The 1153433-nt window shown below is 43.0% G+C and overlaps 2 protein-coding genes and 1 non-coding gene across 3 annotated transcripts; 2 read left to right on the top strand and 1 right to left on the bottom strand.

The window, feature by feature from the left end:
- The first annotated feature begins 96510 nt into the window (after window positions 1–96510).
- Window positions 96511–151078, top strand: LOC124794866 (DNA-binding protein SMUBP-2-like). Its single transcript, XM_047258543.1, has 9 exons — window positions 96511–96968; window positions 104688–104871; window positions 110168–110304; window positions 113593–113735; window positions 113979–114401; window positions 115585–115888; window positions 117126–117301; window positions 135494–135788; window positions 149967–151078. Exons 1-9 carry the CDS (start codon window positions 96740–96742, stop codon window positions 150938–150940), a joined length of 2865 nt encoding a protein of 954 aa, XP_047114499.1. The 5' UTR covers window positions 96511–96739; the 3' UTR covers window positions 150941–151078.
- Window positions 151079–283904: 132826 nt separating this feature from the next.
- Window positions 283905–1021049, top strand: LOC124795860 (protein nervous wreck). Its single transcript, XM_047259941.1, has 24 exons — window positions 283905–283975; window positions 538390–538487; window positions 588370–588415; window positions 647828–647913; window positions 767703–767847; window positions 792345–792481; window positions 815996–816059; window positions 821244–821372; window positions 876991–877113; window positions 896297–896548; window positions 902900–902977; window positions 903219–903270; window positions 910818–910924; window positions 922618–922750; window positions 940979–941205; window positions 954526–954794; window positions 980795–981014; window positions 995530–995647; window positions 1006957–1007055; window positions 1013486–1013526; window positions 1018718–1018929; window positions 1019035–1019073; window positions 1019122–1019269; window positions 1019360–1021049. The coding sequence occupies exons 1-24, from the start codon at window positions 283955–283957 to the stop codon at window positions 1019492–1019494; spliced, it is 2979 nt and encodes a 992-aa protein (XP_047115897.1). The 5' UTR covers window positions 283905–283954; the 3' UTR covers window positions 1019495–1021049.
- Window positions 698642–698715, bottom strand: Trnat-ugu. Its single transcript has one exon. It is a non-coding gene; the product is annotated as a tRNA-Thr (tRNA).
- Window positions 1021050–1153433: the final 132384 nt, after the last annotated feature.

Raw genomic sequence — 1153433 nt, 5'->3', positions numbered from 1 at the left:
TAATAACGGCCTTGATACGCCTGGACATTGCGTCGAACAGAGCTTGGATGGCGTGTACAGGTACAGCTGCCCATGCAGCTTCAACACGATACCGCAGGTCATCAAGAGTGGCGTATTGTGACGAGCCAGTTGTTCGGCCACCATTGACAAGACGTTTTCAATTGGCGAGAGATCTGGAGAATGTGCTGGCCAGGGCAGCAGTCGAACATTTTCTGTATCCAGACTGGCCCGTACAGGACCTGCAACATGCGGTCGTGCATTATCCTGCTGAAATGTAGGGTTTCGCAGCGATCGAATGAAGGGTAGAGCCACGGGTCGTAACACATCTGAAATGTAACGTCCACTGTTCAAAGTGCCGTCAATGCGAACAAGAGGTGACCGAGACGTGTAACCAATGGCACCCCATACCATCACCCCGGGTGGTACGCCAGTATGGCGATGACGAATACACGCTTCCAACGTGGGTTCACCCCGATGTCGCCAAACACGGATGCGACCATCATGATGCTGTAAACAGAACCTGGATTCATCCGAAAAAATGACGTTTTGCTATTCGTGCACCCAGGTTCGTAGTTGAGTACACTATCGAGGGCTCTCCTGCCTCTGATGCAGCGTCAAGGGTAACCGCAGCCGTGGTCTCCGAGCTGATAGTCCACGCTACAGCAAACGTCGTCGAACTGTTCGTGCAGATGGTTGTTGTCTTGCAAACGTCCCCATCTGTTGACTCAGGGATCGAGACGTGGCTGCACGATCCGTTACAGCGATGCGGATGAGATGCCTGTCACCTCGACTGCTAGTGATACGAGGCCGTTGGCATCCAGCACGGGGTTCCGTATTACCCTCCTGAACCCACCGATTCCATATACTGCTAACAGTCATTGGATCTCGACCAACGCGAGCAGCAATGTCGCGATACGATAAACTGCAATCGCGATAGGCTACAATCGGACCTTTATGGAAGTCGGAAGCGTGATGGTACGCATTTCTCCTCCTTACACGAGGCATCACAACAACGTCACGTCAACTGCTGTTTGTGTATGAGAAATCGGTTGGAAACTTTCCTCATATGAGTACGTTGTAGGCGTCGCACCGGGGCCAACCTTGTGTGAACTCTCTGAAAAGGTAATCATTTGCATATCACAGCATCTTCTTCCTGTCGGTTAAATTTTGCGTCTGTAGCACGTCATCTTCGTGGTGTAGCAATTTTAATGGCCAGTAGTGTAAATAAATAAAAATATCCTTCTTATCTAGACCGTGAAAATCTATTTTATAACCTTCCATAAATAAAGTGTAAGGGTACGGATATAGATACTCTGCGAGGTCCCATCTACTTCTTTCTAGCGCCTGACATGCAACTAAAGCTCCAAAGACCCGATCTCTCACGGGAATAGCCGAATTCCTACGAGACAGCGTTGCTCAGTGGCTTTATATCTGGTATTTTGCGCGCGGAAAAAACTGATTACAACAAGAAAAAAAGAAGTTTCACAGCCACATACTGAAAAGTGAAGTAAATATTTGTACAGCTTATGCGGTAAGCGGCAACGGCCTTGCCGCAGTGGCTACACCGGTTCCCGTCAGATCACCGAAGTTAAGTGCTGTCGCGCGTGGCCGGCAGTTGGATGGGTGACCATCCAGGCCGCCATGCGCTGTTGCCATTTTTCGGGGTGCACTCAGCCTCGTGATACCAATTGAGGAGCTACTCGACCAAATAGTAGCGGCTCCGGTCGAAGAAAACCATCATAACGACCGGGAGAGCGGTGTGCTTACCACACGCCCCTCCTATTCGCATCCTCACTGAGGATGACACGGCGGTCGGATGGTCCCGATGGGCCAATTGTGGCCTGACGACGGAATGCTTTTTTCATGTGATGAGCAGTTTGACCAGAATCTTAATTTAATGTGCCGCGAAAGAAACGCACACGCACCAGAGCTTTGTATTAGTATGAAAATAAAATGCCCCCTGTGCGATGTTTCAGTCATTTCTGAGAAATTCCGTTTTGATCACTTGTAACTGAAACGTGATGTTTCGGCTGCGTTAAAACAGACTGAATTTGAATTTTTCTAGAAATCCCGTGACTGGAAGCAGCATAGTGAAAGAAACAAGTTGTCACTTAACGCAAGAAAGCGTAGATAGCACCCGCATGCCAAGTAACAAACGAAAAGGTGTTTGTCACGCCAGAATGGAAGTAATCTAGACCCGAGATGGTAGTTGCAAAATCAAACATGTGACTACTCATGTGGGTCATCAGAATGTTATAAGTTCATTTCGGCTTGTCGAAAACGGTAACAAAGCTAGCTATTGACATCGTCAGCATAATTCACTTCCACGCAGTACACGACAAAATAAGAGAACCGCTACACGCTTTCAAGTTAGAGCCAATTTATCTGCTAACAAGAAAAGATCTATAGAACATTAAGTAATACATCGATCCGTGCACGACAGCACGCGGTACTAACATATTCCAAAATGCCACGTCCGAAAACGCGATATTTAGGGCGTCACATCTTCAGTTCTATTGAGTACAGATTGCGGTGTGCTATTAGATAGCCAGGAGATCAATATGATTGTCTGGCTGCCAGTTAGCACTAGTTCATTTAGTTCACTTCTATAATTAGACCTGCGGTCGCAGGTTGGAATCCTGCCTCGGGCATGGATGTGTGTGATGTCCTCAGGTTAGTTAGAAGTAGTTCTAAGTTCTAGGGGACTGATGACATCAGATGTCCCATAGTGATCAGAGCCATTTGAACCATATAATTAGACGCTATCCAGGATGCACGTGTAGTGATCTACTACGGACGCGAACTAGCCTTACACCCTTAGCCTTAGGTGTATTTAATTGTATTGACCATATATAATCTTGATGTCTCTATTTAATTGTATTGCCCATTATCTGTATATTTTATTGTGTTTTTATGCATGTCTTTGTTTAAACATTTGTAAGGAGCTCAAAATGATGTGCACTGCTATACGCTAAATAAATAAATAATAATTGAGTACAGAGAGAAGGAGACAATTGTTTTGGATAGCGCTTGGCCTGCCGACCATTATTATACCTATCGGGAAACGGGCATACTGTAGCTATACTACAGTTGTTGTTGTTTGTTGTGGTCTTCAGTTGTAAGAGTGGTTTCACACAGCTCCCCATGCCACTTTATCCTATGCAAGCTTCTTCATGTCCGTATAACTATCGTACTAAGTTGGTGATCCCTTGACGATGTGTTATATCAATCTATACCTTCTTTTTGTCAAGTTGCGCCACAAATTTTCTTGTCTCCCCAGTTCTGTTCAGCACCTCATCATTAATTACGTTATCTACCGATCTAATCTTCAGCATTAGCCTGCAGCTCCACATTTCAAAAGCTGCTATTCTCTTCTCGTCTAAACCGTTTATCGCCCATGTTTCATTTCCGTAAGTGGCTACGCTTCACACAAATACTTTCCGAAAAGTCTTTCTGACACTTAAATCTTTATTTCCTCATGGTACACAAAACATGTCAGAAAACTGTTGCAGAAATAACGAAAAAAGCGTGCCAAAAATTAAATGATCTATGGCATTGTTGGGCGAGAGGTCCCATGTGGGTTCGGGCGGACAGAATTTAAACGAACGCAAAATCTACAAGATCGGTGATTTTTTTACTGAAGCTCGAAATTTAGCGCAGACTTCATCAAAGAAACTTTATTACGAAACCTGAGAGAAAATCCGAAGAGATTCTGGTCGTACGTAAAGTATGCTAGCGGCGCGACACAAACAATGCCTTCGCTGCGCGACGGCAATGGAAATGCTATCGACGACAGTGTGTTTGAAAGCAGAATTGCTTAACACGGCCTTCTGAAATTCCTTCACCCAAAAAGACGAAGCAAATGTTCTAGAATTCGAATAAGAACAGATGCTAGTATGAGTAACTTAGAAGTACATATCCTCAGAGTAGTGAAGCAACTTAAATCACTTAATAAAAGCAAATCTTTTGGCCCAGACTGTATATCAATTAGGTCCCTTTCAGAGTATGCTGATGCAATAGCTCCATACTTAACAATCATATACAACCGCTCGCTTGACGAAAAAATTGTTCAAATGGCTCTGAGCACTATGGGACTTAGCATCTGAGGTCATCAGTCCCCTAGAACTTAGAACTACTTAAACCTAACTAACCTAAGGACATCACACACATCCATGCCCGAGGCAGGATTCGAACCTGCGCCCGTAGCGGTCACGCGGTTCCAGACTGAAGCTCCTAGGACCGCTCGGTCACAAAGGCCGGCGCTTGACGAAAGATCCGTAACCAAAGACTGGAAAGTTGCACAGGTCACACCAATATTCAAGAAAGGCAATAGGAGTAATTCACTAAATTTCAGGCCCATATCATTAACGTCGATATGCAGCAGCATTTTGAAAAATATATTGTGTTCGAATATTATAAATTACCTAGAGGAAAACAGTCTACTGACACATAGTCAACACGTATTTAGAAAACATCATTCTTGTGAAACACAAGTAGCTTTTTACCCAAACGAAGTGTTGAGAGCTATTCACAAAGGGTTTCAAATTGATTCCCTATTCCCAGATTTCCAGAAGGCTTTTGACACTGTACCGCACAAGCGGCTTATAGTGAAATTGCGAGCTTATGGAATATCGTCTCAGTTAAGTGACTGGATTCATGATTTCCTGTTAGAGAGGTCGCAATTTGCAGTAATTAACGGAAAGCCATCAAGTAAAACAAAAGTGATTTCTGGCGTTCCTTAAGGTTGTGTTACAGGCCATCTACTGTTCTTTATCTATATGAATGATTTAGGAGACAATCTGAGCAGTCATCTTAGGTTGTTTGCAGATGATGATGTTGTTTATCGACTAATAAAATCATCAGAAAATCAAAACAACTTGCAAAACGATTTAGGAAAGGAAGCTGTATGGTGCGAAAATTTGCAGTTGACCTTAAATAACGAAAAGTGTGAGACCATCCATATTAGTGCTAAGAGGAATCCGTTAAAACTTCGGTTACACGATATATCAGTCAAATGTAAAGGCCGTAAATTGAACTAAATACCTAGGAAACACAATTACGAACAACTTAAATTGGAAATAACATATAGAAAATGTTGGGGTGAAGGCAAACCGAAGACTGCGTTTTATAGGCAGAACACTTAGAAATTATTAACAGATCTACGAAAGAGACTGCCTACTCTACGCTTGTCCGTCCTATTTTCGAGTGCTGCTGCTCGATCTCGGGTCCTTACCAGATATGTTTAACCGAGTACATCTAGAAAGTTCAAAGAAGAGCACCACATTTTGTGTTATCCCGAACTACGGGAGAGAGTGTCACTGACATGATACAGGATTTGGGGCGCACATAATTGTAACAAGGGCGTTTTTCGTTGCGGCAGAAACTTCTCACGAAATTTCATTCACCAGCTTTCTCCTCCGAATGTGTAAATATTTAGTTGACGCTGACCTACATAGGGAGAAACGATCATCATAATAAAACAAGGGAAATCAAAGCTCGCACGGAAAGATAAAGGTCTTCGTTCTTCCCGCGCGCTGTTCGAGAGTGGAATAGTAGAGAATTATAGTGAAGGTGGTTCGATGAACCCTCTGCCTGGCACTTATGTGTAATTTGCAGAGTATCCATGTAGATGTAGATTTGATGTCAACAAATTTCTCTTCTTCAGAAACGCTTTCCTTGCCGCTGCCAGTCTACATTTTATATCTTCTCTACTTGAACCATCATCAGTATTTCGCTGCCCAAGGAGCAAAACTCATCTACTCCTACGTAATCATCATCACTTAATCTAATTCAACTAAATTCCGTTATCCTTGTTTTCCTTTTCTTGATGTTCATCGTATATCGTTCTTTCAGGACACCAACTGCTCTTCCAAGTCCTTTCCCGTCTCTGACAGAACAGCAAGTTCATTGGAAAACCTCAAAGCTTTTATTTCTTCTTCCTGAACCTTAATTACACTCAGAATTTTTCCTTGGTATCATTTACTGCTTGCTCAATTTACAGACTGAATAACATCACGGATAGGCTACAACCCTGTTTCACTCCCTTCTCAACCACTGCTTCCTTTTCTTGCCCCTCAACTCTTAGTAGCTGTTATCTGGTTTTTGTACAAGTAGTAAACAGCCTTCCGCTCCCTATATTTTACTCCTGCCAACTTCAGAATTTCAAAGATAGTATTCCGGACAACACTATATCAAAGGCTTTCTCCAAGTCTGCAAATGTTACAACGTAGGTTTGATTTTCCTTAACCTATCTCCTGAGATAAGTTGGAATGTCAGTACAGACCCACGTGTTCCTACATTTCTACGGAATCCAAACTTCTACCAGCGTTTCCTTTCTTCTTTAATGAATTCGTGTTACCATTTTGCAACCAAGACTTATTAAACTGATAGTTCGGTAACTTTCGCACTTTTCAGCAACAGCTTTCTTTTGAGTTAGAATTATTACATTCTTCTCGAAGTCCGAGGATATTTTGTCTGTCTCATATATCTTGCGTACCAGATGCAAAAGTTTTGTCACGCTGGCTCTCCTAAGGCTATCGTAGTTCTGACGAAATATCATCTATTCCCAGGGCCTTGTTTGGACTTAGGTCTTTCAGTGCTCCGTCAAATTCTTCTCGCAGTATCATGTCTCCCATTTCGTCTTCATCTACGCCCTCTTCCGTTTCTATAGCATTGCCCTCAAACTCTCCTTTGCACAGACCCTCATATACTCCTTCCACCTTACCTTAGGACTGGTTTTCCATCTGAGCTCTTGATATTTATACAGCTGCTTGTGTTTTCTCCAAAGGCCTCGTTAATTTTCCTGTAGGCGATGCCTAGCCCTTCCCTCGTGAAATATGCTTCTAAAGCCTCACATTTGTCATCTAACCATTCCTGTTTACCAGTTTTGCACTTCCTATCAATCGCATTTTTTTCACGTTCGTTTTCCCTTTTTCCTGCTTTATTTGCTGCACATTTATATTTTCTCCTTTCATCATTTAAATTCACTGTGTCCTGTGTTATCCAAGGATTTCTGCTCCACCCTCTCTTTTTACGTATTTGATCCTCTGCTGCCTTCACTTTTTCATCTCGTAAAACCACCCATTCATCTTCTAAAGTATTCCTTTCCGCTGCTCTTGTCAACCATTGCGTAATGCTCTCTCTGAAACTCAACAACTTCTGGTTCTTTCAACTTATCCAGGTCCCATCTTCTTAACTTCCTGCCTTTTTGCTATTTCTTTAGTTTTAATCTATAGTTCATAACCAACAAATTATGGTCAGAGTCCATATCTGTGCCTGGAATTATCTTACAAATTAACATCTGGTTCCGAAATCTGTCTAAGGATAATATAGTCAACCTGAAACTTTTCGGTGTCTCCAGGTCTCTCCACGTGTACAACCTTCTTTCATGATTTTTAAACCAAGTTTAACGATGATTAAATTGTGCTTTGTGCAAAATTTTACCAGGCAGGTTGTTGTTTCATTCCTTTCCTTCAGTCCATATTCATTAGCTACTTTAACTTTTCTTGCTCTTCTACTATCGAATCCCAGTGCTCCATCACAATTATATTTTCGTCTCCCTTGACTATGTGAATATTTTCTTTTATTAATAACTTGAATACGAAGTATTAATATTCTACAATAATGTTTATTTAATAGTTTGTTATGAATCAGCTTTCGGTTTCTTAATCCTTGACTTAATATCATATAAGATAGTTCACACAACTTCAGCGAGAATTGATAGCTGTACTAAGATTGTTGTACAAAGATATGTGACATTTTACAACTATACCGATACAAAACACAAGCCTAACGCAATACCTAAAGAGACTCTGAATGAATAAATACTCATATTGCAGAATATTCAAATATTTGAACTACATGAATGCATAAGCCTAATATGTTATACAAGTGAGTGATGACACAGGCTAAAATGTCATATAGATAAACTGGTAACAGTGATGAACAGACCGAAAAAAAGGAGGGAGGAGGGGAGAAAAAAGTCTATGTAACCTGGATGTGAAACAGTTATAACAAGCTTATAATCTAATTGCGAGAGAAACAATAACTGGCTGCTGCTATTTTAATAAGTGTGAGTAATGGAACTGCGTTTGGTCATTAAGTACCAGGCCAGGATTTTTTGATTGGTGTTTATTAATGGCCAGAATTTCAAGTAATGTTAGTTTTCTGCTTTTAGTTCCTTTAAGAGAACTCAACATTTCACATTATACGAATGACATTATTCAGAGCGTGATCAACAAACGTGGAATCTTTCTTTTTCAGTCTCTAACTCCTTTCAGGATGAGTCAGCCTAGCAGTTACAGTCCTACCTGATTGACCTGCATATAATTTGCCACACAAACTGCAGGAAATAATATAAATTCCACACTGTTTGAAAGGTGAAATCTTACCTTTACTGTTGAAAAGATTATGGGCAACAGTATTCCTAGAGTAAAATGCTGGAATACATTTCCTGGATTTTACTTTCCTGGCAAGAACTTGTGAAGCCCTACCGACATATATTGTAGCATAGGGGACCATTCGTTAGCAGTGTGGGTTTATGCTGTCTGAGTTGGATAAAGAAGTGCTGTTATCCTCAGTCTCTTCTTTTTACTGAGGATATTGACTATTAGGGCAGGACTATAATCATTGCTGCATTCCATTTCTCTAATTGTTTTCAATTCATTTTCAAAATCTGGTTTAGTTTGTGGTAGATATAGTAAGTGGTGCACCATCAAGTGGAAGGCTTTAGTGTGTCTGTTGAAGTTACTGTCCTCTATGTCTTAAATGAATGCTGATGCTTATTGATGTCAATGGTGAGGTCTAAAAGGTTGATAAAGTCTCCTCCCAACTCCAGTGTAAACTTGATTTAGCTGTTATATGAATTCAAATGTCGGAAGAAATTATTTTTCTGGCAGTAACTGTCCACAAGACATAAACACTGTCTACATACCTATTTCAGTACTGGATTTAAGAACTTAGAGACTCTTCATCTAAAAATGTTTGCTGAAAATTATCCATATACATTTCAGCTAATAAGTGACTCAGTGGGCAACCGATTGCTAACTCTTCTGATTGACGGTACAGTCTGTTGAAATTGGAAATAATTTTACTTTAAGTGTGTTTCAGTTGCCATCCTTGTATCTTTTGTCTCTATTGGATTTGCTCTGGTTTTATGTAACAGTTCTGTTAAACTTTTCGATTGCTTCTGTAACAGGAATATTGGAAAACAGGATGCTAACTCGAATGAGTTTTGCACCAGGTGGAATGGGTAGGTCTTTTAATTTTTTCACTAATGCAAGTCAGTTAAGTATTCCAAATTTTATTTGAAATTTAGTTTTTGTTTTAGTTAGTGAATCTAACTCTTTTGTTAATTTATGGCAAGGTGCTGAAACTAAAGACACTACAGGTGTTACTGAACACCTTCTTTGTGAAGCTTTGCTAACCCACAAAGTCTGGGTGCTGTTGGATTCATGTTTGTCACGTATTTGGAATCATTGTCAGTAAATACTGGTTTGCAGGTTTTATTAAGTTTCTTCACTTCCATAGCATATTTCATTGTGGGGGCGTTAGATAAATCAGGGAACTCTACAGGGTTGAGGAATGTAAACGCTTTTTAAATATTTTCTGACTTACTAACACTAGACTGCTCCCATTGTCACCTCTGGTGGTTTTACTATCTTGAGAAGACAGTTTTTTCATTGATGTGGACAACACTATTTGCTCCCTACAACTAGCGTTGAACATATCTGTATTTAGTTTTTAGTTCAAGAGCCACCAGATATTTCGTCTGACAAAGTATATTCGAGATCCACTTTTCGTCTGTCTAGTTGTTTTTCGAATATGTTGGATTTCGGAGCATATTTAATTCCCTTATTTAAAATTTGGGATTCACCAGAAGAGAAATTTAGATTTGATAGGTTAATGACATGTTCTGCAAATTGATGACGTTTAGTGGTTGTTGGTGCTCGTTTCAGTTGAAAGAACTGTTCGATTTTAACTTACTGACGGAGGCACATCAGGTTTATTATGGTAAGCGAATCTTCTCCAGAGTGCTTTATTAAATACGTCGAATTCAAAAGGCTGTAGGAGTACGTAATAGCCATGTGAACAACTTTCAAATGTAAAACACATTTTATCAAGCACCACATACCCTTTTTTTCATTTCTTCATTGTCCCACGTCCCCTGGGTAACACGGAGAGCTTTCTTGGCTGGGTGTATGGTACTTCTTGACTTCAGAATCACGTATTTTGGAGTAATGTTTAGTTTTAAACGCTCGCGATTTAACCAGATATGTTGTGTGACTTTAGACTTTCGTTTCACTAACCTGTTGCATGTCGTGGATAATTGAGCTACAGCAACACATTTGTTAATGTTTATGGAATATTCCGTCGGTTCATGGAGGAACATAGACAGATTAATAAGTTGAATACATAGTATTAATGTTCCACAGTAATGTTTATTTAATTAAATAATTATTATTGTGGAACTTTAATATTGTGTGCTCAAGTTATTAATACCGGGTGGTTGCAATTAAACTTTCCCTATTTAAGACGTTATAACACTGAAACTAATTACCGTATGAGTACCAAACTTGCTAGCATTAATATCAAGGGCATGGGGAAGAGAAATAATGCTGAATCAACTGAAACACTTTTACTGTGCTGCTACCGTAAATCATATCATTATATAGCGGTACCATTACTGCTACAAAAGGGGCCAATCCAACAGTGAAGATCTCCACAATCTTGGCAATTCTGTTTCACCTGAGCCGTCAGAGAAAACGAGCTTCGGCTGTCCATAGTGTAACCTCCCCACAAAATAAAATAATAATACATATGAATAACATTCACGTTTAGTGTAACCTCCCAAAGATATTTATTTAATGACCTCCCAACAGTAAAAAATATAGTTCTAGCATTGTCATTTAGCGTAACCTCCCAACAGAAAACTTCCGTAACCTACCAATAATACAATGTGACTAATCTCTGAATAAAATTATGGCTCACTTATAACCTTTCAGTAATTGACTGTGAATTTAAACTGGTAAATTTTGGACGTCAGCAGTGCTGCGTCATGGCCCTGTAAGATCATACTGAATAAATTGAAAATTCTTACCTCAATTAGGTCGCCGGATAACGCATATATATCTGCTCTTACAATAAATTTTTCTGGCACAGCCGAGTGCAATGCTGGCCGATAGATTTGTCATGTCTAAAAAGAACAACTGATTTTTCTTTGCAATAATCGGGATGACCATGGATTGGAGAAATTAGTAAATTCTTTAAATTGAAATGAATGATCGTCAGAAGTTACTTTTTATGAGAAAGATTATTATTACGAGATTTTTTTAAAACATTTACATGGGACTTGATTTAACAATACTACATATGCGCGAGGCTGCTTTTACCTTATATTATACCGCTGGGGCACCGCCATCGCTCCCACGACCGGCCCAGCCAACACGATACACCAGACTGCTCGCTAGCAACTACTTACTCCAACTGCTACACAGTTCCTACTGCAATCAACACTGCTCTTTGGTCTGAGATTCTCTTATACCTTACATATCGCAGGCAGCGCGTGAGCAATCCATTGAAATTACATCTGCTCGAATGCGCTAACAACAAATTCTTAAATCGTGGACCTCTTACATAACCCTCCACTGGGGGGGGCAAAAATTTGGCAGCGATGGCGAGTCAATTGGACTTGCCATGAGCAACAAATTTTTCTATAATCTATTTAGTTACTAAGTCTACAGTCACAGAGTATATACATTACAGATAAGTGCGGAACATAATAAAAAATGAAATAGAGTGCACAAGCACAGAGTTCAGAACATGACAAAATGTATATGCAATGAGTACAAAATATATTAACAAATTACATAAAGTGCACACAGATTATAAAAGTCTTTAGCATATTTGGGACAACTAATCATATTAACAGATGAAATAAAGTGCACACGCACTGTATAAGTCTTTAGCATTTTTTTACAAGAACTAAATAAATAAAGTGCACACGCACTGTAAAAGTTTTTAGCATTTTTTTACAAGAACTAAATAAATAAAGTGCACACGCACTATAAAAGTCTTTAGCATTTTTACATGAATTAGAAATATGAAGGAGTGAAATAAAGTGCACACGCACTGAGTACAAAATATATTAACAAATGACATAAAGTGCACACACACTGTAAAACTCTTTAGCATTTTGATAACAATTAAACATATCAAGGAGTGAAATAAAGTGCACACGCACTGTAGAAGTCTTTAGCATATTTAGGACAACTGATCTTATTAACAAATGAAATGAAGTGCACACGCACTGTATATGTCTTTATCATTTTACAAGAATTTAAACGCACTGTATAAGTCTTTGCCATTTTACAAGAACTAGGAAAGGAATGGGAAGGATTGCATCATGGTTGTAGCACAGTAGGTTGCACGTAGCTGCACTGAAAGTCCATATCTTTCTACAGAAGCTCAACACCAAGTGAGACAACCTGAAGTTCTCTTCCCTGAAGTATTAATCAGTGTAGCCAAGACACTGAAATGTTGCATCAATATTGTATGTTATCATTTTGGTAGGACACTAGGTACACCAAACAGTAGGACCATAATAACATCTCCATCGCTCAAGGTGGTGGACAGCTTGGTACGTCAACACCACATTCTTGTAGAATCCATATTATTACATCAACGTAGAGTTAGTGCAAAAACCAAATATAGTGCTCCATGATCATGAGGATGGACAGGACAAACGGATATTGCAGTAATTGGTGGTAATTAGGTCAGAAGGTGAAGGACATTAAGTCTTATGCTAGTCATCATTGAGAATTAGATCAGTGTATCAACCAATTTGAATAATTATTGGCACTCATTGGTTAGTTACTAAACATTTCTGTACTATGTATGGAGTATTACAGAACAGTATTCATAAGTCATCTTATTACAGTAATTATTACAGAACATTATTCATAAGTCATCTATATACAGTAATTATTGGCACTCATTGGCCAGTTACAAACCATTTTTATGCATTATTCAGAAGTCATAATTCAAAGCTAGAGTTAATTAATGGCATAGCATTTATACATAAGTCATCATATTACAGTAAACAGTGGCATTCATTGGCCAGTTACTAAACATGTACCAAGTATTGAGTATTACAAAACACTATTCATAACTCATCTGATTGCAGTAATTATTGGCACTCATTGGCCACTTACAAAGTATACATATAGTTTTACAAAACATTATTCGGTATTATTCACAAGTCATCATTCAAAACATGAGTTAATTATTGGCATAGCAGTTATAGAATATAACAAAAATATTATTTACAGAAATTATTGGCATAGCACTTATGCATTATTACAAAGCATCCTTCAGTATTACTCAGAACTCATCATTCAAGTGACATAGGACATATTTAAAATGTAACACACTGTAACTATTACTCAAGGTCTGTGGTCCAATAATACATAGATATAATGGATTCAATACATCTGAGAAATTTGCATTATATTTAGGACTAGAAATATATATTAAAGTGGTAGCATTATTTGGATGTATACTGGTAATAGCTGGGACTGGTAATAATTTTTTTTGTGCTAGCAATGCATTGCGTTGGGATCGATAATTGCTGGGGCATGAAAATATATGCTTTTGACTTATTGCTGGAAATAAGGATTAATAACGTCATTCATCATGAGTCAGCTGTAGCAAGGTTATGAAACAAGTACAGTATATGTGATCACATTCATCAATGATAGACACAACTGGGTAAAAAAAATGCAAGTACTAGAACAGATTTAATAATTAATTGCTTATAGCATATTCATATCATGAAAAGCTTCTGTTGGAAAAAAAATACAAAGTGGATTATTGAGCTGAAAGAAAAAAATGTATATTATGCTGAAAAGTAGTGAACTTCGAATTAACAGGTAAGGAAATGTGTACTCAATATGTGTGTACTGTAGCTGTCTTTCCTAAAACATTCAGTCATTATACTATGTGACATAAGACATACTGTCAAAAGGAACTGCAACAAATACTTAAATAACTACATAGCATCTCTTAACTAATAGTAAATATATAAACTTCATCATTATCATCATCTGCAAAGAAAAACTTCATTATTCATATTACCACAACTTCATCATTATCAGCACCTGCAAAGAAAAACTTCATTGTTCATATTACCATATTCTTCATATAACTATTCATCATCATTTATTATCATCTGCAAAAAATAGACACTTCATTATTCATTATTCAAATTACCATTTACTTCATACAACTATTCATAGTATAGAGTTTCTTACTTCTAGCATATTTCATCACCAAAATTAACATCTGCAGTTCTGTCTGACAGCTTGCTCAATCACCTCGTATTCTGAAAGAAAAATAATTACTCAAGACTGCTATCATACGATGTGTATAGTATATTCTGGTTAATGCTTGCTGATCCATTTACTCTTCATGACAAGATATTGCATTTTCTTTCGTTCATTCCGATGGTAAAATTTCCATTTCAGAGTAAACCACTGTGGTTTGTTTAATTTATTTCTTGTACACGTTATTGGTTTCTGAAAATGATGAATAAGGATTAATATCTTGCATTTAAATCATATACCCATTAGATAAAAACTTGTTTCTAGTGATATAATTAAGCATACAGCATAGCATGACAGAAAACGTATTAGGTCAAAAACATAGACAGTTTTAAAGCGCAAAAAATGTACACACAGTATCATAATGTACTAGCAAAAATGTAAAATAATCACGATGTTGAAATATCATAAGGCAAAATGTCAAAGTCAACTGGTGTTTGTTATATCTTAAAGATTAGATAGTACATACAAACAAAAATTCTACTTTCGATAGGAAAACAACCATTCATACACAAAAAATCGAAAATGTGCACGGTCTGATACATAACGACAAGAAAAGCGACCTGCTAACCTTACCTTGCCAGGCACTTGCCGGGACAAAATATGATAATCATCAGTAAGTGTTCATATAAATATCTGCAAATGGCATTACAGTGCGACAAATCATAAAGTATGTTCATTCAATAAAGGGTTTAATATTGGAAATATGGTGATTGCCCTTGCTTTTTCTGGTTCTCAAAGTTTCGACGTGTACTACATTGGGGTGAGGAATGCTGCGAATTCTATATGGACCTGCGTATAGAAGCTCAAATTTACTGCATCTACTCTTTCCTCTGTTGGATAAATAGTGTGTACGTACTAATATCTTCTGTCCTATGTGAAAGTCACGGCGTGTACAAACCTGTTTTTGCTGTCTTCTCCGGCGCTCTGCGGCACGTTTGATGTTGTTGAGTGCAATATCAATTATTTCATGGTGGCGTAGTCGACGAGATGTAGGAAAAGATACTAATTCTTTAATTTTGTTGGGTGGTTCAACATTTTTCAATATAACAGTCAGAGATAGCATAGTAGATTCATTTGGTATGGAGTTAATTACATCCTGGAATGAGAGTATGTGTGTATCCCAATCAATATATTTTTTATGGCAGTATATTCTACACAGTTTACCAATTTCTTTCATCAATCGTCAGAAGGGTTCGAAGAAGCGTGATACCTGGATATATAGATCGGAGAAATGATTCTAGCTCGTAATACACATGTCCATATTGCAGATCGAAATTGTGGTCCATGGTCGGAAATTACTTTCAATACATGCCCTACATGGAATAAAAAATGTTTTACAAATGCATTCGAAATAAATTTAGCAGTAGCTTTGCGTAACGGACTGGAGGTAACAAATTTCGAAGTGAGTTCAACAGCGACAAACATGTAGCAAAAACCTCTATTAGTTCTGGGAATCGGTCCAAAAATGTCTACAGCGGCCATGTGTCTCAATTTAACGGGTACAATGGGATGTAACGGAGGAATATGTGAAGTCGTGTCTGATTTAGCTTTCTGGCAGATTTTACATGACGCTAAAACTCGTCGAATACCTTTCACCATGTTCGTAAAATAACAGTTCTGTTTCAGTATAAGAAAACATTTTATGGCTCCATAATGTGCGTAACTTAAATGAGTATACCAAATTAATTTGTTAACAAGTTCGTCAGGAATGCATAGTGACCAATTGTTGATGTCAGGGTGAGAGCGGCGAAACAGAATGTGATTGCGTACAGTGTAATGGTTTCTAATGGTAACATTATTCTTATCTTGCCAAAGGTGTTTAACTTCTTTCCATACGTTTTCTTTGCTCTGCTCCTGTGCTATGTCTCGTAATGACGACGAAATGAAATTTTCAAATGCGACTTGTTGAATATACCTGACGCTAAAATTTGCTTGGCGGAAGTTGGTTGCGATGTCTTGCTGATTGTTGCTGAGAGAACGGGATAGTGCGTCTGCTACAACATTTTGTGTACCGGGGATGTGAACAATTGTAAAATTAAATTCCTGTAAATAAAGTTTCCATCTGCTTAACCTGTCGTGTGTAAATTTTGCGGAAAGTAAAAACTGTATAGCTCTATGATCTGTGTAAAGAAAATGCCGAAATCTCGTAAATGCCCATACAACACATAATGTTTCAAGTTCTGTAACAGAATAATTGCGTTCAGCAGGTGACAGAATGCGACTTGCAAAGGCGATGTTTTTAATTACTGTAGTACCGTCTTCTTCAATTTCATGAAAAATGTGTACGCCTAAAGCGGTGTTAGAACTGTCGGTGGCAATGAAAAAATTTCTAGTAAGATCTGGGTGTGATAAAAGTGGTGCATTCAACAAAGCATGTTTCAGATTAGCAAATTCAGACTGTGCTTGGCTATCCCAGGACCAAATAGTGTTTTTACCCGTTAGTTGGCATAATCTAGGGCTGTCTAAAGCAGAGTAATGAATAAATTTACGGAAAAAGTTAATTAATCCCGGAAAGCTGCGTAGTTGTTTCTTCGTCGTTGGAACAATAATGTCACGTAAAGCTTGAAGTTTTTCCGGGTCAGGCACAATGCCTTCTGCTGAAATTACGTGTCCAAGAAATTTTATGGAAGTTTTGCCAAAGTGCGATTTGTTAAGATTAACTGTGAGTCCTTGTGCACGAAAAGTTTGCAACAGTTGTTCCAGAATCAGATTATGTTCAGACCAGTTAGCTTATGCAATAACGATGTTGTCTACATACGTTGTGATTCTGTCTTTCATGCAAAAGTGTATATCAGATGTCGTCAAAACTAATAATATTTTCGTGAACTAGATTCTGTGTGTCAAAAGTATGGCTTACGTTGCTGGAAGATGCAACCTGTACTGTATCTAGTCAAATTCTTTCTGACGTGCTGTTATTTGCGGGAGGATGCTGTGGCATTTCAACTGTTTGTACTGTTCTGTTATTTCTTCCTGACGTATTAGGTTCGGGATGATACCGACTGTCTGGTTCATTCATGATAATCTGTTGTTGCGGATGATTTTGCTGCTGGTAAGACCTACTGTTATTAAATGTACGCTGAAAATTGTGTTCTTTACTTTTACGTCTGTCATAATAATCGTTGCTCTACGGCGCATTGCGATAGGAGTTGAAATGATGTGTTTTCTGTACGTACTGATTTCCTTGCTGTGTGTTACTGTTTGGTGGAGCCGACGCTATACGTGTAGGCGGCGATACATTAAAGCTTGGTTGACCTTGCTGACTACATTGTTGGTTAGGTATATTAACCTGCTGGTTTTGATGCTGTTGTGGGGAAAAGCCTCTATTGTTGCCAAAATGTGTTTGCGATTGCTGAAAATTTTGTATATACTGATGATTAAACTTCTGTCTTTCATTAAAATTACGCTGGTAGTTCTGGAGTGTCTAAGGAAAATTGTCTCTTTCGGTAAAACTTGTCATATCGGGTTTTCTTTACACGTTTCTAATCATAGCTAGATCGATAGTTGAAGAGTTGTTTTGATAGATATAAAGGATAGTAAAAGAGAAGGCAGCAGTGCAGAAAACTAAAGATGAAATAGCATTACTATGGCTCGGGGCCCTGTGCACGCTACGGCACATATTCATCGAAGTGCAATGAATCCCCTGAGGTCTTTTACACTCTGCAAATAAATTTTAGTTTCTGCGTTACAGGCAACGCCGGTGAAAATTCGAAAACAAATTGTTGTATCCAGGCCAATTCTAGTTTCTGCATTACAGGCAATGCCGGTGAAAATGCGAAGCCTAATTGTTGTATCCAGTCCAAAGCGTGACTCTGTGTTCTGTCATTTTTAAATACCTTAGATTTTTTCACGGATAAAAATTGCTTATAATCAACGTTATCGTCTCTGAATGTGTGAACTGGTTTAGGATTGTATGATAATCTGTTTGTCTGTGACTGTTCGGAATCTAAGTCACGTACTCTCTGTAAATTACCTAAATTATATAGGCTGTGTGAGTGTGAGAAATCTTCGGAATGTGGCGTATGCTGTGCCGTGTTAGAGGCTGAAACATTTACCATTTCTGTCGCTTCTTGCTGTAAAGATGACAATTTTCTACGTAATGTATTATTGGTCGAACCTATCTCACTGATTGTCTGCTGTAAGTTTTGGAATTCGGGTGTTTGATTGAACGAAATTGGTGACGTATCGTCTGATTTGGTGTCATTGTTATTTTCGATAACGTCAATACGAATGGCCGATTCATCAAATTTTTCAGTCAGTGCTTTTACCTGATTGTCATTTTTTGTGTCACAAACATTAATTTGTTTTTGGATTTTACGGGTGGTTTTGTTCAATTTCTTAACGTCTGCTTTGATGGCATTGGGGTCCTGTATTAATTCTAATTGTTCAAGTCTGTTGGTCACTGTCTGAAAGTCTACTGTGTGTGTGTGTGTGTTTTTGTTTTAAGATCGGAGATTTCATCATGCAATTCGGTGTTCAGCTGTTTGATTTCATCTGATACTGTAGCAATATTGTTGTCTACGTATGTTTTTGCTTTCGTAAATAATTTACGCTTATCTTCCTGTCTGTGTGCAGTAATTGTTTCCATAACTTGTTTCTTTACTTTGTTCTGTTCCTGTATAAATTTACGGTAACGCGTTTCACTGCTTTGTAGGTGGTGATTAAAACGTTCGTCAATTTGGCTGTTTTGTTGTTCAAATTTCGTGTCTACTTTCGCATCCAGTGTGCGTGGAAGTTCTGATGACATTAATTTAAACTCGTCGCGTAACTGTGTTGCGTTTTCAGAACATTGTTTAGCGACTGCACTTATTTCATCTCTAAGTAATTTGCTTGTGGCTGCATGTGTATTACTCAATTCTTGTGCCACAGATCTAATTTCTTCACTACTGTTCCTAGCACAAGCCTTAATTTCCTCACGTAATTGTTCTTTAGTATCATGACATTGCACGGCAACGGCTGTAATCTGTTCATTAATCTGTTTAAAGTTCTCATTAATTTGTTCGATCGACCTGTCGTGTTTTTCATTCGACTGTTTGAGATTTTCATTAAGTTGTAGCAATAATGCCATAAATCGATCCATGCCAAAATTAGCTGCTGTATTCTCTGTGCTGTGTGATGGTGTATCTGCATGTGTCACGTTTTGTTTACCGGTAACCATTTGGTCATTGTCTGATTCACAAAAAGGTTCGCCAATCGGATGTGCACTGTTGGTCACTACATCGGAATCAAATAAATTTGGCGTGGTTTGTGTATATTGTTCACTTTCGTTAGAAATATTTATCTGTTCACTGTGTAAATTTTGCAAATCAGGTGTGTTAAACTGGGCAGCGTTCATTGTAACGGAAAGTGCCGCGTCATCAATTGTCGTTAAATTAACAGAGGACACAATTGAATTTGTTTGCTCGTCATTAGCATTAAAATCGTTACTAGTGATCGGCACGCACTGATTATTTGTAATTAGAGGATTATCACTATTACACTGACTGTCGCTAGTATGATCGGTCAAATTATTCGAGTCAGCTTTTTCACTCATTGCACATCGCGATGTACTGTAAACAGTTTTTCGCGGCATTTTCACAAATCAAAACTAAGCACAAAATCAATCAAAGTCAAAGCAAAAATGGAACAAATACAATTACAACAAAGAGCAATAAATTGCCGATGACCTGTGAAAGAAAGAGTGACAAGTTAGTAAATGCGTTGCACCAGATGCAAACTACATTTAAAATTACGTAAACAAGAGCAGATATATAACTGACTACCTCTCAGAAATCCACAAAGAAAATACGATCCTGGCCGGTTGTCGCCAAGTGCAAGCTCTCCACAATATTCATTCACATTTAGTGTAACCTCAAAACAGAAAAATTCCTAAACCTCTCAACAGTAAAATGTGACTAATCTCTCAATAAAAAAATTGTCTCTCACTTATAACCTTTCAATAATTGACTGTCAATTTAACCTGGTAAATTTTGGACGTCAGCAGTGCTGCGTCATGGCCCTGAAAGGTCATTCTGAAAAAATTGAAAATTCTTACCTCAATAAGGTCGCCGGATAACGCATATATATCTGCTCCTATAAGAAATTATTCTGGCACAGCCCTGTGCAATGCTGGCTGATAGGTTTGTCATCTATAAAAGGAAACAACTGATTTTTCTTTTCAATAATCGGGATGACCATGGATTGGAGAAATTAGTAAATTCTTTAAATTGAAATGAATGATCGTCAGAAGTTACTTTTTATGAGAAAGATTATTATTACGAGATTTTTTTAAAACATTTACATGGGACTTGATTTAACAATACTACATATGCGCGAGGCTGCTTTTACCTTATATTATACCGCTCAGACACCGCCATCGCTGCACACGACTGGCCCAGCCAACACGATACACCAGACTGCTCGCTAGCAACTACTTACTCCAACTGCTACACAGTTCCTACTGCAGTCAACACTGCTCTTTGGTCTGAGATTCTCTTATACCTTACATATCGCAGGCAGCGCGTGAGCAATCCATCGAAATTACATCTGCTCGAATGCGCTAACAACAAATTCTTAAATCATGGACCTCTTACAATAGGATGGTCCAGGGCCAGCCCTCGTCAACTTCAATCCTTGCAAGAAAGTGGAGAGCGAAGTCAACACGTCGTTTGTGCGTCCTGTGGTGCAAGCTGCTGTACGATATGGATCTTGTACGGATACCATTTGAGAATGGTTCGAAGCACCTTCTGTGCAGTGGACCTCGGGATGTTCAAATGTCGTGACATAGCACGCTCACAGCCTGACGATCTGGAATTGAACGCAGCATTGTCTGCCATAGCAACAGTGATTTCTTCAACCACCTGTGGTGCAACAGGTCGTCGGCCTCTTCCCGGAGCGACGCCCACTTCTCCAGTTGATTCGAACTTCTTCATCATGCTCCGCACAGCAGGTGGAGAAAGAGGACCCTTCTATAATCCTTTCTGCCTGCGATATTCTTGAAGTGCAGCTGCAGCATTACTGTTGTTTTGATAATTGAGCTTCCCCAATAATGCCTTGCTCCTTTTGTCCAAGCTCATGTTGACTGCGACTGGTTAGGTGTGTGAGACTATGAATCACGATGACTGATCACGGCACCTGGTGGCTATAGTTTGAACTGGACGGTGGCGCTGTGACGCGAGGAAATCATGCACCCCATACTCTGGACATTAATGCTACCATGTTTGATACTCATACAGTTATTGGTGTCTGTGTTATAATGTGTTAAATAGGGAAAGTTTAATTATAACCACCCAGTATGTCTATGTACCGCCAAGAACCGACGGAAAATTCCATAAATTTCTCTTGACTCATCATACATTTCTTCAATTTCTTCACCATCTGCGGAGCTAGTTGGCATATAAACTTGTACTACTATGTTGGCTACGACAATTCGCCCACTATGCCTTCCGTAGTAGTTTATCCGAATTCTTATTTTCGTATTCATTATTAAACCCACTCCTGCAGTGCACCTATTCGACTTCTTATTTATAACGCTATATTCACCCGACCAGAAGTCCTCTTTCTCCTGCCACCGAACGTCACTAATTCCCACTTTATCTAACTTCAACCTGTCAATCTCCTTTATTAAATTTTCTAACCTAAATCCCCGATTAAGGAATCTAACATTCCACCCTCCGATCCGTAGAACTCCAGTTTTGTTTTTCATGATAACGACATCCATTTGCGTAGTCCCCGCCCGGAGATTCGAATTGGGGACTATTTTACCTTGGGAATATTTTATCCAAGAGGACACCATCATCATATAATAATACAAAAGAGGTACATGCCTTCGGGAAAAATTACAGCTGTAGTCGTTTTGGTTGTGCTGCAAGGGCAGTTCAGTTAACCATCGAGACCGTTGCCATTCAACTACTAAAAAGGCTGCCGCCCCTCTTCAGGAACCACACGTTTGCGTGGCCTCTGTTGAGTTACCCCTCAGTTGTTGTTACGCCTTCGGTACGGCTATCTGTATTGCTGGGGCACGCAAGTCACCGCACCGAAAGCAAGGACCATGGTTCATGTGTAAATTTGTTGGTTCTTTTGCATTAGGCGGCCGATAAAAGCACCATTTGTTCATATGCGGTTTCTGAGAAAATCCCGAAAAACCATGATTTTTTCGTACTAAAATTACCAATTGTGGGGATGGTCACTTCTCTAACTTCTGTTCATGGCAGATTGACAGAACTTCCACCATGTTTTGTTAAGATGATATTCACTGCGAACTTCGAGACTTCTTTCAACATCATTATCCGTTATCGAGATGCAAAAAACCGGAGTGAAGCGGTTTTTAATCATTTTTGCACAGTGTGCAACAATTATCTAAATAACATAGAAAAGGCTCAAATTTCAACTGTACATTCTTAGATATTCATCTACAAAGGTCATTTTCCCGTTTTCGAAAATCAGTATCCGTTATCAAGATACAGCCGAAAAACACTGATTTTTGGCTACTAAAAGTACCAATTGTGGGGATGGCTATTTTTATAATTTACGTTCATGGAAAATCGATGAAACTTTTACCACACGTTCTTAAAAAAACGTTCTCGGGTAGCTTTGAATCTTTTTTTCGTTATCATTATCCGTTACCAAAATTCGGTGGTTCAAAATTACCGTACAAACGCACGTAAAATATGCGCATAATATCCAGTTTGAGGGGTAAATGTAGTTTTAACTGTCATAGTGTACATATGGCAAGGGTTCTAACGTTATCGCCAGGGTTCTGTGATAGCCAAACTATGTTTTCAGTCAGCATTTTTTCACCAATAAATCTTTATGACACACTGGCACTGTGTAATGGACAGTTCACACCTATTCAAATATGCCAAAAGTGGCAATGCAGTGACAAAAAAAATGGGCTGAAAAGAGCCTTAACATACCTGAAACTGAATTAAATAGCTGCAAAAAATTTAGTAAAACTGGAAAGACTGCAACTTACTCGTTTAACACATAAATCGTAAGCGAGCGTTTTCGATAAATTTCGAGTGATGAACAAAATATACAGAAAAAATGTGAAGCAAACGATTTTGTATTAACCTTATAATATGCATACCGTACTTATTCGTTGTTTATGTGAGTCAAAGTATATAAATGTGTCAAATTATGTAAATAAACTGTCAAAAATTTACTGACCTATAAAATTCGTTTTATATAAGGAGTGCAACCTGCTGTAGAGGGAAAGAAGTGAATCAGCGGAAAAATTCTCCTGTGGGAGTGCAGAAAAGACCAATATGTTGTTCTTCAAAATCTCTTTAAAAGACTCTGGTAGAAAAGTGGGAAACCAGCTGTCACAATCCTCGTTCCGCCTTCCTCACCAAAAATTTTGGGATGTAACGTACTCGCACTTTTCTGTGCTGAAAGAGAATAGGAGAGAGACAGAGACGGTGGAAGAGAGAGGAGACAGTGCCAGTGGGAGAGAAAGAGAGAGAGGAAGCAGTGATGGCGGGAGACAGAAAGTGGCAGGGAAAGCGACAGAGAGATGGATTGTGGCAAGAGCAGTGGCGGCCAAAGAGAGAGGACACATTAATGGTCAGTGAGAGACAGTGGCAATAAAAGAGAAAAAGTGATAGCTAGAGATAGAAGCAGTGGGAGGAAAAGTGATTGGAGACGGATGAAATGAAACATGTGTTGTGGGCCGAAAATTTAAACACGTGGGTACAGGGGAAAAAATAAGTTGGACCGGCAAGAATTTTTTAGTTGCCGAGACAATGGGAGTGGGAATGATGGAATGGTGGAGACAATGATAGTGGCAAAGAAAGACAACAGGAGACAGTGACAATGAGATGTACTGTAAATCATTTGGAGAGGAAGGAGACAGTGGGTGAGAGACATACAGGGGATAGGCAAAATAATGTGAACAGTAATAGTAACGGGATGCTTGTGTTTGACGGTCAACAACGCAGGTAAGGTACGTGTCGCGCTGGACTGTGCGTGATCAGTACGTACTAGGCGTGAGTGCAGGTAGTGCACACTTCGTATTCGCATTCAGAGGCAGAGGTCCACGTGCAATGAAAAACCTGACAGAGTTCCAAAGAAGGTAGATTGTGGGGATCCGATTAGCAGGAGTATCAGTAACCAAGACAGCCAACTTATTGAATGTTTCAAGAGCCAATGTTTCAACGGCCATGACAGCTTACATAAAACGCGAAAAGACATCATCGTGTAAACGTAATAGTGGGCGCAAATCAAAATTAAATAACATAGGTTGTACGGTAACACGAATTGTGCCAGAACAACACAAAACTACGGCGGGTAAAGTGACTGCAGAGCTACATAGCTATCTTCGAGACCCCATCATCTATCGACACTTGTCCGCCGAGAACTCCATAAAGCGAATATTCATGGACGAGCTGCTATGCCGAAACCATTAGTGACGACAACCAACGCAAAAAAGGCGAAAACATGATGTCAGGAGCATAAATCCTGAACGGTTGATCAGTGGAAACACGTTATATGGTCGGAGGAGTCAACGCTTTCATTATTTCCAACATCGGGCTTGATTTATGTCTGGAGAACGCCAAAGAAGCCTACAATCCGGAATTCTCGATTCCAACGGTTGAGCATGGAGGTGGAAGTGTGATGGTGTGGGCAGCTATATCATGGCATTCTGCTGTTTGCATCACTACTCTCAAAGGCCGTGCAACAGCCAACGATTGCATAAACATTTTAGGTGATCAGGCGCAACCCATGATTCAAATATTGTTCTCCAACAATGATGCCATATTTCAGGACGACAATTCATCCATTCACACAGCCAGGACTGTGCAATCGTCATATGAGGAACATGCAACTGAACTGCAGCATCTTGCCCGGGCCAGCACAGTCCCGGACTTGAACATTGTCGAACTCTTGTGGGTGGTATTGGAGCGCAGACTCCGGAGCTGATTTCCGCCTCCCTCGTCAGTACAGGAACTAGAAGAGGTTCTGTTCGAAGAGTAGGATAACATACAACCACTATACGCCAGTATTCCAAGAAGAATCGCAACTGCATTACGAGCAAATGGGGGTCCAACCAATTATTAATGAACCATTCCCAAGTAAGTACAGGTGTTACATTATTTTGTCTATCCCCTCTAGATAAACAGTGGCAATGAGATGCTGAGTACGAAGGCTTAACTACAAACAGAGACTGGGTAACAGAATGTAGAATGTCCTGTGTTAAAAGAGCGTGAATATGTTCGGATGCAAAAATGTTTGGTGACGGAGGCGGAATGGGGATTGAGGCAGATGGTTCCACACTTTCCTGTCAGAGTTTTTTTTCAAAGCGGAACGTATTCGCCTTTTTTGCACTCTGGCAGGAGCATTTTTCCGCTGGTTGATTTACGTTCAAATATCAAGAGGCATAAAGATATTGGTACCAATGTAAAAAATAGAGAGAAGTCTTCAATAACTTCGGGCGTACGCCAGAGCAGTGTTAGTGACCCAGTCTTTTTCACAGTATGTTTTATTATATTTTAATTTCATTTATTTATTTATTTAAGAAATTTGTTTAAGAGAATTCTCTGCTTCTTATTTAATTTTGATATTTTATGTTATGATTTCCAGTAGTTTTATTTAGGTTTTAGCTTCAGTCTTTTAAAAGCTAAAGAATGTAAGTCTTTCGTTTTAAATACCACAGGAGAGCTAGATATATATGTCCCGTAGCGTCGAACTCGCTGATACTCCTCGTCGGAATTGCTCCGCCTGAAATCTCTAAAGTGTTTATTTCGCTACGAAGATCGTTCGGCAGAACTAGGTGCGATGTTGTATGATACGTATGGCTTGATGTGTCCAACTTTTTTATCAACGAGAAGTTTATTGCTTCTGAGATATTCTCCCAAAGACTATTGACCGTGAAAATATGCAGGCTCGCACCATCATTCCACACTGCACCTCCAATCGATCTACGTCTCCTGATATCTGAAGAATGTTTGTCAAATCTTTTATAAATTGATAAATGCACTCCTTGAATGTGTATTATATATATATATATATATATATATATATATATATATATATATATATATGCGTCCAATTCTCGCAGGCCATTTATACTACTCTTGGCATTAATAATTGAATACAGAAAAGTCGCTACGCCAGAAAATTGTAGCAGTTTGCAAGAAGATTTGCAGAGGACCGACGCTTGATGCGGGGAGTGGCAACTGACTCTCAACTTAAATCAAATGTAATGTATTGCGTATACATAGGTGGAAAGACCCTTTGTTGTATGATTCCAAATTGCAAACAGTCACTAGAAGCAGCTACTTCGTTAAAATATCTAGGAATATACCTGTACGTACTGAGAGATTTTAAACGGAATGATCACATAAAATTAGTCGCAAATAAGGCAGATGCTAGACAGAGATTCTTTGGAAAAATGCTCAGGAAATGTAGTCCATCAGCGAAGGACGTAGTTTACGAAACACTCGTTCGACCAATACTTCAATAATGATCGTCAGAATGGGGATTTTTCATAATTATTTCGATACTTACGATTGCTGACGCGCTGCAATGCTAAAAGTTCATACAGTAAGCACGAAAGCATCACGGAAATGCTCACTCAACTCGAATGACAGACTCTGCAAGAAAGGCGTTCTGTACCACGTTATGGTCTACAGTTAAAATCGCGAGAGCTTACGTTCCAAGAAGATTATATTAAATTTCAGCCTCCAGTTGCATAAGCAAAGAAACTTTACCTAGGTTTCGGCTATAATAATGTAGCCTTCTTCAGAAATGTCACAATTTAAAATTAAATTAAAACGTGCCAGACATTGGCCTTGTCAAAGTTGAAATGTAAGTACTACAGTACATGGTCATAAGACTGCGTGACTTCTACTAATGTTTTGCCGACAGGCCACACCAGCGGGTCAAACGGGTGGGCCGCTTGCGCTGAGTCGTGACTGGGCGCCGCGGGCAGCGACGCAGCGAGCTCAGCTGGTGGTCGCGCGCATGCGCGTGCGGAGTAATACTGGCTTAAAACCAGGAAATGTTAACTGACAATATTACGGAAAATAGTTTATTACAATAGTTCGGACTATGAATGGCATTAAAACCATTAGTCACTGAAGTTACCCTTCTGTGGAAGACAAAAGACATATAACAAGTGTACTGTACATAAGTAAGAATAAACATTAATTGATAACATTATTTGTTACAACAGCTAAAACTGTTACTGGCAGATAAACCATCATAACTGAAGGTACAGTTCTATGAGAGGCAAATGACATTATATAGCGTAAAGGAACCTTTTAATAAGAAAAGGCCGTAAGTTAGGATTAACGGTGCCTGAAATATGTGGAACTTAGCTAAGAATTAACGCCTGTAAATGATAATAAGGATAATTGTCACATACAGCTTAGCGGTTAGATATACAATATGTGATCAGCAATTAATATATAAGAAAACCAGTAGGCTGTATGCCACAGCCAGTTACTGACGTAGGCAGAAGATCATATAAGGTAATGGATTTATCGGACAATAGGTACGTGCAACGTCACAAAACATTATGAAGACAGTATAGCCAATGGAGTTATATGCAAACTTTATGAAGCTCTTAAATATAAATACATCATTTGATTGTATAACAGATTGTGAAACAGCATTGAACATAGGTTAGTGTATTAAATATGCAGTGTATAATCTGGGAATACCCGAAGCTACTAATAAGAACAAATACGCTATATGTCGTAGCCAAGTATTGGCGTGGGTAATAGCAGTATACAATATTAAATTTAACGGGTTAATAAGTAGTACGTAGGGATGTACCATGTCACAAGTTATTATAAAGGCAGTTGTAAAAAGTCATGTCTATGCAAATTTTACGAAGCTCATAATTAGAGATACACCATTTGACGTGTATCAGTTATGAAAAAGCCTTATACTTACAGAAATGAACAACGATTACGTGAAATGCGTATGTGAACATAAAGGTAAGAGGGGACTGGCATCGGGCGACATACGAAGTTCCGCATCATCATGGGAGACAAAACAAGGGCTGAAATCCTTCGAAGAACTTCTTATTTTTCATCTGCAATTGGTCATTAAGCTAGTTGTCTTTATCATAAAGCTTCGTGAAGTTTGCATACACATGACTTCTTATAACTGCCTTTATAATATAAAGATAAAATGGATTCCAGCCCACACAGAGGTTTATCAGGAATCGTTTTTCTTGCGAACCACACGCAACTGAACAGGGAAAGAGGCAGTGACACAGGTTCGTAAAGAAATCTCCGCCACACACCGTAAAGTGGCTTCCGGAGTATAGCTGTAGGCGTAGATGTAGAAGATCTGTCTGAAAAGTTTGATGAATGGCCTCAGAAAATAAAGGAAACATGAATTGGCAACAAAATACCTTTAATCGCCTACAACGCAATCACAATTAGATACAACACGCTTCTGATGTTGGATGTAAAGCTGTTGGAAACTGTCAGCAAATGCTTCTTGTGAAATCGTTCGAAGCGCTTGTGGTCGAATATCTGCATCGTTACAGGAGATGAGACCTGGTGCTACCAATACGATCCGGAAACCTATAAAATCATGAGGGCTGAAACCTTTGCTGTCGAAAAAGACGAGCAACATCGTCTTAATCCTGGATTTTATCAGCCGACTTTTTTTTGGAGGCAGTCAAGACAATGGATACAATGCCACTCAGTATCATTTGGTATGCGGATCGTACATGTAGTCCCAGGTTTCATCTCCTGTAATGTTACGGATAACAACAACTCGTGACCACGTTGTTTGGAGTCGTTCCATAAGAAGCGTTTGCTGACAGTTTCCAACAACTTTACAACCAACGTTGGAAGTGTTCTGAAGCTAGAAACCAAACAGTAAAGTTACCGGTGCAAGATGTGTATACGGAAACCCCTATCTTGCAGAGATAACTAGTTTATCATGCAAATTTCGTTTCTCATGGTGTTTATGGTACTACGTCTGGTACATAACCATCGATGTGGAGCCACTTCGATCTAAAAATTTGGGCCAGTTAGTCCAAACTGCTCTACAGAACTACAAATTGTCATGTAATGGCTATGGAACGATATGATATACTAGACATTTCTCATAAGCCCGTGTAACAGTTTTGTAACAATCACATCCAAATTTACGTCCAAAATGCTAAGCTGTAACCTGGGATTGTATGCAGTTGTTGCACTATCACTGGGACGAACAGATGATTTCCTCATCTTTTAGAGTAATGGTTTCGGTAATGTCAATAGATAGTAGCAAGCGATATCCAATGTTTATTGCGCAATAATTACTAAATGACAACGGTCTTTAGAGCATCAGTTGAATTTGCATTGTTGTGTCGGACCACCCACTCCAACACATGCGATTTCCCCGCTTTATCCATTACACAATCAGCGATCAATGATTATTGTCGTGAAATTGACCAGATACCATCCCTCCGGCAGCTAGAATATCGTGCTGATTGCCTCCAGTTTTCATTGGATCCAGTTATCTCAAAATTACAAAATACCATGCTTCAATTTCTTCCCGTGATATACCAAGTAAACGTGCCTCATATATCGGTCTGATTAATGCAGTGGTATGCTGCGCACTTTCATTCTCTGGACGGTGTGGTTAGTTCAGCACGGTTTTACAGCAGTTAAGGCCTTTATTCCACGTAATAACAATGGAGGTATTATGGATTCACTACCTTAAATGTTTTTTTCCTGGCCGGAAATTTATATGACGTCATTTTTCGTTAAACTCTGGCAAAGATTCTGGATGCATTTATGATGCCTTTTGCCACCTTTAGCCTAAAGTTTTTGCAGTTGATGAGACATACATCCAAGTGTTTCAGATCTTATACTTCAGAAAGACTCCACTGTTTTAAACAACGGAAATCCTTTGATGTGATTTCTCTCATTAGTCCTCTTGCCTTTGATCTCCAGGCAAACTGCTCCACATCTACATCTGTACTCTACAAACCACTGTGAAGCGCATGTCAGAGGGTACATCCCTTTCTACCAGTTATCGGGTTTTCTTCCCGTTACACACACGTACGCGGGAAAAATGATTGTTTAACTGCCTCCGTGCGTGTTGTAATTAATCTAATCTTCTCCTAACGATACCTACAGAAGCGATATGTAGGGGATTGCAGTGCATCCCTAGAGTCATCGTTTAATAGCTCCCAGTTGGTGCACATCGACAGCGCAGAAAGATACGTATATAGCTTCTTTTCTGTGTTTACTTCGTAGATTCTTACTTAAATTGCGTGTGAGTTTCGTATAGGAGGTGTAATTTCGAGTTTTAGTTACTGTAATCGTAAATTCAGGCAGATTGAAGCGCAGTCGTTAGGCATTTGTACAGGTTAGTTCATACACTAGGCACGGACTCGTGTTTCAGTAACTGTTGTTCAACATCGATTAGAATGGACAGGGAATGTGATTGCTGTGTTCAGATGAGGGCGCGAATGGTCCTCGCCGATACCCCAGGAGCAACAGTGTCCCTAATTTGCTGGGAAGTGGCGGTGCGGTCCCCTACGGCACTGCGTAGGATCCTACGGTCTTGGCGTGCATCCGTGAGTCGCTGCGGTCCGGTCCCAGGTCGACGGGCACGTGCACCTTCCGCCGACCACTGGCGACAACATCGATGTACTGTGGAGACCTCACGCCCCACGTGTTGAGCAATTCGGCGGTACGTCCACCCGGCCTCCCGCATGCCCACTATACGCCCTCGCTCAAAGTCCGTCAACTGCACATACGGTTCACGTCCACGCTGTCGCGGCATGCTACCAGTGTTAAAGACTGCGATGGAGCTCCGTATGCCACGGCAAACTGGCTGACACTGACGGCGGTGGTGCACAAATGCTGCGCAGCTAGCGCCATTCGACGGCCAACACCGCGGTTCCTGGTGTGTCCGCTGTGCCGTGCGTGTGATCATTGCTTGTACAGCCCTCTCGCAGTGTCCGGAGCAAGTATGGTGGGTCTGACACACCGGTGTCAATGTGTTCTTTTTTCCATTTCCAGGAGTGTATGTAATAGTAGAACAGTTCATAATGAGAAGGACCATCCATGTATACAGTAACCGTAAAGAAACTCCTAAAGAAACAGACTACTGCATAATAGGCGTAAAATAAAGCACAGGACTGTGGATAGAGAGATTCTGAATCAAACGCATTTGGCTGTTGAGGTCAGTGTCTCATTCAAATGAGCAACAAATAAGCAAAGTTTGGATTTTCTCTTTTGAGACAATGAAAAGGCATACAAAGGATCTGTTTGGGGATTATGATTGATCACACTTTGAACTTTATTTTAGAGTTTCAATAGAAAAACAAAATGGCGCCCGTAATTACGGTTTGATCAAGGGCCTGTGAGTCTGAAGTACGCAGATTGTGTACAGTGTAGCCTATCCGGAGTTGTCTCAAATCAAACATGGATAACATCAGTCGATACTACGTTAAATTTATGGGAGCTTATAGTTAACCACAACGATATAACCTTAAATTTAACGATATAGGTGTTTTTGTCACTCTTTAAGCCTTTACAAAAAATAGTTAATGTTAACAAATTTCGTATGCTATAGGTACAAGCTCCCAAGAAGTGTGTTTACTTCGCGGGGGTAAAATGTAGAAGTTAATAGTTTGAACAGTTTTTATGCTAAGCTGCAAGCAGTTCTGACTCATCGTTTCTCGAGAAAAGGCTGTTTTAAGTTTAGGGAAAACTTTTATAAGCATTATTAGTCCAATCTCAATAAAAATTACATATTACTGTATATTTTGAGGTTGCTGAACACAAATCTGAAGTTAGATATTCAAAATTCGAAACGGATAATCCAATATGGCGGATGAAAAATTATGTTTTGATCAATTTTAACCAAACTTTGTCCAAAAAACGCGTTTTCGTTATTTACGTTTAGTTTACAGTTCCAGGACCGTATATTAACCCTTCCTCCAACTTCAATTGTTCTTCTTGGCCAGAAAAGCCGATTGTTGTGCTGGATATGCTGCGTTCGGCAGCCTGCACACGTTATTCCTCAGCTTTTTCGGAGAATACGTTTGCATGCATACAGTATTATATGTAATTTTGTGAACATACGTCACGGCATGAGAAGTTTTGTACCTGAGCCGGGCGTCTCTGGTTTACGGCGTCCCACGGCGGCCGTGACACTCCTACACTGGCCGTACACCACTGGTGATCGTCGAGGGGACACTGAATAGTGCACGGTACATCCAAACCGTCATCGAACCCATCGTTCTACCATTCCTAGACCGGCAAGGGAACTTGCTGTTCCAACAGGACAATGCACGTCCGCATGTATCCCGTGCCACCCAACGTGCTCTAGAAGGTGTAAGTTAACTACCCTGGCCAGCAAGATCTCCGGATCTGTCCCCCATTGAGCATGTTTGGGACTGGATGAAGCGTCGTCTCACACGGTCTGCACGTCCAGCACGAACGCTGGCCCAACTGAGGCGCCAGGTGGAAATGGCATGGCAAGCCGTTCCACAGGACTACATCCAGCATCTCTACGATCGTCTCCATGGGAGAATAGCAGCCTGCATTGCTGCGAAAGGTGGATATACATTGTACTACTGCCGACATTGTGCATGCTCTGTTGCCTGTGTCTATGTGCCTGTGGTTCTGTCAGTGTGATCATGTGATGTATCTGACCCCAGGAATGTGTCAATAAAGTTTCCCCTTCCTGGGACAATGAATTCACGGTGTTCATATTTCAATTTCCAGGAGTGTATGTACGCAGTGCATGGTCAACTATTCTTTTAAACTTGAGCCATAGTTCCTCTACATGTTTCTGTCCTGTGCTAAATGTTTCAAGTTTCTATTTGAGATATGTAACTACCTCTTTTTGACTAATTTACTGAACATATGTTTCTTCTTGTTTTAGTTGTTCTTTGTACCTTGGTGATTTTTGTTGCCACAATTTCCTCACAGTTACTGACACCAATTTTGATGCGGACAACCTCAAAGAGATCAGGTCTATTTGTTACCATAAGAACTAATATTTTTCCACCTTAAGTAGCGTTCAGAACTAACTGTTGTAAATAGTTTACAAAGAAATCATTTACTAATGTTTCACAGTATGCCTTGTCACGCCTATCACTAAAAAACTGTAATTTACCAGTCTCCACCGATGATTACAGCATGGTGGAGAAATTAAGTACAAACGAACTGAGCTTTTCTCTGAACTTTTCGTTTACATGAGGAAGTGAGTCTGGTTGTTGACAGAAGAATTCAATTACGATATTATGCGCACCCACTACAATCTTTTACCCAGACAATCTCCAGTACCAGTGAATGAACTGTGCTAAATCCCCATTGGTCTAGCCCTTCCTCGTTTTCCTCCCTGGTCAAATTAAGATGCCGCATTTTCACATACCATTCAGCCTTTGAACTCTCTGGTTCAGTCCTTCCACTCAATTCAGAACCAGGGGGCCACAATCAGTTCTCGGGACAGTGCTGCAAATTGTGAGCTTCGTTGAAACTCCGTGCACAAGTTTCATCTTCTCAATCTTTTCTGCTATTCGTTGGAATGATTCAAGTATAACCTCGGAACCTGACGACCGGCATTCTTCGTTACAATGTGCACCGCGTTCTTAGACCCCTACCCTTTTGCGTTTGCCTTCTCTTGATACAGGAGAAAGCAGGGTTCCCAACAGGTGAACTGAGTCCCTCTGATTCAGTTTCAGTTTCAGTGAAAGACAGCACCTCGATGTTGTTGGTTATGGGGATGGGTTCAACACCCAGTCCTCGCAAGTCCCTATTCACCATATGCAGGTCACCTAGACTAACCATTGACTCGCCAATCACAGTCAAGTGGAGAGTAATAACAGATCCCGTACTTCCCACAGACGAGACAGGACCCACAGGAGAGGACAATACGTGAGGTGCCTTTGGTACTTCTGGTACACGACTCTCAGATGTTCTTCCAACACACCGATTCGCGAAGCAGTCAATCCTTTGACAGAAGTGAGTGCGATTTCCAGCTGCTTACGAACGTCAGCTTACTCATCCCATGTTTCGGAACAGCATTCACAATGGGGCTGCGTTGTGGCTGGCGAAATGTTTTACAGGACAGTGAACAAATAACTTTAAACAAAGCTTTCTGATCATCTTTTAATCTGTTGAGCTGAAAGTACAGGATGTCCTTCTCAAATCTCTCTGATTTCAAGGACCTAGGAGAGAAAAACCACAGTAGACACGACAATGAAAAATACACCACATTGTAGAGCATCTCAAAGAAAATATATTGCCACATCAGAAGTGCCAAGTATCGTCGCCAGAGTGCACCGTGGTCGCATGAAGTGAAAATGGCGACTCCACAGCAGCGCGCGCAAGCAGTAGTGTGGTTTGCAGAAACAAAATCGCCGATTACTGTGCAAAGAAATTATCATCGTGTGTATGAACGTGATCCACCTGATGTGAAAACGATTAAGGAATGGTATAGGAAGTTTCTGGCAAGACCCAAGTGTTCTGAAACATTCTGGCAGTGCACGTTATGGAGTTTCAGAAGAGACAGTGGAGGACATCAGACAAATGTTTCTCAGAAGCCCACGTAAGTCAACTCATCAAGCATCTAGGCAACTTGATGTACCTCGGTCAACATTGCATCGTGTAGTTCACCAGCGTCTTCGTATGTGTGCTTACAAAGCGCAAATTCTGCAACAGCTGACGCCGAACGACAAACCACGTCTACAACAATTTGCTGCGGATATGCTGCAGTGTATTGATATGGATGCCAGCTTCCTGGAAAGATGTTTACTCTCAGATGGGGCAACCTTTCGTCTATCAGGAAGGGTTAATAGGCGTAATGTTCGGATTTGGGGTTCGCAAAATCCGCACGTTGCTACTGAACATGTTCGTGATAGCCCTAAACTAAACGTCTGGTGCGGGCTAATGCACAACATGATTGTTGGACCGTTTTTCCTTGCGGAACAAACAGTGAATGGGTCAGTATAACTGAATTTGTTGGAGCCGTTTGCGTACCGTCAGATACAAGGCTTGCAACTCAACACCATTTTTCAACAAGATGGAGCTCCGCCACATTGATCAACGGCTATTCGCAAGTTTCTGGATAGGAAATTTACCAGTCGCTGGACTGGACGCGGGAGACCCATTGCTTGGCCACCACATTCACCCGACATTACGTCGTTTGATTTCTTCATGTGGGGATTCGTGAAACCAAAATGGATGATATCCCTACGTTGCGACATCGTATCACTAATGCGATTGCAACAATAACAGAAGAAATGTTACAAAGAACTTGGCAAGAAACTGAATGTAGAGTCGATATTCTTTGTGCTACAAATAGTTCGCATGTAGAGGTGTATTAATGATAAATAAATTCTTTGAGATGCTCTGAAATGTGCTGCATTTTTCATTGTCGTATCTACTGTGTTTTTTTTCCTAGGTCTTTGAAATCAGGGAGGTTTGAGTGGGACACCCTGTTTTACTAATTCCGTTTAAGAAATGAAGTCATTAGTACACAAAAGCAGGTTTCTATTAGGGCAAGAGAAAAACCTATGGTAAAAATTACTAGTTTCGTAAAACTTTTTGAGGTTATAGTCGTCAACAAACTCGAAAATAGCGTTGATTTATGAAAAATGTAGATAATACACCTTTTGAAAGGGGAAGCTACATGTAACACGATATGTTAGCTATAATATGTGCTACGGTAACTACACAAACGACGATTTGCTGCGAAATAATTTATGCAAACAACAACAACGGTAACTTACGAAAATTCACAAAATATACTTTCATTCGCATTCATTTACACTGAAATTCAATTGTTATATCCTAGCCAGTAATGCCACCCGAGCCCGCTGCCAAAAGGTTGGCAGCATCAAAGTCCGGACGCCGTCCGCATAAGCAGCGCCAGCGAGACAGCAAATCGCCGCAAGTCTGCGCGCGCCACCGCTGGCTTCTGGCTTCTTAAGCGCTGGAGTCGCGAGCGCTAGGACAGTTCTGTATTCGCCGCTCAGTTGTATACTCGCCACCGAATTGTGTACTTGCTAGTCAGTTGTGTGTTCATCGCAGCAGAGTTGTTGTTTGTCGTCAGCCGACGCTGACCTAGCCGCTCCGACTCGAACTAGACAGATTACTGTAGATACGGAGTTCACAACTGTGTTTCTGTATCTTCGTTAATAAAGATAAGTACCGACTTTTATTTAATCAGAGTGTTTGGGTTTTCATCTTTCTGTTCACTGTTCCAGCGGACCGGTCGGCCCGCTATTAAAAGTGTGGCGGTGACTTCGTAAGCCGTTTCTACCGCGAATTGTTTGTCGCTACGAACACCGCTACAAAATCAATTCCATGACAGTAACCATAAGTCACAAACGCTGATTTTCAATGAATTAAGTTATCCACAACTCTCACAACTTACAAAAATTTTCAAAAATATCCGTTTTTAAGCGTCCGATAATTCTCAAAAATAAATCTTTTTCACACGTACTCTGCAGTGAAATTGGAAAGTGATTGTTGTTGAACGACAACAGGCCTGCTGTTGTCAAAAATTTCTGGGAGATCACAATTTAGACCTACAACTGACTGTAGTAGTAGTATGAGTCTACTGCGGCACCCTCTAATGTTCGTAATTTCACAATATGACACAATACTTACGACTACTGACGTAATTAACGCAAGATTATGAAGAAGCCATGCGAACAGTAAAATATTAGTATCTAGAATTTCGAATTGACACATAAGGTCTCACACAAAGGAAAATTTGGAAGTCAGCTTTTATATGTATATAAACGTTTGAACTGCACAATTATTTTTACTTAGCTTATTCTGTGACATCTTCTACACTGGTGTGCCGAAGATGAGACTGCAGCGTCGGTTTATATCTGTCAAAGTTGCGAAAATTGTAGAGCACTAGCACAGAAAACGCTATGAAGCATTGAACATACTGTAGCTGAAGAAGAAAAACGGTTTTACTGATAATGAAAGAATAGCAAGGCAATAAAATTCAGTTGCACAGTGTGATATCAAAGACATGATTAATCCAAAAACTCTGTCATACACGCTTGGTGCGGTCAGTAACTAAATAATAAAGGAAACAAATCCCTAAATTAATCTGTGCAGCCTGCTCCATGAAATGAAGACGACAGTCATGATTACGAAGCGTCTGATACTGGCATTCTTACACCAAAACATAGAAATCATCAAATTCCTGTGTCAGTCACAATATAACTTAAGCCTAAGAGGCGCACCCGATGGCGGACGTCGAAATAAATAATATATAAAGTGAGCAAATAAGGGAAAGCGGAAAGGTGGAAGGAGTATATTTAGGGTCTCTACAAGGGCGATGTACTTGAGAACAATAATATGGAAATAGAAGAGGATGTAGATGAAGATGAAATGGGGAATATGACACTGCGCGAAGAGTTTGACAGAGCACTAAAAGACCTAATTCGAAACAAGGCCCCGGGAGTAGACAGCATTCCATTAGAATTACTGACAGCCTTGGGAGAACCAGTCCTGACAAAACTCTACCATCTGGTGAGCAAAATGTATGAGACAGGCGAAATACCCTCAGACTTCAAGGAGAATATAATAATTCCAATCCCAAAGAAAGCAGGTGTTGACAGATGTGAAAATTACCGAACTATCAGTTTCATAAGTGACGGCTGCAAAATACTAACGCGAATTCTTTACAGACGAATGGAAAAACTGGTAGAAGCCGACCTCGGGAAAGATCAGTTTGGATTCCGTAGAAATTTTGGAACACATGAGGCAATACTGACCCTACGACTTGTCTTAGAAGATAGATTAAGGAAAGGCAAACTGAAGTTTCTAGCATTTGTAGACTTAGAGAAAGCTTTTGACAATGTTGACTGTAATACTCTCTTTCAAATTCTGAAGGTAGCAGGGGTAAAATACAGGGATCGAAAGGCTATTTACAATTTGTGCAGAAACCAGATGGCAGTTATAAGAGTGGAGGGGGATGAAAGGGAAGCAGTGGTTGGGAAGGGAGTGAGACAGGGTTGTAGCCCATCCCCGATGTTATTCAATCTGTACATTGAGCAAGCAGTAAAGGAAACAAAAGAAAAATTAGAGGCAGGAATTAAAATCCATGGAGAAGAAGTAAAAACGTTGAGGTTCGCCGATGACATCGTAATTCTGTCAGAGACAGCAAAGGACTTGGAAAAGCTGTTGAACGGAATGGACACTGTCTTGAAAGGAGGATATAAGATGAACACCAACAAAAGCAAAACGAGGATAATGGAATGTAGTCGAATTAAGTCGGGTGATGCTGAGGGAATTAGATTAGGAAATGAGACACTTAAAGTAGTTAAGGAGTTTTGCTATTTGGGGAGGAAAAAAACTGATGATGTTCGAAGTAGAGAGGATATCAAATCTAGACTGGCAGTGGCAAGGAAAGCGTTTCAGAAGGTGTCAGGAAGTCGTTTCTGATAAGTATTTGTATGGAGTGTAGCCACGTATGGTAGTGAAACATGGACGATAAATAGTTTGGAATAGAAGCTTTCGAAATGTGGTGCTACAGAAGAATGCTGAAGCTTAGACGGGCAGATCACATAACTAATGAGGAGGTATTGAATATAATTGGAGAGAAGAGAAATTTGTGGCACAACTTGACTAGCAGAAAGGATCGGTTGCCAGGACATGTTCTGAGGCATCAAGGAATCACCAATTTAGTATTGGAGAACAGCGTGAAGGGTAAAAATCGTAGAGGGAGACCAAGAGATGAATACACTAAGCATATTCAGAAGGATGTAAGTTGCAGTAGGTACTGGGAGATGAAGAAGCTTGCACAGGATAGAGTAGCATGGAGAGCTGCATTAAACCAGTCTCTGGACTGAAGACCACAACAACAACATAAAGTGATTTACACCGCGCAACACAATTAAGGAATCATTTTTCGAAACCACCTAATTATCTACCATTGCTACGAATAGGTTTGAAATTGTGCTGAAAGGTGCCTGCAACCTTCCTCTGGAATGGTACAAAAGCGTGGCACCCTATGACATCACCCTCGGGTTCGGCGACGCTTCAAACAGGAGAGTGTCGACATGTGCGAAAAAAAGGCCTGGGCTCAGAAGTTCATGTGTAGGTGGGTTAATGAAGTCATATTGTCATCAAATTTCACCGTGATTATGCCCGACGCCACCTTGACGTGTCACATGATGAAACGGGTGCCAGAAACCCTATTACCTGCGTTTCATTTTCTCTCCTGACGTATCTGCAAATGGAGATCAGACCTAGGACTTTGATAAAATGACATATATCTCTGTATTGATATTTTCCCCAGGGAACATAGATTTACATCGACAATATTTCTTTTGAAACTTCCTGGCAGATTAAAAATGTGTGCCGGACCGAGACTCGAACTCGGGCCCTTTGCCTCTCTCGGACAAGTGCTCTACCAACTGAGCTACCCAAGCACGACTCACGCCCCGTCCTCACAGCTTCACTTCTGCCAGTACCTCGTCTCCTACCTTCCAAACTTTACAGAAGCTCTCCTGGTATAGCGCTTGCACGCGAAAGGCAAAGGTCCCGAGTTCGAGTCTCGGTCCGGCACACAGTTTTAATCTCCCAGGAAGTTTCATATCAGCGCACACTCCGCTGCAGAGTGAAAATTTCATTCTGGAATATTTCTTTTACCAATACATCGACATATCGATACCGAAAGGGTAATATTGAGTGCTGATTTTTTATTTTGTATTATGTTGTTTCGTTATTTTCGTCAAATATTTGAAACTGTTCTTTTGAAATCGTTGTAGAACATATTTTTACTTTCACTGTATGAGGGAGACTTTCTAATTTTTGAACTTTCGTCTCTTCCAGTCTTTTTCTTTGATTGTGTGAAGCAAGTATAGGTGGCACAAAGAAGAAGTACGATTGCAATGCGGGGATTGCATTCTTCAAAAACAGTTGCTGAAAATGATGAACAAAAATTTAAATGACAATATTGGTTTTTGCGGTGGGCAGAGACGTGAAAAGGGAAATGCTGACGTAATCGGTGCTCGGCGCTGCTAACAGAAACTTCAGCGTTTAACGTCACCACGCAATTTTGACACTACAGCTGCTAGGTCGCTGGCGTTTGCGGAAATGAAGAAACAGGGAAGTCGGCGTGCAGTGTTCTGGACAGATCCGATATGTGACGAAACCGAACGACGGATCCATCGGACACCTTTGATTGTGCCACTTACTTACAGTTATCACTGTTACGACCGAGCGAGGTGGCGCAGTGGTAGCACACTGGACTCGCGTTCGGGAGGACGACGGTACAATCCCGCGTCCGGCCCTCCTGATTTCCCTAAATCTCTCCAGGCAAATGCCGGGATGGTTCCTTTGAAAGGGCACGGCCGACTTCCTTCCCTAATCCGATGAGACCTATGACTTCGCTGTCTGGTCTCTTCCCCTAAACAATCCAATCCAACCACTGTTACGTGGTCATTGCCAAGCGCGAACATGCATCGTTTTCCTATCAGTTCTTGTACTAAGGGGGATAAGCAGAGTGCTAGCTCGTTGATGTACAGAATATCTAATAATAAACACCGCTGCTCAGAATCGACACGAAAAGACCTTAAGAAGTAGCATTAAGGGCGTCAGTGAAACCACCTCTTCCCTTGCGGCGTTGATTCCCACACATTTTGCGGTCGACGATGACATTTCGCAGTGGGCTGAGCACCAGGACGACGTTCTGGACAATCTTTGACGCTGCTGAGACCCCCAGACGGAGGAAACCTACTCTAAGGGCACCGTGGACCAGCAAACCCATTAGACGTGACCGCCCCCTTTCTGAATGCAGTGCGACTGCAAGTTTCGCTGTTGTGTACAGGGTGCAACCACTAGGGACCGTTCAAAACCATTCGACGAAATGCGATAGCGATCCGAAGCACCATTCTTATGCTTCTTTAGCCGTCATGTTTTGCGCCCTCCTCTGACGTGATGACAAAGGGGTATGACAGTGATATATGGATGAATAAAACGGCAAAGGATCCGTCTACCGCCCACCGCTCCCTTGCCAATTCAGCAACACCCACGGCGCCACCCACCCATCTTTGCTGAGCACTTTAGAAATGTAGCTAAACAGAGGCAACGTTTTACAAAGTCCTACCTTGCAATCCCTTCAACACCCCAGCGATTCCGTATGGCGTACAAGCAGGGCCTGTCTGCTGATGCCTAAGAGACTTGTCTCTGTCTCAACAGGTACGTTTTTAAGATGCTCAATAAATGTGGGCGGGGGGTATCGAGGGTATTGCCAGACTGGGTCGTCCGTTGCCATTTTATTCACACATGTGTCAGTGTCGCACCCCTCCGTGATCACGCCGTAGGAAGGCGCGAAACAGGAGGGCTGAAACAGCACAAGGACCCGTTGCTGCTTCGGATCTGTGTCACGTTTCGTTGACTGGTTTTGAACAGTGTCCTGTGATTCCATGCTGTACACCAGAGCACTATCTGCAGACACACTACACTCCAAAGGAGTGCGATTCTGTTCGATGACACTGTTGGCCAAGGTTGTCTTTTGAGTAAGGCTGAATAGTCCGGTGGTATCAGCAGCGTCAAAGGTTGTTAATAAAGTCGTCCTGGTGCTCAGCCCACTGTGAACTGTCGTTGTCGACCGCAAAATGTGTGGCAATCAACGCTCCAGTGGAAGCGGTGGTTTCATTGATGCCCTTCATGCCACCTCATAAGCTCTTCTCGTGTCGAAACTCAGCACGGATGTGTTTGAAATGTTTTCTTCGGCCACCCATAAGGAAAGACGTGATTTTAACGCTGAGCTCAGCGTTTTTCCCGAATGTCTCCACAACTTACTGTTTGAAGTGTCGCAGAGCCAAAGGGTGACGTCTCAGGGCGCCACGCTTTTGCTTCATTAGAGAGATTCTCGGCACCTACACTATGTGATCAGAAGTAAGCGGACACTTAGCTGAAAATGACTTACAAATTCGTGGCGCCCTCCATCGGTAATGCTGGAATTCAATATGGTGTTGGCCCACCCTTAGCCTTGATGACAGCTTCCACTCTCGCAGGCATACGTTCAATCAGGTGCTGGAATGGCAGCCCATTCTTCACGGAGGAGAGGTATCGGTGTCGGTTGGTGAGGCATGGCATGACGTCGGCCTTTCAAAACACCCCAAACGTGTTCTATAGGATTCAGGTCAGGACTCTTTGCAGGCCAGTCCATTACAGGGATGTAATTGTTCTGTAACCACTTCACCACAGGCCGTGCAATATGAACAGGAGCTCTATCGTGTTGAAAGATGCAATCGCCATCCCCGAATTGCTCTCTAACAGCGGGAAGGAAGAAGGTGCTTAAAACATCAAGGTAGGCCTGTGCTGTGATAGTGCCACACGAAACAACAAGAGGTGCATGCCCCCTCGATGAAAAACACGACCACACCATAACAGCACCGTCTCCGAATTTTACTGTCGGCACTACACACGCTGGCAGATAACGTTCATCGGGCATTCGCCATGCCCACACCCTGCCATCGGATCGCCACATTGTGTGCCGTGATTCGTCACTCCACACAACGTTTTCTCCGCTGTTCAATGGTCCAATATTTACGCTCCTTACACCAGGCGAGGCATCGTTTGGCATTTACCGGCGTGATGTGTGGCTTATGAGGAGCTGCTCGACCATGAAATCCAAGTTTTCTCACCTCCCGCCTACCTGTCATAGTAATTGCAGTGGATCCTGATGCAGTTTGGAATTGCTGTGTGATGGTTTGGATTGATGTGTGCCTATTACACATCACGACCCTCTTCAACTGTCGGCGGTCTCTGTCAGTCAACAGACGAGGTCGACCTATACGCTTTTGTGCTGTACGTGTCCCTTCACGTTTCCACCATAATGCTTCTAATATGAAAAACCTATGTTTTTGGCGGTGTCAAGGTACTTTTGGTCATATAATGTATGAACCAAATTTCAAACTTACACGTAGCAATGGGAGTCGATTACGGGATTTATAAAAAGTGATCTTTTAAATGTGTTGCTCGGTGTATATTGCTTTGTATTTTGTATGGAAATGGGGACCTAGAAACGACGGAGAGGTTTCGGCCCCGCCGTAGTCCTCAGTGGTTCACAACCCCACAACAGGCTACAGCAGTCCACTCACCCCACCGCCGCCCCAGACCGAAACCAGGCTTATTGTGGATTCCTCCCTCACCTCCCGGGAACGTCTCACACCAGACGAGTGTAGCCCCACTGTTTGCGTGGTAGAGTAATTGTGGTGGACGCGTACGTGGAGAAAGTGTTTGCCCAGCAATTGCCGACATAGTGTTACTGAGGCGGAGTAAGAGGAACCAGGCCGCATTCGCCGACGCAGATGGAAAACCGACTTGAAAACCATCCACAGGCTGGCCGGCACACCGGACCTCGACATTAATCCGCTAGACGGATTCGTGCCGGGGACCGGCACGCCTTCCCACCCGGAAGGCAGTACGTTAGACCGCACGGCTTACCGGGCGGGCTGTACCTTGCTTTCCTTACAAATAATACTGTCTGTCTCCCTGTCCCGTGTGTCTGTGCACGCCGGGCAAATGACCGACGTCCTACTAAAACGTTTCGCTGTGGCCTGTCCTCAGAGGAAAGGAATTCCGTGTAAGAGCGACGTGTTGCACAACGCATGCGTACTCGCTTTAATTGCTCTGCCATGTCGGACGCGTGCGCTACGGGAAACGCAGTGCGTCGCTCGACGGCAGACAGGTTTCACCGGCACGAGTGACAGGTCGTATGGCACTCGTTTACCTTGAGACAAATCTAAGAAGCCTACACCCATTTCCTACTTTTATTTTGGCACAGAGTACCCTCAGTACAGGTGTTTGCTCCCTTCGAAAATTAATTTAAAAACCTAATTCAGTTTATTCTCTGCTACAGATATTCAGGGGCAAGATAACTTATCTCTCATCGGAATTATACTTTAGTTTACATGTTTATGTGTTTATGTGACCTTGGCCAGCCAATCACTGAGCCACAAATGAGGCACACAAAGCGTTCCCGGTGACATGACTAACGTCAAGGCGAAGTATTGTGTAACTCAGAAAATAGAGTACATACAGTTCCACTGCCTGACAAAGTGAAGGACCCAGAGAAGGAGGTGGAAACAAAATGAAACTTCACGGTTTGAGAGACTTATCTGATGCAATTCATTGACCATAGAAACGAGTGAAATTTGTAAAGAACTTGGCAGTACGGACCCGCTTATCAGTATGACGTTGCACCCCCTCTGACGTGGATGCATGCACTGCTTTGGTTCGGGAGAGCGTCATGAAGCCATTATCTCCTCTGCTGAGGCAAGCTGGTCCACAACGGTTGTAAATGGTCCTTTATGTCCTAGATACTAGCACTGGGACGGAGTTGACGTGCCACCTGGTACCACACAAGTTCTATCGGAGACAGATCTGGGGATCTTTCCCGCCGCAGCAGTACCTCAACAAGATGCAGACAGTTCATAGACACCTGCAATGTGTCGACGAGCATGACTCCCCACCGTAGGCAGCTAGTAGCAATATCGCTGTGCCTCTCCAAAACATTGGAAGAAAGGAACTTTGTCTCAGACCGTAGCAGAAATAGATTCAAGCGCCAAATAACTGGTACGGGCATGTTTATTCAAATACAGAGATATGTAAACAGACGGAATACGGCGCTGCGGTCCGAAACGCCTGCGTAAGACAAGTGTCTGGCACAGTTGTTAGATCAGTTACTGCAGCTACAATTGTAGGTTATCATGATTTAATTGAGTTTGAACGTGGTGCTATAGTCGGCGCACGAGCGATGGGACACAGCATTTCCGAGGGAACGGAGAAGTGGGGATTTTCCCGAACGACCTGGCCCGTGAATATCAGGAGTCCGGTAAAACATAAAATCTCGGATGTCACTGCGACCGAAAAAAACAACGACGATTTAAGAAAATCGTACAGCCCTTCCGTAAATTGCTGCAGATTTCAATGCTAGACCAACAACAAGTGTCATTCAACGAAACATCATCTATTTGGGCTTTCGTAGCAGAAGGCCCTCGCGTGTACACTTGATGACTGCACGACACAAAGCTTTACGCCTCGCATGGGCTTGTCAACACCGACATTGGACTGTTGATGACTGGAACATGTTGCCTGGTCGGATGAGTCTCGTTTCAAACGGTATTGAGCGTATGGACGTGTACGGGTATGGAGACAACCTCATGAATCTATGTACCCTGCATGTCAGCAGAGAACTGTTCAAGCTGGTGGATGCTCTGTAATGGTGTGATGTGTGTGCAGTTGGAGTGACATGGGGCCACTGATAGGTGTAGATACACTCTGACAGGTAACACGTACGTAAGCATCCTGTCCATCTGCATCCATTCATGTCCATTGTGCATTCCGACGAACTTGGGCAATTCCAGCTGGACAATGCGACACCCCGCGCGTTCAGAATTGCTACAGAGTCGCTCCAGGAACACTCTTCTGAGTTTAAACACTTCCGCTGGCCACCAAACTCCCCAGACATGAACATTATCGAGCATATCTGGGATACCTTGCAACGTGCAGAAGAGATCTCAATCCCATCGTACTCTTTCAGGTCTATGGACATTCCCGCACGATTCATGGTGTCAGTTCCCTCCTCCACTGCATCAGATATTAGTCGAGTCCATGCCTATCTCATCACTGACTACTAGTTTTAGACACATACGGTTACTGTCAACAAGGCCTGATGATGATGTTGTAACAACATCGAAACTAGTTGTCAATCTAACCAACACCTTTATACAGATGGAGGAATTACGTCATTTTTTAACACACACTGATAGTAGGTTGCACGAATTTCCAAGATGTATGTATTTATCTTGCTCCACTGGGTGTCGCCGGCGACCAAATACTGCTAAAAACGCGCTGTTGCGATTGAAAGTTAAATTTGGAATTTTGGGCAAGATTGCACTGAATGCTAGCCTACAATGAGACCAGCTTGACATCGTATAGTTCACGTATCCACAATATCAAGAATGAAAGATTGTTTGCGAAATACTGATGCAAGTGAGCAGGCAAATTCCATCGTCTGTTTCCGAAAAATTTTCGACACTGCACCACATCCTTTACACTAGTTAAGGTACTATTACATGGAGTACAACATAGGCCTGAAGATGATCAACTTTGATCGAAACTATCCATCTCATAAAAATAAATGTGAAACTTAGGTGGAAAAATAAACGACATATTTTACATATGGAGTATTTTCATAAATATCTGATTGACATGAGGAATATCTGATTAAGGAAACCCAGTGGGTTATACTGGAAGCCAATGATCCACAAAAACGAAAGTAATTTCGGGTGTGCCACAGGAAAGAGAAGTAGGGCCCCTAATGGGTAAAAATTGCACCGGGATGCCAACAGATGAGTGGAGTAAGCAAGTTCAAATGGATATGAGTTGCAGTTGTTATTCGGAGATGAAAATGCTTGCACAGGATAGAGCAGTGTGGAGAGTTTCATCAAATCAATCTTCGGACTGAAGATCACAATAACAACAACAACACTAAGAAGCAATACAAAGTGGGAAGATTAGTTAAAAACCGTCTTAGGGAAGGCGAATGGAAGACTTGGTTTCTCGCAAGATTTGTGGGAAAGTGCAAAGTCTGTGTGAATGTGTAAAAGAAATCGCATACAAGACGCTAGTGCAATCAGTTCTATAATACTGTCCTTGTCTTTGGAGTCCTTATTAAGTAGGGATGAAAACAGACAATAGAAGAATTTAGAGACGTCCTGCTATGATCATAAAAGGTCGATAAACCGCATACAAAAGGGTAGCAAACACTCTGGAAATTTAAAAGTGAATCCTTGGAAGTAAGACGACAGAGTTCACGCCAAACATTGTTGGTTAACGTACTGCTTTTCGGTTTACGTCTTTGTGTCTTCGGGCGTCGTTCTGTTACTGAGTGTTCTGACGTTTCTCCAGCACTAGTGGCTAGAACTGTGGAAGATTCTAACAACAGAGTGGAATTGATCCCGCATCCGGAGGACCTTTCCCTGATCATTACCACTGTTATTCTCCACTTATTACCGGCATTGATCTTTCGCTGTAGCTCGGAAGTTCATGATTCATAAACAAGACAATAGTTTTAACAAGAAAGCAGAAAGCCTTGAGGTAAACGGATCCTGGCCTCGAGTCCCGCAGCGACTGACCGTTGCGGATAACCAGGGGAGGTCCAAAGCGATAACGACCACGGAAAAGCACTTAGACCTTTGCGCCACAGGTAGTCTACGTATAATCTCTGGCAACCAACAATGAAAAGTGAGTCTTTCACAATGCTAGCCACTCAAGCTGGCGAAACGTCCAAAAGGTCACTAACCGAACGTCGGTCGAAGAGCGCGAGACGAAATTCAGACCAGATGCCAACAAGTGGATCAGTCCTGTTGGCTACATTAGAAAACCTGCAGTCGAACATCACTTCACGACCATTATGCTACCACCAACGTATATCTCACGTAGGCGTCATGAGAAAAAGATAAGAAGGATTAGGATGTGTACAGAGTCATGTAGCCACTTATTTTTCTCTAGAGCAATACGCGAATGCAGTAGGGGGAAAATCGAAAATGTATTGTACACTGGCCACCTGAACATTCATGTAGATGTAGTGGCCACAATTACTGCTAACTACACATCGTTATAGATGCAATTCACTGACTGCGCTTGTATATTTTGACAAACTTTACGAAAGTAACTCTCGCATTATGTATCACTGCCATGTAACATAGCTCGATGAAACTTGGGCCATACATAGAAAGAACTGCTACAGTACAGTACAGAACAGAAAGTAACTGAAACAAATACGAAATGAGACGAAAAGAAATGACACCTCTACCCAATGACAATGACTACACTGAAGTTACCGCGATTTATGATGATCCCCTGGATGCTACAAAAGCTGGGAGTCCTTAACAGGAAGTTTGATCACCACAGACGACAATGTGTGCTCTACACGTGTTCCCATGCTTCCACATGGTTGATAAGTTCTCGTAGTAGGGCTTTCCATTCTTCCAACAGCGCAGTTGATAACTGCTGGATGGTCGTTGCTGCATGCGGACGTGCTGCAATACGTCTGCCTAACGCCTCCCACATGTGCCCGATGGGATTTAAGTTGAAGAATGAGCACGCCAGTCGAATCGTCGAATATTCTTTCGTTCCAACAACTCCTCTGTTCTGGCGTAACCATAAGCGCCGGAATGAAGAGGAAGAACGCAAGACCAGAAAAGGCGGAGAGCCTGCCAATAGCCCGTTGACAAGGACTGCACCGCACCAGAAGCTGTCTCTGCAAGAAGTGAATATAAGCGCCGCTCCTGCCTACCTCGGCCGGACAGTAGTGGACAGAATTTGCAGAGTATTATCACGGCCTAGCAGAGAGTGCTACGATATCAGATTGTAGTGATCTACATCCATTGCTCTTTTCAACACTGTGTACAGAAAGGGCTCAGATTTATGTTGCACGTCACCCAGCACTTGCGACACCTTTGTACATTAAAGTCAAGTACTGTCAATCTGCTTTATAGAAATAAAACTACTAATGTTATTTGCTTGAATTGTTGTATAGCATTCTAAGAACTCAGCGTCCCTTAGGCGCCCTATACGAGACGAGTGGGCAACACTCACCACCTGGCGATGAGAATCCTCTGAACCCAGTACCCGAAGGCCACGAACTTTTCGTTTATATTGTGCTGGCGCCTCTCTTCTCTTTACTTTGCAGGGGTGCTTCATTGCTTTAACAGTTTCTAGTCGTTTTTGCTAATCAGTGTTTTCAGGTGGACGTTGCAGAACATTTCTTTACCTTTGTACATATTTTTGTCTGTTTGTTACATTTGTGTCTTCCAACATGTCCACCACACCTGTTCCCCACCCCCCCTCCCTTCTGCTCAGACGCCACAACCGCAAGCGTTAGATGCCATTCAGGTAATGCCGATGTTTTAGTTTCAGACTCACCAAATATCTACACTGCTCAACACAGTGTAGCAGCTACTAGCCAACGCTGCGCGCCCGATGGAACAAGCACCGCCTATTACACCAGCAGGCCGGTGTGGCCGAGCGGTTCTAGGCGCTTCAGTTTGGAACCGCGCGACTGCTACGGTCGCAGGTTCGAATCCTGCCTCGGGCATGGATGTGTGTGATGTCCTTAGGTTAGTTAGGTTTAAGTAGTTCTACGTTCTAGGGGACTGATGACCTCAGATGTTAAGTCCCATAGTGCTCAGAGCCATTTGAACCATTACAGCTGCTGTACCAACTTTTTAACAGTTTTGTGAACAAGACGAGGAATGGCTCGAGTGGTTGTCCCAGTTCGAATCGCGTCTCATCGCCCACAATGTACCAAGTACTGTGAAACTTCCATATCTATTATCCACGGCACGGTAGGAAGTGCAGCGTTAAGATTAATTCAAAAACTCTTTCCTGACGCCAATCAGATTTAGCGTGATTACAATGCAGTGGTACACTCACTAACAAACTATTATGAACAAAAAGTGAATGTGGTAGCAGCTAGGTATCAGTTCTATCATTGCAGAAAACGGTCAGAACAAACTTATCGCGAGTGTGTCGCAGATTTGCAGAGTATGACAAGGAAATGCAAATTTCGCCGGCCGCAGTGGTCTAGCGGTTCTAGGCGCTCAGTCAGGAACCGCGCGATTGCTACGGTCGCAGGTTCGAATCCTGCCTTGGGCATGGATGTGTGTGATGTCCTTAGGTTAGTTAGGTTTAAGTAGTTCTAAGTTCTAGGGGACTGATGACCACAGATGTTAAGTCCCATAGTGCTCAGAGCCATTTGAACCATTTGAAATGCAAATTTAAATATGCTTGCCGTGCTTTGTGTTCTGATGATGCGTGATGTGGTCGTATACAATGTACCTGATGTCAAATTCAGAGAACAAATTTTGAAACAGTCCGGTCCATCATTGCAGCACGTGGTGCAAATACTGGATCAGTACGATTCCGGTGCCCTGTCGGCTGTTAAATTTGACCAGCCAGCTATTTGTTGGATTGAGTCCCTTGCTTGCAATCGCCCTATTCCGCACCGGTGGCGTGCGCTAGCCAAGCCGAGTAAACAACACTCGCCATGCCACGTAAGCAGTTCGCTAAACCGGCAGCTACACAGGTGAACAGAATTAAGTCTTGCCCTAGGTTATTCACGGCACAAACGCCAAGACTGCCCCTCCAGACAAGCTCAGTGGTACGCTTATAGCAGGAACGGACATGTGCAATCTGTATGTTTGCAACGGAACAAACATAAGCATTCAGCCCACTCACAAATCGCTCGTCACAAGGCCCACGTCATTAGTGCAGTATATTCCAAGACTGTAACTAGCAAGCGTGCAGTTTCGTCAGTGATACGTCAGTCAAACAAACTTTCTGTTCATTTACTTATTTGTGGGAAACGTGGGAAATTTCATTTCGACACGGGTTCCTCTGTCACATTGCTAAATCGTCACACGTATGAACTGTTAGGCTCCCCACGCCTGTCTAAAACTAGCACGCAACTGATGGCTTATAATGGCCAAGACACTCCCGTTCCCGGAACATAAGGCTCTCCGGCCATTTGACCATCTTATTCTGTGCAGATGCACAAACAGTGCCCGAACACTTACGGGAATCAACAAAAAGCCGCGAGTAATGAGTATAATGGGCAGGGGTACTATGAATATAGTGCGGGACAATAAGTTGGGAATGTGGGTCTCACAGGACGCCTGCCAGAGACAAATCCCTGCAGTCGCACTATCCTCTGTGTCCTCGGTGGCTCAGATGGATAGAGAGTCTGCCATGTAAGCAGGAGTCGGGGCGCACATTTTCAACTGTCCTCGCTGACTTATATCAACGCCTGTATGCAGCTATGGGTATTCATTTCATTGTAATGTACTTTGCCTGCCATGTATCACTCGCATACGCGAACAGTGACTTCTACAATGCTACAATCACGCGACTGTGAGAACATATTTAGTCTTGATTCTTTTGATTTGTTTGGCTGTAACATTCAGGACAATGTATTGTAAGTGTCTGCATTCAATGAAAAAGACAGTGTAGCTAACTTACTAAAAGAATTCCCAGAACTCTTTTTTGATGGTTTAGGTAAAGCTACCAATTTTGTTGTACATTTTACTCTTAAAGACTATGTTCAGCCGAAATTTTGCCGGGCCAGAACTGTTCCCATTGCATTAAGGGACAAATTCGCTGCTGAACTTAAAGAATTGCAAGATAGCGGAGTTATTGCGCCCATATCAGCTAGTCAATGGGCTCCCTAAACCTTCAGGTCGCTTTCGCCTCTGTTTGACTTTAAGTCTACAGTCAACTCACAAACTGTCATTGATACTTATCCGTTGTCACGCCCAGAGGATCCCTTGGACAAATTAGGGTCTGGACACTACTTTTAAAAAAATTGATTTGCACGACGTGTATCTTCAAATACCTCTCGATAAAGAATCTCAAAAAGTATGTGTAGTAAATGCCCTGATTTAGGTTTTTTCAATATTTGCGGTTGCCTTTTGGCAGTGCTTCCGCACCCGCCGTTTCCCATGGGTATTTGGAGCAGATGACTGCACAAGCGCCAAATTGTTCAAACTTTTTTAACGAAACGACATTGTCGTAGCAGGTCGTACACCTGAAGAACATATTGGAAATTTACGTGCTTTGTTCCGTGTGTTATCTGATGCAGGACTAAAGTGTAGCCTGGACAACTGTGATCTTTTTAAACCTAAGTTGCAGTATCTTGGTCATGCCATATACAGTCAAGATGTACATCCTCTTCAGTCGCATTTGTCCGCTATACGAGAGTTGCCAGTTCCTCGCAATGTCACAGAATTACAGTCAGTTTTAGGGAAAATGAACTATCATATTCGGTACATACCGGATGCCGCACAAATTTCAGCTCGTTTACATCGCTTGTGTCGCAAGAATGTCCCCTCTGTTTGTACAGATGAGTGCCAAGTAGTAGCTTTTTAAAACTTTAAGATGCATTGCTCAGTGATCGATGCCTAGTTCACTTTGATCCTGAAAAACCAATTGTATTGCAAGTTCCTCCTATGGAATCGGTGCAGTGCTTTCGCACAGAATTGGTGATGAAGACAGACCTATTGTTTTCGCATCAATAGTGTTGTCCAAAGCTCAGTGTAACAATTCACAAATTGAAAAAGAGGTAGTGGCTATTGTGTATGGTGTCGCCAAATTCCACCACTATTTGTATGGCAGAAAATTCTACTTAGTAACGGATCACAAGCCTTTGCAGTCCCTGTTTCATCCGACTAATCCGGTTCCTGTACAAACTGCCCAAAAATTGCAAAGATGGGCTATGTTGTTGTCTCAATACCAGTACGAGATTGTGTATTGTCTGACGCCTCAACATGGTAATGCGGACGCACTTTCACTTCTCCCGACTGGCCCTGACACAGACTTTGACGCTTCTGCTGCATCCTGTTGTCACATCGATGGTCAGGATTCTGAATTGCTTCACTCTTTTCCGTTGAACTATAAGAAAATTGCACAGGCCGCGGAAGCTGATCCAGATTTCAACATTTTGCTAACATACATTAGCACATCTTTTCCTCGTTCCTTGCATAGCTTGCATGGGGGCTTAGTTAGAAATATTAATGAATAAATGCAATAATTTTAGTAGCTGTGTGACCGGTTACGAAGTCTCGTAACCGGTTGGCCCTGGCTATTATTAGCACGCAATCTGACTGCATAAAATAAAAACAAAGAATGTCAAGAAATTTCCATTAACACAATTGATTAATTAAGTCCCCGGCACTATAGAAGCTACGTAACAACATAGCACAAGTGTAACTGTTCTGTGTGTAGTAGTGTGACTCAACGTACATGTATCTGGCTCGGTTCTTTCTCCATACGACAAAATATTTTAAACACCATTTACAATGAACTAATTGAAAAACCAGAAGCACTATAATTGCACATAGAAACCAGAATTACAAGTCTAATAAATGAACACGAGCCAGATGCCTTGTTGACTGTACCTGTGAGCAAGAGGCATTCTCATTAAAGAAAACTGTAATACCTTTTTACCTCATTATATATTGACGAAAATTTTCCGTTACACCAGCATCGTAAATCAAAAGCCCATCTCGTTTCTCAAATACACTCTGACAATTGCAACTGCTTCCATCTATACATTACATCAACCGAACAGCATCTACTCTCTCGCCCAACAGAACAACAACTGCCCTCGACATCCTCTGAACTACTACTGCCAGTGGAGGCGGCGGAATAATAATCTTTGGCTCAGTCTCTGGCGCTGTGACTCAGTGTAGCCACCTTTCAAGCTTACAGGACCCTGTAGTGCTCCGATACTTTGGAAGTCGGCATAGCCTCCTTGTACAGGAAGGTGTAATTCTTTTTGAAAATGACAGTGGGCAGTAACGTGTGTTGAACCCTAAAGCTTTGCAGTAAGAAGTGTTGCAGCTACTTCACCAAGGACACTGAGGGATTGTTCGTACGAAACAGTTAGCGCAGTTGACAGGGTATGGACGCCCAAATAGAACAGATGACGTCTCAGTGTCACGCTTGTGCGGAAAATCAGTTCGCTCCGCCACAAAAATTCTCTGCCTGGCCTAACTCGCAATCGCCATGGCAACATGTGCACGTAGACTTCGCAGGGCCTTTTTGGAACACCCGTTGGTTGATTGTGGTTGACTCATAGAGCAAGTTTCCTTTTGCAGTGCCGATGAACTCGACAACGTCCCGTAGCAGAATTCAGGCGTTGTCATCGATTTTTTGTCTCGAAGGTTTACCTGAATTAATAGTGGCTGACAACGGATCTCAGTTCATGTCAAATGAATTTGAAAACATTCTGTGAACGCAGTGGTGTACAGCATCTAACTAGTGCACCGATCCACCCACAGTCAAACGGCGAAGCAGAACGTTTTGTTAGGACCTTCACGCAGCAGACGGCCAAACTACGCTCCACACACACCAGGGATCAAGCATTGCAGCTGTTTCTCGCCTCATATCGTTCGCACCCACGAGATGGACCATCGCCGCAGAATTGCTTCACGGCCGCCGCCATCGACACTGCTCCATCTGCTCCACCCTCCTCAGTTCCCGGCTCCGAAGAAAGGCTGCAAGTGTCGCTACGGGCCGTTTGATATTGTCTTTTACAGGGTTTTCAGCGGCAGCAGACGGTGGGCGCGAGGCGAGGTCGTCCGTCGACTTGGCACTTGCATGTATCTTGTTTCAGGTCCCGATGGCTTGCAGCGCCGCCATCAAAATCAACTTCGTCCCTGTCATGTACACAATGATCGGAGCTGGACCCGCCTACACCGCAGCAGTCGACGCCTTCTTCATCTGGTTCATAGCAGCAGGAGATGGACGCGTACCCTTCTGGTCGTTTTCCGGGGAACGTTTCCGCCCTCTGCGCATCCGTCGCTTTGGGGGAGGGGGTATTGTTCTGGAGGAATCGTTAGCGCTAGGATTTCACCCGGAACAAGTCCCGCCCACTCACCCCCAGTTCTCCCGGTCTTTGTTCGGCGCCTGGGCATCGCTTCAGTTGACCCACGTGGTTTACGGCGTTCGGCTGCACTTGGAGTGAATGTTACATTAATATCTTGCTAGGTCTTAAATTTTCCCAGATAGTTAAAAAACACGTTACAAAAAACGTGCACAATTGGCCTCAGCTGTGCCAGGTACTTCCACAGCAAACATAAGAGAAAACAAATGGTTCAAATGGCTCTGAGCACTATGGGACTTAACAGCTGTGGTCATCAGTCCCCTAGAACTTAGAACTACTTAAACCTAACTAACCTAAGGACATCACACACATCCATACCCGAGGCAGGATTCGAACCTGCGACCGTAGCATAAGAGAAAACAATTTACCACTGAATTCTTTAAATACGAGAACTCAGTATTCAGATGAATAGCCTATGAAGAAACATACTTCTGTGTGAGAAAAAGCACCCAAAGCTACAACAGGAAAAACCTTCCCTAAAAGAATTATTTGCTTGGAAAAAGAGGAACCACAGTATACTTGACACTTGAGTTTCAGAACTCAGACAGTATATGTGAAACAAGCACCAATGTTCACTTTACTTCCAGAGGGCATCAAAATTACTTTGTCCTTGCTAGATCGATCCAAGCTGTTTTGGCGTATTATTCACTGAATAGTTTTGCTGAAACGTTTTAGGGGAGGAAGAAGAACTAGGACAGCATGAAGGACGTTTTACAGCCGTGAAACACTGCAGCATTTATTTCCTCCATAACTGCTCTGTGACAAACATACACATCGTCATTATTATTTTTAAAGAATGGTTTGAATGACATTTAAGAAATTTATAATTCTTTTGGTTAAAAACAGACAGGACAAAGAATAACCACAGAATATTTTTCTGGAACGTTTCCAACGGCATATAGGACACTAATCACACAGAAACAGCCACAATTCTCTATAATCTCGTTTATAATGCGCAGATATGGCTTTGGAAGAATTTACGTGTTAAAATTCACTTACTGTCCATGCAAATACTAACGAAATATCTCATATAAGCAAATATTTTACTGCTTTCATTAGGCATTTCTGTTTTATGGCATTCTTATATTCTTTAATTATCGTGAGCTTCTATGAGGGCCTACATAAACAAAACGACTTTCACTTATTTCTATATAACGTTGATTTTAGACAACAGAGTTATTGGACTGCATCCGTGGCTTTACTACCGACATGACAGATTCAAGACCATTGTTTTCGCATTGTATGTTTGCTGTGCTGTTTCCCTCAAATAAACGTATTATAATAAGTGAATTAGCTAATGAAAATTCGTCCTTATTGCCCTTAAATAACATCACGTTATTTTTTTCTTTTCTATTGCTGTTGATGTTTTCAATTCTCTATAAATATTTTTATTTCTTTAATGATGCACATTATATTAGTATCCAGAAAAACTTAAATTTCTTATCATTACTGAATTCCATCACAGTGTAACATGTTGGACTGTGACGATAACAACTCTGATGTAGCTTCCAGTTTGCGGAACTGGCCGCTGTTTAGGGGAGGGCCTTACACTATGGATAGGCGTGGAGGGGGGTGAATGGGCGGGACTTGTTCCGGGTGAAATACTAGCGCTAAGGGCACGTATGTTCTGGCGTAACCATAAGCGCTGGAACGAAGAGGAAGAACGCAAGACCAGAGAAGGCTGTGAGGAAAAGTCAGCCTAAAGCCCGTTCACAAGGACCGCGCCGCGCCAGGAGCGACCTCTGCAAGAAGTGAATATAAGCGCCGCTCCTGCCAGCCTCGACCGGACTAAGTGGACAGGACTCGCAGAGTAGTAGCATGGCGTAGTAGAGAGTGCTGCGATATCAGATTTTAGTGATCTACATCCATTGCTGGTTTCAACATTGTGTATAGCAAGGACTCGGCTTTATGTTGCATGTCGCCCATCGCTTGCGACACCTTTGCACATTGCCTGCCGAAGTGGCCGAGTGGTTCTAGGCGCTACAGTCTGGAACCGCGTGACGGCTATGGTCGCAGTTTCGAATCCTGCCTCGGGCATGGATGTTTGTGATGTCCTTAGGTTAGTTAGGTTTAAGTAGCTCTAAGTTCTAGGGGACTGATGACCTCTGAAGTTAAGTCCCATAGTGCTCAGAGCCATTTGAACCTTTGCACATTAAAGTTAATTACTGTCAACCTGCTTTGTAGAAATAAAACTACTAATGTTATTTGCTTGAATTGTTGTATAGCATTCCGAGAACGGAGCATCCCTTAGGCATCGTACACGAGACAAGTGGGCAAGACCCAACATCCTCTACCTGTAAAACTGGATGCGGTCGCGCATTGTCATCCGCCCTGAAAAGCCTCACATGCGGAAGGAATACAGTATCATAGTAGCGTTGGCCGGTGAGTGTAAAGTGTTTAAAAGGTTTAGAGGTCAGTACTCCCATGTAAGTACCACCTAGACCACCCAAACGATAGTGTTGGCTATAGTTCCTGAGTATATTGCGTGTTGCCACCTCTCGCCATATGAAGGTACGTCCACATCTGTAGAAGTGTGAACGTTATTGTGACACTGTACTCCTTCCCCATCTGCGTCTTTCCGGGAGTATATTCTTCACTGACTTGGCTTTTTATGGATGACGACGCGCGACGGCATTCAACTGCGCAGGTGGAGGAGTTCTTGGAACGCGAGAATATCCGCCGAAAGGAGTACCTGCCGGTTCCCCCAACTTAAATCCACCGAGCACGTCGGGAATGCGTTGGAAAGACGTATTACAGCACATCCACTTCAACTCACAACCGTCCAGCTGTTGGCAACCGCGTTGGTAGAGAAATGGAACGCCCTACCACAAGGACTCTTGATCAAACTTGTGACCAGCATAGGAGCACGTTGCAGAGCATGTATTGCCGTCGATGGTGCTTATGCACCTTAGTAGAACTGTTTCCTGCCTTTTGTAATGTTGAGAAGACTATAATAAATCGAGGTGACTGCAGAGTAATTATTGTCTTTGAACAAAAGTTTCATTTCTATTCTTCTCCCTCTGTGTATGGTCCAGGTTTCATCTAGCTATGTGTTGCGTACATAGTTCCGCGTAGTCAGCGCGTACACAACTTTCCCACTAGAGCGCGCCCCGCTAAGCACAACAGCGCAGGCGCAGCGCTCGTCTGTCTCCGCACTACGATATGGCGCTGCCATAAAGACGGACCAAATTCTGCTTCCGCCGATCCGCGTATTAATTTGTCACGCAGCCAATGAGATTACTGCTAACGTAGGACCTTTTCTTCTCGCGAATCACACTCGCGCAGTGATACCTGAACGCGCGCGGTATTATAACGAGTGTACAGACCTCCAATTAGTCAGTCTGCATTAGTCTACATTAGTCTGTACCAGACTATAGTCAAGTTTCAGTCTGCGCCTAATAAGATTACCATATTCCTGTACATAGCCATGAAGATAAATGGATAGACTCTTTGTCAAGTATCAGAGATATGTGAGAATAAGATTAACGTACCAAGACCAAAGGAACTTCAGATTGTCAATTGTAAATAGCATCCAGAACCAAGTTAAGTTATTTCTATGCTTTTTATTATTTTAATAAATGTGTGTGAAAATTAATCAAGTTCTGTTTAAAGTTGGTCACCGTCAATCTGCTACTCGAAGCGTGCAAGTGGCATTTCTATCGTCTGACCTAACGGCAGAAGATAAACACGCCACGATAAGACCACGAGACATATTGCTGACACTCGCCTATTTCGCTAGAGCGACAAGTCAAATAATCTGATGGTGTGTGTACCGAAGGTCTTACAGTACGCACACAACACTATGTTACTTGGCAGTGGTACATCATGCGAAAGTTACTTTCGTCCTTAATTTTTGCACACCAGTGTAGTTTAACCAAAATTTGAGCTAGATGAGTTTTACTTTTCCTACATAACACGAAGCAAATACACAGTGAAGCCCAATAGCTACATTGTCAGTTGCGACAGATGTGCAGCAGTCTCGCAGTGTTTGATCTTACAGTCCTTTATCGGCATAAACTCACAACAGTGTTGTAAACACTATGAAAAAAAGCAAGGTCTGCAATAACGAAGCATAGTTCAAATAATCACTTGACATAAAAACAGCTGGATTTGTGACAATACTGGTGACGGGGAGGTTCCCAAGGAGGGTTTCCACCATCTAATTGCAAGCATTTCGAACCTTTACTCATATTGTATGACACTACCATTATGGTGAGAGCACAGAACATATGCGCTGTAGAGAGAGAGACCAGAGGGTAGACACTCGCTGCGAACTGGAAGGCTAAAGAATCAGTAATCCCAGACAGATATTCTGAACAACGGGTATAAGAACGAGGTTAGAGTATGTTTGTTGTACACAGATAACTTTGAGAAAGAAGCACGGACTGCGGGGGATTACAATCCGCTTAAAATTCTTGATTTTCCGAGGGCGCTGTGTTTCAGTAGAGGAGCGAAGCGGCGGCTGCGAAGAACAGAAGTTTACGCATTCTCGGGAGAGCAGACTTCGACAACTGAGGAACTACGAATCGTGAGCTTTCAATCAGAGAACAATACAATGAAAGACATTGTTGCTTCTGCTTATCATCACTGTCAATCTTATGGTCGTTTCCAGTCGGCATTACCTAATTTACCAGCGTTGACTATCGAGATATTACTTTAGCTAAATTTTATTCGCTGGAATGGAATTGGTGGGTGTATGGATGAAATCAACAAGATGTAATGTATGAAATTGTATCAGTGATCGCCGATTGAAAATGTTAAACCTCCAGCCCAACGAATATGTGAACACGAGGACAAAGGAATTCTGATATCTTAGAAGCAAAATAACCCATGACGGAAGAAACAAGGAGGACATTGAAAACAGACTGGTACAGGCAAAAAAGAAAAAAAAAGTCTACTAGAATTAAACCCTGGTCTTAATTTGAGGAAGAAATCTCTGGGAACCACAGAACTGTGTGGAAGCCAGTCATGGACAGTGGGAAAACCGGAAAAGAAGATAACAGAAACGGTTTAGTTGTGTGGCTATAGAAGGACGTTGAAATTTAGGTGTACCAGAACTGATAAGGTAAAAAACGAGGAGGTTCTCTGCAGATTAGCTGAGAGGAACATATGGAATACATTGACAAGAAGAAGGAACGAAATAATAGATCTGTTAGCACATCAAGGAATAACTTCCACAGTACTTAAGGGAGCTGTAGAGTTTACAAACTGCGGGGAAAGGCAGAAATTCGAAAGTATCCAACAAATAACTGCGGCCGGTGACTGTAAATGGTTATCTGAGATTAAGAGGATGAGAGTGGAGAGAATTTCGTAACGGATCGCATCAAACAAGTCAGAAAATCAAAGATAAAAAAATAAAATAAAATAAAAACTTAAACTTATGTCAGACGGGAAATCGAAACCGGATTTCTTGTTTTTTTGAGCAGCGCGCCTTAGCATTTTTTTTTTCAGTACAAAAGCAGGTTTTAATTAGGAGTAAAAGTTTAGCACGTCTTCATATTTTCTCACAGACAATTTAATGTTATGAAAAATAAAACAACAGTAAGCTAAAAATTTGATGTAGTGCTTAACTGCCTAAAATAAACCAAAATTAACTGAGGAAAAATTAATAGAATATACAAAATACATGTCTAGGTGAATGTTTTTCACTACTGAAGTCCACAATCTGACGCATAGTCAGCTGTATTAGGCATTATTAAAGTCATCTACAAAGTAGAAGCTGTCTAAACGGTTCTCGACTGGGTGAGCTATTACCTCTTTCGCATGCACTGAAAATGCAGAAGTATGCTCAAATGTGTTTGGTGCAAGACATAATTAATAATCAAAACTATTTAACAGTTTATTTCTGAAGTAACATCTGTCAGCCATCCAGAGTTTATTTCCAACTATAAACTTAACTGTAGCTGCCACAGTCTTCTGCTTAAGGTGTAAAACGGTAACTTAATGAACAAATCTACCAGCATTTGGTTCAAACTTCTCTAGTTCTGGAACAGAACCGGCTTTTCCAACATCTACAGCTGGACGTTTCGGAATTTCAGACAACACAGTTGCTGTTTCCAGGGTCCTTGTCTTGAACCAAATGAAGTCTATGTCGTAGCGATTTTCAGTTGGTACAGGAAATCTTAGTATGTATTTTGACAAAGCAGATCTCTTCGTAATAACGTTTTATTCGGTAAAGGGCTCAGAATCTAACATTACTGCACCTTTGCAAGCTTTCGTCTGTCTAAGCCACAGGTAGTCAAATTTTTTTTGTTCAAGCGCCAATGCTGACATTGTGGGGCGACACCTCGAGTCACATACGTACCGATCTTATCATTAATTAGTAACCTACATAAATTAGTACGTTATGAGTATCGAGTAGAGTACCTTCAATAAAGAGCGTGATAAGTTCGCCACTTAGTATTGATTGTTAAAAGTCGGAACCACTCCAACACTTCATGTCGTTGTTCTGTTTTTCAGTTTGCTGCTTCCGTCAAAGAACCCAAAGTTGTGTCACTGTAACTGCCTGGCGAAGTCTTGTTGTGCTGCATGTGAGAGATATGAGTAACTGACTAATAATAGTAACTGTACTTATATTTAAACGTGGTACGCACGATCTCACAGATTTATTAATCTTTTTAATGCCGTTTTCCTTCTACTCATTACGTTGTATTACAGCATCCTTAATTTAATTTCATATTCTTTGCTACTGATATGTACTGCGTTTGAAGATGCCTGTCTCTATAATGCGCAATCACTAACCCATACTACTTCCCCTGAAATGTATACCACAGCAGCTGATCGGCACGACTCGCGAGCTCCAGTGAACTGTCAGAAGACAAAACATTCCTGCTCTTAAATCCTGTGACTTCGCAGTGGCCGGTCTACTACCCCCATGCCCCTGAGGTAAAGGTCAACTTTGTTTAGCTAACTGCCGAATTGACCAACGTCAATTAAAATTGAGCACATCTTAAAATGCTGCTGTCATAAGTATTTTTGTGACTGAATAGGAAACCCAAACTGTAAAGAAGCTCTTAAAGTTTGTTGACGTTTTTGATTTGGCGGTTAGTATCTAATGAATGTTATTATAAAATACTGCTGAGAATCGCGCGCCGCAACAATATTTGGTTCGGACCGCATGTGACCCGCGGGTCACAGTTTAACTGCCACTGGTCTGAGGTCAAATCATTTATGTATTTATTTTTATTTTGTTATTTTTATTTTTACTTTGTTTGCTTGGCGCTGTCCATTCTTCCACGTCTCTTTGCGAAAGACAAGAGTTGTTGTTGTTGCTGCGTTCACTCCGAAGACTATTTTTATGCAGCTCTCCATCCTAGTCTACGCTGTGCAAGCCTCTTCATCTCTGCATAACTACTGCAACCTACAGCCACTTGAACCTGTATACTGTAGTCCAGCCTTGGTCTCCCTCTGCAGTGTTTATCCCCACACTTCCATGAACACAAAACTGACTTAATGTCTTAGGATGCATCGTATCTACATAACACAGCTTTTACTCAAGCTGTGCCATAAACTCTTTTCTCTTCAGATCATTCCAGTACTTCTTCATTAGCAGAGATTGGAAATACCACTCGAGTTGTAAGGGTTTTTTTTATTCATTTTTCAGTGCTGTTTCGGAATTTTACTAACCAGACAAAAGAATGGAGCTGGTACGAATTTTTACTCGCAGTAATACACATGAGAAAACAAAAAAGGAGCACCATAAAACAATTTTGGAAAACAGCGGTCAGACTAGTTGTGATAGAAAATGAGTCAGTGCCAAAGCGACACAAGACAATACAGCGGACAACTGCCTGGGTAAAGAAACACGGAATGGACTCCAGGACGCTTGCAATTTGTGCTGTGACCCCGAACGCTACAATGGAGGGTATAGGATGCGATGTACACCAGGGAGCAAAGAGCACGGTGTAGCGTACTCGAAGGAGGAAGCAGACTGATAAACCAGATTGGCGAAAGTACTGCCATCCGTCGACGGAAAGAACAACGCTGAACCAACTGTCCAGGCCGTTCACAACTTGAACCAGTGATTTACATGCAAAGGCGAAAAAAGTTACAAAAATGTTGCATGAAAAGCGCTGAGAGTACATTACGAGTGGTAAAGGAACGTATTAAACAGGCTGTACAGAACTGTAGTAAAACCCCAAACTGAATGCTGGCGATTTAAAGCTTACGCATAAATTGTAAAACCTAATGATTTTTTTTACCCTTTCCATGAATGACATGCAACTTTTAATTTAATGGGGACGCCTATGGAATAACGTGCCATAGTCATGAGCTAAAAGAACATACACATGTTCTAATCCAAAACATCTTGGTACTAAGAAAAATGGAAGGTAGTTAAATTTTAAAGTCCACGTTGTCAGAAACCTGTCCACAGTTTAATAGCTAGCAGCAATAGCAATGAAGGGAAACATTAAAAGTAGGAGCAATCGAAAAACTGCTAAATAAAAGTAGATTTACGTAAGATAAGACGTGAGACAATTAAATTTTACACCATGAATCACAGGCAAGTTTTGATTTAGTGGGGACGCAGATAATGACACACAATAACGCGCCGTAGTCGTAGGCTAAAAAACTAAAAATATTCAAACTTCTATTAAAAGAGGACACTTTACAGCTATGCAAAATAGAAACTGGGTGGACCTTGAAGTCCTCACTATGGGAAAGAGACATATGCCGTATAGTAACTAACCCTAATTAAGAGCCATCGAAGCAATGGCGAAAATACTGACCCAGTTAAGAAGTACACACGTGTACCGTTAAATAATTAGAAACCAGAAGAAGGAAATGATGCTGCATGATGCTTAGAACAATAAAAGTTGTTCAAAAGAGCTGCGTGCTTAAGCGAAGTCTGTTCATTCAGAGTGCTGCAGCTAATATCAATTTCTTCTAAAATATTTCAAACAGGACCGTCACGTTCATTAGTTACTCGATCTATCCATATACACTTCACCGTTCTTCTGTAGCACCGCGTTGGGATAGGTTCTATTCTCATCTTCTATGAACTGTTTATCGTTCACGTTTCACTCCCGCGCAAGTCTACACTCTAGAGAAATACTTTCAGAAAAGCCTTCCTAATAGTTATATTAGATGTTAATAAATTTATCGTGATAGAAAAACTTTTCTTGCTGTAGCCAATCTGTATTTTATATCCTCTCTGCCTTAGTCATCGACGAATATTTTGCTGCCCAAATAGCAGAATTATCTATAAGTTTTGATGTTTCACTTCCTAATCCAATTCCCTCAGCAGCGCCTGATTTAAGTCGACCACATTCCATAATCCTTGTATTTTTTTTTTGTTGATACTCATCTTTTAGCCTCCTTTCAGCACCCTTTTCCATTCCTTTTTCTCCCTGAGAGTATGAACTTCTTTAAAACTGTTCCATCTGCTCGAACAAAACTCTCTCCCAAACGAGAAGAGACTTCCGTTCTAACAATTAGCCTACCTGGACAGGCCTTCCTACTGTACCCCAAATCTCAGTGTTTCTAGAATCACCCATATGTTTCAGCTGGCTAATAAGATCAGAAGGGGAAGATTGGGAAGTATTGGGCAGCGTATTGTACAGGACGAGAGCTGTTTGGTTTTCGGGTAAGTAACGTTGCATTTTTGTTGTATCCTTCAGTACAGGAGATATTATTCCCTATATTTTGACAATGTCTAGGCCAAGTAATAACAATGGGTACGTTAAACTGCTATAGCGGTACGTTCGGATTGTATCGTCCAAAGCAATTTTGGCTGCACCGGACAAAACAGATACCATAAAACTTAATTATCATTTACGAACTTCTAACATGCTGGAGTAGCTTGGGTCAGCAACTTCTGTTAATCAGTAGAACGAAAAACCAGGCCAAAGTTGCAAAACTTTATTTTTTATTCATTCGTTGACTAGTTTGGGGCCAAGACCCATTTTCAAACCATCATAACGTAGTCGAAAATGGCATTTCCTACTACGCTGTGATGATCTGAAAATGGGTCTCGGCCCGAAACTAATTAATGAATGCATAAACTGTAAAAATTTGCAACTTTGGACTGGTTCTTTCCTATTATTTATCGCTGTTTTTTCTTTAATAGACAAATATTAAAAATTCATGACATAAATGTGACGAAAATAACAAGAAGGAAGCCGTAGAAAATGTCAGACTTCTCGAAATGACAGTCAGCACATGAGTGCGAAATATTCAGTTCCAAGAAGTACATAAGGCTATAGACTTAATGCCTAACAGTCGCCACGAAACCTGTTTTAGGAAACAGCAAGTTTTTCCGAGAAATTTCAGGGATGAAAGGGAAACAATACCGTATGATCAATGAAACCTTCTAATGAGACTGGATTCAATGCCACATTTCCGAGTTTTGGACCCATGAGAACTGTGCCGATATAAGGGTGAACAGTACTGTACGTGCAATAAAGGTTTCGCTAAAGTTTGAATTAAACTTTTGATTTAATCCTATTCTATTCAAAACTTTAACTTAATAACTTTATTAAGAATTTTTGCTTATTTGACTCAACTTTCTCCTGACGTGAAAACTTAGTACTAATTAATATTTATAGCCATTTATGATCCAATTACAACTTTTTTGTAAGAAAAATTACTTTTTGACACCTTACAATTTCACGTCAGATATAACCTCCCCAAAAATTAAACGACCAAACTGCAAAGGGTGGAAATATATTTTTAAAAATCAACGTACATATGTTCTTATGACAAGGAGTATCATAATTTTTAATAACGTATAACTGTTTAATGTGAAGAATGTAGCAACACAACCTTCAGAAAAAATTATACTATCGAAAAAGGTTACGTGTACGATACTACACGACCTTCGCCTGAAGGACCCCCCGCTTCCGCTTCTTTGCAGTGACACATTATCTATGTTGATACGTGTCCCCCCCCCCACCCCCCACCCCGGGTATTTAACTTCCATAAAAGTTCCCCAGTCATAAAAGTTCCTCAGTTTAGCCACGAGTTCGTAGAAAGTGGTACAAGCAACTTACAGCAGAAATGATCGTTCTTTCCCACTCGAGAATGCAAAACTTGGGTTAATCTTTTCATGGATGAGCTTAACGAATCTGCCAATACAATCCCGTCCTATTTTTTTCTGTGTCGTTCTCTCTCTGAAGCAATATCTTGCAGTTCTTGAAGCGCTATTGGATTCTGTCGGAGATGCAGACAATCTACAAATGTGGCTGTAAGTGGAAGTGCACGTAGCTAATACATTTTAAATAAAATACGTATACCATAACGGTGCATTTATTGGGAAACATCGTAAAGCAGTTAACCAACACTCGAATAAACGCGAAATTGCGTAAAACCTAGAGAATGCCTCGCACAGAAATCCTAAAGCCGACTGATTAGGGTGGCGTGCGACAGAAATTTTTAGTACTCTTCGTATGACGTCGGAACTATTTGTATGTTGTCGGTAGCACAATTATTTTCACTATTTTCCTGATGTAGATTGTTAACAGCACATTGGTACAATGGGAGCGTAGCTTTTATGACGCTCAGGTCTCCCCCAGCTCAATATGGCTTTTAATAATTAATATTTAATAATGAAAAAGTGCTAGCTTCACGTCTAAATGTTTATCAGTCCCCTCGTTCGGTATCGTCAAGGATTCACCAGCCAGTTTACTCATGATCCCTCACCACACTGCCTTAATTATTATATGACTCGTCCATTATCGTTGCCCACGTTCCGAATGGGGCAAACATTCCCTATTAGACGCTTTCTGCTTAAGAAATCGAGTTATGCTGTTAACTGCAGCGTCCTAATACAACGTTAAAATAGCAAAAATAAAATTTGGTCCAAATAAGAGCATTGTCAAATAGTTCAATTGGCTCTGAGCACTATGGGACTTAACATCTGAGGTCATCAGTCCCCTAGAACTTAGAACTACTTAAACCTAACTATCCTAACGACATCACACACATCCATGCCCGAGGCAGGATTCGAACCTGCGACCGTAGCAGTCGCTCGGTTCCAGACTGTAGCGCCTACAACCGCTCAGCCACTTCGGCCGGCGCCGCCCCACACCGAACCACTCTTTCAGGGTTATTGTGAGGTTCGGCCCACCCCCCCCCCCCTCCCCCCCCACAAAAAATGGTTCAAATGGCTCTGAGCACTATGGGACTTAACTTCTGGGGTCATCAGTCCCCTAGAACTTAGAACTACTTAAACCTAACTTACCTAAGGACAACACACACATCCATTCCCGAGGCAGGATTCGAACCTGCAACCGTAACGGTCGCGTGGTTCCAGATCGAAGCGCCTAGAAACAGTCGGCCACACCGGCCGGCAGAGTATTGTCACAATGGGATAATTTCTCTCCTATAAATTTTCAGTGTCTAGGTGGGAGCATTTAATGACAGTGGGAAATGGTTGGCCTTGAGAAACGTACTTGAATATACTTGAATAGACAACTTCTCAATAAAACCTGGAATTCCATGTTCGAATCCTGGTCCTGTCACATATTTTCAATCGTCACTTTAGATAGTATGCTTGTTCTTTCGCCAAACGCTTAAGATATGAGTTTAGCACTGGAAAGTTTAAATCGCATCATTAAGTCGACTCTTTTACTTGAAAATTTGATTTTCCAAAGTTATTACATTTCTGTTTTGTAAAGCAATGTATTGTAACTGAGCAGATGGTTGCGGTAGCGCGTAGTGCAGACGGGACAGGTGAGGCGCACGTTTACCCTTCTCCGTGAACCTGCTTGTGAATGTTGTGAATGGCAGTGGTCTCGAATGTGGGTCGCGGCGAACCTCACGCCTTGCTGCCGAGGGTCGATCGAAGTTCAATTCGAGTGGAGCGCCTGGCAGTTAGGCAGCCTGCCAAACCGACTAGGCCGAAGTGTTGCAGCGATAGCAGCGTTTTCAACACTCCACTGCTAACAGCAACTCCACCTCAATGTATGGGGCGCATCACTGCGTCGTCAGAAATATGAAGTACAAATGCAACGAGAAAAATCTGAATGAAGTTTTCTATCGTTTTAGTCCGTTTCTCAGTTTTTCTCTTTTTTTAACTTTCTCGTTTTAGGTTCTTTACTGCCTGATATGTGAACGACGTTTCCCGTGTATAAAACGTACTCGGTTTTCTTGCCGCGCCAAATCTGAGTAAAACATCGAGATGTCGACGAAATACCCACCATTTTCGTCTGTAACAACAGAGTGTCGTGCCACACCGTCAGCTACTTCTCTCTAAGCCACTAGCCTACTTAGTGGCAGGTATAGGCTTTTACCTTGCCATGATGATGATGAAGTCCCATACTCCTTAACAGAGCGTAGGGGAACGATACGGGAGACCCGCACCGCCGTACTAGCCAAGGTCCTAGTGGAGGTGGTTTGCCATTACCTTCCTCCGACCGTAATGGGGATGAATGATGATGAAGACGACACAACAACACCCAGTCATCTCGAGGCACGTGAAAATCGCTGACCCCGCCGGGAATCGAACCCGGAACCCCGTGCTCGGGAAGCGAGAATGCTACCGCGAGACCACGAGCTGCGGACTGCCTTGCCATGTTGCTCGCTATGCTGTTGTCAATTTCGTCGTTTCTTTAGCTTAGCGAGTTTATGTGTGTGCTAGTGTGGTGCCATTTTATTTTTTTTTATAATCTTATGGTGGGGATACTGGCGAACCAATAGGACCACTGACTGTTAAATATCGTGTAATTTCTTCGCACGTACTGGAATATGCGAAGCAGTCGTTGTTCCTCCGCTTCTTTGTGTAGGTAATTGGTGAGAAAGTTCCGCGAAACGTGGAATATCCTCCTAAGTACTCTAGTTTCCTGGAGTGGTCGCTTCTCCGGATGTGTCTTGGCCGCCGTGCCCGAAAAGAATAAATACGGTACATAATCGGCCTGTTGTCTGTCCTGTACTTCTGTGGACCGCATGCTATGGGTAGAGTGGACTTTTCATTAATCAGTGGATATAACGCACCCTGTGTCCCAGAAATTTTCTTGTAGACCTCATCGATGTGTTGTCTCTAGGTCAGTTGGTGATCAAGGGTAGCTCTTATATATTTTGCTGTTCGCGTCTATTGTCTATTACCGAGAAGGGTATTGTTCCTGAAGTTCTTGTGGGAAAGCAAACTGCAATGCAATGGATAGCTGGCGACAGATGTGAGGAAGCCGGAGAAAGTGAACTACCCCTACCCTTCATTCATTCTCTGCTGCTAAGCTAAGTGGGCAAATTGCAGTCTAACCGCACCTCCATGCTACCATACTATTGTCCAATAGCGTATTAAAAAGAATTATAATTTTATATAATGTTATTTGCTCCAAAAATGCTTCATGTAAACGTAATTAATGCTGAGTTTGAACATCATCAGGTCAATGGTTACACAAAATCTCAATATTTGCGAAAGTTTTACATTTGATGGAATTTCAAGATACGAATTTTAATTTTAATTAGAGTTATGGTATTATAACTTCACATAGAATTTTCTGTAAACTTATGTTAAATATTTTGAAAGTTATCGGTATTTTACAGAAATGTTACACTTGCTGAAATACTAAGGTGCAACGTTGAAATTTTACTAGTAAATGTGGTTTAGTGTAACAACGTCGTATGGAAGTTTGTGTGTGGTTACGTCCAATATTTTACAGCTTTTAAGAAATTTTAAGTTTTGGACGTGAATATAATAAAGTGCAACAAATTATTTCAAGAGAATTAATTATAATTAAATTGTATGTCGACGACGGAAATCGAAGTTCGGAGGACAAAGGTTACTAAAAGTTCTGTTCGAAAAATCGTACAAGCCATTTATACTGAAATAGACATACAATATTTAGATGGTATGCTCTTTAAGCATTTGTCTATTTTTAAAAAAATATATCAGGAAGTAATTATATCTCAAACTGGGAGAGTGGCAAATAATGTGCTTTCCAAGCACACAGGTGCGCTGGCGAGCAAGAAGCGAGCGGCTGTCCACACCGAGGGCATGTAAGCAATACCATTAGCGAACTCAGTGTTAGTGTGTTGCAGTCGGTCAGGAAGCGAGTGTCTGCTTGTTAGATTACCGCTATTTTTTCCCTTGTGACGGTAGGTGCAATTGTGAGCGCTGGCCTAGGATGGCTACATGTGAAGGAACCTTATTCTCTCATGACAGATACTGTGGTCGCTGTCGTTGTACAAAATTGAACTTAAGTACGTATATTAGACAATTATTTGCATCTATCGTTCTGGTTTGACGAGTTTTTTGGGCCACCCGTACTCAAACTCTGCGTGATGAGTGGATCACTAAACGATCCACTTTTAAGTGAGCAGAAGAGTATTTGACTAATATGGTCGATGTTTAACAGAGACAGAATTTGTAAATAATATAACTGCGAACAAAATTTAGATTCTGATCTGTGCTGTGTTCTGAGAAAAGAAAACAATTTAGATGAAAGGTTTGTATGTTGTGCGTGTGATATAAAGCAAATATGACTATCTGGATTTTTTCCCTTAAATATTGTTTAAATGATTTCAGTAGCTACTTCTCCACTATCTCCCAGTATCAAGTAAAAGTTTATTTCAGATGCAGAAGCAGAAAATGCGTGCAAGTGAAATGCAGATTGCAGGTAACTCGTTTGTGACTGTTTAAGCTTACTTACCTCAGTACTTTACAGGCCCTTGTTGCGTGTGTGGATAATATATTATAGGAAAATATTATAGCAAAACCGAAAAGTAATAAAAGTTCAACGATTACTCTGCCACATATGCTTCGTTAGTGGGACCACAGGGCTGAACACACGGTGGCAATCTGCTGCCGATTGTTCAAGGTCAGACAGGCGTCTTGAAGTCGTCTCTGTGTAATTTGGATCTATCTGCTTCTGATGATTAGCACTGCGTCGTCTATGTAAATGAGCTTGTGTACACTTTGGGACATAGGAACGTGGTGATCATTAAGCACCTACAGACTGCTTCTGATTCGTTGACATACATCATCATTACAGCATGCTAGTAGAGGATCATTGCCGTTTCTGGCTCAAATCACTGACATCTGCATCAGAATTCCAGGAATTCAGGGCATAAGCATCGCCGTTCTCGAAACCACTTTCTCAGAACTGGTGCTCGGGCAATGACATCATTCCTCCCCATCTCCCTGTAGCCGATAGCGTTACGCCATTGTGTCCCCAGAGCACTAATGGTGTTTAAGACATACTTTTAGAGTAGCTCCTTAGCAAGGATAAAGAACAAAAAATTCTTTAACATCTAAATTCCATCAATGAAGGCATTCAGTTTGCTACATGTTTTCTTAGAAGTCTAATGCACAGGAAATGCGGTATTTTTGGTAAGGACAGATTATAATATGAACTTATAAATTAAAGATTTTTTTGAAGACAAGTGTACTCTCCAGAACAGTTTCGTAAGCTCAACAGATACACAAGTAAACGAGCATTCGTAAACAATTCAGTAATGTACAGTATTATTCGCTTACAACTGTGAACATGTTTTTACATTACAGCGCACAGAGAACACGAGTAAACGTGCATACAGTGTCATCCCTAAGAATGCTGTGTTTTTTCGCTATAAATCGCCGTGTAAGTTTCACTTGCTGCTAGTTATGGCCACGATCCACAACTGTGATATTCAGGCAGGATTACTTCGTACGGCGAGCGCGCTGTTTTGCCGAAGCAAACAAAACAGCAATTGAAAAGATGAGTGTAGATATCTGAATTTGAACGTAACTGTGAAACGCATGGAAGAATTGCGTTTGACACAGAATTGCAGCTCCAACTTTTCTTAGGCCCAAATTACACAGAAATGGCGTTACGCAGACGCCTGGCGGTGGTGAGTCAGGAACGTGGAGCGGTCGGGACGTGAGCAATACACATTAAGTGGCGCTGTCAGAGAGACACAGGACGGTCCTACTATAATAGATCAGAATATGTCTTCCTCATCAGACGAAAATATGGATGCATTGGATCTTCTGTAGCTCGTAAATGTTGAGCAGCGAAGAAGATATTGAGTACATTCGTTATTATCGAAAAAAGGGAAGAAATATAACACTTTCCACGTAGTGAAAGAACTGAACATGCACCTGAACGTTTCCAGCATTTTACAGAATATCTCAAGTGTTTCTACATTGCGTTAGACAAAGTGAAGGAAAACATGCGCAGAAAAGCAACGAAACTGGAATGTTTTGATCATAATTCCTATTTTTCACCTTACGGACGTGAACCTAAACATTGCTGATTTTGTGAGAGATGTTCAAAATATTGCAGCACTTTTCCACAATATGATCATCCGTAAATAGTTCATTGCTGTAGACCAGGCATTCCGAGTTACAGTTCATGGTTTCCTATTACTTGTTAGAAATTTTACCCTTAGAGAGAGGAACAAAGTACCCTTTCACCCAGAAAATTAGATTCCAGTCGTTTCCAACGTCAAGGACAACAGTTCCTTCTGTGTAAGATGGGACAAGAGGATTTCAGGGATTTTAGCGCACTGGACCACGGGTTGCCTAGAGGCTCATTGGAAATAGCTGACTATGTCTCCGTTACGCATTTCATCTGACAACTCTACTACAATAAGGGGAAGGAAAAGTCCTAGATAACATTAGTTTTCCCTATCTTGTGTCCTAAAATTCTGCCAGTTAAAAGTGCCAATGAGAAAACCTTACTTGACTATATCCCAGCTGAAAAACGGAATTTCCATGAGCAAGTACCAAACGAATGGTGGCTTTACACGTCTGTCAGCCAAAAGCTATTGGCTGAGGACAGAAAATGTAATGCTAACTCTACATGTTTAGTGTAATACCAAAAGGAATAGTGTTAAATTTTTCCCTATTATCTGCTGCTGCTTCTGCAGATTTATGTTGCAGTAAACATAATGTGTTTTGATCTGTGTTGTTGTGCTTTCTCAAAATAAGGTTTCTGTTTCTGCGATGAGTGACACAGGAGACCCAGAGTGTTCCAACGTCACAACGTTGTAATTACACACTTCAACGTTGTTCGTTTAGTAAAATAAAAAAGATAGTGTTATTTTTTCAAAGATAACACAAGTAATTGTGTGATAACTGCTTCAGATATATGAAAAATGGCGTTTTACCTCGTATACAATGCCTTCATCAAGAAAGCCCAAATGTGTATGCATAAAAGAGGTAAGCAAGCAGATAAGCACAAAAAATCCAGAACACGGAATACTTTACTTATATCAATAGCAAAATCCCATTTATCATTCGTTGCTCACTGGAACACAACCCATTTGTTCGACGATATGTAACGAAAATAGTTACTGAATGTTTCGTGGGAATGAAACTGTTAACGTAGACAAGAAAAATTTACATATACAGTACGTAGCTAACTCTGCTGTCGGATTTGCGATCGTCTACTTCCATTTTTAAAATGAAAATGACTTAAAATGTGTTTATAACTGGCTTCATAAACCACATATGCAAGAAAAACACGAGCCACAAATCCGCTTAGCGGGAGGCCACAATGTGGAGTGTTGCGCGTTGTAGCTCATCGCGGCCAAACGTCAAGTTATACACGCATGACTTATTCACTAGTAGTAACAGTAGTAGTAGTGGTAGCTTTATTCATCCGCAGATCTCTTTTCACAAGGATATAGGACATGTCAAAGTATTTATAAATTTAGATCAATTTAAAATAAACTAATTCGTATACACATATATTTACAGACTTCTAGTTAGAGACAATCTTTAGATTTACTCCTCGTATACAATACTTTTTTTACAAATAATTTATTAAATAATGCAATGCCACCTTGTTCACTCATATCTCACTCTCAGTCACTGCACACACTATACACACATTGTTTCATAACACTTCACTCACTACACACACACACACACACACATACACACACACACACACACACACACACACCGGTGATCTCTAGGCCATTTTCTGTAACGCAACTTCCCATTTGCTATCCTGAAAAACTGAGTCAGCATCCGTCCATAATGAGTGAGATGTTGAGCTCAGAAAGAGGAAGAGGTGTTAGTATTGTGCTATGCATAGCTTGGGGGTAAGTATTTCTAGAAAGGAAAAAAAGAAGGAAAAAACATAAAGTGAAGGTGTTATGTGGAATGTTGGATATTTTATAATCATTATTATTACTATTTATTTGTGTAACGTTTTTTATTAAACCCCTCCTCTGTTTTAGCTAAGTAATCCTTCAATGTATAAAATGAATTGCATAACAGGTACTTTTTAGCTGCCTCTTTTAATAAGTGTATTTTGGCAATTTCTTTAATCTCTTTTGGTAATTTATTTGTACAGTTTTATTCCTTGGTAAAAAATGCAGTTTTGAGTTTTATGTTGGTCATGAACAGAGCTGTTTGTGCAGTAATTACCAATGTTATTTTTGATGTGTACAACTGACTGGTAAATGTACTCACATGGAGCAGTTAAAATCCCCAGTGAGCTCGACAAGTATTTTTGGTTATTATTGTTATGGCTCTTTTTTGGAGTTTGAAAATTATGTTCATATTTTGTGCATTTGTTCCCCAAAAAAGAATTCCATAGCTAAGAATTGAGTGTACATATGAATAATATGTAACTAAAAGACACTGCATGTTGCACACTGATGATAGGATTCTAAGGGCATAACATGCTGCTGACAGTCTGTTTGCAAGTACCTTTGTGTGCTCACACCACTTCAACTGAGAATCAATATTCATTCCTAGATTTTTTGCATTTGTTACAAAGTCTATAGAGATGCCATCTACATTTAATTTATCATTGCCATTTTTCCTCTTCGAACTGAAATTCATGGCATTAGTTTTCTCTGTGTTCAATGTCACTTTATTACTTATTTGTAATACTTGGGACTGGAAAGAGATATCGCTCTGCTTCCCACATTAAAAGCAATTTCGGTATATTAGCTATATTTCCTACGCAGCAACCTATGTCGTAAAACCCACCACACGTAACCTGGCCAGTGACTACATTCTTCACTGCATATTTTTCAAAATATGCCCGGTGTTACTTTTTTGGGAAGTATTGCAATTTCTATGGGCAATAGTGAAAATAAAACCAGTCCACGATTATGCTGTGATGTGAGACTGCAAGATGTTCAAAACTTAATTTTTTGACCGAACAGTTTCCTCGAAATCGAATGAGAACGACTGCATAGCGGAGAACACTCGCAAATCCAAAACAGTGGTTTATAATTTTTTGTGCGAACAGCAAAAGTTTTACTGAGAAACTATCTACAGAGATGGGTGCAGCTTTGCTTCAGCCACAGAAAAAAATATTCTTTTAGGCACTCCAGATCACTTCAAATTAATTCATCGTTAATGAAAATGAGCAAAAAATGTGCAAATACAAATACTAGTGCAAATACGAATACAAATACAAAGCTGAGCTACTATTCTAGTCCCAGTTTTATTAGTGATATTGTTTTTTTCTACAGTGTTTTTGCATGATAACTTGCACAGTGTTCATTTCACAGTTCACACGCTGTCTTCACTCGAGTGGTAGGATCTCCTTATTTGGCTGAACTTGTGGTGGGATCTATATTTTGCGTATCGTGTTACCATGTATCGGAGTTCGTAGTAGCTTGTTTCTGTCGTCATGGCATCGGTTGAGTAGATGATGTTCGAGTCAGCGTTGCGTTTTTCTATGAGTGTTTGGCGTGTTCTTTCTCGTAGGCCTCGATATTGGGTAGGAACATCTGCTTTGTGATGTCTTAATGAAAAAGCAGCACGCCACTTGCACGCCTCGGCCGCACGTCCCTTCGGTGCGCCACTCGTGGCGATAAACGGACGTGGCGCGGTCACGAAGCGACGCGTCCCTGCTCCATTTGTTAACATTGAGGTGGCCCGCCCGGTTAGCCGTGCGGTCTAACGCAGCCGGCACGGTAGTTCAGCGTGTTCGGTCAGAGGGATAGTTGCCCTCTGTAATAATAATAAAAAAAAACTGAGTTAATGGATCAACGATAAATTTGATCAAGGTCTTGGAACGTCCGCCCCGAACAAATACAACGAACAATAATGAACAAAATGAGAACCAAAAAAACAAAAAAAAGCTTTCCGAATTGGGATGGAGTGCCTGGTCCCCGGCACGAATCCGCTCGGCGGACTTGTATCGAGGTCCAGTGAGCCGGCCAGTCTGTGGATGGTTTTTAGGCGGTTTTCCATCTGCCTCGGCGAATGCTGGCTGGTTCCCCTTGTTCCGCTTCAACTACACTATGTCTTCGATTGCTGCGCAAACCAGCTCTCCACGTACGCGTACACCACCATTACTCTACCATGCAAACGTAGGAGTTACACTCGTCTGGTGTGAGACGTTCCCTGGGGTGTACGTGTGTGTGTTGTGGCGTAACAAGCTAGTTACGCCACACTGAGAAGGGAGCCGAAAGGCACGCGTACACACACGCCGACTGGCGTCAAGTCTGGAACAGGATACGTTATGACTGCTATAAAGAAAATACGTAGCTTTGGAATATACTTAACTTTATTCTTTGTTGGTTTACAACGTTCTTCTTGAGGCATTTATACGATAACTCTCAAACTAGGTAAGGCTAATGGCGCCTTGCTAGGTCGTAGCCATGGACTTAGCAGAAGGCTATTCTAACTGTCTCTCGGCAAATGAGAGGAAGGCTTCGTCCGTATTGTCGCTAGCAATGTCGTCCGTACAACTGGGGCGAGTGCTCTATCGTATCTCCAGACCTGTCTTGTGGTGGCGCTCGGTCTGCGATCACACAGTGGCGACACGCGGGTCCGACAGGTACTAAATGGACCGCGGCCGATTTGAGCTACCACCTAGCAAGTGTGGTGTCTGTCGGTGACACCACATTCCTCCCCCTCAAATCGGCGAACGGTCGTGTTATAAGGCTTCCGCCCGCCGTGGGGAGGACCCCATGTTGACGTATGCGATGAGGTGGGGAGCCTAACAACAGGCGAGGCTGTGCCACCCGCACCCGGCCATTCGGTCCGAGGGGATCTAGGAAACGCCTGAAAACCTAGTCCAGGGTGCACGTCAACATGCGGTGTATGCGCCCGTAAAGAGACAGGAGGGGCCGAAGGGTCGACCTCCATTGCGTCGGGGTACCCGACGCGCGATGACGTCATGTGGTCCGGAGCGGGCAAGAGTTCTGTGGCGGAGGACAGCTGGTCACGGGAAGCGATCGGCGGCGCGTGACCCAGGGAGGCGCTCGGCGGCTGCAGCGAAGCGTCGAATGCGGGCGGCGCCGGCGGGAGAACAGGCGGCGGCGGCGGCTGCGGCTGCGGCGGCGCGTCGCCAAGGGGCAAAATGATAGGCATCGTCGGTAACACCTGGGGATGAGGCGAGCCAGTAGATGGGTCCCCAGGGCGCTGACCGGACGGCACCGTCGCTGAAAGCAGACGGGGAGCGGCAGAACCCGTGCGACGACAGAGGCGCAGCTGATTGAGATGCCGACGCACCTCACCAGAGGCCCCCAAAACCAAATACATCGCGCGGCCGAGGCAGCGAATAATGCGCCCTGCGAGCCAACGCCGTGAACCTCGATAGTTGCGAAAGAATACAACGTCGCCTGGAGCAAAAGCAGGAGTCTGCCGCTGCACAGGAACCTGATGCGGCGGATGCAGCAAAGACATCAAGGTTCGATGAGGACGACCATGGAGCAACTCAGCCGGCGAGCGACCATCTCGGGGCTGAGAGCGATACGAAGACAAAAAGAGCAACAATGCGTCCTCCCGAGAATGCGACTCTTTCAACTTCAACATCTGGGACTTGAAAGTCTGGACCAATCGTTCAGCGGCACCGTTTGACTGAGGCGAAAACGGCGCGGATGTCAGATGTTGAATACCATTGGCCTGGCAGAATGACTGAAATTCTGCGGACATGAATTGTGGGCCATTGTCGGAAACAATAGTCTGCGGAAGACCTTCAATGCAAAAGATAGCAGACAACGCTTGGATGGTGGCAGATGACGTCGTGGAAGACATCCGGACAACAAAAGGAAAATTACTGAAGGCATCTACCAGAACCAACCAACGAGCATTCCAGAACGGACCAGCAAAATCAACGTGCAAGCGTTGCCAAGGGGAAGTGGCTTTTGGCCATGCAAAGACTTTCCGCGGCGGTGCGGATTGTTGTTCGGCACACGCCATGCAAGAAGAACACATAGTCGTAATCGCAGCATCGATTCCGAACCAAGTACAGTGCTGACGAGCAAGTTGTTTCGTTCGCACTATACCCCAATGTCCTTGGTGAAGAAGCCGTAAAACAGAGGACTGTAACGAACGTGGGACCACGACTCTGGACTGATCATTATCAGAACGCAACAACAAAACACCACGTCGTACAAAAAGTCTCTCCTTGTGAGCAAAAAATCGGCGAACCAACGGATCCTCGATCCGAGACTTTGACAAAGGCCATTGCGTAGCAACAAAATGCAAGACGGTAGCAAGGACAGGGTCAGCAGCGGTGGCTGTAGCTACACGACGAAAATCAATCGGAAACGATTCGACCACTTCATCGGTTTCCAAATCAATGAACATGCAAGCAAGTTCGGAAGAATCGAATGCTTTTTCCTCAGCAACAGGCAAACGGGACAACGCATCGGCGTTTCCGTGCTTAGCAGTGGACCGATACAAGATATCGTAGCGATACTGCGAGAGGAAAATAGACCAGCGAATGAATTTCTGCGCTGTACGCGGAGGTACAGGCTTGTTCGGATGAAAAAGTGACGTCAAAGGTTTGTGGTCTGTGATGATGGTAAAGTGACGACCATACAAGAAATCATGGAACTTAGTAACACCAAACACGAGAGCCAAAGCTTCTTTCTCTATCTGTGAATAATTTCTTTGCGCAGACGAGAGCAATTTGGACGCAAAGGCAATAGGGCGATCATGCGAGCCAACTTTGTGCGCAAGCACAGCACCGATCCCGAAATCCGATGCATCTACCATCAACAAAAGGGGTTTCTGGGGATCGAATGGCGTAAGGCAAGTATTAGAAAGCAACGCCGATTTCAACTGGCGAAAGGCGCGTTCGCAATCCGTCGTCCAGACGAACGGAACACCTTTACGGCGTAAGCGATGAAGCGGAGCTGAAATGGAAGAAGCGCGCGGCACAAATTTATGATAATAGTTAATTTTACCCAACACACTCTGTAGCTGCTTCATATTTTGTGGCGAAGGCAATTCTTGTATGGCACGGAGGTGCTCTGGACTCGGATGTAGGCCTTGGGCATTAATGACATGTCCCAGGTATGGTAAGTCACGAGCAAAAAACACACATTTGTCCTTCCTCAAGCGAAGACCATTTTGTCGCAAGACCTGAAATAATGTTCGTACGTTCGCAAGATGATCTTCTTCTGTCTGTCCTGAGATCACTATATCGTCCAGATAGTTTGCTGCAGTAGGGACCGACGCACAAATAGTTTGTAAAAATTGCTGAAACAATGCAGGGGCGGATGCACACCCGAACGGCAGTCTTTTGAACCTGTACAATCCAAGATGCGTGTTAACCACCAATACGCGCTGGGATTCGTCGTCCACCGGTATTTGCAAGTACGCATCGGCTAGGTCCAACTTTGAAAAATATTTTCCCGGGCACAGTTTAGCAAAAAGATCTTCCGGGCGGGGCAAAGGAAAAGTAGCAGTCACTAGTTGTGGATTCACTGTGTCCTTGAAGTCCACGCAAAGTCTCAATTTTCCGGAAGGTTTTGGCAAAATTACTAAGGGTGAGGCCCAGAGAGAAGCTTGCACACGTTCAATTACACCCTGTGATTCTAGATCGTTTAATGTTCTTGCGACCTCATCACGCAATGCGTGGGGAACATTGCGCGCTCTGAAAAATTTCGGTTGCGCGTTTACTTTCAGTTCCAAATGTGCTTCATAGTTTTTAGCGCAACCTAAGCCCGGTGCAAAAATGTCTGCAAATTCTTCACACAGACGAGAAACACTGTCTGAAGGCACAGTCTGATTCACTGATAGGACCTGATTTACAATAGACATGTTAAACAACTGAAATAAATCTAAACCAAACAAGTTCACTGCAGAAGAAGAACGAAGAACGTAAAATGACACAAGTTTTGTTTGTCCCTTGTATGTGGCAAAAAGGCTGCACTGTCCTAACACAGGTATATTCTGTCCTGAATAACTATGTAACTTAACATTTGCGGCACGCAACGAAGGTGCGCCCAGTTGTTTGTACGTGTCATGATTGAGCAATGAAACTGCAGCTCCGCTATCGAGCTGGAATGGTATGACCTTGCCATGAAAGTCCAAATCTACAAAAAGTTTATTGTCCTGCTGACGACAAGAGCGACTGTCTCGTGCAATTTGAACTGATACAGGTACAGCATCACTTGCTAATTGACGTGATTTCCAGCGACGTCGACGCACAGTTCTTGTGGGATGAACACAGTCACTGTTAGAGAAAGTGGCACTGGACGAAGTGGAATTAACGACATGAATGTCCATGGGCGAAGGTCCACGAGCCTGAGTGTCCTTGGTTCGATTCCGGCGCGAAGCAAAGGGCCTGGAATGGTTGTGATTGTCTGATCTGAGCTTTTTCTGGCAAACACTTTGAACATGTCCTTTCCTATTACAGAAAAAGCAAATAGCTTGGCGTGACGGGCAATGTTCACGCGAATGTCTAGTAGCACACCGCGGGCATGATTTCACTGCATTTGTGTGCTGGCGCAGCACACCTGGTTTAGAGCGCGGCGGCAGCTGCGTCGAAGTGCGCGAGGGCAGGTTACCGGGCCGCGCAGCGCATCTGGCGGGCCGGTTAATGTTACACACGGCTGGCGAAGTTTCAAAAGATTCCTGAGCACAGTCAAGTGTGTCTTGTCTATCCAATATGTCTATCACTTGTTGAAGGGAGGGATTAACTAGTTTCAAAATTTGCTCCCGTATGCGAACATCAGAAACGTTCTGTGCAATTGCATCACGCACCATTGTATCTGAATAAGAAAGGCCACAGTCACAGTCAAAGGCACAGTCCCTAGTAAGTCCTTGCAATGTTGCTACCCACTCCCTATTAGTTTGACCGGCCGTACGTTTTGTACGAAAGAAAGTATACCTTTTTGCAACTACATTAACTGTTTCTTTGAAATAGGCATCTAAAGCAGACAAAATTTCTTCGTAGGACAGAGTTGCTACGTCGCGTCGGGGAAACAATTTCACTATCACACGGTAGGTGGACACACCGACACAAGAAAGCAAAAACGGCTGCCGCTCATTACCTTGAATTCTGTAGGCGGCTAGATGAAAGCCAAACTGTCGGGAGCATTCTGGCCACGATTCTTGCGCTGGATCGTAGTGCCTAAAAGGCGGTGCAACTGCGAGTTGTGGCTGCGGTAGCGGTGAAGCGGCGGCTGCCGCATCGGTTTGAATGGCACGTTGACCCTGGACGAGCTGTCCAAGGGCATCCAATAACGCCTGCGTCTGCTGATTCTGCAAGCGATAAAATTCGGACAGTACATCTGGCGAAGCCATGACACAAGGAAATGTAAGCAATCAGAAAGAACACTTCTCTCGTCGCCAATCTGTTGTGGCGTAACAAGCTAGTTACGCCACACTGAGAAGGGAGCCGAAAGGCACGCGTACACACACGCCGACTGGCGTCAAGTCTGGAACAGGATACGTTATGACTGCTATAAAGAAAATACGTAGCTTTGGAATATACTTAACTTTATTCTTTGTTGGTTTACAACGTTCTTCTTGAGGCATTTATACGATAACTCTCAAACTAGGTAAGGCTAATGGCGCCTTGCTAGGTCATAGCCATGGACTTAGCAGAAGGCTATTCTAACTGTCTCTCGGCAAATGAGAGGAAGGCTTCGTCCGTATTGTCGCTAGCAATGTCGTCCGTACAACTGGGGCGAGTGCTCTATCGTATCTCCAGACCTGTCTTGTGGTGGCGCTCGGTCTGCGATCACACAGTGGCGACACGCGGGTCCGACAGGTACTAAATGGACTGCGGCCGATTTAAGCTACCACCTAGCAAGTGTGGTGTCTGTCGGTGACACCACAGTGTGTGTGTGGGGGGGGGGAGAGGGGGGGGAGGGGGGGCACCGTGGGCTGAACCTCACAATAACCCTGAAAGAGTGGTTCGGTGTGGGGCGGCGGAGGGGTGAAGTGGGCTGCGGTAGTCGTCGTCGGGTTGTGGACTACTGTGGCTGCTGCGGGAACGGAGCCTCACCGTCGTTTCCAGGTCCCCGGTTAACATACAATACAATACAACACTGAGGTGGCGCGAAACAGCGCCACGTCTGCGCCACGCCATTTTTGTGTGAATTGGGCCTTAGTGTTATTCCAAAACCTTGCATGTACGCTGAATGACACTTTTCACTAGCTTCTCATTACAGCTGCCGATAAAACTTAGAAGCAGAACACTAATTACTGGCGAGCAACATAACATGCAGAAAACTTAATATTTGCGCTCTGATTGTAAGCATCTAGAGACATTTACGTTGCGGTAGTAAGCTATTTCGCATTTCAAGAGCTGCCATATCTCAGATATCCTCTAACGTATGAAGAAACATGTGCTAAGCATTTCAGGAATTTAACTAAAGTAAGTAGAAGGAAGTTAATGTCAATAAAATATGATTAATAAAATGTGGAATGTACATACAACTTGATAGGGGCTACTTGTTAAAATCTAGGTAGTGCGACTGTGGAAAAAGATTTTTATTTATATGGTTATTACATGAAAAACCTCTGAAATAACACTGGTACATCAGCGATGTAATTACATCAACCATGAACGTAAGCAGCAAGAACTATCAGATCTTTCATATATTTTAATCCCTAAATTTAATCAGTCTAATAGATACATATTCTTATTTGTTTGTTTCCAAGAAAATTTATTGTGCTGTTCCTTTTCAATAAAAAGAATTACAAAGCTTATACTTAATTACTACATTCCCGAGTGATGGAAACATACACTGATCAGTCAGAAAATTGGGACCACTGCCCTACTATCGATATAAACCTGTCCAGGCGATAGCACCGTCACCTGGCGAGGAATGACTGCTCTTCAGACGCATACACAGTGCATGTAGTTATCAGTGAGCGTTCTGTCCGCGAGTAGAATGGGAAAGCAGTGCGATCTGCCAGAGTTTGAGCGAGGGCAGAATGTGATGGCCGGCAGGCTCGCCACGAGCATTTCGGAAACACACGAGTTGTCGGGTGTTCGGGGACTGTCTACAATACGTTTTATGATTTATGGTGGAGTGTCTACAATACGCGGCGAAACCAAAGTGAAACCACGCCCAGACGTCGTGGGGTTGGGGGGGGCCAGCCCTTATTACATATTTCGGACGTTACAGGCTGGACAGATTAGTAAAACAGGACAGGCAGCTGAACTAACAGTAGACTTTAATGCTGGACAGAGTGCAGGTGTGTCTGAACACACAGTTCACTGGACACTCCTAACGATGGGCCTCCAGAGCCGACGATCCATGAATGTGCCAATGTTAATACCATGACATCGGCAACTACGACTGAAATGGACACGTGACCATCGGCACTGGACATTGTCACAGTTGCAGAGTATTGTATGGTCTGATGAATCCCGATACCTTCGTCATCATTCCGATGGGAAGACGCGAATCCGTCGTCTTCCAAGGGCTGGGAGGGGGGAGGGAGGGGGGGGGACAGTTCCTTGACACCTGTACTGCGGGCAGCTCCCGTTATGCTCTGGGGAGCATTCCCGTGGGCATCTGCGCATGCAGCGATACTCGTCCAAGGCTCCATGACGGCCAAGGGCTATCGTACACAGGTACATCCCTTCATGACGATCATGTTTCTCGACTGTAGTGCCATTCTTCAGGAAGATAATGCACCGTGTAACGAGGCAGGGTTGTGGTGGAGGTGTTGGAGGAACACAGTGGCAAGTTCCAGTTGATATGCTGGTCCCACCACATCTAAACCCGGTAGAACACATCTGGAATGTGATTGAACATGGCATCAGAGTTGATCGCCCCCTTCCCAGAATTTACGGGATTTAAAGTGACTTGTATCTGCAGATGTGCTAACTTACTCCAGCAACCTACGAAGGCCTCACTGCTTCCGTGCCATGACACGTCATCACTGTTACCTGTCCCAAATCTGGACATGCTGTCTGTTAGGTAGGGGGTTATAATGACCTGTCTGATCAATATACAGGGTGAGGAAGAAAGGGCGGGCGTTTTCAGAACAGCTAGTATTCAGGCTCAGGTGGTCGGAGGTAGTGATGCAGTAACGTGATCGGTAGCTCCTGCCATTTTGTTTAGTCAACGTCATGGAGCCGTGGACTGTGCGACATCGTGTGTTTAGCTACGATAGTTTTGTGCACAATAGTGAGTCTATCGTTGCAGTGCAGCGTGAGTTTCGTCGCCATTTAAATCTCACTAGACATGATAGTGTTCCCACTCATAACACCATTTCACGTTGGGTAGAATCATTTCGAACGCGAGGAACAGTTATAAACAAAAAACCACCAGGAGCTCCTCGCTGAGTTCGGACACAAGAAAATGTGGAAAGAGTTCGGCAAGCCATACTTCGTAGTCCTGGTCGATCTCTAGAAGACACTTGGCTGGCCACAGTAATCGCTCGGTAAGGCGTATTTTGCATACTAACCTAAAATTTCATCCCTACAAAGTGGTCGTTGTGCAAAAATTAAACCCAATAGATTTTGCCTGAGAAATGGAGGCCATATTTGAGCAAAATGACAACATTATTTTGCTTATGAGTGATGAAGCTCATTTCCATTTGAATGAAATGGTAAATCAGCACAGTCGTCGTTATTGGGCCAGTGAAAACCCAAACCTACTGCATTAGAAACCATTACATAGTCCCAAGGTGACTGTCTGATGTGCTGTGACAGGACTGATCAATATACAGGGTGAGGCAGAAAGGGCGGACGTTTTCAGAACAGCTAGTATTCAGGCTCAGGCAGTCGGAGTGAGGTAGTGATATGGTAACGTGATCGGTAGCTCCTGCCATTTTCTTTAGTCAACGTCATGGAGCCGTGGACCGTGCAACATCGTGTGTTTAGCTACGATAGTTTTGTGCGCAATAGCGGGAACACTGTAACCGTAACCTCTGAATGATATAGAGAGATGATCACTGAATTCTTCCTATCTGAATTATTAAAGAAATGTATTCCTATCCGGTGAACGTGGTTTCAGCAGGATGGAGCTACAGTTCACACGGCAAGATTGACTATGGATGCAACTAAGTCTGTTTTTCGTGGTCCAGTTATTTCCCGGTTGGGGGAAATTCATTGGCCACCTTGTTCCCCTGACCTTTCCATGTGCGACTACTTTTTGTGAGGTTACTCAAATCACGTGTGTACGTGCATAAACCATGTACACTTGAAGAATTGAAGGAAGCTGTTCGTGTGGAAATCGTCCAAATAGACAGAGGCATGTTGCAGAGAGTTGAAGCCAACTTCCGAGAGCGCCTTGAGAAGTGCTTTGGTGAAAACGGCCGTCACCTGGGAGATGTTGTTTTCAAGCATTAATTTCATTAAAAGGCAACATTATTTGAGTGTTATTCTGTAATTAAAAATTTTTTTGAAGCACTCCTAACGATGTATTGTTCAGTTGAAAACCGTTCATCCTTTATGCCTCACCCTGTATAATGACTTTATCGTCTTTCTCGCGTCGCCAGTTGGGACTTTGAGTGCTTCAGCTATTTTCAACCAATCCTATTTATTTTTATTCTGTGCTCGTGCTGTGGATATCTTGGACCCACAAGCACCTACGATAAATGATATATAACATTTCAGTCAGCAACATTCCATTCCCTTCTGACCTCTTTGTCGCTCACTCAGCTCATGTCAACAGCGAAAGAAGTTCACACGCGAAACAGCAGCCGAATGATCTCTGTACTAGCAGAACTGGAAGCGAAGTTACTTTGATGGTTCACTGTAAGCCCAACAACCAATGAAGCACAAGAAAGCACCAGCGAATACCACTCAAACACGACCAAATGGTGTTCACTAGTGGTCGCCTACTGTTTAGAGATACTTCTTGTATATTGATGCTCGTTCGCCTGTGAATACTCCTGTCTAAACCAGTCTGACCGAGCGAGGTGGCACAGTGGCTAGCACACTGCACTCGCATTCGGGAGGACGATGGTTCAATCCTACGTCCGGCCATCCTGATTTACGTTTTCGGTCATTTCCCTAAATCGCTCCAGGCAAATGCCAGGATGCTTCCTTTGAAAGGACACGGTGGATTTCCTTCCCCATCCTTCCCTAATCTGATAAGACCGATGATCTCGCTGTTTGGTCTCCTCCCCCAAACAACCCAACCCAAACCAAACCAGTCTGAAAGGTGTGCTCACTGGACAAGGAAAGTGTAGTAAAAAGGTTTAAATACATGGCCAATCTTCCCCAGTAAGTCTCACAACTATATGGTGGAAAGTACTTACGGTCAGCTAAGATCTGTCTGGAAGAGAGACCACTCCCATCGCCACGGTGAATGAGCAGTTCACTGTTCCACGTGACTAAGAGACACGTTTCGATACTTCTTGGTATACACACTATGTGATCAAAAGTATCGGGACACCTGGCTGAAAATGACTTACAAGTTCCTGGTGCCCTCCATCGGTAATGCTGGAATTCAATATGGTGTTGGCCCATCCTTAGCCTTGATGACAGCGTCCACTCTCGCAGGCATATGTGCAATCAGGTGTTGGAAGGTTTCTTGGTGAATGTCAGCCCATTCTTCATGGAGTGATGCATTGAGGAGAGGTATTGATGTCGGTCGGTGAGGCCTGCCACGAAGTCAGTGTTCCGAAACATCCCAAAGGTGTTCTATCGGCTTCAGATCAGGACTCTGTGCAGGCTAGTCCATTACAGGGATGGTATTGTCGTGTAATCATTCCGCCACAGGCAGTGCATTACGAACATGTGCTAAATCGTGTTGAAAGATGCACTCGCCATCCCCGAATTGCTCTTCAACTGTAGGAAGCAAGAGGGTACTTAAAATATCAATGTAGGTCTGTGCTGTGATAGTGCCACGTACAACATCAAGAAATGCAAGCTCCCTCCATGGAAAACACGACCACACCATAACACCACCGCCTCCGAATTTTACTGTTGGCACTAAACACGCTGGCAGATGACGTTCACTGGGCATTCCCCATACCTACACCCTGCCATCGGATCGCCACATTATGTACCGTGATTCGTCAATCCACAGAACGTTTTTCCTCTGATCAATCGTCCAATGTTTACGTTCCTTCCACCAAGCGAGGCGTTGTTTGGCATTTACTGGCGCGATGTGTGGCATATGAGCAGCCGCTCGACCTTGAAATACTAGTTTTCTCACCTCCTGCCTAACTCTCATAGTACTTGCAGTGGATCCTGATGCAGTTTGGAATTCCTGTGTGATGGTCTGGATAGATGTCTGCCTAATACACTTTACGACCCTCTTCAACTTTCGGTGGAATCTGTCAGTCAACAGACGAGGTCGGCCTGTACGCTTTTCTGCTGTACGTGTCCCTTCACGTTTCCACCTCACTACCACATCGGACTTAGGGATGTTTAGGAATGTGAAAATCTCGCGTACAGACGTATGACGCAAGTGAGACCCAATCACCTGACCACGTTCGAAGACCGTGAGTTCCGCGGAGCGCCCCATTCTGCTCTCTCACGATGTCTAATGACTACTGAGGTCCCTGATATGTATTAACTGGCAGTAAGTGGCATCACAATGCACCTAATATGAAAAACTATGTTTTTGGGGTGTCCGGATACTTTTGGTCACATAGTGTACATAGTACTTTCATCTCAATATCGTTTTTTTCGCTCGATACTTTTCACCTGCAAGACCTTACTGGATTATTCTTGAAGAAATGATTTATTATTACGTTTTTTATTATTTTCTAAAACATTTGCTTGCATGACTCAGAGCGGAAACTTTCAACAGTTGAATGTGCGGGCGTCCGCAGGTCGACACATGAATGAACGATGTGCATACGAGCGACAGGTGAGCCGATGATAACATTTGCGACACTTCGCCAACTGTGAAAACATTTCCTTGTGCAATTGTCGTGTTTGTTTTTATATTGTTCTTTGAAACAATCTAACTGCAAGAATTACTGAATCGGCAGACAGAATGGAGCCTACCATCTGTGATACTTGGTAATATTTTGATAAACTGGGTAAGAATGAAGTGAGGTCCAAAGTCTGTTTCAAAAATCTGAAATCTTTGGGAAAGTACTTAAAACATGAAAAAGCAGCTGAGAAAACACCCCACCATAACTACAAGCTTTAAGTAAGTCCTATGGTGGCACTGAGAGCAATATAGTAAAGGCAGTGGAAAATGAGCTATACAAGCAAATGATATCCTGCTTCTTTGACCTAGTATCCAAAAGTAACTATTTTTAAGATCCCAGATCTTGTGATAGAGCTGATAAGGCATTTATCAGCAGCTAATCTTGCTGTTATGGCATCAGCAGCAGCAGTCGAGATACTGACTCTCCTCTTGAAATGGTGTATGACTTTTAGAGTCATCAGAACACATTAGTACTTATGTGTTCAGATAATTCTAAAAGCCTTTCACCATTTCAAGAGAAAGAAACAAAAGAAAAAACAAGGATCACTCTCCTCTTTCGAAACTGCCCTGGCTCATCAAAAATGTGGAATAAGCCTTCATCTGCATCTCATTAATTTCCTGATACAAGTTAAAAGAACCTATCAGCAACAATTACGAGCCACTACAGATTCAGAAAGATATATTAACGGCAAAGTGTATTGTCGTTGCTTGTTAAATACATGGTTTTACCTCAGATACTGGTGTTTTATTCCGACCAAGCTGCCTTCTCCTATTAATTGCCTGGTACATCGTCATCTTCAGTACCTATCAGATACTGGTCGAAATATGTAGCTGTCTTTTGTAAAATGAGAGCTACTAATGACGCTATGTTTATGAGGAGTCCAGTATTCCTTTCGTATTGCGACCATCTATTTCTTTAAAAGTTCTGAATGCGAGTGAGGAAAACTGAAAAGATTTTAGATATCTTCACACAGGATTTGAATTTCTCGAGCGCTATTTGCTTTACGATATATTGAAGCATATGCAACTTACAGGTGGGATGGAATAACATTATCTTCAGTCCATCAGTTACTGCATCCGTATGCGACACAACTCTTGACCATGTTTGTTAAAAAAAATCACTTTGAAGTCACAAGCAGAAAAACGACAAGAAGTACTGCTGCCCTCTTACAATATGGCTACTCCATCAAAGACGTTCACGGTTCTAGCAATGATGCCTTTGAGTGGTCTCTCCAGTTTACTGTGGATCTCACTCACTCTAAGTAACTCGAATCAAGGTAAACTGCTGCCAACTGAAATAACCCCTACGGACAACAAACCGTTGATAACAGGAGTCACAGTCGAATGTCGTGGACTGTAAATGCAAACAGACGACCACATAGTTTTAGTTCTTCTGGAAACTCGTGACTCTGTAGACTGCACTGCAAAGTGACAGATTTATAGTGGAAACAGTCCATCAACTCCTGCAAAGACATTATTCATGATCTACTTCCCTTCCAGTGCCGCTAATCAAGGAAAAATGATGTGGAAAGTAGGAGACAAGTAATGACCAATTAAAATTTTGTGGTGAGTTCAGGTTGTGGTTTAGTCGGTAAAAGTTCCGTGTTTGTATAATGTTGCTGATCCAACATCAATTTGTAACTAGCCATCTTTTCAGCGGAAGTCAATGTCAACAGTTGCCTCCTGTGTGTGCACTAATTAAACATGCTCAGTGACAGCAATGAAATTCTTGACAACAGGAGTTCCCTGTGTGCAGTAGATTTAGAAAGTGCTGGTCAGCCCTGGTGGAGATGAACCCTGCTTCCTTGTCTTGTTGCAGTAACTTGTCAATGGAAAATAAAGTTGTTGTTCCTTCTACATCTTCTGATGCTTTCTTCCTGTGGAATAAGCATGGGATCTTCATTTCTACTTCCTTTAGATGGTGGGGAGGTGATAGTTACAAGCTCATCAAGCACTTACTCAAAACTTACTATTTAGACACCGAAAATATATCTTACTGCGATGAACATTTGGGTATTATAAGTGAAACGAAGCTGTCTCAGACAGAACAATAACAAATAAAAAAGTGATGGAAAGCTAAGGTATGTAGGAAGCATTGTGGAATAGAGTTGAAAATAGTAAGGAAAAGAGCAGTGTTAACAAACTAGGACAGAATGTAGAAAAATATAGATGAAAGCGGAGAGGGAGTGCAAAAAATTACTCAAGTTCGAAGGTAGGTGAAAGAAATTAGAAATCGAAAATTTTACAGGTGTAACCGTTAAAGGTGGCCAAGATTTATGTTAGGGATGACTAAAGTTTGTAGTGACTGGCTGTGAAACGTGTTGTTAACAGTGGTAACCTTGCACTTGTCCACTGAACTGCTTAGGAGAAGATTTTGTTGTCGATCAAGTGTCATTACTTTCCATTTCTCTTACATTTTCCAAACTTCTCGATAATGTTTTATATATTGAGAGTCTTTGCACCACAGAGCAGGTCTGAAAAATGCGAAATGGGACAATGCAACTGCGCTCAAAAGCCAGCTATTCACAAAAGTATACAGAATGTCAACACACAAGAAATGAACTGTGGGAGTGTGGTTGTAAGAACTGGTTGTCTTATAAAAGTTGGAATGTAGTAACAACAGTGGGGGACTAGTAACAGCAGAAGACCTTAGTAGCAGCTAAAGCAAATTTCATGAGGGATGTTCTTGGTAAAGGTCATGCCAGTACGGGACATTCTACACTTTGTTGGCATCTGAAAGGGAAGGAAAATTATCATGCAAACATATCAAGAAGTCAACGTTTTATTGCTTAAGAAACTGTGTAAATACCATCTCAGCTAAGTTATTTAGAAGGTAGTACATATCGTCTTTTTTATTTATTCTTTACATCTTCTTTTTTATAATTACTAAAAAGTAGAAAAATTGTGTTTGTCTCCCACAGAGGAACTCACTTTCAATGTTGAAGCAGTTTTCAACTAAAAATAAAGTTGATCGATTTATTTCTTTTTTTGATTAGTATAGACTTTTTCTTTGTCCAAGTACAGTGAAACCTAAATAATTTTCCTCCTTTAGACATTAGGTTCTTTAGATGAGGAACACTTGAATAAAAATACAGAGTCTTGATACAACCTTCACATTATGTTAAAGAAAGCAAGCAGTCAACTAAAGTTTTAAAAGATACAATAACACATAATCTGCTATATCATAAACAAACACAGTAAGAATAGACTAAATATCAATTCACAATGGATGTGATGTAAAATGTTGGAATTTATCATCAGAATTAAGGAACTAGCAGTGACAGAGCTTGTTAAAAGCTAAAGCAAAAATTTGAGAAGTTAATCGAAAAATTTTAATCCTATTGTATCACCCATCTGACAAAATGAGACCAATGACATGTTATCATGATTCCAAGATTAATTTTTTTAGGAGACTGTTCAAAAGTTATACAGAAATGTTACTTAGGACTTACAGTGTAGCTTCAGTTGTAAACTTCCCCATCAGAAATGTGCATGGCTTTTGCATATGAATAGACAACATTTTTGTATGTGACAACATAACCAATGAAGTCAGTAATCAGCCATTTTAAATGGATTATCAGACCACAATGGCTAATTAGCCACAACAGGCACGACAACTCTAAACCAAGTTTAGGAAAACTTCCAGAAAGGTTAATGAACTGACAATAGAACCCTTTAGAAAGAACCTGCACGGCATAAGCTGGAACGAAGTATATGAGGAAGTGGATGTAAATTTCACATATAATTCATTTTTAAATAATTTTTTCTCTGTCTTTTCCAAATAAAAACTGTAAAATATGGCACCAGTGGTGCATTAAAGGAACCACGGAAAACAAAAAAGCATTAAAGTATCATGCAGCAGGAAGACAGAGTTGTATCTGATGGTCAGAATGATCGCACATATGCAATTCTTCTCACATTGTACAAGGTATTGTTCTTTATTGTTAATAGTTATAAGAAATTCAGAAAGCTTGCATGCCACATATATGATTAACAATTGTGAAAATAGTATCAAAGAAATATGGACTGTAGAAGGGAAAGAGGAAGTCAATCAGAGAGTAAGATGCTCTAGTAATTGAAAGTAATATCCAAGTGGCTCATGACACTAACAATATATAATACACTTATTTGACAATCACATTCTAAATGTAACTGAGAAACTCAAAACAACCATATTAACTGAATCCTCCATTGGTTCATGGTTGAACAACAAGCTTTTCAGTAAGCTTAGCAGTGTATGTGACAAACGATCCCACAATCAATCAAATGATTCAAGATCAACTTCTTTCAGAACAGCCAGGAGAATAATTAACTCCATTAAGTGCAAAAAATCTCACTGGGTTGATAACACATCAAGGAAAATATTAAAAGCTTTTTCTTCTGATATAGGCCTTTTACTCAGCTATACATTTAATGCATCATTTTCTCAAGATATCTTTCCAGGCAGACTAAAATATTACATTTTAGACCCTTTCTAAGAAAGATAGTAGCACAGATATTAGTAGCTGCCAACACATTTCACAGTTAACATCTTTCTCAAAAGCTCTGAGAAAGCTTATGTATTTGCGAATGGTTGAGCATATCTACAAATGAGCCAAAATTTGGATTCCAGAAGATGACAGCTACTATTTCACTGATTCTGTATTAATGAACTTGAATCAGAAGATTTCATCTACCAGGGTTTTTTATGAGCTGTCAAAGGCATTTTGTCTGAACTAATCACAATCTTCCTTTAGAGAAGCTTAAATTTTATAGTTCTTGAGGAAGGACAGGAAGCAAAAGTTCATGTTAGCTCACAGAGCTCTCATGATCAAACTCCTTCTGAATGGGCACAAATTACTACTAGTATTCCACAAGGCTCAGTTCTGAGATCACTCCTACTTTAGCAGTGTATAAATGAGCTTTCATATTAGACTGATAAAGCGGGATTGTTCTTTTTATTGATGATAAAAGCAACATAACTAAGCACAAAAATGTTGTGAAAAGAGAATGATCAAGCCTTCAAAAATATTATTGACTGATTTTTGGTAAGTGGTCTACAAATTAGAGAAAATACTGTTTATTTGGTTACAGGATAAGGTATAACATCATCAATAGCGATATAGCATGGATTAAGGCAAATACACAAAAAATGATTGTTTGAAACTCATGGGTGTATGTACTGATCGTAACTGGACTTGGAAATCAAACATTATAGATCTTTTCAAATGTTTGGCATCAGAAACATTTACTCTACATATTATAGCTTTGTTCATGAAAGGATCTGAAAATTAGTTTACTTTACATACTTCCATTCATTGATATTACTTGGATAAATTTCTTGGGCAATTCCACAGATAGAAACTGCACAGAAATGTACTGTAAGGATAATATCGGATGCCGGTCCTTCAACATGAAGTAGGCGACTATTTAAAAATATTAGGCATACTAACCACATCCTCACAGTTCATTTATGCCTTTCACTGTGTTTACATGGGGCTATCAAAACCAAACTTTGTAAACGGATTTCACAAAACCGCTTTTCGTTGGCCATATAAACACTCCAAAACTGATTCTGGAAATCCGTTTCTAGTTGCCTTTTCCACTTCCACGATCGATATTCGCTCGCACGTAAACACACAACCGTTTCTGAAAAGTGCTTGGATTATCAGATTACGTCTTGTTTTCAAAGTATTCGGCCAATATGGACGGAGTGACTTACTATGCAGTGAAGGAAAAGCAGAAACATTAGATTGAATATAAAGATGTCAACATCTAAATAGAGAGAAATAGCAATTGTGCTGACCAAATCTGAAACTGGTACAGCTGTTTTGCAGACGCCAGGGTTGACTGGGCTAGCAAATCCGATTCAGACCTTCACATGTAAACATAAAGCAACAAACCATTACTGAAATCCAGTTTTCGTCTTTCGGAAGATGTGCCCCACGTAAACGTAGTGACTATGAAGTTTGTTGTGAAGAAACAGGTACTATTTGAAAATAATAGAAGTAGTTATATATATATATATATTTTCCATTAAACGCTGTAAGAAAATACATTTAGTGGTAAGTATATCCCTCACGGCATGCATAAGGGTTATGGCTAATCTTAAGGCTATTTTTGTTCCTAGTGATATATTCATTTCTGTATGCTCCTGGCACCTAATGGCAGTCCGCTGCACGAACTGTAGTTTCTGTTTGTTGTGAAAAACAGCCATCAGGCCTGTGTGAAGTGTATATCCCAACAAGAAACGGTGTTTTCGTGGTTCTTGGGAAGTATGGTTACCACCAAAGTAGTTTCTGGAAGGGGCTTGCCACAAAATTAATCTGCCTTTTATGGTCCTTGGGATGCATACTTACCACCAACTAAGGGGTATCCCAAAGCTTTTGGGGCTACGTCTTACCACCTCTGTCTATGCCTGACAGTACACTGCACCAGATGAGTGAAAACTGCTGCAAAAGTCAGTTTCTGTTTGTCGTGGGACCACTACTGTTATGGGAACACATTGCTTCATTTCTGCAATATACATTATTGTGACAGTATCAGATCATACCATTATTGCGTGATAAAGTTGCTAGGACTCTTTCTTCAATCTCGTAAGTGAGTACCACTGTAGTAGTACTGGCGAGTACGCGCTGAGCTCTGCTATTTAAAGCCATACTGAGGTGACATTGCTCATGCGCTGTGTTCATAACAACTCCGTGCACTGCGCCTCGCGCCCTCCACGATGAAAACTTGACGTATCGATATCAGGTCGATTTTCATCTTTATGCAGATAACTACGTCGACTACGAAGTTTATCTATAACAGGATTCCAAGCAGAGTTTAGCTAATAACCGCTATCTCGGTTGATGAGAGTCTCGTTGTCAGACAATCTTATTTCCACAGATTCATTGATAATCGAGCTCCAAAAGTTTGATGTATGGACCAAAACTATTGTGTCGTTGTAATTCATGGAGTGGTCTGTGGAAATGCAATGTTCGGCGATTGCGGACTTTGTGGGATGGAGAAGGCGAGTATGCCGTTGGTGTTCCACAATGCGTTCCTGCAAAGTTCGTGTTGTTTGCCCTATATATGATTTGCCGCATTCACACGAAATCTTGTAAACACATGATTTACGCAGGCCCAGGTCGTCTTTAATGGATTCCACCAGTGATGAAATTTTGGAAAGAGGGCGAAAGATGACTCTCACGTGATACTTTCTCAACATCCTGCCAATCTGTGAAGAAATATTCCCAATAAATGGTAGATAAGGAGTCGACCTGAAGGCCTCTTCCTCTTCCTTGTTCCGTCGTTTGTAGGTCTGCATCACTCTGTTCACTTGCCTAGTTGAAAAGCCATTCTTCAGAAATACTTTGCTTACTCGCCAGTGCTACTACAGTGGTACCCACCTGAAGATGGCCAGAAGACTCCGCGCCGAAATTCCGTGGTTCTCCCGTGTTTTTGTGGAACAATCAGCACGCCGAGAAAGCTTTAGATATCACAACTTTAATATCGGTCACAAATGTTTTTTAAATAAAAGAAAACATAAAATAACAACAGAAAACACTGTTAATTATTTTTTTATGTGTAATTACAACACATAGCAGCACACAAAAGGGAAGTGGGAAATCCTCTTAAGACTATAGTTTTAAAAACTCACAAAGGTGCCGAGGCGACATGTGCACCAACATAGTTTTGGTCCTAAATCAAAAAAATAAAATTATCAAAAAATAAATATTGTCAGTTGACCACAATTCTAAAAGGGTAAAAAAAATTATCTTCGCTGAGTTGTTACAAAAACTGAGCCCCTGAAATGGTTAAGATTGACCTTATTATTAAGATTAAAACAAAAAATAAAGTTATGTAAATGTCCAGCATGTAGCAACATTTTGAAAGATAAAATTATCTTATCTGGGAACCTATTGGCGCATACAGGACCAAGCTAAAAAAAAAAGAAAAAAAGAAAAGCACTCTGTTCATAAATGTAAACGTCAAATCTTCCTTCCTTTGATTCCTTGACGTTGAAGTTCTGTTCCACCCTTCTGTTTATAAGATGTGTCTGAACGTCGCCATTAGAGATACGTTGGAATGTTTTATATTCTGCTCAGTTCCATGACGGCCAGGATGCGTCGCTGCAGCCAAAGCCAAGCACCTTGGTCAAAACACATGTCTCGTATGAGAACAGCGTCCAACATGGGAACGCAGCCACTGTGTTCCGCCGTCTGGGGTCGGAATGGCGATTTATACTGTATTTTGTGCACATGTTGGCTAAACTGTCAAGTCGATTGGTTGAATGAGTTGTAAGGCGGTTGATTTAAAATATGTGTTAATTTTTTATGTCTCTGTTTGTAATAAAGAGGAAAATCATTAGTCAGATTTTCCTGCCTTTTTTTTATCTGCATGTACATTTCTGCGTGCAGCATCGATGGCTGAAATATCGAGATTCACGTTCATAAAACTGCTACTAAATGTTGACGATGTCGAATAACATTTGCTCTTATCTACATGATAAACTGACGAAGAACAGTTGCAGCTACTAACAATAAAAAATCAATAAAGAATATATACGCGTCTGTTTTAGTAAAAATATAGTGTATCGGAAACTTGGAGTTGTCGATTTACCTACATTATTCACGAGGTATCTTCAAGAGAGAGCGCATTACAAGCAGTGTTATGGAAACATACTTAAATACTATTTCTTTCTCTAGCTGCATATCTATTAAAATACTTAACATATTAGGTTCTTGTGTAAGTTAAATACTAGAGAATAATTATAAAACTTTTTAAAATGGTATTCCCTTGTTTCTGCTCGCAGACGCAGACTTTGCACTGTTGGCAGACATGACTTCCGAATGTTGTCTGTTTGTTTAGCGTCTGCAAATGTTTGTGAAATATAAATGGTACAAAATTCATCAATTCCGACAGAAAACGGTGTTACAAACTGTTCAGGACGATGTTAAAGAACAAGAGGACTCATCATGAATCTGGGATGCTAATATTTTTGAAGAAATAGATAGGTTATATGCGATGTCATACTCTGTGTACATATGAAATTCAGGTTTTGATCCCATGAAATGGAAGAAGTACTAACGAAGTGGGTGGACAAACAAATTAGTTTATTGGAATGTGAGCTTGCATTCGAACGACAAAGGGGAGACGCCGATGTAGGGAGGAGTACCTGCCCAGATAAGCCAGTCATTAAAGTTCTGGATGTGGTGTCCGTTACTCCTAGTAAAGGGCACTATGTCATCGATTGTGAACTTAATGTATCGAGCCAAGAGAATTACCAATACTTCTCAACAGGTAATGAGCTAACATGTATCTCAGTTTGTACTGCTTGGATTAGGTACGTGTGTACATTGCAACAGACAGCAGTTGCAAGAAATCATACACTCAGTCTTTAATTCGTACTTGTAATTTCGGAAGACCAATAACTTGTAGTGCAATACGAAATTGTCGATAGACTTGTATTGAATATGAACATTTACGCTACCCATCGTGAAAAGTTATGTAGAATAGCAATATATTTTTAACATTATTTTTGAAAAAACTAAGTATTTTCAATGCCCAACGAGCAACTGTTTCCAGATGATTCAGTGAATGGTAACAGTTTTGATAAAAGACCCATATCTAAATGTTAACCCTTTAGCCCTATCAGTATTTCATCCTTTGGACCCTGACGCCGCCATAAAAAGCAAAGTTTATTTATTTGTTATGATCTTCTGTGATACAGAAAATAAGTTTAATTTTCACAGTCATTTTAATTAGAGAGAGTATGTAACTTGATGGATTTCTGTTTGGGCCCATTATTGAATCAGTTGCCTGTCATCGTGATGTAAGTTGTATATAGCTCCCACAAATGACCAAAACAATGACAAATTGATCCATCCACTTGATCATGGCTCTATTTCCACTATTATTGTATATTTTTGGAAGTGATCTTTCAAAGTATTCAACTTGTAGGGAAAATATGTTTTAAGTTTTTAAAAACTTAAACATATACTTAACTTACACCCATCCACATGTGACTGACTATTGCACAAATTAATGTTGATTCATTATAAATCATTTGTTTTCTAGCAGTATCTTTCACTTATAAAGGGGAGGAGGAGAGAGCTACATTCCAAAACAGCAGTTTCGGGGGGCACTGTGTTTTCTTGATGTCCCTTACGGATTAAGTGCTTGCTCAATATGTCTAGTGTATTAAAAATGGATTAAAATAAATAGCATGAAAATATATATCCATTTGTTATTGGTATAGTTTGTTGTGCAGTCAACCACCACATATCAACAAATAAAGTGCTCCAGTGAGGTATGTAAGGGACCATCATCCTTGTCCAGTGCAGAAGGCTAACAGGTTGACATCCTGATAATGACATAGTTTTTGTCGGAATTTGGTGAAAAAAGTATCAATGAAGGAGAGGTGTTAGTCTAAAACTGTATGCTAATACCCTCAATTAATTTCTTAGGCTTTTCGCTGTTTCTAGTGGAATGAGGATGTAGACACTGCATCATCATTTGTCAAAATAGGATATAAAATGTTGGCCACAAGGATACTATTCAAGAGTTATTTGCTGAATGCTGCCATTGGATTTTATGTTCTTCGTTGCATTCTTTACAAGTCCATAGCAACACAACCATCCTTTAATCATTGGTGGAGACTTTAATCATCCAACAATGAACTGGGAAAATTACAGTTTTGTTAGTGGTGGGCATGATAAGACATCCTGTGAAATCTTATTCAGTGCCTTCTCTGAAAGCTTCCTAGAACAGATTAGGAATCCCACTAATGATGGAAATGTATTGGAGCTAATAGCAGCAAAAAGACTTAACCTCTTTGAGAACATCCACTTTGAAACTGGTATCAGTGACCATGACACAGTAGTGGCAACAATGATTACCAAAGTACAAAGGACAACTAAAACAAGCAGAAAGATATATATGTTAAGTAAACGAGATAAAAAATCATAATGCCATATCTCAGTGAGGAACTTGGAACTTTCAGCACAGGTCAGGAGCATGTGGAGGAACTCTGGCTCCCATTTAAAAGAATAGTTGACCACTCAGTGGATAGATATGTACCCAGTAGGACAGTTCACAATGGGCAGGAACTTCTGTGGTACACAGTCACTGTAACATAACTTCTAAAGAAACAGAGATTACTGCATGATAGCTGTAAAACAAAGTGTAGGACTATAGGCCTAGATAGAGAGATGCTGAATGAAACTCGTTTGACTGTCAAGAGAGCAATGTGTGACACCTTCAATGACTACTGTAGCAGAATATTATCAAATGGCATTCCACAAAATTGAAATAAATTCTGGTCATATGTGAAGGCTGGTGGTGATACCAAAGGTAGTGTCCAGTCCCTGGTGAAAGAGACAGGAACTGTAATTGAGGGTAATAAAACAAAAGCTGAAACGTTTAATTTCAGATGTCCCTTTACAAAGGAAAACCCAGGAGAATTGCTCCAACTTAATCCTTGTGCCACTAAAAGGATGAATGAAGTAAGTATTAGAGTCATTGGTGTTGAGAAAGAGCTGAAATCGTTAAAAGCGGAACAAAATTCCAAGCCCCAATGGAATTCCCGTCAGATTCTATACTGAATTTGTAAGTGAATTATCCCCTCTTCTAACTATAATGTATCGTAGATCCCTTGAACAAAAAATGTGCCCAGTTCTTGAAAAAAGGCACAGGTAATGCCCGTCTACAAGAAGCGTAGTAGAAGTAGCCACAAAACTACTGTCCAGTATCCTTGGGATCGATTTGTTGTTGAATCTTAGAACATATTATCAACTCAAACATAATAAGATATCTGTAACGGAATGACCTCTTCTGTGCTGACAGCATGGGTTTCGAAAACGTCAATCATGTGTATGGATTGAGGACTTTGGTGGGGAGAACACAGCATGTTATCTTGTATAGAGAGTCACTGTCAGATGTAGAAGTAACTTCGGATGTGCCCCATGGAAGTATGTTGGACCCTTGTTGTTCATGTTTTTTGTATATTAATGGTCTTGCAGACAATATTAACAGTAAAATCAGGCTTTTTGCAGATGATGATGATGATGATGATGATATGTGTAATGAAGTACTATTTTAGAGAAGCTGCATAAATATTCAGTCAGATATTGATAAGATGACAACATGGCGCAGAGATTAGCAACTTGCTCTAAATATTCAGGAATTTAAAACTATGCACTTCACAAGACAAAAATGTAGTGTCCCATGACCATAATGTCAGTGTGTCATTGTTGGAATCACTCAACTCATATAAATATTGGTGTGTAACACTCTGTAGCAATATGAAATGGAATGAGCACATAGGTTCAGTCATGGGCAAAGTGGGTGGTAGATTTCGGTTTATTGGCAGAATACTGGGAAAGTGCAACCATTCTACAAAAGAGACTGCTTAAAGAATCACATGTGTGACCCATCCTAGAATATTTCTCAAGTGGGTGGGACCCATACCAGATTGGACTAACATTGGTTATTGAACTTATACAGAGAAGGGGAACACGAATGGTCACAGTTTGGTTTAATCCCTGGGAGAGTGTCACAGAGATACTGAAGGAACTGAAAAGGCAGACTCTTGAAGACAGACGTATACTATCCTGAGAAAGTCTATCGTGAGGATAAGATTAGAATAATTACTGCACATACAGAGGCATTCAAACAATCATTCTTCCCATGCTCCATACGTGAATGGAACAGGAAGAAATCCTAATAACTGGTACAATGGGATGTACCCTCTACCATGTACCTCATGGTGGTTTCCAGTGTATAGATATAGATGTAGATGCATAAGAACTTGTCAATCACCTACAGCTTGTTATACACACTCTCCATTTTATAATAGGCTTTAGCTCCACTAGAACCTTACCAACAGCAGTAATAAGGATTTCCAGGCACTGATTCAGTGACTCATTGCCAAGCGAAGGATTGATTCTTGCTTGGAGTGATTTGTGGTAGGCCTATGCACATCACACACTGGCCAAAATCTTAAGATATGTTTAACATTACACTACACTCAACAAACATAGTTAGTAAATGATTGTGAGTTTATCTTTCAATACATGTTGTCTGTCTATGACTGGACAAATATTTTAAAAAAACCTGAAACCTTATTAAAGTAGACCTAACTGTATTAATTATATGCACTGCTTTCAATGTCCAGTAGAAGATTAGTACAAATAAACTGAACAGAATGGTTTTCATTGATTTTTTTTTAATTTTAGGACTTCTAATGTCGCTAAAATGATTGTAGAATTGGACAGTTTTTCCAACAGAGAACACTTTTCATCTGTCATGAGTTTTAATTGAATATTCACCTAGCTGATGAGCTGCATATTGCCTTACCCTAATAAAACATACTAACTCACCCATACATTGTCTTTCTTTATCATAATTACAAGTGGTCACAGTTCCCCAAGACGCCTTATCTTCAGTTACAAAGAGCTCTGTGTGCATTTGGAGTTCAACCAACTTAGTCCTAATAGACAAAAGGCAATACAAACATTTTCCAATGTGAGTTTTGAGCAACTTTTCAGTACCTTTTTACAGAGAGCAAGAGTGAAACAATACTTTGAGGAAATGTCTCTTAGTACTTAGAGGACACACATTTTGTGTAGGTAGTGCTCCATTTTCTGAGGGGAAAGCTATACCAATGATAATGAATAAAACTAGAATCTTGAACGCAGAGTGGGTTTTGGAAAAACACAAGTTAGAGGGTAGTTTTTCCATAACTGTGGGCTGAAATGGAGGAGGAGATCGAAGAAGACATAGTGCTATGCAAAAATGCTGTACGAATCAATCTGGTACTACAGTTATAGAGTGATGATACGTATTTGATATGTGATGAGAGGTAATGAGAACACCAGTGATGATTTAAGAAGGGGGAAATAAGCTGAAGATGTGAATTGAATTTGTGTTAGGTAGGACATTGGACTGGGATAGTCCATGCAGCAATGTTAGCTATAGTGCTATGTTGGTGTAATGGCTAGCATTACTGCCTAGTAAGCATGTAGACCCTGGTTCAAGTCCTGGCCATGGCACAGATTTTTTATTCATTTCTTCAGCTTCCATCATTATTGAAGTAAACAGTGTGGGAAAGTCACATTGTCTGTTTTCTTGTATCCAAGTTAAGAGAGCACAGGAAGGACTGATGTGATCAAACAACCAAATATTGCCAACAGATTTTCCACAATCATTCATTAGAATTGAATCACCTGGAGCTTTCACTGTTTCTACCATGTTAAACTACATCACTGCAATTAAATGAAATGAACAATCATATGGCATTATTGGCCAGGATGCCCTGCTTTGTGTACTTCAGCCAACTAATGCAACTCTCTTTGCGTGTCAATGATGATGTGGAATGGTGAAGACAACATAAACACCCAGTCGTGAGAGGTGAAAATCTCCTATCGGCTGGGAATTGAATGTGGGAAATCAGGATTTAGAGGCAGCAATGCTAACCACTAGACTGCGAGCTGTGCACACAGCTGTAAAGATGGGACTAAGTTTTATTTAGTTGAGGTAGAAATTTTTAATCTTTGGATCTGATATAGGTAGGAGAGAGATTCCTGCCAACCCACTTTACTTTGTTGTTTCCATTTTAAACAACACTCATCCAAGATTATGTCGATGTCTTGTAATGTTTTTTTAAATGGTAATTGGAGAGCATCAAGAAGTATTGGAGGAACTGTTTCAGGGAAAGTCCATGATTAACTTTCAGTGTGATTTGAATGTGACTGCAACTGCTCAGGGTATGTTTTAAGACCTAGGTTTTGTGCCCAAAGCCAAGTCTGCCACTTTCATACAACTTGATGTCATCAGCTTATAAGTGCTGGTTGCAAGAAAGGTAGCACTTGTGAAATGTCATTGGTATAGAGTGAAAAAAGCTTTGGACCAAGGACGGAACCCCTGGTTCTGCAGAGAGCACATTTCCATGGTGACTGCTATGATCCACAGATAACTCATTGATATCTAAAACTACGTGGCAGATTAAAACTGTGTGCCGGACCGAGACTCGAACTCGGGACCTTTGCCTTTCGTGGGCAAGTGCTCTACCACTGAGCTACCCAAGCATGACTCACACCCCGTTCTCACAGCTTTGATTGTGCCAGTACCTCGTCTCCTACCTTCCAAACTTTACAGAAGCTCTTCTGATAACCTTGCAGAACTAGCACTCCTGAAAGAAAGGATATTGCGGAGACATGGCTTAACCACAGCCTGGGGGATGTTTCCAGAATGAGATTTTCACTCTGCAGCGGAGTGTGCACTGATATGAAACTTCCTGGCAGATTAAAACTGTGTGCTGGACCGAGACTCGAACTTGGGACCTTTGCTTTACGCGGGCAAGTGCTCTACCACTGAGCTACCCAGGCACGACTCATGCCCCGTTCTCACAGCTTTAATTCTGCCAGTACCTCATCTCCTACCTTTATATCTGTTTTTGAGATAGCTGTTGATGATGATGATGATGATTAGTTTGTGGGGCGCTCAACTTCGCAGTCACCCCATGATCCAGTGGCAGCAACGCTAGCCACTAGACCACGAGCTACGGACGATAGCTGTTGAACCACAGTACTGCACTGTTAGATAAATTGTACGGTTTCATTTTAATGGTAGTGTATCAAAATCAACAGTATCAAAACTTCATTGAAGTTATGGACTTTTTTTTTACATCTGTCCATGGCATGTTAGATCTCATCAGTCACTTTTATGAATGGTAGTTGCTGTGCTGTGGTGTTTTCGGAAGCCTGATTGATACTTATCAGGGATGTAAGTTTTAAGGAAATCCATCAGCTGTTCATGAGCATGCTGATAGGCCTGTAGTTGCCTGTTGTGTTTAAGTTATTACTGTAAGATGTTTATATATAAGGACTAGAATAATTGTATTAACAAGATCTGAATCATATCTACACTAATTCCATGTTTACCTACCAAAGAGATTCTCATGGTTGCTTTCTTTATTGAAAGTTTAGAAACAAGTTTTAAGAAAAACATGTCTGTTGAGAGTGTGGTATCTAGTGGCTGATGATAATGTACAAAATTGTTGGCATATTGGCTGTTGGGTTCTGTCTCAGGGTCTTCAGGTGACGTGTGACAATTTTCCTGATTTTGATAATAATTTGTTGCAGCTCGGGAGCTGACAGTTGTTGTGAAAGGATTGTTTAATTCATCTGCGGAGACTTGAAAATGAGCACAACGTTTTACCTTTCATGTGTCAAAACTGCACAGTTTCTTCCACAGTGTGGTAGGACTGAACAGGCTGCATTCCATGAAGTGGCCATGCTTGATTTTGGGGTTGAGCACATTGTCTTTTGCATTGTTCCACAGCTTCCTGTATATTTCATGTAGTTCCAATGTTGGATTTCACTTGAATCTCATATGTGCAGAATACTGTTTAGTTACCTAGTGTAATTCTGTAGTCAGTCAAGGAGAAGGAATTGTCTTTATTTTGACAGAATGTTTCGAGGCATGTTTTATATACAATGTAGTAAGCGTGTGACAGACTTCCTACACTTTACCATCTAATTTCTGCTCATTGTTATATTCTGCCATAGATTACTACTATTGAAATCTTCTGGTGGTGAGATGCGTGTATTGTGAGAAACAAGAACTCTGGTGTTCTTCCATCATCTGCATCTGTTGTATTTAGTATGTTATGGTTTAGATCACAGTGTTGGGGATAAATATCTATAATTTGCTTAGCCACATTCAGTAACACCTCTTGCAACTTCCCAAAACATTTCTTGCCTATATCTTGAGAATTTTTAGTTTAATTTAAAAAAATAAATTTAAGATGTTCTAAGTCTTCCAACCTTAGGGTACTCATTTTTTTTTGCTGTTTGCATCATATGTATTTACTTGTATAAGCAGTAACTATGAATGCTCATGTCTGTCTGTTGGAGGACATATTTGATCTGCTTGTTAGATATTGCTTTCTTTCTAATACTGCTGATCTTCATCTTTTGAACTGGCACACTTAAGTAATTTCGACTTGTATGTCCCCAGGTGATATTGTTGGGTTTGTTGAAGGCCCAAAAACGGTAGTGTTGTCTGGAATTATAGCAGATTTTACAGCTCCTCACATTTCAGTCAGTGTCAATAATGACCCATCGAACATAGTACTGCAGGAAGAAAAGAAATTTTCCATAATAAAATTAACAAGTGATGTTACCTTCAAACGCATGAAAAAGTAAGTATATTCAGGTGAGGAGCCCAATCTATTATCTTTTAGAACACCTTGAAAAACCTATATACAGGAACACTAAATGTGGATGTTTGAAGAGGAGGAAATTGGTTGTGTAAAAATAAAATGAAACAGCATTGTTTTGCAGAGTTTTAGTGAGAATATAAGACTGCGTGTGAAGAATACCGCATTTGCACTGGAGGGGTTTCACATTTATAAATTATTCAAAAATGTCTTTCACCTCCCTCTTGAGGCGCGCAGTTTGTGTTATTTTGATTGGTAACCCTGTTTCTCAACACTCCTTTGACCACAGGAAATTACTACAACTAGTATAAAAGTAAATTTACATTTCTTATTGGAGTTCAATAGTGTGTTCTGTGTCTCCAGTCACGAATGTGACAGTGCAGCTTGTGCACACTATTCAGCAGTCAGCTTGCATTGAAGGATCATTTTGCGATAGGACAATGTGCACATTGTCATTTTATGACAGGAAGAGTTGTCAGCCTGGGAAATAACATGCTGAATTGATGTGTACCACAATGGCATCGTTCCAACATTCATCTACTGTCATGAGACACAATACTTTGAGCTTTTGTATGTCCATCCTTTTAACAGGAGTTGGCAGTTGATGGTTGGAGTGCAGACACATTATCTGCGTATCCAGTAATGCTGGCAACTGATGTTTTATGCATGGGGATCATATCAACCTGTACCGCATCAAAAACAGCCTGAAGATGATGCACTGAAGTGTTGAAACTGGTAGCGACAAAATAAAATAAAATCATAATGATGGCTGTAGGTGTTTTTATTTGTCACAACAAAACATTGATGATTTGACTGGTAATGATCATCCTTTGTCCTCAGCTTCAGCTAATGTCTGCTACCTATGAATTATAACTCATCAGTCCTGCAAGGTGAATGGAACAAAGTTGGATGCTACCATATTGGTGGCATTTTGGAGAGCTGTGTTAACCCAGATATTTCTACAACTATCAATTTGAACTCAAGACATCCATTATAAACAATCGTACAAACCCGTCTAGCATCATGCTGGGCAAAGAAAATGTGTAAGGAAACAACTAAAGTGAAACTGGGATCAGTGGTTTCAAATTTTCTTCATTGATGAGTGCAAGTTTTGTCTGTTATCTGATGATCATCTTAAAGGAGCTCAAGTACCCATGTTCACCTCAGGCATGCAGCTCGCAGACAGAACAGGTAAGGTGTGCCTGTCATGGCTGTTAGCATGTCTGGATATTGGGCACTTCTCATTGCTATTTGGTGGGACATAAGGGCTGTGCAGCACCTAGACATGGTCCTCCAACATATTATATGTCCATCCATGCCTACAGTCAGCATCTGTCAAACTGATAATGCATGAGCGCACTGCACTCACATCTTGAACACCCTCCTTCAGGAGGCACCGTCATGGGACCAGTTAAAAGCTGCAATGCATATTCACAGGAGCCTGCCTCACACACTGGATGATCTCAGGATTGCTGCCATAAAAAAATGGGACAGGCTTGAGCATGAATGATTTATCCACTTTATGGACACATGCCAAGGAAGTCCCAAGCATGTCGCAGAGAATAGGGTGGAGCAACTTGGTGCTGAATGTTACCCAGCAGCAGATTTTGATTTTATAGCTTACTCTTTCATTCCCTGTTCCTTTTTAATTTAAGTTCACACGTATTTTCAGACATGTTGGTGATGGAAAACAATTTTTATAACAACAAAAATAATCAGTTTTTGACAATATAACTGGATGGATAAAACAATCTACTCACCAAGTGGCTGCAGGAGAACACACAAATAAAAGAAAGTTTTACATATGCAAGCTTTCGGAGCCAGTGGCTCCTTCTTCAGCAGAAGGGCTGAAAGGTCTTACAGTTATACTAGAATATTTTGGGGAATAACATCCTTTCAAACTCACTGTAGTCCCAGGCTGTTGTTCACTATGTAATGATTTCCATGTTCACTCCACATAATTTACTGTCTACTTTTGACTTCAAATGATGACCATGTAGTGCAAAGTACGATGTATTTATGCCATTATATTAGCAGTAGTTGAAATTGAATTTCTGTGAAAAATTTATAACAGTACAAATCATAGTTTTTAAAATTTGAATGGCAAAACTGACTGACAGTTGTACTAATGGAAAATTAAAAAAAAACTAACAAGTTAGGAGACAGAATTTCTGATATTGACCTTCATGGGGCAAAATGTGTAATACTGTATATCATCATCCTTACTGTATGTGGGTCCCTCTCATCCTGAGATGTTGGTGACATGCCCATCCTTTTAATCTTCCGCAATTTGTCCCTCTCTCTCTCTCTCCACTCCCCAAGGAAGGCACTGTTAGTTCTGGAAGGTAGGAAGAGTATCACTTTTATACATATGTCACATTTTGACTCTTGAAGATAAGTACTGGCCAGAAATTCTGTCTTGTAATTTAAAAGTGAGTGATAACATTTTGTGAAGCAAATAAGATCAGTTTTCTAACCAAATTCTGAAAAAGAAACAAGTATTCACAGTAAAAACACCACGAAAATAAGAATGTCAAATTTCATGTTATTGGAACTTATTAAAATGAACTTCATGAGAAAAAGATGAGAAAGATGTGCACCTTATTTTACCACATTTATGATTGTTTACTAAGTATTGCTGCTGTAGTAAGTACAATAGACAAAAATATAACTTTCCATTTATTTTTGTGCATTTATCTATATAACCAAATCTTTTTTATTTACAGAGCTTCATTCTTTCAGTGACTTAAGTTTTTTTTTGTTTTTAGTCTCATACAGTATTGATTGCCAAACTAGAGAGGATATAAAATATAGACTGGCAATGGCATGAAAAGTTTTTCTGAAAATGAGAAACTTGTTAACATTGAATGTAAATTTTAGGAAGCCCTTTCGTAAGATACTTTCCTGGACTGTATAGCCTTGTATGGAAGAGGAATGTGGACAAGGAACATACCAAGAGAATACAAGCTTTTGAAATGTGTTGCTACAGAAGAATGCTTAAGATTGAATGAGGAAGTATTGAATAGAAATGAGGAGAAAGAAATTTGTGGCATAACTTGACTAAAAGAAGGGATCAGTTGATATGACATATCCTGAGGGACCAGGGAATGACCAGTTTAGTATTTGAGGTAAAAACTGTAGAGGCATACTGAGAGTGAGTGCAGTAAGCAGGTTCAAATGTATGTAGGATGATGCGGTAGTTAACTGAAGATGAAGAGATTTGCACAGGATAGGGTAGCATGGAGAGCTGGGTTGTTCATGAGACCCAGAAAATATTAGATACAGGCTCCCAGGTAGATGCTATTTTTCTTGACTTCCGGAAGGCGTTCGATACAGTTCCGCACTGTCGCCTGATAAACAAAGTAAGAGCCTACGGAATATCAGACCAACTGTGTGGCTGGATTGAAGAGTTTTTAGCAAACAGAACACAGCATGTTGTTATCAATGGAGAGACGTCTACAGACATTAAAGTAACCTCTGGCGTGCCACAGGGGAGTGTTTTGGGACCATTGCTTTTCACAATATATATATAAATGACCTAGTAGATAGTGTCGGATGTTCCATGCGGCTTTTTGCAGATGATGCTGTAGTATACAGAGAAGTTGCAGCATTAGAAAATTGTAGCGAAATGCAGGAAGATCTGCAGCCGATAGGCACTTGGTGCAGGGAGTGGCAACTGACCCTTAACATAGACAAATGTAATGTATTGCAAATACATAGAAAGAAGGATCCTTTATTGTGTGATTATATGATAGCGGAACAAACACTGGTAGCAGTTACTTCTGTAAAATATCTGGGAGTATGCGTGCGGAACGATTTGAAGTGGAATGATCGTATAAAATTAATTGTTGGTAAGCCGGGTGCCAGGTTGAGATTCATTGATAGAGTCCTTAGAAAATGTAGTCCATCAACAAAGGAGGTGGCTTACAAAACACTCGTTCGACCTATACTTGAGTATTGCTCATCAGTGTGGGATCCGTACCAGATCGGTCTGACGGAGGAGATAGAGAAGATCCAAAGAAGAGCGGTGCGTTTCGTCACAGGGTTATTTGGTACCCGTGATAGCATTACGGAGATGTTTAACAAACTCAAGTGGCAGACTCTGCAAGAGAGGCGCTCTGCATCACGGTGTAGCTTGCTCGCCAGGTTTCGAGAGGGTGCGTTTCTGGATGAGGTATCGAATATATTGCTTCCCCCTACTTATACCTCCCGAGGAGATCACGAATGTAAAAGTAGAGAGATTAGAGCGCACACGGAGGCTTTCAGACAGTCGTTCTTTCCGCGAACCATACGCGACTGGAACAGGAAAGGGAGGTAATGACAGTGGCACGTAAAGTGCCCTCTGCCACACACCATTGGGTGGCTTTCAGAGTATAAATGTAGATGTAGATGTAGATGCATCAAGCCAGTCTTCGGGCTGAAGACCATGACAGCATATAGGGGGTGATCAAAAAGTTTCTGCTTAAGGGTATTGCGGGCAGTGTATATGCAACGTAATGCTTGTTTGATGCAGGTATATAAGTACTGCCATGTAGGTATTGGATTAGTGTGCATTTGTGTCTTTCCAGTATGTGTGCATTAAATGCAGAACTGTGAACTGTGGTGATGATATCACCAAATGCGCCCAAACGGGACCAATGTGCTGTTATTCTTTTCTTGGCTGCCAAAGGACAGACACTGGTAGTCATCCATTGGAGAATGTGTATGGGGCAGCATGTCTGTCAAAAACTACCGTTATGGAATGGAGTGCCAAGTTCCGTGGTGGTCGCAATTCAGCGCAAGATGCCAGTCGATCTGAGAGGCCAGCCTTGTCCATTACGGACAACAAGAAGTGGTAGACACCCAAGTACCCACCCTATGGTCCTGTATCTCATCATGTGATTATCACACTTTCACTCCCTTAAAAGAGGCCTTGAAGGGTCGATGAGTCCTGTCAGATGAGTATGTGTAGCAGGCAGTTATGTATTTCTTCTTGGAGCAGGACACTATGTTTTACCAAATGGGTATCTTGAACCTGGTGCATCAGTTGGATGATTTCCTCTGTGCTCATGATGATTTTACTTGATAAGCATACTGATTCTGGACTGTACAGCCTTTGAACAGAAACTTTTTGATTGCTCTTATAGTACAATGTTGTAGAAGAATAGAGAACTTTGCTTTGTGTAAGCCTAGTTGCATTCCATTAACTAGTAGCTCTACAGTCTAAGAAATTTGTATTGTTTTTTGTTATTTTAGAAAAGTTGTGAGATTAATTAACGTGTTTGACAAAATATTTCAGTGCTCTCCAGTATTTAAAATCACCTTCTGGATCTCCAGGAGATGCATTGATTCCATTATTGTTTGGTAATGCTCAACCTGTAGAGGTACCTGTGCCACCATCTCTCCTGAAGGATGGTGAGATTGATTTTATCAGTGGTAAGCTTTTATATAAATTATACGTTACTTTGCCATATTCTTTATAAAATACTGCAAATAACAATGAACACTAAACTAAAATCAAGTTAAAGTATGTTTAACAAATGCTTTGTTTACTCTATTTTTTGTGTGCATTTTAGAGGAAATATTACTAATAAATGTTAAGACTGCAAAAGATGAAGCTGTTGAGAACAGGAGGGGAGAGAGCCCTTAGTTATAGCTTAGGGAGTATTAGGGTTACCAAGCAGGATATATCCAATGTCCATTCCAGATGTTCATCCCATGCAGCTGTTAGTAATCGTAATGTATGTTGATGGAGCACTTTGTGCTAAACAGACTCATAAAACCACACTGCAAACAGTGTGATGGGTCAAAGTTTGTTACCATTTCAGCTACGTATGTGACAGATGCCATGGAGACTGCCTGTCAGATAATGTTGATTGGTGACTTGGAGCCTGTGCTGGCACGTGGTCAGGATACAAACTGTTCACCTTGATTCCAGGTTCTGAGATTCAGAAGTTCTCATCCCTGGACTGAGACTACTCCTAGCATAGCTCAGCTGAGGTATTGCATGGGTCGTGTATCTTGTCAAACCCTTGAGGCCCTGGCAAGCTAGTGTATCATGGGTATGATCGCCAGAGGCCATACTGCCATGTGAGAGCTCATAGGATGCTGGTTTCTGGCCCAGATGAAAGAATATTGGCAGTAGTAGACTCCAGGAACTCGAGCAATAGCGTCAATGAGTATGTTCTGCAAGAAAAACAAAGCAGTAAAAAAGATTTAGATGTAGGCTTACTTGGAAACAAGAAAATCATAGAAATATCACAGATGAAACCTCGTGACAGATTAAAACTGTGTGCTGGACTGGACGTGAACTTTGGAACTGTGCCTTTCATGGCAAGTAATCTACTGACTGAGCTATCCAAGCACAACTCACACTCAGCAGAAGGAGTACAATCTCTAAAAACCCTTGAGAATTATCTGCATTACTAGGATATTACATGTGCAATAGGCACCTGAAGTCACGGGGTGGGAAACTACGATAAGAAATATCAGAATATTGTAGCAGTAAGTATAGTTACTTCACTGTTCAGTGTCATATTTGACAGACTAATAGCTATTGCATGGTGGCAGTATTTGGATCGATTTCCACTTTAGCAGTTATTGTTGTTTTCCCGTGTTAATTTGTTTAATTTATAGAAAAAATGAAATTTTTGCAACAAATAGTTAATGGTTTGCAATAATATTTTTTTACCCTCAAAATGGCATCACATGTGGTTTCTTTACCACTTAATATGTTATCCAAAAGGCAGCTCAGTAGTTTCATTGACCATCTGCATCCTGTGAGGTATCATCATTAGAGGTGTGAAGCGTCCACATTTACTGAGAAGTTTTAGTAGTATATGGAAACAAGTTGGATGTAGTGGTCCATACAATACCAACACAAATGATGAGATGACTTGCTTAGTTTCATGTGTAAAGGTCTGAAGATGGTGCCAGTGAGGCATCAAATCTGGTTAGCTAATTAAAGTTATGAAATAAAATTACAGCTGTTGGTATCTATATTGTTCAAGTTACTAGAAGAGGGTCATTGCCAGAAAATGGATGTAAAGTAGCACTTTCTGTGGCCAGCTTCACTGAACTGCATGATCTCTCTCTTCCCCTTAACACTTTTACGAGGGTTACATTTTTGAGGGCTCTGCAATTAGTGTATTAAAGCATTTCAAAATTGGTGAGCTGTTGAGTGTAGCCTGCCATGGGCAGAATTCAGTGAATCATAAGAAAACCTCAGTGTTCATGCTGCTGCTAATGTGTAGACTAAATAATCAGCTTTTGATAATCTTTGCCCTTCTGGTAGACCATGGTGGAAGCAATTTATTATTACACCAGTGTTATTGTAATTTTTTGCTGTAGCTGTAGCCATCCCATATAAGTGGACAAATGGTACATGTTGCTACCAGTTTTATCATACTTGTCTTGGCAAGTGGCCCTTGATTCAAAGTGTAGAAAGTGTCACATCTGTTGGAGAAAATGAACTTCACACCATCTGGATATTTAGTGTGTCTCTCTTTCAGCAGTTTGCAGAAAAGCCATAATGTCATCATGTACTAGGTCTAGAATACATGAGGATTATTTTTGATTGCTATTTGAAGTAATAATTCCTCTTCTGCATTTTCTCAATGTAAGTCTTTAAAATGACATGCTGCATTTTAGTCTGGGCAATGCTGTACTGTATTTGACCATTGCTATGATTTTCTGCTGCTACCTTTTTTGCTGTCAAATGTGTGGTGGACAATTTGCAAGTCATGATTATAATTATAGGAAGGGTAATGACTATGAATTATTGCTTTGAGTGTCATAGATTTTGAGAAAGCTTTTCCTTTGGTTTCAATGAAATCTGTACTAACAGCCATTGAGAAATAAGGCAATAAACCAGTCTGTTTTATTCTGAAGAATATATCTGCAAACTCTACAGCTTCAATTATACTGCATCAGGATAGTGTGAAAAACTCAGAATTCAAAGAGGAGCTGGTAAGGAGATATTTCAAGATAACATGTTTTTCAGGGAATAAGTCGTGTTATTGAGGAAGGTGATTGGGACGAACAGGATTTACATATCCATCCACATATACGTTTTCCTTTGCCTCCTTAATTTGATTAAGGAAAATGCTGGGATGTGTGCTTTGAAAATGATGAGGATGATTTCCTACCTCATCTTTGACATATCCGAGTTGTTCCATGACATTGTCATTTATGGAACATTAAAACACTCAGAATTCCTCCTTCCTTCCATCCACATCAGCAGTGTTCATTATGGTGGCATGTGAATGAGCTGCACATTAGTGAGTCTGTCTTATCACCATGTACAGTGTGCCTGACCTTTTACATTGTGAGTTCACCGTAGTCTTTGACTTCTGGCTACGAGTTCATAAGTTCTGAAAGAATCAAAGAAGAAATTTCTCATCATACTTACAATGGCCAGTGCTCATTTAAGATACACCTTTTGAGTTTGTCATTATTCTTGTGGTGACTTCAGCTTCACTTGTGGTGATTACAACTTCATTATCTGTATTTAATAGTGTGTATAGAACTCTAACTTCTCACATATCCATAGCTTTATGTGGTAATAATTTATGTTGGTCATAAACAGGGATCATTGTAATGCAAAATGGACAGTTACTAGCATTCTCTGTTATTTGAAGTTTTTTATCTGCATAAAATACCCAACACCGTAACACTAGTGACATAATATCTAACGTTGTGAGCTATATTTATATCACTTTACAGGTAACCTTCATGCAAGTCAGAAGGAAGCTGTTGCGTACAGTCTGAAACAGAAGCATATTGCAATAATCCAGGGACCTCCTGGTACAGGAAAAACTACAACTCTTGTGGAAATAATTCTTCAGCTTGTGAAAGCCAAACAGAAGGTAATAAATTTCATGTATATAAATTAAATTTGAGATTGGTATTATATTTAAAGAAGTTAAATGTGCAGGTTATAAGAAGGTAGGATAAACTTTTATCAAATTTTCATTAGGAGCCCATTATGGTAGTACAATTTGGAAGGAAAAAAATGCATGCATGCCGCTTGTTATTGTTGTTAATCCGTTTGAATTTTAACTTCATTTTGTTTGTTTGTGTGTGTGTTGTAACAACATTTCTGCCCATAGGTGATAGTGACAGCGCCATCAAACATTGCAGTGGACAATGTTCTAGAACGCTTGGTACGAGCAAAATGTCGTGCCATTCGACTTGGACATCCTGCTCGTATGCCAGAAACATTTCAGCAATATTCATTGGATTCCGTTATTGCAAGTAGTGATAATGCTCAGATATTATCAGAAATCAGGTCAGAAATTCGTGAAGTTTCTCGAAAGCTGCGTAGGAGCTCAGAAGAGACTAGGGATAGTGTTACCAGACGAGTGAAAGAGCTGAGAAATGAAATAAAAAGAAGAGAACTAAAAACTCAGAAGGATGTATTGTTTAAGGCAGAAGTTGTCTTGTGTACATTAACTACAGCAAATTATGATGGACCGTTAAAACTCCTTCCTCCCGACCATTTTGATGTTTTGGTCATTGATGAATGCTCGCAGGTAACCATACAGCTTGTATTTGTTATTCATAAGTGATTAATGTAAAATAATGACACAAAAAAATGTGGTCCAGAAGAGGAGCTTATAGTAACAAGCTACTCAAAACAAATTGATATAAGTTGGACACTGAGAAATTTTGAAAAGAAGGGTCATTCTTTGTTGTCTAATCTTCAGTAATTTTCAATAACTCATTTATCCCATCAAAGGCATTCTTTAATGAAGAGCTTTGTTAGAGATATATGCAATTTTATCATGGAGTTTGTTTTTATGTCAATTTCACCATAGTTGTTACTGCTTCCCAGCTAGTAACAAGATGCTCCTCTTCTTTCTCAAACATCCTTATAATCATTTATGGTGTTTCAATCCAGTGTAAACTCTTGATACAAATAAATAAAGAAAAACATTTATTGATCACATACTTTTATATGTCTCCTGAGTGGAGGATGCTCAGAGTGAAAGCACATTGGTTGCTGCGGCAAGACCCACATCCTTCTCTCAGAGCAGATGGCTTATAACTTATAAAAGAAATGAACATGTAATGGATTAATTTGTTGCAGAAGTAAGAAAAAGTTAAGGAGAGTTGTTAGATGAGCCAGGAACAGCCTCTTCACTAATTTTTGTAAATAGTACTAACACTCATTAAGCACAACAACGCACACAGATCCACATTATATTCACACGATGCTGTCACATAACTAAGGTTGGCAGTAGAGGTAAACATTTTGGAGTGGCATGTTGTCAGCCAATTTCCATTGATCACAGAGGGGACAAGTCAAAAGTGAGAGACCAGTATCAGTAAAGTGAAAGTGTAATTGTATTCATTGCTTTCTCTTTTCTCTTGTTCAAAGTATGTTTTTTGTTTTTGCTGTTTTTACAGATCTTAATCATTTCATTGCTTAAATTCAAATCAAGATTCTTTGCATGAGTTATAAAACAATGTTTGCAGAGTATTTTATTTTCATGCAGGTAGGACTGATTTTAGATGAAGCACTGTGTAATGTTTTGCAACTGACACCAGCACTTTGTGTTTGGAATTGCGAATAAGATACTGATCTGCTAGCAGACCCAATACACAGACAACATGCTATCCCTTTTGTGACTGGATGTGTTTGTATATGATGACATGTGCAGATGAAAATCTGTGTGTTCTGCTTATCTGTTTTGAAACTTCATTAACTTTAAGGGAATGGAGGCTGCCTGTTGGATTGCATTACCCAGAGCAAGCAAAGTAATAATGGCAGGTGACCATATGCAGCTGCCACCTACAGTTCTAAATCCAGAGAGTACAAATGTATTGTCAGTTAGCCTCATGGAGCGGGCAGTAAAGGAATGGCCTTATCACATGCTAACGCACCAGTTCCGTATGAATGAGACAATTATGAAATGGGTATCGGAGAAAATTTATAATGGTCAGCTCACAGCTGATGCATCTGTAGCTAAACATCTTATGAAAGACTTACCTTGTGTCACAGAAAATGATGAAACAGGTAAATATTTATTGAATAACAGGATGTAAATGCTTCCATTTTGCACTTTTTAAATGATTTTGACTTTATACATTTCTGTTTGAAATACTCTGTACTCTGTAGAGAAACTTCCATATTCAAAATCAATGAAAAGAACAGTGAAATATTTCAAGTAAAAAAGAGAGAGAGAGAGAGAGAGAGAGAGAGAGAGAGAGTGAGAGAGTGAGAGTGAGAGTATGATAGTTGCTGAAATGTCTGGGTATATCTTCTTTCTTCAGAAAATTCTTGTAATTGCAGAAAACATATACATCTCTTTCATATGTTTTTGCTATCCCAAAATATTACAGGTATTTAACTGTCAGTATTTTACAATATTTTCATATGTAAAGAAAGCTTCAGATATGAAGTTTTTATTGCCTTTATCACACGTAGGTACACTTGATTACTACTTTTGGTAGGACTAAGTTGCCATCTTCAGATCCTCAGTGAATGGGTTATGAAATCATGCTGTGCAATAAACTGCATGTATAGCCAGCATTTAACATGGACATATGTGGCACTTTGTGATGGGATACACCTATGTGACCCTATGTTGCCATGAGGATGCAGTTGTATTTTTTAATGTTTTACTTTCTTTTCATTAGGAGCCCATTATGGTAGTACAAAAACAGACATACAGTTTATTTCACAGCATGTTTTCATATCCTGTGATCTGAGGATCTGAAGAGGGCAGCTTAGCCCTACTGAAAATAGTAATCCACAGTACCTACATGTGATCAGTGCAATAAAAATTTCATATTTGAAGCTTTCTTTACATTGAATTCACGGTCACTCTCCAGCTGACAATGCCAGATATTTATAATTTTCATTATGAGCTTATAACTTATCTTTGCTGATTCTTAATTCCATTTAAAGGTGGCACAGTGTAAGACCTTTTCAAAGAAATCCTAACTTAAGTCAATACAAATTAAATTTTGCAGCTGTGAGCACAGGTTAGTACAACAAATGTTTTATAAATAAGGAGGAAGTCAGTTTGCGGGAAAGTAATGGATATGACTGCATGTCTTACATTGTATATCAAGGATAAAAGGTCCTGCAGACGAACATATTGTAAATTGTTTACTTGTGATAGGTGTTGTGGAAATATTATTGTCTGGATATTTTGTACATTAATTTATACTCTTGGCATAATTCACTGTATTTTGTCCACTTCTTTTGTGTTAATAAACTCCCAGTAACTTTCTCCTCTCATGGGCAGGCACTCCAATGCTATTCATTGACACAGCAGGCATGGACTATGAAGAATCTGTTGATGATGAGGGATCGTATTCGAACGAGGAAGAGGCCAATATTGTTGCTGCTTTGGTGCACCGCCTTTTAGAGGCAAATGTTCCAAATGAAGGAATCGCTGTCATAACACCCTATAGCAATCAGGTAAACTTTGAACTTACTGTTTATACTGCTTTTGAGTGGATCGTGACTATTAGACACCCACTTCTGCCTGCATTGAGGAAGAAGGCATACCGGACTTGTGTTTGGCTGGATTGGGTCAAATCCTCGTGCAGCCATTCAGATTTAGTGCATCTTGAATCTACACAACTCATGTCATGTAGTTACTTGCAATACAAGTTTGAACAGTAGCAGTGAAATATAATTTGTAGAGGAGGATTGCAATTAAGATTGTTGACTGATTAACATTCTAAGTACTGAACTTAGACTAAATAATGGAGTGCACATTTTAATTTATATTCTGATAGTGTCAAATAACATAATGTAAAATAATGGTTTCGAACATTTTAAGCAACTTCATCTTTTGGGGAAACTGCAGAAAGCTGAATACATCTTGATTCAAGACAAAAGCACAAGATACAATATCACATTGTAAAGAGCTTCATCATGTTATGTCTTGTATTTTAAGGAACGTACCTAACTTGAATTAAATATCTCTGTTACATGCTGCAGGAAATTCCTCTGTGTTAATTTATCCTCTGTTTCCCCTGTGGACACAATGTGAAGTTATGCTAAGTGAGTTTGGTTGCAAATATGGAAATTAGTATCCCAATGTTGCTAAACACTGTAATACTAAAGCAGTAGTTGCTAACATGTGGGTAATTATTCCTGAGGTGTCGTATGAAATTGTGTGAAGGGTACAAGGTTCAGTTGTGTAATGTTATTATTATTATTATTATTATTATTATTATTATTATTATTATCATTATTGTTGATGGCAGTGGTCAGACACAAAGTGTTGGCAACCTGGAGTCTTCCAATTCCTGCCAGTTCAGCAGTAAGGACTCCAGCAATCAAGTGATTTACAAACTAAGCATAGTGCATACATTTTAACTTAGTTGATTGTAAACGGAGTGTAGGGTGTGGTTGAAGCAATTGCTGCTCGGGATAGGTCTGGTGCAGAGGAAGCATGTTTTGGAAAAAGTGTCTACCCTCAATATGAATAATTTCAATGTCTTTTTGTGTCCAGTGCCATTTTCAGAGGTTCTGCTTTGACAACACTTTCATTTTTTTGCTTTTGTCTCATACGGTCACTGGCATTTACCGAGTGTCTGATTGAATCTAATAACATGCCTACTGTTCTTTATTAAACATCGTATATCAGTAAGATACTACAAGTGTTTAACAACTCTTCATTTGTTAAGTTTATTTGACAAGATGTGTGAAAAACAGTAATTACTTGTATCACATATCAGTAAAAATACATTAAAAATAGAAGTATGAAAAACCAGTATATTGGAAAAATCTACTGATATTGTTGTGTATTGACAGTGAATAAATATCAATATTCTATCCATGAAATATCAACACTTCTGAAATATTGATATGGTATAATAACATCATGAAAGGGGTAGTTGCTACTCACCATATAACGGATAGGCACAACAAAAGGACTGTCACAAAATAAACTTCGGCCAACAAGGCAAAAATAGATCTCACACACACACACACACACACACACACACACACACACACACACACACACACACGACTTCAGTCACAGCAGCTGAAGCCACACTGTGAGTAGCAGCAGCAGTGCATGATGGCAGAGGCAACTGGGTGGGCGTAAGGAGGAGGCTGGAGGGGGGGGGGGGGAAGGAATAGCAGGGTATGGGTGGGGGATGGTGAAGTACTGCTGGGGAGTGTGCAGGGACGAGGTGGAGAGAGGATAGGGCAGCTAAGTGCTTAGACGGTGGGCAGGGAGGGGGGGGGGGGGGAGCTACAGGTTGCAGAAAAGGAGAGAAATAAAAAGACGGGGTGTGTTGGTGGAATAGAGGGTTGTGTAGTGCTGGAATGGGAACAGGGAAGAGGCTGGAAGGGTGAGGACAATGTCTAACAAAGTTTGAGGCTAGGAGGGTTATGAGAATGTAGGATATATTTCAGGCAGTGTTCCCACCTGCAAAATTCAGAAAAGCTGGTGTTGGTGGGAAGGATCCAGATGGCACAGGCTGTGAAACAGTCATTGAAATGAAGAATGTCGTGTTGGGCAGCGTGCTCAGTAACAGGCTGGTCCAGTTGTTTCTTGGCCACTGTTTGTTGGTGGCCATTCATGCAGACAGACAGGTTGTTGGTTGTCATACCCACATAGAATACAGCACTGTGACTGCATCTTAGCTTGTATATGACATGGCTGGTTTCACAGGTAGCCCTGCATTTGATGGTATAGGTGACCGGACTGGAGTAGGTGGTATTGGGAGGTTGTATGGGACAGATCTTGCATCTAAGGCTATTACAGGGAGGTGAGGGGTTAGGAGCAGGGTTTGTGTAGAGATATATGAGTATATTGTGTAGGTTAGATGGACAGCGGAACACCACTGTGAGAGGGGTGGGAATGATAGTGGACAGGACATTTATCATTTCAGGGCATGAAGAGAGGTAGTTGGAAGTCCTGGCAGAGAATGTAATTCAGTTTTTCCAGTACTGGGTGGTGCTGAGTTTCAAGGGGAATGCTCCTCTGTGGCTGGGCTGTGAGACTTTGGGAGGTGGTGGGAGGCTAGAAAGAGAAGACACGGGAGATTTGTTTTTGTACAAGGCTGGGAGGATAATTACAGTCTGTGAAGACCTCAGTGAGACCCTCAGTATATTTCGAGAGGGCCACTCGTCACTGCAGATGCGACGACCACGGGTGGCTAGGCTGTATGGCAGGGACTTCTTGGTATGGAACAGTTGGCAGCTGTCGATGTTGAGGTATTGCTGTTGATTAGTAAGTTTGATATGGACAGAGGTACTGATGTAGCCATCTTTGAGGTGGAGGTCAACATCTAGGAAGGTGGCTGGTTGGGTTGAGTAGGAACAGGTGAAGCAAATGGGGAAGAAGCTGTTGAGGTTCTGGAGGAATGTAGAATGTAGATAGGGTGTGCTCGCCCTCAATCCAGATCATAAAGATGTTATCAATGAATTTGAACCAGGTGAGGGGTTTAGGATTCTGGGTGTTAAGGAAGGATTCCTCTAGATGGCCCATGAACAGGTTGGCGTAGGATGGTGCCATGCAGGTGCCCATAGCCATACTGCTGATTTGTTTGTAGGTAATGCCTTCAAAGGGGAAGTAATTGTGCATGAGGATATAGTTGGTCATGGCAACTAGGCAGGAGGTTGTTGGTTTGGAATCTATTGGGCATTGGGAAAGGTAGTGTTCAATAGTGGTAAGGCCATGGGCATTAGGGATGTTAGTGTAATGGGAGGCAGCATCAATAGTGACAAGCTGGGCAGGGAACCTCTCCCTGGAGTCCATCTCTCTGCACACCCTGAGTCACTGCTGCCACCCTAACTCTCCCCTACCTCACTGCTACTTCCCCTCCCCCCACCTCTCTCCTGTCCTCCACCTAACCTCCCAACTGCACCTAGCTGCCCTACCCTTTCTCCACCTCATCCTTGCACGCTCCCCAACAGCACTTCACCATCCCCCAACCCTATCCTGCTATCCCTCCTTCTCCCCGCCCCAGCCTCCTCCTTACCCCCGCCCAGGGGTGCTTCTCCTAATGTGCACTGCTGCTGCTGCTCGCAATGTGGCTTCAGCTGCCAGAGATTGCAGTCGTGTGTGTGTGTGTGTGTGTGTGTGTGTGTTTGTCTCTCTCTCTCTCTCTCTCTCTCTCTCTCTCTCTCTCTATCGGTTGTCTATTTTTGACAAAGGCCATGTTGGCTGAAAGCTTACTTTGTGACAATCCTTTTGTTGTGCCTATCTGTGACTCAGCATCTCTGCTATATGGTGAGTAGCAACTACCATATTTACTCGAATCTAAGCTGCACTCAAATCTAAACCGCACCTGAAAAATGAGACTCGAAATAAAGGAAAAAAAATTTCCTGAATCTAAGCCACACCTGAAATTTGAGACTCGAAATTCAAGGGGAGAGAAAAGTTTTAGGCCGCACCTCCAAATCGAAACAGAATTGGTCCATTGCAATATGAGACACAATTTAGGTCGAATGAATGACGATACACCTACAGTAGTTTGGTTCGAGTCGTAAGCTTAGCAATTAAGCTTTACCAGGTAGCCATTGCTATGTGTCAGACGCTCCGTCCATATTTATACGGGTACCCTTTCTTTTTCACGTGCTTCGTCTGGTTTGAATCGATTGCTTATTTTGCTTTGATCTGATAAGTGCCGTTTTCTTTGTTATAGATGTTTACGTCATTCTAAGCTGAAAATCCATTACTGTACTGTACATGCATTGTTTGTCGCATTCTGATAGTGCGTGTTTACGGCCTGTCGCTGCTCGCGGCATGGCTTGCTTTTGTGCGCGCTACTGCCACTTACAATAAATAAAAAAAAAAGAGAGAGGAATCGTCTCATTAGCGAAACAATGCCATTGATAATGATCAACAAGAACCAAATAATAGACTGCGTATGATAGAACATGTTCTGAACGAGAGTTCGGCGAAAATTTTTCTCCATTTGAAAATCCTTGCAGCCGCTTCTTTAGTACATCAAATTCTGCACAGAAATTAGTCATCTTAGATTTAAAAATCTAGTCAGTTGCTGTGTTTCATTTCTGACTGTATCACTATTAGGCATAAGAATAATATGAATATAAACATGACACGATACGTATATTCTTCCGCGTTTGCTGTTGTCTCACTCTAGTTTTGTAGTTTATTAGGCAGACAGGATTTAAATGAGATAGCAGCAAACACAAAAGAATACATGGCAAAATGTTTATATTCATATTATTCTTATGGTGAAGTGAATACTGTATGTGATTCACATTTCCCCAGGTTCCTATTAGCAACCATCTCTTCTCACAGGTAGGAAAAAATTGAGAACGCAGAGTTGGCCATGTTGACAAACATCCCAAACAGTCTTGCCAGTCGGATTTTCGTAGTACATTGAAATTCTGCTGCATTCTAAGATGAATAATACGGAATTTGTATTTACTTCGTTGGATAATGTATGAGAATGCAGTGGCCGAAACTCGGGGCGGAGAAAAAAAAGCTCGTCTTCCACCTTTTTTTAAAATTTATTTACTGATGCAGAGGTTTTGGCACCAGTATTTATCTTTGTGCCTACAAAGCATGCCTGTGTAGCGCTACATATATTCGACAGCAGAAGTTAGTAGTGGGAGCACGTACCAACATTTTTCAGAACTTCCGCTTGCTTTGCACTCGATTCTAAGCTGCAGGTGGTTTTTTGGATTACAAAAACCGGAAAAAAAGTGCGGCTTAGATTCGAGTAAATACGGTATCCTTTTTATAATGTTGTTACATTGCATCCTGGATTTTCCATTGTTTGATACGGTGTAACGTAATATGTGACCTTAATGTAACTGTGCCACATTTTTTGTGTATGCTCCAATTGATGCTGCATGCATTGCATGTCATTCATCATTTTTATTGACACACTTAATTAAAAACATTTGGAAAAGATCTGGATTATTGTACCTTTTCATGCATATTGATGCTTTCAATACTAGCCAAAATCTTTTATTTCATCATTGTCTTAATCTTATCAGTGGAATATCTATCGGCTATTGCAGCTGCCACATTTTGAAAGTCATCATTTCTCTTTGTACGGGTGTAATGAGAGTTCTAGCCTGTGTGCTATACTAGCTATACTTTGCCATTTACCACAGTTCTTGGAATTGCAGTCTCAGGTTGAAATTGCTGCCAGGGGCTCTAACAATATTGAAAAGTCCAGGATCTTTCTCACCTTGAATATTGTGGTAGTTTTCTATTCTCATTGGCTGTCGACTATCTTTCTGGCTGGTATAAATAGCAGCTTCTTCTTCTTGTTTATCCAGTTATGCAGCTTCAGATCTGCTTCCGGGAAACCAATAAATGTAAGCTCTTTGTGGACTTGTCTTCTCATCATCCTATGACAGGAAGGATTGTCTACAGGTACTTTCTTAGTTCTGCACTACTTATTGACTGGAACTGGTACAACTAAGCTTGCTGAGAGGTTTCTAATGGCCTTGTAGTTAATGCCATTTGTCTACTTTTATTTTGGGTGCAAATTCATTATCAACAGACTTGACACTAAATTGGTGCAGTCTGTCAGCTTCTGACAGTGCTCCTTCCAGTTCCTGTCCCTTCATCAGATGCACACAGGAGAAGTAGCTGTCTTCTAGACCCTATGATCTTCGGGCTAATTGTCTGCTGTTGCCAGTCACTGGCTTGGATTTAGTTGACTGTGTCATTGCCCTCTTTGCAGAAAACTTTGTAAAAGGTCTTTTGCAAGAGTTTACTCAGCTATATTCTGATTTGTGTAGATGATCAATCAAGCATAAGTCCAAATTGCCACCCAGTCAATTGCTCCTTTCAGTGAGAAGCACTCTGAGGAGCTCTTCAACTTCCTTTGCATGTTACGTCTTCTTCACGTGCTATTTCTATTCAGTGTACAATGACTGGGGACCAGAAAAATTTGCATTTTGTGATAAATGTGAAATAGATGGAAATTCTGTCTCAAAATGTGAGAAAGTGAAATTACATAATAGACACTATTTTATAGCGAATTATGTCCAGATGAACTATTTTATCAGAGGTAGTTTGAAGTAGCTTTATTTTCTGCGTATAAATATAAAAATGTAACTAATTTTTAGTTATTGATAATATACATCATCTGGCAAAGCCCAGTTTGGAAAGAATATGTGTTTAAGAACCTCTTTGTGAAATAAAAAGTCCATGAATGCAATGGCTTATTAATGCGTTAAGCCCGCTGGTGTCAGGCCAGTTGTGGGTGGTTGAATGATCTATCTAAGATACATGCTGCATAGTGCAACATTTTACGGAGCCCTGGGACCCATAGAGTATACATATCTATGGGAGGAGCATAGCTTGCTGTGCATGTTCTCGACATCAAACTGGCCTAGTCATGTGATTATGGGACAACACTGCTTGTCTACAGTTTGCAATAATAGCAAAACTTGAATATTACATGTATTTGCCCTTTTTATATATGTTTCTGCACATTTGAGTTCTAGTAACAGCTATGGTGCAGTGTTGTCATTACTATGAATGTAAAGAGAAGTATGTGAAAGCAGGACAAGTTTTTCATAGATATGTACAACAATTGTATAATTGTAAATGTCATACTGATATGAGGTACTTTATATGTTGAGAAATATCAAGAGACTGTAGTATAAAGTCCTGTATTTTAAAGAGCATTTCTGTGATTTATGGCCATGTGTGTATGAGGCAAGTGTTAGGTAAATTTGCAAGTATGTCTAAGTAAACTGCCAGTCAGTGTATACAGATTAGTGCTATATTTATATGCAGATACAATTTATACATCACAGTCCAAATAATTTCCTCCAATTAATGCAGATTTTCAAATCCTTGTGTATATCTAAGTATCTCTCAATGAGATAGTGTCCTGTACAGTGTCACAATAACATAATTAATTAGAAAAGATTCTCCTTCCCCAAACAACCAACCAACCAATTAGAAAAGATTTGACTATATGAATCGGCGCAATAGAAAATGTAAAAAATATTGTTAGCTGTCACTTCTTATTCCATTACCAAAAAACCATAAATAAAGTGATATCTGAGCTAAGATACTGTGCTCTTAACATATTTAAGTAAACATCAGTCCCTGGTATCGAATTGTTAAGATGTCTATAAAATGTGTATACAAAGTTTCTCAGTCCTTCTAAAGGTGATACATCTGTGGCACCAAAGTAATAACTCCCAAAATATGCTAACCACTACACAGGCTAAAACGCACAGTCCCAAAATTGTGTAGCTTGAGCTGTGGCAGATGTTGCAGACAGAATTCTCATTCTATGCATCTGAATGCTCACTCCACAGATATTTATACTCTTTGGTGGGGCCTAGCATTTTATAACAAAAAGCACATACATTAGTTTGTTAGCTAAAGTTGAAAAGTTGTTGTAATATTGACATTTAATGCAGCAAATTAGGTAGCAGATGTTTTGCATCGAATAACACTACAGGTCAGGCCCACTCTGTCACATGTATTTCAGTTAATCAACTTTCAAAATCTGCTAGAAAACAGCCAGAAAAAAGACTTGTTTGAGGAAAATGCTTTCTTTACGTATTCAGAGATGCCAAAGGCCAGCACGAATTGTCAAGATAGATTTATCTTGATGTTCCCTATCCTGTTCCTATACAAACTTCGAGCAATATTCATTTCACTAAAACATCTCTCAACTATTGCATTTTACCAAGGCAGCACTAGAAGTATCATAGCCAAATTGCAGAGTTCACTAAAAGACTTCTGTTCACTTGCATCTCATATTTTGATACTTCTGACTAAAATCCAATCATGTCTGTCACATTCTTCCATTCCAAAAGTTGATTTTCTGCCAGTACAGTTTTGCACCAGAAGGATGGCTGGTATGATAAATAATTTCAAAGCTGATGATGTGAGATTGTCCTTTACTCTTCTTAAACAGTTTTTTGGTGCTGTAGACGATACCTTGTGCAGCACTTCAGCATTCTACAGGAGAGAGGATTGGAGCTTATGGACAAATTGTACAATAAAGTTACTGCAAACTTTCTGATTCCCATTTCAGTATCCACAGTCATTCTGGTATGCAAAATTCCTACTTGCTTTTCAAAAGTGGAATCCAAATGTGGCCTGAGATGAAGAAAATTCTTAACATTTGCAAACATCAGATCCTCTTGAAACCCTTTTATGATTCCCATCTGTACAGATTTTGATTAAAATAGTGAGATGTTGCAGCAGCTTGGTGGGGGTCAACAGGTCCAGATTAGCATTGTATTAATTACATCGCACTGTTGCAGAATTGGTCATAGAAATATGAAAAGCAATTTGTTATTATCGTCTTTATGCATTTTGTATAGTGTCTGAGTGGTATAGCTCTTTTCATTCACTGATGCCTCCCTGAAGTACACACCCCCTCCCACTGATTAAGTATGTGTTCACAGATGGGCTCAATTGAGATCCACCACGTTATGGTGATTTGTTGTACCCTCAAAAGATCTTCATCATAAAGAGTATTATACGGATGATTGTAGGACTTTCAGCTTCTCGAGGAGCGACGTATGTTTCTGAAAAGATGAATTGCAATTGGTTGAATTCTTCTTTACAAGAATGAGGAAAGGCCAACTGTTTGGAGTAACAAATACATGGTATGAGGATTAGGTGTGAAACTTCTTGTTTAAGGAGAGCATAAACTCCATTGTCTTTGCCAACTGTAAAAGATGCATTATCTGTGCTTGTGCCATGTATTTGCTGCAAATTCAGTTCAAAGTCAGCTAACATAGCTTTCATTCCTTCAACAATTGCTTTTGCATCATGGAGTCTATCCCAACAGTTTCAAATAAGTTGAAACTACACACTCTTTGTTTCCTGAGAAGCCCAAAGAACAAACACTTAGCTGTTTCGTGATAATTATGTCGGTGCCCTCAACGACAAGTACACTGTACGAACTATCCCCAATGTAATTTTACAACAAAACATTACATTGTGGATATATTATATTTTTATAACATCACTGCATTTTGTGCAGTGTTATTTTCAGATAACTTATGTGGAAACATCGTTTGTTCAGCTTGCTGAGATGATCAGCACAGTGTATAGCACAATACTTACTCACAAATAATGTCATTTTTGCCTCAGCTCTAGCTGTTATGACTGATAGAACTTTTGGCTGAAGATTCTATTTAGGCTTTATAGCACAAGAAAATGGTTTAGCTTCTTTCACATGCCTGATGGATTTAGAATAGTCTCCCAGTCCCAAATACTTGCAGTTGAGAAGGCTTTGACAGAAATGACTTTGCATCTTTGTTTTACTGTTGGTACCTTCTGTATCTAGTCTTTCAAATTTACATCTTTTAATTGTTCTTCTCCAAATTGTTGCATAATTATGTTTCTTCAGCACTTTTTAACAAAATGTACACATGTCTAAGGAAACTGACTTCTTATTCAAAATGAAAGGAGTAGGTGAATAAATGCCCAGAGACAGTTAAAGGTTGCTGCATGTGTACTGTTGATAATAAAATGGCTGTAATAGCATTGCAGACTGTATTCAAGCAAACCGCTGAGGCCCTGCTGCAGTCTGTTATAAGTCTGCACAAAACGCCGTAGCCAGTAGATGTGCAGTCAGCAGGGCATGCATGAGGAGACTGGTAGCGATGGGGGTTGCGGGAAAGTGCTGTAGGGGAAATGCTGAGCACTGGAGGGGAAGTGCTGCTCTAAACATCTTTGTAAATGTTAAGTGGAGCCCCTCCACACCCACACTTCAATGGTGACCTTCAAAAGGTCTGTCACCATGCTGTGATTAGTGCCTAAAAAGAATTTCATTGAAATTGCAGTGATTTATTTTCACTTGGCTTGCCAACCACTTGTAATTATCAGAGAAGCATCATGAGTGACAAATTTTGAGTAAAATTTTACACATTTTTCTGGTTGCCATTTTAAAATTTGCTTCTTTTGCCAAAACACAGTGGAGTATACACAGTATCACCTCTCTAACGTGTTGTGCAGACACAATTCCGAGAGAATTCTGAAACAGTGATTTCTTAAATGAGGAACTGAGGAAAAGAAAGGTCAATAACTTATTAAAAAAGCACATCCCCAGAAGAAAAATAAATGTATATTGTTTAGTCAGTCTGTAGTTAGAGGATTACCATGGTAGATAATGAAGTTTTGCATAATAACAATATAGTAAAATAACCTCCTTTTTATATTCTGTCATTTGCCAAAATCTCATTTTGATATAAACTGTTATTGAAATACAGGGGATGTTGTGGATATTTCATTCTGGATTCATCACTGGTGCGGCGTGATCGCAAATGAGTGTGCTACATTAGATCAATTTTCTTGAGATTGGTGACAGATACCTTCACCCAAGTCTAAAGAAAAATTTTATACATTAGCTAAATTTCATATGCAGCAATGTATTGTGTAATTTGTACCAAACTCAAAATCATAGAAACACCCATTTTTCACTGCAAACGTTTTCAATTTCATGCAGTATGTTACTTCCAAGTAAATATCACAATAACTATGATAATTAACAAAATAATGGGCAGAACATCATGGACCTGACACATGAAGCTATAAGTAACACAAAAATAATTTTTTTTACCAAATAGTTTCTGTAAACTTGTTTGAGAAAGAAAAAAAAAATCATTGCCGACTGGCCAAAACCACTGGTCGTCATTACCTTCCAAAGAAACAAATGAATTCACCCAGAGCTTTGAATGAAAATTGGCCACTGCACATTGGCCTCCTTATTGTTCCTGAACTGTACTGTGTCAGATGTCACACAGCTGCCAACAGTAATCAGGATAGTCATCATTAAACAGTGTATTAGGCTATCTATTCTAAAAGTCCATCTAAAATATTATTAACTCAATGAAAATTTTTTTAACTTTAACATTTTAATAATTGCATGAATTAAGTTAATTAAATGTAATTAATTAAATTATTTAATTGTGTTTAATTTATTGAAATATAGTAATACAAGAAATCTGCCAGAACAGCCAAAATCAGCTGAGTTGGCAACACTGCCTAAACTATGCTGTTACACAGTGCCAACCTCAACAGGCAATTGCGTGGTAACCGTTCCTGAATGCTTTGTGTTGTTGTGCATTGCTTGTTGTTTTCTCTTCTTGTTTTGAAATGAGTGAAGCAACTAATCTGGGTCCATCATGGATTTTGATTAAGACCCTTACAAGAACAGAAGAGATCGATGATCCTTGTGACAGTATCAGTTCTGCTTTCGCAGAAGATGGGTGTAGGCTGCTGCTCTGTGAAAGAGATGTGGGGTTCATTTCCCTGCACTGTTCCTCACCCCTGTGGTGGCCAAATACTAGTTTGTTTATGCTCATGGCCTACCACTATATACTATAGTGCTCCCACTCTGCATGCTATAACGATTGGAAAAGAAAGTCTGTATGTTTTTTGACTGCACAAAACCCTTTCCCAAATGTTAAAATAGTTACTTTTGGTTCAGCTTCTACACTAACTGCCTTGTCATTTCTGTCTGTAGCAGTGTTAAGCGGGGGGACCCTCAGCTATTAATGCCCACAAAATGGGGATTAATATTCTGCAGGTTTTGTAATCATTGAAGTGGGTGGGAAGGGATAAATAATGTTGAGAAACACCTCAAACCAGAGGCACATTCAGTCAATCTGTGGAAAAATGCTGCTACTTTTCAACAGAACAGTCATTTTTTTTTAAAGCTTAAATACAGGCAAACAAAAAGCAGAGGCCACTTCGGAAAAAAAGCTGTTGGAAGTTTTCACAAAAGCAAAAATTCCAGTCATAAGGGTCTCAATCAGCACTTTTTTGTAACAGTCAATTTGAAAGAACTAAGGCTTTTTTTCATCTTCACTTACGTAGCATGACAATCTTACATTTTTATGTCTAATCATTTATTTTTTATTTACTATAGATGTGAATTTCAACAGAAACTGACCCGACTTTTGCTAAAAATAGATTCAAATTTTGCCAAAAATACAAGCTATGTTTTCCAGTCTCTAACAATGACTATTGTTCTCAACAATGTGAGAACAGCAATACACAAGAGCTCACTTTGAGCATGCAGCATTGACATCCCCAGAAAACTGATCAGTGTGAAGAAAATGATAGATTATTAGATAAAAAAACTACATTGTTTCGTAAATATAGTAAGAAAAAGTCCTTTGAGAAATGTAAATAAGGGAAACAGTGAAGTTAAAACTCACATTGTAATTGAGGCATTGAGTTGTTGATGGATACATAAATGAGACTGAAAACATTGCAGACCTTCTTAACAATATCATCCTTCAGATTTAATGATGTAATACACAAGCAAACTGAACATGTACAGCAATTGTCCCAGCCGACTGCAATGTAAAGGCACTGCAGCAGTGGTGGGGTTTATGATTGTATTGAGTGAGAGGAGAAAGGAGGTCGTGATAGAGGAACGGAAGATGGGTTGGAGGAAAGGGTGGTTGATGGTTGGGAGAGAGAAGCACTAAGTGCACAGAATAGGAATGTGGCACTGGTGAGCTCACTCTGGTACATAAGGCCTTCCTGAGACCCACACAGACAGGGATAACCCTCCATATCTAGTTCGTAAACACACCTCCAGCACCATATACACATACCCCAAATCTTCTGAACCCACCCATGAACCAACTGCAAAGACCACTCCCTCTTTATTCAATATCATCCCAACCTCTCAAATGACATACTGAGAGGAATGAACCAAGGCAATCGGATAGAGGCAATATTTCTTGATTTCTGAAAAGCATTTGACTCAGTACCGTAACAACACGTATTATCAAAAGTATGATTGAATGGGATATCAAGTGGAATCTGTGACTGGACAGAAGGTTTTTTGGTAGGGAGGACATAGCAAGTTATCTTGAATGGAGAGTCATTGACGGATGTAGAAGAAACTTCATGGGTATCCCAGGTAAGTGTGTGTTGGGCCCGTATCTAATAATGTATATTAATGATGTTTCAATATTAATAGTAACCTCAGACACTTCACAGATGATGTGATTATCTTTAACGAAGTACTATCTGAAAGAAGCTGCACAGTATTCAGTCAGATTACGGTAAGATTTCAAAGCAGTACAAAGATTCACAACTTGCTTTAAATATTCAGAAATGTAAGATTGTGCACTTCACAGATCAAAAAAACATAGTATCTTATGACTCACAGTTGGAATTGGTCAACTCGTACAAATACCTATGGGTAACACTTTGTAGACACAGGAAATGGAATGATCACATATGCTCAGTCATGGGTAAAGCAGGTAGCTGATTTCAGTTTATTGATAGAATACCATGGAAAGACATTCAGTCTAAAATATAATTGTTTACATATCACATGTACAACCCATCCTACAATACTGCTGAAGTGAGTGAGACCTGTACCAAGTGGGACTGAGAGGGGATATTGAATGTTTACAGGTGATCCGCATGCGTGAATGGTCACAGACTTATCTGAACCCCAGGAGAGTGTCACAGAAATGTTGAAAGAACTCTTGAAGTGAGACATAAATTAGCTCAAGAAAGCCTATGTACAAAACTTCAAGAACCACCTTTAATGATGACTCTAGGAATGTACTAGAGCGACATACATATTGCTCCCATAAGGGTCATGAGGACAGGAGTAAATTAATTACGGAATGCACAAAGTCTTTTAAACGGTTTTTCTTTCCACACTCCATACAGAAATAGTGGGGAAAAAAGCCTTCATAATTGTTACAATGGGTCACACTCTCTGCCTTATACTACACAGTGGTGTACAGAATATGGATGTAGATGTAGACGTAGATGTAGATGTATCCATTCCAGTACTTTGGGTAGTTATTGTTACTTCCAGAAATGAGGAACATCCTGTGTACACTCCTTCCCGTCTGCCCCAAAGTATTGTATGGTATTTCACCACCCAGCCAATCTACAAATTTTCTGGTCCATTTTTATGTCATGCATACTCCCAACCCATTGATACACGTGAAAGATTGAGGCACAAGACCTGTCCTATGCACCCAAAGAGCACATCCTATGATAGCCCATCACTGGCAAAGCCTAGCCTAGCAGAAGCACGGCCACCTGTGAAAGCAGTCATGATATGTCCTAGCGTTGCTGAACTTATGGACAGCCTTTCTTGTGGGATTGATCACAGGCTACCCATCCACTCAAATGAATGGCCACTAGTAGAGTTGCAATCTACTAAAACTATGGTTCTGTAGTTTTGGTACACCACATAAATTATGTATTTGTGGTGTCACCGCCAGACACCACACTTGCTAGGTGGTAGCCTTTAAATCGGCCGCGGTCCGCTAGTATACGTCGGACCCGTGTGTCACCACTGTCAGCGATTGCAGACAGAGCGCCACCACACGGCAGGTCTAGAGAGACGTACTAGCACTCGCCCCAGTTGTACAGCCGACGTTAATAGCAATGGTTCACTGACAAATACGCTCTCATTTGCCGAGACGATAGTTAGCATAGCCTTCAGCTACGTCATTTGCTACGACCTAGCAAGGCGCCATTACCAGTTAATATTGAAATTATAAAACATGTACCATCAAGAGCGATATTCTCCAATTATGGATTAAAGTTAAGTATTCCAAGATCTTCGTACTTTATTTGCAATTCTCAAGACATTGTCCTGTTCCAGACCTCATGCTAATCTGCGTGAGCTTAAAAGCGTGCATTTCGGCCTCCTCTAGCAACACAGTGTTGGCTCTTCTGCCAACACTTCAGTATTAAATGGTAGGATTACAGTAGTATTAGTAGAATTGGTAGGAAAGTAAACATAAATGAATGTGTAAAAAGAAAAACGGGACCTGACAACTTCCTCTTTTTTTAAATTTGAACTTCACATCATTCAACGTTACTTCACTGTATATTTTATACCCCCTACAGAATATAAATTGCATTTGCTAAATAATAAAAATTAGTTGATTGCCTATCTTCTGTGCTTTTATGTAACCGAGGCAGCTACTTTTGGTGCAAGATACAGTTTACATGTTACTGATAAATGCAAAAGTTGTTTATGAATAACAGTCTTGTGTTTTATGTAAGTTTGGTGAAGCATTGAATCAATGTTTGATGTATTTTTATTTGTGTTTTTAGCTTTTTGTTGAGGCAATAGCATTTTCTAGTACTACACAATAAATCTGTATTGCATCTTTTATTTTTGCTACAACATCCCTCTGTTTCATGTTACAAAATGACAATTTTTGAATAAAACATGAATTAAACATTGTTAATTTCAGTTTTGTTGTAAATATTGTTTATTTTAAGTAACAGACTGGAGGATAACTATGTAGAACATAAAAGTTCTATAGGTTACCTGACCCACTACATTCCACGTGGGAAAAAAATATATCTAAAAACAAAGATGATGTGACTTACCAAACGAAAGTGCTGGCAGGTCGATAGACACACAAACATACACACAAAATTCAAGCTTTCGCAACCAACGGTTGCTTCATCAGGAAAGAGAGAAGGAGAGGGAAAGACAAAAGGATGTGGGTTTTAAGGGAGAGGGCAAGGAGTCATTCCAATCCTGGGAGCGGAAAGACTTACACACACAGTGTACAGGTAATGTGAGTATATGTGAGTATGACATTAACTGACCAAAGCTACAAGGAAAACTACTGTAGTAAACACTTGCTTATGACAGTCTACAGCAGTTACACAACTCTAGCCGCCAACAAGCTGTGGTCAGGAGCGGTGTTGGCTGTCCAGTGGCAGAGCGCGCTGCTGAGCACTGTGTATTTTACTTCAGTGGCTGCTGCATAACCGTGCTTTCTGAACCCTCCCCCTCCCTTCCCCCAATACCAGCCTCTCCAAACTATGTAGACGGAAACATATCCTTCAGTCCTGCAGTTGTCGTGGCCCCTGTTCCACAGCCAACTCCACTCCTGTCCCCATGTCCACCGCCCTCCACCCCCCCCCCCCCCCCACTTCACTCATTTTCTACTCCCACTCTCATCTCTACTGTACTGTCTCTTTCTTTCTCTGTTCTAGCTCCCCCTCCCTGTCCACACCTCCATGTCATTGTCACCACGCTCAAAACCCCTGCCTGTACCAGAGTGAGATCACCAGTACCACATCCCTGTCCTGTGTGCTTACTACCTCTCTCTGCCCACAGTCAGCAATCCTTCCCTCCAAAACACCCTCCATTGATATACCTTTCCACCTTATTTCTCTACTCACCCTCTACAGGGGATACAGTCTGTCACCCCATTCAAGTTACAGCACCATTACAACAATATAGTCTGCTGTGATGATGTTTCGTCCACATGATTATTGTTTCAGTAATTCACAGTTCGAATTAGTCTGTAAAGTCATCTGTGACTTTCAAATACAGCTAGCATATGTTTAGATAGAAAATTATTCCGTAACCAAGTAATGAACTTGTGCAGTTAATATTTGTGGGAACTGACTTAACTGTCTGTTGACAGCTCTATTGTTGGAATGATTACAGACACTACTATACTCAGTTCACATAGTAATATATGCTTATTGACTCTTATCATCACTGACACATCTTTGCAATGATGACTTGCCTTCTATCCTCATAGATGATAAAAAGTGTTATCTAGTTTGTGTTACTGCAGTCCAAGTAATAATTAGTGCAAGAACTTTCATTTTATACTCAGTGTCAGTGTTGTATGAGAGAAAAATTGCTGGTTTCATACATACCTATTCGCAACATGACCAAAATAATCTTTTTCATCCTTTAAATTGTCAAACACATTTCATATTTAGCAGTTAGTCAATGTTCTGGTGACATTTGTTTCAATATGCCCTTTATTACACTCGTTCTCAACTGATGAATGGCTCTGCAGAATTAAATGTTTAGATATCTTACTTCTGAAAGGAAAGGAGAGGAGGGGGGAGGGGGGATCTCATTGATTTTTTAACTTATGAAAAAAATGGAGAAAAGAATTTGCATTAAGTTTTGCTTTAAGACTAGAATAAAATGTGGCACCAAATGTAATATTGTGGAATTTTTATTTTGGTAAGTTATCTGTGATGTACTTGCTTTTCTTTATTAGCAGTGAACAAAAATGCTATGACATTTGGAAAAACAAATCTGTTAAAAATATGCCTGGGTTTGGTGAAACAATTCATGGCAATTGCAGAACGATAAAGCACCTGCCCAAATTTCACTGAAAAATCGTCAGCATATGGTCAAATAAAACACCATTCTGAGCCCTCAACCTCTGTATGTGCTGTACATGGGACTCTAGTGATATCTACCAATACTTATAGCTGGAAAGAATGATGAAATATGAAATTCTAGCAACATCGAAGAGAGAGAGTCAGAGTAGCTCAAGGAGCTAAATACTGTAACCAAAATTGTGTTTCAGAAATTCTCAAAGACTAGTGAAACCACTGGCACAAATGTGCTGTATGTTGTGCATAAGTACTTTGAACACAAGAAAGTTAATGTCTGTGTGTAAATATTTGTGAAAAAAATTATAATTTTATGTAAGCTCTTCTCTAAACTCTTATTGCAAAAAATACTGCTGGCTTAATGATTTTCAGATATAAATTTCACTGTGCTGGGGCAGACAGTGGTTCATTTGAGAAAGACAGGGCCAAGTACTATCCCTCCCCAACCTCAAGCTTGTGCTCCACCTCTAATGACCTGCTAGTTGACAAGATTTTAACCCTAAGCTTTCTGTCTTCCTTGCTCTTACTATTGTTTGTTATTTTCTGATATGTAGGTACAGCTGTTGCGATCATTGTTGACTGGGAAGTCACATGTTGAAGTAAAGACTGTTGATGGATTTCAAGGAAGAGAGAAGGAAGCTGTTATTTTATCACTTGTCAGAACAAATCGTGAAGGCAACCTTGGTTTCTTGACAGACAAGAGAAGACTAAATGTGGCTGTCAGTCGTGCACGCAGGTTTCTTGGTGTGGTCGGAGATTCTGTTACTGTCAGTAATGATGAGACAATTAAGAGCCTTCTTGACTATATAGGAGAACATGGGACAGTATTAACACCAGATTTTTATACAGGTATGTTACAAAGAGTGGGTGGATGTCTTGTCTACCATGTATACATTTGTTGGAAATTTTTCTGACGCCATGTTTGCATTAAATTGGTGTATGAAATGTGTGTGTTTTGACTTTTGCCATTGTTAAGCATGTGCCTAGATATAATACATTGTAACAGGAAAAAAAATAGGATAACAGCAATATGTCCTACAAATTTACAATCTGTCAACACTCATGTACTTTAAGATTCAGTATCACATTGTAGTATAGACACAATTTAAAAATAACAATGTCCTGGTAGTGCTGTGTTACCCTTGATAACAAAGCCAGCTGCTGTTATCAGTAACAAAACACGATATGTAGATTTGTATTGTTTACATACAGGTTGAAATCAGTCAGTTTGGGTCAGAGATAATAACATAAAACATCTTAGAGTAACTAGTAAAAAACACATTATTGATCATGATACTCCATTTTATACAGCGTAATCTTTGGTTCACCAGTACATCACAATACTTAGCTACGTGGACATTGTAATTTTTGACCTTATAAGGATGTGAATTATTTATACGTATGAATATTTTATGATTGAAAATCTGTGCCATACTGGGGTTTGAACCCAGATTCTTTGATTTTTGTGAGCAGTTTCCTTAACCAACATGCTGTCTGATATTGCCTCCAGGTTGGACTTTAACTATTATTTCCACTGATATTTTTATCCATGTTTTCTAAACTCTACATCTAGAGATTCTACCATGGGGTTTATGGGAATGGCACCACTGAGGAGTGAATTCACTAATAAATTCATTAGTAAAAGTAGCATGCCCTGCTACAAAGGATGGGTTTGAACTGAATTAAAGTAGCTTTGAACTGAATTAAAGTAGCTGAAATGAATTTCATATGGCTTCAGTGGAGTAAGATCATTGAAGATGTAATGACATGAAATGATGTTGGTGAAAACTAGGCATAATTCTCACTTGTTTTTGCTGGCATCATCTCACGTCATTGCATCTTAATTGATTTATACCCATTGACTTCACATTAATTTCATTTCAGCAATTTCATGTTTATAAATATGTGTTTAATGTGTCCAATTGTTTAAGGTTGTTGTTTTCTAAATTTAGTAATTATAGTCAGTACAACATGGCCCTAAATGCTACAAAGCTTGTGTGTAGTGGGCTGACAGTGAATATGTGTATTCTATATTCTGGGCGTTTTCTATATAATAGATGTTTCAAAAAGGACTTTAAAAATTCATATAAATTTATTGAAAAAAGATAAACAGCTGGGTTTAGTGTTATTTTGTTTAATCCTTAAGCTAAAGATGTTGTATGTGACTTCCCAAACTTGCTGTAGCATTGCAGGTGTAACTTGCTCAAATTCTTGCTCTAAGTTCAGGTAGAGAAGCTGGCACAGGAGGTACAAACATGATATCCTTGATGAATCCCCATTAAAAATAAAATTTAGTGGTGTCAGGTCTGGGGAATGTGGGGGCCATGCAATTGGCGCAGCATGGCCAATCCATTGACCTGGAAAGCAGTCACTGAGAAAATCCCGGACATCAGCCAGGTAGTCGGGTGGTGCATCATATTGCATGAGGTAAACATTTCATTCCTGGTCATCCTCATTGATTTGTAGTATCAAAAATTGTTGTAAAATATCCAGGTACACTATCCCATTGATGGTTCTCACATGGGGGAAAAAAAGGGGCTGTACACTTTGTTATTGCTCAATGCACACCAAACTTACAGTTTAGGGCTATCATGAACATGTTGCAATGTTTGATGTGGATTTTCACTGCCACAAATCCTACAGTTATGTGTGTTAACCTTGCTACTTAAGTGAAAAGTCGACTCATCAGAAAAGATAATTTTGCCCAAGAAATGTTCATCCTCATGTAATCGATTTAACATATCCGCATAGAAGTTCTTGCAACCAATTTTATCAGTGTCTTTTATTGCTTGTACAATTGTCAGTCTGTACGGTCTCAAATGCAAACAGTTTCTGAGCACACATCAAACAGATGTATGTGGGATTTGCAGTTCATGAGATGCACGTTGGGTCAGTTTCATAGGGCTGCTGACAAAACGTTGTCTCACTCGCTCAATGATGTCGTTAGATGTGCTTGGATGACCTGGTGATTTCCCATGTCTTACTGAGCACCCTGTTTCTACAAAACATTTATGCCACTTGTAAATTGTAGGCCTACTAGAAGGATCTTTAGCATACTTGGTATGGAAATTACGCTGAACTGTTGTTGCTGACTTCAATTCTTCAAACCAAAACACACAGCTAGCACACTCGGGTCCAGTGAAGACAGCCATCTTTAACGCAACTGCCGCAAGTGCTCCTTATGGCGTGATTCGGCTGTAACAAACTATGCGAGACAAAATTTGTATATCCCTGCAAATTGACACAACAATCACCTCTGTAGGTACTTTGAATTACTTTATATCAATTTGTAAAGTTCGTTTTGAAACATCCTTTGTATTGAACATATGATTTTGTTGTATGCTGGTTGTCCTGAGATGAAGAAAATATAACACTTTTAGTGGCAAACTTTATGGTGCTTTTCAGTTTTGTTGCTCATTCATTCTTTTATTCATTCATTCATGCCCTCAAGGATGTGGAACAAGTTGTACATTATTAGGCAAAAACCCATCGCTGGAACTTCTGTAATGCACACTAGGTGCTAACTATGACTGTGATAATATACTCAAACTGGTAATAGTGGGGAGGGGAGGGATGATACTGTTGCCTGCTCTTAGATTAGTCAGCTTCTATTCTTATATCATATTTCAAGCTAAGTGTTTATGTAACTGTACACACTATGTACTATCTACACAGTGGCAGTGTTAAAACCTGTTTAATAAAATCATTAGAGTTAAGAAAAATGTACATCCATGAGTCCAAATAGTCTGATTAATTATACAGGGTGATTTCATTATGATGTTACAAACTTTCAGGAATGATGGACAAAGGAAAATATATCAATTTGAGGTAAGAGACTGATCCAGAAATGACGAAGTTGAACGTTAAAAGCGAAAATCTTTCTGATATCTCTGTCAATGGAATACATGTGCTGGTGAAATACACGTAAAAGTACTGTTGTTGCTAAGATTGTAGGATAGGCAACTTTCAGAAGTGGCAGTATGGACCAAATAAGGAAAAAAATGTCTACAGGGTGTATCTGGAAAGTAATATATTGTAAATTTTTTATGTGACTGCCTTGCAGATTGATTGGACTGATTGGGAAGGGTGGAAGGATCCTTATCTTTTCACCGGTGGGTTATCCAGTTGCCTCTGTGCTCTTGTAAGGTTAGTACAGCTTCTTCTGTGAACCTCTACATAGTGATCACGTTGAGCTAACGATGAAGAGAAATTTAGAACAACACTGTATGATAAAGTTTTGTGTGAAGCTCAACAAGATGCTGCCAGAAACTTTTGGAATGCTTAAGGATGTCTTTGGGGATGATTACCTATCTTGATCGCAGTTGAACAGGTGGTGCAAATTGTTTAGAGTAGGTCAGGAGGGGATTGCCGACAAGACCCACACAGGATGTCCATCAGGATCTCAAACAGATGCCCATGTGACTTTTGTGTGCCAGTTCCTGAATTCAGATGATCCAGAATGAGTGTTCACTTGATGTTGGAATTATTAGACTTGGTGAAGAGATTGTATTGGATAACTGGACCATGCAGAAGTTTTGCACGAAACTTGTTCCCAGAGTTTTGACCAATGCATAAAAGCAAGAGTGAGTGGAAGGGCATGAAGAATTCGAGCAACTCTGTGAAGATGATTCCTGGACATCATAATCACTGGGGATGAATAATAGGTCTTCCAGTACAGTCCAAGATGCAGAGAGGCAGAATGAGGAATGGCACATGATGCCGCTGCCATTGCAGAAGAAAGCTGGCATGAGGAAGTCCCAGGCGAAGACCACTCTCTCTCTCTCTCTCTCTCTCTCTCTCTCTCTCTCTCTCTCTCTCTCTCCCCCTCCCCCCCCCCTCCCTCCCTCCCTCCCTCCCCCCCCTCCCCCCCCACCCCCTGACCTCCCGCAAGGGGTATAGTGCATTATGAGTGCACACCTGGCTGGACCCTCTGTGCTCAGTTTTACAAGGAAGTGCTCCAGACTGAATCACAGGTTCACCTGCATCTGAAAGAAGTTCCATGTGTCTTGAAAACTGCACCATAACAATGTGCCAGCTCACACTGCCTTTGTTGTCTCAGCCTTGCATTACTTTCTGAACAATATCTGTAGTAAACACGGGCTCTAAAATGCATACCTTTAGAGCTATGAACTCTTATTCATCTTCAATCCTGTGAAATACTTCCTTCTACTGCAAGCTCTTTAGTTTCTGTATTTGTAGATGAGGTATTAAGGACCAGAAAAGGAGAAAGAGTCCAGTAAATATGGTCTCTGAAATGCACAAACAACTATGGGCACTTATTCAGTAGAAGAGTTGTGTTTCACAGTAACGAAGGTGAACAAGTGCTCATAGCTCTTAAGGTATGTATTTTAGAGTCCATACTTACTAATTTTTTTTTCCTTATTTGGTCCATAATTCCACCTCTGAAAGTTACCTACTACACAATTGTAGCAACAACGAACCCCAGTGCATGTATTCTATTGCCAGAGGTATCAGAGCAAATTTTGCTTTTTGGCTTGATCAGTTATACAGTTACCCTCCTCCATCACCCCTGAAAGTTTGTAACATCATTACAAAATAACCATGTAGAAGTAGTGGCTAATAAGGTATTTTGATTTTTGAACATCTGGGAATTTCAATTTCTTTCCTGATGTCTCCCAGCAACTTCCTTTAGACTTTTGCATCAGAATGCTTTATGAAACTTCATTCCAAAACATAGATGGGGGGTGCACAGTCAGTATGGAAATTACTTTTGCTTCTAGTATTGTGATTGTGAATTTTATGGTGTATCCTAAATTCTCTCTTATTTAGTATTATCCACATCTACAATTGTGGAGAAAATTTATTGGCATGTAAATGCAAGAATCTGTAAGCCCTTCAAGAGGCTTTTGCGAGGTGTTCAGATCTCATCTTAACATGGTATTCTTACTGCATGCTTCTATAGAATAAATTATTTTTTAACCTTAGCTCCATTTGTCCACTTTATCATGCAGTAAGACAGTGCTGAATGAAAGTACACAAAGTATTCTAGCAATCTTGTTGGTGCAGGTAAAGGTTGTGAAAACTAGCTTTGTTGAAATAATAAATTTCCAACACAAAATATATTATGGAAAATTGTGTATCACAATTACAGCTGCAGTCTTTCCTTCATAATGTATTGTGGAAGCACTGTAATAATTCAGCAACTGAAAATCGTAAAAAAAGATTTATAATCACTGAGTGACTGTAGAAGTCTGTTTTGAGAGACTCCATATCATTAATCATAAAATCTCATGAGTGATTATATGAATAGGAAAGCTAAAGCTAGAATTTTACATTTGAACACTGGTCTGCTCAAAGTTCGCAAACAGCGTCTGCAAATAATTTCGACTGTCCTTTTATGGGCTAAGAATATTCTTTGTTAACACACAGAATTGTCCCAAAATGTATCATAGGTTGTAATAGAGTGAAAGTATTCTAATAAAAAAGCTTTCTCTCCATTGTCATAGATAGTGAAGGTTATTATAAAGAAGATAGAAAAATTTAGCTTCTGCACTAGATCCTGAATATGACATATTCAAGAGGCTTCTGGGGTGGGGAGGGGGGGGGGGGGAGGGGGGATGTAAATAAATTAGGAGTAAAGGACACCACTCCCTGAGTAGCAGAAGCATTGAGTTGTCAACAAGGACACACAAAAGAAAAAGAAAAAAACTTGCTAGCTTGCTGTCTTTGGATTAAAATGGTTAGAACTTTGCGTATGTTCTTATTAGTGAATGGATTTACTACATAATCGTTTGAATTTAAAATGCTGTCATAATCTGCTCATTACATTTAGTAACTGTATTTGTGATTCTTCCACTTCTCCCAGCATAATTCAGGAAAAATATGTCTCAGATGAACAACCGGATGTCAGTGTCCAATGGGCGCAATATTTCAGCAAACAAGAACTTTCCGTCATCAAGTGCACTGATGAACTGAGTGCCTTGGAGCTTGTGTGGGGCTTATGTCTTCTCTCCTCCACCCCTCCCTTCTACTTGGCATTCTGTACGAGGTCTGCCCCCAGCTGGGGGCATATGTCTAGCATCTCCTCCTCCTCCTCCTCCTCCTTCTCCTCCTCCTCCTCCTCCTGCCAAGTTGATCCTTCCAAGGCATGCACGCAGGAATGCGTACTGGTGGCATCTCTGCTATTGCACTGACTGCCAATGAAGTCGGTTCACTGTGTGATATCTCCCTCCTCCTCTTCTTGACTGGACCCAGTGCATGTTCCCAGGACTTACTAAGGATGTAACCACTATTAATAATTGATCAGTGGCTCCCTTACTCAAATTTTGATAGATTCTTCAAGTACACAGTCCCAGAAATCGAATGTCTGTGTCAGAACCTCCGTATGGTCGTAATGCATTCCACGTGATTCCAGTTGGCAATGTTCCATGACTGCCAACTTGTTAGACTGCTGCATTCTGATGTACTGTTGGTTTTCTTGATGATGACCTTAGATAGTATGCACAGCTTGGCCTATGTAAATGATGCCATACTGGCAGGGTAACTAATAGACCCCAGATTTCCAAAGTCCAAGGTTATCATTGACACTAACAAGCAGTGTCTGTGTTTTAATTGATGGACAAAAGACTCTTGATTTTTACAAAGAATTGCTCCAATCTTCCCAAATAATGTGCCACAAAATGGAATAAATGCAATGGCTGCAGCCTCCTGAGGGTCCTCTTTTGTTAATGCTGATTGTACAGTCAGTGTAGGACATAGAGCTCTCTGAATCTGTCACTCTGTGTAGCCTTTTTCCCAAACACTGTCCTCAGAATGTTCGGACTTGTGATTGAGACTGTCAGTGTCAAAGAGGGTATGAGCCGTATGTATCAATGTTTTGAGCATGCCATTCCTCTGTGCTGGGTGGTGGTAGCTTTATTTAGGTATAAGTTGGTGTGCCTCATCTTGAAGTACATGCTTTGGTCCAACATGTTGTCCATTATAATTTTTATCTAGACATCCAGAAGGGGAAGCATTCCATCCATTTCAACCTTCATGATAAAATTGATGTTCTGGTATGAGGAACTGAGAAGTCTGAGAATATCACTCTGTTTGTCCCTTCCATGTGACCACATGATGAAGATTTCATTAGCGTAGTGGGAGAAACAAGTAGGTTTCCATTGAGCAGATTACAGGGCTGCCTTTTATGACTATACTAAGGTTCTGACACATGTCTAATTTCTGGGACTGTGTAATTAAAGAATCTATCAAGATTAGAATGAGGAAGTCACTAATCAGTCACGATAGTGGCTACACCCTTAGAAAGGCCTAGGAATTCGAATTGAGTCTGATTAAAAAGAGGAAGGAGATATCCCACAATGAACTGACTTTAGAGACGAGCAGGGCAATAGCTAAGATGCATCCAGCACATGCCCATGGGTATAAACCTTGAATGGAATGGTTCGGTGGTAGGAAGAGGGTGGGAGGATATACTGGAGATGTGCCCATGCCTGGGTATGGATCTCGCACAAACACCTGCTCCAAAGCATTCAGTTTGTCAGCGCACCTGATAGTAACAGTGTGGTCAATTGCTGAAATATTGCACCCATTGGACACTAACATCTGTCCATCCACCATAAACTACTTTGTCAGCTGTGTGTTTGTCTTGATGCAGTGTAGCAGATGATGCACAAATCCTCAGACTGTATTCATCCTGTGTTTGATAATGAGAGCACTCAGTGACTTCCAACAAACTTTAAGCTAATTTCAAACCCCTCCTTAATCTTCTCTAACTTATGTGCTTAAAGTCAAATATTCACCACATTAACTCATTTGTAAAGTAATGACATGTTTAAAGCGGTTTTATATATGGGAATTTGATTGTTTAAAGAATTACAGGTTTACTGGAATAAATTAAATTTATTAAGAAAAACAATGGATTCAGATTATAACACAGTTACAACACTTCACCTCCTTTTACATCACCCCAGTGAGATTAAATAGGTTCCGTGTTAGTTAACATCCTTCAATTACCTAGTTTCGAGGTATGAAATATGCTTATGTTCAGTTCCTTACCTAAAAGTGTGTTGTGACCCACACAGTCAAATGCTTTTGTTAAATCAAAGGAGATACTTATTGTTATCAACTTACTGATTTGCCCTGCAAGAACCTCTCACCCATTTCCTGTTGCTGCTTTCTTCTGAAATCAGAGTGTAAGTCTGACAAAAAGTTATGTGCCTAATGTGTTACTTCTCTCTTATATATTTTCTTCTCAAAAAAACTTTGAAAACATTGTTATCAGTGATATTGGCTTGTAATTGACTCCATTATTTCTTTTGCCTTTTTTATACTGTGCTTCTGCTGATGAAGGCCATTCCAAAGCAGTCCCATTGAACATGGGCACTAGTGGCCACCCCTCCGCATGCTTGCAGGCAGAACAGCTACTACAGGCTACTTGACAGGCAGCCCAGTTGCAATCATTCTGCACCTACATGAGGTGGTTGGTCACCCCTGCTTGCATCCTCTTGGCCGCTACAGTAGGATCGTGTAGGCTGCTGCCTGGCTACCTGATTGCCAGTGCAACAGCAGTTTAATCACCCCTACTCACATTACCGTGGGCACCCTGCCACCCATCAGCTGGCATATGAGTTGGAACACCCTTGCTAATGAGTGTTTTAATCTGTCTGCAAAGTGAACACACCTGAAAGATACATTGCACAGGTGATTAAGTAATGTGTATTGCATTGATCTTCATAAGTCTACTTGAAATTTCATCATACTCATACGAGCCTCTAGTGCTTTAACAATTGGTTCAGTATCATTCTTGCTTGTTTCCAACAGGTGGATATGACATAATTGTGTTAGCTCACCAGCTTTTTCTAAACTTCCGCAAACTTGCTTGTGCAAATATAATTTTGATTTACCTCGCCAAGTATTGACAGCAAGTGACTGTCAAAATTCCAGCTCTGGTACATCATTAGAATTATCATTCTCACACAGAAGAGATGTGATACATTGAACACCCACATTCTGCCTTGATATTTTTTTAAAAAACTGACCTATTTTGAAAGCTGCTTATTCTCTGTATGTAACACATTGTTTTAATCTGTTTGATGACATCCTTCAACACTTTGCAGTATTGTTTTTAGTGAAACAAACAAAACTGATCCTATTTCCTGCATCATGATATTCTAATGTCATTAATTATCCAAACGGGTTGCTTATTACTACAGTGTTTCTGCACGCAAATCCTTATTCAAAAAGGACTTCAAAGGAAGTGATAGATTTTTTTTATAAATGTGTTTGGTGTGCATGTCTTATCAAGGGTACCCTTCAAAATTAGCTTTAGATGTCTGCATTGCAAATGAAACCGTATCTCTAAATATTTTGTTTACTTCTTTGGATGTGACTCTGCCTTAATTCATTATAACTTTACTACTCTCACATTCAGGAAAAACAGAACACCTTTAATGAGTAGAAATAGTATGTTCATATTCACAGGGGGACATGTACATTAGTATATTCTACAGAAATGGTTAGCATTTCAGTCACGTCAGTTCAGCATGTGTGCTGTTGCCTAGTAGGCACAGGGCCCTGATAACTTATTCCACGCATAATAGCATCGACATGTATAAGGCATAAATCGTGTTCAGTGGTATAGCCATCCATGCTGTATTCACCTGGTTCCAAAGTTCATATATGGTGGTTGGCATTGGATCACAGCGCTGCACCTGTCGTTTCACCATATCCCACACATTTTTGATTGGTGACAAGTCTGGTGAGCTGCCAGCCTAAGTCAAAAGACTGATGTCCTGTGACACCAAGAAGGCACATGTTCATGCAGCAACATGTGGTCGTGCATTGTCCTGCTGAAAAATGGCATGTGGGGCATTGTGCAGGAAGGGTATGGCTTTGGGTCACAGTATGTCATTCATGTAGTTCACACTGGTCACAGTGCCCTGAAAATGCACCAGCGGTGATTTGTCATTGTGCCCAATAGCAGCAAACCAAAATTTGGCCATCATTTTCAAACAAACAGGACCTGGATTCATACAAAAACACTATCCAATGCCATTCCTGTCCCCAGTGGTGTTGTTCCCTATACCATTGCTGTCTAACATGTTTCTGCACATTTGTCATAGGTAGGTGGAGACGTGGATGACACACATGTAACCCATGCTGTAATAAATGATGAAGGGCTGTCATCCTCGGTAGTGTACAATGTGTGACACTGTTCCACTGTTGTGCCAGAGCCAAGGAGGAAACAGATCTGTCCTGCAGTGCTGTTCGGATGAGGTGTTGATCATCTTGGGGGGGGGGGGGGGGGGGGGGGGTTGGTGCAACTTGACCCGTCTCGTCATGTTCTACGGCCTTCCATGAACCATTCTGCCCACACCCGTTGCACTGCCAAAACACTTTGTCCCACACTAGCAGCAATTTCGTGGATTGGTACATCACATTCTATCATGCCAATAATGCATCTTCTTTCAAACTCACTGATCTGATGGTATGGTTCATGCATGCATCTGCAGGGCATCCTGCACATCTGCTCAAGTCACACTGAGCCATTACCTTTGGTTTATAGTGACAACGAGAGCCGCAGGCACATTTTACCGGCAGGTGGTGTTGTGCCACAATATCGATGTTGAGCATGAATCCACAGGCTGATATAGTTCAGATGCTAATTATTTCTGCAGAACATACTTGTGTACATGTCCTGTGGATATGAATGTTCTGTCTCTGGTCATTCAAGATGTTCTGTTTTTTTTTTTTTTGAAAATGAGTGTATTTATCCATTATAATCTGACCAGCCATTTGTAATTTTTCTCCCAATGTGTCTCAGCTTGAGAAAAATTATTTAAGTCATCGTATGAAGCTGTGCTACTGTTTACTTGTAGTCTAACTAGGGAATGGTCCAATAAGACATGTTGAAACGTACCCTGAAGTTTTTTACGCAGGAAGAAGATAATGAAAGAAATGCACTGCCAAAATTTTAGCTGCTAAGAGACACTGCAAGTGTTTTGTAAAAAATGTAGAAGTTACACACTTTTTCCACACGAAGAATAGCTTCTAACAGCGATTTGTACAGCCCTGCCCACCTAGCGCGCGACTCGGCAAATCAATCACGCTGCACCATGTAGCGGAATTACCTGTAGTTCACAGACACCAATTTTAAGCACCAAAATCCTGGTTTACAATGGAGCAAATGGAAGCGAACACATGCGAATGAGCATTTGCAGAAAACTTACTACGATTCGCTTGTATATGGGTAGAATCTTTTATACTAGAGGGAACGGAAGAGAACATGAGGTAGCGAACACTGCCTACGAACACTGTGTTATTAGTTTTTGGAGTGAATATTTGGCATACAGGCTATAATTCTATCTTGTTAGTGTCACAGTACGAAACTTTGCTATTCAGTGAGGATTATTTTGCATCGCGAGAGCACTGTTCTTGACTGAGTATGCAAAATAGTGCAGGGATGGAAGAATTTAAGTGTCTCAATTTGTATGGAAGTGTGACATTTGTGGAGGTTGTACACCTTACATGGATTTACCTCTTCATCTCTCCTTAGCACTAGTCCAAAATTTTCCTTGTGTGTCGGCTGCCATTTTTCCCAGGCTTCTCATTACCATTGAGGGGAACTCTGGAAACAGAACACTAATTACTGATGACAAACATCATTTTAAGAGGTGACACAGCTAGCATTTTCCCTACGCATGTAAGGTCTAATGGTCACATTTGTTTTTGTATTTTTTTTTTTTTCTAAAACAAAAATGGTCTAGTGGCAAAGTGTGCTCTTCATGATCCTTAGAGCGTGGGATCAAATCCCATTCAGTCCACAACTTTTTCACTATGATTTTTAACCGAGCAGTCACTTCTCACAGATGTTGGAGTGGCCATGAAAGACATGGTTTGGATTCCACGTTAAACTGCAGGTCTCCATTTTCTGATTAGGTAACTAGGGAATGTTAGGGACACCCAAGTAGCTGCAGTGGCATCCAGTTAATAAGAGACCTGCAAGAGGCCTACTGAGTACATCTGACCAAATTATCTTTTGCTTTCCACTGTTGAAAAAATTCCAGGCAGAATCCACATTACATCTACATATTTTTCTCTGTCCTCCACAAAAAGAGAGGCGTCGTTATGTCGAGCCTATGAATCCAAGAAAAGCAATGAATTAGTTTCTGTAGCTGGTAGGAATACGTTTCGAACGAAACGTTGAAAATTATTCTTTTCAATTTTTCCAGATTTTGATACTTCGATTACAAGATCTAAGCAGTCCATTTTTTTATTTTTGGTCCTAATTTGCCTTGTGTTTGTTGACGACAGGTATACAACTGTGGAAACAGTAAACCACTCATACTTATCACTGGCATTATCGTATGTGAGTGTGTCGTCGCGTTCATTGATTTGGCAACCGACTTTTTTCACCCTGAAATGATAAAGTGCGGTGTGCTCGCAGTTCTTTCACCAAACATGACTGATCATCTTTATAAAGAGCAGTTGCAGTGATAACAGCAAGTTTTGTCTTTATGTCAGCTATGAATTTCTCTATAGCGTTGTCTATCACTGGCAGCTGCTCTACACATTTACATAATGTAAACTTGGTAATTTTGTGACTTCCTATTCCGTAATATTTCTTGAACTTGCGTAGCCTGTCGACAAAGCTTGGAAATTAACAATATTTGTGTCAGATGCAATTTGGGGGACCCTGTCTCGTAGATGTCCATCATTAACAGTGCATAGCCTCTCACGAGCAGTCCTAAATCTTTCGAACAGTTTTTCATTCAGATGGTTTCAGGTTTCTGTTTGGCGCATATTTCTTACTTCATGTAATTCATTCTTCCATTTGTATAGTTCACACTCTGATTTTATGAAACGAAAATGCCTTTGCACACTGCATAACTTCTAGTGTTTTTTCCCTCCTTCATTTAACCAATATTTCACTGCCCTTTCTTTGTCAGCGAAAGCTGTTGCAGTACATTTTTTAAAAGGCTTGGAAGGTATTCTTCTTCAGAACTGTCACTGGCACAACTGTTTGTCGTCCAAACCACAATTATTGGAATTGTCATGGTTATTTCTTATTTCTTCTTATGTCTTTACAATTTCAAAGGAAATGTCGATGACACTTGAATGAATGTCAGGGAAACTAACTAACAAAGGACACATATGTACATCCTCAAGAGATGTAGGTGATTTTGGCTGGAAACCACGTTCTTCGTATTACATCATTGTTAAACTGATAACATTTATTGGATTCTGCGTAACTGTGAAACTGGAAGAAACAAAAGAAAGAAAAAAGGTCCTATCAGGAGGGATGCCTTACGAAAGAACAATAAATATTAATTCAGCTTTACCTTTATTGTCAGTACTGCAAAAAGCAACTGATAATTTGTAATGGATGTTACTACTGTGTATTGTAGTGTCAGAGAAACTATCAATGAACGGTAACCTGAAACGTCCTTTACAAATTATGATCGAGGTGGGTCATGTTTCTTGTTTAGAAATGTACCGCCAACCTCGGCTGTCTGTGTGTGCCTAGTTGCGCATGCACAGTTGTTACAGCGCCAGTAGTCCATTTCTACCACTGCCTTGCAGTGCCTCTTAGCAGCTAAAATTTTGACAGTGGATTTCTTTTGTTGTCTTCTTCCTGTGTAATCAAATTTTAGGGAAGGTTTCAAAATGTCTCATTGGCCCGTTCTCTTGTAACTGGAAAGGACACTATTTGCATCAGGTTGTGAGACTCAAGCAGACCCATCAACATTCTTTTCCGTGGAGAAATTACCACAGAAAACTTGATGTCTTTCTTTAAGGACTGAGTCAAACTGGAGAGGAAAATCATGTAATGTGAACTGGAATATCTCTGGAGGACTATAATTAAAAGATTTTTCATGGAAATTTAAACACTCCTGTAGTACCTTCAAATATTCTGAACTTTTGTTTTTTACAGTGCTTTGATGTGTCAAATTTTGGTGGAATGCTACCTTTCAAGTACACAGTACTCCTATCTATATGTCACATGTAATGCATTTTATGTTGTTTTCTTGCCAGTTATTTTATTAATATGTTTGTTTTAATTTTCAGGCAATGAGGGTGCCCAGAAATCTGTTTCACAGAGCAGTCCAGCTATAAAAAAATTACCTGGTAGAACAAAAACAAAGCCTTCAAAAAAAGAGTCATCTTCTATGCCTGCTGCAAACAAGACCTGTAACAAAGATTTGTCAGCCCAATCTAGGTTACATAAATCTCAACAGCCTACAAAGCCAGACTCACATATACAAGACAACAACAAAGAATTACATGAACATGTAACCAGTGAAGCTACAAGTACGAGTGACATCAAGACCACAGTCTCAGAAACTGAGAAGTGGAAATTAGAGCTTGAAAAAATATTTTTGGTACCTAACGGCGCTTCAGAACACCATTTCAAGAATCTTACATCATATGAAAGAATGTTGATACATGAAGCAGCTGAAAATCTGAACTTGGAGCATGAAAGTGTTGGTGAGGGAAAGAATCGTTACATTGTGGTCAGGAAACCAGCAAGTAAAAAACAAAATTGTAGTGAACCAAGTGATATGCAGAAGTCTGATGAAAATAAGAATGAAAATATTTTGTGTAGAACTAAGTCTTCCAATAAAGGCAAAATAAAGGATGAGGATAGAGAAGCCAATGTACCAGGCACTAGAAAAAGTGATAAGCCTGGTGTTAAGAAGAAAAATGTGAATGCATTAGATAAATTAAAGGATGATGATTTTGATTCTGTAATTAGCCATTTTCAAAAAATGAATACAAAGTGCAATTATGAAGACTGCAGGAAGTCTACAGAGCTGATATCCAGTACTTGCATTCACTGCAGATTGCGTTTCTGTTTCGAGCATGCCCTTCCTGAAGTGCATGGTTGTGGTGAGGCAGCTCGTAAGCATGCACGACAAACATTTAAGCACCCACCTCCAGTGAAAAGTGATGATCATCATCGAAACCAAAAACTGAAAAAGCTTCATACCAAACTCAAGGAGAAAAATGATGAAAGAAAAGCAAAAACTAAAAACAAATAAGGAACTTTCTCCTTTATTAACAACACATTTTGTCCATGCTACTTATTCTGTGACATGCTGTGTTTAACCCTGACAAAATATTTACTGAGTTGTGATTATCACATAAGTGTTTAGGAAAGATAAGTTTCTTGTATGCTGAAATGAAGACAATTAAAAACCATTTTTGATAAGCTGTAGTTATTTTCATAGTTGGCAGTATGACCGATATGAATAAATCGAGAAAAATCCTATTGATGATCTCTCCTGCTTTCCATTACTATTATGTTTCATTTGACATTTATGAAGGTTTGTTGAAGATGTTTATCAGTTTCAGAAAAAAGTACTGTTGGAACTTTACTATGTCTGTAACAAACAGAAATTAAAATTTTAAATAAAGCCAGGAACTGATATTTACAGCTATGAATTGAAACAACAGCAGACAAGAATGTTCTTCTGTGTAATCTCCTATTAAATCCAGTCATTTGAAACCAATATCTCCCAATGATAGAGAACTATTTGCTAATGAGAATGAACAACATCATAAATTATTTGTAATGATTGTTTATAAATGATTTGATTAAAATATTAAAGACATATCATAAATTGTTGCCACACATTCATTGCTACAGATAATGAGTGATAAGTGTGTTAATAAGAGTTTAATTTTGAGCAGAGAGTTAAATCTCACTGTATATCTGTAAAAGTATTAATGCAATACATTTCACTGAAATTATCAATTTATCCTTCATAAACTGTTCCATATAGTAGTAACATCTACATACATACTTCACAACTCACCATACAGTGCTTGGTGGAAGGTAGCTTGTACCACTGCTAGTCATTTTCTTTTCATATTACATGTGCAAATGGAGGAAAGAGAAAACAGCTGTCTGTGTGCTTCTGTACAAGTCTTGACTTTTCATGTCTTTTCTTCATGGTCCTTACGTAAGATGTGTTAGTGGTAGTAGCATTTTTGGGCAGTCTGTCACAAATACTGGTTCTCTAAACTTTCTCAGTAAACTCTTCCCTCCAGGGATTCTCATTTGTGTTCCCAGAGTGCTTCTGTAATACTCGCTGGTAACAATTTTAACAACATTCCTCTGAATTACTTTGAAGTCTTTCATCAATCCGACCTGGTGAGGATCCCAAACACTTGAGTAGTATTTGAGAGTGAGTCGCACAGGTATTCTGTATGTGGTCTTCTTTATAGACAAGCTGCATTTCCTTGAATAACCCAAGTAAAAAAAAGTCAACCATTTATCTTCCCTACAACTAATGTTAAGAGTTCATTCGAGCGGGGTGAAACTCATATAGGGATTTCCGGTAACACGACGTTGGTTTGGTCCCAGGCCACTTGGAGCGCTGCAAGTTTAGCAATTTATAGTCTCGTGTTCCTATTGGATGACGTAGTCTTCCATAATTGTTTTGGTATCGTAGCAAAGTGATGGTGATTTTTCATTTAAATTGCAGTGTAAGTATGTTGCTATTATTCTGATTAATTTTTGGATGCATTCGTAATATTTGATGATGTGATGATTCAGTATTTACTTTTTTACTTTTGTTTCATATAGAACACGAGGTTGTATCGTCACATTACGTTCTGTGGACTCTTGTATATTTGTTCCTGCAAAGAAATACAATTTCTGTTGCTCAGTTTACTTAAAGGGTAAGTATATTTCTTATTTCTGTTCATATTTCCTTGTATTTCATAGAGAATCCCATGCTAGCAGCTTTTGACATAGTTGGTATTCAACTTTCCGAATCCTGTAATGGAATATAATTCTGGCTTTGATTCATCTTCCTTTTAGCCACGAAGTACTCTTAGTGACATAATAAGTACCATTTATTGTGCCGTTTACTACATACCAAATATTGGACGTGTTACAATTGATTCATAATGACTCGCGTGTGTTCTATTTCCCGTTTTCGACAGTACATATTCTGTACAGTACATAACATTCTATCCAGGTAAAAAGTGTTTGTTGCTGTTGTATCGACAAAGGTTGTGTTCTCACATAATAACACATTTGTTTGGAAGTCACACAAAGCAGGTCCTTCAAGCAGTTGGACTTTTACACGTATTATTGTGGCAATATCAAATGCAGTAGAAATCTTCTCGCACTTTAATGCTCAACACAATGTAATACAGATTTACAGCTGTAACTGTTACTGATAATGTACAGTTTAATTTGGTATCTACCATGGTATCTAGATGCTGAAATATACTGAAATGGTACAATAAGCAGTGTTTCTACTGCCTGATAGCACTGTTTAACGAAGTAGTGTTGAATATAGAATATAGTGCAACTACGCTCATGCAGTTATATATAGAGTGATGTGCATATCCGTAGTAGAAATGAGAATTTGTTTCGTTTTTTCACTATTTTGTAGCAATACCACATCAGATTACAAGCCATGATAACAGTTATCAATACTTCAGTACAGGATAGCTGCATTTAGACATAAGCTAATATGATTTTTGATAGTGAAATTAATTTCACATTGAGTTTTCTTTAACATTAATCAATGTAAACCATACCTGATCTTTTTTCTCGTTCCTAATTTTTGGTTTGAATAACATTTCAGACACATGAGGATGGATCATACAGGAAGAGAAAAATCCAGTTTGAGATTGAAATTGAAATACTTGTGCAAGTTTCCCGGATGCAGGAGTAGTTATTATGTAAAAACAAATTCCAAACACAAGAATAAACATTTCTATAAATTTCCAGCTGCATCAAAAAGTGAGACTTTAAATAAGTGGAAATTGATCTGTAATATAGATGGTGTCAACTGTAGTTATTATTATGTGTGTGAGGATCATTTTTATGAAGCAGATTTTGTGAACTTTACTAGACACAGGCTAAATCCTGGCGTTATAACAAAGCACATGGAATTGGTGTTGTATCACCCTCCCCCCACCCATCTGTGTTACACTGGTGGTGGTGGTGGTGGCGGTGGCGGCGGCGGCGGCGGCGGCGGCGGCGGCGGCGGCGGCGGCGGCGGCGGTGGCGGTTTCACCACATCTGGTGCAAATATAAGTGTGCACGAGACAGGTCACAATGCAAAATCTACAGTAATACAACGAAGCAGTCCCTCTTTACAGAGCACAGATGATGGGGAGTACAGCTTTTTATCCTCACCTGTTTATGATGTTGAAAGTAGTCCAGGTGTAATGGGATCTGGCGTTTCTAAACGTGATTTAACTCCAAGAAAACACAAAATGTATAAACTGCATAGAATTACAGTTTCCAGAGTGTGTAAATTGAAAAAAACAACTACAGAATTAGAGGAATAAATTGAAAATTCTAAAAGAGTTGTATGATGACAGGAAATTTCAGTTAATTGAAGAAGAATTGAATGATGTGACTAAAACTTTTATTAATAGTCAGTTAAGAAATGCCAATGTGCAGCCCACAGCAGTACGATGGTCTATACAAGATACGGCATTTGCTTTATCTATTTATAAGCGTAGTCCACGGTTGTACAGATATTTGGCCACATACTTCTCCCTTCCATCTGTCAGGCTGCTCAAGGGAGTGCTTTCCCACATACCATTTGATACAGGACTTAATCCAGCTTTATTAAACTTTTTAGCAAGGGAAGTAAGTAATATGCATGAAAATGACAAGTATTGTACTCTACTTTGTGATGAAATGTCTCTGGATAATGATATGTACTAATGATGCACACAAACAGCTAATCTATGGGTATCAGGACTTGGGTCATTTAGCACGCTCACCTGTAGCTGCTAGTCAAGCATTGGTTTTTATGCTGAAAGGCATTCACAGAACTTGGAAACAAGTTCTAGCATATTACTTTACCGCAACCACTTTCCACTACACCCATTTGAAATCACTCATTGTTCACATCATAAGTGAACTACAGAATATTGGGTTCAAAGTGGTTTGTACTGTATGTGACCAGAATGCAGCAAACCAAAAGTCCCTTAAGCAACTGTGTGAAGCAAATTTGTTGAAGCCACATATATTTCATTTTGTCGTCAATAATCAACCAATTGTTACCATTTATGATGTACCAAATCTGCTCAAAAACACTATAAATGCTTTAATAGATAATAAAATTCAATTTGAACCTCACAAAGCAGCAAAGTTTGAGTACATCAGTACAGTGTTCTTTTTGGATTTTTTTAAAAAAAAAAAAAAAAAGAAAAAAAGAACGGTTCAAAACTCTACCCAAATTAAAAACACAACACTTTAACTTTTCTGATTCCCATGTCAAAATGAAGGTAAAAGTTGCTGCTGCACAAGTGAGCCATACTGTTGCAGCTGTAATTGAAACATATGTTTCTACTCACACATTACCATCTGAAGCTATACACACAGCTGAGTTTGTGGAAAAGGTAGATAATCTCTTTGATTCACTCAACAGTAATGAGCAATATCCCAGGGATGGAAAACAATTTAGGTGTGCTTTATCAGAAAATTCGCCACATTTAGAAATGTGGTATAGCATATTGAGGGAAATAGGCAGCTGACAAATAATAGATTTAAAAACAGGAAGAAACAAGACTAATATGTTTAGCTTCATAAAAGGTTGGCAGATTACATTACAGTCTATTATTTTCTTGTGGAAGACCTTGAAAGTGGTTGGCTTTAAGTACTTAAATTTAAAGGCGTTCAATCAAGATGCTTTAGAAAATTTCTTTTGTTGTATAAGACAACATGGTATTGCTAATACAAACCCAACGTGTTTTCAGTTTGTACAAGCTCTGAAGACTTGTGTTGTCAATCATATGACTTTGCCTTTCAAAGCCATGAGTGTAAGTAACTGTGAAAATGATGATTACACTCCCTTGAGCAGTTTGTGTCACTTTTTGGCAGCTAGTGGTAGGAGTGAACATTTAAGTGAATGTGAGATGAATGACACTGATACACATGAGCAAATTTATTCTTACTGAGATGGTGTCATCGAGTCTGTAGAAGATCAACAATCCTTAGCCTATGTAGCAGGCTATGTACTAAAAGCCATAGATGTACCTGATGATTGTGAAACATGTAATACCAGTCTCTACTCCTCTGTTATGACTGAAAATCATTTGTTTACCTCATTTAAAGTGAATAGTGAGAAGAATTCTCATTTGAAATATGCAAGTGAAAGAGTCATGATTTTCCTAAGGGCACTCCATGATCAGCTGTAAGAGTATCTAAATAGTCATGTTCACACAACAAGACTACATGATAATTTAAAAAAAAAAAAAAACATTTGTTCTGTCTCATACAACAATTTGTAATAAACATGACATTGAAGAGAGACTTCTGAAGACAAGTATTCCATTGATAATATACAAGTATGTGAAAGAAAAGAAATTTACAAACAAGAGGAAATTGTGTATGCAACAACTTAAAAAGAAGTTCAAATCATGTTAAAAGACTTTGTATTTCAGTGTTTATTATGTGTACAATAAATACAAATGTTTTGTTAAAAGCAGAGAATTACATGTTATTGTATCAAAATCATGCCCTTGATTTGTTATGACAAAATCTGGTAATTCAGCAGGAACATAACTTAACGCTTTCCAGATGTGATGATTGGACTCTAAAAGTATAATGAATAAAGTGCTGTCAAGGGGAATTTGTGTTAATTTTCAGTAGTGTACCAAACAAAGTTTTCACAGAGGAAGTAAATAAATACAAATGTTAAAAATAAATGTTGTACCAGCGTCTTCTTTCATTATTTAAACGTGATGGGTGTTGCCAAAATAACAGCCAAGTTGGGGAAAAAAGAAAAAAAAAGTTGTGTGTTGCAGTTCATTTTCTTTGTATGTCTCATTGGCAAAAACATTTTGGCTACATTCATGGAGTGTCTACCTGCTCTGCTCCCAATTTGTTTTTCAGTTGGTGTAAAGTAGTATTTTGTGTGTTTCATAAATTTATTTGAACTGTGCAGAAGTTCAATTTCAGATTACTGAATATCCATAAATAACAATCAACAGAAAAAATAATAAATCGGATTTTGTAGACTTTACAGTACATCCTTGGTTTGTAGCACAGATTTGTTTGTAAATGGCCTCTTGGTTATCCTTTAGCTGTGTAGTTATTTATTTGTGTAACCTACTATTCCACTTTCGATCATGCGAGTGGACGTAATGTGCTTTAGGGTATGTGGAAACGTAAAAATCATTTATATATGCATGCAATGTCAGATGATTTTTTAGTCTGACATGTACTAAAGCTCGTTTATTTCCACATGATAATGGCCACACGGCCAAAATCACAATATTGAGTTTTACAAAAAAATTTCACAGTCAAAAGGTGACGTCGTAATTTACGAAAATTTTCACAATGTAAACTGCAGCTACGAGTAGTTAATGTTTGTTTTTGATTGAGATTTCTTTTATATATTACTTTGCAAGATCTCAAAAACCTTTATTACTGCACTATGCGGCCCACATTCAAGGATTAAATGAAAAATATTGTCATCTAATTCGCGTATTTAGAAATAAACATAAGAGATTTTCGCACCATATTTTTTCGTATTGAAGTTCACAGCCAGGCCACAAGTAGTGCTGGTGTCGTTCTGTGTTCCCGTATAATAACGTGGTCTTTGCACTTCTACTATATTGGTGTTCTGTGGTTCATTTCATTTCCTCTCAATTTGCAATATTTTGCCTAGATACATAATTGATGTGACTGTTGAGCAGCATATCACTAATACTTTATTTGAACATTACAGGATTGTTTTTCCTGGTCATCTGCATAATACTCTCACTAATATTTTGTGTTAAGGGAGAGCCTCACCGAAAAGCAGAAGCATTGAGTCATCAACAGGGACACACAAAAAGAAAAAAAGAGAAAAAAACTTGCTACCTCCCTTTTCTTTCTTTTTGTGTATGACTGTCACTGACTCGAAGTTTCTGCTTTTCAGTGAGTAGTCTCCTTTATTTCAAAAGTATTTCCAAGTCTTGTAACAGCTGCTAGTTAAGTTGGCATGGCACCGTAGTTTAAATTGCCTTCCTAAGTTCTTTGCTGTGGTATTATCATCTGTGATGTATTCTTTTCTGTGTGGACAAGGATGTAGTTAGTGAAATAAAGTGTGTGGTTTTTATATCCAGGTATTACTAAGCAATCCAGTACAAAAGCTAACCACTGGCAATGAGAAATTAAAGAACAACTTGATGTATGTGATTTTGTGTATAAATTTTTGCTGTAATAGTGTTTGTCAGAAAAATTATCCAAACTAACCATCGACTGCAGCATGTCAGATATTGACTGAACTTGAGGACAAGGAAGCAGTGAAGAAGATTCAAGTGTCTGTAGGTAACTCGATAGTGTCGTCACAATGCCAGAGTTTGCAAAATGTGTACAGCGGGCTCTGTATATCTACGTTATGAAACATAAGTTCATTGTGCTCAAGATTCCAGACAACCTACAAATGACTATACACTGAGCCTCGTTGGATTTGAGTATGTAGATCTCATCATAGACCTAGCATATCCTTAGAAGCCAGAGGAAATGACTTTCAATGAAACAGTGAAACTAGTGAAAGACCACATAGAACCTGCACCTTCAATGATTTGGTGGCACAATAAATTTCAAATGAGAAACCAATTTCTGGAAGAATCTATTCCACACTACATATCTCAGTTGAAATCTTTGGCACAACACTGCTAGTTTAAAGATAATGTACAAGAAGTGCTACAAGACAGATTAGTGTGTAATTTAAGACACGACAAACAATTCAGAAAAAAAAAAATTTTTTTTTTTTTGGAGAACGCAAACTGATATCCATTAAATGTCTAGGAATTGCAGTGGCTTGGAGACTGCTGCAACGTACACTGCAATGCTCGGCAATTGATATAATCAGGCTTCTTCAAGAAGAGTGCATCAAGTGGGCTGGTAGTCTGAAAATGCACAATGTTGGTTCTGGTTGTGGCAAACAAGGATACATGGAGCCACAATACTCGCTAAAAGGTTCCACTTGTAAAACTTGTGGCATCTAAGGATGTGTTCCAAAAATGTGTAGCAAAAAGGCAAGCAGTCAACAGTCAACAAGTCTGATCCTAACGGAAATCAGTGGGAGGAAAAGAAGTATGACAAGGTAGGGAACAGGAAGAAACCCAGGAAAAGTGTACAAGCTGGTATTGGAGGATTCTGACACTGATTCAGAGAAATCAAATTCAAACAATGGTGGAGAAGAGGAGCAAGTAGTGTTAAAAATGTCATGCTTTCAAACTGTGCATTAAAACAAGTGTGTACCAAAAAGATGATCTAAATGAAGATATGTCAGTGTGTGCAAAGAGTGCTACAGTGCTGATGTGTGTTCCACTGTGGCAGGACAAGTTCCAGTGTATAAAATTGGCCTCATTAAACCAATGGGTAGTGAAGCCTGAGTTGTAGAGCTGGTTGTGGACGCAAAGAATATTCCTTTTGAATTGGGTGCAGGTGCACATAACATATAAAGAAGGGTGCAAATGTTTCCTGAAAGATAAGTAGTGCAAAGTCAATACAAAAATTATTCAGTGTGATAACACACATCTTGTAGCGAAATTGAAATAGATAGTCCCTGTGAGTTAGTATGGGCAGAGGTCATTCTTGGCAACCAGAATAAAATAATAAGTGGATCTTTTTACTGACCTCCCAGCTCAGATGACACAACTGCTGAAAGGTTCAAAGAAAACTTGAGTTTAATTTCAAACATGTACCCAACTCATACTGTTATAGTTCTAGTTAATTTACTCTCAATATCTTGGTGGAAAAAACATGTTTAAATCTGGAGGTATGCATGAAAGATCATCCAAAATTGTGCTAAATGCATTCTCTGAAAATTATTTCGAGCAGTTAGTTTATGAACTCATGTGAATAGTAAACAGTTGTGAAAACACACTTGATCTCTTTAACAAAAACTAATCCTGAGCTAATAACGAGCATCAAAACAGATACAGTGATTAGTGAACACAGGATTGTTGTAGCAAGACTGAAAATATTGTAACCCTCAAATGCTCCAAAAATTAACGGAAAATATACTTATTATTTAAAAAAAAAAAAAAAAAAGGCAGATAAAAATTAACTTGATGTCTTCCTGGGAGACAATCTCCACTCCTTCCAAATTTACAATGTAAGTGTAGACCAGATGTGATTTGAATTAAAAGAAATAGTATGGACAGCAACTGAGAGATTTATACCATATAAATTAACATACAACAGAGCTGATCCACTTTTGGTACACAAAATGGGTTAAAACACTGTTGCAGAAGCAATGAAAAGAAGCATGCCAAATTTAAACACATGCAAAATCTCCCAGATTGGTAATCTTTCACAGAAGCCCAAAATTTAGCATGGACTGCAATATGAGATGCTTATAATAGTTTCCACAATGAAACTGTATCTCAAAACCTGGCAGAAAATCCAAAGAGATTCTGGTCATATGTGAAGTATGTTAGCAGCAAGACACAATCAGTGCCTTCTCTGTGTGATAGCAATGGAAATACTATTGCCGACAGTAGTGCCAAATCAGAGTTACTAAACACAGCCTTACGAAATTCCTTCACCAAAGAAGATGAAGGAAATATTCCAGAATTCAAATCAAGAACGGCTGCCAACATGAGTAACTTAGAAGTATGTGTTCTCAGAGTAGCGAAGCAATTTAAATCACTCAATAAAAAAAAGAAATCTTCCCCCAGCCTGTATACCAATAGGTTCCTTTCAGAGTATGCTGATGCAATAACTCCATACTTAATAATCATATACAACCACTTGTTTGACAAAAGAACCATACCCAAAGACTGGAAAGTTGCACAGGTCACACCAATGTTCAAGAAAGGTAGTAGGAGTAATCCAGTAAATTATAGACCCACATAATTAACGTTGATATGCAGCAGGATTTTGGAACAAATATTGTGTTCGAACATTATGAATTACCATTAAGAGAACAGTCTGTTGACACACAGTTAATGCAGATTTAGAAAACATCATGCTTGTGAAACACAACTAGCTCTTTACTCACAGAAAGTGTTGAATGCTATTGACAAGGGATTTCAAATTGATTCCATATTTCTAGATGGCTTTTGACAATGTACTGCTTGTGTGGTACAGTACAGCTTGTAGTGAAATTGCTTGCTTATGGAATATCTTCCCAGTTATGTGGCTAGATTCATGATTTCTTGTCACAGAGGTCACAGTTTGTTGTAATTGACAGAAAGTCATTGAGTAAAACAAAAGTGATTTCTGGCATTCTCCAAGATAGTGTTACAGGCCCTCTGCTGTTCCTTATCTGTATAAAAAATTTAGGAGACGATTGCAGCAGCCGTCTTAGGTTGTTTGCAGATGATGCTGTCATTTATCATCTAATAAAGTCATCAGAAGATCAAAACAAATTGCAAAATGATTTAGAAAAGATATCTGTAGGGTGCAAAAATTGGCAGTTGACCATAAATAATGGAAAGTGTGAGGTCATCCACCTGAGTTTTAAAAGGAAGCCATTAAACTTTGGTTACATGATAAATCAGTCAAATCTAAAGGCTGTGAATTCAACTAAATACCTAGGAATTACAGTTACTTGTCTAAAATTCTAATTTCTTTGATTCATGTGCCACAAAATGAAGTTTGAATGGAATACAAAATGTGACAAAGCATTCAAAGAAGCTAAATGTGTATTTCTGTCACACAAAGTTTTGTGTCATTGTGACCCATCATTGCCACTGGTTTTAGCTTATGATACTACTGAGTCAGGCATGGGTGCATGTCTTTCTCCTATATTTTCTGATGGACCTGAAAGATGTTTGCTAGTTCCACTTAGAGCAAAGCAGAACAAAATTATTTTATCTTGGATAAGGAAGCTAGGGCCATTATATGGAGTGTAAAAAAACTATGATCTGTACCTAAAAAGGCATTACTTTACTGTGATAACATTTCATAGACCACTCCTCTATAATTTCAGTCCCAAACCTTCACGGTCCTCAATTTGTGATTGGAGATGGCAAAGATGAGCTGAATTTTTATCTCAGTGTAATCATGACCTTAAATATTATAAATTTGATGAAAATTGTAATACTGACTGTTTATCAAGATCATCATTATCCAGACAGATTGAACCTGATGATTATGTTGTGTGTGTAAATTTCTTCATGCTTGATAGTGCCCCTTTTACAACTAAAGACATTTCCAAAGAGTCAGTCACAGATAGGATACTATCTGTTGTGTTGAGCTGTGCCAAAAATAACCACTGGCCAAATAAGGTGCCAGACATTCTTAAAGCATATTCAAGGCACTGCAGTGAGGACTCAGTTGATCATAACTGTATTATTATTATTATTATTGTTGTTGTTGTTGTTGTTGGTGGTGGTGGTGGTGGTGGGGGGGGGGGGGGGATCGGGGCGGGGAGGAGGTTCAAATGGCTCTGAGCACTATGGGACTTAACATCTGTGGTCATCAGTCCCCTAGAACTTAGAACTACTTAAACCTAACTAACCTAAGGACATCACACACATCCATGCCCGAGGCAGGATTCGAACCTGCGACCGTAGCAGTCGCGCGGTTCCGGACTGCGCACCTAGAACCGCTAGACCACCGCGGCCGGCGGGGAGGAGGGGGGAGGAGCTGGAATCCCAATTAGTCAAAGACCTTCTATTTAAAAAAAAAAAAAACACACTCGGGCCATATGGGAATCACAAAAATGAAGTCTATAGCTCGAAGCCTGGATTGAGTAAAGAAATGGAACAAATTACAGCTGTTTGCTATGGGTGTTCTAAAGTCAGTAGGGATCCAGCCAAAGCCCCTTACCACCCATGAGAATGGCCTGGAGAGCCATGGGAGAGCTTCATATCGGTTTTTACGAATTTTGTGAGACCACATATCTAACCATAGTGGATGCCAACAGCAAATGGTCAGAAGTAATCAAGATGCTCTCGATCACATCGTCTAGCAGATGCATTAATCCCTTTAATTTACTCAGTTTCGTCTGTGTAAAGTGATTTGTGTCAGTTAATGGGTTCCAATTGGTTAGTAAAGACATCGCTTCACTTTGTGTGCAAACTGAAATTAGCCATTTAACCACTGCACCTCTCCACCCCAGTTCGAATGACCAAGTAGAGAGAGACGTCCAAAGTTTGAAGCATTCACTGAAAGCTAGTGTTTTTGATTAAACATCCAACCTTGATAAATTGTATACATAGTTACTGATATATCAGAATGCAGAACATGCATTTAAAGGCCAGAGCCCAGTCATTCTTATGTTTGTGAGGCATCTAGGGACTCAATTAAGCATTAAGAAGCATTACTTTCAAAGTAAATTTCCTTTTATGCTGGTTAAATTATGTTACGTGTGAGAATGTGCAAAGAATTTCTTAAATCATAGGGTGTTAGACTCTCATTCAACACTGAGGATCAGCCACTTAAAGGAATTATGGGCTCAGATGACCAGCCATTTACGGCGTTATTTAAAATTGTACGGGCACATTTGTGTTTGATATATCTTTAAGTAACACATACTAAAAAAGACCAGGCTGTAAGGTTAGTTTCTCATATTTATTTTAATTCTTTCATAGATTACAAATTACAAAATAATGATGGCAAAAATCATAATTATCCTTAAAAAAAATTTGATGACCAATATTATATGAGAAAGCTAACTATACATGTAGGTATACTGTATGTATATTAATTTAAACTAATAACTTTTCCTGTTCGAGTGTTTGCACTATTCAACAATGATGTTGCTGTTGGCCAATTACATCATGTGTACTATGCTCTGAATAACTGCTGTATTTGGATGGCAATAGCACATGACGTGAAATCATTGGCTGACAAAAGTGCATCGCAATCTCGATTTCAGTGCTTCAGAAGCTACCCCATTGTGTTTGGTGGAATTCGTATTTATACATTTGTAATACAAAAATATGCAGCATAAATGTTGCTGTGCATCAAAGATCTGTCCAATATGCATTGTTTCTTGCTGGATTTCGTTCCCTGAGATGTAAGGAAGTTCTATGCTGATGTATAAAACTTCCACCATTAAAAAAAATATTACTCAGTTTTACATCTGCGAGGATAAGTATATTGTCATTTAACTTGGGAAAAATGTACTTTCACCAGGAGACTAAAGTATTTTCACCCCAAAAACGTGTATTTGCATATGAGAGAAAGTGTTATTTTTAACTGAGGGAAATCTTTTTCTTTGTGTGTGTACACCCTGTTTTTACAATACATTACTATGTATAACATAGCCTCAGCTAACAGAACTTTCAATTCTTGAATAAAGATAAGCAGATTTTTGTACAAAGAATGGCTGAAGAGTTGGTCTTTCCTTTTGACCTGACATATTGTTTCAATTTTACATTGTGATATATAAAGTAAGTCAACACTCTTGACTTTAAGTCAATGCAATGAGTGATACTGCTAAAGGCAAAAGGTGCTGAATTGAGCTTCTTGATTAGCATATATGTTGACTCTGTTTGAACATGTTTTCAAACTGGACTCTGAGGAATTCTTCAGAATGGGCTTAATTTAGTGTATGACCGTTAATGTCTGGTGCTAGCAGCCTATTTTGATTGTTTGAGATCACATAATGTGATTTAAATGAAGACTTAAACTGTTTTCTGTGAACCAGTTGTAGTCTTGTTCAGAAATCATCTGGATAGTGTCTCATAAGTTTCTGTTTACACCATTCATTAGTGTCATTGTGTCATCAGTAAAGTTCAGGTTTTTGAATTGTCTTTTAAACCTATTGGAAGATCATTGACCCATATCAATCATTGTAAGACCCTACAGCAGAGGTTCCCAAACTGGGGGGCTCACCCCACTTGGGGGAGGGGGTAGGGGGGCCTGATGATGTTGCAAGGGGGGCGCGCTGTATAAACCTAAGGGGGTTAGCTGTATAAACCTAATATTTCTTTTTAATATTGATATTTTAATAAAAATGAATGTGCAGGTATTAATGATAGATTATGGTGCTAAATGCAATCATTTGGTGTCCCACTTCCCGCAATCCTATCTCAATAACCTATCCTAGAACATACAGCTTTCGAAGATCATGTGTAGAATGTCACACACAGAAACTCTCAAAATTACGAAGGCGATATGCGTTAATTCTAATACATGATTTGTAAACAACTTACTTCTGACAATTGGAAAACAGTAAAGTCAGGTATTAACTATTTCGTACATTTGTACACATGAACTGAACGTAATCATGTTATAACTTTCAGCCGCGGTAGGCTATGTTCATCAGAGTAATAATCACTTATACTGTGCCAACTGCAAAATTGCCGTTTTATTACCCTGTCAACCCGAGGATCCCCATGTGATGCGATTACAGTGACTTTAATAGACTGCATATGCTTCAAATGAACTAGCGGGTTCCTAATTTGGATGCCAGGGTTATGCCCTTTGTCACCAGAAAAATGTGCACGATGTGAATGCGAAACTAGTACGAGTGTTCATTCTGAGCAGGGTACTTCAACCATTCTGGAAACATTGTCATGAGTGCTAACAATGAAACATAACCCAGCTAGGTAGACAATGAAGTCCATTAGTGAGGCTATTTTTTTTTTCGAACAGTCAGTACTAAAGCTCTTTCATTCGGATTACTTATCTGACAAAACAGTTCTTTTTCTTCTGCCTTTTTGAAATACGGCATAATTTCGTTTGATAGCGTACGTTCTTTGCTGCGACAATGGCTTCTTTTGGTACGAGTACAGAGATAACTGCTTGGCACTGTGCACAGTTTCCAGCGATGTGTGAGGTGTATCCATGATCTTACTTAATTAGTGTGAAATTTGACAACCAATTCATTGATGTTATCTCAAAACTTATAACGTTTCGTTTATAAGTAATGAAAGATAGGGACACGAAAACGATTTTCGCATAAAACCCCCAGGCTGCACTGCTCAGAACAGCACCGCAGAATAGGTAGCAAATTCTTAGGGTGCCTGTAGGCTGTTTCCGCCCTAATCCAGGAAAAGCCCGTTTCTCCCAGGCAGAGTCCTGCTTGGCCACCAGGTCGCAGACAAACAGTGAACTGACTACCTGCGCTGCGGCAGGGCTTCCCCGTTCTTCGCCCCACTCCTCACAGGCAGTCATCTGAGGTGCCGACAGACGACAGTAGCTTTCCTTTATTTCAGTTGGTTGCTTGCAGTTGTTGACACATCCGATGTATTGGATTTTGCTGAAATCGCGTTGAATCTTTTGCAGTTGTGCCTCAGTAAAATCAGTTTTAGTGCAAAATTATACTGTTAACTTCTTGTTTTCTTTTTACTTCACCATGAGCGTCGTGAAAAAACGTAAATATAATGATGATGATATCAAATACGGTTTTGCTTCTATACAAAAAAAAAAAAAATAAAAAAAATGGTGTTGACCAGCTGCAATGTGTTGTTTGCTATGAGGTATTGAGCTATGATTCCATGAGACCTTCTCGTCTGGAACGCCATTTGTGGGCAAAGCATGGTGCATTGAAAGAGAAGCCGAAGGAATTTTTTTCCTGCAAAATGATATAATTTGAAACGGATGAAGTTGGATACTGCTGGGTCCTTCGCTCAGACATCAGAAAAGGTACTGCAAGCCTCGTATGAGTTATCGCTACTTATTTCAAGGACCAAGAAAAAGTCATATTATCGGAGAGACACTAGTCAAACCTAGTTTGTTGAAAGCTGCTGATATTGTTCTTGAGTCAGAAAGTAAACAAAAACTTTCACAAATACCACTTTCTGACAATACTGTGAAATGTCGGATTGATGATATGGCCGAAGACATACAAAATCAATTAGTTACGGCCGTCAAACAATCGCAGTTTTTCGCAATACAGTTAGACGAGAGTACCGATGTTGCGAATTGTTGCCAACTGCTAGCTTTCGTTCGTTATATAGAAAATGAAGCAATTAAAGAAGAGTTGCTGTTTTCAACAGAGTTAAAGACAACTTCAAAAGCAATTCATATAATGTCAGCCGTCTCAGAATTCTTTTGTAAAAATGAGTTATCATGGCAGAAACTGATAGGCGTATGCACAGACGGCACCCCATCAATGATTGGATGTAGCTCAGGACTCGTGCAGATGGTCAGAGAAAAAAACCCTAGCGATACTGCTATCCACTGTGTAATACACCGTCAAGCATTGGCAGCTAAGACACTTCCAAAGGAACTCAATGATGTCTTGAAATTGTGCATCAAAATCGTGAATCATATTAAAAAGAGTGCATTAAATTCCAGGTTATTTACGGCTCTTTGTGAAGACTTGGGAGCAGAGTATAAAACACTTTTATTTCATACAGAAGTATGCTGGCTCTCAAAGGAAATATGCTAGGAAGATTATTTGAACTTCGAAACGAAGTGATGCAGTTTTTGGAAAATAACAAACAAACTGAATTGTATGTGGAATTTAGAAAGCCCGGAGTTGCATTGGCTTATCTGTCAGATATTTTAGAATCTTTAAACACATTGAATTTGAAATTACATGGTGGAGAATCAAACATAATTTTTCATTGGGATGCCATCAAAGCGTTTACTGATAAGTTGCAACTGTGTGTGGTGTCACAAAGCTTAGGCCTGTCCCACCCCTCATTAAAGTGACCAAGACTTATACGAATAATTGTAAGAACAGTTATTATTATTATGTTTATTTATGTTGCCGATAACGTGGGAGACGTTGCCCAAACGATCACCACGAAAGTTCGACGTAGCGGCAAGTAGGCAAGGAAATAAAACGAATGCTGCTAACGACCACGAGCCATGGAAGAGCCTGGGCCACGAGGGCGTCGAGATTCCTAGGTCGTTGTTGGACAACGTCAAAGGAAGAGATATTCTGCTTTCTCTTTGTGAACAGATCGATCGAGTCTTGAAAGGTTCATGTAAAACGTGTAGGTGGTTGACACATTAGGTGGGACCCGATGCCTGTAATACTTCCACAGTTATTAAAAAGGTGTTAAACAGCAAAACCAGTAGTTCATCATTTATATAGATAAAAAGTAGTAAAGATATGGGAAAGGAAGGGTTGCGGCGTCAGAACGAAAAGTGATGACATCGCTCGGCAACGAAGAAGGACTAAACCTCGGGCGTTGCGTGGTGAAAACAAATCAACTGATGAAACAGTAAGTCTGTAATTAAGCATAGAGCCACGTAACACTGCATATGGAAACGTAAAATTTTAGCCTGCAATTATTCCCAGCTTTCCCAGATTGTTTGTAATCCTGGAAGAAGCCTGATTTCACAACGATTTTAAGGATAATGATACTAAGAGTAAAATATTGAACCATTTGCAGCACCTCATTGATGAATTCGAACGATACTTCCCTAACAGTTGTGATGAAAAAATTTATTATAGGTTAGCGACGGATGCATTTCACGTTGACGTGGGTGTGTTGCCAGACAGACTACAAGCGGAAGTCTTAGAAATTAAAATGATTCTGCAGCGGAGTATGACTTTGAGAAGATGGATAAGCCTTTATTTTGGGTGAAATATCTCACGGTGTATCCCAGCACAGCAGAACAAGCACTGGAACTGTATCTACCATTTCCAAGCACTTATTTGTGCGAAAGAGCATTTCAACGGCAGTGGCGATAAAATACAAGCTTAGAAGCAAACTCAGTATTGCCAATGATTTACGTTGCGCAGTTTCTACTATTCAGCCAAGAATTCAAAATCTTGTAAAAAATGCAAGCTCATCCTTCACATTGATTTATTTGTTTGTTTCTTGCCATATGTGTGTGGAAATAATATTTTTGTAATAAATACGTCACATTATAAGAGAACTTGTCATTTTTCTCCTCACTATCCTTACATGTAGGTAATACTGTAAAATTATAAAAACTATTTTGAAGAAACTATATAAAATAATATTAGTGAAACTGATTTAAATATAAATACTGCGTGTGATCCTTATGGATTCTGATGTTACGTGTGGTATGTTATTTCAACTAATAATAGAATTTCTTCTGGATGAAGACACAGCGAAAGTTTATCCTAGATATGGCAAGCGAAGAGTAGTCCTAAAATCGTATACTGGAGAAGAAATGGTGTGCAGCAAGGCAATGTAATCGAGGTAAGGAAGTTGTTTTTAATCATATTTTTAAAGTTCTGCGTAGTCTGCAAAATTATTTCGTAAAACTTATTTTTTATTTTTTGTCTGGTTCTGGGAACTGGGCCTTTGTCACTGTTCGGTAACTGCCGTCGTTGACATAAATGCCAACCTATGCGCAATGACAATGGGGAGTGCTATAGGCGTACAAATTAGTGATGTTCGTTAACACCGCGACTGAGTGACTATATTTGATAACGACTGAAAGTAATAAGCTACACTCAACTTAAAATAATGGCCCGCATCCACTAATCTGCAAAGGTCGCAAATATTTTTTTCTTTAATTTAGGAGTGGCTTATAATCACTAGACTGGACTGATGACGTAATAACTGCGACTCGATACATTAACAGCCCACCATGTTACAAGACGTCACCATCACAAATTTTTTTAATAGTTTCTTGATAATTAATAAAAATCTCTATATTTGTTAGGGGGGCACGGAAGTTTTCTTTTCGGCAGAAGGGAGGCGTGGCAAACAAAAGTTTGGGAATCTCTGCCCTACAGTATGTTGCCCCATTCTCCCTCCTTCTGAGATAAGTTTCACACCTGCAAGAGACTGCCAGGGTGACACACTGTGTTTAGTTATGAAGGTAAGGCTCCATCCATGCAAAAGTGTGTTTGCAATTTGAGTGTTAGCAGACATAGGTGACATAAAAATGAAAAAGCTTGCATATTTTGCCTTCTTTCATTCCATATTGTCATGTGGTATAATATTTTGGTGTAACTCTTCAAGTCAAACAAAAGTTTCCAGAATGCAACAGTGTGTAATACGCATTATTTGTGGAGTAAATTCATGGACATCATGTAGAAACCTCTTCAAAGGACTTGGTATACTAACCACTGCCTCTCAGTATATTTACTCCTTAATGAAATTTGTCCTAAATAATATATCTCTCTTTCCAACAAACAGCTCAGTTCATACATACAATACCAGGAACAAAAATGATCTGCACATAGACTTAAAAGCACTTACTTTAGTTCAAAAAGGGGTCCACTACTCAGGAATACTCATCTTCAATAATTTGCCAGCAAACATAAAAAATTTAGTTACAAATAAAGATCAATTTAAAAGGAGCCTGAAAGACTTACTAGTGGCCAACTCCTTCTACTCCATTGACGAATTTTTTAATAGAAACAAATGATGTATTGTATATATTCATACTATTAGTATTATTATTTCAGCTAAAAAATATTGACATGTTGCACATCCACAAGGATCTCCTCAGCACGGATCTATGGAACGAAAAACTAATCTAATCTAAAAGCGATGCCATTATGCTTTAATTTGCCACCAAGTATAATTCTGAAATCCATATAATCAAAGGTCTTAGCAGTGTTACAAAATAAACCAACAAGACAATGTTTCTTGTTAAGCTCTGCCAGGACATCATTTGAAACATATTGTATTGTGTAGAATCCTTTATGAAAGCCAAACTGAAAAGCAGTTAATAAATTCTGCTCATAAAATGAGATCATATTTTGTGATATGTCACTTTCCCAAAAACACCTGAAAATACTGGAAGGAATGAAATAGGATTGTAAGTAGAGGTGATTTGCTTATGTCGTATATTATGAATGAAATGAAATGATTATATGGCATTGTTGGCCAGGAGGCCCCATGCTAGGGAGTTTGACTGCCGTATTGCAAGTCGTCTTTAGTTGACGCCATATTGGCGACTTGCGAGTCAGTGATGATGAAAATGATGATGGACACACAACACCCAGTCCCCTGCCGGGAATAGACCCAGGCCCCCTGCATGGTAGGCGGTAACGCTACTGCTACGTACGGAGGCGGACAGCCTATGATAGCATCTGGATCCTTCCTACCAACACCACCTTTTCTGAACTGCTTCCTGCAGTGTATCCTACATTCCCGTAACTGTCCTAGCCTCAACCTTCATTAGTCATTGTTCTGCCCACCTACCCCATTTCCTGTTCACATTCTGGCACTACACAGCCTTCTATTCCACCAATGCACCCACAGTCTTTTTACTTCTTTCCTTTTCCTAACCCCCCCCCCCCTCCCCCCCCCCCCCCACGCAAGTTTTGACGTGACAGACTGGACAGTCCCTTGTGAGCTAATTGTAGTGTCATAGTTACTAGAATGACTTCCCAGTATTGCATTTATCTTTCTAGGAAAACTGCTTTCAAAAATGGATACAAACTCGTCAAGAAATACATTGGATTTAAAAGATAGCTTTAGGCTCATTGCAAATTTCACCCCAGGCACAACATTTTGTAAGTTTACTTTAAAATTGTCAGGTGTTTTGTCACTAATCAGAAGTAATATGTGGCCTGAATTTTCTTGGAACATAAGCTCGAGGAATTTAAGAAGTAAATATCTCCATGATGCAAAACACCTCTCTTGTAGTACCTGTCACTGGAGATTGTTGATCATCTCTGTAATGCTCTACCACATACCAAAGACCATTCTCTCATCGCTTCTATTAATCCAACATGATAAGGTTCTCAGACTGCCAAGCAATACTCATGAATTGACCTAAAGAATGTTTATTAAAACATTTCTCTCCTGAATAAATTACATTTCCTTGAGATTATTCCTGTGCATCTCAGCCTGGCATCTGCTTTTCCAACTATTTTTTTACATGATCATTCTTCTTTAGGTGTGATTTGGAAGATTACTCCCACAAATTTTCTGATTGTTTTGTTTCCAGTAACTTATCATCCATAACATAATTCACCAGTAATGGATCTCTTTACCAATTTATTCACAATATGTTACATTTATTTACGGTGAGGATCAGCTGCCATTTCCTGCTGTAATCATTGATTTTTGTAGTTTAATTTTATGATCAAGAGATTTATTAATTTTAAAAGGCAAGCTAACAGACTTTTTTGACTTGTGGCAGTACTCATCCAGCTATAAGTAATGTGACTGTTAACTGTGGTTCACTTCACCACTTGTGAGAACATGCTGTGTGTTATAAATGCAGTACTTTATATTTCTTATATGATTACAATATGATTATTTAAATTGTTTTTTGGCAAGAGAACGGTTGGCAGGTTGATATTATGGGCAGAGGGCAACTGTCAGTTTACGTATTTTCTGGGAGTTGATTTCATTTCAAGAGTTAATAATGGATGTTTTACTTTATCATTTGCATCAGACCTGAGTCTGAGTCACTGACATAATTTTTTACTTAATATCAAATTGTTTTCTTCTTGTTTAGATTTGTTGAACATGTGACTTTAAAATATTAAATGTTGATTTCAAGAAGGGATTTGAGAGGGTTGGCAGGACAATAGGATATGGCAGGGGGCACAGACAAATTCCTAATGAGAGTGGTGAGACACGTAAGATAAACTGCAGATGACAACACGTTCTTTTTCTTTATGAATTGTCTTATGAGTATGTTTTGTCTAAATACAATGAGTACCAGTAATAGTGAAACCTAGTGGTGGATCTTTGAGTGTTTGAACTCTATCTATTTATATGAACTACACTAACAGGGTGTATACGACTCGGGACAACCGGGAGATACGGGAAAAACCCGGCAATTTTTTCAGAAGAAATATAAATAAAACCGGGAACAACCCGGGAATTGTTTAGAATTCCAGGATTTTTCTTTGTTTTAGTTTTCAGTTAAATGTTTGTGATTTTGGCTGGTAAGAACGAATACTCAAACAAAGGATAATACTGTATGCTGCTACCGCAGAATAATACTGCAGCAACAAAACATGAACGAGAGAAAAAAAGAAAACGGAAATGAAAGTTAAGTTGCAAAGGAAATGCGCGATATACAGCAACAAACCACAATGCTCATCCAAGCATCTGCCAACAGCAAAGTGTGTCAAATGCTTTAGAAAGACTATGCAATGCTTCATAACAACAAATTGCCTCCGATGAGCGTGACGCGACCACTGTTTAAATTACACTCCTGGAAATTGAAATAAGAACACCGTGAATTCATTGTCCCAGGAAGGGGAAACTTTATTGACACATTCCTGGGGTCAGATACATCACATGATCACACTGACAGAACCACAGGCACATAGACACAGGCAACAGAGCATGCACAATGTCGGCACTAGTACAGTGTATATCCACCTTTCGCAGCAATGCAGGCTGCTATTCTCCCATGGAGACGATCGTAGAGATGTTGGATGTAGTCCTGTGGAACGGCTTGCCATGCCATTTCCACCTGGCGCCTCAGCTGGACCAGCGTTCGTGCTGGACGTGCAGACCGCGTGAGACGACGCTCCATCCAGTCCCAAACATGCTCAATGGGGGACAGATCCGGAGATCTTGCTGGCCAGGGTAGTTGACTTACACCTTCTAGAGCATGTTGGGTGGCACGGGATACATGCGGACGTGCATTGTCCTGTTGGAACAGCAAGTTCCCTTGCCGGTCTAGGAATGGTAGAACGATGGGTTCGATGACGGTTTGGATGTACCGTGCACTATTCAGTGTCCCCTCGACGATCACCAGTGGTGTACGGCCAGTGTAGGAGATCGCTCCCCACACCATGATGCCGGGTGTTGGCCCTGTGTGCCTCGGTCGTATGCAGTCCTGATTGTGGCGCTCACCTGCACGGCGCCAAACACGCATACGACCATCATTGGCACCAAGGCAGAAGCGACTCTCATCGCTGAAGACGACACGTCTCCATTCGTCCCTCCATTCACGCCTGTCGCGACACCACTGGAGGCGGGCTGCACGATGTTGGGGCGTGAGCGGAACACGGCCTAACGGTGTGCGGTACCGTAGCCCAGCTTCATGGAGACGGTTGCGAATGGTCCTCGCCGATACCCCAGGAGCAACAGTGTCCCTAATTTGCTGGGAAGTGGCGGTGCGGTCCCCTACGGCACTGCGTAGGATCCTACGGTCTTGGCGTGCATCCGTGCGTCGCTGCGGTCCGGTCCCAGGTCGACGGGCACGTGCACCTTCCGCCGACCACTGGCGACAACATCGATGTACTGTGGAGACCTCACGGACCATGTGTTGAGCAATTCGGCGGTACGTCCACCCGGCCTGCCGCAAGCCCACTATACGCCCTCGCTCAAAGTCCGTCAACTGCACATACGGTTCACGTCCACGCTGTCGCGGCATGCTACCAGTGTTAAAGACTGCGATGGAGCTCCGTATGCCACGGCAAACTGGCTGACACTGACGGCGGCGGTGCACAAATGCTGCGCAGCTAGCGCCATTCGACGGCCAACACCGCGGTTCCTGGTGTGTCCGCTGTGCCGTGCGTGTGATCATTGCTTGTACAGCCCTCTCGCAGTGTCCGGAGCAAGTATGGTGGGTCTGACACACCGGTGTCAATGTGTTCTTTTTTCCATTTCCAGGAGTGTAGATTCGTTTGAGCAGTTGCGGGCATTCCGCTGCGCGACTCGCTGCGACTCACATCGTCACCGCGCAACGCCATGGCTGGGAAGTAGATTGCCGCCGCATTGGAAGCCCTCATCAATGCGATGGGGTTCACCGGCGGCCGTCAACGGCAGCCAAGGCGCAAGCGAACGCAGTGGAAGAGGACGACGCTCCAGTGCTACAACTGCCAGCGGCTGGGGCATACTGCGCGCGGGTGTAAGAACGCCGTCGCGTGCTTGAAGTGCGCGGCGTCTCACGACACCCGCAGCTGCACGAAATCTCGTGGGGTGGCCTGCAGCTGCGCGAACTGCGGCGGGCCACACGCCGCCAACTCGCGGAGCTGCGGTTACCTCCGCGAGTCACGCCGTCTACCCGCCGCACCACGCCCTGCGGCGACGTCAAGCGCCTCGACGGCTGCCCCGCCCCCCCGCTCCGGCGAGCCGCGCCGCCTTGAGGCCGCCACCGATGAAGCTATGGCCGGCTTCCAAGCCGCCTTCGCGGCCGAAAGGGCCGCACTGAAGGACGAGCTCGCAGCTGTGCATCGCCAGCTCCAGCAGCTGCGCGACGAGCTGCGGGCTATTAAGAAGAAGCCGCCAGTTCCCGCCGTGAGTCGTCCGATGGGGGTCGACGCGGCCACGCAAACCACCGCTCCCCCTCCTGCAGCAACGCAGGAGGTGGCGCCCACGGAAACAGAGGAACTGCCGCCTGGGCTGCCCCCCTCCAAGGTGGCAGCTACAAGCAAGGGTGCTACCGCGCCTCCTGACTGCTCGCAAGTCGAGCAACCAAAGAAGAAGAGGAAGGTGCGGCTACCATTCCCAAGAGTGGACGATGTGCAGGAAATCCTCAAGTACACTGCCTCGTCACTGAAGAGCGGTTCGTACCCCCACTCACACCTCCCATACCCCTACACCCCACCCGGCCAACCTAAGCCTCCCCTCCCCCATCAACCGCTCGACCTACGGACATATAGATGGCATACTATACTAGCGGAAGCAGCCACGGACAAAGAGTTAGCCATCATTAACTCTTACCCAATATTCACGCCCTCCCAATGGGACAACCTGGTCGACGTCATAGAATCGTGGGTGTGGGAAGAGGCCCGGTCGGGTAGGAGAGAGAAGAAGCTTCCCGATGACGTATTTGTCAGGAAAAAAATGAAATCAATGAGCTAAGTTCAGAAATAAACACACACTAGGCAACCACCAGGCGTAGCGGAGCCTCTTACTAAAACCACCGGCCAGTCACTTAGGCCGTTCGTTTTCCCTTTCTCTCACTGTCCCTCTCACTATCCTTTAATCTTTCTTTTATCTATATGGAAAAAAAAATTCACAAAGAGTCAAGCAGCACGATAAAGCCATGTAATTTGTGGTTGGGAGGTGGGTCGTCTCCACGTGACCTTTGTTTACGTTCAGTGATTTTGTTGTTTCCTCTTCGTTTGTTGCTCTCACATTACATGACAACAAGACGGATTTTTGTGGCAAGGAGCTAGTAAATGAATTAAAATACGTTCGCATAATTACGGAAGGCTAAAATATGTTACTAGTTTCAGATTTTACTTCCACCTTTCTGACAGTCAAACATTAATCGCCTTGTAGAACAATGAAGTTGTTTTTGTCGGTTTGCTAAAGAGATTTGGCTTTTATTAATCTTTTCCGCGGAGGCAGTCAATTTATATGAAACGAAGTGTTTAATTTACACTATTGGCTAGTTTCAACTGTTCGCTGCATTTCAAATGCACATATGTCATCATGCCATAATAAAGAACCAAACATGAGATAATACAGCACTGGTACTCTAAGAAAATTTACGTCCGAATCTGGACATGGTTCACAAAATTCCGATGCTTTTGAAGTATCCTCTGATGTCTTGTTTCTTTTATGACATAATGTAAGGTCTTTTAATGTTTTACACGTAGGATCATCGGGCTTCCTGCGTCATCACAGCTGCGCAAGTGCGGTGACACCTGTTATCTGGCGCTCTCTGGCGAATGCTAAAACGAACCTATTTCGAACAGGTCGCGGGAAAATGTTGCGAATGGTGGTTTGAAAAGCGTTACATTCAAAGTAAATTTCCTTTTACGTAAGATGAACTAGTGCGAGAATATACGATGAATTTCTTAAATCACAAAGCGTCTGACTCTCATTTAAAAATCAACTCTCTGAGGAGAACATTTAGAAGAATTTCGAGCCCAGAAGTCCACATCTGTTTACTCTACCAAACATGATATTCCTATTTTCAGCAGATAAATACCTAGACTTTGATTCTGAACAGTGATAATGGAAAACCGACATAAAATTTGTAGATAATAGATTAGAAGTTTCGTTTTCAATAGAAATGAATTCCAACACTTTTTGATGTACCCCGCTTTTTGAAATGAAATATTTAAGTAACACTGGAAGAAACTTTGTGATTTGTGGTTACAGGTGTCAACGGATAAACTTACGCAATTTACTTTGTCAAAATATTTTTTAAAAAGTTGCTTGCAGCAAGGAGTCAATACATTGTTAGCAACGGCTTTAGCTTTGTTTCGTTTACAACTAAAATTGACATAATGGAGTTTTTTAATGACATTTGCTGTGAAATCCATGGAACTGTAGCTACGATTATGATACAAGGTATAGTATGCAAAAGCTGCGGCCAATATAGCCTCTTCATTTCCTGGAATTTCAAAAATTACTCTTCTACTATTTACCCATTCTATCTTCATACAACTTCGAGCTCGTAACTGTAACGCGTGGTTCTCATTGTATAGAACCGACTTTAATGAAATGTCTTATAGCAATTCCGGTGAAGTATCAGGTCAATCTTCGACGGTAACATCATATATTTTGTTACTGTAATTAATATAAAAGCTCTATGATCCTGAATATCAAGGATCTGATTTCATGACAGACCGTTAATAAAGAAAGTTTATGCTGGCAGTGTTTTACATTTTGAAATGCATGTTTCATAGGAACAATGTAATCATAATTTCTTAGGATGTGTGAAACAAACGTACTCATTGGGTACTGTTTTGGTGAAGACTGATTTTAGAAGTTCTTACAACAGCAATAGGAGAAGTCGCTTACATCTGTCTGATTCATCATACTAAACAATATCCCAGTTCCCACCAATATCCCAATTCCCACCAAAACTACGGCATTGCAAATTTTGCGGTGAACTTCATAACTAAGGTTTGTTATTTCGTGGAAAGGTTTTTTTTTCCTTTAAGTTGGAAGAAAAGCTGTATTTGCGTTTAGACATAATATCTTAGTTCACGCATACACGACGCCGAGTGCCAACACACCAACACATGACTCAGCTAACTTATTCTGTCTTCATTGTTCATAGAACGCGGTAAACAATGACAAAAATAAGGGAGAGAAGCGCCGATCCAGCATTACTCGCAACAAGAAATAGTAAAAATATTTTGGTTTTTAATTTAGAAAGCCATTGTCAAGAAACTACATGACCTATTCGCGCCCTAACAAAAATTCTGGGGACGCGAGGGACAAGCAAAAACGGCGAGTGTCCCGCTTTTTACGGGACGGATGGCACGCGTATTTTCATGTCCATTGGCTCTTCTAAGTGCAGTCTAGTTTTTATGAAAAACCTTTTGCTCGCAGTATTTTATCCCAGGCACCTTCAAAATTTCTCTACATCTACAAATTACAAAAATATTGGTTTGCCTCTTTTTAAAGCTACCTCTGAAGCACAGGCGTGTTTAGCCTTGGGCAGAATAGGCGGCTGCCTATGGCGGCGGTTTTAATGGATGGTGAATTTTAAGCGGTGGCTTATAAGCTGCTACTATTTAAAAACCGTTTTACTCGCAGCTCTTGAGAGGAAAATGCGAACTTGGCTCACAGTGAAATGGGTATGAATAACGTTGGCAACAACCAGCTTAAATTCCGTGAACGGAAAAAGGGCTTCACCTGATTCAGCGTCGTACCTTTCAGGTGTTCGGTATTTTACAGAACTGCTCGGTATTTCAGTCCCATGTTCGGTGTTTTGTATTTTTAGAATTCCGTTCATCACTAACTTATTTACTGATTTGCAGAATCTAAGTATTTGTGAATTAATAATAATAATGAGCGTATGGCATTGGTTCGGCCACCGCTCCACAAGTTCTTTAACTCCACTACGGCGACTTGCGAGTGAATGAGGATGAAAGACACACAACACCCAGTCACCGCGAGGCAGAGAATATCCCTGACCCCACCGGGAATCGAACCCGGGACCCCGTGCGCGGGAAGCGAGAACGCTACCGCAAGACCACGAGCCGCGGACATTTGTGAATTAATGAAATATAATGGAAAGGAAGATTCCTACTGTTTTGTTAAGATTAGTGTATTACACGATCACTGTAATCGTATATAATCCTTGCTTTTTGGGCAATAATTTCTTTACTTAAACCTACACCCTTTCCAGCTTGTTGTTGTGGTACATCACGATTACTATTTTGACTGTTACACAAGTATAGGAAAGAATACTATGCATGGTGTCGTCCGAAGAACGAGGTCCCCTCGCAAAGTTGGTACCCCACGACGGAACCACAAGTAGGGACAATAGCTGTCTGATGCAGCAACAAATGAGAGACGTCGGCATAGACACGCTCTGAAGAGGTTCCATACGCCACCACCGCTGCAGGAAGATTACTTACGTCAGAGCGTAGCGCCGCTCAGCCCACTGCAATTATCGCTTACGACGACAGTATCGCGAGGTGTGTTAGAAGTTTGAAATCAATTTTATATCGAGATGAAACTATCATTCTGTTTGGCGTCAAGTGATAAGTTATAGATTACAGCGACAGTAATAATTGCGTAAGTGAAATTCCTGTGGACGTGGATTTTTTGCAACTTAAATGTTTCAGATTGTTCGAGTTTTCGTAAAGTGATCTAATATTTCGTGTGTGTTGTACTATTTGCTCGGCCTCCTCTAGAAGCAAATATAGGCTTTATAGAACCCATTACAGTGCCATCGCGAATGTGTGAATTGTTTTTCGTCCGACACTCCGTTATACATAAAATATGCATTAATTTATACGAAGAGATCCACTTGCAAAATTAAAATTTTGGGACAAGCTTCTATGCCCACAAGCTGGTTTTCATGGAACACTTTTTTCAAAGGAGGAGAAAAGCATAACACAAAAAATCATCAGTAGGATAATGGTCGTTCCATACGGCGATGCCTTTGTGGAAAGAATCTTCAGACACATGGATCATTTATGGTCTGACGCCGAAACAAATAAGAGTGTCGCTATGGTAAAAGCAGAACTATACATCCGCTGTAATTTGAAGGTTACAACATGCAACGACTTTTATCAAAAAATTAAAGGTAAACAAATTGTTGAAAGATCTAAGCAGCAATAACAAATTTTTAATGTATACTGTTTTATTGTGCTCACTCGCAGCCTCCAGCTGAGCCGTTCTTTCAGCCAGGCAAGAACGCCCATACCCGTGGGCGAGATAAGAGGATCTCAATGGAAGGAAAAAATGTAGTGTAATCAAGTATTTTTCTCAGGCAGTGTTCGGTAATTTTGTCAGTTTAATCTGGCAACCGAACTTCTCACATGGCATACGTTAAGAAGGCAAATTTCGTTGCTCGCCGCGATTGAGTTTTGTGATGGGGACGCCGCTAATTCTGTCGCAGGAGTAGCCGGTGCCACTTGGCTAGCAGTTCAGTTTAATTTGAAACTGCAAAGAGTGCAGTTAAGTGTTTAGTTTGTGATTTATGTTTTAGTTGTAATTGAAATGGGTGTCAGTCGGAGAAATGTAAGCGGTTCTCGGTATTGGGAAATCTCGAAAGATAAGGCAATAAACAAAGAGGAAAATATGAGAAAGAGCGCGAAAATGGATTTGATATCTAAAAATCAAACATAGCCAGCTAGTTCCAGCACGAGCTCGAGTATAGAAACATCAGACTAACATAATAGTGTGAACGATATTGAAAACTGTGCAGTGTGTGTTTTATCTGAGAAAGCGTTTCCGATATTAGAAACAATAATAATGGCACGGAAACAATCCTTTCAGTTGGCCAAAATACAAAGCGAACGATAATAGTGATTCAGTTTCTGACGATCCTGCGAATTGGATAATAAATGAATTCCTTCGAGATAATATCGCTAAACAAGGTCATGTAGCACAGAATATGGACTACTTTCATAAACTCATGTAGCAATATACTAACTTTGCAAGATACTGAAAAGTTTGTTTTTCAGAACTATCAGGAGTGGCGAACAAAAACTACAAAGAAATGGCGAACAACAACAAAGATTATTATTAGTATATTCTCAAAGCAAAGGTAGTGTATTTTGTCCTAGTTTACTGTTTAATGGAGCATCAAATTTTGCAAAACCTAATGACGGATTTAATGATTCGAAAAACGATCAATTCGATCAACTGCCCATGAAAATTCAGCAGAACATATGAAATGTATGTTACTTTTGAAAGCTAGAGGACATTTCACGGGGAGAATAGATAAGAAACTAACATCTCAGCTTCTGTCAGAAATAAAATATTGGAGACGCGTCTAAAATTGATTGTTGTTTGTGGTCAAAACCTTACCCATACAAGACCTCACCTTCAAGGGTCGCAGCTACAGCTTTGGTTCAACATTTGACGGAAATTTCCGGATAGCACTACAGGTAATAGCAGAATTCAGTCCTGTTCTAGCTCAACATACAGAACTTCGTGGAAACAAGGGGGAAGAGACATCTTTTTTTCAAACGTGTGAAGAGTTTATATCAATTTTGGCAGAAAAGTGGTGAAGTAAACCACTGGCCATTAACACTGCTACACCAAGAAGAAATGGAGATGATAAACAGGTATTCATTGGACAAATATATTATACTAGAACTGACATGTGATTACATTTTGCCGGCCGGAGTGGCCGTGCGTTTCTAGGCGCTACAGTCTGGAACCGAGCGACCGCTACAGTCGCAGGTTCGAATCCTGCCTCGGGCATGGATGTGTGTGATGTCCTTTGGTTAGTTCGGTTTAATTAGCTCTCAGTTCTTGGCGACTGATGACCTCAGAAGTTAAGTCGCGTAGTGCTCAGAGCCATTTGAACCATTTGAACTTTTGATTACATTTTCACGCAATTTGGGTGCATAGATCCTGAAAAATCAGTACCCAGCACAACCACCTCTGGCCGTAATAACGGCCTTGGTACGCCTGGGCATTGAGTCAAACAGAGCTTGGAAGGCGTGTACAGGTACAGTTGCCCATGCAGCTTCAACACGATACCACAGTTCATCAAGAGTAGTGACTGGCGTATTGTGACGAGCCAGTTGCTCGGGCACCATTGACCAGACGTTTTCAATTGGTGAGAGATCTGGAGGATGTGCTGGCCGGGGCAGCACTCCAACATCTTCTGTATCCAGAAAGGCCCGTACAGGACCTGCAACGTGCGGTCGTGCATTATCCTGCTGAAATGTAGGGTTTTGCAGGGGTCGAATGAATGGTAGAGCCACGGGTCGTAACATATATTAAATGTAACGTCACTGTTCACAGTGCCGTCAATGCGAACAAGAGGTGACCGAGACGAGTAACCAATGACATCCCATACCATCACGCCAGGTGATACGCCAGTATGGCGATGACGGATACACGCTTCCAATGTGCGTTCACCGCGATGTCGCCAAACACGGATGCGACCATCATGATGCTCTAAATAGAACCTGGATTCATCCGAAAAAATGAAGTTTTGCCATTCGTGAACCCAGGTTCGTTGCTAAGTACACCATCACTGGCACTCCTGTCTGTGATGCGGCGTCAAGGGTAACCGCAGCCATGGTCTCCGAGCTGATAGTCCATGCTGCTGCAAACGTCGTCGAACTGTTCGTGCAGATGGTTGTTGTCTTGCAAACGTCCCCATCTGTTGATTCAGGGATCGAGACGTGGATGCACGAGCCGTTACAGCCATGCGGATAAGATGCCTGTCATCTCGACTGCTAGTGATACGAGGCCGTTGGGATCCAGCACGGCGTTCCGTATTACCCTCCTGAACCCACCGATTCCATATTCTGCCAACAGTCATTGGATCTCGACCAACGCGAGCAGCAATGTCGCGATACGATAAACTGAAATCGCGATAGGCTACAATCCGACCTTTATCAAAGTCGGAAACGTGATGGTACGCATTTCTCCTCCTTACACGAGGCATCACAACAACGTTTCACCAGGCAACGCCGGTCAACTGCTGTTTGTGTATGAGAAATCGGTTGGAAACTTTCCTCATGTCAGCACGTTGTAGGTGTCGTTACCGGCTCCGACCTTGTGTAAATGCTCTGAAAAGCTAATCATTTGCGTATCACAGCATCTTCTTCCTGTCGGTTAAATTTCGCGTCTGTAGCACGTCATCTTCGTGGTGTAGCAATTTTAATGGCCAGTAGTGCATGTTGTAGAAGGAAACTGAATATTTTTACAGAATATTAGATTCCACCTGTCATATTACACATGTGATCAGCTGCCTTTTGCTATAAGGTGTTTATCAAACAATGGATTTCCTATTGAAAGACTTATCTATATTGTTCGAAATTCAGGGCATAAATCAGGAGAATTACCTGATTCATTAATAAATTTATTACGTATACATGATTTGGGCATTCACTTATGCAGGGGTCAGCCATATGACAATTCAAGCACTATGGCTGGTACTTATTATGGTCTCCAAGCTAAAATAAAACAAGCTCTCCGTGTGTATATTCTGTGTGCAGCTCATTCCTTTAGTTTAAGTGACAGCAGTATGTTTTACTCAAACGACTTCATTTTTCCGTTTGTCGCAAAAAATTTGAACTTTATTCTCTTTAGTGTTTTATTCATCAGCAGCAGCTGTAGTTGTATACATCGAAATAATCAGCAACTAGTTATATGAAAGCCACTTTGTGCCCTTCTTCAGAAGATTATACCTATCACATTATTTGCGAGAGTCAAAAACAAGATACACGTAATATATTGCTGTGGTGGTTTGGTTCGTGGTGCCTATACCATGTTTCTACAGGCACTATTAGCCAAATGAAATCGGCAATACGCATGCATTCTACTGTTGGCGCAAATAATTCGATAGGTATAACCTTCTGATGAAGGGCACAAAGTAACTGAAACTGGTTAAGAAATTAAATTTCCTTTATGCAAATGGTTGCTGATTATTTGGATGCATATTTTCTTCTTTGCTTCAGCGAGTCGATAGAATATTTTATAGTCAAAATTAAATAGTTCAGTCCATGTAAAAAGAACTTACAAAATACTCTGATCAGGGCGTCACGATGCCTGCTAAAATCTCAGTGTTAACTGGGTAGCAATAATATCAGCTTTGGAAGTTATCCAGGATGAAACTAAAAAGGCTCCACTAAGATGCGAGGCTGCTGCAGTACTGAGAAATCTGCAGAGTCCAGAAAGTGTGATAATGATGACTTTTTGGTAGCGATGCTGAAGAGATTTAATGCAACAATAATTTGTTGTAAAGTGTTGATACCTGAAATGGTAGAAGTGGGATGGGAATGGTAAGGTGTCAAGCCACTTTACAAACATACCTTAAAAACAAATTTATTGTTAGTCTCGTCAAAACTTTTAACACTTGAACACAGATGGTCATTTCAGAAAATTTTAAACAAACGCTGTTAATCAGCATTAAATAACGTTATTAACTTTACAACTCTGGTTGCTGACAGTAAAATAATATTGATAGTAAACAATATACGAGGTGGAATCCAAAATTTTCAGGACTGGTGCTGCCATCTGGAAAGTAGGAGTAGTAGATCTTTGCACCGCTAGGTGGTGAGAGCTGCATATCTGATGAGTCAGTGTATGGAATGGCATTCCAACTGGGAGGACGTGTTGTGTGTTCACAGTGATTTCCGTAATACTCTGTGTTTGATGTGTGGCGATTTTACGATGGATCAGCGAACAGAACAGTGCTCGTGTATCAAATTCTGTGCGAATCTCTGGAAAAGTGCTACGGAGACTCTTGAAATGATTCAATAAGTGTTTGAGGGACAGAACATGAGCTGTACACATGTGTTTGAGTGGCGTGCTCAGTTCAGGGCCGGCCATACAGACGTCGAAGATGATTCTCACACTGGAAGGCCCGTTAGCCGCACGACGCCAGACATTGTTGCCAAACTTCAACAATTGGTTCGTGTGGATCGACGTCGAACCATTGAAGACCTTGCGGATGAAGTGGGTATTTGTTATGGGACATGTCAACAAATATTGACTGATGAATTGGGCATGCATCGTGTTGCTGCAAAATTTGTGCCAAGGATCTTGACTGGCGATCAAAGGCACAGCGTGTTGAAGTGTGCACGGACCTTCGTGATGCTGTATCTGATGATGCAACCTTCTTGTCACCGGTTATCACTGGTGACGAGAGCTGGATTTATGGTTATGACCCAGAGACAAAGCAACAATCGTCCCAGTGGAAGAGCCTGGGCTCTCCAAGACCCAGAAAATCGAGACAGGTCAAGAGCATGGTGAAGAGCATGATCATCGTTTTCTTTGATACCAAGGGATCTGTGCACAAAGAATTCGTCCCACCCAACCAAACAGTGCGACGTTTTGCAATGACTCAGTGTAAATATGCGGCGACGAAGGCCCGAATTTTGGCGTCGAGGGAACTGGCTGCTGCATCACGACAATGCGCCCTGTCACACGTCCTTGCTCACCAGGACCTTTCTTGTACCCCACTCACTGTACTCGCCAGATTTGCAAGCTTGTTACTTCGCGCTATTCCGAAAACTGTAACTCAAGTTGACAAGTTGAAAGGCCGTCGGTTCGACGCTCTAGACAGGATTCAAGAAGCATCGCTGGTGGTGATCAACACCCTCAAAGAACAGGGCTACAAAACGTCTGACCAGTGGCAGAAGCGCTGGGACTGGTGTGTACGTGTGGATGGGAACTACTTCGAGAGTGAAGGTAGGGTTTTCAACAGATGGCAGCACCAATTTCGAAAATTTTGGATAGCACCTCATATACAACGAATTCCAAGAATCTCCAAGTGTGACCTTTTCTCCTTAAAACAAATAATTACAACTTGTAATTTCACAAATGGTTGACTCAACAACTCACTGGAGACAATCAGTTAAACAACAGATACAATCCTTGCAAATCCATTATCGACCAAGAGATGAGCAACAGTACTTAACTTGTGTGTGTGGGAAGGAGGGGGGGAGGAGGGGGGGGGGGGGAGTTATGCACCGCAGTGTAGATATTAGTTTTACAAATGGCAGGCCCTTCAGTGCACCTGCTGGCCTTTCTTTTTACAACAGTTCACGTCTTGGTCTTTCTGGTTAGAATAAATTTGGTACCTATAACATAAACCTATTAGCACCAGACAGGGACAAGAAGTCACAGTGCTTAAGATATGACGTTTAATAACAGCAACAAACATACATAACCCTATGCACATAAATATTGAAAATTTGCAGTGAAAAGTAATTACAAGTATTAGAATTATTCCTTGGCATTAAACTCCACAAACCCATATAATTTTAAACTTCTAATTCAGATGCTCCCTCTCATACCAACTTAACAAATCAACAGTCTGAATGACTTCCAAACACTTCAAATAAGAAGTAACTATTTGACCAATGTAAACAAGAGCACTTGACTTTATGAAACAATTCTGGGTCAACAGCAGTGCAAACAGTTTAAGTCAGTTACTGGTATTCCACACACATTCAGTAAGTCAGCAGCTAGTTCACAAACACATCCTCACTTTACGAGGAGCAACAGTGACAGGCCATTTAATCGTGCTAGAATTATAAACAATTGAGTGATCATCCACCCACCTAATCTTTATGTAATGGTTGAGTAAAAGGAATTTCGCTTAAAGCACAAAATATCTGAAGTACGGTAAAACTACAACAGCACATGATAGCTCAAAAAAATGGTTCAAATGGCTCTGAGCACTATGGGACTTAACATCTGTGGTCATCAGTCCCATAGAACTTAGAACTACTTAAACCTAACTAACCTAAGGACATCACACACATCCATGCCCAAGGCAGGATTCGAACCTGCGACCGTAGCAGTCGCGCGGTTCCGGACTGAGCGCCTAGAACCGCATGGCCACCGCGGCCGGCCATGATAGTTCTTTAAAAATGCACAGCATACTGAATTACAGCCAACTGAAGTACAGATATTTCTTAACGGGCGAAGGAAACTTTATCTGTGTAACATGGAAAATTACTAATCCAAAGCATTTAGACCAACCAGCTGTTTCATAACATATATGATCAGTAGTGTAATCCGGTCACAGAATAGTATACGAGGGTTGCCCGGAAAGTAATGCACCACATTTTTTTTCTTCAACATTTCATTATTGAACATAATGAGAATTACACATGTGAGAGACTGGTGTTTTATCTACACACCCTGTTTTTCCATCCCATTCTATGGCCTTCCTCCAGCACGAAACAAGGGCGTGTATGCCCTGTCTGTACCAATCCCTCACTATGTGAATCACCTTCTCATCGTCCTCAAAAAGTCGTCAGCGAATGGCATCCTTCAATGGCCAAAACAAGTGGAGGTCTGACGGGGCTAAGTCAGGGCTGTAGGGTGGATGGGGTAACACTGTCCAATCTGTTTTGCTATGTGTTCAGCAGTCCTCAGACTTGTGTGGGGCCGAGCGCTATCGCGTTGCAGCAAAACATCTCCTGAGCTGCTGTGGCAACCAAATCACCAGAAACGCGTCTTGAGTTTTGTTAATGTGTTGACATATGCTTCTGGATTATAGGTACCGCCTTTTGGTATGAAATCAATGAGAATCACACCTTCAAAGTCCCAGAACATGGTGATCATGACCTTACTGGCGGGAGCACTGCTCTGAATTGTTTTTCTGTGGGGATGGCGCCAATCCATCGACTGTCGTTTTGTTTCGGGTTCAAAATGGTAAGCCCAGGCTTCATCACCTGTCACAATGCGGCACAAGAAGCCCCCCCCCCCCCCCTCCTCAGCTTCAAAACGTTGCAACAAATGAAGACAAACGTTTCTTCTGTGCGATTTGTGATTCACTGCAGGCCCATCTGGAAAACACTTTTGAATATATAAGAGTGCAGATAATTGCATCCACACTTCCTTTGCTGATTGACAGTTGCAGCGTCAATTGACGGGTCGTAATGCGTCTGTCCTCGCGAATATCAGCTCGCTGCAGCATGTCAGCTGTGACAACCGTGGATGGTCTCCCCGACAGCTGCAGATCGTGGAACTCCACCGAACCGCCTTTTGATGACCTCGCCCCCCTTGCCCAGCGACTAACTGTACTTCTGTCGACAGCAGATGCTCCATAGACTTTGCACGAGTATTTGTGAATATTCCCCACAGTTTCTTTCTCTACAGCGAGAAATTCAATGATGGCACGTTGCTTGTAACGTGCATCACCTACAGCCGCCATTTTGAAACTGTCCTTCAGCTACGACATCTGTCGGAAGTGACGGCAACTTGGCGCGCTCACTCAGGAGATTTCAAATACGTAACGTTTCGCATTCCTAACATTGTTTTCGGCTGAGAAAAAAATGCAGTCCATTACTTTCTGGGCAACCCTCATATAATAGTGTACTTTTACTGGATGTGGAACATACTATTGCTTTAAACAGCCTTTGAGCCACCAACCCAAGAAACGGTCACCGCTGTTTGTGAACACCAGTGCAAATTGGCCCCTCAGACTCTATTATAGTATATGAAGACGGTATATAATTAAATCAAGACCTTAAGCTGTCGACAGGTGTTGATATACATCAACGGGGATTGTTGAAAATGTGTGCCTCGACCGGGACTCTAACCTGGGTCCTCCTGCATACATGGCAGACGCTCTGTCCATCTGAACCACCGAGGGATGGCCACCAAGGGTATCTGTTCTTTGGGACATGTCCGAAAGAACAGATACCATCTTCATATAGTTAAGGCTAACCGGCCATTGAACTACTTCTGTGCGGATGCACGTGCATTGCTCGAACTCTTACGGGACTCAGTAAAATTGTCTGCAGCGAGTAATGAGTGTAATTGGCACGACATTAAATCGGAAATGTGGATCGTATGGAGAGCGTGGAAGGGATAAGTCCTTGCAATCACTCTATCCTCTGTGCCCTCGGTTGCTCAGGTGGACAGAGCTTCTACCATGTAAGCAGGAGATCCCGGGTTCGAGTCCCGGTCGGGGCGCACATTTTCAACTGTCCCCGTTGGTGTATATCAACGCCTGTCGGCAGCTTAAGGTATTGATTTAATTATCGTTTCTATTATAGTACTCTCGTTGGACTCAACGACCACACCAACTACGGAGAGCCACAGAGATAATACGCCCCTCACTGCACCGTCCGCTCTCTCTATCTCTCTGCCACCAGCCGCGCGACCCGCCACCTTTCGGTGTATCCTCGCACTAACGCAGAACCAAATTTCAATGACTCAGGAGCAACCGACATGCCGCACGTGCTTAAATAGTCTTCCAGTCAAAGACCTTCAGATCAGCGTCTGTGATCGGAAGACTACACCACGGACAACCAACGATACCCAGATTGGCAATACTCTGGCCTCGGAGCCAGCGCGCACCGCTCAGTACCGATACTGGGACTGTAATAAAATTGTACGAATCGTTACTTGAATACGTTTGAGGGAATCGTTCTATCTACGACAAATGTGGAAACGCTGTCATCGAAAAAAGTAAAATAAATATGTACAAATATGTACGCAAAAAGAAAAAAGTCAAGAAAACTAAAAGAGTACGAAACAGTGAAGTTTCATACTATTTTTAAAAGAAACGGAGGTTCCAAGGAGAATACGTTTTTGTGTGTTATAGACAAATTGATATCTGCCTTGGAGGAGTTTTATAGCAATTTTGAGTTCCTAATAATTTTCCAGGACTAGATAACATTGAACTATTGAAATATGCTTGGAAACGGCAACAGCGTTACAAACAGGAGTTGGAAAAGATTTTTGAGTGGCAAGGTTATTCATTTTAAAACATATGTGAAGAGCGACGAGATTAAAACCTCCTGCCTAAATACTTGGTATTCGAGAACTATTTCCTAATTTGGATATTACACAACGAATATTTGTGTCAACCGCTGTAACCAACTCTTAGGCCGAGCGCTCTTTTTCACTCCTCAAAAGACTCAAGAATAATTATTTGCGGTCATCCATCTCGCAGGAAGTCGACAGTCCCGCCGTGCTATCCATGAATTATGACATACCACTAAACGAAACTGAACTCCGTCCGAACAGGCCTCGGAAGACCCAACGGGACCGACCGGCCGTTGTGTCATCCACAGCCGATAGGCGTCACTGGACGCGGATATGGAGGGGCATGTATTGAGGTCCCCGCTCTCCAGGCCGCTGTCAGGTTTAGTGACCGGAGCCGCTACTTCTCAGCAAGTAGCTCCCCAACTGGGCACTCAAGTGCTTTTCAACAGCGCTCGGCGACTTGGACGGTGACCTATCAAAGTGTTTACTAAGCCCGTGTTACCACTGCGGCAAGGCCATTGGCCTCTGACATACCATTGCAACTAGATTACGAAGATGTGATCGACGAATTTGTTACAGAGAAAGCATGCCATAAATAGCTTTGTCTGTTGAGTGTGGTAAGTTGAATACGCATGTACCGGGTGACCAAAAAGTCAGTATAAATTTGAAAACTTAATAAACCACGGAATAATGTAGATAGAGAGATAAAAATTGACACACATTTTTGGAATGACATGGGGTTATATTAGAACGAAAAAAAAACAAAGTTCACAAAATGTCCGACAGATGGCGCTGGACAGCAAAACGTCAGTGACTGCGCATGACAATCGTGTATAAAAGGAGCTGTAATGAGAGAATCAGATGTGCCAGCAGTCGCAGCATGTTGACATTACCTGAAAAGGCGCTTTTAGTGAAGCTGTATTATCAGAAAGGAGAATGTGCTAGTTCAGCGTTACGATCCTATCGTCGTAGGAAGGGGATTCGAATGGGTAAAAGTCCGTTGACAAATGCAGCTGTGCGAGAATGATTTCGAAGTTCGAAGCCACGGGTTGCTTAGACGATAGACCCCGTAGTGGCCGACAGAGCACAAGGCGTAATGCTGCTGAGACAGTTCAGGAAGAAATGGAGACTGTAGCGGGTTCGTCTATGCACGGTGAAGTCAGCGCTCGTGCAGTCGCACGTCGCGCCGGCATTCCATACACTACCGTTTGGTTGGCACTGAGGCGTACCCTCCGATGCTATCCGTACAAAATCCATCGGCATCATGAACTGTTACCTGGCGATTTAGTGAAGAGGAAGGCATTTGCGGCGTGGGCGTTTCAAAAGATGGCGGAAGATGACGATTCGTTAAGTGTTGTGGACCGACGAAGCTCATTTCACGCTCCGAGGGTCTGTCAACGCCCACAACTGCAGAATTTGGGCTACCGAAAATCCTAGAACTGTCGTGGAAACTCCATTGCACGACGAGAAAGTCACGGTGTGGGTTGGATTTACCACATCTACCGTTATCGGGCCTTTTTTCTTCGAGGAAATGCGTGATTCTGGTTTTGTAACTGCTGCCGTGACGGGTGAGAGACAGCCGATATGTTACAGAATCGCATCATCCCCAGCCTGGCTGATAAACACCTGCTGGAACGTACGATGTTTATGCAGGATGGCGATCCACCCCACATTGCTAGACGCGTGAAAGATCTCTTGCGCGCGTCGTTTGGTGGTGATCGTGTGCTCAGCCGCCACTTTCGTCATGCTTGGCCTCCCAGGTCCCCAGACCTCAGTCCGTGCGATTATTGGCTTTGGGGTTATCTGAAGTCGCAAGTGTATCGTGATCGACCGACATCTCTAGAGATGCTGAAAGACAACATCCGACGCCAATGCCTCACCATAACTCTGGACATGCTGTACAGTGCTGTTCACAACATTATTCCTCGACTACAGCTATTGTTGAGGAATGATGATGGACATATTGAGCATTTGCTGTAAAGAACATCATCTTTGCTTTGTCTTACTTTGTTATGCTAATTATTGCTATTCTGATCAGATGAAGCGCCATCTGTCGGACGTTTTTTGAACTTTTGTATTTTTTTGGTTCTAATAAAACCCCATGTCATTCCAAATATGTGTGTCAATTTGTACCTCTCAATCTATATTATTCTGTGATGTATTCAGTTTTCAAATTTATACTCACTTTTTGATCATCCTGTATTTACTACTACTACAATTATTATTATTATTATTATTATTATTATTAGCAGCAGCAGCAGCCGTAGTATTCTGTACAGACGTAAGATACTTGGTGATACACTTATGTCGAAATGAGGGGCGGAAGTATTTTTCTCTGCGTAGGGGCGGCAAATGACTAAATTCGCACCTTCTCTCAAGATCAGTCGTAGAGTCGGTATTGCCTCACATGTTCCTACATTTCTCCGGGATCTAAGCTGACCTTCCCCCAGGCCGGCTCCTACCAGCTTTTCCATTCTTCTACAAACAATTCATATCAATATTATGCAATCATGACTTATTAAACTGATGTTTCGTTAGTATTCACACAAGTCAATGTCCTGCTTTTTTTGAAATTGGAACCACTGCATTTTTTTTTATGTCTGAGGCCATATGGCCAGCTTCTTATATCTTGCATAACAGATGGTTAGATATCCCAAGGATCTCAGTAATTCTGAGTCACTGTCGTATACTCCAGGGGTTCTGTTTCGACTTAGGTCTTTTAATGCTCTGTCAGATTATTCCCGTATTTCCATATGTCCTGTCCCATCTATGTTTGCTTCCTCTCCCCTTTCAATAATATTTTCTTCAAGTTCATTTGCCTTGCATAACGTATCTACAGGGTGTTTCAAAACTGACCGGTATATTTGAAACGGCAATAAAAACTAAACGAGCAGCGATAGAAATACACCGTTTGTTGCAATATGCTTGGGACAACAGTACATTTTCAGGCAGACAAACTTTCGAAATTACAGTAGTTACAATTTTCAACAACAGATGGCGCTGCGGTCTGGGAAACTCTATAGTACGATATTTTCCACATATCCACCATGCGTAACAATAATATGGCGTAGTCTCTGAATGAAATTACCCGAAACCTTTGATAACGTGTCTGGCGGAATGGCTTCACATGCAGATGAGATGTACTACTTCAGCTATTCAATTGTTTCTGGATTCTGGCGGTACACCTGGTCTTTCAAGTGTCCTCACAGAAAGAAGTCACAGGGGTTCATGTCTGGCGAATAGGGAGGCCAATCCACGCCGCCTCCTGTATGTTTCGGATAGCCCAAAGCAATCACACGATCATCGAAATATTCATTCAGGAAATTAAAGACGTCGGCCGTGCGATGTGGCCGGGCACCATCTTGCATAAACCACGAGGTGTTCGCAGTGTCGTCTAAGGCAATTTGTACCGCCACAAATTCACGAAGAATGTCCAGATAGCGTGATGCAGTAATCGTTTCGGATCTGAAAAATGGGCCAATGATTCCTTTGGAAGAAATGGCGGCCCAGACCAGTACTTTTTGAGGATGCAGGGACGATGGGACTGCAACATGGGGCTTTTCGGTTCCCCATATGCGCCAGTTCTGTTTATTGACGAAGCCGTCCAGGTAAAAATAAGCTTCGTCAGTAAACCAAATGCTGCCCACATGCATATCGCCGTCATCAATCGTGTGCACTATATCGTTAGCGAATGTCTCTCGTGCAGCCATGGTAGCGGCGCTGAGGGGTTGCCGCGTTTGAATTTTGTATGGATAGAGGTGTAAACTCTGGCACATGAGACGATACGTGGACGTTGGCGTCATTTGGACCGCAGCTGCAACACGGCGAACGGAAACCCGAGGCCGCTGTTGGATCACCTGCTGCACTAGCTGCGCGTTGCCCTCTGTGGTTGCCGTACGCGGTCGCCCTACCTTTCCAGCACGTTCATCCGTCACGTTCCCAGTCCGTTGAAATTTTTCAAACAGATCCTTTATTGTATCGCTTTTCGGTCCTTTGGTTACATTAAACCTCCGTTGAAAACTTGTCTTGTTGCAACAACACTGTGTTCTAGGCAGTGGAATTCCAACACCAGAAAAATCCTCTGTTCTAAGGAATAAACAATGTTGTCTACAGCACACTTGCACGTTGTGAACAGCACACGCTTACAGCAGAAAGACGACGTACAGAATGGCGCACCCACAGACTGCGTTGTCTTCTATATCTTTCACATCACTTGCAGCGCCATCTGTTGCTGAAAATTGTAACTACTGTAATTTCGAAAGTTTGTCCGCCTGAAAATGTACTGTTGTCCCAAGCATATTGCAACAAACGGTGTATTTCTATCGCTGCTCGTTTATTTTTTTTGCCGTTTCAAATATACCGGTCATTTTTGAAACACCCTGTATATATTCTTCCGGCTCTTCAGCTTTCTTTCCTTAGTAGTCACTTGTTATCAGAAATCTTAACATTATTACATCTACTTCGCTTTTTTCCACAGTCTTCTTTAATTTTCCTAGAGGCGACATACATCTCTCCCCTCGTCATGCACGTAATATCCAGAAAAATATTATTTACTGACACATTAACTTTTTTGTATCATATGTCATTGGATTTGTGATTTACATATCTATGTACAATCATTTTGCAATTGTTCATGTCTCTTTAATTAGACTACCGCTTGGGGAGGGGCCAAATATATGTAAGAACTATTATTATTCCATCAACTCTCGGGTGAGGATCCGGGACAGCAATGTTTTTTGTTCCGATACTTCTGCTGTTAACCGTACACCATTTTCAAAGATGAAAAACAGTTTCCCAGAAACTTCGCTCAGTGGAAGAGGAGTTAAAATGGGCGAACACGTTTCTCAGCTTATCAGCGGGTACTCGACCGTTTCTAAGAAAACGACGATCAAAGTTTTCGACGTAATTTCGATGCCTTTTGGCGCACGATAGTTTCAGCTGAATTGGTGGTGTGGTTAGCATTGGGGCCTCTCAGGTTTGCGGCCCGTGTTCGAAACCTGATTATTGTTTTTATTTATTTTATCTTATTTCTTTATATTTTTTCATCTTTATGCCCCTAGTCATAGAAGGTTACTGCACGAATGTTTCTTGTCATGTTATGGGATATAAGGGCGCTATATAAATTGTAAAATTACAAGTTGGTTTCACGATAAGAGTCGTACATTTACTGTATAATATATGTGTGTAGGGTATTTTCAGGGGTTACAATATTTTTAAATTATCATATTCTTATACAAGGTGCGACAATAAAGTAATGAGACTAATTTTATTTGCAAGATGTGGCAACCCTGCAGGCTTGTGTAGGCACAATATCTTTGAACTTGGTCTATAAGCTGCTTCTAGCCCAAACAGCATATCGATACAACTGCTCAGTCATGAGTTGTGCTGTAATAAGTTAACACGGGTTTGTGTCTCTCGTCACGGAAATGGAACCGCATAATATTGCGCAACGGTATGCCATTTCTTCTTGCATTAAATTGGGTGAAAACGCGACGACAGCTTACTGTAAGCTTCAGAAGGCGTTTGGAGAGGTGCTTATGACAAGAGTTCAAGTTTTCGTTGGCGTAAAATGTTTAGTGAAGGCAGAACGAATGTTGAAGGTGAAGACTGCAGTGGACGACCATCAGACCCTCATGACGGATGTCAACTTGGCCAGGGTGCGTAAACTCTTACGATCTGATCGAAGATTATCCGTGAAAATGATTGCAAAAGAACTGAACATCAATCGAGAAGTGGTTCGTCTAATAATAACTGAGGAGCTTGATATGAGAAAGATTTGTGTGAAAATGGTCCCATACTGCTCTGTCAGTACAGCAATTTTTAACCTTAAAACAAATTTTAGTAGTACCACAGCCATCTTATTCACCAGATATCGCTCCATGCGACTTTTTTCTATTTCCAAGAGTCACAACGGCGGTCAAGGGACACCATTTTCAAACAACACAAGACGACGAGGGTCTTGGAGGATATTCCAGAAAAGTTACCATCAAAGGCAGAAGCGCTGGAAAAAGTGTGTGCAATCAGAAGGGAACTACTATGAATGAGACAACACTAAACTTGACTAAAACCTTAAGCAACATTTTTTTTACATCAGTCTCATTACTTTATTGTCGCACCTCGTATTCCACTATTATATCAGTTCTTATATTCTTGTATTTTATTCTTATATTCATTCTCCAGGAAAATTTGGTCGATACCCTTGGATGATACCGATCGTAGAAACACTCAAACACAGGAAGTCGAACAACACGAGCATAGCACATACCAGGTTTGAAACAGTGACATTTTTATGTATGAATCTCACGCGGAAAAGTAGTCAGTATTGCTGAAGGTTGGTAATAACGGATCATTTTACCGAAGTGATTTTAACCAACATGGTTGGGAGTGTCAGGGATTTTACTTGTGATAGTTACTTACGAAGAAACAGCCACGATCACAAAATATCATTTATTTAAAATGACCAGTAAATGGTGCAATCAATCTGAAGATGACCTACTGTGTACGCCGTAACCGGTCATTTTAAATAAATGATAGTTTTCGATCGTTACTATTTCTCCATAAGTACGTTTAGCGAACACTGGTGTTTGCAGTTGATTATGAATCAAGGTATATTTGAGGAATTTCATTGAAAACAACTGCACGCAATTTGCTTATTAATTTTTTTAATTCATTTACCAGACGTACAATTTGTACAAGAGTAAGGACAACTTTATTTCAGTATACGTTAGAAAACATTCGTGTAGTAATCTTTTCAGGGCGGTTCTAGGCGCTACAGTCTGGAATCGTGCGACTGCTATGGTCGCAGGCACGAATCCTGCCTCGGGCATGGTTGTGTGTGATGTCCTTAGGTTAGTTAGTTTTAAGTAGTTCAAAGTTCTAGGGGACTGATGACCTCAGCAGTTAAGCCCCATAGTGCTCAGAGCCATTTGAACCATTTGTAGTAATCTTTTACGGACTTGGGTGAACAAAAGTGTGCAGCCGCAACGCTTGCCACTGTGCCACCGCTTAGGCTGAACTGTTCATTCACCGAAAGGTACCTCGAAAACTTTGACCGTGGAGTATCTGCCGATAAGCCGAGACACGTGTTCGCTTCTCTCTCTTCCACTGATCGTGGTTTCTGTGAAATCAGTGCATAGCAATTGCCATGTTCTCCTCGTAAGTGGTGTTCCACCAGACTAATATCCTCTAGGACTCTTTAAAATTGTAAGGTTCCAAGTTGAGCACTGAACTTCAAATTCTGAGTCGGCACTGCCTTTCCTGTACACGGTTTCTACCGCCATTCAAAGGCGCGTCAAATGTCTCTCTGAAGTGTTATACAGGGCTATTACAAATGATTGAAGCGATTTCATAAATTCACTGTAGCTCCATTCATTGACATATGGTCACGACGCACTACAGATACGTAGAAAAACTCATAAAGTTTTGTTCGCCTGAAGCCGCACTTCAGGTTTCTGCCGCCAGAGCGCTCGAGAGCGCAGTGAGACAAAATGGCGACAGGAGCCGAGAAAGCGCATGTCGTGCTTGAAATGCACTCACATCAGTCAGTCATAACAGTGCAACGACACTTCAGGACGAAGTTCAACAAAGATCCACCAACTGCTAACTCCATTCGGCGATGGTATGCGCAGTTTAAAGCTTCTGGATGCCTCTGTAAGGGGAAATCAACGGGTCGGCCTGCAGTGAGCGAAGAAACGGTTGAACGCGTGCGGGCAAGTTTCACGCGTAGCCCGCGGAAGTCGACGAGTAAAGCAAGCAGGGAGCTAAACGTACCACAGCCGACGGTTTGGAAAATCTTACGGAAAAGGCTAAGGCAGAAGCCTTACCGTTTACAACTGCTACAAGCCCTGACACCCGATGACAAAGTTAAACGCTTTGAATTTTCGGCGCGGTTGCAACAGCTCATGGAACAGGATGCGTTCAGTGCGAAACTTGTTTTCAGTGATGAAGCAACATTTTTTCTTAATGGTGAAGTGAACAGACACAATGTGCGAATCTGGGCGGTAGAGAATCCTCACGCATTCGTGCAGCAAATTCGCAATTCACCAAAAGTTAACGTGTTTTGAGCAATCTCACAGTTTAAAGTTTACGGCCCCTTTTTCTTCTGCGAAAAAAACGTTATGGGACACGTGTATCTGGACATGCTGGAAAATTGGCTCATGCCACAACTGGAGACCGACAGCGCCGACTTCATCTTTCAACAGGATGATGCACCACCGCACTTCCATCATGATGTTCGGCATTTCTTAAACAGGAGATTGGAAAACCCATGGATCGGTCGTGGTGGAGATCATGATCAGCAATTCATGTCATGGCCTCCACGCTCTCCCGACTTAACCCCATGCGATTTCTTTCTGTGGGGTTATGTGAAAGATTCAGTGTTTAAACCTCCTCTACCAAGAAACGTGCCAGAACTGCGAGCTCGCATCAACGATGCTTTCGAACTCATTGATGGGGACATGCTGCGCCGAGTGTGGGAGGAACTTGATTATCGGCTTGATGTCTGCTGAATCACTAAAGGGGCACATATCGAACATTTGTGAATGCCTATAAAAACATTTTGAGTGTTTGTATGTGTGTGCAAAGCATTGTGAAAATATCTCAAATAATAAAGTTATTGTAGAGCTGTGAAATCGCTTCAATCATTTGTAATAACCCTGTACTTTAAAAAAGATTCACTCTTTTCTTTCCTCAAAATAATTTATTGTGTGGCGGTGCGATCGGCTTGCTAACCGTTTGGAGCGCTAGTGCCGTTGTAGGCCTCGTACAGTAACAACTTTTGCAGCGTTATGTGTGAGACGGAGGTTGGAGTCGGTACGGACTGTGGCTCCACTCGCCGGTAGCAGCGCGGAGAGAGCGCGTGCCGAGAGATAAGGGAGACGTCGCCAATGGGCGTCCGGTGGCGCCCGGCGGCGGACGTGCCCGCTTATCGGCGGCCAGGTGATCAGTCCAGCGATGACGCTTCGCAAAGCTCTCAGCGCCAGCCTCCACAACCTGCGCATCTTCGACGAGGGCCACGTGAAGCGCTCTCGGCGCGATACCGAAGAGCAGGTCAGCACTGTTCCATCTCTTAGCCCACACTGTCCGCCAGCGCAGACAAGTTCAACTGCGTGTCTGCAGTGGTTTATTGTGGTCGCAAGAAATGCGGCTCGTTTCATTTTGTGGACTACTCTACGTTCGTTAACATATACTGATTTTGTCATCGCACATGCTTTTTATTAACATCGGTGTAAACGGTGTGCAATAATGCGAAGAACCATCATAAGTTACAGGGACGCACGACAATTGTAATGTAAAAGAAGCAGTGTGTTAGGCCACGTAAAATAAGATGAAACGAATGGTGTTTCCCGTCGTAAGAATGTGTGTGTGTGTATGTGTGTGTGTGTGTGTGTGTGTGTGTGTGTGTGTTAGTTAGCTACGCGTCCCATAAATCATATGAACGATTTTTCTATCGACATGATGTGGAACGAGTGAGTTTGCACGATAGTATATACATTACTAGCTTAGCGTCCGCTGCTTCGCTCACATAGACTGTATGGTCTGCACAGACTTTTTCTTTTATATTATAACAAATAAGCCCTCGGTCACAAATATTAAGTCAAAATTGACCTGGTTACGACGCTACTATGAGCGTCGTCTTCAGAATTAGACTAACTGTACTAAAACATTAGGTATATAGTACATTAATAAAATTAAAGTTTGTACTGACTCGAAAAGCTGCAGTACTTACAAGTCACATATTAAAAAAGATCTCAGCCGGAAAGGCGACTTGTCAGATGGCGAGCCGCTAAGGGCTGCTCGTACTGTGAACAAGGAGTGCAACAAGACTCTTGTGACCGAGGGCTTATTTGTTACAATATAATTCTGACACGGACACTGAACCTCAGCAGCGATGTTCAAACTTTTACTTTGTCTTTTCGTTTTCTTTAATCGAATTTTTATGTTGTTCACAAATTGAAACACCTTCTAAAGATTAACACGCTAATAAGGCCATAGACGCATAGTCTTTTCCGAATGTACTTCTGGGCAAAAAGAGTTTCTGGTAGCTGGATTCTGAAGTTTTTATTAATCATACCTTTTGCATTCTTGCGGTGATATTTCCATAAAAACTTGCGTCCCCTAACACATATTTCTTTAAATCTAACCGACAAGTGAAATACTAGTTTTTATAGATTTAGCTTTAAAGATCTTTTAATGTAATAAAATATTTTTTTAAAAATTCTCATCCGCTTTTTCATCCTTGTAGGGGCTGAAATTTCCATAAAGAGTGATACACAAATATTTCTTATTTCTACCATAGAAGCCAAATATAAATTTCCATAGACTGAGCTTTTAATATCCTTTCATAATGAAATAATTTCATAGAACTTTTCGCCCCCTTCGGAATCTGGATTTCCAAAATCACTGAAATATATATTTTTTTCTAACCGAGAAGTCAAATAGCAATCTTAATAGAAACAGCATTAAAATGTTTTAGTAGTTCTTTAAAAGTGATTTATTTATAAAAAAAACACCCACTATTTTCCCCGCTTAATGCTTAAATTTCCAAAAATGCTGAAACATGTATTTTTCTATTTCTGACCGAGAAACAATAACCAATTTTCGTAGTTCTGGCTTCAGAATAGTCTTAATAGCGCCATATTTTCAGTAAGCTTTTGTAATCTTACCCCCCCTCTCATCACTATTAAAATTCTCTGTCTCTGCACAAGTTTTGAAAGCTTCGCGAGGAGTAAGATATACAAAAGAAAAACTTTTTACTTATCTTCTATTTCTCTTAATTTTTGGCTCCAGTTCTTGGAACTATGTGTACATTCTCGCGGCTGAAATTTTGACTTACTGGGTTCCAGATACCAAATACTGACGAAGTAATATCTGTTGCTATGATTTTCTTTTATTTCATCCCATTCTTCTATATTACACTGACTTCACAGTCTCCATTTTCATACAACCATAAAATTACATTGTTGAAGACAAAATTAAAAAACCACGCGCATTTCCATCAGAGGCACGCCCACTACAACTACCATTCTGCGGTTGTTGTTGTTGTTGTGGTCTTCAGTCCTGAGACTGGTTTGATGAAGCTCTCCGTGCTACTCTATCCTGTGCAAGCTTCTTCATCTCCCAGTGCCTACTGCAGCCTACATCCTTCTGAATCTTCTTAGTGTATTCATCTCTTGGTCTCCCTCTATGATTTTTACCCTTCACGCTGCCCTCCAATACTAAATTGGTGATCCCTCGGTGTCTCAGAACATATCCTACCAACCGATCCCTTCTTCTAGTCAAGTTGTGCCACAAGCTCCTCTTCTCCCCATCTAATCTTCAGCATTCTTCTGTAGCACCACATTTCGAAAGCTTCTATTCTCTTCTTGTCTAAACTATTTATCGTCCACGTTTCACTTCCATACATGGCTACACTCCATACAAATACTTTCAGAAACGACTTCCTGACATTTAAATCTATACTCGAAGTTAACAAATTTTTCTTCTTCAGAAACGCTTTCCTTGCCATTGCCAGTCTACATTTTATATGCTCTCTACTTCGACCATCATCAGTTATTTTGCTCCCCAAATAGCAAAACTCCTTTACTACTTTAAGTGTCTCATTTCCTAATCTAATTCCCTCAGCATCACCCGACTTAATTCGACTACATTCCATTATCCTCGTTTTGCTTTTATTGATGTTCATCTTATACCCTCCTTTCAAGACACTGTCCATTCCGTTCAACTGCTCTTGCAAGTCCTTTGCTGTCTCTGACAGAATTACAATGTCATCAGCGAACCTCAAAGTTTTTATTTCTTCTCCATGGATTTTAATACCTACTCCGAACTTTTCTTTTGTTTCCTTTATGGCTTATTCAATATACAGATTGAATGGCATCGGGGATAGGCTACAACCCTGTCTCACTTCCTTCCCAACCACTGCTTCCCTTTCATACCCCTCGACTCTTATAACTGCCATCTGGATTCTGTACAAATTGTAAATAGCCTTTCGCTCCCTGTATTTTACCCCTGCCACCTTTAGAATTTCAAAGAGAGTATTCCAATCAATATTGTCAAAAGTTTTCTCTAAGTCTACAAACGCTAGAAACGTAGGTTTGTCTTTCCTTAATCTTTCTTCTAAGATAAGTCGTAGGGTCAGTATTGCCTCACGTGTTCCAACATTTCTACGGAACCCAAACTGACCTTCCCCGAGGGCGGCTTCTACCATTTTTTCCATTCGTCTGTAAAGAATTCGCGTTAGTATTTTGCAGCTGTGACTTATGAAACTGCTAGTTCGGTAATTTTCACATCTGTCGACCCCTGCTTTCTTTGGGATTGGAATTATTATATTCTTCTTGATGTCTGAGGGTATTTCGCCTGTCTCATACATCTTGCTCACCAGACGGTAGAGTTTCGTCAGGACTGGCTCTCCCAAGGCTGTCAGTAGTTCTAATGGAATATTGTCTACTCCGGGCCGGCCGCGGTGGTCTCGCGGTTCTAGGCGCGCAGTCCGGAACCGCGCGACTGCTGCGGTCGCAGGTTCGAATCCTGCCTCGGGCATGGATGTGTGTGCTGTCCTTAGGTTAGTTAGGTTTAACTAGTTCTAAATTCTAGGGGACTGATGACCTAAGATGTTAAGTCCCATAGTGCTCAGAGCCATTTTTTCTACTCCGGGGGCCTTGTTTCGACTCAGGTCTTTCAGTGCTCACGCACATATCATGTCTCCCATTTCATCTGCATCTACATCCTCTTCCATTTCCATAATATTGTCCTCAAGTACATCGCCTTTGTATAGACCCTCTATATACTCCTTCCACCATTCTGCTTTCTCTTCTTTGCTTTGAACTGGGTTTCCTTCTGAGCTCTTGATATTCATACAAGTGGTTCTCTTTTCTCCAAAGGTCTCTTTAATTTTCCTGTAGGCAGTATCTATCTTACCCCTAGTGAGAGAAGCCTCTACATCCTTACATTTGTCCTCTAGCCATCCCATCCATTCTGCGGTACTCACAATATTCTAAAGAGTTTACTAAAGCAAAACTTTTTTCACAAAAGAAGAATTATAACCAAGCTATATCATTATTATATAAATGAATCCAGAAATAAATTTAATAATTAGCGTTAGGTTGTGCAATTAAAAATATGGGACAGCCGAGATAATGTTCCCCTATAAGAGATTCGAGGTTAATCGTGGTATTGGCTACTTCTATTAAAATGTTATGTTAGAAAACGGTGTCCCATTACACCTTTCATCCCTTATTTCACCCCCTTAGGAGTTGACTCCCTTCCTAAACGCTGCCTACAGTATAAGATTAACACCCTGTCCAAGTGTGAAGCTTCTATCCTTAGCCAGTCAGTCAGTTAGGACGATGTGTATATGCCAGTGGATGGCTACAAGCTGGCCATTTACAAGTTCCTAAGCGACACACTTGCCTAAATTTATCATTAATGAAAACATTATTTTTCAGTTCTTATCTGAGAGTGAACTTAAAAGCTAGTCCGATTCACAGTTTACCAGTTTTTAAATAAAAATTGAACACATAACTCTTAAAGGAATAAATTCGACAGATGTAAAGGTAATTTCAAGAGTATCCTAAGGAAGGTCTGATAGGGGCATTACTGTTTACGTGAATGAACTGGTGGATTACGTCGGAAGGTCCGTGGAGCTGTTAGCAGACCAAGCCGTGTATTGGGACGTAGCAACGTAAGAAGTCTGTACCTAATTCCAAGAATACTTGCAGATGATCGATGATGGGTGCAGTGACTGGCAGCTGTCACTGAACGTAAATACACTGAACAGGCAAAACATTATAACCACCGCAAACTCCGACGTTGGATGCCGCCCGGTGGCGTTGCGGGCGCGTCACGCGGTAACAAAAGTATGTAAACGGGGCAGACACGGAAGGTTGATCACCTAGCGAAGATATGGGCTGCAAACAGGAAAATCGATTGAGATAAGCGACTTTGACAAAGGGCAGATTATTATTACGCAGAGCCTGTGAACGAATATCTCGAAAACGGCGAAGCTGCTCGAACGTTCACGTTCTGTGTCATGAGCACCTACGGAAAGAGGTAGAAGGATAGTGAAACTTCCACTAAGCGCTAAGTGGTTGGACGTCCACGATTCCTCACAGATGACTTCCCCGATGTCGATGTCATCTTTCAGCAGTATAATTGTCCGTGCCTCGGGAACAGAACCATGGTACAGCGGTTTTTAGGAGCATTATAGTGAAGCCATGTTGATGTCTTGGCGACGAAATTCGTCTGATGTAAATCCTATGGAACCTATCTGGGTCTCTATTGGGCGCCATCATCGCGTGCGCAAATCAGCGGCCCGTTACTTACGAGAATGACAGGACTTGTGCGTAGACATCTAATGCCCCCATACCTCCACAAAGCTACCAACAAATTGTCAGGTCCCTGATACGCAGAATCAGTGATGTGTTTCGTTCCAAAGACGGACTAACAAGCTATTAAGCAGGTGGTTATAATGTTTTGGCTCACCAGCGTAGATGTAACATAGCGCCCATAAACAAGTGAAGAAATCCACTGCTGTTCGATTAAACTATTGACGAAAAATCACTACAAACAATAACATCCGTAAGATACGTAGGAGTGACTATCCAGGACGACTTTAAGTGGTAAGACCACATACAACAAATTCTAGGAAAAACAGATGCCAGCCAGAGAAAAATTTGGAAATGTAATTTATCCGTGAAAGAAGTGGCTTACAAAGCACGGTCTGGAACCCATAGCAGGTTGGATTGACAGAATAACCAACTCCAGTGGTAGAAGCTACGGGAGAAGCACTGTATTGTACAGAGGCGTTTACTACTGCAATTTCGAGAGTACGTTTCGGAAAGGCTCGGGAAACATTTTTCCTATGGAATAGAAACAGTTGCTGAGAAAAAATGATTTTAGGTTAGATTTAAATCTAGCTTTGCTACCTGACGAACATTTAATTTTATTGGGCAAATTATCAATAATTTTCGATGGTGTATATTCAACTCATATCTGAGCTACTAACAGCTTTAATAATGAGTTTTTCTACTGGTGTTGTAGGTGCAGACATCGTTTTCTCCTTAAATTGTGATGGATTATTTATGAGTATACTTATTTATGAGTATATTTATGAGTATATTCAACTCATATCTGAGCTACTAACAGCTTTAATAATGAGTTTTTCTACTGGTGTTGTAGGTGCAGACATCGTTTTCTCCTTAAATTGTGATGGATTATTTATGACGAGTTCCATTAGCGAATACACATGTTGTGAAGGTGCACTTTAAATACCTGACCACATGAAGAGATGACTTCAAATGGAAGCCACATACTATCAATACTTTCTTTATAAGGCAATTAACTACAACAGAAAATTATTCCATAAGACATTTCTGAGTGGAAATATGCAAAATATGGCAGGAGGTTGATACGTTTATTTAAAAAAACTAGCAAAGATACCAAGAGAAAAAGTAGCTGAATTTAATTATTTGATCATTTCAGTAACATATTTCTTCCAGTTTAAGTTTTCATGTGTATGTATATCAAAATTATGAACATTGTAACTCAATACTGTCCACGTACTACATTAATTCTTGATATGATTAAGTTTATTGTTGTTGTTGTGGTTTTCAGTCCTGAGACTGGTTTGATGCAGCTCTCCATGCTACTCTATCCTGTGCAAGCTTCTTCATCTCCCAGTACCTACTGCAGCTTACATCCTTCTGAATCTGCTTAGTGTATTCATCTCTTGGTCTCCCTCTACGATTTTTACCCTCCACGCTGCCCTCCAATACTAAATTGGTGATCCCTCGATGTCTCAGAACATGTCCTACCAACCGATCTCTTCTACTAGTCAAGTTGTTCCACAAGCTCCTCTTCTCCCCATCTAATCTTCAGCATTCTTCTGTAGCACCACATTTCGAAAGCTTCTATTCTCTTCTTGTCTAAACTATTTATCGTCCACGTTTCACTTCCATACATGGCTACACTCCATACAAATACTTTCAGAAACGACTTCCTGACATTTAAATCTATACTCGAAGTTAACAAATTTTTCTTCTTCAGAAACGCTTTCCTTGCCATTGCCAGTCTACATTTTATATGCTCTCTACTTCGACCATCATCAGTTATTTTGCTCCCCAAATAGCAAAACTCCTTTACTACTTTAAGTGTCTCATTTCCTAATCTAACTCCCTCAGCATCACCCGACTTAATTCGACTACATTCCATTATCCTCGTTTTGCTTTTATTGATGTTCATCTTATACCCTCCTTTCAAGACACTGTCCATTCCGTTCAACTGCTCTTGCAAGTCCTTTGCTGTCTCTGACAGAATTACAATGTCATCAGCGAACCTCAAAGTTTTTATTTCTTCTCCATGGATTTTAATACCTACTCCGAACTTTTCTTTTGTTTCCTTTATGGCTTGTTCGATATACAGATTGAATGGCATTGGGGATAGGCTACAACCCTGTCTCACTCCCTTCCCAACCACTGCTTCCCTTTCATACCCCTTGACTCTTATAACTGCCATCTGGTTTCTGTACAAATTGTAAATAGCCTTTCGCTCCCTGTATTTTACCCCTGCCACCTTTAGAATTTCAAAGAGAGTATTCCAATCAATATTGTCAAAAGTTTTCTCTAAGTCTACAAACGCTAGAAACGTAGGTTTGTCTTTCCTTAATCTTTCTTCTAAGATAAGTCGTAGGGTCAGTATTGCCTCATGTGTTCCAACATTTCTGTACATAATTGAATACAGAGAGTTTTCTCAATATTAATGGACAGTCCATTCTTAGAAAACCGCTTAAGTCTTCGAAAAATATCATTGATAATTTCTTCTTCTGCTTTGTTTCTTATGGTATTTATTGGCGTGCTAGTATCGTATACAAAAGCACCAATTCAGTTTAAATGAATGTTAAATCGAATGTCATTCGCATGTGTAAGGAAAAGAGTGGATCAAAAACTGAACCCTGTGGTACTCCGTGATTGCTCCCCAATCACAATAATTTTCTCGCCAACATTCAGCACAACTTTTTGCATTCGGTTTTTTTAAGTATGATTCAAATCAGTTGTTTATAACGTCATTTCCATGAAACCTATATGTAGCTAAGAGAGTAGCATGATGTGCACAGCGAAACACCTTGGATGAATCAGAAAAAATACCTACTGGTGACAATATTTTATTTAATTCTTGTAATATTTGGTGACTGAATGTATAAAGAACATTCTCAGGCGAACAGCCTTTGTGGAATCTAAACTTTATTTATTTATACAAGTCCAAGGAACACTAAAACACAATGTAATGAAAACTACTATCTAATATTAATTACAGAGAATTCCCCCCTGTAAGAGCCCAGTGATAAGCAGTCATAATGGCGTAGTTATTCATTGCAGGCAGGTTTTCCATGTCACAGGGTTCCCTCAGATTATGCAAACCGATAAGTGTTCAAATTGCTGCCTTGTCAAACATCCACAAAATTCATCACTGATACCCCGCTTCTTCAAATTAGTGTTGCACCCTGTTGCGCCTGTTCTTATCCTACTGAGTATCTTCCAGGTCCCGCATTGGAAATGGCAGCCCGCTGGTAACTGATACATCTTAGCTAGGCTTGCTATGGCTTAAGGAAAAACATGGAAGGTGGACCCACACATTTGTCATGTGTTATTTCATGTAATACATTTTTTTAGTTAGTGGCAATATTAACATTACAATTTAAAAACTTAATAAAAGAGACAGAAATCTGAGTAAAGGTTGAACAGGCTCAAATCTCAGTTTTTTTAAAAGAACACCTTAACAATTACAGCATTATAAATAGTACATGAAAAGCGGAAGTACAGAGTTCCCAAAACTAAAGGTTACATCAATTGAGCGTGGCCGCAAGCAGGTTCAACAAGCAATTTTATCAACCATATGAATTACAATAACGGCTGTTAACTGTACTAACATATTTCAAGTCTAGCTGACTGTTACACAGTTGAACAACTTTCACCGAAATCCCGAGTTGCTCACAAGACACGCCACTGATAGAAGCTGTTGGAAGGCCGCTTAGCAATGCATAACCCTTAATAAAAATCTCAAACAAACTAAACAGTCCCTGGGACAGACCAACTATAAAGATATAAAAATTAAACATAAATGACCAGCCATACATCGCAACCAAACATTAACAACAAGGCCTAATAAATATACAATTGCCCAAATTTGAAGATAAGTTGAAGTACATGCAATTTAAATGTATTTGAACTTGGTACGAACCAGCAGAAACTTTTACACAGTTCTTAATAACTAAACAAGTGCCCAAAATTCAAAGTAAGCTGACAGCTACAGCAGACGGCTATGACAGGAACTGGCAACCAAATTTAACAGCAAGTGTAGTAAGTAATGACTGCGGACGAAGGTAAGGTTCGCCAGTTTGTCTTCATAAGTAACAGGTCGTAAACTGCAGACGCTGAGAAGTAGTGATAGGGGTGCCAACTTTAAAGAGCAGGAAATTCGGAAATTTGTGGTAAGGTCTTACGGGACCAAACTGCTGAGGTCATCGGTCCTTAAGCTTACGTACTACTTAATCTAACTTAAACTAACTTACGCTAAGGACGACACACACACACCCATGCCCGAGGGAGGATTCGAACCTCCGACGGGGGAAGCCACGCGGACCGTGCAAGGCGCCCCTGACCGCTCGGCAATCCCGGGTGGCTTAAAAGAATAATTACAGAGGTACAATGAGGAAAATCCTCAGGCTTGGCAAACACGCCTAAGCTCCTGAGCTCTTTAAATTCACAAAACAGATCTAACCACTGGTCCCCGCACTAACGGCAACGCTCAGCCGTTGCACGTACGAAAGGATCAGCTTTACTTAACTTGAGCCACACCTGTGCGGCTAACAGGGGCGGCCGACTGCCGACCAACCCAGGCGCCGTGCGACGACCGGAGAGCCGCCGCGCCAACAAAAAACACGCCTCTGCTCCGGAACCAGGGAACAGCAAACCGTCGTTTGCCGCTAAAGCTGCCCTGCCGACACAGCTGAAAAGATAACAGTAATCTGCGGAAATAAGGCATCACACTATAATGACCGGGGAGTAAAAGGGAAATACACTCCTGGAAATGGAAAAAAGAACACATTGACACCGGTGTGTCAGACCCACCATACTTGCTCCGGACACTGCGAGAGGGCTGTACAAGCAATGATCACACTCACGGCACAGCGGACGCACCAGGAACCGCGGTGTTGGCCGTCGAATGGCGCTAGCTGCGCAGCATTTGTGCACCGCCGCCGTCAGTGTCAGCCAGTTTGCCGTGGCATACGGAGCTCCATCGCAGTCTTTAACACTGGTAGCATGCCGCGACAGCGTGGACGTGAACCGTATGTGCAGTTGACGGACTTTGAGCGAGGGCGTATAGTGTTCATGCGGGAGGCCGGGTGGACGTACCGCCGAATTGCTCAACACGTGGGGCGTGAGGCCTCCACAGTACATCGATGTTGTCGCCAGTGGTCGGCGGAAGGTGCACGTGCCCGTCGACCTGGGACCGGACCGCAGCGACGCACGGATGCACGCCAAGACCGTAGGATCCTACGCAGTGCCGTAGGGGACCGCACCGCCACTTCCCAGCAAATTAGGGACACTGTTACTCCTGGGGTATCGGCAAGGACCATTCGTAACCGTCTCCATGAAGCTGGGCTACGGTCCCGCACACCGTTAGGCCGTCTTCCGCTCACGCCCCAACATCGTGCAGCCCGCCTCCAGTAGTGTCGCGACAGGCGTGAATAGAGGGACGAATGGAGACGTGTCGTCTTCAGCGATGAGAGTCGCTTCAGCCTTGGTGCCAATGATGGTCGTATGCGTGTTTGGCGCCGTGCAGGTGAGCGCCACAATCAGGACTGCATACGACCGAGGCACACAGGGCCAACACCCGGCATCATGGTGTGGGGAGCGATCTCCTACACTGGCCATACACCACTGGTGATCGTCGAGGGGACACTGAATAGTGCACGGTACATCCAAACCGTCATCGAACCCATCGTTCTACCATTCCTAGACCGGCAAGGGAACTTGCTGTTCCAACAGGACAATGCACGTCTGCATGTATCCCGTGCCACCCAACGTGCTCTAGAAGGTGTAAGTCAACTACCCTGGCCAGCAAGATCTCCGGATCTGTCCCCCATTGAGCATGTTTGGGACTGGATGAAGCGTCGTCTCACGCGGTCTGCACGTCCAGCACGAACGCTGGTCCAACTGAGGCGCCAGGTGGAAATGACATGGCAAGCCGTTCCACAGGACTACATCCAGCATCTCTACGATCGTCTCCGTGGGAGAATAGCAGCCTGCATTGCTGCGAAAGTGCCGACATTGCGCATGCTCTGTTGCCTGTGTCTATGTGCCTGTGGTTCTGTCAGTGTGATCATGTGATGTATCTGACCCCAGGAATGTGTCAATAAAGTTTCCCCTTCCTGGGACAATGAATTCACGGTGTTCTTATTTCAATTTCCAGGAGTGTATGTAGATTAATGGCAAGGGGGTACCAATAGGTCAAATTTAACACTCCTTAAAATTACTAATATTCACTACCAGTCATGTCAGCACCTGCTGATTCAATAACACAAACATACGCATATACCACCTAGCCTCCCATACAGATCGAGCCGCAAATTATTCCCTTCGCGGAAAACTATCACAGGGAATACTCTTACATTTGCATGAAATATGACCGAGAGCACAAACTGGAATTAGTAACACTGACCGACGGTCATGCACTCAAACAGTGGTAGTTTGCGTTTACATAACAGGCCCCATTCCATAGAACACAGGCATGGCCTTACGATATCACGCGGGCTGGAGTGTCCGAACAACCGGCACGCTAACTCAACGTGTTCGGTCAGAGGGTTAGCTGCCCTCTGCAATAAAAAAACTGAGTTAATGGATCAACAACGAACTGAAACGGGTGTCTTGCAACGTCCGGACCGAGCAGACACAACGAACGAAAACAAACAAAATGAGACTAAACAAAAAAAAGAAATAGCGGTTCTAGGCGCTTCAGTCTGGAACCGCGCGACCGCTACCGTCGCAGGTTCGAATCCTCACTCGGGCATGGATGTGTGTGATGTCCTTAGGTTAGTTAGGTTTAAGTAGTTCTAACGTCTAGGGGACTGATGACCTTAGCTGTTAAGTCCCATAGTGCTCAGAGCCATTTTTTTTTTTTTACGATATCAAGTGATCAGAATAAGAAAACAACACGTAACTCCACTTAGGTGAGAAGGAGCCCCGATTTGCATGATTCCAGATAGGACGTTATTGCTTCCAATCCACACAGACGATCTTCAAGGGGGTGTAAACCTTACGTTTTCAGAGTAGGTCGGGAACTTGTTGACGAGGTTGTTTGATTTGATCTTACGTCGTTCCTCGAGACGCGGGCCAGACAGCCATAACTTGTCAGCCAACTGGCCTCCACACAAACCAACTACACACGCACCTCGTCCAAAAACTTTAGTTGACGACACATGATCGACTCCTCATTGGCAACCTAAGCAGCTAGTGGCGCAGTGGAAAGTCTTACCACGGCTCAGTAACTTATCTTTTTCTGTTCTAGTTCTCCAAGAGTCTTTGTTCTTCACAGCTCAGTTCGACGCCCTTCTGTTGAAGCTGGAGTGTGTGTGTGTGTGTGTGTGTGTGTGTGTGTGTGTGTGTGTGTACGTTGGAATTGGTGCTATTGTAGGAAGGGAGCTTTTTTCTGGATTTCAGTCGTGATGGTTAAGGGTGAGTTCACAACAATGGATGCCTTGGATATGTTTCTTGCTCTTCTTTTCATTCTCTGTGTTGCTTCTTGTCTTATGGCAGATGGAGACCACTCCGCCGGCCGCGGTGGTCTCGCGGTTCTAGGCGCGCAGTCCGGAACCGCGCGACTGCTACGGTCGCAGGTTCGAATCCTGCCTTGGGCATGGATGTGTGTGATGTCCTTAGGTTAGTTAGGTTTAAGTAGTTCTAAGTTCTAGGGGACTGATGACCACAGCTGTGAAGTCCCATAGCGCTCAGAGCCATTTTTTTGAGACCACTCCCACGAGTGGAAAGACATTGTTGACTGGAGTCTTAGGCGCCCTGTGACCGTGTGGTCTGTCTCATGGAGAGCAAAATCAATTTCGTTAACGTGTGCAGAGTTCCTGCAGACTAATAAAAAAATTTGTGGCAAGTTCTATGGGACCAAACTTCTTAGGTCATCGGTCCCTAACCTTACACACTACTTACTCTAACTTAAACTAACCTACGCTAAGGACAACACACACACACGAATGTCCGAGGGAGGACTCGAACCTCCGACGGAGGGAGCCGCACGAACCATGGAAAGACGCCACAGACCGTGCGGCTCCTCCAGACTGGTGCGGCGTACTCCGCCGTAGAGAAAAACAGGACAAATGCGGATGTGCGGAAACGCTGGACTGCGCTCCTCATGTGTGTTTGTCAGCTTATGGATAAGAATGTTCCTGGTGCACACTTTCTGTCTGGTTGTTCGTGGGTTAAGGCGTGATCCAACCTTAACCCTAGATACTGAGGGTAGACACAGTGACTCAGGTCGCATCCTTTCCAGATGATGTTCAGTTTTCTTCTTGCCGCCTTATTGCGTAGGTGTAACACACACACTTGAGTCTTACCCGGATTGGGTTTCAAGTGGTTATCGTCATAGTAGATAGCAAGTTGTTCGAGAGCAGATGCTAGCTCGGATTATACTTCTTCAAATATCACTCTTTGAGCCGCGACAGCCATGTCCTCTGCTTAGATGAAGGACTGGGTTCCAGTTTTGAGTGGATGATCATTGGTATATACACTGAAGCGCCAAAGAAATTGGTACATGCATGCGTCTTCAAATACAGATATATGTAAACATGCAGAATACGGCGCTGCGGTTGGCAACGCCTTTATAAAACAACAAGTGTCTGGTGCAGTTGTCAGATCGCTCACTTCTGTTACAATGGCAGGTTATCAAGATTTCAGAGAGTTTGAACGTGGTGTTATAGACGACGTACGAGCCATGGGACACAGCATCTCCGAGGCAGCGATGAAGTGGGGATTTTCCTGTACGACCACTTCACGAGTGTACCGTGAGTATCAGGAATCCGGTAACTCATCAAATTTCCGATATCGCTGCGGCCGCAAAAAGATTCTGCAAGAACGGGACCAACGACGACTGAAGAGAACCGTTCGACGTGACAGAAGTGCGACCCTTCAGCAAACTGCTGCATATTTCAATGTGGGCTATCAACAAATGTCAGCGTGCGAACCACTCAACGAAACATTCATCGATATGGGCTTTCGGAGTCGAAGACCCACTCGTGTACCCTTGATGACTGCATGACACAAAGCTTTACGCCTCGCCCGGGCACGTCAACACCGACAATGGACTGGTGATGATTGGAGATACGTTGCCTGGTCGGACGAGTCTCATTTCAAATTGTATATAGCGGATGAACGTGTACGGGTATGGAGACAACCTCATGAATCCATGAACCCTGCATGTCAGCAAGGGACTGTTCATGCTGATGGAGGATCTGTAATGGTGTGGGGCGTGTGCCGCTGGAGTGAATGGGACCCGTGATATTTCTAGATACTACTCTGACAGGTGACACGTACGTAAGCATCAAGTCTGATCACCGGCATCCATTCACGTCCATTGTGCATTCCGACGGACTTGGTCAATTCCAGCAGGGCAGTGTGAGAGACCACACGTCCAGATATGCTACAGAGTGGCTCCAGGAACAGTCTTATGAGATTAAGCATTTCCACTAGACTCCCAACTTCCCCAGACATGAAAATTATTGAGCACATCTGGGATGCCTTGCAACGTGCTGTTCAGAAGAGATTTCCACTCCCTCGTACTCTCACGGATTTAGGGACAGCCCTGCAGTATTCATGGTGTCAGTTGCCTCCAGTACTACTTCAGACAATAGTCGAGTCCATGCCACGTCATGTTGCACCAGTTTCTTTGGCTCTTCAGTGGATGTTATATAATACTGGAGGCAACACACTTCACTGTGTTAGACCATTCTTCTGCATTCTCCGTCGACTCTTTGTTATTTAGAGTAGCAAAGAATCGTCTGTTTCGCAGCAGACACTGAGTAATCTGACTACTAGTCCTTAGTTGTTGTGTATAGCTTCTTTGTTAATTACTTATTCACGATATCATAACCAGCTGTGAGATCGATAAAGGCAACTGCTTTCTTTCACACCCGTTCTCAATCTGCTGCGTTAAATTAAGTCTCTGAATAGCACGTAACTTTCTATGTACTTTCTGTTCTTTCTTTAATGAAGTTGCTATCAAAAGACTCAAAAATTCGATGCAGAATCCATGAGTTTGAACAAATGGCACGGAAGTAATACAGGTTTGAAGCTCTTGGGGGGTATTCGGATCTTTGCCTGGTTTAAGCAATGTCACGACTTTTGTCTTGAGCCAGGTCTCTGGGATTATCATTCTAGCAACAGAAGTGTTCACAATTCTCAAGTTACAGTCAATAATTACATGGCCAAGGTTGTTTATTTGCTCTGATCTCAAGTCATCCAGGCCTGAAGTTTGTTACTTTTTATGCGATGGATAGCAGGTGTCAGCTCTTCATCTGTGAATGAAGTGCCAAAAAGATCCTCCTCTTACTTTGTTTCTTTTGTAGTTTTACTGTTCAGCAGCAGTTGGTGTGCTGTTTGGTCAGGGGTGACATTACTGACTGCTGAGGGTGAAACTCCAGGATCTCCGTTAAGATTTATCAATAATTTCCACCCTTGTCTGTTTTATGTCCAAAGTTTCGAGGAGATTGTGTCATGTCTCTGTTCGTGATGTTGATATGGTCAGGCAAATGCTGGGATGGTTCCTTTGAAAGGGCACGGCCGACTTCCTTCCCCATCCTTCCCTAATCTGATTAGACCAATGAACTCGCAGTTTGGTCTCTTTCCCCCAAATCAACCCAACCCCAACCCAATCGTTATCTACCTGCACAGTCAGATCTACTCTCATTCAGTCGTTGCCTGCTGTATGTCAGAGGAAAAGCTGCGAAGGTGCGGATTCTTAAGAAGAAAGAGCCCCACAAGAACTGATTTATACTCTGATGAGCCAAAACATTATGAGCGCAGCAATTCCGTTTTTCCGGAGGTGGATAGACTGGGGCAAGGATTGATTAGATTGATTGTATGGGGGAAGAGACCAAACTGCGAGGTCATCGGTCTCGTCGGATTAGGGAAGGACGGGGAGGGAAGCCGGCCGTGCCCTTTCAAAGGAACCATCCCGGCATTCGCCTGGAGCAATTTAGGGAAATCACGGAAAACCTAAATCAGGATGGCCAGACGCGGGATTGAACCGTCATCCTCCCGAATGCGAGTCCGGTGTGCTAACCACTGCGCCACCTCGCTCGGTGGGGCAAGGTTTTCTGATATTTTGGCACGTTAGTGGTTCCAGTTGACGTCTTTCTTTCAGGTTCGAGGTTCATTACACGCCAGGGGGAGGGGGGGGGGGGGGAAGCGAGGTATCAGCATCAATGCCAAAATGTCTGAGAATGGCCTGAAGATAACGCGTTGCGTGTTGAGGTGTAAATTTGCTGTGGTACTGCTTTAATGGTGACAACACCGATGGCATTAGATTGCCCCCATCTTGTTCGCGTGGTATCCTCCAGAACAGCGGTGCTACACCAAAGACGGCAGCGTGAATCATTGCCACAGACGGTGCCGAGGTTCTACTGCGAAACCGCAACGACGAATAGGATGCGCCCCTGAAGACCACACGTCCTTTCTCGGTATCTCAGCATAGCAGCGCCCTTGCGCTGAAGTCAATATAGTACAGGCATGCAAGAACTCAGCCCAGTTTGTGACCTCAGCTTCAGCAGCCAACAACATTGTGAAGGAACGTGATTGTAAAGTTACAGGTAATCATGTACTTTAATTAATGTTGAGCGTTGTGCTGCAAGAAAACAGCTTGTGATTGTATGCATCAAGCGATACTGTCATAACCAACGCTCTCCTGTCGTAATCTTTTTATTCATTGACGTAATAAAGTATACTAATATTTCATCCAAAGTAGTGAAAAATAAACCACCTCCCAGAGCACTCAAAGAACCCACAGTCGTGGGCAGACGACTGTAGTTTCGTCTTGTCACAACAGTTAGTGTCTTTGCGCCGCGCAGTAGACATCGTCCACTGACGTTTGTAAGTCGTAAGTGTCGTGCGACATGTTTGGAATTAATGCGGCAGCGATGAAAATCCTGTGATGTAAGCTGAGCTAGGCTTCGAAATCTCTGGGTACGGTGGGATGAACGAGATACATCCCACTGACGTATGGACGACGACGCCAGTGACCTCCACCGTTGCCAGAGATCGACGGATGCTGTTTCACATGTATCCTGCTGTATTGCCACCCACCGTTGGTCTGTCCATGCAGAAAGATGGATAGTTTGGGGAACTGAAATGTTCCCCAGGCTTAGACGTGCTTCACGCACCAGGCAAATGTCAGTAACATCATCTCGGAGATATTGACGAAGTTCACCAGCTTGAGTGCGAATGCTATTGGCGTTCTACGCAGCTGTTGTAAATCCACGAACGCTCCCCACAATGCGACCATTATGGTCAGATCCGGCGACTGCTTGCATGGCTGACATCACTATAGCATGAAGTTGCAGCGGAATGAGCTCCATCAGGATTGTTGCACTGTTCACCAGAGCTCTAATTTGCGCAATTAAGCAGCTGAGACCGTTGTTTGGGACAGCTATTGTGACACTGGCGCTGGTTCCAGTTTCCTCGTCTCCTTTTTTCTCGAGGATGGGCGAAGTTGAGTCGGGTGTTGCTTCTGGTCTTCAATCCTACTTCGAGCCGTATTACGTCGAGACGCTGAGCTCGTCTGCACCAGTGGAGTGTCGAAAGTAAATCGTTGCAATATTTAGCTAGGTTGCTGCTTAGGTGTGGCAGCATCTTCAGGCGTCTGCTGTGACGTGCTTGGGCGCTGCTGGGGAGACGCTTCTTCATTGGTTGGCGCAGTGGACGCGGCAGCTGCGGTGCAGGAGACGCCAGGACGTGTCTTGGCCGTCGTCTTTTATCGCAGCTCAGTAGTATGACCACGGTGGCGAGCTAAAGCGCACTTCCGCACTATACAGCCACAGTAGCTAGCCACATGTCCTACCTCGCCGCAGAGAGCGCATACGGGCGTCCAATAACATGGGAGAGGACGGTCACAACTTGTCTGGTTGCCAGCTCACTTGACACTCTTGTCTGATATGGAACAGTGCCGTACAACGTCCCTAATCCTCTGGTACTGGTAGCATTGTGCTGGGCCTCGCTTAGCTCTCAAATTTTCTACTTCCACCGTAAGGTTGACGAGGCGAGTCTGGTGGAAAAGCTTTCCGTCTTGCGGATGATCAGTTTCAGTATCCGTGAATCGTGGAATATGCTCTATTATCTTCTGCCATTTAAGCTTTACGATCGTCCTTATAGAGAAGTCTACAGCTTCAAGTTCTTCCTTCATGTGATCGGAATCCGCATTGAAGAACAGAATGCATATTACTACATTGATCGCTTTGTCAGATGTGGACATATGAAATTTTCTTTTGTTTCTCACCGCAGTTCCAGTTGCGTAATGCTATGTAGTCGACAGAGGCCCAATGAGCTGTTCGTCTTCCGAATCCAGAAGCGGAACTGCCAAGGCGGCCTTGTCCAAGTCGTACTGCACTGCAGTGTCCGTTGTCAGAGTTTAGCCCGTTGTAGTTGGAACAACTGTCAGGACCGCCAGAGGGGCAAATCCGCCGGCCGGCGATCAGCCGACTCTGCACTCGCGTTAACCTCTACACGCATCCGCGTCGCTAACTCAAATGATAATACCACATTCTTTTTTTTATTTTTGTTTTTTTCGTGTGTATTTGGACTTCCTGGGCAACTTCATTTCATCGCTACGTGTAAGGAATGAGACTTATTTCACTTTAGAAAAGGGTTTTAATAGCAGCAGGGCCCCATAAGCCAACCTCTGACAATTTTGTTCCATAATTATTGCTATGTGGGCTAACGTCTTAGGAACTTTGAATCGGTGCTAGTGATGCGGATTTGTTGTGCCTGTGCATTCCGTTGTTTGACGGTCCTACGGATCAGGTCCATCTCGTTATGTAGATTTATCACTTCTAAATTGCTACCTGTAACATATCCATGTTAGAGTCGTAGTGCAGATGATTCGCCATTCGTCTCTGCTGCGCTTATGCACTACTCGTTGTGAACTTACGCAGGCTCCACAATCAAGATAAAGATCCCACGTAGACGCTAAACTAGAACCACTTTATTTTTAATTCACATGAATTCTACCGACGTAGCCAACTGTCAGATAATCGAACAAAAGTGTCTTATTGATCGAATCTGAATTCTCACTACAGCCTAGAAGCTAGTTGCCGAGCAGCCCCCCCCCCCCCTCTCAAGTACTGCAACTACCAAGCAGGTGCACGAATTCTCACGATGGACATTTAGCACAGTGGGATTCCAGAAGGTGTTGCTGCTGCAGCCGTGAATGGTCCAGCTCGGAAGTCGGGCGTGGGCACTCTGGAACAGAAAGACTGGTGGAATCGCTGGCAGAAGCTCCTGGTCCACTGTGAGGGTGAAACAGATTGATGAAATTGTGGGACCGCGACCGGTGTTGCGGCTGGACTTCCACCATGGCTCTGCCCAGAAGATGGGTGATCCACAACGTGACCAACTAACGTTCACATCGTGTAAATATTGTCGGTCACACCTCGTCGTGAAGTCGATAGCAACACTGATGTGGCTGCAGCAAAGAGTTGTCAAGGGCCACCAATTTCACAAGGAAGAACACCCTGCTCTGCGGATGGAGGGGGGAAGGGGTGGCCATACAATTTTTCTGTTGGACTCGTCCCATCTTGTGGTTTTGAACGACAGTGCCACGAAAGACAGACTGTGTCGTCGACGTGCTAGTCTTGCTGGAACTTCGCCATTTAAGACTTGAAGATTCTTATCAAGCGTTGAAGCTGTCTGAAACGAGGCTGTTTGCTCATACGGAATACCACTGGACTCACAAAAGCTTTGGAATTCCGCAGATGTAAGCTGTGTTCCACTGTCAATAATGATTGTTTCAACGGTGAAAATTCTAGCCCATACTTGGAGAGTTTTGGGCGTTGTAATAGAGTTCATGTGAAAACATAGGGGAATTGTCTAGAAGCATCCACTAACATGAGCCAATGGGACGCCATGAATGGGCCCACCAAATCTACATGGAGCCTGAGTCACATGTGCGTTGCTTGAGGCAATTGGAAATTTTTCCGTGCTCTAGCAGCTTGATTTCACTGGCACTGGTGACAACTAGGGACTGCAATTTTTGTATTTATCTATGCTTCTCCAAAAAACATGTTTGAGGGTCATATGTTTTGTCAGCACCATACCCCAAAAGTCGTGACGGAGTAAGTCCAAAACGTGGTACTGCAGAACGTTAGCCATGATTACTCTAATCTTCCCACTGTCACCCTGGAGGAGGAGGACCCCATTTAAACATTAAAAATTCGGGATGGCGGTGCCAGTAAGCAACCACATCTGGGTTTCAAATGAGTTTTCTATTTGTATGCCATCCGAGCTGAACATATAGCATCACCCTAGCTACTGAATTGGCGTGGATCTGGAATTCTATGACAACTGCCGCGGATTCCTTGTCCATGTGGAAGCAAACTTCAGGCTCATTGTCGAAGTCCGTGTGTGATCCACCTGGTAGCTGAAAGAGCGCTTCAACAACGGCATGCTGCGATGTGGGGCGATATTGAGTAAGCGGATAAAAACACAGCCTAACGCGGGAGGCATCTTGCTGTATTTAGAGGTGTGCGTGCGTTACTGTTGAACAGGGACAGCAGTGGCTTGTGATCGGTGAATAGCTCAAATTGCTGACCGTATACATAACCGTGAAGTATTTCAGGGCAGTCGCAAGTGGTATCGCCTCGAAGCTTTTTGGAGGTTATTAGTACTGTTATGAGTAAGAACGACAGTAAGTTAGACGACAGTACGATAGTCATTGTATGACGGTGAATGTTTTTCTATAAATCCGTTTTATCACCGTAAGTATGGTATGCATTAGCTTTATGTAATTACTTCCTCAGTCACCTACTTCTGCTCTACTTTCTTGCACATTAAGTGTAAAACTTTAAGAAGTCGTCCGTTTTAGAACTTTACTAAGGTTTGAATGTTTATTTCTTTAAAAAAATCCTGTTATCAAATTCTCGTGCTGAAATCGACTGATCATACCTGGAAACTTAAAAATGTGTTCTAGCACGAAGCCAGTTTGACGTTGATAGTTTTGTGGATGCGAATTACTGCGCGAGTATATAGATAAACAGAATGCCGAAAATTCTAAATTATGACTTATTTACAAAAAAAAGGGGCAAGAAAATTCTGAAAAAAGAGTATCAGTGTACACTGTCATATTAAATATCATCGTGAGCATGCCGCGCGGTATTAGCCGAGCGGTCTAGGACGCTGCAGTCATAGACTGTGCGGCTGGTCCCGGCGGAGGTTCGAGTCTTCCCTCGGGCATGGGTGTGTGTGTGTTTGTCCTTAGGATAATTTAGGTTAAGTAATGTGTAAGCTTAGGGACTGATGACCTTAGCAGTTAAGTCCCATAAGATTTCACACACATTTCAACATCGTGAGCATATGTCGTGCTATTTCTCCCTAAGCATTATTTATGAATTAATGCTATCAGCTTCAGTGATTTCACTGTCGATATTTCACCCACGGTGGACGTGTCTGAGCAAAAGGTAACGTATTGCTTGCGATATCAGCACAAAAATTGTACTTCCACTTTCTCTTTACTGAGATAAGTTTTTCAACCATCATTTTGAAATATGCTAATTTATAAATGGTCGAACCTCCATACCCCGATGTGTGGATGTTACATCATGGTCATACTGGACATAACGACGCTACATTTTTCTCATGGCCACCAACATCTCCGGACGTGATACCTATGGATTTTTATGGGGTTTTGTGAAAGACCTTGTGCATGCATTTAGATGACAGAAAACATTTGCAGAACTCAAAATACGCGTCTCTAACGCGCTCGCATCAGTGACTCCACATATATTTCAGAATGCGTGGTGTGAAATGGATTATAGATTATAAGTTGTTCATACCATCAACGGAAGTGATGTGGAAGATTTATAAAGTATATAAGTAAATTGTGAACGTTCTTTTACATTCCCTGTAATTCTCATCGACGTGTCGCTACGCATTAAATAGTTATTTCCGTTTCTAATCGCTATACCGTATTCCTTTTGAATTTGCTTGTACGCTGAAATCATCCAAAAACTAAAGATGAGTTAGCGCTAATGACTTCAGTCATCCTACCACTAGCAATACCGCCACCATCACAACGGCGCACTCACGCTGATGCGATGAGACAGGAATAAAACATCGTGGGATTAAAAAGCCGCTAAGCTCAATAAATAGGGTGCAAGCCCCGGGACTTGATTGATTTCCCGTCAGATTGTATATTGATTACACGGCAGTAATGGTCCTAAAGTTAGCTGCTGCGCAGCATTGGCAGTTACGCCACTGGAGCACCGGAAATTATGGAAGAAAAGCGCTTCACACTCACTTCTTTCAGAGAAATAACGACTCGCAAAATTGCTTGTATCCATGACTACCTTCTGTACGCTACCGTCATATTCCGTCTCTCAATACCGTCGTCACTAATCTGCAGTAATATATTACTACACGGCTATTGTCACCCAAATACAGTTATACGTCGCCTAACTAACAGCTTCCAGGAGCAACAAAAATTTGATTGCAGTTATTGACCGAATTTAAAACTTTGAAATGCTGGTATAATTTACTCAATAAGAGATATAATCACATGTTAAAGGTTTACCACAACAAACCAAGTGTTAAAATTTGAAACTGTATGTATCGAACAGCCACAACGTTCTGACCACTGTCGCATTCGGGAAGACGACGGTCAATCCCGCGTCCGGCTATCCTGATTTAGGTTTTCCGTGATTTCCCTAAATCGTTTCAGGCAAATGCCATGATGGTTCCTTTGAAAGAGCACGGCCGACTTCCTTCCCCGTCCTTCGCTAATCCGATGAGACTGATGACCTCGCTGTCTGGTCTCTTCCCCCAAACAACCCAATCCCAACCCAACCACTGCCACTGCGAATTTGGATGCCACCTGGTGACGTTGTGGGCACGTGACGCAGTAACAAAAGTACACTCCTGGAAATTGAAATAAGAACACCGTGAATTCATTGTCCCAGGAAGGGGAAACTTTATTGACACATTCCTGGGGTCAGATACATCACATGATCACACTGACAGAACCACAGGCACATAGACACAGGCAACAGAGCATGCACAATGTCGGCACTAGTACAGTGTATATCCACCTTTCGCAGCAATGCAGGCTGCTATTCTCCCATGGAGACGATCGTAGAGATGCTGGATGTAGTCCTGTGGAACGGCTTGCCATGCCATTTCCACCTGGCGCCTCAGTTGGACCAGCGTTCGTGCTGGACGTGCAGACCGCGAGAGACGACGCTTCATCCAGTCCCAAACATGCTCAATGGGGGACAGATCCGGAGATCTTGCTGGCCAGGGTAGTTGACTTATACCTTCTAGAGCACGTTGGGTGGCACGGGATACATGCGGACGTGCATTGTCCTGTTGGAACAGCAAGTTCCCTTGCCGGTCTAGGAATGGTAGAACGATGGGTTCGATGACGGTTTGGATGTACCGTGCACTATTCAGTGTCCCCTCGACGATCACCAGTGGTGTACGGCCAGTGTAGGAGATCGCTCCCCACACCATGATGCCGGGTGTTGGCCCTGTGTGCCTCGGTCGTATGCAGTCCTGATTGTGGCGCTCACCTGCACGGCGCCAAACACGCATACGACCATCATTGGCACCACGTCTCCATTCGTCCCTCCATTCACGCCTGTCTGGACACCACTGGAGGCGGGCTGCACGATGTTGGGGCGTGAGCGGAAGATGGCCTAACGGTGTGCGGGACCGTAGCCCAGCTTCATGGAGACGGTTGCGAATGGTCCTCGCCGATACCCCAGGAGCAACAGTGTCCCTAATTTGCTGGGAAGTGGCGATGCGGTCCCCTACGGCACTGCGTAGGATCCTACGGTCTTGGCGTGCATCCGTGCGTCGCTGCGGTCCGGTTCCAGGTCAACGGGCACGTGCACCTTCCGCCGACCACTGGCGACAACATCGATGTACTGTGGAGACCTCACGCCCCACGTGTTGAGCAATTCGGCGGTACGTCCACCCGGCCTCCCGCATGCCCACTATACGCCCTCGCTCAAAGTCCGTCAACTGTACATACGGGTCACGTCCACGCTGTCGCGGCATGCTACCAGTGTTAAAGACTGCGATGGAGCTCCGTATGCCACGGCAAACTGGCTGACACTGACGGCGGCGGTGCACAAATGCTGCGCAGCTAGCGCCATTCGACGGCCAACAGCGCGGTTCCTGGTGTGTCCGCTGTGCCGTGCGTGTGATCATTGCTTGTACAGCCCTCTCGCAGTGTCCGGAGCAAGTATGGTGGGTCTGACACACCGGTGTCAATGTGTTCTTTTTTCCATTTCCAGGAGTGTATGTGAGTGGAGCAGACAGGGATGGGGCATCACGCTAGCGAAGATATGGGCTGCAGATGGGAAAATCCATTGAGATAAGCGACTTTGACAAAGGGCAGATTATTATTACGCACAGCTTGTGAACGAGTACCTCGCAAACGGCGAAGCTGGTCGAACGTGCACATGTTCGTGAGCATCTAAGGAAACAGGTAGAAGGACAGTGAAACTACCGCTAAGCGCTAATTGGTTGGACCACCCCTTCTCTTCACAGAACGGGGTTCGGAGGCTTGATTGCTCTGGCACCTCTGCCGGAAGAGCACAATGTTGGTGCACGCACAAGTGTTCCGGTGCACACCGTTCGCCGAAAATTGCTGAAAATAGAGCTCCGCAGCAGACTACCCATTCGTTATCACATGTTGACCCAACGACATCGTTAATTACAATTGCAGTAGGCACGGGACCATTGGTATTCGACCATCGATCAATGGAAGCATATCGAATCTTCGGGTGAATCACATTTTTGCTAGAGTAGGTCGATGATCGTTTCCGTAAACGCCGTCATCGAGGTAAACGGAGGCTCTAAACGTGCATCTCGCCACGAACACAGGCTGGAGGGAGTAGTATTATGCTATATGGACATTCCCCTGCGCTTGCATGGTGAAATCTGTGGTAGTAATCGAAGTCGCTCTGACAGTTGCGAACCAACTGCATCCCCTTCGTGCGTGATGTCTTCCCCGACAGCAGTGTCATCTTTCAGCAGTGTATTGGTCCGTGTCTCGGAGCCAGACCCGTGCTACATCCGTTTTAATAACATTATAGTGCACTCACGTTGATGTTTCGGTGACCAAATTCACTTGATGTAAATTTTATCGAACCCATCTCGGTCGCCATCGGCTCCATCACCGCGTGCGCAAATCAGCAGCCAATTATTTACTCGAATTACATGACCTATGCGCAGTCATTTAATGTCACATACCACCTCAAACATACGAACAAAGTGTCGGATCCCTGATACCCAGAATCAGCGATGTATTTAGTTCCAAAGACAGACAAACAAGCTACTAAGCAGGTGGTTATAATGTTTGGGCTCATCGCTTTATGTCTTAAGGTAGCGTAATTCATGACGCGCAAATTACCCAGAGTGAGAGGACTTTGAGTCTTCCAACAAACTTAATACATAATTACAAAAAATTCAATTTCAATTCTGTAATGGATCGAGGGAGGGGGGAATGGTGCAGATACTGGCATCACATGATTATTGTATCACCAATTAGCCTTTTACACAGGCATGTGGATATGGATAACAATGGAAAAGAAAAACTGAATAAAAGGAATTCAGAATGAAGAACTATTATGAAGGGTTGGTGAAAAAAGACGAATTTTAGAGGAGATTACTACGCCGACTTAGAAGAAAATGCTTTAACGGATGCTTTAGAAGGGATGCTAAAAAAGGGGGGGGGCGGATTGTTTCATTCCAAACTATACCTGATGACAGATAAAGTGGAAGCGCAAAACACTTACGCAAAGAGGAAAAGGAAGGTAGAAGTGAGAGAAAAATGGTGAGCCAATTTATGTAACAACCTAACGGACAGAGCATTAAACGAGTGGGCAATTCGAAATGATAGTTGGTGGAAAGTAATAGGAGCCGATGAGCAGTCCTCCACATTTTATGACTGTGTTGTTATGTGATAGATCTCGGAGAATCTTAATGAATCGGATTCCTTACTTTCTACAGTGCAACTTTGAAGTCTCTCTGTGACACTTTTACCGAAAAATGTCGTCTTATTTCATTTATTCGGTTCTTGCTCTCTAGTAATTCATTATGGGCAAGGATATTACGGACATGCTGAAATACATCTACGTGATTACTCAGCAGGTCACTCGTAAACATTTGGCAGAGCGTCCAAGCAGCCACTTTTAGACAGTTTGTCGACCGGTCCACTCTCGATAGTACGTGGGAAAACTTACCACTTAATTTTACGTGCAAGCTCTGATTTCTCTTATTTTATTACGAGCGTTATTTCTCCATTTGCAGGTCAGAGTCAATAAGATATTTTAGTATCAGAAGGAGAAAGTCTGTGGTTGAAAACTCGTGAGAAGATCTCCCCGCAATGAAAAGCGCCTTTTATTTTAATGATTGACACCCCAACTGGATTATCAAATCTATGAGACTCAGTCCTCTACTTCATGATAGTACAAAATTAACTGCACTTCTCTGGAATTTTTCGATATCTTCTTTCAACATAATCTGGTAAGGATCCCACACCGCACAGCAGTACTACGAAAGAGGACAGACGGGCGTAGTACAGGTAGTCTCTTTAGTCGTTTTATTATATCTTCTTAGGGCCCTATTAATAAATCACAGTCTTTTTTTGTCTTCCTCACAACAATTTATACGTGATCATTCGAGTTTAAATTGTTTATAATAGTGATCCCCAGGTGTTTAGCTGAACCTAAAACCTTTAAATTTGTTTTATTTAACATGTAACTGAGATTTAAATCGATTTTATTAGTAATTATGTGAAGGATTTTTTATTGTTCATATCAAGTGCCACTATTCGCACCATGTATATATGTTGTTTAAATCATTTCAAAATCGCTTCGATCCTCTGATGATTTAACTAGATGGTAAACGACAGCATCACTCGCAAAAATCTAATGGGGCTGCTCACATTTTTCCTAAAATGTTTCTATAGACTGTGAACAGCAGTCAACCCAAAACCTTTTCTTGGGAAACCCCAGACTTCAATTCGGTTTCGTAAGATATATTCACGTCAGTTACTACAAACTATGACTTTTTTGACAGACAATCACGAATTTAGTTGCACAACTGATACGAAATTTCAGAGACAAGTAATTCGATAAGAAGCCGCTTGTGAGGAACGTTGTCAAAAACCCTGTGGAAGTATAAAAACGTGGAATTAAACTGTGATGTCCTGTCAATAGCACTCATTACGTCGTGTGAAAGAAAGAGTTATTTGTGTTTCACAACAACAAGCCGGCCGCGGTGGTCTAGTGGTTCTAGGCGCTCAGTCCGGAGCCGCGCGACTGCTACGGTCGCAGGTTCGAATCCTGCCTCGGGCATGGATGTGTGTGATGTCCTTAGGTTAGTTAGGTTTAAGTAGTTCTAAGTTCTAGGGGACTGATGACCACAGATGTTAAGTCCCATAGTGCTCAGAGCCATTTGAACCATTTGAACCAACAACGTTTTCTGAATCCATGCTGGTTACGTGTCAGTAGGTTGTTTTCTTCGAAGTGTCTCAAATGGTAGAACACAGTATATATTCTAAAATCATGCTACAAATCGACACCATTATTACTGGCCGCTGTTGACTTTCAAGAAGCTGGGGATGCTATTCGCATAAGTGTTTAGGCGTTGTTTCAAAATGTGGCTTTCCAAAACCGACCTGATTCTACAAATCATCCGACTAGAACACTTATACAGACTGTAGCATCCGACTAGAACATTTAGCATCCACATCCCTACCTCTGCGACGGTTCAATCACGCGTCCGGCCATCCTGATTTAGGTTTTCCGTGATTTCCCTAAATCGCTCCAGGTAAATGCCGGAATGGTTCCTTTGAAATGGCACGGCCGACTTCCTTCCCCATCCTTCCCTAATCCGATGGGACCGATTACCTCGCTGTCTGGTCTCCCTCCCCAAACCAACCCAACCCAACCCCCCCCCCTTCCCCCTATCTCTGCGCTTCTGATCTTCCACGTCAGTTGTGAATGTAATTGCTGCATTGCTTGATAGATGCTCATTCTGTGTTTATATGCAGCTTCATAGGAGAATGAAAGTGATACAAAGTCGTAATAATAATTCCAAACAATCTGTTGCAGTTGCTAAGTTGAAGGCTGTATTTGAGTAAAAGGTTGCTGAAATGATGTCTCGGCCATTTTGGTTTGTATTTTCCGCAACGTCCCTAAATCACCTCAGGTCTGCTGTGTTTTTGTGCATTTTTATGGATCCCGAGTCGTCAACTGCAATAACTCATCAATTATTCTCTTTAGCCTTTCTTTTTGAAAAATACAGAATTGGTGAAAAAGCGGGTAAATTACCAATTCTGTTTTTTCTCTTAGATCTGACTCAGGGACTGAGCGATGTTATACAGTATTAAGAAAATGGACTCTCATTCAGAAAGTCTGTGTTCCAAAAGAACGTTCGTTCTTCCAGACAGTCTTCCGTGGTTCTCATCTATCGAGTAAGACGATTGCTGGAACTGGTCCTTTGGAAGGAACGATCAGAGCTATGCTCCAATAACATCGACACGACGGTATGTTGACCCCAAATGTTCCCGCCTTCCTTTTCTGACTGGAAATCTACTCGTAGTCTAACGTTTATCTTTACATTAGTATTGAAGTTACCATCAACGAACAAAAAACAAACGAGAAAATAAATAATTTACGCTGAGGTGAAAGAAGTCGTGGGATACCTGCTAATATCATATTGGACCTCCCTTTACCCGCTCTAGTGCAGCAACTCGTCTTACCGTGAACTCCCCAAGTCGCCGGAAGTCCCCTGCAGATTACCCTCCATCATGTTGCTTATCGGGCGATCTGGATCGTCAAATCATTAACCTCAATTATCCAGAATGTTTCCAGAATGAAAGTTTCACCCAGAATGTTCTTCAAACCAGTCGCGAAAAATTGTGACCCAGTGACAAGGCACGTTGTCATCCATAAAAGTCCACTCGTTGTTTGGGAACATGAACTCCATGAATGGCGCAAATGGTCTTCAAGGACAAAAACATTTCCTGTTAACAATCGGTTCAAAATGGTTGAAATGGCTCTAAGAACTATGGGACTTAACATATGATGTCATCAGTCCCCTAGACTTAGAACTACTTAAACCTAACTAACCTAAGGACATCACACACAACCATGCACGAGGCAGGATTCAAATCTGCGACCGTAGCAGTCACTTGCTTCCGGACTGAAGCGCCTAGAACCGCTCGACCAACAATCGGTTCAGTTGGACCAAAGGAATCAGGTCATTCCATGTAAATCCAGCCCACATGATTGTGGAGCCATCACCACGTTGTGCAGTGTGCTGTTGACGAGTTGTGTCCGCGGCTTCGTGGGGTCTGCGCCACACTCGATGACTTCCATCAGCTTTTAGCAACTGAAACTGGGACTATTCTGACCAGGCTACGGTTTTCCAGTCGTCTAGGGTCCAATCGATATGGTCACGAGGCTAGGAGAGTCGCTGCAGGCGATATCGTGCTGTTAGCAAAGGCACTCGCGTCGGTCGTCTGCTGCCATAGTCCTTTAACGCTCCGCTGCGCTGTCTTAATGGATACGTTCGTCATAGTCCCACACTGATCACTGCGCTCATTTCACGCAGTGTTGCTTGTCTGCTAGCACTGACGCATCTAGCCTAACTCCTCTGCTCTCGGTGGTTAATTGAACGCTGTCAGAGACTGCGTTGTCTGTGGTGAGAGGTAATGCCTGAAATTTGGTACTCTCGGCGCAGTGATAACACTGCAGATCTCGGAATAATGAATTCCCTAACGATTTCCGGAACAGAATATGCTATGCCTGTAGCTCCAACTACCATTCCGCCCCAGAAATCTGTTAATTCCCATCTTGCAGCCATAATCACGTCGGAGACCTTTTCACATGAGTTATCTGAGTACAAATGACATCTCCGGCAATGCACTGCCCTTTTATACCCTGTGTGCGTGACACTACCACCATCTATAAATGTGTATATCTCTATACAATGAATTTTGTCACTTTAGTGTATTAAGAAGGTTCGACATGCATGGTTATAAGTGCCCAAGAAACTTCTTGTTTGAAGTGCCGTTAATATTGAGGCACACGGTTTATTTGTGGTAATGTTATTACAGGAATACAACAGTAATTTTTAACTAGTAGGGCTGTAGTGAACAAAAACCATTTCTCATATGTTTTATTTTTTCTTACAAGAAAATAAAATTAAATTTAAAAAAAAAAATCTCTTAGTATTGACTTCTGCTTCTTACACAACTCCGGTCTTAGGATCAGTTGCAAATTTTTCTGTAGATATTCTTTCGCTATTGAGGAAGAGACGGCAACACCGTCGACAGTTCTTTCTGTTTTTCCAACAGATAAACATGGCTGGTATTTCAGATAATATTCGGCATGGCATACATCAACCATAATCTTTCCCCTTTTCAATACGTTGACATTTTTCCATCCGCCTTGTTGTATTCTCCTTTCGTACATGTAGGTGGACAAAGAGAACAGTCAGTTAAATTAACAGTCAGACAATACAACTCTTTATTTAATGCGGGAATACAGTTATATTTGTAGCTCTCCACTGCCGTGACTGAGTTAAGCACGCGCGGATTTATGTACCCGATTATAGCTCTTGATTTCCAAGTAAACAAGGAAGCAGCCGAAGATTCTGATATGCGTGATATATCAGTCTGTAGATATCGATATCCGAATGTCCTATCTGCAGTTACTACAAACACGTGTCCGTTGGACTCAATCAAGCACTCTGAACATACAAGTTTGAGAAAATCCCGGCAGAGCGATGACGCGACGGCTCTCTGGAACTCGAACCCCTCTCCAAACGGAATCCATGACCGATCTACCGCGACTGTCCCTTGCCGCCGTACTGTATAACAGCTATCAGGCGGTGGCGCCTCGCAATTCCCGGGAGACGTGGTCGAAGCCTCGTCCGGACGGTTGGCTGGTTGGTTGGTTGGTTTGGAGGAGGGAACCAAACAACGAGATCATCGGTCCCATCGGATTGGGGAAGGATGGGGAAGGAAATCGGCGGTGCTCTTTCAAAGGAACCATCCCGGCATTTACCTGGAGTGATTTAGGGAAATCACTGTAAACCTAAATAAGGATGGCCGGACGCGTGTTTAAACTTTCGCCTCCCGCATGCGAATCCAGCGTGCTAACCACTGCGCCACATCGATCGGTCGTCCGGATGGGCACGTTGCGTGGACATACAGCATCTTTACGATGGTCGACTGCTGGTGTCACATTATGATCGACGACATCGGACTTCTATTTCAGAGGAAGAAGTACACTACTGGCGATTAAAATTGCTACACCACGAAGATGACGTGCTACTGACGCGAAATTTAACCGACAGGAAGAAGATGCTGTGATATGCAAATGCTTAGCTTTTCAGAACATTCACACAAGGCTCGCGCCGGTGGCGACAACTACAACGTGCTGACATGAGGAAAGTTTCCAACCGATTTTTCATACACAAACAACAGTTGACCCGCGTTGCCTGGTGCAACGTTGTTGTGATGCCTCGTGTAAGGAGGAGAAATGCGTACTATCACGTTTCCGACTTTGATAAAGGTCGGATTGTAGCCTATCGCGATTGCGGTTTATCGTATCGCGACATTGGTGCTCGTGTTGGTGGAGATCCAATGACTGTTAGAAGATTATGGAATCGGTGGGTTCAGGAGGGTAATACGGAACGCCGTGCTGGATCCCAACGGCCTCGTATCACTAGCAGTCGAGATGACAGGCATCTTATCCGCATAGCTGAAACGGATCGTGCAGCCACGTCTCGATCCTTGAGTCAACAGATGGGGACGTTTGCAAGACAACAACCATCTGCACGAACAGTTCGACGACGTTTGCAGCAGCATGGGCTATCAGCTCGGAGGCCATGGCTGCGGTTACCCTTCACGCTGCGTCATAGGCAAGAGCGCCTGCGATGGCGTACTCAACGACGAACCTGGGTGCACGAATAGCAAAACGTAATTTTTTCGGATGAATCCAGGTTCTTTTTACAGCATCATGATGGTCGCATCCGTGTTTGACATCATCGCGTGTGAACGCACATTGGAAGCGTGTACTCGTCAGGCGATACTGGCGTATCACCCGCCGTGATGGTGTGGAATGCCATTGGTTACACGTCTCGGTCACCTCTTGTTCGCATTGACGGCACTTTCAACAGTGGACGCTACATTTCAGATGTGTTACGACCCGTGGCTCTACCCTTCATTCGATCCCTGCGAAACCCTACATTTCAGCAGGATAGTGCACGACCGCAAGTTGCTAGTCCTGTATGGGCCTTTCTGGATACAGAAAATGTTCGACTGCTGCCATGCCCAGCACATTCTCGAGACCTCTTACCAACTGAAAACGTGGCTCGTCACAATACGCCAGTCACTACTCTTGATGAACTGTGGTATCGTGTTGAAGCTGCATGGGCAGTTGTACCTGTACACACCATCCAATCTCTGTTTGACTCAGTACCCAGGCGTATCAAGGCCGTTATTACAGCCAGAGGTGGTTGTTCTGGTTACTGATTTCTCAGGATCTATACACCCAAATTGCGTGAACATGTCAGTTCTAGTATAATATATTTGTCCAATGAATACCCGTTTATCATCTGCATTTCTAATGGCCAGTAGTGCAATAGCTAGTTGAGATGGATGAGTACAAGATACTTCGATCATACTGCATTTGCAGATCTTACACCCATGTGTTGACAATAATACTTCAATAGGATCTTCAAAATGAAAGAAGTCAGTTGTGTGCATTGGAATTACGTAGTTTTAGATGACTCAACAATTTTTTGTAAATCTTGCAGAACAAAAGCTTTGGCTTGCATTTTTCTCCAAATTTTTAAATGTTTTTGAAACTCAAACTACCTCCTTCATTACAAAGATGTTTTACTGGTACAGACAAAACAACTAGATGAAGGAGACAGTGACGCATGAGACTTAAAATTACAGAGGAAAGACTATGCAACGTCTAGCAATGAATGTCTGAAAAATTTTCTCCACAATTTGGCACATGGTACAAGTCCAAGGACGTGCAACAGAGTACCGAGAACACAGTAGTACTGAAAACGCTCTGTGTGGGAAAATGGCACTTACGAGTATAGTGTTTGGCATTTTCACTCGTCATATGTGAGCCGAGAAGGCTGCTCAGCGGTTAGATCTCAGTTTTCTCATCCCGACTCAGTTTGAGCCCGGTTTACGCAACCTCTCAACGAGGGTAACTCGGCTTGTCGCAAACCCGAGTTGGTCCATCGGTACTCCCACTTCTGGTTTACTGTCTTTTTCTTCAGACATCTGAATGTGAGTGCATGCTTCTTCAGAACAACGTTTTGCTCACTGGTGGACGGCGGTTCAGCTTTAGGTATCTTGTAGCGTCCCCGAATAGCGTAAGGCAAATGTCGGAATGGTTCTCTGGAACAGAAACACGATCGATTTGCTTCCCCGACCTTCTCCCATTCCTAGCTAGTGTTCCGTCACTATTCCCTCTCCATAGATGGGACGTTATACCCTAATCGTCTTTCCTGTAACACCTCTGTCTGCAAGCAACACATTCTGTTTTATTTATGTTTTGTAGAAACGATGTATCAGCACTTACTGAGAGCCGGCTGTGGTGGCCGAGCGGTTCTAGGCGCTACAGTCTCGAACCACGCCACCGCTACGGTCGCAGGTTCGAATCCTGCCTCGGGCATGGATGTGTGTGATGTCCTTAGGTTAGTTAGGTTTAAGTAGTTCTAAGTTCTAGGGGACTGACGACCTCAGACGTTAAGTCCCATAGTGCTCAGAGCCATTTGAACCATTTGAACTTACTGAGAAATAGCTGAAACCCATTCAGACGCTACATACCCGGTAACCAAGTTCATTAGAAATTTCATTTGCTTTCATGCAATGAAGCGCCAAAGAAACTGGTATAGGCAGATACAGGGATATGTAAACAGGAAGAAAACGGCGCTGCGGTCGGCAACGCCTATGTAAGACAACAAGTGTCTGGCGCAGTTGTTAGATCGGTAACTGCTGCTACAAAGGCAGGTTCTCAAGATTTAAGTAAGTTTGAAAGTCGTGTTATACTCGGCGCACGAGCGGTGGGACAAAGCACCTCCGAGCACGAGCGATTAAGCGGAGATTTTCCCGTACGAACATTTCACAAGTGTACCGTGGATATCAGGAATTCGATAACACACCAAATATCCGACATCGCTGCGGCCGGAGAAGGATCCTGCAAGAATGGGATCAGCGACGACCGAAGAGAGTCGTTCAAAGCGACGGAAGTGCAACCCTTCGGCAAACTGCTGCAGATTTCAGTGCTGGGCCATCAACAAGTGTCAGAATGCGAACCATTCAACGAAATGTCATGATATGGGTTTACGGAGCCGAAGGCCCCATCGTGTACCCTTGATGACTGCACGACACTAAGCTTTACGCCTCGCCTGGGCCGTCAACACCGACATTGGGCTATTGATGACTGGAAACATGTTGCCTGGTCGGACGAGACTCGTTTCAAATTGTACGTCTATGGGTATGGAGACAATTTCATGAATGCTTGGACCCTGCATATCAGCAGGGGCTATTCGAGCTGGTGGAGGCTCTGTAATGATGTGTGGCGTGTGCAGTTAGAGTGATATGGGACCCTTGATGCATCTAGATACGACTCTGATAGGTGACAAGTACGTAAGCCTCCTGTCTGATCATCTGCGTCCATTCATGTGCATTGTGCATTCCGACCGACTTAGGCAATTCCAGCAGGACAGTGCGACACTCCACACGTCCAGAATTGCTACAGAGTGGCTCCAGGAACACTCTTCTGAGTTTAAACACTTCCGCTGGCCACCAGAGTCGCACACATGAACATTATTAAGCTTATCTGTGATGCCTTGCAATGTGATGCTCAGAAGAGGTCTTCATCCCCTCGTACTCTAACGGATAATGGACAGCTCTGCAGGATTCATGGCGTTGGTTCCCTCTAGTACTACTTCACACATTAGTCGAGTCCGTGCCACGTCGTGTTGCGGCACTTCCGCGTGCTCGCGGGGGCCGTCGCGATATTAGGCAGGTATAACGGTTGCTTTGGCTCTTCAGTGTAAAATTTTATTCTGGACCTTGGATGCATAGTGTAAGTGGCATTTATATTTATTTCTAATATTGTGGGCCATAATTTCACCGTTGTTCCTGAATTCACTCCTGTGGAGTATATGAAATGGCACGTGAATGTAAGAATCTAAAGGTACATTAAAATCTTACTTCGATTTTTATATAGAATAAATACTTTTTGACCCTAGATGCATTGCGCCAGAGGATTTGTCCATAAGACGGTACCGACTAAAGGAATAAAAGTATAAAATCGTATATGGCTTTTTAAAATATTAAATGAATGAAATAGGCAATAAAAAATTGTATTTAAAATTTAGGTGGAAATGATAACAATTTCTCCATACGTTCCTTATATTATTATCCATAACTATTGTTGAAGTAGTGAACCTAGTGGTGGTAAAGACTTGTGGATTGTCAAATGGCTCTGAGCCCCATGGGACTTAACTTCTGAGGTCATCAGTCCTGTGGATTGTGTTCCAGATCCAAACTACTTGCCTATGTAGTCATTCTGAACCTGGAGATGGTGCCAGTCGTGATTGTTAAGAAATTTTTATCGCCAATATTTGGTCAACAAGAGGAGGAGAGGTGGTGGAACACATTTGCACGTCACCAAACTGTGTGCCATTGTTCTGGATCAAATCCCGAATCACTCCGCAGTGTCTCATGCAATGAGTTGCATGTCGTACGTAAATGAGGATTTGTCCATCTCACGCAGATGCCCTGACACAAACCGAAAGTAACAAGTAAACCCCCTCCCCCGGTTCTTAAAAAAATTGAACTTCCTTCTGTAAAACGTCATATCTCTTGTACTACAATTTTGCAGGTACGTCCCGTGTTGTGTATGGATAGGCCACTGTCTGCAAAATATGTGGCGAATAGAGTTTCTGGTGAAGAAGTAAAGAAGTGAAACATCATGCCTGATACTGAAGTTTTGCTAATTGAACAGCGAAATTTTAGTAAGCGATAAGCTTTTTTCCCTTCATCATTCTGTGGGGAGTCCAATGAGAGAAGTTTCGTAAAGGTTTGAAATTGAGTGTAAAATGTGTTGACAGATGGGTCATGAGTTACACTGCCCCAAGACACACACTGAAGTGACAAAAGTCATGGGATACCTCATCATATCGTGTCGGATCTCATTTTGTCCCGCGTAATGCCACAACTCGACGTGGCACGGACTCAAAGTGTCGTTGGAAGTTCCCTGCAGAAATATTGAGCCATACTGCCTCTACAGCCGTCCATAATTGCAAAAGTGTTGCCTGTGCAAGTTTTTGTGCGCAAACTGACTGGATTACGTCCCATAAATGTTCGATGGGATCCATGTCTGGCGGTCTGGGCAGCCAAATTATTCGCTCAAATTCGCTCAAACCAGCAGCTGTGGCTTGGTGAAACGCACATTGCCAACCATTAAAATTCCGTTGCTGTTTGGGAACATAACGTACATGTAAGGCTGCGAATGGTGTCCAAGCAGCCGAACACTCAGAGGACCCAGTCCATTCCATGCAAACACAGCCACCATCGGCTTGCACTGTGTCTTGTTTACACTCGAACCCTACCATCAGGTCTTAACAAGTGATATCGAGAGTCATCTGACCAAGCCACTGTGTTCCAGACGTCTAGGAACCAAGTCGGTCGTCTGCTGCCAAAGCCCACTAGCGCCAAATTTCGCTGCACTGTTCTAACGGATACCTTCGTCGTTCGTCCCACATTGATTTCTGCGGTAATTTCGCGCAGTGTTGCTTGCCTGTTAGCACTAACAACTCTACGCAAATGCCGCTGCCTCTCGGTCGTTAAGTGAAGGCCGTCGGCCACAGAATTGTCCGCAGTGAGAGGTAATGGTTGAAATATGGTATTTTCAGCTCATTCTTGACACTATGGATCTCGGAACATTGAATTCCCTAACGATTTCCGAAATGAAGTGTTCCATGAGCCTAGCTCCAACAACCATACTGAGTTCAAAGTCAGTCTGCTATTTCCCAAATAGCGTCGGGAACCTTTGACCTGAATCGCCTGAGTACAAATGACAGCTCCGCGAAAACAAAAATATGTCTCTGAGCACTATGGGACGTAACATCTGAGGTCATCAGTCCCCCCGAACTTAGAACTACTTAAACCTAACTAATCTAAGGACATCACACCATCCATGCCCGAGGCAGGATTCGAACCTGCGCCCGTTGCAGTCGTGCGGTTCCGGACTGAAGAACCTAGAACCGCTCGGTCACAACAGCCGGGTGTGTACGCGACAGAACAACCACCTGTATATATCGCTATCCCAAGACTGGTCGCCTCAGCGTAAACACAGTTGCTGACCGTAATGCTAGTCTTATTGTGTTAAAACTAAACATAATACTATAGCTCTTAATAAGAAGATTATGACAGCATTTTAATTTTTTGAAGTTGGTCGATAATTTATGAAATACCGAAGAATCAATTTTTTTGCCCCCGGAAGCTGCTAGATGGGCAACCAGCAGGACTCACTGGGTTTGTTTAGTAATACTGAAATACTTATGGTTCTTTGCTGAAACTATATTTCACTCTCTCCCTTTTTACTCTTTATCATCGGCAATACCATTTGGTACCACACTTCCACACATTAACATTGTCAAACATAAAACAATTTTAGGATACAAGAGTCACGCTTCGCAGTGGTGAGCGAGATGACACATTGCTTTATGTGCAGAATCTGGCAGAAGCAGGGTGTAAATTCCTAATTGGCCATCCGAATTAAGGTTTCCCGTGGTTTGCCGAAATCGATCATCACAAATTCCGAGATGGTTTCTTTGAAAAAGAAACTGTCGTTTCACTCCTGCATCCTTATCGAATGTGTCATTGTATCCATCTCTAATTGCAGGACATAAAAGACGTATTCGATGCTCTATCTTTATGGAAGGCGAAAAGGTGTCCAACGATGTATTGAAGATAAATCTAACGAACTAGTATTTAAGGTTTGTAATAGGCAAGAAAACTTTTTGAGCCTAATTTTCACTTGCTACCACTATTATAAATGATGATGTATTTTAGTAGTCAATAAAATAAGAACCAGCTGATGATGGCACAGAAATGCAGAAACATGTTTGTGCAGAAGAACTAACGTAAGCAAAACTTCTTCTGACGCAAAAACAGGCGGAAGTCATTTCTATAATAAACCGTAGTTTCTCTTTCTTTTCTATCGTTTCGTAACAGAGCAACAAGTGCTTTTCACGTGCTGAAAAACAAATTACTCACGGAGCCCAGTCACGTATGATAGTGGTAGGTTTCTTAGACTCGGTTATCGAAAGTTGTTCACCAACAATGTCGATAAAGCAACGGTTATTCCCCTGATAGATATCTACAGCCACGTATCACGAACTTTATTGCGCGGCATCACAAGGTTATGTCGATGAACGTGTTTGTTTGTGCTACTTTTTTGAGTATGTAATCATTACGCCACACTTCCACACATTAACACTGTCAAACATAAAAATTTTAGGAAACTAGATTCACACTTTGCAGTGGTGAGCGAGACGGCACATTGCTTTACGTGCAGAATCTGGCAGGAGCAGGGTTCATTTAAGAAGATGGAGTATTTTAAATAATGGTCTGTTTATCGAGTATATACCGGTACAGTGGTAAGATGAAGTTTTCCACAGACTCCATCTGCGCCAGCCAAAATATATATCCTACAGAAATGAGCAACTAGAACATTGTGCAAAGTAAATAATCGGTCCTCATCAATCCAACACTTTGGGACATCCTTTCTTAAATGTTTTCGGGTACAGCAGCTGTACAGGATGTGGTGTGCAGGAAGTAACAGGGAAACAACCGACGTCGACAATGATTAAATTTAAATTCGGCTATCGTGGATCCCGGCACAGTCAGTTAGTAAGTGTACATAGAGCACTGCAGTACTACACTGTTGGCGTTTGTTACGAGTAGTGTCCATAAACACAAAGTTAGATGCACTGCATAGGACAGATAGAGCAGAAGTGATGAAAAACGGTGGTGCAGAATGTGGTATTGAAACTCCATCGATGTAAGACTGGAAGAATGACGGAGAACCATTGGAAGGCTTTTGTTTCAAAATTATCACAAAGGAAACTTTAGAGAGACGTATGACAACCAAACAAACAATGAACGAAGCTGTAGGTATACTTTTCATGTTGCTTGGTGCAAAGAGGTGGGGTAACGTATCGATTTAATGCCTGATGTTGCAAGAAAAAGCTACAAGTTTAAACAAGAAACTTCCTAATGGTGGTCCCAGTCAGGCTGGGAAGTTCGACATGGAATATGTCATCTCAGGGGATACAATAGTTGCTGAAAATTTCACAGAGGAATTCTTTTGACAAGTAGATTCCAAATCAAGTTACTAGGATTTTTTATTGTTGGAATTTTAGATAACCCAGGTGGCTTTCGGTTTCACATAATCCTGATAAACCAGATTCCACTGTACTTATAACTCCAGATTAGAGAGAGTGGATGAATGCTTGCTCATTGCTTTACGTACGTGTCGGGGCCACTAAGCGGTATGTCTCACCTAAGTATGGCATCTGCAAGGATTGTATTAATTTTGTTGTGACCAGGAAATGCTCGAGACAAAGTTATCTTGGTTCCAAAAGCCGTATGTACTAAGTATATCGAACGTCAGCTAAGTGACAGATTCTAAAAAAAAAAAAATACTATGGCCACTAGCATTCTTTTGAATGGGACCATGGTGTTTACCCAGAGTAACAAATACGAATGAGACAAATTCGGTGGCGGAACTTTGTAATTCTGACACGAAATCACAGAATAGGAATGCACTGGACATAGGGATTCTATGCTGTTGTTGTGGCCATTTGAATGGTCGGCCGCCCGAAAGTCTGCTCCACTCTCCTCGGAAACTAGTACCGCCGAGGGAAGCGACGTGTGGTGTTTACTTCACTATCACAGGGGAATTGAGTAAACTTCCGGGAGGCACACCCACAACAACAGCACAAAAATCACCAACCTCAGCGCATTTTTACTCCGTAATTTTTTTGTGAGGTCTGCAATAGAGTCATAGTACTGAATTCTTCGCGTATAGAACTGCTATTGTGGCGGCAAACAGTACCGTAGAAACGTATTTCTTAGATTATATCATTCAACAAATTTTCCATAGTGTTAGCAGATAGAGAACCATGTCTGTCCTCGGCCATTACTCTCGTACTACAAACCATCATGCTATATTCTGACATCCATTAGTACCTTAACATCATGTCTGAATGCTTCCACTAAATATTTTAGTGTGTGTCGTTGCACCTGTCCCGAAGAGAGAGCAAATTTTTTGCGTGCGAACTGACACAAGAACGCGTCTTTAGTTCATTTACAAACAGATGCGCCAAAACTAATGAACGCATTAACCAGTCTGTAATATTTGGATGCTGTATATTTTTTTGAAAATTGTCTACCGAATAATATCATATAATATTAACAATACTGAACAACGTAAACTATATTATTCTTTTCACCGTCTTATATTAAATTGTGTGTTCCAGTGACACATATCATTCAAAATTGTATTTAAACTTTAGAATTAAGTTCAACATGAGCGACGAATGGGTATAATAACCAAAAAAAGAATGACTTGTGAAATGATGATAATTTCTTTCATCTCAGGCAGACGTTGTTTCGTCCAAAACATCCTGCGGTCACGTAGACAACGCAGTGTATCATATATTTTTATCTTAAATTAGTTCGTGTTGGATAGAACTAATTGAGGTCAGAGACTGTCTTATAAATTCATGAAATAATTTTTATTGCTACGGTCGCTTTTTGCTAACATATATTGGAACAATGCGTTTTGTCAGCATACTGACTCATCAAAAATGGTTTAAATGGTTCTGAGCACTATGAGACTTAACTTCTGAGGTCATCAGTCCCCTAGAACTTAGAACTACTTAAACCTAACTAGCCTAAGGACATCACACACATCCATGCCCGAGGCAGGATTCGAACCTGCGACCGTAGCGGTCGCTGACTCATCAGTTGCACAAAATAAATGTACATTACATCTACATCTACATCCATACTCCGCAAGCCACCTGACGGTGTGTGGCGGAGGGTACCTTGCGTACTTCTATTGGTTCTCCCTTCTATTCCAGTCTCGTATTGTTCGTGGAAAGAAGGATTGTCGGTATGCCTCTGTGTGGGCACTAATCTCTCTGATTTTATCCTCATGGGTCTCTTCGCGAGATATAAGTAGGAGGGAGCAATATACTGCTTGACTCCTCGGTGAAGGTATGTTCTCGAAACTTCAACAAAAGCCCATACCGAGCTACTGTGCGTCTCTCCTGCAGTCTTCCACTGGAGTTTATCCGTAACGCTTTCGCGATTACCAAATGATCCTATAACGAAGCGCGCTGCTCTTCGTTGGATCTTCTCTATCTCTTCTATCAACCCTGTCTGGTACGGATCCCACACTGCTGAGCAGTATTCAAGCAGTGGGCGCACAAGCGTACTGTAACCTACTTCCTTTGTTTTCGGATTGCATTTCCTTAGGATTCTTCCACTGAATCTCAGTCTGGCATCTGCTTTCCTGACGATTAACTTTATATGATCATTCCATTTTAAATCACTCCTAATGCGTACTCTCAGATAATTTATGGAATTAACTGCTTCCAGTTGCTGACCTGCTATATTGTAGGTAAATGATAAAGGATCTTTCTTTCTATGTATTCGCAGCACATTACACTTGTCTACACTGAGACTGAATTGCCATTCCCTGCACCATGCGTCAATTCGCTGCAGATCCTCCTGCATTTCAGTACAATTTTCCATTGTTACAACCTCTCGATATACCACAGCATCATCCGCAAAAGGCCTCAGTGAACTTCTGATGTCATCCACAAAGTCATTTATGTACATTGTGAATAGCAACGGTCCTACGACACTCCCCTGCGGCACACCTGAAATCACTCTTACTTCGGAAGACTTCTCTCCATTGAGAATGACATGCTGCGTTCTGTTATCTAGGAACTCTTCAATCCAATCACACAATTGATCTGATAGTCCATATGCTCTTACTTTGTTCATTAAACGACTGTGGGGAACTGTATCGAACGCCTTGCGGAAGTCAAGAAACGCGGCATCTACCTGGGGACCCGTGTCTATGGCCCTCGGAGTCTCGTGGACGAATAGCGCGAGCTGGGTTTCACACGATCGTCTTTTTCGAAACCCCTGCTGATTCCTACAGAGTAGATTTCGAGTGTGATGGAGGTTATTTGCTGGCACCGAAATTTAACCATTTTTTTCTAAAAAAATATCTGGAGCACAGTGCACAGTAATAATCATTATCATTGAACACTTTAACATTCAGATGTTTACGTGCGAGAGACTCCTAACTGCTAGGAGTCTTTACATCTCTCTGTTAAGATCATTCATTATGGAAAAAAACGGTAGACTGGGATGAAGATGAACAAAAAGTTTATTGCAGAAGTATAATAAGTGACAGTTCTAGACTCGAAAAAGTCATTAAGTCAATATTTGAGAAACAGACGTAGATTACACAATATATGAACCGCACAGTACGGTATCATTACTACTCAACGAACCTAAGATAATTTCTTGGAAGTTTTAAGTAAATAGCGAATAAATAAATAGAGATATGCACATACTATGCAAACTTTTGAAGGCAACAAATCCAGAAGAATCTCCAACTAGGAAACGGTAGTAAGAGTGAAATTTGTTACATTTCATTCAGTCACATGGATGAAATAGTGTAGACTGAAATGAGAGACATTTCGACGCTCTGTGGTAAATTTCACGGATAAAGATTTAGACAACGTGACACTGTCTGTACTTGGGAAAGGTCTGAACTTCGCACCGACACCTAGGACCTTACCTTTAACAGATTTTATTAGTGCTGTTGAAGAAGCTGTCAGGCCTCTATCCAGTGAAGCAGCAGAAGAAATCAGGCGGGAAACATGTCGCGCCCTTACGAGAACTCGGCCTCAGAAGAGCAACATTTCTTCAATGGAAAGGGCTGCGCTGCGCAAGTTACAGGAAGATCCTCAGACGATGGTCCTTCCGGCGGATAAGGGGAATGCTACTGTGCTGTTGCCACGTGAAATGTATGATCAGAAGATATATAGTTTGCTGAGTGAGACAACGTACAGGAAGCTTGATAAAGACCCTACTCGGAAAGTAGAAAGGAAAACGTCAGAGTTGCTAAACTCCTCTTCTCTGCCGCAAGAAGTTGTGAAAAGATTGAGACCTCACAGTTCTGTTCCACCGGGGTTATATGGTCTTCCAAAGATCCATAAGGATAATGTGCCCTTACGCCCCATAGTGAGCAATGTCGGTGCTCCGACATATGATTTATCTAGTCATCTGGCTTCGCTACTAAGACCATTTGTTGGCAAATGTACGCACCATATTCGCAACTCTGCGGACTTTATCAACAGACTGAGAACACTACAGCTGAAGGATTCGGACTTGTTAGTAAGTTTCGATGTCGTTTCACTCTTCACGAGGGTCCCTCTTTTGGATTCATTGTCACTTATCGGCAATAAGTTTACGGCCGATATAACGGCGCTGTTTCACAATGCCCTTTCCTCTACTTACTTTCTATTTAATAATGAATATTTTGAGCAACTTGACGGTGTTGCCATGGGTAGTCCTCTGTCCCCTCTGGTAGCAAACTTTTATATGGAAGACTTTGAGGAGAGGGCTCTCGATTCGGCGATGTTCAAACCAACAGTCTTCTGGCGGTACGTGGACGATACTTTTGTAGTGTGGCCTCACGGTGAAGATGAGCTTTCGCGGTTTTTACAACATCTGAATTCCATCCACACAAACATTCAGTTTACGATGGAAGTTGAAAAGGATGGTTGCCTACCATTTCTGGACGTCATGGTTAAACGCAGGGTGGATGGGTCATTGGGGCATTCTGTCTATCGAAAACCCACGCATACGGACTTGTACCTGCAGGCGTCAAGCTGTCATCACCCGTCACAAACTATGGGCGTCCTTCGAACGTTGGTGCATAGGGCACATGTCGTGTCTGATAAATACAGCCTTGCAGACGAATTAGAGCACTTGAAATCTGTATTTCAACATAATGGATATTCTGCACATCAGGTCGGTACTGCTTTAAGGATGAAAAAACGTGACCACCCACAAGATCAAAAGGATAAGGAGGTGTTTAAGTCCAGAGCATTTCTCCCATATGTCGGGAACATTTCATCGAAAGCAGGCAGAATTTTAAAGAAACATCGTGTGAAAGAAATCTTCCGGCCACCTACAAAGACTCGTGCTCTTCTGGGCTCAGCCAAGGATGATCTGGGATTACGGAAGGCTGGAATTTATAAAATACCTTGCGAGTGTGGGAAAGCGTACATTGGTCAGACCACACGCACAATACACGACCGCTGCGTTGAACATGAGCGCCACACTCGCCTTTTACAGCCCAGTAAGTCGGCCATAGCCGAACATTGTATTTCCACAGGACATACTATGGATTATTCGGCCACGAAAATCTTGGCCCCATCGAGATCCTTCTGGGATTCAGTTCTGAAGGAATCCGTGGAAATACGTTTGGCGGATAATCTCATTAATCGTGATGGCGGCTTTCTATTGAATAAGGCCTGGGACCCGTTGATTTCTTTAATATCAACCAAAAGAAAACTTTTTATGGCTTCTGACATGTCGAGCGACAAGTAATTTTAATTTTAATATTGAAATTTTGCATTTTATTGTTTTGGACACGTCTGCGTGCATGTTTTACTTTTCTCACGCATTCGTTTGCGCTCCATAATGCAGTAATATTGTAGAGGGCCTTGGAATCGACAGGTGGCGCGCATGCTACGGTAACTTGCGCATGCGCGCCTGCGGCACTTTTACGTATAAATAGAGCGACTTGCACTAGCAATCTCCAGTGTCAAACACTCGCCTGAAGATGGCTGTAAGGTTGTCAGCCGAAATATCGTGGAAAGAAGTCGATGAGATCCGGCTGCAATCCTGAAATCTTGTGGAATATTCGATACGCCGGGAATACTTCAAGAGTAATTGATCTATATTTTCGTGTGATTGTCGATAGTTGTATTTCTCATAAGGCGTGCGGAAATAAACTATACCACAGAGATAGGGCGCTATCCTGACACGACGTATTACCTGACAGCGAAAAATAGCACGGTGAAGTCGATAAGGAGGAATTATGTAATCTATATTGTTTACAGGAAAGGAGACGACAACTTAACCCAGTTTCAAGCGCATCGGGCAGCACAACGTTTTGACAAACAGAGCAATGTGGGAGCCTAAAAAAATTTTCGTAACATGATATTTGAGAAAAAAGAATTACGACAAAAAATAATTTAACGCTCTTCATAACATGGCTCTGTAAATTGTGTGGATTGTTGCTATGAATCGTGTTTCAAACAAAAATTTATTTTCCGCAATTCCAAAAACAGACAGAACAAAACACATATATACGAGAATACACGTACAAAATATAACAATTTTTTTTCTTTTGAATCGTTTAATAATAAATTATATACTCGAAACGTAACTTTGTGATTCATTGTGGTGCACATAAAATTCAAACATATGTTAGTGTTTTAAACGTACAACACAATTTATTACTGTAAATGTAGAGCTGCCCTCAACACGAAGGTTCGGTTTGAACGCCACAGTCCTACTGGAGGTGGCTTTCCTTCGATGTGAACTAACTTACTCAGCCGGTTATAAAGGAACTTATAGTTTTTTAGGGACTCAAGACGATGTCATTTCTCTTGTTAACAAATTATTGCCAGAGGTGGAATAAGCGATAGTTGACAGAAAAGTTCTAGGGCCGACTGAAGATTGAGCTCCAGACCTTTGTGCTTGTGGTTTGTCAACTATCAACGTATCACACAGTTGTTGCACTGTACACTTTTAAATGCTTCGTCCATAATGGATTGATTTTCCTCAGCTATGACTGATTACGTAACACAAAAATAACATAAGTTTATTACTACAAGAAGTCTTTATTTAAGTCCACTGCTCGGTTCGATGTTCATGCCATTATTACAAGGTACACGGGTTGGACAAAAATAAGAAAACACAGCGAGAAATACATGCTTGAACATAAATACAGATGCTAGCCCAGCCTACAAATTGCTCTGTTTGATTTGACAACGAAAAGTACCTGTGAAATGTCCTCAGCATGTTGCAAACGCCAGTTGTCGTCATAATAGTGTTTAGAGCAGTGTTCTTTGTAGCAGTGAGTACACTACGACGGAGCTAAGTGGACTCGAATGTAAATTGTTTTTGCTGGTATCATGGATGTGCTTCCATAACCAACGTAGCCAAAGTGTTCGGTGTTCCAAAAGGCACCGTGTCGAAGATTTATGCTACATACATGGATAGTGGAAAAACATCATCCGCTAAGTTACAACAGTCACAACGCGGACGAAAGTGTGTGTTGAGTCATCGTGACGAGCGGTCATTGACGAGGATTATGATGAAAAATAAGAGAATGACATCTGCAAAAGTCATTGCAGAATGTCGCACTCGTGAACCCTATCAATACCCAAGTAACGCGAAGGGAGCTGCAGAATCAGGGAATTGCAGGGAAAGCGCAATTCCAAACCACTCATCGGTGATGCAAATGGCCTTAACAGGAAGCGTGGTGCCACAGCAAAAAACCAGGACTATGGTGCAATCGAAGTATGTGATTTGGTCGGATGTGTCATGTTTCATACTGTTTACAACTTCTTGCTGACGAAACGTCCCAAGAGTGAAACACGGCGGATGTTCGGTGATGATTTGCGCAGCTATATATGGTGTTAAATAAATCCCATGGGCGCTATGAAAGATTGCATTACTGCCAAGGATTATGCGATCATTTCGGCTGATCAGGTCCTTCCTCTAGTACTACGTTAGTTCTCCAATGGTGAGCTGTGCTCCAAGATGGCACGGCCCCTGTTTACATAGCTCACATCGTCCAGCACTGGTTTTGTGTACACCAGGATGGATCATCGCGTCTCTTCTGCCACCACAGTCACCATATAACAATTAATTGGACCTTTCTGGCCTGCTTTGGAGAGAAGCATAAGTTTTCGCTATCCATCTCTGTCATCGTTGCATGAACATCCCACTATTTTTGAGGACGAATGGCACAAAATTCGCTTGGAAAACCTACTGAACGTGTATTTATCCTCTCCGGGACGAGTGGAAGCTGGTTTGAACGCCAACGAGTTTGCTATACAGTATTAGGTTCAAATGGATCAAATGGTTCTGAGCACTATCGGACTTAACATCTGAGGTCATTAGTCCCCGAGAACTTAGAACTACTCAAACCTAACTAACCTAAGGATATTACACACGTCCATGCCCGAGGCAGGATTCGAACCTACGACCCTAGCGGTCGCGCTGTTCTAGACTGAAGCGCCTAGAACCGCCGGCACACTATTAGGTATGTTAATGTGTTGCGTTTCTGCTGTTTCATATTTTTGTTCATCCCTGCAGATTTCGTTCCGTTTATATCTTGTACTGCATTAATGGCAGGCACATGTGACTGTTTTTGGCAGACAGCAGTGAGACGAGGTTTTGCGTTGTTTTTCACTAGTGGCGAAGCAATAATTTCAGCATCACAATGTGTATTCACGTTTCAGAACGTATGCGGGGAATGTGCGTTACCTTCTCTTAAGTATTCGAAAAGGGAAGGTAACCTTTGGAGCTGGTCAAGCTAGACCACAACGGTTCTGATGTGGTAAGCGGCTGAGCACAGAAGCCCAACATTTATTGGTTTACTCAGTTTACACAGGCATACACAGGTATATAGAGAATTCATGCGCTCTTTTTCTTAAAACATTAAAACCAATAATCGTTAAAACATTAAAAATCATGCAATTTTTTTTAGAATGTAATATCATTCAAAATATTTAAAGGCAATTACTGAAATTCTAAATTACTCAAAATTTCCTTCTGATTTAATATTAGAACCAATAACCTTTAAAAGAAATTACAATGATCCAAGGCATTTACAATAATCACTGAAGTTCTAGATTGTCAAAGTTTCCAGTTTGCTTAAACATGAAAACCAATAACCTTAAAAATTTAAAATCATTCAAGGTATTCTTTCTAAACCAAATAAGCTTAAGTTTAGAATGTCTTTCATGTTAGTGCACCTTAACGTTCCATAGCGATACTGACATGTGAATGACTTAACGTCAGTTCAACCAGTCCGGTTGTCAGAAAACCAATGTTACGGGAGTTACAGAAAAACCAATAACAAAATTTAATCACAAATCAGTGAAGCGTTACATGAGCTAATGCGGCCGCACAGGAAGCGACCTTTCATCAGTATCAGATACATCAAGACATGGATCACTTTACCAGAGTCCCAGATTAAGGACAAACTCTGTAAATGAAAAATTATCACTGTCAGTCTTAACCAACTTTACGCTCACCCTGCCTGTTGAAAGTGAGACATTTTGGAACATTACAGTTAAACTTTGATGGGGTTGATTGACAGATTTGTATTCCCAGAAATTTATTAACTCCCTTACATGCAAATTTCGGCCAGTGAAACTTGAGAACATGTATCCAGAATCACGAAGTGCCCTGAAGCTGACATCACGTCTCTAGAATATCATGCACATACTTCAACATAATTTACAAACACCCCGGAAAGTCTACAACAGAAAGGCATCCGATGGAAATTGGCAGAATACTGCCAGGGTACAATTTCGTGACACTGCAGTCAATGATAAGCCCAACTGGCTTTTCGGCGCAACTTCCAGTGTTATGTGTCCCAGAGGAACTAGGAAAAATGTTCTCGAGACTTGATACCCGAAAACAAATTTACAGCATGAACCTGCCACGCGGCCGGGGTCTATCATGGGACGGACGAATTATTGTTCCACCCAAGGCGAATGACTCAGTTCAGATTCCAAGCGGAAAGCTGATGCTCACCAAAGTCAGTAGGAGTGCGAGGCACTAGCTCCGATGTGATGGGCTCCCGGCCATCCGCCGATTGAACAGCCCGGACAACACCGTAGCACTTCCCGCGCTTGCAGTCCACAACTAACAAGCACTCGGCTCTCGCTACGCGGCTTTAATACGTCCTCTGGCCCGGCACGCGCTTAAGATTGCACTCCACGCCTGCCATCTCTGACCACAGAACATTTTTTCTTTGCGTACAGGTGCGCTGACGCCAGAAATCGATGTGGTAGCACGTATGCATCGCTGAAGTACGAACCGAAAATCATACGACCGTGTCAATGTTCCACCACTGGTGCAAGACGACAGCTTCGTCTCGTCGCTGTGTTTGAGAAACGTCATTTGTGTATGCCAAAAATGGTATCCATGATTTAAAAATAATGAAAATCACGTGATAATCATAGTATGGCCGTTAAACGTGCAATGGACTTTACTGTAGTACAAAACTGATATTATTCGTGTATATCCTTTGTTAGTGTGGCACAGGCATATTACATTTCTTATAAGGAAACACAATGGACTGCAAATCACAGCCCCGAATATTTATGTAATGCAGCAGCAAATTGTTAATGTTAAAGTGATATTGGAAAACACAACGTAATGTTTCGCAAATGAAGCCTTTGATAAAAAAAAAGCCAATGTCGGAGCCCAGGATGGTCATAGAAGGCTGAGAACAGTTCTTGCAGAGTTGCCGTTGAATGCCTTGTCGTGTTCTATGTTACTCAATGCTGTTGAGTAAAGTGATCGTCAGATCGTGGAAAACGGTGTTTTTTCGGTGGAACGAATAACTGAAGCAGCTCAATATACGAATGCGAAATAAAACCATTGTAATTTTCGAAAAAGAAAGACTAGATAAATTCTATGTAGCATAACTGTGCTTTTACAGCGACACCTTTCGCTTGTGTAAAGGACTTTCTTGGACTGCATTACAGTCTGTAATGATAATTCTGCGTTTTCATGAAGTATGCGAAATGAAAATATCATTCATATCTTCTCTTGAAATTTGTTGCCCTTCCTTGTCTTCGTATTTGTTTGCAAAATGCTAATAGTGATTGGTGGTCGCTCTTGTACGATCTACATCGCGTGTAACTTGTATGTTTAAAAAATCAAATGTGTGTGAAATCTTATGGGACTTAACTGCTAAGGTCATCAGTCCCTAAGCTTACACACTACGTAATCTAAATTATCTTAAGGACAAACACACACACCCATTCCAGAGGGAGGACTCGAACCTCCGCCGGGACCCGCCACACAGTCCATGACTGTTGTATGTTTAGCGAACACTGCTCTCAGACCACCTAATCGTAGGCATTTGGCTCGGATGTGAACACCGCGGGCTCAGTAGCCAGATATGGGTACAAGCTCAACATTCTGTGGAGTATACACACATGGCATCCTACCAGTTTTTTTTTTCTGAGAAGCGGTCCTAGTCTCTTTGGTTTTCGTAATATACGGTTTTAAGAGCTCTCTTACATGATGACCCTACAAGAAGAAAGAAAAAAAAGATCGATACGCACTTTGCACAGTTCTCAAATTGTCGTTTATGTAAAATCTTTTTACAGAGAAAGCATAATGGCATTTTTTCCGCTGCTCTGTGAATGTAGAACGGTGAGTTAGGTAATTCTGCTTGCTCCATAGAGCTGACAGCTGCACGTAATTGCCGTGCAGCCTTTAAAAAGTTCATGTACCCAGAATTCGACGATGACATTTTAAACCGTTCGAAAATATAAATACGTAAACAAGTAACTCTGGCTAAACAAGTTTCTCATTATAAATACTCATTTGATATTTGTGATTGTCTCGAAGCCATGGTTAGTTGACCAGTATTAGCATCTGCAGAGAAATGTGACAACTGCCCTATTCAGGGCATCGTGAGCCCGTACTCGCGCTGGTATTATGTTTAAAAGTGTTCGAAACGCGTCTTGAGGAGGGATTTTCATTTTTAACGCAGTGTTAACAGTGAAGCTTCGTGGGCTGTTCTGCTGTAACTTTTCGGTTTCATCAACGCTATGTATAAAGAAGAGGAGCTGTGATGTCGGATAAGCTGCGGAACCAATTACCCGGAGAGAGCACTTCGTGATTCATGAAAATTCATAGCCTGACTGAATTACCTCCAGGTTTAGCAGTAGCACAATGCGGGAATAAGCACTGCTGATATTGTAAAAGCAGATGAACTTCTTGGAAGGGATACAGGGCTCCGCCGGAACTCTCATATACGCAGCGGAATTAACTCCACTCATCGCCGTTGTGCCTTACTAATACGTCAGAGCTGACAATGACGAAACATTGTAAACGGCCAAACATCACTTCTACCCGTAACAGTATCTACAGAACAGAGCCTTTTATTGCAAATCTTTAGAAACTTAAAGTACTATGTGCTGGGAAAGGAGGGAAACCAGTCAGCCTATCTTACCGATATGTCGCCCATTTCGGAAGCTGTCATGGAAGATCCAACTCAAATAGAAAGGGGGTCTTGTGATATCTGGAACAGATACACAATTTCAAGCCAGCCGATGTGGCCGAGCGGTTCTAGGCACTTCAGTCTGGAACCGCGCGACCGCTACTGTCGCTGGTTCGAATCCTGCCTCGGGCATGGATGTGTTGAAACGGTACAGTAGTTTCCGCTCTATAAGCAGCAGGCTTCGCTGCTCGCTCGCACCGGGAAATAGAAACAGAGGCGGCTCCGCAGCCAATTTTATTACACGACGCGGCCGGCCGCGGGTGCAACAGAACCCATGTGGACGGGTGGAAAGAAATGTGTCAGGCTTCATAATACCTATTTATGTGTGTCGTGTATTATGCCTATCTTGTACGTGGATGTGAATCTGCACATGAACTTTCCTAATCCTCCTCACACCTTTCCGTAAAGCGTGGCCAAATCTTTGTTGGGAAGTAGTTCGGTAGTATAGTAGTGCCAACCTTACTCCTGGCTAGGGGTTCAGAGAGACAGCACAGGCAGGTAAAAGTCAAAGACTTTCCAGTGTCACAAGATTTGGGGTGGAGAGGTTGGTCACGGCCAAGTGGTTCGACCACCCCCTCCACCGGGGCCCGAGAAGACCTCCGGGTGCCCGCTATATTCTGGAGTGTTACAGAAGACGGGTAAGTGAGCAGACGTGCCCACAGTGCGTCTGTCTCAGTGTTCACGCATGGAAGAGAGATATTTGAATATTTGTACTAATTCTTTTATTTCCAGCTTCGGAATGTGTAAGGAAATGAATGATCTCGTTAATTTAGGAAATTTGACCCCCTGTGTTCATGTGTCTGGTCCCCAGTTTGCCTGTTATCCTCCTCACGTAGTGGATCTCCTATGTAAAATATTGGGAGGCTTTGGTGGTACACATTTGGCCAACGCAATTTCGTCTTACCCGTAGAAATGTGCGTGCAGATTAGTATATAATATACCCGCGCTATATGTTGTAAAATTGTAATATCTGTATACTGAAACAATTGCTGCTATCGCTGTAAAATCGAGTGATAATGTTTAAAATAAATAGGAAATCAACTGCCATCAATCTTTAACATACCTTAAAAATCACAAAGAAGTCCAGTTAAAGGAATTTATTTAAAATAAAAGCTATAGAATGTAGGGACCCCAGCGTGTGAGTTCTCCAGCCCCTTGCCTAGTATCGTACAGAAAGGGCACGCTCTCTAGGTAGCGCTCTCAAGCTCCCCTCCCCAGTTACCCGTTGCACAATTTTGATTCGGGGCTTGACAACATCAACTTTGGTCTGGCATCCCTAGGCAAGGAGGTATGACGGTAAACTTTAAGTGTCTGATGTCCTTAGGTTAGTTACGTTTAAGTAGATCTAAGTTCTAGGGGACTGATGACCTCAGATGTTAAGCCCCATAGAGCTCAGAGCCATTTGAACCACAATTTCAATTCCGCCCAGCCAAAAACGATTCCAGTGTGATAACCATTGCATAAAAACTTTTCTCTGTTACCAGATGATTGATGTATAATTAAAACAAATGCACAGGAGTCTATTCCATGTTGGTCCTAATACCACTCGTGTAGAAGCTGAGCATCGCCTGGAAATGTCAGGCTGTAGCATGACCCTGTTTCCATGACGAACTCTAGATGCAACTCCCCGCCTGTGGCAGTGTGAGCTGATTCACATTTTGGGGGAAACGTACACCTCATACAATTGGACTGTGCCAAGAATTATTGTTTGCAAAAACAGACATAATGTCTTATGGGATAACAGCAATCAGTGATTTTATGTTACTTTAAATCCGTCTTGATTGCAAATTTTTTTTATTATTCATATGACCGGTTTCGGTTCATTCAGAACCATCTTCAGATCTGATATTTAAGTTACAGGAGTAACCCGTCCAATTCAGCAACTTTTTTTTTTTTTTTTTTTTTTTTTTTTTTTTTTTTTTATGTGACGTAGCATGTGAAAGTTGCTGAATTGGACGGGTTACTCCTGTAACTTAAATATCAGATCTGAAGATGGTTCTGAATGAACCGAAACCGGTCATATGAATAATAAAAAAAATTTGCAATCAAGACGGATTTAAAGTAACAAGAATTATTGTGTTGAAACGTGTCTTCAATTGTATAAAGACACTACCTTTATATGGAGGAAACGGTAAGTGTTATCCTTAATTTACAAATATAAGCCGCGACCTCTTTTCCAGAGTACTATCACAGGTATTTTACAATACTTCCCACGTGGTTTCCTATTCCATTCGCACAGTGAGCAAGGGGAAAATGATTCTGTATGCCTCTATACGCGTACAAGTCTCCCTGTTATAGTATCCTCACGATCCGTACATCAGACATTTCAGATACATCAGATTGTCTGTCTTACTCGTATTCAGCTTTAACAAACAGCTTTTCGCAAGATCCTCAGCCTTATCCTCCCATAGATTCCTCTTTTTGTTTCCAGAGTTCCGTAGTGATTAGATTGGCCTATTTCGAAGCTAGCAGCGCATTTTTGAACTAGTTAGGCGAAAGCCATCGTGTTTACTTGAGAAGTTTCCAAACACTGGGACAAAAGTCTAGAATTGGTTGCGCTAGTGTCTTGTACTCAGTTTTCCTTCCTAATGCGTCACACGTTCTCAATATCCAACCTACTTGTCCAATTCATTGATTAGCGTTCACTGATATTGATTTCATGTCTCTGTTATGCAGGGTGATTGAGGAGGAATGTCGCATAATTTTTGAGGTGATTCTACATGTGAAAATAAAGTGAAAAAGTCGTATGAACATGTGTCCGATTTTCGGATTGGAGAGGGTTGAAGACTACACACATCCATGAATGAATATGAAGACAAGTGTGAATATTATTTTCGTAAGTGCTGTGTAGGCGCTGTGCTGAACAGAATAGTGTTGGGACATATGACTGATCTATACTATAAGAGGTGTAGGGGTTGTCCAACAGATGGTAGCACTGTGGCATCGCACCGAGGCAACAACAGAGTACCCAGTGTACAATCGTGGGTTGTATCAGTGAGCAGTCGTGAAGCCGTGTGAGTGTCGTGCTTGAGTGCTGTTTAACTGAGCAAGTCCTTTGTGTCCATGAATACAACATGCCACACACGTACGCCTACGTAGAATATGCAGACTTCTTGTTTGTGTACAGGTACTGTGCGACTTTGACAGAATATCGGAGATATTTCCCTGATTAACGAACACCCTGTGCCAGGGTATTTCCTAGGGTTTTCCAAACACTGCGTGCATTCGGAACACTACTCGGTGTACAGAGTGTGAGGCCGTCCAGTCATTTGAGGAAAGGGAAGACATTATTACAATGGTACAGTCGAGTCCCACCAGTACACAGCGCATTAGCCGTCAGCTCAATGTTCCACAAATGCGAGTGTGGCGTACGTTACTGTCCAAGGGTTTGTCCCCATTCCATTGCAGCCTGTGCAACATCTACACCCAGGTGATTCAGTAAGCAGACAACAATTTTGTAAATGGTTCACTGTACACAGAGACATCATGGAATACATTTTATTTGCAGATAAGGCTAATTTTTCACGCAATATGTCATGAACACCCACAGTTTTCATACAAGGGTGATGCAGAACCCACATGACACTACGAAAACAAGATTCCAAGCTAAGTTCTCAGTGAACGTCTGTTGTGGTATGATTGACGACCTGGTGATACGGGCTGTGTTCCTGCCAAAGCGCATGACAGCTGCAACATACGCACATTTCCCTATATAAGACCTACCTGAACTTTTGGAAGACGGCAAATGTACCTGCAACATGATGGATCATCGATTCACTGTACCAGAGAAGTATCTCAGCATCTGAATAACACATCTCCTCAACGGTGGATTGGCCGTGGTGGACCCATGAACCAGCCTGTCAGATCACACAATCTACCTCCATTGGGCCTCCGTGTATGGGGCTGGTTAAAGGGGGATGTGTACGTGAAGAACTTGTCTCTCGTATCACCGATGCTGTTGCCCGTGTTTGAGTCCGCCGAGGTGGTGTTCGATGTGTAAGACAACACAACCTCCAACGAGTTACATTAAGATGGGTGGGGGACATATTGAATACCTGTTGTAGGATGGATGAGTCATCTTCTCCACCATTATTCTGTTCACCACAGCGCCTAAACAGCATTTCGTCAAGTAATATTCATACTTGTCTTCGTAACCATTTATGGATGTGTGTAGTCTTCAACCTGCTCCAGTTCCGTAACGATCGAAAATCAGACACATGTTCATAAAGCTTTTTCGGTTTATTTTCACCTGTAGAATCACCTCCTGAATCACACTGTATTTCGTACAGCTTCTTAGAGTTACTCTTAAAAACTGAAACGGCTTGGCAGACTACAGACGCATACATCAAACTTCTAATTGAATGGTATCAGGATCTTTCCCTTAGTTGTGGAAATTATTTTGCTTCTGTTCATGTTTAAAGATAAATACTGTCTAAGTATTGCCTTACAGTCACACTTTACTGAAGTCACACTTTCCTGTACACAAAAGTATTACATCAACACTGTGAATCTGTTGTTTAGGCTGTTTGATAAATCATTTATATGCAATGAGAACATCAGTAGTTGTATTATACCTTTGTGGAACACATCTGGTAACCGAGCGAGGTGGCGCAATGGTTATCACACTGGACTCGCATTCGGGAAGACGACCGTTCAATCCCGCGTCCGGTCATCCTGATTTAGGTTTTCCGTGATTTCCCTTAATCGCCTCATGCAAATGCCGCGACGGTTCCTCTAAAGGCGCACGGCCGACTTCCTTCCCCATCCTTACCTAATCCAATGAGATCGATGACCTCGCAGTTTGGTCTCCTCCCCAAATCAACCCAACCCAACCAACACATCTGGTGGTATTTTTGGTTCTGCTCAATATTCGCCGCACAGTATTATTTACTGGAAGTTAATAGAGTCTAGAAGTCAAAAATTCTTCGAGCTCGTCTGTATGTGTTTTCAGCAAGGTTGTAAAGCTCCGAAAACCTGTCATAGATGATATTTACGCGTTCGCCTTGATCCATTATTTGTAGGATACCGTACGTAAATACGCTACTACATTTTTGCACCAGAATAAAATCACATAAAATACAACTAGTACTACAACTATGGAACGTTCTAGATACTACGATGCGGAGCTGTTTCCCGTCTGGCAGAGGAAAGTTTCCACGGCGTGCGAAGAACAGCAAACAGAACGATATCGTCCGAACTGCTGCCAAGATAACACAATCTTAAGTGCATCAAATTCCGCTCGAATCTGTGCTGCTTGGTATAATCTCTGGAATTTTATCGCTAGTACTACTACAAAGTTAAGAGGTTAACTGCATCCTTCAAGAGTTTTGGTTAGAACAGTGCTTGGAAATAAGAGCAAAGTAGCCACGAAGCGTTCCTAGGTTAACTGCTAAGCTGTTGTGCAAGCAGTTCAAGTCCCGAGTGAGCATCGACAAATTCAGATTTCCTTTTTTCTCGAAAATAATTTTTCGATATCGCGTAGTTTGGGCGTCAAATGCGGTAGAAATATGCTGTGACTTTAATGATTTTTTCACGAAGCGTGAACCAATGGTGCTAAGATACAAGATTAATAATTTAATGCAGTTTGTCTCTTCTCTCACAATTTAGATCAGCACTGATCGTCATTAATGCTTAATAGAGACATTACTTTCTCCTAGAAGCGAAATATTCTTGGGAATTGCAATACTGTATTCGATTCTGCAGTGATAGTGGTCTTAAAGTACAACTGTGACAGTTAGTTACTTGCTTCATAATGTTATAGATGAAAGTTACGATGTGGCATGCGTCAACTTAACAAACGTGGTACACATATTAAAAAAAAGAATTATATGGCTGCATGTTGGAAATTTACAAATTAAAAATGACACATTATTTCTGTTAAACAATTACTCTGTGGTACAGAAGGAGTTTTATGCATTAACATCTTCAGTCTATACGGACAGGAAAAAAATCGCAACACCAAGAGAGAGTTGTGCAACATAAATGGAAGTTGGCAGGCGTTTCTACATCAGAAAGATGATGTCTCTTCAGTTTTCTCACCAGTTGCGGAAGAGTGGGACTGGTCGCGCCGATATGAGGACGCACATTAGGTTTGCTTGAAATACACGCTGTAACGACGTGAGCGTCAGTTACATTTGAGACTGGACGTCGTGAGTTGATGTAAGTCAAGAATGCCTTTAAAGCGACAAAGACGCTATTATCAGCACCCCACTGAGTTTCAGCGAGGTCGTGCAATAGGTCAAGAATCTATATGTTCCTTCTGAGATATAGCAGAAAGACTTGGCGGGAATGTAGCCACTGTACATGACTGCTGGCAGTGGTGGTCACGAGAATACACAGTCGCAAGAAGACCGGGTTCCGGGCGGCCACGTGGCACTACCGAAAGGGAAGACAATGGTCTTCGGTGTATGGCTGTGCTGTATCGTACTGCATCTGTAGCAGGAATCCGAGCAACCACAGTGACACAACGAACTGTTGGAAATGCCGTGTGGCTAGGGCCTCCCGTGGGGTAGACCGTTCGTCTGGTGCAAGTCTTTCGAGTTGACGCCACTTCGGTGACTTGCGTGTTGATGGGGATGAAATGATGATGCTAAGGACAACACTAATACGCAGTCCCTGAGCGGAGAAAATCTCCGACCCAGCCGCGAATCGAGCCCGCTTACCACTCAGCTACCAGGGACGGACAAACGAACTGTTACAAATCGGGTACTTCAAGGACAGCTCCGATGTAGACGCCCTGTAGCGTGCATTCCACCGATCTCAAACCGCTTCCATTTGCGACTTAAGTGGAGCCAAGTGAGAGCTCGCTGGATGGCATGGTGGAGGTCTGTTGTGTTTTCTGATGAAAGCTGGTTCTGCCTCGGTGCCAGTGGTGGCCGTGTGTTTGTTACAACGATCCAAGTTGAGGGCTTTCAACCAAACTGTCTGTGTGCTAGATGTACTGGACCTAGGCCTGAAGTTGTGGTCCGGGATGCGACTTCGGATGACAGTGGGAGCACTCTCGTGGTTATCTCACGCACTCTAACAGCAAAATTATACGTCAGTCTGGTGATTCGACCTGTTGTGCTGCCGTTCGTGAACAGAATACCAGGGGATGTTTTCAACAGGATAGCCTAACGCTCGCCCACATACAGCTGTTGTAACCCAATGTGCTGTATAGAATGTCGATATGTTGCCTTGGCCTGCTCTATCAGCAGATCAGTCTCCAATGGAGCACAAATGGGACATCATTGGACGACAACCGAAACAGCATTAACCGTCTTTGTATTAACCGATCAAGTGTAGCAGGCGTGGAACTCCAGCCCACAAACTGACGTCCAGCACCTGTGCTACAGAATGCATGCACGTTTGCCTGCTTGGATTCAACATTCTGTCGGTTACAGCGGTTATTAATGTACCAGCATTTCACATTTGTAATGGCTTATCTCGTGGTTACGTTAACCTGTGAGCTTGCAATGTTAATCACTTAAGTATGGTACATAGACAAACGTACTCCCGAAATTTCATTACTCTACATTAATTATTTTTTTGGTGTTGCGACTTTTTTACGTCAGCGAATATCTGAAAAGAAATTTTGCTTTCTATCAGACATTTCATTTCCATGAGTAATGTGTCAAAGAGTTTCTTAGCAGCATTTTCCAACTCCTTCTGTGACAAATTTGGATTCATTACAGATAATTTTTCCTTGTAGCGATATACTGCTGTGTATCTCTGTCATTCTGAAACTCGAGTCACAGTTGATATCAGATTTCCTAAGTGAATAAATCCACTATGAGACCGTAGTTAATACTCACTTCTGCTTTAAGAGATGCCTGAAAGATGTATATGTTCGAATGTCATACATAATTCTAATTACTTTCTTTTGTGCAGTGCATATTTTTGCCTAAGTGAGGAGTAACTCCAGAATATCATTCTGTAAGATGTCAGTGAATGAAAATATGTAAAACTGATGTTTTACTGACTTCTCTATGCCTAAAGTTGGCAGTTATTCTTAAGGCATAGTTAACGGAACCTAAACGTTTTAATAGGTCCACAATGCGATTTTTCAGCTTCAGTTCTCAGCAATATGCACACAGAAGAACTTCTTACAACTTTCTGCCATGTTTGTTATTTCTTGTTGGTGTACTGGGTCAGTAGGCGGCGCGACATTTCCCTTAGTATAAAATGAATGAACTATGTATTTTTCAAAGTTTAAAACAGCCACAGGCAGTAACTTCTATCAAAGCATAGTTTACAACACCTACTGAAGAGGAAAGCTGGTCGAATGAGTCTCTGTCGGTGCACCTGATTATTATTCGTAACTACATTTCATCTCCAACCATTATTTTTCGAAATAAGAATAAAAGGAAGGAAAATTAAAGTTTAAGATTCCACTGTCAGTGACTTCATTAGAAATGGAGCCCAAACTCGGATTAGGGAAAGATGGAGAAAGAAATCAGACATGGCCTTTTTAAAGGAACCATCCCACCGTTTACTTTAAACGAGATGGATTATTCATTTGATAAGGTCGGTGGCTGCCTACTCAGCGTTCTCAAAGAACAAGTAAGAGATGCTCAAGAAACAACTCAACCGTAGAAAGTATATTTCCTACTAATAGGATAACTGAGATATGACAACACACCAGTATACATTTGACATCTCTATAATTCGCAACTTATTTTTGGAGTAGCTGAGAATTATTCGACTGTATTCACTTGATATTTTCGGACATTTCGAGTGAATCTTCTGGATGATTCTCACTTAAGAGGCGATATGGAGTTAGTGGGTTTATTATACGAATGCGTGGAATCTGTTCTTTTGGACATGTCCGAAAGAACAAACACCACGTGAAATCCACGGCTGTGATACATATTCTATAAACTGAAGGTGAAGGGGGAGGGGGGGGAGGGAGTTGTGGTGGGGGGAAGGAAAGGGATGAAACTAATGATATCAGTTGCATAGGGACTTTATGCGGAATCTGTGGCGGCGAGTGAAAATGCATACCGGGCTGGGACTTGAACCCGGGATCTTCCTGATTGTTAGGCAGTTGCGTTAACCAAGGCGCCACCTGTATTCAGCGTTATCGCAGATGCACGGACTACCTCCTCACGGGCCCTGGCCAGCTCACATTCACACCTAGCACCACCTACATGACCAAATGCAGTTAATTAACTATTCATAGCTAGAATACGAAATGCAACAATAAAGTAATGAGACTGATTTTCTTTGCAAGATGTGGCAACCATGCAGGCTTGTGTAGGCATAATATCTTTGACCTTGGTCTATAAGCTGCTTCTAGTCCAAGCGGCACATCGATGCAACTGCTGAGTCGTGAGTTGTGCTGTAATTAGTTAACACATGATTGTGTCTCTCGTTACGGAAGTGGAACCACATAATATCTGTTAGAGCAAACGGAAATCAATCCAGAATTGTTGAACCATGTTATCACTATTGATGAAAGTTGGTTTTTTCAGTATGATCCAGAGACAAAACGCCAAAGTTCGCAATGGTGCGCAAAGCGATCACTCAGACCGAAAAAAGCTCACAAGTCAAAAGTGAAAGGCATGCTTGTGTGCTTCTTTGATTCCAAGGGAATTGTTCATAAAGAGTGGGTGCCTCCTGGACAAACAGTTAACCAATATTACTACAAAGAAATTTTAGAAAGACTTCATAAAAGAGGTCTTCGTGTCCATGCCAACATTGCTGATAATTGGATTCTGCATCACGATAATGCGCCATCCCACACTGCTCTATCAGTACAGCAATTTTTAACCTCAAAACAAATTTCAGTACTACCACAGCCACCTTATTCACCAGATATCGCCCCATGCCACATTTTTCTGTTCCCAAGAGTCAAAACGGCGGTCAAGGGACACCATTTTTAAACAACACAAGATGTCTAAAAAGCTGTGACGAGGGTCTTGGAGGATATTGCAAAAGATGAGTTCCAGAAATGTTACCATCAATGGCAGAAGTGCTGGAAGAAGTGTTTGCAATCAGAAGGGAACAACCATGAAGGAAACAACACTAAACTTGACTAAAACGGTAAGCAACATTTTTTTCACATCAGTCTCTTTACTTTATTGTCGCACCTCGTATAGTCAGTAAAATTGTGTACTCACAGAAACAAAAAAATTATATCAGTAGGAGCAGAAAGTTGCAGGCATTAACAAGTGTGCAATTCTCCACTGCAGCTATTCATACTTTCGTGGTAGTCTTGTGATGACTGTGGACTGAACATATACACAGATTGTTTTGAGGTCAAAAGTCCGTAATATATTCCTAATTTATGGCAGTTTGCTAACGCTCATGTTAGGAATACTTTGTTTTAGAAAATTATATCTTCATCGGAAGAGATCGTGATCAGAGATGTGAATTACGTAAAACTTTTTTTCAAAAAGCATTTTCTATTTTATTAGAAACACTTAAAATATAGTTATTTTGTATTTGTAAAATGCAAAATGCTTCTCTTGAATTTTTTTATTTCATGCTTCGTAGTTTTCATTCATTTAATGAGTCATTTGCTTAAGCAAAAATAGTTTCACAACGGATACATATGGCGCAATAAGCGCCAAAGATGTACCTTGCAAGTGGATATGACGATGACCCTAATATTATTAGAAGAGGCACTAAGACTTGAGTACACATTGTATGTTTACCATTATTATTTATTTAATGTAAAAAGTACCGAAGTCATCTGATAACGCCTAGTGATCTTTTGGAAGAGAAGAAAGGATGGAGCGAGGTCACACAAATTACATTTAATAGCTTCACGAGATGTGTGTAAGGCCATAACTCATAATACACTCCTGGAAATGGAAAAAAGAACACATTGACACCGGTGTGTCAGACCCACCATACTTGCTCCGGACACTGCGAGAGGGCTGTACAAGCAATGATCACAAGCAAGGCACAGCGGACACACCAGGAACCGCGGTGTTGGCCGTCGAATGGCGCTAGCTGCGCAGCATTTGTGCACCGCCGCCGTCAGTGTCAGCCAGTTTGCCGTGGCATACGGAGCTCCATCGCAGTCCTTAACACTGGTAGCATGCCGCGACAGCGTGGACGTGAACCGTATGTGCAGTTGACGGGCTTTGAGCGAGGCCGTATAGTGGGCATGCGGGAGGCCGGGTGGACGTACCGCCGAATTGCTCAACACGTGGGGCGTGAGGTCTCCACAGTACATCGATGTTGTCGCCAGTGGTCGGCGGAAGGTGCACGTGCCCGTCGACCTGGGACCGGACGGCAGCGACGCACGGATGCACGCCAAGACCGTAGGATCCTACGCAGTGCCGTAGGGTACCGCACCGCCACTTCCCAGCAAATTAGGGACACTGTTGCTCCTGGGGTATCGGCGAGGACCATTCGCAACCGTCTCCATGAAGCTGGGCTACGGTCCCGCACACCGTTAGGCCGTCTTCCACTCACGCCCCAACATCGTGCAGCCCGCCTCCAGTGGTGTCGCGACAGGCGTTGAATGGAGGGACGAATGGAGACGTGTCGTCTTCAGCGATGAGAGTCGCTTCTGCCTTGGTGCCAATGATGGTCGTATGCGTGTTTGGCGCCGTGCAGGTGAGCGCCACAATCAGGACTGCATACGACCGAGGCACGCAGGGCCATCACCCGGCATCATGGTGTGGGGAGAGATCTCCTACACTGGCCGTACACCACTGGTGATCGTCGAGGGGACACTGAATAGTGCACGGAACATCCAAGCCGTCATCGAACCCATCGTTCTACCATTCCTAGACCGGCAAGGGAACTTGCTGTTCCAACAGGAAAATGCACGTCCGCATGTATCCCGTGCCACTCAACGTGCTCTAGAAGGTGTAAGTCAACTACCCTGGCCAGCAAGATCTCCGGATCTGTCCCCCATTGAGCATGTTTGGGACTGGATGAAGCGTCGTCTCACGCGGTCTGCACGTCCAGCACGAACGCTGGTCCAACTGAGGCGCCAGGTGGAAATGGCATGGCAAGCCGTTCCACAGGACTACATCCAGCATCTCTACGATCGTCTCCATGGGAGAATAGCAGCCTGCATTGCTGCGAAAGGTGGATATACACTGTACTAGTGCCGACATTGTGCATGCTCTGTTGCCTGTGTCTATGTGCCTGTGGTTCTGTCAGTGTGATCATGTGATGTATCTGACCCCAGGAATGTGTCAATAAAGTTTCCCCTTCCTGGGACAATGAATTCACGGTGTTCTTATTTCAATTTCCAGGAGTGTAGTTCGTACAAAAAAACTTTATGATGCAGCCATGTCAGAACATCAAGCCATTTGGAATCTGTGCTCAAGGTCCCCAATAGCTTGTGAAATATATTTAGAATCAGCCAGAAAATCCCATACTTATCCATGTGTAACACGATGGAATTCATACTATGGTTCAATTCAAGAACTACTCACAATTACGTATACTCTAAACGAAATATTAAAGAAACTCGGATTAGCAGGTTTTAAAGAAATTGAAATACTATTTCTTAATGAGTACATAAGCTGCTAAAAACCTACTGCTCACGGTTTAAAAAGTTTAGAAGGAGTCAAAGGTACATAATATGCATGTATTCTGCTAGAAATAATGAGAACCCAAAGAAAAGCAGCATGCAAATAGATAAAACTACGTACTCTGATGTGCTGACAGAAGGTATTAAAGATAGTCTTAATAGCTGTTTCTAGAGATTCTATAAATTAGAGGAACGAAAAGGGAAGTATGGCGTATTATCATCCAAACCTTATTCTTTTTCCGATTCAAATGGGTCCGAAGGCTAGCAGAGAATACATTACAGAACAGTGGAAGATCAAACAAGAAGAAGAACATGGCAAAAATCTTGTAGCGTTCTGATAAAAAGAAGTACGAATCTTATTATATGTTTTTTGAGGCAGTCGGGCAGTCTGGGTGGCCAAATCATTCACCCCTATGGTCCAGAACAATTGTTGGCCAGAGAAATAGTGCATTGTGATCCACAAAATTTCCATCGCTGTCATGGGAACATAACGTCCATGAATGGCTGCAAATGGTCTGCAAGTCACCGAACATAACCACTTTCAATTCATAATCGGTTCAGTTGGACCAGAGGAGTCAGTCAATCACATGTAAAGACAGCCCACACCGTTATGGAGCCACCACCAGCTTGCACAGTGCCGTGTCGATAACTTCAGCCCCTTGGCTTCGTGGGACCTGTGCCACGCTCGAACACTACCATCAGCTCTCAACAACTGAAATCGGAATCCATCTGACCAGGTCACGGTTTTCCAGTCGTCTCGTGTCCAGACGATATGGTCGCGAGCGATTTCGTGCTGTTAGCAAAGGCACTCGCAACGGGCCTCTGCCGTCGTAGCCCATTAACGCCAAACTTCGACGCACTGTCGCAACGGATAGTTCGTCGTATGTCGCACTTTGATTTCTGCCATTATTTCACACGCTGTTGCTTGTCTCTTAGTAATGACGGCACTATATAAACGTCACTGCTCTCAATCGTTAAGTGAAGGCCGTCGACCAATGCGTTGCTCCTGGCGAGAGATGATGCCTGAAATTTGCTATTCTCGGCATGCTGTTGACTCTGTAGATCTCGGAATATTGAGTTCCCTAACGCTTTCCGAAGTGTAATGTCCTATGCGACTATCTCCAGCTACCACCTCACGTTCAGTATCTGTTAATTCGTGACGTACGGCCACAATCGCGTCTGAAACCTCTTCACATCAATCATCTGTGTACAAATGACAGATCAGTCAATGCACTGCCTTATACCTTGAGAAGTCGATACTATCGTCATATGTACAGTCGGGGACGAAACGAGCGAGACCCCTCGCCTTTTCGTTATACTGATCCGCACAGCTTTAAAGTCTGCAACACACCATAACAGGCAAGGCAACGAAGTACTACCAACATACTATGCATAGGCGTGAAACTGACAAACCATCCGAACTCTGTCAGACTGTTTTCAATCATGTGTAAAACTATATTAATGCTGATTAGTATGTTAAACACAACACGTAAATACGAGATATAAATGAAAGAAGAAACACGTGGTAATTCACATCCCAGTATTAATGCCACCGCGTTTTAGAAGTGCGAGCATTCCCATTGCTAGCTAGCTTAAGAAACACTTCGGCTAATGAACATTTTATGGCTGTGGCGAGCCTAATGGAAATTCGAAACATAGTAGAATACGTTTGACAGCTATGTAGCCGTTTATTTCCTGGGATAATGCAGAATTATCCTACTAAATTTAATCGCTAATAACAGTATTTTGTTATTTCGATAAACATCCCGAATGATTGTCACATAAGCGGTGACATAAAGGTAGAAAATTCATGTTTTTGAGTCCAGAAAGCTCTATGCAACAGAAACTGCAGATCATTTGCCATTTTCATTGGAAAATTGCCGGCTTATTCATGTCTGGGGTAACAATAGAGGACTGTTTGCCTGTGTTGTCTGCTAGCGTAGTGAGAGGTGTTTGTTACTGCAAGGGAGTTCTGGTTTGTTTTCGGTTCTAATCTCGATGGAGGCAGATAGACTACCAGTAAAGCCATTTTAAGGAATCCTCGCGCCCTCAATATGTTTTCTTGCTACCTTTATTCTGTACCGGCGCCCTGTGAATGTCAATAAGAAACTCTTGTAGAATTTCACACTTGTTACTGTCTACTTTTTCCGCTTCTGTCAATAACTGAATTGGCTTAAATGTGTCACTGAATGATTTTTAACTGAATTTCGTTATAAATCTTCACGCATTGCTAAATTTGCACACTTTCATGGTAGGTCAGCAACGGTAATCCACTATAACTGGTCTGAACGTTGACACAGACCGTTACGCGACCGAATGCGCATAATATTTTGCTAATTCGTATCGATATGGGGTACTTTGTCTTACTAAAACAGTTATGTTATCTCGATAAGCTGAAATTCATTTTCATTGGTACAGTTCATACTAATTAGCATTTCTTCTTTCATTTATTTATTATATTTACGTGTTGTGTTTAACATACTAATCAGCATTAATGTAGTCTTACACATGACTAGAAACAGTCTGACAAAGTTCGGATGGTTTGTTAATTTCACGCCTGTGCACAGTACGTTGGTAGCACCTCGTCGCTTTACCTGTTATGCTGTGTAGCAGTTTTTAAAGCTGTGCGGAACAGCATAACGAAAAGGCGAGGGGTCTCGCTCGTTTTGTCCACGACTGTACATGTATGTGCAAATCGCTATGCCATGGATTTTGTCGCAGCAGTGTACAGGGGAGGGGAAAAATAATGTAAACAATGGTAGTAAAGGGGTGGTTGTGTTTGACGGTCGGTAACTTAGGTAAGGCACGTGTCGCGCTGGACTGTGCGTATTCAGAACGGACTAGGCATCAGTGCAGGATGTTTAGGAGTAGTGCGCACTTTTTATTTGCATTCAGAGACCGAAGTCGACGTGCAATGCAAGACCTAACATTGTGTCAAAATAACACAAAACTACGGCGGCTAAAGTGACCGTAGAGCTCAAATAAATGGCTCAAAGCACTATGGGACTCAACATCTGAGGTCATCAGTCCCGTAGACTTTGAGCTACTTAAACCTAACTAAACTAAGGAAATCACACACATCCATGTCCGAGGCAGGATTCGAACCTGCGACCGTAGCAGCAGCGCAGTCCCGGACTGAAGCGCCTAGAACCGCTCGGCCACATCAGCCGGCTGCATAGCTCAATAGGCTTCTTCGAGGCCCTATATCTATCGACAGTGTCCGCCAAGAACTCCACAAAGCGAATATTCACGGACGAGCTGCTATACCGAAACCATTAGTGACGACAAGCAATATAAAGAAGCGTAAAACATACTGTCAGGAGCATAAATCCTGATCAGTCGAAACGCGTCAGATGGTTCGATGTGTCAACGTTTCCGTTATTTCCAACATCGGGCCGGGTTTTCGTCTGGAGAACACCAAAAGAAGCCTACAATCCTGACTGATTGATTACAACGTTAAGCATGGAGGTGGAAGTGTGATAGTGTGGGCAGCCATGTCATGGTATCCCATCACTTGTATCAAAGACATTGTTACAGCCAACGATTATGTGAACAAATGTTCACAGTGTAGGTGATCAGCTGCACCCCATGATTCAAAAGTTGTTCCCCAACAATGATGCCATATTTCAGGACTATAATTGACCCGTTCTCACAGCTAAGACAGAACAATCGTGGTACGAGGAGCATGAAACTGAACTACAGCGTCTTCCCTGGCCAGCACAGTCCCCTCGTGGGCGGTACTTGAGCGCAGATTCGTCACTACATGAGTTAGAAGAGGTTATGATTGAAGAGTGGCATAATATTCCACTGGAGACTACACAGTAGTTATTTACCAGTATTCCAAGAAGAATAGCAGCTGTATTACTGGCAAATGGGGGTCAAATCCCTTATTAATAAAACATTTCCAAGTAAGTACAGGTGTTCACATTGTTTTGCCTACCCCTGTATGTCCGAACTGCCACGTGTGAGGTCTTACTGTTGTTTCCATTCACTGAAACTACGATGACAGTGAAGAAGAAAAGTGTGTCTCAGCGTGAAGTTGCTCATACTCTGTGGGAAACAAAAGTGCACATCAGTTAGTAAATCCGTTTATGAGCTCTGCATGTCATCCAAAAAAATGCACGTCACGAAGAATGTTGTTGTTGTTGTTGACTCAAATGACCACAGACAGGTAGTTTCCTTCCACATTTTATGTGTAGCACCACCACTATTCCGGCATTACTGTAGAGACTAGCAGCTCAGCCGCAGTAGTTGGTGCCACAGGCATCAAGCGGGTGCTAAGAAGTCAGAATGCCAGTTGCAGCAAGAGGGCTGTATGCCCATCACGAGGTGGAATGCTCCAAGTATCGAATTACTGGCAGTGCAGAGGTAAGATAGGGCTCCTGCAGGACGAGCAAGCAGTTTCTACGTCACCAGGCCACGGATTTGTTGTCCCGAACGCAGTTGCAGACAGCACATCGGTACATGGAATGGGTCACTAGCCCATATAAATACCCGTCAATTTTAGCAGAAGCATCAGCACCCAGGCAGAGCCTATAATGACGAGCGGGCTACGCCAGGCATGGGAGCGATATGGGACAGCAAGCAGTCGCCACGAGTGTGGGCCTGCTAGCACCAAATCCTCTTTCCTAGACCCCTGCAAACACCACAGCGGTCTTCCGCACCCGTGGTACAGTTCGCATGCAGTCGAGCAGCGACTAACTGAGACGTGCCACTAGCGAGCTTCTTGTGTCAACATTCCCCGGTACCGACGTCACGGCCCACTTTGGCCGGTAGGAAGTCCAACCGCGCTCCATGCGCCATCTTCACCACGTGCTGAGAGGAGCGTGGCCACAGCAACACGAAGCTACAAGCGTACTACAATTAGATAGGGATATAGGAATAGCTACTATGGACGCCATGATAATACTGAAATAGCCACAGGTATTTTTGTGACCACTCTTTTTAATGACACGTTTCGAAAACATCATCATCAGATTCAAATAAGGGAACAAACAATGTACTGAATCAACTTGTTGTTTTTGTTGTGGCCTTTAATCCAGAGACTGGTTTCATGTAGCTCTATGTACTACTCTTTCCTGTGCAAGCCTCTTCATCTTCGCCGGCCGGGGTGGCCGTGCGGTTCTGGGCGCTACAGTCTGGAGCCGAGCGACCACTACGGTCGCAGGTTCGAATCCTGCCTCGGGCATGGATGTGTGTGGCGTCCTTATGTTAGTTAGGTTTAATTAGTTCTAAGTTCTAGGCGACTGATGACCTCAGAAGTTAAGTCGCATAGTGCTAAGAGCCAGCCTCTTCATCTTCAAATAACTACTACAACCTACATCCTTCTGAGTCAGTGTATTCATTTCTTGGTCTCCCTCTACGATTTTTGCCCTCCACGCTTCCCTCCAATACTAAATTGGTAGCCGGCCGGGGTGGTCGAACGGTTCAAGGCGGTACAGTCTGGAACCGCGCGACCACTACGGTCGCAGGTTCGAATCCTGTGTCAGGCATAGATATGTGTGATGTTCTTAGGTTAGTTAAGCTGAAGTAGTTCTAAGTTCTCGGGAACTGATGACCTCCGAATTTAAGTCCCATAGTGCTCAGAGCCATTTGAACTAAATTGGTGATCCGTTAATGACTCAGAACGTTTCCTGCCAACCGATCCCTTCTTCTAGTCAAGTTGTGCCACAAATTCCTCTTCTACCCAATTCTATTCAATACCTCCTCATTAGTTACGTGATCTACCCATCTAATCTTCAGCATTCCTCTATAGTACCACGTTTCGAAAGCTTCTATTCTCTTCTTGTCTACGCTGTTTATCGTCCATGTTTCACTTACACACTTGGCTGCACTCCATTAAATAGTTTCAGAAAAGACGTCCTGACAAATTTATACTCGATTTAACAAATTTCTCTTTTTCAGAAACTCTTTCCTTGCCATAGCCAGTCTACATTTCATTCGTCTCAGCTTTGACCTTCTTCAGTTATTTTGCTCCCCAAATAGCAAAACTGATTTACTGCTTTAAGTGACTCATTCCCTAAACTAATTCCCTGAGCATCACCTGATTTAGTTCGACTACATTCCATTATCCTCGTTTTTCTCTTGTTGCTGTTCATCTTATACCCTCCTTTCAAGACACTGTCCATTCGATTCAGGTCCTTTGCTGTCTCTGAGTCAAGAGTGCCGTGTTGAATCATAATCTTATGTAGTACCAACATGGGCATACAACTCATTCTCGATTTTACATCGCAAACGTGCTATAATTAGTTTTAATCAAATGTTTGACTTATGAAGTTGTTTATCCGAGCTGCCATCGGCGTGCATCCTTACCATGATCCGCTGCTGAAACTCAACTCTGTACAGATATGGCACTTCACCCTGGGACCTTTTCGTATGTTTTAAACAGCATGTTGACAGCACTGTTCCTCCTTGCTTGTTATGCTGCGTAACAGACAGTAAAGTTTTGCATTTTGCAGAAGAAAAAGGTGACACCCTGGGACCATTTCGTATGTTTTAAACAGCATGTTGACAGCATTGTTTGTCCTTGCTTGTTATGCCGTGTAACACACAGTAAAGTTTAGCATTTTGCAGAAGAAAAAGGCGACGGGTCTTGATATGACACCGTTAGTATAACGTGCCTCTATTTCTGATATTACGAGGGGCGTTTGAAAAGTCCGTGCAAAGTCCGAGAGATGGCACCACCGGCGCGTATCGAGATCATGTTTAGTTAGTAGCATCTTTCGAAAGAACGCACACCAAGTTTCAGGCATATTGGTCTATTTCTTTATGTTTGGTATTCGTGTGAATCAAGGAAGTCAAGCGACTGTCAAAAAATGGATGAAAAAGAATTTCGTGTGGTGATGAAACTTTACCTTATGAAAGGCAAAACGCCTCAGGAGACTGAAGAGAAACTTGATAAACATTACGGTGACTCTGCAGCTTCGATTAGAACAGTTTATAAGTGGTTTCAAAATTTTTGGAGAGGCCATATGGGCACAAGTGATGCTGAACGCCCTGTGGAAGTTACGACACCAGAAATCACTGATAAAATCCATGATATATTGATGGATGACAGGAGATTTAAGGTGCGTGAGATTGCTAGTGCTGTGGGCATGTCGAATGAACGGGTACATAATATTTTGCATAAGTATTTGGACATGAGAAAGCGATCCGCAACATGAGTTGTCTTGTTTACCGCTGCATCAGACGTGTTAAAACACTATTTCGCAGTCAAAAAATGGTTCAAATGGCTCTGAGCACTATGGGACTTAACTTCTGAGGTCATCAGTCACCTAGAGCAGCAGCGCCTAGAACCGCTCGGCCACCCCGGCCGGCTATTTCGCAGTCACTGTAGCTACGGGAACACACTGGCTGACACCAGAAACTTCTTTTTTCGTAATGAAATAAATTAAAATGCGCCTGTAACTGTTAAAAGAGCGGTAGTGAACAAAGTATGTGTTCCAATACATCTAAAATATCGGTAAATAAAGAAGACAACAGTTCCACAGAGCCTGAACAGCCGTATAAAGTATGGTACATACAACAATATCAGAAAATTCTAATTGACAGCGTTATTATTCGCAGAATAAGAAACAAGAATGCCCTGAAGACATTAATCAAAGTATGAGGGTTATTTCCTAAGCAAGATGAGCATTAAGGTCTGCAACAGATTTCAGTAGACAAATGAGATACAAAGAGCGAACAAAAAGTTTCCGTTCGAAAAACGAAGAGTCCAGAATAGTTATAGCAATAAGGCAAAATCGCCTTGAGCATTGGGGCTATCGTCCCACTGACGCTGAAGACTGAAGTTACCTGTTTGGTAAAACACCATGAAGTTGGATGAAGAAGTCCGTAGCTGCCTGCTGCACATTCTCGTCTGACGGTGGACTGGAGGCGTGATAACCACCAGGGAAGAGAGCAGAACTATAGGGCGGGTACTCGATTGTCTCCCACTTGAGTTAGCGTAACTTCTGCATTACGACATTTGCGATATGGCGACGTGCGTGATCATGGAGAAGCAGCACTCATTGTCGCAGTTACCCCAGACGCGGATTTCGATGGACATGTTGCCCCATACACATTCTTGGTTTTAAGACGGACGTCTACAAGTGCTTGTCCTTCGGTAGTCAAGAGTAACAACACGTTTGTCCTGTTTGGACGCGTTTTGTATTAACGCCACCATGGTTGTCGTTTCCGTTTGTACCACATGCACGTCGGAAATATACGAATTCCACACTAATCCCTTGCCTGCATGTCGTTGCTTATATACTCGCATCGGAGTCGCGCTACGTTGCATATACGCTGCAGTAACGCCCTTATAACTCCTTATAATAGACAATTGGCACCAGTAAGGAATAATTCCTACTAAACAGCAAACTCAGAAAAAGATAAAAACTCAGTGAGATTCAAGATGTCGGAAAATGCCGAAAAACATGAGGAAAAATGAAAGAAAGTTTTAATTTGCACCATAAACTTTCAACTACGAGCTACCATGAACAGTCCAAATGTCTAGAAACGAGACTAAATTAATTGACGGAAAAACAGAGACACTCATAGCAATGACTTTTCTAGGATACGTAGACTGTTTATATGTCATCCACTAATAAAAAGGGCTGGTCACACCGCCAAAGCAGGCTGTGTTTATAGGGGAAGTACACCACATAACAGAGGAGGCTCTTTAACTGACAAGAATGGTTTGTAATTTGAAAAACTAAAGAAGAAAAGTACCCATTACAAATGGAATAAATACAGAGTTACTTAAACATTGCTTCGACGAGGAAGCATAATATCCTGAAAAATGGTTCCAGGTAAATGTAAAATTTACTTTTAAAAGAAGGAGACATATGAAAGGCCAACAATTAAAGAGAAATAGCCCACCTACACTCATTTTATACTAAATAAGGGCTTAAAAATGTCGCCTGTTTTTAGGAAAGTATGTTGACTTACAGCTTTACACTGATTGTAATAAGAAGAGATAGAAGAAAATTCAATTGTGAACGTACTTATATTTTTAGATTCTGAAAAAGTTTTTAAGAAAGGAGACAGAACATTACTACGGAGTATAAGGCGGATTCTAGGCCAACTTATAAGACCTGAAAGAACTATTTACGATGTAACAATAGTTTCTTCGGTTATAAACGGTGAATAAATGGAACAGGCTCCCAGCAATACTGGTGTCAGGGACAATGGTACGTGTAAAACGTGCAAATCCAAGGCTTTTCCTGGTGTTAGTACAAGAGAAGGCATTCCAACAAATGCAATATTTTGTGTTGTCGATCTGTCGGTTGTAGAAAATAGTAAAAATAAATTCCAATACGCAGTTTTTATTTCAAACAAGACAGGACGAGCATATTTTTAAAAATTTTGTATCGAGAAACAAAGACGATGACAGAGAATAGCTGAAGAAAGATAAAAAATGTTTCTTGAAGCTAATATTGTTAGGTTTATGATGTATTTCAAATAAAACTTAGTTGGAAAGCTGAAAAAGTAGAAGTATATGTGGCCTTTCCTTAACGGTGTTCACTTTCTCCTATTGCATATTGCTTCATTTAATATGTCTTAAGGGGGATAGGGAGTCAAACGGGCCGACCTGGAGCAGGAGAGGCACCACAGAACATTTTAATTTCCACTGTCTATACTTTCGCAAGAAAATTCATAAAACTTTGTCAGCATGACCAGGAAGGATTCAGGATTCACACTTATAGGAGCGGAAGTTCAAAAACGTAACAAAATAAATTTTTTTTACATGTCGAATTTTATCATTTTTTTCACTTGCTATTGGCTGCTCTTGTTGCTACAGGTACACTTTTCTTCAAAAGTAAGAGAGATTTTTCGATGAATTTTGCACAGCATACAAACCATATTTACAGGTTTTTCACATGTAAAAAAATTATTTTGTTATGTTTTTGAACTTCCACTCCTATAAGTGTGAATTCTGAATCCTTCCTGGTCATGCTGACAAAATTTTATGAATTTATTTGTAAAAGTATAGTCAGTGAAAATTAAAATGTTCTGTGGTGCCGTTCCTGCTCCAAGTCGGCACCCGTTTGACGTCCTACCCCCTTAAAGAACTGAAACACTGAGAATGTGAATTGAGTATAATAACTCACATGTATGTAGCTGGGTGGTCACTAAGAAGAAGTAGACGAACTGTTCAGTCAGATTTCTATTTGCCTAATTTTTTGCAGACGAGACGCAAATCTCTAGCTGTCTAACAGACTAATACTGCTGTCTAACAGCAAGCAGTCACACTATCGTGTGGTTGAGAGTATAAAACACAGTCGCTTGTAATGCGGCGCACAGGTAGCGGCCAGTCATAACGGTAGTACACCGTTCAGCCTTTCCGCCGGAAGGGGTGATCATATGTCTGTGGACGATCCCCTCGCGAAACCTGCTTAATACCGCTCACTCCCGCCGCATCGTCTTGAAAAATACGGTTTCCTTGGCTGGGCCATTGGCTTTATCGATCGTACTTCCGTATTCTCCGTTTCCAGCTATCCATTTTCTCACTGGCGCATAACTCTTCTCCTCGACAGCGCGATAATGTTATGCGGAGGAACACCACTTTGTGCCTAGGTGTGTCGCGCGAAAATTGGTCATTTCTATCTATTCCGTTATGTCATGTATATTTATGCAGTACTTGAAGGATTACGTTAAACGAATAAAAAGGATTTCGTAAATTGAGAAAGAAATCCAACCGATAAAATCTGATTTAACACCATGATGGTTCCAAGAGAATGTCAACAGACAATTCCAGACACCGGTGCAATATACCGAGTGACGGTGAAAAGTTCCCGGTCCGGCACAGAGAGGTTTCATTTTTACTGTATTTTGCAGACCATGAGATGCACTCTTTTTTTTTGAAAAATTGCCTCAAAAATTCAGGTGCGTCTTATACTCGAAATTAATATGAAAATGTCCGATGTTTGATTTAAAATTCCCGCCAGTCTTAAAAATGGCCATTTATTCGCTGCTATAGGAAACCTGCCTCTGAATGGCAGCAATGGATTCACCTGGCAGCAGCAGTGCACCGATGCGACGAACATGAGTTGCGGGAATTCACAAGCTTGCTCACACTGTCTCCCTTCCGCCCCGCCATCATAAAACCCAGAACGCTGTGTAGCTTATGATGCGTCATTGCAGTCTATGGTGCCAGTGGACTTGAACTGAAAGTGATTTGTTTTATCGATATCAGCACAGTATTTTTGTTAGTAACTAGTCTCGTAATGGAAAAAATAAAGGGTGTTCACAAGATGCGGGCTATAAATTAGAAGAAACAGCATGTGTAGGAGAACATGGAAACAGAGCAGCTGAGTGGCATTCGGCCCACCACAAAGAGAAAAAACCATTTTCGATTGGCGGGCTAGTAAAGAAGATCTGAAAAAAAATGAGGGAGACTGAATCCCAAAGGGCCAAAACTAGAAGACTGAATGCAAAATGGCCAAAACTAGAAGATGACGATATCAAGGGTTTTTAAAGGACAGTTCTTGTGCTCTTACATAACAGCCGCCTCTGGGGGATCCAACTCACAGCCAGCATGGGGCACAAAGCAAGTTCCAGTATTCACTTTGAAACTACCGCCACACGATGCCGCTCTCTCGTTGGTCGATTCTCTTTTTTGTCACAGATTGTTGTTAATGTTAAGTATATTACGTGCGGCCCAAAAATATTCGCCCTCGTCCAATGTGGCACAGCTAAGTTTAAAGGTTGGATACTCCTGCTGCAGTGGAATATCGAGACTGGAATACATCCACCAAATAATTGAGGACATAGGTTTTGCAATCTCATAATAAAAATGGTAAATTTGTTATTTTTGAAAAAAGTTGCTTGAAAATTGAAGTGCGTCATATAGTCCGTAAAATACTGTAATACATTTTTACACGGTGAACTTTTTTTTAATACGGTTTTCAAAATAGTCGCGTTGAGTGTGTGTTCCACTCAAAGGGATACACTGGAATACATTGTTGTCTTAAAATTCCTTGTTTATCACGATTTATCGCTGTCGGAAGTCCTTCCGAATTTTATGAAGAATTATAAAGGATCTTCTCCTTCGCTGTCAAACGCTAAGAACTAGGTGGAGAGTCAGCGATTACAGATATATAATACAGCTGACTCCGTAGCTCTGTCGGAAAAAAGAGCAAGCACCTGATGCAAAAACTCTGTCATAGGAATTCTGTTGTTGCGGTTTGCAGTCTGAAGACTGGTTTGACGCATCTCTCTGCGCTAATATATCGTGTGCAAGCCTCTTCGTCTCTGCATAACCACAGCAGTCTACACCCATTTCCACCTGCTTACTGTAGTCAAGACTATGTAGCTTTCCACAATTTTTAACCTCCACATTTGCCTCCGTTACGAAACTAGCGATTCGTCCATACCTCAGGATGTGTCCTATCGTCCGATCCCTTCTTTTATTTTATCCATTTCTGGAAGTCCATCACTTCCTTTGAATGTGCAGGGATGTATGTAAGCCGGCCGAAGTGGCCGCGCGGTTCTAGGCGCTGCAGTCTGGAACCACGCGACCGCTGCGGTCGCAGGTTCGAAACCTGCCTCGGGCATGGATGTGTGTGATGTCCTTAGGTTAGTTAGGTTTAACTAGTTCTAAGTTCTAGGGGACTGATGACCTCAGAAGTTGAGTCCCACAGTGCTCAGAGCCGTTTGAACCATTTTTTTTAATGTATGTAAAGTTGGTCAAAATGTTGAAATTTTTTGCTACTAGATTGTTTTGTAACATGTTAGAAATAGAATTTACAATTTTTAGGGTTTAATACGTGCTACAGATTGTGTAAAAGCGATCTTGTTCAACCAATGTGCAGTGACACACCTCCTTTTCTACAAGACTATGACATTGTTAGCGATATGTTATTATTTCCTACCATCAGAGAAGACATCTGTAGAGTATAGAAGGCTGTAAGCCCATTTACGATGTGATTAATTATGAGTTATTGAAGAAATGCCCACACTTTGGAGCACAAAAGCCGAAAGAAAGCTTTATTAACCTCATTTAGGAGAGACGTCCAAAGGCAACGTTTTGCTCATCTACAATTATTAAAATTTCCTCATAAAATGCTTGTGTGGTGTTGAATGATGGTAGCACTGGAAGAATCAGGACCCTTGCGAAACTGGTATCTGACGCAGGTTGCTTCACTGAAAACCTTTTCAAGAAAGTTAACGATTACGTATTGTCAGATCTAAAATATCAATTAAGGATATTGTTAAAGTGAAAGCCAGAAGGATCAGACTAGAAGAAAACCTCTACATGAATACCAAAAAGACCATATGTATAGTAACAGCCAGCACTAACGTACTTGTCTCTAGAATAAATGACAGTAAAATCTTTTTCTGCATTCCCCGCAACTTTCATTTTTCAGTGAATAAGGTACATTTTCCACTGAACAACTGCAGTTAAAAAGGTGAAATTTGCTACAGAATTCTTACATACTATAACATAACCTCCTGTCATACAAATTTATTGAAATATTTCTGAAATAAAAATTTCTATGTATCATACATATAAATTAAAAAAAAATGTTGTGAGTGCTCTAAGACTGATATTAAAAAAAATGTACATAAATCTGTTTACCTAATGACAAAGAATAACCTACCACATTTTGAAAGTGCTAAGTAAAGCAACCCTTCAGAAAATGTTCCTCACGCGATAGTATGTGCTCTTAAAGCATACATTGCTTGACTAAAAAATTTAAAAAAAAAGAAATCCGGATTATAGCCAGTAACACAACGACAACATGTGCAAAATTTGGTTCAATAATCTTTCAAACACTAAAATTTACATTAGCTTGTACGTGCCGATGTATTTTCTCTTACGTCGCCCTTAAGTTTTCAGAAGGTTGAGTGAACAATCTAAGAACTCTTTGTCCTTATTATACCAGCAACTCATCACAGCCCGTCGTAAGATAAAACTCCACATAATTTGCGAGGGAACTTTAAAAAAGTAAATAAGTAACTGGATGCTGCAGTACACTTCAAAGTGACACAGACACTTGACGCTATTCTTCAACATAGTCACTAAGTGTGAGTAAGCAACGTTCGGAACGTTCTACTAATCCTTCAGTTACTCGACGATAGAAACCTTCTCCCTGGTCACGGAGCTATTCGGGAACCTCTGTGTAGACGCTCTCATCGTTGGAAAATCTCTTCATCTCAAACTGTTGACGCCATTTAATTTCACTACGCCATTGCATTTGGTCCATATACCGCTAGAATTTCACTTTGAATCAGTGAGCAGTTCAGACGTTTCACCCACAAGAATTCGTACTGCCCCGCGTACTTCAACTTTGGAGTACTTTTCCAGTTGCCGCGCCATATTACTTTCACATTGTGATGCCCGAGGGAGGACTCGAACTCCCGGCGGGAGGGGCCGAGCAGTCCGTGACATGGCGCCTCAAACCGCATGGCCACTCCGCGCGGCTCTTAGTGTGGGACAAAATATGTAGCTCAATATCAGAAGTAATGATACACCATCAGCTGAGTGTCTGTATCTATTTAGTAAAATATGACCGGTTTGGATGGTCCACCTACAACAGGCCCTTATGTACAGCAAACGCGACTACAGCATTAGTTATCCAAGAAATACAAGATCATGGCGTCAAAAGTAACCATTATCAAACAAATATCTTTTAAGAAACGGTTCACAAAACAAATCGCTTATATCAGTGGACGTTACCAGCCAATTCATGAAACTGTAAAGCGCCCGTAATTAATTCTATTCTGTAATAACACATTTACTGTTGAACCTTAAACAGGTACAATAACATGTGCGTTGGTCAGTAACAGCAACCAATCGTATCTCTTGAGTAAGGTAAAACACACAGTGAAATTTGTATAATAAGTTAGGCTAACTGTATCTCACAGTAAGCACATCCAACCAGGGTAACAATCGTATGCTAATTCAATGTAACACTGCCTTTCTGAAAAAATTCTACTCACTGTGTCCAGTATAGGTAAAAATGTGAATAAAAAGAGAGTTCTTAACCATACAATAAACGGAAAAACTACAATCCCAAAAATTTACAGGGCACAATAAAATAGTTAAAACGATGCTCCCTACCTCATGACAAATACATAAGTGTACTCTGGTCACAACGTTGTCATGTAGAAGGTAATCTACAAAAGATAAGTAATGGATCGTGTGAAGTAATCAATACTGCATAAAGGGAAAAACGTGCAACCAACAAAACAGGACCGAGAGGAATAAACCGAGCGCGGTGACGCAGTGGTTAGCACACTGGACTCGCATTAGGGAGGACGACGGTTCAATCCCGTCTCCGGCCGTCCTGATTTAGGTTTTCCGTGATTTCCCTAAATCCTTTCAGGCAAATGCCGGAATGGTTCCCTTGAAAGGGCACGGCCGATTTCCTTACCCGTCTTTCCCTAACCCGAGCTTGCCCTCTGTCTCTAATGACCTCGTTGTCGACGGGACGTTAAACACTAATCTCCTCCTCCTCCTCCTCCGAGAGGAATAAAACCAATCCACGAATGACCTTATGGTACCATCGGTTATTGGTGCTAAGTACAAACCCCTACATGTTATGCACGGTAAATAAGAAAATTATACTCTGCGCAAGATCAGAGCCCGCGTGTTATCGCAGTAAATAGGACACACTAGCTGCCAAATGGTACGCAGTCGACAATTGACCTGTAGACAGCCATCTATGTGAAAAGTGCAAAACAACGAATATACATATGTTTGCAGCTGTACCGACCGGGTCAAATACCAAAAAAGAAAAAAGCGTGTGCAATCGTGCAATTATGAGAAAATATCGTTATGAGTAGCTGGGCGACCCAACATAACTGTATGTCGGATATAACTTGCGAAAGTGTGAAAGTCTTCATAGCTTTCGTAGGTCATGTACGAAACAACAGGAACAAATACGGAAATTTGGAAATTTCTGGTAAGGTCTTATGGGACCAAACTGCAGAGGTCATCGGTCCCAAGGCCTACACACTACTTAATCTTATACTAACTTACACTATGGACAACACACACATCCATGCCCGAGGGAGGACTCGAACCTCCGACGGGGGGAGGCGCAAGGACCGTGACAAGAGGCCTCAAACCGCACGGCTACTCCGCGCGGCCAAACAAATACGGCATTAGACGGGTAGTAAACGCAGTGTATAATAACATAACAACAAAGTACAGTACAGGTCTCTCGCGGAACCTGTTGTTACGGACGAGTTATAAAGAATAGATCTCACATGACTAATCGCGCCATTCCCAACATACATTAAAATAAGAACAGCTACAGATACGGAATGAAACAACACATTACGTCACAAAAACAGGATACTACCATTCCAAGACGTCGTTGTGGCAATCTTACACGTCTCTTTATGCTACTTCTGATTTTATAATCTTGCATTTCTTGGATAACCAATACTCTATTTTATTTCGGTGCTGGGGCCACTGCTGTTTCTTATTTATATAAATGATATGCCTTCTAGTATTACAGGTGATATAAAAATATTTCTGTTTGCTGATGACACCAGCTTGATAGTGAAGGATCTTGTGTGTAATATTGAAACAGTATCAAATAATGTAGTTCATGAAATAAGTTCGTGGCTTGTGCAAAATAATTTGATGCTAAATCACAGTAAGACTCAATTTTTACAGTTTCTAACTCACCATTCAACAAGAACCGTTATTTTGATCAGAAAGAATGGGCATATTATAAGCGAGATGGAACAGTTCAAGTTCCTAAGCGTTCGGATAGATAGTAAGCTGTTGTGGAAAGCCCATGTTCAGGATCTTGTGCAGAAACTAAATGCTGCTTTATTTACTATTAGAACAGTATGTGAAATAAGTGACAGTTCAACACGAAAAGTAGTCTACTTCGCATATTTTCATACGCTTATGTCGTATGGTATTGTTTTTTGGGGTAATTCTTCTGATTCAAAAAGGATATTTTTGGCTCAAAAACGGTCTGTTCGAGCTATATGTGGTGTAAGTTCGAAAACCTCTTGTCGACCCCTATTCAATAGTCTGGGAATTCTGACATTGCCCTCACAGTATATATTTTATTTAATGTTGTTTGTTGTTAGCAATATTAGTTTTTTCCAAAGAGTTAGCAGCTTTCACTCAGTTAATACTAAGCAGAAATCAAATGCACTTCCTTGACTCTTGTGCAGAAAGGAGTGCAGTATTCTGCTGCATCCACTTTCAATAAGCTACCACAGAAACTCAAAAATCTTAGCAGTAGCCCAAACACTTTTAAGTCTAAACTGAAGAGTTTCCTCATGGCTCGCTCCTTCTATTCTGTCGAGGAGCTCCTGGAAGAGCTGAAAAATTAAGCAAATTCCAGTGTAACATTGTTGATTTTCATTATTTAAACTTACGACTTGTCGCCTAAATATATTTCTTATATTTCATTTTATCTGTTTCTACTATCGTGTTATAATTTCATGTATTGACTCGTTCCATGACCATGGAGACTTCTCCTTAATTGGGTCCCATGGAACAATAAATAAATAAATAAATAAAAATAAAATAAAATATTTTCTGTACATAGCGGCCTGATGACGGTGGAGTTGGCCACCAAAACCGGTCGCATTTAAATAAATACATACAGACATACAGCTGACGGTATATCATTACTTCTCATGTATTTTTCAGCTGTTGTGCCACTATCCATCTAGGGTTGAGGAAAGATGCTCAGATATTACGTAACGTAACCCTTAGTTTCTGAATTCCCTGCGTATAGCAAGTACATAATATTTTGAATAGGAACCCGTATCCGGAAATTCTATGACGGTTTTAGTTCAGATGTGTAACGCGCCCACGTATGCTGAGGGGAGAGAAAAATCTCAGAGTTCCTTGTCCTGGTATGCAGTAGAGTAGACAGAATGACGTGTACTACGTCAATCGGTCACCTGGCGTCACTTAATGTCTGCCTTGGTGCGAGTCCTGTTCAATACCTGTGGTCCTCCGATACAATAAACATAGTTTTTTTCTGAATACACAGACGTGCACCTTGTGTATGGCTAAGCAATAGATAACGGAAGATCTGCCAGTCGGCTGTATAACGAATGTTTTCTGCAACCCAGCACGCCATCGTACGAACTTTTTGTCCAAGTTAATCTGTGGCTCCGAGAAAGAGGTACCTTCACCGAGAGGAGGCAGGACTATGGTGCTCCATGGCAACTCCCGAATTTAACGAAGATTAACTGCATAACGTTGAAGGAAATCCGCCAACGAGCACTCGAACAATTGCGTCTGCAATGGGTGTTAGTCACAATATCATCTGGAACGACAATCACTTACAAAGGGTACACTCCGTGCGTCCAGCCGATTTTCCACAACGTGTTGCCTGTTGCAAGTGGTTCCTGCACCACTGCATCGACACGCCCCTGTATTCAAGTCAAGTTCTGTTCACAGATGAATGTAAGTTCACCAGGGACTGTATTCTATATTCGCAAAACTGCCATTTCTGAGCAGACGAAAACCCTCATGTAACGCATGTTGAGGGATTTCAGCACCGATTTGGTATTAACATGTGGGTAGGTATTCTGGATCGTCATGTGTTTGGGCCATACTTCCTTCGACTCAAACTAACTGGTCCTACATACCTGATCTTCTTACGAAAGGCATTGGACCCATTCTTGGAAGCTGTGTCACTGAATGCCCGCCAGGAAATGCATGATGGTGACCATCTCACTTCCCACGTACGGTTCTGAGACATTTAAAACTAACATTAAAGCTTTACTTTCCCATGAGACATCCGAAATATTAGCGAAATTACAATTTTGTAAACGTGTTTTCTTGTCGGAAAACGCCTCGGTACAGTTAAGATATACACATAGTTTTTGAATAACTTCGTGATGCCTTCAGCTGAGCTGCCATTCTCTTTGTTTCATGAATGATTGTACAATTTCGACCTTAGGCCATTTTCATGTATCATACACTGGATGCGCTAATATCAGTTATGATTTAGACGTAGCAGCAAGTCATACCTCAAGAAATACTAGGCGGATTTACTTTATGGACGATTGTTTAATTGTGTGTTATGCCTCGTACGTTGTTATGCCTTGTTCCTGCGACAGCATGTAACTGTCACAATCTAAATTAGAAAGTGTTTTCGTTATTTTACGAGCATGTTACTTATGAGCAATTGTTGCAAAGTCTTCTATATAAGGTCGATGTCTTTAACGTACCTACACTAGGTATATTATAATTATTTTACAGGAATTTGTTAATAAGCTATATATATCTCAATTATATTCAACTATCGTTCGCCACTGGAGTAAATGCGACTGTACGTAATTTCTTTAAAATAACTTGTAAATGCTTGTTCTGTTATATGGTGAAAGATAGATAGGCCGAGTGGTCTACCTGCGTAGTCGCCGCGATCGCCGGATTTAATTCCGATGGAGTACTTCTTGTGGGATCATGCGCAAAGTTTAATTGACCATACTCCTTTTGAGACAGAGGAAGATCTGCTACCACGACATCTGGCCGCTGCACTAGAAACTGAAGAGACACCAGGTGGGATGGAGAGTGCGTACCAGAATATGCTTCATAGGTACAATGTCCGTAAGTGTAACGCATCAGTACTGTTCTGTACATACAGTATGCTGGGTCCTCTTTTGTTTTGGAATAATGTAAAACGTAAGGTTTAACTGTTAATACAAAGAAATATTGTAAGCGATAAATTGATGTCTCGTCACGTTTCGTTTCGAACTGTTATCTATTAACTGTATTGCGTTACGCCTAGTTTAGTTCCTCAAGCAGAAATGGATGAGTTGAACATCTGAATCGAAACCCCGGACATGAGTACTTATTCAAAACATTATGTACTTACTCACCATGGCAAGTCCTAGAAGTTTGTAACGGAAATTTCCGAACACCCTGTATAATCTACTTTGAGATGGTTCAAATGTCTCTGAGCACTATGGGACTTAACGTCTATGGTCATCAGTCCCCTAGAACTTAGAACTACTTAAACCTAACTAACCTAAGGACATCACACAACACCAAGCCATCACGAGGCAGAGAAAATCCCTGACCCCGCCGGGAATCGAACCCGGGAACCCGGGCGTGGGAAGCGAGAACGCTACCGCACGACCACGAGATGCGGGCTACTTTGAGATGAAAGGTTTCACACAGAAGAGGCATTCGTGGCGGGACGCATCAACCCGGTCAGAAAACTGATGAAGCAGAAATGTTGTTGTTGTTGTGATCTTCAGTCCTGAGACTGGTTTGATGCAGCACTCCATGCTACTCTATGCCGTGCAAGCTTCTTCATCTCCCAGTAACTACTGCAACCTACATCCTTCTGAATCTGCTTAGTGTATTCATCTCTTCGTCTTGCTCTACGATTTTTACCCTCCACGCTGCCCTCCAATACTAAATTGGTGATCCCTCTATGCCTCAGAACGTGTCCTGCCAACCGATCCCTTCTTCTAGTCAAGTTGTGCCACAGACTTCTCTTCTCCTCAATCGTATTCAATACCTTCTCATCTAATCTTCAGCATTCTTCTGTAGCACCACATTTCGAAAGATTCTATTCTCTTATTGTCCAAACTATTTATGGTCCACGTTTCACTTCCATACATGGCTACACTCCATACAAATACTTTCAGAAACGACTTCCTGACACTTAAATCTATGCTCGATGTTAACAAATTTCTCTTCTTCAGAAACGCTTTCCTTGCCATTGCCAGTCTACATTTTATGTCCTCTCTTCTTCGACCATCATCAGTTATTTTGCTCCCCAAATAGCAAAACTCCTTTACTACTTTGAGTGTCTCATTTCTTAATCTAATTCCCTCAGCATCACCCAACTTAATTCCATTATCCTCGTTTTGCTTTTGTTGATGTTCATCTTATATCCTCCTTTCAAGACACTATCCATTCCGTTGAACTGCTCTTTCAAGTTCTTTTCTGTCTCTGACAGAATTACAATGTCATCGACGAACCTCAAAGTTTTTATTTCTTCTCCATGGATTTTAATACCTACTCCGATATTTTCTTTTGTTTCCTTTACTGCTTGCTCAATATACAGAATGAATAACATTGGGGAGAGGCTACAACCCTGTCTCACTCCCTTCCTAACCACTGCTTCCCTTTCGTGTCCCTCGACTCTTATAACTGCCATGTGGTTTCTATACAAATTGTAAACAGCCTTTCGCTCCCTGTATTTTACCCCTGCCACCGTCAGATTTTGAAAGAGAGTATTCCAGTCAAGAAGCAAAAATAAATAGATTAATAAATAAGGAAATAAAGAGGAAAACGTATTACCGAATGTAACGCAGACGTATACACCTTAGTCCCACCCCAAGCGTCGACCGACATTCGTCTGTCGCGCCACAGAGAGTAGTTGCTGCCCGCGAGCCGGGCTACGCATATAGAGGGCGGTGGACGTGGGTGTTTGGCGAGAAGGCGGTGCCCCGCCGTCAATACGGCGGCCGAATCAATACCGCGGCGGCGGCGGCGGTGGCGGCGGAGACGGCGGCGGCGGTGGTGGAGGCGGCAGCCAGTGCTGCGGAGGAGGCGCAGCAGCCACCATGCAGCCGCCCCCCAGGAAGGTGAGTACCCGCTGACCCTCCGAGGCCCGGGTTCGAATCCCGCCACAAAGCCCGCGCGCCAGTGTCGCTCCCCGGAGCAGCCGGCGACGCTGCGGCGTTCTGCTCTGCTACCTTGGCGACCGCGACCCGCGACGCCGACCTCTGTTCTAGCGTCTAACGTTAGGCGGGTGACCGCATATAGAGCGTCTTCGTACTATCGCTGTAGATCTGCAGCTGCGACCACGCTGCCTCCTCTCCGAGTACAGTGTTAAAAACACTGTCACGCACGTTCGCCAACGTGACTTTTTACGATGAGAGGCAGCAGCGATCGCTCATTCAACTGTGACGCGTGGGCAGTGTATAGGAATCTATATCCTTGACCTCTGCGTCTGCCCCTCTTATTGACTACCTCGTGTATCACGACAGCAACTCTTGCACTATTGCCTGCTCGGGAGTCTACTACAACACGTGGCACCAGTGCTTGATTCTGTAATACCGCTTCTGCAGTTACTATATCCTAATATAATTTCAAGTTTTGTGAACATTGCTCAAGCTGATATTCTGCAAATTAAATCAGTATACAAAGAGAGGGAAAAGTTTGACACCCTACAGAAATACGATGTTCCTATAAGGACCAATATACTATCCATATCTTCCACCGCATTATTTTCTATTATGTACAGCTTTTACCAAGTCGAAAGGCCATCCTTTGATTCTGACTAGAACTATGACTGCCACAGATATCTTCGATCAGCTTTGAGGGTAGATTGTTAAAAGTAGGACTGTAGCATTTATTCAATAGTGGGACTTACGTGTTTAACAACTTTGCACATGTTTTGCTTTGGCGTGATTCTCTCTTTCTCTGCTTCATAATGGTAAATGTATTTATTTTACTGTATAAGGAATGAATTGCTATTATTTAGGTCATCCGTGCAAGCAATATCGATTAACAGAACTGAACCTTACATGTTTCTCACTAAGCGGCTACATTGTGGTGAAACTTTTCAATACATTTCGTTTCCACTTCATTGCCAGCGAGCCTGTGACTAGCAATAGCGGCAAATTATTAGCATCGTTCTCCAAATTCTGTGAAACATTGAACTACAACACATAGGACAGTGGTTCTAAATTATGATCTGCAACTTCAGTGCGCTAGTGAGTTGATTCTACGAAAGAGTTCGAGAAACAAAATTCAGAACGGATTGTTTCAATGAGCTGTTTAACAAAAAGTGGTTGACGTGGTACTAGGAAACAAACTTCGCCGAATTTTTAACAGTATTTCAACAAATTTGAGACTGTGCTTGTTAATAATTTTTGAAAGTACAAATTAGGCTAAAGTTTTTTAAGAAGCTGTAAGCAGATCATCTTGAAAAATAACCTTTTCAGCATTTCATCGCCTTTGCAAGGATTTTCATTTCTCTTTGTACAGTTCTTTATAGATTTACAATCGGCTATGGTGCTATATTACTGACATGTCGGTTATTGTAGGCGACGCGCTGAGGTCGCCCAAAAAGTATGAATGTGCGTAATGATGGCTGCTAAAGAGTGCACAGCTATACACATGTGGCACGTTTTCGCTCACGGTCGAGAATAATGTAAATTTAGATGAAATACAAGTAATTTCTTGAAGTTTCGCTGGCAGAATAGGTTTGGAAGTATGTGGTACAGGAATTTCGTGAAATAAAGTTAACTGTCGTCATGCTTATCGTGGTCATTGTAGGGCCTGTTTCCGGTTTATAGCAGTGATTACACGTATCCATTAAGAGCTGTATCTATTGTCTTCGGGTAGCTTAATGCTGAAGTAGAGTAGACAGCTGAATTTAGCTCCTTTGATCTCCGGAAATTGGTGAGCGAAGTCATGAAGAAGAATAATGTAGCCGATAAGACATGCTAAATACTATGGAAACGTTATTGTCACTGTTGCTATTAGCAGGTTCGAATTTCGATCTACTTTCCAAACTTACGGAAGTTTTGTAAGCCCGCGTTGGAAGGTTGTTTATGTAGCATCCTGATTTCGTCTATGCTAGTTGCTTTACTGCAGATGGTTCCATGCATGTCGATAGTCTTGAAACTGACTCGTCAGTGGTAAGTTTCAATCATAACATTCTGATAACAATGGGTGCAAGGAGATATGGAAAAGACATTACATCTATGCGTAATGGGCATTTGATTGCTGTAATGTTTGTGGCAGGAGAAAACCAAATTTTTTTATCGTTTTAGGAATACCGATTAGGGAACAATGGCTGGTCGTGTGATGTTCATGCTGTAACTCATATTTTCCTCGAATTACGAAGTGGTAATGAATACGTTTAATTACAATTTCTCTTTGATGCTCCCCGAAATCGGTGCTTTAAAAGTCGTGTCGATTACCCGAAGATTGGCCCTAAGAGTTTTCAGCAGTTCTGTAACGCTTCCATGCGTACTGAACAAGAGGAACAGAAGAGGAGATTAGTGTTTAAGGTCCCGTCGACAACGAGGTCATTAGAGACGGAGCTCAAGTTCTGATTAAGGAAGGATGGCGAAGGAAATAGGCCGTGCCCTTTCAAAGGAACGATCCCAGCATTTTCCTGAAACGATGTAGCGAAATTACGGTAAACCTAAATCAGGAATACCGGACGCGGTTTTGAGTCCAGTGTGCTAACCACTGCGCCACCTCGCTCGTTATGTACTGAACACACTCATGGCTACCCCTATTAGTGTATCATCTGAAATCGTCCATTACTTGTTAGCGAAGCCTAACGTGGATCACGCTTAATCGCACAATATTGCTGGATAAGTCGTTCAAAGTTCTTTTGGAGGAATCAAGGAAATATCTCAGTTTACCTCTGAATCACTGTGAAAAGTTTCGTAGCTGAAGAACTCTGCAGCGCTGGTGGCTAAATGGAGACCAGTCTACCGAGTGCAGAGGACTCTGCCTGAATCGTCGTCGTCATCATCATCATCATCATCAGCCATTTGAAAACTGCTGCTTGACAAAGACTTTCTTATGCATTACGAACACACGTCGCTTCAACTTGTTCCGTGGTGCCGTGTATAAACCTTCCATTTGGTCAAAGTTTCCGCTTTTCCAAACTCTTTTCTAATCTTGGAATGTATATGGAGCCCTTAAATTGAACGGATTTTCAACCTTTGGCATTCACTGAAATTCATTCAGGAGGGGGAGAGGACGTGGGGGAAGGGGGGGGGGAGGGAGAGGAAGTTGAAAGACTCCAAACATGCCATTTTTGATACAAATGATACAGCAACTACTAGAACCATGTTATTGTCTCACTGTGATCAGTCACGTAATGCTACAGTTGGCTAAAAGAGAGATTTAGGGAAATGAGTTCTAGAAGTTCATTAGACTCCTGTACTGAATAAGAACTCTGTACTACATATTCCAGGGATTGTGGGGGGGGGGAGGGGGAGGAGGAGCAAGTGTTCACACCCCACTCCCCTCCCCGACGATTCCTCCCTTGAGTTGCGGACGCCTTTGTCATCAACTAGAAATCCGTCAGTGATCATTTGCGACAAACGTAAGCTCGAATAGCGAAGTCTTTGTTTCTAAGATGCCATCCCAGCCGTTATGGTAAACCTTACAAAATATTTAGCTTCAATTTCGAGCTAAAATTTGACATCTGTCTCATGTTTCCCTTCTTAATATGTCCCGGAACTCCTTTCCAATAGAATATAACGACGGCAAACTTTCTTTCTTCCATCTTTCCTTTCGTTTTCGGACCGGAGCAAAGTACAGAATATTTCATGTGCGACAAAATATTTGTTTACTATCGTAATCCTTTTTGTCTTAATGCTGGGGACGTTAATAGCGGAGGCATCAGTATCAGCATGCTCAGGCATCTAGGTGTCGCCAAGAGTCCCTGAGATTTGACACTTATAAGAAAGGGAAAAATTAGAAATTGTAGTTAATGCTTTTCGTTGGACATATATTTTGAAACTTCAGAAGATTTGCATTTCTTCATCTCTAGCTGACAACTTTTTTCGTACGACAAACTGAAATACTGAGGTACAGTCCCACTTCTCTGCTACATATCTTTACTACACACGATCTGCCAAAATGGTTTCTGTCTTGTTTGGGCAAGTAAGATGAGTATGTATGTAGCGTAACATCATTACAGGTGATTATGTAAATGGAACAGAGTAGAGAGCTGAATCTTGGAACTAGCACAAAGCCTACTCATGGCTACTATAGCAGTGGGACAGCTGAGTTAAAGTGCGACGGTCAGATTACTGTCAATAGATAGATATGCCACCGATACACATTACATTGCGGACAAGTTCGGAATCGAACCAAGGATGTTTGCACATGGACTAACGATCTCTTCCCGCTGCCATCTTAGACATCTTTGATTGTTTTCTTTCTCCACTAACCTGCGAACAAGCTGCCTCGGACGCTTTAGCTACGTATTAACATTTCAGTGACGTTGGCAACTGGGATAGTAGTATAAAGATTTACAATATAAGCATCGGTACAAAAGTTAAATACAACAGTCAACTGCTGTACAAATCGGTGGTATAAATAAGTCTTTTCTTTATTAATTCAGCCGTCATAAGCCTACAGCCATATAGTTTTCCTGAATGCCAATAAATATCCAACAAAAGCATAATAACGATTGAAATATACTTTTATTAGACTATTTTGTTTTGTACTAGTTTTATAAATTTGGTTATGTCTGATTTTTTTTTTGTAAAATCTAAAAATAATGTGAACTAAATATCGTTTCCTGATTTTACTCACCATAATATTCCACTAAACGTTAGAAGGTATGGTCAGTTGGTTGGTTTGCAGAGCACAATGCTTTCCTCTGTGGTTCTGCTGGAGGTGATTATAACAGTGCCTTTCGTGGGCCGGAAAACTGACCTGTTATGAAAGTACCTGCAGTTTAACATCTAATACATATTAGTATACTCCTAACATTCAGTCACAAATGATTTTATCCTGCCAGGCACTTAAATGTGATTTGCAGAGTATCCTTGTAGATATAGATTAGCGCACGTCAACATCTTGATCATCTACTGGTATTTCGGTTTCTATATAGTGCAAATGCGTCGTTTCACATCTTTACTGATATTAAAAACACAGTTTTATACGAGTACATAATGATCCAACTTAGATGATGAAGAATAAGTGATCGTCAAACAAAGAATGACTGATTATGAGTGTGGAAAATAATGATACAATGATAGCAACACCTTTTATTCTTCTCGTACAGTTCAACCACTAGGCATCTGCGTTGAGATACCATCTTCTTCCAGTTTTCTATACTTCCTTCTTATTTCTGGTGTCTCACTTCTCATTCTGTTAACGTGTTAATTTTTTCTGTTTTCGTGCATTTTATTTTCGTTCATAGAGGTAGGAATTTCGTCCTGATGCTGTAACTCTTAATCCCGTCTAACCTGCTCTGCTCAGAGAAATCTCATTCCTGCTATATGAGTTCTATTCTCTTGTGTTTTTACTTGTGACCCATAATTTACTTCCGTACGGGACGAGGGAACGAGTCTGGTCTTACAAAGTTTCAGTCGTGCCGCCTACTTTTTTATTTTCACACACCTGTTGAGCATCGCATACATGTTTGCGATTTTTTCTGCTTCCTTCTCTGCATCTTTAACGGAGTGTGTTAATATTTTGTGTCTCAACCTACATAATTAAATTGTCTAACTTGTTGTATATCATTATGAACCACATTTTATGATCGTCTGCTTAATCAGGCACAATTTAAAGTAGCATGTCCAGCTGTTGAAATGCCAGTATGAAATCAGGTTTTCCACACTAGGAAAGTGTCGTCAAAATACACTGTTAAAAGAGTATGGATGTCAGACAACGCCCTTGTCTGACACCTTTAGACTGTAGAGTGTAGTCTGTTTTAATTCGCCATTTAAATCAAGAATTGTAATGATATCTAGATACATGTTGCTCAGGGTCCCTATCAAATGTAACAGACAACCTCTTTCTTTCTTTTAAGTCTCCACAGGTTGCTTCTATAAATATTCACAAAACAACGAATACTAAAATTCGTTGTAGACAATAAAATGTTTCCCAAACGACAGTGACTCATACAGGTACCTTAAATCAAAATGCGCCACAGATGCCAAAGATAAAAGCAGTCATAGGTACCCTCTGAATTTCAAGTTGTAACCATTGTCGAGGAAAGCTAGGACCTTATTGTTAGAGATAACTATTAACGCCATACCTACATACACCAAATTTAGTTTGAGATAAGTCTCTTTAATTGGCGAGAAAAATGCTACGACGAATTGCTGTCGAACAGCGACTTTTAGATTACGCCAACTGCATTGTGGCGCCCACGATGCTGAAGTGATTCAGATACGTTTCTGGGAGTAAGAGCTATTTATAGGAAGCTGCAGCTCTGGTTCATCCGACACAGCACAAGACGGCTTCATTGTCTTGAGCGGTAGTCAGCTGTGCTTAACCGTAATCTCAGTCGCTGCCTTACCGGCGGATAATGTTTGGCTCCGTAGATAAGTCACCACCTTTATCTCGCGGTTCTAAGCGCTGGTGCAGTGGAACTGTTCGTGACCTTTGCAGACTGGACGCTTACCGGCATTACAGAGCGCTCCTGTGTGCGGCGTCACACACGCTAATTGCGTGTTGCTTGCCCTACCCCTGAGAGCGTTGTTGTGTCGAGACCGTGCTGCCGGTACAGGGGCTTTCAGTGTTTGTGTGTGTGTGTGTGTGTGTGTGTGTGTGTGTGTGTATGTGTGTGTGCGTTCAGCAAGTCTTGCGTTTTGACATGTAGCACGTACGTCTGTGCTTGGAAACATCACCCGTACTGTCTACTTTACCGCCCACACAGGCTTCGCTACTTCATTGTTACAGCACGCTCCGGAGAAATTTGCATTCGCAGTGAAGTCCGAGATTCAGTGCTGCCAAACTGTCTGTGGGAATTTACCAACTGAGCTACCCAAGCACGACTCACGCCCCGTCCTCCCAGCTATACTTCTACCAATACCTCGTCTCCTACCTTCCAAACTGGTACTGGCAGAAGTATAGCTGTGAGTATCTGTGGCAATGTTTCCGAAGTTAAACCACGATCTGATTATTTCAGAGTAAAACAGTTTTGGTTGCGAAGTTATTTTTTGTCAATAACGCGTTTTACACTTTCGTGACATTATCAGGTTGTGTGAAACTAGCTTCCATCATAAAGCCATATTATGATGGATGGGTTACATATCGAGTTTCTTTTGTGACCTTTTCATGTGGCTTTATCGCGGACAGGGTACATTTTCTGCAACTTTGAAGAAATCTGATGATGCTCCAAAAGCGTCAAACGCGTTACTGATAATTCTGCAACCAAGACTTGCCTTTTTTTCTAAAATAGTTCGAAACCGTTTGTTGTAGCGCGCTGCCACCATGTAATGGAAAATTTTTACACTACCTGATTCACAAATGGAACCAATGAAGCGGAGTTATTAAGCAGGGTTTTCCGAAAATCCTTCACTTCAGAAGATGTAAATATTCCAGAATTAGGATTGAGAACAGCTGCTAACATGCGTGATTTGCAAGATAACATCTTCCTGTTTATGTCGGCTAGTAGACGCAACCATGACTAATATATTGTTTTTATGCCACATAGGCACGGAAGCGGTATATTATAATGTAAACTGAAGCTGGAAGCTTAAGATAAGGGCTTGAAAATGACCAAAGATTGACATTGACCAATCGCATGGATAATAAAAAAAATACAGCTTACCTGAACCGTGTTTTCATTCACATATCGCGTTGAGGCTACGGATCCCATAAAAATATTTAAAAAAATTAAAACTGACAGAAGACATGGAAATCAAAGAAGGATAACCCTTTTGTAGTATCTCGAAGTAGCGGAGAGAGTCTCTCAGATATGATAAGCGAGCTGGGGTGCCAATCATTAAAACAAGGACTTTTTTCCTTGCGGCGAGTTCTTTTCACGAAATTGCAATCAAAACTTTCTCCTCTGAAAGTAAAAATATTTTTCTGACCCGCACCTACATAGAGAGAAATTACGATCGTAATAAAATAAGGGAAATCAGAGGTCCCACGGAAAGAATTAGGAGTTTATTTTACCCAAGTGTTATTCGAGAGTAGAGCGGTCTAGAAATAATCTGGAAGAGGTTTCATAAACGCTCTGCCAAAGATTTATGTGTGAATCTTTTAGTTGAAGATGTAGATCTGTTCATAAATCATAGCATGGAGACTTTCTTTGACTCCTTACTGATTGTACCCTACATCTACGGCAACGTATACACTCTTTGAAACGAAAAAGGGAACGTTAAAGGACATATAGTTTGTTCACAACGATCTGAACGAGGGCTGGCTATTTCTGGATCATTTATGCTAATGGGTGGTGTCTGTTCTTACGGACATGTCAGAATGAAGTTAAGCACTGCGCCACCCGGACACGGTGTTATCGCAATTGCGTGGACTATCTCGGCACGTCTTTCGGCCGACCCACATTCCCACCTAGTGCCATCTAAATGCAATCCCCGTCCATATCCCCCATGCTCGTTACTTTGAGATTACTGCAGAAGGTCGAACGTAATTGTGTATTCGCTCTGAAGGTGGTGTACTCATTGCCCATCTTACGGATATGTCAGAAAGAACAGACACCTCGCGAAGTCCGCAGCTGAGATACATGTTATGTAAATTGAAGTTGGAGGGTAGAAAAAGAAAAGGAAGGGAACTATTTATGTCAGCTACATCGGGACTTCATGTGGGATCAGCGGTGACGGGTGCAAACAGGAGACCCCGGGTTCGAATGCCTGTCCGCCACACATTTTCACTTGTCGCCACTGATCCCGCATAAAGTCCTGATACAGCTGACATCAATAGTTCCTCTCCTTTCCTTTCATTTCACCCTTCTCCACTTCACGTAATTTCTGGATCAGCTGCAGTCGGCAGAAGTCGGTCGACTTCAGGCCAAAAGTGTTTTCTGTTCGGCCACTGTCCACCAGGAATGATAATGTTCAGCCTTTCGACGTACGAGTCACCTGTATGGCTCGACTACCGCTTTGGAAGGCAGACCACACTACACTGATTCTCCTGGTAGATTAACAATCTTTTATAGTAATGAGTCGGTTTTCGGTACCCTAGTACACACAGTTATGACAGTTTACTGTTCATCAAGTTACCTTCCAGTAGGAATGTGGGTGCACTCAACGAATACGATATGACGTTCAAATGATAGAGCGCAGCAATCAGTCGTCCTTTTCTTTCATGTTTTATTAGGCAAATCTAGATTTCGGCTAGTGCCTAGCCATTATTAATGCCCTATTTCATGGTATCAATGCATGCCCTAGTACGCCAGTACCCTGTTGTTCGGTTTTCTGTCACTGTGCTAGAAATCCGAACAACAGGGAACTGCCATACTAGAAAATGCATTGACAGCATGAAATAGCGCATGGATAATGGCTAGGCACTAGCCGAAATCTTGATTTATCTAATAAAATCTGAAAGAAAAGGACGACTAATTGCTGTGAGTTTACTGTTCAGTTAAGTTTAAAGTTCGCTTCGTCCAGGCAAAGTATTAAGACTGACAAACCTGCCCTTTCTTAACACATGTTGATGAACCGCTCACAAAATTGAACATGTTTATCGGGATCGTCCTAGTTTTGAGCATAGAGAAGTCTCGGAATGTGAGACTTCCATTTCTGATACAGCAATATTCTGTGAACACTGAGTCTGCTGATCACAATCTGACAAGAACATTGCCCCCCAGATTTTCTTCGAGATTGTAAGGAACCCTGGAATACTAAGTCAACATTTTTGTTGTTCGCTGGACATATCTGCTTCTGCAGAGTCTCTTACTAACTTCTTGAACCGTTACATCGACGTCATATTCGTGCTTGCCTCAGAATGTAGCAATCGTGAACCTTGTTGGTGACGCCATTCGAAATTCAACTCTCCAACGCCGAAGATCCCTATTCACATTCTTTGATTTCCAATAACACTTTGCTACTCACTTCCGTTGCGTAAACGATAACTATGTCCGCCATGATTTACAATCTTGCATCACTTTTTTCTGTTTTTCCTAACCATGTTCAGAAGATTGTGATTCAGCTACCCTGCCGGTGTTGCTTTATGCAACCTGCAATGTTATATCTGGTCTTCAAAAACCACGCTCGTGATCTTAATATTCTCCCGCCCGCGCAAACTATTAGTCTACAGAAAAAATGAACGGGACCTTTTTGTTGGAATTCTAATGTAGCTAAATTTTGTTCTGGGATATGTTTTCGCTAGAGATCTTCAAACGCACCTCCACCCCCACACGCATCCCTCGCCAGTCACAATTTCTTTTATCTTTTTCGTAGTACTCCCTCCTACCACTGCACAACAATTTACGACTACACGAAGTATTCCAGATATTCAACCTTTTTTGCTCTATATTGATTGGGGTATTACGCCACAAGCATAGTTGGATATTTCGTTAACATTATTACTTTAAACGTGTCCATGAGAGTATTGATAAGAAAAATGACTTTTGTAAACTTTACGTTGAAACTAATTGCGTTGATAATTCGAACTAAACTTAACCCTCGCAAGCACAATAGTTTCGTAATCAGAAGACCGGATGGACACAACGATGTCTGTTTTATGGTGATAAAATCTCAAAACTGCTAGGTAACATTCACACAAATGTCAGTTTTACAATTTTTAAGGATTCGACTAAGCCGGTGGCGTAATAAGACCAGTCAATGAAAACCAAAACAGGTGGATCATGGAAAATAATTCGCGCAGTCGCAAATTTTTGTACAGTCATAGGCGGAAGTGCCATTAACAACATACTACAAATCCTGACCAGTGGGGGCTGTGTATGGGAGTGGGGTTGCGTTTTAAAGTCACTTTTCTGTCTTTTTCGTGAATATTTCGAAAACTGTAGCCTCCAGCGAAAACGTAACCCAGTACAGAATATAATAATTTGCGCGTACCGTGCGAGAGAATATGAAAATCTCGCGTGTAGTTTTTGAAGCTTAGATGTAACATTGAGGGTTGTATAAAACGATAGCGGTAGGAGCAGCTGAGTGACCCTGCATACCGTATTTTGAGACATCCTGTATGTTCTACACGCCATTGTATTCTGCATGGATACATCCTTCTGAATCTGTTTAGTGTATTCATCTCTTGGTCTCCCTCTACGATTTTTACCCTCCACACTGCCCTCCAATACTAAATTGGTGATCCCTTGATGCCTCAGACATACGAAAAGTGAAATGTCAAACTATCTAAGAGCCACATTTGTCATTTTTTGTATCAAAAAAATTGAGAAGCTGTTCTGAAGCCACAGAATTATATTGCTCACCTCATAACTGCAAAAAAATAACGAGACGTATAAGAAAATAAATAGTTCATTGAGAACGTTCTAGGTGCCATCCCAGGGAACAGGCTGATTCTAAGTGCTAATAAGGAAGTTTTTGTTAAAGCGTCATTAATACTGAAACATTACGTTTTTTTTTGTGATGATAAGAGCACAGAAATACAGCAGCAGTCCTTTAACTAGTAGAAACGTAGTCAAAAAAGCCATTTCTCATATTTTTTAATCTTCTTCATGAGAATAACAAAATTAAATTCAAGAAAAAAATGTGTCACTTCTAACTTCCGCCTCTTACACAGCGCCATTCGTGAGGATACGTTGCAAAGTTTACTGTAAAAAGGCTTGTGCTGTAGAGGTAAACATGCCTTTTCATATCATTTTACAGACACGTCGTTTTGTCTGTTAACTTCTCCAACTTGTTTTACTATTTCTGAAACCTTAATTATCTCCTTCCATTGCAAAGGTGTTTTACTGATACAAAGACAAGCTCACATGCACTTTGCTTACCACGCAAACTAAGCGTCAGTTAAATGGAGGAATCCTTGACACATAATATTTTGAACTACGCAGGGAAGCACTTCTTCACACAAAAACCATGCGCCAACTAGTACAATATGTGTTCAACATTTTCTCCATGATTTGGCTGTGAAATGAGCCTAGGATGATGCAACAGAGTACTGAGAACAAAATAACACTCAAATCGTGTTGTGTGAAAAAATGGCACTTATAACATTTGACATTTTCACTCTTCGTATGATGAAGTTATCATAAATGTCTTCCATCGAATACCTGTTCGTCAAATAACTCATCCGGGAGCTACCACATTTGTCGCGTGTTCAGGACTGTAAACGCCAAATTATAGATATTATGATTACGCAGGCCAAAGAAAAATTTTTGTAAAAACTTTTTTTTACTTTGCTAGATGATCTTCATGGATTTTCATGAGCTGAATCCAAATCTAACCTTAGTTTTTTTGTATCGCCCAGGGTTTTCGAGCAATATGCTTTTTATTATATAGTATAAAAATCCCACGCTATACGGTAAACGGGGAAATTAATGAAACTCTTTGTTATAGCATAAGCATGGTTTGTATTTACAGTAAGCTACTTAAAACAATGATATGTGTTAATAGAGGTTTCACTTGTCAGTTGGAATTGGTTTGTATTTTCTTTCTCTTTTTCTTTGAAGATTCTTGTGTAGCTTTTTGTACGATGAGTTGCTTGCTGAACTTCTCAGTGAAGTGACCATCATGTTGATGTTCCAGCGGCCTTGGTAGCGTTTTTCTATCACTTAATGTTCTGGTGAAACTGCTATCCTTGCTCCTCACTAACATCTCCCATTTTGTCCAGGAAGTAATCAAGGTGGCTGTTCAAAAAGAGAACTTTCAGGCTCATTAAACATACTAAAGTTTTTAACTTCTTTAACATTGCAGTTATAATAGAAACATATTCTGGGTCTTTTTCATCTCCTAAGAACTTTGTGACGACTTGCTTGAATGATAGCCATGCTTCTTTCTCATTTAAGGTCATTGTGGATTCAAAGTTAACATCAAACACAAATTTTCTAATGTCAGGTCCGACAAAGACGCCTTCTTTTAGTTTAGCTAATGAAAAGTGTGGAAACTTTTGGCAGAGATCCTTAAAACATGGTCCAACTTTAGGCAAAGCCTTTATGAACTGTTTCATTAGGCCTAAATTTATATGTAGAGGCTGTAGGAGTACTTTTTTTTGGATCTACAACGTTTTTGCGTAGAATGCTCTTCTCACCAGGTTTTAAAGACTCCCTCATAAGCCAGTCCTTTCTGCACTACTGTTGAGTTGTCCCATTCTCACAAGAAACATGGAAATTTGGTAAAGCCACTTTGCTGAACAAGGAGCATGCCTGTTACTTTTAGATCGCCACATATCATCCAACCATGACAGAATAGCTTATTTTATTTAGCACTATTTCTAGGTTTTCATATCTTTCTTTCATATATACAGAGTGTCCAACAAGTATAGATGCATACATGTTACCATTGTGTAATAAAACAGTCTTTAAACTAGCTTTAGATGAATCAATAAACAGCCTCCAGTCTTCCTTTTTGTATTCAACACCATTCATTAGACTGGGAATGTCTGAGCAATACACTAGATCACCTTCTTGTTGAAAAAACTTGGAAAATTGCTGCTCTCGCTTTCTATACATGTATATGCTAGTTTCAACTGCCAATAAGTTCTTCTCTTATAATCTAGAGCCAAGCAATTCAGCTTTTTCTTTCGTTAAGCCCAGATCCCTAACCAAATCGTTAAGCTCGGTCTGAGTAAACAATTTGGGCTCTAGACTTTCTATATTACAATGGAATTCATTATCTTCTGGTTTATGCAAATCAGATTGTACATCAGAAAATACTTCTGTTGGGAGAGAATTTAAATCATATGGTGGTTCAGGAACTGGCAAATCTGCACCATGCCCTACTGGTTGAATGGCGGACGGAAGGATAGGGTAGCTTATTACCTACTTGTTTTTCGAATTATGACCAGTATTATCAACACTGCAAAAGTAGCAATCATCGGAATGATTTCTTGGCTCCCTCTGTATCATAGGAACAACAAATGTAAAGGCTTTTTTTCTCCTTTTTGGATCATTTTCTCAGCTCTTCAACACACACATAACATACCTTACGCGGCGCCCAAGATTTATCTTGAACACCAAGTTTAGATCCAAAGTTTGATAGATAAACCTTTTTCACACAGTCTGTCATGTTTCTTTGGGGATTTTAATCCCAAATTCACCACAAATATAACAAAAACTGTCAGCAGAAGCCGGCCGGTGTGGCCGAGCGGTTCTAGGCGCTACAGTCTGGAACCGCGCGACTGCTACGGTCGCAGGTTCGAATCCTGCCTCGGGCGTGGATGTGTGTGATGTCCTTATGTTAGTTAGGTTTAAGTAGGTCTAAGTTCTAGGGGACTGATGACCACACCAGTTAAGTCCCATAGTGCTCAGAGCCATTTGAACCATTTGTCAGCAGAATTTTTACAACCACGATTAGACATTGTACTGAGCACATATACAGGAAATGGGAAAGTGAGGTTAGGTTAACAGTAAACAAAACGCCATCTGTTAACACAAAAATAGAATCGATCTTTTTTTGCCAGAAAATGATTTTTAGCAGTGCTACCAACATCATCCACATTCCTTACACGTCCTTTTTAAATTATTTCAACTTTACAAAAGCTGTTAAATTCTTTAAAAAATCGCTTAATTTAATAAATCTAACTGTAATATGTGAAGAAATGGTGGGTGATACTGTTTTTTAAGCATCATATTTGAATTTCCCAACCTAAAAACATAAGAATAAGGTATTTTCAGCAAAAAAGTTTTTCCATCGTTGGCCTGTGTTACTTGTCTGTGTTCATATTTTCCATATTAAACAGATTACATTGATAGTAAGGCGTTTCTTGCTCATTTGGCCTTTGTCGAGCTAACTCGATTAATGTTATTAGTGAGTCATTGTTTACCTTGAGCGGTCAGCATCTTTCTTATCCTGTCGATATGGTGCTACAACTGTAGTTTACAACTTTTTCTGGGGTAGTAGTTGCTGTCCTAAGGAAAACAGTTACGTTTTCGATCTTGCATCTCAAAAGCAAGCACAAAAAAGCGCAAGTAGTACTTTATTGCTGCTGTTTTACGGAGAGATGTGTCTGGGGCACAGTAACAGCAGCTAGAGCAGTTGCGGCTGCACTTACTCGACCGAGTTCTGGAAGCACGCAGGAATCCGCAGAACGCCGGCCGTGATGAATGGGGCGCCGTCATTGGCACGGCAGCTGTATCGACAATAAACACGGCGGGGAGTTATTGGTTCGCGAAAGCAGAGCTCTCTAGCGGCCAGGTCGAGAACTGCTGCTGGCTCTTGCTCCCGTCTGCAAGTACTAGGTCACCGGGCGCTCCCCTCCCCTGCCCCCCCCCCTCCCCCACCGCAGCCCAATTGGGGCATCTCTGTTCAACAGAAAAATACACAAGTGTCTGTGGAAACAGCACGAGAAAATAAAAATCCGAAGACCACAAAACAAATAGCCTTTTGTTTGTTTCAGTAAGACTGCAACGGCGAAAATATCAGAAATTTTACGGTGATCGTGTTAACAATAATTCTAAATTACCATTTTTCTCACTTTCCAATTAAAAAAAACACAGAGTGACCGCGTAAAATTGAAAAAAATACCAGTAAGCAATTGAAAACGCCACGACGCCGATATCGCTCGTCGTGCGAAATAAACACAACTGACGTGAGATCGTAAGACAGCCAAGACGAAAAATGGAGATGTGTTTTCAAAAAATAATATTTCACCAGCAGACGACAGAAGTATTGCGGCTGTGTGTTCTGTTTTGTCAGTTATACTTATCGCAATATATTTCTCGCATTAATGATTTCAGAAGTAAAATTTGTGGAACACTTCATCATCTTCGTTGTCATAAAAATGACAGCATTTGTGAGCCTTGGCCTTCTATGGAAGGTAATTCCATTCTTTCCTATTCAGGGCCTAATTTCTCCAAATCTGAATTCCAATTTTTTATACGCCCTCTCTGACACCTTCCACCCATCTTAGCTATGGTCTTCCAATTCTCCTGCGTCCTTCAGGCGCTGCGTTGGATATCTTCATTCTACCAACAGATCCTGCCCATTCCAGTTTGTTAATTTTAATGCAGTTGACAACGTCTGGTCCATTATATAGAATATATAAATCGTTGTTCAATCTCCCCCGCCGACCGCAGTGGCCGAGCGGTTCTAGGCGCTACAGTCTGGAACCGCGCGACCGCTACGGTCGCAAGTTCGAATCCTGCCTCGGACATGGATGTGTGTGATGTCCTTAGGTTAGATAGGTTTAAGTTCCAGGGGACTGATGACCTCAGAAGTTAAGTTCCATAGTGCTCAGAGCCATTTGAACCATTTTTGAAATTCCCCCTCCATACACTGTTTTCTTCCATTGGCCCAAGAACTGGTCTCAAGATATTTCTTGTAAATATACTGAGTTGTTTTTCATCTGATTTCGTTAGCTTCCAGATTTCAGCACCGCATGTTAACACGGGCATTATTAAAACTTTATAAACCGCAACGTCATTTCCTGACCAGGGGTTTCGATTTCAGATGTTTCCTGAGACCATTGTAGCAGTTACTGGGGCACAATATTCGTTTTTGGATTTCGGAACTGAGTCGTTCTTACAACTTACTTCTGATCCAATGTGCGCGAAATTGCTCGTAACGTCAGACTCTAGTGAACCAATTTATACGAAAATCGCGTTATTTTATTTTAAAATATAACCAGAGACGCACAGTTTTTCGGCAACCCTTGTTGGTTTCAGATTAATTAATTAGGTCGTCTTCAAAAATTTCGACAAATATAGTGATGGAATAAGCCAAGCATCTGGCGAAATTTCCGCCTTTCTGTACGAACGAAAATGTGCATGTTGCAGATAGACCTTGAAATAAGACATTTAGACCAGTGGTCCACATTACACTCTGCAGCGCCTAAACGTTCATCGTGAATTTTGGTATTTTTATAGATGTGGCGAATAGTATTGGGTTGGTGCATAAGTCCGCAGCTTTTTTCCATAAGTTTGGGAAAGAGAAGTAGTGATCAATAATATACTTACCTTCAGTATTTACATGTTTACCAATGCGACTGTAAAAATCACGTGGTTTTGAGGCGAAGGACTAGGCAAGCCATGTTCGTAGCGCATTTTCATCCGGAGACGGTTCAAAAAAATGGTTCAAATGGCTCTGAGTACTATGGGATTTAATATCTGAGGTCATCAGTCCCCTAGAACTTAGAACTACTTAAACCTAACTAACCTAAGGACATTACACACATCCATGCCCGAGGCAGGATTCGAACCCGAGATCGTAGCGGTCGCGCGGATCCAGAATGAAGCGCCTAGAACAGCTCGGCCATACCGGCCGGCGAGAGGAAGTTCGTTGAAGGTTGTTCGACTGAGAGCGGAAAAGGTAAAAATCTGAGCGCGCAATATCAGGTGAATAAGGTGTGCGCCGAGTGACTTCTCAGCCCAACTTCTGTATAGTGCTTTCTGCCAGTCTAGCAGACTGCGGGCGGGCGATGTAGTGGAGTAGTATCACTTCACATAGTCTTCCTAGTTGTTGTTCTTGGACTGCGTCTGCAAGACGTCTCAGTTGTTCACAGTAAATGTCAGCAGTGATGGTTATACCTCAGGGAACCAATTCGTAGTACACCACACCGTCGCTCTTCCACCAGATGCATAACATTGTCTTTTGTGGATGCGCGCAGATATGTCGATTTGCTGCTTTGTATGGGCTGAAGCATTCCTTTCTTTTCCTTATGTTAGCGCCGACAGTGGTGGCCGAGCGGTTCTAGACGCTACAGTCTGGAACTGCGCGACCGCTACGGTCGCAGGTTCGAATCCTGCCTCGGGCATGGGTGTGTGTGATGTCCTTAGGTTAGTTTGGTTTGATTAGTTCTAAGTTCTAGGGGACTGATGACTTCAGATGTTAAGTCCCATAGTGCTCAGAGCCATTTGAACCATTTGAACCTTATGTTAGCACGAGGACACCACTTCTCTTCGTCAGTAACGATCCAGGATAGTAATCGTCGGTGTTGTTCACAAGCCAGTTGATGACGAAGATGCAGAGATGCACATATGGTACGTTCATTTTTGTGATTTTTGATTAGAGCATGCGATACCCATACACCCGATTTTTGAACCTTCCCCATTGAGTGCAGATGTCGCACTACAGTGGAACGATCACAGTGTATCACATTTACCAGTGCTCGGGTACACTGAATGTGGAGAGTCACTGATGTCAAAACGATCCTTCTTAAAACGAGAAAACCATTTTCTTGCCCTGCCCTGTCCAATGGCATTATTCCCATACAAGGCGCAAATGTTTCTCAATAATTCAAAAACAACCTTAATCGCATTTATTATTATTATTATACCGCCAACCGGTTTCAACCCGACGTATGGGTCATCTTCTGGGCGTTTACATCATTGGTCGGCTGCTGGTGGTGTCACTCCTGTCTACATATCGGCAGTTATCTTTTGCGCGGTTCCGGACTGTAGCGTCCAGAACCGCTCGGCCACTCCGGCCGGCCTGTGTGAATTCCTAAGGGACCAAACTGCTGAGCTTATCGATCCCTAGACTTACTGACTACTTATGCTAAGAACAACAAACACACCCATGCCCGGGGGAGGACTCGAACCTCTGCCCTGAGGGGCCGAGCAATCCGTGACATGGCGCCTCAAACCGCGCGACCACTCCGCGTGGTGACTATATGTAAATTCAAATAGCAACATGCAACTACAGATATAAAATGACAATCGATAGATAAATCCATTGCAGTCGGAATACCAACATGGAAAACAAAAATGCTGTGAACTTATACACCAACCTGATAGATGTGAAAGAATAATAGTTCGAGTCGTCGTCTCGTCGTGGTTACTGCGTCTGCAGGAGTGGGGGCTACACATGCGCTACGTCTGTGCTGAAGCAAGACGAGTCCTATTTCGTTCCACATCCTTCCCTTCGTCGACGACAGGACGTTAAATTCTAACCTTACTTCCATTTGTTGTGAAGCAGCAGACCCGTATACGCGGAAATGAAACATAGCCCGGCGGCGGCGGCAGAGTGAGCGTGGGGGAGCTCTCTGCGACGCGCCGCCGTGCACTGAGCGGATTTACGGAGTCCCTGAGGACGACGCAGATTTGCAGGTCGCAACTCGAAAAACAAGCCACACTGTCTCCGTATAAACTACGAAAGTGAGCGAAGCTTCGAGTTCAGCTCTTTGGGCTGAGATCCCGTCCTCATATCTCACAGAGAAACAAGCTTTATCCCCTGCATGTTACTGAAAAGGAACGTCGCTCTACTAGTACACTACTAGCCATTAAAATAGCTTCACCAAGAAGAAATGTAGACTACAAACGGGTATTCATTGGACAAATAAGTTATACTAGAACTGACATGTGATTACATTTTCACGCAGTTTGGGTGCATGGATGCTGAGAAATCAGTACCCAGAACAAACACCTCTGGCCGTAATAACGGGCTTGATACGCCCGGGCATTGAGTCAGAGCTTGGATGGCGTGTACAAGTACAGCTGCCCATGCAGCTTGAACACGATACCACAGTTCATCAAGAGTAGTGACTGGCGTATTGTGACGAGCCAGTTGCTCGGCGACCACTGACCAGACGTTTTCAATTGGTGGGTGAGAGATCTGGAGAATGTGCTGGCTAGGGCAGCAGTCGAACATTTTCTGTATCCAGAAAGGCCCGTACAGGACCTGAGACATGCGGTCGTGCGTTATCCTACTGAAATGTAGCCCGCATCTCGTGGTCGTGCGGCAGCATTCTCGCTTCCCGCGCCCGGGTTCCCGGGTTCGATTCCCGGCGGGGTCAGGGATTTTCTCTGCCTCGTGATGACTGGGAGTTGTGTGATGTCCTTAGGTTAGTTAGGTTTAAGTAGTTCTAAGTTCTAGGGGGCTGATGACCATAGATGTTAATTCCCATAATGCTCAGAGCCATTTGAACCATTTGCTGAAATGTAGGGTTCGCAGAGATCGAATGAAGGGTAGAGCCACGGGTCGTAACACATCTGACATGTAACGTCCGCTGTTCAAAGTTCCGTCAATGCGAACAAGAGGTGACCGAGACGTGTAACCAATGCCATCCCATACCATCACGCCGGGTGATACGCCAGTATGGCGATGACGAATACACGCTTCCAATGTGCGTTCACCGCGATGTCGCCAAACAAGGATGCGACCATCATGATGCTGTAAACAGAACATGGATGGATTCATCCGAAAAAATGACGTTTTGCCACTCGTGCACCCAGGTTCGTCGTTGAGTACACCATCGCAGGCGCTCCTGTCTGTGATGCAGCGTCAAGGGTAACCGCAGCCATGGTCTCCGAGCTGATAGTCCATGCTGCTGCAAACGTCGTCGAACTGTTCGTGCAGATGGTTGTTGTCTTGCAAACGTCCCCATTTGTTGACTCATGGATCGAGACGTGGCTGCACGATGCGTTACAGCCATGCGGATAAGATGCCTGTCATCTCGACTGCTAGTGATACGAGGCCGTCGGGATCCAGCACGGCGTTCCGTATTACCCTCCTGACCCCACCGATTCATATTTTAACAGTCATTGGATCTCGACCAACGCGAGCAGCAATGTCGCGATACGATAAACCACAAACGCAGTAGGCTACAATCGGACCTTTCTCAAAGTCGGAAACGTGATGGTACTCATTTCTCCTCCTTACACGAGGCTCCCTTCACCAGGCAACGCCAGTCAACTGCTGTTTGTGTATGAGAAATCGGTTGGAAACTTTCCTTATGTCAGCACGTTGTAGGTGTCGCCACCGCCGCCAACCTCGTGTGAATGTTCTGAAAAGCTAATCATTTGCATATCTCAGCATCTTCTTCCTGTCGGTTAAATGTCGCGTCTGTAGCACGTCACCGTCGTGGTGTAGCAATTTTAATGGCCAGTAGTGTATTATCCTCGTGTTTCTTAATCTTCCCATCTGCTCAAGCAAGTCTTTCGTGACTCTAAAGTAGTCTTCTTTGGAAAAATTGGGGCTTAGCATCCCGTCGATGTCGGAATGGGAAGCGTGGGGAAGGAAATCGTCCTTGTCCTTCCATCTACATAATAGCTCTGCAGTTCACTTTTATGTGTTTCGCAGAAGGTTCATAGCACCATCATTCAGACTATATCTCGACAGTTCTACTCCCGAATAGTACGCTTTTACCAATATGTCCTACACAGACGCACGATGGAAAATTGGCAACCGGAAGGGAGGGAGGGGTGGTGGGGAGGGGGGGCGGGGAACCACACTGCAAGAAATACGCAACAATTCACTCGTCAGTCCCCTATTCCACGAAATACCATACACGTTCAGTATCTAGATACTTCACCTCCCTAATAGCCAGACACCACGGTTGTTTCCGTAAACATCTTCACATGCTGCACATCGCCGGCCGGGGTGGCCGAGCGGCTCTAGGCGCTACAGTCTGGAACCGCGCGACCGCTACGGTCGCAGTTCGAATCCTGCCTCGGGAATGGCTGTGTGTGATGTCCTTAGGTTAGTTAGGTTTAAGTAGTTCTAAGTTCTAGGGGACTGATGACTTTAGAAGTTAGTGCTCAGAGCAATTTGAACTTTTTTTTTTTTTTTTTTGCTGCACGTCGTAGACAAATATCTCTCTGCTCTTATGGAGAAGAAGAGGACGCAAATCATCTTTTCTTTGGGTGCCCCACTTGTGGTGCTTGGTCATCCATTGCCAACTTGGGTGATGGCTTTGTTAGCAACACAGGGCCACAGACTTTTTTATGCGACGTACGGATTCAGTGTTGCCATTAGTATCCATATCTCAGAGCTACTTATCACTGGCGCTGTTCTGCTTAAATGTGTTCTATAACATTTGATTTTACGCTGATTAAACGGTATTGATCTGTCTGTAACTATGTATGTTCTGTCTAGAACATGAGTGTGTGCTCAAACAATATCAGTACCTGCATATGTTATGTGACATGAGCTGGCTATATGGCGTAAGCTAAAGGCTCTTAAATTCAATTACAAAAAGATATTTATGTTTGTGTTCTGATTTGCCTTATTTTATTACGATAGTCGTTTGTCACGACGTGGGTGGGAGTAAAGATAGTTTGGTATTTGAAGAAGAAAATTGCTGATTTCGTGAAAAGATCTCGCCACAACGGAACACGCATTTGCTTTAACGATTGGCACTCCAACTCGCTTATCGTATCCGAGATACTCTCTCCTCTATTCAGAGATAATACAAAACGAGGTCCCTAGGTTGATCTCTTTCTATGTCCACCGTCAGTCCTATGTGGTAAGGATCACATATCGCACGGCAATACTCCAGAAGAAGACGAAGAAGAGCCTTGTAGATTTGTTGCATATTCTAAGTGTTCTTGCTAATAAAACGCAGTCTTTTGCTCTCCTTCGCGAGAACATACTTTATATGGTGGTTCCGCACTAAGTTGTTTGTAATTATAATCCATAGATATTTATTTGAATCGTCAATGTTTCAGTTTGTGTGTTTTATCGCGCAACCGAAACTTAACGGCCTTTTTTTAGTAGTCATGTGTAGGACATCACACGTTTTTATTGTTTAAGGCCAAATCAATTTTCGAAGAGTGCAGATACCGTGTCTAAATAATTTTACAGTTCTTTTTGACCTTCTTATGACTTTATTTATACGGTAAACGACAGCATCATTTGCAAAAAGATCTAAGACAGCTGCTGAGACTGTCACCTAAAACGTTTATATGGGTTCAGAACAGCAGAAGGCCTATAACACTGCCTTGGGCAACATCAGCTATCACTTCGTTTTCACTAGATGACTTCCCGTCAATGACTATGAACTACGACATTTCTGACAGGAAATCACGAATCCAATCGCTTGCTGTAAATGTAGAAAAATGTAAGTTAATGCAGACGAGTAGGAAATACTATAATGATCAAATACAGTGTTCAGTGGTGTTCTGCTTGACACTGTCAAGTCGATACCTACGTACAATGTTCCAACGCGATGTGAAAAGTGATAGAATATGTAAGGTCGCTATTAGGGAAGGTGACTAGTTGGCGTCGGTTTGTTGGGTGCTTTCTAGGAAAATGTAGCTCATCTCTAAATGAAAAGGCATGTAAAACACTAGTGCGACCCACAGTTGAGTAATGCTCGAGTAATTGAGATCCTCACCAGGTAGGATTAAAGGAAGACATCGAAGCAGTTCAGAGACGTGCTGCTAGATTTTTTATCGTTAAGTTTGATCAACATGCGAATATTATGGGAATGCTCCGTGAACTTAAATGGGAATCTCTGGAGTGAAGACGACTTTTGGTTCAGGGAACACTATTGAGAAAATATAGAGAGCCACAATTTGAGGCTGACCGCAGAGCGTTTCCGTTGTCGCCAACGTACATTTAGCTCAAGGGCGAGATGAATCAGGGCTCGTACGTAGGCGTATAGAGAGTCGTTTTTCCCTCGTTCCATTTGCCAGTGGAACAGAGTAGTGGTACAAGGAACCTTAGTCACGGACACCCCGTATGGCAGCTTGCGGAGCATATAAGTACATGTAAATGTAGATGTAGCCCTGAGATGATGCTCCGCATGCACGCAGTTTTATCAGAAGCCGCTTGCCAGAAACGCTCTCAAAAGCCATCTGGAAAAGTAGGAATATGGTTTTAATCTGCGATTCCCTATCGATAGCAGTCACTACTACGTGTGAATAAACTGTAATCCAGTGTTTCACAAAGACGATATTTTCTGAATTAGTGCCGGCTATGTATCAATAGATAATTTTCTTCAACGTAATTCATAATGTTGGAATACAGAGCTTGTTCCAAAATTTCAAAGAAACCATACTGGTAATCAGGTAAAGCAGTTTAAAGAAATATCGGACAACCTAAATCTGAATAACTGAACGGGGTTTTGAACCGCCGTCCTCCCGAATGTATATCAGGGTGTGCAAAATACAGCTGGTCCGAAAACTGCGCACCAGACTCCAACATTAACGTTATGCGACGCCATCCAACCTGCCGACGGGAATTTTCCGATGCCTAATGGGGCGTGAGATTTCAGATATCTCACCAGGACTGATTTAACAAATGAAAACTGATGATCCAAACAGAACATCACTTCATCGAGAAGCCATTGGCAGAAGTGAACACCAGCAGCTTTGTCTGGATTCCGTAAATGCAGAGATATTGATCCTATGTATTGAATTTCACGCTTAACCACCAGTATAGGACCTATGACCACAACTGGCGCGGACATGCCTCGTCAGTTAGTCGGGAGAATGAACATTTGACAAAGGAAGAAATGGTTCAAATGGCTCTGAGCACTATGGGACTTAACCACTGAGGTCATCAGTCCCCTAGAACTTAGAACTACTTAAACCTAACTAACCTAACGACATCATACACATCCATGCCCGAGGCAGGATTCGAACCTGCGACTGTAGCGGTCACGCGGTTCCAGACTGAAGCGTCTAGAACCGCACGGCCACACCGGCCGGCACAAATGAGGAAAAGGCCTGCAGGCAGTTAGTCTCCGAGATGGTTTCATGGATTGAACAAGTGTGAATATGGAGCGGAAACCTCAGCGAAGTATTTACTCTACTATTAATATTGTGTTATATGGAAAAATATACCTTTTTGTTTACAGTGACCAAACGGAGTCTTAAAGGGGAATAGCTAACTGAAGTGAAGATGTTAATGCAGTGCCTGTGGGATATAAGTGCACAGTTTTTTTATTGATGACTTACAACAGTGTATTGAACAACAATACTGAACATTGTTACATCAGTATTAACTTCACTTGCAGACTAATAATTATAGCCATTACGAGTAGTATGTTTTTATGTTGGTTAGTACCTCCAAGCCTGCATGACACAAGTAAGCCATTAACGTTTACTTTCCCCTGGGCAGCAGGTCAGTTATTGAAGATTGGACACATGGATGTAAAATGGATAGCCTATACTGACAGGCAGAGTCGACTTCACAGTGGAGTTACGACTGTGCAGAAAACACGAGGTAGCAAATTATGTGCCGTTTTGTGGGAAAACTGTTACAAACAGAGAAAAAGCATCTAACACACTGAAGTGGGTACATATTAAGGTACAAGCGATCACAATATACGTATCTATACCGAAAGCACCATGTAGTTATCATGTACTCTGAGTGTACTTCGACGTAGCGACTTTTCGTCAATTCAAAAAAATGGTTCAAATGGCTCTGAGCACTATGCGACTCAACTGCTGTGGTTATCAGTCCCCTAGAACTCAGAACTACTTAAACCTAACTAACCTAAGGACATCACACACATCCATGCCCGAGGCAGGATTCGAACCTGCGACCGTAGCAGTCGCACGGTTCCGGACTGCGCGCCGAGAACCGCGAGACCACCGCGGCCGGCGTCAATTCAGGACACAATAAACTTAGTGTCAAGCATAAAATGTTTAATTTCAACATCCATTTCAGCATAATGGAGTCATACTGAAGAGTGACGGTAGCAGACTGAGAGGACTCTTGTCACAAAGGCACACGATTATCGAATTATCAGACTGGTACGTCTACTGTGAGAGTAAGTGCCGGCCGAAGTGGCCGTGCGGTTCTAGGCGCTGCAGTCTGGAACCGCGAAACCACTACGGTCGCAGGTTCGAAACCTGCCTCGGGCATGGATGTGTGTGATGTCCTTAGGTTAGTTAGGTTTAACTAGTTCTAAGTTCTAGGGGACTAATGACCTCAGAAGTTGAGTCCCATAGTGCTCAGAGCCATTTGAACAATTTGAGAGTAAGTTGTTCAGTAACACTGTCTACGAGTAGTCCGTTGTAGAACACAAGAGGTCTAAAGTGCTAGTGAAGCAATGAACAGTTTATAAAATCGTCGAATAGCGGTGTGAAACTTAACAAGCAATAGAAAATTTGTCATAATAAATGTACAGGTTATTTTTGATATTGTTTCACAGATAATCTGCGTTGGATTGTTTCAGGTTTTTCTGCTGGCTATCTTTCACTTTGCTCGTTTTCTGATATTCGGACTCGTCTCGTGCGGTTTTCAGATGATTCCTTTGCTGTTTATATTACTTTGTTATGAAATTATTCTGACAAGTTTTATTTTCGGCGCCCATAGTTCTGCAATGTCGCCTTGTAAAATGTATACATGCAGATAGGCGGGGCTGGCAGGAGATTCAGTTAAAGAAAACGTTGGTTAACAAACACAAAACAATACTTTCCAGAACGAATTTTCACTCTACATTGGAGTGCGCGCCGTTATGAAGTGTGAAGTTTGGAAGGTAGGAAATGAGATACTGGCGGGAGTGAAGCTGTGAGGGCACGTCGTGAATCATGCTTGGGCAGTTGTTAGAGCACTTCCCCGCGAAGCACAGTTTTAGTCTGCTCGACGCAGTGTGCTTCGTAAATAAATTTAAGATATTGTGATATGAGAAGGGAGCATGGCGTGTAGCTCATGGTAGTATCGTAGTCGCTTCACTATTCGCGATATGATGGGTAACACACGCAACATTTGTTTCTTGGACAGTTCAAATTATGTGAATGAAGTCTCCAGCAAATATAATGCGCAAAGTCGTGAGTATTTTACTACATTGTTTATACTTTCAGGATAAGATATTTAAGCAACGTTTTCTCTAACTGAGTGATGTACTTTAATGGAATTCGGAAAAAGCAATACAGTAATATCAGGAACATTGTATTAGCACTTGCTATGTTCATGACCAGATCTGTCACGTTTACATGCTCGTGCTGAAATATATCTGATAATTGCCAAGAGTGCGGGAACGTCCATCTGTACAATAGATGAAAATACTTATAATTGTTTTGTAAATAAAACTGCCTTTTCCTGTTGCTTATTTACAAAACAAATATTGATATGCTTGCTGCGGAGGATGGTCACACAAAAAAAAACTTGAAAATACCTATCTTTGTGCTTGTGGCTTGCAGATTTGAAAGGCCACCGTTTCAACGATTGAAAATTCCAGCTTTGTAAGATGTAAACTCGTTAATGTAAAGAAACACTGTCGATTACTTCGTATTTATTTTTTAAATAAAGGAAACTACACTTACTTATCAGACAAAGTGGCTAACAAGTTGCCAACCTGATTTCTAACAAAAATTAGCAATCAAACATCATTAGCAAACAAACAGTGGATTGGTAAAAGAGCTCAAAAAGAATTGACAGTTCTGTCCGAAGCGGTTTTGTTCAAAACAGCTCTATCTACGTCATCGTACATTGTTCGTGTTTGCCACGTCGGACAGAGACGTACAGCGAGAGCATCCTTTAAGGTTTTTTTTTTTTTTAAAGTCAGGGTGGTTGTAAATATTTCTGTGGCTTAAGTGGCATCATGGACAAAATTTGCGCAAAAAAATAATGGAAAATCCAACTTAGATTGGTATCATACCAAGTCACTAGTTATTATTTCAATCCACGGAGTCTATGAGTCTCATTTCTCTGGCTTAGTTATGGGTTCTAGAACGAATTTTCACTCTGCAACGGAATGTGCGCTGTTGTAAAACTTCCTGGCAGATTCAAAAAGTGTGCCGGGCTGGGACTCTGATCCGGGTTCTGTGTTAATTTGACTCTACAGTAGAAATTGGAAGATAGGATAATACGTAGAATAGGCCGGTAATCCACTGCAGACCACGGAGAAGCTGACGTTCAAACAGTTGCAACACAAACTACACGTCCATACTTCTGGTCTTTTTATAATGAAAGTTGTTCTTAAATTTCCTGATTACTAGCTGCACCATTAAAAATAATTAAACCATCCACGCAAAAATTTACAAGACTGGTTTTGAGTATGGCGCGTACGAAAAGTTAGCGCTGTAACTACGGTGACAGCTCGAACCAACAACTGTGACCAACAGGTGAGCATTCAACCAATCAGTTGCGAGTAGCCAGTGTTAAGCGGTGGACGTCCGGCCGTGGTTTGTCATTGTAGTTGTGGCACAAATCGCAGTTGAGCAACGGCCATGAATCAAGTGTTCAAGACGCTCGACAGAATGTTTTGAAGAAGAGGAAAGTGTGTACAAGGTTTGTTCCACACACCTTGACTCCTGAACAAAAGAGACGGCGCATGGATAAAACAGCCGTGCAAAACGCGGATAACTATTTCTTGGAATAATCATCACTGATGACAAGACTTAGTGTTATCGATATGAACCTACCAAACAACGACAAAGTGCAGAAATACACATTAAGGGTGAACAGTTTGACGACATAATGGATGTACAAAGAAACGTGAAGTATGAATTGAACAACATCTGAAAGTACGACACAGTTGAGCATGGATATATGAACGTTCTGTACATTGCACTCAAATGAGAGGGGGGGGGGGGCTATGTAGAACTCTTGAAGCATTAGAACTACTATCTTAGCTCCTTTTCTCTTTTTTTTATTTACCCAGTCCCTAAACTTTAAGGACTGACAGTGTTTATATGTTACTGTTTTATGTTCGTTAACTGATTGACTGCAGAGACGTTCACTATGAACCGGAACTACGAGAGGCCCGAATAATGTCAATGTCTTGCTTCATCGGTATGAATTAGTCGTTAAGGTATAAACGTGCAGCGTTTTCTGAATCAGTACAATGGACCAAAGTGTGTAACTGAATTGTTTGTAAGGCTGCGCTGAGATTTGTCTGATACGTGCGTTATAGCACACAATTGACTCAATAAGTCTACAAAAAAAGATAAAAACAAATATTTTTCTTTGTTCTCTGATATAGCCTCGAAAGACTGAAACCAACATAAGAAACTGCACCCTATGTACTTCAAAGTTTCTCTACTTTAAAATATTGTGGTGTCTTCATTATTAAGATTACTTTTAAAAAAGCTTCAAAACCTCATCACATGAGGAGTGCATCGACACCTGTCTAATATATTATCATCATTTGTTAACCAATATTTTAACCCAACGTAAGGAAAAATTTTATGCGCGAGTTTACTCAGCAAATTAAGCTTTAATTTGAGCGCTTCGCAGTGTAGTCTTACATAAAATCGTCTTGAGCAAGAAGTATAGCGAAAAAATGTCAGTTTTCTACGTTATAGAGCGAAAATTAAAGATCTTTATTTTATTGCTCTGTCTAGTGGATAACTAAATTTTTGCACTTGTAAATATTTCAAAGCTCATTCAACAGTAGTCGTTATACGTTTTTTTCTAGCGTTGTTTTATCTTTAATATATTTACAATCCCCAGGATTTGAGTACGTCACAGATACAGGATTTACCACTGTCTGTCACTTGACAGTTCTTCCTAGTTTATTGCGTATTAGAATGCGTCCTCACACAGTTCTGGTTATAAGCTTCTTTGTTCTGGTCAGCGATACGAAGAAAAGTCACTTGCATTCATGTTACTGAGAAAATAAAACGAACATTCAATAATTTTCTGTTCATATAATATCTGCCCTTAACTGAGAAGTAACATACAAACTCATCTCTTTAACATAAATATGAATTAGGCAAGCTGAACATAAGAACCACGGACAAGAAAGAAAAGAACTTAAAACAGGACTCTGCAAAGCCACAAATCGAAATAGGACCTCACAACGTATGGGCCCTACACCATGAGCTACCGCTAAGAGCTTTGGAATTTAAATCATGATATTTCCGAACACTCCGATGATCAGCAAATCTGCTCCATCGCTTTCCCCTCCATTTGCTGGCCAAATACTGGTGATGTAAATATCTTCCATCTTCAGTATTCGAACCACCTACCTCCTCGTATAAGTACAACTGCACAAGTGCGGCTCTACAAGAATTGTATAAAGTTATGGTGGAAAGCAGCATTAAAACATGGGTTACGTCGTTTGTGTACTCGTTTTTGGAGCACGAGCAATGTACAAAAAAGATGGTGTTTCTTGAGATGTTTGTATAATTTCGTAGCTTTAAGTGTGATAGTCTCTCTACCATAATTGAGCATCAGTCATCCTGCGCGGAGCAGAGACAAATCTGCCTAACAGACTGCTATACAGAGAGTCTGTGTGGCAGGCCACTGTAATGTTGCCCTCGCGTGCGCCAGGGAGCGCTGTATCGCGTGTCGCTGGATGCGCGCACTTACGAGGATTCCACGCCGTCCACGTTGCTCCCACCCCCTGCTTGTTGTTGTTACATTTGCCGCAGTAGCGGAGGCGCCACGACTGTGCTGGGCTCAGATACTAAGTGTTCAGAGTGGTCGCGATGTTGTCACTTAGCGCAAGACAATGAAACCTTCCCGTCTCCTCTACTTCCTGTTTTGTTATTGATAACCTTCCCTTTACAATAACCTATGTAACCTACCATTAGGATTTCTATCTCTTGCTGAATAATAACAAATGAAATCTTCCCTTTGAAATTTATTCTCTTTCTCTATCTTCGCATACAAATTTAATTGCTGTTTATTGAAAGTGATTCGCTGATTATTTCAACGAAACATAGAATGTGTCGTCGTGTGGCCCTCAGTCGTTACCTGCAATAACCCGAAACTGTTCCTTACCTTTTTTACTGTTACTGGATCGCCATCTGACTGCTACATCGAACTGCGACATGAATATACTTACTCTGTTTTACTATACTCTATTAGCTGCTGGTGGGCTTTCATAATAAGTGGCTGTATTTATTACCAAAGCTGACGTTATTCTTTAATTAATTTGACTGAAATTACATAATTCATAGTTAAACTTTTTCTTGACAACAATAAAATTTTGCAAAGTTTTACGTTGGTGGTTTTTGGGATGGATTATAATTAGAAATGCAATATTGCTGGCAAAAGTTAATTATATTCTGAATGAAATGATTTTACAAACGATCAAATGGGACTTACTTTTTACAATAATCTTACAACTAGCAATGCGCAAACATACCTTCAATAGTCTTGAGTTTCTCAAAAAATTAATTCAATAATATTAGTTCCTCTTATTATAATAGTTAGCTGATGTCTCTGTACATCTGTTTACTATCTCTTGTAAATCATAGCTAGTGGCTGACAGGCACACCACTCCTCTCAACCTCTCGCTTCAGACCTGCTACCGACTCGCTCCACTTCTCGTTTACTACTGACTCCTACGAACGCTAAAGTGCGGTCACTCCTGCCAACAGTGCTTTCTGGTGCAGACAATCCCTGCTACCATTACAAAGTGTATCAATGCGCGGTCTTTCCCGCTCTTTTCTTAAAATGTATCCATACGCGGTCTCTCCCGCCCTTTTTAAAATTATATCAATTTGCGGTCTCTCTTGTCAACAATTCTTTGGTGCAAACATTCCCTGCTACCACAATTATTTCCAACATGACAAATATTTATTATTCCTACTTAATCCTATTAATAAAATGTAAACATCTTTCATAAATTCATTGCCGGCCGAAGTGGCCGTGCGGTTAAAGGCGCTGCAGTCTGGAACCGCAAGACCACTACGGTCGCAGGTTCGAATCCTGCCTCGGGCATGGATGTTTGTGATGTCCTTAGGTTAGTTAGGTTTAACTAGTTCTAAGTTCTAGGGGACTAATGACCTCAGCAGTTGAGTACCATAGTGCTCAGAGCCATTTTTTGAACCATAAATTCATTACTAAATCACGCCTCATCCGTAAGCTGTTTTTATTGATAGTCATCTTCACCGCGTTCAGTTCCACAGCTGATTGATACTGATATTAATGATTAATGAGAACCACCACAGCCGTATTTGTACACATTTATTACGTCGTGACCACTTCGTTCTTTAGAATATCATCAGGTTGCCGAGTTTTTTTTTTTTTTAATTACAGCACTATGAGACTTAAAATCCGACGTCATCAGTCCCCTAGACTTAGACCTACTTAAACATAACTAACCTAACGACATCACACACATCCATACCCGAGGCAGGATTCGAACATGCGACCGTAGCAGCCCCGTGGTTCCGGACCGAAGCGCCTATAACCGCTAGATCACAGCGGCCGGCGCCGGGTTGTGCAAATATTATTATGTAAGAGGAGTAATTGTCTTATGTAACGTTATAGGTGAGATCTGCAAATGATGATCACGTAAACATTCTCCTGATCGCACGTTTACGTGATCATAATGTTCAGATTCCGCCTCTATCATTACGTAAGACAACGAGACCTCGTATGTCATGAGATTGGCACAACTCGGCAACTTCATGATGTTCTAACGAACGAAACCGATTGTGACGAAATAAATGGGTATTCATACGGGTGGTTCTCATTACTCATTAGTATTTTTATTTCCATTGTGTTACTGCGTGATGCGCGGGACTGACAAAAGTATGAAATTGGTAAAAATTAGAGTCGCTGGTACACATGAAATTAATTTACACTACTGGCCATTAAAATTGCTACACCAAGAAGAAATGCAGATGATAAACGGGTATTCATTGGACAAATATATTATACTAGAACTTACAAGTGATTACATTTTCACGCAATTTGGGTCCATAGATCCTGAAAATCAGTACCCAGAACAAACACCTCTGGCCGTAATTACGGCCTTGATACGCCTGGGCATTGAGTCAAACAGAGCTTGGATGCGTGTACAGGTACAGCTGCCCATGCAGCTTCAACACGATACCACAGTTGATAAAGAGTAGCGACTGGCGTATTGTGACGAGCCAGTTGCTCGGCCACCATTGACCAGACGTTTTCAGTTGGTGAGAGATCTGGAGAGTGTGCTGGCCAGGGCAGCAGTCGAACATTTTCTGTATCCACAAAGGCCCGTACAGGACCTGAAACATGCGGTCGTGCATTATTCTGCATTCGCAGGGATCGAATGAAGGGTAGAGCCACAGGTCCTAAAACATCTGAAATGTAACGTCCGCTGTTCAAAGTTCCGTCAATCCGAACAAGAGGTGTCCCAGACGTGTAACGAATGGCACCCCATACCATCATGCCGTGTGATATGCCAGTATGGCGATGACGAAGATACGCTTCCAATGTGCGTTCACCGTGATGTCGCCAAACACGGATGCGACCATCATGAAGCTGTAAACAGAACCTGGATTCATCCGAAAAAACGAAGTTTTGCCATTCGTGCACCCAGGTTCGTCGTTGAGTATACCATCGCAGGCGCTCCTGTCTATGATGCAGCGTCAAGGGTAACCGCAGCCATGGTCTCCGAGCTGATAGTCCATGCTGCTGCAAACGTCGTCGAACTGTTCGTGCAGATGGTTGTTGTCTTGCAAACATCCCCATCTGTTGACTCAGGGATCGAGACGTGGCTGCACGATCCGTTACAGCCATGTGGATAAGATGCCTGCCATCTCGACTGCTAGTGATACGAGGCCGTCGGGATCCAGCACGGCGTTCCGTATTACCCTCCTGAACCCACCGATTCTATATTCTGCTAACAGTCATTGGATCTCGACCAACGCGAGCAGCAATGTCGCGATACGATAAACTGCAATCGCGATAGGCTACAATCCGACCTTTGTCAAAGTCGGAGACGTAATGGTACCCATTTCTCCTCCTTACAAGAGGCATACAACAACTTTTCACCAGGCAACGCCTGTCAACTGCTGTCTGTGTATGAGAAATCAGTTGGAAACTTTACTCATGTCAGCACGTTGTAGGTGTTGCCACCGGCGCAGAACCTTTTGTGAATGTTCTGAAAAGCAAATCATTTGCATATCACAGCATCTTCTTCCTGTCGGGTAATTTCGCGTCTGTAGCATGTCAATTTTAATGGCCAGTAGTGTAGATGCCCTATCCGCTCCGTAGGCCTATAGGAGCAGTCCATTACACACAGGCATTTCAACGGAATCAAGCTTTCCGTTCCCATCTTATTCATTTATTAATGCCTTAATTCACCAGTTTATTTAGAGAAGGGATGCACAGAACGTGGGCTGCGGACCGCACACGTCTCGCCATTGATCTGAATGTGGTCTGCACCTCACCGTTCGTTCTCGTAATTTCTTTTTCTCAGTTTTAAGTCCTTCCCGGAAAGGAAAGGGCGAGTCCTTGAAGAATTTAGTTCTTATGAGCTCTTGTTGTGATTGTACTTGTTAAATAAAGAGAATATTTGTGAAACAAATGATGTGAATTAATTATACGTATAGTTTTCTTTTTTTAAGTTTCTACTTGCAGCCGTTACGTAGTCATCGGGAGGAGTTTGCGTCCCGCTGCAGTACGAAGTATGTACACGCCTGATTTAGAGTATCGCGTGATACTGCACACTTTATCGTGACTAGGTGGTACAGTGATTGAAACACTGTTCTCGTGTATGGGATGAACAACGATCACATTGGTCCCCGACCATAATAATTTTAGTCTTACTTTGTTTACTTTAATTAATTTATCGGCGAGTTGGGATGAGTTTTTCAAGAAGGTCTCGTTTGGTTCCTTACTCACGGCAGTTCTGTCGGAGTTAGTTCTCCAACTCTAATGATCTAGATGTCGATGGGACGTTAAACTCCACTCTTCCCTTTGGCGCAGTCTTGTACAGTACGTCCTATAAATACGAGCGAATCGATATCACGAGTAGAGATTCAAAGGCCGAAGGAAGAAGCAACTGCTGCAAGACTAAACTAGATTAAATGTTTCTAACTACATGTCGGTTAAAACATTATGTAACAATTACGTAAGACATATTAATGTACGAGCTATATGACACACTTTTTCCTTTGATTATTGGTTCAATACGTTTGCCCACATTTTTTATGTCCGATACCGTCTTCCGCTTCTCTCATCGTATCAGCGATAGAGAACGATATACAAACAACAGTCATGACCCATAAAACTCAAATTGAAGTTCAATAATTTATGTGAACTATTGTGTCTTATCTTTTGGAAACAGGAAATGTGAATGAAATGCCCTACGAGAGCAAATATTTTGATAAGAAAATTTACAGGGTGTTACAAAAAGGTACGGCCAAACTTTCAGGAAACATTCCTCACACACAAATAAAGAAAAGATGTTATGTGTCCGGAAACGCTTAATTTCCATGTTAGAGCTCATTTTAGTTTTGTCAGTATGTACTGTACTTCCTCGATTCACCGCCATTCCAACGTGATCAAATTGTAAATTTTCACAATCAACATGTGTGGGCTGACGAGAATCCGCACGCAATTGTGCAATCACGTCATCAACACAGATTTTCTGTGAACGTTTGGGCAGGCATTGTTGTTGATGTCTCGATTGGGCCCCATGTTCTTCCACCTACGCTCAATGAAGCACGTTATCATTATTTCATACGGGATACTATACCTGTGCTGCTGGAACATGTGCCTTTACAAGTACGACACAACATGTGGTTCATGCACGATGGAGCTCCTGCACATTTCATTCGAAGTGTTCGTACGCTTCTCAACAACAGATTCGGTGACCGATGGATTGGTAGAGGCGGACCAAATCCATGGCCTCCACGCTCTCGTGACCTCAACCCTCTTGACTTTCATTTATGGGGGCATTTGAAAGCTCTTGTCTACGCAACCCCGGTACCAAATGTAGAGACTCTTCGTGCTCGTATTGTGGACGGCTGTGATACAATACGCCATTCTCCAGGGCTGCATCAGCGCATTAGGGATTCCATGCGACGGAGGGTGGATGCATGTATCCTCGCTAACGGAGGACGTTTTGAACATTTCCTGTAACAAAGTGTTTGAAGTCACGCTGGTACGTTCTGTTGCTGTGTGTTTCCATTCCATGATTAATGTAATTTGAAGAGAAGTAATAAAATGAGCTCTAATATGGAAAGTAAGCGTTTCCTGACACATGTCCATATAACATATTTTCTTTCTTTGTGTGTGAGGAATGTTTCCTGAAAGTTTGGCCGTACCTTTTTGTAACACTCTGTATAAAACCTTAAAGAAATATTGATCACATCATATTGTTTCCTAATTTAACTGAATGAAACCTACTTTTGTTGCTGAAGAAGGTAGATTAAATTACATATATAAAATTGAGGATCATTTCAGTTATTTTCAGTTGATATCCCGTATTACAGTTAAGTTTCTCCATAACTGGTCCGAAGCTCTTGCGGTAGCGTTCTCGCTTCCCGCGTGCGGCGTCCTGGGTTCGATTCTCGGCGGGGTCAGGGATATTGCTTGCCTCGATATGACTGGGTGTTGTTGCGTCGTCTTCATCATTCATCCCCAGTACGGTCGGAGGAAACCACCTCCGCTAGGACCTTGCCCAGTAGTGCGGTGCGGGTTTCCCGCATCGTCCCCTACGCTCTTCGGAGTATGGGGCCTCATCATCATCATAACAGAACTGAGGTTGCAAAAGTCGTGGAACTGTGATATTCACATATACAGATGGCGATAGAATCACTTACACAAGATATTAAAGGGCAGTGAATTGGTGTAGCTGTCATTTGTACTTAGGTGTTACACGTGAAAAGGTTTCCGACTTGATTACAGCCATGCGACAGGAATTAACAGATTTTGAAAGCGGAATGGTAGTTGCAGCTAGACACATGGGACATTCCATTTCGGAAATCGTTAGGGACTGAATATTCAGAGATCCACAGTGTCAAGATTATGTCGAGAATACCAAATTTCAGGCATTACCTCTCACCATGGACAATGCAATGGCCGACGGCTTTCACTTAACGACCGAGAGCAGCGCCGTTTGCGTGGAATTGTCGGTGCTAATTTACTAATGTAAAATTAGAGAGATTAGAGCGCGCACGGAGGCTTTCAGACAGTCGTTCTTCCCGCGAACCATACGCGACTGGAACAGGAAAGGGAGGTAATGGCAGTGGCACGTAAGGTGCCCTCCGCCACACACCGTTGGGTGGCTTGCGGAGTATCAATGTAGATGTAGATGTAGACAAGCAGCACTATGTGAAGTAACAGCATACACCAATGAGGGGAGTATGACGAACGTATGTGTTAGCACAGTGCGGGGAATTTGGCGCTAATGGGCTATGGCAGTAGACGTCGACACGAGTGCCCTTACTAACAGCACAAAAGCGCGTGCAGCGCATCTTCTGGGCTCGAGACCATATCGGGTAGCTCTAAGCGACAGGAAGAGTGTGGCCTGGTCGGGTGAGTCCCGAATTTAGTTGTGAAGAGCTGATGGTAGAGTTCGATTCAATGGAGCCACGGATCCAAGTTGTCAACAAGGCAATGAGTAAGCTGGTTGTGACTCCACAATGGTGTGGGATGTGTTTCCATGGAATGGATTGAGTCCTCCACTCCAGCTGAACCGACGACTGACAGAAAATGGTGTTATTCAGCCATTCATGGACTTCATATTCCCAAAAAACGATGGACGTTTTATGGGTGACAATGCGCCATGTTAGAGCATTCTGGATGTCTCGAACGAATGATTTGCCCGCAGAGATCACCCTGTATGAATACCATCGAACATTTATGAAATGTAATCGAGAGGTCATTTCGTGCACAAAATCCAGCACCGGCAACACTTTCGCAATTATGGACGGCTGTAGAGACAGAATGGCTCACTGTTTCTGCAGGGAACTTCCAACGACTTGTTGAGTCCATGACACGCCGAGTTGCTGTACTACGCCTGTCAAAAAAAAAAAAAAAAAAAAAGAGGTTCAAATGGCTCTGAGTACTATGGGACAACTTCTGAGGTCATGAGGTCATCAGTCCCCTAGAACTTAGAACTACTTAAACCTAACTAACCTAAGGACATCACACACATCCATGCCCGAGGCAGGATTCGAACCTGCGACCGTAGCAGTCCCGCGGTTCCGGACTGCAGCGCCTAGAACCGCACGGTCATAGCAGCCTGCCCCGACGCAGGATTCGAACCTGCGACCGTAGCGGTCGCGTGGTTCCAGACTGTAGCACATAGAACCGCTCGGCCACCTCGGCCGGCCCTGTCAAAAGGAGGTCCGACATGATATTAGGAGGTATCCCGTGACTTCTGTGGCTGATTTTGGAGGAAGAAAGGAAGATTATTAATTAACATCTCGTCGACTGATAGAGACTCAGAGACGAATCACAACCTGAGTTTGGTCGAGGTTGGGGAAAGAAGTAGATCGTATTCTTTTCAAAGGCTTGCGCGGCTGGGGATTTGATCCCCGCTCCATCATAATGAAAGTCCTTCGTCTTACCACTGCGTCATCTCACTCGGTGCTGAAAGTGAAACTTTGCGTAAATTTCTCAATACAGTTAATCTACAAGAAGCATCAATATGAAGACGAATAGTGTGGATGTAAGTTAGGCTCGAAAATATTTATTTTTCCCAAGTATCAAATGAATTTGTTTCATCGTTATCAATAATATATTACATTTATATGAGGCACGTAACGTTCTCAAAGTCCATATTGAAGAAACTGACAATATTTCAGTTTTATGGCATTACTTTATATCGCCCAATGAGAGCGATTCCATAAGAATAGACATCGTTGGGTCCTTAACTATCCAAGGGGAATCATGTATCATCGCCCTACTGTTGACTTGCTGCCTAAGTCAAAGAAGGTATCACTAAGTCATATTATCTGTATACAGCCCTTATACGTCATAAAATTATGGAGCACATGCTGAACTGAGAAATATGGAACAATGATGTCTGGTTCTTCCTCTATATCGAAAAATCAGAGTCGGGAAAAGGCAGTTGTGATTATGCTTCGCACGCAGAAATCGCTAATGACTTGTAAAGTTACATGACTGTCGAACTGTACTCCGAAAACATTTGTTTACTCGTATTTATTTTACTCTCGTATATCTGAACTATTAGTTTAATCGAAACAAAGTGAGATCAGTTGCTACACTAGCTCTAGACTAAAACTATTGCGTCTACAATATAATCTCTGACCTGACAGCAAACGTCTATTTTCAAACAACTTACGGGAGTTCGACCAGGGAATATTTACAGCGACCGCCGACATTTCGGCTGGAGTACACCCCGCCATTTTCAAGGCACAAACTGCAACGGACAGATGATGTACAAGCATATTTAAAACCTCGGTTCTTGGAGTAATTCAGGAAAGATAACACACACACACACTGAACACTAGTGCCGCCAAAAATAACCAAAGTGAGAGGTATCGATAGTGAAAGACTACAAACTAGCAGTTGAGGTAACATTGACCTGTACCTCTGTTTTTTGACGAGGAAGAGAGCAGGATTCCAAGCAGAGTTTAAACAAAAACCTCCGTCCCTGTTTACAAGGTTGCTCGCTAATTAAATCTCAACAGCTTCCTTAATAACACTGTCCCAATAACTGGACGTGTATGCCAATATCTCGGTATTGTTTTATAACATAGGGTGGCCAGTATCCAAACAGATCTAATTGGCTGCTGTACTCGTGTGTGCCGTTTTGCTCAGTACATCGGTTGTCCACGGTTCTGATAGTCTGATCAATGTATGCCATGCCACAGCTACAAGAAATGCTATATACACCCGCCTTACGCAAAACAAGATCATCTTTAACAGAATCCAAAAGCACTCTAATTTTAGATGGAGGTCGGAAAACACATTCCACATCGTATTTCCGATATTGTTGGATGTGCTTCCTGCGTAAGGGAAAAAGGCAGTAGACGTTAACACTCAGTATTATCGTCAGTCACCCAATGCGCAGTTGGTCGATAGCGCAACGCACGTTCAATCTGTCTTTCAATATAGCGTTTCTGACGAAATGTAAATGGGCCAGCTCCGCTGGCAAAGTCTCAGTGTCGGAAATGAAATGTGCCCTGTGTACCAAGGTAAGAAGTACCCGTTCACGCTGAGCCGGATAGCGACAACTGCCAGCCTGCAAATACAAATCAGTGTGAGTACATTTCCGGTAAACTGCATGTCCCAATCATCCATCAACCTTCCTCCAAACCAAAACGTCAAGAAAAAGAAGGCAACCATCCTCTCCCACCTCCATCGTAAAACGAATGTTCGGATGGATCGAGTTCAAATGTTCCAAAAAGGGAATCAAATTCTCCCTACCATGAGGCCAAAGAACAAAAGTATCATCGACATATCTGAAGAAATAGGCGGGTTTCAAAGGCGCCGACTCCAATGTACGTCCCTCGAAGTCTACCCATCGCAACTCCACCTGTCTGCTCACAATACTGGTCATTGAATAAAAAGTGAGTGGACGTCAAGACATGTCGAAAGAGATTAGTTAATTCAACACCAAACCTAACCTAAATATCGGCTGTCACTGTAAACACTACCTGGCTCAATTCCTGTAAATTGTTTGAAAATTGTGTACTAGTCCAACCTATGTTTAATTGTGCAGTATCATTCTATTTCTGTCTGTACCTTATGTTCTGTCGTCCTTCTGCATGCATTGGTGGCAAGATTGCTGCAACTCTGTAATGAAAAATACAGACAGTTTTCTGTTATTTGGAGACCTTGCTGGTACTGAGGAAAACGGAATATCGATTTGCAAGTCGTTTTCAGGGCGCTCACATAATCGGTCGGATGGAGATGGGAAGCCACACAGAAAGTCTATTTTCAGTGAATTAACTGGTTTTAATTTATCACATAGCACATCGTTACGTCCGCAGCTCGTGGTCGTGCGGTAGCGTTCTCGCTTCCAGCGCCCGGGTTCCCGGGTTCGATTCCCGGCGGGGTCAGGGATTTTCTCTGCCTCGTGATGACTGGGTGTTGTGTGATGTCCTTAGGTTAGTTAGGTTTAAGTAGTTCTAAGTTCTAGGGGACTGATGACCATAGATGTTAAGTCCCATAGTGCTCAGAGTCAGCATATCGTTACTTTTAGTTGTACTTTTGTTGCCGGCCGCGGTGACCGAGTGGTTCTAGGCGCTTCAGTCCGGAACCGCGCGACTGCTATGGTCGCAGGTTCGAATCCTTTCTCGGGCATGGATTTCTTTGATGTCCTAAGGTTAGTTAGGTTTAAGTAGTTCTAAGTTCCAGGGGACTGATGATCTCAGCTGTTAGGTCCCATAGTGCTCAGAGCCATTTGAACCATTTTTGTACTTTTGTTTTAGCTAGTATGTTCAGCAGGTTATCTTCACATTTTAAGTTGTTGTGTAATATGAGAATTTTTTACTACTATCTGTTACACACAACAGGTGAAATTGTAACGTTGATTTCTATATGATTGATATCAGAAGCTATGTAACTGAATAAAATAACTGTGGACCACCATGGCACGAGACTTGTAGTTCTAGGATTTGCTTCATAAGCCACAAAACTCCTAGGAATATCCTGATGTATTAGAGCAGTAATCTTGACTGAACATAAAACCCGAATCCGTGGCTTTCATTGTGATACTCTTACAAACTTAGCTAGTCAGACACGCCTCAGCATCCATCTAATATCTTACAATCTGTCAGTAGACACATGCCACCTTTCAGTCTCTTCAGAAGCTCTCGTGCATACCTTGCTGGACTACCATTAGCATTCCAACAAGAAAAGATGTGATGGGAAGTCTGGAACCGCGGGACCGCCTCGGGCATGGGTGTGTTTGATGTCCTTAGGTTGGTTAGGTTTAAGTAGTTCTAAGTTCTAGGGGGCTGATGACCTCAGAAGTTAAGTCCCATAGTGCTCAGAGCCATTTTGTGGTGGGAAAATGGATGAGTGACAATCTAGCGGCTGTTTTCAGAATGAATATTCGATACTGTAGCAATGTATCTTTCGTTAGGAAACTCTCAGACTGATTAAAATTATATGCCAGACTGGGAAACGAACCGGACACATTGGCTTTCGCGAGCAACTTAGGAGTTTCAAAAGAAGGCGACACATACTGCGAGATTAAATTTGAGGCCTACATGTGTGCCTCGATTGCTCAACCTATGAACCCCTCACCTTCGCAAAGTAAACACATAGTTTTGGGTTGCGATATGGTGCATCGGCTGAGAGCCTCTCACCTTTTATTTGAATTGAGTTCATGAAATATTTCACTTCTGTGAAAATGTCCCGAAAATATACCCCTTTGTATGCATAATTTTGACCCAGAATAATTTTTAACACTATTTGACCAATGTTTAGTTAAAATATTCAATTTAGATCCATTCATTGAGTAACTTGAGTATGAATAAATATTTGAATGAGTCTAAGATCATGATTACTCGTGGCAGTATCCTAACATGACTTAGGACTGTAAATCTGACTTCCCGTGTGGGCAGATTATGTGCTATGAGGATGTACGACCTAACACCATAATCTGACGACTATCCACAAAAAATAGGAGACGTAACAGTCACGTCAAACGTGATCCGGAATATCACGATGTCTCGTAATTTCGGCAATGCTGGTTCACCTTAAATGCCGTATAGGTGTGCAAGGTATTCAAAATATTTCTCACTCTGACTAATAATTCCACTGAGGGCAGTATTCGGAAGTTCGTGTTCGAATAATGTACGGTCGAAGAATGCATATAAGAGCACGTGCGTAATTCAATAGTTGCACTGATTTCATAAATGACTTGGGGAGAAAAATAAATGAAAGATATTTTAGTGAACTTTCTGAGTATTAAAAAGCAAGTCGGTAAATAACGACAAACAACAAATTTACACTTGTAGAAAAGCTTCCAATAAAGTTTTATTGCCGAGATCGCAGTTGATACATATCCAGATTACTGGTTTCAGCACAGTTACATCGCCGTCTTCAGATTATCGGGCACGTGACTTGTATAGCCACTACGCATCCGATGATCTGAAGACAGCAATATAACTTTGCTGAAACTTGTAAACAGGATATCTATCAATGCGATCTGGACAATAAAACTTCTATTTTGGAAGCTTTTTTACATTGATATAGAGGTCGCTCTCCTTTTACGGTGTCAGGTGATTACAAATTTACACTTATGTTGTGATGCATCGCGTGGTATACAAGTGTAAGATATATGAAATCAGAACAAAGTAAACTTCTATACACACCATAATATTCTGTTTTTGTTGTGGTCTTCGGTCTGAAGGCTTGTTTGATGCTGCTCTCCACGTTACTCTATCCTGTGCAAGCCTCTTCATCCCAGAATAACTACTGCAGCCTATATCCTTTTGAACCTACTTACAGTATTCACCTCTTGGTCTCCATTTACAATTCCGCCCCCCCCCCCCCCCCGCCCCGCCCACACACACACACTTCCCTCCAGTACTAACTTGTTGATCTCTTGACGTCTCAGAACGCGTACAACAAACCGGTCCCTTCAAGTTATCCCACAAATTTCTTTTCTCCCCAATTCTATTCCGTACTATCTCATTGGTTACATGATCTACCCATCTAATGATCAGGATTATTCTGTAGCACAACATTTCAAAAGCTTCTATTGTCTTCTTGTCTGAACTGTTTATTTTCGAAGTCTCACCTGCAATACAAAGCTACACTCCCGACAAATACCTTCAGAAAACAATTTCTGTCACGTGAATCTATATTCAGTGTTAACAAATTTCTCTTCTTCAAGAACGCTATTCTTGCCATTGACAGTCTAAGGCTTCCTTGTTGAACAGTCTTGTGTGGGAGATGAAGACAGCAAAAGGAAAGCCGTAGCTTTAAATTTCACTTTCAAGAAATCGTCCACATAAGAGAATATTACAAACAGACCGTCATTTGACCATCGGACAGACTCCCGTAAGGACGACATAGTAATAAGTATCCCTGGCGTAGAGAAACAACTGAAAGATTTGAAAGCAAATAAATCACTAGGTCCGGATGAAATCCTAATTCGATTCTACAAAGAGTACTCTACGTGATTGGCCCCTTACCTACAGCGAATCTCTCGCCCAACACGAAACCACAAACGACTGGAAAAAAGTGCAGGTGACTCCACTGTAAAAGAAGGGTGAAGAACGGACCCGCAAAATGAAAGACCAATATCGCTAACTTCGGTTTGCTGCAGAATCCTTAAACATATTCGCAGTTCGAATATAATAAACTTCCTTGAGGCTGAGAAGATTATGTCCACGAGCATCGCTTGTATGAAACTCAACTTTCCCTTCCCTCACATTATATTTTGCGAACAATGGATGAAGGGCAACAGGCAGCTTCCATATTTCTATATTTCCGGAAAGCATTCGGCACGGTGCCCCATTGCAGGCTGTTAACGACAGTACGAGCATATGGAATAAGTGAAGAGATATGTGAGTGGCTCGAAGGCTTCTTGAGTAATATAACCCAGTATGTTGTCCTTGCCAATGTTCATCAGAGACAAGGGTATCGTCAGGGGTGTCCCAGGGAAGTGTGACTGGACCGTTGTTGTTCTCTATATAAATATAAATGGTTTGGCGGACAGTGTGGACAGCAATCTGCGGTTGTTTCCTGATGATGCTGTCGTGTACGGTAAGGTGTCGAAGTTGGCTGTAGGAAGATACTAGACGACGTAGACAAAATTTCATTTGGTGTGATGAATGACAGCTAGCTCTAAATGGAGAAAAATGTTAGTTAATCTAGATGAAAAGGAAGAACGAACCTGTTATATTCGGTTACAGTATCACTAGTGTCCTGCTTGAAACAGTGAAGTCGTTCAAATATCTGGGTGTAACGTTGCAAAGCGATGTGAAGTGGAGGGACCGTTTAAGAAATGTGGTAGGAAGGGCGAGTGGTCGACTTAGGTTAATTGAGAGAATTTTAGGAAAGCGTGGTTCGTCTGTAAAAGAAACCGCATATAGGACGCTGGTGCGACCTATTCTTGAGTATGAGTATTTGGAATCTGTGCCAGGTCGAATTGAAGGAAGACATCGAAGCAACACAGAGGCGGGTTGCTAGATTTGTTACTGGTAGGCTCGAACATCGGAAGACCGGCCAGGATAGCTGAGAGCGCTAATGAGCTGCTTCCTGGACTCGGGTAGGCGCGCCGGCACCGGATCGAATACGACCGGCGGATTAACGACGAGGGCCGGTGTGCCGGCCAGCCGGGATGTGGTTTTTAGGCGGTTTTCCACAGCCCACTAGGTGAATACCGGGCTGGTTCCCACGTTCCGCCTCAGTTACACTACTCGCCGACATCTGAACACGTTCGCACTATTCCATGAATTACACTAGACGCAGACAGCTGGGGTACGCTAATTCCGTCCCGGGGGGTACAGGGGAGCGGCAAGAAGAGCATCCGGTCATCCCTTCATCCTAACCTTGCCAAATCCGTTCCTAACATTGCCGACCCTGCGTCAGTGCGGGTCATGGCACCAGTGAAAGAAAGGTTCGAACAACGGAGGTCCTTTGGGAACTCAAAAGGGAATTCTTGGAGGGAAGGCGACGTTCTTTTCGAGAAACCCTGTTGAGAAAATTTATAGAACCGGCATTTGAAGCTGACTGCCGATCGATTCTACTGCCGCCAACATATACTGCACATACGGACCACAATGATAAGATTCGAGAAATTAGGGTTCATATGGAGGCATATGGACAGTCGTTTTTCCCTCGCTCTGTTTGCGAGACGAACAGCAAAGTAAATGACTGGTAGGGTACAGGTATCCTCCGTGTAAAGTACTGTGTCTTGCGGAGTATCTACGTAGACGTGGATATATCGTTTGTGCGTCGGCTGTCATAAGTTATTTTACTGCCAAAATTGCACAACTCATCTATAACTTTCAGTGTCTCGTTTACTAATCTAATTCTTTCAGCAACGACTGATTTAATTCTACTACATTCCATTACCATCGTTTTGCTTTTTTCGATGTTCATCTGACGTCCTCCTTTCAAGACACTCCCCATTTCGTTCAGCTGCTCTTCCAAGTCCATTCCTGTCTCTTACTGAATTACAATGTCATCGACAAACCTCAAAGTTTTTATTTCTTCTCCTTGAACTTTGATTCCTTCTCATATTTTTCTTTGATTTACTATACTGCTTGCTCAATATATAAACTAACACCGGAAATAGGCTACAATCCTGTGTCACTTCCTTCTAAATTACTGCTTCCCTTTAATGCCCCTCGACTCTTTTAACTACCGTCTGGTTCTGCACGAGCTGTATATAACCTTCCGCTCCCTGCTTCCTTCAGTATTTCAAAGAGTGTATTCCAGCCGACATTATCAAAATCTTTCTCCAAAACCACAAAAGCTATGAACGTAGCTTTATCTTTCCCTTTCTAAGATAAGTCGTAGGGTCAATACTGTTTTGCATTACCTAGATTACTCGCGAATCCAAACTGATCTTTCTCGAGGTTTGCTTGTACCCGTTTTTCCATTCTTCTGTAAATAATTCATATTAATATTTTACAACCATCAGTTAGTAAACTGCAAGTTCACCAATATCCACACGAGTCAGCACCTGCTTTCTTTGGAATCAGAATACTTTGAGCAATGTTAATTCAGTGGGAATGTAACGAAGCCAATAGGCTAACGTCAAAGACGAACAAGGGAAACACTGATATCGCGAGCAAGAAACAAGAATAATCTCTCTGAACAACGGAAGTTTAGTCTGAATATGACTGAAGGTGTATTTGTAAACAAGGAAGCGTTGTAAATAAAATATTACCCTAAGCTTCACGAGTATGTCGCCATGTCACCGTGATCCTCGTAGTCTGTATCATGAGAACGTCGACTCAAATAACCAGCGTCCACAAAGCAGCTCTGGCAAGTGTCAAGAAGTAGGAAGCTGCAGTCTTCCGTAGCAAAGTGGAAACAGGATCAGAATGAATGCCTTTCGTCGCGGAGGAGGGGGCACGCTAACGTGGGAGTCTGCCGTGTGAGCCTCCTACTGGTCAACTCACTATAGCTTCAAAGTATCCCCTAGAGACACACTTTCACTTTACCAGCTTAAGACTGGAGTATGTTTAGCAGTCGATAACCTGGGTATAGAAAGTCTTTGCAACCGCTTAGCGACTCGGAACTCACCTACGGTGAACAATTTGAAAGGTGCCATTTTAATGAACAGCTTTCAAGATTCAGTTCACCAGGAAGTTTCGCAATAGACCACTTTCCGCTACTGTCTGAGAGATTAATTCTCCACACTAAATTCGTTATTGTAAACCTATTGTTACAAAAAAAGGGGTGTCGGACCCCGTGGGAGGAGTTAAGAATCAGGGAATGGCTGAAAATCCGAACCTGTTTTGAGGAGAGTTACTGGAGATTGCAAACAAGTCGTCAAAAGTGTCGTCTTAATCGGTCTCAGATAGGCCCATAATGGTGTCGTAATCTCGGGAGTAGTATCACTTGATGCGAATGATACGCACGACGATAAGAGAGCTATTACCGACCTACGTATGGAACTCTGAAATATGCGTTGGCGCTAAGGAATGTGGTACATTTCTCTAAGTTGAGGAAGTTTCACGTTGCTGTGAATGTCCGCGAACGACGTACAGTTACCTATGAGGGATCCTAAAAGATCGCTGATGCTTTTAAAGTAATGCTTCCACGTTGCATTTACAGATAATGGCACCAGATCGGAATTCTCCAAAGTAATTACGCTGAAAATGTTCACGTGAGACATGTAAACGAATTTCATCGGAAAAGGAATTGTACTACCTTGAAGTTTTTTTTACGCGAAGTATCACGCTAAGTCCATTAGGTCATTATGTATAGTGGTGGTATGTATGGAGAGTACGGGCGTGGAAGTCTCACGGCGTTGGATATCTTTTTATACCAACTCTGTGTCAGTATCATAGCAGCTTGATTCATTGGGATATATTCGTAGGTTCCCTCGTTGATAATATGCTGCCATACTATCCACCTTCGAAACAGAAATTTTATGTTATTTCCATTATAGGTCTACGCGTTTTCTGTGTTAAGTCTTGTGCCATTTGTGTGAAGTCTAGCCGGTCCAATTATGTCATAAGATAGGTCAGTTTCCAGGTTCGTATGCACGTGCATCAGCTGTGCTTTGTCGACCAACAGTCTCATTCAGCACATGACAGTCACTACAGTGTGTACATGTGAGGACAAACAAATGTAATGCCCGATGTTCACAAAAGATGCATCCACTGCAGTTTTTCGCCTTGGGCTATAAATCAATCATACCTTTGATAAAAACAGCTTAAGGAATACGACAATCACAACGGACGGATTATATGATTTAAGAGCTTGATCTGTAGGATTTATCCGCTGCACGTTTGAAAACTACTTATGTAGCAGTGTGGGCCATTAGGTAAACAATGGACATTAAAAATGAAACGATAGTTAATAAATAGTTAAATCTGTGCGGTCAGGTTGAGCAGTTGCAGTCTCATACACAGTTATCCACCCAGAATGCAACACCCTGAAAGAAGCACCCAGATCAAGTACAATTTTCAGTACGTGTTTGCGGCGACGTCAGGTGACGACGATTAACACTTCAGCGCAGGCGCACATCGCAGGCGCCAGTAGCGTCACCTGTAAGGACTATATAAAAGCGGAACAGACGGCCGTGTATACTTACTGGAATTGTTCTTTCTTCGGTTGTTTTTTTGCGTAAACAGTTTCACTATGCCTCGTAGAAGAGCATCTTTCGAGCACGTTTTCGAGTCCGACTGAGGAAGAATAGTTGCTTATAGAAGCTGCAGATTGTCCTACAGAGAAATCGATGGTCGTGTCGGATGGAACAAAGCAATCGTGATGCGGATGTGTAATCGCTGGATGCAGGAGGGAATGACGGACCTAAGAGATGGATTACACCCACATTGTTGCACCACTACATGTGATGACAAGGGTATTGTGCGCATGGCAGTGATGCATCACTCTGCAACATCACGAACCATATCACAACAATTTCGGTCTGTTACGCAACATACAGCGTCCGCTCGTACCACTCGACGTCGTTTGCAGCAGAGTGGACTGTCCGCAAGGCGTCCATCGCTGCGTTTATCACTGAGTCAACGCTACAGACGTTTGCACCGGCAGTGGTGCGATATACGACGGATACGGACAACCGAACGGAACGACATTTTTTTTACTGATGAATCCCGATTCTGCCTGCACCACCACGATGATCGGATTCGAATTTGGAGACAGCGCGCTGACAGACTGTTGAACTGTTGCCTGATGCGTCGCCATATTGGTCCTGAACCCTGTATTATGGTTTTGGTCTGTATTTGATTCCACTCCCGCACCCATCAGTTCACATTGCTGGTACTCTAAGCAGCCAGCATTACATCTGTGAAAATGTTGGAGCCTCTTGGCCTCCCATACCTTCGGAGCTTGCCGACGACCATATTGGAACAGGATAATGCACGACCACCTGTGGCTCGCAGTGTTCTAGAGTTCTTCATCATCTATCAGACTGTATTGCTATTTTGGCCTCCCTGTTCTCTCGATCTCTCACCTATCGAAAACGTCTGGTCGATGACTGCAGAATGACTGGTCCGGCACACACCAACCGCTGCTACACCAGATCAACTTGGGCAATATGTGGGAGCAGCATGGACTGCTATACCCGAAACAACATATCCAGATCCTCTTTTGTTCAATGCTGAGGCGAGTTGCAGCGGTTATAGCCAGCAATGGTGGCAACACTCGATACTGATTTCATTCTCTTCCTCACGTCCTATTGGCCTGTATTTGCAGTCGTGTGATCTTTGTACAAAGGGTTATCTCCCAAATTAGTTCCTTCTTTGTGCTGCATTTTCAATGGCCAGCAGTGTGTATAAGGTGAAACTGACTGGCGAGTAGCGTAAATCGCTGGTCCTGGAGACAAGAAATTCGGAGAAAGAATTCTTTGTGTGATATAGGCGCCCACTGAGAAAGGACTATTTAAAATTTAACCCATCAGGGTGCTAAATGTTATTTCTAAGTTTGGTTGACTCTAGACTATTAATAATAAAAACTTGAAACATTGAGGGATTGTATGTTACGTCACGTAGGGCGCCTTTTCTTGAGAACTACCCGCCAATGTGGACTGCTTTGCGACCACGGCTTTGTCAGTTACAGCATGACAACTAGATGGTAACGTAGAGCATTTAACATATGAGATACTCTTATTTTTGAGCGTACACTTCGTATATGATTCTGTAGAATTACATACTCCTTTTCTCTCTATGTATTCATGACACACCAGGCAGTACTATTCCAATAGCCGATCCCCATTCACTAAAATGAGACGTTATGTAGAGGTCCATTTTTAACTTCCTTTCCAATGCACGGGCATTCAGCTAGCGAAATATAAAAAACAGAAAAAGGCATTGTAAAATAATTCGAATCAGTTGTCTGAACAAATAAGCCACCTCGGAATCGTTCACGAAGTCTCCTTTGAATGCGTCATTCACAAGAACACTTTCGGGATTGAGCTGCATTCCACTACACGATTCCAATACACTGAAGGCTTTTAACGCTTCATTTACTTCATCTAAATATTGCTCCAATCTTTTTCAAAATATTTGATCGCAAGTACTTGTGGAACCAGTTGAAATTATTCGGGATTATTTTCTCTTTCTACTATGCCACACCATCGTTCGTTATCATTTCTATTTTTACTCGTCGAGATGTACGCTCGCTATTTTCATGTTTGTGTGCTTTCCCGCCTTACCCGCAGCACCTGCACTCTCTCTCTCTCTCTGTCTCTCTCTCTCTCTCTCTCTCTCTCTCTCTCTCACACACACACACACACACACACACACTCACGTACACTCAGACACACACACACACACACACACACACACACACACACACACACGAGCGCGCGCACACCCGCGCGAGCGCGCTCCAGTAAACTCAGCAAGTGTTTACACGGGAACTGTTTACGTGTCCGCACTGTGTCGATATTATATTGAGATTTTCTCGATGTTGTGTCCATCCGTTACAGTAATCTGGATGAGAGACTGTTTTATGAAACATTGAGCAGTTCCAGTGCTACCTGAGAGACTGAAAATTCTGTTTTGAGCATTTCACTCTCATTATACGTGCGAACGGCATCACCTAATTACTTCTTAAGTAATAGAACCCAGTGCGTTGTCCTCGATGGGGGTGTTCATCGGAGGTCAGGGTATCATCCGGAGTGCCCCAGGGAAGTGTGGTAGGTCCGCTGTTGTTTTCTATCTACATAAATGATCTTTTGGATAGGGTGGATAGCAATGTGCGGCTGTTTGCTGATGATGCTGCGGTGTACGGGAAGGTGTCGTCGTTGAGTGACTGTAGGAGGATACAAGATGACTTGGACAGGATTTGTGATTGGTGTAAAGAATGGCAGCTAACTCTAAATATAGATAAATGTAAATTAATGCAGATGAATAGGAAAAAGAATCCCGTAATGTCTGAATACTCCATTAGTAGTGTAGCGCTTGACACAGTCACGTCGATTAAATATTTGGGCGTAACATTGCAGAGCGATATGAAGTGGGACAAGCATGTAATGACAGTTGTGGGGAAGGCGGATAGTCGTCTTCGGTTCATTGGTAGAATTTTGGGAAGATGTGGTTCATCTGTAAAGGAGACCTCTTACAAAACACTAATACGACCTATTCTTGAGTACTGCTCGAGCGTTTGGGATCCCTATCAGGTCGGATTGAGGGAGGACATAGAAGCAATTCAGAGGCGGGCTGCTAGATTTGTTACTAATGGGTTTGATCATCACGCGAGTGTTACGGAAATGCTTCAGGAACTCGGGTGGGAGTCTCTAGAGTGAAGGAGGCGTTATTTTCGTGAATCGCTACTGAGGAAATTTAGAGAACCAGCATTTGAGGCTGACTGCAGTACAGTTTTACTGCCGCCAACTTACATTTCGCGGAAAGACCAAAAAGATAAGATGAGAGAGATTAGGGCTCGTGGCTCTGAGCACTATGGGACTCAACTTCTGAGGTCATCAGTCCCCTAGAACTGAGAACTACTTAGACCTAACTAACCTAAGGACATCACACACATCCATGCCCAAGGCAGGATTCGAACCTGCGACCGTAGCGGTCTCGCGGTTCCAGACTGTAGCGCCCAGAACCGCACGGCCACTCCGGCCGGCTAATTAGGGCTCGTACAGAGGCATATAGGCAGTCATTTTTCCCTCGTTCTGTTTGGGAGTGGAACAGGGAGAGAAGATGCTAGTCGTGGTACGAGGTACCCTCCGCAACGCAGTGTATGGTGGATTGCGGAGTATGTATGTAGATGTAGATGTAGCTATTTTTGAGCCGACACTTTATGGCTAAAAATGTTAAATGATCGGGGTCATTTATTACTAACACACTTTTATTTTTTCCTGCAGTGTGTATCGCGGTTGTAGGGATTTGTTATATAATCATCCTCTTCAGGCCCGAAAATTGTCAGAAATTTTCAAGTAATAATAATATTTTCAAGTGATAATAATATTTTTTATGTGCACAAAGGCGAGAAATTGAAATCAAAATGAAAGAAAACATTGACGATGGTTGGAAGGTTTACTTAGTCATTGCTAATGAAGTAATATACTGTAGCACTGAATCACCTAACGACAATATGGTTCAAATGGCTCTAAGCACTATGGGACTTAACATCTGAGGTCATCAGTCCCCTGGATGTAGAACTACTTAAACCTAACTAACCTAAGGAAATCACACACATCCATGCCCGAGGCAGGATTCTAACCTGCGACCGTAGCAGCAGCGCGGTTCTGGACTGAAGCGCCTAGAACCGCTCGGCCACCGAAAATATGGCATCATAATAGTAGCTACTGATCTTGCACTAAACAACAGCTGATACTGTGCAGCTAATTGAATCTGCTGTGTGACTTTAAGGGTTAAAAAACTTTCATGAAGCGACTTTATACGACTTTAGGCACCAAACTTTAAGTAATTATCAAAATTACTTAATGATGATAGGCTGTAATATTGTTAATAAAAAGTAAGTTCGTTAAATGGTTTTTAATGAAATTATTTCAAAAGAGGTTCAGTATGGAAATAGTCTTTGGGAAGCTTCACTTTACAACAAGACAGACTTTTCCCCATTTTCTCCCTCAGTCTTTCCGTGGCAGGACGATATTAAATAATTCATAGTGGTGAACCTCTTCTGCTGACATCTCAACACGTTGTCATCGTATGTGTATTATCCGCATACTTTCCTCCAAGCACCATAACGTGTTTAACTGCGCTACCCCGCACAACGACTGTCAACCACAGACTACATACTGCTACTCCTAACGATAGTAAAATCTTTGGCGTACCCCGTGCAGTTCTCTTTGACAAGTTCACATAACTGTTTGTAGTACATATATTTTGTTTCACTCTACAAATTCTACGTTTTGCAAGTTATTTGAGCTGTGAATAAAGGGATTCATACACGCAATAAGGTTCAAATGGCTCTGAGCACTATGGGACTTAACTTCTGCGGTCATCAGTCCCCTAGAACTTAGAACTACTGAAACCTAACTAATCTAAGGACATCACACACATCCATGCCCGAGGCAGGATTCGAACATGCGACCGTAGCGGTCGCGCGGTTCTAGACTGTAGCGCCTAGAACCGCTCGGCCACCCCGGCCGGCCACACAATAAGAAACAGACGAAAATACAAAAGCCTTTATAAAACTAGTTGTCTGTGCCACTAACTGACTAGCAGATGGGATAACTTGGTACTTTTTGGGACATTTACGCATACATCGAAAGACCCCAGACAGAGCTATTAAATAGAATTGAAAAGCAAACGAACGAAAATTTTGTTGTGCATTTATGGTTTTAAAGTGTACTTTAGATGCATGTTAATGTCATGAATTAACTGTGTCGTTACAAGCGCGTAGAACTTAAAGCTGCTGTATTTCAGTGTCAAAACAGAATGCTTTTTTTTTAATCGGAATTCCCCTCTCCCTCTTAAACAGATTATCCATTAACATCGTGTGTAACACCGTATTTGCAGTAATTACTGCATTGTTAACGCAAAAGACTGCAATCAGCCAAATCGTTAACAGGTAATCAGGGGCCGAACGATTACAGTACGAGGTAACAGTTGAAAAGGCTTCTGGCATTACCGAAGTGCTCTGTTCCACCGGTCAGGCCTAAAAAAACCTTTCATGAAGCAGTAGGCACCAGCATGGCACATTTTTATCTCTTTCACCCTTAGTATGACTCCGTGTAATGCAAATGGAATAGTTTTACATCTGTTGGTCCTAAAGCCAAGCGGACCCTGCGGTCAGTTTTATGTGTCTGATCGGCATTTCCCGTGCCTGTCATCCTTTTGCGTATTACATAAAATGACAAAAAATGAAGCACGCAGAATGGGAGGAGCAAAATGAATGAAACTTCACGGATTGAGAAAGCAAGTGATATTATTGCAGTGATTACAGAAGCGAGTCAAATTTACTAAAAAACTTGGCAGTACGACCCTGATTATCAGTACGATACTGCACATTCTGTGGCCTCAATGCGTGAACTGATTTAGTTGGGGCAGGTGTCATAAGGCTGCTGTGTTCTCTGCTGAGGCAAACTCACCAACAACTGTTGTAACTGGCCCTCCATATTTTGGATACTGGCACTGAGACGGAGTTGACATTCGAGCAAAGCCACACGTGTTCTATCGGGGAGAGATCTGGGAATCTTGCTGGCTACGGGAGTACCTCAACATGGCGCAGAAAGTTCACAGAAATACGTGCCGCTTGTGGACGAGCATTGTCGTGTTGAAAAATGACACTACGTTACTGTCACAGGAAAGGTAACACACGGGGACGCAGGATGTCCGTCCAGCCGGGGTCTGAAGCCGTACCCGACGGCTCCCCAAATGAACGCCGAGAGTAACAACGCTGTGACTTTCCGAAACATTGGAAGAATGGGACATCACTCCAGGTCACAGCAATACTCGCAGACGACGGCGTTCCGTGGTACACTGAAGAGCCATAGTGACTGGTGCACCTGCTTAATATACACTACTGGCCATTAAAATTGCTACACCAAGAAGAAATGCAGATGATAAACGGGTATTCATTGGAGAAATATATTATACTAGAACTGACATGTGATCACACTTTCACGCAATTTGGGTGCATAGATCCTGAGAAATCAGGACTTGATACGCCTGGGCATTGAGTCAAACAGAGCTTGGATGGAGAGTACAGGTACAGCTGCCCACGCAGCTTCAACACGATACCACAGTTCATCAAGAGTAGTGACTAGCGTATTGTGACGAGCCAGTTGCTCGGCCACCATTGACCAGACGTTTTCAATTGGTGAGAGATCTGGAGAATGTGCTGGCCAGGGCAGCTGTCGAACATTTTCTGTATCCAGAAAGGCCCGTACAGGACCTGCAACATGCGGTCGTGCATTATCCTGCTGAAATGTAGGGTTTCGCAGGGGTCGAATGAAGGGTACGGCCACGGGTCGTAACACATCTGAAATGTAACGTCCACAGTTCAAAGTGCCGTCAATGCGAGCCAGAGGTGTCCGAGACGTATAACGAATGGCACCCCATACCATCACGCCGGGTGACACGCTAGTATGGCGATGACGAATACAGGCTTCCAATGTGCTTTCACCGCGATGTCGCCAAACACGGGTGTGACCATCATGATGCTGTAAACAGAACCTGGATTCACCTGAAAAAATCACGTTTTGCCATTCGTGCACCCAGGTTCGTCGTTGAGTACACCATCGCAGGCGTTCCTGTCTGTGATGCAGCGTCGAGGGTAACCCCATCCATGGACTCAGAGCTCATAGTCCATACTGCTGCAAAGGTCGTCGAACTGTTCGTGCAGATGGTTGTTGTCTTGAAAACGTTCCCATCTGTTGACTCAGGGATCGAGACATGGCTGCACGATCCGTTACAGCCATGCGGATGAGATGCCTGTCATCTCGACTGGTAGCGATACGAGGCCGTTGGGATCCAGCATGGCGTTTCTTATTACCCTCCTGAACCCACCGATTCCATATTCTGCTAACAGTCATTGGATCTCGACCTTTATCAAAGTCGGAAGCGTGATGGTACGCATTTCTCCTCCTTACACGAGGCATGACAACAACGTTTCACCATGCAACGCCGGACAACTGCTGTTTGTGTATGAGAAATCGGTTGGAAACTTTCCTCATGTCAGCGCATTGTAGGTGTCGTCACCGGCGCCAACCTTGTGTGAATGCTCTGAAAAGCTAATCATTTGCATATCACAGCATTTCCTTCTGTCGGTTAAATTTCGCGTCTTTAGCACGTCACCTTCGTGGTGTAGCAATTTTAATGGCCAGTAGTGTAGTATAGGGCCCCGGCGAGCCTCAAAAGTTCCTCAACACGACGTGGCATGGACTCGACTAATATCTAAAGTAGTGCTGGAGGGAACTGACACCATGAATCCTCCAGGGATGTCCATAAATCCGTAAGAGTACGAGGGAGTGGAGGTCTCTTCTGAACAGCACGTTGCAAGGCATCCCAGATTTGTTCATGTCTGTGGAGTTGGGTGGCTAGCAGAAGTGTTTAAACTCTGAATAGTGTTCTTGGAGCCACTCTGTAGCAATTATGGACGTGTGGAGTGTCGCATTGTGCTGTTGGAATTGTCCGTCGGAATGCACAATGGACATGAATGGATGCCGGTGATCAGACAGGATGCTTATGTAAGTGGCACCTGTCAGAGTCATATCTAGACGTATCAGGGGTACCACATCACTCCAATTGCACACGCCCCACGCCATTACAGAACCTTCACCAGCTTGAAGAGTTCCCTGTTGACATGCAGAGTCCATGGATTCACGAGGTTGTTTCCATACCCGTACACGTCTATCCGCTCGATACAGTTGGAAACGAGACTCGTTTGACTAGGCAACATGTTTCCAGTCATCAACAGTCCAATGTTGGTGTTGACGGGTGGAGGCTAGGCGTAAAGCTTATTGTCGTGCAGTCATCAAGGGTACACAAGTAGGCCTTCCGCTCCGAAAGCCCATATCGATGACGTTTCGTTGAATGGTACGCACGCTGACACTTGTTGATGACCCAGTATTGAAATCTGCAGTAATTTGTGGAAGGGCTTCATTCTGTCACGTTGAACGATTCTCTTCAGTCGTCGTTGGTCCCGTTCTCGCAGGATCTTTTTCCGTCCGCAGCGATAACGGATACCTGATGTTTTACCGGATTCCTGATATTCACGGCACACTCGTGAAATGGTCGTACGGGAAAATCCCCACTTCGTCGCTACCTCGATGATACTGCGCCCAATCGCTCTTTTGCGAACACCAGGTTGAAACTCACTTAAATCTTGATAATCTGTCATTGTAGGAGCAGTAACCGAGCTAACAACTGCATCAGACAGTTGTCTTATACATGCGTTGCCGACCGCAGTGCCGAGTTTTGCCGGTTTACGTATCTCAGTCTTTGAATACTCATGCCTATACAGCTTTCTGTGGCGTTTTAAGTGTAGTACAGACCTGTAGTTTATCGCTGAACACAATACGACGCGATTCATCGGGAGCCCATGCTTCCTGGTCACGGCATGACTCCAAACGCAACCGGCCGCTCGGGGTAGCCGAGCGGTCTGGGGCGTCTTGTCACGGTCCGCTGGGCTCCACCCGTCGGAGGTTCGAGTCCTCCCTCGGGCATGGGTGTGTGTGTGTGTGTGTGTGTGTGTGTGTGTGTGTGTGTGTGTGTGTGTGTGTGTGTATGTGTGTGTCGTCCATAGCGTAAGCTAAAGTTAGATTAAGCAGTGTGGAAGTTTACGGACCGATGACCTCAGCAGTTTTGTCCCATAAGACCCTGTAACCTCCCCACACGAATATTTAAATAAATAAAAAACCACGAACCATGTATTACCTCCGCACAAAAATAGTAATTAAATGAATTTTTAAAGCATTGTAACCTTTGAACAAAATTGCTTCCCATTTATAGTCTCCGTGCAGAAATGCATTCACATTTAATGTAACCTCAAAATTCAATTCGTAAATCCGGAAATAATAATAAAAAAAAACAAATTAGTAACCTGATAAATTTTATGAGGACAGCAGCGCTGCCCTTCGGCCCTGTATTCTGAATAAAAAAAGGAAAAATTCTTACCCTGCTCTTATGTAGAAATTTTTCGACACAGCTCCGTGCAATGCTGGCGTAAATTTTTGATTCTTGGAAGGAATGATCATGCATTGGAAATACTCTTTAAATTGAAATGAATGCTTTTCTTTAAAAAAGTTACTTTATATTGTAAAAATTATTATTGGGGCATTTTTTTGGAACAAATTAAATGACAATTATTGTACATTATTAGATATGTGCAAGGCTGCTTCTTTACCTTCTACAACAATACTCATCCTGCAGAGTCCCGACCAGAGTAGACTGCCTACACGCGCAGGCACGCGCCGACTAGCACGGACTACCGCATACTAGCACAGACTACTGCCGACTACTGCCGACTCACGCAGACTACTGCATACTCACACAGACTACCGAAGACTAGCGCAGACTGATGCCGACTAGCGACAAGCAACAACTAACTACATACTGCTCTCTGGTCAGAGACTCTCCTATGCCTTGCCTATTGCCAGCAACGCATACGTCTTACATAACCCTCCACTGGGGGGGGGGGGGGGGGGGGGCAAAAATTTGGCAGCGATGGTGAGTCAATTGGACTTGCCATGAGCAACAAATTTTTCTTACTTAACTAAGTTTACAATCACAGAATATATACATATATATAAGTGCAGAACATGAAATAAAATATGGTGCACATGCACTGAGTACAGAACGTATCAAGCAATGACAAAATGTATACGCAATGAGTACAAAACATATTAACAAATGACAAAAGTGGACACGCACTGTAGTACAGAACATATCAGTAAATCACAAAATGTATACGCAATGAGTACAAATCATATTAACAAATGACAAAAGTGCACACGCACTGTAGTTTTTTTTTACTATTTTACAAGAACTAGGATAGGAAAGGGAAGGATTGCATCATGGCTGTAGCACATTAGGTTGCACACAGCTGCACTAAAAGTCCATATCTTTCTACAGAAGCACAACACCAACTGAGACAATCTGAAGTTCTTTTCCCTGAAGTATTAATCAGTGTAGCAAAGACACTGAAATGTCGTATTAATATTCCATGTTATCATTTTGGTAGTACATTAAGTACACCAAACAGTGGGACCATAATAACATCTCCATCGCTCAAGGTGGTGGACAGCATGTCGTGTCAACACCACGTTCTTGTAAGGTACACCAACGTAGAATTAGTGCAAAAACCAAATATAGTGCTCCATGAGCATGAGGATAAACAGGACAAACGGATATTGCAGTAATTTCTGGTAATTAGGTCAGAAGGTGAAGGACATTAAGTCTTACATCAGTCATCATTGATAATTACACTAGTATAACAACTGAATTGAGTAATTGGTGGCACTCAGCTCCCGGTTACTGAACATTTCTGTACCATGAATGAAGTAGCCTATTACAGAATAATGTTCATAAGTTATCTGTTTACAGAGAACATTGGCACTCATTGGCCAGATACAAATCATCAGAAGTCATCATTCAAAACAGGAGCTAATTCATATATATATAGCATGAAAGTGACATAATATAAATTTAAAGTATAAGAAACAGTGGCATTCGTTGGTCAGCAAGTATTAATTATTACAAAACATTTTTCATCCTTCAAGTGACATCTGACATATTTAAAAATAATTATTGGCACTCTTTGGCCAGTTACTAAACATGTAGCAAGTATTGAATATTACACAACATTTCTCATCATTCAAGTGACATATGACATATTTAAAAATAATTATTGGCACTCATTGGCCAGTTACAAAGTATTCATATAGTTTTACAAAACATTATTCAGTATTATTCAGAAGTTATCATTCAAAATGAGAGTCAATTATTGGCATAGCATTTATAGAGCATAACACAAATATTATTTACAGAAATTATTGGCATAGTATTTATGCATTATTACAATGCATCATTCAGTATTAGTCAGAACTCATCATTCAAGTGACATATTACTCAGAACTGATCAGTCCAGTGACATAGGACATAATGAAAATGTAACATACTGTAACTATTATTAAAGGTCTGTGACTAAAAAACATAATTCAGAACTCATCATTCAAGTGACATAGGACATAGTGAAAATGTAACACACTGTAACTATTACTCAAGGCCTGTGGTTAGAAAACGTTATTCAGTATTACTCAGAACTCTCTTAAACTGGTAGCATTATCTGGGACTGGTAATACATTTTTTTGTGCTAGCAATGCATTGCGTTGAGATCGATAATTAATTACTGGGGCATAAAAATATTTGTTTTTGACTTATTGCTGCAAATGAAGATGTGTAACGTCATTCGTCATGAGTCAGCTGTAGCAAGGTTATGAAACAAATAGAGTATATGTGATCACATTCATGAATGACACACACAAATGGGTAAAAAAAAAAGCAAGTACTAGAACAGGTTTAATGAGTAACTGCTTATAGCGTATTAATTTCGTGAATAATTTCTCCTGCAAAAAATACAAAATGGATTATTAAGCTGAAAGAAGAAACGCATATTATGCTGAAAAGTAGTGAGCTTCGAATTAACAGGTAGTGAAATGTGTATAAAATATATATGTTCTCTAGCTGTCCTTTCCAAAACCTTCAGTCATCATACCATGCGACATAAGACATACTGTCAAAACGAACTGCAACAAATACTTAAATAACTACATAGCATTTCTTAACTAACAGTAAATATATAAACTTCATCATTATTTTCATCTGCAAAGAAAAACTTCATTATCATTGCTATCATCACCTGTAAAGAAAAACTTCATTATCCATATCATCATAACTCCATTATTATCATCACCTGTAAAGAAAAACTTCAACATCCATAGTAGCATACTCTTCATCACTATTCATCGTCATTCATTATCATCTGCAAAAAAGTCACTTCATTATTCATTATACAACTATTCATAGTATAGAGTTCCTTATTTCTAGCATATTTCATCACTAAAACTAAGATGTGCAGTTCTGTCTGACAGTCTGCATCAATCGCCTCGTATTCTGAAAGAAAAAATTAGTTAAGACTGATATTCTACGATATGTACAGTATATTCTTGTTAATGCTTGTTAATTCTGATCCATTTACTCTTCTTGACGACGTATTGTATCTTCTTTCGTTCATTCCGAAGGTGAAATTCCCATCTCTGTTTAATTTATTTCCTTTACACGTTATTTCTTTCTGAAAATGATGAACAATGATTAATGTCTTGCATTTAAATCATATACCCAATATATAAAAACTGGTTTATAGTAACATAATTGAGCATACAGCATAGCATGACAGAAAACGTAATATGTCAAAAACATAGTGTTCAGATGCAAAAAAAGTACACAGAGTATCACAATGTAGCAGCAAAAAAAAAAAAAAAAAAAAAAAAAAAAAAATGTAAAATAGTCACGATGTTGAGATATCATAAGGCATAATGTCAAAGTCAACTGGTGTTTGTTATATCTTAAATATTTCATAGTGCATGCAAACAAAATAGGAAAACAATCATACATACATGAAGAATAGAAAATGTGCACAGTCTGATGTGTAACGACAAGAAAAGCGACCTGCTAACCTTACCTTGCCGAGCACTTGTCAAGAAAAAATACGATAATCGTCAGTAAGTCGTCACATAAATATAATTGCATAAGTGGTCATAAAAAGTGTAAGTTCATCTGGAAAAATATGCACGGTCTGATGTGTAACGACAAGAAAAGCGACCTGCTAACCCTACCTTGTCGGGCACTTGCCAAGAAAAAATACGATAATCATCAGTAAGTGTTCACGTGAATATTATTGCATAAGTGGTCATAAAAAATAAGGAAATGGCATTACAGTGTGATAAATCATAAAGTATGTTCATTTAATAAACGGTTTGATGTTGGAGATATGGTGATTCACTTTGGTTTTTCTGGTTCTCAAAGTTTCGACGTGTACTACATTGGGGTGAGGAATGCTGCGAATTCGATATGGACCTGCGTATAGAAGCTCAAATTTACTACATCTACTTTTTCCTTTGTTAGATAAATAATGTGTGCGTACTAATATCTTCTGTCCAATGTGAAAATCACAGCGTGTACAAACCTGTTTTTGCTGTCTTCTCCGGCGCTCTGCCGCACGTTTGATGTTATTCAGCGCAATGTCAATTATTTCATGGTGTCGTAGTCGACGAGATGTAGGAAAGGTTACTAATTCTTTAATTTTGTTAGGTGGTTCAACATTTTTCAGTATATTAGACGGAGATAGCATAGTAGATTCATTTGGTATGGAATTAATTACATCCTGGAATGAGAGTATGTGTGTGTCCCAATCAATATGTCTTTTATGGCAGTATATTCTACACGGTTTACCAATTTCTTTCATTAATCGTTCACAAGGGTTCGAAGAAGCATGGTACCTGGATATATGGATCGGAGAAATATTTCTAGCTCGTAACATACGTGTCCATATAGCAGATCGAAACTGTGGTCCATTGTCGGAAATTACTTTCAATACATGCCCTACATGAAATAGAAAATGTTTTACAAATGCTTTCGAAACAGTTTTAGCAGTAGCTTTGCGTAACGGGGTGAAGGTAACAAATTTTGAAATGAGTTCAACAGCGACAAAGATGTAGCAAAAACCTCTATTAGTTCTGGGAATCGGACCAAAAATGTCTACAGCGGCCATGTGTCTCAATTTAACAGGTACAATGGGATGTAATGAAGGAATATGTGAAGTCGTATCTGACTTAGCTTTCTGGCAGATTTTACATGACGCTAAAACTCGTCGAATACCTTTCTCCATGTTGGTAAAATAACAGTTCTGTCTCAGTATAAGAAAACATTTTCTGGCTCCGTAATGTGCGTAACTTAAATGAGTATACCAGATTAATTTGTTAACAAGTTCGTCAGGAATGCATAATAACCAATTGTTGTTGTCAGGATATGACGACGAAATGAAATTTTCAAATGCAACTTGTTGAATGTACATGACGCTGAAATTTGCTTTGCAGAAGTTGGTTGCGATGTCTTGCTGATTGTTGCTGAGAGAACGGGACAGTGCGTCTGCTACAATACTTCGTGTGGCGGGAATGTGAACAATTGTAAAATTAAATTCCTGTAAATAAAGTTTCGATCTATTTAATCTGTCGTGTGTAAATTTAGCCGAAAGTAAAAACTGTATAGCTCTATGGTCTGTGTAAACGGTAGTGTGTCTTCCATAAAGAAAATGCCGAAATCTCACAAATGCCCATACAACACATAATGTTTCAAGTTCTGTAACAGAATAATTGCGTTCAGCAGGTGACAGAATGCGACTCGCAAAGGCGATGTTTTTAATTACTGTTGTGCCATCTTCTTCAATTTCCTGAAAAATGTGTACGCCTAAAGTGGTGTTAGAACTGTCGGTGGCAATGGAAAAATTTCTAGTAAGATCTGAGTGTGATAAAAGTGGTGCATTCAACAATGCATGTTTCAGGTTCACAAATTCAGACTATTGGTTTTTCATGTAAAAGTATGTCTCAGATGTCGTCAAAAGTAATAACAATTTCGTGTACAAGATTCTCTGTGTCAAAAGTATTGCTTGCGTTGCTGGAAAATGCAACCTGTACTGTATCTAGTCAAATTCTATCTGCCGTGCTATTATTTGCGGGAAGATGCTGCGGCATTTCAACTATTTGTACTGTTCTGTTATTTCTTCCTGACGTATTACGTTCGGGATGATACCTACTGTCTGGTTCATTCATGATAATATGCTGTTGCGGATGATTTTGCTGCTGATAAGACCGACTGTTATTAACTGTACGCTGAAAATTGTGCTCATTATTTTTACGTCTGTCATGATAGTCATTTCTATACGGTGCATTGTGATAGGAATTGAAATGGTGTGTTTTCTGTACGTACTGATTCCCTTATTGCTGTGCGTTACTATTCGTTGGAGCTGACGCTATACATGCAGGCGGCGAAACATTAAAGCTTGGTTGACCTTGCAGACTGCATTGTTGGTTAGGTATGCTAACCGGCTGGTTTTGTTGCTATTGCAGTGAAAAACCTCTATTGTTACAAAAATGCGTTCGCGACTGCTGAAAATTTTACACATACTGATGATTAAATTTTTGTTTGATATTAACATTACGCTGGTAGTTCTCGTCATTTCGGGAATGTATAATGATAAAATTGTCATTTTCGGTAAAACTTGTCTTATCAGGTTTTCTTTACACATTCTTAATCCTAGATAGGGCGATAGTTAAAGAGCTGTTTTAATAGATATAAAGGATAGTAGAAGAGAAGGCAGCAGTGCAGAAAACTAAAGATGAAACAGCACTACTACGGCTCGGGGCCCTGTGCACGCTACGGCACATACTCATTAAAGCGTAATGAATTCCCTGAGGTCAATAACGTGCTGCAAATAAACTTTAGCTTCTGCGTTACAGGCAATGCTTGTGAAAATTCAAAAGAAAATTGCTGTATCCATGCCAATTCTAGTCTCTGCATTACAGGCAAAGGCGGTGAAAGTACAAAAATAAATCGACGTATCCAGTTCAAAGCGTGTACCTGTGCTCTGTCATTTTTAAATACCTTAGATTTTCTTACGGATAAAAATTGCTTATAATCAACGTTATCGTCTCTGAATTTGTGAACAGGTTCAGGTTTGTGTGAGAATATGTTTGTCTGTGTCACTTCGTATTCTAAGTCATGTATTCTCTGTAAATTACCTAAGTTACACTGGCTGTGTGAGTGTGACAAATGTTCGGAATGTGCCGTATGCTGTGACGTGTTAGTGACTGAAACATTTTTCATTTCTGTTACTTTAATATGTTCCTCAATTTGGCTGTTCTGTTGTTCACATTTCTTATCGACTTCCGTATCCAGAGTGTGTGAAAGTTCTGGTGACTTTAAATTAAACTCGTCGCGTATCTGTATTGCGTTTTCTGAACATTGTTCAGTGACTGCACTAATTTCGTCTCTAAGTGATTCTGTTGTGGCTGCATGTGTGTTATTGAATTCTTGTGCAACAGATCTAATTTCTTCACTACTGTTACTAGTACAAACCTTAATTTCGTCACGTAATTGTTCTTTAGTATATGACGTTGCACGGTAACAGCTGTAATCTGTTCACTAAGTTGTTTGTTCTGTTCGTTAAGGTTGTCGTGTTTTTCATTCGACAGTTTGAAATTATTGTTTGGTTTTTATACCACTGTTTGAGTATTTCACTAAGTTGTTTGAAATGGTTGTCTATTATTTCATTTAACTGTTTAGAATAGTTATCTAGCATTTCATTCCGCTGTAGCAATACTGCCATAATTTGATCCAAGCCAATATTACCTACTCTATTCTCTGTGCTATTTAATGGCATACCTGCAATTGTCATGTTTTCTGTAACCATTTGGTCATTCTGTAATTCTTGAAAAGGTTTGCCAATCGAATGTGCACTGTTGGTCACTAAATCGGAATCAAATAAATCTGTCGTACTTTGAGTACACTGTTCATTTTCGTTAGAAAAATTTATCTGTTCACAATTCAAATTTTGCAAATCGGGTGTGTTAAACTGGGCAGCGTTCATTGTAACAGAACGTCCCACGTCATCAATTGTCGTTAAATTAACAGAGGACACAATTGAATTTGTTTGTTCATCATTAGGATCAAAATCATTACTAGTGGTCGGTACGCACTGATTGTCTACAACTAAGGGATTATAATCATTACACTGAGTGTCGCAAGTATTCTCGGTCAAATTATTAGAGTCGGCTATTTCACTCATTGCACATCGCGATGTACTGTTAACAATTTTTCGCGGCATTTTTCACAAATCAAAATTAAGCACAAATGAAACAAGGACAATGCAAAATGCAACAAACACCAAATGCAACAAAGAGCAACAAATTGCCGATGATCTGTGAAAGAACGAGTGACAAATTAGTAAATGCGTTGCGCCAGATGCAAACTACGTTTAAGTAAATAAGAGCAGATATATGACTACTTCTCAGAAGATTCACAAAGAAATACGATCCTGGCCGGATGTCGCCAAGTGTAACCTCCCCACACGAATATTTAAATAAATAAAAAACCATGAACCATGTGTAACCTCCGCACAAAAACAATAATTAAATGAATTTTTAAAGCATTGTAACCTCTGAACAAAATTGCTTCCCATTTATAGTCTCCGTGCAGAAATGCATTCACATTTAATGTAACCTCAAAATTCAATTCGTAAATCCGGAATTAATAATAATAAAAAAACAAATTAGTAACCTGATAAATTTTATGAGGACAGCAGCGCTGCCCTTCGGCCCTGTGTTCTGAATAAAAAAAGGAAAAATTCTTACCTCAATGAAAACTGCGAATATATCTGCTCTTATGTAGAAATTTTTCGACACAGCTTCGTGCAATGCTGGCGTATATTTTTTATTTTTTTTTTATTTTTGGAAGGAATGATCATGCTTTGGAAATACTCTTTAAATTGAAATGAATGCTTTTCTTTAAAAAAGTTACTTTATATTGTAAAAATTATTATTGGGGCATTTTTTTGGAACAAATTAAATGACAATTATTGTACATTATTAGATATGCGCAAGGCTGCTTCTTTACCTTCTACAACAATACTCATCCTGCAGAGTCCCGACCAGAGTAGGCTGCCTACACGCGCAGGCACGCGCCGACTAGCACGGACTACCGCATACTAGCACAGACTACTGCCGACTACTGCCGACTGCCAGCCGGTGTGGCCGTGCGGTTCTAGGCGCTTCAGTCTGGAACCGTGTGACCGCTACTGTCGCAGGTTCGAATCCTGCCTGGGGCATGGATGTGTGTGATGTCCTTAGGTTAGTTAGGTTTAAATAGTTCTAAGTTCTAGGGGACTGATGACCTCAGATGTTAAGTCCCATAGTGCTCAGAGCCATTTGAACTACTGCCGACTCACACAGACTACCGAAGACTAGCGCTGACTGATGCCGACTAGCGACAAGCAACAACTAACTACATACTGCTCTCTGGTCAGAGACTCTCCTATCCCTTGCCTATTGCCGGCACCGCATACGTCTTACAACCTTACCACAAATTTCCAAATTTTCCAAACGCAGCCGTTGGTGTTGTGGCGTTAACGGCAGCCTATACATGAGACGGTAGTTTCCAAGTCCGACTGCTGCTAGTTTCCGATGTATAGTGGGGGATGACAGGATATTTTAGGGATTCCATTACTCGTTCTTCTATGGTACGCGCAGAAGTGAAGGGTTACGACGTGGTTAGTGAATAGCGCTCTGACCGTCCCTCGTGGTTGTCAGTCGTGGTCTACAGGAAACATGATGACGAGAATGCCTGCGCACACCGTACAGCTTCGGGCCACTGTCACATCTGAAGTCTCCAAAGATCTAAAAGCTGCACATTTCGACCAACCGGGAGAATTTAGACACCACAACGAGGCCCCTTTAAAATTTTGTCAGATGCTGATAATGTTGTATCAGGGAGCTACTCATGCACCTTCTATTCTCTCGCAGGCCTGGTAACAACACTAAGCACGATCAATACTAATGCACTGTGGTGGCCGTTCTACCTGTCACAGGGAACTACAACTGTAATCATTTAAATATCTATCGATAATGTGTACGTGTCCAAAGTTACATCGACATCCGACCATGTTTTCTGGGTGCTTCACTGTTTTTGTCTGGAAACGTGTGAGACACACGTATAGTATTGGTACGCAAGTGTACATCCGTGCTGCACAAGCCACTGTGCGGTGTGTGGCGGAGGGTACATGATGTATTTGTGTCACAACTGCCACCCCCACGGCCCTCCTTCGGCTCCATTTTCTTTTCAATCCACTAATAGTGTGCATGGAGAAAGTTGTCGATGTGTCTGTTACATGAGATTTATGTTGGAAGAACGATTATGTTTCTTGCGTCGTTTTAGAAAGTCGGCATCGACAATTATTTGTGGAATGTTAGTCATGAGATACCTGAATAAACTGCCCAACATATACTGCATATACGAGCTGTTACACGTTAGTATTTATATAAATGACTGATGGAAATGGAAATGCCGCGTGGCTAGTGCCTCCCGTCGGGTAGATCGTTCGCCTGGTGCAAGTCTTTCGAGTTGGCGCCACTTCGGCGACTTGCTTGTCGATGGGAATGAAATGATGATGATAAGGACAACACAACATGCAGTCCCTGAGCGGAGAAAATCTCCGACCCAACCGGGAAACGATCTCGGGCCGTTAGGTATGACATTCCGTCGCGCTGACCACTCAGCTACCAGGGCAGACTAAATGACTGATGCTGTCGAAGCAATGTTTCGTAAAGCGATGGTACGCCAGTGGCGAGAATTCCGGAGCGTTGTTATTGTTCGTAACATATTTATCTATAGAGTCCATATCAACTTCTGTAACGCAAAAGTGTACGAACTGCTGAACGAGTTCAGACTCGTTACCGAAATTTGCAAGCCATTCAGATGGCAGTAAGGGCTAAATTACGTTGTATCAGCAGCTTTTGTCAGTACATTTGCATGTACCTCTGCTACGTGTGTGAGAGGAATAACAGAAAGCATTACAATAGCGTTATAGCAATATGGTTCTCACTAGTTTCACTTCACTGAAAGCGGGAATGGCCCGAGTGAGACGACAGGGTGGTGAGACATTATACACATACGTCCGACAAGATCCCTGTATGGTCATCAGTAGAGGCTGGATTTTTATCTAACTACACATTCATTGCCGGCCGAAGTGGCCAGCGGTTCTAGGCGTTACAGTCTGGAACCGCGCGACCGCTACGGTCGCAGGTTCGAATCCTGCCTCGGGCATGGGTGTGTGTGATGCCCTTAGTTTAGTTAGGTTTAAGTAGTTCTAAGTTCTAGGGGACTGATGATCTCAGATGTTAAGTCCCATAGTGCTCAGAGCCATTTGAACCATTTTTTACACATTCATTTCCTTCACTCATAGGAATGTGAAAATTGTAAACGACACACCTTATGTGCTACACAATTACTATTACTGAATAAATCTGCGGTTGCCTGTCACAGCTCTCAGCTTGTACAATGTGTAAGATTTAGTACCACGTGGCTATATATTTACTCGTTCTGAATATACAATGAAGCGCCAAAGAAACTGATATATGCATGCACATTCAGATACAGAGATATGTAAACAGGCAGAACACGGCAATGCGGTCGGCAACGCCTATGTAAGACAACAAGTTCAAATGGGTCAAATGGCTCTGAGCACTATGGGACTTAACATCTATGGTCATCAGTCCCTTAGAACTTAGAACTACTTAAACCTAACTAACCTAAGGACATCACACAACACCCAGTCATCACGAGGCAGAGAAAATCCCTGACCCCGCCGGGAATAATCGTTCAACGTGACAAAAGTGCTACCCTTCCTAAAATTGCTGCAGATTTCAATGCTGGGTCATCAAAAAGTGTCTGCTCGTGAACTATTCAACTGAACATCATCTATATGGGCTTTTGGAGCCGAAGACCCAATCGCGTCCCTTTAATGACTGCACGACACAAAGCTTTACGCCCCATTTGGGCCCGTCAACACTGATATTGGACTGTTGATGGCTGGAAACATGTTGCCTGGTCGGACGAGTATCGTTTCCAATTGTACCGAGCGGATGGACGTGTACGGATATGGTGACAACCTCATGAATCCATGGATCCCGCATGTCTGCATGTGGAGCCTCTATAATGGCGTTGGGGGTGTTCAGTTGGAGTGATATGGGACTCCTGAAACGTGTAGATACGACTCTGACAGGTGACACGTACGTAATGAAACTGTCTGATCACCAACATCCATACATGTCCATTGGCATTCCGAAGGACTTGGGCAATTCCATCAGGACAATGCGACACCCCACACATCCAGAATTGCTACAGAGTGCCTCCAAGAACACTATTCTGAGTTTAAACACTTCTGCTGGCCATCAAACTCCCCAGATGTGAACATTATTGAGCATAATTGGGATGCCTTGCAACGTGCTGTTCAGAAGAGATCTCCACCCCGTCGTACTCTTACGGATTTATAGGACAGCCCTGCAAGGTTCATGGTGTGAGCTCCCTCCAGCACTACTTCAGACATGTCGATTGCATACCAGGTCGTGGTGCATCACTTCTGCGTGCTCGCGAGGGCTCTACACGGTATTTGGCAGGTGCACCAGTTTCTTTGGCTCTTCAATGTATTTGGTAATGCTGCATTAGCTCTAAATCTATTTAGCCTGTAAAATGTAGCATTATGGTCACATGGGGAAGTTATAATACTTTATGGTGAACTCCCGAGTTGTCATTTACGATTACAGTTCTTAGAACATCGATCGTACGCTATTGTACGGAATTGCTTGCAGATCGGACCATTAGTTCTGCTTGCGTAACCTTTTTATTTGTGAATATTTTATTTCTTTGTTGTTCTGATATTGACGTTTGTCGCCGTCGGTAACTGCTTTTAAACGAGTCCTGAATTCCGGAAGTCAGATAGATACGGTTTGTTGTATGTTCCGTGGCATGTAGGTCGAGTATCTTTGGACTTTTACAGCCGGTGAATCGACGTCGCGTCTGCGTACCATTGTGGAGCGCTTTTTGAGGAGAGTAGGGGAGGATTCTGTGATCAGGGGCGACCATTGTGAGCGGATCCTCCGCCGCGGGCATCGCGTCGGCCGCCACAATGGAGGCTTCATACGCGCCGAGCCGGGCCGCTGTTCGTACTCTACGCACAACGACCGGCCGCGGGTCGCTGTCCGCTCTCGTTATCAGAGCTGGCGACGTAGCAGTCAGCTGGAACCACACACTCTGCGCTACGCTGACGCACGTAATGTCACAGGGCATGTAACAGAGGACTATGATATACAACGTAATGCAAATGACCATTTTCGTGTACTCTGAGCGACTCGGAAAAAAACAGATGTTTGCAGGTGACAGTTCCTACGGAGAGGTGAAAATATGGCGTGATATGTTTTAAAGTGGGAGAACCAAGAGGCGAAACTAGAAGTGCGAACTGTTATGTATGAACAAATGAGACCAACGCGAGCCCTCTTTCTGTGGATCCCACTGACTACAATGCCATCCCAGAAACTAGGGATGAGACTAACCGATCGGTTAAAACCGATATCGGTATTTTATCTCTGAATAACCAGTAGTTTTCGGTATTTGTTTGGTATCGGTTATAGAGGATTTTTTTATATTTTTTACTAATAACCAGATTAAAAAACTTGTGTATCTACATCTACATCTACATTTATACTCCGCAAGCGACCCAACGATGTGTGGCGGAGGGCACTTTACGTGCCACTGTCATTACCTCCCTTTCCTGTTCCAGTCGCGTATGGTTCGCGGGAAGAACGACTGCCGGAAAGACTCCGTGCGCGCTCGAATCTCTCTAATTTTACATTCGTGATCTCCTCGGGGGGTATAAGTAGGGGGAAGCAATATATTCGATACCTCATCCGGAAACGCACCATCTCGAAACCTGGCGAGCAAGCTACACCGCGATGCAGAGCGCCTCTCTTGCAGAGTCTGCCACTTGAGTTTGCTAAACATCTGCGTAGCGCTATCACGCTTACCAAATGACCCTGTGACGACACGCGCCGCTCCTCTTTCGATCTTCTCTATCTCCTCCGTCAATCCGATCTGGTACGGATCCCACACTGATGAGCAATACTCAGGTATAGGTCGAACGAGTGTTTTGTAAGCTACCTCCTTTGTTGATGGACTACACTTTCTAATGACTCTCCTAATGAATCTCAACCTGGTACCCGCCTTACCAACAATTAATTTTATATGATCATTCCACTTCAAATCGTTTCGCACGCATACTCCCAGATATTTTACAGAAGTAACTGCTACCAGTGTTTGTTCCGCTATCACATAATCATACAATAAAGGATCCTTCTTTCTACTTATTCGCAATACATTACATTTGTCTATGTTAAGGGTCAGTCGCCACTCCCTGCACCAAGTGCCTATCTGCTGCAGATCTTCCTGCATTTCGCTACAATTTTCTAATGCTGCAACTTCTCTGTATACTACAGCATCATCCGCCAAAAGCCACATGGAACGTCCGACACTATCTACTAGATCATTTATATATATTGTGAAAAGCAATGATCCCATAACACCCCCCTGCGGCACGCCAGAGGTTACTTTAACGTCTGTAGACGTCTCTCCATTGAGAACAACATGCTGTGTTCTGTTTGCTAAAAACTCTTCAATCCAGCCACACAGCTGGTCTGATATTCCGTAGGCTCTTACTTTGTTTATCAGGCGACAGAGCGGAACTCTATCGAACGCCTTCCGGAAGTCAAGGAAAATAGCATCTACCTGGGAGCCTGTATCTAATATTTTCTGGGTCTCATGAACAAATAAAGCGAGTTGGGTCTCACACGATCGCTGTTTCCGGAATCCATGTTGATTCCTACAGAGTAGATTCTGGGTTTCCAGAAACGACATGATACGCGAGCAAAAAACATGATCTAAAATTCTACAACAGATCGACGTCAGAGATATGGGTCTATAGTTTTGCGCATCTACTCGACGACCCTTCTTGAGGAATGGGACTACCTGTGCTCTTTTCCAATCATTTGGAACCTTCCGTTCCTCTAGAGACTTGCGGTACACGGCTGTTAGAAGGGGGGCAAGTTCTTTCGCGTACTCTGTGTAGAATCGAATTGGTATCCCATCAGGTCCAGTGGACTTCCCTCTGTTGAGTAATTCCAGTTGCTTTTCTGTTCCTTTGCCACAACAGTTATGCTACAATTTTTTGTTTTTAAATTAAACATTTTTAAAAAAATGAATAGTTATTCCTAAACTTTTCGTTGTTTTCAAATATTGGCTTAATGTTATGCTAAATAGGAAAACCGATCAGTGCTACTTTAATAACAACGAGGATAGTTGTAAACGAGCAACAAACACATGACAAAAGAATCGGTACAGCGTTGCTGAGACATTAATGAAGACGTTGCTATTAAACGATGCGCGTGCACGTGCAATATGCGGAACTTGCGCACACCTAGTCTATCATTGCTAAGACAGTAATTCATTCATATTGCAGATAAAAATAAAAAGTAGCTGATGTGCTGCATGTATCAACATAATAGGCCTTCCACTTGCAGTTCCTGACAACGAACAACTCAAAACGAAAAATCGATGCTCGCTACCTTAGTTTTCACCGTTTACCACTGGCTGTTGGTAGTGCTCTAACAGTGGTATTATCTTGGATTACAACATGACTTTTGAGCAGAGTTCCAAAACATTTAGAATCGATAAGAGAAAATATCTACATCTACAGGGATACTCTGCAAATCACATTTAAGTGCCTGGCAGAGGGTTCATCGAACCACAATTCTCTATTATTCCAATCTCGTACAGCGCGCGGGAAGAATGAACACCTATATCTTTCCGTACGAGCTCTGATTTCCCTTATTTTATCTTTGTGAACGTTCCTCCCTATGTAAGTCGGTGTCAACATAATATTTTCGCATTGGGGCCGGCCGCAGTGGCCGTGCGGTTAAAGGCGCTGCAGTCTGGAACCGCGTGACTGCTACGGTCGCAGGTTCGAATCCTGCCTCGGGCATGGATGTGTGTGATGTCCTTAGGTTAGTTAGGTTTAACTAGTTCTAAGTTCTAGGGGACTAATGACCTCAGCAGTTGAGTCCCATAGTGCTCAGAGCCATTTGAACCATTTTTTTCGCATTGGGAGGAGAAAATTGGTGATTGAAATTTCGTGAGAAGATTCCGTTTGAACGAAAAACGCCTTTCTTTTAATGATGTCCATCCCAAATCCCGTATCATTTCTGTGACACTATCTCCCATATTTGACGATAATACAAAACGTGCTGCCTTTCTGTACTGGTGATCTGTACTACACTGAAGAGCCAAGGAAACTGATACACCTGCCGAATATCGTGTAGGGCCCCCGCGAGCACGCAGAAGTGTGGAACACGACTAATGACTGAAGTATTGCTGGAGGGAACTGACGCCATTAATCATACAAGGCTGTCCATAAATCGATAAGAGTACAAGGGGGTGGAGATCTCTTCTGAACAGCACGTTGCAAGGCTTCCCAAATATGCTCAATAACGTTCATGTCTGGAGAGTCCGATGGCCAGCAGAAATGTTTAAACTCAGAAGAGTATTCCTGGTGCCGCTCTGTAGCAATTCTGGACGTGTGGGGTGTCACATTGTCCTGCTGGAATTGCCCAAGTCCGTCACAATGCACACTGGTCATTAATGGATGCAGGTGATCAGACAGGATGCTTATGTACGTGTCACCTGTCAGAATCGTATCTAGACTAATCAGGGGTCCAATATCACTCCAACTGTACACGCCTTACACCACTACAGAGCCTCCACCAGCTTCAACAGTCCCCTGCTGACATGCAGGGGCCATGGATTCGTGAGGTTTTCTCCATACACGTACACGTCCATCCGCTTGATACAGTCTGAAACGAGACTCGTCCGGATTCTTGATACTCACGGTATACTCGTAAAATGGTCGTACGGGAAGATCCCCACTTCATCGCTACCTCGTAGATGCTGTGTTCCATCGCTCTTGCGCCGACTATAACACCACGTTCCAACTCGCTTAAATCATGATAACCTGCCATTGTAGCAGCAGTAACCGATCTAAAAACGGCGCCAGACACTTGTTGTCTTATATAGGCGTTGCAGACCACAGCGCCTTATTCTTCCTGTATACATATCTTTGTATTTGAATACGCATGCCTACACCAGTTTCTTTGGCGCTTCAGTGTTTGCATCTATTTTATTTGGTGTTTTCATTATATATATCTTGATAAATATAATGCAGAAACCGGTATGGGACTCCTACAACTTTCAGTCTTTGTTCGACATCTGCGTTTATTAATGGAAATAACAGCAACAAAAAACTGAAAATTTCATATATTAAATTGGAGGTGGAAAAAGCCGGTACAACCGAAAACCGGTTGTTTCAGCGATAACCGCCATCCCTACCAGGAACGACCCAGCTGGCTTGCCCGGCCAGAGCGGCTGAAGACGGCTGTCTTGTTGGTTACGTAGGAGTTCCCAGTGTCACAGTTGTATCAGGACCGCTGGTTCCCACTCGTGCGAATTCATGACCCAGCGATCTTCTGCGCTTGGAAATGCCGACAAAAGGCATTCAAGCAACAGGTCCTCACTCTAGCAATGGAGACGGTCCAGCAGTCAAGTCTGCGCCTACCACATGCCATTCAGTCGACCAGGGTGCTGCACTGGTAGTAACCGGGCCAAATATCTCACGAAATAAGCATCAAACGAAAAAAACTACAAAGAACGAAACTCGTCTAGCTTGAAGGGGGAAACCAGATGGCGCTATCGCTGGCCCGCTAGTTGGCGCTGCCATAGGTCAAACGGATATCAACTGGGTTTTTTTAAATACGAACCCCCATTTTTTATTACATATTCGTGTAGTACGTAAAGAAATATGAATTTTTTAGATGGGCCACTTTTTTCGCTTTGTGATAGATGACGCTGTAATAGTCACAAACGTATAAGTACGTGATATCACGTAGCATTTTGCCAGTGCGGACGGTATTTGCTTCGTGATACATTCGCCGTGTTAAAATAGACCGTTTACCAATTGCGGAAAAGGTCGATATCGTCTTGATGTATGGCTATTGTGATGAAAATGCCCAACGGGCGTGTGTTATGTATGCTGCTCGGTATCCTGGACGACATCATCCGAGTATGCTGATCGTTCGCCGGATAGTTACGTTATTTGAGGAAACAGCAAGTGTTAAGCCACATGAGAAACGTCAACCACAACCTGCAACAAAAGATGATGCCCAAGTAGGGTGTTTTAGCTGCTGTCGCGGATAATCCGCACATCAGTAGCAGACAAATTGCGCGAGAATCGGGAATCTCAAAAACGTCGGTGTTGAGAATGCTACATCAACATCGATTGCATCCGTACCATATTTCTATGCACCAGGAATTGCATGGCGACGGCTTTGAACGTCGTGTACAGTTCTGCCACTGGGCACAAGAGAAATTACGGGACGATGACAGATTTTTTGCACGCGTTCCATTTAGCGACGAAGCGTCATTCACCAACAGCGGTAACGTAAACCGGAATAATATGCACTATTGGGCAACGGAAAATCCACGATGGCTGCGACAAGTGGATCATCAGCGACCTTGGCGGGTTAATGTATGGTGCGGCATTGTGGGAGGAAGGATAATTGGTCCCCATTTTATCGATGGCAAAATAAATGGTGCGATGCATGCTGATCTCGTACGTAATGTTCTACCGATGTTACTACAAGATGTTCCACTGCATGACAGAATGGCGATGTACTTCTAACATGTTGGATGTCCGGCACATAGCTCGCGTGCGGCTGAAGTGGTATTGAATAGCATATTTCATGAGAGGTGGATTGGTCGTCGAAGCACTATGCCATGACCCGCACGTTCACCGGGTCTGACGTCCCCGGATTTCTTTCTGTGGGGAAAGTTGAAGGATATTTGCTATCGTGATCCACCGACAACGCGTGATAACATGCGTCAGCTCATTGTCAATGCTTGTGCGAACATTACGGAAGGCGAACTACTAGCTGTTGAGAGGAATGTCGTTACACGTATTGCTAAATGCATTGAGGTTGACGGATAACATTTTGAGCATTTATTGCATTAATGTGGTATTTACAGGTAATCGCGCGGTAACAGCATGCGTTCTCAGAAATGATAAGTTCACAAAGGTACGTGTAACACATTGGAAGAACCGAAATAAAATGTTCAAACGTACCTACGTTCTGTATTTTAATTTAAAAAAACCTACATGTTACCAACTGTTCGTTTAAAATTGTGACCCATATGTTTGTGACCATTACAGCGCCATCTATCACAGAGCGAAAAAAGTGGTCCAACTAAAACATTCATATTCCTTTACGTACTACACGAATATGTAATAAAAATGGAAGTTCCTATTTAAAAAAAAAACAGTTGATATCCGTTTGACCTGTGGCAGCGCCATGTAGAGGGCCAACCATAGCGCCATCTGATTTCCCCCTTCAAGCTAGACAAGTTTCGTTCTTTGTAGTTTTTTCGTTTGACGCTTATTTCGTGAGATATTTGGCCCGGTCACTATCAATGGACCACCCTGTATAGCAAGAACGGCAAGGAGCCCTCCCTCGTGGCGACACGCGAAGCGAAACGAACACACTTCGGATAGTTTCAAGATACTTTCCGTAATCGGTCACGTAGGACTGGCTGTCAGTTCTCCTTTCAAGGGAAGGTTGAGAAGCCTAACTTTTTTTGAAACAGAAAACAGAGAGTTCCATCGACGTCAGTTATTAGTGCGCCGAACCGGTCACAGCCGATTTCCGACCAGTGAGGTAGAATTTTTGATTTTCGCGTCTTCCCCCTCCGCAGCTGGCACCGTTAGGACTTGGAGGATTTGAATTTTTTCTTCGGTGCCTTTGTACCATCTACGCACTTCCTGTGTAGTTGCTTCACCAACAGTACAACAACTCCAGACCGCCGCTCCAGCACACGACACGTGCGAGGTATGCTGACCATGCAAGGACGTCACACTGCTGATCCACGCCTTGTGTAGCAGCTACTGGGCATTTACGAAAACACTCAGTTCGGACGTCTCTGGGTTCCACACCCACACCCTGGGCCCGCCAGGTGTGAACATGAGCTACAAACGTGAACTGTTGTAAAGTAATAATAATTTTGTAAAAGCAAGGAAACACGCATCAAAAGATCTCAAAAAGTTCAGAGTACAACAAACAAAAAATCACCTAACCTCAACTGAGACACATTTTAAGCAGAACAACGCAAGGGACTTTTATAAAACATTCAAAAATAGCTTAAAGAACTATGCGCCGCTACCAGGTTTACAATCTATAGATCCAAAATCACAAAAGACAGGATATAATAACACAGAGACCGGTGGAATACTTGTGCACTAGTTCAAAGAATTACAGAACTGCGATCCACCAAAAGAAGAATTTAATTTTGATAATGTAATACAAATACAACCTGACCCAGAGCCACCAAAAATAGAAGAAATAAAAAAAATCAATAAACAATTTAAAACTAACAAAGGAACAGGAGAAGACAATACAGTTGCTGAATTGTGAAAGCACTCTAGTGACAACACCTAACAATAACCCTTAATGAAATTTCGACAACAAACAACTTATCATCACAAAAGACACTGGCAGTGATACATGCACGACATAAAAAAAGGAAAGAAAATTGATCCTAATAATTACAGAGGGATGTCCCTCTTATCAGTGACATATAAGATCTTGTCCGTGGCACAACTAAAGAGAGCTGAAGGAATACTCGACCCACAACTAGGAGTATATGAAGCAGAAAGGTCTCGTGCAGTACAATTACTAAATCTAAAGAACATAATAGAAATAGGCAAAGTCAGAAACCTGAAATACGTGATAACTTTCGTAGATTATAAAAAAATAGTATGACTCAATTGATAGAAATGGACTGATCAACATTTTAAATGAATTTGGACCCGACAATAAAAGAACAGCTATAATTAAGGAAACCTTAGCGAACAAAAACTCAAAAGTAAACAATGGAAAATCCAGGATGGAATGTAACAATATTATGGAAAGGATAGCTCCTACTCACCATACAGCGGAGATGCTGAGTCGCAGATAAGCACAACAAAAAAAATGGTCAGAAACTCATCTTTCGGACAACAAGTCCTTCATCGGAAACAGACAAAACACACACACACACACACACACACACACACACACACACAAAAATGGTTCAAATGGCTCTGAGTACTATGGGACTCAACTGCTGTGGTCATAAGTCCCCTAGAACTTAGAACTACTTAAACCTAACTAACCTAAGGACAGCACACAACACCCAGCCATCACGAGGCAGAGAAAATCCCTGACCCCGCCGGGAATCGAACCCGGGAACCCGGGCGTGGGAAGCGAGAACGCTACCGCACGACCACGAGATGCGGGCCACACACACACACGCACACACACACACACACACACACACACACACAACACATAACACAGCCGACCGAAGTGGCCGAGCGGTTCTAGGCGCTGCATCTGGAACCGCGCGACCGCTACGGTCGCAGGTTCGAATCCTGCTTCAGGCATTGATGTGTGTGATGTCCTTAGGTTAGTTAGGTTTAAGTAGTTCTAAGTTCTAGGGGACTGATGACCTAAGATGTTAAGTCCCACAGTGCTCAGAGCTATTTGAACCATGTTACAACACAGCTGTTTTGTTGTTGTGGTCTTCAGTCCAGAGACTGGTTTGAGGCAGATCTCCATGCTACTCTACCCTGTGCAAAACCATCTCCGAGTAAGTACTGCAACCTACATCCCTCCGAACCTGCTTACTTTATTCATCTCTTGGCCTCCACTTACGATTTTGACCCCCAACGCTTCCCTCCAGTACTAAACTGGTGATCCCTTGATGCCTCAGAATGTGTTCTACCGACTGAAACCATCTTTTAGTCAGCTTCTACCACAAGTTTCTCTTCTTCTCAATTATATTCAGTACCCCTTCTACCCATTTGATCCTCAGTATTCCTCTGTAACACCACATTTGAAAAAACTTCTATTTTCTCCTTGCCTAAACCGTTTATCGACCATGTTTCACTTCCATACAAATACTTCCAGAAAGGACTTCCTGACACATCACTCTATACTCGATGTTAACAAAGTTCATCAGAAACGCTTTCCTTGCCATTCCCCGTCTATATGTTATATCCTCCCTACTTCGAACATCATCAGTTATGTTGCATCCCGCCGGCCGCAGTGGCCGAGCGGTTCTAGGCGCTTCAGTCTGAAACCGCGCGACCGTTACGGTCGCAGGTTCGAATCCTGCCTCGGGCATGGATGTGCGTGATGTTCTCAGGTTAGTTAGGTTTAAGGGGACACAGTCGGGAACAGGCTCAAAAAAATCGAATTTTTTTTTAGTCTTAATCTAAGCTCCAATTATTTGGCTACAAAATGCCGTTTGTTTCATACAAATCTGATTATTAGATTCGGAGTTATTCATTTGTTCGTGAAGCATGGTAACTAGCGCCATGTCCACTTTTGCTGTGTCTTACGCAGTAGTCAGCATTGACTATAGTACAACAATCATTTATGTTCCATGGATATAAATACTCTTCATTTGGGTTGCAGGAGAGAATTGTTATTCTGATGTTTGCCAGCCTGTCTGCATTGTCGACTATCGTTTGTCAGTTTCTTCATCCTAGTTGTTTACGTTTTGGTGATACAAATGTAATGATTTTGTGAAACGTTATAACACAATGGGTAGAATAAGGAAGTTTGGATATAAGCCTAAGTTTTGTGGAAATAAATATGTAAAAATAAACCGCAAAACTGCTAGTTTTCAACAGAAGGCAGAAAATAATGTTGAAAGTGAAGTCAGTGCGAGTGTCAGTGCTTCAAGCAAGAAGCTTCTAGGTGCTGCCGGTTTTCCAAGTGCCTTTCAAATGCGTGCCAATGCAATATGTGGTGTGAACAGTGTTTTTGTTGTTTCTGACACAAACATTCTGATCTCCATGAGGTTATTATCTGAACTTATCGAAAAACACACAAATTGTAAAAACTGTGGTGGAAACGTTACTTTGCACGAAGATGTGGTGAAAACCAAGGGAATTGTTTGTAATTTAGTTTTTACATGTTTGAAATGTAGCTGTACTGGCAATACAATGTCATCCCACGTAACAAGGAGCAGACTGTATGAAAACAATATAAGATTAGTGTATACACTTAGATATATTGGAAAAGGGCGAAGTGCAGGTGCTGTTCTTTGTGGAATGATGAACATTCCTCCACCTCCAAGAAAGTTTGATGTTTACAACAAGACTATTGGTGCAGTTGTAGCTGAGGTAAGTGAATCTACAATGTTGAATGCAGCCAAAGAAGCAGTTCAGTTGAATGATACGAAATCTAACCCAAGGTAAATTTCTGCTGGTTTTGATGGCAGTTGGCAGAAATGTGGGCATAATCCCTAAATGGCATTGTGTCAGCAACTTCTTTTGATACTGGGAAGGTTCTGGATATTGAAATTATTACTAAGTTCTGTGACATCTGTAGCAAAAATCCCACTGTACAACATGTGTGCAAAAAGGACTATGATGGTTATAGTGGAGGCATGGAAGTGGCTGGTGTTACTAACATTTTCAAAAGGTCTGTGCAATCAAGAGATATCCTCTATACAGACTATCTTGGGGACGGGGACAGTAAAGCTTATCAGAAAGTGGTAGAAGATAAACCTTATGGGCCTAGAGTCAAAATTACTAAACTGGAATGTATAGGACATGTACAGAAAAGAATGGAATCACGACGTCTAAAGATATGTAAGGAAAAAAAGTTAGGTGGTAAAGGGGGCTGACAAAGGCTGAAATAGACAGGATCCAGACTTATTATGGTATGGCCATTAGAAATAACTGCAACAATGTAGAAGCAATGAAGAGAGCCATCTGGGCTACATTCTTTCATAAAATTTCAACAGATGAGGAATCACAACATAACCTTTGCCCACGGGGACCTGACAGCTGGTGCAAATTCAACAACCCAGCTACATCTTCCAGCTATAAGCACATACATTCAATTCCAGAAAAAATCCTGCTAGCTGTGAAACCCATTTTCAGAGCTCTTGAAAAAGTGTCTCCATGGAAAAAACTCAAAACACAAATGAATGTTTGAATTCTGTCATTTGGACAAGGCTACCAAAAACTGTTTTCGTTAGAAAAGAAACACTAAAATTTGGTGTTCATAATGCAGTGATGTGCTTCTATGCTAGTGTGTCAAAGAAGACTGATGTATTAAGACTCTTGGGAACAAAGGATGGTATCAATACTGAAAGGGGACCGAAAAAGATTGACATGGACCATATCCTTTATGCTGATGTTTCTGCACGAAATGCTACCAAGGAGGCCAGGATAGCCAGAAGATCAAAGAAAAGAAGAAAAGAAGATAAAGATAAAGACGCTGAGCCACAGTATAGCCCTGGAATGTTTTAAAAGTGTGTCTGTATGACATTGTACATTACTTTCTTGTATGTAAAACTTTAATACCTTTTTGTCAAAACTACATTTTTTGACCTTATGGTACACTTTTCTCAAAAACTATGACTGCTACAGACATCAGACTTACAGTATCTCTTCTTAATACAACGATGATTAATTAGATAAAAAAATAGACCAGTAGTGATAAAAAGAACAGATTTACAAGCTTCAAGGTGTTTAGAAAAGTTTTAATGTTTTGTCCTATAGAACAAAAAAATGATTACTCATGAAATATATAAGATACATTAACCATTTTTATGTGATTTGAGAATGATGTTTCAGCTGTACACTGTAAAAGTTTGAGGTCTTTATCTCCATTAGTTACTTCAGAAAGTGTTCCTGACGTTTGCTCATTCTAGCATTGATTCCGTATGGGAGTTCCCTCGCGACTGTGTCCCCTTAAGTAGTTCTAAGTTCTAGGGGACTGATGACCTCAGATGTTAAGTCCCATAGTGCTCAGAGCCAATTAAACCATATTAAGCTTCCTAAATAGCGAAACTCATTTACTACTTTTAGTGTCTCATATCCTAATGTAATTCTGTCAGCATCGACTAATTTAATTCGACTACATTCCATTATCCTCGTTTTGTTTTTGTTGATGTTCATCTTACATCCTCCTTTCAAGACACTGTCCATTCCGTTCAGCTGCTCTTCCAGGTCCTTTGCTGTCTCTGACAGAATTACAATGTCATCGACAAACCTCAAAGTTTTTATTTCTTGTCCTTGAACTTTGATTCTTTCTCATATGTTTCTTTGATTTCTGTTACTGTTTGCTCAATATATTGACTGACTATCATCGGGAATGGCCTAAAACCTTGTCTCACTCCGTTCTCAAGCACTGCTTCTTTTTCGTGCCCCTCGACTCTTATAAATACCATGTGGTTTCTGTACAAATTCTAAATAGCCATTCGCTCCCTGTATTTTACCCCTGCCACCTTTAGAATTTAAAAGAGAATATTCCAGACATCATTGTCAAAAGCTGTCTCCAAGTCTACAAATGCTATAAACGTAGGTTTGCCTTTTCTTTACCTATCTTCTATGATAAGTCGTAAGGTCAGCATTGCATCGCGTATTCTTACATTCATCCGGAATCCAAACTGATTTTCCCTGAGGTCTGCTTATACCTGTTTTCCCATCTCCCTTCTCATCTTCGTCTACGTCCTCTTCCATTCCATAATATTGCCTTTAAGTATCTCCCAAATGGTTCAAATGGCTCTGAGCACTATGGGACTTAACTTCTGAGATCATCAGTTCCCTCGAACTTAGAACTACTTAAACCTAACTAACCTAAGGACATCACACACATCCATGCCCGAGGCAGGATTCGAACCTGGGACCGTAGCAGCAGCGCGGTTCCAGACTGAAGCGCCTAGAACCACACGGCCACACCGACCGGCTAAGTATCTCCCATATAGCCCATCTATATACAGTGTTTCTTCCACTTTTCTGCTTTCCCTTCTTTGCTTAGGACTGGTTTTCCGTCTGCGCTCTTGGTATTCATACAGGAGGTTCTCTTTTCCCCAAAGGTCTCTTAAATTTTCCTGTATGCAGAATATATCTTACCACTAGTAATATGTGCTTCTACATCCTTACATTTGTTCTCTAGCTATTCCTGCTCAGCTATTTTGCACTTCCCGTCGATCTCATTTTTTAGACGTTTGTATTCTCTTTCACATGCCTCATTTATTGCGTTTTTATATTTTCTCCTTTCGTCTATTAAATTCAATACCTCTTGCGTTACCCAAGGATTTCTACTAGCCCTCGTCTTTTTATCTACTTGGTCCTCTTCTGCCTTCACTATTTCGTCTCTGAAAGCTACCCATTCATGTTCTACTGTATTCCTTTCCCCTGTTCTTGTCAGTCGTTCGCTAATGCACCCTCTGAAACTCTCTACAAACTCTGTTCTTTTTTCAGTTTATCGAGGTCCCATCTACTTAAATTACTGCCTCTTTGCAGTTTCTTCAGTTTTAATCTACAGTTCATAACCAATAAATTGTGGTCAGAGTCCACATCTACCCCTGAAAATATCTTAACATTTAAGATCTCTTTCCTAAATCTCTTTCTAACTGTTGTATAATCAATCTGAAGCCTTCCGCTGTCTCCAGGTCTCTTCCACACATACAGTCTGCTCTCATGACTCTTAAATCAAGTGTTATTTGTGATTAAATTCTGCTCTGTGCAAAATTCTAGCAGGCGGCTTCCTCTTTCATTCCTTACACCCATTACATATTCACCTACTACTTTTCCTTCACTTCCTTTTCCTAATATCGAATTCCAATCCCCCATGACTTAAATTTTCGTCTCACTTCACAATCTGAATAATTTCTTTTATCTCATCATACATTTCTTCAAATTCTTCGTCGTCTGAGGAGGAAGTTGGCATTTAAACTTGTACTACTGTGGTAGGTGTGGGCTTCATGTCTATCTTTGTACAATAATGCGTTTACTGTGCTGGTCATAGTAGCTTACGCGCATTCCTATTTTTTTTATTCATTATTAAACCTACACCTGCATTACCCCTATTTGATTTTGTATTTATAACCCTGTATTCACCTGACCAAAAGTCTTGTTCTTCCTGCCGCCGAACTTCACTAATTCCCACTAAATCTAACTTTAATCTATCCATTTCCCTTTTTAAATTTTCTAACCTACCTGCCCGATTAAGGGATCTGAATTCCACGCTCCGATTCCTAGAACGCCAGTTTTCTTTCTCCTGATAACGACGTCCTCTTGAGTAGTCCCCGCCCGGAGATCCGAATGGGGGACTAATTTACCTCCGGAATATTTTACCCAAGAGGATGCCATCATCATTTAATCATAAAGTAAAGCTGCATGCCCTCGGGAAAAATTACGGCTGTAGTTTCCTCTTGCTTTCAGCCGTTCGCAGTACAACAGCAAGGCCGTTTTGGTTAGCGTTACAGGGCCAGATCAGTCAATCATCCAGACTGTTGCCCCTGCAACTACTGAAAAGGCTGCTGCCCCTCTTCAGGAACTACACGTTTGTCTGGCCTCTGAACAGATACCCCTCCATTGTGATCGCACCTACGGTACAGCTATCTGTATCGTTGAGGCACGCAAGCCTCCCCACCATCGGCAAGGCCCATGGTTCATGGGGTAGGTATGACAACCAATCAAACAAGAACGAATCTGAAGATATACTTTTCATGTTGCTTGGTGCAAAGAGGCAGGGTAACGTATCGATATGGAGTATGGTAAACTCGTCCTCGAACCACGGACATACACTGCGAGCTGTGTAATACGTTGCATTGTCCTGCTCATAGATGCCATCGCGCCAATGAAAAACAAACTGTATTTAGGAATGGACTTCGTCCCAAAAGACTTGTGCTGAAGGACTTGTGATGATCCACTGTGCCTTTCAAAATGACGGGATGACCCAGGGAATGCCTCGAAAACATTCTCCAGACCATAACGCTCTGTCCTCTGCCATGGACCCTTCCTTCATGGCCTAGTATCAGAATGGGCCTTACTTTGAGGAAGAAATTTTTGACAATTTTTGGAGCACAGCGTTCTATGGTAGTGAAACGTGGACTGGGGGGAAAATGGAACAGAGGAGAACTGAAGCATTTGCGATGTGCTGCTAGACGAATGATGTGCCGCGCGAGGTAGCCGCGCGGTCTTAGGCATCTTGCCACGGTTCGCGCGGTTCCCTTCTTCGGAGGTTTGAGTCCTCCCTCGGGTATGGGTGTTTGTTTTGTCCTTAGCGTTAGTTAGTTTAAGTTCGATTAAGTAGTGTGTAAGCCTAGGGATCGATGACCTCAGCAGTTTGGTCCCATAGCAACTTACCACCACCACGAATGTTGTAAATTAGGTGGACTGATGAGGTAACGGATGAGGAGGCTCTGTGCATAATCGGAGAGGATAGGAATATGCGGAAAACACTGAAAGAAGAAGGGACAGGACATGTGTTAAGACATCAGGGAATAACTTCCATGGTACTAGAAGGAGCTTTAGATGGCATAAACTGTAGAGGAAGACAGAAAGTGGAAAACATTCAGCAAATAATTGAGGATGTAGATTGCACGTGTTACTCTGAGATGAAGCGATTGGCGCAGGAGAGGAATTCGTGGCGGGCCGCATCAGACCAATCAGAACAATGACGACTTAAAAAAAAATAAAAAAAAGAAAGAAAGAAAGAAAAACGCGATACTATAGCCATCTGTATATGTGCTTATCGCTATCCGAGCACTCTATCACAGAAGTGCATATAGAGGAACATATGGTTAGCGAAAACTCTCCGGGTCTTTAACGTCAGCTTTCCTAAATTAGAGCCACTAATAGCCAAAACACTTCCTCGACAGCCTCATTGAGCCCTATCGGAAAAGCAAAACCACTGACAGCTGCGGGAATTGAACCTGGGTCCTCCATCTACAGACATCACGCATATCGTTCAGCCTCGAAGACGGACTCGTGTTACATTTCTCTTTTTATGCAACTGGAAGGGTACCCCTTACAAATTTGCTGATTTACTTTTGTTTTAAATTTGTGGTCGGATGCCCTTCTTATGGCGATAAAAGTCAGTTAAACTAGGCGAGCCGGGTAAACTTGGTTCTGTGGATCTTCCGATTTATATATTTGTGTATAATATTTTCTGAGTCAGGAATTGGAGGCCGGCTCTGCCTAAACGAGAATGGCATACCGCTTCTGTGGCCGAGCGGTTCCAGGCGCTTCAGTCTGGAGCCGCGCGACCGCTACGGTCGCAGGTTCGAATCCAGCCTCAGGCATGGATGTGTGTGACGTCCTTAGGTTAGTTAGGTTTAAGTAGTTCTAAGTTCTAGAGGACTGATGACCTCAGATGTTAAGCCCCATAGTGCACAGAGCCATTTGAACCATACCGCTTCAAAATCACACACAGAAACTGAGCAGTGCACCAGACCATGATCACTGATGCGTCGTGCAGATTCGAGTCGGATCTGGCCTACTTCCCTGTCCCACAAGTTAATGAACTGCATGTTAAGCCTTACGAGCAGGACGGACTCACATCGCAAATCACTCAAAAAAATCCAAATGTATAGTAAATGCGAAAATATTACTACTTACTGAAAAATTTCTTACGTCTGACTGGAATTCAACAGCAGGAAAAGGAAGAGAAGGAAATGTAGTAGGTGAATATGGGTTAGGACTAAGAAATGAAAGAGGAAGCCGTCTGGTAGAATTTTGCACAGAGCATAACTTAATCATAGCTAACACTTGATTCAAGAATCATGAAAGAGGGTTGTACACATGGAAGAAACCTGGAGATACTAGAAGGTTTCAGACAGATTATATAATGGTAAGACAGAGATTTAGGAACCAGGTTTTAAAGAAAGGAAAGGAAAACACAAACAGTACATATGTACAAAGTCAAAACCAGTACTTAACTTAATGGTGTACGCTCCACCTCACGCCGGCCTATGTTCGATGGGCCATGACCCGCCATAAACTGCAACTTTGTAGGTATGTACTGTTTGTGTTTTCCTTTTCTTTTTCGTTTATAAATGTATAGCTATGGTGTTCTTTTAATCATTGACAAAGGTCTTCTTAGGCATTTGTGAGTTTTATTGTTGTTCTAAAGAAGTTGTAGTTATCTACGCCGACACCTAGGTTAGCACTAGGTGCTTTTTTCGCAATCGAGGCGGGTTTTTAGTTTTTTAATACAACAGCCAGTCCCTGAGCGATGAAAATCCACGACCCAGTCGGGAATCGAACCCGGGCCGTTAGGCATGACATTCCGTCGCGCTGACCTCTCAGCTACCACAGGCGGACATTTCGGTTGGTAAGAGCTGATGGTAGGATTCCAGTAAGCCAAGTTGTCAACAAGGCACTGTGAAAGTTGGGGGTCGCGCGATAATTGTGTGGACTGTGCATACGCGGAATAGACTAGCCCTCTGGATATTCGGCTAGTTGGAGACCATTTGAAGCGATTCGTGGACGATGTTCCCGAAAAACGATGGAATTTTTATGGATAACATTGCGCCATTTACCGGGCCACAGTTGTTCACGATTGGTTTGAAGAATATTCTCGACAGTTCGAAGAATGTCATGGCAGCCCACATCACCCGACATGAATCTCATAGGACATCTATGAGAATTATCGAGAGGTTAGGCGGTGCACAAATTCTGCACCAGCGACATTTACTCCATTATCGACGTGTATAGGGACATTTCTCCAGGAGACTTCCAAGGATTTATTGAGGGCGTGCCATGTCGAATTTCTGCACTACGCCGGGAGAAAGAAAGTCAGACAAGATACGGGGACGTGTCGCATGACTCTGTCACCTCAGTGTGTCTCATTTACATGGAAGTGTGCCCTGAATATGCCACGAATGTGGCGTGGAGTACGGCCACTGATTGACTTTTACACTTCGAAGTCAGCAGCAACGCGTATTCTCAGGTGCTGTACAGTGGGACTCTACCAAGCAGAGGAGTGCGTGTCGGTGGCGCGAGCAATCAGAGCTCGGAAAATCGCGGAGTCGGAATGCCGGCGTTAGGAACGCACCGCTGTGAGAGTAATTGCGGAGCGCCGGCACGCGAGCCTTGACCGGCGGTGCGTGTGGAGCGGGCCGCAGTCACGCACAGCGGTCGCGCGCCGCTGAATGGGCGCAGGCAGCGTGTGACCCTGGCGTGATCGATAGGCGCCGGCCGTGCTGACACAGCCGCCGACGAAGATTTCTGGCGCGCATGTCGCTCACGGGTTAGGGATGGCGGTTATCGCTGAAACAACCAGTTTTGCAATATACCTTTTTTTAACGCCACTTTGACCTACGTGTTAAAGCCGCTCAGAATAACTGGTTCTTGAAATAACCGATCTTCGGTTTTTTATACCAATAATTTTTTATATTTGAAAAGGCATTTGACTCCGTTAGCCATGTAGCTGTCCTCCAAGCTTTGAGTGAGTATGGAGTTGGAGCAGCATACATTGAAGTGCTCAGGAAAATCTACGAGAATTCTTCAGCTTATGTTAACATCGGCGAATCAACTCAAGAATTCCGCATCATGAGGGGTGTCAAGCAAGGTGATCCCATCTCCCCAAAACTGTTCTCTGCTGTATTGGAAATGACTATGTCAAAGCTGAGCTGGGAAGGTAAGGGAATTAGAATTAATGGAAGAAGGCTTACCAACTTGAGATTTGCTGATGATATCGCCTTACTGGCCAAAGACTTCGCAGAGCTCCAAAACTTGGTTACAGATCTTGCATCGGAATGTCAGCTGCTTGGCTTGAACATGAACCTTTCCAAAACAAAAGTAATATCCAACAAATGGGTCCGAGCTGGAGATCTGAAAGTCAAGGACAGTCTACTGGAAGAGGTCAGTGAATATGTCTACCTTGGCCAGATTATAAATATGAAGGGAGACATAAGACCAGAAATCTATCGACGCATCAAGCTTGGCTGGCAAGCATTTGGGAAGAATTCAAAAGTATTCAGATCAAAAATGCCAGTAAATCTGAACAAAGCTGTATTTGATCAATGCATTCTTCCTGTGATGACGTATGGCTGCGAGACATGGACACTGAACTCGTTTGCAAAAGGGAAACATAGGACAGCACAGAGAGCCATGGAGAGATCAATGCTGGGCTATACAAGAAAGGACAGGAAAAGGGCAGATGACATCCGGTCTGTGACGAAGGTTAATGACATCTTAGAAAGAGTAGGTTCCTTGAAATGGCAGTGGGCTGGCCACGTCGCAAGAGGAAAAGACAACAGATGGACGAAGCTAGTACTGGAGTGGAGTCGGAGAGAGCACCGGAGGCCTAGAGGAATACCACCAGACAGATGGGACAAAGACATCAAGAAGATCGCTGGTAACACCTGGTAGAGAACTACCCAAGATCGTCCCACTTGGAGAAGACTTCTGAAAGCCTACCTGAATCCACGACTCGAAGAGGCCACATCATCTAAGGATTGAATTGGCTGATGATGATGATGATGAAATGTAGAAATCGAACAAAGACTGAAAATTTGTGACTCAGTTTCGAGCTTCATAGAATCAAGATACAAGGCGTGTCTTTTAAGTAAGCCCCGTTTTGAAATTAAAAAAAAAAAGACGTGCTAAGATATCTCAATAAATTTATTTTTACATGAAAGCCTGTACCTTAATCTACGCACTGACGCCATTACAGTCTGATTCTTCCTTGTTCACGTTGTGTACTGAGTGATTAAGATGTCTCCGATAATCGTGAGTCCCGCCGACTGTGAAGTACGGGCAGTTATAAGATTTCTTAGTGTTAAAGGCCTAAAAGCGATCGATTTTCATCGTGAGATCTGTGCAGTTTACGGAGAAAACATTATGAGTGAAACTTCCTGGCAGATAAAACTGTGTGCCGGACCGAGACTCGAACTCGGGACCTTTGCCTTTCGTGGGCAAGTGCTCTACCAACTGAGCTACCCAAGCACGACTGACGCCCCTTCCCAAGTTCGAGTCTCGGTCCGGCACACAGTTTTAATCCGCCAGGAAGTTTCATATCAGCGCACACTCCTCTGTAGAGTGAAAATTTCATTCTAGAAACGTCCCCCAGGCTGTGGCTAAGCCATGTCTCCGCAATATCCTTTCTTCCAGGAGTGCTAGTTCTGCAAGGTTCGCAGTAGAGCTTCTGTGAAATTTGGAAGGTAGGAGACGAGGTACCGGCAGAATTAAAGCTGTGAGGACGGGGCGTCAGTCGTGCTTGGGTAGCTCAGTTGGTAGAGCACTTGCCCGCGAAAGGCAAAGGTCCCGAACTCGAGTCTCGGTCCTGCACACAGTTTTAATCTGCCAGGAAGTTTCATACCGGCGCACACTCCGCTGTAGAGTGAAAATTTCAACATTATGAGTGATAAAGATAGCCGCACAAATGTGCATGATGAACAGCGGAGTGGGCGTCGTTCGGTTGTTAGCGAAAGTTTGGTGCAGGAAGTGGACAATAAGGTGAGAGAAAACAGACGCTTTACGATTTCCTCCTTGCGGGATGACGTTCCTAATGTTTCTCGTAGTGTTTTGTATGGCATTGTGACCGAGCACTTGAATTACCGAAAATTGTGCACACGTTGGGTACCGAAAATGTTGACGGATGTGCACAAAACCAAACGTTTCGACAGTGCATTGACTTTCCTTCAGCGTTACCAAAACGACGGTGATGATTTCTTAAGCTAAACTACACTCCTGGAAATTGAAATAAGAACACCATGAATTCATTGTCCCAGGAAGGGGAAACTTTATTGACACATTCCTGGGGTCAGATACATCACATGATCACACTGACAGAACCACAGGCACATAGACACAGGCAACAGAGCATGCACAATGTCGGCACTAGTACAGTGTATATCCACCTTTCGCAGCAATGCAGGCTGCTATTCTCCCATGGAGACGATCGTAGAGATGCTGGATGTAGTCCTGTGGAACGGCTTGCCATGCCATTTCCACCTGGCGCCTCAGTTGGACCAGCGTTCGTGCTGGACGTGCAGACCGCGTGAGACGACGCTTCATCCAGTCCCAAACATGCTCAATGGGGGACAGATCCGGAGATCTTGCTGGCCAGGGTAGTTGACTTACACCTTCTAGAGCACGTTGGGTGGCACGGGATACATGCGGACGTGCATTGTCCTGTTGGAACAGCAAGGTCCCTTGCCGGTCTAGGAATGGTAGAACGATGGGTTCGATGACGGTTTGGATGTACCGTGCACTATTCAGTGTCCCCTCGACGATCACCAGTGGTGTACGGCCAGTGTAGGAGATCGCTCCCCACACCATGATGCCGGGTGTTGGCCCTGTGTGCCTCGGTCGTATGCAGACCTGATTGTGGCGCTCACCTGCACGGCGCCAAACACGCATACGACCATCATTGGCACCAAGGCAGAAGCGACTCTCATCGCTGAAGACGACACGTCTCCATTCGTCCCTCCATTCACGCCTGTCGCGACACCACTGGAGGCGGGCTGCACGATGTTGGGGCGTGAGCGGAAGACGGCCTAACGGTGTGCGGGACCGTAGCTCAGCTTCATGGAGATGGTTGCGAATGGTCCTCGCCGATACCCCAGGAGCAACAGTGTCCCTAATTTGCTGGGAAGTGGCGGTGCGGTCCCCTACGGCACTGCGTAGGATCCTACGGTCTTGGCGTGCATCCGTGCGTCGCTGCGGTCCGGTCCCAGGTCGACGGGCACGTGCACCTTCCGCCGACCACTGGCGACAACATCGATGTACTGTGGAGACCTCACGCCCCACGTGTTGAGCAATTCGGCGGTACGTCCACCCGGCCTCCCGCATGCCCACTATACGCCCTCGCTCAAAGTCCGTCAACTGCACATACGGTTCACGTCCACGCTGTCGCGGCATGCTACCAGTGTTAAAGACTGCGATGGAGCTCCGTATGCCACGGCAAACTGGCTGACACTGACGGCGGCGGTGCACAAATGCTGCGCAGCTAGCGCCATTCGACGGCCAACACCGCGGTTCCTGGTGTGTCCGCTGTGCCGTGCGTGTGATCATTGCTTGTACAGCCCTCTCGCAGTGTCCGGAGCAAGTATGGTGGGTCTGACACACCGGTGTCAATGTGTTCTTTTTTCCATTTCCAGGAGTGTATTACGGGCGATGTAACACGGGTGGCCTACGCCCATCACTCCGACGCACCGGACGCAGTACATACGGTGATATTGCAAATTGCTTCGGCTTATTAGGGCTATAAGCTAAACAGCTGTGATCACGTATGTTTTATTTCCACTGAGGTTGTACACATCTTTGGGAGTAGCGTCTTCTAGTGTTTGGTACGTAGATGATGTTTATTTATATTAGATCACGTAGCCATAAAAAGAGGCAGATTTGGGCAACTGATCTGTAATATTAGTTAGGAAATATAAACATTTGTAATATAAACGGGTTTTTAATCTACAATAAATGTATAAACAGAAACAAGTTTTATCATTCCGTAGATACTAGTTCCCTTAATCATTCATTTATGTGTAGGTTGTAATTTATATGTTAAAGAGCAAGAAGGAGAAAATAATAATCCAAATAAGAGATCCTAACATCTGCTTCAGGGGGTAGTCAGACAGGGCCAAAACTTGATTTTCGCGTTCAGTATTTTCCGTTGCGCATATTAATTTTACACCCGCCTGGAGCAGCATCTTGGAATGTGTTTGTTGCTGTTTCTGTCGAAATTGCTATTAAATTACCACTGATAGCTTTTCGATTATTTACTTGGTTATTAGAACAAATAAGCCGGCCGCGGTGGTCTCGCGGTTCTAGGCGCGCAGTCCGGAACCGCGCGGCTGATACGGTCGCAGGTTCGAATCCTGCTTCGGGCATGGATGTGTGTGATGTCCTTAGGTTAGTTAGGTTTAAGTAGTTCTAAGTTCTAGGGGACTGATGACCAAAGATGTTAGGTCCCATAGTGCTCAGAGCCATTAGAACAAATAAAAACCACTTGTTACAATCGAGACCAAACAAATACCGAAAAAACGGTTATTCAGAACTGAAATACCGGTATCGGTTTTAACCGATCGGTTTCTACCATCCCTATCACGGCTGCAGCGAAGCACACAGCTGCAGTGTGGCGGCGTCCACAGTGCTACACTGCTTACCGAACGTAATTGAAAAATCTCTTAAAACAACAACCACTCTAGGGTCCATGACGACAATGTACTCTAAAAGAGGCGTGACGGTTGTGGTAAAGCACAGATATGAAAATCTAAACAGTGAACGGCAACAACAGTATTAGAAGTTAATATATTTCATAACGGCTTTGAGGAATACGTATCACTGTAAGGATTTCAGTTTATGCAGGAACCACGCAGGCGGACTGGTGGACGAGGATCGTAAAGCACTGCACTAAGTGACGACGCTTGAGGTCGTGTAAAGAGCGACGCCATTGGATAGGTGGATGACTGGAAACGAGTGATCTGGTGTGTTAAATGACATTATATCGAGTGGTACTCCGATAGCAGAGTTTGCATTTGTCGAATGCCTGGAGGACGTTATCTGCCATCATATGAAGTGTCAAAAGTGAAGTACGGAGGAAGTGGTATTACGGTATGGAGATGTTTTCGTGATTATGGTGCGATCTCCTTATTGTGCTTAAGAAAACAGTAAATTCGGGAGGACATGCTGGTAATGTAGAGGAACAGTTTGCATACAATGATTATTATTATGGGCATGACAATACATTCTGCCACAATGCACTATCTGCGAGGCTGACTTCCCCAGAGTCCCCATATGAATCCAACTGAACACCTCTGGCATGATTTAGGAATTCGCTCTATATCCCAGAGTGCAATATCACTGCCACATCTACACTGAAGAGCCACAGAAACTGGTGCACCTGCCTAATATCGTGTAGGGCCCCCACGAGCACGAAGAACTGTCGCAATACGGCGTGGCATGTACTCGGCCAATGTCTCAAGTAGCGATGGATTGAACTGACACCATGAATCCTGCAGGGCTGTCCATAAATCCGTAATAGTACGAGGAGGTGCAGATCTCTTTTGAACAGTACGTTGCAAGGCATCCCAGACATGCTCAATAATGTTGTCCGCCTCCTTAGCTTGATGGTAATGTGCTTGCCTCCCATGCACTGGGCTCAGGTTCGATTCCCAGCCGGGTTGGAGATTTTGTCCGCTCGTGGACTGGGTGTTATGTTGTCCTCATCCTCATTTCATCCTTATCATCGGAAAAATTTGAAAATTTGTGGGCCCAAACTGCTGAGGTCATCGGTCCCTAAGCCTACACACTACTTAGTCTAACTTAAACTAACTTACACTATCGACAACACACACACCCATGCCCGTGGAAGGACTCGAACCTCCGACGGGGGGAGCCGCACGGAACCTAACAAGGCGTCCAAGACCGCGCGGCTACCCCGCGCGACCATCCTCATCATCGGCCGCAAGCCGGCCAATGAGGCGCCGACTGAAAGAAGACTTGCACTTCGCGGCCGAACCCACATGGGGCCTCCCAGCCAACAATGCCATACGATCATTTCATTTTCAAGAATGTTCATTTCCGGGGAGTGTGGTGGCCAGCGGAAATCTTTAAACACAGAAGAGTGTTTCTGGAGCCACTTTGTAGCAGTTCTGGACGTGTGGGGTATCTCATTGTCCTGCTGGAATTGTCCAAGTCCGTCGGAATCCACAATGGACATGAATAAATGCAGATGATTAGACAGGATGGTTACGAACGTATCTCCTGTCAGAGTCGCTCTAGGCGTATCAAGGGTCCCATATCACTCCAACTGCACATGCCCCACACCATTATAAAGCCTCCACCAGCTTGAACAGTCCCATGCTGACATGCAGGGTTCATGGATTCATTAGGTTGTTTCCATACCCGTACTCGTCCGTAACCTAGATACAATTTGAAACAAGACTCGTCCGACCAGGGAACACGTTTCCAGCCACCAACAGTCCAGTGTCAGGGTTGACGGGCCCAGTCGAGGCCAGTGTCGTGCAGTCATCAAGGGCATACGAGTGGACCTTCTGCTCTGGAGGAGCAGATCGATGATGTTTAGGTGAATGGTTGGCACGCTGACACTTGTTGATGGCCCAGCACTGAAATCTGCAGCAGTTTGCGGAAGGGGTTGCACTTCTGCCACGCTGAATGATTCTCTTCAGTCGTCGTTTACCCCGTTCTTGCAGCACCTTTTTTCCGGCCGCAGCGATATCGGAGATTTGATGTTTTACCGTATTCCTGATATATACGGTAAACTCGTGAAATGTCGTATGGGAAGATCTCCACTTTATCGGTATCTTGGAGATTCTTTGTTCCAACGCTCGTGCGCCGACTATAACACGACGTTCAAACTCACTTAAAGGTTGATAACCTGCGATTGTAGCAGCAGTAACCGATGTAACAACTGCGCCAGACACTTGTCTTATATATGCGTTGCTGACCCCAGCCCTGTATTCTGCCTGTTTACGTATCTCTGTATTCGAATACTCATTCCTATACCAGTTTCTTTCTCGCTTCAGTGTAGTTTTGGCTCTTGAGGAAGACTGGGCTACTATTTCCCCAAAGACATTCAGATATCTCACTGACAGTAAGGAATCCGCCATTGATGGCACAATGAAGGGTCTTCAAAAAGTTGATTTACAAAAATAAGTAAGACTATCCGCCTACTCCGACGAATAACAATAAACGATTTACAAGTTGAAAGTCATTGGTTAAAACCTGTAGTTTAGAAAACAGGTTTGACCCCTAAATGAAAATGCTAAGTCCCGCTGAGACCGTCCTGAAGTGCACTTCAACTGAGAGTTTAAGTTCTTCCGTCTTGGCACCGAGTTAAAATCCCAACAATCTATCAAGTTCTTCCATCTATGCACAGTGTTAAAGTTCTCTTGAAACACTCTACAGCCAATGTACTACACGAATAATTAAAAAAAAGTTTTACAACATCCGCAATCACGACGACAGGTCTGTTAGTGGCGGCGCAGAGACCCAGAGCGTTGTCTATAAAGATGGTGGGGTCGGCGAGGAGTTGGACGTCCGAGCTGGAATCCTGACTCGGAATGAGGTGCCGATGGACGGCAGTGCGCCGGCCTAAATACAGTCCAGAGGAAGGATATCTTTGGTTATATTTTCGGTCATGTGGAGTGCGGAAGAAAATAGTTTTCCGCGGCTTGCGACCTCTAGTAGCGCAGTTAGGGCCGCCTAGTCGAACACAGGAAATTTGCTATTCGGCGAGATCAGGCTGCCTGGCATGCGAGCAACCATCGACACTGGGGTGTTTGATGTTTTGTCGACGTCACAAGTGTAACGTCGCGACATGTCAGAAAGAGTCCCCAGCAGAGTTCAAGACATCATAAAAGCGAAGAGTGTACAAACTAATGGGTGTCCGGATACGTTTGATCGGGTAGTGAACCTACAGAAAAGAATTTCTGACGCTTAAACTTAAATTCGAGGTAAAAAAATGTCTTTTTCAGAAATGCTAGGTACCAAAATAACTAACGATGACATCCTATTACCTTTGTTTTATTTTTGTTGATGTTTGTCTTGTAACTTATGTTCAATACACTATCCATTCCCCTCGACTGATCTTCCTTGCCTTTTGCCGCCTGTGTCGAATTACAAAGTTTTTAGCGAACGCACGCATTGTCCTGCAGGGGAACAGTGTCCGTTAGAAATTAAAATGTAGAGCCCCCACAAGTCGCATGTAACGTCTTCTTTATTTTACATGTTTTACTCGACCAACGCGAGCCTGTGGAAATATTACAATGTGCTGCACTACCGTGCAATAAAATAAATTAACAGCTTCAACTTACATGATAACTTACGTTACGGGATCGAGAGCGACTCGTTATAAATATCGGGCTGTGTATAGCACCGCTGTCATCATAAATTTGAGTAAGTTGGTTCCGTACGGTTAACGTAAACTCTCTGCAAGATTAAACAGCAAGATATACCATTTCTTGCGAGCGAGTCGCAGGTCTATCGGTATGCGCTTTCGTTGAAGCATTATGTAATACAAAAAACATTAATACCACTAAACTATGGCAAACACCCGTTGCTTTTTCGGGCGTTCACACGAGGCAGGATTCGAACGTGCGACCGTAGCGGTCGTGCGGTTCCCAACAGAAGCGCGTAGAACCGCTCGGCCACACTCGCCGGCGGTTATTAATGGCATTAAATCTAACTTGTATTAACGTAGATTTAACACACCATCCATACGTGTTGGCACGGCTCCTCTGTGCAGTGTACGGAGAGGATGGCGTTTACAATATACATATTTATTTACAAAGCACATATTTCGAACATATACACATTTGCTTGTACCAATGAAGATAGAAAATTTGAAATTGCACGTAATACCATTAATAACATGCTAAATACATGATGTGTGCATTACGCCTTTATAAGTGGCAATTATAATTTTATTATATGTCTTAAAAATTATTTTAATAACCGAAAATGTTTTTTAGACTTGTATGTGTGAACGGTCGAAAAAATGGCTAATATTTGCTATAGTTAAGAGATATTAGTATTTTTCGTATTACATAGCTTAACGTAGAGCTTCATGAGGTATTTTCAACGAAACCTCATACCGATAGAGCTTTGACTCGCTCGAAAAGAAATGGTATGTCTCGCTGTTTATTCTTAGAACGCACCTGGCAAGAGAGCTTACGTTAATTGTACAGAACCGACTTACTCCATTTCGTGTATGACCACGTAATATAAGTTATCATGTTGTAAGTTGGATAGGTTAATCTATTTTATTGTATGATAGTGTAGCACGTTGTACGAGGGTGAGTCAAATGAAAACCTTAAGTATTTTTTAAATATTATTTATTGTGCAGAGGTGGTACAAAGCTGTATCATTTTTCAACATAATCTCCCCCACGCTCAATGCAAGTCCTCCAGCGCTTACAAAGTGCACAAATTCCTTTAGAAAAAAAATCTTTTGGTAGTTCGCGCAACTACTCATGCACCGCGAGGCGTACCTCTTCTTCAGAACGGAACTTCTTTCCTCCCATTGCGTCTTTGAGTGGTCCAAACATATGGAAATCACTTGGTGTTAGGTCTGGTGAGTATCGTGGATAAGGAAGACACTCAAAATGCAGGTCTGTGATTGTTGCAACTGTTGCACTGGCAGTGTGGGGCCTTGCATTGTCATGTTGCAAAAGGACACCTGGTGATAGCAATCCACGTAGCTTTGATTTGATTGCAGGCCGCAGATGATTTTTTAGGAGATCTGTGTATGATGCACTGTTGACAGTGGTCCCTGTAGGCATGTAATTCTCCAAAATGACATCTTTTTCGTCCCAAAAGAGAGTCAGCCTAACCTTCCCTACGGATAGTTCTATCCGAAACTTCTTTGGTTTTGGTGATGAGGAATGGCGCCATTCCTAGCTCGCTCTCTTCGTTTCTGTCGTACAGGAAGTGAACCCAGGTTTCGTCCCCACTAACGATTCTTGCAAGTACGCCATCACCTTCTCGTTCAAAGCACTGAAGAAGTTCTTCACAAGCATCAACACGTCGTTCTCTCATGTTAGGAGACAGCTGCCGTGGCACCCATCTTGCAGACACTTTGTGAAACTGGAGCACTTCATGCACAATGTGGAGTGCTGACCCATGACTAATCTGTAAACATGCTGCAATGTCATTCATTATCACTCGGCGGTTTTCCTTCACTATGGCGTCAACTGCTGCAATGTTCTCTGGAGTCACAACTCGTTGTGCCTGACCTGGACGAGGAGCATCTTCCACTGAAGTCACACAATTTGCGAACTTCCTACTCCATTCGTAGACTTGCTGCTGTGACAAACATGCATCACCGTACTGAATCTTCATTCGTAGATGAATTTCAATAGCTTTCACACCTTCACTACGCAAAAACCGAATAACAGAACGCTGTTCTTCCCTGGTGCATGTCGCAAGGGGGGCGGCCACCTTTATACTGATACTGCGACGGTATGTGTGCATCTGCACTATGCTGCCACCTAAAGGCCATTTACGCGCTGTTTGTAGCACGCTGACCAACTTACAGGATAACGGAGCGAAACATCTATTTGTTAAAGTCCTGAAGATGCTCCCGTTGGTCGAGTGAAACATTTAAAATAAAGAGAAAGTTACAAGTGACTTGTGGCGGCTCTACAGTTTTAATTTTAAAGTCTTTATTTCTTTTCCCTTTCCAGATTTTTCCCAGGTTGCCTTTACTGTTTATTCAATCTACAAACTGAATGCCGATCGAATGTCCTTTGGACCAGTCACGTACTTGCCTACATGTCCTTCTGTGCTGCAATTTCGGTCACGAGTAATTGGATTCGTTAAACGTCATTTTTATGCAGCTCCCGAACGTTTTTACGCTCTAGTGACGAACACGTGTACGTAAGCGCGCCCACGTGCGTGCAAGCACAAGACGGCCGCTGTCAAAGCGCTTGCTGTGATCGGCGTGGCGCGTGGTGTCGGATGAAAGTCGTGTTTCGTGCGGGCGCCGGACAAAGGCGCCGGACTGAGCCGCCGCATATTAATAGAGACGGGAGCAGATCAGAGGCTTGTGGCGCCTTGCTCGTTTGCATTTTCAGCCAGATCCGCGGTGGCCGAATTAGCCGCTAGCGCCGCCTGCCTTTGTCCGCCGTGGGCGCAGTCGGTTCGGCTGATGAAAGCTTAACTCACGGGCGCGCTCAGCGAGGACTGCTGACGCAGTTGGTGCGACGGTGATGCCATCTCGTGCTGGCAGAGGGCGTGGTGTGATTACAAGTACTCTGGCTGCAAAAGGAGCTGGCTAATTTCATTACATTTGCGTCGGTACTCCGCAAGCCACCGTATGATGTTGGACGAACAGAACAGAGTGTTCCAGCATTGTTTTATCTCCTTCTCATTCCATCACCAATCACACGCTGGAAGAACGGGTGGTGGCCCCTTCCGCTTAGCCTCTAATTTATCTAATTTAACCGTTACGATCAATAAGTGACATGTCTGTTGTGAAAAGTAATATACACTATCCGGAGACCTACACGAAGGGCCAAAGAAACTGGGCCTGCCTAATATTGTGTAGGACCCCTACGAGCACGCAAAAGTCCCGCAGCATGACGTGGCGTGGACTCATGCCTGAAGTAGTGCTTGAGGGAGCTGACACCATGAATCCTGCAGGGCTGTGGATAAATTCGTAAGAGTACGAGGGGGTGGTGATCTCTTCTGAACAGCACGTTCCAAGGCATTCCATAAATGCTCAGAAATGCTCATGTCTGGGGGGTCCGGTGGCCAGCGGAAGTGTTTAAACTCGGAAGAGTGTTCCTGGAGCCACTCTGTGGCAATTCTGGACGTGTGGCGTGTCACACTGCCCTGCTGGAATTGCCCAAGTCCGTCGAATGCATCATGGACATGAAGGGATGCATGTGATCAGATAGGATGCTTACGTGCGTGTCACCTGCCCAGAGTCGTTTGTAGACGTATCACGGGTCCCATCTCACTCCAACTGCACACGCCCCACAACCATTACAGAGTCTACACCAGCTTGAACAGTCCCTGCTGGCATGAAGCGTCAATGGATTCCTGAGGTCGTCTTCATTCCCGCACGCGCCCATCAGCTCTATACAATTTGAAACGAGACTTGTTCGACCAGGCAACATGTTTCCTGTCATCAACAGTCCAATTTCGGTGTTGACGGGCCCAGGCGAGGAGTAAAGCTTTGTGTCGTGCAGTCATTAAGGTTACACGAGTGGGTCTTCGGCTCCGAAAGCCCATATCGATGATGTTTCGTCGAATGATTCGCACACTGACACTTGTTGATGGCCCAGCATTGAAATCTGCAGCAATTTGCGGAACAGTTGCACTCCTGTCACTTTGATCGTTCTCTTCAGTCGTCTTAAGTCCCGTTCTTGCTGGACCTTCTTCCGCCCACAGCGATATCGGAGATTTGATGTTTTACCGGATTCCTGATACTCACGGTACACTCGTGAAGTGGTCGTCGGGGATGCTGTGTCCCATCGCTCGTGCGCCGAATATAACACCACGATCAAATTCACTTAAATCTTGATAACCTGCCATTGGAGGAGCAAAAACCGATTTAAAAACTGCGCCAGACCCTCGTTATCTTATATAGGCCTTATCTGTATTTGAATAGGTATGCGTATACCAGTTTCTTTGGCGCCTCAGTGTGTTAGTGAATGTTAATTTAGGATGTGTCCACCCTTCCCCTTTGTGACTGCTCATTTCTGCTGAGGACACTTTTAATGAGGTGTTGCAATGCCTGTGCAGAATTGGCTAGTCCATTCTACGGAAACCGAACACAGAGAAGGTAACGTTGGACGCTGGGGTGTGGACCGGAGTCGATGTTTTAACTCATCCCAAAGATATTCGACTAGGCCACTCCTTTTCAGGAATGTTATCGTCCGCAAACCATTGCCGAACAGACGCTGCTTTATGGTGGGATGTATTGCTATGCTGATACAATCATCGCCTCCGAGTTGTTCCGCTGCTGCACACAGTATACAATGCCGAAATTGTGTTCATATCCTTCCATATCAGCACCGTCTTAACCTCAATAAGGTGACAAACCGTAACTGTGAAAAAGACCTCCATACCGTAACACCACTTCTTTCGTACTTCACTGTTTGAACTATACATCATGGAAGGTATGCTTTGGACATTCACTAAAACCAAACCCTTTCATCGGATTGCCAGAAGGTATAAAAGGATTCATCACTACAATTTACTCATTTCAATCTTTACACCACCTTAACTGTCGCTTAGATCTGACTATAGATGTATGTGGCTTATGAGGAGCTGGTAATGGAATGTACTCGAATTAAATCAGGTGATACTGAGGGAATCAGATTAGCAAACAAGACAATGCAAGTAGTAGGCGGGTTTTGCTGTTTGTGCAGTAAAGTAGCTGATGATGACCGAAGGAGAGAGGATATAAAGTCAGACCAACAATGTCAAGAAATGCGTTTCCGAAGAAGAGAAATTTGCTAGCATCGATTATAAATTTAACTATTGGGAAGTATTTTATGAAGGTATCAGTCTGGAGTGTGGCCTTGTACGAAAGTGAAAAGTGGACGATATGCAGTTCAGACAAGAAGAGAACAGAATCTTTTGGTGCTATAAAAGTATTGGTATATCGCGTAAATAACGTGAAGATTGGAAGAAAAAGAATTTGTAACTAAATAAACTGATTGGTTCATAGGACACGTTATAAGACATCAAGGAATAGTCAGTTCAGTATTGGAGTGAAGTGTGGCGCGGGGTGGGGAAGTGGGAGTGGGGTGTAAACTGCAAAGGGAGACCAAGAGACTACAGTAATCAGGTTCAAATGGGTACGGATTGCTGTGGTTATTTGGAGATGAAGAAGCTTACGCAGAATAGCGTAACGTGGAGAGCTGCATCAAACGTGTCTTCGGAGTGACGACCAAAGAACAACATGAGGATCTCTTCGACCGTTGTACCCCATTCTTTTGAACTGCGTACGCACAGCCACGGCGCTTTCTGGACTGCTAGTACCATGGCTGCTTGGAACTCGGGAGTGGTTCCTATTTCATGCGGGCTTTTTTAAAACCATCCTTCGCAATGCTAGACGGTCTTTGTTCATCAGTAGATGAGGTTTGCCTGGTCTTGTTTAGCTGTGGTTGTTCCATAGCGTGCCGGCATAGGTGTGTGGGGTGTCCTTAGGTTAGTTAGGTTTAAGTAGCTCTAAGTTCTAGGGGACTGATGACCTCTCAGATGTTAAGGCCCGTAGTGCTCAGAGCAATTTGAACCATTTTTGAGAACGGATGATGTATGAAAATGTTCTAAAACGATCTGCAGATATTTGTTTCCCACGTTTGGTTGCCTTGGAATACTTTAAAAGTATGACCTGTAGTTTGTCTTTTATTTGTGTTCTTCAGTGCGTCGAAAACGTAGGGAGAATAAGCGCTGTAACGAGCCAATAATTTTGTCAGCTTATTTCGGGGCCAGAGATGATACTTCACGGCTGAATAGCCCCAAATATATTCAAAGTTCTCTCTGGAGTCGATTGGTGTAAAACAACGGAAATCATAAATGAAAATATATACGACAAATGCATACGCCGATGACACCGCGAATAAAAAGCTAGTCTTCCACGATTTACTTTGCGGAATGTACGAAGACGTGCTGGAAAGTGATGCCTCCGAGTTCTTACATGAAAACTGTTAAAGCTTTCTAAATAAAATAACGTTATTAACAATCTTCATGTCTACGTATTTGTAGCCCTCTGGCGCTAGAGGGCTCCGATTTTAAAGCGTAACGTGGCGGTGTATAACGTAACTATGTCGGTGAGTGAGAAACATTGTACCCCAATTGAGTTTCGAGTTCGAAGAGTTTGTCCACACAAGGAGCACCCTGTCCTTCAACATGATGCCAGACGACACACGAGCGCTGCGACATCTTCAACAGTCCGACGCCTTGAGTTCACTGTCATCGATCATTCTCCATATAATCCCAACTTTACTCCACCCAATTTTCAACTATTTCCGAAACTTAAAGCACATCTTCGAGGACTTCACTTTGATAGTGATAAGGCGATGCAAGAAGTGAGGAGGTTATGGACCCATCATCAAGTCAAACATTGTACAGTGGCGGTATCAACAAACTGGTCTCTTGTTAGGAAAAATGTGTTCGTCGTCAGGATGACTATGCTGAAAAATAAATATGTAGACATGAATAATAAAGATGTAGGATGTTAATAAAGTTCGTTTTATTTAAAAAAAACTTTAAGATCTTTTACATAAAAAAATCGAAGGCAGCGTGCTATCGTATACAGCCTCCGTTTAGATTCGTGAATAATTGTACCGCCAAGTTGCGAACTTTTTCCGGTCATGAACTATTTCTTTGAACATAAATATTACTGACACCTGCCTTGCACTCACTTGTCACCTCCGAAGCAAATGAACTCCAAAATTACTTCACTTCGTTTATTTCGTTCGGGAAGTGTACACGCAATAGCAAACTGTTCTGCCGCAGCAATGATACGCGATATTGTCCGTTGCAATTCAAATCTTTAAATAAATCAGAGGTGAGTTGTTATTTCAACATTTGAAGAGTGGAAATAGAAAAGAGTCCAACAGCCAGCTCTGACATTTGTTATGTGAATGGAAAAGCAGTGTATCTCTGCTTGTATATACCGGATTTGTATCGAGAAACTAAAAAGCAATTCTGATACCACAAAACTATGCTGCTCATCGCATCACCACAAAAATACTGACTCAAATTAGAAAATAAATTCTGTATTAAAAACTTTCTAATCGCCATTGAAGAAAGTGACTGTTTCTAAGCGTCAGTAAGAAGGTTTTTACAATTTGATTACTGTAAAGAAGGAAATAGCAACCAACCACTGTTAACACTGCTTTTTATTTACGCAAATACCGCAGTTACCGGTTTCGAATTGCCAGCTTCTTTTTCAGTTGACTGTTCACGTTTGAACGTAATATAAGAGTGAACGGCCGGCTGAAGACGTTCCTGTCGGTTCGATATGGGTAACGACGCTACTTGTCTAATTAAATAGCATTTTTAACAATGGCTGCTCGCTTTTTTCTTCTTTGGAAGAATCGTATTTTGGGACATATCCATGGTCTCAAAAGTGTCAGTTTTCGACAAAAGAGCAGGAAGGAAGTTTCATTCCAAGTGCCATTGTTACTGAGGCACTTCGTCATATTTGTGATGATACAAGTGCACAATTAGAGCATTAGGTTGTTAACTAGTAGAACTGTAGTCAATAAAAACCACTTCTCATATCTTTTAGATTTTGGAACTCCAGTGGGAACTTGGCACAAAAACGATGCACCATGTACTACCGCCAAGTTTGAAAGACTATCTCCGTGGATTGACACCTGGATCACGTCGAGAGATACGCAGCAGAGTACCGAGAACACATCAGCACTGAAAACGCGTCTTGTGAAAAAATGGTACTTAGAACATTTTCCATTTCCTCTCTTCATTTAATCTTTGCATTTGAGTATTATAGTGTTGGTTGTCCACGACGCCATTTCCAAGAAGTCTAAATAACTCAGGTAGAAGTAAAACCAAGAAAAAGAGAAACAGAAAGAGAGAGAGAGAGAGAGAGAGAGAGAGAGAGAGAGAGAGAGAGAGAGAGAGAGAGATGGAGATAAAGAGACAACGATAAGGAATTTTATAATTTACCTCTTTGTAGCAGCAGCAGATCATCCTCAGCATCTGCTAGGAGAGTTGCCATCTTCTTCGGATGTAGGAAGATTATTTCCATCAGGCTCCCGCTATTATTAAAAACCAAGAAAACCTGTAGATTTAACGTCATGCCTATCTCTTTCTTCTTTCTTCTCCCGTGTATGAGGTCGACTTGTTTCTTGCATGGCTTTATTCATTTCGTGTGGCGAAAACCCTTTTCTTCTAGAACACAGTCGTTGTGTGTGTCAGCTTGTCTTGGAGGCTGTCAACATCAAGTACTGGAATTTTTGTGCTTTTTTGGCAGGAGATGGTGGCAGCTGAAATCCTGCAGATCTCAAATTTCCTATGGAATAGGAACCATTTTTCGGTGTGCATATTCGGCGCAAGGAGGATAGATGTTTAGATCATTCTATCTACTTTGAGCGCAGCCAAACCAATTTATATTTGCAGTCACAAAATCGACTAGCTTTTTGCCTTTGAACCCCTATTGTTTAATAGATTTCGAGAAATGCTGCACATTTTATTGAAGAACTCTCTGCTAGCTATTCAATAAATAGGCCAAGTGTTTAAAGTCGTTTTAATAAAATAGATAAGATTATTGTCAGTTTAGTCGATCTTTCACCGAAATTCTGGAAACCAAAGCCATACAATTCATCGTGATTGTGAATCCGCTGTTTTATGCTGTACCAGTCTGCTCATTGCACTACCAACCTATTTACAAATAAGAGGTCACGCTAAATTCTTTTGATAACGGTGGATTCAGCATGAAAATACTGATTACTCTTCTTTATAAAAATGCAGATTGCTGCAGCGTGCCGCAGCTTAATTGGCAAAATGTTTTGTTAGAGATTTTCTAACCGGTCATGCTTCACCACGACGAAGTCCTCATATTTCGAGGAATGTACGGCAAAAGCAAGCACAGGGCACAATTATTTTTCTGACTGCCCGTGGCTAACAATGGCGGGAAGGTGTTCCACTGGAGGCTGTTTGTTCTGGCGTACATGAATGTGCCGCTGAATAGGAGCGCTACAGCACGCGCCGTACCTGAATACTTGAGCTGCCCAGGGTGAGCAGAAAATCTTGCACCGCAGGTGGAGCGAAAACCAACAGAACAAAGCCACGTTCACAAAGAGGCATTTCCCCTCTCTGTTCTGCTTTCTCCTTCTTTTAATAAAACTTATTTTCTGACTCTAACCCAAATGGCAAAAGCTTATACCACGTTACAGATAATAGCAACCAGATTTTTAGACTTCTCCATAAAAGAACAACGTGTATCTCTCGAAAGTGACTTAGTACAGCATCTGTCCTCCATGTACATAAACGATATGTCTTATAGCAGGCAGAATCCGAGATCAGTTACGCTAATAATTAACAGCATATCATCTGAGAACTTATATCCCGCGTGAACCCGCGGCATCGTTCAGTAGTGGCTAGCGAAGGAACAGCGACGTTAAATTCGTTGCCGTTCCACAGGGATAAACTATTTGCCAGTACGTGAATATATTTGCAGAGTTAGTACTGTAACGCAAAGAGAAACACAACAACAAGAACCGCATGACATTCACCCGCGACTGTCTCCTGCACTTAGGAGCTGCACATTATGTACACGACTCAGTCATCGATTTTAAGACTCACGTAGTGCAGAGTGCTCCCCATCATGCAGGTGAACCGCCCCAACTACAAAACTAAGCAGCATCATTCAACGATGTTTTTCTTTGCTTGAACGAGTCATTCGTTGTATGTAATTATCTTTGACGCAAACTTTTCGGTTTCTGATTTTTTTTACGAGAGCTTTAAAACACTGTACACTAAACAATAAGAATATTCACCTTTCCTTTCCGTTTACAATTGACAGTTAAAAGCTTTGGATTTTGCAACCTGCAAAATATTGTGATTTTCAAATGTGTAGTATCAAACATGCAGTGAGTGATTATGCAGTAAATATAGCTTCTGCGTGTAGAAACGTGTAAAATACTTTCCAGTGCGTAATTGACTCTAACGTTTCTTCACTAATTCAAGTCGACACATAACCATCTTGTCATATCGCTGTCTACAAAACGGATGTTAGACGTATATGTTACGGATACGCTTGACGATGTAAAGAAGAAAAAAATCCACATATGATGATGGCATAACCATCGAAATGCCTAGCAGATTTTTTATTTAAGTGACTGAAGCAATAATAGATTTTTTTGTGTGCACTTATATACACCGTTAAACGGGTAGAACGGATATTAGAGTGCACATTCCAAGTTACATGATGCCTGTTTAATGGCTTCCAGGAGCTACAAAAAATTAAATTTTAGTGTTTCGTATCATAACTGACCGATTTTAAAAAATTTAAAATGCGTCGTAATCTACTCATTAAGAGATTGAATCTTTGTTAAATGTTTAACACACTAAGACAATACTGAAGTTAGAAAATATGTATATACCTCAGGCAGCATAACCTACGCCATGCAGATATGTTCATCTACCATTTAAGAATGAGAGCACTTAGCAACTTTCAGCATATTTTACACATAATTTCAAACTTTTTCGAAACTCGCCGGCCACGGTGGCCTAGCGGTTCTAGGCGCTTCAGTCCAGAACCGCGCGACTGCTACGGTCGCAGGTTCGAATCCTGCCTCGGGCATGGATGTGTGTGCTGTCCTTAGGTTAGTTAGGTTTAAGTAGTTCTAAGTTATAGGGGACTGATGATCTCAGAAATTAAGTCCCATAGTGCTCAGAGCCAGAGTAATCTCACTACATTTACGTTGTTCATGCCATAAAACTTCAGTATCAGAAATGTTTTAATTTAGTACTTCTTTACTACGTGGTGTATTTGCAACATGCCTTGAAGGGTCAAAGAAACTGGTATAGGCATGCGCATACAAATACAGATATATGTAAACATGTAGAATACCGTGCTGCGGTCGGCAACACCTTTATAAGACAACAAGTGACTGGCGCAGTTGTTAGATCGGTTACCGCTGCTACAATGGCAGGATACTATGATTTTAGTGAGTTTGAACGTCGTGTTATAGTCGGCGCACGAGCGATGGGATACTGCATCTCCGAGGTAGCGATGAAGTGGGGATTTTCCCGTACGACCATTTCACGAGTGTACCGTGAATATCAGGAATCCGGTAAAACATCAAATCTCCGACATCGCTGCGGCCGGAAAAAGTGCAACCCTTCCGCAGATTTCGATGCTGGGCCGTCAACAAGTGTCAACGAAACGTCATCGATGGGCCCGTCAACATCGACGTTGGACTGCTGATGACTAGAAATACGTTGTCTGGTCGAACGAGAATCGTTTCAAATTGTATCGAGTGGATGGACGGGTATGACTATGGAGATAACCTCTGGAATCCATGAACTCTGCATGTCAGCAGAGGACTGTTCAAGCTGGTGGAGGCTCGGTACTGGTGTGGAGCGTGTGCAGTTGGATTGATAAGGGACCCGTGATACATCTAGATAAGACTGTGACAGGTGACACGTACTTAAGCATCCTGTCTCATCACCTGCATCCATTGATGTCCACTGTGCATTCCGACGGACTCGAGCAGTTCCAGAAGGACAATGCGACACCCCACAGGTTCAGAATCGCTACAGAGTGGCTCCAGGAATACTCTTCTGAGTTTAAATACTTACGCTGGCCACCAGACTCCCCAGAAACGACCATTATTGAGCGTATCTGGGATGCCTTGCAAAGTGCTGTTCAGAAGAGACCTTCATCCCCTCGTGCCCTTACGGATATATGGACAGCTCTGCAGGATCCATGCTGTCAGTTTCTCCCAGCACTACTTCAGACAATAGTCCATGGCACGTCGTGTTGCGGCATTTCTGCGTGCTTGCGTGGGGCCTACTTGTTTTTTTGGATCTTCAGTTTATTTGAAGACAGTGTGCACATATATCACTGGTCACTGAATGTCACTGAAACATTATATCATTGAAGGATCTGCTGTATTATACTTTGGAGTTTGATTCTTTAACTTTAGCAATTGGGGCGGTGAGTTTACAGATATCTGAGATTTCTCATTCGGAGGCACCTGTACTTGCAAGGCGGTAAGACTGCCCAGTCGCGAACAAACGCGCCACTGGAGGCCGCCTGTCTGAGTCATTCGCTATACAAACAGGAAAGGGCGTAACCGTAGTGGAGAGCAATCTTTAAGAACCAGGTGGAGTCGAGAACACCCACCACCATGTCTCTGCGATAAATAATGCGTCACTGTTGATTCGATTTCACACAAGAGGCACTGGTATGGCCGAGTGGTATGAAGACTGAACGTAGACATAATATATGAAAACTTTCAGTCTGCAAGACACTCAGTCGGCTGCTATGACGGGCCGAAACAAAACTGTCTAGAAAATTCTGCCGACATTGAAATCTGCTGTATCGTGTTATTAAGGTAGTATCCCAAAATACTGTGCCTTTCGCTAGTGATGACTATCTCCTAAAGGCAGTCTTTAGCGTAAATCCAAGAACAAAGAAAGGCCAGTATTCTACGCTCTGATGAGGCCGAATTCTTTAGAGACGGTGCATGAGCTCGGATCGAAAACAGAGCTCAGTGGGCACTTTAGATCACACTAGAAAAGCATTGCACAACTTGTAGACGTGAGAACGTATGTAATTTTGGATTTAAGGGGAATAGAGCATAAAAGAATGAACCTTATGCAAAGAAAGGAAACTAGTTCTTTGTGGGTAGTAAAAACAAAACAATAACAAGAAAGGCATTCTGTTGGAACATGCAAATTTGTGCGATGAAAATCTGCTGCTGGTCCACAGTCAAAACCGTATCGCACCCTCTCGTGTATTGCAACATGTCTGAAATTTTCTTCGTACTCTATCCACAAGGTAGTCTAGATGTTGCTGGTGCTGTCCCTCTCTTCAGTGGAGTCTTTCCTGTGTGAGGTGTGTTCCAAGCATGCTCAGTCGGATTCATACCACGACATAACGCAGGCCTTTCCATTCTCTCGATTTCTGCCTCCTGAACAAATAGACATAGTGTGATCATGCATTATCTTCTTGAAAGATGAATCCATCGCCGGGGTGCTGAACGTAGGGTTGGAGAATAAATTGAAGGATTCTTCCCGGAGACTGCATGGTCCTCAAATTACCCTCGACAGCAATGACGGGTGTCCGACATTCGTACTTTTCACCGGCCTAGAACATGACACCCACTATCCCGCTGCACCCATGAGACCATGGCCGAGGCGTGTGTTGGTACCTGGCAAGTCTACATTCGGGTACGACGAATATCAGGCGTGAAACATGTACTCGTCGTTGAAGAGAACCCCCCTAGAACTTCTCAAAAACGCAGTGCATACTATTGTTGTACTCTCCTCGAGTAACCTTCGAACCAGCGTACATTAGCGGATGTTGCTGACCGCGGGGACCACTGGAAGACAAATATCCAATGATTTGTGTCTCACACTAGTGGCTGAACGACATCTATGTGGTGTATGTCAGTTTGGTGGCCAACTTCTCGTAATGAGACCCCTTCTTCACTGGAAAGAGAGAATGAGCACACTGTCTGAGCTTGAAATAACCTTTCCAAATACGTCTGCAAACTGAATATGTATACTAATAAACGGCCAACCCAATGCACGGTGCAGGGTCCCAACTGCAACATCTCTAGCTAACGACTTCGAAGGGCAACAAAATTTGATTTTCAATATGTCATGTAATTATTGACCGAAGAGAAAGGTCAATTTGGATTCCGGAGAAATGTAGGAACACACGAGACGATACTGACCCTACGACTACTCATAGAAGATAGGTTAAGGAAAGGCAAACCTACTGTTATAGGAGTTGTAAACTTAGAGAAAGCATTTGACATCGTTGAATGGAATACTCTCTCTCAAATTCTAAAGGTGGCAGCGGTAATATACAGGGAGCGAAAGGCTACTTACAATTTGTAGAGAAACCAGATGGCAGTTATAGGAGTCGAGGGGCATGAAAGGGAAGCAGTGGTTGAGAAGGGAGTGAGACAGGGTTATAGCCTATCCCCAATGTTATTCAATCTGTATATTGAGCAAGCAGCAAAGGAAACAAAAGAAAAATTTGAAGTAGGCATTAAAGTCCAGGGAGACGAAATGAAAACTTTGAGGTTTGCTGATGACATTGTAATTCAGTCGGAGACAGCAAGGGACCTGGAAGAGCAGTTGAACGGACTGGATAGTATCTTGAAAGGAGTATATAACATGAATATAAACAAAAGCAAAACTAGGAGAATGGAATGCAGTCAAATTAAATCAGTTGGTGCTGAGGGGACTAGATTAGGAAATGAGACACTTGAAGTAGTAAATGAGTCTTGCTATCTGGGAAGTAGACTAACTGATGGTGGTTGAAGTAGGGGATATATAAAGTAGAGTGGCAATGGCAAGAAAAGAGTTTCCAAAAAAGAGAATTTTGTTAACATCGAGTATGTATCTGTCAGGAAATCCTTTCTGAAAGTATTTGTATGGAGTGTAGCCACGTGTGGAAGTGAAACATGGACGATAAACAGTTTAGACAAGAATAGAATAGAAGATTTTGAAATGTGGTGTAACAGAAGAATGCTGAAGATTAAATGGAGGTACTGAATAGAATTGGAGAGAAGATAAATTTGTGCCACAAACTGATTAAAAGAAGGGATTGGTTGATAGGACATTCTGAGGGATCAAGAGATCACCAATTCAGTACTAGAGGGAAGAGGGCGGTAAAAATCGTAGAAGGAGACCAAGAGATGAATACAGTAAGCAGATTCAGAAGGATGTAGGTTACAGTAGCTAATCGCACATGAAGAAACTTGCACAGGATAGGGTAGCATGGAGAGTTCCATCAAATCAGTCTTGGGACTGAAGAGCACAACAACAACATATTGACCGAATTTTAAAAAAACTTCGTTTACTGTCATAACCTGTTCATTAAACGAGCTCCTCGGAAGAAGTTTTATGCAACGATTTGGTTATTTCTGCAAGTACTGAATTAACACGTTCCTAGAATGAGATTTTCACTGTGCAGCGGAGTGTGCGCTGATATGAAACTTCCTGGCAGATTAAAACTGTGTGCCAGACCGAGACTCGAACTCGGAACCTTTGCCTTTCACAGGAGAGCTTCTGTGAAGTTTGGAAGGTAGGAGACGAGATATAGGCAGAAGTAATGCTTTGAGGACGGAGTGTGAGTCGTGCTTGGGTAGCTCAGATGGTAGAGCACTTGCTCGCGAAAGCCAAAGGTCCCGAGTTCGAGTCTCGGTCCGGTACACAGTTTTAATCTGCAGGAAGTTTCATATCAGCGCACACTCTGCTGCAGAGTGGAAATCTCATTCTAGGAACGTGTTAATTCAGTACTTGCAGAAATAACCAAATCGTTGCATAAAAATTAGATAAAGAACAAACGCAATCAGTCATAATCGGAATCGCACGATATATTTGGAGCCCTGGTCCTGGCCTTTGTAATATACCAGTACGATAGTAATCTTACCAGGATCATAATCAAACTAAATATGAAGGAAAACTGTTGTAGACTGTGAAGGCATCTGAAGATGTGCCCTCAGAGCTCGAAATTCGTAGTGCAAAAATGGTTCAAATGGCTCTGAGCACTATGGGACTTAACATCCATGGTCATCAGTCCCCTAGAACTTAGAACTACTTAAACCTAACTAACCTAAGGACATCACACAACACCCAGCCATCACGAGGCAGAGAAAATCCCTGACCCCGCCGGGAATCGAACCCGGGAACCCTGGCGTGGGAAGCGAGAACGCTACCGCACGACCACGAGATGCGGGCGTAGTGCATTAACATAAAATCACGACTGAGAGGCCGCGGGGGGTAGCCGCGCGGTCTATGCGCCTTGCCACGGTTCGCGCGGCTCCTCCCGTCAGAGGTTGGAGTCCTCCCTCGGGCATGGGTGTGTGTGTTGTCCTTAGCGTATGTTAGTTAGATTAAGCAGTGTGTAAGACTAGGGACCGATGACCTCAGCAGTTTGATCTCATAGGAACTTACCACCACCTTCATCGACGATTGTGACTGAAGATGGATGTACTTTATTTTACGAATGTGATACAACCACAGATGGAACACTGACAATAATGGCTAAAATTAAGGCAAAACAAATTGCTGATGTTGCATTAAAATTACGGGAGGGAAGTAGCATGTCGTGTTAGAAACGTGATGACTCAGCCTTCGATGTTCCTTAGAAGTGAAAATTCAGTAATTTCAGATGGTCCTCTCGCAAGTCAAAAGTCGCCTCTGCCATTGGCAAGAGAATTGACACAAGCCAGACTTTCGAGCTCATCTTTCAAACATCGCCACGTAATCACAAAAATGGTTCAAATGGCTCTGAGCACTATGGGACTCAACTGCTGAGGTCATTAGTCCCCTAGAACTTAGAACTAGTTAAACCTAACTAACCTAAGGACATCACAAACATCCATGCCCGAGGCAGGATTCGAGCCTGCGGCCGTAGCGGTCTTGCGGTTCCAGACTGCAGCGCCTTTAACCGCACGGCCACTTCGGCCGGCCCCCACGTAATCACAGGAAACGATCGCAGTAGTACAGTCACCGAAACATTGTTAAGTAATTCAAAGAAGCCTTAACGTCTATGTTAACGTCTACTGGAGTACTCTGTGTTGTCGTTCCCCTTGCTTCTCTCTGGCTCTCTTTCTTGGACGTAAAGGCGACAGCGTTGCCACTCCCAGTAGTCCAATAGTTAGCCTTCCCTAGTGACATACACGCAGGACAGTGCTCCTGTTGCCTAGGAGTAGCGTATTTAAGCGGTAATGCGGTTCTTTGTTACTCCCTAGGGAGTAATCTCAGAAATTCTCTCTTCACTTTCCGCGGAGCGCCTTTGGACTTACATCTGAAGACGTAGAAGTGCTGCTGTTTATCGTTAGCAGAGCTCCAATAAACAGTAAATATTCCGCGAGAGTTTAGTGTTGTTAGGCGTCTTCAAATAGCTTACACGTATCCTGCGTGAGACGCTCAGGCAACCTTACACAACAATTTATTACCGAAATAATGTTATGAGTCAGCGGAAGGTTACTTTCGGCGTACTGAAATAACGTACAAGACATGAAAAAAAAATCATATTCACTCATTATCCCTTGTCTTCATTTCTGGTTAAAGCAGAGGCAGTTTTGATCTTAAAAAGAGTGTCGCAATAACCCACTGACCTGATTTTCAAGAATAACTGTCATCATTGTATCTACTTTTTCGTTCTTGTGATTTTCCAACAAAATATTTACGTTAATACAATAACATCGGCGTTTCAGTTTGTAATATTTAATGAAGTATACCACATAGAGATGAGCCTTAATTACAAAGTTTTAAAAACTGAAGAAGAGCCCTTCTTAGCGTGCTTCAGGGTGTTCAGCCGGAAGATAAATATTAATCAATCACGCCGGGGAACCTGAGAGAACAAAGAAAAGCCCTGACTAGGCCTTTTACTGTTATTTCACTGAGCTGTCCCAGCTATTTACATTGATCCGTGATTTTGGCATGTACATTTTTGTGGATGGCAGCTTAAAGAGAATAACTGCTGCTATATTCCTTAGTTTTTCAGGAGCTCTAATATTCTGTATTTTTTCTTCATATTGCTGACGAAACCAACGACAAAATCAGTCTCATGCACTAACTGTGGAAATAAAAAAAAGTATTTAAGTTAGAAAAAGTTACACACATAAACACGGCCTAAGCTCCCCAAATATTTTGGGAGATGGTTCAAATGGCTCTGAGCACTATGGGACTTAACTTCTGAGGTCATCAGTCCCCTAGAACTTAGAACTACTTAAACCTAATTAACCTAAGGACATCACACACATCCATGCCAGAGGCAGGATTCGAACCTGCAACCGTAGCGGTATTTTGGGAGACTAAGTGCTTCTAACGACACAGATCCACACTCTAAAAGGTATGTTTTAAGGAATAACAGTCTGTGGCTTAAGGCACATGGCTCCAACGAGAAAACAGTAAAACAGAGAAGAGAAAGAACATGAAAATACAATGTCCACCTCGTTTTGGAAATTGTATACTCCAGATAATAAACGGAACCACAGGTACGAACAACCAGACAGCACACGAATGCAATTCGATAACGAGATGTTGTAGAAAACTTCTATAACTATTTTGAGAATTACTTTTAACCACAGAATGGTTTGTTACGAATAGGCCTAATAAAACTAAAACTAAACTCCGTCCGAACAGGCCTTGGAAGCCCAACGGTACCGAACGGCCGCCGTGTCACCCTCGGCTCATAGGCGTCATTGGATGTGGATATGGAGGGAAATGTGGTCAGCACACCGCGCTCCCGGCCGTATGTCACTTTCAGAGACCGGAGCCGCTACTTCTCAATCAAGTAATTCCACAGTTTGCCTCACAAGGGCTGAGTGCACCCCGCGTGTCAACAGCGCCTCAGCTCCTCAGCGCTTAACTTCGGTGATCTGACGGGAACCGGTGTTACCACTGCGACAAGGCCGTTGGCACGAACAGGTCTAATAGCTATGCCAAATTCCACCAGAAGCGGAAAAAAAAGATCACATCTTGTTTGAGGGTAAGTACTTGTCAGTGGAAATCACTGAACCCATAAATAGCTTCTGAACTTGAATTTTGAACTACCAAACTGCCCGAAAACATTGTTGATTGGCAGAGACGTACAAACGTCACAAGCACTTTCGAGCAATAGTGGAATTAATGTGTAACGATAAACGTTGTATGTTGTATGTGTTACAAAATAATCACATTACGCGACGTAATAAATCTTTTCAGGACAAGCCCCTCCATCATGCAGAGACTAGAATGAGGGATTACTTTTGCCTCCATTACTCAGAAGGCTGTACGTAATGATTTACTGTGGACAAAAAGTACTGATAAAGAGATTCCCGATAAGAAAATACAAATAATGAGCGTGGTGAAAAGCTACTTTTGAGGAGTCTGTACCAATACTGGCAGTTAAACTAGACAACGCATGAAATTTTTATATCGTGTAACGCTGCAACATCCACAAAGCCAAATCACAGCCACAATTTCGCAGACATGTCGATGGAAGTACAAAACTAAAAGGAGGTAGTTGCTACGTGGCTTCCCTATCCATTAACACAAACAGTTTGTCAGAATGATATTGGCAGATTGTTCCCATATCGTCGTCGGGTTAGGGCACTTAACAACAGCCATTACCGATCGAATTTGATTGCTTTTTTACAATAGAAACTCACAGAAACACAGCTGGAAACTTAAACACTGATAAGTAGAATGTAAATAAAATTTTTCAATTTCTAAGTTGAAGTTAAGTTTGTTTCATACTGGTTTCAACTGCACGCATTGGCCTTCAGCGGAACTACCGCGTTTTGCTGGACGTTCATTAGCTTACGATTCCTAAAGTAGAAAATAATCTAAAATCTCACTTTAAGGCACTTAAGCAGAAGAATGTGCTGATACGAACAATGTAAACGAGTTTCGTTGAATGTAAGTGGAAACCACTCGAAGTCACAAGGAAAAAATACAGTTTCACAATTCTAGTTGGAAGCTGTTTTTTGTGTACGGTTTTAAAACGCTGCCACGAAGTTCCCCATGTCAATCATTATCAAACTTTGTAGCTTGTTTGATCGACTGCAGAATTTTAGTTCCGAGTAACAAGCTCCGAACTCCATAATAGTGCAATTAAGTAGAGGACAGTTATAAGTTACATGATGAAGGATAAATACCGACGTTAGCCGCGTGAGGGCACTGAAATAATTCAATGGTGAGAAGCGCAAATTTTTGTCGGAGCGGGACTCAATCCGGATTTCCCACTTCAGGCAGCGGTCACTTTAGCAGCTTTGGCTCAGATTCTCAAATTTCGCCCATTACTTTCGTGCCCCCCCCCCCCCCCTCTCCCTACCTCCCTCCGCCGTCACCCTCTTTTCCATCATCTACACACCCCGTAGAAGCGAGCGGTTAAAGCTACCGCTCGCGTGAAGCGGTAAATACAGGCTCGAGTCCAGTTCCGGCACAAATTTTCACTTGGCGCTATTGAATTATTTCACTGCTCTCTTTCGACTGACGTCGGTATTCCTCTTTCATCATGTATACATACAGCCGCGGGATCATGAATGTATGGTGTCTGTTTATTCGGATACGTCCGAAAAAACGGACACAACACATAAAGCAATAAGAAATTTGCAACTTCTGTTCAAATGTCACGCCAGTCGCTGAAGAGTGGTGCTAGGTACGCCACTTTGAGGGTGCAAAGCAGGTTTGGTTTTTAACACGCGTTGTAACGGTCGTGCACGTTAGTTACCTTTGAGATTCGACGTAGTGAGATCATGTTAGGCAAGACGCTTCAAGATGACGAAGATACCATTATCACCCGCTCACTGAGTTTGAACGAGGTCGTGTAATAGGGCTCCGAGATGCTGCAGAAACATTTGGCAGGAATGTAGCAACTGTACATGATTTTGGGCAGCGATGGCCACAAGAATGTACAGTCGCAAGAAGACCGGTATCCGGACGGTCACGTGGCACAATGGAAAAGGAAGACTCTGGTGCATCGTAACTACGACTACAACTCTAATTCGAGCATCAGTTGGCATCACCGTGACGCAAAGAACTGTTACAACTCGATTACTTCAAGGACAGCTCCGAGCCAGATGCGCTTTAGTGGGCGTTCCACTGACCCCAAACCACCGTAATTTGCGAATTCAGTGGTGTCAAGCGACAACTCATTGGAGGGCGGAGTGGAGGTCTGTTGTGTTTTCTGATGAAAGCTTGTTCTGCCTCGGTGCCAGTGATGGCAGTCTATCGGCTATAAGGAGGCCAGTTCAAGGCCTGCAAACAACATTTCTGCATGCTAGACGCGTTGGCCCTACACCTGGAGTTAAGGTCTAGGGTGTGATTTCGTATGACAGCAGGAGCACCTTCATGGTTATCCCATCCAGCCTAACTGCAACTTAGTACGTCAGTCTGGTGATTCGACTTGTATTCCAGGGGATGCTTTCCAACACGATAACGCTCGACCACATAGCGCTGTTTTAAACCAACATGCGCTACAGAGTGTCGACATATTTTCTTGACATGCTCGGTCACCAGGTCTGTCTCCAATCGAGCACATACGGGACATCATTTGACGATAACTCTAGTGTCATTCACAAACAGCATTAACTCTCTCTGTATTGATCGACCAAGCGCATCAAGCATGGACCCCCCAGCCCACAAACTGACCTCTACAGTAATTATCTCTTTGTGATGGGATTTTATGTCCTCAGAAAAAAATCCCAGCCTCGAAGTCTGGCAGAAAATCCAAAGAGATTCTGGTCGTATGTAAAGTACAAAAGCAGCAAGAAGCAATCAATACCTCCACTGCACGGTAGCAATGGTAATGTTAGTTATGGCAATGCCACTACAGCAGAGTTACTAAAGACTGTTTTCCTAAGTTCCTTCACCAAAGTCCGCAGCTCGTGGTCGTGCGGTAGCGTTTACGCTTCCCGCGCCCGGGTTCCCGGGTTCGATTCCCGGCGGGGTCAGGGATTTTCTCTGCCTCGTGATGACTTGGTGTTGTGTGATGTCCTAGGTTAGTTAGGTTTAAGTAGTTCTAAGTTCTAGGGGACTGATGACCATAGATGTTAAGTCCCATAGTGCTCAGTGCCATTTGACCCTTCACCAAAGAATACGAGGCAAACATTCCAGAATTCGAATCAAAAACAACTGCTAACTTGAGTATCGTAGTAGTAGATATCCTCGGTGTAACTAAGCAGTTTAAATCAGTTAATAAAGGCAAGATCACTAGCTCAGATTGTATACAAATTAGGTACCTTACAGAATATGCTGATACAATAACTCCATACTAAGTGATCGTATACAGCAGCTCTCTAGCCCAAAGATCCGTTCCTGAAGACTGGAAAGTTACACAGGTTACAACAGTACTCGGGAAAGGAAAAAGGTATAACTGCTAAATTGGCTGGCTCTGAGCACTATGGGACCCAACTGCTGAGGTCATTAGTCCCCTAGAACTTAGAACTAGTTAAACCTAACTAACCTAAGGACATCACAAACATCCATGCCCGAGGCAGGAGTCGAACCTGCGACCATAGCGGTCTTGCGGTTCCAGACTGCAGCGCCTTTAACCGCACGGCCACTTCGGCCGGCTAACTGCTAAATTACACACCCACATTACAGACGTCGATATGCAGTACGATACTGGAACATAGACTATATTCGAACATTATGAATCATCCCGATGAAAACGATTTATTGACAAAAACCAACACGGGTTCAGAAACACAACTAGTTCTTTATCCTCAGGAAGTAATGAGCGTTATCTACAGCGGATGTCACATTGATTCCACATTTTTCAGTTTCGAGAAGGCTTTTCACACTGTTCTTGAGCAGCGGCCGCTAATCAAATTGCGTGGCTATGGACTATCGTCTCATTTACGTGACTGGTTTCATGGCTTCCTGTCAGAAAGATCACGTGGTGTTGTAATTGACGGAAAGTCATCGAGTGAAACAGAAGTGGCTATATCTAGCGTCCCAGAAGGATTTTGGAGACAATCTGAGCAGCCCTCTAGGACTGTTTGCAGATTATGCTGTCATCTACCGTATTGTAAAGTCATCAGAAGATCAAAATCAATCCAAAACGACTCAGATAAGATATCTGTATGGTCCGAAAAGCGGCACCTGACTCTAAATAATGAAAAGTGTGAGTCATTGACATGAGTACTAAAAGGAATCCACCATCTAAATAAAGGTGGTGAATCCAATAAAATACTTAGGGATTACAGTTATGAATACCTTAATACTGGAACGATCACATAGACAATATTATGGGGAGAGGAAGCAAAGACTGCTATTTATCCGCAGGACACTTAGAAGTTGTAACAGTACCACTAAAGCGACTGCTTACACTACGACTGTGAGACGTCGTCTGGAGTACTGCTGCGCGATGCTGGATCTGCATCAGATGAGATTGACGGAAAACATAAAAAAAGTTATAAGAAAGGCAGCTTGTTTTGCACTATCGCGATGTAAGGGAGTGAATGCCACCGATATGATAAGCAAATTCGGGTGGTAATCATAAAAACAAAGGCGTTTTTCGTGTGGCGGGATCTTCTCGTGAAATTTCAGCCACTTTCCACTCAGAATGTGTGAATATTTCATTGATGACCAGTTATATAGGGAAAATGATCATCAACATAAAATAAGAGAAATCAAAACTAGCACAGAAAGATTTAACTGTTAATTTTTCCGCCTACTGTTCGAGAGTAGAGCGGTAGCTTTGATTCGCTGAAACCACTGCCAGGAACGTAATTGTGAATTCCAGAGTAATCATGTAGTTGTAGATGTAGAGGTTTATAATGTTTTGGCTTATCAGTGTTGCTTGCGAACAGCAGCTGTTTGCGTAATTGGCCAAGGCTGGAGTTAAAGGAAACATTTACATAGCTTTACTGCACGCCAGTTTCAGTGTCTTCGCATTACTCCATCTGCAGACGCTGCTGCGATCTTCCTGTCACGGTGAAGAGACGTATCAGCAATCTCCCGGGATAGCAGAGCAGAAGTTAGCAACTTTAGGAAAGGGCGACTTCTTGAATACAACGAGACTTGAGCTCCGCTCGATGTCGATATCGGTTACGAAGTTTCGAGTGATCGTCCCTACGGTAATACCGTCAGAAGAGGCAAGCAGTTTGCAGAGGTAATCTTCTAGTCTTCTCACATATTTTTCCTCCAATGTTCTTGTTCGCTTCGTTCCAGAGGAACGCGAAAACTTGACTGGAGATTCTGTGTGGGATGTGGGGCAGCTATCAGTAAAACCTTAACCTGAAAAGTCGGACAACTCTAGAAGGCATCCTGTTGCAGAACTGTATGATTGCTTCCCACGCCCGGGTTCCCGGGTTCGATTTCCGGCGGGGTCAGGGATTTTCTCTGCCTCGTGATGACTGGGTGTTGTGTGATGTACTTAGGTTAGTTAGGTTTAAGTAGTTCTAAGTTCTAGGGGACTGATGACCATAGATGTCAAGTCCCATAGTGCTCATTTGAACCATTTTGAACTGTATGATAAGAAGGGCCGCAAAGCGACTAAAAATTAAAGTCTCGAGATAAGACGGCTTTTGAAGAGAGAGGAATTACACTGTGTTGACAAAAGTAATGAGATACATCCTAACATCATGTCGGACCTCGTTGTACTCTGCGCAGTGCAGCAACTCGACGTGGCATAGGGTCAACAAGTCATTGGAAGTCCCTGGCATAAATAATGAGCCGCGCTGTCTGTATAGTCGCCCATAACTGCTAATGTGTTGCCGGTGCAGGGCGTTGTGCACGAACTGAACTCTCAACTATGTCCCATAAATATTCGATGGGATTCATGTGGAGCTATCTGGACGGCCAAATCATTCGCTCGTATTGTGCAGAACGTTCGTCAAACCAATCGCAAACAATTATGGCCTGTGACAATACGCGTCTTTGTTTGGGAACATGAAGTGCATGAATGGCTGTAAATGGTCTCCAAATAGCCGGACACGACCAATGAAGTCAATTATCGGTTGAGTTGGACAAGAGGACCAAGTCCACTGCACATTAAAACAGCCTACACCATTACGGAGCCACTACCAGCTAGCACGGTGGCTTCTTCGGGGCTGTGGCACACTAGAACCCTACCATCAGCTCTTACCAATTGAAATTGGGACTCATCTGACCAGGACGACGGTATTCCAGTCGTCTAGGGTCCAACCGATATACTCACGAGCCGAGGAGAGGAGCTGCAGGTGATGTCGTGCTGTTAGCTAAGGTACTCGTGTCGGTCGCCTGCTGCCACAGCCCATTAACGCTAAATTTCGTCGCACTGTCCTAAGGGGCAGCTTCGTCGTACGTCCCACAGTGGTTTCTGCGTTTATTTCACGCAGTGTTAGTACTGAAAACTCTACGCAAACGCCTCTGCTCTCGGTCGTTAAGTGAAGGCAGTCGGCCATTGCGTCGTCCGTGGTGAGGGTACTTCCTGAAATTTGGTATTGTCGGCACACTCTTGACGGTGTGGAAAGAAATGTTCAAATGTGTGTGAAATCTTATGCGACTTAACTGCTAAGGTCATCAGTCCCTAAGCTTGCACACTACTTAACCTAAATTATCCTAAGGACAAACACACACACCCATGCCCGAGGGAAGACTCGAACCTCTGCCGGGACCAGCCGGACAGCGTGGATCTCGGAATACTGCCGAAATGGAATGTCTCATGCGTCTAGCTCAAATTACCATTCCGCGTTCATAGTCTCTTAATTCCCGTCCAGCGACCATAATAACCTCGGAAACTTTTTCATTTGATTCATCTGAGTACACCGCCCTTTTATACTTTATGTATGCTGTACTACCGCCATCTGTATATGTGCATATCGCTATCCCATGACTTATTCCACCACACTGTAATTGCTGGTAGAAGATTTGATTGGTACAATCGATAAAATGAGCCATGAAACGGAAACGTAAACAACATGCTGGTCTCAAATGGAATACTGACCGTAGATATGTTCGGAAAGTGCACTGCAGACCGATACGTACTAGCAAAAGTATTATGAGCACTGACCTCTCAAGCCGGCCGGGGGGTCGAGCGGTTCTAGGCGCTACAGTCTGGAACCGCGCGACCGCTACGGTCGCAGGTTCGAATCCTTCCTCGGGCATGGATGTGTGTGATGTCCTTAGGTTAGTTAGGTTTAAGTAGTTATAAGTTCTAGGGGACTGATGACCTCAGCAGTTAAGTCCCATAGTGCTAAGAGCCATTTGAACCATTTTGAACCGACCTCTCAGCCGAGGCTAGCTATACAACCGTACCTTGAACGACTTTCTCCAAAGCTATTCCATTTTCATGTTTTTATATGGTAAGGAATGGGAAGGTAATTTACCATTTCTTCAACATCGAGAATGATATAAAGCAACAGCTCTGCTGTGCAGTCTCGCTCTTGTTGAGAAAAATATCCCAGGAAGCTGTTATGGGAGATAAGGTGGGAAGCTGTTTCTTGGGGTCAGTCTACAAGACCCGTCTACAATATGAATCCAGTAATCTGACCACTGCACTAATCCTCTCCATTGAGATCGGGGTGCCTACTCGTGAACCCTTAATGACTACACAAAGAAGCTTTACGCCTCGCCTGGGCCCGTCAACATCGACGCTGGACTGTTGATGACTGGAAACATGTTGCCTGGTCGGACGAGTCTCGTTTGAAATTTTATCGAGCGGATGGATGTACACGGGTACGGAGACAACCTCATGAATCCGTGGAACCGACATGTCAGCGGGGGACTGTTCAACCTGGTGGAAGCTCTGCAATGGTGTGGTGCGTGTGCAGTTGGAGTAATGTGGTAGCCCTGATGCATCTAGATACGACTGGGTGAAGTTAAGTATCAAAGGTGGGTCAGATATGATAGTCGGATGCTTCTATAGACCACCTGCATCAGCAACCGTAGTAGTTGAGCGCCTCAGAGAGAACCTGCAGAACGTCGTGAAGAAGTTTCGTGATCATACTATTGTAATAGGGGGAGACTTCAATCTACCAGGTATAGAATGGGATAGTCACACAATCAGAACTGGAGCCAGGGACAGAGACTCTTGTGACATTATCCTGACTGCCTTGTCCGAGAATTACTTCGAGCAGATAGTTAGAGAACCAACTCGTGAAGCTAACGTTTTAGACCTCATAGCAACAAATAGACCGGAACTTTTCGACTCCGTGAATGTAGAAGAGGGTATCAGTGATCATAAGTCAGTGGTTGCATCAATGACTACAAGTGTAATAAGAAATGCCAAGAAAGGAAGGAAAATATATTTGCTTAACAAGAGTGATAGGGCACAAATCGCAGAATATCTGAGTGACCACCATCAAACGTTCATTTCTGAGGAAGAGGATGTGGAACAAAAATGGAAAAAATTCAGAAACATCGTCCAGTACGCCTTAGATAAGTTCGTACCGACTAAGGTCCAAAGCGAGGGGAAAGATCCACCGTGGTATAACAATCATGTACGAAAGGTACTACGGAAACAAAGAAAGCTTCATCATAGGTTTAAGAGTAGTCGAATCATAGCTGATAAGGAAAAGCTGAACGAAGCGAAAAAGAGCGTAAAGAGAGCAATGAGAGAAGCATTCAACGAATTCGAACATAAAACATTGGCAAACAATCTAAACAAGAACCCTAAAAAGTTTTGGTCATATGTAAAATCGGTAAGCGGATCTAAATCCCCTATTCAGTCACTCGTTGACCACGATGGCACCGAAACAGGGGACGACCGAAGAAAGGCAGAAATACTGAATTCAGTGTTCCGAAACTGTTTCACTGCGGAAAATCGTAACACGGTCCCTGACTTCAGCCGTCGCACGGACGCCAATATGGAAAATATCGAAATAAACGATATCGGAATTGAAAAACAACTGCTATCACTTAGTAGCGGAAAAGCATCCGGACCAGACGAGATACCCTTAAGATTCTACAGTGATTATGCTAAAGAACTTGCCCCCTTTCTATCAGCAATTTATCGTAGATAGCTGGAAGAACGTAAAGTACCTAGCGACTGGAAGAAAGCGCAGGTCGTTCCCATTTTCAAGAAGGGTCATAAATCAGATGCGAATAATTATAGGCCTATTTCGCTTACGTCAATCTGTTGTAGAATAATGGAACATGTTTTGTGTTCTCGTATTATGACGTTCTTAGATAATACAAATCTCCTTCATCATAACCAACATGGATTCCGCAAACAGAGATCATGTGAAACTCAGCTCGCCCTATTTGCCCAAGAAATTCACAGTGCCGTAGACACTGGCGAGCAGATTGATGCCGTATTCCTGGACTTCAGGAAGGCATTTGATACGGTTCCGCACTTACGTTTAGTGAAAAAAATACGAGCTTACGGAATATCGGACCAGGTTTGTGATTGGATTCAGGATTTCCTAGAAGAAAGAACACAACATGTCATTCTTAACGGTTCAAAATCTGCAGATGTAGAGGTAATTTCGGGAGTACCGCAGGGAAGCGTGATAGGACCTTTATTGTTTACAATATACATAAATGACTTAGTTGACAACATCGGTAGCTCCGTGAGGCTATTTGCAGATGACACGGTTGTCTACAAGAAAGTAGCAACATCAGAAGAGTCGTACGTACTCCAGGAGGACCTGCAGAGGATTAATGCATGGTGCGACAGCTGGCAGCTTTCCCTAAACGTAGATAAATGTAATATAATGCACATACATAGGGGCAGAAATCCATTCCAGTACGATTATGCCATAGGTGGTAAATCATTGGAAGCGGTAACGACCGTAAAATACTTAGGAGTTACTATCCGGAGCGATCTGAAGTGGAATGATCACATAAAACAGGTTGAGATTCATAGGAAGTATTCTAAGAAAATGTGACTCATCGACGAAAGAAGTAGCTTACAAAACGCTTGTTCGTCCGATCCTTGAGTATTGCTCATCAGTATGGGACCCTTACCAGGTTGAATTAATAGAAGAGATAGACATGATCCAGCGAAAAGCAGCGCGATTCGTCATGGGGACATTTAGTCAGCGCGAGAGCGTTACGGAAATGCTGAACAAGCTCCAGTGGCGGACACTTCAAGAAAGGCGTTACGCAATACGGAGAGGTTTATTATCGAAATTACGAGAGAGCACATTCCGGGAAGAGATGGGCAACATATTACTACCGCCCACATATATCTCGCGTAATGATCACAACGAAAAGATCCGAGAAATTAGAGCAAATACGGAGACTTACAAGCAGTCGTTCTTCCCACGCACAATTCGTGAATGGAACAGGGAAGGGGGGATCAGATAGTGGTACAATAAGTACCCTCCGCCACACACCGTAAGGTGGCTCGCGGAGTATAGATGTAGATGTAGATGTAGACTCTGACAGGTGACACGTATGTAAGCATCCTGTATGATCACCTGCATTCATTCATATCCATTGTGCATTCCGACGAACTTGGGCGATTCCAGCCAGACAATGCGAGAGCCCATAAGTCCAGAATTGCTACAGAGTGGCTCCTGTAACAGTCTTCTGAGTTTAAACACTTCCACTGGCCACCAAACTCCCCAGACATGAACATTATTGAGCATATCTGAGATGCCTGGCAACGTGCTGTTCAGAAGGGATCTTCACCCCTTCGTACTCTTACGGATTTATGGAAAACCTCACAGGATGCATGGTGTCAGTTCACTCCAGCACTGCTTCAGACATTAGTCGAGTCCACGCCACGTCGTGTTGCCGCACTTCTGCGTCTTGCGGGGGCCCCACATGATATTAGGCATTGAATCAAGTGGTGGCTTTGTACACACAATAATGCTAAAAAGGAAGCTTAGTGTTCAACAATCTGTCTAAAACTAGGTCATTAGATACAGTGTTGTAGGCACCCCGGTGGTCCCGGTCGCCTACGGTGGTCTGGATGGCCGAGTGGTGACCTCTCCAGTTGTCAGGATGCTAGAAAATGACTCTGGACGCTTCAGAAACGCCAAAGAAACATTATTAATTCATAATACCTTTTTTCTGCTGAGTACAATGTGGCTTGGTGATATCATTGACCTTCCCGAGTCCTCGCTGACTCGTAGCGATGACACCAGCTCCGGGCCGCACAGTCTTGCTAGCGCAGTGCCGCGTGCTGTGACGTAGTGAAGGAATGTCCTTACTTATTACTTCGGCCGCGCATTTCCGATGGCGCCTGGCCGGCCAGCTGGCTTGGTTGCGGACAGCAAGAGGCTCCGGGTTGGAGACCCAGTGCTGTCGGCACGAGAGGCCGGAGTGTACTCTATCCCACCCCGTCTTCTTCCCTGCTTCTCCTGGTGGCTCGTCCGTGGTGGACGGGCGGAACGGGCTGCAATCCCCCAGCGTCGTCAGCTCACCCGGTTGTGACGGCGGATGCACAGGGCCTAGGTCCCGCATGATCTCAACGACAGCTCACTGATGTGGTCAGCATTGGCGGCGAGCGAGTCTGCCGCGATGTCTGCTAATCCTGGGTTGATGATTGACAGCGGCAGCAGAGAGGACCAGAACTGGTACTGTCCCATCACGTCTGCTGGTGGATGGGCCGCCCTTACTGCAACATCTCCTTAGTAAAGATTAACGTGTCGATCACCGAGCTGAGCGCTACGCAGCGACCCAGTACACATCTAACTGCAAGTCTGACTGCGAGTGCCTTGTTGCTATCAAAGCACGAGCGGCGTCCTGATGTCATGCTCGTTTGTAATGAACGCATTCGTTCCACATATACTGCTGATTCATCTATCGTACTCGCCCCTTAGGTTTTCTTGCGACAGAGCTGCGTGTTGTTATGGCAGACTTACGCGAAGTTGTGAAATGCAGTACAGCTGACGCTATACCTTTGTCTTACACTCTACGAAAGTCTCCGTGTAGCACAAACCCGTCTGCTGAGCAATTCTCTCTCGCCTGTTGTGTGTAACCAGGCCATTGCCCCTGCATGACGACACATTCCGATATATGTGCAATCCTCTTAGCTCTTGGCTAACCTAGTGCCTCTGGCTCTCGGCATAGGCAACGAAACTTTGACAATATTCCACGTTTCCAATTCTTTACTATTCCGCGACACTACAGTGTATAAACTGGAATCGAGAAATGGTGGGCTACAATCCTGGCCTTTGCCTTAAGAATTTTACGAAAATCGACGAAACTCTGTATCTCGGCGGTCGGTTGGAGTGTAAACTCTCGTGCTGGCGAATATACACTCCTGGAAATGGAAAAAAGAACACATTAACACCGGTGTGTCAGACCCACCATACTTGCTCCGGACACTGCGAGAGGGCTGTACAAGCAATGATAACACGCACGGCACAGCGGACACACCAGGAACCGCGGTGCTGGCCGTCGAATAGCGCTAGCTGCGCAGCATTTGTGCACCGCCGCCGTCAGTGTCAGCCAGTTTGCCGTGGCATACGGAGCTCCATCGCAGTCTTTGACACTGGTAGCATGCCGCGACAGCGTGGATGTGAACCGTATGTGAACTTGGCGGACTTTGAGCGAGGGCGTATAGTGGGCATGCGGGAGGCCGGGTGGACGTACCGCCGAATTGCTCAACACGTGGGGCGTGAGGTCTCCACAGTACATCGATGTTGTCGCCAGTGGTCGGCGGAAGGTGCACGTGCCCGTCGACCTGGGACCGGACCGCAGCGACGCACGGATGCACGCCAAGACCGTAGGATCCTACGCAGTGCCGTAGGGGACCGCACCGCCACTTCCCAGCAAATTAGGGACACTGTTGCTCCTGGGGTATCGGCGAGGACCATTCGCAACCGTCTCCATGAAGCTGGGCTACGGTCCCGCACACCGTTAGGCCGTCTTCCGCTCACGCCCCAACATCGTGCAGCCCGCCTCCAGTGGTGTCGCGACAGGCGTGAATGGAGGGACAAATGGAGACGTGTCGTCTTCAGCGATGAGAGTCGCTTCTGCCTTGGTGCCAATGATGGTCGTATGCGTGTTTGGCGCCGTGCAGGTGAGCGCCACAATCAGGACTGCATACGACCGAGGCACACAGGGCCAACACCCGGCATCATGGTGTGGGGAGCGATCTCCTACACTGGCCGTACACCACTGGTGATCGTCGAGGGGACACTGAATAGTGCACGGTACATCCAAACCGTCATCGAACCCATCGTTCTACCATTCCTAGACCGGCAAGGGAACTTGCTGTTCCAACAGGACAATGCACGTCCGCATGTATCCCGTGCCACCCAACGTGCTCTAGAAGGTGTACGTCAACTACCCTGGCCAGCAAGATCTCGGGCTCTGTCCCCCATTGAGCATGTTTGGGACTGGATGAAGCGTCGTCTCACGCGGTCTGCACGTCCAGCACGAACGCTGGTCCAACTGAGGCGCCAGGTGGAAATGGCATGGCAAGCCGTTCCACAGGACTACATCCAGCATCTCTACGATCGTCTCCATGGGAGAATAGCAGCCTGCATTGCTGCGAAATGTGGATATACACTGTACTAGTGCCGACATTGTGCATGCTCTGTTGCCTGTGTCTATGTGCCTGTGGTTCTGTCAGTGTGATCATGTGATGTATCTGACCCCAGGAATGTGTCAATAAAGTTTCCCCTTCCTGGGACAATGAATTCACGGTGTTCTTATTTCAATTTCCAGGAGTGTATTCTGTGTCGTACCACTGTACTGAGTGATGTGAGTGTCATTTTAGGTTTCCTACCGATATTAGTAGCAGACATATTTAGGACTGTCGAGCTTGTTTGATGATTCGTTTTTGTTGGAGCCCAGGCTGTAGTGTCTCCCAAGACCAAATCTAGAAGGCGACTAGACCAGACGTTGAAATATCGTATAGAGAAATGTCACTTGTATGTATGTGATCTGTTATAATAGTGGTTTTCCAACTCGCATGTCACCGGTGACGTCATTGTGTCCTTGACCCGGCTGATAGAGTTACCCACCGAACTAGCCTTCCGGCTGACGGTCACGTGAGGAGCAGGGCGCACTCCGGTGTTGGCTATCGCTATCGACTGGTAGCCTCTCTGACGTCACTCGTGCTGTCCGCCCAGATGACGGACCGGATACGTCGAGGCAGGCCGGCACGCCACACGAGCCTTCAGAAACGGATTTTTCGGGTAACTGCCTGCGACGTCCAACGGATACCGGACACTCCAAGGATACGGCGCAGGCAGGGGGAGAGAACAGGGATGATTTATTTTTCGCTGATAGCGGAAATGGAAAACGTCCTTTGTGCCTCGGTACTCTGTTGCATTTCCCTTTACTTGTTTCCAGTCTCAAATCACAGCGGAAATGTTTCAACCATTCATCACTAAATGACGCAAGGCCTTCGTTCCAAGCTGGGTTTCTCTCTGGACTTCCACATGCCACGCGTCAGTCTGCTCTATTTAGCTTTGGATGGTTTTAACAGAGTTTTCAGTGAGTGGGCGCAGGCTTTTGGCCGTTATAGAGAAACTAAGAAAGGTAAGCAACGCCCTTGTTCCCCAAGGTTTAACACAGCATTGTTTAGGCAGCTAAAGCTACGAATCTTCCATTTAATTACAGTGCGTAGGAATGACTTCTTTGAGTTTAAAGATACTACTGAAACATTGCTGTCAATGCAGGCACATAAGATTCCCAAATACAGTATGACCCAAGTGCCTCATACTAATTCGTCTCACGCGCCTGTTAAAAATATTTGCTCTGAAACAGGAAAATGGAAAAAGTATGCTATGCTGTACTTCATCTGAAAGACCAGCCGTGTGTATCAGTTGCAAAACGGAAAGAACTGTAGCGATGTCGAAATTTCTTCCTCGACAGCACAGGGAATTTTACGATATACTTTACGACATCTGGTCCCAAGAATGGAGTTGTGCAAGAAACGAATGTCAATACTGGGCGTTTTTTTCTTGAATTTAATTTTGTTATTCTCTTCTAAAAATTTAAAGGAAATGAGAAATGGATTTTGTTGACTACAGTTCTACTAGTTAAAACATTACTGCTGTGTTTCGTGTCATTTTTTTCTTTGAATGCATTTACTACAGCCAATAGCATAAACATATACATACACACACACACACACACACACACACACACACACACACACACACACACACACACACATATATATATATATATATATATATATATATATATATATATATATATATATATATATATATGTGTGTGTGTGTGTGTGTGTATAATCACAAATAAGTGCCTCAGAGTTACAATGGACATGAAACAAAAACTGCTTATTGGCGCTTAGAACTAATCAATTTCCTGGTATGGCACTTAGAACGTTCTTAATGAATTATTTATTTTCAGATTTTCCTCTTTTTTTCAGTGATGAGATGGGCAGCATAATTCTGTACTATCAGAATACCTCCTCAAGTTTCTGCACACAAAAAAGTTACGTGCAAAAAGAGATGCCTTTTTTTTATTCTTTCACCAAATGTGAGGTATGGCACTTAGAGCGTTCTCCATTTCCACGCTTCAGTCATCGACGCTGCAGGTGCAACCAGGAAATATGAACGGCGGTGAGCGTGTTATAACGTAACTTCGTAGTTACTGCTGTGCAGACATACCGGTCGGTCAACAAAATCAGCCTTTAGCTATTCGGCTTTCCTGCGTGGACATCATTTTCGGCTGCCAATACTAATTTCATGCCGCTGGTTTTCCTGAGAATGTTTGCAAAAATACTGGGCGGGGCATCTCATCCGGCACCGGACTATGTCGCGACACTGAGAGGAGTACGCAGTTGTCCTCAGGTCATAACGTCTGTTTGTCCTCAGAGAATCTCTTGACTTATTCGTATGGCTGTCCAATATTTTGTTGATGTGAAGCTTGTGGTACCTTATATGTTTATGCTACTGGCTGTAGTAAATGCATTCAAAGAAAAAAATGACACATTGAAAATCAAGATTTGTGATTGATTAAATTATTTTATTTCATTACGACATAATCACAACACCAATGTGAAATACTTTTATCATTTTATCGTAAGAAAATAAAAGAAGAAGAAAATTGCGTTCAAGTGTGCTGATGTGTCGACTAGATTCCTACAGGAACGAGCTTTTAAAACACGCTATGACGACAAAATTTTTCCAGTAGGCACTACATTAATTAATTCCCTTTAAAGTGAATGAAAACGTGATACTGATGGTAACTAAGGGAAAGAAGGCGACAGTATCAGATTACAGCTTTTGCATATAATTATTGGAGGTTGTGACATCGTTTAAATACCTAGCGACAACGTTACAAAGCACTATGTAGTTGAATGAATACGTGAAGTCAGCAGTAGGGGAGGTAGAAGGAAAACGGGTTTGTAGGATGAATTAAGGAAAAGTGTAGTGGATGCATTACAGAAAGCACATATAAGGTTCGAGGAAGACTAGAGGAAGAAGTCCCATTAACAACAAACTCTATATAGACGGAGTGCTAACTTGGATTGCGGAATGGGGGAAGGAGATCGACAGTGCCGTTTCCAAGGTAACAGTCGGGCATTCGCCTTAAGCGATTTACGGAAACCACGGAGAATGTGAATCTGGGTGATCTGACGGCGATTGGAGCCGTTCCTTTCGATTACTTCTCGGTATTATTGATAGTACTGCTCGAATTAATGTATTCTTTATCAAGTATCGCAGAGGGAAGATGGTCAAGGAACTTCAGAGAAGTTCTGTTACATTCATAAGGCGTCGGTATAGACCATACGGTACACTGACAAATATGATCAGAGAACATTAACGAGAATTGTTGGTAGAATGTTAATATACAGAAACGGTAGCTTTTAAAATGATTACGTTGTGCTGAGTAAACTTTTACGTTTGAGCATATTAGTAACGTCGTGAAGCAAGAGTTAATATTTCGCAATTCAAGCTCACGGTCTTTTATTTTCTTTTCTTTTTTTCGTAATATATTGATTTCCGGTGGCAATCTTCACATCTCAAAGGGTGTGGTTTGTATATTCGTCTCTGCCACTGCCATAGTTTAAACTTATTAAATGTTTCTTAGAATGTTTGTGGTTTAATTTCCGTCTCGATGTAGTAGTAGAAGATAACATTACTTATGTAGTATCATTGATGTCGCGGGATCTCGACTTGTACGTATCACTAGTGCTGTCCTTCATCTACATTACATAAGCACTATTCCGTTGACAACTTTTCTTTGAGTATTTGTTTTCAGTGTGACATAAATTTGGTGTTTGTCATCTTTATCTTGCTCTCCATACGCCGTTCGTTTTATTAGTTCGTCTGTTTTCTTATTAGCTTGACTGCCGTTTCCAGTCTCTTGCAACTCTTCAGAGAGTCCACTCATAAGGGCTTTTGCGGTTACGGTTTTTTAATCGCAGGAATAACGCTAATAAATTTTGATTTTATCACTATGGCCTTCGAAGCTTCGTCTGTGCGTCCGAGTGGCTCTTTCGTCATCTGCGATGACAGCCGCCAGTATTAATGTGGGAGAAACTGTAAAGCAGGAGTGCACATCCTCATCCGAAGCAAATTCACGGCCACGAATATCTTCCTTCAGGGCTCCAAAGGTATGGGAATCACACGGGAAGAGATGGGGATTGTATGGAGACATCATAATCAAATGGTTCAAATGGCTCTGAGCACTATGGGACTCAACTGCTGAGGTCATTAGTCCCCTAGAACTTAGAACTAGTTAAACCTAACTAACCTAAGGACATCACAAACATCCATGCCCGATGCAGGATTCGAACCTGCGACCGTAGCGGTCCTGCGGTTCCAGACTGCAGCGCCTTTAACCGCACGGCCACTTCGGCCGGCACATCATAATCGATGGCGTGCAAACACCTGGACTTTATTCATCCTGTATTCGAGAATGAGGACATGCGCGACATCCAACAAACTTTACACATAATTTCAAACCTTTTCGAAACGTTTTCTCGCTGACACCGAATTTTTGTAATTACTTATATTTATGGCAGGTGAAGTTCAGAACTCAAATGTCAATATTCCAAAACAGTTACATTCAACTATCAAATATTGTCGAGAGAATCAACTACTAAGTTTTCCGAGCGCCTTTAACACCCAAAGCAAAGACTGCACGTATAACAGATTGTGTGGTTCAGTAATGGAATGATCGCCTGCTGCGTGGGCGGCCTGGTTTCGAGCCCTGGCTGTGATAAGTTTATAAACAAAGCTGCATGTTTGATGAGCATTTAAATTAAGTGTAAGACAAATAAACAAGAAGTAATGCTCAGAGTTTTTCAGAAATCGCTAAGTGCTCTTATTCTGAAAAAATAGATGAACATAAAGTGCGTCATTTACACTGAATTCTAAGCAAAAGTAATTTTATTACACATTCCACTGTTAGAGACATCGCGTTTCCTGAGCTAAGTGTTGCACGATGACATAATTTTGTCGGTACATCCAGTGACATATGTAGCTACCGTACACAAAGTGTGTTGCGAATATCGTTGGCAGTATAGAAGTAATAAATTAAAACGTCATGCGTGACGTAGAAGTTTTACGATGCTCTAGTTTAAGGAGAAGCTAATTTTTCACCCATCTAAAAATTTAAAATGCTATGTCTCCTGAACTATGAGTTGAACAATTACAAAGGGTGTATTAAATAGAATCATCCGATTTAAAAAATTCATAACTATTTCTTAAGTGAGGTATGTGCATGAACAACGTACTGTTGGAAAGAGCAAATAAGCCGGCCGGAGTGGCCGTGCGGTTCTAGGCGCTACAGTCTGGAGCCGACCGACCGCTACGTCGCAGGTTCGAATCCTGCCTCGGGCATGGATGTGTGAGATGTCCTTAGGTTGGTTAGGTTTAAGTAGTTCTAAGTTCTAGGCGACTGATGACCTCAGATGTTAAGTCCCATAGTGCTCAGAGCCATTTGAACCATTTGAACCAAAGAGCAAACTCTCGAGTTTTACAGGGTTCCCGCTAAGTAGCAGCAGTGTGCGCCCACTTCAATTGTAGTAAAAATGGTGTCGGGACAACAAAAAGCGTTTTGTGTTCTAAGTTTTGCGCAGTGCGGGTCAGTAATACCTGTTCAGCGTGACTTTCGTACTAGGTATGGTGTGGATCCTCCTACAGCACAGAGCATTAGACGATGGCATGAACAATTTCGTGGAACAGGTTGCTTGTGTAAAGGCAAATCGCCGGGTCTTCCCCGTGCTTGGGTAGCTCAGATGGTAGAGCACTTGCCCGCGAAAGGCAAAGGTCCCGAGTTCGAGTCTCCGTCCGGCACACAGTTTTGATCTGCCAGGAAACATTGATATTATTTGTGTACTGCAGCTGCAGCCTCTAATAATAATAATGTCAACAATAATGACAATAATTGTAACAGTATTAACAAGAACGACAGTGGCAGATAAGAAAAGAATCTATAGGTCTACAAAATAGATGCTTTGTGGGAAAATGAAATTTAAGGAGACTACATCGGCTAAGAATACTGGGAAACAAGGAAGATCAGGTTGGGAAGAGGGATGTACAAGGGTAATGAGTGTGTACAGGGATAATGGCAATCTTATTGTTGCTCTAGTACTTATATCAATACCTGTCTTCTAAAGCTTGAGATGTTATTTAATTCTCTAATATAATGACGGGGGTTGTTCCAGCTACTGAGAGGAACTTCGAGATGGCGACTGAATGGTGGAGTGCAACAGAAAGGATTTTGTTGTGATGGGAACGGGTGTTGCTCAGACAAGAATGTTAAGGTCGAGGAGAGATATGAGGGACAGTGTTCACTGATAAGACAGTAGAGAAGACAGAGGGTATATATCACAGATATAACGAACAGAAGCATTCATAACCTGTTACAGACGCCATGAACTTTCCTGAGAAAGATCTTGCGTTATAACATTGCTGTAATTGGAAGTATAAGTGTCTGTACAAGTTTCTTTTTCAGTTCATCTGAATTAAATAACATTTCTTTTCATTTACAGAAAGCTGACACTCGCCACATAGAATATGAATTCTGTGTAAGTCACTCTGCTTCCTCCCAAAGTCACTGAACGACGACGGATTTCCATACACTACAGAGCCGTCAACAAGCAGTCGCAGATCGCTGCTCAACCTATCAGTTGGGTCCTGCATGTGTCTACAGCAAATGAACGGTCCTGTCACACGTCCCTGGGGCACTCCCGATGATACACCTGTCTCTTATGATCACTCACCCTCCAGGATAACGTACTAGGTTCTATTACTTAAGTATTCGAGGCAGTCACTTACCAGGGAGCGTAGTCCGTATCTGGTAATCCATAAAGAGAGACTGCAGCCGGACACGTAGTACTTGAGTAGTAACAACACCGGTGGCTGTTCAAAAATGGCTCAAATGGCTCTGAGCACTATGGGACTTAACTTCTGAGGTCATCAGTCCCCTAGAACTTAGAACTACTTAAGACTAACTAACCTAAGGACATCACACACATCCATGCCCGAGGCAGGATTCGAGCCTGCGACCGTAGCGGTCGCGCCGTTGCAGACTGAAGCGTCTAGAACCACTCGGCCGGCCCGGTGACTGTATTTGAATCTAACGTCGTTTATTCTTTCTAGACATGTTACCAGTTTCGACGGCACATGGTGTCATCTTCAGGCTCCTGCATATGGAAGCAACATTACATGACAGAATAATAGGAGGGCACAATGAGCATAAATCGTAGTTTATGTTTAATAAGAAATAAATCACATCATAAAATTACATAATAAAAATATGACATTGTTATCCACACAAAACAAAATTAGCATCTAACTCATATCGCATTTTTTACACCAATGACGTAATGGACTTGAGGGGAACCCACACTTACAAAGAGTTACACCAGCAAACCGATCGCAGTCACATATATCGCTAACAGCCACCATCAATATGTACACAGAGGGTTAGAAGTAGCATACATGATATAGGTCGACAAAGTATTGCCGAGGAACATCTCATGTGTCAAATCCACTATATGTACAATAGGCTGTAATGAATAACATAGTAAAAGTCAACCAGTAAAGCCAGTAGGCACATACGTGCAACTACACATATCGGACCCTAAACTAAGAAAAGTCCATATGGAAACCCAGAAAATGAAACCAAGAACTTGTACATATTAACACACAACAAGAGAAATAACTCCAAAGATTCCATACTAATGGGAACCCAGGTAATCACTTACGCAAATGTGCCAAAGGTCGAGCGCATCCGTACCCGTTCCAAGGGAAAACGCATGATTCGTATCTTATACTCTGTACACGTAGGTGCTCCTCGGCAACAGTTTGTCGACATTTATCATGTATGCTACTTTTAACCCTGTGGATACACACTGACAGTGACTGTCAGAGATATATGTGGCTGCGATCTTTTGCTGGGGTAACTCTTTGTACATGTGCACACCTAGGTGTGGAGAGATATAAGATGTGAATTATGCGTTTCATCTGGAACGTATATGGATGCACTCGACGTTTGTCACGTTTGCGTAAGCTATTACCTGGTTTCCCATTATTATGGAATCTTTGAAGTTCTTTGTCTTGCTCTTGTACGTCAATCCGTACATGTTCTTGGTTTTATTTTGCTGGGTTTCCGTATGGACTTTCTTGGCTTATAGTCAAGTCTGTGTAGATGCGCATATGTGGCTACTGGTTTTACTGATTGACTTTTACTAAGTTACTCATTAGAGCCTATTGTTACATGTAAATAGTGGATTTGACACATGAGATGTTCATCGTCAATAGATTGTCGACATAAATCATGTATGCTACTCTTGACCCTCTGGGTACATATTGACGGTGGCTGTTATGCATAATATATCACTGCGATCGCTTTGTTAGTGTAACTCTTCGTACGTGTGGGTTCCCCTCAAGTTCATTCCATCATTGATGTAAAAAAATTGCAGTTTAAGTTAGATGCTAACTTTGTTTTGTATAGATAACTATGCCATATTTTTATTATGTAATTTTATGATGTGATTTATAAGAGATAAGAAAGTGATAAACTATGAATTATGCTCTCATACTCCTCTGTCTTATTATGTTGTTTCCGTATGCAGGGGCCTGAAGATGACGCCATGTGGTGTCGAAACTGGTAGTATGTTTGAAAAAGAATAAACGACGTTAGATTCGAATACAGCCGCTGGTGTTATTATTCAAGTACTACATACTATGTACGGTCAAACTTTCGTTAACAGTCCGCAGTGCGGCTTTGTGTCAAACGCTATCAGGAAACCTAGGAATATGGAATATCTTCGTAACTCTTCATCCATGCAGGGCACAGGTGTGGGTTAGAGTCTGCTGGGAAGACACTTGCTGGCAGTTGCGGCCGCCAACTAGCGTCAGGGGACAGGGATTTTCTTACCCGCCTCGGGCGGCCACGTGGCCCATTTTTCGGACTGTCCCCGGGAGCGCGGCAACGACCAGCGCGGTGCCCGCTGCCCTCACAGGTAATCTGTTGTACTCGCGACAACGCGGCTGCTGGTTTCAGACCAGCTCCTTGTCACTGTCTTATGAGCTCCTTCCTCATCTTCTGTCCGTAATTTCCCAGACTGTTTGGACACTGTATTTGTCTTTCCCTGTCCTGTGCAAAATTGTTGTCTTCAAAAGTATATTTTTTAAATTTATTAGTAATTTACGTTCTATCTATGGTGAACGGGCTAGTTATCGCTCTCCAGCCTTTGATTTAGAAACGTAGTTACATCTACTTGTTATGTATGAGGTGGAACTATGGGCCTCATGGAAAAAGGGTGGTCGGCCGAAGTGGCCGAGCGGTTCTAGGCGGTACAGTCTGGAACCGCGCGACCGCTACGGTCGCAGGTTCGAATCCTGCCTCGGGCATGGATGTGTGTGATGTCCTTAGGTTAGTTAGGTTTAAGTAGTTCTAAGTTCTAGGGGACTGATGACCTCAGCAGTTAAGTCCCATAGTGGTGGTGGTGGTTAGTGTTTAACGTCCCGTCGACAACGAGGTCATTAGAGACGGAGCGCAAGCTCGGGTTAGGGAAGGATTGGGAAGGAAATCGGCCGTGCCCTTTCAAAGGAACCATCCCGGCATTTGCCTGAAACGATTTAGGGAAATCACGGAAAAACTAAATCAGGATGGCCGGAGACGGGATTGAACCGTCGTCCTCCCGAATGCGAGTCCAGTGTGCTAACCACTGCACCACGTCGCTCAGAGCCATTTGAACCATTTTTTGAAAAAGGGTGACACGGCTGAGTCACGCAATTTGACTCTTAGTCTGATCACGAGGTGTGGCCATTAATTGCACGCGTTGATCACGTAGGCCGACATGAGGATCAATGAACTTTACTTGACGGGATGTACCTGGAACATCTTACAAGGGAACCTCCCCATCGCTCCCCCCTCAGATTTAGTTATAAGTTGGCGCAGTGGATAGGCCTTAAAAAACTGAACACAAATCAATCGAGAAAACAGGAAGAAGTTGTGTGGAACTATGAAGAAAATAAGAAAAATATACAAACTGAGTAGTCCATGTGGCCGGCCAGTGTGGCCGAGCGGTTCTAGGCGCTTCAGTCTGGAACCACGCTACCGCTACGGTCAAAGGTTCGAATCCTGCCTCGGGCATGGATGTGTGTGATGTCCTTAGGTTAGTTAGGTTTAACTAGTTCTAAGTTCTAGGGGACTGATGACCTCAGATTTTAAGTCCCATAGTGCTCAGAGCCATTTTAGTAGTCCATGTGCAAGATAGGCAACATCAAGGAGAGAATGAGCTCAGGAGCGCCGTGGTCCCGTTGCTAGCGTGAGCAGCTGCGGAACGAGATGTCCTTGGTTTAAGGCTTCCCTCGAGTGAAAAGTTTAATTTTTTATTTTCAGTCAATTATTATCTGTCCGTCCGATGCGTGGTCACTGCGCCGTAGTATGGGGACGCTACACCTAAACAAACATCGAAACACACGACGTCAGTCGACTACAGCGCACGGAAGAGAGAGTATTCCTGCTAAGAGGCTCCCTGGCTGGCAGTTGACTGTTCACTACTTTGGACGAGAGTGCATTAAATACGTGAGATGTATTCCGTGGGCAACATGAATCCAGCAAATATAGCTCACGACTTCAATAACAAGGTCAATGAATATTTTCCGAACTGCAAGTTTGCGGTGCGGTCGCAAAATACAGACACTAAACTTATTACAGTAAACAGAGACGTCAATGAACGAACGGACAGATAATAATTGTCTGAACATAAAAATTTAAATTTTTCACTCGACTTGAACCAAGGACCTCTCGTTCCGCAGCTGCTCACGCTAACCACGGGACCACGGTGCTCCTGAGCTGAAACTATTCTTGAAGTTGCCCATCTCCACATGGACTACTCAGTTTGTATATTTTGCTTATTTCTTTCATAGTTCCACACAACTTCTTCCTGTTTTCTCGATTGATCTGTGTTCAGTTTTTCAAGGCCTATCCACTGTGCCAACTTATAACTAGATCTGAGGGGGGCGCGATGGGGAGGTTCCCTTGTTAGGTGATCAGAAGGTTAGTAGACAGGAATACAATTAAATACTTGGCTTTAATTGACCATCAGCGGTGAACGTCGATCTTGACTTTGAACAACAATATTTACGAGTGCAGTTATAGACTGAACTGCGAATACTTCTCTACAATTCTAATTGCTTCACACATATAGATCAATTGTCAATGCATAAACTGTATGTGGCGCCTGGCTAGGTCGTAGCTACTGACTTACCTGAAGGCTATGCTAACTAGCGTCTCTGCATATGAGGTCTCTGAAGCTGTAACAAGTGAACCATTCCTATTATAGTCGGCTGTAGGACTGGCCAGTGCGCTAGCTTGTCTCGTAAGACCAGCCGAGTGGCGGCGCTCGGTCTGCTAGCGTCGACAGTGGCGACTCGCGGGTCCGATGTGTACTGACGGACCGTGGCCGATTTGAAGCCTACAACCTAGCAAGTGTGGTGGCTTGCTGTGACACCACACTACTTCGATACCAATAATTTTCTGTCTTGTTCCATTTACTTGCTGATCAAGGGAAAAATAGTTGTGTGTATGTCTCTCTTATTCTCAGGACACTTATAAGAGAGATGTGATAGTGAGAGCATAATTGTTACGGAGCTTTTCTCGGGTACGGGTTCCTTAAATTTACCTAAAGGGTTTTTCGAGATCGAGAACGCCCATTTTCTCTTAACATTGCAATTTATTATTTTATCCATGATGGCTTGAGAACACGGCAGCCGTTTCCGTAAATATTACTGAAGAAATAACTTCACCCAACCATACTTTATCAATGAATGATTTGTTTCACCAGAGTCTCGTCCCTTCGTCAGATGGTTAGCGATTTTTGCACCATACAGAGAGGATCGTCAAAAATATGGAAACATCAAAAACGCAACGGCCAAATTGGAAATTTCTTGATGCAATAATGGATCAACAAAGATTAAACTGGAAATTTTTGTTAAGTTACTATGAAATCAACCTGTTGAGGTCATCGGTCCCTAGGCTTACACACTACTTGATCTAACTTAAACTTACGCTAAGGACAATACACACGCACACATACCCCAGGGAGGAATCGGACCTCCGACGGGGGGGGGGGGGGGGGGGGGGGGAGCCACACGAACCGTGGCAATGTGCCTTAGACCATTCGGCTACACTGCACGGCCCACGGCCAAAGGACCTGCTTCAGTGGTAATACCGGTTCCCGTCAGATCATCGTAGTTAAGCGATATTGGGCTTGGCTAGCGCTTGGATGGGTGACCATCCGGGTCTCCCTGCCGCTGTTGGCACGTGTTGTGCACTCAGCTCCTGTGAGGCCAATTGAGGAGCTACTTGAGTGAGAAATAGCGGCTCCAGCTCAAAACGGTGTGCTGATCACGTGCCCCTCCATAACTGCATCCAGTGACGCCTATCGGCCGAGGATGACATGACGGTCGGTCTGTACCTTTGGGCCCCAGAGGCCTGTTCGGACAGAGTTAGACTTTGGTTTAAAGACACATCACATTACCATGCCTAATATTGTGTAGGAAAACCGTAAGCTTTCAAAGGTTAATATGGTGTTGGAAAACCGTAAGCTTTGAAAACAGTTTTCAGTTCGTGATATGAAACTTCCTGGCAGATTAAAACTGTGTGCCGGACCGAGACTCGAACTCGGGACCTTTGCCCGGCAGAAGTAAAGCTGTGAGGACGGGGCGTGAGTCGTGCTTGGGTAGCTCAGTTGGTAGAGCACTTGCCCGCAAAAGGCAAAGGTCCCGCGTTCGAGTCTCGGTCCGGCACACAGTTTTAATTGTCAGGAAGTTTCATATCAGCGCACTCTCCGCTGCAGAGTGAAAATCTCATTCTGGAAACATCCCCCAGGCTGTGGCTAAGCCATGTCTACGCAGTATCCTTTCTTTCAGGAGTGCTAGTTCTGCAAGGTTGGCAGGAGAGTTTCTGTAAAGTCTGGAAGGTAGGAGACGAGGTACTGGCAGAAATAATACTGTGAGGAGGGGATGTGAGTCGTGCTTGGGTAGCTCAGTTGGTAGAGCACTTGCCCGCAAAAGGCAAAAGTCCCGATGTCGAGTCTCGGTCCCACACACAGTTTTTATTTGCCAGGAAGTTTCATATCAGCGCACACTCCGCTGCAGAGTGAAAATCTGATTCTAATTTCCAGTTCGTTTCGAAATGGATAGATGCAAGCCCTGTACGGTTTTCAGTGGAATCTTATATCATTTTTACTGCAAAGTTGTGGCTAGGTTAGGTAACGATGATGGAGGTGGATAGTAACCACGCACTCTTCTCTCCAAAGTAGGTCACAAAAGCTCAATTACGTTGACATCTGGTGTGCGTGATGGCCAGGGGAAGTGCGAAAATTCACCTTCGTGTTCATAAAACCAGTCATGGACGATTCGAGCTGTGTGAACAGGAGCCACGTCGTTTTGGAATACTGAATCACCATTTGGGAACAAGCGTTCTACATGGAAGGGGTCTGATCAGCCAAAATGCCCACCTAATCCTTGGCAGTAGTGCGGCCTTACAGAGTAACAATGGAGCCCACGAAATACCACGATACCGCTGCCCAAATTATTGCCGAACACCCGCCATATTTTACTCTTGTGACACAAATGTTCCACACGATGCGTATTGAAAGATCAAACTCTTCTCCTACCTTGGTTACGGAAGCATCCACTATACGAGCACCAACAATTGGCCTGTGTTCGAATTCACTTAGCTCCTGCACGATGCGCTCACAACTACACAGAACACTTTCCTGACGGCAACTGAATCTTGCAAAGTACTGAGGACATTGCACAGTTATCATTCGTGGGCAAATACAGCAGCGTAACCTTCGGTCTTAGCTAGCCCATGCACTTAAGTTCAAGCCCGCATTTCTCGAGGACCTTCCCTATTTTTGTTCAGACCTTATGTAAAGTATTCGCATTTTATTTATTTTAGGAAAGGTTTTACATATTTTAGGTGCACTTGGTGTGCACGATTGATAAGTGATGTGTTCACATCATTTTTTAAAAATGAAAACCTTTATTAAAATGAAAACCTAAGAAACTGTGATCCATCCACGAAGAAGTCGATTACGGAAGTACATTAAAAGTTCTCAACAAGTTCTGGTGGGAGAAGCTACAAGACATAAATTATGGTTTTAGGAAATATGTGCTTTCAACATTCCGATTGTTCGTTCGAAGATGGGTCGAATAAAGTTATTTCCTCCCACATACTTCTTGTCTAATGTGCTTGTATGTAACGTATGCTAGCTGGACACCAAGTGAGTAAAATGGTGCGGGGACTAGGCATCTAGCGGCGCACACTGTACGCTGGCTTGCAAACAACAGATGTAAATGTACACCGAAGAGCCAAAGAAACCGGTACACCTGCGTAATATCATGTAGGGCCCCCGCGAGCACTCAGAAGTGCCGCAACACGACGTAGAGTGAACTCGACTAATGCCTGAAGTAGTGTTGAAGAGAACTGGCACAATGAATCCTACAAGGCTACCCAATAATCCTTAAGAGTACGAGGGATGGAGAACTCTTCTAAACAGCACGTTGCAAGGCGTCCCAGATATGATCAATAATGTTCATGTCTGGGGAATTTAGTGGCCAGTGAAATTGTTTAAACTCAGAAGAGTGCTCCTGGAGCCACTCTGTAGCAATTCTGGACGTGTGGGGTGTTGCATAGACCTGCTGGAATTGCCCAAGTACGTCGGAATGCACAATGGACATGAATAGGTTTAGGTTACCAGCCGACCGGAGTGGCCGAGCGGTTCTAGGCGCTACAGTCTGGAACCGCTCGACTGCTACGGTCGCAGGTTCGATTCCTGCCTCGGGCATGGATGAGTGTGATGTCCTTAGGTTAATTAGGTTTAAGTAGTTCTAAGTTCTAGGGGACTGATGAGCTCAGAAGTTAAGTCCCATAGTTCTCAGAGCCATTTGAACCATTTTGTAGATTACCAGACAGGATGCTTACGTACGTGTCACCAGTCAGAGTCGTATCTAGACGTATCACGGGTCCCATATCACTCCAAGTGCACACGCCCCGCACCATTACAGAGCCTCCACCAGTTTGAACAGTCCACTGCTGACATGCAGGGTCCATGGCTTCATGAGGTTGTCTCCATAGCCGTACACGTTCATCCACTCGATACAATTTGAAACGATACTCGTCCGGCCAGGAAACATGTTTCCAGTCATCAACAGTCCAATGTCGGTGTTGACGGGCTCAGGAGAGGCTGAAAGCTTTCTGTCGTGGAGTACACGCGCGGGCCTTGGGCTCCGAAAACCCGTATAAAGATGTTTCGTTGAATGGTTGGCACGCTGAAATTTGTTGATGGCCCAACACTGAAATCTGCAGCAATTTGCTGAAGGGTTACACTTGTGTCACGTTGAACGATTCTCTTCCGTCGCTGTTGATCCAGTTCTTGCAGGATCCTTTTCCGGCCGCAGCGATGTCGGAGATTCGATGTTTTACCGGATTCCTGATATTCACGGTACACTAATGAAATGGTCGTACAGGAAAATCCCCACTTCATTGCTACCTCGGAGAGGCTGTGTCCCATCGCTTGTGCGCCGACTACAACACCACGTTCAAACTCACTTAAATGTTGATAACCTGCCATTGCAGCAGCAGTAGCCGATCTAACAACTGCGCCAGTTTCTTATAGCATTGCCGACCACCTGTTTACATATCTCTGTATTTAAATACGCATGGCTATACGAGTCTCTTTGTTGCATTAGTATATGTGCTTTCAACATCCGTTTGTATGTTCCAAGATGGGTCGAAAATTATTTTCTCCCACATACTTCTTGTCTAATTATGATTATTTGTAATATCCGCTGACTGGACACCGGAGACCAGATATCTAGCGGCACATACCGTACCCTGGTTTGCAAACGACAAATGTAAATGCAGAAGTTTAGTCGTCCACAATTTAGAGACGACTTAGGGAAAAGAGTTGTGGTTAGTACAGTGGCTGATCTTGCAGGATAACGTGCTTGAGTACAGAATACAATATGTTATGTGGTGGCATGCGGAGGCTGAAATGGCACGCCTTTTCATCGAATTAGCGTTTTCGGGAACGGAGAGCGATGATTCGAACGTATGATTCAGTGTTCGATGTTCCCTGCACAAACACCAAAACCGGAGCCACTGTGAAGGTTATCCCTGTGGTCTCTGAGATTACTGACGTAGACGCGGTGGATGGCCGTTCCCATGGTCGACGCTACGTGCCAACGACTCGAGGCACACATTTGCTCCTATCACTGAACACAATGGCTCACCGTTCTTTCCTTCCGGGAGTTCTTTCCCAACGTCGCTGACGGTGCTATATTGTGACGAGACGATGAAAAGGAAGCATAGCGGAGTTCGTAACCGCAGATCAACTTCAAGGGAATGTTGTGCTTGTCTCTATGTACACTGTCTCTGCTACGCCCCACTGACGGTGGCGATGCTACGTCTACAATCGTACCTCGGTGTTGTTGCCCTCTTTCATGAGCGCCAAAAACCCTGGAAACTAGGTTACGGGTTAGCGTCCCTTTGACGGCGAGATCATTAGAACGAAGCACAGCTTGGATTGGGGAATGATAGGGAAGGAAACAGTTTTTTTTTTTTTTTCAGACAAATCATCCCGGAATTTACCTTCGCATTACGATTTGAAATCCAAACCGCAATCAGGGCAGACGCGGTACTTGATGTGAACATACTCGAAAAAGTTCAAACAAACACAAACGTCACTGACAGTTTCGGTAACTAGATTCTGTATACAATAAGGTGCACTCTTAGTGAAATTAGAGGAGACGAAATAATCAAAATTCTCTATATTCTGTATAATATTTTACAATTTTTTAGAAATGTTGTCACTTTGCTTTCGGCTGTTACAATTTTACTTTACGATTGCAATTTCGGCATTAAACCATTTTCAAGCATCTACAAAATATAATAAAACGCAATGAGAACAATTTACATCGGGATTAACAGTAGGTACAACCAGTTTTATAGTCCGCACCACCCACAAAATCGTTTCTCGCTACATGGCCAAGGCATAATTAACCTCCCATTAAAACATAACGAAATTACCGAAGAGTTGTGTATACTAAAACCTATAGAAACAAATAACGGCTACCATACTGATAAGGCAGACGAAATGTAGACCACCAGGTTACGTAACAGAAGCAGCAACATTGATAAAGAAATAACATCAACAAGAAAAGCAGAACAGAAGAAACAAAATATATTGTTTTACCTTATTATGGTGCCATATCAGACATGTCGATAATTATCGTACAACTAATATACTGATCGGGTTCCCCAGCAAAATCAAAGTTGCAACAATAATCTGACACACAACCCACAAAACAAAATCATTTACACAATCAACGGTTTATGAAATCAAATGTGGTGAATGAAAATTTGTATGTGGCGCAAACAGGTAGACGTTTTTCCACCAGTTTGTGAGAGGACGGAAACGTAAACGCTAGCTGTAAATTTTCAAATAGTACACATCTAAGAAACTACAATCATAACACCAACAGTATCGAGGAATCTTTAAAGGTACTACAAAGGATAGAGGAAAGCAGATTAATGGACTTTCTAGGCGAGTTCTAGATGAAATTCAAATTTATACCGTCTCCAAACAACTATCACAGTGCATACTCAATGAACAAAGAGGCCTCAAAAATAATTTTTTTTTTTCGATTGTTTCAGACATTTACTATAATGTGTTCTAAGGCCTGCCGAGCGGTTCTAGGCGGTACGGTGTGGAACCGCGTGACCACTACGGTCGCAGGTTCGAATCCTGCCTCGGGAATGGATGTGTGTAATGATCTTAGGTTAGTTAGGTTTAAGTAGTTCTAAGTTCTAGGGGACTGATGACCTCAGAAGTTAAGTCCCATAGTGCTCAGAGCCATTTGAACCATTTGTGTTGATTTTTTTGTTTTGTTTCGAAAGATCATTCCTGTCATATCCCTGTATATTGACCATCGCTTCTGAAACACCTTGTATACAGTCCACTCAAAATAGCAGTACATAAATTGGATAATTGCTTAGTGTCGTTCACTCGTTTTTCTTTGACGTGCGTATCACGTTGTTACCTCTGCCTAACGTAAACCTGCACGTCAAAATCTTGTATGGCAGATGAATGTCAACAAACTACCAAATTTGTTCCAACTACAGTTAAGCTCACTGTGGATTGTTCTCATTACGTTGTATTACATTTTGCCGGTCGAAGTGGCCGAGCGGTTCTAGCTGCTTCAGTCTGGAACCTCGCGACCGCTACGGTCGCAGGTTCGAATCCTGCCTCGGGCATGGATGTGTGTGATGTCCGTAGGTTAGTTAGGTTTAAGTAGTTCTAAGTTCTAGGGGACTGATGACCTCAGATGTAAAGTCCCCTAGTGCTCACAGCCATTTTTGTATTACATTTTATAGAAGCTTGAAAATGGCCTTAAGCCGAAATTGCAATCGTAAAATAAAATTCTGGCAGCTGAAAGTAAGATGAGAACATATTACAAGGAAATAATTGCCTTAATATACTGATGCGTACCATTCAGAGCGCATGTCCTGGAAAGGCGGGACTTCCAGTTCTCCGACTGACGTCAGTGTCTAAACACTACCTTCCGCACCGCACAAAACAGTGCTTTTGTGTTTCTCTTGTTTCGTACTCTAGCAAGGCCTGGTAAGTATATAAGAGTCAAGAACAGCGTCAGGTGTTGAATGATCACTGTGAAGGACAGGGAAATGACGCGTAGACGCGTGAGCCAGCATTATCAGCATCTGACAGAGTTTGAAAGGGGTGTCATTGTGGGTCTCCATTTGGCCGGCTGATCGAATCGTGCAATATCCAAGTTTCTAGGATATTCGGACGCGACAGTGGCCCAAAGTTAGGCAGCACAGCAAGCTTACTCGACGTCAGGGTTCCGGTCGACCGCGTTTGACCACCACAGTGGAGAGTCGCCGTATTGCGCACCCAGCACATCGTAATCCTTCCACAGCTACACCTGCCATCGGAGAAGAAGTGGTGGACTCCTTACAGTATTCCGTGCAATCTCTCACTGTTGGTCGGAGACTAGCAGCAGCCACACTAATAAATTGGCCACCCGTGAGTTGGCTGCCGTTGACACAAACGGCTGCATTTGAAGTGCTGCCATGACCATGAAGCATGGAATATTGTCGCACTACGTTCAGCGATGGCTCACGGTTCTGCACTACACCGGATGACCATCACTGGTGCGTTTAGTGACAAATCCATTCATGCAGTATTTGAGAGAGGCCCAGCGGTGTTACTTCTGACATCTTGGCGTGGGAAAAACAATTGAATTATATTTCAGCCTCCAGTTTCATAAGCATAGAAACTTTACCTATGTTTCAGCTATAATAATGTAGCCTTCTTCAGAAATGTCGCAATATAATATTAACTTCAAACTTGCCAGATATTGGCCTTGTCAAACTTAAAATGTTAGTTCTACAGTACATAGACATAAGACTGCGTCGCTTGACTGATGTTCTGCCGATTTTTTTTTTTTTAAATCTCATTTTGTTCGTTTTCGTTCGTTGTATCTGCTCGGGGAGGACGTCGCAAGACACCCATTGTAGTTCGTCGTTGTTCCACTAACTGAGTTTTTTTATTATAGAGGGCAGCTGACCGAACACGCTGAGTTACCGTGCCGGCTGATTTATTAAAATAGTTAAGACTATTAATGGCATTAAAAACCTCAAGTTACTGAAGTTACCGTTCCATAAAAAGCAAAAGACGTATACAAACTGTACTGTACGTAAGTATGAATAAACATTAATTGATAACATTATTTGTTATAACAGCTAGAAATGTTACTGGCAAATAGACCATAATAACTGAAGTTACAATCCTTTGAGAGGCAATGACATTATATATCGTAAAGGAACCTTTTAATAAGAAAAGGCCATAAGTTAACAGTGGCTGAAATGTGTGGAACGTAGCTAATAACGTTATCAATTAATGTTTATTTATACTGATGAACAGTACACTTTTTTGTGTTAGCAGAAATGCCAACACCGTGTTATGAGTGGAGGCCAAAATGCACGCGTTTTAGCTCACGCAGGCTGGCGTGAAGAGGAAAGAACTACACGGACGTGAGACAAGGACTGAGAATTCAGAAAGCGGACGTAATCAGTTTGATATTTAACTTTAATCCATTAATGATGAACGTCGCTCTTGACGGTATATGATTCACAATATTATCTGTTCGGAATACATTCTTGAAGATAGTCCTTATAGTAACTGAATATGGCGCCTTGCTAGGTCGTACCAAATGTCTGGCGGTGACACCACACTTTTTATATTGTCTTCTGCCTTTTATGGAATGGTAATTTCAGTGACTTATGGTTTTAATGCCATTAATAGTCCGATCTATTGTAATAAACTATGTTCCATAATAATCTCAGTTACCATTTACTTGTTTTAAGTCTGTATTACTCCGGACGCGCATGCGCGCGACCACCAGCTGAGCTCGCTGCGTCGCTGCCCGCGTCGCCCAGTCACGACTCAGCGCAAGCGGCCCACCCGTCTGGCCCGTTTGTGTGGCCTCTCGGCAAAACATTAGTAGAAGTGACGCAGTCTTATGACCATGTACTGTAGTACTACGATTTTAAGTTTGACAAGGCCAATATCTGGCATGTTTTAAATTAATTTTATGTTGTAACATTTCAGAAGAGTTTCTTTGCTCATGCAACTGGAGGCTGAACTTTAATATAATTACATTTTACAGTTTCTGACTCTGCTGCACCATGCTAAAATTATATAAAATATTCAAAAACAATTGAGTATGACATCAGGTCACGGCTGGGAGGACTGAGGAACTTCTGATACTAAAATGTAGACTTTCATGGCCGGAAATATCATGTCCATTATAATTATCCGGGTTGTTATGCCGTGGTTGGTTGATGGATTCTGTGTCAACTCCCAACGTTTCGTCTCCGACTGCGGGAGACATATTCAAGGGGGTCCGTAGCTCGATGGAAGGTCCAACACACCCACTGGCTCGCTACTGACTGCCGCTAAATTCCGTGTCCGGGCGCTACCGCGCCGCGGCGTGACGTCACGTGTTTTGAAAACGTCATTGCAATTGGCCGCTGTCCGTACTGACGTACAGGCTACTGCAAAATCTACGGTTTTCCTGCCGTTTGTTAAAAATGTAACGGAAAGAATAGGGAGGATCTTGACGAAGCGGAATATTACAAGCCCACCAGGAAGATACAGGAATGCCTTAAGCCTGCCAAGGACGCTCGCAAACCATTGGAAAAAGCTGGAGTGTATAGGAACCCAAGCAGCTGTGGAGATGTTTATGTGGGTACGACTAAAAGAACTGTTTCTAAACGTTTGGAAGAGCACAAGGGAAATTGTAGAAGAGGAGAAACGGTACGATCAGCTGTTGCGGAGCATGCTTTCCAGCTAGGGAACCACAATATACGTTTCGAGGAGACGCAAGTACTAGCGGCCACAAGCGGATGTTACGAAAGGCTCTACAGGGAGGCAATCGAAATCGTTAAACACCCTAATAATTTCAATCGAAAGGAGGAGGGCGTGAAATTAAACGGTATATGGATGCCGGTGTTGAAGAAGATGTGTACCACCCGTCCACTACTGGGTGATGGCAACGGCGATCGACGGCAGCGGGCAGAGGCCAGTTGCACTGACGTTTTCAAAACACACGGACACGGAATTTAGCAGCAGTCAGCAGCGAGCCAGTGGGTGTGTTGGACCTTCCATCGAGCTACGGACCCCCTTGAAGATGTCTCCCGCAGTCGGAGACGAAACGTTGGGAATTGACACAGAATTCATCAACCGACCACGGCATAACATCCCGGATAATTATAATGGACATGAGGAACCTCTGTCACTTACACCCTGCGTCCCGCGACAGTATCGTAGTGCCATTTTCAGTGGGACAATGCTCTTCCACTACTGATGTGTTTGTATGAACTGTTTGCGTGATGTTGACGTACTACTGTGGCTAGCAAAATCTCCAGCTCTGTCCCTGATAGGACACGTGTGGGAGAAAGTCGGTTGTCGTCTCCGTCACAGGGTCAGTGTCCAAGAAATGGAGAACCAATTACAACAGTTGCAGGCTAGTTTCCCTCCAGACAGTCGGTGCATATATCCGGACCAGAGGAGGTGCAACATCACACTGATATATATGGGGCCATACTGCCAAGTTCTTTGTAAAACTGAATCGATTGTGTAACCATCGAAATAAGATCACATATCATCTCAGCTAGTGACGTTTCATTTCGTTACCTCTGTGGTGTCACCGCCAGACACCACACTTGCTAGGTGGTAGCCTTCAAATCGGCCGCGGTCCGTTAGTATACGTCGGACTCGCGTGTCGCCACTATCAGTGATTGCAGACCGAGCGCCGCCACACGGTAGGTCTAGTCTAGAGAGACTCCCTAGCACACGCTCCAGTTGTACAGACAACTTTGCTAGCCTGCTTGAGCTAAAACGTGCGCATTTCTGCCTCCACTCGTAACACGGTGTTGGCTCTTCTGCTAACACAAAAACCTCTTCTGGCTGTTTTTCTTTTTCTGCCAGTGTAAAAGAAGGCACTGGGTAAGGTCTGGAAGATGGGAAGAAACACGAAACGTACGGTGCATCACACAGAAACAAAGATACATCGCTATATCCAAATGACGCGCAAAGGGACTACAGAACTTAGCTGCAACTGGGCATTGATTTACGCCAATCGAGCAAGTTGAACATTTGTGCTCGATTAGCATTCGAACCTTGGTCTCCCGCATAGTACCCAGTTGCGCTGACTACTACGCCAGCGGGAAACTATGGTCACTAAAACTGCACGAACTACTGTAGCACGCCTCCTGTCAGACCCAAATCCTCGACATATACCACACCCTGTTGATGCAGTGCCAATGCTGATTAGTCGCATAACTCACGATATCTCGCCTATTCCAGCAGACGTTCGAGCTTGACTTGCCTCTGCACTGAGGGGATCGTTGGGCGTCATCCCCTTAATTACAATGAAGCGCCAAAGAAACTGGTATAGGAATGCTTATTCAGATACAGAGGTATGTAAAAAGGCAGGATACGGTGCTGCGGTCGGCAACGGCTACATAAGACAACTAGTGTCTGTTGCAGTTGTTAGGTCGATTACTGCTGCTACAATGGCAGTTTATTAAGATTTATGTGAGTTTGAACGTGGTGTTATAGTCGGCACACGAGCGATGGGGCACAGCATCTCCGAGGTAGCGATGAAGTGGGGGTTTTCCCGTGCGTCCATTTCACAAGTGTACCGTGAATATTGCGAATCCGGCAAAACATCAAATCTCCGACACCGCTGCGGCCGGGAAAAGATTCTGCAAGAATGGAACAGAAGCGCAACCCTTCCCTTCCGCAAATTGGAGCAGATTTCAATGCAGGGCCATCAATAAATGTCAGCGTTCGAAGCATTCAACGAACGTCATCGATATGGGTTTTCGGAGCCGAAGGCTCAATCATGTACGCTTGATGAGTGCACGACACAAAGATTTACGCCTCGCCTGGGCCCGTCAGCACCTTCATTGGACTGTTGATCACTGGAAACATGTTGCCTGGTCGGACGAGTTTCGTTTCAAATTATATCGAGCTGATGGATGTGTACGGCTATGGAGACAACCTCATGAATCCAGGGCGAAGATGATGGGTACGAAACTCATTGAAACGTTGCGACAAGACGACGCCATCACTCGGCTGATAACCCGAGAAGAATTCATCAGTGGAATACGCCGAGAAAGACTGTAGTCGCAAGCATCCTGCCTGATCACCTGTGTCCATTCATGTCCATTGTGCATCCCGACGTAATTGGGCAATTCCAGCAGGACAATGTCATACCCCACACGTCCAGAATTGATTCAGGATTGCTCCAGGAACACTCTTCTTCCGCTGGCCACGAAACTCTCCAGACGTGAATGCTATTGAGCATATCTGTGATGTCTTGCAACGTTCTGTTCAGAAGAGATCTCCACTTTCTCGTATTCTTAGGATTTATGGGCAGCCTTGCAGTATTCGTGGTGTCACTTCCCTCCAACACTACTTCAGACATTAGTCGAGTCCCTGCCACGTCGTGTTGCGGCAATTCTGCGTGCTCGCGGAGGCCCTACACGATATTAGGCAGGTGTACCGGTTTCTTTGGCTCTTCAGTTTATAAATGTTACATCTGTTTTTTCGGATGTGTTCGAAAGAAAAGACACTGCTTTGATCCTGATCTCTTCACTGCAGATACACACCAAAATCGAACACTTACGGGGATCGGCGAGATGCCGCGAGTAATGAGGTTAATGAGCGAGGGCACTACATCAGTAGTGTGTGGTATAAGTATAGAATTTGGGTTTGTCGGAAGGTGTTCTAGGGTAGTCCATGCAGTTGTGATGAACACCGTATCCGGACAGCGTAGTGGTTAGCGCAAGAGCTTGGTTAGCAGGAGACCCGGGTTCAAATCCTGGTCTGGCACAAATTTTCAACTTGCTCCATTGATATACCGGGTGATCAATAAAGTCAGCATAAATCTGAAAACTGAATAAATAACGGAATAATGTATATAGAGAGGTACAAATTGACACACATGCCTGGAATGACATGGGTTTTATTAGAACCAAATAATACAAAAGTTCAAAAAATGTCCGACAGATGACGCTTCATCTGATCAGAATAGCAATAATTAGCATAACAAAGTAAGAGAACGCAAAGATGATGTTATTTACAGGAAATACTCGATATGTCCACCATCATTCCTCAACAATAGCTGTAGTCGAGGAATAATGTTGTGAACAGCACCGTAAAGCATGTCCGGAGTTATGGTGACGCATTGGCGTCGGATGTTGTCTTTCAGCATACCTAGAGATGTCGGTCGATCACTTGCGACTTCGGGTAACCCAAAAGCCAATAATCGCACGGACTGAGGTCTGGGGACCTGGGAGGCCAAGCATGACGAAAGTGGCGGCTGAGCACACGATCATCACCAAACGACGCCCACAAGAGATCTTTCACGCGTCTAGCAATATGGGGTGGAGCGGCATCCTGCATTTTGGTTCTAATAAAACCCCATATCATTCCAAGCATGTGTGTCAATTTTTACCTCTCTATCTACATTATTCCGTGGTTTATTAAGTTTTCAAATTTATACTGACGTTTTGATCACCCAGTAAATCAATGCGCATTGGCAGCTAATGTCTTCAATTCCTTGGGTCTTGATTCATAGTTGCTACATGATGAAAATGGTGCCTTTCCTTTGAGACATGTCCAAAAGAAAATACACCACATATACAAGGTGTTACAAAAAGGTACGGCCAAACTTTCAGGAAACATTCCTGACACACAAATAACGAAAAGATGTTATGTGGACATGTGTCCGGAAGCGGTTAATTTCCATGTTAGAGCTCATTTTAGTTTCGTCAGTATGTGCTGTACTTCCTCGATTCACCGCCAGTTGGCCCAATTGAAGGAAAGTAATGTTGACTTTGGTGCTTGTGTTGACATGCGACTCATTGCTCTACAGTACTAACATCAAGCACATCAGTACGTAGCATCAACAGGTAGTGTTCATCACGAACGTGGTTTTGCAGTCAGTGCAATGTTTACAAAAGCGGAGTTGGCAGATGCCCATTTGATGTATGGATTAGCACGGGGCAATAACCGTGGCACGGTACGTTTGTATTGAGACAGATTTCCAGAACGAAGGTGTCCCGACAGGAAGACGTTCGAAGCAATTGATCGGCGTCTTAGGGAGCACGGAACATTCCAGCCTATGACTCGCGACTGGGGAAGACCTAGAACGACGAGGACACCTGCAATGGACGAGGCAATTCTTCGTGCAGTTGACGATAACCCTAATGTCAGCGTCAGAGAAGTTGCTGCTGTACTAGGTAACTCTGACCACGTCACTGTATGGAGAGTGCTACGGGAGAACCAGTTGTTTCCGTGCCATGTACAGCGTGTGCAGCCACTGTCAGCAGCTGATTGGCCTCCACGGGTACACTTCTGCGAATGGTTCATCCAACAATGTGTCAATACTCTTTTCAGTGCAAATGTTCTCTTTACGGATGAGGCTTCATTCCAACGTGATCAAATTGTAAATTTTCACAATCAACATGTGTGGGCTGACGAGAATCCGCGCACAATTGTGAAATCACGTCATCAACACAGATTTTCTGTGAACGTTTGGGCCGGCATTGTTGGCGATGTCTTGATTGGGCCCCATGTTCTTCCACCTACGCTCAATGGAGCACGTTATCATGATTTCATACGGGATACTCTACCTGTGCTGCTAGAACATGTGCCTTTACAAGTACGACACAACATGTGGTTCATGCTCGATGGAGCTCCTGCACATTTCAGTCGAAGTGTTCGTACGCTTCTCAACAACAGATTCGGTGACCGATGGATTGGTAGAGGCGGACCAATTCCATGGCCTCCACGCTCTTCTTACCTAAACCCTCTCGACTTTCATTTATGGGGGCATTGGAAAGCTCTTGTCTACGCAACCCCGGTACCAAATGTTGAGACTCTTCATGTTCGTATTGTGGACGGCTGTGATACAATACGCCATTCTCCAGGGCCGTATCAGCGCATCAGGGATTCCATGCGTCGGACGGTGGATGCATGTATCCTCGCTAACGGAGGACATTTTGAACATTTCCTGTAACAAAGTGTTTGAAGTCACGCTGGTACGTTCTGTTGCTGTGTGTTTCCATTCCATGATTAATGTGATTTGAAGACAAGTAATAAAATGAGGTCTAACATGGAAAGTAAGCGTTTCCGGACACATGTCCACATAACATATTTTCTTTCTTTGTGTGTGAGGGCCGGCCGGGTTGGCCGAGCGGTTCTAGGCGCTACAGTCTGGAACCGCGCGACTGCTACGGTCGCAGGTTCGAATCCTGCCTCGGGCATGTATGTGTGTGATGTCCTTAGGTTAGTTACGTTTAAGTAGTTCTAAGTTCTAGGGGACTGATGACCTCAGATGTTAAGTCCTATAGTGTTCAGAGCCATTTGTGTGTGAGGAATATTTCCTGAAAGTTTGGCCGTACCTTTTTGTAACACCCTGTATATGCAAAGATTGATTAGGGATGGGAGTAAAATTTGTTAAAGAAGGAATTGTCCCGGAAATGGCGGGCAGATAGAAACCCTACACATGGGCTGCTGGTGTCGCGGGGGTCAGCAGTGAACGTGCTAAGACTGCCACGTGGGGTGACAGGTGGTGTTGACAGATGGGAACCCAGAATTGCAGGGGAAGACGTGGGAGCGATGCTCGGGTCAGCCGGCGTGGGAGGAGGAGAGTGTCGCCAAAAAGCGCGGCGACAGCGGCCGTGGGCGCGCCACGCGGCGATCAATAGGCGCGCCTCGCACAGTGGCCGGTGGCTGGTGGCTGGTGGCTGGTGGCGGGCGCAATCTGGAGCAGCGGGCCGCGTCTGCCTCTCGCTCTCCAGCTCTGGCTGGCAAAGCCGCTCAGCGGACGCTTCCTTCCGAATCCCCGTGCTGTGGTGCGGCGGGCTCGAGCTGCGTCCGCCGCGGGGCTTACTTCCCAGCTGTCGAGCAAACAGGCTCAGGCTGTCCGACGAAATGACAGCTGCAAGACCGCCGCTGGCAGCGGCAGGCACTGGTACGATGCGGAGGCTTCCAAAATGTGCTCAGCATTGCGACAGTACGAGCCATCGTGACTAGTCTGCGGAAGTTTCTTTCGAATACATGCAGTAATCGCTCCTGAATATATGATGCTAAATTCCGAAACGCGTCATAGGACCAATAGAGTCATTCCTTGCTGATGTTTGATTTTTGCCATTACGACCCACTCATCCTGGATGCAGAATTACTGATCATTTTAATTTCAAATTTGACGTCGGATAACAAATGACAACAGAAATGTTTTTTTCGTGTGATAATTACAATTTAACAGTTTCGGAATTTTTCGTTTGCTTCTACTGTGAAACCTTACTACTGACCAAATTTCAGCATTGTAAAATAACGAGGAGTACCTCATGAGTTTTGACTAGTGAGTTTGTGTGGTGAGCATACTGTAAGACCTTCAGTACACACACCATCACGTTATTTGACTTGTCGCTCTAACGACGTAGGCGAGTGTCAGCAATATGTCTCGTTGTCTTATCGTGGCATGTTTATCTTCTGCCGTTAGGTCAGACGATAGAAATGCCACTTGCATGCTTAGAGTAACAGATTGACGGTGACAGAACTTGATTAATTTAAACAGAACTTGATTAATTTTCACACACATTTATTACAATAATAACAAGCATAAAAATTATAAAAATTAGTTAACTTGGTTCTGGAGGTTATTTACAATTGACAATCTGAAGTTCCTTTGGTATTGGTACGTTAATCTTACTGTCACATATATCTCTGATACTTGACAAAAGTGTCTATACATTTATCTTCATGGCTATGTACAGGAATATGGTAATCTTATTGGGCGCAGACTGAAACTTGACTATAGACTGGTACAGACAAGTGTAGAACTCGTACAGACTGTTGCAGACAAATGCAGACTGACTAATTGGAGGTCTGTACACTCGTTATAATACCTCGCGCGTTCATGTATCACTGCGCGAGTGTGATCTGTGAGGAGAAAAGATTCTATGTTACCAGCAATCTCATTGGGTGCGTTACATATTAATATGGGGATCGGCAGAAGCAGAATTTGGTCCGTCTCTATGGCAGCGCCATCTCGTAGTGCGGAGACGGACGAGCGCGGCGCCTGCGCTGTTGTGCTTAGCGGGGCGCGTTCTAGTGGGAAAGTTGTGTACGCGCTGACTACGCAGATCTATGTACACAACAGTTTGCGACTATCAAAATATGTGACATAACCTGTCAAAACTTTTGACTGCGTTGACTTAGAAGATAACAGGGGACCATAGTGAGCCATGCGTAGGATTACACCTTGGTTGCTATTCTGTGTTTCGTCTCCCGCAGTTATCGAGATTATGTTCTTATCCTCTCTCCCCATGAGTGGCAGCAGCGGTGTGTATCGATATTTGCAGCTTGTACTACCTTTGGCCTGGCACTGAGAGTTTCTGGCTGTGCTGTGTGCGAGTTGATGGACGGTTGGTGTGGAGCAGCACGGTGTGTAGTTTGATAGCTCCGTGTATCATTGGTTGTGGGCGCCAATATCTTCTACGTTGTTTCGTTGAACTCCCTGTTGTGTGCTGGTCGGGTGGAGCGGACGTTATCTTGTCGGTGGGTCCGTTGACTGTCATCGGATCGAGTATGGTTGAGCTGACTGCCTGTCTCACCTAAGCGAGCGTTAATGTTTGAATTCCAGGCCGACCCTCGGAAACTTCTGACCGCCGTTTGGTGTACTGCCTTTTCTTATTTGTTATTGTTGTTTGTATTTGTATGGCTTCTAGCCGATTTTTAAATTAAGGTTCTTTCGCTCTTAAGGCGTAAGAGTGATGGGCCATCAGCCGTTTTTATTAATTAAAGTAGTTTTGCTCTTAAGGTGTCAGATTGTTTGGACCCTCTGCCTAATTGAAAGAACTGATTTAAGATAAGGCCTTCTGCCTTTTAAATTTCTGATTTTGGTTTGAGTCTTAAGTTATTGGCTTTCAGCCGATTTTAAATTGTAGTGGTCTTGCCATTAAGACATGAGATTGTATGACGCATTCAGCCTGTATATAAGTTCCAAAAATTAATGCGGTGTTTTTTTTTTTTTATTTTCTTGGCTCTTGTAATGTTTGGTCCAATAAATTAAGTTTTATGTTCGAGTGCAACAGACAGCCGCTTATTTTGGCCCCTTTCCACAATTTAAACTACCTGTCCTGTCCTGCAGGTTTACCAGGGCGTCTCACATAGATCTTAGTAAGTGACACAAATTGCAATTTCATGCGTCCACCCGTTCCCCCCAAAAACGTTTTTAACAGTCGGACAGCAAAGATATTGATGGACATCAAAGCTGTCCTACAAGGACTTCCGGTTTTACCGATTGAGAAATGGACACCTAAAAAGAAAATAGTTCCTAACGCTCTGAAAAATTATATTTTTTTAGTCACGATCCGGCTTTTGGCTGATGCATGCATTTGTCCGTCCCTACATGCAGCTCGTTTTTCCTCGGCGTGATGGAATCTACCAGCAGGACAATGCAAAATGTCACATAGCTCACAGTGTACAGCCGGCCGGAGTGGTCTAGCGGTTCTAGGCGCTACAGTCTGTAACCGCGCGACCGCTACGGTCGCAGGTTCGAATCCTGCCTTGGGCATGAAATGTGTGATGACCTTAGGTTGGTTAGGTTTAAGTAGTTCTAAGTTCTAGGGGACTGATGACCTCAGAAGTTAAGTCCCATAGCGCTCAGAGCCATTTGAACCACAGTGTACGCGCGTGGTTCGATGAGCACCACAATGAGTTTACTGTACTCCCACGACCACAAAACCCCGCAGATTTAAACCAAGTCTTTTCGGGCCATGGATACTCATCAGAGACACCCCCTACGCTGCCCACGGCACTGGAGTCAGCATAGCTCCACATTCCTGTCGGTAACTTCCAGAACTTCACTGACTCTCTTCCTTCACGTCTCGCAGCGATCCGCGCAGCAAAAGATGGTTATTCAGACTTTTAACAGGTAGTAACATTAAGGTGACTTAACAATGTAAATGCAAACGAAAACTTTGAAGGAACAGTTGGGATTCACGTTATTTCGGCGACGAAGTCATTAGGCACTCCGTCTTCAGTCCACAAGTGGCCCATCGGGCCCATCCGACCGCCGTGTCATCCTTAGCCGAGAATGCAGATAGGAGGGGCGTGTGGTCAGCACACCGCTCTCCCGGTCGTTACGACGGTTTTCTGTGACCGGAGCCGCTACTATTCGGTTGAGTAGCTTTTCAATTGGCAACACGAGGCTGAGTGCACGCCGAAAAACGGCAACAGCGCATGGCGCCCCGGATGGTCACCCATCCAAGTGCCGGCCACACTTGCCAGTGCTTAACTTCGATGTTCTGACTGGAACCGGTATATGCACTGCGACAAGGCCGTTGCCAAAGTCATTAGGCACGAAGCACAAATTTGGATTGAGGAGTAATGTGGAAGTCAATCGGTCGTGGCCTTCCCAAAGTAACCATCCCGGCATTTGCCCTAATCGATTCGGGAAAACTATGGAAAAAATGGAAATTTGAAGCGCCGCCCTCTTAAACAAAGATACACGTGAAAGGTGTCTCTTTCAAGCACCTTTCCTGAAAGTATTTTTGTAATGATTAACTTGAGTACTTGTAGTTCAACAGATTGCTTTTCTGCTATTGTTTGTCCGTATAACCATGTCTCATAAAGGATTGCTTAGGTGATCAATTTTATTGAATTTATTTCCCTTTTTCTCATATCAAACAAATGGTTCAAATGGCTCTGAGCACTATGGGACTTAACTTCTGAGGTCATCAGTTCCCTAGAACTTAGAACTACTTAAACCGAACTTACCTAAGGACATCACACACATCCATGCCCGAGACAGGATTCGAACCTGAGACCGTAGCGGTCGCGCGGTTCCGGACTGAAGCGCCTAGAACCGCTCGGCTACAGCGGCCGGCTTTTAGCTTTCAAAGCTGTGTTATGGCCTGAACGGACCAGACGCAACAGTCTGTCGTGCTATTTTTAAACGTTCGTCTTGTGATTGATGAACTGTGCAGTCTTTCACCAAACTCTTATTAAAATTTTGACGGGAAGCTCGAATAAAGAATTTTTAGCATCCGCCCGTTAGGTCGAAGCGTTTTTCGCCGCGGGGCCACATTTAATTATGACTGTCCACACGCCACGTCATTCAGGTATGTATCCCAGGTATCTGGGAAGCCTGAGAACGTCTTTCGTGGTCCGTTAGTAGTGGTCTGACGATGTGGTAAAACGTGTTGCTTCTGTCCCGTCTTGGGATAAGACATTTTGGTTGAATTCTGGTTGGATATTTCATTTTATTGTGTAGGTAATCTGTACAGTAAATAAATTAGTTACCAACGAAATTGCGTGGCTAAATTATGCGTGTGTAAATTTTATCGTTTTTCAACTTTTTTTCGAGGGGGGACATGTTTTCAGTGTCCATCCGCGTCAGGATTCCTACATTTGCTCCACAGATTTTCTTGACCAGAATGAACAGGCACAAGCCAGGATTGATGGCAAACACCTGCAGTTCGTAGGAATTAATATGATTTCTTTGACTGGTGAACATATATTCCAATTTCTTCCATTCCCAGCTGCAGCCAGTGTTAGGGTTAAAATGTGTTTACGAGAGCAATCCTGTCCATTCTTCCGTTGATATAATCCTTTTCTGACAAAATAATGGTCAGACCAATTGATAAGAAATCAACCACTGTAAGGATTCATAATATTAAGACGATTGTTGGTTTGTTAAATGACTGCTAAAACTCGAGGAGAGAATACCTCAGGTTGATAAACGTCCTTTTTCATTAGTATAGTGCGCAAGTGTTTTCGCCTAAATGCATTCCACCATTCCTTTCCACCTCTTGCCATTAGAGAAGATCGCTGCTCTGCTTGAGAAATATAATTGTTAATGGAATTCATTCCCTGATAAGCCATGTTCAAGTCGTTTAATCAGAGACCGTTGTGCGTCGTAGCTAAATAATTGGGACCAATCCCACAATGTTATTTTATAGATTGCAGACGACGTAGCGCTCAGTGAGGCTTACCAATAGAGAGGCTATGCCTGCTGTTGATAAGTAGCACAGTAGGATCAGAAAGTCCATTGCACGTGGCGGAAGGTGTATTGTGTATTTTCAGCAGCACTTGAGTTCAGAATTAAACCGAATAACACGACTGACAGCATCAACGCGTAAGGCTAAATCAAATTAAAAAAAAAGAGGTCCTTGCTGCTCCACCTCGCTTAGGTACAGATATAGTATGATGTACGTCAATTACATCCCTGCAATAGTGCGCAAGTCTGATTACTATGGTAGGTTTCAGATCCAATATTTAAGTGAAACGTTGGTAATTAATAAATTTAAGTAACCTAAATTATCTTCCCAAGCTGAAGGGTAGGCAAAAAACTATCACCACATAAAGTGGCGGCCCAATATGAGGCTTAAACAACGATCACTATAAAGTCCATGTTCATCTCTTACCCCTTCCTTTTCCTACTGATCTAGCATTGGTTTTAATGACAACTACTGGACATTTAAGTGTGACTTCTTCAAGTTGTGAGACAGTTCAAATCCGTGTCCGGCCATCCTGACGTACGTTTCCCGTGATTTTCCAAAGTCACTTAAGGCAAATGCCGGGATCGTTTCTTTCAAAGGACACGCCCGCTTTCTCTGTCCATCCTTCCCTAATCCGAGCTTGTCCTCCGTCTGTCGTTTTCGACATTACGTTAAACAGTTATATCCTCCTCTTCCTCCTTCAAGTTGTGACATGGCCATTAGACTTTATTTTGTAAACACGTTTCTTAGTAAGGATTCTGAACGTGGTTCAACAAATGTCGTTTTACAACAAGAAACTTCAAGCACACGTTGTATGAGTGCTGTACGTTCATTTGAAATAACTGAAATAAATCTTCGTGTAAGACATACATGCTGTGCTGACGGGCGATCGCTATGGTCAGAAATGAAGAACACATTTCGTACGCCGCGATGGCAGTGTGAACACTTTTATTTTGCCAAGATGACGAGTTTCAAGAGTCTTAAGCTGCCATCATCTGATATACGGAGAAAACATAAAGTTAGTAAGGGAGAAGGAGTGGAGGGAGACTACAATTACTTTCACAGATTATATAAAATACAAAATTCCACGTACTTGTTATAAAATTTCCTTGTTATACTACATGAAGTGAAATCATAAAAGGAACTCCCCACTTATACATATCTTGATAAAAATCCAGTTGATAAAATGCACACAGTTGATAATATCCTATTACATCAATGCATATCGACGTCGCGATACACTTCCAATCTTGCCACACAACACTACGCTGCCGGTCAAGAGTTAACATAGAGGCAGCAGACCCGCTAAAAGATTACCTACCTCGCCGCTGGATGCCGAGTGTAATAAATGGTAAATGATCACATGCTGTAGTTACAACCGATGAATCGCGATGCACCAGAAATAAAGGAGGATCTGTCAAAGTGTCCGATATAATAATTAGGAATTCCACCTGGCCACACACATAAAATTACCACGTGCTTAATCTCCATAACAAATCTGTAGTAATTACATGCTGTGCACTTATTGACAGTGAGAAAACAGTAATAATCAAAACATTAAAAAAACATATATCCTTATGTAACAAAATGACGTGACGTAAAAGGAAAATTGCACTGGTGTGAGCGCGAATACTAATCCGGCCAGACCCAGATGGATCCCGTGAGGTAACACCCATGAAAATGGAGGCGAGGGTGTATGCAGAAGCCACCAGGCACTGAACTTACTTCAAAAGTCATCCAATCTAGATGCAAGCATTACTGGGTGCGAGGTGTCTCCCACAGAGTCAATAGAAATGACATATACACTATAAAAAGTAATGTCGACGGCTCCAATAAAATTAAAGGTATGAACGGGTCGTAGTAGTGCGTATGTGAATAGGTCATACGGTGTAATCCATACTGTGCTTCAAGAACTACTGTAACTGGGGACATTGAGGCAAGCATCGACGACGAAAATCAAGTAGCTGGGCTGAGTCGGAGCTTCATAATCAGTATTATGGCTAATGGACGAGGCGGAATCTGTTATATCTGAGATCAAGCTTCAAATTAATCCAATACGGGATGACTGTCAGGTGAGACATCTGTCAAGTGTTGGATGCAAAGTATACGATCGTCATACAATGTAACGATTACATATGGGATAGGTTACCTATAACGTTTGGAGGTAATGTCATGGCACCAACAGGCTGTTCTACTATAAGCGCCTATATGTCTGTATACTCACAATTTATTTTTTATTTAAATGTAATTGCAAAGCATTAGAAGTTGTTGCCGGAACAATTGGAATTATCTGCGTTAAGCAAGAGTGAGGTGATGTGTACAGCGGCAAAGAAGGCAAAAATATTACAGAAAAGGTCTGCTGTCAATGTTGAGAATAATAATGAAAATCTAATTGTAAGATCTATTAGTGCCGAACTAGTAGACAACCATGCTATAGCAGTTAAAGCCGATAAAACTAATTCTATGTTCATCATCCATGAAGTGGATTATGTTGCTAAAACAGAAATTTTTTCGCAGAAAATAACAGAGTTCAGTTGGCAAAATACCCGTCAGTCAATTTAACGCTGAAATTAGAAAGCATATCGAAGAGTCTAATTGCCTTCTAGACAACTAAACGAAACATAATCTAAAAATGTTGGTCTTTGAACTTCCTAAACTGAGGCTAATAAATGATGGTAGACACGTACCAAACGCAAAATTAATTACGGACCTAAATAATAAACTTTGAGAACTGTACATGTTTAAATCGTTATTTAGTATTAAAAATAGCGTAGAACGAGTGGAGTTCCTGAAAGATATTAAAAGCCCTGATGGTGCAACACTGGTTATTTTTCACATAAAAAATTTGTATACCGACATTCCCATTAAGGAATGCAGTAAAGCCAATCTCATGAAGTGTGAGGAATTAAGCCACGCAGAACTATTAGAATTTATTGACCTGTTAGGTTTGCCGTTTTCATTCGATGATTTTCAGTTCGACAATAAAATTTATCTTTAACATAATGGCTTAGCTACGGCCAACTGTCTCGCCGTCACTATGGCCGATATCTTTATCAATAGCCTGGAAAATAAATTCTATAATTACAACACTGATCCTAAAGATAAAATAGTATGTTATACATGATACGTTGATGACATCATCGCCCGTATTCAAGGCAATGTCAAGGACGTGGTCAGCTGTCTTACAGCACTTAACCTGATGCATAACTGGGTCACTTTTACTATTGAAATGGAAGAAGACAAAAGTATTAAGTATTTAGATCTTACTATAAAAAAGGCACCTGGCCATCATAAGTTTAATATATACAGTAAACCCGCATCTATAGATCTGATTACTAATGCCATTTCGTATCACCCCAGCAGATACAAAAAGCATCCTTTCACTCTATGATGCATAGGTTGCTGAGAATTCCACTCTTACGAGACTGTGTCGTGCAAGAAATGACAACGTTAGAACGTATCACTTTAGAAAATGTTATGATGCAGTTATAGTAGATGACATTTACAAACAAGTGAAAAAGGAAGAAGGTAGGAATAAAGCTGTTAATAAGCCAAAGTAGAAAAAGTATATTTCTATGACCTACAATGGCCCACTCTCGGTCAAAACTGAGAAACAGTTTCGTAATTCTGATATAGCCCTTGCATTAAATAAAACTAATACTTTACGCTCTAAACTAAGGCGGACGATAGAACATCAGCAAGATAAATATAGAAATGCTGTAGTGTACAAACTGCACTGCGGAGAGTGTGAGAACATTTATGTTGGCCAGACTGAGAGATTTTTTGTAGCATCTTCAGAGAACAAACAAGTGTACATAACAGAACCACTTTTGGGGACCATTTTCACTCATCTAAGCATAGAGTAGCAGATTTAAACCATAGTACGAAAATTCTACATAAACCTCCCAAAGGTAAAAAGCTTAAGATATTGGAAAAGATACAAATTTACAAAAATAAAAAGAGGTACTCAGATCACCCTCTTAATGACTAATTGCAGACAGCTGGTCATGTCTTTTTTTGCATTTTTAATGGTGTATTATGAGTTTAGGTAAGGTAGAGGAAGAGGTGGCAGGTTACCAAGTTGGTTGGTTTATAAATAAAGTACTTATCTACGGACTTGCAGGGGCTTATAGTAGAATAGCCTTTAGGTACCATGACATTACCTCCAAACCTTATAGGTAACCTATCCCATATGTAATCGTTACATTGTATGACAAATGTATACTTTACATCCAGCACTTGACGGGTGTCTCATATGGAAGTCATTCAGTACTTCATCGTCTGTTGGTTTAATTTGAAGCTTGGTGATCAAACCACAGGGGTTGCAGATATAACACATACGGTCTCATCCATTAAACATAATACTGATTATGGACCTCGGACTCAGCCCAGTTACTTGATTTTCGCCGTCGATGTTTGCCTAAATGACCCCGTCTACGGTAGTTCTTGACGCATAGTATGGATTACAGACGTCCTCTACGCATTATATGGCATATTCACATACGAACTACTACGACCCATTCATACAGTTAGTTTTATTGGAGCCGCCTACATAACCTTTTATAGTATATATCATTTCGATTGACTCTGTAGGAGGCAGCTCTCACCCAGTAAGGCTTGCATCTGGACTGGATGACTTCTGATGTAAGTTCAGCGCCGTGTGGTTTCTGCTTACGCCCCCGCCTCCTTTTTCGCGGGTGTTACTTTGCAGGACCCACCTGGGTCTGACCGGTTTAACCTCCTCGCCTGCACCAGTGCAGTTTTATTTTTACGTGACATTGTTTTGTTAATTAAATATATAGGTTGCTGTTTTAATATTTTGATTATTACTGTTGTTTTGGAACTGTCAACAAGCACACAGCGTGTAATTAGTACAGATTTTTTTTAAAGGAGTATAAGCCCATAGTCCGCAGCTCGTGGTCTCGCGGTCGCGTTCTCGCTCCCCGAGCACGAGCTCCCGGGTTCGATTCCCGGCGGGGTCAGGGATTTTCATCTGCCTCGAGATGACTGGGTGTTTGTGTTGTCCTCATCATTTCATCATCATTCATAAAGTGGCGAATTTGGACTGAGCAACGGTTGGGAAATTGCACGGGCGCTGATAACTTCGCAATTGAGCGCCCCACCAATCAAACATCATCATCCTATAAGCCCATGGTAATTTTATAAGTATGGTCAAGTGGAATCCCTGATTGTTATATCGGGCACTTTGAAAAAGCGACCTTTGTTTCTGGTGTATCGCTATTCATTGCTGTAACAACAGCATGTGACCATTTAGCTTGTACTACATATCTCCATCCAGCGACGAGATAACTTTGTAGTGGGTCCGCTGACACTGTGTTAGCACTCCGCTGGCAGCGTAATGATGTGCAGCAAGCTTGGGAGGGTCATGTTCGCCGCCAATATGCAAGGATGGCACGAGTGTTTTCTCAGCTGTCGGCGTTTTATCAACTGTGAACATTTTACAAACTGTGTGGATTTTATCAACTGTGTCCATTTTGTCAAGTCCATTTTTATCAAGATATATACACATGGACAGTGATTTCTATGCTTTGTCTTAATGTAATATAAAATGGAAATTTTATAACAATTTCCTTGAGGTATTTGAAATTCTGTATATTACATAATCCGTTAAATTAATTGTAGTCACCCTCCACTCGTCTCCGTTTACTATATTCAAGTTTTTTCCTTAAAACAGCTGACTGCAGCCTCAAGGCTCTTGAAACGGTCATCTTGGAACAATAAAAGTGTCTACACTGCGATCGCGGCGCACAAAGAGCGTTATTCATTCCCTTGCCTAAATCGTTCAACATAATCAGGGTCTACGAGTGTGGGGTCAATAACTTATAACAAGAATTATCTGCACTGTGACTGCGTAACAAGAACATAACTACTGAAAAGCATTCACACACACACACACACACACACACACACACACACACACACACACACACACGCACTGATGGACGTAATGTTATTATACAGCACGCAAACGTATAATATTGAAAATGGCATACTACTGAAGTTACTGAGGAGCTAATACAATACTGTGAAATAGCAGTGCTGATTTCTCAGTGCATGACGTTACCAAACTATTTTATGAAGCGAAAATATGAGCCTTTAAAACGATTTTTAGGGCCTACCTGTTATGCAACTGGGTCCGTACCCAAAGACCGGATAGTTGCACAGGTCAGATCAATATTAAAGAAAAGCAGTAGGAGTAATACACTAAATTACAAGCCCATACGATTAACGTCTATATGTAGCACGATTTTGGAACATATATTGTGTTAGAACAGTATGAATTACCTCGAAGGGGAAGGTCTATTGACACACAGTCAACACGGGTTTAAAAACGTCTTTCTTGTGAAACACAACTAGCTCTTAACTCGCACGGAATGCTGAGTGCTATCGGCAAGCGATTTCAAATTGATTCCGTATTTTTAGATTTCCAGAAGGCTTTTGACAGGATAGGTTACAAGTGGCTTGTAATCAGATTGCGTGCTTATGGTACATCGTCTCAGTCATACGAATGGACTCGTTATTTCCTGCCAGAGAGGTCACAGATCCCAGTAACTGACGGAAAGTCATTGAGTAAAACAGAATTGACCCTGGCGTTTCCCATGCGAGTGTTATAGGCCCCCTATTGTTCCTTACATATATAAACGATTTAGGAGACGATCTGAGCAGCCGTCTTAGGTAGTTTGCAGATGATGCTGTCGTTTATCGTCTAGGAAAGTCATCAAAAGATCAAAACAAATTACAAAACGATTTGGGAAAGATGTCTGTATGGTATGAACATTATCTGTTGACCCAAAATAATGAAAAGCGTCAGTACATTAACATGAGTGTTAAAAGGGAATCGGCTAAAATTCGTATACACCACAAATCAGTTAAATCTAAAGGCCGCAAATTCCACTAAATACCTATGAATTACAATTATGGACAACTTAAATTGGAAAGAACACATAGAAAATGTTGTGGGGAAGATGAACCAAAGACTGCGATCTATACATAGAACACTTAGAAGATGCAACAGATCTACTAGGGAGACTGCCTACACTACTCTTGTCCGCCCGCTTTTGGAGCACTGCTGCGCGGTGTGGGATCCTTACCAGACTGGATTCAAAGTTCAGAGAAAGGCAGCACTTTTTGTATTATAGAGAAATAGGGATGACAGTGTCATGGACATGATACAGGATTTAGGGGGCACATTATTATAACAAAAGCGTTTCTCGTCGCAGCGGGATCTTATCACGAAATTTCTATCATCAGCTTTCTCCTCCAAATGCGAATATTTTGTTAAAGCCGACCTACATGGGGAGAAACGTTCATCATAATAAAATAAGGGCAATAGGAGCTCTCACGGAAATATGTGGGTGTTTGTTTCTTCCGCGTCCTGTTCGAGAGTGGAATACTAGAGAATTATTGTGAAGATGGGTCGACAAACCCTGTCAGGAATTTAAGTGTGATTCGCAGAGAATCCATGTAGACGTAGATGTACCTGAAATTTTCATTTCATATCAATGCAACAATTGATTTCCTGAGTTAATGTTTTAATATTTCACCAGAGATATAATTTTATTATGATGATTACAATACCAATTAAAACTCAGAAATCAGTCACAACAGTTTTTTTCTGAAATGTTCAGAGCTGGAGTTAATGAATACAAAGTTTTTAATACTTACATCTGTGCTGCTGGACGCACCCATTGTCGAAGTGGGTATCGTAATTTTAGTGGCAGATTGTCAGTTTCTCTCTAGCGATGCCTTGACAGCAATTTTTTCACAAATATTTCATGGCATCAAAAAGGTTCCCGCAACACTGCACTCATACAGTAACACATACAAAATAAACACTCTTTAGAGATACACAGCGTTACAATATTTTGCGGGGATAACGTCATCAGGAAAGGACGATGCCCCAATGATAAAGTCATAAGGTTCTAATCCTCCGATTCCGACCAAGGTTTTCAGGAGGTTTCCCTTGGTTGTAAGGCGTATTCCGGAACTGGTAAACCCCTCTCATTTATTCCCCATTGGGATCCTCATCTGCCCTTCCTCGATCCTCTCTCAACTTATTGCCACTTTACACGCATCGAGCCACATGTCTTAGGCTGGGCACCATTACTCATAACTGCCATTCGGAGACACTATCCGCTACTGACTCGCACAGCAGCAAATGGTATCTTTGCGCTACTTCGTGCTGTTCTCCCTCTCAATTTTAACAAAAATTTTGCAGATGAATATTGTCTTTCATACAATACATTCTACTATTTTGATATATTTAAATATTTAACAAAAAACTGAAAATGTATCACTGACAAATAATAAAAATGAAATTTCAGTTCTTCACAGACAATACAAATATTTGTACTGTTCTCGGGTCTCCAGCCAGGTGCAGTCGTTTCCAAACCACGATATTTCGACAGCGTTCCTTCAGGTGATACCTGCAGACTGAGCGTCTTCGCTGAATCTCCTCCCCTCTATACTCTGATCGCTCCCCACCCCCTCCCCCGCATCATGCCGCACGCGGCGCAGCGTCGAGTGGCGGTGGGGAGGGGCGGACTGCTGGCTGCTGGATGCGAACTGTGGAGTATCTGATGTCCTGTGGCCTTCGTCGGGCGCGTTGGTCGCTTTGGGTCGACTCTGTGCTTTTAGTTGGCTGAGTGCTGGGTCCCAGGCTTTGCAGAGGTTGAACCCGGCGTCTCTATTGATCAGCCCATCGCTACACGTATTTCAATCGCCTCCTTCAGAACACAGTCCCAAAAAGCCGAGGCCTGCCGTAATACTTCCGTTTTCGCGTACTCCGTAGTATATCCGTTACATCCGTTGTTTTAGAAAACGTCCTTAAGGTGGTTAAGGTCTTCTTGCAGGCTTTCCTCATCCGATATTGCGAGGGCCCTGTGTACCAGTGTTCGCAGTGCACCCTCACGCTGTGAAGGATGATGACAGCTGGTAGCGTGGAGATACAGATCAGTGTGGGTTTCTTTCCTGTATACACTGTGTTCCAAGGCGCCATACGTTTTGCGCTTGACTAGGACGTCCAGAAATGGGAGTTCACCATTCTCTTCCACCTCCATGGCGAATTGGATGTTAGGATGCAGAGAATTCAGATGTTGGAGAAGTTTTTCTCTTCCATGTGGCCATATCACAAATGTGTCATCAACATATCTCTAAAAGCACCAATCCACGCAGCGCCGCGTGCGGCAGGTCGCGGGGGAAGGGGTGGGGAGCGATCAGAGCATAAAGGAGAGCCGGCCTGAGTGTCCGAGCGGTTCTAGGCGCTACGGTCTGGAACCGCGCGCCCGCTACGGTCGCAGGTTCGAATCCTGCCTCGGACATGGATGTGTGTGATGTCCTTAGGTTGGTTAGGTTTAAGTAGTTCTCAGTTCTACGGGACTGATGACCTCAGAAGTTAAGTCCCGTAGTGCTCAGAGCCATATAAAGGGGAGGAGATTCAGCGAAAACGCTCAGTCTGCAGGTATCACCTGAAGATGACGGCAAGGAACGCTGTCGAAATATCGTGGTTTGGAAACGACTGCAGCCAGCTGGAGACCCGAGAACAGTACAAACAGTTAATTCGCCGGGAAAGCCTAAGATCACACATGAATACAAATACTGAAATACTTTCCACGCTACTTTCCACACTGGTTTTTATTTTTACAACGAATTGGAGCATATACTGATGTTTCAGAGCGAATCATATAATTAAATAGTACAAGTTAAGGAAGAAGAGAAATAAAAATTAATCGTGTGCCAGTGCCTAGAGTTTACTGTGTGGAGTACGTTAGATATTTGATTGTAGACCAGTGTGTCACATGGCTCTGTCGTCGGTTCCGGTGCTAAGAGGAACTGAAGGGTGCACTGCAGCGAGAGAGAGTGACTTCGCGGGGCGGTTCTCCCTCTGTGGGTCCGCAGCAGCGCTGATCCGCGCTAGCGGGCGGACGCCGTTGCTGTGAGCGTCACGCACGGCAACCACGGACGCCGGTCTGGGGCGGATCGCGTGCAACACGCCATCAGTGTGGCCGCCGCAACGATGGCCGGCCGCTGCTTCAGGCGCCTCCTACACAGATGCTTTTCTTCAGATAACACTGGCGAAAAATTACCCCCCACCCCCTTCCATCTCCTGTAATTTTGTTCCCATTGCGGAAGCTCAGCGGCTTGTAAACAGTACGGTCAGATATGCTCGTTGCTGAACAGACGTTCACTATACACTATCTGATCGAAAGCATCTGGACACACCTGTGTAATGGAGAACTGACCACTGTACATCACGAGAGGCGGATCCGGCAGTATAAAAGGAGGCGGCGATCCACGTCTTGTCAGAAAATTTGTAACACCAAATAGGTCGGTTAGAAGAGCTCAATGACTTTCGAATGGATGTCACCTGAGTAGTAAATTCATCGCGGAAGTTTCAGCCCTTCTAAAGCTACCTGGGTCGACTCTTAGAGACAACACTGTGACGTGGAAACGTGAAACAGCGGCTACAGTTCAACCAAGACTAGACCTCATGTGCTGACAGGAGCGGCAAGCTTCCTCATACAATATTGCAGTGCCTATGTCGTTAAGAAAAAAAAAAAAAACTGTGTGTGAAATCTTATGGAACTTAACTGCTAAGGTCATCAGTCCCTAAGCTTACACACTACTTAGCCTAAATTATCTTAAGGACAAACACACACACCCATGCCCGAGGGAGGACTCGAACCTCCGCCGGGACCAGACGCACAGTCCGTGACTGCAGCGCCCTAGACCGCTCGGCTAATCCCGCGCGACTGTTGTTAAGAAGAACGATACAACGTTCTTTCGATCATGCATGCATGTCCGAAGGAAAATTGCATCATACTTCGGAACAACACATGCACTGAAATATCCTGTTTGTCCGCCGATACCGGGCAGCAACTTTCAGTTAAAATGTCCTCCCCTGTACGGAAATTACATAATGTGGGCAGGAAAAACGACATATGGAAATTCGGGACTGGCCATGATTCATCCCAGGATAGGTTGTGTGACTGTAAGACGATACAATATGAGTTAGACATAATTTCTAGTTAGTGTGATGAACGGCAGCTAGCTCTCAATATAGAAAAATATAAGTTAATGCGACTGAGTAGGAGAAACCAACCTGTAGTGTTTGAATATTCTTTACAGACGAATGGAAAAACGTTGAAGCCGACCTCGGGGAAGATCAGTTTGGATTCCGTAGAAATGCTGGAACACGTGAGGCAATACTGACCCTACGACTTATCTTAGAAGAAAGATTAAGGAAAGGCAAACCTACATTTCTAGCATTTGTAGACGTAGAGAAAGCTTTTGACAATGTTGACTGGAAAACTCTCTTTCAAATTCTGAAGGTGGCAGGGGTAAAATACAGGGAGCGTAAGGCTATTTACAATTTTTACAGAAACCAGGTGGCAGTTATAAGAGTCGAGGGACATGAAAGGAAACCAGTGGTTGGGAAGGGAGTGAGACGGGGTTGTACCTATCCCCGATGTTATTCAGTCTGTATATTGAGCAAGCAGTAAAGGAAACAAAAGAAAAATTCGGAGTAGGTATTAAAATCCATGGAGAAGAAATAAAAACTTGAGGTTCGCCGATGACATTGTAATTCTGTCAGAGACAGCAAAAGACTTGGAAGAGCAGTTGAACGGAATGGACAGTGTCGTGAAAGGAGGGTATAAGATGAACAGCAACAAAAGCAAAACGAGGATAATGGAATGTAGTCGAGTTAAGTCGGGTGATGCTGTTGGAATTAGACTAGGAAATGAGACACTTAAAGTAGTAAAGGAGTTTTGCTATTTGGGGAGCAAAATAACTGATGATGGTCGTAGTACAGAGGATATAAAATGTAGACTGGCAATGGCAAGGAAAGCGTTTCTGAAGAAGAGAAATTTGTTAAGATCGAGTATAGATTTCAGTGTCAGGAAGTCGTTTCTGAAAGTATTTGTATGGAGTGTGGCCATGTATGGAATTGGAACGTGGACGATAAATAGTTTGGACAAGAATAGAATAGAAGCTTTCGAAATGTGGTGCTACAGAAGAATGCTGAAGATTAGATGGGTAGATCACATAACTAATGAGGAGGTATTGAATAGAATTAGGGAGAAGAGAAATTTGTGGCAGACCTTGACTAGAAGAAGGGATCGGTTGGTAGGACATGTTCTGAGGCATCAGGGGATCACTAATTTAGTACTGGAGGGCAGCGTGGAGGGTAAAAATCGTAGAGGGAGACCAAGAGATGAATACACTAAGCAGATTCAGAAGGATGTAGGTTGCAGTAGGTACTGGAAAATGAAGAAGCTTGCACAGGACAGAGTAGCATGGAGAGCTACATCAAACCAGTCTCAGGAGTGAAGACCACAACAACAACAGTGCTCGAATACAGCATTAGTGTCCCGCTTGAGACAGTTACGTTGTTTAAATACCTGGACGTAACGTTGCATAACGATATGAAATGGAACGACCATCTGAGGAAAGGTGAATGGTCGACTTCGGTTTACTGGGAAAATTCGAGGAAAATGTGCCTCACCTGTAAAGGAGAGCTCATAAAGGATGCTAGTGCGACCTATTCTTGAGTACCGCTCCAGTGTTTGGGAACCTTACCAGGTCGGACTAAAGTAAGACACTGAAGTGTTTCAGAAGCGGGCTGATAGATCTGTTCCTGGTAGGTTCGAACAACATGCAAGTGTTACGGAGATGCTTCGGGAACTCAAATGGAAATCCCTGGAGAGAAGACGACGTTCTTTTTCAGGAATACTATTGAGAAAATTTAGAAAACCGGCATTTGAAACTGACTGCAGAACGATTCTGTTGCCTCGAACATGCATTGCGCGTAAGGACCACGAAGATCAGATACATTAGGGCTCATACGAAGGCATATAGACAGTCACTTTTCCCTCATTGTATTTGGGAGTGTGGAAAGGAAATGACGGCGTACCCTCCGCCATGCACCGTAGCGTGGTAGTGGAGTATCGATGTAGCTGCAGATGTAGATAATCAAAGCAATTAACGCGACTGCTCGTGTAAGCTGGAAATTCCGTTTCGAATCCCAACCCGGCACAGATTTTCATTGTCTTGGTTCTCTTGTACAGCAGATGGTTGTTCGTATTCGCACCGCGAACGCATTTCATGTAGCTTTCTCTTAAGTTGCCTAGAGCAGCAAAATTTTCTTTAGGTGAAGGCCGTCATTTCAAGTGCTTCTTCGTCTAGTTCACAGACTGTGTTCGAGCACCTAGGACATGTCTCACTAATGCATCCGCTTGCAAAAGCGTGCGAAAAGACCGTTTTAAATGAAATAGACGTTGTTACATGCGGCACTCACATTGATTAAAATGCTGATTAATAGAAGGTGATAGCTGTCCGCCTGAAATTCAACACCGAGGATTACGTAGTAGCCCTCCTCGCTGTATTAACTGGTGCGAAGCATTCGTAGCCGAGGTGTCGGCACGATAGATCAGCCTGTTCGGTCAGAAGGACAGCTGCTCTCTGTAATAAAATAAAAACTGAGTGAACGGATCAACGATGAACTTGAACGGTTGTCATAGGACCTCCGCCCCGAACAAATGCAACGAACAAAACGGGATTGAAAAATGAAAAACAAAAAAAATTAGAGAATGAAGGTCGCTAACCTACGACTCCATGGTGGCGTGTGAGACGGAGGTAACCTGGTTCGAATCCTCGTGATGGATGAAATATTCTCTGCCAGTATTTGGTTAGCAAATGTAGGAGACGTGGTGCACTGAAGTTCCACATCACCAGTCAAACATTTACTGCAAAAAATCTAAACACTACGAAAAGTTTCATTTAATCTCTACATTAAAATTTCCCTTAGTAATTTATTTGAAATACCACAGGCTCTGACTTTACTAAGTGTCTTGTAAATAAATGGGAGTGGCCGTGGATGTTAAAGGGAGCTGTAAGTTAATATTCGTCTGCAACTTTTAACACGTAACAATCGACGCCAGGAGCTGAGGTATAGGAACACTTGTGTGGACTGACATGTGCCGGCCGGAGTGGCCGAGCGGTTCTAGGCGATTCACTCTGGACCCGCGCTACCACTCCGGTCGCAGGTTCGAATCCTGCCTCGGGCATGGATGTGTGTGATGTCCTTAGGTTTGAGTAGTTCTAAGTTCTAGGGGACAGATGACCTCAGAAGTTAAGTCCCATAGGGCTCAGAGCCATTTTTTTGGACTGGCACGTCTGTGGAGGGACATTTCTGCGGTGCCTGGGGCTCTTGCTTCGATAAACAGATTTTCGACCCAGGGTTTAAGTTAGGTTGGAAAGCGACAGTTTGGTTGTGAGTTGGCAAAGCCAACGAATGAGATAGCAAAAAATCTTGCTTGTGGTGACAGACAGATCTGTAACTTTACCCAAAGTCTAGGTTTGGTTCTAATAGGACAATCTGATCTGTGAGTTGGCAAAGCCAATGAATGAGGGGGGGGGGGGGGGGGCGTTTAAGTTAGGCCGGAGAGTGACAATGAGGTTGCGAGTTGGCAAAGTCAACGAATGTGAAAGCACAGTATCCTGTTGCACTGAAGACCGATCTGCAGCTTAGCTCGAGGGTTAGGTTAGGTTTGATTGTGACACTTTGGTTTTAAGTCGCGAAATCCAACGAACACTAAAACTAAGAAAAGCTGGTTGTGATGTCAGAGTCTTCTCTAGCTTAGCCCAATGTGTAAGTTGGGTTAGAATGTGATTAGTTGTGACCTGGCAAAGCCAACGAATCGTCATCCTCATCGTCTTCTTGAGGCCTTATGCAGGGTCGGCATTGTTATTATTGATGTGGCAGTGTTAGTTGCAGAGAGGGGCCAGATGCCCTTTCTGCCGCCACCCCAAACCCCTCGGGACGGAATTAGTGTACCCCAACTGTCTGATTCTAGTGTACCACATCGAATAATGCGAAGGTGTTTCAAATGTCTGTGAATCGTGTAACTGAGGCGGAACGTAGGGACCAGCCCAGTATTCACGTAGAGGGATGTGGAAGACCGCTTAAAACTACATCCAGGCTGCCCGGCATACCGTCCCTTGTCATTAACCCGCCGGGCGGATCGACCCGGGGCTGGCGCGCCTACCCGAGTCCAGGAAGCAGTGCATTAGCGCTCTCGGCTACCCTGGTGGGTTGACAAACCCAACGAATGTGAAAGCAGAATACATTATTGTGGTGAGACACTGATCTGTAGCGTAGCCAGAGAGCTAGGTTAGGTTGGAAACCGACGATTTGGTTTTGAGATGGGAAATCTAACAAATGCGGAAGTTAAAAATCTGGTTGATGTGACACACTGATCTGTCGCTTATCCCCACTTCTAGGTTAGCTTGGAAAGTAAAACTTTGTTTATCAGTTGCCAAAGCCGACGAATATGAAAGCAAAACATTCGATTGTGGTGACAGGCTGATCTGTAGCTTAGTTCGTGGGCTAGTTTAGGTTGGAATGTGATAGTTTAGTTGTGTTAAACCATCTGAAGTATATTACATTTCTACAGAAGTGTCACTCGCCACAGCTCTGTTCCGACACGGAATAGTAAGGAGTGGGAACTTAGAAATTCATATTAAAACTCGTTAACGTTGCCACAGGCAAAATCAGGTCACGCCAGAGATATAGGAGGAAGTAGGAAGTGTGTCAGTGTGTCGAAAGTGAGTTAGGCCTTCGACAAATTACGACACAGTCCGCCGAGTGAGAATACGCGTTCAGAAGAACGGAGACTGCGACTGAAACCAAAGGAAGCGAGATAAGCATGTTCTTTAACTCTGTCTCTTTCACAAACGCACATAATAATGAACCGACACGGTAGCTAACGGTTTGTTACGTGAATAGGGCAGAATAAGGAGGATTAATGCGGCCATTAAGAACCGATCCTCACTTTAGCTCCGTTTAAATACTCTAGTGTTTCAGCTCTCGTCATGAGTTGATCATTGGGATCCATGTCCTTCACAGTAATAGCACTCGATTGCATGATTACATTGCTGTAGTGAATTTACGTCCTAGGTGCTCGAGCACAGTCTATGAATTATCTGAAGTAGCAATTGAGATGATGGTCTTCACCTGAAGAATTTCTTGCTGCCCGCCGCCCACCATATACTGATGGAGACACTAGCTGTCTTCTGACAACACCACATTGCGGAATACTGCCAGCACCAAACTTCAATGCAGGAGCCAGCAAAAGGGCCTATTGGGGTCCATGTTACACGGGTCTCTGGATGGGGAACCCACCATGCTTGTAACGAGGAGGTCAATCGATCACACGACTGCCACACCAGATACACTGCTGATGGATCATCAAGAGTCATCGTAGAATTCGGAGTGGGAGCAAATGACATGCCTGAACATTGTAATGGTACTTGAATCACGCAACCATTACGGCACCTCACCTGAACCTCTCGATACCAGTAATATTCTACTGTTTTTCTGCAAAGTAGTTGACGTATTTCTGAGACAACATTCAGATTTGATTTCATTTGTGATACATCGATATGTTTATATTGCAATGATACTATTCTTATGTATACTCTTTCTTTTGTCACTATGATCTTTGACTACTTGTAACTCTGATTTTTGGGGGCGTGAGCGATTATTAGTTAGTTGTTGAGTTGTGAGAGAGTCGGACCTTGAGAAAGTCAAGTGTTGGACGTCATGTTGGAAAGACGCATAACGTAGTCCGCTTATAAAATGTGAACTTTAATAGTGAATGTGAGGAAGATGTTTTCAAGTATGTTTTGTATTGTGAAGTGATGTTTAGTGTGTCGCGTGATATTGCAATAAAAGCAATTAAAAGGAAGTGTAACTTAATTTCGGAGTGCTGATTATTTTTTTACATCACCATTGTGCTAACTTTGAAAGGTTTAATTTTGAAGAATGTTTTGTGAAGCGCATCTGCAAAACTTTTGAATATAGCAGGATAAAACCTAGGCCTCTTTGCATCCGAGGTTGGAATCATAACCACCTAGATTTTCAACGATTGAGCCATGATTTTACGACGAGACCTGCGTGGGAAACACAAAAAGATGAGTGCCTAGTTTTTTCATTATTATATGAAATGACTATTAACTGTGCTCTAATGACACCTGCCACATAATATGACTGTTGTTGCCCGATAATGCAGTATTTAGCAGCGTGAGCAACACCACAATCGTTATTAAAATTTCGACCTTTGTTGTGGTAGGGTTGTTAGAACATGCTGAGCTGGCTAAAATCCAACACGCAGCTGCATGAAGCGTCATCCGAGGCTGGTGCGGGAGAACGACGACTTGTAAATGCTGTGCATAAATGATTGAGCTCCAATAATGGTTTACTAGCGTCGAAGAGGCTCCCAACAGCTATCATGACTTCTGGCACAGGTTTCTGTGGTCAGCTCATTTGTGACTAAAACTGGAAAATATGCCTGGACGGCTAGCAACTAAAGGTGAAGGGGATGGGGGTGTGGGATGTGGGAGGGGGGGGGGGGTAGAAAGATTACAAGGAAAAAAGTAAAAGGGCTTTCAGTTACGAGACAAAAGAAGTTGTCAGAGGGGAAAATATGTTAAAGAATGTTGGACTAAATTCTATGACAGTCGAATATTTCAGAATGGGATATCGAGTATTGCATTTTAGGCGTTTCTGAACTCGAGAAGGCCCCTCGCGGATATGCCAGGGAGAATGTACGCCTTCGCCCGCGACCGCGGGACCCTGTTAGATGGCCCTCTGCGTCGAGCGGACAAAAGACGATCGCTTGGCCAGTTAACAAGGGCCGCCGCTGTGCAATTATTTTTAATGGCGCCAGCGGTCAGGGACGCCGGTGCCCTCGCTCCGAACCTTCGTCTTAATTTGTCAGGGGACTTCTGGAGTGATGATTTTGAGGTTTTAATAAACTGTTGAGTGGTCGCCTCTTGCCATGACAAATTAACGAGCCGCCTGATTCCTGGTTTGATAAAGATTTCAGAGCAGATGAGGGTCAAACCGGAGCTCCAGTTTTCAGAGGTAGACGTTCGCAGGGAGTGGCACTGCACACTAATTTGAAAGCAAAGCCAAGTTTCTGTCAAGATACTATCGTTCAAAGCAAAAGTAGAAGCCGTAAGAAAAATTATGTGTGCAGCTAGGACAAATCAAGAAGAAATAAAAAGTAGAGAACTTGCAAGCTGCCCTATCGTTTGACGATTTTATAAACTATTCATTGAATCATAAACACTTTTGACTTGATGTTTGCTGTATATTGAATCGGTATCGAAATATTTGTAGATAGCATTACCGGACAACTTACTCCCAAGGTCCATGTATCAGTGTTGGTACGTGGCCGCTTTAATACGACCTTGCACAATCCATACCACAACTATTATAAGGACGGGAAACGGGATGGCGAATCATGGTTGGTAGTCATACTTTGATTTTCACATACTTAATTTATTAACATAAGGTTCCTTCAGATAATTCCTCACAATCTTCAGTACAACGCAGCAGTTACTTAGTGTAAATTCTTACTAAAACAAGACAGTTATCAGAACCAAACAAGTACAACCATAAAATCCATATGAACAACTAGCAAATACAGTATTGCCGTGGCTTCGCCACACTTAACAAAAGCCTACAACTGACAGTACAATTTCTATCAGAGTGGGTCAGCCACTTAATTGCATTTGATTACTACACGGCCCAACACGGCCCAAAGTACACTTAAAACTCAAGTGGTTAACCACAATTCACTAGAACATGGATATGTAACAGAGCCCGCATCTCGTGGTCGTGCGGTAGCGTTCTCGCTTCCCACGCCCGGGTTCCCGGGTTCGATTCCCGGCGGGGTCAGTGATTTTCTCTGCCTCGTGATGGCTGGGTGTTGTGTGCTGTCCTTAGGTTGGTTAGGTTTAAGTAGTTCTAAGTTCTAGGGGACTTATGACCACAGCAGTTGAGTCCCATAGTGCTCAGAGCCATTTGAACCATTTTTTATGTAACAGAAACAGGAAAGACTGCCATGAAACAAACCCAGATTACACTTTACGTGGCTACACACTGTAACTTAAATAGAGATGTGACATCGATTCAACAAGCACTGTGGACGGTCTATTACTACAGAGACAGATCACTGCGCCGGCCGGGGTGGCCGAGCGGTTCTAGGCGCTACTGTCTGGAACCGTGCGACCACTACGGTCGCAGGTTAGAATCCTGCCTCGGGCATGGATGCGTGTGATGTCCTTCGGTTAGTTAGGTTTAAGTAGTTCTAAGTTCTAGGGGACTGATGAGACTGATGACCTCAGAAGTTAAGTCCCATAGTGCTCAGAGCCATTTGAACAGACCACTGCCAGTAGCCCAAAATTAAATGACCATCGAAATTAATCACTTTACACCTGCTCTATTTGTTAACGTTTACTTAGTTGAAGTCTATCTTTATGTAACAAAAAAAAAACATTTGTTTAACCATCAGAAAATCATAAACACAGCAGGACCTAGGCTGCGGGTTACACCTGACTCCCCGCCAGTGCGTTGGCACTTACAGCAGCTTTTGACAAACACAGAACAATTGCATCTCTCTGAAACACACATAAAAATACAGGGCAGAATCCTTGTACCAGATATACGTGCATCAGTCTACGAGATGTTCGTCCACAGCAATCATTGACCTTTAAATTGAAACCATTTAAGGACGGTTCACCGATAATAGGAATAGCACTTAGGTGCAATTTTCAATCACTTAATACCCTTAATGACCAATTAGAGAACAACCAGTACAGTTATAATTAAGACTTCACTGCGAAGCCTACACTTAACCGGCTCACACAGAGCTCATTCACATAATTTTCGATTAGCGGCTGTGTAAGTTCCACAATCATCTAGCGAGTGAAACGCCTCTTCATACGTCGCTCAGCCACATACACTAACGGCCAACGTACTTGGTGTTTGCACACAGCGCAACTCAGCGGCTCATGCAGCTTAACCACTTTACTTCAGGGACCTTCCCCTTGATAGAAATCACGAAACTTGGATCTCCGAGCTGCCTCAAAACACAGGCTTGCCGACCAACACAATTCCGCAACGCCCGCCAACCCGGAAGAAAGCCACACGATATCCAAAGATCACATATAACATCCAAAATCGATCGCAACGATAATAATCGTGTGTCTATGTGACACGTGTCCTCTCAACCTGATGCTGCGACTATATTGCACGAAATATGTATTTCACACCCTGTTAGCAACAACCTTTCCAAACACTGACTCTTAGTGGTTTACTACATTAACGGATCATGCACATTATCTGTTTACGCGTCTTTTCTGTAGACGCCAAAAGCTCACCCTCTCCCTAGATGATCATGAATACCCGCACCAACTGTGGTCTTGGGCTCAACAGAAATGGGTACGATTAAGTTTCGATACATCATATCGACACCTGTACCCTTACAAAGCACAGTCTGCATGTTCACGTCCTTCATACTGAGTTCATTGTAGTAGGGAAGGGCAATACTCAAGACATGAGATTTCTAAGAAGAGTGGAAGGATGTAGAAAAGAAGATCGTGAAAGAAATGAGGATACGATAACGGGGCGTAACAACACGTAAAGTGAAGAAGAAGATTAAAATAACACTCTCAATGAGACATGTCAACGGCCTTGCCGCTGTGGTAACACCTGTTCTCGTCAGATCACCGAATTTAAGCGCTGTCGGGCTGGGCTAGCATTTGGATGGGTGACCAGATTGCCGAGTGCTGTTAGCACGCGGGGTGCACTCAGCCCTTGTGAGGCAAACTGAGGAGCTACTTGAGAAGTAGCGGCTCCGGTCTCGGAAACTGACATACGGGCGGGAGAGTGGTGTGTTGACCACATGCCCTTCCGTATCCGCATCCAGTGAAGCCTGTGGGCTGCGGCTGGCACGGCAGCCGGTCGGTACTGTTGGGCCTTCACCGCCTGTTCGGGAGGAGTTCTTATTTTAGTTACTGAGTCATACCTCCAAGCAAATAATACATTCCACGCTGGACCCTATTATATTTGTGGTATAATAGGATTCACCAGGAGAAAAACAACTTTTCAGGATTATCCTTATTTTTGGTTAGGAATTAGAATTACTCAGATTTTGCTATAATGCTTTTCTTCTTAACGTCAAAATTTCGCTCATATTGGAAATTTTGGTAAGTTCCTATGAGACCAAACTGCTAAGGTCATCGGTCCCTAGTCTTACACACTACTTAATCTATCTTAAGCTAATTTACACCAACAGAAACGCACACACCCATGCCCCAGGGAGGACTCGAACTTCCGACGAGGGGGGGGATCCGCGCGGAACCGTGGCAAGGCGCCTCAATCAGCATGGCTGCACCGCGCGGCTCGGTCATTTAGCTTTAGAACACTAGGGGGAAAGGGAGGAAATGTTATATTGCTACTCTACATTTTATTCGAAGGAACTCATAATTTATAGTTTATACATTAGTTAATTACAATTATTAGGTCTCCAATTGTAACTGCGGTCCAATTAAGTACAAAAATGTCCTGTTTTACACCCTATTGCAGTCTTCAAATTTACGAAGGGTTAGTAATCTAGGGTAAACAAATCAATAGGCAGAACATGATGTTTCCTGGTAACAGTTAAAAGAGACGAATCGCCGTGTTCCGAGTCATTCCTCTGGGCAAGCAGTACCGCTATTTGAACGCCAAACTGGCGACACGTTTGGAGCTCCAAGTGTTTTGCACGTTCTTGACTTCGTGGATTATTCCATTGGACGGGAAACTGACAGGCGCTGATATACTGGAAAGATACGGCCCGTAGTTGGACGCCCTCAAGTCGCATGTTGTACCAATGCACGAATCAGTCGCAGTAGCCGTCGGTAATTATCCGCCGCTGTACGTCATATGTTTCCACGGAATACCACACCCAAACACTTGAGTGTGGGGACCTTGGTGTGCCCACTTCCATACAGCGGGTTTTTCGTAGGTTGATGACATAGTGCAGGTTCAAGAGCGGCAGCAATTAAGATGGCTGCACTGAGCGTAGGATCGTGAAAGGTTCGGAGCTAACACCATTCACCAAGACTCTCGAGTTTGTACCATTGATCAACCTCATTATCGTGTGCACAAACTGCAGGGGGATTCCCACTCGCTCGAAAGCGTGATCGAAATCCACTGTCATGAGGGCTCCTCGTAATACTGCCGGAGCCATTCCAGCGCCGTCTTGATTTCGTCTTCTGACTTGACCAAAAGAACGATCGCGTCAAAGGCCGGTAGTCTTGTGGTCTACGACCACCACTTGGTTTTGGAATGGGTATCATGATACCCTCTGTGAACTCGGTAGGGACACGTAAGGTAGGTGTTAACGGTTCATTGTACATCTGTACCCACGTCGGTCCCATCAGAGAAGCAAAGGTGCGGTAGAACACAAGAGGGAGCCCATCCTGTCCAGGGGATTTGTTTACCGCACCACACTTTAGGACAGCGTCCAGATCATCTACGGTGGTTTCAGCAATAACGCCGGCCTCTTCAGCGGGATGCTCGTCCGTAGGCATTTGGCGAAGCACATCTGCCAGTCCTGCTGTGTCCAGCTGGTCCTCCGCATAGCAACTGCGGTAGTGGTGAGCAAAAGCACGTGCAATATCCTTCTGTAACGTGGCCCACGATCCATCGGACATTTCGACATCCTGTATAATTGTACGTCGTCGCTGCCTTCTTTCTCTCAGTATGTAGTGGAATGACAGCCGTTCGTTGCGTAATCCGTCGAGCATCCTCGCACTTACTTTAATTCCTTCTATCTTCACTGCCGTAAGAGGCAGCAGTTTTGCTCTAATACGTTGGACAGCCTGCTGACGGTCGGGAGACGGTGGTTGTTTCGTAAAGTGACGTAGGGCTGTGAAATAAAATTCGGAAGTCGCCCGTTGCCAATGTGACTTATCTTGGCCATATCGTGTGAACGTTCTGCGGAAATCTGGTTTGACGCAGCAGAGCCACCATTTAAGCGTTGAATCGTACGAACGTTCACGCAGTTGATATTGTCGCCATGTGACTTCAACCTCCCGTAAACCGTCTTCATCCTGCAGATGGGTTACGTTCAGCTTCCATGGGCCCCTACTGCCCCATGTCTTCTGTCGTGGCAGAGCTATGTTGGAGATGTAAGCCTGGTGGTCTGTAAAGACCGTAGACCACACATCGGCGTCAATCGTCGCCTTGCGTAGCCCACGTGATACATACACCCTGTATAGTGGACTAGCTGAGTGGCTTGTAAAGTACATATATCCGCTGCTGTCGCCGTGCGGTCATTTCCCAGGTGTCATGCAGTGCAAGATCCCGGACCAGCGTCTGTAACACCGGGCAAGGAACGAAGTGTGGTCGTTGGTCCTCGGGACACAGAACGCAGTTGAAGCCACCGCCGACTATATAATTCTCCTGACGTCCTCGAAATAGCGGCGACACTTCGTCTGTGTAAAACGTTGTGCGTTCGTGTCTCTTGGTCGAGCCAGACGGTGCGTAAACATTCACCAATCGTACATCCCCCACACTCAGGGCAACGACACGGGTCGATGGTAAGTATTCCACATCTTCCGCCACTATTCCTTCTCGTAACAGTACGGCTGTACCAACGCTACCGTCGTAGCCTGTTAAACGATAGCCGTCATAACCGTAAAACTCAACAGGGACATCGTTTCGTACCTCCTGCAGAAAAACTATGTCGACGTCCACTGCCCGCAGCATATCTTGCAGCATTTATATCTTTACTGAGGTGCTAATACCATTGATGTTAACTGTACCTGTACGATAAAGACCCCTACGGTCGCAGGTTCGAATGTGTGATGTCCTTAGGTTAGTTAGGTTCAAGTAGTTGTAAGTTCTAGGGGACTGATGACCTCAGATGTTAAGTCCCATAGTGCTCAGAGCCATTTTGTGGTGTGTGTACTGTAAGACCTTCGGTACACACACCATCAGATTATTTGACTTGTCGCTCTAACGAAGTAGGCGAGTGTCAGCAATATGTCTCGTGGTCTTATCGTGGCGTGTTTATCTTCTCCCGTTAGGTCAGACGATAGAAATGCCACTTGCATGCTTAGAGTAGCAGATTGACGGCGACCAGCTTTGTACAGAACTTGATTAATTTTCACACACATTTATTAAAATAATAAAAAGCTTAGAAATTACTTAACTTGATTCTGGATGCTGTTTACAATTGACAATCTGAAGTTCCTTTGGTCTTGGTATGTTAATCTTATTCTCACATATCTCTGATACTTGACAAAGCGTCTATTCATTTATCTTCATGGCTATGTACAGGAATATGATAATCTTATTGGGCACAGACTGAAACTTGACTATAGACTGGTACAGACTAATGCAGACTGACTAATCGGAGGTCTGTACACTCGTTATAATACCTCGCGCGTTCATGTATCACTGCGCGAGTGTGATCCGCGAGGAGAAAAGGTTCTACGTTAGCAGCAATCTCATTGGCTGCGTTACATATTAATACGCGGATTGGCGGAAGCAGAATTTGGTCCGTCTCTAAGACAGCGCCATCTCGTAGTGCGGAGACGGACGAGCGCTGCGCCTGCGCTGTTGTGCTCAGTGGGGCGCGCTCTATTGGGAAAGTTGTGTACGCGCCGACTACGCGGAACTATGTACACAACACATTTGAACCATTTGAGTACGATAGACGAGTGACATCTGCTGTGCACTGCTGGAATTCACGCATCTACTGATCGGCCGTCGACGCAGCGTTGTTCCTGGACCGGGACTTCAGACACTTCCTCATTGGCCGCCATGGGCAAGGTTCCCTCCCCATTCATTATCTGTGGGAGCCTATGATTGAACGTCTGCCTGCTGCATCTCATCAGTTTGTTCCATTTCTTGTGCCCAATCTCCTAATGCATTGGTGACGACTCTCTCTGTTGACGGGCGTTCATCTGCAGGTGGGACCTCATCCTGTTGCACATCTGTATCCATCGCGTCTCGTTGATGTGGCGGCTTCTCCACGGTTTGTAGCACCGACGCTTTGGATGTGACGTCGTCCTGGCCTGGCGGTGGAAACGAATCTTGATCGTTCCAACTGTCTTGTTCGTCGACTCGGCTGTGGTGCTCGTCTTGTGTGGACAGCCGTCTCTTCTTTCGTTTCTTCGACCGCTGTTTTCGTGGTGGAGCTTCTTCGTCTGCTGAGAGATGCTGTTCAGTGCGATCCTCTTGCGGATCCTCTTCCATATCTGAAGATGGGTACGACTGGAGCGCAGTAGGACCGTGGCTCCGCAGCTGTTGTGGGGCGTCTGGCTGTTGGTGTGACAAGGCCATTTGCACCGTCAGTGACGTGGGATCGGGGGCGATACTCGCAGATTCTACGGGCAACGGCTTGTCATGCGCGTCGCCCATGTCGTCCCGTAGTGCCTTCACGTACTTAATAGGCAGCGACGTCATCTGCTGTGGCGGCTGCTGGGTGTCCCGCAAGACGTCGCTAAAGACAGTCAGTTCGGACATGGCCTTCCTGTCTGCAGCCAGAGCAGGTTTTCGATTGAACATCGTATATAACGATGGCTCGGCAGCCACCTATTGTCACTTAAGATGGCATGTGCTTCTGGAGTTAAATTATTTGGCGCACTCCGCTGAGTACGGGATACGTCTCGAAGCTGGTCCATTTCTCCGCAGCATGGTTGAGGACCGTGCCGTGAGGGCGAAGTGCTGCGATAACCATGTCCGCAGGGATTTCGAACGGAAGTTCGAATACGAGTGCCGTTCTCACTACGAGACCGGTATGATCAACAGAAACCACACCCAACCTTCGGTGGATCGACGGATAAGTCTGTCGCACGCTGCCTTGTCTATGAGTTTTACATATGCGACGCTGGCCACTATTGATCGAATTCCTATCAGCTCCTGGGGGATCTAGTTTTACCACTTCGCGCAAGAAACGTTCGATTTCGGTGCGTCGAACGTGAACTTGATAGTCGCCTTCCGGTAAGAAAGAGCCGTCGTGATCTGTAGTAATCAATACACCGCTATGCGAAGCCTCACGGATGTAAACAAAGCTCGCGCTACACGGGGTGCGGCCGGTGCGCTAGGCACGTCCGAGCCGCTATGGCCCCGAAGGCGGACTGCACTTTCAGCAGGTCGTAACTGCGTGCTATCAGAATTGTGACTCAAATTTTCATAGATTGATTGCTGGGGCTGTCAAGCGTATGTGATATTTTCTCCTTAAAATATGAGGTCAAGTTCGTGATATTTTCTTGTTAGACGAAGAAGCCATTATGTTCTCATTAAACGAAAATGCTTTTCGAAACAGACACATAATTCGCAATTCCATTATAGGTCAAGTTGTATCATATATGATTAACACAGCAAATATTTCGGGAGAATAGAGATTACATTTAGAAATGATAGCGTATCCAGAAAAGAAATAGTCACAGATGATCCTTACCATGACCTTGCCAGAAATAAGCTCGCAATTCAGCTGTAACGATTTTACTATTGATAGGACGTTAAGCCCTAAAAACCTAACCTCTTATCTGTTGTTATAAATTTTCACCCCAAATGATATGCAATAACTCAGTGAGTTGACTACTCTCTACCACTGATTCAGGACCCAAGGAAAAACTGTATTTTCATCATTGCAGTTTTAAGACCATTTGAGTCTTCCAACTTACACCTCACCTCCAGAGAAAATACTGTAATATGTGCAACAACAACACTACATACATTTATATAGAAATATTAGAACTTACTTTATAACAAAATTGGATGAAGTACGCAACCTGTTTCTTTTCTTGAAACGCTGTCATTTATGAAAGTTATATCTGTTCTCCATAAATATAATGTGCTGTTGTATTCATTCATGATTCTTTTTCTGTATGCTTAAAATTATTACTGTAATAACTTGACCTATAATGGAATTGCGAATTGTGTGTCTTTCATATTTCGCAAAGCATCTTCGTTTACTGAGAACATGAGTTCTTCGTCTAACAAGGAAACATCGCCAAGTTGACCTCATATTTTAATAAGAAAATATCACATATTCTTGATAGCCCCAGCAATCGATCTGACGCGGAAATTTGGGTCATAATTCTGACAGCACGCAGTTACGACCTGCTGAAAGTACAGATTTTGAACCTGTGCGTACACCAGATGTTTGTCACCCGGTCTGCACCACTACAGCCACCTAGTGTCCCTGCGAGAAGTACTGTGCTGTGGAGTGGGTAACAGGTTTCGAATTAGTGTTTTCGCATTGCTCGCATGCTTTGTGCGTGGTGTCAACGTGTGTGGTTTCTCATCTTGTAGCTGGTGCCAGAGATATCTTTGCTCTGAACATTTCTTTTTGTTGCGATTGACAAAAGCAGTGTAAATGAATGAAACGAATTAATGTCTCATTATTAAGGAAGTATATTAGCGCTATTCGATCATGAACATCGTTGTCGTGCGTTCTTTTGATTTTAAAACGAGCGCCTATGAACTGAAATACATTACTGCGCCATACTTCAACGTTATTGACGTGATAGAACTGTAAACAGAAACTCATTAACTTCATTTCATAATAATTTACTGTCGATTAGGTTTATTCATTTTGGGTTATACAATAACTGCAGAACATCAATATGAGAATACCGTTAAAATAATAATGAACATACATATGCGTGAGATTCACATATTACGTACTCATATTACTTACCATTGTTCGTGCAGAGCATCGCATTCTCAAACAAGATTTCAAAATTCGTTGGCCAGACGTTGTCCCTTCGTTCCTCTCCTTCTCTCGCTATCAAGATTCTGCGAACAGGAGGGCTCTGGTTGTCACTCCGCTGTACGGTACTGTACAGCACTCCGGCATTAGGCGGGTGCAGTGGTGCGGAGATAATGACGAACAACCGGTGTGCGCAAAAGTTTAAAAGCTATACTTTCAGAAGGTCGTAACTACGTACTATTAGAATTATGACCCAAATTTTCAGGGGCTGATATCTTGCAAGAGTGCTTTTTTCTTCTTAAAACAAGAGTTCAAGTTGGTGATGTTTCCTTGTAAGTCTCATTGTAGACGTTCTCTTCAATGAGTAGCTTCTTTTTAAATGTATTCACTTTACTGCTGAAAATAACGTAATATGTTACGCTGCGGAAGAGGTAGAGTATGCAATAACCTTCATGTAGTTAATAACCCTAAGGGATTCTATTTCCACTGTCCTTGGTGGACTTCATAAAAGGTCTACGTGAATTCACTGCATATCATATCGCTGTTCTTGTGTCAGACGAACGGAAACTGTCCGACTTAGGACCGAAGCGCTCTGAAGCGCCTCCAGATGCTGAAAAGTAAGGCTTTTATTTCATATCAGTTGATGCGGACTTTGTGTGTGTGTGTGTGTGTGTGTGTGTGTGTGTGTGTGTGTGTGTGTGTGTGTAAAAATCATATCCTTTACCGTCGTCTTGCGTGGGCTGTGTCCGATTATGCAGGCGAACTCCTATCAGTATACGCCTGAGTGAACTAGTCACAGCCGAATTACCTGTCTCCGTCTGAGGGATGCAATGGGAACGGGGATGTGAGCAGCAGCAGCAACAAAACACATTTTGTATACACAAAATTTTAAAACTACCCTAGACTACTGTTGACTATCACAAGTAAACGTAGAATACGGCAGTTCTCTCACAAGGGAACCTCCCCATCGCACCCCCCTCAGATTTAGTTATAAGTTGGCACAGTGGATAGGCCTTGAAAAACTAAACACAGATCAATCGAGAAAACAGGAAGAAGTTGTGTGGAACTATGAAAAAATAAGCAAAATATACAAACTGAGTAGTCCATGTGCAAGATACGTAACATCAAGGAGAGTTTGAGCTCCGGAGCGCCGTGTCTCGTGGTTAGCGTGAGCAGCTGTGGAATGAGAGGTCCTTGGTTCAGGTCTTCGCTCGGGAGAAAAGTTTACTTTATTTATTTTCGCAAAGTTATGTTCTGTCCATTCGTTCATTGACGTCTCTGTTCACTGTAATAAGTTTAGTGTCTGTGTTTTGCGACCGCACCGCAAAACCGTGCGATTAGTAGACGAAAGGACGTGCCTCTCCAATGGGAACCGAAAACATTTGATCGCAAGGTCATATGTCAACTGATTCCTCCACAGGAAAACACGTCTGATATATTCTATACGACACTGGTGACGGCATGTGCGTCACATGACAGGAATATGTTGTCGACCCAGCTAACTTGTACACTTGGCGAATGGGTAAAAAGATTCTTCTACCTTGTCCGATTTAGGTTTTCTTGTCGATGTGATAATCACTCCCAAAAACATAAGCGTTTGTCACATAAACTGAAAATAAAAAGTTCAACTTTTCACCCGAGGGAAGGCTTGAACCAAGGACCTCTCGTTCCGCAGCTGCTCACGCTAACCACGGGACCATGGCGCTCCTGAGCTCAAACTCTCCTTGATGTTGCCTATCTTGCACATGAACTACTCAGTTTGTATATTTTGCTTATTTTTTCATAGTTCCACACAACTTCTTCCTGTTTTCTCCAATGATCTGTGTTCAGTTTTTCAAGGCCTATCCACTGTGCCAACTTCAACTAAATCTGAGGGGGGTGCGATAAGGAGGTTCCCTTGTTAGTAGCTTTGGTCAGTTAAGACTGCAGTCGCGTTACTAGTATGTTATATGTGTTGCATACCTATCAGGCGTTAGCTCAGAACGTTTGTTTGCATATGCGACTGCTGTCTTACTAGATTCCCGTTGAAACGTAACCTACGTAACATTTTTGTGGAAGAGGTACAAAGTTATCCTCCTGTCTGTTACTTGAAAATAAACAGTATTTATAGCAAACTTGAAATTGTCATTATTTAATTCAGATTTCATTCGAAAATTGTTGCTTTGTAACGAGAAACAGAGGACTGTTGTAGTAAAGAAAAAAATACCGAACAGATTTGTCATATAGCGCTAGAAAACAATTTTTCTAAAAAAAGATATAATTAAAAAACGCATCACAAGAATATTTCAAACACCACAACAGTAATTTGTCGAGCTTATATAAAGTATGTTTCTGTTATTCATAAACAACTGTCTCACTTATCAGTAATAACAGGAAACTCTTGCCTTTGATCAAGATGAAGAACGGTCTATTGAGTACAATAACAATATAGATTTTTTGTGATTTTGTATAAACCGTACTTGCATCATAAGTAATTTCTTTGGTTACATAAAAGTGCAGAAGTTATACGATCAACAAATTTTTATTACTCATAAAATGCAGCGCATATTTTGTAAGGGTATAGAGTACGTAGTGGACTAACACTGAACGATATGCGGCTCTAATTATGTGCGAAACAAACAACTAACAGAGAGAAGTAGTCGGCTCCCAGTTTCCCTCTCACACAACCATTTATGTTTCATTCCCTTACATGCTTCCAATAGTATCGGCAATCCTACTACTTACTACGTCTTTTATATATTACATCAAAAAGACCAAACTAAAAGCTCTTCTGCAGAAAATGACAGCTACAAAGCATAACATTGGACTGTGTCTTTGCCATACTTTGCAAAAGAGGAACATACATACTGTGGTCTGTTTCTTGACGTGCAGAAGACTATGCTGATTAACTTTCAGCTGAAATTGGGTTGACGTCCTGTGAACGTTTTCAGATACTTTAAACTATAGAATTTCAGATCGCTTCTGATAATGAGAAGGGTAAAATAATTGTTGCACGGAATTAATGATCAATATCAATGCCAATGAACCATGGACGTTGCTGTAGAATAGGAGTTCGCATACTTTTTGGCACTGTGTACCACTTAACATTTTTAGAAATTTGGATATACTACTTTAGCTTGTTCACTTTTTAACTAATCTTGAGTTGGGTGAGGGTGGGAGAGGGTGGGAAGGGTACAGCAGGGTGCGCCACGACTGCTGTAGGGTTGAGGAACGGTACAGGACGAATAATGTTAGCCATTTTGCTCAGTGGTGACAACAGATGTACAATTTTTGCATCATACTGATCAACTACAGTGGTAGAAATATGAGACACACAACTAATAAGGCTTTACGGAAGCACTTATTTACAGAGTCATTCATGTTGACATGAGGTACTTATTTGAAGCAAATAATATTAGTATTTTAAACATAGCTGCACAACAGCAACGGTTCCACGTAATAAAATTATAAACAGCCGACCAGTTGCAATGGATAAAGAAATCTTTACCTAGGTTTCAACAAATTTAAATTTGTCTTCTTCAGAAGGTGGCCTAAGGACAATGAACATCATAGCTTACATTAAAAGGTATGAAGCTTAAGTCAAGAACAGATTTTAACACATATTAGAGAGCTCTTGTATTACAAAAATATGAGAAGGACGCCTGGTACTTACAATTTTACATTAGTATGGACTGATGTATCATGGCCGTTTTTACAAATTTCTGCTTAGATCCATTTGTCCGAATTAAAATATAGCCCTAAAAATAGAGTTTGTCATGTAAGTATAAATTAGGACGTGGATGTTGCAGAGCTCACAAGCGACTGAGTGTAATCGGCCAGCGTAGTTACTCTGCGGCCAGGGCAGGTGGCGCTCATGGCGCGAACCATGTGCCGATTGGCGTACAAAAGCAACGTGTAAATTATCAGTATTAATATCGTCCTTAGATAAAGTAACAATAAAAAGAAGGAAAGCGTTTAACACTCCCGTTATAACAGTATGGGAGCCTTGGTATCATTAATGTAGTTATACATCAAAAAGGCAGGTGGCGCTTAATCACTACATTAATGATACCAAGGCTCCCATACTGTTATAACGGGAGTGTTAAATGCTTTCCTTCTTTTTATTGTTACTTTATCTAAGGACGTTATTAATACTGATAATGTACACGTTGCTTTTGTACGCCAATCGGCACATGGTTCGCGCCATGAGCGCCACCTGCCCTGGCCGCAGAGTAACTACGCTAACCGATTACACTCAGTCGCTTGTGAGCTCTGCAACATCCATGTGCTAATTTATACTTACATGACAAACCCTATTTTTAGGGCTATATTTTAATTTGGACAAATGGATCTATGCAGAAATTTGTAAAAACGGCGATGATACATCAGTCCATACTAATGTAAAATTGTAAGTACCAGGCGTCCTTCTCATATTTTTGTAATACAAGAGCTCTCTAATATGTGTTAAAATCTATTCTTGACTTAAGCTTCATACCTTTTAATGTAAGCTATGATGTTCATTGTCCTTAGGCCACCTTCTGAAGAAGACAAATTTAAATTTGTTGAAACCTAGGTAAAGATTTCTTTATCCATTGCAACTGGTCGGCTGTTTATAATTTTATTACAAATAATATTAAATTAAATGAAGCCGTTTGAGATACAATTATTCAATGACTACGAAAGGAATTATATTTAAGATATTTATGAAACCTTTATATCGCAAATAATATAAACCAGCTGTGCAAGAGAGTAATAAACTGAACTGAACTGAAATTAGAGACCAAAAAGGTAACGAATTCAGAATCAAATAAAACATTGACGATAAATCAGACTTCAAAATAAACAAGTGGTTACTTCAAAAAATGGTTCAAATGGCTCTGAACACTATGGGACTTAAGATCTGAGGTCATCAGTCCCCTAGAACTTAGAACTACTTAAACGTAACTAACCTAAGGACATCACACACATCCATGCCCGAGGCAGGATTCGAACCTGCGACCGTAGCGGTAGCGTGGTTAAAGACTGAAGCGCCTAGAACCGCTCGGCCACCAACGGCCGGCCAAGTGGTTAGTTTTCAAATGTAGATTCTGATGATTATCTTTAATCAGAGCTTCAAAGTCCAGCTTGATGGAGCTCAGTCTTCTTCACCACTAAGTGTGTTTCTGTATTTCCTTTAATGTGCAACAACTAAGAGGAACTTCCGTCACACATGTAAGCAGTAACAAATGGCATCAAAAATTGGATTGAAACAAGGGTACTCTGTTTTTGTTCCAGTCTAAAAAGGAAGCAGAGTAATTTTTTTATTTTTTTATTTTTTATTTTTTTTGAAAGTGTTTTTCATTGAACTGTTGCTATTCTTGTTGACGAAACTTTCTTTCGTGATTACTTCATCTAGCACTTTTTACAAAAATGTATTTCTTATCCAGTTATCTTTTGAGTAAATTTTGGTAAAACACTTTCCAAAAAGTTTTTGATAGGCCTCTAAATTTGTAACGAAGCAATACTTTTATCGACCAGTTTTGTCACTATTAGTTTACTTAAAAATAAAGTAACGTAATAGAATAATTTACATATATTTGTACATATTTTGTTTACTTGTATGCATACAACCTGAAATGTCTTTATGTATCACGAATAGTACGCATACCATCATGTGGAAACCCCTGTTCTAGAAATTGGTTCAAATGGCTCTGAGCACTATGAGACTTAACATCTAAGGTCATCAGTCCCCTAGAACTTAGAACTACCTAAACCTAACTAACCTAAGGACATCACACACATCCATGCCCGAGGCAGGATTAGAACCTGCGACCGTAGCAGTTGCGCGGTTCCGTACTGAAGCGCCTAGAACCGCTCGGCCACCACGGCCGGCCCCTGTTCTAGAGCATTCTCGAAGATCATGTAGGCGTTGCAAGTGGTCACCTTCCAATCACGCGCTGACTGCGTGTCTCTCCCGCCTCCAAAGATGCACCTCTTATGTCATACTCAGACGTCTGTCGCACGATACAAAAATGGCTTTCTGCGCACTTACTGCATTACGGTGTCTTGGGTGTTTACTCAAAATTAATTCTCGGACAGTTTCTAACGTTACATTTAAAAATAGTGACAAAAATCGACTGAGAAATAATTATTTAAATAAAAATAATTTCTTAATATAACACATTTTTAATTGGGCAAAAAAGTATAAAATAATTTACTCCAGCTCCATACAGATTCCTAATCCCATACAGATAATTCTGAAAATTTGTTACTGTGAATTTTTAATACTTGTGAAAATACTTGGATCAAAAACATGGGGTACATGCAATATGTAACTGATGAATGAATATTTTACCTCCTAGTTATTATCTGTTGTATGCATCTTAATTTTTTCATTATAAATCTTACAACTATTTTTATAGCTACTAAAATTCACGATCACAAATTTTCAAAACTATCTGTATGGAATAGGAAATTACTTTATGCTTTCGGTCTGTTTTAAAAAAATTTTATACCAAAATTTTAGTTTTATTTGAATAATTATTTTACGCTTTTCAGTCTTGTGTGTTTGAAATTTGTCAATGGATTTGAAACATTTTGATGAGATTATAAGAGAGACGTGATAAATTTTAGGTTTATCTCGTTGTCTTTTTACAGGGTCACGTCTGAAATAAAAGTAGTGTTATAACTGTCTATTAATTACGTATCAGATTGAGATTTTCACTCTGCAGCGGAGTGTGCGCTGATATGAAACTTCCTGGCAGATTAAAACCGTGTGCCCGACCGAGACTCGAACTCGGGACCTGTGCCTTTCGCGGGCAAGTGCTCTACCATCTGAGCGTCCGAAGCACGACTCACGCCCGGTCCTCACAGCTTTACTGGCAGAGTGAAAATCTCATTCTGGAAACATCCCCCAGGCTGTGGCTAAGCCATGTCTCCGCACTATCCTTTCTTTCAGGAGTGTTAGTTCTGAAAGGTTCGCGGGAGAGTTTCTGTAAAGTTTGGAAGGTAGGAGACGAGATACTGGCAGAAGTAAAGCTGTGAAGACCGGTCGTGAGTCGTGCTCCGGTAGCTCAGATGGTTAGCCGGCACGGTAGCACAGCGTGTTCAGTCAGAGGGTTAGCTGCCTTCTGTAATAAAAAAACTGAATTAATCGATCAATAATGAACTTAAACGGATGTCTTACGACGTCCGCCCCGAGCAGATGCCTCGAGCAAAAGCGAACAAAATGAGATTAAAAAAAATGGATGGTAGAGCACTTGCCCGCGAAAGGCAAACGTCCCGAGTTCGACTCTCGGTCGGGCACACGGTTTTAATCTGCCAGGAAGTTTCAATAACGTATCAGTGTGTTTAACTGTTATTTTCCTAAAAAAAAAATAAAGAAGCAAGCGACATTAAGTTTATCTGATTTTTATTTTATTGTTGAAAACTATTGTGACCGGAATCGGACGAGGATGGGGAACGACTTGAAGAAACAGCAGGGACTGGCTGACGCATCAAGTACTGTCAGCAGAGGTTAGCCACTTGTGAACCGGAGGAAAACACCATGAGGGAAATGGACAACAGAGAAGGCACCGGAGAGTTACAAAGCTTAAAAGAGTAATCCAAGAACGAAGACTGAAGGGTTACTGAAACCTGAGCCTGAACCAACCATGTGTAATGATAACGGTATTTCGTAACGGAAGGCAGTGACTAACTACAAAGGGTTGTCCATTGATCGCGACCGAGCCAAATATCTAACGAAATAAGCGTCAAACGAAAAAATTACAAAGATCGAAACTTGTCTAGCTTGAAGGGGGAAACCAGATGGCACAATGGTTGGCCCGATAGATGGCTCTACCATAGGTCTAACGGATATCAACTGCGTTTTTTTTTTAATAGGAACCCCCATTATTTATTACATATTCGTGTAGTACGTAAGGAAATATCAATGTTTTAGTTGGACCATTTTTTTCGCTTTGTGATAGATGGCGCTGTAATAGTCACAAACGTATAAGTACGTGGTATCACGTAACATTCCGCCAGCGCGGACGGTATTTGCTTCGTGATACATTACCCGTGTTAAAATGGACCGTTTATCAATTGCGGAAAAGGTCGATTTCGTGTTGATGTATGGGCATTGAGATCAAAATGCCCAACGGGCGTGTGCTATGTATGCTGCTCGGTATCCTGGACGACATCATCCACCGTTCGCTGGATAGTTACGTTATTTAAGGAAACAGGAAGTGTTTAGCCACATGTGAAACGTCAACCACGACGTGCAACAAATGATGATGCCCAAGTAGGTGTTTTAGCAGCTGTCGCGGCTAATCCGCACATCAGTAGCAGACAAATTGAGCGAGAATCGGGAATCTCGAAAACGTCGGTGTTGAGAATGGTACATCAACATCGACTGCACCCGTACCATATTTCTATGCACCAGGAATTGCATGGCGACGAGATTGAACGTCGTGTACAGTTCTACCACTGGACACAAGAGAAATTACGGGACGATGACAGATTTTTTGCACGCGTTCTATTTAGCGACGAAGCGTCATTGATCAACGTAAACGTAACGTAACGTAAACCGGCATAATGTGCACTATTGGGCAACGGAAAATCCACGATGGCTGCGACAAGTGGAATATTAGCGACCTTGGCGGGTTAATGTATGGTGCAGCATTATGGGAGGAAGGATAATTGGCCCCCCTTTTATCAATGGCAATCTAAATGGTGCAAAGTATGCTGATTTCCTACATAATGTTCTACCGACATTACTATAAGGTGTTTCACTGTATGACAGAATGGCGATGTACTTCCAACATGATGGATGTCCGGCACATAGCTCGCGTGCGGTTGAAGCGGTACTGAATGGCATATTTCATGACAGGTGGATTGGTCGTCGAAGCACCATACCGTGGCCCGCATGTTCAGTGTAGGGACTGATGACGTCAGATGTTAATTCCGATAGTGCTTAGAGCCATTTGAACCATTTGACCAACGCCAGTGATGTAGAAGTATTCTAGCGGTTGCAGATGTAATTGTACCGTCTAGTGCAGGGCTTCCCAACCTTTTCAGCTGGTGGACCCCTTCTTCAGTCGAAAATCCATGGCGGACCCCTAGTCAGACAAGAGCACAGTAACTTTAAATTTCAGAGCGAAACCCATGGGAACTGAAAGCTTCTTAATGCAAGTTCCATGTTCTCAATGACTCCCCCCCCCCCTACTCCCCCCCACCCACCCGTAGTATCAATAGTCTTTGGTTTAGAGATGAATGAAAACAACTTGAAGGTCAAAAATCGACTTATTAAATAGGTAGTGGACTGACAAAGCAAGTTTAACATTTAATGATGCCTGGGGCCGCATACGTGCCAGCGAGCGCTGTGATTGGTCGACAAACGTCGCTCCACGCATGCGTAAAAGGTTTCAGTGCATCTACCGCCGTGAGCCGGCGCACAAACGACCCCCGTATTGTTGGGAAACAGTCGATCAGAGTAGCCGCATTATCCGGCACTAAACTGTGTATGCGTTCTCACTTAGGAACCGCAAAGGCTGTTTGGGAATACGACCGGAAGTAAAAGTACACATGTTTTTCACACGAAAAAAAATAGTGTTGAATTTTATTTTCACATTTTTATTCAATAATTTTACTCATTATTTTACACGATTTGGCGAAGGGTGGCCGTGGACCTCCTAGAAAGAGCCGGTGGACCCCTAAGGGGTCTGCGGACCACACGTTGGGAAGCCCTGGTCTAGTGCATATCACATACCTCCTGTCAGACATGCTGATACTACCCATACAACACACTAGTCCTGCAGGGCAGTCGTAACAATCCTTTTCACCTTGCCCCACCCCTATGGGAGCCATATGGAACAGACAGACAAGAAAGTGAATTAATATTGCATTGTCATTCATTTCTGAGATGTGTTTAAAATTTTAAGTGTCTAGCTCGTCGATATTTTAGTTAAAGTTACTTGCATAATTTGTACTGCGCAGACAGACAGGCAAGAAAGTGACCTAACAGAAACGTGTTAAATTTTCTTCTTGCACAAAGTAACGTAATTCCACCTATTACATTTACAATGAATATTAACACCAATATGAATAGGATGGAGTGTGGACACCAACTTACGGAAACAATCGAGATGCCTCATTTCACGGAGAGCACAGTTACGTGGAACGTAAAGTGGGACGCGAGGTGACTATAGAGCGGTCTGCGTCGACGTCAGTGAAGCGTTAAGCCTGTCGATGGCAGCTCCCACACTGGGCGCAGGTCGCGGCGCGTCCCTAATTTTTGCGGCGTTGTCAGCGCCGCCCCACGCCCAGTATTTCACAGCGGCCGCACGGAGCGTTAACTTTTACGACCGCAGAGCTTTATGAAGCCCGGTTTTTCCGTTTAGCCCCCATTTGCTTCTAGCGGCGTGCGAGTGCCCCGGAATGTCCGCTCTTTCGCGTCTGCAAATATTTCCGCTGAATATGGCACTCGTCGTATGTGCGTGTGTGTCCTGCAACGCTGGACTAACAGGATGACGCTTTCTGTGGATAATCTGTTGGCAACTTCATCCATTTTTTCGTGTCACCGCAAATACTATTTGACAAACGATTGTGGTTGTAATCGAAGATTTGATACATGGTTTAATTCTACAGAGATGGGAATTTTGTGCTCAAAAATTGATAACTATATTTTTATATTTGTTATTTAGTATCTTTCTGAATATTTCATTACATTTTGCTAATCGTTGTATCTGAAGAAAACAGTATTTATTTACTGGAGTAGAAGCATACGCATTCTATAAACTTGTACATGTAATTTCAAATAAGGAAATGAGTTCACACACACACACACACACACACACACACACACACACACACACATAAAAAAACTGAAATCAAAGAGCAACTGTTACATAATTTTCTTGTGCATTAAACAAATCCTTCTGACGGCCTTGCTATGGGCTCACCCATTTCGCCAGTTGCAGATGACGTATTTATGGAACATTTTGAGCAACAAGCGTCGAGTAGTGCTCCTTTGAAGCCTTCTTGCTGGCTCCGCTATGTGGACGATACATTTGTTATATGGCCACACGGCGAAGAAGAACTTCATGCGTTCCACAATTTCTTAAATGGAATTCACCCCAAAATCAAATTCACCTTGGAGGTTGAGAGTGAGGTCGGTCTCCCGTTCCTAGACGTGTTGGTGTACAGAAGGTCTGATAACACTCCAGGCCACAGAGTGTACAGAAAGCCGACTAACACAAACAGGTATTTAGATGCCACTTCGCACCACCACCGAGCCCAGAAGCAAGCAGTACTCAACACTCTGTCTTCACGTCCCTTCCGTATCAGTGATGACGACCACATGGAATCGGAGTTGAATTTTTTAAAGAGGACATTGAAGGCAAATGGGTATGATATTCAATCGACAGAGCTTTTAGGCGGAATGTTTATACCGCTAATGAGAATGACGAGGAGCCGCCTTCTCGCTCCGTCAGGCTACCGTTCGTTTCTCGGGTCACTGATCGCATAAGAAGAATTTTAAAGAAAAATGGTATTCAGACATCTTTCTTTAGTCAGATCAAAATAAAAGACTTTTTCCGACGGAAAACGGATGCACCTGATTGCCTCCACAATGCAGGCGTCTATCTAGTGATATGTGGCTGCGGAAAAGTGAATATAGGCGAAACGGGAAGAACTGTTAAAGAACGCATTAAGGAACACGAACGACACATACGGCTGAAACAAAGTGCAAAATCGGCAGTAGCGAAACATCATGAGAACTGTGGCTCTGACACCGACTTTAAAAACGTACGTGTACTGGCTAAAGAAACAAACATTTATAGAAGAAAGGTTCGAGAAGCGGTTGAAATTTCTAAAAATGCATCTAATTTCAATAGAGAGGACGGCTATAGGCTTCCGGCATCGTGGCTCCCCGCCATCAAGGAAGTAAATACGCGGCCGCGGTGTGTGAGCGGCATAAACAACGCGCTGCAAGTCACCTCGGAGGACAATAATATTTTGGGTAAACATTCCCCCTCTGTAGCTCTGTCCGTTTCGTATCTAGCCACTGATGACGACCAACCAATAGCGGAAGCAGGCATTTCAACCAATAACCCTTCTCCAGCATAAGTGTGGAATAGTGCCTTTCTGTCCAATGACGATGGGCCGCCAATGGTATCCACAGGAGATGAGCTACCAACGCCCCTTCTTCTGCATCAGAGCGGGAATATTAGCCAATGACTATGGCCCATCAATGGTAGCCATATGAGACGCGACACTCGTCTCTGACAGTGTTCTAGCAGTAATGGACACCAGAAGATCCTGAGGAAGATCCCAGTAGAGGGGTCGAAACGTCGATCATTTTAGAAGAAACATGACCCGGCCTAATAACCCAGAAGATTTTAACTTCAAATACTTCTCTTTGCATGAATCAGAGAAACATAAACATTGATACAGTTGTTTCGTTGTCTGTAATTTGTGCGTATCGCCAATTCATTAGGTTGTTTTTGGATATGCCAACGCCCATGCATAACTTGTTCAGAGATACCTGCGTGGTCCAGTGTATATTGTATCTGGATGGCAAGCAAGAAAACAGTTAGATGCATAAATAAATGGACTGCAGTTAAAAAGCGAGATAATGTAATAAATACCAATGTTTGACGTTAAGCTTAGCCACGACTCTTATAGTCTCTTATAGACAAATTACTCTTATCTGCTAGACTAAATCTGGCTAGTTTGCAGTAATTTGTATTTTTAGTTGAAAATGTAGGCTAATAATTTACTTTAGCCATTTTCTTCTTTTTAAATAGAAAGAAGTTAAATAAGATTCAGCATACTGCAAAAAATGCATTCACACAAAGCATTTGCAGGCACATGCACATTTAAATTCATTCCCTCATGCAAATATAAGCACGAATGCATGGTTTCAAGGCGATATATACCGATAAAATTTTCTCGAACTTCGAGCTGCGTTAGGCAGTTGAAACTCACGAGCTTTCGATCGAGTCCACCTTGGCCATTGTCAAATGATGACTGTCACGTGGTTGCTGCTTCCTCCTGCGACGTCACTGGTGCCCAGTCCATCGCCGTATTAGGCAATGTTGTAAGACCACCACACTTGCTTCAACATTCCGATGTCCGGCTCCCAGTTGCAGTCCGCCGTCTTTTTTTTTCCAGGAATCATCTTAAGATATGAATGGAGGTGGCGGTTTGTAGCTTAGCACAGCTTTGGATCCAGTCATTCGAAAGTAGAAGTGGTTGCGGTAGTCTTGCTACGAAAACATTACCTTATATGTGTGACCCTAGACTGGGCACCTTAGAAGTCATAGGAGAAGCAAAAATCACACGACAGTCATCACCTGGCAATAGCTGAAGAAGTCATTCAGTTGAATAGCTAGTTTGTTCGCTAGTTACATGAACTGAACGATTCTTTTATCGAAATGAAGTAGAATAACTCAGTTTTGCTGGTATACATGATACGTGATTAGTGTTAACATTAATGAAGACATTATTTTTTAGTCCTACTCACGCCACTTCTTTTTTATTTTATTTTATTTTTTATAGATAAAAAGTATTTGAATAGAAGTTGTGCGTGGAATAGAAGCAGTCCTGCGAGAGATACGGTTTTAGGTTAGATTTAAAATTGGGTTCTTTACCTGTCACACATTTCATGGTATTGGGGAAATGATCAAAAGTTTTTTGTTGCCGCCAATAGAACACCTCTCCTAGCCCATGACAGCTTTAATAATGGGTTCTGTGACGCGCTCTTATGGATCAAATAACACTCTCGTCATTCGTGCCGCTCTTTTTTGTATGTATTCAGTATGATGTGTTAGTCCTATTTGGTACAGGTGCCACATATTCGAACAACATTCTAGGACAGTTGGCACAAGTGTTTTGCAAGCAATTTCTTTTGCACGCTGATCGCATTTCCCCAGTAATCTACATTACCTGCGACTGTGCCTACGTAATCGTTCCATTTCACATACCTACAAATAGTTGCACCCACCATTTCTAAGAGTTGACCGATTGCAGCTGTGAATCATTGAAAATGTTGTCATGGAACATTGCCTTTATTTCGTTTTGTGAAGTACACAAATTTACATTCTGATTAGTTAAAGCTAGTTGAAAATCTCCACACCACTTTGAAATCTTATCCAGATCTGGCATATTATTTGTGCAACATTTTTCAGACTATATTTCATTCTAAATTACTGCATCGTCTGCGAAAATTCTGAGGTTACTATTAATACTGTATTCGAGGTATTAATGTAAAACCTGAACAGCAAGGGTCAAAACAAATTTTCCAGGGGTACACCCGAGGTAACTTCTACGTCTGTCGATTACTCTCCATCCAAAAGAACTTGCTGCGTCCTCCCTACCGAGGAATCCCGGATCAAATCACAAATTTCATTTGATAACCCGTATCATCGTACTTTCGTTAAAAACCGTTTGAAACGTGGAACTTATGGAAAGCAGCAAAAGGTGTGGACGGGGCCTAATCAGTTACCGTTCGTTGCACAGTAAACACATACTCTTTGTTTAAGCAAATAATTTTTTTAAAAAACAATCATTTTAAAAAATTCACAGTAACACAAGTTACACTGACGGCTGTAGGCATTATGAAGAAGAATTCATGTTACGTGTCGGCTGAAGGCCACGAGCAACAGGAATAATTTAAACAAATATTATTTTTAAATAATTGGCACAATCAGAGCATATAAGAAAAGGGAGTAATCCACAGACATCGCTCCAAGGATCGACCTGAGAAAAGTCCCTACAGCTGCGTAAACGTTGAGACAGGCAGCCAAGAGCTATGCTCACCTAACAGGATGGCAACTCAAACTAGGGACAGTTTGAACGCCGATCAATCCTCTTACCAACTCCACCTAACGTGTCATAACCAGTACAACGACGGAATAATTCAAGCGAAGGCGAAGTACCAGACAGCATTGCGTCTTCAGATTCCGGTGTTTAAAACGTTGAAAGGCAGAAGGAACCACTACAATCAAGGTAGACAAAAGAAACCACAGTCCACACCGCAATCAATGAAGGTGTCGAACTACACGTCATGCCGGGCAGCATCGGCAAGACGAGGAAAAGTACACTGCCACAAAAGGACGCTAACCTCCAGGGCAGATAACTGGGGCGTTAGCGGCCACTAGGCAGTAAAATACCACTGGTTGCACTTCACCAAATAATAACACAAAATTAAAAAACTAATAACCGGCAGTAGAAGACAGCTAATACACTACTGGCCATTAAAATTGGTACACCAAGAAGAAATGCAGATAATAAACGGGTATTCATTGGACAAATATATTAAACTAGAACTGACATGTGATTATATTTTGACACAATTTGGGTGCATAGCAGGCCGGTGTGGCCATGCGGTTCTAGGCGCTTCAGTCTGGAACCACGTGACCGCTACGGTCGCAGGTTCATATCATCCCTTGGGCATGGATGTGTGTGACGTCCTTAGGTTAGTTAGGTTTAAGTAGCTCTAAGTTCTAGGGGACTGATGACCACAGAAGTTAAGTCCCATAGTGCTCAGAGCCATTTGAACCATTTTTTTTGGGTGCATAGATCCTGAGAAATCAGTACTAAAAACAACCACTTCTGGCCATAATAACGGCCTTGATACGCCTCGGCATTGAATCAGAGCTTGGATGGCGTGTACAGATACAGCTGCCCATGCAGCTTCAACACGATACCACAGTTCAAGAGTAGTGACTGGCGTATAGTGACGAGCAGGTTGCTCGGCCACCATTGACCAGACGTTTTCAATTGGTGTGAGATCTGGAGAATGTGCTGGCCAGGGCAGCAGTCGAACATTTTCTGTATCCAGAAAGACCTGTACAGGACCTGCAATATGTGGTCGTGCATTATCCTGCTGAAATGTAGGGTTTCGCTGGAAACGATTGAAGGGTAGAGCCACGGGTAGTAACACATCTGAAATGTAACGTCCACTGTTCAAAGTGTCGTCAATGCGAACAATAGGTGACCGAGACGTGTAACCAACGGCACCTCATACCATCACGCCGGGTGATACGCCAGTGTGGCGATGACGAATACACGCTTCCAATCTGCGTTCACCGCGATGTCGCCAAACACGGATGCGACGATCATGATGCTGTAAACAGAACCTGGATTCATCCGAAAAAATGACGTTTTGCCATTCGTGGACCCAAGTTCGTCGTTGAGTACACCATCGCAGGCACTCCTGTCTGTGATGCAGCGTCAAGGGTAACCGCAGCCGTGGTCTCCGAGCTGATAGTCCATGCTGCTGCAAACGTCGAGATGGTTATTGTCTTTCAAACGTCCCCATCTGTTGACACAGGGATCGAGACGTAGCTGCACGATCCGTTACAGCCATGCGGATAAGATGCCTGTCATCTCGACTGCTACTGATCCGAGGCCGTTGGGATCCAGTACGGCGTTCCGTATTACCCTCCTGAACCCACCGATTCCAGCCGGCCGGGGTGGCCGAACGGCTCTAGGCGCTACAGTCTGGAAGCGCGCGACCGCTACGGTCGCAGGTTAGAATCCTGCCTCGGGCATGGATGTGTGTGATGTCCTTAGGTTAGTTAGGTTTCAGTAGTTCTAAGTTCTAGGGGACTGATGACCTCAGAAGTTAAGTCCCATAGTACTCAGAGCCATTTGAACCATTTGAACCACCGATTCCACATTCTGCTAACAGTCATTGGATCTCGACCAACGCGAGCATCAATGTCGCGATACGATAAACCGCAATCGCGACAGGCTACAATGCGACGTTTATTAAAGTCGGAAACGTGATGGTACGCATTTCTCCTTCTTACACGAGGCATGACAACAACTTTTCACCAGGCAACGCCGGTCAAACGTGATGGTACGCATTTCTCCTTCTTACACGAGGCATGACAACAACTTTTCACCAGGCAACGCCGGTCAACTGCTGATTGTGTATGAGAAATCGGTTGGAAACTTTCCTCATGTCAGCACGTTGTACGTGTCGCTACCGGCGCCAACCTTGTGTGACTGCTGTGAAAAGCTAATCATTTGCATATCACAGCATGTTCTTCCTGTCGGTTAAATTTCGCGTCTGTAGCACGCCATCTTCGTGGTGTAGCAATTTTAATGGCCAGTAGTGTAGATTCCGCCAACTCGACACGCTCCACTTGTTGCTGTTCGTCTCACGGCGAACCTCGAGCAGCAACGCACGAACAAATGGCGCTATCACAAAATAGTGGAGGTTTCACTACTGGATTAATGTTCACTCAACTCAACGTGCTGGGTGGACAACGAGGTTGTGGCATTTGCAACTACAGCCTCTCGATCCGACAATGCCTGCGTGCCGCCTGCGGGCCCGGCATGTCCTAGCGCTGCCGCACCTCTCGTCTCTCCATCCCAACCGAACTATAGGCACACCCAACCCGGAAAACACCTCACGTCCTTCCAAAGATAGTACAGGTACTAGATATCGATTAACGCTGCTGCTGCCACTTGCGGACAGCAACGCTAGCAAACATAGTGGCGCCAGTAAACAGAAGAGGAAAACGAGACGCCACTGTCCCTATTACTCGATGCAAACCTTCCAACGGCACCAACGCGAACCTCACACGGCTCACCGTTGATGTGGTTCCGAATCCATGCTCTTCGGAAGTCAAGAAATACTGCATCTGCCTGATTGCCTCGATCCATGGCTTTCAAGATGCCACATGGGACAAGCGCGAGTCGGGATTCACGTGATCGATGTTTTCAGAATCCATGCTTGCTCTCACGGAGGAGATAATTCTGTTCTAGCTACTTCATTACATTTGAACTCAATTTGTGACCAAAGATTCTACAACAAACGGATTTCAAGTGTATTGGGCGATAATTATTTGCAGCAGTTCTGCTTGTACAGACAAATAAGAGTCAGCAGAGTCTACATTCTTTTCAGTGTACTATCAGGTCATGAGAAGCAAGCTACAGTATGGATATGATGAAAATTCTTATCCCTGACATCATAGTTTTCAGTCTACAATAACCACTATTACAATATAGTTTTAGAGAGTGAGCGAGCTTAAAAAATCTGTAGGATAGAGAAACAGCGAAATCATGCGAACTGATAACTGATTTTAACAAGACTACTTTTCACTCTGCAGGGTAATATGTGATTATTTGAAACTTCCTGGCATATTAAAACCTTGCTCTTGGCCTGAAATCGTACTTAACAGGTGCGGAACCAGAAAAGTTTGGAAAGAAGTTTGTGGAATATGAAACGTGGAAGAGACGAAGTAGGTAAATATCTTAAAATTCAAGGAGACAGAAGGTTGTGGCAGGTAATAAGAGGAACTCATCAATAGCGCGTGCGGTGAAAGACACCTGAAGGCAGTGCGAAGAACGCACCAATAGAACGAACGATGAAAGGCTTCTGCAAGAGCGCATTAATAGGAAGGGAGATGAAAGACCCCCAGAACATCTTTCACAATTAGAAACTGAAAGTACGAAGAGGAAACAGAACCTGTGAGACGAAGCAGAGGCTTTTACAGGCGTCTCTACTCCAAAACTCCATCGTGAGTGGCTTCGAAATTGAATTCGTAAACGCTATTTTAAGAGATTCCTCTTTTTAATGCACGTCTAGGAAATAAAAGTTCTTGGTAAGAAAGATTTTCTTTGCTGTCTGTGGCGTCGATACAGCAAAATTTGCGCTCTTCAGTTCACCTGTTATGTAAGCCTATTTGAATAGGAATTACCCTTACTGACGCTTTTCCGTTGTGAGAAACAGACAGCTTAAGTTACAAATGCCTCGCCACGTTCAGTGGACACTACACGTTGTACCGCTTGGTGCATTTCCAAGCTAATTATCAACTAGTGATAACATTTACTGGAAGAAAAAGAAGGCTACATGTCGATCAGAATTACATGAGATGGTATTTTATGTTATTTTCGCTGGATCGTTTACATTAGGTACCCTAATAGCTTAAAAATAAACTCGATACTGTTCAGTTCGTGCTTAATTATCTGTACAGGTAACTTATCTTTAGACAATGCACTGAAAGAAGTGTTTGCCCAGAAAGCACATGGTGTTCGTAGATGGTTTGTTCAAAAGAATTTGTGGTAAGAGATTAAAACAGGTATAGCACCTAAATAATATTTTACAAATATGATTCTCTTACGTTAGAACGTTTAGGTTTGGAGGTAAGGGTGTGTACAGCTGTGAAGGCATACTATTCCGGAACAGTTCTTAAACTACTAGCAGCAATCATTATCCTACAGGATGTAGAGACCCGGAAATATTTCATGGGCTTTAAGACAGACAACCCAACTCACTTCATCCACAACCATAGCTGATGAAAGTTGCGTGGCTTATCTAAAGGTCCATGGAATACTTCCGGCGCGTTTCTAATTTTGCCCACGCTGTCATTTGAGTATGGAGCTGTCATTGATCACGTAATGGCTCAGAAATGAATGTAATTTACAGCAGATAAACAATGGCCATTAAAATTGCTACACCAAGAAGAAATTTAGATGATAAACGGGTATTCATTGGACAAATACATTATACGACAATTGACATGTGATTACATTTTCACGCAATTTGGGTAGATCCTGAGAAATTAGTACCAAGAACAATAACGGCCTTGATTCGCCTGGGCATTGAGTCAAACACAGCTTGGATGGCGTGTACAGGTACAGCTGACCATCCACCTTCAACACGATACCACAGTTCATCAAGAGTAGTGACTGGCGTACTGTGACGAGCCAGTTGCTCGGCCACCATTGACCAGACGTTTTCAATCGGTGAGAGATCTGGAGAACCTGCTGTCCAGGGCGGCAGTTGAACATTTTCTGTATCCAGAAACGCCCGTACAGCACCTGCAACGTGCGGTCGTGCATTATCCTGCTGAAATGTAGGGTTTCGCAGGGATCGAATGAAGGGTAGAGCCACGGGTCGTAACACATCTGAAATGTAACGTCCACTGTCAAAAGTGTCGTCAATGCGAACAAGAGGTGACCGAGACGTGTAACCAATGGCACCCCATACCATCACGCCGGGTGATACGCCAGTGTGGCGATGACGAATACACGCTTCCAATCTGCGTTCACCGCGATGTCGCCCAACACGGATGCGACCAACATGATGCTGTAAACAGAAACTGGATTCATCCAAAAAAATGACGTTTTGCCATTCGTGGACCCAGGTTCGTCGTTGAGTACACCATCGCAGGCGCTCCTGTCTGTGATGCAGCGTCAAGGGTAACCACAGCCATCGTCTCCGAACTGATAGTCCATGCTGCTGCAAACGTCGTCGAAATGTTCGTGCAGATGGTTGTTGTCTTGCAAACGTCCCCAACTGTTGACTCAGGGATCGAGACGTGGCTGCACGATCCCCTACAGCCATGCGGATAAGATGCCTGTCATCTCAACTGCTAGTGATACGAGGCCGTTGGGATCCAGCACGGCGTTCCGTATTACTCTCCTGAACCCACCGATTCCATATTCTGCTAACATTCATTGGATCTCGACCAACGCGAGAAGCAATGTCGCGATACAATAAACCGCAATCGCGATAGGCTACAATCCGACCTTTATCAAAGTCGTAAACGTAATGGTACGCATTTTTCCTCCTTACACGGGGCATCACAACAACGTTTCACCAGGCAACGCCGGTCAACTGCTGTTTGTGTATGAGAAATCGGTTGGAAACTTTCCTCATGTCAGACGATGTAGGTGTCGCCACCGGCGCCAACTTTGTGTGAATGCTCAGAAAAGCTAACCATTTGCATATCACAGCATCTTCTTCCTGTCAGTTAAATTTCGCGTCTGTAGCACATCTTCGTGGTGTAGTAATTTTAATGGCCAGTAGTGTACATTTATTGCGACAGTATCTCTAAAACATATTTACTTCTGCTTTATTGATTAGGAAGCGGCAGATACAATTAGGTTAAGCCCGTTAAATATACATCAGTGAAAATAATCAGAATAGATATGTGACCTCATTGCTAGCTTCGTATCAGACGCATGGTGAGTGAAGGTCTCCTCACGTTTATTTCCTAATCCCATGTATTTACAGACAAAAACTGAAACTGAAAATAAATATAGTCACTGAATAAGCCAGGAAGAGCTGATGCAGCTTCACCAAATAACAAAGTCGATCCGTTCCACTTGATATTAGCCACATAATCAACACCTTAGTGGAACTGATCTCAGGACCGCAGCTAATGAGTGTGGAGTCCGCGTGAATGGTGTCACTGTCTCCGATCATACTCAGCCAAAGTCCGCCTTCGTCACGGCGCTCATATATTTATTATATTTAACTACCACAATTTTAAATATTATTTAGACTGTCTGACATGTGAGTCGTCGTCATTATTTGTATTTACAATACGTATTCCAGTTACCTGATCTTCAGTCACTTTCTTTAATACCTATTCGGGATTCGCTGATCAGGCTGCGCGCTGAAGTTCTTTGTATCGTGACGATCGGAAAATATTTTGAATTGTCCTCTTCAGTGACATTCCGTTGGATGAACTCTGTACCACACCTTTCCAGCCATATACTTTACTTAGCTGTATTTGATTTTTGTTGGGTTCGAATATACAGTCGAAGACAACAGTTTGGACTACCACCTCGTGTGCAACAGATAGAGTATCAAATACCTCGTCTCACATGACCAAAAGGAAAGGAAAAAGACAAAAAAAGAACACCTTCAGTATCCACATTTCTCAGTAAATCTCCAAATCAGTCGCTCTTATATATGGTCATCTTACAGTACTATTCAATGATAAATGTACTTCGTACCGTGAATGTCCATTTTCTAAAGTTAATTAAACATTGGACAGTATTGTACAAGAGTTTCTATGATTTTTAACACGATACGAATATGCAATTAAATGATATGTCCTTTACTCCATTCCTTCCCAAAAAAATTCCTTTGGTTGAATAACTAGAAATTTACTTCAGTTATCAAAATAACCTACAGAATACTTAATGAAAAAATAAGAATTCAGGACTTTTTGATGCATTTTACCGCTTCACACCCGTAGTAAATATAGGGGGACGAACGATGCCATCCAAGTGGCAATGTCTTTACTCTTTCGAATCGATACGGACACAGTTCTTGGAATTTCAGGGGCCTCTGCCGTAATGTAGGCACTAGAACTCGCTCATCATTACCGTCACAGATTCCTAAGACTTGCACATGGGATTGAGTACATGATTATTTGAATAGGAGCCTATGTCCGGAAACAAAATATTCTCGACTGACATCTAAATCTGTTCTCCGTAAGCCAACGTACGGTGTGCAGCAGACGGCACAATAAAATAACCTACGCTCTTCCTCTTCCACTCGGAAGTTATGCACGAAGAAAGAGTGTCGTGACTCTGTCTGTATGAAATTGAATTTCTTTACTTTTTGCGTCGTGGTTATTACACGGGACATACATCGAAGAGCCAAAGAACCTGGTAACCTGTCTAATATCGTGCAGGACCTACGCGAGCGCACAGAAGAGCCGCAACACGACATAGCATGGACTCGACTAATGTCTGAAGTAGTTCTGGAGGGAATTGACACCATCAATGCTACAGGGCTGTCCATAAATCCGTAAGAGTACTGGGGGAGGGGGGGGGGGGGAAGGTCGGGGGGGGGGGGCGGGGGGCACAGCACGTTGCAAGGCATCCCAGACATGCTAAGTAGATTTAACGTCTGGAGAGTTTGGTGGCCATTGGGAGTGTTTAAACTCAGAAGAGTGTTCCTGAAGCCACTCTGTTGCAATTCAGGACGTGTGGGGAGTCGCATTGTCCTGCTAGAATTGCCCAAATCCGCCAGAATGCACAATGGACATGAATGGATGCAGTAGATCAGACAAGCTTCTACAAAAAGGTACGAGCCACACCAGCATTTAATCGATATGGCGAGTTATCTCCTGTAGCAGTATATTACAAGCCATCATTTGGTTTAGTTTTTATTTATTTTTGTTTGTTCATTTCCGCGGTTTCCCACACTCGTCTAGGACTAGTTCTCCTACTACAGCTGAAAAACAATAATACACTCCTGGAAATTGAAATAAGAACACCGTGAATTCATTGTCCCAGGAAGGGGAAACTTTATTGACACATTCCTGGGGTCAGATACATCACATGATCACACTGACAGAACCACAGGCACATAGACACAGGCAACAGAGCATGCACAATGTCGGCACTAGTACAGTGTATATCCACCTTTCGCAGCAATGCAGGCCGCTATTCTCCCATGGAGACGATCGTAGAGATGCTGGATGTAGTCCTGTGGAATGGCTTGCCATGCCATTTCCACCTGGCGCCTCAGTTGGACCAGAGTTCGTGCTGGACTTGCAGACCGCGTGAGACGACGCTTCATCCAGTCCCAAACATGCCCAATGGGGGACAGATCCGGAGATCTTGCTGGCCAGGGTAGTTGACTTACACCTTCTAGAGCACGTTGGGTGGCACGGGATACATGCGGACGTGCATTGTCCTGTTGGAACAGCAAGTTCCCTTGCCGGTCTAGGAATGGTAAAACGATGGGTTCGATGACGGTGTGGATGTACCGTGCACTATTCAGTGTCCCCTCAACGATCACCAGTGGTGTACGGCCAGTGTAGGAGATCGCTCCCCACACCATGATGCCGGGTGTTGGCCCGGTGTGCCTCGGTCGTATGCAGTCCTGATTGTGGCGCTCACCTGCACGGCGCCAAACACGCATACGACCATCATTGGCACCAAGGCAGAAGCGACTCTCATCGCTGAAGACGACACGTCTCCATTCGTCCCTCCATTCACGCCTGTCGCGACACCACTGGAGGCGGGCTGCACGATGTTGGGGCGTGAGCGGAAGACGGCCTAACGGTGTGCGGGACCGTAGCCCAGCTTCATGGAGACGGTTGCGAATGGTCCTCGCCGATACCCCAGGAGCAACAGTGTCCCTAATTTGCTGGGAAGTGGCGGTGCGGTCCCCTACGGCACTGCGTTGGATCCTACGGTCTTGGCGTGCATCCGTGCGTCGCTGCGGTCCGGTCCCAGGTCGACGGGCACGTGCACCTTCCGCCGACCACTGGCGACAACATCGATGTACTGTGGAGACCTCACGCCCCACGTGTTGAGCAATTCGGCGGTACGTCCACCCGGCCTCCCGCATGCCCACTATACGCCCTCGCTCAAAGTCCGTCAACTGCACATACGGTTCACGTCCACGCTGTCGCGGCATGCTACCAGTGTTAAAGACTGCGATGGAGCTCCGTATGCCACGGCAAACTGGCTGACACTGACGGCGGCGGTGCACAAATGCTGCGCAGCTAGCGCCATTCGACGGCCAACACAGCGGTTCCTGGTGTGTCCGCTGTGCCGTGCGTGTGATCATTGCTTGTACAGCCCTCTCGCAGTGTCCGGAGCAAGTATGGTGGGTCTGACACGCCGGTGTCAATGTGTTCTTTTTCCATTTCCAGGAGTGTAAGAAAACATTTAAAATACAACACCAGTAACATACGAACTAAGTTTACACTAATAGCACGTACTTCTTCTCCGACAGTTAAGGACTGGAGATGTACGAACGGGAGTGAATTCCGGCCACAGTCAGTGGTTCCGAAAACCAAGTTGGGCGCTTTGCTCTTCAGGTGCGGACTCTGAGAACGGTAGGAAACAGAGGTATTTGCCAGAAATCAAGTCACCATCAGGACATCGCAGTAAAACGTATAAATGAAAAACGAATTCTGCAATTTCGGTATCACAAAGCTGAAGTGAACAATAAAAAAATAGACGTTTTCTGATAATATTAATAATCAGAATTATCAGGTTAATTACTAATCTCTAAATAAATATTTGTCCATGTTGTGAGCTCGAGGGCAGTGCATTAGAACTCTTCCTGGGTCTGTTGAGTTGTAAATATGAAACGTGTTACGGAAATAATTAATTTACGAGTAATCGGTATCCTTGATGGGTTCCGCAGCCCAACCTGCATACTGGGAGAAACCACGTGCTTTAATTACTAAAACTGTTACACTGCAAATATCTGAAGGAGACTTTCGCTAATTAACTCCTTATTTTCCTTTGCTGTGATTTGTTGGGAGGATCACTTGAGACTAACGCAGTTGCGACAAGACGACGGGCTACGTGAAGAGGGGTAGTAATGTTTTAGCTGTGCAGTCTTCCCATCCGCCTGACGTGAGCAATAAAACCACAGAGGTGTAAATTATGATTGTTGACCAGGTATTTGGTCCATAATATTAATGTACGTAGTCAATGGAAATAATTTGTTTCTCAGGTTAAAACAACGACTATTATGTCCCAGTTCTCCATTGTTCGAAGATGCTACAGCGCAGCGCTAACGACTTGTCAGTACAATAGGTCCAGTTTCTCAGTTATTAATATTTGTTTCCAATCTTATTGTCTCTTGTCGCTGTAATAACCAAGAGCAAATCGGTTCGAAGAAATTGGGAAGGCTACTGGCTCTAAAGATGAGAGTATTTTTTCCTTTTCACTATACGTTGTTTACTCTTGAACTTTAACCCTTAAACGGAAAGCGAAGTCGTAAATCAGAGCAGCCGCGTCTGACGTCCTTCACAATAAATATCGGTCGTGGCGGCGAGGCTTTATGTCTTTTGAAGTACGACCTTCATTTTATTAACTCGCAAGGAAGACCGATAGGCTTTCCTGATTCTTCCACTATGACTTCGTATGAGGAACGCAGGCTTTAGATGCGGTGTCCTAAACTCAGGTGATTGCAATAAATCATGTCTTTCGATAAGCACCTTTCTAGGAATACTTAATGAGTAACAAATTATCCAGTTGATATTTTCTTCGATAAATTCATTCACTTCCTGCTTACCACAAGAACAAGCAGATAAATCATAAAATTGATAAAACGGCCGGCCGGGGTGGCCGAGCGGTTCTAGGCGCTACAGTCTGCAAACGCGCGACCGCTACGGTCGCAGGTTCGAATCCTGCCTCGGGAATGGATGTGTGTGATGTCCTTAGGTTAGTTAGGTTTAAGTAGTTCTAAGTTCTAGGGGACTGATGACCTCACTGAAGTCCCATAGTGCTCAGAGCCATTTGAACCATTTGATAAAACCTGATTGCAATAATCATCCTTTGGTTTTCTGTACTCATCGATAGTACATCACATATTTCATCGATAGAAGTACTGTTATATTACACGTGATAGCTATAGCTGGAATGGGTGAAGTGTTTGAAAACACAGCAAGGAATAGAACAATTATAGCCACAAACATTTAAAATAAGCGTAGATACATAGAGACTAGATATCTTACGTCGAGAAACGTTATAATATACACACTGATGAGCCAAAACATTATGATTCCTGTTTAACAACTTGTCTGTCTGTCTTTGGAACGAAATACATCACTGATTCTGCGTATCAGGTTCAATGGTTCAAATGGCTCTGAGCACTATCTGTGGTCATCAGTCCCCTAGAATTTAGAACTACTTAAACCTAACTAAACTAAGGCCATCACACACATCCATGCCGAGGCAGGATTCGAACCTGCGACCGTAGCGGTCACGCGGTTCCAGACTGAAGCCCCTAGAACGGCACGGCCACACCGTCCGGCGCATATCAGGGATCCGACAGTACTTTGGTAGGCTTGTGGAGGTGTGTGTCTTTGGATGTCTCCGCTCAGGTCATGTAATTCGAGTAAATAACTGACCGCTGATTTGCGAACATGGTGATGGTATCCGGTAGCGACGCAGAAGGGTTCCATAGGATCTACATCAGGCGAATTTGGTTGCCGGAACAACTATGTGAGTTCACCATAACGCTCCTCAAATCATTGTAGCACGGTTTTGGCTGCGAGACACTGACAATTATACTGCTGGAAGATAACATCGCCGTCGAGGAAGACATCAAGCATGAAAGGATGCAGGTGCTTCGCATCTGTCAGCGTGTCTTCGACTACTACCACAGTCCCATGCAAACGCAGGAGAATCTCTCCCATAGCATAATACTGCTACCACCTATTTGCGTCCGTGGCGCGCTGCACCTTTAGAGCCGCTGTTCATCTCGATGGCGGCTTTTGTGGAAACAAAAAATGGTTCAAATGGCTCTGAGCACTATGGGACCTAACATCTTTGGTCATCAGTCCCCTAGAACTTAGAACTACTTAAACCTAACTAACCTAAGGACATCACACACATCCATGCCCGAGGCAGGATTCGAACCTGCGACCGTAGCGGTCGCGCGGCTCCGGACTGAGCACCTAGAACCGCGAGACCACCGCGGCCGGCTTTGTGGAAACGACCATAGACCTAGTGTAGTGAAAATGTGTTTCATCCGAAGAGCCGACAAATTTCCATTGATCGACGGTCAAATCCCGATGGTCCCGTGCTCACTGCAATTGTAATTGACGATGTCGTTGGGTCAGCATATGAAGACGTAGTTGTGGTCACCTGCGGAGTTCCATGTTCAATAATGTACGATGAATGGCGAGTTCCGAAACACTTCTGCGTGCACCAGCGTTTCACTCTCTTAGCAGAGATGCCACAGATCACCATCTATCCTATTTTACAAAGCAGACAAGCCTCTGAACCCACGTTCTGTGAGGAGTCGTTGACGTCCAAACATGTAGTGGTATTTTCTCTGCCCTTCTACCTCTTTCCGTAGATGCTCTCGACAGTAGCACGTGAACATTCGATCAGCTTCGCCGTTTTCGACACACTCGTTCTCATCAAAAGATGACTCTAATGATCTGCCCTTTGTCAAAGTTGCTTATCTCAATGGATTTTCCCATTTGTAGTCCATATCTTCGCTAGGGTGATCCCCCGTCGGTATCTGCTCCGCTTACATACGACGGTCACTCCAAAAGAAATGCACACTGTTTTTTTTTTTTTTTAATCCATCTTTTATTCTACATGTTTGGAAGTTTTACAGTGTGTAGATACATCCTTTAGGAATAATATTTTCATTTCTCCACATAATATCCATCCCTCTCAACTGCCTTACGCTATCTTGGAAGCAGCGCCTGTATACACGCACGGTAAAATTCTGGACCAACCTGTTGGAACCACTGTTTGGCAGCGTGCACAAGGGAGTCATAATCTCCAAATCTTGTTCCACGAAGAGAGTCTTTCAATTTCCCAAAGAGATGATAGTCACATGGAGCCAGGTCAGGACTGTAAGGCGGGTGTTTCAGTGTTGTCCATCCGAGTTTTGTGATCGCTTCCATGGTTTTTTGACTGACATGTGGCCGTGCATTGTCGTGCAACAGCAAAACATCCTGATCTTGCCGATATGGTCGAACACGACTCTGCCATGGTACAGCACAGTTGTAGTATTTCGCTGAAGTATTCAATCTCTGGCAGAGTGCATCAAACTACAGACCGATTTCACTGTTGCCAGCATTCTCAAAAATTTTAGAAAAAGAAATGTACAGGCAGCTTCTCAACCATCTGACCACAAATAACATATTATCAAGAACACAGTTTGGATTTCTGAAGGGTTCTGACATCGAGAAGGCTATTTACACCTACAGTGAAAATGTGCTTAACTCATTAAATAACAAATTACAAGCAGCAGGTATTTTCTGTGATTTGTCAAAGGCATTTGATAAATTAGAATTCTATGGTGTCACGGGCAGTGCTGCAAAATCGTTCAAGTCATACCTCGCTAACAGGAAACAAAGGGTGTCAGTGCAAGGGACTAGTGAATTAAGCCATCAGTCATCATTAGAATGGCAAGGAAATTACATGTGGTGACCCACAAGGATCCATCTTAGGGCCATTGCTTTTTCTTGTGTACATTAATGATGTCTCATCAGTTACACTGCCAGAAGCAGAGTTCTTCGTTTGCAGATGACACAAGTATTCATTAAATAGTATGTCGAGTGTAGTTCTAGAAATATCTCCTAATGATATTTTCATGGATATTAATAAATGGTTTAAAGCCAACTCACTGACATTAAACTTCGAAACGACTCACTATATGCAAATCAGAACCTGTAAGAGGTTTCCACCCAGCATATGCATAATGTATGAAAAAGAGCAGATAGAAGAGGTTGACAGTCTTAAATTCCTGGAATTACAACATAATAATAAATTCAATTGAGAGGAACACACCACAGAACTGCAGAAACGCCTTAACAAATCTATATTTACAATTCGAGTGTTAGCTGGCATAGGCAACATAAAAATGAAAAAGCTTGCATACTTTGCCTACTTTCATTCCATAATGTCATATGGTATAATATTTTGGGGTAACTCTTCAAGTCAAACAAAAGTTTTCAGAGTCCAAAAGCGTGTAATACGTATTATTTGTGGAGTAAATTCACGGACGTCCTGTAGAAACCTCTTCAAAGAACTAGGTATACTAACTACTGCATCTAAGTATATTCACTCCTTAATGAAATTTGTCCTAAATAATATATCTCGTTTTCCAACAAACAGTTCAGTTCAAACATACAATACCAGGAACAAAAATGATCTGCACAAGGACTTAAAAGCACTTACTTTAGTTCAAAAAGGGGTCTACTACTCAGGAACACTCATCTTCAATAATTTGTCAGCAAACATAAAAAATTTAATTACAAATAAAGTTCAGTGTAAAAGGAGCCTGAAAGACTTACTAGTGGCCAACTCTTTCTACTCCATTGACGAATTTTTTAACAGAAACAAATGATATATTGTATATATTCATACTATTAGTATTGTTATTTCAGCTTTAAAAAAAATTGACATGTTCCACATCCACGAAGATCTCCTCAGCACGGATCTGTGGAACGAAAACCTAATCTAATCTAATGTAGGTAAAAATAACGTTGGGATTGACGTTTCGGCGATTCAAGTGTTAACGCGCCAGCTGCCAGCGGATGGTAGTTCTTCCTCGAGCACCACAGTCTCGCTGTGTCGCCCGGTTTGTGTGCAGTCTTGTCAGTGAGGCTTGTTACAAGCCTGCAACCCTGCCCACCCTCCTACCCCCACCCTCACCCCTCCATCCCGCAACATGCCATGCAATCTGTCAGTCACAAATATATTTCATTCGAGTAATAGGGCATGATGGACAGAATTGCTGATATTTTCATATCTTTTTGCGACTTTCTGGGATATCAGTATTTCGACTCGGCTAAAACAAAATGTCTAAAGTCATCCTCTCACGGTACTTGAAAGCGGTGGTCATGATTAGTAGAGTGGAATTTCACGTTCCACTACATTGCTTGAAAGAAAGAACATGAAAAGCCGGATATTTGCCATGCGGAAATGATTGCATAGTGACAATGAAAAGAAGGATAGGTCCGTCTTTTTGCAAGTACAGAAATTAGTTTTTTGTTTTATCACTCAAACATGTTTCACTGGCGGAACTCAAGATCTAAGTCAAAACCACAAAGGATCGTACTGTACCAACGTCGCGATGCCGCTGATGTATGGCGCAAAATTGCTTGAGCGAACCAATTGACCACTACAGCAAGAATTAGGTACACTTTTTGTATTGACAGTCGTTGCTATGACTGTGAATCGCTATCCTATCACAGAAGATTCCATTAGTAGCCGAGCGCCTGGCAAGCACTTGAAGCCTAGCTTGTACAGTAGTTGCACTCTTAGACAGCAAATTGAGGACAGATCAATCCTTTGGTGATTAGCAACTGCAAAGATAATAAACAGTGACGAGACAGCAGACTCATATGCTAGATAATAACAATCTGCATTTTTACTATACTCAGAATTCGAGGTCGTACAGTTATGCTCCTACACCACAAATAGATACACCGATATATTCAAATGGCCCTGATAATCGCTGTCTACCAGCAATGACGAGACTAACAGAATACAGCGACAACACACGTTATCTCCCTATCGACCAAAACAAGACACCAAAACGTTGCTACGTAAACGATGGTACGTAATGTAGTCCACAGATTAACCACTACATCTGTGTGAGTATGATCGCTGACTTTTCGTAACAACTTCAAATAACTTCAATTCTGATTTTCACTCACTAGGAACTTTTCTTACGTAAATGTAATCTTGTTAGCTTTTATTAATATCGGACTCTTCTGTAGTTTGCGTGTACCAACGCAATGAAGGGATTTTCACTGAAACCAAAACTTCCTAACACCAACTCGAGATTATGTTACGCAAGGAGCTAGTAATATCTCTGAAACTTAAGTCTTCGCTTTCGTCGTTTTGTAAGAGTTTCTATTGACTCACCTTTCCGTAATAATACTGTTTTCAGAGATTATTCATCACTCAATTTCAGCTAAAGTAAGTTTGCCTTGCACTTTGAAATTAAATATCCTTCAAACATGTGACTTTTAGGGAGACGCTTAAACTTGCAATTACAGCACATTGAATTAAACGCAACTACTAAGTAACCATACGTAAAGGTTTCTTTTGCCCAAAGAAAACCTGTCTTTACTTAGGATAGGTATCTCAATACAAGTTCAAATCGAGTGCCAGAAAAGACTACGCACCTCCTCCCCCCAACACCCAAAGAAACAGGAATTCAAGAACAAACAAAAGCATAAAAACAATAAACCCAGGTGCCACCGCCTCTTTTGCCTTAAACTTAATTAACAATTCAAACAAACCTGAGCCTCTTCAGGTGTTATCATAACGCTAAAGTCTTTAAATTAAATCGGGCCACTCGTCATTTCTACTAACCAAGTTTTTGTTTAGTTACGTGTTGCTTGTAAATAGTTCCTTTCTATTCCGTCGCTTACCAACTCAACCTACTGGTACGCTCTCTCATGTAAAGGTGAAACAGATCGAATATACACGAGTCAATACTAGATCCGCTGTATGATCGTGGCATCAAAACAACAACCAAAAATGTGTTCGAGGCTTTCCCTTCTCGATACATACCAGTCACTACCAGACCGCTCCCAAAAACAACTAGCAACCCCATTATCCTGGACGAGCCGCAACCACTAATCATACAACAAGGACAGGATATCGGGTTCTACCGATTCCCTAAAAATCATCAAATTATATATATATATATATATATATATATATATATATATATATATATATATATATATATATATATAAAACACGGCTAATGCTGTGTCAACGTCAGCAAAACAACCAATCCTTTTTCCCGAACTATCCACAGGACGACAACCAATCGACCGCCTAAAAACACAATTTCGCCAAACCAGTATGCAATCCGCGACTGCTTCAAAATCCCGGAACCGACTATATTCCGTAGCTCGGCCTTGGGAGGAAAACTACAGTCGCAGCTACGTCTGCCAACAGGGGCCTAAACGACAAAGTTGCCACACTGTCTCCGTAAACTGCACAAAATACTTCACTGGCTTCACCAGCCAAACTCCTTCACCCTTCCGAAGCCTTAAACACCAATTACGATACCTCTATACAACACGCAGTGGGTCAGTACTATATCCGACCTAGACCTATCCCGAGGTCTACTGGGGAACTAACTATTTTCTGATGTCATACAATGGGAACCATTTACATGAACAAACACGCAACGCTAAGCCAACTTTTGACAATTAAATTATTAAATTATTATTCCTTTTGGCCGTCGGGTACTGTCGATAGCGGCCGGCTGCGTCACGTCGCTGACGCAGAAGCTCTGGAATTAGCGATGGTGAGTTGTTACATCGCTGAAGCCGAGCGCATTCACCACCTGTCTTCTGCGAGGCGCGCTCGGGTCATCTCGAACGTATCGCCTTTTAATACACCATACACGTATGATTATTGTATTCACCAGGTGTTATCGGCCATTTACCGTATCGAATGCTCATCAATTTTAATGACGAACGAAATCAGTGCTTTTGACACAGCACATTAGTGACATCCTCAGTAGGTTTTATACTGTTTTCCTGAAATACATATGTACTGGTTATTTTTAGGTTAAGGAATATGATACATCAAATTTTATTGTCATTTATATTGTATGTGCTCAAATGGTTCGAATGGCTCTAAGCACTATGGGACGTAACATCTGAGATCATCAGTCCCCTAGACTTAGAACTACTCAAACCTAACTAACCCAAGGGCATTACACACATCCATGCCAGAGGCTGGATTCGAACCTGCGACAGTAGCAGAAGTGCGGTTCCGGACTGAACCGCCTAGAACCACTCGTCCACAGCGGCCGGCTGTATGTGCTCTTCACCTTTTATTTTACATTGTGTGTGTACTGTGGGTGCCAACCAAAATCAGCCACAGATCTAAACTAGTACACCATGCCATCTGCAAACATGAGGGATGTTAGAAAATCGTCTGCATTTAATTTTTCGCTTATTATCCAATCTTTAAAATGTATGTTCTGGTACGATTCGCGGCTATGCACGTTTCTGACCTTACCACTGTATTATTTTGCTAGTCCTTCGCTGTGGCAAATTTGTTTTCATGTACTAAACGTATTTTTGTGTATTTTAGGTGAACATGTGATTATCGATAAAAGTTTTGTGAAACTTAGGTATGGCGGACTATTACGTGTAGTTTGTTATTAATGGATTATACTCCATATTTTGACGGTCTTTACTCACCGTTTCTCCTGCTCGTGTGTACTCGTAAATACTGCGTCCTGTTATGCTGCTGCCGCTTGGTCACGCGTTTTAGTGCAAATATTCACGTCTCTGATGCGCTTTCTACTGCATCTACATACACTCCTGGAAATGGAAAAAAGAACACATTGACACCGGTGTGTCAGACCCACCATACTTGCTCCGGACACTGCGACAGGGCTGTACAAGCAATGATCACACGCACGGCACAGCGGACACACCAGGAACCGCGGTGTTGGCCGTCGAATGGCGCTAGCTGCGCAGCATTTGTGCACCGCCGCCGTCAGTGTCAGCCAGTTTGCCGTGGCATACGGAGCTCCATCGCAGTCTTTAACACTGGTAGCATGCCGCGATAGCGTGGACGTGAACCGTATGTGCAGTTGACGGACTTTGAGCGAGGGCGTATAGTGGGCATGCGGGAGGCCGGGTGGACGTACCGCCGAATTGCTCAACACGTGGGGCGTGAGGTCTCCACAGTACATCGATGTTGTCGCCAGTGGTCGGCGGAAGGTGCACGTGCCCGTCGACCTGGGACCGGACCGCAGCGACGCACGGATGCACGCCAAGACCGTAGGATCCTACGCAGTGCCGTAGGGGACCGCACCGCCACTTCCCAGCAAATTAGGGACACTGTTGCTCCTGGGGTATCGGCGAGGACCATTCGCAACCGTCTCCATGAAGCTGGGCTACGGTCCCGCACACCGTTAGGCCGTCTTCCGTTCACGCCCCAGCATCGTGCAGCCCGCCTCCAGTGGTGTCGCGACAGGCGTGAATGGAGGGACGAATGGAGACGTGTCGTCTTCAGCGATGAGAGTCGCTTCTGCCTTGGTGCCAATGATGGTCGTATGCGTGTTTGGCGCCGTGCAGGTGAGCGCCACAATCAGGACTGCATACGACCGAGGCACACAGGGCCAACACCCGGCATCATGGTGTGGGGAGCGATCTCCTACACTGGCCGTACACCACTGGTGATCGTCGAGGGGACACTGAATAGTGCACGGTACATCCAAACCGTCATAGAACCCATCGTTCTACCATTCCTAGACCGGCAAGGGAACTTGCTGTTCCAACAGGACAATGCACGTCCGCATGTATCCCGTGCCACCCAACGTGCTCTAGAAGGTGTAAGTCAACTACCCTGGCCAGCAAGATCTCCGGATCTGTCCCCCATTGAGGATGTTTGGGACTGGATGAAGCGTCGTCTCACGCGGTCTGCACGTCCAGCACGAACGCTGGTCCAACTGAGGCACCAGGTGGAAATGGCATGGCAAGCCGTTCCACAGGACTACATCCAGCATCTCTACGATCGTCTCCATGGGAGAATAGCAGCCTGCATTGCTGCGAAAGGTGGATATACACTGTACTAGTGCCGACATTGTGCATGCTCTGTTGCCTGTGTCTATGTGCCTGTGGTTCTGTCAGTGTGATCATGTGATGTATCTGACCCCAGGAATGTGTCAATAATGTTTCCCCTTCCTGGGACAATGAATTCACGGTGTTCTTATTTCAATTTCCAGGAGTGTATACATCTGCCTCTACATGATTACTCTGCAATTCACATTCAAGTGCTTGGCAGAGGGTTCATCGAACCAAAATCATACTCTCTCTCTACCATTCCACTGCCGAACAGCGCGCGGGAAAAACGATCACCTAAACCTTTCTGTTCGAGCTCTGATTTCTCTTATTTTATTCTTCGCTTACTGCTATTCTTTAGTTTGTCGTCGGCGAACTTTGAATCTGTTCCGTTTGTTTCCATTCTAAGTTGTGTGGTGTTTTATTTTGTGTTGTTCGACACTTCGTTTAGAATTTTGATCATCTGAAGATTTGGTTGTAATGCCTCGAAACCGGTCCTGAGCCCAGCAAAAAGGATTATCCTACAGCGGAAGCTGTTTTCTATTTTCCAAGATGTGACATGTGTGTATGGGTGTGAAATCGTACGCAAAAAGCTAGTATATAATTTTAAAAATCTGGTTGGTAAACGGTTATTGGCCACACATGTGCAAAATCCAGATTTTTCTAGAGATGTCGGTCTAAGGTCCCCATGCTGGTGCCTCCTACAGCGCGCCGCGAAAACTCCAGCGGGCAACGTCTGGGGCCGCGAAGAGCAAATGAGTGTAATGCGAGACTGGCTGCCGTTCCGGGCGCCTTCAGCAAATTGGGTTTAGAAGCGGCTCCCGGGGCAGCTTACCGCAGAGGCGCCATCCGGCTTATTGGCTTACCGCCGCAGCCGGAGCCGCCAGGTAGCGCGTAGAGGCGAGAGGGCCGACCGCGCGACTATCGATTGTCGACGCCGCGTCGAGGACTGTCGATAGTCGTCGATGGGGGCGCTATTGTTCGAAGCCGGCAGTCGCTCTCGCTATGCTCTGCCGGCACTATGCAGGCTTTCTTCTCCCTCTCCTCATATTCCATGAGGCAGTGCAGGCGATACTGGTGAGAAACACCAGAAATGCTCTCACCTGGTGCTGTCCCGAGAGTTGGTGAGCGTTGCAACACGAAGCACGACTTGTACTGATCGATTTCACCATTGACGAAAGCAAATATTTGACTACCGAATATGAGTACACAAAAATATATCTCCACTTGGTTCATTTCGATGTAGTGAACATTCTTTTTCCAAAATTTTAGGTCCACTTGTATTCTTTATACTGGGTGTAAACAAAAATACCTTATAATAACATACCACTGTGGTGTAGGGAAAATGAAGACGAACGATTTGATTTAAGACACTTATGGCCTAGCAGTGTGGGAAGTAATCTCAGTCCTGGCCTAGAAATGCCACCTAAGCTACAGCGCATGCGCGTTGAGTGTCATTTTCAATATCCTCTCGCCCTCTTACGCCACCGAATTACAAAGGGCGGCCACTATGTGGGGTCACAGATTTGCTTCAAACTTTGTATGCCACTGTGCAAGTTATAAGGTGCACTACTCTGGCAATTCCGAGAAAATTGCAAAAGAAGTTTTACACGCCTATTATGTGGCCTATGTATGTGTATATAGATGCCGGAAGTTAAGAGTTCGTGGTGGCCGCACCGTATCGCTTGTCATACGGTTGCCGACGGCTGGCTCCTCACACAGCGAATGTTGGCGTTGCTGCTGCGACGAATGCCTCAGTCCGTAGAGCCCACCTAACCGACCCATCCCGACGTCAATGACTACCCTGCTACTCGTCATAACGCCACGATGACGGTTGAGGGTATGGCATTGTCATACTTTTTCAGTGAGGGCGTTCCAGGGTTATTAGATTTGTGGAACTATTTAACGAGCAACTACGCAATTTTGCGGCTCTTTGCGAATTACATGGGGTCGTTGTCTACACGCCCTCCAGACCACTGGCTGTGAGATTGACGATAAAGCACATGGTGGACTGATGAGAGACATGAACGGTAGATACAGGGTGTTTCGTCCTGACTGAACGAGAAGACGTCTGGCTGCCGTGGACACTCTGGAAGAAAATAAAAGAAGCATAACAACAAAAAACGAAACAAATAAAGTGCAGTAAAAGTATTGTACCCTTTCCTTTCACTTTTTCTTTTTTAACAAAACGACCAGAGGCGTATTTAATTTTTGTTCGTGGGTGGAGTTGAAGTGTTGGCAAACAATCGTCCTGGTTAGCTTTTAGTGTGAAAGTGACGGTGGCATTAGCTTTAAAAATATAACATTTGAGAGATAGTATAATGAAAAAAAACAGTGTATTTGCATGAAGTTTCAATTTATGTTTTTCATGTCTGAAAACCTGTAACATGTCACGTCGAGAGCACATCCGACGAGTATTGTACATTACTCTCGTGGTCTGGCAGATTGTGGCTTACTATATCACTGACTGAGAGTAACGTCAATTGCATCATGAGGTTTGACTTGGGCTTTCCAGGCTTGTCCCTTGTCCTTGCAAGTTTAATTAGAAAAAGTATGTGGTGAAATAACATATAAAATTCAGTATAACTTCATGAAAATGCATGTGGTTTTTTTTTCATTATATTACCTCTCAAATGTCATGCAAATTAAATAATGTGACCAGTGAAGAAAAAAAATATAGATTAAAAAGTAAGTATTTGGGGGATTCGGAACCGTAACCTCGTATATGATCCTTTTGCTAAGCGGTAACACTAACCACGTGCCCGCAATGACTTCTCAGCCCCTGTACCTTTACATCAGTTACATAATAGACACGTAAAACTAGGGTAGTGCACATTACTACCTGCACTTTATGTTTCTTTAATGGCTTACTAAAGGTGTACAAAGTTTGAAGTAAATCCGTGATACCAACGTCGTGGCCCCCTTGTTAGTTGTGCGTTTCCAAACTGTAAAGTTGACGTCTGTGTAAAAGTTTCCTCACAGTTTTGTAAATTTTAAAAACGTAAAATTAACAATCAAATCGTTTTATTTCTGTCTCCTTCTTGGCTCTTGGAAACGTAATTTGTTTTTGCAGAACGTGCTTAAATGTCTTTTCCTTTCATTACCCTTAAATGTGAACGGAAGCCGCGGCGTAACAGGGCGAGATGATATTAAAAATCTCGCGCGGCGCGCATGCGCTGCAGTTCAGCTGGCGTTTGTAGGCCAATTTGAGACTGTTTCCCGATTGAAAGACTGCAGATGTCTTATATGAAACTGTTTGTCTCGTCTTCCACTACGCCACTGAGTTACCTTGCAAACAGTTATCGTTCACAGCCTGCATATATGAAAACCCTCCAGTTAACGTTCATCAAGCAGAATTGGTACTTTTTGCAGAGGATACTAGTAATATATTACATTCCGTTAGAGAGCACGCAACAGAGGAAATTGTTAATTACGTCTTCAAAGAATTAGTAAGTGGTTCTCTGAAAATGAAATATCCCTTAATATTGACAAAACATACAATATTCAGATCTGTAGGACAAATAGTCATACCAACAGTTGATAAGGGACATGAATAGGAGTCAATAAAAAGGGTAGAATTTTCTAACTTTTTGTTTTTGCATGTTGGTGAAAATCTGAAATGGATGAAACATATTACTGAGTTGCTCAAACAGTCAAGTTCAGCTAATTCTGTTCTTCATATAATTGCTAGTCCCAGAAACAACTCAATCAGACTCCAAAAATATTTTGCACCTTTAGACCCAAAAATTTTTATTGAATAGTTTTCTGGGTTAACTCATCGCTTAGAAAGTCGGTGCTGATTTTTCTAAAGCGAACAGTAAGAATAATATGCAGTCACCTTGTAGGTTTTCAGTGATACGACGGGAACGATCATTCGAAGAAAAAAGTCTACCAAACAAGAGCTCTAAAATGCATACCTTAATAGTTACAAACACTTCTTCATCTTCGAACAGTGAAACAAATCTCTTGTACTGCATAAGTGCTAATGCATCTTAGGACACATGGTTAAAAAAATGGCTCTGACCACTATGGGACTTAACATCTGAGGTCATCAGTCCCCTAGAACTTAGAACTACTTAAACCTAACTAACCTAAGGACATCACACACATCCATGGCCGAGGCAAGATTCGAACCTGCGACCGTAGCGGTCACGCGGTTCCAGACTGAAGCGCCTAGAACCGCTCGGCCACACCGGCCGGCTAGGACCCATGTTTACTGACCTCTTTTTCTTGTTTTGGTTCGTACTACCGTCTCTCAAAATATAGAATGGGAGGTGCTTGCAGCAGATGAGATTTGCTTAACAGTATCCCAAATATGATACGCGAGTTGGGATGGAAGTCATTAAAGCAAAGGCGTTTTTCGTGGCGGCGAGATCTATTTACGAAATTTCAGTCACCAACTTTCTCTTCCGAATGCGAAAATATTTTGTTGAGCCCAACCTACATAGGTAGGAATGATCATCAAAATAAAATTAGAGAAATCAGAGCTCGAACAGAAAGGTTTGGGTGTTCGTTTTTCCCGCGCGCTGTTCGGGAGTGGAATGGTAGAGAGATAGTATGATTGTGGTTCGATGAACCCTCTGCCAAGCACTTAAATGTGAATTGCAGAGTAATCATGTAGATGTAGATGTATCGAGGATCAGGAGCTGCTCGTAGCTCTTAAGGCATACCTTTTAGAGTTTGTGTTTACTAGTTTTCAAGCATCCAGGAGACCCATATTCATCTACAGTACTTTTAGAAGTAGTAGAAGAAGAAGAAGAAGAAGAAGATGGTGACATTCTGCTTGGTGTCCTCAGCTTGTGGTCTAGTGGCTAGCGTTGCTGCCTCTGGATCACGGGATCCTGAGTCCGATTCCTGTCCGGGTTGGGGATTTTCTGTGCCCGGGGAGTAGATGGTTGTGTTGTCTTCCTAAAAAAATGGTTCAAATGGCTCTGAGCACTATGGGACTCAACTGCTGAGGTCATTAGTCCCCTAGAACTTAGAACTAGTTAAACCTAACTAACCTAAGGACATCACAAACATCCATGCCCGAGGCAGGATTCGAACCTGCGACCGTAGCGGTCTTGCGGTTCCAGACTGCAGAGCCTTTAATAACCGCACGGCCACTTCGGCCGGCTGTCCTCCTCACTTCATCATCATTCGTGTATGTGGCAAGACTGGACTGTGTAAAGATTTGGGACTTTGTACGAACGCTAATAAACGGGCAGTTGAGCGCCCCACAAACCAAACCTCATCATCATCATTCCTCCTAGCACCAATGTACATGGACGCAAAGGGAAATCAGTTATGTAATTCGGCAGCTAAAGACGCTTGCAACCAATATTTTTATAGTGCAGTATACCGTCCTGTAACAGATCGTAGACCTACCTCTGAGGAGCAGAGGAGGGCTGTTAGCTGAGAAAGAGGGAAAACAATGTATGACAAATGAAGTTCACCAGTCACTTTAGCTTGTAGCATACAAATTTGTAAGCTCCAGTTTAATGCAAACAAGACAGGAAAAGGCTGAAATTAAAAGGTCTAAATGGAATGCAGATAATAAGGAGCGCAGATCTTCATGTATGTGTATTAAACAAAGTCGAAGTTATGAGAGATTGTTTCTATTATACTTCTTAAATCAACTGCATGACACATATACTTCTCAAATTCACTAAGGAATGCTTTCCAAATTCTGTATTTCTCTGATAGGCGAGTTACATAGAAGCGATGTATTAAGCACTAATGTAGATAAATTATTATTATTATCGTGTTACAAATTTCTTGTATTTTAATTTAAAAATTATTGTTTTGTGTTTAAATTTTTAATCTTGTTATTTGTGGTCTGCAGTCCGAAGATAAGCTTTTCTAGCCGTTGCCAGTCTACATTCTATATCATCCCTACATCGGCAATCATTAGTCATTTTACTGCCCATATAGCAAACCTCATCTGCTACTTTTAGTGTCTTAATTTCAGATCTGATTCGTTCAACATCGCCAGACTTAATTCGGCTACATTCCGCTACAATTTTTCTGCTTTTGTTGGTGTTGTTCTTATTTCCTCCTTCCAGGATGCTGTCCATTCCGTTCAGTTACTGTCTTTGACAGAATTACAGTGCCATTAGCGGTTCTCAAAGATTTTAGTTTTTCTTCCTGCAAGTTAATTCCTGCTCTAAATTTTTCTTTGGTTTTATTCACTTCTTGCTTAGTGCACAAATTGAATAACATCTGGGATAGGCTACAATCCAGCCTCACCTTCCTCTCAACCACTGCTTCCCTTTCATGCCCTTCGACTCTTATACGGCCCGTCTGATTTCTTACAACCATTCGCTACCTGTATTTTACCCCTGCTCCCTTACGCATTTCAAAGAATATATTGCCGTCAACGTTGTCAAAAGCTTTCTCTGTATCTAAAAATGTTATAAACGTTGTTTTTTCTTTGTTCAACCTATCTAAGATAAAACGTAGCGTCAAATTGCCTTACGTGTTCCTGAAATTCTCCGCAAACTGATCTTTGCCAATGTCGGCTTATGCAAGTTTTTCATTCTTCTGTAAATAATTAGAGTCATTATGTTTCAACCATGACATATTAAACTAATAGCTCGGCAATATCCACACCTCTTAGCACCTGTGTCTCTTGAAATTATTGCAGTCTTCTTGAAGTCTGACGGTACCTTCACTGTTTCATACGCATTGCACACCGGGTGGAACAGTTTTGTCATGGCTGGCTCTCCCAAGGATATTAATAGTTCTAAGGGAATATCGCGTACTTCAAGGGCCTAGTTGCGAGTAAGGTCTTTCAGAGCTTTATGATATTCTTCTTGCGGTATTATATCTCCCACCACATTTTCTTCTACTTTCTCTTCCCTGTCTATAAAAGAGCTTTCAAGTTCATTTCATTTGTATAGCCCTTGTATGTATTCCTTCCATCTCTCAGCCATCCCTTCTTTGCTACTAGTTTTCCATTTGAGATACTGACAGTCATACAGCTACTTCTCTCTCCTCCACAGGCCTCTTTCATTTTTCTGTCGGCGATGTCTATCTTTCCCCTACTTGTACATGCTTGCATAGACTTCCATTTGTACTATAACCATTCTCGCTTAGCCATTTTTCCCTTTTTGTTAATGCCACTTTTTAGACGTCTGTATTCCCTTTTGCCTGTTTCACTTATTGCATTTTTATATTTTCTCTTTTCATCAATTAATTTCAATCCAAGGATTTCTATTACATCTTGTCTTTGCTCCTGTTTGATCTTTTGCTGCTTTCACTATTTCATTTCCCAAGCCTGCCCATTCGTCTTCTAGTGTATTCCTCGCCCATGTTTCACTCAGTCGTTGCCTCCGATTCTTTCAGCTTTTCCATATCCAGATTCCTTGCTTTCCTACCTTTTTGCAGTTTCTTCAGCTTTGATTTACGGTTCATAAGCAAGAAATTATGACCAAAGTCCAGACCTTCCCCTGCAAGTTCTTTACAGTATGGCTCCGAAATCTCTGCCTTACCATTATGTAACCAATCTGAACGCTTCCATATTCTCCAGGTCTCTTCCACTTTCACTACCTTCTCTCACGATTCTTAAACCAAATATTAGCGACGATTAAATTATGTTCTTTTCAAAATTCTGCTAGGCAACTTCTTCTTTCTTTTCCCCAATCCGTATTCTCTTAGTATCTATCCTTCTCTTCCTCTTCGTGCTATCGAATTCCAGTCCCGATCACAATTAAATTTTGTCTCTATTAGGTGTCTAAATGATTTCTTAAATCTCATCATACTTTCTTTCAATTACTTTATTGTCTGCGTAAGTAATTAGTGTATAAACTTTACTACTGTGGAGGGTACAGGCATCATATCTATTTTGTCTACGACAACACTTTCACCATGCTGTTCGTGGTAGCTTATCAAAATTGATATTTTCTTATTCATTGTCGGATCCACTTCTGCACTACCCCTATTCGCTTTTTATTTATAACCCTATGCTAACCTGACCAGAAGTCCTCCATGAAGCTGCACTAATTCCAACTATATCTAACTTCATCCTCCCCATTTCCGTTTACAAATTTTCTGTCTACCTTCTCGATTAGGGATCTAATGTTCCATAATCCGATCCGTAGAAAGCTAGTTTTGTTTTTTATAACGACAATATCTTCCTGAGCAGTCCCTGCCTAGAGCTACGAATGGAAGACTATTCTGTCTCCTCTATATTTTACCCTAGAGGGTGCTATCCTCATTTGCCCTCGGGAGAACTAACGGCTGTAGTTTCTCTGAGCTATCAGCTGCAAATTATTTTACAAATTTTATTATTACTAGTATTAAAACTGTACACGTCTATGGCACATTACTGCGGCTCGAAGTTCATGTCAAACTATAGGGCCCCCCCATAACTGGCGGGGCAAATAAGTTCAAAGGCTGAACTCCAGAGGATCATGCCTAGTACAACAGTGTGCCGTTCAAACCAGTATTCGAACCGTTGAAAGCTTTACCTTGGTAGGGTGTACCAAACATTTCAAGTCTAAATTACACAGTTGGTGCAGGATCCTGCTAAGCAGTTTACATCAGTCCAGATTTTCTGTGACCGAAATGGCACGAAACGAAGGATGACATAGAAAAGGTCGAAATACTAAACGTCTTTATCCAAAACTGTTTCACAGACGAAGATCGCACTGTAGCGTCTACTTTAAATCGCCACACGAACAACAAAATGACTGATATTGAAGTAAGAGACCACGGGATAGAAAAACGACTGAAATGGCTGAAGAGAGTGAGGGTCAGCAGACCTTACGTGATAACAAAACGATTATACGTGGAGTATGCGAAAGAAGTTGCCCTTCTTCTAGCTACAGTGTATCGGAGGTCTTTGGAGGGGTGAAGTGTTACAGTCGCAGTGTGCCGAAAGACGTCTGCTCGTCTCTATGCTCTCAAAAAGTTTCGGAACATATTTCCACAGGACTTGAAACGCCAGCTCGTGAAAGCACTCGTTCGACCGAACCTCCACTATTGTGATGTAATTCAACAAGGCATGAGTAGTGAAAACAAAAGACGGCTAGAACTAACCATGAATGCCTGCGTACGTTACACCTGCAACATTCGCCGATATGATCATGTTAGTTCTTCACACTCCGAGCTAGGGTGGCTGCGGCCGGACAAATTGCGTGACTACCACACTCTATGTCTACTTCACCGACTCCTCGTCGCGCAAGCACCCCAGTACCTTGCTTCAGAGATTAAAAACCTGTCATGCCATCATAATCGAAACACGAGGTCACTCTTATTTGGTATCCTAACTGTGCCCACTCACAAAACAAAAACTTTTGCAAACTCCTTCTCAGTTGCCGCTGTTCGCCTCTGGAACAAACTGCCTCTTACCTTGCACAAAATTCAATCTCCTGCTGCTTTTAAAAAGAAGCTGAAGCATTTCCTACTACCATCCTCATAACGTTCTCCACAAAATTAATGTACAAGGCCAATCCTCTCATCTGTCAAATAGCAAAGCTAGCGTCTTCTATCTTGCTCCTGAGATGCCTTCCTCTTCATCTATCTCTATTAGCCACGCAATCTTCTTTACCTTTATATTTCCTTAATTATGTTTCATCATGTCTCTCTATTCTTCTCCTCCTTTCACCATCAGTCTCCCTCATACTCCCTGCTGCTAGCTCTCCTATCTAAAATCTGTCTCTTTAATAATGTCTAATTATAATAGTACTTATGATCTACGAATATAAACTCCATATGTATGTATTTTTCCAGGTGTGCCTTTGTAATTGTTTATTTCACTTTTTGTACTAGATGTAGTTTAACATGCCTACTAAAACATATGAATGTAAAATAAGTAGAACGCATGGTTAGATGTAAGAGAGGGCCTGATGGCCCTAATCTTGCCAGGTTAAATAAATAAATAAATAAGTGTTCATGGTGGTTGGAAAAAAGTACAGGTTATTCCCGTTTTCAAGAAGTGATGGCGAAGAGAGACATAACTACGTCGGTCCGTTGTAGAATTTCGTGACATGTTTTATGCTCGCATTTATGACGTTTCTGGAGGCCGAAAATCTGCTCTGCAGGAACACACATGGGTTCTGAAAACAACGATAGAATGAAATCCTCCTCGCTCTGTAAATCCACAGACCCAGAAGTCAGTACATACAGGTGATCAGGTAGATGCTGTGCTCCTTGCCTTCCGGAAAGCATTAGATGCAGTCCCTCGCTGCCTCCTAGTGAAAAAAAAAAGCACCACGAGATTATGGAATATCAGACCAATTTTATGATTGGATTGAAAAGTTTCTAGCAAACAGAAAGCTTTTCATTTTGAAAGAAGACAAGTCTTCAGACGTAAAAGTAACTTCGGGCATACCCCAGGGGAGTGTTATAGGACCATGTTACGTATTGCGAATACATAGAAAGAAATACCCGTTGTTGTATGATTACAGAATTGCAGAGCAGTCACTGGAAACGGTTAGTTCCACAAAATATCTAGGAGTATGCGAAGGGTGAGATGTGAAATGGAACGACCACATAGAATTTATCATGAGTAAGGCAGATGCACGACTGAAATCCATTGGAAGAATCCTCAGGAAACGTAGTCCACCAACAAAGGAAGTAGCTTACAAAACACTAGTTCGACCAATACCTGTATATTGCTCGTCAGTACGGAACCCGCGCCAGATCTGACTGATAGAGGAAGTAGAGCTGATCCAAAGAAGAGCAACAGGTTTTGTTACAGGTTCATCCAGTAAGCACGAAAGAGTCACAGAGATAATCAACGAACTGCATTGCAGACGCTGCAAGAGAGGCGTCTGCAGCACGTTGTGTTCTGTTGTTGAAGTTCTGAGAGCGTACATTCCTAGATGAGTCAACAAATATTTTGCTTCCTCCTACAGTTATCTCGAGAAAAGACCATGGAGATAAAATCAGAGAGATTCGAATCCCACAAGGAGGTTTACTGGCAGGTGTTCCTCCTGCGAACTGTTAACGACTGGAACAGAGAATCGTGGAAGTAACAGTGGTACATAAAGTATCCATCGCCACACACTGCAAGGTGGCTTGCGGATTATAGATGTTGGTTTAGAGTACACATTACATCAACACCTTAAGCTATTAGCGACTGTTCAAACTGACGAACGCCACTATCAGTGCGTTTATTACAGTGGCGTATAAAATTCTGCCATACACTGTCAAATGTCCCTCTTGTCTGTTGTACAACGTGAGCAAAATAAAAGTGCCCGAAAAATATTTTGTACACCTTCATATAGGTAACCCAACGAACAGCATCCAACTGTGAATGACGTATTCGGGTTGCCTGTCTTAAGGTGCGTGAAATTTTTTCCTCCGCAATCTCAGATGTGTGACTAGGGCCCTAATAACCCTTTCCTATTCAGATGCTATGTACGAGGGTTGCCCAGAAAGTAACTCACCACATTTTTTCTTCAACAATTCGTTATTGAACATAACGAGAACGACACGCACGAAAGAATGATGTTTTATCTACACACCGTATTTTTCCACGTAATCTCTATCACGTTCTATGGCTTTCCTCCAGAGCGAAACAAGGGAGTGTCCTGGTGGCGGAGCCAGTGCTTCACTCTGTAAATCGCCTACTCATCGTCCTCAAAATGTCTTCGACGAATAGCATCCTTCATCCTTTAATAGCCTAAGCAAGTGGAAGTCCGAGGGGGCTAAATCAAGCGTATGCGGTGGAATGGGCTAACACTGTCCAACCCTGTTTGTCGGAGAAGAAGGCCAGTGCTCAGTCTGTCTGCTCGCTGTGGGGTCTCATCCGAGATGTGGAGGAGGCCCTGCCGGCGGCGATAGAAAGCACTGGGTGCACTCGACTGCAAACTGTTGCTCATGTCGGCATCAAGATTCCTGTCGTCTGAGTTCAGACGTCATCCTCAATTCGTACAGGCTGTTGGCGGAGTTGGTGAACGCGGAAAGTCTCGCTCGTGGGGTGGAATCTGAGCTAACTATTTGTAGTATCGTTCCCAGAACCGATCGCGGTCCTCTGGTTTGGAGCCGAGTGGAAGGCTTAAACCAGAGGCTCAGACGATTCTGCGGAGATCTGGGGGTGCAAATTTCTCGACCTCCGCTATCGGTTAGAGAATCGCGAAAGCGTTACGGAGATGATAGATAAACAGTGGAAGACTCTGCAAGTACCTCGGTACGGGCTTTGGCTGAAGTTTCGAGAACATACCTTCACCGAGGAGTCAAGCAGTATATTGCTCCCTACTATGTATATCACGCGAAGAGACCATGAGGATAAAATCAGAGGCGATATGTTTAGCCTTAGACCTGTGTGGGGCCGAGCGTTGTCGTGTTCCAGCAAAACATCTCCTGCGTTGCTCAGGGGCCGAAGTCACCGGAAGCGGGTCTTGAGTTTCGTTAATGTGTTGCCATATGCTTCTGAAGCATCACATCAATGAAAATCACAACTTCACAGTCCCAGAACACGGCGATCATGACCTTACCCTCGAAAGCAGTTGCTTTGATTTTCTCTTCTGTTGGGAGTGGGAATGGCACCGTTACATCGACTGTTTTGTTTCGGGCCCAAAATGGTCAATCCAGGTTTCATCACCTATCAGAATCCGGGGCAAGAAGGCCCTCAGCTTCAAAACGTTGCAACAAATTAAGACAAATGTTTTTCTGTGCGATTTCTGATCCATCGTTAGACACCGTGCGATCCGTGTTGCACACACATTTGAATATCCAAGAGTGCGGACAATTGCATCCACACTTCCTTTTCTGATTGACAATGCAGCGCTAGTGCCAAGTCGTACCGTGCCTGTCCTCGCGAATGACAACATCAGCTCTCTGCAACATGTCAGGTGTGACAGCCGTGGATGGTCTCCCCGTCCGCTGCAAATCGTGGAGCTCCGCCGAACCGCCTTCTGGTGACCTCACCCTCCAGGCCCAGCGACTAACTGTTCTTCTGTCGACAGCAGATGCTGCATAGACTTTGCACAAGCGTTTGTGAATATTCCCCACTGTTTATTTCTCTGCAATGAGAAATTCAATGACGGCACGTTGCTTGTTATGTACATCAGCTACAGACGCCATTTTGAAACTGTCCTGGAGCTACGCTAACTGTCAGAAGTGACGGAAACTTGACGGCTACCTCACTGCTCTATGTTTTCCCTATTGCAGCTTTTTCTTTCTTCATGCCTCCTGTTCACTGCCTCTGTTACTTGTGGCTCGTCTGTTTCATCTCTCTACTGCTTTCTTTGTCTGCCTATTGATATTTTTCCTATTGGTCGCGAATTCATTATTACTTTAGGTACACTATTTTCTTTCTTTTCTGTGATATGATCTCTTCATTTATTTCTATGTGCCTTGATCTGTTCATTTACGATTTTTAAATCCTAGTTCATGTCTGATTGCAGTATATCAACAGCTGGCTGCTACTTTAGAAAACCTAGTTTCCACAGCAGGCATTCCTTATTAATTACCAGTCATTACTGTCGAAGTCTCACTGCAATAAACAAAAACGGCATTGCCACTGTTTTCTAGAAATTTCGTAGGGTTCCTTTCATCACCTCTTTATATGGTTCCATTAATTTAATTTAATGTTCAGTATTTTTAATATGTCTCTTTATCTTGTAAAGTAGATAGTACTTCCTAAGAAATTGAATTCATTCATTCTCTCTATTTTATTGCATTTTTTGTGGATTGTGCCTTGATCTTTAAAAGCCACAACTTCTGGTTCTTAGATCGAGACTGCTAAGTTATAGCTCTTGGGAGTTACATTGGATTAGAAACGGCATTTGGAAGGGTGCACTGGTTGTCATCTACGAGAAGTTGGTCATCGTCGAAAAGTGCTGTCATTAGTTCATTTCTTTGGTTTAAGTTATGGGTGTAAAGCTCGATTTGTTTTAGCCACTGACTCAGCGTATTATCGACGTCGGTGCTGAAAAGAATCGGAAACAAACTACATTTTTGCCGAAAACCTAAATTTGTTGTTACCGTAACGTTCTCTTTTCTGTTAATGACAAATTTCGAATCTTGGCCGATTTGTTTGATTACTCTGAGTGGTCTGGTATGCCTCTCCTGTCAGTACAGTTTATTAGCTCAACAACATAAGGACATTACGCTACTCCTATCAGAGCTGATTTGCTAGTTGAACTTAGCACAGGTTAGAGATTCAGTATTACCTTTTATAACCACCCGTGAATCCCAGTGTAAAACGTTTACAGTGATTTATCCGCGACACTCTGGCACTTACCGAGTAAATATCGGCCACACGCGTTCATCGTAGCAAGTACTACTGTGTCAAGGAAGGAGAGACGCAAGGATTTATGTGCACTCGCCACCATCTGACGGTCTGAAGGCCATATTTCTAGAACGGTGTGTTTCCCGATCTACAGTAATTAGATATACACTACTGGCCATTAAAATTGCAACACCAAGAAGAAATGCAGATGATAAACGGGTCTTCATTGGACAAATATATTATACTAGAACTCACATGTGATTACATTTTCACGCAATTTGGGTGCATACATCCTGAGAAATCAGTACCCAGAACAACCACCTCTAGCCGTAATAACGGCCGTAATACGCCTGGGCATTGAGTCAAACAGAGTTTGGATGGCGTGTACAGGTACAGCTGCCGGTGCAACTTCAACACGATACCACAGTTCATCAAGAGTAGTGACTGGCGTATTGTGACAGGCCAGTTGCTCAGCCACCATTGACCAGACGTTTTCAGTTGGTGAGAGATCTGGAGAATGTGCTGGCCAGGGCAGCAGTCGAACATTTTCTGTATCCAGTAAGGTCCATACAGGACCTGCAACATGCGGTCGTGCATTATCCTGCTGAAATGTAGGGTTTCGCAGGGATCGAATGGAGGGTAGAGCCACGGGTTGTAACACTCTGAAATATAACGTCCACTGTTCAAAGTGCCGTCAATGCGAACAAGAGGTGACCGAGATGTGTAACCAATGGCACCCCATACCATCACGCCCAGTGATACGCCAGTAAGGCGATGACGAATACACGCTTCAATGTGCGTTCGCCGCGATGTCGCCAAACACGGATGCGACCATCATGATGCTGTAAACAGAACCTGGAATCATCCGCAAAAATGACGTTTTGCCATTCGTGTACCCAGGTTCGTCGTTGAGTACACCATCGCAGGCTCTCCTGTCTGTGATGCAGAGTCAAGGGTAACCGCAGCCGTGGTCTCCGAGCTGATAGCCCATGCTGCTGCAAACGTCGTCGAACTGTTCGTGCAGATGGTTGTTGTCTTGCAAACGTTTCCATCTGTTGACTCAGGGATCGAGACGTGGCTGCACGATCCGTTACAGCCGTGTGGATAAGATGCCTGTCATCTCGACTGCTAGTGATACGAGGCCGTTGGGATCCAGCACGGCGTTCCGAATTACTCTCCTGAACCCACCGATTCCATATTCTGCTAACAGTCATTGGATCTCGACCAACGGGAGCACCAATGTCGCGATACGATAAACCGCAACCGAGATAGGCTACAATCCGACCTTTATCAAAGGCGGAAACGTGATGGTGCGCATTTCTTCTTCTTACACGAGGCTTCAGAGCAACGTTTCACCAGGCAACGCCGGTCAACTGCTGTTTGTGTATGAGAAATCGGTCGGAAACTTTCCTCATGTCAGCACGTTGTAGGTGTCGCCACCGGCGCCAACCTTGTGTGAATGCTCTGGAAAGCTAATCATTTGCATATCACAGCGTCTTCTTTCTGTCGGTTAAATTTCGCGTCTGTATCTCGTCATCTCCGTGGGGTAGCAATTTTAATGGCCAGTAGTGTAGTTCGTTCGTTATGAGGTTGCCTGCTCGGTCTTTAACTCTTGGTTTGTAAAACAGCACTACTGTTTTGTACCACGCTTTCCGCTGCTGCAGAAAGCTTCGGCTCCTAAATTTGATAACGGGTTCCCTGAGGCAGCACTTTCAGAGTTAACGATATGACGTCTTGAGGCAGGCGTTAAGCCCTCGGGATCTTCGGTGTCCGCCCAAGCACTCTTCTGGGGATTGGGGCGCGCGCTCAGCAAATTGAGTCGCAACGGCGAAGTAATTAAACCCAGGAGGACGCTTCCAGCATCAATTTTTTTTTTTTTTTGGTGCTCCTCTGACTAAGCAATTTACTTGCTGGACAGTAAACGCTCTCTGTCGAGAATAGTTTCACCGGAAACGTTGCAGTGAGCTCTGTGATTGAACCGAACCGAATCACATTATTTCAGCCAAGGATGTGAGAGGGGGAGGGGGGGGGGTGTCGGGGAATACATTGGGTCATTGGATCACATTTCAGACTAGCTACCTCTGTAATAGGAGTTTAATACATTTTATTACTCCACTTTGAAATGACACCATACACTTTAAGTGTGCTACACACTTTTTCTGAAATTACAAAAATTTTTCAGGTCAAGTAAGGTTTTTTCAAATGAAAAAACTCTTCTAAGGTACAATATGGTTATGTATCTAAGAACAAATGTTTTATTCAGATTTAAAAGTGCTGAAATAGACAAAACCTTCTCGATAGTGTATTTAATAGGCTACGTGTTACGTGATAATTCTAGTACGCTACAGCAATCAGTATGTGAAATGAAATTAAGGAAACCTACGTTTCTAGCATTTGTAGACTTAGAGAATGGTTTTGAGAATGTTGACTCGAATACTCTCTTTCAAATTCTGAATGTGGCAGGGTTAAAATACAGGGAACGAATGGCTATTTACAATTTGTACAGAAACCAGATGGCAGTTATAAGAGTCGAGGGGCATGAAAGGGAAGCAGTGGTAGGGAAGGGAGTGAGACAGGGTTGCAGCCTCTCACCGATGTTATTCAATCTGTATATTGAGCAAGCAGTAAAGGAAACAAAAGAAAAATTCGGAGTAGGTATTAAAATCCATGGAGAAGAAATAAAAACTTTGAGGTTCGCCGATGACATTGTAATCCTACCAGAGACAGCAAAGGACTTGGAAGAGCAGTTGAACGGAATGAACAGTGTCTTGAAAGGAGGATATAAGATTAATATCAACAAAAGCAAAACGAGGATAATGGAATGTAGTCGAATTAAATCGGGTGGTGCTGAGGGTATTAGATTAGGAAATGAGATACTTAAAGTAATAAAGGAGTATTCCTATTTGGGGAGCAAAATAACTGATGATGGTCGAAGTGGAGAGGATATAAAATGTAGATTGACAATGGCAAGGAAAGCGTTTCTGAGGAAGACAAATTTGTTAACATCGAGTGTAGATTTAAGTGTCAGGAAGTCGTTTCTGAAAGTATATGTATGGAGTGTAGCCATGCATGGAAGTGAAACATGGACGATAAATAGTTTGGACAAGAAGAGAATAGAAGCTTTCGAAATGTGGTGCTACAGAAGAATGCTGAAGATTAGATGGGTAGATCACATAACTAATGAGGAGGTATTGAATAGGATTGGGGAGAAGAGAAGTTTGTGGCCCAATTTGACTAGAAGAAGGGATCGGTTGGTAGGACATGTTCTCAGGCATCAAGGGATCACCAATTTAGTATTGGACAGCGTGGAGGGTAAGAATCGTAGAGGGAGACCAAGAGATGAATACACTAAGCAGATTCAGAAGGATGTAGGTTTCAGTAGTTACTGGGAGATGAAGAAGCTTGCAGAGGATAGAGTAGCATGGAGAGCTGCATCAAACCAGTCTCAGGACTGAAGACCACAACAACAATAACTAGAAATCAGTTAAAGTTAAAAACGTTTTGAAATAGAAGCTATAGGTAACTAACACAAATTTATGTTTTTAAGACAGAGAAAATTGTTAAGTTATTAAAAAGACTCAGCTCGTTTGCAAATATAGGAAGATCCGTGATAGGCGACCGCCTTTCGGAAGGGACGAGGAGGAGGTTTGTGTTTAACGTCCTGTCGACAACTAGGTCATTATAAGACAGAGCACAAGTTCTGATTAGGGAAGGATAGAGAAGGAAAGCGGCCGTGCTCTTTCAAAGGAACCACCCCTGAAACTGCCTTAAGCAATTTAGGGAAATCAAGGAAAACCAAAATCAGGATGGCCGGACGCGGGTCTGAACCGTCGTCCTCCCGAAAGCGAGTCCAGTGTGCTAACCGCTGCGTCACCTCGCTCGCTTCACCTTCCGTTTAAAGGACGAGATGGCGCACGGCCGACGAAGTACAACGTTACTGTTCCACAATTTATGTTACTAGTTTTAAAATATATATAGCCTACTGAATCTTAATCACCAAAAACTGTCTAACTGAACAATTTACAATATCCTCCAAATAGCTGTAATATATTACAGTTAAAAACTAAAGCAGTCATCAATCCGAAGATTTCTTGTACGTCACAATGCTTTACTAGGCATGGTCCTGTTTCAGATGGTACTGCGCTGTCCTCCTCTGACTTCGGAACTGTCTTACGGAACCAGTTCTAGTGGTACCTTTAGTTTGTCGTGTATTCCAAACCATGGCGCACCTCGGAATTTTTCACATTAACAAAGAAATGATAAGTGACAGATAAAAATCGTATGACTGCCCTCGGATCGAAAGTGAGACCTTTGAGTTATTTGTAAATGGTTCAAATGGCTCTGAGCACTATGGGACTTAACTTCTGAGGTCATCAGTGCCCTAGAACTTAGAACTACTTAAACCTAACTAACCTAAGGACATCACACACATCTATGCCCGAGGCAGGATTCGAACCTGCGACCGTAGCGGTGGTGCGGTTCCAGACTGTAGCGCCTAAAACTGCTCGGCCACTCCGGCCAGCGATTATTTGTAGTGTGGCACTTTACCACTAAGCCACTGAGTCTCACTAATGTATCAGACGGCACTTCATACGCAGGACTAGTAATATTTACAAACGCTCCACAAAACACAAGCTCATGTCTCACAACAAAAATAATAGCAAATGTCGGAATCTGCTTACAGCGGTTTGTAGTGATGTGAATCTAAAATCGGTCACTTTTACGAACCTGTTCGAAATTATTGTGGAAAAAAAAAGACGCCTAGCTAACGTAATGGTCAGGAAAGGAAGCTTTTCGCCTTGTTTGCCTTAAGCCGTTTATAAACAACACATACTTATGATTATTTGGTTGTAGACCATAGATAAGATAAGAATATAAAACAGAATCTAACAACACAACTACAGACGTAAAAATCAAATATTAAAAGTGCTTAAAAAGGTAATCTGTCTACGGTTCCTGAAAAATATTATAATCAGCTCCAAAATGAGAATTACATACGCTATTTAGAAGTCTGTTTTAAGGGTGATTATTTGAGAAAGCATTGGATTTAAATTAAGTGTAAGTAAAAATTGCACGTTTGATACATTTCTTTTATTTTACATTTGCCTAACAAACAAGTTTGCTTACAGTTACGATGTGTTAGAAAAAAAAAAAACTGAACTCCGCCCGAACAGGCAATGAAGGCCCCACGGTACTGACCGGTCGCCGCGTAATCCTCAGCCCAAGGGCGTCACTGGCTGCGGATATGGAGGGGCACAAAGTCAGCACACCGCTCTCCCTGCCGTATGCCAGTTTACGAGACCGGAGCCGCTACGTGTCAGTCTAGTAGCTCCTCAGTTTGCCTCACAAGGGCTGAGTGCACCCCGCTTGCCAACAACGCTCGGCAGACTAGATGGTCAACAGAGCTTAACTTCGGTGATCTGGCGGGAACCGGTGTTACCACTGCGGCAAGGCCTTTGGCACGAATGTACTCTAAGGATCGATCAAAAAGTTTCCGTTTGAGGGCGTTGCTGCAGCGTGTATGCACTGCAGCGCAGCTCCGATGCGGTTGGGTAAGTACCGACATGAAGACAAGGGATTAGCGTGGCATTCATCATGTGTTTGTGACATGCATGCATTAAATGCGAAAATGTGAGCTATGGCGATGTTATTACCAAATGCGTCCAAATAGCACAAGCGCGAATACCGGTTCTGGACTATACGGCTTTTGAATGGAAACATTTTGATCGCCCATTACATATTTAAAATCGAAATGCTAATTTTTGCATTGCACATGCTATCTGAACTTCTTGTTCTTTCTTCGCAAGAATATACTTGATCATAGCGACATTAACAGCACATTATAATTACTAATGATTTAAATTCTTTGTTTAATTTCATCGGTTCGAAAATCGTAACTTATATACACTACTGGCCATTAAAATTGCTACACCAAGAAGAAATGCAGATGAGAAACGGGTATTCATTGGACAAATATATTATACTAGAACTCACATGTGATTATATTTTCACGCGATTTGGGTGCATAGATAGAAATAAGTACCCTGAACAACCACCTCTGGCCGTAATAACGGCATTGATATGCCTGGGCAATGAGCCAAACAGAGCTTGGATGGTGTTTACAGGTGCAGATGCCCATGCAGCTTCAATACGATAGCCGGCCGGAGTGGCCGAGCGGTTAAAGGCGCTACAGTCTGGAACCGCACGACCGCTACGGTCGCAGGTTCGAATCCTGCCTCGGGCATGGATGTGTGTGATGTCCTTAGGTTAGTTATGTTTTAGTTCTAAGTTCTAGGGGACTTATGACCACAGCAGTTGAGTCCCATAGTGCTCAGAGCCATTTGAACCATTTTCAATACGATACCACAGATCATCAAGAGAAGTGACTGGCGTATTGTGACAAGACAGTTGCTCGGCCACCATTGACCAGACGTTTTCAGTTGGTGAGAGATCTGAAGTATGTGCTGGCCAGGGCAGCAGCCGAACATTTTCTGTGTCCAGAATGGCCCGTACAGGACCTGCAACATGCGGTCGTGCATTATCCTGCTGAAATGTAGGATTTCGAAGGGATCGAATGAAGGGTAGAGCCACGGGTCGTAACACATCTGAAATGTAACGTCCACCGTTCAAAGTGCCGTCAATGCGAACAAGAGGTGACCGAGACGTGTAATCAATGGCATCCCATACCATCATGCCGGGTGATACGCCTGTATGGCGATGACGAATACACGCTTCCAATGTGCGTTCGGTGCGATGTCGCCAAACACGGATGCGGCCAACATGATGCTGTAAACAGGACCTGGATTCATCCGAAAAATTGACACTTTGCCATTCGTGCACCCAGGTTCGTCGTTGAGGACGCCATCGCAAGAGCACCTGTTTGTGATGCAGCATCAAGGGTAACCGCAGCCATGGTCTCCGAGCTGATAGTCCATGCTGCTGCAAACGTCATCGAACTGTTCGTGCAGATGGTTGTTGTCTTGCAAACGTCCCCATCTGTTGACTCAGGGATCGAGACGTGGCTGCACGATCCGTTACAGCCATGCGGATAAGATGCCTGTCATCTCGCCTGCTAGTGATATGAGGCCGTTGGGATCCAGCACGGCGTTCCGTGTTACTCTCCTGTACCCACTGATTTCATATTCTGCTAACATTCTTTGGATCTCGACCAATGCGAGCAGCAAATTCGCGATACGATAAACCGCAATCGCGATAAGCTACAATCCGGCCTTTATCAAAGTCGGAAATTTAATGGTATGCATTTCTCCTCCTTACATGAGGCATATCAAAAACGTTTCACCGGGCAACGTCGGTCAACTGCTGTTCGTGTATGAGAAATCGGTTGGAAATTTTCCTCATGCCAGCACGTTGTAGGTGTCGCCATCGGCGCCAACCTTGTGTGACTGCTCTGAAAAGCTGATCATTTGCATATCACAGCATGTTCTTCCTGTCGGTTAAATTTCGCGTCTGTAGCACGTCATCTTCGTGGTGTAGCAATTTTAATGGCCAGTAGTTTAGTAAAATTTTATACTACTAAATAATAAACCTTAAATGCTCTCCACAGGCTTCTAAACCGAATATTGCTCCAAGATGAATATGATCCCAAGACCGAGATGCTATTTTTGCATGTTGGTAATCATAAAATTCCTGTTGATAGGAGCCACATAACAGTTTATCCTGGCAGCGTACAGATCCTAAATAGTGTCGCGTGCAGTGGTCGTGAAACCGCGTCACAGATTGGGTTATGTGAACTTACTTAGATTACGTATCTCAAAGTCTTAGAAGGTTCTTCGCCAGCTAAGGGTACAGATATTGCTTCCATCTCATGTCTTGTTTATGTTCTGTAGGTCGTGCCTCGTACCGCATAGACATACAAGGCGTCATTGTTAGTGATGACTGCAGGAATAAATTACAGCCACACAGTATCTCGGATCGAAGTACAGGGTGTCTCCTTCAAACCTTTTACATTTGAAAAGCTTAGGAAAGAAACTATAGTAGATATGTACGCCCCAAATGCTAGAGCATCCAAAAGAATTTACAATCCCGCATCAGACGTGGAAACTATTATCATCAAAGTGCAGCATGACCGCCCGCATGACGTAATAATGGTGAAATCACAGCAGCGCGCACAAGCAGTGATGCGACTTGCAGAACCAAAGTCGTCCATTACTCTGAAAGGGAATTATCGTAGGCAGTATGGAAGCGATTCACATGAAGTGAAAACAGTAAGTTTCTGGCAACTAGAAGTGTTCTGAAACATTGTCGCGGAGGATGTCGTAGTATTTCGGTAGAGACATTGGGAGACATGAGAGAAGCGTCTCTCAGAAGCTTATAGGTAAGTCAGTTCGGCAGGCATCTGGGCGACTTATACACACCCTCAGCAGCACTGCATCTTGTAGCAAACCAGCATCTTCATATGTACGCTTACAATGTGCAAATTCTGCACCATCTGATTCCGAACGACGAAGAATGTGGAGAGCAATTAGCTACGGATATTCTGCGGATATTAACGTGAATATCAGCTTCCTGAAAATATGTTTATTCTCAGATATGGCAACCTTTCATGTCGGGAACTTGTAATAGGTATAATGTTCCGGTTTGGGGCTCGCAACATCCGCATGCTATCGATGAACATGTTCATGGTAGCTCTAAAGTGAATGTCTGCTATAGGCTAATGCACGACCGACTGTACCATCGTCCTTCTTTGCAGAAAATAGAGTGAATGGGTCGGTGTATCTGCATATGTTGCAGCAGTCTGTGTATCGTTAGATACAACTTGCAAACCCATCAGCATCTTCCAACAAGATGAACCTTCACCCCATTTGTCAATGGCTGTTCACAAGTTCCTGGATACGAAATTTTCCAGTCGCTGGATCGGACATGGAAGAGCCACTGCCTGGCCACCCCATTCCTCCCAGCTGGAATTCGTCTTGTGAGGATACGGGAAGGCCAGCGTGTATGCGACAAAAGTGGACAATGTTCCTGTATTAAGACGTCGTGTCACGAATGCAATTGCAACAGAGACACAGTAAGTACTACAGAGAACATTGCAAGAAACTGAAAACAGACTCGATACTCTTCGTGCTGCAAGTGATTCTCGTGTAGAAGTCCACTGATGATTATTAAATAAATTATTTTCGATGCTTTAGCATGTGGTGCAATTCCATTATCGTATCTGCTGTAGTTTTTTTTTCTGGGTCTTTGAAATGCTGGAGCTTTCAAAGGGACACTATATACATTCTGCTGACACAACCATTAGCACTCTGAAATACAAGTTTCAGGAGTTTCAATTCAGTGTTAAATACGGCATTCTGTCTTCAGCATACAAAAAAAAGACATTTTCAAAGTCAGTATTGAGATATTAAAATTATTCTTATAAGCGCTTGGTAATTAGTTTTTGGTGTTTTCTCGGAAGACCGGAAACAGTGGATCGCATTTACAAAGAGCGCTTTGTCTTTCGGGAGATAATTTACGTAGGTACGGGGAACCACGAAAAGCTTTAGGAAGGCGTTTAATTAGAGTTTGGAGCTACACAAAGCTGTGCACTCTCCGTGTTCCCGGATGTACAAATGACCGCTCTTAACACCACAATTCAGTTAAGGCAGTAGTGGGACGCCCACAAAAGCCTCACGAGAATGGAGAGGAAGTAACTCGAGGCGCTGCGCTGAAAAAGGAAACCGGCGTAGGGCGCAGTGAAGCGGAAAGCACACTTTGTGTGTTAGGACTCGCGCTGTCCAAGCTTGCGACGAATATACGACACGCGACTTGGTAACATTTTCAATTCATTGTGGCTAGACGGTAGCACTACATTAGGCTTTGTGTCTCGTGCACTGAAAATGGGAATTTGTTTTCCGTTCTGCGCAATGTAATGCAGCAACTGTTGACCATTTTCGATGAAAATGTTTAGGTAGAGGAGGGTTGGTGAAGAGAGGAAAACCAGGAAGTGACCGGCTTCCTTTACTGTGGACGGAGAAGGGCAGTAATGACGTATTCTCGTGCTTGGAGAGTCTACTAAATATTGTTCCAAAAACTCATTAAGTGCTGTTTCAAGTGATGTAGCTATGAATATGGTATACGAACGAGCTAACACCAGGTTTTTTTCAAAACCCGTAACGGGCGAGTAGTAGTCGTGCTACGAGTTGAACCAAAAACTAAGGAGCAATAGGTTGTATGAAAAACCTAAGTTTTATGAGCCGTGAAGAGATACTTCACTATAAACGTGTTTCCGAAAGTCCAGCACCTATCCAGTATTATTGTCTTCGAATGCTGAGACGTGTGTGCCAGACACTGGGGCTAGAGAGACCGAAAGACCCAATCCTTGGTTCTTACAGGACGATACTGCTCCAGTACACGTATGTAACCTAAAGGGAAACTGGTCTCTTAAGCCTTACTGGCTTTATCTTCAGAACATTCAAAAACCGTTCCGTCAATGAGTAAAACGTTAAAACTGTTGCATTAGGTATGGACAGTATTTCAAAGACGGTGCATTTTGTGGCGGTTTCGTGAAATGGAAGAATGCTAACTGAACAGTTCTCGTTACTTTCAGCTCCTCCCTCGTAGTACGTTACGCCTATCCATACATTTCATCGATCAGAAATTTCATGATGATTCATAAATAACATCAAATAACTATATCTAAGATAAGTACAACTGCAGCAGTAGCACCAAATATATTATTTACTGTGGGGTTAGAGGTTATATTATTTGGTTAACGTACGACCGAAAATACATGCCATAACTATTATGCTTGACTGCTAAAGATGCGACAAGATTTATTCTGTCACACTAACTGCAACACCGACATTTTGAGTAGACTGGCAGCGCCGTCTACGTCGAACATGTGTGCTGGACAGGGATGCCAACTCTTGCTTGCTATGTGTCGTGAGTGATGCCTGTATACCACGGTCGGTCAAAGCAGTAGCCGCGGACGGCAGCTTTGAGTCCCGGTACGGCCCACCATATGAATCTATTACCTGTCTTTTCGACTAGCATGTTATTTATGAAATGATGTACGATAGGACGGTTAAATTGAACTACCAAATAATGAGACTGGTAAAGTTGTAGCACTTGAAAATAATACTTGCATATCACTCTATGTTTGAGGAACGTTTAAGAAATATAGCTCGTATTGGAGCCGTTGTTGATTTACATCACTAAAATATATTGCAGCACAAAAAACGTGAAGAGCCCTGAATAAGAAGATGAAACAAAGTGAAACTCCAAATGTTGAGAGGATATGTGACTAAGTATCGTGTCAAATTTACAAAGAATTTCCCATCATTCCATGTAGGCTTTCACGGCCGGCGTCTTTATCAGTAAACTCTTCCGGGCTAAGTTGCCGTGGTCGATCTGTAGAACTTCTTCTCCCTGACGTTTCGTTCTCAACTACGGAGAACATCTTCCGAGGTGAGTCGACGACTGGCTGCTAGGAGCTGGGGCCGCCGCTTATATAGAGATCGTAGGGGGCGCCACCACACGTCACATGGCGTCGATGTGCAGCTATCTCTGGCTATCGTCTGTTCTCTCGATTGCAGGCAATCGATTGTCACGTGATTGATGCAACGTCGACCGCCATATCTTATCCAATTTTAATCCTTCTTCTTTACGATTAAAATTGTATTGATGTTTGTGGATTTCAATTGCCTCTCTATACATACGTGTATAATAGTGCGACGTCCTCGCTAGCACGCTTGTTTCACCAAATTTTATGTCGTGATCTCCATCCTTAAAAACATGTTCCGCTACTGCCGATTTGTCGATATGTCCCAAGCGACAGTTTCTTTTGTGCTCCGTCAACCGTGTATTGATGCTTCTTTTGGTAGTTCCTATGTAAACCCTGCCGCAACTACACGGAATTTTATATACCCCTGGGGTGGCTAGGGGGTGACGAGCATCTTTTGTTGATCTTAGGCATTCACTAATTTTCTTAGTAGGTCTAAAAATGGTCTCTACCTGAAACTTGGCTAGTACTTTTCCAGTGCGATCCGTGATATTATGGATGAACGGAAGAAATACTTTTCCAGCTGATGGTTGTTGCTGTCTCCTATTTTTAGGCATTTTCCTATTTGGGTGAAGTGCTCGATTAATCTCGTTTTTTGTATAACCATTTTTCGCAAAGGCCATTCGTAAATGATTTAGTTCTTCTTGTAAGTAGCCTGGTTCACAAATATTATTGGCCCTATCCACTAGTGTTTTTATGACCCCCCTCTTTTGCCTAGGGTGGTTGTTTGAGTTCTTATGGAGGTAGCGATCGGTATGCGTACCTTTCCTGTAGACCTTATGGCCTAAGGTCCCATCCGCCCGTTTGATAACTGATACATCCAAGAAGTTAAGTTGTCCATTCTTCTCCTTCTCCATAGTAAATTTAATCTTTGGGTTGATGCTATTTAAGTGTACCAGAAAATCATTCAAGTCTTCTTCCTCATGATTCCATAGTACAAAGGTATCATCCACATACCGATACCACTTCGAGGGGCTTTTTTTGGCCGACTGCAATGCTTGATGTTCAAAATATTCCATGAATAAATTCGCAATTGCAGGACTTAGGGGACTTCCCATGGCTACCCCATCGATCTGTTCATAAAATTCACCATTATACTGAAAATAGGTTGAGGATAGACAGTGTTGGAACAAGGCTACTATATCAGTAGGGAACATATTGGCTATATGGGAGAGAGCTTCATCAACTGGAACCATCGTGAACAAAGACACTATATCAAAACTGACAAGTATGTCATTAGGACCGACAGTAATTTCCCTCAATTTCTCAATGAAGTGTAGAGAGTTTTTAATATGACTCTCAGTTTTGCCTATGTGAGGTTGTAACAAAGAGGCAAGGTGTCTGGCTAGTTCTTGGGTAGGAGCTCCAACTGCGCTGACTATTGGTCTCAAAGGAACATCAGGTTTATGTATCTTTGGTAATCCATATAATCTCGGAGGATAAGCCTCCGTTTCACAAAGATACTTTTTAACATCTGTAGGAATTGAAGACTGTTTTATCAGACGCTTGGTGGCATTCAGCACATTCGTTGTGGGATCCTTTTTCAACTTCTTGTATGTGCTGGGTTCCAGGAGATCACTGATCTTCTTGTGATAATCCTCAGTATTCATTAAAACAGTAACATTTCCCTTGTTTTCCAGTATTCATTAAAACAGTAACATTTCCCTTGTTTTAATGAATACTGAGGGAAATGTTACTGTTTTAATGAATACTGGAAAACAAGGGGAACAGTAACATTTCCCTTGTTTTCCAGTATTCATTAAAACAGTAACATTTCCCTTGTTTTAATGAATACTGAGGGAAATGTTACTGTTTTAATGAATACTGGAAAACAAGGGAAATGTTACTGTTTTAATGAATACTGAGGATTATCACAAGAAGATCAGTGATCTCCTGGAACCCAGCACATACAAGAAGTTGAAAAAGGATCCCACAACGAATGTGCTGAATGCCACCAAGCGTCCGATAAAACAGGGAAATGTTACTGTTTTAATGAATACTGAGGATTATCACAAGAAGATCAGTGATCTCCTGCAACCCAGCACATACAAGAAGTTGAAAAAGGATCCCACAACGAATGTGCTGAATGCCACCAAGCGTCTGATAAAACAGTCTTCAATTCCTACAGAAGTTAAAAAGTATCTTTGTGAAACGGAGGCTTATCCTCCGAGATTATATGGATTACCAAAGATACATAAACCTGATGTTCCTTTGAGACCAATAGTCAGCGCAATTGGAGCTCCTACCCAAGAACTAGCCAGACACCTTGCCTCTTTGTTACAACCTCACATAGGCAAAACTGAGAGTCATATTAAAAACTCTCTACACTTCATTGAGAAATTGAGGGAAATTACTGTCGGTCCTAATGACATACTTGTCAGTTTTGATATAGTGTCTTTGTTCACGATGGTTCCAGTTGATGAAGCTCTCTCCCATATAGCCAATATGTTCCCTACTGATATAGTAGCCTTGTTCCAACACTGTCTATCCTCAACCTATTTTCAGTATAATGGTGAATTTTATGAACAGATCGATGGGGTAGCCATGGGAAGTCCCCTAAGTCCCGCAACTGCGAATTTATTCATGGAATATTTTGAACATCAAGCATTGCAGTCGGCCAAAAAAAGCCCCTCGAAGTGGTATCGGTATGTGGATGATACCTTTGTACTATGGAATCATGAGGAAGAAGACTTGAATGATTTTCTGGTACACTTAAATAGCATCAACCCAAAGATTAAATTTACTGTGGAGAAGGAGAAGAATGGACAACTTAACTTCTTGGATGTATCAGTTATCAAACGGGCGGATGGGACCTTAGGCCATAAGGTCTACAGGAAAGGTACGCATACCGATCGCTACCTCCATAAGAACTCAAACCACCACCCTAGGCAAAAGAGGGGGGTCATAAAAACACTAGTGGATAGGGCCAATAATATGTGTGAACCAGGCTACTTACAAGAAGAACTAAATCATTTACGAATGGCCTTTGCGAAAAATGGTTATACAAAAAACGAGATTAATCGAGCACTTCACCCAAATAGGAAAATGCCTAAAAATAGGAGACAGCAACAACCATCAGCTGGAAAAGTATTTCTTCCGTTCATCCATAATATCACGGATCGCACTGGAAAAGTACTAGCCAAGTTTCAGGTAGAGACCATTTTTAGACCTACTAAGAAAATTAGTGAATGCCTAAGATCAACAAAAGATGCTCGTCACCCCCTAGCCACCCCAGGGGTATATAAAATTCCGTGTAGTTGCGGCAGGGTTTACATAGGAACTACCAAAAGAAGCATCAATACACGGTTGACGGAGCACAAAAGAAACTGTCGCTTGGGACATATCGACAAATCGGCAGTAGCGGAACATGTTTTTAAGGATGGAGATCACGACATAAAATTTGGTGAAACAAGCGTGCTAGCGAGGACGTCGCACTATTATACACGTATGTATAGAGAGGCAATTGAAATCCACAAACATCAATACAATTTTAATCGTAAAGAAGAAGGATTAAAATTGGATAAGATATGGCGGTCGACGTTGCATCAATCACGTGACAATCGATTGCCTGCAATCGAGAGAACAGACGATAGCCAGAGATAGCTGCACATCGACGCCATGTGACGTGTGGTGGCGCCCCCTACGATCTCTATATAAGCGGCGGCCCCAGCTCCTAGCAGCCAGTCGTCGACTCACCTCGGAAGATGTTCTCCGTAGTTGAGAACGAAACGTCAGGGAGAAGAAGTTCTACAGATCGACCACGGCAACTTAGCCCGGAAGAGTTTACTGATAAAGAATTTCCCAGTTTCAGCCCATTTGCCAGTATGACGTTGCACCTCCTCCGGCCTGTATCCATGTCCTGATTTGGTTGGCGTTGTACACTGAAGAGCCAAAGGAACTGGTACACCTGCCGCACTCCATAAATCCGTAAGAATTTGAGGGATGGAGATCTCTTCCGAATAGCACGTTGCAAAGCATTACAGATATGCTTAATAATGTTCATGTTTGGGGAGTCTGGTGGCCAGCTGAAATGTTTAAACTCAGAAGAGTGTTCCTGGAGCCACTCTATAGCGATTCTGGACGTTTGGGGTGTCGAATTGTCCTCATGGGATTGCATAAGTCCGTCGAAATGCACAATGGACATGAATGGATGCATGTGATCAGACAGAATGCTTTCGTACGTGTCACCTGTCAGAATCGTATCTAGACGTATTAGAGGCTTCGTATCGCACCAGCAGCACACGCCTTACACCATTATAGAGCCTCCACCAGCTTGAACAGGCCTCTGCTGACACGCATTGTCCATGGATTCATGAGGTTGTCTCCATACCTGTATACGTCCATCCGTTCGATACAATTTGAAACGAGACTCTTCCGACCAGGCAACATGTTTCCAGTCATCAGCAGTCCAAAGTCGGTGTCGATGGGCCCAGGCAAGGCGTAAAGCTTTGTGTCGTGCAGTGATACAGGGTACAAGAGTGGGCCTTCTGCTCCGAAAGCCCATCTCTATGATATTTCGTTGAATGGTTTGCACGCTGACACTTGTTGATGGCCCAGCATTGAAATCTGCAGAAATCTGCGGAAGACTTGCACTTCTGTCACGTTGAACGATTCTCTTCAGTCGTTGTTGATCCCATTATTGCAGGATCTTTTTCCAGCCGCACCGATGTCGCAGATTTGATGCTTTACCGGATTCCTGATATATACGATGCACTCGGGAAATTGTCGTACGGGAAAATGCCCACTTATTCTAGAGGTTTATACTTGAGTATTTCTGGTATCTCAACTGCAGATTTTTCAGCGCTCATTTAACTTTAGGACTCTGTATCTCAGAATGAACAAAAATGAACTTGTACCACTCTTGAAATAAGCCCTTCATATGATGGATGAACAATTGAGGCTTTTACTGACATACTGCATTCACCCACTGACCAGTGGCTCATCTACGTTTCTGCTTGTTACAGGGGACCTATGCCAAGTTCCTCACGAAGTTCCACTCGGAGCAAGTGACAAAGCTGCAAGCCAAGAACCAGCATGAGTGTGACCTGCTGGAGGACATCCGGTGAGTGATGCTGATTTAAGTTTACGTCTGGTAACTACAGAGCTGTAACAGCCACATTCTTCTTTAAATTAGCAATCAATTTATGTTCTGCACATTGCGTTAAGCAGGCATGTCTATTTCGGTTGATGTTAGGTTTAGAATGAAAGAATCAGGCCCACGAAGCTATAAAATACACTGTGCTAAACAATTAAAGGATCACGTTTTTGGAACCCCGTAATTAATTCTCATTCTGACGCAGAAGCTTGGAGTTTGACTGAAAGCTACCAAAAACATTCTTCTGTACCGGCGCAAAAGCGTTGCACCCTGCGACGTCAGCTCCGACCTCAGAAGTTTCTGTGAGTTAATAATGTTGTATTGGCACTAAATTTCACCACAATTCTTCCCAACGTTACGTGGACGTGGCACACGATGGGAGGACGTCACACCCCTCTTACGCGCATTCCACCCCTTTTTTTGACGCTTCTGCAATGAAGATCAGAAAGGCGACGTCCACCGTTGAAATTACGCGCTTTCGTTATGGGTAGCCGAGGAAACATTTCAGACACACCGCTGCTCAGAATCTACCGGAAAAGGGCCTGTGGGTTGGCATAAAGGACGGCAATGAAACCACCCCTTTCCTTGGGGCGTTGATTCCCACACATCCGGCGCTCGAAAACGACAGTTCGCAGTGTGATGGGCAACAGGACGACGTTTTTGTCAACCTTTGATACTGCTGACCTCCACAGACGTTTCAACCCTTTGGTGCTGCACCCCTGTGGAGGGCATCGTGACCACAATTTTTGCAGGTCGGAACCACTACGGACCGTTCGGAACCATTCCACGAATTTTGAACGTGATCCGAAGCAGCAGCTTATGCAGCTTATGCATTTTCAGCCCTCCTGCAGCCCATACAAGTCTGAGTAAAACGTCATAGGATCCCCCAAGATCCATCAGTTTGACAACAACCTCAGTGGCACCTGCCCACATTTACTAAGGATTTTAAAAAGTTACCTGTACTGAGATAATCTGTGACGTACTCCAAGGTGCCTACATGCTGACAACTGCTCGACATCCCTCCGATTCCAGAAGCCTGATAACAGGCACCTAGGACTGGTTTACAGGTTGCCTCAGTAGAGGTACGTTTTTAAAATTCTCAATAAAGTTGTGCGGGTGTCACCGAGAGTATTGTCGAACTGGAGGGGGAGGGGGGCCTTAGAGGGATTCTGTCATTTTATTCACGCACCGTCCCATGATCACGCCAGAGGAGAGCGCGAAACAGGAGGGCTGAAAACGTATAATATCCTTTTCTTATTCGTATCACATTCAAATTTCGTGTAAAGCTTATGAATGGTTCCTAGCGGTTCCACCCTGTGCATAAGAGCAAAAAATTCAGTTGCACATGCACTCCAAAGGGGTGCGATCATGTTCAATGGGGATGCAGTCCTTAGAGAAGGGTTGAAATGTCCGCAGATGTCAGCATTGTCAAATGTTGTTAATAATAAATACTTGTCTTGTAAATAAAACTGCCTTTTCCTGTTGCTAGTTACTTTATTTATCCCATACGCGTTTTGCCTTCTCCTGTTCTAAGGCATCATAACTGGGATCTATAAAGATAGAGTTTTGTTGGTTTTAGATTATTAAATAGTTCACTTCGCGACTTTTTTTGTAAAAAAAAGTACTTACGATTTCCTGATCTTCGTTTCCTCACATTTGGTCTGGAGGTCGCAATACCGCTTTTATCACTGCCATATAATCACATCTTTACGTAAATATTGGAACTCCATTACGTGTTTCATCTTCTTTGGTATGTTTACCTATTTGTTGCCGACCTAACGAAGTATATGTTGGAGACTAACTTCTATTTACGATGTTTATACAGTGTGTGTGTATGAGTGAGAAAGAGAGGGGGGATAGAGCCGACGAGTTTTATTTTTTTGTCCAACCACTCTCTAACAGCTAGTTCACCCGCACAACCCCCTCCTCCTCCCCCCCCCAAAAAAAAGGAAAAAATAAAACTCGTCGGCTCTATCCCCCTCTCTCTCTCTCACACTCATACACATACACTGTATAAACATCATAAATAGAAGTTAGTCTCCAACATATACTTCGTTCGGTTGGCAACAAATAGGTAAACATACCAAAGAAGATGAAACACGTAATGGAGTTCCAATATTTACGTAAAGATGTGATTATATGGCAGTGATAAAAGTGGTAGTGCGACCTCCAGACCAGATGTGAGGAAACGCAGTTCACCAAATCGTAAGTAATTGCCTTTTTTACGAAAATAATCTAAAACTAACAAAGCTGTATCGTTATAGATTCCACTGATGATGCCTTAGAACAGGAGAAGCTGATACGTGTATGGGATAAATAAAATAACTAGCAGCAGGAAAAGGCAGTTTTATTTACAAAACAAGTATTTATATGCTTGCTGAGGAGGATGGCCACACAAACAAACTTGTTGTTAATAATGTCCTCCTGTTGCCCATCAGACTGCTAACTGTCGTTTTCGAGCGTGAAATGTGTGGAAATAAACGCTCTGAGGAAAGGAGTGGTTTCATTGACATCCTTTATGCTACCCCCCGAGGCCAATTCGTGTCGCTTCTGAGTGGAGGTATGTTTGAAATGTTTTCCTCGGCCACCGATAAGAAAACCGCGTGATTTCAACGCTGGGCGTCGCAATTCTGATCTCCAACGCAGAGGCGTCAAACGAAGGGGTTAAATGTGGGGAAGATGGTGGTGTGGGGGTGTGCTACCTTCACATTATGTGAAGCGTCTGCAGTGACGTTGGTTAGAATTTTGGTGAAATTTAGTGCCAATGTACCATAATTAACCCACCTTACACGACACATGAACTTCTGTCCCATTTTTCGCATTTGTGACACCTTACTGCTTTAAGCGTCCTCGTGCTCGAGGATGACGTCGCAGGGCGCCACGCTTCAGCACCATTACAGAGGAAGCTGTCAGATACCTTTGAGCCTAATTTCAAACTTCAACGTCGGAGTGGGAGACAATTAAGGGGTTTCGATAAAGTGATTCTTTAATTCTGTTGCTGAACTTATTTAAAGAATCAAAAATATTGAAAAAAATAGCAGTAATTTGGCAGTATACAATACTAAGCAGTCTCGAAATGTAATGAGTAGAATGAATAAAACTGAAGGCATGGAAGGATGTTCTGGAGTAGTATACCTGTGCCATGTCTTGGTGCTATGAGTATATTAGGAATACGCACTCCAACCACCTATGAGAAGCAACTCTCCTTGTCGTTCGTGATCAAGTCATCTTCGATCAGTACAAAACTTCCTACATACAATAATCATACTTTGTATCCGAAACTTACAGCACTTTCACTTTATGAACACGTTACTACGTCACTAGAAACTCACTAGGAAACACAAACACCTACTGCTCAATAATCATTCGACCTTCAGATTATGTTTTATGCTTCATTCAGTTCTTATTCAATGGTCTAAAGGGCTGGGTTTAACAGAGGAAAGTCCAACCATAGTTCCCAAAACTCATTTACACTTGTTATATAATATCAGTTCTGCCATTATGACTTGGGTGAAGGGATGGTGAAATGAGAAATGCTAAGTGGTTTTGGAACAGCATCTATTGACCTTACTTTTCCGCAGTTCCTTACTTAAAAAACTCAATAAACCACCATATCCGAATTCTATTGCAGTTGCGTTTCACAACATGTTAGTGAGATGACACTGTGTAAATTCTGCTGTGTTTTGAAAAAAGAAGCAAATGTAGGTTGTACTCAAAATTCTTCACTCATGACGTTTCTCTGAAAGTTAAAAAGCCAGACGGAAATAATCGCTGCTTTTGTTGCGTTTTCAGCGGAATTCTTTCTATATACTAACAAAAGGAGAGGTGACAGTAGATCGTTTTGAATGGTCACCATGCAAATGTGGGCATGGAGGGGCTCCAGTTAATTCTTTCTAGATATTAAGCAAATCAGAGGTGACAGTAGATCTTTTCGAATGGTCACCACGAAAGTGAGGACATGGAGGGGATCCACTTAATATTTACAAAAAATGTGAGCATAGGCTTCAGTTCAGAATGGCATTTCCCCTCCACCGCTTGGCAATTCCCCTACAGCGCCTTCCCACAACCTCAACCACTACTGCTTTCCCCACACATGCCCTGCCAGTTCCACATCTACTGACTATATTATTCTGGATGTACTCTTCTTTGGGGTATAGATGGTCTCCATTTAGTGTGAGGATTGTGCATTTATACTGGTGCGCCTTGATTTAATTACATTTGAGACCCAGAAACATGCGACAGTACCCAGTTTGGTAAACTGTGCTGCAGAAAATGGCAGAACAGAGGCTACTGCCGTGCTGGCTCAGCGTTTCGCCGGTGTTGGCAGCAGAGCTTGATAAGCTGCCAGCTGGCTCGTCTGGCTGCAGCTTGAGGACGTTGATTTGGAAACGCAGTGGCGAAGCAGGACAGGATGCTCAAGCTGCATTGAACCATTCCTCACTGGAGCCACTGAACTCCACTGAGGACAGAGGTTCAATTTTACCTTCATTACACAGGAAGCTGTGTAGTCTGTTCACAACATCCTGAACGAGGTTTCCTAGCTCTGGATCGGCTGAAGCCGGTAGAAGTGAGTCCACTTTGGGCCACGAGTGTTTGCTGACAGACCGCTGCCAACGTTGGAGGTCTGTCAACACAGAACTTGTGGGTACTGTAGCCGTTATGAAGTTGTTGTTGTGCCCTGTCGCACTTGCCAGCAAGCACACGGTATGTCAGGGCTGTGTGAGGAAAAAAACGCAGCTAATCTCCCTGCTGCTGCCAGTGCGTTGGGGTTTGGTAGGCTATCTTCCACGCCCTTCTCCTCCCCCCCCCCCCCCCCCCTGCCTCCTCCAAGCCTTCTGAAAAGTCAGCGAGGACGTCATGTACAAACTATATATATATAGATGTTCTATAGTACGCAGAGTATTCAGTATGCAAGTTATAAGGGACACCTACCAAGTATATTAATTACAGTGGAAATTAAAACAGTCAGAAACAATCAACACGAATTTAGAAGTTTGGTAGATTACGTTTTAGTAACAAGCAGTTAGATTAAAACTGTGTGCCGGACCGAGACTCGATATTGGCACCTTTGCTTTTCGCGGGAAAGTGCTCTAGCAACTGAGATACCCACGTACGACTCACGCCCCGTCCTCACAGCTTTACTTTTGAAAGTACCTCGTGTCCTACCTTCCAAACTTTCAGAAGCTCTCCTGCGAACCTAGCAGAACTAGCAGCCCTGAAAGAAAGGATATTGTGGAGACATGTCTTAGCCAAAGCCTTGGGGATGTTTCAAGAATGAAATTTTCACTCTGCAGCGGAGTGTGCGCTGATATGAAACCTCCTGGCAGATTAAATCTGTGTGCCTTTTTTTTGTGGTTTTATGGCGCACAAATTCAACGATCATTAGCGCCCAGACTACGTTAGGAATGCACCGCGAGGCACAAGTTTAAAACAGCAACTAAAAGGGAAAACACGATAAAAGATCGACAGGCATAGGATTAAAAAACAGCATAATCAAATGTCCTTAGACAGGTTGGTCAAGTTGATAAAACGAAGAACGCGAGCAGCTGCTCCTGGGTCATTCGCTAAAATGGCATCGAGAGTACATGGCAGGCCAAGATCAAGACGCAGTGTAGTAAAATCCGGACAGGGCGTTAAAATGTGGCGGACCGTCAGCAATTGCCCACATGGGCAGAACGGCGCCGGCGCAGCCGTCAGCAGATGGCGATGGCTGAACCGGCAGTGTCCAATTCGTAACCGGGCCAAAACTACCTCCTCCCGCCGAGAGGGGCGTGAGGAGGACGTTCAAGCCGCGGGAAGAGGTTTCAAGGCCCGAAGCTTGTTGTCCGTAAGTGCAGCCCAATCGGCATGCCACAGCGATAAAATGCGCCGACAAATGACCCTGCTACAATCTGATGAAGGGACACAACAAGAAGCTGTCCGAGGCTGCAGGACCGCAGCCTTGGCCGCGGCATCTGCAGCTTTGTTCCCAGGGATACCGACATGGCCAGGAACCCAAATAAAGCTAACCGGAGAACCGTCGTCCACCAGCTACTGAAGAGAGCGTTGGATCCGGTGCACGAAAGGGTGAACCGGATACGGATCACTGAGGCTCTGGATGGCGCTCAGGGAATCGGAGCAGATGACATAAGCAGAATGTCGGTGGCGGCAGATATAAAGAACAGCTTGGTAGAGGGCAAAGAGCTCAGCTGTGAAGACCGAACAATGGCCATGGAGCCGGTATTTGAAACTTTGCGCCCCGGCAATAAAAGAACAACCGACACCGTCATTGGTCTTAGAGCCATCTGTATAAATGAAGGTCATATTAATGAACTTCGAACGAAGTTCGACAAAACGGGAGTGGTATACCGAACCGGGGGTAACCTCCTTGGGAGCGAGCTGAGGTCAAGGTGAACGCGAACCTGAGCCTGGAGCCAAGGTGGCGTGTGGCTCTCGCCCACTCTAAAGGTTGCAGGGAGTGAAAAATCAAGGTGTTGAAGGAGGCGACGAAAGCGAACTCCAGGGGGTAGCAGGGCAGAGACATACAACCCGTATTGACGATCGAGAGAGTCGTCAAAAAAGGAACGATAAGACGGGTGGTCGGGCATTGACAGTAGCCGACAGGCATACCGACAAAGCAGTATATCGTGCCGGTAGGTCAGTGGCAATTCACCGGCTTCAGCATGAAGACTCTCGACGGGACTAGTATAAAACGCTCCGATCGCAAGACGTAAACCCCGATGTTGTATGGAGTTGAGGCGGCGTAAGATGGACGGCCGTGCAGAGAAGTATACGAAGCTCCCATAATCCGGCTTTGAGCGGACGATCGACCAATATAGGCGAAGTAGGACGGTTCGATCCGCTCCCCACGACATACCACTGAGAACACGGAGGACATTTAGAGAACGGGTATAACGGGCAGCCAAATAAGACACATGTGGAGACCAGCTAAGTTTCCTGTCAAATGTAAGACCTAAAAATTTTGTTGTCTCCACGAATGGGAGAGCAACGGGACCGAGTCGTAAGGACGGTGGGAGAAACTCTTCGTAGCGCCAGAAGTTAATACAGACCGTCTTCTCGGCAGAAAAACGGAAGCCATTGGCGACACTCCAGGAGTAAAGATGGTCAAGAGAACGCTGAAGACAGCGCTCCAGGAAACATGTACGCTGCGCGCTGCAGTAGATGGTAAAATCGTCCACGAAAAGGGAGCCTGATACATCAGCTGGGAGGCAATCCATTATTGGATCGATCGCTATGGCGAAGAGAGCGACGCTCAAAACTGAGCACTGTGGCACCCCATTCTCCTGGTGAAAGGTGTCTGACAGGACAGAACCCACACTTACCCTGAACTGTCGATCCATTAAAAAGGAACGAATAAAAAGAGGGAGGCGACCGCGAAGGCCCCATGTATGCATGGTGCGGAGAATGCCCGCCCTCCAACAGGTGTCGTAAGCCTTCTCCAAATCAAAGAACACATCCGCGGTCGGGCGCTTCCGCAAGAAGTTATTCATAATGAAGGTGGACAAGGTAACCAGATGGTCAACAGCAGAGCGGCGCCTACGAAATCCACATTGTACATTGGTAAGTAGGCGTCGAGATTCGAGCAGCCAAACCAAACGAGAGTTGTCCATTCGCTCCATCACCTTACAGACACAGCTGGTAAGCGAGATGGGTCGATAACTGGAAGGCAAGTGCTTGCCCTTCCCCGGCTTAGGAATCGGTACAACAATATACTCGCGCCAGCATGCGGGAACATGTCCCTCAATCCAGATCCGATTATAAGTACGAAGAAGGAAACCTTTACCCTCAGGAGAAAGGTTCTTCAGCATCTGAATATGAATAGAATCAGGCCCTGGAGCGGAGGACCGTGACCGGGCAAGTGCATTTTCGAGTTCCCGCATGGTGAAAGGGGCATTATAACTTTCACGATTCGAGGAGCGGAAGTTAGGTGGCCTAGCCTCCTCTGCCTGTTTTCGGGGGAGGAAGGCTGGGTGGTAATGAGTGGAGCTCGAAACCTCTGCGAAAAAACGGCCGAAGGCATTGGAGACATCCTCAGGGGCCACAAGGACGTCATTCGCGACCGTCAAGCCAGAAACTGGTGAGTGGACCTTAGTGCCAGATAGCCGGCGCAGGCTACCCCAGACAACAGAAATGAAATGAAATATCGTGTGACGAGGGCCTCCCGTCGGGTAGACAGTTCGCCTGGTGCAAGTCTTTCGATTTGACGCCACTTCGGCTACTTGCGCGTCGATGGGGATGAAATGATGATGATTCGGACAACACAACACTCAGTCCCTGAGCAGAGAAAATCTCCGACCCAGCCGGGAATCGAGCCCGGGCCCTTTGGATTGACAGTCTGTCGCGCTGACCACTCAGCTACCGGGGGCGGACAGACAACAGAAGAAGGAGTAAAACTGTTGAAGGTGCTTGTGAAAGCAGCCCAGCTGGCTTTCTTGCTTTCTTTAATAATACGACGGCACTGCGCACGTAATCGTTTATAAGTGATACAATTCGCCACCGTAGGGTGGCGTTTAAGGTGCGTAAAGCACGTCGACGAGCACGTAAGGCGTCTCTACATGCTGCGGTCCACCTGGGGACCGGTACGCGACGTGGAGAAGAAGTAGTGTGAGGGATGGAATATTCAGCACCAGTGAGAATGACTTCCGTGAGGTGTGCGACCTGACTATCGCAGCTTGTGAAGGTTTGATCCTGAAAGGTCGCCCTGGAAGAGAAGAGCCCTCAGTCTGCTTTGGAGATGTTCCAACTAGTTGAGCACGGAGAGGGGGTATGATGCAGGAGATGGATGACACAAGGGAAGTGGTCGCTCGAATATGTATCAGAAAGGGCATACCACTCAAACAGGCGTGCAAGTTGGGTAGTTCATATAGAGAGGTCTAAATGGGAATAGGTGTGAGATGTGTCCGAAAGAAAAGTAGGGGCGCCAGTATTGAGGCAGACAAGATTGAGCTGGTTAAAAAGGTCTGCTAACAGGGAGCCCCTCGGGCAGGATGCTGGAGAGCCCCAAAGGGGATGGTGGGCATTGAAGTCTCCAGTTAACAAAAATGGTGCAGGTAGCTGAGCAATAATTTGCATCATGTCTGCCCTGGTAACGGCAGACGACGATAGAGTGTAAACGGTACAAATGGAAAATGTAAAAGTGAGGAGAGTAATTCGGACGGCAACTGCCTGCAGGCCGGTGTGCAATGTGATGGGATCGTAGTAAATATCATCCCAGACCAGCAACATAGCCCCGCCATGAGCCGGAATACCTACCACAGGGGGTAGGTCAAAACGCACAGAGGTGTAGTGTGCCAAGGCAATGTGATCGCATGGGCGTAGCTTCGTTTCCTGGAGGGCTACGACGAGCGGACGGTGCAAGCGGAGCAGCAACTTCAAGTCCTCTAGGTTGGAGCGAATGCTGCGAATATTCCAGTGAATAAGTGCCATCGTGAGAAGAAAAGAAAGATGAAAGAAGGGGTCACCCAGCCGGCCGCGGTGGTCTAGCGGTTCTAGGCGCTCATTCAGGAACCGCACGACTGCTACGGTCGCAGGTTCGAATCTTGCCTCGGACATGGATGTGTGTGATGTCCTTAGGTTAGTTAGGTTTAATTAGTTCTAAGTTCTAGGGGACTTATGACCACAGATGTTGAGTCCCATAGTGCTCAGAGCCATTTGAACCATTTTTGAAGGGGTCACCTCGAAGGCCGCTGAGGGCCTGGCTTCGAGCGAGCACTGCCGCCGCTATCAGTAGGCGAACAGTCATCGTCCATTGGTTCTATAGGTTCATCGGCCATCTCGTTAAGATGGCCGGGAGGAGGAGCTTCCTCCGCCAGTGTACGGCCAGATGTTCGGCTACCAGCGGTGCGGCCAGGCGAAATGGATGACGGCCTGGGGCGGCAACCGCTGGGTGGCGCGGGAGAAGAAATGCGCCGTGGCAGAGAAGGAGAACTGTGCTTCCTATGAGCCTTCTTGGAAGGTCGTTTAGTGGAAGTACTGGTCGACGGCTGGGAGTTCGTGGTACGTAGGAAGTCTGCACGGGACGGCTCCTTCTTGAAGGCCCGTGCATCTGACTTCTGGGTCTTGGCAGAAGCTGATGAAGGTACTTGTGTCTGAGGGGTGACGGGAAGAAGAGGAGACGTCGACCGCGCGATCTTAGCACTTGCCGAACGGACGACCGTGGTGCTGAAGGTCAGATCGCATGTCTGCGTCGCCATCTCCCTGGTAGTCCGAGGAGAGGCGAGGACAGTACTCTATTTTCCCGCTGGGAGCAGCGTGGGCTTCCTACTAGCAAATAGGTTGCGAGCAGCCGAGGTGGACACTTTCTCTTTGACCCGAATTTCTTGGATACAGCGTTCTTCCTTGTAGATGGGACAGTCGCGGGAGGACGCTGCATGGTCACCCTGACAGTTCACACAACGAGGAGACGGAGGTGGACAGTCACACTCATGGGCATCCTTGCCACAAGTGACACATTTAGCCGCATTGGAACAAGACTGGCGAGTGTGATTAAAACGCTGACACTGGTAGCAGCGTGTAGGTGTCGGGATATAGGGGCGAACAGAAATAACCTCGTAGCCCGCTTTGATACGCGACGGCAGCTGAACACTATCAAAGGTCAAGAAAAGTGTCCGGGTCGGTACAAGGTCACTGTTGACCTTTTTCATGACCCTATGGACAGCCGTCACGCCCTGCTCAGCGAGGAAAGACTGAATCTCCTCGTCAGTCAATCCGTCGAGTGATCGAGTATATACCACACCACGAGACGAATTCAAAGTGCGGTGAGCCTCCACCCGGACAGGGAACGTGTACAGGAGTGTGGCACGAAGCAGTTTTCGTGCCTGAAAGGCGCTTTCAGTTTCTAGTAACAAGGTACCATTACGCAACCTGGTACACGACTTGACAGATCCGGCTATGGCATCTACGCCCTTCTGGATAACGAAAGGGTTGACAGAGGAAAAATCCTTGCCGTCCTCAGATCGAGAAACTACGAGGAACTGTGGGGCAGGCGGTAGTACTTTTATCACTGGTGGCTGGTCAAGTTTCCGTTTATGGGCAGAAGTCGAGAGAGACGAAGGAAAGAAATCCATTGCGGAGGAATCCCCCATGATTGCCAGCGTCTCCGATGGCGCGCTCCTTCCTTGTGGGGACCCTCTCAGAGGGCACTCCCGCCTTAGGTGAATGTTTACACCTCAGGTCACACCTCCCGAGAAACAGACGGAGGGACCAATCGGCATGGTCAGAAGGTATCAGCTCAGGCAATTACCCCTCCCTGGGCCTGGCCTTTACGAGGAGGTACGTGCGTGCCTTACTTGTCTACCCAGGGCGGGGAATTACGCGTTACCCCGTCACCGGCTACGCGTGCGAACGCGTGGGTCGGCCTTCAGGCGCGCACAGGGAGGAAGGAAGAAGAGGAAAAAGAAGAGAGAGTGGGAGAGAGAGGACAGACTGTCTCAAACGCCGAGGCGGAGACCAGAGAAGGCAAGGAGAAGAAGGCAAGGGAAAGAGTAAGGAAGACAGTGAGATGGAGAAGAACAAAGTAAGGTACCAACCAAAGGAAGGAAGAAACGTGAAGAAGTGAAAAACCAAAATGACCTCAAATATAGGTCGTGGAACCGTCCGTCTCCGGACGCAGGCGCTAACTACCCCCTTGAGGGGGACGGACTCCTTTTAGTCGCCTCTTACGACAGGCAGGAATACCTCGGGCCTATTCTAATCCCCGGACCCACAGGGGGATCTGTGTGCCTGACCGAGACTCGAACTTGGGACCTTTGCCTTTCGTGGGCAAGTGCTCTACCAACTGAGCTACCCAAAAACGACTCACGCCCCCTCCCCACAGCTTTACTTCTGTCAGTACCTCGTCTCCTACCTTCCAAACTAGCAAGTTTCATATCAGCGCACACTGCGCTGCAGAGTGAAAATCTCATTCTGGAAACATCCCCAAGGTTGTGGCTAAGCCATGTCTCCGCAATATTCTTTCTTTCAGGAGTGCTATTGCTGCTAATTTCGCAGGAGATCTTCTGCAAAGTTTGGAAGGTAGGAGACGAGGTACAGGCAGAAGTAAAGCTGTGAGGATGGGGCATGAGTCGTGTTTGGGTAGCTCAGTTGATAGAGCACTTGCCCGCGAAAGGCAAAGGTCCCGAATTCGAGTCTCGGTCCGGCACACAGTTTTAACCTGCCAGTAAGTTTCATATCAGCGCACACTCCGTTGCAGAGTGAAAATCTCATTCAACAAGTAATTAAGTTCACAAAAACATAGCCTACAGGTGTCATTCTCTGTTGTGTGAGAGAAAATGTCAGTGTTACAGCCATTCAAGAACTGTTAAACGAAGTGCACACGTGAAAACAAATGACAGCACGCGCTCTTGAGAGTAAGTGGAGGGATATACACAGGTGACTGAGTTAGAATGGGACAGAGTGGTTGGTAGATGTTCCACGACTTTTCAGCTCGCACAGTTTTTCTTCTGGAACATTGATGTGTGCGTGGAACTGGTGCCTAGAGAGGGATGCACACAGTGACGAACAAAATCAGAACCACACATTGTGACCACAGCACTGCATGACCGTCATATTCAACGTATTTCCGCTAACAGAATGAATCAATTCATCTACTGCGTTGATGTTGGAGTACTCAGAAAATGTGCACTTTGACGTATTATTGTCTTCTGTGGGGTGAACCAGTGGCACGTTTGCCATTGTCTTGGGCCTACCTGTCCAGAAATAGTTAACATTTGAGACTGCAGTGGGAATATGAACACTCCTTTCTATCTTCCCCCTCATCCCACTCTCTTTTTTGTCCTTTGCATCACATTCACTCTTTATTTTGTACATATAACATGGTAGTCCGTGCCAATACTCACTTGTGCACCAATCTTCGCTTATACATTTTTATTCTTTTAAACTTTGTGCATAATATAAAATTTTCTTGTTGAGAGCTACTTTTCGATGCTTTTGTTTTTGTATCCACATACAGTTGTAAAATTCCACATATCTTTAGAAAAAAAACATTGTACAGCTGTAAACTCCCGCTGATGTTGTATAGACTCTCTGTTTAATCTTATATCATTGAAGATGGCCTGGAAAGTTGGAAGTCAGTCCATAACGAATTATTAAATAAGTATTAGCGTGGAACATCAATAATGTGTGTTTAGGTTTTCGATATCTCTATGTTCCACTATGTACCGACGGAATATTCCACAAATGTTAAAAGAAAAAATCCACTTGATGAAATGAAATGTGCGTACGGCATCTTTGATCGGGAGGCCCCTTATGTGGGGTTTTGGCTGCCTGATTCAACTCTTTTTTTTTATTGACGCCACTTTGGCAACCTGCGGCGTCGATGATGATGAGCACAACACACATATGCAACCTCGAGCAGAGAAAATACGCGATCCGGACGGGAATCGAAACCGGGGCCCGTGATCTAGCGTCAGCGATGCTAACCGAAAGACAACGAACTACTGATAGTCCACTTGATGGTAGAGATCCAGTCCTCCGAAATCTGTAGTGGGAATATAAATAAAAGTGTGTCCTTACAGTTGTTTTCTTATTTCTATTGATATTCATGACAATTGCTGTCAAGCTATTTTAAGCTGTTCGCTTCAACTGGTGAACTATTGTGTCTTAAGGAGAAGCAGAAATAAGACAGTAGAATCTCTCTACCCTATCTTGTTTCTTTATCTTGTCACCAATATGAAAGAGCCAATATCAAACGCTGCAGCCATAAACCACTGAAATTCGGGAATAAAGCATTTATTACCTTTCGGTTACTACCACCAGCAGACGAAAATTTACAACTCGTAAAACAGTGTTCGGCGTTAGTCTAAGCGAGACATGAGTTTTTGCCCGTTTAGGCTCAAGTTTATAACAACCCACACTTAACTTTATTTTACGAGCTCAAAGATTTTATCTGAGTTTAACAGTAACCGGAAAGTCGTAATAAAGGAAAACATTAAATGATCTGAATGGCTTTGTTCGCAAAGATTCACAATGATCACAAACGTATTAACAAAACTTATATCCTTTATTAATAAATTCCCTAATAAATTTTCTGTATTAACCCTATAGTAGGCTTGTTATAACTGTTCGACACCCACTCTGTATAGACTCCATTCTCCACTCGCCCCCCCCCCCCCCCCCTCACACACACACACACACCCCAATTTTCCAATTTTACGGCCTGCTCATTATACAAATGGCATGGGATAGTGATATGCACATACACAGATTGTGGTAGTATCACGTACACAAGGTACAAAAGGGCAGTACATTGGCTGAGCTGTCAATTGTACTCAGATGATTCATGTGAAAAGATTTCCGACGTGATAATGGCTGCACTACGAGAATTAACAGACTCTGAACGCGGAGTGGTAGTTGGAGCTGGTCGCATGGGACTTTCCATTTCGGAAATCAGAGCCAAGGAAAGGATGTGCTGAGAATACAAAATTTCAGGCATTACCTCTGGCCACGGACCGAGAGCAGCGGTGTTTGCGCAGTGCTGTCAGTGCTAGTAGAGAAGCAACACTGCGTGAAATAACGTCAGAAATCAATGTGGGACCTATGACGAACGTATCCGTTAGGACAGTGCTGCGAAATTTGGCTTTAATGGGCTATGGCAGCAGACGGCCGACGCGAGGTCCTTTGCTAACAGCACGACATCGCCTGCAGCGCCTCTCCTGGGCTCGTGACCATATCGGTTGGACGCCAGACGACTATAAAACCGCGAAATCGTCAGAAGGGCCCCCATTTCAGTTGGTAAGAGCTGATGGTAGGGTTCGAGGGCTGCGCAGACCCCACGAATCCGTGGACCTAAGTTGTCTGGAGGGTACTGTGCAAGTGCCGTTTGGGGCGTGTTTACATGGAATGGACTTGGTTCTCTGGTCAAACTGAACCCATCACTGATGTTTATATTCGGTTATATGGAGACTATATACAAGCCATTCATAGGCTTCATATTCGCAGACAATGGAGGACAATGCGTCATGTCCCAGGGCTACAATTGAGTCGCTTAGATGCAAAACTGTCCATGTCCACTTTAAAAAAAAATGAGTTGGCAACTTTGGATTGTAGAGCATGACATTTTACACATGCTTGAAATGCTATTTATGCTCAAAGCTCTCCATGTCACGAAAAGTGTGGTTAGATTAAAAACCGTCCATGTCCATCAGTAAGTTGGGTGCAAAACTTGCCTTGTCCCTTTTGACAAATCGCATTGAAGGCTGGGGTCATGTAACTGTAATGCAAGATGGCTACCATAAGCATGTAAACATTGTACTTGCGTGGTATCTTGGTTCAAATGGCTCTGAGCACTATGGTACTTAACATCTGTGGTCATCAGTCCCCTAGAACTTAGAACTACTTAAACCTAACTAACCTAAGGACATCACACACATCCATGCCCGAGGCAGGATTCGAACCTGCGACCGTAGCAGTCGCGCGGTTCCGGACTGCTCGCCTAGAACCGCTAGACCACCGCGGCCGGCGCGTGGTATCTTACAGCTGTTTATTCTTAAAGCTATACACGTTCTCAGAATGCTATAAAAATCCAAGGGGAGCCTAATTATAATTCTGAAATCAACCTACCGTTGTCCGTATGCAAACGTGGGAAACACTTAGGACACACAAATTCCTGTTAATGAAAAGAAACTGGAGGATGTTTCAAAACTCCTCGAGAAACACTCTAATGAGTCCTGGAGGGAACGTGAATCCTTGTTGTGGTACATGACATTACTAGGTCTAGCGGGTCAGGGGCATCAGTTGAATCAGAATGCCTAGCAGGAGAAGATGAAGACATTGTTCCAGATATGATGTATTAAGTGGATTGCAGGTCAGTTGTTACACCATGTACCCTCATAAATATTAAAAGAAATTAAAACTGAATACACCCCATATCCTCTCCTCATGTACAACTAGTCAGGTTCAAAGCTGTCCATGTCCATTTCAGTTGCATGCAAAAGTGGCCATCTGCAAAGTCAGATGTAAAACTGTCCAAGTCCATTTTTATTTTGCTTATATCTTACATGCATTGAGTTCCTGATTTTTTTTCAATAGCCCAAATGGTTTTGTACTAATCCATACTTACGTATACAACATACAGTGTAGGGCAGTGTGTATTTACCCAGTGAAAACAGTTTTTCCACTTTTTCTCAACACTGGTAATGGAGGACATGGACAGTGTTGCATCTAGGCGACCCAGTTGTTCGGTATTTGTTTGAAGGACATTCTGGAAATTTCTAGCGAATTATTTGGCCATCTAGATAGCCCGACATGAATATCATCGAGCATTTATGCGTCATATGCGTGAGGTCCGTTTGAGCACAAAATCCTGCACCGACCGTACTTTCGCAATTATGGAGGGCTATAGACACAGCACGGGTTAGTGCTTCTGCGGGGATTCCAGCTACTTGTTGAGTCCAACCCACGGCGAGTTGTTGCACTACACCGGGCTAAAGACCGGACACGATATTAGGAGCTATCGTACGATTTTTGTCGTCTTAGTGTATTCACCAGTTATTTTGTTCACATAACATAGTATTTTGTGCCAACACCCACCTGTGTACGGTTTTAGCTTATACGTTCTTATACGTCTAACATTTAATCTCCACAAGTCAGCTTACGGTGTGCAGCGAAGGGCACTTTATATACCATAGTCTCTTGTCTCTTCCTCTTTTCCTGTTCTAGTCGGGACCGCTTCGTAGGAAAATCGATTGCTGATGAACTTCGATTTTAGCTCCGTGGTGTTTTCTTGAGATATGCGTAGGGGGAAGGAATATAGTGGCTGACTCTTGATGCAGAACGCCTCTCTTGCAGCGTCTGCCACTGAGGTTGGCTAAGCATCTCCGTGAAGCTATCGTGCTTACTAAAAAAAACTGTATGTGCCACAGATCCCAGGCTCGCGAGCAATATTCAAGCACTTGTCGAAAGAGTGTTTCACAGGCTACCTCCTTTGTTGATGACCTAAAATTCCTGGAGATTCTACCATTTAATCTTAGACTGGCATCTCCCTTACCAGCGATTAGTTTTATGTGGTCATTCCTCTTCAAATCGCTGCGTATGCACACTCCTACATATTTTGTGGCTGTAACTACTTCCAGTGATTGTTCTGCGATCGTGAAGCCATAAAATAAAGGGTCTGTCTGTCTGTGCGCTATATGCAACATGTCACACTTCTGATTTAGATCTCGGTTGCAATTTGTTCTGTTGTTAACAACGCAATCCACATTCGTGGGGCACCTTCTGATTATCTCGAAACTTTCCTTTTCCTGGACTGAACCAAGCGTGCTTTTCATGCTTTACGATCAGTTACAGGCATCCCAAAGTGAAGACTTTCCACCTTATGTTAGATCTTACTCTTGATCTCTTCTTGTCTCCAGCGTTACTAGGTCCACTGAATGATACAAAACCTTAATATTTGATAAATGGGAAGCTCCTTGTGCCATGCACTATGTAGTTGTTTACAGGGTGTAGATGTAGATGTAGATCTACCATCAGTTCGCCTGCCTGGCCGGTTCTGGCTGCAGAGTTGCATGTGTATGGGAAGCTGTGGTACGGGTTATCGAGCGCCATAGCGAGCACAGAGTCAAGAATGCTTGCTCAACACAAGACATTCCGTTTTACTCGATGCCTTCCATTCAGTACTTCGACGATGCCGCGCAGGAGCCGATCGTGGGTAGTATGCAGCGAGTGACGTATGTTGAGGTAGCAACGGTTGGCTGCAGACAGCGACATGCTGATGCGGTAATGTGTGAGCTCCGTAGCGCAGGAAGGCCCGCCATGTGGGCTGGCGTGCACTGCCCCTCAGCCCGCTGTCACTGGCAGAAAGGGCCCAGGCGCCCCGAGTCGTACCCAGGACCCTCGGAGACCAGATGGTGATTCTGGCGATGTCGGTCACTGAGCAGCATTGCCCTGATGGGTCTCATTCAAAGCCTGAAACCATCAGGGGTAGTTGGCGGTTCGTAGATCAGCGGCTTCATCTGGCTGTTGGCGCTGCAGGTGGAGTAGGTCAGCCACACATTCGACATATGTCTGTCGTGAAGACTGCACCAATCGAATGCACGACATCAACGAAATGCCGCTACTGGCTGAGCTGTGAGCATTTACATTTCCTACAGCTGTGTGCATTATGACAGATAGTAGATTCCCGTCGTATACTCATGTGCGGAAATGCTGGTTAGTGCAGCCCAGTCAGTCACTGGCAGCACAAAACCTGTAACTGAGAGACTTTTTCCTGGCATACACGAGGCGTGGAGAAGCCACAAATGCAGTCCTGCCCAGTCTCCTGACAAAGAGAGAATTGCTAATCGAATTAAGCTTACTTTTGTGATCAAAGATTCGGACTGCTTGTGAAATTACGAATAAAATGACATCAGTCACAGGTTTATCAAGTTTTTAAACCGAAAATCAAGAAATGAAATTGGTAAATAAGTGCTTTAAAATAAATTTTCTCTAGCAATCCGAGACCACCAATAGCCAGTGTGAATAGGCAAGTACCAACTGGAGGGGCGAAGATATTTTCAGAACCTGAGATTAATTATTGTTAAGTATGGGCAAGATGGGGAAATTCTGCAGGGGTTCCGAGGTGTTAGTTTGAATTATAAGCCACGGCTACTTCGATGCGCAAAGATATCAATCTTCCACGCTTTAGCAGGATTGGCGCAACTTTAGTGTCCTCAACTCCTGAACTGGGAGGAAGGCCCATCAGTGGCCGGAAAAGATTGTATTCATTACTTCTCCCGTCGGACGCTTACTCTGAAGGGCCATCCGAATTGATAAAAGTGCGGAGGGCCACCCGAAAGCGCCCATTTCGCTGCAGCTCTACATTGGAGTGACTTCGTAATACACTGAAGCGCCAAAGAAACTAGTATAGGCATGCGTATTCAAATACAGAGAGATGTGTAAACAGACAGAATACGGCACCGCGGTCGGCAATGCCTATATAAGACAACAAGCGTCTTACACAGTTGTTAGATCGGTTACTGCTGCTACAATGCAAGGTTACAAAGATTTAAGTGAGATTGATCGTGGTGTTACAGTCGGCGCACGAACGATGGGACACAGCTGCTCCAAGGTAGCGATGAAGTGGAGATTTTCCCATACAACCATTTCACTAATGTACCGTGAATATCAGGAATCCGGTAAAACATCAAATCTCCAACATCGCTGCCGCCGGAAAAAGATCCTGCAAGAACGGGGCCAAAAACTACTGAAAAGAACCGTTGAACGTGACAAAAGTGCAACCCTACAGCAGATTGCTGCAGGTTTTAATGCTGGGCCATCAAGCGTCAGTGTGCGAAACATTCAACGAAACACCATCGACATGAGCTTTCGGAGCTGAAGGCCTACTCGGGTACTCTTGATGACTGCAATATACAAAGCTTTACGCCTCCCCTGGGCCCGTCAACCCCCACATAGGACTGTTGACGACTGGAGACATGTTGCCTGGTCGGACGAGCCTCATTTCAAATTGTATCGGGAGGATTGACGTGTACGGGTGTGGAGACAACCTATTGAGTCCACGGACCCTGCATGTCAGCAGGGGACTGTTCAAGCTGGTGGAGGCTCTGTGCAGTTGGAGTGATGTGGTACCTCTGATATGTCTACATACGACTCTAACATGTGAAACGTACATAAGCATCCTGTCTGATCGCCTGCATCCATTCATGTCCATCGTGCATTCCGACGCACTTGGGCAATTCCAGCAGGACAATGCGACACCCCACACGTCCAGAATTGCTACAGAATGGCTCCAAGAACACCCATCTGAGTTGAAACACTTTCGCTGGTCACCAAACTACCCAGACATGAACATTATTGAGCATATCTGTAATACCTTGCAACGTTCTGTTCAGAAGAGATCTCCAGCCTCTCGCACTCTTACGGATTTATGGTCAGAACTGCAGGATTCATGGTATCAATTTCCTCAAATGGTTCAAATGGCTCTGAGCACTATGGGACAACATCTGAGGTCATCAGTCCCCTAGAACTACTTAAACCTAACCTAAGGACATCACACACATCCATGCCCGGGGCAGTATTCGAACCTGCGACGGTAGCGGTCGCGCAGTTCCAGACTGAAGCTCCTAGAACCGCTCGGCCACAGCGGCAGGCTCAAGTCCCTCCACCATTACTTCAGACATTCGTCGAGTCCATGCCATGTCGTGTTGCGGCACTTCAGGGTGATTGCGGGCCCCTACACGGTATTAGGCAGGTGTGCCAGTCTATTTGGCTCTTCAGTGTATCAATACAGCTCGTGTTGCTACCTTTTTGGTACCTATGAGCTTGTTTCCGTTACTTGGTAGAGCAGCCATGGACTGAGCAGTTCGGTTTAGTGCCGCAGTTCGTGGATAATACGGTCGCGATAATTTCGGTCGTGATTTGACAAACGACGCAAAAGATTGGGTCTCAATCGATGGGCATTGCGACCTTTTCAATGCTGACACGTTACGCTAGTCATGCTGCAACTGTCTGGTCTTCTATTCAGTCACAGCTCTCATAGTTTCCCTTTAGATTTCAGATTCTCAATTTTCTTGGTGATTTTCTTTAACCACACTCTCAAAAAGGCATAGTACGAATTCTTCATGTTGCATTCCCGAGTTCAGTGATACTGTACTGTTTTGTCTTGTCCAACGGCAACGCATTTTCGTGCCAGGTTATTTCAATAATTGTTAGTGGATAGAAGCTTTATAGCACGTAACAGGCTACCTTTCATTTCAAATGTTTTGTTAGGTGAATATTTACATACCAGACCTGTCTGTCTGTTGGCCTGTGGCATTTTCCGGTTGCCCTTATTCAATAGGCTTTCATTTAGCTACCGGAATCCCTGCTGCACGTGAAAGAGCCCGACGCCAGCACGTTCGTGGGAGCAGCAAATTGGCAGGTAGAATTGATGTCCCAGCGGATAGGGAATCAGCGGCTAACAATTCATCCACTTGTTTTCGAATCATGTCACGTCCAATAAGGTTCAGCACCAGTACTGCTGAAGCTCCCAACTGCAGAATTACGTCAGTGGCTGGGTTGCCGTGAATTTATTTTCTATTTGTTCTTTGAGTTTTTTCTTTATTTTTTTCTAGAACTATAATTTTTATTTTGGGTATTTATTATTTAATAATTATATCCTCGTTTAAAAAAAATTCTGATTGATGCGTTCATGGCTTTCTGTCTCACTAGTCTTTCTTTCTAAACTGGCCTCCTTTATTACTTCGCATCTTACATGCCTATGATCACTTGCAAAGCTAAATTGATTTAGAAGTGTTGAATACTAGACATTTTCTTTATTGTCTAATAAAATGTAGTTAATTTCATTTATATTTCCACTTCGTCTTAGACAAGTCCAAGTTCGATTTGTTTTATTTTGTAATAATATGTTAAGAATAAGTATGTTGTCTTTTTCTCTCTCTCTTTAATTTGTACTAATGTAGGAGCCGATCTTATCCAAAGTTTCACAGTGAAGAATAATTCTTAAATTTTTGGACCACTTATGCATTAAAATCCCTCAATATTATCTTGTAGTCGGATTGTTTGTCTTTTATGAGTTTCTGTTAAGTCTTTGTAGAAGTCTTCTGCAGCCACGTTTGAATGTGAGCTGACTGGTACAGAGACAAATACTTTCTGTTAAATGTCTTCTCTTTACCTGTAAAACAAGTTTTGCTATTCTAAGGTTTCTTCAGTACACGTCATATAGTTTTTAATCTTCCAGGATACGAAGAAGCCTGCATGTAAATTTTCTTCCTGCTCCGTCCCTCTGTAGAAAAATAATGTTTCGTAACCCCACTACGTCTCATTTTATCTTATTTAACTCATCTTCCAACTATACTAACCTGTTTCGGGCATAAAATAACTGCTATTTGTTGTCCGATATAAAAAGTGAAAGAGCCATTTCAGTTTCTAATGTCGATGTTGTCGCCTATTATAAAATCTTGGTGTGGTGAGTTTCTAATGTGTTTTGTGAGAGCGAAGGTAGGTCACCGGGGGAAACATCTCTGAGACCACTTAATCAATCACACAGCAGTCAAGCAGGGGTCGCCATCGGGATGCTTCCCAGAATGAGAACATACATATGTTAAGAAGATCACTGAACAAATTTTTACGTTATACACATAATCATATCTTTGGAGTAAAAACGCTTTCAAACTGAAAACAGAATATACTAAACATTGTAAAGGTGATAGACACTGATGAGCCGAAACATTAAGACCGTCTGCTTAATAGCTTGTTAGTTCGTCTTCCGAACGAAATACATCACTGGTACGATGACATTAGATGTCACCGACGGGTCATGCAATTCGCGTAAATAGCGGGTCGCAGATTTGCCCACGCAGTGATGACGCCCGATGGCGACCCAGATGGCTTCCATAGGATTTACGTCAGGCGAATTAGGTCGCCGAGACATCAACTTGAGTTCGTTATAATGCTCCTCAAACCACCGTAGCACGATTCTGGCTCCGAGACACGGACAACTATGCTGCTGAAAGATGGCTCCGCCGTCGGGTAAGTCATCAAACACGAAGGGATGCAAGTGGTTCGCAGCTATCAGCGCGTCTTCGATTACTAACATAGGTCCCGTGCAAGCGCAGGAGAATGTCTCCCATAGAATAATACGGCTCCTACCAGCCTGTGCCCGTGGTCCACTGTACGTTTCGAACCGCCGTTCACATCGATGACGGCGTTCGCATAGACGACCAACGACGTTGTCATGTTTCCATTGTTCGATTGTCGAATCCCGATATTCCCGCAGGAATCGTAACTGACGATGTTCGGTCAACATGTGAACACGTAGGTGTGGTCTGCTGCGGAGCTCCATGTTAAACAAAGTACGGTGAACGGTGTGCCCCGAAACCCTTGTGCATGCGTCAGTATAGTTCTCTTTCGGCAGAGATGCCACAGATCACCTTCTATCCTACTTTAAAGGGCACACTAGTCTCCGAACCTTATGTTCTGTGAAGAATCGTGGACGTCCAGCCGTTTAGCACCTAGTAGTAGTTTCACAGCCGGCCGCTGTGGGCGAGCGGTTCTAGGCACTTCAGTCTGGAGCCGCGCTGCTGCTGCGGTCGCAGGATCCTGTCTCGGGCATGGATGTGTGTGATGTGCTTAGGTTAGTTAGGTTTAAGTAGTTCTAAGTTCTAGGGGACTGATGACCTCAGATGTTAAGTCCCATAGTGCTCAGAGCCATTTGAACCATTTGTAATTTCACAGTCCTAGTTTTCTCTGTAGATACTCATGACAGTAGCATGTGAACATTCGATCAGCTTCGCCGTTTCCGAGATACTCGTTCACAGGCTCTGCGTAATAACAAAGTCGTTTATCTCAGTGTATTTCCCCATTTGCAGTCCATATCTGCGCTAGGGCGACCTACGCCCGTGTCTGCTCCGCTTACATACTTTGGACAGTGGTCAGGTTTTAGCATATCAGTGTGTATTAAAGTACAGTGTAATTAAATGGAAACACATATCAACACGACAATTCGCCAGCTTTGGCTGCCAAAAATAGCTGCATGACAGCCAGTCTAAAATATACGAGTATTCCTCTCCATTCGGATCAGCAAGCCAAGTGACCGTTCCTGCCTTTAGAAACGGTCCTTCTCCACGAAAAGCGGTGTAAATTGGCCAAGCAGGAGGCTTCCTGTTCAAAAAGATTTCGGGCTTGCAGCCGGTCGTCGTAAACCTCATTGCGCGATATTTCGGCTGGACAACTGCCAGCCATCTTCAGGTGAGCCGAACGAGGACTGACGAAGACGTTCTCCGCTCCAGCTTATATAGTGCTCTAATGGTACTGCCGCGCATGCCTTGCAATTGCGGAGACAGAAGGGCCACACCGCCCAGCGGCAGCGCCCTCGCTGGTGGAACTGCAGTACTCAGCTGCCGTCGGGATTGTCGCTGGCCGCAGCTGTCGAAGTCTTCTGGCGTCTTCGTCTCGAGCAAATTTCGGAGATGACGGTATTCCATGCGTTATTCAATTGGTAACCACTGTCACGGTTCATTAGATTTCCCGCAATGCGTATTTAAACTGATTCTTTGATAATGGAGTCCCAAAAAGTTTTTACAGTGGCCAAAATCGAAGTTTTGTCATACTCCATTGAATGTTTGTTAGAAATACAATGTTCCGCAACTGCAGACTTGCTGGGTTTCGGTAGACGGATGCAACGTTGATGTTCTGTACAACGCTCTTCCACTGTACTCGTTGTCTGTCCTATGTAGGCCATACCACATTGACAAGGTATTTCCGTGTTCAACATGTGACGAACGCACTACATCCTTCCTTCACTGTCATTTCTGTTTTTGGTCACAGTCTCTTACCCGAAGGCCGGCTGCACAGATAAAGGACGTCTATCGTTTTCACCGTAATACCGTTATTAACATGAAACCGGCCTCCGTTCTGACTCTACTTCTTGCCACACTCGGCCGTTGCTTCCACTGTAGAGATCACCGACTAAGGTCCTCTCCGATTGAATGCAATCTCCAGTACTGCGCACTTCCATCATACATTCGGTTATTATGTGAAATGTCATGATATTTTGCAAAACTTGTGTAATTAATTGCGGGTGCAAAAGTAATTGGGTGTGTCTCATGACCTGAAGGCACTGGCAGAGTTCCCTTTGCTTACAACTCCCAAAATTCTTTCACCCTAGCTAGAATACCTTCGTGCCAGGAAATCACACTTAGCAGTACAGCCTCCGACAACACTTATCCTGGTCCGCTGGGTCTGAATACAATGGCGAGACGGGTGAAAAATATTAGACCTTGATAGATCTATGATCACTTTAGTCTCATCCAAGGTCTGAGTGCTTCTACACTGTCTAATCAAAAATATCTCGACATCTCTTAGTGGACATTAATACAGACGTGAATACTGGGGACACTTTCAGTGAGGTTTCTGAGAACGTATGAAGGAATGGTAGTGCGTTGCTACTCAAGAGCCAAAACCATAGGTTTTTTTTTATTTATTCTTCATAACTACAGCCTGTTATATGAAAAGCTAAAATAGACTCTACAAATCACGTTTTCTTTGGTAGTAATACATTTACATATTAACTATTTATTTCTGATACTTACGGTTTTTATTAGTACAACTACTACTACCTTCACAAAATTACAATAAAACCCTAGCAAGTAACCCAACTACTAACTCCACTATAATCGCCACAGAATCTGTTCTCTGATTATTTGCCACTAAAACAAGTAATTCCACTAATCACTGTTACGTGTTATAGTCCACACATCCATGATTTATTGCGCGAATGCAATGTGGATTCCTGAGAAACTATTTCTTTCGATGGTCGGCGACCTCACTTGTCTTCTCTCCATGTTGTCTAGCCGGCATGGGTAGCGTGCTGACATGTGATTTATTGCCTAGTGAAGTCTTCCGTGGCGTTCCTGGATACTGCGGCTACAACGTCGTCCAAGATGCGCCAGGTCGACTTCTTCCCTAGTGCTACTTTAGCATCCAACATTCTCAATGCCAGACGGCTATTATCCACCGCATTTTCGTAGAGTGCGCAGTCCCACGACGTATGTTCTGGTGCGCCCACACTGCTGCAGTAGCAGCTGTCATTCATCTAGCTTTTCATTTTCCATAGATACGTAGCATACGCGCCATGGGCAATGCCAGACTGAGATTCATTGGAAGAATCCTAAGGAAATGCAATCCGAAAACAAAGGAAGTAGGTTACAGTACGCTTGTTCGCCCACTGCTTGAATACTGCTCAGCAGTGCGGGATCCGTACCAGACAGGGTTGATAGAAGAGATGGAGAGGATCCAGCGGAGAGCGGCGCGCTTCGTTACAGGATCGTTTAGTAATCGCGAAAGCGTTACGGAGATGATAGATAAACTCCAGTGGAAGACTTTGCAGGAGAGACGTTCAGTAGCTCGGTACGGGCTTTTGGTGAAGTTTCGAGAACATACCTTCACCGAGGAGTCAAGCAGTATATTGCTCCCTCCTACGTATATCTCGCGAAGAGACCATGAGGATAAAATCAGAGAGACTAGAGCCCACACAGAGGCATACCGACAATCCTTCTTTCCACGAACAATACGAGACTGGAATAGAAGGAGGAACCGATAGAGGTACTCAAGGTATGCGGAGTATGGATGTGGATGTAGATGTAGAGGGAGAAATTTCTTATGTTCTCCTGTCTATGCTTGAAGTGTCCCATTCTTTTTGCCGCAGTTGTAATATACAATGTTTCACTAACTTTTTCGAACTGGTCTGAGTTCCAAGCATACTTTTACCAGTAAAAGGCTCCGGTTTTCCTAATATCCCATATCAGGGCGTCTGGTTCGGGGCTGCCCTTGAAGTAACCGATCTGTAACAGATCTTTGTGCCACTGTGGTACCAACCGCAGTTCTAATTGCTGCTGCAATTGTAGCACAATGTGCCAGAGCCATGCACCGAACACAATGGTATTCCTTCTCGGTAGTGCCACGCGGCCGTCCAGAACCCGGTCCTCTCGCGACCGTTCATTCTCCTGACCACCACAGCCATCAGTCAGTTACAGTGGCTACAATCCTGCCAAGTCTTATCGCAGAAGGAACATCCAGCTCCTGGTAGCCCCATTACCCGGCCTCATTCAAACTCAATGAGATGTTCATAATGGCGTCCTCGACGCCTTAAAGGCATTCTTGACTATCATCAACTCACCAGGTACAACCTCAAAGGTGAATAACGTTCACCACCGTTACAACGCATATTTGAAGGAAATCTGTTTTGCATCCTCTTAGTGGCGCTAATAGCGCCTCTCTTATGCGTCTGAGGCGGAGTTAAAAATTTTTCCGTCAGTCTATTAAGAGAGTAGAATCAGCCAGAATTACTAGACAGGTTGTGGAAATCTACGGAGGTCCCAGTGAAGTTAAAACTGTAGCAGTAAAATGGATCTGTGCAGCCGAAGAGCCGAAGGAAGCAAGAATAACACAGCTTTAGTAGACAGACAGAAAAATTTACAGGTTGAAAATTCACCGCTCGACTGTTGGCCTCGTAGAAAAATTCAAGAAGACCGGATAAGCTTGCCCTGACGGTAGGAAAAGAGTACAGTTTGACAGAATGAAAGTAATGTGGGCACAAAGAAAAAAAAAACTCTGAAAATGACTTGTGTATTACGTGGTCCAGTAGGCCCAAGCGTGGGTATTAATTTTTGTAGTAACAACGTAGCATATTCCGTCGGTATTTGGAAGAACGTATTAAAAACCGGTATACACTTTATCAATGTCTAACTATAATATTTACTTCATATTTTGTTGGAAACCACCTTTCGGCTTTCTAGATTATAATCAGATAACTTAACACTGAACAGAAAGTCCACACACGTTCGTCGAGAGCTTCTTGCTGCGGAAAGAATATTGATTCCTACGAAATGTGATATTTAAATATTTAAAGATTAGCCATCTATTCGAAAAAAACACAAAACTGCAGTGATGAGGGTACAAAAAAAAAAAAAACAAAAAAAAAAAAACAAGGTACTGAATGTTTTCGACACTAAAGATGTGATTGTAAGTGTTTAAAAGCAATATCTGACTGCCCTAAACATATTGTACTATACATTAGTTAAAGTCACTAAAATATATACACTCCTGGAAATTGAAATAAGAACACCGTGAATTCATTGTCCCAGGAAGGGGAAACTTTATTGACACATTCCTGGGGTCAGATACATCACATGATCACACTGACAGAACCACAGGCACATAGACACAGGCAACAGAGCATGCACAATGTAGGCACTAGTACAGTGTATATCCACCTTTCGCAGCAATGCAGGCTGCTATTCTCCCATGGAGACGATCGTAGAGATGCTGGATGTAGTCCTGTGGAACGGCTTGCCATGCCATTTCCACCTGGCGCCTCAGTTGGACCAGCGTTCGTGCTGGACGTGCAGACCGCGTGAGACGACGCTTCATCCAGTCCCAAACATGCTCAATGGGGGACAGATCCGGAGATCTTGCTGGCCACGGTAGTTGACTTACACCTTCTAGAGCACGTTGGGTGGCACGGGATACATGCGGACGTGCATTGTCCTGTTGGAACAGCAAGTTCCCTTGCCGGTCTAGGAATGGTAGAACTATGGGTTCGATGACGGTTTGGATGTACCGTGCACTATTCAGTGTCCCCTCGACGAACACCAGTGGTGTACGTCCAGTGTAGGAGATCGCTCCCCACATCATGATGCCGGGTGTTGGCCCTGTGTGCCTCGGTCGTATGCAGTCCTGATTGTGGCGCTCACCTGCACGGCGCCAAACACGCATACGACCATCATTGGCACCAAGGCAGAAGCGACTCTCATCGCTGAAGACGACACGTCTCCATTCGTCCCTCCATTCACGCCTGTCGCGACACCACTGGAGGCGGGCTGCACGATGTTGGGGCGTGAGCGGAAGACGACCTAACGGTGTGCGGGACCGTAGCCCAGCTTCATGGAGACGGTTGCGAATGGTCCTCGCCGATACCCCAGGAGCAACAGTGTCCCTAATTTGCTGGGAAGTGGCGGTGCGGTCCCCTACGGCACTGCGTAGGATCCTACGGTCTTGGCGTGCATCCGTGCGTCGCTGCGATCCGGTCCCAGGTCGACGGGCACGTGCACCTTCCGCCGACCACTGGCGACAACATCGATGTACTGTGGAGACCTCACGCCCCACGTGTTGAGCAATTCGGCGGTACGTCCACCCGGCCTCCCGCATGCCCACTATACGCCCTCGCTCAAAGTCCGTCAACTGCACATACGGTTCACGTCCACGCTGTCGCGGCATGCTACCAGTGTTAAAGACTGCGATGGAGCTCCGTATGCCACGGCAAACTGGCTGACACTGACGGCGGCGGTGCACAAATGCTGCGCAGCTAGCGCCATTCGACGGCCAACACCGCGGTTCCTGGTGTGTCCGCTGTGTCGTGCGTGTGATCATTGCTTGTACAGCCCTCTCGCAGTGTCCGGAGCAAGTATGGTGGGTCTGACACACCGGTGTCAATGTTTTCTTTTTTCCATTTCCAGAAGTGTAGAAAGCGATAAACTGACATAAGCGTATTGAGACGCCCACAGATAACACATGCTAAATGGCGGCTGCTACATTAGTAAGTGTGAATAATGGCACTGTATTTTAACTCCAAAAATTAATTTAGGATTCTGTAATTGATGGGTCAAATGGCTCTGAGCACTATGGGACTCAACTTCTAAGGTCATTAGTCCCCTAGAACTTTGAACTACTTTAACCTAACTAACCTAAGGACATCACACACATCCATGCCCTAGGCAGAATTCGAACCTGTGACCGTAGCGGTCTCGCGGTTCCAGACTGCAGCGCCTAGAACCGCGCGGCCACTTCGGCCGGCCTGCAATTGATGTTTACTGATGTACAGGACTACCAATAGTGTTATTTTTCTACCTTTATTTGGTCTGTGGGACGGGGAACAATACGTTTAATATCAAAAGATTTGTGTAACTTCTGTTCTATCTTAATTTGTCTCACAATGGCCTAGAAAAGCGACAGCCGGTTTACAAAAAACTACAAAAGAAATCTTATAATACATCATTAGTACTGTGTAGTTCATTCTTTAATAAACGCAGTAAATGTACCAATCGATGTCGATGCACTTCCATGCCGATTATACACACATCAAAAAAAGTTTTGCTTCACCTCGGTTCCGAGAGTTCCGGAAGCTGTACAGAAAATTGGAATATAGATCAATATAAACATCATTTCTGCTCTTTTTATTTCTCATGAAAACCACACATTGCATTTTGTACCACCATAAAGCGAGAACTTTAGAGGTAGTGCTCCAGATTGCTGTACACACCGGTACCTCTGATACCCAGTAGCACGTCCTCCTGCACTGATGCATGCCTGTATTCGTCGTGGCATACTACCCGAAAGTTCATCAAGGCACTGTTGGTCCAGATTGTCCCACTCCTCAACGGCGATCCGATGTAGATCCCTGATAGTGGTTGGTGGGCCACGTCGTCCTTAAACAGCCCTTTTCAATCTATCCCAGGCATGTTCGATAGGGTTCATGTCTGAAGAACATCCTGAAGGATGTCATTCGTAAGATGTGTACGATGGGGGCGCGAATTATCGTCCATGAAGATGAATGCCTCGCCAATATGCTGCCGATATGGTTGCACTATCGGTTGGAGGATGGAATTCACGTATCGTACAGCTCTTACGGCGCCTTCCATGACCACCAGCGGCGTACGTCGGCCCAACATAATGCCACCCCAAAACATTGGTGAACCTCCACCGTGATGCACTCGCTGGACATTGTATGGTTGAAGGCATAAGCGACACTCATACAACGTGATGTCAACGCTGAGCAGTCCATTCGGCATGTTGTTGGGCCCATCTGTACCACACTAAATGGTGTCGTGGTTGCAAAGATGGACCTCGCCATGGACGTCGGGAGTGAAGTTGCGCATCATGCTGCCTATTGCGCACAGTTTGAGTCGTAACACGACGTCCTGTAGCTGCAAGAAAAGTATTATTCAACATGGGTGCGTTGCTGTCAGGATTCCTCCGAACCATAAACCGTATGTAGCGATCATCCACTGCAGTAGCAGGCCACGATCGACCTAGCGAGGCATGTCATCGACAGTTCCGGTCTCTCTGTATCTCCTCCATGTCCGAACAATATCGCTTTGGTTCACTCCGAGACGCCTGGACACTTCCCTCGTTGCGAGCCCTTCCTGGCACAAAGTAATAATGCGGAAGAGATCGAACCGCGGTATGACGGTCCAGGCATTGTTGAACTACAGACAACACGAGCCTTGTACCTCTTTCCCGGTGGAATGACTGGAATTAATCGGCTGTCGGACCCCTACCGTGCATGGTTGTTTACATCTATGGGCATGATACAATATCCACAGTCAACGTCTATCTTCAGGAGTTCTAGAAACCAGGGTGATGCAAAATTTGTTTTGATGTGTGTATTAACGTATGCCATTAGAATCAAGATTTAATGTCGCACTGACAGATGACTTCTAGAACGAAGGAGTGGATTCCCTTTATCAGGGTTGTCCAAGTTTTTGACTCGCGGGTTGTGTCCTGGCACGAGAGCTATAGAGCTCAGCCTGGCTTCCACGTTTTCCCCAACATCACGCACGCTGTTTGACCGCGAGGAGGCTAGAACTGCGAACGCGCCGGATTTAAATGCCAATGCAGTAGAACCACATACGACATGGTTATATATTTCACATTTCTCAGTAACATAGATCAAAAACAATAGTTTTCAGTATTATTCATTTTTGGTGTGCTGTAGATTTATTGTTTTAATCTGGTTCAAACTGTCGGCATACGGACAGACGTAGTCAAAAAAGGTTCAAATGGCTCTGAGCACTATGGGACTCAACTGCTGTGGTCATAAGTCCTCTAGAACTTAGAACTACTTAAACCTAACTAACCTAAGGACATCACACACATCCATGCCTGAGGCAGGATTCGAACCTGCGACCGTAGCGGTCGTGCGGTTCCAGACTGTAGCGCCTTTAACCACTCGGCCACTCCGGCCTGCTAGACGCAGTCAATTTCACAGATTTCCATTCTCAGGTTGCCACTAATCGGGGCTTATTTAATTTCATAAATGAAAAATCGTCTTTCACACCGTTATGTTGATCGAAATGTTGTAGCATTTTTGCACCTTCATTATGAAGACGTGGAAACTCGACATGAGGAAAGCAATATAGACGTCCTGACAGTGTTACCCCTACAGAGGTTTGTTCCTTTAAACGGGAAAATCAGATACGTCTGCACATGCACAGGGCTCTTTCAACTGAAACGGCAAACGGTCTGGAAGACAGCTCGAAAACAGATGTAAGATTGGTAGTATCATCAAAAATGAGTAGGAAACTAAACGTAATTATTTCAAGGCCACAAATAAGTCTTCAAATCTCGCGCTTTCTTTAACGCCAGTGAGGTTTGCGAACTGGACTGTGGTTGTCAGAATGTGTCCCTCCTACAGCACGATTCTCTCTTTAAGTGCATTCCCGACAAATCAGAAACAAGTTGTTTCTCTCCTTGCAGTAACCGATAGTGAGCAGTGTGCAGTCAAGTTCACTTAAAATGCAAGGTCTGCTATCCATTTCGGATGTTCTAATTTCTGTTCTTGCTCTCCTTTTTCCTTCATAAAATCAACAATTGAGAATTTTAAATCGAAAATCGTTCCAGGCATGACTCTTGAGGTAATCAAGATACTGTGCAGTAATATATAAAGTCTCCACACTCTTAGTTCGATAACGACCTTGCCGCAGTGGTAACACCGGTTCCCGTCAGATCACCGAAGTTAAGCGCTGTCGGGATGGGCTGTCACTTGGATGGGTGATCATCCGGTCTCCCGAGCGCTGTTGACAAGCGGGGTGCACTGAGCCCTTGTGAGGCAATCTGGTTGAGAAGTAGCGGCTCCGGTCTCGTAAACTGACATACGGCCGGGAGAGCGGTGTTCTGACCACAAGCCCCTCCATATCCGCATCCAGCGACGCCGGTGGGCTGAGAATGACACGGCGGCGTGTCTGTGCAGTTGGGTCTTCATGGCCTGTTCCTGAGGAATTTAGTTTGTATAGTCTTCGTTCAGTTCCATCTAAACCTGAAGGAACTGACAGCGTGCGACTACAAAAATTTTACTTTTCGCAGTGGTACCTGGAACAGTGTGAAATGTATCCTACATTTCCATCCTCTGTGTTGTTTACCGATGAAGCAACGTTCGGGCGTGATGGAGTCTTCAAAATGCACATTTCGCATGTTTGGAGTGAGAATAACCCACATGCCACAGTTACTAGCGCCCATCAAGTGCGGTTCTTCGTTAATGTGTGGGTCGGTGTCGTTGGGAACTGTTTAATTGGGCCGTATCTGCTACCTAGGCCATTAAATGGCAGGCACTATTACAATTTTCTCGCCAGAGCATTGCCAGAATTGCTGGAAGACGTCCCCCTCCCTACAAGACAACGCATGTGGTTCCAACATGACGGGGCTCCGGCACATTTCAGTCGTCGAGTGCGTCGATTCCTGGACCGACGGTTCCCAGAAACGTGGATTGGCAGAGGTGGTCCTGTAGCACAGCCTGCTCGATCCCCAGATATGTCCCCTCTGGATTTTTTGTGTGGGGAGAGATGCGCAACCTTGTTTACGCAACTCCTGTTGCATCAAAAGAGGATCTGGTTGCCCGGATAGTAGCAGCAGCAGGAAAAACTCCTGGGGTTTTTGCCCGTGTCAGACAGAACATGATCCGACGGTGTAACCTTTGTTTACGTGTCAATTGACGCATTTTTGAAAATCTACTGTAATTGAAATTGGGTTGTGTGGTGGTGGTGGTTGTTGGGATGTTTAAGGGGGACTAATCATTGGGTTGTGTTAATGTGTTGTCTCTTGGTCATAAAAAAATAGAAAAGTGTTTGTTGGTTTAATTAATTTGCTGCCAGAGAAACCTTTCTCTACCGGATTAAATACTCCTCATAAGAAAAAATGACATTAGGGAAAAATATTTGTTTTGATGTCCCCTACGACCTCCCAGAGTATGTCGGTTTAAGTATTTTTCACCCTGTATAAGGCGCCAGTTGGCCTGAATTCGGCACGATATCCCTCAGGAGGACATCCATCAACTCTGTCAATCAAAGTCAAGCCGAATAACTGCTCTCTCGCTAGTATCACGTATACGTGGAGGATCTCAGTGGTCGCGCCACCTGAAAAGTAAATGGCAGATAGCAGGGTTCAGCAGTAGCGTTTACGTCTGGGAGGGCTAAAAGCTGCGTCATTAGCAGTGTGGTGGCTGTCGTTGTAGCAAATTGGAGTGATCCGTGGCTCAGAGGTGAGGTCGGGCGGAGTTTTTGATTGGCCGCGACGCAATTAGAGAGCGGCCAGCGGGCTGAGGGCTGTGTACAGGCTATTACGCAGCGGCGCTCACAAAGGGGTCGCCGGCGGTTCCGCGGTGTTTGTCCGCGCAGCCGCTGCCGCCACCGGAGTAAACAGCGCGGCCTCCATCAGGGTCCAGACCTGCCCACACTGCTCCGAGCATAGGTTAGCCTAGCACTACTCTCCCGCGTGGAGCACTTCAGACCGTACCTCTTTGCACAATATCGTCACGGGCCTAACGAAAAACTAAAGAGTAAACTACATTTTTTTACAGTTGAGATCGACCTATGTTTTGTTGTTTAGTGCACAGAAAGTGCGCCGCCATCAGCAGATTCGCAAATCCACAACTCTCGCTGATATATAATGATATGAAGAAAGTTACTGGTCTCGAAAGGATACCATTGATGACCGTGCATGTAAGCGGGAGATCCCGGGTTCGAGTCCCGGTCGGGGCACACATTTTCAGCTGTCCCCGTGAAGATATGACAACACCTGTCGGCAGATGAGGATTTCAATTAATTATCATTTATTCTAGAAAAGCTGCACGGTCATCAATGGTATCTGTTCTTTCGAGAGCAGTTACCATCTTCATATATAATTAAATGGCTATCCGGCCATTGACCTTCGTCTGTGCGAGTGCGCACAGGTTCCCCGAACTCTTACCGGAATCGTCAACTTAAGTGGGCGCGAGTAACGAGTGGATGGGCAAAGTATCTATTAGGAACATTATGTATGTAGATTGTGGACAGTTGGGAATGTGGGTCTCACGGAAAGCGTGCAAGGGATAAGTTCCTGCATTCGTGCTATTCACCTGTGTCATCGACGGCTCAGATGAATAGAGCGTCTGCCATGTAAGCAGCAGAGCGCGGTTTCGAGTCCCGGTCGGGGCACACATTTTCAGCTTTCCCCATCAAGGTATGTCAACAACACCTGTCGGCAGCTGTGGGTTTCAATTAATTATGAGATATATACTGACATGAAAAACTTATAGGCGAAAGTAACTATCGTATGACGGTAATATAGCTCTATGGAACTGGGTGCATTTACGTTTCCCACCTCTCCCCAAACGAGAGCGCTTCCATCATTGTCGAGAATGATCATTTCCGTGATCCACGTGTTATGGTGTGGAGAGGCATAACGTTGCGCTGGCGTAGGACCTTCCAAATTTTTGAACGCCGTACACTAATCGGTTAGTGTTATTCTGTAACTGTACTCATTCGCCATGTGCATCTTATCAGGCGTGCATTCGTCCCTCATTCGGTTGGTCGCAGTCAGTGTGCTCCCTGCCGCCGTTGGATAAGCAGCTGAGCAGCAAGTCGTATACTCCTAGCTCACTCATTTGTTACATAGTTTAATTCTTAATTTCTTTGCGTGTTTTTGGTACTTGCATTGTGTAATTCATAAATTTCGGGCGTATTATAGTATTTGAGAGTTGTAGCATCGCGTTTTAGTACCTGAATAGTGTAAATTCGCGTAGTCGTTTGTCTACTGTTTTGTTTTGAACGGCCAGTGTCGGTTGGTCGCAGTCAGTGTGCTCCCTGCCGCCGTTGGATAAGCAGCTGAGCAGCAAGTCGTATACTCCTAGCTCACTCATTTGTTACATAGTTTAATTCTTAATTTCTTTGCGTGTTTTTGGTACTTGCATTGTGTAATTCATAAATTTCGGGCGTATTATAGTATTTGAGAGTTGTAGCATCGCGTTTTAGTACCTGAATAGTGTAAATTCGCGTAGTCGTTTGTCTACTGTTTTGTTTTGAACGGCCAGTGTCGGTTGGCCGCAGTCAGTGTGCTCCCTGCCGCCGTTGGATAAGCAGCTGAGCAGCAAGTCGTATACTCCTAGCTCACTCATTTGTTACATAGTTTAATTCTTAATTTCTTTGCGTGTTTTTGGTACTTGCATTGTTTAATTCATAAATTTCTGGCGTATTATAGTATTTGAGAGTGTAGCATCGTGTTTTAGTACCTGAATAGTGTAATTTCGCTTAGTCTCCTTCCGCCGCCGAGCAGTGTCAGCAGTGCGCAAGTAGCAGCATTACTGCATTTACTAGGCAATCTTGTATTTTAATAACCGTTTAAATTTTGTCGATTTGTTTGCGCTCTCTGTAGATTAGTTCACACGTTCTTAGCAAAACAGTTCTTAGTATGGATAGGGACTGCAACTGCTGTGTTCGGATGCAGGCTGAGTTGGCATCCCTTCGCTCCCAGCTTCAGGCAGTGTTGGCTTCGGTCACACAGCTTGAGGCTGTTGCAAATGGGCATCACTGTGGGGGTCGGGATGGGGGTTTGTCGGGGACGGCCAGCTCGTCCCACGCATCCCCTGATCGGACTACGACTGTGGTTGCCCGGGATACTGCCCGCATTGAGGCTGATCCCTCACCTGTGGTAGAGTGGGAGGTCGTTTCAAGGTGTGGCAGGGGGCGAAAGACATTCCGGAGGGCTGAACGGAAAGCCTCTCCAGTTTGTCTGACGAACCGGTTTCAGGCTCTGTCTCAGGCTGATACTGATCTTCGGCCTGACATGGCTGCTTGTCCTGTTCCAGAGGTTGCCCCTCAGTCTGCAAGATCCGGGCAGTCGCAGAGGGTGGGCTTACTGGTAGTTGGGAGCTCCAACGTCAGGCGCGTAATGGGGCCCCTTAGGGAAATGGCAGCAAGAGAGGGGAAGAAAACCAATGTGCACTCCGTGTGCATACCGGGGGGAGTCATTCCAGATGTGGAAAGGGTCCTTCCGGATGCCATGAAGGGTACAGGGTGCACCCATCTGCAGGTGGTCGCTCATGTCGGCACCAATGATGTGTGTCGCTATGGATCGGAGGAAATCCTCTCTGGCTTCCGGCGGCTATCTGATTTGGTGAAGACTGCTAGTCTCGCTACCGGGATGAAAGCAGAGCTCACCATCTGCAGCATCGTCGACAGGACTGACTGCGGACCTTTGGTACAGAGCCGAGTGGAGGGTCTGAATCAGAGGCTGAGACGGTTCTGCGACCGTGTGGGCTGCAGATTCCTCGACTTGCGCCATAGGGTGGTGGGGTTTCGGGTTCCGCTGGATAGGTCAGGAGTCCACTACACGCAACAAGCGGCTACACGGGTAGCAGGGGTTGTGTGGCGTGGGCTGGGCGGTTTTTTAGGTTAGATGGCCTTGGGCAAGTACAGAAAGGGCAACAGCCTCAACGGGTGCGGGGCAAAGTCAGGACATGCGGGGAACAAGCAGCAATCGGTATTCTAATTGTCAACTGTCGAAGCTGCGTTGGTAAAGTACCGGAACTTCAAGCGCTGATAGAAAGCACCGAAGCTGAAATCGTTATAGGTACAGAAAGCTGGCTTAAGCCAGAGATAAATTCTGCCGAAATTTTTACAAAGGTACAGACGGTGTTTAGAAAGGATAGATTGCATGCAACCGGTGGTGGAGTGTTCATCGCTGTTAGTAGTAGTTTATCCTGTAGTGAAGTAGAAGTGGATAGTTCCTGTGAATTATTATGGGTGGAGGTTACACTAAACAACCGAACTAGGTTAATAATTGGCTCCTTTTACCGACCTCCCGACTCAGCAGCATTAGTGGCAGAACAACTGAGAGAAAATTTGGAATACATTTCACATAAATTTTCTCAGCATGTTATAGTCTTAGGTGGAGATTTCAATTTACCAGATATAGACTGGGACACTCAGATGTTTAGGACGGGTGGTAGGGACAGAGCATCGAGTGACATTATACTGAGTGCACTATCCGAAAATTACCTCGAGCAATTAAACAGAGAACCGACTCGTGGAGATAACATATTGGACCTACTGATAACAAACAGACCCGAACTTTTCGAATCTGTATGTACAGAGCAGGGAATCAGTGATCATAAGGCCGTTGCAGCATCCCTGAATATGGAAGTTAATAGGAATATAAAAAAAGGGAGGAAGGTTTATCTGTTTAGCAAGAGTAATAGAAGGCAGATTTCAGACTACCTAACAGATCAAAACGAAAATTTCTGTTCCGACACTGACAATGTTGAGTGTTTATGGAAAAAGTTCAAGGCAATCGTAAAATGCGTTTTAGACAGGTACGTGCCGAGTAAAACTGTGAGGGACGGGAAAAACCCACCGTGGTACAACAACAAAGTTAGGAAACTACTGCGAAAGCAAAGAGAGCTCCACTCCAAGTTTAAACGCAGCCAAAACCTCTCAGACAAACAGAAGCTAAACGATGTCAAAGTTAGCGTAAGGAGGGCTATGCGTGAAGCGTTCATTGAATTCGAAAGTAAAATTCTATGTACCGACTTGACAGAAAATCCTAGGAAGTTCTGGTCTTACGTTAAATCAGTAAGAGGCTCGAAACAGCATATCCAGACACTACGGGATGATGATGGCATTGAAACAGAGGATGACTCGCGTAAAGCTGAAATACTAAACACCTTTTTCCAAAGCTGTTTCACAGAGGAAGACCGCACTGCAGTTCCTTCTCTAAATCCTCGCACAAACGAAAAAATGGCTGACATCGAAATAAGTGTCCAAGGAATAGAAAAGCAACTGGAATCACTCAATAGAGGAAAGTCCACTGGACCTGACGGGATACCAATTCGATTCTACACAGAGTACGCGAAAGAACTAGCCCCCCTTCTAACAGCCGTGTACCGCAAGTCTCTAGAGGAACGGAGGGTTCCAAATGATTGGAAAAGAGCACAGATAGTCCCAGTCTTCAAGAAGGGTCGTCGAGCAGATGCGGAAAACTATAGACCTATATCTCTTACGTCGATCTCTTGTAGAATTTTAGAACATGTTTTTTGCTCGCGTATCATGTCATTTCTGGAAACCCAGAATCTACTATGTAGGAATCAACATGGATTCCGGAAACAGCGATCGTGTGAGACCCAACTCGCCTTATTTGTTCATGAGACCCAGAAAATATTAGATACAGGCTCCCAGGTAGATGCTATTTTTCTTGACTTCCGGAAGGCGTTCGATACAGTTCCGCACTGTCGCCTGATAAACAAAGTAAGAGCCTACGGAATATCAGACCAGCTGTGTGGCTGGATTGAAGAGTTTTTAGCAAACAGAACACAGCATGTTGTTATCAATGGAGAGACGTCTACAGACGTTAAAGTAACCTCTGGCGTGCCACAGGGGAGTGTTATGGGACCATTGCTTTTCACAATATATATAAATGACTTAGTAGATAGTGTCGGAAGTTCCATGCGGCTTTTCGCCGATGATGCTGTAGTATACAGAGAAGTTGCTGCATTAGAAAATTGTAGCGAAATACAGGAAGATCTGCAGCGGATAGGCACTTGGTGCAGGGAGTGGCAACTGACCCTTAACATAGACAAATGTAATGTATTTCGAATACATAGAAAGAAGGATCCTTTATTGTATGATTATATGATAGCGGAACAAACACTGGTAGCAGTTACTTCTGTAAAATATCTGGGAGTATGCGTACGGAACGATTTGAAGTGGAATGATCATATAAAACTAATTGTTGGTAAGGCGGGTACCAGGTTGAGATTCATTGGGAGAGTGCTTAGAAAATGTAGCCCATCAACAAAGGAGGTGGCTTACAAAACACTCGTTCGACCTATACTTGAGTATTGCTCATCAGTGTGGGATCCGTACCAGGTCGGGTTGACGGAGGAGATAGAGAAGATCCAAAGAAGAGCGGCGCGTTTCGTCACTGGGTTATTTGGTAACCGTGATAGCGTTACGGAGATGTTTAATAAACTCAAGTGGCAGACTCTGCAAGAGAGGCGCTCTGCATCGCGGTGTAGCTTGCTCGCCAGGTTTCGAGAGGGTGCGTTTCTGGATGAGGTATCGAATATATTGCTTCCCCCTACTTATACTTCCCGAGGAGATCACGAATGTAAAATTAGAGAGATTAGAGCGCGCACGGAGGCTTTCAGACAGTCGTTCTTCCCGCGAACCATACGCGACTGGAACAGGAAAGGGAGGTAATGACAGTGGCACGTAAAGTGCCCTCCGCCACACACCGTTGGGTGGCTTGCGGAGTATCGATGTAGATGTAGATTTCGTTTTCCTGCGTGACAGTACGCGACCACATCGAATAGCATAGGTGGGGAAGCTCTTGAAACGATAGGACATTTGGCGAATGGAATGGCCTATCCAGTCCCGTTGACTTAAATGCCAACGAGTACATGTGGAACGCGTTTCGGAATATTCAGTGTACCACTTGCGCTGGTGAAGAAATGGAGCGCCCTGCCACTTGAACTGCTTACCAGCAGGGGAGCACGCTGATAGGCATGCGTTACCGTCCGTGGTGATACCACACACTATTAAGAACCATGTCCCGCCTTTTGGAATGTCCAGTGCACAAATACCAATTAGTAGAAAGAGTATATGATTACATTTATAGGTGATTTGTGCTCGTAGAGCGTGTCGCCTTTCGTAGGAACAGCAGTCTTCACCTTGTTGGCCATAGAGTCGAACTGTGTTTGATGATAGATACGGTATGACATACCATGTTCCTTCCTCTATGTCAGCATGCTTAAAATTCTTCTGCTTGCTGTATCGCATTAAAATGTTTTAAAATATATAAACTATAAAACCGACGTTTCCGCCATATTACAACAGTCTGTTTCAGGACAATACTCATTATACTGGAGCAGTGGTGCTCCGATTATTGCAAACTGTCGGTGTCAATACACCATAGGGGAAGTTTAATACCCTACAAAGTAATACGCTTGTCATGAAGAGAGGAAGAGGGTAGGACAGAGGCTGTTAGCGGGCTATCTGGACTGTCGATGATTGACGTTGTCTGAAAATGAGGTCTTGTCTTTTGGTTCAAAATGGTTCAAATGCCTCTGAGCACTATGGGACTTAACATCTGAGGTCATCAGTCCCATAGAACTTAGAATTACTTAAACCTAACAGACCTAAGGACATCACACACATCCATGCCCGAGGCAGTATTCGAACCTGCGACCGCAGCGGTCGCGCGGTTCCAGACTGAAGCGCCTAGAACAGCTTGGCCACAACGGCCGGCTGTCTTTTCGTGGGCACGTTTTCTTTCTGGTGTGTGCAGAAATACACTGACAGTTTCTGTATAGCTGTCGCCTGCGTGCCGGCTAAGACTTGTGCCCCGCAGATGATCAGTTCGAATAGGACACTTCTCCTCCAGTGAAACCAAGTCTTACTCTGAGGAAGGATGTTGTAACGTCGTCCAAACGTCACATTTATATTTTATGTATTTGTTAGTGTTCAAGATTTTATATGATGACGCCGTACACCACCCAGATTAATTTTAAGCATCTTGACGCTCGCTGTGAAGGACTGTGTAGTTTGTGTTAGCTTTCATCAGTCGTAGTGACTAACGACTTGTGACCTGTCAGCCTCCCAGCACTCCATGTCTAAATTTAATCAACGGGATAATAGATACGTAGAACATGCTGTCCAATCCAACCAATCAAACATCCAAACACCCTCTGTATCAAGATACCTTAGGACAGCAAGGCCAACATTCACATTGCGTTATTTTGTTGAAAGATAACTTCACCAAGCATCAAAGATAGGGCACAGCCATCAGCCATAACATTCCAGAAATGCAACGGTTTCTGTGAAATCCAGACAGATAGTATTGTTTATACAGTGGCACGCCATACGCCTTACTATCACACCAGGTCCTGTATCCATATGACGAAGACGAACGCCATCTGGCAACAATCATCCTACTCGGAGCTTCCACACGTGACTAGTCCGAAGAGATGACATTCTGTCTCTACTGTCCACGGTTGTCATGTGCACCACTATCGGATCACCTCTGTCTGCTTTCGTGTCAACGGAGCCTACAGCAATGGTTGCCTTGCTGACAATCTGTGGTCCCCAGGCATTGTCACACAATCAATGAGGAAACTTGTCTTGCAGCAAGCAATAGCATTTTCTGACTCAAGGTCTTTGTCGAGGCCATACGATCCAGCCCGACAATGTCCGTCCTTTCGGGAGCTGCTGGCTTTGCGCCACTAAGATCCTGCATAGTACTGTGTATGAGCCCCCTTCAACCCATCGATTCACACTCGCATGAAGGTAGTTGAACCCTGTTCAATGTGAGCAGTAGTATCACAGAAAGCATAACGTAGTCTCCATCTTGCATTCACCAAACATATTTCGCGTGAAACTTATATATATGTGTGGCAAGAAGAGAACCACTTGCCACTGAAAATAGTTGCTGTTGTGAGGTGGCTTGCTTGCCAGCAGCAACTGTGCGGACTCGTCAAGTGGCCAATTAGGTCTGAGGAAAACTGTAGCCAAAACTGAATGAGAGAGCAGTCGATCCAGCTAACCCGCCACATCAACATCCATATCTGCTTCTATGGGGTGAGGGACGATGTCCAACTCCATCTGTACGTCGTTTTTTGGTACAGCTGGGTCCCACTGCCGGTGGCGAAGTCGAACACAACTGCTGAGTGCAACTGCAGATCACTATGCCTCTGGCTGCATCGTAGTTGTGCGAGCTTGTGAAAGAAAACAACCCAGGAATTCCGCATATTTATGAATATTCCTTCGATTTATGTGTAGCATTGTAACTTTACTACTAATCAGGACCCTGTACATTATGTTTCCAAGCTGTTGTATCACTTTCGAGGTACTGAAGATTTCTTTCCATTCTTTACGTGGTAAATGGCACTCACTTTGAAAATCTTCAATTTCGACTGTTGTATCTGCTCGGTTTGGGGATGCGCGAATTGTTTTCGTTTTGACTTTAGTGTACTGTGTAGTCTGCCACTTGATTTTTCCGCTGATGATTTTGTATCATATGTAGTGGCTCTGTGCTGAGACAGAAAAACTAATAACACAATAACCTTATTGTATGGCTGTGTTCACTTTGTGATACGAGACTTGAATGTCCTTACAAATTTTTCAGCGAGTCCATTTGCTTCAGGGTGAAAAGATGCACTTTTGTTACGTGATATGCCATTTCTTCGCAGAAAAGTTTGAAATGTGATGAAGATTCAGTGCTATTGTCTGTTCGTATTTATTTCGGCATTCCTTCGATTGAAAAACTCTTGACCAATCTCTATTGTTTTCACAATGTAGAAAATGCATCTATAACAATCAGCCAGTAGCTTCCCAAAAACGGCCCAGCATAGTCTATGTGTAAACATGACCAGGGTTCTATTGTCTGTGGCTAAGGAAAACATTGCTGCAGTGGAGTTGACTGGTATTTCTGATATAAGTGGCATTCCATTAGCATCGTTTCTGAATCTTTATCTACTTTTTCGGCAAAGAGTTCGGTGTGTACAGTACCCAGATGACATTGATGTAGCATTTGAAGCACTTCCGGTTTTAGCTCTCCTGGAATCATCACACACATTTCTGTGATTCTCAGTGTAACAGAATGACACTTTCGTAGACGATTTCATGTGTTTGTATTATTTAATTTCTGTTAACTAATTAACTTAATATCTAACGGGGACTCCGACTTAATTTAGTATTATAACACTGTATCCTCTGGCACAGTTTTGCTGTCAAGATGATTCAATGAAAAGTTTCCAGCAGTATCTTTACTGATAACACCCAAAGAGAAGCATACATCAGCAGAAGAATCGCAACTTTTGTCCTGCGCTATTGACAATCGTGATAGGAAGTCTGCTTTCGAATGTTGAGACATGGACCTGTGAAGTATTTCGTAATCACGTTGTTATTGTTGTGGTCTTCAGTCCAGAGACTGGTCTGATACAGCTCTGCACGCTGCTCTGTCCTGTGTAAGCCTCTTCATATCCAAATAACTGCTGCAACCTACATATTTCTAAATCTGCCTACTGCATTCATCTCTTGGTCCCCCTCTCGATTTTTACCTCCCCCCCCCCCCCCCACACACACACACTTCGCTCCAGTACTAAACTGGTGATTCCTTGATGTCTCAGAACGTGTCCCATCAACCGATCCCTTCTTCTCCCTGATTCTGTTCAACACCTCCTCATTAGTTATGTGATCTACCCATCTAATCTTCAGCATTCTTCTGTAGCACCACATTTCGAAAGCTTCTATTCTCTTCTTATCCAAACTATTTATCGTCCATTTTTAATTTCCATACATGGCTACACTCCATACAAATACTTTCAGAAACGACTTCCTGACACTTAACTGTATACTCGATGTTAACAAATTTCTCTTTTTCAGAAACGCTTTCCTTGCCATTACCAGTCTACATTTTATATCCTCCCTACTTCGACCATCATCAGTTATTTTGCTCTCCAAATAGCAAAACACCTTTACTACTTTAAGTGTCTCATTTCCTAATCTAATTCCCTTGGCATGACCCTACTTAATTCGACTACATTCCATTATCCTCGTTTTGCTTTTGTTGATGTTCATCTTATATCCTCCTTTCAAGGCACCGTCCATTCCGTTCAACTGCTCTTACAAGTCCTTTGCTATCTCCGACAGAATTACAATGTCTTTGGCAAACCTCAACGTTTTTATTTCTTCTCCCGGAACTTTAGTTCCTACTCCAAATTTTCCTTTACTTCTTGTTCAGTGCACATATTGAATAACATCGGGGATAGGCTACAACCCTGTCTCACTCCCTTTTCAGCCGCTGACTCCCTTTCATGCCCCTCCACTCTTACAACAGCCGTCTGGTTTCTGTACAAGCTGCAAATAGGATCTCGCTCCCTGTATTTTTCCCCTGTTATCTCCAGAATTTCAAAGACAGTATTCCAGTCAACATTGTCGAAAGCTTTCTCTAAGTCTACAAATGTTAAAAATGTAGGTTTACCTTTACTTAACCTATCTTCTAAAATGAAGGTTTGCCTTTCCTTAACCTATCTTCTGAGATAAGTCGTAGGGTCAATATTGCCTCGCGCGTTCCTACATTTCTCCTAAAACCAAACTGATCTTCCGGAGGTCGCCTTCTATCAGTTTTTCCGTTCTTTCATAGTTTGGTGAAAGCAGGGCCCAACGCTGTAAGCATTGTGATATTCCGGAAGCAACATCATTATTTAGTCCAAATGTAGCTGCCAATGGCTTACGATCCGTGTGTAAAATGAATATTCAGTCGTGAATGTATTCGTGAGACTTTTTGACAGCAAAAATATATACATGGAACTGCAACCAAACACTTTTTTGAAATACTAGTTCATTCTATAAACTGGTTTTCGATTCTTTTCAGGCGCATCTTCAGATGGTGAGCAAGAAGTCACATGACAGTTTCATATTGTAATGCTGTGTACTGGCTCGGTTACAAGAAGATGGCATATGTTTTAATGTATCGGCAGACGTTTATGTGACGATTTGTTTCCTGAAACGAATTCTGTACTTACTTCGTGAGCAGTGTGAGCATTGTGATTGCCATTTGCTTACGCAACACTCACTTTGCACTGGATATGAAAATACGGTGTATAAGGATTATTAGGAAACGGTACAGCATCCGGCATGTTCTGTACAACTGGTACTTGTTACAAAGATCTTCAACAACGATATAACTTACTTTAATCAGGGACATTATTTTTTTCGATGCAATCCATGAATGGGCAAAACCTCTGATCAGAACTCGCGTTAACATGAATGTACAAATATAATAGTGACGGTTTCCCTTTCAGTTTGACTGTAATTACTTTGAGAAATTGTCAATGTTTTAGACGCAAACGTGATCGCCCTTTCTAAACCATATTGTCTTTTCTAAACCATATTGTCTATGTGACGCCTATTCCGTATTCAAAAGCATTCCCTTTTATTTATCTTCAACCCTTAATTACTATTTGAACAGCACAACAGGATAATCTTTCTCAGCAAAGTAAAATTTCCTCCATACCACTACATAACACTGCCATGTTTTCTAAACCATTTTCTGTATCAGGAACACGATTTTGGAACAAAAAGATATCAGAGAAATTAAAATCCTTCCAAAAAACAATAGACAGGTTATGGCCCACCTGTCACAATAGTTATCTCTTTTAGATACTTGTCTGCAGCAACCCTCCCTCCCGTACCATTTTCCCTCTTATTAGTCTGCAGAATTTTCTATTGAAATTCAGGGCTTTCCTAACAGCAACCGTCACTTTCATTTAAGTCCTCTCCTCTTTGATTATTCCTTCCACTTCTGATACTAAACATATCTTCAAAAGTGCAAAACTAATCCTCTGTATTATTATTTTTATTATTTTATTATTACTTTTTTAGTTTTATTATTATTTCCAATTATTATTATTTTCAAAAATGCAAATAATTATTATCGTGACAGCTACGTAATATTCTGTGGTGTGTGTTGTTCCTGGTCAGATATACGAGAAGGCCATAAGGCTCTAAACTGATCAGACTAAATAAACAATAAATAAATAAACTAAAATATTCATTCCAGATTACGGAGTAGCTCTTCAGGAAATTTCCCTGAGAAAATGATAGGAATTAGGTAATTCAGAGCGTTACGTGCTTTCCTAATTAATTATTCTAACAATCGCTGAAACAATCTTGCTGCATCTCTTGTTCTGGTAAATACCAAACAGAGTATTTATGACCAAGGATCCCCGCGTCCCCTCACGCAGAAGTACACTACTGGCCATCAAAATTGCTACACCACGAAGATGACGTGCTACAGACGTGAAATTTAACCGACAGGAAGAACATGCTGTGATATGTAAATGATTAGCTTTTCAGAGCATTTACACAAGGTTGGCGCCGGTGGCGGAACCTACAACGTGCTGACATGAGGAAAGTTTCCAACCGATTTCTCATACACAAACAGCAGTTGACCGGCGTTGCCTGGTGAAACGTTGTTGTGATGCCTCGTGTAAGGAGGAGAAATGCGTACCAGCACGTTTCCGACTTTGATAAAGGTCGGATCGTAGCCTATCGAGATTGCAGTTCATCGTATCGCGACATTGCTGCTCGCGTTGGTCGAGATCCAATGACTGTTAGCAGAATATGGAATCGGTGGGTTCAGGAGGATAATACGGAACGCCGTGCTGGATCCCAATGGCCTCATATCACTAGCAGTCGAGATGACAGGCATCTTATCCGCATGGTTGTAACGGATCGTGCAGCCACATCTCGATCGAGTCAACAGATGGGGCCATTTACAAGACAACAACCATCTGCAAGAACAGTTCGACGACGTTTGCAGCAGCATAGACTATCAGCTCGGAAACCATGGCTGCGGTTACCCTTGACGCTGCATCACAGAGAGGAGCGCCTGCGATGGTGTACTCAACGACGAACCTGGATGCACGAATGGCAAAACGTCATTTCTTCGGATGAATCCAGGTTCTGTTTACAGCATCATGATGGTCACATCCGTGTTGGGCGACATCGCGGTGAACGCACATTGGAAGCGTGTATTCGTCATCGCCATTCTGGCGTATCACCCAGCTTGATGGTATGGGGTGCCATTGTTTACACGTCTCGGTCACCTCTTGTTCGCATTGACGGCAATTTGAACAGTGGACGTTACATTTCAGATGTATGACGACCCGTGACTCTGCCCTTCATTCGATGCCTGCGAAACCCTACATTTCAGCGGATAATGCACGACCGCATGTTGCAGGTCCTGTACGGGCCTTTCTGGATACAGAAAATGTTCGACTGCTTCCCTGGCCAGCAGCACATTCTCCAGATCTCTCACCAATTGAAAACGTCTGGTCAATGTTAGCCAAGCAACTGGCTCGTCACAATACGGCACTCACTACTCCTGATGAACTATGGTATTGTGTTGAAGCTGCATGGGCAGCTGTACCTGTACACGCCATCCAAGCTCTGTTTGACTCCATGTCCAGGCGTGTCAAGGCCAGCATCATGGCCAGAGATGGTTGTTCTGGGTACTGATTTCTCAGGATCTATGCACCCAAATTGCGTGAAAATGTAATCACATGTCAGTTCTAGTATAATATATTTGTCCAATGAATAACCGTTTGTCATCTGCATTTCTTCTTGGTGTAGCAATTTTAATGGCCAGTAGTGTATTTGGAGGGGTTTTAATAATGAATTATTGAAGATTGACTGCTGCCTTAATATCATCGAGAATCCTTAGTGTGCCATTAGGGTTTGTACTACAACAACTGACGTTGTCTACTGGCTGTACCCTTGGTCTAAGGGTAACATATTTGAGTACAAAACACTACAATTTTGGTCCTGGGTTCGAACTCTACTACTGCTTAAATTTTGACTAAAAATAATAAGCAATGGCGACAAAAGACTTCCAGGACTAGTAGTCACCTTCATTATGCCAGTGGCCTTGTCAAGGAGGATGGAGGAGCGGACAGAGGTTCAGGGCGTTCTTTTACTCTTGTGGTGGGTAAAATGCCCCAAAAGACGAAAGAATCAACAACGATCAATTGCATGAGAAAGCAGAAGGCAATGAAGACCACTGCAATGCAGTGGTCTTCATTGCCTTCTGCTTTCTCACGCAATTGATCGTTGTTGATTCTTTCGTCTTTTGGGGCATAGGGGAGGAGAGAGATGATACGGGATCTGGCGTGGACATCATCAAAACAAAGGCGTTTATCGTTGCGGCGGGATCTTCTCAAGAAATTTTAATTACCAACTTTCTCCTCCGAATGCGAAAATACTTTGTTGACGTCGACTTACATAGAGAGCAACGATCACCATAATAAAATAAGGGAGATCAGAGCCAGCACGGAAAGATATAGGTGTTCTAACTGGAAAGGAAGGGAAGAGAGAGGAACGGAAAAGGACGGTACTAGTTATATCAGCTGCATCAGGATTTCGTGCAGCATTAGCGGCGACGAGTGAAAATGTGTGTTGGACCGGGACTCGAACGTGGGATCTTCTGCTTACTAGGTAGGTGTGTTAACCACTATGCCACACGTATCTAGGCACGCCACTCCGCCGACACACAATCCCTCCTAGTGCCACCTGTCTGCAGTCCCTAATTCCTCCACACTCGCTTCTTTGAGATTCCTGCAGGTGGTCGGATGTACTTGTGCATCCGCAGTGAAGATAATGGATCCATTGCCAATCTATGCGAATCACTTATATAAATGCGTAGTATCTGTTCTTTCGGACATTCATATACAGGTTTCATTCATATACAGGCTTTCGTTTTTTCCCGCATCCTGTTCGAGAGTGAAATAATATAGAATTATTGTGAACGTGGTTTGATGAACCCTCTGCCAGGCACTTATGTATGTTTTGCGGAGAATCCATGTAGATGTACATGTAAAAGCAGGTCTGAGCATTGTTAGTTCCTATGAGCGTGAATATTTTTCGACTGGCTCGTGAGAATGATAAATTTTGAAGATAGTTTGATATAGATTTTGGGGCCGTCATTAATCATATTAAAAAACATCAATGAGCGCCCACAACGACGCCGAATTAATCACTGTTGTAATAGGTGTCATTATATTTACCGATAACAAGGCAAATTTCAAAATTATTGTAAAATTTATAACGAAAAATTTATAACGAAATGAAGTTCACTCTGTTAAGCTTTTTGAAACTTTTGATGGTGAAATTTGAATGACTCGTCGCTAAACAATGGTTGTTATCTTAAAAGTTCCAACTCCAAGAGCATGTGAACCGTCTTTTTTAAGAAGATTCCACTGCCAAACATGTACCACGCCAGTTACAAATTATCGTTGGGCGCATTTATCACAGGCCTTCCTGTCACAGTTTCTCTGATTGCAACTTTTATTTACGAAACATGTTTTACGTTTTATAATCAATAATATCCATAACATGTTGACAGAATTATAGATTTATGAGATATTAATATAAACATTAATTTTGGATTTAATGATAAAGGAATGTTTTACCTTAATAATCTAAACAAACAAAACCAATTTTAATGTTAAGTGTGCGATATCGCACTGTATCATCATACTGTACTATCAGGAAACCCTTCATCGACGTAATATAATTTCTATAGCTTGTATTCCAATTTTATTAATAAAGTACAACATGCTATATTGATTAATTTTTGTTTTGAGGTTCACGAGCACAGCAAACGTTAGTTCCACTGGTAACAGACGTTTGAAGCAGTACAGTGATTTCAGTAGCAATCTGTGTCTAACCTGCTTTCACCTTTTGTGTGTGTGTGTGAGTTTATACTGCAATATTGCTACATGTATAAATTAGCCATAGAGTTACAAACTAACAGTGAACCATTTTCCTTTCAGGAACTACACCCTCAAAAGATCAGCAATCGAGAAGTCATACTCTGAGGTAAGCTTGGTGCACAAAGTTATCAATGTGATCAATTGGATGGGTACCCTGTCTCAAGCAATCTAAAACGGTGATACGTTCACCCAGGGCTGTCAGTTAAGTAGTGAACACTTATCGCAAGCGAAGGCAAGACTCCTTAGCGCTAGCTGTTTTAAATGGACTGGGTTCCACCACTGCAATAGTTGACAGAAGCTCTGTTTTGGCAAGCGCGTCATGGAGATAGTTCCGTTAAAATCATCAGATCAAACTGCAATCCTCCTTTTCCGATCGGCTAGGCTGATAATCGTGACTTCCTTGTTATTCTTGGTCACTGATCCTTCTACTGGTTGGCAGCTCTCGCTCTGGATCTGTTACAAGCTATTTCATCTTGGCATACTTATTGACTCCCCCAGTATTTATGACTTGCTTTACAGTGCTAATCGCAGTTTTAGTGGCGTTTTCTTCCTTGTACTGCTGCTTTAAGATAACTTACAAAGGAAATGGTTAAGATGTCTTAGTGACTTAAGAACTTACATCATATATTCTTTTCTCATTATGTCTTTGAAAGACTTCGTGGTTATATCCACCTATTTTATATTTAATAAGCGTCTGCAATACTTTATCTCAAACACTTCACTTCAAGCAATTTCTTTCTATCGCTATTTATGGTCCACTTTTCCCACCCATAAAATGCTATGTTCCAGACGCAGATTTTTAAGTGTTTGCTCGTTTCAGTATTTATGTTTTTATGAGTAAAGCACTTTCATTTTATTCACAAAGATTACTTTTGCCTCTCTAATTCTTGGTTTTATATAGTGTCTACTTCGCACGTCTTCAGCTGCCATACTCCCTAAATATTTCTATGGCCCTGTTTGTTTTTAGCGTATTTCATGTAATTTCAATATTTTTCTATTTGATTCCTGGAATTTCTGATGTTTCTTGACAATTTCAATTTTGTATTCATATATTAGGTGCCTTCATCTTTCCTTTCATCTGCGGCTGTCACATCTATGTGGTCCGCAAATTTAAGTATTTGTGATGTTTCTCCATTTACTTTGATATCTGTAGAGCATTCTTTGAACTCATTTATTACACATTCTGTATAGAAACTGAACAAGAACGGTGATAAATAACTTCCTTCTCTAGCACCTTTAAGAATTGCAGCTTCTTTCTCTGTATTGTTTATCTTTATTGTTGCTATTCGTTCTTCAATTATTCTTCTGTCTATTCAGTCTACCTTAATAATTTTTTGGAACTCTTATTAGTTTTCCCCCGTTGTAAGTAAACATAATTTATGACATGTGCACAACAGATAAATTTTACACAATGTCCTACAAATGATTTCTGTGTTTCTCAATATTCTCTCATTCAATGTAAAGCAATTAGAATCATAATGATTATTGAAAAAACTGTAGTTACACATTAATACTGAAAATGGGTTGCCTCATAGTGAAGTTTACTTATAGTAAACCTGTCTAATATCAGTGATTAAGATTATGTGAATCTATTTTCTGAGGATTGTCAGAACTGTAAATGTGAGTAAGAAATAGATATCCTCACTGTAGCAAGTAGCATAAAGCCCTTAATAATGACAAATATCTCAATACAGTTAGCATACCAATAAGGTTCGCTTCAGAGCATTGCAATGTAATAGCCCCGTACTTAGCAATCACAAAAATAAAACATTGTGTTTCGCTTAAGGTAGAACCTCTCCAGAAACATATCGATATACAACATATCGACGAAAGATCCGTACCAACAGACTGGAAAGTGGCACACGTCACATTAGTACTCACGAAAAGAAATGGGGGTAATTCGCTGGATTACAGACCCATATCAATAACATCGATTTGCAATAGGATTGTGGAACATATACTGTGTTTGAACATTATGAATTACCTCGAAGGTAACGGGCTATTGATACACAGTCAGCACGGTTTCAGAAAATATTGTTATTGTGAAACACAACTAGCTCTTTATTCGCACGAAGTAATGGGTGCTACCGACAGGGGATCTCAAATTGATTCCATATTTCTAGATTTCTAGGAGGCTTTTGACACCGTTCCTCACAAGGTATGCGACTGGAACCGTGATTTCGTCTCAGAAATGTTACGGTACGTAGTAATCGACGTCTGTTAAAACACTGACCATATCAACTACAGCAGGCTGCATGTGGTTTCGGCGACTGTAGGCTGTTCGGACATTTTAGCTACTCTTAACGCTACGAGGCAAGATGCTTCAATTGCACTTTTGTCGGTATGGCTCGACTTACAATTGAAGGTTGTTAATTTCTCGAGCTACATAATTTTCTTCCGTAAGGGTTTGTTTTAATGAGTCAGCTGTTTAGTTTCATAGTGTCGAACTAATTTTGATGGCTTCATGCTTTCATCGGTGAGAAGTTGAATGCAGAAACGCAGTATGGCTTCACATCAAACGAGGTAAAACTGTAATTTAAATAACTATCATTGTACAGCGTTACCTTTTTGCCAACGGGTTCACGTGATGCAAGTGGATCACTTCGTTTCTTCACAAATTTATATATTTAGCATACGAAATTAAAGAAAAAAAAGTATTCAGTTTCGCGGTTGATCTTACGCTAAAATAAAGACACGAGACGCAAGCTTCGCTTACGAAACTTAACTGAAGTTGTGCAATCGCAAGCGTCTCTTTTGTACTGATGACCGCACGAATTGTTCGAACGCATCCATATGCATGTTGAAACACGCTCTCACGTCGGGTGTTACAGAAGGTGGCCAAATTACAAACAGCAAGTACACGTCAAGTTCGCACTTAAAAGTTGCTCAGGCATGTTCACGTCATACATGCATGTACATAACCGTCGATATAAACGCAGTGACATAAAATAATAGGAACTATAATATTATATTCTTTTTTTTACTGTCGGTGCTCTTTTACTATATAAAATTAGTGCAATGTAATTACATAATATTAAATATTTTTTGCATTTTTAATATCGGTCGAAATTCAGTCAGTTATAGTAAGGTTAATTGTTATTTTTGTGAAATATTAATTTCGTTTATACCTTCTATTTGGGGAGTCACAGAACTTAGAAGATTGAGAATCGCTGACATATACTAATGGTTCGTGCTGTACAGTTAGTAACCGAAACTTTTTCATCTTTGGATATTTTTACGATTTATTTGCGTGACTATAGGACTCTTTATTTGATATTGCACAGAAAATCAAATGTTGACAGTTCTTACTTCCCTGCGCAACAATAAATTTAGCAATGAAACTACTCTCTATTCTTTCAAGGGAAGCGCTTAAAGAAACGGTAATGCGTTCTGAAACTAGAGACGACCAGAGGTGCAGAATATCCACGATGCACTCGTCTTTTATTATTGAAAGTTTACACAAAGCTCGACATGAAACAATTCCTTCATGGATGCTGAATAACTGCTTCTGCATTTTTCTTTAACTGCTCCAATGGTTAAGAGTTGCGTTATTTCATATTAATGATTTATGAAAACTAGAACTAGTAAACAACTAACTGATATTTAATTTTCTAATGGGCTTTTAACATGGTTATTCGCATGCCGAAAATGTTTTGTCACGTTGGTTGTCATAGGAGAAATAAAGTCAGTTTTGTTACATAACTGCATTTGCGTTTATATTGGATCAGACGCCCCCACACGTTTAACGATAACTGTAGCCAGCTCCCGTGGCTTATTCGGTTATCAATCTGAAAGCCAGCAGTAGTCCCACGAGTTGCGTAAAAGCTTTTAGAGAACGGCGCGCTAGTTTAATTGCTATCACAACTATCAGCGAGATCTTCGGTATTAATTTAAATTGCGTGTTAACTGACCAGAAAGAGGTGTCAATGCTCTTAACTGATAGCAACATGATTCAAAACGTTTCACCTACCTCGCACATGTTTTTCCTTAATAAAATGTCGCGCTAACAGCAAATATGACACAGAATCACGTGTATTTATGTTTTCGCTTCGTACAGTTGATGTGTTTGTAATATGGACAGGAATGCACAGTGTGCCCATATATTACCTTTACAACTTTACATTGTGATACTTTTAAAATTATACTAAATAACAGTAACTTGTTTCAGTTTATAACAAGATAATCCATGAAGTTCTTTGCAACCCTAGTTGTAGAGACAAGATCCAGTAGGTAATCAACTTTTCTCGACGTCTCATCATAAGCTTTTCGGGCGACTCACCTGTTTGCATTGCCATCGCTGTCCAGGCAGATGCAGTAGTTTACATAACACGATATTTTGACAGTGTACTAACTGACCACGATGTTACTGCAAAAAAATGGTTCAAATGGTTCTGAGCACTATGGGACTTAACATCTGAGGTCATAAGTCCCCTAGAATATAGAACTACTTAAACCTCACTAACCTACGGACATCCATACATCCATGCCCGAGGCAGGATTCGAACCTGCGACCGTAGCAGTCGCGCGGTTTCCTACTGAAGCGACTAGAACCGCTCGGCCGCCGCGGCCGGTGACGACGTTATTGCACTCGAGCCCTAGTGGCCGTTATCAGAATCACTAGGTGAAGATACAATGAAAAAAGTACAGTGGTGCAAGCATAGGCTTCCGCGGCCGTGGTCAATGTCAATAAAATTTTCCGGGGCTGTTGACCGGATTGTCGATGTATAAAATTGTTCACCGTTTCGGCCACTTTTGCAAGTGACCTTCTTCAGAGGTGTGCTGAGTCAGGGAATGCTGAATTATCTAACGATTTCCGAAATGGAATGTTCCATGTGTCGAGCTCGAACCTCTATTTCGTGTTCAAAGTCTATTAATTCCCGTCGTGTGATCATAATCAAGTCAGAAAGCTTCAAATGTTCAAATGTGTGTGAATTCCTAAGGAACCAAAGTGCTGAGGTCATCGGTCCCTAGACTTACACACTACTTATACTTACTTAACGCTAAAGACAACACTCACACCCATGCCCGAGGGGAGACTGGAACCTCCGGCTTTTTGGGTAACCTATTGTTGGGTTGTGATTTCATACAGTGCACAAAGCTTGTATCATATTATGCTGGTAACATTTTTGATTTCAAATTTTGTCCTAGTGTCTGGAACTAAAGCATGCTCTGCACTCCAGGTATCTGTGCTAAACTTGATTGCTTGTGGGCCTTGTACTGTTGTGCACAAGTATGAGTGTTCAGACCTGGTTGAGGCTTGTGATCCTTCTTTCACATGCCCTTAGTCTATTGGTACACTTTTTTTTTCCTCCGGTGTCTGTTGAGCAGTTGCGCTAGTGTGGCATTAACTGTGTCTACTGTTGTGTGTGATGGTGTTATCGGAGGGCACTCTGTGCACAGAATTCATATACAAGATAAATTTTATTCGTTTTTCACTACCCCTCAAAGTCTTTGAAACTATTTTGGAATGTCTGCTTTAATAGCTTACGCTCTCCACATGGTCACTAAACTCTATGTTAATGATAAGGGTTTTAATTTTGTATATTACCGTACCTTCAGGCTGTATATTGACACTGGTGTATTTTTTTACTGCGGTTGTAATTCTACAAGAGAAAAGATTCATAAGTTAACGCTCTCTTAAAAATGTTGGTGAGCATGAAGAATTTCACCCGTGGTATTCACTAAGAGTATGGGGGTCTCTTGCCCCGTTAAAGGCAATTATCACATATTGTTCAAAATTTTAATTACAGGGTTTGTAATCCCCTTATTTTCCTGGGCTGAGTTCTTACCCTTTATTGCCACCCTCCTGTTCTTTCTAGGGCCTCGTTATCTGTTGTAAATAAATGCTGGGAATTGTCATTATTCATTTGAACATTTGTTAATTGCTAAAATTGTTATTAATTGGTTCCTGTGAAATGGAGTGTCACTTTCTGATCTCTTTCCCACTGAGGGCGCCTCTAACCGCGCGGCCACTCCCCGTGGCTCAGAATGCTTTTCACATGTGTCACCAGAGTACAAATGACAGCACCGCCAATGCACTGCCCTTTTATACCTTATGTATGTGATACCGCTATTTTTATATGTGCGTATCGCTATAGAATGGCATATGTCACCTCGGTGAACAATCACTTTTTAGAAATTTGCTACCCTAAATTTTCCTTTTCCTTTGTTTTTCATGTCTTTTGCGAAAATATTATTAAATAGAATATATTTAGCATCTTGGTTTATTTACTTTGCTAGTAAAGTAAAAATAGCAAATGAAAAATTGTCAACTTCGGGACTCGACTCCGGGACCCTGTTACCGTTCTGCACTCTTTCCGCTGCGGCAACCGGTGCCTGGCAACTACGCTAACATAAATGGCTAATGCCTCACATGCCTCGCCCAAAAAATGATATGTTATCTAAACGCCTGGTCATACAAGGTTCCCATTTCTGTCACTTTCATTTCTGGCGAGGCTCGCGGAAACCACAAATTACAATGAAATCGGTTATCATGAACAGGCGTGCTTTCTTTGTGATAATTAATCTACCTATTCAGCAGGCCGTCGGTCAGTCGTATTTCAATAGCCTACTTTAGAGCAAAGTCGCAAAATGATAAGATCTTTTTTAGCACTTCTGTTTGATCATATAGTCCCCTATAGTAACGCAGTGTTTCGGAAACTGACGTTTTTTTCGGTTGCATGAGTTCGGTGTGTATGCTGTGCTGCTCGTACCATTCTTCGATTATCCACACGGTCTGTCTGATATATGCCTTACCGCATTCTCATGGTACACGGTAGACACCTGCTTTCCGGAGCCCCACGCTATGTTTCGCGGTACCTAATAGTGTACGCGTTTTCGGAGGCGGGCACAAAACGCATTTAATGTTACATCGAGGCATGATTCTGCAGTTTTGTTCGATACTCTTCCGGCGTACGGCAGATACGCCATTGTCTTATCCCACTCCTAGTGTCCTATTTGCTGGGTCGGCACCTCCTACCTGAAATCACGTCGGATTTGTCTGCCACCGTATCATTTCTTCGTGAATACATCTTTACAGTGGTTGAGTTGGCAGGCTTTCTTCGTCAGATACTTCACGGGCTCTGTGGATCATACTACGTAGTATACCCACTCGCTGTATCGAACATAACCGGCTAATTTTGGTTCGCTATGACATTAAATACGTTTTCCTTCACTCTCCGAAAAAATGTGAATTATTTGGTACGATGGACGTTGACCGGAGATATATCTCATTCTATTCAAATTCGGTGAGCTATATCACGGGTAGACAGTGCGGAGAGAAGATGAAAGTTGCCAGGAGCACAGAAAACACACGGAACTCAAGAAACCAACAAAACCACAAGTTGCGGAACTCTGCACAGCTACAAGGAATTCAATGGAATATGGTGAAAGTGTATAAGAGTAGGCCTATAAAGAAGGCTGTATAGCAAAGACGTTCTACTTGTATCAACTGAACATGACGGGAAGATATGCTATCGAAATATCGTTTCACGTAAACGACTGCACGCAGCTGAACGTACGAGAGCACCACAAAGAAATTATCTTCGTGTTTGCTCCTGGAACTCCACGGCGATACGTTCCAGTGCGTTGCGAATGTATTTATTTAGGTCCTGTAGGGCATAAACTTGGTTCACTACACCTGATCCCTTACAAAACCCCATATAAAGAAGTGCAGTGGTAAGAGATCATGCGATCGTCACGGCCACCGAAACGGATCAACTAGTCTAATCCATCTATCCGGAAATTTTCACCAAGAAATTGACGGTGCATTTAGGGAAGAGTGAAGTGGCGGTCTATTCTGCTTTAATATGACTTCAGGTTAAAATTGTTCCAGTTATAGTCCAGCGGACTCGTCAAACATAGCCAGTTAAACGGTGCTGTTGATATATGTTGCATAATGCTTTGTGAACTGTCGCAGTCATTTGGTTGTACCATAAAAACATTTTTGTCCGATCACAATTTTTTATTGCTTTTGTTACATGTTAGGCATCCCAGTTTTCGCCATTTTCAAAGGATCTATAATAAAGTGAAACATCTACGAGGGCTGTTCAGAAAGTAAGTTCTGATCAACTGCGCAATGGAAACCATGGCGAAAACATGATCAGTATTTGCTTGGATGTGTTGGACAGTGTCTCTACTAGGCTGTCGATCGCGTGACCTCGCTCTTTTCACTTCTGAGCAGGTAGTGAGCACGTAGAGATGCCTCGAATATACTGTCTTCCTACAAGTACGAGTGCCTGAAAGAGATTTCCCTGATTTCATGCAGCCCACATAGTGTAGCTGTCATGCATTTCTTTCTTCACGACAACTCTCCGCTGTGGATGGCAGGGACAATGAGGACGCACCTGCAGCGTTTTAAATGGGAAATGTTTGATCACCCGCCATACAGTCCAGACCTTGCTCCCTCTGAGTTTCGTCTCTGCGCACGTGAACTGCTGTCTATGAAGACAAAAAGCTGCAGATCAGCGCCGAGAATCGGTAGAAAACACAGGCGGCTGCCTTCGGTGACGAGGGTATTGTAAGGGTGGTACACCGTCGCGCCAAATGTCTCAGTCGGAGGGGCCACTATGTAGAGAATTAGCTGGAAGGTGTAGTTAACTGTTGCAAATAAACAATTTTAGATTTTCACAGTGGTTTCCATTTCGCGACCGATTGGACCTTACGGTCCTCATAATAATATCAGGTAACCATAAATACACCATGACAAGCAAATGAACCGATACCAAAGATATGACACACTATGCCTCGTGGAGTAATAAATATCAAAAATAAATCTGTCCAGCATATATGGATACACAACATGTGGCCAGTCTTAAAGTCGTGTGATGTAATTGCAAACTGATTAGAATGTGCTTACGAAAGCGTGAGGAAGAAAGCATATCAGATGGCACTTAACACATGACTGTTGTGATACGCAGGGTGAACATTAGTAAAATCGACAAGCTGCAGAGACTGATTCCTGACTGGCAATGGAGGAAAATTGTGGTGTGCGTACTGTAAGACCTTCAGTACACACACCATCAGATTATTTGACTCGTCGCTCTAACGAAGTAGGCGAATGTCGTGTCGTGGCGTGGTTATCTTCTGCCGTACAGTCAAACGATAGAAATGCCACTTGCACGCTTAGAGTAGCAGATTCACGATGACCAACTTTAAACAGAACTTGATTAATTTTCAAACACATTTATTAAAATAATAACAAGCATAAAAATTGCTTAACTTGGTTCTGGATGCTATTTACAACGGACAATCTGAAGTTCCTTTGGTATTGGTACATTAATCTTATTCTCACATATATCTCTGATACTTGCCAAAAGTGTCTATACATTTATCTTCATGGCTACGTACAGGAATATGGTAATCTTATTAGGCGCAGACTGAAACTTGACTATAGACTGGTATAGACAAATGTAGAACTGGTACAGGCTAATGCAGGCTGACTTATCGGAGGTCTGTACACTCGGTATAATACCTTGCGCATTCATGCACCAGTGTGGTCTGCGAGAAGAAAAGGTTCTACGTTAGCAGCAATCTCATTGGCTGTGTTACATATTAATACGCGGATCGGCGGAAGCAGAATTTGGTCCGTCTCTATGGCAGCGCCATCTCGTAGTGCAGAGACGGACGAGTGCTGTGCCTGCGCTGTTGTGCTTAGCGGGGCGCGCTCTAGTGGGAAAGTTGTGTACGCGCTGACTATGAAGAACTATGTACCCAACAAAAATAGTACTATGAACATGTGTCAGAAATGGATGATGTGCGTGCAACAATAAATTATCCTGGAAAACAGCATGGAGTTGTATTGAATGCTCGTCACAAAAGATGTTCGAAGTAGACTCCATAGGACTGCAGGTGATCCAAATCAGATGTACGCATAGTCTGTCACCTTATTGGACGTTCGTCTGTCTGAAAGCACTCGTCATCACACAAATGCCCAAAAAAGGCTTGAAATGTTGTGTGACGTGGTTGGTGTCTGTGAGGGTACTTGTTTTGGTATAACCGTGCAACCACCACCTCAACTGTACACAGACACCATCTCGGCTTTTTCGCGACATGAATACCGGACAATTCTGCTGCTTACAGAATGCTGCGTCAAACGACAGCAAATGAAATGGCTCTGAGCACTATGGGACTCAACTGCTGAGGTCATTAGTCCCCTAGAACTTAGAACTAGTTAAACCTAACTAACCTAAGGACATCACAAACATCCATGCCCGAGGCAGGATTCGAACCTGCGACCGTAGCGGTCTTGCGGTTCCAGACTGCAGCGCCTTTAACCGCACGGCCACTTCGGCCGGCAAACGACAGCAGCAACACCCAAGGAATACAAGGCGCGTTGACATACGAGCCATCATCCGTCAGCGCCATCCACAGTAGCAACGATGCATTTTCAGACATATGCCCTTAGGAGCTTTTCCCCTCTATTTTCAGTCAGGAATTCGTACTCTCAGCTTGTCGATTTTATTAATGCTCGCCCTGTATAATGCAATGTGACTGAAAGGTAATTTGTACTTTGTGATCATCGTACAGTACTGAATAAAAAATGTTCAAGTAGAACATTCTTAATAATATCAATAAAAATATTAGTTAAAACGAAAGTTGTAGTGAGATAGGTGTACGAGTTCCAGACTAGATGACGCTGGTGTATAACGATGTCTGTATTATTTGTCACTTCAGCCTTTAGAAAGTTTAGAAATTTACAGATCGTACTTAATATAAATAGTAAGTTAACAATACACCGGTATAGATATGCTCAAACATAACCAGTTTTGTATACCAAGAAGAAAATACAAAGTTACAATTCTGAAACTGTACGTTGGTATGCGGGGAATGGGTATACTGTCTGAGATCAGTAAGCTGATGGCTAAAATTAAAGACATAGGAGCATTATAATAGGAGTACACAGGTCATGAATTCTAATAATATATCGTGTAAACGTCAAAATAATAAAACAACGTCCATAGAATTCCATAAAATAGCGGACAATGCAGTGTTGAAGACTCGAGTAGTAGAGTTTTGATGAAATGCACAAGGAGCATTACATAATTGTTATTGTTTACATCAAAATAGCAAAAAAAAAAATGTATTCCCTTCTTGGTATACAATACTAACTGTGCTGGCCGGAGTGGCCGAGCGGTTCTAGGCGCTATAGTCTGGAACCGCGCGACCGCTACGGTCACAGGTTCGAATGTTGCCTCGGGCATGGATGTGTGTGATGTCCTTAGGTTAGTTAGGTTTAAGTAGTTCTATGTTCTAGGGGACTGATGACCTCAGAAGTTAAGTCCCATAGTGCTCAGAGCGATTTGAACAATTAACAAATAACTCAAAGGTCGCACTTTCGATCCGAGGGCAGTCATACGATTTTTATCTGTGACTTATCATTTCTTTCCCCTATGGCAACACTAATTGTGTTTGACTGTATCTATATCTCTGTCTGCTTATTATAGCCTTACTATCTGTATTCTGTACTTATATTAAGTAGGATCTCTAGTTTTCTAAACTTTTTGGACATCATTATACACCAGCGCCATCTGGTGTGGGATACGTACACCACACATTTACAGCATTCGTTTAAATAATAGTTTTATTTATTTCATTAGAAATATGATACCTGAACATTTGTTATTCTGTACTGTATAATGATCACAAAATATAAATTACTGTCACAATCAGAATATATTATATGTATTAACCGTGATGCGTTAAGCGCCACCTGGTAGATTTAATTCCTTCAGGCTTCCGTGAGCACATTCTAGTCAGTTTGCACGTACATCACACGACTTTAAGACTGACGAGATGCTGTGTATCCATATATGTTGGACAGATTCAGTTTTGCTTTTTATTGGTCCAAGAGACATCGTTTGTCATATGTTTGGTATCTGTTAACTCTAATTCGCTTATCACGGCGGATTTACTATTATCTAATGTCATCAGATGTTTCTCATGTACATCAATTTTATTGTAGATAATTTGAAAATGGCTTAACGCCGAAACACATAAGGTACAAGGAAGTCAATAATAACTGTGAACAAGACTGTAGATGGTAGATGCGTTGACTCGACCAATGTTCCAGCTGTACATATGTACATACCACGTTTTGAACCTGAGCCTATCTATTTCTGTATAATGTGTGACATGAAAACGTTGTAATTCCCATATAGGAAAATTATGCCGTTTCGGTTTGCCGGATGCCTGTTAACTTCACTCTGGAGTGAAACAGATCTTTTGCAACAAGTCATTATTTGCACCAATCTTGGCTATCATATCCACTGTAAACGGTATATTTGTCGGTCGCCTTTAGTTCCTGAAGCACCTACACCTTGTTGGCATAAAGACGTAAGCCCTTACGCTGGACTTTGTACCCTGCTGATCGTGGCTTTCTCGTCTCTCTGGGCGCCCTACGGACCGATATTGTCGGACTGCTAGCAGACACTTGCCGTATCTCATCCGCGTTGGCTTCTGAAGAAAATGGACGACCTGCCCTACGTTTGTGGAGTTCACATCCCGTTTCCATAAACGAGATATGCCAGGCACGAATAGTTGGTTGGGACGATGGTTCCCTTCGATACGTGCCGAAAATCACTCTATGGTTTTCTCCTATACCAAAATATACACTTGGGGAATAGTTGGATGTGCCTCGTAGAGTTGAAGCAAGAAATGAGTGGGCAAGAAGTAACGAAGGATATACAACTGTGACTAAGTTCTTTCTTTATCATTAATTTCCATTGATACTTCACAGACTAAAAGGGCAAGAAGCGAGATTTTTTACACTTACGTGCGGAATATAATCTTAGAAAGATCGGAGAAAGGAGTAATAAAAAAGTTATTCTCAGTTATAATCCATTCGCGACTTCTGGTCCGTCCTGTAGGTTCATGCTAAGCAAAAGGAAACCTCGGGAAATCCTGGAAAGCTGCCTTAAAATGACATAATGAGCTAAACTTTTCATGATAAGCAGGCTTTAACTGAATCTTTCACGACGCAGTGAGAGCTGCGCGAGAGCTTGTCTTGGGACAAAACACAGAAGGCTGGCAAATCGAACTGGAGTGCCAAACTGCGAAAGTATTGTGCCAAAACTGCGTAGGCCGGCATTCGAATTGATGAATGAATGTAATAGTTACGGCGTATATATCTGGGAAATGAGCTTGATAATCAAAAGGATTTTTCTGATTGCGCCTGGGCGTTCGTCCAGTAGCTATTGTGTAGGCCAGGGGTGCCCGCCCGCCTAGCCTCGCGGTTTAACGCGCTTCTTCCCGAGCGGGAAGGCGTGCCGGTCTCCGACACGAGTCCGCCCGGCGGATTAGTTTCGAGGCCCGGTGTGCCGACGAGTCTGTGGATGGTGTTTAAGGCGGTCCACCATCTGCCTCGGCGAATGCGGGCTGGTTCCCCTTATCCCGCCTCAGTTGCACTATGTCGGCGATTGCTCTACGAACACTGTCTCCATGTACACTACTGGCCATTAAAATTGCTACACTAAGAAGAAATGCAGATGATAAACGAGTATTCATTGGACGAATATATTATACTAGATATGACATGTGATTACATTTTCACGCAATTTGGGTGCATAGATCCTGATAAATCAGTACCCAGAACAATCGCCTCTGGCCGTGATAACGGCCTTGATACGCCTGGGCATTGAGTCAAACAGAGCTTGGATGGCGTGTACAGGTACAGCTGCCCATGCAGCTACAACACGATACCACAGTTCATCAAGAGTAGTGACTGGCGTATTGTGACGAGCCAGTTGCTCGGCCATGATTGACCAAACGTTTTCAATTGGTGAGAGACCTGGAGAATGTGCTGGCCAGGGCAGCAGTCCAACATTTTCTGTATCCAGAAAGGCCCGTACAGGACCTGCAACATGTGGTCGTGCATTACCCTGCTGAAATATAGGGTTTCGCAGGGGTCGAATGAAGGGTAGAGCCACGGGTCGTAACACATCTGAAATGTAACGTCCACTGTTCAAAGCGCCGCCAATGCGAACAAGAGGTGGCCGAGACGTGTAACCAATAGCACCCCATCACGCTGGGTGATACGCCAGCATGGCGATGACGAATACACGCTTCCAATGTGCGTTCACCGCGATGTCGCCCAACACGAATGCGACCATCATGATGCTGTAAACAGAACCTGGATTCATCCGAAAAAATGACGTTTTGCCATTCGTGAACCCAGGTTCGTCGTTGAGTACACCATCGCAGGCGCTCCTGTCTGTGATGCAGCGTCAAGGGTAACCGCAGCCATGGTCTCCGAGCTGCTACAAACGTCGTCGAACTGTTCGTGCATATGATTGTTGCCTTGCAAACATCCCCATCCGTTGACTCAGGGATCGAGACGTGGCTGCACGATCCGTTACAGCTATGCAGATAAGATGTCTGTCATCTCGACTGCTAGGCCGTTGGGATCCTACACGGCGTTCCGTATTACCCTCCTGAACCCATCGATTCCATATTCTGCTGACAGTCATTGGCTCTCGACCAACGCGAGAAGCAATGTCGTGATACAATAAACCGCAATCGCAATAGGCTACAATCCGACCTTTATCAAAGTCGGATGGTACGCATTTCTCCTTCTTACACGAGGCATGACAACAACGTTTCACCAGGCAACGCCGGTCAACTGTTGTTCTGTATGAGAAATCGGTTGGAAACTTTCCTCATGTCAGCACGTTGTAGGTATCGCCACGGGCGCCAACCTTGTGTGAATGCTCTGAAAAGCTAATCATTTGCATATCACAGAATCTTCTTCCTGTTGGTTAAATTTCGCGTCTGTAACACGTCATCTTCGTGGTGTAGCAATTTTATTGGCCAGTAGTGTACATGTACACTGTAATTACTCTACCATGCAAATATTTGGGGCTTTGGGGCTACACTCATCTGGTATGAAAAGTTCCCTAGGAAAGGGTCCACTGGGGGCCGAGCCGCACAATAACCCTGGGTTCAATGTGGAGCGGCGGAGGGGTGAGTGGACTGCTGTAAGCCATTGTGGGGTTGTGAACCACTGAGGGCTACGGCGGGGACGAAGCCTCTCCATCGTTTCTAGGTCCCCAGGTAAATACACAAGCCAGAAGTCGATATTCAGAAACGAGGGAACTACTGTGCTGCCTCGTGGGAATGGGCCACCGATCCCTTAAACCTCTCAAACTGATGGGGGTCTGGGCTGCCTACAGTATCTGATCAGACGTATCCATAAACGTTTGCGTTTATGGTGACTTGGACTCTGCTGGGAACTCTGTCAGCAAGGTGTCTGAATATATGCAGATGAATGGCATCCTGTTCTTCCTCAATAAATGAAACCAGGTAGTAATGATGGACGCTTGGATCTGGAGCGAAGTCGTCGTTCTATGTCACCCAGAAGGTGTTCCATTGAGTTCAGGTTGGGACTCTTGACATACCAGTGCATTTCAGGAATATTACTGCCACAAAAGGCTCCCTCACAGATGCTGCTTTATGGCAGACCACATGTCCACAGTCCACATGTCGAGCAAGCAATTTCTTTTTTCACTTTCACATACAATTCACCCTTTTATTTTTCACTTTGAACATATTATCCCAGAATTCTATTAAAAATAGTAACCGTCCCCCGGCTCTGACCAAAGTTTTCGGGAGGTGCCACTTGCTTATGAAACAAATACCGCGACTCTAAACGCCCTTCCAGATGTTCCCAGTAGGGACTCCTTCTGCCTCACCAGCAGCTGGTCTGGTATTTGGCCGGTAAGTCTCTGATTTTACACAGGTCTACATCTACATCTACATCCATACTCCGCAAGCCACCTGACGGTGTGTGGCGGAGGGTACCTTGAGTACCTCTATCGGTTCTCCTTTCTATTCCAGTCTCGTACTGTTCGTGGAAAGAAAGATTGTCAGTTTGCCTCTGTGGGGGCTCTAATCTCTCTGATTTTATCCTCATGGTCTCTTCGCGAGGTATACGTAGGAGGGCGAAATATACTGCTTGACTCCTTGGTGAAGGTATGTTCTCGAAACTTCAACAAAAGCCCGTACTGAGCTACTAAGCGTCTCTCTATGAGAGTCTTCCACTGGAGTTTATCTATTATCTCGTTAATTAAACATCTCACTCCATCTAAAGAATGAAAAGCACTAATAAGTATTGTAAACATGCACATCGCCAGGAACACTGGCCACCATTGTAGGAGAAATAAACTGTAAATTACTCCAATCTCCCAGTTCAGCTTAACAGTTTTTTGGGAGCCAGAATTAGAAATACCCCCTCAAAAATCCTCGTATGGTAACCCCTCCCCGACTCCCAAACTACAGGGAGACTGAAGAGAACAAGGTTTTGCAACACTACGCACGCTCTCCCATCCTCCCATAAAGAAGTACGTGGGTAGATAGAATACCGCACTGTCGAGCAAGGCATCGACTTCACTCAGCCAAACACACACTCACGTATTCGTTAATACATTCACATGCACGCACTGAATCCTCATACTTTTGGCTGGGACGCGAATTCCCAGAAAAAAAATCCGAGTAAGGCAAATGTCATAGCTTCTGCAGGTTTTACGGGAGGTATCCCATCGCTGTAAAGAAAACCTCGAAGCTGGTAACACCACAGGAAATATTCCCGTTTGCTCTTGCTAAAATCATTGGCAAACCGCTTCAGAGTTTCCTGTCTTCACCGTGACTCGGGCGCCAACTTCCTCTCATACTTGGAGGCGTTGTTAACCTTGGCCTTTAACCTAATCACTGTGATTATGACGAAGCTACTAATAGAAACCATGGAGAGGTGGGGAGGTTATAAACTGTTCACAGTACAGGTAATTTGATTGGCAGTCATTGCTCAGTCAACTGGAGAAAATCACACTAAACAGATATTGAAATATACGAAAAGTGAAGGCGAGCGAGGCATAGCTGCTGTCAAATGATACGGCTGTTGAACATCTACCGTTAAGCTGGTAACAGTACGGATGTTTCATATTCTGTTGCAGTCGTACTTTCGAGCTATTTCGATTAGGAAAATAGTCGACAGACAAAATGGGCGCTATTACGGTATATTGATAATTTTTTTTTCAGTTGCTGTCAGACGGTCCATAAGCAAAAATTATCAATATACCGTAATATTACACGCAGCTGAGGAAGACAGGGCTACAGAAGTTGAAGATGTCAAAATGGGCACTACTTTCTATAGCTAACCTAACTGTGCCTTTTGCAGTAGCTCTGGAAGGACCACACTGCGACTTATAGTTGGGTGCCACTGGCGCCTTTCTAATGGTCAACTTCACCTTGCAGGTGCACCTTAGCAAGTGAAAGCACTCAAGTACCTACAACGAACTGATTTTAGCGGAAATTGCCGTCTCATCGATAATCAGGAGCTTTTTAATGCACTAGGTAACGACAAGCAAAAATCAGGAAAAAATACCTCTATATTTACGTTTCGTCATTATCTAATTATCTCTTGACTGCTCTCACATCACACATACGGATATTCTTATTTTTCCCTCTGAAGGTGTCTGAATTCATTTTCAGCCTCATGTACTTCACATTTCACATACTGCGACATGGTCGCGAATAAAACAGTGACCCGAATATAGAATAAATTTCCTTTACTTTATGTCTATGTTCACAAATTTCTTTGTCATCAGACTACCGGTTTCGGTCGATAATGACCATCTTCAGATCTTTTTTACAAAAACATGCCCTAATGTACTGCAGCCATAGCGGCATAGTCAAATGTTAAATGCAAAATCAGCACCAGCATCGTCAAATAAATAACAGCACATGCAAGACTCATCTTGTCAGCAGACAGGATGACTCTTGCAGTTTCTGTTATTTATACATATTTGACGATGCTGGTGCTGATTTTGCATTTAACATTTGACCATGCCACTACGGCTGCAGTACATTAGGGCATGTTGGTCAGCTGACAAAAAGAAAAAAAAAATGTGACCGTAGACGTAAAGTAAAGGAAATTTACTTCACATTTTTTAGTCTCTTTAAGGCGTGGTTTCACGACCTGAGCCCGATTACACCGTGCAATAGTGAAAATTTAAGTAGCGCGAACCTAGACAGTTCTTATCAGCCGCTTTGTGCTGATAACAAATATCACTTTTTTTCTAAGGTTTTCATCATTTAAGAAAATAGACGAAATTTATTGCCAAAGTATTCGGTACATACTTGTCCATTTTGGTAATAAGGCTGTTACTGTTCGGAGTGACTGTGTACATTGGACTTCTTCCGTGAGGCGAACGAAGTATTATACACTGAAGAGCCAAAGAAACTGGTACACCTGCTTAATATCGTGTAGGGCCCCCACGAGCACGCAGAAGTGCCGCAACATTACGTGGCATGGGCTCGATTCATATCTTAAGCAGTGCTAGAGCGAATTGACACCACGCAACATTACGTGGCATGGGCTCGATTCATATCTTAAGCAGTGCTAGAGCGAATTGACACCATTAATCCTCCAAGGCTGTCCATAAATCCATAAGAGTACGAGGAAGTGGAGAACAGCACGTTGCAAGGCATCCGAGATATGCTCAATAACGTTCATGACTGGGGAGTCTGGTGGGCAGCGGATGTGTTTAAACTCAGAAGAGTGTTCTGGAGCCACTCTGCAGCGATTCTGGACGTGTAGGGTGTCGCCTTGTTCTGCTGGAATTGCCCAAGACTTTTGGAATTCACAATGGACATGAATGGACGCAAGTGATCAACTGGACGTGTCGCCTGTCAGAGTTGTATCTAAACGTACCACTCCGTCTGCACACTCCCCCCCACAGAGCCCAGTTGGCCTGAGCAGTCCCCTGCTGGCATACATGGTCCATAGATTCATGAGGTTGTCTCCATAACCGTACACGTCCATCCGCTCGATACAATTTGAAACGGGAACTCATCCGACCAGGGAACATGTGTCCAGTCACTAATAGTTGAATGTCGGTGTTGACGGGCCCAGGCGGGTCCTAAGATTTTGTGTCGTGCAGTCATCATTGGTACGCGAGTGGGCCTTCCGCTCCGAAAGCCCATTTCGATGATGTTTCGTTGAGTGGTTCGCTCGCTGACACTTGTTGATGGCCCAGCATTGAACTCTGCAGCAATATGCGGAAGGGTTGCACTCCTGTCGTCTTTGGTCTCGTTCTTGCAGTATCTTTTTACGGCCGCAGAGATGTCGGAGATCCGATGTTTTACCGAATTCTTGATATTCACGGCACACTCGTGACATGGTTGTACGGGAATATCCTCACTTCATCGCTACCTCGGAGATGCTGTGTTCTGTCGCTTGTGCTCCGACTATAACACCACGTTCAAACTCACCTAAATCTTGATAACCTGCCATTGTAGCAGCTGTAAGCCATCTAACAACTGCGCCAGCCGTTTGTTGTTTTATATAGGCGTTGCCGACCGCAGCGCCGTATTCTGCCTGTTTACATATCCCTGTATTTGAATATGCATAGGCGCTTCAGTGTAAGTACTGTATAAATATTTAAATTCGATCGACAGGATACTGAGCCAAAATCTGCAGCAGAAGTAAATAAAGGTTTGCTGTTGTAAAGTAATATGAGGTAGGGTTAAGACTTGGATTTCACTGGATATATGGTATTTATTTCCCACGATCGCTGTGGCGGCTTCGTTGTGCAATAGGCTGCAATCCATAGGTAGCATATAAAACATACATCCCAATTCTTTGAAAAGATGTTGCTGCACTTCCCACTTTATCCGCTGGGAGGCTAGATTTACTACTTGCGTTTGAAAGAATGAATGAATATGTGTAATCAAAATTATCCACCTAGTACACTCCTGCGCTGCCGTAGTTGTGCCGGAAAAATTCTGCACCAACTTTTATGATACGAATTACTCTTGTGTAATAGTTCTTCAGTTTATCTGCTCGGTGAATAAATGTCGTGTTGCGCTTCTTTCTGAAAATAAAGGTTAATCGGTCCCACGTGAGTGCAGTGGGTATCAGATTCATAACAGCTTACAAATGTCACCAGTGAAACTCTCTGGTACCGATTTTTGGAAAGTAAAATGCTGTAATTCAATGTTTACAAGAAAAGAAACAGTTTACAATTTGATTAATGGAAGAAAACAAATGGTTACTTACGTACAATAGTTATTTACATTTTCTCGAAAGTTGTTCAATGCTCAGTGCTCGCTCCTCCTAACATCTGACAACAAAACCCTTTTGCCGTGTCCATAAGCTCACAGATCATTTTCATGATCATTCCAGAAAGAATAACACATTTCCTTTGTCCATCGAATCGAAGAAGCAGGAACTTTCTTAAGAGTAGTTAATACATCGCTATATAAAAGAAAAATTATCGATTTTATGTTATTTGACCCCTATTTAAGAAAAAAGCACTCTCTGGCGCTGTTTAGGTTTTCTCACTCGTTCACAGATGTCGCTCGTCGACAGCTCATGTGTTATCTATCGAGTCCTTCGTATTGCCAACAGGTGACAATACTTTCATCTGTCGCAGATCCTCTCTCTCTCTTTCTCTTTCTCATCTGCATTTCATAAGATCCAAGCGGAAGAGAGTTACCTTACAAGTTTCCTTCATTTCCAGTTGTGTATGCTGTTGACATGTAAGAAGAGCCTTATGTAGGTCTAAAAGGCTTGCTTGAAGTCGTCAAGTACAGTGAAGTTCAGTGGCAGATTTGCGGTGAGCCTAAGATCGTTGCACTTCTGCTGGGCTTGCAGTTAGGTTAAACTAAATACTGTTGTTTCATTTGTGAATGGCACAGCAGGCGTCATGCGTTTCACCACACAAGAACTTAACTGGCGTCGAATAAGTTCTCTATAGCCAGGTGACATGAATATTTTACGTGAACCATCAGTTGCTCCTGCAATAGTGTTATTTTATCCATTACGTCTAAAGTTAAGTTTCATGGAAAATATCGTAAATGAGCCATAAAGTCAACGCCTTTGAATATTTGAGGGAAATTTTCCCACGATGGGGTAAATCAAAAGTCAAAGAGGATATCTTCTTTGGAGCACAGATTAGAGAGCTTTCAAGAGCAAGCAAATTGATGAAATGTTAAAAGGCAATAAGAAAGCTGCCTGGGACACTTTAAAAAATGTTTGTTTCATTTCCTGGGGAAAAAAAGAGAGAACAATATTATGATGTGCTCGTGGGTGAATTGTCGTTATTATGAAGAGCCTGGATTTAACATGTCTATGAAAATGCTTTATGCCTACGGCGACTTCTCCCCTGAAAATTGCGGAGCAGGACATGAAAAGTGATTTCATCAAGATGTTGCAGTCATGGAGAGAGGAGGTATGCAGAAAAGTGGACTCCCGTATTTTGACACAATACTGCCGGGCTGATGCTAGAGTTGCTCCATGTGCATCTTTTAATCGACGAACCAAGAGGACCACGCTGCCTATTTAAAGTTCTGATTAAACTTGTTCAAGATATTAAGTGAGAAGATTGACGTTGGTAGAACTACGATATAAACTTCTTGTTTCTTTTGCTTTAATTCAGTAGTTTTGTGAGCTGATGTGTACTGAATTTTCTCACTGCAGGTGATATCCCGTTATTGATTGATCTATCACTTCTAGGATTCACAGTTGTTAACATGTTTCTCACAACAAATGTAAGCTACTAAAATAAATATGCATGTTAATCGCATAAAACAGGAGCTGCAGCTAACTATTTCCTTTAACAGCTGTTTTCTACATACTATTTATAAATAAATATATAAATCCTAAATTTAGGTAATTTGAAAATTTTCATTAAAAAATTATTGCTCAGTGCACCCAGGTCGTTGGGATTTTTGGAAAAAAAAAAGACTCGAAGGAGCCACAGAGCAACACTGCAGTTGTCTAATCGCACAAACAAAATTCCAGAAACGTATTGGGTGTCTCGTTGAGAGGCAGTGTCCATACCACTTACACCCGTTATTGCAAATGATTAAGAGTCGTTTATGTAAGAGCGGTCCTGACTTTGTCGTTGGGTGACGCACGAGCACGGGTACTTCCCACTGGAGGGGAACATCTACCTGACTGTGTAGGAAAGCAGTCGACTCATGTCATGGGTGTACAGCCATTGTCCAGCGTCCCCTCCCCCCCGCCCCCAACAATAAGCAGAGCTATGTTAACATTGTAGCCTACAGCTCCACACCCTACCATGACAAGAGGTGTGCGCCATGTTGCTACCTGCTATTCTCCAGTAGGTAACGCTTTCCTATTTAAGACTGCGCTCGCGATCGACAATTACCGACGCGAAGCTGGAATCTGCGTTGATCACTATAACACGACGTCGCGCCATTCGCACCGCGAGTTACGCCTTTCACTACAACATCGGACACCGATGTCACGGGGATGAAATCTGAAAGGAAATCAGACGGGCCGCGTCCATCTTTGAAAGCCAGCTATTAACAAACTGTTTGTGACTGACTTAGCTACCCTCCGAGTAGAACAGCACTCGTGAAGACACTGAAAGTAGAACTGATACAAATATTTGCTGTCCTACACCAGTCACATCTGTCTGCTCGGGAATCCTGAAAAGTATACTCGTTCCAACAGTATAACCTATGTAGAAAAAATACATGGCCATTCATTATGAGTGTTATTCAGGTAATTTGCGGAAATGCAGACTGCTGACGTTCTTAGACAATCGTCGAAATTTCGATAGGTGCACACTCTTGTCTGTTATGAAAGACATCGCATGGAATATAACAACATGGAGGCTTTGCTATACAGTTCCAGCTATTGGGCTAGTGTGTGTGTGTGTGTGGTTCAAATGGCTCTGAGCTTTATGGGAACATCTGAGGTCATCAGTCCCCTAGAACTTAGAACTACTTAAACCTAACTAACCTAGGGACATCACGCACATCCATGCCCGAGGCAGGATTCGAACCTGCGACCGTAGCAGTCGCGCGGTTCCGGACTGACGCGCCTAGAACCGCTCGGCCCCTCCGGCCGGCAAACTCGAGCTACCTCTCATCGCTCTGGATAGTATAAAATGCTTTACTGTTATTGAGCGAAGGTCCACGAAAGTCTACGATTTGCATTTCGTGCTCGATGGCAACGGAGGCTGACAACCCGTTTTGAAGTTATGAGTATTCTATTCCACTAATATGCAACACATGAGTATGGCTCAAAATTAATTATATAGTATGTAATCCAATCAGGATTTCTCACTATATTGTTTAAAGTTATTATTAGTGATGTATATCTCGTTTCTTTTCCTTTTAGAAGCGATTCTTCATGCAATTTCTTCCTCAGAAATTCGTAAGTTTTCGTCAAACTAAAATACACTGAGAGCCAAAGAAACTGGTACACCTGCCTAATATCGCGTAGGGCCCCAGCGAGCACGCAGAAGTGCCGCAACACAAAGTGGCAGGGGCTCGACTAATGTCTGAAGTAGTGCTGGAGGGAACTGACACCATGAATCATGTAGGGCTGTCCATAAATTCGAAAGAGTACGAGGGAGTGGAGATCTCTTCTGAACAGCACGTTCCAAGGCATCCCAGATATGCTCAATCAGGTCCATGTCTGGGGAGTTTCATGGCCAGTGGAAGTGTTTAACTCAAAATAATGTTCCTGGAGCAACTCTGGACGTGCGGGGTGCCGCATTGTCCTGCTGGAATTGACCAAGTCCGTCGGAAGGCACAATGGACATGAGCGGATGCAGCTGATCAGACTGGATGCGTACGTACGTGTTACCCGTCAGTCACCACAACTGCACACGCCTCACACGATTACAGAGCCTCCGTCACCTTGAACAGTCCTGTGCTGACACGCAGGGTCCATGTTTCCAAGAGGTTGTCTCCATAGCCGTGTGGGCCCTCGGCTCCATAAGCCCATATCGATGATGTTTCGGTGAATGATTCGTACGCTGACACTTGTTGATCGCCCACTGTTGAAATCTGCAGCAATTTGCGGAAGGATTGCACTTCTGTAACGTTGAACGATACTCTTCACTCGTCGTTGTTCCAATTCTGGCAGGATCTTTTTGCGGCCGCAGCGATGTGGGAGATTTGATGTTTTATCGGATTCCCGATATTCACGGTACACTCTTGAAATGGTTGTACGGGAATATCCGCACTTCACCGCTACGTCGAAGATTCTGTTCAAATGGTTCTAAGCACTATGGGGCTTAACATCTGAGGTCATCAGTCCCCTAGACTTAGAACCACTTAAATCTAACTAACCTAAGGACATCACACACATCCATGCCCGAGGTAGGATTCGAATCTGCCTAGCAGCAGCACGGTTCCGGACTGAAGCGCCTGTAACCGCTCGGCTACAGCGGCCGGCAGGAGATTCTGTGTCCCACCGCTCGTGCGCCGACTATAAAATCACGTTCAAACTCACTTAAATCTTGGTAACATGCCATTGCTGCAGCAGTAACCTATCTAGCAACTGTGTCAGACTATTGTTGTTTTATATTGGCGTTGGCGACCGCAGCGCCGCATTCTGCCTGTTTACACATCTCTGTATTTCAATACGCATGCGTATACCAGTTTCTTTGGCGCTTCACCGTATTAACGTACATAATTTTCCATCACGATTACAGTTCTTCCATAATACAAAGGAATAAAACACTCACGTTGACAGTTTATGACGAAAGTTTATTTCAAGGAAATAAACCGTAATTGGAAATCAACCTAGCCCACACGTGGCGAAACGGAAATCAAACACTTTGCACCTCGAAATCGGCTGTGTGTAAGTGCAGTCTTGTGCCACATTTAAATAGAATTTCACGTCTACTACGAGAGTATGAGAAGTATGTTGATGGGAAGAAAAGCAAGAAGAATCGGCGTTAACTATCTACTCGATGTCAGTCAGTAATCAATTCATTCGAGAATTTAGAGGAGAAGTAACTGAAAATTATATTATTAACACAGAAACTAAACTATAGATGTGGGCAATTTTCAACTCTGCACCTTCATATTTTTTTCATCTTGAGACCTGTACATATAATCCATACTGACTAGCCTGTTCATTGCTCTCTTAAGATTAAGGTTGATGTTGAGATTAATCCCATTGTTGAAATTATTACTGTTATAGGAAGAATAATTCTTGATTTTTGAGACTTTATTTTTATAGATCATGAATTTTCTGTGTATGCCTACGTCTGGCCACTATTTGATGTATCCTTCCAATCATTCCAGCGACTTTATTGTGTGTTGTTGCTTGGTTTTTGTTGTGTACGTAGTTCCGCGTAGGGTTCTACAGGATATTGAGACGAGCCCTATTACAAACTGCAGGCAGCTGGCCTTCCAATATGGTGTAAGCCAAAGTACGATTATTTGTACCCTGCATGAAATGCTAATACCTATCCCTATCACCTGCAGTCCTATGGAATCTACTTCGAACATCTGTTGTGACGTGGATTCAATACAACTCCATGCTGTTTTCCAGGATAATTTATTGTTGCACGCACATCATCCATTTCTGCACACATGTTCATAGTACTATTTTTGTTGGGTACATAGTTCTTCGTAGTCAGCGCGTACACAACTTTCCCACTAGAGCGCGCCCCGCTAAGCACAACAGCGCAGGCGCAGCGCTCGTCCGTCTCCGCACTACGAGAGTCGCTGCCATGGAGACGGACCAAATTCTGCTTCCGCCGATCCGTGTATTAATATGTAACGCAGCCAATGAGATTGCTGCTTACGTAGAACCTTTTCTCGTCGCGGATCACACTCGCGCAATGATACATGAACGCGTTAGGTATTATAACGAGTGTACAGACCTCCGATTAGTCAGTCTGCATTTGTCTGCACCAGTCTGTACCAGTCTACATTTGTCTGTACCAGTCTATAGTCAAGTTTCAGTCTGCGCCTAATAAGATTACCATATTCCTGTACATAGCAATGAAGATAAATGTATAGACACTTTTGGCAAGTATCAGATATGTGAGAATAAGATTAACGTACCAATACCAAAGGAACTTCAGATTGCCGATTGTAAATAACATCCAGAACCAAGTTTTTATGTTTGTTATTATTTTAATAAATGTGTGTGAAAATTAATCAAGTTCTGTTTAAAGTTGGTTACCGTCAATCTGCTACTCTAAGCGTGCAAGTGGCATTTCTATCGTCTGACCTAACGGCAGAAGATAAACACGCCACGATAAGACCACGAGACATATTGATGACACTCGCCTACTTCGTTAGAGCGACAAGTCAAATAATCTGATGGTGTGTGTACTGAAGGTCTTACAGTACGCACACCACAGTTTTTGTAAGGAAGATCACTATTGCTACTCCCAGGAAGTATTGGGACAAGGTTGCCAGAAGGCTTATAAATTGTATTCTGTATGAAAGTCACAATTGAAACTCGCACTTGATTACCCGGAATTACCTAGCTATGTAAATAGAAGCAACAATGAACCACTATTTTGCACATTGACATAACTCAATCGAACAGCAGCAGAACAAAATTATGAAAAATAATCTTCGATTTACAGATATACCAGCAGCTGAGCCAGTGTCAAACCATGATCATTTTAAAAATTTCGTAGCTATCTGTAGCTGCGGCAGATTCCATACTACATATCCGATTGTTGAGTAATGTACTGGGAACCAAATATATCCATCTTCACCGTGTTAAATCAACAAAAGAAATTGCATAATTCTGCCTACATTATCGGCCTCACGTATTGTCTTATCTTATTCGGGTTTTCCTATAGTCTCCAAATGACGAGGTAAATGTACGTTTTCTGCGTGGCGAAACATGCAACATTCCAGTCTTTCAGATTCACTGCTAATGTGCATCGGTGTCAAACAGTGATTGGATAGCTCTTGCGAGTGAACTATAACAATAATAACAACAACAATAATAACCTAACAATGAACGAATTTCATTGCATTACAGGAGAAGGTTAACAGGTGAAAATAAAAATACGCTGATCGTTCATTTCGCTCATTTCTAAGGTTTTCTTATCACTTTGTGTGTAATCAGTCAGGAAACCTTGCCAGTAAATGCGAACAGCATCTTGTGAACGAGCTTTTCAATCTGAAAGAAAGAAAGTAATAAATGAAGCAGGTTGACTATTTTGAGCGTTGGCAGGGTTGACACAGTGCTCTGAAGTTGGCACTCTTTCCTACTAATTTACTATCTGACTGCTCCCAAACAAGTTGTTGGTACAATAATATCGTCATATTCATATCGGAATTACTATCGAGGTGTAGTAGTTAATATAATTTGCTATGTTAAGCGGCATTCAGTTACAGCCCGTCTCTTGACTTACTGAATGGTTTCCGAAAACCTCTCACTGTTGATTTCGTAAAGCGCTACGTCTAATTCAGCGCTGTATAGCATCAAATCGTTTTAGCTGTAAGTTGTTCCGTACAGCGATTCGAAAATAAAGAATAACTGAAATTTGAAGAACACATAGTGTCTCGTACTAGACTGGATGCCCGGATCCGATCATGCTGTATTCTAGCAACAAAATCGCATTACTCTTTCCACTAGCGATGTCGAGACTTTGCAATGTCATAGGCATTGTTTGGCAACTCTGTTATCATAACAGTGATTTGTTGAAGTGGGACTGATCCATCCTGCTAAGTTCGTTTGAATTTTTCTTGTCATCTCAGTGAAATATTCTAAATAATTCCCACTTAAGATATCGCATTGAGTTATTAAAGTATGCTTTTTTGTTTCCAAGAAGGTAGTTTCATGGATAAGCTACATCTTTTCTCATCTTTCATGGTGTGAGCTGTCTACCTCAGCCATGATTATGGCAGTATGAGTGTGTTTACTGGGGTAACTACAGTGTTCAGACGAAAAGTAGTAAGTGGTCTCGATTGTCAGATGTTGCATTCAGACGACATGTGGTTTAGCGCTAGGCCACAGACATAGACATCGCAGAACATTTCGAACAGATGACAAACCTTCCTCCAGAAATTGCCACAGTCTACAGCGTTGCCAAGTTGTGCAGATAGCCGGATAGTATTATTAGCATGGCCATTATATTTGTCCCAAGTCATGACTGACTCGGACTTATAATGTGATTTAACCGGCTGCCGGTCAGGTTTTACGTCAGAGACTCTGCGATGGCGGCCGCCGTCCAGGTTTGGTGTCAAAGAGTGTTGGTCATCCTGTGCTTGAACGTGATGCCCGAAAGATATAACACTTGACGGAGTATTAAGAAGGATTAAACAACTGAGGACAGGGTTATTGTGTCATACTTGTGGAGTATAGATACAGATGTAGTACGAAATAAGCGGCTGACTCCACCTGTATTCTGCTCTCGCCCTATGTGTACCTCTAGATATCGCAGACAAGAGTGGAGTTGTGAGAACTGACACAAGCAACTTCTCCCATGAAGCGTCAGTTTCATTTTCTCCTCCTATTGCTAATGTGGTGACTTCTATAGCCTCTTTGGTCGTTTTTTAAGTTTATATTACTGTACAGTATTTTCTTACGTTCCGTAAGATATCCAAAATCTGCTACTAGTGGAAGTTATCTTTTACAGCCCAAGAAATGCTTCATTTGCCAAGTGATGATAACGTAAACAAAAGAAACAGGGTGCCCTATTTCTGGGCACAAGGTGGTCTTGTCATTCGTAGGTAGAGCCCTGACAGAGAAAGTGGGTAGCAGATTTCTCTGCATCTTGTATCCCTCATCCCTCGGCCTGGCAGCTCCTGAGAAGTTTTCGGGGGACGCTAAACCAAGCGCTAAACTCACATTCACATAGCAACCTGTCCCATTGTTGCTTCTGTCTACGTTGCCATATTGAACAGTGAAAAAGGGACGATAAATGCACGCATCATAGCCCAATTTTGCTCAATACAATGGTTCTTTTCTCGAGGATAACGAATAAATTTTACAATAGGCCTCGGATTATGATAATCCAGATAGAAGTCCCATTGGCCGTTGTGGTCTCGTGGGTAGAGCACTAGACTCCGTCAGTGGAGATCATGGTTTCGATGCCGAAAAGGGGCGGGGATTTTTCTTCGTTCCCGTCTCTTCAGGAAGGCCCGAGGTCCATTCATCCTCGGGTCAAAATTAGTGCTGGGGATCTTTACCGTGGGTAAAAGGCGGTGGGGACGAAGGGCGCTCCACCCCTCACACTCCTAGTGGCGCGCTGAATAGAACAACTGCACTCTATCTGTAGTCAGGCCAATCGGCCTGTAACAGTCTTGAGCAATAGACCTTATCTTTTTTATACAGACGTTGCACAGTTGAAAAGTTCGTTTAAACAAATGGGTGTTTTAAAGAAATGAGAGAAGTAGTGGCATATTTTGAGTAAGCTGCAGTAGTTTGAATATGATATCTGTATTCCATTCTACACTACCGATGCTACTACACAGACTAGCCGAGCGGTTCTAGGCGCTACAGCCTGGAACCGCGCGACCGCTACGGTCGCAGGCTCGAATCCTGCCTCGGGCATGGATGTGTGTGATGTCCTTAGATTAGGTAGTTTTAAGTAGTTCTAAGTTCTAGGAGCCATTTGAACTACACAGACTAATACGGGTTTAATGAGCACTTCCTCCCGTTCCCAATGCATACTGAGTATTTTATACAGATTCACCATTCTGGAAGATCAGATAACGTGCATCTCAAAGATAACACTAGGGTGTCACTGTATCTGCTAAAACATGTCAGTAGCATTTCCCTCTCCTACAACTCTGCTCTATAACTCATTAAACGGGCTCTGCGAGCTGGTGTTGGTTACCGATCCGTCCTGGAGTTGTGCAACGCTTCCGCTGTTACTTATTTACATGACAGCAGGGCAGGACAACCTAGCGCAGCGCCTGACGTACTGTTTCGAGAGCAAAGTCCCGTAACAGCTCTCCTAGAACTCCATGGCCTTCATAAACTATTTCTCGCGTCGCTGAATCTGTCCAATCAATGGTAAGGATAGCTCGCCCTCTATAGCCTTGGCTCGCACGAAACGTCTGAGCCCAGGGCTGCTTTCGATTGTGTCCCTGCACGAAGGGAGTAACCGTGTAGAATCTTCCGCAGCACTAGAGAGACCGGAAGTCTGGCTCGAGACAACGTTCTCTTCAGTAGTGATTCTCCAACAGAAAGAGGTTCCTACTCAATGGTCTGAAGATGACCACAGCAGTGGTCGAAACCGGTCACTTTAATAAATAAATCGTGATGAAGACTGTTTTTAATAGTAAATATTTCTCAGTAGTGTTCTTCGAAATTTCTTCCCTCCAGGGATTCACACTTGAGCTCCCGAAGCATACTCGTAACACTTGCGTGCCGATCGAACTATCAGAAACAAAACTAGCAACAATCTTCTCACTTAACCACGACAGGTGTTGGAGTCATATGACGATCACTACCGTAATCTAATAACATTCTTTCTTCTCCGAACCTCCAAATACGGATACGTCCATCGTGATGCTGTACACTGATCCCGGAGTTGTCTGCAAAGACGACGTCATGGCACTCCTGTGTCCATTGTTGTACTTGGATGTACCGTTGTCGGTGCGACTGCCTCCGCTGTCGCATCGAGGAAAATCTCAACAATGGTCGCCGTGCTGGTAGTGCGTAACGATCCAGTTGTTGTCACACTTACTTGTGGATACATGTCTCGCTGAAAACCCGCACATTTACTGACTCTGGATACGTGATATGCCTGTACGACCCTGCACGGCTGGCGGAACATTGTGTCTGTTCCGTTGGGCGCTAGTTGCGTTGCACCACTGACATCATGCAAGGCGTTTGGCATGTTTCGTATGACCCTCCTGAACTTACCAACTCCATAATCACATGACTTATTGGAGCAAAACTAGCAGAAATATCGCATAACTATAAACAGCAGCCGGCAGCTGTGGCCGAGCGGTTCTAGGCGCTTCAGTCCGGAACCACGCTATTGCTATGGTCGCAGATTCGAATCCTGCTTCGGGCATGGATGTGTGTGGTGTCCTTAGGTTAGTTAGGTTTAAGTAGTTCTAAGCCTAGGGGACTGATGACCTCAGATGTTAAGTCTCATAGCGCTTAGCGCCATTTGGACCATTTTTTGATAAACTGCATTCTTGATAGGTAACTATCCTGCCTCTGTTGAATTCCGACACGTGCTGGTTAACATTTCTCCTTCCTTCGCGATGGATAACACTTTCTCTCAACAAACAGCCGACATTCAACTGCAAACTCCTGACGAGAATCCTTCCTTTTATAGAGAATACAGATGCCGTTACTTCTGTCTACTTTGTGTGGCTGTTCTAAAATGCCAATCATGTGCACGCTAAAGGATATAGTACACTTCATGCCAGTTAGACCGTCACTTTCATCGTTTTGCAGTTTCAATGGCCAGTAGTGTACACGTGAGGCAGTGGCTTCTGTAGGACATAGCCAACCATCTGGATGGTTGATCTGCTCAATGGTCGTCGTTGTCCAACACTGAACTGGCGAATGATCAGCTACACCGTTTATCCTCCGTCACGATCCGCGGTAATTGGTGAAAATACGTGCCATCGACACGCAGCTGCCGATAGCAGCCAACTGTAACATGGGCAGTTCTTCCCGAATTTGGTCATTCACAGTCCATGAGAAACCAAGTGCCTGCACGAGTTAAAGAGATGGAGACATCCACACGCTCGCGATCTTGCCGACGGCAACCTCGAGTGTCAGGCGACTGCAAGTACGACGTCGGAAGAACTCCCTGTCACGGGACATGCCCGAGTATCGCCATCACCCTGATAGCAGGGGTGCTCTCTCCAGGTTCCTGGTTCATTGCTCTAGATACAACATCCAAGTAGCATTCAAGTTCAAGATTTCAAACGTCACGTGTCCAAACGAAGTTAAAAATCCGACAATTTTCACCTTGCAACGGAGGGTTCACTGATTTCAAACTTCCTTGCAGATTAAAACTGCTCTCAGTTCCAGACCGTCACACAGTAGCAAATCTGTCAGGAAATTTCTCCAACAAAAACGAAATAAGAATCCCCATTTATGATCATTTTTACCTGACGTGTTCCTTTGCGAGTATAAACAATTATTAATACAAATTTATCAGAAACATAGCGTTCTTCGTAGCATTATATCGTAAGAATAGGAAAAATACACTACCTTATCAAAAGCATCTAGACACAAAGTAGTGGGTATTAATATTGGGTGTGTCTATCATTCACATTTCTTACAGCTGTAACTTGCTGGTGACACTCCAAATGAGGTGTCTGAATGACTCTACAGGAATGGCAGCCCTTTCTTTGTCAGGAGCCGGAGCCAGAGAAAGTACTGATGTTCGACGCTGATGTCTGGAGCGAAGTCAGCATTCCAACTCGTCACAAACGTGTTGCATTGGGTTCAGATCGGGACACTGAGCAAGCCACTCCACTTCAGATATGTTATTCTCCACATACCACTGCCTCAAACATGCCGCTGTATGACAGCTTGTATTATCATGTTTATGTAAACAATCATCGTCTCCGTACTATTCCTCTAATGTACACACTACATAATGCTGTGAAATGTGTTCATACACTAAAACACCCCATACCATAACATCTCCTCCATATTTCACTGTTGGCACTGCTCATAATGGCTGTGTACTCCAGGCGTCCGCCACACCCAAACGATTACAGCAGATTTAAAACTAAACTAAAATAACACCTCTCGAACAGGCCTTGAAGGCCCAACGGTACAGACCGGCCGCCGTGTCATCCTCAGCACATAGGCGTCACTGGATGCGGATACGGAGGGGCATGTGGTCAGCACACCGCTCTCCCGGCCGTATGTGAGTTCCCGAGGTCGGAGCCGCTACTTCTCAATCAAGTAGCTTCTCAGTTTGCCTCACAAGGGCTGCCAAAAGCGCACGGCAGAACGGTTGGTCACTCATCCAAGTGCTACCCCAGCCCGACAGCGCTTAACTTCATTGGTCTGACGGGCACCGGTGTTACCACTGCGTCAAGGTAGTATAACAGATTGGGATTCATCAAATCTCTTTTCCAGTCATCCAGCGTCCAGTGGGGTTTCTCTTTCCGCCACCTCAAATGTCGCTTACCACTGAGTACAGAAATATGTGGCTTATGAGGAGCTGCTTGACCATTTTACCCCATTCTTTTTAACTCTCTACTCACAATCATTACTCTGTCTGAATTGCTGATAACACTTTGGAACTCACTAATGATTCCTTTCACTGATTTCATGCGATTTTTTTTTACAACGACCCTCATTAGCTCTCAAAAGTCCGTCACCCACAGTACACGAGGTTGGCCTGGTATTGGTTTAGCTCTGGCCATTCTTTCACTTTTCCATTTCACAATTACGTCACCAACAGTCGATCTGGGCAGCTTTAGAAAGGTGATTACTTATTCCGGTGACGTCAAATGACTAGTAAGTTTCGAAGTCACTGAGCTCTGCTGACCGATCCATTCTGCTTCTCTACTGACAACTAATTTCTCTCCGCCTACTTTTAGTTTGGCTGGTCCGCCTCTCGTGACATCTAGTCGTCAACTGCGCATTAAATAGAGGTGTCCGGGTACATTTGGTCAGAAGCTGTACAGTGTATCGGTTCTGGGGCTGAGCATATAAAACCGTATGAATTGGTGCTTAGACGTTACAAATGTACAAATGTGTGTGAAATCTTATGGGACTTAACTGCTAAGGTCTTCAGTCCCTAAGCTTACCTGCTAAGGTCATCAGTCCCTAAGCCTACACACTACTTAACCTCAACTATCCTAAGGACAAACACACACACCCATGCCCGAGGGAGGACAGGATCCTCCGCCGACACCAGCCGCACAGTCCATGACTGCAGCGCCCGAGACCGCTCGGCTAATCCCGCGCGGCAGAGACGTTACACGTCTGTATAATACATCATCCAACAGGAATTATTTAGTTTCTTTAAAATACCTTTAATGTCATATCTCCTGTTTTCATCATGATCGCCAGATAACTGAATGTATGTTTCCATTGGTTTGATGAGCCCGTCACGTATAAAACTGGCCTTTTCTGTTCATAAAAATCTTCTGATGACTATTTTAATTGCATCTTTGGTGCGGCAGTGATGCCTAGAAAAATCAGTTTTCATTTTGGAATAAAAGCCCCTCACAGGTTCCTTATTACTGACCAACATCGGACTGCACACTTCTGCAGGATTTTTTTGCACCGTGGTTCTTCCTTTTAACTCGCGAGTTATAAGGGATTACGACAGCTTAGCTCTCAAACAGTATCCGTTCGGCTGTCAAGTGCGTTACATGATTTGTTCGCCTCAACACTTCCCGTCGATTATGCAAAATTGTACTTAAACCGCCGGCTGGCAGCAGGGGGTGATATCTGATATCAGAGATTAGCTTCGGAGACGGGGAGGCTGCAGACACGTAGTTACTGGATTTCGTCAGTCGAACAAAAGCACGGCGCACCGCTGTCCGAGGTGGCGGGTTTCCTCGTCAGGCACTCAGCTTCGTGTTCAATGATGTGTCTAGATGCTACGGGAGACTCACAGATAAATGGGTCAAATGGCTCTAACCACTATAGGACTTAACATCTGAGGTCATCAGTCCCCTAGATTTAGAACTACTTTGACCTAACTAACTTAAGGACGTCACACACATCCACACTCGAGGCAGGATTCAAACCTGCGGCCGTAGCAGTCGCATGGTTCCGGACTGAAGCGCCTAGAACCGCTCGGCCAGAACGGCCGGCCACAATTAGATAGACGCGGCGAGGGGTTGTTAACTGCAGTCTTTTCCGGTGCGGTCGATCGCATCGCCTGCGAGCGCCAACGACTGCACATTTCGAGCACACGAGCGACTTTACTCTGTGTGAAGAAAAGAAAAACTTACACGTACATTAGGACTTTTCATATTTTTTTCCCCGGGGCGTATTGTCCCAGGATTGAATTAAAACTAGGTATCACCCTCCATATCTAACCAAAGTTTTCTGGAGGTTTCCTTTGTAATTACAATGAAATGATCACCCTTAGCTGCTTGCAGGCGTTGACATACGTCAACGGGGACAGATGAAAATGTGTGTCCGGCCCGGGACTCGAACCCGAGATCTTCTGCTTATATGGCAGACGCTCTATCCATCTTTTTTTTTTTTTTTTTACACAACACCCAGTCCGTGAGCGGAGAAAATCTCCGACCCAGCTGAGAATCGAACCCGGGCCCTTAGGATTGACATTCTGACGCGCTGACCACTTTTTTTTTTGACGTTACCCCCTTTTTGTTCTTTAGGACTTCTCGTTCCCTTTTTTTATTATTTTTTAAAATTATTTTTTATGTTTTTTTAAATTGGAAATTATTTTCGCTGCCAACCTTATATATATATATATATATATATATATATATATATATATATATATATATATATATATATATATATGGACAAAAGGCGTCTTTCAGTTACGACAAACAAAATTAGAAAATTACAGCCGTAGCAACAACAGAACAAGAGTTCCTTCTAAACTATGAAAAAGAATTTGAAACTAATAGTGAGATGATTGATAATAAAGAAAGAAAAATGTAACCAAATCCCGCACGCCATTCCATGTGCATGGCCCCTCTGCGTACAGATTCCATGTTCCAAATTGGTACAACATTTCGCGGCGTGTGGAGCCCCATGTCGGCGGTCATCCTCTACCCGGTACTCCCCAACTGTGAGGGGGATTGTCGAAGACACTGCGCAAATAGTTCGCAAATAGTTGTCGGTATCGGGGTGTACACTCAAGTGTGCTATGACTGTCCTGGAGAAATTGCCAGTAATCAAGCACCATCTTCTCATTATATCGAAAGAGGTAGTATATGGACATGCCTTTAAACCATGTGAGAGCGTGAGTCTTCACAGGTGGGAAATAAGTATCCTCTGGACAAAGGAGGAGCCGTGGCTCAATTGTGCGAGGCGCGATACGTAGGTAGCAGGCGAGGATCTTCTGCACTAGCAGCCATACATCTAACGCCGATCCACATGTTAAACGGTGTTCGTCAGTATCCACGAGGTGGCAATGTGGGCAAAGGGGGGAATCCGTCATTCCAATAGCGTGCAGCCTTTGTCGTGTTAGAACCTTCCCGTTCACCACCTGGTACCACGCGGCTCGTACCCCCATGGGGAGGAACGGCTTCTGGACCGCTCTCCACACTGCCGGCTCTTCCTCTCAATCACATTCCGAGGTATGGACCTTAGCAGCAGTCTGTAAACGTCTCTCGCCTTGGGAGTGCGAGTGTTGGGAAGGTCTGGCTGCACGTAACTATACTCAAGAATAAATGCCGAAAGGTGCGAGAGTGAAGGTGTAATGTGCGCAACCGTGACAGGTGGCAGAAGAGACGCCGGCAGCAATTCCTCTAACAGACGTCCCGTAAGGGAAGCATCTTTGTGGGTCCACAATTTCATCATTGTGCACAAGTATAACGCTGTAGCTCTTGCTCGTACATTTATAAGTCCCAGTCCGCCATCACGTGGAGGGAGGGTGAGTGTTTCGTAGCGGACTTTGAATAGGTGTCCAGCGGTAAGGTAATATCCAAACGCTGCTTGCAATCTGTGTGCCATCGCTGTCGATATCGGTAGGACCTGGGCCATGTGGATCATCTTAGGGGCCACGTGAATGTTGAGGTATTCCACACGCTGTAGGAGGTCCATCCGTCGAAGTAAGTTCCGCCGAACTTCTGTGCGTATGGCCTGTAGTAATCGTGCATAGTTCATGGCAGCCGTGCGGCGCACATCCTGTGTAAATGTTATGCCCAAGAACCGGATCTTGTTAACTAGTGGGAGTGGGGCTAAAGCGTCCTCCTGTAGACCTCTCCCAATCGGCATCGCAGCCGACTTGACCACATTCATGAGGCTGCCCGCTGCCAAACCATAGCGATTGATCCATTGTATCACCGATCGTACCTCGTCACCAGATCGGACAAGTAATAGAAGGTCATCAGCATATATCCTGCAGTGAAAGGTGTGATCCCTCAATGACATTCCCGAGAGCCTGTTTTTCAACCCTCCGACAAGTGGTTCGAGTGCGATCGCGTAAAGGATCATGGAGAGTGGGCATCCTTGGCGAACTGACCGTCGGATCGGAAAGGGACCCGCAATCCGTCCATTCACCAGTACACGGGATGCAGCTCCACGGAAAAGGCGCTGAAAGATGTCGAGAAAGTAAGGCGGGGAGCCCATGCGGGCCATAACGGACAGAAGGAACCTGTGGTGAACTCTGTCAAAGGCGTGGTCGAAATCAATGGAGATCAGAGCAGCTCGAAAGCGACAGCATGTGGCGATGGCTATTAAATCCCTGCATTCGCTGGTTGCCGTTTGCGTGTTGGTCACTCCACCCTGTGTCGTTTGCTCCATTGAGAGGAGTAGGGGCAGAACCTTCTTTATGCGGCTGGCGAGTAGTCGGGCGAAGATTTTATAGTCCGAGTTGAGCATTGTAATGGGCCTGTAGTCCTCGACCGTCCGACCTCTGGAAGGCTTGTGTATCGGTATAAGGAGACCTTCCACGAATGCAGGTGGCACGTGGGAACCGGGGTCATCAGTTCTTGGTACATGCTGATCCATCGGGGCATCATTAGATCGCGGAGAGTCCGATAAAACTCGAGCGGCAGTCCGTCTGGCCCGGGAGATTTGTTGAGTGCTCCCTTGTTAAGCGCGTCCTCGATGTCGTCCCGTGTAAGTCCACCTAACAGCGTCGCCGCTGCTGCATTGTCGAGGGTGTGCGACAAGTGCTGCAGTATGTCGTGATCGTCCGCTTCCTCTTCCTCTGTATTCACCTCGTCGTAAAACCGGCGATAGTGATCTGCAAAGGCTTCTGTAACCGCCGCCTGAGTCAGTACGACCCTACCACTTGGCAATACGAGGTCCGTGATCAGCTGCTGTCGGCGTCGGCGGCTGTCGAGCACGATGTGATGCATAGACGGGTTTTCTCCTTCCGCTCGGTCTTGACGTCGCGATCGCACGACGACCCCCTCCAAACGTTTCCTCGTAAGAGCCAATATTTGACCTTTAATTCGGCGGCTTTCCATTTCTCGGTTTGGAGATGGTGGTTGGCTGTCGAGTTCGCGAAGCATCGTGTAATAAAAGTCCAATGTGTGACGATGCCAAGCTGCGATATCTTTACCGAATTGAGTTAGCACACGCCGAAACGCTGGTTTTGCACAGTCCACCCACCATGCTAGAGTCGAAGGATATCGGGGAAGACGACGTTCGCAATCCAGCCATGTGTTGGCGATAATCCGACGGCATTCCGGGTCTTGAAGATGTGCCACATTCAGCTTCCAGGGTCCTCGGCTGCGCCATATCCGCTGCTGTTGTAGAGTGAGTGTGCATATGAAAGCGCTATGATCGGAGAAGGCAAGCGGCCAACGTTCGGCGTCCAATACTCCCGGCGCTAGAGCTCGTAAGACATAAATGCGGTCTAGGCGACTGGCGGAGTGACTAGTAAGGTATGTCGGCCCGGGACGGTCACCGTGCACTGTCTCCCACGTGTCGGTGAGAAGCATATCAGGAACCAGGAGCCGAAGTTCTTGACAAGTCGAGAAGTGTGGGATTTGGTCTTTGGGGTCGAGCACACAGTTAAAGTCGCCGCCGAAGATATATTGATCGTAGCGGCTGATAAAGAGGGGGGCGATATCCTCCGAGTAGAACAGCGATCGTTCGCGGCGTTGGTCAGTTCCTGATGGAGCGTAAATGTTAATGATGCGCGTGCCCAGTGCTGTGATCGCCAGGCCCCTTCCTGACGGAATGTAAGTCACTTCTTCGATGGCAATTCCGTCGCGCACTAGTATTGCCGTACCGCTGCCATTCCGGTCCGCCGGTGACATATGTGTCACATAACCGTAGAAAACGGGGAGGGCCGCTGTATACACTTCTTGCAACAGGGCAATGTCAACATCCGAAGAACGAAGCATCTCACGCAGCAACTGGATCTTCACTGCCGTTAGTATCGTGTTGAGGTTAAGCGTGGCGATACGATAAGCTTGTTGCCGAACCGCAGGTGTTAAGTTATCCATTAAGACTGGAATCGCCGATGACGCTTCTGACTCTATTGACACCTCCGCATCCCCACAAACCTCACCTGCCGTCCTTTCTAGAGAGCCGGCGCCAATGGCGTGGGGCCTGTTGGCGTAACTTGCATGGTTCCATCGTCGTCGTGGTCATCCCCCCACGTCGGGGTACTCAAAGCAAGATCGGCTTCCCTAGCATCCTCAGGACTCGGCATGGGTGCTTGCACTCCAGAAGGTGGTGGGCAGCATCTGTCCTGCATATCGGCATCCGATGTTGCCACTGTAGGTATATGTGGTTTGTCCTCAGTTCCGTTCGGTGGTGCCACACTGCAGCAAATGGCGGCTGCCTCTGTGGTAGCGTCGTCATTGAAGGTGGAGTCTTCGTCCTCTGGAGGCTGCGTCGCTTCCCGTTCGGAAGTTGCTCTACGCCTCCGCTTCCGTCTGTGTCAGACGACGGCAAAGATTCCCGACGTTCCGGCACAAAGGCTGCTGTAGGCACAATAAGCGAGTCTACGGCCATGCTATCGGCATGTATGTTGTTATCCGTCGACGAGGGCGGCGGCATCGGAATTGAATCCGTAGCTTGTGGAACGGGTGTGTCGCCATCGCCCTGTATTGGAGGATGGAGCCGCGACCCAACAGTGGATGTCGGCTGTCGTGGTGAAGTGGTAGCTGTCGTGAGGGCTGCTGCATAAGTCACGGGAAGCAGCGTCGGCTGCGATGGCGGGTTTGCGTCAGCCGCCGGCAGTTGCGTGATTCGAGGTTGGAGACATTCTGATCTAAGGTGTCCCTCCTTCCCACAACCAGAGCAGGTCTTTGGTTGCCCATCGTAGATGACGATGGCACGGCAGCCACCGATAGTCAGATATGAAGGTACATGTCTTTTAAGTTTTATTCGGACCTGGCGGACTCCATTCAGCACAGGATATGTCTGGAATTGCGTCCATTTTTCCGCAATATGATCATGGACCGTGCCGTAGGGGCGCAGCGCTGTCACGACGTCCTCCGCCGTTAATTCGAAAGGAAGTTCGAAAATTCTGATCGTGCGAAGTCCCATGCCAGAATAATCGACGTGCACAGTCCCCACATTGCCATCAGCATGGCAGAAACGGAGGCCCTGTTTCGTGTCCCGAAGGATCCTTCACATGTTGCGTCGTTGATGATCTTGACATATACGATACTACTCACAATGGACAAGTGAATGTCGAGAATGTCGGTCGCCGGGATTTTAACTTCTTCTCGTAGAAATCGTTCGACCTCGAGTGCTTTGGGCCGTGCAAATTCGTTGCGGAACGTAAAATTGAGCGTCGATTTTCTGTTTTGGTGCGCCATGGTGATCTATATGCTGAGTACGGCACGCGCGAAACGGCCGAGTACGATGTAAACAACACAAGCGCTCGCTCCGCGGCAAGGAACACAAACAGCGCGTCCTCACCGCAGCACAGCCAAAGGCCAACTTGGATTTCGTCAGTCTAACAAAAGCACGGCGCACCGCTGTCCGAGGTGGCGGGTTTCCTCGTCAGGCACTCAGCTTCGTGTTCAATGATGTGTCTAGATGCTACGGGAGACTCACAGATAAATGGGTCAAATGGCTCTAAGCACTATGGGACTTAACATCTGAAGTCATCAGTCCCCTAGATTTAGAACTACTTTGACCTAACTAACTTAAGGACGTCACACACATCCACACTCGAGGCAGGATTCAAACCTGCGGCCGTAGCAGTCGCATGGTTCCGGACTGAAGCGCCTAGAACCGCTCGGCCAGAAAGGCCGGCCACAATTAGATAGACGCGGCGAGGGGTTGTTAACTGCAGTCTTTTCCGGTGCGGTCGATCGCATCGCCTGCGAGCGCCAACGAATGCACATTTCGAGCACACGAGCGACTTTACTCTGTGTGAAGAAAAGAAAAACTTACACGTACATTAGGACTTTTCATATTTTTTTCCCCGGGGCGTATTGTCCCAGGATTGAATTAAAACTAGGTATCACCCTCCATATCTAACCAAAGTTTTCTGGAGGTTTCCTTTGTAATTACAATGAAATGATCACCCTTAGCTGCTTGCAGGCGTTGACATACGTCAACGGGGACAGATGAAAATGTGTGTCCCGCCCGGGACTCAAACCCGAGATCTCTTGCTTATATGGCAGACGCTCTGTCCATCTGAGCCACCGAGGACACAGAGGAGAGCGCGACTGCAGGGATTTATCACTGGCACGCCTCCAGCGAAACCCACATTCTGAACGTATTGTCCCGCACTACATTCGTAGTGCCCCCGCTCATTGTACTCATTACTCGCGGCGCGTTGCCGATTCCCGTAAGAGTTCAGGCACTGTTTGTGCATTCGCACAGAAGAAGAAGATGGTCAAGTGGCCGGTGAGCCTTAACTATACATATAATAAGTTGTATATGTTCCTTCGGACATGTCCGAAAGAACAGATACCATCGGTGACCATGCAGCTCGTTAGAATGAAATTATAATGAAATGAACACCCTTAGATGCTTACAGGCGTTGACATACCTCAACGGGGACAGTCCGAAAGAACAGAGGCTCGATAGAAAGTTAAGTGAGGATTCAACTTTCATGTCGAAGATCAGTGGGCGCCGAACGTCGTAGCACTCGCAAGCAGCACCTCACTCCAAGCGCGCGTGCACGACACCAGCGGTTCCAGCCCGGACTCCACGCGACCATGGCTTGCTTGCTGCTCCACTCCAACCGACCGACTGGACTGCTGGTCCGTCCGCGACTGCTGCTCCGTCGCGACTGCACTGCTGGTGCGTCTCCCACTCACTGACTACTCGACGCACGATGACCCGGGAATATTATCGGTCGCTTCAGAGATGATACGAAAGCGCACTTATCGATATGTGCTGCTGCTGCCACTCATGGGCAAGTAAGGCAGGAAGTTAGTGACGCCAGTAAATGGAATAAGAAAATGAGGCGGCACTACCTTAATAGCTCTGTAGATGATGAAGAAATTGATGAAATGTATGATGAGATAAAAGAAATTATTCAGGTAGTGAAGGGAGACGAAAATTTAATAGTCATGGGTGACTGGAATTCGTCAGTAGGAATAGGAAGAGAAGGAAACGTAGTAGGTGAATATGGATTGGGGCTAAGAAATGAAAGAGGAAGCAGCCTCGTAGAATTTTGCGCAGAGCATAACTTAATCATAGCCAACACTTGGTTCAAGAATCATGAAAGAAGATTGTGTACATGGAAGAACCCTGGAGATACTAAAAGGTTTCAGACAGATTATATAATGGTAAGACAGAAATTTAGGAACCAGATTTTAAATTGTAAGACATTTCCAGGGGCAGATGTGGACAATCTATTGGTTATGAACTGTAGATTGAAACTGAAGAAACTGCAAAAAGGTGGGAATTTAAGGAGATGGGACCTGGAGAAACTGAAAGAACCAGAGGTTGTACAGAGTTTCAGGGAGAGCATAAGGGAACAATTGACAGTAATGGGGAAAGAAATACAGTAGAAGAAGAGTGGGTAGCTTTGAGGAATGAAATAGTCAAGGCAGCAGAGGATCAAGTAGGTAAAATGACGAGGGCTAGTAGAAATCCTTGGGTAACAGAAGAGATACTGAATTTAATTGATGAAAGGAGAAAATATAAAAATGCAGTATGTAAAGCAGGCAAAAAAAGAATACAAACGTCTCAAAAATGAGATCGACAGGAAGTGCAAAATGGCTAAGCAGGGATGGCTAGAGGACGAATGTAAGGATGTAGAGGCTTATCTCACTAGGGGTAAGATAGATACTGCCTACAGGAAAATTAAAGAGACCTTTGGAGAAAAGAGAACCACTCGTATGAATATCAAGAACTCAGATGGAAACCCAGTTCTAAGCAAGGAAGGGAAAGCAGAAAGGTGGAAGGAGTATATAGAGAGTCTATGCAGGGGCGATGTTCTTCAGGACAATGTTATGGAAATGGAAGAAGCGATAGATGAAGATGAAATGGGAGATACGATACTGCGTCAAGAGTTTGACAGAGCACTGAAAGACCTAAGTCGAAACAAGGCCCTGGGAGTAGACAACATTCCATTAGAACTACTGACAGCCTTGGGAGAGCCAGGCCTAACTAAACTCTACCATTTGGTGAGCAAGATACAGTAATTCCAATCCCAAAGAAAGCAGGTGTTGACAGATGTAAAAATTACCGAACTATCAGTTTAATAAGTCACAGCTGCAAAATACTAACGCGAATTCTTTACAGACGAATGGAAAAACTGGTAGAAGCCGACCTCGGGGAAGTTCAGTTTGGATTCCATAGAAATGTTGGAACACGTGAGGCAATACTGACCCTACGACGTATCTTAGAAGAAAGAATAAGGAAAATCAAACCTACGTTTCTAGCATTTGTAGACTTAGAGAAGGCTTTTGGCAATGTTGACTGAAATACTCTCTTTCAAATTCTGAAGGTGGTAGGGGTAAAATACAGGGAGCGAAAGGCTATTTACAATTTGTACAGAAACCAGATGGCAGTTATAAGAGTCGACGGACGTGAAAGGGAAGCGGCGGTTTGGAAGGGAGTGAGACAGGTTTGTAGCCTCTCCCCGATGCTATTCAATCTGTATATTGAGCAAGCAGTAAAGGAAACAAAAGAAAAGTTCGGAGTAGGTATTAAAATCCATGCAGAAGAAATAAAAACTTTGAGGCTTGCCGATGACATTGTAATTATGTCAGAGTCAGCAAAGGACATGGAAGAGGAGTTGAACGGAATGGACAGTGTCTTGAAAGGAGGATATAAGATTAACATCAACAAAAGTAAAACGAGGATAATGGAATGTAGTCGAATTAAATCGGGTGATGCTGAGATAATTAGATTAGGAAATGAGACACTTAAAGTAGTAAAGGAATTTTGCTATTTGGGGAGCAAAATAACTGATGATGGTCGAAGTAGAGAGGATATAAAATATAGACTGGCAATGGCAAGGAAATCGTTTCTGAAGAAGAGAAATTTGTTAAGATCGAGTATAGATTTAAGTGTCAGGAAGTCGTTTCTGAAAGTATTTGTACGTAGTGTGGCTACACTCCGTACAAAGTATGGAAGTGAAACATGGACGATAAATAGTTTAGACAAGAAGAGAATAGAAGCTTCCGAAATGTGGTGCTACAGAAGAATGCCGAAGATTAGATGGATAGATCGCATGACTAATGAGGAGGTATTCAATAGAATTGGGGAGGAGTTTGTGGCACAACTTGACTAGAAGAAGGGTTCGGTTGGTAGGACATGTTCTGAGGCATCAAGGGATCACCAATTTGATACTGGAGGGCAGCGTGGAGGGTAAAAATCGTAGAGGGAGACCAAGAGATGAATACACGAAGCAGATTCAGAAGGATGTAGGCTGCAGTAGGTACTGGGAGATGAAGAAGCTTGCACAGGATAGAGTAGCATGGAGAGCTGCATCAAACCAGTTTCAGGACTGAAGACCAGAAGAACAACAACATGCAATGCGCAGCGGCACATTGGCTTGAGGTTTTCCTGTTACAGTATACCATAACCATTCTATTATGCTTAGTTCACTAATAAAGGAAAACAACAGGTAATTATAACTGTTACCAATAAAGTGACAAAAATAAAAGAATCTTCTAAGGAACATTTTCGTATATCGATTTCTCTTCTCTTGGGTAACGAAGCATCACAACATTAACCCATCCACACCTATCGCGGCCGCCTCCTTCTGATTTAGTTATTTACTCACTTTGTATTCTATGTAATATTTTACAAAAATGTCATAAGAGCAAAAATACTAACAATATTAAAACTGCAGCGTAAGAATTCACTACGTGTTATCGTGATTAAGAATGAGGGAAGTGGTGTCGTAGCTTACTAACAGGAATTATATGGCATTCGCCAAAAAGAATTTAAGAACACTGTTGGTAGTGGCAAGTGTAAGTTTTTCGGCATTACATGACATTAGCCTTCGTAGTACCATCTCCAACTATATTTTCCTAACCATTTTTGTAGCTCTCTTGTTATATCGAATTACACAGGTCGTCTGTGCATCGTCTCTTACCATTCCTTTGAGTATGGTTAGGATCTCAGTCTAACGAACAATGATCAAACACTTCTAAACTCGAGTGTTAGGATCCCCACACGTCATCGTGTAATGGCAGCAATCCGTCGCGAGGTCGCGGGGTTTGTCTGCAGATCGCACGTGTGTGAGCAAATCGCCCATCGCAGCGATGGGTCGCTGGTCACTCGGAATTCCAATAGTCTGATAATCACATGTGACGAATCGGCCGTGTGTGACAATATGGCTGCCCGACTGCGTCCCATTTGTCCAGTTAGCAAGTGTGAAGTTGTAGTTCTGTTTCGTTTCGCTTTTCCTAAGTGGAGTAACAACTTTACATCAGAATTTATAGTTATTGAAGGAGTATGAAACAGTCTTAGAAGCGAAAATGAAGCTAGAGCTGCCACATATATTAAGAAGGAACAGAAATAATAAAACAATAGCACATCATATTTTGAAGCTTATATTGTAAAAGTAGAAATTCACGGAAAGTTCGAAGCAATGTTTCATCCATCACTTGGAGTAATTTATAAAACAAGTAGATGCATTATTGAGGTTTTTAACATCTGAACAGGATGAAATAGTATTAAGTGAACATTTCAATTTAAACGTGTAGAGTGCGCTTATTTTAGAGTTACAATTAATCCCCTTTTCATTTTATATAATTTAATTCTACCTCGTACAATTTACATCAAATTTTATGGAAACCAACAGTATCGCAAACATGCACAAAACTCTCTAGGCGCCAATAAAAAAGGTGACGTATTTTGTAATATTACATACAGTTACCAAGAAAAAGTTTCTAAAAAATGTTTAATGCGTGATTCTTGAGTTTCTCCCAGCGTATTTGATAATCAAAATATCCACGGGTGTACTGCCGGTCTACAGTGTCCAACGGGCACAATATTTCGGCGATCATACATGTCGCCATCATCAGGTGAACTGACGGACTGAGCTCCTGTGAAGGTGCCGGCACGGAGATCCGTACGCACGAGGATTCTGGTACAGACGTCGAGATACTGGGACAGCGTTGTTGGAGAGGCCATCGAAATTCGCACCAATGACGACCTCATAAACCGTGACTGTGGCTATAATCTTAGCAAGGCTTGGGAACCAACGATTGAGTTAATCAAGAGTAAATCGAGCAAACGTATAGTTGTGACGACCACGGCGGACAGAGCCATCACTTCGACGTCATCTCAGATGCCGTCGCAATCTGTTCCACCGCGTGACCGTGGCGCGGGGCGCGGACAGCGGAGGGAGCGCGCCGCGGGCGGAGGGTATTTAAATCGGCCGCCACCGCGACCGAACCCAGTTCCCTCTGAGCATCCATAGCGTGCGGATCTCCGTGCCGGCACGTTCACAGGAGCTCAGTCCGTCAGTTCACCTGATGATGGCGACACGTATGATCGCCGAAATATTGTGCCCGTTGGACACTGTAGACCGGCAGTACACCCGCGGATATTTTGATTAATGTTTAATACATTTAAACTCCCGTATTTATTAATTGTTTTGGAACTATTAGTGGGTAAAACGAGATCAGTTGACACTGCTGTCAAACGTAGCAAATTAATTTTTTATACTAACACTTCATGAAAGTGGCGTTTACCAAGTACTGGTTAAAATGGCTTGGTAAATCGCTCTTGTTGCAGGATCAAGGCGAGCGATCGATTGCAGGCGATTTCGCTGACCGTGGCAGCTCTCTGTACGTAACGTCTCATCCCATACACCTCAAAATCTCCTACAGATTTAACAATGTATTCTTATAACTATACAGTAAATGCACAGCAAGTCAAAGTTTGATACTGGATATCCCTCGCAATGTTACCATTTTTTGTCGTCTGTGTGACCCCACAAGCGACGGAAGGAAAGTTGGTGACGATAAACAAGGGCTGCGCTAGCACCTCCCTTGTAGTGTGCCAACTAGTTTAGAAAAAAAGTTCATATGTGTGTGAAATCTTATGGGACTTAACTGCTAAGGTCATCAGTCCCTAAGCTCACACTACTTAACCTAAATTATCCTTAGGACAAACACACACACCGATGCCCGAGGGAGGACTCGAAACTCCGCTGGGACCAGCCGCACAGTCCATGACTGCAGCGCCCTAGACCGCTCGGCTAATCCCACGCGGCTAGTTTAGAATGGTCACAGATCTATCATCTCTTTCGGAAAATATAAATTAGATTGGGTACACAATAAAGCGTTTCCGGAATATGTAGCTCCTTCCGTGGTGGGGAACGGGTTAGGAATGAATAACACAGCTTAAATTACCGTGAGTGAAACGAGCACCTCGTCAAACAAATTTCCCGTTTGTTTCGGAATACGTTCTGATATACGAGGCAGGAGTATGGGACCTGGTAGCGCCGCTTCAATTTAACTGCACATTCCCTTATTCTTCATATCATCATACTGGCAGCGTCATGATGACGCTTATCGAACACCTATCTCTCAGTGCTTCTCATTGCGTATGTTGCATAGCAACTTTTATAATTTCAAATAATGAATATAAGTCGTGTCTACGGTTTAGTGTCGCACATATGTGTTAATTTATGACAATGTCGCACAATCGCTTTAAGACTTCTGCTCAAGTATTACCTTGAAAAATTAGCTGTGAATGAGTGTGGTTCTCTTCTGTAACACATATTTTAGTGAGTAGATTTCATCAGCTCCGTGAACAATGAAAATATATTCGGCGCCCTAGTGTTAATCGATGTGGAACTGCAAACCGCCATGTATGAGGGAAAACCTTTGCAACACAGTCTAACGTTCTAGCTGATTCAGCTGCCCCTACTGCTGTCTATTATGCAGTATCTGGAATTAATTTACCAGACACAGATTTTCATATTCTGTCACTCCTTACGCGCAGACTATTAGCCCTACAGAAAAATCTAGCAGGTCCTTTTTTTACCAAATTTAATGTAGTTAAATTTGTTACTGGGATACGTTTTCTAATTATTCAAGGAAAACGTACAAAAGTCACCTTTAAACGCACCTCCACCCCACACTCGTCTCTCACCAGTGAGGATTTCTAATATGTTGTCCGTGGTACTCCTCCATAAACAGTACAAAAATTTTTGATTGCACGAACTATTCCCGATATTCGACCTCTTTCGGTCATTTTTGATTGGGCTATTATACCACCAACATAATCGGCTTTTTCGTTAACATTATTAACTTAAACGTTCCCGTGAGGATAATGAACGAAAAACTTTGTAAACGTAACGTGAAAACTAATTACGTTGGCAATTCGATCCAAACTTAACCTTGCAGGCACAATAGTTTCGTAGTCAGAACGCTTGGCGAATACATCGATGTAATTGTTTATTTTATGCTGTTAAAATTCACAACAAATATTAGGTAATATTTACGCAAACGTTAGTTTTCGATTTTTAAGTGCTCGACGCAGACGGTGGCTTAATAAGGCCAGTCAATGAAGACCAAGAAAGGTCGAATGTGGGAAATAATTCGTGCAGTCGCAAATATTTGTACCGTGGCAGGAGGGAGTGCCACGAACAACATACTAGAAATCCTGAGAGGTGGGGGCGAAGTGTAGGAGTAGGGGTGCGTTTGAAGGTCCTTTCTGTAGTTTATCTCGATTAACTCGAAAACTACGGCCTCTAGCGAGAACGTGTCTCAGAACAAAATTTAACTACATTAAATTTCCTAGCAAAAGAACCTGTCCGTTTTTTCTGTAGGACTAACAATTTGCGCATAGCGAGCGAGAGAATATGAAAATCTGGCGCATGGTTTATGAAGGCTAGGTAAAACATTTCTGAAAGTATTTGTATGGAGTGTAGCCATGTATGGAAGTGAAACATGGACGATAAATAGTTTGGACAAGAAGAGAATAGAAGCTTTCGAAATGTGGTGCTACAGAAGAATGCTGAAGATTAGATGGGTAGATCACATAACTAATGAGGAAGTATTGAATAGGATTGGGGAGAAGAGAAGCTTGTGGCACAACTTGACCAGAAGAAGGGATCGGTTGGTGGGACATGTTCTGAGGCATCAAGGGATCACCGATTTAGTATTGGAGGGCAGCGTGGAGGGTAAAAATCGTAGAGGGAGACCAAGGGATGAATACACTAGGCAGATTCAGAAGGATGTAGGTTGCAGTAGGTACTGGGAGATGAAAAAGCTTGCACAGGATAGAGTAGCATGGGGAGCTGCATCAAACCAGTCTCAGGACTGAAGACCACAACAACAACAACAACAGGTAAAACATTGCCGGTTGCATAAAACGACAGCTTTAGGGGTAGTTGAATCACCCTATATTTAGGGAATCTGGTGATGGAATGAACTATTTGAGTTTGAAAACTTTCAGCTGTAAACATTCCAGGTTATCATCAAGAGAAATTTAGTTATCATAAATTTGTTCTTCATCTTCCTGAGTCGTTGCGTAATCAAATAAACTCATTTGAAGTACTACTACCATCGCGTCAGTTAGTACTTCACTTCTCAGCTATGGCAAGAACCAGTAACTGCTTTTCCTGTGCATTGGGTTCCATCTTTCTCACATACATTAATATGTCGATACTTTTTACTCGATAAAAACCCATCTGTGTAAAACGTCGAACACCAGCTCATACTTTATTGCTGCCATGTACGTTTGATTACGTGCGAAATGTGCAGTCCATATGCGTGGCCCCTGTTTATTGCGCTCGCACAGAAGCTACACTAAACGTCACAGATGTTAACTTTTATGACTGAACGATTTCTGTCTCTGATGTTGTCCACCACCTCCGTGCTTTTTTTTTTTTTTTTGCTTTTTTTTTTTTTTTTGGTGGCGTGTTGGCGGCTGGGGCTAGCTTCAAGACGAGATACATTAGAATGCTGCCAAAACGTATTGTATTATGTGATTAATAGTACATAGTAACTAAAATAGCTTCCCACATTTATTTTTGTCATTTTTATTCTATTATCGAAAATAATGAAGAAACCGAAATTGTGTCGTTGCAGTATTCTTCAAAAGATCATTTGAGCACGTTTCAGTATAACATATTCAATATCAGTATTGGGAATGAAATTTAAATGTAAACGTAAAGTAATCATAAACAGAAATCTCGAATCACATTAAATGGCTACATTCTTACATGAATGAAACACAAAACTTCACAGTTTAAATCGTAATTAGTAATTCTCAACATTACAGAATAACACCCACCCGGATATTCACGCGCGTTAGCTCGGTGATTCCGCGATTCTGGGAGGCGCGCCGGTCCCTTATGGAATCCGGCCGGAGGATTAACGGCGAGGGCCCGTGTGCCGTCTGGCCTTCATGTGGTTTTTAGGAGGTTTCCCACATCCGATTAAGTGAATACCGGGCTGGTATCTCACGTCCCGCTTCGTTAAACGATTCATAGATAAAAACAAAATGTGCACAACTTTCATATGGGATAACACTAGACCCAGACAGTTGTGGTACACAGATTCCATCATCTGCAACTAATATTGCCAAATAGAATAACTAACATGCCGACTCCCGCAAGATACGGGATAAAGGACAAGAAAAAAAGGAAGACAACACTACAACGTATGGACGCTTTGACGGATGATGTGTAGAACTCTGAGTACAGAACTGCGGGTTAAAATTAGTCTGCACGTGATTAAGAATTATTTACTATTTGTTCACGAAATCCTGTGTGGAACGGAGGAAACAGCTTATTCCCATGAATCGCAATGCATTAATAACCTCGAGGAGAGTGGAAGTGCTAGGGGAAGATGGTGACTTTCCTCACGCACGACACGTGTGCTTATTGGTTCGACACTGCAGTCACTCCGTAAAGGCTACTCTGCATACACGTGCTGTATTTTTAGACGACCAATGCTGGCAATTGTCGCCACAAAATCCTCGTGGCCCCAAGTCGAATAACTTCACCTGATGCAGGACTAGGGAACAGCCAGTCAGGAAATTGTAAATAAATTATACCTATTTCAGATAATAAGCCATATCATGGACTGTGAGCGTCTCTGATTCGACGAATTATCATATCATCAAATACTACATTAGAAAACGCCGAAAGAACCAGAGTAATTGCTTTGTTCATGTAAGCTACAAATTTTGCTATCTATCTTGAGGTTTTGTTCCAGTAAATGGTACCATGAAACGTAGCGCGGCGGGAATTTTTCGTGTTCTTTCTACTTTTAATGTGTGTATCCTGTGGGAAACTGACGAGCATGTGCAACACTGTTCCCTAAATTCTTTTCTTTGTCGCCTTACACACGTATCTCTATTGTCAAAACAGACAAAATATAACATCCGTAAGTGCAGGTAATTTCCCTAAAACTCGATACTTAGTGCATTTCTGATTGAAATATATTGGTGCGTCTTGACTGAGAATTTCTGCATATGACGCCGAGTGGCAACATTAATGACAAAAGGCGATGCATCGCTTCCGATACCAAATACCAGTATGTGAAGATGCATTTCGTTTTTGACTCAGACGTAGATGGACTTTAACATTTTAATACCATTTTACACTTAACCAGTAACCAGCCCCCCTCCTCCAAATTCTTTAAATAATCGAACTCCAATGTATAAAACCTCCTCAAACTACCGATTATTCTAGGAATGAAATGATGTGTTAAATATTTGACGGTAAGCATGTAAGCGAGAAGTTTAGAAAACTTTTGAAATTCTGTTTAGAGTTTGTTGCAAGTTGCTAAGTTATCTGATTATCAAACAATGAATAATAAGAAACCGGTCGGTGTGGCCGAGCGGTTCTAGGCGCTTCAGTCTGGAACCACGCGACCGCTACTGTCGCAGGTTCGAATCCTGCCTCGGGCATGGATGTGTGTGGTGTCCTTCGGTTGGTTAGGTTTAAGTAGTTCTAAGTTCTGGGGGACTGATGACCTCAGATGTTAAGTCCCATAGTGGTCAGAGCCATTTGAACCATTTGAATGAGCAGAGCGCGGGAAACGTACGTCCTGTTTTAAGCAAAAGCTTGTTTCTCAGGCATCTCAATGTTTATGACGTCGTATTTCCTGAAGTATGCGGTGTTTAATAATATAATTTTTCTGTTGTGGTCAGTGCTATATGTGGACGCTGTCTGAAAATTGTGTTGCGAATACAGCTAAGAGTAAAGAAGAAATAAATTAGAATATCATACCTGATGCCGCAAATTTACTGCATGAACAACAGAACTGTAGAAAGCGATAAACATTTTTCGTTTCATCATTGTGTGGATTGAGTCAGCGAGTAAAAGTTTCATGAAGGTTCGAAATTATGTGTTAAGATCAATGCAACCACTGGTGGCCTCGTTCTCAAATACTGGATGAATATAGTTTGGATATTTGCCAGCGATGACTTACACTGCCTTTGTATATTTACTGATGAGACGAAACATTATGACTACCTGCTTAATAGCTTCTTTGTCCGTCTTTAGAACGAAATACATACTAATTCTGCGTATCAGGGATCCGACAGTTTGTTGGTAGGTTTGTGGAGGAATGTGGCCTTAGATGTCTACGCACATGTCATGTAATACGAAGAAATAACAGGCCACTGATTTGGGTACTCGGTGATGGCACCAGATAGCGGACCAAATGGGTGCCATAGGATTTAGATCAGGCTAATTTGGTCGCCAAGACATCAACTTAAATTCACTATAATGCTTCTCGAACCATTGTAGCATGGTTCTGGCTCAGAGACACGGACAATTATACTGCTGTAAGATGACCACGCCGTCGGGGAAGACTTCAAACATGAAGGGATGCAGATGGTTCGCAACTGTCAGCGAGTTTTGCTTACTACAATTCCCATACAAGGGCAGGAGAATGCCTCCCATAGCATAATACTGCTCCCACCAGCCTGCGTCCGTGGCGGGCTGCACGTTTCTAGCTGCCGTTCACCTCTATGACTGCGTTTGTGGAGACGACTATCGACCAGGTACAGCAAAAGCGCGAGTCACCCGAAGAGCCGACACGTTTTCATTAATCGGCGGTCAAATCTCGATGGTCCCATGCCGGCTGCAATCGTAATTGACGATGTCGTTGTGTCAACATGTGGACACTCTGTGATGCTCTGCTGCGGAGGTGCATGTTCAACAACGTACGATGAAAGGTGTGCTCCTCCTTCGGCGGAGATGCCACAGATCATCATTTATCCTACTTTACAGAGCAGAAAGCCTCCGATCCCCACGTTCTGTGAAGAGTCGTTGATGTCCAACCATTTAGCGCCTAGGGGTAGTTTCACTGTCCTTCCACCTCTTTCCGTTGATGCTCACGACAGTAGCGCGTGGACATTTGATCAACTTCTCCGATTTCGAGATACACGTTTGCAGGTCCTGCATAACAGTAATCCCGCCTTTGTCAAAGTAGCTTATGTCAATGGATTTCCGCATTTGCGGCCCATGTCTTCGCTAGGGCGATCCCACGTCCCTGCCTGCTCTGCTTACATGCTTTTGTTACAGCGTCATATGCCTGCACGTCACCAGGCATCGCGCTGGGCGGTAGTCATAATGTTATGCCTTATCAGTATACACCTGTTAATGAGTAGATTATGACAGTATCTTAAAGTTTTACATGTAAAATCAATATTCTTGCAACCTGCAGCTGAAATGGCACAGCAAACCACTAGGCTTGTGAAGTTTTTCCTCAGAAATCTGGAATATTCGTTGTAGTAGGTCCACATTGGAGCTGAATCGAACAGTATGTATTTTTGTGTTCTAGAATCACTACGTGGCCGTCATATTGTAGTTGGCAACATAGAGAGCGTGAGGGTCTGGATTTCGACACCCAATTAAGATAGAGGTCATTTGTATCCTGTAACGAGTTACGTTCACTCATTTTTGGTTTCTTTGACACCACATTTTTGGGTAAATGTGGAACAACTGTTGCTAGGAATCTGGAGATATTTCTTTTTTAATTTTGAAATAGTCCGAATAATGGCATCACTGTCCCATCGGTTGTCAGTACCACGCTTATACATGTTAAACTAAACGACCAATCTCTAGCTACCTCAAAATTTTATCTTCACTCCAGAAAGTTTATTTTCATGCCAAATGCATCCAATACCCAAGTGCTAGCATCAAACACTTGTGGTGATCATTTGCTCGGAGGTGAGTGAGAGTCTAGGAATTTAGCCGGCCGGGGTGGCCAAGCGGTTCTAGGGGCTACAGTCTGGAACCGAGCGACCGCTACGGTCGCACGTTCGAATCCTGCCTCGGGCATGGATGTGTGTGATATCCTTAGGTTAGTTAGGTTTAAGTAGTTCTACGTTATAGGGGACTGATGACCTAGGAAGTTAAGTCCCATAGTGCTCAGAGCCATTTGAACCATATGATAAAATACTCTCAAGCTCCCAGCTACGTCACATGGTTTAGAATCCACGAGCTTTAGGCCGAGTACTCCTTGGTCATTGTCAAGTGGTGCCTGTCTTTTGGTTCCTGCTGTCGTCCTTATATAGCCGCGTTGCCTTCTGTGATGTTACTGGTGCTCACTCCGTGGTCCAAATGGTTCAAATGGCTCTGAGCACTATGGGACTTAACACCTGAGGCCATCAGTCCCCTAGAACTTAGAACTACTTAAACCTAACTAACCTAAGGACGTCACACACATCCATGCCCAAGGCAGGATTCGAACCTGCGACCGTAGCGGTCGCGCAGTTCCAGACTGAAGCGCCTAGAACCGGTCGGCCACAACGGCCGGCCTCCGTGGTCCACATGCTCGCTCTATCGCCGTAGAGGGTAATGTCTTCGTTGCGCGCCCGCCACGCGCGCTTCAACCTTCCGATGCCCGCACCTCAAGCTGTGATTATCTGCAAACCCCTGTCTTTATTCAGGGTGTATTCTTATGTTCGTAAGTGACAGTGATTTAAAATTCTGTTCTGCAATCAGGATACTAACTAGATATAACTATTTTTATACCACCATAAAACGCCAAGCAGAGAGTTGGCTGCAGCAAGCAAAAATACAAATGTGAACTACTGTATCTGTGGCATCGTCCAGAGATCGCGGTGCCACACCAAACTGGGCAACGTACACCAGTACCACAGACATTTCCAATGTCTCGCTGCAGTCCACAACGACGCTGTGAGCAATGGCCTTCTGCGAACTACACGACTCCAAATGTCCATCGCACGCAGAGTCCATAGAAGTCACACTCTCTCTCTCAGCATAGCAGCGCCCTCACACAGATGTCAATATGGAGCCGAGCACGGAAGCCCTCTGCCCCAGTTCGTGACCTCAGTTGAAGCAGTCATCATCATAGTATCATCATCATCATCATCATCATCATCAACGAGTAGCGCTAAAGTGTTAAAAGTCTCAGATGGCAACGTACTTTCGTAAATGTTGAACACTGTACTTCAAGAGACTAGTTGTAACTTTAGGCAAAATGTGTTGCTTTAATAGCCAATGGCAGTTGAAAAAATTCTACATATTCTTGTGCGAAAGGGCTGAATCAAGTTAGGTAAGTCTTTTCATCATTCACTTAATAAAGTGAACCAACATGTTGTAGTTCCCAACAGCTATCTCCTAGAACGGTCAGAGAACCCGCACACGATTGTAGATTCGTCTGATCATAACAGTGGATGATGATGTTGATGATAATGATAAAGTTTCGAATGCGTCGAATAGTTTTGCTAAGAAAGTGAATGACACAGATATCTGTTGTTATTTGTCTTAAATGCACAGTAGTCTCTTCAATGACAGAAAATTGTCTGAAAATATTGCCATCTTTTAGAAACTGTTCCTTGAGTTTATTTGCTGTGTTCTGATTCTTGTGACTGAGTCTGTAGGTGAACGCTCATATTTCTGAAATGTATCAATCTTTTAAGTGACTAAATTTAATCTGATTAATGTTGTAACTGAAGCTGAGACTAACTATTCCCTTGATTATTAAACTGTAACCAAGACCCGGACTCATCGAGTTGTACATAAAATAAAAGCTTTGTTCGCTGATTGTGTGCTTAAAACTGTCAGAACAAGTAAAGGTGAATGAAGGAGATACAACTTTCCCAAATGCAAACGTCTTTAGTGTCTTGTGAATGCAGTGACCTATGTCATACGGTTCCTTATGTCCATAGGTTTTGGGTTTGAGTCCTGTTCGTGAAACGAACACAGTACCATAATGACTAGCAGACAAGAAGAAAAAAGAAAGAAAACCACTGGAACGGTATTATAGCCTACTGAAGAGTAAAAAAGGGAAGTAATTTCCCGCATTCTAATGAAGAAAACAATCCCATCATTCGCCAGGGACAATGTGGCAAAACTAAACAAAGCTGAAATCATATGGCCAGAGGATTTTTTGTGTCACGCCCTTTTATAATTCGAGTGGGTCGTATTAACAACACAAAACTCTCAGAATACAAGATGTTTGAGAGGTTCCATCCCATTGGTCGTACAAACGTATAGTACCACACCATCCACAATTTCTATCAACATCTACATAGATACTCCGCAAGCCACTGTAGGGTGCGTGATGGAGGGCTATTACGAGTAGTGTTATGTCATTGTTGATTATGGTTTACTAAACAGTGCGACTACTGGTGCCAATTCTGCATATTCTTAGAGGAATTTGTTTACGATGTTTTAAAATACATAAAATTCAGAGTGCAATAGCGCAAAATACTTTATGAACTCTCTCAGCCGTATTCCATTTCTTTGACTCATCAGCCTTCCGGCTGGCTTGCGTCCCGCCACCCAAATGGGGGACTAATACGGAATTTTTAGCCAATAGAGAGACCATCATGAATCATGACACTTTTCAATTACAGGCCACGTGTCCTGTGGATACATCTTATGTGTCTTTATTGCAGTGGTTTTCAATTTCTACTGCACCACGGTGCCGTTAATCTTTGCGGTTCATTCGAGTCTTAGGGGTAAGAAAGTGTCCGGAATCTATGTCCGCTCATCCGCCTTCTTTGACAAAGTCGTTGGGAGAATGAGGGTGACTTCTTAGGCCGGATGTCTTAGATCACCATTGCTGATGGTTTTTATTCGACGCTTAACCAGTGGCATTTTGACTAAAGGTCAAAGACGCTACATCTAGACCATGGGTAATCTGTCTCACAGGTCATTATAGAACGATTCACCCGCAGCTTTCGTTCACATAACTTGTACCTGACCATTTATGACTTTCCTAATCTCTTAACGAAGGCATTAAAATACCACATTCCTTGATCGTAAACTACATACTAACTACCCAACAGAAAGTATTCAATAGGCTATGTAACTACCGACTGGTGGAACATGATGATTACATCCTCGCGCAATCTCCACAGCTACAAAGCCTTGATTTGACACATTCCCTACCGTGCCAATGTCGTACATATCTGCTCCACGTAGCCACTCTAAATACTTGAAGACAATGCACTCTGTCTTGCCTGTCACATCCACGCACGTCCTCTACCCGAATGCCTCACCCCTCCATAAACTCCTCAAATTTCTCTTCGACAGTCAACGTGTCTGTGTATCCTGTTGTTCTCGTGGTCTTCAGTCCGAAAAGACTGATTTCATGTAATTCTCCACATCAGTCTACCCTGTTGCAGATCTCTTCGTCTCTGCATATATTAACTTACATCCATCTGAACTTGCTGACTGTCTATATATCCTATACATTTAGAGAAATCGATTCTAGCAACCACATAGTTTCCCCTTAATTACCAGTCCTGGCATGCTGCCGAGAAACATCAATACATGCTTCTACACCTACACACCCCGCATATCCCTTCACAACGCAACTACTTAAAATTTCGCCTTAAATTTCAATCATATCCTTTCATTACTTTCCCATAACTGTGATCTGGCCAGCATGATTTCACCCCTGTCCTAAAGCCCATTCTTCTGCCACTCAGTGTACAGCAGTACACATTCCCATATATCAACTCACCAACTTAAGGGGGAAACCACATTAGGAGGTTCAAAAAAAATCCTATTTTTTTTAATTGCATAAATCGTTAACTTAACTACCCAAGAATACGCTGTCAAAATTTCAAAGCGAAATTCGCATTCGTTTAGATTTTATGAGCATAGAAATTCTTCCTGTATTATTTATCAAGGGATGAATTACTAAAGAGATGTTTAGGTGGTCACACACAAAATGCGAATGAAAGTTTTAATTCCACTATTTGGCGATTAGCTCCTAAACACTTGCACTCCGCGCTAAAAGTCGTTGAATTGGCATCGTATTTAGCAGGGGGCTTATTCAGTGAAGGAAATTCATCCCTTATAATGGCCATGAAAGAGGCAGGAATTGTAGAAGTTACACAAAGCTTCAATTATGCCGAACGACGTAGTTCATTGGAATCGAAGGAAGATCGGAAAGCTCGGAAAGCACTACTGCAAGCGCAAAATGAAGCCTATGTGGAAGAAGAAGGATTATTATATGGTGCTGGAATCGCAGATTAATCGGTATGCATTTTAAATTATTGTTAACTTCCTTGAATTTCTATGTTTCCGAGAATTTATTTTTCAAACGCGTTTATCTCGAAATGACTTTTTTCACATTTTCGTGGAGTCTAACTCAAAATGGTTCAAATGGCTCTGAGCACTATGGGACTTAACAGCTACCGTCATCAGTCCCCTAGAACCTAGAACTACTTAAACCTAACCAACCTAAGCACATCACACAACACCCAGTCATCACGAGGTAGAGAAAAATCCCTGACCCCGCCGGGAATCGAACCCGGGAACCCGGGCGTGGGAAGCGAGAACGCTACCGCACGACCACGAGCTGCGGACTCTAACTCAAAAAGTGTAGAACCGATCATTATGAAAACTGCTAGCATGATTCTTTATAAAATTACAAATTATATGAACCAAGCTGTGAGATGATATAATGATTTTAAGGGTATTTTTCTTTGCATGATTAGAGAAAAAAATCGTGAAAATCGAAGAAAATTGTTCCAACGTCTGCAAAATTGAGGCTCATATTGTTAGAAAGTAGGTTATTAATGAAAAATCAAAATCTTTTTGATTTCAGATGTAAATCGGAATGCCTACACTGCACGCAAGTCGAGAATTATTGTCACATCCTTCAGCGGATATCACAGCGTAACTTTGTTATTTTTCGCTGAAATTATTCAAAAAAATTCAAAAAACTGTTCGACATATGAATTAAATGATGTCAAAATTTGATTAAATCCTAATTAATTCTTCTCACCAAAATAAAATCCCAAAATATGTCAAACAGTTTCCTAATGTGGTTTCCCCCCTTCATTGGCAACCCCGCTCCACACATCACTTAACTCTCCTACTATCTTCATATCCTTTCCCAGTGGAGAGCATACTCCATTTCGTGAAGTGATTCACTCTCATTATGAAGACTTTCATCAACATTTCTTGTTAAAGGACAAAAAAACGTGTTTTAACAACGTAGGTGTACACTCGTCTTTTATAATAATTTTTAAAAGTACAATATTTCTGTCACTTAAGTTTCTTATAAGTACCATTGTAGTTTTGAAATGGTTTTCACTGCGTAGCGGAAAATATACCCGTCAGTTCACCTTCGCCACTCAGATCGATGGGATATCTGTAGTAAAGATAATATGTGGAAGTGTGGTTTGAGAGTTCCAAGCAAGTGAACATCGGTATTACTTGTGCAGAAGAATAATACAAGAACTAATGAATCATCTTCACGTCCTTTGTAGGAAACCACAAGCTGTAAATTCCAGTTATTGCTTGGAAAGCACTCTTATTTGGTCTCTTTTCGCATATGTAAATTTCAAACATCGTAACGCCTTTGTTTATGTTTTCAGGCGCTGCTTAAGATCTCATCGGCATACCTCAATAAGAAAATCCCCAACATCCCAGACATCAAGACAGAAGGCGGTGAAGAAAAATGGTGAGTGACGACCAGCAAAGTATCTTCTCCTCATAGTCACATCTTTGCCAAATATAATTTTTATGGAGGTATATACTCTGATTATTAAAATTACTTGTCGCTTTATCTTAGTCAATACTGACAGTCATGTCAGCTGAGGTAACTGCGTACTTTTGTTGAAAATAACTACACGACGCTGCTACAACTTTTGGTTTGTTATTCTGCAGCTACTTTCAACCTTGAGGTCATCGTCTGGCAGAACTATAATTTTTCATGGGGAATACCAAGTGTCTGTCACTTTAACATTTAAGCCTTGATTGCTTATCGTTGTGTGAGTATGTGGCCTTTGCGTATTACACGACATCGACAAGTCCGGAGATTCGGGAATTCCAGATTTGACGATGTGATATACGGAAGGGTCACATACTCGCACATCAGTAAGTAGTCACGATCTCTGCAAGCACAAAACATATGATCCCTTAATAAAATTTTCATGCCATTTTGGGTGTGGGTAGACAAGCCTGTGTACTTTGATACAGTCTACAATTTCGTCACATCGAAGGAACAGCTAAATGAATTGAGCTTGGCAACGGGGTGTGTCGCGTAAAGTATGAAACTCGATTTTTTTTCGTGAACGGTAAAAGATATCGAAACATAATTCTCTGCAAATGGCAGTACTTATAGAAGCACGTAGGTTGTTTCTTGGTTAACACACTTAACTTGTGTATCACCCGAGATATTGAAGCATGAATGCCATTTATTAATGGAACGATGTACATTTTCAACTGCGTTAGAAGCTGTTGAAAACACGAGCCCAGTGATGTAAAGCTTGGTAATGTTAGGGTTGAAAATTTACACAAAAGTACTTAAGAGCATTACTAAAACTGAAAGGCAAAACGCTTGAAATGAGCTCCTGCGATGTTAAGTCCGCCTAGTGGGGCTCTTGTACAAGGTTCCAACGTTATATGCAATGAGAAGACTGACCTAAGCTACTAAGATAACCGTATGTCCTTTTGGCCTTACTGTGTACATCATAGATACAGGGTCAACAATGATTTTTGGAAATGGAACTATATGTTAACTCTAGGTTAATAGAATGGGTTTTAGAGAGCTAGACTGCCTGACATCTAGAACAACTGCCAAGATGAGAAACATAGAAGTAGATATCCTCGGTGTAACAAAGCAGCTTAAATCACTTAATAAAGCCAAGGCCTCCGGTCCAGATTGTATACCAGTCAGGTTCCTCTCAGAATATGCTGATAAAACAACTCAGTATTTAGCAATTATATACAACCACTCGCTCAGAGAAAGATCCACATCTAAAGACTTGAAAATTGCTCACATCACACCAATACCCAAAAAGGGAAGTAGGAGTAATCCGCTGAATTACAGGCATATATCACTAACGTCGATTTGCAGTAGGGTTTTAGAACATATGCTGTATTCGAACATTATGAAGTACCTCGAAGAAAACGATTTATTGACATATAGTCAGCACGGATTCAGAAAATATCGTTTCTGTGAAACACAACTAGCTCTTTATACTCATGAAGTAATAAGTGCTATCGACAGGGGATGTCAAATTGATTCCATATTTTTAGATTTCCAGAAGGCTTTCGACACCGTTCCTCACAAGCGTCTTCTAACCGAACTGCGTCCCTACGGAGTATCGCCTCAGTTGTGCGACTGGATTCTTGATTTCCTGTCAGAAAGGTCACAGTTCGTAGTATTACACGGAAAGTCATCGAGTAAAACAAAAGTAATATCCAGCGTTCCCCAAGGAAGTGTTATAGGCCTTCTATTGTTCCTGATCTATATTAACGACATAGGAGATAATCTGAGTAGCCGTCTTAGATTGTTTGCAGATGATGCTGTCATTTGCCATCTTGTAAAGTCATCATATGATGTAAACGCCCTGCAAAATGATTTAGATAAGATATATGTATGGTGCGAAAAGTGGCAATTGACCCTGAATAAAGACAAGTGTGATGTTATTCACATGAGTACTAAAAGAAATCAGCTAATTTCGATTACGCGATAAGCCACAAAAATCTGAAGGCTGTAAATTAAGCTAAATAGTTAGGGATTACAATTACAAATAACCTAAATTGGAACGATCACATAGATAATATTGTGGGTAGAGAAAACCAAAGATTGTGATTCATTGGCAGAACACTTAAAAGGTGCAACAGGTCTGCTAAAGAGACTGCTAACACCACGCTAGTCGGCCCTATTCTGGGGTATTTCTGTGGGGTGTGGGATCATCAGGTGGGACTGACGGATGACATCGTAAAAGTACAAAGAAGGACAGTTCGTTTTGTGTTATCGCGAAACAGGGGAGACAGTTTCACAGACATGATACGTGAATTGGAGTGGAAATCATTAAAACAAAGGCGTTTTTCGTTGCGACGGGATCTTCTCATGAAATTTCAATCAGTTTTCTCCTCCGATTGTGAAAACATTCTGTTGGCACCCACCTACATAGGGAGAAATGATCATCACGATAAAATAAGAGAAATCAGGGCTCGACTAGAAAAATTTAAGTGCTCGTTTTTCCCGCGTGCCGTTCGAGAGTGGAACGGTAGAGAGACAGCTTGAAGGTGACTCATTGAACCCTCTGCCAGGCACTTTATTGTGAATAGCAGAGTAATCACGTAGATGATGTAGATGTTGACATAAAAAGTGAAGCACCCAGAAGATACGATCGAATGTCATGTACTTCGAATGTACACATCATCGGCGTGCATGTAAATGACTAGAGTTGCAATTCTCTGTGACGGATAGAATTGCCACTACAGTGCATTACTGTTGGTCTTTTTTATTATTGATACTACGCCTGGTAGGGTACATAATGGGTATGAACAGCGTCAGATGCTGACTAATTACTGTGGAGGATACGCAGTTGTCGCGTCCTCGTGTAAGGCAGCGTTATCCGCACATAACAGAGTTCGAAAACGGACTCATTGTTGGTCTCTATTTGGCAGGGTGATCGAATCGCGGAATATCCAGATTTGTGACTCATTGTAATGTGTCTATGTCCCGAAGTTAAGGTACGCAGCTACATGAGGGCAGGCACATTCGTCGTCAACGTTCCGGTTGACGAAGTCTGACCACCAAAAGAGAGGATGACTGTATTGTACACCAATCACATCGTACGCCTCGCACAATTTCGCCTCCCATTCGAGAACAATAATGGATTCCCTGCAACATTCTGTGTCATTCCCCAGAGACAAGCAACAGACGAGATAGGGTATTACCATCAGACGCGTTGGCTGGTGTTAACGCCACAATACAAATCTCTGCATTTGGTGTGATGTCGTGACGGGGAAGCGTGGACTGCTGAGGAAAGTCGTAGCTTTGTGTTCAGCTGTTCTGTACTACCGCGGATAACCATCGTCGGTGAGTGTGGCGGTCACATGGTGATAGGTCCTGGTCTTCCAGTGCTTTGCAGGCGCACAGCGAAGTTACCTCTGACGCCAAGGTGTGGGGGGCATAACCACATGGCACGGACATCATGCGTCTTCAGATGTTATCGTGACGTCGTTTTATGGTGTCATTTACGAAAAGGCCATATATGTGTCTCTGTGAACTGTCTGCGTATTTTTGAGGTACCTTCTTGGCCAACAAGGTGCCAAGATGTGTCTCCGACAGAACATGTCTGGAACCACCTGCCAGTATCCATTATACGGACCAGTTGTGACAGTTGCAGGCTAGATTACCTCAGCAGAGGGTACAACGGCTTTGTGACACCCTTCCTCACCGAATTAGAGCACGTATCCAGCCATGAGGGTGTGCAACGTCATACTGGTAAATGGGTGTTGACTCCCATTTGTAATCACTTAAATAACATCACATACTCTCTCAGCCCGTGAAGTTTCATTTCGTTTCCTCCTCTCCTTCTTGGTGCTTCACCTTTTTGGACAGGCAGTGTATTTAAAGTACGTGTACTTATTCAGGTTTAAGTGAAAAGCTCTTGAGGAAGCAAGTAAACAGTCGAAAGGCTTGATAAAACGATGGACCCTGGCGTGAAAGCCCCGTTTATTGGTGTCATGTCTTTCACATTTCTCCTTTACTTTCACGAAATGTCTCAAAGCCAACATCAGCAGGTATAACATCACTACAGTCGTTTTCCTACATCTACATTATATATATATATATATATATATATATATATATATATATATATATATATACTCCGCTAGCCACGAAGTGGTGTGTGGCGGAGGGCACTATTCGCGCCAAAGCCGTATCTCCCCCATCTGTTCCACTCGCGGATCGCGCGAGGGAAAAACGACTATCTGAACTCCACAGTACGAGCTCTAATTTTCCTTATCTTTGAATGGTGATCATTGCGCGATTTGAAAGTTATAATAATTTATGCTCTATATCATTTCGGATGCCATTGAAAAGTAAATTGTTCTGTTAAAAAAATCCTTGCTTCGTTACCTCGGTTGATATAAGAATTAAGCGAATTAACCATGCAATTGCCGAAAACCTCGGTCTGATAACTTGAACAATAACGAAAGAAAACCGGTACAGGCTTCTAGTGTAAGAATAATATGATGGTTGCAATTTTGAGAGTGGCAACTATTTATTTACAGCTCGTACAAAATAGATACGTGTTTCAAACTTTTACTGACCTTCAAAGTAGTCAGCAGCATAACCCGTTGCCAGCGATGTGGAACTCGTAGGATACTCTTAGCAGTGCCAGTTGTGTTGACAGTTCGAATGGTGCGGTATATTACCCGTCGAATTTGTAGCAGTTCTTAAGCCAATGCCGTGAAGTGTTTCCTTCAGTTTAGAAATCCATTTGAACTCACGAGGGCTTAAGTCAGGGGACTGTAGTAGGTGGTATAGCACTCAGCAGCCCCATTAGTCAAACAAATCAGTAACAGCTTTCACTGTACGTGCCTGAGCATTGTCCTGCAAAATGATGGTCAGGTCCTGCAGAAAGTGTCATCACTTCTGTCTCTATGCTATTCATTTTTGGAACTGAAGGAAACACTTCACGGCATTCGCTTCAGAACTGCTACAAATTCGTCGGTCAATAGTCCGCGCCGCTCGAACTGTCAACACAACTGGCACTGCTAAGAGTATCCTACGACTTCCACATCGCTGGCAACGGGTTATACACAATGCTGGTGACTACTTTGAAGGTCAGTAAAAATTTGAAACACGTATCTATTTTGTACTAGCTGTAAATAAATAGTTGCCACTATTAACATTCCAACCCGCGTAATTACACACGGCACCACGGCCAGGTGCAAATCTTTCAACTCACCCCATTTCTGCGACCTCCATGTCTCTGTGCCAGCGGCACCAGGTTTTTCCGTGGATGATCACCCATCCAAGTACGAACCGGGTCCGATGTTGTTTAACTTCGATGACTGGACAGGAATCAGTGTTACCAACTTGTCAAGACCGTCGGAAAGTTTCAGCGGATTCACCCTGTACAGAGCATCGTATCATTGCCGCTTGGCAGTTGGCGTCTCCTTGATAAGCGATTCACAGGTCGTCGTTTTGTTTTTGGCGACCGGCCCGTCGACCTATTTGATGAACTGTTCTCACCAGAACTAGCTTTTCCTCGTAAGTCTCTATTTGAAAATCAAGCACATATTCCTAAACGTCTACCCGTTCGCGTCCCTGGGTTGCGAAATCGATTTCACGGTGCAGCGGCGGTTCTGAATGATGGGATAACAAGCCTTATTCTGCCGAGGAAAAAGAAAATGGTGCTCGTGGGAGGTCTTCTGCTTCCCAGCACACTTCCTGCTACTCTGGACCGCAACCTGTCGGCCCTCAGATCGACATTGTTCCAACAACTGCCGTACACTTCGGACGACGAAACTTTTCCACACCGAAACTCAGCGAATTTCTCTCTCGAACTCGAGATAGTCTTCCGCGGGACGCCTCGGAGAAAGGAATCGCACGAAACTGCGTCTCGCTGTGCTACTACGGTGCTAGGCTCTCAGTCCGCTGCCTTTCAGCGTGATCCAATTCAGAGTAATATGTCATTAGTAGCAGTATTTCAAATACTATAAACTTACACAATTATCGATAGAGGGGAGTAATTAATAGCATACACTCGAGGTATTCGTTGTGATCAATACAATGAGAACTTCTGTAACGCTGGAACTCATAGTAATACAATGGTATAGAAATAATTAAATTATTAAATTTTGCGTTTTACATCACGATCAGTTGAGCATTTCGGAATGTTATAACCAGTTTCGACTAGTAAGTGACCCTCTTCAGACGTCATAATACAAAAACTGGAAATACACAATCATTGTATCATCTGTAAAATATGCCACGTAACCATTTGAGTAACGATAAAAGAAAAGAAAAGTATACCTAAAAGCACATGCTGCAATCAGTTTCCGTTGCGTTGTCAACAACGGAAGCTATAGTTGGAGGTTTTGTATGAAATCATCCTTTGGCTACTGTCACTTGTGATACGATTTTTACTTAATTCTTTTTTTTTTTTTAAAAAAAAAACGTTTTATAACGAGGTTTAGATGTACTGTAATGAGTGGAAAGAGGAATGGTGGAGTGGGGGAGGGGGATAGTTCAAATGGTGCAAATGGCTCTGAGCGCTATGGGACTTATCTTCTGAGGTCATCAGTCCCTAGAACGTAGAACTACTTAAACCTATCTAACCTAAGGACATCACACACATCCATGCCCGAGGCAGGATTCGAACCTGCGACTGTAGCGGTCGCGCGGTTCCAGACTGTAGTGCCTAGAACCGCTCGACCACCCCAGCCGGCGGAGGGGAATGGTACATAGGCATATAATCGACGGGATAGATTAAACCAAACAAAAATTACTGGAAAGGAGTAATAATTAAGCACTCTAAAGCAGTTTGGAAGTAGAGGAAAACTGATTAGTTGCATCTGTGATCCACATTCTGACGTCTAGGTTGCGCTGCATTTGTCATAACGCGTAGTTGGATTTTGGCACCGTTTCCTCGCAGCATGCCGGGCTTGAGAGAACGACACGCTGTAGTTCGTTACTACACTGGGCGGCAGACACCGTAAGTCATATAACGGAATATGAAGGAAGGTGGTACAACCAATGCCAGATGAGCGGTTCATCGTAGATACTGAAACAGGCATCGGAGGAGAACTAGTTCTATTAGTTCAGTAGATTATCAAATTCCTTCAACTCTTTTCCTTCTAAAATGTCTAAGTGTCTACCTTTTTTCTTAACATATATCGTTCTTAAATAGAACTAATACTATGAAACCCCTTCGCAAATTGGCGGCTGAAGCAGTTTCATTACTGGAATAGGAGTCGTCTTCAAAATCGTATGTCAGATGTAGTATACGTCAATAGAAGAAGAATAAGAAAATTAAAATTTTTTTTTCGTTAAATTACTGTACTCTTGTGCATAGTGCTTTTATTTTTCGAGGTTATCCCGTTTTAGTTCACTGCACTCCGTTCACTGTTTTTCCAGCGTGTTGATTCCGCCCCAAGTACGGTATTCCGGAAAATCTGCAAAATATTCATCTACATACCATAATATTATCAGTCACAAACGTACTTTGATTTGAAAATGGGTGTAATTAAAAGTGCGCCAAATCGGCTGAATGTGTTGGATGTTCTAACAATACGTTCTACCGATCCCTCAATTTGCCCACTGCCAAAACACTTTTGTGGATTGTCCTGACGAAACATGATTTTTATCTTTCCGATTCAAACCTTTTTTATGTATTTTATCATCTAGATGCCCCAAATGTCTTGCGAAGTATTCATGAGTTACTGTTTCACGCTTTGAAAGTTTATCGCCGGCCGGGGTGGCCGAGCGGTTCTAGGCGCTACAGTCTGGAACCGCGCGACCGCTGCGGTCGCAGGTTCGAATCCTGCCTCGGGCATGGGTGTGTGTGATGTCCTTAGGTTAGTTAGGTTTAAGTAATTCTAAGCTCTAGGGGACTGATGACCTCAGAAGTTAAGTCCCATAGTGCTCAGAGCCATTTGAACCATTTGAAAGTTTATCAATACGAAGTAATCTGAGTGTTTATGTATTTCAAATCGAAACTATCAGATCGTAAGAGCTTCTCCCAGAAAAAGAATAATGCAAGCTAGAAAAGTGTTCATATATAAAGGTGGAGAACATGCTCTGAATATATACACTGATTTCACAATGTCATCTTGTGGTACTTGGGGAAATGCATGATACACACTGTGCTGTCTTAGTACCTTTATTCACGAACGGTTTCGATCACGGACCATCTTCACATTGGAAAAATATCTATTGTGACAATGTCACATCGCATAATGCTATTAGAATAGATAAGTAAGCCATTGCTGAATTGAAAACGTTGTAAAACGATACTTAACATCGTAACACAGGTTTAATCAAGAATATAACAATGTTTAAAACACAAAAACATGGAACAGCAGTAAGTGAAAGTGAACAGAACCGTTGCTTAGGCAAAACACGTTTTCAAAGTTGTTTTCTGCTTGGATAAGCCTCTGTTACGGTGCGAGGTACCGTTTTCTTACAATGGCTTATTTTCCCACATTAATAGTATGTATGCCATGTGGAGTTGTCACAACACATATTTTCGCACTGTGAAATTAGTCCATGATCGAAATTGGTACTGAATAAAGATACTGCGAGACAGCAGAGTGTGTATCATGAATTTCTCCAACTATGCAGAGGATGTTGACAGGTCCCTGAATTTTTTTTACTATATTCTACTGTTATAAATGTTCACCTAGACGGAAATGTGAAATATATTTTGTCCTGAAATATCTCATCGTATCTACTTATAAAGAAAATCAAGTCGCTGAGCTGCAAAGAATTGTTTTCATTTGGTACTGTTCTTTGTTGCACCGTGGTAAGTTGTTTCGAAATGAGGAATAATACTTACCTGCCGTATATGATAGATTACTTTCGTAAGACTCAAGCGGTGTTGACTACCTAGCGCAATGGGTAAAGCTTTCTATCATTTGCTGCAATATACTTCAACGTGACTTTAGGGTGCAGGTACCGAAATGAAGGTTTCTCGTGACTTAGAGAACAGAACGATCTTGATATCAAAACAAGCTTTACACTGGAAGCTAGGTTGGCCTTAAAACATTTCTTTTAGCATGTACTTTTCGTAAAGATTCAAGCAATGTAGTATCCTTCTCGCAAAACTCGTGTAAAGGTTAATTGTTATGGAAAACGGGTTGGTCTCTTTTCCTGGAATGTTGCCGACGTCACACATTATCATTTGCCGAAAGTTAGGTATTATTTTCCCCATGACGTTTATCTGTAGCTGAAGGTTTCGGGCGTCATTCATACGGAATATCTTCAGTGACAGTATGTCCACGTTTGAATTCAATAGTCTGTTTTTTAATTGTTAAAAAATGAAGATCCGTACAAATAGAGTTTTGCTGTGGGATAATATTCTAGTTTATCCACTCACATATCGAAACTACTATTTTTTTTTTTCTTTCTTCGTTAATGCTATTACATCCTCTCACCCTATATCTGCAGCCAGAGGGCTGTCAAATGTGAGACACTTACAAACGCATAAAATTTTGGGCATGCAGCCGCATAAAGTTCACTTCTTATTCTAATATTTCAGCTGTATACCGTCCAGTCGTCTTCAGACTGAGCCTCAGCTCTCTGAAGATGGGTGGACCATATGCAGCCGAAATATAGGAGCACAAGTGAAATTTATGCGGCTGCACGCCCGAAATTTTAAGGACCAAACATTGCGCCGCTATATCATGTTGATATACCGTGTCTGACAAAAAAAAAAAAAAAAAAAAGTGAAGCACCCAAATCAGACTAGAGAATGAAATGAAACTTCACAGCTTGACAGGATATGTGATTTTATTTTAGTGATTGCAAAGTCGAGACAAAATTACAAAGAGTTCTGCAGCATGAGCCCATCATCAATATAAGGTAGCACCACCTCTGGCAGGATGTATGGTCTCATTCCTTTGGGAAGGTTGACATAAAGCTGTGCATCCTCTTCTGGCTCAAGCTGATCCACAACTGTTGTAACTGGTCCTTGATGTTCTGGACACTGGCCTCTGACTGAGTTGACGCCCGATCCTGTCTTGCTCATTTTTTATCGGGAACAAATCTGGAATTCTTGCTGGCGAGGAGAGTACCTCTACATCACGCAGAAAGTTCATAAAGACATGTGCTTGTTGAATAATAGCGCCACGATACTGCAGCATGACAGGTAACAAATAAGGCCACCGGATTTTCGTGATATATCGGTGTACCGGTACCGCTAGAGTTCCCTCAGTCACTGCCATCCCTGACTTGATGTCATACTCCATGGCTTCCCACACCATGATGCCGGGAGTAAAAGCACTGTGCCTCTACAAAACATTAGAAGAATGAGACCTCTCCCCAGATTGTCACCATACTTCCCAAAGATTGTCATTCAGATACTGTAGAACCAACGTTCCTCGCTGAATATAATACGGCGACATTCATTAGCAGCCCACGCTTCCCAGTCATATCACCATTCTAAACGTAGCTGCTTGTTTTGTGATGTTAACGGCAGCCTGCACATAGGACAGCAATTCCCTAGTAGACTAGTGCTGATCTCTGACCAGTGGTGCGGGATGACACAGAATGTTGCAATAAGTCTATTACTTGTCCGCCTGTTACAGATTTGAAGGGGTTTTCCCCGTCACATATAATTGCAACTCTAATCATTTACATACGCTCTGATGGTGTGTGCGTGGCGCGAAGTTACATTGACATTGAACCATGTCTTCTGATTGCTTCACTTTATCTTTAGAGCATTGTATGCACTCATCAGCCAGTACATTATGACCATCGACCTACTATCGATATAAATCCGTCCAGGCGATAGTAGCGTTACCTGACTAGGAATAACAGCTAGTCTGACACACAGTGGTGCATGTAGTATCAGTCCGCGTTTAAAATGAGGAAGGCATACGATCTATCTGAGTTTGAACGAGGGCAGATTGTGATGGCCTACAGGCTCAGCACGAGCATTCTGGAAGCTGCACAACTTATCGAGTGTTCGAGGACTGCTGTGGTGAGAAGTTTCTTCAATACGTGGTGAAAACAGATACCACGTCCAGCCGTCGTGGGATTGGCTGGTACCGCTCATTACAGATGTTGGACGTCATAGGCTGGGCAGACTGGTGAATCAGGACAGGAGGCGAACTCTGGCTGAACTATCATCAGTCTTTAACACTGGGTGGATTACAAGTGTGTCTGAACACAAAGTGCACCGAACACTCGTAAGTCTCCACAGCCGACGATCCATGCAAGTGCCGATGATAACACCACGATATCGGAAAGTATGACTGAAATGGGCACGTGACGATCGACACTGGACATTGGCCCAGTGGCAGAATGTTGCATGGTCTAATGAATCCCATCGCCTTCCTGGGAAACATTTCCTTGATACCTGTACTGCAGGACGAAGACAAGCTGGCGGCGGCTCCAATATGCTCTGGGAAACATCCATCTGGGCATCCATGGGTCCTGTGGAGCTCGTGTAAGGCACCATGACGGACAAGGAGTATCGTACACTGTTTGCAGACTACGTATACCCCTTCGTGATGATCATGTTCCCTGACGGCAGTGGCATTTTTCAACAAGATAATATGCTGTGTCACAAGGCCATGACTGTGATGGAGTGGTTCGAGGCACACACTGGCGAGTTCCAGTTGGTGTGCTAGTCCTTCATCTCATCGAATCTGTATCCGATCTAACACATCTGGGATGTTCTTGAACGTTGTGTCACAGCTCATCGCCCCTCTCCCCGGAATTTACGGTACTTAGGTGACTTGTGTATGCATATGTGGTGTCAACTCCCTTCAGCGGCCTACTAAGGCCTCATCGCTTCCACGCCACGACGCATTGCCGCTATTATCAGTGCCAAAAGTGGAAATACCGGGTATTAGGAGGATGGTCATAACGTTGTGGCTGATTAGTGTCTATGGTGTTGGTGCTTCTGTACACATTCACCATCCAATACGACACATTTTTTTCCGACGATGCTTGAGTTCTCCCAGACCATGGTTGTGTAAGTCTGCATTTTGGCAGTTCAGTAGTACGAGGGTTGCCCAAAAAGTAATGCACCGCATTTTTTTTCTCAGCCGAAAACAATGCTAGGAATGCAAAATATTACATATGTGCTATTTGAAGTGTCCAGAGTGAGCGTGCCAAGTTTCCGTCACATCCGACAGATAGCGTAGCTGTAGCAGAGTTTCAAAATGGCCTCTGTAAGTGATGTACGTTACAAGCATCATGCAGTCATTGAATTTCTCAGTGCAGAAAAAGAAACTGCGGGGAATATTCTCAGACACTTTTGCAAAGTCTATGGATGACCTGCTGTCGACGGAAGTACAGTTAGTCACTGGGCACGGAGGGTGAGGTCATCAGAAGGCGGTTCGGCGGAGCCGCACGATTTGCAGAGGTCGGGGGGATCATCCACGGCTGTCACACCTGACATGTCGCAGAGAGCTGATGTCATCGCGAAGACAGACACGTTACGACTCGGCATATGGCGCTGCATCTGTCAATCAGTAAAGGAATTTTACACAGTGAAGCACTGGTTCCGGCAACAGGAGAAGGTTTGGTACCGACAGGACATACACGCCCTTGTTTCGCGCTGGAGGAAGGACATAGAGTGGGACGGAGATTACGTGGAAAAATAGGGTGTGTAGATAAAACACCGTTCTTTCGTGTGTGTAATTCTTATTATGCTCAGTAAAAAATTGTTGAAGAAAACAAATGCGGTGCATTATTCTCTTGGCAACCCTAGTAGTTCTCTTTCAAAAATCATGTCGTCGTCATTCTGAAAACGCCCGCAGCGCAGTTGTATCTTCATCCGAGAAAAGAAGCAGAAGTTACTGAGTGCCATGAGAGGAGAGTACGAGTTGTGAGGCAAAATACACTCCTGGAAATTGAAATAAGAACACCGTGAATTCATTGTCCCAGGAAGGGGAAACTTTATTGACACATTCCTGGGGTCAGATACATCACATGATCACACTGACAGAACCACAGGCACATAGACACAGGCAACAGAGCATGCACAATGTCGGCACTAGTACAGTGTATATCCACCTTTCGCAGCAATGCAGGCTGCTATTCTCCCATGGAGACGATCGTAGAGATGCTGGATGTAGTCCTGTGGAACGGCTTGCCATGCCATTTCCACCTGGCGCCTCAGTTGGACCAGCGTTCGTGCTGGACGTGCAGACCGCGTGAGACGACGCTTCATCCAGTCCCAAACATGCTCAATGGGGGACAGATCCGGAGATCTTGCTGGCCAGGGTAGTTGACTTACACCTTCTAGAGCACGTTGGGTGGCACGGGATACATGCGGACGTGCATTGTCCTGTTGGAACAGCAAGTTCCCTTGCCGGTCTAGGAATGGTAGAACGATGGGTTCGATGACGGTTTGGATGTACCGTGCACTATTCAGTGTCCCCTCGACGATCACCAGTGGTGTACGGCCAGTGTAGGAGATCGCTCCCCACACCATGATGCCGGGTGTTGGCCCTGTGTGCCTCGGTCGTATGCAGTCCTAATTGTGGCGCTCACCTGCACGGCGCCAAACACGGATACGACCATCATTGGCACCAAGGCAGAAGCGACTCTCATCGCTGAAGACGACACGTCTCCATTCGTCCCTCCATTCACGCCTGTCGCGACACCACTGGAGGCGGGCTGCACGATGTTGGGGCGTGAGCGGAAGACGGCCTAACGGTGTGCGGGACCGTAGCCCAGCTTCATAGAGACGGTTGCGAATGGTCCTCGCCGATACCCCAGGAGCAACAGTGTCCCTAATTTGCTGGGAAGTGGCGGTGCGGTCCCCTATGGCACTGCGTAGGATCCTACGGTCTTGGCGTGCATCCGTGCGTCGCTGCGGTCCGGTCCCAGGTCGACGGGCACGTGCACCTTCCGCCGACCACTGGCGACAACATCGATGTACTGTGGAGACCTCACGCCCCACGTGTTGAGCAATTCGGCGGTACGTCCACCCGGCCTCCCGCATGCCCACTATACGCCCTCGCTCAAAGTCCGTCAACTGCACATACGGTTCACGTCCACGCTGTCGCGGCATACTACCAGTGTTAAAGACTGCGATGGAGCTCCGTATGCCACGGCAAACTGGCTGACACTGACGGCGGCGGTGCACAAATGCTGTGCAGCTAGCGCCATTCGACGGCCAACACCGCGGTTCCTGGTGTGTCCGCTGTGCCGTGCGTGTGATCATTGCTTGTACAGCCCTCTCGCAGTGTCCGGAGCAAGTATGGTGGGTCTGACACACCGGTGTCAATGTGTTCTTTTTTCCATTTCCAGGAGTGTATTATAGCAAAATAAAGCAGCTTGCCTGACTGTGTCCAGTACAAAATGAGCTGGGGCGTTGCTTTGGAGCAAGTACGCCCTCTCCTACTACGCTTCATCTAGATAACGTCCTGTAACCTCGTCACAAGATTTTGTTAATGTGCTCTTACGAGTCTAATATATCAGCAGCACACAGCTGCGGTCCCAAAGTCACTCAGCATCTCTTTCCAATTGATGATCGCCTTTTTCGATTTTGATTTGCTTTTTGTCACAGGGTGGTACTGAGACATCCAGCCCTCGTCCATAGCTATTAGGTGCGTAAAACTGTCATCTGTATTGCCCTGACACAATTCCTCCGTTCGCCAGGATCTCTAAATATGTGGAAGGGTCGTAGTTGCAAGCGGGCGGAGCCATTTGTTATGTTCAGAAAGTCGTGCAAGATGTTGAAAAATGATACTTGACTGTTTTTAACTATTTTAACTTTCTTCTCGATTGTGATAAGCTGGTCTTGTAACACCAGAGGCTCCTCACCTCTTGAGATTCCCGGCGCTCCACAGACATGTGGTCTTACACTTACCAGCCGTTGTGGCCGAGCGGTTCTAGGCGCTTCAGTCTGGCGCCGCGCGACCGCTACGGTCGCAGGTTCGAATCCTCCCTCGGGCATGGATGTGTGTGATGTCTTTACGTTAGTTAGGTTTAAGTAGTTCTAAGTTCTAGGGGACTGATGACCTCCGATGTTACGTCCCATAGTGCTCAGAACCATTTGAACAATTTTTTTGGTCTTACACTTCGTCTGTTGCCAAGAATTGTTTCACAATACGGAAGTGTTTGCACTATATAACCACCGTGCCGTGTTATGGCTTATTGTTGCCGTACACCTCCAGCAGGTCAGCATGAATTGTTTGCAGCATTGTTCACTTTAAAAAGCAAAAATCGAATTACAGCAGGAAACTCCATTTTATCAGCTTGTTTTGGCATCTCTAAGGCTTGCCGTACTGAAGCGCGATGATTTCTTCGTGTCCAGGACAGTGCTCGTGCAACTGCAACAAAGAATTAATTACGTAACTTTACTTATAATTTTATGACTACCTCTAGTAAAAGTGATTTTTTGTTGTTGTGCTCTTCAGTCCTGAGGCTGGTTTGATGCAGCTCTCCATGCTACTCTATCTTGTGAAAGCTTCTTCATCTGCCAGTACTTACTGCAACCTACATATGCTTAGTGTATTCATCTCTTGCTCTCCCTCTACGATTTTTACCCTCCACGCTGCCCTCCAATGCTAAATTTGTGATCCCTTCATGCCTCGGAACATGTCCTACCAACCGATCCCTTATTCTTGTCAAGTTGTGCCACAACTCCTCTTCTCCCCAATTCTGTTCAGTACCTCCTCATTAGTTATGTGATCTACCCATCTAATCTTCAGCATTCTTCTGTAGCTCCACATTTCGAAAGCTTCTATTCTCTTCTTGTCCAAACTATTTATCGTCCATGTTTCACTTCCATACATGGCTACACCCATACAAATACTTTCAGAAACTACTTTCTGACACTTAAATCTATACTCGATGTTAACAAATTTCTCTTCTTCAGAAACGCTTTCTTTGCCCTTGCCAGTCTACATTTATATCCTCTCTACTTCGACCATCATCAGTTATTTTGCTCCCCAAATAGCAAAACTCATCTACTACTTTAAATGTCTCTTTTCCTAATCTAATTCTCTCAGCATCAGCCGACTTAATTCTACTACATTCCATTATCCTCGTTTTGCTTATGTTCATGTTCATCTTACATCCTCCTTTCAAGACACTGTCCATTCGGTTCAACTGCTGTTCCAAGTCCTTTGCTGTCTCTGACAGAATTACAATGTCATCGGCGAACCTCGAAGTTTTTATTTCTTCTCCATGGATTTTAATACCGACTCCGAATTATTCTTTTGTTTCCTTTACTGCTTGCTCAATATACAGATTGAGTAACATCGGGGAGAGTCTACACCCCTGTCTCACTCCCTTCCCAACAGCTGCTTCCCTTTCATGCCCCTCGACTCTTATAACTGGCGTCTGGTTTCTGTACAAATTGTAAATAGCCTTTCGCTCCCTGTATTTTATCCCTGCCAACTTCAGAATTTGAAAGAGGGTATTCCAATATTTTAATAGAATTAAAATGATATTAAAGTTACGTAAAGCTTATGAGTTGAAACAGTGATATGTTTCTCGAAGTTTTCCTATAACATGAAAGTCTACTTTTTGGACGATTAATAAGGAGGCAGTAGGTGATGAAGGTTATTGTGGGGGAAATAATTATGGTTGTGAGGATCACGAACCAAGCAATTAGTAAGGTAGGGAGAAGAAAGGAAAGAGAGGGGCATCTGAAGTGGAAAGAGGAAGAAATATTCTGTTAAAGATGGAAGTGTGACTAAAATTCTAGGCCGATATCGTAGTAAGGTAGGTTAGGTAGCTTTAGGTGGATTGGTATAGGATGTGATGTGTGTATAATTGTAGGCTTGGAGAGACGTGCTTGCATAAGCGCAATAGAATCCGAAAATTGGAGATGAGTGATGAAAAGATCAAATTGGCGTCAACTTTACGAACATGTAGGTGGACTGATAAGGTAAGGAATGACGAGGTCCTCAGAATCGGTGAGAAAAGGAATGTATGGAAAACACTGTCGAAAAGGAGGGACAGAAATGGTAGGATACCAATTAGAACATGGAATAACGTCTATGGTACTAGAGAGAGGTTCAGAGAGAGAGGTTCAGAGAGGAAAAAATTGGAGAGGAAGACAGAGATTGGAATATACCCAGTAAATAATTGAGGACGTAGGTTGCAACAGCTACTCCGGGATGAAGATGTTGGCACAGGAGACGAATTCGTCGCGGGCCGCATCAAACCAGTCAGAAGAAGGATAACCGAAAAAGAAAGAATGAAAAACAGATCCGGTGTTCAGTGTGAGAAAGGTCAGGGAGGAGATTAATAAGCTCATAAGAGATCGAGTGGGGGATGGTAGATGAACATGAAAGGCGAGACGGAGCAAATGCCGTTTGAAAAATTGGTAGGAGTGATAAATTTCGTGTAACAGAAATCCAGGCGACACTTCTATAAAGACAGAACTGATGAACTTAAGACTTGTAGTTTGTAATGTTGTGGAGGGATGCTACTCCCTTGTTCGGCCAGTTAGTAATGTAGTATTATATCGAAAAAGAACTTCTAAACGTGACTATAGTGCAAATTTTCATCATTGAAAAGATTTAAAACAAACATTTCAGCAAAACTCTCCTGTAGACGATGTTGATATTACAAAGCGTGTAACAACATAAGAAAGAGGAATATATCTCTGTGCTAGTCAGAATACTTTTTATCTAAAACAAGAAATACTTCATAGTGTTTCTTCAACATTTGCCTCTTGACCTCTCTGGGCTGCCAGATCTATTTCATGATAAGCGACTCTGCAGAACGACAAGTTAGGGTGACCTCCTCTGCCGACTGAAACCCGCTACGTTGCTCCTGGTGTCGCTCGGAAAACTCTCCGCTGAGTTGGAGCGCATCCCGTTGTGCCGTCAGGTGGAACTTGTGTCGACAACTACCCCCAGGCTGTGTGTGCAGTTAAAGTTTCCTATCCCGGTAGTTGGAGGATCTCGCTCCCGGCCTTAAGAGGTAGTTCGGATAAAGGGAGAAAATAAATGGGACGTTCTCGTCGATGCACACTGCGATGAACTAGATTCGGCAATGTATGCTGCGTAGATTCAGTCGAGAATAGCTTAAAATTGGCAGCAGTTAGTGAAATAAAGAAGTTTTACATAATTGCGGCTGGAGCGAGATCAGTAAATTGCCATCTAAGAGATACTGTTTGGGACATTACAGCAGGAGATTGTCTGCAGTACTGGAGCGTTTATTGTACTTTAAATAACAGCACTAAAAATAATGTAGGCACTGGATGTGAACGACGCTCTAACAGATGGACGTGTACCGTACGATACGGTCAACTGAACTTAGCATAACGGGAAATACAATTTTCTGAAAGTAATTTACTAAAAAATAAATGCTCCATTATTTCTTCCTAGTTAGGAACCGCAGTGGTTAAACATCTGACTCATCCTCGTGAGTAGAAAAAGTAGTTTTTCTTTCAGATACCTTGTGATTTACTTAAATTATCTCGAAAAAACGTCACCGCTAATTTTTTTACGCGTTCTTATCGTACCGAGCTGATATTCTGCTTCTAACTAGCTAATGGCATCTCAACTCAAAAAATAAGACTTGTTTTCATTATTCGATTGTTTGCTATACGTGTATTACATTCAGGTTAATTCCGTACGTGCTTGCAAAAATTTAACAGTACGTAGAGAATGCCCCACTGAACAATTTGAGGTAGGGAGCTTAAGGAGATAATAGGAATAAAATAACATTACTGTGTACTTTTTTATTTACATTTGTTAGAGTTAACTGCAAATACCATCACTGATACAATGAAAATACAATTTGTGCTGTATCTTACAAAACGTGCTGAAATTTACGGTCATCAAACTCTGTACAGGCATGACATCGAGGAACAAGATTCTGATGCACCCTGAAACATATGCCTGATGTGTGTCGAATCACATCAAAGGCAGCCACAATTCTGGCAAGTAATTCCATCTCCATATCCACTGGGGTCTCATGCACAACTGACTGTAGATATCACCATAGGAAATAGTCGAGGTGATTCAGGTCAGGTGACCTCGCAGGCTATGGAATAGGACCTCCACTTCCAATCCAGTTACCAGGAAATACAGCACTGAGATGATAGCAGACATCTACACTGTCGTGAGGCGGAGCACCGTCATGCTGAATGGGTCTGTCGTTGATTCATAGCACGTTATGTCATGGGATAATGTAAATACGATAAAACAGAGCCACCTTACGGACAAGCAAGCCGGCCGCGGTTGCCAAGCGGCTCTAGGTGCTTCAGTCCGGAACCGCGCGACCGCTACGGTAGCAGGTTCGAATCCTGCCTCGGGCATGGATGTGTGTGATGTCCTTAGGTTAGTTAGGTTTAAGTAGTTCTAAGTTCTAGGGGACTGATGACCTCATATGTTAAGTCCCATAGTGCTCAGAGCCACTTGAACAATTTTTTTTTCGGACAAGTAAAGTAAATAAAATCTGCATCATGACTTCGTGGTAATAAGGCTCGTTCTTCTTATTTCCTTGCAGTAAATAAAGAATGTATGAATAAATAGAAAGCACAGTATGTGTAAACGTGTACGCATGTTAGTTTTAAAGAACTGGAAGCCAAAGCTATAGGCAATTTTACTTCCGTACCGCCTTAACCTGGCTTCTCCGACCACAGGTCCCCTGCCTCAGTTTGTTCAGTGGAGCATTCTCTATGTCCTGTTACATTTTTGCACTCTCTTACGGAAACACCCCGTGTAAATGAAACAGGGTGCAAAGAGACTACGTACGCACAGTAAACCTACTCTGGATCTTAACAACAAAAATCGCAAGGCTGCGTTTCTGCTCATTCAGATGTGACGTGTACTAGTGTATAAGTAAGAGTTGTGATCATACTGGCAAACAAGGCAAAAGTAAACGTTCCTACAGTATCACGAAAATGTGATGTTCTGTACATTTTTTATTCTGACAGCTGAACATTGACAGCGCCATGACGATAATGGTGCATCTTGAAGCATGTCGCTGTGCTATGAACATTTCTGTAAAATGTGTTGAATGCTAGTAAGCTACAGCAGTCACTGCCGTATGTGCTAATGTTTGTACCTCGCACTGTGTCAGTCTCTCTTATATGGACAGTTTTTCTACTGGGACGATCACCAGCAAGTACGTGGTGGGCAAAGCGAGACTGGCTCAGCAAATATTTCAAGCAACTTAGGATAGACAACCCAACTTATCTCATATGTCTCAGATGAGAAAGATGTAAGCTGGTTTGCCTATCTTAACTTGTGGGAAATATTTTCCGGGCCGTTTTTATTTTTCCTCCCCTTCATTACGAGACCACAGAGTGTGAACAGCTTACAAAATGGAAACGCTAGGATATGTGTTCACCGCCCTTGTCTTCGTTAACATTATTGGACAAAGCATTGATGTTTTCTATAAGGGAAGATAGTTCCATCTAAAACGATTTACCCTTATATAGCTTACTTTGTAATGGGTACTATTATCGCAAGTGCTATGACACAGTCAAAAGTTCTGTTAGGTACAGCTGGTTCTCCGGAAAATTCGGAGCTGAGCGTGATTTTTCATCCACATGCATCTACATCTGCATGATTACTCTGCAATTCACATTTAAGTGCTTGGCAGAGGGTTCATCGAACCACAATCATACTATCTCTCTACCATTCCACTCCCGAACAGCGCGCGGGGAAAACGAACACATAAACCTTTCTGTTCGAGCTCTGATTCCTCTTACTTTATTTTGATGATCATTCCTACCTATGTAGGTTGGGCACAACAAAATAATTTCGCATTCGGAAGAGAAAGTCGGGCACTTCCGGCAGGATGCACTGTAGTCTTGCTGTTTCGTTTGCAATGCCCAAGCGCTGCTGTTTCCGCGCCTTTGTACGAGGCGAAGGAAAAGTCGTTAAGATTTCGCCTATAACGGTCGAATGCAGCCAATTCAAACAAAAAAGTTACGATCAGTTTGCAGAAATTGATAAAAATATGTATTTAGAAGTTTCCCATCGAATAGTGGGGTGAAGTGATTAATCGGCTTATTCACGGAGTGTACGCGTAATTACAACCAGCAAATGGACAAATCGTTCCGTCATTCTCAGCCGGTGTCATTCGTTGGCGGAGTATATTTTTGTTTGAACAATTATTAAGGCGACCGCGAACTTATATAACATGATAGTCTGATTTTGAAAAGCATTACAGTAATGAGAAATTCCAGTGTGAAAGTGGAACAGGATTTAAATGTTATTTTGAGCAACATTGTGTGCAGTCATTATTAGAAAATGTGTTAGTTACGAACTCAGTGAGCGAAGTAAATAGCAGAAACTTTTAGCCTTTATAAGATATCTTCTCAGTTAAATATTCGTAAATTAGAGGTACAAGTTTTCGTTTAAGCATTACAGTCAAGTTTCGTATGAAACGTGTTCTCTCTCTCAACTACCTAATCCCGATCGCTGCAAAGAAAACTGTTTCAGTTAACCATCAGGAAAAAAAAGTGGAAGGGAGGCTAAAACTTTGATGTTGCTAATAACAGAGGACAAAATTTATTCAAAAGACATATGAATCTCAAAAGAAACTGAGTCTACCAATTCTTGACATTATGCCACTTTACTGCAACAATAACAGGTTGAGAAACTGAGAAGAGGTGTTGACATTATTACAGCATAATGAAAAAATGGGCAACTACATTTAACAAAAACCTTAATTACATAGAAATTTTTATTAACTGTCCCCGCGCGGGATTAGCCGAGTGGTCTGAGGCGCTGCAGTCATGGACTGTGCGGCTGGTCCCGGAGGAGGTTCGAGTACTCCCTCGGGCATGGGTGTGCGTGTTGGCCCTTAGGATAATTTAGGTTAAGTAGTGTGTAAGCTTAGGGACTGATGACCTTAGCAGTTAAGTCCCATAAGATTGCACACAAATTTGAACATTTTATTAACTATCTTTAATTGCTGCCAGAGCTTCTTAATTAATTCTCTCTTAACAATTTCGTACTTACTGATTTTCCATCTCCGCCGCATACATCACTCCAATTATTTATGTATCTTCACTTCTTTCTGGGTTTTGTATTTGTTCTTTCCGATAGTATTATTTGTGTGGGTTTTCTGGCTTTCCAGAATGCGTAAGTCGAAGCTAATGCTCCTGTTTCACATAAAACAAAATGCTGTAAAACAAGAGCATATCATTTGTAAATTCAGAAGCATTTATTGTTTTAAATGCATTCCATTGATTGTGTATTTCTCCAAAATTCGAATTATTCGCAGGGTTTCGCAGATTTTCATTTATTATTCAGTGCACTGCCGAACGAATGGTGGCAGATATGTTGCAGTAAGTCTTTATATTTTGACCTGGGATAAATTGCCCCAGATTTAAATTAACAATAGCGGTTAATTCACAGGTTTCACCAAAGATTTTAGGTAGGTTTCCTTTAACGGAGGAGAATAACTACTATTTGCTTCATTCTAGTTGTATCTTTAACGATTCGGCTGTGATTATTATTTTGCAGTTTCAAATGGTTGAAATGGCTCTGAGCACTATGGGACTAAACTTCTGAGGTCATCATTCCCCTAGAACTACTTAAACGTAACTAACCTAAGGACATCACACACATCCATGCCCGAGGCAGGATGCGAACCTGCGACCGTAGCGGTCGCGTGGTTCCAGACTGTAGAACCTGGAACCACTCGGCCACACCGGGCGGCATCTTGCAGTTTCATTGCTATCTATTTCGAAGCCAAAAAGCCCACATCTTCAGGCATAAGAATTCAGAAATCAATATATGTCCTGTTCATGTATCATCTGAACATAAGAAAACTGTTTAACCATCCCTGTGACAACTGATACAAAAAAACCACAACTGATAGAAGCAACATAGGTCTTGTCCTCCGATTTCGCCTAAGATACGTGATGGGTTTTCCTTGGTTTGCCACAACTGGAAATGCACTCTAAAATATTCGGAAACCACATGCCGAAAGCTTTATTCAGTTAGGCTGAAGAGAACTGTAAGTTGCCCGACGCTCCAACCTCACCACTTAGTTAGGAAAAAAAAAAGAAACAAAACGAAAACCAGTCTTCAGCCACGAGGTTATTCGTGTCTGTTGCTAAATATAACTGAAATGCATTGACAGGAACGCATCAGTTAATAACGCGGGTGTTTACCATCTATTCTGCGGCGAAGCGAAATTTGATTTGAAATGACACGTCTATATATTTTACAAAATCGTGGCGTCCATATGTCATCCTGTCAGTGCTTGATCAACAGGTACTAATGCCGCCGCGTCAAACGTATCATTGCATACAACCAAATTAGAGTGCTCCACAGGTGACATTATCGCAGGGAAACGTTGCAACGATTTCCTCGTTACCTGTGGATTACAATAATATTCACTGCAATTTTTTATGCAGAATACAGTTATTCATCATAGAAATCGATATCTGGTCGACCTGCAGAGATTTTCAAGACTGTACGAATGAATATTTCCCCCCCCCCCCCCCCATCATCAAAATTACTGTATTATTGTCAAGGAGACACTTTCTGCGTAGATAACAGTTCGTCTCTGGACATTGTATGAATAACTTCACGATTTGTGTACCTCTGAAAGGTTTTCGCCAAATTAACATAGTATCTTACCACTGCTATTTCTGCACTACAACTGGTGATGTCCGAAGTAGAGAAGATATAAATGTAGACTGACAACAGCAACAAAAATATTTCGGAAAAAAGAGAAACCAGTTAACATCGAAAATAAAGTTAAGCTTTAGGAAGTCATTTCTGGTGTACAGAAGGTAAACGTGAACGATAAACAGTTCAGACAAGAAGAGAATATAAGTTTTTGTAATGCTGTGCTGCAATAGGATATTGAAGCTGATATGGGCACGCCGAACAAGTAATGTGAAGGAATTGATTCTGACGGGGGAAAAAAGATGTCTATGGCACAGCTTTAAGAAAAGAAGGGATCGGTTAATACTCCGACGGAAAAGTCGTAATACCAAAAATAGTTAATGTATAGTAATGAAATTTCTGGATTACATTTGTCTTGATAACATATTTAAGTGCTTAACATTGCAAGACCAAAGGTAAGTGAAAGCGCGAGATTAGCCATTGCAAATATGAAATGCTGGTACATTAACGAACGATGTAATCGCCAGAATGTTGAACGCAAGCATGCAATCGTTATGTACAGTGTTGTACAGGTGCCGGATGTCACTTTAATGCATGCATTTGCGTATCTGTTGCTCTGGGTCGGACAACAGAAGTACGCTTAGTTATGTTTGTGGATGACGCTGTATTTGTCGTACGATGATGTCCCATATGTTATCGACTGGAGACGGATGTGATGGTGGAGCAGGTCAAGGCAACATGTCGACGTTTTGCAGAGCATGTTAGGTTACAACAGCAGCATGTTGGCGAGCGTTATGTTGAAAGACCCCCGTGGAATGCGGTTCATGAATGGCAGCACAACAGGTCGAATCATCAGACTGCCGTGCAGATTTGCAGTCTGGTAGCGCGAGATAACCACGAGACTGCTCCAGCTGTCACATGAAATTGCACCCAATACTGTAACTGTAGCGTGTCTAGCACGCAGACAGGTTGGTTGCAGGCATTCAGCTGACCTCCTTCTAACGAATACTTGTCCATCCCTGGCACCGAGGCACAACCAGAGCAGCCCTCCAGCCTGCTCTTCTTTGAGCTCTCACTAAATTTGCGTATGGCCATGGTTTGGGGTCAGTGTAATGCACGCTACAGGGCATCTGGTTCAGAGCTATCATTGAAGTAACTGATTTTTAACAGTTCGTTGTGTCGCTGTGGAGCCAACCGATACACAAATTGTGGAACTTCATTGTAGATTCCGTAGAAATGTTGGAACACGTGAGGCAATACTGACCCTACGACTTATCTCAGAAGAAAGATTAAGGAAAGGCAAACCTATGTTTCTAGCATTTGTAGACTTTGAGAAAGCTTTTGACAATGTTGACTGGAATACTCTCTTTCAAATTCTGAAGGTGGCAGGGGTAAAATACAGGGAGCGAAAGTTTATTTACAATTTGTACAGAAACCAGATGGCAGATATAAGAGTCGAGGGACATGAAAGGGAAGCAGTGGTTGGGAAGGGAGTAAGACAGGGTTGTAGCCTCTCCCCGATGTTATTCAACCTGTATATTGAGCAAGCAGTAAAGGAAAGAAAAGAAAAATTTTGAGTAGGTTTTAAAATCCAGGGAGAAGAAATAAAAACTTTGAGGTTCGCCGATGACATTGTAATTCTGTCAGAGACAGCAAAGGACTTGGAAGAGCAGTTGAACGGAATGGACAGTGCTTGAAAGGAGAATATAAGATGAACATCAACAAAAGTAAAACGAGGATAATGGAATGTAGTCGAATAAAGTCGGGTGATGCTGAGGGAATTAGATTAGGAAATGAGTCACTTAAAGTAGTAAAGGAGTTTTGCTATTTGGGGAGCAAAATAACTGATGATGGTCGAAGTAGAGAGGATATAAAATGTAGACTGGCAATGGCAGAGAAAGAGTTTCTGAAGAAGAGAAATTTGTTAACATCGAGTATAGATTTAAGTGTCAGAAAGTCGTTTCTGAAAGTATTTGTATGGAGTGTAGCCATGTATGGAAGTGAAACGTGGACAATAAATGGTTTGGACAAGAAGAGAATAGAAGCTTTCGAAATGTGGTGCTACAGAAGAATGTTGATGATTAGGTGGGTAGATCACGTAACTAATGAGGAGGTATTGAATAGGATTGGGGAGAAGAGAAGTTTGTGGCACAACTTGACTAGAAGAAGGGACCGGTTGGTAGGACATGTCCTGAGGCATCAAGGGATCACTAATTTAGCATTGGAGGGCAGCGTGGAGGGTAAAAATCGTAGAGGGAGACCAAGAGATGAATACACTAAACAAATTCAGAAGGATGTAGGTTGCAGTAGGAACCCTGTCCTTGCCTCGATCTGTGCGAACCACCATCGTTCACGCATTGGACCCCGCGGTACAGGTGAGTCAGCGGAGTTGCCTATGCAGCAGGCGCATGCAATGGGATGAGAACGTAGATCTGGTCTGGCATACAGAGGATGTAGCTGAGATGCACAGAGAGCTGCCTTTGCCGCACACTTTTGCTGTTCCGGTCACGTCAGCAGAACTAGAACTTTGCTCAGCATCCTTGCACCCGCTGGTATTTAAGAGGTTGCTTTGCTCGACAACAAGAGAATGAAGTAGAGTGTCTGCGGGTATAGTTATGGGGTCGACTTCCTGCCAGCTAATATGACGAGCGCCAACACCGCCGTTGCTCACCCACCACACTCGTCGCCTTAGAACGTCTTGGAAGTGTGACTTAAGCCGACTAGTAAAGAGTTTTTCATGTTGCTGAGCAACAGTCATACAATAATTTGTAAATGAACACACCGTCATTTGACTGTATTGTTGTTTATTTACATACAATACAATACAATAATTTGTAAATGAACACACCGTCATTTGACTGTATTGTTGTTTATTTAATTAAGACCCAGGTCTCGGCCTTTTATGCCCTTTTCAAATGATTCAGTTCATGTCATTAAACACATATTGCAGGACATCAAGCATTAAATTGGTCATAACGTAAGAAAAATATTGGCTTCCCGCGATACAAGGTAATTACTAGTCTGTGTTGTGTTTAATGTCAGTGCTTTATAGAAGACTGTTAACTACTGTATATATTTCAGAACTGATATAATATTTTATGTGTGCAATACAGCAACATCCTCTCATATGTTGACACACAAGTTCTTGTATACTCCGGATGTGAGTTATTGGTATTGTACGAGGGACGTTCAGTACGTAATGTGATACATTTTTTCCAGTAGAAGGTTTATTTTACTCAGGATTCCAATATACTCTTTTAGCTACAAAACCCTATTTTTCAAGATACTCTCAATGCGACAGCTTCACTCCACCTTACTCGGAGGGCCTGTGTGCCCGTATTGTTCACTCTACTGGTCGACGTCGGGGTCAACGTCTCGCTGCATCAATAACGTACTGCTTGCCGTGGAGCGCATCCTTCATTGGGCCAAACAGATGCAGACAGAAAGTACGAGGTACAGGCTGTATGGTGGACGAAGAAGAAGTCTGATGCAGTTTTTGTCAGCCCCTCTCTGGTGCGCAGACTTATGTGAGGTCTTGCATTGCCATGAAGAAGAAGAAGTTCGTTTGCATTTTTGTGGCGACGAACACGCTGAAGTCGTTTCTTCAGCTTCCTGAGGGCGGCACGATACACTTCAGGGTTTGGTCGTTGCACAGGAAGAGGGGAGGGCATGGAACAGAATGACCTCCTTAGCGTCCCAGAAGACCGTCGCCGTGACTTTACCGGCTTTAAACTTTTTCTTCCGAGGAATGGTGGTGCGGCATTATGGATTGCTGTTTTATTTCCGGTTCTAACTGATCAAAACAGGTTTCATCGCCTATGACGATGTTAGACATAAAATTATTATGCTCAACGTCGTAAAGCGCAAGCAATTCTGCACAGATGGTGCTTCGTTGTTCTTTATGGTTGTCTGTTAGGCAGTGAGCAACCTAGTGGACACATACCTCTAAGTACCCGAACTGGTGGACGTGGGTGTCAACACTACCAACAGAGACGTCAAGTTGTCCAGCGAGGTGTTTGATTGTGACCTGTGGATCACCTCGAATGAGTGTGTCCGCACGTTCCAACATTACAGACGTCATAGCTCGTGCGGCCGGCCGGCGTGTGGAAGGTCTGACAGGGCTGCAACACCTTGCGATGATGACACATGCGTCACCTAACGACTCACCGCGCTTTTGTTCACCGCCAGATCTCCGCAGACATTCTGCAAGCGCCTATGAATATCTGCGATGCTTTGTGCTTGGAACGCATCTCCGGTATAGATGCAATTTTGAAGGCTACGTATAGTGCCGCCATCCATCGGAACTTCATGGAACTACCCATAACAAATTCTACATGTTTTCAACCGAAATTTTCCGAGAAGGAAATGAGCTGCATTACTTATTGAACGCCCCTCGTAATAGTAAATAACGGTTTTGGTTTTTGTGAAATAGACAACTATACATTTCCGATTCAAAACAGGTTGCTAATCTTTGCAACATTCAGATCTTTACCAAAGCTGAATCGTATATCTGTGCAGCTTTTTCTCGATAAAACTTCATTATAGATAACTCCATCATTAGTAAAAATTGGAAATTTGTGGAAACGACTATGGGACCAAACTGCTGAGGTAGGCTTACGCACTACTTAATCTAACTTACGCTAAGGACAACACACATACACACACACACACACACACACACACACACACACACACACACACATGCCCGAGGGAGGACTCTAACCTCCGACGTGGGGAGCAGCGCGAACCGAGATGTCTCAGACCGCACGGCTACCCCGCGCGGCCTATCACTAAGTCTAAGTTTACTATTAATATTGTCTACCAGGTCATTAAAATCGATCGTGAACTGCATGTAACCGCTGAAGCTACTTCAACTGTTGATGAATCTCCATCCAGGATAACATATGCGTCCACAGTGCCAAGAAATTCTCAGCCCTGTTACAAATTTCGTTTGATACACCGTATGGTCGCACTATCGACAGTAAGCGTTGGTGTAGCGAGGTATGTGTGTTTTCGAAGTCAAGAAATACTGCTTCTACCCTACCTGTCAACACCTGCTTTCCATGGGATTGGAATTATTATATTCTTCTTGAAGTCTGAGGGTATTTCGCCTGTCTCATACATCTTGCTCAGATATCAAGGGCTCAGATGGAAACCCAGTTCTAAGCAATGAAGGGAAATCAGAAAGGTGAAGGAGAATATAGAGGGTCTACACAAGGGCGATGTACTTGAGGACAATATTACGGAAATGGAAGAGGATGTAGACGAAGAGGAAATGGGAGATACGATACCGCGTGAAGCGTTTGACAGAGCACTGAAAGACCTGATTAGAAACAAGGCCCCGGGAGCAGACAACATTCCATTGGAACTACTGACGGCCTTGCGAGAGCCAGTCCTGACAAAACTACCATCTGGTGAGCAAGATGTATGAGACAGGCGAAATACCCTCAGACTTCAAGAAGAATATAATAATTCCAATCCCAAAGAAAGCAGGTGTTGACAGATGTGAAAATTACCGAACTATCAGTTTAATAAGTCACAGCTGCAAAATACTAACGCGAATTCTTTACAGACGAATGGAAAAACTGGTAGAAGCCGACCTCGGAGAAGATCAGTTTGGATTCCGCAGAAATGTTGGAACACGTGAGGCAATACTGACCCTACGACTTATCTTAGCAAATAGATTAAGGAAAGGCAAACCTACATTTCTAGCATTTGTGGACTTAGAGAAAGCTTTTGACAATGTTGACTGGAATACTCTCTGTCAAATTTGAAGGTGGTAGGGGTAAAATACAGGGAGCGAAAGGCTATTTACAATTTGTACAGAAACCTGATGGCAGTTATAAAAGTCGAAGGGCATGAAAGGGAAGCAGCGTTTGGAGGGGAGTGAGACAGGGTTGTAGCCTGTCCCCGATGTTATTCAATCTGTATATTGAGCAAGCTGTAAAGGAAAAAAAAGAAAAATTCGGAGTCGGTATTGAAGTCCATGGAGAAGAAATAAAAACTTTGAGGTTCGCCGATGACATTGTAATTCTGTTAGAGACAGCAAAGGACTTGGAAGAGCAGTTGAACGGAATGGACAGTGTCTTGAAAGGAGGATATAAGATGAACATCAACAAAAGCAAAACAAGGATAATGGAATGCAGTCGAATTAAGTCGGGTGATGTTGAGGGAATTAGATTAGGAAATGAGACACTTATAAGTAGTGAAGGAGTTTTGCTATTTGGGGAGCAAAATAACTGATGATGGTCGAAGTAGAGAGGATATAAAATGTAGACTGGCAATGGCAAGGAAAGCGTTTCTGAAGAACAGAAATTTGTTAACATCGAGTATAGATTTAAGTGTCAGGAAGTCGTTTCTGAAAGTATCTGTATGGAGTGTAGCCATGTATGGAAGTGAAAATGGTTCAAATGGCTCTGAGCACTATGGAAACCCAGTTCTAAGCAATGAAGGGAAATCAGAAAGGTGAAGGAGAATATAGAGGGTCTACACAAGGGCGATGTACTTGAGGACAATATTACGGAAATGGAAGAGGATGTAGACGAAGAGGAAATGGGAGATCTGTGGTCATTAGTCCCCTAGAACTTAGAACTACTTAAACCTAACTAACCTAAGGACATCACACACATCCATGCCCGAGGCAGGATTCGAACCTGCGACCGTAGCAGTCGCGCGGTTCCGGACTGAGCGCCTAGAACCGCGAGACCACCGCGGCCGGCTATGGAAGTGAAACATGGACGATAAATATTTTGGACAAGAAGAGAATAGAAGCTTTTGAAATGTGGTTCTACAGAAGAATGCTGAAGATTAGATGGGTAGATCACATAACTAATGAGGAGGTATAGAATAGAATTGGGGAGAAGAGGAGTTTGTGGCACAACTTGAGAAGAAGAAGGGACCGGTTGGTTGGACATGTTCTGAGGCATCAAGGGATCACAAATTTAGCATTGGAGGGCAGTGTTGAGGGTAAAAATCGTAGAGGGAGACCAAGAGATGAATACACTAAGCAGATTCAGAAGAATGTAGGTTGCAGTAAGTACTGGGAGATGATGAAGCTTGCACAGGATAGAGTAGCTTGGAGAGCTGAATCAAACCAGTCTCAGGACTGAAGACAACAACAACAACAACAACCCTACCTGACTATATCAGCGCATGGATTTCAGGTTGAGATATGAGAAAAGTGTGAGTCAGGTTTTGTGTGACCCAATTTCTCAGAATCTATTTTGACTGGTATGAGACCGTGGCAGAAGTTCGTTCTGTTTGAGATACCGCATTACGTTTGAGCTCAGAACGTGTTTTAAGACTCTACGACAGGCGAATATAAATGAACTGAGGGGTGGTTAAGTGAATCTAAATTTTTACATTATATTTAGTTATTTACTGTTATTGTACTAGGCTCTACAGTTACAAATTGTAATCATAATAATAACTGAGACAGTAAGTCCAAGAAATTACCAAATGTTAAATTTATTTATTATTGGTGCAATCATGTATCCCGAAAATCTAAAACATCTTATGTAATATATCTTTACGTAGATTTACCATGCGATATGTAAATTATGACAATGTATTCCCGGAGTAACTTAGGCTCCGGTACTTGGAGTTGTCCTAAAGTGATAAACTACTACCACTCCTAGAAAAACAGACTACATTACTACACTCAGACTGCTAATGAAATTCTCTGATACAGTCGTCTAGAAGTGTCTCAGTCACAGGATGGCTACCACGCCATTAGGAAATTTTTTTTGATATAATGGTCATTCCTATGGCCTGTAAGTACATCTTACGTCTTACAGTGGCGCAGCGCCAGAGTCCAGCACTGAAACTTCCCCAGATTCATCAGAAGATTCACTTGGAATTTCTCATGTCCAAGGTGGACACTTGACCCCACCCCCTCAATTTTACCCCCCAAAATAGTCTTTCGTTAGTAGTTATTTATCTTTGCTCTTCCATAGATCTTAGCTGCCTACGTCGTTTGGAGGCCACGTGTTAACTGTGTCTCAGCTCCTAGTAATGCGTCTTCTACAGTGGTCGTAAAAACCTAATAGTCTGACATTACTGAACTGGTCAGACTGATGCCGACTTTACTTTCTTGTAGGGTATTTCTTGTAATTGTTACTCACGTAATTTAGCTTTGAATGTTTCGTACTCCATAGTATAATGGTGCTGCCACTTCGCCTCATAACAGAATATAACACACAAACTGTCAGATCTTATTTCTGTTCCCGACTTAAAATCAGTTTACTTGTCAGTTCAGTAATTGTACGCTCAGGCGCGTCATCTAGCCCAACTTGACGCTGTTCACACCGAGGTAGTATAATCTGACGGACTTGCTTTTCATGTTGAACCAATTTTGCAAGAAGTTTCAACTTCAACATGACAAGCGGTGTATCAGTGTATCGTCTTTTCGAGATGACATTGAGAAGTAATGTATATACCCCCATTAAAAAAAAGACATATTTGCACTCGAGTGATACAAGAGATATGTTCGTTTGACATACCCATCTGCGTAGTGACGTACGCCGTAAACCTCCTTTATTGTCTTGAACGGTTCATAAAATAAAAGGAATGAAATATGTAACTGACTCACACTGTAGACTGTGCTTGTACTTTTATCTCGATAGTGGATAAGCGCCTATCAATCTGACCAACATTCCTGTACAGTATGCACTAATTGCAAGAAGTCCCGTTCCTAATTTTGTAACTGATGCCTTTGCTGAGAAAATTGTATTGTAATATATTTCAGACTGAGTGCATGCTGGTAACAAGTATTTATTTGCTAATAGTGCTACAGTTTTCTGTATCACCTTTGTAATCCTTTGTCTAGTTTCCATAATATGTTCTTAAAATTCCGTATCTCATCAAGATACCCTATCTGCATCTCTCACTTCATGAAACGTGGTTACCGTCAAGTTTTGTAGAGGGATTTCACAACAGCATACCTTTAAGTAGTATATGTGCCGTTTTGTTTACCGCTACTGTAGGATTTTGCATGATACACCGTCATTCTAAAGATTTCGAGATTGGATTAGTAAGAAATAGAGAAAAGTTATGATGGCGGTTTCAATGCTTCACATATTATATGTCGTGAGCCCTCACTTGGGTGCAACGCACAGAACGCTCATATAACCATGTGAAACTGCCAAAGACCTTTTGGACGATTTTCAACTAGCGGGTCATATTCACACCTTCTTCGGTCTTTGCGAACAATCAGAGACCCATTGTGCAGTTTGTAGTTTTGTGGAAGTTCGTATTAATAAACTGAAGCGCAAAGACATCGTAGAGGCATGCGTAATCGAACACAGATAGATGTAAACAGGCAGAATACGGTGCTGCAGTTGGTAACGACTAGATAAGACAATAGGCGTCTGGCGCTATTGTTAGATCGGCTACTGATGCTACAATGGCAAGTTATCAAGTTTGAACGTGGTGTTATAGTCGCCGCACGAGCGATGGGATACAGCACCTCAGAGGTAGCGATGAAGTGGGATTTTCACATACGACCATTTCTTGAACGTTCGTTGAATATCAGGAACTTGGTAAAACATCAAATCTCCGACATCGCTGCGGCCGAAAGAAGATCCAGCAAGAACGGGACCAACGACGACTGAATAGACTCGTTCAGCGTGACAGAAGTGCAACCCTTCCACAGACTGCTACAGATTTCAATGCTCGACCATCAACAAGTGTGCGAACCATTCAACGAAACATCATCGATATGGACTTTCGGAGCCAAAGGCCCTCTCGTGTACTCTTGATGACTGCACGATACAGAGATTTACGCCTCGCCTAGGCCCGTCAACACCGGCATTGCACTGTTGATGGCTGGAAACATGGTGCCTGGTCGGACGAGTCGCGTTTCAAATTGTATCGAGCGGAGGGACGTGGACGGCTATGGAGGCAACATCATGAATCCATGGACCCTGCATGTCACCAGGGGACTGTTCAAATTGGTGGAGGCTCGGTAATGGTGTTGAGCGTGTGCAGTTGGATTGATATGGGAACCCTGATACGTCTAGATACGTCTGATACGTCTAGGTACGTAAGATCCTGTCTGATCACTTGCATCCAATCACGCCCATCGTGGTTTCCGACGGAGCTGGGCAATTCCAGCAGGACAGCGCGACACCCCTAAAGTCCATAATTTCTACAGAGTGGATCCAGGAACATTCTTCTGAGTTTGAACACTTCCGCTGGCCACCAGACTCCCCAGACCGTTATTGAGCATATCTGGGATGCCTCATAATGTGCTGTTCAGAAGAGATCTCCACCCACTTGTACTCTTACATATTTTTGGGCAGCCGTGCAGGATTAATGGTGACAATTCCATCCAGCAATACTTCAGACATTAGTCGAGTCCATGCCACGTCGTATTGCAGCCCTTCTGCATGCTCGAGGGGGCCCTACACGATATTAGGCAGGTGCACCAGTTTCTTTGGCTCTTCAGTGTAGTGTCAAGTTTCGTCATCCGTGATGATTATGTGAAGGGAAGAACTGTCCTCGTTTTGCATTTCCACCAAGTCATGAGTGGCGTCCAAGCGCCGTTGTTTTTGTTCGAGAGACTAGGTATGTGGAACAAATTTATTACATTCTTTTCTCATCTTCACACCATTCTCGAGAATATCTCGAACACTTGATTTTGCAGATCAAAAAGTTTTGTCGCAATTAGTGAGACAATAACGTTTGACACATTACAGTCGCACGTCTACTTGCTCACAGATGACTGGCCTAATTCACATCTGTTGTTTACGCTTGGTTCAAATTCCCTCCGCAGTACAGTGCTGACATCGCTTATACGCCAGAAATAAAATCTGTCTCGGATCTTGATGGAAAGTGTCAGAGGTTCTGTGTTAGAGGTTCTGCTTTCCAAATTTTTTCTAGAATTATGTAATACAATCACCATGGTATCATCACCTAATCTAGTGACACCACCAGTGTTTGGATTCACGAGTAGCTGTTCGTTTGGGATGTCCCAAAAATAAAGAAAGGCCACACACTGAACCCTGTGGAGTTTCTTTTTGTGATTCTCCTGGCAAAGCGCGTACTACTAGACTGATCGATCCTTAACTAGACAATCAACAACCACTGAGGAAACCCTATAACAACACGTCACAGACAATAGTTACTAAGTTAAGTAGATTATAGTGCGCATTCGACAAACAATGATTTCCAGATTAGTTACCCTGATAGCAGTTAAAGGCACAATGAAAACCTAAAAACCATTGCTTGGTGTTTTCACACCTACGTATCATCACAAAAATTAACGCCCTCCTGAGATCTTCCACTGGCAGTGCACCTTGTCAACTGAAGTTGGCCGCGCGGTGTAGCCGCTTGGTGTAGGGCGCCTTGCACGGTTCGCGAAGCTTCTCCCGTCGGAGGTTCCAGTCCTGCCTCAGGTATGGGTGTGTGTGTGTTTTCCTTAGCGTAAGTTAGATTAAGTAGTGTGTAAGCCTGCGGTCCGGCGACCTCAGCAGTTTGGTCCCATAGGAACTTATCACAAATTTCCAAAAAACTGAAGTTGGAGATACCGTTAAATAGAATTTTAACTGTTGTTCATCTACATGTACATCTTACGGTGTGTAACGGATCGTTCTTTGTGTACCAGCGTCAGTTCCCCCTTTTCTTGTTCCAATTACGAATGGATGACGGTAAGAACGATTGCTGATAAGCCTCTGTGTGAGCTCGAATCTCTTTAATTTTACAGTCGTGGTCTTTTTGCGAGATATACATTGAAGAAAGCAATCTAGGAACGTACACTCCCGGAATTTTAGCAGTAAACCACACCGTGATGCAGACTGCTCCTCTTGTAGCGTCTGCTATTGGCAAAGAACCCGTGGCGTTTTCGCGATTGCTACACGAGGCTATAAATGAAACGTGCAGCTCTGCTCTATTTCCTCCATTACTTGAATACTGAAGAAACAAAACGTAAATCCGACGCAGGAAGCATAGAAAGCTTGAAACTGAGAACAGTCAATCAAGAAGGAGAAGAGAAAGTGGAAGCTGCTTGGTGCGCCGAAGCTTTTGTATGTAGGCTACCGAGCGCTACAGGTCACCATCTGGCAAATACTTGAATATTGCTCGTTTGTCTGAGATCCATACCAGACAGAGTTGGTAGTGTCTGGTATGGATCTCAGGCAGACGAGCAATATACAAGTATTGGTTGCCTCTGGATCACGGGGTCCTGGGAACGATTCAATGCCAGGTTGGGGATTTTCTCCTTGTGTTGTCCTCATCATTTCATCATCATCATCTTTCATGAAAGTGGCGAGATTGGACTGAGTAAAGATTGGGACTTTGTGCCGGTGCTAATAACACGCTGTTGAGAGCCCCACAAACCAAACAACATCATCATCATCATCATGATCAAGTACTGATGAGACGAGGGTTTCATAAGCTATCTCTTTGTGGGTAATTACCTTACCTGTGGACTGTTTCAGAGAATCTCGGTCCGCCCTTTGCCTGACCTATGATTAGTTGTATGTGTGGGTTCCATTTTAAATCGTTCCAAACACATATTCCTATATATGAGGGTGGAACTTTAATAGTGGCAACTATTTATTTATAGCTCGTACAAAATAGAAACGTGTTTCAAAGTTTTACTGACTTTCAAAGTAATCACCAGCATTGTGAATAGTCAGTTGCCAGCGATTTAGAAGTCGTAGGATACTATTAGCAGTGCCAGCTGAGTTGACAGTTCGAGCGGCGCAGTCTATTGCCCAACGAATTTGTAGCAGTTCTGAAGCGAATGCCGTGAAGTGTTTCCTTCAGTTTAGAAATCGAGTTGAACTTACGAGGGCTTAAGCCAGGGGAGTGCAGTAGGTGGTATAGCACTTAGCAGCCCCATCAGTCAAAAAATCAGTAACAGCTTGAGAATTGTCCTGTAAAATGTTGGTCAAGTCCTGCAGAAAGTGTCATCACTTCTGTCTGTATGCTGCTCATTGTTGGAACACAACCTACAGCCAGCTTAGAGACGGAAGTGATGACACTTTCTGCAGGACCTGACCATCATTTTGCAGGACAATGCACAAGCATGTACAGTGCAAGTTGTTACTGATTTGTTTGACTGATGGGGCCCACTGCACTCCCCTGACTTAAGCCCTCGCGAGTTCAGCTCGATTTCTATACTGAAGGAAAAACTTCACGGCGTTCGCTTCAGAACTGCTACAAATTTGTCGGGCAATAGACTGCGCCGCTCAAACTGTCGATACAACTGGCACAGCTAAGAGTATCCTTCGACTTCCACATCGCTGGCAACAGGTTATACACACTGCTGGTCACTACTCTGAAGGTTTGAAACACGTATCTATTTTGTACGAGCTGTAAATAAATAGTTGCCCCTACTAAAGTTCTAACCCTCGTATTTTATGCATGTGACTGCTTCCAATGATTGTTCCGATATCGTATAATCATGCAGTTACGAGTATTTCTCCCCAGTCGTGTGCAATACGTCTCGATTGTTTATGTTGAGGGTTAATGGCCAGTCCCTGAACCAAGCATCGCTCCTCTGCACGTCTCCTTGCATTTGGTGATACACGAACTGGAGAAAAGGAAAGGCTTAGGCTTTTCGTGTGTGGTGCTGTAGAGGAGTGCTGCAAATTAAGGCACTAAGCGGGAGCTGTAGAGGGTAAAACAAAGACTGAAATGTATCCAATGAATATTTGTGAATGGCGAATGTAAGTTCTATTCTGAGATGAAAATCATGACACAGGAGAGTAAGCCGCGGGGTGTGGCTGCGCGGTTTCATGCGCCATTCAATGTTTGCACTGCCCGTCCCGCCGGAGGTTCGAGTGCTCCCTCAGGCAGGTGTGTGTGTGTGTGTGTTATTCTTAGCACAAGTTAGTTTAAGTTAGTTTAAAGTAGTGTGTAAGTCTAGTGACCGATGACCTCAGCAGTTTGGCCCCTTAGGAATTCACACATTACAAAAGAGTAATTCGCAGCAAGCTACATCAAACCAGTCAGAATTATGGTGACAGTAACAAAAAGAAGAAAAGGAGAATGCACTAAACCAGTCAAAACTACTAAAATCAAATATGTATTTTTGTTCATAAATTCTCTTAGCAGCTACAAATAAATCTGAATGTTACCTGTAGAAGCTGAGACTGTGCATGTCGTCGGGCTGTGTTAAGTACTTCTGCAGATAAGTGCTGCTCACTGGCAATATGTCAAATGCTAGCAGTAGGTTGGTAAGTCGCATCTGAGCACGAGATCTGGCTGCTCTGTGTTGCTCGCAGCCCGAAGCGCCTGCGGCTTCGTGGCAACTGGTTCCCTGCTTTACAGCTTCCGTTACCGCAGGCACTCACGCAATAAGAGCGGAGCGGAGCAATGCTCTACTGCTAGACCCCCCACCCTGCTCTGCTTCCTCATTACCACACTCACCCCACGCTGCCCCCTCTCGCCCCATCAGAGGCGTCACCTGCGCGAAGGTCACGGAGGTGGCATTCCGCGGCCGTGAACCCCGACATTTGCCAGGGGGTGGCCTGTAGCGCTCGGTAGCCTACATCCACAAGCAGCTCTCACTTTCTCTTCTCCTTCTTGATTGACTATTCTCAGTTTCAAGCTTTCTATGCTTCCTGCATCGGATCTACGTTTTGTTTCTTCGGTTACCAATCCCCTAAACTGATCAAACTAGTCTTCAAATACACTGTCGTCAAGAACAGTGTTACACCACGTAGCAACATCCGAAATTCATCGATTATGTTGATAATTGTCACGTTGAGCACATCTATGTGCAACTGAGGAGAACCAATTTTATCACACCGTACACGTTTCGCTTCTAGTTTTTTGGAAGGCGTCATCTGTGATCTGAAACATGGAGGGTGATTTTGATAAATGGGAACGAATTGCAGGAAATGATGCCTGACAGGTGATACCGTACAGATTGTATGGGAATGTGCGTATGGTGTGGATGAAGAAATAAAATACAATCTGTCTCATCAACTCGCCAAAATTCGAAGTTCTAAACTGTTCATGAGTTCTATATTAGCTCGAAGCCACCACGTACTACTGCATGAAAAGATTTGCCTACATATTACACAGCATAAACACTTCAATGGACCGCCTTAAATGTGGTTGGACTACGTTTCGTCTCTGGGGGCGCCAAATCACATTCGTCGCAATGTACCCAATGTTCCAGAAAAATATTTAAGAAATGCAGACAGAATTTGCTGCGCAAAAATCACGAACGCACTCACGTATTTTTTTGAATTTCACAATTTCGAGATTATTTCCAATAAGAACATAGAAAAACAGAAAGTCACAGTTCACAATAAATTAATTTCGGAGTCAGACTCAGTTTCTTAAGATCTTGGAGGTGGTGTCAGCCAAGAGATCATTGGAGGGCAGCACGGAGGTCTGTGATGTTTTCGGATGAACTCTGGGTCTACCTCGGTCCAAGTGATGGCCGTATATCGGTTATAAGGATTTCCGTTGAAGGTCTGCAACCAATCCATCTGCGTGCTATACTCACTGGGCCCACCCCTGAAGTTATGGTCTTGAGTACGATTTCGTATGACAGCAGGAGCACTCTCGTGGTTATTCCACTCACCCTGAGAGCAGATTTCTACGTCAATCTAATGATTCGATCTGTTGTGCTGCCATTCACGAAAAGCATTCCAGGGGGCGATTTCCAACAGGACAATACTTGGCCATATACCGCTGTTGTGACCCATTACCCTCTACAGAGTGTCGAGACGTTGCCTTGACCAGCTTGATCGCCAGATTTGTCTCTAATCGAACACGTGTGGGGCATCATCGGACGAGAACTCCGGCGACATCCTCAAACAGCATTAACCGTCCCTGTATTGTTGGTCCAAGTGTAACACACGTGAAACTCCATCCCTTAAATTGATATCCGATACCTGTACAATATGCTTAAATGGTTGTATGCTTGTATTTAACTTACTGGCGCTAACACTGGTCATTAATGTACCAGCATTTCACATCTGCAATGGCTTATCTCGCGCTTACATTACCCCGTGATCTTACAGTGTTAATCACTTAAATATTTTACCCAGCTAAATGTACTCCCGACACTTCATTACTCTACATTAATTATATTTCTACTGCTGCGATTGCTTTTTCCTTCAGTGCATTTTCCACTTCTTGTGGAGAACACCGCCAAAACATCGGCCATGCTGCAGCCACTAACTCCAACAGCCTGCTGCATCAGCTATATTACTGAGTTACTGAAAAATACTGTCGTGTATTGTATCAGTTTTGACGGCAACGCTACTGTGGCCACATAGTGCAGTGAAATGTGGCCACGCAAACGCGCCTTAAGTTAAATGGTTCAAATGGCTCTGAGCACTATGGGACTCAACTGCTGAGGTCATTAGTCCCCTAGAACTTAGAACTAGTTAAACCTAACTAACCTAAGGACATCACAAACATCCATGCCCGAGGCAGGATTCGAACCTGCGACCGTAGCGGTCTTGCGGTTCCAGACTGCAGCGCCTTTAACCGCACGGCCACTTCGGCCGGCACCTTAAGTTAGAAGACGGACAGAGACATCACTTTAGTACCACATAGTTGAAGAGACGATTGTCTAGAATCTGTGTAGATGTGTCAAGTCCTACGGAGCGATGGCTTAGTTTAGGTTTTGATTAACCTCTTCAACCAGGCCGTCTTCGTGAGAAACGTTTTCGCCGTTGTTGGATTACGACATGCACATACGACGATAAATCTCGTGTTATGACACCCCTATAGCTGCTATAAGTCTCTCGCCAACACGCTATTTCTGTTTAGAGGCTCCAGTGTACGACGGAGAGTCTTGTAACATGCGCAAACTCTAGGGGCGTCATACACTGCAGCACGACCATGGGCTTGTTTCCAAATAACTTGCCCACGTGTAAGCGTTCGTTTCATTGAGACAGTGCAATGACGAAGAATATTTAGTATTAAGGTTATATTGTTAACGTAGTCTACAAATGAGTTTCAAAATTAGAACTTAAAAAGGTTGCGTGAAACTGCAGTAACTTGGTTAATAACTTGTGTACTTGACTGAAACTACAGAGGTTTCGGCAGTCAGGTATTTAATCCGCCAGTGATCGCCTTGATCTTCACACAATTGACTTGGAACTAGATACTCTTTCCTTTCTAGCGTTTAAATGGATAACTTATTCCATAATACATACCTTAATTATACTCGTGTGTGGAGGTACTTCTGCTTTGATTAAAGCCGTGTAAAACCTGTATAACGGTCCAATATAGTCGTAGCTATATTGCGGCATTCAAAGGCCAAGCAGGTAAGTGTTACTTTGTTTTTACATTCAGACAGTTCACTCAATGTTAACACAAGCCATGGACGTGGACCTAAAAGTTTTCCAGAGTTAATAACGGTTGACATTTTACTCAGATTTCTAGACGCGTAATGCTACTGGCTCCACATAATGTTCTGCTAGGCAACTATAACCTTATCTACGGAAATGTCTTATAAAATCTTTAGCTTACAATTTCAGATTATGTTAGTTTTGACTCATTTGTCCAATTAAACATTGTGTGGCTGCTATCAATGACACTGTTGGGCACCGTAGTGCCGGTATTGACTAAACAACCATTTCTTACCGGCTTTCAGATGACTCCACGCAGTCATTCACGTGAATAAACCAGGCTACAAAAATTATATACAGAATAAATAACAATTACAAATGAGTCATTGTGATAATATTATACAGATTCCTTTCGGTTAAGTCTTTAATTAATTTATCTCACATCTGCTTAACAGACTAGGCATACGTTATGCTGATATAAAAAAAAAAAAGAAAAAAGAAAAAAAAAGAAACGTTGGTGTAACATGCTAGCAGGAGACAAGAATGATTAATTTCCATCTTGTAGATCATGTATATCTTTTCACATTCGTTATCAAGAAGTATAGAACTGCGTACATTTCAAACTGTGTGGGCGCAAATATCGGTGTCTGACTTTTGTCATAAGGTTTTATGTCAAATTTGATTTAAGGTAACTTGTCATACAAGCCAGCGAAATGGTGTTAATCACTGAAACTTGCACGAGATCATCAGCCACATGAATAAGCAGAAGATACTAATAAAGTAAGTTTGATTACTCGTCCTGTAGAAGGTATCGTTTCCACATATTAGTTACTACCGTACTGGTTTAAAAATTGTTAGGAAATTGGCCTCGTATTTTACAAAATGTAAGTAAAATATTTAATAACGGCTACTCTCAAGGAAATACAAATCTGGCATTTTATGGATCGGTGCGTTTGTTACATCCGTTAGTCGGAAAGGTCGGATGGAGAATGTGAAAACGCCAGTCGATAGGATCAAATTACATATAGCGGGAAATAATGGAGTGCGTTGGTAAGAAGATCAGAACTTCTGTCAAAGAAGTACAGGATTATAAATATAAAATCAAATAGAGGTAATGCAGGAGTAGCTCCAATAATGAAAACGAAAGCAGGAATTTGGTCTACGTAGACGTAATGGACTGGCCTGCACCGAGTCCTGGCGTGAAACCTATAGAATACCTTTGGGGTGTTTTGGAACGCCGACTGCGTGCCATGCCTCGCCGACCGACATCGATACCTCTCCTCAGTGCAGCACTCCGTGAAGAATGGGGTGCCATTCCCCAAGAAACCTTCCAGCATTTGATTGAACGTATGCCTGCGAGAGTGGAAGCTGTCATCAAGGCTAAGGGTGGGCCAACAACATACTGAATTCAAACATTCCCTCAGAATTGCTAAGATCCTTGGAAGACCCAGCCACGGCGAAGTCTTTCCATAACTTAATTTCGTTCATCGTATTAGATGTTTCAGGAAAGCCTGCAACTGTGTAATTCATGAATAGATAGTAAAAACTGCACGAGCTACAGAGCTTTTGAATGTTAGCAGGACGCGTTTCGAGAATTTATTCTCATTTTCAAGTGCATTTGTGCGTTTGATTACACATATGCAAAAATTACCAAACTTGTTCATGTAAACAAATGCACTTGAAAATGAGAATAAATTTGCGAGACGTGTTGCACTAAACATAAAAAAATAAATAACTGATGCAGTTTTCATTGTTTAAATCACGAAAGTTAATCCACATGGTGTGCAAAAAATATGAGAAAAGGCGAGGCACAGCGGAATATCCACAGACTTTAAGAAGAATGTAATAATTGCGGTTCAAAAGTAGAGAGGCTCTGTTGAGTGTAAATGTTACTAAACTATCAGTTTAATAAGTCATGCTGTAAAATATTACAACCAATTATTTACAGCCGGCCGGTGCGGCTGAGCGGTTCTAGGTGCTTCAGTTTGGAACCGCGCGACCGCTATGGTCACAAGTTCGAATCCTGCCTCTGGCATGGATGTGTGTGATGTCCTTAGGTTAGTTAGGTTTAAGTAGTTCTAAGTTATAGGGGACTGATGACCTCAAATGTTAAGTCCCATAGTGATCAGAGCCATTTGACCCATTTTGAATTATTTACAGAATAGTGGAAAACCTTGGAGAAATCGACCGTTGAGAGGTTGGTTTGAATTTTGGAGAAATGTAGGAACACACGAAGCAATACTGACTGTGCGACTTATCTTGGAAGATGAGTTAACGAAAGAGGACCTTAGGTTTCGGGCTTTTGTGTATGTAGAGAACACGTTTGCCAATTTCTGTTTGGCAGCTCATATGGAATGTGGATAAATGTAACTTACTGCGGTCGGGTAGGAGACACTTCCCTGTAGTGTCCGAATACCATATTAATGATATGCAGCTTGACTCAGTCATGTCAAATAGTCATGCCTGACTTACGAAATGACAAGAATCGGAACGAGAACATAAGATCAACTGTAAGGAAGGCGAATGGTCAACTACGATTAATTGCGAGATTTCTGGGAAGGTGCAAACGGAGACGAAGACCCTGAACGGACCGCATGTGTGACAGCTTCTTTAGGACCGTGAATATTTGGGATTAAAGGAAGACATCTAAACAGTTCAGAGGGGTGCCACTATATTTGTGAACGGTCGGTTCGATCAGAACGACAGTGTTAAGGACATGTTACAAGAGCTAAGATTGGAATTTTGAATGGAAGCAGACGATCTCTTCACGGAAACCTATCGAGATAGTTTGGAGAACCAGCTTACAATGGTTTTGCGACACCATTCCCAAAAAAGGAGAGCTGTATTCCCGGCCAGATGTAATGCAAAGTCATATTGATAAGTGGGGTCATGCTGCCAACTTCTTTGTAAATTTGACTCTATTTTATGATGACTGAAATTATATCACTTACACTATCAAACCCTAAAGCGAATTCCTTACAGACGAATGGAAAAACTGGTAGAAGCCGACCTCGGGGAAGATCAGTTTGGATTACGTACAAATATTGGAACACTTGAGGCAATACTGACCCTACGACTTATCTTAGAAGCTAGATTAAGAAAAGGCAAACCTACGTTTCTAGCATTTGTAAACTTAGAGAAAGCTTTCGACAATGTTGACTGGAATTCTCTCTTTCAAATTCTGAAGGTGTCAGGGGTAAAACACAGGAAGCGAAAGGCTATTCACATTTTGTACAGAAACCTCGAAGGGCATGAAAGGGAAGCAGCGTTTGGAAGGGAGTGAGACAGGGTTGTAGCCTCTCCCCGATGTTATTCAATTTGTATATTGAGCAAGCAGTAAAGGAAACAAAAGAAAAATTCGGAGTAGGTATTAGAATCCATGGAGAAGAAATAAAAACTTTGAGGTTCGCCGATGACATTGTAATTCTGTCAGAGACAGTAAAGGACTTCGAAGAGAAGTTGAACGGAATAGATAGTGTCTTGAAAGGAGATTTTAAGATGAACATCAACAAAAGAAAAACAAGGATAATGGAATGTAGTCGAATTAAGTCGGGTGATGCTGAGGGAATTAGATTAGGAAATGAGACACTTCAAGTTGTAAAGGAGTTTTGCTATTTGGAGAGCAAAATAACTGATGATGGTCGAAGTAGAGAGGATGTAAAATGTAGACTGGCAATGGCAAGGAAAGCATTTCTGAAGAAGAGAAATTTGTTAACATCGAGTATAGATTTAAGTGTCAGGAAATCGTTTCTGAAAGTATTTGTATGGTGTGTAGCCATGTATGAAAGTGAAACATGGATGATAAATAGCTTAGACAAGAAGAGAATAGAAGCTTTCGAAATATGGTGCTACAGAAGAATGCTGAAGATTACGTGGGTAGATGACATAACTAATGAGGAGGTATAGAATAGAATTGGGGAGAAGAGGAGTTTGTGGCACAACTTGACTAGAAGAAGGCATCAGCTGGTAAGACATGTTTGAGGCATCAAGGGATCACCAATTTAGTATTGGAGGGCAGTGTGGAGGGTAAAAATCGTAGAGGGAGACCAAGAGATGAATACACTAAACAGATTCAGGAGGATGTAGGTTGCAGTAGGTACTGGGAGATGAAGCAGCTTGTACAGGATAGAGTAGCATGGAGAGCTGCATCAAACCAGTCTCAGGAGTGAAGACCACAACAACAACAACAACATCATCCCCTGTTTCCGCCTCCTGTACTGGTTGCCTTACTTTATTTGTTAGGCAGTGTAATACGTAATGAACAGTGTCTTGAAGAGAGGTCATAAGATGAACATCATTTATAATAAAGAAGAGTAGTGGAAAGTGGTCGGATCGGGTGGTGTTAATGGAATGAAATTGGAAAATAAAGAAATAAATACTTTATTAATATCGAATATAAATGTAAGTGTACAGAAGATATGTGGTGCTAGAGAACAGAGGGGTAGATGAGATGTAAAATCAATAGGTACTGAACCAAACTGGGGAGAAAAATTTATGCAATAACTTCACTAAAAGAAGGATTCGGATGATACGACACATGTTAAAGTATCAGTATATCGTCAGTTCACTAATGGTGGGAAGTGTTGGGACTAAAAGTTGTAAGGGGAGACAAGGCTTGAGTACCATAAGCAGATTTGGAGGATGTAAATTGCAAAGAAAATTTAACACAGAAATCCAGGAGATAACAACAGTGAAAGTACTCGATACAGTTAAGCAATTCTTAAATGACCAAGAAGCAGGACTTGTTGCCGTATTATGGAGTTGTTGCAGGCTAGGCCAAACATGTTACATGAACTTCGCGAAAGCTATTTAACCGCTGTCTTAGCGGGGAGGAAACCCCTGTCGTGTTTAATGAAGGGTTCAGAGTTCATCACAAAAATATTTGAAAAGGGAAGCAAGGATGACTACCCGAATTATTGAGGTATCACAGTTCTCAGTTCTATATCGAGACCATATGGTAAGATATTTAAAATTAGAATTGAGAAAGACGTTGAAGAAGTAGAAGGACAGAGTGGCTTCGAGTGGGAAGATCTTGTATCGATAATAGCTGCAGTGTTAGAGAGGTGACTAACAAGAGATTGGCACGTAACTTAGAGACACACATGTTTTTTATAGACTTGCAAAAGACATATGACAGTGAACCACTTTCTAGGATGTGCGAAGACACGAAAAACCAAAACATTCGGAAATGTTATGTACAAGCCGTTAGAAAGCTGTATTTAGATAATACATGTCGTGCTATGGTTCAGAAGCTACTATCACAGGAACTTAAGGTTGGGAAACGACTGAGACAAGAATGCTATTTAGAGCCTACCTTCTCTGAAATATTTTTTTTACGCAGTACTGAAAAACTTGAAAAAGAAGCGCAAAATCACAGGAATTAGGGTAGGTGACAACATACTGTTCTCCCTAAATTTCACCGACGGTCAGGTTATCTTCACCGAGGAAGAAGAGGACGTGTCTCATATTTTAAGGAGGCGTAAAGAAGAATACGAGTAGTGGTGCATGAAAATTAACTTTGCAAAGATTGAGTACTTGGTCGCTGGAGGCATAGGAAGGATTGCGGATGATGATAATAAAGAGCAGCCGTTTCTATACATCTTTAGGGACGATCATTTCGGATAAAGGTGGAAGCAACGAGGAAATAAGCACAGAACAGGGAAGAGAAAGGTGGTATTTAAGCTGTCATTCTCCACAATTTGGAATAAAAAGACGTCAAAAAGTTTGAAAAGGATGTATACGAAATTAAAGCAGCGATCATTGTTGTGTATGGTGGGAAGTCTCCAAGAACAAAGAGAAGAAATTAAAGCCAGTGGAACTGGAATTTAGGAAACGAAGTTGTGAAGTAAGAATAAGAGACAAAATAAGAAATGAAGTGCCCCGAGAACAATGGGAGTTACAAAAGATAGACACAACTGAAAAAAAAAAACTGCTGACTTGGTATGGACATCTTAGACGAATGCCAGAGGAAAGACGGCCCTCTAAAATATGACATTGGGGACTTCCACGACACAGGAAAAGAGGCAGATCCAGACTACATTTGATCGATGGAGTGAAGCATGCGATGCAGGAGAGGGCCATGCAAGAAGAGGACTGGCATGATAGATGTAAAATTGGGTGAGAGGGACGCCGCACGCTGTAGAAAACTCGTAGAAGAAAGAGAGAGAGAGAGAGAGATGTAGATATTAAGAGACAAGCACTGGAGACAGTGTATTGGAGTGCTCCATGAAACCAGTCGTATGAGTGAAGACGTCAACAACAAGAACAACATATAGATATTTTCTTTCTCTTATCTGAAATGACGAATATCACTCTCTGTATTTAATGAAGGTGTGTCAACCTCTGTCCGAAATCAGTACATAATTTATAGGTCAGGTGGAGGTATTTATCTGTCCTAAAAATACGCAAAACCAAGCCACCCGTACTGTGTTAACCTAGAAATAATTTGCTATGTTACATTTAACAGTACAACTGTTTTTTTCTCCCAAACGTATATCTGGGTTTTGTACGACTCATTTTACGGAGTACTCTATTACTGCCCAGCTCGGACGTGTCTGAGCGTACGGATTTTATCACCTCACCCGCAGCGTCGTCCATCGCGCGTCTCCATTGACGGCGGAGAGAAGCAGAGCACTCAGCACAGGGTGGGGCGGGGAGCGACGCAGCGGGCGTGGCGCCTGGAGCGCCCTGGCGGTAATCTCCGTAATTAAACGGCTGTCTGCACAGGCGTGCCGGCCAGCGGGCCTCAGATAAGCTCGCTCTCCTTTTTCAAAGGCGTAGCGCGGCCGGGTAAACTCCGTGCAAATAACTCCCCACCGTGTCGTCTTAGCAGTTCAACGCATCTCTCATTAACGGCTGTATCCGCGGATGTTCCGACACACTTCCGCATGTCCGCAGGTTAAGCGTTGGACGATGTTATGGTTGTACACGCTCAACTGAAAAAAAAAATTAAAAAATTAACAAATGCGAAAAGGATTCGCAAACTGAGGGTTCCATATAAATTTAATTATGCATATAGGCAATTCATCCATTCCGTGAATGGAGACTCTTGACCGTTCTTGGACGTTATCGACACATACTAGGAATATGTCGGTCACAGGGATTCCAAGATTTTTGAGAATATTTGAAATAATATAAATGCGATATAAAGTCATACAGGAGGCACGCGACCATTAGTATAATAACCAGTAGTTCTCCATTCAGGTTGTCTGTGTCGCAATGGTAAAAGCCAAACAAGCAAGGAATGATTCTCTTGCTTCGGAATGTATCCATCATTAGCTATTCTGGATATTTGATGACGAATAAATTCTGAAACACGGATAATGAGCAGTAAAGCCACCCACTCAATTTGATTGGAGAACTACTGATTGTCTTAATTTCAAGTTTTGCGTCGGATAACAAATGACAAAAGAAGTATTTTTTTTTTGTGTGACATAATTTCAGAGGAACAATTTTCAGATTTTTCGTTTACTTGTACTGTGAAACTTTGCTTCTTACCAAATTTCATGGTTCTAGGCCAAAGGGAATTAGCCTGTAAATTTTGATGAGTGAGTTTGCGAGTTTCAAAATACATGACCTGAATGGCCGGATCTTTCGACTGCATTGCCTTAGAAGCTAACGTTTACTATGCCTCAAAGGGACTATAGATCTCATTATGAGACATAAATTTCAAACTGATACGTCTACCCCTTCCTTAGACAAGTGGTCTTGACAGAAGAGCGAACAGACAGAGCTTCGGATGAGAAAACCCAAAAAACTTTTTCGTGTGATATAATTTAGAATTTACAGTTTTCGTATTTTTTTCCCTTTGGGTTGTACTGTGAAACTTTGCTTCTTGCCAAATTTTGAAAGATGACTACACTGAGTCACAGCGCCAGAGATTGCGCCAAAGAGTATTATTCAGCCGCCTCCACTGGCAGTAGTGATTCGGAGGTTGCCGTGGACAGTGCTTGTTGAGACGATGTTGATAGCAGTACTAGTTGTGAGCATGTCGTGTGCAGTTGTTCTGATGGGCTAGACAGCCGATGCTGTTCGATTGGGGATGTTGTAATGATCAGAATGTATTTTTCGTCAATATATATGAGGTAATAAAAAAAGTTTTGTATTTCAAATTTCCTAAGTAAGAATGCTTCTTGGTCACAGGTTCAGTCAACCAAGCATCTGCCTTGTGTTCATGTATTAGAGTGTAGTTCTGATTTCTATGTGCAATCATAGCATTTCTGTTTTTTTCTTAAATTGGGGTCGCCACGTGCATGGGGGCTTAATTAAATATAATGCAAATATTTTTAGTAGCTGTATGTCGGGCTACGAAGTCTCGTAACCGGTTGGCCCTGATTAGTATTACTCCGCGATCTGACTGCATAGAATAACAACAAAGAATGAAAGGAAATTTCCGTTAACACAATTAATTAATTAAGTCGCCAGCAACTATAAAAGCTACGAAATAACAAAGGACAAGTGTAACTGTTCTGTGTGTGGAAGTGTGATTCAATGTACACATCTGGCACGGTTCTTCCTCAATATGACAAGATGCTTTAAACGCCATTTACAATGAAGTAATTAAAAAAAAACCAGAAATACTATGATTGCACATAGAAATCAGAATTACACTTTAATACATGAACACAAGCCAGATGCTTGATTGACTGAACCTGTGACCAAGAAGCATTCTTACTTAGGAAATTTGAAATAGAAAATTTTTTTTATCACTCATATATATTGACGAAAAATACACTCTGATCATTACAATATCCCCAATCGAACAGCATCGGCTGTCTAGCCCATCAGAACAACGGCACACGACATCCTCACAACTAGTACTGCTATCAACATCGTCTCAACAAGCACTGTCCACGGCAACCTCCGAATCACTACTGCCAGGGGAGGCGGCTGAATTATACTCTTTGGCGCAATCTCTGGCGCTGTGACTCAGTGTAGCCACCTTTCAATAGCCATTACGGATTCAAAAAATATCGTTCTTGTGAAACACAAGTAATGAGTGGTATCGGCAGAACATCTCAGACTGATTCCATATTTCCTGATTTCCTGAAGGATTTTGACACAGTTCTTCACAAGAGAATTATGATCAAATTTCGTGTCTGTAGAGTATCGCCTCAGTTGTGCGACAGGATGCGCGGTTACCTGCCAGTAAGGTCACAGTTCATAGTAATTGACGGAAAGTCATCGAGTAAAAGAGAAATGCTATCTGTCGTTCCCCACAAAATGTTATGTGCCTTCTCCCGTTCCTAATATGTATGAACGATTTAGGAGACAATCTGAGCAGCCTTCTTAGATTGTTTGCATATGACGCTGTTATTTGCAATCTAGTAAAGTGATCATAAAATCAAATCAATTACAAAATTATTTAGACACGATACCTGTATGGTGCGAAAAGTAGCAACTCACTTCAAACAATAAAAATGTGAGGTCATCCACTCGAGTACTAAAAGGAATCCGTTAAATTTCGGTTACACGATAAATAACACAAATCTAGAGGCTGTCAATTCTGCTAAATACCTTCAGATTACGATTACGAACGCCTTAAATTGGAACCCCAACATAGGAAATGTCGTAGGGAAGACGAACCGAAAACTGCGTTTCATTCGCAGAACGCTTAGAAGTTGCAACCGGTCTACACCGCCTACGTTACGTTTGTCGGTACTCTTCGATGATTGGTTGGTTTGTGGGAGGGACTAAACAGCGAGGTCATCGTGTAGGATTGAACCGTCGTCCTCCCGAATGTGAGTCCAGTGTGCTAACCACTGCGCCACCTCACTCGGTGCTTGGTATGGGATCCTTACCAGGCAGAACTGACAGAAGGCACCGAGAAAGTTCAAAGAAGGGCGAAGTTATAATTAAATCTAGACCTTTCACTGCTTACAGGCGTTGACAAACATCAACGGGGAATTTGAAAACGTGTGCCCCGACCGGGACTCGAACCCGGGACCTCCTGCTTACAGGGTAGACACTTTATCCGACTGAGCCACCGAGGACAGACGATAGTGCGACTGCAGGCACGCTCCCCGTGAGATCCACAATTTCCAACTTTCTGTCCCTCGTTCGAGTCCCGGTCGGGGCAGACATTTTCAACTGTCCCCGTTGATATTTATCAACGCCTGTAAGTAGCGAAAGGGCTAGATTTAATTATAACCTCATTCTTCGAGAGCTTCAAGATCACCAATTACATCTGTACAGATACCAGCTTCCAAGAAGGGCAGTTCGTTTTGTATTATCGCCAAGAAGGGGACGGAGTGCTATGAATAAGGTAAGCGAATTGGGATGGTGATAATTAAAACAAAGGCGTTTCTCTTTGCGGCGAGTTTTTTTCACAAAATTTGAATACCAACTTTCTCCTCCGAAAGCGAAAATATTTTGTTGAATATCGCCTACTTAGTCCAAAATGATCATTATAATAAAATAAGATAAGTCAGCTCTCGCACCGAAAGATATAGATGTTCGTTCTTCCCGCGCGCTATTTGAGAGTGGAACGGTACAGAAACAGCGTGAATACAGCTCGGTGACCGCTCTGTGCTTAATGTTAACAGCTGAGCAGTCATGCAGAGGTAGATTTGGTACAGTACCATCTGACTCCACCCACTGCTTTGACGGCTGTTCCGTTTGTTGAGTGAAGCAGTGGATCCAAGTATCGTCCGCAGCAACAGATTGGCCAGAAAGTCAGTTATAATACTGGTGAGAGATTGCCTTGTTTTGATCATCAGTCAAAAAATGTAGGACTCATTTATTACCAACCTATCTTAGCATTTGTTCTTCATTTAACATACAGGGTGTATAAAAAAGAAGGACCCGATTTTAAAAAAATCAAACTATTATGTTATTTGAGATATGTAAGCAACGTACTCTCGGAAAGAGCAAACCCTCGGTTGTACATGGTTCCCCCATACGTAGCAGCAGTGTGCGCCCACTTCTGTTCTAGCAAAAATGGTGTCGGGACAGCAAAAAGCGTTTTGTTGTCTACGTTTTGCGCAGTGCAGGTCAGTGATAACTGTTCTGTGTGACTTTCGTACTAAGTATGGTGTGGATCCTCCTACAGCACAGAGCGTTAGACGATGGCGAGAACAGTTCCGAGAAACACGTTGTTTGTGTAAAGGCAAATCGCCGGGCCGTTCCCAAGTGTCTGACACAGACGTAGAACGCATCCGCCATAGTTTCACAAGGAGTACGCAGAAATCCGTTCACCTTGCAGCTCGACAGCTCAACATGCCTCCGATGTCCGTCTGGTGTGTGTTGTGTCTACGTTTACACATGAAACCGTACAAAATTTAGCTACTGGAAGCTCTTCGTGAAGGTGACAAAGAGCAACGTGTGGAGTTCTGTAACTTTGTTCTTGGGAAGATGGAGGATGACAGTTTTCTTCCACGCTTAGTGTTTAGTGACGAGGTAACATTCCATTTAAATGGAAAGGTGAGCCGTAATAATGTTAGAATATGAGCTACAGAAAAATCGCATGAAATTGTAGAAAATAAGAGGAACTCTCCAAAATTTAATGTATTTTGTGCAGTTTCCATTTTTCTTCGCCGAGAACACTGTTACAGGAAGTACATATCTCGATATACTTGAGAACTTTCTTTTCCCACAGTTGGAGACTGATTCGAAGGACTTCATTTACCAACAGGATGAGGCGCCGCCACGCTGGCATCTGGAAGTGCGAAAATTTTTAAATCAGGGGTTTCTGGACGAAATGATTCAGCCCTACATTACTGGCCTCCAAGGTCACCGGACCTCACTGCATGTGATCACTTCTTACGGGGGTCTATAAAAGACTGTTTATGTGCTTCCGATACCAACAACAATGAATGAACTGAGACGTCGCATAACAGCAGCTGTGGAAGCTGTAACTCTGGAAATGCTTGCTATAATGTGAGAACAGTTTGAATACTGCATTGACATATGCCGTGCATCTCAGGGGGGGGGGGGGAGGGGGGCATATTAAACACCTATGAAAAAGTATGAAAAAGAACTTTATGAGTTTCCTGTTCATCAAAAACAAAAAATAATTTTATATGTTTATTAGTTTCAGAAATATAGACGTTCCAGATTGGATTATTCTTTTTTGATGCACCTTGTATATTGTCCCTTTTATTCCCGTAGCGCCAGCTGTTTCATACCCCTTTTAATCGCCGACCATCTAATAAAATATTGTGCTATTCCTCGATTTTATTAATCTCTGCTGTTAGGTGTTGATAGATTTTCAGTGGATCACCTTAAGGGGAAGCGCGAACTGTGCTTTCAACTGTTTGTCAAATACTGAAGTGTTTAAGGTGGTATGATATTAAAGTGTTTTAGGTGGTATGATATTAAAGTTCATTTATTTCACTACTCTATGTAGCCATATAAATTTAAAAAAATCGTTAAGAATGGACCTTGGAGCGGAGCACCAGAGATCTCGCAGTATCCACCCGTAGCCGGTGATGTTAGAAACGTAGGAAGCTAAGATAAAGAAATGGCAGGTCATGAAGAAACAATAACGAACCGCAGTGTAGGAATCGCAAACTTTATTAGTTCTATCACGGCAATTGCTGTTAAGTTTATATGAAAAAAATGTGAAACAGATTTTTACAACGAAATAATGTGTTAAAAAGAGAGATTTTTTGAGGTGAATTCACAGGGACTGTAGTAAATTGATGCGTTTATCCCGAAATAGTGAAAACGTATAACTCTTTCGCAAGTAACACTTTTGTAAACCCTATTATATCGACTGTGAAATTCATAACGCCATTAATTGATGTTTCATAACAGATTTGTGTGATATAGTTATAGAAGGCTGGAGATATGCGTGATTGTATACAAACAGTTTAAGTATTAAAAAGGTGCGGATTGAAAATCTGATACATGTTGCGTGAAGTCTGTAGTGGAACAGTTGAATTTTATCGACAACAGGCTTCTGAACAAGCACTGAAAAAGCAGCCTTGCCTGAGTAATCACAGGGCAGTTTGTAACCTCCTCCTCACTTACCGACATTAATGAAAGTGAAAAATTAAACCGGGTGTACCTAATGGAAATTTGGGAAAAGCAATCGTCACCGAAGTCAATTTGTCGGTAAAGAGGGAGGAAAGGGTTACATCTAAATGAAAGGAAAAATGCAAATGAAATTGGTGGAAATTAATTTTGAGAAGGGGTAAAGTTAATAAAGAAAGTAAATGTGCGGCGGTTACGTTAACAATTAACTAGCGGAAGTTACATATTTGAGATTTGGGGGAAATTACGGTCGCCAGTCCTAAGGAGAATTACTATAGTAACTGAAAAAGAAAGGTTATTACACATATAATTAGCACTAGAAGCGTGGCAACTGAAGGTTGACACGTGTAGTGTGAAAACTGAAAGTTTATCAGAAGTAATAAATTTCGCTACACTCTGACTTAATTTAGCAAAAGAATTAATAAAACAGGAAAATCGAAAGTTAATTTAGTGACTGAAGTTAATAGTGAGCTTTCTTTCTGAAACACATCGAAATTCAGTAAAATACGGTTAGTCTTGGACTACCTCAACAATCATTTCAAAAGCTACTTGAATCTACGCAATTTAGAAATAAGGGATTTAACTTTGAACTTGAATTAAATGATTCTGAACAATTAACAATAGTAAAATTTAGTGCGTACCAAGCTGAGCTGCAGTCACAGGTAAGCTAAAATACGGTAGCAAAATTCGCACTCTTATTTTGTGCTTGTGTAATCTGAATATTGTAGCCAGCTATGAATGCCTTAACTGAACTTTGAAATTAAAGCAGTGAAATCGAATTATATTACTTTAATGCTGGCGTTTGAATTTCAACGACACTCGGGTTCATTTCGGAAAAGGAAGGGACCCTGCTTGGCAATGCAATTGGGACAATGAGCAACAAACGTTCATGCTAAGTTGCTGTAATTTTGTGATTTGAACAGTTTGAAAAACTCAGGTCTGCCATACAGTTCTAAAACTTTACGTGCTTCAGTCTTCCTTGTTGGTTGATTGAAGGTTTGAAGCCGTCGATCGAGGAGGTGGCGACCGACAGTCAATCATTGTCGGCCATCGCTGTTGCAGAAGCTGGATGTTGGCGCGTCTTCTTCTCGACACGGTCACCAGGCGAAACGGGCTCTTGATGTGCGCCAGCTAATGCTTCCCGTCCGCGACACCGTGTCAGAAACTATCATAGCAAGTAGAGCGCAATTACATGCTGCCCAACCCCGAAAGCGCGGCAACTCGCGGGAGCGTCACACAACACACCTGCTCCACTGCACCACCCCAGCCAGACCCCCTCTGCTCAGCCCGCGCTCCACGCGGCAGAGTTAACACTACCAAAGATTCTAACCACTCTGGTTCTCCACACGACCTATCGACGTATTCGTTCGATAGCATAGTTTTCCCTAGGCAAGACCCAGCGTAAAAATACAAATAATATTTACAAAACAACCAATTATACATCGACATATATATATATATATATATATATATATATATATATATATACAAACAGTAAAACAATTACAATATATAAAGAGACAGAAATGTCATATCTTAAGGTAACAAAACAAGGAAAAAAATTATAGTACAATAGATGGAAATAGGAGCAAATGCATTTCCGGCGTTACAAGTTGAACAGAGACAGTGAGAGTTAGTTAGGAAGGAAACTGTATATATGTTAATTGTTATTATTAAAATCGAAAATGGAAAGTCCAGGATGGAATAACGATAACAGTAGGAAAAGGATACACTACAGCTCGCAACATAGAGGAGGAGTTGTGTTTTAGACAGGCCAATGAAACGCCTACTTAGTATTTAAGCTTTACGCCAAAGGCCTTCTTCTGAAATAGGAACCACATATTCACACAAGCACAATTCTCACACATATGACCACTATCCCTGGCAGCTTCCTGACCACAGCGGCTGGAGAAAGTGGCTACGTGTATGTGTACTGTGATTGTGTAACATATGCTTTCTATTTCCTAAGAAGGCTCTTTCCGAAGAAGGCTCTTTGGCCGAAAGCTTATATATTTAATAGTCTTTTCATTGCGCCTGTCAGGTACTAAACGCCTTCTCCATGTGGTGAGTAGCAATCTATCCTTTTTATAATTTAATTGCTATTATTACTTCAACGTTTCATACGCTAATAATTGACTCCCCAATACCAGTTAGCACTCCAGATGACTGCTAGGTAAAACTATAGCGGCATCAGGAAACTATTAGGACAATATTATTACTACAGGGTAAGTATTCATCGTTATGCTGTGTGTACAGTGAGGTGTCACGTTTCTGTTGTATGATGATGAGAGAAGGGAGAGGATAGCCCCAGCGTCAGCGTATATTCAGGCCCTCTAGAGTAGCACTTCGGGGGCCGTCGAGTTTAACGTCCCCATCCGACTTATGAATGAGCCTCATCAGTATCGCGTGTCATGCACTCACTTCATGGTGCTCTACGGAGAGATTTGAAATCTAATTTAGGACAAAGTCTGGTAATCAGAAACTTAACGCCATCACCTCTCCGAGCGGCTCTAGGCGCTACAGTCTGGAACCGCGCGACCGCTACGGTCGCAGGTTCGAATCCTGCCTCGGGCATGGATGTGTGTGATATCCTTAGGTTAGTTAGATTTAAGTAGTTCTAAGTTCTAGGGGACTGATGACCTTAGAAGTTAAGTCCCATAGTGTTCAGAGCCATTTGAAGCACCACATCTTCTCCCCTTGCTGGCCTAGTAATTGCGGTAAAAATTTCTTCGACCAGCAGAATTCAAACCGGCTACGTCCCATTCTAACGCCATCGATCAGGAGTGCTTTGGCGATCTCGGTTGCGGGGGCATTTGGACCGTGTTGATCAGATTAGGCAACTGTAATACAGATTTTGTTTTTTGAATCATCAGTCTACTGACTGGTTTGATGCGGCCCGCCTCGAATTCCTCTCATGTGCCGACGTCTTAATCTCACAGTAGCATTTGCTGCATGCATTCCAATCTCTGTCTTCCTCTATCTACAGCTCCATCTAGAGCCACGGAAGTCATTCCCTGATGTCCGTCCCTTCTCCTTGTCAGTGTTTTCCACATATTCCTTTCCTATTCTGCATAGAACCTCCTCATTCCTTACCAGTTCACCTAATTTTCAACATTTGTCTGTAGCACCACATCTCAAATGCTTCGACGCTCTTTTGTTCCGGTTTTTCCACAGTCCATGTTTCACTACCATACAACGTACATTATAAGAAATTCTTTCTCATATTAAGGCTGGTATTTAATGTTAGTAGACTTCTCTTGACCAGGATTTCCCTTTTTGCCAGTGGTAGTCTGCTTTTGATCTCCTTGCTCTGTCTGTCATTCGTTTTTTTGCTGCCTTTCTTTGATTGACTCTCAGTCCATATTCTCTACCCATTAGACTGTTCATTCCTTTCAATACAGTCTGTAATTCTTCTCCAACTTCACTGAAGGTAGCAATGTCGTCAGCTAATCTTATCTTTGATGTCCATTCACGTTGAATTCTAATTGCACTCCTGACCCTTTCTTTAATTTCCGTCATTGCTTCTTCAATGTACAGATTGAATAGTAGAGTGAAAGACTATATCAGTGTCTTAAACACTTTTTAATTCGAGCGTTTCGTCCTTGCTCGTCTACTCTTATCGTTCCCTCTTGGCTCTTGTACATATTACACTACTAGCCATTAAAACTACTGCACCACGAAGATGACATGCTACAGACGCGAAATTTAGCCGGCAGGAAGAAGATGCTGTGATATGCAAATGATAAGCTTTTCAGAGCATTTACACAAGGTTGGCGACGGTGGCGACACCTACAACGTGCTGACATGAGGAAAGTTTCCAACCGATATCTCATACACAAACAGCAGTTGACCGGCGTTGATGTGATGCCTCGTGTAAGGAGGACAAATGCGTACCATTACGCTTCCGACTTTGGTAAAGGTCGGATTGTAGCCTATCGCGATTGCGGTTTATCGTATTGCGACATTGCTGCTCGCGATGGTCGAGATCCAATGACTATTAGCAGAATATGGAATCGGTGGGTTCAGGAGGGTAATACGGAACGCCGTGCTGGATCCCAACGGCCTCGTATCACTAGCTGTCGAGATGACAGGCATCTTATCCGCATGGCTGTAACGGATCGTGCAGCGACGTATCGATCCCTGAGTCAACAGATTGGGACGTTTGCAAGACTACAACCATCTGCACGAACAGTTCGACGACGTTTGCAGCAGCATGGACTATCAGCTCGGAGACCATGGCTGCGGTTACCCTTGACGCTGCATCAGAGACAGGAGCGCCTACGATGGTGTACTCAACGACGAACCTGGGTGCACGAATGGCAAAATGTCATTTTTTCGGATGTATCCAGGTTCTGTTTACAGCATCATGATGGTCGTATCCGTGTTTGGCGACATCGCGGTGAACGCACATTGGAAGCGTGTATTCGTCATCCCCATACTGGCGTGTCATCCGGGGTGATGGTATGTGGTGCCATTGGTTACACGTCTCGGTCACCTCTTGTTCTCATTGACGGCACTTTGAACAGTGGACGTTACATTTCAGATGTGTTACGACCCGTGGCTCTACACTTCATTGGATCCCTGCGAAACCCTGCATTTCAGCAGGATAATGCACGACCGCATGTTGCAGGTCCTGTACGGGCCTTTCTGGATACAGAAAATGTTCTACTGCTGCCCTGGGCAGCACATTCTCCAGATCTCTCACCAATTGAAAACGTCTGGTCAATGGTGGCCGAGCAACTGGCTCGTCACATTACGCCAATCACTACTCTTGATGAACTGTGGTATCGCGTTGAAGCTGCATGGGCAGCTGTACTTGTACACGCGATCCAAGCTCTATTTGACACAATGCCCAGGCGTATCAAGGCCGTTATTACGGCCAGAGGTGGTTGTTCTGGGTTGCGATTTCTGAGGATCTATGCACTCAAATTTCGTGAAAATGTAATCACATGTCAGTTCTAGTATAATGTATTTGTCCAATGAATACCCGTTTATCATCTGCATTTCTTCTTCGTGTAGCAATTTTAATGGCCAGTAGTGTATATATCATCCGTCTCTCCTTATAACGTACCCCTAGTTTTTCTCAGAACTTCGAACATAGGAAATATTCAACAACATTTTTTTATCAATTTAGTTTTTGCTTTTCGGCCTTACTTATGTGTCACGCTTCCTGAGAGAACACAGAATGACTGATACAGTATTACGTGTAAACCGCAACATAGCATTCACTGGCCGTTGAACATCTTCATGTTACGCCTCCTCCACTCTAGAGCTCCTTTGCCCGTTAAATGCAACGAAGCCTCTTGTGCTACACGCGACATGGCATGTTAGCTGCGATGTCGCTTCTAGCATATGCGGGTCCTCCGCGTCGCTTTGTGTCAGGCTGTTTACGCTCTGTTCGCGTAAGGGAGGGTCATGATAAAGCGCCTTGCGGACAGCGATATGTAGGAAATTTATGAGGTGCCGTACGGCTCCTTTCAGGTGGTTTTGTTTGCACTCTCCGCGTCAGGTGGTTTTGTTTGCACTCTCCGCGTAAACATTACAGCAGTAACTGTGAAATGATGGACTATCGTGACGTTAATACCCTTGATGCACTGTGTTTGACGGTTAATGTTTCAAACCTGGAGCGACGGGACATAGTTTGTGGCTTACTCTTCGATAATGTACACGGTGAACGAAATTAATCACTCAGTTTTGGACAAGAATCGAATGAGTAAACTAAAAGACACGTTTAGCGGCGTACATGGGCGAAGCGTTTGCTTCACTTATTAACGGACAACCAACATAGTCATTATGATACGCGTTTCACGTTAACGTCTTATTAACTCACCCTCCCTTCTTTTAGTGCTCATTCCCAGGATTGGTCTCCAGCAGTCTGCCTGGTAGAAACTATCATCCAGTTCTGTTGATATATGGCTGGCATTAAAATTGCAACACCGGGAGGGATAGAAAATAATGAAACTCTGGATGTCGTGCGTATATCGTTTAACAAGAAGGATACAAAATAAAAGTTGTATGGTGCGGAGAAACCACGGGAAAGAGAAGAAATACTTAAGTTGATCGATGAAAGAAGGAAGTACAAAAATGTTTATAGAAACCCAGGAATACAGAAATATTGGCCACTTGGGAATGAAATAGACAGCAAATTCAGGGGGCAAAGGCGAAGTGACCTGCATGAAAAATGTGAAGAATTGGGGATAGAAATGAGTATCGGAAGGACTGACTGCATGTAGAAAAGTCAAAACTCCCTTCGGCGCGGTTAAAAGCAAGAGTGGTAGCATTAAGCAAGCAATGGGAATTCCATTGTTGATCGCAGAGGAGCGAACGGACGGAAGCAAAGAGTACACTGAACGTCTCGATGACGGAGAACTTGTCTAATGACGTGACAGAACAAGAAAGAAAGTCGATAGCTAAATGATAAGGAAACCAGTATTCGAATCAGAATTTAGAAGAGCTCTGTAAGACTTTAAATCTGATAAGTCAGAAGGTATTGACAAAGTTCCATTGTAATTCCTAAAATCATTCGAGATCACATCAATACGACTATTCACGTTGATGTGTAGAATGTATGAGGCTGGGTATACACTACCAGACTTTCGGAAAAACGTTATCCACACAATTCCGAAGAAAACCAAGAGTCGACAAGTGCGGGAATTACAACATAGTCAGCTAAGATTTTGACGACAATATTATGCTGAAGAATGGAACAGAAAATTGAGGTTGTGTTAGGTGACGATCAGTTTGGCTCTACGGGGGTTGGGTTGTTTGGGGGAAGAGACCAAACAGCGAGGTCATCGGATCAGGGAAGGAAGATGGCCGTGCCCTTTCAAAGGAACCACCCCGGCATTTGCCTAGAGCGCTTTTAGGGAAATCACGGAAAACCTAAATCAGGATGGCCGGACGCGGGATTGAACCGTCGTCCTCCCGAATGCGAGTCCTGTGTGTTAACCACTGCGCCACCTCGCTCGGTTTGGCTCTAGGAAAGATAAAGCCACGAGAGAGACAGATAATGGAAGACAGACTGAAAAAAAAATTGAGACAGGTTCATAGGATCTGTCGACGTAAAAAAAGCGTTCGACAATTTAAATTGGTGCGAAATTCTGCGAAAAATAGGGGTATGCTATAGAGAAAGATGGGTAAGACACGTTATGTACAAGAACCATAAGGGAACAGTCAAGTGGAGGACCAAGAATGAAGTGTTCGGATTAAAAAGGCTTTAAGAGAGGGATGTAATCTTTCGCCTCTACTGTTCAGTCTATACACCGGAGAAGCAATCACGGAAATAAAAGAAAGGTTCAAGAGTGAGATTAAAATTCAAGATGTAAGTATGTCAACGACAAAATTTGCTGATTACATTGCTGGCCTTAGGGATAGTGAAGAAGAATTACAGGATCTTCTGGATAGAATGAACATTTTAGTAAGTAGAGAATATGGATTGAGAGTAAATCGAAGAAATACGATAGTTATGGGAAGTAGCGGAAATGAGAACAACGAGAAACTTAACACCGGAATTGGTGTTGATGAAATAGACGAAGTCAAGTAACTCTGCTACCTAGGCAGCAAAATATGAAAATAACTCATTAAGGACGGAGGAAGGAGGACATAAAAATCAGATTAGCCTTGCCAAAACGACATTCCTGGCCAAGAGAAGTCTACTAGTATAAAACATCAGTCTTAATTTGAGGAAAAAATTCTAATAATATGCGTTCTGAGCACAGTTTTGCATGGTTGTGAGACATGGACTGGGGGAAAATAGGAATAGAAGAGAATCGAAGCATCTGAGATGTGGTGCAACAGGAGAAAGTTGAGAATTAGGTGGCGGAATGATAGGTATGGAATGAGAAGGTTCTCCGCAGAATAGATGAGGAAAGGAGTATATGGAAAACAGGACGATAGGATATCTTTTAAGACATCAGGGAATAACTTCCTTGGTGCTAGAGGAAGCTGTAGAGGGTGGAAACCGAAGAGGAAGGCAGAGGTTAGAATACATCCAGCAAATAACGGAGGAGTTGTGTTCCAATTGCTAGTCTGAGATGAAAAGCAGGCACGGGGGAGGCATTCGTGGTGGGCTGCGTCAGACCAATCAGAAGACTGATGACTCCGCAAAAACTACGGCCGAGCATTGATTCTAACTGAACTTGAGTAACAGATACGGGTACCTCATTTAATAGTGCTTCAACTGTGTGCCACTGTATGTTAATCATACTGGCAGTCGATGTCCAGATGATTTCACTGGTAGAGAGGTCTGGAGAACATTCGAACACACTCTGTATCGAGGCAGTTCAGGACAGCACGCGCAACATGCGGTGTTGTGTCGTATTATTGTAAGATAATGGCACGTAGACTTGAAGATGAGACACAGCCTTAGGCGTAAACACGTCAGGAAAGAACGTCTGATACAAAAATTACCGGCTGTGCCAACACAGATGATCTTATTGTGTATCCAGTGACTCCCCTCACCATCACAACAGGTGTTGTATGAGGATGACACAAGCTGCCAACGGTCGTTCTCCTTGATGTCTCCATTGGCGGATACGTCCATCTCGACACTGTGGGCAGGACCAGGACTCACAGTTTTTCGGTGCTCCAGACGAAATCGCACAGTCCCTGTGGATACTTGTGTTGCTGCAAACAAGCCGATTTCCTGACGCAAGATACGTTACATAGTCGTATGATCCTACACGCCCAAGTGAACATTATTTCTAAACTCTCGAGCGCTAGTCATGCGGGGCCGCTGGGTTCCTAAATGGCATCGAGTATGGTCGTCCGAATCCATCGATTCCTAACAGTCGTGACGTCCCAATCAACTTCAGGAACAGTACTGCGGAACGATAAGACATGAGCTTCATTCTTGAATTCCAACTTGTGCTGCTTTACGTAGTAAAAAACGATGTAGTAAAAAATGATCTTCTCACAAGCAAGCACCAGTCAATTACGATTTCTGAATGATGAAACCTGTTGTGTAACTTTTCCATATATGAAGAACTAGCTCATCTGGCCATGTGTTGCTTTGACTCAAACTGGTTAAACGGAAAAGGAAGAAAAGAGAAAGCTTACATCTCTAATATGTATGGAAATGAAGATTCGGGATTGCAGCCGGATGATATCGACTTCTTGGCACGATATTTCGACTGAAAACTTTTCAACCATCTTCAGGTGAGTGATCTGCACTGGAGATTGCTAATTCACATCACATCGAAAAACTGGCGCGGAAATGCATGCATAGTGATGACACTACTATGTGCTCTCTCTGTCGGAATGTGGACTCGCACAGCTAAAATTCAGATGTCATGTTAATAAAGTTAACTCCTGTTTTCTTTCTGAATATATTAAACAAATCTTCCTGTCCCACGCCTTATCGAGTTGCAATCCGCCATCATGATTAATCAGATCTTCCACGAAATGTACTTCCACCAACTCGTTAGTAAATGAATCTCAAAAGGATCTCGTCGAGGCCAAGATTACAGTCGCAGAATAATCCATGGAGTCACCTGTGGAGATATAATGCTCGGGTATGTCTGACGTATTGGGCTGCGAAAGGCAAGTGTGGTGATCATGTTCAACGCATCTTTCACGCACTGTGCGCGTTGTCTGACCAATCTAGGCTTTGTCACATTGGCAACATATTCTGTAGATTCCAGCGCTCCGCAGTCCTCAATTGTCCTTTGGCGAACCAAGAAGAGCACAAATATTTGTAGATGGGAAGAAAACTACTTTGACCTGATGTTTCCTTAAGATTCTTCCTAATTTAGACAAAATATTGCTGGCATATTGGAGGAAATCTCTGGACTTGAACCGTTCCTTCTCCTCTTGAGAACCATTGTCTTTGGACTCAGCTTGCAGCTGTTCAGCTCCTTTGTAAGGCGGTCTCCAACAGACACTACATATGCCCAATGCACCAACGTTCGAAGGAGACCCATAGTTTGTGATGGGTGGTGGCAGCTAGAAGCCTGCAAATACAGGTATGTTTGTGTGGGCTTACGGCAAACGAAATGTCCCAATGATCTATCCACTTTCTGACTGACCAAGACATCCAAAAACTCCAGGCAACTGTCCTTCTCCACTTCCATCGTAAATTCAATATTCTCGAGGATTGAATTCAGGTGCTGCAGAAAGCATGAAAGTTCTTCTTTGCTGTGGGGCCACATTAAAAAAGTATTATCTACATATCGTCAGAAGACTTTTGGTCTAATTTTTGCTGAATCAAGTGCCCTCTACTGAAAGTCTTCCATAAAAATGTTTGTTATCAGAAGGGAGAGAGGACGACCCATGGCAACACCGTCAACTTGCTCAAAATATTTGTTGTGGCGTAGAAAGACAGCCACGCCACGGAAGTAGCCGAAAGGCACGCGTTTAGCAGGCAAGATATAGGTCTGTAACAGGATACGTAATGAATGCTATAAAGAAAAGTACGTAGCTTCTGGACTACTTAACTTTAATCCATCCTTTTGGTACATCTGGAGATTGTGGCGATACAAGTGAGACTCTTTAGATACATGCAATGTTACTAATGGCGCCTTGCTAGGTCGTAGCCATGGACTTAGCTGAAGGCTATTCTAACTATTGGCTCGGCTAAAGAGCGAGGCTTCGTCCGTGTAGTCGCTAGCAAAGTCGTCCGTACAACTGGGGCGAGTGCTATCCCGTATCTCGAGACCTGCCTTGTGGTGGCGCTCGGTCTGCGATCACACAGTGGCGACACGCGGGTCCGACATGTACTAATGGACCGCGGCCGATTTGAAGCTACCACCTAGCAAGTGTGGTGTCTGGCGGTGACACCACAATATTCATTGTTGAATAAAAAGTAGATTGGGGAAAAACCATGACGAAATAGCTCTGTTATATCGGCTTTGAACTTACTGCTGATGAGACAACGAATCAATGAGAGGGACCCTAGTGAACAGTGAGACGACGTCGAAGCTCATTCATATGTCAGACTCAGATTCGAAATGACTTCAGTCTATTAATAAAGTCATCTGAGTTGCAAATATGATGCGAACAATTCCCCACATGACATCTCAATGAAGATACAAGATGTTTAGCTAAGTCACAAGTCACAGCACCGATATTGCTCACACTAGGACGTACTGGAAGATCTTCTTTGTGGATCTTTGGAAGAACATTCAGCCTCGGCGGAACGCAGCTATGAGCTCATAATCTTTTCGCAACTACTTGTGGAAGTGAAGTCGAAATCAACAACATTGACGTATTTCTTTCTACTATCACTATGGAGTCTTCAACAATCTTCCGGCACGTTGGTGCACTCAGCATTCTATAAACCTTTTGGCGATACATCTCACGTGGCGACAGTGCAGTGGCGTTTCCCGTATCCACTTGAAGGACCATCGTGTGAGGGTCATCACGTAGCTTCCGGTCCGGCGCAAACTGTCAACATTCGCCATTGCATTACCAGAATGCCCTGTGCTGCTGGCGGTCACACGTTTCTCACTCACCCTTTCTCTTTCCTTCCCCGTCCTTTGTTTCGTATAAATTAGAGAAATTATGAGAAAACACGAGAAAACATAACCCTATAATTCAGCAGTGAATGCAGCACAAATTTCACGGTTCCAACTGAGGCTGAAACAGCGTCCTACCATTTTGCAACTGTTGAAATCGTCCTGGTATTGAACTTGGAAGAACTTGCATCTGGCACCCATTGTATCGGAGTTCATATCCAAATCATCATCCGAGCCGAGTATTGTTCATCAGAATCGTAATCGTTGTTGCTTGAATTTGAAACCTTGTGTTTTCTTCCAGTAAGTTTCTACTGATTTTTACTGGCAGGGTTCTTCTTTTGTGCAGCCATATTTGCCATGGAACGCACAGAAGGTTTCTTTTCTTTTTCTTCTAGCTTTCTGTTGAGAAAGTGCTGAGTGGTGTGCTCTCTTTACATTTCCGTTTGTTTACTGTTTTCTGCCTGTCATGTGTACTTTGGGAAAGTGTAAGTGGAAACTGTATGTGACTGTATTGTACACCAGGAATAAAATGTCTCGGAAATTTTTGGGTAGACGATCTGTATAAAACAAAAAAACCATTTGATAAGATCTTGGTAACTCGACCACTTTTTCAAGTAATTTATTAGATGTGACCCAGTACATCACTTGCTTTACAGTTCAAATCAGAGAAACAAAAAGGAAAATTAATCACCTTTCACTATCACTGCTGTTTCAAGGCAAACTTAAACCGTTTTTGTCCTTTTCAGAGGAGGATTAGAATGCTGGTCCACTGCAACCAGAGTTCGATGTGGCGACCACCGAATTCTGTGCATACGTTTTACCTACGAAAATAATGATGTGGCAGACATTGTCTGTCCACATCTGGTGTCTCTGCAGTCTCTCCTGCAGGGACTACAACTCGTGCCACCAGATCTTCTCCTCTCTCTACAGGAGCCTCATAAACCAAACTCTTCATTCGATCCCAGAGAAAAAAGTCCAATGGAGTTAAATATGGTGATTGAGGAGACCAAAGGATTGGACCATTTCAGCCTATCCATCTGTGTCCGAATCGTTGCTCCAGGTAACGTGAACGTGAGCGGATGCGCCATCATGCAACAAACAGCATGTCTTGACGGACGTTCAATGGCAAAGCATCCAACTCGTCCAAAAGATGTTGTAAGAAGGTCAAATAGATGGGAACCGTAAGCGTGAGTAGAAGGATGTACGGCCCAATCACATGACCATCCAGGATAGTTGCCTACACACTGATACAAAATCTGCGCTGGAATCCCTGGACACGCATTGTCTGTTGGTCTTCGTCTCCACAGACATGGCTGTTTCGAGAATCGAGAACACAATCGCCATTAAATTTCCATTCATCTGTGCAGAGAATGCGCCGTGGAAGTATTAGTGGCTCGTTGATGCAGCGGCGCAAAAACTGCGTACAGAACTCAGTGCATGGTGAAAAATCGGCTGGCATTAGTGACTATATAGTTTGTGTGCTCGTATACTCGTTGACAGGTTCTCTTCAACGTGGCACAGTACGGCCTTTCGAATTCGGGTGTGCGGCGTGTCCTTGGAGCAGCACAGTCACGCCTGCCGGCGGCGAAGCTACACTTTCTCGAAGCCACTGTGTATGCGATAGAGTCGGACATTGTGAACAACGATCTTGATTAAAGAAACGAGCTGCGCTTACGTTACCGCCAGCTTCGCCATGCAGCAGAATCGTGTCGGTGTATTCTGCAAACATGTACTCAAACATGTCGATCTGATACTCACTGACACGTGCATAGACGTCAAACGGCATTAGCCGATCCGACGTAAGCACCCTCCACCATGACTACCCTGTTGCAAAATTTATTTATTTGAGTCGTCAGTCTTGTGACTGGTTTGATGCGTACCGCTACGAATTTCTTTCCTCTGCCAACTTCATCTCAGTGTAGCACTTGCAACCTACCTCCTCAATTATATGCTGGATGTGTTCCAATCTCTGTCTTCCTCTACAGTTTTTGCCCTCTACAGCTCCCTCTAGTACCATGGAAGTTATTCCCTTATGTCTTGATAGATGTCCTATCATCCTGTCACTTCTTCTTGTCAGTGTTTTCCACATATTTGTTTCCGATTCTGCGCAGAACCTCCTCAATCCTTACCATATCAATCTACCTAATTTTCAATCTTCGTCTGTAGCACCACATCTCAGATGCTTCGATTCTCTTCTGTTCCGGTTTTCCCACAGTCCAGGTTTCACTGCCATACAATTCTGTGCTCCAAACGTACGTCTTCAGAAATGTCTTCCTCAAATTAAGACCTATGTGTGATCCGAGTAGGCTTCTCTTGGCCAGGAATGCCCATTTTGTCAGTGGTGGTCTGATTCTGATGTCCCTGATCCGTCCGCCAATGGTTATTTTACTGCCTAGACAGCAGAATTCCTTAACTTCACCTACTTCGTGATCGTCAACCTTGATGTTAAGTTTCTCGCTGTTCTCATTTCTGCTACTTCTCATTACTTGCGTCTTTCTTCAATTTACTCTCAATACATATTCTGTACTCATTAGACTGTCCTTTCCAATCAGCAGATCATGTAATTCACTTTCACTCAGGATAGCAATGTCATCAGCAAATCGTATCATTGATAGCCTTCCACCTTCAATTTTAATTCTACTTTCCAGCATTGTTTCTTCGATCTACAGATTGAACAGCAGAGGCAAAAGACTACAGCCCTGTATTTTACCCTTTTAATCCGAGCACTTCGTCCTTGGCCGTGCAGTTTTATTATTCCCTCTTGACTCTTGTACGGATGTATATTACCCTATAGCTTAGCCCTATTTTTCTCAGAATTTCGAACGTCTTGCACCATTGTACATTTTCGAACGCTTTTTCCGGGTCGACAAATCCTATGAGCGTGTCGTGATTTTTTTTTAGTCTTGCTTCCATTATCAACGGTAACGTCAGCATTGCCTCTTTGGTGCTTTTCCCTTTCCTAAAGCCTGTTGCATACCTACGTAGCAAACATGTTTTTAAATGGACGTAGCGCGGAATCGGACATGGGTTCCAAATCATTCTGCGGAGATCTGGGGTGCAAATTTCTCGACCTCCGCATTCGGGTGTAGAAATGCAGGGTCCCCCTGAATAGTTCAGGCGTGCACTATACCCAGGAAGCGGCTAAAAGGGTAGCGGAGTAAGTGTGGAATGCACATGTGGGTTTTTTAGGTTAGAGAACTCCCTCCCTAGGCCCGACAAGACGCCTCCTGAGACGCGACAAGGTAGCAGTAGGAACAACACAACAGGGAATGACAATATTAATGTGGTAATAGTAAACTGCAGGAGCGTCTATAGAAAGGTCCCAGAACAGCTCTCATTAATAAACGGTCACAATGCCCACATAGTACCAGGGACGGGAAGTTGGCTGAAACCAGATGTAAACAGTAATTAAATTCGAAACTCAGATTGGAATGTATACGGCAGAGACAGGCTGCACAGTGAAGGGGGAGGCGTGTTTATAGCGATAAAAAGTGCAATAGTATCGAAGTAAATTGGCGGAGATCCGAAATGTGAAATAATTTGGGTGAAGGTCACGGTTAAAGCAAGCTCAAACATGTTAATTGGATGTCTGTATAGGCCCCCTGGCTCAGCAGCTGTTGTGGCAGAACACCTGAAGGAAAATTTGGAAAATATTTCGGTATATTTCCCAACCACGTTATAGTTTTGAGTGGAGATTTAATTTACCAGATATAAACTGGGAGACTCAAAGGTTTACAACGGGTGGCAGAGCAAAGAACCAAGTGAAATTTTTTTTAGTGCATTATCTGAAAATTGCCTTGAGCAGTTAAACAGAGAAACGACTCTTCGCAATAACATATTAGACCTTCTGGTGACAAACAGACCCGAACTATTTGAAACAGTTAACGGAGAACAGGGAATCAGCGATCATAAAGCGGTTACAGCATCGGTGATTTCAGCCGTAAATAGAAATATTAAAAAAGGTAGGAAGATTTTTCTGCTTTGAAAAAGTGACAAAAATCAGATTTCAGACGGCTCAACACAAAAGTTTTATCTCAAGTACAGATGGTGTTGAGGATCAGTGTACAAAGTTCAAAACCATCGTACAATATGCATTAGACGAGTATAAGCCAAGCAAGATCGTAAGAGATGTAAAAGAGCCACCGTGGTACAACAACAGAGTTAGGAAACTGCTGCGGAAGCAAAGGGAACTTCACAGCAAACATAAACATAGCCAAAGCCTTGCTAACAAACAAAAATTATGGAGAACGAAATGTAGTGTGAGGAGGGCTATGCGAGAGGCGTTCAATGAATTCGAAAGTAAAGTTCTATGTACTGACTTGATAGATAATCCTAAGAAATTTTGGTCTTATGTCAAAGCGGTAGGTGAATCAAAACAAAATGTCCAGACACTCTGTGGACAAAATAGTACTGAAACAGAAGATGACAGACTAAAGGCCGAAATACAAAATTTCTTTTTTCAAAGCTCTTTCACAGAGGAATACTGCACTATAGTTCATTCTCTAGACTATCGCACAGATGACAAAATGGTTGATACCGAAACAGATGACAGAGGGATAGAAAAACAATTAAAATCGCTCAAAAGAGGAAAGAACCTGATAGGTTACCAGTTCGATTGTACACAGAGTACGCGAAAGAACTTGCCCCCCTTCTTGCAGCGGTGTACCGTAGGTCCCTAGAAGAGCGTAGCGTTCCAAAGGATTGGAAAAGGGCACAGGTCATCCCCGATTCCAAGAAGGGATGTCGAACGGAAGTGCAGAACTATAGACCTATATCTCTAACGTCGATCAGTTGTAGAAGTTTGGAACACGTATTATGTTCGAGTATAATGACTTTTCTGGAGACTAGAAATCTACTCTGTAGGAATCGGCATAGGTTTCGAAAAAGACGATCGTGTGAAACCCAGCTCGCGCTATTCGTCCACGATACTCAGAGGGCCATAGACACGGGTTCCCAGGTAGATGCCGTGTTTCTTGAATTCCGCAAGGTGTTTGATAAAGTCCCCGACAGTCGTTTAATGAACAAAGTATGAGCATATGGAATTTCAGACTAATTGTGCGATTGGATTGAAGAGTTACTAGATAACAGAACGCAGCATGTCATTCTCAATGGAGGCAAGTCTTCCGACGTAAGAGTGATTTCAGGTGTGCCGCAGGGGAGTGTCGTAGGACCGTTGTTATTCACAATATACATAAATCACCTTGGGGATAACATCGGAAGTTCACTGAGGCTTTTTACGGATGATGCTGTAGTATATCGAGAGGTTGTAACAATGGAAAATTGTAGTGAAATGCAGGATCATTTTGTAATCGCGGAAGCGTTACGGAGATGATAGATAAACTGCAGTAGAAGACTCTGCAGGAGAGACGCTCAGTAGCTCGGTACGGGCTTTTGTTGAAGTTTCGAGAACATGCCTTCACCGAGGAGTCAAGCAGTATATTGCTCCCTCCTACGTACATCTCGCGAAGAGACCATGAGGATAAAATCAGAGGGACTAGAGTCCACACAGAGGCATACCGTCAGTCTTTCTTTCCACGAACAATACGAGACTGGAATAGAAGGGAGAACCGATAGAGGTACTCAAGGTACCCTCCGCCACACACCGTCAGGTGGCTTGCGGGGTATGGATGTAGATGTAGATCGTAACATTCTCTAATCAGTCCCCTCTACAAGTCCTAGACGTCTGCAAGGGAAATTTTCGAGCACCCTGTATATTTGAATAAAGCACAGCACAGCAATGCTTACACAGCATAGCAATGCTTATTGCAGCGGCTACGACGCTGCGCATATCAACTAATAAGCCTCACAAGTTTTAGTGCTTACGATCTTTGATTTACGAAACGAGCGGAGAATTCAATAGAATTATATCACAACCTAAGCAAGCTGCCGCTGAGCAACCGATGCAGATGGTGGACTCGTAGGTCGCGTAATGGGTTTTAAGTGGGACAGGCTGCACGCTCTGGTCTCAAATGGCGGCGACGACGTACGCGCGTATCCGGAGGCGCCGCGTATCGATTGAGGCGTACGCAGGCAGCCGGCCTGTAGTGCCGAGTGGGCGTCGCGGCGCCGCCTACGCATTGCGGGGGGAGCGACGGCGACGCCTGGCGTCGGATTTATGACGCTGCCACGCTTGCGCAGCGCCAACAAGTGGGGCGTCTCCGGGGCGCCTGGACGCCGGAGGTCAGGGGCGGCGTAGCGACCCCTCCGTCGCTGGCCGGGATGACAGCCTTATCGCCAACGCTACTTCCATAAAACGACCTGGGAACTCGATAAATAAAGCTATTTGTAGATGTCGATTTATGTCTTGTTTACCATTTGATATTGTTACTCTGTTGTAGGACAGATCTTCGATTTAAGATATGATTTATCAGTCGCGCCGCGACAGTTTAATAAAATATTCAAATGTGTCTGAAGTCCTATGGGACCAAACTGCTGAGGTCATCGGTCCCTAGTCTTCCACACTACTTAAACTAACTTACACTAAGAACAACACACACACCCATGGCCGAGGGAGAAATCGAACCTCCGGCGGGAGGGGCCGCGCAGTCCGTGACATGGCGCCTCAAACCGCTCGGCCACTCCTCGCGGCGACAGTTTAACAGTTCACAGTAGTATTTCGTTGTACGAGGAGCGTTCAATAAGTAATGGAACACATATTTTCTGAAATCAGGTAGCTTTCATTCAGGATTGGAACACACCGTATTATTCCCCACTCTTTTGGCTTGAAAACCCTATTTTTTATCGTAGTCTCCTTTCAATGCGATGGCCTTACGTTACCTTACCTGGAGGACCTGTAGCCGGCCGCGGTGGTCTCGCGGTTCTAGGCGCGCAGTCCGGAACCGTGCGACTGCTACGGTCGCAGGTTCGAATCCTGCCTCGGGCATGGATGTGTATGATGTCCTTAGGTTAGTTAGGTTTAAGTAGTTCTAAGTTCTAGGGGACTGATGACCACAGCTGTTAAGTCCCATAGTGCTCAGAGCCATTTGAACCATTTTTGGAGGACCTGTATGCCCGTGTGGTACCATACTTCTGGTCGATGGGGAACCAACAGTTGCTTCCCACAGAGAACATCCTTCATTGAGCCAAACAGGTGCAAGTGAGAAGAAGTGGTATGGCGCCACTCCGTGAAATGCCGTTCCTGTGACGACGTTAGAGGAAAAATTGTCACGATCAGCCTCGGAATGCGCAAGCAATTCCGCAAAGATGGTCCTTTTTTGCTCTTTATAGTCTTCTGTTAGGAGGCGAAGAGCCCAGAGTTCACACGCCTTTGAGTACCCCAACTGGTGGATGAGTATGTCAGCACTACCAACAGAGACGTCCAGTTGAGCAGCGACGTGTTTGATTGTGATCACCTAGAATGATAGTGTCCACACGTTCCAATAATGCACAGCTGTGGGCGGTCAGCAGGCACCTTGGAGATCGGACGGGTTTGCGCGACCTTGCCGAGATGATTACAGACGCCTCGCCCAGCGACTCGCCGTGCTTTTTGTTTCACTGCCAGCTCAACGTAGAAATTGTGCAAGCGCCTATGAATGTCTGCGACGCTCTGGTTTTCCGTTCAAATGGCTCCGAGCACTATGGGACTTAACTTCTGAGGTCATCAGTCTCCCAGAACTTAGAACTACTTAAACCTAACTAACCTAAGGACACCACACACATCCATGCCCGAGGTAGGATTCGAACCTGCGACCGCAGCGGTCTCGCGGTTCCAGACTGTAGCGCCTAGAATCGCACGGCCACACAGGCCGGCTCTGGTTTTCCGTAAAAAGAAACTCACTCCCAGCTCTCTGGTTGGAAGTACCTCCGTTACAGGCGCCATTTTGAAGGCTGCGTTTAGAGCCGCCACCAATCGGAACTTCATGCGGCTATAGGAGCTGAAGCAAGAATATTGCACGATGTCCCACAGCAAACTGCACATTTTTTTCGATCGAAATAGCCCTAGAAAAAAAGTGTTGCATTAATTTATGGAACGATTCTCTTAGTTTGTCATCATGTCCTGTCGCAGTGCAGTAGTAATAACCGAGTGAATGCAATGAGAATGGGCGCCAATCCTCGTCGCGTTGTCACTACGTTGGTTCAGGTAGCCACTGCTTACAGATTTTTTTTGTTTGTGAACTTCTATCATAGTCATAATTGTGACATCTTTTCCTCGGCCATTATTACAGGTTGTTCGTAGGCCCCCGTGGAATTAATCTAATGGGAGTAGAAACTTCTTGTCGATGAAAATATTCTTTTCGGCCTACTGAGTTTTCTGTAGCGATGTAAACGTACAGCTTTGCAGTTCCAAAGATATTCCATACATATTCCCCTGACTAAATAACTTTGATATACGCAGAATTTATTCTTTATTACAGATTTTGTTTTTATCTTCTTAAAAAAGAGTAGAGAATTATGTATAACTGGGACTGTTGACTTCCTATCTTTGGTTAAAATTGCTTCTAATTGTTGCAAAATCATTTTACTGGTCATGTTAGTTTACATAAATTTAATTCCTGAGAGATGTTCATCAATATTCTTCTGACTTCTCCTTTAAGACATTTTAAAAGTTTTCGGTACATTTTTCACTGGTCGTAAATAACAAAAATCTTAGTAACAGGAATGTCCCTCCAGTCGCTGACAAGAACTTTGTTAAGTCCGCAACCGGTTTCGGCCTTTACATTAGGCCATTTTCAAGCGGGGCTGAAACTGACATTGCGTTACGGAAAAACAACAACAGTTTTATTGAAAACTCTAAAGGATCGTTTCCTGCAGTTTGTTGCCATTTTGGGAACAGCCCTAGAAATCTGTTTTTCACAAGTGTGAGTCGCTTGAGTCATTGATACACTCTATCATACTGATAATGTAAGCGACAAACTACACTTTCGAATCGTCTCTGAACTGTAGATACTCGCTGGGAAGAACTGTGGCCTAAATATAGAAGTCGATTCTTGCTGACGGTATAATCACATTCTTATTCTGTTTATTAGAAAGAGCGCTGTCGGCGGTGTAGAATCTTCAGATGGTTATTCACATTTATGTCATGTCATTTACTCAGCTCTGATTGTCCCAGCAATGGTGAAGGTTTATTGAAAATATGTTGCCGTTGAAAACTCTGCACCGTTCTTGCGCGGTTAACGTGTTGCGTCGGAAGGCTGCGTGGAAAAATAAGCTAGAATAAGCGTTCTTCCTATTTACTCTCGCCGCAGAACATAACAAAAACTTGTACTACATGGAGGTAACAGTAGCTCGTATCTTTACTTCCATTTAAGGGCATATGTTCACGTTAGCAAAATACGTTATTGTTCTTTGACGCTCCCGTATTGTGCACTCGAAGCGCGATGATGAGGCAGCTCTTGACAGCGAGGCAGCTTATTCAACTTCATATGTCACACGTAACAATATATGCCCATATCTAGAACAGAACTGGTGGGGTATACTTTCCAATAACGGAATTTCCATTATTCAGTGCCAAAAAAGAGTACACTTTTAGCGACTGAAACCTTATGAACGCTGGTCCGTCTGGGCCCCTTGGAAAGGAGAGGCTGTAAGTTGACGCCTTTTTTCCATTTTTTACGCTGGTCATTCCTTTCAGTTCCTATATTCATCCGTTAAAACACAAATATACGATTAAAATGGGTAATAATCCAAAAAAAAAATGCAGCTATAAATTGATCCCCATACTGTAACTACGCTTTTAGCTTCGTAGAGAGGGGGAGGGGGGTGGAAGTGGAAAATTTAGAGGTCATAGGTTCAAAACAATCCCGGAATTTTTTCCTGTCACTGGTCGCATCTTCCACAGCTTGTAATTGTAACGACACAGTTACGTCAAGACGATAACATACACTTAAACTCAGGCACTTACGAAACGTAAAAGCACAGCAAAAATTTTATTGCGAGTTTATCGATTTCAGTGTGTAATATGACCGGAAATATATCAAAGTATGGGACGCTGTTCTGAGACTAGTCAGTGTCTCCATCTGTTAATAGCGAAAGGAACAATTTGCATAAATATTGCCATTTATGTTTGAGCGCTTTAGCATTTGCAGATAATATTATTCATGTAATCAGTTATTTCAAAAATTAAACTGTACTGAAAAGTTGGATGTGTGTTACACATAAAGAACGTATCTAAAACAAGTATTGTCGTTGCACTAGAGCTGCACTAGTTAAGCAGAGGTTTTCTTTGTAGTAACAACTCTAGCAATAGCACAGTCTAGCTCAAAAAGTCGTGACCCTCATAGCTATGAAACTTGTTACCGTCTGACAGTTGGTCTGATACTAACGCCTCTACAGGCGAGAAAACAGCCCTTAGATTAACGTTTGTTTTTAATTACTTTTCTACTTAATTAACGAAATAGCTATTACATTTTTGCGTTCCAAGCATTACTAAATCATCGACAGATTGGATGGTCGTGAAATAAATGTAAAAACAGATGTTGTTGTTGTTGTTGTTGTTGTGGTCTTCAGTCCTGAGACCGGTTTGATGCAGCTCTCCATGCTACTCTATCCTGTGCAACCTTCTTCATCTCCCAGTACCTACTGCAGCCTACATCCTTCTGAATCTAACTTATTCAGCGCCATAAGCTAACATTTATTCATGAAGAAATACTTTCGAATATATGTGTGTAACTGCAGCTTATACCGCCGAAATCAAGAGAATATGGACACATACTTCATGCATGAGGAGCATATATTTCTTTTGTTGTCTGTCCTTGTTACGATAAGCACTTTCCTTGAAACCTAACAATTTTGTATGCTGTCTAACGATTCGCACATTCTTGCACTTCACTCGACTTTCCAGTACACGAATATTTTTGCAAATGTAGCTATTTTTGCTTCGAAAGCGAATGTGCTGAAGATTCTTGCCGTCTATGGCTCAGATGTAGCACCAATTGCGGAATTGGCTCATTCTGTGTTGGGAAACACTTTTTCTACTTCTGACGTTTCAATATCACTTCTGTGTGGTTACCCTTTCTACAATCGTGGTGGCACATTGGGTATGTTAGGTAACGCAGGCACTGCATCCCATACAAGTATCCTGCGTTCCAAATTCACTGATTTGACTGGAAAAGTAGTGGAGAAAGCTTCTCGTTCTTGAGTAAATATGTGGCGTCTTTCTACAAAAGATCATGTCTTCCGCTGTTTACTCGCAATTTATTTGTTCTTAAAAGAAATCGACATTCTTCAGTAAATATGGATAGGTTACAAGAGAACAGCAAATAAACTGTTTTGTAATGTACCGTTCCATACCTCTCAGGGACATTCTGTAACTAAAGAAAGATATTTTCAGATATTTTCGATTTTTATGTCACTATATACGCTCCCCGTTGTAAAAATCATGTGTCATTTCAGTATAAACTATACTATCCGCAGTTTTCTGATACCGTATTCAGAGCTATAGCTTGCTGGCTGCTGTGAGCACTGATGTCGCAAGATACAACAAAAAATAGCTGGAGCGTCGCGACTGTACATGTTAGACCGTGATAGTAGTAGGTTCGTGGTGCTAAATGGCGACTGTTCTGTGTACAATTGTAAGCACTCTGTGAGGACCGAAGAAATACATATGGAGGAATGGCTGTGTATGGACATACTACAAGAAGAAATGTGCCACTCTGTACTAATTAATGTAACATGGCAGTAAAAGAAACGAAGAAGGACATGGAAATTATTTATCTGCCACTAAGCCTCCGCGTCACAGCAACAATCCGGCTAAGTGATATTTACTTGTAACGTGCAGTTTCTCAATCAATGAGTTAAAGAAAGTGTAGACAGCTGATTTCCTTTATTATCTATTTTCACAATCGTACATTACAAAATATTTTGGCACTCATATATATATTTTCAATATGACAGTGTTGTCTCCGCCATTGCAGAAAATTATTCAGTTCAGTAACTGCAATGCCTTCTTTGCATAGTTATACTGATCAGTCCATGAATAGTATTTTAATGTGTATGTATCATGATGTGAATAATTACTGTAGTTACTATGATACTAAATTATTATGTGATTATCAGTGTTGCAGCATAACTAGTCGTTATCTGCTCCATATCGACGTTCCAATTGTCGCAGGTGTTTTGCTTCATTTTAATTACAGTCGTCAGTACATGAACATGAAACTGGAATATTATCGCCACGACGTTGGTTGGTCCCATACCTATACGGTCCTGCTTTGAAATAATTGACATCACTTATAATAAATCGAGATAACTACCTTATACACTGAAGAGCCAAAGAAACTGGTACACCTACCTAATAGCATGTAGGGCCCCCGCGAGCACGAACTGCCGCAGCACGACTTGATATGGACGACTCGACTAATGTCTGAAGTAGTGCTGGAGGGAACTGACACCATGAATCCTGCAGCGCTGTCCATTGATCCGTAAGAGTACGAAAGGTGGAGATCTTTTCTGAACAGCACGTTGCAAGGTTCAAATGGTTCAAATGGCTCTGAGCACTATGGGACGTAACATCGGAGGTCATCAGTCCCCTAGAACTTAGAACTACTTAAACCTAACTAACCTAAGGACATCACACACATTCATGCCCGAGGCAGTATTCGAACCTGCGACCGTAGCGGTCGCGCGGTTCCAGACTGAACCGCCTAGAACCGCTCGGCCACACCGGTCGGCACGTTGCAAGGCATCCCAGATATGCTCAATAATGTTAATGTCCGGAGAGTTTGGTGGCCAGCGGAAGTGTTTAAACTGAAAATAGTATTCTTGGAGCCACTCTGTAACTGGACGTGTTGGGTGTCGCATTGTTCTGCTCGAATTTCCCAAGTGCATCGGAATACACTATGAGCATGAATGGATGCAGGGGATCAGACAGGATGCTTACGTACGTGTCACCTCTCAGAGTCGTATCTAGACGTATCAGGGGTCTCAAATCACTCCAATTGCACTCGCACCATACTATTATAGAGCCTCCAAAGGCTTGAACAGCCTCCTGCTGAAATGCAGAGTCCGTGGATTCATGAGGTTGTCTCCATACCCATGCACGTCCATCCGCTCGATATAATTTGCCGGCCGCGGTGGCCGTGCGGTTCTGGCGCTGCAGTCCGGAACCGCGGGACTGCTACGGTCGCAGGTTCGAATCCTGCCTCGGGCATGGGTGTGTGTGATGTCCTTAGGTTAGTTAGGTTTAAGTAGTTCTACGTTCTAGGGGACTTATGACCTAAGATGTTGAGTCCCATAGTGCTCAGAGCCATTTGAACCATTTTTGATATAATTCGAAACGAGACCCGTCCGACCAGGCAACATTTTTCATCAATAGTCCAATGTCGGTGTTGACGGGACCAGACAAGACGTAAAGCTTTGTGTTGTGCAGTCATCAAGGGTACACGAGTGATCTTTCGGTTCCGAAGACCCATATCGAAGATGTTACGTTGAATGGTTCGCACGCTGACACTTGTTGATGGCCCAGCATTGAAATCTGCGGCTATTTGCGGAAGGGTTGCACTTCTGTAACGTTGAACGATCCTCTTCAGTCATCGTTGGTCCCATTCTTGCAGAATCTTTGCCGGCCGCAGCAATGTCGGAGATTAGATGTTTTACCGAATTCCTGATATTCACGGTACACTTGTGAAATGGTCGCACGGGAAAATCCCCACCTCATAGATACCTCGGAGATGCTGTGTCCCATCGCTAATGCGCCGACTATAACACCATGTTCAAACTCACTTAAATCTTGATAAACTGCCATTGCAGCGGCAGTTACCGGTCTAGCAACTGCGCCAGACACTTGTTGTCTCGTAAAGGCGTTGCCGACCGACGCGCCGTATTCTGCCTGTTTACGTATCTCTGTATTTGAATACGCATGTCTATACCAGTTTCTTTGCGCTTCAGTGTATAATGATTTGATGGTTCGGAGGCCGTTAACTGTAACTGGCTGATTGGATGGCTGGCAAGGTACGTGTGTTGAAAGTAAGACAAATGTGTGGCACCTCCAATAGAACTTTGTCTAATAAAACACTGCGGTGTTCAAACCAACCTTCATGCTGATACATAAGATAATTAATACGGGGAAGTCGATAGAATATGATTTGTCCAATATATATATATATATATTATATATTATATATATATATATATATATATATATATATATATATATATATATATAACGTTACGAATTTGCCACCCTGCACATTCGCTACCAGGAGATTTAAATGAGCGGACAGAAACTTACGCCGCAATATGATTTGTAATTTCACTTCCCAAATCTGCATTACACTGTTAATGCAAGCGTGAAGAGAAGCAAGACAATGCTAGGCACAAATATTCTGTGAGAGTTGGAAGTCTATTCAAGGATGACTTCCACGAATGAGCTTCCTGGGGTTCAGCCTTGAGTTTTCCACACAGTAGAAACGTAGCAAGATGAGAAAAGTTAGGAGTGTAGATGGTGCAGGGAGGAATTTCATTAGCACTCGCAGAGAGAGCGGCGGAGTCAGTTTTCCGCGCCGTTGGTTTTACGCTTACGGACTGGGCAACGAGGAAGCAAACTCTTTGGCCGTGGATGCCGTTGACAGCCGAGAACTGTCGTCACTTGAGTTTACGGGAAAAGGCGGAGGAGTGTCAACGTGACGAACTTTCTAGACACTGTGCGCAATGACCTCACAAGTAAGCGAGAGGCTTTATGAGAAAAGTGTGTGTAGGCTGCATGGAAATACTGATAATGTACAATATGTGCAAGAACATAGAGGGAAAAATAAAAAGTGAAGACAAGAAACTAAGTACTCGGGTTAGGTATAGATCAAGGATGTTGTCTTTTCCCCTACTCTTCAATCCGTACATCGATGAAACGATGACAGAAATGATGGGAAAGTTCAGGAGTGGGATCAAAATTAAGGGTGAAAGGATATGAATGATGTTTCTCTTATCGCATGGCTTTCGGCAGTGAGAGTGCGAAAGAACTGCAGGAAGGATTAAATAGAATGAACAGTCTAATCAACGCACCCTCTATATTTAGAATGAACAGAAGAAAGACGGAACATGAGGAATGCCAGAAATGGGATGAGACATAAACTTAGAATAATATTGGGATCACGAAGCAGATGAACTGAAGTAGAAGAAGCAAAGAGGGTGTAATAAGCGACCTAGCACAGATACTGCCGGATAAAAAAAGTCTGTAAGTATCAAACATTGACCATAATTTGCAAACATCGACCACAATTTGAGGAAGAAATTTCTGAGAATGTGTGCTTGGAGCACAAGACTGTATGCAAGTGAGTTATTGTGGGAAAACTGGAAAAAGAAGAGAGCTTTTGAAATGTGGTGCTGCAGAAGGTTAATGAAAATTAAGTGGACTGCTGACATAAGAAATGAGCAGGTTCTGCGCAGAAATGTCTAATAGAGGAAGAGGTGAAATATAGTGGCAAGTAGAAGGGACAGGATGATATGACATGTACGTGAGACTGCTGCAGAAGGAAAAAACTGTGGGGGGAGACAGATTGGAATAGGTTCAACAAATAATTGAGGATTTTGTGTGCTTATTTGGGATGAAGTGGTCGGCACAGTACAGGAGAGAAATTTGCGGGGGGCCGTACCAAACCAATCAGAAGACAGAAGAAACTCCACTACACTGTTTAATCCTGTCGCTAAACAATGAAATACTGTCTCAATACTACGGGAACAAAGCAGTGCTGCGCAGTTCTTTGTAGCTCTTGTACAGAAGACACTTAATTCTTTTTTTAAGGGCTCTTAGACATTATTTTGTATATTAAGCAGTTCTTTGCTATCATCAACTGTTCTCCTTAATTTTAAACTACAATTATTTATTTAGTCCTAGGCAGAATTAGTGTTCTCTCATTCCAATAGTCGTACAAATATTGTCCTCTTCATTCACATTTTGTAGGGGCATTTTTCTACAACTTACACTTGCTCTTTCTCAAAATATCTAATAGGTTACAAGAATACTTCCGCGAACTACCTGTTATGGGTATATCATAGTGAAATCTTGTTGAATGGTTTTCCAAAAAGATATCTGTATGGTCCGTGGATATTGACCGTAAACATTTAAAAGTGTGAGGTCATCCACATGAGTGCTTAAAGGAATCTATTGAATTTCGGTTGTACGATAAATCACACAAATCTAAAGCTGTCATTGCAACTAAATACTAGGAATTACGATTGCGCAGAACTATAATTGGAACGAGCACACAGATAATGTAGTGGGGAAGGCAATCCAAAGCGGAGTTTTCTTGGCAGGGAACTTAGAAGATACAACAGGTCTACTAAACAGATTGTCCACACTACGTTTCTCCGTCCTCTGCTAGAGTACTGCTTGCAGTAAGGGACTCCTCACCAGATAGTTCTGACGGAGAACATTGGAAAAGATAAATGAAAAGCAGCTCGTATTGTTTTATCACGAAATAGGGGAAACAGTGTTACTGAAACAAGACATCAATTTGGGTGTCAATTGTTAAAACGAAGACTCTTTCCTTGTGGCGATAGCTTTCCACGAAATTTCAATATGTGACACTCTCCTCCGAATGAGAAAATATTTTGTTGGCACCCACCTACATAGCGAGAAATGATCATTGTACTAATAGAAAGCAGACCATGTACGAAAAGATGTAAGTGTTCGTTACTCTCGCGCGCTGTTAGTGGAAAGGTACACTACTGGCCATGAAAATTGCTACGCCACGAAGATGACGTGCCACAGTCGCGAAATTTAACCGCCAGGAATAATATGCTGTGATATGCAAATGATTAGCTTTTCAGAGCATTCACACAAGGTTGGCGCCGGTGGCGACACCTATAACGTGCTGACATGAGGAAAGTTTCCAACCGATTTCTCATACACAAACAGCAGTTGACCGGCGTTGCCTGGTGAAACGTTGTTGTGATGCCTCGTGTAAGGAAGAGAAATGCGTACCATCACGTTTCCAACTTTGATAAAGGTCGGATTGTAGCCTATCGCGATTGCGGTTTATCGTATCGCGACATTGCTGCTCGCGTTGGTCGAGATCCAATGACTGTTAGCAGAATATGGAATCGGTGGGTTCAGGAGGGTAATACGGAACGCCGTGCTGGATCCCAACGGCCTCTTATCACTAGCAGTCGGGATGACAATAATCTTATCCGCATGGCTGTAACGGATCGTGCAGCCACGTATCGATCCCTGAGTCAACAGATGGGGACGTTTGCAAGACAACAACCATCTGCACGAACAGTTCGACGACGTTTGCAGCAGCATGGACTATCAGCTCGGAGACCATGGCTGCGATTACCCTTGACGCTGCATCACAGACAGGAGCGCTTGCGATGGTGTACTCAACGACGAACCTGGGTGCACGAATGGCAAAACGTCAATTTTTCGGATGAATCCAAGTTCTGTTTACAGCATCATGATGGTCCCATCCGTGTTTGGCGACATCGCGGTGAACGCACATTGGAAGCGGGTATTCGTCATCGCCATACTGGCATATCACCCGGCGTGATGGTATGGGTTGCCATTGGTTACACGTCCCGGTCACCTCTTGTTCGCATTGGCGGCACATTGAACAGTGGACGTTACATTTCAGATGTGTTACGACCCGTGGCTCTACCCTTCATTCGATCCCTGCGAAACCCTACATTTCAGCAGGATAACGCACGACCGCGTGTTGCAGGTCCTGTATGGGCCTTTCTGCGTACAGAAAATGTTCGACTGCTGCCCTGGCCAGCATATTCTCCAGATCTCTCACCAATTGAAAACGTCTGGTCAATGGTGGCCGAGCAACTGGCTCGTCACAATACGCCAGTCACTACTCTTGATTAACCGTGGTATCGTGTTGAAGCTGCATGGGCAGCTATATCTGTACATGCCATTCAAGCTCTGTTTGACTCAATGCCCAGGCGTATCAAGGCCGTTATTACGGCCAGAGGTGGTTGTTCTGGGTACTGATTTCTCAGTATCTAAGCACCCAAATTGCATGAAAATGTAATCACATATCAGTTCTAGTATAATATATTTGGCCAATGAATACCCGTTTATCATCTGCATTTCTTTTTGATGCAGCAATTTTAACGGCCAATAGTGTACATAAATAGTGTGAAAGTGTTTCGATGAACCATATGCCAGGCATTCAAGTGTGAACTGCAGAGTAGTCATGCAGATGTCGACGTATATCTCATTCGGCAGATGTGACATTGCAAATCTAGCTTTCCTTTAATAACATAAAATCTTTCATGTATAAGGAAAGGACTAGTTAACATTTTAACGAACATCCGGATTTAGTTTTTTCCTAGCTTCCATAAAACAGTTAAGGCACATACAAAGATGATTCTTTTAAGGAGGATTTCCATCCAGACTGCATCCCTAAGTAAAGGTGTCATCGACCCGAAGGTTCGTTTGAACACCACAGTGAATTACTAAACATGGTCCTGTTGGAGGTGGTTTGCCGTTTGTTGCCTCCGACCTTTGAACTGACTTACCCAGCTAGCTATAGGGCGACATATAGTTTGATACTGACTCCGAAACACGGTGCAACTCGGCATTTTTCACATCAAGATGCAATGCTAGAGATGAAAGAAGTGATTAGTCAAAACTCCTACGAGGGTCGATCAATAACTAATGTAACCCATTTTTTCGGCCAGTTTCGGTTGAAAAAGTACTGACTTTGCAGTGGGCCATTCCCGTTTAAGCTCCTACAGTTTCATGACTTTCCAATAGGTGGTGGCGGCGTCGTACATCGCCTGCAAAATGACATCTGTAATGGAGGTGCGTTCCAAGTTGTCACTGAGTACCTTCTGGCGGAAAACCAGAGCCTAACAGGTATTTATAGGCGCTTGCAGAATGTCTACGGAGTCCTCGCAGTGAACAAAAGCACGGCGAGTCGTTGGACGAGGCGCATGTCATCACCACAAGGTCAGGCAAACCTGTCTCATCTCCCGCGTGCCGGACGCCCACACACAGTTGTCACTCCTGCAATGTTGCAACATGCGGACGTTCTCATTCAAGGTAATCGACGGGCCACAATCAAACATCTCACTGCTCAACTGGACGTCTCTATTGGTAGTGCTGCCACACTCGTCCACCAGTTGAGGTACTCAAGAGTTGTTTGCCTGCAGGATTCCTCGCCGCCGAACATAGGACCATAAAGAAAAATGAAGAGCCTCCTGTGTGGAACTGATTGCGCGTTATGAGGCTCATCGTGACAAATTTTTGTCGAATGTCGTCACAGATGATGAAACATGGGTTCATCACTTCGAACCGGAAAGAAAACGGCAACCATGGAGTGGTGCCACATCACATCTCCTCCGAAGAAAACGTTCAAAAGTGGCAACCTCAGCCGGCAGTCATGGCGACGGACTTCAGGGACTCTGAAGGGATTATACTGCCTTATGTCCTCCCTCATGGTACAACGATTACCTCGAAAGTGTAATGTGCTACCCTCAGAAAAATGAAGAAACGACTTCATCGTGTTCGTCGCCACAAAAATGCAAAGAACTTCTTCTTCTACATGGCAACGCAAGGCCTCACACAAGTCTGCGCACTCGAGAGGAGTTTACAAAACTTCATTGGACTGTTGTTCCTCATCCACCCTTCAGACCGAATCTCGCACCTTTCAGCTTCCATCTGTTTAGCCCAATGAAGGACACACTCAGCGGGAAGCGTTGCGTGGATGGTTCAAATGGCTCTAAGCACCATGAGACTTAACATCTGAGGTCATCAGTCCCCTAGACTTAGAACTATTTAAACCTAACTAACCTAAGGACATCACACACATCCACGCCCGAGACAGGATTCGAACCTGCTACTGTAGCAACAGCGCGGTTCCGGACTGAAGCGCCTAGAACCTCTCGGCCACAGCGGCCGGCGGGTACGTGGATGATGGGGAGGTTAGTGATGTAACAAAACGTTGGATCCAATGTCAAGCAGCAGAGTAGCACTATGTAGCATACAGGCTTTCCCAGTAAGGTGGCATAAGTCCGTCGCATCGAACTGAAATTATGATGAAAAAGAAGATTTTGCAGCCAGAAGACTGGGGAATTGTATGGTGTACTGGAAAACTGAATAAAACCAACTTGCTTTTAGAAAAAAAAATGTGTTGCATTACTTACTGAACGATCCTCGTAGAACTGACTGGGAGGCGACCTGTGACCTTTGAATCTACAGGTTGGCACTTTACCCACTCAACCACACCTTTCTCTATAATTTATCAATCCGAGCTCGTGGTCTGTCTGTAATGACCTCAGTCGTCAACGGAACGTTAAATCTTAATCCCCCTCCTTCTCTGCCAGACATTCGTGGAAACGTTCGAGGAAAGAGATAGACTTTACTGTACCATCTGGTGGTGCGTTTTCGCTGTACACTTCTTCCAGCTAAGCGTGAGTGGTTTGCAGCGTAGCGTCTCTTCGAATTCCGAAAGCGAATTACCGCATCGTGCTCCACTTTGTCACAGTGCTGCTCCATTTTGTTTTGCCCCCTTTAACGGTGTGCTACGGTACTGTGTGACGGATGTTTCAATATGTATGAGGGCAGCACACATGAAGCTGCAAACGAACATAAAATTAATTAAAGAAACTATATTTTTGTCGAGGTGATAATAAAAACTTAATTTCTTCCTCTTGCAATGGGACTAAGTTTCTCAGTTATCGACACGAATATGCCATAAGCAATAAGATTTTAACCATGTGGTGCACGAATTTCATTGTAGCGGACGGCTTTTAACTGACACTTCTCTTGCGTTTTCAGTCAGTGATGGTGGTGCAAATGCAACCAAGTCACAACACAAATTGGAGTGCTCACGGCAGTGATTGTGTGCGTGCGCAGCATCAGGAATAATTGAAACGGCAATAAAGTGACCAATATAAGCTGTCCACTGTAGTGGGCGCTAAGCGACAGAGGGAGAAGGTTTGTTCCAACGATCTCAATGATTGTCGAATTTTGATTTCAGTTTTACTAAAATATTTTTCACTATATAAAACAGCTTCGTAGCTCGGGACTAACAAATATTCACCACAACAGGGACTGAAACTTCCTGGCAGATCAAAACTGTGTGCCGGACCGAGACTCGAACTCGGGACCTTTGGCTTTCGCGGGCAAGTGCTCTACCAACTGAGCTACCCGAGCATGACACACGACCCCTCCTCGCAACTGTAATTCCGCCAGTACCTCGTCTCCTACCTTCCAAACTTCACAGAAGCTCTCCTGCGAACCGTGCAGAACTAGCACTTCTGAAAGAAAGGATATTGCGGAGTCATGGCTTAGCCACAGCCTGGGGATGTTTCCGGAATTCCACAATTCTGACAACATGGATTGCCAAAATTTGTGAGCCTCTTGAATTGCGCCCTTCTCCAACCCATTTATTTGCCTCCCGATAGTCATTCTGAAAGAAAATATGACGCTTTGTGCGTGATCTTACACAGTGTGGTCCTCACTTACAGATAAAAACTACGTGTTGACATTCTCTTTGCAAAATGGGAAGGAAAATGTTAGATGATCTACCTGGCACAGTAACGTGCAACAGTAGTAGCCACGTATCACAACCAACACTTCAAACGGTTTTAAGTAATAAACTTGGCTGATATGGTTCAAATGGCTCTGAACACTATGGGACTTAACTTGTAAGGTCATCAGTCCCCTAGAACTTAGAACTACTTAAACGTAACTAACCTAAAGACATGACTCACGTCCATGCCCGAGGCCGGATTCGAACCTGCGGCTGTAGCAGCAGAGCGGTTCTAGACTGAAGCGCCTGGAACCGCTCGGCCGGCCGGCTGATATGAAAGAGCAATTTTCTAAATAATATTTGCTTTAATAAAAGCTTCAAAAACATGGGAATTGTGCAGTATTATCCTCCTGTTTGATGAGACAGTTTCGCGCGTTAAGTTCGAAGAAGTTTCTGTGATATGTGGTCTGGGTAACGGAAACATCTACCTAATTTGTTTTGATGACGGTGGCTATAAATTAAGTTTCCCTTCGTTATTTAATAAAAGATTCAAGTGATAACTCTTAAGCAATATCATAAGAAACAGTTGATGGTATTTAAGCAAACATTTAAAAAAAATTAGTCAGAAAAGTGCATAAAAGGGATCAGACAAGTCGAGTTCAGATGTTACTAAAGGATTACGCTTCCCTGACCACCACGGTAGTGGAAGTGGTCTTCATTAGTAGGGAGAGACAGGTGGTGTCCTAACGTTGCAGATCACCAAACAGTGTAACCTTCCAAATACACTTTAAGACAAAAAGAAAAAAACGACGCACCACGAAGGAATTATCCGAATGGGATGAAAATAGATAGAAGTGATTATAGACAAGCAAATGATCACAAATTCAGATAAATTGGATGATTTATTGACCAGAAAGAGCTTAAAAAATTATCCAAGTCAATAACGCGTTGGTCCGCCTCTGGCCCTTATGGAAGTACTTTTCGGCTTGGCATTGATTGATAGAGTTGTTGGATGTCCTCTTGCGCGATATAATGCCAAATTCGGTTTCATTGGCGCATTATATCATAAAAATCCGGAGCTGGTTGGAGGACCCTGCCCATAATATTCCAAACATTCTAACTTGGGAAAAGATTCGACGACCGTGCTGGCCAAGATAATGTTTGGCAAGCACGAAGACAACCAGTAGAAACTCTCTGCCTGTGCGGGCGGAAATTACCTTGCTGAAATGTAAGCCATGGATGGGTTACCGTAAAAGGCAACAAAACGGGGGGGGTAGGATATCGTCGAAATACCACTGTTCTCTATGGGCGCCGCGGGTGTCAACCAAAGAAGTGCTGCCCATGAAATGAAATGACAGCCCAGTCCGTCACTCCCGGTTGTCAGGCCGTATGGTAGGCGACAGTCAAGCTGGTATCCGACCGCTGTCTAGCGCATCTCCAGCCACGGCTTCGCAGGCCATCGGAGCTCAGTTCGAAGCGGGACTCATCACTCAAGACAGTTTTACCCCAGCCAATGACACCACTGCAAACGTGCTTGTTGGTGTACAGAGGTCAGTGGTAGTAGGTATGGTATGGTAGGTACCTACCATAGCTCAGCTACACGTCCCCTCTCAAATGGTGACATCTGCATATACTGTTCACGCGCCTGTCCAAGCATATTTACTGTCAAAATGAGTATACGGAACGAAATTCGCGGACTGTATGCCTTAGTATCCATATGTCCATTTACTATACTGCTCGGTGGAATTGCAATGTAGCGTCACACAGTCATCCATTGGGTACCAAAATTTACAAGGTTTCTTGGATTTTCCATCGATACCTGTATGAATATCAATTTGTGACCGATTTCCATAGCTTCTCAATCGTACGTCCTCCACCTGCATGGAATTGCTATCTTTCGCAGGTGGTGTGGTTACTTTATTACAAGTACATTCTGTTCTACTATTATTGTTCCTTGGTGTCACATATTGCTCTGGTAATATCGGTTGATTACCAAAATTTGATCTTCCTTCTGGTGCATTAAAATTCACCGTTAGATTATCTGCGATCTTTTCCTTGTCAGTACCAGTGTTGTCATTACTGCATACTGTCAGATTTTCAAAGTTTTGATTTTCAGAGCTCAGCACCCTGGCTACTTCTGTTCGGACTTACTTTCGGATTTTCGAGGGAATGTCCTCCTGCACTGTTTCCACAGAGGTAGCCAAGGCTTTGAATTGGTTCTCTGTCTACTTCAGTTTGAATATTATTGACCTGAAGTGAAATGTTCGTTAACGGTTCAATAGTGGTTTTTACTGTATCGATCTCCTGCTTAAAATGGGTAGTAATAGCATTATCACGATTTACCAACACTTGATTTCTCCTACGGACAATTTCTTTATCTCTTTCCAGAAAAATATTGTTTATATTTTCCATAAATTTTTTTTTCCTTTTCTTGGTCCCTGAGCTCCTGTTGCTGTTTTTCTATAAACTTTTCCTGTCTACGTTTTTCCTTTTCCTGCTGACATTGTCTTTCACGCTCCTGCTCTTTAAGCTCGCGTTATTTTTTACGCTCCTGCTTTTTAATGGTAAACTTTTCAAATAATGCTGTTAGCATATCCTGTATGGACATAGCTTGAGCATTGCTAACTTCTGCCGCCCAGAAGAAATATTGTCATTAATGCCTAACTGGTTGAATGCAGGAGTGTCAGTTTGTTTTGGCAACTCCTCGGTTTTACTATCACTCGGGACATCAGTTTCTAAAGTATCATTCATAATTAAATTTTCTAATAATTCGACAGAAATATCGGTAGATTGTTCTACCTGAGACTCTGATGTCATCTCTGCATCAGTATACTCATTCGGTTTATTTTTCTTTTGTTTAACCATTCTATCACCAATATAGCACAACAAATGTATAAATCACAAAATGATCTTATAACTAATACATATACACAAATAACACTCAAAAATATTATTCTCGCAGCCAGAATATTTAATTATTACCACTTATCGCTGCAGGTACTGATTGTAATTTTAATTTGCACAAGCAGCTATTGTTGCTTACGTGCTGCTATGTAATTACAGAACATGAACATCTGTTTGTTTAACTATTCTATCACAAATCTAGCACAACATATACGTAAGTCACTGACAAGCACCAATTGTCACTAAATGACGTTACAACCAATACATATACACAAATAACACTCAAAAATATTATTCTCGCAGCCAGAATATTGAATTAATACCACTTATGGCTGCAGGTACTCCGTACCTGTCATAGATCACAATTTCAATTATTAAAGTGAAGAAATGTGCATTGGTGGCCCCACGTTGGGCGCCAGTGTGGCGTTTGCTGTGTTATTCTGTGGTTTGGTGTTAAACTAATTTGTAAATGGAAATGATAATCTTGTTTTATTACATTGAGTAATTACTAAATGTGCATTGGTGGCCCCACGTTGGGCGCCAGTGTGGCGTTTGCTGTGTTATTCTGTGGTTTGGTGTTAAACTAATTTGTAAATGGAAATGATAATCTTGTTTTATTACATTGAGTAATTACTAAATAATTTTTCTCCCGGCTAAAGATTTGATCAAGTTGCTAAAGAACTTCAAGTTAACGTCGTGTTAACGTGTTGTCTGTAAGTTGTGTGTCACTGAATCACAGTTCATACAACAGATTCTATACAACTATTGATTAAGATGGAAGCAGTTATCTTCAGCAAAATGATCATTAAAACCACCGAATATCAGCCGCGCACAACACTGACGTATGTTACCTGAAACAATATTCTTCGCAACTCGTGCGTAATTAATTTCGGCTCCATACATCAGCTAGAAAAGTTTCTTATAAGGATCATGCTATGAGCACTGTTTTTAAAGAACCAATCTGATTCGAATCATTTTCATTAAAATGAGATCGGGACCACCGGTTCACATTTATTTTTACACATTTGTATTACGTTCGGCATTTATGTCTGCAGAGTTGCGTAATTTGAATTTGCCGCTGATATAATTGTTAAGATGGCGGCAGACAATTGATAGAGACTTTCTATTGTTAGAGCAAATAAGTATTTTAAATGCTTATGAAACTCTGTAAACTCTAATTTAGTATTGTGCACTATTTAGACTTCATCAAGCAAACATTTGATTTGTTTCTAAGGAAAACACAGACAAAAACGCGATACAAATCGCTATCATCAATGGCTGCGCTCCTTGCAGCGGAAAGAAATAATTAACACAGATAATGCTTACTGAGAGGAATTAAAGATACAAATAATTATTCACTCATATTTATAATAATAATGAACTCTATTCTCAAGCAATAATTAACAAATAATTACAATTTCTTAACAGACCTCAGTTTGATATGCGTCCGCAACCTACAAAAGGTAAAAACAAAGGAAGACAAACGCAGATCATAAAAGGAATTTACAATTCTCATTGTCTTTGTATGATGCACATCGATATGTCCTATTACATCATAGAATATTATATAAATAATTAATATTTATAAGTTTTCATTCGTTTTTTCATACGTCGAATAGATAATGTTTATAGCTGTTTATAACTGTAGCTAAAATTTGTCTCGTGGATGTTACAGACGTACCATTGAGAAGCTATGGAAATCGGTCACAAATTGATATTCATACAGGTATCGATGGAAAATCCAAGAAACCTTGTAAATTTTGGCACCCAATGGATGACTGTGTGACGCTTCAGTGCAATTTCACCGCGCAGTATAGTAATTGGACATATGGATACTAGGACATACAGTCCGCGAATTTCGTTCCGTATACTCATTTTGACAGTAAATATGCTTGGACAGGCGCGTTAACAGCATATGCAGATGTCACTGTTTGAGAGGGGACGTGTAGCTGAGCTATGGTAGGCACCTACCATACCATACCTACTACCATTGACCTCTGTATAACAACAAGCACGTTTGCAGTGGTGTCATTGGCTGGGGTAAAACTGTCTTGAGTGATGAGTCCCGCTTCGAACTGAGCTCCGATGGCCTGCGAAGCCGTGGCTGGAGATATGTAAGCAGACAGAACACGGCGCTGCGATCGGCAACGCCTATACAGGGTTATTACAAATGATTGAAGCGATTTCACAGCTCTACAATAACTTTATTATTTGAGATATTTTCACAATGTTTTGCACACACATACAAAAACTCAAAAATTTTTTTAGGCATTCACAAATGTTCGATATGTGCCCCTTTAGTGATTCGGCAGACATCAAGCCGATAATCAAGTTCTTCCCACACTCGGCGCAGCATGTCCCCATCAATGAGTTCGAAAGCATCGTTGATGCGGGCTCGCAGTTCTGGCACGTTTCTTGGTAGAGGAGGTTTAAACACTGAATCTTTCACATAACCCCACAGAAAGAAATCGCATGGGGTTAAGTCGGGAGAGCGTGGAGGCCATGACATGAATTGCTGATCATGATCTCCACCACGACCGATCCATCGGTTTTCCAATCTCCTGTTTAAGAAATGCCGAAAATCATGATGGAAGTGCGGTGGAGCACCATCCTGTTGAAAGATGAAGTCGGCGCTGTCGGTCTCCAGTTGTGGCAAGAGCCAATTTTCCAGCATGTCCAGATACACATGTCCTGTAACGTTTTTTTCGCAGAAGAAAAAGGGGCCGTAAACTTTAAACCGTGAGATTGCACAAAACACGTTAACTTTTGGTGAATTGCGAATTTGCTGCACGAATGCGTGAGGATTCTCTACCGCCCAGATTCGCACATTGTGCCTGTTCACTTCACCATTAAGAAAAAATGTTGCTTCATCACTGAAAACAAGTTTCGCACTGAACGCATCCTCTTCCATGAGCTGTTGCAACCGGCTTTGTAGCAATTGTAAACGGTAAGGCTTCTGCTTTAGCCTTTTCCATAAGATTTTCCAAACCGTCGGCTGTGGTACGTTTAGCTCGTTGCTTGCTTTATTCGTCGACTTCCGCGGGCTACGTGTGAAACTTGCCCGCACGCGTTCAACCGTTTCTTCGCTCACTGCAGGCCGACCCGTTGATTTCCCCTTACAGAGGCATCCAGAAGCTTTAAACAGCGCATACCATCGCCGAATGGAGTTAGCAGTTGGTGGATCTTTGTTGAACTTCGTCCTGAAGTGTCGTTGCACTGTTATGACTGACTGATGCGAGTGCATTTCAAGCACGACATACGCTTTCTCGGCTCCTGTCGCCATTTTGTCTCACTGCGCTCTCGAGCGCTCTGGCGGCAGAAACCTGAAGTGCGGCTTCAGCCGAACAAAACTTTGAGTTTTTCTACCTATCTGTAGTGTGTCGTGACCATATGTCAATGAATGGAGCTACAGTGAATTTATGAAATCGCTTCAATCATTTGTAATAGCCCTGTATAAGACAACAAGTATCTGGCCCAGTCGTTACATCGGTTATTGCTGCTAAAATGGCAGGTTTTCAAGATTTAAGTGAGTTTGAACGTGGTATTATAGTCGGCGCACCAGCGATGGGACACAGCATCTCCGAGGTAGCGATGAAGTGGGGATTTTCCCGTACGACCATTTCACGAGTGTACCGTGAGTATAAGGAATCCGGTAAAACATCAAGCCTCCAACATCCCTGCGGCCGGAAAAACGTCCTACAAGAACAGGCCCAACGACGACTGAAGAGAATCGTTCAACATGATAGAAGTGCAGCCCTTTCACAAATTGCTGTAGATTTCAATGCTGGGCCATCAACAAGTGTCAGCGTGCGAACCATTCAACGAAACACCATCGATACGGGCTTTCGGCGCGAAAGGCTCACTCGTGTAGCCTTGAAGACTGCACGACACAAAGCTTTACACTTCGCCTGGGCCCACCACCGACATTGGACTGTCGATGATTGGACTGTTGATGTTTCGACTGTTGACGGTTGGACTGTTGATGATTGGACTTTTGATGATTGGACTGTTGATAAATGGAAACATGTTGACTACTTTGACGAGTCTCGTTTCAAATTTTAAGTACTGGATGGGCGTGTACGGGTATGGAGACAACCTCATGTATCCACGGACCCTGCATGTGAGCAGGGCACTGTTCAAGCTGGTGTAAGCTCCGTGTGCAGTTGGATTGGTATGGGTCACCTCATACGTCTAGATACAACTCTGACAGGTAACACGTACTTAAGCATACTGTCTGATTACCTGCACCCATTCATGTCCATTGTGCATTCCGACAGACTCGAGAAATTCCAGCAGGACATGCGACACCCTATACGTCCAGAATTGCAACAGAGTGTCTCCAGGATCACTCTCCTGAATTTAAACACTTCCGCTGGCCCCCAAACTCCCCCAGAAATGAACATTATTGAGCATACTTGTGATGCATTGCAACGTGCTGTTCAGAAGAGATCTCCATCCCCTCGTACTCTTACGGATTTGTGAACAGCCATCAAGAATTCATGGTGTCAGTCCTCTCCACCACTACTGCAGACATTAGTCGAGTCTCTGCCACGTCGTATTGCGGCACTTCTTTGTGCTCGCTGGGGCCCTGCATAATATTAGGTAGGTGAACCAGTTTCTTTAGCACTTCACTGTAAATACAGGTACTAGCCAAGCCTGCAGGTTTCCTTGTTGTATTTGACCACGAGCTGCAGCTTTACAATGTTCTCAGTACATCGCAAGTGTGAGCCGTTGTGAGATCAGTGTTCTGTTTAGCTGTGTGCGCATTACGTGGGACTAAGTGAATTGGAAAGTGGAAAAATTGTTGGTGTTCGTATGATGGGGGCTTTCGAACCAAGGTAGCCGAAATGTTTCGTGTTTCCGGAGGCACCGCATCGAAGATTTATACCTTATTCAGAGAAAGCAAAAGAACTTCATTCGTCATGTCGTAACGGGGACGAAAGTGTCTGTGTTTAATGGTCGTGACGGACGATCATTGGCAACGAAGAATAAGGAGGCGACAGCTGCAAAAATCATCGCAGAACTGAATGTTGCACTCACGAACACAGTCAACACGAAAAAGCGCGAAGGGAGTTCCATAAGCAGAAAATTGCATGGTGAGCTGGAATTCCAAAGCCATTCATCAGTGTTGCAAATGGGCGTAACACGAAATCATGGCGCCGAAACCATAAAACCTAGACTATGGAGCAACTGAAGAGAGCGGTTTTGTTGGACGAGTATTGTTTCACGCTGTTTCCAACTTCTGGTCGAGTTTATGTCCCAAGAGTGATAGATGAATGGGGTTTGGTGATGATTTGAGTAGCCATATCGTGGTAATCCATGGGTCCCACGGATACTCTGCAATGTCCCATTATTGCTAAACACGATATGGTCATTTTGGGGTGATCATCTGCATTCCATGGTACAGTGTTTGTTCCCAAATGGTGATGCTGTATTCCAAAACGAATGGGTCCCAGTTCACATAATTCGAATCGTCCAGGACTGGTTTCATGAGCACGAGGGTGAATTACCACGACTCCCCTGTCTATCTCAGCCACAGGTCTCAATATTATTCAGCCTATGTGATCTATTTCGAGGAGAAGGGCCTGTGCTCGCTATCCACCTCTATCATCGTTGCCCGCACTTGCCACAATTTCGCAAGACGCGTTGTATAAGATTCTCTTGGAAATCATAAAGGACCTGTATTTATCCATTCCGAGACGACTGGAAGCTGATTTGAATTCCAGCTGGTTTCACATCTACATCTACATCTACATTTATACCCCGCAAGCCACCCAACGGTGTGTGGCGGAGGGCACTTTACGTGCCACTGTCATTACCTCCCTTTCCTGTTCCAGTCGCGTATGGTTCGCGGGAAGAACGACTGTCTGAAAGCCTCCGTGCGCGCTCTAATCTCTCTAATTTTACATTCGTGATCTCCTCGGGAGGTATAAGTAGGGGGAAGCAATATATTCGATACCTCATCCAGAAACGCACCCTCTCGAAACCTGGCGAGCAAGCTACACCGCGATGCAGAGCGCCTCTCTTGCAGAGTCTGCCACTTGAGTTTGTTAAACATCTCCGTAACGCTATCACGGTTACCAAATAACCCTGTGACGAAACGCGCCGCTCTTCTTTGGATCTTCTCTATCTCCTCCGTCAAACCGATCTGGCACGGATCCCACACTGATGAGCAATACTCAAGTATAGGTCGAACGAGTGTTTTGTAAGCCACGTCCTTTGTTGATGGACTACATTTTCTATGGACTCTCCCAATGAATCTCAACCTGGTACCCGCCTTACCAACAATTAATTTTATATGATCATTCCACTTCAAATCGTTCCGCACGCATACTCCCAGATATTTTACAGAAGTAACTGCTACCAGTGTTTGTTCCGCTATCATATAATCATACAATAAAGGATCCTTCCTTCTATGTATTCGCAATACATTACATTTGTCTATGTTAAGGGTCAGTTGCCACTCCCTGCACCAAGTGCCTATCCGCTGCAGATCTTCCTGCATTTCGCTACAATTTTCTAATGCTGCAACTTCTCTGTATACTACAGCATCATCCGCGAAAAGCCGCATGGGACTTCCGACACTATCTACTAGGTCATTTGTATATACTGCGAAAAGCAATGGTCCCATAACACTCCCCTGTGGCACGCCAGAGGTTACTTTAACGTCTGTAGACGTCTCTCCATTGATAACAACATGCTGTGTTCTGTTTGCTAAAAACTCTTCAATCCAGCCACGCAGCTGGTCTGATATTCCGTAGGCTCTTACTTTGTTTATCAGGCGACAGTGCGGAACTGTATCGAACGCCTTCCGGAAGTCAAGAAAAATAGTATCTACCTGAGAGCCTGTATCTAATATTTTCTGGGTCTCATGAAAAAATAAAGCGAGTTGGGTCTCACACGATCGCTGTTTCCGGAATCCATGTTGATTCCTACATAGTAGATTCAGGGTTTCGAAGTCGGTACATAGAATTTTACTTTCGAATTCACTGAACGCTTCACGCATAGCCCTCCTTACGCTAACTTTGACATCGTTTAGCTTCTGTTTGTCTGAGAGGTTTTGGCTGCGTTTAAACTTAGAGTGAAGCTCTCTTTGCTTTCGGAGTAGTTTCATAACTTTGTTGTTGTACCACGGTGGGTTTTTCCCGTCCCTCACAGTTTTACTCGGCACGTACCTGTCTAAAACGCATTTTACGATTGCCTTGAACTTTTTCCATAAACACTCAACATTGTCAGTATCGGAACAGAAATTTTCGTTTTGATCTGTTAGGTAGTCTGAAATCTGCCTTCTATTACTCTTGCTAAACAGATAAACCTTCCTCCCTTTTTTTATATTCCTACACCGTGTTAGGCATGATAATGTGTTATGTTTTTGGTGTTTCCATATTTTGGTCTAACACTTGCATGATGCATTGTGTGTCTAGTCATTGAGGTAAAAATGATGAGTGCAGTAGAAATTAACACGGATTCAGAAAGCATTGATCATACGAAATTCAGGTTTTCCTTTTCTCGCACAATTTCCTGTTAATCTTGGATGAAGGAGAACAGACGGATTCCTTATTTCTCGATTTCGGGAAAGTAACTGACACGGTGCCATACTATAGACAGCTGACTAAGGTGCGAGCGTACGGAGTAGGTTCTCAGATACGTCAGTGGCTCGAGTGTCCTAGACGGCGATTGTTCATCGGAGACAAGTATATTGTCAGGAGGGCGACACGGAAGTGTAATAGGACTGCTCCTCACTAAATACATGAACGATCTGACGGACAGCAATCTGCGACTGTTTACTGTACGGGATGGTGTCATCTCTGAGTGACTTCAGGAATTTATAGTTCGACTTGGATAGAATTTCTGATTGGTGCGATGAGTGGTCTGGGACCCTAAAGGTGGGCAAATGCGAATTAATATAGATGAGTAGGCGAAACAATCCTGCAACGTTAGGCTACAGAATTAGTGGAGTTCTAGTACTGAAAAATCTAAAAACGAAACAGTAAACAAAAAGGACTTCAAATTCCTTCCTTGCTGTTCCCCGTCTTTTTTAGCCACGATGTGGATTCTTGCAAAAATTGAACAGTGTTGGTTTTTTCGTTCATTGCGTAGCTACAGTCAATTTCTGAGCAGACATTGGCGCTTTTTCACTGTTTTTGTATCGGGAGGATCATTGCTAATGTTCTCTGCTACGAACGGCCAACTAACAAAATGGAGATAACGCACCCGTCATTGTACATCAATCAATCTGATTAGTCTGCGCTCTCAGTTTACACAAGAGAATTACACGCCACGGGCAATGGGAAGGAAATTATCATTAACTAGCAAGGGTGGATGTTATGGTCTGGCTGTTCCATTATTAATTATTAGACAAACACATATTATAATCATAAAACAATGAAACAATACCATATGATGGTTTTACAGGTATTTAGACAACATGAGTGATCTCTGTATTAATTTAAACATTATTAAAAATAATGTCCTAAGGAAAAAGCGAAGCATCGAGGGAGGAGAAATTAGAGATGGCAATCGATCGGCCTCACCCATCAGTTCTCTCTGTCCAAAGTTTTCAACATTTTGAATTAATAACCTGAGACATATAACTTCTTGAATGTTCCACGTAGGCCTCATTGTGCTGCAGACACCGAGTGGGGTGGCGCCGTGATCAGTAAAGATTGAAATCCGCGTCTGGCCATCCTCATTTAGGTTTTCCGTGATTTCCCTAAATAGAATGTGGCTAATGCCGTGTTGGTTCATTTGAAAGGGCACGGCTGATTTCCTTCCCTATTCTTGATACGACTCAAGCTTGTACTCAGTCTCTGATGACGAATAACCTTCCTTCCCTCCTTTGTCCTGCAAAGAACACAAGAATGCTGGATGTCAGTATCCGAAGTGTGGAGATAAATTTCAAACGTTAAAACAGCACCGAGCGAGGTGGCGCAGTGGTTAGCACACTGGACTCGCATTCGGAAGGACGACGGTTCAATCCCGTCTCCGGCCATCCTGATTTAGGTTTTCCGTGATTTCCCTAAATCGTTTCAGGCAAATGCCGGGATGGTTCCTTTGAAAGGGCACGGCCGATTTCCTTCCCAATCCTTCCCTAACCCGAGATTGCGCTCAGTCTCTAATGACCTCGTTGTCGACGGGACGTTAAACACTAACCACCACCACCATTAAAACAGCATCTGGTCCACGGACGTCATAGAACATTAGACTACTGATGTTGGAATGAGATGTTAAGTCTGGAAGCCCATTTGATTCTGTAGCCATACAGACACCCCTCAAGCCACCATATCTAGATCTACGTGGATACTCCTAAAATCACACTTATGTGCCTCGCAGAGGGTTTATCAAACCATCTTCAAAGTAATTCTCTGTTATTCCACTCTCGAACAGTGTGCGAAAATTATGAAGGTCTATATCTTTCTGTGCGAGCTCTGATTTCCATCGCATGCGGTGGAGAAAGATGGTGACTGAAATTTCGTGAGAAGATCCCGCCGCAACGAGAAACGCCTTTGCTTTAATGATGTCCATCCCAAATCCTGAATCATGTCCGGGACATTCTCTTCACTATTGATCGGTAATATAAAACGTTCTACCCTTTTTTGAACTTTCTCGATGTACTTCGTTAGTCCCATCTGCTAAAGATCCCACAACACGCAGCATTACTCTAAAAGAGGACAGACAAATGTAATGTAGGCAGTCTCTTTAGTAGATCTGTTGCATCTTCTAAGTGTTCTGCCAATAAAACGTAGTCTTTGGTTCGCCATCGCCGCAACATTATCCGTGAGTTCTTTCTAGCTAAAGTTGTTCGTAATTGTAATTCCTAGGTTTTTAGATGAACTTACATTTGATTGATTTGTCGTGTAACCGAAGTTTAATGGATTCCTCTTAGCACTCATTATTTAGGATCAATTGCTAAGACAGATGTGTTACAAATCCTTGTTTACTATTTGTCAATAGAACGTTCTCCTGAAGGTAATTCACAACAACAAAATATATGTTCCAAAACCCTGCTGTATCGACGTTAATTATTTTGGCCTATAATTCAATGGATTACTCCTAATGCCTTTCCTGAACGTTCCTGTGACCTGTGCAACTTTCCAATCTTTGGGTACGGATCTTTCGTCGATCGAGAAGTTGTGTATGATCGTTAAGAATGGAGCTATTGAATCAGCATGCTCTGACAGAATCCTGGCTGGTGTGCAATCTGGAACGAAAGTCTTCCTTTTATTAAGTGATTTGAGTTGCTTCACTACTTATACGTTACTCTCCATCTTTGGTGATGGAATTTCTGAAGGCTGTGTTTAGTAACTCTGCTTTAGCAGCACCGTCACCGATAGTATTTCCATTGCTATCGCACAGAGAAGGCATTGATTGTGTATTGCCGCTAGCATACTTTACATACGACCAGAATCTCATTGGATTTTCTGCCAGAGTTTGAGACAAAGTTTCGTTGTGGAAACTATTAGAAGCATCTCGCACTGAACTTTGCGCTAAACTTCGAACTTCTGTAAAAGTTCGAAAATCTTTGAGGTGTTGTGTTCATTTAAATTTGGCTTACTTTTTTCGTTGTTTCTGCTGTTGTATTCTGACCTATTTTGTGTACCATTGGACATCAGCTTCCCTGTTTGTTAACTTATTTGGTATAAATCTCTCAATTGCTGTCGACATTATTTCTTTGAATTTAAGCGACACCTGGTCTACACTTACATTGTTAATTTTTCTGTATATATACATCAGAGATGTATTATTATAGTTGTTGTCGTTGAGGTCTTCACTCCTGAGACTGGTTTGATGCAGCTCTCCATGCTACTCTATCCTGTACAAGCTGCTTCATCTCCCAGTACCTACTGTAACCTACATCCTTCTGAATCTGTTTAGTGTATTCATCTCTTTGTCTCCCTCTACGATTTTTACCCTCCACACTGCCCTCCAATGCTAAATTGGTGATCCCTTGATGCCTCAGAACATGTCCTACCAATCGATCTCTTCTTCTAGTCAAGTTGTGCCACAAACTTCTCTTCTCCCCTATCCTATTCAATATCTCCTCATTAGTTCTGTGATCTACCCATCTAATCTTCAGCATTCTTCTGTAGCACCACATTTCGAAAGCTTCTATTCTCTTCGTGTCCAAACTATTTATCGTCCATGTTTCACTCCCATACATGGCCACACTCCATACAAATACTTTCAGAAACGACTTCCTGACACTTAAATCTATACTCGATGTTAACAAATTTCTCTTCTTCAGAAACCCTTTCCTTGCCATTGCCAGTCTACATTTGATATCCTCTCTACTTCGACCATCATCAGTTATTTTGCTCCCCAAATAGCAAAACTCCTTTACTACTTTAAGTGTCTCATTTCCTAATCTAATACCCTCAGCATCTCCCGACTTAATTCGACTACATTCCATTATCCTCGTTTTTCTTTTGTTGATGTTCATCTCATATCCCCCTTTCAAGACGCTATCCATTCCGTTCAACTGCTCTTCCAATTCCTTTGCTGTCTCTGACAGAATTACAATGTCATCGGCGAACCTCAAAGTTTTTATTTCTTCTCCATGGATTTTAATACCTACTCCGAATTTTTCTTTTGTTTCCTTCACTGCTTGCTCAATATACAGATCGAATAACATCGGGGCGAGTCTACGACCCTGTCTCACTCCCTTCCCAACCACTGCTTCCCTTTCATGCCCCTCAACTCTTATAACTGCCATTTGGTTTCTGTACAAATTATAAATAGCCTTTCGTTCCCTGTATTTTACCTCTGCCACCTTCAGAATCTGAAAGAGAGTATTCCAGTCAACATTGTCAAAAGCTTTCTCTAAGTCTACAAATGCTAGAAACGTAGGTTTGCCTTTCCTTAATTTAGCTTCCAAGATAAGTCGTGGGGTCAGTATTGTCTCACGTGTCCCAATATTTCTACGGAATCTAAACTGATCTTCCCCGAGGTTGGCTTCTACTAGTTTTTCCATTCGTCTGTAGAGAATTCGCGCTAGTATTTTGCAGCCGTGACTTATTAAACTGATAGTTCGGTAATTTTCATATCTGTCAACACCTGCTTTCTTTGGGGTTGGAATTATTATATTCTTCTTGAAGTCTGAGGGTATTTCGCCTGTCTCATACATCTTGCTCACCAGATGGTAGATTTTTGTCAGGACTGGCTCTCCCAAGGCTGTCAGTAGTTCTAATGGAATGTTATCTACTCCCGGGGCCTTGTTTCGACTCAGGTCTTTCAGTGCTCTGTCAAACTCTTCACGCAGTATCATATCTCCCATTTCATCTTCATCTACATCCTCTTCCATTTCCATAATATTGTCCTCAAATACCTCGCCCTTGTATAGACCCTCTATATACTCCTTCCACCTTTCTGCTTTCCCTTCTTTGTTTAGAACTGGGTTTCCATCTGAGCTCTTGATATTCATACAAGTAGTTCTCTTTCCTCCAAAGGTCTCTTTAATTTTCCTGTAGGCTGTATCTATCTTACCCCTAGTGAGATAAGCTTCTACATCCTTACATTTGTCCTCTAGCCATCCCTGCTTAGCCATTTTGCACTTCCTGTCGATCTCATTTTTGAGACGTTTGTATTCCTTTTTGCCTGCTTCATTTACTGCATTTTTATATTTTCTCCTTTCATCAATTAAATTCAATATTTCTGCTGTTATGCCTTCACTACTTCATCCCTCAAAGCTACCCATTCTTCGTCTACTGTATTTTTTTCCCTCATTCATGTCAATTCTTCCCTTATGCTCTCCCTGAAACTCTGTACAACTTCTGGTTTAGTCAGTTTATCCACGTCCCATCTCCTTAAATTTTCACCTTTTTGCAGTTTCTTCAGTTTTAATCTACAGTTCATAACCAACGGATTGTGGTCAGAGTCCACATCTGCCCCTGGAAATGTCTTACAATTTAAAACCTGATTCCTAAATCTCTGTCTTACCATTATATAATCTATCTGAAACCTGTCAGCATCTCCCGGCTTCTTCCATGTATACAACCTTCTTTTATGATTCTTGAACCAAGTGTTAGCTATGATTAAGTTGTGCTCTGTGCAAAATTGTACCAGGCGGCTTCCTCTTTCATTTCTTACCCCCAATCCATATTCACCTACTACGTTTCCTTCTCTCCCTTTTCCCACTACCGAATTCCAGTCACCCATGACTATTAAATTTTCGTCACCCTTCACTATCTGAATAATTTCTTTTATCTCATCATACATTTCTTTAATTTCTTCGTCATCTGCAGAGCTAGTTGGCATACAAACTTGTACTAATGTAGTAGGCGTGGGCTTCGTGTCCATCTTGGCCACAATAATGCGTTCACTATGCTGTTTGTAGTAGCTTACCCGCCTTCCTATTTTTTTATTCATTATTAAACCTACTCCTGCATTACCCCTATTTGACCTTTTATTTATAACCCTGTATTCGCCTGACCAAAAGTCTTGTTCCTCCTGCCACCGAACTTCACTAATTCCCACTATATCTAACTTTAACCTATCCATTTCTCTTTTTAAACTTTCTAACCTACCTGCCCGATTAAGGGATCTGACATTCCATGCTCCGATCCGTAGAACGCCTCTTTTCTTTCTCCTGATAACGACGTCCTCTTGAGTAGTCTCCGCCCAGAGATCCGAATGGGGGACTATTTTTCCTCCGGAATATTTTACCCAAGAGGACGCCATCATCATTAACCATACAGTAGAGCTGCATGCCCTCGGGAAAAATTACGGCTGTAGTTTCCCCTTGCTTTCAACCGTTCGCAGTACCAGCACAGCAAGTCCGTTTTGGTTAGTGTTACAAGGCCAGATCAGTCAATCATCCGGACTGTTGCCCCTGCAACTACTGAAAAGGGTGCTGCCCCTTTTCTGGCCTCTCAACAGACACCCCTCCGTTGTGGTTGCACCTACGGTACGGCTATCTGTATCGCTGAGGCACGCAAGCCTCCCCACCAACGGCAAGGTCCATGGTTCATGGGGGAGGATTATTATAGTAACATTGCGAATTATTATAGTAACATATACGAATTAAGTTCGTATAACGGCACAGTAGCTCTCGGAATCAGCAACAAATATTCAAAGTTTGAAAGTGATCTTTCTCACTTACGCTCACAACGTAAACAGAAGTTGTTTTTCTAAGTAACTACCGCGAAAATATCCAACAAATTCATCACGCAGTAATAAAGGTAGTAATTGCAACAAATAATCAGAGTCCACCTGTCTCAACTCCGCAAACATTGTTAAAGTTCAGCTAGTCGCACAATAATAATCACCGAAAACACAGTCGAAATACACAAAGTCCCAAGAAAAGTTAAAGCCAATAACTCTAGCTCACAAAATTTTTCTAAGCACCGTGAAACGTTAAAGTATTTAACGTTCGTGCTCACTAGAAATTTTAAAAGTCCAACGAACGTTAATTTAGCCAACACGGCACGTTGGCTGCACAGTACGCCCAACAGCCCTCGAACGCCGAATATTACTGACGGAATAAACGATCACCAACGCAGTTTGTTGGTACTTTTATGTTCTTTTAGACGTCACAACTACTGAGTTCAAGCTAAGTATTTACATGGTGATCGGCAATCGATTTTAAAGGTAATTACATACATTTGTATATATTACAACATAGAGAGGATTATCACAGTCACTCTGCGACCTTTCGTTAAATTATCGATACTGTATTAACCAAGTTACTAGTGAAGTTCAGAAACAGATGCATACATACGGTCGTTCAAAGTACTTAAAGTCCACTTAAAATTACGAACACTTACCAAGGCACGGTTTGTGGTTACTCGACACTATGAACATTATATACGGATCTGGAACACTCATGCAACCTTCATATTACCTGTATCTGTGGAGAATTTATAGCAGCGGCATAACTTGGGTACCAGTTCAGTAAATTTCTCTGTAATTGTTTACACAAATACTCAAAAAAGCCGGCGGCGGTGGCCGTGCGGTTCTGGGCGCTACAGTCTGGAACCGCGAGACCGCTACGGTCGCAGGTTCGAATCCTGCCTCGGGCATGGATGTGTGTGATGTCCTTAGGTTAGTTAGGTTTAAGTAGTTCTAAGTTCTAGGGGACTGATGACCTTAGAAGTTAAGTCCGATAGTGCTCAGAGCCATTTTTACTCAAAAAATAGAGTGTTGTGGTGATTATTGACTCGTCAGTTTTCAGGCGATTTTCATGTGATTTATTAAGTATGCTGCTTGAATGATTCATTTGTTATCAATTTAGTAAAATTTTGCAATTACACTCCTGGAAATGGAAAAAAGAACACATTGACACCGGTGTGTCAGACCCACCATACTTGCTCCGGACACTGCGAGAGGGCTGTACAAACAATGATCACACGCACGGCACAGCGGACACACCAGGAACCGCGGTGTTGGCCGTCGAATGGCGCTAGCTGCGCAGCATTTGCGCACCGCCGCCGTCAGTGTCAGCCAGTTTGCCGTGGCATACGGAGCTCCATCGCAGTCTTTAACACTGGTAGCATGCCGCGACAGCGTGGACGTGAACCGTATGTGCAGTTGACGGACTTTGAGCGAGGGTGTATAGTGGGCATGCGGGAGGCCGGGTGGACGTACCGCCGAATTGCTCAACACGTGGGGCGTGAGGTCTCCACAGTACATCGATGTTGTCGCCAGTGGTCGGCGGAAGGTGCACGTGCCCGTCGACCTGGGACCGGACCGCAGCGACGCACGGATGCACGCCAAGACCGTAGGATCCTACACAGTGCCGTAGGGGACCGCACCGCCACTTCCCAGCAAATTAGGGACACTGTTGCTCCTGGGGTATCGGCGAGGACCATTCGCAACCGTCTCCATGAAGCTGGGCTACGGTCCCGCACACCGTTAGGCCGTCTTCCGCTCACGCCCCAACATCGTGCAGCCCGCCTCCAGTGGTGTCGCGACAGGCGTGAAGGAGGGACGAATGGAGACGTGTCGTCTTCAGCGATGAGAGTCGCTTCTGCCTTGGTGCCAATGATGGTCGTATGCGTGTTTGGCGCCGTGCAGGTGAGCGCCACAATCAGGACTGCATACGACCGAGGCACACAGGGCAAACACCCGGCATCATGGTGTGGGGAGCGATCTCCTACACTGGCCGTACACCACTGGTGATCGTCGAGGGGACACTGAATAGTGCACGGTACATCCAAACCGTCATCGAACCCATCGTTCTACCATTCCTAGACCGGCAAGGGAACTTGCTGTTCCAACAGGACAATGCACGTCCGCATGTATCCCGTGCCACCCAACGTGCTCTAGAAGGTGTAAGTCAACTACCCTGGCCAGCAAGATCTCCGGATCTGTCCCCCATTGAGCATGTTTGGGACTGGATGAAGCGTCGTCTCACGCGGTCTGCACGTCCAGCACAAACGCTGGTCCAACTGAGGCGCCAGGTGGAAATGGCATGGCAAGCCGTTCCACAGGACTACATCCAGCATCTCTACGATCGTCTCCATGGGAGAATAGCAGCCTGCATTGCTGCGAAAGGTGGATATACACTGTACTAGTGCCGACATTGTGCATGCTCTGTTGCCTGTGTCTATGTGCCTGTGGTTCTGTCAGTGTGATCATGTGATGTATCTGACCCCAGGAATGTGTCAATAAAGTTTCCCCTTCCTGGGACAATGAATTCACGGCGTTCTTATTTCAATTTCCAGGAGTGTAGAAACAATTACAACTTTTAAAATAATAAGTCCAGAACTATGTTGTATGTTGCAATGTGCTCGTGTCATCACCTAGATATCTCTAATGAATTTACACTGATGAGCCAAAGGAACTAGTACACCTACCTAATGTCGTGTAGAGCCCCCGCAACACGACGTGGCATGGACTCGACGTATGTCTGAAGTAGTGCTGGAGGGAATTGACACGACGAATCCTGCATGGCTGTCCATAGATCCGTAAATACTAGGCAGGGGAGATCTCACCTGAACAGCACATTGCAAGGCATCCCAGATATGCTCAATAACGTTCATGTCTGGGGAGTCTGGTGGCCAGCGGAAGTGTTTGAACTCACAAGAGAGTTCCTGAAGCCACTATGTAGCAATTCTGGACGTGTGGGATGTCGCATGTCCTGATGGAATTGCCTAAGTCCGTCGGAATGCACAATGGACATGAATCGATGCAGGTGATCAGACTGGATGCTTACGTCGTGTCACCTCTCAGAGTTATATCTAGACTTATCAGACGTCCCATATCGCTCCAATTGCACACGTTTCACACCATTACAGAGCCTCCACCAGCTTGAACAGTTCCTTGCTCTCATGCAGGGTCCGTGGATTCATGAGGTTGTCTCCATACACGTCCATCCGCTCGATACAGTTTGAAACGAGACTCGTCCGACAAGGCAACATGTTTCCAGTCATCAACAGTGCAATGGCGGTGTTGATAGACCCAAGCGATGCGTAAAGCTGTGTGTCATGCCGTCATCAAGGATACTGGAGTGGGCCTTCTGCTCCGAAAGCCCATGTCGATGATGTTTCGTTGAATGGTATGCACGCTGACGTTGATGGCCCAGCATTGAAATCTGCAGCAAATTGCGTAAGGGTTGCACTTCTGTCACTTCGAACGGTTCTCTCGAGCCGTCGTTGGTCCCGTTCTTACAGGACCTTTTTCCGGCCACAGCGATGTCGGAGATTTGGTGTTTTACCGGATTCCTGATATTCATGGTACACTCGTGAAATGGTCGTACGGGAAAATCCCCACTTCATCGCTACCTCGGAGATGCTGTGTCCCATCGCTCGTACGCTGATTATAACACCACGTTCAAACTCACTTAAATCTTGATAACCTGCCATTGGAGCCGCAGTAACCGTTGCCGACCGCAGCGCCTTGTTCTGCCTGTTTACATATTTCTGTATTTGAATAGGCATGCTATACCTGTTTCTTTGGCGCTTCGGTGTATATTCATGTTCCACTCCGTAATGTACAAGACATTTACTGCCATTACCATCAATCATATAGAGCGAACACTTTTATTTTAAACGGGAAGAAAATAAGCAAGCTTCGAAGTGGCATAGTAAGGTAGAATCGATACCTGTTAGCTGGACTACTCGTCCTTTAATATCCCCGCCAGAAATCGGACTGGACGCTGACAATGGTGGGAGGACATCCGAGTGCACAATGCACGACCTCTCTGCCGGCGCCGTCAGAATAGGGTCAGACCCGTCTGGTCACCACTGCACACTATCTACCGCCAGTGTCGCCTCACATTTATAGCTACTCAGTTACTCCATCCCACCAGACAGCGGCTATTTATAGCTGGCTGTGTTCACAATTAGCTATGTAACGAGGTTCAGTTACGGACACAAGCTCCGTTGTCCAAACGACAGGTTAGTGTAATAATACACGGTGCTCGAGGAACTCGGAATGAACCGCCGTGGTGAGGCAGCTGTTTTAGAAAGCTACTCCTAAAGCAAAGAGGGTCTCACTGCAGGTTTAAATGTAGGCAATACCTCTTAGAGAACCATAAACCGAATGAAGCCAAAATCATTGTAAAAAGAGTCTTGCATGAAGCTTTCAATAAATGCGGAGGAAACTTTTACCTACCGATCAGGTAGAAAGTCGTTGAAGATCTGGCCTCACTTTGAATAAGGAAAGGATCAAAGCCGTCTCTCCAGACGCTTAGTGATCAAAATTATATCGAACCGGATCATGACGGAAAGAAAGCCAAAATATTAAACCTTTTACCGAAACCGTTTCACCGAAGAATATCGTACAGCGGTTCCTCTTTCCAGTCGTCGCACTTAGCTGATAGCTTTTTGACGGGATGTTGCCCCTGGAGCTGACATTGACTGGTTTTGAGCCAAGTAGAAGGCCTGAAGCCGAATGTTCAGCGACTCTGTGAGGACCTACGCTGTAACATGGTAGGTTTGGCAATAGGATTGAAAAGTGAGCAGTTCAAGGGTACGTTATACACAGCAGGGAACCGTATGGGCCGTTACATCACTGACATTAAAGTGAAGTGAGAAACGTGTTGGAGAATTTTGGGTCACGAGGTGTATCTAGTGGCATCTACCCAGAGCCTTATGAAATGGAACAATCTCATGTATGTAATTGTGGACAAGAGAATGTTAGGTTGAGAGTTATTAGATGTATCTGAAAACATTGTCAATCTTAAAACTCTCATACGATCGCTTTGCTTGTAAACACCCTTAAGGAAAATTTAATGCTTGAATTATCTCATGAAATGGGAATGAATGACAGAAAAGCAGTTACGAAGTCTATTTATTCACCGCCAATGGGTCAGAGAAACAGTTAAAAACGTCAGTGAGACACGATATAAGACCTGTTTGCTCCTAAAATACCAAGACCAAATTTCCATGCTGATTCAAGAGACATTTTACTTCCTTCGTCATATACTTTTGGTGATGACGATAGAGGTAAAACGAGAGAGATGTTTACTTTGAGGTACGCTACAGACGTTCTCCCGTTAATGAAATACAAAAGGGGCAAGACTGCTGTTGCAAGACCCGAATCGAACACATCCCCTAAACACAAAGTCACATTTTATGCCTTTATACTACCAAACAAACCGAGGAAAGCGTGGTAAGCCGAAGTAAAATGTGTAATGGAAAATGGGCTTACAGACCGAAACCTGTGTTATACGAAAACAATACAGTTTTGTGAAACGTAGCAAAAGAACTGTTTTATTTACTTAATACGAAGTCAAAATGAGTTAACTGTACATAGCTTCTTAATACGAATGAGATTCGGTATAATCGCTGACTTCTGGGAAAGAAATCTGTCGAGAACTCTTACCAGAAGAAGGGCCAGTTTAGTGGGACAAGTATAGGAATAATTAAGGAGGTAAAAAATAGTGGGCGCAGGTACCGACTGGAATATGTAATACAGACAGTAGACGATGCTGGATGTTTTTGCTGTATACAAATGAAAAGATGGGAACGTTGAACCAGTGTCACATAGAAGTCACATAGAAGTACAGGTGAATGTGAGCCCCATAGCATTAAACTACCCCCCCCCCCCCCCCCGCTTGCGTTTGTGCGTGTTTTAAGCATCCGTTCGATTGGGTGACGGCGCTTCCGGAGCCGACCATCAACCTGGTGTAACAAGAAATGTAATTCACTGGACCGGGCGACATGTTTCCATTCATCCGCTTTCCAGTTTCGAAGATCCCATGCCCACTGCAGTTTTAACTAATGACGCCGTTGGGTCAACTTGCCAACATTTAAGTGTCGCCTGGCGTGAAGCCCCATGTTAACAACTTGTACTGAAAGGATCTTCTGGTATGTGCCCAACAGTGTACTCTGTCGACATATCTGCCATGGAATCTACCGTGGAATGTAATTCAACTTTTTCTTTTCCAAATACCGTTTTGGATCTTGGATGATTATTATTCTTATTATATTGTGCACATATTACAATTTTCTATGCATAAACACGTTTGTATACCATGCAAAAATTTAAAAAAATTGTTATGTGTTAGTTATTTACGTGTTACCTAGATCACTTGAGCGATTCTTTTATCGAAATTGTGTGGAATGAGACAGTTTGCAGGATATGTATAAATGATTAGTGTTAACAATAATGAATGCGTTTTTTATTTTTTATTTTTTATTTATTTTTAATTTTTTATAGGCTACCAGTTTTTCAGTATAAATTCATCGATGGAATAGGAGTTGCCAGGACAAATGATTTTAGGTTAGATTAAAATTTGAAAATATCCGTTGCTACCTATCAGGCATTTTATGTTAGTGTACAAATGATCAAAGATTTTCGTTGCTGCATATTGAACTCTTAACTTCCCTTATCAGCCCATTTAATTTTCAATGAGCAGGTTCTTCTTAAAATCGGAGAGGAATATGTTGAAAACCGTGACAAGGTGAAGGGACAGGATGGTAGGACAAATGTTAAGACATCACGGAATGACTTTCATGGAACTAGAGGGAACTGTAAATGATTTCTTTTCCGAGCTACTGCCAGCTTTAACAATGGATAATGAAGGTAATTTTGCTCTATAATGCTGTAGGTATGAACATCACTGTAATTCTTCAATAATGATGGATTATTTATTGTAAATTTCTTAGCATCACATATCATTCTTAATGCTCGCTTTCTTTCTGGCTAGTGAATTATCGCAGAAAGCTATTCCATAAGACATTATTGAGTGGAAATATGCAAAATACGCCAGGATGTTAATTCGTCTGGTTCCATGATTAACAATTAAGCGAAGAACAAAAAAAGGACTTAATTGTCCGAGAATCTCAATAATTTGCTTCTCCCATTTAAAGTTTTCATCAATATGCAAAGCCAAAAATTTTGAGCATTGTTACCTATTTACTGAGTGCTGCTCCAGAGCTACATCAGTTGTTAGTATAACTCTACTTGTTGTGCGCAACTGAATGTAGTGTGTGTCTTCAAAATTTATAGAGTTTGTTTTCGGAGAATCACTTAATAATTCTTTGAAAAACATCTACTATCTCTTCTGTTGTTTTCTCTCTGATTAGATTTATTATAACACTAATATCGTATGCAAAAAGTACCAGTTGTGCTTGTTGAATGTTAAGTGGAAAGTCATACACAAACTGTATGAAAGGAATAGGAGTGGACCCAAAACTGAACCCTGTGGTACTACCTTTTTTATCTGCTGATCTCTCCCCAGTAACCAAAGTTTTCTACCCTTGAAAGATTGTTTCAGTTTTTCATCACAATTTTTTGCATTGTATTTGTTAAAAATGATTCAGACCAACTGTGTAAAGCCACCAGTTCCACAAAACTTGAGTTTTTTCGAAGAAAGTAATTTCTACGTGTACATCTATACAAACATATGCCTTGGAAACTTCACAAAAATACTAACTGGCGATATTTTAGTGTAAATGTGCTAGTGAACTAAAGGTTATCATCGAAGCCACATAAATTAAAAGTCACTGTTACACTGTGCGCGACACACTCTACGGTTACTTGCGGTTTGTGAATGAGGAAGCGTGTGAGGAGAACCATCATCACACTCCTTCTTCGGACAAAGGGCATTGTGATGAAGCGAGCTCAGGCTGCCACCTCGTTTCTCACAACCAACGACGTAGGAACAAACGAGGCTACGCATTAATATGTAGGAGTCATGCAAATGCGGCGGTGTCAGGGCATGTTTCGTCATCCAGGCGGTCATCTTCAAGCATTCTCGCGAACGACGGCAGTCTGATGAGGCGCGCGCCGCCTACCGCAAAAAGCTGGCTCGCCTTATGAAGCCCAAGTGAGCTGTTAACGAGGCGGCGGCTGCCAACTTTGTAGACTCTTCGGAAGTTTGCCTCCCTGCGCAGGAAGGCGGCTATCGAGGATAATTACAGAGGAGGGCGGAGCCGGCTAAACCACCAACACGGGCCATGCTAAACCAATTACTGCGTGGCAGTAACTCGCTGTACAGTAAGTTGCTGCGGTCTGTCTGTCGCTGCCAGCTATCGCCACACCACAGTTTCAACCACTCTCACCATGTACACATCACACGAACTTTTTTGGTCAAGGGTGAGCAGTAACTGAGGCAGCTCGTGGTTCGAATACAAGGGAAGGCTGCGAATCTGTTACATATCTGGCAAAGTTCTTGAGTGCTCTTCAAGCACAGCCCTATCTAGCACATTCGTTGAGAAAAGCTTCGAGATGCACCTCCTGTAGGGAAAAAAAGAAAAAAAAACTCTCAGTCAACGCACAGCAGCAAGGAAACGCCCTTAACAAGAAAGGATTTTTTAGCAGTTGAAAATAACGGCGCATGTTTGATGTTTCGCACCCCTGTTTCATTTAATCGTTCGGTTACTGAAACTCTTGCTACGCGGCGACACGTTTTTGTATTCTAGTACACTCTAGTGAGACATTCGCAAACTTAGTATGCCTTTACTACTGTGGATAGAACATTTAATGCCGGAAACAAAGGAGTTGTAAGGTAGCAGATTTGCACCTTACATGATGCTAAATCAGTATTAATATACCGAATAATAATTGATAATTGGCCCACCGGTAGGAGAGAATGGACACAGAAAAGGAAGTTGTGTGTGTCATGTCAGACTAACGAGATGGGCTCAGAGGCTGGAACACGGCCGGAACCCCTAAGGACGGTGTTTATGTCATGTCAAACTAACGGGATGGCCGCGGCCGGACCCCTATGTCGGCGGGCACTTCAGACCACCAAAGACGTTCGGAGAGGCTGGGCCATCACAACAAGAAGCGAGAAGGAGCTATATGCGAAAGAGAGAAAGACGATTTCGCGCCACAGTAGAAAATTAGCGGAAGACTGTGACGGGACTGGCGCAGAGCGCGTAGAGATACATGTTAAAAGTTTGGCGGCAACAGTAACCGCGGGAGAATTCTGTGTCGTGGTTGAGTACAAACGCGCACGGATATATGGAAGTGTGTGTCGTGATTGGCTACCAACGCGCACGGATCCATGCGGCGAAGAACGGCCAGGTTTGCAAGAACTCTGAAGGTGGGCTCTGGGGTCAGCTGTGGAAGAGAGCAGTCGCGGTGTCTGGCTGCGCTGCTTGGAAAGCGTGGAGAGAAGTAGGTTGGGGAAGTTACCGACATTTAGTCCAGTGGTTACTCTCCAAGTCTGAATAGTTTAGAGCATACTACTCCACACACGTAGCATTATCTGTTCCTCTGAGGAGAGAAATAGATTTGTACTAACTTGTGGTGTTCATATGCAGTCTGAAGTGTACCTTTGCTGCCGCGCACTTGAGTCGACCAACCACTCTTAGCATATGTGCAAGTAGCTTGAGTATTGGCTAGTGACCGACTCCGCAATTGAATAGTTACGTACAGGAGTTTACGGGCGCAAACCACGTCCACGTTGGAGATTAAAGCCAAGCTCGCTCACGGGAAAGACGGCATCACGACGTTGGCTGGGCCGACCGTCGTAATCATCACGGAGAATTATGGTGGTATTAGCAATCATCAGCCAAAGTAAGGCACTGTAATTCTAAATGAGTTCATATTCCGCTAGCTCTTTGACTGGCGCTCTCTGAGTCTGTGTCCGTTCAGACAGAACTGCAATAGAGTCACTTGCTGGTTCAGTGTTGACTTAAGTAGTTAGGAAAAGAGAATGCATTGTGCCAATGATAGGCTAGTTAGGTTAGCGAGTGTATTGTATTGTCATGTTAGGCTAGAAATATTGCTCATCCTGTTTTCTGAATAAATCTTAATTTGGTATAATATGCTAATCACCGCATTATTGATTTCGTAGCTAGCAATCACCGTATTTTTGCTTAATAATTAGAGTGTAATGGTAATTTCGATGCAAATTATACTGGGGGCATAACCGCGCATTTAAACAGAACCAACTTAAGTCAGATAGCAACTCATGGTCGACTAAGACTACCAATAGATATTTTTCAATACATCGATAATTTTACAATAAACACCCGTACGTTGCAGAGTTTATTTAACACTGTCAAGACACTGATGTTAAATGTCGATTAATGACGCATGAGGGCATATAGAGATATACTGGGGCCGGAGTTGCCCTTTGTTGTAAACAGCGAAACGAGAAAATCATGTGATAAATGGTACGAAACCTTTAGACTCAGCTAGCCGAACCTTATAGAAGTCCATTACAGCTACACTCAGAAGAAGCCACGGACCCAAACCTCTGATGCGTCCAGCTAACTGGCATTTGAAGGTGCGGCCGTAAGACTACAATGCCTATTGTCAAATGGAATTAAATTGTATGACAACACGCGTCCATGTATCGCCGACCTCACCGTGCAGTCTCCAGGATGTTGCATTTCGGTGTGTTCAAGTATGTCTACATCTACATCTACATACATGCTCCGCAAGCCACTGTACGGTGCGTGGCGGAGAATATCCTGTACCGCTACCATTTGTTTGATTTTATGCACTAATCGCAGACAGACGAAAGAAAAAAAGGACAGTCTATTTTCCTCTGTATGATCCCTAATTTCTCGTATCTTATCTTCAAGGTCTTTGCGCTAAATACGTTGGCGACAGCAGGATCGTTCTGCAGTGAGCTTGAAATGCCGATTCTCTGAAGTTCCTCAATAGTGTTCTTCGAAAAGAACATTGCCTTCCCTCCAGGGATTCCCATCTGAGTTCCCGAAGCATATCCGTAGCACTTGCGTGTTGTTCGAAACTGCCGTCAACAAATCTAGCACCTCGCCTCTGAATTGCCTCGATGTCTTTATTTAATCCGACCTCATACGGATCCCAAACACTCGAACGCTATTCAAGAATGGGCTACAGATGAACCACACTCTCCTAAAATTCTCCCAATAAGCTAAAGTCCACCATTCACCCTCCCCAACACATTCCTCACTTGCTCGTTCTATTTCATATCACTTTGCAACGTTACGCCCAGATACGTATTTAAACGACGTGACTGTCTAAAGCAGAACACTGTTAATAGTGCAACCGCACAGCACGCGTTTTATTTTCCTACTCATTCGCATTGCTTACTTTTTCCTACATAGCTGCCATTCTTCACACCGTATTCTCCATATAGTCTTGATTTAGTCCCGTCGGATCTCCATATATTCGAAAGCCCTTGGTATGTTTCCGCACGTATAAAGTACCAGATCTACATCTATATCTATACAACGCACCTAATGGTCTGTAGCTAAAGGTACCTAGTGTATTACTGTTACTTGCCCCTCTTCCTGTTCAAGTCACTAATAGTTCACGGAAATACTGATTTTTGGTAAGCCTCTGTGTGAGCTAGAATCTCTGTAATTTTACCTACATGGCCATTTCGCGAGATATACTGTAGGAGAAACCAATCATTTTGGTTACCTCCTCTAGAAATGTAAGCTGTCGGAACTTTGTCACTAAACCACACCATGATACAGAACGCTGCTCTTGCACTGGATTTGGCTGAGCATCTCCTTGACGCTTTCGTACTTACTACACTCGAGCGTCAAAGAAACTGGTACAGCCATGCGTATTCAACTACAGAGCTATGTAAACTGGTAGAATACGGTGCAGCGGTCGGCAGCACCTATTTAAGACAAGAAGTGGCTGGCGCAATTGTCATATCAGTTACTGCTGCTACAATGCCAGGTTATCAAGATTTAAGTGAGTTTTAGCGTGGAGTTATAAACGGCGAACGAGCGATGGAACACAACATTTCCGAGGTAGCGATGAAGTGGGGATTTTTTTGTACGACAATTTCACTAGTGCACCGTGAATATCAGTAATCCTAAAACATCAAATCTCCGATATCGCTGCGGCCAGAAAAAGATCCTGCAAGAACGTGAAAACGACGACTGAAGAGAATCGTTCAACGTGACAAGTGCAAACCTTCCGCAGATTGCTACAGATTTCAGTGCTGGCCCATCAACAAGTGTCAGCGTGCAGATCATTCAACGAAACATCATCAGTGTGGGCTTTCAGAGCCGAATGCCCACTCTTGTATCCTTGGTGATTGCATCACACGGAGCTTCACCCCTCGCCTGGTCCCGGCAACACCGACATTGGACTATTGGGGACTGGAAATTGCCTGATCGGACGAGTCTCGTTTCAAATTGTATCGAGCGGATAGACGTGTACGGGTATGGAGACAACCTCATGAATCCATGGACCCTGCATCTCAGTAGTGGACTATTCAAGCTGGAGGAGGCTCTGTAATGGTGTGGGGCGTGTGCAGTTGAAGCGATATGGGACGCTCGACATGTTTAGATACGATACTGAGGGGTGACGCGTACCTAAGCATCCTGTCTGATCACCTGCATCCATTCGTGTCCGTTATGCATTCCGACGGACTTAAGGCAACTCCATCAGGACAATGCTACACCACACACGTTAAAAATTGCAGCAGAGTGGCTCTAGGAACACTTTTCTGAGTTCAAACACTTCCGCTGGCCATCAAACTCCCCAGACACGAACATTAACGAGACTATCTGGGACGCCCTGCAAAGTGTTGTTCAGAAGAGATGTCCATCCCCCCGTACTCTTACGGATTTATGGACATCCCTGCAGGATTCTTGGTGTCAGTCCTCTACAGCACTACTTCACACTTTAGTCGAGTCCATGCCACGTCGTGCTGCGGCACTTCTGCGTGCTCACTGGGGCCCTACGTGATATTAGGCAGCTGTAGCAGTTTCTTTGGCCCTTCATAGTAAATTAGTCTGTAATGAAACGTATATATATATGAAGACAGTAACTTGTTCTCGAAAGAACAGTTACTGTTGATGACCGTGCAGCTTTTCCCTGGAATAAATGATGACTGACTGACAACCTCAGTTGCCGACAGGTGTAAGCAGGCGATCCCGGGTTCGAGTCCCCGTCGGGGCACACATTTTCAAGTTACTGTCTTCATATATATATATATATATATATATATATATATATATATATATATATATATATATATATAGTTAAAGGCTACCCAGCCATTGACCTTCGTCTGCGCGAATGCGCACAGGTTGCCCAAACTCTTACGGGAATCGCCAAAGCGTTTGCGAGTAATGAGTGGGTGGGCAAATGTCTATAAGGTATAATACATATGTAGAATTGTGGACAGTTGGGAATGTGAGTCTCACGGGAAGCGTGCAAGGGATAAGTCCCTGCAGTCGTGCTTTTCATCTGTGTCCTCGTTGGATCAGATGGATAGAGGGTCTGCCATGTAAGCAAGAGATCCCGGGTAGAAGTCCCCGTCGTGGCACACATTTTCAGCTCTCCACATCGAGGTATATGAACAACACCTGTCGGCAGCTGAGGTTGTCAGTTAGTCATCATGTAATGAAACGCTCTGATCTTCATTTCATCTATCAGTCCTATCTGGTACGGATCCCAGACTGACGAGCGATATTTAAGTATTGTCTGAACGAGCATTTCGTAACTTACCTCCTTTGTGAGTGCATACTTCCTGAGGATTCTTCCAGTGCTTCTGTCTGGCATCTGCCTTCCCTGCGAATGGTTTCATATGGCCGCTCAATTTTAAATCTCACTATGCGCACACTCCTATGTATTTTACGGGTGCGACTGCCTTCAGTAATTGTTCTGCAGTGGTGGATCTTTATGCCTATACATGTGCAACATTTGTTTACGCTGAGGACAGTTGCCAATCCCTGCATCAAGTGTCGTTCCTCTGCAGGTCTCCTTGCATTTCGCTGCAATTTCCTAGCGCTGCGACGTCTCTGTATACAGCACCATCCTTCACGAAAAGCACCATGGAACTTCCAAACGTTATCCATTAGATCGTTTATGTGCAGGTCGATTATTTCTTTATTGCTAATTCAAAGACCTGTTATTTGACTTTTAGAACAGGTCGTACCACATTACAGATTTCATTTATCACTTTTTGGTAGTTTTTTGTTTTGTTTTCATCTGCAATATTTGACAAAGAATAATACTTTTTTTTACTATAACAATAACCTGAAGTTGAAATATGAATAAAGTTTTGTTGTTTTAAGAAGAATTTTAAAGAAATGAAGGGATAGAAGAGAGATTTGTTTGTGCCATCACCGACTGTGATGGCACTATAGGTTTTTTTGATCTGATGACAAAACAGTTTATAGTAGAGAAATGGCATTGCTAATCCCATGCATGAACATTAGGTAATCATCCGTGTACAACATTCGGTACTGTCTTGGCTCGCTGCCAGCATCTTACACTACATTTACTGTATTCGAATTCCTCAATTGTTATTTGAGTGATATACAAAATTTTTTCAGTTCGGTTTGGCAAATTATTTCTGATTTATAATTCTAGGTGTCTTATTTACCGTTACATCTCATGTTCCTCCTCCTCGGGTTGCTCTGCAGTGTCGCTGATTTCACTGACACTGTGGGTATCCAAGTCTATCCTCTGGAGGTTGTTGTTACGTTACATACAGGCATGTCTGTACGTCGTGTCCGCAGATATCTTCATGTGTTGTTTTTGAAATACTGTTTGTTATTCATTTAGTTGTGCCCATTGCTCTTCGTCTCTTATTGCTGTGTGTATATTTGTGTCTGTTTCTGTGTACTGCAAGTGTAGTGTACGTCCATTGTTCACGTATTGTAATTAATATCACCAAGACAAAAATGAAGAACCTACATTGTAAAGAACATATCAGTAACAGTGTTGTCATTGGAATGTCTCCCCGAAGTCAGAACAGTCACTGGCAATAAATAATTTTGATTTACTAGAGGAAACATTGAAACATAATAATGGGACTTCCAAAATATTGCAAAAAACACGCACACTTCACACATAGCAGGACCACAATCACGATCAAACCAGTTATGATTTATTACTAATGGTAATATCGTTCCTTATTCTTTGTTACTGTAAGCACTGAATTCTTCACCGCTATCGAGATATTAAACAGCAACACACATAGAAAATACAAAGATTCCGATATCAGAGCTATACTCTCGACTACAAACAGTGATCAAGCTTTAAGATATAAGCTACAGCCGCTGTGGTGACTGATAATTCGCAATTTTTCACAATAACTTTTATTGATACTAAGTTTACAAGGTTGATGATTGAAGAACAAACGAAAGGTAATATGAACGATGCCAGTAAAAGTCTCCTTATTGAGGCAAACTAAAGTTCACTTCTAATTTACCACAAAGGTTCGTGGTAACACACACCACACACACACACACACACACACACACACACACACACACACACACACACCAGTAACAGTCCAATTGAGAGACGAAGACGTAATCTTCAACGGTCGCAGTACACGAGGTTGGGATCTGGCGTGAGCTGAACTTCGGGGCTGGTTCTAGCCCCTAAATAGCTGTCTCCAGCCAGCCAGGTTTTGGCTTAGTGATACTTCCTGCAGGCTGTGGCTGGAGCTCACCCCTGCAGGAAGTAGTGCTTGGAATGCCTGTTTCCATTATCTTGTGTGTAAATAGCTGGTGTTTGCCGTTGTGCTTTTGGTACGCCTGGGGCTTAGACAACCTTGTACTCTGTAGTGTAATATGGGTTACCTGCCCTCAGGGGCTACCTTGGCTCCGGTATAACAGCCGCCATCACGGTGTCGACTCAGACGGACGTGGTTCATTCAGACCGTGGCGGTTGGCCACCGTCAGTAAAGCTGCGGCCTCCCTTTTATTTCTCCCCATACACAGGACGGTTAACGCTCTTTGTCTATTGGTTCTAACGACCAAGGGGACAGGCATTCAGCTGCCACAGAGCCCTACTCATTTCTTATCCTGAAGAAATAAAGTAGTGCCATTTTGTGCCGTCTAAGTACTCGCAACACCTCCCAGATTACTACATGTTTTGTAGCTGATTTACACAAGCGTACGTATCTAAAGAAATTCTTATTTACTGCTTTGACTTTCGTCCCTATTGTTCACTAAGTGGTGCTGTGCTGTGATGTTGCAGGAACATGTGGAACGTGTGGCGCACGGTACTTGAGGAGAACGAGAAGTTGGCACGCGCGAGGTTGGCAGCCGTGGAGGTATTTCACCAGCAGATAGCGGACGACGCTAAGGTGCTACGGTCGCAGAAGGTCCAGAACGCCAAGAAGGTCAGTACACACCCGCCACACTACATTCACTGTGCACATTCAGTCAGGCAACAACACGCGTGAAGTAAATTATCTATTGTGTTATTCTTCTATTCTTCCCTAGCGTTTATCCCGTCCAGTACGCGGTCCGCCTTTTCAGAATATCTCCAGTGTAATAAAGCGGATTTACAAGAGAGCCATAGGCAGATCCAAGTTACAAAAGGCATCCACGTTAAGACTAACACTGGAGTTGTACAAACGGCATTAATTCCTGGCATTAGGACAGTCAAAAATTTCGTCGTGTCATTTATTCACCTTGATCCCAGCGTGCTAGGTTTCGCTGCGATTGCAGCAGATGAATTGCAGGTTCATCAAAATTCGAGTCTACTCTCCCCAGGCGATCCGAAAACCTGTTTATGGCGTACGGAGGTAATCCGATAAGCCAAATGATGTACGGTGCCGCTACGTGCGGAAGCAGTTTTCAGTTCCGCGCGATAAGCGCCCATAGCCGCAATGCGGTCTCGCCTATTTGCACTGAGCCCTCCGTCCAGGTCTGCTGTTTGCGCCGGTGTAGTCTCTCGGACACACACAGACCGGTAGTACTGGTTACGGCGGCAAAACACAATTAATCAAGGCGCCTGCTGTTTGCTGTCCAGACGGGGTCTCGGTGATTAATCAATCGTGATTAAAACGCTGGAAGAACGGCTGACCACTCGCGTCGCTAAAAGAGGCCAGATGAGATGTTCGGCTCCCTTCCAATCACACGGCCACCAGCAGGGAACGTGGGTAACAACACAATTAGGTGTAGGGGTGGCTGTGAACGGCAAACATCAGCTGGGATTACGTCTGCTTGTGTGTCTGTTAAGTACAACATAGATTCACTGCATATTGTTAAAAGCTAAATACTTACAAGAATCTACAGAATATACAGAAAATGGCCCACATCAAAACGCCCACTTACGAACTGCGTCCCACGAAAATTTTATTTTAACGCTAACTTCACTTTAAGAACACCTTAACTCTGGGCACACTTACTTTGCGCAACAGTTAATCAGTAGGCTTCATTGAATATTTATACATCTGAACGATTAAGTTTCCTATCAATGAATCCGTCTCTTGACTTACAAAATGTATAGTATAGCAAACTTGGTTCACAATTGTGTGTTAGATACATTTCCACACAAAGATTGAAAATATTAAATAACAGAAGAACACTGAATGGATCTTGTAGCCGCGCGGAATTAGCCGAGCGGTCTAAAAACGCTGCAGTCTTGGACTGTGCGGCTGATCCCGGGGGAGGTTCGAGTCCTCCCTCGGGCATGGGTGTGTGTGTTTGTCCTTAAGATAACTTAGGTTAAGTAGTGTGTAAGCTTAGGGTCTGATGACTTTCGCAGTTAAGTCCCATAAGATTTCACACACATGTGAACTTCTTTTTTTTTTTTTTTTTTTGGGTCTTGTAATTTCATTAACGGCTCCAAAGATCTCTATGTAAAGTTACCTCTTGCAACCTGAAAGAACCACACGAAAACGCTTCTAGCAATCTTGCGATGAATAAATAAGTGACGACAGTGGAAGCAATTCTCGGTTTATAAATACGTTTGCTGAACGGTAAAGGCCGGCCGGTGTGGCCCAGCGGTTCTAGGCGCTTAAGTCTGGAACCGCGCGACCGCTACGGGCGCAGGTTCGAATCCTGCCTCGGGCATGGATGTGTGTGATGTCCTTAGTTAGTTAGGTTTAAGTAGTTCTAAGTTGTAGGGGACTGATAACCTCAGAAGTTAAGTCCCATAGTGCTCAGAGCCATTTGAACCATCATGGTAAAATCCCGAGTACCATACAACTGAGCACATCCCTTATCGTTAAATGTATGCTATTAGTTTAACAACGGCAAGGAGCGTAAATAAATTTAGAAAAAATCACGTCTAAACTACTATTTCAACTCAAAACACAGCTCATAGTACATGGACGACATTTAATAATACATGAGCCACATGGCACCCTACACCACTGCATAACAAGTATTTACCCACATTCAAGAAGCCGATAAAAGTACCTAGTCGTTACATTATTTATTAGGGATTTATACTGGGGTTATCACCTAAAACTTGCACACCAAATATTGCTGAAATGTGCTGTTTATGTGGAGTTTTCACATAATGGCTTGGTAGTCAGGGGCTCGTATTGTTACTCAATCAATAATAATACTTAGAAAGTGTTCATTAAGTCGAAAGTCATACACATACTGTATGTAAGGAATAGGAGTGGACCCCAAACTGAACCCTGTGGCACTACCTTTCTTATCTGCCGATCTCTCTCCAGTAACCAAAGTTTTCTACCCTCGCAAGTTTGTTTCAGTTTTTCAGCACAGTTTTTTGCATTGTATTTGTTACAATATTTTTCAAACATACACTTTTTAAATAGGACAATGCCTATTGATACTAACAGACTAAAATTAGGATAAATTAGAATGTTAGTGGTATTTGTTGCAGTATTCTAATGCGAGTCGCTTACAAGATATCGTATTTTGAAAAGATTCCAAATCGATACTTGTTTGTGCCATTCGTCCTGTATAGTTGCTAGGTAGAATGTTGTTATGTTTGTATGTTCCTTGTGTACATTGTGACTTGAAAGTTAGTGTGTGATAGTGCAAACAGTTGGCCGTGAGTGGACGATGGGATTTACCAATTCAGAAAAACCTGACACGTTCAAGGCATATGAAGAGTGTAGGAAGAATGCAGTTTGTTCTTGGACGATGTAAGCGGCAGTATATCCCAATAGAAATCGATCATCTATGCAGTTATTTATCAACCTATTGAACCAGTTACGTGAAAGTGGTGGTGTAACAACTAGCCAGCGTAACAGAAGGAAACAAGTGACAGCAGAAGAGGGGAAAATTAACGTTCTTGCTGCTGTTGCAAGTGATACCCACGTCAGCTCTCGCGCAATCTCACAAGGAAGTACCATGAGTCAGGCAATGTCCTAAGCATTCTCCATTCACATAGGTTCCAACCTTATCACATCTCCCTCCATCAAAGCTACATGGAAACGATTAACGATTATCAGAATTGTGTTAACTTACGTACAGCGGCATTAAGACGGATATTCCAGATATATCACAGATCTTGTTAAGCGATGAAGCCACATTCACCAGTCACGGCCAGATAAACATGCAATATTTGTCTGTTGACAGTGCCCGTTGGCTTTGACAAGTGGAACGTCACCACCCATGGAGTGCAAACGTGTCGTGTGGGATAGTGAACCATCAGGTCATATCCCCATTTTTTGTAGACGGAACACTGAACGCGCACAAGCTTCACAGCCTCCTAACAGGCCATCTCTGTGATACTAAAAGGCCTTCTGTGATACCAAAAATGCTTTGAGCACTATGGGACTTAGTAGTTGAGGTCATCAGTCCACTAGAACTTACTTAAACCTAACTAACCTAAGTACATCACACACATCCATGCCCGAGGCGGGATTCGAACCTGCGACCATAGCGGTAGCGCGATTGCAGACTGAAGCGCTTAGAACCGCTCGGCCACATCGGCCGGCTGACTCTGTGATACCAATATGGTGGCTGTCCAGCCAATAGTGCACGAAGTACTACAGCACGTGTTCACGAATTGTTTCCAAATCGTTGGATTGGACGCAGAGGAGCTGTACCTTGGACAGCCTCTTCCCCGGATTTGAAGCCTGTAGATATTATCTGTGGGGAAAGTTGAAAGGCACTGTTTACAAGGAGTTACCAGCGATACCGATGATATGCAATGATGTATTACTGCTCCCTGGTCCGACGTCTTTGATGAAATGCCAGCACATGTCCAGCATTCGTTCCACACCAGATTGGAAGTGTGTATTGCCGATGTCAGTGGTTATTTTGCACATACCCTGTTATAGTCAGTTGTCTTTTCACTGGCCAGAATCTACATAACTAATGTATACACTTGTGCTGTTCTTTAGTTTTGCTACCACAGGTATTGTACATGTGGTGTCACCGCCAGACACCACACTTGCTAGGTGGTAGTTTAAATCGGCCGCGGTCCATGTAGTACATGTCGGACCCGCGTGTCGCCACTGTGATCGCAGACCTAGCGCCACCACCAAGGCAGGTCTCGTGATACGAGAGTGGACTCGACCCCAGTTGTACGAGAACCTAGCTACCGCCCAGTTGTACGAGAACCTAGCTACCGCCCAATTGTACGAGAACCAAGCTACCGCCCAGTTGTACGCGAACCTAGCTATCGCCCAGTTGTACGAAGCCTTTCTCTCTCATTAGCCGAGAGACATAATAGCCATCAGCTAAGTTAATGGCTAAGAACTAGCAAGGAGCCATTTGTATCAGTGCCTATAGCTTACGAGTAATCAAGAGAGATGTATTCCAAGGAATTATTAAAAGTTAAGTAAAAAGCATCTACATACTTTTCTTCTTATTCATTCATAAGTTTTTATGTTCCAGACTTCACGCCCGTCTGCTTATTGCCGTTCGTGCACTATCGGCCACAGCGTTAGTTTAGCATTCCTTTTCAGCAATCAACATCACGGTGTCGGTCCAGCTACCGACACTACAGTACAAGTGTCGGTATGGCAACTTTTCAAAATACGTTATCTCGTAAACAACTTGCACTAGAGTCCTACAACAAATTTCACTGACATTCTAATTTACTCTACTTTTAGTTTGTTAATGTCAGTAGGTATTGTTCCATTTAAAAAGTCTATGTCTGTACAAAAAGCTCACCTTCTAAGTATAATTACAATCTGTTGACTGCCTAACAATATGAACCCTGACTACCAAACCATTCTGTGAAAACCGCACGCGAATAGCACTTTCCATTTCCGCAATATCTGTGGTGCGTGTTTTAGGTGATTAACCCGTTACAATTCGCCCTGATTCAGATGTGTACTATAGAGTAAACGAGTTATGGCAGTAGTTAATTGTGGTTTGATGCCCCGCAGCACTCGCACAAAACATGTTGAGTAATTCCACTTTTAATGGATCACTACAACGAACGTGAACTATTTTCAATAATATAACATGTCAAGCTGCGCCATACAGTGCGTTATCTCAAAACCAGTGGCTCGTAGCCAAAGAATACAGTAAGAAAATCTCACTGCAAGTTTCACATACAAGTCCAAGCTGCAACTATCATCCAGCCTTTCCGTCTACATGCATCAGAACAACCAAAGGCTAAGGAGAACAGAATTTTGCGTCCCTTTAAATGAGCAGAGACTTTCTTGACCTCAGACATCGATTAGTGGGCACAGGTTATCTTAGTAAAAGTGCTCTAGTGTTAGCAGATGCGTAAAACATGGTAATCTATAACTTTCAACAGTATGTGGCCGAAAGTTCCCAGACACTTCTCTATAGGAGCTACCCAACAAGGGGAAGGCCTCAGACACGGCCAACCGATTCGGCTCAAATGTGGCAGGTCGCTTGTGTACAACCTAAAACGAAGGAATCTAAGATATTTTGGGTCAACACCCCGGCGTTTTTGAGAAAATCACCCCTAAAGGTTATAACGACCAATCGACTTAAAAGTGGAGGGATCGATAGATAATTGTAAATACGGCATTTTTCATCATCAGGTATGGGGTCTGCAAACGCATACTTTTCCAGAAATCGTAAAAAACTTTCACAACTGTCGCTTCTCTAGCCACATGGTAAACGCTTTTTGCCGACAGCACCGATAGCGCAACGGCCAAAGTAACTGGCTGGAAATCGGAGAACCCAGGTTCGAATCTCGAAGAAACCGAGCGGATGTTCTTCTTTTCGTTTGTATTTTTCCATATCTCAATTGATAGGGATAGGAGGGTTAATAAGGTAAGTAAATCAATAAGGAATGATAATAAGGTGGGCAAATAAGTTTCTCAAACCTCTTGGGATAGTAAATAACTAAAATGTTACTCCAGGTCACTTTACAATGACTCTTCCAGTCACTGTTACGTGTCCTCACTTTCCTTCGAACAACCAGATGGATGGTACTTGTCATATAAACATTCGAAACAAATATACTCACGGCACCAAGAAGATCTAATGAATGCAATCTTTCGACAGCTACACTGTTCCTTCCGAAGAGTCGGCGGAAAACAAACTTGGTTTACATTTAAAAATATGTCTTTTCCGGGAATTAATTTTGATGCGTACCACGCATTCGATATCATCGCCTGAAAAATCTGTGCTGAAAGTTGGTTATGAATTATGCTGTGAATAGTTATTGCATCAGTGCGGTTGTGCAATTCCCGCTGGGTTTCCGGAAACACACTGCAATTCTGAAGCCTGGAAATAAAGTTTTTAACCTGGCGATAGAAATAAACATCACACGGCTGGCACACAGGTGTGCAGTTTGGCGGTATTACTTTTACTGTGCACGTCGGCTGACCCTCGCCATCTATAAACATTCTGTCATATATTGTAGTATTAATTTGTCCACTGCAGGAATCGAATATTAGACAAAACTGGTTATCAGAAACGTGTGGTTTTAAAACATTCTCATGAAATGTTCTGTAAATCGCATTTGTCAGTTTCCCGGATTTGGAACAGGTAATGTAAACATTTTTCATCGAGTCGGTTAAACGATTGACCTTTTCTATAAAACGCGGACCAATTGTAACATTGAAAATGGGAGTAACATTTTAGTTCTTTACTATCCCAAGAGGTTTTAGAAATTTATTTGCCTAGTTATTATCATTCCTTATTGATTTACTTACCTTATTAAGCCTCCTATCCCTATCAATTGAGATATGGAAAAATACAAACGAAAAGAAAAACATCCGCTCGCTTTCTTCGAGATTCGAACCCGGGTTCTCCGATTCCCAACCAGTTACGTTGGCCGTTGCGCTATCGGTGCTGTCGACGAAAAAGTGTTTACCATGTGGCTACATAAGCGGCAGTTGTAAAAGTTTCTTACCTCGATTTCTGGAAAAGTATGCGTTTGCCGACCCCATACCTGATGATGAAAAATGCTCTATTTACAATTATCTATCGATCCCTCCAATTTTGAGTCGATTGCTCGTTATAACCTTTAGCGGTGATTTTCTCAAAAACGCGGGGGTGTTGACCCAAAATATCTTAGATTCCTTCGTATTAGGTTGTACACAAGCGGCCTGCCAAATTTGAGCCGAATCGGTTGGCTGTGTCTGAGGCCTTCCCCTTGTAAGACAATGTTGAAATGTCAGCCACATTATCTTTTCAGTTAGTTCGCCAGTCAAATGTTTTCTGTTAATTTATCCCACGCACATAGTTCACCGATTTTCGTTATTTGGCAAACTGGTTTTCTCCTAAATTTATGGGCTGCTTGACACCACAGTTGGAAGTTAACCTACGGGAGAGAATTAGTGTGTGACATGTCTGTGACTCGTATACATTTTGTTCCGAGTGATGAGATCTATTTATTGATTACTTTATTTAGCATTCGCAAATAAAAGAATCCATATCGTTGTCCTCGACGGTGAGTGTTTGTCAGTGAGAAGGGTATCGTCAGCAGTGCCCAGGGAAATGTGATAGAACCACTCTTATTCTCAATATAAATAAATGATCGGAGAGCAGCGATCTGCTTCTTTGTTGAAGATGCTGTGGTCTATCGTCGTTCAGTGACTGGATGAATTAGATAAATTTTCTAATTCTTTCGAGTAGTCGCCGCTTGCTCTAAATGTAGAAAAATGTAAATTAACGCAGATGCGAAGGAAAAAAAAATCTCGGAAAATGCGAATTATAATATTAGCACTGTGCTGCTTGGCACGTCGATTAAGTATCTAGGCGAATCGTTGCAGAGCGATATGAAATGGAACGAGCACTTAAGGGCGGTAGTAGGGAAGGCGAATGTTCGGTTTACATCTACATCTACATGATTACTCTGCAATTCACATTTAAGTGCTGGGCAGAGGGTTCATCGTACCACAATCATACTATCTCTCTACCATTCCACTCCCTAACAGCGCGCGGGAAAAACGAACACCTAAACCTTTCTGTTCGAGCTCTGATTTCTCTTATTTTATTTTGATGAGCATTCCTACCTATGTAGGTTGGGCTCAACAAAATATTTTCGCATTCGGAAGAGAAAGTTGGTGACTGAATTTTCGTAAATAGATCTCGCCGCGACGAAAAACGTCTTTGCTTTAATGACTTCCATCCCAACTCGCGTATCATATCTGCCACACTCTCTCCCCTATTACGTGATAATACAAAACGAGCTGCCCTTTTTTGCACCCTTTCGATGTCCTCCGTCAATCCCACCTGGTAAGGATCCCACACCGCGCAGCAATATTCTAACAGAGGACGAACGAGTGTAGTGTAAGCTGCCTCTTTAGTGGACTTGTTGCATGTTCTAAGTGTCCTGCCAATGAAACGCAACCTTTGGCTCGCCTTCCTAACAATATTATCTATGTGGTCTTTCCAACTGGAGTTGTTCGTAATTTTAACACCCAGGTACTTAGTTGAATTGACAGCCTTGAGAATTGTACTATTTATCGAGTAATGGAATTCCAACGGATTTCTTTTAGAACTCATGTGGATCACCTCACACTTTTCCTTATTTAGCGTCAACTGCCACCTGCCACACCATACAGCAATCTTTTCTAAATCGCTTTGCAACTGATACTGGTCTTCGGATGACCTTACTAGACGGTAAATTACAGCATCTTCTGAGAACAACCTAAGAGAACTGCTCAGATTGTCACCCAGGTCATTTATATAGATCAAGAGCAGCAGAGGTCCCAGGACGCTTCCCTGGGGAACATCTGATATCACTTCAGTTTTACTCGATGATTTGCCGTCTATTACTACCAACTGCGACCTTCCTGACAGGAAATCACGAATCCAGTCGCACAACTGAGACGATACCCCGTAGGCCCGCAGCTTGATTAAAAGTCGCTTGTGAGGAACGGTGTCAAAAGCTTTCCGGAAATCTAGAAATACGGAATCAACTTGAGATCCCCTGTCGATAGCGGCCATTACTTCGTGCGAATAAAGAGCTAGCTGCGTTGCACAAGAACGATGTTTTCTGAAACCATGCTGATTACGGATTAATAGATCGTTCCCTTCGAGGTGATTCATAATGTTTGAATACAGTATATGCTCCAAAACCCTACTGCAAACCGACGTCAATGATATAGGTCTGTAGTTCGATGGATTACTCCTACTACCCTTCTTAAACACTGGTGCGACCTGCGCAATTTTCCAATCTGTAGGTACAGATCTATTGGTGAGCGAACGGTTGTATATGATTGCTAAGTTTACTGGGAGAACTCTAGGGAAGTGTAGCTCATCTATAAACGAGACTGCGTAATGAACTCTAGTACGACATTCTTGAGTACGTCTCGAGTATATGGGATCCCCACCATGTCGGATTAAAGGAAAGCATCGAATCAGTTCCGAGGCTTGTTGCTAGTTTTGTTACCGGTAGGTTCGATCAACGAGCGAGCTTTACGGAGATGTTTCGTCAACTCAGATGGAAATTTCTGTAGGGAAGACGAAATTCTTTTCGAGAGGCACTGCTGGGAAAATTTAGAGGAGCGGCATTTCAGGCTGTCTGCAAATCAATTTTACTGCTGGCAACGTACATTTCGCGTAAGGACCACGAAGATAAGAGAAATTAGGGCTCGTACCAGAGCAAGGAGTTAATATGTTCCCTGTTACATATAATAAACTAGCTCCCACCCCGTGGTGCCACATGTCATTAGAATTCAGTGGCACACTATAATTTTGAAACAATTGCTAAGTCTCTACCATGTTCCTGATGCGACGAGTGGTATTAGATATGCGACTGTGGGCTGTTACACTGGTTGCCTGAATCCGTTTGTCGTTGTTAACGACAGTTGGCTTACCGATTGTCGTTGTAGATTAGAGTCATAATAAGTCAGATTGGCAGTAGTTTTACACTAGCGTTGGATGTTAGTTTCTGGTTACCTGCGCAGTATTTTTCAGAAAGAGTGGACTAATCCTGAGACCCTAAGGCAAAGAATGGGAAGTCGACTTCTTCTGCCACTGTTTTCTGGTATCCAAAAAGAAGTTCTTCATATCGATCGCCTAGAAAAGGGAAATACAAAGACTGTCGAACACAATGGATGTGTTCTGGACCATATAGATGATAAATTTCCTGAAAATAGGCCTGAATATCAGAAGAGAAATAAAATCTTCTTTCATAAGGATAAAGAGGGATCTAGCGTAGCCTTGTTAAAATACTAGGCTTGTCGAAGAGTCTAAGAGGTTTATGGGAGTTCCATATTACTGATATTGCACATGGCATTTTGTTTTATCCCTTCAAACAATTAATCGATTCTTTAGATGCCTGTAGATCATAAACGGACTAAATTTCAGTCGTTCCTGTTGATTATTTTATGATATTGCACCTGTGTTCTTGTATTAGTGTGGTTACTGTCCATGCCGCTAAAGTTTATAAGAATGGACATGACAATTAAACGAATGGAAAGAATGAAACCAGGAGCTGACGCTGGCACATGACTCTCGAGTAGCACCAAGAGAATGGCTGTACTTGTTGTGCCACTGATATGACAAAACCTAGGGAGTCCATTTCCACTAATCAGAGATTGCGATTTAATCGAGGAACTTGGCTTTTAGTATAATGCACAGGAAAAGTACTTCATCACTTCTCCTCTCCTCGTCGGGAAAATACTGTCGATGGAATTCTATTGCTAAACCAGGATCCGACGGAGGTACCTCTCCGTCGAACCCCACCTCACAACACTGCTTTAGCGATGTCGGATAGGATCCTTCGCAAAGATACTTGCTAGAACATTCTATAGGCCGTGGCAGATTCAGCGTCGTGTCTTATTTTGCAGGCTTTGCAGACTCTGAAAATGTGTCTTCGCCGTGCTGCTCCACGATGCACTTCCATAGTATATCTCAGCGTAAATATAAAGTAAAAAGATTATCAAACCACATTTGACATATTGATCAAACGGCTTATTGAGTAATGGGTAGAATGGAAATTCCGTGTGGCTAGGGCCTCCCGTCGCGTAGACCGTTCGCCTGGTGCAAGTCTTTCGAATTGCCGCCACTTCGGCGACTTGCTTGTCGATGGGGATGAAATGGACAACACAACACCAAGTCCCTGAGCGGAGAAAATCTCCGACACAGCCGGGAACCGAACCCGGGCCGTTAGGTATGACATTCCGTCGCGCTGACCACTCAGCTACCAGGGGCGGACGAGTAACGGGTAAACTACTCCAATACCACGACTTGGCTTTTCGTGGCGTTAAACGCAATTCGTTACTGGGTCTAGGCGTCTTGCAGACGGTGATTAAAAACCACTGATCATTTACATCTGGTGAGAACAGTCGTGTCGCCCACTTAGATCCTCTCATTACTCTCTGCATTGTCTGTGTAGATAGAATATAGTATGGGGCCGAGTATTGAACCTTGCGGTACTCCAGCTGTTAATCTTCTGATGGAGGTGGTTGATTCGCCTGCGTTCACGACGAACAGCCGCCCCTGAAAATATCCTGCTATAAATTTTATGTAGAGTTAGTGGGTTTTGTTGCTGTGCGGCGGCAAGATTTACAGAGCATTGTGAATAATCACTGTAACCTCGTCACAAGCATACGGCTCTGTTTCCGGACTGGCAGAGTGTTACATCTGTTTCGCAGTAGGTTTGTCTCTGAGCCGCTGTTGAGAACTGTAAGCTGCGATACTAAACGCGGGGTAACACATTTACATGCCGAAACCTCGGGAACTGATTGTCCTTTGAATCGGTCATCCGTGATCTGCGCTCCACTGTCAGACCGAAGGCCAGTAGGGGGTCTGACGAATTTATAATTACATCACACTGCTCCACTCACCGTGACGACAGGAGAGCTCTCTCTCCCCAACTCAGTGGATATCTCTAATTCAGTTGCTGATGTGTGTAATCCGATAGACAAAACCCTTTTACAAGCATACGATAATAATACAATTATCATCGTTATTCTGGCCACAGACGGGAGAATTGGGCTCGACCGACCACCGTATAATCCATCACCCAATGGCGTCATACGGATGCAGTATGGAACCGCGGCTTCACCACACCGCAGTCCCGGTTGCTATCGGGTTAGTAGAGCTGGTACCACAACTACTAGGTCAAGTAGCTCCTCAGTTGGCATTCGACGGCTGGGTACACACCGTTCCAGTCCTCCGACCAAGGAAAAATACCTGACACTACCGGGAGTCGAACCCAGGTCCTCTGCGTGGCAGTCAGTCACTCTGACCACTCAGATACGGAAACGGACTACAAGCGTACAATCACCAGAAAAAAAATGGTTTATTGTAACTAATCAGAGGCGATTCTAGAAGTCGGTCAAGGAGGGTGGGGGGTGTTTGGAGGAATGGAATATAGCTTAAAAAAAGGAGAGGGCTAATGGGGGGGGGGGGGGCGGCGTGTTTGGGGAAATGGAATATGGCTTTGAAAAAGGAGAGTAGGGTTCCTCCACCTACAAATTGGTAAAATTTGGTTTTGCTTAAAGTAGTTTTTGGTGACTGTTTTGGGGTTCAGGGTAAAAAAATGTGCATTAATAAATAATAAGAAGCCCATTTTAAGTTAAATGATATTTACTGGTTTAGATAGTAAGCTGTTTGCCGCTCTTATTCTTTCGTTAAAATGTGTTAGAAATACAATTCAACCCATATTGCTACATAATTATAAAAAAAAGATTGAATATGTTGGGGTAATACATTCGCTTATTTCTGAAGTCATTTTATCCAGTGTAATATGATACTCCTTTGGGGGGGGGGGAGGCTATAGCCACCATAGCCTCCCTCCCCCCTTCCTACCGCACCTGTAACTAATCGCCGATGTAAACATTGTCAGTCTAAGGTTCCTGGTACGATCAAAGGGAATTTTTAAAACTGATGTTAGCTATTCCATCTTTCGTCAAGAAGTGCATAGCGACTACGAAAGTCATTTTGCGAAGTTTATTAATACCCTCTGTCGCAGTTGATACTTTTGTTTCATTAATGAAAATGAAATGTTGTGTGGCTAGGGCCTCCCGTCGGGTAGACCGGTCACCTGGTGCAAGTTTCTTAAGTGACGCCACTTCGACGACTTGCGCGTCGATGGGGATGAGATGATGATGATTAAGACAACACAGCACCCAGACCCTGAACGGAGAAAATCTCCGACCCACCACGGAATCGAACCCGGGCCTGTCAGCCTGGTTTTCCGTCGTACTGACCACTCAGCTACCAAGGTGGACGTTTCGTTAAAAACATTCGAGGATCATTCTGTAATGAAACATGCACACAAGGTACAACGGTTATAAGTGCAAATAATTCTCTTGGTGACGGTGTAATGAAAAACATTACATGAGTATTCAGCGGATGGATACGGACGCCGTTCACACAGCCAACAAATGCTCGCCCGTATTGGGTACGGGCATAGCGCTGTAAGGGTGAAGCGATTCATGTAATTATACTAACCAAAGATAGTTCCACTTTCACTCATACTTATTGTTATAGAAAAGGACTAAAATAAAGCAAAAACATTAATTATGATTGAAACCGTCACTTCTCCAAGCCGATAGATAAGAGGATATCGGACTATAGATTACGTACAATATTCCGTTAAAATGAGAACAATACGGTGCGGCACAGTGCGCGGGACAGAGAAGGGGAAAGCATCTGGAACCAAACTCTCGTTTCACCGGAAAGGATTAAACACACGATTTCGACCCGGACATCGACAATTGTGGGGTAAATGGAAACACGTGCTGTAGCCCAACTACTTCAGTCGTGAACAAGCCATCGTTCACAGCATAATTCGAAGCAAAATCCCCTAAACTCTAGAAGAATTGGAACAATTCGCGTAACACTGACCCGACAATATCAAACCGCAATCACACTGGCCGCGGTACAAGACGCTTGACTGCAACGTAAGTAGTTGCAGATGCCGAGGTTAAAGCCATCCGCAGAAGACGTGCCTCGGCAGAAGTGCACGCTGAAGAGCCAGTAGAAAGGTTTCTGAGAATACACTGTCCAAAAATCCGCCGAAGAGTCCCCACAAGAGTAACTCTGCCCAGAGCTCTGTGCAGAGAAGCCACCAAAAACTGTCTATTTGCCAATCCGCAATGTTATTAAAAGAGCTCCCACTGCGATGCAGCGTAACAAGCCTTGCCCTCCCTCCTCCGAAAAATTTTATTTACCCTCCAGTCAATTTCTGAATTATGCAAGTGTAAACAAAATGTTAACAATCTGGTATAGATTAAGACTCGCGAAAAATGTTGCAGCTCAGACAAGTGCGAGCAAACCTATGGTCATTTTCCTGGAAAGAAGGAGTCCTGATTCCCATGGTGTCTACCTTTTAGGCATCGACAAATCGTAGTGTCTCCAATCTGTATGGAATGAGATGGTTCTTCATCTACATCTACATCCACCCTCCGCAAGAAACCGTACGGCTCGTGGCGGGAGGCGGGGGGGGGGGGGGGGGGACCCTGTACCGCTACTGGTCATTTCCTTTACTTAAATGTAACTCCATCCTGGGTTCAGGAGCGTGGGACAGTGGCTGCTCCATGAAATGTCACAATACCGGCAGCCGCGGTGGCCGAGAGGTTCTAGGGGCTTCAGTCCGGAACCGCTCGACTGCTAAGGCCGCAGGTTCGAATCCTGCCTCGGGCATGGATGTGTGTTATGTCCTTAGGTTAGTTAGGTTTAACTAGTTCTAAGTTATAGGGGACTAATGACGTCAGATGTTAAGTCCCAAAGTGCTCAGAGCCATTTGAACCACCATCTCTTCTCCCCTTGCTGGCCTAGTAATGGCGGTAAAAATTTTGTCACAATACTGTACCAAAAGCCGTTTTATTGATATTGTTTTGTTAGGCAACGAGTTTCGACTTTCCAATCACGCCATCTTCAGGTTTGTCGAACGAATGACATCAAGTACCAGTCGTTCATGTATAAGACAAGACAAGAATACTCGTATCTGGTATACACAAGCTCATGAAGTTCGGACATCTACGGAACCAGATACGAATATTGGTGCCATTGTCTTATACACGCACGTGTTGTACTTTGCGTCATTCATGCGACAGGTCTGAAGATAATGTGACTGGAACGTCGAAACTGATTTCCTAATAAAACAGTATCATTATAACAGGTTTTGGTAGAGTATTATTGCATTTCCCGCGTCCGGCCATCCTGATTTAGGTTTTCCGTGATTTCCCTAAATCGCTCCAGGCAAATACCGGGATGGTTCCTTTGAAAGGGCACGGCCGACTTCCTTCCACATCCTTCCCTAATCCGATGAGACCGATGACCTCGCTGTTTGGTCTCTACCCCCAAACAACCCATCCCCTTCCTGTTCCATTCGCAAATAGAGCGAGGGAAAAATGACTATCTATATGCTTTCGTATGAGCCCTAATTTTGTCTTATCTTCGTGTCCTTAAGCGAAATATATGTTGGTGACAGTAGAATTTTTCTACAGTCATCTTCAGATGCCGGTTCTCTATATTTTCTCAGTAGTGCTTCTCCAACAGAACTTCGCCTTCCCACCAGGGATTTCCATTTGAGTTGCTGAAGCATTTCGGAAACACTTGCATGTTGTTGGAACCTAGTGGTGACAAATCTAGCAGCCCGCCTCTGAATTGCTTCAATTCCTTCCTTTAATCCGACCAGGTACGGATCCCAAACACTGAAGCAGAACTCGAGAATAGATCTGACTGGCGTCCTGTACGCTGTCTCCTTTACAGATGGACCACACGTTCCCAAAATTCGCCTTCCCTACCACACATCTTCACCTGTTCGTTCCATTTCATATCGCTTTGCAACGTTACGTCCAGATATTAAACGACTTAACTGAGTCAAGCTGGAGACCAGTAAACTGTATCCGAACATAACAGGTGTGCTCTTCCTACTCAGCCGGCCACAGTGGCTGAGCGGTTCTAGGTGCTACAACCTGGAACCGCGCGATCGCTACGGTCGCAGGTTCGAATCCTGCCTCAGGCATGGATGTGTGTGATATCCTTAGGTTAGTTAGGTTTAAGTAGTTCTAAGTTCTAGGGGACTGATGACCTCAGCAGTTAAGTCCCATAGTGCTCAGAGCCATTTGAACCATTCTTCCTACTCATCAGAATTGACTTACATTCTTCCACATTTAGAGCTAGCTGCCATTCGTGACACCAACTAGAAATTGTGTGTAAGTCGTCTTGTATCTTCCCGCAGTCACTCAACTTCGACCGTACACCGCAGCATCAACATCAGATAACCGCAGATTTCTGTCCACCCTGTCCGCCACATCATTATGTATACAGAGAACAACACCTGTCCTGTCACATTTCCCTAGCGCACTACTGACGATAACCTTGTCTCTGATGAACACTCGCTGTCGAGGACAATGTACTGTGTTCTATTAGTTAAGAAATCTTCGAGCCACTTACATATCTGTGAAGTTATTCTATATGCTCGTACCTTAGTTAACAGCCTGCAATGTAGTACCGTGTCAAGTGCTTAACGGAAATCTGGAAATATGACATCTGTCAGTTGCCCTTCATCCATAGTTCGCAGTATATAATGTGAGAAAAGTGCAAGCCGAGTTTCGCACGAGCGATGCTTTCTAAAATCCTGCGGATTCGTGGGCATTAGCTTCTCGGCGTCAAGAATGTTTATTATATTCAAACTGAATGTTCAAGGATTTTGCAACACCTGCAGCATCTCCAAGACCTGCCGACAAAAAGACACAGCGGCACTTCTTCAGAATACGGGACGAAAATTCCACAAGTTTAACTCTCTCCTTTCCTTATCTCTCCCTTGATATTCTTTATTTTAAAAAAGGCGCTCTAATTTGTGAATTTTGTTTTCCACTCCGATGTCGACCCTCCTTCGACACGATTTTTCGCAGCTCTCACGTGGTCCATTCTCGAATCTGACTGCACTAGTGCTTCCGTCTAAGGAAGCCTGTGTCAACTTCCTGTCGAACTGTAGCAGTTGTGTTGAGAGAAAGGGTGAAACTGATACGTTCAAGTTAGTGCGTGCAAAGTGGTTAATTCTCCACGTTCATTCCTTTCTGAGAGAGGGATTGTAGAGCTTTTAGAGGAACCTTTAAGTGAAAACAAGAATAACAATGATTCTGATGTTGAGAGTCATTCACTGGTAAACAATTCGAATAATATGACGATGAAAACAATCTACCCTGAAGTGTGTTATCCTGCAGAATGATGTAGTCCGTCAACATTCCTGGGTGTTTGGACCTGATACCGTGTGCGATTTCCGCAAAAGTATCCACGTACTGCTGTGCGTTGTTGCGCCGCGTGCCGCAAAGTCATTAAGCAATGGATTGACGGACAGCAACACTCTGTTGCAGGATAAGGGTCATTTCACACTTGTCCAGTTGCCATGTAAACGACGTCGGATGCCTAGCTGTCGGGTAGACACTTTTCGTATCAAAAGGACTGCTGTGAAACGACGCGGTGGCCTGTTCCGACAGTACCTGACGGGCTGTAGTGACAGCCGTAAGACAGACGTTCCTCAAGTTTGACGTAGAGCCAAACGAACGAATCGCAAAAAGTAGTTGCGTGCGTCTTCTTTTACACTGAAGCGCCAAAAAAACTGGTATAGGCATGCATATTCAAATACACAGATATGTAAATAGGCAGAATACGGAACTGCGGTCGGCAACGCCTATACAAGACAAAACGTGTCCAGTGCAGTTGTTAGATCTGTTACTGCTGTTACAATGGCAGGTTATCAAGATTTAAGTGAGTCTGAAAGTGGTGTTCTAATCGGTACACGGGCGATGGGACGCAGCATCTACGAAGTAGCGATGATGTGGGGATTTTCCCGTATCATTTCACGAGTGTACCGTGAATATTAGAATACCAGTAAAACATCAAATATCCGACATCTGCAAGAACGGGACCAACTACGACTGAAGACAATCGCTCAATGTCGCAGAAGTGCAGCCCTTCCGAAAATTGCTGCAGATTTCAATGCAGGGCCGTCAATGAGGGTCAGCGTGAGAACCATTCAACGAAATATCATCGATCTGGGCTTTCGGAGCCGAAGGGCCACTGGTGTACCCCTAATGACTGCACGACACAAAGTTTTACATCTCCCCTAGGCCCGTCAACATCAACATTAGACTCTTTATGACTGGAAACATATTGCCTGGTCGGACGAGTCTCGTTTCAAATTGTATCGAGCGGATGAGCGTGTACAGGTATGGAGACAACCTCATGAAACCAGAAACCCTGCATGTCAGCAGGGGACTTTTCAAACTGGTTGATGCTCTGTAATGGTGAAGGGCGTTTGTACTTGGAGTGATATGGGACCTCTGATACGCCTAGGTAAGTCTCTGACAGGTGACGTATACGTAAGCATCCTGTCTGATCACCTGCATCAATCCATGTCCATTGTGCATTCAGACGGACTTGGGCAATTCGAGCAGGATAAAGCGACGCCCTGCACGTCCAGAATTGTTAAAGGGCGGCTCCAGGAACACTGTTCTGAGTTGAAACACTTCCGCTGGCCAGAAAACTCCCCGGACATGAATATTATTGAGCATATCTTGATGCCTTGCAACGTGTTGTTCAGAAGAGACTCCATCCCATCGTACCCCTGCGGATTAATGGACAGCCCTGCAGGATTCATGGCGTCAATTTTCTCTAGCAGTACTTCAGACATTAGTCGAGTCCATGCCACATCGTGTTTCGGCACTTCTGCGTGCTCGCGTGGGCCCTATACGATCTTAGGCAGGTGTAGCAAAAATGGTTCAAATGGCTCTGAGCACTATGGGACTTAACATCTGAGGTCATCAGTCCCCTAGGTTTAGAACTACGTAAACCCAACTAACCTAAGGACATCACAAACAACCATGACCGAGGCAGGATTCAAACCTGCGGTCATAGCACCCGCATGGTTCCGGACTGAAGGGCCCAGAACCCCTCGGCCATAACGGTCGGCCAGGTGTACCAGTTTCTTTGGCTCTTCAGTATATATTCGCCTCGAAGAAAAGACGTAAATATGATCTAGATGCTTCATACTGTCGTAAGATACAATGTTTGGGTATTCTTCATACTTTTTCAGTAATTGAAAAACGAAGATTATAAATTATCCCGATAGTTTAGGGTGAGCATGCAGACTTTTTACGATCTACTTGTAAGACTAACATAGAAACACATCGTTCAAACAATGTATCCAATGAATACACGTTTTGGCAGTCAGGACCAGGGGGAATTTTATTGTAATACCTATTGCTGTTTCAAATCACTTTAATGAATTGTACACTATTATGTATATGGAGGGTATTTAAGAACTAGAGACATATATAGTAAAATAGAACATTATTACAGACAAAAACCTTAAATGCAAAACAATGTCTAAGTAAAAACTTTAAATATTTGATTTAGAAATTGAATGAATTAAGTGATGAGGTTTCGGAACGGTCTGAGACAGCGGTCGATGCGCAGACTGTTCCTTTGCCACCTTGGTAAGGGGCTGTAACGGGACTGTGGTGGCTTCCATGTGCTGAATGGTGGCTGTGGACATACTATCCACACTTGCATTTACTGGCGTTTTTGTTTTTTTTTATTTCGGAAACGATTTGTGACACTCTCAGATGGAATTTCACTATTTCATCGCCCCAGAATTGTCTAAGGACGGCGTTATACCATTGAAAAGCGGCCCTCCACCGGAAATTACGCGACCATTACTCGGCAAGCGGCCGTTTCCTGCTTGCGTTCCAGTCCTATCCGGTTTTTGCTTCAAGGCCCAATTACTTAAAGTTCAACTGGGTCTCGGTTACTTCCTTTGGTTTTACGTAATGTTAGTTTCTACAATGTTTTAACATCCTTCATGATGAAAACACATGACAACAAGTATAATTTAACACGAAAAAACACAAAAGTACTGGAGACTACAACAACAAACGTCAAATACCGCCAGACGAGAACGCCAATCTAGCGTAGCCCCTACACAGAGTACGCGAAGGAACTTGCCCCCCTTCTTGCAGCGGTGTACCGTAGGTCTCTAGAAGAGCGTAGCGTTCCAAAGGATTGGAAAAGGGCACAGATCATCCCCGTTTTCAAGGAGGGACGTCGAATAGGTGTGCAGAACTATATACCTATATCTCTAACGTCTATCAGTTGTAGAATATTGGAACACGTATTATGTTCGAGTATAATGACTTTTATGGAGACTAGAAATCTACTCTGTAGGAATCAGTATGGGTTTCGAAAAAGACGATCGTGTGAAACCCAGCTCGCACTATTCGTCCACGAGACTCAGAGGGCCATAGACACGGGTTCCCAGGTAGATGCCGTGTTTCTTGACTTCCGCAAGGCGTTCGATACAGTTCCCCACAGTCGTTTAATGAACAAAGTAAGAGCATATGGACTATCAGACCAATTGTGTGATTGGATTGAAGAGGTCCTAGATAACAGAACGCAGCATGTCATTCTCAATGGAGAGAAGTCTTCCGAAGTAAGAGTGATTTCAGGTGTGCTGCAGGGGAGTGTCGTAGGACCGTTGCTATTCACAATATACATAAATGACCTTGTGGATGACATCGGAAGTTCACTGATGCTTTATGCGGATGATGCTGTGGTATATCGAGAGGTTGTAACAATGGAAAATTGTACTGAAATGCAGGAGGATCTGCAGCGAATTGACGCATGGTGCAGGGAATGGCAATTGAATATCAATGTAGACAAGTGTAATGTGCTGCGAATACATAGAAAGAAAGATCCCTTATCATTTAGCTACAATATAGCAGGTCAGCAACTGGAAGCAGTTATTTCCATAAATTATCTGGGAGTACGCATTAGGAGTGATTTAAAATGGAATGATCATATAAAGTTGATCGTCTTTAAAGCAGATGCCAGACTGAGATTCGTTTCAGGCAAATGCCGGGATGGTTCCTTTGAAAGGGCACGGCCGATTTCCTTCCCCATCCTTCCCTAACCCGAGCTTGTGCTCCGTCTCTAATGACCTCGTTGTCGACGGGACGTTAAAAAACACTAACCTAACCTAACCAGACTGAGATTCATTGGAAGAATCCTACGGAAATACAATCCGAAAACAAAAGAAGTAGGTTACAGTACACTTGTTCGCCCACCGCTTGCATGCTGCTCACCAGTGTAGGATCCGTACCAGATAGGGTTGATAGAAGAGAGAGAGAAGATCCAACGGAGAGCAGCGCGCTTCGTTACAAGATCATTTAGTAATCGCGGAAGCGTTACGGAGATGATAGATAAACTCCAGTGGAAGGCTCTGCAGGAGAGACGTTCAGTAGCTCGGTACGGGCTTTTGGTGAAGTGTCGAGAAAATACCTTCACCGAGGAGTCAAGCAGTATATTGCTCCCTCCTACGTATATCTCGCGAAGAGACCATGAGGATAAAATCAGAGAGATTAGAGCCCACACAGAGGCATACCGACAATCCTTCTTTCCACGAACAATACGAGACTGGAATAGAAGGGAGAACCGGTAGAGGCACTCAAGGTACCCTCCGCCACACACCGTCAGGTGGCTTGCGGAGTATGGATGTAGATGTAGCTGCAGATGTAGATGCGATTGGTCGGATCGTTTGTCATCTCCGGCGGCCGGCTGTTGCCGTGTGAGCTACCGGATTGCCAAAGCAGCAGCATGGCAACCGTGTACTGTGGAGCCGGCACCGGGAAAGTGTGAAGTGTCTCAAACACAGTACATCCCGACAACCGTGTACCGGCGCCATTTACATGGCAACCGGTCAAGTGTGAAACGACCGTAATGCCCGCTCACATGTTGCCCAGCGACTGTGTCGCTGAAGTTCTGCTGGGAGGGCCTTACACATCTTCCATTCAATCCCGAAATCTACCCATGCTATTTCCATATTTTTGGAGCCCTAAAGAGAGACATTCGCGGCAGTCGATTTGCTTCAAACGAAGAGGTGCGCATGTGTACAATCATTGTCCCGCAGACAACCATAAACATTTTTCCATGAAGACAAAAATGGCTCTGAGCACTATGGGACTTAACTGCTGAGGTCATCAGTGCCTTAGAACTTATAACTACTTAAACTTAACTAACCTAAGGACATCACACACATCCTTGCCCGAGGCACGATTCGAACCTGCGACCGTAGCGGTCGCGCGGTTCCAGACTGTAGCACCTAGAACCGCTCGGCCACTCGGGCCGGTCCATGAAGACATTCACTGTCTCAGTAGTATAAATGGAGTAACAATTATGGCTGTTACTTTTGATATAATAAATAGTTTACTTACTTTTTTCCATCTGACTCGTTTTCCACTTGAATAAAAGCGTACTTTTAGTTTTAATGTACATCCTAATTCTTTGTCAGTGGCCTCATTATTTCGACAAAGAGACTCGTGCAATTCTCTGTCGCGCACTCACCGCCCAGACGACAGTGAGTTAAATAAGGTGTCTGCCTTACGAAGAACAGAGGGTTAACACTCCTACATACCCAGTGATGTTGCACCCAGTGTGCATAGAGTGGCTTGTGGCCAGCAAGTGCTACAGAGGGCAGTTTCGGTGAATAGAACAGACCATAACGAAAGGCACGTGGCTCCTGCAGTTTCAACAATTCCTTCATTCCACGCTCCCATTGGCTGTTTTGTGCAGATCGTCTGCCTGACACCTGCTCTGCGAAAGAAGTACCTGCATCACCAAAGCGGCGCTCTGCACGCAAAGCTCAGTGGGCGGGTGGCTGACAGCTGTCACTGGACAAGTGGGTGGGGGAGCTACAGTCTGCAGCGGGAAAGCTCTTAGAACTCGTGAAAGTCAGTCACCAGAAGGGCTGTACCTTCTGGTCAACAGTCCACCCGGCGCTACCAAGGCTCTTCGAGAGCCGGCCAATTTACCAGCCTAGTACAACATATGAAATTAATCGGGATGACAGTTTTAGAGGGACGTTATGACCTCTGCGATCATCTGTGTCTAAAACTGAATATACAATCTTGCAACACTCAAGTAGGGTGAATTGCTGGATGTTTGAGGAGGGAATAAAAGCAATAAAAATGAAACAACGGAATCGCTACAGCCTGACGTGTTTCAGTATTAACCTGCCATGAAACTCTGGTTATTCATTTCGAGACAAAATTCAAACGTCAAAGAATACAGTGGAAGTTCCCTGAATCACCTGTCCATAAGAAATTAAGAAACGCAACCATCAGCTCGGAAGGTCATGTGAATCGACCCTGCTCAGATTTTCCGTGATTTTTCGAAGGAGAAACGCGCTTTCAATAGTGTGTAGCACTCAGACGTGGTGGTTATAATTGAAATGTATTCAGAAGTACTGGGTGGCTATAATTAAAGTGCAGCCGCCCACAGAGGGCCAGTGTGGGCTGTAATTATCATATGGTAGAGAAACTCGGTAGATATGCTAATGCGACAATGTGGAAACGATCGACGCTGGAAAAAAAAGTTGCAATTTTGGCCGCCAGGTGCATATCTGGCGCTGTCAGCGCAGAAAAGTCGTGTAGAAATCTTTTCGTATGTAATGAATTAGGAAAGATACATGGGCAGAAAAGGTCCAACAAGTGAAAAGGCATAATGTTGATTTTGTTATAACCACTTAATATGAACACCGGAAACGTTGACGAGATGCTGTGCAGCGCCAGATTTGCACCTAGTGGCCAATATTAGAACTAATTTTATCCAGAGTAAATCGGTTCCGCATTAACGTATTAGAATATCTACCAGTTTCGCTGACATACGATAATTATGGCCCTCCGGGAGTAGCTGCACTTTAATTACAATCACCATCTCTAGGACTTCAGAAGACGACTATGCAGAAATGACGAAACACGTAGAATAATGACACACTTCACTGGGAAGAGCCTATTTGCATATTTAGATTAGTACTACTTGCCGTGGGGTAGTTGCAGATCGCACCACTAGAGGACAGACGTGTCAGAACACGTAGACAGATTATCCGGTTCTTTTTGTGGCATGGAATTAGTTCGCTCTTGCAGGTGATCAAATTTCCAAAGCGGGCTGCTGCCGCTTTGTCTTCGTAGGTGGCAGCAGTGATGAAAGAATTGCTTGCTTGTAATGCGTTTGCCGTGTCACAAATGGTAGGCATAAAGTGAGTTAACGCTTGTAGAGACTCTGTCCAGTGATAAGTGTCTGTTTTTTGTGTGTCTTGTCGTTTTTTTGCAGTCATCTTCGGAGGAACTAGTGAATAACCCTACACTTCCTCTTAAAGACAATACTCGACCTCATACGGCACAAATTACGCTGGAAACTATTAGCAAAACCGGTTGGGAGCTACTGCCTCATTCTATGCACAGACTTAATCTTGCCCATTTCCGATTTTTATCTGTTTGGTCTGATGAAAGAAGTTTTTTGTGGCATCAAGTTAACTGGCAATGTAGCGGTAATGAATTCTTCGCTCAGGCGATACAAAGAGTTTTCATTAGACGGGAAACGTGCGTAGAAGTTAGTGGGTAGTAAATGGGAAAAATAAAAAAAAATGAATTGATCTAAGAAACCACTTTTACCACACAACAATTTGTCTGTTCAAGTATTCTATAACCTTCGTACAAACAATGTACTCCTCTTGTCGTTCTCTGAGCTAAAGCGTATTGTCTTTCCCACTGTGTTGCAGTCCATCGACCAGCTGGTAGTCGTGCAGAAGGAGCTGCAGCAGTGCGTGCAGGATGTGGATAAGACCAAGAAGCTGTACTTCGACGAGGAACACAGCGCGCACGACGTCAGGGACAAGGCCAAGGACATCGAGGAGAAGTGAGTACCGCAGCACTCTTTGCACATCACTTATCACCATCAGTCACTATACTAAAAACCTTGTAGCGCGATCCCTCTCCTTTCACTCATTTATTAGCATACTAGGGGTAAATTAAAAATATGCATCATCCTTAACTGGATACGAGAGATAATGATAAAGTTTTAATTAACAACTCGAAAATAGAAAGTTAGGCAATTACACTACTGGCCATTAAAATTGCTACACCAAGGAGAAATGCAGATGAAAAACGGGTATTCATTGGACAAATATATTATACTAGAACTGACATGTGATTACATTTTCACGCAATTTTGGTGCATAGATCGTGAGAAATCAGTAACCAGAACAACCACCTCTGGCCGTAATAACGTCCTTGATACGCCTGGCCATTGAGTCAGAGCATCGATGGTGTGTACAGGTACAGCTGCCCATGTAGCTTCAACGCGATACCACAGTTCATCAAGAGTAATGACTGGCGTATTGTGACGGGCCAGTTGCTCGGCCACCATTAACCAGACGTTTTCAGTTGGTGAGAGATCTGGAGAATGTGCTGGCCAGGGCAGCAGTCAAACATTTTCTGTATCCAGAAAGACCCGTACAGGACCTGCAGCATGCGGTCGTGCATTATCCTGCTGAAATGTAGGGTTTCACAGGGATCGAATGAAGGGTAGAGCCACGGGTCGTAACACATCTGAAATGTAACGTCCACTGTTCAAAGTACCGTCAACGCGAACAAGAGGTGACCGAGACGTGTAACCAATGGCACCCCATAACATCACGCCGGGTGATACGCCAGTATGGCGATGATGAATACAATCTTCCAATGTGCGTTCACCACGATGTCGCCAAACCATGATGCGACCATCATGATGCTGTAAACAGAATCTGGATTAACCCGAAAAAATGACGTTTTGCCATTCGTGCACCCCGGTTCGTCGTTGAGTACACCATTGCAGTCTGTGATGCAGTGTCAAGGGTAACCGCAGCCATAGTTTCCGAACTGATAGTCCATGCTGCTGCAAACGTCGTCGAACTGTTCGTGCAAATGGTTGTTGTCTTGCAAACGTCCCCATCTGTTCACTCAGGGATCGAGACGTGGTTGCACGATCCGTTACAGCCATGCGAATAAGAAGCCTGTCATCTCGACTGCTAGTGATACGAGGCCGTTGGGATCCAGCACATCGTTCCGTATTACCCTCGTGAACCCACCGATTCCATATTCTGCTAACAGTCATTGGATCTCGACCAACGCGAGCAGCAGTGTCGCGATACGATAAACCGCAGTCGCGATAGCCTACAATCTGACCTTTATCAAAGTCGGAAACGTGATGGTACGCATTTCTCCTCCTTACACGAGGCATCACAACAATGTTTCACCAGGCAACGCCGATCAACTGCTGCTTGTGTCTGAGAAATCGGTTGGAAACTTTCCTCATGTCAGCACGTTTTAGGTGTCGCCACCGACGCCAACCTCGTGTGAACGCTCTGAAAAGCGAATCATTTGCATATCACAGCATCTTATTCCTGTCGATTAAATTTCGCGTCTGTAGCACTTCATCTTCGTCGTGTAGCAATTTTAATGGCCAGAAGTGTATCCGGTTGTTTACACTGCGCAACAAAATTAAAGGATCACTTTTTCGGAATCCCTCAGTTGTCTGCCATTCCGGCAGAGAGGTTTGAAATTTGGCTGAACAGTGCCTAAGATCTTCATCTGTAGTGGTGCATAAGAGTGGCGCCCTGCGACGTCACCCTCAGGCTCAGCGACCCTTCAAACAGCAAGGTGTCAACAAATGCGGAAAAGAGACTACAGTTCAGAAGTTCAAGTGAGCCTTCATATGGGTTAATGGTGTCACATTGGCACCAAATTTTACAACAAATCGGCCAAACGCCACCGTGCACCTCTCATACGATTGAAGGTCGTCACACGCCCTCTTATTCAACATTTCCCCCTTCTTTTGCCCCTCTGCAATGGAGGTCAGAAACGCGACACCCAGCCATGAAGTCACGCGGTTTTTGCCTGCATCTATAGTTACAGCTGCATGGCTACTCTGCAAATCACTCTTAAGTGCCTGGCAGAGGGATTCATCGAACCTCCATTATTCCACTCTCGAACAGCTTGCTGAAAAAATGAACACCTGTTTCTATCCATGCGAACTCTGATTTCCCTTATTTTATTGTAACAAACATTTCTCTCTATGTACGTCTGCCTCAGCAAAATATTTTCGCGTTCGTAGGAAAAAGCTGGTGATTGAAATTTCGTGGGAGAATCCCGCGGCCGCAAAAAACGCCTTTGTTTTAATGATGTCCACCCCACGTCTTGTATCATGTCCGTGACGCTCTCTCCTCTGTTTCTCGATAAAACAAAACGTGCTGCCCTTCTTTGAACTTTCTGGATGTACTCCGTTAATCCTATCTGTTAAGGATCCCACACGGCTTAGCAGCACACCCAGAGAGGATGGACAAGCTTGGTACAGGCGGTCTCTTTAGTAGAAGTTGCATCTTCTAAGTGTTCGGCCAGTAAAACGAAGTCTTTGGTTCGCCTTCCCCATAACATTTACTATGTGTTCTCTCCAGTTTAAGTTGTTCGTGATTGTAATTCCTAGGTATTTAGTTGAATTCATGGCCTTTAGATTTGATTGATTTATCGTGTAACCGAAGTTGAACGGATTCCTGTTAGCGCTCGTGTGAATGACCACACAATTTTCATTATTTAGTGTCAAATGTCAATTTTCGAGACATACAAATATCTTACCTAAAGGCTTTGATCTTCTGATGACTAATAGACGATAAACGACAGTACCATCTGCAAAATAAGACGACTACTCAGATTATCTGCTAAATCGTTTGTATAGATGAGGAACAGCAGAGGACTGTAACACTACCTTGGAGAACGCTAGAAATCAGTTCTGTTTTACTCGACGGCCTTCCGTCAGTTACTACGAACAGTGACCTCCCTGACAGAAAACCACGAATTCAGTCGCATGACTGACACCATATTCTATAAACACGCAATTTTATTACAAGCCGCTTGTGAGGTTCGGTGCCAAAAGCCTCCTAGAAATCTAAAAACACGGAATCAATTTCAAAAAATGTCCAAATGTGCGCGAAATCTTATGGGACTTAACTGCTAAGGTCATCAGTCCCTAAGCTTACACGCTGCTTAACCTAAATTATCCTAAGGACAAACACACACACCCATGCCCGACGGAGGACTTGAACCTCCGCCGGGACCAGCCGCACAGTCCATGACTGCAGCGCCTTAGACCGAATCAATTTCAAATCCCTTGTCAACAGCACTCAACACTTTGAGCGAGTAAAGAGCTACTTGTGTTTCACAAGAACGATGTTTTCTAGACCCGAGTTGACTGTATGTCAACAGACCGCTCTGTTCGAGATAATTCATGATGTTCGAACATAATATATGTTCAAAACTCTTACTGCATATCGACGTTCATGATACCGGCCTGTAATTTAGTGCATTACTCCTATTGCCTTTCTTGTATATTGGTGGGACCTGTGCAACTTTCTAGTCTTTGAGTACGAACCTTTCGTCGGGAAAGCGCTTGTATATGGTTGTTAAGTATGGAGCTATTGCATCAGCATATTCTGAAAGTAACCTAATTGAAATAGAATCTGGACCGGAAGACTTGCTTTTATTAAGTGATTTAACTTATTTCACCGCACGAAGGATATCTACTTTTAAGTTACTCATGTTGGCAGCTGTTCTTGATTCGAAGTTGGAATATTTTCTTCGTCTTCTTTGGCGAAGGAATTTCTAAATGCTGTGTTTAGTAACCTTGCTTTAGCAGCACTATTATCGACAGTACACGTTTTGCTATCGCACTCAGAAGACATTTATTATGTCTTGCCGCTAGCATACTTTACACGCGAGCAGAATCTATCTGGAGCTTTTGTCATGTTTCGAGACAAAATATTGTAAGCATCTCGTATTGTAGTCCGCGCTAAATTTCGAGCTTCAGTAAAAGAGCCGGCCGCGGTGGCCGAGCGGTTCTAGGCGCTACAGTCTCGAACCGCGCGACTGCTACGGTCGCAGGTTCGAACCCTGCTTCGGGCATGGATGTGTGTGATGTCCTTAGGTTAGTTAGGTTTAAGTAATTCTAAGTTCTAGGGGACTGATGACCTCAGAAGTTAAGTCCTGTAGTGCTGAGAGCCTTTTGAACCATTTTTTTAAAAGATCGCCAATCTTGGGGATTTAGCGTTCGTTTATATGTGGCATGCTGTTTTCGTTGTTTCTACAACAGTGTTCTGATCTGCTTTCTGTACCATTGGCGATCAGTGCCTTCGTTTGTTAATTCATTTGGTATAAATCTCTCAATTGCTGTCGATACTCTTTCTTGGAATTCAAACCACAACTGGTCCACACTTACAGTGTTCATTTGGAAGGAATGGAGAGAGTCTCTAAGGAAGACGTGAAGCGACTTTTTATATGCGTTTTTGAATGGATATCTTTTTCTTTTATTCTTTGTCGATTTGGGATTTAGGGTATGCAGTGTCAGGCGGTTGAGGGAAACATTTCAGACACGTCGCCGCTCACTAGGTCAGACGTGCTCTGGAACCTTTCGAGTCCAGTGGGACTGAAGATTTCGCTCTGGTAAGGATGGAGCACTAGGGACAGCTCAAAAACATTCGACGAAATCTGACCTTGCTATTTGAAGCGTCGCTGAGTTCGAGGTTGACGTTGCAGTGTGCCACGCTTTTGCATCATTACAGCGGAATACATGAAATTTATTCAAAATCACCAATGTGGACAACATCCAGCTGTATAATGGAAAGACGGTGTTCTGTATTGGTGCAACGTGCCACAAGGGTTTCCAAATATGTGAGTGGCTCGAAGACTTCTTAAGTAATAGAACCCAGTACCTTGTCCTCGATGGTGAGTGTTCATCGGAGGTGAGGGTATCATCTGGAGTGCCCCAGGGAAGTGTGGTAGGTCCGCCGCTGTTTTCTATCTACATAAATGATTTTTTGGATAGGGTGGATAGCAATGTGCGGCTGTTTGCTGATGATGCTGTGGTGTGCGGGAAGGTGTCGTCGTTGAGTGACTGTAGGAGGATACAAGATGACTTGAACAGGATTTGTGATTGGTGTAAAGAATGGCAGTTAACTATAAATATAGATAAATGTAAATTAATGCAGATGAACAGGAAAAAGAATCCTGTAATGTTTGAATGCTCCATTAGTTGTGTAGAGCTTGACACAGTCACGTCGATTAAATATTTGGGCGTAACATTGCAGAGCGATATGAAGTGGGACAAGCATGTAACGGCAGTTGTGGGGAAGGCGCATAGTCGTCCACGGCTCATTGGTAGAATTTAGGGGAAGATGTGGTTCATCTGTAAAAGAGACCGCTTATAAAACACTAATACGACCTATTCTTAAGTACTGCTCGAGCATTTGGGATCCCTGTCAGGTCGGATTGAGGGAGGACATAGAAGCAATTCAGAGGCGGGCTGCTAGATTTGTTACTGGTAGGTTTGATCATCACGCGAGTGTTACGGAAATGCTTCAGGAACACTGGTGGGAGTCTCTAGAGGAAAGGAGGCGTTCTTTTCGTGAATCGCTACTGAGGAAAATTAGAGAACCAGGATTTGAGGCTGACTGCAGTACAGTTTTACTGCCGCCAACTTATATTTCGCGGAAAGACCACAAAGATAAGATAAGAGAGATTAGGGCTAGTACAGAGGCATATAGGCAGTCATTTTTCCCTCGTTCTGTTTGGGAGTGGAACAGGGAGAGAAGATGCTAGTTGTGGTACGAGGTACCCTCCGCCACGCACCGTATGGTGGATTGCGGAGTATGTATGTAGATGTAGATGTAGATGTAGCGACCGGACGCTCGCTGCAGGTAAGGACTTTTTCTGGCCCCCCCGTCCACACAATGCACGGCCGAACTGGCCGGGACCAGAGCGCGCCGTGACCGCCAAGCAGCGCGCACGCTTCTGTATCTGTGTTTCTCAATGTAGCCTACAAAAACAGTCCACTTTTACCAATCATGTATGTACTTTAATTTCAAACGACCTTTCTTTGCAACGAGTGATATGCCTTCGTTTGGACTGTGGAAGGAGCGAGGCAGCGCAGAACTTACCGCGCGTTTTGCGGCTGCCTACAGATGGTAACGAAAATTTTTGCCAGACCGGGACCCGAACCAAGATTTACCGCTCATCGAGAGCTGTCGCCTTACCATTAGGTTATGCTAGCACGACTCAAGACCAGACCAAAACTTCCATATGCCGTCAACCACATGTCTACAGCCTGCACTTGTACATTCATTACATAAAATTTTAATTGAAACTCGCTTGCCAGTGTCGGCAGAAAAATACGATATTTCAGTACCTGTGTTGTTTTGAAATACGACACAATGTATGCTTGTGCGAAGGAACATTGCATCATACTTCTCAACAACAGACGCACTGCAATAACGTTCTGCAGAGGGAGATTGTAGGCACCTTTGATCGAAACTTCAAACGTATGCGTCACCATGAGAGACAATTACGTGGTTTCGGATGAAAGATCCTCTAATTTTGTTGCGCACTGTAGACTGACAGAAGTAAAATCGCAACACCAGGAAGGGGTTGAGCGACGTAAATGGAAGTTGAAAGGTCTGTTTCTACATCTGAAAGATGACGTCTATTCAAATTTTGCGCCAGTTGTATAATAGTGGCGTTAGTAACGCTACTATGAGGATTCAAAGCAGTTTGCTCTAAAAACGCTGTGTGCCACGTATGGAAGACAAACATGGACGATGAATAGTTTGGACAAGAAGCGAATAGAAGCTTTCGAAATGTGGTGCTACAGAAGAATGCTGAAGATTAGATGGGTAGGATACATAACTAATGAGGAGGTATTGAATAAAATTGGGGAGAAGAGGAGTTTGTTGTACAACCTGACTAGAAGAAAGCATCGGTTGGTAGGACATGTTCTGAGGCATCAAGGGATCACCAATTTAGTACTGGAGGGCAGCGTGGAGGGTAAAAATAGTAGCGGGAGACCAAGATATGAATACACTAAGCAGATTCAGAAGGATGTAGGTTGCAGTAGGTACTGGGAGATGAAGAAGCTTGCACAGGATAGAATATCATGGAGAGCTGCATCAAACCAGTCTCAGGACTGAAGACCACAACAACAACAACAACAAGAGTCAGGAGGGTAGTTACCTTTGAGATTTGACGTGGGGTGTTAATGCTAGTCAAGAATACCTTTAAGGCGACGAAAACGCTATTATCAACACCGGACTGAGTTTAAACGAGGTGGAGTAATACAGCTTCGAAAAGTTGGATGTTCCTCTTATGATATTGCAGAAAAAAACTTGGCAGGGTTCTGTCCACTGTACGTGATTGCTGGCAGCGGTGGTCACGAGAAAGTATGGTCACAAGCAGACCGGGCTCCCGACGACCATGTGACGCTAACGCCCAAGGGAAGACCATCATATTCGGTGCAAGACTCGTGCATCGCACAGCAACTACGATTTGAGCAGTAGTTCGCACCGCAGTGACACAACGAACTGTTACAAATCGGTTACTTCAAGGACAGATACGAGCCAGACGCCTTGTAGAGTGCATTCCACTGACCTCAAACCACCGCCATTCGCGACTTCTGTGGGTCAAGCGAGAGCTCAGTGGAGGGAGGGGTGGAGGCCTATTGCGTTTTCCAATGAAAGCTAGTTCCGCCTCAGCGCCAGTGATGGCCGTGTGTTGGTTAGAAAGAGGCCAGTTGAGGGCTTGCAATCAAACTGAGTGCTAGCCACGCTCGACCTGCACCTGGTGTGGGAAGTGATTTCGTATAACACTGGGAGCACTCTCGGAGATATCCCACCCACCCTGACTGCAAAATTGTACGTCAGTCTGGTGATCTGATCTGTTGTGCTGCCATTCATGAACAGCATTCCAGGAAGTGTTTCCCCACATAGCGCTGTTGTAATCCAACATGCTCTACAGAGTGTCGACATGTTGCCTTGGCCTGCTCGATCACCATATCAGTCTCTAATAGTGCACATATGGGACATTATCGGACGACAACTGTAGCGTCATCCACAACCAACATTAACTGCTCTTGTATTGACCGACCAAGGCGTGGAACTCCATCCCACAAACTGACACCCGGCACCTCTACAAAACAATACTTGCTCGTCTGCTTGCTTGCAGTCAACATTCTGACGGTTATTAATGTACCAGCACTTCACATTTGCAACGGCTTTTCTCGCGCTTGCACTGTTAATCACTTTCCTAGACAAATGTATGCCCGAAATTTCATTGGCCTACATTAATTATTTTTTGGTGTTCCGATTTTTTTCCGTCAGTATATTGTTAGGTACAAGTCTACTCTCCTGGTAATAATGCCCTAAAACACCGACAGAGGTGCCAATCGGAAATCGCACAGCCTATTGATAAAGCGGAGTATTGTGCGCCTTAAATGGGGTGAGCTGCGATGTGACTGAAATCTTTCCTTCGGCCACCCATAAGAAAACCACTTGATTTCAATACTGAGTTACGCAGATCTGGCCTCCATTGCAGAGGCGGCAAAAGAAGGAGTTATGTGCAAAATTCATTTTGTGGGGAACAACTTTGCAACAAGAACTGCTGAATTGGTGCCACTTTTCGGCAAGAATTCGCCGTCATGTGATACAGTGCTTAGGTGGCACAGACGCTTCCAATGTGAAAGACGCAGAAAGACGTAGCGAACCATCTCTGAAGAATCGACTACCGGCGCATCACTATCGAAGACATAGTGCAAAAAGTCAAAATCTGTCCCGCATCAGTTTACAACATCTTACACGGCATTTCGATCATGACAAAAGTCGCCCCACGCTGGTTTCCGTGACTGTTCACATCCATTCCATTACGCCCACGAAACTCAGGCATCAGCGCATATTACACATCTGTATCACATCGGTCGAGATGAATTCTTTAGCCGTGTAGCAACCTGGACGAATGATGGGTGTGTCACAAAGACACCAATGCAAAAGAGCAGCCGACCGCGGTGGCTGTGCGGTTCTGGCGCTGCAGTCCGGAACCGCGGGACTGCTACGGTCGCAGGTTCGAATCCTGCCTCGGGCATGGATGTGTGTGATGTCCTTAGGTTAGTTAGGTTTAAGTAGTTCTAAGTTCTAGTGGACTTATGACCTAAGATGTTGAGTCCCATAGTGCTCAGAGCCATTTGAACCATTTTTTTGCAAAAGAGCAAAGCAAGTAGTGGAAACATGTGCATTTACCGCCGCAGAAAAAGGCGAGGACCCAGCCATCATCTGGCAAGGTGATACTGAGTGTTCTTAGGACTATCAGAATATACCGGTAAGGACAAACGATCAGAGTAACATACTACTGAAATCTCCGGACCAGATTGTGGGAGACCGTCATCAAGCGCAGCTGTGCAAGGCGGTACCTTTGCTTCACGGAAATTCTCCAGCTCATTCTACCTACTTAGGACACAGTCATACTTGCTGCTTATTTGCTTATCAAATTTGAACTCACACATCTCCGTCGCTGGCCGCTGTGGCCCAGCGGTTCTAGGCGCTTCAGTCCGGAACCGCGCTGCTGCTACGGTCGCAGGTTCGAATCTTGACTCGGGCATGGCTATGTGTGATGTCCTTAGGTTAGTTAGGTTTAAGTAGTTCTAAGTCTAGGGGACTGATGACCTCAGAAGTTAAGTCCCATAGTCTCATAGCCATTTGAACCATTTGAACATCTCCATCTCTCATCCCCTTCCCTCCACCACCATTGTATTTTCCTGACATGCCAGCACCCAATGAATTCTTTCTTCTTGCTAGGATGATGAAACTATTGCAATACAATATAAGGACGAGATGATTTTCGAGGTGGAACGCATCCTGAACAGCTGAAATACAGACTTCTACAACCAAGGTCTCCGCCAAGCAACCCATCTTCGGGTAAAGCGTGAATCACCAAGTTCTGTGGTCGCAGCTCGATTTTTTCGAGGTCATGATTAAAGATTTATGGTACCCTCTTGTACAGTTTCGATGACTGCAAATAATTCGCTTAAACTGCGTGCCATTCTGTCCTCATTATCTAATCAAGAACATACTATCCTTTATATGTTGTAATTCGCATGACATTTTTTCAAGAGTTGAGCATCAGGTCTTGGAACAAGCAAGACTCCCATCTCTATTCACCGTCCCTCTCTCCATTTCTTTCTTTCCGTCCTCGAAGCACACCAACAGCATAACATGTTCGACATATTACATGTGTCTAAACACACCTACTCTCTTACCTTCCGCGTTTCTTCTCACTCTCTTATGCTTTCCGCTGTTAGACCTTCAGGATATTTCATCAAATACGTGGGTGCCCAGTTTGCTATATCCTTCCCTCATGACCTACCAGGGAAAAAAAACCCGCACACTACGAAGAAGTTATGCAGGTTGTTCCTAAACAGATATTCTCACAGGTATCGATAGAAAATTTAGAATTGTAAACTTTGGCGGCCGATGGACGAATGTATGACGCTGCAGCGCAACACGCCACGCAGCTGACAATGATAACAAACATCGGACATATCGATATCAGGGGCATAAAATCTTTGCAACTTTTGTTCCGTGTACGCAACTGGACAGTAACTACGCCTCGCAGACATGTGTGTGAACAAGATAGGCAGATGTGAATATTTGGGTAGGATCGTAATTGGGCTCAAAGAAGCCGGTTATAGTAGTCGGCGAATCGCTCCGATCCCTCCCAATCTCGCCTCCCCCCCTCCCCCTCCCTAAAAAAAAGCCAAAACAGAATCCCGGCCGGCCGGAGTGGCCGTGCGGTTCTAGGCGCTACAGTCTGGAGCCGAGCGACCGCTACGGTCGCAGGTTCGAATCCTGCCTCGGGTATGGATGTGTGTGATGTCCTTAGGTTAGGTTTAATTAGTTCTAAGTTCTGGGTGACTGATGACCTCAGAAGTTAAGTCGCATAGTGCTCAGAGCCATTTGAACCATTTTGAACAGAATCCTGAGTACCAGTAAGGCTATGGACACAGTCTTTAGGGATCGAAAAGGCGTCCCGCTCATCGACGTAATGCCTAGGGAGACTATAAATGTAGCGGTGTACTGTTAAACTACACATGGATACGCCACGTCGTTCAAAACAAACGGTGTTGATTGTTGTCCAGCGGCATTGTGCTTCTTCACAACGCTCTACCCCATTCTGCGAAGCCGAAGGATTTGCTTCGGCAGTTGAGGTGGGCAGTTTCGTAACATCCACATTATAGCTCGGACTTGACTCCCAGTGATTACCATCATTTACCCAAATTTCACGATCTGTTATGCGGGAAGCACTGTTGAAATGAAAACAAACTGAAAGAGGACGTTAGTGACAGGTTAAACGAGTGGCAGGCAACTGAGCATGCAGAAGAAGTCTTAGGACCTCTAGAGTGCTGCGACAAATGTTTAAATTCAAATATCAAATTTAGATATAAAATAATTTTTCCTTTCATTATCTTGATAGAGGAGAACACCAACAATAGTGAAACAATGGTAATTGATTGTAATCGCATTAGATCGGGTGATGTTTGAAGGAAAACTTTTTGGAAATGAGAAACAAAAAGCAGCAGATTTGAAATTTGGGCAATAAAATAACTGATGATGACAGAAGTATTGAGATTATGAAATACGGACTAGCAATAGCAAGGGAAGCATTTCTATAAAAAGAGGCATTTGTCTGGAGTGTAGCCTTGTACAGAAGCAAAACGTGGTTGATAAGTGGTTCACACAAGAAAGCTATCTTCTTTTTGACATGTGGTGTTATAGAAGACTGCCGAAGATTAGATGAGTAGACCGAATAATAAATAAGCAGGTACTTAATCGAATTGGGAAAAAAGAAATTTATGGCAAAACTAGGCTAAAAGAAGGATAAGTTGATATGAAACATGCTGAGACATCAACAAATTGTCAGTTGTGTAATGAAAGGAAGTCTGAGCGGTAAACTTGTAAAGGAAGATCTAGGCATGAATATAGTAGGCAGTTTCAAATGGATGTAGTTTGCATTAGTTGGTTCAAATGGCTCTGAGCACTATGGCACTTAACTTCTGACGTCATCAGTCCCCTAGAACTTAGAACTACTTAAACCTAACTAAACTAAGGACATCACACACATCCATGCCCGAGGCAAGATTCGAACCTGCGACCGTAGCGGTCGCGCGGCTCCAGACTGTAGCGCCTAGTACCGCTCGGCCACTTCGGCCGGCTTGCATTAGTTATGGAGAGATGAGGAGACTTACACAGGATAGACTAGTGTGGAGAGTTGTATCAGATTAGTCCTCGAACTGAAGAACACAACAAAAATAACCTTGAAGAACAATATCTAGAAAAACAAATGTTCCTTACTTTTAGAATGACTCTCGTATATTTCTGAGAATCTACGTCTGGAGCACAAAAGTGTATGGAGATGTATCAAGGGCTATGAGAAAGTCGAAACAGAGCATTTAAAATGTCGTGGCAATGAAGAAAGCAGGAAATTAAGATGAGTGATAAGCCAGTAGAGATAGAACTTCCCCGCAGAATCGTCGAAAAGCGGAATATAAGGAAAACATTGACGAAAAGAAGGGACATGATGATAGGAATTCTGTTAAGACACCAGAGAATAACTTCCACTGTATATGAAGGAACCGCAGAGGGCAACAACTCTTGGGGAAACGGAGATTGGAATACATCCAACAAATAATTGCAGAAAAAAAAGAATGTTGGGGTTGTTCGACCCTACCGCTAACAAATCTATCACCTCAAGTGCATTGGAATGCTATAGGAATCCAAATTAGAATCCCTGGGTGGAAGGCGATGTTCTTTTCGAGGAACTCTATTCAGAAAATTTAGAGAACCAGCATTTCAAACTGTCTGCAGAGCGATTCTACCGCCGCCAAAATACATTTCGCGTAAGGACAACGAAGATAACATACCAGGAATTAGGGCTCACAGGGAGACACATAAATAATCATTTTCGCTCTCTACATTTGCGAGTGGAACAGGACAGTAAATGAATAATGGTGGTACAGGGTACCCTCCGTCAAAATCGTACAGTGGCTTCCGGCGTGTGTATGTAGTCTGTTAACTAAGACTTCTCTTTAAGATTACAAACTTTGTGAGTTCAAGGTATTGTCCTGTATTATGCTGTAGCCTGCCCTTTATAAAACATTAGTTTATTGCTAGCGCCTTCGTCCAGGTGCGCGTACGTCACATGTATTGCACACACACAGGTTGGTTAGGAACAGTCTCTTCAACTGTGAAAACAAAACAAATACTATTCACATTTAAAATAGGTTAAGTATTTCATCTTATATCAGAATATTCTCTCACATTCTTTCTTTCCTTGATTTTTGTTTGTTGCAAGAGTCTGGACTTAAAGAATAGTCAAGACTTGTGACGTGATCTTTGGCACTGTAGTACACTGTAGTGCTCATTCTTGTAACCTGAATGTCACACAAATAAGAGAGAAATTTCTCTTCATACTTTTAAAGTACACCAAGCCAATTAAGTTGGAAGAGAAACAGCAACAGGTTGTTTTCTAATATTTTTATGCGGCCCCTCTTCCCATCCTCAGCCTTATTCATAACGGTTAATAAGGTATCTTATTCGCACAACATTTTTACACAAATAATGCACAAAGTATATACGAAGTTTGGTTGAAATTGTTCCACTCGTTCCTGAGTTATGCTTTTACGTCATCCCTTTGCATCCCGGCCCTCGCCCTTAGGGCTACTTGGGATGTCTTACTGTCACAGTAATTTTTCCAAGCAGTAAGTTATGTGTTTGCTGTGTTTAGTTGAAATTCCTTCAGGTGGTAAAGAGATATGCTGATATGACGTCTTTCCACCCCCACCTCGCATCCTAGGGTTCTCACCAGTGAGTCGAGAATTTCTAAAATATGTGAATTCCATACAAATATCGGTCGTTATCGATTATTAGCTTTTTACCACGGCTTCTCCCGTAAACACATATACCAAATATTTTTCACAGACACATATATATCTGAATTCTCCCCTAATTTACTTTTTCCCTTCTATTTCTCTCTCACCTTAACCACCTGCTGTACATTTTCTACCTGCCTCCTCACACGCTGTCCCTCATCCAGCTGCCTCCTCACACTGTGAACCTTTTCAGTTGCGTAATCACAACCCACCCCTCTTCCACTGGCCTCCTCATACACTTGACCTCTTTCACCTTACACCTTCTCCCTCTTTAACCTGCCTCCTCACACCCTCTTCCTTTTTTGCCTGCTCACTACCCCTATCCATCTTCCACCTGCACCTACACAACCCTCTCTTCCCTCCTCATCATCGCTCCCCCTCTCTCTGTCAATCCCCACCTCCTCCAACTGCCTATCTTCACTTCCACCTTTTCTCTGTCCATCCCCTCTTCCCTCCTCTCCCTGTCAATCTCTTCCCTCCGTCTCCAACTCTCTTCTTTGTCCTCTATCTGTCCATCTCCCCTCCCTCTCTCTTTTCTTCTTCACCCTCTCTCTGTTCGTCTCGTCCTCACCTTCCCTCTGTCCATCCCTCCCTCCCCTCTGCCCATCTCCGCCTGCTCCCCACTCTCTGTTCATCTCCTTCCCCCTCTCCCCATTTTCAATGGCACCTCTGTCCCATGGGAAGTAGGTGCTTCTTACCCTCACAGTGCTTCCTTCTAGACAATAAGTGATATTTGGTTAATTGTCGATCAGGTGGTTTGGGAGGAGATGTGTAACATAAATACATACCGTTTCTATAAAACATAGATATACAGATTTTTACATGTCATATCTAGTCAACTCCAGCCCAGCCCTTAGTGTGGGAGGGGTATGATACTTCCACTGCAATTCTATACAAATTTGAGTCATACATAAAAAAATGGTTGAAATTACTGCAGACTTTTCTGGATTATGTTTCCGTATCAGCCCATTTTTCACCCCGCCCCACCCACGCAGGGTGTAGGTATTCTTTACACCCACAGTGATTTTCCCTGCATAGTAACTGAAATGTGTTTACAACCACAGTGTTTTTTTCGTCATAGTAACTGAAATGTGTACGAAGTTTGGTTGAAATAGATCCATTGGTTTAGGAGGGTCTGTGGAACATACATACATATGAATATGATGATTTTTATAAGTTAAAAGATATAAACTGAAAAACGATTTCATCACTCCCACACGGTCGGATGTTCACTACCTGCTGACTGATGGTTCCACTCAGTATTTGCTGTGATTGTCCTTATTTGTCCAATGTCATAACCGACTAATCACTGAGTGTTTGCCATAAGCATAATCAGATCGGCTTTGCATCCACTGCTGAATAACGGCAATTTCCACAATTCTTCACCTATTATAATGCAATCTTTATACATCCAAGCGTGACTTGTCTGTTTCTAGATTTCATCGACTAGCATTATTATAGGCAATTTCCGATAAGTTTTGAGTGAATTGTCCATAGCATTTATATGTATAGGTGTCTTAGATTAGATGTTGTAAACTACTTTCAAAATAAGACATTTCTGGTGCACTGGGTATTAATTAACTATTAGCCGTTTTTTGCCCTGTTTACTTTTTGTCCACACACTCCTCATCCACGTTGTAAATTGAAACTCAAAAGTAATTAAAGGTATCAGATAGACTCGGAGACTGAGGAGTGAAACTCAAGATTTCTCCACGGAACCTGTAAACCGTTTACAAACACTCAACGTCCCTCTGTATAACACCAGCATGGAGGCAGGAATCATAAACTAGTTCTTATTCTTGTACCCTGGAAGAGTGTCGCTTTCAGTCTAATACCTACGCCTTGCTGAAAGGCTGATCGTTGAAATTGGAGTAACGACAAACTTGTTGATCTGTTTCAACTAAGTAAAATCACTATAGATAAAGCCTCATTAAAGATCGAAACAAGTTATGACTCCTCTAGACAAATCTACGTCACTCCTGATTCATTTACCTGAAATTAACAACGCGCAGTAAATAATAATGGTGTTCCACTAGTAGTTACGGCTTCTGTACCAACATAGTGACTTCGGTAATAACTTAGCAATAACGAAACTTTTCGTTACATCCTACGATGTGGCACGTGCGGCGGTACTTCAGAAAGTAAATTATATTATTACGGCATTTCAAGTAACGTGAATGGCACTTTACACATCAAAATGACACAGATACACGACACTGTTTTCCAGTATGTCACTAAGTCTCTGAATAGGAACGGTCGGAACCTTCTACCAATAAGCTACACTCCTGGAAATGAAAAAAAGAACACATTGACACCGGTGTGTCAGACCCACCATACTTGCTCCGGACACTGCGAGAGGGCTGTACAAGCAATGATCACACGCACGGCACAGCGGACACACCAGGAACCGCGGTGTTGGCCGTCGAATGGCGCTAGCTGCGCAGCATTTGTGCACCGCCGCCGTCAGTGTCAGCCAGTTTGCCGTGGCATACGGAGCTCCATCGCAGTCTTTAACACTGGTAGCATGCCGCGACAGCGTGGACGTGAACCGTATGTGCAGTTGACGGACTTTGAGCGAGGGCGTATAGTGGGCATGCGGGAGGCCGGGTGGACGTACCGCCGAATTGCTCAACACGTGGGGCGTGAGGTCTCCACAGTACATCGATGTTGTCGCCAGTGGTCGGCGGAAGGTGCACGTGCCCGTCGACCTGGGACCGGACCGCAGCGACGCACGGATGCACGCCAAGACCGTAGGATCCTACGCAGTGCCGTAGGGGACCGCACCGCCACTTCCCAGCAAATTAGGGACACTGTTGCTCCTGGGGTATCGGCGAGGACCATTCGCAACCATCTCCATGAAGCTGGGCTTCGGTCCCGCACACCGTTAGGCCGTCTTCCGCTCACGCCCCAACATCGTGCAGCCCGCCTCCAGTGGTGTCGCGACAGGCGTGAATGGAGGGACGAATGGAGACGTGTCGTCTTCAGCGATGAGAGTCGCTTCTGCCTTGGTGCCAATGATGGTCGTATGCGTGTTTGGCGCCGTGCAGGTGAGCGCCACAATCAGGACTGCATACGACCGAGGCACACAGGGCCAACACCCGGCATCATGGTGTGGGGAGCGATCTCCTACACTGGCCGTACACCACTGGTGATCGTCGAGGGGACACTGAATAGTGCACGGTACATCCAAACCGTCATCGAACCCATCGTTCTACCATTCCTAGACCGGCAAGGGAACTTGCTGTTCCAACAGGACAATGCACGTCCTCATGTATCCCGTGCCACCCAACGTGCTCTAGAAGGTGTAAGTCAACTACCCTGGCCAGCAAGATCTCCGGATCTGTCCCCCATTGAGCATGTTTGGGACTGGATGAAGCGTCGTCTCACGCGGTCTGCACGTCCAGCACGAACGCTGGTCCAACTGAGGCGCCAGGTGGAAATGGCATGGCAAGCCGTTCCACAGGACTACATCCAGCATCTCTACGATCGTCTCCATGGGATAATAGCAGCCTGCATTGCTGCGAAAGGTGGATATACACTGTACTAGTGCCGACATTGTGCATGCTCTGTTGCCTGTGTCTATGTGCCTGTGGTTCTGTCAGTGTGATCATGTGATGTATCTGACCCCAGGAATGTGTCAATAAAGTTTCCCCTTCCTGGGACAATGAATTCACGGTGTTCCTATTTCAATTTCCAGGAGTGTATTTCGTCACTGAGCCATTCAAGAACTACTGTGTCAACGTCCTCTTAGTTATAAAATACCTTGCCCCAAGATGTTCTTTCAGCTTGCCGGAATGGTGGAAATTTCTTGGTGCAGGATCTAGATTTCCCGATAAGCATCACCCACGTCTATGCGGCTTTGGTCAAATTGTTAGTACCATTTCAGTACGACTGTACGCGACATTGCATTTGGTCCATACATTGTCAGAATTTCATGCTTAAAACTTCGTGCTATTTGCAAGTTTTGTCCACATGAAACGTACTGTCCCCTGTACTTCTGCTTGGGAGTATGATTCCAGTTGTGGCGCCTTTTCATCAGCGCACTGTGATCCACTTGTCATCCGTACCGCAGCAGAACTTTCAGCATTTTCGTTCCTGAATGAGATTTCCACTCTGCAGCGGAGTGTGCGCTGATATGAAACTTCCTGGCAGATTAAAACTGTGTGCCCGACCCAGACTCGAACTCGGGACCTTTGCCTTTCGCGGGCAAGTGCTCTACCAACTGAGCTACCCAAGCACGTCTCACGCCCCGTCCTCACAGTTTAGAAGGTAGGAGACGAGGTACTGGCGGAAGTAAAGTTGTGAGGACGGGGCGTGAGTCGTGCTTGGGTAGCTCGGTTGGTAGAGCACTTGCCCGCGAAAGGCACAGGTCCCGAGTTAGAGTCTCGGTCCGGCACACAAATCTACCAGGAAGTTTCATTTTCGTTCCTCTCCGGGTGGATGACTAATTAAACAATTACCATGTTGCTAATGGTTTGATAATATTTTGGGTTACAGGATCGAATCCCAAGTAAAAGTATTACCCAGAAGAAGTCAGGTGCTGTCATAACGTGATCGCTGTTGTGCAATTTACTTCGCGCAATAACGATCGGCAGAAATAAAAAATATAAAAAATAATACGGAAACTGACTAGTGAAATTTTGGTCCAAAATTATGAATTAATTTTGACTCTGTTTGAAAAGTACTGTAAATAAACGTTAGCCAGCACAATTAGTGTGAGCGAAATTATTTAAAACTCTCGACTTCGAAATAAATTACTTTATTATTGTAGCATGTTGGCAGGCGTGGACACTCGCAAAGGCACTGACTCGCCCCATTATCAAAACATAATGATCACTTAGAAAAACTTAAGTCATGGACAAAAGCAATGAAACCTGGTAGTCAGGGAAAGACAGGATTCGGTTACGATTGTGGACGGAGCCGTAGACAGTTACTATTGGTTGCCTTTTACAATTACACACATTTAATTTAAACCAGTAATTCCAGACTCAACAATATATTAAAAAAACCACACTTTATTACTGAAGGAATGAACAACTGTGTAAAATAATAGTGTTTTCAGTGCGTCACAATTTAAGCAAATCACCGTAAAATACAGATACAACAGATAATGTTTTAAAAACAAGTAACTGTGATCACGGCTGAAGGCCTTATACGCCAAGAATGGCAATAAATTAAGATTTTTAAGAACTGGCTGCAACTTACAACTTTCAAATATTAAAATGTTACAGGTAAGTATCCACAAGGCATCAGACGCCAGACATGGCAGTAAATAAGGTTTTAAGCCTTACTGCTAAAAAAAAGTAACAGTAGAAAATTAGAATTTTAAGCCAACTAACCACAATTATAGCTGAAAGCCTTACACGACAGGAACGGCAGTTATATAAAAAAATGTAGAAACCTGCTGTAAAACAGCAAAAACAAAAGCAAGGTTATTAAAAAAAAAAAAAGAAAACAAGCAACTGATCTCCATACGGGTGAAATAAAATGATGGTAAACCTTGTAACACAACCCTTACACTGCTAGATTTATTCCAGAAGGCAACCAAAACTATTAACTAGGCATACATAACGTTTAATATAGGCATTACAAGGTATTATAATAAATAATACAATTTTAAAACACAAGGACCAGTCACAGATGGTGCTCCAGGAACCGACCTCTGAGAACAAACACTTTTCCGAGCGATGAGATAGGCAGGAAAGGGTTGCATTCACTTCACAAGATGGTAACTCAGACTAGTGGCAGCCTAACGAATGACTAATGATAACTTGCTGAAGCTACCCGACGTCCGACAAACCAAATGAAACAATATGCCAAAGCCGGAACCGGCGGTCTGCACTATGCCCCGAGAATGGTTCAAATGGCTCTGAGCACTATGCGACTCAACTGCTGAGGTCATCAGTCGCCTAGAACTTAGAACTAATTAAACCTAACTAACCTAAGGACATCACACACATCCATGCCCGAGGCAGGATTCGAACCTGCGACCGTAGCGGTCGCTCGGCTCGAGACTGTAGCGCCCAGAACCGCACGGCCACTCCGGCCGGCCGCCCCGAGAATACTGTGTTTAGAGTGCACGGAACGAGAAAGGAATCACTATAACCAGAGTAGAAAAATCACCAACCGGTCTACAATCAAGAAAGCTGTCAACTACACGCCTTATCGGACAGTAACGGCAAGGCGAGGAAACCTACACTGCCGTTACGAACCTCTGGGACAGGTAACTGGGGCGATAGCGGCCACCAGGCAGGAAAAATACCGCTGGTTGAGCTTAACAAATGGTTCAAATGGCTCTGAGCACTATGGGACTTAACATCTATGGTCATCAGTCACCTAGAACTTAGAACTACTTAAACCTAACTAACCTAAGGACATCACACAACACCCAGTCATCACGAGGCAGAGAAAGAGCTTAACAAATTGTAACAAGCTGAACGCAGTAAACAGTAATAAGAAGTCGAGGAAAGCTAATCACCTCCATCTTCCCCAAGCAATCCACTCGCTGCACTTCGCCTCGGCGACACTACGAACAGCAACAAGACCCAAGTCACTGGAAAATCGCGGGGCATCACAATAGTGGGGGTTTCTCTACTTGAATTCAAGTGTAGTCTTCTTAAAGCCTGCAGGATCCGGTTTACGACGGTGTCGTGCACCCTCGTGACAACAGCCCTTAGACCCGGCAGTCCATGCGCGGCGCCAGCGGTCCCGGCGTGTTGACGCACTGCGCCGACCTGGCCCCTCCTGAGTCCCCAACTGACTCCACACTCAAGACGACCCGGAAAAACAACGACGTCGCCCCAAAGGTAGGGCAACCGTAACTACATATCGATAACCGCCGCTGCTGCCATTAGCTGACAGGCAACGCTTGCGAAACGTAGTGGCGCCAGTCAACACAAGAAGAAGAGAAACAATCCCAACCATGCCAACTAAACGATACGGTCTGGCCTCCAACAGAGGGTGGAAACCTACAAAGCACCAACGCGAGCCGCAACACGGCTCAAGCAAACTTGCAACTTCTTCATGAAATTAATTACTAGTTCTTTGCACTACCAATTGCGTAACAACTGAACTGCATTTCTCACTGTAATGTTAACTGCTATTGAACTGTTTTGCAAAAGGTAAACATTTCGAAAAGAATAATTTTACTGTTTGAGTTGACTGTTCTACAATAACAACTGGTTTTTAAAATGATTATGGAGTTTACTACTTTGACTTATTGTTACTTAAATTAATTCTCATATAAAATTGTCTGAACATGAAATATTGTTAAATATACTGCTTTGTCATATTACTTGTCAATAATCAGCACTGTTAAGTGCAAGTCCAAAAACTAACTTTTTGTTACATAAATTGCTTCTCACACAAAATTGTCTGAACATGAAATATTGTTAACTACTGTATATTGCTTTCTCAAACTGTCAATAATGAGCACTTAAATAGCAAATAAAAAAACTGACTTTTTTGTTCACTTTCATTTAAACTATTAATCAATTCGATAAACTTCATTCTTCTTATCATTTACTTTCAGTTCATTAACCAAACACTGGGTTAATTATGGATAGGATCGTCAGTTATTACTGAGGATTACACACCTCAACACACAAAAGTTACTAAAGTACGAGGCGTGTTTTTTAAGTAAGTACCATTTTGAAATTTAAAAAAGACGTACTAAGATATCTCAATAACGTTATATTTACATGAAAGCCTGTACCTTAATCTATGCACTGACGCCATTACAGTCTGATTCTTCCTTGTTTACGTTGTGTATTGAATGTTTAAGATGCCTCCGATAATCGCGAGTCCCGCCGACTGTGAAGTACGGGCTGTTATAAGATTTCTTGGTGCTAAAGGCCTAAAAGCGATCGATATTCAAAAATGGCTCTGAGCACTATGGGACCCAACTGCTGAGGTCATCAGTCCCATAGAACTTAGAACTAATTAAACCTAACTAACCTAAGGACATCACACACATCCACGCCCCAGGCAGGATTCGAACCTGCGACCGCAGCGGTCTCGCGGTTCCAGACTGTAGCTCCTAGAACCGCTCGGCCACTCCGGCCGGCGCGATCGAGAGATCTGTGCAGTTTACGGAGAAAATTTTATGAGTGATGGAATGGTAAGATAGTGGGTGAGAGCATTTAAAGATGGCCGCATAAATGTGCATGATGAGTAACGTAGTGGGCGTCCTTCGGTCGTTAATGAAAGTTTGGTGCAGGAAGTGGACAAAAAGGTGAGAGAAAACAGACGCTTTACGATTTCCTCCTTGCGGGATGACTTTCCTAATGTTTCTCGTAGTGTTTTGTATGGCATTGTGACTGAGCACTTGAATTACCGAAAATGGTGCGCACGTTGGGTACCGAAAATGCTGACGGATGTGCACAAAACCAAACGTTTAGACAGGGCATTGACTTTCCTTGAGCGGTACCACAGCGACGGTGATGATTTCTTAAGCACCAAAGATCTCATCACATCTTTTCGATGGGAAACTCTTAGATCATCCTCCGTACAGTCCCGATCTTGCGCCCAGTGACTGCCATCTGTTCCTGCACTTGAAGAAACACCCGGGCGGTCAGCGTCTTCAAGACGATGACGAAGTCAAAACAGTGGTAGCAAGTCAGGCGGCAGACTTCTATGAGGAGGAAATTGACGGAAATTGTGAAGAAAAGTAGAGTAAGGTACAGGCTTTCATGTAAAAATAAAGTTATTGAGATATCGCAGCACGTCTTTTTTAAATTTCAAAACGGTACTTACTTTAAAAAAACACGCCTCTTAATTGTTATTAAACGATTCGCAACTAACACTGGCAAGCCTTTTACAATTCTAAATGATAATCTGCTCGGAACTAACAGCTGTGCGTTCGGCTCGGCGATGTCCATTACACATCGACAATGTACGGACATAGGCTCTTCACCACGACTATCTTTGGGCCACCAGCGCTCTTCTTAAATACTGCCGGTTATTCTCGATGCTTTGCGCTGTGACCAATTACTTCTCCACATTATGCCTGGCCATACTGTACGTGGGATCTTGCAGTGTAACAAGTCTTACGCCCTCTCGCAGCAGAATTCCTCCTTTGCGTCCGACCCGTTCACTCGCTGCTAACCGATTCTCCTTACCAACTGACGACAATGACCGACTGCGCCTCGCTCCTGCGCCCAGTGACAGTATGACAGTAACAATAACCTCTTTGGTTTACATTACTATATTTCCTGTCTTGGCTGGTGCGTATACTACAGTTCTTTACATTCTCTTTAATTGGTTATTTTTCACGCAGGAAATTATTAAAACGTATATACATCATAATAATATACACAACATATTTATGCACTTCATTTAAATGTACATAGTTGAAAAAGCAGGAAAAATTTTTATGTGGGCACTGTGTTATGTTACAAACTGTATCAGCAGGAAACCCGGAACATGTACTCTTTTCTAACAATGTGCCACCGTTGCTGTACAATGGTCTTCGCGTGGGACGAAGTGTGTAACTTATTTTTTTTGTCTCTACGTAGGAGCTTCATAGAAAAAATTAGTAGTGCCATACTAGCCAGAGTTATTTTTATGTGAGTTCTTATTGCACATTTTTGTATGTTCCAGGTTAAAGAAAAAGAAGGGTTCGTTCTTCCAGTCAATTACATCACTTCAGAAGAACAGTGCAAAGGTAAGTGATGCTTCCCTCAGAAAAATTCATATTTGAGGGGTTTCATATCATTCACATAATGACTAAAAATATAGTGTCCCAGGAGAACAATACTCAACGATTATCCGAATAAAATAGGGGGTAGTAAGTATGGGCTCTAAAATGCCTATGTTAAGAGCAATTAGCCTTCTTCATCTTCGGTACTATAACACCAGACTCTACTGCTGGAAACTCTTTGCTTTCCATATTTTGCTAGGATGTAGAATGGGCCAAAACAAGAACAAGATGTCTAGTAAACATTGCCTCTAAAATGCATACCTTAAGAGCTATGAGTATTTGTTCATTAGAAGAGCGGAGGAAGTGGCAACAAAAGACTGTTCACACTGGTGTGCAGAATGTATGAGTCCGACGACATACCATCTGACTTTAGGAAAAATATCATCCACACAAATGGTTCAAATGGCTCTGAGCACTATGGGACTTAACATCTGAGGTCATCAGTCCCCTAGAACTTAGAACTACTTAAACCTAACTAACCTAAGGACATCACACACATCCATGCCCGAGGCAGGATTCGAACTTGCGACCGTAGCGGTCGCGCGGTTCCAGACTGTAGCGCCTAGAACCGCTCGGCCACTCCGGCCGGCTCATCCACACAATTCCGAAGACTGCAAGAGTTGACAAGTGCGAGAATTATTGCACAATCAGCTTAACAGTTCATGCATCCAAGTTACTGACAAGAATAATATACAACAGAATGCAACAGAAAACTGAGGATGTGCTAGATGACGATCAGTCTGGCTTTAGAAGAGGTAAAGGCGCGCGAGAAGCAATTCTGACATTGCGGTTGATAATGGAAGCAAGGCTAAAGAAAAAGCAAGACACGTTCATAGGATTTGTCGATCTGGAAAAAGCATTCGACAATATAAAATGGTGCAAAATGTTCGAAATTCTGAGAGAAACAGGGGTAAGTTACAGGGAGAGACGGGTAATATAGAATACGTACAAGAGCCAAGAGGGAATAATAAGAGTAGACGACCAAGAACGAAGTGCTCGGATTAAAAAGGGTGTAAGACAGGGAAGTCGTCTTTCGCCACTGGTGTTCAATCTGTACATCGAAGAAGCAGCGATGGAAATAAAAGAAAGGTTCCAGAGTGGAATTAAAATTCAATATAAATGATACGATTCGCTAATGACATTGCTAACCTGAGTGAAAATGAAGAAGAATTATATGATCTGCTGAATGGAATGAACGATGTAATCAGCACAGAATATGGACTGAGAGTAAATCGACGAAAGACGAAAGTAATGAGATGTAGCAGAAATGAGAACAGTGAGGAACTTAACATCAGGATTGATGGTGACGAAATTGATGACATTAAGGAATTCTGCTGCCTACGCAGTACAATAACCAAGGATGCCACCAAAATCAGACTAGCAATAGCAAAAATGGCATTCCTGGCCAAAAGAAGTCTATTAGTATGAAATATAGGCCTTAATTTGATGAAGAAATTTCTGAGAATGTACGTCTGGAGTACAGCGTTGTATGGTAGTGAAACATGGACTGTGGAGAAACCGGAACTGAAGAGAATCGAAGCATTTGAGATATGGTACTAAAGACGAATGTTGAAAATGAAGTGGACTGATAAGGTAAGGAATGCGGAGGTTCTGAGCAGAATCGGAGAGGAAAGGAGTATGTGGAAAACACTGATAAGGCGAAGTGACAGAATGATGGGACATCTACTAAGACATGAGGGAATGACTTCCATGGTACTAGAGGCAGCTGTAGAGGACAAAAAACTGCAGGGGAAGACAGAGACTGGAATACATCCAGCAAATAATTGAGGACGTAGGTTGGAAGTGCTACTCTGAGATGAAGAGGTTGTCACAGGAGAGGAATTCGTGACGACCCTCATCAAACCCATCAGAAGACTGATGACCGAAAAGAAGAGCTACGTTTCACAGCAGCGAAGATGAAGAAGTGCTCATAGATCTTAAGGTATCTATTTTAGAGCAGTTGTTTACTCTAATTTTTCTCCTCGAATGATAGATCCTGTCTTATTTATGAATATTGACCATTCCTCACGGGATACCTTGCGAAACGATCTCCTCTGTGAACATCTCTTCTTCTTGTGGAATCCATTGTTGAACCAAACTTTTTTCGTATTCAGTAACTGACTCAATATTGTGATCCTTGAGTTTCTCCCGGCGTATTTGACAGTCAAAATATCCACGGGTGTGCTGCCGGTCTACAGTGTCCAACGGGCACAATATTTCGGCGATCATACATGTCGCCATCATCAGGTGAACTGACGGACTGAGCTCCTGTGAACGTGCCGGCACGGAGATCCGTACGCTATGGCTGCTCAGAGGGAATCTGTTCCACCGCGCGACCGTGGCGCGGGGCGCGGACGGCGGAGGGAGCGCGCCGCGGGCGGAGGGTATTTAAATCAGCCGCCGCCGCGACCGAACCCAGTTCCCTCTGAGCAGCCATAGCGTACGGATCTCCGTGCCGGCACGTTCACAGGAGCTCAGTCCGTCAGTTCACCTGATGATGGCGACATGTATGATCGCCGAAATATTGTGCCCGTTGGACACTGTAGACCGGCAGCACACCCGTGGATATTTTGACTCAATATTCTTCTCCATTTCTGTTGTTGTCAGTACAGTGTTTATTTCAATACGAAACGAGATCTAAAAAACTTATTTCAATGTAATACTAAACTCCATCGAATGGTGCAAAATAAAAGGTCTTCTTTGTATGCTTTCTAATATCTTTCCGTAGGAAGCAAATATCATGAATACAGCGTTTCCCACCTAGCTCTGCCACCTCTTGCATTTCCGAAAGGAAACAAAATGTGAAAAATTCAACTGGCCTGGGATGTACCTATGTCAGGAGCTCACACGACGGGCAGGAATGCATGATCCAGTCAACGAACACCACTTTCAACACCAATTTAAGTGTTTCTAAAAAGCACGTGTATTTTTTTCTGTAGAAATGAAAACTAGAGGTGCAGTTAGTGATGGCAGATTTGGTTTCACCGTTCTAAACATCGTACATTCTGAAATGCTACGCTTTAAAGCATGTCAACGTCGCCGCGGTTTCTGCCGTAAGGCGCAGGACAAGGGTTGCCTGCACAGTACTGCAATTTGATGCAGACAGACCATATGAGTACGCACATTCTACCCACGCTGATTAGTCTACTAGCGTCTCCTTCTCGGGCCTGCTGTACTGCTGTCGGTGGCAAACAGAAAAATACTCTGTGACGCATTTCACATACGTTTCGGGCAGTGCTTTCCCTGTTTTGGTATGGCTTGTGACGTTTTCGGTCGTCTCGTCGATATACCGATCTTCAGTAATGAAGAAAAACTACATATGATGTCATTTTACGGCGAATGTCACAGAACTACAACCACAGATATAGCAGTGTACGCTGAACGCTACCAGCCAAACGAAGAAGGGAATAGACAAATGAGGTGTCGGAATGATTAGCGAGTCTAATTTTGTAAAATATATTTAACTACTTCGGAGTATTCTTCGTAATTAAGAAAGTCCTAGCTAACGATTTTGGGGAAAATTACACAATGCATTTTTGTCCGAATTTTCGTAGCCAAATGAACAGTGGTCGAATGAACAAATGGGGTATCAAATTGACCAGCGTGAGATCTAGATATCGTAAATAAAGATTTAAATGCTTGAAAGTAAACTTGATGTGGTGTCACCGCCAGACACCACACTTGCTAGGTGGTAGCCTTTAAATCGGCCGCGGTCCATTAGTATACGCCGGACCCGCGTGTCGCCACTGTCAGTGATAGCAGACCGAGCGCCACCACACGGCAGGTCTAGAGAGACGTACTAGCACTCGCCCAGTTGTACAGACGACTTTGCCAGAAGGGGATCACTGACAATTACGCTCTCAATTGCCGAGACGATAGTTAGCCTAGCCTTCAGCTACATTTGCTACGACCTAGCAAGGCGCCGTATTCAATTGCTAATTAATATTATGAAGCATGTATCATCAAGAGCGATGTTCTACAATTATGGATTAAAGTTAAGTATTCCAGAAGCTACGTACTTTTCTTTATAGCATTCATTACGTATCCTGTTTCAGACCTCACGCCAGCCTGCGTGAGTTTAAGCGCGTGCCTTTCGGCTTCCTCTCATTGTGTCTAGGCTGTCTTGCCTAGACACAACACTTGATAATCGAGAAAAACTTAATTGGCGACTTGAGGGAAAGTTTTTGTCTGAATATTCGTAGCCAAACGAGGAGTGGGAACTGAGCATAGGAAAGATATAATTTTTTAAAAACATCAAAGTAATAAAGAAAAACTTAGTTGCTTGAGGGAAAATTGAAATTCTTCATGAACAGCTGCTGCTGCTAGTTACATAAGTGAATTTTCAAAAACTTCATCTCTTCAAGGCCTACTAGCTATTTTAATTACAACAGTATCATTTCTAACACTAAAAAAATGGTTAAATGTTATGTGAAATGATTTATCTAAAAGCAAGAAATAAAACTGATTAGACAAATATTAACGCGGCTTTGAATGATACTCGAAATCATATAAATCATTTACAGAAAATGAGGCGTCGACTGAGAATTTGAAGTTCAATGTTTGACTAAGTACCTTGGAATCTGAAAGAGTACTAGAGGATGTTTGACTGTGGTCTTTGTAGACAGTGCAGTCTAATTGGCTGTACATTATTTAGAGCATTATTCAATGTCATGTCAAATGTTTCTCTACTCAGTTTTACTTCTCAGTGTTAGTCAAATCACTTCGCAAAATGCTTGACAGCTTTCCTTTTCCGTAAATTATTTTCGAACAGGTAACCGTCTACGCTTCCTGGAAGTCGCTGCTTTTCTGTTAAGTCTGAGCTGAAATAGGTTATCTCTTCATATAAACTAGAACGTGACACTAGAACGTGACCAAGACTTCGAATTCTACAGACTAGTAACTGGCTCCTTAAACAGCTCGCTACTTAGAGCAGCGAATTATTGATGCGCAGTCAATACACTCTGGCTGTTAGTGCATGAATATGCGCGTCTGTTCTTTCGACCTGCTGTCGACAATTTGGCAGTTATTGAATGAATTTCCGGGTCTGTTACTTCGACCTGCTGTCGAAGTTGCAAATCTTCTATGCGGTATAACTATCACTCCTCTGTCAGAGCATCCTGGTTGGTAACATTATTTGTTCCTCTGCAGGTCTCATCGAAACGCGAGCAGCTGGAAGAAAAGTCTACAGGGGCGCGTAACGACTACCTGCTGAGCATAGCCGCTGCGAATGCCCACCAGAACCGCTACTTCACCAAGGACCTGCAGAACACAATGGTGGTACGTACATACAGCACTTTTGGTATAACTCCCCTCTCTTATATACTTGGAGGAAAAAAGTTACATTTTCATATTCTTCTGTTGACGTTATACACTGACGGGAACTGAAAGTTTCATACAACGAACATCTTGACCATACAGTACCAAAATGATTCTCCACTAGTTCCGTCCCTGCGGGATATATTGATCAAAATTTCATCATCATGCGAGCTTATTTTCAGTATTTTCAGCGTATAAAAAGAATTCCTACCTGTGAAGAATAGTATGACTATATGAAGGCTGTCGGACATGTCTAACTTTACTGGATTTCTTCAGGCGGAACACGCAACGCAGCACACTCTGAGGACGTGCTCGGGAAGCTTGTCGCCTTCTTTCGAACTTCGTGAGAGGCTGACTCATCGACATAGGAACATCGTACTATAAATCACACAGACAGTGTACTACACTGATCGCAGGACAAGAAGTGACGAGATGACTGGGTAACTGTGCCAGCGGCGTTGTCTCATTGAATACTCCAGCTCTTGTCAGGTCGCTTAAGTTAAGCAATGCCAGGTCTGATCAATGCTTCGATGGGTAACCGCCTAGGTACACCACGTGGTGTTGGCTACTTTTACTTCGCGTTTACGCCCAAAAGGGAGGAGGGATGGTGGCGTAAAGATCCTGATCACCAGACTTCGTGTCAATGTCCTGTGCTAAATTTCAAACTTCTCCGCAGTAGCTCCTGAAGTGAGAGCGTATGAAGCCGCCGATGGCGATCCGTTCGATATATAGCCCCGTTGGTGCTATTAGAAAGGAGTGCCATATTCCGACACCAGGTTCCACCCTCTCACTTTTCTTATCATCACCTAATACACATGACACGGCACTACGCACACTCACTGCAGTCAGCTGCAGTCATAAGATCACTAATAAAAATAAAAAATAAAAACCCTCACATTTCGCGAAGGAAAGGTGCCATTGAGGGGAAAGGACATAAAAACCTTTCCAATTAGACAGATGTACATGCCCTAAGGGATCCGCTAGCCAAAAATGCCATACGACTTTACTAGCGCAACTCTGTGGCTACAAGAATAGGCACGGGTCTGTTCAGAACGAGTGCACCAAGAGACGAGCGCAAGATTTTCTGAATGGCACTAATGAATAGATGTATACAACATCTGAAATCCCGACAGAAATTACAGGCAGTGTGCGACCAAGGAGCGTCAGGAACAGACTACTGGAAGCTGGGTTGAGATCTCGAATTGCCGTGTTTCGTTACAGATGACACCAAAAAATAGACAATGGAACCCCGCATGATCTAGAGCCAACATCAACCGGGACACTGAGTGGTTTCTGCGCTGTTCAGAAATGAGTCTCGCGTCTGTCTTTGGAGATCAGATTGAGGCCGGCATGTCCGTAGACGATATGGTGAGAGGTCACAGAAAGAAGATATTCTCGAAAGCCATACGTCTCCAATTCGTGCGATTGTGGCTTGGAAAGCTATTGGACGGCACAGAATCCACTCTTTGTCCCCGGTTGACGCTGGCTATAGATCACGCATGTCCCTGTTGTCTGTATTTTGGTGCCAGTTGTAAACGACGCATGTCAACTACTAATCTCAATGTAGCTCACAGTAATCTGTCCCTGATGGTTTGTGCTGGCACTCTACCTTTAACCTGTGACCAGCTGTTGTAATCCGTCTGTTCATCAGAGACAGTCGAATAATCCTACGCCTTTCTCTTGGTGTTATCCTTTTGGATGGACAGGTGGCTACTTTTCTTGCCGTACTGTTGCTCCAGGAAAGTAAATAAAAGTCGAATAATCCTACGCCCTTTTGGTGTTATCCTTTTGCATGGACAGGTGGCTACTTTTCTTGCCGTACTCTTGCCCCAGCAAAGTAAATTCGTATGAAGACCCCAAAGAGCAGGTTCAGCCATATAATTGGAGAAAAACACTAATTTTATATCTGTTGAAGGGAGGTAGAGTGGTCGACAGTTTATAGCAAGACTGGTATACCCTGTTGCCTTACCTCCGTGACCAGGTTACCAAATGGGAAATTCCAGCACGATAATGCAAGACCTCACACTGCAGGCCATGCCACCAACACGCTGAGGTATGTACAGGTCCTTGACTCGTCAGCTTGTCCGCTGACATGTCCCCTGACATGTGTGCGATGGAAATATAGTTTAATACCTGCTCCCAGTCAGCACTCTACATAAACTGCGTCATCTATCTTAGAAAGCTAGTTAATTTGAAATAAAAATCTTGATTAATTTTTTAATTCTCTTTGCACTTTTGAATTGAAACGATTCAGAAGTTCCCATAAAGCCTAAGCAGTGAAAATTCTAATTACTGTAAAGAAAGTAGTGGCCGGAATACGGATACCTCAGTACAGAGGGCGTACGATTGTAGAGCTCCACGATTTTTCGCGGGGTTTGTGAAACTAACTAATGACCGTCTGCCGGTTCGCTCGCAGATTCATCAAACTCCCAATTTCTCCATGCCAAAATAAATTCTTGAAATCTTAAACGAAGAGATTCGTAATAATAAGACATGTAAGGAATTTTTTAAGTCTCACTACCTGTTAGGAGAAACGTTTATTAATCAATCCTCGTTCATGAAGTTCAGTAACTTGTACGATCAGCTATGGCATCGATAACACTAAATTCAATTACACTTCCCCCTCCTATATAGCTCCAGAATAAAAGGTAACGATGTTACCTGCATCTTCTTGATACAGAGTAGAAACAACAGAATGTACGAGTAACATGGAGTGCAACAGACTGCTACCGTACAATGTTACTCTGGTCAATGATTTGGCACAGTGTCAGTATGTATGTTTGATTTGTATATCTAAGTGAAACATAATGAAAGATATCTTATGAACTGACATGGTATGGCAAGAAAAGCCCTTGATAACAGTCGGAGGGTATTTGCTTCAGTGCTATAACGAATACAAGAGTGTACTCATACCTGCGAACATCAAGTTTCATGCTAATGTTATAATCGGTGTCAGTTTCCAACGGAATGAATCTTTAAGCATTCAGTACTGTTAAGTTGTGAAAATCTCCACAAAGTTTGATTAGTCTCGGAGTGCTACTTCATAGTGTGATACTTTCCATTTCAGTCAATGTAGCATGCATTCGGTTACCTTGTTTACAGAATCACCCATCATAGGAGCAGCAACAATTCACCCACGTTCCCATTCACTTAGCTCCTACATAGTGCACTTACGACAATACAGAACTCTGTTCTAACCACGGCTAATACTTGCAACGTGCAGAAGACGCTGCAGAGGTGCCGTTAGCGATCAAAGAACAGCACAGCCTGCAGGCTTGGGTAGCATCTGCATTTATGTTCAAGCATGCATTTGTCGCTGTATTTGCATATTTTTGTCCAACGCCTGTAGCTAGATAATTTAAATAAGCTGCCACGTAACACTGCACATCTGCTACGAAAATACGTATAGTTAAATACTCTGAAGTGCCAAAGAAACTGGTATAGGCATGTGTATTCAAATACAGATATATAGAAACAGGCAGAATACGGGAATACGGCGCTGCTGTCGGCAACGCCCATGCAAGACAACAAGTGTCTGACGGAGTTGTTATATCGGTCACTCCTGCTACAATGGCATGTTATCAAGATTTACACTACTGGCCATTAAAATTGCTACACCAAGAAGAAATGCACATGATAAACTGGTATTCATTGGACAAATATATTACACTAGAACTGACATGTGATTACATTTTCACGCCATTTGGGTGCATAGATCCTGAGAATCAGTACTCAGAACAACCACCACTGGCCGTAATAACGGCCTTGATACGCCTGGGCATTGAGTCAAACAGAGCTCGGATGGCGTGTATAGGTACAGCTGCCCATGCAGCTTCAACACGATACCACAGTTCATCAAGAGTAGTGACTGGCGTATTGTGACGAGCCAGTTGCTCGGCCATCATTGACCAGACGTTTTCAATTGGTGAGAGACCTGGAGAATGTGCTGGCCAGGGCAGCAGTCCAACATTTTCTGTATCCAGAAAGGCCTGTACAGGACCTGCAACATGCGGTCGTGCATTATCCGGCTGAAATGTAGGGTTTCGCAGGGATCGAATGAAGGGTAGAGCCACGGGTCGTAACACATATGAAATGTAACGTCCACTGTTCAAAGCGCCGTCAATGCGAACAAGAGGTGACCGAGACGTGTAACCAATGGCGCCCAATACCAGCACGCCGGGTGATACGCCAGTATGGCGATGACGAATACACGCTTCCAATGTGTGTTCAACGCGATGTCGCCAAACACGGATGCGACCATCATGATGCTGTAAACAGAACCTGGATTCAACCGAAGAAATGACGTTTTGCCATTCGTGCACCCAGGTTCGTCGTTGAGTACACCATCGCAGGCGCTTCTGTGTGTGATGGAGCATCAAGGGTAACCGCAGCCATGATCTCCGAGCTGATAGTCCATGCTGCTGCAAACGTCGTCGAACTGCTCGTGCAGATGGTTCTTGTCTTGCAAACGTCCCCATCTGTTGACTCAGGGATCGAGACATGGCTGCACGATCCGTTACAGCCATGCGGATAAAATGCCTGTCATCTCGACTGCTAGTGATACGAAGCCGTTGGGATCCAGCTCGGCGTTCCGTATTACCCTGCTGAAACCACAGATTCCGTATTCTGCTAACAGTTATTGGATCTCGACCAACGCGAGCAGCAACATCGCGATACGATAAACCGCAATCGCGATAGGCTACAATCCGACCTTTATCAAAGTTGGAAACGTGATGGTACGCATTACTCCTCCATACACGAGGCATCACAACAACGTTTCACCAGGTAACGCCGGTCAACTGCCGTTTGTGTATGAGAAATCGGTTGGAAACTTTCCTCATGTCAGCATGTTGTAGGTGCCGCCACCGGCGCCAACCTTGTGTGAATGCTCTGAAAAGCTAATCATTTGCATATCACAGCATCTTCTTCCTGTCGGTTAAATTTCGCGACTGTAGCACGTCATCTTCGTGGTGTAGCAATTTTAATGGCTAGTAGTGTTAATGAGTTTGAACGATGTGTTGTAGTCGGTGCAAGAACGACGGGACACAGCATCACCAGGTAGCGGTGAAGTGGGAATGTTCCCGTACGACCATTTCACGATTGTATCAGGAATCTGATTAAATATCAAATCTTCGACATCACTGCGGGCGAGAAAGATCCTGGAAGAACGAGGTCAACGACGACTGAAGAGATTCGTTCAACGTGACAGAAATGCAACCCTTCATCAAATTGCTGCAGATTTCAGTGTTGGGCCATAAACAAGTGACAGCGTGAGAACCATCCAGCGAAACATCATCGATATGGGCTTTCGGAGCCGAAGTCCCACTCGTGTACCCTTGATGACTGCAAAACACAAAATTTTATGCCTCGCCTGAGCCCGTCAACACCGACGTTGGACTGTTGATCACTGGAGACATGTTGCCTGGTCGGACGAGTCTCGTTTCAAATGTATCGAGCAGATGTACGTGTACGGCTATGGGGACAACATCATGAAACCACGGAACCTGCATGTCAGCAGGGGACTGTTCAAGCTGGTGGCCGGTTGCAGTGGCCGTGCGGTTCTAGGCGCTACAATCTGGAACCGAGCGATCGCTTAGGTCGCAGGTTCGGATCCTGCCTCGGGCATGGATGTGTGTGATGTCCTTAGGTTATTTAGTTTTAATTAGTTCTAAGTTCTAGGCGACTGATAACCTCAGAAGTTAAGTCGCATAGTACTCAGAGCCATTTGAACAATTTTTCTTCAAGCTGGTGGATGCTCTGTAATGGTGTTGGGCGTGTGCAGTTCGAATAGCATGGGACCCCTGGTACGCCTAAATACGACTCTGACACGTGGTACGTATTTAAGCATCCTTTCTGATCAGCTGAATCCATTTAGGTTCATCAGCATTCCGATGGACTTAGGCAATTCCAGCATGACAATGCGACACCCCACACGTCCAGAACTGCTTCATAGTGCCTCCAGGAACACTCTTCTGCGTTTAAACAGTTCCGTTGGCCACCAAACTCGACACATATGAACATTATTGAGCATATGTCGGATGCCTTGCGACGTGTTCGTACTCTTACGGATTTTTGGACAGCCCTGTAGGATTCCTGGTGTCAGTTCCCTCCAGCACTACTTCAGACATTAGTCGAGTCCATGCCACGTCGTGCTGCTACACTTCTGCAGGGTCACGGGGGCCCTAATCGATACTAGGTAGGTGTACCAGATCCTTTGACTTTGCAGTGTAATTTTCTTTATATTACACACTACTGAAAACGCTTAGCACGAATAGGCGAAACATTTTTGGCACTAACGAATGAAACATTCTCTACGATACCCTCAAAAGCAGGACTGACTACAGAATGTGCTGGCGGATGGGAATATGAAAGTGTCTGCAGCGAGGCTGCCCTCCCTCGGAGGGAACAGCCGAGAGGCGGGTAGCCGCGTTGCCAGGCGCGCCGCCGTACAATGCACTATCGACCGCTACAAGTAGGCCACGTGCGCGACCCGTGCGTCCGCTGGCAACGCAGAGTTGTAGCCGAGCCAGGGTTCTGCGTGCTGAGCTTCAGATTGGAACCGGCAGCTCTCCACAAAAGAGAAACGCTTTCCCAGGAGGGCTTACAGCGTGGCGTGCGTCTCCAGTCAATCTCGTGGGACTCGTTTCTCGAAAGGCGAACATACTGCGGCAACGTGATGACGTCAGCCACCGCTGCTACACTTTATATACCGCCGGGAAAAGAGGAGGAGAGGTGGTAACCTCTACGGTGAATTTGATATAAGAAGAACTTCCACTCAGTGGGAGCAGCTGGCCGCGGGAATTGAGCTGCGGCGTCTGCAAGTTACTACAGATGTGCAAAACGAAAACTGAACTCCTCTAGAGACGTAACGCAGAAATACCAAAAATATATGGTACTCTTACAGAATTCAGTATTGGCGATGAAAGATGCATTCTTAAAAATTCAAATAAAAAGGTAATTCTACATAACTAAAGGGATAAATTGTCTTCTATAACGAAAAGCTTATTTAGGCAATTTCTAGAAGAAAGAAGAATATGTATTTCTTGCTTTATAGAACTAGTCTACATCTACATCTACATTTATACTCCGCAAGCCACCCAACGGTGTGTGGCGGAGGGCACCTTACGTGCCACAGTCATTACCTCCCTTTCCTGTTCCAGTCGCGTATGGTTCGCGGGAAGAACGACTGCCGGAAAGCCTCCGTGCGCGTTCGAACCTCTCTGATTTTACATTCGTGATCTCCTCGGGAGGTATAAGTAGGGGGAAGCAGTATATTCGATACCTCATCCAGAAACGCACCCTCTCAAAACCTGGACAGCAAGCTACACCGCGATGCAGAGCGCCTCTCTTGCAGAGTCTGCCACTTGAGTTTGCTAAACATCTCCGTAACGCTATCACGCTTAACAAACAACCCTATGACGAAACGCGCCGCTCTTCTTTGGATCTTCTCTATCTCCTCTCTCAACCCGACCTGGTACGGATCCCACACTGATGAGCAATACTCAAGTATAGGTCGAACGAGTGTTTTGTAAGCCACCTCCTTTGTTGATGGACTACATTTTCTAAGGACTCTCCCAATGAATCTCAACCTGGCACCCGCCTTACCAACAATTAATTTTACATGATCATTAAACTTCAAATCGTTCCTTACGCATACTCCCAGACATTTTATAGAAGTAACTGCTACCAGTGTTTGTTCCGCTATCATATAATCATACAATAAAGGATCCTTCTTTCTATGCATTCGCAATAAATTACATTTGTCTATGTTAAGTGTCAGTTGCCACTCCCTGCACCAAGTGCCTATCCGCTGCAGATCTTCCTGCATTTCGCTGCAGTTTTCTAATGCTGCAACTTCTCTGTATACTACAGCATCATCCGCGAAAAGCCGCATGGAACGTCCGACGCTATCTACTAGGTCATTTAAATATATTGTGAAAAGCAATGGTCCCATAACACACCCCTGTCACACGCCAGAGGTTACTTTAACGTCTGTAGACGTCTCTCCGTTGAGAACAACATGCTGTGTTCCGTTTGCTAAAAACTCTTCAATCCAGCCACACAGCTGGTCTGATATTCCGTAGGCTCTTACTTTGTTTATCAGGCGACAGTGCGGAACTATATCGAACGCCTTCCGGAAGTCAAGGAAAAAGGTATCTACCTGGGAGCCAGTATCTAATATTTTCTGGGTCTCATGAACAAATAAAGCGAGTTGGGTCTCACACGATCGCTGTTTCCGGAATCCATGTTGATTCCTACAGAGTAGATTCTGGGTTTCCAGAAATGACATGATACGCGAGCAAAAAACATGTTCTAAAATTCTACAACAGATCGATTTCAGAGATATGCGGCTATAGTTTTGCGCATCTGCTCGACGACCCTTCTTGAAAACTGGAACTACCTGTGCCCTTTTCCAATCATTTGGAACCTTCCGTTGCTCTAGAGACTTAAGGTACACGGCTGTTAGAAGGGGGGCAAGTTCTTTCGCGTACTCTGTGTAGAATCGAACTGGTATCCTGTCAGGTCCAGTGGACTTTCCTCTGTTGAGTGATTTCAGTTGCTTTTCTATTCCTTGGACACTTATTTCGATGTCAGCCATTTTTTCGTTTGTGCGAGGATTTAGAGAAGGAACTGCAGCGCGGTCTTCCTCTGTGAAACAGCTTTGGAAAAAGGTGTTTAGTATTTCAGCTTTACGCGTGTCATCGTCTGTTTCAGTGCGATGTTCAAAGCAGGAAAGGAAAAAAAAAAAAAAATAGGGCAAGTGCGAGCAAGACTCGCGCACCGAGGGTTCCATTCAGACGTAATTATCTATATAGACAGTTCATCGATTTCGGGAATTAACAACCTCGACGATTTTTACCAGTTACAGATATCGATACTGGCAAGATATCGGTCCAAAGAATTGCAGTACTTTCTAAAATAATCAAAAACATATTTTTGTTCCCTATGTTATAATCAAAAACTAACAATTTTCGGGTCATTTCCTTTGCTTGTACTGTGAAACCTTGCTTCTTGCCTAATTCGGTAATTCTAGGTCAATGGGAACTACCCTATAGCTTTTGATGAGTGAATTTGCAAATAGCTAAATGTGTGATATGAATGGCCATATCTTTTGACTTCATTAACTTATTTTATTTGACTTGAATTTATTACATCGCCAAGGGACTGTAGGAATTAGTATGCGGCATAAATATTAACTTGAGACGTCTACCCGTTCCATAGTAAAAAGGGTCTTAACAGCCGGACGGACAGACGAACGGATAGGCAGTCGCATAACAAACGACAAAAAATGTTTTTTTTTTCGTTTGATATATTTACAAATTAAAAATTTCGAACTTTTTTCTTGGCCTGTACCGTGAAACCTTGCTTTTTACAAATTTCGTGATTCTACGTCAACAGAACGTGTCAGTACGTTTTGATGAATGAGTTTATGTGACATAAACGGCTTTTTGGTTTAGAATCATCCATCTTCTATACCGCCAAGGGACCTTAGACCTCAATATGTGACATAAATTTCAGTACGTCTACCCGTTCGGAGGAAATGTGTTTCAAATGCTCGGACAGGTAGACGAACAAAATAGTGATCTTGTAACGGTTCCGTTTCTACTGATTGATGTACCGAACCCTAAAAATTAGAAAATAAATAAAAACAATAATAATAATAATAATAATAACAATAATAATAACATTCTTATGATATTAAATGTGACGTTTTCCTTAGACCAAATAACAGTAGAAACATAAATACCAACCACAGAATTCTGACACAATCTTTAGTGATCAAATACAGTTCCATTCTCACCCTTGCTGCGGTAACTGTAGCCAGTTAATATTTTCTCACGATAAGATAATATAGGAAAGCTCTGCGTCATCCTCTGCCAATAGCATTATTAGAATACCGTTTGGAGGGACACCTTGCAGCCATTGCTTGTCACTTGAGTAACTCCTCAGTTAGTATCAGAGGATGACTGCACCGCATTCCAGTCCTCACACGAGGAAACGATTCACGACAATACCTGAACTGCACCCGGGTCTGCGGCGTTGTAGCCGGACACACTGACAACTACTAAGGCGAACTTAATATAATATGCTTGCAAAAGTAAAACTCTTCCCCTCCAACACCCTTTCACTCGTTTCGCTCTCTGGCCACATCCCCATTTTCCTAGTTTGCTCATCACATTCATCAGTTACAGTGAAGAGCCAAAGAAACTGGTACGCCTATCTAATATCATGTAGGGGCCCCGCGAACATGCAGAAGTGCCACAACACCACGTGGCATGGACTAGACTAATGGCTGAAGTAGTGCTGGAGCGAATTAACACCATCAGTCCTACAAGGCTGTCCAAAAATCCGTAAGAATACGAAGGGGTGGAGATCTCTTCTGAACAGCACGTTGTGAGGCGTCCCAGATATGCTGAATAATGTTCGTGTCTGGAGAATTTGGTGGGCACCGGAACTGTTTAAACTCAGAAGAGTCTCCTGGAGCTGATGCGTAGCAATTCTGGACATGAGTGTCGCATTGTCCTGTTGGAATTTCCCAAGTCCGTCGGAATGCACAATGGACATTAGTGGGTGCAGGTGATCAGACAGGATGTTTACGTACGTGTCACTTGTCAGAGACGTATCTAGACGTATCAGGGGTCCCATATCATTCTAACGGCACACGCCCCACCAGATTGCAGAGCCCTCGACAGTTTGCACAGTCCCCTACCGACATGCAGGGTCTATTGATTCATGAGGTTGTCTCCATACACGTCTATCAGCTCGATAAAATTTGAAACGAGACTTATCCTACCAGGCAACGTGTTTCCAGCCGTCAACAGTCCAATTTCGGTGCTGACAGGTCCAGGCGAGGCGTAAAGCTTTCTGTCTTGCAGTCATCAAGGGTACACGGGTAGGTCTTCGCCCCCGAAAGTCGATATCTACGATGTTTCGTTGAAAGGTTCGCACGCTGATACTTGTTGATGGCCCAGCATTTAAATCTGCAGCAATCTGCGGAAGGGTTACACTTTTGCCACGTGTTTCTAGTCATCAACAGCCCAATGTCGGTCTTGACGGGTCCAGGCGAGGCGTAAAGCTTTGTGTCTTGCAGTCATCAGGGGTACACGAGTGGGCCTTGGGCTCCGAAAGTCCACATCTCTTCAGTTGTCGTTGGTCTCGTTCTTACAGGATCTTTTCCCGGTCGCAGCCGTCGGAAATTTTATGTTTTACCGGATTTCTGATATTCACGGTACACTCGTGAAATGGTCGTAAGGGAAAATCCCTGCTTAGTCGCTACCTCGGAGATGGTGTTCCATCGCTCGTGTGCCGACTGTAACACCACGTTCAAACACTTAAATCTTGAAGCCGAAACATAAAAAACAATCTGATCGAGGACATTCTGTTGGACAGGAAAAAAACTACCCAGCAAGAAATGCACATGAATTCTTTTGACAGTTGAGAAACAGGAAACAAACTTAAAGAACGCTTATTCGAAAGCGATGAACTAACTGGGTTATTTTCTTGCCTTTGGTCGTCATACAGTACACAGCATCAGAACTGTAGTGATCAAAACGTGTTTTCAAAGGTATACTTTTTTGGTTTTTTTGGGGAATGTATGATCTAGAGCCCAGTTAAACGCTGCAAGTCCTCAAAAAATGATCCTGAAATTGGCAGTAAAATCGTCTTGAAACAATATTGAACCAAGACGATTCCTGTCGCCTCAGTTTGACACTGAGCTCCCATGCACGATTTACAGCTCAGTGACTGCACTTTAAGAAGTATTGTACTCCAAATACTATGAGAAGATTCCAATTCCTTGAGAAGAAACTTTTCCGAACTTCAAATTCAAAAATTTTCCCTCTATTCTCAGCTGTTTCATTTCGGGTGTAAATGTGTACACACCTAATGTAAAGCATAGACCTATTGTTCATAGTGTACAAAACAGCTATGCCATGTAGAACTGAAAGTAGACTCAGTAAGCCATTGGTAAATTACTGTTGTGATTACGTTGTGCAACAAGGAGAGTGGGTGTCCTTGTGGAACGAGACAGCGGTAGGCCAGTATACTAGGTGATCAAAAAGTCAGTATAAATTTGAAAACTTAAAAACCACGGAATAATGTTGATAGAGAGGTAAAAATTGACACACATGCTTGGAATGACATGGGGTTTTATTAGAACAAAAAAAAAATGCTATACGCGTGAAAGATCTCTTGCGCGCGTCGTTTGGTAATGATCGTGTGTTCAGCCGCCACTTTCGTCATGCTTGGCCTCCCAGGTCCCCAGACCTCAGTCCGTGCGATTATTGGCTTTGGGGTTACCTGAAGTCGCAAGTGTATCGTGATCGACCGACATCTCTAGGGTTGCTGAAAGACAACATCCGACGCCAATGCCTTACCATAACTCCGGACATGCTTTATAATGATGTTCACAACATTATTCCTCGACTACAGCTATTGTTGAGGAATTATGGTGGACATATTGAGCATTTCCTGTAAAGAACATCATATTTGCTTTGTCTTACTTTGTTATGCTAATTATTGCTATTCTAATTAGATGAAGCGCCATCTGTCGGGCATTTAGCGAACTTTTGTATTTTTTTAGTTATAATAAAACCCCATGTCATTCCAAGCGTGAGTGTCAATTTGTACCTCTCTATCCGCATTATTCCGTGATTTATTCAGTTTTCAAATTTATATTGACTTTTTGATCACCCGGTACATCATGTTTGTGACGTGCTGGGAACTGTGGGAATCCTCGCACCGGGTGTTGGGTCGGTCCTTCTCTTGAGCTCGATGAGGCCCGGACGAGTGCGTGACAGAGGAAAGATCTCATTTCGGTTCCGAAGGGTTTGGTATCCACCTTAACTGAAGGACGGTGCCGAGACCGCTGCCATGCCAAGGAAGCCGTCTAATATTCCGAGAACTGCGTTTCAACTAGAAAATTCATGGCCAATTCTAACGCCACAGCACTTCCCTTAGGGCTGAGTATGTCTAAATCTGCGGTTCAGAGGAGTCGCAGACAAACTTTTCTGGAAATTCGAGAGAGTTTTGTAACAAACATTTAGTGTGTACCTCCCGGAATCCTGACGGGATCAATTTCCTTCTCTTGCTCCGATTTTCGAATGCCTATGGTTAACGTGCTGACATGAATTGATCGTCTGCTGCTGAGCCTGATGTTAAACAATGTACGCTTAACCGTGTGCTCTGAGACACTTGTGACTGCACCAGCGTCCAACTTTACATCTGCATTATACTCCACAAGCCTCGTACCAGTAATATCATCTGCGAACAGTCTAAAAGAGCATCCGACGCTTTCTGTTAGATCGTTTATATACACTGTAAACAGTAACTGTGCTGCCACACTTCCTTGGATACTCCGATAATTACTTTTTCATCTGTCAACATTATTGCGATTAGAGCGACACTTAAAGTTATGTCTGCTATGACGTCTTGAATAGAGTCGAAAATCTGGTCCGATACTCGGTAAGGTCATTTCTCCACTAAACGGCAGTGGAGAACGGTGCCAAATGTCTTCGGGACTCAAGGAACACGGCATCAACCTGAGCGCCGTTGTCCACTGCGCTATGGATCTCCTGGAGGAACAGAGAGAGCTGTCGGCAAGACTCACCGGAGGAGAAACACCCCTCTGAAGATGTCCAGCGCAGCTCTGGACGAAACGTTAGGAGCTGAAGAGTTTCATGGACCACGACCTTACATCCCGGAAGGTTTACCAGAAGATATGTCATCCGGTCGTGAAAGCCTTCATACTAGAGAGAGCTGAGTTTCGCAAGGTGACTGTTTGCGGAATCCATGCTGATTTTCATAGATTTTCCTTCTTCAAAAACGTCTTAATTCTTTAGCATATACACTCCTGGAAATGGAAAAAAGAACACATTGACACCGGTGTGTCAGACCCACCATACTTGCTCTGGACACTGCGAGAGGGCTGTGCAAGCAATGATCACACGCACGGCACAGCGGACACACCAGGAACCGCGGTGTTGGCCGTCGAATGGCGCTAGCTGCGCACCATTTGTGCACCGCCGCCGTCAGTGTCAGCCAGTTTGCCGTGGCATACGGAGCTCCATCGCAGTCTTTAACACTGGTAGCATGCCGCGACAGCGTGGACGTGAACCGTATGTGCAGTTGACGGACTTTGAGCGAGGGCGTATAGTGGGCATGCGGGAGGCCGGGTGGACGTACCGCCGAATTGCTCAACACGTGGGGCGTGAGGTCTCCACAGTACATCGATGTTGTCGCCAGTGGTCGGCGGAAGGTGCACGTGCCCGTCGACCTGGGACCGGACCGCAGCGACGCACGGATGCACGCCAAGACCGTAGGATCCTACGCAGTGCCGTAGGGGACCGCATCGCCACTTCCCAGCAAATTAGGGACACTGTAGCTCCTGGGGTATCGGCGAGGACCATTCGCAACCGTCTCCATGAAGCTGGGCTACGGTCCCGCACACCGTTAGGCCGTCTTCCGCTCACGCCCCAACATCGTGCAGCCCGCCTCCAGTGGTGTCGCGACAGGCGTGAATGGAGGGACGAATGGAGACGTGTCGTCTTCAGCGATGAGAGTCGCTTCTGCCTTGGTGCCAATGATGGTCGTATGCGTGTTTGGCGCCGTGCAGGTGAGCGCCACAATCAGGACTGCATACGACCGAGGCACACAGGGCCAACACCCGGCATCATGGTGTGGGGAGCGATCTCCTACACTGGCCGTACACCACTGGTGATCGTCGAGGGGACACTGAATAGTGCACGGTACATCCAAACCGTCATCGAACCCATCGTTCTACCATTCCTAGACCGGCAAGGGAACTTGCTGTTCCAACAGGACAATGCACGTCCGCATGTATCCCGTGCCACCCAACGTGCTCTAGAAGGTGTAAGTCAACTACCCTGGCCAGCAATATCTCCGGATCTGTCCCCCATTGAGCATGTTTGGGACTGGATGAAGCGTCGTCTCACGCGGTCTGCACGTCCAGCACGAACGCTGGTCCAACTGAGGCGCCAGGTGGAAATGGCATGGCAAACCGTTCCACAGGACTACATCCAGCATCTCTACGATCGTCTCCATGGGATAATAGCAGCCTGCATTGCTGCGAAAGGTGGATATACACTGTACTAGTGCCGACATTGTGCATGCTCTGTTGCCTGTGTCTATGTGCCTGTGGTTCTGTCAGTATGATCATGTGATGTATCTGACCCCAGGAATGTGTCAATAAAGTTTCCCCTTCCTGGGACAATGAATTCACGGTGTTCTTATTTCAATTTCCAGGAGTGTAGCATGTCCCATAATTCTGCAAGAAATTGACGTCAACGATATAGGACTCTGTCGTTAGATATGCCACAGATGGCCGCCTATCCTGCCTCACAGAGCTTTCTAGTCTCCGACGTCCATATTCGTATGGACGTCGAACACTTTTCCGCCTTCGTATGGTTCCACCTTCCTTCAACCACTTTCCATAGAGAAAGTCAAATCAAAGACTTATCAGTCGTCTCACTTCCAAACTGTTATTTTTATTGGGCTACCAGTTTCCGCGATTTATTACCCGATCTTCAGGCCTCCTGACCGACTTTTAGGAGGATTCCAGCCTCGGTTCCGGTCAAAATAGGGGCCATTCAATGTTTATCTAACAGTCAGCAGAAAATCTCTGAAGTGATCCCTGCATCAAGCAGAAATCTATCAGCCTTCGAATGCTGGTCCCTATTTTGACGGAAACCGACGTTGGAATCTTCCTAAGCGTCGGGCCGGGGGTCTGAAGATGGCGTAGTAAATCGCTGAAACTTTCATAAATTTCAGCCCCAGACTTCAGTGCACTTTCCAGTCCTTTTTACAACGCCACGCGTAGCTCTTCTGAGGTCGTCTTGGCGTTCTTTTATGACAGCTCCAGCCCTTCGTGTTTACATTTCTTTGTAGAATTTCCCTTTCAACCACCTCGACAGACAAAAATTCCAGGGAATTGGTGGCCAAGAAACGTGACAATTTCTGCTCATCCGTCTTCCGGAGAATGTTAGGTTCACATAATGTGCCACTTGACTACTAAATGTGCAGAAGCGCTAGCATTCGAAAAGTTAATGATCATCCATGTAACCAAAGATAATGGAACCTCATTTTCCGGAAATCTAGATAATGGGGCCCTGTTAGACGATGTAGCAACACAGCGGGCCCAAATGACCAACAAGTCACAGAGAGCTGAATGTTGAATTCGCAACTTGAGTTTCAAAACAATAATAATCATCGATAAAAGGAACCAATTGCAACTGGAGTACCATTACGCACAGACTGAAAACTTATCTCTGTAACTACTTGTATCTCTGTAAGTAACAAAAACTGGGCAGATATTATACGTAATGTTTTATTCAAAATCGTGCGTGCCAGCACCTCCTAAAATATTTAGTATTCTTCCCGAAACACCGTGCATAAGTATTCGCCACCGCCCAAAAACAACTTTACCTTGCCACTTAGTATTTAAACTAATCTAAAAATATTTTTTTATGAAACTGAGACTGGTAAGGAAGAGTATGTGATTAAATCGACTAACAAGTTTATACTTCTACTGGAAGTTGTGGATCGAGGGAAATAGGCCATGTGCCACACCGTACAGAAATTCGTTACCTAAGCAGTGAAATGGACTGTTTCGAGCAGACATTTTCAAAACTGTCCGTTTGTATCTGACCTGTGTGGGTGTCCTGCTCTCGTGTATATACAAGTAAATGTAACCTTATGCCAACATATTTTGTATGGTACTTGCAAAGTTCTAGTGACGATGAAGGCTCTCGGTGACGTGCTGACGGAACGCATGTTGCATTTAGGCCACAGACCTGTTTTTGCAAATTGTAGCACGGAGAAACAACAACCGAACGCTAGATCGGGTCGCTTACTGGACTTGTTTGTACTCCAATACAACTTTAGATCACAAAATACATTCTAAGAAGAAAAATAAAGCCGACGCAACGCGAAGGAATTATCCGAATGGGACGGAAATTGGTAGATGTGATGTACATTTACGAACAAACAAATGATTACAATTTCACAAAAATTGGATGATCTACTCAAGAGAAAGAACTTCTCAAATGCAGAAAGTCAATAACGTGTTGGTCAATCTCTGGATCTTATACAAGCCATTAATCGGCTTCGCACTGATTAATAGAGTTGTTGAGTGTTCTCCTGAGCGATAGCGTGCTAAAGTTTGTCCAATTGGTGCATTAGATAGTCAAAATCCTGAGCTTGTTGGAGGGCCTTGCGTATATGCTCCAAACGTTCTCAATTGGGGAGAGAGGCGGTGGCATTGCTGGCCAAGATAGGGTTTCGCAAGGCAAGCAGTATAAACTCTCCCCATATGCTGGTGGACATTATCGTGCTGAAATATAAGCCCAGAATGGCTTGCCATTAAGGACAACGAAACGGGCCGTAGAATATCGTCGATGTCCGGTTGTGCTGTGAGGGTGCAGCAGATGGCAACCAAAGGAGTCCTGATATGAAAAGAAATTGTTCCGCAGAGAATCATTCCAGGTAAATCTAACTTCATCATGGGCTCAGGAGCGTGAGACAGGGGCTGGTCAATGGAATATAATAATACTATACCAGCAGTAGCCCGCCCGGTTGGCCGTTCGCATGACCCGGCATGAATCCCCCCGGCGGATGCGTCGAGGTCCGGTGAACCGACCAGTCTGTGGATGGTCTTTAGGCGGTTTTCCATGTGCCTCGGCGAATGCGGGCTGGTTCCCCTTATTCCGCCTCAGTTACACTATGTGGCTATTGCAGCGCAAACAAGGTCTCCACTTATGCGTACACCACCATTTACCACGCCTACATGGGGGTTACAATCGTCTGGTGTGAGACGTTCCCTGGTGAGTCCACTGGGGGCCGAACCGCACAATACGCGAAACGCCTGAAGATGACACGATTGGAACGTCGAAACCGGTTGCCTACTAAAGCAATATCAAAATAACGGCTGTATGTACAGTATTATTACATTTTATCACTCCTGGTTGTCGAGCCGTATGGCGGGCAACAAGTAGGATGATATCTCACCGCTGTTCGGGGCGTCTCCAGACATTTCTTCGCTGGTCGTCGGGACTCAGTTAGAAGCGGGAATCATCTCTGAAGAGAATTCTATTCCAGTCAATGAGCTTCCAGGCCGAATGTGTCCGATAGCACCAAAATCGGGCTTGTTGGTCTACAGAGGTCAATGGTAGTAGGAGCACCATGAACTCAGCCCCCCTTTCTATCACCCACCTATTAACGGTTCTTTGGGTCACTGAAGTACCATTTGCACGTCGCATCCATGATAATGGCGAATCCGGGGCTCTGTGTGCCTCTCTGGCGATTTCTGGGTCCTCACGCTTTGTCGTTTCTCTAGGTCGACCGCTTACTTCCTGACGCTGTGTCCGCCATGGTTCACCCACTTCTGCCAACATCGTCGAATAGTGGCATCGATCCTATCAGATGTTGAACGATTTGCCGATTACGCCTAGTGGCTTCTTTGAGCTCAACTATACTTCCTCTCTCAAATGCTACCTGCGTATACTGTACACGTTCATATCTGCGAGGCATTGGCCACCAAAACTTACAATTTTGCGTTTCCATCGATACCTGTATGAATATCGATTTGTGACCTATTTGGGTAACTCCTTCGTCGTGCGAGATTTTTTTTTCCAAATGTGAAAATATTTTACAAGGTACAATATGGCCACGTATAAGGAAAAAAGTACTCGATATGCAGAGAAATATCGCTGTAGTCTCTGTTACATTGTTCCTCTAGTGTACACCAATAATCAATAAGTGAAATCAAATGGGGCAGAGCCGACCACTGTGGCCGAGCGGTTCTAGGCGCTTCAGTCCGGAACCGCGCTGCTGCTACGGTCCCAGATTCGAATCCTGCCTTGGGCATGGATGTGTGTGATGTCCTTAGGTTAGTTAGGTTTACGTAGTTCTAAGTCTAGGGGACTGATGACCTCAGATGTTGTCCCATAGTGCTTAGAGCCATCTGAACCATTTTTGAAATGATGCAGAAGTATTATAAAAAATAAAAAACAGTTAAAAATTAATTACATTTTAAAACAGAAACCACTGGAAACTAACAAATGATCAAATTCAAATGTTCAAATGTGTGTGAAATCTTATGGGACTTAGCTGCTAAGGTCATCAGTCCCTAAGCTTACACACTACTTAACCTAAACTATCCTAAGGACAAACAGACACACCCATGCCCGAGGGAGGACTCGAACCTCCGCCGGGACCAGTCGCTCAGCGCCTTAGACCGCTCGGCTAATCCCACGCGGCAAACTAACACAAACTTCCATTTTCAAGACAGATAAAATTGTTAACTGATTAAAGAAACTCAGTTCATTTGCAAGTGTCAAATGATCCGTAGCAATAGATTTACTTCTGTTTCAAGATTCAATACGGTGCACGACCAACAAGTGAGTTAACTGTCAACAAATTATATAAATAGTCGTAAAAATATAAGTCATTTTAGTCACAGTTCTGTACCTGAATAATTAACTATATATTCGAAATATCTTTCATATATTATACAGCACTTAAATATGTAGAAGGCTAAATTATTTACAAATGCTGTGCAAATATAAATTCATGGTTAACGGGAATAAAAACTGTAGGAAACAACAGAAATTTGTTATTGTGGTCTCTAGTGCGGTTTCCTTCATGTGTTTCTAAAATCATTCACTAGACTCAAGTACCGACCAAAATATTCCGTGCGTTCATAGGTATATTATCCTCTAGGTACATCACTCTTTTAATTATGTAACAGAAAAATAAAATCCGCTCTTTCGTTTATGATCATATTAATCCTTTATGCATCCTTTATGATCATATTAAGCGATCGGCCGATACAGTTCATCTATACTTAGGGTAATGTGGAGGCAGGGTTTCGTTAAAATTCCAGCAGGAGGCAAATTAGGACTCCGGAAAGAATGAGTGCGGCGGTGCAGGGTGGAGGCGGTGATCGCCCACCATCGACTGGCTGCATTATTCAGGCACAATGGCAGCCGCCCCCCCCCCCCCCCCCCCCCAGTGACGTCTAGGGGCGCGGCGGTGAGTCCCCTATCTTTAGCCAAGACGCTTCTTTTGTCGCACTGCCATTTCCTCCGTGCTCCCACCCCCGCCCCCGCCTCCGCCTCCGCCTTCGCCTGCAGTGGGTCGCGGCTTCTCACCCCTCCCTTCTCCCCACACCCTCGCCATCATCTAATCGCAATCTTCCTCTAAATCTGCTCCGGATATCCCGCCTCCATGGCAACGTCTTGCTTTGAAAGATGCTCAAGGTGCTGCTCAGCATAATCGATGAGCCAACACATTATGAGCACTTCCATTGGACAAATGGGAGAGTCCACTGGCATAAGCGACTTTTACAAAGGGCAGTTTGTTATGAGCCGGTGCTTGAGAAAGAGCGTTTCGAGAACGGCGAAGCTGGTTATATGTTCGCCTGCTGGTGTCAAGAGCATCTATGAAAAGTCTCTGTATGTCTGTCTTTTCGGAGATGACTGCAGGACTCGGCTGTTCAGTACAGAATGTCAGATCAAACACCTTTCAGCCGTCTAGTTTTCAAATTGTTATTTTATTGAGCTGCCAGTTTCAGCGATTTATTACGCCTTCTGCAGGCCTCCTGAACGACGTTTAGGACAATCCCAAAGTCGGTTTTCAACTTTCATCTTCTGTGAGTAGATGTTCAAGCTGCTTTCTAACAGCTGTAACTCTTCTCATTCATCCTTTCGATTTGCAGCTGTTGTACGTATTTTTTCAGTGTTTGCAGTTAAATTTAATGGATATATGTTCCGCTTTTTATGCAAAACACTGTTTCGTCTTGTTACCCAAACATGTTACGGCACCTCTCTGCCATCATCAGTGGGTTTTGTTTATTTAAAAACCGTAGAAAGTGAACATATTTTAGGATGTAACTGATCTAACAAACCGAGGCTTAGAGACAATTCGTGTTCGTTTTTGTTCTTACCTGGATTTTACATTTTATGGTTTTGCTGTACCATCTGTATGGTGTCCTGCACTGATAACTTCTCATCTGCAAATCAAACGATGTAAATGTGAATTCAGTCATCTGCTTAGCACATCCCCTGATTTTTCAAAATGTGGTTTTGGTGTGGCAAAATGTTTTGCGTTTTATTATGCCCTCAATGTTGTTGTGTGTCCTATCCCCCTCGGCGCTCATTTGTTCGCGACTGAGTTTGCTGTCGATTTGAATTTTGTTTGCTTTTATCTCTTTTGTGTACGTGTGTGTTTGTGTTTGTGTGTGCGTGTGTATGTATGTGTGTGTGTGTGTGTGTGTGTGTGTGTGTGTGTTTGTGTCTTCTGTACGTGAGAGTTTGTTCTATTGTAAGTTTATGGTACAGGCTGTGGCTGGCTGTCAGTATTTTTAAGTCTGTTGCTATTTTAGTTGGGTAGTGGTAATAGGCTGTTAGGTGGTCAGAAAATGTGCTATGGGCTCTGAGGCGTTCTGAGTATCTTGTTTTAAAGTTCCTACATGTCTGTCCTATGTCTACTGATTAGCAAGTGTTACGTGTGAGTTCATATATTCCTAATCTGTTGAATTTATCTGTGGGTTCTCTTCTGAGTTTTTCTAGGATGTGTTGTCTGACCTGTATCTTATTTGAAGTCCCTGTTTCTTCAATATATTGCCTATTCTATGGACAGTTTTGTTGTTGTAAGTATGTCCCATTTCGTTTTGTGTGTGTGTTGTTGCACTGCTGTGTCTTGCATGTGGTCATTGTGTGTTGTGTTGTTCTGTGTTGTGTAAGGTTTTGTGTGTGTGTGTGTGTGTGTGTGTGTGTGTGTGTGTGTGGAGCACTCGTTCCTTTTCTGTTTACAAATTTTTTGGTTTAGTTTCTCTATCATATTGGTCTAGTAACTCTTTTCCTCTGCTATTTGTTTTGTTGTGTTTAGCCCCTGTGTGTAATTCTGTTTGCTTATGGGCGTTCTGTTCAATCCGTGGAGCATGAATCTGAAGCTTGCTTGCTTGTATCCCACCGGGCGTTTCGACAGTTAGCTATCAAATGGTTCAAAATGGCTCTGAGCACTATGGGACTTAACTGCTGTGGTCATCAGTCCCCTAGAACTTAGAACTACCTAAACCTAACTAACCTAAGGACATCACACACATCCATGCCCGATGCAGGATTCGAACCTGCGACCGCAGCGGTCGCGCGGTTCCAGACTGTAGCGCCTAGAACCGCTCGGCCACTCCGGCCGGCAGTTAGCTATCAGTGCGGGACACAATACAGATTGCACAGCAAAACCATATAATGTAAAATCCAGGTAAGAACAAAAACAAAGAAAAATTGTCTTTAGGCCTCATTTTGTTAGATCAGTAACAGTATAAAGTAAGTTCGCTTTTTACAGTTTTTCAATGAAAAAACCACTGATGTTGGCATACAGGCGCCGAAACATGTTTGGGTAACAAGAAAAAACAGTGTTTTGCGTAAAAGGCCAAACCTGTAACCAATAAATTCTGGATAGTGTCATATGGAATATTTTATTCGAATAGTCGATACTACCACATCCTGATATATTTAGCATCCCAAACATTGACAAATAAATCCTTATATGACTATGTAGTGTTTCAGCTTTAACGGTGGCTAGGATATCGATAGGAGTTTCTTTCAGTTCTTGCTTAATTTATATATCATGTTATTTTTTTCAATACTTGTTTATCACAACTCTTCTTGGGTTTTGAATTCATGCGTAATCAGTACTGATATTGAACAGACAACCTATCTAACGAGTCATGAGGAAGTCAACCACCATGTCGTGTTCAGAGTTCCAGACGTTCGTACAGCAACGTTCACCCACAGAGGCTGAAGCGACTTTTCTGGAGGATTGTTTATGGTACTTAGAGCACTCGATTTTTGAAGCACATTTGGTACCTGTTCATGAGATTGTAGTCTTTGATAGTTCACCAATTGAACTTCAAAGTAAATTGTACGGTATGATACAAGCATTAATTTCTGGTTATTAAAATAGGTGAATATTAAGTTTTTACATGTCATTAACAATCCACACATTGTATTAACTACTCGTAGTGTGGGATGGTGAGTTAAAAGTTTTGTTACTACTCCACAAAATATTGTTTGTTTTTGGTACATTTTGTATGTGTTTGTGCGATTTTAAACACTAATGTCTGTTACGAGAACCCAAAAATTACTTGTATGGACAGCCAGCTACCCATAATCTCCAGTCGACAATCCAGCACACCGACATGATATAAAATGTTCTAATTCACTATTTACATTCAAAAGAAGTCGGTAACTAAGGCGATAAACGAAAGTTTACTGTTTCAAAAAATCAATATATTCAAGGTAAGTTCACATGCACAAATTAACGTATTTGAAAGTGATTCAAGTTTTCGTAATGTAATCAGTACTTGATACGGTTCAGAGACGACCTCCACTCGAAATTTCTAGTACTGCAATTAAAGGTTCATCTGTTAATTAAGTATGGTTAACTGCTCGCCTTAAAAGAGGTGAATAAGCTCCGCCACTTGCCACACGGTTTTCTACAACTCTACGGGTGGCACGCAAAATAAAAACGTCGAAACTGGAACACAGGCATTCCAATATATTTTCAGTTCATGAAATTTCACCTCTACACGTGCCAAAAATGCGCAGTAACTAATTCAAACACGCGAGTCAGTCGTCTTTAGTACCATCCGAGGCTTAGCGTACACAGAAGTACGGCACATCCTTAAGCGTACCTAGGTACGTCACGGGCGAGTGATGTCGATCGAATGAATCCCATATACCACTATAGCGGTCTTTTTATACTTGCTGTGCAGTTTCGCGCCGGATGGCAACCAGAGCACCAGTGGTTACAATACCTTAAGCGCCTAAGCAGCCCTCAGACGAAACCCTTTCTGACTTCAAGATCTTACATATCGTTGTTTGCTTAAGACTGACAACTGTCCAAATTTTCTATGAACAATACAGCACTCTGTGTATGTTCCATAGAAATATTGGTTGCATAGCTTCTAGAATTTTTCTGACGTAACCGGAGATAGATGAGGTCACTGAACTGTCTCTATTCTGCCGTCTGAACTTCTGTAAAGTACATAATTATCTTGTAATTGGGTACAGCTCCGTCATTATTTCTAATGAACGTATTGCTATAATTATGTCATTGTAACTTAATTCTAAAGGCTAGTTACTCTATCATAATTTTGCAAATTTTAGTACAAATATGTTTTTCATTAACAACTTGAAAAATAAAAGAGGTAACTTCTTAATCACCTCTGAAGTATGCTTTTACAAAAAACTGAACCTAAACTGAAAATAACAATTTTATAATTATATACACTCCTGGAAATGGAAAAAAGAACACATTGACACCGGTGTGTCAGACCCACCATACTTGCTCCGGACACTGCGAGAGGGCTGTACAAGCAATGATCACACGCACGGCACAGCGGACACACCAGGAACCGCGGTGTTGGCCGTCGAATGGCGCTAGCTGCGCAGCATTTGTGCACCGCCGCCGTCAGTGTCAGCCAGTTTGCCGTGGCATACGGAGCTCCATCGCTGTCTTTAACACTGGTAGCATGCCGCGACAGCGTGGACGTGAACCGTATGTGCAGTTGACGGACTTTCAGCGAGGGCGTATAGTGGGCATGCGGGAGGCCGGGTGGACGTACCGCCGAATTGCTCAACACGTGGGGCGTGAGGTCTCCACAGTACATCGATGTTGTCGCCAGTGGTCGGCGGAAGGTGCACGTGCCCGTCGACTTGGGACCGGACCGCAGCGACGCACGGATGCACGCCAAGACCGTAGGATCCTACGCAGTGCCTTAGGGGACCGCACCGCCACTTCCCAGCAAATTAGGGACACTGTTGCTCCTGGGGTATCGGCGAGGAGCATTCGCAACCGTCTCCATGAAGCTGGGCTACGGTCCCGCACACCGTTAGGCCGTCTTCCGTTAACGCCCCAACATCGTGCAGCATGCCTCCAGTGGTGTCGCGACAAGCGTGAATGGAGGGACGAATGGAGACGTGTCGTCTTCAGCAATGAGAGTCGCTTCTGCCTTGATGCCAATGATGGTCGTATGCGTGTTTGGCGCCGTGCAGGTGAGCGCCACAATCAGGACTGCATACGACCGAGGCACACAGGGCCAACACCCGGCATCATGGTGTGGGGAGCGATCTCCTACACTGGCCGTACACCACTGGTGATCGTCGAGGGGACACTGAATAGTGCACGGTACATCCAAACCGTCATCGAACCCATCGTTCTACCATTCCTAGACCGGCAAGGGAACTTGCTGTTCCAACAGGACAATGCACGTCCTCATGTATCCCGTGCCACCCAACGTGCTCTAGAAGGTGTAAGTCTACTACCCTGGCCAGCAAGATCTCCGGATCTGTCCCCCATTGAGCATGTTTGGGACTGGATGAGGCGTCGTCTCACGCGGTCTGCACGTCCAGCACGAACGCTGGTCCAACTGAGGCGCCAGGTGGAAATGGCATGGCAAGCCGTTCCGCAGGACTACATCCAGCATCTCTACGATCGTCTCCATGGGAGAATAGCAGCCTGCATTGCTGCGAAAGGTGGATATACACTGTACTAGTGCCGACATTGTGCATGCTTTGTTGCCTGTGTCTATGTGCCTGTGGTTCTATCAGTGTGATTATGTGATGTATCTGACCCCAGGAATGTGTCAATAAAGTTTCCCCTTCCTGGGACAATGAATTCACGGTGTTCTTATTTCAATTTCCAGGAGTGTATATAAAGAAGAGTGTCCATTTGTAATTCATACAGATCTGTAGTTTAATTCTGATCTTCATGAAACCAGTCGTATTTTGCACACTTTAGCTACAGGATAAGAGGAAGATCCCTATCTACATAAGATTTCGTATTGTCTTGAAGCATACACTGAAGAGCAAAAGAAACTGGTGCATCTGCTTAACATCCTGTAGGGCCCCCGAGAACACGCGGAAGTGCCGCAGCACGATGTGGCACGGAATCGACTAATGTCTGAAGTAATGCTGGTGGCAACTGACATCATGAACCCTGCAGGGCTGACCATAAATCCATAAGAGTACGAGGGGGTGGAGATTTCTTCTGAACAGAACGTTGCAAAGCATTTCAGATTTCAGAGATGCTCAATAATGTTCATGTATGGAGAGTCTGGTGGGCAGCGGAAGTGTTTAAACTCAGAAGAGTGTTCCTGGAGCCGCTCTGTAGCAATTCTGGACGTGTGGGGTGTCGTATTGTCCTGCTGGAATTGCCCAAGTCCGTCGGAATGCACAATGGACATGAATGCATGCAGTTGATCAGACAGGATGCTTACGTACATGTCACCTATCAGAGTCGTATCTAGACGTATCACACGGGTCCCATAGCACTCCAACGGCACCCCCCCCCCCCCCCCGCCCACTATTTCAGAGCCTCCACTAGCTTGAACAGTCCCCTGCTGACATGCAGGGTCCATGGACTCATGAGTTTGTCTCCATACCCGTGCACGTCTATCCATTCGATACAATTTGAAACAAGGCTCGTCCAACCAGGCAACTTGTTTCCAGTCATCAACAGTCCAATGTCGGTCTTCATTGGCCCAGGCGAGGCGTAAAGCTTCGTGTCGTGCAGTCATCAAGCATACATGAGGGGGCCTTCAGCTCCGAAACCCCATATCGATGATGTTTCGTTGAATGATTCGCACGCTGGTACTTGTTGATGGCACAGCATTGAAATTTGTGACAATTTGCGGAAGGGTTGCACTTCTGTCACGTTGAACGGGTCTCTCGAGTCGTCGTTGGTTCCGTTCTTGCAGGATATTTTTCCGGCCGCAGCGATGTCAGAGATTTGATGTTTTACCAGATTCCTGATATTCACGGTGCACTCGAGAAATGGTCGTACGGGAAAATCCTCACTTCATCGCTACCTCGGAGAGGCTGTGTTCAATCACTCGTGCGCCGACTGAAACACCGTGTTCAAACTCACTTAAATTTTGATAACCTGCCATTGTAGAATCAGTGAATGATCTAATAATCGCGTCAGACACTTGTTGTCCTATATAGGAATTTCCAACCGCAGCACCGTGTTCTGCCTGTTTACATATCTCCGTATTTGAATTCACATGCCTATACCAGTTTTTTCGGCGCTTCAGTGTACATGTGTGTAATGCATAAAGGGAAAAGGATGTGACCAAAAATCTCTGAAATTTCTTTGGGGATTTACTTCAGATTTGTATATTTAGACGATAAGGAAAGTAATGAATAATTAAATGCTAATAAATTAAATGGTTCAAATGGCTCTGAGCACTATGGGACTTAACTTCTAAGGTCATAAGTCCCCTAGAACTTAGAACTACTTAAACCTAACTAACCTAAGGACATCACACACATCTATGCCCGAGGCAGGATTCGAGCCTGCGACCGTAGCGGCCGCGCGGTTCCAGATTGTAGCGCGTTTAATCGCTTGGCCACCGCGGCCGGCAATAAATTAAATATATTGTAGTAATATGACTGTAATTGCTATCGAGAGAATGAATTACAGCGGCAATACCCGCCTTGGAGATCGTGCCATCAGACGTCACTAAATAGCGGGACGAGACTTTTCACGCCGGCCGAAGTGGCCGTGCGGTTAAATGCGCTGCAGTCTGGAACCGCAAGACCGCTACGGTCGCAGGTTCGAATCCTGCCTCGGGCATGGATGTTTGTGATGTCCTTAGGTTAGTTAGGTTTAACTAGTTCTAAGTTCTAGGAGACTAATGACCTCAGCAGTTGAGTCCCATAGTGCTCAGAGCCATTTGAATTTTTGAGACTTTCACAAAAACATGATTGCAAACTCTTATTAACTAATTAGTTACAGCTGTTACGTAAAACTTGTACCCGAAAAGATATTTTCGTCGATGTTTCACAGTTATTTCATTATTAAAATACGCTAAGTTTGGTCGTGGATACAGTACCAAGAATAGTCACTAGATCGTGGACCCATCAAAAGGTCGAACAGAACGCGTGTGTTCCCGAATTGTGATGTAAACTGTTCGAACAATTCGATTAAGAACACTATGAGTAACTATGAGTTATGACAGCGAACCAATAGTTCTGTACTGACAGGTTACTCTGTAACTGCAATATATGATCTGAAGATGGGCAGCTAGCCAGAAACCGGTCATTGAAAATAAAAAATAGTGATCAGAGACTGAAATGTCATATTTTTATTCAAAGAACGATTGCGGCAATCCCAATAAGACAATCATGTCTAGTTTTGATAAACGCTATGACTTACTTATCCGAAAATGTAACAACATATGGTGCAACTAATCATCTTTTCACACAGCTTATTTTTGCAGTCAAAATATTTCTTGCAGAAAATTAAGTGTATTGAAGTGATAAAAGTATGTATTTTACAGTTATATTTTAGGTACATTATGCATTACAGAAGTATTAATTTACTTTGTCATTTGTAAAGGAATCAAATCATAAGCTATAACGTAATTGTTATTACTAAACTTTTGGCTTGAAATTGGTGTAAATCTGCGAAAGTCAAAGCCTGAAGACTAGAACCTGATTTTTTTGAAATCCGCGAGTGAAGTATTCATTCGTCACTATCCGTTGACACCCAGTGATTCGAATAAGTCTTCCGGTTTAAAGCGGCTGCAGTTTCCCACGCGGCTTGCATTCGCTGTGAGTATCAATACGGCACACGGTCAATCATTTTATGCGGCTGATATTAAACATCCCGGGCAACGCTTGTCACTGCAGCTAGTCTTTAATGTTTTAATTTTCGTAAAGAAGTGGATTTTTTTGTGAAAACTAATCATCAGATCATGCTGAAAGTCAAAAGATGTAACATTGGTACGATTTTAAGACATATGGAAAGATATTGTGACGTTGTTTAAGTATTTAATTTTAGTTTAGATAGTTGCACAATGCTACTGAGCCGTCCGGTGTGGCCGTGCGGTTCTAAGCGCGTCAGTTTGGAACCGCTACGGTCGCAGGTTCGAATCCTGCCTCGGGCATGGATGTGTGTGATGTCCTTAGGTTAGTTAGGTTTAAGTAGTTCTAAGTTCTAGGGGACTGATGACCTCAGTAGTTAAGTCCCATAGTGCTCAGAGTTATTTGAACCATTTTTTTTAATGCTACTGAATGTTTGTTTACACAATAAGCATGGTTGGTTTAACCCCTCCAGCCCAGATGACGGGGAAGTACCGATCTCATTTAGTCGCCACCCTCCCCACAATAGACATTGTTCAAAGTAACAATTAACGGTCTCAGCATATAAAATGACTTTTATCTTAATAATATGAATATTTATATATGTGTTTGGAGAGAGAGAGATTGATTTTTAGTTGAGATTTTTTACTTTTAAGTCGTAACTGGTACCTGAATTTTGGTTGCTGCCTCCTTGAATGACCAGCTTCTGCACCAGTTGGTGACGTATTACAATTTGGAGGAAGTTATTGTTCTTTAAGGTTTAAAATACGACTCTGCACCCCCTCGTACTCTTATGGACTTATGGTCAGCACTTCTGTTAGTTACTTGGCCGTATTGCGGATAGCTTTGATCCCAAGTTTCCGTAGCTTTTCATATCTAAGGAACCACTGTTGTAAGAAAATAAGATCAAAGACCAATCTGCTTTTCGTGAGAAAAGGCGATTACTTGGAACACAAACTTCCTTCATACTACATGTCCTGCTACAACAAAATTGGTCAGTGGAGTTCAGGACCATACTATTGTACAAGAACATAATCCAATTACTGTAATTAGGAAATTATGAGAGGTTGTTACATATTGAATGAAAACTATAAAGAATGCATTTATTTTCCTGTATTTTAGTGAACTTTGTACACTTATAATTCTGTCGATTGATAGACGGTGACGACAATGAAGTTCACCTCCTTTACCAAAAACATGATATTTCTATTCATCACTTCTAGAAAATTTGTATACATAAATGTTTGGCAACTCTTACACACACTTTACTCGGTTTTATCACTAAAATATAAATTTTCATTAAATGTAACAATACGTTCTGAGCGATGGCCTAGCAACACGTCCTCTTTACACAAGATACAGATTAACAGTTCTCTATTTTTCTAATAAATCAATTGTCCTTTTTTTAGAGTCTATACTCAAAGATTGCAGGGATTGCGCGCTAAAAAGTTTGCTGCTGTCCGGCTGCGCTTCACTTCACTTCAAATACTTTTTGAATCAAATTTACATTTACGGTATTTACATACATTACTGAGCTTCTCAGAATAAAATCGGACACACATTGATTAAAAAGAGACGGGGGGGGGGGGGGGGGGGCAGTGAGGCTCACATAATATTACAAACTCATACAGAATAACGGTGCCTAAGATATACCACACACTCTCAGGTATTTCTGTTGTCATTGGTACATTGTTTTTGTAAAAAAAATGATAATAAGGTATGTGAGATTGGCCTAAGGCCATAAATTGTACATCTGTGAATGAATAAACTATGCTAATAGTATCTATAGAAAAAAGTATCTCTGGTAACAGCGTAGTAATAGTAAAAATGTGGTAATAAACACCGTAGGTTCTGTAGAGTATATACCAAAATACGTGACCCAGTTAAGGTTTAAATAATTCGCTTGGTAGGCTACTGTTTCACTGCGGAAAATCGTAACACGGTCCCTGACTTCAGCCGTCGCACGGACGCCAAAATGGAAAATATTGAAATAAACGATATCGGAATTGAAAAACAACTGCTATCACTTAGTAGCGGAAAAGCATCCGGACCAGACGAGATACCCTTAAGATTCTACAGTGATTATGCTAAAGAACTTGCCCCCTTTCTATCAGCAATTTATCGTAGATCGCTGGAAGAACGTAAAGTACCTAGCGACTGGAAGAAAGCGCAGGTCGTTCCCATTTTCAAGAAGGGTCATAAATCAGATGCGAATAATTATAGGCCTATTTCGCTTACGTCAATCTGTTGTAGAATAATGGAACATGTTTTGTGTTCTCGTATTATGACGTTCTTAGATAATACAAATCTCCTTCATCATAACCAACATGGATTCAGCAAACAGAGATCATGTTAAACTCAGCTCACCCTATTTGCCCAAGAAATTCACAGTGCCGTAGACATTGGCGAGCAGATTGATGCCGTATTCCTGGACTTCAGGAAGGCATTTGATACGGTTCCGCACTTACGTTTAGTGAAAAAAATACGAGCTTACGGAATATCGGACCAGGTTTGTGATTGGATTCAGGATTTCCTAGAAGAAAGAACACAACATGTCATTCTTAACGGTTCAAAATCTGCAGATGTAGAGGTAATTTCGGGAGTACCGCAAGGAAGCGTGATAGGACCTTTATTGTTTACAATATACATAAATGACTTAGTTGACAACATCGGTAGCTCCGTGAGGCTATTTGCAGATGACACGGTTGTCTACAAGAAAGTAGCAACATCAGAAGACTCGTACGTACTCCAGGAAGACCTGCAGAGGATTAATGCATGGTGCGACAGCTGGCAGCTTTCCCTAAACGTAGATAAATGTAATATAATGCGCATACATAGGGGCAGAAATCCATTCCAGTACGATTATGCCATAGGTGGTAAATCATTGGAAGCGGTAACGACCGTAAAATACTTAGGAGTTACTATCCGGAGCGGTCTGAAGTGGAATGATCACATAAAACAAATAGTGGGAAAAGCAGGCGCCAGGTTGAGATTCATAGGAAGAATTCTAAGAAAATGTGACTCATCGACGAAAGAAGTAGCTTACAAAACGCTTGTTCGTCCGATTCTTGAGTATTGCTCATCAGTATGGGACCCTTACCAGGTTGGATTAATAGAAGAGATAGACATGATCCAGCGAAAAGCAGCGCGATTCGTCATGGGGACATTTAGTCAGCGCGAGAGCGTTACGGAGATGCTGAACAAGCTCCAGTGGCGGACACTTCAAGAAAGGCGTTACGCAATACGGAGAGGTTTATTATCGAAATTACGAGAGAGCACATTCCGGGAAGAGATGGGCAACGTATTACTACCGCCCACATATATCTCGCGTAATGATCACAACGAAAAGATCCGAGAAATTAGAGCAAATACGGAGACTTACAAGCAGTCGTTCTTCCCACGCACAATTCGTGAATGGAACAGGGAAGGGGGGATCAGATAGTGGTACAATAAGTACCCTCCGCCACACACCGTAAGGTGGCTCGCGGAGTATAGATGTAGATGTAGATGTAGATATCAACTAGATTTCCGAGATCGTCAACCTACGAATGCATCTGAGTAGCGACCTAACTTTAGTTTCCTCAAAATATTCAGCTGTTCTCTGCGATAGCGAGCCACGTCACCTTACCACACGCATGCCGAACAACAGGTGGCAGGCGGTTTTCTCGACGACGATATTGCTGCCCTGGTACGCGCAGCCACTAATATCCCTGGCAGATTTCGCTGGAGCGGCGGCCTTTCCGCTTGAGCTCGCCGCGCCGGGCAAGCTTTAAAATTTGATTGCCATATTGCTTCCGCGCACCTAGCGCATTACCCACGCCCGGTTGATTTCGTGGGACGTGGCTGGAGTGCAATAACAGATCCACGCACACTTCTGCTCCAGTAAACCCCGACGAGAGCAGGGTGTTAATAAACGAACGCTGCCGTATTGACGCGCGGCCCAGAAGCCTGGCGTCAGCGTGCGCGAAGCGGACGCTGCTGCAGGTGGCGGTGGTGGTGAGCGACCAATTTAATTGGACCCGTTGCTGTTTTATAAAACGGACTCTCAGCGAATAATTGGGAAAATGCGTGATGTGGTTAAATGTTTTGGTTACTGCGCGAACGCAAGTCATTATTAACTATCAGACAGAAAACCCCGAGTGAAACTGGTAGGTCTATAATTAATTCCGGACAGAAATGCATCGAATCAAATTCTGCTAATTCTGCTGATCATAAATGTACATTATTGTGTGAAATAATTTTTTAATATTTCTGCTTAGGTTATTCGTACATCACAGTCAGCAGAAACTATAAACGTGTGGCGATTTTACGCAACGAGATATCTATCATCAGTCTCTGAGCTGCTTTCAGACCGATCCTAATCTTTTTGACAAATGGAATTCTTTTCGACGTCCACTTTTATAACTGAATTCATGGTTTGTTTCTGTGGTGTGTATTTTATGAAATTTTCTGTAAATAGATTACCTGCAACAAAATGACAATTCCCTCAAATAAAATTTATTTATTTCAAAAAGTAATTTCGAAATCGATTCAAATGTTATTAAAGTAGCTTTTATTTAAAGTAACATACCCAAACAGAACTTTGAAACATAAATTTTAATGAGGTGAATGGTACTAGTTATCATTTGCACAGATGTACTTAACATAGTTGTTTCTGGAGCAGTGGTTGGTAAGGGAGTGAGACAGGGTTGTAGCCTCTCCCCGATGTTATTCAGTCTGTATATTGAGCAAGCAGTAAAGGAAACAAAAGAAAAATTTGGAGTAGGTATTAAAATCCATGGAGAAGAAATAAAAACTTTGAGTTTCGCCGATGACATTGTAGTTCTGCCAGAGACAGCAGAGGACTTGGAAGAGCAGTTGAACGGAATGGACAGGGTCATGAAAGGAGGATATAAGATGAACATCAACGACAGCAAAACGAGGATAATGGAATGTAGTCGAATTAAGTCGGGTGATGTTGAGGGAATTAGATTAGCAAATGAGACACTTAAAGTAGTAAAGGAGTTTTGCTATTTGGGGAGCAAAATAACTGATGATGGTCGAAACAGAGAGGATATCAAATGTAGACTGGCAATGGCAAGGAAAGCGTTTCCGAAGAAGAGAAATTTGTTATCATCGAGTATAGATTTAAGTGTCAAGAGGTCGTTTCTGAAATTATTTGTATGGAGCGTAGCCATGTATGGAAGAGAAACATGGACGATAACTAGTTTAGACAAGAAGAGAATAGAAGCTTTCGAGATGCTGAAGATTAGATGGGTAGATCACATAAGTAATGAGGAGGTATTGAATAGGATTGGGGAGAAGAGGAGTTTGTGGTACAACTTGACTAGAAGAAGGGATCGGTTGGTAGGACATTTTCTGAGGCATCAACGGATCACCAATTTAGTATTGGAGGGCAGCGTGGAGGGTAAAAATCGTAAAGGGAGACCAAGAGATGAACACACTAAACAGATACAGAAGGATGTAGGTTGAAGTAGGTAGTGGGAGATGAAGAAGCTTGCACAGGATAGAGTAACATGGAGAGCTGCATCAAACCAGTCTCAGGACTGAAGACCACAACAACAACAGCTGTTTCTGGATGTAAGTCTGTTTCTCAGGACATGTTCAGCATGATGTCCGTTGCGGTAGTTAGTTGTTTGAACGTAAGCTGAGAAAACTGTTTGTGTAGCTGCAAACGGTAAAAGTTACAACGCGATCTTTTGCGACAGTTGCGCGAACAAGCGACATATTATTTGATGCTCACTCCCTCTCCCCGGCACCATTCCCAATCCTCCTACAGACATTACTTGCCATTCGTTTTACTTATGTCGTAAATACACTCTAAGATAAAGGAACTGCGCTCCACGAAGGACTCATCCAGATGGGACGAAACACGGTAGATGGGAAGGACACGTGCAATCAAACAAATTATTATAATTTCAGATGTATTCAAGAAAAAAAAGAAGAACTTCACAAGCTCAGCAAGTATATAATACGTTGGTACACCTGTGGTCCTTACGCCTGCAGTTATTTTGCTTGGCATTGGTAGAGTCATTTGATTTCCTCCTGAGGGATACTGCGCCAAATTCTGCCCAATTGGCGCGTTAGATTTCAAAACCGCCATCTGTTTACAGGGCCCTACCCATAATTCTCCACGCTTTCTCCATTGGGAAGAGATCCGGCGACCTCACTGACCAAAGTAGGGTTTGGAAAGCTCAAAAGAAACTCTCGATGTGTGCGGACGGACATTATCTTGCTGAAATATAAGCTCGGTATGGCTTGCCATGAAGGGCAGCAAAACGGGCGTCGTATATCTTCCACGTACTCCTGGGCTGTAGGTGTGCCGCGGATGAGGAGCAAAGGGGTCCACTGCCCAAGGGCGGTTCGAGAACAGTTTCCACAGTTTCTCACACAAGCGATGTGCCATAGGGCATTCCCCCCCCCCCTCCCCCCTCCTTAAGCCCACTCCTTCGGATTTTAGATACCTTTCTTTGGGCTTTTGATAAGACCTTTAAATATAAATCAGTGTCTCGTGATCGAGGGTATATTTTTTTTTTTTTTTCCCTTGCAAGATGTATTACATATGAAGAGAGATCCAAAAACAACGAGATCCAGAAACAACGAGTATTGATTTACAGACAGTGCGGATGGTGACGGAAAATTTTCAAAACGTAAACATCTCCAAAACAGCGTCCATCACACATGACACACCTGTCCCAAAGTTTTTTTCCATTGGTGGAAACAGTTTTTAACTCTGAAGTTATGCTCTTCAGTGCCTGCCGCAACAGGTTTTTTTTCCCTTTTATGTCTTTAAAACGCGTCCCTTTCAGAATTATTTTCATTTTCGAAAATAAAAGGTCACAAAATGGCTCTGAGCACTATGGGACTTAACATCTATGGCCATCAGTCCCCTAGAACTTAGAACTACTTAATCCTAACTAACCTAAGGACATCACACAACACCCAGTAATCACGAGGCAGAGAAAATCCCTGACCCCGCCGGGAATCGAACCCGGCAACCCGGGCGCGGGAAGCGAGAACGCTACCGCACGACCACGAGCTGCGGACCAAAAGTTCACAACGGGACAGGTCCGGAGAGTAGGGTGGGTGAGCAAACGTTGTCATTTGGTTTTTGGCCAAAAACAGGAGCGTTGTCGCGATGGAAAAGTCAATCTCCTGGTTGCCACAATGCGAGACGTTTTTTCTTACTTTTTAACTTCAAGGAAAACGTATTTATTGTAATGAACTAACCCCTTGATGTCCACTTGGTTCGTTTATGGGTTGTGTCTATAACAACACGATTCATCTCCTGTGACGGCTTTTGCTTTAAAATCCGGATCAGTTTCCTCTGTTCTTTCTGTTCCCGACACACACAAGCGGCTGGGTCTCTGGTCATCGGAAAGCACACGCGAAATAAATTTTGCTGTAACACGTTTCGTCTTCAGATATTGAGTCAATCCATCGATTGTTCTATGACAATCGAAGACGATCGTGACACAGACTTTTTTTTCAATGTTTCCGCCCTTTCTGGAAGTCGAGTGAGGTTCCGGTCGTGATTCGTTTTCATTTGCCAAGAACTTTCAAAACGAGAAAATCAATCGCAGACCCTTCCCTGGCTCAAAGATTCCTTTCCATAAGCCGCCCGAAGCACGGCAACATTTTCTAACAGGAAGTACAACCTGATGTTGACATGTTAACATTTTTTATCTGCCACCGAAAAATCGCTGAACACGTGAAGCGGCTCTTACAGAAACAGTTGCACTGAACAGAATAATGTTCCCATACCAATGCAGCTAGGACAGCTGATACAGAATAGTGAAGCCACGAATTGGGAAAACTCTGAACTAGTGTGTGTTCTTCCAAATGCCAGAGAAAAATTCTCATTATTTTCGTTTTCCACCTAACTGACAATTTTCTGTAACATAAATAATTTTCTGAATGTTAAGTTATTCCATTGCAACATACTAAAAGAACCAACAACTCATTTACATTAAACGAAATTTCTGATGTCTCTAATATGTTTTAGTGAAAGCAGAAAGAACTAAATAAATTGTATTGCTCTACCTTCAATTAAATGTGCCAGATATTAAACTGAGAAGAAACAATGAAAATATAAAATTTCTTTTGTTTACTTATTAATTTCATAATAGAAATTCTTTACTTTATAACTTACAAATTATTTCACTTTCAGTCGGAAAAACTGGGACAGAAATACAGAAAATATACATCAAATGTCATCTAATTTTATACTGCAACGGAAAAAGAAAAGATTTGCATGTGAGATAAATGAGAATTCACGGGGTGCTGTGTTAGATTACCAGTGATAGCAGTAATTTAAACTGATGCGCCTGTCACAGAAATGACGCTAGATAAAATTATTTTGCATAGCACTGCGAGCATTGCGACATTTATTACTTGTTTATTTGTAACTATTATAATAAATATTTTTTATTATGAGGCCTTTTTTTTCAAAGTCCGATGGTCGCGAAATCAAAACCACAATGAAGTTTTGTGCAGATATGTTGCGCAGTGTCTCTTAGTATGCCCATCGAACGCGTCACGTCGCACTTTTCAATTATGAGGATACCATGAGCACTTAAAGATACCTAGCATGGTAGTTTCCCGCCAAGCGTGAAGTGCGTGCTGTCATTCGATATCTTCATGCTAAGGGTTTCCGCCAGATTTCATGCAGCCCACATAACGTGACTGTCATGCATGACAGAAAAGTGAGGCAATACTGCAGGAACTTTGAAGCAGGACGTACAGACATTCGTGATGTTGGCGGTCAGGGATGGAAGCGAGTGTTAGTCGATGATCTTGTTCAGTGAGTGGATCAGGCGATTCGAGAAAACAAGCGAAGACGAATGTTGTCATCAGGCATTGTCCTTCTTCCTGATAATGATCGGCCACATACTGCAGTTGCATCAAAGACGCTGCTGCAGCGTTTTCCACAGAAAAGATACATCCTGGACTTAGCTCCCTCTGATTTTCATCTCCTTTCTTACACTAACCGCTGGATTTGAGGGCAGCATTTTGGCACAGACAAGAAGTTGTAGACCAGGGTAGACAATTGGTGGAAAGCACAGGCAGCTGCCTCCTCTCACGGGGGTGTTAGAAAGATGTTACCACACTACAACAAATGTCTAAATCAGAGCGGTGACTATGTAGAAAAATAGCTGCAGTTAGTAGCTAAATGTTGCAAATAAAATATTTTGTTTTTATTTTCACTATGGTTTCCTCTTAGACTCGGTGATTCAGCTGCCCCTACCGCTACCGTTTTATGCAACCCGCAATGTTATATCGGGCCTTGATAAACCATGTGCGAGATACTCATGTTCTCTTGTTCGCAATGCACGAACTATTAGCCCTACACAAAAAATGAGCAGGATCTCCTTTACGAAATTTAATTTAAATTTTATACTAGGATACGTTTCTACTGGAGCCCACAATTTTCGAATTATACAAGAAAAACGCACAAAAAGGACTTTAAAATGCACCTTCAACCTACATTCATGCTTTGCTACTCAGAATTTCTCGTATATTGTTCGTGGCGCACCCTCCTATCATTATTCAAACATTTCCGACTACACGAACTAATAGTCCATCTTCTTTGGTCTGTATTGATTGGGTTATTACACCACCAGCATAGTCGGCTACTTCATTGTTAACATTATTCTTTTCAACATGGCTGTGAGGGTACTGTACGAAAGGCGGCATTTGTAAACGTTACGCTACAACTAATTACGTTGGCAATTCGATACAGACTTATCCAATACAAGCTCAGTAGTTTCGTAGTCAGGGGTCCTGATGAATAGAAAAATGTTAAGTAAAATATGTAGGGGGCCGACTAAGCCGGTGGCGTAGTAAGGCCAGTTAATGAAGACCAATAAATATCGAATTTGGAACAATTCGTGCAGCCGCAAATGTTTGTACAGTCGTAGGAGGTGGTGCCATGAACAACATACTAGATCTCCTGACCAGTGGGGGCTAAATGTGGCAATGGGGGTGCATTTGACGGTCATTTTTGCACGTTTTTGTTGAATAACTAGAAAATTACGGCCTCTAGCAAAAACCTATCCCAGCACAAAACTTAACTACATTAAATTTCTGACAAAAATTCCTGTCCATTTATTCAGTAGGGCTGAGTTGGTGCCTAGCGAGAAAACGAATATGAAAATTTCGCATGTGGTTTATGAATCCCTGCTATAACATTGCGGGTTGCATAAAGCGACAGAGTCAGACTGTATACAGGGTGTTACAAAAAAGTACGGCCAAACTTTCAGAAAACATTCCTCACACACAAAGAAAGAAAATATGTTATGTGGACATGTGTCCGGAAACGCTTACTTTCCATGTTAGAGCTCATTTTATTACTTCTTTTCAAATCACATTAATCATGGAATGGAAACACACAGCAACAGAATGTACCAGCGTGACTTCAAACACTTTGTTACAGGAAATGTTCAAAATGTCCTCCGTTAGCGAGGATACATGCATCCACTCTCCGTCGCATGGAATCCCTGATGCGCTGATGCAGCCCTGGAGAATGGCGTATTGTATCACAGCCGTCCACAATACGAGCACGAAGAGTCTCTACATTTGGTACCGGGGTTGCGTAGACAATAGCTTTCAAATTCCCCCATAAATGAAAGTCAAGAGGGTTGAGGTCAGGAGAGCGTGGAGGCCATGGAATTGGTCCGCCTCTACCAATCCATCGGTCACCGAATCTGTTGTTGAGAAGCGTACGAACACTGCGACTGAAATGTGCAGGAGCTCCATCGTGCATGAACCACATGTTGTGTCGTACTTGTAAGGGCACATGTTCTAGCAGCACAGGTAGAGTATCCCGTATGAAATCATGATAATGTGCTCCACTGAGCGTAGGTGGAAGAACATGGGGCCCAATCAAGACATCAACAATGCCTGCTTGATGCTAGTACTGTAGAGCAATGAGTCGCATGTCAACACAAGCGCCGAAGTCAACATTACCTTCCTTCAATTGGGCCAACTGACGGCGAATCGAGGAAGCACAGTACATACTGACGAAACTAAAATGAGCTGTAACGTGGAAATTAAGCGTTTCCGGACACATGTCCACATAACATCTTTTCTTTATTTGTGTGTGAGGAATGTTTCCTGAACGTTTGGCCGTACCTTTTTGTAACACCCTGTATATAGGGTAGACCACAATTAATAAAAACTGTCGTGTGGTAGCATACTACTGCGAAAGCAAAAACTGTCCATTAAACGTGGATTTACAACGAGCCGTTTGTGAGATAACTGCTAAAGTGTGATTATGAGCCATCACTGACTTGGGTACGAAATATTGTCCTAGTTTGTACAAAAGTATTAGAAAAGTTCACAGAGACGACAAAAGTCGTGGGATACCTCCCAATACCGTGGCGGATCTCCATTTGCCGTTCGTAATGCAGTAACTCGACTTGGTGTGGGCTCAACAAATTCTTCGAAGTCCCCTGAAGAAACACTGAACCATGCTGCCTCTATAGCGTTTCTTAATTGCGAAAGTGTTTATTTATCACCGTTTACAGTCAATAATCTGTTGAATTTGACCAGAGGACCCAATACGTTCGACGTAAACAGGTCTACATCTACATCTACATTTATACTCCGCAAGCCACCCAACGGTGTGTGGCGGAGGGCACTTTACGTGCCACTGTCATTACCTCCCTTTCCTGTTCCAGTCGCGTATGGTTCGCGGGAAGAACGACTGTCTGAAAGCCTCCGTGCGCGCTCTAATCTCTCTAATTTCACATTCGTGATCTCCTCGGGAGGTATAAGTAGGGGGAAGCAATATATTCGATACCTCATCCAGAAACGCACCCTCTCGAAACCTGGCGAGCAAGCTACACCGCGATGCAGAGCGCCTCTCTTGCAGAGTCTGCCACTTGAGTTTATTAAATATCTCCGTAACGCTATCACGGTTACCAAATAACCCTGTGACGAAACGCGCCGCTCTTCTTTGGATCTTCTCTATCTCCTCCGTCAGACCGATCTGGTACGGATCCCACAGTGATGAGCAATACTCAAGTATAGGTCGAACGAGTGTTTTGTAAGCCACCTCCTTTGTTGATGGACTACATTTTCTAAGCACTCTCCCAATGAATCTCAACCTGGTACCCGCCTTACCAACAATTAATTTTACCATTCCTACACCATTATGGAGCCTCCACCAGCCTTTACAGTGCCTTGTTGACACCATGGATCCATGGGTTCGTAGGGTCTGCCCCACTCTCGAACACTACCATCAACTCTTACTAATTGAAATCGGGACTTATATGACCAGACCACGGTTTTTCACTCGTCTACGGTCCAATTGATACAGTCGGAAGACCAGGATAGGCGCTGCAAACGATGTCGTGCTGTTAGCAAAAGCACTCGTGTCAGTCGTCTGCTGCCATAGCCCATTAACGCCAAATTTCGCCGCACTGTCCTAAGGATACGTACGTCGTACGTCTCACATCGATTTTTGCGGTTATTTAAAGAGATATTGCTTGTCTAAAAAAATGATGCAAATGGCTCTGAGCACTATGGGACTTAAGATCTGAGGTCATCAGTCCCCTAGAACTTAGAACTACTGGAACCTGACTGACATAAGGACATCACACACATCCATGCCCGAGGCAGGATTAGAACCTGCGGCCGTAGCACTCGCGGGGTTCCGGACTAAAGCGCCTCGAACCGCTCGGCCACCGCGGCCGGCGTTGCTTGTCTGTTAGCATTGACAAGTCTACGCACATGTCACTGCTCTTGGTCGTTAAGTGATGCCGCTCGGCCACTGTTTTGTCCCTGGTGAGAGCTAATGTCAACAATTTGTAATTTTAGACGCACTCTTGACATTGTGGATCTCGGAATGTTGAATTCCCTAACGGTTTCTGAAATGGAATGTCCCATACGTCTAGCTCCATCTACCATTTCGCGATCAAAGTCTGTTAATTCCAGTCATGCGCCCATAATCACGCCGGAAACTTTTTCATACGAATCTCCTAAGTGCAAATGACAACTCTAGCAATACACTCTCCTTTCGTACCTCGTATACGTGATACTATCGCCATCTGCATATGTGCATATGACTGTCGCTGTGTAAGCTACCACTTCAAATACGTTTGTACTAACTGGGAAAATGTTTGAAACAGAAGACAGTGGTGGCTCATAAGGGCACATTAGTAGTTATCCCGCACACGTCGCGTTCGCTGTAACGTTTTAATTCTATAATCGTAAACTTTCAACCAAGTAGATTTCGCTACTAATTAAAATTAAGAGCCAAAGAAACTGGTACACCTGCCTAATATCGTGTAGCGCCCTAGCGAGCACGTGAAGTGCCGCAACACGATGTGGCATGGACGCGACTATGTCTGAAGGAGTGCTAGAGTGAACTGACACCATGAATCCTGCAGAGCTCTCCATAAATAAGTAAGATTACGAGGGGGTTCAGATTTCTTCTGAACAGCACGTTGCAAGGCGTCCCAGATTTGCTCAATAATGTTCATTGTCTGGAGAACTTGGTGGCCAGCGTAAGTGTTTAAACTCAGAAGAGTGTTCCTGGAGCCACTCGGTAGCAATTCTGGACCTGTGGGGTGTCGCATTGTCCTGATGGAATTGCCGCAGTCAGTCGGAATGCACAATGGACATGAATGGATGCAGGTGATCGGACAGGATGCTTACGTGCGTATCACCTGTAGGAGTCGTATCTAGACGTATCAGCGGTCGCATATTACTCCAACTGCACACGCCCTACGCCATTACAGAGCCTCCACCAGCTTCAACAGTCTCCTGCTGACATGCAGAGTCCATTGATTCAAGAGGTTGTCTCCATACCTGTACAAAACAAGACTCGTCCGACCAGGAAACATGTTTCCAGCCATCAGCAGTCCAACGAAGGGCTTGACGAGCCCAGACTAGGCGTAAAGTTTTGTCTCGTGGAGTCATCAAGGGTATACGAGTGGACTTTCTGCTCTGAAATCCCATATCGATGATGTTCCGTTGAATGGTTCGCACGCTGACACTTTTTGGTGGCCCAGCATTGAAATCTGCAGCAGTTTGCGAAAGGACTACAATTCTGTCACGTTGAACGATTCTATTCAGTCGTTGTTGGTCCCGTTCTTGCAGGATCTTCCTCCGGCCACAGCGATTTCGGAGATATGATGTTTTACCGGATTCCTGATATTCATGGTACATTAGTGAAATGGTCGTACGGGAAAATCTCCACTTCATCGCTATCTCAGAGATGCTGTGTTCCATCGCTTGTGCACCGACTGTAACAACACAGTCAAACTCACTTAAATCTTGATAATATGCGATTGCAGCAGCAACAACGGATCTAACAACTGCGGCAGACACAAGTTGTCTTATATATTAGTTATTGACTGCAGCGCCGTATTCTGCCTGTTTGCACATCTCTGTGTTTGAAGACGCATACCTATACCAGTTTCTTTGGCGCTTCTGTGTGTAACACACACTGCATACAATTTTTCACTCCGACGTCTCTGGTGCCCCTTTAAACACCACAAGTGGCCGCTTGAGTCACTTCGGCCTTAACCCGGCCGTGTCCATACTAAAATATCCACATGAACACGTCACTAGTACTCTGCTACCCAAGCGGCCCTTTTCTATGTTACATTCAATAATCCAAGAGATTTTTCAAACGTAGATGCACGAGGGGAGTTCAATAACTAAAGCAACATTTTTTCTCACTGCCAGTTTCAGCTGAAAAACGCGGAATTTGTTGTGCGATATCGTGAAATATTTCCGCTTCACCTGTATAGTTCCATAAAATTCCGATAGATGGCGGCGCTAGACGTACCCTTCAAAATGACTTCTGTAACGTAAGCGCGTTTCAAAATGAGAGCCGTCAGTGAGTTTCATTTGGCGGAAAACTAGAGCATCGCATATCTTCACAGGCGCTTGCAGAATGTCTACGGAGACTTGAAAGTGAACAAAAGCACGGTGAATCGTTGGGCGAAGCGTCTGTCATCATCGCAACAAGGTCGCGCATACCCGTCGCATCTGCCGCGTGCCTGTCGACCACACACAGCTGTCACTCCTGCAATGTTGGAACGTGCGGACACTCTCATTCCAGGTGATCGATGGATCACAATCATACACCTCTCTCCATAACTGGACATGTCTGTTGGCAGTGCTGACACAATGGTTCCCCATTTACGGCACTCGAAGCTGTTTGCCCACTGGATTCCTCGTAGCCACACTGAGTGAAGAGCTGTGTGCGAAACTGCTTGCGCGTTACTAGGCCGATTGAAACTTTTTTCGTCGAACATTACCACAGGCGGAAACGTGGAGTTCATCACTTCGAACCGGAAACAAAACGGCAATAAATGCAGTGCTGCCTCATCACCTCTCTTCCAAAGAAAAAATTCAAATCCGCACCCACAGGCGGTAAAGTCATACCGACGGCCTTCTGGGACTCTGAAGGGGCTATTCTGTTTGATGTTCTCCCTCTTGGTGCAACGATCAACCCACAGGAAACCGGAGAAACTGTTTGGCTCTGAGCACTATGGGACTTAACATCGGAGGTCATCAGTCCCCTAGAACTTAGAACTACTTAAACCTAACTAACCTAAGGACATCACACACATCCATGCTCGAGGCAGGATTCGAACCTGCGACCGTAGCGGTTGTGCGGTTCCAGACTGAAGCGCCCAGAACCGCTCAGCTACAATGGCCGGCGAAGAAACTATTTCAGCGTGTTCGTTGCCACAAAACGGCAAACGAACTTCTCCTTCTCCATGACAATGCAATGCCTCACGAAAATCTGCGCAGCCGAGAGGAACTCACATTACTTAATTAATCCACAGCATAGCCCGGGCTCCGCACCATCCGACTTCCATCTGTTTGGTCTAGTGAAGAAAGCACTCAGCAGGAAGGAGTACGTCGTTGATATGGAGGTTATTGATGTAGCAAGGCATTGGCTCCAACGAGCCATACCGGCTTACAGGCCTTCACAGTAAGGTGGTCTAAGGCAGTCGTATTGAACGTAGATTATGTTGAAAAATATTGTCCGGCCGCTGTGGTCGAGCGGTTCTAGGCGCTTCAGTCCGGAACCGCGCTGCTGCTAGAGTCGCAGGTTCGAATCCTGCCTCGGGCATGGATGTCTGTGATGTCCTTAGGTTAGTTAGATTCAAGTAGTTCTAAGTCTATAGGACTGATGACCTCAGATATTAAATCCATTAGTGCTCAGAGCCATTTGAACGACTTTTTTTTCTGGAAAATATTGTTTTGTAGACAAAAGAGCGGGTTATAATATGATGTATTAGAATTCTGAATAGAACTAACCTGCTTTCAGAAAAAAGTGTTGCATTACTTGTTGAATGTCGCTCGTAGTCTTTGTGGGTTTCTTTTTAAACAGCGCTCTGTTATCGCACAGCACATAGGTATTTGAACGCACGGATTTCACACAATACAATAATCGCAAAATACTCATCATAACACGTTTCTACTTCCCATCCTGCCTCTCTTTCGTACTTGATCCTTGGGTCCCGCTATTTATCTCAGTCTCGTACAGACCGCTATGTATTGTTAAGATTACAATAGAATTGTTGCTCTGATCGGTATAATACCCTTACACATGGGCACGACGAAAGACAACATAATGCACGTGCCCTTTTCTTGTGTGTCATCCCCGCGTATAAATCGTCCGCAGGCTAGTCGAAAATGTTTGTGAGAAGAACGGTCAGAATTTCTCGAGTGGAACGCAACTCCGCCCATCGCGCCGACGCTAGCTCTGCCCTCGCATTTGCCTGCGGGGGTCCCCTGGCTCGGTGCTGCCTTGTGATCCGCGCCGACAGACCCCCGATCTCCCTCGGGATGCAGTCCTGAGTGCCCTGGACAGCCTCCAGCCTGGAAACTCTCTGGAGGCTCTCCTGTGACAGCTGGCTACTGGCTATTGCGTAGCGTGGACTCTCCACACGAAAAATATCGCAAAAGCATTCCGCTGTTAGTGGAATAATACCTTCGAATGGTGAGGCCACTTTCTACATTACGTTTCCTATTTCTTACTATTAAGCGTCAGTAAAGAGTTATACATTGTGAAATATCTTTCTGATTTTCTCGTAAGGAAATAAAAGAAGACAGTCAACCACACATCTCAATTAACAATGAAGTTTTTTCTGATAACTCATCAAACTGATGACTTCTTCAAGTAGAATATTCACGATCATTACTGGATCGCAATCTTCGCTAAATACTTGTCAATATGTAGCATTTTATTAAAAGAACACACAGGTAGAGATTGGTTTATATGCTTGTTATGATACAGAGTGGGTCAGTATCGTTAAAATACTGAAACATCCTGGCAGATTAAAACCGTGTGCCGCACTGAGACTCGAACTCGGGACCTTTGCCTTTCGCGGGCAAGTGCTCTACCAACTGAGCTATCCAAGCAAGACTCACGCCCCGTCTTCACAGCTTTAATTCCGCCAGTACTTCGTCTCCTACCTTCCAAATTTCACAGAAGCTCTCCCGAGTTCGAGTCTCGGTCCGGCACACAGTTTTAATCTGCCAGGAAGTTTCACATCAGCACACACTCCGCTGTAGAGTGAAAATTTGATTCGTTAAAATACTGTTCACACACGATACGGAATTTCTATCATCTAAACAGACTTCTGACGTCTTCGTATACTCAACACTTTCTGTTCGTTCACAGGACCGCAAGTGCCGTTAACTACCCATATTACGCTTCTGGGCACATGGTTTGACATTCGAGTTTCATGTCCAAGACGAATAAACGAGCTCCAGTTTGAATTATTTGAGAAGATTAACTCTCACTAAAGTTTTGAGACATTCGTACTAGGAGGCCGACACGAGGAGTCTTTTATGTCTCTATCAAGAGCTAATAAGGAGCAAGATAGAATATGGCAACATGCTCTTTGATTTCACTCTCACGCCATGACTGAAGGTTCCAGACTGTGTTCTTACCATATTTGATACAGAATCACACATGGCGTACTGGACGAAGAACCAACAACGCCTATTTCCAGGAATTTATGGTCGCTAGTACACCCCTCCTGCTGCAAACGTCAGTGTGTACGTTGACGGATCGCAACGGAACTTCTTACAACAAACCACACTGTATTCAGGACGTCACGTATCGCCGAACACCTCCACCCCTATCACAACAAAATTGCAGAAACCGCTAAACCCAGTTTCACATGGGACATGAAAGCGACGTGAACGTTAAAGTCGACGAACTCTGTGATGTCACAACGTGTACGGAAATACAACGAAAGAATGATGATCGCGGAATGAACTAAATATAATACGCCCTCTGTATATTCATTCATTCCCTCCTCTGCGTAACCAAAGATAACATGTGATTGTTCCCAGTTGTGCTGGAAATGCAGAACATGCAAGGAACCTGTATGTGCACTTCCTTCACACTACATAAAATAATCTCGTCGTATATATGTTCTCTCTTAATAAAACACTACACTTAAATAATTTTTAACGACTTTCCACACATTTCTTTGACCTTTTTCAACAATATTTACAGTTAAGTGCTTTTCATAGACGTGCAGAAGAAGGATTCGCTCAACTCACATAGCTACTGGGGACTGGCGTAGATGTGTCAACGACGGCGATGTCTGGACATGACTCCGTTATCTGTAGTGTGACCTGGCATTGCCTGATGTCATACTGTCCCATGCAGCAGCCAGAGTGATTATTCTGTCTTCCTCCTCTCGTCTCCAACGTCAGAATATGGAAGTCGTGCGTATTTACACAAAAAAATGACATAAGTTAGCAACTTTACTTTGTCAAAACGTGAAATAATTCACAATAAGTCCTAACAACACTGATTGGTCGTCAGCATCTTCATTAATACACTACTGGTCATTAAAATTGCTACAGCACGATGATGACGTGCTACAGACGCGAAATTTAACCGACAGGAAGAAGATGCTGTGATACGCAAATGATTCGCTTTTCAGAGCATTCACACAAGGTTGGCGCCGGTGGCGACACCTACAACGTGCTGAAACGAGGAAAGTTTCCATCCGATTTCTCATACACAAACAGCAGTTGACCGGCGTTGCCTAGTGAAACGCTGTTGTGATTCCCGGTGTAAGGAGGAGAAAGGCGTACCATCAGGTGTCCGACTTTGATAAAGATCGGATTGTAGCCTATCGCGATTGCGGTTTATCGTGTCGCGACATTGCGGCACACGTTGGTCAAGATCCAATGACTGTTAGCAGACTATGGAATCGGTGGGTTCAGGAGGGTAATACCGAATGCCGTGATGGATCTCAACGGCCTCGTACCACTAGCAGTCGAGATGACAGGCATCTTATCCGCATGGATGTAACGGGTCGTGCAGCCACTCATCGATCCCAGAGTCAACAGATGGGGACGTTTGCAAGACAACAACCATCTGCACGAACAGTTCGCCGACGTTCGCAGCTTACCCTTGCCGCTGCATCACAGACAGGAGCGTCTGCGATGGTGTACTCAACGAAGAAACTGTGTGCACGAATTGCAAAACGTCATTTTGTCGGATGAATCCAGGTTCTGTTTACAGCATCATGTAGGTCGCATCCGTGTTTGGCGACATCACGGTGAACGCACATTGGAAGCGTGTATTCGTCATCGCCATACTGGCATACCACCCGGCGTGATGGTATGGGGTGCCATTGGTTACACGTCTCGGTCACCTCTTGTTTACATTGACGGGCCTTTGAACAGTGGACGTTACATTTCACATGTGTTACGACCTGTGGCTCTACACTTCATTGGATCCCTGCGAAACCCTGCATTTCAGCAGGATAATGCACGACCGCATGTTGCAGGTCCTGTACGGGCCTTCCTGGATACAGAAAATGTTCGACTGCTGCCCTGGCCAGCACATTCTCCAGATCTCTCACCAATGAAAACGTCTGGTCAATGGTGGCCGAACAACTTGGTCGTCACAATACGCCAGTCACTACTCTTGATGAACTGTGGTATCGTGTTGAAGCGGCATGGGCAGCTGTGCCTGTACACGCTATCCAAGCTCTGTTTGACTCAATGCCCAAGCGTATCAAGGCCGTTATTATGGCCAGAGGTGGTTGCTCTGGGTACTGATTTCTCAGGATCTATGCACCCAAACTGCGTGAAAATGTAATCACATGTCAGTTATAGTATAATATATTTGTCCAATGAATACCCGTTTATCATCTGCATTTCTTCTTGGTGTAGCAATTTCAGTGGCCAATAGTGCGTGTAATATGACACGTTTATAAATTTAGTGTCATTTATTTGTTTAACTCCGAGGTACAATCTGAAATCATGCATTTAAATGTTGTTACAAATCATGTGTTTTAAAGCACGTAGCTTTGTCTAAGCTGGGCAGTGTGTCAGCGAACTGCCAGCGCTAATGGACTACACCTCATACAAGTCATGCGAGTTCACTGATCATCTGCACATCACGTATGCATTAAATTTGTCTTTCGCCATACCATCCCATGAGTTGCCCTACATTACTTAGCGTCACTTGACTCCTCTAGCCGGCCGAAGTGGCCATGCGGTTAAAGGCGCTGCGGTCTGGAACCGCAAGACCGCTTCGGTCGCAGGTTCGAATCCTGCCTCGGGCATGGATGTTTGTGATGTCTTTAGGTTAGTTAGGTTTAACTAGTTCTAAGTTCTAGGGGACTAATGACCTCAGCAGTTGAGTCCCATAGTGCTCAGAGCCATTTGAACCATTTTTGACTCCTCTAGTCATATCGTACATAAAAGTACACTGCCGAAAAAAAATCGGATTGTACGACTAAACGAAAATTGGTAGGCGTATTTCTGCATCTGAAATATGATGTCTCTGATTTAGATTTTCCGTGATTTCCGTAAATCGCTTCAGGTGAATGCCGGCATGTTTCCATTGAAAGAGAACGGCCGACTTCCTTTCCCATTCTTCCCTAATCCGATGGGATCGATGACCTCTCTGTTTGGGCCCCTCCCCAACCTCCACCTAGTCAACCAACCATCCGACCAACAAACCAACAAGAAACCAAAAATATGATGCCTATTAAAATTTCGCGCCAGTTGTATAATAGTAGCGCTGATAGCGTCACTATGAGGATGCAAATCTGGTTTGCTTTAAATACACGCTGTAATAGTAGTGAGCGTTTGTTGCCTTTGACATTAGACGTGGTGAGCTGATGTTAATAACATATGCCTTTAAGGCCACAAAGACGCCATTGTCAACACTTCTCATTGTGTTTGGACGACGTCATGTAATAGGCCTACGAATAGCTGGATGTTCCTTCTGCGATACTGCAGAAGTACTTGGCGGGAATTTAGGCACTGTACATGATTAATGACAGCGATAGCAACGAGACTGTGCGGTCGCAAGAAGATGGAGCTCCAGACGGCCCCGTGGCACTACCGAGAGGGAAGACCATCATCTTCGGCACAGGAATTTGAGCAGCAGTTGACACCACAATGACACAACGAACTGTGACGAATCGGTTACTTCAAAAAGCTCTGTAGCGTGTATTCCACTCACCGCAAACCACCGCCAGTTGTGATTTCATTGGGTCAAACCAGAGCTCGCTAGAGTTCTATTGTGTTTTCTGATGAAAGCTAGTTCTCAAAGCCAGCTGAGGGCCTGCAGCCAACCTTTCTGCTTGCTAGACGCACTGCACCTACACCTGGAGTTATGGTATGACAGCTGGAGCACTCTCGTGTTTATCCCTCGCACCCCGATTGAAAATTTGTACGTCAGTCTGGTGATTCGATCTGTTGTGCTGCCTTTCATGAAAAGCATTCCAGGGGATGTTTTCCTGCAGGATAACGTTCTACAAAGTGTCGACGTGTTGCCTTGGCCTGCTGGTTCACCAGATCCGTCTCCAGTCGAGCACGCATGGGACATTATCGGAGGACAACTCTAGCGTCATCCACAAACAGCATTAACCGTGTCCATATTGACCCAGACCATCCCACAAACTGACACCCGGCACCTGTACAACACAGTGCATGTACATCTGCATGCTTGCATTCAACGTTCTGACGGCTACAGTGGTTATTAATGCACCAACATTTCACCTGTCATCTTGCAAAGTGAATCACCTAAATATGGTATCCAGACAAATGTATTCCCGAAATTTCATTAGTAAACATTAATTAGTTTTTGGTGTTGCTATTTTTTCTCGTCATTTTACAACTTAACATTGGTTTCAAGTTATACACAAACCTTATCATAAATATATTTAGAAGGCAATGCCCTGAATGACTTACTGACTGATTGACTTATTACCCAGCCCAAAGCACAAAGAATAAAAACTTCAAGTTTGGAGGTGTGGATCTTGTACTGTAGGTGTCATTTAAGAAGGGATTTTACGAAATTCCAACTCTAAGGGGGTGAATTTAAGGATGAAGGTGTTTCTTTTTTTAAAAAAAACGTTGCTATTAACGCGATTTTACTCGGTCAGATAAAAGAAATATGCGTTTCAGCATTTTGGACATTTAACATTAAGGGGGTGAAATACTGGGTGAAAGTTTTTTTTTAAATATATCATTGTCAGAGAACTATTAAAGCATTTTAAAGCTACATCTATGAACATTCGTATTTGACTTCTCGGTTTCAAATTAAAAAAGTACTTAATAATAATAGGTTTGTTTGCAAATAAATGCTCTGCTACCAGTCAAGATTTTCTTTATTTACTTTTCGCACGACACGTTTCGGGATACCCATTCTCAAGTGCGTTTTTTGTGTGTATTATGTCATTTCTATTGTGTTGTCAATGTGTGAGCGTCTGCTTCATTTCGTTGACTTTTACTGCAATACATAAGAAACTGGCGATTTTAAGTTGGTTATCGATTCTTTGGTGAAGAATTGTGTTTGGAAATTGAACCCCTAAGGATCCTCGAGAGTAGTTTATTATGAAAACATTTTTAAAGCTAAATCTATGAAAATTTAAGTTTGGTTTCTCAGTTAGAAATACGTGTATCGCTGTTTTTAGAGATTCGGGGGGTGAAAATTTTTATGGAAATATTTCACTGTACAAGGATTTCTGGTAGCTAAATCTGTGAAAATTTTTTTTTTGGCTTCTCTGTTAGAAATAAAACATACGCACGTCACTGTTTTTGGAAATTCAACCCCTAAGGGTTGAAATAGGGTCGGAATAATTCACTGACTCATTATCGTCCAGCTAAAACCACAAAGAATATAGACTTGAAGTTTGTAGAGGGTGTGGATCTTATTATGCAGACATCTTTTAAGAAGGGATTGTCCGAAATTCCATTTCGAAGGGGATGAAATAGGGAATGAAAAGCTTTTTGAAAGTATGTCGCTATTAAGGGAATTTTGAAACTAGAACTACGAAAAGTGGTAGTTTGTTTCTCAGCCATAAATTAAAAAATACTTGTTTCAGCATTTTTTGATACTAAACCACTAAGGGGGTAAAATAGAGTGTGAAAGTTCTTTCGAAAAATAAATAATTACTTAAAAACTACTAAAGGATTTTTAGGCTTATCTATGACGACGGGTAAAAAGAAAACAAAATACGTATTTCAATGTTTCTGGAAATTCAATCCCAAAGGGAGTGCAATGGGGAATAAAAAATTTTAAGACAATATTTCATTACATTAAAAAATTGAAGCTAAATTTTAGAAAATTTGTATTTCACCCCTCCGTTAGATATAAAGAAATATTTGTTATGGGGTGAAAGTTGCTGTGGAAATACCTGCACAAGAACGCAAAAGGCGTGGTTGAGAAAAACTTTGGACCTCTGCTATCAGAATCGCTTTTGGTCAGAAGTGAATTCGGAAAAGACCTTGCTTGTATGGCCTTAATTAGCGTGAAAAGCTGAGAAGGTGGTGCAGTTTGTGAACAGTATAAAAATTCGATTAAATAAAAACAAAAGAAAATCTCTGCAGGCCACACAGTCTACACAAGCGAAGCAGCGGGCGCTAAGCTAGTCATAAATACTTGTGGAATGTCACATTTCAGTGTGTCTTTCAGTTTTGCACAACTTCTTACACATTTACTATACGTATTTTGCTTTGACAGTAGTATTTTGTCTTACTAATTAAAAAACTGTAATTCATGGCTATTTTCAGAGAAAACTTTGGTCTGTATCTCAAACAGTTTCCGACAATACGCTTTAACAAGATTATAAAATGAAAACTGAGTTGCTAGTATAATATGTTGTTGCTTTCACTCCACACTTTGAGGTTCATTTTTTTCAGTATTCTTGCTTGTCATCTACAATCATTTTCCCAAACCTATTACGTACTGTTTGTTTATCTTTATTTCAAAAAGCATGGACCCATGATTGTGAATCATGTGTGTCTATGTGTACACATAAATCAAACTGACAAAATATTCCTCCTCGCTGTCTCATTGTCCCAGTTGCAATAAATATTCTCGTATGAAAATTGTGGCACATCTCATGAAGCTAAGTTAGCCGGGTTAATCAGTTGTGTCACATAAAGGTGACATTTGTATTGGCATGACGTTCCTATATGTTCACTGCATATTGGGGGCTTTTTGTCAATATTTTTACGTACCATTTCTTGTCCCATTTGTGGCCTTCGCATTGCTAACTCCGTATCTCGTTTCTACCAAATGTATATGTCTGTTCCCTAACATTTCCTTACTCATTAGCGGATACCACATCGCGTTATACATATATTCTAACACCTCAGTCTCCGTTAATTAATTGTCAGACTTATCCGTAGCCAGAAATAACCTCCACAAATGCAAATTTCTTTGGCCGCCTTACCTGTCGCCTTTTATATCTTCCTAGTACATCATAATCCTCATTGGCAGCCCGACGCCTTGCCTATAAACTTCAACGTAAATCATCTTCGCAGAAATATACGTCATCTAATAAATCCTCACTATAACCATGAACCATGGACCTTGCCGTTGGTGGGGAGGCTTGCGTGCCTCAACGATACAGATAGCCGTACCGTAGGTGCAACCACAACGGAGGGGTATCTGTTGAGAGGTCAGACAAACGTGTGGTTCCTGAAGAGGGGCAGCAGCCTTTTCAGTAGTTGCAGGGGCAACAGTCTGGATGATTGACTGATCTGTCCTTGTAACATTAACCAAAATGGCCTTGCTGTTCTGGTACTGCGAACGGCTGAAAGCAAGGGGAAACTACAGCCGTAATTTTTCCCGAGGGCATGCAGCTTTACTGTATGATTAACTAGAAGAAGGGATCGGTTGGTAGGACATGTTCTCAGACATCGAGGGATCACCAATTTAGTATTGGAGGGCGGCGTGGAGGGTAAAAATCGTAGAGGGAGACCGAGAGATGAATACACTAAACAGATTCAGAAGGATGTAGGTTGCAGTAGGTACTGGGAGATGAAGAAGCTTGCACAGGATAGAGTAGCATGGAGAGCTGCATCAAACCAGTCTCAGGACTGAAGACCACAACAACAACAACATAACAGCATACTATTGATTACACTTACAACAAGCTTCACCTTATTACTACCACGAGGCGCTGTACTAGCTGTACCAGTTTCTGTTCAACGCATGTAAATCATAATTATTTTATAGCTTTGTCATTTAGTCGTAAAAAGCAGCAGTGTAGATAGCAGCTGATAAACTGAAGTCCGTACGTATCCTAAGAAAGGGAAATTTCCTCTTGAAAGAGCTTGCTTAGGATACGCTCGTTCTACCAAATACTGGGTGATTCATTATACTAGATCCACATCCAAGTTGGACTATCTACTCTGTAATGATGTAATGATATTTGTTGACCTCATGGCTCCATGAAGTTTCCATCGGTTTGCCAATTATACAGTCCTTTAATATGAGCGCCGGGTTTGGTAAATCAAATCATGAACTGCATTTTTCCAAAACACATGCACATGTTCATCGCAATTTCCAGCTTCGTAATGGATAGTGATGTCTGGAATATGGCCTTCTCTACTGCACTGGCATGCAAGTAATCTGTCCATGACGTTCGCTACGACTCCCTGAGGATACTCTACCCGCATTTCGCTAACAACACGCCAAATTACCATTTCCTACTCGCGGATTTATCGGGGTTTATCGAAGCACACCAATGATTTAAGATAACCCCAAAGGAAAATATCTCGAGGGGCTAATTCACATGAGCTTGTTGGCCGTTGTTGGTCACCATTACGTGAGGCGAACTGAAGCAACAAAATTGCTTCGCGGAAAAACAGGTGGCCCCGTCCTGCTCAAACCAAAACTTTTGGACTTCCATTCCATTGCAAAGAAACGAGGAGGAAACCTCTTATCATCGGGGTCAATTTTCTTAAAAAAAGGGGGAGGGGGGCAGCGATGATTGCGCCCGCCCAAAAACCACAACAAACTGTCACTCGTTTTGCGAGAATTTCCCTCGCTCGAACCATGCGAGGATTTTCTGACGCAATTCTGTTTATCCAAAAATCCATTTGAGTGGAAGAAAGCCTCGTGAATAAAGATAATTTTCCTCACAAAACCATCGTCTTCTTAGAAGCTAGTCAACAAAATGTCACCTTTCCTCACGATTGGCTTCTTTCAGGTGATGCGTTAAAGATGGTAATGGAAATCATACTGGAGAATCAGCCGTAATTAAGAATATCCATTATTCAATTCCTGGTAACGGCGAAGTACCGTCTTCACTGGACTAACAACCACACTGTCATGAACCACCGATGAAGGCACCCGGAACACTTGCTGTTCATTGTTGAACCCATTTCATTGGACTTTGCAATAAATCTGTCAACTCTTGATTCATTGATTTCTTCATTTAAGTGGAAAAGTCTCAGTTTCTGGATAACTTTCCCTCTTCTCATAAAATGTTTTCATTCCTACCACACGCTGCTCAGCAGTAGATGGCCCCGTGATTAGACACAAAATCTGAGGAATTCACATTGCAGCACCAATCGCAATTTTTATTGAAACTTAAGTGATATGCGTCAGTGTGATCAACCGACAATTCTATGAATGTTTCCTTGTGTTACAGTCGATGGAGAACCGCGTGTTCGAGAAGGTGGCCGACTACTTGTCGCTGATTGGCCGCACGGAGCTGCTGACCTGCAGCGCCACGCAGACTTCCTTCACCCGCATCCGGGACCAAGCGCAACAGGTGGGTCCGTACCTCAGTCTGGTAGACTAATGCTACACCATACCTCTAGCAGAGAATCTCCACGGATCGCCATTTCTCTCTACATACTGGGTGTCTCAAACCTTGTGGGTCAAATTGAAACACGTGATAGTTGGTCCACAATCGATTATGTTGAGATATGGAACAGATGGTCGGAAATGCATATTTATTGTATTACATACACAGCACACACTGCATAATATCAACGAAGCTCATAGTAATTGTTCACACTGACGACCGCCAGTCTCAATACATTCATGGCAACGACGCATGAAGTTCTTCCACACTACCGCAACGATCCCAGATGTCTATTGCAAAGAGGAGACAGACCCTAGCGAATAGGTCTTCAACCGTTTCTACAGGGGTTTCATACACCAACGTCTTGGCGTGACCCCAGAAGAGAAAGTCCAGAGGTGGTGAGATCCTGTGATATTGCTGACCATGGGACAGGACCTCCCAATCCAACGAGGAGGGTACATGTTGCTCAGGTGTTCACGGACATTAACATCGAAGTGGGGTGGAGCACTGTCGCTTTGAAACCACATTCTTTCACGGACAGGAAAGAGTACAGTCTCCAAGAACTGTGGAATCACATATCGCAGGAGCATCATGTAACGTGGATCGGTCAAACGGTGTACAGTATGTCTGTTTGGTGGTCAGGGGTGTGCACTGTTTATCACCCACTGCCTGGTCCAGCATACAATAGACAACCAGATCTGTGCGATAGTGCGGCAGAACTACATGCGACGTTGCAATATGTACAAGCACTGAGACTGGCGGCCGTCGCTATAAATAATTACCATCAGCTACGTTGTTGATATCTGGTGTACGCTGTGTATGTCCATAACACAATAAATATGCATTTTCGATAATTAGTTCCCTCAATCAATATAATCCGTTGTGGATCCACTGTTTCAGTTTGACCCAAAAGGTTTATGACACCGTTTAGACGTCTTCCGTGTTTGAACGCAATGAAAAACATAATCCTTAAATTTCTGTGCTGAAACTTCAAAAATGGTTCAAATGGATCTGAGCACTATGGGACTCAACTGCTGTGGTCATCAGTCCCCTAGAACTTAGAACTACTTAAACCTAACTAACCTAAGGACATCACACACATCCATGCCCGAGGCAGGATTCGAACCTGCGACCGTAGCGGTCACACGGGTCCGGACTGCACGCCTAGAACCGCGAGACCACCGCGGCCGGCTGCTGAAACTTCACTCGTTGGTTTTCCATTCTTGTGACTATAGTCCCACGTAAGTAACACGTCAGCTTGTCAAATAGAGGAATTATTTAAGTAAAAATGCGATGTAAGACATTTGTACTGAATTAAAACCTCTGGTTGTAGTCCTAAAACAAACATTAACATTTGTTATCTTTGGAAAACAACTGGCTTTATCTGTAGATACAATAGTTTAAAATCTTTGATCTCACAATATTTCACACCCACACATATTTGTCTTCAACTGACCATGGCGTAAAAGTCGAAAACCCATTTGTAACATAATAAACATTGTGAAAAGGAAAAATCGCTGCTCACCATATAGAGGAAACGCTGAGTCGCAGACAGGCAGAACAAGAATATTGCTACACTTTTTAACTTTGGGCCAGAATCAGCAGTCACCTTTTGGCCGAAAGCTAAACTGCACTGGTTCTGTTGTGCCTGTCTGCGACTCAACGACCCCTCTATGTGGTGAGTAGCAACCTACCACTTTCCGAATATTATTGTTATTCCATATCGGGCTTCCCGTTGTTTGGTAATAATTATTGTAGAATAGAACATCAGTGTCTTGTGCTCTTCCATTCATGATGGGTATTTGATTATTAGTCAGACTTCCATATTCATCGTTCACTTTTGAGGCCACAAAATGTTTTTGTACTTGATAAAATGTAATCTGCTAGCTTGTTCTTCTGCTATACAGCAAAACACCCCCTGGTTTCGTGGTGTCGCCTAAACATATTTTCCCCCTGTTAAGGAGTACGCGTTCTTGCTTCATGCACACTTCGAAAGGGAGATGGATATTTCACTCCTTTCATTTTGACTGTTTTACGAATACTCACTCCATTCTGAACAAGTTTCATGTGTTCATTCATTGAATCTTTATAAAATGAGCCCATATTCTGAAGTCCTTTCACGATGATGCACCATTTCCCATTTCTCACAACTAAAAAAAAATACATCGAAAGTCACAATCTGACATAGTGTAAATGTATTTCAACTCAGTTTTTAGTCTTTTGCGGTAGACTGGAACGTTTTCCGGTGCTCCATTGATTCATGTTTCAGTGTGCCCCCTGTGCTTGGATGTTCCAAACTATGTTGTAACACAACAGCTATTCGAGAAAAATGTCTGTACTTACGCTAATGTTGTTCTGAAATATACACCGAAGAGCCAAAGAAACTGGTACATTTGCCTAATATAGCGTAGGGCCACCGCGAGCACGCAGAAGTGCCGCAACACGACGTGGCATGGACTCTACTAATGTCTGAAGTCGTGCTGGAGCGAATTGACACCATGAACCCTGGGGGGCTGTCCATAAATCCGTAAGAGTACGAGGGGGTGGAGATCTCTTCTGAACAGCTCGTTGCAAGGCATCCCACATATGCTCAATAATGTTCATGTCTGGGGAGTTTAGTGGCAAGCGGGAGTGTTTAAACTCAGAAGAGTGTTCCTGGAGCTACTCTGCAGCAATTCTGGACATGTGGGGTGTCGCATTGTCCTGCTTAAATTGCGCAAGTCCGTCGGAATGCACAATGGATATGAATGGATGCAGGTGATCAGACAGGATGCTTACGTACGTTTCACTTGTCAGAGTCGTATCTAGACGTATCACGGGTCTCATATCACTCCACTACACACGCCCCACACGATTATAGAGCCTCCACCAGCTTGAACAGCCCCCTGCTGACATGCAGGGTCCATGGATTCATGAGGTTGTCTCCAAACCTGTAGACGTCCATCCGCTCGATACGATTTGAAACATACCGAGCGAGGTGGCGCAGTGGTTAGCACACTGGACTCGCATTCGGGAGGACGACTGTTCAATCCCGTCTCCAGCCATCCTGATTTAGGTTTTCCGTGATTTCCCTAAATCGTTTCAGGCAAATGCCGGGATGGTTCCTTTGAAAGGGCACGGCCGATTTCCTTCCCAATCCTTCCCTAACCCGAGCTTGCGCTCCGTCTCTAATGACCTCGTTGTCGACGGGACGTTAAACACTAACCACCACCACCACAATTTGAAACCAGATTCGTCCGACCAGGTAACAGGATTCCAGTCATCAACAGTCCAATATCGGTGTTGACGGGTCCAGGTGAGTCATAAAGCTTTGTGTCGTACCGATATCAAGGGTATACAAGTAGACCTTACGCTCCGAAAGTCTACATCGATTATGGTTCATTCAATGATTCGCACACTGAAATGTGCAGAAATTTGCGGACGGGTCCCACTTCTGTCACGTTGAACGATTGTCTTCAGTCGTCATTGGTCCCGTTCTTGCATGATCTTTTTCCGGCCCCAGCGATGTCGTAGATTTGATGTTTTATCGGATTCCTGATATTCACAGTACACTCGTGAAATGGTCGCACGGAAAGATCCGCACTTCATCGCTACCTAGGAGATGCTGTGTCCCATTGCTCGTGCGCCGACTATAGCACCACGTTCAAACTCACTTAAGTCTTGATAACCTGCCATTGTAGCAGCAGTAACCAATCTAACAACTGCGCCAGACACTTGTTGTCTTATATAGGTGTTGCCGACTCCATCGCCGTGACCTGCCTGTTTACATATCTCTGTATTTAAACATGCATACCTATACTAGTTTCTATGGTACTTGATTCTAGATTCTCCATGTTGACTTCCCACCTGCACTGAGGAAAACGTCAAATTCTACAGAATTCCTCACGTATGAGTAAGACAAAGTATAGCCTTGCTGAAAGAATATGGGTTTACGAGAGACCACAGAAAACGTAAGATGTACACGGAAAATCAGTCGACTACACGGCGATCTCCCTTGTTTCTTGCTCTTTTATATTGATTAATATAAACGTTCCATAACCTTGGAGATTTGCTCCTCACTTTGCTCCTGCGGAACTAGATGTGTAAAATTAAAAAAATCTGCGACAAGCATTCTGCTTGGCCCGTACGACCATTTCACGAGCGTGCCGTGAATATCAGGAACCCGGTAAAACATCAAACCTCCGACATCGCTGCGGCCGGAAAAAGATCATGCAAAAACGGGATCAACGACGACTGGAAATAATCGTTCAAAGTGAGTGAAATGCAACCCTTCTCCGGCCCCTCGTACTCCTACGTATTTATGGATAGCCCTGCAGGATTCATGGTGTCAATTCCCTCCAGCTCTACTTCAGACATTAGTCAAGTCCACGCCATGTCGTGTTGCAGCACTTCTGCGTGCTCACGAGGGCCCTACATGATATTATGCAGGTGTACCAGTTTGTTTGGCTCTTCAGTGTATTAGCAGATTGTATGGGTAAAAATGTTCGTTGCCTACCCCCGTTCCCGCGATCTCAAGACTCTCTAAAAGCAATTTATACTTTGTTTTAATTGCATCCATTTTTAATCAATAATAAATCGTGTTTGTATAAAACCTTTGAATGTTATTTGTCAGCTGTAACAGCAGTATTCAGTAGTGTAATTGCATTATTATAAAAAAGATGCACTTCGAAAGTTCACATTCACATCATCAGACAAAACTCATACAAAAGTACCGAGTCTTGTATTAGTTTTCCCAGAAGATGGAAGCGTTACCTCCTGAAACGCCTATTGTGCTATAATAATTTTGTAATCTTTATTACTGAACATTGTAGGTGAAGTTGACAAATAAAAAGATTCACGAGTAGCGACAGATACACCAAAATCCGACAGTGATCCAAGAAGGTATTTTCCAGTCACATCGAACCAAAATATCTAAATATGGTAAAGTTCCAATAATAGGCCAAACAAGCTCAGTCATTTTTCAAAAAATGTAGGAACCACGTACACTGTTCTTACAAACATGTCGAGTCTATGAAACGTCTTAGTAGACTACTTTTTTGGCTTACTACTTTGTGTTATGTTTACATCTGGCGCGACTTGAAAACTGTTTGTACTCAGGTTTGAAAATGGTTTCCACAGAACGAAATTTACTGCCTGGTATGAAAAACACTGTGTGCAGTAACTGAAATTAATATGAAAAAAGTAAAAGATTAATGTTTTGTCGGAACTTCGAAATCTGATAATCGTTGTTGATTTATTCTGATTTATTTGTTTGTGTTAGCCCACTGCTTATTCAGAACATGACAGAGAGGCAACGAAATGTTCAATAATATTTATGAGATGTGTTAAAGCAGTAACTAGTGGCAGGTCAATGTTCGTTAAAATATAAATATTACAAGCATGTCTTTGTATTGAAGATAAGTTCGAATTATTTTCGTATATGATGCGAAGTAGCGAAACGTCTCGTGAAGAGATGTTGGTCTCGTGGGGCACGAGGTAGACTGACATTAAAAATGATTAGTGAAGTGCAAATTAAGAGCCGGTGCGATCCTCGGAGCCCCGACGCCATAGAGTCTGGCGGCCAAAAATAATTGATGCTGGCGATGCAGAAGGGCGAAGGAGATTCCGCAACGGCTACGGACTAATCCTATTAGGGTGGATCCGGCCTTATCGCCGTCAGACAGTCGGTCGGTCGTGACCTGCGGGGCTTCCCGGTAAGATGACTCCGAAGGACGGAGCGTATCACACCTAGACACGGAGCTATGGTACTCTCAAGTACCGCACATTCTTCTAAGTAAGAAATTCTCTTGACCTCTCTTTTTCTTCACCCATCTGGTAGTAGAATACGTATTTCCAAAAACACCCAAGGGTTTCCTATGTCTCGAACTTGCGGCGTAAACTCTCATTACCTGTTATAAATGGTTCGTTACCTAGGCTTTTTTTTAATATGGGTCACCATGAATTCTCCTCTCGTGGCAACCTCTTCATCTCAAAGCAGCACTTGCACTCAATGTCTTGGAAATATCCTACCTGCAGTTTTTACCCTCTACTCCCCCCTCTAGAAACACGTAAGCTATCCCCTGATGTTGTAACTCGCCCTGCCATGCTGTCCCCTCTTCAAATCAGCGTTATCCACTGTTGTTTTCTTCGTCGATTCTGCGGAGAACGTCCTCATTTTTTATCAGGTGGCAACACTGCGCCGACGCGGACTCTTCGAGTATTTGCTGCACTAAATAATTATAAAAAGCGTTGTTATTAAGCTACTTTTAAACGTTTACAGGTGTTATAAATATAATATAAGTGTTGTTAAATTATTGGAAGTGTTAGTGAAGTACAAAATAAGATTAAACGGGGTAAGAAGCGTATTTTTCTTCTCGCGCCTGTTTCACGAATCCTAGGCCTAATTTCACGCGCGCGAATTGTAAGTAAGCAGTGAATTAAACTTATAGGTAAACGTTTCCAGTTGGTATAAATATAAGTGTTGTTACATTAGCGCAAGTGTTAGTGAAGTGTTAAAGAAGATTAAACGGGGTAAGAAGTTTATTTTCCTTCTTGCCCCTATAGCACGGATTTTAGGCTTAATTTCACGCGCGCGTATCGTAAGTAAACAGTGACTTAAACTTACACATAATCACCAGTTCTTTTATTCAGTGCTCTTTCAATTTATTTATATCTGTCCTGAATAGTTTCTAGGGTCCTTTGTTTGTGTTTTTGTCAGTACTTAAATCAGTTTATACGATTTCTGTTTTTACCTTGAGTGAGAAGTGTGTGACATGCCGTAGGATCGTTAGTTCCGGGGTATGGTGTGATGGGTGCGGTAGTTTCTTTCATTGGGGCGAATGTAGTGGCGTGGGAAATGGGGACATAAATGAGGCTCACCAGTGGTATTGTAGGATGTGCAGTAGAGATAGGAAAATACTGGAACAGGAAGGGAAAATTGCAGCTCTACAAGCTGACCTAGACAAGGCAAGGGAGGATCTGGACAGGTTAAAGAGGGAGAAGGGCGAACAGATGTGCGAAGTGGCAACAGACAACAGGGGGAACAGGCAAAGGAGAGCATCAGACAGCTTTGTCATAAATCTTAAAAGTAGATTTGACCTGTTGCCTCAGTCAGAATCGGATGAGCCTCATGTAGCTGAAGCTGCAGAAAGGGCACAACAAGCTTTCAAGGACTTGAAAAAGGTAGGGAAATTTGTAAAGAGAAAGTTCTGTTGTTAGGTAGTTCCCATGGTAGAGGTGTTGGCCAACTACTGCAGGAAAATCTAAGTCCAGAGTACCAGGTCACAAGCTTTTTCAAGCCTAGTGCAGATCTGGGTCACGTAACAGAGGATTTAGGTTCTTTATGCAAGAATTTCACAAATGAGGATGCCGTGATTATAGTGGGTGGTCCGGGAAATAGCATTGACAGAAACTCTGAATATTCCATAGAGAGTGACCTGGTGAAGATAGCATCAGCAGCGAATCATATCAGTGTGGGATTTGTGTCTGTGTTGAGACACCATGATTGGCCTCATTTGAACTCTTCTGTCGGCAGGGTGAACTTGGAGTTGGAGTGGCTGCTTAGGACGGATATAGGGTCCAATATTGGTTTGATTCCTGTGGATGCTATCGATCGGTGGGACTACACTATGCATGGCCTTCACCTCAATAGGAAAGGGAAGGGAAAACTGTCTGGGTTGATTGCAGAAAACTTAAGGGGGGACACCGTCACAAGTGGTAAAATACCAGTGGTCACAGGTGTCAGAGGGATGCCTGTTTTAGGACAGGGAAGGGGGGAAAGAAAACGAGTTTTAAGAGAGATTGGCAGACACACTCAGTTTGAGAAAACAGATGAACAGGAGTCAGATTTTAGCATACAGCCACCATTTAAACAATGTTTAACAGAAAGTAATCAGAAACTGCCAGTTCATCTTTGCCAAAGCAGTTGTAAACCCATTAGTATGCAGTATCAGTTATCTTTATTACACCAGAACATTCCGGGACTCAGAAATGAAGTTGATGAACTACTTATTTATATTGATGAAATGAATTCATCTAACCAAACTGACATAATCAGCCTCTCGGAACATCAAGTGACCACTGGTATAGATATGTTAGACATTTCAGGATTTAAGCTAGCTTCCTACTTCTGCAGAATAGATATGGATGGAGGAGGAGTTGCCACTTTTATTAAAAACTGCCATAAATTCAAGAACATTGACATTAATAAATTCTGTTTAGAGCAACATCTAGAAGCATGTGCAACAGAAGTAGAGTTCCATAACGGATACTATATAATAGTAACTATTTACCGAGCACCTGCAGGAAATTATAATCTATTCATAAATCATCTAGAAGCTCTTTTGGGTCATTTAACAGGAAGAAACAAAGAAATTTTGATTGCTGGTGACTTTAATACAGATTTTCTAATGCAATCTTCCAGTAAACATTTAATGCAGTTAGTAATGTTGTCTTTCAGTCTAACTCACACTGTAAACTTTCCAACTAGGATCACTAAATCCTCATGGACAGCCATTGATAACATTTTTATAGACAAATCAAAGGAACAAAATCATATCATAAAACCTGTAATAAATGGACTATCAGATCATGACATGCAGATCCTTGTTTTAGATGAAAATTTTAAGCAGATTATCAAGACTGCTAAATCTGGGTACAGAAGAGTAGTCAATCAACCAAAAATTGAGTGTTTTAGAAAACTGCTCAAAGATATGAACTGGAAGGCTGTACATAGTGCTCATGACATGAAGGAAAAATATAACACATTCATGAACAATGTCAGTACCATGTTTGAAAACTGTTTTCCTCTAAAAGTTACTCAAATTAAACAGAAGTCTATAATAAAACCATGGATTACACAAGGAATAAAAATTTCCTGTAAGACAAAAAGGAAAATATATCTGTCGACCAAGAATAGCTCCAATGCTGACGATTTTGCTAAACACAAGGATTACTGTAAAATATTTAAAAAAGTAATTCAGACATCTAAACAAATGCACTACGAGAAGAAGATAGCAATGTCAGGGAATAAAATAAAAACAACATGGGATATAGTGAAAGAGGAGAAAGGAACAGGAGCAAATAGCACTAAGGGTAGATGACACATTAGTAACTGATGGGCATAGTGTGGCAAATCTATTTAACAAGTACTTTATATCCGTTACTGATAGAATTGGATTGTCAGGATCACTAAATAATGCCCTTGAATACCTGAAACTAGCCTTTACAAATAGCTTCAGGTACATGAATCTGTCACTCACTTCACCAAAAGAAATAACTTCCATAATAAAATCTTTAAAGACAAAGCATTCTAGTGGTTATGATGAAATATCAACAAAGTTAATTAAGGCATGTTCTTATGAGTTTAGTACAATTCTAAGTTACTTGTGTAACCAGTCAACTGGGACATTTCTTGACTGGCTAAAATATGCAGATGTTAAGCCTCTATTCAAGAAAGGGGTTAAAGAGATACCATCAAACTACAGACCGATTTCACTTTTGCCAGCATTCTCAAAAATTTTAGAAAAAGTAATGTACAGGCTGCTTCTCAACCACCTGACCACAAATAACATATTATCAAGAACACAGTTTGGATTTCTGAAAGGTTCTGATGTCGAGAAGGCTATTTACACCCACAGTGAAAATGTACTTAATTCATTAAATAACAAGTTATAAGCAGCAGGTATTTTCTGTGATTTGTCAAAGGCATTCGATTGTGTGAACCACAACATCCTTTTAAATAAATTAGAATTCTGTGGTGTCACGGGCAGTGTTGTAGAATGGTTCAAGTCATACCTCACTAACAGAAAACAAAGGGTTTGAGTGCAAGGGACTAGTGAATTAAGTCATCAGTCATCATCAGAATGGGAAGAAATTACATGTGGTGTCCCACAAGGATCCATCTTAGGGCCACTGCTTTTTTGTGTGTACTTTAATGATCTCTCATCAGTTACACTGCCAGAAGCAGAGTTCGTTTTGTTTGCAGATGACACAAGTATTGCAATAAATAGCATGTCGAGTGTAGTTCTAGAAAGATCTACTAATGATATTTTCATGGATATTAATAAATGGTTTAAAGCCAACTCACTGAGATTAAACTTCCCCACTATATGCAATTCAGAACCTGTAAGAGGTTTCCACCCAGCATATGCATAAAGTATGAAGAAGATTAGATAGAAGAGGTCGACAGCCTTAAATTCCTGGGATTACAACTTGATAATAAATTCTGTTGGGAGGAGCACACCACAGAACTGCAGAAACGCCTTAACAAATCTGTATTTTCAATTCGAGTGTTAGCAGACATAGGCGACATAAAAATGAAGAAGCTTGCATACTTTGCCTACTTTCATTCCATAATGTCATATGGTATAATATTTTGGGGTAACTCTTCAAGTAAAACAAAAGTTTTCAGAGTCCAAAAGCGTGTAATACCTATTATTTGTGGAGTAAATTCACGGACGTCCTGTAGAAACCTGTTCATAGAACTGGGTGTACTAACTACTGCCTCTCAGTATATTTACACCTTAATGAAATTTGTCCTAAATAATATATCTCTTTTTCCAACAAACAGCTCAGTTCATACATACAATACCAGGAACAAAAATTATCTGCACAAGGACTTAAAAGCACTTACTTTAGTTCAAAAAGGGGTCCACTACTCAGGGACACTCATCTTCAATAATTTGCCAGTAAACGTAAAAAATTTAGTTACAAATAAAGATCAGTTTAAAAGGAGCCTGAAAGACTTAATAGTGGCCAACTCCTTCTACTCCATTAATGATTTTTTAATAGAAACAAATAATGTATTGTGTATATTCATACTATTAGTATTGTTATTTAAGCCTAAAAAAATTGATATGTTCCACATCCACGAGGATCTCCTCAGCACGGATCTATGGAACGAAAAACTAATCTAATCTAATCATCTATCTTATCAGTCTATCTAACTTTCAGTAGCTTTCTATAACAGCATATTTAAAACTGTAGGTTTTCTCACAGTACATGATTTGCTACCGTACAATTCTGTGCTGTGTCGATAATACAACACACAAATGGACTACAGTAGCTGTCATTTTTCCTTTATTGTTATTTCATCATTAGCATTGCTCAGGGAAGACAATGTATGTGGTGACGTATGGGAGGGAAGTAGGTTTCGTTAAGGTCGATCTTTGTTTGCTTAAGGCGCGTGCCTATGGAATTCCTTACAGTTGTGGAATGTCATGCATTTCTCAGATTATCAGAAAGATGGAGTATCAGTGTACTGAATATATGCGTCACACACGCAAATCAGCTATTGCAGAAAGTTGTCTCGGCACGGGTCATCCTCTGAAATATAACGACTCGGAGATTCTGCCATGCACTTCATGTTACTGGGATAGTGTTATTAAGGAAGCAGTTGAGACTAAAGTAGCAAGTAACCATGTAAATAGGGATGGAGGTTTTCGCTTAAACTCTGCGTGGGATCCTGCTCTTTCCCTCGTCAAAAAACAATGAGACAGAGTCAACGATACTTCACACATTGCCCGCTTGCCCAGCACTTAATTGCTGTAGTTTTGCCCCGAAAATGAAAGGATGGTCACCTGTCGAAATTTCGGTGGTTGTCGACGACATCATCCGTGCTTTCCCGTTAGCTACTTCAACGATTATGAAATGGTTTCTAAATGGCTGGCGTTAGGAATAAACTTTTTATGATAGTTTAGTTGACCGAGCACATTCACCTGCTTCTTTATCTGTGAGAGGTGGAAGTTTTGAATAGCCTCTACACTTGTGGATTTCATGCCTGCTGCGCTGAAGATATGACCTACATATGTGCCAGCAAAAAAATTCTCCTTGTTTCGTTTTAGGTTTACGCTTTCGAGAACATGAAAGAGCGCTTCCAGATTACGCAAGAAATCCGTCGCATCCGTCTCCATGAGGACGATCTCTTGCAGATAATTGGTAGTTCCAGGGACGCCAGTTGTTTAGTGTTACGTGAACCGTAGAAAACAGCAGGTGCGGTGCAGATCCCGAAAAATGAATGGTTGCATCTAAGTAAGCGAAACTGTTGCGAGTTGATCACTAAAAGTTGTTTTGACTGTTCACCCGAGAATAACTGGAGGTAAGCTTCCTTGAGATCGACTTTTACAAAAAATATGAACCTAGCTAGCTTGGTCGTAATATCCTCCATTTTGGGAACTGGATAGATACCCACGATCATTTGTGGATTGATTGTGGACTTGAAATCATGACGGATGCAGAGAGAGCCATCCGGATTTTCTAGTTGCACACTAGGTGTAGACCATTGGCTATTGGTGAGCGGGATGATCACACCTTCGTCCTGTAAGCGCTGCAATTCTAAGCGAAGTCGAAGATGGTCCTTAAAGGCAAAGGCTGCTTTTCTTGCATGGCAAAATTTAGGTTCTGCTGAAGACTTCAGCATAATATATGCGTCATTGTCCCTGGCACAAGTTGTTTCGTCATCAAAGATAGATGAGAATTTCCGTAAGATATCCATAATGTGCGTTTCAGGTACAGATGTCCACATTTGCCTGGCTAAATCGTGCACTTCCAGACCAACTTGGTGAACATACCGAGACACAGAATGTTACTAGCATCTTGCGATTTGACCGCCAGCAACCATGCTGCGTGGTTTATTCAAATTCTTACTCAATTTCGATAGGACACTCGCTCGCTGAAAGTACCAAAAGCATATCCCACACTAATAAATCCGCTTATGATCGGTTATACTTAGCACCTGCGGAAAAATGCTCCTGTTGGAGCACAAAAAAATGCGAATATGTTTTTGTTTATTTAAAAGACACTGACTGAAAACTGTGGTACCAGATGCTCTTTTTCTTTGTAACTCACCTCAAACTCCCACAAGCTCCCCTAGCTGTAACTCACTCGCACCCACTACTTCATCGCAGTAAATCGCTCATACCCACACACTGGACTCGCACTCGTGAGGACGACGGTTCATTCCCGCGTCCGGCCATCCTGATTTAGGTTTTCCGTGATTTCCCTGAATAGCTCCAGGCAAATGCCAGGATGATTCCTTTGAAAGGGCACGCCCGACTTCCATCCCTGTCCTCCCTAATCCGATGAGACCGATGACCTTGCTGTCTGGTCTCCTCCCCAAAACAGCCCAACCCCAACCCGCTCATACCCCTCCACTCCCAGCCACCCTTTCTCATTTATTGAGTTCACATTATTGTCATCTTTTCCTTTTGTTTCTTTGTTATTGTCTCCTCTGTCCCCTTCATTCTGTCCTAATATTAGAGTCTCCTCTCTCATTGCCTCCCTCTTGTTTTCTCTTACTGCTATATCGCATTCCTTCTTTCCTACAGCTGCTGTATCTTCTATTTATTCCCCCCCCCCCCCCACGCCGCCCCGTATCTGCCACTGACTCCTTCATTCTTCTTCTAGCACAGTTTTGTGACTATCAACTATGTTCTACTGCTACTGCCTCCTTCTCATTTCCTTACACTGTCATTGTCTCCTTCGTTCTTTCTGCATGGAAGAGCCAAAGAAATTGGTACAGCTGCCTAATATCGTGTAGGGCCCCCGAGGACGCAGAAGAGCAGCAACAAGACGTGCCATGCATTCGACTCAGGTCTGAAATAGTGCTGAAGGGAACTGACACCATAAACCCGTAAGAGTACGGGGGGGGGGGGGGGGGGACCTCTTCTGAACAGCACGTTGCAAGGCGTCCCTGATTTGCTCAATAATGTTCGTGTCTGGGGAATTTGGTGGCCAGATGAGTGTTCCTGCAGCCACTCTGTTGCAGTCCTGGACGTGTGGGGTGTCGCATTGTCCTGCTGGAATGCCCTAGTACGTCAGGAAGCGCAATGGAGATGAATGGAAGCAGGTGATCAGACAGGATGCTTACGAACGTGTCACCTGTCTGAGTATGTCTAGATGTATCAGGGGTCCCATATTACTCCAACTTCACACTCCCCACAGCGTTACAGAGCCTCCACCAGCATCAGCATGAACAGTCCCCTGCTGACATGCAAGGTCCATGAGGTTGTCTCCATACCCGTACACGTCCATCCGCTCGATACAATTTGAAACGAGGCTCGTCCGACCAGTTAAAATGTTTGCAGTCATCAACAGTCCAATGTCGTGCAGTCATCAAGGGTACACGAGTGGGCCTTCCGCTCCGAAAGCAAATATCGATGATGCTTCATTCAATGGTTCACGCGCTGACACCTGTTGATGGCTCAGCATTGAAATTTGCAGCAATTTGCGGAAGGGTCCCACTTCTGTCACGTTGAACGATTGTCTTCAGTCGTCGTTGGTCGCGTTCTTGCAGGATCTTTTTACGGCCGCAGCGATGTCGGAGATTTGATGTTTTATCAGATTCCTGATATTCACGGCACACTGGTGAAATGGTCGTACGGGAAAATTCATCGCTACCTCGGAGATGCTGCGTCCCATCGTTCGTGCGCTGATTAAAACACCACGCTCAAACTCACTTCAATCTTGATAACCTCCCATTGTAGCAGCTGTAACCGACCTAACAACTGCGCCAGACACTTGTTGTATATAGCCGTTTCTGATGGCAGCTGCGTTATCTGCCTGTTTACATATCTCTCTATTTGGATGTGCATTCCTATACCTGTTTCTTTGGCGCTTCAGTGTATTTTAGATGTGTCTACGTGGGCAAAGCCACGGGTAAAAAGCTCATCCTGCACTCCTGGAACGGTTTCAGTCAAATTTTGTGCACGTATTTGCTACGATCTGCTAAGAAATACTATAGGGGTAAGAACTACCAGCCTCCTACTGGGATGGTGGTCACAACAGGGAGAGAGAAGGGGGAGAAGGATATGGACAGACAGAGAGTGGGAAGTAGGAGAATGCCACAGATAGATGAGCGAGGAGGAGATGGACAGCGACGAAATGCGACGGAGTGGGTTCGTAATGCGTACCTGCTACATTAGAATCCGCCTTCGTTGATAGGCTTCTGAATGTCCATCCAATTTACTCTGTGTTGGTAGATACTAGCTCAGCCGATGTAGAGCAACGTTGAAGAAACGTGGATTAAATATCTACCAATCAAAGGCCGCATAACTCAAGCTTGGAGGCAGTATCTGTATGCTTGTAAAAATATCTGGCATTCGGGATTCTAAAGAAATTGGGCAAAAAGATTTAAAGTTCAATTAATTAGACTTTATTGTCTCTGAAACAAGTGGTAAATGGCCATCAAGTCCGTATTTCCTGATAAAATTATTATTGTTGCAACTCGATTAGACTTTTTGTAACAAGTTTTCACACGCAAAGACAGCCGTAAATCTGTTAGTCGGACCAGAAAAATTTACACGATATACGCAGTCACTGACTCGCAGCTATTCATGATTTACTGCATCAAGTCGTTCAGTGGTCTTCTCAAAAAGAAATGCCTGCCTAAATATTCCGAGATATTCACGAAACACGCCATGCGGAGCTGAAAGTACGACAAGAAAGTTCACATGCAAATAATCACCGAACTAAATTACCTAAGATTCTCAGATCTTCACTAAAATGTTCAGAACTCTAGTAGCTTCGTATTTAAGGAAACAAATCCGGAAGATCGAACGATGTCCCTCATCGTAGCAAAAATTTGTTTGATGTGGGTCCACACTGATCTGCATAGTAAGTGACCCCTAGAGACACAACGAACTGTAGCTCGAAGCACCAGCACTAAGCGCAGGAAATGCTTAATTCCTATTGGCTGACGATGTAGGCAGCCGAACAGAAAAGCTACAGCATTCTAATACTGGCAGTAATCCCTATCTCATACAACAGAATTACGGAAAGTGCTTTATACAAGAAGATCTGAATTCTCGAAACCAAATATAAGTTAAATAAAACCAAGTACAAATTACCCCCAGAAATGAAATACAAATTGATTTAACATCTAACTTTTCTTCTAGCTGCTTTCATATAGAAGCATGCACACTTAACATACGTCACATGGCTCATAATTGCACAAGAATTTTCTCACGCATACATTTTACATAGTTTTAATAAAATAAAATTCCACACTTTACGTATGTCCTCCATACACAGTCCCTCCACAACATCCACACAACAAAATATAGTTAAGTATTTAATGTGATTACTATTGCGTCATCAAAGTATTGCAACGAAAGCAAAGAAAATTACAAACAACTTCTATGAACTGAATCTTTTTGGTTATAGTTGCATATGAGATTATAAATGAATACATTACAACCTCTATCTCTGTTATTGTAGTACCAGAACGTTATTATGGTTTTAGGCAAAATTTTATATCCTCGAAAGTGTTGCGGATAATGAACAGAGATTTTTTAGTTTAGTTAATTCAAGACAAGTCTCTGTACGGAGTATGAAAACGACCGAATAAAATTTAATGTTATTTCTTTAGATTCAGTGGGAATGTGCATAACGAATCGATCGAATGCTAAGCCAGCTCAATGTCCCAGTGCTCAGCGTCAGCAGCGCGTACGTGAGAACAAGAAATCTGCTTTCCTTCCCAGCTGCATGGCAAAACACTTACTGCAAAGTATGAAGATTCGGAATAATCTATTGCCTTACAAAGAGAAGGAGGAAACAAACAGAAGAGGAGGAGATATAGGGAGAAAGGGCAGCGGAGGAGATACAGAGAGAGACAGGGGAGCGGAAGAGATGGACAGTGAAAGAAAAGAAGAGGAGATGGACAGAGGAAGGAGAGAGGAGGATATGGACAGAGAGAGTAGGGAGGAGGAGGTGATAGACACGGAGAGTGGGGAGAAGGGGATGCATAGAGAGAGCTGGCGGAGGAGATGGAGAGAGAGTGTGGGGAGGGGGCAGAAAGAGATGGAATTAGAGGGTGGAGGAGGAGATCGACAAAAGGGAAAGGAGCCGATGGACAGAGGGGGGAGAGGAAGATGGACAGAGAAAGGTGAATGGAACAGATGGACAGACAGAGGGGTGAAAGGAGATTGACAAAAGGGGGTTGGAGAAGGTTGACAGAGAGAGAGTCAGTAGAGGAGATGGCCAGAAAGTGGGGGGGGGGGGGCAAGGACTAAGAGGATGGAGAGAGGGAGAAGATGGACAAATTGGATATTGGAACAATACATACTTGGGCCGTGCTGTGTTCTCAGGTGGTTTTTTAGTAAAGCAATATCATCGACAAGCTATAAAGGCAATGCAGAAATATTTTAAAATACGCATATACTATATTAATGTTTTTCTCTACAGTCTGGGCATGTGCTGTGCCCATCCTGTTGAAAAAGAGTGGATAACTTAATAAGAGGGAATATTTACTTCGTTTCTTAGTCTGCTGTTCACATAAAAACTTATTTAATAATAACTTACTTTGCTTATATGAAATGACTACCTTCCTCTGGTGTGATCAGTAAACCCATTGCTATGGTTTCCTTATCTTGTTGGCCAATCTTTATAAATTATACAGAACTGGAGCAGCTTTTCATTAATTAAACATACAGTTACAGAATCAGCATTCCCTGAGCGCGCGGGAACTAGTAACTTGTAGCCTCCCCCTCACTTACCGACCTTAATGACAGTGAAATATTAAACCCCGTGTACCTAATGGAAATTTGGGAAAAAGCAATCGTCACCGAAGTTAATCTGTCGGTAAAGAGGGAGGAAAGGGTGACATCTAAATGAAAGGAAAAATGCAAATGAAATTGGTGGAAATTAATTTTGAGAAAATGGTAAAATTAATAAAGAAAGTAAATGTGCGGTCGTCACGTTAACAATTAATTGGCGTTAATTAGATATTTGAGATTTGGGGAAAATTACGGTCGCCAGTCCTATGGACAACTACTATAATAACTGAAAAAGAAAGGTTATTGCACTAATAATTAGCACGTGTTGTGTGAAAACTGAAAGTTTGTCAGAAGTAATAAATTTCGCTGCACTCTGACTTAATTTAGCAAAAGAATTAATAAAATCGGAAAACTGAAAGTTAATTTAGTGACTAAAATTAATAGTGAATTTTGTTTCTGAAGCACTACGAAATGCAATAATATAAGGTTAGTCTTGGGCTACCTCAACAATCATTTCAAAAGCTACTTGAATCTACGCAATTTAGAAATAAGAGATTTAACTTTGAACTTGAATTAAATGATTCTGGACAATTAACAATAGTATCATTTAGTACGTACCAAGCTGAGCTGCTGTCACAGGTAAGCTAAAATATGCTAACAAAACTTGCACTCTCAATTTGTGCTTGTGTAATCTAAATATTGTAGCCAGATATGAATACCTTAACTGAACTTTGAAATTAAAGCAGTGAAATGGAATGATATTACTTTAATGCTGGCGTCTGAATTTCAACGACACTCGGGTTCATTTCGGAAAAGGAAGGGACCCTGCTTGGTAATGCAATTGGGACAATGAGCAACAAAGGTTCATGCTAAGTTGCTGTAATTTTGTGATGGAACAGTTTTAAAAGCTGAGGTCTGCCATACAGTTCTAAAACTTTACGTGCTTCCAGTCTTCCTTGTTGGTTGATTGAAGGTTTGCAGTCGTCGGTCGAGCAGGTGACGACAGTCACTCATTGTCCGCCGTCGCTGTTGCAGAAGCTGGATGTTGCCACGCCTTCTTCTTGACACGGTCACCAGGCGAAACGGGCTCTTGATGTGCGCCAGCTAATGCTTCCCGTCCGCGACACCGTGTCAGAAACTATCATAGCAATTCGAGCGCAATTACATGCTGCCAAACCCCGAAAGCGCGGCAACTCGCGGGAGCGTCACACAACACACCTGCTCCACTGCACTACTACAGCCAGACTCCCCTCTGCCTGCGCTCCACGCGGCAGATTTCACACTACCAAAGATCCTAAACATTTTGGTTCTGCACACGACCTATCGATATATTCGTTCGATAGCATAGTTTTCCCTAGCGTAAAAATACAAATAATATTTACAAAACAAACCAATTATACATCGACATATATATATATATATATATATATATATATATATATATATATATATATATAGTAAAACAATTACAATATATAGACACAGAAATGTCATATCTTGAGGTAACAAAACAAGGGAAAAAATTATAGTACAATAGATGGAAATAGGAGGATATGCATTTCCGGCCTTACAAACTGTTTATATACTTGCAAAAGACATTAAAACTCGTCATTACAGTGAATTCTACAATACACAGCAGAAACTGTGGAGGACGGGCGTGCGTGGTGTTGTTGCAGCTGACGCGCGAGTACAACCTGCAGTGCCTGTACCTGTTCTACCCGGTGCTGAAGCAGCACATCCAGTACGAGTTCGAGCCGTGCGAGAACGACAGCATCGACAAGGTGACGGCCGACCACTCGTCGGCGCAGCAGCAGCTCAGCAAGGAGGCCAAGCGCTGGGCCACGCGCATCGCGCGCGACAAGCAGAACGTCGCCGAGTACGAGAGGCGCCTCGTGGCGCTGCAGGCCCTGCGCGACCAGGGGCAGAAGGTGAGTCGGCACTGTGCGGCACCCAACGTGGGAGGGAAGTGCGCCCTACCCTCCAGCGTGCTTCATCTCGGCCAGGCGAGATCACAGTTTGGGACTTCGTCTCTCCCAGGGCCTGAAGAGAACTCCCGCACTACTCGATCTACATCAGTATAAATATCCACAAGCCACCGTACGGCACAAGGCGAAGGGCACCTTGTAGTACTGCTAGTCGTTCCTGTTCCGCTCACAAATGGAGCGAAAGGAAAACGACTACCTACATGCTTCTGTACAAGTCCTGACTTCTCTTGTCCTTGCGGCTCTTACGCGAGGCGTGTCATGGTGGCAGTAACATCGTCTGCGTAAAATGCAGGTTTTGTATTCCTAACAGTTTTTGGGGAAAAGGATATCTTCTTCCCCTCGGGAATTCCTGCAGTATTTCTGTAACACTTGGGTGTTGATCGAACCTACCAGCACCAGATCTAACAGTAAGTCACTGAAATGCTTCGATATCTTCCTTTAATACGACGTGGGGCTGACCCCATACACTCTAGGAGTATTCAAGAATGGGCTGCACAAGTGTTCTATATGCGGTATGTTTTGTAAGTGAGCTACACTTGCCTAAAAACGGTTTAAACTTATCAAATAATTAAAAAAATGCTTTCTTACGATAAAAATGAATACTCGCCTTCACAAATCTAGCTTCATTCGGATATAACGTGAAATAAACACGCTTTTTATGGGGTTTCTTACGCGCGCCACCTCTATGTTTCAAACTTGTACGAATTGTTTCATATTTTTTCAAGAAGATAGACAAACACATTTAATTAGTGGTCGTCTTGTTGTTTTGTGAAAGCTTTATCCGTTGTCACGATATAAGCAACATGGTTAGGAAGACAACAGGAAAAGCCTACATCGGTTGCCAAGCTGTGGCGGTCTTATGTAAAAATTACGCTGGAGGAAAAGTTGAGAACCAGAATCGAAAACGTTCCTGTCATACTACAAAAAGGCGAATATGTCCTGGACAGAGATAGGGATATAAAAGAAGGGAACTAGTTTATGTTGCAAGGCTAGTTCCTTTCTATCACTAAGTCTGCCCAGGACATAGAAGCATTTTTCTTTCTGGTAACACAGTGTGTCAGAAGTTTCTCATATATAAATAATGCACTTCTGGCCATTAAAACTGCAGCTAAAGAAGAGAAAATAACGAAATATTACTTGTATATAAGTATGCGGTATACTAGGGGGTATAAGTTAATTTCACAGATTGCGAAATTAAACGCTGATGCTACATCTGTTAGCAACAAAGGCTCTTGAACTGAACTTGGCTGACGGATGCGGGTACGTCGTTCCACGCTGCTTCAAGCCTCTGACAGTTCATCAGTCATAGAAGTGGGCGTGTGGGGGTGGGCATTTCTCGCGGCAACAAGTTACCAGACACTCTGTAATGTAGGCAGCCACAGCCGTTGAAATTCGTTGTAAACTGAACTTGAATAGTTGCAAACATCTGCTAAGGGATTATTTATTAACGACAGGTTTCGCTGCGTTAAAGTAGCATCTTCATGTTGTTAGTTGTGTAACCTGGAATAGGACAGAGGGGGGGGGGGGGGGGGAGTCTCCATGTGGCACTATCAGCAGTTTGAAGATGCTGCTATAATGCAACGAAACCGGCCGTTAAAAGATCATTACTTAAACGATTTATTCAAGTTCGGTTCAACATTACCGGAGGTTTCCAATGGATGAGTGATTTGGAGAACGTGCAGTACGGCAACAATCGAACACCCTCCATACGGGGTTAGGACAGCACAGGGAGCAGTTGTTCTGGCGCTATATTTTTGAAAGATAACTTCGCTTGCACCTCGAAGACAGGGCTCGGCCAGCAGCTTTAACACATCGAGAATGTAACGACTGACCTCCACATTACCAGCTTGAAACCAGCGATGATGATGTGTACTCCAACATCACGCCAGTTGCTGGGCACGTATATCGATTACGAATGTGCTGGAAAAGTTCATTCGCTCCCCAGCCGCCACGTACGGATCGTCCGTTGGGATGCTGTACACACAACTGGGACTCGGTCTGAAAAGACATGGGTGTCCAGTGTTGTCACCGGGTGCGCCCTTTTTGGTCGCCGTGCTGAGAGTCCATGGCGCTCCAGACTCAGTCGTACTGCCGTGTGGGATACCTTCCTTGTTGCAACCAATCTCTTTTCTTGATTCATGGCACCTGAGGTGGCTGTACGATCCTGCGCTCCTCAGCAGGCAATATGTCTGTCCTCTCGGGCGCTAGTCACATGTCCTTGAGTATGGTCGTCCTAGATCCATCCTTTCCATATCGAATGATAGTCATGGAATCAGTTAACATAAGCAGCAACATCGAGGAACAACAACCTGCAGTGTCCACTGGTTACAATTCCGCCAATAGACATTCCTCCTTCTTACACGAGATATAACAAGTTCTTTGCACAAAGAACCAACACAAAAATGTGATTTCCGAATGAGAAATCCGCTGCGTAATCTTTCCTTATAGACAGAGTGTGGATGGAGTTACTCCTACATAATTCGTGTGGTTTTGCAGAAATTCCTGATCATTTGCGCATTGAGAAGTCATGCAGTACACATCTTGACAACTTGACGCTCGTTGGCTGCCTTCTTTATGCCGCTGTAAATTCAGTGGCCAGTGGTATAGACTTATAACTACAGCCTTTAATAGAAATGATTTATAAGACACAAACCATATTTGCGGACTGGAAAACCGAGTTATATGCCCCATATTTAAGAAGAGTGAACCACTATTGTGTGATAACTACAAAGGAGCTGCTTTCCTGGATGTCACTCTTAAAATCCTATTGAGGTGCCCATTAAACAGTTTCATCCCTGTATCATATATATTATTTCTCAAGTCAACATCCCTTTTTCTCAACACATACTTGTCACATAGGTATGAATGAGGTATCGTTAGAAAGGTTTATAACCGGCTTCTGAAGATATAGATCGATTTTGCGCTAAAGCTTACAATTTGTGGAAAATTTTGACATAAAAGAGACCTTCAAGTATTACAGGCAAAAGGGTACCGTGGATACTCAGCTACATAGCCACATTTTACGAAGCTAACTTATTAATCACAAATAAGCAGTAATTTGTATACAGCGCTGTCACTGTGGTAGTCCATCATCTCTGCCCATCAGACAAGATGACTTTCCTAAACGAATATATTTTCCGAAACGACAAACATAAGTGCCATTGTCGCCTTGAATTGTGTTTACCTATTGCTGTCGTGGCGTAAATTGCTGACTGTAACTGAAAACGTCTGTCGAGTTACAGTTACAGGTTGCGTGGCCCTACTGACAGTCCCTAATCTCTGTCCGTCGTACAAGCCGCGAAAAACATTCCGAATGGAAAACACATTTTTGCACACTTGGACATGTATATACAGGATGTATCAAAAATTTATGATTATTATTCCACGTCGTTCGGTTCATTTTAGAGATGATTTCTCTTCATTCTCACGTCTACCCTTATCCCATATATACTTATTCTACACACTGTCATTATTTAAAAACGATAAAAGTGCGAAAGTTTCACGCGGGTTCCCTAGTCTGAAGAACTAACTGGGAACTACCAATGCGGTTTCCGCAGATTTAGCACCTTACTGGATCATTTGTTCACTCTAAGATAAACAACTGAGAAAACGTGGGATTTCAGTGTACATGTCCATGTATAATTTTATATTTCAAAAAGGCCTGCGGTAACTTACAACTATAGTGGACCTAAATATAAGGAGAGAATTTGAAATACTCTAGAAGCTAATCAGATTAGTCAAGATGTGTTACAGATGACACTTTATGTCATATAAAGGTATCTGTAGGAGAAACTGAAAATTTTAAGGTGTATACTGGATACTGTGATTATTCATTCTGTGCATTAGCGGAGTTATTTTCACAATAACTAAAACGTGACCAGTTACAGGGAATGTGTGTCTGCAAATTTTAAGTCTAATAGTCTGCCGTTCTTATACTTACAGATATGCTGACGGCGCATGGCATAGTGACTGACGTCGGAAGTTATTAATTTGTAGCTATGTAAAGTTTAGAGGTGGCGTGCGTAAGAAACCCCATAAAAAGCGTGTTTATTGCACGTAATATACGAATGAAGCAAGATTTGTGAAAGCGAGGATTCAGTTTTATCGTAAGAAAGCATTTTTTTAGTTATTTGATAAGTTTAAACCGTTTCCGCGCAAGAACGAATTTTGCTTGGTACATTTAGTTCTACTTTAAATAGCGTTCCTCGACAAAGGGAAAAAGACAACTGGATAAAAAAATTCCTTTTGACTTTATAGATTTATCTACCTTCGCGCAAACTTTGAACGTACAAGTTTAAAGTACAGAGCTGGAGGCTTAGAAAATCTCCCAGAAAAACGTGTTTTTTGCACGTAAAATTCAAACGAAGCAAGATTTTATCAAATTGTTAAAACTTATAGACCAACGTCCGATCATACAGCGGTGAACCAAATTTGAACAATATCAGTCATTCTCCAGTCCGAAGTCATTTAAGGGTGATCGTTTTTACACGTAAAATCGGATCGAAGCTGAATGTTTTAGCACATAAAATTCGAAGTGTGCGTATACAAATTATGCCATTATCTGACCATTAAATACAGCCCAATTAAAGTCTTTTGCAAAGGGAATTAATAGCGCCAGTTCCGGTTAGTCGTTCAACGTTTCTTAGTACGCCGTAAGACAGTTACAGTAAGACAAATGTTCGAATGGGTATACAAATGGCCGAGCTTAACCAAAAACTTTTTACCCCATGTTCGTAGCTCAAATAGGAACAAGCACCAAGACCCCCTCCCCCCCCTCCCCCGCCCCTCGCCCCGAAAACCGTGGTGGCCTTTTCGTACGTATTTATTTCAACGCTTCCGCGCTTTAACGATGACTGCGTTGCCTTTTAATATCGGGGGGTACATGGTCACTTTCAATTTGAAAGGCAACTCGTTACCGGGAAAGGTTGTTTGCATGTCGTGGTTACAGAAGCAAAAGATTTTAGTTGTACTTACAACTCTTCTATCTACGAAATGTGCTGTCACCAATCAGACCATAGAAAGGCATGGGTACCGTTTTGTAACAATACGTAACTGTAATATAGGGTATGGCGTGCTCATGATACAGAATGCTGCTCGGGATATGTTAGATAAGTAGCAGCAGAACCTGGTGAACGTAATAGCTGGAATTCAACAGATGGTCTTCCGAAAACATCAAAATGACATCAGAATCTTAAATGATAGCAGCCCTCGCCATACAACTAGGTCCATAGGGTGTGTGTCCTGCGTAAGACTGAACCGACATCTACGATGCTGATGCTGCTGACCACACGGAAGACAAATTTAAACATGAGTTGGAATCAAAGGCAAACTGTTCACACGAGAGCAACTTGATTCATTCCCATCGAACTGATGACTGGAACATTAAAGACGCCAACATGACCGCGATGGCTGTTGAATTTATGATAATTTCATACTTCATTCAGTTACAGCTTGTGCCCCTGTCATTGTGTTCCGTATTACAGCAGTGGCTATCAGAGCATTATTGGCGAAATGTACGACGTTGCTTATGGTTAGACCGTGTTTTAATTAATCCACTCCGATGCGCTCCGCCCGGAATCGATAAGACCCGGTATTCTACGAACATTGCAGACATACTGACATAGGCCCAAAGTATGACCTATTTTTATACGCATCCGAGTGTTTCTAACCTGAACGTCTTTGACGCTTCGCCATCCTCTGACTTAAGACTTACACAGAAACAGCGTCAAACTGATCACTGCTTTTTCTGCAGCTGCCCCTCAGAAGTATCGATCTACATATGACTCCGTTTACGTGGCATTATGATCAACTGCATAGATCCTAAAATCGTTTACAAATTTTATTTTTTATTATGATTATGGTGAGTAATTCATTTCTGCCATGTACATTTGTCAGAGGTAAATTTTAGCTCTCTAGAAGTGTATTTTGGGATGAACTACAGTGAATAAAGAAGTACGAGTACGCAGTACGGAAGCAACTTCAATCGTTCGATAGCGGACAGCAGAAAAGAACACACTTTTAGTTATTTTGAGACTCCTGGTAACCATGATGTTGAACTGCGTCTCTGTGTATTTACAGCTGTGCGAAGAACATGTTTTGGACTCAGAAGCGTGGAAATACACCCAAATGCGTTCGTTAGGTTGTTGTGACAAAAAAATGTCAATTATCACATTTATGTAGCAATAAAGGCTCCATTTCTGCGATAGAGCAAGAAAGACTGTTGCCAAAGTGTAGGCTCAGTATTTCAAGTTTCCTATTCAAGTTGCTAACCTCTTGCTGTTTCCTTAATTTCAGGTCGATCCAAACGATGTAAATGGACCAGATCTGGAAACGAAAATCGAAGACCTGAAACACAGCATTAGAAGGTCTGAGGTACGTACACTTAGGTGTTGTATGTTACCCGTCTTATCAGCAGGATACTGTGTGGGTATAATTTCGTTCTTTTAATGAACACAGAAGTTCATGTCTATTTTGCTATGACCTTGCGTGTGTTGCGACATCAGATTCCTTTGGTATTAGAAATGTAGTGCTAAATACAGAAGTTTATTTTCAGCTTACACAAGTGAGACGGCATGCTGAATGAGTCTTTTTTCCCACGCCTTTCTTGTTTCAGACTTCCAAGGTGAAAGCAGAAGCTCGCATAGAGTGCTTGAGAGCAGGGGGAGGTAAGTCCACACTCAGCCATTGCCGATATGTTCCTTCGTAAAATGGCAGCAGTTGCCGAACATCAGCCTTAATATTATGACTCTATTGTTAAGGTACCTATATAGTGGGATACAGTCCCTTTTTATAACAGATGTGTATTTGAATGGCTGTGTTTCATAACAGCATATGACTGGTTCTACCAGGTTAATCTGTAAAGATGTTAATAGATTCTTCTGTCGCTGATTGCAAGAGCAAATGAATATTTATAAATGAATAAGACAAAAATGTTTGTGTTTTACAGTGTTAACCCATTTAGCTATCCAGTTCTCGGCTTAGAAGACTACAGTTAACTACCGTCGACAAAACGGGTACATTAATGTTAAGCAACTGTCAAGAAACTGTTACGCTCGGACAGAGAAGTGGAGAAACAAAATGAATACCGTCTCTCACAATGTAGTTGCAATACAATTAGAATATTTAAGCTAAACAGTTAAAGATCTGAAAGGAACATACAAAAAAAAAAAAAAAAAAAATAAGACTCAGCATTGACAAAACTGTGTTTGTGTGTGTGCTCGCGCGTTCGCGGGCGTGAGTGTGTGTGTGTGTGTGTGTGTGTGTGTGTGTGTGTGTGTGAGAGAGAGAGAGAGAGAGAGAGAGAGAGAGAGAGAGAGAGATAGGTATACGAGGAAGGTGATATAAAAAGCTGAATCTAAATTTGTCATAGTTATAAGTACTACATAACGGTCAAGTTTATATATGTATTTATAGAAAATTCTATACAGCAGGAGACACATAGACTATGTGTATTAAAAGACCAGAAAAGCCTACACGACAACTGAAACGAAACTGACACCCACAGTATAATAAAAGAAAAATACGACACTCGTGAAGCTATGCTGTTCTTCTAATACATGTACATCTCTTCTATTGAATGTAATACCTTATAGAGACTGTCCAGTTGTATTTATTCTGTTTTATTGTGGTTGTCAGTTGTTATATAGGCTACTCTGTTGATATAGACGTAAACGTCTCTCCTGTTGAATGTAGTTCTTTATACTCAACTTGTGTTGTGATTCGTACTAGCAAACTACCTGAGCCAAAATTTGATGTATTTTGCTACATAATTACGCCGAGACTAGGGCTCTAAGGTGAATGATTATGTTTCGAGGAATTGCCAAAGTTGCATAGTCATCTTCGCAACACTAGGCAGTGAACTGAAACATGAGCGATGACGGATAGACGGTAAAGCCGTCCTACTACGGGACGAGGGTGCAAACGATGTGGACGTGGACGGGATTTCGACTTCACGAGACAGAGAGTGGTCGGCACACGGGACGAGCTGGTAAACGTGATTTGCGCCCTCAGCCCTCTCCAGCCGCCGTACTCGGCTTTATTTACCTACTAAACGACACAATTCCTTTACGATGCGCGTAAAATAACTCGCGTTATCTCTCTTAGCGACTGCCAAAGAGGAGCGGAGAAAAATCAAGGCAGATTCTGGACACGTCGATGGCTTGAACAGCAAATTATTGACAGGGGAACACTACATGATGCTGTACAACGGTCTGAGTTACATAGCAATAGAAGTTATTTGTTAACTCAATTGCATTTTCATCCCATTTTCGTTTTAAATTGAATGTGGTTAAGAGGCCGTGTCTAATGTCACTTTCCGCATGCGTAATGTTCATATTCTCGATGTTTCATTGACCACAAACGCTCTGAAATAACGTAACGATTTGAAGATCAAGATTCGTTTCGTAATTTCATTCGAATTGAAGAGGAGATGTTTTCGAAGCTACTCATCATCAATGAAATAGTATTTACCGGCAAAATACAAACATGAGCTAGTTCATAACCGTAGATATAGGTGTATATATATGTTATAGAAAGTTTCATAAAAGCAAAATCGTCCACTGTGTAACTTGTGTTTTCTTTCTGACAGACTGACAGTCACGTTAAGATTTGTGGCCATGGCGAAAACAATCCAGTCGCTGGCGTATCCAACAAGAATAGCAGCAGATGCATCATAAATAATTAATATGGTCGACTTTTGAGGTAAAACTTCTATTAAATGAATAAGAAAGTTCCAGAATGTTTTAGAAAACAAAAAGCGAAAAAAAACTGGAATGAGGTAAACGCGAGCCTGTCAACCTTCTCTTCACAGGTCACAACTCACGATACTATTAGCCACGCTATAGTCGCAATACAAGCGGCGAACCTCTTAATATGACATACACTGTCTAAAGACTGTATCTACAGAAGTCATTATTTGATATTTAATACGCAAATTGTACCAAAAAGACGCGCTTTTGATAGGGCATCATTGTACCGTAGCACTGAAATTGCAAACTTTCGCAGCGCATAAGTTATTGGGTTTGTGCATAAGTTCAAGCGTTTTTTCATAAGTGGAATAAACACACAGATACACATAACACAGACCTAAGTCATCAGTTATATATTCTCCTTCACTATTTACAACAGTCTGCCAACGCTGGGGTAACTTTTCGATTCCGCCACTGTAGAAATCTTCGAGCCATGTTCGGAACGCATTTTCAGACGGAAAGGAATTTCCTCTATGGTTGTTCATTAGAGAGCGGAAAAGGTCGAAAATCTGAGCACGCAAGGTCAGCTGAATAAGGTGGGAACGGAATTACTTGCCAACCCAACTCCTGTGTAGTGTTTTTTGACGCTCTAGCAGAATGTGGGCGGGCGTTACCGTGGAGTAGGATCACTTCACGCGGTCTCCTTGGTCGTTGTTCCTCGATCGAGTCTGCAAGACGTCTCAGTTGTTGACAACAAATGTCAGCTGTTTTGATTACACTCCTGGGGAAGCAATTCGTGCCGGCCGCGGTGGCCGAGCGGTTCTAGGCGCTCCAGTCCGGAATCGCGCGACTGCTACGGTCGCAGGTTCGAATCCTGCCTCGGGCATGGATGTTTGTGATGTACTTAGGTTAGTTAGGTTTAAGTAGTTCTACGCTCAAGGGGACTGACGACCCCAAATGTTAAGTCCCATAGTGCTCAGAGCCATTTGAACCATGTTTGAAGCAATTCGTAGTATACCACACCATCGCTGTTCCACCACATGCGTAACAATGTCCATTGTAAATGCGCGCAGGTCTTTGTATGGCGAGTTTCTGCATTTTTTTGGGGGGGGGGGGGGCTCAGGCATTCCATTCTTCTTCCTTCTGTTAGCATAAACACACCGTTTCTCGTCGCCAGTAACGTTATAGGATAGGAATGGTCGGTGTTGCACATATGGCCACCAGGCTGATTTTTGTGATTTTGGCTTAGACCATGCAGTACCCACACACCAGACACTAGGAGCTTCCCCGTTGGATGAAAATGTCGCAGTGCTCGCTGACGTGGATCATTGTGTGTTAATCTGTTTAAACGATCTTCATCAAACCCCGAACGTCTTCCTGAACGTGGACTGTCATTAATTTCGAAAAGATCCTCCTTTAAACGAGAAAACCATTTTCTTGCCCTGCCTTCTCCAGTGGCATTATCCCGATACACGACGCAAATGTTTCTGGCTGCCTCCGCTGCTGTCACCCTCTCTTGAACTAAAACAGAAGAAAAAGACAGATGTGTTCCGATTTCTCCATATGGCAATCCATCTTCTAGCGTCCATAGCTCCATTTTTTATTTCCAAATGATAAAATATAGCAACAGTGAACTACGTTGAAAAATGACAGTCGTTAAAAAAAAAAACAGGCATATCAACAAGCAAAACAAGAAAGCCACGAACTTATGCACGAACCTAATACAACACTAAATACATCAACTAACGTAGCCGTTACCAACCGATATATATATATATATATATATATATATATATATATATATATATATATATAGAGAGAGAGAGAGAGAGAGAGAGAGAGAGAGAGAGAGAGAGAGAGTGGTCCACTGATCGTGATCGGGCCAAATACCTCACGAAATAAGCGTCGATCGAAAAAACTACAAAAAACAAAACTTGTCTAGCTTGAAGGGGGAAACCAGATGGCGCTATGGTTCACCCGCTAAATGGCGCTGCCATAGATCAAACGGATATCAGCTCCGTTTTTTAAATAGGAACTCCCATTTTTATTATATATTCGGGTAGTACGTAAAGAAGTATGAATGTTTTAGTTGGACGAGTTTTTTTGCTTTGTGATAGATGGCGCTGTAATAGTCACAAACATATGGCTCACAATTTTAGACGAACAGTTGGTCACAGGTAGGTTTTTTAAATTAAAACACAGAACGTAGGTACTTTTGAACATTTTATTTCGGTTGTTCCAATATGATACCATGCAGTACGAACTTATCATTTCTGAGAACGCATGCTGTTACAGCATGATTACCTGTAAATACTACATTAATGCAATAAATGCTCAAAATGATATCCGTCAACCTCAATGCATTTGGCAATACGTGTAACGACATTCCTCTCAACAGCGAATAGTTTCGCCTTCCGTAATGTTCGCACATGCATTGACAATGCGCTGACGCATGTTGTCAGGCGTTGTCGGTGGATCAAAAAAATGGTTCAAATGGCTCTGAGCACTATGGGAATTAACATCTATGGTCATCAGTCCCCTAGAACTTAGAACTACTTAAACCCAACTAACCTAAGGACAGCACACAACACCCAGTCATCACGAGGCAGAGAAAATCCTTGACCCCGCCGGGAATGTCGGTGGATCACGATAGCAAATATCCTTCAACTTTCCCCACAGAAAGAAATCCGGGGACGTCAGATCCGGTGAACGTGCGGGCCATGGTATGGTGCTTCGACGACCAGTCCACCTGTCATGAAATATGCTATTCAATACCGCTTCAACCGCACGCGATCTATGTGCCGGAAATCCATCATGTTGGAAGTACAACGCCATTCTGCCATGCAGTGAAACATCTTGTAGAAACATCAGTAGAACATTACGTAGGAAATCAGCATACAATGCACCAGGGCCCAATTATCCTTCCTCCCATAATGCCGCACCATACATTAACCCGCCAAGGTCGCTGATGTTCCACTTGTCATAGCCATCGTGGATTTTCCGTTGCCCAATAGTGCATATTATGCCGGTTTGCATTACCGCTTTTGGTGAATGATGCTTCGTCGTTAAATAGAACGCGTGCAAAAATCTGCCATCGTCCCGTAATTTCTCTTGTGCCCAGTGGCAGAACTGTACACGACGTTCAAAGTCGTCGCCATGCAACTCCTGGTGCATAGAAATATGGTACGCGTGTAATCGATGTTGATATAGCATTCTCAAGACCGACGTTTTTGAGATTCCCAATTCTCGAGCAATTTGTCTGCTACTGATGTGCGGATTATCCGCGGCAGCAGCTAAAACACCTACTTGGGCATCATCATGGTAGACGTTTCACATGTGACTGAACACTTCTTGTTTCCTTAAATAACGTGACGGCCGGTGTGGCCGTGCGGTTCTAGGCGCTACAGTCTGGAACCGATCGACCACTACGGTCGCAGGTTCGAATCCTACCTCGAGCATGGATGTGTGTGATGTTCCTAGGTTAGTTAGGTTTTAGTAGTTCTAAGTGCTAGGCGACTGATGACCTCAGAAGTTAAGTCGCATAGTGCTCAGAGTCATTTGAACCTTAAATAACGTACCTATTCGGCGAACGGTCCGGACACTTGGATGATGTCGTCCACGATACCGAGCAGCATACATAGCACACGCCCGTTGGGCATTTTGATCACAATAGCCATACATCAACACGATATCGACCTTTTCCGCAATTGGTAAATGGTCCATTTTAACACGGGTTATGTATCACGAAGCAAATACCGTCCGCACTGGAGGAATGTTACGTAATACCACGTACTTAGACGATTGTGACTACTACAGCGCCATCTTCACAAAGCGAAAAGGTGGTCCACCTAAAGCATTCATATTTCTTTACATACTTCACGAATAAGTAATAAAAAATGGGGGTTCCTATTTAAAAAAACGCAGTTCATATAAGCTTGACCTATGGCAATGGCATCTAGCGGGCGAACCATAGCGCCCTCTGGTTTCCCCCTTCAAGGTAGACGTGTTTCGTTGTTTGTAGTTATTTTGTTTGATGCTTATTTCGTAAGATATTTGGCCCGGTCACTATCAATGGACCACCGTGTATATATATTTTACCTACCGATCGAGGGGCATGAAAGGGAAGCAGTGATTGGGGAGGGAATGAGACCGGGTTGTAGCCTCTCCTCGATACTATTCAATCTGCATATTGAGCAAGCAATCAACAAAAGAAAAGTTCGGAGTAGGCATTAAAATCCATGAAGAAGAAATAAAAACTTCGAGGTTCGCCGGTGGCATTGTAATTCTGTCAGAGACAGCAAAGGACTTGGAACAGCAGTTGAACGGAATGGACAGTGTCTTGAAAGGAGGATGTAAGATGAACATCAACAAAAGCAAAACAAGGGTAATGGAATGTAGTCGAACTAAGTCGGGTGATGCTGAGGGAATTAGATTATGAAATGAGACACATAAAGTAGTAAAGGAGTTCTGCTATTTGGGGACCAAAATAACTGATGATGGTCGAAGTAGAGAGGATATAAAATGTGGACTGGCAATGGCAAGGAAAGCGTTTCTGAAGGAGAGAAATTTGTTAACATCGAGTATAGATTTAAGTGTCAGGAAGTCGTTTCTGAAAGTATTTGTATGGAGTGTAGCCATGTTTGGAAGTGAAACATGGACGATAAATAGTTTGGACAAGAAGAGAATAGAAGCTTTCGAAATGTGGTGCTACAGAAGAATGCTGAAGATTAGATGGGTAGATCACATAACTAATGAGGAGGCATTGAATAGAATTGGGGAGAAGAGGATTTTGTGGCACAACTTGACTAGAAGAAGGGATCGGTTGGTAGGACATGTTCCGGGGCATCAAGGGATCACAGATTTAGCATTGGAGGGCAGCGTGGAGGGTAAAAATCGTAGATGGAGACCAAGAGATGAATACACTAAGCAGATTCAGAAGGATGTAGGCTGCAGTAGGTGCTGGGAGATGAAGAAGCTTGCACAGGATAGAGCAGCATGGAGAGCTGCATCAAACCAGACTCAGGACTGAAGACAACAACAACAACAACAACAACACCTACCGATATATTTTTTCCTGTAATTTTATTACATCAAATCGTAGCTACAACGACACATTTTCGAGAGGTCCTCTATTTGCTGGCGCTTTGAAACATCTTACATTAGTACCACGCACTCTATAAGAAAAAATGCTCCAAATGCGATGTCTAATGCCATAGGATACGAGGGCTCCTACATTCTGCTTATGACGTAAAACGGTGTCGCATCTCATTGGCCACTTTCCTCTCCAGGAGTCAAAAATCTAACATGCGAGATTCTTTACTTCACGCTTCGAAGCATAGTATAACTTGGAATTCCACGCTGTGACGTCACCAGCTCCTTGCCCACGTTCGTTTTCACGTCCCGTGATAGGACGGCTAACTATAGCTTTTAGAATGAGGACGAAATGCTTAAGAATTCTTTTTGTGTTGCAGAGGGAGAGACTAATCGGTGTTTATGTCTTTGTTTTGTGTGTATTTGTGTGGCAGTGAACGTGGACGAGTGGCTGCAGGAGGCTGACAGCCTGAGCGTCCAGGACATGCCCCGCTCCGCCAGCTCGCTCTCCATGCGGACGGACGGCGGCTCGGGCCAAGGGGTGAGTGCTCTGCTGTCTATGGTACCCGATATTTCTGAAACTGCAGGCTGTTTTTTCACGAATCACATGCACTCCGAAAAACTGCGTTCCCGTGACCTGTTACCACAGCCGCCAGTGTTTATGTGAGAGAAACTCAGAGGCGAAACAAGGAAGCGCGAACTGATACGGATGAACAAACAGTAGAAACGCAAGCCGTCGTTGTGTTGTTCGCACCGACTACAGTCGCATCAGCCTGGCTGCCCGGCTGTTACCTTAAACAACGAAGCTCTGTTGGTGACGTCGAGTTTCTCAGCGAATCTGTTGTTATCAGGATCGCTGTAAGCACGTGGATGCTGACTTGCACTTATGCGAACTCATAACCTAGCCGCCTCCTAGGTTTACGAACACTGAGCAAAGCCTTTCAAGCAGAGTGTTCTCATTCGGACAAAGAAGAAGTAACAACACTCAGCACCGCCCCGATAAAACGTCGAACAGACGGCAGTTGTTCATATTTCCTACACCTTTAGGTAAAAAAGAGAGATCCTAACTGAACCGTGAAAATTTACTTTCAAAATCTTTTCTTAAAGAATTTACTTTATTTACTAGCGATTCATCAAGAGCATTAACACAATGTGTGAGCGTGGAATTAGATGGAACAAATTAAATTTCAACCAATGGAAATTTTATTCATAAAAACCTTTTCAAAAACAGATTTAAAATTTATAAGCAGAAAAGCACCCTCGAAATATCAAGTTACAATTTAACAAATGTGAATTTTATTCCTAAAAGCTTTTTCAAAACTGTTTTAAAATTATAAGCAGAAACGTACCCTCGAAATATGAAGTTACAATTATTCAGAGGCAGAATAAAAAATAATTTTTTTTATTATAGTAGGAGCCTTCGGGCTGAGAAGCTTCCACTTCCTTTCAACACGGCCGCAGTCACGACCGCTCACAACGACCTCTGAAAAACTAAACTGGTGCAAATCTGCAACACACCAGATTACTTTAAACTAAAAATTTTTAACAGCTCACACAAACACATTAACTACGCACCCCGTAAGAGGGATGGAAGTGGTACAAACACTCACAGTAAGAACTTATTTTCCACTAAATGTGTAATTTGTTTTTAAAAGGGCTCTTACGGTGGAAAGGTGTCAACTTTATAAAACTGACTATTTAAATAAAACTCATGAAATTCAGACTTACATAAAGTGTACAACGTCCTCTACATTACACATATACCGCCTCGCAAGATAATAGGCAAGATAAAAACATATTTCAGGAATTCGGCCCTTACCTTAATTCTATAAATTCGTGAACACCGAATCCGACGAACATGACAGAGGCAGCTATTAACTTATGGCAGATTGACGCGCAGATTACTCTAAACCTCCCCAATCCCACAAGGAAAAATGAACCACCCAATTCACAATAACCACCTTCCCGCTGGTGGGCAAACGGAGAAGAATGATGGGACGACCCCAAAACAAAGCAGCTGGTGACCTCACGAAGAAAACAAGTAGAATTTAACAAGTAAATGAAACAACATATCTCCAATCATTTGACTTCTAATAAACTGCGATTGCTGGCGAAGACCTGGCGCAGCACCCCCAACGCTCTCCCGAACCATCCGCTGCTAGCCGCTTCAACGGACGCAGGAAGGCGCGCCGGTCTCCCGTCGCACGGCGTCGCAGCTCGCCCCGGCCAGCCCGATGTCGTGGGTTGACTCCTGTTGCTCTCGTGTCGACCGCTAAAGGAGTACCCCTCGCTATACGGCGCGACCACTGGACTCACGCGGGGACCTCACATGCGCCGACGCTCAAGGCGGACAAGTCATCTCGTGTCTCAGTGCGCGACCGACCAACCGACCAATCCAACCGCCAATGACCGTTGCCCGAGAAACTCGAGCAGACTGGCAGCCTAACGCACAGACTCAGATGCAGGAACTTAGCCCCGACCGGGCGACCACTAGTTGAGTTCTGTTACTGGCGGAGTGGCAAGACTCTTATTTTCTGACTTAAAGTTTGATCCAAACGACAGAAATACTCGCACTCCGACGACAGACAGACACTGACTGCCCCACACTGAGCCGGTTGACCAACTGACTCTACTCACCTCGACTGACCGACTCTCGATTACCGAGCTCATAGTGCCCCTTAAATGCACGTGAACAGGCAACCTTTCCGCTTTCTCACCAGAGGGAGACACCAAAGCTGCGATTACCACAGCGGCGCCACCGCCAGAAACGGAGGGCGACTGCTTCACACAACACGCTGCGGCGCGCTCTTCAAAACAGAAAATTTTTTACCACGGCTCACTACCTTGTAAAATCTCTTTTTTTATTTTTCTTATGTTTACCGAAAGTGTAACGGTGAGTTCCCAAACAGAGATGTAAAACTTTGGTCCGCAGTTAGCTCTGGCAGTACTACACCTCTCCCGGGAACTGGATTTTTTTGTGCAGTTCCCCTGCACCACCCACGCACTTTCTGTATAGGTGATCATGCCCAAAGACAAAAAATACATAACAACTAAACTTCAGTTCTGATTCTTTGAGATTTCCCTTTCTCTGAACATTTCCTCATTTATGAAACGTCATTGTAGATGAACAACAGTTGTTTATTTTTATGCTCACTGCTACCGGTTTCTATCAATATAACATTATCGAGATGAAGCAAAGCGTAACCAGCTTTTCAATACACCTGAAGTGAACAACTTCGACGTAGATAGAAAAACATAGTTTCTGTTACAACAAATAATCTCCAAAAGTCGCAGATGCGAGGGAGACGTCAATACATGTGTCCTTACCACGGGACACACATAGCCACCTCAGTTTTCAGCCTTAACCTCATAGCAAATGGGTGGTGACCACTCGCAGTGCCCAAATGTAATGTACACCCCAGCCACAACAATGTGAGACTTCATGGTGAGCATGAACTAATATTATTATTATTATTATTATTATTATTATTATTATTATTATTTTCATATGAATGAGCCTATCTAAGATTGGAAAAAGTGCATTGCTTGCTAGTAGAATTGTAACACCATGAAGGCAGCACATTCAATTGCCAACAAGTGTACTACACACATACAAATCATTAGCATTTTACCACAAACACACGAAGTGGGTTGGAGTGAAGTCATCAACACTTTGTACGTAAGGAAAAATTACTAGGAGGTTTCTCATTCATAAAGCAGTATTGAATGTTGTTTGCTTGTCTAGTACCAATATGGAATGGATGGGTTCATGAGAGTCGTAATTAACGCCGTGTAAAATCTCAACGGCGCAACATAATTACTGCCCGAGAGGACTGACATGTTCGGTCAGACTTGTAGAATCGTTCAGGCATGAAACATACCTTCTGTGCCATTAGTTAATTTAAGCATCCTACCTAAATTTCCGTGGCTGATTGCAACTTTAGGATAGAATTATAACCAAAGGTTCAGTTATGGGATCCATTTCATTTAACATGCGTATAAGATACTTTATTCATTTCAAAAACAAATATCGCTCCAAAATTGACACACCTGTATAGTCTTCAAATAGAAAATTGTTAATTACAAAATATTAGACAGGAACTTCTTAACATCACTGCAACAGTACGATTCACAGGTACTGGCCAGTATCTCTAAGAACGGATTTCTTGCCAAAACTCTCATAATTTCTCAACTATTTTAAAACAATTTCCTCAAATGTTACAGTAGTGTGCCTACGCAAGCTTCAAACCAAGAAGCACAAAACATTGCACAAAATTACAAAACAATATTAGCTAAAGTCTGTTCACTTCTGTTAATAAAATACAAAAATCATTCAGTACAATAATAACAAATTTTACAAAAAACGACAGACTGGCTGGAAAGCAATTTGATCTGTTGAAATCACAGCACTCTTTACGTCATACATTCCACATATGCTGAAAATCTCTTAACGACCGGCGTGATTACCGACGTCCGCTTTCACTACAACATAAACCAGCTACACAGTATACCACTCAACACAACGCAGTTAGTTTTCTGGAACATGTATACTTTAGGCACACGATAATGGCATAACATACATAAGCAAGAGACTGAGCGACAGGATAGTGACAGCAATAATCTTTAAGGTGAGGCGCAATAGTTCAGATAAATTGTTATAAGCACCAGAGAGATATGCAAAACTTCTATTCCCGTCTCAAAATATATACAGCGAAACAACAGCCTTGACACAAGCCTTACGGTTACTTGAAAAGCAGTGACAGTACAAATCATAGAATACAATTTTAATTGTTGCCTTAAAGATTTAAAAAAAATTTCAGTAATATTGAACAAGACAAGCACCACAATATTCTTAAAAACAGCTGGGACGAACAACCGTAATCCTTGTGTTGTTGTTGTTGTTGTTGTTGTCTTCAGTCCTGAGACTGGTTTGATGCAGCTCTCCATGCTACTCTATCCTGTGCAAGCTTCTTCATCTCCCAGTACTTACTGAAACCTACATCCTTCTGAATCTGCTTAGTGTATTCATCTCTTGGTCTCCCTCTACGATTTTTACCCTCCACGCTGCCCTCCAATGCTAAATCTGTGATCCGTTGATGCCTCAGAACATGTCCTACCAACCGGTCCCTTCTTCTTGTCAAGTTGTGCCACAAACTCCTCTTCTCCCCAATTCTATTCAATACCTCCTCATTAGTTATGTGATCTACCCATCTAATCTTCAGCATTCTTCTGTAGCACCACATTTCGAAAGCTTCTATTCTCTTCTTGTCCAAACTATTTATCGTCCATGTTTCACTTCCATACATGGCTACACTCCATACGATTACTTTCAGAAACGACTTCGTGACACTTAAATCTATACTCGATGTTAACAAATTTATCTTCTTCAGAAACGCTTTCCTTGCCATTGCCAGACCACATTTTATATCCTCTCTACTTCGAACATCATCAGTTATTTTGCTCCCCGAATAGCAGAACTCCTTTACTACTTTAAGTGTCTCATTTCCTAATCTAATTCCCTCACCATCACCCGACTTAATTCGACTACATTCCATTATCCTCGTTTTGCTTTTGTTGATGTTAATCTTATATCCTCCTTTCAAGACACTGTCCATTCCGTTCAACTGCTGTTCCAAGTCCTTTGCTGTCTCTGAAGGGAATTACAATGTCATCGGCGAACCTCAACGTTTTTATTTCTTGTCCATGGACTTTAATACCTACTCCGAATTTTTCTTTTGTTTCCTTTACTGCTTGCTCAATATACAGATTGAATAACATCGGGGAGTGGCAACAACCCTGTCTCACTCCCTTCCCAACCACTGCTTCCGTTTCATATCCCTCGACTCTTACAACTGCCATCTGGTTTCTGTACAAATTGTAAATAGCCTTTCGCCCCCTGTATTTTACCCCTGCCACCTTCAGAATTTGAAAGAGACCATTCCAGTCAACATTGTCAAAAGCTTTCTCCAAGTCTACAAATGCTAGAAACTTAAGTTTGCCTTTTCTTAGTCTAGCTTCTAAGATAAGTCGTAGGGTCAGTATTGCCTCACGTGTTCCCATATTTCTACGGAATCCAAACTGATCTTCCCCGAAGTCCGCTTCTACCAGTTTTTACATCCGTCTGTAAAGAATTCGCGTTAGTACTTTGCAGCCGTGACCTATTAAACTGATAATTCGGTAATTTTCACATCTGTCAACACCTGCTTACTTTGGGATTGGAATTATTATATTCTTCTTGAAGTCTGAGGGTATTTCGCCTGTCTCATACATCTTGCTCACCAGATGGTAGAGTTTTGTCAGGACTGGCTCTCCCAAGGCCGTCAGTAGTTCCAATGGAATGTTGTCTACTCCCGGGGCCTTGTTTCAACTCAGGTCTTTCAGTGCTCTGTCAAACTCTTCACGCAGTATCGTATTTCCCATTTCATTTTCATCTACATCCTCTTCCATTTCCATAATATTGTCTTCAAGTATACCGCCCTTGTATAGACCCTCTATATACTCCTTCCACCTTTCTGCTTTCCCTTCTTTCCTTAGAACTGAGTTTCCATCTGAGCTCTTGATATTCATGCAAGTGGCTCTCTTTTCTCCAAAGGTCTCTCTAATTTTCCTGTGGGCAGTATCTATCTTACCCCTAGTGAGATAAGTCACTACATCCTTACATTTGTCTTCTAGCCATTCTTGCTTAGCCATTTTGCACTCCCTGTCGATCTCGTTTTTGATACGTTTGTATTCCCTTTTGCCTGCTTCATTTACTGCGTTTTATATTTTCTCCTTTCATCCATTAAATATTTGTTCTGTTACCAAAGGATTTCTATTAGCCCTCGTCTTTTTACCTACTTGATCCTCTGCTGCCTTCACTACTTCATCCCTCAGAGCTACCCATTCTTCTTCTACTGTATTTCTTTACTCCATTCCTGTCAATTGTTCCCTTATGCTCTCCCTGAAGCTCTGTACAACCTCTGGTTCTTTCAGTTTATCCAGGTCCCATCTCCTTAAATTCCCACATTTTTGCAGTTTCTTCAGTTTTAATCTACAATTCATAACCAATAGATTGTGGTCAGAGTCCACATCTGCCCCTGGAAATGTCTTACAATTTAAAACCTGGTTCCTAAATCTCTGTCTTACCATTATATAATCTATCTGATACCTTCTAGTATCTCCAGGATTCTTCCATGTATACAGCCTTCTTTTATGATTCTTGAACCAAGTGTTAGCTATGATTAAGTTATGCTCTGTGCAAAATTCTACCAGACGGCTTCCTCTTTCATTTCTCTCCCCCAATCCATATTCACCCACTATGTTTCCATCTCTCCCTTTTCCTACTCTCGAATTCCAGTCACCCATGACTATTAAATTTTCGTCTCCCTTCACTACCTGAATAATTTCTTTTATCTCATCATACATTTGATCAATTTCTTCATCATCTGCAGAGCTAGTTGGCATATAAACTTGTAATACTGTAGTAGGCATGGGCTTCATGTCTATCTTGGCCACAATAATGCGTTCACTATGCTGTTGGTAGTAGCTTACCCGCACTCCTATTTTTTTATCCTTATTTAACCTACTCCTGCATTACACCTATTTGATTTTGTATTTATAACCTTGTATTCACCTGACCAAAAGTCTTGTTCCTCCTGCCACCGAACTTCGCTAATTCCCACTATATATAACTTCAACCTATCCATTTCCCTTTTTAAATCTTCTAACCTACCTGCCCTATTAAGGGATCTGACATTCCACGCTCCGATCCGTAGAACGCCAGTTTTCTTTCTCCTGATAACGACGTCCTCTTGAGTAGTCCCCGCCCGGACATACGAATGGGGGACTATTTTACCTCCGGAATATTTTACCCAAGATTACGGCTGTAGTTTCCCCTTGTTTTCAGCCGTTGGCAGTACCAGCACAGCAAGGCCGTTTTGGTTAGTGTTGCAAGGCCAGATCAGTCAATCATCCAGACTGTTGCCCCTGCAACTACTGAAAAGTCTGCTGCCCCTCTTCAGGAACCACACGTTTGTCTGGCCTCTCAACAGATACCCCTCCGTTGTGGTTGCACCTACGGTACGGCCATCTGTATTTGCTGAGGCACGCAAGCCTCCCCACCAACGGTAAGGTCCATGGTTCATGGGGGTGTATTATAAAGAAATCAGAAATAATTACTAAACTATTCTGATTACAGTTGCAACGGCTGCATTAGCCTTTAGACTAAGATGCATAAAGGCAAACGTACACAGTAAATAGTGATACGAGATCACAACTTGCCGTAAAACAGCCTCCCAGCCGGGTCCCATCATCAATACATCATCCAGTTCGAAGGTGACCCGATAAGCATCGCACGAGAGCGCCCACTCGCCGATTCCTGAAAAGTCTGAAAAGACTTGCTCCCGTCCGGGAAGCACCCGAGTATCACTGTAACACCAGCAAACATTAATCAGAACCCCCTTACCACTACGCAGCTGAACACAGTATTGTTCGACGATACAGCAACCATCCCCCAAGAGTCCACAGTCTGCTCTCTGCACCATTTTCAATTAAGCGACTCGTAAACATAATACTGCAGCTTCGGTCGGAACATCCACCTTCCTTCGCTGCCTGCTCTTCAAATAAAGTGTACAAGAGGTCATCTTGGCCCGGAGATATCTCCGACATGACTGGGATAGGCAGCAATAGCGCCAACCAATGGCACACTTCAGTCAAGAAATGGGTTTGGTTCAAATAAAACAAGTGTCACTACGGACAGTACGACGATGCCTATAATGCCAACGAACATCATCATAGCGGCCATTATTGCTGCTTCATTTCATGCACTCGCTGATAGTAGTGCGCCCAACAACACTGGACACTATGTAGTGTTACAGAAGAGTCCAGATTCTGCGTACTGCGTCACGGTAGATGTATCGGTGTGTGGAGGTTCCAAGGAGAACTAACATTTGTGAAGGTTCAGAGCAGAATGAACGTTTATAGATTGCATTCGTCTTTATCACGTGGGCTTGGCATCTAGCGCATTGGGCTGAGGTGCCAACGGGTACACAGTCCAGTCACCTCCGGTTCACGTAGCTGGTAACTTTAACAGTGACTGTTGCATTTTAAAGCCTGTGGCTGTGCCATGTCTTCGAGGTCTGTGTAACACTATCTTTCAACAAAACAACGCAATACCACATGTTGCACGAGCTGTATTCACATACCTCTATAGAGAATGTGTTGCCATATCCTGAACGTTCTTCAGATCTTTCACTTATTAAAGACACCTCGAGATGGGTTGTGAAGAGACTGCTACGCCACCACACATCAGTCACTATAGCTGTCGAGCTCTGGCGCACAGCAGAATCACCATGGAATGATTCACTGTCATCTAAACTCTATTCGACTCGATGTCTCGCTAGTTTAGAGCAGTTCTTGTTACCAGAGGTGCCACCTCTGTGTACTGCGTTTCGCACCCTGCATACCCTCGAATGACCTACATAGATAATCATTTATTCTTTCTCTTGTAATGTTCCTGCTTTGTTTGTTCTCGCCTACTCAATCTATAAAGATTTTAACTGTATTTACAGCTTACTTCAAAGTAACTAGTAGGGTGCAATGCAATACAAAAGCGAAAAGTAGGTTTTACTTTTCTTGTATCATGCTCTCACCGTTTGTTAATTATAGCCTTTCTATTAAATGCATTGATTTCTCCTATTTGTATGTTACACGTGGAACTGGCGATTTTTAAAATTATTTTCAACACCTGATTTCACTAATACTTCCACTTATTCTCAAGTTCTCAGACAGATAACACTACGTGCTACCACATCCTTCCATTATGCACGCTCAGCCACAGCTTCCGCCCTGCTCGCTACAATACGTATGTTTTACAACGCCTGCCGAAAATCTCAACACGATATTACGTACAAAGATAGGCAATTATAAATATTTTTCGCGATAATTTAAACTTATAGAAACTGATTTTTTAAATATTTTAATTTTATGTTCTTACTAGGAAAAATAACTACAAAGATATTACTAATAATTGAAACTTCGTGGCACATTATAACTGTGTGCCGGACCGAGACTCGAACTCGAGACCTCTGCCTTTCGCGGCAAGTGCTCTGCTACCCAAGCACGACTCACGACCCGTCCTCACAGCTTCAATTCCAAACTTCGCAGAAGCTCTCCTGCATATCTTGCAGAACTAATAATTGTTTATGGAAGCGACAGGATCACTCGCATGTACCTCAATTAAATTTATGATAAGTAAAAGTGAAATCATATTGTATTGTCGGCTGGGAGACCCAAAGAGATAAGATCAGCCGCCTTGTCGGAAAAGGTTTTCTTTTGTGTATACTGTGGTGTTACGTTTTACGATGATGACGAGAGAAGAGAAAGGATGAAACCCAGTGGCGCCACATAACCTATTCCCAACGAATAGCACCAAGTGCACGACAGCCATAACATCCTCATCCGACGGACGAATCACGATTAAAACAGTACCGTGCTCTCACTTAATGATACACTGCGGAGAGGTTTAGAATTTAATCTGCTACATTGTCGCATAGTCTTGTGATAAGGAGCTTTACGCCCCTATCTCTCATCCGTAAGCCCACCAGATACTGACATACTGACAGCAAAATTTCATCCACCACCAGGATTCGAACCAGCTTACCTCCTAGCCGAGCGCCACCGCACAGGCTTGCGTTATCTACCTCGGCCAAAGAGCTGGGCAAATTTATGATTTTTCCGAAATTTTATCTACAAGAAAAACATAAACTTAACTTATCGATACCGCACCGCGACGTGAAAGTAAAAAACCGATACCAGACGAAATGAACTCCTGCAACTTAAAGACAGTTTAAGACAAACAACAGCACACAGCGAAGGGTTATACAAATTGGTTACAAACTGACATTCATACAGGTGTCGGCAGAAAATGCAAAATCGCAAACTCTGACGGCCGATGGATCAATGTGTGACGCTGCAGCGTAATGTCACCGCACAGCTGGCAAGGATAGTAAACAGTGGACATGTTGATACCAGGCCATAAAGTCTTCGCGAATGTCATTGCTTGTAGTCAGTTGGACAATATCTGTGCCTCACAGACACCTGCATAAACACTGTACGGAGATGTCAGCATCAGAGAGGACGTGTAGTTGGCTCAAAGAAAGGGGTTAGAGTAATCAACGAGTCGCTCGACATTTGAATATGGGGGATGCCACTATTCGAGACGATGTTGGCAGGAATTGGTCAACCATGGACAGACACAGCGCCGAGAAGAGAGTGGTCGACCTAGAGAGACAGAACGTGAGGACTGAACAGTCGTCAGAGAGGCACTCGGAACCCCATATTCATTATTATCAGCGATATGACGTGCAGCCGGTGTTTCAGTGACCACAAGGACCATTAACAGGCTGGACTCACGGGGCCCTTTGTGCTATCATTGTCCTCTGTACACAAGTCCTTTTGCAGTGGTGTCAGGCACATTAGGTATGGAATCTCATTGATTGGAGTAGAACTGTCTTCAGTGATGAGTCTCCCTTAGAGCGGAGCCCCTACGAGCACCACTGATGTGTCTGCAGACGCCCCAGGCAGTGGTGGAATATCAACCTGACTACTGCCCACCGTAGGGCTCGACAAACTGGTGTGATAGTCTGGAGTGCGAGTCCATTTCGTAGCATGACCCCTTTGGTTATTGTCCTCCGCACCCTTACAGCATAACGGTACGCCGACGATATTCTACGCCCCACTTTGTTGCCCCTTATGGCAAGCCAACCTGGGCTGAATTTCAGCAAGGTAGTGTCCGAGAACAAACGGCGAGAGTTTCTACTGACTATCTTCGTGCTTGCCAAAATCTATCTTGATCAGCAAGATCACCGGATCTCTCCTCAATTGAAGCATTATGATCAGGGCCCTCCAAGCAAATCGGGATTTTGACGATCTAACGTGCCAATTGGACGAAATTTGGCACGACAGCCCTGAGGAGGGCATCCCATAACTCTATCAATCAATGCCAAGGCGAATAACTATTTGCGTAAGAGCAAGAGATGGACAAGCGCGTTGTTGAGCTGCTCAATTTTTGAAGCTTTTCCTCTTGAACAAATCATCCAGTTTTTTCTGAAATTGTAATCACTTGTCTGTCTCTACGTGTACATCTACCGATTTCCGTCCCATGCCCATAACCCGTAGCAGTTTCCTGTGAGCGTCGCTGTAGTATCACGTACATGGTATGACAAGTGTTTGACTGGTGTCTATTGTGTCTGTCAGGAGGCGGCGGGCTCGGACTCGCTGTACGACAGCGACGTGGACGCCAGCGGCTCCGAGGTGACGGCGGTGGAGCGCGGGGGCCGCGACGAGGAGGCGGAGCGCCAGGAGGCCGCCGAGGTGGACGGTGAGTGGGGTGGGTTCGCTCAGCGGCGCGCTCTTCCTCCTCTTCTTCTGCTGTCCGCCTCTGCCTCAAGCTCTGTTGTCTGTGCCGGCCGCCGCTACTAGAGCACCAAAGCATGCGCGCTCTGCATGGCTTCAACCCACCAGGACTGCAAGTAGACGATTTCTGTGCGTGGAGCTCGCCGACTCGAAGACTGGTGGTGCGAGTTACCTTCACTGAAGACCGGGGAAGGACCTGCCTCCGTACATAGGCTGTCGGTGTGTCCGACTTCCGTAAGGAACACCCGTTATTGCCAGTGATTTTCCCGTGGTGGAGATGACTGGAACCAGAAGCATTCAGTTTCGGGAGGACAACTGGAAATCTAGTTGAATAACAAGTAGCGGATTCAGTGTTAGGAGGGCTAACGACTGAAAGGCTGCAGACCTAATGACTGTCATCACCGTATCCAATTGACGCCATTGGTAGCAGATGAGAACACAGATAGTCATCATCGCGTAGTCCTCACGGCCTGACAGTGATCAGTTGCTTAGGAATTAGTTTGTGGGGTGCGACATGGAAGGATTGTGTGTAGTGCTGGATCGTTGAACTATGCACCATGAGAGGTATTAAATCCAGAACCACTTCGCCATGTCTCAAGCAGGCTGTTCCGAAAGTGCCGTTTAGGAAGAGGTTGCCCCTAGGTGACCCTCAGCTCGCCGTTGGGCAGGTGCACTTAGTGGACGTTACACACCAGGATGTTTCATTGCACGCCTTCTGCGTGTGCGTGGCTTCTTAGCTAAGACTGCCCATGTGCGCGTGGCAGGTGCAGCACGGTAGCTTAAACTACGGCTTGGTTGGATGATAGCCCACACATCTGCTGTTTGCCAATACCTGGTCACCTTTGCCTGTAGGCACTCAGCTGCCCTTTGGTAGCCACTCAGTCTGGAACAGCTGGTGTCAATAAGATGTGAGAGGTTGGTAACTGCGATCCTTCTCCTTGATTAGGACATTATCTACCATGGGTCCTTCGTTCTTTGGTCCTTTCCAAGAGAAACAGGCTGTTTATCCGCCACTCTTTCTGATAAAGGACATTAAATAAGAGGGGTATAGTTAATGGGGGACGACATGGAGGGGTTGTGTGTAGCTCTTGATCGTTGAACTACGCATCAGTGAGAGGTATAAAATCCAGAACCTCTTCACCATGTCTCAAGTAGGCTGTTCCGAAAGTGCCCCTTAGTATGACGTTGACCTTTGTGTGAAACTCAGCTCGCTCACGGGCAGGTGCACTTAGTGCACGTTACACACCAGGATGTTTTATTGCACGCTTCCAGTGCACTCGTACAATACTAAAAGACTCTTTTTGCAGAACTGGTCGGTTATTATTTTGTCATACCTGTTCCCCTGCATAGATAGGAATAGATTGTTTTTTATGTCCGCTCTCACGTCTGCAGACTGACCAACTGATCCCATAGTGTTGGCTTGTGTGTTATAAACTAGAGTCTAGCAGCTAGTCAGGTCACTCAGACTGGCCGACGCTAGCCACATACCGCTGCACGGATTTGACGTAGTCATTACAATGATACCTCCAACTTATCCTCTGGTGAATTTTCTTTTTAAGACACAACGTGAAGAAGAGGTGCCGAATGGTTACCAATAAAAGGAAGCTTTTCGATTTAACCTCCGTCCCAACCATACTGCCATTCCACATTTTCTACTCATGAAACCCTTAATGTTCAAAGTACGACACTGAGGATTTGGGGACAATCGCAATGAACTGAGCAACCAGTGTATTATCACCATTTCTCCAATTTGCGTACTCGATCTCTGTGAATTAACCGTACATCAGTAAGTAAAAAGAGTTCAAGTTAGTTGGGGGACAAATAGTCTCGTCGGAGACAGACAAAGCACAGATCATCAGACGCTGGTCGACTGTTCTTTTCAACTTGAAAATGACAGTACTTGCTTTTAGTTCGAGTGTTGACATACTTGCTGCGAGCGGCACATAAGAAGAAGGGTGCATGCCTTCAGAAGAACTACTTTGAACAGCTGCTCTCTCGTGACGCTCAATCCCGTCTAGAAATTTATGAGATTCTGTAGCAGACTCAGTTTCACTTCGTGAACATATCAACAAGGCGTCTGAATGTTTCATCATTAACGCGTCATCTCTAAAGGGTGATTTGATGCTTCGTTCCAGACGCTTGCTGTCCTTTCAATCGTGGCATATTTACTTCATTCTACATCACACGCAAACTTCCTTATATAGTGTGAACATTAAGAAACCGACAAACTGCAGGAAAGGATTCCTGTCAGCAAAAGGAGGATCGAAGGTCCTATGAAATGTGTCCCGAAACGCATCGTTGCACGATACATGGCGCTGACAAATGACAGTTTCTCTGACCACGTGCCGTGTGTTCGTTGAGTGTTACAGGCTGCACGAATGACGCAGAATATTGTAAGCAGCAGAATGATCCGGTATTCATGTCGGAAACAAGCCGAGATGGTGTTTGTGTACGGCCAAACAGACGGAAACGGTCGGGAGGCAGCACGGCTATACCAAAACAGGTACCCTCACAGATTCCAAAACATTTCGAGCCTTATTTGGGCGTTTGTGTGATCATGGTTTCTTCCAGAGAGATGAACGTGCAGAGATACCGCGGACCGTGCGGACACCAAATTTGGAGAACCGGGTTCTATGGGATATTGAGATGAACTTAGTACAAGTTCCAGGCAAGTGGTGTAAGCCGAAGTACGATGATGTGTATCCTACATGACAACTGCTACTATCCCTATCACATGCAACCCACTGTATCCCAGGGAGGCCACTTTGAACATTTGTTGTGACGTAGATGCGATGGAGCTCTGTTCTGTGTACTGGGACGATTTGTTGTCGTTGCACACACACCGCCCATTTTCGGACTCATGTTCATGGGACCTTTTCTCCTCCATTTCCAGTTAGGAATCCGTCCCTGAAGTTTGTCTATTTTATTAATGTTCACCCTGTATAGTTCTACAGTCTAGTAGCTACAGGTTCTGTCAGATCGGTCGACGATAGTCACATACAGCTGAACGGATTATGACGCAATCGCAGCAATGACGCCTCCTACTTATCCTCCTATGAACTTCATTTTTACAGGACGACGTAAAGAAGAGGTCCCGAATGGGTGCCAATACAGGAAACCTTTTCGATTTAGGCACCGCTCAAATCGCTCTACCATGCCATTGCGATCATTTATCTAGTTTGCGTACTCGGCCTATATAAACTTATCATTAAACAATCTTGTCGTCAGTAGGAAGTAAGAATTACAGTTTGTTTGGGGACGAATAGTTTCGTCGGAGACAGATGACACACAGATCGTCAGAGGCCGGAGGACTATTCCCCCGAAATTGAAAATGATAGTCCTTGTTATTAATTCGAGTATTAAGTTTGGAACCGCGTGAGACAAATGGTGCACGCCGTCAAAGGGTTACTTTGACCAGATGGCCTCTCGTGACGCTTAAGTTCATCTAGAAATTCATCAAAGTCTATCTTAGACACAATACCGCTTTGTGACGATATCACAAGGTGTTTGAAGTAATTGTCATTTAAGGATTGATTTTATTCTTTGTTTCAGTCGCAAGCTATGCTTTTAATTGTGGCATTGTTGATTCATCCCACATTTTCTACAATCTGCCTTATATATTATTTGCCCGATAGCTCTGCCAAAGTATCCCCTACCCACAGACCCGAATGCGAGAGTACCGCCGAAATATTGTACCACGAAAAAAGTCATAGTGACAAACTGGTAGAGAACTTCATGTAATGGGGAAACAGAATGTGGTGGTTTCCGGTTGTCTTCTACATTGCAGCACTACAGTCGTCCCGCCTACGTCCGGAGATAAAATAACAGTTGCCGTACCAATCTCACTAGCCGAGCAGAGAGGCCGCGCGGTTTGAGGCGCCATGTCACGGACTGCGCGGCCCCTCCCGCCGGAGGTTCGAGTCCTCCCTCGGGCATGGGTGTGTGTGTTGTTCTTAGCATAATTTAGTTTAAGTAGTGTGTAAGTCTAGGGACTGATGACCTCAGCAGTTTGGTCCCTTAGGAATTCACACACATTTGAACCAATCTCACTGATTTCCGCCAACTGTGACACCGGGAGGACCCTCACCTTTTCTCCAGGAAAAACTTACCTTTGTACCAACCCCGTCAGAAGGAACTACTGTTCCTGCTCTGTAAACTATATTGCTGATCACTTGGTCCCATGCAGCGTTGCAGACCATTGCAGTCTCCCCGTACCTCTGCAAGAGGCTCGTACGAGACACTAAAAGCCAGGCCAGTTGGACTTACGTTTTATGAGGGCGTGTTATCCCTTCACCATTCCTTCGATGTAGCGGCTTATGGCAGGTAGTGGCTGTTCTATCGGCCGAGAGATCAGTTTGGCAGAGAGGTTTGGGGATCAGTTTCCCTTCGACAGAGACTGAACTCGTCTCGCCTAGAACAGGTGTCCAGCATTTTCTTCACTCAGTCACTTCTCCCGCTAAATGACCCAAATACAAGCCTCATGCAAAGTATAAGGCAACGAACGGGACAGGAGGTCTGCGAAATTCACTGATGAGTTGAATCACTTGTACAGCCTGGAATGTGTATATTGAAGACTAGTGATTCGGTAATCGTATAATGAGGACAAATCGTCACTTCCATAGGGACAGAAATTTGACCACATTGTTCACTTATGAGGACGAAAGAACATCTGCAGTTCGTTATTAAATGAAAGGTTTTTCTATCATTGAATATCCAATGAACTGTGGATGAAGCCCGACCGACAGGCATTACATGCATTGATCAAAAATGATAGTGCGCCAATAATGGCTAGTTTCTAGCTGAAATCTAGATCTGCTAATAAAATTTCAAAAGGACGACTGATAGCAGAAATCTATTATTTACAAGTACAAAAATAAATCTTGCAAATAGACATATATAAAAAACAGTATACTACAATTATTAACGAAATAAAACAACGTGTCTTTCCTTCTATCAGTGTGTTGCTGCGGAGTCAAATATTTCCATACAACTTTCCTCTTTTCTTGCTTCTCCCGCCAATAATAACTTTCTCACACACATCTGCTTTAGTGCTTGCGGAACAGCACCGTGCAATAAAATGCCACCTGTAACAAACTTGAATTAATATCTTGCAGGGCCAATGTTGAAAGGTAGTCAGTTCCACAGTAATCCACAAGGCCCTTCGTTCGACGCACGGTAAGCACTGGAAGTGGTTTGCTATGATACCACGACCAATGCCAATCGCCGATATCAGAGACACTTAGCATCCTCGGCGGAATTGCCTATCCTCTTGGACATAATCACAGCTTGTGCACATAATCCACAATGCATGTTTCAACCCAGTTGCTGACAAACATGAACAGTCCGATTTCGTGCAAGACGCCTCGGTAACTGAGGTCGAGTGTCACAGTCTCACCGCCCTCCTCGCCACATCGCGTGCGCCAACGAGACTCATGCCAGCGTCCTCTGTCGGCGTTGGACACGAACCCGATGGCCGCCGGAGGTGAAGTCGCGAACCGCAAACGGCGCCAGTTCCGACACGGCACAGTGCCTCGAGGGGAAAAAAATCTCTGCAATAGTCTGGCCGGATAGTATGGCCATTGTCGGATCTTTGTCAGCAGCGACATTTCTTGCTCGAGTTTTAGGAAACGTTAGTGGGGAGGTATCACCGTTTTAGCTAGTCTCCAACGAAATCTCCTGGGCCAGCTGCAGCGCCAGCGTATCTGTAACATACCGAGTCGTCATCTGAGAGGTAAATTTGACTATAAAATTGGCCGCTCGTTGTGTCGAATCGTGTGGGTTATGTTTGCATCTCGTGTGCCCGACTTGACTGCTTAAGCCAATTCAGTTGGCTTTGTGAGTACAGCTGGCAGCGCCGATCAGTTTTGCTGTAATACGGGTGTTCGCCGATGTAGCACTGTTTGTGTGACCATTTTAAGCCTTCACCAGGTGGCTAATTTTCTCTAAGGAAAAATGTTTCTTGAAGGTTAGGCTCCAACCCCTGGTTATGATCGTAGTTTCCCAGATTTGGGATGAAGGGGTTATCCGAGTTTCTCGTGTTCCTTTACGGTCGTGCTGCGAGTTTTTTTAATACCTCCAAGAAAATATCGAGGCAGAATTCATTACGTAAATCACGGTGCGTTGTTTATCATCCTTAACACCTTGATCTGTATGACCCGCAGGCGGCGCAGACGTGTTGGAGCTGCGTATCCCCAGATTGGGACTGCGTATGTCATCAGGGGTTTAATGTATCATGTGTATGGATCTCGACATCCTCCTATTCAATGTGCTTTGCCTGTTGAGCATAGAGTACAGCTCTTTCACACTCACGTGTGTCTTAGTGGTGACGTGTTGTATATTGTCCCCTCCCCCACCCGTGTAATCCGATCCATCCTGACACCGAGGTATCTGACTGTTTCACGGAAACATATTGGGCGTGTGTGTACAGTTACTTGTCTACAGCGTTGGTGTTTGTGCAGTTGTTTCGGTCTCGCACTTGTCGACGTTTACCTTAATATGCGATTTATCTACATCTACATGCATACTCTGCAAATCACATTTAAGTGCCTGGCAGTCGGTTCATCGAACCACCTTCGCAATTCTCTATTATTCCAATGTCGCATAGCGCGCGGAAAGAATGAACACCTATATCTTTCCGTACGAGCTCTGATTTCCTTTATTTTATCGTGGTGATCGTTCCTCGCTATGTAGGTCGGCGTCAAAAAAATATTTTTGTATTCGGAGGAGAGAGTTGGTGATTGGAATTTCGTGAGAAGATTCTCTCGCAACGAAAAACGCCTTTCTTTTAGTGATGACCAGCCCAAATTCTGTATCATTTCTGTGACACTCTCTCCCATATTTCGCGATAATACAAAACGTGCTGCCTTTCTTTGAACTTTTTCGATGTACTCCGTCAGTCGTACCTGCTAGGGATCCCACAACGCGCAGCAGTATTCTAAAAGAGGACGGACAAACGTTGTGTAGGCAGTCTCCTTAGTAGGTCTGTTACATTTTCTAAGCGTCCTGCCAATAAAACGCAGTCTTTGGTTAGCCTTCCCCACAACATTTCTCAAACATACTCTCGACTGTTTGTGGTCTTGAGCTAATGTTTTGTGATCTTTGGCTAGGATGACGGTGTCATCTGTGTAGATGGCAACTATCGTTCTATGTGTAGTTGGAATATCGTTAATGCAGATATTAAACAAGAGGGGCCTCAGGATGCTCCCTTGGCGCACTCGTATCTCACTAATAGAAGTTTCGAGATATGAGTGTGTGAAACGTACGAGTCCGTCTTGCAAACTGCAAACCAGCGTCGCTGAGTTTGCAGATGCAGCTGTTGTGCCAGAGACGATCAAAGGTTTTTCAGTGTCCAAGACTATGGCCTCCATTTCTCTGCCGCTGTTGTAGTGGCCTGTTATATTCTACTACGCGGAGGAGTTGTTGAGTTGTAGAGTGGTGATCCCTGAAGCCGAATCGCTCTGACTTCATGGTGCCGTTGCTCATCAGTCAGGTTCCAACTCTCGACCAATAGGCGTCTACGGAGTGGCACGTCAAGTGTTTATCTTTTTCTGTGTTTTCTGCGTACTATATTTATCGAATTTCCTGCGTGTTTTTCTGTGTAAGAAATTTAATCTCGCGTTTCTGTGAGTGTAAATTAATTCACTCTATTGCGCAATAGTTGAGCACTGAACAGCCACCTACATAGTACGTTAACGTATCAGCGTCGACTGCTTGTACATCAGGAGGGTAGCAAGCTGCATTTCTAGGATTCTGTCTGCTTTTATAGTTCACAGACAGACAGTCGTGCGAAATACTTTTGAACACGTTTTCTGAAAACTCCCTTCAGCAGCTAGCTCGGCAGCCCACATGCAATGGAAATATCTTAGACCTTGAAGCTACAAATAGCTAGACCTTATCGAAAGTGTCAGTACAGAAACGCGGATAAGCGAACATGATGTCACTATAACAACTATTATTACTAAAGTTAATAAATCAGTCAAGAACACTAGGAGAGTGTTTCTACTAAATAGAGAAGATAAGCAGTTGTTTGCATTTCACTTAGACAGTGAATTGATATCATTTAGTTCCAGTAAGAAGGATGTAGAGGAATTCTGGGCAATGTTTAAGCTGAAAATCCTAATCTGGAGAGTTACATGACTAGCAAGTGAATAAAGGATGGAAAAAATCCTGCATGGCTTAGTAACGAAATTCGGAAGATGCTGTGGAAGCAGATGTTGTTGCATTCTCGAGTCAAAAGAGAACGCACAAATGACGACAGGCGATGATCAGTAGAGGTTCGTGCGCCTGTGAAAATATCTATTCACGTACCACACAGCAACTAGCACCTTCACACCTTAACAATAGATCTGGCAGAGGACCAGAGAAAGTTCTGGTCGTATGTAAAATCGCTAAGCGGGTCTGAGGCTTCCATTCAGTCCCTTGTTGACCAGTCTTGTGCGGCAGTTGAAGATAGCAAAACGAAAGCCATAGTAATCAATTTCAGTCGTTCACATAGGGGAATCGTACAAACATATCGGCATTTGACCATCGGAGGGACTCCAGTATGGACGACAGATTAACAAGCGTCCATGGCGTAGAGAAACAACTCAATGATTTGAAAGCAAATAAATCAGCAAGTCAGGATGGAATCCCAATTCGGTTTTATAAAGAGTACTCTACGGCATTGGCCCCTTATCTAGCCTGCACTTATCGTGAATCTCTCGCCCAGCACGAAGTCCCAAGTGACTGAAAATGTGCATAGGTGACGCCAGTATATAAGAAGGGTAAAAGAACGGACCCCCCCCCCCCCCCAAGTTATAAACCAATATCCCTAACTTCGGTTTACTGCAGAATCCTTGAACGTGTTCCCAGTTCGAATATACTGAACTTTCTTGAGATTGAAAAGCTTACAACCACGAATCAGCAAGGTTTTAGAAAAAATCGCTCGTGTGAAACTCAGCTTGCCCTTTTCTCACATGACGTACTGCGAACTGTGGATGAAGGACAACAAGCAGATTCCATATTTCTAGATTTCCGGGAAGTTTTTGACACGGTGCCTAATTGCTGGCTGTTAACGAAAGCACGAGCATAAGGGACAAGTTCACAGACATGTGGAAGGTTCGAAGACATCTTAAGTAACATAACCCAGTACATCATCGTCGACTTCCAGTGTTCATCAGAGACAATGGTATCGCCAGGAGTGTCCCAGCGAAGAGTGGCAGGATAGCTGTTGTTCTCTGTATACATAAATGATTTGGAGGACAGGGTGGGGAGCAATATGCGGTTGTTTGATGATGGTGCTGTGGATTACGTTAAGGTGTCGAAGTTGAGTGACTGTGGGAAAATACAAAATGACTTACACAAAATTTCTAGTTGGTGTGATGAATGGCAGCCAGCTCTGAATGTGAAAGAATGTAAGTCAATTCGGATGAGTAGGAAGAGTAAACGTGTAGTGTTCAGATACAGTGTTACTAGCGTCTAGTTTGACACAGTTAAGTCGTTTTAACTGGACGTAACGTTGCAAACCGATATAAAATGGAACGAGCGTGTGAGATCTGCCGGCGTGTGGCCGAGCGGTTGTAGGCGCTTCAGTCTAGAACCGCGCTGCCGCTACGGTCGCAGGTTCGAATCCTGCCTCGGGCGTGGATATGTGTGATGTCCTTAGGTTGGTTAGGTTTAAATAGTTCTAAGTCTAGGGGACTGATGACCTCAGATGTTAAGCCCCATAGTGCTTAGAGCTATTTTTGTGTGGGAGCTAAGGTAGGGAAGGTGAATGGTCGACTTTTGTTTATTGGGAGAATTTTGGGAAAGAGTGGTTCGCCTGTAAAGGAGACAGCATATAAGACGCTGGTGCGACATGTTCTTGTGTATTGCTTGAGGCCGGACTGGAGGAAGGCATCAAAGCACTTCAAAAGCGGGCTGCTGTATTTGTTACCGATAGATTCGAACAACACTTAAGTGTTACGGAGATACTTCGGGAACTCAAATTCGAATCACTGGAGGAAAGGAGACGTTCTTTTCGAGAAACACTGTTGAGAAAATTTAGAGAACCGACATTTGAAGCTGACTGCCAAACGATTCTACTGCCGCCAACATACATTGCGCGTTAAGGGCCACGAAGAAAAGATATGAGAATTTAGGGCTCATTGGAGGTACATAGCCGGATGTTTTTCCGTCGCTCTATTTGCGAGTATAACAGGAAATGACTAGTAGAGGTACAGTGTACCCTACACCACGCACCGTACGGTTGCTTGCGGAGTATCTATGTATATGTAGATGTAGATCCAACAGCTAGTGAGTCGTTTTAGATTCACCATCTCAACAAACTCACTGGGCGAGCTCAGCACGCTCACGGGTCAGTAATTTTGTGGGAAGGAGTGGGCTTCCCCTGGCTTACTGAGCATCAGGACCTTTGCCGTCTTCCAAAAGGCAGGGAAGCGTTGGTGTCGTAGGATGGCATTCGTGATGTTAAATATTCTGTGTCTTTATCCGTGGACTTCATGAGGAGACGGTTCTGAATGCCGTCGAGACTGGGAGGATTTATAACTGAGGACTACTTAATAGCCCACGTGGTTTCCATGTCTCCGAGCCTGGGCGAAATCACCTCCGGGCACCATTTCCATGCGTATCAGACAAGCATGCGTATCTGAGTGACAGTATATTGTGAAGATACAGACACTGTATAAACACAGATATTGTAACCACAAGTGATGCACCTGTGTCTGAACGGGACAAAATGGCAATATACTATTTGTCTCACTGCACGGGAATCTCGAATTGTGCGAGCAAAATGACTGTGACCACGTGTCATATGAAAGTTTTTGAGGCCCATCTTTATACAGAATGAATGAGGGACTTCAGCTGTTCAATATAAAACGTCAAATCAAAAACACTTTCACCCGTTCTATATCTCAAATTTTATTTTACTTATGTGACCAATTTCGGCGTTTCACTACGCCTTCTTCAGGCCCCCTGACCGATGTTTTGTAAGACTCGAATCTCATGTGCAATCGGAATAGGGGCCAGCATTCAGTAATTAATATCTGTGCTAAAAGGAACTCGTTAAACCTCGGCTACACGATAAATCAGTCTAATCTAAAAGCCATAAATTCAACTAAATGCCTAGGTATTACAATTACGAGCAACTTTAATTGGATGAAACACATAGAAAATGTTGTGTGGAGGCTAACCAAAAACTGCGTTTTATTGGCAGGACACTTAGAAAATGTAACAGACCTACTAAGGAGACTGCTTACACTACGCTTGTCCGTTCTCTTTTAGATTACTGCTGCGCGGTGTGGGATCCTTACCAGATAGAATTGACGGAGTACATCTAAAAAGTTCAAAGAAGGCCAGCATGTTTTGTATTACCGCGAAATATGGGATAGAGTATTTACTAAGATGGTATCTGTTCTTTCTGACATGTCCGAAAGAACAGATACCATCGGTGACCAAGCAGCTCGTTAGAATGAAATTACAATGAAATGAACACCCTTAGCTGCTTACAGGCGTTGACATACGTCAACGGGGAAAGATGAAAATGTGTGCCCCGACCGGGACTCGAACCCGGGATCTCCTGCTTACATGGCAGACGCTGTGTCCATCTGAGCCACCGAGGACACAGAGGATAGCGTGACTGCAGGGATTTATCTCTGGCACGCCTCCCGCGAAACGCCTGTAAGCAGCTAAGGGTGTTCATTTCATTGTAATGGGAGAGAGTGTCACAGAAATTATACGCGATTTGGGCTGGACATCATTAAAAGAAAGGAGTCTTTCGTTGCAACGGAATCTTCTCACGAAATCCCTATCACCAACTTTCTCCTCCGAATGCGAAAATATTTTGTTGACGCCGACCTTCATAGGGAGGAACGATCACCACGATAAAATAAGGGAAATCAGAGTTCGTACGGAAAGATATAGGTGTTCATTCTTTCCGCGTGCTATACGAGATTGGAATAGTAGAGAATTGTGAAGGTGGTTCGATGAACCCTCTGCCAGGCACTTAAATGTGATTTGCAGAGTATCCATGTAGATGTAGATGTACTTTTACAACAACGCGATCCATTCGTTCATCAATTGCAGACTGTTAGACTAACATGTACATGAGATTGGATTCTTCCGACACGTCGGTCTGGAGGCCTGAGGTGGGGTAATGAAATGCCAAAACTGAGGGGATAAGTAAAAGAAATTTCAAATATTGACGTTTTATATGGAATTTTTGATCAGTCCTGGAAGTGTGCTCGTGTAACCGAAATGATTAAGGCGATCACTCGCATTAAGCGAGAGATTCGGGTTCGAATCCCGGACCGGCACAAATTTTCATATTTCACAAACAGCTGACTTCAATGCATAATCACAGAATGCGAACCTATTTCGTAACGTTTACTAGAACTGTAATCGTCCGTGACAGTGTCATTGTACTGAGACGATTCAGACACTATATAAACAGACACACTATAACAATCAGTGATGAATATAAAAGGACACTTGGCGTCTCCAGGAAGCGCCGACGAACATTTCGTCTCAAATAAAAGCTATTACCTGTGACGTGGTTTATCAGCCCTAGACGTTTGACTTAAAATGTAAGTTTACATCTCCATTGTAAAGTAAACTGCAGCAATCACAGCCACAGTATTTCCATCTAGGCTAGTTTTACCAGTAATCGATTCTACTGACTTTCGGAAAACCTGCAGAAGAACGGGTAGTCGTTATACCTCCTTCTTCATTCTTCTGATAGTCTTTGCCTCCTTATCCAATGTGGGTGGAAAGGCTTTGTTCCGTGATTGATGCACATTCTTGCCACAGCAATTATCACCTTTCTCATTACTTTTCGGATGCAAGGAGAATTCGTAAGTTGAATAGGCCACTGCGGTGTATTGAATGCTACTACTCTATTATACTTGTAAATAATAGATTTGAGCTATCAGTCGTCCTTTTTAAACTTTATTGGCAGATCTAGATCTCAGCTAGAGACTAGCCATTCTCAATGCACTATCATTTTTGATCATTACATGCATTGATCAAAAATGATAGTGCATTGAGAATGGCTAGTTTCTAGCTGAAATCTAGATCTGCCAATAAAATTAAAAAATGACGACTGATAGCTGAAATCTATTATTTACAAGTCAATACAACAGTCGCTGCGTGCAATGGCCTTCTAAACGGAAGGTAACCTGATTCTTTTATGCATTCATCACAAAGAAATTTGGTAAACTATCAAACGCGATGGCAGGAGAGTTGTTTGTATCTACGAGTATTATAGCGCATGGGATGCAGTCTAATGAAAAATGCTCCTTACTGCGGCCTCGAATTACATTTGGCGGAACCATCAGACAGGTGGACCTTTCTCCCTTACTTTTGTTACGGTTTTACACTGAGGTGACTAAAGTGAATGGATATCTCCTAATATCGTGTCGGACCTCATCTAGCACGACATAGCGCAGCGCTTCGACGTGGGATGGAATCAACAAGTCGTTGGGAGTCCCCTGCAGAAATATTGAGCCGCGCTGCTTCTGTAGCCGTCCATAACAGCGAAAGTGTTGCCGTGCAGGATTTTGTGCACATACTGACCTCTCAAGTTTATCCCATAAATCCTCTATGCGACTGATGTCGGGCGATCTGCGTAGCCATTTCATTCGCTCGAACTGTTCAGAATGTTCTTCAGATCAGTCGTGAACAACTGTGGCCCGGTGACATGGTGCAGCGTCGCCGATAAAAACGCCGTCGTAGTTTGGGAACATGAAGTCCATGAATGGTTGTAAATGGTCTCCAAGTAGCGGAACATAACCATTTCCAGCCCACATCATTATGCAGCCACCACCAGCTTGCACAGGCCTTATTCACAAATTTTGTCCATGGCTTCATGGGGTCTGCGCCCCACTCTAACCCTACCATCAGCTCTTACTGACTGAAATCGGGACTCATCTGACTAGGCCACGGTTTAGGGTCCAACCGATATGGTCACGAGCGCAGGAGACGCGCTGCAGACGATGTGCTGTCAGCAAAGACACTCGGGTCGGTCTTCTGCTGCCATAGCCCATTAAGACCAAATTCCATCACACTGTCCTAACGGATACGTTAGTCTTACGACCCTCATTGATTTTTGCAGTTATTTCACGCAGTGATGCTTGTCTGTTATCAATGACAAGCCGCTGCTCTCGGTCGTTAAGTGAAGACCGTCGACTACTGCGTTGTCCACGGCAAGACGTAATGCCTGTTGATATTCTCGGCCTATTCCTGACAGTGTGGATCACGGAATATTGAGTTCCCTAGCAATATTCGAAGTGGAATGTCCCTTGCGTCTAGCTCAAGCTATCATCCCGTGCTAAAAGTCTGTTAAAAACCGTCCTGCGGCCTTAACAATATTGGAAAGCTTTTCGTGTGAATCACCGGAGTACAAATGACGGTTCCACCCAATGCATTACCCTTTTATACCTTGTGTATGCAATGCTACCGCCATCTGTATGTGCACATATCTCTGTCCTATTGCTTTAGTCACCTCACTGCCGCGCGGCTACAACTAAACTTTCTCTATTTAATACGTTATTACACGGGCACTAGTTACCGTACGTGTACCAAACTTGGTAGCACTAATGTCAAGAGTATGGGGTGCATGATTTCCATGCGACACAGATTCGCCGTCCACTTCCAACAATGCCCACCATATGTCGTGATCAGTCATCTTGATTCATAGTCTCACACACCTGACCAGTCCTAGTGCACTTCTTGACGAGCCAACATGAGCTTGGAGCCGGCCGCGGTGGTCTGGCGGTTCTAGGCGCTCAGTCTGGAGCCGCGCGACTGCTACGGTCGCAGGTTCGAATCCTGCCTCGAGCATGGATGTGTGTGATGTCCTTAGGTTAGTTAGGATTAAGTAGTTCTAAGTTCTAGGGGACTGATGACTATAGATGTTAAGTCCCATAGCGTTCAGAGCCATTTGAACCATGAGCTTGGACAAAAGGAGCAGGGCAATATTGGTGAAGCTCTATTATTAAAACAACAGTAATGCTGTAGCTTCCTTCGAGAATATCTCCGGCTGAAAGGATTACGGTAGGATCCTTTTCCTCCACCTACTGTGAGGAGCATGATGTAGTTTAATCAGCTGGAGAACTGGGCGTCGCTCCGCGAAGAGGCCGACGACCAGTTGCACCACAGGCGGTTGATGAAATCGCTGTTGCTATGGCAGACAATGCTGCGCGAAATTCCCGATCGTCAGGCAGCGCACGTGCTGCGTCACATCCCGTGGTTCACTGTACTGAAGGTGCTTCGAACTATTCTCAAATGTATCTGTACTAGATCCATATCGTACAGCGGCTTGCACCACAGGACGCACAACGACGTGTTGACTTCACTCTCGACTTTCTCGCAAGGATTGAAGGTGATGAAGGCTGGCCCTGGACCATCCTATGGACAGACGAAGTTAATTTTTCTATGACATACAGAAATGCCGAGTGTGGGGATCTTCACCTCCAGTCACTCTGCATGAAGTTCCTCTGTATGATGTACGTGTCACCCTATGATGTGGCTTCACGGCTACGTTCATCATCGGCCCACTCATTTCTGAACAGGTTGGCGCTCAAGGACCGAAACATCCAGTGTGACTGGCCAACGTTACTGCGATATGCTTCGACAGCATATCATATTAGCCCTGCAGGATAGAGACGCATTCAGCTGAATAGTTTTCATGTAAGACGTTGCCCCACGGCACATCGATCGTAAAGTTCACCTGCTTCTCCGAAACACATTTGGGAACAATCAAATTATCAGCCGATCGTTTCCAAATTCTAGTCCAGCACGACAACCTTATCTCACTCCCTGTGTTTTCTGGTTGTGGGGCTACCTGAAGGACAGGGTTTACCAGGGGAATGTTCACACAATTGCTGATCTGAAGGGCAGCATATCAGGTAGCCAGCATGCATACGGACATGCTTCGATCCGCTGTGCAAGATGCAATCCCGCGCTTTCATACACTTCTGGACACTGATGGATGGCATATTCTACATTTACTTCTACATTTATACTCCGCAAGCCACCCAACGGTGTGTGGCGGAGGGCACTTTACATGCCATTGTCATTACCTCCCTTTTCTGTTCCAGTCGCGTACAGTTCGCGGGAAGAACGACTGCCGGAAAGCCTCCGTGCGGGCTCGAATCTCTCTAATTTTACATTCGTGATCTCCTCGGGAGGTATAAGTAGGGGGAAGCAATATATTCGATACCTCATCCAGAAACGCACCCTCTCGAAACCTGGACAGCAAGCTACACCGCGATGCAGAGCGCCTCTCTTGCAGAGTCTGCCACTAGAGTTTGCTAAACATCTCCGTAACGCTATCACTGTTACCAAATAACCCTGTGACGACACGCGCCGCTCCTCTTTCGATCTTCTCTATCTCCTCTGTCAACCCGACCTGGCACGGATCCCACACTGATGAGCAATACTCAAGTATAGGTCGAACGAGTGTTTTGTAAGCCACTTCCATCGTTGATGGACTACATTTTCTAAGGACTCTCCCAATGAATCTCAACCTGGCACCCGCCTTACCTTGTCCGCAGCTCGTGGTCGTGCGGTAGCGTTCTCGCTTCCCACGCCCGGGTTCCCGGGTTCGATTCCCGGCGGGGTCAGGGATTTTCTCTGCCTCGTGATGACTGGGTGTTGTGTGATGTCCTTAGGTTAGTTAGGTTTAAGTAGTTCTAAGTTCTAGGGGACTGATGACCATAGATGTTAAGTCCCATAGTGCTCAGAGCCATTTGAACCCGCCTTACCAACAATTAATTTTATATGATTTTTCCACTTCAAATCGTTTCGTACGCATACTCCCAGATGTTTTACAGAAGTAACTGCTACCAGTGTTTGTTCCGCTATCATATAATCATACAATAAAGGATCCTTCTTTCTATGCATTCGCAATAAACTACATTTGTCTATGTTAAGAGTCAGTTGCCACTCCCTGCACCAAGTGCCTATCCGGTTCAGATCTTCCTGCATTTCGCTGCAATTTTCTAATGCTGCAGCTTCTCTTTATACTATAGCACCATCCGCGAAAAGCCGCATGGAATTTTCGACACTATCTGCTAGGACATTTATATATATTGTGAAAAGGAATGGTCCCATAACACTCCGCTGTGGTACGCCAGAGGTTACTTTAAAGTCTGTAGACGTCTCTCCATTGATAACAACATGTTGTGTTCTGTCTGCTAAAAACTCTTCAATCCAGCCACACAGCTGGTGTGATATTCCATAGGCTCTTACTTTGTTTATCAGGCGACAGTGCGGAACTGTATCGAACGCCTTCCGGAAGTCAAGGAAAATGGCATCTACCTGGGAGCCTGTATCTAATATTTTCTTGGTCTCATGAACAAATAAAGCGAGTTGGGTCTCACACGATCGCTGTTTCCGGAATCCATGTTAATTCCTACAGAGGAGATTCTGGGTTTCCAGAAATGACGTGATACGCGAGCAAAATACATGTTCTAAAATTCTACAACAGATCTATAGGCCTACAGTTTTGCGCATCTGCTCGACGACCCTTCTTGAGAACTGGGACTACCCGTGCTCTTTTCCAATCATTTGGAACCTTCCATTCCTCTAGAGATTTGCGGTACACGGCTGTTAGGAGGGGGCAAGTTATTTCGCGTACTCTGTGTAGAATCGAATTGGTATCCCGTCAGGTCCAGTAGGACTTTCCTCTGTTGAGTGATTCCAGTTGCTTTTCTATTCCTTGGACACTTATTGCGATGTCAGCCATTTTTTCGTTCGTGCGAGGATTTAGAGAAGGAGCTGCAGTGCGGTCTTCCTCTGTGAAACAGCTTTGGAAAAAGGTGTTTAGTATATCAGCTTTACGCGTGTCCTCCTCTGTTTCATCATCCCAGAGTGTCTGGATATTGAGCCCCTTTTGTAGCAATAATGATACCGGTATGTAATGGTATGATGTACCGTAGCAGCACATTAAAAGTGTTTCAAATGAACTGAATCTGCATTATTTCTCTTCCCAATGTCCTTGATGTTAACGCTACCAAGTATAGCCATCGAACGGTAATTTGTTTCCATTTATGGCGTGTTAAATAGGGAAAGTTTAATTAAAACCATTCGGTATTACCCCAGTTGCTGTTGCCAATGGCTTGCACTGCTGTAGAGCTGCACTCCACGTACTGGCTTCTGGCCACGCGCCTGCGCTCTCTCGTGCCCTGTTGGGTGCCGGTAGACTTTAGAGGCCTCGCTTTGACAGCCATGGTGGAGGCGGAGCGGCAGCGGCTGGAGCAGCTGACGGCGGGCTGGGACGACCCCACCAACGTGGACTGGGGGCCGCCCGACGACAGCGAGCCGCCCCCGTCCGCGGGGGCGGACTCTGCCGGCACGGAGCACGACGCGGAGGCCATGAGCGCACAGGACGCCGAGCCACGCATCTTCCCGCCGGGGCAGACCTTCAAGTGCATCGCACTCTACAACTACACGGTACGTATTTCTTGTGTGTTACATTCACATATACGACAATCAGATTTGAGACAGTTTAATATCTACAACTCCACTAGGGTCCCAGATAAATGGACAGAATTAAATAATATAGCAGACAATTACAAGCTGAGTTCAATAGAGGGAGATCATGGAGACACAGACAGAGAGGACGGAGATCTTCAACTAATGATAGCAGTACTGAGGAACTCGATGATCATATTACTGATAATGATACAGACACAGAGCTGGATAATTTAACTGATTCACACCTGTAACATTTTGTTGTAAAACTTTGTATAAATTTACGTAAAAAACTGTAATTATATGTGGCAATGTGTAGTAGTATTGAATGCTAAATATGAATGGCATTAGAGTATGTTTAGATATAGAATAGGGTAGAATATTGCTGGTGAGAGGGCCATTGCTCGATGATATCATTCCGAGCCCTGCCCCTCACACCAGCATCACAACACACACATGCACAAAAAAAAGATGTATTAACCACTAGATGTTGGACATGGACACACGATACGAGAACTAGTATTTAGTACGAAGCCAAGAGTGGTAAGGCTCGAGGAATGTTCCGAGGTTTTCTTCTCATGGCCTTGTTGGTGTAGGGATACTTAGTAAATATCACTTTGTTTTTTGTATTTATGAGTTGGTATACTTCAAATTATGATAATTAAAGATTATTTTGTATTATTAATATTTAAAATTATAAGTATGTTTGTTTGTATTTTCTTTTTCTTTGCTAATTATTAAATGCTGCTCAGTTGTTGACTAAAACTGCCTGACACTGTACTTGGTCCGCCCCCACGGGGCGGGACACGGGCAACGGGACATCAGTAACTCAAGTTCGTATATGTATTAGATCAGTATGTGGAGGTTTGATGGGTCTATGTTCATTACTATGTGGATTTTCCCTTGTTCTTGACACTGAGTTACTGATGTGACGGCTAAGAGACCAACTGCAGTAGTACAGCCCGCTTTTTTATACAGGCAGCAGGCTTATTTGGCAAGCAGCAAATGAAAAAAGAAAAGAAAAAAAAGTGGTACGTACGGATCTCCCAAATGCAGACGGGTAACATATCGCAGGACATTCGGCAACGCAAAACACTGGTAACGCCTTGAGGGAGAGACTAAAGTTTATTACACTGTAGGAAATACAGCAAGCAGCCACAAGTCTTTTTTTTAATTGTTATTTTGTACTGTTATTAGTTTCAGGCCTGCGCCCATCATCAAACAGTAGCGTAGACTTCTTTGCAAGTTTTACATTTGTGTCCTAAAGTATAACGCAGGTTTTTGTGGTTACATAATTTTGCATTTATACACTGAAGAGCCAAAGAAACTGGCACACGTACCTAATATGGTGTACGGCCCCAGCGGGCACGCAGAAGTGCCGTAGGAGGACGTGGCATGGACTCGACTAATGTCTGAAGTAGTGCTGGAGGGAACTGACACCATGAATCCTGCAGTAGTATCCATAAATCCGAATAAGAGTACGAGGGAGTGCGATCTCTTCTGAACAGCACGTTGCAAGGCATTCCAAATATGATCAATTATGTTCATGTCTGGGGAGTTTGGTGGCCAGCGGATGCGTTTAAACTCAGAAGAGTGTTCCTGGAGTCACTCTGTAGCAATTCTGGATGTGTGGGGTGTCGCACTATCCTGCTGGAACTGCACAATGCCGGAATGCACTATGGAGGTGAATGGATGGAGGTGATCAGACAGTAAGCTTACGTACGTGTCATGTGTCAGGGGTCCTATATCACTCCATCTGCACATGCCCCACAACATTACAGAGCCTTCAGAAGCTTGAACAGTCCTCAGCTGACATACAGGGTCCATTGGCTCAAATGGTTCTGAGCACTATGGGACTTAACTGCTGAGGTCATCAGTCCCCTAGAACTTAGAACTACTTAAACCTGACTAACCTAAGGACATCGCACAAATCCATGCCCGAGGCAGGATTCAAACCTGCGACCGTAGCGGTCGCGCGGTTCCAGACTGTAGCGCCTAGAACTGCTCGGCCACTCCGACAGGTCAGGGTCCATTGGGTCATGATGTTGCCTCTGTACCCGTACAGATACAATTTGAAACGAGACTCGCCCGACCATGTAACACGTTTCCAGTCATCAACAGTCCAATGTCAGTGCTGACGGGCCACGGCGAGGCGTAAAGCTTTGAGTTGCGTAGTCATCAAGGGTGCACGAGTGGTCCTTCGGTTCCGAAAACCCATATTGATGATGATTCATTGAATGGTTCGCACGCTGACGCTTATTGATCATGCACCATTGAAATATGCAGCAATTTGCACTAAGGATTGCACTTCCGTCACGCTGAACGATTGTCTTCAGTCGTCGTTGTTCCCGTTCTTGCAGGATCTATTCCCGGCTGCAGTGATGTTAGGGATTTGATATTATACCGAATTCCTGATATTTACGTACACTCGTGAAAGGGTCGTAGGGGAAAATACCCATTTCATCGCTATCTCGGAGATGCTGTGTCCCATCGCTCGTGCGCCGACTATAATACCACATTCAAACTCACTTAAATCTTGATAAGCTGTCATTGTAGCAGCAGCAACCGATCTGACAACTGTACCAGACTCTTGTTGTGGCTTATATACGCAGCGCCGAATTCTGCCTGTTTACATATCTAGCCGGCCGTTGTGGCCGAGCGGTTCTAGGCGCTTCAGTCCGGAACCGCGCTGCTGCTACGGTCGCAGGTTCGAATCCTGCCTCGGGCATGGATGTGTGTGATGCCCTTAGGTTAGTTAGGTTTAAGTAGTTCTAAGTCTAGGGGACTGATGACCTCCGATGTTAAGTCCCATAGTGCTTAGAGCCATTTGAACCACTTGTTTACATATCTCTGTTGTGATTAAGCATGCCTATACCAGTTTCTTTGGGGCTTCTGTACATACGCTCTATAACTGCATACTTCATTAAAAAGATCCCATTTACATATTATAAGGCAGAGATTTGATCTTCCTTTGCGATCCGTGCTGATCAATGAACTGCTAAATACAAGATGGCATACACATCGGCTACTGATAAGATGTGCCAAAGAACGTGATATGTGTACAGATATGGCACACTTCTTGAGTAATTGCGAAGGTACTTCTACGTAGTACAGATAATTTTATACGGTTACACATTTATGTAAGAAAATGAAACACCCAAAGCCTTCCTCATGCTGCCATTTTCTAGTTGTCTCTCCAACCGTCAACTATCAAGTTAGTTGATAGTTGATGGTTGTAGAGACATCATCACGATTACAGGCAGTCTGCGAAAACCATTACAGATGTTGGTCACTGATTCATCGTGCATGCGGATGGTGTTAACCCTATCGACATCAGCTAAGGTGCATTGAACCACTGAAACTCGTAGCCATACAATAAATGACATCATAAGGACGGCTGTAAGTGTTTCAATTTCTTACTGATGCATCGTGTATACGGATGGTTTTAACCCTCTAGGCATCGGCTAAACTCTGAAGATGGTGCACTGAAGCACTGAAACTGGTAGCCATTCAGTAAATGACATCATAAGGACGGTTTTAGGTATTTCAGTTTCTTTCGTAAGTGAACGGCTAAGGTCCCACAGATCTCCAGTCACAAGGATGGACATACAAAAGCATTAATTGTTTAGGTTTGAAAAATGTTGGTAATGCCCAAAGAAGAATTTTCTTTCGAAAAATTAATTATCATTTCTTTCATTTCAAATTATAGAAATTGTATGAAATTTTTTAAGTACATTTTGTTTTTTAATTGAACTGATCATTCAGGCTGCAGTCAGGTTTACTGTGGATGCGGTTGTATATTTCTAGTTCCTTGTACAAATTCATATGAACTCCTTTTACGGCAAAGCGTAATACCCCTAAGTTTTATTCACTGCTTAACTCTGTGTTTCCATGCTGGAACAAGTCAGAAGCGCAGTTTGGCTTATTTAGGTTGTTGAGACGGACAGCATCCCTGTGTTCGCGGTATCGTATGTTGAAAGACCTACCAGTTTGGCCAATGTAAAATTTAGGACACACAGCACAATTTAGTTTACAAAGGCTGTTGTGGGTTGGCAGGAGAGCCAACACCGGGTTACTAGAGGAAGCCGAACGGCACGCGTTTAAGCTCAGGCAGGCTGGCGTGAGGTCTGGAACAGGACAAGGAAATTAGAATTTAGAAAAAACGGACGTAGCTGGTGGAATACTTAACTTTAATCCATAAATGGTGAACATCGCTCTTGAAGGTACATTAATCACAGTATCAACAGTAACTGGTAATGGCGCCTTGCTAGGTCGTAGCAAATGACGTAGCTGAAGGCTATGCTAACTATCGTCTCGCCAAATGAGAGCGTATCTTGTCAGTGAACCATCGCTAGCAAAGCCGGTTGTACAACTGGGGCGAGTGCTAGGAAGTCTCTCTAGACCTGCCGTGTGGCGGCGCCCGGTCTGCAATCACTGATAGTGACGACACGCGGGTCCGACGTATACTAACGGACCGCGACCGATTTAAAGGCTACCACCTAGCAAGTGTGGTGTCTGGCGGTGACACCACAAAGGCTGTAATAGCGGTCTACTTCATTTTATAAGTTTAAGTTATGTATAATTTTGTCTTTCATTTTATTGTTTGTGGAAAAACTAATATTGATGTTTTTGGCACGTAGTAAGTTTTCAATCTGATGTAACACTATACTAATCAATGGTGTGCAGACATGTTTCACAGAGTTTGAACAACTATTGGTGATAAGTGGTTTGATTTGGACTTACAGCCATCTTTATTACTGTATTTATTGTTAATTCTGTTGTGAAATTTAGTGATGGTGTAAGAGCTATACCCACTACTGTGGGCTATTAGCTTGATCGTTTTTAGTTCTTGTAGTTTATCTTCAGCATCCAAAGAGAGTTTTTCCATTCTCTTGATTGCTGCCCTATAACATGCCATTTTGTGTTACTCTGGGTAACATGACGAGCTGTTGACTGTGTCAGCCATTGTACTGAGTTTTCTGATTATTTTATATTTATGTTTATCGCTATATTTAGTAATATTTAGATCCAAGAAATTTATGCCATTATGTTTTGGTGTAGTTTGTTAAGCTCTCGTGCAAATTGATCATTTTCTTCCACTGTTCCTTCAACTAACGTAAGGGTGTCATTCACGTAGTGTTTGTATAATATGATTTTTTGTTGTTGTCGTGTTGCCTCTGAAAAGTGTTGCTTGTAAGCGATATATGTAAATGTTGGTTAGCAAACTAGATAGGCAACTCTCCATTACAAGGTCATGTTCCTGTTCATAAAATTTGCTCTTAAGGTTGAAGTAGTTATGTGAAGCTCATAAATGTCAGGTAGCCTGATCTTCTCATATCCAAGAAAGTTATTTTTAATTAATAAGATTGTTTCTTTTACTGATATGATTTATACTGTTTAACTATATCAAAGGAGGCGAATCTGGCTGTTTGGTATCACAATGTCTTTGATGATTGCCTAAAGCACATAGCTTTTGTTTACACAAAAATTATCTTCAAATGTAAAGGTATTGGTGAGAATCTCATTAAGTTTTTAATGGGCTCTTTTATGAGTTCACTGTCGGGCGTATAGGACAATGTTGCTTGCGAATCTTTGGCCGCAATTGAAGTAGTGGGGCCGAAGGGTTCATTATTGTGCATTCTGCGGAAGCCAGTACACGTATGGATGATGGAAAATGCACGTCCATTAAAAAACATGGATATCGCCGAACTGAATGGGAAGGCCTACCTTAAGTGCCAGACAGGGAAGACAGCAGTCAATGGGTTTAGGGTGACAGGAATACACCCATTAAACCCTCATATTTTCACGGTTGCAGATTTCACTGCCTGCATTGAAGGAATAATTTAGAATTTAGCCAATGATCCAGTCAATAAACCATCTGCAGGAGCTGTGCCTTCTAAATGTGGAAAGGCTAATGTTGAAGTCGAGGGAGGAACATCTGTAGCCACATCTGAAATTACACATTGGCAAATCTTATCCATTGCACAAATAACGAAGAGGCCAGGCACTAGGGTAAGAAAAACAGGTCCTTCAGCGGTCCTAACCTTGTCTACATACAAGAGAGCTCTTGAAGTACCGTCGACAGCAAAAAATAAACCGGAGACAAAGAATCAGAGGCCGCCAAAGACTAGGAACTGCGAATCATCTGGTATTGAGGATGATGCCTTTAGTGTGAGAGATGATTCGTCCACCCTCAGCAACGTTCTGGACAGCAGTGTACCCACTCAGGTAAATTTCGCATTACGAGGCAGAGGAAGAAAGGATTATGTGTCTAATGAGAGAAATGTGGGCGCACACTGGATGTGCAGGTTACGGTAAAGGACGATACCTGTGTGATTTCTGCAACGAAATTACTTAGAGCAGTGGTGCTCAAACGTTTTGAGCTTCGGGTGCTCTTAAAAGGCCGCAAATAATTGTGGGCGCACTATATACACATTTTACAACAGTCAATACAGGATATAAAAATTGTGATAAAATGACAATTAAGACATTTTATTTTGAATTTCGCGTCCAGACTACAGAAAATCCAAATTATATTGATAAAATACATTATCACAATATGAACAAATAATTTTTGTGTAAAAACGTGAGAGATTCATGAAGCACAATTGTCACCCAAACGCGACGGCCGAGCGCCGTGTTGCCTCCTACCCTGTCAACACGAAAGGCAAGAGAAACTATTAAGTGAAACGTATTGAAACGAAATAATGCAATAAAACTAACGATTAATTCAAATTATAGAGAAAACTAATAATGCAATACAAATGAAATGTACCTTACGCCTACTCTTTCTAGTGTTTATGAGAAACATGAGCCTGATGTGTCCTCGCGATTTCTTCAGTGTTTGGAGATACATTTGAAAGACAAACTCTCATTTCCTAGGCAATACATTGAAGAGTTCCTCTCTCTTTACATTTAATTGTGGTGGGAGCAGAAAATCCTAACTCACAGAAATATGACGTCGAAAATTGAAGTAAAGCCTTTTTAGATATCGACAGATATTCTACTTTTATAGAAATCCAAAATGCTTCAAGAGACAATTCCTTATGCTTAATCATCAGTCACGATCAGTAGATATAGCTGCCAGTTTTTCTTCTGTTAATGTTAAGCCGGAACCACCTGAAGCATCCATGAATGGGTTTCGAATCCAATCGTACTGTTCAGCGTTGAGGGATGGAAAATATGAACTCAGTTTCTCTTCTAAACTTATTAAATTATCTACTACTATTGGAAGTATTTAATTTATGCACGTGCTCCTTACCAACGGTAACATTTCCAGGTTACCTTGAACAGCTTATCTTTTCCATATTTGTAGTTTTCTGTGAAACGTTTTACTTTTGTGTTTGGGTGTGAGGATATTTTCTCCTTTCCCTTCCATGCTAGTGTTCACAATATTGAACTGTTGAACTATATCGGCCAAATATTGCAATCTGGTAACCCAAAATTCACTCCGAAGCAGATTTCAGACATGTTAATGTTTCATTTCTTCGAAAAAGAGGAGTAGTTCTTGTCATAACTCATGCACACGGCTAAGTATTTTCTCCCTCGACAACCACCTCACTTCTGTGTGTAAAAGCAATCATCTGTGTTCTGACTCCATTACGATAAAAAGTTTTTCGACTAAACGAGTTTCGACAGGTCTTGTTTTAATGAAATTTTCCATCCGAACAACTTGCTCTAAGACTCCTCTCAGTTTTTCTCCCAATGTTTTTTGCTATTAAGGCGTCCCCATGCAGAAAGCAGTGAGTTATGATAACATCTTCATTTATAACATCTCCATTTTGTTTTGTTCTTTTTTACAAAAGAAATAAGACCCTTAACACAGCCTGCAATTGAAGGGGTGCCGTCTGTACAAATGCCTACATACGACTTGCATATTAGCTGCCACTTATTAAGATAATTATTTAAAATGTTGAAAACGTTCTCACCATTAGTAGATACACTTAATTCTATGCAAAAAAGAAACTGATTTGCTATCTGATCTTGATTAATGAAACGGACCAATGCTAAGAGCTGCGTGTGGTTGGTGATGTCTGTTGATTCATCAACTTGTAATTCAAAGTTTCACTGCTTGAGTTTATAACTGCATACATTTTTCTCAATATCAATGGACAATTCTATAATACGCCTGTGAACTGTATCATTCGACAAAGGCATATTGGTTATTTTCATAGCTGCTTCATTTCCTAGCATCCTCATGTCCATTTTTTTTTTTCAACCAGTCAAAATAAGTGATTCACCTATAGTATGAGCTTTCATACTCTTTGCTATTAGTTCAGAGACTTTGCAGGAAGTTAACGGAGCTTTATCAGAAACAGACATTACACTTTTAAAAGAATTTGCTGCCCTTGTTTGCTCTTCAGACAATCTTTTGAAATAGCCTACAGGTTTATCTGGCAAATGTGAATGCATTGTTTTAAAATGTTTGCTCAGTTTACTAGGAAGCAGAAATTCATTTGCCATTTTATACGCACATAATAAGCATAGTGGGAAAGGATAATCTTCACTCCCAGTCCAAGTGAAACCGCAGCTTAGGTAGCTTTCATTGGCGAGTAGGCCCCTGTTCTACTTTTTTACTTGCACTATGCGTTTGTTCACTTCCGCAATAGGATTCTTCGACAGCATCCTTGTTTTGCAGAAATCTATCCATTTTATTCAATTGTATTTTGCATTTAAGATTCAGTTCTCGCGCTTTACTGACATATCACCTGAAAGCACTGTGATAAAGTCAAGCGCATAACAATAGAATCGTGTTTTCCTTCTGGTCCTGGATTTTTGTGCCTCAGTGAGTTAACAGTGCTGCCAACGATAATTTTCAAGTTCCGTTAACCTTGATGGAAGCTTCTATCATGAACCCGCTGGATCATTAAACTACAGCGGAAATGACGCTCAGAAGTAGCAAGGCTTCATGAACAATGACGATCATGTTCACATGTGCTACTCATCTGTAGCAAAGAACATGAAATGAAATTATTATAGTCAAGGGCAGCTCGAGGTCAAACAATAAGCATCTCTCATAAATAATTTCCTGTCCCAGTTTCTCTTTTCAATAATATGGTATTGCCAACAGAAAGGTATGCATTTGCAATAAAATATTATTAAAAAGTGACTGGCTGCGGATGTTACTTATAATTTTTTGATACACTGTCGCGGTACCTAAATAGGTCATAATGGCCAATAATAATAATAATGTGCAATTCACGTCCTACGTGCTGTTGCAGCGCCACTCGGAGTCAGATGGAATAGGTTCGCAATCATTGGGAACGATACCAAACCTTCCGAATTCTATGGACAATTTGTGATCACATGCTTAGTGCACAAGGCTCAATTTAAACACGGCTACCACCATAAAAGAAAAACTTCCATAGGCAAATCAACTTCGAAAGAAAACCACGACCTGCTCAGATAATATCCGTAAGAGTTTCCGTCGAAAAAATCCGTCAGTTGTCAAATATTTTTTCGCCGTTTTCTCCTGATTCTGAACGTTTGGATCTGACGAGAAACCATTAACGCTTGACAACAGTTTGGATTAACTCAATGTTTATTTACTAACTTTGAGAGCGACACAAGGAAAAGGAGTTCGCTTATAGCGCATTATTTCTATCAAAAATTGTGAAATTAAGGTAAGGCTGTTGTAATGCAGTTCTAGTGCAAGGAGTTAAGAAAACAGCATTTGAGGCATCTATTAATTATGAATGACCACGAAGCATTATGTTGAAAGAAACCTGCAGTCCACGGTTGCAGTCTTGAACTGCAGACTTTTTGTAACATGAAATAAGTTACTGAGTTGTCCACGCCAAACTTTACCACGGATGAAGTGTTACATTTATAAATACGGTCACATTCATTATTAAATGAATTAATCGCTCCCACCACTGCATATTGTTATGACTGTATCAATGTGACAATTATCTGACTATTCTTTTTCTCCAGATCGCATCATTCTGCCATCCGAATAATTATTTTTCTCGCCCATTGGGAGCTACACTTTTCCTAGAATTCCTTACACTTCTTGAGGGTGTAATGATTGCCCTCAATGGGTCAGCGATTGTTTTATCATCAGTCATTATTTTGAAATGCCTTTGCCCAGTTCCCAAACAGCCGCTGCTGTTAGATAACTAAGATTAGCAGCAATGGAAGAGAGCAGACAGTCGGCATGAAACGTTCCGAATACTGTCGACACTACAAGGGGAATAACCCACTTTGTTTCCTTAACCAACCTGAACTATCAGATAAAACTTAAGGACTCTTTCCGTACTATACCTGTCGTGAAATGGATAAAATTGAGTAGCTATATGATCTTTTATATTTGGCCACATGTTTTGCTAAAATATTGCAGAGTGCACCCGTAAATGTTTTAGGGCGTTCCAGTGCGCCCTGGCGCACACTTTGAGAACCACTGACTTAGAGTAATAAATTTAATAACTGAAAATGATATATTTCGTGTGTTTTTCTATTGTGTTATTATGTTTTTCGTGGGTTTTTTTGACAATGAATTATTAGGTTTTCCATTATTTGTTTCACCTTTAACAAGCTTGAAACGAATAGACTATTCCATATTTGTACCCTACAATCTGAAGTGTCAAAAATGTCAAACATTGTGTTAAACCTAATTTAGAAAAGTTCCTAACGTAGTTTGTATTCGAAAATAGAGTAAGCATTAAAATATATCCTAAAGTATGTGCTAAAGGTAATATGTTTGCTTAATGTGAAAAACTGAAAAAGTTATGAACGAAAAACGAAATGGTATACCATATTTGTAGCACTTTCTCTACTATTTTTTTCCGGCAGTGTATGATTGTTTATGTGATAAAAGACAACCTTGTGTCACTACTTGTCTGATTCGTTTCGTTCCAAGTTACTGATTCAGCCAACGCGTATCTTGGAACTATAATCAGCATACAGACTCTGCATGGACCTTATTGAATGTTGAGGAATCCACACTCTCCTGAAATTTCCCACAACTCAGAGCTCACCACTAGAACGTATTTCTCACAATCCACAAAAGCTTCACTGTGTGATCGAAAGTATTCGGACACATCCAAAAATATGTCACTAGTGTCATACGTCTGTAAGCGAGATTTCCACACACCTAAACATCCCTAGGTCCACTGTTTCCAATGTGATAGTAATGTGGAAACATGAAGGGACATATACAGCACAAAAGTGTACAGGGCGACGTCGTCTGTTGACTGACAGAGACCGCCGACAGTTGAAGAGGGTCGTAATGTGTAATGGGCAGACATCTATCTAGACCATCACACAGGAATTCCAAACTGCATCAGGATCCACTGTAAATACTATGAAAGTTAGGCGGTTGGTGAGAAAACTTGGATTTCATGGTCGAGCGGCTGCTCATAAGCCACACATCACGCCGGTAAATGCCAAACGACGCCTTGCTTGGTGTAATGAGCCTAAACATTGGACGATTGAACAGTGGAAAAAAGTTGTGTGGAGTGACGAATCACGGTACACAATGAGGCGATCCGACGGCAGGGTGAGGGTATGGCGAATGCCCGGTGAAGGTCATCTTCCACAGTGTGTAGCGCTAACAGTAAAATTCGGAGGCGGTGGTATTATGGTGTGGTCGTGCTTTATTATGGAGGGGGCTTGCACCACTTGTTGTTTTGAGTAGCAGTATCACAGCACAGGCATACATGTTTTAAGCACCATCTTGCTTCCCACTGTTGAAGAGCAATTCGGGAATCGCGACTGCATCTTTCAACACGATCGAGTACCTGTTCATAATGCACGGCCTGTGGCGGAGTGGTTACACGACAATAACATTCCTGTAATGGTTTGGCTAGCACAGAGTCCTGACCTGAATGCTATAGAACAACTTTGGGATGTATTAGAACGCCAATTTCGTGCCAGGCCTCACCGACCGACATCGATACCTCTCTTCAGTGCAGTACTTCGTGAAGAATAGGCTGGAATTCCCCAAGAAACCTTCCAACGACTGATTGAACGTATGCTTGCGAGAGTGGAAGCTGTCATCAAGGCTAATAGTGGGCCAGCATCATACTGAATTCCAGCATTACCGAAGGTGGAGGAGGGGGGGGGGGGGGGGGGGGGGCACGAACTTGTAAGTCATTTTCAGCCAGGTATCCGGACACTTTTGATCACATAGTGTATTTTTTCGGCAGTCTGAGCGATAAAGGACGACCTTGTGTGATTCGTTTCGCTGCAGTACTACTGGATGAGTCAACGCGTATCTTGGTGCTGTAGTCAGTACACAAACTCTGCATTGACCTTATTAAATGTTGAGGAATGCCATACTATCCTGAAATTTCCCACATCACTCGGTCGGAGGCTATACAGGGTGTTACAAAAAGGTACGGCCAAACTTTCAGGAAACATTCTTCACACACAAATAAAGAAAAGATGTTATGTGGACATGTGTCCGGAAACGCTTAATGTCCATGTTAGAGCTCATTTCAGTTTCGTCAGTATGTACTGTACTTCCTCGATTCACCGCCATGATTTCATACGGGATACTCTACCTGTGCTGCTAGAACATGCGCCTTTACAAGTACGACACAACATGTGGTTTATGCACGATGGAGCTCCTCTACATTTCGTCGAAGTGTTCGTACGCTTCTCAACAACAAATTCGGTGACCGATGGATTGGTAGAGGCGCAACAATTCCATGGCCTCCACGCTCTCCTGACCTCAACCCTCTTGACTTTCATTTATGGGGACATTTGAAAGCTCTTGTCTACGCAACCCCGGTACCAAATGTAGAGACTCTTAGTGCTCGTATTGTGGACGGCTGTGATACAATACGCCATTCTCCAGGGCTGCATCAGCTCATCAGGGATTCCATGCGACGGAGGGTGGATGCATGTATCCTCGCTAACGGAGGACATTTTGAACATTTCCTGTAACAAAGTGTTTGAAGTCACGCTGTTCTGTTGCTGTGTGTTTCCATTCCATGATTAATGTGATTTGAAGAGAAGTAATAAAAAGTGCTCTAACATGGAAAGTAAACGTTTCGGACACATGTCCACAGAACATATTTTCTTTCTTTGTGTGTGAGGAATGTTTCCTGAAAGTTTGGCCGTACCTTTTTGTATCACTCAGTATGGTTACGGTGGGGGACTACATTCTGTCAGTACCTAAGATTCCAGGAGGGGGCAACCCTCTTGTTGGAGCCTATGCGTACGTGCCTCTACCGCTAATGTAGCGACAATACTTTTCTGACATGCAGATAACTGTTTGGTGTTTTGCCGCAGCTTTGGAAGGTGGCACAGTAGTTGGCTGACTCTGAACGCTGCGTCGGGCGTTGTCGTGCGCAGGCGCAGAACGCGGACGAGCTGAGCATCGTGGAGAACGAGCAGCTGGAGGTGGTGGGCGAGGGCGACGGCGACGGCTGGCTGCGGGCGCGCAACTACCGCGGCGAGGAGGGTTTCGTGCCGCAGAACTACCTAGACGTCGAGCAGACGGCCAGCGCCGCGGGCGCCGCCTTCGAGCTGGCGCAGCAGATCTCTTTCAGCTCCGTGGACTACACGCTCGACGACGACACCGCCGTCGTGCCCGAGGACGAGATGCAGCACCAGCAGCAACAGCAGCTGCAGCAGCAACAACAACAGCAACAGCAACCTGGTGCGTCACCGACACCCCACCTTATCAATACCCCACTGTAATGTGGAAAAGGGATCACAAATCTTACGATAATTACACCCTAGGGTATTGGTAACGAGATATGAGATCGGTTGGGGGAGCGATTCACAGTCGCATCATGATGATATTGATACCCTACTGGCCATTAAAATTGCTACACCACGAAGATAACGCGAAATTCAACCGACAGGAAGAAGATGCTGTGATATGCAAATTATTAGTTTTTCAGTGCATTCACACAAGGTTGGCGCCGGTGGCGACACCTTCAACGTGCTGACATGAGGAAAGTTTCCAACCGCTTTCTCATACACAAACAGTAGTTGACCGGCGTTGCCTGGTGAAACGTTGTTGTGATGCCTCGTGTAAGGAGGAGAAATGGGTACCATCACGTTTCCGATTTTGATAAAGGTCGAATTGTAGCCTATCGCGATTGCGGTTTATCGTATCGCGACATTGCTGCTCGCGTTGGTCGAGATCCAATTACTGTTAGCAGAATATGGAATCGGTGGATTCTGGAGTGTAACACGGAACGCCGTGCTGGATGCCAACGGCCTCGTATCACTAGCAGTCGAGATGACAGGCATCTTATCCGCATGGCTGTAACGGATCGTGCAGCCACGTCTCGATCCCTGAGTCAACAGATGGGGACGTTTGCAAGACAACAACCATCTACACGAACAGTTCGACGACGTTTGCAGCAGCATGAACTATCAGCTCGGAGACCATGGCTGCAGTTACCCTTGACACTGTATCACAGACAGCAGCGCTTGCGATGGTGTACTCAACGACGAACCTGGGTGCACGAATGGCAAGTAATTTTTTCGGATGAATCCAGGTTCTGTTTACAGCATCATGATGGTCGCATCCGTGTTTGGCGACATCGCAGTGAACGTACATTGGAACCGTGTATTCGTCATCGCCATACTGGCGTATTACCCGGCGTGATGGAATGGGGTGCCATTGGTTACACGTCTCGGTCACCTCTTGTTCGCATTGACGGAACTTTGAATAGTGGACGTTACATTTCAGATGTGTTACGACCCGTGGCTCTACCCTTTATTCGATCCCTGTGAAACCCTACATTTCAGCAAGATAATGCACGACCGCAAGTTGCAGGTCCTGTACGGCCTTTCTGGATAGAGAAAATGTTCGACTGCTGCCCTGGCCAGCACATTTCCAGATGTCTCACCAATTGAAAACGTCTGGTCAATGGCGGCCGAGCAACTGGCTCGTCAGCCACTACTCTTGATGAACTGTGGTATCATGTTGAAGCTGCATGGGCAACTGTACATGTACACGCCATCCAAGCTCTGTTTGACTCAATGCCCAGGTGTATCAAGGCCGTTATTACAGCCAGAGGTGGTTGTTACGGGTACTGATTTCTCAGGATCTTTGCACCCAAATTGCGTGAAAATGTAATCACATGTCAGTTATAGTATAATATACACTCCTGGAAATTGAAATAAGAACAGCGTGAATTCATTGTCCCAGGAAGGGGAAACTTTGACACATTCCTGGGGTCAGATACATCACATGATCACACTGACAAAACCACAGGCACATAGACACAGGCAACAGAGCATGCACAATGTCGGCACTAGTACAGTGTATATCCACCTTTCGCAGCAATGCAGGCTGCTATTCTCCCATGGAGACGATCGTAGAGATGCTGGATGTAGTCCTGTGGAACGGCTTGCCATGCCATTTCCACCTGGCGCCTCAGTTGGACCAGCGTTCGTGCTGGACGTGCAGACCGCGTGGGATGACGCTTCATCCAGTCCCAAACATGCTCAATGGGGGACAGATCCGGAGATCTTGCTGGCCAGGGTAGTTGACTTACACCTTCTAGAGCACGTTGGGTGGCACGGGATACATGCGGACGTGCATTGTCCTGTTGGAACAGCAAGTTCCCTTGCCGGTCTAGGAATGGTAGAACGATGGGTTCGATGACGGTTTGGATGTACCGTGCACTATTCAGTGTCCCCTCGACGATCACCAGTGGTGTACGGCCAGTGTAGGAGATCGCTCCCCACACCATGATGCCGGGTGTTGGCCCTGTGTGCCTCGGTCGTATGCAGTCCTGATTGTGGCGCTCACCTGCACGGCGCCAAACACGCATACGACCATCATTGGCACCAAGGCAGAAGCGACTCTCATCGCTGAAGACGACACGTCTCCATTCGTCCCTCCATTCACGCCTGTCGCGACACCACTGGAGGCGGGCTGCACGATGTTGGGGCGTGAGCGGAAGACGGCCTAACGGTGTGCGGGACCGTAGCCCAGCTTCATGGAGACGGTTGCGAATGGTCCTCGCCGATACCCCAGGAGCAACAGTGTCCCTAATTTGCTGGGAAGTGGCGGTGCGGTCCCCTACGGCACTGCGTAGGATCCTACGGTCTTGGCGCGCATCCGTGCGTCGCTGCGGTCCAGTCCCAGGTCGACGGGCACGTGCACCTTCCGCCGACCACTGGCGACAACATCGATGTACTGTGGAGACCTCACGCCCCACGTGTTGAGCAATTCGGCGGTACGTCCACCCGGCCTCCCGCATGCCCACTATACGCCCTCGCTCAAAGTCCGTCAACTGCACATACGGTTCACGTCCACGCTGTCGCGGCATGCTACCAGTGTTAAAGACTGCGATGGAGCTCCGTATGCCACGGCAAATTGGCTGACACTGACGGCGGCGGTGCACAAATGCTGCGCAGCTAGCGCCATTCGACGGCCAACACCGCGGTTCCTGGTGTGTCCGCTGTGCCGTGCGTGTGATCATTGCTTGTACAGCCCTCTCGCAGTGTGCGGAGCAAGTATGGTGGGTCTGACACACCGGTGTCAATGTGTTCTTTTTTCCATTTCCAGGAGTGTATTTGTCCAACGAATACCCGTTTATCATCTGCATTTCTTCTTGGTGTAGCAATGTTAATGGCCAGTAGTGTATATTGATGATGGTGATGGTGATGGTGTACCCTGCACATGAGTCACGGCCATAATCGTTAAATTTTACTTCTGCCAGTCCTCCATGTTCCCATATGCATATGATGCATTTACCTTGAGCTTATCAATTAACTGATATCTTGAAACTTCCTGGCAGATTAATGCTGTCTGCCGGCATACGGTTTTAATCTGCCGGAAATTTTGAAAGCATCGCACACTTCGCTCCACAGTAAATATTCATTCAGCAAACTAGTATCTTTTTCTTCCTCTAGTCCTCCTCTTTGCCCTTCCTTTCAGAGCATGCTTAACTACATAACCTGCCCTCACCCAGTCTCCTATCCATTTTCCTTTTCCTCCTCTTTATTGATTCCAGTATTTGTCTTTCTGTGTTCACCTTTTGTAATACGACACCATCCCTGACTTTACATTTCGCACCTTCCGTTCTTCTCTAGTTTCACATCTCGAAAGGCTATAATCAGTTCTGTTCTCTTCCTTTCAGCGTCCATGTTTCAGCACCACACAGGGCTACATCCATATAAAACACTTCACTAATCGTTCCTTATTACTTACGAGGGTAATCCCAAAAGTAAGGTCTCCTATTTATATATAAGGACATAGATCTGTTTATTTCTGCAATGGTTTACATCAGTTTACAGCTTAAACATTTAGCTATTTTTCGACATAATCACTATTTCTGACGATGCATTTTTGTAGATGGTGTGGCAGTTTTTGTATGCCCATGTCATACCAGCTCGCCGCCATGCTGTTCAGAAAGTTATGAACCTCTTCTTTCACCTCGTCGTCGGAGCTGAATCGCTTTCCGGCCAAATGTTCTTTTAACCTAGGGAACAGGTGATAGTCACTGGATGCCAAGTCAGGACTACAGTGTGGGTGGGTGATTATGTTCCACTGAAACTGTTGCAGGAGAGCAACGGTTTGCCGAGCGATGTGTGGGCGAGCGTTGTCATGGAGAATGTGTACGCCCTTGCTCAACTTTCCTCTTCTCTGGTTCTGAATTGCCCGTTTGAGTTTTTTCATAGTCTCACAGTACATGTCAGCGTTAATTGTGGTCCCAGCGATTCAGCTCCGGCGACGAGGTGAATGAAGAGGTTCATAACTTTCTGAACAGCATGGCGGCGAGCTGGTATGACATGGGTATACAAAAACTGCCACAGCGTCTACATAAATGCATCGACAGAAATGGTGATTATGTCAAAAAATAGCTGAATGTTCAAGCTGTAAACTGATGTAAGCCATTGTAGAAATAAACGGATCTATGTACTTATAAAAAAATAGGAGACCTTACTTTTGGGATTACTTTCGTATTTAATGAAACGTATAAATAGAAAGTATAATAAAGCAACATAGGAAAGGAAGAAAACTAATGGCATTCATTTTTAAAACTAAAAATCAATATGTTGTGTACGCTGATCTCTGGGAGGTATGGCGTTTGTCATGAAGGAAGCTGTTAGGGCACCACATTCTCGTAGAGTACCGGGCTGGTGAGAACATTGTAAAAAATATTAAAAATGAAGTAACGAAATCAGTCAATCATTTAATATGAAAAGGCAATATGCGTTATCACTATCTGATTAGACTTTAATATACAGGGCCACTTTTCGATATGAACAGAAAATCAAACGGCACACAAATAATGCTGAAAGGAATCGAAAACTTAAGTAACATTTTTCACACAAACCAATGTATACAGAGCTAGTGCCACTTTCTTAATACGCTCAAACAACAAGGCGTAACAACACAAAACTAAGTAATTCATAAGTAAAATGAACTTCTCTCTCTAAACCAAAAGCGTTAATCGCAAAATGCATGAAACTTTGTGGTTTTAGAAACACTGTACTTGCTCCAAGCTTGACAGACAGCGGAGAGTAACACTTAGGTAATCCTAACCAGTTGTACTTTTCTATGAAAAATCTTCCCTATCAACACTTGTGGAGTCCCTGTAAGTTACTTTTTCCCACGCAGTATCTCCACATTTCCTTCACCTACACACTCGGAATCTCTGTCAGTCGCACTTTCTCATAATGAATCTCGACCTCCCCTCCTCCGTACGTAGGGAAGCCCTATCTGTTGCACTTTCCCGTGAAGAATCTCCACCTTCTCCTCCCCCGACTCCCAAACTCACGCTTCTCGTGCACATACAATCATTATGTGACACGATTTCTCTCTACTATGAAACGTGCACTCACTTTAAAAAATATAGTATATTTCACAATGTTTTGACAATTTCAAATTTGAATAACGCGCGCTAAAAACAAGGGACAGTGCGGAATATCAAGTTTCATTCCATATACGGGTCAGTAATCATGTCATACTGGTCGAAGCACCATCGTGTGTTCGCGGTGGAGTGCTATTTTCGCTACGGCGAATCTGACGCGCACGTGCAACGTGCCTTTCGTAAGCATTTTAAAATTCAGCTGCGATATACAATTCCTGCTCTGCCAATACATAGAATCGAAAGTAAACAGGTCGTCAGAAAGACGTCCGAACTCCCCAGAACATCGAACGTGTGCTTAGCAGTTTACATGCAAGCCCTCGTCGTTCGTTACGAAAACTACTTAGTTTCAACAAAACGGCGCGACATGCCATTCATCCAACAAGAACCTGCAAGTTCTCCGTGAAGCGATGGGTTAATCCCGTATTATATATGTATATATATATATATATATATATATATATATATATATATATATATATATATATATGTATGGAATGAAATTACAATGAAATGAATACCCTTAGCTCCACACAGGCGTTGATATAAGTCAACGGGGACAGTTGAAAATGTGTACCGCGACCGGGACTCGAACCCGGGATCGCCTGCTTACATGGCAGACGCTCTATCCATCTGAGCCACCAAGGACGCAGAGGATAGTGCGACTGCAGGGAATTATTTATGGCATGCCTCCCGTAAGACCCACATTCGCAACTTATTGTCCCGCACTATATTCATAGGGCCCCTACCCACCATACTCATTACTCACGGCTTTACCGCCGATTCCCGTAAGAGTTCGGGCAGTATCTGTTCCTTCGGACATGTCCAAAACGCACGGAGAGGACAAGTACTAACAAGGGAACCTCCCCATCGCACCCCCCTCAGATTTAGTTAAAAGTTGGCACAGTGGATAGGCCTTGAAAAATTGAACACAGATCAATCGAGAAAACAGGAAGAAGTTGTGTGGAACTATGAAAAAAAATAAGCAGAATATACAAACTGAGTAGTCCATGCGCAAGATAGTCAACATGAAGGATAATATGATCCCAAGAACGCCGTGGTCTCGTGGTTAGCGCGAGCAGCTGTGAAACGAGAGGTCATTGGTTCAAGTCTTCCCTCGAGTGAAAAGTTTAATTTTTTATTTTCAGACAATTATTATCTGTCAGTCCGTCCGTCCGATGCGAGGTAACTGCACCGTAGTATTGGGCAAGGTAGAAGAATCTTTTTACCGATTCGCCAAGTGTAAATGTTAGGTGGGTCGCCAAAATATTCCTGTCATGTGACGCACATGCCGTCACCAGTGTCGTATAGAATATATCAGACGTGTTTTCATGTGGAGGAATCGATCAAATGTTTTCGGTTCCTATTGGAGAGACACGTTCTTTCGTCTACTAATCGCACGGTTTTGCGGTGCTGTCGCAAAACACAGACACTAAACTTATTACAGTAAACAGAGACGTCAGTGAACGAACGGACAGATCATAACTTCGCAAAAATAAAGAAAGTAAACTTTTTCATTCGAGGGAAGACTTGAACCAAGGACCTCTCGTTCCGCAGCTGCTCACGCTAACCACCAGACCACGGCACTGCTGGGCTCACAGAGTCCTTAATGTTGCCTGTCTTACACATGACTACTCAGTTTGTATATTTTGCTTATTTTTTCATAGTTCCACACAACTTCTTCCTGTTTTCTCGATTGATCTGTGTTCAGTTTTTCAAGGCCTATCCACTGTGCCAACTTATAACTAAATCTGAGAGGGGTGCGATGGGGAGGTTCCCTTGTAAGAAGAATAGTCGAGGAGCGAAGTCTATGGAAGAGGCTTATCAGCAAAAGTGACAGGTTGGTGCGTCCTCTGCTAAGGCAGCTAAGGGTAGTTAACCTGACGCTGGCTGTTAGGAGCGGGAGAGAGACAAAAGTAGGGGAACAGAGAAAGAATACAAATACTTACGGGTATACAAGCAAAATTGTACAGGGTATTACCCAGTTCCGGGGAATAGTGGGCACAGAAACAAAAATGATTTTTTTGACATATTCATAATACGTAACCTAAAATGAACTATATATCGTTATGAAATTTTCTCAACTTTTCCTATACTAAAACAATTCAAATGTAAAAAACAGCATAGTGAAGTTTGACTCCAAATATCACAAAGAGGCAACTAAATACGATTCGTCACCCGCAGTGGTTGGGAATCGCGCGCTTGAGATGGGAAGCTTACATTAAATCTGCGGAAAAACACTCCTATTGGACCATAAAAAAGGCGAATATGCCTGTGTTTAAAAGACTCTGCCTGAAAAGTGAGTTACCAGGTGCCTCATTCTACCTTCCACAAGCTCCTTTAAAAAGCATCCCAAAAACTGTGGCATGCGAATATATTCACGCTCTTTTTAATACGCAACTCACCTCTCACTTCCACAACCTCCCCAAACTGTAACTCGGTCAAGCCCATTACACCAAAGCGGTAAGTCTCTCATACCCATCCTCTCCCACTTTCCCATTCTCAAATGGTTCAAATGGCTCTAAGCACTATGGGACTTAACATCTGAGGTCATCAGTCCCCTAGAATTAGAACTACTTAAACCTAACTAACCTAAGGACATCACACACATCCATGGCTGAGGCAGGATTCGAACCTGCGACCGTAGCAGAGCGCGGTTCCGGACTGAAGCGAATAGAACCGCTCGGCCACAACGGCTGGCTTTCCCATTCTTACTCATTGATTCAGCCCAACTCACTCTCATTATCTCTTTTGTCTCTCTACCTGTCACTGTCACCTGTCTCACAGCCACAGTCTCCTTCGTACTGTCCCACTACTACCGTCTCCTCTCTCTATCATTGTTTCCCTTCTCTCTTACTGCTTCTGTCTCATTCATTCCTTCCCACTACTGCTGTCTTGTCTCACTGTCACCATCTGTCTCTTCCTCGTTGTCAGTGCCGTAGACTGTCTTTTATATTCACTGGCTCTCATCCACTTCCGCTTTGTCCCCCTCTTTATTCCTCTCCTACTGGCAATGTCTCCTTCAGTCTATTGCTAGGACAACTCTGTGTCAACTATGTTCCACTCACATTGTATCCCTCTCTTTCCCCCATACTGTCATTCTCTTCTTCGCTCTTTCTGTAACACTACCACTATCTACTATCTTCCAATATTTATTACTTTTCCGTCTCTTTCCCTCCTCCTTCTCTCTCAGGATAAAAAGCGCCAATATGCTCACATGCCAAAAATTTTTGGAAAGATTGTAAAGGTACTGAGGAAGGTAGAATGAAGGAGCTGGTACCCCAGTTTTCAATCAGCGTCATTTAAACAGGAACATATTCGCCTTTTATCGCTAGTTCCCTTCTTTTCCCTGCTACAGCAGGGCATGACATCCATATGAAAAGCACTTTACGCGTCAGTAAAACTTTGATGGTTTATTTACATGAAACTGAAATATCGCAAAAAGTGATTAACACCTCAGACCGGAATTTAGGTGCACAAAATTTTTTCATGTGCTCCAGTACCACAACAGGGGGTTTCCAGAACCTTTCTGATGACAATGCTGGTACTTTACAGCACATTTCTCCGTGTTACGGCACTTTATAAACTACGTTTCCGACTCACACCAGATTTTACGTGTAAAAGTAAGGTAAGTTTGAATCTCGTTATCTCCGAAACGGATAAAGATGTCAAGAAAATTTTCTAGTTTTTTCGAGATCTGGATCTTAGAAATATATCGTAAAAATTTCAACCGTTGGCTGCGCATGGCCGTCTTGGAATCCGCGGCATGGTTTTGGTACCCAAAAACCATGTTTCGCGGACGTTTATCGACAAGATTTTTTTGTAGCAGAAAAATATCACTTCAAGATAAATGCCTAGAGAATATACCTTTATAATTTGAGCAATTTTCAGCGGTTAGTTATTTAGATATCCGCTGCTGACGACGAAAATTTAGTGAAAAATGATTTTTTCGGATCTTCTCAGGAACAGCCCATGAACCAAATTGTATCGCTACAATCCCCTTAGGGCGCACCGTAAATCTCATCTAATGTAAAGGAACCATCCGATTTGCTTCATTTGCCTAAGATGGACGAAATGCTTAATATTCAAATTGTGGCCCTGTACTGCAGGGTAGTTACAGTAAGACGATCCTTCTGGACGAAATGCGTAATATTCACAGGTTGGCTCTATACTGCAGGATAGTTACAGTAAGACGATCCTTCAGTTGGGTATATAAATTGTCCCTAACATAAGGGCTGTCCAAAACATTTAAAAAAAAATGGTTCAAATGGTTCTGAGCACTATGGAACTCAACTGCTGAGGTCATTAGTCCCCTAGAACTTAGAACTAGTTAAACCTAACTAACCTAAGGACATCACAAACATCCATGCCCGAGGCAGGATTCGAACCTGCGACCGTAGCGGTCTTGCGGTTCTAGACTGCAGCGCCTTGAACCGCACTGCCACTTCGGCTGGCAAAACATTTCACTCTACGTTTCTGTCACCAACAGAACCCCTGGTACGAGCCCCGGAAAAATCCCGTTTTTATGCGCAGCATGTTGGAACATATTGGTAGCGCTTGCTGTCGCACGCGTGCTAATGTATATGAGTGAAAATAATTCCTACTTAAATTATCTGTCAATTTGTTAGTAAATTATAGTACTGCAATGTGTTTAAAGACTAACATTAAATGTGTAATCTCCTTTATTTTCACATTTTACCAGTTTTTACATTGTTCATTTCTTGGATAAGCAATCAACACAAACGGGGTCTTCATATATCTTCTCCAGTACATACAGCTTTATTGCAGGCAGAGGACACAACAAACGTGTATCAGAATTGTTTGCCTTTATCTACCTCTCCACAGATGCATCATAACTTCATTCATAAGTTCATTACTACGAGTAGATAGTATTTTCACTACGTCCGTAAACTTGTTATCGTAGGTAGTAATTTTCAGTACGTCAGTAAACTGGTCACTGTAATCTTCGTCACAGACGTCATTAAAAATGCTGTGGAGATCCAATTCCTCCGATATTGTGCTATTTTCTCTTCGCTTTTGGTATTAGTTTTCTTATTTTTGGCTGCTCAGTAAAGCAGTCAAATACAGGTTTCCCATTCTTGTTTTCCTACAGTCTGTTGTTGCTTTTCATTCCTTAGTTTCTTCTTCCAGCTTCTTTTCGAAAAGGGGGGGAGCACACACCATTGCCCCATTCTGTCATTACATACTAAAAAAAATGGTTCAAATGGCTCTGAGCACTATGGGACTTAACATCTGTGGTCATCAGTCCCCTAGAACTGAGAACTACTTAAACCTAACTAACCTAAGGACATCACACACATCCATGCCCGAGGCAGGATTCGAACCTGCGACCGTAGCAGTCCCGCGGTTCCGGACTGAGCGTCTAGAACCGCTAGACCACCGCGGCCGGCTCATTACATACTAAAACGATCACAATGTATATGCTAAAATGTTACATGTTGCATGTTAAATATTACAGGTTTCGATACAATTTTCAGGTGGGAGGAAATTATTAATCTTATCTTCTTATTTCCTGTATGCCGAAAACAACAAAAAACTGGCTTGTGTTATTTGCCTCACACTCATGCATTTCACAGCTCAAGTGGTGCTTGTGTTCTTGCTCCTTTTTGCTACTTATGGGGTTCAGAAGAGGGTAGCATTAGTCGGAAGTCACATATTTATCGCAAGCTTCAAATATGGAGCAGAGTTTGAGGTGCTTTGGGGAAGAAGCAGACACACCAAGAAGCTGCTACTTTGTTTAAAATACGTGATACGAGACTCAGTCCTAAGTAAATACGATCGTTACAACTGTTCTCGAGTGGCTTTTAGGCGCCTTAAGTCGTTCTCCACATTAATTCTTGGCTGCTTTCCAATCTTGCCTCAAATGCTCGATCCATATTCTCTTAGGAATACAATTTGCATTTAAACGAACCAAGAGATGGCACAGCTGTATCGCCCCTAGAATTACATTAGCGTGCCATATTGAGCGTCTCTCTAGCAGCGTTTAACAGTAATAAGATTCCCTCTAGAGAGCAGCGGAAATCGTTCCTCAAGGAAGCGTTTCCGGCATTGCTGTATCTTCAGCCATGAGATCAGGAAATTTGCTGATGGCCGCATATCTAGTCGGCGATATTCAACCCTCAGACGTAAGGAGCAGTAGAGTCAATTTATAACGTTCCTTAAATTATTAAACAAGATCTTTCATACGTCCGTTTCCGCTTAAATTCAGTGAGCAGTATTTGAAAAGAGATTTTATTACCTCGTCGCAGCATTTTCCTTGCTGATGTCAAACAGGCAATCGTATTAAGTAGAACGCTATAATGCTACAGACTGTGAAGCAGCTAATTCGTTGCGAGCTATAGACAAGTTCGGCTTTCTGGTTTAGAGCAGCTGATGGTAAAAGTAAGCGCCGAGTGTACTGTCTGAAGTTACATCTGTTCTGTAATTTCATACATAAAATTCATATTAAAATAATGAACATCAAGCAAATAAAATAAGAGGAGGACACCTAAACTCAAAATTAAAAGAAATAAACCAGAAAAGATTTATCTTTTTTTCCTCTTCGGTGCTGCAAGAAAAACGGAAAACCAACTGTTGAAACAAAACTTGCAGTCAGTGAAAGAAGGCATCTGTTAGTGAAGGTGAACAACTTTTTTAGTACAGAAGAGGAAGAAAAATACAGGGCGGTCATTTGGCGTGTGTTGCAGTTTGGATGTGCAGACTGGACACTGTTGATGACAGAATGCGCTTAGATGAAAATATGCCGTTTAAAACGATGAGGAAGACTAGATGGACAGGAAACATACGCAATCAAAATGTTTTGAAACAAATCATGAACACAGACATTTCAAAGCAGCTATTCGAGAAGGAGAAACGAAACTTTTTCAGCATTTATGTAGACACAGCCAGATTTTTATAAATACAGGGTGATTCAGTTAGGCAGTTCACCTTTAATATACGTAGAACCATTTAAGATGTCTGTTTTCACCCGAATGAACTGTAGAAACGTCCTCACTAAATGAAGCATGATATCTTTTCACAGCTGTTTTATTTACAAATATAAACTTCGCTTTTTCAAATGGAAATATGATAATTTTTGCCTGTAGTATCGTGGCTCTAAAAGAGACAGATTTAGCGGCGCAACACTCTTTAAAATCCAATTACTTGTTTCGGAGTAATTATAGTGTTTAGGACTTACGATTCACACGTTATGAACATTAAACCGATTTCTCTCTTCCGCGGAAGTTTGCGATTTTATACCCAAATAAGAAGGTGTCTTGAGTTTAAGCCTGCTCGTTCGCTCTCTCCTTGACAAAGCAGTTCGCAGAGTGAGAGCGTCTCCTTAAACTGGAAGTCTTTGGCCAACGTAGCTGTTGATTTTCATTCAGAATGTAGGCACTGGCTGGGATCGAAATTGGGACCCGACACATTCAAAGTAGCGGGCAACGACTAAAAGTTGTAGTTAATGATCCTTTCTATTTGAGAAGCATAATAATTGCAAATGGTCCAACTAAAGGTAACATAAAATGCAGAAACGCTATACCAAGAACAGCGTCTCTGAAAAAGATAGAATTCCGTTAAGTTCTGTGTGGATCCACAGTCTCGACGCAATTTCAGAGTGCTAAAACCATTTTAGGTAAAAGTATTAAACAACAACACGATGTTTCCTATCAGTTTGACTGGCATGAACATTGTAGCTATAAAAAGCGCGGGAACAGGCAACGCTCAAACAAAGCTTTTATACTGCGACATTTTAGTATAGGTCAGTGAATACCAGTACAGAGAATTAAAGTCGTCTGCTCACAGCATCAGCATTGCGCGCAACAGGTGTCTTGTCATTATCGTTAGTAAAATAACTATTCAGTGTGTCTTAAAATTGCTTAGATGAAGTATGAAGATTTTAGCCTTGTATGTGTGTGTGTGTGTGTGTGTGTGTGTGTGTGTGTGTGTGTGTGTGAGGGGGGGAGGAGGGAGAGGAGGGGGAGAGTACTTGTTCCCATGCAGCACGACATATTTTCTATGCAAGAAATTTCACCGATGCAACTACAGGATGTAACACAATTAATGGCGTAAACGCACACAGTTAAAAGTGTGTGATACTAAAGTCAAAAAAGTCTCAGTAAACATAGGCCTTAAAACAAATATCATAAGAGTTATGAGCACTTATTCATCTCAGATACCAACAAATAAATTTTCTACTGTAAGCCTCTGCTTTCTGAATTTTGAGAGGTGATACTGTGGACCAAAGCAAGAAAAAATGTCAGGTAACAGAGGTTCTAAAGCGTCTATCTTAATGAGAACCGTGTATAGATTTCATGGGCCCCTAGAAAACTTTTGTGAAGCCTCCCAAGTCTTCCTGTCCCATAGGAGTTAATTATCACAAACATTGATTCTTCGGTACGTTGTCTTGCACGACAGCTGTAAATAAATGCTGCCTGCAAGATTTACAGTCAATAGTTTATTTATTAATTGAATGTACGATATTTCAATAGGTACAAATACTAGTACACACACTAATGATAATAATAATAATAATAATAATAATGGCTACCAAAAGAACTAAACCTAACTTACACTTAGAAACCTTTGCAGCGTAATTCGTTGCTTTGATTTAAACAGTCTGGTTGGCACTGTTCGCGTCATCTGAACAATTTCGCAAAACTGTACGTGGAACACCGAATCTTCCATTCTTGCAGATGATGAAGTTATCCACTACATCTGTGAAGCTGATTTTAAAAGCAAGTTAATGTTTTATTGCCTGCTCTATTGGTATCGGTGCTAGATGACTAAGTTTCTGTTGTCCTAAAGCTGATAAGTGATTTTTGATTAACGCTAGTTTACTAAATTCTCCCCAAGCTGAAGCAACAGTCTCTGGTGGAATAATGAAAATCCTAAATCCAACGTAGAGTTTAGAAAACACAGATACTATAATTTATAAATTTCTTTTAGGAAAAGAAATGGAAGCCCTTTGTTTTCTGTTGACTTTGGCAAATCCGAAAAAGTAGTTACATTCACTAAACAAAACATTTATATTTCCCTGATGAGATTATCACTCACATCATCAGGATAAGTTCTGATTAAAGTCTTAATCGTATCACTCTCATACAAAATTGTATTTATTCTGACACTGGATTCAAAATATTTCTCATTTCTTTATACCGAGAATCCATCTGGGAAACAATCCTGTCTATGACTACGTCAAAAGTCTTTTATTGGAACTCTTTCATCTGAGAGTGTGTGAGGTACTCCATTACTGCCCCAATCAAATTCATCAAGAAAACCTTCCATTTCCCTTCTCTCTTTTTTGAAAAAAAATTCCTCAATCCTAAATTCAGTAGCCATCTTTTTAGCTTGCATAGTAAATAAGGCCAGAGAGCTCTGACATCTTTACCTATGGTAAACGTAAGAGCTTTAATATTTTTCATTTAAGTATCAAGTGAAATATCTTTTGACTGCAGAATCAAACTTATCACACTGATATGGCCTTTTGTCGCTCCAAATATTCAAGAGAGCTAGTGTTTCAAACATGGAGAAATAGTAGACCAGCCCGGTTACTTCTGATATTCCGTCACGAGAAGAAGTGCTTTGATTTTTTTATGTTTTAAAGTTTTTATTACTTCTGGAAATTTTTCTGCCAAAAGTTTCACTGCCTTGTTTCTTGCGCTTCATCTTGTTTCAAACAGGTCATAAAGACATCAGACGCCAGTTCGTAATAATAACACTCCCCATCCCTGTGGGTTTGCACTGAAAAATTTGTGCAGCTGCTTCAGACGGCTGAAGAATGTGTATACTACTTCATTACTTCTTATAGCATATAATAGTACTAAGTCCAGAGTATGAGCTGCACGAGGGGAAACTGTTGCAGGGAATAATTTTCTATAATTTTTTTCTTGCTTATCTTTTCTTCGTCCAGCCATATTTGATCCATTATTAAACCACTGACCACGACAGTGGAGCATATCAATTTCATGCCCGTTAAATTACCTATGATAACATTAGCAGATGTATCACCTGTCTTTTTATGTAAATCAAGATATTCCAGTAAGTCGTCAGGTTACCTTCCATTCGGAAAGTGGGTGCACTCAGTGACTGTTATGTGGCTTATAAACTGTAGAGTGCAGCAATCAGTCGTCAGCCAGTGGCTAGCCAGTCTCAATGCACTATTTTCTATTCTCAATGGATGTACGTCCCTGTTTTTCGGACGTCAGTCACAGTTCTTTGAATACTCCAGCATTCAAAGAAATGTGACTGACGCCCGAACAACAGGGACTTACATGCATCGAGAATAGAAAATAGTGCATTGACAATGGCTAACCACCATCCGAAATCTGGATTTGTGTAATAAAATCTAAAAAAAGGACGACTGATTACTGCACTCTGTAATTTATAATATACACTCCTGGAAATGGAAAAAAGAACACATTGACACCGGTGTGTCAGACCCACCATACTTGCTCCGGACACTGCGAGAGGGCTGTACAAGCAATGATCACACGCACGGCACAGCGGACACACCAGGAACCGCGGTGTTGGCCGTCGAATGGCGCTAGCTGCGCAGCATTTGTGCACCGCCGCCGTCAGTGTCAGCCAGTTTGCCGTGGCATACGGAGCTCCATCGCAGTCTTTAACACTGGTAGCATGCCGCGACAGCGTGGACGTGAACCGTATGTGCAGTTGACGGACTTTGAGCGAGGGCGTATAGTGGGCATGCGGGAGGCCGGGTGGACGTACCGCCGAATTGCTCAACACGTGGGGCGTGAGGTCGCCACAGTACATCGATGTTGTCGCCAGTGGTCGGCGGAAGGTGCACGTGCCCGTCGACCTGGGACCGGACCGCAGCGACGCACGGATGCACGCCAAGACCGTAGGATCCTACGCAGTGCCGTAGGGGACCGCACCGCCACTTCCCAGCAAATTAGGGACACTGTTGCTCCTGGGGTATCGGCGAGGACCATTCGCAACCGTGTCCATGAAGCTGGGCTACGGTCCCGCACACCGTTAGGCCGTCTTCCGCTCACGCCCCAACATCGTGCAGCCCGCCTCCAGTGGTGTCGCGACAGGCGTGAATGGAGGGACGAATGGAGACGTGTCGTCTTCAGCGATGAGAGTCGCTTCTGCCATGGTGCCAATGATGGTCGTATGCGTGTTTGGCGCCGTGCAGGTGAGCGCCACAATCAGGACTGCATATGACCGAGGCACACAGGGCCAACACCCGGCATCATGGTGTGGGGAGCGATCTCCTACACTGGCCGTACAACACTGGTGATCGTCGAGGGGACACTGAATAGTGCACGGTACATCCAAACCGTCATCGAACCCATCGTTCTACCATTCCTAGACCGGCAAGGGAACTTGCTGTTCCAACAGGACAATGCACGTCCGCATGTATCCCGTGCCACCCAACGTGCTCTAGAAGGTGTAAGTCAACTACCCTGGCCAGCAAGATCTCCGGACCTGTCCCCCATTGAGCATGTTTGGGACTGGATGAAGCGTCGTCTCACGCGGTCTGCACGTCCAGCACGAACGCTGGTCCAACTGAGGCGCCAGGTGGAAATGGCATGGCAAGCCGTTCCACAGGACTACATCCAGCATCTCTACGATCGTCTCCATGGGAGAATAGCAGCCTGCATTGTTGCGAAAGGTGGATATACACTGTACTAGTGCCGACATTGTGCATGCTCTGTTGCCTGTGTCTATGTGCCTGTGGTTCTGTCAGTGTGATCATGTGATGTATCTGACCCCAGGAATGTGTCAATAAAGTTTCCCCTTCCTGGGACAATGAATTCACGGTGTTCTTATTTCAATTTCCAGGAGTGTATATTCTAGTAACTTCTCATGAATTTTCCATATGTTTTCCTCTTTGTTAAAACATATCTTAAAATCAGAATATTCTCTTCGCTCTTACATACATCTGGAGAGGCATCTTCTAAGATCGCCATACAAAGATAAAAGCTCATTCTGCGCTCTCCAAGATAAACAGTGCGCTATCTTTTCAGGTTTCTCTTAACGTCTTTTAACATAAATTACATATTCTTCTAAAAATAGACAATATTTAGCCAATAACTCAATTAACCGCAAGAAGTTTCCATTATCCGTCTCTCCTCACAAGGAAAATTTCATGTGGCAAAAAAAATAATAACATCTAAAATTCTTTTTAGCTGCTCATGCAAAAATGTCTCTTTCTAGAACGTCAAATGCACACTGCTACGCCGGTCGGAATGGCCGAGCGGTTCTAGGCGCTTCAGTCTGGAACCGCGCGACCGCTACGGTCGCAGGTTCGAATCCTACCTCGGGCATGGATATGTGTGATGTCCTTAGGTTAGTTAGGTTTAAGTAGTTCTAAGTTCTAGGGGACTGATGACCTCAGATGTCAAGTCCCATAGTGCTCAGAGCCATTTGTACCACACTGCTACCTACTAAGATTTCTGCACAGCATCTCAATGTTAAACAATTAATTTTATGCAACAAATTATTCTCGTGACCAGGAAGAATAGTGTTGTGACTGACAATTTGCAATTTTTCACAACAAAACTTTTTTTGTTTAATATCACAAGGTTGATTACTTAACATACAAACGAAGGGTAACAATAACGAAAAAAGTCTCCTAATTGAGGCAAACAAAAGTTCACTTCTTATTTTCCACAAAGGTTCGTGGTAACACACACACACACACGCACGCACACACACACACACACACACACACACACACACACACACACACACATACTAGTAACAGTCCAATTCCGAGACAAAGACGTAATCTTTGACGGTTGCAGTACATGAGGTCGCCATCTTGCGTGAACTGAACTTCGGGCTTTTTTTTTCCTTTATTGATTTTAAATTCCCCCCGAAGGGGGCGGGCTGGCAGCACCTTAGTACGCTGCTCTACAGCCTACAGACCTTTTTTAAAAAAACGGAAGAAGAAAAGAAACAAGAAAAACAGGCGATAAAACGGTGACGTAAAGTGTAAAATGGCGGAAAAATGCGGAAAGTTAAAACAGAAAGCAAAAGGGGTTGGCTATGTTAATAAAAGACACAGGAATCAGACAAGTAACATACTACACACACAATTAAAAAACATGGCGACAGTCTGGTTTCTGTTCGCAAGAGATAAAAAGCACACCCAGCGGGGATGGGAGAGGAGAGGAGCAACCAGGGGCTGAGGGGGATCGAGGCGGCGGGGGTGTAGAGGATGCGGATATGTTCGAGGAATAGGAGCAGATGGGGGAAAGGAATGAGATCATAGAGGATCGGCGTGGGGCACGGGAGGCGTATACGGAAGGCGAGGCGGAGTGCATGACGCTCAAGGATCTGGAGGGACATAGAATTTGGGGGGGGGGGGGGGCAGATATCCAGGTAGGACTGGCATAAAAGAGGATGGGACGGATTAAGGATTTGAAGATGTGCTGAACTTCGGGCCTGGTTGTAGCCCCTAAATAGCTGTCTCCAGCCAGTCAGATTTCGGCGTAGTGATACTTCCGTAGGGCGTGGCTCGAGCTCCCCCTGCAGGAAGTAGTGCTCGGAAGGTTTGTTTCCATTATCTTGTGTTTAAACAGCCAGTGTTTACCATGGTGGTTTTGGGTACGCCTTTGGGCATAGACAACCTCATACTCTGTGGTGTTATATGGGTTGCCGGCCCTCAGGGACTGCCTTGGCTCCGGTATAACAAATAGAGTATAGTTCTTTCCAAGTTGTTTTCCTGTAGTCTAATCCTTCGTCTAGTTTAGCTAACCTAGGTTTAATGGGCTTTTTGGGATCACTCTGAAATAATAAGCATGGCCAACGTCTATTTTTACGTGAGTTTTATTGTTAGAGAATTTGGAACACAAAGTGATGCTTAGTAAATTTTCTACTTTGTCTACAAACCCTTGAGCTACTCGGAGGTTAATAACTGAAAAGCCCATTCCACCACTTCTGTCCCTATTAAATGGATATGGCCATTGCCCAGGATCACATGGGTCCAGTCACGGTCACTATATCCATTGGACTCACCCTTTTGTTTGCTTACCTGTCCTTCCTCAAGCGGTGAAATGGCAGTTAGTTTACGTTTTTGCTCAGAACAAGTTTCTGTTTTTGCTGACTTTGAAAGGATTCTTACATTCGACACAGTAGCTGCCTGTTGATTTTTTTTATTTTCTGTAGCTCTTTACCAAATTTTTATTTCATTCACATTTTTCTGATGAATTCTGTGCACGAGATTTATGTGAATAACCCACCATTATCCTGGAAATAACTAATTAAAATACCTACTAAAATAGTTTTACACTAGTAAGGAAAGCTCTACATGACAGTGAAAGTAGTACTATTAGTATTAAATTTTTTTTCAAATGTTGTAACCTATCTCAGATTAAAAAAAAAAAAACAGTTTCAGGAGGACTGCCTGATAGATTAACAGATACCTGTTGTGCATGCACAGGCAAAGAAACCTAATTTTCACGAAAACAACAACTTGTGCACTGTCGTCACTCATATCATTCACTGAATACACGGAAATAAGCACAGCACTTAAATCTGAAACACACCGCATGCAAAGCAGTACCTCCCTAATAACGGAGCCAAGCGTGAAAACAACGGTCATCAATATTGTCGCCAACATCATTTTTGTGAAAATAGGAAAGACTTGCTGCTGAAGTCTCTAAGCTTCCTTAGGCCTATTGTCAGTGGAATAAACGCCATTCTTGTCAACAAAGACGTTTAAAGAAATCGATAAATCCTTCTTGCCAAATGAAGTCGATAAATCCATATTGTCAGTAGTGACAAAATTTGCAGCATTATGACCACTTGCTGTAAAGGAAATTACGCATGGGAGCAACGAGATTTCGTGACAGAACGTTGAAACGAAGTTCATGTTCACGTGTGGTACATAATCGTAGCAATTACAGTGATATAAAATTAAATTAAGGCCACAAGTCACGGTGAAGCAATAAGTGGACTACTGCATTATACCTACTGCTGCACCATCCACGTCGGCGTCAGCTTTCGGAGATTGGCAGCTGTGACAAACACACGAAAACTTAGGAATTCTGTCGACGAGTGGAAAGCAGTGCTAGGGGGCATTGTCCGAAGAAAAGTTAAACTACAAAACCGTTTTTTTGCGTCGATTTATTTTGTGTTATTTTAAATTTACAAAAACATCGCTAGCAACATTGACTGTACGTGCTAGTACGATCGCCCAAAACAGACGGCAAAAATTCCGGTCTTAAAAAATCACAATCGAATAAAGAACAAAAGTACATACAGAGATACAACTTTTTTATACAGTCCCTCAAAAGCCCTGACCTCAAACATTTGTCAGGGTCGCACCTACACCCTCCCCCTCTATGGGCGGCAGTGCCTTAAGAACCATGAGCACTTCTTCGTCTTAGCTACTGTGAAACTCATCTCTTCTACTGAACAAGTGAAAGTATGCACTTTAGAGCCCTTTATAACTAGACATTTTTCCTTGTTTTAGTCCATGCCACCTCCTCCCAAAATGTGGAAAGCAAAGAGCTCGTAGTAGAAGAGACTTGTTTAACATTATTGACGATGAAAAGGCGCTTATAGGCCTTAGGGTATGCACTTTAGAGCCCATGTTTACTAGACATTTTCCCCATGTTTTAGTCCATGCCAATTCCTCCCAAAACATGGAAAGCAAAGAGCTTGCAGTAGACGAGATGTGTTTCACAGTACTGAAGACGAAAAAGAGCTCATATGTCTTAAGGTATGCGGTTTAGAGCCCCCATGTTTAGTGCGACTTTTAGCTTCTAGTAACGCGTCTGCGTTCACGCCATTAATTATGATACACCTTATGCGGTTAATGTAACTGCAACTGTAATATACGAAATATAATGATGATAAAAAATATTTTACATGTTTACATTGTTGATACTTGATAGTGCAGGCATTTGAAAATGGCCACAGACTGAAAGTGGCCAGTAATGCAATACTTGAGACAGTAAAATTCGTCTGTATAAAAGAAATTGACCCTCTATGTTGAACATTTTAAATGGTTTTAACAATCAGAAGAAGATAATTTCGTTTATAGTGAAGTAGGTTGAAATGTCAGAGAGTTGTTTCTAAATGTATTTGCATGAAAAGACTTGCACAGGAAAGAGTAGCATGGAGAGCAGCATCAAATCAGTGTTCGCACTGGAAGCTACAACAATAGGAAAAAGCTTTATTCCTAGACCATAACATCAGTCATGCAGGATTGTGAAAAAATTTAGTTAGTTTTACAAAGTATCCTCTTATCGGAGTAAATACCTTAAATGTTTGATACAGAGCTGACTGCAGTATATTCCCGCCTAACACTGTCAGTTCCTGACGTTCTTGCTAGGTGTCATGCACGAATGAGCTATTCCAACAGTCATAATGGAGACGTACAACGGTGCGGAGCGGCGCATTGTTGTTTATGGTTTCATGGATCCAAATCCGCTCTGGTGTTCGGAGACAAATCAGTACTACATATCGCAAGACACCATCTGAGAAACAAACTGTTGTTAAATGTAATTGGTACAGTCGTTTCATCGAAACTAACTGTGTATCACATAGATAGCCAGGTCATAGCCGGGCGGCACTCTCTAACGCTGCAGTTGAGAAAGTTCGGCAGTCTTACATTCGTAATCTGGGTAAATCAACGAGACGTGCCATGTTAAAACTGAATGTGCCTATAGTGCAATTAAAATTGCCGCGCGGGGGTAGCCGCGAGGTTTAAGGCGCCTTGCCACAGTTCGCACGGCTCTCCCCGTCGGAGGTTCGAGCCACCCCTCGGGCATGGGTGTGTGTGTTGTCCTTAGCGTAACTTAGTTTAAGTTAGATTAGGTAGTGTGTAAGCATAGGTACCGACGACCTCAGCAGTTTTGTCCCATAGGAACTTACCACATATTTCCAATTCCCATTTAAAATTAGTTGCGACTTTTGACGTTTGGCTGACCGGGTAACATAATGGCGAGCCGGGTTTCCCTAGCACGCCACCAGCGGTTCGGTTGGTAAAGGGCGCCTGTGGCACGTGGTGTCATGCATTAGATGCATCAAACGTTCCTCAGCTCTCGTTGTGAAGTCATATTTTCTGGCGATGAAGTAGTTCTGTAGTCGTTAGGTACTATAAACAAGTGTTTTGTGTTGGTGTCGCATTAATAACAATAGCGCAGTACATATGAATATGAGATTTGCAATAAGTGTTGTCCAAGAACACGTCCACCGGCTGAGAAGACAACGTTCTGCTGCAAAACATTCCTCGGAATTCGGCAATAGTAATGGACAGAACCCCATACCGCTCTGTTGTGATGCATAAAGATCCAACAATGCAATGGACGAAAGCGGATATTTTCCTCCGGGTAAAAAGAAATGTTCCATAAGATAAAGTTGTACCTAGCTCGCTTGTATAAGGTGAGTGGCCGATAAGTTCTAGGCGCATCAGTCTGGAACCGCGCTGCTGCTACGGTCACAGGTTCGAATCCTCCCTCGGGCATGGATGTGTTTGATGTACTTAGGTTAGTTAGGTTTAAGTAGTTCTAAGTCTAGGGGACTGATGGCCTCAGATATTAAGTCCCATAGTGCTTAGAGCCATTTCAACTATTTGTATAAGGCGAAGTTAATGGGACTTTTAGTGCTTTACAAGCCAAGAACTTCACACTACCAGGTCGACGATCTGGCTGACAGTAAAGGGAATAGTTTACTCGGGCTTCCTCTGTATCATGCTCATTTAAATGTAATGTGGCAAAAAATAACAGGTTTACGCTCACTGAGGTTGAAAGGCTGACAAGAGAAGCCCCTGCAAATGATGCACGACAGGAACAGTCTTGAGTTGTCAGCTATACGAAGAAGGTAGTTGAAGAGACACTGAATCATGATGGGCTGTGACGAGTTTAGAGGAATACGTAACTTCTCTTGCTGCCAGGTTGAAATATGCTTCTTTGTCAAAACGCAGGAGAGTATAGAAATATTCATCTCACTAACATTCTAAGGCAGCTGAAATTGTGACAGAATCCTGAAATAGTGTATTATTAAACTAACAACTTAGTGAAAGTCATGTCGACAGTATTGAACAGCCCATTGTCAGTACAAAAATAAACTTTCAACATCTTCACTTATATTGCTCTCGTTTCTCCAGCTATCGATGGCCCTCAATAATTATTACATTGAAAGGATCTGTAGTCGTTTGAATATCGCGGTAGATATGAAAGTTTCGCGTATTAAACATAAGGAAAAAAAACACCCGTCTTTGCTCCCCATCATTTGCCAGAAACTTGTTTCGATATGTACCATTTTGAGATACGCGGAATTTATGAATATTTCATTCTAGTTTGTTAACTGATGCACGAATTCCTGACGGAGCGCTTTACATACACCCCATTTTTTCGAATTTGTAAACAGACAGCGAGATCTTTCCAAGTTTAAAAAATAATTCAATATATTATCTACATTTAATATAGCAACATGTAACCTAACAAGCATCAAAACACGAATTCATAGCGATAAGTATTTTTCGTGCAGTATTCTACCTACTATCAAAATAACTATGATCATTAACGAAATGATAGGCAGTTCATCATGAAGCTGACGAATTAAACTATAAGCTGTACGAAAATGAGAGTTTATTACCGAACAGTTTCTATAAAATCGTTTGAGAAAGTTCGCAGATCGCCCGGCTTACGCGGGTTACTATTCACACAGTCAAGCAAGCCCGCCAGCTTCCGTGCCGAGTAGGCCTAGGAATACACTGTGGTCGTCTGCTGACGCCCCCAGTACACGCTGGCAACTGCTCTTCCCTCCACTCGCTCCGTACTGAACTGTCAGAAGCCGCAACTTATTTTAAACGCACTGTAATGTTATAGTACTGAAGGCAACACTGCAGCACTTGTTCCATTGCTACGTCAGAGACTGCTGGTCGACCCTGACCCGGCATCCTATGGGATATACAGCCGCTTTCAGTGAAACAATTGTACAAATCAACAACAGTTTCTCTTTGAGTTGGTGGCTTGTCGGTCGTTCCGAAAGTAATACCTCATACTTTTATTCATGGAAACTCAGGAGGTACATAAATCACAACGGCACAGCAAAATAGAGCAATATTTCAGCTAAGGACTGTCATTTTTCCACATAATCACCACCATTCGTCATGCACTTCTGCCATCGATGAAACAGAGCCCTCCATGCCACGCTTCTAAAAATCGGAAACAGCTGAGGCTAACCACTTTCTTACAGCTTTGATAACAGTATCCGGGTCCTGAAAATATTGTCCACCTAGTCCATCTTTCAGAGGCCCAAAGAGACGAAGTCTGAAGGCGCTGAATCGGGACTGTACGATGGATGTGGTGAGACAGTCCAGCCGAATTTTGCAGGGCGTTGCGTGATAGCAAAATTGGTGTGGGGCCTGGCGTTATCATGTTGCAGGTGAAAGTTGGTCATCTTCTCTGGCCCTACCGTGGAAATTCTGGCTTTGAGCTTAGTCAGTGTCGTCTTGTAGCGTGTTGAACTGACATTTCCTCCAGGCTCCAGGACATTCGAAAGAACCACACCCTCGCTATACCAGAAGATTGTGCACATCACTTTCCCAGCAGATGGCTGTACCTTGACTTTATTCTTTGACAGAGAATTCACATGTCGCCATTCCGTGGAGTGTAGTAGTGGTGACACCAAGTCTCATCTCCAGTGACGATGCTACTCAGAAAATTGTCACCTCCAGCTTCATATTGGTCCAGCAGGTGCAGATAAATTTCCATTCGGTGAGCCTTTAGGTCTTCTGTAAGCATCAGCGCGAGCCATCTGGCACAGTCTTTGCGATAACCGAGATGTTCCAACATTGTTTCCAAGGCATTGCAGCCGACATTCAGCTTTGCAAACAATTCTCTGGTCGTTATCCGCCTATCAGCACCGATGAACTGATCAAGACACTCTTCATGCCGAGGGATAACAGCTGTGCAGGGTTGTGTGGGCTTGTCATGCACACACTTTTCACCAGCTTGAAAGTTCCGTAACCATCGTCCCACATTGCTCACGTCTGTTGTGCCATCTCCATACACCTTTAGCAAGCGTCGATGCATTTCAGTCGGCGCAGTTTCTTCAGCAGTGAGGAATTCAATCACACATCGTTGTTTCATATGCGCCCCCATTTTAGAACACTCCTCTGGTGACGCCATCTACCGCAGAACAGCGAGATCTCCTGCAAATGAAAGAGGAAGATTAAAGCATTAGTATTGCACCGACGTCTGGCGTAGACATCCAAAGTCACTACAAAAAAAGGAGGCATTACTTTCGGAACGCCGGCCGGGGTGGCCGAGAGGTTCTAGGCGCTACAGTCTGGAACCGCGCGATCGCTACGGTCGCAGGTTCGAATCCAGCCCCGGGCATGAATATGTGTGATGTCCTTAGGTTAGTTAGATTTAATTAGTTCTAAGTTCTAGGGGACTGATGACCTTAGAAGTTAAGTCCCATAGTGCTCAGAGCCATTTGAACTTTCGGAGCGACACTTGTAGTTAATTGTCTGTAAACTGTAGTAGCGGATTCGGATTCATGAAACCATAAACAACACTGGCATCGCTGTGCACCGTACACGACTCCATGTTGCCGGTTGGAATAAGACATTCGCATGTGCCACCTAGCGGGAATGTCGGGAAGTAACAGTGTTAGACGGGAATAAAATGTCTAAATATACCACACTGTGTGCTGTATCAAACATTTTTTTTTTCACAATTAACGGTTACATTTGTCTAATTAATTTATAAACGCCCTGTAATGAGCCTGCTGGTGCGCGTGTGTGTCTGCACAGTGGAGGCGGTGTCGCCGCTGACGGTGAGCGCGTCCGGCTACTGCGTGGCACTGTACGACTACGAGGCGACGTGCGAGGACGAGCTGACGTTCAGCGAGGGCCAGGTGATCCGCGTGCTCAGCAAGGAGCCGCACAGCGTCGACGACGGCTGGTGGGCCGGCGAGATCGCCGGCACGGGCCAAGCCGGCCTCTTCCCCTCGCTCGTCGTCGAGGAATGCCGCGAGGACGGCGAGCCGCTCACGCCGCCGGTCAGTACCCTACCCACCATCACACTGCAACGCACCACGTCACGCCACAGTGCCTGTCCTCAGCCCCTTTCTTTATTTATTTACACTACTGGCCACTAAAACTGCTACACCGAGAATAAATCCAGATGATAAACCGGTATTCATTGGACATATATATTATACTACAACTGACATGTGATTACATTTTCACGCAATTTGGGTGCATAGATCCTGAGAAATCAGTACCCAGAACAACCACCTCTGGCCGTAATAACGGCCTTGATACGCCTGGCCATTGAGTCAAACAGAGCTTGAATGGCGTGTACAGGCACAGCTGCCCGTGCAGCTTCAACGGGATACCACAGATCATCAAGAGTAGTGACTGGCGTATTGTGACGAGCCAGTTGCTCGGCCACCATTGACCAGACGTTTTCAATTGGTGAGACATCTGGAGAATGTGGTGGTCAGGGCAGCAGTCCAACATTTTCTGTATCCAGAAAGGCCCGTACAGGACCTGCAACATGCGGTCGTGCATTATCCTAGCTGAAATGTAGGGTTTCGCAGGGATCGAATGAAGGATAGAGCCACGGGTCGTAACACATCTGAAATGTAACATCCACTGTTCAAAGAGCCGTCAATGCGAACAAGGGGTGATCGAGACGTGTAACCCAATGGCACCCCATAACATCACGCCGGGTGATACGCCAGTATGCCGATGACGAATACACGCTTCCAATGAGCGTTCACCACGATGTCGCTAAACACGGATCCGACCATCATGATGCTGTAAACAGAACCTGGGTTCATCCGAAAAAAATGACGTTTTGCCATTCGTGCACCCAGGTTCGTCGTTGAGTATACCATTGCAGGCGCTCCTGTCTCTGATGCAGCGTCAAGGGTAACCGCAGCCACGGTGTCCGAGCTGATAGTCCATGCTGCTGCAAACGTCGTCGAACTGTTCGTGCAGATCGTTGTTGTCTCTGTTGACTCAGAGATCGAGAAGTGGCTGCACGATCCGTTACAGCCATGCGGATGAGATGCCTGTCATCTCGACTGCTAGTGATACGAGGCCGTTGGGATCCAGCACGGCGTTCCGTATTACCCTCCTGAACGCACCGATTCCATATTCTGCTAACAGTCATTGGATCTCGACCAACGCGAGCAGCAATGTCGCGATACGATAAACCGCAATCGCGATAGGCTACAATCCGACCTTTATCAAAGTCGGAAACGTGATGGTACCCATTTCTCCTCTTTACACGAGGCATCACAACAACGTTTCACCAGGCAACGCCTGTCAACTGCTGTTTGCGTATGAGAAATCGGTTGGAAACTTTCCTCATGTTAGCACGTTGTAGGTGTCGTCACCGGCGCCAATCTTGTGTGAATGCTCTGAAAAGCTAATCATTTGCATATCACACCATCATCTTCCTGTCGGTTAAATTTCGCGTCTGTAGCACGTCATCCACGTGGTGTATCAAATTTTAATGGCCAGCAGTGTAATTTGGCTTTGGGTTACGAGGAGCATACAGCCAACAACGGTTATAAAAGTGCCAAAGAAAGCCAATTGCAAGAAAGGAGAATAGCACAAAATTTCGAAGTTAGATTACATACACACTCTAAAAGTAAAATAAAAGCTCAATTAGACATACACCAGACAGCCGGCGGCAGAGATGACAATGACACCGGAGCAGAATTACAGACAGCACTATACAGCAACATTATGCCAAACATACATATGCTCTTATAGTAAAATACAAAACATGAAAGGGCATACACAGTACATCATACACTGAAGAGTCAAAGGAACTGGTACGCCGGACTAATATCGTATAAGGTTTTCGCACGCACGCAGAAGTGCCTCAACACGAATTGACATGGACTCGACTAATGTCTGAAGTAGTGCTGGAGGAAACTGACACCAAGAATCCTGCAGGACAGTCCATAAATCCGTAAGAGTACAAGGGGATGGATATCTCTTCTGAACTGCACGTTGCAAGGCATCCCAGATATTCTCAATAATGTTCATGTTTGAGCAGCGGTAGTGTTTACAAGCAGAAGAGTGTTCCTAGAGACACACTGTAGCAATTCTGTACGTGTGGGATATCGCATTGTCCTACTGGGATTACCCAAGGTCTTCAGACATGAATGAATGCAGGTGATCAGACAAGATGCTTCCGTACGTGCCACCTGTCAGAGTCGTAGGTACCATATCGCCAACTGCACTAGCCCCGCACCATTACAGAGTCTCCACCATCCCTTGCTGACATTCAGGCTCCATGGATTCATGAGACTGTCTTTCTATCCGTAATACGTCCATCTGCTCGATACAATTTGAAACCAGACTCGTCCGACCAGGCAATGTGTTTCCAGTCATCAACAGTCCAATGTCGGTGTTGACGGGCCCAGGCGAGGAGTAAAGCTTTGTGTAGCGCGTTCATAAAGGGCACGCTAGAGGGTCTTCAGCTCCGAAAGCCCATATCGATGATGTTTCGTTTAGTGGTTCGTACGCTGACACGTGTTTATGGCCCAGCACTGAAATCTGCAGCAGTCTTGGGAAGGGCTGTACTTCTGTCACGTTGAACGATTCTCTTCAGTCGTCGTTGGACCCGTTCTTGCAGAATCTTTTTCCGGCCACAGCGATGTTGGAGATTTCATGTTTTACGGGATTCCTGATATTCACTTTACATTCGTGAAATGGTCGTACGGAAAATCCTCACTTCATCGCTACCTCGGAGATGCCGCGCCCCATCGTTCGTACGCCGACTATAACACCACGTTCAAACTCACTTAAATCTTAATAACCTGTCATTGTAGCAGCAGTAACGATCTAAAAACTGTGCCATGTCTTATGTAGGTACTGCCGAATGCAGCGCCGTATTCTGCCTATTTATGTATCTGTGTATTTGAATATGCATGCCTATACCAGTTTCTTTAGCGTTTCTGTGTGTATCAATGTAAGAAGTATCGCATACGTACCGAAAGAAAAGAAAAACCCAAAACGACAAACACAGTACAACTAAAAGCATGTACATTAGTGCCAGTAGAGCAGTGACATAAAATGCACAAGAGAGCAATAATGAAAATTTAATGTACTGATAGATACCTATATGCAAAATGAAACACAAAATTACGCACCCGATTGTGAACTGGATGATGCCACGTGAAAATGAGAACCTCGGAAACTCATAATTTAAATATGCATCCCGGTGGCTTTCAAATAGTCTGTGAGCAAGTTATACTTTCCTGTTCCCTTCATCTGTTTTCGTGACCCTTCCCCTTCACTGCGCATAACATAGGCAATGCGAACGATAGCTCTACGACGGCTGGAAATGTAATACTGACACCTACACTGCGCAACACAATGAAAAGATCACTTTTTCGAGCCGCGTGGGGAAGCCACGCTGTCTAAGGCGCCTAGCCACGTTTCGTGCGGCTACCCCCGTCGGAGGTTCGAGTCCTCCCTCGGGCATGGGTGTGTCCTTTGTCCTTAGCGTAATTTAGTTTAAGATAGATTAAGTAGTGTGTAAGCCTAGAGACCGATGACCTCAGCAGTTTGATCCCATAGGAACTTACCACAAATTTCCAAAATTTCACTTTATCGAAATCCGCAAATTGTCTCCCACTTCGACGCATAAGTTTCAGATTTGGCTCAAGTGTGCCTACAACTTTCCTCTGTAATAGGATGTCAAATTAAACCTTTCAGCCGTCTAGTTTCCAACATTATTTTACATGCCAACATGTTTCAGCGTTTTACTACGCCATCTTCAGGCCCTGTGTAGGAAGATTCTTCCCCGCTTGTGATCAAACCAGGGGTCAGCAATACTGGTTGAGACGCCCTGCTAAACCCGCAGGACAGGACAGGTAGTTGGAATTGTGGAAAGGGGCCAAAATGAGCGGCTGTTACTTACACTCGAACACACATAACTTTATTTACTTGACCAAACAATACAGTACGAATTACTGAACTTAGTTATCGGTTGAATACGCCACACTATCTTATGCCTTAAGGGCACAACCACTTTAATTTAAAAAAAAACGGCTAAAGGCTATTAACTCAAAATTCAGACGCCAAAGAGAATATTTAGAGGGCAGAAGGCCTCACTTTAAGTAAGTTCTACAATTTGGCTGAAAACCCTAAATCTAACAGTTGAAAAGCAACAACCTTAATTTAAAGACGGCTGAAGGCCCATGATTTAAGACTCAAGGTAAAACTAAATAGAAAAACACAAGGCAGAAAGCTTTATCTTCAATTAGGCAGAAGGCCCAAAACAGTCTGATGCTTGAAAGACGAAAATCCTTAATTTAAAAGCGGCTGAAGGCCCCATGACTTAAAACTCCAGGTAAAATAAATTTAAACAATAAAGCCTTATCTTAAATTGGGCTGAAGACCCTAAACAATCTAACACTTGACAAACAAGGAACTTTAATTTTAAAACAGCTGAAGGCCCATGACTTAAAACACCACTACAAACAATTCAACTTTAATTGAAAACCATTGGCAATGAGCCGTACAAATACACACAACAGAAAATAAGAAAAGGCAGTACAGCTAACGGCGCTCAGAAGTTTCGGAGGTCGGCCAGCACTTGAAATACTAACGATCACTTAGGTGAGACAGGCAGTCGGCCCAAGAATTCTCAATCCGACGACAGCCCAACCAACAGACAGTCAACGGACCCACCGACAAAGGTAACTTGCACTCCACTCGACCAGCACACAATTGGGAGTTCAATACAAAACGTAAAAGGCGTGGACGCCCACAACCAAGCATACATGAAGCTGTCAAACTACACACCGTGATGGACAGCGACAACACGGTGAGGAAAGGACACTGCCTGAATTTACGTCAACGGCCAGGGCGATCGCCGGCCAACATACACGTCGTCCGACAAGACGACCGACCGAAGACCAACCAAGGTGGTCCACACTCAAGTGAATTAGTATCGGCAACAGGCGAGTCATGGCTGTCCGGACCTCACTGCAGCCGCGCCCCGACTGAACTTCTGCCGCGTCCTAAGTCAAACACTAACAGGGCCGAACTGCACTGCCAGCGCCTCCCAACTCACTGGCAGATCCGAACTAACTCCGAACACACGACAACCGGGAAGTAATAGCAGTCAGCAAAGATAATATGCCAGGGCTTATATCGATAAGCGCCGCTGCTGCCGCTCACGGGCAGGCAAGGCGGCAACTCAGTGACACCAGTCATTGAAACTAACATAACAAGGTGGTAGTACAGTAAAAACAGGATGTCAAATGAGATATGGCACGAACACGAGCCACGCACGGCTCACGGGTGTTAGTAGATTTTTGCTATAGCGATCACTTGAACCATCATCTGTTTCATTTGATATCCTGTATCGAAAAGCCGAGTCCCGCAAGAACCTCTAAAAAGATGGACATACAGAGACTTTCTCTGTAATGGTGCAAAAGCGAGGCAAGGTACGACATTACCCTCAGTCTCTGCGACTCTTCAAACGACAAGGTGTCGACATATGGGAAGAAAAGTCCACAGCTCAGAATTTCATGTGGTGTTTAAGGTAGGTCAGTGATGTCACATTGGCACGAAACGTCGGCACAATTCTGCCCAACGCCACCGTCGATGTGTCACATGATGGGAAGGTCGTAACATCCCTCTTGCCCACGTTTACTCCATCTTTTGACTCCTCCGACATGAAGATTAGGACTACCGCGCCCAGCATTTAAATCATGAGGCCGATAAAAACACTTCAGACACACGACCGCTCGGAATCTGCACGAAAAGGTCTCAAGGTGTAACATAAAGGGCGTCAGTGAAACCACTTCTTTCATTTCGCGGTCGTAAAGGACAGTTCGCATCGCGACCAGCAACATGACGAGGCTTTATCTTTGATCCTGCTGACGCTTCTCGATCCGAAACAGCAAAGAATGCATACGCTTTTCCACCCCTAATGTTTTGTGCCCTCCTGGAGCATGATCACTGAGGGATGCGACATCGACACAAGCGTGAACAAAATGGCAAAGCGTCTCTCCAAGACTACTCCAGTTCGGCAATGTCGGTGCCACCCACCCACGTTCGTTGAACACTTTAAAAACGTAGCTGCACAGAGAAAACCCGTGAGAGAGTCCTGGCCGCCTGCTAGTAGGCATGCAGGTTCTGGGGGTTGTCAAGGCGTGAAATGTGAGTAAGACGTGGTGCGACGACCTCTACATCGTGTGACACAGTGTTGCGTTGAGCAGAATTTTGACAACATTTGGTGCCAATGTGACATCATTAAGCCCCCTTACACCTCGCATGAACTTCTCAGCTCTGACCCTTTCTCGCATGTCCAATAACAAAATACCAACAGGCCTGCATATATCGAGAAGTCAGCAACTGTCCAAGGAGCGTACATGCCCGCGAGAAAAAAATCTTTACGATACCGTTTGACTGTGCTGCATTTGTTTCTAACACGATGGTTACTCGATATAACTGTATGCAGGCCCGAAGATGGCTCAATGTAATGCCTAAACTGGTTGCCTAACAAGTAAAACCAAAATAACAGCTGTTGGTATTTTATTATTTTTCGCATGTGTCGATGCCTTGCTGTTTGAAGCGTAACCGAGGCCGAGGGTGTTTTCGCAGAGCGCCATGCTTTTGAACCTCAGCGGAAGAATGATGTCAAATTAAACACCTTTCAGCCGTCCATTTTCAACCTTATTTTATTAGGCAACCAGTTTCGCCATCTTCAAGCGCCTGACCGACGTGCAGGAATAATCCACCTCGCTTGTGATAGAAGCAGGGGTATTAATAGATATCTACTTACTACAATGACCAAACATCACCGCTAAAAAGATGGACATGCAGAGGCTACAGAATAAGGCTGTAGACCCTTTGAGCGAAATTTGAAACTTACACGACACAATGGGAGACAATCACAGGTTTTATAAAAAGTGATCGTCTTATTGTTTTTCGCAGCGTACAGCGTACTTATTTACTGCTTACACCAAATACATACATGTTTCAAAATTTACTGTCCTTCAAAGTGTCACTAACTTTGTCTGTAGCCTGTTGACAGCGTCGGATACCCGTAGCAGCACCTGCTGTGTTAATAGTTCGAGTGGAGTATCTATTGCTCGACGAATTTCTGTAACGGTTCTCAAGCGAATGACATGAAATGCCTCTTATTTTCACTTCCCAACCCATGGATCGAACAAATCAGTCACGACTTGTGCCATTTGCGCCTGAGCATTGTCCTGCAAAACGAAGTGCGAGTCCTGCAGAAAAGTACCGCCGCTTCTTTCTCTAAGTTTGTTGCAGTTGCCTTTAAAAAATGAAACTTTTGGCAAATTTCTCCGTTCGACATGACTCCTATACCTAACGTTATAATGAGAATCACCACTCAAAAAAAAATGGTTCAAATGGCTCTGAGCACTATGGGACTTAACATCTGAGGTCATCATTCCCCTAGAACTTAGAACTACTTAAACCTAACTAACCTAAGGACAACACACATATCCATGCCCGAGGCAGGATTCGAACCTGCGACCGTAGCGGACGCGCGGTTCCAGACTGAAGCGCCTAGAACAGCTCGGCCACTCCGGCCGGCGAATCACCACTCAGAAACGCAAAACAACATGTGTCAGTCTCATCACCTGACGAAGTCACTTGACAAAAGTGCAGTTAAGAAGAACTTGCTGAGTTTTTCCGAAGTTGAAGGCCGTCTAGGTGACAGCGCTGAACAGAAAAGATCCGATCTCGATCGGTGCAACTTACATCTTTTCTGATGAGAATGCGACAGAATAACCGAGTGGAAGGGCAAGATCAACGACTGTATGATGGGTGATCAAACCGTTGCAGGATCCTCTTCATTGCCCCTGCAATGTGCAGCTGAGAGTTGTCATGAAGAAGGAAATGCATGGCAGTTACGTTAAGTGGGGTTGCATGAAATCAGGGGAAATCTCTCGGCAGCACCCATACTTGGCGGGAGACACTATTTTCTAGGCATCTTTACGTGCTCACTCTACGCTCAAAACTCTGAAGCACAACGTGACGCCATCGACGAGCACACGCTAGAGACACTACCCAACACATCTAGGCAAAGCGATGTCGGATTTTCACTATAGTTTCTATTTCACGACCGATCGGAACTTACTTTCTGGGCATAGCTCGTGCGACAATACAAGTTACAACAATTTTAGGAAAGCTAGCCAACAAAGCAATATACTTAGGCTTTGCAATCCCTCACTGTCCGACCACAGAAAATACTGCCATGACATGAATTGCATTAAAATTATACCGAACAAATTTTTACATAGGTAAAACACCCATCAACATTTACCTACGCAGCTAATGAAAGTTATCCAATATGTCTCATAAAATATCAGCTAACTAATCTCTGATTAAATATAGCAAACCCACAAAACTGGAGCCACCATGCTTATAACTCTTGCAACAATCAACTTGTCTTAGGCCAGCAACATCGGCTGTTTTCTGAATCACGACCAGAGTCTTTCTGGATAGTAACTAAGGCAACACAGTACTGTGCCACATGGAGCGAGGTATACATGGTTGCACAACCCCGACCAGGCAACCTTAACGTGTTGGATCGCTCGAAAGTACCCGCGCCGTTGAAATACTGAGAAGGAAACCAAGCGGTTCCATGGCGTGGAAACGATGTCCTCCGGCCCGCAGACCCTGTCGATGGTCGTTACAGGTCGGAAGTTGAAGTGGAAGAACTCTGCTGTTGCTGCTGCTGCTGCCATATAAGGCAGCTTCGTTTAGGAGGTACCACAGTCCCACTGGCTACAACGCCGTCGCGCGCCGTAGTACTAATAAAAAAAAGGTTCAAATGACTCTAAGCACTATGGGACTTAACATCTGAGGTCATCAGTCCCCTAGAACGTACAACTATTTAAACCTAACTAACCTAAGGACGTCACACACATCCATGCCTGAGGCAGGATTCGAACCTGCGACCGTAGCAGCAGCGCAGTTCCGGACTGAAGCTCCTAGAAGCGCTCGGCCACAGCGGAAAAATCTCTCAAGACACTCGCGGAGAAGTGTGGGCTAAATCTGTTATGTACCAGTTATGGGAACACTTAGACTGCGCCGAGACTGAAACAGCCATTAAGGTTTGCTATTTATGTAAATAATTTTTGAACTGATGTTCATGTAAAATGCTTAAATACGCAAGTTGGTCTTTGTATGCTAGTCTACCGTTTTGTATTGTTTTATCTAGTTATATAAAACCATTTAAAAGAGTTTTGTGACTTTACTTGAGAGGACATATTTTCACCCCTTTTCTAGCGCTCACATACCAGCCGTTTGTGAATCTTTGTTTTCGTATAGAAATAATTGATATCAATCTTCGTGTTACCTCCTATCATTTAGTAAACTTGTTGTAAACTATCCGTTCAGATGTACGCAAACACCGTATGTAATACCGATTGAGCACTAGATGTCAAAAGAGGCATACCCACCAATATGAAAGGAGGCGGGGTGTGTTGTGTTATCAGTAGAAAATCAGTTACAGCAGAATGATTCAGTCAGAGTAGGTCAGTGATTTCGGACATGGATTAGGCATTGGATACCACTTGACTGACTAATCCATCAGGGTAATTTTAAGCTCTCTAAAGCTCGCCAAGTTGACTGTTGCTGATGTGATTTTGAAGTGTAAACGGGAAGGAACAAGCACTGCTAAACCTGACCAGAAAGACCTCATGTACTGACGGACTGGCATCGTCGCCTATGGCGGAGGGTGGCTGTAAAAAATGCTTAAAATCAGCGGAAACAATCAGTCGTGAGTTCCGAACTGCTGCCAGGACTCCATCTAGCACAATGACTGTGTGTAGGGAGTTAAAAGAATGTGTACAATGGTCTAGCAGTTGTACGCAAGTCACCGGCAAGTGTAGCTAAGGCTAAGCGACGCTTGAGGTGATGTAAAGAACGAGACAATTGGACAGTGGATGACTGGAATCGAGGGATTTGGAGTGAAGAATCACGATGTACCCTGTGTCAGTCCGATGCAAAAACTCGGGTTTGGGGAATGGCTGGAGAACGTTACCTATGTAGTGCCAAAATTGAAGTACGGAGGTGGTGGTCTTACGGCATGGGAGTGTTTATCGTGGTTGGGGTGTGGTCCGCTCAACGCGCTTAGGAAAACGCTAAATGTGGAAGGATATGGACACATTCTACAGCACTATGTAGTGCATACCGTCTAGGATCAGTCCGAGGACGATGATTGTATCAACATGATGCCGCATCGTACACAAAGAAGCATCTGTGAGACAATGATTTATGGTCAGTAACATTCGTGAAATGACTGGCCTGTCCAAAGCCCAGACCTAAACCCAATGGAATACGTTTTGGATGAGTTACAATGTCGACTTCGCTCCGGGCTGCAGCGCCCAACTTCCCTGGTTTCGGCGCTGTGGGAAGAATGGGCCGCCATTCCTACTCAGACATTACAGCACCTCGCTGTAAGAGTCCCCAGCAGAGTTCAGGCGCTCACAGAAGCGAAGAGCGAACGCACCCCGTAAATAGGTGTCGGGACACGTTCGATCAGATACTGTAGTTGATAATGAAGGTCAAAAATCTCGAGATTTCGCAAAAAGTATATTTTTGTCAATGACAGGAGAGGGTCCCCGTATTTATACCGTGTACTCTACAGTCCTTTACACTCAACATAGTGACAAGATACTTATCATACAATGCGAGAAAGCTGTCATTCTGGGAGCAATGTTACAACTCTTTCCCATTCGGCGGCTCGAACTACCAGTTAGGGTATTGCCTCTCGTGAATTTTTTCCAGCGGTGTTTGAGCTGGAGAAAACGCAGCAGAAATAAACTTCAGCGTCTAAAACAGTGGACACACAGTGTTGGAATTCACGAGGCTGCTGCACAACCCGCCGCGCGTTTCCGAGGTCGCCAGCACCAAAGTGCACCGCGCCCTGTTTCTCTGTTGGAATTCCAACTGCCGCAGTGGTCAGGCGAGCATTTTTCACGCGCCGTTCAGTCTGTCGCGCGCTCCAGGCCAGAACGCAGTTGTGATGTGTAACTTGGAGTGTGATTTCTTAGTTCTGGAAGTGCAAAACTGTCCATGTATTGATGATACACGGTGCACAGACTATAGAAAGAGAAATATGAAGATGTAATTGTGGCAAGCAATTACCATGACAAGTTTTCACACAGGAAAAATGCCTCGTCAGCCACAATTGCCAATAGAAGAGGTACGACAGTTCGAAAGAGCCGGCCGTTGTGTCCGGGCGGTTCTAGGCGCTTCAGTCCGGAACCGCGCTGCTGCTCCGGTCGCAGGTTCGAATCCCGCCTCGGGCATGGATGTGTGTGATGTGCTCAGATTAGTTACGTTTAAGTGGTCCGAAGTCTAGGGGACTGATTACCTCAGCTGTTAAGTCCCATTTGAACCAAGTTCGGAAGAAATTTCGACTGTGACAAAAAATGGATCTGAGCTCTATGGGACTTAACATCTGAGGTCATCAGTCCCCTAGAACTTAGAAATACTTAAACCTAACTAACCTAAGGACATCACACACATCCATGCCCGAGGCAGGATTCGAACCTGCGACCGTAGCGGTCGCGCGGTTCCAGACTGAAGCGGCTAGAACCGCACCGCCACACCGGCCGGCTCGACTGTGACAGATTTAATGTTTGCGCTACAGATTTTTTTCTGTAGATCAATTGCTTCGAACAATTTTGAATCATCTTCTTACCCGTAGCCTCCCACAACATTGTATCTGAAACAGTAATATCTATCTCCCGTGGCTACTAGCTCAACCGAAAAGAGCTTCCTGTAGCTGAAAAATTCACTTGACGATCCTCAATGTTCTGTACTCAGAATGTGTTTTCCATCAGTCGCTCCTACAGAACTACATCCATCCGCACATCCACATCCACACTCCGCAAGCCACCCAACGGTGTGTGGAGGAGGGCACTTTACGTGCCACTGGCATTACCTCCCTTTCCTGTTCCATTGGCGTATGATTCGCGGGAAGAACGACTGCCGGAAAGCCTCCGTGCGTGCTCGACTCTCTCTAATTTTACATTCGTGATCTCCCCGGGAGGTATAAGTAGGTGGAAGCAATATATTCGATACCTCATTCAGAAACGCACCCTCTCGAAACCTGGACAGCAAGCTACACCGCGATGCAGAGCGCCTCTCTTGCAGAGTCTGCCACTTGAGTTTGCTAAACATCTCCGTAACGCTATGACACTTACCAAATAACCCTGTGACGAAACGCGCCGCTCTTCTTTGGATCTTCTCTCTTTGTCAACCCGACGTGGTACGGATCGCACACTGGTGAGCAATACTAAAGTATAGGTCGAACGAGTGTTTTGTAAGCCACTTCCTTTGTTGATGGACTACATTTTCTAAGGACTCTCCCAATGAATCTCAACCTGCCACCCGCCTTACCAACTAGGGAAACTGGCCTTAATCTCAAAATTCTGGCTGATTTTTATCCAGTCTCCTGATGTTAGTTGCTTCATGAACTGTTTTCTGAGCGGTTTTGTGTAGCCACATTCGATATCACGAATAACGCGTGCTATCGAAAAAGGAGCATGAACGGCATGAGTTTCCTCATCCCACATACCTAAAAATTATTTGAACCATTATGTATTACAGTGTGTATAAATTTTGTTTTATTTAAGGAGGTGCAGAAACGTTAGAAAGCTTAAAGGATAGCTATGTCAGGAACGTAAAAGTGGAGATGCAGCGAAGAATAAGGAGCGTTGTCTGCGTAGCGAGTAAATGACGTTATCCCAGTCACGTTTCAAATTAAGAGAGTGAGTTACTGCGAAATATTAGAAGTGTCCTTTAGTTTTAATCATTGCAATACAGAAAAAAAATGTTTTTAGTGCAATGGAAGCAGCCACGAGTCAGTTACAGTAGTGGACGAAACTGCGCCGTCGCCAGATGTTTCAGCTACACCTTTGGCTGCGCCTGTTTCAAGGACTCCGGCACGTGTGCTTGGCCATCTGACTGCCACTACCCGGCAGTTTTTTCTACTCTCTGTCGTCGCCACACTTGTTGGAATTCCTGCTAAGTGTTTCCAGCTCGTGCCCTTCTGGAAAAAGCGCAAGTTAGACAGTAGCCTTGGCGTCTCCCAGCCAAAAATATCACTCGACCGCTCGTTTCTGTGTGTGGCTGTGTTGTGTACATAGTTCCGCGTAGTCAGCGCGTACACATAGTCCCCCTCCATCTCTTGTGCCTGCTTTCAGTGTCTCTGCGCTCCCTCCTGCCCTGGCTTCCCTTTTCCTCTTCCGCCCCACGTGTCTCCTGCCTCTTCGTGAACCCACAGTTGCCCCTCCTCTCTTCATCCCGCCGCTTCCCCTGCTGCCCCATGCTCTCCCCTCCTTTTCCTTCCTCTCTGACCTTTCCCTCGGCAGGTCCCACCTGGTAATTTTATTCTTCGTCGTGCCTGCTCCAAGTGGGTTTTAAGTGTATTGTTTCGGAGTGTTTTTAATACTGTGGCCAACTTTTAACCCGTGCATGCGCATTCAGTGTCTTCTCTGTGTTTTAAGAATCGCCAACTGTGTTTTTTAACTTTATGGTGACTTTTTTAACTGTCCCCAATAAACGTCTCCATGTCAGTGTATTTTTACCTCCATTTTCTCCCCTTACTCTGTTTTATGTTCCCCTTTTTTATCTCCTTATGTATGTATCATTTTATCGTTGTTTTAGTTGTCGTGTCACTCGGCTGAAGAGTGGTCGATTGTGCCGCTGACAGCCCTGCCCTCCCCAGCCCATATGGGACAGGGGAATGAAATCACAATACAGGAAAAAAAAATAAGTGCGTACACAACTTTCCCACTAGAGCGCGCCCCGATAAGCACAACAGCGCAGGCGCAGCGCTCGTCTGTCTCCGCACTATGAGATGGCACTGCCTTAGAGACGGACCTAATTCTGCTTCCGCCAATCCGCGTATTAATATGTAACGCAGCCAATGAGATTGCTGCTAACGTAGAACCTTCTCTCCTTGCGGATCACAATCGTGCAGTGATACTTGAATGCGCAAGGTATTATAACGAGTGTACAGACCACCGATTAGTCAGTCTGCATTTGTCTGCACCATTCTGTACCAGTTTATAGTCAAGTTTCAGTCTGCACCTAAGAAGATTATCATAAACCTTTACATAGCCATGAAGATAAATGTATAGACACTTTGTCAAGTATCAGAGATATGTGAGAATAAGATTAACGTACCAAGACCAAAGGAACTTCAGATAGTCAATTGTAAACAGCATCCAGAATCAAGTGACATAATGTCCACACTTTTTATTATTTTAATAAATGTGTGTGAAAATTAATCAAGTTCTGTTTAAAGTTGGTCACCATCAATCTGCTACTCTAAGCGTTCAAGTGGCATTTCTATCGTCTGACCTAACGGCAGAAGATAAACACGCCACGATAAGACCACGAGACATATTGCTGACATTCTCCTACTTCGCTCGAGCGACAAGTCAAATAATCTGATGGTGTGTGTACTGAAGGTCTTACAGTACGCACACCACAGGCTGTGTCGTATTAACGCTCTCGCCCGCATCCTGCCCACAGGCGGACGACGAGGCTCCCAGCTCGGCGCCGCCGGTGTTCACGCCGCCGGACGTGCCCAGCTTCCTACTGGCCCCACAGACGGTCGTCACGCAGCCCACGCCAGAAATCGAGAGCTCAGGTAAGGTCTGACACACGATAAACTGCACCGGCGACAGACTCTTCACATGATGTCACCTCGAGAGCACGACACTAGTTTTGGTACACGGGAGTGTTTTAGCTTGATACTAACATACCTAGGAACACATGACACGTCGTAGTTGGTGTTTCAGTCTACCATCCGATTTCACAACAATGTGAAAAAATGCGTACAGGTGGCCTCCATATGCATATTTGGTCAATTTCTATTACTTTTGTTGTTTCGAGGCATGAGGTTTTGTTTTGTGCAGCATTTGTAAATACATTGAGTTTTACTAATTTAAGTACTTGTTTATCAGCATGATTTTTTCTCTCAGGGGTATTATCTCTTCTTATCGAATTTATTATTTATTTACGTGCATGAGTAAATATGAAATGGGTTCTTGAATAACACACATGAATCTCTCTATCATAAAAGGCCTCAAGTCCTTCAACTTTAGAAACTTTGTCTCCTGGGTAACATACAATTGCTACAGTCACCCATCCATTTCCAGCTTGGTTGGTATCATTATTTGTTAGAGTGAAATTAAGCACTCCTCCACAAAAAACAGAAGGACTGTGCAAAAACATTTGCCCATTAGTGTGATTCACATTCATATTAATATGGCCTATAGCTTTATAAAATGTCCGGCGTGTGCGCCTCCTCCTCCTCCTGTAGTAGCTAGGGAGTGTGACATGGGCGCCGCCATCTTTAACTGAGCCGCGTCCTTGCGCCAAAGATGCTGACTGCACAGATGTGTCACACTGCCACTAGCGTCAGTAACTAAGTCCCGTTCAAGAAGGAGGAGGCGCACACGCCAGATAGTTTATAAAGTTGTAGACAATATTAATATGAATGTGAATCACACTAATGGGCAAGTGTTTTTGCACAGTCCTTCTGAAACGAAAGGAACTTTATTAATTTCTGTAATAGTGGGTCAAATCACCTACAATATGAACATTAGCACAATTGCCTGAACCTCTAGCCCAGGCACATACAGACTTTCTCCTACCACAATGTTATTCGGCTGTTATTCATGTGCCAACTTTATATTTTGAACGTGATGTCTAAAATGTAGTTGCCGTTAACTGAATTGAATGTAATTTTGTTAATTTCTATTTATTGATTGCAAAGCAAGGCTCGAGAGAATTTCGATTGTTGCCGTGGAGCGGCCAAGATAAAACTTACTGAACTCATGGAATCTGTATAATTTAAGAAATGAACTTTAACGTTAAATTAATTATCTGTTGCAATTTAGAAAGGTTCTTACAACGAAATCTCTCGTACTTACAGTTACTGATAACACTTTGAAAGATAAATTAATACTTCGCTGCCTAATGGCCGACCAGAGGCTGCATCGGAAGATGAGCTTCCTGCAGTGCAAATTGCTGAAAAAAATGCTTATTAGAAATAATTAGCCGCTGCGACCATTTGAGGTGACAACTGTTACAAAGAAATTCATTTTGTGACAACAATAATTAGTTTATTTAGCAGAATACAGAATAACTTACATAAAATATGTGTAGCCGCTCAATGGCTGCCTTCCGTATCGCGAAACAAAACAGTGTGTGTACCATAAAGTACGTCCGTCCTCCTCGGCCGTACAATCGCGTCTCTTTGCGATTCTTTTTTATTTTCGTAGACGTGTTTTAAATAAAGATACTACTTTTAAATTATCGCTGCATATCAGTTTTTTTTCAAGAACATTAACTGTATCTTTTATACTAATTATGTTCATAAAATACGTTAAGTGTTTAGAAATAATTTTTAGTTCACCCTTAACACTTCACAGTATTGTTCACTGCTTACAACTGATAAAAATGTAAATATTTATGTGACGTACCGTCACATACTCTGATCTGTTGGATGTGTTTGGAAGCTATTACGAATCCTTCAGTTACAGAATTTTGCGCACAATAAATTTCTATACATTTTTAAAACTAATTATATAACTAGAGGACAGTTAAGTCATACTTCACCCGTCGTTCACCATCCCGTACCTTCAAATAGAAGAAAGTCTTCTACCGTGGAAAATGTGATATTTCCAAATGAACTGAGTTTCTCTAATGTGTAAACTCGGTGGCGTTTGTAATGCATACTGTAGAGCCAAAGAAACTGGCACACCTGCCTAATATCGTGTAGGTCCCCTGCGAGCACACAGAAGTGCCGCAGCATGACGTGGTATGGACTCGGATATTGCCTGAAGTAGTGCTGGAGGGAATTGACACCATGAATCCTTTAGGTCTGTCTATAAATCCATAAGAATACGACGGGGTGGAGATCTCTTCTGAACAACACGTTGCTCGATAATGATCATGTCTGGGGAGTTTGGTGTCCAGCAGAAGCTTTTAAATTCAGAAGGGTGTTTCTGAAGCCACTGTATAGCAATTCTGGACGTGTGGTGTGTCGCATCGTCCTGCTGGAACTGCCCAAGTCCGTCGGAATCCACAATGGACGTGAATGGATGCAGGTGATCAGACAGGATGCTTACGTTCGTGTCACCTGTCACAGTCGTATCTTAGACTTTTCAGGGGTCCCATATCACTCCAACTGCACGCGCACCTCACCATTACAGAGCCTCCACCAACTTGAATAGTCCTTTGCTGAAATGCAGGGTCCTTGGCTGCATGAGGTTGTCTCCATACCCGTACACGTCCATCCTCTCGATACAACTTGAAACGAGATTCATCCGAAAAGGCAACATGTTCGCAGTCATCAACAGTTCATTGTCGGTGTTGACAGACGCAGGCGAGGCGTAGAGCTTTGTGTCGTGCAGTCATCAAGGGAACACGAATGGGCCTTTGGCTCCGAAAGCCCACATCAATGATGTTTGGTTGAATGATTCGCACGCTGACACTTGTTGATGGCCCAGCATTGAAATCTACAGCACTTTTCGGAAGGGTTGCTCTGTCACGTTGAACGATTCTCTTCAGTCGTCGTTGGTCCCGTTCTTGCAGGATCTTTTTCCGACCACAGCGATGTCGAAGATTTCATGTTCTATCTGATAACTGATATTCACAGTACACTAGTAAAATGGTCGCACGAGAGAATCCCTTCTTCATCTCTACCTTGGATATGCTGTGTCCCATCCCTCGTGCGCCGACTATAACACCAAGTTCAAACTAAGGTAAATCTTGATAATCTGTCCTTGTAGCAGCAGAAGCGACCTAACATCTTGTTGACTTACACAAGTGTTGCCGATCGCAACGCCGTACTCTGCCTGTTTACTTATCTGTGTACTTGAATACGCATGCCTATACCAGTTTCTTTGGCGCTTCAGTATATAACGTGTGCATGTGTGGTTCCCTAATGTTGTCTCCAGAATGAAATTCTCACGCCTGCAGTAATAACCTATTCCTAGGGATTTCCATAAAACGAGGTATTCTGTTGTGATTCTGCTTCATTTCACTTTAACACATCAAACCAGCCGTTCCTATCGCGATGCGAGTAGAATGAATCACAAAGTGGATACTGTAAATCGTTTATTTTCAAAAAGCAGGTACAGTGCAAAAAGTTGTATAAATATAAAGTACACGATGTCAGATTCTGCCCTAAATGTAATTTCGAAATTGGCAGAACATATGTTTTACTTTCTTCAGATTTAGTCCCCCCCTTATTAGACGGACACAAGACGGCTCATACTGATTAGCGGTGAGAAGCGGAAGTCCTACACCTTGAGTGACACTTTCAGAAAACGCTCAGTGGATAAGAAGATGAAACTCAACACATTTGCTGCTAGTGTTTCTCTATCCGTTGAACTGGAGTGCGCATATCACCTGGTCAAGTACAGATAGCAGTTTTACATCACTAGTGATCTGCCTGCTGGGGCGTTGGCGTCTGTGCAGGTGACGCACGTGGCGTACCTGGAATTCTCTGCCTACACAGTCGACGCAATATGCCGTCCGCGAACTCCTAGGCCTGAAATTACCTCGTTAGAAGACAGAACGCCAGTCAAGATTTCTGTCTGCTCACTAGCCAGCCACAAACAGAAATTCGAGTCAATCATCTTCCCACAAAGAAGCACTTCATTGTGTGTCAGACTCCACAGGGAGGTAAAGAATCGTCACTCGAGTGAGCGGAATAATAACTCTGTCACGGAGGAACCGACTTCACACCCTTCCTATGTCGAAAGCAATTCACGAATTTTAACCGCCAGATTCTCCACTGTGGCTCTCGCCATTTCAGTCACTAGGTCGGTTCCCAGAGGTAACTATCTTCGATCGATTCCGGCAAGGACGTGACCTCGATCGATACCCCAACGGGTAAGTGTTTGTCCACTCCCTCCTGGACACGGAGTGTCGTCATTTGCGCTCAGACGGTGAATCCATGTCTGTTACAAAAACATTATCTCCTACTACATGGGTCAGGAACCTACCAGCCAATCACGTGGACCTTACTCCTTCCATAAGATTTTCTGGAAATTTTCTTATCCCCTTCACATCCTTAGCACTCTGCCAAACGGAAACGTGTATCAGGTTTCGGTGGGAAACGTCCCCGGCGCAGCACGTGACCATCGTTTGTGACCCCCAAGCGTTCCTTCTCATTAAAAGGACGTCTTTTTCACGGCTCTGCCCCGTCTCTCTTTCTCTCGGCACGCTTTTCTGATGTTTTTTCCTTCCCACTAGAGAGCAACCTCCCACTCACTCTGCCTCTACTATCTGCTCTCTCTCAGGGCAGTAAATGTGCTGCCCTGGCCAGCACATTCTCCAGATCTCTCAGCAATTGAAAACGTCTGGTCAAAGGTGGCCGAGCAACTGGCTCGTCACAATACGCCAGTCACTACTCTTGATGAACTGTGGTATCGTGTTGAAGCTGCATGGGCAGCTGTACCTGTACACGCCATCCAAGCTCTGTTTGACTCAATGCCCAGGCGTATCAAGGCCGTTATTACGCCCAGAGGTGGCTGTTCTGGGGACAGATTTCTCAGGATCTATGCACCCAAATTGCGTGGGACTGTAATCACATGTCATTTCTAGTTTAATATATTTGTCCAGTGAATACCCGTTTATCATCTGCATTTCTTCTTGGTGTAGCAATTTTAATGGCCAGTAGTGTATTTCTTCTTATTTTGATTTCACGTAGTGATAACTGGCATGCGGTCGAGTAATAATGTCGCAGATAGAGTACTGAATACAGTATTGACAAAATTTTCTTGATAGCAACACTTTTAAATTCCAAAAGAATATATATTCTTAAGTATATGACCATGTTTTACTTTGGAACACTTTTTTGACATTTGGAAAAATATTACAATTTCGGTCTGATTTTTATTTCAGAAAATGTTCGCAGCATGCAATAATTGAATGCTGAGATTTAAAAATGACATAAGAAGATATATTAAACTTCTACTACGGATCCGGCTAGAGACGAAAGTCTGAAAAGTGTTCCAAGTTACACACTCTTCTTTGCTATGTTTGGCTGGCACTACTTAACGCCATCAGATCTTTACGCTAAATAATGTCATTTTTGTGTGATCCTTGAGGCCACACTGGCACCTTAAGCTTCCCACACTCACGTAATCGAATACGTGGCTCAGAGAAGATCTTGTGTGCCCAGTAGACATTGAATTTAGCCTGTGCCATCGTCTCTAATCAGTTTTAAAGGATTTCGTCTCTAACTTTACTTCTGTCAAAAGTTCTGCGTATCAACAGCAGAGTATCTCACGCAAATCAAATCCGTTTCTGTTGCGTCTTCTTTCAGGAATTAAACACACCTCAATTTTATTCGTTATCTTAGAGTCTTATACATAGAGTTATCACTATTTTCAGGTACTCGCTATGCCGTCATTCACATTTACACTGATAATAAATGTGAACATCTGTCTAATGACAGTACATGAAAGAAACAAGTAACATACTCCGCTCTCATCTGTTGATTCGTACCACATAGCTATTGAGAATGTTCACACGTCAGCCCCGGCTAGCAGGAATAGCTGTTCGACGTGAAATATATTGCAGTTTTGAAATTTTATGACTGATCTTTCGATTTTCGGAACAGGAGTTGGGGCCTGTACTGCAGTGAGTTCATTGGTAGCTTGAGAAGTAGCGTGTCGATTGTTATTACAGCACCGGGAAAGATATGCCTAGCAGAACAGAGGCCGGAGTTCGAAGAATTTTGAAGCAGATTGTAGCCATTAAGCACAATCGACAGAATCCCAGGCAACATGTAACATGAACAAATATTTACACGGAAATAAATCATCAAAAACTATCCATTATGAACTGTGTGCCTCAAACATTCGTGATAGAATATCTATTTCAAAACCATACCTACGACACAACACTGTCATCTGCACAGAAGAATTGTCGTGGCCAGTGGAGGTCACTACGTTTGGGCAACGCTAACAGAATCCTGTTGTACGATGGCTTTCTCAGTCCTCTTGTGATGTGCTTTGAACGGTTCAGTGACACTGTTGGGGCGCGGTGCTGTACCTTGGTGCCCAGTATGGGAGGGAAACAGGTTGCTCTGAGCAACCATCTACACACTGTGTTTCTCGGCGAAATACCTGTGTATACAGACGATAGCGCATCCATTCACACGTTTGGAACTGCCCAAAATTGGTTTAACGGACACTGTGATGAAGCTAAACACCTCTTGTGGCCACCTCAGCCACCTCATCTGAACATAATCTTTATGAGGTGTTTCAGAAGACAAGCTGCGCCGTCTGCCACCCCTCCAAGGCCAGTGGATACTTAATGAATCAGTGACATTTTCGTAAGAGTAGTGGGTACTATTGTTGTGAACGAGTTCTAGTTTATTAATCCACCCACGACGGATCCGAGCAATAATTCTTCTTGTTAAACGAGGTCCAAGAGCTAACTAATCAAATTCTGTCTTTATTTCAAGTGTTTGTATTTTTTGTCTAACTCCAGTGTACTCGCATTTTCCCGTTTTTCTTTATTAATTACAAGTTTCAGCACAGTCATCTTCAAATACTAGTAAAACACACATGATTCTGAGGCAAGTAGTTTTTATACCGATGGTGAACTACCGAGCGAGATGGCTCAGTAGTTAGCACACTTGACTCGAATTGGGACTGACGACGGTTCAAATCCTGTCCGGACATCCGGATTCGGGTTTCCTCTGAACTCCCTAAATCACGTAAGACAAATGCCGGGATGGTTCGTTTGAAAAGGGCGCGGCCGTTATCCTTACTCGTTCTTCCCTAATCCGAGCTTGTGCCCCGTCTCCAATGACCTCTTTTGTCGACTAGACGTTTAATTCTACTCTTCTTTCTAAAATTAAGCAACAACTCCCATAGGAAAGCTGCTTAGAATTTATAATCCACGAATTCCTATCTGAGGAAGCTTGTGATGAAGAATTTAATTAATAAGGGCAATCCATAGAACTTAGACAGGAGAAATTTCTGGAGTTTGATTTTGGCATTCACTTATCTTTCATTTGCATTTCTCCTACAATAGTGTAAACTTGCCATGATGCAGTGATAAACGATACTCCATTTTTTAGATGTACACGTATGTTATCTGCCTCTGGTGCAATGCATTTTTGCGCCAGTTCGCTCGCATCATTATTACTTCCTTCGGTTAAATAGTGCATCTTTCTTCTTTTCATTGCTACGAGAAGACTTCAGGGACTCATAATGCTAATGGAAATGCTATCCAGTAAAGGAGATTTTGACTTCCGTTTTTATTCTTGTAGTATTATTTTTCACCATTTATTAATTATCAAACATATGTTTCCGAATCCAAATTAAATAAATTTTGTTGAGTACTGTAAAATACGTTGTTAAACGTTTTCCACATATCTGTAGATTGTACTCACACCACTGAAGGTTAAGTCTAGTGAATGAGCATTACATAGATCTGCGCATGGGAACAGTACTTCCTTTGCGCACCCGTAGTTTGCCTCTACCACTTCTATCGCCGGAGTAACTTTATTTTGAGCTTGTAGACGATACTTTCGCCTTTCTTCCGTCTACTCTCACTTCATATCCTCTTACAACGACCTGATTCCTGTTTGTTTCCTCTTTATAACTATCTACGGCCTTAAAGAACTTAAAATCCACATCATCATTCCTCAGTATCCCATTTCTTTGCACGTTGATACATCCTGCGACGATTCTCTTAAACTTAGGCCTACATTCCATGATTACTAAGTTGTGGTCTGGATCTATATCTGTTCCTAGATTTCCCTTACAATCCAGTACCTGATTTCAAAATCTCTGTATCACCATGGTGTATTCTAGCTTGTATCTACTCGTGTCCCCAGGTCTCTTTCTATTCCTGTTCTTAGCTTAAGTTTACTGCAGAACTTTATGAGCCTTACTCCATTCTCATTCTACTACCTAGCTCATATTCTTGTGTAATTCCACTTTCTGTTCCGCGCCCTACTGCAACGCTCCAATCCTTCGTGATTATTATATTATCATATCGCTTTACATAATGAGTTACTCGTTGAGTGCGCTCAAATACTTCCCCTGCCTCATCATCTTACTTTGTGACGTCGGCATGTATATCTGCAGTATTGTTGTTTAAATTGGATTGCTTTCGATTCTGATGAGAATAATCTTATCACTGGATCGTTCAAATTAACTCACTCTCTCACCTACTTTGCGAGTACTGTATGTTCATAACGAATCCTATTCGATTTACACCATTTTCACTTGGTGTTGATATTACCTCGTACTCGACTGAGCAGAAATTCTTATCTTCTTTCCATTTAACTTCAGTGACGTCCACCACATCTAGGCTGAGCCTTTGCAGTTTCCTTTACCGAAATTCTAACTTTCCTACCACATGCCAGACCTCTGAAATGCCACGCTCAGACACGTGGGACGTTACCGTGTAGTTGAATACTCATTCTTTTTCTCATGGCCACATCTTCATTAACAGTCCACTCCTGAAAATGCGAATGGGTGGCTTATAAAGAATTTTTTTACCAATGGAGAGCTCATCATGACACTTTCTCACTTACAGGCTTTGTTTATACATTAACTGACTTCAATGGAGCTGTTTCAGTTGCCTTCTACAACCTCATGCCTTTGATCGTCGTTGCTTCTTCCATTTTACAGGTGCAATTTTCCACTCCTAGAGGAAGAGAGTGTCCTGAACCTCTGTCCGCTTTTCCGCCCTATTCGATAAAGCGTGTGATAGAATGAGAGCAATCACATACCCTGGAAATCTATGACTGATATTACTGACGATTAATATTCATAGTTAAAGTAGTGAGCGGAATCGACATCGGGTCCAAGGACGTATTCATTACTCGTCAAAGATGTTCCACCCAGACCAGGGTTATCATTACGTCAAAAGTTAGTTTACGTAATTACATTTTTTACCTGTTTGCAGGTGAATTTCTCCTGTACTTCTACACATTGGAATCTCCGCGCCACACTACCTTAGCACGCAGCTACATGACACAAATCAAAATGGCACAGCCCAATGAAAAAGCGGAGTAGGAACGAGGGTTATTACGACTGATAGGTGTCGTCTACAGACTGTCAGATACGTAAACTATAATCTTCTAAGAGGAGCGGGTTGCAACATAATGTGCCGCCGGCCTCTCTGCCTTCATGTTTCATCCGCTCTTCTTTCCATGCGCTATGTGTCTCCACTTACGTTCAGAGACCTGATCGGACGCATTGGAATCAGGGATATGTTAGTGGCTTCTATTCATTGCACCCTCTGTGAGGAGGGTCCCGGTTTGATGTTGAAATGGTACCCAGAGAAACAACTGCCACGTTCCTTTCCGTTATTGCTCAGACACAAACTATACTCATAAGACAAATGGTGTTGTCCTTCGACATTACTTTGTTGCTGACAGCTGCTAGTGCTCATAACAGGTAGGTTGTGATCGAAATCTTGTACATCCTAAGCAGCAGGCCTACACTACTAGCCATTAAAATTGCTACACCAAGAAGAAATGCAGATGATAAACGGATATTCATTGGACAGATATATTATACTAGAACTGACATGTTATTATATTTTCACGCAATTTGGGTGCATAGATCCTGAGAAATCAGTACCCAGGACAACCACCTCTGGCCGTAATAACGGCCTTGATACGCCTGGGCAATGAGTCAAACAGAGCTTGGATGGCGCGGACACGTACAGCTGCCCATGCAGCTTCAACACGATACCACATTTCATCAAGAGTAGTGACTGGCGTATTGTGACGAGCCAGTTGCTCGACCACCATTGACCAGACGTTTTCAGTTGGTGAGAGATCTGGAAATGTGCTGGCCAGGGCAGCAGTCGAACATTTTTTGTATCCAGAAAGGCCCGTACAGGACCTGCAACATGAGGTCGTGCATTATCCTGCTGAAATTTAGGGTTTCGCAGGGATCGAATGAAGGGTAGAGCCACGGGTCGTAACACATCTGAAATGTAACGTCCACTTTTCAAAGCGCCGTAAATGCGAACAAGATGTGACCGAGACGTGTAACCAACGGCACCCCATACCATCACGCCGGGTGATACGCCAGTATGGCGATGACGAATACATGCTTCGAATGTGCGTTCACCGTGATGTCACCAAACACGGATGTGACCATCATGATGCTGTAAACAGAACCTGGATTTATCCGAAAGATGACGTTTTGCCATTCGTGCACACAGGTTGAGTACACCATTGCAGGCGCTCCTGTCTGTGATGCAGCGTCAAGGGTAACCGCAACCATGGTCTCCGAGCTGATAGTCCATGCTGCTGCAAACGTCGTCGAACTGTCCGTGCAGATGGTTGTCGTCTTGCAAACGTCCCCATCTGTTGACTCAGGAATCGATCCGTTACAGCCATGCGGATAAGATGATTGTCATCTCGACTGCTAGTGATACGAGGCCGTTGGGATCCAGCACGGCGTTCCGTATTACTCTCCTGAACCCACCGATTCCATATTCTGCTAACAGTCATTGGATATCGACCAACGGGAGCAGCAAAAATCGCGATACGATAAACCGCATAGCGATAGGCTACAAGCCGACCTTTATCAAAGTCGGAAACGTGATGGTACCCATTTCTCCTCCTTACACGAGGCATTACAACAACGTTTCACCAGGCAAGGCCGGTCAACTGCTGTTTGTGTATGAGAAATCGGTTGGAAACTTTCCTCTTGTCAGCACGTTATAGGTCTCGGCACCGGCGCCAAACTTGTATGAATGCTCTGAAAAGCTAATCATTTGCATATCACAGCATCTTCTTCCTGTCGGTTAAATTTCGCGTCTGTAGCACGTCATCTTCGTGGTGTAGCAATTTTAATGGCCAGTAGTGTATCTCCAAATGCCTTTAACTTTCACACCATAGTTGTATCATCTATTTCCAGACGTGTTCCTTAAAAGCTCCTGGTGTTTCAGCGTTCTCCATGCAGATGACGGGAGCACAGCACCAGCAGTACGGGTCGCAGTTCTCTGGAGGCCCGCCCTCTATCGTCACGGGACCTGAGACCATTGGAGGTAAGGCCGGCAAAGGTCGTCCGCTCCTGGCGCAACTTTTTACACACAACGCGCCCGTGGTACCTATTATTGTTACGTGCTAGGAATTCCAGAAGACTTCGGCTGTGTTGTGCTCTTTTGTAGGGTACATTTTGGCAACGAGGTTTGCTTGGCATGGCGTACTGTAATATTTAACGAGTGTGAAAGTGATTATATCAGTACTACCTATGTGGGTGCGACTAACGCACATGCTGAATGACTGCTCAGCTTCAAAGTTTACACGATCACAAGTATCACACTGAATCAAAGTCCTAATTCGGTCGGTAGACACTCCCGTAAAATTCTTCAAAGTCCAGTCGAGAAGCAATGAATTCGTGGAAGAATGGTGGCCGTCAAAGACTGGTTGCAGACTGTCGTCTACTGGTCCTGATTGTTACTCGGGGCTGTGACTTGGCTCCGAAAGTAGACCCGCCGACTGCGTATCCAGCCGATTCTACCCGTCGGGTCATGTCGCCCATATAAATACCCGGCGGGTGGAATGATACCTACCAACGCACTATGTCCGGCCACGCGACAGGCAATGCAACGTAGGGCGCCAAAGTCGTCGCTCTCCGTTGGCCAGACCGGAGTTACAATTTCAGCCTTACGTCGTCTCACGCCTTACGCCTGCGTAGCAGGGAACGCAAATCACACTGCAGTACCGCATGGAGTGTCAGTGCCACGTGGGACACAACATATCCAAAATGTAACAAGTGCGGAACAGAATCGATTTAAACTGAACAAGGTGGTGTTGTGAAGAACTTAGTGAAACTATAGTGTCTGATGTTGTTCATCATTTCAGACACGTTTTCAGGCAGATGTCGAAATCGAAATATAAGTTCCAAATGTCGCAAGAACAGGAATGTCCATCTGTGCAACAACTAAAAGTACTCAGCTTTGAGTTCGACTGGAAAAGTACTTCGATGGAAGTAAACTGCTGACGCTTTTAAAACTGAATAAAATCTTCTCGGTTCTCAAGCCGCGTCAGTTCGAATAAAAATCTCGAACTTTCAATGGCTGTCCCCGCCATCGTCGCCAGGAGTAAAACCACTGATTGCTGCGGCAGGGAAGGTTTTCCCTCTTATTCAGGCACGACTTCAGCCTCTGGCACCAATCAGAGAGGGTCGAAACGACGCATGTGCGGAAGATAAGTTGGTCAGCTCATAGCACTTCCGGCCCGCCGTGGGACCGAGGCCCACGAGAAAGACAAGACGTGGCGCATACGTCACAGCATGTGACACTACAGGTCTTACGAGTGCCAGCAACTGTCTCTGGCACGGAACGAGTAACTATTTCAGACGATTTTAATAATTCTTCACTGTATTTTTAAATGTATGAAAACTCTCAATAGCACACGAATAAATTAAGACCTTTACTATGTATTTTTTCAATTAAATATTGATTTCCTGTAGGCCCTGCACGGAGCTAGGCGTTCGCGAGATGTTGCGGGCAAGACGTATAGTGTGACGTCACAAGTTCGTTGCAGGTCCCTATATCTCGTTTGCTCCGCTCGGGACGGAGTGACGTCAGCTGGCACTAGGGGCCGGCACCACGTTTGAAACTGCCGTTCCTGCCTCCCGACAAGCGTCAAGCATCCGTCGTTGCTTGGTTTAAAACTACTGGTTTATTGTATTTCAAACTGTTGACTTAAACAAACGTGATCAACTAATTACCTGTTTACAGAGATGAGCTAAAACGTTATGACCACATGTGAAATAGCTTGTTGGGCCACAATACAACAGCCATTCTTCTGCGTGGCATAAAGTCGAGAAGTCTTTTCTATGTTACCGGAGATATTTGGTATCAGATGTCTACGCAAAGGTAACACAATTCCCGTAAATTACAGGCGGTGATTGGTGGATGCAGAAGGCCAATTGCATCCCTCATGCGTTCCATCGGGTTCATATCGCACGAATTTGGCGGAGAAGACATTACGAAACTCAAAAAACTGTTCCACGATTCTGGTCTTGCGGAACACACATTTTTCCTGGGAGCGCTACGTGTTTCCTCCTTTCGTCGTATGAGGGGACGTCCAGCATTGTCCAACATGATCACTTTGGTGGTCGAGGTACTACAATATGTGACATAATGTTGCATGGATGTACTGACCTGCAGAACGTTGACCACGGTACTCTTACCGACCAACTTTACACACCGTGTATCTTTGCAGGGGTGCATTCCGCCTGAAATCATGTTTATGTTTATGCGACTGGATTTAACAACGCGGATGAAGGAGCTGTTGGAAGGAGAGAATATTCGGCGAATCGCCTAGCCTGTCCGTTCCCCCACTTAAACCTCGTCGAACACGTGTGGGATTCTTTGGAAGGACATAGCGCAGCATGTCCACAAGCACCAGCGAACATCCACCAGCTGTCAGTCTCGCTGGTGGAGTCATGGAACGCCCCACCACAAGAATTCCTCAGTAACCTTGTGGCCAGCAAGGGAACGCTTTGCGGTGTACCCATTGCCGTCCGTGCTGACCACACACTCTATTAAGAACCATGTCCCCATGTATAGGGGAACCATCACAAATCGCGGTAACTTCAATATAATTATTGTATTTCAATAAAAGTGTCGTTTCTGTTCGACTCATTGCCCGTTTCTTTCAGTTACCTGTTGTAATGTACTGTGCTATATTGTAGCAGTTATTTCTTTGTAGGGTCCATGTTTCACCTAGCTATTTTACTTGGAAGTGACACGTCATGCGAAAGTTACTTCCGTCGCACCAGTGTATTTACGTGCCCTCAGCCTCTTCAAGTTAGTCACAGCTACAATCTTCGCGTAGTTCCATCCAAGAAAATGGTGGTCCATTAATAGTGACCGGGACAAATATCTCACGAAATAAGCATCAAACGAAAAAACTACAAAGAACAAAACTCGTCTAGCTTGAAGGGAGAACCAGATGGCGCTATAGTTGGCCCGCTAGATGGCGCTGCCATAGGCAAAACGGATATCAACTGCGTTTTTTAAAATAGGAACCCCCACTTCTTATTACATATTCGTGTAGTACGTAAAGAAATACGGATGTTTTAGTTGGACCACTTTTCTCGCTTTGTGGTAGATGGCACTGTAGTAGTCACAAACGTAAAAGTACGTGGCATCACGTAGCATTTCGCCAATGCGGACGGTATTTGCTTCGTGATACATTACCCCTGTTAAAATGGACCGTTTACCAATTGCGGAAAAGGTCGATATCGTGTTGATGTATGGCTATTGTGATCAAAATGCCCAACGAGCGTGTGCTATGTATGCTGCTCGGTATCCTGGATGACATCATCCAAGTGTCCGGACCGTTCGCCGGATAGTTACGTTATTTAAGGAACAGCAAGTGTTCATCCACATGTGAAACGTCAACCACGACCTGCAACAAATGATGATGCCCAAGTAGGTGTTTTAGCTGCTGTCGCGGCTAATCCGCACGTCAGTAGCAGACATATAGTGCGAGAATCAGGAATCTCAAAAACATCGTTGTTGAGAATGTTACATCAACATCGATTGCACCCGTACCATATTTCTATGCACCAGGAATTGCATGGCGACGACTTTGAACGTCGTGTACAGTTCTACCGCTGGGCACAAGAGAAATTACGGGACGATGACAGATGTTTGCACGCGTTCTATTTAGCGACGAAGCGTCATTCATCAACAGCGGTAACGTAAACCGGCATAATATGCACTATTGGGCAACAGAAAATCCACGATAGCTGCGACAAGTGGAACATCAGCGACCTTGGCGGGTTAATGTATGGTGCGGCATTATGGGAGGAAGGATATCTGGCCCCCATTTTATCGATAGCAATCTGAATGGTGCAATGTATACTGGTTTCTTACGTAATGTACTACCGATGTTACTACAAGAAGTTTCACTGCGTGACAGAATGGCGATGCACTTCCAACATTATGGATGTCCGGCACATAGCTTGCGTGCACTTGAAGCGGTATTGAATAGCATATTTCATGACAGAGGTGGATTGGTCGTCGAGGCACCATACCACTGCCCGCACGTTCACCGGATCTGACGTCCCCGGATTTCTTCGTGTGGGGAAAGTTGAAGGATATTTGCTATCGTGATCCACCGATAACGCCTGATAACGTGCGCCAGCGCATTATCAGTGCATATGCGAACATTACGGAAGGCGAACTACTCGCTGTTGAGAGGAATGTCGCTACACGTATTGCCAAATGCATTCAGGTTGACGGACATCATTTTGAGCATTTATTGCATTAATGTTGTATTTACAGGTAACCACGCTGTAACAACATGCGTTCTCAGAAATGATAAGTTCACAAAGGTACATGTATCACATTTGAACAACCGAAATAAAATGTTCAAACGTACCTACGTTCTGTATTTTAATTAAAAAGACCTACCTGTTACCAACTGTTCGTCTAAAATTGAGAGCCATATGTTTGTGTCTATTACAGCGCCATCTGTCACAAAGCGAAAAACGTGGTCCAACTAAAACATTCATATTTCTTTACGTACTACACGAATATGTAATAAAATGCGGGGGTTCCTATTTAAAAAAAAACGCAGTTGATATCCGTTTCACCTATGGCAGCGCCATCTAGCGGGCCTACTATAGCGCTATCTGGTTTCCTCCTTCAAGCTAGACAAGTTTCGTTCTTTGTAGTTTTCTGGTTAGACGCTTATTTCGTGAGATATTTGGCCCGGTCATGATCAATGGACCACCCTGTATAACAGCGCATACTAATCTGTCTAGACCACACCACCCCACTCGCAGCCACATTCCCGTTTTCTTGTTAGCAAACGACCTAACACGTATCACCAAGACGACCAAAAATCACTGCTGCGAAATGCGACTGAAGATTTATGTTCTAGAAACGTTCACTTCACCTGTATAGGTAATCCCATGCAAGGCGGTAATCGCCGGTGAGGTCACCTATATAGGAAAACGCTTAAAGGCACTAGTCACACCAACTGTTGAGTATTGTTCCAGTGTTTATGGTTCTTATCAAGTAGGAAACACGTTACAAATCAATCAAATTCAGAGACGTGGCGTTAGGATTGCGTCAGCTCGATATAGCTCTTACGAAAGTGGAACACAGGCTCCCCGGATAATTACCTGTTTGTAAGAAGGCGACGTTGTTCTCAGGAATCCGTGTTGGGAAAATTTAGACAATCTGTATTCGAAGAAGAATGTGTGACAGCTGTGCTGTCACCATCGTATATCCTTTAGGAATCATAAGAATAAATTAAGAGTGACGAACACATAGACATTCATTTTCCTTCGCCCAGTACGCGGATGGAATTGCACGGAAATTAGCTCATTTTCGTGGCTTGCGGAATACATAGTTTGGAATGATAAGTACGTAGGGCTTTTGAAACTGGTTTGACAGAAGAATGTTGAAGGTGGTGTTGGTATATCGGGTAACCAATAAATAGGAACTGGATCGATTCGAGGAGAGAAGAAGCTACATGACACGACTAGACTGAAAGACGGAATAGTGTGGTAGGACGTATCCTGAGGAATCAAGGAATAACTAATGAGCTAATGAATTTAGGGGGACAAAAATTGTCGAGAGAAATTGAGAAATGCATAAAGAAAGTAAGTGCAAATAGATGTACTTACACTTGTTACTCAAACATGAAGAGACAAACACAGGCGACATTAAAAACTGCATAAAACCATTCTTTAGATTGACAATGACAACATTACTGAGTGAAAGGACTCTAAGGGTTTCTCATACCAAATTAGTCAACAGACACCCTGTAAGGCCTCTGAACTATTTTCTACAGAATTCTCATTAACACTGTGTATTACGAAAAATAACTGTGAGACTGACTAATGCAAATCTGTTGATGTTCAGTACAATACATATGTTTCTTGTTCGGCATAATGGTCCACGATGTGTCGCGAAGATCCTTACTTCTACAGTCATCTTGTAATAGAATTTCACTACACGAACTTGTAGCAAGAAAAGCTACGATTTTCACCAACTCATAAAGCGCGAGAGTGCTTTGTTCCAGAATGTGAGAATATTCGATTTTATGTTTTTTAGGGTCGTCTTCTCCAAAAGAGTCCACCATGTTTAAAGTTGTCTGAACTTCATACGAATATTGCATACGTTTGTCGAGTCCATCAACTGCGACTGTCCGCCGACAGACATTAACCTATCCGTTATCACCTTCCTTGTAGACGCTAACATTAAACCCTTTCATTCTCTCTGCTGTCAACAATACGGAGGCATAGAAAAGATCCAGAACCTTCTGCACTTCATACGGGATAGCTTAGCAACTCATATCTGTAAGCGTAACCAAAGTATTAGATATTTCCAATCACTAATATGGTATTTTTATTAGGCTTTAACGTCTGACTATATAATGTAGTATATGTGCCCGCTGTTTACGACAGGCTGAATGTTTCTGTTTCACGCTGCTCTTGTCCAGGAGAAGACGTGCCAAGCGTCATGGTGCAGGTAACAGATGAGGTAAGTTATACATAGAAGTTACCGAGTTCCATGTAGTGGTATGAGGCCATTAGATAACTGTTGAAGATTTGGGTAAATGCGTAAGTAATTTTGTCGTTGTTAGTCACTTTAAGCACAGAAGGACCCCTAAGATGTGATGATGTAAATTATTTTTGCACACTTTAAATTTAATCGTTTCGACGTTACGAACAAGTATGACAGCGCTGAAAAATTTCACCTTTACTTTCGTCAGAAAATCTAGAGTCTCTTAATCCTGGGAAATACGTCACAGTTACCTTTACTAGAATCAGAAACACAACACACTTGCAACAAGGGTTTATGGATATCAAATTATTTATGATCATTTCGAAATTAACGGCTCAATGATTTCTAATATAGAATATTGGAAAAGCTGGTAGAAGCCGACCTCATGGATGATCAGTTTTGATTCCCAAGTATATAGAATTTGTAGATTTAGAGAAATCTTTCGACAGTGGTGACTGGAATACACCCTTCGAAATTCCGAAGGTAGCAGGAAAAGTTTTGTACAACTTGTACAAAATCCAGGCTGCAGTTGAAGGACACGAAAGGAGACGGGAATGAAACACGACTGTAGCCTATCCCTGCAGTTATGCAGTCTGTACACTGAGTAAGCTGTGAAGCAAGCCAACCAGAACGGGAATTAAACTGACTGAAAAGAAATAAAAACTTACAGGTTTTCCTATGAGATTATAATTCTGTCGAGACACCAAAAGACTTCGAAGAGAAGCTGAACGGAGTGGATAGTGTCTTGAACAGAGATTATAACGTGAACATCAGTGGAAGTTAAACAAGGGTAATAGGATGTAATCGAATTAAATCAGGTAATGCTGAGGGGATTGGACAAGGAAATTGGACACTAAAGTAGTCGATGAGATTTGCTATTTTGGCAGCAAGATAACTGATGATGGTCGAAGTAGCAAGGACATAAAAACATACAGGGTATATGACGAAAATTATTTCATAAACAGAGGGATTTGTTAACATCAAACACAAATTTGTCTCACGAAGTCTTTTCTGAAGGTATTTGTCTGGAGTGTGTACGGAAGTAAATCGTGGACGCTAAGCAGCTCGGACAAGAAGAGAATAGGAGCTTTTAAATGTGATGCTAATGAACATTGCTGAAGATTGGAAAGGTGGATTGAATAATTAATGAACGGGTTCTGAAGCGAATTGGAGGAAAAAGAAACTTGTGGCATAACTTGACTATAAGAATGGAGTGTTTGGTAGGATACATTCTGAGACGCCAAGGGATCACCAATTTCGTTATGGGTCGGAGTGTGTGGCTTAAAAACTGAACAGGGAGACTAAGAGATGAATGCAGTAATCAAGTTCAAATCGATGTAAATTTGAGTATTTATTTGGGAATTAGCAGGCTTGCACACGACAGAATAGCGTGGTGAAGTGCATAAAACCAGCCTACTGACTGAAACCACAACAACAACAACAACAGGAACACGTTGGCAATTTTAACAGTGGCAGTTCCAACTTACTCTTTTGCAATGGGATAAAAAATATTTAAAACTGATCAGTAAAGTCCAGTTGTGAAAACTGATGTCGTCTGCTTAAATAATTCTCAATACGCTGAGAACACACACAAGAGTGGCGAGACAGCGTGGCTGTTGTATTCGGACTTCAGTCTGGAGACTGGACTGATGCATCTGTCCGTGCTACTCTATCCTGTGCAACACTCTTCATCTCCGAATAACTACTGAATCCTACATCCTTCTGAATTTGCTTACTGTATTCATCTCTTGATCTCCCTCTACGAGTTTTACCTCCCATACTGCCCTCTAGTACTAAATTGGTGATCCCATGAGGTCTCAGAATGTGTCCTGTCAACCGTTCTCTGCTTCCAGTCGGGTTGTACCGCAAATTTATTTTCTCCCCCAGTACTATACAGTATCTCCTCATTAATTATGTGATCTACCCACCTAATCTTCAGCAGTCTTCTGTAGCACCACATTTCAAAAGCTTCAGTTATCTTCTTGTCATAACTGCTTATCGCCCGTGTTTGACTTTCTTACATGATTACACTCCATACAAACGCATTCAGAAAAGACTTCTAACTCTTAAATCTATATTCTATGTCATCAAATTTCTCTTCTTCAGTAACACTTTTCTTGCCATTGCTAGTCTACATTTTATATGCCATCTACTTGGGCCATCACCAGTTATTTTGCTACCCAAACAGCAAAACACATCTTCTGCTTTAAGCATCTCGTTCCCTAATCTAATTCGATAGGCAACACCTAATTTAATTCGTCTACATTTCATTATCCTTGTTTTGCTTTTGTTGTTGTTCACTTTAACCCAACTTTCAAGACACTATCCAACTGCTCTTCCAAGTCATTTGCTGTCTCTGATAGAACTACAGTGTCATCGACAAAACCTCAATGTTTTTATATGTTCCCCCTGATCTTTAATTGCTTCTCCAAATTTTTCTTTGATTTCCATTATTGCTTATTCAATGTACAGGATGAATAACAGCATTATATGATATAGTAACTCACAAGAATTGAAAATTGTTCATTATTTATCTTTATTCTTTGAAGTTTTCTGGGTATTTGTCACTGGCATAGTATATGTGGAAGAATGTTGGCTGTTTGAAGAAGAGAGATCCGGGTTCGAGATTTTCCTTACATTTCAACTTAACAAAGATTAGTTGCAAAACGTTTTCTCATCTAATACTTTTTTTTGGAGAACACATCATAGCACACAAAACTTTTTCTATAAAAATGTCAGTCTTTAGTAACACATCGGCTCACAGAACCCCCTTTTCAACAACGACTACTGAAAACGCTCCAAAGAGGCAAAGAGGTTAGCAATGTATTTTGCTAAACAAAAACGTTGTTTGATATCGATTTTTCCAAGCAAAGCAATCTTAAATGTAATTAATAATTTTGATAATGACATTGTAAGTGTTAGAAGTGATCATAAAAATTGTGGTTATAAAAATAATAACAATCATTACGAATGCTTTTCAAAATTGTAAAATGTGTCTGACAGTTCGTGGAGGTATGTTCCGTCTATGCAACTAATTGAAGGGAATTTGTTTATTGCCATAAGCTCTTCGCTTCTTTTATTTGTGAAGCATCTTCAGTGGCGATTTCCAGCGCTGTTAACTCGTGCCTGTGGTCCTAGAGATGTGTGTTTTCGCACATATGTTGATCACAAAATGAAAATCCAAATGATGTAGACGATGTGTTGAATCAAATGTGGGCGAGAGAACACCGTATATCGGCCAGCTGGTGCATGGAAACAAACGAATACATCTCCAGAACCACAGGCATGGTTTAACAACGCTGGAAATCACCACTGAAGATGCTTCGCAAATAACAGAAGGGAAACGCGTATGGAAATAAACAAACTGCCTTCAATTAGATGCATAGACGGAACATACCTCCACGAACTGCCAGACACATTTTACGATTTTGAAAAACATTCGTAATGATTGTTATCATTTTTATAACCACAATTTTTATGATCACTTGTAACACTTACAATGTCAATTATCAGAATCATTAATTACATTTACTTACACAAATTTTAAAGCAAATGAGATGGAAACTTTATTGTTTGTATTGTATACTAAAAGTCCTGACAAAACTCAACCATCTGGTGAGCAAGATGTATGAGACAGGCGAAATACCCTCAGACTTCAGGAAAAATATAATAATTCCAATCCCAAAGAAAGCATGTGTTGACAGATGTGAAAATTACCGAACTATCAGTTTAATAAGTCATGGCTACAAAATACTAAGGCGAATTCTTTACAGACGAATGGAAAAACTGGTAGAAGCCGCCCTCGGGGAAGATCAGTTTGGGTTCCGTAGAAATATTGGAAAACGTGAGGCAATACTAACCCTACGACTTATCTTAGAAGATAGATTAAGGAAAGGCAAACCTACATTTCTAGCATTTGTAGACTTAGAGAAAGCTTTTGACAATGTTGACTGGAATACTCTCTTTCAAATTCTGCAGGTGGCAGGGGTAAAATACAGGGAGCGAAAGTCTATTTACAATTTGTACAGTAACTAGATGGCAGTTATAAGAGTGGAGGGGCATGAACGGGAAGCAGTGGTTGGGAAGGGAGTGAGGCAGGGTTGTAGCCTATCCCCGATGTTATTCAATCTGTATATGGAGCAAGCAGTAAAGGAAAGAAAAGAAAAATTCGGAGTAGGTATTAAAAACCATGGAGGAAAAATAAAAACTTTGAGGTTCGCCGATGACATTGTAATTCTGCCAGAGACAGTAAAGGACTTGGAAGAGCAGTTGAACGGAATGGACAGTGTCTTGAAAGGAGGATATAAGATGAACATCAACAAAAGCAAAACGAGGATAATGGTATGTAGTCGAATTAAGTATGGTGACGGTGAGGGAATTAGATTAGGAAATGAGACACTTAAAGTTGTAAAGGAGTTTTGCTGTTTGGGGAGCAAAATAACTGATGATGGTCGAAGTAGATAGGATATAAAATGTAGACTGGCAATGGCAAGGAAAGCGTTTTCGAAGAAGAGAAATTTGTTAACATCGAGTATAGATTTAAGCGTCAGGAAGTTGTTTCTGAAAGTATTTGTATGGAGTGTAGCCATGTATGGAAGTGAAACGTGGACGATAAATAGTTTGGACAAGAAGAGAATAGAAGCTTTCGAAATGTGGTGCTACAGAAGAATGCTGAAGATTAGATGGGTAGATCATATAACTAATGAGGAGGTATTGAAGAGAATTGGGGAGAAGAGGAGTTTGTGGCACAACTTGACTAGAAGAAGGGATCGGTTGGTAGGACATGTTCTAAGGCACCAAGGGATCACCAATTTAGTATTGGAGGGCAGCGTGGAGGGTAAAAATCGTAGATGGAGACCGAGAGATGAATACACTAAGCAGATTCAGAAGGATGTAGGTTGCAGTAGGTACTGGGAGATGAAGAAGTTTGCACAGGATACAGTAGCATGGAGAGCTGCATCAAACCTGTCTCAGGACTGAAGACCACAACAACAACAACACTAAAAGTGAAAGTGTGCCACTGATAAATTCCATTATACGGTCAGCGAAAATTTTTTATTACGACCCGACCACGATTAAAAATTAGCGTTATTGTAAGTCAGTTCTTTCTCGGTACATGACGTGTTCCCACGAGACGAGGTTGTGGAATAACACTTCCTGTTGGCAGGCTGGGGAAGAATCCGGCACCGGCCTGCCGGTGGAGGCGGCAAGCAGCGGCCCCGAAGCTGGTGGCGAATCCTCGGCGTGTGAGCCGTCGGCGCCGCCCACCACCCTGCCCGGAGTCGGCATGGGCGGTGGCCTGGGCGTCGCGCAGATCGTCATCACCGCCGCCACGCCCACCATCGAGGAGCCCGAGCAGCCCTTCCCGCCCCCGCCTGACGCCGAAGAGGAGGCACCGGAGGCGGCGGCCGCCGAGGCGGACGAGGAGGTTCCGCCGCGCGGCCCCGGCCTCGTGGGGGCGGACTCGGAGGAGGCGGATGCGGGGCCGGACAGCGCACCCGACGACGACGAGGAGCCGCCCACGTACGACGCGGCCACCACCACCACCACGACGACGACGAGCGAAACGCGAGGCGAGACGGTGGCGGAGGCGCAGCTGGACGACGAGATGCCGACCGACTCGGCGCCGTTCCCCGCCTCGAGCAGCACGGCCAGCGACGAGGACGAGTCGCTGTCGGCCCCCAGCACGGCAGACAACAGCACGCAGGCCCCCGTCAAGGTGGCGGCGCTGCCGCGCGACGACGAGCCGCCGCCCCCGCCGCCGCCTCCTCCGCCTCCGCCGCCGCCCCCGGCGGCTGAGGAACAACAGCAGCAAGAGGAGGAGGAGGAAGAGTGCGCGGTGCCCCCGATGCGTCAGCCGCTCGGAGGCCGCGCGTCCATCCCTGACGAGCTCGAACCCCACCAGCTGGCGCAGCTGCAGGACCTCAAGGAATCCAACGCGTAGGCAGACGGCAAGGTCCGCCTCTTCGCCCGGGATCCAGCTAACGCTGCTTGTCACTACACTGTGTGTTCGCCCTTTCTCCAAACACACAACACAGACGCGAGTTCGGCCGAAACCTTGCAGACATATTCCGGCGCAACGACCCTTACGATGCCACCTCCACGTCTGCGCGAGTTATCACACTTCTCCTCATCTACTCCACCATACATCTCTCTAGAAAGGGCCATTACTTCCTTCTCTCCTATCTTATTGTCTCACACCCCTTGCAGCGGACATTTCCAGCTCCAGTGTCCCACTGTTGCATACCAACCCTTCGTCCAGCTATCACACTGTACAAATCAGAGTACAAGGGCAACGTTTGCGTCCTGGGGTGTTGCACTCTTTCAGCTACGGAGCAGTGCTTATGCTTCTTGGGGCAATACGTTCCACAAATACGACTTCTTTCTGACCTCTAACATATTGGGATTTTTATTGATGTAACCTCCCTCTTTGACAATACAGTTACGAAGCTTAGTGAGTGCTAAGACACATTCTAAAAGGGTACCGGCATCTAATCCAATTTGTGATAATGTTTTTAATGCCCACGGCATTGTGAAAGATAGGCGAAAGGCGAGCGAATTCGGAAGAACCTACACAGGCTTCAGTTTTGAAATATTGTTACCGCAAGCTCGCTGTTTTTCCGTATGTACAACACGGATGGACAAGGACGAGAGGGATCCAGGTAGGATTTTGCGACTGCAGTAAACACCTGCTTCCCACTGGACGAAACTGTGACGACATTCAGTGCTTCGTGCGTGCATAATCTATAGTGATTTCTTTCATTTCGGAGGAAACTCGATCGACAGATAACATTTTGTTTGACACTAGTTTGTTTTCAACACTGCGAGACGTCACACGCAATTCCTATTCTATATTCTTCCAGAAAAAAAAACCGTAGTTACTTCCTCACTACTCTGTTCACAGGTACCATGTTACTATTTGTGTACTGTCGACCAAATATTCTTCCCGGCCAGCAAAAGACTTCCCCCTTTGGGATGTAATGAATATTGATAGCAGATAATTTTACTGATTTTTTCTCTCAGTGCGGAACTAAACACCGTCCGTGAAGCAGAACACCAAGGTCACATCATGTACTAATTCCCTAAACTACGACTGCCAATCTAAGCGAATAACCCCAGAAGTTTCAGGGACTTCACACGCAATGTCTTATTGCGTTACTCGTAAGAGAACTAAATAGGCAGCGCACTGTCATGACACGATTTAACATGCGGCTACATTTGGCCGGAAATATACAAATAACCTTGCCGTCTGCCTAGCAAGTAAAAGTGCTCAATGATCTTTGCGGACGGAAGCCCGCATGTTAAGACGGCGCTCCGTCTGCAGGAGGGGTTTAAAAAAAAATATGGGAACAACATTTGAAGAAGCACACTGAGTAAAAACCAATTGAGGAACTGGTGTTTTTATTTTCTAAATCTGCTTGTTAGTGGTTTCTGTGCTAAGCTGGTTACAACATGGACAACTTGCAACAGCGAGTCAAGCGTCAATTGTCAATTGCCGTAGTGAGAGCAAACCTTTCTGCTCCTCTCCTGATCAGCCAATTACAGCATCCGCCACTGGTGCGGGTGCCTGTAGCGTAAGCAGAAACTTTTGTATAGTACATATATGTGTGTTATGGATGTTCGTTGTTTTCACATGTGATAGATGATATTTTTCGTACTTTTCTGCCTAAATTTCTATCAGCGCAAAGCGCATGGCACAAGCTCGTCATTTACTTTCTCAACAGCAAAGCTTCTGTCCAGCTAAGCTGTTCGTCTGTTGTGTATGTGTGTATGTGCTAGCGGCGACATCTGATGAGAAAGAAAGAGCTACTCCGCCTGTTGTTGTCTGCGATCTGCCTGTCTTGAACGCAGTGCGTTGTGCAAGAGCATTTGAGGGAGGTACCGCTACGTACGTCTCTATTAGCGGTTTACAATGTTGTTATATTCTGAGTACAGGAATAAAGTTGACGCTCACTCTTACTATGTAAGCATATCTGAAGAAGTTATTTCTCTATTTCTGCCCTGCGCTTACTTATCTGAGGAGCCATGGACGCAGAACGAATAAAAATATATTTCCATTTCCGTTTCCTTCCCTTCACGCTTATGTTTCCCACTTTCTGATTTGAGACTTTCCGGGATAAATTGTACCTCCGTTTCTGTTCTCCGCCTTTCAATCTTTCCAATTTGAGGAGTCAGCATCACCCGCTTAGTGGCGAAAGTGCTGGAATGGAGCGAAGGGCAGAGGACCACATGTGAAAAAGTTACGCAGTGAGACCTTTCAAAGCTCTGGGAGCATTAGACGGACTGGAAACATGTATGACTTGAACACCATACGGAGTAGAAGACATAAAGGCAGAAAGAGTCTACTCTCTTACCACTTTATGTATAAGAGGCTTCTTTCCATACCCTTTCTTGCGTACTGTGTAACCGAGAAACTTTGTCTCTGTGAACATGATATATCTTTTTCATTTTATATTCCCCTTCCTTTCTCAATACCAGTTCAGTTTTAAGTTAGGTTTTCGTCTTTTTAATAAAATAAATTTGCTACTAATGCTTGTTCATAGTATGTATGTTATATCGTCCTTGCGGTACTTATCTGAAGCCATTATTCATACATCAGACGTAAGACAATAATGGAATTTTTCGTTTCATTTATCCTGAAGGAATCGTTATTAGACAGTTTCGCTTGCTAAGTGAAGCAAGACTTTCTAGCTTGGCGAATCGCAGACAAAGGGCCGCCTGTTCGACCTTCCTCGATCTAGCATCCATTACTTGCTACGTTCTTGGGCGCCCTAACACGAGAAGATTTCCACACTATTCTAAACAGGAATAGGAATGCCCTGTTGCACGCAGACAAAAGCGTATAGCAAGAATAACAATAAGTTACTCATAAATTAGGAGCGCCAAGAATAAGTATTAATGACATTATTTCACTCTCTATTAATAACGTTGTCCCATAATGATGTCCGACAGCTATTTTTTTAATCTAGTCACGTGACTTTTTTATGATAAAGTCAGTCCTCGACCATTCTATTGAAGATACGAAGAGTTGTAAGTAAAATCACACCCAATAGTCATATCCACGGAATTTGTCGAAAATTTCGTGACTATTGAGCAGTCATAATAATTTCCTGGTATTCAATTAATTTTCAAAGCTACAGTAACTTCTGTACCTTGTAAGGGCCCGGGAATCTGTTCTTCATGTCTTGAAAATTGGCAAACTAATGACAATAAAAGACTTCTGGCACTACCTTCACGTCTCAAATCGGTCAAGCTTATGCTAACAGAAGATGTCTAGCAATTCCTTCTAACATTAGTATATTGCAGCATTAGACCGCCATCAGTTGGTAGAAAAAAAAGCAGGCATGTCGAACAATTACAGATGCACCCCTGCAAATTTCTAACAGCGTTAACTGTTAAACGCAATGACGTCAGATATGGCATTCATACCTGGCTTATTCTGACCTTGGAAATGGCATAGTTACATAGAGCTAATTGTTGTTCCACAAACATATTTTACAGTGACTTTGTTTATGAATTACGGATATAGCTCATCGACACGAGTCACTCAGATATATTGTTTTCTGCATGCTGTTTTCCTGCCGTCCGAGCTATCTTAAGAACTGCCTGAAATTAACTTCATAATATGCCTACGATGTTTTCGTAAGTCATGTAAAATGCCATTTTGTTGTTAACAACACAGAAATTGTTTTTGAGACCGTAACTACAAAAACTTACTGACAGGTTCTCATACCAGAAATCGGATTTGAGACATTCGATTCACTCTGAAGTTTTGAAGGCGATGAGAATGCATCGGCTAAAGCAATGATGAAGATAGTTTATCGAAGAAGATGTCTATGATGATGTTTTTCGATGCTCGACTGCATTCCACTACAGTTGTTCAGGGATCATTCTACAGCTCTTGTGTGAGTTTTCATGTTGGTGCAGGAAAATTTTGTGAAGAGCTCCCTCAGTGTTTCTGTGACATCTTATTATATAAACTGACCTTCTGGGTTGGGTACAGTTAAATTGGTCGTGTTGGAGACCATATTTTTCAAAATGTCATACTGAATTAGTTTGTCCATTTACCGTTCTACTCTTTCCACGCCTCTGCGATTGAGACGTTTGCTATTTGAAGAAGATGCAACATATTTCGTTTCCTTAGTTGTCTTGCAATAATTATCGAAGCTAACCCATATTCAAAATGCCGCAATTTACCCTGTGGAGTTTTACAGACCAAGAAGTGTGTGTCTGGAACAGCCACAAATTATCAAACTACTGGAGATGTAAGGTGCCCATGGCGTCTACATTCATTAGTCTTCTGTATTCCTTTTCTAGAGAGTATAATAACAACGAAATGTGGAATATTACACTCCGTATCACATTTTGCTCTTCTCGTATGTCAACAGCTTCATTTATTGATTTCTGAAGGACAACACGGCAAAGGGCTCGGCTCACATTTTGCTCGGTCGCAGAATATGTTCTGCCTTAACGAGTTGTTTCCATCTACCTTTGATCCAGGATATCTTTCTTCTAGTGCCCTGAAACACGGAACTCATTTGCCTCGTTTTATATCTCACTGCAGAGCAGACGAATTTGCTGGGGTTGCCCCTAGAACACAGCTTCAGGGACTGCTTTCTCAGATGAACTTGTAATATCACCAACTAACTCGATTTGCTTGCTTCTCGCGGTGCTCATAAACAAACTTCCGATCATCGTGTCAAATATTTTCGTAGGTTTTCACCACTCTCCTTTGCCTCTAGCGGATCCCATGATTCTCCCCATCATTTTTCGTTCAACGATCTCAAGTTTCGCGCCGTTTTCCTAGCTAACTCTGTTTTGAAGGCTTGGAGCATACCTGGACGAATGATGACGCTGTCAATGTTAAACTTTGGTCTGGATGGCAAGTCTTCGTAACTCAGTGTCTTTCGCAAACTGAAAAAAAAACATATTTATCTGTTGCTTGAGGCTTTCCCGAGGGACTATTTGTAAATATGGTTCTCGGTGGAGACGACGGATGTCGTTTGAAATTTTCACAATATTTCGTCAGCGCAACTGACCGACATGTTGAGGTGAGGCGACCACACTGCTGCAGTGTCGTTGTGAAATGTTCACAATATTTCGTCGGCGCAATTGACCGACGTGCAGTGAACACACTGTTGCATTGTGTTCGCCATACCTGGAGGTGTCGGTCAATTGCGCCGACGAAATATTGTGGAAATTTTACAACAAAATCCGCCGCGTCGCTGGAGAACCATGTTAACAGAATATTTATGTTTCCTCTTTTGAAACGAAGTTCATAAGTAACTGAATTTTTTCGTTGGTTTGAATCTTAATCCGCCTGTAGGCAGTAGAGTTTCTTTTTTTTCCTTCATCCTTTACATCAGTATGCATTCTGTCTTGCTTTCGTTGATAAGCGGGCGTACTTTCAGTTTTCCGCATGATACCTTCTGTTGTGCTTCTCACCTCGTCTTAAGTCAGCCTCACAGTGCCATACGTATAAGCATTTATCGTAGAGACCAACTGCTCCTTACAATGACACACTCAACCCACTATTAACGTCGACTTCTAAAACTCTGCCGGTAGACTTCGGTGTCATCTTGTGTGTTTTTAGACGTTTCGTTAGAGCTGGCTCCGTAGCTGAGTGGCCAGCGTCGCTGACTACTATGTGGAAGACCTGCCTTCAATTCCTGATTGATAGGGATTTTTTCTTGCTGATAGGACTATAACGTGGTCCAGGCAATATCGTGACACCAATTCAGAAGCTGTCCGAACGAGAAATAGCGGCTCGAAGGTCTGCAAGGCTGTCAACGTTCAGGAGAGCGGTGGGCTGATTCCATGCCCGTCCGTACAGCCTCCAAATGACGCTATTGGCCAAGGTGATACCGCGATCAGTCCGTCCCGATTGGCGCGTCTGTGGACCAAGCGGCGGAGGTATGCTTGCTTTTGCTTTTTATCAGATCGTAACTCAAACTCAAATAACTATCTTCCGAGAACAGTGCTTGAGCTCAAGCGAGGCCTGTCCTCCCCCCCCCCTTCCTCCCCCCCCCCCCCCCACCTACCTGTCATAAGGGATCGATTAGCAACTTCGTCTTCCTACTCGCTCATCTACATTTTCTGCAACTTTGTCTGTGTCTCTACCACAACGCTGTGTTACAGAAACTTCGTGATAATCAATGAATCAGGGAGTTCGACTTAACAACGACCACAGGGTGGTTCAAAGAACAGAGAACAGGTTGGAGTTGGTTCCTGGAATGAGCACTGTTAACCCCGTTGGTAGCACTGCACCGAAAAGCATCTGTGTCACGGTCCGGTTCAAACTCCTAACTTGTTACATTTATCTGAAAGATCAGTAATTAATCACGACTCGCTGAATACCATTCAAGAGTTACGAAGTGTAGTCAGTTCCGTCGGTAGGCAGGGGTACATATGTTTGCAGCCCTAAGTTCAAATATCCCGAAGAATAACGCAAACTGAATGTAAAATCTTTGTTCTGAATATAGGAGTGAACAGCTAAAATGTGTCCCAATGAATGCTTTGTACTTCAAATACTGTCGGACATCATTACTTCTGTAGTGTAACTGAGAGGGTGCTTATAATAAACCGAGATTCCAGTAAGCCGAGGTAACTTGGCTCGTGTGTCAGCATACTTGTCCATATGATACGTTTTCAGGTATAAGTGCTAGTGAGAAATGCAGCAGGCGGACCTTACACTTCGTAGTGTTCCAGACAGACGAAGTAGCTCTCTTTCGGTGCGTACATGAAGCCGCTAGTATCGAGGTCGAAACTGCCCAGACATTTAAGTGTTCTGTGCGGGTACAGCGCTTGACAGTGGTGGATATGTCTCTCCATGCACGTGAGCCTGTTTGAGTAGACATCCTTACGAGCGATTTTATAGCTTCAGCAGCCGTGTTGCCTGAAATATAAGACGTTGTAAGCTCACCGCGACATACTTTCGAGGGTAAGGAAAATGCCAGTCGCAATAGAAAGGACGTTTTGGTAGAACACGAAGGGTCAATACTATAGCCATCGCGCTGCATCCTGTTGACAGATTTTCGTACGTAGACTGCAGCAATGAACACCTTAATGGATTTCTGCAGAACACGGTCATCAATAGTACAGCCATTTTCACAATATTCAAAAATTACGTATAAATAATTTTTGAATTCAAGACATGTCGTATTAATGTTTGAATTTTTTAATTATCACAGATACAAGAGATCAAACCCGATATCCAGAACTGTAGCATATTGCTACTGTGGTTAGTATCTGTAACAGAGATCCTTAACGACTACAGAAGGTGCTGTATTAGGAAGTGACCTGTCGTTGTTCTACCCTCTGAGTATTGATTTCTGACTGACACGTAGTCAATAGTTTTCTAAAGGGCATTTCGATTTTCTATTGCAGAAACTACCATCAGTTAAAATAGTCGCTTAGAATGTAAAGAAGTCCTCATTAGATATTACGGAACTCGATTTTTCGTATACGGGTGATGAATGAGACTACCATTTCAGGGAGAATGATTTTTTCTGTCACTTTATGATAGTCTTCACGAAAGACCTTGTAACCACGCGAAATTTGTTATGAACCAAAACCCAGACGATACTCCACTCTCAGCGATATTCTTGGAGCAAAAGCCTTAAAAAAAATAATAATCTTTGCACTAAAAGGACACTTCAGTTTTAAGTTAGTGCATTCAATCAAAGTCTACTCAGATTTATAGGACACTCTAACCTAATGATATACATGGTATCCCAAATAACCACTGACAAACTTCATGGACAGGTTCCTTATACAGAAATAAGTAAAAAATCTCTTGTAAACATGGGGTCCGAATTGCATACCTTAAGGGGTACGAGCAGGTGTTCATCTTAGATACTACGAAACAGATACCTTCTACTGCAAGGTCTTTGCTTTTCATATTCTGGGAGGAGGAAGTACTAAGAAAAAAATGTCTAAGTAAACATGGGTCTATAACGCATACTTGAAGAGCTATGAGCACTTGTTCCTCTTCGCTAGTGTGAAATACATTTCTTCTACCGAACAAGGGATCACAGCTCTTAAGGTATGCATTTTAGAGCCCATTAAGTAAACATGTCTAAGTAGACATTTTTTCGTCTTTTGCTCTATACTGCCTCCCGTCAAAATATGAGAAGCAAAGAGCTTCAGTAGAAGAGAGTTGTTTCATAGTATCGAAGTTGAACAAGAGCTCGTATCTCTTAAGGTGTGCGCTTTAGAGTCCTTGTTTACCATACTTTTTTCTTGCTTTGGTGTAACTAACCTGTACCTTACGTTTTTCGATGTGGTTTTTTTGTTTTTTTTATTTTAGTGGGGGCGGGAACACTCTGTATAGGTAAGCTGTTCTGGAATGACTAAACGTCCTAAGACAGAGGCGAAAAGTGTGACTTGAAATTAGAATTTTCAGACGAGTCTCATTGTCCTCGGGCACATTCACAATTGCAAACAATCTCGGAATTTTTACCACACCGATATTTCTCCATTTATTCCTTGTTCATCCTTGCTGATGGTAAACTGACGTTGAATGTCTAGCTTACTGTGGCTGTGCAGTCAGTCAATTTCATATTGTCTTTTCTGAGACAGATATTTCGTTTTATAAGTGCGTGATATGATCTGGTGCATTATGTTTTTGTTTCACATTTAACCTCTGACACATGAAAAAAATCTCGCTGCTCGGATCATTTGGAAAGCAATGTCTCCCGATTTGAGTACACATTTATTCTACTTTTACTGCTCCCTTTGTGTTATGCGAAAGTTTTCCATTATTATGGAGTATCATTTTAACTTGTGGTGACACATTCAGTGATACTGAAATAGTTGCGATAAATGTTGACAAAGCAGAAGGTATTCATCTCTTCTGCTCTTTCCGTAAGCGGCGTTTTTCTTGACAGAGACCGATACCCCTATAGACAGATCGGTACTACAGTTGACGACCTGTTACAGGTTCCTTTCAGGTATTTGGTTTGATACTGATCCATTATATGTTTAATCTAGTCCTTAAAGCAACACGGACACACGACTTTCTATAAAACACCCAAAATAATTTTGGCATGACTCATACGGCGAATGTGTTCCAATTACCTCATCAGGTGTGTAACGTTAGTGGCTTTAACACTTTTCATTTATGCACATTCCTGAAGTTGAATGTGGGTGACTTAGTAGTTTTGCCACGTAGTCTCAGTAATGAGTACAATTTGTACTGCTGGAAAGAGTGAAGTTTCTTGATAAATCAGTGGTAAACAGTTCACATTTCGTAGCAATATAGCAGCGTTGGTGTGGAATCCACCATATACACCATGATTTGAATGCAATGTTAGATCTTATTTACTCCAGATTCCAGTCGTTAACTCTAGAAAGGCTGTATGACCTCCTCTTTGTTTACATCCCACAACAAGCACAGTCCATATATACACAATTCTTCCTAGTAATCAGTTACATGCCAGAGATCCACACGGTAAATAAGCCTTCCGCAGATAATCTCTTCCATTCAGGTTGAAAGAAAGAACTCGAAATCTCATCGCTTGTCGAAATGTTGAACTTAATATTTACTCTGTCCACCCCGTAAAGTTACAAAAGGTGGCCACTTCAGCTTTGCTTGAGCCTTTTTTGGTTGAAGACACAACTTTGCATCCTCGTCATTCATAAAACTTTTCAGCAACACAATATTTCAGTAACTGACTTCACTCATCCTTCGCCAGCAAGGAACATAATCTGGCTGTTGTTTCTCCCTTCAGCTGTTGCGAGTAATGTTATCGACAGGCTGTGTTTCATTAGGAGTAGTTCTCATCACGGCACGCTCTCTCAAACGACACATCGGTGTCAGAAATTTTGTAAACAGTGCTGCCATCTGCAAACTATGGACAAAGCAGTTCATCGCCAAATGGATACAGTTTGTCACAATAAGAAGACACTTCTCACGACGGTTGTCGGGAGCATATGGAAGTCCGCCTTTTCTTCCACATTAATTGCCGCGTAGAGAATAGCGATGTGGAAGGAATGAATCAGTTGTATTTTATGGCTCTACGAAAGAGGAAACAATTGACTTCTTTTTCTCTTTCAGGGCCAACAGAAAAATAGTCTAGGATCACGGTGGGCCAGATCTCTGCTGTTTTTAAATATGATAGAGATAAAACAACAATTATATGAAATATAGCAGGACACGGTAAATACACACTAGGTATTGCACCAGCAACAAGAGAATGCAACGATACTTCGCACGACTTGTACGTATGTTTTTCCTTTCCTTATTGCTTCACAGCAAAGACAAAAAATGTGCCATATGTATTTCTTTCATTCTTTCGAGACAGAAAAGCAGACGTCGTAGCTATCTGACCGCCGTCTGTATACTACATTAACGCAGCGTCCATATGCATAAAATTACTCTAAAAGGGATTTAAATTCTGAGCGTACATACGACGTTACTTAAGTCTTCGGCGTACTGTGTTTTGTCGGCTCCATGGAAGCAGAAAACAGAACCGGTGAAGATCCAACACTGTCGTTCATCTTCTCACTGTCCGGACGTTTCGAGCCTCGAACGTAGCTGGCGTCATGGGCGTACTCTCTGGTCGGTTATGGGGTGCCTGGGCCTAGTGTATCACCACTCATTACCTTCTCTAAGCGGTGCCTTCTTAATGGTTACAAATGAGAATATTCAATTGTTACTCCTGTCTACTCAATGTGCTAGATATTCTTAAGTGTACAGTTGTATGTATATTAAATATGTAATTAATGTAATAATAAGACAATGCGTCAATTCTACTAGGAGGCCACAAGTCTCTGTGTCTGAGATACAGTAATATTCAGCGGGAAAATGTGAAATCTAGTTCATACGGCACGGATGGGAGTCAGGTGAATCCTTGGGAATAAATGCGACATTGTTGTTTAAATCTTCACATTTCATAACGCGATCGCCTAAATATTTTGTTTGCTTCCCCATTCTCCTCTCTGATGAATAGAATAAAATTTGGAACTTGGACGGTCTTGCCCATTTTGAGTGCCGTGTAAGCTAGGTTCATCGTATCGAGCTACAGAGATAGAGACATGAGTTCTATAAGGATGCATCTGAAATGTTTGTAGCGTGCACTGGATTCACTCCTTCTGTTCCCAAGTGTGTTGCCTAACTTTTGAAGCCTTACTACAAAATTATGCATTGACGTCCTGTAATATGCTTTAACCAAACGATCCCTACGTTACGTAACTATAGCGAGATAAGTTTCGAGAAGAATGAAAGTGGATATCTTCAAGTGAGTACTTACAAATAATACTGAAGTATGTGTTGTGTAATGTAGGCTAAATGTATATGGAGATCAATGTTATGTAATGGATGTAGTTAAATCTGTACATCAGAAGAGTTTTAAAGAACAGTTGTCAAATAGAAGTATGGTTGTACAGAAGTTTGTTATTTATTGATCTATTTATTGATGTTTGCTGGTATGTAAATCTGATTATCTAAAGTCGTGATGAATCCGCACATGTAAAAGTGAATACTGTACTGTCCAAAATAGCCAAGAGATTTCTAGGACGAAATTATAGAACAGATGCGAGATGTAAGTTGACAAAGCGAATAAACTATACTGTATTTCAGGAATGGCTTTCAAGACCCGACTTTAGTTTAAACAGTTTTCAAAGTTAGTAAGCTCCTTATACATTAAATAAATAATGTACAACATATCTTACGAAATGAAAGTTTCTGACTGATCCAAAACAACTTTCTGTGATTGTAAGTACACACATTAGTCATTAACTAATAGATGAACTCGTGGTATGTTTTATACATAATTTTAAGTTTTGTACGAGGGGCATTCAATAACCAATGCAACACATTTCTTCTGAAATACGGTTTGTTTTCTTTAGTATTTCAGTAAACCATATCACTCTGCACTATTTTGGTTAAAAAAACCCTGTTTCTCAACATAATCTCCGCTCAGTGCGACGGCCTTACGCCACATTACTGGCAGGGCCTGTATAGTCACATGGTACCACTGTGCTGGCCGACGTAGGAACCAACGTGCTAATGCATTAATAACAGTTGGAAGTCGGAAGGGGAGAGATCCGGGCTGTAGGGTGGATGAGGAAGAACAGTTCACTGAACTTATGTGAGCACTACCGACAGAGACGTCCAGTTGTGCAGCGAAGAGTTTTATTGTGATCCACCGATCACCTCAAATGAGAGTGTCCGCACGTTCCAACATTGCAGGAATCACAACAGTGTGTGGCCGGCAAGCTCGCGAGAGATAGATCAGGTCTGCGCGATCTTGTTGCGATGTCGACAGACGTGTCGCCCAACGATTCGCCGTGCTTTTGTTCACTGCTAGATCTCCATAGACATACTGCAAGCACCTATGAATGTCTGCGATGTTCTGGTCCTCCGCCAAGAGAAACTCAATGACAACACTCTGCTTGGATTGGACATCCTTTACAGACACCACAGACACCACTTTTAAGCTTACGTCTAACGCCACCACAAATCGCATTTTTTCGGACGGAACTGGCTGATAAAAAATGTGTTGCGTTACTTATTGAATGCCGCCCGGAATTGTAAGCTCATAAGCAATTGTAACTGCTCGGTGCTAAATGGACGCTTCTGATCATCTCCACACTACGACGTAACGAAGTGACGAAGTGACGTGTGGCTGTGCCAAAGTGTAAACAGCGTGTCAGAGAATGACGTTTTAAAATTTGGGAAATTGTACAGGATGCAGTTACAAACATTTTGCAATTACGAACCTATAGCCGGAAATGTGAAATAAAGTTTCTACAGCGCGATGTACACTACTGACCATTAAAATTGTTACACCACGAAGATGACGTGCTACAGACGCGAAATTTAACCGACAGGAAGATGATGCTGTGATACGTAAATGATTAGCTTTTCAGAGCATTCACACAAGGTTGACGCCAGTTGCGACACCTAAAACGTGCTGACATGAGGAAAGTTTCCAACCGATTTCTCATACAAAAACAGCAGCTGACCGACGTTGCCTGGTGAAACGTTGTCGTGATGCCTCGTGTACGGAGGAGAAATGGGTACCATCACGTTTCCGACTTTGATAAAGGTCGGATTGTAGCCCATCGCGATGCGGTTTCTCGTATCGCGATTTTTGCTGCTCCCGTTGGTCGAGATCCAATGACTGTTAGCAGAATATGGAATCGGTGGGTTCAGGAGAGTAATACTGAACGCCGTGCTGGATCCCAACGGCCTCGTATCACTAGCAGTCGAGATGACAATCATCTTATCCGCATGGCTGTAACGGATCGTGCAGCCACGTCTCGATCCCTGAGTCAGCAGATGGGGACGTTTGCAAGACAACAACCATCTGCACGGACAGTTCGACGACGTTTGCAGCAGCATGGACTATCAGCTCGGAGACCATGGTTGCGGTTACCCTTGACGCTGCATCACAGATAGGAGCGCCTGCAATGGTGTACTCAACCTGTGTGCACGAATGGCAAAACGTCATCTTTCGGATGAATCCAGGTTCTGTTTACAGCATCATGATGATCGCATCTGTGTTTGGCGACATCGCGGTGAACGCACATTGGAAGCTTGTATTCGTCATCGCCATACTGGCGTATCACCCGGCGTGATGTTATGGGGTACCATTGGTTACACGTCTCGGACACCTCTTGTTCGCATTGACGGCACTTTGAACAGTGGACGTTACATTTCAGATGTGTTACGACCCGTGATTCTACCCTTCATTCGATCCCTGCGAAACCCTAAATTTCAGCAGGATAATGCACGACCGCATATTGCAGGTCATGTACGGGCCTTTCTGGATACAGAAAATGTTCGACTGCTGCCCTGTCCAGCACATTCTCCAGATCTCATACCAACTGAAAACATCTGGTCAATGGTGGCCGAGCAAATGGCTCGTCACAATACGCCAGTTACTACTCTTGATGAAATGTGGTATCGTGTTGAAGCTGCACTGGCAGCTGTACCTGTGCACGCCATCCAAGCTCTGACTCAATGCGCAGGCGTAGCAAGGCTGTTATTACGGCCAGAGGTGGTTGTTCTGGGTACTAACTTCTCAGGATCTATGCACTCAAATTGCGTGAAAATGTAATCACATGTCAGTTCTAGTATAATATATTTGTCCAATGAATACCCGATTATCATCTGCATTTCTTCTTGGTGTAGCAATTTTAATGGCCATTCGTTAGGCTAAATGGAGCACCGTAACACTGTAGGGTTGGAAAAAGTTTATTGACCAAATAGTAGAGCACAATAGAACACTGTAAACCGACTCTTTGACGTCACTACTGAACGTAAATGTTTAATGTGACGACTATCAGCTTCGTTACAAAATGTGCAGCGTCGAAGCATGTTTTGTCTGATTCTCTGTGAGATTCTATGCTCCGCTCTGACGATATCAAACGCTGTAAGGATGCGCTCAATAATCTCAGGTACTGTTCCTACTGTAGTCGAATAACCACAGTAGAAAAAGTCAAGATGGATGAAGTCAGGGGAGCGCACAGGCCAAAGACTGGGAATCGGTTTGTAATCACTCTGTGCCTAAGGCAGTCTGTGAAATACGCCCTGGTCCGACGATCAAACTGCGCTGGAGCACCGTCGTGCTGAAACCAGACACTACTGCAATTCCAAAGGAACGTCCACCAGAAATTCTCCAGGAAGTTCTAATACCATGCACCATCCACATTATCTGAAAACATGTGTAATCCTTAAAGTGATAACCGTTAGTTCCCGCCCAAATATTCACTGACAATCTCACCTTGTACCTTCTCGTTTTCAGCAGCCCTTTGGTGGTTATTGGAGGAGATAAAAATTTCTCCTCGGTGAACAGCTTGAGGTCTGGAAGAAAGGTGACAGCAGCACATTGACGAAGAAACCGCTGTGAGAACAGGGATACTCCAAAATCAGGCTGACGCATAGTATGAATTTGATAATCGAAGGGAAGTGGATGAGCTGCATGCAAAAGCCGCCAGACACCCATGTGTGTTTGTTCTTGGATTGGCAGCTACATATCCCATAACGACTTCTTCAAATTCAAGGGTTCTTGTCTCTCTGGTTGCGTCTGCTAGATGTGTATGAGATGAGATGGTTCCTCTCTCCCTCAGCCGACAATCGACGTTGGTAAATAATTGGAATACTGAGAAGTCGTCTGTGTGGGATACCTTCCCACGAACAGCCAGGCGAGCTCCACTGGCCCTCCCGTGAACTTCATCATACTACAAATGCATATCAGTTCTCGAAATGTCTAATTACCCTACGTGAAGTCAGCACTTAACTACACAATAAGCAGACAACCGCACAATGACTCTCGTTGACCAGCAGACAGTTTATAGCACAGTGCCAGTGGATGTGCGGGTGAGGGTGAACCGAGAACGACAAACGCTACTCAGGTAGCCTGCTGTGTGTGCAGGGTGTTTCCCAATTTATATTGTACAGTTCTAGAGGTTTAGAGGGGACTAAGTAGATCAAGTTTTACATAGGAACCCATGTCCGGATGCGTCATCCAACGACGCTACAGAGCTGCAACTTCGAGACGCCGGCGCCTGTAAATGTTTGTATATACAGGGTGATTCCATGATGATGTCACAAACTTTCTAGGATAATGGTGAAGGATAAATGTACAAATTTGACATAATGGTCCCTGTGGTGGAAACGAACGAGTCTAAATTAATAAGCGAATACCGTTCCCCTACCTCTGACAGTGGACTACATGCAGTGGTACTGTCGTTGTTAAAACTGTACGGTAGTCAACTTGCACAGGTGCTCGTATGGACCAAAACAAGAAAAAATGTCTTGCAAACATGGACTCTAAAATGCGTAGTTTAAGCACTATGAGCACTTGTTCAATAGAGGAGATGTGTTTCAAAGTAGCAAAGATGAACAAGTGCCTATAGTTCCTCAGGTATGCATTTGAGACCCATATTTACTGGACATTTTTTCTTTGTTTTTGTCTGTGTACCACCTCTGAAAGTTACCTATCCTACAATCTTAGTAACAATATTATCAGTACATGTATTCTACTGTCAGAGGTATCAGAATGGTTTTCGACTCGTTCGTTTCCTGTACGGGGGCCCTTACCTCCTTCTCTGCCATCCTATAAAGTTTCCAACATCATCACGGAATCACCCTGTGTATATACACTAATACAGACACCGGCGCGTGTAACTTCGATGCTCTGTAGCGTCGGTGGATGGCAAGAAATGGTTCAAATGGCTCTAAGCACTATGGGATTTCTAACATCTGGGGTCGTCAGTCCTCTTGACTCAGAACTACTAAAACATAACCAACCTAAGGGCATCACACACATCCATGCCCGAGGCAGGAACGAACCTGCGACCGTAGCAGCCGCGTGGTTCCGGACTGAAGCGCCTACAACCACTCGGCCACAGCGGCCGGCGGTGGATAACATTTCCAGACATGTGTTCCTATGTAAAACGTGACCTACTCAGACCCCTCTACAACCTCTCGAAGTGTATAACATGAATTGTGAGGCACCCTGTATATACACAGACATAGGCGCTTATAATAATGCAGCCCTTAGCTACCATGTCATCATCCAAACCTTATAGGTTACCTGTATAAACGTCTCAAAGTGGAACAAATACCGACTTTGCATCCAGCACGCAACGGGTATATCACATGACAGTCATTTTTTCATTTGATCGTCTAGTGCATGAATCTAAAGCTTTATAATTGCATTGCTATGAGCGGTTGCGTATACATCAGAGTCCGTCTTGTCCCTTACCCGTAATACTAAACATTAACCCCGGACTCAGCTCAGTTACTTGATTTTCGTCATGGCTATTTGTTTCAATGCCCCTGTTCGTAGTAGTTTATGACACTCACCGTGGATTACAGACCACCTTCGCGAGCTTTCAAAAATGGTTCTGAGCACTATGGGACTCAACTGCTGAGGTCATTAGTCCCCTAGAACTTAGAACTAGTTAAACCTAACTAACCTAAGGACATCACACACATCCATGCCCGAGGCAGGATTCGAACCTGCGACCGTAGCGGTCGCGCGGTTACAGACTGCAGAGCCTAGAACCGCACGGCCACTTCGGCCGTCTTCGCGAGCTTTCATAACCTATTCACATACGCACTGTTACGACCCATTCAGACCTTTAATTTCATTGTAGTTGTCTACAATACTTCTTGCCGTAACATCATTTCGATTTGACTTTATAATAGTCACCTCACACCCAATAGGCTTGCATCTAAATTGTGGGACTTTTGAAGTAAGTTCAGCTCCTCGTGGTTTTTGCGCACGCTAACCATGAGTGATACTTTGCGGGACCCTTATAGGTCTAGCCGGCTTAGCATATGCGCTCTCACCATTGTGGTTTTCTCTTTACGTCAAGTTGCTTTGTTAACTAGAGATATACGCTACTTTAATTTTTTGATTATTACTGTAATTTCCTCACTGTACATTGGCCAAACAGTAATTACGGCTGTGAATTTTATACGGAGTTTATGTCCATGGTAATTTTAAACGTATGATCAGTTGTCATTCCGTATTGTTGTATCGGGCACTTCGAAAAGTCCACATTTATTTCTGGTGCATCGCTATTCATTCCTTGTAACCAGACAATATGATCATTTATCGTGTACTATTTACGCCATCCAGGGGCGAGATATGTAACTTTGTGGCTGATATGCTACCTCTATGTTTACAGTCCGCCTGAAGCGTAGTGTTGTGCGGCAGACACTGGAGAGTCATGACCATCGCCGATATGTATGGACAATACCAGGATGCTCTGAACTGTGTGCATTTTATCAGCTGTATGTTTTTTAGCACGATATGTATAATTGTGGAGAGCCTTTTGTGCTCTGACTTTATATGTAATGTAACGTGGCATTCTCAAGCAAGCTCCGTAAGGTACGTGAAATTTTGTATTTTTTATGTGATAGGTTAAATTAATTGTAGTCTCCCCCACTCATTATTTTCATATTCGCCGCTTAGATCAGTTGACGGCAGCATAAGACTGTTGAAACCGGTCGTACTGGAACATTTTCTATACCGCGATCGCGGCGTAGTAAGTGTGTTTATTTCCAGCCATACAGATCGCCTCATGGCACAACACGCGTGCTTAACAGGATGGAAGGGCAACTACCCACGTGACACAAGGTCAAATGATTCCTACTGCTGTAGAAACGTTATTTCGCTTTTGCAGCCATAGATTCCTTATCGCTGCGGTCGCAGGTTCGAATCCTGCAACGGGCATGGATGTGTGTGACGTCCTTAGGTTAGTTAGGTTTAAGTAGTTCTGCATTCTCGGGGACTGATGACCTCAGATGTTAAGTCCCATAGTGCTCAGAACCATTTGAACCAACCAGATTCCTTATGACAAAACGATCCGAAAGTTATCCTCCATAATCTCCCAAATTGTTAAAACGTCATTCTACAAGACACTATTAAGAAGAAACTGAGAAGACAGTAAGAGAACGTATTAAAGATAACGAGCACCATACAAGGTTAAAACAAAGTGTGGAATCTGCTGTAGCGGAACATTGGAAGAACTGCTGCCAAGATATAGATTTCAACAACGTACGAATCCTAGTTAAGGAAAGCAACGTTCATAGAAAGAAAGACCGAGAAGCGGATGATATATAAAAGAACGAATGTAATTTCAGTAGAGAAAACAGCTATAGGTATCCAGCTTTGTCACTTCCCACCATCAGAAAAGTAAATATAAAGCAGCAGTGATTGAGGGATATAAACAACGAACAGGAAACAACCTCTGCAGCACGACAATAATACTTTGCTAAACATCCCCCTCTCTTGCTCTGCGTTTTCACAAGAGCGAAGGCCCACCAATAGTAGCTGGAAAAATTTCTCGCAATAACCCCATTTCGTCAGAATAAGCGCTGTAAACTTCCGTTTTACAAACAGAAAGCGACACTTGACATTGATAATATTTAGCCTACCAGGAACATCAGAAGATGCTGAAGAAGATCCCAGCGAAGTGGCTAAATGTCGATTGTGTGAGAAGAAACCTGACGCTGCCTAATAAGCTAACAGATTTTACCTTCAGATATAATTATAGCATTACATTTACACACATTCAGACACTAACTGTTGTAATATTATCTGTCCATGTATTTATTTGTACATCTTCGATAGAAAAATGATTTTCATTTCCAATGTCTGTCATGATCTTTAAATCAAGAGGTGCACATTCAAAAAGCTTTATGGTTGCATGCTTCACTTTCTCTGTGGCAGAACAACAGTTATCAGTGGATAATTGACGTAATTTTTTCTTCACGCATTATATTCGCATTTAGTAATCTCGTTGTTTTCAGCCTGTGCCTAGGTGTAGTATCAAAACTCATAAAAGTATGAACGTACACTCACGTTCAGAAGAAAACAGAAGACCTTGAACGACTAGAGTCAGGGCGTTTATTTTCACAGGACATGTACCCTAGTAAGATCTACAGAAATGATTAGCATCTGAACAATGTTGGGCCTCGGTTTCAAGGTCAACGTCGATATCGCGGCGCAACACCACCTGCAGTAAAATGTGCCTACGGTTCTCGTTGTCGCTTTAAACCGAAGGTAAAGCCGTCGGCACACGGACCATGCTGTCGAACGTCAACGTTGAGCGAGCCAAGTTCAACGTGCTGCTGAACGCTCAGGAACGATGCGACTTGTGCATACGGTACGTGGGGCCCAACGTGGTATACGCGATCGCAATGCACTTCAGGGCAGTTGAGGGACGTTTCTAGTTCGTAAATCACACTGTTTACTCAACGGGCGCGCGTAAAATTCCCACGTTAGCTTTATCGTCCACGAAAAAGAAAGTACCATGTCCAATCAATAAGGACACAAGCTTATAAAACTTCCATTACAAACAATGCGGTACAAATTTGGAATACTTCTCCGCATAAGACAAACATTATTTCATCATTCCCACATTTTAGTAAAACCCCAAGGTCAGTCTTACAGTAGCAGAATCTTTGCAACATGTGAATTACGAAGCGTAAAAGAAAAAGGAGCAAAATATCTTTCTACAAGTAGCGCAAGCTGTCCTATAGATTAAGCCAATCGAACAAAGTCACTCCTCAAAAAAAGGTGGGCTTATTTTACATAACATCAAATATTATATACTTATAGTAAACCAATAATAAAGTATCAGAACCTAATAAAAACGTGAATTTTAGGGAAAAAAATTGGAAGTATTAAGACGCGAACCACCGCCCCAACAAATACTCATTGCTGGTCAGAGACGCTACTCATTACGCTTTTTCTTCAGCTTGTTCGTTGTTGATCGTTGTGTTTGGTCGTTGCGGACCTCACGTAACATCCGTTCAAGTTCGTTGTTGATTCCTTCACTCTGTTTTTTATTACACATGCCAACGAGCTCTCTGACCAAACACGCTGAGCTACCATGCTGGCGTCACTAATCCAACAACACATTGCTTAGGCTTATCCATATTGTATCACCCTTTGCTAAAAACGTTAATCGTAGATAATTATGCTACTAATTGAAATTTAACTATAACAAATTGTACCAAGAACAATGCGCTTTGGGTGGATCTTCAGTGTGTCGCTGCCTTCAAATAGCCTGCTCTCATAATACGCAAGTTCCAATATGGCTCTGAGTACTATGGGACTTAACTTCTGAGGTCATCAGTCCCTCAAGTTTTTTTTTTTTTTTGCCACGAATGTGATGTTTCTCATTATACTATTGGAACGAATAACACAGTTAACAAAAGGTTTTCTAGTGATTCTCAATTTGCTGGTGCTCAGAAACGGCTTGAAATGAACGCCAATATGGCGCCCCACAACTCTGTACTGAAGGAAGACGGCGTGCGTGTGACGTAGGTGGTGTTGTGCCATCTCATTGGTCAACGCTCAGACGCACGCTCAGAATATCTGACATGCCAGATGTTGCTCTGCACGTTCGGAAAGACTCCCGAACGTGCTATTCCACGATATGACGTCAGAAACCCGGCACGCTCAACGCTCAACGCTCAACTTTCGGGTGCACGATCCGTGTGCCGACGGCTTAAGGGATCAGTGTGACTTGAGCAGGCGTGCAGAATGCCTCGCAGACGTATGCGTGAACAGTGCCGTCAAATCAGTGAGTTTGAAAGAGGGCACATTATTGGCACGAGAAAATGTGATACATCCACTCGGGAAATTGCTGCTCGTGTGGGACGAAGTCCATCGGCAGTGCAATGGGTGAGTGCAGAATGGTTCACGGGAGAACGTAGAACACGACGAAATGGGTCACGTAGCACCACCCAAACCACCACCGAGAAGATCGACACCTCATCCTAATGGCATTGCAGGACAGATCTGTATCCTCTTTGGCTCTGGCGCTATAGTGGATCAGTGTAACACATCGTACACTATCAGGATAGAGAGTGCGCCGCCGTTTATTACGGCATGGGTTACGTGCATGTCGTCCACTTCTCCGCCTACCAATGCTAAACGACAATGGTGTATGGAACGACGTCACTAGGGACAGGAATGGCATCAGATAGTGTTTCCAGGTTCTGTTTGTTTGGAAATGATGACCGCACTTTAGTTCACCGCAGACATGGGGAGCGGCACCACAGTGACTGCATTCTTACAAGACATACTCGTACACCGCCAACTGAAGGCCTTATGGTGTGGTGTGTTTTTGGGTACAACCACAAATCACAGTTGGTGAGTGTCCAGGGCACTGTGACCAGTGTGGTCTACGTGAATGACATCCTGCGACCCGTAGCGGTACCCTTTCTGCCACAGCATCCCAGACGCCATGTTTCAGTGCCTTCTTGGTGTCACAGGACGTCAGCCTTTTGCCCTAGACCGCCAGATCACCAGACTTGTCGCCGATCGAAAATGTGTGTGATATGGGCAACGACGGGTGCAGCGCTATAACCCTATGCCAGCCGCCACAGATGAACTTTGCAACCAGTAGGATGCAGTATGGATGGCTATACCACAGGACTCCATTCGCGCCTTACAGGCGTCAATGCCTTCACATATGGAACAAGTTATCACGCCCCATGGAGGACAGGTACTGGGGTGACTGATATGGTAACCATTTTTGCAGAACTTACTGATGCTCGTACATGTCCCGCGGATATGAACATGCATCTCTAGTCGTTCAAGGTGTTTGTGTTTTTTCTGAACATGAGTGTACTACAACGCTGTTGTAAGGATGTTCGGTTATCGTGAGCTCCGGCTTGTAAGAGATTCTACAATGAACAAACGTTATCGTATCAACAGGATTTATTGCAAAGAATGATTTTTATATTTTCGTACGTAATAGGAAACAAGGAAATATCACCAAACAGTACTCTAACCAATGAAAATGACTATTCTACCAGGAATGCTAGTACCGCTAGGTATGAAGGAGAGCTTCTTTGAAGTTTGAAAAGTAGAAGAAAGGTAATGGAAGTACTGAAGATGTGAGTCTGGTTCGTGAGCAGCGCCTAGATAGCTCAACCGATGTGATCGTTGCTCATGATAGGTAAGGTTCCGGGTTCGAGTCCCTGTATGGCACGCAGTTTTAATCTGCCAGGAAGATTCAAAACAGCGCACAATATTTCCATAGCAACTCTCATCATATAACGAATATTTCTTTATATCTAAACGAAATGAAATACCAATTTCTATAAATTTAGATTTAAAATTTTTTAATGTAGCGAAATATTTTCTGAGTAATGTTCATCCTTTAGGAGTTGAATTTCCAGAAACACTGCAGAGTGAAAGATTCATTCTAGGTGAACATAAACGCTTTAATGCACGGAATTGTGTCTTTAAAATTTGTAGACCTGTACAATAGTCAGTATTCGGAATAAGCACTTATAAATCATCAAAAATATATTGTAGTCATCGACATGTGTGGAAATCCTATTTCAGGGAACTGGTAACGTCCTTAATAACAGTTGATAAATTAACACACAATTTTAATTGCTTCTGAAGCCACTGGACAAAGTAACATCTTTATGTAAACCACTTGGCTAAAAATAAAGCACCCAGAGGACATAGTCGAATGTCAGCGTAACTTCGGATTCGTCCAAATCATTGGTGAATATGCAAATGATTAGATGATGATGATGTTTGGTTTGGGGGGCGCACAACTGCGCGGTTATCAGCGCCCGTATAAATTCCCAAACTTTGCTCAGTCCAATCTTGACACTTACATGAATGGTGATGAAAACAACATAAACACCCAGTCATCTCGACGCAGGTGAAAATCCCCGACCCAGCCGGGAATCGAACCCGGGACCACGTGCTCCGGAAGCGAGAACGCGACCACGAGACCACGAACGGCGGACGTAAATAACTAGAGCTTCAGTTCTCTGTAACAGAACGGTCATCAGAATGAATTAGTGCTTTTCGTATTTAGTGTTGCTATCAGGCTTGATAGAGCATATAATGTGCTTGAACAGCGCCAGATACATATTACGGCATAGCTGTTCCCTTCCCATTTCTTGCTGTGGAATATGCAACACATCAGGAATTTTTCTTTTACGTTGTTCCCAGTGATTCATATTTTGTGGAAATGGTTTCTACATATTTATTCAAATCCAAAAGAAGAGTAAGCTGTAACGTCTTGCTTCTTCGTCAGAAAAATAATATTTATTTTCTTACAATATCGGTATATTACAAAATTCTTTACTGCAGCTGAATTCAGAGTCTGCGAAAAGAGTGTGTACATTTTAATTAAGGCCAGTTACATAGTCCAGTCACTGCACAGTAATGTGTTCACCGTCTATGTTCGACGTCAACGTGCAACAACCACTCATTGGCAGCAGACAGCAGGTGGCAGCACTAGCAGTGGGGGGGGGGGGGGGGGAGGGGTTATACAAAGTGCATCGTGGGCACGTGGAAAACAGAGCAGTCGTTGTCGCAATGCGGAAAAGGAGCATTTTTTATAACGTCTGAATCGGCATTGGTCATTGACTTTGTGGCCAAGGTGGAAACATTTCCAAAACGGCCGAGTTTGTACACCGTTTGCTCCCGCCGTGGTTAAAGTATATCGCGCATGGCAAAACGGCGCTATCCAAAACTGGAAACTGTGGCGGACCACGGGCCATAGATGACAAGAGTGAACGCCGGAATGTGTACCGGCGAACAGAAGTGCAACGGTTGAGCAACTGACAGCCAACGTGAACAAAGGGGCTACCAACAATGTCCCCTCAACGGATGGTCGGCGAACATTGTTGCATATGGGCCTCCGCAGCAGAAGCATTGTTCATGCACCTGTGCTGACTGCTGTTCATCAGCGAAGAAGGCTGGAATTTGCAACCCAGTGCCGCTACTGGACGTTCACCGAGAGGCGATTAGTGGCCTTCTCAGATGAATCACATTTTATGCTCCATCGGACATATGGCCCTTGGCGTGTACCGCGCTGCAGCAATCATCGGGAGGGTCCAATTTAGAGAGCGTTATGGTCTGGGAGATGGTTATGTGGCATTGCTTGGGTTATTCTGGAAAGCGCAATGGATCAACACAAATATGCACCTATCCATCGGGGACCATGTCCACCCCTACATGAAGTTCTGTTTTCCTTGCCACAATGGCATCTAACTGTATGACAATGTGACGTTTCACACGGCTCGAAGTGCGTGGTTCGAAGAACACCAACATGAGTTTATCATACTCCCCTGGTCACTAAACTCTCCGGATTTAAACCCAATCGAGAATCTGAGGAGCCTCCTCGTTAGGGTTATTCGCACCATGAATTCTGAATCGAGAAACCTAGTGCAGCTGACCACGGCACTTGAGTTGGCAGGGGTGCCTAATACTGAATGATCAATTTCAACTCTGACACGCATAAACGATGCCCTCAAAGACTCTAACCTAAATACGAATTTTTACTTCGGTAAAAAAGAGACACACGTGAGTTCGACTGCTATACCCGCAGGACAGGACACATAGTTTAATTTATAGCATGGGTCAAAATGAGTGGCTGTCAGTTGCACTCGAACGTACTGCCTTATTCATTTGAGTCCGCCCTCGGTAGCTGAGTGGTCAGCGCATCAGAATGTCAATCCTATGGACCCAGGTTTGATTCCCGGCTGGGTCGGAGATTTTCTCCGCTCAGGGACTGGGTGTTGTGTTGTCCTAATCATCATCATTTCATCCCCATCGACGCGCAAGTCACCGTAGTGGCGTCATATCGAAAGACTTGCACCCTGCGAACAGTCTACCCAATGGGAGGCCCTAGTCACACGACATTTATTTATTCATTCATGTGACAAACATTACAAGATTAAAGAAAACATTAAAAAGAAAGCAAGCCAAAATAAATTTTAGAACTTAATTCCTGGGTAAATGCGCCATTCAGCCTGACGCCTCAAGGGCAAAACAACATTAAATCACACTGGACTCGCATTCGGGAGGACGACGGTTCAATCCCGTCTCCGGCCACCCTGATTTAGGTTTTCCGTGATTTCCCTAAATCGTTTCAGGCAAATGCCGGGATGGTTCCTTTGAAAGGGCACGGCCGATTTCCTTCCCAATCCTTCCCTACCCCGAGCTTGCGCTCCGTCTCTAATGACCTCGTTGTCGACGGGACGTTAAACACTAACCACCACCACCAACAACATTAATTTAAAATCGGTTTAAGGCCAATCACATAAGACTCAAAAACAGGAATTTGAGAATCTGAATTTAAAAGGCACAAGACCATATCTTAAAACTTTAAATTACTCTGAAGGCCCAAACAATCTCACACGCTAAGGGCAAATCAACCTTAACTTAAAATCGGCTGAAGGCCAATAACTTAATACTCAAAACAGGAATTTGAATTTTAAACGGCAAAGGCCTTATCCTTGAATTTCTTTAAATCAAGCTGAAATCCCAAACAATCTCGCGCCGTAAGCGTAAAATAACTTTAATTTAAATCGGCTAGATAAACAAACAATAAGGACAAATAAGAAAAGGCAGCACATCAAACGGCGCTCAGAAGGGTCGGTCAGAAATTCACTAACTTTCGCTTTGGTGAGACAGGCATTCATCCCAATAATTCTCAATCTGACAGCAACCCAACCGACACACAGTCAACGGACCAAGCGACGGGATAACTTCCACTCCACCCGACCAGCACACAACAGGAAGTTCAATGGACTAATGCAGAAAGTATCGGCGCCCACGACGAATTAGGTATTCAGCTGTCAAACTACACGCCGTGCTGGACAGCCACAACATGACAAGGAAAATACACTGCCTGAATTTATGTCAACGGCCAGGGCAGGTAACCAGAACGTCAACGGCCACAAGTCAGAAGATTCTGTTGGTGCACTTCAATTCAAAAATAATCCACAGGAGGGTGGCTAGAATTTCGAAAACTTGCAAATACACATTGTTGCTCACGGGAATGTCCCAACAGCCCACAACAGAATTCAAACGACACAATGTGAACAGTTGGGGCTGGCTGCTAGATTAAGTAAAGACTCAACTTTCGTGTACAGGATCGGTGAGCCATGGATCACATAGCAATGGGAACAGCCCCTCACACTGTGACCGTGCGTGGACGCCGCCAGCAAGCCCGGCCAGACACGCGCCACGGACACTATCTCTCTGCTCCACGCCAACCGACCAACTGCCCAGGCCCGGAAACGGTGAAAGGACCAAATATACGTCAGCGGATAAGAGGACCAACGGAACGACCAACCAACAGTCGTTCCGCTCCAATCACCCTCCGTCGGAGAGTTCACGTGTGTCGCCAGCGGTCGGCGATCACTGGCTGTCCGCGCCTCACTGGCGCTCCGTCTCCGACTTCACTGCTGCTGCATCCCGACTGCACTGCTGGTCCGTCTCCAACTGACTAGCCAGACACACGACAGCCCGGAAATACTATTGATAGCTCCAGAGATGGTACGACAGTGCACTTATCGATACGTGCTGCTGCTGCCGCCCACGGGCAAGTAAGGCAGGAAGTTAGTGACGTCAGTAAATGGAATAAGAAAACGAGGCGGCAGTACAGTAATAGAAGATGACAAACAATAAATGGAATGAATACGTGCCGTGCACGGCTCAAAACTTACCTACTATTTCTCAAGTCAAATAATCACCTTGTCCAAACGAAATATGAAACCTAGATTTTAAATTAGACACTATGTTAAGAAGTATTATTAACCTCATAAAGTGTACTAAAAATATACTTTCCTTTGCGAATTTTAATTTTTCCCGGCAGATTGAGTGTTCGAAGAGATTTTGGCCTTGCAGCTGGTCATCCTCAATCACGCTCCCCAATATTTCGAGTGGGTAACTGCCACTCTTACTCAGGTGAGCCATTGAAGGCTCCTCCTTTCCACAATGCATCCGTGGTGTCAAGATCATGATGACAAAAAATGGTTCAAATGGCTCTGAGCACTATGGCAGTTAACTTTTGAGGTCATCAGTCCCCTAGACTTAGAAATACTTAAACCTAACTAACCTAAGCACATCACACACATTCATGCCCGAGGCAGGATTCGAACCTGCGACTGTAGCGATCATGCTGACAGACGGACCACAATACCCGGCGGCAGCGCCCTCACTGGCGGAACTGTGATACACACCTGTCCTCATCATTGCCACTCGCCGTGATTATAGAGTAGAAATATCCGAGGCAAAGAATTGATTTTCTGTTGTCAACATGATCTCGAGGCGGCGTAAATTTTGGATGTCATTATATCGCTATTACAGACAGATACTTTTCGCAGGTGCTTTGGATTTCGTATAGTCGGTTCGTAGACACCATTACAGTTTGCACTTGACAGCTGGAATAAAGTGCTCTCTTAGCTCTGAAAATCAGAATGAACAGACATCGCGTAACGGGACCGTCATGTCAGCGTGCATTTACACTGTCCATTATGTCAAGTCGTGTCAATTAATTTACTATCATGTTTTCTTTTTCCTTACTTGACTAAGAACGTCATAAACAACTGTATTTTTATGCTTCATTAAAACTGGACTTTCCACTTAATACGTTATTTAAGAGAAACTCCTTCATTAACTCTCGTTCTTATTTATATAGGCTGTTCTAAAATTCCCCTTAAAAATTTCTAGAACTTGTAGAGGGAACTGAGTAGACAATATTTTGAATTGTAACTATGTCCTTAAACCGTCATGTTTTCCAGGTCGGAATGCAATAGGGTAGTCATGGCGGTGGTGGGTGGGTGGGGGTGCTTACGTCGGACAATAGGGTAGTCATGGCGGTGGTGGGTGGGTGGGGGTGCTTACGTCAGATCGGTTGATGATGGAACAAATGATTCAGCCTTACATTACTGGCCTTCAAGGTCACCTGACCTGACTGTATGTGATTATTTCTAGTGGGGGTTTATAAACGTCTCTGTTTAAGTGCCTCCATTACCAACAACAATGAATTAACTGGGACATCGCATAACATCATCTGTGGAAGCTGTAACTCAAGATATGCTCGCTGCAGTGTAGGATCAAATTGAATACCGTGTTGACAAATGCCATGCATCTCAAGGGGGGCATACTGAAGACCTGTGAAAAGGTATGGAAAAAAATCTTTTTAACTTTTCCGTTCATCAAAAAACAGCACTCATTGTACATGTTTATTAGTTTCAAAAATATAGACGTATCAAATCGGATGATTCTTTTTGATACGCCCTGCATTATTTATCCAGTCGCCTCTACAAGCACCCTGTCGACATCATCGGTGTCAGTTCTGTTTCGTTTTTGTAAATAACCTCGCTTGTGTAAGAATACTGAATGGAAAAAATATCCAAGTCATCAAAGAACATCTGCAATTCGCCACTAAAAGCGTAATAGTGAAATGAAGATTGAGATGAACAAAAGCACGAAATCCACTACTATAACATGCGTGAGGGCAGCGAAAATATGTGAACTTGCGTTGTCAGCAGGCAACATACCGTCAAAACTTTCTTGACGAGAAACATCAATGTGTCATAACATGCCGTAATGTGACGTGAAGGTTCGTTGACGGACTATGTGAATGTCGCCATCTGAAATGCATTGTGAAATATTTTGACATGACGCGAGTTGATGTGACGTGACATCTACATCTGTATCTACATAGGTACTCCACAAGCCACAGCACGGTGTGCGACGGAGGGCACCCTGTACCTCTACTAGTCATTTCTTTCCCTTTCCTGTTTTACTCGCAAATAGAGCGAGCGAAAAAGACTGTCTACATCCATCCGTATCAGCTCTAATTTCTCGTATCTTATCTTCTACATCTACATATAAACTCCGCTAGCCACCAAGCGGTGTTTGGTCGGGGGCACTATTTCCCCCCTCTGTTCCACTCGCGGATCGTGCGAGGGAAAGACGGCTGTCTGAACGCCTCAGTACGAGCTCTAATTGCCCTTAATTTTGAATGGTGATCATTACGCGATTTGAAAGCTAGTGGTAATAATATATGCTCTACATCCTCGGCGAAGATTGGATTTTGGAATTTAGTGAGCAGCCCCTTCCGTTTAGCGCGCCGTCTATCTGCAAGTGTGTCCTACTTCAAACTTTCTATGAGATTTGTAACGCTCTCGAGATGGCTAAATGTACCAGTCACGAATCTAGTCGCTCTTCTTTGGACCTTCTCAATCTGTTCAATCAGACCCAACTGGTAAGGGTCCCATACGGATGAACAATACCCTAAGACTGGACGAACTAAAGTATTGTAAGCAATTTCCTTTGCTGAAGGACTGCATCGCTTCAGGATTCTACCATTAAACTGTAATTTAGAGTTTGCCTCACCCTTACTTATGTAATCTGATCGTTCCATTTGAGATCATTTCGAATAGTCACACCCAAATACTTGACGGATGTTACCGCTTCCAAAGACAGGGCATTTATTTTGTACTCGTACATTAATGGGGATTTTCGCTTTGTTATACGCAGTAGGTTACACTTACTAATATTAAGAGATAACTGCCAGTCACTGGATAGGGTGACCGAGCGGTTCTAGGAGCTACAGTCCGGAACCGCGCGACCGCTACGGTCGCAGGTTCGAATCGTGCCTCGGGCATGGATGTGTGTGATGTCCTTAGGTTAGTTAGGTTTAAGTAGTTCTAAGTTCTAGGGGACTGATGACCTCATAAGTTAAGTCCCTTAGTGTTCAGGTCCATTTGAACTGCCAGTCATTACACCACGCATTTATTTTCTGCAAATTCTCATAGATTTGCATGCAACATTCGTGTGAAACTACTTTCCTGTAGACTACGGCATCTTCGGCAAACAGTCTAATGCCACTGTCAATACCATCAACGAGATCGTTTATGTAAATCGTAAAAAGCAGCGGAACTATTACGCTGCCCTGCTACCTGATGTTACGCTTGTTTCTGTTGAACTCTCCCCATTCAGGATGACATACTGCCCTCTGTTAGAATGCTTTCTGTCCAACCGCATACGAGGGGATAGACCTAAGCGCGCACTTTTTGGAGCAAGTGATAGTGCGGAACGCCTTTCGAAAGTCGAGGAATGTGGCATCAACCTGAGAGCCAGTATCTAGAGCCTGTTGTATGTCATGCACAAAGAGGGCCAGCTGTGTTTTGCATGACCGCTGTTTCTTAAAACCATGCTGGTTGCTGCAGATGAGCTTCTCAGAGTCTAGAAAGGTCATTATGTCTGACACACAAAATATGTTCCATGATTCTACAACAAATCGACGTCAGTGAAATCGGCCGGTAATTATGTGCATCCGATCCTCTACCCCTTTTTATAGATTGCTATGACCTTGGCCCTACGCGCAAAGTACGTTGGCGGCAGTAGAATCGTTCGACAGTCAGCTTCAAGTGCTGGTTCTCTAAATTTTCTCAATAGTTTTTCTTGAAAAGAACTTCGCCTTCCCTCAAGGGATTCCTATTTTAGTTCCTGAAGCATCACTGTAACACCTGCGTGTTGTTCGAACCTGCCGATAACAGATCTAGCAGCCCTCCTCTGAACAGCTTCGATGTATTCCTTCAATTAGACCTGGTACGAATCCAAAACACTCGAGCAGTGCCCAAGAATAGGTCGCACCAGCGTCGTACGTGTGGTCTCCTCAACAGGTGAAGCATTCTTTCCTAAAATCTTCCCTTTAAACTGAAGTCGACTATTTGCCTGCCCTACCACAGTTCTCACATGCTCCTTCAGTCTCACATCGCTTTGCAATGTTACGCCCAGCTATTTAAACGACTTGACTGTCTCAAGCAGGACACTAGTAATACAGTATCCGAACGTTACATATTTGATCTTCCTACTCATCCGCATTAACTTACATTTTTCCACACATAGGACTAGCTGCCATTCCTCATACCAACTGGTAACTTTTCCTAGGTCGTTAGTGTGAACTAGCCTTAAGCAAACAACGTCGTCCAGTGATTATGTGACAATATCAGCTTAATGCGGCGCAGTTCTCAGTCCAGAGATACTCTACGGCCGCTCCATAGGCGTACTCTGTCTTTGATAAGAGTAAATCGTGGGGATGACAGGTTTCCACACATTATCCCTCTGGTGGCCGCTGCCACGGTTCATAAGATTTTCCGACATGCGTATCTCCAACTAAAGGAAATACCCGACAGATTAACAGGGCAGGATCAGTTAAAACCAAGAACCAGGAAGTGGGTAAAGAGGAGAGTACGCCGGCAAAATCTATAGCTTTTTTACACGTTGTTGGCTACATTTCGTTTAAAATAGCAGAAATGCACCGTAATTTTCGGGTGGAAGTGGTTTCCCGCCCAACTAAGAGAGACGATATGCTGAGATCAGAGGATGAGACATTGTTACTAGGGAAGGCGGAAATTTACAAAATACCTTAGGAGTGTGGTGTGGCTCATACAGGCCACAACACGCAAACCGCGACAGAACGTTGCACAGAACGTCGTATCTTCACCAGACATTCAATATAGTATAATAAAATAATAATTTTGGCCACAGCAACATCTTTTTGGGACTGGATTATAAAATAATCCGTGGAAACACACATGGTGTACCTACAGATTGGAAAATTGCGCAGGTCGCACCAGTGTTTAAGAAGGGTAGTAGGAGTAATCCATCGAACTAAAGACCTATATCATTGACGTCGGTTTGCAGTAGGGTTTTGGAGCATATACTGTATTCAAACATTATGAATCACCTCGAAGGGAACGATCTATTAATCCGTAATCAGCATGGTTTCAGAAAACATCGTTCTTGTGCAACGCAGCTAGCTCTTTATTCGCACGAAGTAATGGCCGCTATCGACAGGGGATCTCAAGTTGATTCCGTATTTCTAGATTTCCGGAAAGCTTTTAACACCGTTCCTCACAAGCGACTTCTATTCAAGCTGCGGGCCTATGGGGTATCGTCTCAGTTGTGCGACTGGATTCGTGATTTCCTGTCAGGAAGGTCGCAGTTCGTAGTAATAGACGGCAAATCATCGAGTAAAACTGAAGTGATATCAGGTGTTCCCCAGGGAAGCGTCCTGGGACCTCTGCTGTTCCTGATCTATGTAAATGTCCTGGGAGACAATCTGAGCAGTTCTCTTAGGTTGTTCGCAGATGATGCTGTAATTTACCGTCTAGTAAGGTCATCCGAAGACCAGTATCAGTTGCAAAGCGATTTAGAAAAGATCGCTGTATGGCGTGGCAGGTGGCAGTTGATGCTAAATAACGAAAAGTGCGAGGTGATCCACGTGAGTTCCAACAGAAATCCGTTGCAATTCGATTACACGATAAATAGTCAGTTCAACTAAGTACCTGGGTGTTAAAATTACGAACTTCAGTTGGAAAGACCACATAGATAATATTGTGGGGAAGACGAGCCAAAGGTTGCGTTTCATTGGCAGGACACTTAGAAGATGCAACAAGTCCACTAAAGCGACAGCTTACTCTACACTCGTTCGTCCTCTGTCAGAATATTACTGCGCGGTGTGGGACCCTTACCAGGTGGGATTGACGGAGGACGTCGAAAGGGTGCAAAAAAGGGCAGCACGTTTTGTATTATCGCGTAATAGGGGAGAGAGTGTGGCAGATATGATACGCGAGTTGGGAAGTCATTAAAGCAAAGACGTTTTTCGTCGCGGCGAGATCTATTTACGAAATTTCAGTCACCAACTTTCTCTTCCGAATGCGAAAATATTTTGTTGAGCCCAACCTACATAGGTAGGAATGATCATCAAAATAAAATAAGAGAAATCAGAGCTCGAACAGAACGGTCTAGGTGTTCGTTTTTCCCGTGCGCTGTTCGGGAGTGGAATGGTAGGGAGATAGTATGATTGTGGTTCGATGAACCCTCTGCTAACCACTTAAATGTGAATTTCAGAGTAATCACGTAGATGTAGATGATGTACCGTGACAGCGATTACTAGCCGGATAATATGTGGTACCCTATCATCTCCACGATTTGCTCTAGTCGAAGATGTGAGAGTATGCGCGTCAAGCGGCATGAGGACAGCCAGTTTCCGCATTTCAACCAACGAGGGCTCTACCGCCGGGCAGTGTGGTCCGCCGGTCACCATCATTATGACGCATGCGCGGAATTCACACAGTGAGCTGTATATTGCGGAACCCGAGAATGAGGGGCAGGTGCCCAGTCGTATTATCGGGGAGTGTAGTTGACGACGACCAACTGTAAGCTGGAGTTCTTTTATTAATAGATTTATCATGTTCCATTGAAATTGTAACGCAAGTAAACGTTAAAGAAGGTGAACTGTCAGAAATAATATATGCATATTATAGTTATAACTGATCAACTGCAGTCTACTGTACAGGGCTGTAACAATTAAAGCGCAGCTGGTCAGGGAGGTCAAGTGTGCGCTCTAATTATCGTACGGCAGCGAATCTTGGTAGGTAAGCTAATGCGTTAATGTGGAACTGGTTTACCCTGGAACAAAACAGTCTCAGTTTTGGCCAACAGGTGGAAATCTATCGCTCTGAGTGCAAGAAAGAGACAGGGAAACTCGGGGCAGAACGGCACAGCGGGGCACGACGTTGACTGTGCTGTTTGCTGAACTGAAGAGTGTTCCAGCCTATTGTAGTGATGTGTGAGATGTGTGACTATGCCTCTGAGTGGAAGGAAAGGTGTGGCTGCCATACTGAACAGGTTTGGAGTGCGACTTCTAAGTGAACGGCTGTCTTTCATGTTTCTAGTTTTGCTATTATAGCTTTCGGTGAAATTCATCGTCAGAGAAGGCATTTATTATTATCTCTATATCCTTAAAAAACATATAGTTTTAAAGTACGTGCCGTTTGCAAAACGTTAGTTATATAATACGTTTGAATGCATCAGTTATGACGTCCCATAAAAGTTGTGAAGTTAGAAAGTTCTCCTGGGGCGGAAGGGGATGGGGCAGAAAGGGATACTGCTCCCTTCTACCCAGCCAATTTTAGATGCAAATAGATTTAAAACTATACATTTCTTTTGCTCCCTTTCTTTTCCAGACCGTGTCGACTTACATTAGAAAAACTGATAGATAGCGATGAGATATTACATGAATAGAAAGGGCAGTTTGAGCCGTTTTATCGGCTGAAATGGGGGTACTAAAAGCATCCAAGGAGTTTAACGTAATGAAATCAACGTTGGAAAGATACGTTCGTAAGGCTAGGAGTAAGCGCAACTAAGAGTTCCTAAATGAGACGGAAAATTTTAAAGTGTGTTTACTGAAGAACAAGAAGGCAAGCTGGTAACGTAACTGTAGTCAATAGAGAGCAAACTGTTTAAGTCCAACGATAAAACATCTCATTTCCAGATCATTAACCTATCAACTAGCAGAAAGAAATAGCTTGTTATATGTTGTATGGTAACCGGGGACCTAGAAACGACAGAGAGGCTCCATCCCCGCCGCAGCCGCAGCGGTCCACAACCCCACGACGACTACCGCAGTTCACTTCACCCCTCCGCCGCCCCACACCGAACCCAGGGTTATTGCGCGGTTCGGCCCCCAGTGGACCTCGCCAGCTAACGTCTCATACCAGACGAGTGTAGAGTGATGGTGGTGTACGTGTACATGGAGAACATGTTTGCGCAGCAATCGCCGACATAGTGTAGCTGAGGCGGTATAAGGGGAACCATCCCGCATTCGCCGAGGCAGATGGAAAACCGCCTAAAAACCATCCACAGACTGGCCGGCTCACCGGACCTCGACACAAGTCCGCCGAGTGGATTCGTGCCGGGGACCAGGCGCTCCTTCCCCTTCCGGAAAGCCGTGCATTAGACCGCTCGGCTAACCGGGCGGGCAAGAAATAGCTTACTACGCAGATCTGACAAATAAACTTGTTTAGTTGGCCAGGAATGGGCTGAAGGAATGATTACTAGGCATTACACGTTGTGTATTCGCAAGCCAGAAAATATATCCGGTGCACGAGCGATGGGCGAGAGCAAATAAGAGTTAGAGTAAGTTGCTATTAAGCATAAAACACTGTAGATTTTTCAGAATACGATTACAGTATTTAACGATTTTTAATATCCATTTTCCTTAATGTAAATTGTTCTTTAAACAATTTTATGTCTTAGTTTTAAGGTGATATTCCTAATCATTTCAACCTCTATGCAATAATTTCATAAAAACATTGCCTTATTCTACTGTCCCGGGGGAGAGGCAGAGTGGGAAATATGCAAGCATCTCTCTGAAAAATGTAAAAAAATGTATAACATAAAGCTTTCAGTGATTTTCAAGTAAAGTACTACAAGGTCACTTTTTATACTTTTACAGAGTGTTTTATTGTGTTCCGTTACTTTGCAAGAATTTTTAAACATTAAGTATCATGTTCCACCTTGCCTATCCCCATAGAAACGTTTCCGTAATGAACTGATTAGGAACGGGACCTGGGCAGGAAAGGTCAAGCAAGTAAGAAATGCATAACGTTGATTTCATTATTAACCGCCGCCTAGACAGTTTGTTCAATATGAGCACCAGAGACGTCAAAAAGATGCTGCATCAGTAAATCGACGTGATCAATAGTTGCTCACAGCAGTCCTGGTGGAATTTCCTTATACTGGCCTCCAGATCAGGTAGAGACCGAACGTGTCCCCTTTAAATGCTTTCTTTTAGATATTCCCAAAGCGAATACTCACATTGATTGAGATCAGGTGATCCTGCAGGCCATGAATCTGGAAAACCTCTAGAGATAACACGTTCGTGGGAGGTTGTGTTAAGCAGACCTTTCATTGGGTGAACGGCATGACGTGTTGCCCCATCTTGCATGAAAACAGTGATTTCCACACAAGTATGCTCTTCCAAAATGGGAACCACATGTTGTACAAGGAGGCTTCGACAACGTGCAGACATCAGGGTACACCTGACAGGCCCTGTGGGTGTATTCTCTTCACAGAATAAAAGTACTTGTGAATCCATACCACACAATCACATACGACAAGTGCAGTGGCTCCTCGTGCAAAACACGCGGTTTTAAGTACCCCGAATTCGGCGGTTCTGTGTATTCACTGCACCATGTAGTGTAAAATGTGCCTCGTCACTCGATATAATATTGTCCTGCCACGGCTCATCTCCTTCGATCCACGCCAGAAACCGAAGAGCAAATGCAGAACTTTGCTGACGATCATGGGTTTCAGTTGCTGCACCGTCTGGAGCTTGTGCTGGTACCAGTGCAATATACACCGTAAAATTTTCTGTACTCTTGACCATGGGACGGACAATTCTCATGACACTACAAGAGCACTAACAGCTGCAGGGACACGTACTGCATGGTTATTTAATGGTAACAGCAACCTCGCCAGTAACTTCTACTGCGATAGGACGGCTTACTCTCCGAGGTACCACACCAAGCTGATGTGTGTATTCGGATTTCAATATAATCTCCTTTCCACTGCTTATTGACATCGGACCTCTCTCAACGCTGCACTGTAATTGTTATCGTTCACATAAAACAGTTTCACTAACGGCGCACGGTCTCTCTTCATTACAGCTGTCAAATGACAGCACTGATGCCATACCGTCATATATACAATGTACAGCGCCAGATTTGCACATGGTGGCCAAAATTGGAACTAATTTTTTGCCAGCGTAAATCGAGTCTGCATTAATGCGTTAGAATTTGTACCATGTTTCGCTACTAGCGTACGAGTATCACATCCTACACTGGACTTCTGTGAGCAGATGCACTTTAATTCGAACCACCCAGTAATTACACACGCTATTAATCAACATGCCAGAATTAACAAGAAAAAATACGGTGCTTACTCAGTTGTGTTACGAATATACTGTTTCTCTAGAATTACTTTTTCGTATATATGTAACCACTGCCAGGCTATTAATGAACATGCCAGAATTAACAACAAAAAATCTGCTGCTTACTCAGTTGTGTTAAGAATATACTCTTTCTGTAGTATTACTTTTTCATATTTACGTAACTACACTGCCAAGTGCAAAAGAATAATAGTCCCCATGCTGATGGATTAGAAGCCTATTTACAGTGCACACAGTTACTTCTCATGCTTGTAAAGGGGATTTTTCAGCTATTGAGTTACATAATCAGATTATTTGCAACAGAAGTAGCCAATGCTATATTCTGAACTTGCACAATTTCTCGATATATTAATATAAGTTTGCTCTCAATGCGTTAAAGTCTGTTGCACTGTTGACCTATAGCTATAGTCCTCACGAACATTGTTTTTTTTTATATGTATGCTTACTGAGGTTATCCCACACCAACTGAAAATAGTGATAATAATAATTATTATTATAATAATCATTATTATTTCTTTCCTTTCTCATACGTTATGTCTGGTTAAAAATGGAAAGTGACGCGGACCTTGATCAAGCGTGACTTCCTTTTAACTGTACGGTATATGTTACACTGCATTCAGGAACTTTCAGGTAATTGAACATGTATCAATAATTACAGATTTCTGTAGTTGTATATATACGTTTGGATGTAGCTGTATTGCGTTGATGTACTGGTGTATACTGTGTGGTATGACTCCTGTAGTTGATAGTGTAATTGGTATAATGTCAACTTTATCCTGATGCCACATGTCCTTAACTTTCTCAGCCAGTTGGATGTATTTTTCAATATTTTCTCCTGTTTTCTTATGTATATTTGTTATATTGGGTATGGATATTTCGATTAGTTGTGTTAATTTCTTCTTTTTATTGGTGAGTATGATGTCAGGTTTGTTATTTGGTGTTGTTTTATCTGTTATAATGTTTCTGTTCCAGTATAATTTGTATTCATCATTCTCCAGTACATTTTGTGGTGCTTACTTGTATGTGGGAACATGTTGTTTTATTAGTTTATGTTGTATGGCAAGTTGTTGATGTATTATTTTTGCTACATTGTCTTCTACATCTACATCTACATTTGTACTCCGCAAGCCACCCAACGGTGTGTGGCGGAGGGCACTTTACGTGCCACTGTCATTACCTCACTTTCCCGTCCCAGTCGCGTATGGTTCGCGGGAAGAACGACTGTCTGAAAGCCTCCGTGCGCGCTCTAATCTCACTTACATTCGTGATCTCCTCGGAAGGTATAAGTAGGGGGAAGCAATATATTCGATACCTCATCCAGAAACGCACCCTCTCGAAACCCGGCGAGCAAGCTACACCGCGATGCCGAGCGCCTCTCTTGCAGAGTCTGCCACTTGAGTTTGTTAAACATCTCCGTAACGCTATCACGGTTACCAAATAACCCTGTGACGAAACGCGCCGCTCTTCTTTGGATCTTCTCTATCTCCTCCGTCAACCCGATCTGGTATGGACCCCACACTGATGAGCAATACTCAAGCATAGGTCGAACGAGTGTATTCTGTATTTGCTGGTATTGTACATCCGCTTGTAATGTGATTATTATTATTATTATTATTGTAATTAGTCAGTGGGAATTTGGTGTAGCAATTGCACGATCTGTGAAGAGTCCTCCGCAAAATGTGCCGTTATCTACATGCTCTGTAAAACTTAAGGACGATCTAGATAAATTAACATAACATTTTAACTACTGGATGCAACCTGAATGAAAATGGGGGAGCATGGTGCCAGAGAGCTCCCAGTCGTGCACAGAAAGCTGGACGTCGCATGGCGTGAGGTCAGAGTAAGTCTAATTCCAAACAGGGCTGCCACCGCAACACGAGGCAGTCGAAGGAATGGGAACAGAGTTTGTCAATCAACGAGCAGTTACAGAACACTGTGGTGGTTCAAAATGGTTCAAATGGTGTATGGTGTCAGGCAAATCCAACACCTTCCATGAATACCTTGACATGATAAGCAAATCCAGTAGTATGTCACATAGCTCCGAATAAATCGTGACATTAAATTAACCAAAGTAATACGAGTAACGAGTGAGCAAATGGAATACCACAGACTAACACAATAATGCCTAAATGCATGTCAAACCTTCCCTCCGTGAGACAGACACAGTTCCGAGGAGAGAAACGAGAACAGAAGCCGAGAGCAGAACCGTGTTAAGCTGGAAGGCCCTACGATAAGGGACGGACGGACGGACACCCACGTCGCCAGCTAACCGCTAGGACCACACCACCCACAAGTTTTAGCGTGAGACTTTTTCGCGTCTCTGTAACGTCAGGACCACCCCCCAGCCCATGTTAAAAGATAGAGCCCGCCAGAAGAACAGTTTAGATCTTACGATAACACTAAAGGACCACACCAGCTGCAAGTTTTAGCGTGAGACTTTTTCGCGTCTCTGTTACGTTGCAAACTTTAAAAACATTGCCCCACCACGAAAAGTATAACGTTTCTCATTGGATAGACAGAATTTTTGTAGGCGGTTAACATTGAGACCCTGATTGGTCAGATGAAAACACAGCCAGATAGTTTTTTTAAACCAACTTCAGTAAATTGTAGTAAGGAGAAGATAGGAGAGAGTAGCTTCCGAGACAGCGAGGTGAGCGGAGCTGTGCTGCCCGCCGCCCCCTGACGAACACCGACAAGGTAATGAACGCACGCGATGCCGCATAATAGCGCATAAAGCTTCACTCAGAACTGCAGAAGTCTCATCTGTTACACCCCCTTTTTGCGTAATACTAGTGTCGATCGTCAATTAAAGCTCATGGTGTTCACATTTGCCACTTGAAATAAAAATCTGAAACGCGATGATTTTTCTGTTATATAGTTATTGAGAAGCCACATCAGCCACTGTAATTTACGACAAGTTAGATTAGTAATTAAAGATAATTGAGGGTCGCTGTAGACCATTTTGATAGTTTTCTCTTTTGTGAAACTTAATTTAAACCTAGATTATAGATGTGATATGGCATAGGTCATCCTTCGATCCATTGTAGAACTTGGAAACCCACTCAGGCAATACTCGTTCACATTTTTGTTGAACGCATTTGGTTTTTACCATCCTGTATTAAAACATTTCCTTTTATCAATAGTGCAATTTATAAACAATGTTTTGTGAGTAGAATAAAATTTCCAATGGTAAACTTAACTGCTTTTTCGACGTTATTTTACCAGCTAACTAAAAATAGGAAAGCCTTGAACCCCTTCCACTAAATTTAGTTAGTATTAAGATTCTTTTACAGGGAGTGCAGTGGAACTGACGCTGAAATCATTAAGTATTTGGTTATATCATCGTTAGTCTCACTGATCTCTTCTGAATTCTACATGTCATGTGTGGTCTGGCGTCTCCTTACCAGCAACAGGTCCCAGGTTCAAACTAGTCAATTCCCTAAAAAACACGCTCAGAGCGTCGTTGCGCGAAAGTGGTAGGGAGACACGATATAGAACAAATAGACACCATGCAGAATGTTAGAATGGCTCTGAGCACTATGGGACTTCACTTCTGAGGTCATCAGTCCCCTAGAACTTAGAACTACTTAAACCTAACTAACCTAAGGACATCACACACATCCATGCCCGATGCAGGATTCGAACTTGCGACAGTAGCTGTCGCGCGGTTTCAGACTGTAGCGCCTAGAAACGTTCGGCCACCCCGGCCGGCACACTGTGGTGGTGTTCTTTATTACAACACGGCACAGGAACAACATTTGGATGCTTTCACGTGGAGAAGAATCCTTTGAGAAACTAGAATAAGTAAGAAGTTTGATAAATGCAGGCCAGACGTTCGTTATTGCTCATAGCATTGTTTCACGTGCATGGGGAGCGTTCTGAACCACAGACACTGCAGTCCAAAAGAGAGCGGGTGGTCGATCACGGTCAGCTACAGCAAAAGATGACCATCACATTGTGCAACACACAGGAAGGGACCCGCTTCAGAGAGCGGGTGCAATTGCAGCCACATTTAACAGGACTGTAAGGCACGTAGTTTAACACTTCACACAACATGGCAGGATGATTGCATGGGGATGGTATCTTTGTCCGAAGACCAGAACTTTGTGTTCCACTTAATAGGTGTCATGTATAATTTTGGTATCTGAATCGATTGTGAGCGAGGAGCGATGTTGTAAATCAGTATCGCAGAATCTAGGCTATTATCTTTGGTGTGTGCGGAGGCGCAGGGTCAGGTATTGTTAAGCTCTGTTGGAGTGAGGAAACAATTATAATGTTGTGTTTCAAATGTAAAGTCTCAATTTATTAATGTGCTTAGTGAACATGATTATATCAAGATCGTAACGGAAACTGATTTGTGAAGGAGGAAGTGCAATGGAACTGCGTGTATATCAGAAGTGGAATGTCAGAGGTAAATATTATAATGATGTTACTCTTTTTAACATTATTGCTGCGCCATCGGACTCACTTGGTTATTGTACCCACAGTTGATAGATTTCAAAGACAGGAAAGTGTATTATTTGGATGTTAAGACGTTCATTAAATTAGAAATCAGCCATGAGAACTTTTTCACAAACTTAGTAATGTCGTTTATGGCCATATTTCATTTTGTATCTACTTTTCTCTTACAATTTTTAATTGACCACGTATTTTTTTTAATGGAAAGGGAACCAAGTGTGTTCAGAAAATACTTCGATTTACAACTAACAGAAAACTCATTGCACATCACGAGCGTATCTGCGTAGATACAGTAATTTGCAGCTCTTGCGTAGTTGCGCGCAAGACAGAGCAATACTGCAACGCGTTATCCAGATTTGCACAGAATAGTTTTTATTTATTCAATCAGGGCGAACTTATGTTATGCAGAGACAGTTTTTGTGATCAGTTTTTGCAAAACTAATTCTTGTAGGTTTTGTGTCAAAGTCTTTACTCAGGCAGTTAATACTGTTCAAAATTCTTGTAGTAAAATTGATACTTTTACAGTATGAAATACTTCCCTTGTCATTACGACATTTAATTTTTATTACAATGCAGCTTTCCCTTCACATTACGACAGTATAATTTTATGTTACGATTCATTATTACTTCTGTACAGCTTTTATTATTCAAAACAGAGTATGCAGTCACTATTGTTATTATTTAAAGAGAACTTTCACGTTGACACCCGCATATCGGCGCCACCATTTGCTATGGTGCTAAAAACATATGGAGTGGACCAACGAGATCGCACCGAACTGTGCAGGTGGAGCTCTTAGAATATTCGCCGAATGGACTGGCCTGCCCTTCCCGCCGACTTAACTCCAATCGAGCACATATAGTATGCATTGGGGAGGCTTATTACACCAAATCTGCATGTACCAGCGACCACCCACTAGTTTTTTTAGCCGCGCTGGTAGAGAAATGGAACGCCATACCACAAGAACTCCTTAAAAACTTGTTCCCAGCATGGGAGCACCCTACAGAACATGTACATGATGATCACACAGCCTATTAACAACAATGTTCCACCTTCCGTAGTGTCCCGGGACCGTCATAAATCGCGGTGACTTCTGTGTAATTATTGTCTTTCAGTTACCTTTTGAACAATATTGTAGCAGTGCTTTCTACGTACGCTCCAAGTTTCACCGAGCTATGTTGCGTGGAAGTGACACATCATGCGGAAGTTACTTTCGTCCTTAAGTTCTGCACACCAGTGTACAGGTACAACATTGTAATTGCTTGCTTTTTTGAAGCATTTAAAATGAAGTATATTGTCACAGAAGGCAGTTCCATAACGCAGCTAGGTCTGAAGATGCTCAGAATAACGTAGACCATTCTTATCTATAAGTCAACACAACGAGAAGTATTTCTAGACGCAAAATACGCCGAACTAGATATCTTGATTAGTTTACGAATACGACAAGGGTTGACTGAAAAGTAATGCTTCCACTTTCATAACTCTTCAAGAGTTGGCAGCATTGGTTTGCGGCAGGTACCGGCTTGTTCCGTGGCCTCTTCTCTACAGCTCCAGTTGGCGGGAAGCCTTAGCATTGAACGGTTGTGTTGTTACAATGTAAAGAATGGAACCCTGCGCAGACGGTGGGTCAATGCGATTTAAGCAACGTGCAGTCATTGACAGCAGTAGGTGTCACCCCAAAGGTGATTCATCAAAGAATGAAAGCAGTTTATGGTGACTGTGTTGATGTGAGTACTGTTTCGTCGTTGGGCGAGTATGTTTGAAGATGTTGAGGCGGGAACATCTGACCTGCGTGACAAACAAAGAGTTAGACGTCCTGTGACAGCAATCACCGAGTTTCACAAGCAAAATGTTGACAGATTGAGTCAGGACAACAATAAATTCAGAGCGTTACATCACGACGCTGCCAACTCTGAAACGGCTGCTAACAAGGGTCCGAAAGGAAAAGAGAAATGTTTTCCTGCAGCATGAAAATGCCAAACCATACACTTCACGTGCCACCACAGCAGAGCTTCAGAGACTGAATCTCACCACCGTATGGCATCCTCCATGCAGTCCACATTTACAACCGTCTGACTTCCATCTGTTCCCGACAATGAAAGACGATATGCGTTGACATCATTATGTTTCTGATGAAGACGTTGAGAGAACTGTGAGACTGTGGTTGCGGACTTCTTCCATGATAACTTCAGATAACTTGTTCGTCGTTGGCAGAAATGTATCCAACTGGCTGGTGATTATGCGGAAAAGTCAATATTGGTAATTAAAGATCACATTCTAAGGATTATTTCTGGATTTGATTTATTAAAATATTTCCATCAAAACCCAATTAACGAAGGTGGAAGCATTACTTTTCATTCAACCCTCGTCAAATTTTTAACATCAGTGTTTACCCATTTATCTGTCAAAGAATTTTCACATGGTGTTTCATTTAGTTTACTGTACAGCACGGAAATTTTGTGTTTTAATTTACACAACGTGACACATCGTGAGATTAAGGCATTTTCAACTAACACCTCTCTTGTGTCTGTTATGGTTGAATTTCGAATCTGTATAATTGCTTCTGTCGTCATAAAACCCAAGAGTTTTTATAATCAGTATTGGAAATCAACATTATAAATAACGATTTCGAATAAGAATAGGAGTGGACCCACCACTGAACACCGCTACTCTGTATTTTACGTCCCGTCCTCCTCAGTTTACGTTCATTACAGTAATAGAGTTTTGTCAGTGCAAGTCTCTGATTTCTGTCGTAAAGGGTAGGCTTCACCCTTTTATTACTTCCATTACAGCTAGGTTCGCTAAATACAATTTTATAACCTGCCCCATCAAGGATCTTGAGAATGTCGCATAAAATACCAACAAAGTGACTTTTCTTTATTTAGCTCTGCCAGGAATACGATGGTGAGGTCATATACGGATATTCCGCAAGGCAGTCTTCATGTAAATCAAACTCACAGCTATTTCATTAGTCGCTCTTAAAAGCAGCAAGTCAATATTGTATGGTAGGCTAATTTTTCAAGAAATTTGGAAAATATACAGTTTCAGCTTATCTAACTTGGATCAGGGTTTGATCGCAAATATATCTAACTGATTAATAGTTTCAACGAATTATGGTGACTTCAGATTGGTGTAGCAGACACGAAAGGAGTGTGCATGAATATAATTGCGAGCGGAGCAACACTCTCCAACTTATAGTCTATTTGTGATCATTCCTTTTGTTTTTCCTAGACCCGTATGAAGATGATCATTATGAACCGAAACTAGTAACAAAATAAAAAGTACGTGCAATCAAAGAGTGATAAAAGTTATGTAAATTGAATCAATGGATTGCTGTACCCTTCATTGCGATGATGCCACGTTCCTCCAAATACTTCAAAAGATTGGAAGGAGAAAAATCGATCGGCAATAATAGATTATTTCTCAGCTCTCCGTATGGGTGTTACTACTGCATATTCAAGTCTATCAAGAAATATATCTTTAGTGACTAAGTAATTACAAAAAAGGCTCAAGGGATAATATGTATACACAGACAACCAAACTTTAGTGACCAAGTAATTACAAAAAAGGCTCAAGGGATAAGATGTATGCACAGACAACCAAAATAAAAATGTGTTCTTATTAAGTCTCAAACGAGCTTCGTTTAGTAGAAATCAGCCTCTAAAAAAAAAATAGAAAAGACGAGACGTAACTTTTAGTTGATCTTCCTCTCCGCCTCTATGCCTTAACCACCTTAAAACGTGTTATATTTATATTTCATTAGTCCCCATAAGACTGCACCCTGATGAGAAGTCTTCTTCGTTGTACAATTAGCAAAAATCTTTTGTGTTCGGTGTAAGGCCTTACTTGATGTTTTAAGCAGGGGGGGGGGGGGGGGGGGAATGAAAACATCTAACTCATTTTACAAGTGAAAGAAATCGCACAAAACTTAATTGTTGATGAAACATTTGCTTTGTACATGAATTAACTCTCGTTAGTAAAATAATGTAAGTCTTATTTGAGCACATTGATTCTTTTTGTTTCTTAATTTCTCTTATCGAAGCCATTCATACATCGATTAGCTACACAGTACCTTAGTTTTCTGTTGATATGTTGAGTATCTTCACAAGATACCAACATTTTCTGTGCTCATTCTTGAAAAAGGAATCTATACTCGTCACATAATCTTAGCATAGTCTACTGAAAAGCTCACAAACGGGAAACTTTCAGAAGCAAATATTCAGCATCTGAAAGCAAAACTACGAAAGTTCGCCGGAAACATAAAAAATTCCATTACGCTCAAATTCGGCTAATTTGAGGTTAATACTTCCCATAGTTTTAAAATATGCATTAAACATTTTAGCTTATAATAATACCAGTAGCGATTTGAGCACTGAAAGAAGGCGACTTTGGTAGAAAAGAATACGATCAAAATCTGTGTAGGATGAAACTTTGCTTTTTAACACATTCATCTTCTAATATGACATTTATTTTCAATTAAAATGCTTATACATATACTTTAGTTCAATAATTTGAATTTCACAAAACAGGAACCGAGAAGAAATGAAATATCGAAGGGTTAAGAAATGCAACATAATAATAAACGAGGGTATACATTGATAGAAAAGCATACTTTTCACATATTGTCAACAAGATTGTCCCATGGATATTTTATACGAAAAACCATATTGGGATTAGTTTTTACTTTCAATAATCGTTGAGAGGAATTTGCAGGGTACATACGTTGGGAGAGTGTGGTGCTTCTCAAACACGACTGACAAAATTTCCATGGGAAAAGAACTGTGATACAATGGACCGGCGTGGATCCACTACTCAGGTCTGGAGGAGAGAGGGTCACAGTTTGTTCTGGACTGTCAGAGTGACTTTCAAAATATGTTTCATATTTGGCGTCTCTCTTGCGGGAACGCGGGCTGACTGATGCAGAGTCCACTACAGATTTTCACTTTTGATTACTCAACTTTTGCTTCGTTCCCTCCTCGCCCTACAACTACATCTTGCCATTACCTCTAGTTTTGACAGGCTACAGATTCCTTGTATTATGATGATAATAATAACAATTGCAATAAATAAAATGTTTCAATGCGATAATATTAATTTGTTAAAATCAGTACTCAATACATCGCTATAGAACAGTGGTTCCCAACGTGGTGGTAATTACCCCCAGAGTGGTAAAATGAAGTTTTCTAAGTGGAAAAAACAAAAGAACTCGATTTTGTTACGATTCAGAAACTAAATTATTTTTTTTAAACATCATCATTATTATATTTCATAAGACTGTAATACTGATTAGTAATTTACCAACCCTCGTCTTTTCTTTTCAGACACGTACTTTAACCCTTGACACAGTTTGTTTGATGTTAAACGGATGTATGTACATCTTCTACTCACATAGTCCACTTTTTATAAACAAACTTTTTTCTTTATGCCATGTGTCTATGACAGTAAAATCGATACATATACATCACACATACTTTAATATCTCATCAAAATGCTTTCTCTGTGCTGTAGGTGGTTCCGGCAATACATCATAAATCGCTTCATTATTCATTTGCCAACAGATAATCCATCTAATTCACGGCACACCGCAACAGTAACTACGTAATGGTTACTAAATTGCTGCAGGGCCTTCACAGTGTTATTATTATTAGAGTAGCTGTCAGACATAAATCTTTGGCACCCTAAGGTCTTCTAATTTCTACCACTTCAGAAGTAGGGAGTCTAACAATGAAGTAATTTACTAACAGTAAGTGTAGCGCACGTATTTTAATTCGATTGCTTTTAAATGGGGGTGTAGAGTGTGGCTGGAGCAAGTGTCGCTAGGGAGAGAAGTGGTGCAGAGGAAGCATATGTTGTAACAAGTGTTTATCCTCGACGAGGATGGTTAGCTTTTTTTTCTGAAGGGGTTGTAGGTAGCTCTAGCGGTTCACTGCTAAGTGTTTCATCATTCTATAAACAAGGATGTTAGAAGTAAGCAAAATCATTATTTCATGATATAATAAAACACTAGTAGAAACTATATTTCGTCATTCTCAAAATAAAAGTGTTCAAACGGAATTTTTTAATTCTAAAATTTAGCAGTGCACTGTTGTTGACAACGTTAGATGTGAGGGTTAGTACATGATACTCGTATCTGATTGCACTCAGGGTCAATGGCCTCAGAAAGGTTAAGAAACATTTCTATAGAATGGCATCAAAGAATTTGCACTTCATGTAAATACACTGCCGGAAAAAAATTAGGATTCGTTGAAAGACGATGTCGATTTTGATTCGACGACAGAATATGCCACCTTGGGAACATTAGACGTATCGATAATGGTTTTAGCGTCACCCACCAGCAGATGGCGTAGTAGCACAGCTACCAGAGTGTTCTGTATGTCTATCATTTTAAAGAAAAAGCTCACGTCCACCAGGCTCAGTGAGGTGCAGGCGTGTAGAATAAGCAATTATCATTCTTCTGAGTCGCGCTCGTGCTTCCTACAGCCGATTTAGCGTGTTTGAGAGGGAGCAAATTGTGGCCTTTCGAATGGCGGAATGGTGGTCTCGGAGAATTTCACACAAGTTGGACGTGGCGCATCAATTGTTAATCGACGCACGCAATTGTGAACTGGTGAGCATTCTCACACTCGTAGCCGAGATTCTAACGTGTTCGCAGCACTGACACCAACACAGTCCGTCGTATTGTAAGGGCAGCAGTGGCAGATCGTACAGCTACCACAGCACAGGTAAGGACAAATGTGAACCCGCAAGTGTCAACACGAACTGTTGCGAACCGGTTACTAGCAGTAGCAGTACGGGCAAGCACGCCTCCAGGCAGTCTTCCACTCACACTACAGCAACCACATGTATGGCTCAACTGGTGCTGTCAGAGGATCACCAGGTTTACATTAGCTTAGATTTACTTTCATTCCAGTTGATCCGTAGTGAGGAGGTCCTCCAGGATGTAGAACATCTCAAAAAAACAATAATACATGACAAATATTTACAACTGAACCAAATAAGCTACGGTACAAACACTAATGCACTGAATTTAAAATAAAAAGTTTTTTTTATTTATAAGGTAATAAACATGTAATAGAACTACTATAATACTTATTTGCAATGAACACTTTACTGCACTGAAATGGTGCAGAAGTTAGATTGTACTTACACACACACACACACACACACACACACACACACACACACACACACACACATATTTACAATGAACACATTACTGCACTGAAATTGTGCAGAACTTATTATATCAGTTGGTTCTACTGAGAAATTCATCAGTGAAGTAGAAGGAGTTGGCCACCAATAAATCCTTTAGTAAATGCCTAATAGTTTGAGGTGGGAGAAGCTACAATTCTCGTTCACCTTTGGTGTTTATGGATCGAACGCTGATCAGCGTTCGATACATGCGGAATGTTGTTCGACCAGTTATTTTGCTGTTCTGTGAACGGGCAGGTGATGTGCTGTTCCAATAGGATAATGCTCGCACAAATAGTGACCGCGAAACTCGCCGTGCTCTGCAAGACGTACAGCAGCTTCCCCTGCCTGCAAGATCGCTGGACTCTTCTCCAACTGAGCACATGTGGGACACCAGAAGACAAGTGACTCGTGCAACTCGTGTACCTTCAATTCTTACAGCACGTGTGGAATAACGTATCCCAAGACAGAGTTCGTCACCCTTGGTGGTCAAATATGATCGATTATTTGATTGAGTCAGTGCCCGCATTGCCGCCCTTGGACGCTACAGTACATACGAACATGAATGTGTGGATGCGTACCTTCTACCTCAGAAACACTTGAGCTGTTGTTGTTGTTGTCTTCCATCCAAAGACTGGTCCTAGTTCGAGTTCGGTTGCCACGTGAGAGGAATGAATGATTCCAAATGGACGGAACGAATTTTGAGATCTTTGACTCTAAACCGAAAACCATAACGTCATGGTGTGTGTATTGTGTACTGTGTATTGAACCAGGGACCTAGAAACTACGGAGGCTTCGTCCCGCCGTAGCCCTTAGTGGCTCACAACCCCACAACAGGCAACAGCAATCTACCCACCTCACACCAAACCCAGGCTTCTTGTGCGGTTCGACCCCCAGTGGACCCTCACCCCCCCCCCCCCCCCAGCCCCCACCTGGGAACGTCTTATACGAGACGAATGTAACCCCAAATGTTTGCGTGGTAGAGTAATAATGGTGTACCCGTACCGTACGTGGAGACAGCGTTCGCGCAGCAATCGCCGACATAGCGTAACTGAGGGGTAATAAGGAGAACCAGCCCGCAATCGCCCGCCGAGGCAGATGGAAAACTGCCTTGGAAACCATAACGTCATGGTACATGAATATCAAAAAAGATCTAGATGAAATGAACGTACTACTAGAAGAATCGCATGCCGAGAAATCTTCAAAACAGCTGTAGTGATGTTTGGGGCTATACGAGAAGAGAAACGAACGGCTGGTGCCAAAAGATCCGATAGAAGCCGTGCTACGCACGGTGCATTGATAAAGCGTATCTGGCGCAAACAATAAAAGAGAAATTGAGAACAACTGTCACAAGGATTGTAAGCTTATCGTGGTCCTTACCTGGCCGACTTGTGAAATGTATAAAATAATAATAGTTCGACGATACTGCAGTGCCGGTGTTATTCTGATGACGATACACTGCTGCCACCACCCGTTTCTAAACACATCAGATGAATTCGCAGTTGCGAATAATGACTACCATCAGGTGTAGAATGTAATGAGGACAATGAAACTTTGTGCCGAACCGGGACCCGAACTCCGATTCCCCGCTTATCGCGAACGGTCACCTTACCATTTTGTTTTTTGTTCATCTCATTTTGTTCTGTACTGTTCGTTGAATTTGTCCGGGGCGGACGTCCGATGACACTCGTTCATGTTCTTCGTTGATCTGTACACTCAGTTTTTTTTTTTATTTATTTTATTGAAGATAGCTAACCCTCTGACCGAACACTCTGAGCTACCGTGCCGGCAGCCATTTAGCTATCCATGCACGACTCACAGCCAGACCCAACCTTCCATATGACGTCAACCATAAGTCTACGATCTGTACTCGCACATCCATTATGTGCATTCCCGTATAGTTCAGACGTTGTGCTTGAAAGTCGCGGGCTCGGTGTTGGAAGGTGGACGTGCGAGTACAGATCGTAGACGTATTGTTGACGACATATGGAAGCTTGGGTCTGGCTGTGAGTCGTGCATGGATAGCCAAATGGTTAGGCGACTGATCGCGACTAGGGGAAATCCGGGTTCGAGTCCTCGTCGGGCACAAATTTTCACCGTCGTCATTCTGCTCTACAGCCGGTGGTAGTCATTATTCGCAACTGCGAATTCATCTGATGTAATAATAGTTCTGTTAATCCGTTAGTATTGCATCTATTCACTTATGAGATCTGCAGTGACTTACCGTTCTGTGGGCTTATGAAATTCCCGAGGCACATGCTAAGTTGATTACAACAAAGTATCAGAATTCCTTCCTGAATTCTATTCTGAGTGCGCTTAACAATTGTGTTGTCCGTGGGCAGTTGAATTCTGCAGTAAAAGCAATGAGTAGAACGCGCAAAATTTTTAAAGAAGATGTAGTGTAACATAGGAGATGAGCGACTGGTGGATGGCGGTAAGTATATCAACACTGAGGGAGTTATTGGGGTCAGCAAACAGAAAAAATGCCATTTTATTGATATGATGAGTGCTGACAATGGCCTCCTAGGCTTATGGGGATGCTTCTGTGGTTGTCACAGGAGTACTGAGCGTCAATTGGGCTTTCAGATCAGACGAATCACCACCAACTCTGAACTGCGCCAGCACCACGATGTAGGTCAGCATCGCAGACGCGAACTGTCAACATAGAGAACACGTCTTTTTAAAGGAAGAACAGGCAACGTGATCTGAAAAGAATGCTAATATTTATGTTATTTTACTGATTTTGTTATAGGTATACAGGGCCTCCGTATAAGTAACAATATATGCAAGGACTTCCGTAATCCCCATTATACATTTGATAAAATTCCAGAAGAACATACTGTATAAGATGTTACATACAAATATACGTCCGGGAAATATAAAGGTCCATGTTACAAGGAAAATAAAACTGACTCACATGTTTACCCGTCTCGTTAATAATGACGCTTCGTACGTAGTTGGATTCAAAAGCTGCTCGATGTGACGGCCACGATGTTCACTGGACAAACCGTGTCTTCTACACTCGCTCAGAACTATCTGCCGCAACCATAAGACTGAGCTGAGATCTGTTAGAGAAGACTAGACCTGTACACCCTCAAGTAAAACTCTAAATTCGGCCATCTTGGCGGCCGAACGTCCGATCCCCCTTGATCTATTCACCTTTCTTCACATGTTGCGTTGAGGTGGGTTTGGACGAAAACCACAAAATATATTGTCCCCTCTTCGCGCTGAAAACGAATGTCTTTAAAAACGTTCACTGTCTCCTCTACCAAGAACTTAAGCACGCCATGCTGGAGAACCAGGTACTAGCGAAAAAAGCAAAGTGTAAGTCGGTTTTGTTTTCTTTGGAACATGAAAACTAATCATAGCCGATATACGTCAGTAAATAAAATCCTAGGAAGGTCGCCTTTAAAGTTTTTACAAGCTACCAGCAGCTGACACTGATAAGATTTGACGTAACTACTGTTTAAAAATTTGTCACTTGTGTTGTAAAATCAATGACAAGAAGGACACAAAACGAGGGCTAGCACAAATAACGAGGACATTCTGGACGAAAATAAGTCTACTATTACAAAATATTGGCCTTAATGTGAGGAAAAAGTTTATGAGAAATTGCCGGTTAGCTTTGTATGATAGTGGAAATGAGCGTTTGGCGTCGTTGCCCGGGAGGCCCCTTACGGGGCAGGTCCGGCCGCCTTGGTGCAGGTCTTATTACGTTCGACGCCACATTGGGCGACCTGCACGCCGGATGGGGCTGAAATGATGATGAAGACGACACAACACCCAGTCCCTGAGCGGAGGAAATCCCCGACTCAGCCGGGAATCGAACCCGAGCCTATAGGACGGCAATCCGTCACGCTGACTACTCAGCTATCCGGGCGGACTGTATGATGGTGAATCATGGACTGTGGGAAAACTGGAGAAGAAGAGAATTGAAACATTTGAGATGTGCTGAATCAGGTGGGCTGATAAGGCCGAAGAGACTCTCCGCAAAACTGTCAGAACTAGCGCAGAAAGGAATATACGGAAAACATTTACAAGAAGAAAGGGCAGGATGGCGGGACATTGTGGTTTCTCTTTTTTCTGCGTCCAACGTGGCAATAAATTATATCGATAACTAAATATGAAATACAGGGTGATTATAATTAAAGTTGAACTTTCAACCGCTGTAGATATAACACCAGTGGTCAGAATGATGTCAAATTTTAACGGAATATTATTGGAGAAGGGGGAAAACGTATGGCGGAAGAAAAATAAATAGTTACAAAATGTACCAATAGATGGCGCTTTAAGCATCTTAATTTAATAGTGGTTGACTGCAAGTGACAAATGAATCATACAACAATGACTAAGGCGTACGTATTACGTTAAATAAACTGTACTACTCAGTGTGCACGTGTGTACACGTGTGATACTGTTAGTTGCGTAAGCCCATCCACCACGGCAAGCTCGTATCGCATCGGATGGGAAAAATCGGTTTTTAATTGTCCTAAGCCCAAAAGCCGCATAAATAAATCATCATTCACATCGGTTTTTAGCTGTCCTGAGGCCATAAAAAGCATCAATCACATCATTTTTTAATTATCCTGAGGCAAGAAACCGCATAAAAGCATAAATCAAAATCAAATCGGATTATTAATTTCCGCGTGACTGGCGCAAAACATGAACATGCTGTCCACCGTTTTCTGTAACTAGTTGAAATCTAGAAACAGCATGTTCCACAACTGATCGAAGTGTTTCCGGGTTCGTGGCCGAGCGGTTCTAGGCGCTACAGTCTGGAACCGCGCGACCGCTACGGTCGCAGGTTCGAATCCTGCCTCGGGCATGGATGTGTGTGATGTCCTTAGGTTAGTTAGGTTTAAGCAGTTCTAAGTTCTAGGGGATTGATGACCTTAGAAGTTAAGTCCCATAGTGCTCAGAGCCATTTGAACCAATTTTTTTTTTTCCGGGGTCACGTTCAGAATGTGTTGCGTAATGCGTGCCTTCACTGCAGCTAAGTTTGCAATCGGAACACTGAACACAACGTAGCCCCACAGCCAGAAGTCACACGGATTAAGATCAGGTGATCGGGACGGCCAGGCTGTAGGAAACATGGCGGCTGATAATTCTAGCATTTCCGAAATGGCGCATCAGCAGCTGCTTAACTGGATTTTCAATGTGCGGAGGTGCGCCATCTTGCATAAAAATGATGCCATACACGCTGTTGGAGAGCTGGAATGACGTGGTTGAGCAAAAGACACTCATAGCGCTTACCAGTGACGGAACAGGTAACAGGACTGGAAGGCACCTGTCTCTTCGAAAAAGTATGGTCCTATGATAAATGATGCCGTAAACCCGCACAACACAGTGACATTTTCAGACTGAATTGGTACTGGTTGATTTGCGCGTAGATTGTCCGTTGCCAATATTAGACAATTCTGTGTATTGACATTTCCCGCCAGATGGAAGTGGGCTTCGTCTGTCCACAAAATCTTCAGCAGCAATCATTGTCCACTTCCATGCGTGCAACAAATTCTAAAGCAAAGATCTCTCTTGCTGGCAGGTCAACAGGAAGCAACTCGTGCACGTGGATAAATTTGAATGGATAGCAAAGAAGGATGTTTCGTAGGATTCTAAGCGCCGTGCTCACTGGTATGTCTAATGTTGGGACAATTCTCCGTCCACACCACCGCTCGTCTCCTCCTGCATTGCTGTGGCCACTGCTTCCACTGACGTCGAATCAGTTCGTTTCCTCCCTCTACCAAGTTGCACACCGAAAGGACCCGTCTTTTCGAATTTCCGAATCATTTTCTCCAGATCCACGGCAGTCATCGGACTAACGCGTTTTTTTCAAACCCCTCAGTGTCCAGAACTTCTGCAGAGCGGCTTGTGTACAGTCATCTGCAGAGCACGATCCTGCATTGAGACAGCCATGTCGAACGTCGCAGACGCGAAAGGACGAAAAGCCATGTACCCGGCGTGTTTATTGTTGTGGACTGACAATGCAGCCAGTCCACAGTGACGGGTAGCCGAAAGAAAGGCACGCGTACACACACGCCGACTGGCGTGAAGTCTGGAACAGGATAACTATTGAATGCTAATAAGAAAAGTATGCAGCTCCTCGAATACTTAACTTTTATTCTATCCTTGTTGTATACATCGTTCTTCTTGTTGAGACATGCTTTAAACGATAACTATCAAACTATGTAAGGCTAATGGCGCCTTGCTAGGTCGTAGCCATGGACTTAGCTGAAGGCTATTCCAACTGTCTCTCGGCAAATGAGAGCAAAGGCTTCGGCAGTGTAGTCGCTAGCAAAGTCGTCGTACAACTGGGGCGAGTGCTCGTCCGTATCTCGAGACCTGCCTTGTGGTGGCGCTCGGTCTGCGATCACACAGTGGCGACACGCGGGTCCGACATGTACTAAATGGACCGCGGCCGATTTAAGCTACCACCTAGCAAGTGTGGTGTCTGGCGGTGACACCACATTTATACCAACTTCAATGGGTCGTGCGCATGACTGGTGTTTTCATTTACGTATTCTGACGCATACAGCGCCATCTATTGATCAATTTTCACACCAATTTTTCTTCATCTGTCATACGCTTTCCCCTCTCTCCGATAATACTCCGTTGAAATTTCACATCATTCTGAGCAGTGGTGTTATTTCTACAGCGTTTTGAAAGTTTAACTTTAATTATAATCATCCTGTATATTTTACCATCTGTGATAAAGTAGGGCAAAGATTCAGATTATTATCAGTACATTCTTTTGTCTCCCTCTTTCCAAAGGCGGAGACGATACCAGAGAAGTCAGTTCCAGTTCTTCATTGAAAGCATACTTACGTGAACAAGAAGTTGCCTAATCGTTTCTGCATAAAAATATTATTCGAAATCTGAATTACACAAGCAGCATTGTTTGACATCAGTAAACCTCCAGAATACACCCAAGGAAGCTCTTATTTTTTAGAAAAAGGCCCCACCAGCAAATGAACCACACATCACATTTTTGTAATTTCAAGGCACGTTGGTCCGGTTATCACCATGGAGGATCAAAACCATTCAGCTGCTTTGCCCATAGAAGTTGTCGAAATATTCGTAATATCGCCCATTCTATTCATGCAGTAGCACTTACCGATGACATGAACTTCCTGTTGACATCTACGACTCCGGCAAAACTGATAAATGGCTGATTTAGCTTCACCGCCTGCAAAAATTTGTGCAGCTGTAAAAAGAAAGTTCACAGTCAATTGAGACATTGTTAGTTGTGAGACCAGCACAAGCTTTACGTAACGCTAACACTCTTCCAGCGTTCTAATGGAAGCGTTAAACCACTTTTGTTCCCGTCATACTCAAAACGTAGTACGAGGGGTGTTCATGAAGTCTTAGCTATCAGCTGTTAAAAAAAAAAAAAAAAAAAAAAAAAAAAAAAAAAAAAAAAAAAAGTTAGATAATTAGTTCTGTAATTCTGGTATACGTTGAAACCCCGCACCGCAATCCCGTAGTACAATGGTAGAGGAGCCAACATTAAGTTTCGCAGCCAATCTCCACTTTATCAGTAGTATGCGCCATTTTGTTTTGGATGCTCTATCAAAGTGCTACGATACCTCGGCGCGAGAAGTTCAATGAATGCCAGGACAACAACTTTATGTTGGCTCCTCTACCATTGTACTACAGGATTGCAACGCGGGGTTTCAGTGTATACCAGACTTGCAGACACGTACCAGTAAAGAAACGCAACATTAATTTGGTAACTTAATTTTTTCGAGCTGATAATTAAAACTTCACGAACACCCCTCGTATGCTCATGTTGGCTTAATATTCTTATTAAGCTTAACCATTTCAGTTGTTTAAGAATCCGTGACTGTTTATTTCATATGAATACCGGAAACAGCAACTAGACACTTATTTGAAATGTTGTTCATTTCATAAACATGCTCTCGAACCTTTTTAAAAATGCGATCGCAGTAATTACATAATTCATTTCTGGCTTACTTCGGCGTATAAACCGTACTCATGGTGACACATTAAACCACGTTCCATCTTCTTGTTATAGAGGCAGCATCCAGCATAATACTATGAAGTAGTCACGTAACCTTCTGTGCACCATTTGAAGGTGAGTCTCAAAAGGTTCGAAAAGCGGTTTATGGTATAAATAATTCCTATTGTCTTCAGACAGCACGAGACACCTCTACAGACGAATTCTCCAAATCTTGAATATGGTTCAAATGGCTCTGAGCACTATGGGACTTAACATCTATGGTCATCAGTCTCCTAGAACTGAGAACTACTCAAACCTAACTAACCTAAGGACATCACACAACACCCAGTCATCACGAGGCAGAGAAAATCCCTGCCAAATCTTGAATATATCAGTTAACCTGCAGTTCATGCCAGTCGGTCTACATAGGCCAAACATGCAGAAATTTCAAAACGAGGTACTCCGAACACCTCAAAGCCCTAAGAAGTGATAGTACACACTCTACTTTTGCAGACCGTCTAATACAAGAAAACCACCACCCAAAAAACATGGAGACCAGAAGATCCTCAGAGAAAGCAACAGTCTGCATCAAATACTCACAATGGAGTAGAACTACCACCTACAAAAAGCAATAATACGGGAAAAGAGAGTCTTGAATGAAAATGCAACACTGTGCAACAAAACAATGTCTGGAACACTAAATGAACTATACAAAACGGCTCCCCACAAAAAATGTAAAAAAATCTTCAGTTTTCTTGGTTCTCAACTCACTTCTTTTTCCATCTCTCTCTCTCTCTGTGAAGATTACACAGCCATGCATATACACCCACCCACCTCCCCAGGGGTCGGAATCCCTGAAACCCACAGACATATTATAATTAATAAATAATTAATTTAGAGATCTAAAAGAAGTGTATATAACACTGTGAAGATTACATTTCGCCACATTTTGTTTAAGTGCTTGTGAGATGAAGTAGTGAGCAGAAATTTGTGATAAACTGAATGAAAGCAATGCACTAAACAGCAGCTGATTGAGACACCACCCAGGTACACGAAACAGGACGGAAAATGTAAGAACAGAAACGTATATAACCTCTACCCTCGAAACAGCTCTCCACTAATACGCAATAATTTTCTTCATGGCTAGTTTACAGATGACACGCTGTCAAAAAATCGACGAAAACGAGCACTAAAATTGATGTATAATAATACAGTTCAGTTAGCGATGTAATTTTATGGTGAGTGTCCAAACAAAAGGAAGCAAATTGCAAATGTTGTATTTCTTAGGCCTACAGCAGTTAAATTATAACAAATCTGATATTGTACTTTACAGGAATAAAAATTTGACCCACAGAAGATGAGACATTGGTGTCGAAACATGTTTGGGTAAATATATAAATAAACTAATTGTGTTTGCATAAGGCTGATTTCCAAAACCACCCAGGTTTTATGTAACAATATGCTTACTCGAGCAGCTGCGATAAATATGATGGAAGACAATAAGACTCTTCGTTCCTGGAAAACGGCTCTGTTATATTTCTTATAGACCTCATAGTTTCCATGCTTTCTGAGACTTGGAGTCTTTATTATACCTACGAATTACAACAAATCGCTACATGTAATAGTTATTTGAGATTTTACATACCTCGTCACGGATGTTTTCATCCCTAGCAACCAAATCATCGATTTCTTCGTCACAAAAATCATTCATCTGGAAGAAAAAGAAATAAGATAATAGAGAGCGAGGAAATAGTTTTGTTACAAATCTTACTACTTAAAGTGCACATGAACTGATCACTTAGTAGTGGGAAAAGCAGATGCCAGACTCAGATTCATATCAACAAGCTTAAGGAAATGTGACTCATCCACGAAGCAAGTGGCTTATAAGGCGCTTGTTCTATCAAGTATTGAGTGTTGTTCATCTGTCTGGGATACCTAACAGATAGGACTGGTAGAAGAGAGCGGGACCGTTTAGTCGGCACGACAGCATTACGGAGGTGCTCAACAAACTCCATTGGCAGACGTTACAAGAGAGGCGTTGTGCATCGACGAGAGGTTTACTACTGAAATTTCGAGCGAGCACTTTCTGGGAAGCGTCGGACGACATATTACATACACCCACATAGATCTCGCGTAATCACCATCAGGAGACAATTCGAGAAATTAGAGCCAGTTCAGACGCTTACCCACAATCGTTCTTCCTAAGCGCTATTCGCGAGTGGGACAGGGTTGGAGGGTTCAGTTAGTGGTACACACCATTAGCTGGCTTGCGGAATGTGATGTAGATGTAGATGTATGACGGGAGGTGCTATTTATTAGAATTTAAATAATATGACCTTTATAATGTTACGCATAAACTCTTAGGACTTTAAGCGACAGATCATGAAAAAATAAAACTGACAACTGGTTTTGGTTATGCAACAATCAGAACAGGTCCAGAAGAAAAAAAAGTTGATCTCTATATCCAGATTAAAAATAGCATTGCGGAAACCGGTAACCAGAAAATAAAATAAATAAGCGACTTGAACAATATCAAAATTAGACTAAAAAAATTGCATTTATGAGTCAGCTATTTGACTGCACTGCATTCTAGTCTACACTCTACAGTCTGCTACCTATAGGGCACGGACAACTGATGTGAGTGATGAAAGATCTCGGATAATCTATTATAAGTAGATAAATTCGTCGTTCCGTGTAGCAAATGGCTAAGCCATGACATGCATTGGATACAGCATCATTGTTGCGCTGAAGCACCTATGTAGTATAGATTTACGATTTTCATATTGTAGAACGGCATCTGAGTATTACAGCTTGCCACACTCAAGATCAATGAATGCGCAGAACACCCTTCACAATCTTGCTCGCTAATCTGCCTGACTGGTCGAAGTGTTGCGTGAACCAGTGGAACAAATGGTCCCGCTTTGAGAATCTGGGATTATGTTGTTTGGTGAACTCCCATCTATTGTTTGAGTAAATAAATTGATTGATAGAAAAAGTGCAGCATCCAGAATAGAAGGAAGAAACGAACGAAACTTCACGGGTTGAGATAATTTCTATTGTAATTTCAGTGACTACTTGTTGCTGTTGTCGTCTTCGGTTCGAAGACTGGTTTGATGCAGCTCTCCATGCTACTCTATCCTGTGCAAGCCTCTCCATTTCTGAGTAACTACTGCAATCTACATCCTTCAGAGTCTGTTTACTATATTCATCTCTCGGTCACCCTCTACATCTACATCTACATCTACATCTACATCTACATTTATACTCCGCAAGCCACCCAACGGTGTGTGGCGGAGGGCACTTTACGTGCCACTGTCATTACCTCCCGTTCCTGTTCCAGTCACGTATGGTTCGGGGGAAGAACGACTGTCTGAAAGCCTCCGTGCGCGCTCTAATCTCTCTAATTTTACATTCGTGATCTCCTCGGGAGGTATAAGTGGGGGGAAGCAATATATTCGATACCTCATCCAGAAACGCACCCTCTCGAAACCTGGCGAGCAATCTACACCGCGATGCAGAGCGCCTCTCTTGCAGAGTCTGCCACTTGAGTTTATTAAACATCTCCGTAACGCTATCACGGTTACCAAATAACCCTGTGACGAAACGCACCGCTCTTCTTTGGATCTTCTCTATCTTCTCCGTCAGACCGATCTGGTACGGATCCCACACTGATGAGCAATACTCAAGTATAGGTCGAACGAGTGTTTTGTAAGCCACTTCCTTTGTTGATGGACTACATTTTCTAAGCACTCTCCCAATGAATCTCAACCTGGTACCCGCCTTACCAACAATTAATTTTATATGATCATTCCACTTCAAATCGTTCCGCACGCATACTCCCAGATATTTTACAGAAGTAACTGCTACCAGTGTTTGTTCCGCTATCACATAATCATACAATAAAGGATCCTTCTTTCTATGTATTCGCAATACATTACATTTGTCTATGTTAAGGGTCAGTTGCCACTCCCTGCACCAAGTGCCTATCCGCTGCAGATCTTCCTGTATTTCGCTACAATTTTCTAATGCTGCAACTTCTCTGTATACTACAGCATCATCCGCGAAAAGCCGCATGGAACTTCCGACACTACCTACTAGGTCATTTATATATATTGTGAAAAGCAATGGTCCCATAACACTCCCCTGTGGCACGCCAGAGGTTACTTTAACGTCTGTAGACGTCTCTCCATTGATAACAACATGCTGTGTTCTGTTTGCTAAAAACTCTTCAATCCAGCCACACAGCTCGTCTGATATTCCGTAGGCTCTTACTTCGTTTATCAGGCGACAGTGCGGAACTGTATCGAACGCCTTCCGGAAGTCAAGAAAAATAGCATCTACCTGGGAGCCTGTATCTAATATTTTCTGGGTCTCATGAACAAATAAAGCGAGTTGGGTCTCACACGATCGCTGTTTCCGGAATCCATGTTGATTCCTACATAGTGGATTCTGGGTTTCCAAAAACGACATGATACTCGAGCAAAAAACATGTTCTAAAATTCTACTACAGATCGACGTCAGAGATATAGGTCTATAGTTTTGCGCATCTGCTCGACGACCCTTCTTGAAGACTGGGACTATCTGTGCTCTTTTCCAATCATTTGGAACCTTCCGTTCCTCTAGAGACTTGCGGTACACGGCTGTTAGAAGGGGGGCAAGTTCTTTCACGTACCTTGTGTAGAATCGAATTGGTATCCCGTCAGGTCCAGTGGACTTTCCTCTATTGAGTGATTCCAGTTGCTTTTCTATTCCTTGGACACTTATTTCGATGTCAGCCATTTTTTCGTTTGTGTGAGGATTTAGAGAAGGAACTGCAGTGCGGTCTTCCTCTGTGAAACAGCTTTGGAAAAATGTGTTTAGTATTTCAGCTTTACGCGTGTCATCCTCTGTTTCAATGCCATCATCATCCCGTAGTGTCTGGATATGCTGTTTCGAGCCACTTACTGATTAAACGTAAGACCAGAACTTCCTAGGATTTTCTGTCAAGTCGGTACATAGAATTTTACTTTCGAATTCACTGAACGCTTCACGCATAGCCCTCCTTACGCTAACTTTGACATCGTTTAGCTTCTGTATGTCTGAGAGGTTTTGGCTGCGTTTAAACTTGGAGTGGAGCTCTCTTTGCTTTCGCAGTAGTTTCCTAACTTTGTTGTTGTACCACGGTGGGTTTTTCCCGTCCCTCAAAGTTTTACTCGGCACGTACCTGTCTAAAACGCATTTTACGATTGCCTTGAACTTTTTCCATAAACACTCAACATTGTCAGTGTCGGAACAGAAATTTTCGTTTTGATCTGTAAGGTAGTCTGAAATCTGCCTTCTATTACTCTTGCTAAACAGATAAACCTTCCTCCCTTTTTTTATATTCCTATTAACTTCCATATTCAGGGATGCTGCAACGGCCTTATGATCACTGATTCCCTGTTCTGTACATACAGAGTCGAAAAGTTCGGGTCTGTTTGTCATCAGTAGGTCCAAGATGTTATCTCCACGAGTCGGTTCTCTGTTTAATTGCTCGAGGTAATTTTCGGATAGTGCACTCAGTATAATGTCACTCGATGCTCTGTCCCTACCACCCGTCCTAAACATCTGAGTGTCCCAGTCTATATCTGGTAAATTGAAATCTCCACCTAAGACTATAACATGATGAGAAAATTTATGTGAAATGTATTCCAAATTTTCTCTCAGGGTTGTTCTGCCACTAATGCTGCTGAGTCGGGAGGTCGGTAAAAGGAGCCAATTATTAACCTAGTTCGGTTGTTGAGTGTAACCTCCACCCATAATAATTCACAGGAACTATCCACTTCTACTTCACTACAGGATAAACTACTACTAACAGCGACGAACACTCCACCACCGGTTGCATGCAATCTATCCTTTCTAAACACCGTCTGTACCTTTGTAAAAATTTCGGCAGAATTTATCTCTGGCTTAAGCCAGCTTTCTGTACCTATAACGATTTCAGCTTCGGTGCTTTCTATCAGCGCTTGAAGTTCTGGTACTTTACCAACGCAGCTTCGACAGTTGACAATTACAATACCGATTGCTGCTTGGTCCCCGCATGTCCTGACTTTGCCCCGCACCCGTTGAGGCTGTTGCCCTTTCTGTACTTGCCCAAGGCCATCTAACCTAAAAAACCGCCCAGCCCACGCCACACAACCCCTGCTAAACGTGTAGCCGCTTGTTGCGTGTAGTGGACTCCTGACCTATCCAGCGGAACCCGAAACCCCACCACCCTATGGCGCAAGTCGAGGAATCTGCAGCCCACACGGTCGCAGAACCGTCTCAGCCTCTGATTCAGACCCTCCACTCGGCTCTGTACCAAAGGTCCGCAGTCAGTCCTGTCGACGATGCTGCAGATGGTGAGCTCTGCTTTCATCCCGCTAGCGAGACTGGCAGTCTTCACCAAACCAGATAGCCGCCGGAAGCCAGAGAGGATTTCCTCCGATCCATAGCGACACACATCATTGGTGCCGACATGAGCGACCACCCGCAGATGGGTGCACCCTGTACCCTTCATGGCATCCGGAAGGACCCTTTCCACATCTGGAATGACTCCCCCCGGTATGCACACGGAGTGCACATTGGTTTTCTTCCCCTCTCTTGCTGCCATTTCCCTAAGGGGCCCCATTACGCGCCTGACGTTGGAGCTCCCAACTACTAATAAGCCCACCCTCTGCGACTGCCCGGATCTTGCAGACTGAGGGGCAACCTCTGGAACAGGACAAGCAGCCATGTCAGGCCGAAGATCAGTATCAGCCTGAGACAGAGCCTGAAACCGGTTCGTCAGACAAACTGGAGAGGCTTTCCGTTCAGCCCTCCGGAATGTCTTTCGCCCCCTGCCACACCTTGAGACGACCTCCCACTCTACGGTTTTTACGTCCCATATTGTCTTCCAGTACTAAATAGGTAATCCCTTGATGTCTCAGAATGTGTCCTATCAACCAATCTCTTGTTCCAGTCGGGTTGTACCACACCTCTCTTTTCTTCCCAGTTCTATTCAGTACCTCCCTATTATATACGTGATTTACCTATCTGATCTTCAGCATTTTTCGGTAGCACAACGTTTCAAACGTTTCTATTCTTGTCTTGTCTAAACTGTTTATCGTCCATGTTTCACTTCCATACATGGCCACACTCCATACAAATACTTTCAGAAAAGACTTCCTCACACTTAAATCTATACTCGATGTTAAAGGATTTCTCTTCTTTAGAAGCGCTTTCCTTGCCATTGCCAGTCTACATTTTATATCCTCTCTACTTCGACCATCATCAGTTATTTTGCTCCCCAAATTGCAGAACTCATCTACTACTTTAATGGTCTCATTTCCTAATCTAATTCCCTCAGCGGCACCTGGTTTGATTTGGCTACATTCCATTATCCTCGTTTTGATTTTGTTGATGTTCATCTTATATCCTCCTTTCAAGACACTGAACGGTTCAGTGCTCTTCCAAGTCCTTTGCTGTAGCTCACAGAATTACAATATCATCGGCAGGCCTCAGGATTTTTATTCTTCTCCATGAACTTTAATTCCATCTCCAAATTTTTCTGTTTTTTCCTTTACTCCTTGCTCAATATACATATTGAAAGACGTCGGGGACAAGCTACACCCCTGTCTCACTCACTTCTCAATCACTGCTCCCCTTCCACTCCCTCGACACTTATAATTGCCATCTGGTTTCAATTCAAATTGTAAATAGCCTTTCGCTCCCTGTATTTTACTGCTGCAACCTTTAGAATTTGAAAGAGAGTGTACAGGACAACATTATTAAAACCTTTCTCTAAGTCTACAGATTCTCTGTAAATTTGACTCGATCTTGTAGTCACAAAAGCATTTGTAACATTTGTGACTACAAGATCGAGTCAAACTTACAAAGAACCTGGCAGTATGAGCCCACTTGACAGTGTGACTTTGCACTCTCTCTGGCCTGGATGGACGCACTGCTGCGTTTGGGAAAGATAGCATAAAGCCGTTGTATCCTTTTGTCAAGTAAGCTGACCCACAGCTGTTGTAGCTAGTACTAAATATCATGGATTCTTGAGCTGGGACGGTGTTGACGGCCGAAACATATTTTAGCGGGACATGTCTAGGAATCTTGCTGGGCACGCGAGTACCTCACCATCACGCAGACGGTTCGTAGAAACATGTGTCGTAAATAATCAGGATCCTGATAAAAACTGGAACCGTGAGGCTGTCGCATGAGAGGTAAAATATGACGCCGCAGGACGTTCACCAAGAGGAGAACTCGCTCCCCGCTACAATCACAACGATATGTTATTCCATCATCCGAAAACTCGCAACACAGAACTGAGATATTCACTGTCGCAACCAGTACTCTCATCCCATATCCTCACGCACATCCTCCTTCCTTCCTCCATCCTAAAATTTCTTTCCATCCGAGTGTTTTACATGCAGCTGATAGTAGAGCCACAGAATACGACCTGCAGGTGATCTACAGCAGCTCTAATACCAACACCGTCACCAGTATTAGAGTGCCACCTCCAATAGCATTTCAGACATCATCGACACTACAAGACCACCCAGCTAATGAAATTCCAACACTATTGCCATCCTTTTGAAATGTTGTATTCCACTTTGCTGTAATGAATAGCTGTGGAGCTAAAGAGCACAGACTTAGCTGCTGACAGCCCGGCACTCTTTTGAGTTATGAAATGTTCTGTTGGCCATTAAAACCACAACACTATGATGGCAGCATGTGACAAACGTAAAACTGTCGGCTTTCAGCGCAACTGCACAAACTAGGTGGGAGGATCAAACGGTACAAGGAAATATCATACAGCGGGCTTTTCATTCAGAAATTGCATTTAAATGTTGTTTGTGAGAACATCGTGTTATTCTTCGTGTAAGGAAGAAAATCGTCTATCAGCACTTATCAAATTTCAACAGCTGCAGGATCATAGTCTAGAGAATGTATAGTTTATTGTTCCGCGAAATTGCTTGTTACGTTGGTCGGGCTCCCGTGACTGCGATGCGAATATAAAATACATAGGTCCAGTAGGGTAGCATACAATGCTGTGTCTCAACGGCCCTACGCGACTAGAGCCAAGTGGCGATGTGTGATCGTACGACCATGTCTTGTCATCCGAAAGTGGGTATGATTGCAGCAGGACATGCACTGAAGCAGCAAAAGAAACTGATATAGGCATGCGCATTCAAATACAGAGATATGTAAACAGGCACAATACGGCGCTGCAGTCGGCAACGCCTATGTAAGAAAACAAGCGTCTGGCGCAGTTGTTAGATCGGCTACTGCTGCTACAACGGCAGGTTATCAAGATTTAAGTGTGTTTGAACGTGGTGTTATAGTCGGCGCGATGGGACACAGCATCTCCGAGTGGGGATTTTCCCATGCGACCATTTCACGAGTATACCTCAAATATCAAGAATCCGGTAAAACATCAAATCTCCGACATCGCTGCGGGAAGAAAGGGACCAACAACGGCTGAATAGAAACGTTCAAAAGTGACAGAAGTGCAGCACTTGCGCAAATTGGTGCAGATTTCAATGCTGGGCCATCAACAAGTGGCAGCGTGCGAACCATTCAACGCAACGTCATCGATATGGGCTTTCGGAGCCGAATACCCACTCGTGTACCCTTGATAACTGCACGACACAAAGCTTTACACCTTGCATGGGCCCGTCAGCACCGACATTGGACTGTTGATGGCTGGAAACACGTTAACTGGTCGGACGAGTCTCGTTTCAAATTGTATCGAGAGGATGAAGGTGTACGGATATGGAGACAACCTCATGAGTCCATGGACCCTGCATGTCAGCAGGGGACTGTTCAAGCTAGTGGAGGCTCTGTAATGGTGTGGGAGTATGCAGTTGGAGTGATATGGGACCCCTGATACGTCTAGATACGACTCTGACAGGTGACTCGTACGTAAGCATTCTGTTCGATCATCTGCATCCATTCATGTCGATTGTGCATTCCAACGGACTTGGGCGATTCCATCAGGATAATGCGACAACCCACACGTCCAGAAGTGCTACAGAGTAGCTCCGGAAACACGCTTCAGATCCCCCCCTCATACTCTTCGGGTTTATGGACAGTTCTGCAGGATTAATGGTGTCAGTTCCGTCCAGCACTACTTCAGACATTAGTCGAGTAGATGCCACGTCGTGATGAGGCATTTGTGGGTGCTCACTCGGACCCAACACGATATTAGGAAGGGGTACCAGTTTCTTTGGCTCTTCATTGTATATCTGCACAGTCATACGACGTCGTATAAAGCAGTAAAATCAGCAGAGTAACCATTACTGCGGTTTCCTCTGACGTGGGAATATAGAGGCGCACTGGTACTGGTGCATCCCAGCTCCATCGTTGAACAGAAGAGTGGAACTATGTCTTTTATTTTCAGACGATTTCTAGCTCTTTGCGCAGCATCGCGGTGGACCTGTATGTGTGGAGTCTCCGAAGAGAACGAATGTTTCAGAAGGGAACTACCATCGTTATAGGTACCGAGCACCTGGCGTGATGTTGTAAGATGTTATTAGGTACAGAACACGGTGACCTATGCTTTCCATAACTGGTAATTTGTACAGCGACCGTTAAATTTCTAATGTGTCGAGGTCGGTGGTTGTTCCGCATCTTGGAGATCTCCGAGACGTTATCATTGAAACAAGAGTGCATGTTGCCTGTGCTATCCTGACCCACCTCGATATGCAGTGTTTTACAAAACGATACCGACAAATTTCATAGGTTTGTAGAGAGTGTCTTGAGGAATAAATTGAGGATGGGAACCAGTGTTCAGAAATGTCATTCAACGACGCTACAGAGCGTCGAAGTTATAGTCACTGGCTCCTGCCACTAGGCCACACCTTCGGCAGAGAATTTAACCTTGTACACTGACGGACCGCAGGCGGAATGTTTCGCAAAATACCTGGCAGCCTTCTGGACGTTATATGGCCGAACGCTTCCAAGCCCGTCGCAACAACAGTGCAGAGACCGCTAACGGCAGTGGCGGCTGCGCCTTCTCCTTTCGTACTTTTCCCTGTGAATATACTTGAAAAAAGGACTTAACATTTTTCTGTACTGTATGAAACACATTGACATTTATTTATGGGAAGTGCATCGAGTAAGAAGGACAAACACAATAAGCACGATTTATTATCTGTGTAGGCAAAGATTGAGTAAGACAATTGAGCTGTGTGACTGCTCAAGTTACGTGCTAGAGAAACCAACATTGCAATTTAACCACAGCTACTCAAAGGAGATACGAAGCTCGGGATCTTTGCTGATGGACAAACTTGTGGTTGGTACATAATTTTAATTTCAACTACAGAACAAATCTCATTATTAAAGAATTACACAATCAGAATAACAATACAAAAATTTAATTCGGATCTTTCTACTCTTAAGAAAATATACAACTGACTTTAGAAAAACTATGTGATTGGATCATGATTTAATACACTACTGGCCATTAAAATTGCTACACCAAGAAGAAATGCAGATGATAAATGGGTATTCATTGGACAAATATATTATGCTAGAACTGACATGTGATTACATTCTCACGCACTTTGGCTGCATAGATCCTGAGAAATCAGTGCCCACAACAACCACCTCTGGCCGTAATAATGACCTTGATACACCTGGGCATTGAGTCAAACAGAGCTTGGATGGGGTGTACAGGTATAGCTGCCCATGCAGCATCAACACGATACCACAGTTCATCAAGAGTAGTGATTGGCGTATTGTGACGAGCCAGTTGCTCCGCCACCATTGACCAGACGTTTTCAATTGGTGAGAGATCTGAAAAATGTGCTGGCCAGGGCAGCAGTCGAACATTTTCTGTATCCAATGTAAGTAGGCTGTTTAGGTTTTCTTATTGGTAACGCCACGTAGCGCTCTGTATGAAAATCACTGGCTGTGCTGTGTGCAGTCTGTGGCTAGTTTGCATTGTTGTCTGCCATTGAAGTGTTGGGCAGCTAGATGTGAACAGTGCGAGGCGTTGCGCAGTTGGAGGTGAGCCGCCAGCAATGGTGGATGTGGGGAGAGAGATGGCGGAGCTTTGAGAGCAGATGATCTGGACGTGTGTCCATCAGAGACAGTAAATTTGTAAGACTGGATGTCATGAACTGATATATTATGACTTTTGAACAGTATTAAGGTAAATACATTGTTTGTTCTTTATCAAAATCTTTCATTTGCTAACTATGCCTGTCAGTAGTTAGTGCCTTCAGTAGTCAGAATCTTTTATTTAGCTGTCAGTAGTGGCGCTTGCTGTATTGCAGTAGTTCGAGTAACGAAGAATTTTGTGAGGTAATTGATTTGTGAAACGTATAGGTTAATGTTAGTCAGGGCCATTCTTTGTAGGGATTATTGAAAGTCAGATTGCGTTGCGCTAAAAATATTGTGTGTCAGTTTAAGCACAGTCATTTATAATTTTTCTAAGGGGACATTTCATATGTCGACCCTTAGCCGAGGATACCTCACTGGAATCTTCTGATTTTTTCTTGTAGTTTGTGTAATTAGTGTAGCTTTTCTTTATTGCTAGCGCGTAATTGTAGAGAGAACCTCCTTTGTAGCTGTAGTTTTTCGTTGTTGTACAGTAAAATAGTTGTGGCATGCATGTAGATTTGCACCAAGTATTTTGCAGCTGCGCTTGCAATTAACTAGATATTATTTTCAGTACTATGTTAATGTGTTTTCTTATTTTACTCTTCCGATTGTGCTTTTCTGTGTTATCGCGTGAAACATTGTGACAATTATGGCGTGTGGAAAACGAAATACTAGGCTCCAAAGTAAACTGAGAAATGACAGTGAAGACGAAAGCAGTGTGTTAGCGCCACCGAGTAATGAATTAACTAATGTTGAAAGTAGTAATTTGGTAATTGTGCATAGGGAAGTGGAGCGGGCGGCAAATAATGGTGTAGACAGTGAAACAATTAGTGAACAGGTAAGCATTATCGATCGATCGGTCGGCAGCAGCTCGCCTCAGGAATCGGAAATGACAGGACACAATCTTGCAAATACTGAAGATTCAGGTTTTGCGTCCTCGCCGTTTTCTCAAATAAGTCAAGACACATTTTCTGCTCGTCAAAATGTGAATGTTGCTGGTGCAAATGCACTGCCGAAAAGCATAGAGGAACAGATTCCAGACACTAATACATTATTATTGCAATTAATGCAACAAATGAAACAAAATCAGAGACAAACACTGCAACAGCTTCAAAAGTTAGACACCACGCTTGAACAAACACGTGAAGGTTTAACTGCTGAGTTACATAACATCGAATCGAAATGTCAGAAAGTCTGTAATGACGTAAAAACACAAATTTGTGAGCATTTCCAACCTATTTTTTCGGGTCATGAAAATGCAAAACAGAATCATGAAGCAGCCATAAAAGAACTACAAACTATTGTTCATGAAAATCACGACACCTTGCAAGCTAAAATTGACTCAGTTGCATCTACCGATTGGGTTACGCAACTTTCAAAAACTCAGGAAAACTTAAAGGACACAGTAGATACGATTTCAACACAAATGGACACTCTGAAACTTGGTTCAGAAAAACACACTGAGGAAATCAGTTCACTATCGGAGAAAGTAGCCGAACTTTCGGATCAGTTCACTAAATTATCTACAAAGGTAGATGATGATCTGAATGACACAAGACCCGTAGCCTTCACTGACACAGAAGAGTATGAACAAATTAGAAAATTCAAACAACATCAAAATCAAGTCAATACACAGCACAAAAGAGAAATCCGGGAGGTACAAGATCAGTTGACACAGGTAATACAAGAATTACATATTTCAGAGGAGACTCGCGCTCCAACACGGGAAGAGGGACTTAGAAATACGGAAAAGTCACATAATAATAACACAGGGCATTTCGGAAGTTATGAAAGAAATTGGCAAGGTGCACCGAATTTTGAGATGGAACCGCCGACACGATGTACCAATGACCGATATGCGACTCGCCGACATGATGATTTTGACTATAAGCTGTTCATTACTACACGCAAATTCAAAACATTTAAGAATTCTAGCAACGACATTCATCCACAAGCATGGCTCCATCAACCCTCTCATTGTTTTCCTCCCAACTGGTCATTGGAGCACAGGTTAGAATTTATGTGTGGCTACTTAGAGAATGAACCAGCTGACAGAATGCGATCAGTCATTCACGATTGTCACAGTGAAGGAGAATTTTATCATGCCTTCCTCTCAGCATATTGATCTCAAGCTACACAAGACAGAGTAAAACATAGCATCATAATGATGAAACATTTCGAACAATCTGAATTTTCCAGTCTTGTGAAATATTTTGAAGACATGTTGCACAAGAATCAGTACCTGTCAAACCCTTACAGCCCCTCAGAACTCATCCGCATTTGCTTAATCAAATTGCCTGAACATTTACGACATATTATTTTGGCATGACGTTGCAAAGACGACATTGAAGCTTTTCAGGGACTCTTACAAGAATTGGAAATTGACACTGACAACCGCGGGACGCGAAAACAGGAACACAACAATTACAGGTCACATCCGTCACAATTCCGCGATGAAATAAATAATAACTGAACACGACAAGGCTATTCTTACAACGTAAATCGTGACCAAAACAGACACCACCCGTATGACAACCGTTGGCAGAAGAATAGTTACAGAGAAAGGTCGCACTTCCGTAGTAATGAATATGACAGAGATAACCATAGAAACAGACAATATGGGAACCAAAACAATTATTATCAAGGGAGACAGAATAACTTCAGACGCAACAGTTCAGCGCGCAGTTACGATTCAGGGAGAAATTCTCCACTACGTGACCGACAAGAAAGAAATAATGGCATCTACCGACATGACGACAGACGATATAATCGTAACGACAGACCTGAATTGCATCAGAACCGGCGGGATTCAAACAGGGCAGGGCCCTCTCGACAAGGTGAATTTGTAGAAGTTACGTCTCCTAACCGTAATAACGACGCGCGCCAACAAAGAGACGGACAATGACTCGCACCACAGGCAGCCACGCGCAGCGGTTGGCTCAGAGAAAAATAACATAGACGTTAACCTTGAGAAAAATTTTAGCATTTCTTACCGACGTATACAACATGATAATTACTTTGAAGTTGAAACTCTGCGTACTAGAAAGGGCAAAGAATTGCATCACATTTCACTTGTAAAACCGTTTATTGAAAGATAATCTGCTTTTTAACTTAATCTTTGATATAAAATTTTTCACTTCACGTTACTAGTACTCTTTGCCAGGCTTAGAAACTGTTAACATGCAACTATGTTTTAAAATTAACTATCCAGTCTAGAACCTAGGGAACATATTTAGATAGTAATTACGAATGCATTGTTATAGTGAACAGACGACACAGTGTTATTGTGTGTGTACATTCTTGCTTGTTAGTTGCACGATTACGTAACGACTATAAGGCTTCCATACTTAGAACATATACCAGTACTGCTAATGATGTTTTACTGCAACATTTTGGTTTACTTGAAAATACATTATGGATTTAAAGTGCTTTCTGAGAAATACCAGATGACACAGTGGTTAGTTTATTTGACAGCTACACAACTATATCATGACGCTACTAATACGTGACACAATTTACATTGTTGCTTTTGCGGTGTATCTGTTTTATATCTGCACTGTTTTTCTGAATTCTTCTGGAAAGGAAAACATGTTTTAGCAGTAACTTTTGTGGTATGGCTACAACGAGACAGCCTTTTCTGTAGCACAACAATACGTTACAGTAAGTACTTACTTCATCACGGCACTAAGCGTAACAACTACGATATCTATACGCATAGCAATTCACTTTGTTTATCACTTCTACAGAACTTTGCTTACGGACGACGATAATTACGACTCTTGGCACATTTTTCACCCTTACGTAATGACAGAGATTGTCTTACAACAAGACGCACAGTTTAGCGCTACAGTACACGCATTTGACTGATTGATTTTGTACTTAAAACATTTATGTTTAAAGATTTTTGAATTACAATGATACAAAGGTTTTCTGTGATACATTTCATTCCATTGCTGTAATCTGTAACACCTGAGGGTATAATTACCTTAATCCTCAGGGGGTACACGCTTACTTTGTGTGCCATGTGTTTGGCAAGCACAAGGAGCCCTAGCTAATATGGTATTTGCTTATACAACTTTACACATCGGTACCATATTTCTCTAACATAGAATTACGCAGCTATCTGATTATTTAACAGAGAAACAAACATTTTTTTTTACTACGTCAGTGACACATGTTTACACAATTACACAGTTGGCTAACGTCACCCTTATGAAATTGTATTTTGTCTGTACTTTGTGAACTGTTCATATTTCTTTTCGGTACCATTGTGATGCTATGAGAGCTTTGAATGATGTATTTGGTATGGGATCATGATTTTTAAAGTATGTTTGAGGTAGATGACACTATTGAAGTGGCAGAGATTTTTTTTTTTTTTAGGTTTTGTAATTATTGAAGGAAGCTACAACGATTTTGAGATTTGACTGAGGTGTTATGATGTTATTATTATGATGACGATGTGTATTATGCTGCTGAGGTATGTTTATGATCAATAAGCTGATGCTATATGAGGAATTTGATTATGCTATGTATCTGTTATGATGAAATATTGAAGAAGTATCGTCGAATATGTATATGTGTAATAAGGTAAGGAATAATGAGTAGTGGTTATGGACTCTGGTTTGTGAGAAAGGTTGTTGGAAACCAAGAATTGTACTTTAAGAGTTATGAAATGCATGTACATGTGTGAATGTATCACAATGGCGGCGAAAATTTTTTGGACACTGTTATATTTATAGAATTTTGTTTCTACACATTTGTAACGCAAATTCTCAACCTGTGAAATTTTTTTATATGAGACTGTCACTGTAGCGGAAACTGCTGTCGTAAATATTTCGTTAAGAAAGCTAAGTGACCTTGACGTAATGCGTTCTGCACACCCAGCTGTACCAGCTGCCTGGGGAAAAAGCCATTAGGTGGAGAAAAAAAAGAGGCCATTATCCTCGCTATTGACATGCCTTTGTAGAAAGCATCGCAAATACGGCACGCTTAAACTTGAAAACATATGATTACACTGTGAAGCTCTTAATTTATGATATTTACTAAAATGCCTAATGAAATGATGAGATACATTTTACATCTATTGTCTTTCTAGTTGAGAGATTGCTCATTTTGTTTAATATCTAGTTTCTAGCTGCACTGCAGCATTGGTTAAAATAAAATTTAATAGATGTACTAATATAGATATTTTATGCCTACAGATCCAGTAAATAATAATTTTATGATCTACTTCCAAAAAAACGAGGGAGCACAAAAAGACATTTCCACTTCACAGGAATTGCATACATAATTTTTGTCAGTGACTTTGTAACTTGTCTGCTAGAGTAAGTTACAGTGATGCATCCCTCTAGTGTTAAGATGTGACATAGGTATTAGACATGGCCATCTTTAGTGCAATATTTTTTCTGCTTGAGCTTTGTCATGTTTAGATTTAAGTTATCGCATTTGCTGCTGCTGTTTGCCAGGCATAGTGTTACTGAAATAGACTTTGTATTACTCTGTTAAGTCAGTTTTACTACTGATTTATTTTTCTTTTTGCTGCACATTGGCTCATATTAGTGATAATGTTGCATTTGCTTTGCAAACTTATATATATTGCTGCTTGCTTTCCCAATTTGAATTTTTTGTCATTGCTGTTTGTGTTAATTGGTTTGTGCTGCTGCATTGCATTGTCCCTTAGTTTATCATCTGAGCTCAGTAGATTTAAGTTAGCTCAAAAGGGGGTAGGCTATATAAGAGAATGAGTTGTGATGAATTGGAAGAAATGCATTGAGAAGCTATAAGAAAATGGTTTGGCTAAAAAAGTAAAGAGGATATGAACAAAAAAAATAGGGTTTAGGGACAACAGGTTTAGGTAGGATTTTCTTGGAAATAAATGATGAGGTAAGATAATGGAAAATAAATAATGAGGTAAGAAATATGTGAACATATAAATACAGAATGTATGCTTGGATTGGATTTTTTTGGGGGAAACAAATGTTGAAATAAGACGAAAGATCTATGGAATGAAGTTTTGGGTTGGACTGCAGTACCAAATGTTACACTGAAAACAAACCCTGCCCTTTCCTCTTGTGTTATTGTGCTATGTGTTTGTGTACCCTTGTGTATTTGTGTTTTTCCTGTCTTTATGTGTTTAGCTGATGAGAGTTATGTTGTAGAATTTTTCTAATACTGTGTTATTTACTTTCTAAAGATGTTTAGACATTATTTATCTGTTCTGTTTTGTTGTTCATGTGTTAAGTTGATGTTTCAAAAGTTATTCTGATCTTTTATGTATGTACTTATGTCATAATTCCTGTAACACTGATGTACATGTTATTTCGATTCTTTTGTAAAGCCCATATCACTACAAATGTTATCTGTATTGTTATGTTCTTGAATGATGTATTTTGTACCTTTGTTATTGTATTCTCATGTTATAAAATTGTAATTGCCACCAGTTCATCAAATTAAGTAACTTGTAAGCATTCATTTCACTGCACATATTTCTGTTGGTCATAGTGTATGCACAATATGTGAAAAAAAGAGGACTGTTAGTGTTTGGACATGTGTTAATAATTCAGCAAGGGACTGATTAACAGCATTGCTGGTTCTAAGGACAATTCCAAAAACTTTGTGAGTGCACAAGTGGAGGTTTATGGACTTGCTATATTGTCTGCAAGACTTCTAAGGACAATTCCAAGTACTTTGTGCGTGCACAAGTGGTGGTTTATAAACTTTCTACATTCTCCGCAAGACTCTTCGATGGTGATTATGCACCCGCACAGTCGCACAGTCGCAACAGATGGCTGCTGCCCGTCTCTACAAGGACAACAGTGGGTCTGCATCTTTGATGGCCCACCAATACCATTATTTCTACAAGGACTGCACTGGGTCTGCACCTCTGGTGGCCCACCAATACCGTAATCTCTACCAGGACTACAGTGGGTCTACTCTGTGATGACCTACCTACCAATATTCTTCAAAACTTCGACTGACTCTGCGGTGGGTTTGCTCTGTTGTGGCCCATTACCTGTCTGCATGTCAAGAGTCAGCACTGTCTTTCCGTTGGAAGGACAACACTACTTCTTCAAGACTGCATGGAAATCCACCACTTCTGTGTGCATTTTCTTTTGCTGCTCAGACTTTGAGAAAAACACTGCTATTTTACTGTGATGAACGATCAGGACTGTCTTTGTGGACTGTGAGAAAATTTTAGCTTTTGACCAACATTGTATCAATAAGTGTGTTCATTTGATTTCTTTGTTATTGTAATTGTGAAAAAATTTTAACAAATATGAATTGGTCAGTGCCCAAAACAATTTGTAAAATTTTTTTGGGGAGCATGGGAGCTATGTAAGTAGGCTGTTTAGGTTTTCTTATTGGTAACGCCACATAGCGCTCTGTATGAAAATCACTGGCTGTGCTGTGTGCAGTCTGTGGCTAGTTTGCATTGTTGTCTGCCATTGAAGTGTTGGGCAACTGGATGTGAACAGTGCGTAGCGTTGCGCAGTTGGAGGTGAGCCGCCAGCAGTGGTGGATGTGGGGAGAGAGATGGCGGAGTTTTGAGAGCAGATGATCTGGACGTGTGTCCATCAGAGACAGTAAATTTGTAAGACTGGATGTCATGAACTGATATACTATGACTTTTGAACACTATTAAGGTAAATAAATTGTTTGTTCTTTATCAAAATCTTTCATTTGCTAACTATGCCTGTCAGTAGTTAGTGCCTTCAGTAGTCAGAATCTTTTATTTAGCTGTCAGTAGTGGCGCTTGCTGTATTGCAGTAGTTCGAGTAACGAAGATTTTTGTGAGGTAAGTGATTTGTGAAACGTGTAGGTTAATGTTAGTCAGGGCCATTCTCTTGTAGGGATTATTGAAAGTCAGACTGCGTTGCGCTAAAAATATTGTGTGTCAGTTTAGTGTTGATCAGAATAAGTAAAGTGAGAAATGTCTGAGTACGCTCAGTTCTGCTCAGCTGTTTGGAAATCAAATAATGTAAGAGGTTAATCAGCACAGTAATTCATTAATTTTTCTAAGGGGACGTTACACCAGAAAGGCCCGTACAGGACCTGCAACATGCGGTCGTGCATTATCCTGCTGAAATGTAGGGTTTCGCAGGGATCGAATGAAGGGTAGAGCCACGGGTCGTAACACATCTGAACTGTAACGTCCACTGTTCAAAGTGCTGTCAATACGAACAAGAGATGACCGAGACGTGTGACCAGTGGCACCCCATACTAGCAAGCCGGGTGATACGCCAGTATGGCGATGACGAATACACGCTTCCAATGTGCGTTCACCGCGATGTCGCCAAACATAGATGCGACCATCATGATGCTGTAAACAGAACCTGGATTCATCCGACGTTTTGCCATTCGTGCACCCAGGTTCGTCGTTGAGTACACCATCACAGGCGCTACTGTCTGTGATGCAGCGTCAAGGGTAACCTCAACCATGGCCTCCGAGCTGATAGTCCATGCTGTTGTTGTCTTGCAAACGTCCCCAACTGATGACTCATGGATCGAGACGTGGCTGCATGATCCGTTACAGCCATGCGGATAAGATGATTGTCATCTCGACTGCTAGTGATAGGAGGCCGTTGGGATCCAGCACGGCGTTCCGTATTACCCCCCTGAACCCACCGATTCCATATTCTGCTAACGGTCATTGGATCTCGACCAACGCGAGCAGCAATGTCGCGATACGATAAACCGCAATCGCGATAGGCTACAATCCGACCTTTATCAAAGTCGAAAACGTGATGGTACGCATTTCTCCTCCTACACGAGGCATCACAACAACGTTTCACCAGGCAACGCCGGTCAACTGATGTTTGTGTATGAGAAATCGGTTGGAAACTTTCCTCGTGTCAGCACGTTGTAGGTGTCACCACCGGCGCTAACCTTGTGTGAATGCTCTGAAAAGCTAATCGTTTGCATATCAGAGCATCTTCTTCACGTCGGTTAAATTTCGCGTCTGTAGCACGTCAACTTCGTGGTGTAGCAATTTTAATGGCCAGTAGTATATAATAGATAGTATTTTAAAGATAATAATGAGATATGATCACATAAGGATCACAGACAGTCACCACCATAAGCACACTATTAAGTTCATTGTTTACGTAATCAAAATTTACACAACTCTAAATATTCACCTTGAGTTACTGATAAAAATATCTCGTCCGTCCCGGCGGACAGGCCGAATATTTAACTAAAGGATGGGAGCATGGCCTATAAACGGTGGTACTCGGAACAAACGAGTAGAAAGCAATCGCCAAGCATTTTCGAAGATGATCAGGCTGCAAGCCAGGGCAGAAAATACGCCGAACGCACACACGATCTCAGCCTGCCCGTCAAGGCGACAAACCCTATCTGCCCCTCGCACCAGACCATTTCTTCAACAGCAAATAATTCACGCGGCAGGCAAATTCAACTCGTATTTCACCGTTTGCAGGACCATGCAAGGCTTACTAACTACGTGACTATCTGCAAAATAACTGAAAACCAAAGCGTTTTCGAAATACAAAATGTTACTACTTAAACCATCTTCTTCACAGAGGAATTGTGTTCCTTTCCTGTAGTCGTTATACGTTTTATTAATTACGATCTTACCGTACTGTTGTCCACCATCAGGTCAGTACAATTATTTTTACGGCTCTTACAGCCCAGATATTCTTGAGAATACTGATTCACTTTATGCATCCATGAAGGTAGTAAAGCACATCCGTTATTATTTTAACTTTCTGATGCAAATTTTGCCCCACTGCACTACTTATGTCGAGTACGTTATTTTTTCACGTACGTGCCATTACAGAGAAAGCTATAACTAAATATACTTCACGCAATTAAAAATAACAAACCAGTGTAGTACTGATCAATACACATATATTCGAATCCTAAAGTTTCAGCCCCTGAGAAAAAACAGATCACGTTTATATACAGGGTGAAAAGTATTTTAACTGACAAACTCTGGGAGATTGTAGGGAACGTCAAAACAAATATTTTTCCCTAATGTCATTTTTTCCTATGAGGAGTATTTAAACCGGTAGAGGAAGATTTCTCTGGCGGCAAATTAATTAAACCAACAAACACTTTTCCATTTTTTTATGACCAAGAGTTAACAACTAGGTAGCAGATACGACCCAATTAAGCAGTCTCCAACAACACCGACCCACACATTAACGAAGAACCGCACTTGATGAGCGTTAGTAACTGTGGCATGTGGGTTATACTCACTCCAAACAAGCGAATTGTGCATGTTGAAGACTCCATCACGCCCGAACGTTGTTTCATCGGTAAACAATACAGAGAATGGAAATGTAGGATGCATTTCACACTGTTCCAAGTACCACTGCGAAAACTGTGTTCTGGGTGGATAATCAACTGGTTCCAGGTTGTGGACACGCTGTAAGTGCAATGGACGTAACAATTGCTCTCGAAGGACTGTTCTTACATTCGTCTGATTCGTCCCCATGTGACGTACAATTGCACGAGTGCTGATTGGAGGCTCCCACTCCACATGCTGCAAGACAGCTTCCTCCAATTGCAGCCTTCTTAGCGTGCGACGGCATCCCTGTCCAGGTAATCTATTAAATGTCCTGGTCTCACGCAGACGTTGGTACACAGCATGATACGGCGATTAGGATATTGTTGTTGATAAACCCGCTGTGCAACTCGTCTGTTGTGGTGCGCTATGTACTATGCACCAACCATATCAGTGTACTCACTCCAGGTGTATCGCTCCATTAGCAAACAGAGACAATGCACTACTACACTGGTGGTCAGCAGTTGCCTACAACTGAAGAGCGTAATACGCCCTGTAACTACTGAAGATCGTAATATGGCCTCTATGAACTGAAGAGCCTAATACGGCCTCCAACGGTTTAAATAATCATCGTAGGAAAAAATGACGTTAGGGAAAAATGTTTATTTTTTTGTCCCCTATAACCTCCCAGAATTTGTCCGTTTAAACACTTTTCACCCTTTATAGTTTTTGCTTTGGTGTGCAATAAAGTAACTACGCGATAACGTAACTTCAATATAAAGAAATGATTGTACTCAGTTATTTAGCACACCGAAGTGTTGCATGTAATAAGTCTGTGTCAAAATTTTTACAATTTAAAAGCTTGTAAGAAGATCTGTGATAAAAAGAATTAACCATTATCTGTTTAAAAGACAATTTCGTACAACACGTAAAAATTACACTACACACAGACAATATGCAATGAAGAGCCAAACGTACACATGATTAATATCGGGTAGGGCCCCGGCGAGCAAGCAGAAGTGCCGCAGCACGACGTGGCAGGGACTCGACTCATGTCTGAAGATGTGCTGGAGGGAACTGACATCACAAATCCTGCAGGGCTGTCCATAAATCCGTAAGAGTACGAGGGGGTGGAGACCTCTTCTGAACAGCACGTTCGAAGGCACCCCAGATAAGCTCAATAATGTTCATGTCTGGGCAGTTTGGTGGCCAGCGGAAGTGTTTAATTTAAGAAGAGTGATCCTGGAGCCACTCTGTAGGAATTCTGGACGTGTAGAGTGTCGCATTGTCCTGCTGGAACTGCCGAAGTCCGTCGGAGTACACAATGGATGCAGGTGATCGGACAGGATGCTTACGAACGTGTCACCCGTAGGGGCGTATCTAGACGTATCAGACGTCCCATATCACTCCAACTGCACACGCCCCACACCGTTACAGAGCCTCCACCAGCTTGAAAAGGCCCCTGCTGACATGCAGTGTGTCGTGCAGCCACCAAGGGTACACGAGTGGGACGTCTGCCCCGAAAGCCCATGTCCATGATGTCGCGTTAAATGGTTCGCACGGTGACGCTTGTTGATGACCCAGTATTGAAATCTGCACCAATTTGCGGAATGGTTGCATTCTATCACGTTGAATGATTCTCTTCAATCGTCGTTGGTCCCGTTCTGGCAGGATCGTTTTCCGCCCGCAACGATGTCGGAGATTTGATGTTTTACCTGATTCCTGATATTCACGGTACACTCATGAAATGGTCGCACGGAAAGATCCGCACTTCCTCGGAGGCGCTCGTGCGGCGACTATAATGCCGCGTTCAAACTCACTTAAATCTTGATAACCTGCCACGTAGCAGCGGTAATCTATCTAACAACTGTCCGAGACACTTGTCTTATACAAGGTGGTCCATTGATCATGACCGGGCCAAATATCTCACGAAATAAGCGTGAAACTAAAAAACTACGAAGAACGAAACTTGTCTAGCTTAAAGGGGTAAACCAGATGGCGCTATGGTTGGCCCGCTAGATGACGCTGCCATAGGTCAAACGGTTATCAACTGCAGTTTTTTTTTTTTTTTTTAATAGGATCCCCCATATTTTATTACATATTCGTGTAGTACGTAAAGAAATATGAATGTTTTAGTTGCACCACTTTTTCGCTTTGTGACAGATGGCGCTGTAATAGTCACAAACATATGGCTCACAATTGTAGACGAACAGTTGGTAACAGTTTGGTTTTTTAAATTAAAATACAAAACGTAGGTACATTTGAACATCTTATTTCGGTTGTTCCAATGTGATACATGTACCTTTGTGAACTTATAATTTCTGAGAACGCATGCTGTTACACCGTGATTACCTGTAAATACATTAATGGGATAAATGCTCAAAAGGATGTCCGTCAACCTTGGGAATACGAGTAACGACAATCCTCTCAACAGCGAGTTGTTCGCCTTCCGTAATGATCGCACATGCATTGAGAATGCGCTGACGCATGTTGTCAGGCGTTGTCGGTGTATCACGATAGCAAATATTCTTCAACTTTCCCCACTGAAAGAAATCCGGGGACGTCAGATCCGGTGAACGTGCGGGTCATGGTATGGTGCTTCGACAACCAATCCACCTGTCATGAAATATGTTATTCAATACCGCTTCAACCGCACGCGAGCTGTGTGCCGGACATTCATCACGTTGGAAGTACATCGCCATTCTATCATGCAGTGAAACATTTTTTAGTAATACCGGTAGAACATTACGTAGGAAATCAGCATACATTGCACCATTTGGAATGCCATCGATAAAATGGCGGCCAATTATCCTTCCATCCATAATGCCGTACCATACATTAACCCGCCAAGGTCGCTGATGTTCCACTTGTCGCAGTCATCGTTGATTTTCCGTTGCCCAATAGTGCATATTATGTCGGTTTACGTTACCGCTGTTGGTGAATGACGCTTTGTCGCTAAGTAGAACGCGTGCAAAAAAATCTGTCATCATCAAGTAATTTCTCTTGTACCCTGCGACAGAACTGTACACGACGTTCAAAGTCGTCGCCATGCAATTCCTGGCGCATAGAAATACGGTACGGGTGCAATCGATGTTGATGTAGCATTCTCAACACCGACGTTTTTGAGATTCGCGATTCTCGCGCAATTTGTCTGCTACTGACGTGCGGATTAGCCGCGACAGCAGCTAAAACACCTACTTGGGCATAATCATTTGTTGCAGGTCGTGGTTGACGTTTCACACGTGGCTCAACACTTCCTGTTTCCTTAAATAACGTAACTATCCGGCGAACGGTCCGGACACTTGGATGATGTCACCCAGGACACCGAGCAGCATACATAGCACACGCCCGTTGGGCATTTTGATCACAATAGCCATACATCAACACGATATCGACCTTTTCCGCAATTGGTAAACGGTCCATTTTAACACGGGAAATGTATCACGAAGCAAATACCGTCCGCACTGGCGGAATGTTACGTGATACCACGTACTTATATGTTCGTGACTATTACAGCACCATCTATCACAAAGCGAAAAAAGTGGTCCAACTAAAACATCCATATTTCTTTACGTACTTCACGAATGTGTAATAAAAATGGGGGTTCGCATTTAAGAAAACGCAGTTGATATCCCTTTGACCTACGGCAACGGCATCTAGCGGGCCAACCATAACGCCATCTGGTTTCCCCCTTCAAGCTAGACAAGTTTCGTTCTTTGTAGTTTTTTCGTTTGACGCTTATTTCGTGAGATATTTGGCCCGGTCACGATCAATGGACCACCCTGTATAGGCGTTGCGGACCGCAGAGCTGTAATTTGCCTATTTACATATCTCTGTATTTGAATACGCATGCCTATACCAGTTTCTTTGGCGCTTCAGTGTGTATTTATATCAAGTTACACTATACGGTACATATGTTCCGTCTCGGGGTAATGTGGTGGCGACATTATGGGCATCCAGCCACCTCTTAAATTAACCATATCGACATTACACCGATTATAGACAAATGCAGAAGAAAAAGAAGAAGAAGCGAGATGCATTAAGCTGAACGTACCGTTGCAATCACAGTGTAGCCGGCATTGTAGACCATGGCCAAGTAGGTGACGATGCACACACCGTAGCCGCCGAGTCCGCCCATGAGGAGGCCCATGTCAGGCTTATCGAACATGATGATGAAGCCGTAGGCGTCCATGAGGAAGACGATGGAGAAGGTGATGGTGGCGACGAGGTGCGCGGCGGAGAGTGCCTGCGCCGTGGCCGTGCAGAGCCGCGACAGGCGCAACCACAGCGCCTCCAGCGCGCGCAGACTCACCGCGCCCCTCTTCCGGCGTAGCGTCTGCGAACAATGCGGGCTGCAGCTCGTGGCTCACACCTGTCGTTCACAATCAGTGTACGAAGAGTGATCGTGAAAAATAAAGCTACGAGGGACATTCCATAAATAAAGACACAAATCGATGTAGAATTTAAACAAGTTGTAGTAGAACTTTTGCAGTTTATAACGGATCTTTTACGTTGGGATAAATTTATTTTATTTTTTGTTAGATGTTTTCGTTAAATAGCTGAATAAATTGTAATTAGGAATGATTTAATTAAGCAGAGTAGAGAAGATAATGTGAAAGAGATGTTCATTGGATGGACATTGTCGTAATGTAACGTCATTGCGTTGTTCAGTTGTTAAAACAAGTCCTTTGTGTTCCGTTCTGCTGTTCGGTGGTGCGCGTATCTGAAAGGAATTAATTCTGGGACGAAAATAAACTTTCACATAATAGTTACGATTCGATGTTCCGACAAAAGGCGTTAACGTCAGTGTTAATTTGAATTGTGGGCGACAGGTTTAGTTTTGACAGATACGTGAAAACGGACGTAACTAAAGTTGTTCGCATATCATCCTTGAACGTGACTTTTTATTTAATTAACGATTGCGGGCTCATTAAAAGCTATTATCTCATGATTAGGATCAATCCCTCTTTCCTCCTAGATAGTGATCATTTATTAACATTTACGTCATAAGAAAAAGGATTATTAACAAAAGTGATGTTAAATGACAATTACGTGTTATTCCGTTAGTGTAGAACCGACGTAATATCTCTGAAATGACACTGATATATGTGTTAAATACTAAACTGAGATAGGAAGTAAATTGAAATTAGTGAACATTTGACACTGAGACTATAGAAGCAGAAGCGCTTAAGGTTTCTCTTCTCTAAAATGACAAAACAGGTACGAACTTTAACTCAATAGTCGACATTATGTATTGCAAAGACATTGGCATTTCATACTTATTTTGACGACGCGCTGTTAAACGTAGGGACGTTGAGTCTCTGTACGAGTAATAAAATTAAATCTAAAAACATAATTAATAACGGCGAACTCCGCTTTAACAAACTGTATTGCGTGTCGTCATCGGGCAATAACTGCTCAACCCTGGAGACTTGTGTGGTGAAATTAGAAGTCGGGCATGTAAAACAAACTTAAAAACCCATTCAAGCTACAGTGGAGTTGGCACAACACGACGTGGACATTTATAACTTTCATTGTAAGTAGGTCATTTCATTTTGGTTTTTGCTTGTTATCGATGTGCACGTCAGAGGGTGAACAAGTTTCATTACTGTTAAACAATCTCTGGTCTTGTCGTGACACAGTCTTTGGCTCTGCGCAGTCTGTTGCATTCTTAGTTGAAGTGTGGTAGCTGACGGCTGTATTCAGTAGTGCTGTGTTGACTTGTGGTGGTGTTTGGTAGATGAAGAAAGATGTATTATAAAGACAAGAAAAGATGAACATGTTCATGAACCGTAAATTTACTTTTAAAATAATTTTTTAAGGAATTTACTTTATTTACTAGCGATTCATCAAGAACAATAACACATTTAACCAAACTAGGTGAGAGTGGAAGTAGTTGCCAGGAAGTAACTGATGGAAAATGAAATTACTTTTAACAAATGTGAATTTTATTCTTAAAAGCTTTTTCAAAACAGATTTAAAATTATAAGCAGAAAAGCACCCTCGAAATATCAAGTTACAGTTTTATTTAGAGGCAGAAGAACAATATTAACAGTAGGAGCCTTCGGGCTGAGAAGCTTGCCTGCTCCCTTTCAACACGGCCGCAGTCATGACCGCTCACAACAACCTCTGAAAGAGTACACTGGTGCAAATCTGCAACACACCAGATAACTTTAAACTAAAAATTTTTTAACAACTCACACAAACACGTAAACTATGCACCCCCAAAATAAGATGGAATTGGTACAACACTCAAATTATTTGCCACCGAAAGAGCAATTTGTTTTTTTTCTTTTTTTAAGGACTCTTACGGTAGAAGGGTGGCAACCAAATAACCTAAAATGACTATTTACGTAAAACCCATAAAATGCAGACTTACATAAAATGTACAACATGCTCTGCATTACACATATACCACCTCGCAAGATGATAGGCAAGATAAAAATATATTTCAAGAATTCGGCCTTTAAGCAATAAATTCGTTAACACTGAATCCGACAAACATTACAGAGGCAGCTATTACCGTATAGCAGTTTGACAGGGGGGAGGGGTTACTAAACAACCCGAACCACAGGTTGCTCTAAACCTCCCCAATTCCACAAGGGAAAAACGGACCACCCAATTCACAAATAACCGCCTTCCCGCGGGTGGGCAAACGTAGAAGAGTGGTGGGACGACCCCAAAACAAAGCGGCTGGTGACCTCACCAAGAAAACAAGTAGAATTTAACAAGTAAATGAAACAACATATCTCCAATCATTTAACTTCTAATAAACTGCGATTTCTGGCGAAGACCTAGTGCAGAACCCCCAACGCTCTCCCGAACCGTCCGCTGCCAGCCGCTTCAACGGACGCAGGAAGGCGTCGCAGCTCGCCCCGGCCAGCCCGATGTCGTGCTTCCGCTCCTGTTGCTCTCGTGTGAACCGCGAAGCCACTACCCATTTTTATACGGCGCTGCCCACTGAACTGACGTGACGTGGGGACCTCACACGCGCCGATGCTCAAGGCGGACAAGTAATCTCGTGTCTCAGTGCGCGACCGACCAACCGACCGATCCAACCGCCAATGACCGTTGCCCGAGAAACTCGAGCAGACTGGCGGCGTAACGCGCAGACTCAGATGCAGGAACTCAGCCCCGACCGGGCGACCACTAGCTGAGTTCTGTTACTGGCGGAGTGGCAAGACTCTCATTTTCTGGCTTTAAGGTTTGATCCAAACGACAGACAGACACTAACTGCCGCACAAATGCAAATGAGAGACAGACCAGCAACTGGTGACGCGAGACTGACCTAGCCTCCCTCAGATTCACCCTCTGCCGAGCTCATAGCGCCCCTTAAATGCACGTGAACAGGCAACCTTTCCGCTTTCCACCAGAGGGAGACACCAAAGCTGCGGTTACCACAGCGGCGCCACCGCCAGAAACGGAGTGCGACAGCTTCACACAATGCGCTGCGGCACGCTCTTCAAAGCAGCAGTTTTTTACCACGGCTCAGTTCAGACTTATATATTGGAAGGCGAAAAGGAATTTCGAATAATGCTGTTATTTTTGAACAGAAGAAGTTTGAGGTAAGACTGCAGCATTGCGAAGTTAGGAATGACTATTTGCAGCTACTTAACTTGCTCAGAGCTAGGAGAAATACTAGTGCACTTCCCTGAGTCATGCATTAACATATTAAATGGTTAAGCTGTTTGGTCTAGCGGTAGCGTCTTTGATAACGTCAGGCCGCTGCTTAAAATTTGATTAATAATCAGCATTGGCGGCCAATGGTCTTGTCAGAGAGGGCGGAGGAGCGGACAGAGGTTCAGGGCACTCTCTTGTCCTAAGGGTGGGAAACTGCCCCTAAAGGCGGAAGAATCAGTAATGATCAACGGCATGAGGATGCAGAAGGCAATGGAAACAACTGCATTAAAGACACGTAACGTCTATCCACAGCCTGTAATTGAAGACGTGTCATGATGGTCTCTCCATTGGCAAAAGTTTCCGCAATAGTCCGCTATTCGGATCTCTGGGAGGGAACTGCCAAGGGAGAGGTTACCATGAGAAAAAAGCTGAATTATCAACGGAAAAATAACGTCCTACTAGTCGGGGCGTGAAATGTCAGAAGCTTGAACGTAGTAGGGGAACTAGAAAACGTGAAAAGGGAAAGGCAAAGGCTCAATATAGATATAGTAGGAGTCAGTGAAGTGAAGTGGAAAGAAGACAAGGATTTCTGGTCAGATGAATGTAGGGTAATATCAACCGCAGCAGAAAATGGTATAACGGGAGTAGGATTCGTTATGAATAGGAAGGTAGGGCAGAGGGTGTGTTACTGTGAACAATTCAGTGACCGGGTTGTTCTAATCAGAATCGACAGCAGACCAACACCGACAACGATAGTTCAGGTATACATGCCGACGTCGCAAGCTGAAGATGAACAAATAAAGTGTATGAGGATATTGAAAGGGTAATGCAGTATGTAAAGGGGGACGAAAATCTAATAGTCATGGGCGACTGGAATGCAGTTGTAGGCGAAGGAGTAGAAGAATAGGTTACAGGAGAATATGGGCTTGGGACAAGGAATGAAGGAGGAGAAAGACTAATTGAGTTCTGTAACAAGATTCATCTAGTAATAGCGAATACTCTGTTCAGGAATCACAAGAGGAGGAGGTATACTTGGAAAAGGCCGAGTGATACGGGAAGATTGCAGTTAGATTCCACCATGGTCAGACAGAGATTCCGAAATCAGATACTGGATTGTAAGGTGTACCCAGGAGCAGACATAGGCTGAATTTTAAGAAATTAGTCAGGAAGAATCAATATGCAAAGAAGTGGAATATGGAAGTACTAAGGAATGACGAGTTATGCTTTAAGTTCTCTATGGCTATAGATACAGCAGTAAGAAATAGCTCAATAGGCAGTACAGTTGAAGAGAAATAGATAAATATAATAAGGGCCATCACAGAAGTTGGGAAGAAAAATATAGGTACAAAGAAGATAACTGCGAAGAAACCATGGGTAAAAGAAAAAATACTTCAATTGATCGATGAAAGGAAGTACAAAAACGTTCCGGGAAACTCTAGAATACAGAAATACAAGTCGCTGAGGAGTGAAATAAATAGGAAGTGCAGGGAAGCTAAGATGAAATGGCTGCAGGAAAAATGTGAAGACATTAAAAAAGAAGTGATTGTCGGAAGGACAGACTCAGCATACAGTTAAGTCAAAACAACCTTCGGCGACATTAAAAGAAATGGTGATAAAATTAAGAGGCAACGGGAATTCCACTGTTAAATGCAGAGGAGAGAGCAGATAAGTGGAAGATTTGTCTGATGTGATAGAAGAAGAAACAAGAATCGATTGAGAAGAGATAGGGGATCCAGTATTAGTATCAGAATTTAAAAGAGTTTTGGAGGACTTAAAATCAAATAAGGCTGAAGGGATAGATAAAATTCCATCAGAATTTCTAAAATCATTCGAGGAAGTGGCAACAAAACGACTATTCACGTTGTGTGTAGAATGTACGAATCTGGCTACATACTATCTGACTGTCGGAAAAGCATCATCCACACAATTCCAAAGACGGCAAGAGCTGATAAGTGCGAGAATTATCGCTCAATCAGCTTAACAGCTCACGCATCCAAGTTGCTTACAAGAATAATATACAGAAGAACGGAAAAGAAAATTGAGGATGCGCTAGATGACGATCAGTTTGGCTTTAGGAAAGGTAAAAGCACGAAAGAGGCAATTCTGACGTTGCGGTTAACAATAGAAGCACGACTAAAGAAAAATCAAGACACTTTCATAGGATTTGCGAGCTGGAAAAAGCGCTCGACAGTGTAAAATGGTACAAGATGTTCGAAATTCTGAGAAAAGTAGGGGTAACCTATAGGGAGAGACCGGCCATACAACAGCCAAGAGGGAATCATAAGAGTGGACGACGAAGAACGAAGAGCTCGTATTAATAAGGGTGTAAGACAAGGATGTAGTCTTTCGCCCCTACTGTTCAATCTGTACATGGAGGAAACAATGATGGAAATAAAAAGAAGGTTTAGGAGTGAAATTAAAATTCAAGGTGGAAGGATATCACTAATACTACTCGCTGATGACATTGCTATCCTGAATGAAAGTGAAGAAGAATTACATGATCTGCTAAACGGAATGAACAGTCTAGTGAGTACAGAGTATGGATTGAGAATAAATCAAAGAAGGACGTTGGTAATGAGAAGTAACAGAAATGAGAACAGCGAGATACAAAACATCAGGATTTATGATCACGAAGGAGATGAAGCTAAGGAATTCTGCTATTGGGCAATAAAATAACTAATGACGGGCGGAGCAAGGAGGACATCAAAAGCAGACTAGCGACGGCAAAAAGCGCATTCCTGACCAAGAGAAGTCTACTAATCTCAAATATCGGCGTTAATTTCAGGAATCTACGTCTGAAGTATAGCATTGTATGGTAATAAAATATGGATTGTGGGAAAACCGGAACACAAGCGCATCGAAGCATTTGGAATGTGGTGTTACAGACGAATGTTGAAAGTTAGGTAGACTGATAAGGTAAGGAACGAGGAGCTTCTGCTCAGTATCGGAGAAGAAAGGAATATATGGAAAACACTGATAAGGAGAAGGGACTGGATGACAAGTCATCTGCTAAGACATGAGAGAATGACTTCCATGGTACTAGAGGGAGCTGAAGAGGGTAAAAACTGTAGAGGAAGACAGGGATTAGAATACATCCAGCAAATAATTGAGGAGGTAGGTTGCAAGTGCTACTATGAGCTGAAGAGGTTAGCACATAAGACGACTTTGTGGGGGGCCGCATCAAACCAGTCAGAAGACTGACGACATAAAAAAAATTCTGTTAACACTGTATCCTTTACAATCATTGTTCACTTTGTTAAGCATAGTATCGTTCAGACCAATCTTATGTGTGAAGATCACGCGAAGTTTTACTCTGTCGTTTTGAATACATACTTTATTTTAAAATGATTGTCTTGGAATATCATTTCATAGGCACAGTTACTCTCCCTACCCCACTGTTTATAATTATGCATTACTGTATGCAACAGTTTGAATATGTATTTAGAAACAGAAATATACCTTAGCCGTTGCCTGCTTCCTTTTTGCTGATGTGCTTTCGAGAAATCTGCAACAATGTTCTCAACACACAGAATAAGTGGAAATTTTGATTGGGACCGGATGACTGTTTTATTCCAGTTGCGCATTTAATATAAAGACAAAGTTTGATTCAGATCAATTACAATTCAGTTCAAATTACTTTCTGTTTAGTCAAAGGTTAGAATACGAGTTCTAGTTGGATAACAGTTTGTGGGGACATAGTTTTTGTAATACGTAGATTTCTACAGAGTGGGAGGTAAAGTAGGTTTACATTTCGCACATAAAGACATATAGTTGGGAAGTTACATCATGATTTAAGAATGGTATCACTGGGATGAGCTGATAAAAGCTGACAAATAAAGAACGTATTGTTTATAACCTCAGTAGACTTCCGCTCTACGAAAACTACATAAATGACGTAGGGAATGGTAGGGTTACCGGCAGTATTCGCAGCATTGGTAGGGACAGAATCACACAGTAAATGAATGTGTAAGACAGAATATGAGAACCAACGATTTCTCTTTGTCTTTTTTTCACTTAATTAGAACATCACATCATTCAATGTTAGTCCGTGGTGTATTTTACATATTTATAGAATATAAACTGCGTTTTATAAATAGTAAACATTGGCTCCGAGCTTTTATGGAATCGTAGCAATTAATTTTGAAGCAAGTACAGTTTACAAAGATAAACATATGAAATACAATTATCGTTGTTATTTTGTACTGAATACAACGTTCTTCATCTTGTTCAAAGGCAAAATTTCCTGTTATTATTGATAAATGCGAAAGCTATTTATGAATAACAGAAACGTGTTCTATGTATCGAAGCTATTTTGATATATTTTTGTTTTTCGTTTCTTTACTTTACTTTTTCCTTGGGGAATTTGCGTTTCTTAGCGCTATGTGTTAAATGTGTATTCTTTTCTATATTTCTACTACAACAGCCCTCCGTTTCATATTTTAAATCCACAATTTTCGTTTAAAACCTGAATTAAACATTGACAATTTCAGTTTTGCTATAAATAAAGTTTAATCTTAAGTAACAGTTAGGAGGATAACTATGTAGAACTAAAATGTTAAAAATGTCCCGTAGGTTAAATGGCCCATTATACGTCCTCGCTCAGTTTCTAGCCAGTTTACCGCTTCCGGTTGTTAGGGGAATCTAGCTGCACACTGTCTGGATACGTAAAGAAGGGCATCGTTATGAGGTAACGCGCAATAGATAAGCAACACACTAACATGCAGGTAAAACATGACCTTAACTGACCAAAGCTGCTAGGAAAACTACCGTAATCTACGCTTACTTATGGTAGTCTACGTTAGGCTACGGTAGATTTGCAACTCTAAACCTTGAAAGGGTACAGTACCGCCCGACATTGAAAACAGGTACAACATTCTTCGTTATTCTTGTCAGAACGACATATTTTTTGTAATAATAACTCAATTTCACTTAATACACCGAAGCCGGATACCAGTGTAGGAAGGAATGACAAATTATTTATTTAATTGATCACATGTGCACTCCCACAAAATAAATCCCTACATCCAATTGGGTGAAATCTGCGAAATGTATGAATGTATGGTCGTCTGCTAACCACAGATAGTGAATGTGCAATATATGATCATCTTTGAAACGGTCCTTTGGTCACCTTTGGCGGAACCAAAGAGATGAAATTTACCTCAGCTCTGAGCGCCTGAAATGTGGCTGACCAATGGGTAGCATGGTCTTCCCCCACCTCGACAGAGGTGCGAGATGACCTGAAGAACGGCCATGTTTCAGCACTCTGACGCTGGATCTTGTGTTGGTAAGACCTGTCTTAGGTGTGTTCCGTAAAGACAAAAGAGTGGAGACATGGTATGCATGTGAAATACTTAAGAGTAGTTTCGAATAATAATTTCTCTATTTCAGGAACTTTTGTGGGGAGAATTAAATGTCAGGCAGGTAATATTAAGGGGATCGTAGTAATTTTCGGAAGTGACCAACGATCACAATGAAACCACGTGTAGCAATAAGTTAAAATACTTCCGGATGCTAAAGTTAAGCTGAATTACTGGCGTGTGTACTATAAGTTGGAAATATTTAAGAAATGGCGTGTGCAGGACTTGAAATTGGAGACGAGTACTTCCACGTGGTGAGTACTGTGTGAGTCTCAATCTGTGTGTGAGACAAAGGATGAAGAGAAGTACTCGTCCATGGTCTCAGTTGAGGACTCGCATGTGTGTCGAATATCTTCTTAATATTACTTTGCATGTTATGTTTCCGTGTGACGCTTGATTCAAACTATAATACTCTGAGAGAGAAGCAAGGTGAGTCAGCCGTCTATCCAGCAACGCCACTTGGCTTGCATTGCACAGGGAGATGTGCATATATCCTCCAGAGTTCATAGTAGGAAAGGAAAGTTACGAAGTGGGGCAGTGTCGTGTGAAACTGGGATGAATATTAATTGAAGTGGGAAAGCAGAAATTGACGTGATTATAACGTTGTGACTAGTCTTGGTGCTGTATTGTATGTTACCAGTGTGGTGTATTTCATGTAATTTAAGTATGTGTGGTTTGCACGGGAGAGTAGCAAGATAGGTACAGAGGCAGTGGTTTATGTATGTTCCTTTTTGTACCGCTCGGTCTGGAGGAAAGTTTCGTGATGATGGTTGTGAAAGTCGAAGTGTGAGATATAGCAAAAGATCCACCATCCTATCCAGTAAGTGCACTGTAGCGTTAAATAATTACGAGACCATAAGATAGAGAATCACCAATGTAAAGCCATGCCCTCTGGGCGGAGCTTCTCATGTGTTATTGTTTTAGAAAAATGTAATGGTGTGTTTAGGTTATAGAATTTATCAGAATAAAAAAGATAGTGAAAAGAAAAGATTGGTGGCCTTTTCCTTCGAATAGTATGTTGTCATGATATCCAGAATTTATAATGTGTGCGCCATTCATATTCAGTGCGATGGCCACGTGTTGATCAAAGCCGTTAAATAAGAAAGAAAACGTGGTATTGCCAGTTCGTAGTGAACAGTCAGAGTTGCGTAAATTACTAATAGTCAGATGTGCGTTTCCGTTTCCGTTGCGTAGTATTCAAACAGGAAAATAACTTGTAACTTAATTGTGAGTACTAGAGTTCATGTTACTCGATAAATAAGAATGAGTCCACTCGCTTGGCAGACCACTCATCTTGCAGGCCTGACTGCTTGATGCCACAGTATGAGCAAGGCATGTGGGTGCCTCTTAACCTCAGTATTGCATTTAACTATGGCGTGTCCGTTTGAAGTTTCCACCTTAGCTGAACAACGTTCAGTCGTCCGTTTCTTGCTTTCTGAAGCTGAAATACGGGCTAAAATCATTTCCCGAATGATTGTACAGTATGGTGAATGTTGTATGAAAGGCGGAATTTTTTGTAAGTGGATAGAACAGTTCAAGAACAGTCGCGCCTCAGTGACAGATGAGCAGCGAGCTGAAGTGTCAACTGCCCGGCTTGAAACCCGCAATGACGACATTAGTCGTGAAAAAATGACGTTTTACAGTGTTTCAAAAGTAGTTGCAGTAAGTGTTAGCGCAGTTCATAACATTACCAATAACAAACTCAAGTACAGCAAAAGCAAGGGTGAGTTCCGAAAGAGCTAACGAAACAACACAAGGAAACTATACTCAAAGTGGGTACAGAGTCCAGAGCATAAAGCATGCATTGGAAGCACACCAGCTATCTTGCCCGAAAGAAATTCAGAACACAAGTATCAGCGGGGAGACCCAAGTTGACGTTTTTCGTGATCATTTGGAATATCAGCGTACAATAAACAGTGCCTACTACTTAGACATAATGATGGACAATGTAAAGCCAACAGTGAGAGAAACACGTGGTGGCTCTCAAAGAAAAGGCGTGATTCTGCTACATGACAGCGCTTGCCCTCACACCGCTCAGCTGTTGAAGAAACTATTGTAAAAAGTAGTTGTGAGGCACTACTTCATCCTCCTTATAGTCCAGATTTGACTCCCTCGGACGTTCATCAGTTTGGTCCACTCAAGGAGGCATTACGTGCAAAAAAATCCAGCAACAACGAGGAGGTCAAAGAAGTGGCTGAAACATCAAGTCAAAGACTTCTTTGCATCAAGTACAAAAAAAACTAGTTCGTTGTTGACACAAATGTATTAACACTGGTAGGGATTGAGGAGAAGTAGTAGTATCATTTTGTGAAAATACAGTTTTTCTCTACATCAATTTGTCCCTTTAATTATTCAATGTCACGCGTACGTAGCTAATTTTTTATGCATCTTGAAAATTTCCCGGTCTACTGAATACTCGAGGAAATGAGCGTTTGGCGTCATTGGCCGGGAGCAGGTATTATTACATTCGACGCCACATTGGGCGACCTGCACGCCGGATGGGGATAAAATAATGATGGAGACAGCACAACATCCAGTCCCTGAAAGGAGAAAATCCCCAACCCAGCCGGGAATCGAACCCGGGCGCGTAGGACGGCAATCCGTCATGCTGACCAGATTTTTTTTATCTCATTTTGTTCCCTTTATCTACTCGGGGCGGACGTCGTAAGACATCCGTTTAAGTTCGTTGTTAATCGATAAACTCAGTTTTTTATTACAGAGGGCAATTAAACCCTCTGACCGAACACGCTGAGCTACCGTGCCGGCGTCCACTCAGCTATCGGGACGTACACTGACGATGATGTTTCGGAAGTGCAGCTCGTCGTCCGTTACTACCATGCACGATATTTCGTCACAGAATCTTCAATTTAACCCTCAAAGACTGATATCGGCTACTTTCGTCGACGTGGGTCGTTTGAGACAATAAAGGAACGTACTTGAGGCGTGTTTTTTCTTTTCCTTATTTTATGTGAACAATGCAGCTAGATGAATCCACTGAATCCACTGAATGGAGAATATGCAGAGAAGGACCTAACATCATCTCCAAATTTCATAGTTGTAGATGGATTTTTTTTCGAGGTGGTGATTAAAACTTTTTGACTAAGCATCGTATAACATGTGTTTTAAATTATGATAATGAGGCATGTACTTTTCATGTCCACATCTATTGTGTATTTGTGGAGGAGTTGGTCAGCAGATCCACTTAAGTGGCGCGTAGCTGCGAGTTTCTGATTGGTGCGGTCCCTTCAGAGGTTTTCAATGACGTAAGCCGTATTTGGGCATTGGAAGAAATCAGTGGTAACAGGTGAAAATTTGTGCCGGGCCGGGACACGAAACCGCGACGACTTCCTCGCTGCTCTGTCACAACCGACTGGCTGCCTCACACACACCACCAGACGGAAATATAGCGGTCACACCAAAGATGGTACAGCAGTACCAGTATCGATAAGCGCTGCTGCTGCCACTGACAGAAGCAAGTCAGCAACTTGTTATGGTAATAACTCAGGGAGCAATAAGATGCCACTCGATTGTGACAAAATGCCAAAGAAGAAACGCGAGCCAGACACCGCTCAAGTGCGATGGATCAAATCTCCGTCCGGCCATACCGATTTAAATTTTTCGTCATTTTCCTAAATCCAGGCATATACTGAGATGATTCCTTTGAGAAGGGCGCAGCCAGTTTCCTTCCCCATCCTTTCGTATTCCCAGATTTCGTCTCTAAAGACTCCGCTGCCGACGGGATGCTAAACCCTAACCTTTCTTCCTTCAGGTATTAGCGCTGCAGCTGACTACCAAATTGGAGGCCGTCCGTGACAAACGGATGAGGTGGTCAACTTGGTCAACTGAATAGAGTGCAGCCAGTTAATAATGGATCCGGTTAGCTGAGCGAGTGGGGGGGGGGGGGGGGGGAGGGGGGGGGGGGAGGGAAATCGGAACAGCTGACCTACGGTGCTCTCATAACGGACGATGAGGAAACGGACGAGCCAGTCATTAAAGTGGTTGTGAGAGGGAACCCCTAGCATTTTAATTTGAATTAGTAATGAGTGAAGCAGAAGGGGCGGACAGGGGCCATCGAGTGTTCAATCGTATGAAATGAGCGGAAAGAATCAGTCGTGAGTTTCAAAGCGCTATCAGCCGTCCAGTTAGGGAGCTAAAAAGAATGGTCAAGCATCTCCTCATAAGCCAGACATTTCTGAAGTCAGCGCTAAGCGATGACTGAGTTACTGTAAGAGCGTCGCCACTCGTCGGTGCATGACTGGAAACGAGTGATTTGGAGTGATTTATCACGACATACCCTGTGCCAGTTACCAGGTGTAGAAGTATGAAACGGGGGTTTCCCTGCAGATGGTGCTAGCTGTCAGTGTGAGACCGCGTCTGCAGCGCCATCTGGTTGCCGTAACAACTGAGGACGAATGTCAACACACAGTAACCCAAGTTCCATACACCGGTATGTGTTTCAAACCTGTAGACATGTCGAGTTTTATGCCTACGAACTACGATTTGCGGAAAGCATTGGTTTTGTGTTATCTTTTGAAGAAAACAGCTGCAGAATCGCATCGACTACTTGTCAAAGCTTTCGGCGAACATGCTCGTGGGAAAACACAGTGTTTCGAGTGGTTCCAAAATTTCAAAAGTGCTCATTTTGGCGTGAGAAACGATATGCGCGGGAAACGACCGAAGAAGTTCGAAGACAACGAATTGCAATTGTTATTGGATAAAGATGATACCCAAACTCAACAGAAACTCGCGAGACAACTGAATGTGACGCACAAAGACATTTCTCGTCGGTTGAAAGCTATGGCAAAGGTGCAGAAAGTGGGAAAATGGGTTCCGCGAGAACTGAATGAAAGGCAACAAGCAAATCGAAAGACCACTTGTGAAATGCTGCTCGCCAGATAAAAAAGAAAGTTGTGACAGATAATGAAAAACTGATATATTTTGAGAATCGTAAGCATCGTAAATCATGAGTAAATCCACTGCAAGACCAAATCGCTTTGGCGAGAAGACAACGCTCTGTGTTTGGTGGGATAAGAAGGGTGTCATCTATTATGAGCTCCTAAAAACTGGTGAAATCGTTAACACTGACGGCTACTATCAGCAAACGATCGATTTAAATCGAGCATTAGGTGAAAAACGACCGAAATGTAGGAAAAGGCAACACAAATTCGTATTGCTCCATGATAACGTCCCATCACACACACCAAAACGGGTCTGGAAAACGATCGAGGCGTTCAGTTGGGAAATACTAGGGCATGTGGATTATTCTCCTTACTTGGCTTCGTCCGATTGTCATTTATTTGCATCACTGCGACACGCTCTCGCTGGGTAATTCGTATGAAAATGTACGAAAATGGCTCTCTGACTGGTTCGCTTCAAAAGAAGAACTGGTTTTTTGGCGTGGCATTCACAGCCAGCCAGAGAGATGGGAGAAATGAATAAATAGCAAAGGAGATTATTTTGAATAAAATATTGTTTATCAGTTTCAAACAACAGACATGTAATTACTGCAACCAAATTCCGGTTTCATACGTCTACACCTGGTAACGCCTGGAGAACGTTACCTACCATCATGTGTAATGTCAACAGTGAAGTGCTCAAGAGGTGGTGTTACGAGTAGGGCAGTGTTCTTTTTGGTAAGTAAGCAGATGTTAAATCCGGAAGGATATGAACATATTTAACAGCATTGTGTGCCGCGAACTTTAGAGGAACATTTCGGAACGATGCTTGTTTGTATCAACATGACGGTGCGTCCTTTCATAAAGCAGCATCTGTAAGGCAATACTTTGTGGCCAACAACATTCCTAAAATGGACTGCCCTGCACAAAGTCCAGACCTGAACCGGAAGAAACACGTTTGGGATGAGCTAGAACGTCGACACCAGCGTCCAAATCACTACTTTCTCTGGCTTCGGCTGTTGAGTAAGAATGGTCTGCCATTCCTCCACAGATTCAGACACCTCACTGAAAGTGTCCCTAGCAAAGCTCAAGCCTTCATAAAGGCGAAGGGTGAACACACCTTATATAAATGTCCACCAACAGCTGCCCAGAAATAGTTTATTCGGGGGAACATGAATGGGAATGTTTGAACAAAGAGGAAGCATTTTTGTGAAACTTTTTTCCGTAAATTTAGAGAACCGCTATTCGAGGGAGTTTGTGCCACTGATGTCACTGTCACACATCTCACCTTGAGATGATAAGAATAAGCTATTAGGGCGCATACTGGAGCATAGCAACAATAACGTCTCACTCACTCACTACGTGAATGGAACAGGGCAGAATATTACCAATGTTATTTTCAAATACGCTCTGCCACACACTGTATAGAGGCTTTTGGGGTATGTATATGCAGATGAGGACTTGGAATGAGATACAGATTTAGACTTCTATTGCAAGAAGTGGATGTACATTTAGTACCAACAAAAATTCTCTTCACGAAATGCGAAAGCAGATAGAAGTTGCATGAGCCACAACCTCCAGAAGTGACATTTTTACTTTATGGTGTGCCGATATTTAAACAGATCTCAGTTCCGCATTACATAGGGGTGTCCGGAGACTATTGGTCAGATAGCGTATGTTCGGCTTTCCGAAAATTTCATTCTGGTGCATCATACATTAAATTTATATTTTCAAGTTCCCATAATGAGTAATCTCCATCATCGACAACGAACGATTGCATGCCGTTTGTCATTTATTTTTTATTTTATTCGCGGCCATTTTCAAATGAGTTGCCAGCTGGTTACTGAAACTGGTCGTATTTTTACACTGTGAAGTTGTACATGTACAGAATGTGAAACTTACTTGATATTTCTTATTTGTAGTAAGAATTAATACTGTTCAGTTTTAAATGCTTGTAGACTTAAAAGTAATTAAAAATTAAAATCTTAAAATTAATGATTTATTAATAGAAAATCAGAATTTAGGAATATAGGAAAAAGTTTATGACGTATTTTCACTTAATGGCATATTATAAATTCGGAAAAGAATTATAAATTAAGAATATTCTTGCATTTGAGGAGAAGAAACAAAAAAAGTAGGAATGTACATAGATTTACATTAGTGATCCCAGCACCTAGCTATATCGAGTGTCAGAGATCGGCAAATCATCGTGGCTGCCACATTCAAGGCAGCGTACAAAATATATCTTTAACATGCGTTTGATAAATTTATGTGTACAGACGTATATTTATATTACTCTAATATTACAGTTGCTACAGGTCATACGTACTTTACACAGGGGATAATCGGTACATTATTTGTGCATCTCTGACTACAGTATTTCTACGTGTTGTGCGAATGGTGTTTGTGTAAAGTAAAATGTCGTCTAAAGTTAATAACCACTTTCATCATTTTCATCACGGGTATTACTTTACCTAAGCTTAATAAATAATTGTATCGTTTAAATTGAACGTATTACTTAATACGTTTGTACATATATTAAAATGCTTTATGACAGTTGATCCTTCCTGTGTTTCTTAATTTAGTCTTAACTTACATCTACGTCTAGCTATTAATTCCACTCACTGTATCTGTTTCAGCATCTGAGTCTCTTTCTGTGATTGTGTCTGTATCTGTGTCATTCCAAGTATCCTGTTCCATTGTTTGTGTGTTTGTTCTTATTTGTGTATGTGATTGCTCTTATTTGTATAATTCATGTAAGGTGCGTGACACATTATCGGTTATGTCATTCAGTATGATCCAGTCGTCCGGCTGCCGTAGAATTTCTCCGATGTTGCCATTCTCAGTTCGAGGTCTTACGTGTGTGAGTCTGTCACAATGTAAAGTGATACGTTCAGGGGTTCCTAGTTCAAATGGTTCGGATGGCTCTGAGCACTATGGGACTTAACTTCTGAGGTCATCAGTCCCCTAGAACTTAGAACTACTTAAACGTAACTAACCTAAGGACATCACACACATCCAACACCGAGGCAGGATTCGAACCTGCGACCGTAGCGGTCGCGCGGTTCCAGACTGTAGCGCCTAGAACCGCTCGGCCACCCCGGCCGGCAGTTCATAGTTCTCCGCAAGTGCACACGGGTGTTCGGCTGAGACCAAACCGATGGAGGTGTTCCGGGTATGGAACATGACCAAGCCATGTGCAGGATCTATATGTGTTAGCCTCATTCATCCCTTGATGTTTGGCCGGCCGGAGTGGCCGAGCGGTTCTAGGCGCTACAGTCTGGAACAGCGCTAGTAATCTCCATTATCGACAACGAACGATTGCATGCCGTTTGTCATTTATTTTTTATTTTATTTGCTGCCATTTTCAAATGAGCTGCCAGCTAGTTACTGAAACTGGTCGTATTTTTACACTGTGAAGTTGTACATGTACAGAATGCGAAACTTACTTGATATTTCTTATTTGTAGTAAGGATTAATACTGTTCAGTTTTAAATGCTTGTGGACTTACAAGTAATTAAAAATTACGGTCGCAGGTTCGAATCCTGCCACGGGCATGGATGCGTGTGATGTCCTTAGGTTAGTTAGATTTAAGAAGTTCTAAGTTCTAGGGGACTGATGACCTCAGTAGTTAAGTCCCATAGTGCTCAGAGCCATTTGAACCATTTTGTCCTTAGGTTAGTTAGGTTTAAGTAGTTCTGGGGACTGATGACCTCAGAAGTTAAGTGCCATAGTGCTCAGAGCCATTTGAACCATTTGAACCTTGATGTTTGGGGAAAGGGTATAGAGGCGAAGCCGCTTCTCTGTCGAATCTCATTCTCTCTGCCAGGTATCATTTTGCTAGTGATTTAGTTGGTGCCTTTCTGTGATGTCGTCTCCTACAACTACAAATACCATGTGGCGTCTGCTTTTCTTCAACCAGCACGCTGCTTCTCTTTGACGGACGGTGAGGTCAGTGGGCCACACTACTGTCATCAAGAAACCTCGTACCGTCTAGTCTACTCATTACATAAAAACAAAATCATAATGTACTGCAGGACTTTGTTTTTATGAAACAGGTCTGATGATGGTCATTAAATACCGAAACCGGTAAGCTGTTAAACAAAAAATATTGTGACCATAGACGTAAATTAAAGAAACTTATTACATATACGGGTCAATGTGTTTTTTCGCGACGATGTCGCAGCTTGTGAAACACATCCATGCCCGAGGCAGGATTCGAACCTGAGACCGTAGCAGCAGTGCGGTTCCGGACTGAAGTGCCTAGAAACGCTCGGCCACAACGGCCGGCTTCGGGAGAGACTCGGAATGTCTAAGGCTGTTACTAAGAAGTTAAATCTTACATTTCAAAGTGTATAAAAGTATAGAGATGCTAATTAATGCATATTAAAACAACAGCTTTTCTTTTAATTTATATTGGCGTGTCTTTTTTAAGAGTCTTTTCTCCTTAAAGAGTTTTTGAGGTACCTTATGTTGTATGAAGGGAAGGAGTGTTGGCCTGATTTTGCTTATTGCTGTCTGTTTTCCGGTGTTAATATCGCAGCAGTTTACCAATCCTAAACACGTATGCTGAGTCTTCGAGGAAGTCGGAGGGGCCTGTGATTTAAGTTTAAAAAAATTACGTTGTACACCATGGGGCCGATGACCTCGCTGTTTGGTCCCCTCGCCCAAAATCAACCAACAAGCCTAGTACAGCGAGGCTTGTGACCCAGTTAATTTGAGTTATAGGTATTAACTAGTGGACCCGACAGACGTTGTCCTGCATGATATTTCAAGCGATTAGGATATGAAACAAAGTATGAAATGAAAGACAAATAATATAATAATTTCATTATTCTTTATTTTGAAATAACATCAATTTTTTCTAAAAACAATTCGTTATAGTCAATAATGTTTGTTTAATTTTATCTTAATGCGAGTTGATGAACAATATTTTAGTCAATTCCCGAGGAGTATAAGTGAATAAACTGGACGGTTTTCCAACGCGGGAACACGCCACATATAATTGGCCATGTGAAAAGACAGGATTTTCTAGATCGAACCCACAAAGCGACATTGTTTGACCTTGTGACTTATTAATAGCCATGGCAAATGCCAAGCGAATTGGAATTTGCAAAAGTCGAATGGAATGGGTGAGTCTGAAGGGATCTTTGGGATTTGTGGCAGGAGAAAAACTTCACCTTCAAATTTGCCGTTCGAAACTGTAGCTACAAGAATATTGCCCATAATGTTTATGAATAATCTTGTACCGTTGCATAGCTTAGGTGCATTTAAAATCTGAAGCAAAATGATAGGTGAGCCAATTTTTAATCGCAAGTTATGTGGTGGCATTCTTGGTAAATCCAGCGAATTAAAAAATTCAACAAGATAGTTGGCTGCTTAGTCAGGATCGGTAAGAGTGTCGATCGATTTGAACAATATCTCATTGCCGGGGAATGACTGTTGTATTTGGAAGTTAATAGCGTCAACATCAGTAATTTTTGCAGCTAAAATAGCTCGTTCACGAAGCCACGCATGATTAATATAATTAGCTTGTAAATCTGGAAATATGTTTTCAATCAAAGCATCTTTCGTATTAACCATGTTGCAGAAACTGTCTGACAATTTGATGCATTGTGTGTCTCCATGCAATGGTATTGTTCCATTTCCAATGTTGAGCAGTTGTTCGGAGAATGATAGTGCCAATGGATCGTTTTGCAGTTGAACACGCATATTTGTGTTAAGACGTAATGTACTGATATTTCGCCATTGGTAAGATTGTTTTATACATCCGTTAATTTCATCCGCATATGTAGCGCGCGGAATAACTGGAAATATCTGTCTAAAATCACCGGACAGCAGCAGTAAGGCACCACCGAAAAGCCTGGTGTTATTATTTACATCTTTCATCATTCTATCGAGGGCTTCAAGTGAATGCTTGTGGGCCGTAGTGCATTCATCCCAGATAATAATTTTGCATTTTTACAAAACTTTAGCCATACCGAAATTAACGCATGTATAAAACAATCTTACCAATGGCGAAATGTCAATACATTACGTTTTAACACAAATATACGTGTTCAACTGCAAAACGATCCATTGGCACTGTCATTCTGCGAACAACTGCTCAACACTGGAAATGGAGCAATACCATTGCATGGAGACACACAGTGCATCAGTTGGAGAAAACAATTCCTTTATTCCCACATATATTTAGCAATAACTTAACAGTACACACATGAATGAATTGTGTAGACATGAGCAGCACGGAATAACTAACAAAAGCTAAGTCAAAGGATAACTATATCATTGCACGTAAATTAACACTTCACGGAATGTTTATGAAGCACTGTACACTTGTAGGGATAAATTGTCAGAAATAGGTTACTACAGGACTCCCCGCTGTAATGCTAACGATACCGCAGATTAAATTTCACACGCCGTCCAGCTCTTGTAACTACTTCTTTCTTGAAACCGGGCGATGCGTCACGTGTGTCAGTGGTTGTGTCAGGGAGTGGTGTAGCAGTCCTCGACGTCGGTCTTGGTATTGCAGTGACTGGTGTTCGCTGAGCGTTGTGGTATTCATGGGGTACAGGAACACATCTTGTAGCTTTTTCTGTCTTCTCTGGTTTGTGTTCAGTGGTAGCTGTGGTGTCTGTTGCGTCCAGAAATGCAGGCTTGATACGGTCCACTGCAACTGTGGTGGGTGTACCGTTAATCATTATGCGGAAAGTGTTGGTATCCTTACTGACTACCAGATATGGTCCGTCATATGGTGGCTGCAGTAGTTTACGCACAGTATCATTGCGTAAGAATACATGCGTGCACTTATCTAGCTTCGCAAAAACGAACGAGTGTCTTCCAAGCTTGTTTCTAGGCATTGTTGGTCTCAGTTGGCGTATATGCTCTCTTAATCTTGTGGCGAATTCTGAGGCTGTGATTGAATCATCTGTCATGCTGTGCAGAGATTCTCCAGGTAGGCGTAACGTTTGTCCAGTTCTGCTACTGTTGCTTTCAGATCACTTTTGAATGACGTTCGTAGACCCAAAAGTACGATAGGTAGTGTCTCTGTCCAATTCGGTGTTGCGTGACATCTCAGTGCTGCCTTTAACTGTCGATGAAGACGCTCAACCATGCCATTTGATGCGGGGTGGTATGCCGTAGTGCGTATGCGTTTCGTACCTAATAAGGTAGCCAATGCTTTGAAAACGTAGGCTTCAGATTGTCGTCCATGATCAGTTGTAATTCTCAGTGGAACTCCAAACCGGGCAATCCGACCACGAAAAAATGTTTGAGCTATAGTTTCTGCAGTGATGTCCTTCATTGGAAATGCCTCAGGCCACCTAGTAAATCTGTCAATCACCGTGAGGCAATAACTGTAGCCTTCCGATGGCGAGAGTGGGCCGATGATGTCAACATGCACACGGTCAAAACGCTGATTTGGTGGAAGAGATGTGCTTAATGATGCCCTGACGTGCTGTGTGATTTTGTTCCTCTGGCACGCCAAGCATTGCTTCACAAATGTTTTACAGTCTGTGTGCATACATGGCCATACAAATTTTTGTTTGACCAATCTGAGTGTGGCTCTTACTCCTGGGTGTGACAGATTGCGCATTGATGCAATTGCCTGTGTTCTGAATTGCAGTGGCACAAATGGACGTATCTTTCCTCTTGCTACGTCACAGTACAACTCAATGCTTGCTTCACGAAATGTCACGAGCTGTAGCTTCAATCCTTTCTCTTGTTGTAATAGATCACGCAACTCACTATCACACTGTTGCGCATGCGCGAGGGCGTCGTAATCAATGGCCTTTGTCACTGCTTCCACCTGTGCGATGTCATCTGCTACTGTGGGCACTGCTTCTATGCGAGAAAGTGCATCAGCTGGAACATTTAGCTCCCCTTCCACATACACAATGCTGGTCGTGAACTGGCTGATATAATCTAAGTGTCGCAGCTGCCTGGGCGATGCTTTCTCTGGCTTTACCTTAAGGGCGCAGGTAAGCGGTTTATGGTCTGTGTAAATCGTGAACTGGAGAACTTATGACTATAGAATGCAATGGGCTGCCATAACTGATCAATTTGTTGCTGAAGTACGGCACCAATGGCAGTGGACGAAGCATCAACCATGAGAGCGAGTGGAGCATGCGCGACCGGGTGTGCTAATTGTGCGGTCTCTGCTATAGCTTTTTTTATAGCGTGAAACGCGGTGTCCGCCTCGATAGTCCATTGCACACTGTGGTTAGGTTTAGATGCGCCTTTAAGTAGTTCATTCAATGGTGCAGTTATCAGTGCATGATTGCGAATGAAGCGTTGGTAGAAATTCACTACTCCAATGAATCGTCGTAATTCTCTGACTGTGACAGGGGGGGGGGGGGGTATTTGTTTATGGCCTCTAGTTTACTATGTGGCGGTCGAATACCCTGTACATTCACCAAATACCCTAGAAAGTGGACCTCTTTCTCACCAAAAACACACTTTGCAGGATCAATTACTAGACCATGTGTGCGTAGGCGGTCAAACACTTGTGCCAAATGCTGTAAGTGCTCCTCTTCCGATGCAGACATCACCAATAAATCACCTATATACACATAGCAAAAATCTAAATCTCTTGTAACCTCATCCATAAAACGTTGGAAGGTCTGGGCGGCATTACATAGGCCGAATGGCATTCGGGTGAATTCAAATAGACCGAATGGTGTTGTCACCGCTGTTTTAGGAATGTCTTCTGCAGCTGTAGGGATCTGATAGTAAGCTCGAACTAGATCAATGATAGAAAATATAGTCTTACCGTGAACATTTGCAGAAAAGTCTTCTATATGTGGAACTGGGTACCGGTCTGGAATGGTCCTTGCATTGAGTTGGCGATAGTCACTGCAGGGGCGCCATCCATTCTTCTTTTTAGGCACGATGTGAATTGGGGATGCCCAACTGTTACTAGAAACTCTGCAGATACCTTGTGACAGCATGCTGCGAAATTCCTGCTTTACCACTTTCAGCTTTTCGGCCGTTAAACGTAAAGGCCGAGCGTGAGTTGGCGGCCCTGGCGTGGTCAAAATGTGGTGGACGGTTGTATGCTTGACTGGTGGGAGAGTAGGCAATTGCTGTGTGATCTCGGGGTATCCTTTCAGTAATCGTATATATGGTCTGTCGCCTGTGACTGTGCGTACCTCTAGTGGTGTGATACAACGGACTTTTCCTCTTGTATGCAGACTAGTAGTCAAATATATTAGTCGCTGACGTCGCAGATCTGGCAGTAAGTCGTAGAAGGACAAAAAAATCTGCTCCGATAATAGGCTCTGATATATCTGCCACTGTAAATTGCCATTCAAACACACGGCGTAGCCCCAAGTTAAGGAATAATGTTACTCGACCGTATGTTCTAATTTCGGAGTCATTGGCGGCGAATAGATAACAGTCGTCGCAACACCGGCGTGATAGGCGGTTTGCTGGATACACGGACACTTCTGCGCCTGTATCGACTAGAATCTGTAGTTTTGTTTCGCGGTCTGTCACAAAAAGTTGGTGAGTGTTTGCACTGGAAGTTATCGCTGCTACGGCGTCTACTTCATGTTTCCACTTGCAAGATGGCGTACACTTTCCTGCATCATTACCAAATATCTTGTGGTACCAGCATAAGTACTGCAGCGATGGTGATCGATTGCGACTTCGTGACCGTCAGCGGCGTGGCCGTTGGAGGTTGTGCGTTGTTTGTAATGCAGCTACCTGTGCGGTCAACTCTGCCAGTTGTGATTGTAGGGAGACTGGCGTCACTGTGGGCGAATTTTCTTGTTGTGGCGTTCATGTTGAGACACTTGATGTGGGATACATTTCAATTAACCTGTCGGCCGTTTGTGCCAGTGCTTTTAAATCGCCTGCACATACCGTGAGAATTTTTTGAGTATCTGACGGCAACCGAGACAACCATATATTTCGTAGCACATCGTCAGTTACAATGTTACTTGCCAGCGTGCGCAAACGTCGTAAGAGTTGTGATGGAGTGCGATCTCCGAGTTGTTCAGTGCGCAGTAGCTTCTCTAGCCGTTTTGCCTCTGATTGTGACAAACGCGTTATTAATGCGTTTTTAATGGATTCATAACGATCGGTATCCGGTGGTGCGGCTAGGATATCTTCTACTTCTGCTGCTAGATCTCCTGTAAGTGCTGCAACCACATAGCTGTACTTAGTTTCGTCCGCCGATATTTGTGCGAGGACGAACTGGCTTTCTAACTGGGCAAACCACAATAGAGGCTTATGTAACCAGAATGGTGGAGGTTTTATCACCACCCTGTTAATTGCACTGCTGGCTTCAGGTTGAATTGAGACTGGCGAATCGGTAATTATCGTGCTGAAACGAGCGCGACGCGGCTGGCGCGGAAGTTACAAAAGTGAACGCTGCGGAACTTCGTTAAACGCTGAAGCCGACGCGGATGTTAACGTAGTTCGTCGGGGTCATCAAATGTTGGTGTTGGAGAAAACAATTCCTTTATTCCCACGTATATGTAGCAATAACTTAACAGTACACACATGAATGAATTGTGTAGACATGAACAGCACGGAATAACTAACAAAAGCTAAGTCAAAGAATAACTATATCACTGCACGTAAATTAGCACTTCACGGAATGTTTATGAAGCACTGTACACTTGAAGGGATCGATTGTCAGAAATAGGTCACTACAGATGCATTGTGTGTCTCCATGCAATGGTATTGTTCCATTTCCAATGTTGAGCAGTTGTTCGGAGAATGATAGTGCCAATGGATAGTTTTGCAGTTGAACACGTATATTTGTGTTAAGACGTAATGTACTGACATTTCGCCTTTGGTAAGATTGTTTTATACATGCGTTACTTTCATCCGCATATGTAGCGCGTGGAATAACTGGAAATATCTGTCTAAAATCATCGGACAGCAGCAGTAAGGCACCACCGAAAAGCCTGGTGTTATTATTTAGATCTTTCATCATTCTATCGAGAGCTTCAAGTGAATGCTTGTGGGCCGTAGTGCATTCATCCCAGAAAATAATTTTGCATTTTTGCAAAACTTTAGCCATACCGGAATGGCATCTGGATTTGTGTGAATGTCAACGCCAACTTGAATGCTGAATGTGCAGTCCGTTCGCCATCAAGAAAATTGGCTGCAGTTCCTGATGAAGCAATTGTTAACGCAATATGATTTTGTGATCGAATGCGTGCAAGGATTAGTGAGATGAGAAACGTTTTTCCAGTGCCACCTGGTGCGTCCAAAAAAAAAGAATCTACCTTGTTCTGCTGCAATTGACAAATTAACCCGATCGTATACATTCTTTTGTTCATCAGTGAGTAGATGCTCATCATTTTCAACGAAAGTGGTTAAAGAGACCGTATTGAACTGTCGTTCACGCTGAATCTAAGTGTTCATGATGTCTGTTGCTGGGCAGTTAGGTGAGAGCATACCAAAATGAATGAGTAGCATATTCGAAATCAGAATGCAAATATCTTCAATCTTTATTAGCGCCTCGTTATATATTTCCGGCGAAAAATCGATATTGGGATCTTGATCAGCAATCCGAATGCGATGCAGAATGTCGTCGCTCATGGAATCTTTATATTTGTCCCAGAGGACAGACGCTTGAGATGGAAAACATGTCGTCAATAATATGGCAAATAATTGGCGAATTTGATGAGGAGAGGAACTCAATGCCGCATCTGCAAGTGTAATATCCCAATGGTTGTCATCTTCCAGCAAATGTAATTCGCGACAGGCATCATGATATGCGTCGTACAAAATGCCATTGACTGTTCACAAGTATTGGAAGAACGTCGGTCCAGGAACATTAACCAACAATAAACGCAAAAAGAAATATTCGCGTTGCTTTGGATGGACTGTGTATAATCGGCCTAATGTATTTCCCATAAATATGCCGTTGTATCCTTCAACCGGAACACCTCGCTTTCGTGGTTCCCACTTTTATGACTGTTTGTTCCATGTGAAATATCGTGGCACATCAGTATACATTAATGCCTTTGCGAGTTGACCGGAAATACTTGGTCGGTTGCATAGTTCGAAAAACCCAGTTAATATGGTTTTTGGGGCAACTGATGCACGTTGTAGAGCAGTCTCTTCCGTGAAATAAACACGCTGTCCATTTTCAAAGTGCACGGCCAAATGTTTAACAGCAGGGTCTCTTTCGTGTATCCGAAAACCCAAAATACGCCAAACTGCTACATTGCTGCTGATGTATCGGCCCATTTGATACCGTGTTATTTCATCGTTTTCGTTAACATTCTGAACAGCAAATACAGCCATATCACTGCCCTTATGGACATATTTGCATACATATTTTATGGACTTCACCGAACTGCAGAGCTCAATGTTTATGTGTGCTTTGTAGATTTTACACAGCAATGGTGAATACTGAACCGCCCAGTGATTGTCAGTGTCAACTGTTGTACCGTTTGACATGCGTAACTGATGTGATTGACCACCACGGTCAGTGTCTCTACGACGATACAATGGATAGCCATCGATATTAGTGATTGTATCATTTATACATTTTTTTGGAAAACGTATCGTACATTTTCCATTGTCCATGCACGGCGCCGTCATGTTTATAGCACCGCATGGACCATGGATCATGTTAGCGGTAACAATCTCATACAATACTTGATCGATAATCCGATCCGGAATTTCTGCTGAGATAATTTTACCAGTTTCTTCAGACTATATTTTGTCGACCAACCAAATCAAAATATGCACGTGTGGCAAACCTCGTTTTTGCCATTCAACAGAATACAGCCAGCAACGTGTTTTTCCAAATACAGAGGAATCTATAAACAAGTTCATCAACGATTTTACCTTTTGTGTGAAGACACGTGCAGTGATATCGTGCCGATCAATTGCAGTTTGACCTGGCAATAAAGCAATTTTAATTTCATCCCATTTTGGAATACACGTAAATGTAATGAACAACTCTGGCCGTCCGTACGCAAGCACAAAAGTCATGGCGTCTTGAATATATTCTTGCATATGACGTGGGCTACCAATATGTAATGATGGAAGAACATATGAAGTACCGATGTCGTTGATATTAGTTATTCCATCTACGTTACCAACAATAGCACCACGCAAATGAATGTATTCCTCAGCTCGAAGTTTCGCTTGATTATACCTGATGTATCGTAATCGCTCGCTTTCAGTTTTCGCATATATATCAACGATATATTGATGCAACAGTTGGCGGCATCGGAGAATATTATTGTCTTCATTAGCACGAATCATCAACCGATATGCGTAGAAGTTCATCGCGCTCATTTTCTTGCTGGTTTCTGCACCTGCAAAGTAAAAACATAATTAAGACAAAAAGAAATTAAACGTGCATAAAAATAAAATATTAGGTAATGACATGTGTAGATCGTACCTGTTGCTGGATTTCTTTGTTTGATATTTAAATGATATCCATCTTCTCCTTCCCAAAATATCAATGGATATTGCAAAGCGTCGTCAGAGTGATGATTATCTTCAATCGTATGCACTGTGTTATCTCTACGTTGGATTCGTATATCTCGACGTTCAAATGCGTCGCCAACCATAACAACCGCAACTTCATTAATGGTTGGTGCATTATATCGGCCCGCGTGCTGCCCAGATGGTACTTTGTCTGCTATGATGACGATCGTATAGTTGTCGTTTTGCAGTCTGTTTCAAACGGTATTGAACAACTGGACCAACTGGTTGTGATTCTGTAAAAACGGTTCTAAAATACCCTCCATCTGCTCGATATGGCTGTACTGGTAGCGTTCGTTTATTTGCTGCTCCTCATCACCTATGAAGTAGATTTGCAGAAATTTTGAATCGGTATCAGGTATTGGCATTAAAGAAACGTTGATTGAAAATTGAGACCATCCTCATTCCGAACGATTTTTGTTTGCTTCAAATGATGTCATATCAAAGCACGAATTGAATCTGCGAATTTTACGCAAAAACAATTTAGACTGAGATGTAGATCCAGCCAACAGTGTTTTCTATAATTCTGGAGGCGAATTCAGTGGTGGCAATACAACTTTTCCAGACGCGCAGCAGAAACCGACCGATTCATCTTTGTGGTGGTGGTGGTTACTGTTTAACGTCCCGTCGACAACGAGGTCATTAGAGACGGAGCGCAAGCTCGGGTTAGGGAAGGATTGGGAAGGAAATCGGTCGTGCCCTTTCAAAGGAACCATTCCGGCATTTACCTGAAACGATTTAGGGAAATCACGGAAAACCTAAATCAGGATGGCCGGAGACGGGATTGAACCGTCGTCCTCCCGAATGCGAGTCCAGTGTGCTAACCACTGCGCCACCTCGCTCGGTGATTCACCTTTGTATTTGAGTGCATGACAGTGTTGGCGCCGGACGGTGTGGCCGAGTGGTTCTAGGCGCTTCAGTCTGGACCCGCGCGACCGCTACGGTCGCAGGTTCGAATCCTGCCTCGGGCATCGATGTGTGTGATGTCCTTAGGTTCGTTAGGTTTCAGTAGTTCTAAGTTCTAGGGGACTGATGACCTCAGATGTTAAGTCCCATAGTGCTCAGAGCCATTTGAACAGTGTTGGCACTGTTTGTTCATAGCACCGATTACAATCTGTGAATGTGACGAATAGACGATGGTCGACTCATATTCAAACGCAAGGCGAAGAAGTGATGCACGTGTCAATGCGCGATACACTTGCAAACGCTGCTGTTCACTTGTTCTGAATGTGTCGTTGACGGGCCAGCCTCTTTGTCTCAATGCATTAGCTCGAAGGCATTCGTTGCGTTGCTCTTGACTTTCATTAGCACGTCTGATTGCAGCCTGGTTTCTTAAATTTTCATTGTCCGTCAATTGATCTTCTGCCGATCTATTTAACCGACGGTTCTGGACTAATTGTGAATTCCGAGTCCGTCGACCAATATTTCCTCCTCGTCCACGAAGACGTAGCATTGTTTTATGTACGTTAACTTATATGAGAATATAATACACTTAATATTCACTGAAATGCGACACCTGAAATATCAAAAGACACTATACAAAAAAATTAAATTGACAGAACAACTAAACGCGCATAATATATTACACTCAAACTAAAATGTCGAAAAATAAACAAAATCCTATGCATGTAACTTATATCTGAATAGAGTACGCTCAATATTGCACACAAAAATGCAACGCCACCTACGGTGCTGATTTAAGAATGTAAATTTTCCAGGCCCGCAGTTGAATGCATTCACAAAAATTCATTCAAATCTATCCAGCCGTTTAGTTGCAGTATTGATAAATAACCTAGATACCGACTGCAGCGCCATCCGCCCGGCTGATTTGTGAATCTAAACCATCCAGGGCGCCACCCAAACGGATACAAAAAAATTCATTCAAATCGGTCCAGCCGTTTAGGAGGAGTTCAGTGACATATACACGTACAGTAGAATTATATATATAAAGAAGATGGGGGCACGAAGAGACAGATGGACATGAAATATCTTTTATTAGATGACTAAGTAAAGGAATGGAACGTCACACTGTTAACTAGGATTACGTTACGCAGTGAACATGGTAAATAATTAAACTTCATTTCAATTTTCGTCTGTACGTGTTTAGATAGAACAGCGGAAGTCAGCTATTAATATACGTTTTTTGTGTGTGAATGAACTTTCGAGCTCTGTTTACAAGTCTTGCTGTATTTGCTATCAGATTGGGCGCTACAGAGCACCAACTACAGTAAACACATTTTTTGTCATATCTGTAAATAAAAGAGTGAATCAAGCAATCTAATAATTGTGCTTCTTTCCTAGTCGACCTTGAACTTTTATGTGGAACTCCGAAACACGAATGTGGAAAGTCAAACGCATGCGTGATGTGGCCGCGATAATAATTTTTGATTATCTCTGTCTCACTGCGCACGATCCGCCGTCCTGATCACATGTGGTGGTACGAAATTGCTCAGGTTATTTAATAATTAAGAGTGCGTGCAGTGTTCGCTATTACCAGACAAAATATGTTTCAATTGTTCCGTGTGTATTTCGAGCAGAAGAATGTCCCATGGTAATTGCATGTGCGATAAGATAAACACGCGCAAGTTTTTGGCATCAGGCAGTTCGTCCGAATTTTAAAGGAACAAAATAAACTCAGTTACCATGTATACTTCCCGACTGAACCATTCAACGTATTCGGTTCCTTGACAGGAGATGTCTGTAGCTCTAGTTGTGCAAACGTATTACCTCTGTAGATTAAGCAGTTATATGTATGCGGCTCAAGATAAGACAAATGCTGCAGAAAATACAGAAAGAGAGTAATGTACTGCAAATATCATGATTTAAACGTGATCGAAAGAAAGGCATTACTACACTGAAGAACCAAAGAAAATTGTACAACTGTCTAATATCGTGTAGAGCTCCGACGAACACTCAGAAACGCCGCAACACGAAGTGGCGTGGACTCAACTAATGTCTCATGTAGTGCTGGAGGGAACTGACACCATGAATCCTGCAGGGCTGTCCATAAATCCGTAAGAGGACAAAGGGATGTAGATCTCTTCTGAATAACACGTTGCAAGATATCCCAGATATGCTCAATGATGTTCATGTCTGGTGAGTTTGGTGGGCATCGAAAGTGTTTAATCTTAGAAGAGTGTTCCTGGAGCCATTCTGTGGAAATTCTGGACATGTGGGTTGTCGCATTGTCCTGCTGGAATGGCCCAAGTCCGTCGGAATGCACACGGAACATGAATGAATGCAGGTGATCAGACAGGGTTCTTACGTACGTCCCCTATCACTCCAGCTGCACACGCCCCACACCATTACAGAGCCTCTCCCATCTTGAACAATCCCCTGCTGACATGCAGGGTCCATGGATTCAAAAGGTTGTCTCCACACCCGTACACGTCCATCCGTCATATGTAATTGACTTTCGGTCGGAGGATGGCATTCACGTATCGTACAGCCGTTACGGCGCCTTCCATGACCACCAGCGGCATAAGTTGGCCCCACATAATGCCACCCCGAAACAGCAGGGATCCTCCACCTTGATGCACTTGCTGGACAGTGTTCCTAAGGCGTTCAGCCTGACCGGGTTGCCTCCAAACACGTCTCCCGACGATTGTCTGGTTGAAAGTATATGCGACATTCATCGGTGAAAAGAACGTGATGCTAATCCTGAGCGGTCCATTCGGTATGTTGTTGGACCTATCCGTACCACGCTGCATGGTGTCGTGGTTGCAAAGATGGACCTCATCATGGATGTCGGGAGTGAAATTCCGTATCATGCAGCCTATTGCGCACAGTTTCCGTCGTAACACGATGTCCTGTGGCTGTACGAAAAGCATTATTCAACATGGTGGCGTTGCTGTCAGGGTACATCCGCCCTTGGGCGACCGGAGCAAGGCGTGTCATCGACAATTCCTGTCTCTCTGTATCTCCTCCATGTCCGAACAACATCGCTCATCGCTTTGATTCACTCCGAGACGCCTGGACACTTCCCTTGTTGAGAGCCCTGCCTGGCACAAAGTAGCAATGCGGACGCGATCTAACCGCGATATTGACCGTCTAGGCGTGGTTGAACTGCAGATAACACGAGCTGTGTACTTCCTTCCTGGTAGAATGACTGGAACTGATCGTCTGCCGCACCTCCTCCGTCTAATAGGCGCAGCTCATGCAAGGTAGTTTACATCTTTGGGCGGGTTTAGTGATATCTTTGAACAGCCAAAGGGACTGTCTCTGTGATACAACATCGACAGTCGACGTGTATCTCCAGGGGTTCTGGGAACGGGGGTGATGCAAAACTTTCCAAAGAAAACAGGTGCTGACAGAAGTGAACATTATCCAACTATCAGTTTAATAAGTCACAGATGCAAAATACTACGAATTCTTTGCAGAAGACTGGAACAACTGGTAGAAGCTGACCTAGGTGAAGCTCAGTTTAAAATGCGGAGAAATGTAGCAATACGTGAGGCAATACTGACCCTTCGATTTCCTTTAGAAGATATTTTAAGGAAATGCAAATATAAATGTATAGCGTTTGTAGACTCAAAGAAAGCTTTTGAAAATGTTGGCTTGTAAAATCTCTCTGAAATTCCGAAGGTGGAAAGGGTAAAATACAGGGAGTGAAAGGCTAGTTACAACTGGTGCAGAAACCTGACATCGGTTATAAGAGGCGAGGGGCATCAAAGGGAAGCAGCGGCTGAGAAAGGAGTGAGATAGGGTTGTAGCCGATCCCCGGCATTATTCAGTCTGTACACTGAGAAAGTAGTAAAGGAAACTAAAGAAAAGTCTAGAGCAGAGATTAAAATTTAAAGCCCCGAAAGAAGGAATAAAATCTTTGAGGTTTGCAGATGACATTGTAATTCTGTCAGAGACAGCAAAGGACGTGGAAGAGCACTTAAACGGAATGAATAGTGACTTGAAAGGAGGCTATTTCAACAAAGGCAAAACAAGCATCACGGAATGTAGTCGAATTAAATCAGGTGCCGCTGATGGACCTCGATTAGGAAACAAGACAGTTAAAGTAGTAGATGAGTTTTGCTATTTCAGCAGCAAGATTAATTAATGGTGGCCGAAGTAGAGGAGATATAAAATATAGACAGGCAAAATGTAGACAGCCAGCGTGTGGACGACTTGAATCTCTTACACGTGGCAGCGAAGGTATTTGTGCAAGAGACGGCGAACGCTGCCGGCTGGAGTGACCGTGCGGTTCTGGGCGCTACAGTCTGGAGCCGAGTGACCGCTACGGTCGCAGGTTCGAATCCTACCTCGGGCATGGATGTATGTGATGTCCTTAGGTTAGTTAGGTTTAATTAGTTCTAAGTTCTAGGCGACTGATGACCTTAGAAGTTAAGTCGCATAGTGCTCAGAGCCATTTGAACGGCGAACGCTGGTATCCGGCAACCCAAGCGCGATATGTTGTCGAACTGAACGTAGACGACTAGGCAAGGTCGCGCTGTACACGATTCGCGTTTTCCGGCTTGCGTACCGAAGGAGCACGTTCTTCAGGTTTACGTCATTTCTATATCCATACCACCAAAAGTACGGCGACTAGGGGCATGACGTCGACAAAACCTGCGTCGAATGTAGTTTCATACAGCTGTGATAGATTATGTTTTTATAAACTTCTCTACAGCCGCAGCGCGGTGTTCCATGGATCAGCACTGCATCTCAGCTAAACTGTACAGAAAATGCCCAACATGGCGGTTAGTATTGCAGTGGCATTACAGTGACGCGTTGTGGGTGGGCTGCGAATAAACGTTTAGAAACCGCCAGGTGTTTACGGCGCACCCTGTATTTCGTCATCACAAACAGCGTTGTAGATAACTTTTAATACAACTTCATGAAAAATACGAAAGAAAAGACAAAGGTACAGAACCCACACCGAGAAGAGTAAGAAGAGCGAAAGGAGGGCTGTGGAGTGAGAAGAGAAGCCCCTTCCCACAAAAAATAAGAGGTAGCGTATTAAAATAAAAACAGGAAAAAGGGTGTTTGGCTATTATCTAAAGGTTATTGGTCCTAGGTTCGATCCTAGTCACTCCTTACGTTCAGAATAAAAATCATCCGAAATTATATCTGTAGATGGTATGAGGAGTTACCCTCATTCTGCCAACGATCTTTTTAAGAGGACAGAGTAGCGGACATAAGTTTAGGATACTCTGTTGTGCTTACTGTAGAAACTGCCCGTAAGAAGTGGAAGAATCAGAAACTATAAATGGCATCAGGAGGCAAAAGGCAATAGAAACCGTTAAAATAAAGGCACAAAATGAATGTCCACAGAGCGTGTGGCCAGTAACTGCAAAAGTGTCAAGATGATCTGTCCATTGACGAAACATTTCAGATAGATTCCCCATACGGGAGGGTTCAAACGGTTCAAATGGCTCTGGGCACTATGGAACTTAACATCGGAGGTCATCAGTCCCCTAGAACTTAGAACTACTTAAACCTAACTAACCTAAGGACATCACACACATCCACGCCCGAGGCAGGATTCGAACCTGCGACCGTAGCAGTCGCGCAGTTCCGGACTGAAGCGCCTAGAACCGCTCGGCCACTGCGGCCGGCATATGGGAGTGAACTGCCAAGGTGGAGAAGGGCAACGAAAGGGTAACATTCTACGTTTCGGAGCGTGAAATCTCAGACGTCGGAATGTAGGAGAAAACCTATAAAATCTTATAAGCGAAATGCAAAAGCTTAGTTTAGATATCGTAGGGGTCGATGAAGTCAACATTAAGGAGTTATCGAAAACAACTATTTTTCCCTGTTTACTCCGTTGAATATCGCCCGGATGTGAGCGAAGGAGTCATCTTTCTCTGCATTATCTGCTTTTCTCCCACTGAATTTATTATAGGGTAAAAAATATTTCTCACTGAAATTTCATTTATTACATAATTGGAAATTAGCCGCACTCACAGCCTCAGAGCCAAAGAAACTGGAGCACCCGCCTAACATCGTGTACGGCACCCGAAAGCACGCACAAGAGCCGCAACACGACGTTGCATGCAGTCGACTAATGTCTGAAGTAGTGCTGGAGGGAATTGACACCATGAATCCTCCAGGGCTGTCCATAAATCCGTACGAGGACGAAGGGATGGAGACATCTTCTGAACAGCACGTTGCAAGGCACCCCAGATTTGGGGAGTTTTGTGGCCATCGGAAGTGTTTAAACTCAGAAAAATGATTCTGGAGCCACTCTGTAGAAATTCTGAACGTGTGGGTCATCGCATTGTCCTGCTGGAATTGGCCAAGTCCGTCGGAATGCACAATGAACATGAATGAATGCAGGTAATCAGACAGGATGCTTACGTACGTGTCACTTGTCAGAGTCGTATTTAGACGTATCAGGGGTGCCATCAGCTGCACACGCCCCACGTCATTACGAAGCCTCCACCTGCTTGAACAGTCCCCTGCTGACATGCAGGGTACATGGATTCATGAGGTTGCCTCGATACCCGTACACGCCCATCTGCTCGATACACTTTGAAACGAGACTCGTCCGAGCAGGCAACATGTTTCGTGACATTAACAGTCCAATGTAGGTGTTGACGGGCCCAAGTGAGGGGTAAAGCTTTATGTCGGGCAGTCAACAAGAGTAGACGAATGTTCAGCTCCGAAAACCCATATCGATGATGCTTCTTTGAATGGTTCGCACGTTGACGTTGATGGCTGAGCACTGAAATCTGAAGAAATTTGCGGAAGGGTTGGACTTATGTCACGTTGAATCATTCTCGTCAGTCATCGTTGCAGGACCTATTTCCGCCTGCAGCGATGTCGGAACTTTGATGTTCTACCGGATTCCTGATATTCACGGTACAGTCGTGAAATGGTTGTACAGGAAAACCCCACTTCATCGCTAACTTAGAGATGTTGTGTCCCATCGCTCGTGCGTCGACTGTAACACCATATTGAAACTCAGTTAAATCTTGATAACCTGTCATTGTGGCAGCAGTAACCGGTCCAACAACTGCACCGGACAGTAGTTGTCTTGTACAGGCGTTGCCGATTGCAACGCCGTATTCTGCCTCTTTACATATCTCTGTATTTGAATACGTATGCCTGTACCAGTTTCTTTGGCGATTCAGTGTATATTGCCTGACAAAGAAAGTGAAGCACCCTGCTCTTTGACAGCTATTGAGAATGAAACTGTAACTTGCGGTTTCATCTAGATTTTTAGTTTCGACTCTCTGCCGTACTGCTAGATCGATTTCGACTTCTTATAAAACACCCTGGCGACACGTCTGTTTTAACTTAGATGAAGTTGTGTTGATATTGAAGGTACAAAGTGTATTATTTTTTGTTGATCATTACCGTGTGTTCCGGTTGTAAACTACTTCTTTCCATTTCTTGTCTCTATACTTCTTGTTCCTGATCTTGTACTGACATTATTTAAATTATATTCTTTGATAAGGATTTTGGTTCGTGTTTTAGACTTTGTGTCACTTTTCATACATTTCCGTTTGTTCCTCCTTAACGGTAGATTCCTCGGTTTGTGTACTTTCTTTCCTCATTCAGAATTTTCTGTAGATTGTTGGTGTTTGGCATGGGAGAACCTTTTGGAATCAGACATCATTATGTCTTCAATGTCTTTTCCCCGTGAACACAATGGTAACTTGTTGATAACTCGTTGTCCCTCCTCGTTACGGGTAGCAGGGACTTTTTCTTAGATTTTTAGGTTGAAACTTCTCTCCTCTTCTGTATAATTGTTCTAACGTTTCACATGGCGAACCCGCTGGATGGACCGGCGACGGCGCTTAGAGACCCGCCTCCGGAGTCTCGCTGGTCGCGTCTCCTTGAACGACCGCCGTCACAGACATTTCTGGGTTGTTTAACGACAACACTCCGGCCGCAGTTGCAGTGTCACTTCCTGAACGGGTAGTTTGCATTTCGTTCCTCGACACTGCTAGTAGCAACTATGCTAACACATTCAGTTGTACTGACAGCTTGGCCTTGTCTGTTAGGTAGTGTATAAGGATGCCCCATTCCTAAACCATGACTTTAGCCACGAACACTCAAAATTTGGTTCATTCAAAACATTTCGAACATTGCTAATGTGTTCAAGAATACATTCCAGAATCATTAACAGCTACTGAATTACTTTAGCCTGATGTGGCCCGTTTGTACTGGTTAGCTACTTACTCTTGCTACAAGGTCAGAAAATTTACGTTTGATTAGGTTGAGTTAAAGATGAATTTTTCGTGTGGGACAGTCCTGTTCAATATGGTCCGTTCCGTTGTATATGAAGCTTGTTGATAGTTACTCGTGAATGTAATGTGTGCTTCATAGCCACCAACACTCATTACGAATCGGACCGATATTTTAGCTTCCATTTTCATTGATCATATTTCATTTCGTAGGGGTAAAATACAAAAATCTGCCCAGACATCGTTCCGAATTGCACGAACGTTCCGTAACTCTGCGATCTGATTTTTACTGTTCGTTTGGAACTGCCGCAGGGATGTTAAAAACATGCACATTTGTCAAGGTGCCTTCGACTGGACTAACGGTGAACTTAACACTTATAGACAGGGCCTGTTGCTAATTTTAACTTAAAATTGCCAGTACATTCCAGCATTACTCACTCGTAAACGAAGTTAGAACAAAACTGAAACAATATTAGATTTCAAACTGTCCGCTTGATCTCTTGTTAGTTTCAGATACGTAATTACCCTGTTCTGAATTTCGAGAGCTATTGGCCATTCGTTGTCCTTGGCGAATACCGGTTTCACATTATTATTCCGAGGGTAGGTTTCTATGTTTTTATACTTCTTCACACACTTAGGAAAGCGTAAAGACTACCACTTTCGGGGTATTGTATTGTATGAAACTAGGGACCTAAAACTGAAGGAGAGACTTTGTCCCCGCCGTAGCCCGCAGTGTTACACAACCCCACAACAGGCTACAGCAGTCCACTCACCCCACCGCCGCCCCACACCGAACACAGGGTTATTGTGCGGTTCGGCCCCCAGTGGACAACCCCCACCCCCCACCCCCCGCCCCCCACCCCCCAGGAACGTCTCACACCAGTCGAGTGTAAACCCAATGTTTGCGTGATAGAGTAATTATGGTGTACGCGTACGCGGAGAAAGTATTCGCGCAGCAATCTCCGAGTGTAACTGAGGCGGAATAAGGGGAAATAGTCCGCATTCGCCGTGGCAGATGGGAAACCGCCTTCAAAACCATCCGCAGACTGGCCGGCACACCGGACCTCGACGTTAATTCGCCGGGCGGATTCGTGCCGGGGACTGGCACGCTTTCCTGCCCGGAAAGCAGATCGCTATACCGCACGGTTAACCGGGCGGGCTACTTTAGGGGTAACTCGTATGTGTAATAAACGCTATGCGAAAAGCACGGGTAAAACGTAGCTTGTAGTCACTGAATACAATGCACATAATTAAACAACCATGTGACTGACAGCTACGACCGCCGAGGAGGAAGTACCACTAAGCCACGGACACCATAACACATAATACACTGAAGAGCCAAGAGATCTGGTACACCAGCCTAATACCGTGCACGGTCCCCGTGAGCACGCAGAAGGGCTGAAACACGACGTGGCATGAACTCGACTAACGTCTAAAGTAGTGCTGGAGGGAATTGACACCATGAATCCTGCATGGCCGTCCATAAATCCGTAAGAGTACGAGCAGGTAGAGATCTCTTCTGAACAGCACATTGCAAGACATCCCAGATATGCTCAATAATGTTCATGTTTGGGGAATTTGGTGGCCATTGGAAGATTTTAAACTCAGAAAAGTGGTTCTGGAGCCATTCTGTGGTTTTTCTGGAGGTGTGGATTGTTGGGGTGTCGCATTGTCCTGCTGGAATTGCCCTAGTACGTCGGAATGCACAATGGACACGAATGGATTCAGGTGATCAGACAGGATGCTTACGCATGTGTCACTTGTCAGTGTCATATTTAGACGTATCAGTGGTGCCATCAGCTGCACACGTCCCACACCATTACAGAGCTTCCACCAGCTTGAACAGTCCGCTACTGACTTGCAGGGTCCATGGATTCATGATGTTGTCTCCATACCCGTACACGTCCATTCGCTCGATAGAATTTGAAACGAGACTCGTCCGATCAGGCAACACGTTTCCAGTCATCAACAGCGCAATGTCGCTGTTAACGGGCCCAGTGCGGGGGCTCCGAAAGCCCATATCGATGATATTTTGTTGAATTGTTCACACACTGACACTTGTTGATGGTCCAGCACTGAAATCTGCAGCAGTTTGCGGAAGGGTTGCACTTGTGTCACGATGAACAATTCTCTTCAGTCGTCGTTGGCCCCGTTCTTGCAGGATGTTTTTCCGGCCGCTGTGATGTTGAGGATTTGATGTTTTACCGGATTCTTGATATTCACGGTACAGTCGTGAAATGGTCGTACTGGAAAATCCCCACTTCATCGAAAACTTGGAGATGCTGTGTCCCATCGCTCGTGCGCCGACTATAACACCACGTTCAAACTCATTTAAATCTTGATAACCTGGTATTTTAGCAGCAGTAACCGACCTAAAAATTGCACCAGACACTTTTCGTTTTACAAAGGTATTACTGACCGCAGCGCCCTAATCTGCATGTTTAGATATCTCTGTATTTGATTATACATGCCTATACCAATTTATTTGGCGCTTCAGTGTATTTCTGTGATATTACACTGTCTGGCAGAAAAAGTTAAGCACGCAGAAGGGGAGGAAGAAACAAAGGGACGATGATGATATTTCGTTTGTGGGGCGCTCAACTCCGCGGTCATCTGCGCCCATACAAAGTCCGAATTTTTTCACAGTCCAATCTTTCTTCGCAGTCCAATCTACTCGCTACCACGAACGATGATGATGATGATGAAATGATGAGGACAACACAGACACCCAGTCCCCGGGCAGACAACATCCCCAACCGGCCGGCAATCGAACCCGGGACCCCGTGATCCAGGGGAAGCATCGCTAGCCACCCTAGACCACGAGCTGCGGACAGAAACAAAGGGGATGGTACGTCATGTTAGACCACTGATTATAAAACCAAGTAACTTTTACAAATGACTAGGTTGTGCGAGCCCGCTTATTAATACGACTTTGCATCCTATATGACTGACATGCATGGACTGATCTGGTTGGGTAGGGTGTCATAAGGCCGTTGGATCTTCTCCTGAGGTATGCTGGCTCACACCTGTTATAACTGGGCCTTGACAGGATACTGCACTGGGATGGAATTGATGTAGGACTTGGAGTACCTCACTATCACAAATACAGTTCACAGACGCACGTGCCATGTATGGGCGGGCATTGTCCTGTTGAAAAACGACACATGATACTGTTGCATGAAAGGTAACACAAGAGGACGCAGCATGTCAGTGAAGTACCGTTGCGCCGTCAGCTGGCGGCTACACGGGTAGCGGAGGCTGTGTGGCGTGGACTGGGCGGTTTTTTAGGTTAGAAGGCCGCGGGAAAGTACGGGGAGGGCTGCAACCTCAAAGGGTGCATGGCAAATACAGGACGTGCTTGGATCAAGGAACAGTCGGAATTGTAGTTGCAAATTGTTGTAGTTGTGCTGGGAAAGTCCCTGAGCTTCAAGCGCTAATAGCACGGAAGCTGAAATCGTTATAGGTACAGAAAGCTAGCTAAAGCCTGAAATAAGTTCTGCAGAAATTTTTACGAAGTCTTAGACGGTGTTCAGGAAAGATAGATTAGGCAGAATTGGTGGTGGAGTGTTTGTGTCTGTCAGTAGTGGTTTATCTTGTAGTGAAGTCGAAGTAGATACCCCGTGCGAATTGATATGGGTGGAGGTTATACTTAACAGCCGAACTAAGTTAATAACTGGCTCCTTCTACCGACCCCCAGATTCCGATGATATAGTTGCTGAACAGATCAGAGAAAATTTGAGTCTCGTAACAAATAAATACCCCACTCATACGGTTAAAGTTGGTGGGGACTTCAACCTTCCCTCGATATGTTGGCAAAAATACTTGTTCAAAACCGGTGGCAGGCAGAAAACATCTTCCGAGATTGTCCTAAATGCTTTCTCCGAAAATTATTTCGAACAGTTAGTCCACGAACCCACGCGGGTTGTAAATGGTTGCGAAAACACGCTTGACCTCTTAGCCACAAACAATCCAGAGCTAATAGAGAGCATCATGACTGATACAGGGATTAGTGATCACAAGGTCGTTGTAGCTAGGCTCAATACCGTTTCTTTCAAATCCACCAGAAACAAACGCAAAATAATTTTATTTAAAAAAGTGGATAAAGTGTCACTAGAAGCCTTCCCAAGAGAAAATCTCCATTCCTTCCGAACTGAGTATGCAAATATAGACGAGATGTGGCTCAAATTCAAAGCTATAGTAGCAACAGCAACTGAGAGATTCATACCTCATAAATTGGTAAGAGATGGAACTGATCCCCCTTGGTACACAAACCAGGTCCGAACGCTGTTGCAGAGGCAACGGAAAAAGCATTCGAAGTTCAGAAGAACGCAAAATCTCGAAGATTGGCTAAAATTTACAGACGCGCTAAATTTGGCACGGACTTCAATGCGAGATGCCTTTAATAGGTTCCACAAGTAAAAACATTGTCTCGAAATTTTGTAGAAAATCCAAAAGAAATCTGGTCGTATGTAAAGTACACAAGCGGCAAGACGCAGTCAATACTTTCGCTGCTCAGTGCCGATGGTACTGTTACCGACGACTGTGCCGCTAAAGCGGAATTATTGAACGCAGTTTTCCGAAATTCCTTCACCAGGGAAGACGAATGGAATATTCCAGAATTTGAAACACGAACAGCTGCTAGCATGAGTTTCTTAGAAGTAGATACCTTAAGCGTTGCGAAGCAACTCAAATCGATTGATACGGGCAAGTCTTCAGGTCCAGATTGTATACCGATTAGGTTTCTTTCAGATTACGCTGATACAACAGCTCCCTACTTAGCAATCATATACAATCGCTCGCTCACCGCTAGATCTGTTCCTACAGATTGGAAAATTGCGCAGGTTGCACCAATGTTTAAGAAGAGTAGTAAGAGTAATCCATCGCACTACAGGCCTATATCACTGACGTCGGTTTGCAGTAGGGTTTTGGAGCATATACTGTATTCAAACATTATGAATCACCTCGAAGGGAACGATCTATTGATACGTAATCAGCATGGTTTCAGAAAACATCGTTCTTGTGCAACGCAGCTATCTCTTTATTCGCACGGAGTAATGGCCGTTACCGACAGGGGATCTCAAGTTGATTCCGTATTTCTAGATTTCCGGAAAGCTTTTGACACCGTTCCTCACAAGCGACTTCTAATCAAGCTGCGGGCCTATGGGGTATCGTCTCAGTTGTGCGACTGGATTAGTGATTTCCTGTCAGGAAGGTCGCAGTTCGTAGTAATAGACGGCAAATCATCGAGCAAAACTGAAGGGATATCAGGTGTTCCCCAGGGATGCGTCCTGGGACCTCTGCTGTTCCTGATCTATATAAATGACCTGGGTGACAATCTTAGCACTTCTCTTAGGTTGTTCGCAGATGATGCTGTAATTTACCGTCTAGTAAGGTCATCCGAAGACCAGTATCAGTTGCAAAGCGATTTAGAAATGATTGCTGTATGATGTGGCAGGTGGCAGTTGACGCTAAATAACGAAAAGTATGAGGTGATCCACATGAGTTCCAAAAGAAATCCGTTGGAATTCGGTCACTCGATAAATAGTACAATTCTCAAGGCTGTCAATTCAACTGAGTACCTGGGTGTTAAAACTACGAACAACTTCAGTTGATAATATTGTGGGGAAGGCGAGCCAAAGGTTGCGTTTCATTGGCAGGACGCTTAGAAGATGCAACAAGTCCACTAAAGAGACAGCTTACACTACACTCGTTCGTCCTCTGTTAGAATATTGCTGCGCGGTTTGGGATCCTTACCAGGTGGGATTGACGGAGGACATCGAAAGGGTGCAAAAAAGGGCACCTCGTTTTGTTTTATCACGTAATAGGGGAGAGAGTGTGGGAGATATGATACGCGAGTTGTGATGGAAGTCATTAAAGCAAAGACGTTTTTCGTCGCGGCGAGATCTATTTACGAAATTTCAGTCACCAACTTTCTCTTCTGAATGCGAAAATATTTTGTTGAGCCCAACCTACATAGGTAGGAATGATCATCAAAATAAAATAAGAGAAATCAGAGCTCGAACAGAAAGGTTTAGGTGTTCGTTTTTCCCGCGCTCTGTTCGGGAGTGGAATGGTAGAGAGATAGTATGATTGTTGTTCGATGAACCCTCTGCCAAGCACTTAAATGTGAATTGCAGAGTAGTCATGTAGATGTAGATGTAGTTCCCTCATTCACTACCAGCTGTGATCTGGTCGTACCTGATGGATTCACGTACTGTGGCGCCAGGGTAATACCACTGCCATTCTTCAAAACATTGGATGAAAGAATCTCTCCTGATGTCGCCTTCACACTGACCAATGATGGTCACCCAGATTAGTGCAGAACTGCGATTCTTCGCTGAATGCAATGCGGCCAATTCGTCATCATTCTATGCTTGCCGTTCACGGCTTCACTCCAAGCACTGATGTTTGTGTTATGATATTAACGACAGCCTACGCATGAGATGATATGTTCTCGACCTTATAAAGGGTGTTAGAAAAAGCGTCGAATATTTGGAAAGGTGATAGTAACCACCAAACACGACAAAAGACCAATAAACATGCATCGAGAAGCGTATACTTTCTGAGATCTCTGGACTTGTCCACAGCGGCATATGCATATACGCGCCTCCGTGACGTATAAGGTGAACATAGAGGAAAGAAATGCATGTATTTCTGTATTGACGTACTCCAGTGTCTGAGCACTGAGTAGCCTACAGGTAGTTGTGTTGTTTCCGTTGTGCTGTATGTACTATATGGTTCAGATGGCTGTAAGCACTATGGGACTTAGCATCTGAGGTCATCAGTCCCCTAGACTTAGAACTACTTAAACCTAACTAACCTAAGGACATCACACACATCCATGCCCGAGGCAGGATTAGAACCTGCGACCGTAGTAGCAGCGCGGTTCCGGACTGAAGCGCCTAGAACCGCTCGGAGACAGAGGTCGGCTGTGTATACTATAGTTTCAGTCTTGTCAGTGTGTGTTAACGTGCAGTAAATTACTTGCAAAGTACTTGCACTCCCTGTAGAGTCGTATCTCCTTACAAATGGCTTAATCGTTATCCTATTATTGTAATTTCGGTACTGCCTGTACACGAATGGTTCAGTACATTGTCTTTTCGCTTCCATATGTTAGCAAGGGCAGTGTATAACTCCACAAGTGATGTGACGGATATGATTTTCTGCTGCGCAGGGCCAGCCACGGCGTGCTCAACTTCACGGGGTCGTGTGTGTGTGCCACATGCAGTCCCTCGGCCCTTCTCGGGTTTGCTCGTTCCTTCCCAGATATACAAGACAGCGCGACGTTTGATTTACTACTGAGGTGTGGCACTTTTCGGTCGGCACAGATCTCTTCAGTTCGGCAGAATCATGCTATCAGCGCTGTTTATCATTCACTGTTTGGTCGTGGTATGAAGGGAGTTCAGGTCCAATGGCTGTTGGCATAAAAAGAGAGTGTAGCACTGTATCGTCTCAAGCCTTTGAAATTGCTGCGGTTCTCAAGACACACGTTATGCAGTCGCTTAAGAAATGGGCACTGCAAATTTAGTATGAAACGATAACACAATATATGTAGAAAGAATTTAAAGATTCAATTTTGATAATGAAAGAGCAAAAAATGACAACGATCGACACACGGGATTCATTCATCTGTGCATCAAGAAACACTTTGTGCTAAATTTTCGGGTACACAGCACGTAAATAAACTAGCGCTAAGAATAGTAACATTTCTGAAGTTACCCATTATTCCACAGTCAGTCGCAACAGCTTGTAATGAAACTGAACGAAGAGTATGGGACTTTATATATCACTGCAAAGTGATATATAAAGTCTGGAATGATTTTTCGATTTAAAACTCGCTATTGTAGAATTTATGAAGGAAAAGGAGTGCAGGAGCGAAAATTTGAACATCCGAAGCACATTGCAGACCTCGCATTTTAAGTGGACTTGACTACGCACTGCCCACAATAAGACATTGCAAGGTGGGAAACGACGTTTTGCTGATTTGGCGGGGAAGCATTTGAAAAGAAAATCGCATTATATAAGGGACACAGTCTGACAAACTTAGTTCAGTTCCCTAAGCCCACTGATGTTTAAGAAAACATGAGTTCTGAAGAACTCATCACGGCGTTGAAAGAATTACAAGGACAGTATCGTAAACGTTTTGAGGACATTGCAGTCTTTCATTTGTTATCGAGCCCTTTTCGAGACCGTTTGCTGCCCCAGTTGAAAGTGCACCTGTGCGCGTGCGGATATGACTGATTGACATGCAACGTAATTCTCGTTCTAAAGACAAATGCTTGTACGTTAAAACTGTCCAGGACGTCTAGATTTCTTTTCTCAGATAGAATTTCCACGTCTCAATAATGAGGTTGCAAAATTTCTATTGTATTTCGATCGGTATGTGAAATACCTTTTTTCAATTACAAAGTCAAATAAGTCACGATTACATGGCTACCTGAATGCTAAAATCTGTATGGTTGTCTTCGTGTGTTCGTATGCCGACATTTGGTACCAGATAAAAATTATATTACGTCTTCAGCGCCCCATAAATCATAAATAAAACTGGAAATTTGTTTTGTTTGTGATCTATTTTCATGGGAAATGTAAAATATAAAACAAAGTTGTATGCAGTACGACTGCTCTGCAATTTAAATGTGGGGCTTTTGCAAGTTTCCTCCTCTCCTCCCTCCTCGCACTTACTTGTGATGAAGAATTTGAGTTAAGCAAAACAGTTGATACAATATATCTCTCTGGAAACCATGTAACCACTGTTACAGATATGTTAAATGTTACAGGATTCAGTTTAGCTTCTTACTTCTGTAGAGAAAACATGGAGAAAGGAGGACTTGCCGCATCTGTCAGAAACTGTTTTAATTTAAATAATGTTAATGTTAATAAATTTCGCTCAGGGTAGCACTTAGAAGCTTGCACAACAGAAGTACTATTTCATTATACGCCCTTCATAACAGTAAGTATTCACAGAGCACCTTCAGGAAACTTTACCCTCTTCATAAAAAAATCTGGAAGCTCTGTTGTCCCATTCCACAGTAAAAAATAAGGAAATAGTGGTTGCTGGTGATTTTAATGTGGATTTATTGAAAATCTGTGCATCTTCATGAATACAGAGTGGCAAGCAATTAATATATATTAAGAACAATAAGGGGCCCAAGAATGAACCATGTGGGACACCATTCTTGATACCTCCCCAGTTAGAGGACTCTGCTGATTATTGCACACTATCTGTACTGTTAATTTCAATCTTCTGCATTCTTCCAGTTAAGTATGAATTGAACCATTTGTTCACTGTCCCACTCATACCACAATACTCAAGCTTATCTAGAAGAATTTCATGGTTCACACAATCAAAAGCCTTTGAGAGATCATAAAATATCCCAATGGGTGGTGTTCGGCTGTTCAATGCATTTAATATTTGATCAATGAAAGCATATATAGTATTTTCTGTCGAAAAGTCTTTCTGAAAACTAAATTTGACATTTTGTTAGTACTTCATTTTTGCAAATATGTGATACTATTCTTGAATACATTACTTTTTCAAGAATTTTTATAAAGCTGTCAGATGTGAGATTGTGTGGTAGTTGTTGGCATCAGACCTATACCCTTTTTTATGAAATGGTTTTACAATAGTGTACTTTAGTTCATCTGGAAAAATGCCCTGTGGCTGAGAATCCTACTTATTTGTTAGGAACAAGCTTTTAGTACTCTGTTGGAAATTCCATCAATTCCATGTGAGCTTTTACTTTAGAATGAGTTTATTATTTACCTAATTTCAGTAGAAGAGGGGAGTTGAATTTCAATTTTATCAAATTGCATAGGTACTGCCTCTTCTATATATTGCCTTGCATTTTCTAATGAAGAGCTGGATCCCATTTTCTCTACAACACTTAAGAAATGATTATTAAAAATGTTTCCTACTTCTGACTTCTTGTTTACCAATTTTACATTGTGTTTAATAGAAATACAGAGTCCCTGTGCCCTCGGTTGCCCTGTTTCCTTTTTAACAACATTCCAAAGTGTCAGACATAATACACATACTTCTGGAGTTTTTAATAACTTTTCTTAATACAGTGCAGTAGTTGTCATAATGTTTCAATGTTTCAGGATCATTACATTACTTCTGACTCAAATGGAAAATACAAAGCATTAATTAACAAAGATAGTTCTTTTGAAAATTGGTTTCCCCTAAAGGTAACTCAAATCAAACAGAAGTCTAAAACTAAACCATGGATTACACAAGGAAGAAATTTATCATATGCGACAGAAAAGAGGCTCTATCTACTATCTAGGAACAGTTCTGACTTTAGCATTGTAATGCATTACAAAGAATATTGCAAAATATTGAAGGAAGTAATACAGAAATCTAAGCAGCTTTATTATGAGAAAAAGATAATTACATCAGGCAACAAAATAACAACTATATAGGATAGAATGGAGACAAGTGAGGCCAAAGAGGAAGAGGAACAGGCAGCTCTAAAAATTAATGAGATATTGGTAACAAGTGCATATTGTTTAGCCAAGGTCTTAAACAAGTAGTTTATTTCTGTTACTGACAGCTTGGGGTTATCAGGTGCAGTAAACAGTGTAATGAAACATCTGAGACCAGTCTTTATGAATAACGTTAGTGAAATGGAAGTGACTCTCACGTCTCCCAAAGAAGTGGTATCCACCATAAAATCCTTAACATAAAAGTATTTGTGTTCCTTAAATGGTTCAGATATATGGAAGGCTGTTTACACATACAGTGAGAATGTAATTAATTCATTAGATAACAATTTAGAGGTTACTGGCATTTTCTGTGACCTGTCAAAAGCCTTTGACTGTATGAATGACATATCAACGAAGTTAAACAAATAGCGCTCGTGCGAATTGAGTTCTATCTTAAGTTGTTTGTGTAATCAGTCTCTTATCAGCGGCATATTTCCAGACTATCTAAAATGTGCTGAAGTTAAGCCTCTTTACAAGAAGGGTGATAAAGCTATACTGTCACTTTTGTCAACTGTTTCGAAAATAAGTGATAAGGTTGTGTTGAAGCGCCTTCCAAAGCATTTGGCTGCAAATAATATATTGTCCAGGTCACAGTTTGTGTTCCTTAATGGTTCAGATGTAGGGAAGGCTGTTTACACATACAGTGAGAATGTAATTAATTCATCAGATAACAGTTTAGAGGTTACTGGCATTTTCTGTGATCTGTCAAAAGCCTTTGACTGTATGAATCACAGAATCCTCTTAAGCAAATTAGAGTATTATGGTGTCACCAGCAGTGTTGAGAAATGGTTCGCATCTCACCCAGCTGACAGGAAGCAAAGAGTGTTGTTGCAAAATACCTGTGGAATAAGCAATCAGTCATCATCTAACTGCTAATTAATTACATGTGATTTTCCTCAAGATTCCATTTTGGGTCGCTGTTTTTCTTGTGTACATTAATGACCTCTCGTCTGTTGCATTGCCAGATGTTAATTGTTTTGTTTGCAGCTGATACAAACATCGCAATAAGTAGTAAATCAAGTACAGATTTAGAAATGGCTGATAATAAATTTTTTGCTGATATTAATAAATGGTTTAAAGCCAGTTCACTGTCATTAAACTTTGAAACAACCCACTATACACAGTTCAGAACCTGTAAGAGATTTCCTTTCAGCATATGTAATATATGAAGCCTTGAGGGTCTAAAAGGTTGACAGTGTTCAATTTCTGTTATTACAACTCGATAATAAATTCAGTTCGGAAGGGCATACTAGAAAATTACTGAGGCTCATAAAGAAGTCTGTATTTGCAGTCAGAATGATGTCAGATGTAGAAGATATAAATATAAAAAATAGCAAACTTTCGAATTTACATTCTATTATGTCATATAGGATAATACTGTGGGATAAGTTGTCAAAGCAAACGAAAGTAATGTGTCTCTGTTTCCAACCAATAGCTCAATACATAATATCAATACAAAGAATAAGAACAAGCTACATGAAGTCCTAAAACTACGCACTTTGGTCCAAAAAGAGGTCCAATATTTAGGAACACACGTTTTCGATACATTGCCAGCAACCAGTAAAACCTTAATTTAAGATAAAGCACAATTTAAACAGAGTTTGTAAGACTTTTTGATAGGCGGTTCCTTCTACTCTTTAGATGAATATTTCAACAAGGACTGTTAGGCCAGCTTACGCAAAAACGTCTGTTAGATTTCAGTTTTGACAGAACTTAGTCACAACAGTCAAGATTAGATATTTTGTGTATGATGAATTTATTAAAACTGCATAACTATGTTTCGTTCAGACAGCGTATTAATTCTGTAAATATTAGCTGTAAAAGTTTACTGTAACGTATTCACATATTTTGACACTTTACTGACAAATGGCAAGGGTATTATATTCAAATGTTTTATTTTTTATGTTACACTTTGTGACTGGTTCTACACTCATGAGAATCATGTCATTTTTGGGTCTATGGAAACGAAAACTGAATCGAATCTGATCCAAGACAGCGTTGCGTGGCGGAGGGGAAAATGTGTTGCGAGACTGGGCGCTATGTAACTCGTTCCTGGGCACATCTCGCGAACCGTCATCTTGACAGCCCCTGTGCTGCAGGTTAGCAAATGGAAGTAGCCTACGTGCCCATGCACTCAACACCGAAATATGTCTCCATCACAGAGTGGATTCGATAATCTGGTTGTCCGACTTTTTCAGCGTCTTGAGGATACAGGTTCTAGCACCCCGCAAGGTGAGCAAAGGATGACCTCGTTCAGTTTGCAAGCTCAGATGGAGAAGCATGTGTTATATTTACTAGTCAGAAGATCTTTAACCACTGTGCTGCCATTGGCAGCAGCAGAACGTGTGATTCATCCTCTTGTCTGGATGGTACTACATGAACACTTGCTGTGAGCAAGCAATAAGGTCAGGAGACTATCATAGCAGACTGCAGTTCTGTCAATGGCTCTTGCAGAAATGTGCTCCAGATCCATTGTTTTTATTGACGCTTTTATTTGCAGAGGAGTTGAGGTTCATACGAGAAGATGTTGTGAACTTTCATAACCATCATGTGTGGGATGATGAAAATCCCTATACAATTGCAGGAGAGGGAAGTCAACATCGTTTCTTCATCAACCTATGGACAGGCGTTCTTGGTGATAAAATACTAGGGCCATAAATCCTACCACGAAGAGGAGCTCATTATCATCTAGTTCTTCTTAATGTATTCCTACCTTGTTGGAGGATGTCTCATGTCAGCAAAACAGAAAAGACTACAGATGTGGTTTATACACAATAGTGCACCAAGCACATTTCTTCCACAATTTGCTTGAACATCTGACACTGACATTTCAGGACCGCTGGATTGATCAGCAGGCCTCACCCATTTACTTCCTTATTCCCCAGATTTCAACACCCGGAGTTTTGGTTATGGGGACATGTGAAGACATTAGTCTACGCCACACCAGTCAATGATATCCACACACTACACGACCACATCTTCAATGCTTGCCAGTATTTGCAACAACAACTGGATGTACTTCAAACAGTGTGATTCCTTGTGCTTAATGGCAAAGGGATGCTTTCCTATGAATGGATGTCACGTTGAGCACCTCTTGTATCAAGTGTCATGAATGGATCTCAAGTTGAACTTCTCCTGTGAACAAGTATACAGGAAATATGCATTTTCGGATCCATGAATAACTGTCTTTTCCTCATTTTTTTAAGTCTACTACCACCTCCCACAGTATTGGACACTTTTGCTTTTAGCCACTATGAACAATCATGCAGATCTCAGAACATATGGAACTTCAGATCCATGATCACTATCTTTTTCTTGTTTTGTTGGGACTTCCATCGCTCATAATATTTGACACTCTTTTTGACACCCTTACACTCTACTAAACCTAGTAACAACACTGAACAACACTAATGACCTCTAGTGGTCATCCTACCTATCTCTGGGAATTGCAGCTCTAATCATTTATTTGCCAACCAATAGTGTACATGTGTACAAAATTACATTGGCCTCTTACCATGTCTTCTGTGTGCTTCATTTTTTTGTCAGCCAGTGTATTTCATTATTTACTTATTCTTTCCCAAGGAGTCGGCTGTCTGCCGATGGTAGGTACATAATACCTACTAAATTAATAAACAGCTGTTGAAAGAAGGTATGTCGCTGACTGGTAGTAATAGTATAGCTCAGTGTGTTCTGGACAAACTTGCACTGTTTCCAGATTTGCTCCTCCTCTGCTTATCACATCATTGATGACATCATGTAGCATTGCTAGGTTTCCTCCACGCTAGTTACCCTAAGTTTAAAATGGTGGGAAATTCAAAATAACCCAGTTGTGTTACAGAGGTTACCTCTCCTCCTATGACATCACTGTGGAAGTAGTGTGCTTGTCCTAAGTACATAGCTCTGTTGGTGTGAAATTCAGGGATAATCTGTATGACTTCAGA

This window comes from Schistocerca piceifrons, chromosome 4, assembly GCF_021461385.2.
Source record: "Schistocerca piceifrons isolate TAMUIC-IGC-003096 chromosome 4, iqSchPice1.1, whole genome shotgun sequence".
In the NCBI taxonomy this organism is placed as follows: domain Eukaryota; kingdom Metazoa; phylum Arthropoda; class Insecta; order Orthoptera; family Acrididae; genus Schistocerca; species Schistocerca piceifrons.
The sequence above is the reverse complement of the archived record's forward strand: the minus strand, read 5'-3'. Positions and strand labels throughout refer to the sequence as shown.

Excerpts from the sequence above, each read along its gene's own strand:
- LOC124794866 (XM_047258543.1), top strand. The coding sequence starts at position 96,740 with ATGGAAGAAGTACTAACGAAGTGGGTGGACAAACAAATTAGTTTATTG. Across the intron at positions 104,872-110,167 it reads ACCTTCAAACGCATGAAAAA|TGCTCTCCAGTATTTAAAAT; the intron begins GTAAGTATATTC and ends AAAATATTTCAG. Across the intron at positions 117,302-135,493 it reads TAACACCCTATAGCAATCAG|GTACAGCTGTTGCGATCATT; the intron begins GTAAACTTTGAA and ends TCTGATATGTAG.
- LOC124795860 (XM_047259941.1), top strand. The coding sequence starts at position 283,955 with ATGCAGCCGCCCCCCAGGAAG. Across the intron at positions 1,013,527-1,018,717 it reads TGGTGCAGGTAACAGATGAG|GCTGGGGAAGAATCCGGCAC; the intron begins GTAAGTTATACA and ends TCCTGTTGGCAG. Across the intron at positions 1,018,930-1,019,034 it reads CCCTTCCCGCCCCCGCCTGA|GCCGGACAGCGCACCCGACG; the intron begins CGCCGAAGAGGA and ends GGCGGATGCGGG.